At 37.4% G+C, this 1,153,433-nt stretch overlaps 3 protein-coding genes, 4 long non-coding RNA genes, 1 other non-coding gene and 1 pseudogene across 19 annotated transcripts in view; 4 read left to right on the top strand and 5 right to left on the bottom strand.

Moving 5' to 3' along the window:
* The window catches only part of LOC144330841 (uncharacterized), a 264,236-nt gene extending 76,406 nt beyond the window's left edge, over positions 1-187,830 (bottom strand). The window contains exons 1-2 of the long non-coding RNA XR_013397404.1: positions 187,706-187,830; positions 64,769-64,835 (exon numbers count right to left, since the gene is read on the bottom strand). This is a non-coding gene — a long non-coding RNA (uncharacterized LOC144330841). The remainder of the gene's footprint in view (positions 1-64,768; positions 64,836-187,705) is intronic.
* Positions 187,831-204,936: 17,106 nt separating this feature from the next.
* On the top strand, positions 204,937-329,671 carry LOC100424885 (monocarboxylate transporter 14-like; annotated as a pseudogene).
* Positions 329,672-381,144: 51,473 nt separating this feature from the next.
* On the top strand, positions 381,145-850,505 carry OXR1 (oxidation resistance 1). 12 transcript variants are annotated; one of them, XM_015145857.3, is made up of 17 exons: positions 381,145-381,294; positions 467,791-467,947; positions 616,430-616,626; positions 775,117-775,199; positions 778,816-778,923; positions 779,910-780,023; positions 790,326-790,475; positions 799,065-799,249; positions 802,562-803,325; positions 806,761-806,929; positions 809,943-810,105; positions 835,009-835,089; positions 836,939-837,064; positions 837,819-837,971; positions 839,700-839,795; positions 843,576-843,649; positions 848,619-850,505. In XM_015145857.3, the coding sequence occupies exons 2-17, from the start codon at positions 467,925-467,927 to the stop codon at positions 848,752-848,754; spliced, it is 2,622 nt and encodes an 873-aa protein (XP_015001343.2). In that variant the 5' UTR covers positions 381,145-381,294; positions 467,791-467,924; the 3' UTR covers positions 848,755-850,505. The 12 variants fall into 12 exon arrangements, with proteins under 12 accessions (XP_015001343.2, XP_015001346.2, XP_015001348.2 ...); XM_015145860.3 differs by lacking the exon at positions 835,009-835,089; XM_015145862.3 differs by lacking the exons at positions 381,145-381,294; positions 467,791-467,947; positions 616,430-616,626 and adding an exon at positions 676,812-677,103.
* On the bottom strand, positions 752,485-756,118 carry LOC106999899 (uncharacterized). Its single transcript, XR_013397403.1, has 2 exons — positions 755,953-756,118; positions 752,485-755,863 (listed from the first exon to the last, which is right to left on the bottom strand). It is a non-coding gene; the product is annotated as an uncharacterized LOC106999899 (long non-coding RNA).
* Positions 827,076-827,137, bottom strand: LOC114680477 (U7 small nuclear RNA). Its single transcript, XR_003732698.1, has one exon. It is a non-coding gene; the product is annotated as a U7 small nuclear RNA (small nuclear RNA).
* Positions 850,506-856,273: 5,768 nt separating the features above from the next.
* Positions 856,274-867,356, bottom strand: ABRA (actin binding Rho activating protein). The gene is made up of 2 exons (XM_001088098.5): positions 866,606-867,356; positions 856,274-858,297 (listed from the first exon to the last, which is right to left on the bottom strand). The coding sequence occupies exons 1-2, from the start codon at positions 867,271-867,273 to the stop codon at positions 857,820-857,822; spliced, it is 1,146 nt and encodes a 381-aa protein (XP_001088098.2). The 5' UTR covers positions 867,274-867,356; the 3' UTR covers positions 856,274-857,819.
* A 68,959-nt stretch (positions 867,357-936,315) lies between these two features.
* On the top strand, positions 936,316-939,307 carry LOC144330623 (uncharacterized). The gene is made up of 2 exons (XM_077942855.1): positions 936,316-937,171; positions 937,776-939,307. The coding sequence occupies exons 1-2, from the start codon at positions 936,316-936,318 to the stop codon at positions 938,822-938,824; spliced, it is 1,905 nt and encodes a 634-aa protein (XP_077798981.1). The 3' UTR covers positions 938,825-939,307.
* A 97,439-nt stretch (positions 939,308-1,036,746) lies between these two features.
* On the bottom strand, positions 1,036,747-1,040,987 carry LOC144330546 (uncharacterized). The gene is made up of 3 exons (XR_013396844.1): positions 1,040,882-1,040,987; positions 1,039,247-1,039,363; positions 1,036,747-1,037,774 (listed from the first exon to the last, which is right to left on the bottom strand). It is a non-coding gene; the product is annotated as an uncharacterized LOC144330546 (long non-coding RNA).
* A 3,672-nt stretch (positions 1,040,988-1,044,659) lies between these two features.
* LOC144330547 (uncharacterized) lies at positions 1,044,660-1,048,367 on the top strand. The gene is made up of 3 exons (XR_013396845.1): positions 1,044,660-1,044,827; positions 1,046,389-1,046,456; positions 1,047,834-1,048,367. It is a non-coding gene; the product is annotated as an uncharacterized LOC144330547 (long non-coding RNA).
* The last annotated feature ends 105,066 nt before the right edge of the window (positions 1,048,368-1,153,433 follow it).

Here is a 1,153,433-nt window from a genome sequence, read left to right on the forward strand (position 1 = left end):
TAAAAAGCAATCCTTAACTCATAGGCCATACAACAATATGTGGCAGGCTACATTTGGCCACAAAGTTTGACAAACTCTGTCCTAGATAGCGAGTGTGAAGAATGATGGCATGGAAGAGAAATCTCAGGGGCTCATGAACATGTGGCATGAGCAATAAGTAAGGCTTGCTTGTGATTGGCCACTGAGATTTCAACATCATTTGTTACTATAGTATAACCTAACCTATACCAACTGATACCAAATCCTGAAAAACTCAACCTGAAGAAATTCAAAGATTTTTATAAAATGTGACATGTTAGCTAAATCTTGAAAGATGTGCAACATTTTGCCAAGGTAAGAAAAGGAGATAGGCATTTAAAGAGAGAATACAGGTTGGAAAAATATCTGAATACCCCATGTGTGTGTGCGTGTGTGTGTGTGTGTGTGTGTGTGTGTGTGTGTGTGTGTGTGTGTGTTTGGCAGAAAAAGCCAGGTGGGAATGCTGCCTGAGGGGGCAGCGTAACTGTATTATTGTTTGAGGATGGAAGTGTGCTTTATAAAAGCTTACCACTCTCATGTGTTTGTAGAAGTTGTATCCATTCATTGAAAAAAGTCATAACAGAGAATAAGCAATGCTGCAATCTAAAGGGAAAAAAAGTTATCTAAGTCAATTTTATAGACGCTAAGTAACTAAGGAAATACCTGCATCAAAACAAGTAGGGAAAGCTAAGACACACTTGCACCACAAAACCCACCCCAGGCACAGTATCTTACATTTCGGAGGGAACCCCTACTCCCTGCTTTTCACTGAGGAGTGCAGGGTTTGTATCAGACATATAGCGCCCCAACTTTTCCAGCTCTTAAGAAACTGGCTCATAAATCATCTATCTCTGAGAGAGGATAGTGCTCAGCATTCCAGGGTCCCTCAGGACCAAAGAGAGCAAAGAGGTGGTTTTAAATGGCTATGGGAGCGCTCCTTGCTGCAATGCCTCGAGGCTCAGAGCAGAATGAACAAAGAACCTCCTAGTTTCTCCCTGAAATAGGGTTGACTGCACACCTTCCTAGCTGCTGTCTGAGAGTCGGGCCTGTAACTAGCTTGCGTCTGGCAGCCACAAGGGCAAAGAATTATGGAGCCCTCCAGGAGCCTGAATGAAGGACTATACAGGCACTTCTTATGTCCCACCCCCAGCTGGATTCAGCAATAAAACAAAGTGTCTAGCCTCTCCCTGGAAGAGCTGGTCCACACACTGAGTGTCCCAACTTTTACAGCTTCCACTTGAGGGGCTGTCTCCTAAACCACCTAGTTCTCGGTCCAGAGAGACTTCAGCATTTGCAAGACCTCATGATCGCGGAGATTAGAGAGGCATTTATTAATGGGCATAGGAACACTACCAGCAGCTATTTTCGCTAGCTCAGGACAGAGCAAGCAGGCAAAAATACCCAGTTCACAGTTGCTCACAGGAAGGGAGTTGACCACACACATAATGTCTCAACTTTCCCACCTGCTGCCCATGGGTCAGACTTTTAATCAGGCTGCATCCAGGTGTTAATAGAGCAGGCCCTTAGTAGTCCTTTAGGAGCCCAAATGGTCAGGTGTGTACTTTCTGCAGCTCCTCCCCCTGGCTCACCCCAGATATAGAATCTAGCCTTTAGCTAATCTGCTTGTCTCTAAGAGCTGCTGGGACTCAGCCTTCACTAGATCCCTTGGGATAACAAAGAGCAAAGCAATGGGTTCAGGGAACATTAGCCATAGATTATTTGTCCAGCTTAGTGCAGACTAAGTGGTAGATAAACTCCAGCTCCCAGCTTATTCCCAAAGAGAGAAGGAACTGGACCACACACCTAACACCTCAACTTCTATAGCTTCTTGTGGTACTGGCTTCTATCTTACTTGCCTTAGGGCACTGATGGGACTTGGCACAGCCTACTCTCCTGGGGAGCTACCAAAAACAAAGCCAGTGGTTTGGACAAGCACAAAGGCTTAAGCAGCACTCAGGGTGCATGGCTGGGCTTGATTGTGATGTTCAGCTCTCACATAGGGCCATTCTGACAAGGCTGAAAAAGGTGGCTGTTTTCTCTATTGCACAGAGAATCAAGAAAAATAAAGAAACAGAGAAATTTGCTCCAAACAAAAGAACCAGATAAACCTTTAATAACTGACCCTAATGAAATGTAAGTAAGTAATTTAGCCCATAGAAAGTTCAAATTATCAGTCATAAACATATTCACTGACTTCAGGAAAGCTATGCATGGACAAAGATAATTTTAACAAAACGATAGAAAATATTTAAAAGTACCAAACAGAAATTATTAAGCTAAATAATATAATAATTGAACTAGAAAATTCAACAATAAATAAAGAGGAAGAAGGGACCAGAAAATTCAAAGAAAGGACATTGGAAATCATCCAGTAAGACAAGCAAAAAGAAAAAGAAATTTAAAAAATGAGGATAGTAGTCTTGATTTAGATCATCATGGTGGACAGGAGGCAAGACTAGATTGCAGCTCTGGACAGAGCAGCATGCGGAGGTTTGCACTGTGAATTTTAGCTCCAGATCAACTACAAGAACAAACCAGCAATCCTGAGAGGACCCACCTACCCTTTGAAGCAAACAGACTGCTCCTCCAGAACCCAGGAGACACCCCAAATACTGTGAGTGCCCCAACTATGGAAGTGAGAAAAGGGACCCTCCTCTCCCAAACACACACCCCCACTGGAGAAGCTTAAGTTCTGTTTGCAGGAGAAGTTTCTGACTTTACGTGGAGCTGAGTCATTTTGAAGAGGCCAGCGACATACAGAGGTAGAGAAAGCAGCAGAAAGGCCCTGAGAGCTCACTGGGTCCCCTAGCAGGCCATTCCTGCCTGGCAGCAACCACAGGGATCCATTGGGAGCACCAGAGGAGCAGAGGGTAAAACTCCACAGGGAGAAGGAAATCTTTAGCTGAACTGTGTAACAATTTGAATGGGCAAGAAGACTTCCTGGTTACAACTTGGGGGAAGGTGCAAATCTGGTGCACAGACTCCACTGACAAGGGAAGAACCAAGTCCTTTTCTTTCACAGGTGGGAGGTGGGTAGCCTGGGGCAAGTTTTCAAACCTCTATCACCCTATGCCTAGAAACAGACTTGGGGCTGTTTGGGGAAGCACAGTGGGAGTGAGATCAACCCTTTGGTTGTGTGGGAACTGGGTGAGGTCTGTGACTACTGGCTTTCCCCACTTCCCTGACAACCTACATGACTCAGCAGAGGCAGCCATAAGCCTCCTAGGTACACAACTCCAGTGACCTGGGAATCTCACCCCCATCCCCCATAGCAGCAGCAGCAAGACATGACGAAAGACAGTCTGAGCTCAGACACACCTAGCCCCTGCCCCACACCTGATGGTCCTTCCCTACCCACACTGGTAGTGGAAGACAAAGGGCATATAATCTTGGGAGTTCTAGGGCCCCACCCACCACCAGTCCCCCTCCATACTACTACTACAGCTGATGCTTTCTGGAAAGCACCACCTCCTGGCAGGAGGCCAACTGGCACAAAAATAGAGCATTAAACCACCAAAGCTAAGAAGCTTCAGGGAGTCCATTGCATCCTCCACCACCTTCACTGGAACAGGCACTGGTGTCCATGGCTGAGAGACCCAAAGATGGTTCGCATCACAGGACTGTGGAGACAACCCCCAGTACCAACCTGGAGCCAGGTAGACTTGCTGTGTGGCTAGACCCAGAGGAGAGACAACAATCACTGTAGTTCAGCTCATAGGAAGCCATATCCATAAGAAAAGGGGGAGAGTACTGTATCAAGGGAACACGCTGTGGGACAAAATAATCTGAACAATACCCTTGAGCCCTAGACCTTCCCTCTGACAGAGCCTACTAAAATGAAAAAGAACCAGAAAACCAACCCTGGTAATATGACAAAACAATGCTCTTCAACATCCCTCAAAATCATACTAGTTCACCAGCAATTGAGAAGATCCAAATTGAGAAGAAATCCCTGATTTACCTGAAAATGAATTCAGGAGATTAGTTACTAATTAGGGAGTGACCAGAGAAAGGCAAAGCCCAATGCAAGGAAATAAAAAAAACAAAACAAAACAAAACAAAACAAAACAAAAAAGCAATCATACAAGAAACAAAGGGAGAAATATTCAGGGAAATAGATAGCTTAAAGAAAAAACAATTAAAAATTCAAGAAACTTTGGACACACTTTTAGAAATGCTCAATGCTCTGGAAAGTCTCAGCAATAGAATTGAACAGGTAGAAGAAAGAAATTCAGAGCTCAAAGACAAAGTTTTTGAATTAACCCAATCCAACAAAGACAAAGAAAAAAGAATAAGAAAATATGAACAAAGCTTCCAAGAGTTCTGGGTTTATGTTAAATGACCAAACCTAAGAATAATCAGTGTTCCTGAGGAAGAAGAGAATTCTAAAAGCTTGAAAAACACATATGGGGGAAGAATTGAGGAAAACTTTTCCAGCCTTGCTAGAGACTTAGACATCCAAATACAGGAAGCACAAACAACGTCTGGGAAATTTATCATAAAAAGATCTTCACCTAGGCACGTTGCCATCAGGCTACTCAAAGTTAAGATGAAGGAAAGAATCTTAAACGCTGTGAGACAGATGCACCAGGTAACCTATAAAGGAAAACCTATCAGATTAACAGCAGATTTCTCAGCAGAAACCCTACAAGCTAGAAGGGATTGGGGCCCTATCTTCAGTTTCCTCAAACAAAACAATTATCAGCCAAGAATTTTGTACGCAGTGAAATCAAGCATCATATATGAAGGAAAGATACAGTCATTTTCAGACAAACAAATACTGAGAGAATTCACCATTACCAAGCCACCACTACAAAAGCTGCTAAAAGGAGCTCTAAATCTTGGAACAAATCCTGGAAACACATCAAAACAGAACTTTGAAGCACAAATCACACAGGACCCATAAAACAAAAATATGAGTTAAAAAGCAAAAACAAAAAACAAACAAAAAAACAGTACACAGGCAACAAAGAGCACAATGAATGTGAAAGTACCTCACAATTCAATACTAGCATTCAATGTAAATGGCCTAAATGCTCCACTTAGAAGATAAAGTACTGCAGAATGGATAAAAACTCACCAACCAACCACCTGCTGCCTTCAGGAGACTCACCTAACACATAAGAACTCACATAAACTCAAAGTAAAGGGCTGGAAAAAAGCATTTTATGGAAATGAACACTAAAAGTGGGCAGGGGTATATATTCTTATATCAGACATAACAAACTTTAAAGCAACAGCAGTTAAAAGAGATGAAGAGGGACATTATATAATGGTAAAAGGCTTTGTCCAACAGGAAAATAACATAATTCTAAACATATATGCACCTAACACTGGAGTTGCCAAATTTATAAAACAATTACTAATAGACCTAAGAAGTGAGATAGACAGTAACACCATAATAGTTGGGGACTTCAATACTCCAATGACAGCACTAGACAGGTCATCAAGACAGAAAGTCAGCAAAGAAACAATGGATTTAAACTATACTTTGAAACAAATGGACTTAACAGATATATACAGAATATTTCATCCAACAACCACAGAATACACGTTCTACTCAACAGCACATGGAACTGCCTCCAAGATAGACCATATGATAGGCCATAAAACAAGCCTCAACAAATTTAAGAAAATTGAAATTATATCAAGCACTCCCTCAGACCACAGCTGTATAAAACTGGAAATCAACTCCAAAAGGAACCTTCAAAACCATGCAAATACGTGGAAATTAAATAACCTGCTCCTGAATGAGCATGGGTCAAAAGCAAAATCAAGATGGAAATTAAAAAATTATTTGAACTGAATGACAACAATGACACAACCTATCAAAACCTCCTTAATAAATAATACATAAAAGGTGATGCTAAAAGGAAAGCTCATAGCCCTAAACGCCTACATCAAAAAGACTGAAAAAGCAAAAAATGACTTTCCAAGGTCATACCGCAAGGAACTGGAGAAACAAGAGTGAACCAAACTCAAACCCAACAGAAGAAAGGAAATAACCAAGATTAGAGCAGAACTACATGAAATTAAAACAAAAAAAATTAACAATACAAAATATAAATGAAACAAAATGTTGGTTCTTTGAAAAGATAAATAAAATTGATAGACCATTAGCAAGAAAAGAAGAGAGAAAATCCAAAGAACCTCACTAAGAAATGAAACAGCAGATATTACAACTGACACTACTGAAATACAAAAGATTATTCAAGTCTACTATGAACACCTTTACACACCTAAACTAGAAAACCTAGAAGAGATAGATAAATTCCTCTTTTAGATAAATGCAACCTTCTTAGCTTAAATCAGGAAGCATTAGATACCCTGAACAGGCCAATAGCAAGCAGCGAGATTGAAATGGTAATTTAAAAATCACCAACAAAAATTCCAAGACAAGACAGATTAACAGCAGAATTCTACCAGACATTCAAAGAAGAATTGGTATCAATCCTTTTGACACTGTTCCACAAGATAGGCAAAGAAGGAACCCTCCCTAATTCATTCTATGAAGCCAGCATCACCCTAAAACCAAAATCAGGAAAGGACATAACCAAAAAAGAAAACTACAGACCAATTTTCTTGATAAACATAGATGCTAAAATCCTTAACACAATACTAGCTAACCGAATCTAAGAACGTATCACAAAGATAATCCACCATGATCAACTGGGTTTCATATCAGGGATGCAGGGATGGTTTAACATACAAAAGTCAATAAATGTGATACACCACATAAACAGAATTAAAAACAAAAATCACATGACCATCTCAATAGATGCAGAACAAGCATCTGACCACATGCAGCATCCCTTTATGATTAAAACTCTCAGCAAAATCGGCATACGAGGGACATACCTTAGTGTAATAAAAGCCATCTATGACTAACCCACAGCCAACATAATATTGAATGCGGAAAAGTTGAAAGCATTCCCTCTGAGAATGGGAACAAGACAAGGATGCCCACTCTCACCACTCCTATTCAACATAGTACTGGAAGTCCTAGTCAGAGCAATCAGGCAAGAGAAAGAAATAAAGAGCATCCAAATCAGTAAAGAGGAAGTCAAATTGTCACTGTTTGCTCACAGTGATTGTTTACCTTGAAAACCCTACGAAATCCTCTAGAAAGCTCCTAGAACTGATAAAAAGAATTCAGAAAAGTTTCCAGATACAAGATTAATGTACACAGGGCCAAGCGTGGTGGCTCATGCCTGGAACCCCAGCACTTTGGGAGGCCAAGGAGGGTGGATCACCTGAGGTCAGGAATTCAAGGCCAGCCTGGCCAACATGGCAAAACCCTGTCTCTACAAAATAATACAAAAATTAGCTGGGCATAGTGGCAGGCACCTGTAATACCAGCTATTCGGGAGGCTGAGGCAGGGAGAATTCCTTGAATCTGGGAGGCGGAGGTTGCAGTGAGCTGAGATCATACCATTACACTCCAGCCTGGGTGACAGAGTGAGATACTGTCTCAAAAAAAAAAAAAAGTTCACAAGTCAGTAGCTCTTCTACACACCAATAGCTACCAAGCAAAGAATCAAATCAAGAACTCAACCCGTTTTACAATAGCTGCAAAAAAACAAAAACAAAAAAACAAACAAAGCAAAACTTAGGAATATACCTAACCAAGTAGTCGAAAGACCTCTACAAGGAAAACTGCAAAACACTACTGAAACAAATCATAGATGACACAAACAAATGAAATCACATCCCATGCTCATGGATGGATAGAATTAATATTGTGAAAATCACCATACTGCCAAAAGCAACCTACAAATTAACACAGTCGCCATCAAAATACCACCATTATTCTTCACATAATTAGAAAAAACAATTACAAAATTCATATGGAACCAAAAAAGAGCCCACATAGCCAAAGAAAAACTAAACAAAAAGAACAAATCTGGAGGCATCACACCAACTGATTTCAAATTATAAGGCCATAGTCACCAAAACAGCATGGCTGTGGTATAGAAATAAGTACATAGACCAATGAAACAGAATAGAGAAGTCAGAAATAAAGCCAAATACTTACAGCTAACTGATCTACAACAAAACAAACAAAAACCTAAAGTAGGGAAACGACACCCTCTTCAACAAATGGTTTTGGGATAATTGGCTAGCCAGGTGTAGGAGAATGAAACTGGATTCTCATCTCTCACTTTATACAAAAATGAGCTCATGATGGATTAAGGACTAAAATCCTGAGACCTGAAACTATAAAAATTATAGAAGATAACACTGGAAAAACCCTTCTAGACATTGGCTTAGGTAAGGATTTCATGACCAAGAACCCAAGAGCAAATGTAATAAAAACAAAGATAAATAGCTGGGACCTAATTAAACTAAAGAGTTTTTGTTGTTGTTGTTGTTGTTGTTGTTGTTTTTTTGAGATGGAGTCTTGCTCTGTTGCCCAGGCTGGTTTGGGGGTTTGCAATTACGTAATCTTGGTTCACTGCAACCTCATCTCCCAGGTTCAAGCGATTCTCCTGCCTCAGCCTCCCTAGTAGCTGGGATTACAAGCATACACCACCATGCCTGGCTAATTTTTATTTTTAGTAGAGACAGGGTTTCACAATGTTGGCCAGGCTGGTCTCAAATTCCTGACCTCAAGTGATCCACCTGCCTTGGCCTCCCAAAGTGCTAGAATTACAGGCGTGAGCCACCATACCAGGCCAAACTAAAGAGATTTTGCACAGCGAAAGGAACAGTCAGCAGAGTAAACAGACAACACACAGAGTAAGAGAAAATCTTCACAATGTATACTTCTGACAAAGGACTAATATCCAGAATCTACATCGAACTCAAATCAAGAAAAAAAAAAATCCCCATCAAAATGTGGGCTAAAGACATGAAAAGACAATTCTCAAAAGAAGATATACAAAAGGCCAACACACATATGAATAAATGATCAACATCACTAATAATCAAGGAAATACAAATCAAAACCACCATGCAATACCAACTCACTCCTACAAGAATGGTCATAATAAAAAAATTAAAAAACAGTAGATAGCATGGATGCAGTGAACAGGGAACACTTCTACACTGCTGGTAGGAATGTAAACAAGTACAATCACTATGGAAAACAGTGTGGAGATTCCTTAAAGAATTAAAAGTACAGCTACCATTTGATCCAGCCATCCCACTACTGGGTATCTACCCAGAGGAAAAGAAGTCGTTGTTTGAAAAAGATGCTTGCACACATGTGTTTATAGCAGCACAATTCACAATTGCAAAATCGTGGAACCAACCCAAATGCCAATCAATCAATAAGTGAATAAAGAAACTGTGGTACATATACACGATGTAATACTATGCAGCCATAAAAAGGAATAAATTAACAGTATTTGCAGTGACCTGGATGAGATTGGAGAAGGTTATTCTAAGTGAAGTAACTCAGGAATGAAAAATCCAACATCGTATATTCTCACTGATATATGGGAGCTAAGCTGCAAGGATGCAAAAGCATAAGAATGATGCAATGGACTCTGGGGACTTGGGGAGAAGAGTGGGAGGGGGGTAAGAGATGAAAGACTACAAATATGGTGTAGTGTATACTGCTTGGGTGACGAGTGCATCAATATCTCACAGATCACCACTAAAGAACTTACTCCTGTAACCAAATACCACCTGTACCCCAATAACTCATGGAAAAAAATTAAATTAATAGATTAAAAAATTAAAAGTGAAGGTAGATTAAAGGATTTATGAAACACCAGCAAAAGGGCAAATTATAGATTATGGGACTCTCAGAAAGAGAAGATGGAGAGAAAGAAATGGAAATTTCATTCATAAAAATAATGGCTGAAAGCTTCTCAAACCTGTGGAAGGGGATAAACTTCCAAATTCAGTAAGCCCAAAGGACAAAATAAGATAAATTCACAACGATTAACACCAAGACAAATTATAATCAAATAGTTAGAAGTTAAAGACAAAAAGATAATTTTGAAAGTAGCAAGAGACAAGTGACTTATTAAATGAAAGAGAACCTCCTAAAGATTATTACTGGATTTTTCAGCAGAAACCCAACAGGCCAGAAGGAAGTGGAATGATATATTTAAAGTGCTGAAAGAAAAAAAAAAATCAAGAATACTACACTCAGCAAAATTTGTCCTTCAAAAACGAAGGGGAGATAAAATCTTTCTCAGATAAACAAAAGCTGAGGGAACTTATCATCACTAGAAATAACACCACTATGCCTAACAAGAAATGCTAACAGGAGTGCTTCAAGATGAAAGAAAGCTAAACAACAAAAGGGAGAGCATAACAGCCAACAGACACATGAAAAAATGTTCATCATCACTCGCCATCAGAGAAATGCAAATCAAAACCACAATGAGATACCATCTCATGCCAGTTAGAATGGCGATCATTAAAAAGTCAGGAAACAACTGGTGCTGGAGAGGATGTGGAGAAATAGGAACACTTTTACACTGTTGGTGGGACAGTAAACTAGTTCAACCATTGTTGAAGACAGTGTGGTGATTCCTCAAGGATCTAGAACTAGAAATATCATTTGACCCAGCCATCCCATTACTGGGTATATACCCAAAGGACTATAAATCATGCTGCTATAAAGGCACAAGCACATGTATGTTTATTGCGGCACTATTCACAATAACAAAGACTTTGAACCAACCCAAATGTCTATCAGTGTCAGACTGGATTAAGAAAATGTGGCACATATAAATACTCTCACTCATAGGTGGGAATTGAACAATGAGAACACTTGGACACAGGAAGGGGAACATCACACACTGGGGCCTGTCGTGGGGTGGGGGTAGGGAGAGGGATAGCATTAGGAGATATACTTAATGTAAATGACGAGTTAATGGGTGCAGCACACCAACATGGCACATGTATACATATGTAACAAACCTACACGTTATGCATATGTACCCTAGAACTATTTTATTTTATAATAAAATAAAAATAAAAAGAGAGAGCATAAAAGTAGGAAACTCTTTGGTAAAGGTAAATATAAAGACGAAAACAATACAGTATTACTATAAAAGTGATGGGTAATTGCTTTTTATTCTACTATAAGAGTTAAAAGACAAAAGTGTTGAAACAGCTATAATTGAATTCTGTTAATGGATACCTAGTATAAATAGATGTAAATTGGGACATCGGTAGCATATGATATGAGGAGAATAAAGGTAAAACCTGAGAGTTTTTTTTATTACAAATGAAGTTGCTATCAGCTTAAAATAAAATGTTATAACTATAAGATACTTTCTGTAAGCCTGTGGGTAACCACACACAAAAAATACCTATAGAAGTTACATAACAGAAAAGAAAAGAATCAAAGCATATCAGTAGAGAAACAGTTGGGCGTGGTGGCTGACACCTCTAATCCCAGCACTTTGAGAGGTCAAGGCAGGAAAATGGCGTGGGCTCAGGAGTTTGAGACCACCTTGGGCAATATAGTGAGACCTCATCTGTACTTAAAAACAAAACAAACAAATAAACAAAAACCCAAACCTTAGCCAGGTATGGTGCCTGTAGTCCTAGCTTCTTGGTACTTGGAGGCTGAGGTGGCAAGACTGCTTGAGCCTGGGGAGGTCAAGGCTGCAGTCCACTGTTGATTGTCCCACTGCACTCCAGCCTAGCCAACAGAATAAAACAGGTAGGGAAAAAAAGAGGGACAAAAGAACTATAAGACAAACAGAAAACAGTTAACAAAATGGCCATAGTAAATCCTTCCCTATCAAAAATTACTTTAAATGTAAACGGACTAAACTCCCCAATATAAAGATACAGAATAGATGAGCAAATTTTAGAAAAACAGGATGCAACTGTATACCATCTATAAGAAACTCACTTTTTAGCCAAGGATACACATAGGCGGAAAGTGAAGGGATGAAAAAAGATATTTCATGCAAATGACAACTAAAAGGAAGCCAGAGTGGCTGTACTTACATCAGTCACGGTAAAATTTAAGTCAAAAATTGTCTCTAGAGACAAAATATGTTATTACATAGTGATGAAAGGCTCATTTCAGCAGGAAGATATAACAACAATAAACATATATGCACCCAATGTCCAAGCACCTAAGAATATTATTTTAAATTGAGAAAATTGAATGGGGAAATTGACAGAAATACAATAATAGTAGGAGGCTTCAATAGTTAACCTTCACTAATGGATAGAATATCTAGACAGAAAATTAATAAAGAAAATGGAGACTTGCACAAAACTATAGTGCAAATGGCCCTAATAGACATATACAGAACTTTCTACCCTACAGCAGGAGAGTATACATTCTTCTCTAGTGCACATGGGACATTCTTGGGAATAGATGACAGGTTGGGTAATGAAACAAATCTTAACAATTTATTTTGTTACCCCATCTGAGATTAATATCTTTAAATAAGAAAAGAAGCATTGGTCCTCCTCGTGTATGAGTTCTGCTATTGCTATTAATTTTAAAAAAATAAGCCCTACCTGTTCAATTATCAGAATCATAAAGACATGCTATCCTTAGAGATTTTCTTGTTTCATGTGTGTGCTTTCTCTTCCTATTATGTGCCCTGGAAGACTGAGAATTGCTTTTCAGTAGGTATAGCCTAAGTGGCATTTGTACAATAATATGGATTTACAGTTGTAACTTTTTACTCTAGTTTCCTGGTTTTGGCCTATATTTCTGTAACTTAGTTTTTCACTAACCAGGAGGTATCTGAATTAGTTTGTTCTCATGCTGCTATAAAGAACTGCCTGAGACTGGGTAATTTGTAAAGGAAAGAGGTTTAATTGACTCACACCTCTGCATGGCTTGGGAGGCCTCAGCAAACTGAAAATCATGGCAGAAGGGGTCGCAAACATGTTCTTCTTCACATGGCAGCAGGAGAGAGAAGTGTCAGCAGGGGAAATGCCAGACACTTATAAAGCCATCAAGACAGCTCACTCACTATTATGAGAACAGCATCGGGGAAACCACCCTCATGATCCAATCACTTCCCACTGGGTCCCTCCCATGACGCATGGGGATTTTGGGAACTGTAATTCAAGATGAGATTTGGGTGGGGATACAGCCAAACCATATCAGTATCTTTACCTCAAACTCCCTGCTTTTTCTCATCTGATGGAATCCATTATAATTATAATTATAATCCTAGAATGTATTTCTTCCAAAGTTCTTTCTGTTTCAGATCCTGGCTATAACAGTACTAAAAATGAGGATCCTAGGGTACCACTGTTATTTTCTGGTTTTGTTCCCCTTAATCTATCTTCATTTGCCTTGAGTTTCTCTTCCAGATATGTGATATGAGCTATCTAGAAGATTTAATTTTCAGTTGTGATTTTCAGTCTTTTTTTTTTTTCTGTATTGCCAAAAGTGCTTTTGTTTACAAGTAGGAAATGGCTTTATCTGGCTGTTAGGCCAAAAGCTAGTTTAAGCCCAAAGTCATATTCAGCTATTTTGTCTGGCAATAATTTGAGAGTAATAGCAATAACATAATTTTAAAAACTCCATTTTTTAAAGAATCTCAGAAAAATCAAAGAGGTTATCACCCCTCAGAAGCATTCTGATGTTAGCAAACTTCAGAATAAAAATCTCCTTCTTTATAATCTAATATTTTCAGGCTATTTGAAACCCAGTTCTTGCTTTGTCTCTAATGTTTCTGAGTATTTTTTTGAGACAGTATCAAAGAGGAGTATACCATTTTAGTCATCTACATTAGGAGGCTTGCCTTGAGCTTTCTTTTTTTTTTTTTTAATTTATTTATTATTATTATACTTTAAGTTGTAGGGTACATGTGCATAACGTGCAGGTTTGTTACATATGTATACTTGTGCCATGTTGGTGTGCTGCAACCTTGAGCTTTCTATGCAATAACAAAAATGATTTAAATTGATGAGAAATGACCTCCAAAATGGTAAGGGCTGAATGTGCAAATACATCATTGAGTAAGCATGAGAAATTTAACTGGGTTTCAAAGAACTATAGCAGGACAGCTTCTCAGGATGCATGGGCAAGACATGTGTCTTGTATGTTCATCCCACTGAAAATCACATGCGAAGCCTAAAAAAGAATTCACTCACAGAGAACTTACCTACTTCCATTCAATGCCCCAACTCCTCCAGATCTTACTGAGAAATAGTTACATGTTAGAAGTTCGTGGTAGGGATACTTAACCACAAATTGAGAAGGTGGGCGGAGCCATTTTGGGGCTACCCACAGAATCTCTTTCCACACTTGCTCAAGGTTGCTGAGGTCATAAAATAATGTAAGTTACACAACTTCTTTTAATATATACATGTGAGTATCTGAGCAGAGAATGTCACATTTCCTTTAAACCAGTGAAAAATGTCCACTGGAAAAGTACCTCTGAAACAATGACATTGGGTTATGGCTCCATAACTAAGAATTCAACCGGATATTTAAAAATTATGTTTCCATGTTGTGGGGATCTAAGAATGTGAAAGAGAAAAGGATTCCATCAAGCTTAAAAATCTTTAGAATTAGATGGTAAGGCATTTCCATATACTAAAAAACAGAGAAATGCACAATCCAACAGAGTGATATGGGGATAAAGAAATGTATGGGTCCCGTTAGAACACTTCCATCTTGACGTTATGTCATCCATGACATAGTGTTCAATGAATCCCCCAGGACCCTATCAGCCTTTTGAAAACAAAATGTTTAATCCTTAAAATGATTGATTTAAACATTATAATAAAATAACCTCGAAATTGCACAGAACAATATCCTCCTAACTGTATGAAATTATATAATAGTTTCCTGGTGGGTGAGCATCTTTTAAATCTGGGAATATTTAGGATTAAATGTGTAAGTGTTTAAGATAATAAAATTCTTAATATTTACATAGGTTGGTTAAGCAGTCTGTATATATTTGTGATCTTATATGCCAGTAATATTGTAGTAGTTTTGGCATATTAGAATAATAGATTAGCTATATGTTTCATATTGAATTACACTTGTGATTTACATGGAGTTTTGAAGTGCTTAAGAGAACTCAAGTTTCACCATATATGTGCAAACTATCAGATATATATAAGCTATTTAAGTGCTTGGAAATAGTTTGTTTATTAATTCAGACAACCCAAGTACTTGGAAAGAAAGTATAAATTTAATGAAATTGTAAATGAAATCAAATATTTTCCAAAGGCAATTAGGTGGTTGGTAAAATTTGCTAGAATTTTAAATGGAATTATATGAAATGTAACTCAAACAAAACCTTCTTGAAAGAGAAGACAAGTTCTTTCTTATATTTGTAACTATAATGGAATAAGAATTTTAAAACAAAGTAAAACCATGAATTGACTTTTCTGCATACAAAAAACATCTTAGGAGTCACCTCAAAACTCTGATTTAATGTGTAAGTAGCAAATGTAACCCAGTTTTAGGAAAAGTTTTCTATTTTACTTAGTACAATGTCTATTTAAGCCTTAAAGCATGTGTTCAATCTTTCTAATTCCCTGTGCATGGACACTGTTTAGTCTTAAAAGATTTGGAGTGTTGATGATAAGTTTTGATAAGTCTCATGTGCAAAAATCAGAGAAGAGAATACCAGCTGATTGGCATAACCAATTGTAGAATCCCTTCAGTTACTCACAATGCTTAATACTGTTTCAGCATATAGTCTACTGTACATTTTTCCCCTAAAACAGATACATATTTAGCTTCAAATTTAGATTATAGAATGTGGTTCTGAAGTGCTGCCAAACTGTGGGATCCCATGCAAGAAAACTCAACAGAGTTCTCAATTACTATTCCAAGAGATTCTTCCCAAACAGCTCCTCCTAAAAAAACCAAAGCTATACTAATAAACATGATGCAGGCTTCATTGACAGTCATGCAAAGGACGTTTGTTGGGTGCCCAATATGTGCCAGGCTCTAAAAGTGCTTGAGGATGAGGATGACATAAATGCACCCCTGCCCTCTGCCACCAACCTCTTAGTCCAGGTAGTAAATAAACACTTAGAGAAACACTTTATATTATACAGTGATAGGAGCATACCTAGGCCTGAAGGAACACATTGTAGGGATCCCTACTTTAGTCTGGAAGGATGGAGGAAAAAAAATCTGAAACTTGAAGAATGAGAGGAGTTGTGTATGTTTACTTTATTTTATAAAAAAATATTAAATATGACTTTTCAATGAATTCCAAGGTTGCTTTGGATACTGAAGAGCAGAAGAAAAACAAGCCAGAAATAAAATCCTCCTTTGGTGTTATGGTAAAAATAAAATTAAGTTTATTTGCATCACTGGACTGTCAAAGTTCAAATTTTAAATTTCAAGGGGATGTTAAATTAGCTGTAACTTTCCATTCATTATAACTGAGTAGGATAAACTTTGCTGGGGAGAGGAGGTGGCGGGACTGGGCAGAGATGTAGAGAACCTGAGTATAACAACCAGTGTCCCAGTTTTTCAGAAACTTGGAAGCCCATTGTTAGGTGATGATCCAAACTGGACAAGTAGTACACTGTGAAACTGCTCCCTGACCGTGCAGTATGCTCTGGTAAAAATGCTACAGAGCAACACAGCCATGTCAGAGCCTGGCAAAACTGATCAGGTTTTTGGACACAAAACTATGACGTATCAAAGCTTAGCAGTTAAAGGACTAACTTTAACATCTTCTATCCTCACTAGATTCAAAACATAAAGAGCAAATAAATAATCAACATCCCAAAGATCAACTAATGATTGAACCACATATGTCTGGAACTTTGCACTTGGACCACAATTTTTTTAACTTTGATTTTTTAAATTCATTTACAAATTTTTAATTCTGAAAAAAATCAAACTTTTTTGTATATGTAGAAAAATTAATATATAATTTAAGGCATTTTTATTTTTAATATGGGATTTCTATGTCAATAATAACAGCACTTTTTTCCTAATCACCAAAATGTGAGATGACTTTTAAGATTCTTGTTTTAAGAATCTTGTTTAAGATTCTTTTAAGATTGTTTCACTAAAGATGCATACTTTCCATGTGGTTTTATTAAAATCTTGAGAGACATTGCATGTTTCCTCTCTTAGGCCAGTCTTTGATATATATGACATGCTCAATTAAAGTCTGTCTAATTGAATATAATTGTATGTACTGAATTGAATTGCATTATTTTGCACTTAATTGGTTTGGACTAAGTTGAGTTGAATTGGGAATTAGTTGAGTTGACTTGGGTTGCAGTGAATGAGTTGAACTGAGTTGCGTTGCATTGAAATGAATTGAATGAAATTGGCTAGACTAAAAAAGATATGCCCTGGTTCATATGATGAGGGACCTTGCATCTTTGGTTCATTCTTTTATTCCAAGGATCTAGCACATTTTTAGTACACTACACACACTCAATGCATTCTTGAAGAATAAACAAAAAGTAAAGTTATTAGCAGTAGCACTTGTACATTCAACAATATTTTTGGTTACATATATGCAGGTATGCCTTTTTGCTAGGAATACAGTGATGGATAAGAAAGATCCTGTCCTCAATAAGAGTATAGCTTATTGATGAGCATCAAACAAGTAAATAGGCAATTAAACTATAGTATAAAATATTACCAGTTTTGCAACAACTGGAGAACCATTTATTGTGTACTATGAGATTAGTACCTCCTAAAACTGTGCATTGCAGTGGGCTTAGCAAGTGATAGGAATAAATACCAAGTCCTACGCCAGGACAACCACATATGGTTGTATCCTGTAAAAAGGTCACTGATCTGCAATGGAGTAAATAGTAATTCTCTTTGTGTTCTTCTAACCAAGCTGTCTGCCTTCTGTGATATGTCTGCTGAAATTCCCAGAAAAGATTTTCCAACTCAATTATATCATTACGTAGCTCAAGGAGTCAAATTATGAAGGGTGTTGACTGTAATATTATTTTATGCAAAGGCATGACCAAATCACATTATATTTTTAAAATATCTTTCTAATTACAATGTGAGGAATAGTTTGGAGGCTTTGAGACCATCTGAGAGGAGGATATACAATAATCTTTTCCAAAGGAATGACAGTAGATGTCTATATTAGGGCATTTTTCCCTCCCATTTCTCTGGTTGCTAATTTCTGTTTCTATTTGCCTAGTCTTCTTCTCACAGCCAATCCCACTTGTTTTAAATGTAATTTAAATATTTTTTTCAGAGATGTAATCCCTCTATGATGTCCAGGCCAAACTCAAACTCCTGGGGCTAAATGATCCTCCCACCTCAACCTCCTGAGTAACTGGACTACAGATGCACACTACTGCAGCTGGCTTACACATCCCACCTTCTAAAGTCTGGGATTCCTGAAGAAGCCATAGGAGATAACCTTATATTCTTTCTCTACACTTACTCCCAGATAGTCTCTTTCATTCTCCTAATTTAAATATCATCTAGTGGTATTTATGTCACTGACTCTAACGTCCTCCCTATGCTCCAATCTCATTTATCCAATTACCAATTCATCTTCAATTAAATGTGTTTCAAGAAGCTCAATGTGTCCCAAATTGAAGTCTTCATTTATTTTCTCTTTCAATCTCTTTCTTCCTGTGTCTTCCCTGTTGCATGAAATGGCATTACCATGTGTCTAATACCTCAAGGTTGCTCCTGACCCTACTCTTCTCTCCAACTCTTGCTCCCCACTTCCAACCCCCATCTAGACAACTGGTTTTCAAAGCGGAGTCTGAGAATTCCTGTGCTGGGCAGCTCTTTAAAAATGAAGATGTTGGCTGGGCGCACTGGCTCTTGTTTGTAATCCCAGACCTTTGGGAGGCCGAGTGGGTGAATCACCTGAGGTCAGGATTTCGAGACTAGCCTGGCCAACATGGCAAAACCTGTCTCTACAAAAAAATACAGAAAATTAGCCGGGCGTGGTGGCAGGAGGCTGAGGCAGGAGAATCGCTTGAACTCTGGAGGCGGAGGTTGCAGTGAGCCAAGATGGCGCCACTGAACTCCAGTCTGGGTGACAGAAAGAGAATCCGTCTCAAAAAAAGAAAAAAAAAAAAAAAGCCAAGGTCTTCCCTCTTCCTCTCCAACCTACCTCCCTTTAAACTACTTAATAAAATCTCTATTTGTAGTGGTCAAGCATCTCCTTTTGTAGCACATTCCCTGTTGACTCACACCAAGTTTAAGAACCACTGATGACAATCATAGCTTAAAAACATCTTGGCTGGGCGTGGTGGCTCATGCCTGTAATCTCAACACTTCGGGAGGCTGAGGTGGGCAGATCAGGAGTTCGAGACCAGCCTGGCCAATATGGTGAAACCCCATCTCTACTAAAAATACAAAAATTAGCCGGGCCTGGTGGTGGGCGCCTGTAATCCCAGCTACTCAGGAGGCTGAGGCAAGACAATCGCTTGAATCTGGGAGGCTGGATTTGCAGTGTGCTGAGATCGTTGCCATTGCACTCCAGCCTTGGTGACAAGAGCAAGACTCCATCTCAAAAAAAAAAAAAAAAAAAAAAGAAAAAGAAAAAAACATATCTTAAATATGTCCTCTCTTCACATCCGCAGCCATCCCCCTATTATCTCTTCACTGTGTGCATTAAATAGCTTCTTAAATGGTCTCTCTCAACTTTATCCTCTACCCTCTGGGGTCCAGAAATTTTTCTCCAAAGGGCCAGATAACCAATAGTTTAGGCTTTCTGGGTCATCCTGTCTCTGTTTCTACTACTCACCTCTGCCATGATAGCATGAAAGCAGTCATGGACAATATGTAAACAAACAGATGTGCCTGTGTTTCTATAAAACCTATTTACAAAAAGAAGAGGACAGCCCATTTTCCACATAACTGCATGAATGATCTTTTAAAATTGAGAAATATTTTTCTGAGAGCAACATCTAAACTCCTTACCATAATCTTTAAAAATCCAGACTTATTTGATCCCAGTTTCTGTTCCAATTTGATCGGCATATGCACTTTCCCCTTGTTCTAGGAATTACGTGGAGACCAACGTGTCTTGCACTCTAGACACATTTTTCTCTATGTAGGTTCTAGAACTCACCAATTTTTCCCCAGATTGGGTTTTTGTTTTTTTTTTGTTTTTTTTTTTTACCTGCTATTCCATTTCTGAAATACCATTCTCCTTCTTTTTGCATGTAGTTTAGGATTCTAATTAGCCTGGATTCTAATAGTAGATCTACCATTTATTTGCCTTTTAATGTCACTGTTTCTTCATCTTAAAAATGAGAATAACAGATCCTATCTTAACAGATTGTTAGGGGGATTGCACGTAAAACTCTTACAACTTAGTAGAGATTTGGTAATATTAGATATTACTATGAGCACAATGGCAGGTATACGTGCACAAAGAAGGTATTTGAAAAGTGGGTAGTTATTGCAAAATCAAAAGTTCTCTCGTAGTCTATGCAGAAATCTTTGTTATCCTTCTATAGCCTAAGAAGATACTGAGTTTCTCAAGAAGAATATGAGCATCTGCCAATTTTAGAAAAATAACTAGGTCAGCACAGTTACTACACAAAGTACACAAAGCCTCCCTTCCCACTGCAGAAAACGTTGACATATGCATTTTCCATCATTTGATCCAAAGACGATAGTGGCAAATATCTGGCAGAGTTTTCAGTTAGAGCAGAATAACTACCATGAAGAGGCCATGGTTAATTGCCCAGTTCTCAAGCTCTATCAGGCTGCTGTTGTGTTTTTATGATGCTTCCTGCGCATTGCTACTAAGAAAAAAGAAAGCTGCTTTAGTACAACCATCCCCAGAGAGCAGATTCTCATTCCTCTAACACAGCAGGTGGTCAATAGAAAGTAAATGTTAAATTCTCTGGCTAACAATTCAATTAACTAGTGAGGCCTGAAATGCTGTAATTAACATTTCACATAAAAGTACTGGAGACTATTTACTGAGATCTGAACTGTCAGCCCTGTTAATTATTCAAAGACTAGTTTACAGTGACTTTGGTCTCCCTGCCCTTTGAGACACAACATATTCTAGGTCAGAAAATGGGTCACAGAGTGTGGTTTAGGAACAATGAGAGGCATTACATTTCTCTGTGGACTGCTCTTATGTCATATTACTGTTTATACATTGGTGGTGTCTCCACGTGTCATGTAACAATCATCAGCTGGGCAGAAAAACACTATCATTCTGGGTAAGATCTGTTCTGTTCACTGATCAATATATCTATTCTTAGTTCAACATGACACTGTTTTCATTCTTACAGCTCTAGGACGTATCATAGCATTAAGACTTATTACGTCTTAATATCTGGTAGGATAGTTCTCTTTTCTTTATCCTGTTCTCTTCTTCCACATTTTATTAAGAAATAGGTCAAATTTTCTTATTTCTTTTAATGCCCCATAATTTTGGATTGACTACTAGGCACTGTGTGTAAAAGAAGTGTAGAGAGTGAAGTAAATCAAATTTATATGCAAAAAAAAAGAAATGCTCCTTCTGTTAGGCTACTAGTATGGGGTCTGAGTCCACATAGACTGTAGTTAACTAGCAAGATCTCTCATGCTTGTGCCTGCAGGAGGCCTGAGGTCTCTCTCTCAACTCACCTGCCCCCCAACACCTCAATCTTTCTCCTGAGATTCCACAAAGGCCTGTGAAAACAGAGAGGTGCAGTCAGCCTCTCCATGTCTGAGGATCCTCGAGATACTAAATCATCATACAATACCAGCTCATACTTGGGCTTTAAAATCTGTTAACATTTCAACAGATTTCTTTTTCCCTGTGTCTCAGGCAGATTCTTCCTCCTCTTGCTACATGCCAAGAAAGAGAGCAGTTGTGGATCTCTTCTTTCCTACGAAGGGCTCATCACTTTCTGGATTTCTGTTCATTAGTTTTTGTTTGTTTGTTTGTTGTTTTTTCTTCTTCAGCTATCAGTTGGGTTTAAAAACAACATGATTTCTCAGATTGTTCTTATTATTAGGATGAGAGTGGCATATTCTTGCAATTTTCTCAATTTTAAGTTGAAGTAGAAGTCCTTTACTTGGGATTCACAATTAATATGGGTCCATAGGCTCCTTTTCCTATCTGGTTTTGGAATCATAATCATACTAGGCTCATTTTACATTTTCTGCAACAACACAGAAAGCAATAGAAACTCGTTGTTCCTTGAAAGTTTGTTAGAACTCATCCTTAAAACTATCAAGACACTGATATTCAAGGGACAAAATAGCAGACTACCATTCCAATTTCTTTAATGCTTATTGACATTTTTAAACTTCTTGGGGGTGTGTCAATCTGGTTTTTGTTTGTTTGTTTGTTTTACATATTTGTCCATTTCGCCTAATGTTTTAACTTATTGGTGTGCTTTTCTTAAGCCTTTGTTTTGAAATATTGGAAAACACAGATAGATAAAACCCAGTTCCTGACCTCAAAGAGCTAATCATTGAGAGGCAGACATATTACTACACAAAAGTTACATATAACTACAAAGAAAGGTGATTAGTTGGCTTCCCAGAGGTAGCACAAAAATTTGATGGTAGCACATTTGTATTTGATGAATTTACTCAAATCTAGGGTCTGTTTTGTACATAAGAAATATAATCTTAATTGAACTCAGAGAGGTTGACTGTCCAGTTAGCAAAGTTGTAAGACACTAATCTGTGAGCATGCATAACAATTTCCTAGACTGAAGGATCTCCTTTTCAGTGACCTTTTCAGTCTGCTCTCTGCTATCCAGGTTGCATGCTTTCCTAGTGCTGAAGCAAAACAGAAAGATAAATTAGCAACTGGCTTGTTGGGACAATGTGGTAAAACAAAATAAAACAAAAACACAAAATATATGTTTAAAAATATTCATTTCATCTATAGTTATTTCTCCTTTTTAATGTTTTATATTGTTTCATTGCATTTTCTCTTTGTTTTTTCTTAGTCCTTCCAGAAGCCTATCTTGCTAATCCAAAGCACCAGTTAATTTTCTCTATTAATTTTTAGTTATTTGTTTCTTTGATATCTGCACTTACTAATTATTTCCTTTTCTTGTTTCTTTAGGTTTGTTTTGTGACTATTTTCCACCCTCTTGTGTTGAATACTTAGCACGTATTAAATTTAATTTATGAAAAAATTAAACACATTTAAATTTAAAACACATTGAAATTATGAAAATATTTAAACACATTTAAATGTAAAACACATTGTATTAGGGTTCCCTAGAGGGACAGAACTAATAGGATAGATAAATATATCTATATCTGTTTATATCTCTCTATATCTATATATAGAGATCTTGTGATTGTGTAAGTCAATACTTATTGAACTCCCCTATATATATGATATCGTTATCTATAGCTATCTGTATATATATATATAGGGGAGTTCAATAAGTATTAACTTACATGTTCACAAGATCCCACAATAGGCAGTCTGCAAGCTTGAGGAGCAAGGAGAGCCAGTCCAAGTCTCAAAACTGAAGAACTTGGAGTCCGATGTTCGAGGGCAGGAATCATCCAGCATGGGAGAAAGATGTAGGTATAGGCTGGGAGGGTGGGTCAGTCTCCCTCCTTTTCATGTTTTTCTGCCTGCTTTATATTCACTGGCAGCTGATTAGATCGTGTCCACCAGATTAAGGGTGGATCTGCCTTCCCAGTCCACTGACTCAAATGTTAATCTTTTTTGGCAACGCTCTCAGAGACACACCCAGGATCAACACTTTGTATAATTCAATCCAATCAAGTTGACACTCAGTATAAACCATCACACATATAAATGGAGAGAATAGTACAATGTGCCTTTATGTGCTCATCAACCAAGTTCAACTATGCTCAAGTCATGGCCTATCTTATTTCTTCTATATCTCCATATATCTTCCCTTTACTGTATGGAGGGAAATCCTAGACAGTATATCATTCATAAATATTTTAGTGTCAGATGTGAAAGATTTTAAACACTTAATCAAAATACCATTATTATATCTTTTAAAATAAAAAAGTAACACCTTAATATTATTAGTCAGTCCATATTCAAATTTCAATGATTATCTCCCATTAGTCTGAATCCATACACTGTACTTGGCTAATATGTCTTTTAAATCTCCTTCAATCTATAAATTCTTCCCTTTCTTATTTTTTGTTTCTTGTAATTTATTTGTTGAGGAAATCAGTTTATTTGTCCTGTAGCATGTCCCACAGCCTAGAATTTGCCATCTGTATTCCTGTGCTGTCAGCTAACATGTTCTTTCATCACCTGTGCTTCTTGCTTTTTGTAGTTGGTCTAAAGTCAAATCAGACTTTGAGTTCTTTTTCTGGTAAGATTATTTCATAGGTAACACTGCATGTTTCCATTGAGAGGCTCATAATGTCTAGCTGTCTTTGTTTTTTGTGATACTGGCAAGCCACCAATCATCACTGCCTAGATTCACTAATGCTTTGGAGTTTTTAAAGGGATGAGATTCTAACTTCTTAATTTTTTCTTCTTTTGGTAGCTCGAATGCTTTTACAAAAAGAAACTTCCACTACTAGCTGTTTGGTTAGCTTGAACATAATTCAGTTTGGAAAGAGAGGATGGGTGCTTGGTTTTGTTTTTTCTTTTTATTTACATTATAGCTTTCAAAATAATAAGTTGATTCCCCCACTGCTCCTCAAAGATGAGTAATCAAGATTTTGTGTCCTTATGAACTCATGGATTTAAACATATGATGCATTTAAACTTATATTTTTATTATTATTCTTATTGATGCTCAAATTATCCCATCTATGGCCAGTGGGAGCCTTTCAAGTTAGTTTTTGAGTTTTTTCTATATGATCTTACTAGTCTCTGATAGCATTTTTGTTCATTTTTTAATTTATTTCTGTTTTCTGCAAAGAAGCTATCAAGACAATTATGTCATGAGAAAATATCCTAGATTTACCTTGTATATATCATCCCCATACCTGGAATCAGGCATTTCCTCCAGGAACTGTGTTCCCATTTAAAGGAAAATGGCATTTGGAAACCTTCAAGCTGAACACTACAGAATTGGTCATTGTCTCTAGACGTTGTTAATGGACAGTTTAAAAAATCATTTTTATAACCTGATAAATTTATTTAAACTACACATTTACTTCTAAGTTCTGTTTTAGCTACATACTACACATTTTGACTACCATTTTTATTATAATTCCGTTGTAAATATTTCCTAATTTTCCTCACAATTTCCTTTTAATTTAAGTGTTATTTGGTAATGTGTTATTTAATTTCTATATATACGGGGTTTTTTTAAGCTTTGTTTTTTTATATTTTTGTTGCCTATGATCACAGAACACAGTGTGATATTGATCCTTTGTAACACACAGAGGTTTCTGTTATGGCCTAATAATAACCCACATTTGTAAAAGTTCTCTATTTTATATATAAAAATGTAGAATCCTTTAGTCCTAAGAATTTGGCGAAGTCTAGTGTGAATTCCCAAGAATTTCTTCTCAGGCTTCATCTGTTTTTGTTATTTTTCAGCCCAGTAGGGCTTTTGTGCTGCTCAGATGTTACCAGCGGATGCAGGCTTCAGTGACCAAGACCATCAAGGCTACTGATATTATCAGTAAAAGGGCAGGCAACTGTTCTCCCAATGCAAGGCCAGAAGAAAGCATTCTTTCAATCAAACCTCTCCCTGCTGTCTCCAGCTCCCATCTGTCCTGGGATCCAGCTGCTCACATATGCAAACACCACACACACACACACACACACACACAAGTTCAACATAGGTTTCAATCAGGCCTGAAATTTTTCATGGTTTATTGATTCTGACTTCTGTAGATCCTCCAGATTTGATTTCGATACAGCAGCTTATGCTAGTTCACTCTCATAGTAGGAACCAGAAGCTTCCTCATGTCTATTTTTAGGTTAAGTTATTGGATGAACAGCATTCAAAAATTAATTCACAGACAGCATCTAAGACATCACCTCCAAACTTGAATGTGATGTGAAATGGTCTTTAAAGCACACCAGTCTCAGATCTCCTAGTTTTGGGGAGTCAGGGTACCCAGACTTATGTAAAGTCATCAAGATCCCCAAGTAATAATATTTCCAGAAGATTTTAAGTAGAAGAGGAAGATTGGAAAATTGAGATAAATGTGCGTGCTCAAGGCAAGACGTTTTATTTAATGGGGGAAAAGATGAAGACAGGGAGAAACAAGTCTGAAACATGCACTAACATAATGTTAAAGCAAGCAAGGGTGATTTTCCCCCAAGGCAGCTAATTATATTGTAGTAAGCATTCCCATGAAATAATGGATAATTTTCATCTGATCTTTGAGGACCTCTGATATCAGGAAAACACAGAGCTATATGTATACAGAAGTGAATATTTTTAAATCCCCCTTTAAAAAGGAGCATTTTCATTTTTATGGGTGTTTATTTTTCTGTTTGTGAAAGTATCAAATGTCCTTTATAGAAAATGCAGAAAATTATTTTAAAGTGTAAATATAATTTCAAGCACCATAGAAAAAATTATTGTTATTCATTACCATAGCATTTTGCTATAGCAGTGTCCAACCTTTAAAAATATGTATGTGAATAACTATGAATTGTATATATGTACACACCTTTATGTAATGTACATAATGTATGTATATTTAATAACCTTTATATAATTGATAACATTCTTTCTTACAGTTTTATGTTATATAGTATAGTGGTTAGAATATATAAATTTAATATCCAGCTATACTAGTCATTAACTGTGGGATCTTGGGCAAGCTACTGAGCCTCTCCAATATTTTATCATTGATGCATATTTTCAGCCTGGAATTTAAAGATCTAGCTGTGTTTTTATTAATATATAGCTATATTTCTTATAATCATTTATTAAACAATGTATTCCTTTCTAATTAGACTATAGTCCTTCCTTTACCATAGACTAAGTTCTTATGTCTATACTAAAGTTTGTTTTAGACTAGTCTATTTAGCTGATATATATATATATCTGTGTGTATATATATATATATATAAAATCATTAGTGAATACTCCTGTTTAGATCAGCTATAAAATATATTTTATTTTATTTTATTTTTATTTATTTATTTTTTTGAGACGGAGTCTCGCTCTCTCCCCCAGGCTGGAGTGCAGTGGCCGGACCTCAGCTCACTGCAAGCTCCGCCTCCCAGGTTTACACCATTCTCCTGCCTCAGCCTCCCGAGTGGCTGGGACTACAGGCGCCTGCCACCTCGCCCGGCTAGTTTTTTGTATTTTTTTTAGTAGAGACGGGTTTTCACCGTGTTAGCCAGAATGGTCTCGATCTCCTGACCTCGTGATCCCCCCGTCTCGGCCTCCCAAAGTGCTGGGATTACAGGCTTGAGCCACCACGCCCGGCCCTATAAAATATATTTTAATATCTAGTATGGCAATCTCCCCCACTGTATTATTTTCAATATAACATTAGCTTTTTTCTCATCCATTTATTATTACAGAAGAAGAGCATTAGGAATATTTTGTCTTAAAAACTCTCACTTAAAATAATTTATATCCTTATAGTATTCATAGTACTTTCAGTAACTGTTCACATTGTGCCTACCAGTTTTAGGCTAGAAGATGTTGCAGGTGTTTCCTGTGAATTATGTTTCATCCCTTCAAAAACCAGTTCAGATAGATAAAATTATAGCCATTTTTAAGTGAAGAAACTAAAGTTTAGGCAAATAAGTAACATGGTCAAGGTCACAAAACTAGGAAGTAGCAGAAATAAAATTTGAATCCAGACATATGTATTTTTTATTTCAAAGATGTTACAGTCTTCTTTGCATAGTGTCACACTGTTCTTTTCAACTGGGAAAGTGAATTGCTTTACTTATATATTTGGTAAGGCACATTTGGAAAAAAGGAAGAACATTCTACCTAGAAGAAAAGAAAAAGAAAGACAGTTGAAGGAAGCACTGACTGGAGAGGAAGTGTCTGGGAATGGGGTCTGAGTTCAATGCCACGAACAAGCAAATGCTAGGCATGTGGAGAACAAGAAGCTTGCATATTAGGTCATCCAGCTGTCACCATACTTTATTTCCTGATCAGAGTTCAATGGCCCTTGTTTTTTGCTCTGAAATTCTATTTAAGTATGCTGGATTTTATGTGAAAATGCCATGATACATAAACATAAGAATAAAAATAGTAAGAGGTATCATTTTGTCAGTCACATCCTGTACTAACTCTTCATCTGATTACTTAATCTAATTCTTATTTTTCTCAATTTATGCATGAGGAAACTGAGCCAGAGAGGTTATATAATTTGGCAAAACACACACACACACACACACACACACACACACACAAAACAAAATAAAAAAATATAAACCTTCAAAACTTATAGCTATTGTAGAGATGGAATCCAAACCAACATCTGAGTGTGTCACTGACTGACCACAATAAAGTTGGGGTAAGATTGTGAGGTTATCAACTGCAAGTAAGTCTATAAAGACATGCCTAACCTGTCAACTGATTTTACAACCTCCAGCCACAAGTAGTGACAAAGCCAGTCTAGATGCTGAGTTTTCTTTTATTGTTTCCCGTCAAACACAGAGGCCAAATCCACAACTGTCCCTGATTAATAAATGAGAAGCAAAGAGAGAAATCTGGTACCAGCATGAGAAACTAGCTTATGACTCATTTATCTGGAGGAAGGACAAGATGTTTCCTTATGCTCTCAGGAGGACCTTACCTTTATTTGCCTTACAGCATTTTCCCCTTTGTTTCATTTAAACTCTAGAAATGCTGGATATGGTCAACATGAGTTGTATTTGTAATTTCTTAAAGAAGTATAAAAGTTAGTTACCAGGGTGGTAGGAAGATGTCACTCCAGCTGGTTACAAGTATACATATCTTCCATAGATCCAGAAATAATTGCTCAACACCCCTTCTTCATTAGACTGCAAGGTCCTTAAGAGCAGCAGTAATAATAATTAACAGTTGTTCATGCAGTGTTTTCTCAAGATAAGCTATCATATTTGAGTCCTCACAACAGCTGTAGAGGTAGAATGTATTATCATAGACTTCTGAAGCTGTTCCAAATGCAAAACAGGGAATTCAAAGCAAACTGTCTGTAGTAACACTGGTAGTGGATGATGGGTTGAGTTGGAATGTAGCAAATGAGCTGTGCGACATGCTAGGGTCTCAGTGACACAGACTAGTAATAAACAGAGGAAGCACTAACTGAAAAGTCATCAACACAGCTACTACTTGTGAGAAGATTGGCTCATGGCAAGGTATGAAAATCACCGTGGGGGGAGGAGGTTATTAACATGATTAACATGGATATAGTTTGGGTCATCTTTTGTGCAATAAAATATTTATTAAACATTTTAAATCATGCTGTGTAGTGATTAGCATAGTATCTGGAACATGGTAGGGACAAAATAAATGTTTAATGAGTAAATCAACTCGGATGTTTCCAGTGACACAGTTACCTCCTGGTGGAGCCTATGTTGCTGAAACTGGTCTTCATGAGAACGATGTCTGTCTTTGGCCTTGTTGAGCCAATAGTAGCATAGAGTTTTGCTTTTAGGAAGACACATGAGGAGACTTCAAAAAGTTCATGGAAATGGAAATAAAAGATAAAAATAAAAATATAAACTTTATTTCCCAGCCTAAGTTTCACCAAGGTCAGAACACCTTGGAAGCAATGATAACAGCTATTTAGTGTATCTCTAAGGAACTGAGGGTTCTAGGAATTTAATCATGCCAATTCAGCCTTTTGTACATTATTAACTGAAGAAAAATGATGTCTTTTAAATAATTTTTTAAGACTAAGAAACAAAAAAAGTAGGAGCCAAATCAGGACTGTGAGGTGGATGCCTAATGATTTCCCATTGAAACTCTCATAAAATTGCCCTCGTTTGATAAGAGGAATGAGCAGGAGTACTGTCATGGTGGAGAAGGACTCTGGTGAGGTGTTCCAGGCATGTTCCTGCTCAAATTTTGGCTAACTTTCTCAAAACACTCTCATAGTAGTAGATGTTATCATTCTTTGGCCCTCCAGAAAGTCAACAAACAAAATGCCTTGAGCATCCCCAAAAACCGTTGCCATGACCTTTGCCCTTGACTAGTTGGTTTTTGCTTTTTGATTGGACCCCTTCCACCTCTTATTAGCCATTACTTTGATAGTGTTTTGTCTTCAGGATCATATTAGTAAAGCCATTTTTCATTTCCTTCTACAATTCCTTGAAGAAATGCTTCAGGATCTTGATCCCACTTGTTTAAAATTTCCATTGAAAGTTCTGCTCTTGTCTGCAGCTGACTTGGCTGCAATGGTTTTGGCACCCATTGAATAGAAAGTTTGCTCACCTTTAAATTTTTCAGTCAGAATTGTGTAAGCTGAGCCAACTGAGATGTCTGTAGTGTTGGCTATTGTTTGTGCTGTTAATCGTTCATCCTCTTCAATTAGGTCACAGACAAGATGAATTTTTTCCTTGAAAATTGATATGGATGATCAGTGGCTGTAGGTTTCATTTCAACATTGTCTTGTTCCTTCTTAAAATGAGTTATCTATTTACAAACTGGTGACATTTGTTACCATAGACTCCTTGTAAAGCATCAATGATTTCACTATTTTTCCACACAAGCTTCATCATAAAAATTTGATGTTTGCTCAACAGAATCCATGTTGCTATGATAGGGGCTCTTTTCAAACTGATGTCTTATTCTTCTTAGTATCTCAAAGTAGATACTGTTCACACTTATTATACCTAGTTAATATGAGCTTATCTTGGTGCAAAACACTTCTGAGATTCATTCATAGTTTTGTTTGTTTGTTTGTTTTGAGATGGAGTCAAACTCTGTCACCCAGGCTGGAGTGCAATGGCAGGAACTCGGCTGACTGGAACCTCCACCTCCTGGGTTCAAGCAATTTTCCTGCCTCAGCCTCCCAAGTAGTTGGGATTACAAGTGCACACCACCACACCCAGCTAATTTTTGTATTTCAGTAGAGACGGGGTTTCACCATGTTGGCTAGGCTGATCTTGAACTCCTGACCTCAGGTGATCTGCCCGCCTCCCAAAGGGCTGGGATTACAGGTGTGAGCCACTGCACCTGGCCAGTGTGTGTATATATTATTATTATTATATATTATGTTTATATGTTATATTATATATATTTTCTATACAAACATATATATATTATATATAAAAACATATATAAATTATATATAAATATATAAATATATAAATATATAATATATAAAAATATACATTTATTATATATTATATAATATATATTTATATAATAATATTTTTATATATTTTATATATATAATATATACTTTCCATGACCTTTTGGAAGTCACCCTGTAGTTTGCATACCAGTGGAATTAGGAAAAGAGTTGGTGCAAATGCCAAGCTGGTAATACATTACTATACACTATCAATTAGCAAATGGAAAAAGAAAGAGCAGAAAATATCATCATCAATTTTATGCTTTTCCTAAGGTTCAAGAGAAGAAAAGACGAGTAGCTGAAAAACAGGATATTTTGAATATAGAAGAGAATAAAAGAAAAAAAGCAAGATTTAACAGTGTCTCTGTTTCCTATGGCAGTTGTAACAAAGTACCAAAGTGGTGCTTTAATGTTAGACATTTATTCTCTCATAGTTTTGGGGGCCAGAAGTATAAAATCAAGGTGTCATCAGGGTCATACTGCCTCCAAAGGGCTTATGGAAGAATCTTTCCTCACTTTTAGCTTCTGATTGTTGCTGGCAATTCCTAATGCTCCTTGTCTTGTAGATGCATCTCTCCAATCTCTGCCTCCATTGTTTCCTAGTTTTCAGTACTTTGTTATGGTAGCTCTAAGACAGTAATCCAGGCTTTGTGCAGAAAAGTGAGATGTTGCTCTTAAAAATACTTTAAAATGTGGAAGGATAATGGGTAGAGTCTAGAAGAATTTTGAGACACTTAATAGAAAAAGGTTAGATTATCTGGAAGAGGCATCTAACGTACTGTATAATGGAATAAAAATGTCTATCATGGCCAAGTGTGGTGGCTTATGCCTGTAATCCCAGCACTTTGGGAGGCCGAGTCCGGTGGATCACAAGGTCAGGAGACTTAGATCATCCTGGCTAACACGGTGAAACCTTGTCTCTACTAAAAATATAAAAAATTAGCCAGGCATGGTGGCTGGCACCTGTAGTCCCAGCTACTCGGGAGGCTGAGGCAGGAGAATGGCATGAACCTGGGAGGCGGAGCTTGCAGTGAGCCGAGATCGCGCCACTGAACTCCAGCCTGGGTGACAGAGCGAGACTACTTCTTGAAAAAAAAAAAAAGTTTGTCCTGTCCTATCCTATCCTATCCTATCCTATCCTATCCTGTCCTGTCCTGTCCTGTCCTGTCCTGTCCTGTCCTGTCCTGTCCTATCCTGTTCCACTATTGTATTTTGGAAGCAGATAACTTCTAGTTTTACAGGTCTATGGATAGAGAAGTTCTGTCCAGATTGCAGCATCAACTCTTGCCTTCTGATCTGTCCTACAGATTTCAGATGTGCTGCCTCACAATCACACAAGCTATTTAAAACCTAAAATATCTTTATAGATATACATTCATAACATCTCATTTTGGTTTTGTTCTGTGGAGAACATTGACTAATGTAAACGGCAATAAAAAATCTCTCAATATGCTGCATACATAAATTAGCTTTATACTGAAGTTAGATCATTGAGTAATGCTAGAATTGATCATTTAGCTGGCTTGATTTCTTCGAAGCTTCAAGATATGCAGGAACCCATGTCAATTGATAGCACAAAATGTTTTTGTAAGAATCATGGAAAACAAAGATTAATTACATTTTATCAAATCTTAACAGTATATGCTATTATGTTTCCTTGATCTGATAAGAAGGCAGCTGGTTGGAGATATATATATGGTTTGCCTTATATATGCACAGGTGATATCTGGAGATATACACATATATATACACATACACATTATATGTATATAAAGAAGTTAGGATATGAGAGTCTAGGTCAGAGCTTTAATATAATATTTAAATATATTTAAATATAAATAAATTTAAATATAATATTTAAATATAAATAATATTTAAATATAAACATGAAACAATGAGGTTGATGACGATATGATGATCAGCTGGCTACACACAATATAGTGAGTATTTCCTCTCTTCCCTTTGACTATGTCAGCTCTCTCCTTGCAAGACTTTTACATTATTTTTAAGTTTCTAGTAAAGGAAGATCCAGTTACATCATATGATTGGAGACTCCATGTGATGCTAAGAAACTTATATTCATAAACATAAATATATTAAGCTCCTAATATTATACACAGCGAACACCTATTATACTGATACATTGTTCTCTTGAAGCCAAATTCAGGAACCCATTGAAAAGTTTAAAAAGTTTAAAGTTCAATTAAACATTGACAAAACACCGAAGGAAAAAAATTGGTATTTGAAACTACAGACAATATATGAGATTCATTAAAAAGGTCTCCCCTGAAATATATATAGCTCTTTGTGATAGTTTTACGAGGGTATCTTCATATGTTCTATTTACCTGCATTCTTTTGTTCTTAAGCTTATGTTTGACAATGGCAATGGGATTTGGCGCATCAAAAGTGAATGCGGAAGACATTAACAGCTGCTATTGGCTCTTGAGTCACAAAAGGTTTTTTTTTTTTTTTTTTTTTTTTTTTTTTTTTGAGACGGAGTCTTGCTCTGTCACCCAGGCTGGAGTGCAGTGGCGCGATCTCGGCTCACTGCAAGCTCCACCTCCCGGTTTTACACCATTCTCCTGCCTCAGCCTCCCGAGTAGCTGGGACTACAGGTGGCCGCTACCAGGCCCGGCTACCACCACGCCCGGCTAATTTTTTGTATGTTTAGTAGAGACAGGGTTTCACCATGTTAGCCAGGATGGGCTCGATCTCCTGACCTCGTGATCCTCCCACCTCGGCCTCCCAAAGTGCTGGGATTACAGGCGTGAGCCACCGCGCCCGGCTGCGAAAGGTTTATGTCCTAAATGTTCCCCTTACTTGAAGTTGTATGAAAAACCTAGTACTCTCATGCCCAGCGGTCATAGCTTACTTTGTATCATCAGAAAATCCAATGAGAATGTTACTAAAAGGAAGAACTTCTACCAATATTCTTGGTTGTCAGACTGCTGAAAACAATTATGACTAAATATATGTGACCTGGAAAGACTGGTCATAAATGCATAAAATCCCGTTTATGGCATCTATTTTGAGAAAGCAAACTAGATCCACACTTGGGTATCTTCTCTTGTTCTCATTTAAATTCTGTGCTTGAAGAGTACTGTGGATTCAGTGGGAATTACTCTGCTCTGCTAAGTCCCTTGTGGGTTCACTGAGGTTTCTCCGTATTGTCTGATACCTTGAAGGTCTCCAGCCCTGTGTAGTCTCCAACAGCTGTTTAGCTCGAAACTATAGATAGATATTCATTGACTGGCTTCATGGAGGAGGTTTGCCTTATGCATGCACAGCTGATATTTCAGAACAAAACTCAAGGGGACACTTAAGTTTTGGCAGCTGTTTTTCTGCAAGCTCCACTCTCCACTCTCCGTGATCCTCTTTCACAAATCCTAGCTACCCCAGTAGTGTCTCACTTCATCTCTACTTTCTGACCTCAGCAAAACCACAGTGCTGTGTTTGTGATCCCCAACCTGTGCAGCCACTGACAGGGATCCCAGAGAGAAGAATCACATCATCTGGGGCTCACCTCACTTGAACTTATTCTCTCAGAAATCACAGACCTGCACTGCCAGTTTCCCAACATCTGAAAAGTTATTTTGTATATTTTGTTCGGTTTTACAGTTGTTTTGGTGAAAGGTTGGTCCATTACAAGCGACTTCATCATGGCCAGAAGCAGAAGTCTCTAGGAACACGTGTTTCATGTGTTTTTCCCCCCTCCTTGGGAGTAACTGGACCATCCAGATAGTATAAACACAAATCTCGACCTGGAAATCATTGAAATTACCTTCTACTCTCTAGACTAAAAGAGGATACTACCTTGTCCTCTCCCTGTATTAACTGGCAAATTCTTTCTAGATCACCAGCCTTTCACTGAATATATAAACGCTTCATTAAGAGGGGTCTTTTTCTTAATTATTTCATGAGAGTCAAAATTTAAATTCCTAGATTAGTGAGTTTGAATTGCCCTTCCATGATAGTCACAATTTCATTACATAGTTCTTGCTCTGATTTTCTTTCCTTCTCATTTCTGGCTCCTGGTTATTTCCCTTATTGGCCTTTGAGCTGAACTATATATTTAAAACAGTATTTATTACCTTGGGTTGGTCAGGGTGTGGTGAAAGAGGGACTCTCATGAATTGCTTATGGAAGTGTCAATTTCATAACTCCATGGAAGAAATTTGCAGATTCTATTACTCTTCCAAAGGCACATGCCTTATGACCCCAAAATTCCTCATAGAGGAATTTAGTTTACAATTATATTCATACATATTTAAAGTAACAAATGCACAAAGAATATTAATTGCAGCATAATTTATAATGGCAAACTTTTGAAACAAAAGCCATCATTAGGGCTAAAATATAACCTATTTTATAGTCAAACAACATAGTTTAGAGAAAAAAATGAAACTCTCAAGTTTAGAAGTAAAACTATCTCTAAAATATATTAAATTGCAAAATAAATTATAACATATATTAGTTTTTATATAAGCATACATATTTCCCTTATATATGATAATATAAAATGGTATATATAATCATAAATATATGATTATCATATATGTGATATATAATCATATATAAATATATGATTATATGTGATATATAATCATAAAAATATATATCTAATATATAAATATATGTGATATAAGATATATATCATATATGATATATCATATACAAATATGTGATATATGATATATATCATATACAAATATATATGAAATATATATTTCTTTTATATATTATATATAAAATACTTAAACATCATAATTTATATATATCATATATATGATATATATATCTCATAGCTTCAGAAACATACATGAGCTGGCGATTTTTATGATTTCTCTGTAAGAAAGCAGAGCAACTGCACACTGAGATTGGGAGAAGAGTTTATCATAAATACTTTTTTGCATCTTATGGTTATACCATGCAAATATATTATCTCTTGAAAAATAAAATACTAAAAAGCAAAACAATTTTTGTTTGCTGCATTTTATCTAGCAAATCTATGTGTTGTGGAAGAGTTTTTGACTTATTAAGTCAACAATATGTTCAGAACTGGAAGTCTATGACCTATGTAATTGCATATTTCCATATTAGCAAACTCAATCATTGTTAGAAGTTATGAAAGCAAAAACAAAATATAAGTACTGTAAGTACTGTATTCTTTATAATTTCAGACCTATTGAAGGGGTTCTACTTTTTTAATAGCCCATGCAGTAAAACCTGTTAGGGGTTTGATTGGCAGTGATAGCAATCCATGGTATGGTATGGTTGACTAAAAGTAGAATTCGAACATAGGCTATGCCAGTAGGAATACAGTGCCTGGAATAAACTAGAAGTTATTTCTGTGTTACTGTATACTGATAACACCATTCATGAAATAATGTTTGCTTTGACTGCAAATCACTAAGAGGAAGATACATTGTCTTAAGTCAAGTACCAAGAAACAGACTCAGAAATGAGGACTTATATAAAAGTGGTTTTTAAAGGAAGTACTCTGAGAAAGAGTGCCCTGAAGCAGGGCAGGGGAGGAGAAAAAGCCAAGCAGGGCATAATTTAAGTTGTATGTCAACCTAATTCTACAGGAAACCTCTCAAATGGAAGATACACCTCAAAGTTGTCCAGAACAGAGGCAAGGGAATCAGGTTTTCAAACTTCCCCATTGGTACTCTTGGCTCAAAGGTCCTGGCCTTGGGGAGTAAATTTCCAAGCATGCTGGCTGTCTACTTGCCTGCTAAAGAGTCTCCATGAGCCCAATGACAATCCTAAAAGAAACAGACCAGGCAAAGCACACCTAAAAAAGAAATATGCAAGCTATGGCATAAGACTCATTGAGCTGTACGATATTTATCTAAGATGCCACAATATTCTCAGGAAGGAATGATCATAGACTTTAAGTAATCTCTTGTGGAAAAGGGGTTAAATGTGTTCTGTATATCCTCCAGAAATTAACTAAAACTTCTGGATAGAAGGAACATCTGGAAAGATGGCATTTCCCTGAACATTTTAACAGAGTTCCTTATAAATGTGATAGCCTGTGTCAGGATGCGGGAGTCAGTAATTCTTAGGTGTTTGGGATTATCCAGCCAAAAAGTAGAGAATTAAGATATGGTTCCCATAGCTCCTAATTTAACTCCTAATTTGTCATCAAACTAGACAATTAGTTGTCATATTTGATTCTCTGAATATATTTTAAGAAGATGGTAATATCCTACTAATTACAATATTTTGTGATCAAACTAGACAATCAGTTGTCATATTTGATTCTCTGAATATATTTTAAGAAGATGGTAATATCCTACTAATCACAAAATTTTAAACTTCTTTCCAAAAAATTGCACTTGTATGAAAATAAGTTTTTTAATTAATTTTTTATTTTCCCTGCAACTCCTCACATTACATGACCAATCTTCTAGAAAAGTTTATGTCCAAAATAATTTGGAGCTAAAAGAATGAAAATAAAATAAAACAAAACAAAACAAAAAGCACTTCCATATATTCCTGCTTTCTTGTTTTCAGGGCTATGAAATAAGAAAATAAAATGTAATTAAATCCCAGAAGGAGATCATGACCTAATGTGGAGACCTTCTGAGAAAAAACTTTCATTCTTTAACTGCTCTTTCCTCTGTTTTTTGGTTTTTTATTTTTAAATAGCTTTGTATACTTAGAATCCTATAAGCATAAACATTCAGGTGTGGAGAATGGGCCTCTCAAGAAGAACTTGAAGGAGTATCGTAAAATGTAGGTAAAGTTAAATTCCCTGACTGTGATCAAAGACACAGAGCACCATGTCTCTTAGGAGATTTTTAGTTTAAGAATTATGCAAATAGGAGTCAGAAATTGAGAGAGATGGGACAAGTATTTTCTGTTTCTAATGGTCCATGTCCAATCCTTCAAACTGAGGCTTTATCAACTTGTTTTTTTTTTTTTGTTTTGTTTTTTGTTTTTTGTTTTTTTTTTTCTAGAGAGCAGAAAATCCTCACTAGCAGGAGCTATTTAAAGTCTCTGGCCTTGCACTGAAAGTGCAGATTTGGCAGTAGCAGGTTTCAGCTGGATTTTCTGGGCAGTAAGTAAGGCAGCAGCAAATTTACTCTTTTTAATATAATGGCAACAGTCCTTGGAAGGAATGGGAATGACTTCAGGCAGTGCCAAATTTTAAATGAAAAATCTAACTATAGCTGTTCTTTAGCTCTCTGGGAACGCTGTGAGTGATTGTGTGGGGAACCAAGGTTAAGGGTGACCTCAGCGGACCGCTTTGGTGAATCGCTCAAGGTATAGCTTAGGTCAGCTCACCCACACCTGGCCCCTGCGGAGGATTTGCAGTTCTGTGACAATGTGAGAAATACGAAATTTAAAAGCAACTTAGCTAGGTTGAACCAGTGTAGAGCTGGTATCAACTGAAGGAAGTTTACTCTGATCTCTGAGCCCTTGAGCTACTGCAGGAGAAATAATCAGAGTTACAAAGTATGTACCTAACTTACAGTGTAAGCCAGGCAGCCAGCTCTTGTGGGCCTTTCTGAATCCCATACCAGGCAAGGGTGAGTCACTGAAGAAGCAAAGGAGACATCATGATACACATTCATCATTGTGTGGGTGTCAGAGGAAACAGCTGCTTATTTCCGATATCTTTTCTCACTCTGCAACCTTCTATCCCTTCACCTTCCCATCTCCACTACAACTTAAGAATGAATCTTTTTTATAAAAGCAGACCATATGTATATAATAAAGCCTATCTCAGGTAATCACTACCAATTTAAAAGCATATTTTTGGAGCAGATGGCATAATCCGGAGCTAAACTATTCTTAAGACATGGCAGAGGATGTATGAAAATTCATGGGATAGGGTAGCGAAAGCTCTCTTTGTAAAGCGGATGGAGCTCTATGTGAACAGGAAGCAAGAACAGAATCAAAATGCTAGTAAACTTGAAGCCATTGTACAACACATGCACACACAACTCCGCCTTGGGACCCCCATCAAAAAGTGTAAGAAAAAGGGGGAAAGTGGCTTTACCTCCCTTGCTTTCAGGCGGTCTTTCAGTTTTGCACCTCGAGTGCTCAGTGCATCAGTGATGTGCCCAATGGGAGATTTCAGTAATTGTCATTAGTAGGTGACAGAGGGGGCGGTCCGTCTGGTGAAACAGTATCCGGAAAAAGGGTGTGTGCTTCCAGGAAGATGCAGCAATACCCAACCGGAACAAGAGCAGAGCTCAAGACGCATGGCAACGCACAGAGGCAACAATGTCCGCTGGAAGCTGCAGCAGTGATACCGTCTCGGCAAGGGAGCTGATCTAAAGAGATGCAGACAATTCCCTAATGGATATGCATGCTAATACTTGGGCAAAAGGAACTTTTCAGGGGTTTGAAGAACGGCATAAATGATGGCAGCTGCAGCCCGTCTGGAGCAGCTGCTGCCATGATGTTGGCTGCAATGGGAGGTGCGGACAGGGCTGCGTGCTCCATGGAGTGGCAGCCATGGAAGCTGCTTGCGGTCCACGTGGTCCAGCTGCAGCTTCGCAGGGAGCCAGCGCCCATATCAGTGGCTGGAGCTGCCCATCCTGCCACAGCTGGCGTGCCTGGCTGTGCACAGTGGCCAGATCCCACATTCGTTTGCTCACACACCCCTCGCTGTTCCGTGCCTTGACAGGCGTGAGATTCGGGCTGGTACCACGAGCGGAACACAGCCTGCCAGGCTGAGTGGGCAGAACGAGCCTGGCGGGCCCAAGTAAAAACTCAGGCAAAGGCGTCACTGGCCACAGAGGTTTCTAGCCGGTGAAGCGACACCCCCAAAGATCCTGTGACATAAACAAATAGACGAAAGAGTCAAAAAATAATATGTTGTTCTTCTTATTAACATGAATTCATGGATATGCACTGGTTGATTAGGACTATGAAAACAAAACGATGTTCCCTAGTCACCAGGTAAACACAAATTAAAGCCACCATAAGATAGCACTACTCATTTGCAAAAACTGGGAAAACTGAACACCAAAACAGAGTGTCCCTTGCTTTACTTCGCACAGTTTGACCAGGTGACTTGGGATTCCTTTCTTTCACACAGGCTTCCATGAACAATGGGAAATGGTACAGAATCTAATCACAGAAAAAGAGCCATGGGAGGAATCCAAGCGCACAGACCTCGCAGCAATTCCCTTTAACAGGCTACTGGAGCATAATAGCAGAGAGGATCACTAGCATACCATGCCAAGGTGCAAGTCCCTCTAGTTCCAAACTCTACAAGAAATAAAATGATTGGAATGGTTACTAACCTGGTCAATATCAACACAAACAAACAGAACAGAGCCAGCAGTCAACACCAACACAGTGTCTGTACTCTGTGTGTGTCAGTGCAGCTTATTACAGGCAAACCTTGTAGATACCCCAGGTTTTACTACCCCAATGCTTTATTCCTAAAGATTGTTTCCTCAAGAAAAAGAAGAAATAAAATATCTTTGGAAGCAGAAAATAAAATATGTAAGCATTTGGCCTACATTTTTTAAGTTCTTTCCACAAATAATACATTTATCAGTAAAATAAAATATGTCAAATATTGTTTCATCGTTCTAGGTAGACTATAATAAAAATGCTCTCATCTTACTTCTCCTGTCAGAAATAAAATGTCACTTCTATGTCAAAGTATGCACATAGTAGACTCAGTAGATATGCGACGGGAAATGGCACTGTTGCCCTTTTCTGAGCACTCTTGAAGTACTTTTTGTTGATCTTAAAGTGACCTTATTTTCCTCATTTTATAGATATTATAGATGAAAATATTATAGATGAAGCTTAGAAGGGTTAATATTCCAATAGACAATTTAATAATTAATAGGGAAAAGGGAAACCATGAAAAATAAATTTCAAAATACTGAAATAAAACAATGGATCAGCCTCCAAATAGCTTTTACGGAATTTTTTTTTTCCCATGATAAAGATACATTTACTTTCTTTTCTGATTGTTAATGTGTGCCCATTGTTACATTTTCCAATAATCCATAAAATTATCCTAAAAGGGTTTCATACAGAATTCCCAAAGTGATAACAATCCTGAAAAACTTTGTGGATTTACTTAGGGGAGGGTAAGTGATTGCATAGACTGGAAGCACCAGCCACCCTCTTCCCAGACACAGCCCCACTGCTGGACTTTGGGACTTTATGTTGACACAACTCCCAACTATAGTTTTTTGAGATCTTTTGAGTTTTGCCAAATCTTTGTTCCTCCCTTGGAAGAGCTGGCTTCTTTTTATCAAAAGCATAAAATAGTTCCTTTAGGGGAGGCAACCACAATGGGGAGCACCATGAGGAATGTGCCTGATTCCGTGCTTAACTTCTCTAGGGTAGGTTGACATTTGTCTATCACTCAGGCCAAGGTGGAAGAGCATTAATGGATGCCGGACAACTGATCCCACTAGTGATTCCTGCAAAACTCCAGGGACACAGCATATTTTTGTTTAACAGTTTGAAAAGTAAAAGGATTTTACGAAATGAATTCAGCTCACCTATGAAATTCCTTTTTGTGGTGAACATTGTCCCAGGTGAATTTATTAAACAAAAATTACCTCAAAGAGTATAAATTGATTACATTATTTTACATTGCAGAATTAGCTTTCTAAAAATGAGATTACCATCTAAGCAAACCTTCAAGCAACAAACAACCTTAAAAGCCTTCTATAAGATTAATATCATATGAATCAACCATGTATATTGATACCAAACAAATTTACTGTGCTCTAGGCAGTGTACTCAGCACTCCGCATGGTTATTCATTGAATCTGCACGTGCAACTCTATTGGGCAGGTAGGACTAACTCCACTTTAGACATGGAAAGCTGAGGCTTGAAGAAGTGAAAAACAATGTGTCTGAAATCACAAAACCAGTAGGTGGGAAGACTAGAATTCAAATCCAATATGACTCTGCAGCTCATATACTTGATCACTGGGCCATTCAGTGCAATATTAGACAAAGATCATCAGTACTTTTTAATTTTGCCTTTTTAAATTTTTTGTATTTTTAACAAATTAACATGACTTACACATTTCTAAATCAAATTTTAATTACATATCTACTTTAATTAGATATTTAATGTATGTATATATATAGTTTTAAAAAATGAAATATTAGAGTTAATTCTCCCATTTGAATATGTATTGAGAAACCTCAAGTTGTGTTCAGTTTGGGCTTACTGTGGGAAAAAGTGGCAATAAACAGTCTTTTGCAAGATTTTTGTGGATGTATATTTTCATTTCCATACACTAAATACCTAGAACTGGAATTACTGGGATAGGAAAGGTATGTGATTAGTTTGAGAAGAAACTGCCAGATTATCTTCCAAAGTGACAGCATTTTATGAAACCAACAATAATGTGTGAGAGTTCTGGTTGTTCTACACACTTGCTTGCATGTGACATTCAGTTTTTTCCATCTTAGCCATTATGGTGAATGAATGGTACCTCATTATGGTCTTTATTTGCATTTCCCTGGTGATAGATAACTTTGAGCATTACTATAAAGCTACTGTAATCAAGACAGCTTGGCATTGGCGAAAATACAGACACATCGATCAATGAAACAGAATAGGCCTAGAAATATACCCCCATAAGTACCATAAATATATTCAGCTGATTTTTTTTAACAGTGCATGGGTAATCAATAGAGAAAGTGTAGTCTTTTCAATAAATAGTACTGAACAATTGGACATCCGTATGCACAAAAACAAAAAACAGAAAACTTGGATCCATACCTTGCACGATATTAATATATAAAAATATACTCAAAATGAATTAAAGATCTAAATATAAAACCTAACACCAGAAACCTTCTGTTAAAAATTAGAGGATAAAATATTTAAGACTTTGACTAGGCAAGGAGTCTTAAATATGACACCCAAAGCATGATGTATGAGAGAAAAAAAAGATAAATTGGACTTCAGTAAAAGTTAAAATATTTATTATACAAGAGACCCTTTTAAGAGAATGGAAAGACAAGTTATATATTGGAAGAAAGTATTTGCAAATCACATTTTTGTGGAGAACTTTTAATCAGAAAACATATCAAGAATTCTTAGGCCAGCATGATGGCTCACACCTGTAATCTCAGCACTTTTGGGAGGCCCAGGCAGGATGATTGTTTGAGCCCAAGAGTTTGAGAGTAGCCAGCACAACATAGCAAAACCCGGCCTCTACAAAAAATACACACAAAAAATAGCTGGGTGTGGTGGCACATGTCTGTTGTCCCAGGCACTCAGGAGGCTGAGGCTGAAGGGTTGCTGGAGCCCAGGAAGTCAAAGCTGCAGCAAGCCATAATCACACCATGGCACTCCAGTGTAGGTGACAGAGGGAGACCCTGTCCCCGCCTCCAAAAAAAAGTATTGAAATGTAGCAATAAGTAAACAAGTAATATATTAATGACACACTTCACTAAAAAACAAACAAACAAACAAAAAAACCTAAAATATGTAAAATGGAGACACAAAATACCCTTAATAGCCAAAATGATCCTGAAGGAAAAGAAAAAATGTGGGAGTATCATACTACCTCACTTCAAAATACACTACAAAGCTATAGCAAGTAAAAAAGCACAATACTGGCATAAAAATAAACACATAAAGAACTTAGAAATAAACCCTCATACTTATAGCCAACTGATTTTTAGCAAAAAGATGAAGAATGCACATTGGGGAAAAGACAGTCCTTTCAACCAAAGGTGTTGGGAAAACTGGATATCCACGTATAGAAGAATGAGACTACACCGCTATTTCTCACCATATACAAAAATCTAGTCAAAATAGATTAAAGACTTAAATGTAAAACCAGAAACTATAAAACTGCTAGATGAAAGTATAGGGAAAATGCTCCACGATATTGTCTGGACAAGAGTTTTTAGACAATAACTCAAAAGCAAAAAAAAAAAAAGAAAGATAGATGGGATTTCATTAAACAAAAAAGCTTCTGTATAGTAAGAAAACAATCAATAAAGATAAAAACCTACAGAATGGAAGAAAATATTTGCAAACTACACATCTGATAAAGGATTAATATCCAGAATATGTAAGGAACTTGAATAACTCAATGAAAAGGCAAAATCTGATTTTTTAAATGAGCAAAAGATCTAAATAGACATCTCTCAAAATAAGCCATACAAACAGCTGATAGATACATAAAAAGATGGTTAACATTGGGAGGCCAAAGTGGGTGGATCTCTGGAGCCCAGGAGTTCAACACTCGTCTGGGCAACATGGCAAAACCCTGTCTCTTCAAAAAATACAAAAAGTAGCCAGGTGTGGTGGCATCCACCTTTAGCCCCAGCTACTTGGAGGCTAAAGTGGGATGATGGCTTGAGCCTGGGAAGTCGAGGATACAGTGAGCCATGATCACACCACTGCACTCCAGCCTGGGCTACAGAGTGAGACTCTGTCTCAAAATAAATGAATAAATAAATAAAAAGAGACAATTAACATCATTTATCATTATAAAGATGTAAATCAAAACCATAATTATATATTACCTCAGCCCATATAGAATGGTGATTATCAAAACAACAAAAGATAAATACTGGTGAAGATGTGAAGAAAGGGGGAGGGAAACTCATGCGCTGTTGGTGGGAATGAAAATGAGTACAGCCACTATGAAAAACAGTATGGAGGTTCCTCAAAACATTACAAATAGAATTACCATGTGATCCAGTAATGCCACTACTGGGTATATATCCAATCCAAAAGAAATAAAATTGGATTGTTGAAGACATATCTGCACCCTCATGTTTACTGCAGCACTGTTCACAATAGCCAAGCTATGGAATCAAACCAAAAGAACATCAACAAATAAGTGGATAAAGAAAAGTTGGTATCTATACACACTGGAACACTATTCAACCATAAAAAGAATGAAATTTTGGCATTTGTGGCAACATGACTGAACCTGAAGAACATTATGCTACCTGAAGTGAGCCAGGCACACAAAGACAAATACCACATGATATCACTCATGTGCTGAATCTAAAAAAGGGTGATCTCATAGAAATAGAGTAGGATAGTGGTTGCCAGAGGCTGGGGAAGAGAGGAAGAAGGGGTTGAGAAAAGATTGGTTAATGGGTACAAGGTCCCAGTTTGATATGAGGAAACAGTTCTGGTGTGCTATTATGCAAAAGACTGATTATAGTTAAAGATGTTGTATGGTATATTTAAAAATATCAAGAATAGAGAATTTTGAATGTTCTCACATTCAAAATGATGAATGTTTAAGATGAGGGAAATGCTAAGTACCCTGATTTGATTGTTATACCATATATTCAAACATTTAATGCTCCTGCATATGTGTAATTATTATATATTCATTAAAATATGATTGTACAAACATATCAATTATTATGTGTTATTGGCAATTGAGATTTTTGCCATTAAATGTCATGGCAAAATATGCAATTACTTTTGCACCAACCTAATAGTTAAGAATAATACAAAAATTTTAAAAAGGAGAAAACCCAACTAAAAAGATATAAGATGAGAACAGATACATCATCAAAGAGGCTATACAAATCCAAAAAGGTATGTGAAAAGATACTTAACATCACTGGGGAAATAGTCATTATTATGGAAAAATAATTTAAAACCACAATGAGATACCCTTTGCACATCTTTTATAATGGCTTAAAAATTAAATTTTAAGTGCTGGTGAGGATGCAGAGCAACTGGAACTTGCCTACATTGGTCAGAGTGCAAAAATGGTACAATAGTGTAGAATACAATATGGCAGGTTTTTTTTCTATGAAGTTACAAATACACTTACCATATCAACAATTCCCCTTGTAGGTATTTAAGCAAGTGAAATAAAACCTTATACAAAAGTCCACATGCAAATGATTATAGCAGATTTATTCATATTTGCCAAAATTCTGAAAGAACTTGAATATTATTCAGTTGGTTAATACATAAACAAACTGTGTCACATCCACATAATGAAATGCAAAATACTATTTGGCAGTAAAAAATTGGATAAAATAATAAAATGCATTTTGCAAAATTTAAGAAGTTATACTCAAAAGGCTGCATATTGTACGGCATTGCTTGTATGCCATTCTAGAGAAGGCAAAGCTATTGGGAAGAAAAATAGATCAATGGTTGACAGGAGTTTGGTGTGAAAAGGTTTGTTAACTACATGACTTCTGTGATAAATATACAACTCACTGCATATATCAAATCCCATAAAACTGTCCACCACAAAAAGTAAACTTTACTATGTGCAAATTTTTACAAAATCAACAGCGTGTGTGGGAAACCACAATGAATACGACTTGTAATAACTGAACCTAATGTATTACAAAATGAATAACAACCATGCCAAATGGAATAGGGAGAAAGTAATTAGCTTATATTATTTTGGGAAAGAGTATTATGACTGGATACCATAAGGCTAAAGACAGAAAACAACATACTTAAATATAAAGACATATCTTGTTAGGATACTTGTATCTCACAGGGATATGATGTACTAATTTTGAAGCTACTTTATTTTTATACTAGATCTCATAAATAAGTAAATTGTGTATAACAAGAGCCAGGTTTTTCAACTTTAGGATTTACAAATAAGACCCAGGAAAGAGTAGGTTAGAATGAGTCAACAGATATTTGATTGTAATCACAAGTATCAATATGAACTTACAATCATCATATATCCATTTGTATATGCATGAGTGTGTAGTGTTTGTGTCTGTGTGTGTATGTATGTACAGATAAGAAAATAGGTGTTCATATGTGTGTATGAATGGGTTGCTATTTACACATATATCACATGTATTTCCAAGCTCTGTCACTGAGAGTGCCTAGAGTTGCCATTCACCCCAGTAGCAATAAATACATCTAGCACCCAGATTTGGGTTATTATATATCATTCTAGAAAAATAAGGGAACCAAACTAGTTTTAGACATGAAGATTCAACGAAATGTCGGATCCTGGATTGGATTCTGAACAGTAATTAATAGCCTATCAACCAAAAACTGCCCAGGACAAGATGGATTCACAGCCAAATTCTATCAGAGATACAAAGAAGAGCTGGTACTATTCCTTCTGAAACTATTCCAAGCAATAGTAAAAGAGAGACTCCTCCCTATTTATTTTATGAGCCCAGCATCATCCTGATACCAAAACCTGTCAGAGATACAACTAAAAAAAGAGAATTTCAGGCCAATATACCTAATGAACATCAATGCAAAAATCCTCAATAAAACACTGGCAAACCGAATCCAGCAACACATCAAAAAGGTTATCCACCATGATCAAGTTGGCTTCATCCCTGGGATGCAAGGTTGGTTCAACATATGCAAATCAATAAACGTAATCCATCACATAAACATAACCAATGACAAAAAGCACATGACTATGTCAATAGATGCAAAAAAGGCCTTCAATAAAATTCAGCACCCCCTCATGATAAAAACTCTCAATAAACTAGGTATTGATGGAATGTATCTCAAAATAACAAGAGCTATTTATGACAAACCCACAGCCAATATCATACTGAATGGGCAAAAGCTGGAAGCATTCCCTCTGAAAATCAGCACAAGACAAGGATGCCCTCTCTCACCACTCCTATTCAACATAGTGTTGGAAGTTCTGGCTGAGACAATGGGGTTTTCTAAACTCTCATGGGCAAAGAATATGAACAGACACTTCTCAAAATAAGGCATTTATGTGGCCAACAAGCATGAAAAGAAGCTCTTCATCAGTAGTCATTAGAAAAATGCAAATCAAAACCACAATGAGATACCATCTCACACCAGTTAAAATGGCAATCATTAAAAAGTCAGGAAACAACAGGTGCTGGAGAGGATGTGGAGAAATAGGAACCCTTTTACACTGTTGGGAGTGCAAATTAGTTCAACCATTGTGGAAGACAGTGTGTCGATTCCTCAAGTATCTAGAGCCAGAAATACCATTTGATCCAGCAATTCCATTACTAGGTATATACCCAAAGGATTATAAATCATTCTACTATAAAGACACATGTACACGTATATTTATTTCAGCACTGTTCACAATAGAAAAGAGTCGGAACCAACCCAAATGCCCATCAATAATAGACTGCATAAAGAAAATGTGGCACATACACACCATGGACTACCATGCAGTCATAAAAAAAGATGAGTTCATGTCCTTTGCAGGGACATGGATGAAGCTGGAAACCATCATCCTCAGCAAACTAACATAGGAACAGAAAACCAGACACCGCATGTTCTCATTCATAAGAGGGAGTCGAGCAATGAGAACACATGGACACAGGGAGGGGAACATCACACACTGGGGCCTGTCAGGGGGTCGGGGACTCGGGGAGGGATAGCATTAGGAGAAATACCTAATGTAGATGACAGGTTGATGGGTACAGCAAACCACCACAGCACATGTATACCTATGTAACAAACCTGCACGTTCTGCACATGTATCCCAGAACTTAAGGTATAATTTTAAAAAGTAAAAGTAACATAATAGCAATACTAAGACAGATTATTTTTTAGAACAAGAAAGCACACATATGTTCAAATTCCAATATAAAACTGGTTATATTTATATGTTCTGTAACAGTCTGTGTCCAGAAAAAATCATATGATTATATGGTTATAATCATTGGTGTAGAAGGAATTTTATAGTCGTATTTAAATTTAGCAAATCATAAACATTTCCTATATACTGCCTAGTTTTCATAATTATATTTTAATAGTTGCATAATATTTCATCTGGTGAATATTACATAATGTATTAAACCATATTCTCAGTGTTGGTCATTTAGCTTGCTTTTATTATTTTATATTATGAATGATACTGCAATAAAATTCACCATTCATGCACCACTTTCATCCTTTTGGGTGATTTTCTCAAGACATATTTCCTTTTTCTCACAAATTTCTGAGTTATGGATGTAGAGACTGTTGCTTCCTTTATAAGTGATTGATTGATTGATTCATTCATTCATGAAACACTTACAAAGTACATCCTATTTGGCTGGATTTTTAGAAATAGAAAACTGTATAAGACCTGAAAGGAACTTATTACACAGCGGGAAAGACAGACTCATTGACAAGGTCATAGAAACAAAGAAACTTGTCATCCTATACAGCTGCACTGTCTGATGCAGTACCTCTAGTGCACATGGTTAATTAAATTTAAGTTTTGATTAAAAATAAAATTTTAATATCAGTTTTTTATCCACACTAGCCAAATTTCAAAAGCCCCTTAACCACATTGGCTAGTGGCTACAGGATAGAACATTTCCTTCATTGCAGAAAGTTCTGTTGGACAGCACTGCTATCAACAATGGAAGTTTTATTTAAAAGTTCAGTTTTTACTTTCTTACCTAGGGAGATGTAGAAAAAAAACAGGTATAAAAAATGCAAATATTTCTTTGTAGTGCCTCTATCACTAACAACAACAACAGAAAATGCAACATCGTAGTCTTGCTAAACTAGCCTGGCTTTCTGAAGAAAAATGATACCCTGAATCAATGAAAGATAAAGCCTTGTCTCACTAGGAGAAAACATGGTGCTGTCAGCGCTGGAATAAGTGAGACCTGATCAAGTGACAGCAGTGAGAAGCAAAGGTCTTATGAGACTGAGGCGTGGTCAAAGGAGGGTGGACATCTGTGTACATTGCTGATAAAAAGATGCTGTGAGTCTTGACTCGTCTCCTCTCCGTCTCTCAATATGTACCTCAGGCACAGACCTGGAAGCAGCCAAAGGACCCCACCCATCACGCTGACTGCAGTGAGAAGTCCTGGGCTCTGAGGGGCTCCAATTTTGAAAAATGGGTCAAAAATGAGGGGAGATGTGAGATAAAGACCACTACTTCTGTATCTGGTCACTGCACTTGTGTTAAACAAACTTCTTCATTCAATGTGAATGGGATAATTTTTAAAAAGGCAAGGGCTGGGTGTGGTGGCCCATGCCTGTGACCCCAACACTTTGGGAAGCTAATGTGGGAAGAACCCTTGAATCCAGGAATTCAAGACAAGCCAGGGAAACCACATAGTGAGACCCTTTCTCTACAAAAATCAAAAAATTAGCTGGGCATGGGGGGCACACCTGTAGTCCCAGCTACTATGGAGGCTGAGATGGGAGGATCATTTGAGCCTAGGAGTTCGAGGTTGCAGTAAGCTATGATCATGCCACTGCACTCCAGCCTGGATAACAGAGAAAGATCCTGTCTCAAAAAAAATGAGATTAAAAAATGATAAAAGAAAAAAAAAAGGTAAGTTGCTCCCACTTTAGGAGCAATTTATCCTTTCCTTGGGCTTGGAAACAAGTTTTGGAACTTAAAGTGTAATATGTCCCAGGGAAGCCATGACCACAGATTCTTGAGCCTGATGTAAGCAAGTAACCCTTGAGACAACGGCAGAGGCATCTCCCCTGAAAACTGGGCCTGGAGTTAGAAACAAGTAGAAAATTAGGTGAAATTTTTGCATGATTTTTAAGGTCTTTATTTTTCTCTCTCCTTTAAAAAAAAATAATGAGTAGAAATATATTAAACCAAAATTTTAAAGTAAAAATTTATATTGAAATATAACAGATATACCAAAGACAACTGGATGAATTGACATAAAGTGAGTATATCCATTTCGTCTGCATCCAGATCAAGGAACAGAATATTACCAGCATCCCAAACCCTGCCATGCATTTCCTCTCAGTTACTATCACCTCAGGTATAACCATCACCCTAACTTCTCACAGTATAGATTAGTTTTGCCTGTTTTTAAATTTTGTATAAAGAGTGAAGCATGAACACTTTCACATTTGGTTTCTTTCACTCAGTATCATGTTAATTAATGATTTTATTATATGGCTTTAAAAATTTTCAGATATGTCATGTGCATACAGGAAAGTATGTAAATTGCATCTGTAAGTTTATTTATTCATTTATTTTTAAAGACAGGGTCTCACTCTGTCACCCAGGCTGGAGTGCAGCGGCACATTCACAGCTCACTGCAGCTTCAACCTCCTGGCCTCAAGCAATACTCTCATCTCAGCCTCCCTAGTGGCAGGGACTACAGATGTGTGCCCTCACACCTGGCTAATTTGTGTAGTTTTGGTAGAGATGCGTTTTTACCATGTTGCCCAGACTGCTATGGAACTCCTGGGTTAAAGGGATCCACTTGCCTTGGCCTCCCAAGGTAGGTGTTGGGATTATAGACATGGCCAGCATGCCCGGCCTCATATGTAAGTTTAAAGTGAAATTATAGACAGGCATGGTGGTTCACACCTGTATTCCCAGCACTCTGGGAAGCCGACGCTAGAGGATCACTTGAGACTGAGAGAGAGTTCCAGACCAACCTGGGCAATGTGGCAAGACCTTGTCTCTATAAAAATCTTTTTTAAAAATTAGCAGGGTGTGGTGGTGTGTGCTTGTAATCTTTATTAGTCCATTCTCATACTGCCATAAAGAATTACTTGAGACTGGGTAATTCATAAAAGAAAGAGACTTGATTAACTCACAGTTCCGCAGGCTGTACAGGAAGCATGGCTGAGAGGCCTTAGGAAACTTACAATAATGGTGGAAGGCAAAGGGGAAGCAAGCACCTATTACCACAGTAAAGCAGGACAGAGAGAGAGAGAGAGAAAGGGGAGTTTCCGCATACTTTTAAATGATCAGGTCTCCTCAGAATTCACTCTCTATCACTAGAACAGCAAGAATGAAATCTGCTCCCATGATCCAACACCTCTCACCAGGCCTCCCCTCAGACATGTGGTGATTACAACTTGAGATGAGATTTAGGTGGGGACACAGAACCAAACCACATCATTCTGCCCCAGCCCCTCCCAAATCTCATGTCCTTCTCACATTTCAAAGCTAATCATGCCTTCCAAACAGATCCAAAAGTCTTAACTCATGCCAGTATTAACTCAAAAGTTCAAGTCCAAAGTCCCATCTGAGACAAGGCAAGACCTTTCCACCTATAAGCCTGTAAAATCAAAAACAATTTAGTTACTTCCAAGGTACAATGGGGGTACAGGCATTGGGTAAATGCTCCTATTCCAAAAGGGAGAAATTGGCCAAAACAAAGGGTCTACAGGCCCCACGCAAGTCCAAAACCCAGCAAGGCAGTCATTAAATGTTAAAGCTCCAAAATAACCTCTTTTGCCTCTATGTCTTATATTCAGGGCATGCTGATGCAAGGGGTGGGCTCCCAAGGATTTGGGCACCTTTGCTCCTGTGGCTGTACAGGATACTGCCACCATGGCTGTTTTCATAGGCTGGCACTGAGTGTCTGCAGCCTTTCCAGCACATAGTGCCCCAGTGGGGATGCTGTGTGGGGGCTCTAACCCCACATATCCCCTCCACACTGCCCTATTGGAGGTTCTCCATGAGGGCTCCACCCCTGCAGCAGACTTTTGTATAGATATCCAGGCCTTTCCATATATCCTCTGATATCTAGGCAGAGGCTTCCAAGCCTCAACTCTTACTTTCTGCACATCTGCAGGCCAAATACCATGTGGAAGCCACCAAGGCTTGGTACTTGCACCCTCTGAAGCAATGGCCCAATTTATATCTTGGCCCCTTTTAGCCAAGGCTGAAGCTGGAGTGGCTGGGAATGTCTCGAGGCTGCACAGAATGGCACAGTCCTGGGCTTGGCCCATGAAATCATTTGTTTCTCCTAGGCCTCCAGGTCTGTGATGGGACAATCTGCTGTGAAGATCTCTGATATGCCCTGGAGACATTTCCCCCATTTCTCAGCTATTAACATTTGGCTCCTTATCACTGATGCAAATTTCTGCAGCCAACTTTAATTTCTCCCCCAGAAAATGGGTTTTCCTTTTCTAAATATAAGTTCCAATTTCAGACCATCTCTTTCTTCATGCCTATTACTGTACACTTTAGAAACAACCAGGTCAGTTTTTGAATGCTTTGCTGCTTAGAAACCTCTTCTACCAGATACCCAAAATCATCTCTCTCAATTTCAAAGTTCCACTGATCTCTTGGTCAGGGGCACAATTCTGCCAGTCTGTTTGCTAAAGCATAGCAAGAGTGACATTTACTCCAGCTCCCGATAAGTTCCTCATCTCCATCTGAGACCTCCTCAGGCTGGACTTCACTGTTTGTATCACTATCAGGATTTTGATCAAAACCATTCAACAAGTTGCTAAGAAGTTCCAAACTTTCCCACATCTTCCTATTTTCTTCTGAGCCCTCTACTGTTCCAAACTCCACCTGTTACCCAGTTCCATACCTGCTTCCACATTTTCAGGTGTCTTTATGGTGATGCCTCGCTCTCCCAGTACCAATTTCCTATATAAGTTCATTCTCACACTGCTATAAAGTAGGTAATTTATCAATGAATGAGGTTTAATTGACTCACAGTTCTATAGGTTGTACAGGAAGCATGGCTGAGAGGCCTTAGGAAACATAGAATCATGGCAGAAGGTGAGGAGGAAACAAGCATACCTTACCATGGCAAAGAAGGACAGACAGGAGAGGAGGAAGAGGCGCCACACACATTTAAATGATCAGATTTTGTGAGAAATCACTCACTATCATGATAACAGCAAGGAGGAAATTTCCCCCCATAATCCAGTCATATCTCATCAGGCCTCTTCTTCAACATATGACAATTACAATTTGAGATGAGATTTTGAGGGGGACATAGAGCCAAACCATATCATAGTCCTAGGTACTTGGGAGGCTGAGGAAGGAGGAGCCTAGCTACTCAGGTGGCTGAAGAAGGAGGATCGCTTGAGCCCAGGAGTTCAAGGTTGCAGTGAGCCCTGATTGCACCACAGTACTCCAGCCTGGGTGACAGGGCAAGACACTGTCTTAAAGACAAAAAGAAAAACAAAAAGTAATTATAAAGTAAAACTCTGTGTTCCCCCACAGAAGTCACAACACAGATTTTTAGAAATACCCTGTGAGCCCCTTCACTGAAATCGTGTCTCTCCCTACTTAGGTAACTCCTGCTACCCTATGCACCGACTATTTCTTATCCCTAAACAATGTATTATTGACTTTGAAAAACAGTAGCAACAACAACCTAGTTGTGTAAGGAAAGAGCAGTCTTGGCACTGTAAATGAAGACTCCCAGGGGAAGATAGGCAGAAAAGTACCTGGGCTTGCTTCGTCTCACCCGGGGTCTGTAAGAGCCCCTTCTGAGAAGGGACCTGAGTGAATTCTGGGAAGTTTGGGACTCACTAGAGCTCAGGCACATGGCAGAATTACATACAGGTCAGGAAGTAGCTGTGCAACCGGAATGTATTCCTGGTGTGAGCTGCTCAGTTTTTGCTGCTACTTGTTTACCATGTTGTATCACCCATTGTCAAGAGGAGGACAGAAGACAACTGTGGAGCAAAATGAGTGTCTTCAGGTAGCAAGGTATAGAGGACCAAGAACCGTTTCTTCAACGGATGGCCAAGACATGCCAAGTACGGATAAGACTCTGAGCCAGCTAACTTGAGCCCTTCTCTCTCCTCCTGCAGATACTGCTTTCAAGTTAAACCTAAAGGAATTGGCACGGAGATCTTTGAAAAACAGCCTTGGACATGTTGAGTCACATGACCCCTTAGTCCCTTGCTGTCTTTTCTTGCTTATTCCTGAAGACAAGATGGTTAACGGCATGCTAGATAAATCCTAGACATTTTTTCCAGGAAAGAATAAAAAATAAAGAAAGGAAATGCCACCTCATTAAAGAAAACGACTTGGGGGAAGCCCTATGTTAAAAGGCCCTGGTGGGGACAGCAGCATATCAAGGTCATGGGAGGCATAGGAATGCCAGTCCAGGTGCCAGAGTGCTCCAACCACCCACTTTTGCTGTTGACTCTGCTTGTTTTCTCTGTAGCTAAATAAATGAAAGCAGAATATAAGTGATTGCTTTAGTTTTTCCCTCTTCTCAACAATAACAAAATCCTATTTTCTAAATGGAAGTGCATCATAAGCTTTCACAGAGAAGGGGGTAGCCAAAGGAAATTTCAGACAGTTGGAAAATAAACTCTTGCCCTACAGTGTCTGGAATTTTAGGCAAAGGCAGAATCATCCCTCTTTGTTTCCTCCTTGTTGTCCTTTAATCCACGATAACACTCCCAATCCAAGGTGAGAGATGTAAACACGCTCTTGGAGAATTAGTTCTGTTCGTATGGAGAAATCTGAAAGGCACCATTCTTTTCTAGCAACAGAGCCAGCATGACAAGGAAAAGCTTGGCTCCTGCATTTGGAATGTGTGCCTAAAGCTTGTTTTCCATTCAGTGCCACAATTGCAAGGGCCAAAAAGTGTTTCAGCAAGGTAAATGCATGTTCTGGACCTTGGGAAAGGCTCCTGAACTCATCCCAGGTGAAAACAGAAGCAACATGAGGAAGGATTTTTTTTTTTAAGTAGTTTGAAGCCGTTTATTCTTCACCTAACGTTAGGAAAGTAAATTAATTATACCAGTATTAATTGGAGGGTGTTAGTTTCCTATAGCATTTGCAAAATCTATATTATGGAACTGGTGAAAGATGCTAAAAGTTAGGTGAGAGGGATTTTTGTGGTTAATTGCACTCACCAAAAGAGGGTAAAATAAGTTAATCACTAACTATCAATCATGATACTAAAATTCCTAGACATTCTAATCTTCATCTGTGGTAGTTAATGGATTATTTACTGTATTTCTGTGGACATATGTGAAAGTAGTTCACACTCCGTTTTCTCATTAAATATCAAAATTATTATTTATTTGGATACTGTATTTTTATTTCTAGAAGGAAATATGCATTTTAAACCACAAGAGGGCAGCAACATTACATTTCGAATTAAATGCCTCTTTTGAAGCTCAATATGGGTCTAAAACTATAATTACAGTGTAACAATTACATGTATTTTTCTAAATAGCTCTTATTAATTTTGTTGGTGTTTTATGAGTAAAGTTGTTTAATAGTAAGTGCCTGTGACCGTGGTTTGTTACAAATGAGAGTACTTTCAAAGAAAAGTGCAAAAAGATAATTTTAGCGAGTGGATTAAAGTGCCTCAAGAGGATGATTTTCTCAAAAGTTGTTTAAACTTTATTTTAAATGTCACATTATTAAAATTATACAACCGATTTTTTTTTCAATAATACGGCTAGTATAGAAAATGAGTATAATTAGCAATGTATAAAACTTTTCATGGTTTAGATGTATGCATTTTAAAAACTAGACATCATTTAAATAAGAAACTTATGATGAATAACCCCAATTTAATGTAAAAAATAATTAAATATTTTTCCGCTCTTGAATCTACAGTTTTCCATATTCAGGATGTAAAAGATTTCAGTTGTTTTATTTAGCCACCAGGTGGTGCTGCCTATTTAAACAATGAAGTAGAGAAAAATGAAGCTCTAAGAAGAACACATGTTCAAAGCATATTTATATACTCACCAGATTTTTTGAAAGTATAAATTGAGTTTAATTTCTGTGAGGCAGGCCTGTAAGAAAATACAGTAGGAAGTCCAGGGGAGGAAAATGCACAGTCTGGAGCAGACACTTCACAGAACTATATGAAATTCATGAAATTTATCTAACGGTGAAATTTAAACATAGGTAGTAACCTTTTCACAAAAGAATAAAATGGCCTAGTCTAATAAAAATCTCAGTGCATGAGAGCTACTTATTTTTAACCATGACATTGTTTCTTTTGTTTTGCAGGCAATGAAGAACAATTGCATTTCATTACTTTTCACATTGATAAAAGGTAAAAGAAAACTGTTCCCTATTCAACGAAACGTGGAGAAATCAAATAAATTGCATTTAATCTGTGTTATCTATAGATGCTGAAGTAGTTATATGTGTAGAAAAGTCAAACGTCATCATCCATTCACCAAAAATACTTTCATATACATTTAGGTGGGGATAAATAACATGACTATAGATTTTCCACTATAGCATGAATGCATTTGGAATGTGTTTGCCATTTCCTAAAGAACTCTGTTTCACAGTGATTAACTTTTATATAATTGATCAAATCATGACAACATTATGAAATATGACAAAGATAAACACAATTATAGGCTTATACACTGTAGTGAAACTAATTTACAGGAAAGGGAACAACTAACATTTATTGGCTTCCGCAGAGATGGGAAGAATGTTTCATTTCTTTAATTTAATCCTCACAATAACCATATGAGGTATTATTACTTCCAATCTCAGCTTTGTATAGAAACCAGACACTTAACTCAGTTTTGACCCTGGAAAACCGTACTCTTCCTTCTAATGTTGATAAACTCAAGGGGAAGACAGGAGTGCCACAAATACGCTCTCCCATGCCTGATGCTGAGATTGCTAAATGATCCTCAACTTTTTTGCTTCTGAACCCACAGGGAGCCTCAGACTCCTCAACTCAGCTTTCCAGGCAGCCACTACCAATCAGTAGTAGACAGTCATGCAGAAATTTGCCATCCTGGCTTTTGCGGTCATGTTGCTTAAGCAGAAGCTCTCTTTTCTGAAAGTTTTTAGGAAGTTCTAGAAATAATAATCAGCTATAGAATGTTAAGTGTTAATAGGAGGTTGAGATACTTGATTTTAGTTAATGAAGACATAGAATAATTCATTTTTATTTGTAGGTGCTATATTGGCACTGAGCGAACACCTGAATTTTTCCTAAGTTTCATTAATTCCCTACATAAGAATAGATAGGCCCTGAAACATGTTGTTAATTCTTGAACTTTTAATTATCCAATTAAACAAAATAGTAATAAAATAATAGCTAATATAACTAACAACTTAGTCCATGTGACCTACTGTTCTAAGTAATTTTCATGTGTCCTCACAACAACTCTATGAGGTATTTATTATTAGCATACCCATTTTATAGATAAAGAATAAAGGCAATAATTTACACATCAGTAACTCCACAAATCTAGGAATTGTGTGACGCCTATTGGGTCAAAAAATGTGTGTTAGTAGCTGAGAAAGAATAAATTAGTAATTGGCACACTTTTTACTCTAATTTGAATGAGTCAAGATCAGCAAATGACCCAGAGAAAAACAGAGAAAGCTGTCCAAGGCTGTGGTCCTCCCAACACCTTTTTCTACTTTATTTTGTGATGCTAGCTAGGGCTGGCACTGCAGAAACCAAGTTTTGCTTTGTCAGCTGCTTCTACAAGGCTCTACCAATAGGGGGCGCTAGAGGCTGAAGGCGGCAGAAGGACTTGCAGATTCTGTCGGCTTGTAGCTCCCATGATAATGACTCCTATGAGATGTCACTCTAGCAGGGGCAGTTGCTTCTTGTAGCAGCACCTGGACACCGTTTGTAGTTTGCTCAATGTTTGCAGTTTTTTGAACGCTTGCAGAAGAAGCCTCATCGAGCCCTCCATCAGAGACACCAGGACCACCTGAGCATAAATGCCCCTGCCCCAGGTGTCTGGGTTTCAGCTCCTTGAAGCCGGTTTTCCAAGTTTCTATGATTTGATCATTTTAGCCACATCCCTTTGCTCCTGCAGCGCTGGAGGTGGTAGCTCTTTCTTCAGTTACTACCTTTGTGAAAACATTTTGCTTTTTAGGTTACCTAAAATTATGGGTTGAATTGTGGACACCTGTATTAGTCTGCTTTCACACTGCTGTAGAGAAATACCTGAGGCTGGGTAATTTATAAAGGAAAGAGGTTTCGTTGACTCACAGTTCTACATGACTAAAGAGGCCTCAGGAAACTTACAATCATGGCGGAAGACAAAAGAGAAGCAAATATCTTCTTCACAAGGCAGCAAGAAAAAGAGAGCAAGCAGGGGAAACCTCCACTTATAAAACCATCAGATCTCATGGGAACTCACTCACTATCATGAGAACAGCATGGGGAAAACTGCGCCCATGATCTAATCCCCTCCCACTAGGTCACTCCTTTGACATGTGGGGATTACAGTTCGAAATGAGATTTGGGAGGGGACACAGAGCCCAAACCATATTACCCCCGCAAAATCTCTATGTTCGAACTCCTCAGTACCTGTAAATGACCTGATTTGGAACAGGGTCTTTGCAGATGAGATATTTAGGGTGGACTCTAATCCAATAAGATTGCATCCTTATAAAAAGAAGAAACTGGGACAGACATGCACACAGGGTGAATGCCATGTGAAGAATGAAGGCAGAGATCAGGGTGACACACTACAAGCCAAGGAGTGCCGAAGATTGCATCAAACCACCAAAAGCTAGGAAAGAGGCATGAAGCAGATTCTCCCTCCCAGGCCTCAGAAGGAAGAAATACTGCTGATACCTTGATCTCAAACTTCTAGCTTCCAGAACTATTATTGATTTATTGTGAATAGATTTTGCCTTATGTTTGTAACAAATATTTTTTTAAAAGGAATTTATTAATAACCAATTGATTTCTGTTGTTTGAGGCACCTAGTTTATCAAACTATGTTATGCCAGCCCCAGAAAACAAATATACCTAGTTAACGATTTTTAAAATTAAATTATCTGTTTAAATAAATGGTGTGATTTCTTTCTCCTGACTGGATACAGAGAATCATGGAATCTGTTTTTATTGTGGCAATCTTAATGGTCACTCTGAGCACATCACTGCCATATGATTATTTAGCTTTAGCAGGAATGTGTATAATCACAAAAAAGTTAATGCCTCCCGGAGTAGCCCCTTCCACTTTTAGTGATTCTTAGAAAGGTTGCATAGCAGCCCTTCAGATATTCCTTTTGTAGAAGATCACAAATCATCCCTTTAGTAATCTATTCCAGTATGATGCCCAAGGTCAAGTTCAACCTGACAAGTTTATGGAATTTACTTCCCGCACCCCTGAGAAATTAAAGCTCTCTTTTCCAAACATTTGGTATCTCTTCTGGTCTTTAGCAGTGCTCAGAGTTCACCGAGAAGGGATTAGCAGGCTGATCACAGGCTCTCTGAGAACCCTGGGTGGTGGTCCAATCATAAGAAGACTTTACTCACTAGAAAAGCAAAGTGTCCTCTTAGGAAATGCCTCATTCTTGTAGACACACAGAGTTGTCCCATGTGATTTTTGTCATTCCTTATCAAGACTCTATGTACTCCATACTATTTTAGTGCTTTTGTTTGCAATGTACCTTAGCAATCCTCTTAATTGGCTTTAATATTTATCTCACATTGAGTTCTAGAATTAGTAACAAAATTCCATCAAATCTGAGCCACTTTCCTTAATTTATTGTTGGTAACCTATTTTTACCTCTATGATAATATTATCTTCTAAACCCTGAGATTTTCGGAAAGCACTGTGTAGGGGTTTCATTTATGACACATCCCTATCCCTTCTCACTTTCTTCCTCAAATAAAGTATTACTAATCAAGATCTGGTTTTAAGATTAGACATGTCTTTTCAACAATTTTATGCAGTGTAGGGTGCATTTCTAGCCTTCATTTCCACAGCTATTGTAGAATCCCAAGATGATAATTCCAGTACTGAAAGGCCACTTGGACAACAGCATTACCAGGCATAATTCATGTAAATCCTCATTATTAGCCAATTTGAATAGATCTAAAAATAGTGTGAGTTGATTGGGAACACTGGAAAGGATGACTGTAGGTAAGTAATGTTCATCTCACTAGGAAGGAATTTTAAACGTTTTCCAGGTGGCACAACTTTTCCTTATCCTCCACTAATTGCAACTTCAAAATTTTCAAGGCCAGAAAGGTAATTTTTCCTGCCAGAACTCTTCCCATATTGGTAAGTTAGAAATAGTGATAATAACTAATGAAATATGAAAATCTTTACTTAAAACAGAACCTCGACTTGGAAAACCAGAGGATGAACATAATGCACCACTGTGAAAATCATTGTTCTTATATCCAGAAATACTTCCTCTGATGGAAAATAACCATGATGTGTGTTTCCCTTATTGAAAGTGACTTCCATATAAAAGTGAATACATTTGCTTCTATATAAAAGGGACTACATGAAGGTTTTGAGCCTTCACTCTGAAGTAAAGTGTATCTGTGATCTGACAAGTGAGCAAGCTTTAGTTTTAAGAAAGTTACAAATCAAAGCTAAAATGAAGAAAAATTACACTTAGGGGTTTCAGTGTCTATACTTAGATAATCATGTTAAACAATTAAATGTTCTAAAATATACTGTTTCCTCCACTTTCTGCCTTACCATAATTCTCTGCAATACAGAGAATGTTCTACTTGATGAATAAAACTCACAGACATGCAAGCTTTAAATTATAAGCCCATCTTGGTCATGACTTATATGCTCCCAAATTTTAGACTGTAATAAGGATAATTCAAAGAGCAAAACAGACAATTCTTAAAGTGCAGTTTTACATACAGGTGGTGAGGACGCATGCCTCCACAGAAAGAGTTTTGTTTAAAAGAACCAAAAGTAGTGGTCAATATAGATGAATAGTACAGAAATCTATAAATGCCCACTTACTAGTTCATTCTCACACTGCTATGAAGAAATACCCAAGATTGGGTAATTTATAAATGAAAGTGGTTTAATTGACTCACAGTTCTGCATTGCTGGGGAGGCCTCCAGAAACTTACAATCATGATGGAAGGCAAAGAAGAAATAGGCACCTCTTCACAGGGTGGCAGGATGGAGTGAGTGCAAGCAAGAGAAATTCCAGATGCTTTCAAAACCATCAGATCCCAGGAGACTCACTCACTATCATGAGAAGAGCATGGGGGAAACCGCCCCCATGATCTGATTACTTCCACCTCATCCTGCCCTTGACATGTGGGGATTATGGGAATTAAAATTCAAGATGAGATTTTGGGTGGAGACACAGCAAAACTATACCAGCTCAAGTTTTTAAAAAAGGTATTTATGTCCATTGACTAAATTGTCTGCAGAGAATACAGGAACACGACCACTCCTCTGGCTTCTTTAGATGCCTGAATATCTGCTCAACCACCCACTGGTTTAGAAGGTAAAAGTCAAAATGTGTTTCTAGAATTTGTCCAAGTCAATTTTTTCTTTCACTGCTTTTCCCTATTTCATCGGTTTTCTTCCTCTTCTTTTTGCCTTTTTTGTTTCAGGTATATCTACCACTGAGTAAAAGATACTTCACACCTGAATCTCAGGCCAATCCCCACCAAAAAAGAGAAATGGATTATACATAGTGAAAAAAATAAGAAATTTAGAGGTTATATATGTGAGACAGCAGGTTACTGACTATGCCACTTGTTCTTATATCTACTGTCATACTATTTAGATCGTATAAATATACAAAAGATAATGAAACACCTTTCTAAAAAAATTGACCATTCTTAAAAATGTATAAGCAAGGCAATTTAAAAGAGACTGCAAATAATCCCAAAAGATACATATCTTCCCCAATAATCAGAATCATCTCATGGGATATTAGCAACAGAATATAATTTCCTCACTCCTGGTTTCCATGAAGAGGCACATTCTCACATTCCTTGCACCTCTCTGTTATTTTCCTTTCCCCAGGGGAGTGGAAGTGAGTTACTTGCACAGCAAACTCGTGAAGGGTTACCTCCTTTGCTTAGCTGAGCTCCAACCTCCTTCGTCACCATTTCCATCTTCTCCCTGCTCTGCCCACGGGGAGGGAGGTAAAGGTTGGTAGAAGACCAGTGCTGCTGTGACTGGTGAGTCAATCTTCTTATTCTGGGGATTGCATAACATAAAAGTAGTGCATTTGGATCCCACGTTAATCCATCACCTTCTAAACTGGCCTATATCAATTGTATAGATGTTAGTTTTGACTTGTCTTTATATTTACCTATTTGTTTATTAGAAAAGATGGACGCAGTTTATTGTCTTGTAGATCCTAACATATTAGTCATAATTTACATGCATGCTCCATTAACAATCAATACATAGACAGTTAAATATAATTATCACTGAGAGCTTGGATTTACAAAATTGAGCTTACTCAATCAGGATCTTAAAAACAGTTAAATAGAAATAAAAATCTCTTTAAATTGAAATATGGGTGTTGATCACCCTTTAAGACTTTAATACTTCATGTTCCCTTATATTTCCTCATCGGAGGGTTCCCAGAGCACTTAAGTTTGAATTAAATATTTTCTTTCCCAGTTCCTCTATTACATATTATACCGCTAGTGTAGTGCTTGCCAAAATCCACTTTGTCATACAAGCATTTGTGTATTGTTTTCACTGGAAACCAGGGGCCATGGGTTATTGTAATTATATGCTTCCAGTTTCCAGATACATACCCTGCATACAGTTGTACCCAATAAACATTGATAGAAATCAATTAAATCACAGTTTCCTTGGAAGCTAAGAAAGAACAAACAGCTGGATAATAAAATCACATTTATTCCACTTTATGAAATCGTTTTAGTTAGATTAGATGACTTTGCATTTTTTTTAACTCTGTGATGACTTATATCTCTATGACGTTTTATGGAAATTTAATTTCTAGAAATTAAAATTCACCTGATGAATATTATTTAATGGAGCCAGCAGTGAATCATATCTTCTATAGCTCAATAATAAAGACAACTCAATTTTTGAAAAAAAGAAAGGACTTGAACCAATGCCTCAGAAAAAATATATGCAATTACAAAAAAAAAAAAAACATGAAAAATTGTTTGGCATTATTGGTCATCAGGGGAATTAAAATAATATCATTACTTTAATTTTCATACTATCCGATATGATTTGACTGTGTCCCCATCCAAATCTCAGTTTGAGTTGTAGCTCCCAGAATTCCCACATGTTGTGGGAGGGACCCAGAGGGAAGTAATTCAATCATGGGGGCCGACATTTCCCATGCTATTCTTGTGATAGTGAATAAATCTTATGAGATCTGGCGGGTTTATCATGGGTTTCCGCTTTTGCTTCTCACTCATGGTGGGTTTATCATGGGTTTCTGCTTTTGCCTCTCACTCATTTTTTCTCTTGCTGTTGTCATGTAAGAAGTGCCTTTCACCTCCCACCATGATTATGAGGTCTCCCCAGCCATGTGGAACTATAAGTCCAATTAAACCTCTTTTTCTTCCCAGTCTCAGATATATCTTTATAAGCAGTGTGAAAACGAATTAATACACTATCTATAGCATGAGATAACTATTTCATGACCACAAGAATGGGTAAAGTAAAACATTTGTAATATCAAATGTTGGTGAGAACATGGAATAATCATTACTTTTATTCGTTTTTGGTGGGACCATAAAATGGTGTAATTACTTTGGAGAATAGTTGTACAGATGCCTTACTGATAGAAATACATCTACTGCATGATCCAAACATGGATGGTTTGCCTGACAGCACCCCCAGAGGACTCAGACAACAGTCAGTAACAACTACTGCACAAGTGAATAAGTACCCCATCCAGAGGATTCCAGTACTCACTCATTAAAAGCCACCAATTTTTGAGTCTTCCCAGAAGAGACCCTAGACATCATTGAGCAAGAGAAAGTCATTTCTGTATCCTTATTGTGCTTTGTTTGAATCTCTGTTCCACAAATTTGTGAAAATCATAAAGCAGTTGGTTTAAGCCAGTACAACAACTAGACCAGTAAACTTGGGGTCATTGTTATGTAGTAATCATAAGTGGAACAGAAATTTGGGAGCTGGAAGTAGGAAGCTAACATGACAAAAGCATGGCATTGGCTTTGAGACTGGGTTAGATGAGAGCCAGAAGAGCCTTGGGAAGACTGTCAGTGAAGGCCGGATGATATCAAGGGAGACAATTATGCAAGCTGGAAGGATAGGGAGATAAGTGTTATTGGAAGATGGGGTAAAGAAGATTTTTTTTTGTAAAGTGTTGCAAAGTTTAGCAAAATTGTTCCATGTGACAACATAAAAATAGAAAATATATACCCGAGAAACCTGATGATCTAGACAAGGAGATCTCCAATAAAAGTGTTAAAGGTGCCTCCTGACCTCTTTGAGCCACCTGTAATACAATGAGAGAGGAAAGAGTTTTTGAGTAAAATTTGGGGGAATAGTGTACGGGATAGTTTCAGCAGCAAACTATTCTCAAAGAAAGAGCCTTAACCCAAAAATCTTATCCAAGGTGGATAGCCTATACTTGCAGATGATTCCAGTTTCTTAGTCTTTCCTTCTGAGGCCTCAGACATATTGGAACAGAAAACGAAAAACAAAACACAAAACAAAACAAAACAAAAAACCTATCCCTGTTGCACCCTGTCTAGAGTCCTGACCCAGAGAATTGGTGAACATGATAAAATGATTGCTTGATACCCCTGAGTTTTGGAGTGATTTATTATGCAGCAATGGTAGCAAGAACAATAAGAAAAACAAAAATGGCCCCTTTTATCTAAGTTGTCAAATTTTCTGGAATCTGAAAGGAATATAGCAGAAGTGAAGCTGAGTGACTTTGAGTTTACTTCAGAAAGTGATACAGCTTCTTTCTTGTGGGTAGATCGGTTATCTTTGGAGGCCAGAGCTTCCATGTATGAAATGCAATTACTCTGAAGCTGCCATGCTGTGAGGAAGCCCAGGGCACATGGAGATGTCACATGTGGGTTCCCAGTTCTCAGGGGCCAGCGAGCAGCCAGGCTCACCTTCCAAACACATGAGTGACAATACTTGCAGAAGATTCCCAGCTCCAGCTTTAAATTTGCCCTCAGGTTTTTAGTCTTTCCTGCTGAGGCCCCAGGCATCTTGGGACAGAAAAAAACTATCACTGTTGTGCCCTTTCTGGAGTCCTGACCCAGAGAACTGTTGAACGTGATAAAATACGGGTGTTTTGAGGTGGTTTGTTATGCAGCAATGGTAGCAAGAACAGTATGGAAGACAAAAAATGGTCCCTTTTATCTAAGTTGTCAAATGTGCTGACCTAAATTTGCTCACAGTCTTTACTTATTATCCTTTTAATATCTGTAGGATCTGTGGTACAGATCCTATTATATTATGTTACAGGAAAGCTTTTTCTTTCCTGATATTGGCGATTTTTGTTTCCTCTCTTTTTTACTTAAGTCTACCTAGAAGCTTGTGAATTTTGCTTATCTTTTCAAGGAGTCAGCTTTCAGCTTTTTAATTTTTTTCCATTGTCTGTATGTTCTCTACTGTCTTGATTTCTGCCCATTATTATTTCCTCCTACCTACTTACTTTATTTTTGCTTTTTTTTTTCTAGCTTTGTGAAGTGGAACCTTAAGTCATTGAATTTAGATCTGTCTTCTTTTCCAATATAAGTATGTAAAATTCTGTTTCCATCCCAGAACTGCTTTGTGTGTATCCCACAAATTTTGACATAGATTTGAATTATCTATTTGTAGTCAATTTCTGCTTCAATGTGTTTATTTTAAGACTAGCTGAGTGCAGTAGTGAGAAGCAGGGAAAAAGTAGAACAAGGAGTTTAATATATAACTGACTATGAACAATCAATTGAGATAACTCACTATCTTTGAGCCTAACTGCAATGCATTTTTATTTTTACTTTATCAGACACTATATTTCAGAGAAGAGGAGAGCCATGTTAGCAAAACATGGTCTTTTCAGACAATATTGCCTAAAAATCTTGCTGTATAATTTTCACTTAAATGAATGGTCACTTCACCTCCATGTTAAATAAAGTGGGGAAATTTAAAAATTTCAGATTTTAGTAAAAGTCATTGAAAATAATGATGAAAGCATTAGGATATTTTATCTAATTACATCATCATGTCTATATTTAAAAGCAAATAAAAAACAGACATACAAGCATTAGTGAAGACAAATGACAGGAAAGAACAGCTGGTGCTACAGTGCACTTATAACATACGGCACGTAATTCTCTTATGAATTTTTCACTGATGCTTGTTGATATTTTGAGAATATTTTTTAAAATAAAAGATGTTTGAGAAAATTTGTAAATCAAGAGAAACAAATTGATTTATTAGGATAGGATTTTGTGGATTAAGTGGACTATGAGGTTTTACAGCCTTCAAGGAGTTTAATACACATTTTACAGGGCTAAGACCCTACAATAGAGAGGAAACTGTCAGTGTTGCATGTGTAATTCTGAAGGAACAACATTAAGGATTTTTAACTTTTTCCTAAGGATAATTGGAAGCCAATAAGGATTTTAGGCAGAGTGGAGACATCATAATATATTGGGTAGAGAACGACATAGAAGAGGTGTGGACGGAGTGAACAAAACAGAAATCAAACATAGATCAATTATAATGGTCCACGTGAGCAATAACGTTGGCTTGGACACATATGGTAAAAAGGGGTCTGGGTCAAAGTAGATAAAAATAATTTGATAAACAATAGCATTTGGTGATTGATTAGGGGTATATTGTATTAGAGAGGGAAGTGTAAAGGAAAGTGTAGAGAAAAATTTTCAGACACATGAAATTGGATAAGAGGTGGTGCCATTTACCAAAATAAGAGATCACAACAAAAACAAGAAGTTTGAATGCTAGGAGTGAAGATCATGAACTCATCTTTGGGGAAATGAAGTATAAGAGGCCTGTGAGGCATGCAGATGCAGGGATGCAATAGAAAAGTCTGGTATAATCTGAACTATCATCTTTTATTTCTTCTTGATCTTTAATCTTCTACTCATCACGCTAGTTTATATCCCACATTGGTTCATGTTTGCATTGTTCTTTGCTTTAATATATCAAAAGCCTGAATATATTCAGTGTATATTTTAATGAAAAGCAAAATAGTCAGCCAGGTAATAGTGACATAGTAACTATATGCCAGAATTCTGAGTCAGCAATGATCCCATTAACTTTATTAGTATCTGTAGATGAACTATAACAGAACAGCTGAAAAATTATGCCCATTAGTCTTTTAGCCAAGCCTAACAAGGGGAAGAATATTCAGGAAAAAAGGCTGGGATGGGATACTGGCTTCAGGATTATGACAGCTTGAGGGTGGCAGATTGAGATGTTCCTCTCCTTACCAAGGATAACACCTGAATATATTCCCTTGTGTCAAACATTTCTATTCATTGTAACCAACAGCTTCTCTTCTCCTCCCTGTGTTCCTTCTTTGTCCCAAATCCTCCTGATGACTTATTTTCTCCTGCAGAGGAAAGGCCAATTTCTTACTCTGACGTGAGGACCCCAGAGTCTATCCCTTTACTGCCAGTCCACTGTCATGTTCCACCGCTTCTACTTTAATTCAGTTCCATAGTCTTCCTCGACGGTCCTCAAATCAGTCCAAACCTTGATGGTACTCAAATTTTGCCTGTTTCAGGGCTTTGCACTTGCTATTTCGTCTGCCCAGAACACTCATCCCCTACTGCATGGCTCAGTTGTACCCCTACATGTGCTTCACATGTCCACTCAAATATCTCTTATAAGGGAGGATTTCCCTGATTACCTATATGAATGAGTGCCTCTCCTCATGACTCTGTCCTCTGTCTGCTTATTTATCCCTACCATCACTTAGTGCCAGATCATGTAAATTTACTCATTTATTTTCCCCTATCCCAGTCCACCCCAATCTAGAAAGTAACCTCCATTAAGGAAAGGACTTACTTTGTTCATTATTGTATTTTCAGCACCCATAAAATTATATAACACATAGTAGGTGCTCGATATATATTTGTTGAATGAGTGAGTGGATGAGTGGGTTACTGGAAACTGCAGGGCACAGGCGGCAGGTAACCTGCGGACCACTGCCTGCTCATTCTGATTATTAGAATGTTCTGTGTGTATTTGTTTTAATCACTGTCATATAGAAGCCTAATCTTTCAATCATTCATTTTTTAATTTAGCTTTAGGTTTTTGGGTCCTGATCTTCATTGATCTTTTATTTATGTTAGTGTAAATAAAGTGTGTCTCTGTTCTGAAACAACACCTTTTATTCCTCCAATAGCCCACTGATTCTCCCTATTTGTACCCGCAAAATACTCATGTTCCATTACTGTGTGTACTGTAGCCCATAAATCAAAGTCCAGCAATTCATTTAAAGAAAACTGTCAAAAAATCTTTCAGTCGGTTTGTGTAATTTTACTAAAATACCAGCAGATGTTGCTATTGCAACATCTTGATTCTTAGTCTTTACCTGCCCTGAGAGGCACAATAACACTGTTACAGAGAGATACCAAGATTTTCTAGAAATGATCCTGCTTTCTGGGTTTTAGCTACTTCAGTGCTAAAGAAAGGGACCATCCTTAGTTCTGTTTCTTGTTCACAGTGACAATTGTTTAAGGTGTAGGTCTAGCAAAATATATATGCCCCAGGTCAAATATCTCATTTTCTCAGATACTGTGGAATTGACTACTCAAGGCCCATCATTCTTGAGCTTAAGGAAATACCAATTCAGCTTTGGACTAATTCACTAGGTAGGGTCATCACCTTTAAATTATTTCTGCTTATGTGGCCACTAGGGCTGCTTCTACTTTAAAAACTATTTTCCTCTGTTGAAACTTTTCTGGGCAAAACTATACAATAATAATAACTAAAAGTAGTACAGCGTTTTATACTGTGCACAATTTCTTCAAGCATATTTTTTCATACACATCTTCATAACAACCCTGAGGGTTAATAACTATAAATAACTTCAAAATAGAAAATCCATAAATTAGTCAGAAAGTTCTGTCACTGTAGGCAACAACATATAGAATTACACATAAAGATACTTGTAAATTTTGAAATCAAACGTAGAGATCATGTGGAGCCCAGGAAAATGCACGGTCTCTGAAAACAGACAAACTGAAATTTTTATCCTGACTTCATGGCTTTGTAACTCTTTGACTTTTGGCAATATACTTTGGCTTCTCTGACTCTCAACTTCCTTAGTTTTAAAATGTCAAGGAAATCCACTTTTCAGAGTTGTTGCAAATGTTAATAACTCAAGGAGCTGTTACTATAGTAGTTTGTGTCTTTCTTCACATATGTATGTCATACAGGGTACTGTGTATTAACCCAAGAGCCCCAAACTCGTATTTCAACAACCTGTTTGAGAAGTCAGTGTGCTTGAAACTTTTTGCTTGGGATCAGATAGGTCTAATTTGGATAGGCTTAGAAGAGAGGACTTACTGTGAATTAATTTAATTTAATTTAATTTAATTTTTAAAGACAGAGTCTTACTATGTTGCCAAGGCTGGAGTGCAGTGCGACCAAGGCTGGTGCGACCTTGACTCACCGTAGCCTCCGCCTCTCAGGTTCAAACAATTCTCATGTGCCAGCCTCCCGAGTAGCTGGGATTACAGGCGTGTACCTCTATACCTGGCTAATTTTTGTATTTTTAGTAGAGATGGAGTTTTGCCATGTTGGCCAGGCTGGTCTCAAATTCCTGACCTCAAGTGATCCACCTGCCTTGGCCTCCCTAAGTGTTAGGATTACAGGTGTGAGCCACCATGCCCAGCCGAATTATGGTTAATTTATACAGAAGGATCTTGCCTAGAGAAAAAGAGAGATGTCGATGATTAAGAATGGCTTGCTAGTTAGCAGCAGCTGTACAATGTGACAATGGCAATACTTAAATTATTCTGGCCAGTCTGGCAAACTCAGTGGCTTAGATTGGCCAAGTACTCAAACAACGAGCAAAATAATTCAGGCATCACAAAAAGATATCATAAAATTCATACACTTCATTCACAGGAATGCCCATGGCATTTTACATGTGATCAAGTGTTGAGTGATGTAGTTTAGAAACTCAAAAAACATGAAAGGCCATCAATAATGAGAGGACAAATGAAAGCTTCTAAAGACAGATACCTTTTTGCAACAAATAGTAAGTGCTTTCAGCCTAAGTGTGATGGGGAAGACAAATAAAATCTAAAAACTGGTGGTAAGAAATCTTAGACTGGACAACATAGCAAGACCCAGCCTCTACAAAAAATTTAAAACCTTAGCTGGGCATGGTGGTGTATGCCTGTGGTCCCTGCTACTTGGGATGCTGAGATGGAAGGATCTCTTGAGCCCAGGAGGTCTAGGATGTTGTTAGCCATGATTGTGTCATTGCACTTTAGCCTGGGCAAAAGAGCAAGACCTTGTCTCCAAAAAGCAAAATAACAAAAAAGGAAACCTCAATATCCAATATTCCATGACTAAGTCCTACCTGTTGGATTAGCCCTGGGAGCCTCAGTGTATAAAATTACAATACAATCATCTATGTTCAGAATGGTGACCCCTCAGCTTGAATGGTGTATAATCAATTTTGGAAATATTACCATTTTTAAAATGCTTAGGGTTGTAAGTGGTCAGCTTCATTTTTTTGATGATTCAGCTTAGTGAAATACTTCATTTTTCTCATGATACTGAATTTTTAATGTTTTCTGAACTATAGAAATAATACTTTTAGGAAAAGACCATAGATTCTTAAATAACATATTTAAACATTCTGATTCATTCATCCATTCATTTTTATATTAACCAACTGCTTATTGAGTTTATTCCATGTGGGACACTGTTCAGAATGCATTGAAGAGTCTGATCTTTCTCTGTTTTTAATAACCTTCCTCCTTGTGAGAAAAGAAAGCAAGCATATCAGTGCAGTTACAATTTATGCAAGATTCTGCAGCATTTTTTAATGCTTTGGGACAACTACTCAGAGAAAGCTGAAAGAGCACAAATTATCAAACAAATCCTATTATTCTTTTCCTCCTCCTTTATAACTGATGCAACAAATGAGAAAATGTAAATGTAGCACATTGCAAATCAGTGGCTTATAAGAAATACACAAGTAAATGAGATACTCAATGAACAAAAATGTAAATATGTTTTTTTCCAAGAGGATGCGATCAAAGGTAGATGATAAATCACTTCTTAATAAAAGTGTATAAGAAGTTAATTCTTTTTACTTGATCCAAATGTACCATTTCAAATATTTGTAATGCTGCTCTGGAAATGCATCCTTACAATATCTAAGTCTAAGTTTATTCAATTGAAACCAAGAGCAGGTCTATTGATATGATATGCTTTGGCTGTGTCACCACTCAAATCTCATCTTGAATTGTAATCCCCATAATCTCCACACGTCTAGGGAAAGACCTGGTGGGAGGTGATTGGATCATGGGAGCAGTTTCCCCCATGCTGTTCTCATGATAGTGAGTGAATTCTCACAAGATCTGATGGTTTTATAAGGGGATCTTCCCCTTCGCTACTCACTCTTCTCTCTCCTGCCGCCATGTGAAAAAGTGCTCGCTTGCCTTTCATCTTCTGCCATGATTGTAAGTTTCCTGAGGCCTCCTCTAGCCATGTGGAAGAGGTCAATTAACCTCTTTCCTTTATAAATTACCCATTCTTGGGTATTTCTTTATAGCAGTGTGAAAATAGACTAATACATGAGATAACATATGAAAATATAAATCCAAACCCCGCTTGGCAGTTTCTTTTCTATACTTAATGAGGACTCCAAAATTTACAGAAAGTTCTTAAACAGAGTCAAATATGCTGGCTTGTCAATACCTAGAAATACATTCTACAGTGCAGGTCCTGCTCCTTTGTTGATTTTCACTTTCCTCAAAATGCTTTTGTAGTTGGAGTTGTGTTCTCTTGAAATATATTTTTTAATGGTAAACAACTAAAGAGGGAATTGTATCATTGAGTCAGTGAGCATTTTATGAACATAGAATCTACATCACCAGGAGACAATCAGATGTGTTAAAAGAAAAAAAAAACCTATGGAAATGTTAAAACACTCAGTCAGTGCTTTCATCAGAAAAGTTCTGAATCCAAAAATTGGCCACACTCTATGAGTACTTGTACATAATTCAAATAACAATGATTTTGTCTTGAGATGTGTGTGAGATGCTGATAGCAATTACATTCAGACTCCAATTTAATACTATGCAGGCAATTTATTGATTACATGTCAGATCCTCAGTTGTTTTGCATATAATTTCCATTAATGGCCTCAATGATCTTCTGAGGTATTACAGTCATCTTTTTATAAATGATCAAACTATCATTCAAATGATTTTGAATGACTTTTCCAAAGCCACCCAGTGGGTAAATGACAAAAGTAGGATTTAAACTCTTTTGTATGGTTTCCTTTATTCTTTTCTTTCCTTTATAGATAGGGTCTTTCTCTGTTGCCCAAGCTGGAGTGCAGTGGCACAATCTAGCTCACTGCATCCTCAAACTCCTAGATTCAAACTATTTCCCCTAACTCAGCCTCCCAAGTAGCTGGGACCACAGGTGTGAGACACCTGGCCCAGCTAGTTTTATTTTATTATTTTTTGTAGTGATGGGGTTTTGCCACTTGCCCAGGCTAGTTTCGAACTCCTGGGTTCAAGCAATTTGCCCACTGTGACCACCCAAAGTGCTGGGATTATAGGTGTGAGCCATCAGTTCTGGCCTCTTTGGTATGATCCACAACTACTATCTAATTTTTTTTTTTTTTTTTTAGACGAACTCTTGCTCTTGTCACCCAGGCTAGAGTGCAATGGCACAATCTTGGCTCACTACCACCTCTGCCTCCCCAGTTCAAGTAATTCTTTTGCCTCAGCCTCCTGAATAGCTGGGATTACAGGTGCCTACCACGATGCCTGGCTAATTTTTGTATTTTTAGTAGAAATGGGGTTTCACCATGTTGGCCAGGCTGGTCTCGAACTCCTGACCTCAGGCAATCTGGCCACCTCAGCCTCCCAAAGTGTTGGGATTAGAGACATGAGTCACCATGCCAACCCTATGTAAATTTTTATAATATTGAATTGCTTCCAAGTTGAACGTGAATATGACAAAGCTCCACTATCTTTAAGTATGCCCTCCTGTGCCCAGCATCAGCTCTAGGAAAAAACTAGTTAGATTAGCTTACCATTCGACATTTCTTCCTAACGTACCTTCCTTCCATCCTGCTGCCTACCGCCGTGTCCACACAACTGAGGTTCCCATCTAGTTGCCCACCAGCTTATCACTACTCCCTTCTTCTTTTCATCCATTGTATATTTCACTTAATGCAAGCCTCCTCTCCACATCCAAATTTGGGGTACTGTGCCATTTCAGACAGGGAGAAATGTTTGCACCAAAGGGCTGTTTCCCTGTGAGGCAGGTAAACCTGTTGAGCATTATACCTATCATTTCATATGTATTTAAACATTAAAATTAATCATCTGTGAGTAATTCAGATTCCTTTTAATAAGGAAATAAAATTTCTGGTAATTAGTTGCCCCAGCTGTGAAAAACACATCACAATATTTGTTTTAAACTTTCTTGTGTCATCATTTCAGAATTCTATCATTTGGTTTAAATTGTGTTTTGAGCCCATGTGCAATATATTGATATTGCCTAAATTTTTATTATTATCTACACTTTAAAAATGGCCCCCAAAACTTGCAAACTTTTCTTATGAGAGTCATACTGAGAGGAAAAGACTCAACATTTTATGCCTATCTTATATCCTAGATATATAAATCATATCTGTTTTCCCTTGTAAAATATATACTCCATGAGGACAGAAATGCTTATGTTTCATCCATGGCAATAAAGTCCAATCCTAAAACAATGCCTGATACCCAAGTTTTCAACAAATATTTGTGAATAAATGAATGTCCCTTGCATCATTTGGCTGTTTCCTAATAAAGCATGGTTTGTTAGTATCTTGCCGTAATGGCTTTCATCCTGTGGTAGTACATGAACTTGTCAATCATCTTTTTAAAATGTGGTTACCTTGGTAAAAATGCTAAAGTACACAGAACTGGTTCAAACTTGATGTTAGTTTACCCACGACATCTCTACACTAAGAGTTTGTGTTCTGTTTTCATTTAAAATTCTTTTCAACTATTGGCTGGAATTTGGCCACAAGATGGAGTGGGAGCACAAAACAGATAGAGTTATTTAAATAGATTTGGCCATCATTGTTGCAATGAAGTGGCCTGCATGATTATTTTAGCCTTAAAAGCTTGGGGGCATTTTAACTATTTATATTAGTTATCTACTTTAATTTGGTGATCTTTATTTGGTGATCTTCATCCACTGAGAGAAAGAGATGACAATCAAAACTACAAATCCTCTGACCCCAAGAAAAAAACACTTTATATTTACCTTTTGACTTTCTTTACTTACGCCTTCATTTTAAAGGATATCTTTTATAGTTTATCACTTATCATTTTGGTCATGTGTTTAATAACTGGTTAAGACTCTTAGGGACACTTGAATCATGAGTCTGGAGATATCAGTAGGGTATATGATCATTTATGTGAAAATCCTACTCCATTTCATCTTATCTCTAATCCCCAATGCTATAGAGCCATCAACTGTCCGTCTCAAAGTCCCAATAGAACATAAATTGTTCCTGTGGTAATTAAATGAGGACAAAACTCAATATAATGAACACCCATGCAAAAGATAAAATTTACAATTTGGACAGGCCTAAAAGAGCCTCCAACTCTTCAACACGCTCAACAGAAATTACTCTGATGTCTTTACTACACTTCAATCAAACCATCGATGGATTTTGTTTACGTCTGTGGTGTTTTCATTTTGGCACCTAAACTGTTTGTATCTAATAAAATGAATATAGTCTACAATTCAGATAAACTTAGCCATCTTCAATTACTAGTTATTTGCTGAAAGTGTGTAAATCCATATTTTTAGGCCAACTCTTTTTATTTTAAAAGTCTTTATTTTGTCCAGGCATGGTGGCTCATGCCTGTAATCCCAGCACTTTAGGAGGCTGAGGCAGGCGGATCATTTGAGGTCGGAAGTTTGAGACCAGTCTGGCCAACATGGTGAAACCCCATCTCTACTAAAACACAAAAATTAGCTAGGCATGGTGGCACATGCCTGTAATCCCAGCTACTCAGGAGGCTGAGGCAGGAGAATCACTTGAACCTGGGAGGTGGAGGTTGCAGTGAGCCGAGATCGCACCAATGCACTCCAGTCTGGCTGACACAGCCAGACTCCATCTCAAAAAAAAAAAAAAAAAAAAATTCTGTATTTTAAAATGAGGAAAATTTCTTAGGTGTAAACAGATTACCACAATTTTTGATTTGCCCAATAAAATAAATAATTAATATTCATTGTTATATAAACACTGTCACTATAACTTAGCTTCAGCAAAAAATAATGTGTGATCTTAAAAATAAAAAAGAATTATTTCACCGTGCTGTTCTAATCTTCACTCTAAAATAAGCTTATAAAATAAGCGAAATAAAAAGACTTAAATGTGGTTTAAATTTTTGGAAAAGTCCTACATTTGGATTTGTTAAAAAATTTACCTTTTTATGCAGTCTTATACCTCCAAATGCTAACTTTTTCTTTGAGACATATGAAAATTCAAAGCTCAAATAAAATGAAGTAAAAATGAAATAGCTTTTCTTCAATATGAAAAAGAGTAGTTGTAGTTCTCTAAAGTCTATTTTCAAATAAGTAATAAGGTTATGAAATTTGAGCTAGTACAATTATGTTCAATTATGCTTTCTTTCTTTCCTTCCAAACTTCAGTTACATTTTAAACAAATTTGTTTCTTTTTTAATGTTCTAAAATTTTGTACATATTTTTACAATCATTGCTAACTTATCCCTCCAGAAGGCAGTATGATCATGTCAGTGGACATGAACAAAGCAGGACTTTCCAGAAAATAGAACAGATAAAATCAAATGCTATTAAACAACAACAAAGTAATGGCTGAACCTATTTCTAATTTTCTTTCCTTTCCTTTCACTCTCAAAGGAAAAACCACAACATAAGATCTCAAAAGGGGAGCACAGAGAAGTGAAAACAGGCATTTTGTTAGGATAGTATGGAAAGGAAGCTAAAAGATGGGAGAAAAAGCTTTAAAGGGAATGAATTTTCTCCAAAAAATGTTAGATGTCATTTTCTTCTGGAAGCCTTTCCTAACTAATCCTCAAGCTCTGAGGCAATGTTCTTCTTAGGCACTACTGGAACCTCCTGTAATTCTTATGCTATACTATTTCTCACACCGAGTTGTTATTATTGTTTACTTATCTATATCACACACTACACAGTAAGATCCACGAGAGCCTCTATCAGCTTTATATGTCCCAGGCCCGTTAAAGTATTTGTCACATAGTGGCTTCTCAATAAATATTTTATGAAAGGAGGAAAGATTTTACTAGTACATAGATTTATTTACACACACACACACACACACACACATTATTGGGCAATTATAATATAAGGTGTCTGGACAGCATTTCTGGTATCAACAGCTAAAATTTCTGGATAAAAAAACTTTAAAAATGTTTTCAACTGCATGACTGAGTTGGCATAAAAGTAAGAATAATTCCAGAAGTTCAGATAGAATGAGGGCACCCAAATCCAGAGAGAAAAGGATTGACTGGAACTGCTATTCTCCTCCTAGCACCTGCTGATACCTGGCAGTGCACAGACTGGACTCAAACACACTTTGCCCAAGAAGGAGAAAAGACAAAATCTTGTAGTAACTTGAGAGTTCAGATCAGAGACTCTTGTATAAAGTCAATATACCTCCAATGGAAACCACACAACATAAAACACAAAAACGGGAAAATACAAAAGAATACAGTGAATTGACTTATTTGTTATATATTAAGTATCTGTGGAGGAGAAATAGAAAATACATGTCTCTATGGTGAAAGTCATTATGGGTCATTAGTTTAATGTTGATCCTAGATGACTTGCAAAAACCAATGCAAATCTTTTCTGGGAGAGGGCATCTTAAACCCAAGTATATAAAAAAATGAAATAAGGCTGGGTGCGGTGGGCATAGGCCTGTAGTCCTAGTTATTTGGGAGGCTGAGGTGGGAACATCACTTGAGTCTAGGAGTTCAAGGCTGCAATGACCTATGATTGCACCACTGCACTCCACTCTGGGCAAGAAAATGGGACCTTGCCTCTAAAATGAATAATTAATTAATGAAATGAAAGAATCATGTTCCAAAGAACCCGATCTAATAATTTTTAATAATGAATTTCACTTAAACTGCAGTTATTTAAATTTAGATCCAAATCACCAAGTATGGAACATAAAAGTAGTAATTTTTTAATCTTTAAAGAAATCAAAGCAGATACTAAAATTATAATACATAAATAAAAGACTTTTAAAAATAACTAGGAAGGTTTAACAATAAAGTAATCTGAAAGGGAAAAATTAATGATTGCTACTAGAGACTCAATGGTTGTGTCGCCTAGCTGATTAATCTGAGACGAAGAAAGAATTTCTCAACTAGTGATAACTCTCAGGCAAACTGCTTAGAATGCAGACAATGAGATGTACTGATAGGAAATATAAAAAGGTAAAATTAGAAGCAAAAACATTGAATATACATTTAATTAACATTTCAGGAGGAAAAAAGAAATTGTGTTGAAGCAGCAATATTTGAAGAGTTAGTGGCTCAGAACTTTCCAGAATCAATGAAAAATCTCATTCTTCATATTTAACAGAACCTAACAAACACTAAACATAATAATAAAAAGAAATCCATGTCGCACATATTGTATTTCAACTGTAGAATGTTAAAGATAAAGAAAATATTTTTTAAATTTTAAATTTAAATTTTATTTTATTTTAAGGTTATTTCTGTACAACAAACCCAGCTGGAGTTGAAGGGACAGAGGGAGGTGGTAAGAGGACATTTTACCTACAAAAGAATAATAATTTCCATAGGGTTAATTTCTCAATAGCAATAAAAGTCATAAGATGATGTATTAATATCTTCAAAATACTGACAAAAAATAACTCTCAACCTAGATGTTTATAAACAGTGTAACTACTGTTTAAGAAAAAGAATGAAATGAAGATATTTTCAAGCCAAGATGAAGAGTATAAAGTTGTGAGAGAGGCTAAAATGGTGAACGAATTATTCTGCCTTATCAATTCTAAAAGAACTAGGGAGGAAAAATGAAGAAAACCAGAAGAAACCCCTGTAGTGACAGCTGGGGACAGGAAGCTATTTTTAACTAGTGTGTATGGAGGGGCGTGAATTTGGCTTAGGATAGGAGATATAGACTGTCAAGATTATAAACGTATATAAAGATTTAAAGAAAATAAAATAGAGAGGGGAGCTGTTTGGAAAGCTGCTTTTGCTTCTTCCAGCTATTGCCTTGGGGAATAATGCCTGACCCACACCCACCTGTTTCCTGGTCCCCTCAAGGATAAAATCAGACAAGCTCAGAAGTTGTTTGCCTGTGAGATGCTGAGAAAAACGGGTGGAGAAGAGTGGATGCAGTTTCATGGTTCACCAAGCTCTTCATCTATATTAGTTTTATCTTGCTGTCTAACAATATTACCATTAAGACAACATACATTTCTTACTACAGGAGTCTGGGCATGATTTAGCTGGGTTCTCTGAAAAGCCATAATCAAAGTGTTGGTTGGTGCTGTGGTCTCATCTGAGGCTTAACTAAGCAAGGCTCCACTTCTAAGTTCACTCTAGTTCTTCACAGAATTGAGTTCCTAATGTTTGTAGGACTGAGGGCTTCAGTGCTTGGCAGCTTGTGGGCTGTGGGCCTCCCCAGCCACTAGAGATCACCTACTTGGCCATGTGCAGTTTACCAACATGACTCTTGGCTTCCTTAGAGATAACAGCGGAGGAAGAGACTCCAGGAAGATGGTTACTGCAAATGTATGCATGTAGTCACACACATGTAATCACACACATCCTGTCATCCTTCCTGTATTCTATTGGTTAGGAGCAAGTCACATGTCATGTCTGCACCCAACAGGAAGGTACAATGCAATGGGAGAAAAATTGAAAGGCAGGAATCATGGGCGAGGGCACCCTCGCATATGTGCAGACTGTCTTAAGGATCCTTAAAGCCTCCTCTCTTTCCATTCCACCTCTGAGCTCTTTGGGATTGACAGGAATGGGTGTTGGACTTTCCTCTATATATTCCCTGACGGAGTAGCTGATAACTCTAAAGAAAATGAGCCCAGATGCCAGAATTACTAGGCAGCTGGGGAACCTAACCATTTCAAAAGAAAGTATGTTCATAAGAACAAGAAATGAAAAAGTTGACTACCAACAGACCCTCTCTAAGCATATGTCTCAAGAATGTACTCCAGAAGAAGGAAAATAATCCCAGAAGGAAGGTGTGTGAGAATACACTGATGTAGTCCATACAGGCTCGCCTTGTGAGGCAGTAAGCTAGTTGGATAAGTATGAAGAAAAGACATAAAAGTTATCTTGCAAAACCCAAATTTTAGTCTTTTGGTGCTTTTATGCAGTACTCTTAAAACAAAACAATACAGAATGTTTGAAAGGAAATGTATTGCATAACATACCAGAAAAATGTTAATTCATCAAAACAAATAGACTTCCAGGCCAAATAAACAACATGCTAAAGAAAATCACTGACTCTTAGTAAAAGGCTTACATAATTCTAAACTAATATAAAATTTTAAAAATGGTTTCAAAATATATAAGCAAAAATGCATATAAGTACATGAAGAAATTGACAATGATTCATTACCATGAGCTATCTCTGAGCAATTGATAAATCAAGCAGAAAAAGAAATCAGAAAGGATGCTGCAGATTTGGAGCACACAAGTATCTTTATCTAATGGATATAGGAAAAATATTGCATTCAACATCTGAAAAATACATATTGTCTTCAAGCACATGTAATGTATATAAAAACTGTCAGTGTATTAAGTAAACAAGCAATTTTCAACACTTAAAAAAATCAGTATCTTTCAAACCACATTCTCTGACTACATTACAATTAAGTTTGAAATTAAGCAGAAAAACATAATAGAAAACTCGATACATCTAAAATGTTTAAAAACTTGACTCTAATTAATTACTTCAATTACTTAATTTATTGACCTCATAGGTCAAAATTAAAATTGAATTGAATCATAATTAAAATGATACATGTTGAAACGTGACTTTTTTGAAAAATCATTACAAGAAAGATACTTATAAAATGCACATTTTAAAAAATGAAGAAAAACTGAATAGTTGTACATTAACCGTCAAACTTGAAAGATCAGAAAAGGAACAACAGAAAAACCTCCTAAAAAGTTGAAAGAAAGGAATAATAATACTAGCACTAGAAATTAATGAAATAGAAAAGAATCAAAAAGAAAGAGAGGAATACAAATACTAAAGTTCTTTGGCAAGACTAATAAAATTGAAAAACTAGAACTATTGCTAAAAGAAAAAGAGAGGGACCAAATAAATAATATAAGGAAGCAAAAAGGACATACAAATAGGTATAGCTGAGATTAAAAAGAGAATGAAACTATTAAAATAAGTTAATACTAGTAAATTGAAACTATTAGGAGAATGAAAGTCTTAAAAATCTCATAGGAAGAAAATAGAAAATCTAAATGATTTTTTAATGTTACAAAATGGAACTATAGAAATTGATGCAATCGAATATTTTTATATCCCCCTTCCAGACACACACAAAGACAAAGCCCAAATGTTCACAGGCAGTTCTATTCAAGTTCAAAGAACAGAAATAGTCTTATCGTTTTATTTCAAAGAAATATATAAGAAAAAATTCCATTTCACTTGTCTAGTATTACCTTAATATCAAAAATCCATTAAGAATAATAAGTAAATGAGAAGCTGTAAGTGTACATAGCACATGAATCTGGAACAAAATTTTAGCTAACAAAATCTGTAATCAAACTCAAAAATGTATTTAAAATAACACACTAAGATCAAATATGATTTATTCTATAAATGCAAGTTTACATCTAAAAACTATTAATATTATTCATATATTTAAAAAATTGTCACATAAATATTAAATCATCCCAGATTTAAAGAATTAACTTTGATAATATCTAAAGTCAATTCATTATGTAAACTCTTAGTATTCTGGGAACAGAAGGAATATCGTCATGGAATGAAGACCAGATATTCTACACAGTAGAGAAACCTTAAAAGCTTTCCACTCAAAATCAGGAGCAAGAAAAAAAAAAATGCATATTTACATTCCTTATTTTCAACTAGCACCATATGCCGAGAAAAAGAAATAAAAGGTAAAATACTGGAAAAGGAAAAAATTAAATTCTTATTCTCAAATGATGATACTCTATCTGGAAGACACAGAACTTAAAGACAAATGGTTAAAATAAATTAGTTTAGTTGCTGGCTGAATATAAACTTAATTTCAACTTCAGTTGAATTTCCACAAAACAGCAACAGCTCAAATATTTGATTTAAGGCAGATATTATTTAAAATAGCAACAAAAATATGAAACTCAAGAATAAATTATAAAAGATGGGTCAAATGTTATGGGATAAATTATAAAACTTCATTGTGTGATATTAAGATAAACTAATGAATGAAAAAATTTACTGTAACCAAGTTAAGGAGGACTCAGTATTGAAAAGACATCAATTATCCCCAAGTTAATAAAAATAATTTATATAGAATTTGACAAAATTATTCTAAGTTCATATGTAAAGGCAAAATGGCCAAAGTCAACCAAGATGAACAGGAATGAGAATGCAATATGTAGAGAAGACTGATCATGAAGTAGTATAGATCCCAGAAACATACATGAAAACTTAGTGCATATACAGGTTATATTGCATATTAGTGAGGAATTGAATTTTTTTTTTTTTTTTTTTTTTTTTTTTTCCTGAGACAGAGTCTCACGCTGTCGCCCAGGCTGGAGTGCAGTGGGTGGATCTCAGCTCACTGCAAGCGCCGCCTCCCGGGTTTACACCATTCTCCTGCCTCAGCCTCCCGAGTAGCTGGGATTACAGGCACCCACCACCTCGCCTGGCTAGTTTTTTGTATTTTTTTTAGTAGAGACGGGGTTTCACCGTGTTAGCCAGGATGGTCTCGATCTCCTGACCTCGTGATCCACCCGTCTCCGCCTCCCAAAGTGCTGGGATTACAGGCTTGAGCCACCGCGCCCGGCCTCAATACATGATTTTTAAACATATAGGGAAAAGTAAAAAGGATACGTACCCCACCATATCTGCAGTTACCCCAGATGGATTCAAGACTAAATGTTAACATTTCGATAAGAAATTTCCTAGAGAATATACTCATAATTTTTGCAAGAGCTTTTAAAAACAAGCTCCAATCTTAAATAAAAGATTAGTAAATTAAATTATATTGAAATTAAGAAATTCTGTTCATCACAAGATACCACAAGGACACGAAAATGATAAGCAGAAACTTTGAGACAATACTGGCAACACACAAAACTAAAAAGAATTAGTATTGAGAATACACTGTATATAAAGAACTCCTAAGTAAGAGTGAGAAGAAAAAACAATAACAAACAATAGGCAATGGGTCTAAATGTATAAATAGGTTTTTCAAAGGACAGAAAATACAAACCGACAGTAAGTACAGTATATGAAAAGATGCTTAACCTCAGTAACATCTAGAAAAATACAAATTAAGGTCAAATGGGTTATAGTTTTACACCCATCAGTTTGGCAAACATTTTTTAAAAGTCTCAAAATTCTAATTGTTATTGAGAAAGTAGATCAATGAGAACTCATCCAATATGTATGGAAATATAGTTTAATACAACCTCTTTCAAAACTAATTTGACATTATCTAGTAAGGTTATAAATGTATATATCATACAGCAGAGTAATTCCATTCCTACAAATATTGTGAGGAAAAAAATGTCAGGCAATAGTAAAATGGATAAAGCAGTGTGGTGTATTCATAGAATGAAACATTATATAGCAATGATAACGAAAAGTATAGCCACAAGAATAACATTCATTCATTCACCAATAAATATTTTTTGCACATCTACTATGTGCCTGACATTATTTAGGTACTGGGGAACAGCATTAACAAAATAGACAGAATGTCTTCCTAATAAGGGGTGACAACATACAAAATAAATTGTGCGTGTGTGTGTGTTTCTGCTCTATGGAGGAAAATACAGAATGGAAAATATGAAATGGTGGGGCCAGGAGTGGATTGCAATTTCCAGTTTTAAATATTTAAATCCCACGGTAGGAAAAAGTCTTTGCTGAGAAGGTGATACTTAAACAAAAACCTGAAGGAGGTGAGAGCTGAGCATGGGAATCCCGGGTGGATTAGCAGTCCTGGCAGCAAGAGTAATATTGAGCCTCTGCAATGCAGGTCTCCCCTACCTGTCATAGTTCAGGCAACCCGGAGATGGCAGTAGCCAGGCAAAATCCCTTGAAGGTTTCTTCCTAGATCCCCAAATGTACCTCCTAGGTAAAAGAGGCTGAAAGGATTAGCCATCTTATTTGGCTTTATAAAGAGTAGCAAATACAAATCTCCCATTGTTTGTTGAAAGTGAAAGAGGCCCAGAATGTAGACTTCTTTCTGTCTACAAGAAGAAGACAGGGCCATGGAGTTTCAGTGACTCAAAGTAACCATTTGCAGTAGGTTCTTGACATGATACTGGGTGTACCTGAACAAGGCTTACAAAGCAGAATGATTTAGAGCCAAATTTCAGGAGTCAGAAAATCTCAGTTGAATACCAGCGCTGTTGCTTATTATCTGTGTAACCCTAAATATCTGTACTTGATCTTTTGGATCCTCAATCTTCTCACTGAAAATGAAGATAATCAGTGCTAACTTCATAGGATTGTTATGAGGAGTAAATGAGAATATATGTAAAACAAAAGTACAGCATCTAACACACAAAAAAACCACTCAAATATTAGATTTTATTATTTTAATCTGCACAAAGTTCCAGAGTTTACAAAAACATTTATTTTTTTATTATTTTATCATTCAAAAATATGAGAGGGCATTATTCTTTTTCATTTTATTTACTTATTTATTTCTGAATAGGCGATATGAAACTGCCGTAACATTGTGTAACATGAAGACTCCTTTTATATTCTTCCATATTTTTCTTAATATTTAAATAAATGCAAACATAGATTGTTATTCCCCCTTTTTTGTACAAATGATTGCATCTTATATCACTGTCTAAACTTAACCTTTTCACATAATTTATCTTGCAAATATTTTCATAAATGTACATAAAACTGAAAATAGTAACTAGTATTAATTATGTGCAGGATTTCTATTCTAACTGCTTTATGTATTTTAACAGCCTTAATCTTTTCTGTCAAACCTTCTGAGATAGTACTCTTGTTAACCTCATTTTAAAGGTGAGTACACTAAGGCTCAGAGACTACACAAGCTGCCCAGGGTTGTACAGATATTCAAATGACAGAACCAATTTTTGATCTCATGTAGTCAATATTTGTATCTTCCTCTTCTTTAACAAATTGTATAGTTTTCCATTTTATACTTTCACCATGATCTGTTCAGCCAGTTTCATACTTATAGATATTTAGGGTTTTTTCTCTTTTGCTATTACTAACAACATGGGAATGGATACCATTTTATGTCAGTCATTTTAAACAGATGTGAGTTTATTTTTGTAGAATAAATTTCTACAAATGAAACTATCAGATCAAAGAGAAGGTACATTTGTAATTTTGATAGATCTTACTAAATATTCTTTCATATAATATATTTTTATATTCCACCAGTATTAAAGCATCTATACGCCACAATTTTTTCACAGAAGTGGGTCAGCAAACTTTTAAGTTTTTGCCTATTTAGGAGGTAAAAATGGTATCATTATGTAATTTTTAAGCATTTCTTGTTTAATAAATGAGTTTGAGCACTTTAAAAAATTGTATAAGTTTTTGTGCTTTCTTTTCCTTGAACCCTCTGTTGATATTCCTAGTCTATTTTTTTGTTGATATGTTAGTCTTCTATGAAGTAATTTGAGTTCTTTTTATATTAGAAAAATTATTTACTATCTGGATATGAAGTACAAAAGTTTTTTAACCTCTTTTTTATTTATGTTTTGACTTTACTTTCATGTTTCGCCATGTAGAAATGTTTTACTCTTGTGTAGAAAATGTATTAATTTTCTCTTTCATGGCATCTGGATTTCAAACCATATTTTGAAAACTACCCCAAGCATATAAACTAATTAATTCACATTACATATATTGTTCATGTTTTATATTTAAAATTTTAATTTATTTGGAATTTTGCTGATGTGTACTGTGAAGTATGGGTTCAAGTGTGCTTTTTAGAAAGCTGTCCAACTGTGCCAACAATATTTACTGGGTAAAGCACCAACTATTTTTAGTGATTTTTAGATGTCATTTTCATATGCTAAACTCGAGTATATTTTTATGTTTTCTGATGTTTTTGCTCTTTCTGTGTAACATTGTGTTAACTATGGAATGTATATGATGTTTTAATAGGCAACATGACTCGTTTTTCTCGTTGCCCTTCTTTTTTTCAGTTTTTTATCTATTTGTGTTCACTTATTTTCCAATAAAAATTTAGAATTAGCTCTTCTAGTTAAAAAAAACTTACTGGTGAATTTTTTGAGATCACATTATATTTTTACTAGGATCTCATTTTATTATATTGTATGTATTCATCCAAATTTTCCTTTGTATAATTCAGAAGTAATTTAAAGTTTTTCATATGTCTTTAATATTTCTGAGCTTTATTTCTAGCTATTTGATCTTTTCTTTTGATATTGCAAATTATTTTTTCAACTGTGTTTTCTAACAGTTTATGCTAATGATTTTTGTCATGAAAATTATACTAATTATGTATCAAGTTCATACTATTTTGTTTATTCTATATATTACCACCCTACTCAAATACCATATTGCATGTACCAGTTTTAAACTAGATTTTTGGTGTGTTGTGGCTCACACCTTGTAATCCCAGCACTTAAGGAAGCTGAAGTGGGAGGATACCTTGAGGCCAGGAATTGGACACCAGCCTGGTTAACTTAGTAAGACCTCATCTCTACAAAAAATTAAGGAATTAGCTGGACCTTGTGGCACATTCCTGTAGTTCTAACTAGTTGGGAGGCTGAGGCAGGAGGATCACTTGAGCCCAGGAGTTTGAGGCTGCAACGAGCTGTGATAGTGCCACTGCAGTCCAGCCTGAGCAAGAGCAAAACCCAATCTAAAAAAAAAAAAAACCAAAAAACCCAGATTTCTGTGGTTTATTAAATGATACAATCTGCATATACTGATAGCCCAATTTTATTATTTCTGATTTTCATACTTATAATGTATTTTTGTCTAATTATATTATCCAGTAATTCTTGAACAATGTTCAATAATCATCTGGATAGAGGATAATCTTGTTTGTTTTTGACGTTAGTGGAGAACTATCTGGTATGTGCCATTAAGAATGTGGGTCTTTGGATTGAGATAGTTACCATGTTAAGGGAAGGTCTGCATTTTAAAATTTATTAACTGTTTTTGCCAAGAATTTTTATTGAATGTTGTCAAATGACTTTACAACCTCTATTGACATGATCAAAGAATTGTTTTTCATTTGTGATATAACTAATATATTACTTAATATTTGACTGTTTCTGCACTATTAGAATAAATAAATCTTGCCTTTTCAAGATGTATTATTTTTTAGTATGCTGCTAGATTCTGCTTCCTCATATTAGAATTTTTTTCATTGATAGGCATAGGTATTGGTCTGTAGTCTCCTTTTGAAGACTAACATCATCACAAATTGATATATTCATTTTGTAAAATTATTTCAGTATTTTTCCTTCTCTTACTAGTCTGTGAAGCAATCTAAGTAACATTTCAATTTTGGCTCATGGAAGGCTTGGTAAAATTTCTCTGTGAAGCCACCTGATCTTGTAATTTGGTGGAGCACTGTGACAAATTGATCTCCTCTGGGAATTCATCTGTTAAAATGTTTTAATTCTTTAAGAGTCTCTTTTTGTAAATTCAAAATTTGCCAAAAAGTTATATGTGTTTATCCTTGTTTTCAAATTTACTTTGCATAGAATTATGTAAAGTTTCTTGTGGTTCATTAAAATTTGAAATATCATTATTAACACCATATCTGAGGCCAGAAAACTGAATCTGATACAACATTGAGGTCCAATTTACACAATTAGGAGATAGATCCCATCTTCAAAACCAGGCCTTTTGACTCATTTTTGCTCCATTCCCCTGAACCTCATTGCATGTCCTCCCCAGCCACCCTCCCAGCCCCACCTACCGTTTCCCAGCAGTCTGACTTGGCAGGGCACTGAAATGTAAAGTTGTTGTCAGGAGCTGATAAAGAGTCACCTTAAAATAATGCTACTTTTGCTAATACAGCATTACATGTCCTGTCAAATTTCCTCACTGAAGATAAATTCTGGCCACCCTTTCCCAAAATTAAGCAGTCTCAATGTAGCTAAGGGGACACTGATCAAAATGACATCCTGTCATATATCAAACTAAAGGAATTGATTTCTTCTTTAAAATTAAAAAAACATCAAATTAGACTCTATTACTTTGTTGCAACCTTTGCAATAGAGCAACTGGAGGGCGAGAGTACAACTCACTACAACTAGCTAAAAATGTACTTTAAAAAAAGCATCTCACAGAAACATTTGCTAGCTCGTGTTATTCTTCACCCAGAGTGGAAGGGTGCATTGCAATCAAATTCTGATTAAAAATAATAAATATAACCAATGTATAATTTAGAGGAGACATTCTTGGAAACAAGAATGTTTATGGCATGGATTTTGACACATCAATTTATTTTAGTTTTTAGGCTGACATAAAAAATTGACTCCAGGGAGAAAAGCGTAACTGAGTATCTTTTGTAAGTATAATAAAATAACCAATTCTGCTCCACTATTAATGCCAGGCAATTTCTAATCTGGCAACCAAGGACATCAAGCTCAGGACACAGTATATTCTCTTATGAACTTGAACTTGCCATCATTCATCATGGGCTTAATTTATGAAGCTAAATAGAATGACACCATAGGGAGTCTACATTATCCGTCCCTTGTTTACCTCTTCAACTCCACTGTAGACTGCTCCTGATTGCTTACTAAGTTTCAGCCACTCTGGCTGGCTTTTCGGTTCCTTGAACATATTCAATTTTACCTGCCGCAGGATCTCTGTCTTTGCTGTATTTTCCTCACTGGGGCAAGCTTTTTAAAGATCTCCGTATGGTTGGCTCTTTGTCATAATTCAGATCTCAGCTAAAATGCAACCTTCTCAGAGATGTATTCCCCAACTACACTCAGTATTGTCCTGAATAAAAGCTAAGTGACAATAATTTACAGTGGGCATTGGACTTCTAAAGAGTATTTCAGATCAAGGTAAAGGAAGTTTTAAATACAGAGTAGAGGATCTGAAAGTCCCTGGTTTTGTAATGTGTTTGAAATGAGAGAGATTGATAATTGAGAAGAGTCTATTTCAAATGGTCTTAACAAAAGTGCTAGGTTTTTTCATAAAATTAATCTTATAAAAACTTAGTATTTTAAAGCATCAATTTAAAAGGCTTTTTTTGTATTCATATTAAAATAATAATATGTTGGCTTTTCCCATTTTAACCAAAACCTTTAAGATTTTTTTATTATTATACTTTAAGTTCTGGGATACATGTGCAGAATGTGCAGGTTTGTTACATAGGTATACACATGCCATGGTGGTTTGGTGCATCCATCAACCCGTCATCTACATTAGGTAGTTCTCCTAATGCTATCTCTCCCCTAGTCCCCCATCACCCAACAGGCCCTGGTGTGTGATGTTCCCCTCCCTGTGTCCAAGTGTTCTCATTGTTCAACTCCCACTTATGAGTGAGAACATGCAGTATTTGATTTTCTGTTTCTGTGTTAGTTTGAAGAGAATGATGGTTTCCAGCTTTATCTATGTCCCTGCAAAGAACATGAACTCATTCTTTTTTATGGCTGCATACTAAGAACAATTATTCCTTTAATTTTAAAAACTTTAATATTTTATCATTGTTACAAATGTTTCTACATTCATACTGCATACATTTTTCATGGATTTTACAGTCTTGCATTGGAAATGCACTTCACTCATCTGCAGAGATTTTGATGAGGACTTCAAAAGGCATCTTATTCATCTAAATATGATCCAATCAGGCAAAAGATTATATCATATCTGTATGTAGTATTAACTTTTCTAATAGAATATAAACTACATTATAAAGATCATGCTTTTTCTTTTGTCAATTAATAATTCTAGTGCCACAAAAATTATTATGATGTGCCACAGAAGTATGATAGGATTATCATCCATAATATTATTGTTGTTTTATAATAGAAATAAGAAATACATACATGAAAGAATTAATGACTTAGCCTCACGTTCAGAGATAAATGCTAAAGACATTAGAGAAGATGTCATAAGAAAATATTTTAATTGTGTAAAGGACAAAATCCTGTACTAAGGAGGAAGCAACATGGGTTAAACTTATCAGAGAAAATTTCAGAGGATTGTTGGGACATTACTAGAGATACTGAATGAGGAAGAGACATGGATAAGATGAAAAAAGAAATTTGCTTCCTAGATTTTTAGAGTTTGTGTCTACTCATAAAGTTACATATTAATATATTCTAACTATAGATTTAAATGTTGATGATGTGTACACAAATACACAAGAACTCACCTATCTGGTTGGCTTTGTTTCTATTAGAAGCAATAAATCACTAAATTTGGAAGCGGCACAAAATTCAACTCAAACAAACTATCAGCTACTCTCTTATAAAAGTCAATGGGTTCTGGTCTGAGTTATGCTTTCCTCTGGTGCCAAGTGCTTAAAGCAGTTAATTTCCTGTTAACCAGAGGTTATTATTTTAATGTCTGTATGTGGAACTATGCTCATATCTTTGTGCTTGGCAGAAGTCTACCAGCTGGACAAGTGGGACTTTATAACAAAAGTAAAGTGTTAATTAGTCTTAGAAATAAGATACATGGATATTATCATCTTATAAATATTCATCTTTAATAGCATAATTCAAGGATTGCAGTTTATGAGTACCTTCATAAGATCAAGGTTAAAGAGATAGCTAAAACACCAATACAAAAGAGAAATGTACTTGAAGGGTCTTCTGAGTAAATCTTTATAAATGGTTAATATTTTAATTCTGATATTTTGGTATCTTTTGTTATTCATAATTCAATCAGAAAATATATGTACCTTTTAATTCTATAATTTGTACTTTAAATTGATTGCCTGCATGTAAGTGGATTTTTTTTTGGTCTAGTAGTCCATAAAATAGAGATCATATTCCCCTTATCTCACTTCTCTAAGAGTATGTTAATGTACACTATAATTTTTAGACAAAGCTAAACTGCTTAGACTGAAAATAAGTATATTTAAAAACTTAATCGTATTTTAAATAAACTTCAGTTATAGATATAAAGCTTTTTCTTAACTGTGTGAAAATGAGATTCAGATCTAAACTTGTATTAATAGGAACAGTCCTTTATTATTATAATATGTAATTAACGATTTATTTAACCTCATAAATGAAATTCCCAAATAAACAGATACTTACGAAAAACTTTTCTCTGAAAATGAATATATTTTTATCTTTGATAATTTGCAAATATAACAAAATCCTTATTTGATCACGTAAGAATGTTTTTTTTTTTTTGCTGTCCTTGTTCATAACTACAATATAACAGTTTATACACATGAGATAGTGAATTAATATGCAGTATTGGATGTAATATATTAATTATTTTCACTCTTATATATCTAATTTAGCAGCTAAATTTGATTAAGTTTAACCTTAAAGCTCCTCTTGCCAAAACCTAACATACAGTGTTATGGCTATTATTCATGTTGTTTGAATAAATGTGTTATCTTGGTATGTATTTATTTTATTGTTTAAATTAATATCTTAAATGCAAAGTATAATGCAAAGAAACCCAACTAATTGAATGATTTAATTAGTTTAATTCAAGTCATATTTTTGAGCATATGTCATGTAGCCCATACTGGGCTAATGTAAGAGATACATACATATGTTTTTATTACCCTCAGGTTGTTCACGGTCTAGGGAAGGAGAATGAAACATCAGATATAACTGCAATTCCCCCACAGTAAGTGTCATGATAGATGTGTGCCCACGGCTGCACATAAGGGTCCCATTTTGTCAAGACTGAGTGAGGGTTGCAGGGAGTGGAGATGCTCTCAAGTCAGTGTGAAAGGGTGGCAAAGATTGGGACAATTCATTCTGGTTTGTGTGGTGTGGGGAAAGGAAGGGAACCAATAAACAAGAATGAGTGAGAAACTTGGAAAAAAGGCTGGAGGTAAGCAACAACTTGAGGTGTGCTGAGAATTGTAGGAGTTCCATGTTGCTAGAGGATCACTTCCATGGCTCTTGAATTTTTATTTCCAAGTCTGGAAGGCTATATAGCAATTAAGCTTTGGAATCAGACAAACCTGTGATCAAATCATACTAGTTGTCTGACATATTCATGATCTGACTTAGGGCAAGTTATATATTTTTGCTAAGCCTCACTTGCCTCATCCATAAATAGGGATAAGAATTCCTGATTCCCAAGGTGATTGTGTGGATTAAAAGAGACAATGTGATGTTTATGATGTGTTAAGGCAGTGTCTAAAACACAATGGGTTTTCAAATAATAGTATCCTTGACCTTATTCATGTTAGTATTCTATATGGTTGATGCCTAAGTAGGGTATTTTAGGGGTTCCTTAGAGGATCTTGATAGCAAGAATCAAAATCATGATACTTGTACCATGTAAACCAGGATTTTTCCTCTCTTTCGTGATTATGGCAGATATCCCTAAGCCTACTAGGTAAACGTGATTTTTAACTTGAAAAAACTACAAGTCTATTATTCTTGCTAGAAAACAACAGTAATGTTATCTACCTTTGTATTTTACTGTTTTAAAGCACTTTCACATAAAACCTCTGAAAAACGTGATAAAGTATCACTGAAATTAGTCCCATTTGGTAGGTAGTAAACTAATCAAGTAAGATCAGTAAATTACTCGAAACCTACATATTTTGGCTCACTCTGAAGTCTCACTGTATGTACATCAATCATATCACCTTAGTACATGAGAAACTTAATATTATGTGGATTTATGATTCTTGTTTGGCACTATGATGCTGCCAACATAAGGTAATATACATTATGGAAATTCATCCCATTATGTGTAACAGATCACTGGTTTGTGGTGACTAAATTATATTAAAGGGGTATCATGTGCAGATATACACACCAATGCTAACAGACAAACACAAGCAACAGCAGCTAAAAGATTAGAAAGCAAGCAAGTTTCATGTGTATCTGCTTTAAAGTAGCAGCCTATCTCTAATTTCCACTACAACAAATATTTATGGAGCTTCTGTTTTGTTTAAGACACTATACTAAGCAGCAATATGATTGTCAGTCTTAAGCAACAGAGAGATATTGGGGGAACCCACCCCTGATGGTTAACGTGGGTTCTTTTCTATTTCCTATGCGTCTCGGCTGGTTTGAGAAATAAAGGGAAAGAGCACAAGAGGGAGAAATTTAAAGCTGGGATCTGGGGGAGACATCACATGTCGGCAGGTTCCGTGATGTTCCCTGAGCAGTAAAACCAACAAGTTTTTATTAGTGATTTTCAAAAGGGGAGGGAGTGCACAAATAGGGTGTGGGTCACAGAGATCACATGCTTCTCAGGGTAATAAAATATCACAAAGCAAATGGAGCCAGGGCAAGATCACAGGACCACGGGATGGGGTGAAATTAAAATTGCTAATGAAGTTTTGGGCACGCATTGTCATTTATAACAACTTATCAGGAAACAGGGTTTGAGAGCAGACAACCTGTCTGACCAAAATTTATTAGGCAGGAATTTCCTCGTCCTAATAAGCCTCGGAGCACTACAGGAGACCTCGACTTTGACCGTAAAAGGTGGCCACCCCACGGGGGCCGTTCATAGGCCTACCCTCAGGGGCGCATTCTCTTTCTCAGGGATGTTCCTTGCTGAGAAAAAGAATTCAGCAATATTTCTCCTATTTGCATTTAAAAGAAGAGAAATATGGCTCTGTTCCGTCCGGCTCACCGGCAGTCAGTTTAAGGTTACCTCCCTTGTTCCCTGAACATCGCTGTTATCTTGTTCTTTTATCAAGGTGCCCAGATTTCATATTGTTCAAACACGCATGCTCTACAAACAATTTGTGCAGTTAACACAATCATCACAGGGTCCTGAGGCGACACACATCCTCCTCAGCTTACGAAGATGATATGATTAAGAGATTAAAGACAGGCATAGGAAATCACAAGAGTATTGATTGGGGAAGTGATAAGTGTCCATGAGATCTTCACAATTTATGTTCAGAGACTGCAGTAAAGATAGGCATAAGAAATTACAAAAGTATTAATTTGGGGAACTAATAAATGTCCATGAACTCTTCACGATTTATGTTCTTCTGCCATGGCTTCAGCCGGTCCCTCCGTTTGGGGTCCCTGACTTCCCACAACAGAGAGATGTTACGGATTTAGACAGGAAAACAAATAACTATGCAGGCTATATACAATTTATATAGCTTTATAGCTGTATATAAATGCTGTAAAGCTAATGCCATAACATGGAAAAAACAGAAAACTAGGAAAAGTAGAGTTGTTTTTGAAGAAGAGAGAACAGACATACATGAAACCTACCCACAAACAAGCAGAAAACAGTATTTGCATTATTGAAGATATATCCACTCATATGCATCAGTTGACACAAATACAATGCTGAGACAATTTCCCTGGGACAATAGTAATTATTTTTAAAATGCACCACATTTTACACTCCATTACCAGTCTTACTGAACCTTAATTTGGCAGTCTAGTGTTAACTCAGCAAGCTACTTAGAGGCTGAGATTGTTCCAAGGTTAAAGAGTCAGAATCTCCAGGTGCCAAGGTTGTCTCAGGAAATAATTCTAGATCCAATTAACTTCAGGATGTAAGGCACTCATGTGTATTTGTTCTAAATTTGTAAGTAAAATTGTTTATAATGTTTGACCTTTTTCCATCAGGTAAAGTGGCTCCAACGAGACCAGGAGATTATGATATAATCACCACTTGGGCTATTTAATGTCACAAAGTATCAAAGAAGGAAGAAATTCCAAACCCTGGCTAGCCCTTGTGGTTAATATAGTTTGAGTTCTTATCCGGCCCCACTGCCCAAACAATATGTTCCCCTGTGTTTGAGTAAGTGCACCTAAAACAATGCCCTGGGATCATCAGCAAGACAATTAGCAACAGTTTGTGCTTTTCATGTCCTGCAGAAAATGTCAGGGAAGATGTGAAGGTGTGGGTTCTTTAAATTCAGTGCCTTTCCTAGACTTTGGATCCATGAAGTTGGAAGTATTTTATTCTTCCAATTTTTCTGCAGATACCTGTTGAATTAGACAGCACATACATACATATACAAGTCCCAAGGGCAGATGTTGACTCAAAAACAGTAATTTCTAAACACGATTTAATACCATAAAGAGGCAAAGAAACACTTTCCTAGCTATCTCTTAATTTGCAGAGTGGTATTTTTCATTGTGACAATTCTGCTTGAGAATATGAAGGAACACTGTGTTTAGTTTAGTCTTCTTCTCCAATTCTTTCCAACTTTCCCATGTAAAGCCTGCGAGGCATAAGAAGCATCTTCATTGTGCTAAGCTACATACTTGATGATGCTTGCTTTCCTCACTCCACAGAGACCCAGTTGAAATGTTGAGTTTTAGGCTTTGGAGCAGCTAATCAAATTCATAAACAGAACCACCTTCCTCCCTGTCTCTGCCTTAGAGTTATAGAATGGTGTTATTCGTTTGGTTACTCCTTCATTAGTTGGCTTTCCTTCTATTACTGCCCGTCCAATTTTTTTTCTAACCTATGACATTGTGATATATTTCCTAATGCACTTAGAGTCAGTCTACTCTGTTTTGTCATGTAACTCTCCACTTATCTGCACTGCAGGCCTATTGCTTTGTGTATGTTAGTCTTGTTCTCTTAACTGAACAAAGCAATATTTCAAGACAGGAACTGAAATTAATACTTTTAGCATTCCCCAGAGCATCTAGGAGCATCAGCACCTAGTGCTGCCTGATAAAGCTTTCTCTGATGATGGAAATGTCCTCTATCCCCATGGTCCAATACTACAGCCTCTAGTCATATATGACTATTGAGCACTTGAAATGGGGCTAGGTCAACTGAGGAATTTTAGTTTGATTCCATTTAAGTAACTCCACATAATTAGTAGCTAAAATAGTGCCCAGTTCAAATTGAATACATAGTAAGTGCTCCCTGAACATTGGCTAATGAACATATAGACTTTTAGACTACTTCCATTTTTATGCACAGAATGTTGATTCCCATTTGGAATTTTAGTGGAAATGAGGGGGTAATACTTTATCAAGAAAAGGAAGGAAGGGAGGGAGTGAGGGAGAGAAGGAGGGAGGGAGGGAATTAGGAAGGAAGGAAGGAAGGAAGGAAGGAAGGAAGGAAGGAAGGAAGGAAGGAAGGAAGGAAATTGGAATGAGATGTTTTAGAGAAAGCACCTTAACAGATGCTCTTGAAAATCAATTCAAATTGGTAGTTACTCTCCACTTAGAGCTTGACTTAGCTGTATTATAATCATGTTTCAAAGACTTCTTAGTGGAGCTCAAAATTTTAAGTGTATCTCACACTGATCATGGTGAAGCTAAGTTATCAGCCATTTGAGGATAAATAATTTCATTCCAGAATGCCCAATCAAATTTAATCAACTGGAATCAAAAAGCATTCATGAACATTTTCACCAAATGTGTACCTGAATTGACTCAGAATTTTATCGTGTTCCTTTGAAACTTATTCGTTAGCATTTTTTTACCAGAATTTTAGTGTATCAACTCATTAATTTTCTTCATAAAATATTGATGGGATTTTAAATACATTGAGGTTTTTTGGGAAATATTATCATACCCCTTGAGACGCATGTAATGTTGTAAAAAGTACATGAGCGAGCTAGAGGGAGATATTTGTTCTAATTCTGTACCTGTGATGCAGCTCTCAATAGAGGAGGATGAACATGATCTATAATTTTCAAATTATGTTCTTAAGAATGTGTAAGAATATTTAATTTAATTTTCATAAATACAAAGGCTGACAAGCTTATCATGTTATCAAATGTGTCTTCACTCAAACAGGCTCATTATTCTTATTATCTATCTTCACAAAAAGGAAATATTAATAATTTGAACTCACAAATGAATGAATATTAAAGAAATATCATCTGTAACTATTTTAGATAAAGGCTATTATTATATTTCATTTGGACACTTGTTCCACTACTAAAAAATCTTCGACAACCATTGACCTGTAAGATACCTTGAGTTGATCATTCTTTATAACATGGTTCCTTCCTCTGAGCTGGTGCCCTGTTCCATCCTGTGCACCTTAGGAACTTCAGGCCTGAATTTATGATTTCTGAAAGCACTTTTTGGCCACAGAAATTGTTTGACTATCTCTCATCCTCTTCATCTCTCCTCTGCATTTTTAAGGTGTCTTTGGTTATAAGTGATAAAAACCTGTCAAATTAAGCAAGAAAAAATGGAAATTTTCGAAATGATGCTACAGTATGTAATGAAATGATCACATTTCAGGAAGGCCAATAATGCAGATAGACTTAGGGACAACTGGATCCAGGTACTGAATGCCACTAGGGAGTCCCTGGAAATTATACCCACTCAGTATATATTTATCACATGACTGAATGAGCCCTTCATCTCTCCCTTTGCTCAGTAGCTTAATTTGCCTCTTTCCCTATTGTGCAGCTTCCTGGATACTGAAAATGCTATTACTGAGGTCTGCTGGATTCTATCCACTACCATAACTGATCCTTCTTACACATCTACAGAAAGAAGATATGACCAATGAGATTGCCCTATTTTATACATTGACACACTGATTGCATAACTGATTATAAACTGGAACACTGGTTGCATAACCACCATGTTAAATGGTATATCTAAAATTAGATCCTGGGTCTTCTGACTCCTATTCAAGTTTCCGTTCCACAGAATGTCTCTATATTGCAGTAACTTAGATTGAAGATTTTCCTCTCCACATTGTCCATCCTCTAATACTACAGGGAGCTGTGGTCTATTTAGGAGATACAGAGTACTCTAGTATAAGGCAGGGGTTTTTTTCCTACTCTCAGGTCTTTAATAGTGCTACTGAAATAGCACTATTAGTTATTGGGGATTGGAGCGAGAATCATAACATGAGAGAAGGAGAGTTAACATAGGTGATGTAGGTTTCTGTTTCCAGACTCCCACAACTTCCCACTCAAAATTATGATGCACTCAGCCTGGCAAATCCTACAGATAGTCTGTCTGATATATGAGCTCGATTGCATTCCTCCAGGTGTACATTTTGTCACCTAATTTGATTTGCACAAAGAAGCTTCCCTTACGCTTTGTTCCTGCAAGTTCAGAGGAGATAATTTTTGACTATGGACCAGGACAAGTACAGGTTCAGGTAATACACACCAAAAAAAATTGCATCCTTTAGATGTCATGTCTGGAGGTGAGATTATGGAGTCAATCATATCTGAGTGAGATGAGGAACTTAAGAGCAAAAGAGTGGTACAAAAAGATCTCAGACTTCAAGTACACCTAGAAAACCATGATCTCTGAATCCTTATCATGTATAGAGAACAGAATACCCTAGAAAGCATGTTTCCGACCATCAGGCCAGGTTTACATCTTAAGAAGGTGAATGTCTTCTCTCAACCCAACTCTTGTTTGCTCTCAAGTTTTGGAATTTCATATATCATATATTTAGCCTCCTTGGAGGTATTAGCTTGACTATCTTTGGACATACAATGCTAACTTCTGCAGAAGGACTCTAGAGGTCCAGCTTGGGTCAGGAACTTAAACTAGTCATCTATGTCAAAAGACTACATAATGTATTTGGCTTAATTTGGATAAGATGCTAATATTTTGTCCAACCAGTTGAGGCAAGGGGAACAAGGTTAAATAACAATATGCTGAATATATGCCTCTTTCCTCAAGCTTGAGCCCTTTCAGGGTAAAGACTATATTCTATTCCCTGTACACAGTAGGTGTCAAATGAAATATTATGACTTGATTGTTAAGTTGTACATTTTGCATTTTGGTTAGTATTTTAACAAATGTAAGAGTTTATTATTCAGTTTCACATTTATTTCAGACAGCAGACCTCATAATAATTTCTGTTTGTATCCAAGTTAAGACTGACCCCCATCACACTCTCCAAGGAATATATACCATGCCTTACTTGTGTAGTTATGCTCCCTGATCCTGTAATTTTAATTGCATCTACCCAGGAGCCCAGCTTGACATTCAATTTGATGTGTGCATAGAAGCTTCCCTAAGGGAAGCAACTTTAATGAATTTTAAAATCTATCTTACTGGTCCAGTCGATGGAACAATTTTTTCTTCTAACAAGGAGAACTCTTTAATTTTTTTTAGAAAATGCCTTACTCTGCTTATATTTTCTTTACTAATTCATATATGTTATACATTAATTCTGAGAAAGATCTGTTGATTATTTTCAATATTTGTTTATGAATGTGTGATTTGTCATATTAATACTTTTATATTTGTTGTTGTTTATTCCATGTGCCCTTACCCTTATCTTTAAAAACCAAGATGTTTATAGGTAAGGGAGTAGTCACTATGTGAGAAGGCAATTCAGTGAAAATCACAATTGCCAGATGAAATCCAGTTCTTCTTAAAAGCTTGGAAACTTATTAAGGTCAAGTGTTAAGGAAAGTCAAAAGAGGTACATTTTAAGGATTATATCCTTCATTTCCTATTTAGAATGATTCAAGAAACAGTTTTTTGTTGTTGTTGTTTTTCCCCAGCCAATCTACATGTCATTTTGAACTAAAATCCTACCCTTCCTGTTTGGTGTTATTTGGCACGGTTGCAGATGAAAATCAAGCATTCTGTTAATTTATATAATTCACCAGGGTTTACTCTTGTGAGTGAATAGGGACCTGTAAACTCTAAACAAGAAATTGTCCATGGATTTAAAACTACACTTATGAGTGAGGTTTTAAAAAAAGGTTACCTTTCAAGATGAAATTAACACTGGGCCAATGTAAAATGATGAGATTATTTCTCTGCAATCATAGTTAACTTTATGCTAAGCACTGTTGCAAGCACTTTACCTGTGTTATAATTTATGTACTTTTCCACTTGCTCTTATTACAAACATAGAGCAACTAATCTTTTTGTGCTTCAATTTCCTCATCTTTAAAGTAATAGTAGTAACCGCTTCATAGGATTGCCCTGAAGATTAAATTAATTATACAATATGAAGTTCTTAGATTAACCCCTAGCAAGTGCTCAGAAGTATTTGCCATTCTTACTGGACTTTAGGGAACAAATGTTATTAGATTTCCACCACTGTCCAGAATAGGAACAATAAGTCTAATGATTGCTACTGACCATATAAAAATTTGTATAGAGTGATGACAAGCAATTAAAATCCTGTAACTTGATAATAATTTTTCTTAAGTACATTAGCCTTTAATTCTATGCCCACCACGCAATGTTTGAGAGTTGCTACATTTTGGGAAATTCACAAATACTCATATGTGGAAATAAAACTGCATACTTATGAACAACCAATTAGTCAAAGAAGAAATTAAAAGGTAAAAGAAAAATATGTTGAGACAATACCTAGTTTGTTGAGAGTTTTTAACATGAAGAGATGTTGAATTTTATCAAAAGACTTTTCTGCATCTATTGAGATAATCATATCATTTTTGTCTTTAGTTCTGTATACATCATGAATCAAATTTATTGATTTGCTTGTGTTAAATCAACCTTGCATGTTAGAGATAAAGCCTACTTGATCGTGATGAATTAACTTTTTGATGTGCTGCTGGATTCGGTCTGCAAGTATTTTGTTGAGGATTTTTGCATCATTTCATCAAGGATGTTGGCCTGAAGTTTTCTTTTTTTGTTGTGTCTCTTCCAAGTTTTGGTATCAGAATGATGCTTGCCTCATAGACTGAGTTAGGGAGGAGTCACTCCTCCTCAATTGTTTGGAACAGTTTCAGTAGGAATGGTACCAGCTCTTCTTTGTATATCTGATAGAATTCAGCTGTGAATCCTTCTGGTCCTGGGCTTTTCTGGTTGGTAGGCTATTTATTACTGATTCCATTTCAGAGCTTGTTATTGGTCTGTTCAGGGAATCAATTTCTTCCTGGTTCAGTCTTGGGAGGTTTTATGTATTCAGAAATGTATTCCTTTCTTCTAGGTTTTCTAGTTTGTGTGCATAGAGGTTTTTGTAGTAGTCTCTGACTAGAATTTGAAGAAACATACCTAAAAATGATAAAAGCTACCCATCACAAACCCACAGTTAACATTATACTGAATGGGCAAAAGCTGGAAGCATTCCCTTTGAAAACCAGCACAAGACAAGTATGCCCTCTCTCACCACTCCTATTCAAAACAGTATTGGAAGTCCTGGCCAGAGCAAACAGGCAAGAGAAAGAAATAAAGGGCATACAAATAGAGGAAGTCAAACTATCCCTGTTTGCAGATGACATGATTCTACATCTTGAAAACCCCACCATCTCTGCTCAAAAACACCTTCAGCTGATAAGCAACTTCAGAAAAGTCTCAGAATACAAAATCAATGTAAGAAAAATCACTAGCATTGCTATACATCAACAACAACCAAGCTGAGAGCCAATCAGGAATGCAATCCCATTCACAATTGCCACAAAAAGAAGTACCTGGAAATACAGCTAACCAGGGAGGTAAAATATCTCTACAATAAGAATTAGAAAACACTGCTCAAAGAAATCAGAGATGATACAAACAAATGGAAAAACATTACATGCTCATGCAGAGAAAGAATTAGTATTGTTAAAATGGCCATACTGCCCAAAGCAATTTACAGATTCAACACTATTCCTATCAAACTACCAATGACATTCTTCACATAATTATTTTAAAATTCATATGGAACCAAAATGAGCCTGAATAGCCAAGGCAATCCTAAGCAAAATGAACAAAGCTGGAGGCATTACATTACCAAACTTCAAACTATACTACGGAGCTACAGTAACCAAAACAGCATGGTACTGGTACAAAAAACAGCCACATAGACCAACAGAACAGGATACAGAGCCCAGAAGTAGACCCCCACACCTACAACCATCTGATCTTCAACAAAGCTGACAAAAACAATGTGGAAAGAGCTCCCTTTTAAATAAATGGTGCTGAGTAAAGTGACTAGCCATACACAGAAGACTGAAACTGGACCCATTCCTTACATCATATACAAAAATCAACTCAAGATGGATTAAAGACTTAAATGTAAAACCCAAAGCTATAAAATCCCTGGAAGACAACTTAGCCAATACCATTCTATACATTGGAACTGTCAGAGATTTCATAACAAAGATGGTGAAAGCAATTGCAACAAAAGCAAAACTTGACAAATGGGATCTAATTAAATTTCAAGAGCTTCTGCACAGCAAAAGAAACTATCAACAGAGTAAATAGACAATCCACAGAATGGGAGAAAATTTTTGCACATTATGCATCTGACAAAGATCAAATATCCAGCAACTTTAAGGAACTTAAACGAACTTACAAGAAAGAACAACTCCATTAAAAAGTGGGCAAAGGACATGATCAGATACTTTGCAAAAAACACTCACATGTGGCCAAGAAGTATATGCAAAATAGCTCAATATCAATGATTATTAGATAAATGCAAATTAAAACCCAAAGAAATATCATCTCATGCCAGTCAGAATGGCTATTACTAAAAAGTCAAAAAATAACAGATGCTGGAGAGGTTGTGGAGAAAAGGGAATGTTTATACACTGTTGGTGGGAGTGTAAATTAGTTCAACCATTGTGGAAAAGCAGTGTGGCAATTTCTCAAAGAGCTAAAAACAGAACTACCATTTGACCCAGCAATACCATTACTGGGTATATACCAACAGGAATATAAATCATTCTATTATAAAGACATATGCATGTTTGTGTTCATCGCAGCACTATTCACAATAGCAAAGACATGGAATCAACCTAAATGCCCATCAATGATAGACTGGATAAAGAAAATGTGGTACATATATACCATGCAATACTGTACACCCATAATAAAGAATGAGATCATGTCCTTTGCAGGATCATGGATGGGGCTGGAGTCCATTATCCTTAGCAAATTAACCCAAGAACAGAAAACCAAATACTGAATTTTCTCACTTATAAGTGGAAGCTAAATGACGAGAAAACATGGACAGAAAGAGGGGAATAACAGACACTGGAGCCTATCAGAGGGTGGAGGTTGGGATGAACAGAAAAAAATAACTATTTAGTACTAGGCTTAGCACCTGGGTGATGAAATAATCTGTACAACAAACCCCTGTGACATGAGTTTACCAATATAACAAACCTGCACATGTATCCCTGAACTGATAATAAAAGTTTTAAATAATAACAATAACAAATACATTTTATAAACAGTATATTGCTATTTTAGAATTTAAAACATCTCGAGAAAAATGAAAATAGACAACATATCAAAGCTTGTAGGCAGCGCAACTCTAAAGACATCATTTACATCACAGTCTACGTGAATAAAGTCTGTGTGAATTGTGCAATGAACAACCTGCACGCCGGTACATGGCAGCCCTGAGTCTTATGCACTCATTTGGAACTCACCCAAAGGTAGAATAACTACTGGTACTTTCTGGTTAATGAGTTTGATTAATGTGATTCAGTCCTCCAAACTCTTACCATTTCTAAATGAGCCGATGAGATAAAATTACTAAATTTTAAAATGTGAGCAAAGAATTTTTGTTTCTTAGTGATCCCACTTATGAATAATAATACTCTGAGGCCCAGCGTGAACATTAAGCCTGGTTCTCACTCTTCATCATTAAAAATGATTTTATTATTATTTTCACAAAGTTATTAGCAAACTTTTACTGAACCCCACCTATGTACATGCACTGGCTTAGGCCAGGTCTTGGGTTGATGGGTGTAGAAAACAAATGTGGAACTTACTGTCTTAAGTGTCATCATCCTTGGTGAAACACATATAACAGAGACTGTGTCTAAGTGGGGCAGGTAACTGCTACCCCTCCAATGTCTCTTAATGGGGACTCTATGGAATCTGCGGTGAGATGATTATTCACCATATAAGAATGTCCCCCATACATGGATAGGATCCCTAGCCTTCTGACTGTAAGTTCAAGTAGCAAGCCTAGTAATGGAGACAATCAAAGTGCCCCTTATGATTTTCCAAACATTCCAGTTGGGAGGGGAATGGTACCGTTTTCCCTTAGCCCTCATCTTCTACCCACTGAGAAACTTATGGGCTAGAAATTCATTCATAGTCTTCAATAACTTAATTCTCAAATGCACAGAGAAAAGGAGAAAACCACATTTCTTTTTCAGTATCTTCCCCTTGGGTGATTTGATAATATGGCTGGATCATAATGTACTTTTTTTGTTTCTCCCATTAAGTAAAGTGTTTTACCACAGTTTTGAACTTCTATGGTTAAAGTAATGTTAAGACTTTCTTTTCTGCATTCAAAATCTTCCATCTGTACTTCTTTAATTTTTATGTAAAATCATTAAATTTAATGTCAAATATGATGTGATAGAAAATATAAGTAATGGTGTTGATTGGTATTTAAGGTTATTTCATTCTATGACAAACAATTCTTCTTGGGGGCATACTATCATTTATTGATCATTCATCTGTTTTCCAAGTAAAGATTACATTTTATTTTATTAACATATGGGTTTATACCAATGTTATTCATGACTTTCTACCTTTTCATTTTCTCTCCCTATTTTTTCATTATATTTTCTTTTTGCTTTTTTGATTATTTTTTCATTAAACTTTTTTAAAAGTTTGAGCCAAATGTATAGATAAAATTGAGCAAAGAGAAATAATTATGTGAAATATTAAATATTTGGGTCCTTTTTCACTTATTCAGAATACCAGGTTGGTAACCCCGAGATAAAGCACTTAATCTTATTTTGTTTCCATCAATAAACAAATATCTTAATTTGTATCTGCCAAATGGGGATATTAATACCCATACCAAGATTTGTTCCTTGGGATAAGGAACTTAATCCCAATATTGTGCTTTGACCATTGAATAGACAAATTCTGTATGTAGTAAACTCACATTTATAAAAATGAGTTAAACATAATTGTATTTATCCTTGCACCATAGATTGTTTGCATAAATTGTTTGAATCAGATGCACGGTTGTTCTGTCAGCCACAATTTAATGTACAAACTGAAAAGATAAAGTTGAAAAGATACACATATATAAACTACCACTGCTTCATGCTTTGCTTTGTCAGCTTTCTAATTACTTGGCTATTGCTGAATGAGCAAATGCTTAAAGACCATTAATTTTCTTCTGCTATTACTTCTTTACATTTCAGTAAAGCTTATAATTTTCTTGTCTAAATGTTTCAAGTATTAGGAACGGTTGCTGAAATTGGAATGATAACATAAATAGCTGGGAAAATTATCGCAGTAACCGGAGCTCATTTGTACTTACTAGCGTTCATCACAAGCAATTTTGTTCTAACCGCTAACAAATGTCAGTGACCAAAAACTAAAGCATATTATGTTCCTTTAATTCTTTGCTTTCAATTCCTGGTATGCCAAGGATATCGCACTAGTTTCAATTTTAGCTTTTCATTGGCTTTATGAGATATCTTAAATTTGGAGCTAATTACAGGTATTTTTAAACAACGCATGTAAACTATTCAAATTATAGTTAATATATGCATTATCACATTTTATGAGATAACACTTTGTTATTCTGATATTTTCCAGCTTGAGATGGGCTGTAGCAATTTTCAAAGTACCTTCTTCCTTCCTGAAGGATGTTGCTACATAAATCTCTGTCTAATTTGTCACCATGCATCTAAACTTTATCCTCAGATTGGTTTCGGTTCTTTTGTAATCTGTCTTGTGGTTTAGAATTAAGTAAAATGTCTTTCATTGAGTACAGGGTAAGGGTGTTTTAAAGAAAATTTACCTTTTTGATTTCTAGATTTCAGACAAATCACAGGGAAATCAAATATTTGGATGAATAAAACTGGTACATTTTTCTGAAATACCTACATGATAACTTCTTAGAAATGACTGGCTTGGATAAAAACTTCAGGGATTCTAAAAGCATTTTCAAGCATATATGTGTGCATGTTTTTACTCTCTTAAATCATCTGCCACTTAGCAGTCATCTAATTCATATTTGCAGAGGGAGAAGATATAATTGAATAAGTAAAATATAGGCTTCGGATTTGTTCAGTATTTCTATCATTTACTAGCTGTAGAATATGTGACCATTTATTTAACCTCGCTAAACAGGTTTCCTTTTATATATAATAGACAGAAGGTGTGCACCTACCTCATTGGGTTGTTGAAAGAAGTAAATGACCCAATGCTCAGTCATGACTTAGCCCAGCTCCTAGCACAATAGTGCTAAAAAATATTAGAACATAGATAATGATAATCATAATGCTCATAACAGAATACTCAAAGGGTAGAGAGAGGGTGGAAGTTTTTTCTTTCTCTATCAGCCTGTGACGTTGCCATGATTCAGCTCTAAATGATCCTAGTGTATGAGTCTCTTCACCCTAAGCTTCTAGGTTTTCAGAAAGGGAATATTATCAGCCCAGTAAAGGTCAGGGATGTACCCCAGTCAATCAGCTATGACCAAAGGACAGAGTCATGGATTATTTTCCTCACTGCTGCAGTTCTGCTCCCATGTTTCAAGACTATTTCCATAAAAAGCAGGAAGGATTGAGAACTCAGTTGCCACCCCTAGAGAACTATCTAGTTCTTTTTGTTGTGGTGTTAATTTCAGGTAGCATCCTATATTTCATTTGGTTTTGGACTAATTCTTGTTTAATTTTTTAAATTAATAACCTAAAAGAAGTCGCATATTAGCTTTTGCACTTGGTGACAGGTTATGGACTAGTATAAAGGAGGGTTGCAGAATGACAGAACTGAAAAATAAGGTTAAAACACATTTTATATTACTGAGTTAAAGCATTGGGACAAACCAACCTATTATAAAACACATGTTGTCATAGTAACATCATTAAGAAAAAAATAGGGTGGATTAGGATCTATTATAAATGTGGCCAAAAAGTTTTATGTTCACGTCTGTTTCAGATATAATATTTAATGCTTATATTAAATATAGTTGTTTACAGTATTCTAGGAAATTATTTTAAGTAAAATAATGAATTTAAGTTAGGAAAACAACTCAGTAAGGGCTGAGAAGCAGCCCATTGATCCAATCTATCTCCTTGATTAATATTAAAACAAATCACCTCTGTCTCAAAGTTTTGTAAGGTCTCCATCTTTCAAACATTCCATAGATAGACATGGCAATATATTTGAATTTGAAAATGCTCTTGCGAGCAAAATAAATAAAAAGAGTTACAACATGAACCAAAAACTATGATTTTATTCTATCAATGTAGAATTACTTTTATGTCAACCAAGAAATTCTTAAAAGTAATAAAAGTTTCAATAAAGATTGAAATTATATTTATCAGGATTAAATCTGAATTCAGATAACTAACATCAAAATGGTGTATCTCTATAGCTATACCCAGCTATTGCTAAGCAATTGGCCATGATGGTTATTAACAATGATAAATATCATTAAAATGGCTAATTTTACAGACATATAAACATATTAAATAAGTCTAAAACATTTTTTTCTGATTTGCAAGAAGTAAAGTCAAATAACATTGAAAAATGAGGTCAAATATTTTTGGTAGTGGATTTGTTGAGTTTTTATTACTACAGACTATAAATAATAACAAACACTTACTTAGCACTTGATCTCTGCTTAGCACTGTGCAGGTCTTAATGCTCTTACACAATTGTATATTACCATTTTACATGAGAGGAATATGAGGCACAGAAAGGCTAAATAGCTTGCCTTTGACCACATTACAAGAGAAGAAGGTGCTATTTGAGTCCAGGACATCTTTCTCCATAGCCTATTAACTTTACTTCATATTATAAGATTATTCAGAATACACTCAACCAAATTAAAATAACGCACATCCAGCAAATGTCAGCAAGATGGTAGAATAGGCTTTCCAACACTTGACTCCATAACAAACATCAATTTGAATAACTATCCATGTTTGAAATAGCTTTATAAGAGTTAAGGAAACCAGATGAGAAACTACAAGCACATGAGTGCAACAACAAAATCAGAAAAGATTCATTGAAGAGGGTAGACAGAAGTTTTACCTAATCCATATCACCTGTCACCCAACCACAGACAGTACAGGGTGGAGAGAAAAACCCCTCATTTGTGGGTAGGAGAGGGATGTAAGCAATGGATTTTGCCTCAGACCCTACTAACAAGCTCATCCCAGTAAAACCCAGTACCAAGAATCCCCATGGCCCCAAACATCAGGCTGGTACCCATGGACGGAGCCTCCAGGCCTGCTGCAGCACTAGACCAGACCATGCAGCTCCAGACCCCAGGCCCATCTGACAGACTCAGGCTCCTAGCCTCCCACCGCCAAGCCAATGCCAGCCAATGCCAGCCATCAGACCAGCCCCAGTGCAAAGCCTGCACCAGACCTTCCCAACCCCCACATATTCAGGCTCTAGGCCTGCCCTAGTTTCCAGAGCCAGGTCATTCCACATAGTTCTAGTACCAGGTTAGCACCCCATACCCTCAGGCATCAGACTAGCATCCATGGACATAGGCTCCAGGCCTGCCTAGTGTCAGGCCAGTCCCTGTAGAGCTATTCTTTAGGCCAGCCCCTGAGACACCACCATCCATCAGACCCAGAGTCAATGTCCTTCCCAGGAGGGTCCAGAACTGAACAAGCTCCCATTAACCCAGGACCCTGGGTCTGTTCCTATAGACCCAGGACCCAAACCAGCACTCACAAACCTAGCCTCCAGGCCAGCATGTGCACTCAGCCTCCAGGCTGGCCCCTGCTGACCCAGGACAGTTCCCACAACCCCAGTCCCCAGTCTCCAGGAAAGGTTTCCTAGCTCCAGACACCAGGTCATCACTCATGAACAGGGTCAAGAGCATTCTGCATGGACCCAGGCTCCACACCAGCCCCAGTGCACCATGCCAGCCCAGGATACAGGTCAGTCTCAATAACCCAATAATTCAGTGACCCCCAAGGAGAATGCCTGCTTCAGGACAGCCGGGCACTGGTTCACCCCAGCAGACATTGGTGCCAGGGTAGGCTTCACAGACTGTTGCTTCAGGACTACCCCTGAGACTGAGCCTCCAGGTCAGCCCCCATGAACCCAGAACCCAGTGGACTCGGGTTCTAAGTCTCTCCCACTGACCTCTGGTGCAAGGGACATTGCAGCACATGGTTGGCCACTACAGACTCAGGCTCAAAGCACACCCAGTGCCAGATTAGCCCCTGGAGAACTAGGCTTCCAGCCAGCTTCCACTGATACCGCCTCAATACTACTGCTATGGACCAATTCACAAGTCCACCCTAGGGCAGCTGAACTCTAGGGCAAACCCAGGTAACAGGCCTACTCACCTGCTGAATGCATCACCAGGCCAACCTGCTCAAGTACTCCAGAAGCAAGCTTTCCCATAGATCATGTTAGACAGCCTACCCAGAAGGTCTGGATGGGTAAATGGTGAAGCGTTTTCCCACAGAAAGACAGCATTCAAAGACTGAAATAAATACCTGATATTTCAAATGCACAGACATCAATACAAAGTCACAAGGATCAAGAGCAATCAGAAAAATATGAGACCACTAAAGTGATTTCACACAAAATAAAGTACCTAACTGATCCTAAAGAAATGGTGAAATATGAAGTGCTCGACAAAAGTTATTAAAAACAATTACTTTAAAGAAGCATAGTGAACTTCGGCCAGGCGCAGTGGCTCAAGCCTGTAATCCCAGCACTTTGGGAGGCCGAGATGGGCGGATCACGAGGTCAGAAGATTGAGACCATCTGGCTAACACAATGAAACACCATCTCTACTAAAAAATACAAAAAACTAGCCGGGTGAGGTGGCGGGCGCCTGTAGTCCCAGCTTCGCAGGAGGCTGAGGTAGGAGAATGATGTAAACCCGGGAGGCGGAGCTTGCAGTGAGCTGAGATCTGGCCACTGCACTCCAGCCTGGGTGACAGAGCGAGGCTGCGTCTCAAAAAAAAAAAAAAAAAGAAGAAGAAGAATAGTGAACTTCAATAAAATACAAAGGAAAGATTAAACAAAATCAGTAACACAATAAATGACCAAAACTAGAAATTTAACAGAGAAATTAAAATTACACACACACGCACACACAAACACACACACCAACACCCCAGATAATCTGGAGCTAAAACATACAATTAACAAAATGGAAAGTGTAATAGAGAGCATCAACAGCAGAATAAATAAAGCAGAAGAACAAAGCTGAGAACTATTTGAAAATATACTATCAGAGGAGAAAAATAAAAAAGAGTGAAGAAAACTTAATAAGAATTATAGGATATAATCAAAAGAGCAAATATTTGAATTATAGGAGCTCAAAAAGGAAAAAGAGAAAAACAAAGCTTTTTTAAAGAAATAATTTTCTACAGAAAACATTCTAAATCTGGGCAAATTTACAAATTCCAGGTGTAGGAAGGTCAAAGGTCTCCAATCCAATTCAATCCAAATAAGATGACATCAACATAGTTGATAATCAGACTGACAAATATCAACAACAGAGACAATATCCTGAAAGTAGCAAGAGAAAAAAATACATATGAGGGAGTTCAATAAACGTAGCAGCATATATCTTATAAGTGATATTATAGGCCAGGAGACAGTAGCATTATAATGTGAAGTACTAAAAGAAAAATATACCAACCAATTCTGTATCTAGCAAATATATTCTTTAGAAATGAAAGCAATATAAAGACTTTCCTAAACAGACAACAGCATAGAGGATGTCACCACTAGACCTGCCATACAATAAATGCTAAAAGAGATTTTTCAAGCTGAAAGAAAAGGATGCTAATTAGTAACAAGAAAACATGTAAAAGTGTAAGACTAGTAAAAGTAAATACACAGTCAAATTTGGAAGACTCTAGTCCTGTACTGATGGTGTGTAAATCACTTATGTTTTTAGTATGAAGGTTAAAAGACAAAACTATTAAAAGTAATGACAGTTGTAATAATTTGTTCAGGGATTCCCAGTATAAAACAATGTAAATTGTGACATCAAAAACATAAAATGTGGAATAAAGTTGGGCAAAAATACCGAGTTTTAAAAATGCAACTGAAGTTAAGTTACGAGCTTAAAATACCCTATTATAACTATAAGATGTTTCATGCAAGCTTCACCTTAATCACACATAAAAACCTATAATACATACACAAAGAAAAAGGTAAAGAATCAAAGCATACCACTAGAGAAAATCACCTAAACATAAAGAAAGACTGCAAGTGAGGAAAAAGGGAAGACATGATTTACAAAATAACCAGAGAACAATTAACAAAATGGCAAGTCTTTACCTATGAATAACTACCTTGAATGTAAATGAACTAAACTGTCTACTCAAAAGACATAGAGTGGCTGAATGGATAAAGACAGAAAAGACTCAACTCTGTGAAGTTTACAACAGACTTATTTCATGTTTAAGCGCACAGACTGAAAGTGAAGGGATAGAATAATATATTCCAGGTAAATGAAAACCAAAAGAGAGTAAGGAGAGCTATACTTATGTCGAATAAAATACTTTTTAAATAAAAAACTGTAAAGAAAGACAAAGAAGGCCATTATATAATGATAAAAGGATTAATTCATAAAGAAGATATAACAACTATAAATATTTATACATCCAATACCAGGAACTTAGATATATAAATCAAATATTCATAGATTTGTATGCAGAGATCAACGACGATACAATAACAATAGAGGGCTTCAATATCCCACCTTCAGCAATGGACAGATGATCCAGACAGAAAATCATTAAGAAAACACAAGACTTGGCTGGTTGTGGTGGCTCATGCCTGTAATCCCAGCATTTGGGAGGCTGAGGCAGGCGGATCACCTGAGGGGAGTTCAAGACCAGCCTGGCCAACATGGTGAAATCCCGTCTCTACTAAAAATACAAAAATTAGCCAGGCATGGTGGCACATGCCTGTAATCCTAGCTACTCGGGAGGCTGATGCAGGAGAATCGCTTGAACCCGGGAGGCGGAGGTTGCAGCGAGCTGAGATTGCGCCACTGCACTCCAGCCTGGGCAACAAAGCAAGACTCCACCTCAAACAAACAAACAAAAAACAACAACAACAAAAAACAAAACATAAGACTTAAACTATTCTTTAAACCAGATGAATCTAACAGACATATATAGATTATTTCATCCAACAGCAGCAGATATGCACTCTCCTTAACAGTCCCAGAACTTTTCGGAGGACAGGTCATATGCTAGGTCATAAAACAAGTCTGAATAAATTTAAGAAGGCTGAAATAACATTAAGTATATTTCTAATCACAGTGGTATAAAACTAGAAATCAGTGACAGGAGGAATTTCAGAAAATTTACAAGTATGTGAAAATAAAACTGCATGTTTTCGAATAACCAACGATTTAATGAAGAAATCAAAAGCAAAATTAAGAAAATATGTAGAAAAATAAAAATAGACATACAATACACCAAAACTTATGAAATGTGGCACAAAGAGTTTTAGAGGGAAGTACATACAAATAAAAACCTCTATCAAAAAAGTAGAAAGATTTCAAATAAATAACTTAACATTGTACTTGAAGGAGAGGGGAAAAAGACCCAAAGGCAATACAAGAAAGGAAATAATAAATATTAGAGCATGAATAAATAAAATAGAAAGTATAAAAACAGTATGAAGATCAATGAAACTAAAAGTTGGTTTTTTGAAAAGATAAAATTCACAAACCTTTAGCTGAGACTAAGAAAAAAAAGAGAGAATCATCAAGTAAATAAAATTAGAAAAGAAAGAGGAGACATTATAACTGATACCACATAAATACAAAATATCTTAAGAGACTATTGTGGACAATTATATGCAAACAAATTGGATAACCTAGAAGAAATGGATAAATTCCTAGATACACACAACCTATCAGAACTGTATCACTGATAAATGGAAAACCTCAAAAGATCGATAATTAATAAGGAGATTGAATCAGTAATAAAACTTCTTCCATCAAAACTTCTTCCAAAGCCCAGGACCTTAGGGCTTCACTGCTAAACATTTAAAGAAGAATTAGTACTAATTTTTCTCAAACTCTTCCAAAAATCAAAGAAGAGATAATGCTTCCAAACTCAATTGATGAATTCTGCATTACCCTGATAATAAGTCAGACAAGAACAATACAGTAATACAAATTACAGGCCAATATCCCTGATAAACATAGATGCAAAAATTCTTAACAAAATATTAGCAAATTGAATTCAACAGTACATTAAGCAAACCATTCATCATGATCAATGGGATTTAATCTAGGAATAAATACAAAGTTGTTTCAACATATGCAAATCTATAAAGGTGATATACTACATTAACAGAATGAAGAAGAAAAACAATACGATTATCTCAATAGATGCAGAAAAAGCTTTGCCAAAATTCAAAATCCTTTTATGATAAAAACTTTCACCAAATTAAGTATAGAAGTAACGTGCCTCAGCACAGTAAAGGCCATATATGGCAAACCAACAACTCACATTATACTCAATGGTGAAAAGTTGAAAATTTTTCCTCTAAGATCAGGAACAAGACAAAAGTCCCCACTGTCATAACTTTTAATCAAAATAGTACTGGAAGCCCTAGCCAGAGCAATTAGGCAAGAGGAAAAAAGAAGTCATCTCACTTGGAAAGGAAGAAGTTTAAATTGTCTCAGTTTGTAGATGACATAATTCTCTATATAGAAAACCCTAAAAACTGCCACAAAAACTGTTAGAATTAGTAAACAAATGTAATAAAATCACAGAATAGAAAATCAACATAGAAAGATTAGTAGCATTTTTATACACTGAACTTTATTTCTTAAGAAACCATTAACAGCTTCACCGGCGCCCTAGCCTCGCGCCGGCCTCCAGCTCCCGGCTCCTGGCTCCCGGGGCTGAGGTGCAGCTGGAGGACGCCGGCCGGGCTGTGGCGCAGCAGTCTCCTTCCTGCGCGCCCGCCTGAAGTAGGAGTGGGCGTTTGAGGAAGCTGGGATACAGCATTTAATGAAATATTTATGCTTAAGAAGTAAAAATGGCAGGCTTCCTAGATAATTTTCGTTGGCCAGAATGTAAGTGTATTGACTGGAGCGAGAAAAGAAATGCTGTGGCGTCTGTTGTCGCAGGTATATTGTTTTTTACAGGCTGGTGGATAATGATTGATGCAGCTGTGGCGTATTCTAAGCCAGAAGAGTTGAACCATGCCTTTCACACATGTGGTGTATTTTCCACATTGGCTTTCTTCATGATAAATGCTGTATCCAATGCTCAGGTGAGAGGTGATACCTATGAAAGCGGCTGTTTAGGAAGGACAGGTGCTCGAATTTGGCTTTTCATTGGTTTCATGTTGATGTTTGGGTCACTTATTGCTTCCATGTGGATTCATTTTGGTGCAGATGTTACCCAAACAAACACTCTGATCTGCAAATCTGGAAAACTGAAGAGCTATGGACCTGAGATCACTTCTTAAGTCACATTTTCCTTTTCTTATATTCTGTTTGTAGGTAAGTTTTTTTTTTTTTTTTTATCTCCCAGTACGCTTTGCCAAATGGAGTAGATTGTACATTAAATGTTTTGTTTCTTTTTTTAAAAAAAGAAACCATTAACAATAGCTACCAAAGAAATGCTTAGGAATACATTTCCCCTAGGTGAAAGACCTGTGTGTAGAAAGCTATAAAGTATTAATGAAAAAAAATTGAAGACATGAATAATGGAAAATATCTCATTTTCATGAACTGGAAGAATCAATATTGTTAAAATGCCCATGGTATTCAAGGAGATCTATATGTTCAATTCAATCCCTATCAAAATTCCAATGTCATTTTTCACAGAGATTTTTTTCTTTTTGAGATGGAGTCTCACTGTGTTGCCCAGGCTGAAGTATAGTGGCACAATCTCGGCTCACTGTAACCTCTGCCTCCTGGGTTCAAGCGATTCTCCTACCTCAGCCTCCTGAGTAGCGGAGACTGCAGGTAGGTGCCACCACTATTTTTTGTATTTTTAGTAGAGAGAGGGTTTCACCATGTTGGCCAGGCTGGTCTTGAACTCCTGGTCTCAAGTTATCCACCTGCCTTGGCCTCCCAAAGCGCTGGGCATGAGCCACTGTGCCCAGCCCACAGAGATTTTTTTCTTTAAAGATCAAAATTTGTATAAATCACAAAAGGCCATCTTATACTTATACTAGGCTATTTTAAGCTCATAACTTAACTTAGCCAAAGCAATCCTGAATAAGAAGAACAAAGTTGAAGGCATCACACTACCTGACTTCTTAAATATATCATGAAGCTATAATTTTAAAAAATAGCATGTTCCTAGCATAAAGGCAGATGCGTAAACCAATGGAATAGAATAGAGAACCCAGAAATAAATCCATGCATTTACAGTCAAGTGATTTTTGACAGTGGTGCCAAGAATACACTTCGGGAAATAACAGTCTTTTATATAAATGGTCTTGGGAAAACCAGATATACACATACATAAGAATATAAACACAAAATGGGTTAAAGACTTAAATATAAGACCTGAAACTGTAAGACTACTAGAAGAAAACATGGGAAAAAGCTCCATGACATTAGCCTGGGCAACGATTTTTTTGGATATGACCTCAAAAGCATAGGTAGCAAAAGCAAAAATAGACAAATGTGATTATATCCAACTAAAAAACTTTCACACACAGCAAAGGAAACAAACCCCCGAGTGAATAGATAACCTATGGAATGAAATAAAATATTCAAAAATCATACCTCTGATAAGAGGTATAAATTTATATATATATGAAACAGATAATTCAATACCCAAAACCCCAAATAATTTGATTTTAAAATAGGCACACAAAAAAACTGAACAGATATCTCTCAAAAGAAGACATACAAATGACCAACAGACATGTTAAAGAAATACTCAGCATGATTAATCATCAAAGAAATGCAAGTTCTGTGAAATGAAACAATGCTAGGATATCACCTCACACCATTAGAAAGGATATTATTAAAATAAAAAGAATGGTAAGTTTTGATGCAGATGTGAGAAAGGGGAACCCTTGCATACTGTTCGTGGGAATGTAAATTAGTACAATCATTATAGAAAACTTCATAGCAATTCCTCAAGATATTAAAAATACAAGTACCATATGATCCAGCAATCCCACTACTGGAATATATCCAAAGGAATGAAATTAGTATGTCAAAGAGATACCTGCATGGCTATATTTCTTGCAGTACTATTCGCAATGAACAAGGCATGGAGTTAACCGGAGTATCCATCAACAGATAAATGGATAAAGTAAATGTGGTACGGATGGAATACTATTCAAACTTTAGAAAGAAGGAAATCCTGTCACATGCAACAACATCAATGAACCTGGATGACATTATATTAAGTAAAATAAGCCAGGCACAGAAAGACAAATACTGTATGATCTGACTTACATGTGGGATCTAAAGTTGTTGAATTAATAGAAACGGACAGTAGAATTGTGGTTACCAGAGGATGGTAGTTGGAGGGACTGAGGAGATATTAGATGACATGAAATTTAAGCTACTTAAGAAGAGTAAGTTAAAGAGATCTACTGTATAACATGGTAACTATAGTCAATATGTTGTATTCTTGAAAAAGGAAGAGATATGTGCTATACATAAATTTAAATGAGGTAATTTTTTTTTTTTTTTTTTGAGATGGAGTCTCACTCTTTCACCCAGGCTGGAGTGCTGTGGTACACTCTTGGCTCACTGCAGCCTCTGCCTCCCAGGTTCAAGCAATTCTCCTGCCTCAGCCTCAGCTACCTCCTGTAGCTGGGACTACAGGCACACACCACCATGCCTGGCTAATTTTTTTTTGTATTTTTAGTAGAGACAGATTTTCACCGTGTTGGCCAGGATGGTCTTGATCTCCTGACCTCGTGATCTGCATGCCTCAGCCTCCCAAAGTTCAGGGATTACAGGCGTGAGCCACCATGCCTGGCCTAAATGAGGTAATTTTAAAACGCACTGGACAGCATTTTGCTTTAGTTTAGTATAATACACTTATATAATATAATGTACAATTTTTAATTGCTAAATAAAGAGGCAATAGCAATAATAAGAAGAATGAATGAACAAATTTCCAAAAAAACAAAAACAAAAGCCTTAAGATCTTGGCAAAAAAAAGTCTTTTGCTATTGGGAGATTAATGTTTATCCCGATACTATCACCCAAGGCTTCAGTTTTTCCTTTTATATCAATTTAAAGACCATTTTGAAATGTGTGTAAAGCATGCTAAATTTACACAGAATATTATTCAAGAGTCGATTGTTATTGCAACGTCTGTTTTCAGTTTTGTGTCAACCAAGGTCTTTTGCTTTAATATCACAAACCTCAAATTGATGACTCACACATCTAACATGATTTCAATTCAGTCTCACTCAGCTGCCACAGATCCTGGAAACTATGCCCAGATGCTCAGCTGTTATTCTGTTATTATTTGAATAGCCAAGTGTCTTACAAGAAAAATCAGATTAGGAAAAAAAATATTGGGAAACAAAGCATTAATTAACAATTTCAGTACACTTTCTTAACAGATGCTATCAGTTGCTGCGTATCTATGCGATTCTCAGTACTCAAAAGAGTTTGCTACATTTTTCTAATCATGATGTTGGTCAAACTATGTAATAATTTCAATCAATTTACATTCCTACAAAATCAGAAAAATCTCAAAACTTCAGTAAAATGTGGGATGTGAGCCATAAGCCATTTCTTTTAAATAATATTAAGCAGAATGAAATTCAAACCCACAATGAAAGGAGATAAATATATAGACAAATATATAGATTTAAATATATAGCTAGTATGATGTGTTTGAACTAAAAAACTTCCTAAAAGACTTTCATTATTGTTTTTAGCTGCAGTGATATAGTTTGGATTTCCCCTCCAAATCTCATGATGAGATATAATCCCCAGTATTGAAGGTGGGCCTGGTGGGAGGTGATTGGATCCCCTGTGAGGGATCCACCATAATGAGTGTGTTCTCACCAGGTCTGGTTGTGTAAAAGTAAACCTCCCCCTGCCCTATTGCTCCTGTTCTTCCATGTGAGATGCTTGCTCCTGATTCCTCTTTTGTCATGAGTAAGAGCTTCTGGAGGCCTCACCAGAGCCTGAGGAGATGCCAGCTCCACACTTGGACATGCTCCATGTCCTGCACAGCCTGCAGAAATGTGAGCCAATTAAATCTCTTTTCTTTATTAATTACCCAGCCTCAGGAATTTCTTTATAGCAATGTAAGAAAGTCCTATCACAGAAAATTAGTACTAGAGTGTTGGTGTAAAGATATCTGAAAATGTGGAAGTGATTTTGGAACTGAGTAACCCTCACAGGTTAGACGAGTTTAGAGGGCTCAGCAGACAGGATGATGAGGGAAATGTGGAACTTCTTAGAGTTTGGTTAAATGGTTGTGACTATAGTTGATTTTGGTTGGAAATGAGAAACTTATTGGGAACTGGAGCAAGGTCATCTTTGTTATGCCTTAGCAAAGAACTTGGCTGCATTGTGTTCATGTCCTAGGGATCTGTAGAAGTTTGAACTTAACAGTGATGACTTAGAGTATCTGGCAGAAGAAATTTCTAAACAGCAAAGCATTCAACATGTGGCCTGGCTGCCTCTAACAACCTATGCTCAGATGTGGGAGCAAAGAAATGACTTAAAGTAGGAATTTATATTCAAAGGGGAAGCAGTGTGTAAAAATTTGGAAAATTTGCAGGCTAACCATGTGGCAAAGAAAGTAAAAGCTTTTTAGGAAGGAGAATTGAAGCAGGGTGTGGAGCAACCAATTGCTAGAGATAGTTGCATGGCTGAAAATAAAATCGAGTGTTTGTAGCCAAGACAACAGGGAAAATGCTGTGGAGGCATTTCAGAGATCTTTGAGGCAGCCTCTCCCATCACACTCTGAGAGTCCTAGGGGTACTGAATGGATTCATGGGCCAGGACCAGAGCCTGGTGTCCTACACAGCCTCAGGACTCTACTCCTTATATTCTGGCCACTCCAGGTCCAGCCATGGCTCAAAGGGGTCCAGGTACATCTTAGGCTGCTGCTTTGGATAGTGCAAGCTGCTATAAACCTTGACACCTTTCATGTGTTGTTAAGCCTGTGGGCACACAGAGTGCAAGAGTGAAGGGAGCTTGGCTGCATTTGCCTAGATTTCAGAGGATGTATGTAAAAGCCTGCATGGCCAGGCAGAAGCCTGTCTCAGAGACAAAGCCCACACAGAGAACTTCTACTAGGACAATGCTGAGGGGAAATGTGAGGTTGGAAGCCCCATAGAGTCTCCCCACTGGGGCACTGCCTACTGGAGCTATGGGAAGGGGCCACCATCCTCTAGACCCCAGAATGGTAGATCCACTGGCAGTTTGCAACCTCAGCAGGGAGAAGCTGAAGGCACTCAACTCCAACCTACGAGAGCAACCACATGTGTTGAGCCCTGCAGAGCCACAGGAGTGAAGCTGCCCAAGGCCTTGGGAGCCCTCTCCTTGCAGCATTGTGTCCTGAATGTGGGACATGGAGTCAGAGGAGATTATTTTTAAGCATTAAGATTTAGTCACTGCCTTGCTGCATTTCAAACTTGCATGGGGGCCTGTATCCCTTTTCTTTTGGCTAACTTCTCCCTTTTGGAACAGTAATGCTAACCCAATGCCTCTACTCCATTGTATCTCGAAAGTAAATAATTTCTTTTTACTTTATAGGCTGATAGGTAGAAGGAACTAATTTCCAGATAAGACTTTGGATGTTGGACTTGGGACTTTGGAGTTAATGCTGGAATGAATTAAGACTTTCAGGGACCATTGAGAAAGGATGATTACATTTTGAAATGTGAGAAGGACATAAGACTTACGGGGCCAGGAACAGAATGATATAGTTTGGATGTCCCCTCCAAATTTCATGATGAGATGTAATCCCAAGTGTTGGTGGTGGGGCCTAACAGTAGATGTTTGGGTCATGGGGGTGGATCCCCCATGACTTGGTGCTATCATTCATTACCATAGTGAGTTAGTTCTCATGAGGTCTGGTTGCTTAAACATGCATGGCACTTTCCTGTCTCTCCATTGCTCTCACTTTGCCATGTGAGACACCTGCTCCTGCTTAACGTTCTGCCATGAGTAAAATCTTCCTGAGATCTCACCAGAGGCTGAACAGATGCTTGCACCATGCTTGCGGTACATCCTGCAGAACGATGAGCCAATTAAATATCTTTTCTTTATAAATTACTCAGCCTCAGAAATTTCTTTAGAGCAATGCAAGAATGGCTTAATACATGCAGAAATAAAATTATGTACTACATATAACAAGATCTTAAGATTCCTTTATTACTCTATATTTTCATTCCTTCCCTATCAAAGAAGAGTTATTAATGCAAGACTGGATTAATGCATATTTGCTGATAAGCAGGGTTATTAATAAAGCAGGTATGTGACTTTCTCTCACTTCCGTCTCTGCTCTAACCTATGCATCTTCTGCTAGAATAATAGATCATTCAGCCAGCTCGACAGCGTTCACTTCTCACCAGTTTCTCCTTTCCTTGCTGGGGGGTGGAAAGTCTGAGTTTAGGCTTAAGGGAAGGAGTGAAGCCTTATGCTCTAGGTTACTTTATCTGTGTTCTGCATTATGATGTAGGGGAAAATCCCAGCTAAATTAGGCTGTTTTTCTTTATTTTATGACTGCTCCTTGTGGGAGGTGGTGGGGAGAGGTTCCTCCAATTTAGGTCAGGATCCTTTATTTCCTGCAGGCCCTAGCCAACATACCATTAACCAAGAAAGAGTTCACGTTTTCTTTAGCTTGACTTCAAGTTCAGAGAGACTTTTTTTCTGACTCTAGGTCCTGACCTCCATTTTTTTAGAGCATTTACTTTAGAAAACTTTGTGATTGTAAATTCTTTCTGTCCCTTTGAGATATAAATCTCTTAAATAGCCTCGTGCCACTTTTACAACCCAGGAATGTCTTTTTGAAAGACCTGGGAACCAACTCTTTGAAATGTAAACATGAACGGACATTACACCCCTATCTCCCAAGTCTTCATGGGAGGGTGGAAGCCTAACTTCAATGAGCAGCAATTAGCAAACACAGATGGCCTAATCACAGAGAAAAACATTAGCAATTTAGGAAAACTCAATGTACTCAACACATCCCATTGAGGTTAGAAGAGGGCAATGGTTATCCCTCAGTGCTTTTCTACTAGCTCACCCTGTGCTTAAAACCCCTCTAACTTTTCTTTCAGTGGAATTGAGTTGTCCCTCTCTCCTATGGCAGTAGGCTGCATAAAGTCATCCTTGCCTGTTTAACTTTGTCCACTGCAATTTCTGCTTGGACACCCTCTAACAACATTCTAAATCTTACATTTCCTTATGCTGCTTTGGCTGTGAGGATAGGGTGGTCTAGTTCACTTTCCAAATTGTCCCTTAAGCAAACTCAAGAAAATTTTCTGAACCTTAGGACTACAAATAACATAATTTGAAAACCATCAAATTCTACCTCCCTCAAATGGAAAAGGAGAGATTCATCAGCGTCCTCTTAATGCCACTCCTGCCCCCTACCTCCAGTCTAACACTGGTTTTACTGTATAAGCTATCATTCCCAACACATCTTCCAAATCTTTGGATCTGGGGCCATTTCTTGTAGGTATTACATTCCTCTAGCCGCTTCCTTAGTTGGTATCCATTGTGGCTTAATAAGAAGTCTCCAAGTCTCCATAGAAGAGATATTCTCATTTGAAACGTCAAAGTCGTCAAAGGTGGTGAAGAACGTAGTGTGGATATTAGCTGAGCCTAAGTCATTCTTAAACTCTCTGGGTGATCTGTTGAGAAGATTGAGCCAGAGTCCTATATGTGTCTATCAACATGAACTGATTTGCTGGGAAGGAAGAACAAGGATTAGTGATTCTAGAAAAACAGAGAACAGCATGGCATCTATTCCCCAGACTGGTCCAGGGTATCTGCCTGAGCTCCAGAGGAAACCCGTGGTAAGAATTTCAAGAAAAAATCAGGCTTCTTAGAATACAAACCTTACCAATTTATAATAAAACAGTGTTTATGAAAAAGTATGACAGAAGTAAGAGATGCCCATAAAACTGAAGTTCTTATTCTTAATGTAATAACATTAAAAAATTTGGAATAAACTCAATTATAGTGGTAAGAAGGAATGATTCCACTGAGCAGCTGGAAAAACAAATTTTTTATAATGATATTTGACTTAGTATGATTTGACCTTTAATAAAGTCACCTTAATAAGATTTTTGTGTGTATAGAGGAATAGCATAGCAGGAGGGAAGGAGAGGCAAATGAAAATGGACAGAAATTCAAATGTATTTATTGTACATGTGGCTTACTTCCTCCTGGGTTAGCATTTCTCAGAATGTGTTTTTTGGAACACCAGTATTTTCAGTCATGGTGAGACATAATACATGCTGTATACATTTTTCTTATGGCTATGTACAATGGCATCTAAAGGAACTTGGGTGGACAGACTCAAAGGTGCCCCCCATGAGCTCTGTCTCCTGGTGTTCATGGCCTTGTGTCTCTTCCTGCTGAGTGGGACCTGTGACTTGCTTCTAATCAATAAAATATGACAAAAAGTGATAGCATGTCACTTCCATGGTTCTATAACATTGTATAAGATTCCACTTTACTAGCCACTCTCTAAAGATTCTCACTCTTGTCTTGACAAATTAAGCAGACATACTTGAAAAGCCAAATGGCAAGGAACTGCAGCCAGCACCTAGGAACTGCAGGTAGTCTCTAGGAACTGCAGCCAGCCCTTAGAAACTGCAGGCAGTTTTTAGGAATTGCGGGCAGCTTCTGAAGTTGAAGGCACCCTCCATCTGAGAGCCAGTAAATAGCCAACTCCTTGGTCCTACAACTGCAGGGAAGAAAAAGCTGGCAACAACCTGAGTTAGCTTGGAAGTTGATTCCTCCCCATCTCACCCTCGAGATAAGAATGCAGCCTAGCTAATAACTTGGTTGTAGCCTTGTGAGATCCTGACCAGAGGGCCCAGCTATGATGTGTCCATATTCCTGACCCACAGAAATTGTAACATAATAAAAGTGTAGCATTCTTTTAAGCCACTAAGTATGTATTAACTTTTTTATGTTGCAAACATAAATAAATATTGGAACAGAACAATTCTGATTGTAGAAATCTGTTAACTCAACACTCCCTAAACTTACTTGGGAGGTGTGAAGTACATTAGACTAAGAGTTGACAGTTGTATATTTAGCGCCCAATACAGTGCTTAGATTACAAGGAGTACACGTACTTGAGTGAATGGATGACTAGCTACCTGAATGAACATAGTTACAATGCTTTAGATACTCAATAAGGATGCTTACTAATATATGGCTCTCTCCCTGAGAAATTTTTATGTTTTCCCATATTTTCAATGATACCTTATACTTAGTGGCTCCCAAATCCATACCTCTGGTGATCTTTCTCGTGAAATGCCAGTATTAGAAATCAAGTTTCACTTGACTATCTCGCAGGCATCTCAAAGCTAACACTTCCCCAAAGGAAATTGTTGTCATCTCCACACTACTGTCCATACAAAGCAAATCCTAGGAATTATCTTAGACTGTCTTCTGCCTTGCATCTCTTGTACTCGTTTACCAAGTCATATTGGCTGTAATCTCTTGCAGCCTGATTATCTGCCTATTCTATTTCTGAGCCTAAACAACTTAATGGAGAAAATGCACAGTTTTACCATCTGGCCTCATTTTAAATTCATCCTCTGCCTCATGTGTATCAGGCTCATCCTAAGACAAGGACAATGTCCACACACTGAGTTAGCAGAGCTAACTCCTGCTTCCTCCTGCTTTCTCCTCTCCAAGACTCCTCCAGCTGGTCTGGAGGTTCTCCATGTCTGCCCAGCCTCCCTTCCCTCATGCCTCTGGCAAAGAGATTCTATCAGAGTTATAGCCTCCTGAGCTGTGGTCTGCTTTCAAGGTAAAGTTGCAAATAATCGAGAAAATTACTTCTGCGTCTGCCTCTTCTCCAAGTTTAGACTCTTCCTCCCATCACCTGCTTTTTTACTCTTCAGGAATATTAGATGGTGTTTCATTGTTGTTGTTGTTCTAGTCTTTTGTGCAGGATTGGTATTTGTTATCAGTGGTAGGGTTTGTGTGTGAGAGCTTACATCACTATTCTAGAAGTTGAACTCTGAGAGATTTTTAATATATGAATTATGTTTGGGACTTTTTTTACTTCGTTATTTACTTCTAGTTACATAGCATTGTATTTAAATTGTGTGGTTTACATAATTTCAGGAATCTAGTCAGATAGACATATGCTTATATGGCATCAATTTATAAAATGATGATTAAAAGTTATATATTACATAGAATATACTAGAATATATAGAATACACTAGAATGATATGTAATATACTATATTAGAGTACACTAGAATAATATATATTATATAACATATGTAAAGAAATATTCTCACTATCCTTACTTACATTTTGTCTACTTGGTCTGTCAAAGATGGAAAAAATAAAATACAAGTATTGCAACGTTACTCTATTTTGTGTTTTTCTATGTATAACTGAAGATTTTTGCTTTGCATATTTTACATTTTTAGAAACATAAGGCTACATGACACCTGTAAGTCCATTGTGAATTAAACCATCATCAATATAAAGTTATCATATATAACTTTCTTTGATATTGACATTGTAAGCCTTTACTTTTTGTTCACATTTACTTAGTGTATGTGTGTGTGTGTGTGTATGTATGCTGTATATCAAAAAGTATCTAACATAAGTCTTAATCCATTTAGAAGTTTATTTTGCCAAGCTTAAGAACAGGCTCATAACAGCCTCAGAAGGCCCTAGAACATGTACCCAAAGTGATTGGGTTACAGCCTGGTTTTATATGTTTTAGAAAGATATATGACATCAGTCAGTACATGTGAGGTATACACATTGGTTTTCTCTGGAAAAGGCAGGGCAACTTGAAGCAGGGACTTATATGTCATAGGTGGATACAAAGATTTTCTGATCGGCAATTGGTTGAAAGAGTTCTATGATCTAAAAGCCTAGAATTGATTGAAAGGGTGTTAGGGTTAGGATAAGGAGCTGTAGAGACTGGAGTTCTTATTATGTAGATGAAGCCTCATTGGTGGCTGCCTCCAGAGGCAATAGATAGCAAATGTTTCCTATTCAGAACCATAAAAGGTGCTAGACTCTCAGCTAATGTCTTCAGTATCAGAAAAAGACCTGGAACAGGAAGGGGGTTCTCAATAGAATGTAAATTTCTCCCACAAGAGACACCTTTTCAGGACCATTTCAAAATATGTCAAATATATTTTGGGGTAAAATACTTCGATTTCCTTGAGGGCTTGCTATCTGTCATGTGATACTATAGTATTGGAATTTAGTAACTCTTTGCTATAGAGTGTTTTGTCAGTCTTAAGATCTCTATTTTAATGTGAATGCTAGTCAAATGTGTCTAAACCCCAAAATGGAGAAGGTATAATGAGGCACGTCTAACCCTGTCTCCCCTACTGTGGCCTGAACTAGTTTCTCAGTTTTCTTTGGAATCTGTTGGCTGAGAAGAGTGTCCATTCATTTGGTTGGGAGACTTAGAATTTTATTTTGGTTTACAATGCCTAGAACTTAACTTCCTTTTGTGGATTCATTTTATTTTTATTTATTTTTAAAACAGACCACAAGTCAGGTACATATAGGTAGGTTACTCCTCCCTAGACAAATAAGTTTGGTCAGGGTTTTTTTTTTTGTTTTTTTCTTTTGACTCATGTTGACAAAAAGAGTCAAACTCTATAAAATATTTGAAGAGATTCATTCTAAGCCAAATATGAGTGACTGTGACCCATGACACAGCCCTCAGGGGGTCTTAAGAACATGTGCCCAAGTGACTGGGGTCCAGCTTCATTTTATACATTTTAGGGAGGCACGAGACATCAATCAAATACATTTAAGAAATACATTGGTTTGGTCCAGAAAGGTGGGACAACTCAAAGCAGGTGTAGGGGGTTGGGATAACTTCCAGGCTATAGGTAAATTTAAACATTTTTCTCATTGACAGTTGATTGTCTAAAGACCTGGGATCTATAGAAAAGAAATGTTCAGGTTAAGATAAAAGATTGTGGATACCAAGGTTATTTTGAAGTCTTACAGTGGCTGCCCTTAGAGACAATAGATGACAAATGTTTCCTATTCAGATCTTTAAAAGGTAGACTAGACTCTTAGTTAATCTCTTCAGGATTGGGAGGGCCTGGAAGAAAAAGATCTAGCTATATTAATAGAGATTCTTTACATATGCAAATTCCCACCCTCCCACCCTCCCACAATGGATTTCCAGGGCCATTTCAAAATATAGCAAAGAAACATGATTTGGGGTAAAGTATTTTCCCCAAAGACTTTCTTCTTTGTCATGTAATAGTATGCTAGAGTCAGGTTGGAACATAAGTCACAATATATAGGATTAAATAAAACCCATCTGATAAGAATTTATGGTTTGTAGGGCATGACTCCCCAGACCTCTTACATAGGAATTTGGGCAGATAAAAAAATCAGAGCTTAGTCCTCACTAGGATAGCTATTATTAGATAATTTGTTTGATATTATGATGCAATTATATTTTATTTTCATTGCATTTCTCCAATTTTAAAAGTGAGTTTGTTTTTCTCCTTTATAAAGTATATAACTTTAAATAACATCTTTATAACCTATGATTGTCAACATATATGTTTTCCATCTTGCAACGGAAGCAGCGTGATTGGGGTAAATACCCAGGGTTCATCATCAGACACCAAGAAGATTAAAGACGTGGACACACAGGAGGAGCGGGTTTAGGAGTCGAGGTTTAATAGGCAAAAGAAAGAGAAAGGAGAATAGCTTTTTCCCTGGCAAGAGAGAGGGACTTCCAAGAGGAAAATCCGGCCTGTGGCTGACCACAGTAGATTTTCTAAGCAGGCTTGAGGAGACAGTGTCTGATTTACACAGGGCCCATAGATTGGTCTGACCAAGTGTGACATTTACATAGCACATGGGGAAGGCTGGCCACCCCACCCTAATATTATGCAAATGGGCTTTCCACTTGGCCAGCATCATCTTGTCTGCTCCTTACTGTACATGTGGCTGGCAACGAGAAGGAAACATGGAGCCACCATTTGGAACATGCCTAGTCTCAGGTAGCCTTTTCCCATTGGTACAACTGCTGGCATTCACCTGGTTCCCAGCTTGCTTGTCTATGTCTGCAGTTTGATTTTACAGGCTGCTCTTTGTTAGAAAAGAAAATGATCTGGGGGCTGCTTTTCATTAAAAGGAAAACCTTACCTAGTACTCCCATATCCTCACTATCTGCCTAAATGATTTCTTCTTAACTCCTGTATCACAATATCTAATTAATCTCCTACTTAATGAGGTACAAAAAACTTAAGATATTTAAACTTGCCAGTTTTAATCTCCTTCCTTCTGGGGGGTTTTCATACTGTACTATAGGGTTTTGGTCTCCACAGTATTGTTATCATGTATAGATTTTTCATCTTAGCAAGAAAGAATAGATAGATGACAGATAGGAATAATTATGTATATAATCTGTAGCCATAACCATTTAGGTATAAGTCTGTGTTCAAATATATACTCAGGACAACTTTCATGAAGTTTACATTTTACTTTTCATTGCACTAATTATATATTCAAGTAGATTCATCAGGAAAGATAAATGGATTCTATATTCCTAAATCTTCACATAATTGACAGTTTTTCTGTTGTCTTTGCATTGACAAGACAGTATAGACCCCTAGTGTATGCACATTCTATACAAGTTGCTCCACTTCCATCTGTCAGCTATTTGGCTGACAATTTAAAGCTAGACTAATTTTTTTCTTGTAGGTGACCCCTTCTTGTCTAGATATTTGAAGTATTATTTCCTTAGAGTTCAATAAATTCACTAGGATGTTTCTGAATGTTAGTTGTTCTTTAATACAGTTTTCTCTATATGATAAACCCTGATCTATAGTTTCAGGTCCTCATTCAATTCAGGAAGGGTTTATTCTATTTTATCTCTGAATATTTGTCTGTTGCATGTGTTCTTCTTTTCGTATTCAAGCATGACTATTATCTCAATGATGGATTTCTATTATTTTCTACAATTTTGATTATCATCTATTCAATCATATTCTTTGAATGGTATGATATTTTCAAGCCTGTTCTCTATTCATAGGCTTTTACATTTTTATGTCTCTTTCTTGTTTCCAATGCAGTTTTAAGATCATCAGTGTCATTTTCCCCCTTACTTTATTTCATGCTAACTTCCCTTTTGTTGCAGCCTGTCTTTCTCATCTTATCATCTCCCACTTCATAGAGCTAATATTTTCTTTAATTTCCTTCAAGAAGGTGAAGTCATCCAGTCTTTCTTCTGTTGTCTAGGAGAAAAATCTTCTTTGACCGTATGCTTTTTATCAAGCAAACATAGCATATCATGCTTTCCTTTATGCTCCATACTTACTGCATAGAGACCTTGTTTTTCCTTTATCCATTTTTAAATGTAACTGTTCCTTAAATCCTGAAAATTGACACAGATTAGTTGCCTTACTTTTCTGGTATACACTTGAATTCCCCAGTTAGAAGTTGGTTGGAGCCTGGATATTGGTGTTTATGTTGTTTCTGTCATTCAGATGCTATGATGAGAGGGGATTAAAAAGGGCTGTGAACAGCCACAGTCAGGATGCTTAACTCTGTGCCTCCATTGGTAATATGTTCATGAGGAGGGGTTGGGTTGACAGCTTGTTGATGGATATAGTGTCCCATTCTCCTTTCTTTGCCATATTTGGTGCTCAACTACAGCAATAATCCTCAGCTAAAACAATGGCCAGTGGCAACAGAGCAAGACACTCTCAAACAAACAAACAAACAAACAAACAAACAAAAACTAAATCAATACATAAAACAGTGGCCAGTCTGTAAGGTCCACTGCTGGGCCTTCAGGAGCAGCAACTCCAAGTAAGATGTTCTCCACTTTACCCTGGCCTGCCAATGAGCCCAACTTAGCAAGACAGTGGTATAAGTGTCCAACACCTTCAAAGCATGTGGGAGCAATATATGATGAATGCATGTCATGGATTGGTGAACTGATCAAAACAGAATGGCTCACAGATTGAATAAGGAAAAAATGCGAGAATAAACAAATGTCTTATTTCACAACAAAAACTAATGGAATTCTAAGTGTATTTTCATAAAATGAAGTTCTGCATTTTTAAAGTATTATTTAAATGTGTTAAAAATAATGAGAATATACTTTAGAATTATCTGTTGTGAAACTATTATAAAAGTGGCAACTATTTGAGCATACTTTTTAAATAAAAAGCTTGTATTGTTTAGAAAAAGGCAGCTTAGTTTTTATTTTTGTATGATGCCTCATTACAATTTTTTAAAAGTTGTCAGTATAAATTAACATATCAGAATTTCAACTGTAAAAAGATACTTTAGAAGTCTAATGCATCACTATTTTCTAGAGATGACAATTCAATTCCTTATATACTACATTCATTTAAAATTCTTAGAAAAGAAGAAAGGATATGTGGAAGATTTAAAGGTGAATAATGAAATAATTTGATGATTCTTAGAGGCAACAAGGCAAGAGTCTTTGTTTAACCTTAAAACTGTCTGCCACTCAAACTAAAAAGCATTATGAATCTACTTGGTTATCTAATACATAATTTCTCAAGATTCTCTAGTTGAAAATGCTTTTTAAGATTTTTATTGCTGCTGGAAACATTATCTCAATATTCCTCTTACTATTTTTTTATAAAGAAACTAATAACTAAAGAAAGTTTCTACCAGCTTAGTATCTTTTCTATTATCCAGCAGGAAAACAAAAACAATGCCAGATTAATCACTTTTTTTGAAGTAACTAGAGAAATTTTATATTTACAATATCATTTAGGAAAAAAAAGCAGCTGACTTCGCCAGAGAATAAAACTGATTTTTAAATTTCTATCTAAAGTTTAAGTTCCTCTTTTGTTTCTCAATATTAAATATAAAATCACACCTGTCCATTAATCATACATATGCCTCCACATCTCTAGACAATAGTGAATAATTTAAATAAAATTTGTCCAATAGGAAGGAAAACCACTTGTTAAAGGAAACAATGACTAGGTAGAGACATCATGTTTCTGAATTTCTGATTTAAACAATGTTGTCTTTGAAAACAACAGCCAACAATGATGACATCTTGGCAGAGTTTTGACATTAGAATATTCCAAACTCTCTACCATCACTACTGGAATTTAGACGACATCCCAGAAAAAAAAAAAAAATCATGATATTCAACTCACAGAACAAATTTCAAGGTCAATCTATTAAAAAATGTTATTATGCAATAAATTATGAAGCAAACTTTAGAATTGTTATTGCTTTGTTGGTTTTTTCCCTTCTCCTGCCCACTGGAGTGTCCAATCAATAATTTATTAAAATTGTTGAAGCTTCCCTCCCAGGGAGGGGACCTTTGGTATCCCTCTGGACGTCTCTGCATTTCAAAGCCTGTCTGATGTCATGTAGGCAACTAATCATCACTTTTTTTGTTGACTTAAGCCATAATTCTCAAATGACCAAATGAAACCATCTATATAAAGTCCTTAGCATCATGCCAGCAAAGAGTGAATACACCATAAATCTTAGTTGTCATTGCATATTGTTAATGTCATCATTATCATATTGTTACCTCTTACTAAACATTCTTAAATATATGAAATATTGTGAAAACTTCTCCATATTAGATTCATCAAAATTTTTTGGTTGCTCTCCATCAATATCTTTATTTACTTTGAAAAGGTTAGTTTCTCTCTTACTTGTTCTATTTTTAAAAATTTCTGCTTATCCCTGACCCTGTCTTTGTCTTCCCCTATTTTTCTCCTCTTTCACTTCCTCTGTTCCTTTCCTTTTATATTTAAATGATTGTTCTTTAAATGTATTTTAAGGTATACATTACATACAGTTTTCTTTTTTCTACACATGCTCTGAATTTTCTATTGGGAGAAGCTGGCACAGAAAGGCAAACTACAATAAGTGACTCTTCTTCTTATGAAGATCCCTTAAAATTTAGAATTTAGAATTTCCTAATTTTCTTTTTTTTTTGAGACAGAGTCTTGCTCTATCACCCAGACTGGAGTGCAGTGGCGCGATCTTGGCTCACTGCAACCTTCCTCTCCTGGGTTCAAGTGATTCTTCTGCCTCAGCCTCCCGAGTGGCTGGGATTACAGGCATGCACCACCAGACTCAGCTAAATTTTGTATTTTAGTAGAGACAAGGTTTCACCATCTGGGCCAGGCTAGTCTTGAACTCCTGTCCTCGTGATCCACCCACCTCAGCTTCCCAAAGTGCTGGGATTACAGGCATGAGCCACTGCGCCCAGCCCCTAGATTTCTTAAATCAAGTTTTTCATCTCATGATCTGCCAAGGGTCACAAATTTAGTGCCTCCAAATTCAGGAAGGCAAATTAAAGAGTGACGCTGGCAAAATGCTCCCTCTAGCAAACTGGGGAGAATGCAGGCAGCTGCAACCAATTGCAGCCCAGGGGAACTATAAACCCATTTTGTCTAAATCTTCTGATTTTTCAAGAGAAGGTAGAATTATGAAAGATTTTTGTAAAATCTACAAACTTTTAAATGTTGATCATCAATTCTTAAGTCTTTAAAACACTGTGTAAGACCCTCAAAATATGTAAAATCTGTGACACTTAGGTTTGTCCAAGATGTGGAGCTCAGCACAGAATATGCTTCCCATTCTACCGGGCACAGTTGTTGCTAGTAAGACGCTGCTCAGCAGAAAATCAATTCCCCAGTATCCTTTGCAGTTAGGTGAAGCCAAAAAATGGAGTTTTAGCCAACAGCATGTGAATGGAAGTGATGCGTCCATAGAAACTACCCATGTAAGCCTCCTCCATGTGCTCTTTCCTTTCTGGCTGGGTTGAATGGAAAGAAGCACAAAGGCATCATCATTTTGGGACCTCACATACTTGTATGAAGATGGACTACCCTAGCCCGCCAGCTCATTCACACAGGATTGTTCTGTCTGCAAGATCGTGATTAAGACACTTATGTCTGTAGACCCAATTATTGCATAGTTAGCCTCCACTAACTCAGTACATTTAGGAGATTTTAAAAGATAAGTTGATCTTCAAGCTTATTTAGAGTTTCTAATATGCAAGGAATTATTGAGCCCAGTGTAACAGATTTTTGTCCACCATTTCACTGACCAGAGGAAATTCTAAATTTTAAGAGATATTTAGAAGAAGGAGTCATTAAGTATAGTTTAACTCTCTATGCCAACTTCTCCAATACTAAATTCAGAGCTTGTGTAGGGAAAAATAATAAACATAGAATGTCCACTTTAAAATGCACTTAAAGATAAACTACACTACTGTGAAATTTTATATAACTAAATTTATATTAATTTAGTTCTTCTTATACTTTGAAAGTTTAGTTTTTATTGTAACACCTCTATGAAGTAGGTATCTTGTATCCATTTTACAGATGAGGAAACTGAGGCACAGAGAATTTAAGTGATGTGATCAAGCTCATATAACTAGTAACTGACAAAGCTAGGATATTAGAACCAGGTGATTTGGCTCCAGAGTCCATGTCCTCAGCCACTAAATTATATTACTCTCCCAGAGTTTGTTTGGTTTTTTAAAATTCCCCTCCAGGATTTCTCAAAAGTTTATTTTAGTTGGTGCTTTCACTCTACACTGCTATGGATATTCTTTGTGTCATAATAGTGGGAAGCAATGATGGACACAAAATAAACCATTATGAGAAAAATTCTCAAGCCAATTTGGGTGACTTTTCCACTGATTAGCAATTATGTCAACTCTTCAGTTTCCTCCAATTTGAATGTATTACATTTTTAAACATGAATATGCTGGTTCTCAAATTCTGCCAATAAAAAGTATAAAAGTTAGCATGCAGACAGTTTTTCATGGCAGCCTGCTTTAGGTAAAATTTATCACAAAAATGTTTAGATGTTTTTAGATAGTGATTATAATATTTTATTCATGTTACTTTGTAGTTTAAAAAGCATACACATATTCAAGGAAATGAAATCATCATCTCATAAAGAGATCTGCACCCTCATGTTCACTGAGGCATTCTTCATAGTAGCCAGCATATGGAAACAACCCAAGTGTCCATGGGTGGAATAAAAAGAATCTGTGATAGACGTACAAATACTCTCTAACTTATGAGGGTTGTACTTATGATTTTTCAAATCTATGATGGCGTGAAGGTGATATACATTCAGTATAAACCGTACTTTAAGTGCTTATACAATCATTCTGTTTTTCACTTTCAGTATTCAATGAATTACATGAGGTACTCGACACTTTGCTATAAAATAGGCTTTCTGTTAGATGATTCTGTCCAGCTAATGTAAGTGTTCTGAGAATGTTTAAGGTAGGCTACACTAAGCTGTGATGTTTGGTAGGTTGGATGTATTAAATACATTTTTCCACTTGGGATATTTTTATTTTATTATTGGTTTATTGGTCCTTAACCTGCTGTAAGTCAAGGAGCATCCGTATAGAATGGAATATTATTCATCCAAAAAAAGAATGGCATCTTGCCATTTGCCAAAACATGGATAATCCAGTTAAGTGAAATCAGTACGGCACAGAAAAACATATTGTGCAATCCCACTTACATGTCAAACACACAAAAAATTCAGATATACAGAGATAGAAAAATAGTGCTTACCAGAAATGGGGGTGGGAAGAAACGAAGAGATGTAGCTCAGAGGATACAAATGAGCAAGTTTGTGTGATGAACAAGTCTAGAGATTCTAATGTACAACATGAGAACTACAGGTAATGAAATTGTATTGGAGATTCATGCTAAATGAGTAGGTTTTAGCTGGTCTTGCCAAAAGAAAAAAAAAAAAAAAAAAAAAAAGAAAGGCTATGTTAGATGATAGATATATTCATTTGCTTCACTATGATAACCTTTTTACTGTCTATATGTAACCCATAACATCATGTTGTATATGTTAAGTGTGTATGATAAAATGTATTTTTTAAAATTCAATGAAAATAAGAAAAATAAAATATAAAAAGCATGCAAAGAGAAACCAAGCCATCTAATCATTCTGATTTTAATATAATTCAATTGTTGACCCCAGTTCTCCTGTCTTCCACTCACTCTCTTACACCCTCCAACTGTGATGGGCTAAACCTCTTATATTCCAGAGTGGGGGTGGGGACAAGCGGAAAAGAAAGGTGGAGTAGAAAGATAGCAGAAGATGAGGGGGTACAGTTGAGTCACCCATTCCCATTATTATCTGTTCCTAATATCCTCAATATGAATGGAGCAAATATCAACAACCAGGAGATTTCTGGAATCCCTACCGTACTCAGAATTTCCAAGCAGCAGTAGAACCAAGGATTGCTTCCGCTAATAGTTGAGCCAGAAAACAAAACTGCCAATAGGCGGCACTATACCACAAATAAGAAATGGACGGCTTTGGATGGAATTCCTTGGAGGCTAGCTGAGCTCACCCAGTCAGTTCACTAACCTTGAAGAAAACGCAACTCCTTATTCTATGGAATTTAATTGTGTTGTTTCCTACATATTAACTAATGGCAGGAGTGTAAAGTACTTTCTAACACATTATCTTATTTGATGTAACAACCCTAAGAAATGGGCACGGCTTACATATTATTATTGTACCTTTGGTAGAGGACATGGAGGCACAGAGATTAAATGTGATGTTGATTAATACAGAAAATAGTACTATTGATTGCTGATTTTGAAAATAAATTCAAAAAATAATTTTAAATGGAGTTTTAAAAATTATTATAAAAGCTCTGAGTATAACACTGCATCTTAACTCAGGTAAATGGTTTCCATGGCAGCCACTATAATACAGCTCACATATGTTATTCTCTTGCCATGTAACATCCAACATACAAAATGCTAAGGTCTGAGAACAGTTGCTACTTACATGCCCTTTACATTGTGTTCCTCAAATAGCAGCTGTCTTAATCAAGCTTTTGGCATCATTATAACACTATCTCATCAGCTTAGACAAGGGAGCAAGTCTTAGTGCTTTGCTATGTATAGCCAGCAGACATAGATCCAATTTAGAGGATAACTATCTCCTATTTTTAAAATAGAAATTTTAAAGAAGCAACATGCAGAAGAACTTCTTCCAGTTTTATACTAATTAGAATTAGATTTTCACTTTTTTAACCCACTTTAAAAGCATTAATAATCTGAGCAAGAAGCATTAACAATCTTGTATCCACACTATAGTTTAAAGAAGCATTAATAACATGAGATCCATACTATAATTTAAAAATTAGGATTATAACTCAAAGTTGTCAATACATACAAGGCTGTCATGCTATTAATGAGACCTACAGAAAACCTTATACTGGCTTGGACTGTTTTTTTCTCTTAAAGTCTTAATATTTAGCATTGGTTAGGAAAGGAATAATAATAGTTGTACCTAAAATATTTGTCTATATCATAGAGAGATACTAGATTGCACTGTTTAATTATGTAATAGTAAAAAAAAAAAAAGGGGCATAAGAATTTGAAAAGAATGTTCAACTAAGAGTCCCATTAATTTGAGTAAGGTAGATGCATTTGTTTTGAAAACTAACGAGTTTGTTAAAGGGTTCTATAATGGAGGAAAATTAGTCTAATAATAGAGACTTGCACTTCAAACATCAGTTTAGAAGAAACAAAAATAGACAAACACATTCTCAGTTCTGCATTATTAATTCAGATTGCTGAGCCCATAACGCTCCAGGCACTGAATAATAAAAACTCACTTGTATGAAATGTATACTTGTTCTTTTGCAGGGCAAATCTTTTGGATGGGACACTAAACACACTTTAGACTTCAGAAGTAACTCATGGAAAGAGGAAATGTTTGCAGTCTATTAGCATTCTCATTTACCATTTCAGTTACTTGGCAGTAAAACTTAACTTTAATGTTAATCAGAAATACTAATATTAAGAATGGGTAATATTAAGAATCTACTTCAAAAAGAAGATAGCCCCTCATAATAGAAGAAAAATGAAAAACATTAAGTACATTTCATTGATTTATAAAACTTTTTTTCACATGTTAATACTGCAGAAATCAAGATGCATCTTCTCATCAATAATGAGTCATAGTATAATTGGAAGCATTATTTTTTTTTTCTTTCTTGGTGGTACAAGAAAAACTGCTCATCTTAAAATGAATGTCTTTTAGATTCAATGAAATATGTTTTCTGGTTTCAGCCTCTCTGCTGAAACTGAATGAATATGTTTTCCCTACTTGTGTTGCCTTTGCCTCTTGCTTTTTAAAATGTAAAGAATCACCCGCTTTTCCCTAATATTTTCATGATGATGGTAAGTTTTCTGTATGTACATGAGTATTTTCCATATATTATGTATATATGCAATTATATAGCTAGACAAATTATGGAATATACTGAAGTTAAGGAATTTGAAGTTATTATATTGCGGGAGAAGACAATAGAGACCTCATATAAGGTTGGGGACCTCATATAAGGTTGGGAAACTCATGCAGTAGTGAGATAGTCATGTTTTAGCAATAACTTGTTGCACAATGACTTGGAGACATTTGCTTTGACATTGGCAACGACACAAACATACACGTTAAAAACATTCTAGGATATTATAATAATGCCAATTTCCCTAACTAAGCCTTTCTGCCTAAATCTTATTTTTATAATATCAAGTGATTATATACTTTTTCTGTACCATTGCAGTAAGCAATTATTTCTCTTATTTATTGTTATAACTTGGTGGCTTCATTTTTGTATGTGTGTCACTTGTATTTCAAAATTGTATTGCAAATGCTATTGGAATAGAATAAGTCATAGAGAATTATGCTGTATTTTTCTCTTGTAATTTCTCACTTTTCCTGATACAGTTCAAATAATGTTATTTAAAGGACTGATTAACTGGGAGGATTCATCTCCTCAGCCTGCTTGTAAATAATATAAAAATACATAATCAACTTTTTTTTAGGTAATGAAAATAGATATACAATATTTTTAGGTGTTACTTTCATAATCACATTCTAACTATTATTGCATGCTTTGAGGTTCAACACAGAATCATCAGCTACTTTCTTATAGAAGAAATAAATCAATAAGTAACATTATGAAGTTGAACAAATGTGAATAAAGCAGCATTGGTGCATATAACTTACACTTTATTATTTCGACTAAATTAGGTGAAGTCAATAAAATTTACATTTCTTATTGTTGTAATAGTTTGCAGTTATTCCTTTCTTGGTGCTTCTGATAGTTTATGTTGTGGAACAAACATAAATCTGTTGAATATTGTAACAGATGTTCCATATACTTCTTCAAAATGGTCTTCTACTGTCTTTATTGACACTAAAATTACAGTATAGAATTTTTAAATGTGAATATAAATAATTACCCAGTAATTATCACATGTGTGTATATATATATATAAAACACATGTATATATGTATCTGTATACACAAACACACACACAAACCATTCACATTTCATCTTGTTCTCACCAAAATGGACAAAGCAGCAATTCACCTGTGTTGAAATCTTAGCAATGGGAATGTTGTTATTTAAAATTTCAAATCTTCAAGCCTTGTCTTCCCCATTTGACAGTGGTAAGCATAGAGTGTACGGAACTCTATGGACAAGTACAAATCTTCTGAGGCTTTGGGGACTCTCTCTGGCCAGAAATAAAAATGTTTTAGACACAAATGATTCAGCCAGGAATAAACCTTTGCTCCTGAACTTCAATATCTCATTAATTCTTGAACTTTTCAAGGTTTTCAACATCTAAACTCAATTAAAAAGCTGTTATTTTATCTTATTTTCGGATCAAGACATAAATGATAATACTAGTTCCAAAGAGCTTTCCAATTTGAAACTATTTCTAGTTCAAATTTTTATTTTCATAAGAAATTCTGAATTTAAAATTGCATGATAAATTCACAGGTAATATCTGCTTCTCAGAAAAGTCATAATACGAGAGGGTTCAGCTTAATGGATGTTATCTTAGCAACTCAGACTGCCTAACACTAAAGCAAACAAAATATGGTTGCAAAATATGATCCAAAATAAGACGCTTATACAGTTCAAGACATAGTATTCAATGTCAGAGCAAGCTCAGCTCTGGTCTAGCAATTATCAATTTTTGAAATGCATGAGGACAGATGAGGTTACTCCAGTGCTGTATGTAACAGTCAGCAAGAAGTACAGGTCTAGGCGACTAGGGGTACTTAGAGCTAGATAAGTTAATGACCGCATTATAAAGTGTGACAATCTGTTCATTCACGACACAACTCCAGTCATTGGCTGTAAAGTGTCCTCATCCTTCATAACTTCATTGGCTGAAATGATCCATTCCTCCAGGAGAACACTGACAAGAATTAGGCCATATCAGTCCTAATATCAGGTTCTTATTCAAATAGGCTAATACTTAAGCAATCCTCTAGTCCTGGAGGAGACTACAATGTTAGGGAAAGAAAATGAGTTCTCAAGATGAAGTAGGTATTTCAGGGTACCAAAATGCTCAGGTGTTAAGCCCTAATCTCTTGGGAGCCAGAGTTACTGCGAGGCCTTGGAACAAAAGCACAGAGTAGCTTAACCAAATGTGGCTTAGATTTCATGCTTCATATGAAGTTAGGAAATACATAGTCCAGGCGTGGTGCATCTGCTCACATATGCCCTCAAAAATTCAATTGCCTTCCATCTTTCTAATCTGCTGTTCCTAAAGTGGATCTTTTCTCCTCATGGTCACAAAATGCCTGCCTATTATATCCATATTCCTGGCAGGATGACTGGCTTTTTTATTCATGAACAAAAAGCCATCTCCAATATTTTATTATCTGTAAATGTAACACATGACCGTCCTTGACTGCAGCCAAGATTGAGAGATTAAATTATTTTCTTTAGGTACATTAGTGGCCTGAACATAATCAGAGTTACATTAGTAAGAAAGAGAAGTTAAATGGATATTGGGTAGACACCTTCAGTGTGTGCTATGAATATCTCATATATATGTTACCATGCATTTTGATATTTGGATCCCAAGAAATTTGTGAAGAAATGTAGGAAGAAATTATTGCAGATATCTTACCTTGAGAACATTAGGTAAAAATGGGACACTAAATCTGAGAATTACTTGTCTCCTTCTTAAGGGAATACAATAAGAAATAAATAGTCTTGGCTTCTTTAGGTATTATCCTATTTTCCTTAACAAAATGTAGTCTAATTATAGATATTATTTTACATTTTTCAAAACATAGCCTAATTATATTCTTTATTTTCTATATTAGAAAACATAAAATTTTTAATTTTTTTTTTTTTTTTTAGAGACAGAGTCTTGCTCTGCCACCCAGGCTTGAGTGCAGTGGTGCGATCTGGGCTCACTGCAAGCCCCGCCTCCCGGATTCACGCCATTCTCCTGCCTCAGCCTTCCGAATAGCTGGGACTACATTTAGCACTTTTTTTTAAAAGGTTGACTTCAGATGTTTTTGTTTTACTGATCACAACCATTTCTAACACACTTTTCATTATAAAGCCACATAGATATGAATTACATCAATACAGTAAATGGTGGGGGGCTGAGAACTTAAGATTTTATCAGTGTGCTGAAAGGCAGGTTTTTGTTTTATTTGTTTATTTTATTTTTTATTTGCCAAGTTACTGCTTCATTGCTCATAGAAATTTGATGGCTCTAATTTTATTATGTGATTAATAACTTACGAAGAAAAGAAAAACAAATACTACCATTTTGTTTGGGATGTTCATGATGAAAAGTCACCTTCAAATATGGCATTCAAGGAAAGTGATAGTAGCATGTGGTAATTCTTCTAGGCTACTTTGTGATTTAAAATTCAGTGTTTAAAGAGGACAAAGAGAATCCTTTTGGAAGATTGCAACACTGGAAGGACAATGTAACTCCTCTCTGCTTCCAGAAGAGTGGATTACAGAATGGAAACAGAGGAAGCTAAATGATTCAACACTATCCTTAGCCACTTTGCCATAAACTATAGGAGAAGACAAAACAAAACATTCAGTCTTGTATTCATAGCTGTTTCCCTCACAGGTGGTATCCTTTGATTTAGCTTTATTGACAGAAGAGATGTTGGCTGCACAGTCAAGCAGCAGTGCTGATCCAGTCAGCTCTGGAGGCCAAGGTCATATGATAGCCAACAAAATGGAAAATAAGGTAAGAGTGTTTCTGCTGAAAGCAACCAATCTAGTGAAATAAATATTTCAAGACATAAACTAGTTAACATGAGAATTACATAGCAGCAAATGTGAAGGACATATTCCATGAGGCAAACATAAAACACTATTAGCTAAATGGTAGAAGAATATTTTATGGCTAAAAATTTTATACATATCTTACATTTTTCATTGGACTAAAAAATGTTGCATCCAGATAGTTCAAGTTAACGCAAACTTATAGTTTTATTGTGATGTTTTGAATGAAATAGTATGTATAAGATGATTATGTACAGTCTTTGACTATTAGTGAATATACAACAAATGGCAGTTATAATTAGTATTTTATAGAGTTGAAATTATAAGCATCTTTATAAAGTTTTTCACATCCATTCTGATTACTTAAACTGGTCCTTTTCTCTTGTTTATTTTAAATCAGCTTTATTGAATGTACCTTATGTATGATACGATGTACATATTTTAAGTGAGTGAACAGTCCAATGAGCTTTGACAAATGTATATAACATATAACTCCCACCTGAATCAAGATACAAAATATTTTCACCACCAGTTCTTTTTCATTCAATTCCCCACCCTCAAAACCACTAATTTTGGCTGGGCACGATGGCTTACACCTGTAATCCCAGCACTTTGGGAGGCCGAGGCAGGCAGATGGAGACCATCCTGGCCAACATGGTGAAACCCCATCTCTACTAAAAACACAAAAATTAGCTGGGTGTGGTGCCGGCTATCTGTAATCCCAGCTACTAGGGAGGCTGAGGCAGGAGGATCACTTGAACCTGGGAGGTGGAGATTGCAATGAGCCGAGATCGCACCACTGCACTCCAGTCTGGCAACAGAGCAAGATTCCATGAAAAACAAACAAGCAAGCAAACAAAAAACCCCACTAATTTTATTTTTACCACCATTTTGAAGTGGTAGAATTTCAAATAATTGGAATAGGATTATACAATCCTATTTGTGTCTGACTTATTCCCCCAGTATTTTCAGATTCATTCCTGTTGCGTGTATCAGTTGTCTGTTCATTTTTATTGCAGGGGAGCATTCCATTGTATGATTATTTCACAATTTCACTCACATGAGCATTGGGGTCATTTCCTGTTTGGAAAGTGAATAAAACTGAAATGCACATTGATAAATCTTTTTGTGGGCCCATATATTTACTTCTCTTGAGTAAATACCTACGAATGGAAGTGCTGAGTCATAGGGTAGATACATGTTGAACTTTATGACAAAATGTGGTTTCCCACAGAGGCTAGCCTTTTTAACTCCCATCAGCAAAGTATGAAAGTTTAATTTGCTCTATGTATTTTTCAGTACTTGGTACTGCCATTTTTCTTTTTTTTCTTTTTTTTAATTTACTTATGATTGGCTTACTGGCCATTCACATATCTACTTTTTTGTGGAGTTTCTTCTCGAATGTTTTGTCCATTTTTGTTGGATTGCTTTTCTCATATAATTGTTATGTATATTTGGATATGAATCAGTTGTCAGATAAATGTTTTGCAAATATTTTCTTTCATTTTGTGGCTTAACTTCTCATTGTCTTAACAGTGTAGTTTGAGAACACTTTTTCATTTTGATGAGGTCTAACCTATTTTTCTATTTTTTCTTGTATGATTGCTGCTTTCTGTGTCCCATTTAAGAAACATTTGCCTGTCCTAATTTCATTACTTTTCCTTTTTTTTCTTTCTATACTACAGTTTTGACTTCTATTAACCTGTATTTAAGTTTCCTGATTTTCCTGCTATTCTGTCAAATATGTTTGGTAGTAGCTGTCTAAGCCATTGTATTTGTCAGCCCAGTCCCCATTTTCTATGCTGCCAAGGGGCTGATGGTTTTGACTATATCATAAGTTGGATTGTATCAGGATTTGGTCACAATAGCTTCCAAAGCATTGTGATAGTGAATTTAGGCTCTTCCTTCCGGAGGACCCTAGAACCAAACACTGTGATATTGCTAGATCTCAAAACTGCATGACCTTGAGCCTGTTAGACCTTGAACTTGTGAGATCCTGAGATTCTGAGACCATGATTTAACAGGCTGAGATTTCCATATTACAATGTGCGGGATTTCAAGACCGGAAGGCTGTGAGACTGTGAGGTCTTGTTACTGTAAGACTGCAAGACAACAGCCTATGTAATTAAGGAGCCAAGGACTGAGAGACTTAGCGACAGCGAGAAGATCAAACAAGAGACTTTGACATCTCCAGATATCAAAATTGTGATACTGCTAAGACAGAAAGCTCTTTCTGCTTTCCAACCTTGTCCCTAGCCTCTGATCATTCAGCAAAATTTTAAAAACTAATTATTTTGCAGAGAGCATTATCTTTGAGCTTCAGCTTCCTCCAGATTAAAACTTGACACATTAACCCATAGGTTTGTCACAAGTTTGACTGTTTCCTCTGAAGTAAAACCAATATTTTGTTCTCCGGAAGCCTAGTTCACTGCTTGCCCCCAGCTGCTCCCAGATCCCCAACTTCACCAGTGGATCTTCAGTGTGAAAATTTCCTCTGTCTTTTCCATCATCTTGCCAAAGAGCTCATCCTCTGAGTACAATGCCTTTAGGTTTTAGGCATCTTTATGCCCAGATCGCTTTAAAGAAAATATGTATATGAATATCTACATGTACATCTATATCTATTTATCAATCTGTCTTTCTGCATATACAGATATTTAAGCAATAATTTCTTGTTGTTTCAATGGGAGTAAAGGTATTTCATATCATCTACATCCTAACTAGATGTGTAAATGTAGAAGTTATTAGATTAGAACTACTGACCTGTTTGGAAAATGTGTCTGTTCCAGGCTTTCAGAGGGAGACCCATTATATTAGTAGTTGAGACAGATTTCATCAGAGAAAATGACAGATACTTTCCGGTTATTTAAGTTGGGCTTCCCTTGTCTATGTGGTGAATGATGACTGATCAGTAAGCCCGCTCTGCACTTCAAGTGTAAGAATTTTAGCATTGTAGTTCTGTCAATGGAATTGATCTTTAATTTAAAACCCAGGCTAGTATATTTCCTACTTCATTTCTTCTGTCATTTCAACTGATCATTGGAAAAAAGAAAAACTCAAAACATATGCTCAGAATAAAGGAAATGAGCACTGCATTGCTGAGAAAAGAGAGAAATTTAATTACTGTATCTGGACAGAGCTATTAGTGTAATTACCGACATGGAAAGACTTTAGAAAAGTAATAGGAGAAAAGAGAAATTCATTCCTGAGATTTCTTAGAAATCATTTTTCAATTCACAGCATAAAATATTGTATTATGTATCTTCTGGACGTGACAAAATATCAGTCAGATGTCCCCAAGAGGCCATGCTAAAAAATTTAATTCTCACTCTCCTCTGCTCATCATTTTCAATGTCCGTAATAGTGATATCCAAGAAGAAAAATTACAGGTTTATGTTGAGTATCCCCTAAATATTAGTTACAGAAGCAATGTGGCATATCCAATGCCCTAGACTTTATTTTAGGGTGTCAATTTATGTATAGTCTTTTCTGTTTCTAATTTACTAAAATTTCTGAAAAAAAATCCAATTTTAAGATTGCTAGCTGGGCACGGTGGCTCACACCTGTAATCCCAGCACTTTGGGAGGCTGAGGCGGGCAGATCACCGTGAGGTCAGGAGTTCAAGACCAGCCTGGCCAATATGGTGAAACACGTCTCTACTAAAAATACAAAAATTAGCTGAGAGTGGTGGCATGCGCCTGTAATCCCAGCTTCATAGAAGGCTGAGGCAGGAGAATCCCTTGAATCCAGGAGGCAGAGATTGCAGTGAGCTGAGATCGTGCCACTGCACTACTGCCTGGGCAACAGAACAAGACTCCATCTCAAAAAAAAAAAAAAAAAAAAAAAGATTGTCAACAAGGGCTGATTTTTAATATACAGAAGCTGTCAACAAAGTCTAACATATTCATTAAATGTTGTAACATTTGAGACTTATATTCCTAAAATTAAAACATATGATAGATATTTTGAATTTTAAATTGGCTGTAGAGTAGGCTAATGCACATGAAACCTTCCCCACCCCCAACCCTTTCAGGTTTAAGGAAAGATACAAACATGCACAAGTAAATCAGTCTTCAGGGGATAAATTCAGATTTTGTAATGAATCTGGGATTTTCAACCTTCTACAGTTTGACTTTTTGACAAATACTAGGCATACTTTTTTTTTTCCTAAGTAAAACTATTTGATTTCTGAATTTTCATAGTTGTAGAATATCATTACAAATGAAATACATACAAAAAAGAAAATATTCTTTTATAATTATATCTTATCCTTGAAGGATAAACGTAATGACAAAAATATCTCTTAAGTTCTCAGAAAAGGTAAGTGAATTTGAGAAAAATGGAAAACATAGGTGATAGAATTTCACTGACAAATATTTGGTGAGTCAGGTTTTATTCTGAAATAATTTGACATAGTGTCTGACAACTGAGCTGAATGATGTTTCAGTTGTATGTAATGTAATCTAGAGGCATAACTGTTTATTTTTTTTATTTTTTTTGAGACGGAGTCTCGCTCTGTCGCCCAGGCTGGAGTGCAGTGGCCGGATCTCAGCTCACTGCAAGCTCCGCCTCCCGGGTTCACGCCATTCTCCGGCCTCAGCCTCCCGCGTAGCTGGGACTACAGGCGCCCGCCACCTCGCCCGGCTAATTTTTTGTATTTTTTAGTAGAGACGGGGTTTCACTGGGTTAGCCAGGATGGTCTCGATCTCCTGACCTCATGATCCGCCCGTCTCGGCCTCCCAAAGTGCTGGGATTACAGGCTTGAGCCACCGCGCCCGGCATAACTGTTTAATTTAAGGTGAATGAACAAGGAAAAAATATCCAAAACCGAAAGTCTTGGGTCTGGGCAAGATGGAATTACAAAGGCTGGATATAGTATCCCACTGTATCAACCAAAAGAAGAAAAACAATAGCTAAAATATAAGAAGTAATGTTTTCTAAGACACTGAGCATTACACAATGGAGGACAGTGATGTTGAAAAATGGGAAACGAATGAGTCAAGCGCTACTATTGGCCAACTCATTGCCATGAGTTTCCAGTCAATGGCACAGAAGCAGAAACCTGTTGGGAGTCGGACAGACTTTCTTAGCTGAGTAGATGGAATCAGGATTCCAGGAGACCAAGTTCTTAGACTTCCTAAAACAAAGTAACAGGAGAGAGTTGCACACAGATAGAACTCTGAAGATCTACAGAAGCTTCCTCTTTAGTATTCAGTAGAGGGCTGACTTGGCTCATGAATGAAATGAAACCACCTAAGATTGGGAAAAAAGCCATGTACATAGATAAGAAATAATCTATTAATATCTTTGTGGGCATGGAGCTTACAAAGGCCAGGAATACATGTCTGTTCCTATCAGCCAAAAAGGAAAAAAATCGGCCGGCGCGGTGGCTCAAGCCTGTAATCCCAGCACTTTGGGAGGCCGAGGCGGGTGGATCACGAGGTCAGGAGATCGAGACTATCCTGGCTAACATGGTGAAACCCCGTCTCTACTAAAAAAAAAATACAAAAAACTAGCCGGGCGTGGTGGCGGGCGCCTGTAGTCTCAGCTACTTGGGAGGCTGAGGCGGGAGAATGGCGTGAACCCGGGAGGCGGAGCTTGCAGTGAGCCGAGATCACGCCACTGCACTCCAGCCTGGGAGACACAGCGAGACTCCGTCTCAAAAAAAAAAAAAAAAAAAAAAAAGGAAAAAAATCAAACTGTTTTCAAGAAGTTAACTGCATCCCTAAACAAAGTTCAACAATATTAATTAGAATACAAACATACCAAGCACCTAACAAGGTAAAGTTCATAATGCCTGGTGTCCAACAAAAGATTACTGGCCACGCAAAGAAGCATGAAAACATGATCCATGATGAGGAAAAATAATAAATCAAAAATGATCCTGATCTGACACAGATGTTAGAATTAGCAGACAAGGAATTTAAAATAGTCACAAAACTGTTTCATAGGTTACAAAAGTTAGGTAAAGACATGGAAAATATTAAAAGGCTGAAATAGAACCTCTGCAAATGAAAATTACTATCTCAGAGACAGAAATGAACACATTGGTTAGTATTAATGGCAAATTAGACATTATAGAAGAAAAGAGTAATGATCTTGAACACAAGACAATAGAAATTATCAAAACCAATAAGGAAAAAATAACATTAAAAATTAAAAGAGCATCAGTAAGTTGAGGCCTAATATATGCATAATTGGAAGACTAATATATGCATAATTGGAATCCAGAAAGGAGAGGAAAGTGGGGAAATAATGTTAATTGAATACTTATACAAAATTCTCAAAACTCTAAATTTGGTAAAAATTATAAACCAGAGATCCATAAATCTTAATGAATCTCAAGCACAATAAATACGAGGAAACTACGTTATGGCACTTTATAATCAAGTTGCACAAAAAAACACTAAAAATAAGACAATCTTAAAAAAATTTTTAAAAATTATATATATGAAGGAACCAAGATAAGTATGGCAGGCTTTTCATCCTAAGCAATGCAAATACAAAGAGAGTGGAACAACTTATTTAAAGTATGAAAAGGATTATCAATCTAGAATTATATGCCCAATGAACTTATCCTTCAAAAACAAAAGTGATACTGTTGCATCACAAGGTCCAAAAAAAAAGGAAGTGGAATAAGAACTTAGCAGACATGCAACAGCTCAAAGAATTAATCACCAGCATACCCACATTATAAGAAACTTTAAAGTAAAAAAATATATAACCTCAAGGAAAAATAAATCTAAACTAGAGCTGGATATTTCAATAACCCTCCCTAAAAAATTGATAGCACAAGTAGACATGTAGTATACATGTGAATAACACTATCAACGGGCTAGATCTAATTGATATTCATAGAACATTTTACCAAACAAGAAAGTATATATTATCTCTAGCACACATGGAATGTTTCCCAAGATAAACTATATGCTAGGCCAAAAAATAAGCATAAAAATGTAAAAGGATTCAATTCACATAAAGTACATTTTCTGATTACAATAAAATTATAAATAAATAACAGAAAGATCACTAGAAAATCCCTAAATATGTGAACTAAATAACATATTGCTGACAAAACACAATAGCTCAAAGAAGAAATCAAAAGGAAAATAGAAGGTATTTTGAACTGAAGAAAGATACAGCATATTAAAAGTATGAGTTACTGCTAATACAGTACTTAAAAGGGACATGTTATCACTAAATCCCACATTAAAAACGAAGAAAGATCTTAAATCAATATGAGCTTCCACTCTAAGAAACCAATGAAGGAAGAGCAACAGAAGTCCAAAGTAAGCAGACAAAAGGAAATAATAGAAATTACAGTGGAAATTAATGAAATAGAAACAGAAAATCAGTAGGGAAAAATAAATAAACCTTAATGCTGGTTTTTTGAGAATATCAATGAAACTGATGCACCTTGAAGTGGAATGAGAGAGAGAGAGGGAGGGAGGGAGAGAGGGAGGGAGGGAGGGAGAGAGGGAGGGAGGGAGAGAGAGAGAGGGAGAGAGAGAGAATGAGTGCAAATTAGCAATATCAAGAATAGCAGTAATCACTACAGATTCTAAAGATTTGAAGATCATTAACAACTTTATACCTATAAATTTGACAACTCAGATGCAATGGATAAAATATGTGATAGACACAAGTTATAAAGCTAACTCAAAAAATTTAGGTAACTTGATAACCCTGTATCTATATCTATTTTAAAAACTGAGTTGGTAGTTAAAGCTTCCCTTAAAGAAAATGCAATGCCCACATTCATATATTGGTAAATTCTACCAGACATTTAAAGAATAAATAACAAATCCTACACATCCTCTGTATTAGTCTGTTTTCACGCTACTGATAAAGACATACCCAAATAAGAGATTGTGCCATATTTATAAAGAAAAAGAGGTTTAATGGACTCACAGCTCCACATGGATGGGAGGCCTCACAATCATGGCAGAAGGTGAAAAGCACATCTGTCTTACAAAGCGGCAGGCAAGAGACAATGAGAGCCAAGCCAAATGGGAAACTCCTTATAAAACCATCAGATCTCATGAGACTTATTCACTACCATGAGAACAGTATGGGGGAAACTGCCCTCATGATTCAATGATCTCCCACTGTGTCCCTCCCACAACACATGGGAATTATGGGAGCTACAATTCAAGATGAAATTTGGGTGGGGACACAGTCAAACCATAGCACACTCCTTGAAAAAAGTAAAGGGAATATTCCCAACCCATTTCATGAGGCCAGTACTACTACTCTGATACCAAAACTAGGCTATATTGCAAGGGGGAAAAACAATAATAGATTAATAACCCTCATGAACATTAATATAAACACAAAATTTTAGCAGATTGAAATCAAAGACATACTAAAAGTATAATACATCATGTCTAAGAGGGATTTATCACAAGAATGCATGGTTAGTTTATCATCAAAAAGCAAGCAATGTAATGAACTACATTAACCATCAAAGAAAGAAAAACATATGATTATCTCAAGACGAAAAAAAAGATCATTTCACAAACCCAAAATTCATTTCTTAGAAAACAACCCTTAGCAAACTATGAATATAAAAACAATTCCTCAGCTTTACAAAGGACATAAATGAAATGCCTATAGCCAACATCATATTTAATTATGAAAGGCTGAATAGAGTCAGGCCAGGTGGCTCATGCCTGTAATCCCAGTACTTTGGGAGGCTGAGGCAGGTGGATCACAAGGTTAGGAGATCAAGACCATCCTGGCTAACACGGTGAAACTTGTCTCTAGTAAAAATACAGAAAATTAGCCAGATATGGTGGCATACATCCATAGTCCCAGCTACTCAGAAGCTGAGGCAGGGGAATTGCTTGAACCCAGGAGACAGAGGTTGCAGTGAGCCGAGATCGCGCCACCGCACTCCAGCCTGGGCAACAAAGCAAGACTCTGTCTCAAAAACAAACAAACAAAAACTAAATAGTTTTCCCCTAAAATGAGAAATGAGCTAATGATTTCCACTCTCAACATCTCTATTAAAATTTTTTTTGAGATTCTAGCAAGTACAGTAAGTAAAGATGAAGAAATGAAACGCATATTGTTAAAAAAGGCAGAAGTGGCCAGGTGTAGTTGCTCACACCTGTAATCCCAGCACTATGGGAGGCCAAGGTGGGCAGATCCCTTGATCTCAGGAGTTCGAGACCAGCCTGGGCAACATGGTAAAACCTCTTTTCTACAAAAAATACAAAAATTTAGCCGGCTATGGTGGTGCATGCCTATGATTCAGCTACTCAGGAGATTAAGGTGGGAGGATCACCTGTGCCCTGGAGGTCAAGGCTGCAGTCAGCCATGATTGTGCTATCACACTCCAGCCCAGGCAACAGAGCAAGATCCTGACTCAAAAGAAAAAAAAAAAAAAAAAAAAAAAAGGAAGAAATAAAACTAAATAGAAAATCCAGTGGAATCTACCAAAACCTACTACAACCGATAGGTATTTTAGCAGATTGCAGGATATAAAATCAGTATATAAAATAATTACATTTTTATATACTAGCAATGAACAATCAGGAATTAAATTAAATAGACAATACTAATTTAAATAGCATCAAAAATGAAATGCCTGAGGATAAAATCTGACAAAGTTGTGCTACACCTGTATGCTGAAAACAAGAAAACATTATTGAGAGTAATTAAAGAAAACCTACCTAAATGATTCAAAAAAATATATAGTATTTGTGAGTCAAAAGATGCAACATTATTAAAATGTTATTATTTCCAACTTGACCTATAAACCAAATTTAATCCCAATAAAAGTCCCAGAAGTTCTTTTCGTAGCAACTTAGTAAGCTGATTCTAAAATGTTTATGGAAGTGCAAAGAATATACAAAAAGTAAAACAACTCTGAGAAAGAAAAACAAAGTTGGAGAACTAAGACTACCTGATTTAAGTTTTAGTATAAAGTTACAGTAATTAAAGTAATATTAGTATAAATATAAACAAATTGATAAATGGGATACAATCAAGAGTCTAGAAAATAGAGCCACAAATATATGGACAAATGATTTCAACAAATGTAACAAAGACCATATATGCAGACAGGATTGTTTTTTCTATAAATGTTGCTAAAATAATTGGATATTCACATAAAAAATGAATTTTTCATATGTCATAAGATATGCAAAAAAACCCCAAATTTATTGTGAACCTAAAGGAAAAGCGGAACACATTGAAGCATTTAGAAAAAGGTATAAAATAAAATGTGACTTTGGGTTAGTCAAAGATTTCTTAGATATGCCATTGAAAGCAAAATTTATAAAATAAAAAATTGATAAATTAGAATGAATCAAATTTTCTGACTTCTTTTCTTTGAAAGATGCTATTAGGACAATGAAAGGAAAACCAGACTGAAAAAATTTGCAAAGTTTGTATCTGATAAAAGTGTAATGTTATACACTGATTTGTGTTCTCCCCAAAATTTCATATGTTGAAGTCCTCATCCCAATATGGCTGTATTTGGAGATACAACCTTTAAAACGGTAACTGGCTTTGCAGTGAGCCGAGACCGTGCCACTGCACTCCAGTCTGTGCGACAGAGCAAGACTCCATCTCAAAAATAAAAATTAAAAAAAGGTAATTGGCTGGGCACAGTAGCTCACTCCTGTAATCCCAGCACTTTGGGAGGCTGAGTGGGAAGGATCATTTGAGCTCAAGAGTTTGAGACCAGCCTGGACAACAAAGTGAGACTTCATCTCTACTAAAAAAAAATTAAAAAAAGATATATATATGTATACATATATATATTTTATAAAAAATATAAATATATATATATATACATATATATATATATTTGCATGGTGGCACATGCCTGTAGTTCCAGCTACTTAGGAGGCTGTGGTGGGTGGATCACTTTAGCCCCAGAGACGGAGGCTGCAGTGAGCTGTGTTGGTGCACTCCAGTCTTGGCAACAGAGAGATACCCTGTCTCAAAATTAATTAATTAGAGAGGTAAAGTTAAATGAGGTCTTAATGGGGAAAGCTCATTCAGTAGGACTGCTGTCCTTATAAGAGGAGGAAGAAACACCAAGAGAAAAAGCCATATCAGGACATCATAAGAAGGCACTTTCTGCAAAATGGGGAGAGAGGCTTAACCAGAAGCCAATCCTGAGGACACTTTGACCTTGGAGTTCTAGCCTCCAGAACAGTGAGAAAATAAATTTCTATTGACTCTCATTCCATTGCTAGGTGCCTGCCTGGGAACTTCAAATCCCTTAAAGACCATGAGAATGGGAGGGAGCAGGGTGGAGAGTAGGAGCTGTGAGAATGCTCTCTCAGGTCTTTCTATCTGGTACATTCCTCAGTCATTTCTATTCCAACATCTGGGAACCATGTTGACCTTGTTGCTGTGTAGACTCAGGTCATCTCTAAAAGGCATGAGTGCTGAGAGGCAAATAATAAAAATCCTGCTTTGTAATACCCTGACATTCTAAGGAGAAGCACCTCCCTTGTGATTCCCTTCTCCCTAAACAAAGAGGAGGAGACACCAGAGATGCACGTGGCCAGAGGAAAAGCGATGTGAAGACACAGTGAGAAGGTTGCTATCTGCACACCAAGGAGAGAGGCCTCAGCAGAGACCAGCATGCCCAATACCTTGATCATTGACTTCCCTCTCCACAACGATGAGAAAATGAATTCCTGTTTTTTAGGCTACCCAGTCTGTTATGGTAGCATCCAGAATATGTAAAGAACTCTCCAAAGTCAATAATAAAAAAGAAACAACCCATTTTTAAATGGGCCAAAGATTTGAATAATTTGCCAAAGAAGATATAGGATAGAAAATAAGCATGTTTTTAAAAACCTTCAATATCATTAGTTATAAGAGAAATGCAAATTAGAACCATAGTGAAATACTACTGCAAATCCATTAGAATGGCTAAACAGTAAAAATACTCACCATACCAAATTTTGATGAGGATGTAGACAAAAATGGAACTTGCATACACTGCTGATGGGTATATAAAATGTTACAATCACTTTGGAAAACAGCTTGGCAATCTCTTGAAAAATTAAACACCTAACATATGATCCTGGCATTTCACTTCTATGTATTTACTCAGAAGAATTAACAGCCTATGTTCATACAAACACCTGATGTAATTTTTTTAAAATATCAGCTTTATTTGTAATGGTCCTTTGATGGACTAAATGTTTGTGTCCCCTAAAATTCATATGCTGAAGCTCTAATCCCAATGTGATGGTACATGGAGGTAGGACTTTTGGAAGGTAATTAGGCCATGAGAGTGGAGTCTAGATTAATGGGATTAGTGACCTTAGAAGAGGGCAGAGAGCTAGATAACTCTCCTCTAATTGAGTATATGACAAGAAGTCAGCGATCTGTAGCCAAGAAGAGGTCTGGTCAGAACTCCATCATGCTGACACTCTGATTTTGAACTTTTGGCCTCCAGAATATGAGAAATAAAGTCCTGCTTTATTTATACTTATATTCAGACTTTGTTATAGCAGCCTGAACTAAGACAAGCCCTAAACTGGAAGCAACACTAATGTTCATCAACAGGTGAATGAATAAACAGTTTACGGTATACTTATACAATAAAATACAATTCTAGACATAAAAAGAATGAACCTTTAATCAGTACAAAATGGACAATGTCAAAAATTGTTCTAAGTGATAGAAGCCAGCCCAAAACAAAAGAGTACATGTTACACAATTCTATTTGTATAAAACTCTAGGAAATGCAAGTTAGTTTGTAGTGACAGAAAGCAAATAAATGGTCACCTGGGAGTGAGGGGGGAGGGCATGCAGGGACCAGCATTTGGGAAGGATGACAAGGGGCATAAGGAAAATTAAGAATGATAGATATGTTCCTGAGTATGGTGATGGTTTCAGGGGTATATGAACATGTCGAAGCCTATCAAATTTTGTATTTAATGTGCAGTTTATTGTGTATAGATGATGCCTCAATAAAGCAGCTAAAATTAAGTTAAAAATGCATTGTTGCTCATTTGGAATGGAGATTATCTTCAGTTATTTAAATTTAGCAAAAAAAAAAATCTGGTGGCTTTCTGGCAAGCAGGAGATGTTTAAGAGCATCCTTGCTATATTAATTAGGCTGGTGTTTCAGATCAATTATCCCTATTTTATGAAAATGCAATTTTTGTTTTGTGACATCAATAGTGATATTTTATAATCTTCATTGGTGACTCAACATAACCATTGTTTCTTTCCACATAGTTCTATCAGGCAATTTTACCTTTAGTTCCTAAATAAGTTAGTACTTTCACAGAAATTTTCTGTCCATGCCTACCTCACTCAAATTTTTAAAAGTCATCCATTTTAATGGTTATATCACTGTATGGGAATGTGTCAGCCCAGAATCTGAATACCTTTGACTAATTCTGTCAATCTCATATGACTTTGACTATTTGTATATACTTCTTGAATTTGCTTTCATGCCTTCCATTATATTTTCAACCTGTTCCAGGCTTTCTGACTCATTCCCCAACTGAAATGACTTTATCAGGGTTACTGCTGAGTTGCATATTGACAATACTAATGGTACATTATCTGTCTTCATTTTAGTAGACCTCTTAGCTTCTTTTTCCATGGTTTACCACTTTCCCTTCTTTGAAATATTTTTTCCCTAGATGACATCATATTATTCTGGGTTTTCTTCCTCTTCCCCTTAGGAAAAAAATTCTGTCTTCTCTCCTGATTTCTCTTCTCCATGTGACATAGAGATATTGAAGTATATCATGACCAAGTACTTTCTTTTCCCTATCTCTTCTCTTGGACAAGTTAATCTTCTTTCATCCTATTGCTTCCCTGTGCTGATGACTCTCAAATGTTTACCTTCTTATTGAGTCCAGTGTTTTCTTCCTTTTATAGGGAACTCTGCATGGTAGGACTCCAGCTGGGTTCAGACACTCCCAAAGTCTATATGAAGAGGTTTAGCAAGTAAGAGAAGTGATGCAATATATTATTTATATGCTGAACAACCATTCACATTGATTACCTTTTCAGACCTCACTTTGAAAAATCTGATATGTAGGCATTAAAGCCATTATCCTCATTTTGCAGATTAAGGAACTAAGGACCAAAGATTAAGACTCACGGAAAGTCATCATCAACAGACTAGATTTAAAGAAAAGCCTATTTTTATACTGCTAGAGTGAAAGCAGTATGAGAACAGAGGATCTATCCAACTCTTCATCTTTATCCTTACAGGAAACAGAAGTACTTAATCACTGCTTGAATAATTGGATCTATTTATTTTAAATGTTGTTATTGGGATTATTTCTAAATTATAGGATCAATGCATTTTGCTGATTTCAAAATGATTTCCAATTATCAAGGATCTTAGAATGTATTACAATCAGCATTCAGATCATTCATTTTATTGTATTTAAAAAGTATGAGCCTGGAATTAATGAGAACTAAATGTAGAACAATTTCCCAAAGGAATTTAAACCCAGAACATTTCCCAACAGAAATTAAAACTAAATTAAATTACAACATTTACTAATTTGCTTGTCATTTGTTGTATTTTCTCTCTCTCTCTCCTAGAATACATATATTCTAGAGCAGACATGTCAAACCCTTTGAATATGAGGACATTTTTGCTTCTCTGTGGTGGCGGATATCACAAAAATTATACAAAAACGTTTGTTTTTTTGGTAGCTGTGATGGTTAATGCTGAATGTCAACTTGATTGGATTGAGGGTGTTGTGAGAGGAGATTAACATCTGAGTCAGTGGGCTGGGAAAGGCAGACCCACCCTTGATCTGGTAGGCACAATCTAATCAGCTGCCAGCATGGCTAGAGTATAAGGAGGCAGAAAAATTTGAACAAGACAGACTGGCCTAGCCTCCCAGCCTACATCTGTCTCCTGTGCTGGATGCTTCCTGCCCTCGAACATCAGACTCCAAGTTTTTCAGTTTTGGAACTTGGACTAGCTACCCTTGCTCCTCAGCCTGATGACCCATTGTGGGAACTTTTGATCATGTGACTTAATACTTAACACACACACACACACACACACACACACACACACATATATATAAATAAATTCCATTAAACTCATATAAATATATTTATATATATATTATTTATAATGGAATATATATGTGTGTGTGTGTATATATATATTCCATTAATTCTGTCCCTCTAGAGAACCCTGACTAATACGGTAACTCATTAGCTACTGTTAGTGTATTTTATGTGTGGCCCAAGACAATTATTGTTCTTCCAGTGTAGCTCAGGGAAGCCAACAGGTTGGACACCTCTGTTAGAGGAATTAAAATAAAGAATACATGAACCGGAACTTATATTTAGAACCAGAGCATACATATACATACACATGCACCTGTGGAAAAAGTCTCATATCTATATGAGCTCTGGTTCATGCATCATTCATTTTCATTGCAACGAAGCACCTTGTGACATTAGCACTTACCAGTTTCACATATCATAACATATAGGGGGATTAGCAGACTGTAAAAAGAAGTGACAAGTTGCTGGTCAAACCTGGAGAGGATATGAGACATTATAATGATAACTTCTCATTCAACGGTATTTCAAAACAATTATTTTAAAATTAATTTTAAATCTTTGGTACTATAAATGAGAATAGCAACAAAAATATATATCAGTGGGGTTAATGGTAAAAGTATTTTTTTAAACTCTATATAAGAATAAAGGGCTAGAGTTCTTCCACTTTCAAGAATGAGTTACATAAAGCAGTATTGGAGAAAATGTGTATTATTATTTGAACAAAGGTGTTCTTGCAAAGGAGGATTGTAGGGAGGTGGCAGTGGTAATGGTAGCATAGCTTTCAGATTTTCACAAATTCAAAATCAAAACACACAGCAAAACTGGTGAGTAAAACTAAAACATCCGAACAGCATGAATAACAAAACAAAGTGACAAGGTATCTTAGAAACTCCAAAATACAAGGAGGTGGGGTAGAAAATGTCAGCAGTCAGAAGACCGTATTTTCAACAGGAGGCAGAACAAAGGGAAGCAACGGAGCACCTAATGGATCAGAGAACAGGAGAATCCCCAAGGCACACACTTCAAGGAGGGCCAACTTGAGCACAGTGACTAATTTGTAGACTTTTGCCCACTCTAGTGGGAGATGATTGCGAGAGGTCTGTGGTAGACAGTATCAGGGACCAGAGCCTTAAAACAAATAGAATAATAAATAGAAGGTTTTAAAAATCAAAGGAAATGGAGAAAAGCATGATAACTATTCAAGATAAAGTAACAAATGCTGAAAGCAAAGAGAATTATCACAAGAATATTAGGATTTCCTGAAAAAGTAAAACAAGGAAACTGAGAAATGTGACCAACTGAGTGGCCAACTAACTCAGTGGCAATGACCTTCCTTAATGCCTAATCCAGATGATCCTGAAAAGCCACTTCCATTAACAGGGCTTTGGCTAATTCCATGTCTGGGGCAGAAAATATACAAGATGAGTTTTTAACTTCTTGATATATCATTAGTAAGAAAGCTATAAAGACTCCTGCCAGGCCTATGTCCAAAAGAATTAGGAGCCAATTTGAAGAGGCTCAACTGATTAAGACAATTTGAACTTTATTACAGGTAAGAACTACACGGAATGGAAACTCATCCAATATTTTTAAATCCTTGATTTGTAATGGCATTTTTTAAATTAAAAAAGAAACCTAATTGGTCACATTTTGAGGATAAAATAAACCCATTCATTAGATTAAAACCTGGAGCGTTACAAAGAAAGAATCAACATTTCTCTTGATTTTTAATATAAACTATACCACTGAGTAAAAAAATAGTAAATGAGGGGAAGCCATCAATTCTCTATTAAATTATTCTAGGTAATAAGTGAAACAAGATAATAGAATTAGAATCTCACCATTTTTAAACTCTTAATGATTTAATGGACATGGGCACTGAGCATCCAAAGATATCTGCACTCCCATGTTCATTGCAGCATTATTCACAAGAGCCAGGATAAGAAAACAATCTAAGTGTTCGCCAATGGATAAACGGTTAAGGAAAATGTGGTATATATACACAATGAAATATTTCTCAGCCCTAAAATAAATCTGCTAATTGCCACAGTAATGGATGAACCTAGAGGACATTATGCTAAGTGAAATAAGCCAGGCACAGAAAGAAAAGTACTGCATAATCTCACTTATACATGGAACCTGAAAAAGGCAAATTCAGAGAAACAGAGAGTAGAAGGGTGATTACTGGGAGGGGTGGAAATGGGGAGATGTGGGTCAAAGGGTACAAACTTGCGATTAGTAGATGAATATGTTCTGGAGACCTATGTACAACATGGTGACCATAATTAATAATGTGTTGCATACTTGAAACTTGCTAAAAGAGCATTCTCAACTGACACACACATAAACACACCAGGTAAATATGTGAAGTGATAAACTATGTTAGTTAGCTTGATTTTGGCAATTACCCATACTTTGAATCAACAATCCCATCTGGTGAGAGTTCTCCCAATTTAAACCATGGGCTCTGTCCTGATGTGCCATCCATGAGTTACAGAATTGTTCATAAAAAAGACTCATACCTAAGGAGAAGTAAAATGCATTTAAAATGGGAGACAGAGTGTCTTCCTCTGCAATTAAAACCAGATTATGAGCACACATAATTCATTCTCTTAACTAAAGTATGAGACAGCATGAAATAATTTTATTCATTCTGTCCTCTATCCATTTACTAAACAAAACCAATTGAACCAACAGTAGCTGATTAACCAACTAATTACACACACACACAGTCACACAGACACACACACACACACAAATTGTATTTTACTGTGGTATCACAGTGATTGTAAAGATGCAGAGATAAATGGAAATTATTTTGGTTTTAAAATTAATGTAATCTATTGGGTGTTTTCAGACAATTATCTCATATACATAATTCAAAAAGCCTTCCAAGAGAGGACCAGAGCTACATGGAATTTTGAAAAAATCCATTTGAACAACACAAACAAGCAAACAAAGATTTTCACTGGATTTATTGACTCTTTTAAAGGTTAGCCTAAAGTCCTATTGTTTAAATTTTTTTACATGTTCTTCTTATACTCTGTTAAAGAAATGTTAATTCCTAATTTTCTCTTAGAGGATGAATGTATAGAATATTTTTTCAATGTAAGTTTTAGAATTCAGTGTGATTTAATCCTGTTCTTTATTATAATTCACAAATGAAAGTAAAAATTCAACATACATTAAGATTAGGCCACATTCAAGTTATTAACGTTATTAAGCAAGCAGGGTACTACCACACTCATTAATTGGTCCCTTCTTATTGATATCAATCAGTTCAATCTGGGAAGTGTATTCCAGGAAGGACTGCTGTCTTTTTCACACTTGATTGTATGAAACAGTTTATGTGAGCTAGGACATTTTGTAAAGAGTCCATGAAAATTGTATTATTTAAAAATCCCAACAAAAGTTTAAAGAAAAATTAAAAGCTGACTTAAATATCACCATCCCAAAGTAACTATTTTAAATATTTCATGAACACCATTTATACTTTTTCATATATGAATATATATATTCTTACATATGTGCATATATTTTTTCTATATCTGTTATCTGTAGATGAATATATATATTTGATATTTATTCATATACACATATAGATTAAAAGGTAAAGTAAAACTACTTTTTAAAAATGGAATCAACTTGAAATGGAATGTTAAAATACATGTTTTAAAAGTAACTTTTAATGACTTTAATAGAAAAAAAAAAACCTAAAACTGAAGGACCTTCTTAACTTCCAGTATACATTCCTTTACCATAAAAGAATAAGTTTTTAGAGATAATTCTAAAGTTGAGAATAAAAAGGATTTCAAAAATTAAAATCTTAGAGTTGTTAAAATTATATTTCAAATTTAGATAGTATCTAATTACTACTTAAAGGATGAGAAAATTGACACATTTCATTTCCTTTTATCTAAGCTATTATATATTCTATAATATCAGAATTTATAAGATTTATATTTTTTAAATTATAAAGCCCACACTATTAGTTCTATATTTGATTGGATTCAATTTTCATCAACTATATTTTGTATTATATTGAAGTGGCATTTTTGTCTGGGGTATATACCTGGGGTAGTCTCACACCAAGAAGATTGAGGACATAGACACACAGGAGGAGTGAGTTTGGGAGCAGAGGTTTAATAGGCAAAAGAAAGAAGAGCAGCTCTCTCTTTCGAGGGCCGGGGGTTGGGGGAGGCATCTGAAAGAGAAAATCTGGCCTGCAGCAGACTGCAGCAGATTTTATAGGCAGGATTGAGGAGGTGGTGTCTTATGTAGGGCCCACAGATTGGTTCAACCAGGTGTGACGTTTACATAAAGCCTGAGGAAGGCTGGTTGTCCCATCCTAATCTTATTATGCAAACTGGCTTTCCACTTGGCCAGTGCCATCTTGTCTGCTCCTTACTGTACATGTGGCTGGCAAAGAGAAGGGATGATGGATTCACCATTTTGATCATGCCTAGTCCCAGGTAGCCTTTTCCTATTGGCAAAACTGCCAGCATTTAACTGTGCAAGCTTCCAGCTTGCTTGTCTATTACTGCAGCTAACTTTTACAGGCTGCTTTTTGTTAGGAAAAAAAAAAAATGATCTGCAGGCTGCTTTTCATTAAAAGGAAAACTTTACTGAGGACTTCCTTACCCTCACTATCTGCCTAAATAATTTCTTTTTAACTCCTATATGGATATTTGACATGTCAAAAGAGCTTTGAAGTATCTTTTTTAGTTCACAGGTAGGAATAGACATTCATGCATATGTATACTTATTAATTTATTTATTCAAACATGTGTTGAGTGTCTGCCATATACCAAGCATCATACACTGAGGTTCCAATGCTAAGTGAAACCAGAAAGCACCCCTCCTCGCATGAGGCTACATTATAGTCTGGAAGCAGATGTAATGTTAGATGACAGATCAAAACACAAGCATGTATACTCGGCCCTCAAGACATGTCAATTTCCTACCTATCTTGATCGTTTTCCACCCCTACTTCATTGTGAAAATTCCATTGCTGACCTCCCTTACTCCAATCTCTTAGGTTCTCCTCTTAGCATCCATCAATAGCCTGGTCCTCATTTATGACCCTTTATCCTGCACTGAAGTCTTTATAACTATCTCTGATACAGGGACCTAGTCTTATCAATCTACTTTTCTCTACCATTTCTTACAGCCTGCCCTGTAATACATATTTTTGAACATGTCAGCAAATGTGGTGAAGGAATCTTTCACTGACTCACTAATTAGATAGCTTTGGGAAAGTAATAATTTATTAAATGGCAAAGGGATTTTCTAGGCACTAAGTTAGCAAAAGAAGATCTACATAGGTTAATATGGCTTTATCTGGGAATAAAAATAGTAACAGTCTCTTAACATTTACTGCATTCACTATTTGCTAGGCACTATCCCAAGTATGCAAATGATCTCATTTAAATCTTATAACAATCCTTTGAGGCAGGTGTCTATTTTACTAATGGGAAAACTGGGACATAGTTCCTTGCCCAAGGTAACAAAGCTAATGGTGAAGTTTTCACTCCAACTATGATATCAGAAGGACTTATTGAACTTGTAAGTATGACATGAAACTTAGTATGGCCAACAACAAAAGAAACCCAATTTTAAAAGCTTTAAAGCAGGTTCTAGGAAGACAATATGTTAGCATAGAATTGTAGACTACAGGGGCTTGAAGTGACTTTTAAAAAATGTAATCCAACTCCTGCATCTTGTAGATTCAAAAACCACTTCAGATTCTGATAGGTCCTTTGACTTGCCTACATATTATAACTAATATGTATAAAACTTGAGCCTCCTCCCACCAAAAGCTAATGCTTACACTGTGTTCTGAATTTCATTTCTTCTTGACTCCTCAAAAACTTTGTTTCATTTCTCTTTGCATCATCCATCTATCCTTCTGTTTCAGTTACTTTTCAACAGAAGAAATATACTCAAATAGTTCTCATCCTTAAAAGTCCCTCTAGCTATGGCTTCACATATATATGAAGTATATATAATTGCAACATGCTACACCAAGAATTCCAAGCCCAGTGCCTTAGTATTTATAGTTAAACTGAAAACTGAAGAGTATACTCTCTCACTGCAAAACTGTCCCTAGTTCCTGCTAAACTCAAACCCACAATATGTACTTTTGTTGGCTTGCATCTCCTTGGGCCATCTATTTCTGAAAAATTAAAACAGAACATTTGCAGGAGGCTACACATAAAATTTTTCTCTTTGTTGCTCCATTTTGATGGTCTTTATTTCAAGACCCTATACCTTCACAGTCATGCTTCTTGAAATGCACTAGAGATTGCTGCCTTCTCAACTCTCAGTTCTTCCACAACTCATTCCATCCAGTTTCCAACCCCATCAATCCTCCAAAACTGCTCTCATTATCATTTTAAATCCTTCCATGTTATCAATTCCAATAGGTCCTTCTTGTCCTTACCTTATCCAACATCTCAATGGCTTTTAGATCTATAGATCACTCTGTTCAAAACACTGTCTTCTCTTGGTGTTCCTTAAACAGGGAGTTTTGAATCCCAGCTCTGCTACTTTCTAGCTGGGTTATTTGGAGCAAACTATTTAATCTCTCTGAGACTTGATTTCCTAATTCATATAAGAGATCTAAAAATACCCCTATTTCACTCAATTTCTCTAGGAACACAGAGTATAATTTTTGGAATTTTTTTCTCCATTTATGAATTAAATTCAGCAGGCGTTATAGTTCTGCATTAACTGTATGCATCTGCAAGAAGATCCAAAAGCTATACTATAATATAAATGTAAGATTATTGCATATAATATGACTATTAGTTTCTTTATATTCAACAGACTCAGGTTCTGATGAGTTCACATTTGTTCACAGTACAGAAAACAGCAGTGTTTATATGAGAAAGGCAGGACTCCCCACAAAAATTTTGATAAAGGATACTTAGCAAAGAATGAAATTGTCGTAAGTACTATAAGCTACTAAATACTTAGTCAAAACTTACTTAGCATTATGGCCAAACTTTCGAAGCTGTGGGAAGCTCCTATAACATTAAATAGTACAAAGCTTACTTCTTCCACTTTCAAGAGAAAAGCAATTATAATTTGTAAATGGCCAATTCAGTTGGTTTTGAAAAGTCACTTTGTAATTACATTCAGCACGAGGTTAATTGGAGGACTGTTTCCCTGAGTCGACTTAAATGTTCATGTAATTAGCTAATTGTTATATGTGTAATCAATATTGAGAAAGCCATTTGTTTGAATATAATTCCGTTTTTATGACTGAACAACACTCTACTGAAAACAAATCTATGTAAACAATGTTATTTGGGAAGAAAAAAAACCAGATTTTGAATTAACTCATGAAATATGTGCTTTATCCAAGGCTAACGGTGTCTCTCTGGACTTTCCTGATGTATAAGCGTGTTTTTCAACCGAAGCATTACCAGGTTGATAGCCCAAACATGTGTCTATTGGAAACACAGATGCTTTAAGCATTCTCGTATGCATGTGGTTAAGAGACTTCTACACATGGAAAGCACAGTCTTAATTAGTTACCTCTCAAACAGAGGCACATTGCCCTCCTATAGTACCAGCTGAGCACACAGACCAGCTTTCAGTTATTTTCCATTGTCCTGGCATTCTGAGACCATTTTAGATGAAACCATGAGGGTTACCACTAGAGACCAGCACAAGCAGTCAGAGAATTTCATCACATTCCTATGAGTATTTATTTGGTTTGGTCTCTCCTGTACTGTTCTGTTGCATTTTCATAATGTTTTTCCAAAGCTGAAAGTGCCTCACAAAAGCCTGTAATTGTGGTACTATGAAAATAATTTAGGTTTCACTATTCACATAAAACTTCAGCTAAATTGTCCACTCAATAATTTGTATGCAAATGAAAAGGTTAATCAGCAATTATTTGCAATGCACTTACCACCTGTAATGTACTAGGCCCGTTGTTATAACAAATAGATGGATATTACTGTGAATGAAACTTACATCTAATTTAACTATCATATTCATGTGCTGCAGAATCACTTAAACTATATATTCAGAAGCCATTATCCTTATAATTTCAGGGCATCATTTACAATCCAGATGGCAAGAAAAAGTAGAGACACTTTATTACCTTCAAAACTTTGCTGGGTTTTTAAAATGGCTTCTTCTATCATAGCACAGTATTAGCATTGCGTTTCAAAGGCTTATAAATGCAAAGAAAATACATTTAAAAATGGGAAAGATTCAAAATTATTGCTGCTTTTAAAATATGCCAGCACTTACGGAAATGAGCGTTACATCATAAAGTAACTTGGATGAAATAATTTTATTAGAAATATTACTTCTAAAAGACATCACAAAATGTTTTACAGAGCTGATCATTGGTGTAGAGGGAAAATGAAAAGGTTTATCAGAGACCTATTTCGAATAAAAAAAATGTTACACAAGACAAGGATCTAGAACTAGATGTACCATATGACCCAGCCATCCCATTACTGGGTATATACCCAAAGGATTATAAATCATGCTGCTATAAAGACACATGCACACGTATGTTTATTGCAGCACTATTCACAATAGCAAAGACTTGGAATCAACCCAAATGTCCATCAGTGACAGACTGGATTAAGAAAATGTGGCACATATACACCATGGAATACTATGCAGCCATAAAAAAGGATGAGTTTGTGTCCTTTGTAGGGACATGGATGCAGCTGGAAACCATCATTCTTAGCAAACTATCACAAGAACAGAAAACCAAACACCGCATGTTCTCACTCATAGGTGGGAACTGAACAATGAGATCACTTGGACTCGGGAAGGGGAACATCACACACCGGGGCCTATTATGGGGAGGGGGGGGAGGGGGGAGGGATTGCATTGGGAGTTATACCTGATGTAAATGACAAGTTGATGGGTGCTGACGAGTTGATGGGTGCAGCACAGCAACATGGCACAAGTATACATATGTAACAAACCTGCACGTTATGCACATGTACCCTAGAACTTAAAGTGTAATAATAATAATAATAAAAATAAATATATTAAGAAATTTAAAAAAGTTAAAAAAAAATTTATAAAGTGAGAAAATGGCAATGCAAGGTGAAAATAATAGCAGTAAACTTATGGAGAAGAATTTATGAAATACTGCATGCTTTGAAATGATTCATGAGTACATATTTTCTGTGAAACATCAATTTGGATTTTTAAAAAAATTTAAAAATGAATCTGAAGAGACATGATAAAAAAAAAAATGTTACACAACTTTGATGGCAAGCCAATTCAACCAAGCACAGAAGAACCCAGTGCTAGAAAAGAGTAAGTAAAATGTTAGAATTAAAGAGCTCAAGAGTCATCATCACTTGAGTTCTTTTATAAGCCAGACACTATTTCAGTCCGCAGAACAAACCTGCAAGATAGGCATCGTTTCTCTATTTTATAGGTAAGACAATGGTGATCTATTTGATCTGCAGATCGAGATCACAGAAGAGAAAATAGTAGGGCTTGGACCCAAGCAGTGTTTTATATCTGACCACACACATTGCTAAAAGGTTAAATTGCTGTCTTTAAGGGTTCCTGAAGCAAAGCTCAATGTGTAGGAAGATTGGGTATCCCCCAGGGTCACATTCTGTGCCTTTATGAGAGGATGTGAGCTCTAAAGTAGAAACACATAATAGTTTCTCACTCTTGTGCATGAGTCAAAACCACACTTGATCAAAGTAGGCCCTGATAAGTTTATTTTAGATATAGTCTAAATGTTAGATATATTTGTACCATCACTGTGAGGTCTGACATGAAATTCAGATATAATATGTCTTGAGAAGAATGAAAATTATTTGTGGCAATGAAGAATAATTCTTGCTATTGAAATTCTGAGAACTGAAAACAATTACTGAAGAGTAAGTTAGAAACTATCATATTAACAAAGTTAATTTTAATAGCTAGTTTCATAATTACTAGGATGTTTCATATATCACAGTAGTGTGTCTTAGCTCCACCAGTAAAATTTCACACAGTAGCTAGAACTAAATGGTAATTTGTCTGAAGATATCCTAATATGTGATGAGTAACAGCAGTAATGAGAGTTGGAGAGAAAAATTAATCTAAATAAAATAATCTTATGGTAAACTACCTTACTAGATAAAATATGGTGAACATTTGAGACTTCCTATAATGGTGACCTAGAAATTTGCATATTGGGACAATCTAATAAGGGGAGCTTCAATAATTAAACTTCTTGCATAAGCTAAACAAACTTGATTTATGTGATTTAAGGACAGAACAGTCCTGACTTTGATACCAACAGAAAATGAGAACAATGAAGAGATTTAAAATGATGATACCCAAAGCAAGTTGTAATCAAATACAGCTCAGGGCAATTAAAGAGATGACCACCAAATAGGATATAGTCATTAGCAATAATATATATTCTAGTCTAAAAACAGATGAAGGCTCTGAGAGACATTGAATCCATTCCTTCAAAGGAGTGTAACAGTATAACAACAAAAAAAATCTATAACTGTATATGTGACTTTTACCATCCTGTTTAGTCTCTTCTTCCCTTCTTGCCCCAGTACACGTAGAACCTGACCTAGTTCTTAAGAAAACGTCCCCTGTAATTCCACCAGCGCACATGAAGACACCCTCAGGGAAATACACATGATTAGCTAGATTGACATCAGTGCATAAAGATGTGTTGCTTGCACAGGAACTAGGGGCAAGGAAAAAGAGAAGAACAAAGAAAACATCTGTATTAGAACCCTGATTTTCCATTGCTCACCTTTTCAAATGTGCTAACCCTTGAAATATTTGTACACATCTCTGGTGGATTATCTCAGCAAAGATGGGAATTAGTCGTTAAGAATGTGGAGGCTGCAATTCAAGAACATTATCTGCATCTTCCCACTGTTAGAATTACTTATAATGAGGTAGAAATAGAAAAAATATCAGCATGTTTTCAGGTCCATATTGTCTTTGATATATTTCACGAAGCTGAAATTAATCCATCAAAATAGGCCCCAAATTTGCCAAAGCATAAATTTTGCATGCGTATACAAACATTTACACACATATACACAATGTTTACTTGCTTCAAGTAGGCTGCATACAGAGTTATTACATATGTATTCTTTTCCAAGAACAGCACAGTAAGGCAGATTTTGTGACATTGTCCTTATTAACAAGCCTAAAATGAAACCTTCACCTTTTTGTTTCTTTGCATTTACAACTCATTCAAACATAGAAAATGTCCACTTGAGGGCAAGATATAGAATGATGGCAGTTGCAGCAATGGCAGATTCTTCTTTACACATCTTTTAAATGTCTTCATCCCTACATATACCCAGGGTATAATGTCCACATTTCTCAAACATGGCAATACATTAGAGTCATGTGCAGAGATTTTTGAAAGTAGTGATATGCTGGTCTCACCATGAACTCTTGGAATTAGAATGTCTGAGTTGCAGCCTGAGGTAGGAAACCACCATGCTATGTGATTCAGCAGTCAAGTTTAAATCACACTTATAGAACCTTGTTGTTACTTAACATTGGCTGGTATTGTCATGGACTTGGTGTCTTTGTAATAGTTGCTGCAGCTCATGCCATCCTTTATTTCCTTCTTTCCCAGACATCTCCTATAGCCATTTGTTTGCCCTTTGAGATATTTAAAATAGTATCTTCTGATCTACTGACCCCAGACTCCTATTGTTTCTTCATTGATGATCACCTTGCCTCCCAGTGGGACATTATTCAAGCTTCAAATCATTTCTACAGAAAAAGGAACAATCGTCCCCCGAGGCTGTGGACTCATTATGGTAAATCCAGAGAATAATTCTAGCTTTTTCTTATAAATAAAATTTTATATATACTTTGCAATCACCAAAGCCTAAAATGAACATCTAAGGCTTCAGTCTTCTTAGACAGAAATTGATTAGTCCTAATTTTGGGTTCTATCTCTTCATCCGGCTGTCATATTTATTGACATAAAATCCTAGTATTAGGACATAAATCAAGCCAGGACTAAAATAGAAGTTTGGTACATCATAGTCTGCTGCAGGTCTTAATCAACTCTCACTCTTCCTCCCCCTCTTCCTCCTGCCCCCCACCATTTAAATTAAATGAAATTGCTAGTGTTTTTCCTCTGTCCGTCTTTCAGCTTCACCTCCAAATATCCTTACAGCACTTTATAAAGATATTATTTGCTTAAATTTGGTGGCCTCTCTATGGGTTATATACCAGGTGATCCAAGGCCACTCTAATTTTTCCTTTTTATTTATTTATTTGAGACAGAGTCTCACTCTGTCACCCAGGCTGTAGTGCAGTGGCATGATCTCGGCCCACTGCAACCTCCACCTCCCAGGTTCAAGCAATTCTCCTGCCTCAGCCTCCCGAGTAGCTGGACCTATGGACTCATGCCACCAAGCCCGGCTAATTTTTTGTGTTTTTTAGTAGAGATGGGGTATCACCATGTCAGCCAGGCTGGTCTCAAACTCCTGACCTTGTGATCTGCCCACCTCAGCCTCCCAAAGTGCTGGGATTACAAGCGTGAGCCACCACGCCCAGCCAATTTTTCCTTTTCTTAAAAAAATGTAACTTATTTTAGAAGACTTACTTTCTGCAAGGCATTCTACTTTTCTAAAACTAAACTTTTCTAAAATGACTCCATTCACTAATCTCAGGTAGACATTGAAGATGAGTTTGAAAATATCTTCAAGGGGAAGACAGGGATTGGCAGTTAAAGGATTCTTACACACACATGCTGGGAACTTCAGCGCACTGGGTCCCATGGTTGTGTGCTAGAGGTCCCTGCTGAGTACACACAATGCCTTGCTTCCTTCCTGCACATGTGCCTTTCTGGTGGTTTGAGTTCAGATAATGTGTGTAGGACTCCGGTTAAGTAAAAATTAAGAGAGAATCCGACACAAATTATTGCAAAAATTGCATTTTTTTTACTGTAAAAGTTGGCATTGTAGAGACAGAGGGAATAAAGCAAACACCCATAATTTTATATACAGCAATAACATCTGTATAGTCATAATTGAAGTGTACTTTAGGAAAGCAGTATAGGAATCATTATATACATCTATTAAAAGTCACATAATAAAATGGAAGATCCTTGAAGGCAAAGGCAACCAACATATTGTTTATCATTGTATTTTATGCTAGGTATCCCATGATGATTTTGAAATATGTTGTTCATTACTGATAGAAATAAATTAGCTTGAATTTGTTCTTATGAATAAATTAGGATCTAACCTCAAAGATAAAAATATCTGATAAAGTAGAACTGACATCCAAATTATTACCCAAACATGTAATCTACCATAGCAGTGGTTTTCAAACTATAGTTTGCGCATTAATGATCTGAAGTGCTTGTTAAAATACAAATGGTGGCCCCATTTCGAGTGTCTGATTCACTATTGTGGGAAATACTGAAATGCCGTCCCAAAATTGCATTTCCAGGTGATGTGGCTTGTCCTAGGGACCACATTGAGAATCACTGTGCCATAGCAACAGCAATTTTATTAAAAAGTCAGAAGATCATATTAATCTCATTGATTCTAGGAATACTATTACATAAACTTCACTAATCTGGTATTAAGATGAGACAGGGAAGAGAAGGAGAACAATCTCTTAATATCCAAATAGAAAAAAAAAAATCAGTGAAGGTTTTTAGGGATACTTGTGTTTTTATTGTCATTGTTGTAATGTAATTGACATATACTAAACTGTACATTTGAAGATACAATTTGCTAAGTTTTGACCTGTGAAATCATCCCCATTATCAAGATAATGAACATGGCCAGCACCCCTAAAAGTTTCCTCATGCTTCTTTGTGATACCTATGATATGGTTTGGCTGTGTCGCCACCAAAATCTCATCTTGAATTGTAGCTCCCATAATTCCTATGTGTCACGGGAAGTTCCCAGTGGGAGGTAAGTGAATGATGGAGGTCGATCTTTCCCATGCTGTTCTCATAATAGTGAATAAGTCTCACGAGATTGATGGTTTTACAAAGAGGAGTTCCCCTGTACCCACACTCTTGTCTGCCACCATGTAAGACATGCCTTTGCTTCTCCTTTGTCTTCTGCCTTGATTGTGAGGCCTCCCCAGACATGTGGAACTATGAGTCCATTAAACCTATTTCCTTTATAAATTACCCAGTCTTGGTAATGTCTTTATTAGCAGCATGAGAACAGACTAATAAAACCTCTTTCTCACCCATCCCCTGGCAGCCATTCATCCACAATTCTGTCACTATAAATGGATTTAATTTTATAGAATTTTGTATAAATTGAATCACATGTTATGCACCCTTTTTCAATCTGGCTTCTTTCACTCAGTGTAATTATTTTGAGAGTCATTAATATTTTTGCCTATATCAACAGCTCATTCATTTTCATTGCTGTGTAGTGTTCCATTGTATAGATATATACCATTATTTTTTATCCATTCACTGCTTGATGACCTTTGAGTTGTTTCCAGTTTGGGCTACTACAAATCAAACTGCTATAAATATTCAAGTACATATTCAAGTACAATGACATATGCTTTTATTTCTCTTGGGTAAATGCCTAGGAGTGGAATTGCTGGACCATATAGTGGATGTACCTTTCAACTTTCAAGAAACTGCTACATTGTTTTCCAAAGAGATTGTAGCAGTTTTACATTCCCAGCAGCAATGGATGATAGTTTCAGTTTTTTCACAGACTCTCCAAAACTTGGTACATCCAGTCTTTCAAACTTTTAACCATTTTACTAAGTATGAAGTGGTATCTCATTGTGGATTTAATTTTAATTATGAAGTACAGTCTTTTACATACAGTTATCTTTGTTGAAAAGATTATCATTCGCCACTGAATTACCTTTCCATCTTTGAAGAAACTCAGTTGCCCATATATGTATAAGTCTACTTCCACAATTGCTGTTCTGTTCCCTCGCTCTATTTGTCCATGTTTATGCCCATAGTACACTATCTTGATTACTGTAGCTTTACACTAACTCTTGAAATCAGATAATGGCATTTCTCCAACTTTACCTTTCTTTTATAAACTGGTTTTGATTATTCTGCTTCTTTTGCATTTCCACAAGAATTTAAGGGTCACTTTGTCAGTTTCTACAGATAAATTGGAATTTTGATTGGGATTGAATTTAATCTACAAACCAATTTGGAAAGAATATAATTCTATCTAATTATATCTAAGTAACTTAGATCCCACAGTATTTTAAAGTTTAAACGATGTTGATCAATATAATATTTTCCTTAGAAAGGTAAAATAGCCTAAACCAGGGGCGAGCGATCTTTTTCTCTAAACATTCAGATAGTAATTCTTTTGGGACTTGAGGGCATATGGTCTCTGTCACTGCTCAGCTCTGCCATTGTAATAGAAAGGTAGCCATGGAGAATATGTAAATGAATGGCTTTGGCTATAGTCCAATAAAACTTTATTTACCAAAAGAAGCGGCAAGTCAGATTTGGTCACTGTTCTGAACCATTGTTTACTGGCATTTTTTTTTTTTTTTTTTTTTACCATGATCCACAGTAAGAAATGTATTTAATATTATAACACAGTATACAACCACATACATATAATTGAAGCTGTCCTTTCATGAAAAAAAAATTACCTTGTGTAATGCAATCTGCAGCTTTCTATTCTAGTCTATATGATTTTAAAAAAGAAAAATGGCCCTAGTTAAGTAATTAAATTGATTTCACACTCAACCGATGGGTTTTGATCTGCAATTTGAAAAACACGTTGAAACTCTCGTCAGCTTTATGTTAATCTTCATACATAATTAAAACATTTTGCATATTTTTGCCATACTGCCTTCAAGTCTTCTTTTTCTTTATTCCACCCTCAGAAAGTTGTTAGTTTCCTGAAGTCATAAATTCAGAACCTGTCTTAATAGCTAGCGTAGGTAGATGCTCAACGCATACTTGTATGCTGAATTAATGAAATTGTGAAACAGTTTAAATCTTTCCACAATAGAGAAAAAAATGAACAGTGTTGCTATGAAAACTCCTTTAAAAAGATAGTCCAGAGCAAATGGCAGAAGAGTTCCTTCATCCTTCACCAATTCACATTTCTGACCCTGCTCACTCTTCCTGCCTTCTAATCTCAGGGAAAGTTAAGTCCTTCCCTGAGGCTAAGCCAGTTTCACTGATGCCTTCATTTCATACCAGCTAAACTTAGAGATCCTGAGACTATCTTTTCCTTTTCCTGGGTAACCAAGTAATGGCCCTACACCCTCCATTCATTGGCAGCCATCCACTCTGTCTCAAACATATGGGTCTTGCTGCTGCTCATATTAGTAACATTACTGCTATGTTTTGAGCACTAAGTTTTTTTGTTTTTTGTTTTTCTGTTTTGTTTTGTTAATGAGTGTTTCACTCCAATTGATGCTTTCATTTTCTTTTATTTTTTCCCTTTATTAAATATTACAATGCTAACTTCAAATTATGCTTGTGTTTTTCAGAGGCCCTCAGCCATGACTCCATCTTTAATAAATTTCTATAACTCTTTTATTCTATATCTTTTTATCTTGGAATGTTATCATATGTCTTCTGATGCTGATAAAATCCCTTTGGGGCACACACTGTGTTGTGTTATTTATTGTACTCCTTGTACCTAGCTCAATACCTGACACATGGTCTATATATTACAAATACAACTCTTAAAAGCACATCAACTCATAAGCAGAATGCATTAGGTTTTCTGTTTCTTTGCTGCACCCTCAATGATTAGCATAAGGACAAGTTTCATTGATTTAATGCAGCAGACTCTGTGATGCCCTGTCATATCTCCATGGTCTACTTCTCTTGCAGATGGTCCCCTTACAGGCCAAAGGCTTCCTGTGTCTTTCTGCCTAAGAGTATTTTCTGGCATCAGGTATGTTTAGCACTTTTGCTGGGCAGGCTGGATCTCTGAAGAGTTACTGCCCTTACTGCCCCAGCAGAAAGCCTTAACCAATGAAGGACAGGAACTGGCAGATGAATACCCCAGCTTCCTTACTCTCAGTGGAAAAACTCTAAGGCATGTTTTATACAGTCTCTAAGAGGTTTGCAATGGAGATTTTCCCTATGCTGCACACAGAGCTATCCTGCTTAATAAAGCACGTGTTATGACCTGTCCACCCTTCCTTCTCCCACTTCCATACTCTTTCAGAATGCTTCATGGCTTTATTTCCAAATAAATTACTTGCACTGAGATCTTTGCATCAAAATCTGCTTTGTGAGACCCCCTAATGACAAAAAATGTGCGTATTCTTACTCTTTATTATTAACTCAGTAAAGTATCTTCATAAAGTTTAATCCAGCTGTGTTTGACAAATAGTAGAAATTAAAGGCTGTTTGACAAATAGTAGATATTTAATAAAATGTTAATTGCATTCTTTCACTTTTTGGAAACAATGTATTTACTGAGATTAAGCTATATTTGAAGATGAGACAGTGCCTTTTGCAGAGTCATTTGTTATTTGTTTGAAACTAGTGCACATTTGTATTTCTAAATTAGAAGCTAAATTAATATATTTTTAAAATTTTCCTTTTTTATATTACATATGTCTCTTTCAACTACTTCCAAGTTTTCTCTTTTGGAATTTTCTTGTGAATGAAACTCAAATATGCAAAATCTAGCATAACTTTCAGTAGAATTATGAGCAAAAAACTGAGATAATATTTACAGCAAACTTTATAACTACTGGTGTATGCTATGCTTGCAAACCATAGACTTCCACTGACGTACTTTTTATTCTTGGAAAAATAAAAATAACTCTATATTTGTCCCTGGAAGTAAAAGAGTATAGGGACCTTTACCCCAAAACATGGCTCCCCGGTATAATGAGTATTTTGATTTAAAGGCCCTTAGAGATAGACGCTGTAAGAAACATTTCCCGTATCTACATAAAGAGCAGACCAGACATGCCAAGAAGGACAATTCACCCTGCCTCCACCTCTCAGCTACGGTCTCTCAATCCTCTCCCTTTCCCAAACCAAGGGCTGAAGTTCCCTTAGCTGCCTAATATCTGGACCTACCAAAAAAGAAAACAATTAACCTCTGGTTCCCTTCCCTGAGATTAATTGATACCATATCACAGGAAAGAAGACTGAAGTCTGAGCAAACCCAGACAGACTTTTGTCACAAATCATCAGCTACTCTATGGGCCCAGCTGACTTTGCCCCAGACCATTGTGTGTTCTTCAAGCTCCTTCAATTCCCGTAAAATCATTTCCTATCCCCCTAAAATTATCTACATTTCCCCATCTCCCTTATCCCTAAGAATTATGGTGCATAAGCCTCTGTATCGCATTAGGATATTGCACAATCACACTGATTCTGCCCATGTGCACAGTATTAATAAAATTTTAAAGCTTTTCTCAATCGGCCTCTTTGTGAGTTGATTTTTCAACAGAACTTCTGAGGGCAAAGGGAAAGCTTTCCCTTTGTCCCTACAAAAGAAAATGGCGAAAAAGCCTTCAACCTAGATAGTGCACTTTCTAGCTACTTTTATCAGGTTTTATTATAGGTAATTATACAATTTGTATAGGGAAGAATATGCAGAAGAGATATAGAAACGACAGCACTAATTCATTTATTACTAGTAGTATTTGAACAAGATTTTATCAATTAGTAATTATTTTAAGGTACACAACCTCAACTAATTCTTACAACTACCCTGTAAGGTGGATAGGGTTGTTGTCACTTGCATCCCCATTTTAGAAAAAAGAAAACCATCTCAGAGTGGATAAGCAATTTGACCAGAGTCACACAACTAATAAGTAATGCCACTAAGGTCTTGAGTCACTCTGAAGCGGTGACATACTGTCACAATTAAGACAAAGAACTTTGGCATGTCAGTGAACTCAGAATTTTTTTTCTAAGTCACTCTTATTCCTTAAAAAGGAAAGAATGAAAATCTAGTAGCCTCTAAAGCATGTTTGGAAAAGAATTCCTGTCTTACAAACCTGCTGACCTATCTACTTTTTACTTACCATAAATCAGGTTTGATTGCTCTCTTTGTTTAGTTATCCACCAGCTTGCTAAAAAAGGGATTTAAGGTGACTCATCCATCTTATATTTGTTTTCCAATACCCAATTCCAATTGCCCTTGAACATGAAGCTAAAAGGTCTTGGAAACAGTAAAGGATTTTGGATAGGCTAGTTACAAGAAAAAGGTGCTGCTAATATAGCAGTCCTGTAAACTTGAGAGGGAAAAGAGGTTCATGGAAGAGAGATCCATTTGTGTCCTAACCCAGATGTTCTGTTATTTACTGCCTAAAGACTTGGACTGAGGTGCTAGCAGTAGAAATAAAAAATAATGACCAGCTGTAAGATAACTTACAAAGGAAGAGTCAACAGGAATAGTTCTTGATGCCCAAATGTGTGAGATAATAAAAAGTAAATGAGAAGTAGACTTCTGCTTCAATGAGATTTACACGCACATATTTACAAATATTTCTGGCTAACTTTGGGTATATCTGCTGTGTGCACAACATAGAATAAGCTGAAATGTATATGATCTGAATAAACATTTACACAATATTTTGCTTAGTGGTTTTGTTTAATTGAAATCTTCATTTAGTCTTGGTTTGTCAGGAAAAAAAGAAGAATACCTGTCTTCAGGAATATAAAGAACTATGTAGCTCATCTTTCCAGATATATCTGAATCTAGAGTGGTCTATTTCATTGTTCTTTGAGTTATTTTACAACCCTGTAAGTGGTAGAAAACTGATATTAAGGTAAATTAGTCTTGTCCATAGACATGCAAATGAATTTTTCCAGTGACAGTACATTGATTTCCTCAACCCTTATGAAAAGAGCCAGTTTGGCATCTGTTAACAAATTATTTCAGCATTGCTTTATTCCCTAGATATGTCTTTCTTTGACTTCTCCTTTGAATCGGTTTCTTAACACTTTCATTGAATTCCTCATTAATTAGTGATATATTTGACATGTGTTTATTTTCTATTTGTATGAGACTCATGATTTTACTGTCATTTAAAAATTTATCTTGTAACATATCTTTATAATATTCAATGAATTATTGCCTCTTTAGAGCATCTAAGTTGAGTACAATGGTAATGGGGGTCAGTATATGTTGCACAGCGACTTAGTATCAACTTTCTATGGACAAAGAGGGTAAGTCTTACTATCAAAAGGGTGAAAAAACTGAATGGCTTCCACAAAGAAACAGCATAATTGGTTCCTACGCTACATGAGCAATTAGTTCAGGTAAAAAGAGTTCAGTTGTTTTGCCCTTTGTTTGATTTTAAACCTAAAACTGTATCGTGATGAGTGTATGTATTGTACATGTAATGGAGTTGCTGCATGATGCAGAACAAAATCAACGAGAAAAAATGCAATTAAGTGGTTGATTGGCTCTTGGTAAAGTCTGTGCAATTTTCGATTAGATTTCAGTTACATTCATAAAGCTAAACCTCTTTAAAATGCTGCTTTTATCATAGAACATTGGGTGCTTCACTTTCAATTGTATTTCAAGTGGAAGCTTGTTCCATGATTTTTTTTTTTTTTTTAAATAAAGAAGGACAAGGGGCCAAGATGACTCATTTTACTTTTTACCTCATGTGAGTTATGCTGCAATAGTGATGCGTAAGCCTTCTTCACCAGATGACACAGTCTCAGCTGCTGGCCCCTGGGGTCCAAACCTAATTACTATCTGTTGATACACTGTTGAAGAGGATAGTTTAAAAGTTCTGTATATATATAACTTTAGCCTGCCAATTGCTAGTTCTAAAGTTAATGAGCTTCTTAGATTCATAGCATTAATATATGTAGATTGGTGATCAGTTTATAACTGGTTTAACCTTCTCAGCTATTTATTTACTTATAATCCTCCAGTTTCCTTTCCTTTGTAAAATCTTCCAGGTTTTAAGGTAAAAATTAAACAGATTTTGACTTGATCATATCTATATTATAGATTAAGTAACACATTTAATAGAATGTTAGTTGCATTGATATAATAGGATAATCTTAATTACTCTCATGCCTTTTTTTGAGGGGTAGCAGGGCACTTTGCTTCTTAGCCCCACTGCTTTTTACATAAACAAAGAAGTCTCCACTTCTCTCCACCATACAGGGAACATCTAGAAGAATCTTTGTTTTTCTTTCCATAGATTATTTACCCCAGGTTGAAAAAAGTGAATCGAATTGGTGACTACTTAATATCTCTTAGGTACTTTTAACAGTAGGTAGCCTTACTGTGTCTCTAAAGTGAGATCTGTTCCACTCTGTCTTGCACAATCTGTCTCATGCATTGTTATGCCATTTCTCCTTCTATATGTTAAATGGACCTTTTGGAAGCCAGGCTAGGCACCCAATATACTATCTTGTATACTTGATTGTGATGGTGACTAGGTTTCTAAGGAAAACCATAGCTCTCCATGCATCTGACCAAATGAATATATTTGAGGTCCACTTTTAAAACTCACTCATTCACATAGATGATATCAAAGAGTAGATGTATAGTAAATAGTAGCAGTTTCACTCCTTGGTCTCAGATCCTAAGTATGTTCTCCAATTTGGGTTTTTCAGAAAGCCCCATACTTTAGAACCACTACTTAAAAAATGTATACATTGGTCTCCATTTGGCATCTTGCATGTGTATCTTCATAAAAGAACTTAGAGAAGGGGAGGGGTGCTAATTGGGAGTCAATCAGAAATATTTAGCTTTCAATTTTTTCTATGTCTATAACAAACTAGTTAATCAGAAATAGAATTCCTTTGCAGGGTATCATCTCACTTTAACATTTACTAGTATTGATTAAATATGTATTGTTACCCATTAATGTTATGGTTTGACTATTTATTCTATTAATCTGTCTGCAGTTTGCTTTTAGCTTTTTGTGTGTGATGCTCTTTCAGATGGGAAACTCTGCCTGCTTTATTAAATATTGCAGCAATATACTAATTTTGAACCCCAAAAAATGCTGATAGATAACAAAATTGTCATTCTAGGCATAACCTAATGGGTAATGCAAGTACTTCATCTTGAGTCACTTTTATTAACATGTTTTTATATTGTCTCCATTTCAAGATGAAAAAGTGAGCATAATAATTTGCCTCCCATCCCTCAAAAGACTCCACTAAATAGATAAAGGAAATTAAAAAGGTCTAATGGGTGAAATAAAAAAGGGCCATTAGTAAATGATATATATCGACATACTTTTGGAAAATCAAATCAAATGGTAGTGTTGAAGGATGAATTAGTAAAGGAAGTTACAGCTTAAAAGGAGCTAGTCACCTGGATCTAAACCCAGAGAGACTCTAGATCAGTGTGGGCAAACTACAGCCCACCGCCCAAATCTACTCACTTTCTGTTTTTATAAACAAAGTTTTATTAGAACACAGCTACACACATTTATTTATGTATATTCTTTGGTTGTTTTCATGTTAGAATGGCATAGATAAGTAGTGCATATGTCAAAACCTAACATGTTTACTACCCTGGCCCTTTACAAAAAAGTTTTGCTGACCTCTGCTCTAGATTCAGAAATAGAATGTTGAGTAAATGACCAAGGAGAGAAATGGGGTTTATTTATTTATTTAGAGACAGAGTCTCGCTCTGTCGCCCAGTCTGGAGTGTAGTGGCGCGATCTCATCTCACTGCAACCTCCACCTCCTGGGGTTCAAGCATTTCTCTTGCCTCAGCCTCCCGAGTAGCTTCAATTACAGGCATGCGCCACCATGTCCAGCTAATTTTTTGTATTTTTAGTAGAGATGGGGTTTCGCCATGTTGGCCTGGCTGGTCTCAAACTCCTGACCTCAGGTGATCCACCTGCCTTGACCTCCCAAAGTGCTGGGATTGCAGACGTGAGCCACCATGCCCGGCCAGAAATAGGATTTAAAAGAGAAATTAAGTAAAGACACATACGCTGTTCAACAGCCAGCTCATCTTCCATCTTATACCTTTTTAGGCTGTGAAAGATAAAAATCCTGACAATGCTAAAATAATTAAAATTAGCTTGAACCGAAGAAGAAAAGATCACCTGGCCATTTTTCAGGCTGTGAAGACAACACACAGACAAAGCCAACTGCAAAATTAACAGAAAACAGTGATCCTTTTAAGATCATACAGGGGTTGTAAAATGTTATAATGGCTACTTTTTGACTGACTACTGCTTTCTTCACAATGATGCCCTGGACCTGTTTTGCAGTTTTCCTTTATTTGGGGGGGATACTGAATTACTACCTTCCTCACTTTCAAAGGCACCCAGTTCCTAGTTAATTTCACTTCTTCCAATCTTGCTTCAGAAGGAACAACCAATCTAGGACTGATTACTACTTCCCTTAATTCTGCCTCAGAATCCTTCAGTGAAAATCCGACCTTACAAATCCAACCCTCCCTGGGTCCCAGCAGAACTCCTTGGAGTGTACTCTCTTGCTGTAAATCAATACATCTTATTTTATCAGACTGTAGACTCCTCCCAGATGGTTTGGGGCTGATTAGGACTTAGCAACAGGTGAAGTATAACGTTCAAAAAGGTAAGTGCATGACTCTCATATAAATATAAAATGAACACATGTCAAAGACATTAACTCAATAAATGAAGAAACCAGTGAAGTTACAGAAAGGCAATTTAACAAAAACTATCATAGGATAAGAGTGCTAGGTTCGATACAGAGCTGGTTAATGTTTGTACTGGACAGAAACCACAATCTTTAGGGTTATCTGTTCTACTGGACAGAAATTATTTACATCTTTACTAAACAAAAATCTAAAAATTAACCAATACCCCCATAGAGTTATAAATTAGCACAGACAATAAAGCATAAATCCCAGAAGTACACTAAAAGAATATTTAATAATGTCTTTTGCTTTTTTAAGGTTTCAAATAATTTCTCTTATAATGCAGATCACAGTGAGCATAGATTATCTCCATCTCCTGGGGCAAAACATTGTTGTTGCTGTTTTAATAAACTAGAAAAACTGTCCTGGGAGGATGAGGAAAGCTATTTTGTTATTAACATTCAGAGTCAGGGCCACTTGCTTGTTAGTATTTGTAAGGCCTGCGACAAAATGGCTGGATCTTGTCTGCTAACTCTAAAGCAAAACTGACTGGAAATAAACTGCCCATGAACGCAGAGACCTCATCAGCATCCTCATGCTCTTTCTGAAAGATAAGTAAATGGCCAGCCCCCGCCAGATATTTCAAGAAAGTCTTGAGAAGAAAAGATAAAGGTAGGTAAAATAAACAGAATAAATTTATTTTTTTCTTAATCAAGGGAAAATGTCAAATACCTAATAAGAAACAAAATTGTATCCTCATAGAGATTTAAAATGTAAAATTTTTGCATCATAAGGTGAGAACAGGACACTAAGAAAAAAAGGGAATGAAATAAGAAAGAGATCTTGTACATTTGAAATAAATTGCCAAAACAAGATTCCAAAGAAAATTTGAAGAAAAAGATAAGGAATATCCAAGAATGTAGAGGAAATCTTCAAGGAGACATAATGTATTAGAAAAATAATTATAGAGTTCAACTGTTATCTAAGAGAATTGCTGGAATAATGGAAAAGGAAAAGAGGGAAAAATTATGAAGCAACAATAAACAAAATTTTCCAGAGCTGAAGAGAAATACTCATCTTCAAGTCAGCTAAATCAATATTACAGGAACCAAGCTTATGCTTCTTCTTAGGTTGTAGAAAGCAGGACAAAGCACCATTTCCTCCCTAAAAACAGGAAAAAGCTGAAGAATCTACAAACGTAAGTTTTCTTGAAACCATTAGTAATCTGAGTGTGCAGAACAACCAAGTAGCCTGCAATCTAAGGAAAGAGAGACGTCTCCAAAAAGAGATGAATTGAACACTGTTGTCTGTTGCAGAGCGCGCGCGCGCGCACACACACACACACACACACACACAAAAGCTAAGAACCAGCAAGTGGATAAGAAGAGTTTGGCTAGTTTTCAAAAATTGCTAAAAGTCAAATTGCTAAAACTGCTAAACTGTGAGAGTATAGATCCTCTGGGGGTCTCAGATACTAGGAGAGTTCACGCTTGCTCCATGAACCTCAATAGATGCCCATAAAAAAAAAAAATTTGAACAGGAGATCCAAGAAAATCTCTCTCAGTAGGACAGACCTGAGGGATTAAAAAGAAAAATAATCCTGTGGTACTAGGATAAGGGAAACAATTACCCTAGGCTCAGATCATTAGAAGTCTTTTGCTATTTGGGGAAGTATAAGATCACTGAGAAAGCCTCACCCCAAGAGTCAGTGACATGGGGTTTGCCTAGGATGAGGGCAGGAACAGGAAAAAAGAAAACTTTCCAAGTTTTGTAACATGCAAGCAAGCTCCAAGTAACAAACTCGAATGATCAACTACTACTGGAGAAGAAAGAGGCTGAACAAATAATCCTGCCATCATGCAGGCGCAGAAGGCCAAAAGATAAGACTGAAGCAGGCACGCTGAGAAAAAGACTCCGCTACTTCCACCCCACCCTAATTATAAGATACAGATGCTTCTCAACTTATGATGGGGTTATGCCTCCATGAACTCATTGTAAATTGAAAATACCTTAAGTCAAAAATGTATTTCATATACCTAACCTACTGAAGATGATAGCTTAGCCTAGGCTAGGCTCAGAACATTTACAGTGGCAGACAGCTGGGTAAAAGCATCTCACACAACAATTACTTTATAATAAAGTGCTGCATATGTCATGTAATTTATTGAATACTGTACTGAAAGTGAAACACAGAAGGGTTGTATGGATACTTGAAGTAGTTTTTACTGAATGTGGATCACTTTCACAACACTGTAAAGTCAAAAATTCCAAGTTGAACCATCCTGATTCAGAGATCATCTGTAATTTCAGAGAAATTTGAAGCCGGTGGTACACTAAAGGAGGCATAGCGGCAACAAAACCCAAACCCAGTTCAAGTTATGAATAGATGGACTCAATCTCCCCACACTAATAGTCTGGCAGAAAACGGGTATGTAGGCATTTACCCTATAAATAATGCCCAAAGTTTAAATTTCAAAATTATGAGATATACAAAAAGCAAGAGGAAAAATGTCTATTAAAAAGCAAAGCAAAAATAAAAATAACAGAGCCAGACCCAGGTTTTAGAACTGTAAGAGAGGGCATCTAAAATAATTCTGATTATTATGCAAAAGGCTTTAACGGAATAGGTAGATAACATGCATAAACAAATGAAAATGTTAGTAGAGAAATGGAAAATATATGAAAAAGTCTAATGGAGATTCCAGAAATGAAAATCATAAAAATAGAGGAAGAATGTATTTGACAGAACCAAAAGGTGAAAAAGTAAAAAGCAGAAAAGAAAAAAAGGGGCATCCAAGAACTATGAGAAAATATCAAAGTCTAATATATAGATAATGGAATTCTACAGTAGAAGAGAGAGAGATTTGGGTAGAAGAAATACCTGCAGAGAGAGGTCAGAGAATTTTCCAGAACTTCAAATCACAAATCCAAGAAGCTCATAGAACCCCAGATATGATAAATACAACACACAACACTTATACATATCAAATTTTAAACTGACAGAAATGAAAATAGAATAAATCTTCAAGTCAGCCAGAGGGGAAATAAAAGATATATTACATAAAGAAGGATAAAGGTAACAAATACAGTACACATCTTGTCATGAATTATGTGACCCAGAAGATAACATCTTCAAAGTTCCTAATTAAAACCAAAACAGAAACAAAAGCTTATAAATCCAGAATTCAATAACAGTGAAAAGAAATACTTTTCAGACAAACAAAACTAAGAAAATTTATTAGCAGCAGACCTGCACCACAAAAAATTATTGAAGGAATTTTTCAGGTGAAAATCTCTCTAGAATATGATGCCAGACAGAAACTCAGGTCTATTCACGTATATACAAAAGTGAAGATCTTTAGGAATGGTTAAAATAAAGATAAATGCAAAAGACTTTTTTCTCACTTTAAATTACTCAGAAATTTATGAAATATGATTAGCACACTTTTTTTCTAAAGAGACAGATAGTAAATATTTTAGGCTTTTCAGGTCCCTGTTGCAACTAGTCAAGAGTAGCCATGGACAACATGTCAACAAATGGATGTTCTGTGTTCCCATAAAACGTTATTCAGAGAAATAAATTGCAACCTGCTATTGGCCCATAGGCTTTAGTTTGCCAACCTCTGTTCTAAAGGAAAAAACAGCAATACATTGCATATATATATATCATATGTAAAATAAAATATACGATAACAGTAGAAAAAGCAGAAGAGAGAAACTGAGACTATTCTCATGTAGTATTCTCACATGAGATAGTGTAAATCTATATATACTACATGCTATAATAATATAGAGTATATATAATAATAATATAGGGTTTATATATGGTAAGTATAGAATATTATCTGAAGTTAGGCTGGATGAATTGAAGATGTTTACTGTAAACTCGAATGCTTATTCTTTGTCGAGTATCTCTTAGACATGAAATTTGTGATGCTGGCTAGTCAGAGTTGGAGATGTGATGGTGGAGAGGGAAACTTAACAGATGAGCAACTTAACAGCTTTTAGTGCATAGTCAACAAAAATATATATCACATAATTTATGTAAGTGTATATTTTATATAAATTCAAGTATTTGACTAATGACTTTGAAGAGGTGACTCACTGCTCTTTATTGTTAGCTTTTTCTCAGTGGATTTTTTCCCAAAGGTTAAAAATCTCTGGGAAATGAACTAGATTTTCCAAGTACAAAGAAAAGCAGATGTTGTTTTATGAAAAATCCACTGTAAATAATTCAGTATCAATTGCTGATTTGTGGATCATCTCCTTGAAGTGTTTGTAAATGGACATACATCTTGTTGATTTAAATTTGTAGTGTCAACAAGAAATGTTGATGAAATGTTACTTATTCCCTGTATAAGATCTGTGTATATCTGGTGGGAGGTGAAATATAAAACAAAATGAATAAAAACTATAAAACATCAGAAACCACTAAACATAGGCATAAAGTATGATCTACATAGTTCAGTGGTCTACAGTAATCTTTTTTAAAAAAAAAAAAAACAAAGAAATCCATTTTGGGAAAATTAAAGCAAACAAAATATTTCCTACTCTTGCATTAAGTCACAGTGGGATTTAGTCTTCTTCTGAACACTTGGAGGAACTCACAATGCACATAAGACAGTGACAGTAATGCCCACAGGAACTCTGACAATGATGAATGGTAAATCTTTAAATAAATGAGCCTTGGCATGTATGTTGCAGACAGTGTTGTTTGTCATGCACACAGCCTCTTGTTCCTCCAAAAGAACAACAAGGCAATGCATTAAGATATATTTTCTCCAGCTCAGTCTATGTTTCTGAAAAGCCTTAACAGGGACAGGAACATGATGTAAAACTGGTACTAGAAGATAAAGCACAATGTAATGTCATGATTGCTAGATGAGGCCAAGGGCATACAAAACATGGCCATCTGACAGACATCGAAGGAAGGCTTTTCTCCACTCTTAGAACTCACACAAAGGGTGCTTTAATTAGCATGCCTGGGTTATAGATCTTCTAATCACCATGATTCACAGGTTAAATTAAAATTAACACCACACAATTGCTCATCTATTGAGAGAACACAGCTGTCTCCAACGAAAAGGAATAAAAACAGCAAGTCAAAATATGGAAGTAGATGGTTCGAGGATGTTTCTGGTTTTTCATCTTCCAGTCTCCAGCAGCCTTCCTTTTGCTTTTCTTTAGTGGGCTTGTGGATATTTTTCTCCCTTTTGTTATTATGCAGCATCTGCAGCTGCATCTTCCTTTTGCAAAAGGCCACAAAAGGAGATTCTGGTAGCACAGTGCTATCAGAGTGAATATTGACTGGTCCTCAGCATTTCTCTACCAAAATTAAGTCAAAGAAATGACTAAAGTCCCGGGAGTGGTTGCTCACACCTATAATCCCAACATCTTGGGAGGCCGAGGCGGGTGGATCACTTGAGGTCAGGAGTTCAAGACCAGCCTGGCCAACATGGTGAAACCCTGTCTCTACTGAAAATACAAAAATCAGCCAGGTGTGGTGGCAGGCACCTGTAATCCCAGCTACCTGGGAGGCTGAGGCAGGAGAATCCCAGGAGACGGAGGTTGCAGTGAGCCAAGATTGTGCCACTGCACTCCAGCCTGGCAACAAAGTGAGACTCAGTCTCAAAAAAAAAAAAAAAAAAAAGTACTAAAGCAACTCTTATTATTTTTTGTTTCCTAATATGTATAATATACTCATTATATCAATTTAAAATATTACTAAATATGGGAATGAGATAAAAGGCAAATGCAAACAAATTCAGCCCTTGGGGACTTAAATTTAAGTAGTAATCTGGAGTCTAGTAAGTCAGTATGATATATTTTGGATCAAGTAAACAGTGATGTCTAATCCCATTAGGTCAGACAGTTTTGTGAGAACCTAATGAAAAACAATGAACTCTTTCCCCAAACAAATTCACTAAAGATGTTAACACAAAATTTTATTGCATAAATTCAGAAAGTTTGAACCCACTGAAGTTGATTTGTCAAACAATTAAAAATACTTGGTCAAAACAAATCATCTTCCTTTAATGACTGAAATAATCATCACAGATTCTTCAGTGTGATTATATTCCTAAGCGATATACACTATTAGAGAAAATCATTAAATACCGTAGCAAAACAGTTTATACTAAAGAATTGCTAGAGTTTCAGGCGTCTGTTCTCTAAATTTGTTCCCCATGGTTCAGTCTTCCCAGAGAATTACTTAGTTTTTTATTTAGTTATTTTTTACCATGTATCCTGTTCAGATGTTCACAGCCTAAGAACAAAATTATCCATCCTTTTAATCAAATCTTTACCCAGGTTCCTTGCCGTGCGTATAGCTCTCCCAAAGCAAGGCATAAAAGCACCCACAGTGCAAGCTCATGTGATTCCCTTTACTCAAACCAGTGCTTTCTTTTTTCTTCCTGATTAACAGCACAAGAAATAAGTAATACAGTAAAACCATTTTACATTTTGTTCAGTTGTCACATAACAAAAACAAAAGTAAACAAACTAAAGTGACTACATAAGGCTTTTTGTATCTACCACTCTGGTTGACGGGATATTACTTTGGTATATTAAATCAACAATTCTCGCTCCTGTTTTGTGACTCCTTTATGTGAAAAAGTATTAAGCTATAACAATTGAATTGTCCACATTTAATACATTGATTTACTATAAAAGGATAGTTGAAATCAAGACTGTTTCAGAGAACTCTGTATTTGTCCCCTACTACTAAGAAGCATAATAGAAACTACAAATCACTACTTCACCAGATAGATCCCACCCTCAGAAATTAAGATGCAGTTTCTTTGGGTTACAGCCTGAGCATCAAGAGTTTTAAATGCTTGGCCGAGTGTGGTGGAAGCACTTTGGGATTATGAGGTCAGAAGTTCAAGAAGAGTTTGGCCAACATGGTGAAACCCCCATCTCTACTAAAAATACAAAAATTATTATTTTTTATTAACAGGGGCACGGTGGTGTGCCCCTGTAGTCCCAGCTACTTGGGAGGCTGAGGTAGGAGAATCACTTGAACCTGGGAGGCGGAGGTTGCAGTGAGCCGAGATTGTGCCACTGCACTCCAGCCTGGGCAACAGAGCAAGATTCCATCTCAAAACAAAAAGAATTTTAAATGCTCCCCAGTTGAACTTAATATGCAACACAGTTTAAGAACCACAGATATAAGTAAGTATTTTAAATAAGAATATAATAGGCTTGTCTTATAGCAGGTCTACCTGTAGATGGCATTTCTCATCATTATCACATAGTTTAAACCAGTGCTTCCCATCCTTTTAAAATCATGGTGTACACAGAAAACTGTGATAGATTGTATAGCTCACTGAGGGTAAATAGAGCAGGCTATATGGAGCAGAAGTAACCAGTCTGGAAACCTCAGCTGCTCCAGCTGGAGCCAAGCTTCCCAGGGCAAAAGGTCAGCATCAAGGCCCACCGGTAACCCATTACTTCCTGCTCAAAGATGGAGGCATTATGCCTGACATCACACTAAAATGTAGAATCAACAAACAACATAAGGAAGACATAAGTATACATGAAAACTAATTGCACTGATTTTTCTCCCCTTTTTTATTAGGCTCCTGGGTTTCAGGCTGGTTTAAAAAAGGATTTTCACAGACTGGAATGAGCCTGTGAGTACATAGGCAATCTCAGAGGACTTCAGGAGGCACACTTGACACAGACTCATCCTTCATTCTGAATTAATGGCCAAAGAAACACAAATTTTGCTTAAATCTAGAGTCATTCCACCTCAAGTTCTACCAGTATTATTCTGACTCTCTTCCTCAAGTCTAGGCAAGGTTAGGAATTGTCATTTCCTTTATCTTACCTTAAGCTCCGCTATGAGAGAAGTGTGAAGAACTTAATAATCACCAGCACCAGAACCTAATAAGAATGGATTTGGAAGCTATAAAATCATAGCAATATAAGAAAGGAAGAAAAATCCATTTTTATTAAAAGTACATCTTTTTAATAGAAATAAAGAACATATAGCATATGGAATGAGAATACAAAATAAGACAGAAAAAGCTGATTTTAATTGTGCTTAATTAAGAACTGTACATGTGGGATTATGAAAAAGAAAAGAATAATTGGCTTCAATTACTTTTTGCCAAAAAACAGATAGGATGAAATGTTGCTTTTAGAGTATAAAATTAAATCATTCAAGAGGGGTTGTAGTGAGGTAAATTTCACATTTTAAACTTTTGCAGCTGGTAAGTAACAATGTTCAAAGGTTTTACTTAAGTGATTTCAAAATAAAATTTCAGAGATCAGGAGGAGTAATTTGTAAGAACTTTTTCCTCAAAAAATATGTATGAAGCATCAACTATGAGCAGTGCACATTTCCTGTCTATACTGACAGTCTAATTCAAGACCAAGATATAGTTACCAGGAGTGAAACTGCTCCTATAAACTTTATCAATTCAATCAGGGAAGAAGGGATGGGGAGAAATGAAAATAAAGCAAGCTTGCAGCACACCCAGCATTAATCATTACATTAGATTCTCTGTGATCCATTCCTCATAGCTGTTTGCCTATTGCCTCCAAATCACGTAGACCCTGTTACAAGATTACAGTTCCCCTTCACTGCTCTACAGATAAAAACTTAAAATACCTCAAAGGGAAAACATAAGTTCTATGCTTTCAAGTCCTGCAAACCCCGCAAAACAGTGAAACTACTGACATCAGCTGGTCTGAAGGACCCCACAAGAAGCTGACTCACCAAAGAATGCAGTTTCTACATCCTCATGATGTTATCCCGCTTACCCCAATCAGTCAACAATCTCAACCTCTCAACCTCCATGTTCCAACCTCTCACCCTCCATGATCCCATTAAAAACCCCAGCCAAATGCTCCTTGGGGAGATGAACTGGAGGGTCTCCTCCCATCTCCTCACTTGGTATCCTGTGAGCATTAAACTGTTTCTCTGCTGCAGACTCTGTTGTCTCAGTGTAACTGGTCTGTTACTGTACAGTGGTCATGTGAACTTGCTAGTCCTATAACAGGAAGAGGAGGAAAAAAGAAGGAAAAAAGTAGGAGACAGAGGAGCAGGAAAAGAAAACATGTTCAGAGGTATTTACTTGCCTCACTTCAAAGAATGTCACAGACATTAACAATCTTACACTCTGGAGAAAGTACTTACTCGTTGAAGCTCAAATTCTTTGTTCATAAGATGTGTACAGGAATTTCTGCGTAGAGGATTCATTGTAGAAAAAGGTATAAAACGTACTACATGCTGTAAAGGAAAATGGATGTGCTGTAGTCAAGAATAGGCCGAAACAGACATCGGTCCAGCATAACTCAGTGAGTTTGGAGCTCACTCACACAACTCCACTCATTATATAACGTCGCCACCTGAGGCGCATTAGTAACCACTCACGTGAGCTCTTGTTTGATTCAGAGCCACTGTTGTCTGTAAAAGGTATAACTGCCCTGCTGATGCTGTACATACGGCTCACGCCCAGAGGGAGAGTAAAGCCATGTCAAAACTGTCTACGATTCCCCCAGTGTTTTTCCGGCTACCCACCACTTACCCACTGACTCCCATCGGACCTCAGTTAGAACCTGACACATACCTTGAATAATCCTGGGCACATAGAGTGCAGGTTTGTGGTTGAGTACCCTCACCACCTCCATCTTAGTATATTTAAGGTTAAATTCACAGCTTTTCTCCTTACATTAAAGCATCCTCTTTTGAATTGTTGCATTTGATTTTATCTGCCCAATATTTCTTAGAGACGATGTTTTCACTTCTTACCATCACCTCATGAGTTTAAATTTTGATACTTAACTCTTTAGTTATTGCAGTATCTACCTAAATGATGTTTTCCCTTTCTATCTTTGCAAATTGCCCATTCCAAATATGAGTAGAAACAAGGAACAAAGAACGCTGAAGGATAATTCACCTCAGCTGGAACCCATGGCCTCATAGGGGCCCACTTACAATCAACTAACTGAAGGGGAAAAGCCTGAGCTTGGTCCACGAGATCAGTTGGCTGATAGGTTAGTACAAGTACAAACTGTTATGCATCACTCCAGCCCCACCCAGGGCCTGCCTGAAGACTGGGAGTAAAGGAACATCTTCTCAATGAGCAGAAATGCAAGCAAACCTGGTTATTCATCTTGGCTGCAAAGAAGAGTAATCTGAGGTAAAGGTATCTGGAACTGCTGGGCTTGTCTTCATGGGCAGAAGCCTGGTAGTGGCAAGACTAGAAGAGATTAAAAATGAAATTTGTGTTGGGGCAAGTTTATGAACCTATTGGAGTAGTACAAAGGGTTTGGAGGATTGCTGGCACATAAATGCCTATAGGAGAACATCTGCTGCATAAGAAGCACTCAACATCTAGGGAGGAAGGATGACTTATTCTGTGGATATCAGCCAACCTCCTCAACCACCTAGCTTATGCACAGTGGATATATGAGCACAAAGTCAGGAATAGAGTCTATGCACAGACCCAAAGCATGGACCTCCTAAGGTTGATCTAGCCACTGCTTCTACTGATTACTCTATAAAGAAAATTGCATGTATCCCAGATGTAGAGTTGCATGCCTGCCCCCTGCCAGGGCGAAGACTTACAGAGCTTCTGCTCTGTCCAATGGAATCCTACATAAGATCACCTCAGGTCAAATTCTTCTTGATGGTGAAGGAGGCGGGGCAATGTGTTACATGACCAAAGTCTTCACTAGTCCTGTCATACGCCATAGGACCTAGAAGCAGTCAGACTGACAGAAGATTCAGATGCCCTATCGAAGAGTACAGTGCCAGCTGAAGATTAACACCTTTAGAAGTTGGGCTTTGTTTTCTAGGGTGGGACACACACATTGACTCCATGGTCAATAGAAAGTGCTGTATTCCCAATAGCTAAAATTCACTGTCCTGGCCACTAAGGAGTAAAAGTAGAATTGGACCTTTCACCATAATTCCCAGTGAAACAAATGCAGAATTTAGAATTTTTGCAACTCCAGATTCTGCTTCGTTAGTGATCTTGAGAGGAAGGAAAGGCAAAGGTGGAAGGTGGGGGATGAGGAATGCTTCCACCAGGGCACATGGTAAAGGTTCCCCTAAACTTACAGCTATGACCACTAGGTGATCGCTTTGTGTTTCTTCCATCAGCAAACCGGTAGGTAAAACAGCAAGTTACTATACTGGTGGATGTAATTGATTACAGAGTTGCCCAGGCTGGAACACAGTGGTCACAGTGTTCACACAGCCATGTTGTTTACAGTATACCTGGAAGTACAAGGGAGTCAATACACCCTTGGGCAATATTTGATCAATAGAAGATGGAAGCCAGTGGCTAAAATTCCCCACTCCCATGCCTAGGATAAACCATTTGGAGAAGCTTTTTACTCTGTTCCTCAGAGAGGCCACATGGTAACCAGCTCAATAATGCATCCTTGAATTGCATTTATTTCCTTCCCTGTTTCTGTCTTCTTCATCATTTCATTTTAGTTTCCTGGAATCTCTTTCCAAAGAGAACTATCAATAAGCAAGCAGCCTTTACCATCAGAAAGAACCCAAGGTGAATTAGCAATGGAGTTCTGCCAGATATTTGTGACTGATTTTTTATCACTCTAAGACAAGCCCTAGAATAGTACCTTGCACTTAGTAGGACTCAGTAAGTATATATTTGTTGAATGAATGAATGCACGATAACATGATCCTTTAGTAATTGTACATTATATACATTGTGGTTAACGGTATATTCTACTAAGATAATACCTTTGTAGGAATCCAGAGTTTGTATTTCTTTTCCTTGCCTACACGGATATTGTGTGTTGTTAAAAAATCAAGGTAAGCTGTGTATGTGGAAAGTTAAATAATTTTAACCCTAATAACATTATTAAAAATAAAATCAGATTAGTACTGTTTATTTGTTTTCATGGAAGCAGGCATATTCCAGGTACTCGAGTCTAAAAATGACTCCTTATATAAAGGCATGTGTCTTTCTTCACATTCTGCTTCTTAAATATATTATTTATGATTTTGCAGAGGTTACTAGGAATGATTCTATGAAACAACTCTATCTGTAAGGCTCTTTCAGAATCTGGGGATTAATTCTCTGACCCTGCATACTTGAATTCAGAGAAAAGTAGAATTTCATGAGTACAAATTCTAACTTAAATGCCAGTTTCTATAGGACACCATGTAAAGAAGCTCATGCTTTAGTGTCTGAGATGTTTGGCTAACTCTCTACTTTCTAAACAAATGGAATATCTGAGAAACTGCATCAACTCCAGTCTGCAGCTCCCAGCAAGAACGATACAGAAAGCGGGTGATTTCTGCATTTTCAACTGAGGTACCCATTTCATCTCACTAGGACTGGTTGGACAGTGGGTACAGCCCACAGAGGGTGAGCCAAAGCAGGGTTGGGTGTCATCTCACCTGGGAACCACAGGGGGTCAGGGGATTTCTCATTCCTAGCCAAGGGAAGCCATGAGAGACTGTATCGGGAGGAACAGTGCACTCTGGCCCAGATACTACACTTTTCCCATGGTCTTCACAATGGGAAGACCAGATTACCTCTGGTGCATGGCTCGGTAGGTCCCACCCCCATGGAGGCCAGCAAGCTAAGATCCACTGGCTTGAAATTCTTGCTGCTAGCACAGCAGTCTGAGGTTGACACGGGATGCTCGAGCTTGTGGGGTGGTAGTGGTGGGAGGGGCATTCATCATTGCTGAGGCTTAAATAGGGGATTTTACCCTCACAATATAAACAAAGCCACCAGGAACTTGGAACTTGGCAGAGCCCACTGCAGCTCAGCAAGGCCCCCGCAGGCAGACTGCCTCTCTAGGCAGGGCATCATTGAAAAAAAAGGCAGCAGCCCCAGTCAGGGACTTATAGATAAAAACCCCCATCTCCCTGGGCAGAGCACCTGGGGGAAGGGGCAGCTGTGGGCACAGCTTCAGCAGACTTAAATATCCCTGCCTGACAGCTCTTAAGATAACAGCAGATTTCCCAGCACAGCATTCGAGCTCTGATAAGGGACAGGCTGCCTCTTCAAGTGGGTCCCTGACCCCCATGTATCCTGACTAGGAGACACTTCCCAGTAGGGGCCGACAGACACCTCATACAGGAGAGCTCTTGCTGGTATTCGGTGGCTGCTCCTCTGGGATGAAGCTTCCAGGGGAAGGAACAGGCAGAAATCTTTGCTGTTCTGCAGCCTCTGCTGGTGATACCCAGGCAAACAGAGTCTGGAGTGGACTTCCAGCAAACTCCAGCAGACCTGCAAAAGATGGGCCTGACTGTTAGAAGGAAAACTAACAAACAGAAAGGAATAGTAGCAACAGCAACAAAAAGGACATCCACTCAAAGACTCCGTTTGAAGGTCACCAATGTCAAAGACCAAAGGTAGATAAATCCACGAAGATGGGAGAAACCAGAGCAAAAGACTGAAAACTCCAAAAACTAGAATGCCTCTCCTCCTCCAGAAGATCACAACTCCTCACCAGCAAGGGAACAAAACTGGACAGAGAACGAGTTTGACACATTGACAGAAGTAGGCTTCAGGAGGTGGGTAATAACAAACTCCTCTGAGCTAAAGGAGTATGTTCTAACCCAATGCAAGGAAGCTAAGAACCTTGAAAAAAGGTTAAATGAATTGCTAACTGGAATAACCAGTGTAGAGAAGAACATAAATGACCTGATGGAGCTGAAAAACACAGCACGAGACCTCTGTGAAGCATACATAAGTGTCAATACCTGAATTGATCAAGCAGAGGAAAGGATATCAGAGATTGAAGATCAACTTAATGAAATAAAGTGAGAAGACAAGATTAGAGAAAAAAGAATGAAAAAAATGAACAAAGCCTCCAAGGAATTTGGGACTGTGTGTAAAGACCAATCTATGTTTGATTGGTGTACCTGAAAGTGACAGGGAGAATGGAACCAAGTTGGAAAACACTCTTCAGGATATTATCCAGGAGAACTTCCCCAATCTAACAAGGTAAGCCAACATTCAAATTCAGGAAATACAGAGAACACCACAAAGAGATTGCTTGAGAAGAGCAATCCCAAGATACATAATCATCAGATTCACCAAGGTTGAAATGAAGGAAAAAATGTTAAGGGCAGCCAGAGAGAAAGATTGGGTCACCCACAAAGGGAAGCCCATCAGACTAACAGTGGATCTCTCAGCAAAAACCCTACAAAACAGAAGAGAGTGGGGAGCAATATTCAACATTCTTAAAGAAAAGAATTTTCAACCCAGAATTTCATATCTAACCAAAATTAGCTTCACAAGTGATGGAGAAGTAAAATCCTTTACCTACAAGCAAACACTGAGAGATTTTGTCACCACCAGGCCTGCCTTATAAGAGCTCCTGAAGAAAGCACTAAACATGGAAAGGAACAACCGGTACCAGCCACTGCAAAAACATACCAAATTATAAAAACCGTCAATGCTATGAAGAAACTGTATCAACTAACAGGCAAAATAACCAGCTAGCATCATAATGAGAGGATCAAATTCATGCATAACAACATTAACCTTAAATGTAAATGGACTAAATGCCCCAATTAAAAGACACAGACTGGCAAATTGGATAGAGTCAAGACCGATCAGTGTGCTGTATTCAGGAGACCCATCTCATGTGCAAAGACAAACAGACTCAAAATAAAGGGATGGAGGAATATTAAGCAAATGGAAAGCAAAAAGACAGGGATTGCAGTCCTAGTATGTGATAAAACAGGCATTAAAACAACAAAGATCAAGAGACAAAGAAGAGCATTACACAATATTTAGGAGATCAATGCAACGAGAAGAGTTAACTATCCTAAATATATATGCACCCAATACAGGAGCATCCAGATTCATAAAGCAAGCTCTTAGAGACCTATGAAGAGACTTAGACTACCACACAATAATAGCAGGAGACTTTAACACCCCACTGTCAACACTAAACAGATCAACAAGACAGAAAATTAACAAGGATATCCAGGACTTGAACTCAGCTCTGAACCAAGCAGACCTAATAGACATCTATGGAACTCTCCACCCCAAATCAAAAGAATATACATTCTTCTTAGCACCACATCACACTTTTTCTAAAACTGAGCACATAATTGGAAGTAAAACAGTCCTCAGCAAGTGCAAAAGAACAGAAATCGTAAACAGTTTCTCAGACCACAGTGCAACCAATTTAGAACTCAGGATTAGGAAACTCACTCAAAACTGCACAAGTACATTGAAACTGAACAACCTGCTCCTAAATGCCTACTGGGTAAATAATGAAATGAAGGCAGAAATAAAGATGTTTTTTGAAACCAATGAGAACAAAGACACATACCAGAATCTCTGGGACACATTTAAAGCAGTATGTACAAGGAAATTTATAGCACTAAATACCCACAAAAGAAAGCTGGAAAGTTCTAAAATCGACACCCTAACATCACAATTAAAGAACTAGAGAAGCAAGAGCAAACAAATTAAAAGCTAGCAGAAGACAAGAAATAACTAAGATCAGAGCATAACTAAAGGAGACAGAGACACTAAAAACTCTTCAAAAAATCAATAAATCCAGGAGATTTGTTGAAAAGATCAACAAAGTAGATAGACCACTAGCCAGACTAATAAAGAAGAAATAAGAGAAGAATCAAATAGATGCAATAAAAAATGATAAAGGGGATATCACCACCGATCCCAGAGAAATACAAACTACCATCAGAGAATATGCTAAACAACTCTAAGCAAATAAACTAGACCATCTGGAAGAAATGGATAAATTCCTGGACACATACACCCTCCCAAGACTAAACCAGGAAGATGTCAAATTCTTGAATAGACCAATAACAAATTCTGAAATTGAGGCAGTGATTAATAGGCTACCAACCCAAAAAAGTCCAAGACCACATGGATTCACAGCCGAATTCTACCAGAGGTAAAAAGAGGAGCTGGTACCATTCCTTCTGAAACTATTCCAAACAATAGAAAAAAAGGGAATCCTTGCTAACTCATTTTCTGAGGCCAGCATCATCCTGATACCAAAACCTGGTGGAGATACAACAAAAAAAAGAGAATTTTAGGCCAATATCCCTGATGAACATTGATGCAAAAATCCTCAATAAAATACTGGCAAACCAAATCCAGCAGCATATCAAAAAGCTTATCCACCACGATCAAGTCGGCTTCATCCCTGGGATGCAAGGCTGGTTCAACATACACAAAGCAGCAAACATAATCCATCACATAAACAGAACCAATGACCAAAAACACATGATTATCTCAATAGATGCAGAAAAGGCCTTTGACAAAAATCAACAGCCCTTCATGCCAAAAACACTCAATAAACTAGGTATTTTTTTTTTTTTTTTTTGAGACGGAGTCTGGCTCTGTCACCCGGGCTGGAGTGCAGTGGCCGGATCTCAGCTCACTGCAAGCTCCGCCTCCCGGGTTCACGCCATTCTCCTGCCTCAGCCTCCCGAGTAGCTGGGACCACAGGCGCCCGCCACCTCGCCCGGCTAGTTTTTTGTATTTTTAGTAGAGACGGGGTTTCACCGTATTAGCCAGGATGGTCTCGATCTCCTGACCTCGTGATCCGCCCGTCTCAGCCTCCCAAAGTGCTGGGATTACAGGCTTGAGCCACCGCGCCCGGCCTAATAAACTAGGTATTGATGCAGCATATCTCAAAATAATAAGAGCTATTTATGACAAACCCACAGCCAATATCATACTGAATGGGCAAAAGCTGGAAGCATTCCCTTTGAAAACTGGCACAAGACAAGGATGCCCTCTCTCACCACTCCTATTCAACATAGTGTTGGAAGTTCTGGCCAAGGCAATCAGGCAAGAGAAAGAAATAAGCGTATTCCATTAGGAAAAGAGGAAGTCAAATTGTCCCTGTTTGCAGATGACATGATTGTATATTTAGAAAACCCCATCGTCTCAGCCCAAAATCTCCTTAAGCTCATAAGCAACTTCAGCAAAGTCTCAGGATACAAAATCAATGTGCAAAAATCACAAGCATTCCTAAAATCACAAGCATTCCTATACACCAATAGAAGACAAACAGAGAGCCAAATCGTGAGTGAAATCTCATTCACTATTGCTACCAAGAGGCTAAAATACCTAGGAATCCAACTTACAAGGGATGTGAAGGACCTCTCCAAGGAGAACTGCAAACCACTGCTCAAGGAAATAAGAACGGACACAAACAAATGGAAAAACATTTTATGCTCATGGATAGGAAGAATCAATATCATGAAATGGCCATACTGCCCAAAGTAATTTATAGATTCAATGCTCTCCCTCAAGCTACCATTGGCTTTCTTCACAGAATTGGAAAAACCTACTTTAAATTTCATACGGAACCAAAAAAGTGCCCACATAGCCAAGACAATCATAAGCAAAAAGAACAAAGCTGGAGGCATCATGCTACCTGAGTTCAAACTATACTACAAGGCTACAGTAATGAAAATAGCATGGTACTGGTAACAAAACTGATATATAGACCAATGGAACAGAACAGAGGCCTCGGAAATAACAACCACACATCTACAACCATCTGATCTTTGACAAACCTGACAAAAACAAGCAATGGGGAAAGGATTCCCTATTTAATAAATGGTGTTGGGAAAACTGGCTAGCGACATGCAGAAAGCTGAAACTGGATCCTTTCCTTACACCTCATACAAAAATTAATTCAAGATGGATTAAAGACTTAAACATAAGACCCAAAACTATAAAAATCCTAGAAGTAAACCTAGCAATACCATGGAGGACATAGGCATGGGCAAAGACTTCATGACTAAAACAGCAAAAGCAAGGGCAACACAAGCCAAAATTGACAAATGGGATCTAATTAAACTAAAGAACTTCGGCACATCAAAAGAAACTATCATCAGAGTGAACAGGCAACCTACAGAATGGGAGAAAAGTTTTGCAATCTATCCACCTGACAAAGGACTACTATCCAGAATCTACAAAGAATTTAAACAAATCCACAAGGAAAAAGCAACCCCATCAAAAACGGGTAAAGGATATGAACAGACACTTCTCAAAAGAAGACATATATGTGGCCAAAAAACATATGAAAAAAATGCTCATCATCACTGGTCATTAGAGAAATGCAAATCAAAACCACAATGAGATGCCATCTCACACCAGTTAGAATGGCGATCATTAAAATGTCAGAAAACAACAGATGCTGGAGAGGATGTGGAGAAATAGGAACGCCTTTACACTGTTGGTGGGAGTGTAAATTAGTTTGACCATTGTGGAAGACATGTGGCAATTCCTCAAGGATCTAGAACCAGAAATACCATTTGACCCAGCAATCCCATTACTGGATATACATGCTCATGGATAGGAATTATAAAGGATTATAAAGCATTTATAATGGATTATAAAGCATTCTACTATAAAGACACATCCACATGTATGTTTATTGCGGCACGGTTCACAGTAGCAAAGACATGGAACCAACCCAAATACCCATTACTGATAGACCAGATAAAGAAAATGTGGAACATATACATCTTGGAATACTGTGCAGCCATAAAAAAGGATGAGTTCATGTCCTTTGCAGGGACATGGATGAAGTTGGAAACCATCATTCTCAGGACACTAACACAAGAACAGAAAACCAAACACTGAATGTTCTCACTCATAAGTGGGAGTTGAACAATGAGAACATATGGACCCAGGGAGAGGAACATCACACACCAGGACCTGTCAGTAGGTCGGGGTGGGGCGGGTAGGGGAGGGATAGCATTAGAAGAAATACCTAATGTAGATGACGGGTTGATAGGTGCAACAAACCACCATGGCACATGTATACCTATGTAACAAACCTCCACATTCTGCACATGCACCCCAGAACTTAATGCATAATTAAAAAAGGGAAATAAACACATTTTTAAACAATGATGTTCATTGTAATATTATTTATAATAAAATGTCACAAACCTTCTACCTATTTAACAATAAGTGATTAGTAAAGTATGATTCAATTATATATGATGCAGTAGGCAGCCATTAAAAATGTATGAGAAGCATAAAAACATGGGAAATATTTATTTCATAATATCAAATGGAAAATTCAAGTTACAGAGTACAATATGCAATGAGAATAGTTTATATATAGACCCAGATATAGAGCCAAATGAAGTGGCTAAGTTAGGTGACGGGATTACAAGTAATTGTCTTCTGTTTGTTGTTTTTCTGTATTTTCCAGATGTTCTTCAAAGGAATGGTATTGCCTTTATAATAAGAGGAATATCCAATGCACTTTGTAAAAATGATAGTAGTATATTACTTTTGAAAGGAATGAACCAAAATGCTGTTTAATGATGTTGTAATCTTTGGTAGAAAGCAGACCTCTATATGTCTATAATGAATGGATAACAAAACATATTTTGTGAACAGAGCCAATACCACCTTCTGGGCTACTGTTGTTTTCTGTGACTTTTGATCATAATTTCAGATGATGTAGTGGACATTTGTTGTAAGCCCCAAGAATATTTTTTCCTGAAGATTTTCTGCAAATAACTTTTACACACTGAAAGACTGAAATAGAATCAAAACTTATAAAATCAGGCAAGACAGGGGAAAAAAAGATTCAAAGTGTCCTACCATAATTTTTCAAAAGAACATATTGTTCCCTCATTGCTTTTTCTCCATTAAAATGACCTATGTGCTTTGCTTTAATTTATACCCAAGACATTTGGAATTTGGTATAAATTAAAGTATAAGATGACGTTCAAGAATAATGTCAGGATAAGAAAGCTTCTATTATACACCAGCTAAATATTTTTAAGTCCATTTTGTCAGAGAAAGCTTAACGTGTTCTGGGTCAAGAGAATTTTAATCTAAACTCCTTGCTCATTTCTTTTATTTTCAGTGTCAACTGACTACATGTTCATTGCAGCTGATAAAATCCTCAGTAGCAAATGCCTGAGGAATGCCTGTCAGAAGTCATCAGTGTGCCACTGATTGCTCAAATTGAATCAACTTTCTTTTAAAATTATTTTTTAGCACTTGTTTGTTTTCATGGTTAAGAAAAATTACAACTTCAATTTGTAAATCTCTTAAAATTTCTAGGTCATTTATTCCAACATGATAAAACCTTTTCTTCAAGTGAAAGTAATTATCAAGAATCTTCAGTGCATTTTTAGTTCCTTTGTCTTTATCTTCATTGCCATTCTTTATGCATGGCTTCATTTACCTCCTCATTTGTCTTGTTAGAGTTAACATTTTTGTCTTCAGATTGTCCTGCTAGATGTCTCCTGGAACTCCAGTTTGTTTATATCTTCTCTATTTCCTGCATCTGCAATGACAACTTGTTGACCATGAACTCATATCGACACAACTCAGTTTTGCGTTAGTGTCCCTCCATGGGGCTACGCTATCTACTCAATCCCACCTAAACTACCTCTGAACAGATATTCTCTGCTCTGGAATGATTGTGCTTCTTTTTGCTACATAGTACGTTACTCTTTTCTTTTTTGTCATTTCTCATGTTTTGTCTCCATCTAAAATGTCTTTCTGATCAGGCACAGTGGTTCACACCAGCACTTAGGCTGAACCAGGAGGATTGCTTGAACCCAGAAATTTGAGAACAGCCTAGACAACATGGCAAGACCCTGTTTCTACAAAAATTTTAAAAATTAGCCAAGCATGGTGGTGCACATCTGTGATCCCAGCTACTCAGGAAGCTGAGGAAGGAGGATTGCTTGAGCCCAGAGGTTGAGGCTGCAGTTAGCCATGTTTGTACCACTGCACTCCAGTCTGGGCAACAGAACAAGACTCTGTTTCAAAATAATAAATAAAAAAATAAATAATCTTTCCGGATCTCTACCTCTCTGCTCACATCCTGAACGACATTAATGTCCTATCTCTGTTCTCTGAAAATCCTTTGACCATCACTTTTACTTTCCTCAACATTTTACCACCTGATTTAATTGTCTTGAATAGGTATCTGATTATCTAATTAGTACATATATAGGTGCTCCTTCTACAAAATTATAAGCTTTTTGTTATTAGAGACTGTATTTTAAATTGTGTGTGACTCAACTATCAGAATAAAATGGTCCACCAATGAATTGGGGTTAATAAACTTTGGAGAAATTACTTAATTATATTGTCTTTCATTGTATAATCCAGAATATGATTACTAGTTTTAAAACTATTTTCTAAAGACATGAAATTTGGTCAATTACTCATAAATGTGTGTAAAGGAATGCCATGGAGATAGAAAGAGAACCCTGAGCTTATTTATTTCCTAAATCTTGGTTGCACCTCCTCTTTATCGGCACTGAGTAGACATTGATAAATAAAAATGTAATGCCAAAAAGTTTATGCAAACTAAAATCTAATTGAGATAAAAGATACTACACAAGTTATCAAATATGTGCACAAGAAATATATAAATGATTATAGGTGCTATGACAGACAAGATCAGCAATGGAGAAAATTAGAGGGAGGGAGGGAAAAGTACAACGTAGACAAGCTGTCTGGAGTGACCTGGAGGAAAGGCATCAGCTACATGAAGAGGAAGTGAGGGGATTTTGCAGGTTCTGGGAACAGTATATGAAAAAGCTTACAGATGGGAACAAAATAAAATCATGGTAGCTTTGAAGCAGTAAAGAAAGGCCAGTAAGGTGAGGAGAGAGTAACATGAGACGAGGACGGGAAATTGTCAGGACCACAGACCACAGATGGCATCATGGGCCATGCAAAAAGAATTGTGGATCTGATTTAAACTGAAATGTAAATTGATTTGTTCTTTAAACTCAGCTTTACTGCAATGTAGGGAATGGATTAGAGAATATCCAACAGTAGAAAGTGTTTATGTTTTTTATTTGCCAAATCTATGTTATTCATGGAGCCATATCACCTAAGATAATGAAATATCATATCTTCTAAAGGTAGATTGTTTACAACTTTTACAGTTGATCATTAGACAATAGTCAGTTTTTTAAATAGCAGTTGTAGAACCTAGAGAAACCTGTTGTTTTATTTATATTTCAGTGGCAATATAAAATGCCTCTAGTTCAGCTTCACTAAGCTCCCTTTCCATTAATACAAGGTGGAATGGTTTTCTGTCTGGTCATCCATTTCCAGGCAGGGCATTATGAGACATGTATATAGGATGCTTCATCCCATAACTGATTATATTCAAACCCAAGACTGGAATTTTCTGATAAAAAGCATTTCTCAGTAATCTTTGATAATTGTCAGATTCAAAAGCATCTTTTTGCCTCTGTTTAACTAAGATTAAAATGAATGTTAATTGCTTCATCCTTACATTTAAGAAAAACAGTTAATGTATTTCCCCACCTAATACCTTAGACTTAATTTGTCAGCTAATATTTTTCTAAGCTTCTCAAGGGATGGCTCAAAGTAAGTTAATTATGTTTCCGTGGAGTTGAACCTTTGGGAGGAAAGAAAAAGCTTGTATCTGTATACCCTAATCTGCAATATCCTTTCCAGTTCATGACACGAAATGACCTAAATCAACCAAATTAGCAGAAAACATTTAGGAGTTTAGCTTACGTGGCCCTCATGCAATTGCTGTGGTGAAATCACAGAATGCATCCAATTTTAAACTGATCTTGATGTGAGATGAGTAGATGTTAAATAATCCTCTATTTCTTCTCAACGTGTTTCAATAACAAATTCCATTTTCAACAGTTACATGATTACAAGCTCTGAAATTAAATTTCATGATGAATAATTAAGCACCACTCTTCAGAGTCCCTGGGAGAAATCACATTCGCTGCAGCACAAACACTTGGAATAATCGATTGGGAGTCAATTGGCAAGCACTTCAGTTTTAATTTGCAGTTGGGAAGGATCCTCCTTCTCTTCAGCCATTATGGAGTGTGTGGCTTCCCCTCCTTGTCCCATTTGGGGGTGGGGGCAGGGAAATAGGACTTTGTCTTGCTCCGGTATTGTTTCACACTGTAATATGTGAGTACTGAGCTTTAAAAGATATCCATACAAGAGAGTTCCACAGTGACTGTAAAATCATAACTGTCATCAAAGTCCTGACAAGTTAACCTTTCTTTTAGAGTCACAGGTGAAAACAATGAAAAATGTAAATTTAACATTTTTGTTCACTTATTTTTATTCTGGAGTTCAGGGGATAGCCAATGCAGGAGTACTACATAGAATAAGGACCGTGACTTTTTTTTTTAGGAAAAACTATATTCCAACCACTTGATTGGGATTCAGAGCAAATAGATTAAATTCTCCATGTCTCAGTTGCTTTATCTATAAAATGGGTGTGACGGTTAATTTGTCAAGTTGACAGGGACACAGGGTGGCCAGATACTTGGTCAAACATTCTGCTGGGTGTTTCTGTGAGAGTATGTCTGAATGGGATTCACATTTAACTCAGTAGACTGTGTAAAGCAGAATGCCCTTTCTAAGGTGGCCATCCATCGAAGGCCTGAATAGAACAAAAGACTAAGAGAGAATTCTCCGGCCTGAAGGCCTTTGAACTGAAACATTAGCTCTTCCTGGTTCTACTGCAGCTTCTGGCCCTCACACTCAAGCTAGGATGTGGCTCTGCAGATTTTGCACCTGGCAGTCTCCATAATCATGTGAGCTAATTCCTTACAACAAATCTCTTTTATTAAAAGAAATAAGGTAATATTTTATTATAAGATAACAAACCATCTTTTTGTTATAAGGGATTAAAGAGATAAAATCTCTTTTATGATCATTTTTAGTATAAAATAATCTCTTTTATTATAAGAAATTAGCTCATGATACACACACATATACACACACATATATATACATATCTCATATATACACATCGTATATATATACATCCTATTGGTTCTGTTTCTCTTAAGAACTCTAATACAATGGCTATAATAACATTTCTCAAAATTGTTGTGAAGAGTAAATGAGATTATAAATAAAAGATCTCTCACACAGTATTTGGCCAAAGTAGACAGTTCTCCCTAAGGATAAAGTCTGGATGATTCCTTATTCACAAACCAGAAGGTTACAGAAATGATATTCAGTTTATTTCCGTTTTCAAAAAATTTAACCTGCCTTCAGTACACATAGGACCGTGTATACGAGTGAAATATTCATCTCTCCCACAATGCTGCTTCCTGAGCCCACTGTGGCCTGGCTGGGCTATGACATAGTGGGAGGGTAGATACTGGCAGTCTGGTATAAAGCAAATTTTCTGTAAAGGGCCAGATTATGGGTATCACAGTTTCTGTTGCAACTACTTACCACTGTTCTTATGGTAAGAAGACAACATGCAAACAAATGAGTACACTATTTTCTGATAAAACTTATTTACCGACACTATCTAATTTTCACTTTTCACAAAACATTATACTTCAATTGTCTTCAACCATTTAAAAATGGAAAAACAATTTCTAATTCACAACTGGTACAAAACTAAGTGGAGGCCTGTATTTGTCCAGTGGGTGTGGATGAAAGAGGCTAAGCTGAGACTCCCACACCTGGGCTCCAGATCATCACTATCAGTCACTCTGTGCCACTGGGACCAGTGACGTGTTCCCTCCGGCCCTCAGTTTTATCGTTCGTAAAATAGAAGGATGAACTTGATCATGTTTAAGTTTTCCTCCTACTCTAAATTATCTGTCTCCAATTCTTAGTGTACTTATTGTTCCCAAGAAAGCAAAGGCAGAGCCATCCAGCCTTCTCTAACCCTGTTCATGCGCCTTTTTAGAGCCCTGGAGTCCCAAAGTTTCCAAACAGACCTGTGCTCTACTCTAAGGAGTAACATTGGCCTGTCCTTTAACTACACCCTGAGGCTTTCTGGGGGAACTTCTGCTTCGATTACTTACTATCAGGGGAATAGAATCCTCTTTCTTTGTGACTGGGGGGAAACGTAAGAGGATATACTGAGAAATCCACAGACTATGTAAATGGATGAGGCTCTGTATCCCTAGAACACTTTATTTCTAGACATTGAAATTTGAAATTCATATAATTTTCCCTTTTCACACAATATTGTCCTTCTTTTGATTTCATTTCAATCATTTAAAAATGTAAATATTTTTATTTATTTTTACTGAGATGGAGTCTTGCTCTGTCACCCAGGAGGGAGTGCAGTGGCGCGATCTCGGCTCACTGCAACCCCTGCCTCTCAGGATCAAGCAAATCTCCTGCCTCAGCCTCCTGAGTAGCTGGGATTACAGGCACATACCACCATGCCCAGCTAATTTTTGTATTTTTAGTAGAGACGGAATTTTACCATATTGGCCAGGCTGGTCTCAAACTCCTGACTCAAGTGATCTGCTCGCCTCGCCTCTAAAAGTGCTGAGATCACAGGCATGAGCCACCATGCCTGGCCTAAAAGTGTAAACATATTTTAAAAGGAGAGAGTAATGTAGCCTCACTCTTGTCAAAAAGGCAAGAGGCAAGGACGTCTGTAAAAGATAAGGAGTGAAAGATCTGATGGGGAAGACGTAGAAGTTTGGGGCAAAGCAGAACCAGATTTGAATCCTACTTTTTCCCTTTGTGGGTACTATGACTTTAAACACAAAGTTGTCAAACATCTCTTTCACAATTTTCTCATTTATAAATACTGATTAAACATGCTGCTATAAAGACACATGCACACATATGTTTATTGCAGCACTATTCACAATAGCAAAGTCTTGGAATCAACCCAAATGTCCATCAGTGACAGACTGGATTAAGAAAATGTGGCACATATACACCATGGAATACTATGCAGCCATAAAAAAGGATGAGTTCGTGTCCTTTGTAGGGACATGAATGCAGCTGGAAACCATCATTCTCAGGAAACTATCGCAAGAACAGAAAACCAAACATCGCATGTTCTCACTCATAGGTGGGAATTGAACAATGAGATCACTTGGACACAGGAAGGGGAACATCACACACTGGGGCCTATTGTGGGGAGGGGGGAGGAGGGAGGGAGGAGGGATAGCATTAGCAGATATACCTAATATAAATGATGAGTTAATGGGAGCAGCACACCAACATGGCACATGTATACATATGTAACAAACCTGCACGTTGTGCACATGTACCCTAGAACTTAAAGTATAATAATAATAATAAAAAATAAAAAAATAAATACTGATTAAAATACTTTATTGAGGTATTGTAAAGATAAATGAGTTATTCTAATAATGGTTCCTGTACACAGAAGATACTCGATGTCATTGTAAAACTATGCTATTTGTTACTATGGCATTTACAGAACAAGAGCAGCCCAGAATGTCCATGTCTTGATCACTGGAACCTGTGAGTATGCCAGGTTATAAGGCAAAGGGAAGGGAATGTTGCAGATGGAATTAAGGTTGCTAAGGAGCTGATTTCAGATGGGGGGATTATCTTGGATTATCCAGGTAGTTCTGATATCATCACAAGTGATAAAGTAGGTGGGATACAGACAACCAAAGAGATGGCGGAGAAGGACTCGGCCTGCGATAAACCAAAGAAGGTCAGCAGCTTCTATATTATGGAAAAGGTGAGAAAACGGCTGCTCCCCTGGAGCCACCAGGAAGGAACATAGTGACATCCATTTCATCCATCTGTCTTCCAGAGCTGTAAGACGAGAAATTTCTGTTGTTTTAAGCCACTAAGTTTGTGGTGACTTATTAGAGCCGCAATTGGAAACTAATCCGTACTATTATTATTATTGTTGTGATTATTGTTACTATCCATGCAGAAAAACCCAGCTATCCACCAAAATATGTGCTTCCCCTGTCTGCAGTGTAGAGATTTTGCTCTAGGCAGCTGCCTGGCCAGGAGCTCTATTTTCCAACTCCTTGCATCTTGTGAAATCAGGCAACCAAAATTGGATTGCTTCTGGACCAAAGCATTTAAATAGGTGTCCCTTCCCTTTCTAGGGCTAGATGCAAAGAATCCCAAGTTACAACACGGAAAATGCCTTGCCCCCTGAATCACTATCTGGGTAAAAGTTACCTGCTTACTAGGAATACCTGCATTGGACCATCACATGAACAAGAACAAAAATTAGATGTGAACCACTGATGTTTTAGGATTTATGTGTGAAAGCTAGCATTGTTACAGCTGAGGTATTATCTGCCACTAAATTCTCATTCATTTTATTTCACTGGAAAAGCGGCCAGAAAACATCCTTTCCTTTTGCAGTCCTTTTATCTCTTCAGGAAATTACAAGTGTTTCCTTAGATCTATTTGTGAGAGTAACCCAGGTAGTTACCCTTTTAATATCCTTTAATCTTTCTACTGATGTAATCTCCCAATACCCCAATGCCTCAAGGAAGTCCATTACCAAATTCTGAGACTACTATTTTCAGATCCTTGTCTTGAGACATTGAGAAATACAGTATTATAGACTTGTTTATTTGAGGAGAAAGAAGCATTGTTCTCACCTCGTCCATGTTCTTATGCAGAGAGCTTTCCTACATCAGGCCCTTCTCTACTCCTGGCACCCAGAGCCAGGCCCCCTGTTCCTGCTACCACTCTTAGTCATTCTGGATGTTTTAGAAAGTTTGTAAATGTAAGCACTCATCGAGGGGCTAAATTGCAGTTGAGAGAAAACCGGCAGGGCATAGTAATTATAAACATTTATTTCAAAACAAAATGATATGTTCTCAAAGCAAACAGAGTCACCCCACAAGGTGTCACAGCTGGAGTGGTGTGTAAGGGTGCAGAATGCACTCTCAGCTTGCTCTCCTTTGGGGCCGAAGTGTGTTGTACAGGACATCCATGGGCATTAAAGGAAGAAAGACGAGTTCTGGGCTCAAATAAGTTTGGGATACCCTGAATTGAATAAGATAAATATATTTGTTTTCTTTGACATTATTGGTGCTCTTGTTCTATATTTTAAAATGTAAACTATAGTATGCAAGTTTTCTAGTTATATTTGATCATGGACTTACATACACATATATGGAATATATGTATACAAGTAAATACACATGTACAAGAAATCAGCATTTTAAAAAAATTTTTCATAAATTACCTTGCTAGCAATGCAGATTTAGGGGCTAAATTTCTAGTTTGTATATTATTCAACTTACTTTCATTTCCTCCTTTAACTGAATGGTTTTGACCTAACTGTGTGCTTATTTTCCAGCTATTGTCAGTGAACGGGAAGGTAGAAATCTCAGACAATTTCCTGGTTTACTGTTTCATTTTGTCCAAGGTTACAAAGAGTGTTTTGAATTCAAAGACGATCATGCTCATGTTTTCTTAAGTCTGGTGTCTCTGTGGAAAATCCAGGGATAATGTTAAATGACCTGCCTAGAACCTCCTTCTTTCCCCAGCGTATGAGTACAAGTTTTCAAGGACAAAACTTTATCCTGCACAAATTAAAAAAGGATTGAAGCAGCCTGGGACCCCTAGTGGAGAAGCAGTGTAGTATGTGGCTCAAATCTCTGGCTGAGAAATCTGGCAGGCCTGATGCCAGTCTCGCAGCAGTGAGATCTTGGGAAAGTACTTATGATCTTGGGAAAGTCCTTGTGTCTCAGTTCCTCTTCTGTGAAGTAGGGGCAACAATACCTACTTTGCAGGCATGTTATAAAATTAAATGAGATAATGTATATCAATCATGAAGCCTCTTGATAAACAGTATTATTTATGGCCTCAATTTCACTTGTATCTATTGCCAACTAGGTCAGTTCTGGTAAAGGATCAATAAAATATGCTGTACCACAGTATCTGATGATGCAACTGCAACAAATTGACACAATGTCCTCTAAGCAAAATGACCCTGTTAACACCTTCTTCTCCAAATATTTCCTATCAAGCTCTTCAGTATTACAAGATCAGGATCCAGAACCAGCGATTCCTGAGTCTCCACTAAAAAGGTCTGTTCTCATTCACACTGCCTCTTGCCCATACCATTTGGACTTTAAAATATCCTCTGCTATGAGATTAAACAAATTAACTGCTCAAAGGACCTCACCAATCTAGATTACCATCATCCTTTTAAGCAAGAAGGGGAAGACCCCAAGTCCAATGCAGAAGAGTCATTTCAGTGTTTTATTCTCTTGTCTTGGGCTGTAAGATCAGTAATCCTACTGAAATGAGAAGTGAAAATAGTGAATTTCCAGACTCAGGCCCTCCTCTATGGGTTTCAGACACCAATCAGTATTGCTATCAAAACACTCTTACAAACCTGTCCCCTGGGAAGTTTTCCCCAACTAAAATTACCCTTAGGCTTTCTCTCTTCTCTTAACCAATTCTACCAAATATACTCATAAGAGAAAGTTTTATGCATACCTTGAAATTAGGCCTAATTCATAACTATGGTAGAATCCTAGTTCCTTTGAAGCAAATACAGTTTTATTGACTTTAGAATAGCAGAACTAAGGCAATAAAATGGCATTTCGTGTTCAGATTGGTGGGATTGTAAGAGCATTAGACCTCTAGATGATATAAAAGTGATATAAAGTCAAACCTCTGCTTCAAATAGGCATGCTGAGTTACCTGGAAAATACCATGAGCCTCAGTGCCTTCATCTATATGTAGAAATTCCCTTGCTATATCTTTTTGTCAGTCACATAGGACTACAGTGGGTGTATAAGGATAAAAGAGACTATCGAGGAGCATGCTTGAATGAGGCAGATTGCTGAATACTGATCCAAGGCTGGCATTTCAGCAAACTTTCCCCTGAGATGCAGATGCAAGCTGTGAGACAGAGCTGAATTGCCAAGAACAAAGAGGAAGTTTTGAGGAATCGTGTGGAGCAGAAAAGGAAAAAACAATGTGAAGGGTGACACTAGAGAGGGTCCTTTAGAGATAAAAAAGAAAGATATCTAATGGGGAATTAAATTATGTTTCTGTGAGTGTGGTTTTAAAGAGAATTTTCTCCTTACTACATCTTAAACAAAACAATCTATTGCTGTGGGTGGGTTGTGAATGTTCATTTATTTTGTCTTTGTGATAGTGAGATAATTGGTGACTCAACGTAAACAGACCAGCCAAAAAGACCTACACATGTGCACACCACAGTACAGATGGAAAGTGCATTAAAGTGGGTGGGAGGCAGGAACTGAGAGTCCTAGTTCACATTTTAACAACTGGGCATAGTCAATGACTCTAGGTCATGGTTTTCATTTCCATATCATGGGATCTGCTTCTGTAATATGCAGGCATCTTCTGATCCAATGTAAATGTTTTGGAAAAAGCCTTGAGAAGGAAATAGTAATATTAGCATAAGAATTAGACCCAGAACATATGATAGCACTCAGTTTACTGGAAATCACAGCCTCGTCCCAAAGATGGCCTGTTCTAATGAAAATCTGAAAATTCTCTGAGTCATGCAGGTTGTATAGTTGCCAAAACAACTCTTCAGAAAGAGTAGCCATGGAAACAGCACACCAGATTGTCTCAAGGGGTGTATAAAAACATCTGAAAACTGACTTGGAGCACTTGGCAGACACTGAGAGAGGTAAGAGGCTCTGTTTGTGGGGAAAACAAAGGCCTTTTAACTGTTATTGCTGCTCTGAAAGGTGTAAACATAACGGTCTAAAGGCAAGAATCCTGAGCCCAGAGCAGGCTCTGTGGTGACTAACTTCCCAGCTGACATCTGCTAAGTAAGGATCTGATGGCAGAGAATCTTTAGCCTGAGTTTATCAACAGTAACATCTCGGATAGCCTCGATATGTAGTGCTCTGCTGCCATTAAATCTGTGACTTGATGGTTAATCTCTTCATCCATTAAGCCCCCAGGAAAGTATACCTCTGCATAGTATAAAGGAAACTGTTCCTAGAACTCTCATTGACATAAGTGACACTACACTGTTCTCCTTATTACACAGTTACTGAAATCGAAACAAGTTTATGCATATGTTTATTAGCTTTAATTACGTAGGTAACACATGGATTAATTCTTGTGAAAACATTTAAACTATACAGAGTGCAGGGCAAATGTTTCCCTTCTCACTTCATAATCCCATTGCCCTATAAGAGGCAAACTTGGTTACCAGTTTTGTGCACAATCTTTTAGTCCTTTCTCTACATGTTTCTACAGTTGGTGTTTGGTTTGAGTCTTATTATTTAATACATGGGTATGTTTTCACCTCCAATATACTTTTTCTCCCACTTAAGTATATGTTTTAAATATCTTTCCACTTGTGTCCATCTACCTTCAGATATATTGTTCTAAAATTTGCATCAAAACATGTAACATTTTCCTGAGAAAAAGTGCTTTTCTTTCCTAAGCACAGATCCAGAAATAGGCAGGAATAGGAGAGAGAAGAGACTTTAACATAAAAACAATTCACATTCCATCTCTGCTAGTTAATATTTAGTTGAATTTGGGCAAATTACGTACACTTTATGGACCTTAATTTCTGTTTAAGAAGAGGGACAGATAATACATTTACAATGAATAAGAATAACATAGAACCTCATCCGCCATATTATCTGGCACAAAATAAGTTCAAAGTATACATTAGTTGCCTTTGCTTTGTAAACAATTCTATAAAGGAATAATATTCTAAAATAGGTAAAGAGTTGGTGATAGTTGGCACATAGCTGGAGTTCAACACATTTTGTTATGTGATAAATGAATGAAGGTGTAGCTCCTGTGTAGCAGATACATGGATCTTCAGAATTGTATCAATTCTGATTCTATTGTAATTGTCTTACATCCATTGGATGGGAGTTCTTTGAGAAAAGGACACAGATTAGACTCAACCTTGTAACCTAGATTATGGAAAACCTTGGCCACAGTTTCATATGATCAACACACAAAATACTTTTCAAACAAATAAATGATATATTGTCCCCCAGCTGAAGCACTTATTTGACCACAACAAAGAGGTTTACACTTTTCCCCATCCTCCATTTGCCATTTTTGTTGTTGTCTTATCAATCTGATTAAATTATATCTCACTAAATGGAAGAATTCCAGGCACATATCAGAAGGGCAATAAAAATTTGTTGAACAAATTGTAGCCCTACTGGAAACCCAGGTTTTCAGCCTTTGGGAAAGATAGTATTAAAATTAAAAATATATTCAACATTGAAAGCCATGTGTCTCATCTTTTCTCAAAATCTCATACTCACAGCACATGCTATTTCTCTATTCCATTCTAGGTAGTTCTTTACCACCACTCTGCTTCTGCTCTTTCCCTTCTTCTATACATACGTTGCCTCCTGAATTGCTCCATGACTTAAGAAGAACAATATCTACTATCTAGAAGATATAAAACAATGTATAATTTGTATATTAATGGCACAATCAGTTCCTTCTAGAAATTAAGGGTTCCCACAGCATACTGGTTAACCTATCACTGTCCTACTATTTCATGCTTATAACCTGACTCCTGTCTATCTGTCCAAAGTCATTTCAGTCCATCTTTTCTTTCATGCACTAACCTTGCTCCAATCTGACCTTCTTGCTGTTTCTCAAACTCTTGTATACTTTGAGGCCTTTGTATGTATAATTTCCTCTGCTGGAATGCCCCTCTTTCTCCTTAATATAGGCTCCTGGGTATCATTCAGGTCTCAGCATAAATGTCATGTCCTTTGAAAATATTACCACCCTAGCAAAGTTCCACACTCTAATTATCTCGAATCCTACTTTCTTTGTTGTCTTTTTTTTTTTAACTACAGATGACAGTTTAAATTTTTGTGTTTATTCATTTATTTTTTGCCTCCTTCATTAATGTTTCAGCTTCCCAAAAGCATTTCCTATGTCTGTTTCCTTTAACATTTGGATATATAGCAATTAGTCTGAGTTTTGGCATATAGTTGGTTCTCATATTGTTGAATGAATAAGTCAGTAAAGAAAGATGGAATGTTCTATTAACTTTTCGGGATTTAAATTTACAATTTCTGGGATACAACATTTACTAGAGATTTTAGTTTCTAGTGATCATAACTGAGATTTGGCCACTTTGAATCCCTGTATATTATATTTTACAATAGCAAAACATTCATTTATTTCCCATTTTTTTCAAGTAAACAAAGTGTCACTGTATATTGATAAGGGAAGGTATTTACATTTAAGCAAAGGTGTTAACAGCATGTAGTCAGTTACCAGAAGCCTACTAAATAAAACTAATGTGTAAGAAACGCTAAATAATGTTTCCAAGCCAACAATTTCATTATTAGGCACACTATCTTTCCATGCTAAATATGTAGCAATTCCAGTATTTGGTATCATTTTAAAGAGATAGCTGATATTTTATTTCTGTTGCATTAAAGCAGAACCTTGCGAAATAAGGAACTGACACAATCAATATTTTAAATGCATGCACTCAGAATAACAAGGCCTCATTTATATTCATTTCTCCAAAATTTGGGTAAAGCAGAAAATAATAAGTATTAATGAGAGCTTATTAAAGTTACAACATTAAATTATCATGGGTAAAGAATTAGATTCTGTTTCTTCAAAGTTTCTTCCTTCTTGCCAAGAGCTCCTAATTACTTTGAGCTCAAAAACCATTCCATCTGCATCAACGTTTCCCTGATGGTATTGCTATTTTGAACATACAATTTGAAATTACTTATTAAGAAGTTGTTTAGAGAAGTAAAATGCAATCTCTATCACAGTATAAGTAAACATCTCTTAAGAATTTTTAGTCACTGAAGATTTTTTTAAAACCAGAGGTTTGTAAGAATGCAATATGATTATTATACATCAGCATAAGAATGTATTCCACAATCAAAAAGAGGAGTGTTCTTGATTAGGAGAAAACTTTACTGATATACCCAACCTTCTGCTCATTATTCCAGAACTTGGAACTGGAATGTCACTGGATCTATTTGGGAAAGTATTTTACTGAGGAAAGGGAAACAGGATGCCACCAAACTGCTGGAGAGAACAATTGTTAGGATAATAATAATAATAATACTTCTCAGTGCATGCAATGTGCTAACTAATTTACATGCTTTGTTTAACTTAATCCTCACCACAGTAGGAACAATTATTATGCCAATCTATGACCGAGACAACGAAGGCCATGTGTGGCCAATACGTGCCTCTCAAGGTTTGCCAGTCTAGTCAGTAGTTTGCTGTATCCGCCTGTAGCCTTGCTTGGCAGATACTGAGAGGCAAGCATTAGCCATGCATGGAAGTGGGATGGGGGAACTGTCTGGGCGGCAGAGAAGCTGTGTGAAATCTTCCTTAATCAGCTGAGGAAGACAGGACTCATGAGGTCATGCCACAGGAAGGAGGGAGCAGTTCCAAAGACATGTGGTCTTTTAGATGAGAAGACAAATGAAAGTATTTGAGGAATGATAAGAGAAAGATGGTGGACCCTTTGATACTGAGAAAGGTATCCCACATGAATGTTTAGTATGTGGAAATAGAAGGGACAGGAAAAAAAAAAAACAAAAACAAAAACAAAAAGGGAAGGGCTATTTATACCTTCATTTTGCAATATTGGAAATCAACAGAAATCATCTGTCTTAGTTTCGTAGGGCTGCCATAACAGAGGACCACAAGCAAGGTGGCTTAAACAGCTGGAATATATTGTTTCACAGTTCTGGACACTAGAAGTCTGAAATCGATGTGCCGGCAGGGTTGGTTTCTTTGGAGGGCTATGAGAAAATGATCTGTTCTGGGCTTCTCTCCATGGCTTGTAGATGGACACCTTCTCCCTGTGTCTTCACATCATCTTCCCTCTGTACAAGACTGTACAAGACAAATGTCCCCTTCTTATAAGGATAGAGATATTTTGGATCAGGGTCCACCCTAAAAATCTGACTTTACACTTGATTACCTGTGTAAAGACCTCAAATACAGTCACATTCTGAGGTTCTAGGGATTAGGAGGACTTCAACATATAAATTTGGGGGGGATACAATTCAACCCATAACATTATTTGTAATTGAAGGAACAAAAAATAAAGGTGATAAGTATATATTTTTGTAATTGCAAAAGCAACTAAAAACAGTCATGTAAGTGTACTCGGAAAATGTCTGGGGAGCATGTAAGTGAGTCTTCTGTGATAGAGTAGGATCTAACATAGCAGACAGTCAAGAGACAACACCTGAAATTGACATATTCAAAAAAGTTTATTATTTAGAGATAAGTGGCATCCTCCAGAAAAAAAAAAAAAAAAAAAAAAAAAAAAAAAAAAAAAGCTTCTTTAAAATTAAAAGCAGTTTTTGTAGACTTCTTATACCTTAGGGAAGGTATAAATGGGTAGGAGATCCAGAGGCTTTTAGTTTTAGCTATAAACACTGCTGAACTATTTAACTTGAAAATTTTAGGTAATAACTTAAAATAGCCAGATACGGTAATGGATTGAACATAAACTTAGTTGATGACCTGCCCTGGCCCAGAACTGAGAATTAAGAATGAATGCAAATATTGGATAATCCTTTACAGAAAAGACATTTTGACAAATGGTTTCCATTCAGGGAATATGGTAATAGAAAAAGAGGAGGGCTGGGGAGAAAAAAATCCCAGGGCTGCATTCGTACATTGCAAACATAGCACTGAAGAGAAAAATGTAAGAATTTTTTTTTTAAGTTTACATAAAGCATTGAAAATTGCATAGCAAAGACATTAAATCAACCTAGGTGCCTATCAAGGTGGATTGGATAAAGAAAGTGTGGAACTTTTACACCATGGAATACTACACAAGTACAAAAAAGGAGGAAATCATGCCCTTCAGCAACATGGATGCAGCTGGAGGCATTATCCTAAGTGGATTAACAAAGGAACAGAAAACCAAATACCATGTTCTCACTTATAGGTGGGAGTTAAACATTGGGCATGTATGGACATAAAGACGGAAACAATTAATCACTGGGGACTATGGAACAGGGAAAGAAGGAAGAAAGGGTTGAAAAACTACCTTTTGGGTACTATGCTCACTACCTGGGTGATGATATCAATTGTACCCCAAACCTCAGTGCCACACAATATACCCATTTAATAAACCTGCACATTTTATTTTTCAAAATAAAAATTGGAAAAAAAAAGGAAAAGAGAAAGTTATGGATGTAAATTGTTATGGGCTGTACTCATATCCACTGTGTCCTTTCCTCTCATCCAAACAGCTCAGTCAAGCCTTTCCAGATTATTCAGATGTCTAGGGTTCCTTGGGTCTGACAAAGGTAATTTTATTTGTGTCTTTACTTACAGAGTAGAGAGATCTTGAGAATGGCCAGCAGCCTCTTGCAGGTCTTTGCAACCTTTTCACTTTGAAGTATATTTGTAAAAGTCTGATTTTGCTGCTACAAATCTGGGAGACGTGGAGAAAGGGAGCGGTAAAGCTCTTCCTTTCCTGCTGAGAAAGAGTCTATAGGAAAGGGATTGGGGACAGACTATACTGGCATGTCCATGTCTCTGCCCAAGCTCTTTCCTTGTCTCGGATGCTCTTTGATTGCTGAAGGAACCTCCTTTAGACTGAGCTCACATAATGAGGTTTCGTTGTGTAATAAAGAGCAGAAGTTTTATCAGTTTGCCAGTTATCTGCAACCTATGTTCATTGTAGCACTATTCACACTAACCAAGGTATGAAATCAGCCTAAGCATTCAGCAACAGATGAATGGATAAAGAATGGCATATATACACAATGGAATACTATTCAGCCATAAAAAGAATGAACTCCCGTCACTTGTGGCAAAATGGGTGAGCCTGCAGCACATTACGTTAAGTGAAATAAGCCAGATACAGAAAAATAAATACAGCATGTTCTCATTCATATGTGGGAAATAAAAAAGTTGATCTGATGGAAGTAGAAAGTAGAATAGTGGTTACCAGAGAAGAGTCAGAAGGCATATAAAGAGATTGGTTAATAAGTAGAAAATTATAGTTGTATAGAAGGAATAATTCTAGTATTCAATAGCACAGTAGGGACTATAGTTAAAATAATGTATTCTCTATTTCAAAATAGCTAGAAGAAAGGATTTTGATGTTCCCAACACAAAGAAATGATAAATGTTTGAGGTAATGGGTATGCACTGATTTGATCATTATACATTGTATACCTGCATCAAAAGAACACATATACCCCATAAATATGCATAATTATGTATCAGATAAACATTTAAAAATTAAAAATAGAAAAGGGCAGAGATTTCAGCTCATGAGAACAAGTTTAAGTCTTAGCTCTATCAATGTACTAGTCTGAATCCATTTCTTACCTTCGTATCTCAGCTACGGTCATGTGAGAATGGAAATTCTGATATCTACTGTAGAAGAGAATTTCTAGAAGAGTAGGTGAGAGTACAGTTTAAGCCTGAGGGTTTCTCACTTGCATAGGCCCCTGCAAAGCTCTATACCTAATTTTCTATTCATAATTTTATCATTTTTCCCCAGAAGGTCCCAGAGATGTATAAGCTTCACAGAAAGACCAGGTGTGCCTTGGATCTATTTCACTTTAGTATTTACAATGGCTTTGTTTATAAACCTGGGGTTAAAATCAAGGTTTCCTGACATCCAAGCCGGAGTTCTCTCCCCTTAACAGCAACGAATGCTTTTTCCCTTCCATTTCCAAATTCCTGGAACTTTGCTCATTATCTCTTCCTTCTCATCCCTGTCTATCACTGATGTCCAGACACCCTCAATACACTCATTGGTAGTGCTGTAAGACTTTAAAATGTATCCTCTCATCCTACTCACCTCTGAAAATACCTACAGGTAGAATCAAAATACCATTCTCTTGGTTACATTTTCTTAATTTTAAAGGTTTTTATAAACAAACAAGTAAAGGACAAGTAAATGCTGCAAAGTTGTAACTTTCATTTTTTCAGAGGGCATTTGCATTCTAAGAGAGGTTATTTATTAAGGCAAAGGAAAGAATGAACAAGGTTGAATTTGCTCCTGTTGGGCTGGCTCCTGCCTTCTTAGAAAAGTGGGTTCCACTATGATCCTATTTGGAATCCTGAGGGTGGTAGTCCAGTCCCCTGAAGGTTGGTGGAAAGAACTTGAGGAAGCGAGATTGTGGTACCTAAAACTGATTTTCTCCAAAAATCTCAATCTTGAAAAAATGTTTAACCAAGATTGTTAAAATGAAAAATGAAATTACAGACTGTGGTGGTTAATATTGGGCGTCAACTTGATTGGATTGAAGGATGCAAAGTATTGTTCCTGGGTGTGTCCATGAGGGTATTGCCAAAGGAGATTAACATTTGAGTTGGTTGAATGGGAAAGGCAGACCCACCCATAATCTGGGTGGGCACAATCTAATCAGCTGCCAGTGAGGTCAGAATAACAGCAGGCTGAACATGAAAAGACTAGACTGGCTTAGCCTCCCAGCCTGCATCTTTCTCCCATGCTGGATGCTTCCTGCCCTTGAACATCAGACTCCAAGTTCTTCAGCTTTGGGACTCTTGGACCTTCGACCACAGACTGAATCCTGCACTGTCAGCTCCCCTACTTTTGAGGTTTTGGGACTCAGACTGGCTTTCTTGTTCCTCAATTTGCACACAGCCTATTGTGGGACTTCACCTTTTGATTGTATGTGTCAGTACTCCTTAATAAACTCCCCTTTACATATATGTATTAGCTCATTTTCATGCTGCTGATAAAGACATACCCAAAACCGGGAACAAAAAGAGGTTAAATTGGACTTACAGTTCCACATGGCTGGGAGGCCTCAGAATAATGGCAGGAGGTGAAAGACACTTCTTATATGGCTGCGGCAATTGAAAAATGAGAAAAAAGCAAAAGTGGAAACCCCTGATAAGCCCATCAGATCTCGTGAGACGTATTCACTATCATGAGAATAGCACGAGGAGACCAGCCTCCATGATTCAATTAACTCCCCCTGGGTCCCTCCCATGACACGTGGGAATTGTGGGAGCACAATTCAAGTTTATATTTGGGTGGGGACACAGTCAAACCATATCAATATACATCTATCCTATAAGTTCTGTCTCTTTAGAGAACCCTGACTAATACATGGGCTATGTTAGTTTTGTTTTTCCTGGTGCCTCAGTTGACTTCAACTGGAGTTGAAAGTTTACACCTTGAAAATATTTGCATATTTCACAAGTATAAATTCAACTCTGGATGCCATGAAGTAGACTTTTTTGTTCATGAAACATTTCAAATGCACGTATCTCTCTTTTTTTTTTTTTTTGAGACGGAGTCTCGCCCTGTCTACCAGGCTGGAGTGCAGTGGCTGCAATCTCGGCTCACTGTGAACTTCACCTCCCGGGTTCACGCCATTCTCCTGCCTCAGCCTCCTGAGTAGCTGGGACTACAGGCGCCTGCCACCACACCTGGCTAATTTTTTGTATTTTTAGTAGAGACAGGGTTTCACCGTGTTAGCCAGGATGGTCTCGATCTCCTGACCTCGTGGTCCACCCGCCTCAGCCTCCCAAAGTGCTGGGATTTCAGGCGTGAGCCACCGTGCCTGGTCTCCTTATTGTTTAAAATTCATTTTTAATTAATTATTTTTTTTAAATTCGACTTTAAGTTCTGGGATACATGTGCTGAACGTGCAGGTTTGTTACATAGGTATACATGTGCCATGGTGGTTTGCTGCACCCATGAACTTGTCATCTAGGTTTTAAGTTCCACATCATTTGGTATTTGTCCTAATGCTCTCCCTCCCCTTTCCCCTCACCCCTCAACAGGCCCCGGTGTGTGGTGTTCCCTCCCTGTGTCCATGTGTTCTTATTATTTAGCTCCCACTTATGAGTGAGAACATGCAGTGTTTGGTTTTCTGTTCCTGTGTTAGTTATAATTTTTTTTTTTTTTTGAGATGGAGTTTTGCTCTGTTGCCCAGGTTGGAGTGCAGTTGAATGATCTTGGCTTACTGCAATCCCTGCCTCCTGGGTTCAAGTGATACTCCTACCTCAGCCTCTCAAGTAGCTGGGATTACAGGCACATGCCACCATGTCTGGGTAATTTTGATATTTTTAGTAGAGACAGGGTTTTGACATGTTGGCCAGGCCAGTCTTGAACTCCTGGCCTCAAGTGATCCACCCAACTTGCCCTCCCAAAATGCTGAGGTTACAGGTGTGAGCCACCATGCCTGGACTATCTTCTTATTACTAAAAAAGAAAATAAGGTCAGGCACAGTTGTTCACACCTGTAATCCCAGCATTTTGGGAGGCCGAGGTGGGTAGATGGCTGGAGCTCAGGAGTTCATGACCAGCCTGGGCAACATGGCAAAACCCCATCTCTACAAAAAATACAAAAATTAGCTCAGCATAGTGGCACAAGTCTGTAGTCCCAGATACCTGGGAGACTGTGGTGGGAAGATGGTTTGAGCCCGGGAGGCAGATGTTGCAGTGATCCAAGATCATGCCACGGCACTTCAGCCTCGGTTACAGAGTGAGACCTTGTCAAAAAGAAGAAGAAGAAGAAGGAGAAGGAGAAGGAGAAGAAGAAGAAAGGAAGAGTGAGAAGAAAGAAAGAAAGAAAGAAAGAAAGAAAGAAAGAAAGAAAGAAAGAAAGAAAGAAAGAAAGGAAGGAAGGAAGGAAGGAAGGAAGGAAGGAAGGAAGGAAGGAAGGAAGGAAGGAAGGAAGGAAGGAAAGAAGGAAGGAAGGAAGGAGGAAGGAAGGAAAGAAGGAAGGAAGGAAGGAGGAAGGAAGGAAGGAAGGAAGGAGGAAGGAAGGAAGGAAGGAAGGAAGGAAGGAAGGAAGGAAGGAAGGAAGGAAGGTTCCTTTTGAGTTTTAATCATCATCAAGGATGCTTTCTTTGAATATAAATTTTTCACAGATAGTTAAAATCTCTTTTCCCATAATGCCAACACAGCACAAATAGTCTCAAAGTATCTTAATTATTTATATTAATTATTCAAATGTGTTTAGCTCCCAAGGAATAATTTACCAACTATTAGAACAGTTACTTTGGATTTTCTGCTTCATGTAAATTAGTTATGAATGACTTAATTCCAATTCATTTAACCTCAAGGTGATACTCATAAGTGAGTGTTGAGAAGTTTTAAGAAGAACAAAATTTAAGAAACATTCTTGCTGCAGAGAAGATGTGTGCCTAACTAAGAATAGCACCATGCAGACTTAAAGTGCAATGCTAATGGGAACCTGTGCTAGGTGCTTGCTGGCTGTTTGATGCTCCAGAGAAAAAAACATGTTATCATCAGAGATTCATCTTTGCTCTCACACCTTGGAGTACAAATACCAAAATGGCCCTGAGGCCCTTGCCTCTCATCTGTGACAACTTCAGGCCCTACTAACAATTGGGGAGGCAGAAAATTCTTGTGTATAGCTCAGTAGATTTTTTTGTTTCAGTTTCAGCCGCAAGCCATCTGGCTGGGAGTCTGACCAGAATACAAAGAGAACCCTTTTTTGACCAATCAAACTGCAACATGCAAATGAACTCTGGCATTCAGAGATTTCACCTCAAGTCCTCAAATGGGGAAGTCATTACTCTTCTGAATACCCACCCCTATCCCCAGAGGCATATGACCTCAATCATAAAAGGTAAGACAGTCTCTCTCCTGTAATCCAGACACTACCAACAACCAGACCAATATTTTTTTTAAATGTAAATCTTAATTTATTACTGCTCTCCTTAAAAATCTACTTTGTGCTTAGAAAAAACTTAAACTCCTTCACTCTGTCATAAATCCCTTCCTTAATCAGGCATCTCCAATTCCCACCTCTTCTCATCCCACTCACTTCCTTACTTATCATGTTCCAGCTTCATTAGCGTCCTTCTCTACTGTAGAATCAAGCTCTTTCCTTCTCAAGGGTCTTTGTATGGCCACGTTCCTTGATCTGGCATCTAATTTCCCCAGCTTTCCACAGTGGGGCCTGCTCTATCCAGCTTACCCGATCTACTCTCTGTATACCATCTCACCATGGCACTTTCTTTCCTGGCATCCACCTCCTGTTCCTCACAAACTAAAATTATTTTGTTTATTTGATTTGTTCATTTTTATTGTCCAATCCCCTTTAGGGTTCTCATTAGCACAATGGAAGTGTCCAAAAGTTTTTGTTGAGTCAATTCAATGAATTAGTTAGTAAACAAAAGAATAATTGCAAATGGAGAGAAAGGAAAGTAGAACTTCAATGAGGGACATGGGGAAAGTTAGCATTATCCCAAGAAAACTGTAATATTGGGAAAGTTAGCATTATCCCAAGAAAACGGTAACATGGGGAAAGTTAGCGTTATCCCAAGAAAACTGTAATATGGGGAAAGTTAACATTATCCCAAGAAAACCGTAACATGGGGAAAGTTAGCATTATCCCAAGAAAACTGTAATATGGGGAAAGTTAGCATTATCTCAAGAAAACTGTAATATTGACATGATGACATTATGAAATTAGAAAATAAATATACAGGGCGAGAGAGGAAGCAGACCAAGATGGCCAAATAGAAGCTCCAGTGATCATCCCCCTGACCCCACTGCAGGAACAACAAACTGAACAACTATCCACAAAGACAGCACCTTCATAAAACCAAAATCAGGTAAGCAATCACAGTAGCTGGCTTTAACAATGTATCAGAGAAAGAGTCACTGAAGGAGGTTAAAAATTCCTGACGCCAACCCCTACTGCATCCCTGGCAGCAGCCATGTGTTACAGAGAGAGAATGTGTGCTGGGAGAGAGAGCACACAGTGATTGTGAGACTTTGCATTGGAACTTAGTGCTGCCCTGTCACAGGAGAAAACAATATAGGGCAGAATTCATCCTGTACCCAAAGAGGGAGCATTTAGACCAGCCATAGCCAGAGGGAAATCAACTACCCCAGTGACTGGAACTTGAATTCTGGCTAGCCCCACCACTACTGGCTAAAGCACTCTGGGGTCCTAAATAAACTTGAAAGGCAGCCTAGACCATAAGGACTGCAATTCCTGCGCAAGTCCTGGTGCTGTGCTGGGCTAGAGTCAGTGCACCCGGGTTGCATGCAACCTAGTGAGACATCAGCCAGAGCAGCTAAGGGAGTGCTTGCGCCACCCCAACCTCAGACAGAATAGGTTTGCAGCTCCAGGGGGAGATTCCTCCCTTCTGTCTAAGGAGATGAGAAGGAAGAATAAAGAGTACTTTGTCTTGCAACTTGGACACCAGCTCAGCCACAGTAGAACAGAGGACCAAGCAGAGTCCTAAAGATCCCATTTCAGGCCCTAGCTTCTGAACATTTCTAGACACATTCTGGGTCAGAAGGGGACATAAATCAAAAGTACAATAAGATATCATCTCACCCTAGTAAAAATGGCTTTTATCTATAAGGCAGGCGATAATGAATGCCAGCTAGGATGTGGAGTAAAGAGAACCCTTATACACTGTTGCTGGGAATGTAAATTAGTACAGCCACTATGGAGAACAGTATGGAGGTTCCTGAAAAAAAATTAAAGATAGAACTACCATGTGATCCAGAATTCCACTACTGGATATTTTTCCAAAGGAAACAAAATATGTCAAGGAGATTTCTGTACTCCCATGTTTATTGAAGCACATTCACAATAGCCAAGATTCAGCAGCAACCTAAGTGTCCATCAACAGACGATAGATAAAATGCAGTACAGATACACAATGGAGTACCATTCAGCCATTGAAAAAGAATGAGATTCTGTCATTTGCAAGAACATGGATAGAACTGGAGGACATTGCGTTAAATGAAATAAGCCAGGCACAGAAAGACACACTTGGCATGTTCTGATTCATTTGTGGGATCTAAAAATTAAAACAACCGAGCTCTTGAAGATAGAGGTTAGAACAATGTTTACCAGAGGCTTGGCAGGGTAGTGGGAGGTGGAGGGAGTATAGATGGTTAATGGGTACAAAAATATAGTTAGCTAGAATGAATAAGATGTAGTATTTGATAGCACAACAGGGTGACTACAGTCAACAATAGCTCATTGTACATTTAAAAATAAAAAACAGTATAACTGGAATGTTTATAACACAAGTAAATGATAAATACTTGAGGTAATGAATACATCATTTACCCTGATGTGATTATTATGCATTGTATGCCAGTATCAGAATATCTCATGTACCCCAAAAATATATATAGCTACTATGTATCCAGTAAAATTAAAAATAAAAGAGAATATTGAGAAATATATATATATATATAGGTCCATAACAACACAGAGAAATATTTCTTTTTACACGTATCAAGTCTTTATATTCACTTCTTCTGAGTATTTGTTAAATATTTACTGAGTAAATAAAAATGGACTTTAGGGTAGGTTCTCAGCAATATTTTTGTAATAAATAAATCATTGTATAATTGGGCTGACCTGAGCCTTAAGATATACACTTATTCATTCTTTGTTTTCCTGTTTCTTAAAAATGTGATTTTAGTTTAAGACTAAATTTATTTATTTATTGAAATTACTGTGTGATGAAATACTGCATGTACTTCCGTGTTTTACTTAGTTTTGACTTTCAACAAAGTGTAATGTGATAATTTATGCTTACAGGAGGAAAACAAAGTTAAATTTTACATTTTTAAAAAACTTCATTTTGTTCTTCTTCTTAAAGTAGTTTGGCCAAATGACCCTTGTATTACTTACAACAGTCAAAACCACTCCAACCAAGAGACATACAATTCAGCTGCTAAAATAAAGTGAATGTTTATTCTTCTCTCATGTCATGGTCAAGAAGTAGGTGGTACGGCACTGGAAGGGGAAGGGAAGCTCTGCAATCTCCAAAACATCCTAAGCAGCTGCCCCAGTTCTCCTCATTATGAAAACTGTGTCAAAGAAAGATTGCACTGGACAGAGTTAAACAAGCAAGGAAGACCTTATTCAGAAAAACTGGACTCAGTGTTATTAAAATGAAAGGAAAGAAAGTATTGAAGAATTAGGGTGAGCTGGTGGAAAAGTAATGGAGGATATTAGGGGGCAGATTGATCCATTTGATTAGGCCGTTTGTGTTTTCTAATTGGCACTTACGGAAGTTAGTCACCTACCCTCCCAAACAGACTGAGACATAGAGTCGATATCTTCCTTGAAGATGAAATTTCTAAAGGATGTGTCCCAGGTCCTTGAGAAAGACATCCTTGAGTTGCAAATCTGACAAGAAGCTGGGAAACAATTTACATTTTAAAGGGGCAGGAAAATGATTCACAATTGCAAGTTTTCTAAAGCAAATGCCCTAAGAAAAGTCAAGAACCTATAATCAAGAAAAAACCTGTCTGAAATAGTCAGTCTTAGGGGAATGCTAAGCCTATCTTGGTCACTTCTAAGAAGGAACAATGGAATTAAGAGTGTAGCAGGACGAGCGGCAGACAAAACTCCTCAGACACGGAGTTAAAGAAGGAAGGGGTTTATTCAGCCAGAGGCATCCGCAGGACTCCTGTCTCAAGAGCCAAGCTCCACGAGTGAGCAATTCCTGTCCCTTTTAAGGGCTCACAACTCTAAGGGGGTGCGTGAGAGGGTCGTGATTGAGCAAGCAGGGAGTATGTGACTGGGGACTGCATGCACCAGTAATTAGATTGGAACAAAACAAGATAGGGATTTTCACAGTGCATTTCTATACAGTGTCTGTAGTCTATGGATAACAGGGCTGATTAGGTCAGGGGTCGATCTTTAATCACCAGGCCCAGGGAGTGGCGCCGGGCTGCCTGCCTGTGGATTTCATTTCTGCCTTTTAGTTTTTACTTCTCTCTTTGGAGGCAGAAATTGGGCATAATATTATATGAGGGGTGGTCTCATCTCTTAAGAGAACACATATTTCTTCACATATTTCTTCTTAAGGACACAAACAGAAGAAGCACACATTATTCTCTTCATATCCCATTGGCCAGAACATAGTCACATATTTACACAAACTTTCATAGGAGGCTGGGAAAAGTCTTAGGTCAGTCATGTGCCCATCTAAAACTGGCCTGAATTGGGATTCTTTCACAGGAACTTGCGAAAAACTCCACCCTGCACTTTTTTCCACCACTGAATCATCCAACACCATAGAGTCTGCCCAGGTGGTATGGCTTATGAGGCAGGGTTGTTTGCACACTGCTGCCTTGACCTGCCTCAGAGCCCTTTCTTGCTCCTGACTCCATTCAAAGTCAGCAGCCTTCTCTAGGTCAGAACAATATTCTTGGACATGGAATGTGTGGCCTCGAAACCCAATGTATTCTTGCTTTATCATAGGAAATGCAAGAAGTATCCATTTGTCTTTAATTTTGGAGGAAATATCCTAGCATACCCCTAATCTCTGGACCCCTAATCATTTTACTGAAATTGCAGGTCCCTGAATCTTCATGGAGTTTTATCTTCTACTACCAGGAGCACATATGTCTTATAAGACTTTCAGCATGCTAGTCACTTCTTGTTCCTCATGTGCAATCAGCATGATGTCATTGACATAATGGATTGATGTAATGTTCCAAGGGACTCTGACAGGCCTAATCTCCTAAGACTTACAGCACTGAGGGAAGGAGAGTTAGCACAGCTCTGAAGTGGAAATCATAAGTGAATATGTTTTGGCCAGTCTCATGAATGCAAACTGTTTCTGATCCTGTTATCTGACTAGAATACGAAAGAATGCATTCACTAAATCAATGGCCATAGGAAAGTGATGCTTTATAAATCTGCTGTAGCAACGACACTACATCCAGCACAGTAGCTGTGCTGGCTACTACTTGTTTGAGCTCATAGTGGTCTATACTACAGTCATTCTCTAGAATCCATCCATTTCTGCAGGAGGCAGCCTGGCAAATTTAACAGAGATGAGATAGGGACCACCACTCCTACATCCTTTAGATCTTTAATTATGGCATAAATTTGAGTAAACATCATGAGGAAGAAAATGATGTATAGTAATTATAAGAAAAAAAACCAATAAATTGCTGATTCATTCATCAGGGAGACAGAATAATCTAGGGAAAAAGATAAAGGACAGAGAGTATAAGGTTTGAATGTTTTAGTCACATAGCCTGATTACTCTCTGCATGACTCGCTGTACATATTTAACTCTCTAAGTCCAAATTCCTCTACCTGTAAATAAGGTTGCTAATATTTGCCTTCAATCTGTCTTATATGGAAGGCTATTAAGTAAACAGATGAATATAGAATGTTTCCTTAATAATGGTAGATATTCGGTGCTGTAAAAGCACATTTAACAGGCTACCGAACACTTTGAAAGGAAATATAAGCAATTCAGTAAAAGGGAAGTGTTGCTATAATAAAGATTTGCCATGCTGGATATTGCCAAAGGATGAAACACCATCTGGAACTGTGTGGTCAGTCCAACCACTGAGAAATGTAAGGGGCAACATAAAACTTTCTCTCTGCCCGCTGAAGCTTCACTGAAAAATCAACTGACAGAAGGCAGATTAATAGGAAAAATTGCATACAAATTTATTGACATGAACAGCAGAGAAGCACAGAGTGATTACCCCAAGCCCCTGATAGGGTTCAGAAGTTTATGTACCATCTTGAGTTTACAGAAAAAATAAGGGCTCGGCCAGGTGCGGTAATCCCAGCACTTTGGGAGGCCAAGGCGGGTGGATCACCTGAGGTCAGGGGTTTGATACCAGCCTGGCCAACATGGTGAAAGCCTGTCTCTACTAATAAAACAAAAAATTAGCCTAGCTAATGGTGGCAGATGCCTGTAATCCCAGCTACTTGGTAGGCTGATGCAGGAGAATTGCTTGAACCCAGGAGGTGGAGGTTGCAGTGAGCCGAGGTTGTGCCACTGCACTCCAACATGGGCAACAAGAGTGAAACTCCCTCTCAAAAATTAAATAAATAAATAAAATAAAAACAAAAATAAGGGCTCAGCGCATGGTCAAAACAGGTTATGGTGGTAAGATAGGCTATGTCAGTGAGAGAAGAGGAGGTCTGGCTAGAAAAGGTGGTCTTGTAATGCAGATGAAACCACACACGTAGAGGTCCTCAGAGAGAATAGATGGCAAAGTTTTCTTTCAGACCTTTAAAGATGTCGTACTCTGTGTTAATCTTTCTTAGACAGAACAAGCAAAGGACCACAGAGAAAACCTGGCTACCTCAATGAAGATTTTTCTCTACACATACAAATCCCCCCCCCCAATAAAAGACAGCTTTTCAGCTATTCTTGTATTTGTGTTTCCAGGCCTTCCTTATAGCCACCTTGATCTGTGTCAAGGAAACATATTTTGGGGTGAATATTTTGATTTCCTTCAGTTCCCTCCTTTGAAACTTTACTTTTAGGAAGTTTCACATATTAAAAGTCAACTTGATGGCTTTGTAGAGATTTAGATTAGAGGTTGTTAGGTAAGAGATAGGCAAAGGAAGAGAAAAACAAAATGGGATAAATAGAAAATGACAAATTTAAATATATTGCCCCATATCTTCTTGAATCAGTCTTAGTCCTAAGAATAGATCAGTCAAGTTTAACAGCTGTTTCCCATTCTAGGAGGTGACATTGCAGATAGACTAGGATCCATCTACATAGAATGTACGTAAACAGATCTTTAATCAGAGGCATTTCTATGGAAACAGAAGAAAAACAAAAGTTAATGTCTGGAGTAGTCTGTACATTGCTTTTTCTCAGAGTCTTTGAAGCATTTTCTGATTCTATGGGCAATATGGCAGATTTTTCTGGATTGTGGTTTCAATCAGGTGTTTCAATGAACCTTCTGAGTAGTCCATATGTCAACAGGCATATCTAAGTTGCCATAATAATTTCTTCCAAAGTTAATAGCAAGTTTTCAGGGCTTCAAGAAAAGTACAGTTTTAATTTTTGGTAATTTCAAGTTAGATAAATGGGAGACACATATGTAAATGTTAGTTTGGAGACTTGTAGCCAGGAAAGAATTCAGAATTCGGTCGAATCTGTAGGCAAATAGTGAGAATTCAAAAGCAATGGTCAGGGCTAGGATCCAATAATAGGTGTGCTGTAGCTTTCTTCTGAAACATACTTTTTTTTCTATCTAGTCCCTCATTTTCACCAAATATAAATCATAGTAGGACCAATTTATTTTCAAACTAAGTTTTACTCTTATTATACTTGGCCTGAATATTCATATAAAGTACAGAAAGAAGAGTGACTGGCCACATAGGACCTTTTTAACTTAACTTTGCTGGAATTTTTTCGTAAGAAATTTTTCATTAGACTTTTAAAAGCTTTTGAGTCTAAGAAGCCAAACCAAGGATTTGACATCAGACTGTGCCTGTAATACCTGTACAAATTGGGTGAATTCCTCTCTTCTTGAGATCCCCAAAATACCCTGAAGTTCCTAGGTCTGTGACATTCGTTACTTACTGCAAGGTCAGGAACCTTGTAAGGAAACAGTATAGATGAAGTACTAGGCAAGTCTTTTTTCCCAAGTCTATTGGCTTGAAAGTAAATCTCCATTCTTCAAAGCAGTTTGAAAATACGAATTTGAAAATATGACATTCCAGTAAAAGCTTTGGTAATAACCAATGTCTCCAATTATGTGTTGTTACAAAAGAAAACAGATTCTTATTGAACTTATGCAAATTACTATATTGCCATAAAATAAGAATACTCATGAATAGTTTCTGAATTCTGGAGAAGTTAGATAAAGAGGAAGGTAAATGTTTCAATTTTGCTTGCAAAAGTACTTTACTCAATTGCTATAAGCTATAAATAGTTTAAGAAAAAGGTTTTCTTGACTCTGGAAAACAAAGCATAAAAAGAATAAGCAGTGTTTCAAACAAAAAGTCAAAAGATTATTTCAGTCCTTCATTAGTTCAGCCCCACATAATTAACCCTTTTTCTTCTTGTGTTAGGTTAGCAATTTTCATGAACCCATCAATTTTTAAATTAGAGTTCTGCAAGTTTTTACCTAGTCTAATGGTATGATATCAAAAATTATCAGGAACCTGAATTTAAAAGTACTTGTCCCTGAAGAAGAAGCAGATTTTGGATTCTAGCTGATTATAAGCTGCTATTTCAGATGAATAAAAATAATAATTGTGGATGACAAAAGACAGAATAGCCATGGCTAAAGATGTAATTGAGAAGAAAATTTGTCTATTTCTGTGGCATAAAATAATTTAACATAATAATTATGACTATTAACATATACCAAACATATCAGAATTTTAGGAAGCTCATACGATTTTGGAACACATATTAATGACACATTTGTACAAATATAACTCAAAGAAAGTTAAACATCATTTATTTGACAGTGCTTCCCAGATGATGTTTTATAAGCCAAATAAGCCTAATATGGCTCTCTTGGATTTCCAGGGTTTCTTTTTGGAATGTCCAAAAATTAGTTCAAAGTCAAAAAGACTTAATTTAGAATTTGAAATTTAATTTTGGGAAGTTTATCAAATATCAAATGTTTAAAATGCTTTATCAAAATAAGGTCACACAGGTCACTGTAAAATAATAACTATTCATTTAGCAAAGTGATAATTAAAAGATTTCAAAAAGCAAAAACCTTTACTCTTTAATTGAAAAGAACTGGGTTTGCCAAATAATCAAAAGTCTTACTAAAGCTAGCATGAGACAGACTCTCCCTCCTTTTGGCAATTTACTCAAAAAACAAATGAAATATTTTACTGTCTCTTAATACTACATAAAAATTTTGTTCAAATGAGAAAACAGAATTCTACCTTTCTATCAGTGTATTATTAATATTAAGCCCAAGTTTAATAAAGCCTTATACACATACTGATCCAATCTCAATCAACTTGACTACATGTGATAAGATTTTCAAAAGCCTATAATCTCTTAGAATTTTTTCCATTATCTTTCCCCAACTTTCTATACCCATTTAGTTTTTATCTGTCATTTTCATTTCTTTCTTCAATTAAAACAACCTCTAAGAACCTCTAAGCCAGAAAAAATTATTTTTCTTTAACAAAAAGCACATTCTCATGCCTTCTTTATAAAATTTGTTACCAAAAACATATCTTAATTTTCTTATACTCTCTGATATCGAATTTTTTTATGTCGTGGTTTTAATTATATGTATCAAGTGCAATGCTAACTCTTAGTTACCCTAATTTTCAGTGAAAATTACTTAGGAAATAAGCAATTTTAATTATTATATATCAGGTGCAGAGGCTAGAAAAAGGACAGAGGTGTGAAGACAATACCGGTGGATCTAACTAGCATCGCCAGAAGGCACAGCTGGGTTTGGGAGGACATACTGACTTTAGTTCTGCCCCACAGTTAGTGACCCAGGCACTTTGGACACACATATGTCCCCAGGTCTCAACACCGCCACTTGTCTAGACCCCAGAATCTATAAAAGCTCAAAACCAAAGACAAAGGGTCACAGAAGAATTAAGCAAGTATCAAAATATCAGAAGAAACAGTTCTATGGACTTAAACATCTATCAGAGACAGTATAATCCTGTCTGACCAATAGATCTAGGCAAAAATATCTAAATTAAATTCAGAAGATATTTCTATTTCACCTTACCAACCATTTTAAGAACTGGCTTTATTTACCAAGTGTTACTGAAGTCATATAAACTTGAAAAGAATTTGAACTTATTTACTTAATTTATGAGTGTTCATTTATATATAAGTGAATTTGGTCATTTTGGTCCCATGTGGACAATATACAAACAGACATGTATACTCATATACACATAAAAATACAAACAGACACAAATAAGCCTTTAGAGTTTTGATTAGAAAATTTTGACCGTGAGACAGGTACAAATAACTAGTTCTAAAGGACCGTTGGATTAAATTACGCCTCTGTAAATGGAACAAGTTAAGTTTGTCTGTCTCACATATCTGAAACATTTACTCAATTTTGGAGAAAACAGGGCAGCAAATTTATATTTCAAAGCACGGAGAGAAAATTTCAACTTTTTCAAGAAGGAATGTGGTTGTGTTAGAGGAAGATTGAAAATGGATGTCGGGGTTACAACATTATAGCCATAGCAGGATTTTATTAGAAGTCTAATTTGATTTAGATAGGAAGCTTCTAATTTTGTCTCTGCTTTTTAATGGGATCACTGAAATCAGAGCAGATTCCACCAATGAATAGAGCCAATACAGCATTTGTAGTTTGCAGAGCCTAATACTTACATATGTGAAAAGCAGGTGCAGCTGGAAGGCAGAACACCTAGGTGTCCCCAAATCAAATAATTCCATTTTTTTTACACTGAAACTTGGGTCCCCCCATAGAGGGAAAGTCCATGGGACAGAGCCATGCAACATTTCCATAGTGCATCTCCCTACAAATACATTGTCCCAAGGCCAGTAGGTTACCCAGTGCCACTCCACCCACTCTGTGATCAGCCCATTCCCATGAGAGTCTTTTCCCTTTGTGGTGAGTGTTTCCACATCCTCCAAGTGTTCAAACCATGCATTTTATATCTAAACACTCAAAGAAATGAGTAGCCTTCTGCACTAATAATCTTTCTTTACAATTGCATGCAGCCACATCCCAAACTGCTGCTACCACTAGTGACTTGCTAGCCATTGCGCACACAAAGGTCGAGTTTTCTCTCATAGTGTAAAGTAATCCTGGCACCCCTCAAAAACAAAGAGATCAGGTAACTCAATGCAAAAAGAGAGCAGAGCTAAAGACCAGAGAGGAACCTGCCCATGACTCCTGGGACTCCACAAGAAAGGCAGAAGACCCCCAAAATAGGGTGTGTGGCATCTTTTTCTGTGTTTCTTAAGGGGTCTCAGAGTCATTAGACATTGACTGTAGGTACATTCGTGTGGTACTGAACATGGTAAAGAGGATAAAATCTGAGGGAATGGTAAAAATAAATGGGCAAATAATTCTTAAAGAAGCCAATTTGGGGAGATGTTAAGCTTTTTAAAAGACCAATACGATGTTACATTTTTCTTTCTTTCTTCTTCTTTTTTTTTTTTTTTGAGATGGAGTCTGACTTTGTTGCCCAGGCTGGAGTGCAATGGCACGATTTGGGCTCACCGCAACCTCTGTCTCCCATGTTCAAGCGATTCTCTTGCTTCAGCTTCCCGAGTAGCTAGGATTACAGACACCCGCCACCACGCCCAGTTAATTTTTGCATTTTTAGTAGAGACAGGGTTTCACCACGCTGCCCAGGCTGATCTCAAACTCCTGACCTCAGGAGATTCGCCCACCTCGGCCTCCCAAAGTGCTGGGATTACAGGTGTTAGCCACTGTGCCTGGCCAATTTTACATTTCTCTCAGCAAAATTATACCAACAAGAAAGGAGGCAAACAAAAGGACCAAAATTAAGCTTTCTGAGTGTAGAGATATCTTACAAATTTTTCAGATCTCTTATTATTTTATTTTAGTCAGGACAAACAGTTGATATTTCTGGTTTTCGAACTTACCATCCCAAGTGACTCACCAAAACCAATCAGACTTAACTAAGGTTACGATTTTCTCAAGGATGCATGCGGTATCCGCAAAGAAACACAAACTAGTCCTCACAAGATCCAGAACCACCCCAACGACAGCTCAAAGAAAGAACAGTTTTGCTAGCTGCAAATAGGGTACAACCTACATCTGTCCATTCATATTTTCTAGAGTCTCATTTTCTCAGTGGAACATCGGCACACAAAGGCCCGAAAGCCCTGTGTGCCCCCTAGGTCCTTGGTTCCCTTGACTGTGGTTTCCAGAAAAACAGAGTGGCTTAGGTATCCTGCTTATGCGACAAAACCTGTATAATGGTAGATACTTGGTGTTGTAAAAGCTGATTAGGCAGGCTATCAAACACTACGAAAAAGAAATGTAAGCAATTCAGTAGAAGGCGAGTATTGCTGTAATAAAGTTTTGCACTGCTGGATATTAGCAAAGGATGAAACAGCATCTGTAACTGTGCAGTCAGTCTAACTACTGAGAAACAACTGCTGAGAATGCATAAATTCTGCCAATGTGTATCCCTCAGAAACAAAGCTACCCAGAACCTCAAACACTGGTCAACCCTGAATGACAAATGTACATTCATCCATATTTCAAAGGTGTTGCAAGTGCCAACTCCTAGATTCCTGTTCATCCCTTCTCTTGTAACTTAACTAGCCATCGGTAGTGGTGAAAATCAATTCAGAAATTCATTTATTGCTTTTCAACTCCCTTTCCAAATGTTCAATTTTTAAATGGAAATTTGGTTCATTCTGGGTATTTTCATATGAAAATAGGGATTGAGCTCTGCTTACTAGGAGGAAATGCAGAACTGTGGAAGTCTAAAATAGTTGTGAATTGGAAAACATTTTGTGATGTTTATATTCACTTAAGTTCTTTTTTTGAGAACAAAACAATAAGCACTATAAGTAAATGACATTTGTTTTGAATTCATACAGGATATGGTTTTGAACTTGAATTTATTGCTCACTATGTTTATTCTAAAAATTGACCAGTGTTCTTGATAACCACACAAGAGTTTAAAGCATTTTTTTCCAAGGGAAGGAGGTCCACTAAAGACGACATATTAACTTAAAATAATGCTTTAGGCTGGGTATGGTGGCTCACGCCTGAAATCCTAGCAATTGGGGAGGTTGAGGCAGGAAGATCACCTGAGTCCAGGAGTTCAAGACCAGCCTGGGAAACATGGCGAAAGTCCGTTTCTACAAAATACAAAAATTAGCCCACATTGTGGCACCTGCCTGTAGTCCCAGCAACTCGGGAGGCTGAGGTGAGAGGATCCCATGAGTCCAGGGAGGTGGAGGCTGCAGTGAACCATGATCACATCATGGCACTTCAGCCCATGTGACACAGTGAGACACTGTCTCAAACATAAAGAAAAAAAGGAAAAGAATGCTTTAAATGCTACATGCCTGTTATTATGAAGCCTCTTTAAAATTCAGCAGCAGTGAATTATGGAGATTGTATATTTCTGGTTTATTTACTAAGTTTTCTAGCAAATGAAACTGAAGTTTCAGATATACTCATTTCACTGTGATTAAGTAATCAATGAAATACAAAACATTCCTTATTAAAATAGCTTTTAATTTATTTGAGAAAAAAACAAACATTACCATCTTAAGGTTTAATTTGTCAACTATTCCTTTTTAAATTCCACAAAGCAAATGTTTAAATAATAAATAAATCTAACATTCACCTTATAAAAGAATGATAATGATTGATTATAACTACAGAATAATCACTTCACCAAAACCAAGAGTTCTTTGATGATATTCAGAAAATGATGTTGCCAGATAAAACAACCCTAACATAATTTAAGTTCGGGGAATTGATGGCAAACACATTTATTTAAAACCTCTGAGTCAGCTCTTGTAAATATCGGAAATCAGAATGTATGCTCATTGTCATAGCCTTTCTGTGCTGCTGTAACAAAATAACACAGATTAGGTAATTTATAAAAAATAGAAGTTTATTTCTCACAGTTCGGGAGGCCAAGATGCCCAAGATCAAGGCAATGGCACCTGGTGTCTGGTAAGAACCTTCTTACTGCATCCTTGCATGGCAGAAGGTGGAATGGCAGCGGGAAAACCTCTCTTATAAAGGCCTTAATCCCATTTATGAGGAAGAAGCCCTCATTGCCAATGCACTTCTTAAAGGTCCCACCTCTTTATACTATCCATTGGCAACACCTGAATTTTGGAGGGGGCACATTCATACCAGAGCACCACTGTTACTGATTTAATCCCTACCCTTCACAATATACTCTGATATTATTTCACATTCTTTTTTAAAAATTCTATTTTTTTTAGATAGAAATATGTTGAAAAATACCCGAAACATAAATGAACAATTTAATTAAAATTATAAGCAAGCATTCATGGAATTACCACCAAGCTCAAGAAATAAAAATGTACATTGAAACTTGTAATTTCAATTAACACTCTTTACCTAATATATAAGATACTGTAATCAACAATGGAAAAATACACATTCTTTTTAAGTATATATGAAGCATTTATGTTTAGCCATAAAGCAAGTCTCAACAAATTTCAAAGACTTAAAATCCTACAGAACATATTATCCAATCACTATAATCAAGCTAGAAATGAGTAGAATGGTAACTAAAATATATTTCTAAAATTGGATGTTAAACAATGTAGTCCTAAATTATCCATGGTTCAATGAAGGAACCACATGAAAATTAGAAAATAATTTAAAGTGCATGTTAATGAAAATATAGCATCTTAAAACTGTGCTTGGAGAAAATTTAATAGTTTTAAGTATCTCTGTTAGAAGAGAAAAAAGTCTAAAAACCAACAATGTAAACATCACTTTCAAGAAAATCAAAAAAGACAGCAAGTAAACCTAATTAGAAGAAAATAATAAAGATAAAATTAGAAATCAGTGCCATAGTTAACAAATGTATCTAAACATTTGGCATCGTATAAGTCTAATAAAATTGATAAATGCATGGAAACACTAATCAAGAAGAAAGGTTCAATACAAGGACTTAAAGGGGAAACGGAAACATCACAGCAGATACTACAGACATTAAATACAATAACCATGTGCTATATAAACCATGTTATGATAATAAGTTTTAAAAGTATAAAATAGACACATTTCCTGAAAAATCAACTTAGCAGAACAGATGCAAGAAGAAATTGAGTATCTTAATACTACTATAGGTATTAAACAAATTGAATCTATCATTAAAAAGTAAACCCATCCACAAGAAAATGCTAGCTCAGATTACTTCACTGAAACGTCTTCCAACATTTAAGGAAGAAATACTTCCAACATTAAGGAAGAAACACTGCTAAAGAAAAGCTCATTCCCAATTCATTTTATGAGGTCAACATAATCTTAATACCAACATCTAACAAAGGTACTACAAGAAAAGAATACTATAAATCAAAATCTTTCATTAACCTAGATAAGAAATTCCAAACAAATTATTTCACAAATCAAAATCAGCAGTTTTAAAACAGTAATATGCCATTAACAGGGTTTACTACTGATATTTTATCTTCTTGTTCTATGAGTTCTTGAAATTAGTGTTAAAATCTCTAGTCAGATGATTGTGAACATTTCTTTTTCTCTTTATACTCTGCCAGTCTTTGCTTTATATATTTTGAGGTTATGTTTTCAGGTACATACAAATTTAAAATTGCTTTTATCTTCTTACTGAATTGACCTTTTATCATTATGCAATACCTCTTTAAGTTTCTTTATGGTTCTTGCTGTGAAGCGTTCTTTGTCTGGTATGTATATCGCCACAAAAATCTGTCCTCTCTATACATAGACAATAAATGTTCTGTCTATCTAGTAATACATCTTGCCTCAAAGTCTACTTTGAGAGTAGAATAGCTATACCAGCTGTCCTTTGGTTAGTGTCTATATGGTTTATATTTTTCCATCTTTTTTATTTCTTTTATGTAAGTACTGATAGGTCATGATTTCAATGTACCATATACAAATATTCTATCCATTACCCTTTCCCATATTTCTTGATTTATTTTAAATTATTGTTGTATATTTTTATTATGTTCTTTTAGTATATTAATCTACACTCTTTTATGATTCTTTAACAATCTATGATTCAACTAACAATTGCAACATGTGCCCGTTCCTTATTAGCATTTCTCTACTACCTTTATCATTTCTTTGACAATATGAGACATTTAGTCATTTTGGTCCTATTTCCTGGAAGACATAGTAATTTTAAATTACATTCCAGACATTTTAGCAGAAAACATTTTAAGGCACTAGATATATTTATCTTCCTCACAATGTGATAAACTTTCTTTGCCAGGAAAATAGAGTACAAACAATCAATCTCTGATCAAATCAGGGTTTGAGATGTTCTGATTCTGTGGGATCTCAAGGCAACTCCTCATTAGTAGGACCTGAAATCTCTAGCACCATGAGACTACCTAAGCTGCTGTTTACTTGGTTTCTAGGCTCCTGCTCCATGCACAAATAGCTTAGGAATCAGGAAATACCCTAAGGAGAAGTTTTGTGCAGTGCTGGGCTCATTGCTTAGTGATTCACTTTTCTCTGACACCTTTGCTACTCAAATCCTGCCTGCCTTGGTTGCACTGAACTCCAGTTGTGTTGTTGCTGCTGCTATTTTGTTTTGTTTAGGTTGGTTTTTTTTCTTCTTTGCCCAGTACAGTGATACTGCAACAGGCTCTAAACAATATTTTTTTGGTGCAAGACATCACATAGTAATTGAACTGGGTGGAAGGGTTGAGATGGAATACAGCCAAATATAAGCCTTTCCTAATCGGATTTTTCTGTTTTCTTGGAACTTGTGGACTCAGTCTCTAAAGTCCTAGTTGCCTTGTTTGATCGTCGATAACTTGAGTAGGTACACTAACACAATAAGCAAACATGTTAAAAATAATATGCTTTAACCAATCATGTAACCATTGAAAAAATATTTTGAGGGTACCCTAACATTATAATTTTGATTTTAAATGTTACTAAATAATATAATGTAATAGTACTAAATAACTCTCTCCTAGGCCTAGAACAATGTTTACCTAAAAGTTACACAGTTTGAATGTTAGAAGTTTTGGCCTTCCTAATGCATCATATTCAGGTGTAACTTGAGTGGAAAAATTGATAATGGTAGTGATGCAGGAATTTTCTCAGCCCCTTCGCTGGACTCACAGCAGAGGCACCCCCTCTACTTGGCCTGAGCTCAACCCCTTGTGGGAGGGAGCACATGAGCCAATAAGTACGAATCTGGCCAACACAGGAGCAAGTTCTGTGGGGTCCTGCAGCCAGACCAGGTACTAGCGAGCAAGTGCAGGACCCGGCTGGTGGCTCTGGGTGCCCACACAGGAGCAAGCTCCGTTTGGGGCCCATGGCCAAACCGGGCATGTTGCCTCAAGGAGAATGAAGCAGTACCCATGTGTGGGTGCCTGTGACCCTGAAGCCCCAGATGAGGTGTCACAGTGCTCCTTTAGCTCTGCTGTCCATGAATGGTGGTGTGTTAGCAACTCAGTTGGCCCCTTACCTCATTGCATGGGGCAGCTGTCCTCCACTGGTGAGGGCAAAGGGCCAGTGTGACAATTCTTGCATGGCATCCAAGAAGAATGAGGTCATACAGATGGCTGAAGGATGGTGAAGGTGGAGAATTTCACTGAGTGATGAAAATAGCTCTCAGCAGAGAGGGGAGCTGGAGAGGGGACAGGAAGGGCAGGTCGTCTTCCTGGAAGTCAGGTTATCTCTTCCCTGAAGTCAGTCCATCTCTTCAGAAGGGGATAAGTTAGACCATTTCCCCATCTAACAACTGAGGTGGGGTCTTTATAGGCACAGGATGGAGAGTGTATGCTGATTGGTTTGTGAGCATGCAAAAAAAGGTTAAAGTGAAGGCATCACTCAAAGGTGGGCACGACAGTGTAGAAAACCAATTAGGAAAGGGTACATGTATGTAAAATAAGTGAAGGATGGGGTCAATCAGAGGAAAGCATGCCAAAGAGGAAAACAAGTTCTTAATCTGGTCCAAGGGTTTAACTTGTAGCTTGGCTTTCAGGCTTTAAACTGTCTTCAGCTTGGAGGTGGGGTTTCACTGGGCACCCACCCTATCTGCCTAGGTATTTGGCTGCTTCCTGTCACTATCAGTAGGAATATCTGCGAAGTATTACTTCATTGCTAGTATTTATTTCTCATTTGCAAACCACATAGTGGATAAATTTCCTTAGTACCTACATTGTATAGGATGCTATATTAGGTGCTTATTATATGAACTTATATAATATATATATTTATAATATGAACTTATATTTACAAGTTCATTTAATTTTTACAATGAACTTTCAGTGTAGATGATATTATACTCAGTTACAAATAAGGAAACTGAGATTCAAAGATGTTTAGATACATCAGAGGTAAGATAACCCACTAAAATGTAAATTCCATATGTATCAGGTTTAACAATATATTCTTAGCATTTAAATCAGAGCTTCATACAACAGGGGTTTAATATGTGTTTGCTAAAGGAAGGGATTCCTTACACTATTGATGCACAACTCTAAGAATACTATTTACAGAAATCCTTAAGGAACCTCCCTGATGATAACTCATCCTAAGGAAAAGGGGCTTAATGGGACAACCCTAGCACAAGGACAAAACTTTAATCACAGGATGAAAGTCAACTCTGAACTTGTTGCAGCATGTGTTTCTCATTTGAACTTATCCCCTATTCCAGACAAGGCTGATAACTAACTTTTGTTGAGGTTAGAGGCTATGGATAGAAAATGAAAAATGTGTTTTTTGAAAAACGCTATAAAACACAGTGGCATTAATAACACTGCTTCAAGACCTAGGTGGAAAATTATAATAATAAAATGAGGAGCATGACAGTCTCCTTAATTTTACTTGGAATAGCATAGTTTCTACTACCCAGAGGAGTCGAGAGGACAAAATGCTCTTTTGGTGTCCAGAGAACTGCAAGCAATCTTCAGTAGGAGCCGGAATGTTAGCTGCAGGCGCTCATAAGTGTGCCTGGTAGGAAATTTTATGGTAGAGACCCATCTGGGAAAACAAAGACAATGGTCACATTCATTCATTTATAAATATTTACTGAGCACATATAATGCATAAGCCTGTGTGAGTTGCTGGGGTAGAGCAATGAATAAGGAAGGAAACATTGCTGTTTCATGGAGCTTATAGAGGGAAAGAAAGATAAAAGGTTATCAAAAACTTAAAGATATTTGCTGACTGTGATAAATGCTGTGTAGGAAATTTTAAAGAGTGCAATGACACAGAAAGGAATTAGGGGCAACATTAGATTAAATGTCAAGGAATACCTCTCTCCAAGGAGATGAAAGCTAGATCATGAGAACGTAGCAGCCAATCAAAGATCCAGAAAGAGAGCATTTCCTGTAAAGGGAAGACCAAATGCAAAGAAATTCTTTATGGCAGTAAATTAGGCCTGGTACTGTAATGGGAATAAGACCTTTGTAGGAAAAGATGTCAATGCGCTAAGGGCAGAATGGCTAGACACGAGTTCAGAGCTAGATAGGAATTAGAAGGTAGAGAACTGTATAAACAAGGGATCAGCAGATATTTTCCATAAAGGCTCAGATAGTAAATATTATAGGTTTTGCAGCCCAGACAGTCCCTGTTGCGATGACTCAATCTGTCATTGTAGTACAGAAGCATCCATACATAATACATAAATGAATGAGCATGGCTGTGTCTAAAAAAGTTATTTACAAAAGCAGTGAAACCAACGCAACCTACAGGGTATCATTTGCCAACCCCTGGTAAGAACCATGGTAAGGACTGGACGATTCCAAAAACACTGGGAAGTCTTTGAAGAGGTATTTTTGTTGCTGTTATTTTTGGTTTGCTTGCTTGCTTGTTTAGCACGAGAGTGTGATATATATTTCCAAGTGATCACTCTGGTTGCTATGTGGAGATTGGATAGCAGAGGGGGTGTGAATGGAGCAGAAAAAACAGAGTTATTACAGTGTTTAGTCAAGACATAGGTCACTTGGACTACAGCAGCTTAGAGTAGACCTAGAAACCCAACATATAAATTTGTAAAAGAAGAAAAAGGACTAGGTGATTGATTGCATTTTGGAGATAAGGAAAATACATAAATCAAGGATGGCTCTTAGATGGTGGCATTGAATAACATAGAGAAAACTTGAACTTGAGCAGATGAATCGGTACATAAATTATGTTTTGAAAGTTTTGTGTTTCAAATGTCTATGAGACATCCAATAAAGATGTTGGATAAACAGTTAGATACGTAGTGCAGAGGAGAGCTCTAGGTTGGAAATATTAGGTTGAATCAATAAATTGTTGTTATTCACCTGATTTTTACTAACAAAGACATCAGTTTCATGTGGTTCTACTGAACATAAGCTTGATAATCAGGCAAGGTGAAAGTTTAAGTGAGAGAAAATAAGTACGAAAAGTACAGAATTTGACCAGAAGTACACTAATCTTTAAAGGTCAAAAGTTCTGGTGTTCTACAGCATTATGGAATAACTATAATTAACAACTATTTATTGTGTATTTTCAGATAGCTAAAAGAGTAGATTTTGAATGTTTCAAACATAAAGAAAGGACAGATGTTTAAGGTGATGGATGTGCTAATTACCCTGATTTGATCATTACACATTGTATACATGTGTCAAAATATCACACTGTACTCCAAAAATATGTACAATTATTATGTGTCAATTAAAAATAATAGTAAAGCAAAAAAATAAGATAAATTACACCAAATCTCAAAAACTTAGAAGAAAAGAAAATTATGAAATAGTTTATTAATTATTATTGTGTATTGATTATGTTGAAATGATAATACTTTTGTATATTGAGTTAAATAAAATATATTCTAATATTTTATTGGAGAAAGAGGAAAAGCCACCAAACCAAAGGCTTAGAAAACATGGCCAGTAAGTAGAAACAAAATTTGGAGGGTGTCATGTCACTTAAATACAAAAGAGAGTCTTCGAAAGAAACTACTTTGGATGTTGCTGAAAGGTTGGGTAAAAGATGAGAGAGGAATGCCCATTGAATTAGGGAACATTGAGGTCATTGACAAATGAATTGAAGGTAACAGAAACCAGATTCAAATGAGTTAAAGCATGAACAGGAGGTGAGGAAGTGAACACAATGAGTGACACGACAATTCTTTTGAGATGTTTTACTGTGACATTCAGAAGCTGGAAGATGATGGGGCTTCATGTTTGATTATTTGTTTTAAGATCGGAGATATAAAAACATAGCTTAATACCACTAGAAATGATCTATTAAAGAGAGCAATGTGGATGATGCACCAGCTGCCAGATAGATGTCTCAAGGCGGGAAGTAGTTAAGGAGGTGAAAGTGCAGGGGACCTGGAGCACACACTAAACAAAGCTGGGACCAGCACACCTGAATTAGGCATTCTCTAAAATCTGGATTTCAGTTCTTAATCTTCCAGCCCTGACAGATGACATTAGATATGTCATAAACAGAAAGGTAAAGCAGCATATTTTTAAGACAGAAAGTAAAAGAATATTATAATTCTGAAAGAGGTTAAAATAAGACCAGGGAACACAGAGTGTGAAATGTTTTGTGAACTTCACACCTATACATATTGGCTCCAAGATTAAATAATCAGAGTTCAATTTATTCTCCTCTGTAGGGCTAGACAGGGAAGAATTCCAGGTTCCCCCACTTCTTTGAGACAATAATATGAATGGATTATTACTAAACAAAAGCATATTTCATTTGTGATGAAAGAGAAGGAGAGAAATAAGGAGAGAATTTGGGAGTTTTAGAATTCCATTCAGATCACTAACATGAGATGCTACCAACTGAGAATCCTTAGCCGGGATACACTGATAAAGACCTACTGGTTACTTAAATCATTAAATAATGTCATATCTATTGATAACAGACTCGGCCCCAAATTCCTCAACAGCTCCCTTCTTTACTCTGGCCCCTCCAATTGAATTCTGAACCTCCTATTATCAAGCAACTAAGGGGTTAATGCTTAGCACAGTAGGGGACATCTGATCCTACCTATCTGATATGGTTTGGATGTGTATCTCCTCCAAATCTCAAGTTGAAATGCGATTGAGGTGGGGAGGATCCCCGATGAATGGCTTAGTGCCATCTCCCTGATGAAGAGTGAGTTCTCACTCTATCAGTTCATGGGCAAGCTGGTTGTTTAAAGGAGCCTGGCATCTCTCTTGCTTCCACTCTCACCCTGTGACACGCCTGCTTCCCTTTTGCCTTCTGCTGTGAATGGAAGCTTCTGAGGCCCTCAACAGGAGCAGATGTCAGCACCATGCTTCTTCTACAGCCTGCAGAACCATCAGCCAAGATAAGCCCCTTTTCTTTACAAATTACTCAGCCTCAGGTATTCCTTTACAGCAATGCAAATGGCCTAACACACTATCTTTACTGTAATTTTCTCTCTAGTATCCTTCCTCTTAACCATCTGTGCAAATTGAGCAGGCTGATACAAAGGTAAAAAAAAAAGTAGCTCTCCCTTTTGAATGACCTCCAAAATGCTTTCCTAGCTACAGAATTTCTCCACAGATCCCATCAATGCCTTAGTTTGAAGGCAGGTAGGCATACATTCCTCACAGAGAGATCAGACAGAGGTACTGCAAGCACAGGAAGCAATGGCAGTGCATAGGAAGGGAATCTAACTTCGAACTGAAAAAATGGGAATGTGTTTGCAGAACTGCAAAGTAGTCCAGTTTGGCTAGAGCACAGATAATACATGAAGCACCAGGAGGTGATGGCTGGGGTACGAGAGGGCAAATAGGAGTCAAAGCTATTATGTGGGAAATCTGGCACCAGATTACCTGATTTAGAACCCCAGTTTCTCTCCGTGAGCTTGAGCAAATTATTCAACCTCTGTGTCTCTGTTTACTCATAAGAAAAATGGGAGTAACAGTAATGTCTACTTCTGTCCAGGTGCAGTGGCTCACACCTATAATCCCAGCACTTTGGGAGACTGAGGCAGGTGCATTGCTTGAGCTCAGGATTATGAGACCAGCCTGGGCAACATGGAGAAACCCCATCTCTACAGCCGCTACAAAAAAAAATACAAAAATTAGCCAGCATGGTGGCATGTGCCTATGGTCCCAGCTACTAGGGAGGCTGAGGTGGGAGGATCGCTTGAGCCTCAGTGGGCAGCAGGTGATGAAAGTTGTAGTGAGTTTTGATCATGCCACTGCACTCTAGCATGGGTGACAAAGAAAGACCTTGTCCCAAAATAATCATCATCATCATCATCATTATCATCATCACCATCATCTACTTCCTAAAGTTACGAAGGATTAAATGAATAGGGTTAATAAGTAGTCAGAAAAGTTAATAGAGTTAATAAGTACTCAGAAAAGTGCCTGACCACAGTGAATGTTCAGTAAAAGCTGCTTGATGGAAAGTGGTGTCTTACTTTGTTAAAAGGGGGTGGTGTGGCTGTTTCCACGCACAAATGTTTGCATTTTAGTCACTAAATATAACTATCTTTGATGTCATCAAAGCATGAAGGGTGCATACTGCAAGCGATTCCAAAATGGTCCATGACTCTTTTCAACAGAGAGTGGGAGGATTGGCTGAGTCACAGGAAATGCAACAGATTAAGGCCTTAGAAAAGAAGTTCATTAGCATCAAGCTGGCCCAGCATCAGGAAAGGACAGATTATTTATGCCTTATGACTGTAGTTTGCCAGTGTTTGCAAAGCTCAACAGTAGGATTTCTTCATTTCCTGTTACCTATCCCCTAGAAGAACTTTTATTTTGGATACAATCCAACCAATACTTAAAATTTGCTACGTAGAAGATAAATTTTAAAAATTTAGATAATATGAGTGGTTTAACAGAAATGAAATTTGGCCAACTGGTATAGGTTAATAAATATTAGTCTAGAAGTCAGGGTCATGGGGCACTTTTTCAATTTCACTTGAATCTTTTAACCCCCAAGATGATCCAATGACATTTGAGTGCAGATTTTATACTAAAACTGGTTCAATGTAAGAATTTGAATCTATAAATTGTGGCCAATTTTTAAAAAATGTACATACTGTACAGTTATATAGGACTAAAATTAATTCCATAGAAAAATCCAAAAGTCAGAAACCACACAGTCATTAGTTTGCTTTTTGACACTAAGTGAAACAAAACAGAAATCAATATAATATTTTCTCACTTTATCCTATATCTTATTTTTAAATTTATGATTGGAATAAGAAATGAGCATACATTAAAATTCTTCTAAGTTAACTTGTAACAGTAAATGACTCATCAAGTTTGTATAATTAAAATGTTAAACAAGCATACCTAAACACTTATTTTCAGGTAACTCCTTCAAAATTTTTTAGAAAAGAAGAAAGGAAAGGAGAGAGAGAAGGTGATGAAGAAAGGAAGAGAAGGAAGAAGGTAAGGAAGACTGGAAGGGAGGAAAGAGAAAAAATAAACAAATATATTTACACAAAATTTTCTATATCAACTGATTTTCATTATTGTTGGGTGGAAAGGCCAGCTATCATTTGCCACTAGAGTCACATCAGCCTGGCCTGATGTCACATGATTTCTCTGCCGTTGCAATCCCCTACACAGAATGTCAGAGGTTAATGACTAGTCCCATGATGTACAAGAAAGAGGAAAATTATTAACTGCCTGTCAATATTTGTTAACTTTGAAACACATGGCTTTTTTACATTTTAATGAAGGATCATGCATGTGACCTCTATTTTGGAACGAACTTGTCAACATTGCTCTAAGAAGGAGATCAATATACTGTATTACCATAAACCTTTGCAAAAAATGCACTGAGACAGACTGCATCATAGCCAGCACTGAGGAACATCTGCTGTAAATAAATACATTCAGTGATGGAGCCATAGCAGTGTGCCCATGTGTGAGAGAACAGTGAAAGAGAAGAGAAAGTAGATGCTTGTCTAAATCATCCAATTACAAGAACCTAAGCAGATAACTAGGGGGCACAGCTAAAAGTCTTGCTAAAGAGCAGCCTCCATAAATTACCAGATTTTTAAAAAATTTAAAAGAAATATTATGACACTAAAATATGTAAAATAAAAGTATCTGTAAATTTATCACCCTTTTAATTGAATACATTACTTTTCATATTTTACTTAATTGTTGTCAAGCCCTGAGCAGGCCTAGCATCATCCCAGCTATCTGATGCTCGTGACTCATGTCTTCCATTGGCCCTCTCCTGAATCCAGTTGAAACAAAGTCTGGAAAGCTAGCAGGAGCTTCTAAGGCTCTGGTCAGTAGGGTTTAGAGCAGCTTCTACTTCTCCATACTCAAGGATTCTATAGCTCTTAGTGTTCTATGATTTTAATTGCTCAAAATTTTTGGAAATTACTCCAATCAAAAGGAGGCCTAACTTCCTATTTGGTCTGATTTCCACTCCCATCAACAACTGCCCACCTCGGCTGGAATCTCTTGAATATTTAGAGTTTCAAAGTGTTTCCTAGTCTTTGACACCAAAAAGAGCCCTGCTCAGCTTTTGAGCCATCAGGCTAGAACTTGCTCTCCAACCTCTATCCACGTAGGGGTAAGCCTCCAATTTCAATATCCTGGGACTTTTCTTTCATTGATATTTCAGGAAAATTATTCCTCTGTCTCTGACTCGCCCTCCATCTGCATTTCACACTTCCGAAGCCAGGTGTTCTCCATCATTCAGTTCAAATGCCCTTTGAGTGGGAAGCCTGTGCAGCATCAGATGGGACTGACTATGTAGATTGCTGTCTTCTTGACCATAGGATTTAGTAGGTGTCTAGATCTTCTTATTTCCTGTTTTTCTTCCTTCAATTATCTCTCAATATTCATGTGGAAGTGGCTGGCCTTGCACATTAGTATATATTAAGCCTTCATGAGAGCCATCTTTTACAGTTGCAACCATAATGAGTTGACTATACTATATTATTTTGTAGTTTAGTAGAATTTTTCAAAAGGTCAAATTGCTTTATATTCTCCATAATAGTTCATTTGAATCATTATGCAATATTCTGTTCAGTTAAAATCATCATTTACATATATTTTTCTATTGCTAAGTTGTAAATTGTTCCCTCTACTGGTAAGGCAAAGTAGTGTATTGATATAGAGTACAAAATCCACAGTCTGATACTGTTGTTCAGTGGCAAGTTATTTAAACAATTTGCACCTCATTTTCCTTATCAATAAGATGAGAAAAGGACATTTGTGAGGATTAAATGAGTATGGAAAGCACCTAAAATGCAAACATCCCCGGTGCAAGGCAAGTATTATATAAGTGTTGGCTGTTAGGGCTATTATTTCACTTTCACTGCATAGAAAAAGTTCAATGAATATTCTCTCCATGTATATCTTGATTTAGAATAGATTATTTTCTCAAGAATATATTCCACATATTGCATTTGCTCAGTCAAGAGAAGACAAATTTTGTAACTTTTGGCCTATAGCCAAATTGCTTTCCAAAAAGATTATGCTAATTTGTAATATATATTAAAACACTAGTTTTGAAATGTGTCAAAATTGTTAACCATTTTTATTGTGTTGTTGATTAATATTAAATAAAATATTTTATTTTCATTTCTCTGATTATTCACAAGTATGAGAGTTTTTTACAGTATGTTTGCTAAATAATTCATTATGTTTTTTTCTGAGCAAAATGTGCTGTTTATTTAATCTTGTGTGAAGTCTTTCATAATATTCTGAACAACTGTAAAATCAATGCATCCCACTTTTGATAATACAGAAGTAAATCTACAATTCAAGAAATGTAAGATTGGAAGATTCATTAAAAACTATATTTTTCTTGGTATCTAAAAGAGAATTACAGGATATACAAATTGCCAACGTGCCCAGTGAGAATAAGCACTTATATAACTATGTGTGTCTCCCTCTGTGTCCATTAAGCTTAAGCTACTGATTGACAGCCTATACTAATCAAGAGCAAGAAGACATGGGAAGGCCATGGTATTTTCGTTTACTCTTATCAATATGAATTACTTATTGCATTTTGTGAGTTTAAATCTGCTTCAAATTTTAAGTAAATTTTTGTAATAAAGACTCACGATATTGATGATGATGATAATGATGATGAAATACCTATTAGTTATCAAGCACCAAATATGTACCAGAGATTGCACTAAATATTTGACATCGATAACCTCTAATCCTCATAAACTCCTCACAAACTGTTTGCAGATGAAGCAACTGAGAATCTGAGACTATAAGTCACTTGCCCAAGAATGAATGAATAGTACATGTGTATGGAATAACTAGCTATTCAGTAGGAGTAGGAGCTGTCATTTTACGGTAACCCAGTGCTAGGGATTGAGTTTGTCTCCATCAACACTCATGTCGAAATTTGATCACTAATGTGGCAGTTTTGGGGAGATGGAGCCTAGTGGGAGGTGTTTGGATAATGAGGGTGGATCCTTCATGAATAGATTGGTACTCTTCTCCCAGTAATGAGTTCTTGCTCTGGCAAGAATGAATAAGTTCTCATGGGAATGAATTAATCCTGTGAGAGTGGGCTGTTATAAAGCCAGGGTGTCCCTGTGAGTTTTGCATCTTTGCATGGGCCTGCTTTTCCTTTGACCTTTTCCACCATGTTGTGATACAGCACGAAAAGCCTTCACCAGAAGCCGAGCAGAAGGAGACACCATGCTTCCTGTACTTCGCAGCCTGCAGAACCATGAACTAAATAAACAAATTTTCTTTATAAATTATCCGACCTCCAGTATTCTGTTATAGCAATTCTAAATGAACTAAAATACCTACAAATATTCATTAATATAAAATAAAAAATGGTATGAAATGCCGTCTTGCTGCTGAGGAAGACTGTAGTTCATCTTCTGTCTCTCTAAATACTTAAGGATATTTACACAAGATGCAATAGAGACAAAGCTATTTTTCATCATATGAAACAAAATTATCCTTCTTCTTTGGAATTTTGTTTTTTGCTTATATTAGATGAGAGAACTAAAACTAAATTTCCATTACTACCTCATATTCTGTGTACCTTCAAAACTGTGTCAACTTACTTTCACGCTTTGGAATTTATTTTCTTTCATAATTTTACCTTGGACTTGGTGCATGGGACAACCAAAAGTGTAGTGTCCATCACTATTTGCTCTGGACAAATTGGTCTCCAGGAATTACTGGCTAGTTTTCCTAGATAAACATGAAGATTCTGAAAATAAATACATATTGTCTGTAAAGACACCTAACATGAGATGGGTGCTGATGAGTTGGTGGGTGCAGCACACCAACATGGCACAAGTATACATATGTAACAAACCTGCACGTTATGCACATGTACCCTAGAACTTAAAGTATAATAAAAATAAATAAATAAAATAAAATAAAATGTAAAAAAAAAAAAAAGAACCTCACAGGACCTTAGAGTTGGCCAAAAATCATATACATTCATTCATTCACAAACGTGTTTTAACTATTTTTAAGCATTGTGATGAATTTTAAAGGGCAACAAAGATAAACAAGAAATAGTTCCAGATCCCTAAGATCTCCCTTTCTATTGAATGAGACAGATACTAGATTAAGTAATTATAATAATGTGTTGTTATGAGAGCAGTGAGGAAGAAAACCAAATCCAGCCTTTGTTACAACCATGACCCTCTTCCATAGCTTAAGGCCAAATCACACACAGATTTATTTATTTATTTATTCCCCAAAGACTTATTGAATAGTGTATTATAAAATGGCAAAAAAAAGCTAAACAAGGCATAGACACCAACTCCCTAGCAACACATGTTCTTGTGGGGAATACAAATATGTATGCAAAAGACTGATGTACAATGTAAAAAATGTAATGATTAAGGCACATGCCATTCTTCAATGTTTGATAACTCACTTGGAAGAAATTCCTCTATTGCCAAACATGAATTCTTCAAAAAGGGCACACCTTTATTTCTTCTTCTGTTATCCAAACTAAAGACACAGAAAAGTTCGTTACCATCCCTCACTAACTTGACCACAATTCTATGGCTGTAACTAAGGAAACAAATACACTTAGAATTTAAGATTCTAAGGATGGAAACTAACTTGTAGGTACTTTGTCTCTAACAGGAATTCTTATTTCATCTTAATACAAACAACGAACACGTATACTAAGAATAATTTTGCATATTTCTTTTTTTTTTTCTTTGAGACAGTCTCACTCTGTCACCCAGGGTGGAATGCAGTGGCACTATCATAGCTCATTGCAGCCTCAAACACCTGGTCTCAAGTGATCCTCCTGCCTCAGCTTCCCAAGTAGTTAGGACCACAGGAGCATACCTCCATGCTCAGCTAATTTCTTTTTATTTTTGCTTTTTGTAGAGATGGGGTCTCACTATGTTGCCCAAGCTGGTCTCTAACTCCTGGCCTCAAGGGATCTTCCAGCCCTGGCCTCACAAAGCAGTGGGATTACAGGTGTGAGCCACTATGTCTAGCCTAATTTTGCATATTTCTATATCTGCTTTTACTCTACAGCATCAATGTCTCATATATCACTTGACATTTAATAGGTACTTATTCAATATTTTGGAAAGGATCAATGAATATTTTCTGACCAAATATCGGCTGGCAGTGACAGCAATAAACCAAACCACATACTCAGTTTTTATTACTGAAAGCTGAGAACTTTTAAGAGAAAATATGGATGAAAGCTTTTGTAGACTCCTAATATGAAATCTTTGAAACCAAGCATAAATGTGACATCATAGAGTTGATAAGCATTTGATTAACAAAGGAAATGTTAAGCTTGTTTACAATGGAGATATGAAGATTTCATTGCTTTACAAATGGAGAAAAATTTACAAAACCGAAAGATAATTGTTTATGCCACTGAGAAAAAACAAAATAGAATCTCTCCTAATTGACTAATCTTTTCTACTTTTCTGGAGACTATCCAAGGAGGTTAATCTCCCATTCCTATAACTGGTAGCATTTTTAAAATTTGCCCTTGAAATATTAAGAGATTTAAAACTCCAGCCAGGAGAAACGTTTTTCTCAGCAGTACTTTAGTAGTTTATTCCTTATTAAATACAGAAACAACAACAGAAACAAATAACAATAACAAACAAGAAACTCCATTGGAATTCATAGTATCTTTAACTTCAAGTAGACTGAAACATTTTTTAACAGCAGCATCCTAACCTATCCTGAAATATACTTTGACCTAATAAGGGTACTGGTCTGTTATTTAAGTTCCCCTGTTTGTTTTGTTGTTTTCAGAGATTAGAGGAGAAAATCAACCTCTGATGATTTAGCATGTTTTCACAGGTGACTGCTATGCTCCCCTGCACGTCACCTCTAAGCAGATCATACTTAATCTCTGGGCAGAGAACGAATGTCTCATGCTGTTGAGCAGCAACCTGTAAATCTGATTAAGGAACAGCCCTGACAGCTCCCGTTGAGATTTCTATCCAATTGCCTTCAGTTCCATGTTGATGGATTTATGTGAAAGAGCCTGATGGTATAGAAGAAACCTGTTTGGGGGACCATGGATAAACATTGCAACATAAGCAGAGGTTTAAGAGAACTATCACAAGGCATTCTTTTCCTGGCATAGAAGACGAAAGTAAACCTTGAAGCACTATAGCAGGCAATAGGAGTTTTCCAAGTAGAGGCTGTATTTACCAAAAGGGTACCTCAACCTTCTTGATGATTATGAGTACTGGGAATTGAAATGAACTTTGTAACTATTGCTAGTTTCATGAGAGAAGGATGTCCCTGGTGGAGCACAGATGGCATGTTTGAATGAGAAGCTGATTATGCCAAGAGGTTAGTATGCCTGAGAGCTTTGCTTATTGGTCTGTAGGACCATGAGAGAACCAGCTATGAATATTGATCTGTGGGTAGGATGCAGAATAGCTAGCTACGAAGAGAAATTTATAACTCTCTGTAAAGCACCTGTGAGAATCAAAGCAACTTGAAATGCATATCCAATATAAGAATTATTTTAATTCCCCTAGTCGCTTCTATTCTCTCTAAAAATAACTAGAAGAAATTCCATCTGTTTAAAATGCAGTACACAAAACTAAAAACATGGAACATTCAGAACCATGTTTAGTTAAGAAATATTTGCATGCAGATTTAAGAAATAATATACAGGAAACACGGGAATAGTAAAGAATAGAAATCCAAAAAGGTTATGGCCAGATCTGCTTCAGGAGCAAAACTAAACTCTGATACTCAACCTATGGTCTTCGACAAGACTCAGCTCCCTTAAATCGTAGCTTCTATTTTGAGAAATATTGGACCAGTTTGGGCCCTATTTTCTTCAGTACTTAATGAAGACTCCAGATGCAAAAGTGAAAAAAGAAAGAATCTTTGCTGTAATTCTATCATTTATACCTGAATCTCTGATGTTCTCCAAGAAGCAATATTAGGCTCTGTTTCTGCCAACAAAGCTTACTCTGAGGGCATAAACTTTAATGATGTGAAATGGTTGTACTTCTTGAAACTGAGCTTCCCTAAAGGCCATAAGTGTTTTTGGGTTTCTCATCATTAGTAATTAACATTTATTTAACAATTCTGGGTATATTAAGTTATAGAAAATAAATTTAAAGTGTAAGTTCATGATCACACATATAGTGAAATCTAAGAAAAGAAAGCAACTCTGACCTAGAAAAAATTAATCTGAGAAATCTTATTCAAATACACCTACAAGAGAAATTTTGCTTACATTATTTTAAAATATAAGAGCTGTGAGAGAAAGTTTTGTTCCAGGCCTCTTTTCTTGGCTTATAGATGGCCATCTTCATGTTCACAGGGTTTTCTTCTTGTATATTAGAGTCTGTCTGCAAGTTTTTCCTGTATGTAAGGAACCAGTCACATTGGCTTACAGCCAGTCCTAATGACCTCATTTTAATTTGGTAAAGAACTTGTATTAGTCTGTTCTCATGCTGCTATAAGGACATACCTGAGACTGGGTAATTTATAAAGGAAAGAGGTTTAATTGACTCACAGTTAAGCATGGCTGGGGAGGCCTCAGGAAACTTACAATCATGGTGGAAGGGGAAGCAAACAAGTCCTTTTTCACAGGATGGCAGGAAGGAGAAGAATGAGAGCTGAACGAATGGGGAAACCCCTTATAAAATCATCAGATCTCGTGAAAACTTACTATCACGAGAATAGCATAGGAGAAACTGCTCCCATGATTCAATTACCTCCCACCAGGTCCCTCCCACAACACATAGGAATTATAGGAACTGCAAGTCAAGATGAGATTTGGGTGGGGGACACAGTCAAATGATATCAGAACCCAACTCCAAATAAGGTCACATTCTGAGGTCCTAGGGGTTAGAAATTCAACATATGAATTTTTGAGAGATTCAAAATTCAACTCAAAGCAGCACATAATGAATATTCAATTACCACAGGTGGAATAATTGGTTTTGGTAATTAAGAATGTATATCACCTAGCTAGAAATAGAGTAGGGGTTATGGTTGATTAATTTGCTGTATTTGTACCAAAGGGACCCATCTTTCCATCTATGCATAAAAGTTTTAGGCAATATGTGAACTCACAAAAAGAACAGAAAAATGATATAATTACTTATACCCCTATAATTATTAAAATGATTTTCTGATTTTACATATATAAAAAGTTAGAAAGGCATTATATATAATATGATATATATAATATACATCTCACAAAGCTTTATTATTTGTAATACTTTAAATGTATTTAGCTGGAAATATTTAAAAAGAATTTGTAATCTCTGAAGTATTTATTTTTTACTAAATATATTCCTCTAAACATTAGAAAGAAGTGATTTTAGAAATATGAAAGTTTTAATTTAGTCACCAGAGGGAGCTATATGTCACCATACATAACTTGAAGATACCAATGTTGTAGAAATTAAAAACATCAATATAAATGAAATTTATAAAATTGAGAAAACCAGAAATAGTGTGGTATTAAGAATAATCCAGATTTGAATGACACTTATGGAACGTTCTACCCAAAACAGTAGAAGCAGAATGAATATTCCTTTTTTTTTTTTTTTTTTTTGAGACAGAGCCCTGCTCTGTTGCCCAGGCTGGAGTGCGTTGGCCCTATCTCAGCTCACTGCAACCTCTGCCTCCCAGGTTCAAGCGATTCTTCTGCCTCAGTCTCCCGAGTAGTTGGGATTACAGGGGTGTGCCACCATGCCTGGCTAATTTTTCCAAATAAAAACATTGACTAAAAAGTAGAAAATTGGTCGGGCACAGTGGCTCACGCCTGTAATCCCAGCACTCTGAGAGGCCAAGGCGGGCGGATCACAAGGTCAGGAGATGGAGACCATCCCTGCTAACATGGTGAAACCCCATCTCTACTAAAAAAAATACAAATAATTAGCCGGGCGTGGTGGCAGGCGCCTTTAATCCCAGCTACTCGGGAGGCTGAGGCAGAAGAATGGCGTGAACCTGGGAGGCAGAGCTTACAGTGAGACGAGACCACGCCACTGCACTCTAGCCTGGGCTGCAGAGTGAGACTCCGTCTCAAAATAAATAAATAAATAAATAAAAGTAGAATATTATCCATGATTAAATTCGGTTGGTTAGTATAGTTACATTAGTTATCTTTTCCTCAATATGTTATCTTGAATTTAAAAAATATTTAAATTATAAAAAAACAAATAGGCAAATATTGAAATACAATAAAGACTATTTGTCAAAAGTAAGAGCAAATATTATAACCAATACTAACCAATAAAGCAATTTCCATTAAAATCAGGAATAAGAAAGGAATACCCAAATTTATGTTTTAATATTGAAGGTGATTCTTTCAAGTGCAGTGATAAAATAAGAAAAAGGTTTCGAATAGAAAAAGAGAGAAAAAAATGGGCATTTGCAGATGATATAATTCTACAGTCAGGAAATCTAAAATTACAAATAAAATTAACTAAAAAACTAGTGGCAATTCATTAATTTCACTATAAACTTAACAATGCAGCATCAGTGCTAGAAAGAAACAAAAATGTTGAGGGGAAAATAAAGAATGTTAATATATATTTTCAAATGTATGTGAAAACTCAATATATAGTAATGTTAGCATTTTAATTCTGCAGGAAATATGATGGTTTTATTTAACAAAGGTGCTGGTAAAACTGGCATTTAATTTGGAAGAAAATAAAGGTAGACTCTATCTCATATGATATGAAAAATAAATTCCAGATGGATTAAGAGTTTAGACCTGTAGAATGAAATAAAATCTTAGAGAAAATTAGCAGATTTAATTAATCACATTTTGTATAGCTTTTTCATTGTGAAGTGGGAAACTCAGATGCTATAAAGAAAATAAAATGAAACATACAGCACTTAACTACCTAAAACATAAATAAAAATACATAACAGTAAAAGACACTATAAGCAACAGCAAAAGATAAATGTTAGCTTGAGAAAAATATTTGCTATCTACCCATAACACTCAGAGGATTAAAATCCCAATTATATAATGCACTTTTATGAATTTTTGAAGCAAAAATAATTAAAAATTGGTAAAAAACATAGAAATGCAATTCTTTAAAGAGGAAAGAGAGGTGGCCAACATGTATTAAAAGATATTCAATCTTAACAACAGTCAGTAAAAAGCAAATGAGAACTAATAGGCAAGGGAGAGATTTAGCCTCTCCCTTCTGTTATATCTAATGGGTCTTTTCTTCCAGAGAGGCTACCAGGCTGTTCTCCTGAGAACACACTCAGAGTAGATTTGCTGACTCTCCTAATGTTCATTCTTATTCTGTCTGTGTTATACTTCTTACAACCTAGAATATTTTATGCTTTTATATTTTCAAGTATTTTTTCAGCACCTGTCTGCATACGCTCTTTGTCGAGGGTAGGAGTAAGATATTGTCTTAGTACATTTTATGTTGCTATAACAAAATACCAGAGACTGGGCAATTCATAATAAACAAAATTTGTTTGGATCATGATTCTGGAGGCTGGCAAGTGCAAGTGCATGACACCAGCATCTAGTGAGGTCTTCGTGCTTCATCATCCCAGACCAAAAGGAAGAAGAGCAAGAATAAACAAGAGCAAGAAGGCAAGTGTGCAAGAGGACACCAAATCTGCTTTTATAACAAGCTGATTCTCTTCATAACTAACCCAATTCCATGATAAGGACATTAATCTTTTCATGAAGGCACAGCCCTCATGATCTAATCACTTCTTATTAGGTCTCACCTCCCAACATTGTTGTATTGAGGATTAAGTTTCCTACATGTGAACTTTGAAGGACACATTCAAACTGTAGCAAATACATATGGAGAGAATTAGAATACAATGTGGTCAGTAGAAAAATGCAATAGAGGCCCCAAGAGAGAGCCTCAAACTTTTCCTATAAAGGCCAGGATGGGGAAGACCAGTTACCACACAAAGGTATTATTTTTTTCATTCACAGATTAGAAAACTCAGTCTCCCAACTAGTTTAACAACAGCTCTGTAGACTCTAGAGTGATATTTTCACTCTCACGCTTGTCTTGATTATTTGTGTCTCCCTCTTTTCTGATCATCTGATCCGTCTAGTTAGAGGTTTATCAATTTTACTGAAAGCCAACATCAGATTTCATTTATTTTTTTCTACTGCTCTTCTGTTTTCTGTTTTCTAGATTTTGGTCTGAAATTTATACTTTAGCTTTTTCTGCTTATTTTGAGTTTAATTTGCTCTTCTTTAATCTCATTTCTTAAGGTGAAAGCTGAAGTCATTGATTTGAGATGTTACTCTTTTTTATAAAGATAATTATTCCATAAATTTCTCCCTATTTCCTGCTTTATCAGCATCACACTTTTTTTTTTTTTTTAACTTTTACTTTAAGTTCGGGACACATATGCAGGCTTGTTATATAGGTAATCTCAGGTCACAGGGGTTTGTTGAATAAATTATTTCATCACCCAGGTATTAAGACTAGTACCCAATAATTATTTTTATTTTCCTTTTCCTCCTCTCACCCTCTGCACGGGGACACAGAGAGGGAAACAACGAACATTGACATGTGGCATTCTCATTTTCATTCAGCTCAAACTACCTTGTAATTTTCCTTTTGATTTCTTCCTTAACACATGAGTTATTCTGAAGAGTGTTATTTAGTTTCCAAATATTTTGGAACTTTTTTTCAGGAATCTTTCTGTTATGAATTTAATTTCAGTGTGGTCAGTGAATAAACTTTGCATGTCTTGAATTCTTGAGAATTTTTTTGAGAGTTGTGTAATGGGCCAGAATGTGGTCTATCTTGATAAATGTTTTTATGTGCACTTGTAAAGAATATTCATTCTGGGCCGGGTACAGTGGGTCACACCTGGAGTCCCAGCACTTTGGGAGGCCAAGGTGGTCGGATCGCTTGAGGTCAGGAGTTAGAGACCAGCCTGGCTAACATGGTGAAACCCCATCTCTACTAATAATACAAAAATTAGCCAGGTCAGGTGGTACATGCATGCAATCCTACCTACTTGAGAGGCTGAGGCAAAGGAATCTCTTGAACCTGGGAAATGGAGGGTGCAGTGAGCTCAGATTGCGCCACTGCACTCCAGCCTGGATGACAGAGCGAGACGACTCCCTCTCAAAAAAAAAAAAAAAGTTCGGTCAAGTCTAATCACAAAACCAGGCCTTAAAATGGAGACTTTTCAATGATTTTACAAAATCTTTAACCGTGATTATCTATTTAGATGTTCTGCCTCTCCTTGGGTCAACCTTTTGTAGTATTTATTTTAGTAAAAAGAAAATATTTTCTCTAGACCCTCGCATTTTTTGCCATATATTCTTTTAAAGTTATACAAAGTTGCATAAGATAATATCTCATAATTCTAAAATTACTTCTATATCTGTGATTATGTTTCCTTCAGTCTTAATATAGACTATTTTTCTTTTTTTCTTTTTTTGAGATGGAGTCTTGCTCTGTTGTCCAGGCTGGAGTGCAGTGGTGTGATCTCGGCTCACTGCATCCTCTACCTCCTGGGTTCAAGCCATTCTCTGGTCTTGGCCTCCTGAGTAGCTGGGATTACAGGTGCCCGCCACCATGCCATGCAAATTTTTGTATTTTTAGCAGAGAGGGGGTATCATCATGTTGGCCAAGCTGGTCTCGAACTCCGACCTCAAGTGATCCGCCTGCCTCGGCCTTCCACAGTGCTGGGATTACAGGCGTGAACCACTGCGCCCAGCCTGCTTTCTTTCTTTATTTCCTTAATCTGGGTTGCCATAGCTTGTCTATTTGATTACACCTTTTAAAGTATTGGCATTTGGCTTTATTTTTTCTACTACTTTTCACTTGTTTTTGAATTTTTTTTTTAACCTGGGCTTTAAAATAAAGTAAACTTTTTATTTCTGGGTTGATAACAAGGTTCTTAATCAAAAACTAGTTTTCAGACTTAAAATATTGATGTTTCACTATGAAAGGAAAGGCCAAAGCCTCAAGGAGGAATCAGTTTTTTATTGAATATCTTCCATGTACATGATACCCAGTGGCACCAATCATTTCCAGCTTCCCTAGCAAAGCTGAAATATCTCAATGAGAAAGGTGATAAAGGAAAGGCACGTGTAGGCCTTCTTAAATAACATATTAATTAATTAATTTAACTAGACATGTTTCAGCTCTGCACTGCAGGCCAGCCGTGTGAACTCCCAATACCTTTTTCGTAGTTTCTCGTGGTGTGGCTAGATTCTTTTATCCAACTAAATTTGAAATTGTGGGACACAGACAAAAGCAATCCCTAGTTATTAATGGCATAACAAATCCACAAAAATGCATGGAGACTTAAAGCAGGACCAAAGTAAAGTAGGCACCTCTTGTCTCTCAGATAGTCTTATCTCTTGTTTCTGTCTCTTTTCAAATAATTTATGTTGTACTCCCAGCAATTTTAAAAAATAATTTATTTTAGGAAATACTTCTGTTTAAACTCATGGCAACCACTGTGGTAGTCTGAAAAAAATAGGCTCCCAAATATAGTCACCTTCTAATCCCTGAAACCCCTGAATATAATCTTATGTGTCAAAATAGTAGTGTTATCTTATATGGAAAAAGGGTCATTGCAAATATGATTAAGAATCTTGAGATGAAGATAATATTTTGGATCATTCTAGACCCTAAAAGCCATAGTAGTATCCTTAGGAGAGAGAGGCAAAGGGTAACACACACACACACACACACACACACACACACACACACACACAGAAGTGAAGTGAAGACAGAGGTAGAGACTGAAGTAATGTGGCCGCAAGCCAAGGAACACCAAGAAATACTTGCAGTGACCAGAAGCTGTAAGGCAAGGTACAGATTATTCTTTAGAGTATAGACGCCTTGATGTCAGATTCTGGTCTCTGTAACTGTGGGACAATACATTTCTGTTGTTTTAAACCAAGTTTGAGGTAATTTGGTACGGCAGCCCTAGAAAACTACTTGAACCACTTTATGTCTTAAATTCAAACTCTTTTATATGTCTAGGAGAAAGCCATGAGGTCTATTATAGTTATTTTTTTTTATTCAGGATAAGAAATAGAATGCTTCTTCAATTGACAAAGATTTATTTTAAACAGTCATGTTTTAGTAACATAAAAGAAGGGCAAAGGCAAATCATAAAAATGATATTACTCAAATCCTAAACCCTAGGGTACTGCCCTCTCAACTCCATATTGATTATCAACCAATAAAGTCAGTTTTCATTTAAGTCAATTAGTGGATGAGCAGACAGGAGTTCCACTGATTTTTTTTCTTTTTTTTTTTTTTTTATATATCCACAAGTTAAAGTGATACTGGATTGGAGAGAAATCATGAAATAACAAAAGCCTACTGAAGTCAAATTTTATTTACCTATGTCTTCTAATTTTTTATGCATGCTAAAAGTTAAAGACTGTGTGTGTGTGTGTGTGTGAGAGAGAGAGAGAGAGAGAGAGAGAGAGAGAGACAGATCATGTGAATCAGGTTCCGTTATAATAAATACAAAGGAATTACCTTGTTTTGATTACAAGAACCTGTTTAAACAATTATCACCAGATTCTTTATAGACCTTATCTTCAATATTTACAATAGTTTTGAAAAGTAAATTTTACTTGTTTCATTTTGGAAATGAGGAAAATGAGAATTAGAGAGGTTAAATTACTTCCTGAAGGTCATAAAGCAAGTAAGATATAAATTAAACTTTGCTTCTTAGCCTGTATTCTTTCCATTATATGGCACTTCCTCCTAACTCTGAGACCTGCTGTCACATATTGCTTTGAAAACAAAACAAAACAAACTTAGGATAGGGCTTGAGTCTCTGTCTTTTTCTTCCTCTTCCCTATCCTTTTATTTTCCTTATTCTCTTTCTCCTTCTACTTCTTCCTCATTGAAAGAGTCTTTGAGATGGCCTGGAGATATAATAAAAATCATGTTTTCATAACAAAATATATACTGAGATCCCATATGTGGGTTCAACATAGTAATAAAATTCATGTTAGCATCAATTTTCTTGTGTTTTACCTATTGTGCTCTGCTGTATCTTGTTACTTTGTTCTAAAACCCTTATAAGTATGACATTTACTTAGTAAGATATTGAATCCTCTGATTTTGCCTCTATTTTTCATTCCCTGTCTCAGAAGATGGTATACAATCTTTCCAATTTCTCAAGTTACAAATCTCCGAATCATCAGCAACTGTACTCTCTCATGTTACCCAGTCTCCTTTTGCACCATATACAGCTGCTTAACAAATTCTGTGTATTCTACCTGAATATCACAATTCTTAAATTTTAAGAGTGAAGGTAATAGATCTATTGAAAGTCTAATACAAACTTATTCCCAAAAAAGTACACACAAAAAAAGTATATTCAGTTTCAGGGAGCTCACAGACACCCCAGAACTCATCTTTAGGCCCTGACTTGAAAACCCTGCCCTGCTAAGTATTTTCTCCTTCTCCATCTCAGTTTTCCATCCCCACTCCAAGCTTTAGTTTTCTTCAACTTGCACCTGAGTTATAGTTTAGTCTCCCAACCGATTCTCCAACTCCTGTATCCAATCTATTCATTAACCAGGTGCCAAGATAAACATTCTAAAATAGATATTTGAGCATACCAAGTCTTGTCAATGTGCCCCTTCAGCTAGCTCAGGCTGGTTGGCAAGAGTTGCATATCTTCCCAGCTCACAGTTCATTGATGTCCAGTTGGCAGCGTGAAGTCAGTCACAGTGGGAGTATTTACAGTATAAAAGTTGTCAAATGTGACAAATCAAGTTTTTAGGCAAGAGGTTAACCAGCACACCACTGCCTGTATTTTCAAAGGTTAGTGTTGTTCACTACCTAAAGTCCAAACTCTTTAGCACATTAGACCTCTATCATCTGGGTTTCAGCTTGCTTTCTAGCTCCATATCTCACTATTCTCTGTGGCCTAGAAAACATAATCTCCAACAACACCAAGCTACTCATAGTCGCTGAATACACAAAATGGGTTTCCACAGTGTGCCAGTCCCAATGCAAAGAAACTCTCATCAACAGCTGAATCTACTTTGTTTAAAGTCAATCTTAAATGTTGCCCTTTTTGTCAAGTCTTCTCTAAGACTCACATTCAAAATCAATCCCTAGTCTGTGCTCCGATCCCAATCCTTTACTACTCTCATGACATTTAACAATTGTTTAATAAATATTTAATGAGTGCCCTCTAGGCACTGGCAATATATTTCTGCTTGTTATAAATTCATTGCAAATTCCTTTGGAGCAAAGATTGCATTTTTTTTTTTTATTCTCCAGATTGACCCTTCATACTAAGTATAGAACTTTTCCATTGTATATGTGATGTGCAATAAATGTTTGTCGAATTTAATCAAAATCCTCTATTGTTACAGTGCAATTTAATACCTCTTTTGACTTTTAACAGAGTCCTAGGTAGTGAGGCTAGAATGAATGCCATATATGAGTAACATCTAACATTCAGCAAACTTGAAAATGGATATGAACTATTAACAAAGCAGAAGACAATATCTATACTGGACACTTTCATCTTTAATGCACCCAAAGAAGTACCTCTGGGTAATTAATTTCTTGTTCTGAAGGTTAATTTGCAACCTGCATTCATAATGTTATTTGACTGTATGCTGTGAACCCCTGTGGAGAACAGTTACTGGTAAAACGAACTTTTTAAAGCAGGCTTGAGGACCTATGATTTTTGCCTAGCTTTGGTGGGTATTAGCTGAGCTAGATGTCACATCTTTCCTATGACTCATTCCTCACAGCAGTCAGGAAGAATGAATATTTCTATTCCTAAATTCCCAAAGAGGAAAGTAAGGCAAAAGAAGACTGTGTGGTTTGTTCACATTTAGCATGAAATGTGAATAGCATATGCGCTGACACAAAGCAACCAGACAGCATTTTAATTGCTCATCTAACCTCCAGAAAGAGTCACCATCTGTTGAAATTCTGAAGATTAAAACATATAAAACCTGACAGAAAACTGAAAGTACATAATAAACCACACGGCCTGGTCACAAATCTTGGAAAACATCCACAGTAAAATGTAATTTACCTACAAATAAGAAAAGTATAACACCACCAGTTAAAAGACTGCCGAGAGGCATTTATATAGGGATAGAACATGAACTGAAAGAGCGTTTTAACCTTTGAATGATAATGCACAATGAAAGCCTTCTTATCCGTGGCTGAGGCAATGGTCCTCCCACCTCCTAACCCCAAAATCCAACCTCGTTCCTGCAAAACCTCTATTTTTATTACTGAGATTAAAGCAAATTATCAAAGGCTAGATGACATTGGACCATTTTCATAAAGCCTAGCTTGCCGCAAATCAGTCGTTACTTTTTTTTTTTTTTTTTTGAGATGGAGTTTTGCTCTTGTTACCTGGGCTGGAGTGCAATGGTGTGATCTTGGCTCACTGCAACCTCTGTTGTTGGTTCAGGCGATTCTCCTGCCTCAGCCTCTTGAGTAGCTGGGATTACAGGCGCTCCTCACCACACCCAGCTAATTTTTGTATTTTTAGTAGAGACGGGGGTTTCACCATGTTGGCCAGGCTGGTCTCGAACTCCTGACCTCAGGTGATCCACCTGCCTGGCCTCCCAAAGTGCTGGGATTACAGGTGTGAGCCACTGCACCTGATCCAGTTGTTACTTTAAGTTATATATTTAAAATATCATTTTGCAAGTAAAAAGTGTCAATACTAAAGCTGAACTCCATCCCCATGTACTTTCAGTTGCATGACATAGTTCTCAAAGTGTTTAAAGTCTACTAATGAAATATACATGAATGTATCAGTGATTCCTCAAATATTTTTTCTGCTCCATGAAATCATGATTGATTAGGCAGTAATTAGATATAGTTGAAATTTCAGCTGAACCCTGCCTCAACTATAATCATCACTCAATAAATATTTGTTAATAATAATAATAGCAGCTCGCACTCCTCGCAGCAGTCTAAGAGTTTTACATCATTAATCCTTTTAATCTTCAGCACATTCCTTTGAGGTCAGTGCCATCATCAGTCCCACTTTACATTTGAGGAAACTAGGCATCAAAAGTTGTTTTGTTTATTTTTGTGTTTGTGTTTTAGATGTGTTCCATATCACAGCCAGTGAGTATTAAAGCTGGGATTCCAACCTATGTGGCCTGGAGCCGGGTGTCCACATACTTAACTACTATTTTAAACCTAAGGAAAAAAAGTTCTGATGAATTTTTAATAATAGAGGAGGTATGAGGATAGAGAAGCAGAGGTCAGAGGGATGTGACTGCTGGCTTTGAAAATCAAAGACAGCCACAGGCCAAGAAATAGGGACAGTCTCTGGAAGCTTGAAAAAAAAAAAAGGAATAGATTCTTCCCTAGGTTATGCAGAAGGAATGCAGCCCTGCCACAGCTTGATTCTAGACTCATAAGACCCATGACAAGGACTTCTGACCTCCAGAACTGTAACATAATAAATTTGTGTTGTATGACGCCATTACGTTTGTGGTCATTTGTTACAGCAGTAACAGGAAACTGAAAGAGACAGTCTTTTGGCTTCAGGTCTCATTTTATTTTTTATTTTACTTATTTATTTATTGAGACAGGGTATTGCTCTGTTACCCAGGCTGGAGTGCAGTGACGTGATCTCGGTTCACTGTGGCCTCAATCTCGCAGATTTGGGCTTAAGTGATCCTCCCACCTCAGCCTCCTGAGTAGCTGGGACTACAGGCATACACCACTGCACTTGGATAATTTTTCAATTTTTTGTAGAGATGGGGTTTTGTCATGTTGCCCAGGCTGGTCTCCTGCTCTCATGTTAAGTATCAACTCTGCAGGTCTTCCCTGGTCCCTTGTATAAAAGTTTCTCCTCTTACTCTCTTTTTTTTTTTTGGAAACGGAGTCTCGCTCTGCCGCCCAGGCTGCAGTGCAGTGGCCGGATCTCAGCTCACTGCAAGCTCCGCCTCCCGGGTTTACGCCATTCTCCTGCCTCAGCCTCCCAAGTAGCTCTCTTACTCTCTTATATCACCAGAGGTTTGTTGTTTTTTTTCTCTTCAAAAACCACAGTGCCATTTTTAACTATATAGATTACCCTAATGTTTCTCTTGCATTGAACTGCAAACTTTATTAAGGAAACATGTCTGTTTGCACTTTGCCTAGCACAATAAATGATATAAGAAGCACTCAATAAACATTCATTAAATGAGGGAAAGATTATATGAATGAGTTGAGTCTTGAAATACGTCAACCTTTAGATGAAGGTCTAGAACAGAACCGCACCAGGAAACAGAAGGTTGTCCAATGGGGAGAGAGATGAAAAAGGAATGGAAAGACAAAGGCTGAAACTGTTGGAGAGGAGTCCCACTAAATATTCCTGACTTTGTTCTGCAAGCAAAATGATGCCATTCCAAGATGTTCTTTTAAGTGGGAGATTAAAGTTACTAGATTTGTTTTATTTAAAAAAAATCTTTCTCTCAATATCATGTAGTATAGTTGGAAGGGAGTAAGACTAGAGGCATAAAAATCATTCTAAGATTTTTATATTAGTCCAGCTTGGAAATTCCGAGAGAATAAACCAAAGGTGATGAAAAGAAGGCAATTAATTTACACAAGAGAAAAAGAGTAACTTTTTTTTTTCTTTTAAAGGGCATGCTGTTGGCAAAAATAAAAAACACATGTTAATTTAATTAAATAATTGTATTAGTCTTTCAATTATATTTTTGGCTCAATAATTTGGATTTTCAGAGAACTTATGGTCATCAGAGTTCTAATGTTATTTTTTCATGTTTATTTGGCTCAATAATTTAGATTTCTAGGGAACTTATGGTCATCACAGTTCTAAGGGTATTTTTAACATAAAACAACATTTCACAAACTTTAATAACTCAAAAACCAAGATTATAAATTTTGTTCCTCCAATGGAAATTTTGTTCCATTACCAGCAAAAATGAGAAAACCCAGAAATTATATATATATATATATGTGTGTGTGTATGTGTGTGTGTGTGTGTGTGTGTATATATATATATATATATGTGTCGTTAGACTGCTGGCCATTGATGTATCATCTGTACTACTGCATATATAATATTTTTGTTATATTGTTTAAATTTTTTATGGTTCATTTTATTTAAAGCAAAGTTAAAGCAGACATCCCAGGCAACACCAATGAAAACATAAGTGTGGTTGTATTTGCACATATCAAAATATATATTTAACTATTAAAATAGATGGTATTTATTTTCCATCTAAAATCATTTCACCATGACCCCACTAGTGGTAAGTGACATGATGAACAGCTAATCTGTATGAATATGCCTCTCTTAAAATGGAACAAATTGGTTTTACAAAAGAAGGTAAACAAGACAAAAACTATGAAAACTTTAGTTTCAATCCTACCCCACTAATGACTGCTGTGCAAACAGAAGTGAGTCACCTCTAAGTCTAACACGTTCATGTGAGAAATGACAGCAGTAGTCAGTGAATGTAACAGGTTGCTTTTATAACCTCTAATATTCTAGGATTATGCCAGCTTCCAACTCTGCTTTATATTCCTCTAATGGAAATTGTTTTCCATTACCAGCAAAAATGAGAAAAAGCAGAAATTTCAGAAAATTTTTAGTTATTAAACTGCTAGCTGATCCTAAAGAGAATGATTTCTCTAGATAAAATCTAAGTCTTCTACTATTTTCTGTGTAAGTTCCAGTTTCCAAACAAATTTTCAGGGTTTTTACTGCTGCTGTTTTGTTTTGTTTTGTTTTACTGTGATTTGTGGTCCTAGATGTATGGCTACAACAGAAGAAGCTACAACATATACAATTCACTACGGTATTTTAGGTTGTAAAGGATAGGATATGATATTGCAAAATGAATGAGAATCCTCTTAAATCTGATTAAACTAAAATTTAGAAATCATATTTTTCAACATATCCTATCAAGTTAATACAATGTAAATATAATTTCAAATATTTTAATCACTAGTTTGAGATGTGAAATTGCAAATTTTATGTAAAACAAGTGGAAAGTTTGCTTTCATAATTCCTCCCTTCAGTCTAATTTTATCCCACTGGCATTTACTGAATATTCACACAATGAATTAACCGAATCAAGTATTCCTTTATCAAACCATTATATTATAATCAACTGATACATAATTCAGCAAAATCTCATTTTCTGATTCTATTATGTTGGGATATGTAGTAGTTCAAGCAGGTTCAGCTTCAATCTACCTTCCTAGATAATATCTTTTAGGTTGCAAAGTTTCAGTAGTGTAAACAAGGGAACTATTTAACCTGCTTGAAAGTTAAATTCTGCCAACTACTTAAAGAATTTTATGAAAGAAAAATACTGCTTTAATTGCAGTATTTGCATGTGAGAAAAGGATTAGCTATTTAAAATATATTTCAGCATCTATGCCCAGCTAATACCTTATGATTTAGTTCTATGCATAGATGTTTAAATGTATAAGAATTACAAATACCTATAATTTAGAATATTTATGTAACATAAATATACTTGGAAATATTTGTACTTATGCATATATGTATGTAAGTGTGTGTGGGGGCATGCATGTACACAGTCAGCCCTTTGTATCACAGGTTCTGTATTCACAGCTTCAACCAATCACAGTAAAAAATATTTGATATAAAAATGGATGGTTGCATCTGTGCAAAACATGTAAAAATTTTCTTTGTTATTATTCCCTAAACCGTACAGTAAAACAACTACTTAATTGTATTAGGTATTGTAAGTACTCTAGAGATGATTGAAACTATGCAAGAGGATGTTCATAGGTTGTATGCAAATACCACACCACTTGATATAAGGGACTTGAGCATCTGTGGAGTTGGGTGTCTGCCCAGTGGAGAGGGGCATTAGGGTGGGTAGGCTTGAAACCAATCCCTCATGGATATGGAAGGATGACTGTGTATGTACATGTATAACTTATACAGTACTCTCCCAGGTACTCTACTTAATACTTTTTTTTTGTTTCTTACAGCTTAGATATTCACTATGAGAATTAACTCCAAAGGCAAGTAAAATATATACAAATATGTGAATATTATTTTACTGTATTATATCACAAGTACATAGTTTTAAACTAGAAAGAGATATCCACAGGAATTTAATTCTAAATGAAATACAAGAAAACCACAATATGAAATACTTATGAGATCAAAATGAAAGTAAAATGCTGATTCATACTTTCATATATACATATATTTTAATAGCTTTATAAGTAAAACGAAAATCTCATTAACTTTAATGAATTTATTTTTATATATCTCAGAAACATGTTAAAAATTTGAAAAGTAAAGGGTTGGGAAATTAAAAAATATGTATAATACTTTGATATGTATTATTATGTGTGTGTTATATAGTATTATAAACATATATCACAAATGTAAAGTTGCTCTTATTTCACATATGAGAATACACATTTCTCAGTTTATCATCCCTGTGGTCAAAACCCAGTCATGTCTAAACTATGAAAATCCAAATAGAACTGACTTTTCTTGCTAATTGAGACAGAATATTCTATCTAATCAACACAGACCAGTTTAATATTTCCACATATATGTTAAGAATAAAAGTTTGTTCTTCACATAGGCAGATTTCAGAATTATGATTTAATTAACTTTTACCATTGTTGTTTCTCTCACTGCTTTTGAACTTTTTACAACTGAAATTTTTTATGACACTCTAAATATAGGCATTTATAGTATGTTGGATTCAGTAACGTGGGGTTCCAGAATTTCAGCCAAGTAAACTAGAAATAAGAAATGGCTTTTGAATTCTGAAGTTAATTAAAATCTGCCTATGTTTTTAGTACGTTAACTTATTCTACATATTAAAAGACTTAAAGAAAATAATGATGAAAATAACTTGAAATCTGAGTGCAGATGAAGAATTTTTTTAAATAAACAAGATAAAAACAAAGTTGACTAATTCAGCCATCTGAATAAACATCTGAAAGATCCATGATTAAGCAGCTTTTAATCCTCCTATTATTTAAAAATCTGGTTAATAGAGTAATTTGTAGTCACTGGAGAAACTTTGGAAACCACAAAAAATTATAATGGGGGAAATCATGATCACTTTCTGAATTGATGTATACATACATACACACAAATACCTTTTTTTTACATAGCTAGGATCACAATATACACTGTACAAACATCGCCTTAAACATTTTATCACTATTATTTTTCTTGCCATTATATTTTCTTTGCTGACATAATTTTAATCTTTGTAGAATACAAATAGTATATCAAAAGGGTATTCTAAAATTTGTTTTTATCATTTTCTAAAGCTAGATTGTTTCCAATTTTACTAAGTTTATTAACACTGTTGCCTAACGTACTTGTAAAATGCTTTCACTGAAACATGGATTATATTTGAAATCTTTTTTTCTTTTGGAAGGCCAAGGTGAGAGGATTGCTTGAGGCCAGGAGAGACCAGCCTGGGCAGCATAATAAGACCCTGTCTCTACAAAAAATAAAAATAAACGTAGCCAAGTGCAGTGGTGCATACCTGTAGTTCCAGATACTTGGGAGGCTGAGGTGGGAGGATCATTTGAGCCCAGGAGATCAAGGCTGCAGTGAGCTATGATTGCACCACTGCATTCTAGCCTGGACAACAGAGAGACTCTGTCTAACATGAAATGAAATAAAATAGTTTTAAAACTAATAAAAATAAAATAAAATTCTTTTTCTTCTTTCCAACATCACTACCTCTATCCTTATCCAATTTACCTTTGAGTGGCCAAGACTTTCAGGTCTGTAAACCAAACAATCCACATTCACTGTTGCCCACTACAATACAAATGCCACCTAACCACATAGCCAGTGTCACCTTCTTAAAACACAGATGATATGGTGTTTCCTGCTTTAATTAAGCCCTTTACAGACTGCTCATCACTCTTGGGATAAAACCAAGCTTTATTACATGTCAAAAACATACTCATTTGCCCACTCCTCCTATCTCCTCTGAAGCTAGGCTGCTCTTCCTTTACGAAGTCCCTATCGTTCTAGATTTCTCATAATTCCTCCTTGGCGCCAATATGAATTCTCTCCCAACATGCAAACTGCTCATGTGCCATTCTATCTAGAACAATATTTTCCTCCCTCTTTACCTAGCCAATAGTTATATATTCTTTGTGTCTTATTTTACATGTCACTTCCTCAGGAAAAGCACATTTTATATGCCATTCTAGCTCCCTGAAGTTCTTCATAACACTTATCACAATATGTGAAATTATTTTTCTTTTATAATATATTATTTTTTCAATTTTATTTTTATGAAAACATTATAGTTTTACATATTTATGTACATATGATATTTTGATACATGCATAGAGTGCATAATCATCAAATCAAGATAATTCGGTATCGATCACTTCAAATATTTATCTTTTCTTTGTGTTGGGAACAGTTCAAATCTTGTCTTCTAGCTATTTTGAAATATACAATAAATTAGTTAACTATTGTCACCCTACTGTGCTATTAAACACTAGAATTTAGTCCTTCTAACTGTATTTTCATACCCTTTAACCAACCTTTCTTCAACTCTAACCACCCTCTCCTTTCCCTGCTTTTGGTAATCACCGTTCCATTCACTACCTTCCTGAAATCAATTGTTTCAGCTCCCATGTATGAGTGAGAACAGGCAACATTTGTCTTTCTGTCTGGCTTATTTCACTTAACCTCCTTCAGGTTTGTACATATTGCTGCAAATGACAAGATTTTATTATTTTTTATGACTGAATAATATTCCATTATTTATCCTTTTTCTACACACCTTCTTGTATTTTGCTGTTGTCATTCAATAATACCACAGGATAGTCTCTAAGACAAGTATTCATTTTTTTATGGCCACATGATATTCCATGGTACAGATGAATGCTAATTTATTCAATCATTTCTCCTGTAATCCCAGCACTCTGGGAGGCCAAGGTGGGTGGATCACATGAGGCCAGGAGTTCAAGACCAGCCTGGTCCAGGTAGTGAAATCCCATCTCTACTAAAAATACAAAAATTAGCCAGGCATGGTGGTGTGTGCCTGTAATCCCAGTTGATCAGGAAACTAAGGTGGGGAAATTGTTTGAACCTAGGAAACAAGAGGTTGCAGTGAGCCGTGATTGCACCACTGCACTGCAGCCTGGGCAACAGAATGAATCCATCCCAAAAATATTTTCAATTATTTATCTATTGTTGAATACTAACTTTGCTCCCAGTTTTTATCTACTCTGCACAATGATGAAATAAAAATCCTTAAAGATATACTTTATGTCCTGATGCTTTATCTCTAGTAGCTAGTATCCAAGGATTTATATACTACTTTTAAGAATACATGTATTTTATATTGTTATAGATGTGGTCAGATCAAGTTGTTTTATAAAGCTGTAAAATCTTATATTTCTACAAGCGATATATAACATTCTATTTTTTTTATGTACTGGCCAGAAATTATAAATATATTTACAGCCTAATGAGCGTGAAACTATATATCATGGTTATTTAAATTCGCATTCCCCTTACTGTTAATGAAGTTGGAAATCTTCCTCTGAATTTCTTGCCTATTTGGATTTATCCTTTCCTGTGTATTGCCTATCCACTAGATTACCTATTTATTTTCCTTTGCCTTGTTTTTCTTTGTCACTTTATAAAATATTTTTGGTATATTATAGATATTAACTCTGTGTGCTATACATATTACATTGTCTTTTATTCCAGATCAAACATTTATGTTTCAACATTGTAATATTTTGCATAAAAATTTCACATTTTAAATAGTCAAAGATGTTTATTTCCTTTTATATGTCTCTGCTTCTTCTGTGTTGGTTAAGAAAGCATCTTTTTGGTTTCACATGCATTTTTAATGTTTTTCACAAGATGTTTAATGTGTTTATATTTTTCTCTTGAATTTAATGTTAATCTACCTGTACTTTGTATGTGGCCTAAAATTTGTGTTCCCTATTACTTACTTCAAAATGAATAGCCAGTTGGCCCAGCATTGCTTAATGAATAATTCATCTTTTTCCCAGTAAATCAAAGTATTACTTTTGGCATGTGATAAATTCATGTACATAATTATATGGTCTATTTCTGTATTTTCTATTTTCTTCCATAACTTGTTTAGTCCTGTGTCAATATTAGGTTGATATGGTTATAAAGGCTTTGTGTTTTAGTATTACGATATCTGATTTTAAAAAGAGTCATACCATAATTTATATATTTGGCCATATTTTAATGTTTAATACTATTTATATTTAAGGCTATTTAATCCAATTTTCTCTACTTACAAATAAAGTTGTTGGCACTCTCCCAAGTTTTAAATGTATGACATTTACAAATTCATTTCTCAAATCTTAAATTTTATGATACTGAGTCTCATCATTCAAGAACATTGCAGGTCCCCCAAATCTTCTGCCCTGATGTATAAATGATAGATAGTTGGGTTTGGATTTTCGGGTGGTAGTTCTTTTCTCCTAGTAATCTATAGCTGCTATTTCACTGGCTTTCATTTCAGTTGCAAATGGGATGTCCAACATGAATCTGATTTTCTGTGCCTCTGTAAACTACTTGTTTCTCTGAATGGATGCTTGCAAACTTGGGAATTTTGCCAGAATTTGCCTAGGTGAATGCATTTTCCCATCCATCCTGTCTGGAATTTATTAAGCCTTTTCAATTGGTAACTTGGACTTTCTTCAGCTCAGAAAAAAAAAAAAATCAAAACTTTAAAGTAGTTATTTCCTTTCTTGTATCTGTTTCATTCTCCTCCTGCAATCTCCATTTTTCACTTTTTAATTCTCTCATATCTATCCACTAAGTCTCTTATGGTTTCCATTTTATGTCTTTAATCTGTACTTGCCTCTGTGCTTTGGAATATTTTTTAAACTTGATGTTCAGGCTAATAATTCAGATTTTAGCAGAAATCCTTCCATCCTTCATTTATATAGAGTTGAGAAAATAATGCTTAGATCCAAAAAGTGTCCTTATTTTTCTCTTCAGTTTTTGTCCCTTCTAGCTGCTCTCATTTCACTAGGGATGGGTTCTATTTGCTCTAATTGATCTCCCTTTTCCTGGCTTTTGTCCCTATAGATGGGTGGCTGTTTCTCTGTATCTGCTCATTAGGGCTCTGCCAATATTAAAGCTCCCTAAGTGGCAGCATTCTCATAAGTAGTGGGAGGAAATGTGTCCTATCCCCATGTGCTAATGGCACACAAGCCAGTTCACTGCTAACTTCCGGGGAGACTCCTTGTTCTTGGGTGTTCCTGTCCTCTCCAAACTTGAGGGTACTCAGTCGTCTATTCAACTACTAGTTGCCTCATGCATTCAAGGAGACTTGGCAAGTTATTCTGCAGCTAATGAGAACCTTCTGCATGAGTGGTTACACATCTCTGAAGACCAAGCTCTTACAGGATGACCGCTCTCTGATCTTACACTGAGGCTCTCATGGTTATCTCCAGCTGCTTTCCAGGCCTTAGGGAAAACATCCCAATACCAGTTTTCTCCACTAGGATGCCGACAACACCCACAGCATCATCTTTACACATCTACTTACAGGGCCCTGGAGCCATTTGTATCAGTAGAGACAAGTAACTTGGATTTAGGTTATAGAAATAGGGGGATGGGAAGAAAGTTGTGTTTGGGTAACCATATTCCCAGACTACCTCACCCAAATATTTTTCAAAGTCTGTCTTTTTCTCTAGGTGTTCTATGGTCCAAGCAGCCATGGACCCTCTCCGTTTTACTCAGCACTGTATATCCAGGCTCTCACACAAGACCTGAAACAAAGCCCTCATTAAATGTGCATACAATGAATGAATGTTTGTGATATTAATCTCCAAAGAATATGTTTCAATTAGGTAGTCAGAGCTATATCCATTTTCCTTCATTATTCTTTACACTGCATTTATGCTTAGAAAAATGTTTCCAAACCAGACACTTGCTGAACGTTTACACATAGATTCATCGGAACTTTCCCTTGTTTCTCTTCAGATCAGTCTAGAGCTTTGCTCATCTTAATGACTCATTGACTTCCCCTGGGCCCAGCAAAGATGAGCTAGAGCTTCCTTGTTCAGCCAGCATATTTTCCCCTTAGAAAAGGACATGGCTGCATTTATCTCAGGAGCAATACAAATTCAGCCTCCCCGTAAAACTAAACAGCCCTCAGGAAGCCATATAGTTAGAGCCAGATGAGCATCGTATGACCATGATTAGCTTATTTGTTTCATTGGTTGGGTTTTTTATTTTTATGTTTTTGCAAAATAATGAAAAGGCACACTAGAGAATGTTTTTATGTTGTTTTCACTTAGGGAACTTGAGACTATTAACTGCCTTGCCTGTGAAGAACAGGTGCAGATCCAGTGATCAGGTGACACAGTTGCCTTGGCAGAGGATAACTATTCTTGCCCATAGCAGATAGACCCAGAGGTAAAAATCACAATATGTTCTGGATTATTTTTACCAGTAACTTTCCACATATGTTAAAGAAAAAATCTTATACAAGAGGGTAACTATAGCTAATAACAATGTACTGTATATTTCAAGATAGCTAAAAGAGAGGATTTTGAATGTTATCGCCAAAAAGAAATAATAAATGCTTAAATTTAAACTATCTTTAATATTTTGAGTGGCAAAGGTAGAGTTGGCTAGGAAAGCAGCAGTCCCCACATGAAAACTGAGGTGTTCAGAGATATTTTTGCACATAATCTGGAAGTTTGATATCATGTCTGGTATGTTGGCCTTCTGGCTGATTTTTGTAGCCAGCATTATATTGGCTCATTTTTTCGCATTTTTATCAATTAATTTTTAATTAATTTACTTGTTTTAGAAGTGAGTATCTCTGTCTACCTTGCACAACCTCATTATCTCTTTTATTTATAAATTATCTACTACAGAAGCCAATCAACCATACCATCTAGCTAAATACACCGAACATAGATCTCCCTCAATCTTCAGAAGCTCCCATACTACATCTAACCCTCTTCTTGGCACTAGAAATTATTAGGGGGTACCATCATGGCTGGGACTTCATCCCAGCAGGGCAAAGAGAAAAGCACGACTATCATGCACCTGACAGTCAGTAAATTATTTCTTTGTTGGAAATAATTCTAGAGTAGTCATGTGAGAATATAAATTATTACTAATGCTTTCTTCTTCAGTTAATAAGCAGGTGTTTCAAATAATGACTAATTATAATGTTTTGAGAGGATAGAACAACATAGGAGAATTGGCCCCTGACATCAAATAACTTACAGTCTTGATGAGGAGATTCAGAAACTATAAAGTGTCTACATTTTACATCAATTTATAATTATTGTACACTCGGTGTATATACTGAATAATACTGTGTCTACTTGATGTATATACATATATAGTATATATTGTATTTAAATAATATCCGTGTTATCAAGCATTTATAGCACCCAGCACATACCTGAATCTATGCTCTCCAGTCCATTGCAATAACATAGATTCCTAAATCCCATTATGCAGAAGAAAAAGTTTCTACATTTGATAAGGGGAAAATTTCAGTTTGAAAAATAAGAAATAAAAATCTTCTTGGATCTTTCCATGAATATTTACTGAATGTTTACAATGTACAAAGCTCTATCCTAGTGCTAGGATGCAGAATAACAAATAACAAAATAGACAAGGTCCTTGCCATTGTGAATATTATATTCTACTTTAAGGAGGTCAGATGGATAGAAAGATGACAGATAGATAGATAGATAGATAGATAGATAGATAGATAGATATCAACAATAGACTTTAAAGGTAAATTTTTTAAAGGCAGCAAGAAAGATGGGAACTGGGTACAAGAAGAAACTCATTTTAGAAAAGAGTTCTAAGCTTAGATCTGAATAAAGTGAATGGACTCAGCCATGAAAGAAGAATGAGAGAGAGGACTCTGAAATAAGCATGGGCTTATCATATCTCAAAAGCAGATAGAGGGTCAATATGATGAGGGAAGAATGAACCAGTAAAGTGATGATAGAGGAGAGACAAATGAGAAGTGAGTATAGATAGAAGCCTGGACTGCTTCACGTAGGGTCCCGAAAGCCCTGATTAGGAGTTGTAATTTTATTCCAAGCACACTCAAAAGCCATTAGAAGGTTTTATCAAGGAAGTTTTATCTCTACAAAAAAAGAAACTCTTCTGAATTTTACTGTCCCCTAAGCAGTGGTGCAGGGATCCAGGCTCCTTCTATTTTATGCTTTGCTATGTTAAACTAGTGGATTCCTAGCTTACTTTAGAAGGAAAAAGAACCCGGAAGACCACTCATGGAAAGTTTTGTATGAGCCAGGCCTGTGAAAGTTATGATCTTTCTACTCATATTTCATCAGCTAGCGTTTCGTGCCGTAACTGCAAGGGAAACTGAAAAATATTGTCTAACTCTGAGTTCAGTAAACAGAGGAAACAGGCTTAGTAATTAGTTAGGTGTCTCTAACTCTAAAATTCAAATTTCAATTCCTGACTTCTACTAATCAAGTCCTACGTATAAACCTGACTTGCTTCAGGACTGGCTATTCAAAACTCCGATTTCCTCCAGAGTTTTCAATTAATTCATCTAATTCCCACAATTGGAGTGTCCTACTACTCCCATATTAAGTACTATAACTACTAAAGTACTTCTTCTGGTGGTATCATTACAAATTGTGCCAGAGACTCTACTTCTCTCTATTCTATTCTCTCTATCCCTTCTCTCCTTCTTTTACAGTAATGTAACACCCAAAATTCAACCTTGGGCATGGTTACATGGACTAAAGACATTTCCCAGATTCACATGTGACTAATTTATCTATATGACTAGGTTTTGGCAAATAAAATGTGAAAAAGGGTGTATTTTCCACTTCCAGGAGGTGCCTTTAGCCTCCTTGCTGCTGGCTGGAATGCAGAGATGATGGCTGGAGCTGGAGTAAACGTCTTGACCACATGTGGAATACATGCTACACATGGCAGAACAAGAAGTAATGAAGGAGCTTGAGACTTTGATGATTTTCGAGCTGCCACACCAATCCTGAGCTTGCCTGCATTCTTGTGAGAGAAAATCTAATTTCTGTCCTATTAAGCCATTGTTATCTTGAGGTTTCTGTTACTTGCTGCCAATACACTAAGTTTGTACCACATTCCATACTAGGTGCTTTATATACATCATGTAATAATTTGATGAATACAACAACTCGAAATATATCATTTTACCCACTTCACAGGTAACAAAACTGAGGCTCAGAGAAGTCAAATAATAGCTTACATTGAGTAAGTGGTGTAAATGGCATTACAAAATAGGCATGTACATCTTGAAGCAAGTGTTCTCAAACCACATGCCATATCATCACTCACAGAATGTAATCTACTCCAGGCTTTAGGCTCAATCTAACCCAAAGTCAGAGATCCGCTACTTGGAGGCATTATAACAACCTCTTCTACCACAATTTGCCTTTAGCACTTCTCTAATTTTGTATCCTCTTCCAGCACTTGGGTTCACGCCTTGTTCCTAATAGTTAACTCTTGCACTGAACTCCAGTTTCAGTAGGTGCACTTCTGGTTCTTTTTACAAAGCCTATATATCCCTACCTTGTAATCTTATCCACTTCTCCAGCTTCCCTCAGTTCTTAATTGGTGGATCTAATATGTTGCTCCTCAATCTTAGTTTTATGGTTGAATCTCTAATAACTGCAAAAATCTCTGACATGGATCATTTATCTATCATGCTATCTTCTTGCTTTCATCAAGTCAAGCCCTGACTGCTTTCCATAATCATAGCTATGGAGAACAATGAAGTAGGTCACAGAGTGTAATGATTAATATCTCAGAATCTATCATTGGCTTGTTTGCACTTAAACATCAACTTTAGCACTAACTACCTTGTTACCTGGGAGCATTGCCTAACCTGTCCAAGCTTTAGTTTCTTCTTCCACAACATGGGGAAAGGAGGAAGAAGAAGATGAAGAAGAGGATGCAGAAGAAACTCCTATACTTTCCATGTTAGTTATATGAGGTAATCTGAGTAATGCAGGTAAAGCTGGTACATATAATTATGAAGAAATATCAGTTGTTGTAATCATGATAACCATTATCAGTGTTTCCTTATGGACTTCCTAGGCTATCAGATTTTTCACAAGAACAGCCTTAAGTCTAGTCATTTGTCTGCTTGTCTTTTTCCTCTAAAAGACTGAAAGCTCCCTAAGGGAAAGTACTGTCTTATTCATTGTTATTTCCCCTAAAATGCAATGGGTGCAAAAATAAATGTGTTGACTTGTTGAAGACCATAAAGTCGAAAGGTCTAATTTTAAAGATAAAAAGTTGAAGTTTCAACAAGTAAATATTCTGACCAAGTCAACAGAGCTAATTAATGATGAAATAAGAACCAAAACTTCGTCATAGCCTATCTCTTTGCCTCATCACATTTATTTTTATTACCTGAATTTTTTAAAACCAAGATCGAATCTCCCTTTCCTTAAATGCCTCTTTCTGGAGTTAATCATTTATCACCTGCTTCTTCTGAACCTGATTCACAATTATATCATATTCTCTTAGATTGTTTTTTTAATTTTCAATATTGAGTCTCTCTGTTACTTGTGAAGTCATGGATGTTCCAGTGACTTACTCAACTGTTTATTACTTCTATAACATCTGATGCAGTTCCTAAAGCAGGAAAGGTGAGAAGTAATGTGTGTTGAATTTAATTAGACAGAGTAAGACCCATCAACACTTTTCTAAATACTGTGTATACTGACTAGTCCCATTTTATGAAATACACACATATTGTAGTAAAATTTCACTTGGGTGCTTCTCATAACCCACAAAAGTTCAACTCTTCCAGCTTTAAGGAGTCTTAACCCACCATCCTCTATCCCAGGATATAAGACACCACTACCACCCTTCCTATTGCTTTGTAATAATCTAGGAACTACATTCCAGTTAGACACCACTATCCTAAGTTTCTCAGTTGAGCTCTTGGAATCTATGAGCAAATTATTGGGCACTCGTAGTTATATATTCCCAGGGGGTTCAAAACTCCAATCAGTCAGCTGACTGTCTGAGAATCATTGCTTAAGGGTTGGCATTTGGAAAGTTCAACATTTTTCAGAACTTGTGTTCACACAAAATACATACATATTAAAGGTGTCTAAGGTAGAGTGGGCAAAAAGAGAGAGCAGTCTATAGAACAATGGCAAGATGATAGAGAAAGAAACATTCATATGTATTTTACAGCTAATCCTTTTAGTTATCTAATGTTTAATATTTTAATGCCAGAATATATTATTGAAAAGCTTATAAAGATGCATATATTGAAGATGAGAGATCAAAATTGTTTACTGATAAAATATACTTTCAAATTTGTAAACTACCTGCCCTATCATTGTATAGAGCTGACTTTCTCTTTGAAGTAAAAGAAGCTATTTCCACCTTCTTCTTTATATGTGTCAGTGTATCTCTTTTCTTTTCATTTATTTTTTAATGTATGATTCTGTTCTCATTCATTGTCTAAGCAATCTAATCTCGGATCCAGAACTTGAAGGCTTAGATCTAGAATTTGCTTCAGACGTATTATCTTTATGCTGCAAAGTCTGATTCACCATTTGGATGTGTTTTCTTTCTTTAAACAGGGAAATAAAGAAAAGTTAAAGAAAGCTCAGGAAAGGGAGGAAAAGAAGGGTAGGGAATGGGAAAAGAAGGAAAAAGAGAGAGGAAGGAAGCAAGGAAGGAAAGAGAAAGATTTATGGAGAGACTGAGAAGAGAAAAGGAAACAGGAGTGGAGGGGAGGAGGGAAAAGAAGAGGAAGAAATAAAAAAGAAGAGATGCTATATGTTATGCTACCAGTCATCTTCCTATTGCTCTTCAGCATTAGAGAAGATGAGGAGTCTGGTTATCGTGGTGAAACAAGCTTCCAAGCAGGATTAGAAAAGTAATCAATGGCAAGACAAGTACTATTGATTGCCACTACTCCTGCCCGCCCTCTTGCAAATAGATGAAACCCGGCAACTCAGTTATCAATGGCAAAGCCACTTATAGCACTGAGAACTACACTGATGAAAGAAAACCATGCTAAATGATAGGATTAAAGGCTTCTTATGTCTTTTTAAAGTGTAATGTATTTTATAAAAATAGATGAATATTGACTGACTCATTACCTTTAGTATGGTAGAGAACTAATTACTAATGGGTGCTTAAATGTCACATTAATGACATAAAGTAAATACCATAACTTCTTTTCCTACCAAGAGTTTTTCCATGTGTCATAGATACTATCTAGTTTTTAAATATTGGTTTACTTCTTCTTTAACTCTGAGTCAAAATTTAAAAACAGATTTTTAAGGATAGAAAATACTAGAACACTAAAAAATATTAATCTCTGGGATGCAATATTTTTTTGTTTCTAATCCCAAGTTAGCTGCTAAGTTAACTATTAAGTAAATGGTTTTGGCTTTCCAGGCTGTTAGGCTAAATGAGTATATGTAGAACATATGTTTTCAACTTAACAATTACACATACAAAGCTGTCACTCCATAGCTAGTATTCAGCTTCCCTCTGCAGCTGACCTTCAAGGCATTGATGATCTCAGGTAGGATGCTGAGACCACACAGGCAAGAGTAAAAGTGAAGATAGAGGGTGTTAACAAATTTGTATTTAGAGAGGGATGATGAAGAATGCTTAGCTCTTTTTGGGGGCCTAGAGCTAGTTTCTATTTGTTTCCTGGTCAAATAAACTTCCTCACATTTTTCTGTAATCTACTAGGTTACCTTCTTGCTAATTATGCCTATGAATATTCCCTTTCAGGGCATTTGCAGAGGAGGAGACGCCTATGTGGCCAACTCCTAGTTAGGATCCGTGATGTAACCTCTACATTTTAGGTTACTTCCTGAGCATTTAGAAAAATATATATATTTCTCACCCTTTTTTACAGCCAAGTATGGCCATGTGACTAAATGCTGGCAGCATGACTAAATTTTGGCAAAAAATTCGTGTGGTAAATTTTGGTGGTTCTCGCCAGTGTGTCTCTTTCCCACGGTCTCCTTTACCTCTTCTTCCATGATACTGTTTGGAATGTGAACTCTGTCATATTGGATTATGAGCATAAGGCCCCATTGAGCTGGACAGAGCCTGGAATCCCTAAGGACTTCACAGAGCAGAGCTGCCATAACAACCACAATTTACGTACCTGTAGACTCTTAAATGAGAGAGTCATAGACTTCCATCCTCTTTAAACGACTGCTTTGGTTGTTTGTTTAATCTCTCACACCTAAAGCAAAACCTTTCTAGTCTAACAACACAAGATACAACACATATATTAGACCAGAACTTATATACATTTCAACTGATGGTGCTCACAGATGTAATCCAAATGGCAAGACCACCCTGGAATCTGTTTTCCTACGTGAAATGAAAGTATGGACATTTTTTAAGGGTGATGGCACAGTCTTACTTTAAAAGCTTTCCTTCAAGACTAGTCTGACCAACATGGAGAAACCCCATCTCTACTAAAAATACAAAAATGAGCTAGGCATGATGGCACATGCCTGTAATCCCAGCTACTCAGGAGGCTGAGGCAGGAGAATTGTTTGAACCCAGGAGGCAAAGGTTGCAGTGAGCGAGATCACGCTATTGCACTCCAGCCTGGGCAACAGAAGGGAAACTCCGTCTCAAAAAAAAAAAAAAACGAAACAAAACAAAACAACAACAACAAAAGAAAACACCACAACCTTCCTTAACTTTCCTTAGCTGGAGTTATTAATCATAAATAAATAAGTAAGGTTCATTTCGATACACACCACTCCTAAGGGTATAATGGCAATTTTAATCTTGGCTGTTTGTCTGGAATAATGTTATCTGACTTTGATATGATCCAAAGAGAATTGTCCTTTTAAAGTGATGTATGATGAGCCTTGATAACCAGACGCATTGACATTTGGGGAGGAAACGGTTTGCTGGCAGCCTGGCCTGGAGTTGCTTGGGCTCCTGGCTTTATACTCACTCACCCAGGGCTGCCACAGAAAACTCACGGCAAAATGTCATAGGCAGAAAACACTCTGATGGAGAGCTAATTACCACTTGGAGAGATTAATTTGATTGCAATGGCTGTTTCATAATATACAGATTCAAAATGAGCATCTTCCAAGTTTCTAAGATGAGCAAAGGGCTATAAATCCGTTTGGGGGGTGGGTAAAATAAGGTGGACTATTTTGTCTTTATAAAATATATACTCTGAAAACAGCTTTGAAGGATTTCAAAGATAAATCAGCAGCCTCTAAACTGTTCTAGAAACATACAAAAGGAGATAATCTGAATTTGTTTCTATTCACTACAAAACTCTAAATGTACCACCAGAATCCTCCTGGCAGGTTGTCAGGGTACCTACAGTCCAGGATTAACAGGGACCCTCTGATATGAGTTCCCTTACCTCTCCTCCCTCTCTCCTCCAAATGTTATTCTTGAGAAGGACTCATGCTCTGAAGCAGCCCTGTTTCTTGGAAGCTTTCAGTCCTCCCTGGGGTCTCCAGGACCCCGCTGCATCAGCCTGTTCCATTTCCTTCATATAGTCAAACTCTTCCTTTCACTTCCTCCCCTCTGCCAAACTTCAAATAAATTCAAACTACCTCTTCAACTCCTCTCCCGACCTAAGCTAACTACTTTCTTCCTTTGACTGCAAAACTTCTCAAAAGAGCATCACTCTTTGTTGCCTCTCCTTTCTCTCCCATTCTCTATAGTGCCTCCTGTAATCTGGGCAGTGTCCCCACACCTAATGAAACCGCTCTACCAAAGTTCACCAAGACTGTGCTAAATTAAAAAATACTTTCTTAAGCCTCATTCTCCTTGACTACTAGTGTCTCTAACCACCATTGATTCTTGGCCTTTTCTCAAGCCAAGCTCCTCTCCAGCTTGCATCGACCTCTGCAGGGTCCCTCATTACTGGCCATGCCTTCCTGAAAACTCTTTCCTCCTTTGGCATCTTTACAAGATACCGTGACCTGTTTCTCCTCCTCCTCCTCTGAATTCTGATGCTGCTTTTCTAGCATGTTTCCATTTGTACAACATTTAAATATAAGTCTTCCCTAAAGTTTACATTTCAGAACATCATGTTTCTTACTATGGTGTATGTGCTATTGCATCAGAAATACTATTTCTATAGTCATAACAAGCTCCATGCAATTCATTCTCAAATAAAATGTCTCAAGTCCTGAAATCTCTTTCAAGCCCCAAGTAAGATAACCTTTGTACATTTTATATGATTGTGTTAAAGCATAAAAATCAGGGTGTTTCAAACAGAACACATCATCTTACACCTTAATTCTATCTCTTGTCCTTTTTCTACATGTCTCGTTCAATAACCACTTCATCATTTTTATTTCTAAGCTTCACAATACAAGTGTTATCGTCTATCCCTCTAACTCATGATCCATTCCTGGCCCTTGTGACCATTGACTTAACTCTAAATAAGTACAAGGGATTATGTCAGGTGCTGGGCAGATGCAAGGATCAAGTAAAAGCTTCCCGAGGATGCCTGCGAGTTGATGGCAGCCCTAACAACAATGCCCACACAATGCTTCTTACATTTATCCACTTGTTTTCATTCTGATAGACTCTAATTTGAGCCCTCCTAAGCTCTCCCACTGTCCATTGTTACAGCCTCACAAGACATTTCACTCTCTCCATTCTCTTCTCATATCCAAGTGATACTCCAGGTTGTTTCCATAGTTACCAATTCTAAAAGAAATTTAATCCAGTTATTTGTCTAGTTAAAAAGCAAAAAAGCCTGCTGTACCTCTCCACTGCACTCAGAACAGAATTCATACTCCTGCCTAGAACGTATATCTCAGTACAATGTATTTGTATAGTCAACAAAAACCATTGAGCATGCTGGTGCCTAGACACAATACAGCTGCTTGGGGCACAGAATTTCTGCCCTTATGAGGTTCAAGTTGAGAAGCTAAGAATCACAGGCCCAAAAATAATTTTTAATAAAAATACCCCAACAATAGAGAGCTAGAACTGTTAATGTAGTAATAATTTTTTTAAGTCGGTTGACAATAATTCAAAAGTAATTCCAGTCTTTCTATGTTCTTCTTGTAAAACATTATCAGAAATTCAATTTATGTTCTACAGCAATATCCCACACAAAAAACATGTTTTCCTCTCTTGTCCATTAAAATTCTCTCTTTCCCTGCAAATGCTTTAGAGACTGTTCTTAAAAATTCCTCCTCAGTTTACCCAAGTAACTTTTCAGTTTTTCTTTCTGGCTTCAGATTTAGATGTTATTTTTTAATCAATTGCATGGATTCTTTATCACAAAAGCAAACCTAGGAGCAAACCCTTTTCTGCAGCGCCTCTAGTCCTGTTTGTCTCTGCCTTTTGTCACAATTATCCCCAGAAAAAGCCCAGGAAAAGGAGCTGGCAAAGAAATAACACTACTTGAGTTAAAAAAAAAACAAAAAAACAAAAACAAAAAACACTAGAAAGGCAACTTGGGAATGCTGACATAGTAAAATTATCATGTCCTCAAATAAAAAATTACAAAGGAATTTTCTTGCTGGAGTTATCAGTGCTGAGAGGGGGAGGAAGTGGGGCACACTAGGCAGAGATGGTTCCTCAGAGGAGGAGATGCCTAGTTGAACATGAACACATGAGTTAACCCATGGAGAGCAAACTCAGAAAAGCCTCACATTTCAGGCAGGTAACAGGATAAACCTGGAAGTCAAACAATGTCAGGAGCTGAGCCGCCAGGCTGGGAATATGGAACATAGTTGCAGGTCTGGAGCCACAGAGTGACCTAAAAAAGAAAAAGCAGCAGAACTGCTGGCCTGCACATGGATTCAGTATTGAAAGAGAATTGAACAATTCAGGATCAGGCACAGAAAGAATTCAGTAATAAAGACCAAGGAAGTAGCCCAGCGCTATCAACTGCTGCCACAGTGTGTGTGCGGTGTGTGTGTGTGTTTTCAGGCAGCAGGAGTGATACAGGAAGTGGTGATAGCTGGTAGCAGAGAAAACCAAAATGGAGATAAGTGGAGGCTACATAAGGCAAATGTGCAGAGTCACCCCACAAAGCTGAAGATTTCAGATGTGTCAGTTAACTTGAAAGGCCTGTGATTCTGACTAATCCTCTGGATCCCAGATGCATTATTAGCTCGTAAGTGGAACCCCTTTTAAATGAGGGTTGGGGATGCCAACTTCATTGGAGTACTTCCTACTTTAGAAAGGATGGGCCCAGAAATTCAAATGAAGTTTAAATATTTGCTTACTGCTTGTAAATGAAGCAAGCTGTGAGTTTCAGGGACATGATGGGGCAGAGAAAATATTGGGTCACTATCTCCCACCTTTCCTGCATTATACCCCACTGCCAGTTTCTTAATTCGCTTTTAAATTCTTGGCATGTTATCCAGGGGCTCAGAATTGCCCAATACATAATCGTAATCCTTTTTCACAATACTGTGTTCTCATTGGTATGGTCAACCTCATTTATCTTACTTTATTTGGTTAGTATTTTGTGCATTTAAGTTTTTTTATGTTATAATATATCAATATCCATAAAACCACTAGCCAAATCAATAATGCCTATCAATTTGGGTAGAAGGGAAAGGAACTTCTAAGGATTTAGCAAATAATAAGCTCCAAAGCACTTGCAGAAAAAGGGGGAATTTTAGTGAACAAGAGAGGAAAAATTTTTTGTGGAGCATTGCTGTAGGATATAAATTGAATTTCTGATAATTTTTCCAAGAACATGTAAAATTAACATCTCCCTATTTTTCCCTCCCTCAATGCCCCCAACTATCCTGTTCAGAATAGGATACATACCATCCAGAATGTTTCTTGTTACATTGTTTTTATTGCATGTTGGTATGTTTAAACCATATTGTTTGATGTTGCCTGTTTTTCAATTCTAAACAATGGGTATGCTGGGGCTGGTGGCTCGCCGTGTAATACCAACACTTTGGGAGGCTGAGATGGGTGAATCACCTGAGGTCAGGAGTTTGAGATCAGTCTGGCCAACATGGCAAAACCCCGTCTCTACTAAAAATACAAAAATTAGCCAGGCACGGCGGTGCATGCCTGTAATCCCAGCTACTCACAAGGCTGAGGCAAGAGAATCGCTTGAGCCAGGGAAGGTGGAGGTTGCAGTGAGCCAAGATCGCGCAACTGCACTCAAGCCTGGGCGAAAGAGTGAGACTCCATCTCAAAAATAAATAAATAAATGAATAATAAAATTAAAATTAAAAGAGGGTACATTATTGTGAAAAGTCCTCAGTGACTTGCTTTTTCATTCAATATTATGCTACTGAAATTCAATTATGTTGATATGTTTAGCCATAGGTCATTTAATTTCATGGCTCTATACAAGCCCATTGTGTAAATGGATTATTCAGCTCTCCAGTCAGACCACTCCCTGAACACACAGACACCAGCTTCTTTGCTTTTCTTTTCTGTTTTAATTTTGGGGGCTACATGCAGGTGTATATATTTATGGAGTACATTAATTTGATATAGGCATTTAATACACAATAATCACATGATGTAAAATGGGTTATTCATCCCCTCAAACATTTATCCTTTGTGTTACAGACCATCCAACTATAATGTTTCAGTTATTTTTAAATGTCCAATTAAATTATTATTGACTGTAGTTACCCTGTTGTGCTATCAAATACTAGTAGGCCTTATTCATTCTTTCTAATTTTCTATATATTTTTTGAACCCATTAATCATCCCCAGCTTCCCCCCAGCCCTATACAACACTTCCCAGCCTCTGGTAACCATCCCTCTACTCTCTATGTCCATGACTTAAGTTGTTTTGATTTTTAAGTCCCACAGATAAGCGAGAATATGGGAAGTTTGTCTTTCTGTGTCTGACTTATTTCACATAACATAATGACCTCCAGTTCCATCCATGTTGTTGCAAACAACAGGATCTCATTTTTTATGGCTAAGTCCTACTCCATTTTGTATATTTACTACATTTTCTTTATCCAATTATTTGTTGAAGAACATTTAGATTGCTTCCAATCTTGGCTACTGTGAACGGTGTGCTACAACAAACATGGGAGTGCAGATACCTCTTCGATATACTGATTTCCTTTCTGTTGGGTATATACGCAGCGGTGGGAATGCTGGATCTTATGGCAGCTCTATTTTCAGTTTTTTGAGCACTCCAACTGTGCTCCATAGTGGTCACACTAGTTTACATTCCCACCAATGGTGTACCAGGGTTTCCTTTTCTCTACATCCTCACCAGCATTTGTTACTGCTTGTCTTTTGGATAGAAGCAGTTTTAACTGGGGTAAGATGATATGTCATTGTAGTTTTGATTTGTATTTCTCTGATGATCAGTGATGTTGAGCACCTTTTCATATGCACGTTTGCCATTTGTATGTCTTTTGAGAAATGCCTATTTAAATCTTTTGCCCATTTTTAATCAGATTATTAGACTTTTGTCTGTAGAGTTGTTTGAGCTCCTTATATATTCTGGTTATTAATCTCTTGTCAGATGGGTAGTTTGCACACATTTTCTCCCATTCTGTGGGTTGTCTCTTCACTTCGTTGATTGTTTCCTTTGCTGTGCAGAAGCTTTGTAAATTAATATGATCCTGTTTGTCTATTTTTGCTTTGGTTGCTTGTGCTTGTCGTTTACTAAGGAAATTTTTGCCTACACCAATGTCCTGCAGGGTTTCCCCAATGTTTCTTGTAGTAGTTTCATGGCTTGAGGTCTTAGATGTAAGCCTTTAATTCATTTTGATTTTCATTTTTGTGTATAGCAAGAGATAGGGGTCAGTTTTCATTGTTTTGCATATGCATATCCAGTTTCCCCAGCACCATTTATAGAAAAGAGTGTTATTTCTCCAATATATGTTCCTGGCACCTTTATCAAAAATGAGTTCACTGTAGGTGTGTGGACTTGTTCCTGGATTTTCTGTTCTGTTCCATTGGTCTATGTGACTGTTTTTATGTCTGTACCATGCTATTTTGGTTACTATAGCTCTTTAGTATAATTTGAAGTCCCAACTTCTTTGCTTTGACTGAAGCTATTATTTCTGCATTTTCTCCCAGACATGAGATGAAAAAGTTTTGGAGTTAGCCAAAAAAAAAAAAAAAAAAAAAAAAAAAAAATTAACAAGTATTCTAAATATTTTTTAAAATGTAAAGTAAAATATAGATCTAGTGAATAAACATATGAGGAATGAGAACAGATAAATGAAACTATAAAAAACAGGTAGAAATTTTAGAACTATGAAATATAGTATCTGTGATGAAAAATTTACTAAATGGACTTAAAAGAAAATTAGACCCTGGAGCAAATTAGACACTGGAGAAGAATGGATCAGTGAACTTGAAGAGAGGTAAATAAAAACAATTCAAACTGAAGTACGAAGAGGAAAGAAGACTGGAAAAAGATGGAATCAAGTGAGCCTTAGTGACCTATGAAACAATAATAAGCTCTGTATTATATGTATAATTGGAAGCCCACATGAAAAGGAGAAAGGTAAAAATAAGTGGCAGAAAAAAATGGTCCCCAGTCTCCCAAATTTGACAATATAAACCCACATATTCAAGAGTTTACCAAACCCCAAACAGGGCAAACCCAAGACAGGAGAGGTAAATGGCGAGTATCTTTAACCTTTTCCTTAAATGAGTGTCATAAGGCAATGGCTCAGAATGTGTTTTCAAAGATACATTTATTGGGTTTAAATATGAGCTATTTAATTTACTAGTTGTGTCAATGTGAGCAAGTTACCTAACTCCCCTGTACCTCAGTTTACTCAAATGTAAGAACATATGTGAGAGCATTCGTAGTAACTATTTTACAGATCGTTGTGAAGGTTACATGAGTCAATACATGAAAAGCATTTAGAGCATAGCCTTGCACATAGTAAGTACTCAATAATCTAATTTTAAATAAAAGTAGAAACTTTGATTAAGAGAAAAGAGAACAGGTACAGAGAGAAACAGGGCGTTATGAAGATGATATGCAAGAATTTTGAATTTCATGTATATGAATCTAAGTTGCCAGTTTCTGTGTTTATTAACTGTCTATACATATGGTTCCAAATCCTAAAACTCAACAAATCTAAATGAGTAGTTGTTTTATTCAAACATAATGACAATTCCAATTTTTCAGAATGCCAATGTTATTGATATTAAATACGCTAGTCGTAACAATACTTTTTTTGGCATAGCATATTGCTCCCAAACGTGCAGAGCATCTATGACATGAAAATTGAATCTTAATGCTATGGTTATTCTGCTTCAATTTCAAATGCCCTTGTAATTTTTAGAGGAAGTTTTTTGTAATCTACAGTAATAGATGATCTATAGGTTAACAGGCACAAAATAGATCAGGTTATATATTTACAGTGTCTTTAAAACAATATGTAGTATTGTTTAATAGTGAATTATTTTCTCATATTAAGGACCTATTATGTGTGTGGGACACATAAGTGCACAAAACAAAATCATTATCTCTTCCTAAAACTTATATTCTGAATGTTCTCAACTGAGAGGTCACTAATACTTCCTAGACAACTCAACAACAACAACAAAATAGCTGCTGAAAAGGATTTTGAAGCATTTCATGATTGATTTCTAAGAAAACAATTTTGCTGCTTTCCTTCTAGCTTCCTAATCACCCATCTACCTTATGTGCTCTTCATCCTTCTGCATACATAATGTAATTATAAATATCATCACCAAACCCTGGGATTCACATTCTTTTCCATTCATTTTTCTTTCTTAAAAAATATTTTCATTTCCCTTTTATTCACTTCTTTCATATCTTTAGTAATCATCTCTATCCTGATAGTAGCTCGATGGCATGTTAAGAACATTGGATGAGTTGATGGCCAAAAAATCTGGGAGGTAGTTCTAACTCTGACACTAAATTGCTTTGTGACTTTGCGCATATTATTTAAGCACTTGAGGCTCAATTTCATCATCTTTAAGTTGAGAAGATTGTACCAGATGTCATCTAAAGTTCCTTCAAGCAATAAAATACTGTGATTCTCTGAATCTCAAATAGAAATCTTCATTACTGTGTATCATTCACAATCTATTCCTACAATCCCAGCTGTCTTTAGGGTATTTTCATTTGGATGTCTCATAGCCTAAAATTTATTATGTAAAAAATTGAGGAAGCCTAAAATAATTTGTTGCTGACCAAACTTCCTCTTCATCGTCATTATCCAGTTCTAACTCATTCACTGAGTTCTTTTACACCCATGAGAAATTACCTTCCCCCTTGCCACTCCAAACCCAGCTAATCTTTTTATTTTTAGTTTTTTGGACTGCTCGTTCATCTCCAGATCAAACCTTTGGTAACATTTATAAGAGTTTCCAAAAAATTTTTTCAATCAGTGCCAGACTTAAGAGAGAAATAGTGCCATAAGGTCTATCCTAGAACTGAAATATTGATACAGTTTCTGAATTTGCGTTAGGATTGGTAAATAGTTAACTCCATTTCTGGAAAGTCTATTCCCTTTCTCCACCTTACTTCTTTCTCTTTGTCATTCTTGATACCATTGAAATGGGCAGGAATAAAATACAAGTGAATGTAAGTCATGTTTATCACCAAAAGCTTTTCCCCTGAGTCCCAAGTATAAGAAGCAGAGGTGGAAACTGCAGGTGGGAGTTGGAGGAGGGGATGGAAAACAAAGCAAGGGAGAGGAGGATGCTTCCCAGGACTCACCCTCTTCTTAGTTTTGTGTACTTATTTCTGAAGAAAACTGAACTTAGCAGAGCTCTTATTAGAAAATGTGAGGGCATTCAGTGGGTAAGAATGTAAATTAGCACATCCATTAAGGAAAGCAGTTTGAGGGTTCCTCAAAAACTGAAAAATAAAACTACTGTATTATCCATCAATCATTTGGAACATTTTTAATGAAACAAAAGAGAAACCCAGGTTTGCAACCAAATGCCAACTAGCACTTAATCTATTTAAATATGGTTCCCCAAATCCTGGTTTCCAATTTAAGCTAGAAGAAAAATAAAACGTTTCTGAAGGTTCCTAGAAATAAAACGTTCCCCAGGGTAAGAATACATTTACTAAGCCACTCTAATATCAGAAATATATTTTTTTTGTTATCTGGGATGTGAGGAGAAGAATGAAGAAGAGGGGCCAAATACATTGCTATCACTATGTATTTCATAAAATAATTTTCATTCGGAAATATTCTTTGACTGCTCACAGGTGCCCCTCCATATACTTACAAAAAAAAAAACTGTTTAAAAATTCTGATATTTTTATAACTCCAATCCTAGACCTGGTAAATACAGGATGCCCCCAAACAACTAAGCAGTTGGATCTAACATCAGTCTCATCTTCTTTTAACATGTGGCACCCCCTCGCTATTGTCTTGTGAAATAATATCACTTCCAAAGTAGGAATGCAGACAGGCATTGCCTTACAACTGTCAGCTTACACCAGACTTGATGTGGGCAGGTAAATAAATACAGTTTTGCTGGAAGATACCATAACAGTGTTATACCTCTTGTACCTGGAAAGTTGTAACACTTTTCTTCTTGTCTGAAATAAACACTTTTACACAGCCCAGTAACAGTGTAAGCAAAATTAATGAAATACTTCACACTCGCCCCTTTATAAATGAAAACGATCACATTTACCACTCGTAACTTACATGCAATTGCTTTACCTGTAGCAGTGATGAGTTTCCATGAGAGTCTAAGCATATATTTTTCCCTACATTTTCATCTATTAAGATGGTTGTTGGCTAGGATCGAGAGATATATTCTCTGTAGCACAGTTCCTCTTTTCTGAAGATCTCGTTAAATCAAGCAGACATGACCAATAAAATAAGTGAAATGATGCCCTTCCACAAATGCACACAGCAAGATCCAAGTGTAATACACAAAGAATAAGGATAGCTGACATGCACTGTGTGCTTACTGTATGGCCAGCACTGTACATAAAATAATCACTTATTCAACAACAGTCGATCTTTGAATAGAAGATTAGAGTAAGCATCCTAGCTTTGTTCCAAGTATTAGAGAGAAAGAGTTGCATACTTCACTATTAAATATTATGTTCATTGCAAGTTTTTAAATAAATGTTCTTTGTCAGATTGAAAAAGTTCCTCTTTATTCTTAGTTTCTGAGAGTATTTATCATGAGTGGAGGTTGAATTTTTTCAAACACTTTTTGCATATATTGAGATAATCTTATAGATTTTTTCTTTATTCAGTTAAGGTAAATTAAATTGATGAATTTTCTAATATTAAACCAAGTTTATATTCCTCTGTTCATTCATTTATTCTTGATCAGCCTAGCTAAGGATTGATCAATTTCGTTAATGTTTTCAAAATCCATTGTTGGCTTCCTATGTCACTAATTATTTGTTCTTATCTTTATTATTTCCTGGTAGTTCCTTGCATTTATTCTGTTCTTCTTTTCTAGCCTCCTAGTGTAGAACCTTATGCCATTAATTTTATTCATTTCATTTTATTTTTATTATTGTTTTTAGAATTTTTGTGGCTACATAGTAGGTGTATATATTTATGTAGGACATGAGGTGCTTTAATATAGTCATGCAATGTGAAATAAGCACATCAAGGAGAATGGGGTATCCATCCCCTCAAGTATACACCAGACTTGATGTGGGCAGATAGATAAATACAGTTTTGCTGGAGGATGCCGTAACAGTGTAAAAACATTATACCTCTTATACCTGGAGAGTTGTAACATTTTTCTTCTTGTCTGAAATAAACACTTTTACACAGCCCAACAAAGGTGTAAGCAAAATTAACCAAATACTTCACAAATACTCTCTTTTGAGTTACAAACAATCCAATTACATTCTTTAAGTTATTAAAAAATATACAATTAAGTTATTACTGACTATAGTCACCCTATTGTGCTATCAAATAGTAGGTCTTATTCATTCTTTTTATTTTGTTTGTGCTCATTAACCATCCCTACCTCCCCTCCAGCCCCCAACTACACTTCCCAGCCTCTGGTAACCATTCTTCTAGTCTCTATCTCCATTAGTTCAATTGTTTCGATTTTTAGATCCCACACATAAGTGAGAACATGTGATGTTTGTCTTTCTGGGCCTGGCTTATTTGACTTAATATAATGATCTCCAGTTCCATCCGTGTTGTTGCAAATGACTGGATCTTATTCTTTTTCATGGCTGAATAGTACTCCATTGTGTATATGTACCACATTTTCTTTATCCATTCGTCTGTTGTGCTGCAACAAACACAGGAATGCACATATCTCTGCAATATAGTGAATTCCTTTCTTTTGGGTATATACCCAAAAGTGGGATTGCTGGATCACATGGTAGCTCAATTTTTAGTTTTTTGAGGAACATCCAAACAATTCTCCATGATAGTTGTACTAATTTATATTCCCACCAACAGTGTACAAGGGTTCCCTTTTCTCCACATCCTTGCCTGCATTTGTTATTGCCTGTCTTTTGCATATAAACCATTTTAACTGGGATAAGATGACACCTCATTGTAGTTTTTATTTACATTTATCTGATAATCAATGATGTTGAGTAACTTTTAATATGCCTGTTTGCCATTTGTATGTCTTCTGTGAGAAATAGTTATTGATTTCAGACCTTTCTTTTACACTGATGTAAGCATTTAAATCCATAAATTTCCCTCTTTGCAGTGCTTTGGCTGCATCCCACAAATGTTGACATGATGCATTTTTATTGTCATTCAGCTCAAAGTATATTCTTGTTACTCTTCTGATTTTCTCTTTCACAATGAATTATGTAGAGATATGTGATTTAATTTCCATATATGTTGTGATTTCCTGATTACCTTATTGCTACTGATATATTTTCCCCTTGGAAAAAAATATACAATCTCTCCAGCGATTTGTTTTATGGGCTACCATATATAGCTTGGTAAATGTACCATTTGCACTTTTTAAAATGTGTATTTTGGACTTGTTGGGTTTGGTGTTGTATAAACATATGTTAGGTGAAGATAGTTGATAGGTTTGTTTGGATCAACATTGTCATAACTGATTTTCTCTCTAGTTCTTCTATCAGTTGCTGAGTGTGGCTTTAAAATCTCCAAATCTGATTATGGAATTGTTATTTTCTCTTTTTCATTATATCATGTATTTTAAAGAAGCTTAAAACCTTTAAATATCACTTACCCTGCTGTCTTCCATCGTTTCATATGTGTTTTTGCTCTACACATGTGTTTCTGCTGTTTTACTTTTTACAATTATTTTTTACAGTTAATATGAATTTATAACAACATACAAAAGTACCCTCTTTCTCAATTTCAACTTTTCTATCTGAGATTATATTCCTTCTAATTGGAAATTTTCTTTAGGGTATTTGCTTTTTTAATTATTATTTTAAAATTGTGCTTTGTTTCAAGTGAGAGTCTTCTTGTGACAAATTACATTCAGTTTGTTTGAAACATACTTATTTCCCTTTCATTTTTGAGAATTATTTTCAATGGATATAGAATACTAGGTTGGAAGCTACTTTTATTCAGTTCTTTATGCCTTTTTAATGTTTTCTGGCTTTCCACTGTTTTCTTTATTTATATTGAAAAGACAACTATCAGCCTTACTGTTGTTCCTTTTAAATCACTATGCACTTTTTTCTCACTACTTTTTGCGTTTTGTTCTTTTCTTTGGTTTTAGCGCTTTGAATTTCAGGTCTTCTTTGGGTCTCTTAATCCTGGTTCACCAGGATTTTGAGTTTCCAGGTTGATGCTTTCATCAGATTTTGAAAATTTTTCAACCATTATCTCTTCGAATATTGCTTCTGCAAGATCTCCTCTGTTTCCAGTTGTTCTTATGTTAGGTATTTCATGTGGATCCCACATATCTCTTATACACTATTCTTTTAGTTTTCTTATTATATTTTTTCTCTGTGCTTCAGTTTAAGTGATTTCTATTGATCTGAAATATCTAAGCCAGTCCCGCTTTCTTTAGAAGAAAACCTAAAATAGCTTTTTAACTTATTATATCTCAATAAACGACCACCTGTTCTCTCAGTTAAGTAGCCTTCTACAGATTGTTCCAAACATAGATAGCAACTTAGAAGTACTGAATTCTTTTACAAATGTTTTCAGGATATAGCTTTTCAAACTTCCTATTCCCTTTATTTAGCTATTAAATTTGAAGGAAAATACAGATAAAATTCTGTAATTGTTTCATCCAGCACTAAAATTATATTAACATTCCACTTACCAATAATAAGGCCCAAGTAAACAAAAGAAATGGGAAATACTATCACATCTACAATTTCTAAGTCAGGTTCCCTGGTTCATCTGGTTGATGAACATTAGCCAGTATTGACCATGATAACAACTGATATACTGACTCAGAAAAAAAGAGAAAAAATTACTATCCACTTCCACCTCCTACTCCATTCCTAAGTGAGAAGAAGTTCTCCTTCATTGACTCCAGAATTTCTGCTTTAATGATTCCAGGGACAAAGGATTAGAGCTGAAATATGTGTATCTTACACAATAATATTTTAATTTGGAAAGAGAAAAAATAAGAATTAGTAACAACCCAGATAAAAATGTCTCTCTCTTCTTAGATATACAGAATAAGATAATATATATGCAAAGGTTAAAATGCAAAAATAAAAACAGAAAGGGAAAAGAAAAGTATTTCTATTCCCTTGTCTAATCCCATCCTGAGAATTCATTTTTGTAACTTATCACTTTAGAGACCCCACAACATATCCAGCCCATTTAAATTTATCCATCCACTCCCCAATAAACAAATCTAATTACTTGTAACTTATATCTATTAGAAGAAAGTAGGTAGCTTTCTAAGAACGCTTCTGTTTATTCTCTTTATCTGAGAAAATAGTGTACATTGAAACTATAATGTCTTAATAGGAATGATAGAAGGCATAAAAGTAGACACAGTGTACAAGCATTAGTTGCCCAAGAAGAAAATTAACCTCCAATCTGACATATTTGAAGTGTCCTAGAGAATGGAAGCAAGACTTCCATTTAGCAATTAATTTGAACCAATTTGTAGACATGTAAACCAGTGTTAGAAAATGCACTGTGGAAGGAATTGCTGGAGCAGAGGGCGTAATGGCCTCTGCTTTAGATTTCATATAGCTAGAAGCCACAGGGAAAGAGCTTTTGACTTCTTAGAAAAATCTTTCATATGGTGAAAAAACCACTGGAAGATGGAACAAGCTGTCTCAGATGATCATGAGTTCTCCATCACTGGAAGTATTCAAGCATAAGCTGACCACTTGGTATGAACCAAGCACCAAATGAGTAGAAGGAATACATTTCTACCAAGTCCCCTTCCCATCCTAAATTTCCGTGATTCCATAATAATGTATCGAGTAGGACTACAAGGAGGATTAAAAACATATGGGTATAAAAAAATTCTATCTAGAGAATTGACCAAGGGAAAGGAAAGTGACTAAAACAAGGAGAATAACACTGTTGTTTTCATTTGTGGAAATTAAAAACAGTAATTGTAAATTATTTATTACCCCTTACATTATCACTGATTTTAAACAATAGCATTATCCAGGGTAGGAAAACATGTGAGGAAACAGACATTCTCACACACAGGGACAGAAATGCAAATCAACACAACCTTTTAGGAAGCCATTATCAAATAGAAAATACTCAAATTTGTATCTGATAACTTCACATTTAGGAAGTTATCTCATAGAAATATTTAAGTATTATTTGTATATATAATATGTTTATTTCAGACAAAGAGTAGAAAATCAAAAATTAGCATTAGTATAAATGCTCATTCAGAGAGGAAGGATTAGATTAATTATAGTATATTTATGTTACAGAATATTTTAAAGTTACTAAAAAAGAATGAGGTAGCTATTTCTGTTCTAACAAAGAACAATTTCACAGCTTATATTGTTTGAGGAAGAAATGTATAAAATATATACATAGTATGATTCTCTCTTATTTTTTGAAACAACAACAACATCAAGACTACTGTATAGGATTGGATTAACACTGGGAAAGTATCCTTAAGAATGCACACCACACCGTTAACAGGAAATAGGAGATGAGATTAAGGACAAAATTTTCACTTCTTAATGTGGATATTTCAGAATTTTACAAAATATTTTTGAAAACACGTTTACAACTTTCGTAACTTTTTTGGGATCCATCACAATTTTAAAACTTCATCTCCTTTGTAGCCACAGCTCCCTGACTAACAATCCCCAAGGATCCTGCAAATTATCAGATTAAGAAACTTTATGCATTCCTGAAAATGCTAACATTCCCTTGAGCCAAAAAACATTAATGTGGAGACAAAAACAAAAACAAAAACCTTATTATACCTTAAATAGGTTGATTCATTGCCTTCTATTTCTTTGTTTATACATTCATCATATCATTGCTTTATACTCTTAATCACTGAACTCCCAAAAGTCGAAATGAAGAAAACAGAAAAATGGGATTCAAGCTTAATCTTAATTAATAGTAATTTAAGTGATCAACATGGTGTCCAGTGAGTCTTGCAAAGGAGACCTGAGAAAGAATCCTCTCAAAGTAGTAAACATTAACATGGGGTTCCAGATGCATTTCCATTGCATGCCTGGTCTCCTTTGTTGCACGTCAAAAGCATTTAGGTCAACTATGCCAGCTTCCCTTGGTGACTCACAGAGATTACATAAATTGTTAATCATGCCGTAAAACTGTGGAAATGCTTGCTTAAAATAAAACTTATTTCAAGGAGTAGAGATTTTGTTGTTGTTTTTCCAACTTCTGCACAATTTGAGCTTGGCTTTAAAATGTACCATAAAAAAATGAAGCCTTAACATAATTTTATTAAATATTTATTTTTATTTCTTTATTTTTCAGAGAAAGGGTCTTGCTCTGTTACCCTGGCCAGAGCGCAGTGGTACAATCCTAGCTCACTTCAGCTTCTAGCTCCTGGGCTCAAGTACTCTTCCTATCTCAACTTCCTGAGTATCTGGAACTATAGGTGCACACCACCATGCCCAGCAATTTTTTTTTTTTTTTTTGTAAGACAAAGTCTTTCTATGTGGCCCAGGCTGGTCTCGAACTCCTGAGCTCAAGTGATCCTCCAGCCTCAGTCTCCCAAAAAGCTATGATTACAGGTGTGAGCCACCACTGCACCCAACCAATTAAATATTTAATTTGAGATCAGACTTCTCTAATGATCTGTAGCTACATGTTAAAATACTTGTGCCACATAGTACAAATGAGCATTTATTCTCTTCAATAGTGAAATGGCATGTTGCAATTATGTCAGTCCCTCATTGTTTTCTATTCTATCTGAAGAAAGACTCTTTCATAATTGACATTCCCCTGCTAACCACTTACATGGCCTAGTAGAGCCATGGTACTTTCATATTATAAATGTCAACAGTTACAAACTGATTTGAATACTTTAAGTTCAATCATATAAATAAAATTAGGTGCTTTGCACTACTAAATCTCAAAAAACAAAGTTTTGCCAAATGATTAGTTGAATTATCAGACTTGATTATTTCTGATTATTCTCTGCTCCAGCTTTGGAATTCCACCCAGTTTTCTTCAGCCTCTTTACACTTTCTTACCACCATACAATCAGTGAAACTGCCACATAGAAAACCTGACTCAAGGCTTTCTCCTGTAATGAGGATTCTACAACATGGGCCTGCAGCTCACCATGGATCTCCAGCACCGACAGTGGAGTGCTTCAGGGTCTGTTCTGTTCTGTTACTATGGCCTAAGGACTTTTCCTTTGGAATGCCCTCTTTTGGGAGTACTCTGCCCTATTCTCAAATTCATTTCCATGGTTTTATTGATTTCCCTTATACAAAAAGTACCCCATCTCGTAGAGTCTTTGTAAATATTTCTAATTTATATTTTCCCTCTTTCTTATTTGAGGATATGATTAAATTGCTCAGCCCATTACTCTCATTTTTCTAGGATGCGCTGCCCAGATAATTTGCTCCGTGTTAAGACAGGTTCTCAGTGCATATATTGTCCCCATGTTCATACTGTGGGACCCTGGCCTGGGGTACTAATTTGGATACATGTGTCAGTCTTGAGTTAAAGTTGAAAGAGCTCTCTCTATCAATACCACTTATCCCAATGCCAGATATATAAATGAGGCAGACTGTGTCATTTTTGCTCAGTGAAACTTATTGGGAAACTACAGATACCATTTAATAGTTAGTGGGCTTCTACCAACGCCACATAGGCTGACATATGCTTTCTCTCTTAATCTCCTACCACCTCTCTAAATTAGATATGTTATCTCCAGCAAACAGGTAAGAAAACTGAAGTCCCACAAGGTTATATACCTTGCCAAGTTCACACAGCTAGTAACTAACAGAAATAGGATTCAGGACCAAGGTTCCTAAATCTAAATCTAATATTCAGTTTTCTTACCATTTCCCAAATTCTGTCAAATGTCAAAAACGGTAAGTACCTACGGAAGTTCAGTTCCTTCCTGTCTCTGTTCAACTCTGTGGCTTTATGCTGACCTTCCCTCCTCCATGGCCTAGCTTTTTCCCATCAATAAATTGTTTGCCATTATTTGATGGAGATATTTTTAAAAGTCATGAAACTATGCATAGAAGTAACCACAAAAATAAGCTGTAATGCATGTGCCTTTGTCCTAAAGAGGTAGTATAAATCTAATGAGAATTAACCAATACATTTGGAAAAATCGAATGTGTGTCATTTTTCCTTCGGAGGCTGTGTTGGATACTGGGAATGCATCTACAGTAGGCAGAACATTATAGATAGCCTCAAAAAGGAGGTAGTGGGATTAGTAGATGCAGGTGGATCTGGTCCATTTGAAATATTTCAAAACAAATTGTATATTTAAGTTCAAATGACTACCATAGAGTACTTTGTCATGGACAGAAAAAAAGAGCTTTTTTAAGGAAGAAGAGTGTTTTCTCATTTATTCTGTCTTGATGAGAAAAGGAGGATGAGAAATCTTTGGTCAAAATGGAAAGAAATAATACCACTATCTGCCTTACTCCTCACATGGGGATCACTGTCAAACTTTGAAAAGGAATGTGTGGTAAAGAAGGAAAATCAAACAGTAATAATTGGCTTGGAAATCTACCAAATACATCCTCGATATTTAGTCATTCAACACAGGTCAACTGTAGTAATCTCAATATGCTTGCATAAGCATATCAGTTCTTTCTCTTTCTCTCTCATCTTAATATAATGAGAATGGGAATATGAAAATGAAGATCCTGTCGGCGGGGGGCAGTGGCGCATGCTTGTAATCCTAGCACTTTGGGAGGCCCAGAGGGGTGGATCGTTTGAGTTTAGGAGTTCAAGACAAGCCTGAGCAACCTGGTGAAATCCTGTCTCCACGAAGAATACAAAAATTATCCGGGAATAGTGGAGTGTGCCTGTCGTCCAAGCTACCCAGAAAGCTGAAGTGGAAGGATTGCTTGAGCCCAAGGAGGCTGATGCTCCAGTGAAGCTGAGATAGCGCCACTGCTCTCCAGCCTGGGCAACAGAGGGAGACCCTGTTTCAAAAAAGAGAAAAAAAACATTCTGTCAAAGAGGAATGCCAGGCTGACTCAAGAGTATCATGTCTTAATGGGCCATCAAGCCAGGGCTGCAACCAGGGCTAAGCAGAAGTCAAAAAAAAAAAAAAAAAAAGGAAAACCAAAACAAGGAGTTGTTCATCAGAACAGGGGAAATTGGGGAGGGGTCTAAATGGTCACCATAGGGTTTTTCGGTGTGCTAACATGAATTGGCAGGATTTTATAGGTGTAATCCTTTTAAGTGAGGATAGAAACAACTAGAAACCAGATAGACAACAAAATTGTTTACTTATCTAGGTGAATGGGTCACTTTCATGTACCTGGACATTTTCTGGTATTTGTTCTAGAGGTATATGGCAGGTTATCCTGGAGTTTTCTGGAATGTTGGATAACCCAGTGTATAATATTCATATGTTACAAAATTATTCAGCAGATTGCATGAACTGCTTAGATGAACAGCTTCTCTATCATCTCATATTCCTTTCCTCTATTGCAGTGAAATGGAAAAAAAAATTAGGCAAAGAAGGAGGAAAACATTTAGAAGAATCATACTCTAAAAAGATTTACTATTGAATTAATTGAAATGTGACAGCCAATGATGTAATTGAATGCATTGCTAGGTGTTTTTTAGATGAAGACTCAAAGTACTAAGTAGATAATCATTATATACATCAAATGGCCAGGCTATTTACATGTCACAAGGACTTTTGAATTTGGCACTGTAAGAAGTGAATCTACATCTTGGCTCTAAGACATTAATAGTCATTTACAACTGAGTGATTTACCTATCCTTTTCATCTCTGTAAGGAGATTAATGATTATGCAGAACTCACAGAGTTTTGGAAGTAAATGAGATGAGTACATCTGGTAATATGTAAAGCCCTATTAAATCTTACTATTGTTATGGACAAAAAATAAAATGAAGGCATTTTCAAAACCACCAAATATAAGAATACAAAGTAGTAAAATAGTATTTAACATAAAAGTTTCATTGTGAATTCATATGTGAATTCCTCATAAATTTTACTCATTTCAGCATTATACTAGTTTATAAACAGGTATTCCTTTCTTTATCATGGAGATTGGTTAACATTAATTTATAGCTCACATAATTCTTTAACCTTCTTGCTATTATTTAATGTATATATCACATAATGTACTTTTACTACCTAAAATAAACATCTCTAACATTCCAGTAATATTACCTTGCCTGGAGATATTTTTCATAAAAATATCCCCAGTAGGTTTTAGCATGTAGCTGTCATGTCTATGATACAAATAGTATCTAAAAACGAGCCTTTCAGAACCATGATTGTGCTTCACTGATTACAGCAACCTTTTCTATTTTTGGCAAAGGAAACTCATGCCTCAAAGCAGAGGAATCAGGGCCAGATTGAGGAACAGGGAATGTGAAGTTAACACTCTAAAGAAGGTCTGCTTTTTTATCATCCCATAAAATTTGTTTTATAAGAAATATATTCTCCTGATTTAGAGTGACAAAGGAGGAATAAATGTAAAAGGATAGAAAAGTTCTATTTAAGCCTTTTCCCTTGGGCTCCAGAGCAGCTTTTCCCAAAATGTGCTCCAACAAAAAATAGTTCCAAGAGCTCCTCATGGGTGATCAGAACAGTGGAGGGTTCTGTTTTCAAAGAGCCAGCACTCTAATTATTCTCAGGGATTTATAACAAGCATGAGCATTTTTAGTTGTTGCAAAATCCTCCTATAAAGAAAAGTGTTCACCTTTATTTGCACAGCATTTCCTGAAGGCATTTGACCACATCATGTTTTTATTGCTCAACATTGACTATGAATGTTTTGAGAGAGCTCTACGTTACTAAAAAAATCATACATGGAATATAAAAAAGAAAAAGAATGACCTCCAAAGTCAGCAAGCAAGAAACGTAGCATGCAGAATTTGATAGGCAGAGCTGCAGGGATCTAGGACTAAAAAGACTCAGATTTCAGAAGATGTTCCAGTTTTCTGGGGTTTTCTAAACAAAATCTCACTCCTCGGATATAAAACATTCTACCAGGGAGGAATACACACACTCACGCAGGCATGCTCATAAACAATCTAGACTAGAAATCCTAATCAAAGTGATTGCTAATAACTGTACCCTGGTCACTAGCAGAGAAGGCTACGACAATTATGTAAACAAACTTTCAAAAAGATGACACGTTGGAAGCACTTCATGTTCCATCATTTACTGATGCTTCATTGATTTATGTAGCCTAAGTGCAAAATAACAATTTTTTTTTTTTCCACTTTTCAGCTCAACAAGGGATTGAAAATCCTCATTGCATTAAGTGTACCAGTCCATGTTTGGCTACCTACCAGCTGCTTTCCTCTCCTCACTACTAAGACAGCTTAATCCTCTCTTCTAGCCCAATTCTATATTCCTCACACAGAAGAGATTAAAGAAGATACTTGTCAATACTCAGGGTACTTAGCAGCAAATGAAATATGCTGGCAATTGTGCTCGGACAGACCTTATGCCTGGCTCTACCAATTGGATTACCATCGTATTCCTTAGAACCTTCAAACAAATTCCCACCTTAGACCACAGTTCTTGTTATTAGATCTGTACTCTGTCCCTTGAGCTGAAATCTTTTTCCTGCAGACAGATATATGCCAGTATCTCTAGAACTGTAGTTCGAGTTGAAGCTTATTCACGAGGGCAGTGAAAGCTTAGCTTAGGTTTTAGAATGGGAACAATGTCAGAGCAGGCCCAGCTACAAGCTGATGTGGTTCTTATCCACTGAAACACTGAACAAGGGAACCTTAAGTCACAACACATAAATAGCCTCAGAATCATATTCGGGGCTAACTCCACAGGTGGGGAAAAGTGGGGTCTCTGTGAAGGTAGATGGTTCAAGAAGAAAAGGCAGGCAGATCTTTGCCTTTCTACTTCTGTTTTTGTTGCTAACCTGAAACTTTTGCCCCTGACTACAACTGGTCTTATGGCAGCAATGAGGAGTGGAAAAATAAGGAGATAAATAAGAATATTGAAGTCACTTAAACTACCAGGTAATAATAGTCAGATAATCTTGGAAAAAGACTGTTGATATTTGGTCCTAAATTATCTTGGATTTCTGTTACAGTTTTTGCCTGTTTCCTGGGCATTATATTAGCTCAGTAATCCCACTCTACTGCTGCCATCTGCTTCATCTATAATTAGCAGTTATTAGTAGCTTGTTGTGTTACCTCTAGAGAATCCATCTTAAAGACATCCCTGTTCAAAAGATTTACTGTAAGACCCCATATTTCCAACAAAATAAAATGGAAACGCTATTGGGCTATGTGGCTTTCTGCTCTTCAGTTGAGGTCTTGGTTTATGTGCCTGAGCTTATTTTCATGTCAGGATTAGTAAGACTCTACAATCCAATTTCTATTACTCTCTATATTGCACAATAATGGTTTTAAATTAATTCATCATCTCATCATTATTAAATTTTATATGTCTATAAAACTTCCTTTGGGACATGCTAATTTTGTCTTTCAAAACATTTTTGTGGCAACATTTTGTCTTCAAAATTTATGTTTAACAGAAATAAGACATTTTTTAATTTTTAAAGTCTCCAAGTAAGAACCTTGACTATAAATTAGAGGAATAAAACAAAACTGGAAACAGCACTGCTGGTCATCAATCTGCCACATTTTCTATTTGCTCCTACTTACTGAGTATTATATTACACTAAGGGTGACACCTCAGCTTCTTCCTGTGAACATGTTCTGTTGAAAGTGCTACCGAAAAAGGATACTGTTCTAAAGGAGCCCAAAGTCTACATGAAAACTTTAACCTATTTATAATTCTAGTTGTTCACATTCAGTTTGCTCAAGAACAATAATTTCATTATTTTTTCAGTAGTTTGACTCTTGTTTAAATCTTACAGTACTGGTTTGGTAAACTAAAATTTCAATTTCCTTTCCTCTTTGACAGTCACACAGACTTCCCTGGTTCTTTAGAGAGAAGGATCTTGACCCCAAGCCCCAAGCCAATAGTCCAGGAGCTGAATAAACAACTGATGTCTGTGTTTATGGCCTTTATCCTGCTGTTTCCAAATATCCTCAGTATCATTTTCTACACACTGTCCAGCAAAATGCCTTCAAACTCACTTTCTGTAGGACTCCTTTCCTACCTGTGACCCATGCTCTGCATGCTGCTGGGTTCTCAGACGTAGACAGAATAGTTTCTTTCTTCTCCTGTAGATAGGGATTATTTATCATTAGATTTGAGTCTTAGGGTCTGAATAGAATTTGTTCTGGCCATGCTTCGTGTAGCCCACAGTTAAGCAAAAATAAAATAAAATAAAACCAACAACCTTAGGTATAGTAAGAAATAAGTAGCAAAAACTTAGACTTGACCACATATTTAACCATATACTTGAGGTTAAGGAGGCTTCATGGACTTAATAACATTGGAAAAGTAGAAAGAAGAATGAAATAATTTATTCTTTATTATTTCATTTGCCCAACATATATGTATTAAACACTCACCCTGTGTCAGTGAAAATGGCAGGCACTAAAGCTATAATGGTGAATTAAACAGACATACTCTCTGACTTCATGTTTCCAGCCTAGTTTAAATATACCATGTGCCTCTTCTATAAGCTGGGTCAACTTGAACAACTCACCTAATTGATTAAGCCCTCGTTTCCTTTTTTTCTTAATCTAATAATTAAACTTGATGATACTAAAGTTGTTTGTTTGTTTGGAAATGGGGTCTCACTATGTTGCCCAGGTTGGTTGCTAACTCCTGGGCTCAAGCAATCCTCCTGCCTCTGCCTCCTGAGTAGCTAGGATTACAGATACACACCATCACACCCAGCTGTGATTTTTTAAAGCATAATGTTCTAAGAAAATTAACACTGTCACAAGCAGAGTGAATGATCTAAACAGTAGATTTTTCCACATATATCTTGCTAATTAGCCAAAAGTAGTTTTAGTTCTCATTAAACAATCAGAACTTCCCCAAACATGAACGTAAAAGTTTCTTCATGGCTCACACCTGTAATCCCAGCACTTTGGGAGGATGAGGCAGGCATATTTGGGAGGATGAGGTCAAGAGATTGAGACCATCCTGGCCAACATGGTGAAATCCCGTCTCTACTAAAAATATAAAAAGTAGCTGGGTGTGGTGGCACATGCCTGTAATCCCAGCTACCCGGGAGGCCGAGGCAGGAGAATCTCTTGAACCCAGGAGGCGGAGGTGGCAGTGAGCCAAGATCGTGCCATTGCACTCCAGCCTGGTGACACAACAAGACTCCATTTCCTCCAACCCTGCCCCCACAAAAAAAGAAAAGTTTCTTCAATCATAATAGGTAACTCATGGAACTGGCAAAAAAAAAAAAAAAAAAAAAAAAGTTTTTAATTTCACTTACAAATGTATCTGAATGTTTTATTTCTCCTTAAATAAAAATGTTCACATATTACTTTTATTTTAAACCATGAAGTTGGAAGCCAAATAGTGATTGACTCCAACTTCATGGGATTTTTCTATATTTTACCAGCTGAGAATCACATTCTTAAAGCCCATCAATTCTTCCAGTGACTACATTTTCATCTATTTGGGTAGAACTGTGCACCACTGGATCCTTCAAAGATGCTTGTCTTAAAAGCTATTCTCACAGAGCCATTTTTGTGAATGTCTGACAGAGACATAGGCCCCACTTCCTACATACTAGCTAAACATTTTTTCCATGCTCTGGCCTACAAGGAGTTACTGCTAAATACCCACAAAGTGTTAGAAATAGAAAAACCTTGACAATCAGGATAATTACTAATCTAATAGAAATAGATAATCTAAGGAAGGTCTCTGGATGCTGAAAAGATAATTGAGGATAACTACAAAATGGCAAAGCTTAGAGAAGGTGAAGGGGAAAATTAAAAAGACGACAAATATCGGGAGCCTTGACAGGAATAGTTCTCTGAGAAAACCATTCTTGTTCTCTTCCAAAAAAGACAAATATTAGCGCTCCTCTAATCTGCACCAAAACCTGGCAAATCCGTGAGGTTTACATTAGAGGGCAGATGAGAGGGTTTGACAAGTAGAGAGTCTGTTATAATGTGATCTGATCAGAACCTCCCACACCCCACAGACCTCATATTCAATGAATAGCTGTTGAGTGGTCACAAGAAGCTGAGCAGGAGCTACAAGCATGGTAGAGAAGGTGCTTAGCTTTTAGGTCAGGCACGGTGGCTCTCACCTATAATCCCAGAACTTTGGGAGGCCGAGGCGGGCGGATCACCTGAGGTCAGGAGTTCCAGACCAGCCTGGCCAACATGGCGAAACCCTGTCTCTACTAAAAATACAAAAAATTAGCCGGGCATGGTGCCAAGCGCCTGTTATTCCAGCTACTAGGGGGCCTGAGGCAGGAGGATCTCAAGGCATACGTTGCATTGAGCCGAGATCGCACCATTGCACCCCAGCCTGGGTGACACAGCAAGACTGAGAAAAAAAAAAAAAAAAAAAAAACTTGCTTAGCCTTTAAAATGGTGGATTTGAAGTACTCAAATGGGCATATGAAATAGCCAGTTGGATTTACAGTACAGAACAGGGAGGTCTGAGCCAGAGATATACATCCCAGAATTGTCTACTCAGAGCAATTGAAGATACGCCCAACATCTATCTCTTATTAACTGCACCGAAAGACTAGGGGTCTGATCATAAGATACGTGGATGATTAAAAAGAAACAGAAACATCTCTGTAGGTCTGAGAGGGACTCAGTGGGGTCATTATGTCAGAGAGCCACACAGAAGCACTCGGACAACTGGATGTAGGTGTTAAGCACTCTGGATACTGCAGAGGATAAGCGGGAGAGGTGATGGAATTCCGAAGGCAACCGAGACAAACTTTTTAAAATTTTGCCTAGGCATCATATAGAAAACATGTCTCCACAAACATAATGTTCCAAGTCCCTCAAAATATGAGATTGAATTAAAAAGGAAGCAGAAGCATAAATTAATTTTAAGAGTTCTTTAATTTCTTCTAAAATTAGGATTGACCCATTTAATTAAATAATTAATTATAATTGTTAGTTTTGTTATCCATGTAATGGCCTGAATACCAGAGTCTGTAGCTCCCTGGAGCCAGGAAACATGTCTCTATTACCCATCCACCATGTTACGCCTAGAGCTGGTCCAGCACATGGTGTAGAGAAGATGCACATAAAGACTTGTTTCAATGAATGAATGAGTGGCTTAGTTTCTTATCCAGTTTGGAGATACATTTTTAGTAATTTGCTGAATTGATGCACTACATGAGCTCATACCAAGCCTGGGTATTTGAAAGCCTCAGGATTTTCTTATTCTAAGTTTGAATTCAGATCTATCCTTCTGAAGATATTTTCAATGATTAAAGACATTAATGAGTCAGTATTTTAGAGCTTTCCACCTTTAAAAAAAAAAAAAAAAACTCATGTACTATCTGACTTCTGATCTTAGAAGTGTTTTTAATGATGAAACACAAAAGGTAAAAAATGACATAATTAATGATTCATTATTACCACTCCTACGTGGAACATTCTATTCATTCATGGTTTGAGTTCATTTGAACAGAGTTCATCATTGCTCTTGCCATAGCAATGCCTTGCTTTCATGCAGAAAATATTAACCCACACTTAGAAATGAAATACGTACATAAGAATCACATCAAATGTGCTTTTTCACTTCTCAATGAAAGTCACTTTGGCAACAAATTTTGAAATAGTTTCAAGCTCCAGCCTACGGGGGCAAACTATTATGCCGTCTCTTCTGAGAATCTTTGTTTTGGGGATTTCCTCCCTCTAGTGGTGGGGAAAAACTAATTTTTAAAAATTTATTAATTATTTTCTGCTGAATGTTTTGCTTTTCATACAATGGTCCTTTTTGGTAAAGACTTCCTTTGCTTTTCTGACCATTTGGTTTAGGTTTACAATATGACACTTACCTAAGATAGTTTTTAAAATGTATTTTTGGCTATTTCAGGACATTCCTAATGCTCAGTATATATAAACAGTTTTAAAACTTTAGCAAAATAGCTTTCTGCCTTGGCTTTCTTTAACTAATTGATTCACTTGCCATTGCTATATTTCTTGATTACTTCTGCTGCTATCTATGGTGGATTAAAGTTGGCTGCAAAATTTTTCTCTTTCTCCCCATTGAGAGGTGAACTTTTATTTCCTCTATGACTCTGGCTGGCCCTGGAAGTGCCTAACAATAGATTGTGGTGTACATGAAAATGACACTGTGCTAGTTCTAAGCTTATTCTTTAAGAGGATGGAAGAGTCTGCTTCTTCTTCCTTGGAATGCTTGCTCCTGGAACATTCCATCTCAGTGTTCAGTGACCACACTATGTAAGTATTCCAGATTCCAGAGCCCACGTAAGCATGCATCTAAGCAGCATTAACTTTCAGCTAGATGAATAAGAAATATTGGTCATTGCATTCCAATTGATTCCTCAGATGATGGCATTCCCAGCCAATCTTATGTGGAGCAAAAGAACCACTTAGATGAGCCTAGGCAACCCACAAAAAGTGAAAAATAATAAAATGGTGATGTTTTTGTGTTCTTTGTTTGCTTGTTTGTTTTTTGTTTTGTTTTGTTTTGTTTTTGAGAAAAAGTCACACTCTGTTACCGAGGGTGGAGTGCAGTGGTACCGTGTCGGCTCACTGCAACCTCTGTCTCCTGCTTTCAAGCAATTCTCCTGCCTCAGCCTCCCAAGTAACTGGGATTACGGGCGCCCACCACCACGCCCGGCTAATTTTTATATTTTTAGTAGAGGTGGGGTTTCACCATGTTGTCCAGGCTGGTCTCAAATTCCTGAAGTCAGATGATCTACCCACCTCAGCCTCCCAAAGTGCTGGGATTACAGGCATGAGCCACCGTGCCTGGCCTAAAATGGTTATGTTTTAAGTAATTAAGTTTTGAGGCTATTTTTATGCAGCAGTAGATAGTTAAGATACTATCTCCAGTAAAAGCCTGGATCTTATGTTGTTTATGCTTCTAGTTCCAGCATTGCTAATTTCCCCTCCATGGTTCCTCTAGCTTCATATCTTGGTTCTGATAACTCCAACCAATCTGAGAGCTCCAAGAAAAAGCATATCTGTAATTTTTGACATTTTTGTTCAAGATCCCAGATTTCTAAGTAAACATTTTCAAATCAAATAAATGTAATAAACAGCAAAAACTATTCTTTCTGTATTTTGAAGACACCAAGAATAAAATAATAGTTAATAACTTAAGGACTCCAGTTGTAATTGTCAGAGTTACATTATTAATTACCATGCTAATGTGCATCCCCAACTATAAGGATCCCACTTGGAAATTTAGCTTTATCCACTATTGAATTTTTTTTTTAATGATTATTTTCCTGATTGGCATATCGTTGGTCCTCGCGCAACATTTAACCACTGCTTGCTTCTTTTCTGGCTCTTCTTTCTCCTCCTAATCATTCCCTGAAGGTCCTCTCTAAATCACATCAGCATTACTTGATTTCATTCCCACAATTTCAGTGATCCTTTTTGCATGTATCTAGCAAATGGGCTCAATAATAGCTGTTGAATAACTAATACTGCCTGCTCAGCTCCTCTTCAAGACCCAGCTCAAGTGGTCCCTTTTGTATGAATACTGCCTTATTCCTGCTATTAAATCTGACCTCCCTTCATTTGAACTCACATAGCTCTGTGTTTGTATTTTCCAGAAATTATCAAAATTTGCCTTGTATAGGAAGAGCTTGTGAATACGACACCTTTCCCTACAAATTTCTAATCTTAAAGACAGGTTCTGTGTCCTTGGGAACTTCATCATGAACACTCACTTCTTAGTCTTATTATTTAGTCATATTCATTTTATTTTTATTTACATTATGATTTCCACTAACCCCTGGTTAGAAGAATGTTTCACAGAAATCATAATTCAGGCATTTTCTGCAAGTCATCTTTATTAAGAAACTAGAGAATAAGAACTTCTTCTACTCAGAAGTAACAGAATGCTGACCTTTACAGCATGTCATCCTGAAAGATTTTATCAGTTGAGAAAGTAGACTGAGTCCCTGAAAGTTAATTATGTGATTCAAGTCTTCTTTCTGAATTCATTTTTTGTCCACTTGAATTCTTATGTTAAGACATTTTTTAACTTAATACAGATGAGCCATTGCTTTCTCTATCTAGTGTCCCTAATTTAACATTGTGTCACTTTAAAACCTTCATGAAAGCTTTCAAGTTCACCATCAATCAGGCTTATCATCTTGACAAAAAAAAAAAAATTCTTAATTGTGCCATTTTGTCTTTATTTATTTGGCATGGATCCCAATTCCTTACTAAAGTTATCTCTGGGAGTAGAATGATGGAGGCTAAATGCTGAGAAGGGTAGCAGGGAAGGGGGGATGAAGGGGTGATGGTTAAAGGGTACAAAAATACAAAATACAACTTGATAACATGAGTTAGATCTAGTATTTTGTAGCACAAAAGGTTACCATAGTTCCAGAGTTAACAGTAATTTAACATACATTTTTTAAAATAATTGAAAGAGTGGAATTGGAATGTTTCTAACAAAAGAAATAAAAAATACTTGAGGTAATATATACTGCAATTATCCTGATTTGATCATGACAAATTGTATAATTGCATCAAAACATCACAGGAACCCCACAGATATATACAACTATTATGTATCCATAATAATTAAAAATAACAAATTTTCAAAATTAAAAAAAGTTACCTCTGGGAAAGTAAAAAGCTAAGTGTTTTCTTAAATTTACACTAATTAGAATGAATACCCTTTCAAATATTAACATATAGCCAACAATGTAGGATTTTAGAAAACAAAGACAATTATCACTGATTTCCCCCTCTCTCTTTTTCATAAGAAAGTAAAATCATGGAGTAAGATAATAAGAAAGGGAACTATGGCATGCATCATTTGGTTACTCAAAGTACCAAACACCAAGCTTGGTAGAATAAACAAGTCAATAAATGTGTTACACTGTATGTGAGAAGAGATGGATAGAGGGCAAAGATGAGAACGTCCATTTTGGAGATGGAGAATGTGAGAACTGCGAGATATTTAGGTAGACATATTCACTTAGCATGGTAGGCCCAACTGGTAGTGACCTTGGAAACTTTCATGAAGGGCTTAAAATGCTGTAAATTAGCGACACAAGATAGAGAAAACAAAGGCTTCTCTGTATTGAATAGAAAAAATGTCTTAATACCATGAGAGTTCCAGTGGACAAAAAAATGAATTTAGAACTAAGACTTGAATCCCATATTAATAATTAGCTTTCAGGATTTTAAGGCTTGATGATAAGAAGCTCAGGCTATATGTGCTAATACAAAAGTCATCAATGTAAAAATTATATTTTAAGGACTCAGAATGGGTAAATATATCCAGGGAAAACCTATAGCAGAAGAAAAGAAATGTTGGAGGAATTATTTTATTTGATACATGCCTGAATGCTTTAGTAGGGATGGAAAATAGAACTCTGTCTCAATACAGAATATGATTCACTCAAGACCAAAGAAATGATGAATGCTATACATGTAGAATAATTAGATGCATGCAAATATTTTCCCAGCTTAGAGCAGAAATAGTCCATAGTTTATCTATGCAAACAAAACTAAGCATAGCTAGAGGGGAAGTAGTAAGGCAGTATGTTTGTGATATTTGTGAAGGAATGAATGGGAGAATGTTAAATTTTGTGCCTGGAATCCAGAGGCCTACACAATCAAGTCTGTTTGTCAAAGCTTTCTTCTTTTTTTTCTCCCCTTGCCCACTCTCCTTAAAAGGTCTCTCAACAACTGAATTGTAAGAGTTGGTCCCTCCTCTTCTGTACCAGTTTTCTACCCTATCCAGCTGCTAACCATTATGTCAAGCTTCTAAGAAATACAACAAAATTAATATTCCATCCAAACACACTTGCTCCATTTCTTATCACACTGTCTACCCTCAAACCCTGCTGGGGTAAGCATGGCTTGTAATGAGAAGGACCTTTTTACCCATCCTCACTTTGCTATTATGGCAAAGCCAGATTTCTCTTAGGGTCCAGGACCACAAGACTGTGAACACTCACATCTTACACATTACTATTTTTAGTTCTCCAATATTAACAACTCCAGACTGCGGGAGACATTTATAAGACAAATGACCTGGTTTCTTCCACAAACAAGTTTCAAGGAGGGAGAGAAGAAGGACAGAGATAAAGGAAGAACTTACCAATGGAGAAAGATTAAAGAAACAGCAACCACTCATGATGCACAGATCTTGTCTGAATTTCGATTCTACTTTTTGAGAAAAAAAATACTCATATTTATAAGATATATGAGATCATTGGAAATTAGAATTCTGACTGGATAATTGATGATACTAAAAAATGTGAATTCTATTTGCGATGATGGTATTGTGGTTGTTTTTAAAAACATTAACTTTTAGAGATATTGAATAAAATATTTTCAGATCCAATTATATTGCCAGGCATTTGCTTCAAAATAGCATGGGATTGGTGGAAGTGACCACAAATTGATTGTTATTGAAGTTGGAAAATGTTACCTAAAAGTTTCTTATATTCCTCTGTCTTTTTGGGTTTTGTTCTCATTTCTCTTCAATAAAAGATAGATCTGTTAGATAGATAGATAGATGGATAGCTAACTAGATTAGATAGATAGATAGATAGATAGATAGATAGATAGATAGATAGATAGATAGATAGATAGATAAGAGGCAGAATCTCAGAATAGAAAATACATAAACCTAAAAACATACAATTGGGAGATGGCTTAGTAAGGGCTGCGTGAGTAGGCCTTGGGAAAACAATCATAGAAACTCTATGATTTCTGAAAGTCTAAATAGTGTCATGCACATCAATGATCCACTTGCATAATTTCTGCATTTCAGACCTATTACACAATTCTTACAAAGATTCTGAAGTGCACTATGACCTTTTCAGATTTGGCTGACACCCCGCTGCACACTTTTTATATCCACTCAAGAAAATTTCCTGATTACAGCCTCTGTTGACCCAGCAGCTTAAGGTAGAATGGAAAGGTAAAGAAGGTTTTTTTAGATACATCTGTGGCACCTTTCTGTTAGCCACCCATGCCATCAGCCACATGTAAAATGACCTGCCTTTCCTGTCTTTCATGAAGTATATATTTGAGTTTTCGCCTCTTCTCCATATTTAGTAAGTTCTGTGCATGAAAAGGAGGCCATAGGCTAAATTACATTTAACCATCTCAATTGAAGTTGTCTCACAAAAAGTAAAAATGTTTTATTCATTATGACTGACTCTTTTATGAAAAACCTTAAGTTCAGATTCTAATATCTTAAAAATATCCCCACAGTTTTATTAATCTAATTTGTTGACTTCATTTCTAATGGCTCTAACACAAGTCTTCTTCATAACTCATTTTCAGTGCCAATTTCCAACTCTGTAGAACTGACTGTGGACTTTAGTTACTGACCTCACATAACTCTCATACTCAAAGCAAATGTATTTAACTTGGAGTTCCGAACCTTGTACAAACATCTTCACCTGAACACAAATGTAATTTCTTATTTATTCAGCTTTATTATTCTTCAGAACATGTTAGAAGTTCAGGTTAGAGGCTAACATGTTTAAGTTTAGGAAGTGGATTATTTCAAATCTTACAAAACAAATGGATTCTTGAAGAAGATGAATGTATAATACAATACAGTAGGGAAACTAGGCCAGGGATAGAAAGATCAGAGGGATCTTATGTAGAGGACATCTGCCTTTTTTTCTTCCTTGTCGAACATCTTAACCTCTTTTCTATGTTTGGGAAATTTTCTGAACCTGAGTTTTGGTAGGAATCAGAGCAATCTTTCACTAAAAAAGCCCACAAAGGCCAGTTCATTGTTTTCCAAGCCCCTGAGACAGCTACTGTGCAGATGTGGATCTAGGTTCAGTTAACCAAATGCACCTGCCATGGATCTGGAGTCTGGAGCTAATAATGTAAAAAAGCAGTGACTCCAGGGAATTTTCTGTTGCAAAAGCAGCAGCAGCAACATCAAGTGTCCAGAGGCAGGATTGGCAGTGTTGCCATGGTGACAGGCTGAGCCCATGATAGCGTGGGTGCAAGCTGCAGCATTCTTGTCTGGTGGTGGCATTACTAGTCATCTCACTGGACTGCTTCTCAGAACTAATTTTGTTTATTTGTTTTGCTTTACTATTTTTGGTTGTGCAGTTACCTTTTAAACTTGCCCATTCTCCAGGTGCTTCCTTATCTTTGCCAAAATTCTTCAAGTTACCCAATATTTGTTCAATATATCATTTTTCAGCTTAATTCAGCCAAAGTCAGCTTCAGTTGCTGGTAGGGAAAAACTCTGACTTTATAGAAAATGGTACCAGGAGTGGCTGTAGCACAGAACCTTCAGGAAATCTGAGGGATAGGGAGTAGCTAAAGAATAGGAAATTGGTAGCCCATGGCCTACCATGACAAAACAGCTAATGAAATTACCATCCAAGTTCCCTTGGAATGAATGAACTACACACCAAAGGCAATATTTTGGGGGTTCATGTCAGCAAGGCCAAATGAGGTATTCAATGGCTTCAGGACAAGATAAGGTGAGGGCTTTTAATAGCACTTGTCAGCTGAAAGGGCAGATGAGACACTCAAACCTCAAATCCTTGTCTCAAGGCATGGACCCATGTCCATAGTCCTGGCACATCATCTCCTCCTCCACCCATAGCTATGTGGTTCATGAATGACTCTGCTCAGCGTGCTACTGTCAGTTGGAAGTGGACTGCTCCTGAGTTACATCCTCTGACTTAAAAAGCAGTGGATAAAGAAAGTCTAATCAGTAGACAAAACCTTGGACAGTAGATGTCACTGTCCTCTTTGCCTCTAAAGAGGTAGCCTAAAATCAAGATCTATACCAATCTGTGAAGATCTAATGGTTTGACTTGATGGTCAGGAATTTGGGGGATGGGAGTAGGGAAAGAGAGAGGATTTCTGACAAACAAAGTTTGGGAAAAAGTTATGAGTACATCCAGCCTATGAAGATGGGTATGTATCACATGAATTCTCACCAAAAGCCTCCACTCTGGAAAAGGTGTTTCACAATTAGGAGAAAGTTGAATCACTCTGGATCCTTCCCCAGTTGCCCCAGTGTTTGCTTGGTGGGCTCAGGCACAAAATGATCAGAGTAGCTGTATCTGATAACAATTGCAGTATAACCATCCATTCCAAAACTTGGTGGTTTAAAGCTATGGACAAGGGAAAACCTGAGGGATCACAACACGTGCACTTGCTGTGGTGTTTCAGGGTCCTTCCTCCTGGGGTCAGACCTTTCATTCAGTCAGTAGATCCCAGGTCTAACACTACCTCAGATCTATGTATGAGACTGTAACTTTTGTGGAGGGCAACTGCCCTCAACTGCCCAATCATTCATTCGTGATTTCTTTAAATTACACGGTTTTAGTAGTACTTTTACTAGTTACCAGGTGACTAAGGAAACCAAGTCCTGTCAACTATTTTCATAACTCTCTGAGAGTCAGGCCACACCTTGTCCCCTTTCCAAATTTGCCATTCATTGAAATGTGTCTACCTGACTTTGCATTAAGTGCTGCCAACGGACTCTGTTGTCTCAGGGGTCTTTGCATCCCCACTGCACTAGTGAGCCAGTTTTGTACTGGCAAGTCTCACCATTAGCCCTAGCCTACTGAGGATGGCCATCTTGAATGCTGTACTGATGTTGATACCTCTTGCCCAGTACATTCTCCATCACTTTGGTGAGTGACGTATCCTCTGGGCTTTTCTATGGCACATAGTCACCTAATGGAACTTCTAGCCTTGCATAATATATTCATAGGGCATTCATCCTACCATGTTCACATCTCTGAGCATTTTAATCTCTTCTTACACTATATGTCAAGGAAATTCTGGCATTTCTTCCCTATGTGTCATCTATCACTTTCTGCTTATCCTCACCATCTCCCCAAGTCTTTCTCAGGGTGTTAAGTCACACATCCTAAGTGAGATTTAAATACATTCTCCTCTATCCAACCATCATGTCATGCCCAACCTGATCAAGCACCTGCCAGATCCAAGACTATATGAACCTCCCAACTCCTCCAGGCACGCAATAGCAGGATCTTTCCTTACTTGTCAAGCCCAGCATATTACTAGATGAGGTTATAACTCAGTCCTAGTTGTTGTGCTGGTGGAGAGAAGGGAGTTGAGGGTAGATCCTAGGGAAATGAGTGAACATATATTGTCTTGGGAGGGGGAGGCCTCCACATCATTCTCAAATCGAGGGAGGTACCTACATAGGAAAAGTTAGGAAAGTTAGGAAAAGTAAGCCTTTTTGAAAGTTCAGAGGACTCAAGAGGATCTAGGGAATCGAGATTTTTAGGGTCAAGTTCCCAGTTTATTTCAATCAGAGCCCTCATCTTGGCATAGCAGACCTGCCATGTTAGGATTTAGACATTTTGTGGGGTTCAACTATTCTTTGATCCTGGGCCTGGCCCTCAGTTTCTCTCCCCTCCTGCTGCAGGAGATTAGTCTCTTTTATGCTACAAAGGAGGCCCTCTGGCTTTCAAGCTTAGCTTTTGAACGAAGGCTATAATTCATCTTTTTGTGGTATTTTTCCAGAGCATCAATCAAGCTTAACAAGAGCCTCCCAACTCTATCCTCCTTACAGTTACTGTTTTTCCCATATTGCTCAAACTCTGGAAACATCATACCATCCAGTACATTTCCTTCTATCTGTCATCCTTGTTCTCTGCAGTTTATACTGTTTGTTATCTTGTGCTGGGGCTCTCTGTGCCGTACCTGCTACCAGTGATGGGGTCCTTACTGCCTGCCAGGCAGCTGTGTGATCTGGCTCCAAATGCTATCCGTGCGTGTGCTCTCTTGGTCCACTACTGCCACCACCTCTCATGAATTGGACTCCCTGAGAAGCAGATTGTCAGACAGAAATTTGCCTTCAGGAGGTTTAGGGAGTGCTGTTGGAGTCAGTACCTGCAGAAAGAAAGCAGATTGGGCGGAGGAAAAAGTGAAGCAACAATGAAGCCTCAGCTAAAGCCTCAGCCAACTCCAAGGGAGGTCCCAAAGAAATAATAACCCTTCACAGCAGCCTCAGATGGGTAGAAAAACTATCTCCCCACCAAATTTACTAAGGGTGCTCTCTTCAGCTGAGGCCACCTCCAAATGGGGTTGACAGCTGATGCTGCCTGCCACTACTCTAAAAATCTAGGTGAGTAAGTTCTTCATGTCATGTTCTGTACAGCACCCCAAAGCATCCACCAGAAGGTATATGCCTCATACGGGAACGGGGAGAGTAAAATAGAGCCAAGGAACCTCTTGGCACCTCCAGTACTGTCATGAATACTAGGAAAAAAATAATGAAAGACTAGAGAAACCACATATTGACTAGACTATATCAAAACAATTTTAGCTAGTTATATGTGAGTTTCCAGATGATGTCATTTCCTCAGGCTACTGACAAAATCTACTGTGCAAAGGTATTTTCACAAAAATACATAGAAGGAGCAATTATGCTGGTCTTAGTGTAGCCACGGAAGACTTCTCATTCAGGATTTAGATAGACAAAGAGAAGAGGAGAGCATTTTAGGCAGCGATACAGCAGCCCAACACAAAGAAATATGTCATATTCCATGCACTGTAAAGCTTTCGATATTGAGGTTTTCTTTGCATCAGAAATAAAGGTTTGGAAGGTTAAAAGTATAAATGTATTTCCTTTGCACCATGACAAATCAGTCAGGAAGTATGAAGTAGCTACATCGCTTGAGTTGCTGCATATCTTTTGAATAATGACTGCAGTAAATATAAATCAATGTGATCTCAGTGAAGCAATTCCCATTAGACCTTGGATTTATTTGCTGGTATGTTTTCAACCATGACTTTAAATCCATCATAACTACCTTTTCTTGTTTGTCCATTCCTTTAACATGTTCAACATCTAACTCCAAAAGATCTCAGTTAAGAGGAAAAAAATGCTACATCATTTCTTGTGTGCTTGACCCTGATCATGGTTCAACTTAAGATATGTCTCTCATTGACCTATGCTGGTGTTCTCAGGCCATTATTTCTCTCAGTTCTGTATATTGTCTTTTCTCAACAGGGAGTCTGATATAGAATTCTCCCTTATTAATCATTCTATTGCTAGCTAATGTGTCTGCTCAGATTCACAGGAGTGCTCAAGCTGGTCACAGTGGTGACGCAATGGCTTTTGGTGAATAATTTCAGGCTCCCTGGGAGGGCACTGCATGACCTCACATGCCATCTGCCGAGCCATCTGTGTCTTACTCTGGATCCTAAATAAAACCAAGAGTTCCTGCTGACTTATTATATGTGCCATTCTTTCAGCAAGCATTTATTGAGTGCTTACTGTGTGAAAGGCAATCTACAAGGTGATGTGGGTTTAAAAGTTACACAGAGAAGAGCAATAGGAAAGCAACTAACTATGAAACAATTTCATTAGTGATACAGAGATGTATGTGCAAATTCTAAGGGAAGAATTTACACATTGGCAAGAATGTGCATAAGGATTTTCTTCATGTTAAAATGTGTACAAACAAATAAACATTTCATTCAGCTTTTCAAAAATCAAGAAAAGGCATATATATATATATATAATGGTAGTGCTATGTGTTTTAAATTGCATTTAGTCAGGTAATTGGTGATAAAATGAATGAAGGTGGCACTGCTTTCAGCTAGTGAAGCATTACCTATTACTCATCCTTGAATGAGCAGACACCCAGGGAGAAAAAGATAGATGGACTTGGTAGGGGAGAGTGAGAATCTTAAGAGAAGCAATGCTTCTTCTTACACTCACAGCCATTAATATTACTGTATGTTCTCTCTACTCCTACGCGTTAGGCTATATTTATATTTAAATAGTTTCTGCCAGTATGTACAAATGGCAAGAATGCTCTTGACGTACTCTTTACTGTGCTGATTAATATTTATATAGTCCTATATTTATGCAACACTTACTATGTGCCAGACATTGTGCAGTATTTCAGAGCTAATCTCATTTAATGTTTCACAGGATCTCTTTGATGTGGCTATTAGTAGCCTCATGTACATGAGTAAACTGAGGCACAGAGACTTAATAATGCAGCAACTGGGGACCCAACAAGAAACAGATGATATATTCAAAAGGAGCAATATTTAAGGATAGAAATTAGGAAAAAGGAAACTTATTGGGGGCAGTGCAACATGAAAAGAAAATATAATAATGTCAACCACAATGTGCAACCACAGGGAGCCACTACCACATCTAGGCCCAAAGGAGAAAGGGGAGAGATGTATGTTACTATAGCCACAGGAAAGTTTGAGAGAAGAAACGACATCTTAAAGAAGGCTACAAAATTAGCCAGGCATGGTGGCACATGCCTGTAATCCTAGCTACTCGGGAGGCTGAGGCAGGAGAATCACTTGAACCTGGGAGGTGGATGTTGCAGTGAGCCAAGATCGCACCATTGCACTCCATCCTGGGCAACAAGAGCAAAACTCCATCTCATAAAAAAAAAAAAATATATATATATATATATATACACACACACATATATTTATATGGTATTGAGATCCTTTAGTGAAGGCATTCAATCTAGTAGCCACTCATCCAATATTTTGTACATTACTGTATGAATAAATAAATGACTATTTGCTATAGTCTGAAAGTTTGTGTGCCCCCAAAATTCACAGGTTGAAATTCTAAGCCTCAAGGTGCTGGTGTTAGGAGATGAGGCTTTAGAGGGGATTAGGTCATGAAGGCAGGGGCCTCATGAGTGTGGTTAGTGCCCTTACAAAAGGAGCCTAGGAGAGCTCCCTTTCTTCTTACACCATGTAAGGACAGAGTCTATGTCTATAAACCAAAAATTGGTCCTTTATAAACACTGAATTTTCTGTTGTCTTGATCATCATGGACTTCCCAGCCTCCAGAAGGGTGAGAAATAAGTTTCTGTAGTTTATAAGCTACCCAGATTGTGGTTTTCTGCCATAATAGCCCAAATGGACTAAGACAACATTTATTTGGGTTCTTAATAGAAGACAATTACTATACTTCCGAGATTTTTTTTAAAAATTGATGAACTCTGAAGATTCTTTCCGACCACTAAGATTCCATGATTCCCATAAACATTCAGTATGTTCCCCAGACCTCTCAGTTACAAATGAGGATGACTTTAAGGAACTAGTTGTACAGGATGCTTAAGCAGTCATATGACTAGAAATATTACATTCCCAAGGGGGAAAATCATGAAGGATCACTCTCTGTCACAAAAGTTTTCAGCTGCTGGCAACAGAAATGTCTGAGCAGAGATGATTAAACAAACGGGCGCTGAGTGTTTGCAAGGCAGTTGTTGTCAGTGCCGATGTCTTTGCAGTTCCCCAGGGGCTTTTGCTCATGCCTGGCTGTACATTAGCTGCTGCAGCTCCATCATCAGCTTTCATGACTAAGTCCTTTAGAAGGAGGAAGTGGCAATGCCTGCATCAGGAAAGCAAAGGCTTTCCCCGGAACCTGAGCGCAGGACTCTGCTTCTATTTCATGACAACCCAGAGGGCAGTAGGGGAGCAGAGTGTTGAAATAGAGATGGGTCAGCAAACCAGAAGTGTCTGCCTCAGCTTCCCTAGAAATATCAGTTGTAAAACATGGCCCTCCAGCAGTAGATGTTTGCATCTGCTGATTAAGAAAGAAGGCAACCAGCAGCCTTCTCACAGGTTCAGGTTCAGGTCCTTGCAGATGTGCTATGTTCATTAACATTTCCTCTAAAGACAAGAGTCCAGGGAGTATTAGCTCCCAGCCACCTCTGTGATTGGTATTGCTGTGTCAGGTAAGTGTGGGGAGTTTCTGTGAATGAATTTTGAAAGTGAGTGCAGTACTTCACATCAGCCTTATCTCCTTAGTAGTGGAAAATGGAATAAATCAAAAAGGAAGCATCAAAATCATGCTATCTTTAATTTGGAGGGGAAAATTATGAATTTATTTTAACTTCCAACTGGATGGAATTTCTGACAAGCTTTATTCAGTGTCTGCTTTAATAGCAGGGAGCTTACTATCTCACAAAGCTAAATCACTATTTTGTTGGAATACTCTTTAAAACACTTTTTATATGGAACTGAACCTGGCAGCCTCTTAAATTCTCATTATTGACCCTAGGTATTTTTTTCCAGAGTTAAGTTAGATAAATCCCTATGTCATGTAATATCACACAAATATTTGAAGTTATTGTCCATGTTCCCATTTTGGCCACTTCATCTTGTTTTCAAAGTAGTTGTCATTTAGTAATGTGTACCGTAACATACTATGCTTTGACAGTGTCCTTCTTAAATTAGAAAAAATATGTACTGGCATCCAGAAGGAAGGGTACTCCACAGATATGATAAGAACATGGTCTGATTCTTTTTATTTTTATGTTACCATTTGTGAGACCCAAGATTACATTAGTTACCCAAACTCTTGTTTGATTAGTACAATGTCAGTTGCAGAGCCCTGTGTCCTGACTCCAGATGCCTTCCTTAAAGATGACTCAATCCTTCAATTATTTCATGTGTGCTATGTTCAAAGCACTTAGGGATTTTTTTTTCCAACTCCTCAAACTTATCCGCTTATATAATCACCTATCCCAATGCTGCTGTATTTGAGTGTATTTATACCATCAAACATCTTGTCACAAGTCTTGCTGAAATCCATTATACTATATTAGTATATTTTTCTATAAGTAGGCATTTTTTAATGAATGAGGAAATAAAGTTTGGATATTTTTATGGAAACTATATAAAATCCATTAATCTACACAGATTCTAGAAAGTTCCTCAAGATAGCTGATTAAAACTTTGAGATTAAATATACTATCAAGATTATTAGATACTTAAACAAGAAAAACCTGGTATCCTTAGCTGGAAAATTAAAAGGAACTATCCTGAATATATTCCCTTTTATTTTTTCAAGAAGTATCAATATAGGCAAAGTAAAAAGAATTTTAGCACATTAGAATGTAGCAGGTAGCCTGGGCACAGTGGCTCATGCCTATAATCCCAGAACTTTAGGAGGCTGAGGCAGGTGGATCGCTTGAGCCTAGAAGTTCAAGACCAGCCTAGGCCACATGGCAAAACCCTATCTCTGCAAAAATACAAAATTTACCAGGTATAGTGGCACTCCTCTGGAGTCCCAGGTACTTGGGAGGCTAAGGTGGGAGGATTGCTTGAGCCTAGGAGGGGGAGGTTACAGTGAGTCAGATTATGCCACTGCACTCCAGCCTGGGCAACACAGCAAGACTCTGTCTCCAAAAAAAAAAAAAAAAAAAGAAAGAAAGAAAAAGAAAATAGCAGGCATGGCATATAAAGATGAAGATTACAAGGCCTTTGTTCCTAATGTGAAAAGTATTTCTTTAAATACAGAGAGCAATCACTTTGATGATCATGATACACAGGGCATATTAAAGAAAAAGAACAGATAGCAGAGAGAACAAATAAATTATCTGTCAACATTTTTAAAGAGAAACTTATTGAAAGTTTTCACACTCCCAAATTGGCTTTCAAAGTGTACAGGTTGAATGTACTTGAGCAAACACTGGCAAATGTTCAGGCATTCTGAAAAGTATAAGCTAACTAAATGTATTAGATCTGTGAGACCAGGTGGTAGTTACTGAAATTTTTAAATTAACCCAAGGATGAAATTGTTGAACTGTTAGTCCAAATGGAAAAGCCTTTTTTTATGAGTACAAGGATGATGGAGGATGAGAGTTTCCCAATGAGACCTTGAACATGAGAAGAGTCCCACAGGAAACTATGGAAATTACAGCCAATGAGTCATTTCAGAGGCTGGGCCACTGTACACATTACACTTTCTAACCTAAGACAACCTGATTTCTGAAGAGAAATCATGCTGGCCTAACAAGTACATGAATAGAAAGAACAAAGGAAACAAATTCATTCCTCTGTAAACATTTACAAAGTCCCTGCTATGTGTCAAGTACTGGGCTAGATGCTAGGGATAAAGATATATTTCAAAATATTCCCAAACTCAGGGACCTCAATCTCATATTTGGGGAAAGAAAGAAACTGTACATGATTGGCTGGGTACAGTGGCTCATGCCTGTAATCCCAGCACATTGGGAGGCCAAGCCAGGAGGATCACTTGAGCCCAGGAGTTTGAGACCAGCTTAGGCAAAATAGTAAGACCCCTGTCTCAACGACAGCAACAAAATTAGCAGGACATGATGGCATGCACCTGTGATCTCAGCTACTCACTACTCAGGAGGCTGAGGGGGGAGGATCACTTGAGTCTGGGAGGTTAAGGCTGCAGTGAGCCATGACCATTCCACAGCATTCCAGCCTGTGACAAAGAGAAAAAGAAAAAGAGAATTGACATGATTCTACTGAAAACTTTATGGATTTTCAGAATTTTCCTACCACAGCTTATGCCTCAGAGACTGGTGGGATCAGGACATATCCTTCTGTGTACTTGTCTTTCATTTAATTATGGCCAAGGTCAAACTTGCTGAAACTGAACAGGAAGGCAAGCCATAGTCAAGGACAAAGAGTATAAACACTAAGGTGTAAGCAGAAAACTTAGTGAGAAAAAAGACTCATGGACAGTGAAGGAATATGACTAAATGGCAGCAGTTACCTTAAAGGAGTGCTGTGATAGGCCAAGGGAATGCATGGGCAGCTAAGCAGATCTCCTCTAGGTTCCTCTCCTCCCTCTGTCCACATAGGCGAAAGATATTTTTGAGGCTGCAGGATTATTAACTTCAATAATAGGGCCAACAACAAGATAATAGGGAAGGTTTCTAAAGAGTACTCTGATATAAGTAAAACAACTCAAGTAGACGGGAAATTGTAACTCTAGTAGCTGAGTTTAATAAGGAAAAATAAAAAACCAATGGAAACTTGAAAATGCATTTGTCTCTGAGAACAAGGGGCCAACTGCATGCATTAAGAACAGCAATATCCGATGAAGCTGGAAACCATCATTCTCAGCAAACTAACACGGAAACAGAAAACCAAACACTGCCTGCTCTCACTCATAAGTGGGAGTTGAACAATGAGAACACATGGACAGAGGAAGGGGAACATCACATACTAGGGCTTGTCTGGGGGTGGGGGGCAAGGGGAGGGAGAGCAGTAGGACAAAAACCTAATGCATGTGGGGCTTAAAACCTAGATGACAGGTTGATAGGTATAGCAAACCACCATGACACATGTATACCTATGTAACAAACTTGCACATTCTGCACATGTATCCCAGAACTTAAAGTTAAAAAAGAAAAAAAAAAGAACAGCAATATCCAAGCTGGCCTGCCCCACCCACCCACTGAGCAGCCGACACACAGGCACAGCTCAGACGTGGAGTAGCAGTGCGTGAAACAAATGCACTGTGCTTTTGTGAACTAGCTCTTGTCAGAGATTTACAAATAATGTTGGCTAAAGGAATCAGTCAGGCAAGAATAGGATACTTCCTTCTCGTTCCATTGGAATAAGTCTATGGAAGGTTTTAAGTGGGCAGAATTTGAAAGTATCGTATCTATATTAAAATAAAGGGAAAATCCACAGAATTCTTGTGTACCTGGTATGGGTTAAAAATGTGCTTCATGAGCCTGAATTAAAGCTTCACATTATGTATTCTTCTATACCACATGTATGTATAACTAGCAAAGAGAAAAATGGTTTAATAATTGACGTATTAGTACTCCTTTACAACTTTAAGGGGTAATGCTAAGGAAAACTAATTTCAATTTATCCTCTCTGGACTCATTGGTCTAAGGGGAAGGATAAATAGCCCAGTCTAAGAAGAAGAATAAATATGTATATTCTCTCCATATACAATATCAGGTCTTTCCAGAAAGATGGTCCTATGCCTGAGCCCAGGTATTTTGGGGAAAATACATAAATATAATCATCTTAGGGGCTTTCAGATGTAGGTTCAGAGGAAGCACTAATTCCGTGGTCATAAGGAGGGCTTCTTGGACCAACAACAGAGTTGGACAAGCAAGGATCCAGTTTATGAATTGTGATATATTTTTTGTTGTTAGAGGACTAAAGATAGCCCCTGGGGTAAATTTACCTCCACTGTAGTGTGTATTTAGAGTAACATGGCAGAAAGGAGGAGCTGTGGCTTGAATTTGAAATGCAGATACCAAGCAGGGTTGATAATAGGACATGAAACAGAAACTTCTGGAATTATCCCCACCTCACCACAATTATAAATAGGAAACTGTACCATGACTGAGAAGAAGGGACTGAAATCACAGATGGGGGTTGAGAGTGAGAGGAACTGGGTAATCCATCCAACTTACTAGCTCTTAAATCACCAGCTAGTTGAATATGAAGACAGTTCCTGCATATTCACTGTGGACGGTTGGAAGTTAATTGAGTTTGTGCCAACTGCAATTGTTCCGGATCTGAAATAGTGTCTAATATGAGGATGATATTTTAAATATTAACAGAAGGAGATCACTGATCAGGAAAATAAATTCTTGTCTTTATTTTCCTGTGTTTAATTTTTGAGTAGGTAATTTATTCATACATTTTAAAATTCAAAACAAATAAAAGAACAGATAATGAAAATGCATCCTTCTATCCCTGTTTGTTCCCCAGTCACTCATTTACTCTTCTTCAGGGACACCACCCTTATCAGTTTCTCACGTATTCCACCAGAGATTTGTTATGCTTAACACTATACTTGTGTTATACAAGCAAACACTCATTATTCTTACCTTTTTTGCATAAATAGTAGTATATTACAGACACTGTTCAGCACCTTGCTTTGACAACATATGTATCTGAAAAAACATTCCAATTCAATACATAAAAAGTGTCTCTATTATTTTTAAATGACTGCTCATGGTGCTACTGTATGAATGTACTTTTCTATATTTAATTTCTTTCATATTGATTGATATTTAAGTTGCTTTTGTTTTCTTTTTGTTTGTTTGTTTGTTTTAAAACGAAGTCTCGCTCTTGTCCCCCAGGTAGGAGTGCGATGGTGCAATCTCGGCTGACTGCAATCTCCGCCTCCTGGGTTCAAGTGATTCTCCTGCCTCAGCCCCCCAAGGAGCTGGGATTACAGGCGCCTGCCACCACGCTTGGCTAGTTTTGGTATTTTCAGTAGAGACAAGGTTTCACCATGTCAGCCAAGCTAGTCTCAAACTCTTGACCTCAGGTGATCCACTGGCCTCGGCCTCCCAAAATGTTGGGATTACAGGCATGAGCCACTGCACCTGGCCTGGTCTTTTGTTATTACAGTTATAATGCTTCAATGAATATTCTTCTATATACATCATTTTACATAGTGCAAGTATATCTGTAAAATAAATTCCTAGAAAGGGAAATGTGGGCCATAGTACAAATGCACTGTCATTTTGATAACCATTGCCAAATTACATTCCATAGAAGTTGTAAGATTTGTATTCCCTCCATCTTTAATGTAATGTTATTAAAAGTTTTGATATCACTAGTCTTATATATTAAAAAATAGGATCTCAGATTGGCTGTAATGCATTTCTCTCATTATGAGTGAGATTATCTTTTCATACATATAACAATACTTGTATGTCCATTGCTGGGACATATTAGGCCTTCCACATAAAAACAAATGTGTACATATATATTATTCTCATTCAGGTTATAGGAACACTTTTCTAGTTAAGGCAGCAAGGCAGTATCAACAGTGTGTAGTCTTGTGCAGAATGTTGTTCAAATACACAGAATCTCTGATCCCAATATATGTGCTTAAGAAATAAACTTCACAACTACTATTGTCTATGAATGGGTTCATAATATGAATATATATAAAATGAAACTTCTATTTGTTCTCACCTTCAAGCAATGGATGTAATGGTACTATGGAATGGATTAAAATTCTCCCCACTCTAAAATGTTAGCAGGTTTGAGTCTATTAATAGAACTTTTCTTTGGTGGCCTGTCTTATAGATCCTTCCTATGTGATGCTATCTCTGTCACTTGCCTCCTACCAGATACGACCAAGGAATATAAAAAAATTAAGTGAAGGAAATAAATTTGATCTATAATCCCCTCTCCCCCAACTCCAGGTATATTTTGTCATAACCATGGAGGTACTATTCTATAAGACTCAAACATTTCTTTGTTGAAGCCCAAGAGGAGAAAGTAAAAGTGAAGCTTACTTATTTAGTACATTTATACAAAAAAAAAAAAAACTCATAGAAATTGAAACAAAACTTTCATTAAAAACAATAATCAAACACATAAAATGTCTTATTGATTAAACTAAATCAAGGACTCATGACTTTCGATTCATCAAAAATATTAAGTAAAAATGAAAATTTCCTTTCACCATACAGAAGACATGTAATGGCTTAATTATACAAAAAGAAGTAATGCTTTAGAGCCCAAGAAAAATATAATTTTATGCCTCCAAATTACTGGATATTAAGAAATTTTACTTGACAAAAAGTTAACTTTTCTAATATGGATCCCCAATCCTGTTCCTTATAGTGATAAGCTACTATGATCATGGCTGTCATTATGACTTAATTGACCCAAATCTCCCTGGCTACAAATAATTATAGGACGTGGAAAGAAAACCCATTCCTCTTTAAAGCATATCTGGAAACTACTAATGAGGATTTCTGGAGAAATGAAGAAAACTCAGCACCCATGCCAGAAACCAACTATGGGTTTTAATGTGAATTACGTCTAATCACATACCTGCACAGCATATATAGGTGGAAACTGAGCTTTATAGAAGTGCTATAGTTACTGGGTAAGTGAATCTATGAGGAAAAACAAATGTTAATGTTAATTGGTGTGTATGGCACCTAAGTCAACCTCAAGGTGCCTAATATGAGGAGAGAATTATAAAGCATACTAGATCTCGTCCAACTGTGCCTAACTATAAATTAAATGTTTCTATTAACAGACATAAGATTTAGTAAGAATTTGCTAGTACCCTGAGTGATAGTGAATTCAAAATGAATTCCACTTTAAAATAATCTCAAGTCAGGTAAATAATCAGTCTAATATAATTGAAATCACAAATGGGGCCAGACGCAGTGGCTCATGCCTGTAATCCCAGCACTTTGGGAGGCCGAGGCAGGCAAATCATTCAAGGTCAGGAATTCAAGACCAGCCTGACCAATATGGTGAACCCTCTCTCTACCAAAAATACAAAAATTAGCCAGGTGTGTTAGTGTACACTTGTGGTCCCAGCTACTTGGGAGTCTGAGGTAGAAGGATCCCTTGAACCCAGGAGGCAGGAGTTGCAGTGAGCTGTGATCATACTACTGCACTCCAGCCTGGGCAACAGAGTAAGAAAATGCCTCAAAAATAAGTAAATAAATAATAAGTGGGAAGTACCTAGATGTTTTAAGAATAATAGTCTGGGAGAGGAGACACGGCAATGTGAGTATGGAAAGAAGACAGAATGACACAGCAGTGCTGGCTTTGAAGATGGAGTAAGAGCCACCAGCCAAGGAATGTGCGTGGACTGCAGAAACTGGTGGCTCTCTCCTAGAGCCACAAGAAGGAACACAGCCTTGAAGGTGCCAACACCACGATCTTAGCCCAGTATGACCCATTTCAAACTTCCAACCTCCAGCACTGTAAAATAGTGAATTTGTGTGGTTTTCCTCTGCTATTACTGTGGTGATTTATTACAACAGCAGTAGAGAACCACTACAAAACCTTCAGGAGGGGTAAAACAGCACAGGCTTCATCAACTCGTGCATTCACGTCAATAATACAGAAAATTGTTCAAGGTAAAGCATTGTGTTGTGTTCCCTGCTGGGAATGAGGTAGGGAGGCATTGAGATGAAAGTTGTGCCTGGTGCCCATGAAGGTAGGTAATGAACATGCAGAAAGAGCAGGGAGAGGTGGAACCCAGAGTGGGACCAAGAATGAGGGACTGGCCAGGCACAGTGGCTCAGCTTGTGATCCCAGCACTTTGGAAGGCCAAGGCCAGAGGATCACTTGACCCCAAGTGTTCAAGACCAGCCTGGCAACACAGTGAAACCCTTGTCTCTAAAAGAGAGAGAGAAAAAAAATAAGGGACACTGAGTTACATTGAGTCCTCTTTGGCCAAAAATATTGCAGTGAGGGTCTGTTTCATCCCTTCTCTTCCATCTCAGAGAAATGGAGGCTACTGCTAGTCTCACCTGCATTCTGGATTTAGTTTCAGGACCTTTCCTCCAGTGATAAATATGCAGTGCCTTAGGGGAACCTCAGCCAAATCAATAAACTTCAACTGGCAACAAGAGTGTGCATGTGAGGTGACTGCACTTTTTTTTCCTCCTGCCAAACCAGAATTAGCCGGTATAGGAATGAACGAGCAGGAAGATTGGAAATTGCTCCGATTGGAAGGAAGCCCAGGTTAGGTTTGGGCGCCTCCAAACGCTCCCTTTTTAAAACCACCTGGAGTGAGGCGTCCAACTTTCAGCTCCACCAAACTCTCACCTGGCCTGGCAGCCAGCGGCAGAAGAGCACAGGAGCCCCTCACCCAGCGCACCGAGCCCGCTGGAGAGCTGAGCCGCAGGCACCCGCATCTCCAGGATGATAGGCGACATTGCAACAAATCTCTACACCTAGCAGCTCAGGGGGCTCCAAGCAGAAAAGCAAGTTTGAGGATCTGGGCGTGGAGCCGAGTGAGTCCGCAGCCCAGCGAGCCTCGGGCAGCCCTTTCATCAGCTTGTTCATTAACACCTGTGGGTGCCTCCGGACTGCAATCATTGGAGGGCTCGTCAACTCCCTGGGCTGGGTGTTGAGTGCCTACGCTGCAAATGTGCATTATCTCTTCATTACTTTTGGCGCGGCAGCTGGCCTGGGCAGCGGGATGGCCTGTCAGCGGTGGTCATTGTGGGCAGGTATTTCCAGAAGAGACGCGCCCTGGTCCAGGGCCTCAGCACTAAGGGGACCAGATTCGGTATGTTCCTAATGACTGTGCTACTGAAGTACTTGTGCGCAGAGTACGGCTGGAGGAATGCCATGTTGATCCAAGGCACGGTTTCCTTAAACCTGTGTTTGTGGGACCCTCATGAGGCCCCTTCCTTCTGGGAAAAACCCAAACGATCCAGGAGAGAAAGATCTGCGCATCCTGCCTGCGCACTCCACGGAATATGTGATGTCAAATGGACAGCAGGGAAGAACAGGAGAGAAGGACGGTGGGTCTGGGAACGAGGAGACCTTCTGTGACCTGCAAGCCCAGGAGTGCCCCATCAGGCCGGATCATGGGCTCTCTCCGGTTCTGAAGAATGTCAGCTGGCTTACCATGAGAGTCAAGAAGGACTCTGAGGATTGGTACTCAGGCTATTTTGGGACAGCCTCTCTGTTTACAAATCGAATGTTTGTAGCCTTTATTTTCTGGGCTTCATTTGCATACAGCAGCTTTGTCATCTCCTTTATTCATCTCCCAGAAATCGTCAGTTTGTGTAACTTATTGGAGCAAGCGACGTTTTCCCTCTGACTTCAATTATAGCAGTAGTTCACATTTTTGGAAAAGTGATCCTGGGCGTCATAGCTGACTTACCTTGCATCAGTGTTTGGAATGTCTTCCTGTTGGCCAACTTCAGTCTTGTCCTCAGTATTTTTGTTTTGTTTGGTTGTTTTTGATTTTTTTTTTTTTTTTGGGGGGGGACGAAGTCTCGTGCTGTCGCCCAGGCTGCCATGCAGTGGCACGATCTCAGCTCACTGTAAGCTCTGACTCTGTGTTCACGCCATTCTCCCACCTCAGCCTCCTGAGTAGCTGGGACTACAGGCGCCCGCCACCTCATCCAGCTAATTTTGTTTTTGTATGTTTAGTAGAGACGCGGTTTCACCATGTTAGCCAGGATGGTCTTGATCTGATCTTGTGATCCGCCCGCCTCGTCTTCCCAAAGTGCTGGAATTACAGGTGTGAGCCACCGCAGCCGGCCTCCTCAGCATTTTTAATTCTGCTATTGGTGCACACTTATGCTGGCCTGGTGGTCATCTGCACACTGATAGGGTTTTCCAGCAGTAATTTCTCTCTAATGCCCATAGTGGCTGAAGACTTGGTTGGCATTGAACATTTAGCAAATTCCTACGGCATCATCATCTGTGCTAATGGCATCTCTGCGTTGTTGGGACCACCTTTTGCAGGTAAAGTTCCAGAGGTTTTAAGAGCTCAGAGTGCATATAGATACGGTGTGTTATGTTAAAAATCCAAGATAAAGAAGCAGGTTTCAAAAACAAAAACAAAAACAAAAAGATCCTGAAGTGTATCCAGCAGATAACTGAACTGTGTTAAGAAATCTACATGGGACCAGGCGCTGTGACTCACGCCTGTAATCCCAACACTTTGGGAGGCCAAGGCAGGTGAATCACAAGGTCAGGAGAACAAGACCATTCTGGCTAACACGGTGAAACCCTTTCTCTACTAAAAATACAAAAAATTAGCTGGGTGTGGTGGCACGCACCTGTAGTCCCAGCTACTTGGGAGGCTGAGGCAGAAGAATTGTTTGAACCCTGGAGGCAGAGGTTGCAGTGAGCCCAGATGATGCCATTGTACTCCAGTCTTGTCTGGGCAACAGAGCAAGACTCCGTTTCAAAAAATAATAATAAATAAGAAGAAGAAGAAGAAAAGAAATCTACATGGAGCTAAATCATCTCGGGATATGAAATTTACCTGGTTTTCACTGGAGCTATCTAATCTTTAAAAATTCCATGAAATAAAGAACTAGGTCAAATTGACGTAAATGTTCTCTATGACTGGAACACATAAGAACGAGTAGGCTTAGCTTCAGGGGCAATGAGATTATGGAAATCAATGAGCATTGCCTTAATGTGTTTTGAAACGTGTGAGTCAGTCCACATTTAATTGTAGGTCAGACTTTGCCCATGTTCAAGAGACAGAGGTTGTTAATTGCTTAGAAAGAGCTAGCAAAAGAATAAAATATGGTTTAATGGACTTACAGAAGTACAATGCAGTGTTTCAAAATAAATCATGACATGTAGTTCACAAGTTCATATATAAAGAAGAACCGATAATAGCTACATAGCTAATAATACATTGCCACCCAAGATTGTGCCTTTAGTTACGGAGTATGATTTTTCCCCTTTTTTATTAAAGTGTAACATGTCTGTAGAAAAGTGCAAAAATTTTAAGTATACACTTTGAGGAAGCATCATGGATGGAACACATCTGTGTAACTACCACTTGGGTCAAGAAATAAAATATGACTACTAACCCTGAAGGCTTCCTCATGTTCATCCCAATTTCCAGCATCTCCTTTCTCTGCAAAGACAATCAGACTTCTACAGATTACTTTTATGTGGTTTTGAACTTCACAAATGCTGTTATACACCCGGTATTCTTTTGTATCTGGTCTCCTTTGTTCAATATTAATTTTGTGGGTTTCTTCCATGTTGTATCATGTTTTTGTAGTTTGTTTATATCATTTTAATTTTTTTAAATTTATTAAAACAGAGATGGGATCTCAATATGTTGCCCAGACTAGTCTCGGACTCCTCGACTCAAGCAATCCTCGGTTTCCCAGAGTGCTGGGATTACAGGCATAAGCCATTGTATTCAGCCTGTTTATTTAATTTTAAGGTATAATTTTATCAACAGCATTTCAAATATGTATAAAGAAGTGAAGTCTGCTGAGAATGGTATAATAGCCACTTGTGAGTTTCAGGAGTTCTAGTTCATTTTTGTTCTTCCCATAACCTGTCCCATTTACCAGCACTATGCTTATATATACACTAGTTCTCAGTTGTTTTACTTCTCTGGCTGGGAGTCTCAAATCATGGTCAATGCAGCATAGACAGAGAAATATGGCCTTGTTCTAAGAGACTAATATTGTATATTCAACTACTCCTCTGTCTGTAGAAAAACACAGCAATTCTAGCAATTGCTCAATAATAAATGGCAACTCAATTAATGCATCTAATGTTAATATCAGTAACACTCAGAGGACCACACCTTTAAGGTTATAGTGTAACTTTTGTAGCTAGAGGAAAAGGTTGCTTTTCAGAATGAAATATTAATAGTAGCATTTGGCAGAAACTTCTGAAAGCTAAGAGTATAACACTTAGTCTCAACAGGTTGAGAAAAACCAGACTGGCTTCAGTTTGTAAGTTATCTTAAATTGTATCTCAAATTAATATAAAATGAAGAGGCCATAGAGGTGGATGTTAATCAAACACAGCAATGAAATGAATATCTTAGACAGATTTATAGCCAATGGAAAACTTGTGAATGGAGGACCCTAGACTGCTGTGGAAAAAGCATTCTTGCCTAGCAACTCACAGCCTGGCTGGCTTTGGGCTGGGTGCCTATTTTTAGTTGTCTTCTGTTACTGAGCCAGATGAATACTGCCCCCTCTTTCAGTTTGCTTTGGATAATGGCCAAATGCCAAAATCTACTTTTCCTTAAATAGCATAGCTCCCGTCTGTTCACAATCAACAAGAAGAAATTGAGATGTGAAATATGCTATGGTCTCTTGGTCATTCCTGCCTAATCAGACTCAGAGAGATTTGAACTATGTCACATGACTTTGTCTTATTTTTTTGAACATATGGAATTCGTAAGCTGTCATTAAGAGGGTATGATACAGCAAGGCTTAATCCATGTTTTCCCCAGGAAAGAATTTATATAACTTATAACAAGGAAATGAGACAAAAGCACAGGATGCTCTGTAGTCTTTCTATCTTGCATGGTATCTTGAGAATTTTCACATGTAGCTATTTTGTCTTCTCTCTACCAAAGAATAGAAGGTCCTGTATCACTGCATCAAGTAAGAAGGGAAAAAGAGCCATTGGCTGTTGTAGGGTCAATTTTCTCTAGGTTATGCTAGAGTAACAAACAGCCCCAAAATATCAGTAACTTACCGTAACGAGGTTTATTTCTTGTTCATATTAAATGTTGCCTGAAGGTCCACTGTCTCTGCTCTCTGTGTCTTCTCTGTCGTAAGTTCCAGGCTAAAGGAGAAGCCCATAGTGGGAGTACGCCATTCTCATAGCAGAGAGAAGGGAACAATGACTGAATCTCACAATTGTTTATAACATTTCTGTTCAGACATGGCATACATCACATATGCTCACATTCCATTGACTAAAGCAAGTGATGACAAGTTTGACAGCCAAGGAGCAGAAGGAATAGTGCTCTTATATGGAGGACTAACAAGAAGAAGCCTAGTGGACAAGGGCCTCGTGGAGTCACCAGTGAAGACATGGATGGAGATGGAGGCCATTATACTTTGCAAACTAATGCAGGAACAGAAAACCAGATACTGCATGTTCTCCCTTATAAATGGAAGCTAAATGATGAGAACACATGGGGGACAAACATACACTGGGGCCTATCAGAGGGAGGAGGGTGGGAGGAGGGAGAGGATCAGGAAAAATAACCACTGGGTACTAGGCTTAATACATGGGTGATGAAATAATCTGTATAACAAACCCCCATGACACAAGTTTACCCATATAACAAACCTGCATTTGTACCCCTGGACTTACTGTAAGGTAAACAAAATAACACACACACAAAAATTAATTAAATGGTTAAACAGTTAAAAAAAATAACACAATTCACCAGAGCTAACATCTCTGTTAATCACCTTGAGTATGAAAGAAAGAGATAGTTGATGAAGAGGACGCTGTGTTGGGAACATATCCATAAAATTGAATGGTAAGAGATCTTTTTTTGCCTACCCCTCACCTTCTGAAACAGGGGTTGATGTAAAGGCATTTTAATTGAATTCTGATTAAATCTCTAAAACAGTTTAAGGAGAATAAGCTCACTAAGCAGAATCCCAAGAAACCTGTGAAGGAAGACTCAAATTATTACATACTTTTAGTTGAGAAGAACATAAAGGGATGGTGTTAGAAAATACTTCTGATTGACATATTTTAGTATACTGAAACTTTTACATCCTTCCCTAAATAAATAACTTGGGAATTAATTTGGACCTTTACAAGAAGCAAACATTACACACACTTTTTTTAAAAAATCCCCTTATATAATATTACCCTTGGCAGAATATTTGCACATCCTCAGGCTCTAGGCCTTACTCTTAAAACTACAAATTCCAACAAAGAAATGTATCTCACATTCTATTTTGTCCCAATTCCCTTGAAAAGGATTCACTTGTTTCTTGACTCATGTGTCCACCATAAACAAATCAACTATGCCTTGGTATTGGGGTGAGGTCAGAGTCATTGAAATACATACCAGCTTCCATGGAACCATGTAAATAGCAAGAGGCAGTACCCCTAAATAGCGCCAAGAGGCCAATCCCACAGGTGACCAAGGCAACCCACCTTTGAACTTGATGCTTGTTGCTGGCCTTCCAGCTTGACTCTTGGTTCTTTTTAAAGGAGTTTTCTCAGAGGCCCTTTTGTGTTTCTTCCTGTGCTGGGTTGCCTCAAGTGAAATAAATAGCCTCAGAAGTGATTCCTGGATATTCAGCCCCGTGGGCTTGGCCAGGGTCCTCATATGATGACTCACCTATTCCTTGTGATGAACAATTTAAAAAATACTCCAGACCACTTAATGTATTGAGATATCAAAACTAGGACATATAGTCCAATATATTCATTAATGCATTAATGCATGCATTCATTCAGCAAGTGTTTCTTGAGCACTTTAATACTGCAGACACTTAGCTAGATGAATTATGATTCCTGTGAATATACAGAAGATGTGACCTCATTCTCATGGTCATTACCACAAGATCAATGTATCTTACTCATTTGGAAATGCCAAGTCCTAATGTTGGAGAAGTGACTGTGAACCTGGCCTAACAACTTACTTATTCTTGCGTAGTCATTTGAAACAACTTTTAAAATAAATTAACTTGGAAAACTTATATCAAGTCATAAAAATGTTTGCAAAATGGATCTAGTGATTTGTATTTAAGATTTATTAAGGAAAACACATAGAAGGTATTTATTATGCCCCTATTTTTATTTTGTAAAAAAAAGAAAAACTAGAACACCCAACTGTATACAAATGAGAGAATGTTAAGAAATTTGTAGTGTATCAACCAAATATTATACACATTTTAAAATGGTATGTATGAATATGAGAAATTTTTATGTCAAGTGGTAAAACAAAAATACAACTAATCAAATCACTGTGATAGATATTATTTAAAATTTGATATAAGACCCAAACAGAAAGACAAACAAAAATATAGTCGTGTTTACCATTGTCATGTTCAATCATAATATGCGTAATCATATTGTACCCTTAAGTGACATTTTGGAAAGCATCAAGTCAAATAATATGTAGTTTTCAAGTATATTGATTTATTTTGACTTTTTACCTTTTTACAACATCTCAACACATTTTTGGTGGTGGTGATAATGTAATTAACTACTATATAAGGTAGAGCAATATAAGCTGCTATAATAAATTTTCATAAAAGTGTATATTAGCTCAAATACTGTAGAAGTTTATTTGTTGCTCATATAATGGCCCAACTCAAGTGCTCTGGTTGGTGGGATGATCTCTGCACACAGTTGTCTCAGGGTCAGGCTGCTGACCACTCTGCTATCTTCAGGAGCAAGATTGTGTTAGTGGCTGCCTTCTCAGTTAGCCATAAAAAGGAAAGACCATGGTGGAACATGTGGTTGAGTATTTTAAGTGGCAAAGCTCACTCATCAATTTTGCTCACATTCTACCTGGCTAACTTTCAGGTATTTGACCATATACAATTGCAAAGAGGCCAGGAAATATAGATTCACTATTTGCCCAGGAAGAAGAGAAAACTAATTTTATTAAAGATCTAGCAATCTCTGCCCAAACTCAAAGTTCTTTCAGTTCCAGATAGTGGTTCCTTTATGCAGCTTCTTGATAACTGGGTGTGAAACAACAATTGTGAGCTGAATTGTGATGAGAGGTGACACTTACAGAGAACTCACTATGTTCCAGGCACTGTTTTAAAAATATATATAAATATCCAATTCTCACAGCTTTATGAGGTAATACTATTTTATTTTATTATTTTCTTTTATTTTATTGAGACAGTCTCCCTCTGCCACACAGGCTGGAGTGTAATGACATGATCTCAGCCCGCTGCAGCCTCCACCTCTCAGATTCAAGTGATTCCCCTGCCTCAGCCTCCCTAGTAGCTGGGATTACAGGTGTGCACCACCATGCCAGGCTAATTTTTATATTTTTAGTAGAAATGGAGTTTTACTATATTGGCCAGGCTGGACTAGTAATCCTGGCCTCAAGTGATCCACCCTCTTTGGCTTCCCAAAGTGCTGGGATTACAGGCGTGAACCACCTGCCCAGCTTTATTCTTTTTATAGAGACAGAAATTCCATGTCAGAGACCCAACAGGAAACACCCAAAAGAGGCAACTTAAGAAGTTTAATAAAGAAACTGCTTATTAAAACATAAGAAAGGTTAAAGTTGACACTAAATAGATGGTAAAGCACCCAAGGACTATTGACACTGGGAGTCTTTACAGCTCTGGGTCTGAAGAGACAAGGGACAGGTGCGGGAACTTTGGGAACCACAGGTCAAGGAGAAGGCTGCCTGGTGAGACAGCCTTTGGCTGAGGAATTCGGGTATAGGATGGTGAGAAGAAATCAAAGGGATAAAAGCCTATGTCTCCCTCTCCTTCCATCCTCTAATTTCATCCTGGTATCTTAGCCACAAGCTGGAGGACAAACGAGCCCATTGATATAAGTCATCAGGTCAGTCTCAGAAGCACAGAGCATTGTGAAGAACTGCGGCAAGAGGATCTGGAGCAACAACCATAATCTATCCAACATACTGGTGTTCAGTAACTTACCTGTTATCATCCAGATTATGTAGAGAAACTGGGATTCAAATATGGGCAGTCTGCCTCCAGGGACCTTGAATTTCATCATTATGCTACACTGCCCTTAGTAATGTGACTTTAATAATAGACTTTTCAAATTTATAAAGGATTTACCTTTTTTTTTTTTTCTTTTTTTAGGATGGAGTCTCGCTCTTACATCCAGACTGGAGTACAGTGGCGCAATTCTCGGCTCACTGCAACCCTTACCTCTCGGGTTCAAGTGATTCTGATTGACCTTTTTATCTTTAAATTGGGGCAGGTCCAAGATACTCGGATAATAACAGCTCCCTGACTTACTGTGAACCTATATGCTTTCTTAAGTGAAAGAGAAATGGAGTCTGGCTAAAACTGGAAGTACTGTATGATTTCAACTGTAAGGCATTCTGCAAAAGGCAAAGCCATGGAGACAGTAAAAAGATCAGTGGTTGCTAGGGGCTTGAAGAAAAGGAAGAAATGATGAATAAGTGGTGCACAGAGAATGTTTAGGGCAGTGAAACTATTCTATGTGATACTGTAATGGTGGATACATGTTATTATAGAATGATCTCTAAACTGCTATACCCTTTAGCTGATGATAATGTAAAAATATTGGCTCATCAGTTGTAACAAATGTGCCAAACTAATGCAAAGTGTTAATAACAGGTGAAACTAGGTGGGTGGTGACAGGCTGCATGGAAACACTACTTTTTGTTCAATTTTTCTGTAAACCTAAAACAGCTCTAAAAACATAAAGTGTATTGATCTTAAAAATGGATACAATTGTGATCATTACGTTAAGTGAAAAAAAAGCACAGAAAGACAAACATCAGATTTCCTCACTTATCTATGGGATCTAAATATCAAAACAATTGAACTCATGGAAATACAGAACAGAAGGATGGTTACCAGAGGCTGAGAAGGGTGCAGGGGAATTGAGGGGGAGGTAGGGATGGTTAATGGGTACAAAAAATAGTTAGAAACAATGAACGAGACCTGGTATTTGAAAGCACAACAGGGTGACTATAGTCAGTAATAATTTAATTGTACATTAAAAAATAACTAAAATAATATAATTAGGCCGGGCGCGGTAGCTCACGCCTGTAATCCCAGCACTTTGGGAGGCCGAGGAGGGTGGATCACGATGTCAGGAGATCGAGACCACCCTGGCGAACATGGTGAAACCCCGTCTCTACTAAAAATACAAAAAAATTAGCCGGGCATGGTGGCGGGTGCCTGTAGTCCCAGCTACTCAGGAGGCTGAGGCAGGAGAATGGCGCGAACCCGGGAGGCAGAGCTTGCAGTGAGCCGAGATCGCGCCACTGCACTCCAACCTGGGCGACAGAGCCGGACCCCGTCTCAAACAAAAACAAAAACAAAAACAAAAACAAAGATAATTAGATTGTAACAGAAAGAATAAATGCTTGAGAGGATGGATACCCCATTTTTCCATGATGTGATTAAAAACTATGTACTCACAATAATTTTTGTAATTATAAATAAATAAAAGAAAATAGGTTGGCTCTTGTACACTCTATTTCTTATAGCTAATCAAATATTCCACATAATTCATCTTCTACTTTCTTCATTAGACAATACTTTCTCCCTAAATTTGTCTGAGAAAATCCTATATAGAATTAATAAAAGGAATGTCACTTTGGTCACCAGATCCTAGATAAGGAGGCTTCCTTTGAAACTTAAGTCATCTTGAAAAAATGAAAGTAAAGTTGTACTTCTTTATATGGCAGAAACCGAAAATGTAAGTTAAAATTAAAATTAAAATTTTGGGGTAACATAAATGTATTAGTTTACTAGATAGGAGATTAACAGAAAACCTCTATTGAATTTAACAATCATTGTATAGAACTGACACTAAATTAAAGCTACTGACTGATTCTGCAGCTATAACAGAACACCAAGATTTGGTGAGGTATTGTCATCAATGTTCCCTTTATTAACAAAGTCATATTTTGGAAGATTTACCTTTATTAGTGATAACATTACATCCAAAATAGACCTTCTTATAATTGCCCCTTCTAATTAAAGTGTGGAATTTCTTTTCAGTTAATTAACCAGCTCTGGGTGAATTTCCCCAATTGTGGATTTTCTCACTGATGAGAAGTATGGGAATGATACTCTTTTTCTCCAAATATGCGTTTGGCAACAACATTTTAATATCGTATGGTGAAATAACATTGTGTACATTTACAAACATTCAGAGTGTGTTATTTCAAGGGGCCACTCGCTTTTCAATTCTAAGTTCAAGCTTAACTGTCCCTAGAAGAGAATTTCAGACTACTTCTATTCTCGTTGGTAACTCCCTGTCTGAATTTCCACAATGTGTGAATCTGCCCTGCTCTTTGTGTGTGCAATTTTAATTAGAATCTTTAGATTCTAAACTCCTCTGGGGCTCTTTCTTATGTCCATTTGTAGCTCAGGTACTGATCACAGTGTGTGTTTAATGAATACACTTTGTTGATAATGACAGTGTTCAAGTTTTTGAATTCTAAGAAATTATCTCCAAAGTATTGTAAGTGGTATTACTATTTAAAGAAATCAGTCTCCTGATTCACTGAATAAACCCGGCATCGTTATTGCATTGAGGTTTCAGGATATCAGAATCTCTAAAAGCTAATATTTTAAGTAAAATTTTAAGTAGGTCATAATTTGTCATATTAGTGTATAGAACTGGAGACTCAAGAATAGCAATTATCTTAGGGTTGAAATTTCATATTTAATTCATTTTCATGTTGCCAATGATATCAAAATGAGTCACCACTTATTAGTACTTGCTAAGAACTAATGTACTGTTATATTTATTATGTAAATATGCTATTACATAACAACCACTCTATAAAGGCAACTTCTAACTTTCAATGGCTCCCTCTTTTACTTAGAACAAAATCCAAGCCTTTTGTCCTCTCCTCCTAAACCCTCCTCACTCTCATTTTATGCCTCTCCCCACTTGCTCTTTCTTTTTAGTCATATGGCCTTTTTAACTGCCTTCAACCATTGTACTGAGTTCTACCTAACCTCAGAGTCTTGGCACATGCTAATCCCAGTGCTTGGAATTCTTTCTCCTTACTTTTCACCAGCTAACTCCTGCTCATTCCTTAAGCTCAGGTTTATCAGAGACCTCTCCTGAGAGTCTTTTCCTAACTCCCTCCAAAATCTAAATGTGGTCCCCCTTTTTTGTGACTCCTGCGACCCCTCTCCCCTGACAATACCCATTTTTGTCCTTCATTATCTGTCATTAAAATAGGTAATTACTTATTTAATATATATTTGTATTAAAATGTCCGCCTCCTTCATTAACCATAGTTCCAGGAGGACAGGAGTCATCTCTAATATGAAAGTCACTTAGTAGTATTTATTGAGTGGATGGATTAATACATCAAAAAGGAATTTTAATTATAGCATCAAAACATGATACTTTTTTCTTTTTTTTATTATACTTTATGTTCCAGGGTACATGTGTACAACGTGCAGGTCTGTTACATATGTATACATGTGCCATGTTGGTGTGCTGCACCCATTAACTCGTCATTCACAATAGGTATATCTCCTAGTGCTATCCCTCCCCACTCCCCCCACCCCACAACAGGCCCTGGTGTGTGATGTTCCCCTTCCTGTGTCCAAGTGTTCTCATTGTTCGATTCCCACCTATGAGTGAGAACATGCGGTATTTGGCAAAACATGATACTTTCTAAATCATTATTGATTGTAAATGACTTATTTCAAAATAGTTATTCTGAAAAATGTCAGAAAAATGTTATGTGTCTACTTAAAATAGGTTCTTGTCTTTTTTATAACTTAAATAATATTTAAATATGTTTCTTTTATTAATAAGTGGCAACCATTTTTCTCATAGAATTTCAAGCTATCTTACTTCTAAGAAGCAAGCCTTTGATTTTGTTAAAAGAGACATTGAAGACAATATTTAGACTATCAAACATGAAATACTTCAAAACATCAAGCTTGAAACAGGAAAGGCGGATGGATAGTCTTTTGGAACCATTTACCACGAGTATCTTTTGTAGGTTATTAACTAATTCCAAAAGGCCTTCTCCAAACATTCCTATGCCAAGATATGCAGTATAAAAACAAATCCCACAGGACTCATTATAGCACTCATTTTTATAATTAATGATATATAACTATGAATTGACACTTTGCCATTTCATTTCTGATCTTCCCAAATAGATTTAATGTTTCTTCTAGAGTAGACACTGCCTCTTAAATTTCTTTACAATATCCTTAGTGCAGTAAAATGCACATAGATTGCACAACAATCAGTTGCTAAGTAAATTAATTCCTCATTATTTTATTGCACTGAAGGGTAAATATGCAATAACCAGCAGATAGTTTTGCCCCTGTTGCTTTTACTGGGATTAGGAAATGATTCCAGAAAGGGACATGGAGTTTGTACAATGGCTCAGGAAGATAGAGAATTTCCCAAGGAACCTTGCTATTTATTGAATGCCAGTTATATGCCAGAGTTTTCACAGACATTTATCTCATTTGATATTCCCAACAATTTTATTAGATTGGTATTCTTTTTATTTTTCTTCAGTTAAATAAATTGAATCTAAGTTAATTTTTTAAAAGAGACTTTATTTTTAGAGCAGTTTTAGATTCACAGCAAAATTGAGTGGGAGGTATGGAGATTTCCCATATACTGCCTCTTCATCCTTCCTTCCCTACTAACTCCTGGTAACTACTGGTCCTTTTACTGTTTCCATACTTTCGCCTTTTTCAGGTGTCATATAGTTGAAATTATGCGGTATGTAGCCTTTTCCGATTGTCTTCTTTCACTTCACAATATCCATTTGAGTTTCCTCCATGCCTTTTCATGACTTGATAGTTCATATCTTTTTTATCACTGAATAGTATTCCATTGTATAGATAATGCCACAGTTTGTCCATTCACCTACTGAAGGACATCTTGATTGCTTCCAAGTTTCAGCAATTATGAATAAAGCTGCTATAAACATTCATATGCATGTTTTTGAGTGGACATATGTTTTTAACAAATTCAGGTAAATACAAAGGAGAACAATCACTAAATGGTGTGGTAAGAGTATGTTTAGTTTTGTGAGAAACTGCCAAATTGTCTTCCAAAGTACCTGTACCATTTTACATTTCCATCTGAAATTAACAATAGTTCCTGTTGCTTCACATCCTCACCAACGTTTGATATTGTCAGTGTTTTCAACTTTAGTCATTTGAATAGTTGTGAATTAGTATCTCATTGTTGTTTTGGTTTCCAAATAAACAATAACATATGATGTGGATTATCTTTTCAAGTGCTTGTTTTCCATTTGCATATCTTCTTTGGTTAGGTGTCTGTTCAGTTCTTTTTTTTCACTTGTTAATTAAGTTATTCATTTTACTATTGTTGAGTTTTATGAATTTTTAAATATATTTTGGATAACAGTCTGTTATTAGATTACTTTTGGAAAATGTGTTTCTCAGAACAGATGTTTTAAGTTTTAACGAAGTTCAGCTTATCAATTATTTCTTTCATGTATGGGTACCTTTGGAGTTGTATCTAAAATATCATCCTCAAGGTCACCTAGATTTTTGCCCATGTTATCTTCCAGTAATTATATAATTTTGCATTTTAAATATAGACCTATGATCCATTATAATCTAATTTTTGTGAAGGATATAAGATCTGGTTCAAATTAAATCTGAATCTATATCTAGATTCATTATTTTTGCCTATGGATGCCCAGTTGTTTTATCACCATTTATTTAAAAGACTATCTTTGCCATTGTATTGTCTTTACGGCTTTGGCAAAGATCAGTTGACTATATTTATGCGGGCCTGTCTCTTAACTTTCTGTTCAGTTCCATCGATCTATTTTTTATTTTTCCACCAATACCACACTGTCGTGATTATGTAGATTAACAGTAAGTCTTGAAGTCAGGCAGTAGCAGTGTTCTAAATTTGTTCTTCTCCTTCAATATTGAGTTGGCTAGTTTGGGTCCTATGTCCCTCCATATAAGTTTGAGAATCAGTTTGTTGGTATATACAAAATGATTTGCTGAGATTTTGATTGGGACTGTATTGACTCTATAGATCAAATTGGGAAGAACTGACATCTTCACAATATTGAGTTTTCCTGTCTACAAACATGGAATGTCTCTCTATTTATTTACTTCTATGATTTTGTTCATCAGAGTTTTGTAGTTTTCCTCATATAGATATAGTACCTCTTATTAGATTTATGCATAAGTATTTCGTTGATTTCTGTCTTAATTTTTATTATTCTTTTCTTCAACTTACTTTGGATTTAATTTGCTCTTATTTTTCTAGTTTTCTAAGGTAGAAACTTACTGATTTTAGATCTTTCTTTTTTCTAATAAAGTAGATTTCTAATAAAATATATGTATTCAATGCTATAAATTTTCTTTTACTTTCACTGCATCCCACAAATTTTGATGTTATATTTTCATTTAGTTCAAAATATTTTGAAATTTTTCTTGAGATTTCTTCTTTGACCCATATATTATTTAGAATTGCATTGCTTAATCTCCATGCATTTGGGGATTTTCCAGCTTCCTTTCTGTTACTGATTTTTATTTTAATTCCATTATTTTCTGTGAACAGATATTGAAAGATTTCTAATGTTTTAAATTTGTTAAGACGCATTTTATAGCTCAGAATGTGGTCTTTCTCGGTGAGTGTTCCATGTGAGCTTGAGAATAAGTTAATCATTAAGACCAAATAGCTAGTAAGAGTTGTAACCCAGATTCAAACTGAGATTTACTTGGTCCCAAGACTACTCTTTCCAGTATCCCATGATACCTTTGAAGAACCACAGAACAGAAACAGCTATGCAATGGTGGTTATGAATGGTAGGAAAGGAAAGAAATACAAAGAGAAGGAAATAAGGCCTGAATCTAGAAGTTGAAATGGTCATCTCGAGGAAGAGATTCTGTGGCTTTTCCTTTCACTCCTGCTAAAATTATGATTATGTGAACAGTAGACATTACAGTAATCCCAGAAACTAAACAATGGTTGATACTGAATTCCAACTGATAAAGTTGTCTGTGGTCAGGAAGAGATGTTAACAGTGAAATCCCAGGAAAGGCAGGCAGAAAAGAGTGACATATCAGAGGCACACAATGTAGCTGGTTGGTGGACTGGACAGGTAAGCTGTTGTGAATTCTGGGAAGGACTCACCAAAACTGGGATGTTGAGGATAAGAGCAAGGGTTTTTGTTTTGTTTTGTTTTGTTTTGTCTTTCATATGCCATCAATGGAAAAATGGACTTGAGCATTTAAAAACTATAATATATACTTATTTAAAAATTTCAGAGAGTAGGGAGCAAGATGACAGAATCCCCAACTTACCTTCCCTCCACCACAAGCAACAATCTAAACGTCATCAAATGACAAAAATTCCTTTGTGGGAGCTTTAGGATCCATTTAGGAGGTTGTAAAACCCTGATGAAACCCAAGACTGAGCAAAGATGTATGAGAAGGCAGGCTCGTGACCCAGTGGTAGTTTCACTAAATGTGGCCCCAGCTACAGACCAAGGGCAGCCCCAGCTCCCTGTGGACTCAGCTCCAACACCATTTTGCTGCATTTCTGCAGCCATCCCATCTGCACACAGATCTAGGAAGAACTATGCTCTCTGTTCCCGTGGTAACAAGCCCACTCACTATGGACCCTACTGTAGATTCTGAAGTAGCTCTGCAACCAAGCTCCAACCCCACTCTAACAAAGTCCTTAAGGCAGTCCATTGTACCCAGGGACTTACGCAAGGATCTGCTCAGGGATCCAGTAAGAGCCTATTGAGGGTCTCTATGGAGCCACATGCATCCACACTCTTGGTATCCTGCTATCTGTAGACTCAATTACAGACCCAGAAGAGTACCACAACCTGGCTCCAGTCCTGCTCAGCTGTGGTCCCAGAGGCAGTCCTGTACACCTGGGATTTGGCAGGATCCACATCTGCTCACACCCTCTGTAATATGCCTGCCAACTGTGTATTCAACTGCGGAACTGGTAACAGCCACGTGGCCCAGTTCCAGCCCCACTTAACTGTAATATTGGACATAGTCCCATCAGTCTGGGGACCCAGCAGGAGAAGGTATGTACCTGCTGAAAACAATCTGTAAAGACAGAAGACGTTTGCTTCTTCAAACGCATAGACATCAATGCCAGGCTACACAGATCATGAAGAATCAGGCAAACATGACAACGAAATTAATAAACCTTCAATAACTGAGCCCCAAGAATTAGAGATCTATGAATTTCCTGACAAATATTTTAAAATAATTATTTTAAGGAAACTCAGCAAGCTGCAAGAGAATAAAGACAAACTCAACTAAATCAGGAAAACAAAATGAGAAGTTCAACAAAGAGATAGAAATACAAAAGAACAAATAAAAAATTCTTGACTTGGAGAATACAATGAATGAAATGAAAATTGCAATAAAGAGAATCAACGGCAGACTTGATCAAGCAGAAGAAAAGACCTGTGAACTCAAAGACAGCTCATTTAAAATTATCTAGTCACAGGAGAAAAAAGCAAGCCTTGGACTAAGAGTCACACCATCAGCTTTCCTGGTTCTCAATGTAAAAACATCAAAACTTCCTTATAAGTGAAGAGATGTCCTTTTTGTCCATCTGCATTTGTGAAAAATAAAATTTCTTGAGAGCTTTGCCCTTTGGGTAACTACATATGTAGTGGTGACCCACTGTGGTTTCTAATGAATCTTGTCAAAGACTTAAGTGGTCCATCACGGTATTTCAGGTGACCAATTATAATGCTGGGTGCACACAATTACCAACCATAGTGATATATGTTTATATACATCAGTTGTTGACCTTTTAACTTGTGAATATAGTTCATCTTCTCATAGCTGTTATACCTGTGTGACTGTCATTAGTATACTTAAGTGTTTCTGCTTGCAAAAATATGTATGTTGTTGCCTATTTTATTGTATAAATTGTCCTAAGAAGGGTTCTATCATGTTTTTATATGTTTCTCAATCCCCTTTTAAAAATATAAACAAATAAGTCTTTAAAAATGTTAATTTATGTTTTCCAGATTATGTTTTTGGGATTTTGATCTTTTAGGATTTCGACATTCAGGATTAATATGTTAGGGATTTTGTCTTTCAGGATTAGGATCGGCTTCCAAAATGGATACATCCCTAGACACGTTGAACATACAAAGGCTGTGTCATGAAGAAATGGAAAAATCTTGAATGGACCAATGACAAGTAAGGAGATTGAATTAGTAATTAAAAATCTCCCAGCAAAGAAAAGCCTAGGACCAGATGGCTTTACTGGTAAATTTTCCCAAACATTTAAAGAAGAACTAATAATTATCCTCTCCAACTGATACAAAAAAAAAATTGAAGAAGAAAGAATGCTTCCAAACTAATTTTATGAGGCCGACAATATCTTGATACTAAAGACTGAGAAGAACACTACCAGAAAAGAAAATTACAGGTCAATATCCCTGATTAAAATTTCAACAAAATGCTAGCAAACTGAATTTAACAGAGCATTAAAAATATTGCATACTATGGCTAGGCACAGTGGCTCATGCCTGTAATCCCAGCACTTTGGGAGGCCGAGGGGGGTGGATCACCTGAGCCTGGGAGTTCAAGTCCAGCCTGGTCAACAGGGTGAAACCTCATCTCTACTAAAAATACGAAAATTAGCTGAGTGTGGTGGTGGGTGCCTGTAATTCCAGCTACTAGGGAGGATGAGGAGGAGAATCTCTTGAACCCAGGAGGCAGAGGTTACAGTGAGCCAAGATCATGCCACTGTACTCCAGCCTAGGTGACAGAGTGAGATTCCATCTCAAAAAAGAAAGAAAAAAAGTATTGTAACTGACCAAGTGGGATTTACCCCTGGGATGCAAAGAATTTCAATATATGTAAGTCAAACAACAATACACCACATTAACAGAATGAATTGTTTAAATGATCTTCTTAGTAGATGCAGAAAATCATTCTACTCAGCAAAGTAAACAATCAACAAAATGGAAAAGCAATCTATGGAATAGGAGAAAACATTTGCAAACTACATATATGATAAAGGGATTTACTTTAATATCTGAGACAGATAAGGAACTCTCATAAATCTATAGCAAATAAGCCAATAACTCAATTTAAACATGGGTAAAGAACATAAATAGACAATTTTTTGTCAAAGAAGAGAAATAACCAACAGGTAAATGAAAAGGTTCTCACTATCACTAACTCAAGGAAATGCAAATCAAAGCCACATTGGGTTATCACCTCACACCTGTTAGGATGGCTATTATCAAAGAGTCAAAAGACAGCAAATGGTAGCAAAGATACGGAGAAAAGGGAACCCTTGTGCACTATTTCTGGGAATGTAAATTAGTACAGTCATTATGGATAACAGTATGGAGGTTCCTCGAAAAGTTAAAAATAGAACAACCATATGATCCAAAAATCCCACTTCTGAGTATATAGCCAAAGGAAGGCAAATTGGTATGTTGAAGAGATATCTACACTCCCACATTCCTTGCAGCATGATTCACAACAGCCAAGATATAGAAACAACCTTACTGCCCACCAGCTGATGAATGGATAAAGAAAATGTGTTGTGTATACATACAACGGAATATTTTGCAGTCTGAAAGAACTAGGAATACCTGCCACCTGTGATGACATGGATGAACCTGGAGCACATTATACTAAGTGAAATTAGCCAGGTACACAAAGACAAATATTGCATGATTTCACTTATATGTACAATTTTAAAAACTCAAACTCATAGAAAACAGTAGAATGATAGTTGCCAGGGGCTGGGGGTGGGGGAAATGGGATGATATTGGTCAAATGGTATAAGCTTTCAGTTTTAAGATGAATATTTTCTGGAGACCTAATATAGAGCATGGTGATTATACCTAATAATAATGTATTTTATACTTGAAATTTGCTAACAAAATAAAGCTTAAGTGTTCTCATCACAGTTTAAAAAAAAAACAACGCTGTGACTCTGTGAGGTAATGAATTTGTTAATTAGCTTAATTGTAGTAATCATTTATCAATGCATATGTATATCAAAACATTACATTGTATGTGTTAAATGTACAGACTTTTAATTTGTCAACCATACCTCAATAAAGCTAAAAGGAAGGGGAAGAGTAGAGTAGGGTAAAAAGTAGGCATTGCTTTATTAAGACAGTACTTTAAAAACCCACTGGAAGAGGGATACTTAATTTATTCCCCTGTAAACACCATTTATTACATCAATTGCTTTTTAATCTTAGGTGTCTTAAGTGGAAATTAAAACACTGCCCAACACCTTCAAAAAAATTTTTTTCCAACATAGTGGTAAAGTCACAAGAAGATTGGAACAACCTGTTCTGCAGTTCAGATATTTTCAGATAACAAGAGGAAGAAATTATGGTAAATGAATTGAACAAAATGACTATATATGAAATCATAAAAAGTCACACTAATACGTTTTTATTCATATACACATGTGCGTACACATGAATATATGAATAAATGAAATGTACAGTAAAATTCCCAGAAAGTACAACTATCTGGTAGCAATGTCTATATTTGCAAAGATATTAGAATTATTCATGGGGAAATTCTCTTTAATTAAAATATCTAGCTCTAAAAATTATTTGGTAAATATTCATTCTGAGTTTCAGGGTGAAGATGCAGAATCTTTTTCTGACTTATTTCAAAAATTATTAGAGGTTTTAAAACGTCACTTCACTGTCTCTATACACGTTGTTATTGAAAAATAGAAATTTAAGTGTTATCACTTCTGCTCTTTGCATAATTCATTATAAAATTCTTACAAACACATTTTAGAGACCATGATATTATGACAGGTATCACCTTCAAGATTTAAAATACATTGCAAACAATTAAAGTATGTTGCTACTAACATATGTAGGTGTTTTTTAAAAGATCACATCTTTCTCTTTAAAAGATTTTTGGTTACTTTGAACTTTTAAAAATGAGTAGGGTTTTACAAGAGTTTTTCTAAATTGCCTAAGCTATTAGAATGTGACATTTCGATAATGAATTTTTTTAGATGGAACTTTGAGCTGGCAGTAAACAAGAAAATGGAATAGATAAATGGAACCACAGAATTTATCAATTTACCATGGACTCCAAATGTCTCAACCAGAAGGAAACAAGTCATCCATAATTCCTGCTCTCCCTACTTCCGAAAGGACTTATAATGGGCTTTTCTCACAATGTGCTCTAAGGAACAATGTTCCATAGATGATCATTACCAAAAGATTTGGTGGTCAGGACAATTAGGAAAATGCTGCATGTTAGATCCACCCTCTCAGATTCCTCATGCACATTAGCTTAGTAGAGTCTCCGAAAAGTGCTGAAGTTAGGCAGATCTGTTTTGCCATGCTTAATTTTTCCTATATTTATTGGATAATAGAAACCTTTTTTCCCCTGGAGAGAATCTAATGGTTTCCTTCAGGCCTCTGAATCCAGGTAACAAAAAACTTTTGTAGACAGTTCTTATATAGAACTTTCTATATAAATTTTGTACATATAAAGGGCTTTCTATATAAGCTTTTTCAGGGCTTTAACCTGAGAACTACAACATGAACAACAAAATAAACAAACAACAAAAAACCTAACAAGGTTAAAAAAAAAAGGTTATAACATTAAAACATATTTTATTTAAAACCTATTTATGGTTCCAATATTTGAATGACTTCATGTACAAAGATGGTTTATGTTTTGGGAAAGAAAGCAAGCCCCAAATATGAAGGAATACAACAATTAGTCTAATTGGTCTTATTTTGACTCATTATTAAAAACTACACTCTCCGTGGTAAGCATCCAATGAGTTTAATGAGTGCCCCATGTATGTTTTGACATAGACATAAATGGTTTTCATACTATGCTATTTCATGAATGCAAAGAATGATCCATAGTATAGTGGAGAATTTTCTTTCCAAGTGTCAATGTTGCTAGATCCTATTTATTCTCATCAAGTTTTTGACAAATTTTTAACTAGTGTGAAAACACATATCACAGCCAGTGTCATCAGAGTAGAATGAGCAAACAAGCATTCCAAGATGTCCTGGCCCTTCATCATTATAAAGCAAGATCAATTTTGACCTGACCTTTCACATTCTGTTCCACTCTGCTTTCTGTGACATCACTCAAGCTCTGAACATGCAAACAGATGCAGAAATGACATTTTGCTGCCAACAATGACTTTAACAAAAGAAAAGCCAAGAGCAGTAAGATAAATATTCTACCTTTAAAGCTATAGCTCTAAAGAATGCCTGTGTATAAAGTATTATAAAAAGGTCAACAATTGTTTTTACTTAAGCTTGTATAATTGAGCAATTAATCTAATTGAAGGGACAAAAACATGCAGAAGTCAATGTGTCCCTAATAAATGTTTTAACCAGTGGTATTTGAAGATCTCTGTGAACGAATGGCCCACATCTAATTGGTCATAAAACAATCAGATCAGATCACATTAACTGAGGTCTGGATATGAACCAAGTAACCTGATAATGTAGGAAATAAGCACAGTCGATGAGTTTCTTTGTAGTGGTACACATTGACATTGCTACTTTTTGAGATAGCACTAAAGTTAGACAATCCTATCTCTTTGCTCCAAAAGCTAGTATTTTTTTAGAAATCCCTTTCCCATTGGTTAGTTGTTGTTTTTGTTGCTCAGTAAAGAGAAAAAGAAAGAGAAAGAGAAGAAAAAGGAGTAGAGGAGGAGGAGAAGGAGGAGGTTTTCTTTCTGGTAGCTAAGTAACAGTAACAAATTGAATGGAACCATGCAACCTAAACAGAAACAGTATTTCTTCAAAAGGTTCATGCTAAAGAGGGGAGAAATCTTCTCTCCATAAAACCTCAGGAAACCTTTTCCTCACATCTTATTTTTCTGAATGAGGTCTTGTGCCCTGTGGTGAGGACATTTATATCAGTTCTCTTGGAGCTGAGGAAGCATTCAGTTTCCTTTGAAGTACATGGGCACTATTGGAGAGCTGAAGGAATTGGAATAAAAATATAGGCATTATCTAGAAAGGAGGAAGCAGGAAATGATGCTGGCAAATAATATTTCCCCCTAAACTATATTTTTTAAAATAAATATTTATTTTGCAATACCAATACTTACACTCCTTTGCATTTATTTCCTTTTGTTTCTCAAAGATCCCATCTACCTCATTTGGACTAAAAAGACCCAGCCAAGGTTTGTTTGCTTTTTGGAAAAGATACTTGAACCACAGTGTTAGAAAAAGAACAGGGCAGTGCCAGCAAGATGATGGCAGCAATCAGGGAGATGGTCAGGGCTGCTTGATCAGCCAATCTTTCCTCATGACTTGGTGCTTCCTCTTGGTAATAGAGTATTTGGTGTACTTGCTTCCTCAGCATACAGTCATTCTTCTGATAGTGACATCACCCTTGGTTTTCATGGTTAGCCTCCTCTCTCCATTCTCAGTCTACCTGGTTACCTAAGGGCTAACGCCACTCTCAGGCACCTCTCTCCATTCTCAGTCTACCTGGTTTAAAGAACCATGTTTCTTTGACCAGAGTAATTGGCTTAGGGACAAGTAAAAATCCAAGCTTTACCAAACAGACCCAAGAAGTCAGCTCCATGACCTGTTTTCACTGTAGTCAATTCCTTGGCTCTGTGTGGCTTAGGACAACCAACAGCCACTGTGCAAGGAACTTCTCTGAATATAAAGCTATATGGAAGAAAGCACAGCCATCAAGCTAAGACAGAGAGTGCCCATCGACATCGTTTGAGCACCTGAATCTAGTTATGCTTGAAATTAGCATCCTTCTGGACTTTTCGGTTATATGGCCTAATGCATTGCCTTTGTTAGTCTAGACTTCAGATTCTGACTCTTGCCATAGATTAACTGACCTAACACTGTGAAACTTTGGAAGTAAAAGTTTTATTTTTTACTCCTGTAATCCCAGCACTTTGGGAGGTTGAGGCAGGAAGATCACCTGAGGTCAAGAGTTTGAGACCAGCCTGGCCAACATGGTGAAACCCTGTCTATACTAAAAATACAAAAATTAGCCAGGCGTGGTGGTGCATGCCTGTAATCCCAGCTACTCAGGAGGCTGAGGCAGGAGAACTGCTTGAACCCAAGAGGCCGAGGCTGCAGTGAGCCGAGATCATGCTACTGCACTCCAGCCTGGGTAACAGAGCCAGAGTCTGTTTCAAAAAAAAAAAAAAAATAGTAGAAGCCTATAGTTAGCAATGCTATATTATACACTTAAAAACTGGTTAAGAGGATAGATTTCATGTCAGATGTTCTTAACACAATAAAATAAAATTTTTAAAAAAATAACTGTTAGAAGCAAATCATATGCCTGGCAGAGAACACTCCATAGAACTATGCTATTTTTAAAAGGCTCTCCCCATAGCCTCAGATACAGAACTGATATATATATATACATATACATATATCTCCAGAGAGAGGCAAAATCTACAGACAAATTCAAAACTTCTAAATATAACCTATAAACTTTTTTTTACTTTATATTCAAGAAAGTATTTAAAAATTGCAAATATATACTTTCTACATTTACAGGCTTTGAGATTTAGAGTACCTCTGTATCCCTCACCATTCTAGGAACTAGATTTCATTATTTTCCTTATTTTACCAATGAGGAAAACTAAAACACAGAATAGTTGTTCCTTCTACAACATTACTTGTTCAAGAAAGAAATGAGAATTATAAATAAAACTGAAATCTTTTGTCATTAAAACTGTGTTGTCCAAGACAATAGCTTCTATTGTCTAAATTTCATCTCAGAAGAATAATGCATAATACAATATCCATGCTGTAAATGCTATTCATGTGTTTCTTGACACTTCAAACATAGGAAATGTTAAGAATCAATGCTTCAAACTGATCACAAAGAGGCATAAGAAAGGTGAGTGTGAGGAAGTGCTGGCTGGAACAGTAAGGGTTAAGAGGCTTTCTCTGTGTTTCATTCCAGTCTTTCAATGCTAGAGCATTGCAAATAGTTACCTATTCCTTCACTTTTTCTCTATACTTTTTCTTACTGATTACTTGAATAAACTGGCACTAATTAAGAAAGCTAGACAAGATTATACTCTTTTGGACAAACTAGCTCATGTAGGAAAAGCTTAAGTTTCTTTCATTAAAGCAGGCATATTTAAAGAAGAAAGAAATGCTTATTAATTGAAAACTTAAATGATGGAATTAGAGAACCAGTAAGTTGTGTTGTGACAGCAATTTGCTTCTTTGAAAAAAACAAGGTAGTTCCAGCTAATGGGAGGCTAACGTAGGAAGATTGAGGCCAGGAATTTGAGACTGTAGTGCACTACGATCACACTTGTGAATAGCCACTATACTCCAGCCTGGGCAAAATAGTGAGACCCTGTCTCTAAAATAATAACAGTAAATAATAATTTAAGGGGTGCTTTTTGAGAAATCTTCTGAAAAGACCAAGATTTTGTTGAAGTAATTCAGAACTCCAATTTATGAGATGTATACTCTCCAAAACTCAATAGAACTGAATTTTGTTGTGCTTCCTGTATATATACATGTTGCCTCATCTCTCTTCCACTACCTGACAAGAATTTTAACACATCTGTCTACCTGACATTTCAAATTCCTAATTTGCTTTGTGAGAAAAACAAAAACTCTTCTTTCATACTGACTGAGTAAACTGTGTAGGAAGGAAGACATCTGTCAACTTCCATTTGGGGGAAAAGGACTGAAGATAACCTATTAAGGACTTGTAAGAGAAAAAAAAGAAGTAAAAAGATGTAGAAAACATTTAAAGACTTTGGGAAGAGATGACAATAAAACCGGCACCACGAATTTATACTTAACATTTACACATTGGCTCTGTCTGGCTGATTATCCATATGAGTAGCCTGTCTCCCCAGCTGGGCTGGGACTTTCTTTTGACTTCAGCACCTAGCTAAAAAGCCTTTATCGGCATTGACTGTCAACAATCTTTGATTGTGTACACATCATTAAAAACAAAATGGGTACTTGTGAAGAAGAAGAAGAAGAAGGAGGAGGAGGAGGAGGAGGGGGAGGAGGTGGAGGAGGAGGAGGAGGAGGAGGAAGAGGAATAAGAAGCCCAAAGACAAGCGCTCTTCCTGTCTTAACTAAAAAGGGAATCATCTCACAAGAACACAAAAAGAGAGAAGAAAAGTCATTGCTTTGGGGGAGGTGAGGAAAGTAGTACAGAGATGATAACTGATTCTACATTAGGAAGTAGAGAAGATCCATAAATTCTGTGAATAGCAGGACCTCAGACAAAATGGAAAAGTGTTCTACATGCTAGGGGGCAAGATAGTGGGATCTCTTGGCCTTCAAGGTTAAAGGTCTTTCTGGACACCAGTCAGTTGAGGAGTAACCATTGTCTATCAATGAAAGATGGGGCTTCATGTGCTATGTTGCTTATACAACAATCGAGAGCTTTGCAGGACTTTATCATAAGAGACAGTTACAGGGTTTTCTAAGAGTCCATTTTTCCCATCAACCTGGATGGGAGGGGGCTTTGCTTGAATTAAATTGACTCAAGGGAAACATCTCTTGCACAGAAATATTGTGAAGTAAAAAGTATAGCTGCTTTATACTTCAAGTGTCTGGGGCCATTTATGACATCAATGGGAAATATATTTTTATAATAAAGTTTACCTTTGTTATTGTTGGGAAAAGTTAAAAAAGTATACAATGAATATGACATATTGTCACCATTCAAAAATCACCACTTTTGGCATTCTGGTTTATTATTTTTTTCACTGCTCCATCATTTATCTGAAAGATCTAAAAATGTTGAACAAATTGGATATAGAAGAAATGTAGCTCAAAACAATAAAGGTCATATATGACAAACCTACAGCTAACATCATACTGAATGGGGAAAAGCTGGGAGCCTTTCCTCTAAAATCTGCAACAACACAAGGCTGCTCACTTCAGCCACTTTTATTCAACATATTTCTAGAAGTCCTGGCCAGAGCCATCAGAGAAGAGAAGGAAATAAAGGGTATCCAAATTAGAAAGCAATAAGTCAGATTACCCTTGTTCACAGAAAATTCGATTTTATTCTTAAAAAACCCCAGAGACTCTGCCATAAAAGATTAGAATGAAAACTGATAAACAAATTCAGGGAAGATGCAGGATACAAAATAAACATATAAAAATCAGTAACATTTGGATACACTAATAGCACATGCTCTGAAAAAGAAATTAAGAAAGCAACCCCATTTACATTAACTACAAAAAATATAAAATATTTATGAATAAATTTAACCAAAGAAGTTAAAGATCTCAACAAGGAAAACTAAAAAAGTCTGATAAAAGAAACAGAAGAGGGCAGAAAAAATAAAAAGGTATTCTGTATTCATGGATTGGGAGAATTGATATTGTTAAAACATCAATACTACCCAAAGTGTTCTACAGATTCAATGTAATCTCTATCAAAATATCATGACATTCTTCACAGAAATAGAAAAAAAAAAATCCTAAAATTTATATGGAACCACAGAAGACCCAGAAGAGCCAAAGCAATCCTGAGCAAAAAGAACAAAGCTGGAGTTGTAGTGCTAACTTGACTTTAAAATATATACAGAGCTATAGAAACCCAAACAGCATAGTACCAGCATGGAAACAGACACACAGGTCAACAGAACAAAACAGACAACCCAGAAGTAAATCTATGCATTTACGGCCAACTAATTTATGACAAAGGTGCCAAGAACAAGCATTGGGGAAAAAATGAGTCTCTTCAATAAATGGTGCTGGGAAAACTAGATAACTATGAGCAGAAGAACTGAACCATATCCCTATCTCTTGCCATATACAATTTTTGCACGCCATATACAAAAAGCAAATCAAAATGGATTAAAGGCTTTAAGACCTAAGATATAAACTACTGGAAGAAAACAGTGCAGAAATATTCTAGGACGTGAGTCTGGGCAAAGAGTCTTTGTGTAATACCTGAAAAGCAGAGGCAACAAGAGCAAAAATAGAGAAATGGGATTATATCAAGCTAAACAGCTTATGCACAGCAAACGAAACAACTGAGAAAGTGGAGACATCACCCACAGAATCGGAGGAAATATTTTCACCCTATCCATCTGATATAGGATTAGGAGCCAGAATATACGAGAAACTCAACTCAATATCAAAAAATCCCTAATCTGATTAAAAAATGGGTAAAAGATCTGAGAAGACATTTCTGAAAAGAAAACATACAAATGGCCAACAGGTATATAAAAATGCTCAACACCACTAATTATCAGAGAAATGCAAATCAAAATCACAGTAAGATATCATCTCACCCCAGTAAAAATGGATTTTACCAAAAGGACGGGCAATAAAGAATGCCAGTGAAGCTATGAAGCAAGGGGAATTCCTGTACACTATTGGTGGGGATGTAAATTAATGCAGTCATTTAGGAAAACAGTATGGAGGTTTCTTAATGAATCATATGTTCCAGCAATCTCATTATTGAGTATCTATCCAAAAGAAAGGAAATCAATATATCAAAGAGATATCTGCACTCCTATGTTTATTGAAACTTTCACAATAGCCAAAATATGGAATCCACCTAAGTGCCCATCAATGATTGAATGGATAAAGAAAACGTAGTAGATAAATATACACCAGGGGTCCCCAACCTCCGGTACTGGTCTGTGGCATGTTAAGAACCGGGCCGCACAGCAGGAGGTGAGTGGCAAGCAAGTGAGCAAAGCTTCATCTGTGTTTACAGCCACTCCCTATCCTCCCATTACCTCCTGAGTTTTGTCTCCTGTCAGATCAACCAGGGCATTAGATTCTCATAGGAGCACGAACCCCATTGTGGACTGTGCATGTGAGGCATCTAGGTTGCATGCTCCTTATGAGACTCTAATGCCTGATGATCTAAGGTGGAGCTGAAGTGGGGATGCTAGCCCTGGGGAGTGGCTGCAAATACAGATTAACATTAGCAGAGAGGTTTGACTGCACAGAGACCTTAATAAATCAGTTGCTTGATTTATTTTCAGTGTGTGGCAAGTGACAATTAAGCTGCATCTGGTGGCAGGCTTTAAGATAGAATCTGACACTTATTTTAGTCCATGCATGATCTGCCCATTATTTTATTTACCACTTCCATCTGTGCCTCTTTCCCACACTGCACACTTGTCTCAGTCAAAGTTCTGGTAAGCCCACAAGTTAACCCTGGCCAAAAGTAGTAAAAAAAAAAAAAAATGTCACTAGAGAGCTTCTTTGAAAAGAAGGAAAGACCCAATGATGAGGCTGCAGAAGACTCTAAGACTGCCAACAAAAAGAAAACTGCATTTAAAAGAAAATTCCAAGAGTCGTACTTAAATTATGGGTTCATTGAAACAAGTGCTCCACATTCTCCAAGCCCACTTTGTATAATATGTGGTGATAGGCTATCCAATGAAGCCATGAAACCTCCAAAACTGCTTTGCCACATGGAGACCAAGCACTCTGCGTTAGAAAGTAAGCCTTTGGAGTTTTTTAAAAGAAAAAAAAAGTGAACACGAAGAACAGAAGCAGTTATTGAAGGCTACCACTTCATCAAATGTGTCTGCACTAACAGCATCATTCTTAACTAGAAGTCCTTTCCAATTGGTGAAGAGTTGATCTTGCCTGCTACTAAAGGCATTTGTCATGAACTTTTAGGAGAGGCCAAAGTTCAAAAGGTGACATGTGTTCCTGTTTCAGCTACTACCATCACTAGATGAATTGAAGAGATAGCAGAGAATATTGAGGCACAATTGTTAGAGAGGATTAATGAGTCACTGTGGTATGCAATCCTGGTTGACAAGTCTACTAATGTTGACAACAGAACAACAATGCTTGTTTTTGTGTAATACATTTTTCAGGAGGATGTACAGCATGAGGATATGTTCTGTGCACCTTTATTGCCAACCAACACCACAACTACAGAACTATTCAGGTCTTTGAATGATTACATATCAGGAAAACTGAATTGGTGATTTTGTGTTGGTATATGCATGGACATAGTGGCTGCCACGACTGGACAAATTTCTGGTTTCCCTACTTGGGTTAAAGAGGTTGCTTCTGAATGTGAGTCTACACACTATATCATCCATAGAGAAACGCTGGCTAGCGGAAAAATGTCCACCTGAACTTAACAAATGTTTTACATGATGTGATTAAAAGTATCAACTGTGTTAAAGTACACACCCTTAACTCATGTCTGCTCGCACAGCTCTGCAAGGAGATGGATGCAGAGCACACACGTCTTCTCTTATACACAGAAGTGAAATGGCTTTCTAAAGTTAGATCACTGGCCAGACTTTTTGAGTCATGAGAGCTGTTCCATAGATTTCCTTTAGAAAAACAATCACCACTGGTAGTACACTTCAGTGACACAGAATGAGTCGCAAAACTTGCTTATTTATGTGGCATATTCAACCTGCTCAATGAACTCAATCTGTCACTTCAGGGGAGAAGGACAACTGTGTTCAAGTCAGCAGATAAAGTGGCTACATTCAAAACCAAACTGGAATTAAGGGGGTGACAAGTCAACACTGGGATTTCTGACATGTTTCAAGCATTAGAAGAAATTTTGAAAAAAACTGAGCCAGAAACTTCTTTCTCCCAGCTGATGCATGTTCACCTATCTCAACTTTCAAAAGAATTTGAGAATTACTTCCCAACCATGAAAGACCTCTGAACTTTGGAGGAATGGATCGGTGACCCATGTGTGAATAAGCCAGGTGAATCGACTTTATCCATGTTAGAAAATGATTAACTGCTTGAAATGGCAAATAATGGTGGTCTTAAAAGTGTGTTTGAGACAACTTCAAATCTCCATACGTTCTGGATTAAAGTTTATCCTGAGATTGCCCCAAAAGCACTGAAAGGGCTGTTTCTATTTCCAGTATCCTATCTTTATGTAGAAGGGTTTTCTGTAGTGACAGCAACCAAAATGAGATTAAGAAGTAGACTGGACTGGCCAGGCATGGTGCCTCACACCTGTAATCCCAGCACTTTGGGAGGTCGAGGTGGGCAGATCACGAGGTCAAAAGATAGACACCATCTTGGCCAACATGGTGAAACCCTGTCTCTACTAAAAATACAGAATTTAGCTGGGTGTGGTGGCGCATGCCTATAGTCCCAGCTACTCAGGAGGCTGAGGCAGGAGAATCACTTGAACCCGGGAGGCAGAGGTTGCAGTGAGCTGAGATCATGCCACTGCCCTCCAGCCTGGGCAACAGAGCAAGACTCTGTCTCAAATAAATGAATAATAAAAAAAATAGACTGGACATAAGCAACACACTTTGGGTGTCACTCTCTCCCATCACCCTTAGATGGGACCATTTATTAATAGTTGCAAGAAAACAAGCTCAGGGCTCCCAATGCTTCTGCATTATGTTGAGTTATATAATTATTTCATTATATATTACAATATAATAATAGAAATAAAGTGCACAATCAGTGTAATGCGCTTGAATCATTCCGAAGCCATTCCCAGCAGTCCGTGAAAATATTGTTTTCCATGAAACCCGTACCTAGTGCCAAAAAAGTTGAGGATTACTGAAATACACAATGGAATATTGTTGAGCCATAAAAAGAATAAAATCCCATGATTTGCAGAAACATGGATGGAGCTCTAGGCCATTATGTTAACTAGAGGTCTATGTTAATTAGAGATCATCATGTTAAGTGAAATAAGCCAGGCACACAAAGATGAATATCTCATGTTCTTACTCATATGTGCAAACTAAGAAAGAAATGGGTTTACAGAAGATAGAAAGTGGACTGGTGGTTACCAGAGACCTAGAAGAATGGGAGAAAGAGAGGAAGAATGAGTGGTTGATTAATAGATATAAAAATAAAGTTAGATATAAGAAATGACTTAGTGTTTCATAAATCAGTAGAATGACTACAGTAAACAATAATCTATTGTATATTTCAAAATAGCTATTAGAGAATAATTCAAATATACCCAGCATAAAGAAGAGATAAATGTTTAGGGTGGTGGATAATCTAATTATCCTGTGTTGATCGTTATATATTACATAAATGTATCAGAATATCACAATGTATCCTGAAAGTATGTAAATCCGTTCTATATCAATAAAAAACACAAAATAAAAAAGAAATATAGCTAAGAAACCAATAGAGAAAGAAAATGTAATATTTAAAATTTGACTAACTGAAAAAAATCACAAATGGAAAATAAATAGCAAGATAGTCGGCTTAAAACATATTATACCAATAATTACATGTAACATAAATGAAATTAACCCTCAAATTAAAATAATAAAGAAGCAAGGTCCAACTATAAGTTGTCTAAAAAAGATGCATATTAAATACAAACACACAATTACAGTGAAAGCAAAAGAATGAAAAAAGCTATATTGTATAAACAGTAAAGAGAAGAAAGCTGTGTTACTATATTAATACTTACACTAATAACAATGTTAATATGAGATAGAGACGTAAAGATGAACATTATATAATTATGAAAGGGGCAATTCTTGAGTAAGACATATACTTTATAATCTTCACAATGAATGGAACTAAAACTAACACAACTAAAGAAAGATATTCACAGTGTAGTAGGAAAATTTAACGCTCCATTCTTAATAATTAACAGAAGAAGTAGACGAAAAAATTGTAAGAAAATACCACATTTCATCAATGCTATTAACTAACTAGATATTATTGTTGTTAACACTACACCAAGCAACTGTGTAATACACATACTTTTCAGGCACACACAGAACATTCCCCAACATAGAAAATACACTAGAATATGTAATAAGTCTCAAAATTATAAAATGAATTAAATTAAAAATCAATAACAAGAAGATATCTAGAAAAAGGTGCAAATATTTGGAAAACAGCCAATGGTTCAAAGAAAAGGAAGTTTAAAAATATTTTGAATTGAATGATAATAACATAACATGAAAATACGTGGGATACCGCTGAAGTAGTGCTTAAAGGTAAACATAGATCTTTAAATGTGTGTATAAAAAAGAAAAAAGGTTCAATCAGTTGTCTAAATGACTACCTTAAGCTAAGAAGGTAATTAAACTCAAAGTCATTAGAAAGAAAGAAATAAAAAAGAGAATAACAGAAATCAATATAATAGAAAACAACAGGAAAAAAAAGACTAAGGTTTTTTTTTTAAAGATCGATAAAATTGGTTTAAAAATCCATTAGTGAACTTATGAACACAAAGAAGGAAGCAACAGACACTGGGGTCTACTTGACGGGAGAGGGTGGGAGGAGGGAGAGGAGCAGAAAAGGTAATTATTGGGTACTGGGCTTAATACCTGGGTGATGAAATAATACGTACAACAACCCCCTGTGACACGCATTCATCTGTGTAACAAACCTTCACATGTACCCCCAAACCTAAAATAAAAGTTTAAAAAAAAAACCTTAGTAATGTTAATCAGGTAAAAGAAGACACAAAGCATTAATATTTGGAACAAAGGAGGGTATATCACTACAGGTCTTACAGGCATTTAAGTTATAACAGGGAATTATTAACATATTTAGGATAATACACTTAATATAGAGAAGTAGAAAAATTCTTTGAAAAATATATCAAAACAAGAAGAAATAGAATATGTGAATAGCTTTACGTGTAGTCATTAAATTCAATTAATAATCAAAAAGCTTTCCACAAAGAAAACTCTAGACTTTGATGGTTTCAGAGGGTGAATTCTATGAAGCACTTAAGAAGGAAATAATGCCGAACTTCCACAAAACATTCCAGAAAATACAGAAGGTGTATTCCAGAGAAATAGAATCAATAGAATAGATAGATAAATAGCTACATAGAGTCATGTGTCACTTAGTGATAGGAATATGTTCTGAGAAATGTGTCATTAGGTGATTCTGTCATTGTGTGAACATCACAGAGTTTACTTACACTAACCTAGCTGGTATAGCCTACTACACACCTAGGCTAGATGGTATGGCCTATTGCTCTCAGGCTACGAACCTGTACAGCAAGTTACTGTACTGAATACTGTAGGTAATTGTAATACAATGGTAAGTGTGTATCTAAACATGGAAAAGATTCAGTAAAAATGTGGTCTAAAAGATTTTAAAAATGGTACACCTGTGTAGGGCATTTACCATGAATGAAGCTTGCAGTGATGGAAGTTGCTTTGGTTGAGTCATACAGGGAGTGGTGAATGAATGTGAAGGCCTAGGACATTACTGTCCACTACTGTAGACTTTATAAACATGGTACATGGAGCTAAATTGATTTAAAATTCTTTTCTTCGTAATAAATTAACCTTAACTTATTGTAAGTTAACTTACAATAACTCCAATGTCTATGGGCAGGAGAAGATGGCTGTCTCTGCTTTGACGGACAGAGAATTCACTCTTCCTCCACTTTTTGTTCTATTCAGGCCCTCGGTGGATTAGATGATACACACCCACTTTGGGAAGGGCTATCTGCTTTACTCAGTCCACCAATTTAAATGCTAGTCTCTTCCAGAAACACTCCGATATTGTTTCTAGGTGTGTCTACACCTAGAATAATGTCTACCAGCCATCTGGGCATTCCTTAGTTCAGTCAAGCTGACGCATAATATTAACCATCCCAGAAGGTGGGAATAATTTCCAACTTATTTATCTTAATCCTGACACCCTGAAAAAGACATTGCAATATAGTTAAATTACAGAAAAATATTCCTCATGAGAATCAACAAAATATTAGCAAACTGAATGTAGTAACATAAATAATGAATAATACATTATTATCAAATGAAGTTTATCCCAGGAATGCAACTTGAGTAAACTTTCAAAAAATTTATGTATTTCAATGTGATTCAAAATAAAATGAAACAAACTGACAAAAAAATCAGCACCATTTATCACAAAATCTATTAATAAATCGGGAAGAGAAGGCATTCCCTTAATGTGGTAAAGGACAGCATGAAGCAACTACAGTTCATATCATACTTAATGACATGCTTAGTGATATACCTAAAGATACACTTTATCTAAGCTCAGGAAAAAGCAAGGATGTCTGCTTTGTCTCATCTTCTCATTACTATAGTGCAATTTCTGGCTACTGTAATAAGGAAAGAAAAGAAATAAAAGACCTAAACATTGGAAAGAAGTAAAACTGTCTCTATTTGCAGATGATATGATACTCTAGATAGAAAATCCAAAGTATAAAAAAGTATAAGAACTAACAAATTAATTTCCAAACACAAAGTCAATATACAAGAGAAATTGCATTTCCATGTATAAGCAGCAAACCATCAAAAATGAAATTAGGCTGCAAGTGGTGGCTTGGTGTGGTGGCTCACACACATAATCCCAGCACTTTGGGAGGCAAAGGAGGACGGGTCACTTGAGGTCAGGAGCTTGAGACCAGCCTGGTCAACATGGTGAAACCCCATCTCTACCCCAAAATACACAAATTAGCTGGGCGTGGTGGTGCATGTCTATAGTCCCAGCTACTCAAGAGGCTGAGGTGGGAGAACTACTTGAACCTGGGAGGTGGGGGTTGCAGTAAGCCAAGATCACACCACTGTACTCCAGCCTGGGTGACAGAGTGAGACCCTGTCTCAAAACAGAAAAGAAAATGAAATTAAAAAAAAAAAATACTATTCACAATAGTATTAAAAAATAGGGTCTTATGGCCTTGAGGTAGATAGGACATAAGTATAAACCACAAAAGAAAAAAAAAAATTATCACAGCCTTAAGGCAGCAGGGAAATAACTTGATCTCTATGGCTCAGCAGAGAATCCTTAAAAAAATCTTCTTACCTCACTGCACTGGCTTCTTTGTTGTATAAGAGTTTGCACTATGGGCAAAACACAGAGCTTTCTCCTAATTCTGAATGGATCAAAGTGCTGCTATTCCTCAAAAAAGAGTGCTGCTATTCCTCAAAAAGAAGTGCAAGTCGTCTGTGGCCCTTTTAGCCCCTTAGTCAATCCTCACCTCTGCCCTTGCTTCTCTGAATTAAAGAGTGTCATCAGGAATAATCAAGCCCTTCTCCCTAAAATCCAGGAAGAGAGGGAGTCAAATGTCATCTTTTGAATTCTTGTCCTTTGAATCCGTGTTTTTTGGAGGCTACTCTGTGCTTAAGCACTATGCTAGTGCTGGAAATATCATCTGAAACAAGATGTAGCCCCTTACTTACATTTGGGTGGCAGAAAAGAACACAGGTAAACACAACCATTAAGTATTATGGAGGCATGAGCAGAACATGATAATATGAGAGTACTTAGAAAAAGTGGGGTGTCAGGGATTAAGTTGTAAGCTCAATCTAGACAGATGATGGTGGGTAGATGAAGCACATTTATCTGCCCTGCACTGGTAAATGTGGCATCCAGATGACCCATTCTGGTTTTCTCTGGAGATTTGTATGTGTTGGTAGAATATATTTGTTATTTAAGAAACAGTCTCTATTCATTCTTGTATCTTTTCCTAAAGATATTTAAAAATGCAATTTAAATTTTAGTACAAAAAAGTCTTTACCAGCTGTTATTTAGATAGGCAAAAAAATGTATTTCTTCTTATTAATGTCTTCTGTTAAAAAATATGATATGAAATAGTCTTAGTGATGCTTCACTTTTGTTTAGTCCTTTCTTTTGTTGCTTTGACCTCCTGTCTTAATAAATATGCAATATTTTGGTGTTTCAAGATTCATTGCTCAATAATAAATGTTAAAAGAAAACAATAAATACGTAATAGAATATTATGATTGCCCTATGTGACCAATATCTTCCTAGCATCTCTCAAAGTAAGTAATTTTTCTGTCCTTTCTTATAAATGGGAGTTCTTTCAAGCCCAAGTTACTGAGAATTGAGAAAATTTCTGTTTATTATCTATTCCAAACCATGCTTCTTCCTCCAAATGACTCCACATCAAATCTTGTTTCAGCAGAATTCAAAATCTTTCTGAATTATAATGCCTAGTAGTATAAAACTTCATCTCTACCTTGGGGATTTAGCTGTTATAAAATCTTCACCATTCTTTAGAAGAGAGTGTACAGTAAAGAACACAGCTGTCCATTGAACACTTGTTTATTGTAGGTGCCAGTACCATGCTGAAAATATAGTGGTGAATGAGGCCAACACAATCCTTGCTCTCATGGAACATACGGTCCAGTTGACAGAGTCAATATTAAAAAAAAATTGGAAATCAAATAAATAGGTAAATAGATTTTTATCTGAATCTATCTTCTGGGCACACATTTGTCTTATTAAGGGACCTAACGTACATACTATGTTCCAATAATCAGATCCCACTAGCATGATGTCATCAGTGTAGTTGTCCAGAATAAAACCTGCGGATGGTGACACAATCAAGGAGCCTCTGGATTACATATTATGGAACAGAACCAAAGAGTTGATCTTTCCCTTAGACAAGACAGTGAATTATATACTGCTCTGCTTCTATGTCAAGTGAAGGTGAAAGCAAATACCTTCTAGTGTTCTGCATTTATGGATACAATGAAAAACACACCTGGAAAATAAATAGCTGCATATTGGATGCCAGAGGCTGTCTTGAGTTGTTCCAGTAATGAGGTCACCTTTAAAAATCAACTGCAATTGGAATAATCACTTAATTAGGCTTTTGAGAACCCTCTTTTTCCCAGGGTACATGTAGCTTGTGCATAAATTAACAGATGAGTTAAATGGGATATGTGATTGCAGTCACTATTCTTGTATCTTTCATGTATTTGGTGGTGAAACTTTTCTCCAAGGTTGTGATATTATTAGGGAGGTTGAAGTCTAGAGGGTTTTTCTTTTTTTCTCCCTTGACACAGCATTCATGGACAATGTCAGGGAGCTAATACCAGTTGCTAACTATATCTATTCCAACTCCTCACTCAGGGAGTGGGAAATTAGCATAGGATGAGTTTGCAGAACCACTGGGCCCAGTATAACACTGACTCAGCACAGATTTTCTATTTATGACCTTCCAATAGATCACAGTGGCAATCTGGGTCAAAATCAGAATAAAATAACCCTCAGAAACGTCTGGGTACTTTGCTTTTTCTGAGATATAGTTATCCTGGTCAATAACCACAAGTCCTTTGCGGTAAGATCAGGAGAAGAAATCAAATATTTACTTGTAATGCAAGACATCTCTATGAATGTATCCATACCCCAGGGACATATCTTAGGTCTGGAATTTATTTTTTTTAATTTTAATTTCAATAAAAGCTATTGAAATTAAACAGGTGGTGTTTTGTTACATGAAAAAGTTATTTAGGGTGATTTCTGAGATTTTGGTGCACCCATCACCCAAGCAGTGTTGTATTAGTCCATTTGCATGCTGCTTTCCAATTATACCCGATAATTGGAAGAAAAATAGTTTTAACTGACTCACAATTCCACATGGCTAAGGAGGCCTCACAATCATGGAAGAAGGCAAAAAGTACTTCTTACAGGGTGGCAGCAAGAGAGAATGAGAAAGAAGTGAAAGCAGAAACCCCTTATAAAACCATCAACTCTAGTGAGGTGTATTCACTACCATAAGAATAGTATGGGGAAAATTGCCCCCATGATTCAATCATCTCCCACCAGGCCCCTTCCACAACACATGAGAATCATGGGAGCTATAATAAAAGGTGAGATTTTGGTGGGGACACAGAGCCAAACCATGTCAAGTGTACACTGTACCCAATGTGTAGTCTTTTAGCCCTCACTACTCTTCCCCCTTTCCCCGAGTCTCTAAAGTCCAATGTATCATTCTATGCCTTTGTGTCCTCATAGTTTAGCTCCCACATGTGAATGAGAATATACAATGTTTGGTTTTCCATTCCTGAGTTACTTCACTTAGAATACTAGTCTCCCATTCCATCCAGGTTGCTACTAATGCCATTATTTCATTCCGTTTTATGGTCAACTAGTATCACATGATGTATGTGTGTATATATATACACATAACATTTTCTTTATCCACTCATTGGTTGATGAGCATTTGGGCTGGTTCCATATTTTTGCAATTGCAAATTGTGATACTATAAACATGCTTGTGTGAGTATCTTTTTTGTATAATGACTTCTTTTCCTCTGGGTAGATACCTAGTAGTGGGATTGCTGGATCAAGCAGTAGATCTACTTTTAGTTCTTTAGAGAATCTCCACACTGTTTTTCATAGTGGTTGTACTAGTTTACATTCCCACCAACAGTATAAAAGTGTTCCCCTTTCATGACATCCACACCAATATCTATTTTTTTTTTTTACTTTTGATTATGGCCATTTTTGCTGGAGTGAGGTGTTATGGCATTGTGGTTTTGATTTGCAGTTCCCTGATAATTAGCGATGTTGAGCATTTTTCCATGTGCTTGTTGGACATTTGTGCATCTTCTTTTGAGAACTGTCTATTCACATCCTTAGCCCACTTTGTAATGGGATTGTTTGTTTTATTCTCGTTGATTTGTTTGAGTTCTTTGTAGATTCTGTTTATTAGTCCTTTGTGGGATGTATAGACCCACTCTGTGGGTTGTCCGTTAACTCTGTTGATCATTGCTTTTGCTGTGCAGAAGCTTTTCAGTTTAATTAAGTCTCATCTATTTATCTTTGTTTTTGTTGCATTTGCTCTTGGGGTTTTGGTCATGAAATCTTTGCCTAAGCCAATGTCTTCAGGGATTTTTTCATGTTATCTTCTAGAATCTTTAAGGTTTCAGGTCTTAGATTTAAGTCTTTGATCCATCTTGAGTTGACTTTTGCATAATGTGAGAGATGAGGATCCAGTTTAATTATCCTACATGTAACTAGCCAATTATCCCAAGATCATTTGTTGAATAGAGTGTCCTTCTCCCACTTTATGTTTTTGTTTGTTTTGTAAAGATCAATTGACTTGACGCATTTGGCTTTATTTCTGGGTTCTCTATTCTCTTCCAATGGTCTATGTACCTATTTTTATACCAGTACAATGGTGTTTTGGTGACTATGGCCTTACAGTATACAGTTTGAAGTTGGGTAATGTGAATTGTTCTTTTTGTTTAGTCTTGCTTTGGCTATGCAGACTCTTTTTTGGTTCCATATGAATTTTAGGATTGTTTTTTCTAGTTTTGTGAAGAATTATGTTGGTATTTTGATGAGAATTGCATTCAATTTGTGGATTGCTTTTGGCTGTATGGTCATTTTGACAATATTGATTCTTCCCATCCATGTGCATGAAACGTGTTTCCATTTGTTTGTGTCATCTATGATTTCTCTCAGCAGTATTTTGTAGTTTTCCTTTTAGAGGTCTTTCACCTACTTGGTAAGGTATATTCCTAAGTATTGTATTTTTTGTAATGATTGAAAAAGTAGTTGATTTCTTGATTTGATTCTCAGCATGGTCGTTGTTGGTGTATAGCAGTGCTACTTATTTGCGTTTCGTATCATGAAACTTTGCTGAATTCATGTACCAGTTCTAGGAGCTTTTTGGATGATTCTTTCTTGGTATTCTTGGTATACAATCATCATCAGCAAACAGTGACATTCTGACTTTCTCTTTAATGATTTGGATACCCTTTATTTCTTTCTTTTCTGATTGCTCTTGCTAGGACTTCCAGTACAATGTTGAATAGAAGTATTAAAAGTGTTCATACTTATCTTATTTCAGTTCTCAGAGGAAATGCCTTCAACTTTTCCCCTTCAGTATAATGTCGACTGTGGGTTTGTTGTAGATGGCTTTTATTACCTTAAGGTACATCCCTTCTATGTCAATTTTGCTGAGGGTTGTAACCATAAAGGAATGCTGGATTTTTGCAAATACTTTTTCTGCATCTATTGACATAAGTACATCATTTTTGTTTTTTAATTCTGTTTATGTGGTGTATCACATTTATTGAATTAGGTATGTTAAACCATCCCTACATCCCTGATATGAAACCCACTTGATCATGGTGGATTATCTTTTTGATATGCTGTTGGATTTCGATCACTAGTATTTTTTTGAGGATTTTAGTATCTGTGTTCATCAGGGTTATTGGTCTGTAGTTTTCTTTTTCTGTTATTTCCTTCCCTGGTTTTGGTATTAGGGTGATACTGGCTTCATACAATGATTTAGGGAAGACTCCTTCTTTCTCTATTTTTTAGAGTACTGTCAATGGGATTGGCACCAATTCTTCTTTGAATGTCTGATAGAATTTAGCTGTGAATCTGTCTGGTTCTGGATTTTATTTTTTGTTGGCATTTTTTTTTTTATTACCATTTCAATTTCTCTACTGCTATTGGCCTATTCAGAGATTCTATATCTTCCTGGTTTAATGAAGGAGGGTTGTTTATTTCTAGGAATGTATCCATCTCCTCTAGGTTTTCTAGTTTATGTGCATAAAGGTGTTCATAGTTGTTGCTGGAAGTTAGGGACCCCAAATGGAGGGACCGGCTGAAGCTATGGCAGAAGGACATAAATTGTGAAGATTTAATGGACATTTATTAGTTCCTCAAATTAATACTTTTATAATTTCTCACGTCTGTCTTTACTGCAATCTCTGAACATAAATTGTGCAGATTTCATGGACATTTATCACTTCCCCAATCAATACTCTTATAATTTTCTATGCCTGTCTTTACTTTAATCTCTTAATCCCCATCATCTTCATAAGCTGAGGATTTATGTCACCTCAGGACCCTGCGATTATTGCATTATCTGTACAAATTTTTTGTAAAACGTGTGTTTGAACAATATCAAATCTGGGCATCTTGAAAGAACAGGATAACAGCGATGTTCAGGGAACAAGGGAGATAACCATAAGGTCTGACTGCCTGCAGGGTTGGGCAGAACAGAGTCATATTTCTCTTCTTGCAAAAGCAAACAGGAGAAATATTGCTGAATTCTTTTTCTCAGCAAGGAATAGCCCTGGGAAAAGGATGCATTCCCAGGGGGAGGTCTCTAAAATGGCTGCTCTGGGAGTGTCTGTCTTATGCAGCTGATGATAAGGGATGAAATAGGCCCTGGTCTCCTGCAGCACCCTCAGGCTTGCTGGGATTAGGAAATTCCAGCCTGGTAAAATTCTAGTCAGACTGGTTGTCTGCTCTTGAACCCTGTTTCCTGTTAAGATGTTTATCAATGATAATGCATGCACAGTGGGACATGAAACCTCATTAGTAATTCTAATTTCCCCCTGGCCTTGTGACCTTGCTCTGCCCTTCTGCCCTTGTGATCTTTTATTGCCATTTGAAGCATGTGATCTCTGTGACCCACTCCCTATTCGTACACCCCTCCCCTTTTGAAATTCCTAATAAAAACTTGCTGGTTTTGCCACTCAGGTAGGCATCATCACAGAACCTGCCAATAGGTGATGTCACCTCCAGAGAGCCAGCTGTAAAATTTCTCTCTTTTGTACTCTTTCTCTTTATGTCTAAGGCCAGCTGACAGTTAGGAAAAATAGAAAACAACCTATGTTGAAATACTGGGGGCTGGTTCCCCCAATACATAGTAGCCTTGAATAATCTTTTATATTTCTGTGGTATCAGTTGTAATATCTCCCATTTCATTTCTAATTGAGCTTATTTGGATACTTTTCTTGGTTAATCTAACTAATTCTCTATCAATTTTATTTATCTGTTCAAAGAACTAGCTTTTCATTCCATTTATCTTCTATATTTTTTGCTTGTTTGTTTGAATTTCATTTAGTTCTGCTCTGATATTCATTATTTATTTTCTTCTACTGGGTTTAGGTTTGAATTGTTCTTGTTTCTCCAGTTCCATGAGGTGTGACCTTAGATTTTCTATTTGTGCTCTTTCAGACTTTTTTGATGTAAGCATTTAATGCTATGAACTTTCCTCTTAGCACTGTTTTTGCTGTATCCTAGAGGTTTTGATAGGTTGTGTCACTATTATTGTTCAGTTCAAAGAACTTCTTAATTTTTATCTTGATTTCATTGTTGACCCAGTGATCATTAAGGAGCAGGTTATTTAATTTCTATGTATTTGCATGATTTTTAGGGTTCCTTTTGGAGTTGATTTCCAATTTTATTCCACTGTCATCTGAGAGAGTCTTTCATATAATTTTAATTTTCTTAAATTTACTGAGACTTGTTTTGGCATATCATGTGGCCTGTCTTGGCGAATGTTTTATATGCTAATGAACCTAATGTATATTCTGCAGTTGTTGGGTAGAATGTTTGGTAAATATCTGTTAAGTCCATTTGTTGTAGGGTATAGTTTAAGTCCATTATTTCTTTGTTGACTTTCTGTCTTGATGACCCATCTAGTGCTGTCAGTGGAGTATTAAAGTCCCTCACTATTATTGTGTTGCCACCTATTTCATGTCTGAGAGCTAAAACAATTAGTAACTGCTTTATAAATTCGGTATCTCTAGTGTTACGTGCATCTATATTTAGGATTTTGATATTTTCCTGCTGGACTAGTCCTTTTATTATTATATAACGTCCTTCTTTGTCTTTTTTAACTGCTGTTCCTTTAAAGTTTGCTTTGTCTGACATAAGAATAGCTAATCCTGCTCACTCTTGGTGTCCATTTGCATGGAATATCTTTTTCCACCCCTTTACCTTAAGTTTTTGTGAGTCCTTATGTGTTAGATGAGTCTCCTGAAGACAGCAGAAACTTGGCTGGTGAATTCTGCCTTCCATATCTTTTAAGTGGAGCATTTAGACCATTTACATTAAATGTTAGTATTGAGATATGAGGTACTATTCTAGTCACTGTGCTATTTGTTGCCTGAATAACTTGTTTTTTTTCTTTTCATTGTGTTATTGTTATATAGGTTCTATGAGAGTTGCGCTTTAAGGAGGTTCTATTTTGGTGTATTTGAAGATTTATTTCAAGATTTAGAGGCCTTTTAGCAGTTTTTGTAGTGCTGGCTTGGTAGTGGCAAAATCTCTCAGCATTTGTTTGTCTAGCAAGGACTGTATCTTTCCTCCATTAATGAAGCTTAGTTTTGCTGCATACAAAATTCTTGGCTGAAAATTGTTTAGAGAGGCTAAAAATAGGACCCCAATCCCTTTTAGCTTGTAAGGTTTCACTGAGAAATCTGCTGTTAATCTGATAGGTTTTCCTTTATAATTTACCTGATGCTTCTGCTCACAACTCATAAGACTCTTTCTTTCATCTTGACTTTGGGTAGCCTGATGACTATGTGCCTAGGCAATGACCTTTTTGCAATGATTTTCTCAGGTGTTCTTTGTGCTTCTTGTATTTGCATGTCTAGATCTGTAGCCAGCTCAGGTAGGTTTTCCTCGATTATTCCCTCAAATATGTTTTCCAAACTTTAGATTTCTCTTCTTCCCAAGGAACACCAATAATTCTTAGGTTTGGATGTTTAACATAGTCCCATACTTCTTGGAGGCTTTGTCCATTAAAAAAAAATTTCTTTTCTTGTCTTTAATGGATTAGGTTAATTTGAAAGCCTTGTCTTCAAGCTCTGAAGTTCTTTCTTCTGCTTGTTTGAGTCTATTCCTGAGACTTTCCAGTGTATTTTGCATTTCTACAAGTGTGTTTGTCCTCAACTTCCAGAAGTTGTGATTGTTTTTTATTTATACTATCTATTTCACTGAGGAGTTTTCCTCTCATATCTTGTATCATGTTTTTAATTTATTTAAGTTGGACTTCACCTTCTCTTGTGCCTACTTGATTAGCTTATTAGTTGACCTTGAATTTTTTATCTGGCAATTCAGATTTCATCTTGGTTTAGATCCATTGTTGGAGAGCTGGTATGGCCTTTGAGGGGTGTTAAAGAACCTTGTTTTCTCGTATCACCAGAATTGCTTTTCTGGTTTCTTCTCATTTGGGTAGACTACGATGGGGGGAGATCTGGGATTCAATGGCTGCTGTTCACATTCTTTTGTCCCATGGAGTGCTCCCTTGCTGTGGTTTATAATTGGGTTGGGTTTGTTTTTTAATTGGCTTCCTGGGAGCCAAATTATAGTGTTTGGTTTTGCTCTTCTGGGTCTAGCCACCCAGTGGAGCTGCCAGGCTCCAGGCTGGTACTGGGGAGTGTCTGCAAAGAGTTCTGTGATGTGATCTATCTTCCAGTCTTGCAGCTGTGGATACCAGCATGTGCTCTGGTGGAGGTAGCAGAGGAGAGCAGTGGACTCTGCGAAGGTCCTTTTTTGTTTTTGTTTGGAGCACTGGTTTTATGTTGGTTGGCTTCCAGTCAGGAGGTGGCACTTTCCAGACACCATCAACTGCAGTCCTATAGGAAGGATGCAAACTTGCCCTAGGAAAACCTGGTTAAGTATTCAGGTTTCTCAGGTTGTAGGCAGGGCCATAGAGCTCCCAAAGGATTATAACTTTTGTCTTTGGCTACCAGGGTGAGTAGAGAAATACCACCAGGTGGGGACGGGGATAAGCATGTCTGAGCTCAGCTTTTCCTTGGGCGGGGCTTGTTGCAGCTGCTGTGGGGGATGGTGGTATGGTTCCCAGCCCAATGGAGTTATATTCCTGGCGGGATTATGGCTGCCTCTGTTGAGTCATAAAAGTCACCAGGGAAGTGTGGGAAAGTTGGCAGTCATAGGCCTCACCCCACTCCCACGGAGCTGGTAGTCCTAAAGGCCAGTCTCACTCCCACCGTACCCCCTGCGGCAACAGCACCAAGTGTATTTCCAGGCAGCCAGGACCAGGGCTTAGAACTTGCCCCAGACCATGAGCCTCCCCATCGATAATGCAAGCAGAGTCATAGTTTTTCAGCATCTCGGGGAGCCTGCAGCAGTGATCCAGTTCCTTCAAAGTGCCTGTGGATTCTCTCAGCTTCCCTGGTATGTTCCTGGGGTAGTACTTGGAGCAAAAGTTCACAATGTGAGAATCCACATGCTGCCCTGTGCACTCGAGAGGGAGCTGCAAGCGAGTCCTGCCTCCTCTTCACCATTTTAATCCAGGTCTGGAATCTAGATGAAGAGTCATGATTCTCTGTTTTGATGGTTTAAGTCAGGTGTATATTCACTAAAACTAAAGCTATCTCAGTTATATAGATTAAGCAGGACCTGAGAGTAACACTCAGATTTTTCCAACCTAAGGACCTAAGGACCCTATGGTATTTTATAGGTGAGTCACACCTTTCTGATTAGAGCCTTATCAAATAAATAAAATAAATAGATTGATAATGATATAATGATAATCTATAATGATATCATGGTAATCACATCCACCTTGATTCTGGTGAGTAAACTGCTCCCTGGCCTCTTCCACCCTAGTAGTCTTTCATTTACATCAAATCCTAGAAACCACTTTAATATCAGTATCTCCCACCTTTATTCTTGGCAAAAGAGGGAAGTCAATGCAGCACTTGGTGTTTTGGTGAAAGCAAGGTCTTCTGGGCCTTCCCAGAGACCAACAGGGAGTTGTCGAGCCAATCATCCTGGATAATGTCACTCCAACATCCCCATCTCCATACCTTCTTAGATCCCTGTTATATCACGGCTAGGAATTTTTAACATCTTCATTTATCACAGTTCACTGTGTATTTTACATTTACATTAAGACCAGGATTAAGTTAACCAAGTGGACAAATTGTTAGAACCTTTTCCAACTGCTAGCACATTAAAGACAGACTCTCTGATGAGTGACCCCACATTAATAAATTATGTTCCTCTTTCTTCCTTGGTTTAGCAAACTCGAATCCATTCACAAACACATAATCTCCTGCTTCATGCAAATATAATTTAAAAACAGATAAATATTGCTATTCTGTAAGCACGCAGAATTTCCTTTGGGTTGACTTTGTAACTTCCCCCTGCTCCCCAACCTCCTTGGGCTGCTGAAATTTTACTCATGCTATAGGCTTAGAGGCCAAGAAAATTGGTAGAAGTGAATGAATGGAAAATACACACAATCTTTCAAGGCAACTACCTCAGATGAGGTAGCTATAGGTAAAGCAATCAGACAAAAGTGTTTCTGCAGACATGTAAATGTCAGCAGAGTTTTGAGATAGTATGCTAGCCAAAAACTTCAAACTGGTAGAATCTACTAAATTATACCTGGGGCTCCAGCTACAAGGATGTTTGAGAAAGGTGGACTTTTAGCCATTCAACTTATGCCTACAATAAAACCTCTAGAAAGAGGTCTGAATATATGATGAGCTAGCCATCTGGACTGTATCTGTCACGTTGGGTAAAGCACTGAAGTTAGTGCCTGGCACAAAGCAAGTGCTCAATAAATGTCCGTACTTATTTTATTAAAAGTATCAGCTTAAGTATCACTTCCTTAGGCCATTTCCGTCCTTCTGGACTACATTAAATTCCCTGGCTATATGCTCCCAAAACTTCTACAGTTTTAAAATTCTTACCTCACTTGTAATTATACTCTGAAACCTCTTTCTTTTATGCTGAAACCCATGTTTCATGAAAGCAGGAACCAAGTTTATCTACCTTTTTAAAAATACATATCACTAGGGTATATGGCTAATAACAGGTGTACAATAAATGATAATGAATTAAAAAGTGGAATTGGTAGAGGTTCTGCCTCATTGTCTTCAGTTGTTTTCTTAATAGTACGTTATTATGTACTAAAGGAATGTAACACAAATGCCACGTTACCTGGTTTCATAAGTATCTTATTAAACTAATGAGGTATAGGGCTAAGAAAAGTTATTTTAAAAATATATCTAGCTTCTTTCTAGCTACTTGAACTGAAATGTCAACTTAAAATTTCTAAAATGGAGTGTTATAACTTATCTTATATATTACATGTCAAATAACCTACATCTTGGTCCTCAAGTATCCTAATTTCACAGAGTTCTATCTAATTTGGTGTCTCTAGATATGTATAGTGTCTTGATAACTTTATCAGATTAATAAATTCTTAGATCAAATTTGTCATGGTTTCAACTCTACTTTTGTTCTTGCAGTTTTGTCTACATAATCAACATTTGTTTTCTATGACAGTGTGGTCAATATCGAGGAAAACTTGAAAAGAATGACAGTTAAACTAAGAACCTGTGTTGGAATCCTGGGTCTTATACTTTACTGTGTTTAAGAAAATTACCCATATTTTGTTAAATCTACAACATTGTTGAAAAATCACCAAAAAAGAAAAGATACATCCCAATTTTATGAAGGTTAACGTGGATTATTTTATCTTAGATTGATGAAATACAGTACTTAGTTCTTTGACCTTCAGCTTTTTCATCTACATTACTCACCAGCTGCAATCCTGCCTGCTTCATAACTATATTTTTCCATCCCTCTTGCCCACTCTCCTTCCCTGGGAATGGCTGGAATACCATGTCCGGACCCCAGGGGACATTTTTCTGCTGGATGCACTTGCCTGCTATTCAGTAAATCTGTCCTAGATGGGCACCTAACCCAAGCTTCTTGGATCATGTTTTTCCAGGGATTTCTTTTCCTCTGTATTTTTAAAATGTACATTTTTAAATTTTAGAATAATTTTATGTTTTTAGAAAAGTTGTAGTAATAATACACAGAGTTCCTGTAATCCTTCACCCAATTTGCCCTATGGTTAACATCTTAGATTTGTCAAAACATTAACATTGGTTAATTACTATTAACATTAACATTGTTACATTACTATTAATTGAACTCCATATTTCACCGATTATTTTCATTAATGCCCTCTTTCTGTTCCAGGATACAACTCAAGATACCACAGTGGATTTAGCTGTTGTGTCTTTTTGGTCTCTTTTGGTATACAATAGTTTCTTCATTTTTGTTTTTTATGACTTTGCCAGTTTTAAGGAGTACTGGTCAGGCATTTTGTAGATTGTCTTTCGATTTGGGTTTGTCTGATATTTTCTCATGATTCAACTGGAGTTGCAGGTTTTTGGAAAGAAATCCACAGACATGAGGAGCCTTTGTCATTACATCATATTAGACAGTAAATGATAGTCACATGACATCACTGGTTAAGAAAGTTTCAGCCAGCATTCTCCACTCTAAAGTTGCTATTCTTCCTTTTCTATATTCTTTGGAAGAAAGCCACTGAGTTCTTTGGAAACTTCTAAACCAAAGCAAAATGAATAGATTCTGTCCTTATTTAATGAAGGGATCCAAGGACTATACAGGCTGTGAAAAAAAGCCTGTCTGCAAGGTGGAAAAATAAACCAGTTAATGAGATACGGACAGAATTGTGATGGCATTTCCACCTCCTGAGGCTCAGAGAAGCTCCCCGTCTTCTGGAGATTATATTCCACACTACTATTGTGCCAGAAAATTTCCCTTTTCGCCTACGCCAGTTTAGATTGAATTTCTATATGTCCAACCAAAAATAGGCTACAATACTGTATACCTCATTGGATTGCTATGAGAATTAAATAAGTAGTATGCGAAGGGAGTGCCTACCACAGAAAGAGACACATAGCAGTACCAATAGATGTTGAATATTATTATTAATATTAATTGATGCAGAGTAGTATTTTGAATTCATTACATTATAAACATTGTGGAAATAAACTAATGGTCACAGATTTCTTAGTTATATTTGAGAATTTGAGATCGCACCTTAAACATACCTGCTATTGTAGCATTGGATTCAAAGAGAAGTGAAACGAGTTGTAGCTTTATCAGGATCTTGCTGCTTCTGCAAGAACTAAGCCATGTTTGCGTTAAATTCAGAGGCAAGAAAAAAGCGGTCTGGTATTTGAAGTACATAATTATCCACATTCTTCTTTCCTGAGGAAAGGGCCATCAGAGCTAAGTCTTTTAGTCAAGAAGCATCTTTGATTCACAAATACTATGTGATCCTTAACGTCCCATGACTATTACCTAGAATTGTTTTAGCCTTAAAGTGCAGAGAGAGGGGAGAAGTGTGCATTTATATCTTTAGTACATATCATTAATGTATCTGTTGTGACATTTATCTACAGTCATGAAATGAAAAAATAATTTGGGCATAAGTGACTTTGAACTACTCCTATTTAGTTCTCCAAATTTAATTTTTTTAATAATGGGAATATAGCTATCAAGAAGACAAACTTTTAATAGCTCTTTAATGAAGCTGTCCTGATATTTCCTTTTCTCTTAAAAAACTCATTTATAGATTGTTTCACATTTCTACCTTGGTTCTGATTTTCTAAAAGCAATTTTGGTATGAAAGAGGTACAATAGAAAGACAGGCTAGTGTCCAAGTCTCTAAAATGGTTTGTCTCTGTGCAATGCAAGGAGAATATGCTCAGTGGGCAGTGCCAATACCTGGAAGTATACCAGATGCTTGGCAGTGTAGCATAGATCTTAGTGAAGGAATTCAAAGTAAGAGAAAGTAAAGGAAAAAAGAAGGGACTATACAGAAGTATCCCTACACAAAATGGTGAAAGAAGTAGTGTATATTGCATGTCAGCCTACTTCCAGCATCAGCCCTCTCCATCTTTCCTTGACTCCCTAAAAGCAGATGACTTAGTGCCCAACTCATGCATCCCCCTGTTTCAGACTTAAGTATTCACCTCCTGTTCCTATAATCCCTCAATGCATCAGCAAGCACCTATTTGAGCATCCATGAAGATAAAATACACACAAATATAAATTTGCCATTGTCCCAGTCCTCCAGAAACTTGCTGTTTAGTGGGGGAGGAGAAGCATGTATGTAGATAACTAAAACAAAAAGGCAGAGTGGTGTAGAGAGGGACAAAGAGCTACAAGAGAACTAGGAGAAGAGGAATAATCTGAGGTGTAGGTTAAGATGTGGTCTGTGGGAGGCTGAGACAGGAGAATCACTGGAATCCTGGAGGCGGAGGTTGCAATGAGCCGAGATAGTGCCACTGCACTTCAGCCTGGGCAACAGAGTGAGAGTCCGTTTCAGAGACAGAAAAAACAAAAAGATGTGTGCTGTGGTGTGACAGAGCTAAGGGAGGAGTTCCTAGAAGACAATGTACAAAGTCATGAGAAGAAGGTCAAGGAAAAGATCCTGGATTTGATAAGTTTAACATAACTATAGAATGCAGTTTAAATTAGGTGACTCATGGATTACATTGATTTATTCCCAGAATAACAAATATTAAAGGAGGTAACAAACAAATTACATAAGATAAGTAGAGAGAAAAGAAAAGACAGCCAATTATTTAAATAATTCTAGCATAAGAAATAATACAAAACTATAAGGACAGCAGCGTTTCCCCCTATCTGTTCATGTTTTGAGGCATAATGGAAAAACCCCACTTTTTATTATCAAATGGTTTACATAATGATCAAGTACATTAAATCAAAACAGAAAAAAAAGGGCTTTAATAATATGGAAAATATCCTTTTCCTGCAGAGACAGATTGGGGACTGAAAGCGTCAGTTGGCTGGGTAGCTCATTAGCCGTCTTTCATGAGTGGCACCACCTTGGAAATAACCAGAGCCCTGAAATAAAGATGAAAAGGCAACAAAGAGGGGACTCTCTGTTACCCTTAGGCAGGCAAATCAAAGCAACTGAGGCTAAAAAGAGATGGGAAAAGTTCACTTCAAAGCATTACTATTATCTTGCTCATTTCTGAATAACTGAAACCAACAGACCTCCCAACACACTTGCTGCCCTTTTTTGTCCATGGGGAAACAGGCTAGTCTACGAGTTTACTGGATATCCATTATTTCTATCTTGCAAACATCCCCTATTCCTTCTTTTGCTAACCAAATACATTTTTTCCCTTTTGAGAATCTTTCATCCCCAAGAGGATGCAGGTGTTTGATTGTGTGAGCCAGGACAGCCAATAAGAGTATACCTTCAAAGACTGATCTGCTCAGCAGAAAAAGAGACTCGATTTCTTTGTAAGGTTACAAAATTCGTCAACTGTGTAGGGCTGGCACTATGGACATAATGTGAGGGGAATTAAACCAGCACAGGAAGCAATGCTGAAAGCAAGTTAGAGAAAGAGAAAATCATATTCTTCCTGATGTTGTTAAGCCCAGGACAAGCCCTGCTATTTCTTGACTTCTGAGTTACATGGGCTGATGCATTTTCTCTGCCCAAGTTAGAATTGCGTTCCTGTCACTTGTTACTGAGAGCACTGAATGCAGTACGTTTTTGAGCTACACTTTTCCATAGGACACTAAAGAGACTTTGAAATCAAGATCTTCCCTGTTGCATGAGTATGGGTAGTGTGCATGCTGTAGCATGAAGATGCTCAGAGCGTCATATCACCTTAAGAATAATTACTGAAGGAGGAAGAATGAAAGCAACCAGGATGAAAATAAAGTTTATTTTTCACCTTCTTTCACCACTGATAGAAATGAATGAGTTGTGTTGATACTCTAAGGAAATTCACATTTTGATCTCCCAATGAATCACCTATGGAAAATTAGAAACGTGATGTTGTCACTATAAAGTGGCCCTGGTCCTGCGGATGACATTTGCAGCTTCAGTAAAAAAGTAAAAGATCAAACCTTAATTGATTACTTATTTTGGGGTGCACATGGCACTAAATTGCAAGTGGGGATGTAAGGGCGCAGATATCTTAGGAGAGAGGACATTTTGACTCAAATAGACAAATTCCACTACAGTTCTATGAAAAAACACATGTACATTGTTTAGTAGGGTTAGCAAAGTCTGACTAATTTATAATACTGCCAAAACAAAGTAGCTTTATCACAGAGTCTGAACTAAATTTAAAATACATACCTAGTCTGTACATTGTTTGTCGAAGATTCTCAGTAAATTCTTTCTGATTGAATAAAAATGAAACGTTATCACTTTCAACATAACAGAAAATTTAAGCTGCGAATGCTCGTAAAGAAATTAGGGGAAAATAATGGGGAACAAAACCCGCAATCGGCTTATCAATCGGCTTATTGTTGACACGCCACGCCACTGAGAACTAGTATCTAATTTTCTTGAGCCCTTATCTCAGGTAAAGCTATTGATTCAGGGAAATAGGTTATGCGGAAACCATGAAAGTTTCTAGTCTGGCCGACCCTAGGTTCACGACTCTTTACTCCAGGCAAGAGATAAGCACCTGTCGTTAAATTTCAACATCCCTGTCTGTCAAATGGGAATAATAATGATTCTCTCATTTGGTGGCTGTGAGAGGTGAGTGAAACGAGACTGAAATTTGACCCAGGAAATATTTGTACCTCTCACTTTAAAGGACAGAATTTTAAAAAATAATAAATGATCAGAAATTAAGGTAGAATATAGTGAACACTAATAGCGGGAAATAGCTAATCTGCAGGTGAGGTGGCTGAAAGGCTCCTACGCTGAAAGTGTTTGCTGGATGCACAGGAGATCTGGGATACATTCCGAACTCGGCAACAGGACCAACTCTTTTCCTCAAGGTTACAGACCAGCCAGGTTCCAGTTCAGGTCTGGGAATCTACCCACCCAGAGTTTGCGCCCTTTTCGTTTTGCAATTTAAAACCGGGTTGTAGGGGGAAGGAGTGAAGGCAGCATGTAGAGAAAGTAAATTACAGTTCAGGTAACAGGAACAAGAAAATCTCCAAGGTCAGGGTTGGGTGTCAACGAATTATGCAAAATACGACGGAATGAGAAGTCACAAACGCCTTGCAAAGAATTCTGAATTTTAGAAGCTCTTTGCAGAGCCCCCTTCAGCCCGCTCCAAGCGGCCTTGGGTCCCTCTCTAGGCTGTCGGACTTCGCCTTCCTTTTCTCCTTGTTTTTCCCAGCAACCAAAGCATCTGAAAAACATTTTTTTCCTCCATAAATCTGAACAAATTTCCTTGTAACGCAGAAGCTTTTTTTATCGCTTTAACAAAACTTTCCTCTGCTTCTCTAGGGAGAACCTAGTATTAGAGCTGCCCGATAGGCGGGACCCCGAAATCGGGGCAGCTCTGGCTTAGTCCAGGCTATTCTAGTGGGCGCCAGCACCAGAGGCGCCTCTCCACCCGGGCGGGGATCCGAGCTCCGGTCCCCGCCGCGGTAGCGAGTGCAAAAGCCCCAACCGGAGTCAGAGGAGCCGCGCTCGCGGAGGGGTGCGCGCTAAGTCCTCGCGGCTTCCGCAGGAGCTATTTTTAGCGGTGCGTGGCTCCCCCCGCCCCCGGCGTGGTAGCCTCCGGCTCGCGGCTCCCCGCGGCTCCTCTCGGTCTCCCCCGCCGCTGCCGGCTCTTGGTAGCTTCCACGCGGGCAGGTCCGGAAACTGAGCATGTCTGCAAGCGCTCGACGGCGCCGGCGGCAGCGGGGGCAGAGCTGGGCTGCGTCAGGCTGAGCCCATTCACCTCGCGGCCGCAGGAGCGCAGCGCCGGCGCCGCGCCGCCCAGCCCCGCCGAGAGGGGCGCACTCGCCGCCGCTGGGCCCGCCGCCGCTCACCGCAGCCCCCTCCTGGCGACCCGCAAGTAAGTTTGTGAGGCTGCTGGGCGGTGGGGCGAGGTCTTGGAGCCCGGGGGAGTCCAGGAGGGATAGCGGGAGGCGCGGCTGGCGCCCGGGAGAGCCGGCTGGCCTCTGTCCCCTGTGTCTGGTGCCTGTCCGAGCCACTTTGAAACCTGGTGGCCATTGGGATGCTCGAGCGGGGACGACGGGCAGAGCAGGAGGGCAGAACTAGCTCCAGCGGGGGCCCAGAGGGCAGACTTGGGAAGAAGGAAAGACCGTGCGGCGAGGGAGGGAACCGGGCGGGGAGGCTGGACTTGGGGCGCGGGAGCCCGGCCAGGGGACAGCCGCAGAAGGAAAGTGGGGGTGTCACCGGGGGATAGGGTGGGAGCAGCGTGAGAGTACACTGTTGGGGGCGCAGAGTGGAGGGCAAACGTGTCTTGACCAGAGCGGCAGGAGGATGCGTGTAAAGTGGGGCGCGTGGAAAGCGGATTTGAACGAGAGCAAAGGACGCCGGTGAAAGGGACAGTGGGCTCCGGAGGACTCGGATAATTTGGGCAGTCAGTACAAGGTTAGGGGGCACATTATGATGGAGTCAGCCTGGACTCTGTCTCCGGCTAGAGTACTCGAGGCCACATGTTGGGAACTGGCTGGGGAGAGGATGGATGTAGAAAGTGGCCTGGAAGGGCCGGCTGGAAAATCGCTGAGGGATTCGGGTGAAGAGGAAGGGAGCTGTGCAGGATCGGGCGTTGGAACTGGGCTGCTGGTAGGGCCTGAAAGGTTCGGGAGAGGGTTGGAGGCTTCCCCGTGCCGCCCCTTGAATAGTGATTTAGTACTGTTCTCTGAGGTTCACTTTCACCCCGGGCTCCTCCTCCGTCTACTACCTGGCTTCGATGCACCTCGGCTCGCTGTAGGCGAGCTTGTAGGAGATTTAAATAGACATCAGGCAGTGGGGAAGGTAGTCGTTTACAGCGGGGAGCTGCTCAGGCTTCCCTTAAGTGGTTCCTGGCACGCTCAGGGTGCAGTGTAGGGTCTGAATGTGTGTGTTGCAGGAGTAGGGTGGGGTAGGGGGAGTGGTGTCAGTTCTAGGCCACAGGAATTCATGGTCTGGCCCCAAAGGTGCGGTGTTTTTGGCCAGGAAGTCAGGCAGAAGTCTGCAGCGTGCAACTCGCGGCGGGGCGTGTGTGTGCGTGTGTGCGCGTGTGTGCGCGCGCGTGTGCATGTTTCCGGCCCGGGGTCGCGTGTGTGGCTGCAGCCTGTCTCCATGATAAGAAGATCCAGGGATCCACGGGCGGCACGGGGAAGGGATTAAGGGGAACATGCTTCCCTACGTCTTTTCTGCCTCCTTTTCCCAGAGTAGCATTCTTTGCTTATCCAATGATGCTTCTCTCTAACCTCTCCCTCTCCCCTTACATCCCAAACCTGATGCGAGTCTTCTCTGATTCGGCACTCTAAGGAGGACTCAGCCGCCGGCTGCGACCACCGTGGACTCCCTCTATGGAAGGGAATCCTGGGAGTCCCGGCCGTCAGAGGGGTTCCCAAATCCAAAGGGTTCATCTCCAAGGCGTCACTCCGGGGGTCCGCGGTTCACTCTGCTGCCCCTTGCAGGTGATGCTGTGATTGTTGCCCGCGGACAGGGAAGCACGATGCCTCCAAAAGGCCAGCGGGGCGGAGAAGCAGGAACAGAGACCAGCATTTAAGGGAATCTCTGGCGGGGGCCTCCCTGGAGTTCCCGACATGTAAATATAGTGAAAAAAGAAAACACTAGGTTACTAGAATAAACACGTCCTAAAATCGCTATGCAAAAACGCCTTTTTGAACAGCAAAGATTTCACCCACCAAAACAGGGAAGCAAGAAGCTTCCACAGTGTGCAGGATCCGAAACAGGACCTGCCCGGCCAGGCCCGGCGTTGGGGGGTGAGAGTGGGGGAGGGGTTGTCGGCTTCTCCATCCAGCTTGCCATGTTCTGCCATCGGTTTCGCATTTTCAGAGAGACTTTACCAGATGCAGGAAATGAAGATGAAGGCAACTCTGGAAGGATGAAAAGAAGGGAGAGCAAGCACTGTACCTACTCTCTGCTATCTAAGAGGGCTGGTCTCATAACTAAAATATCCAGTCCCTGAGATCTTGTGTGCAACCATCAGAAATAGTTCAGGACACCAAATTGCACAGAGAAGATTCAGATGAGGAGAAACAAGAACTCTGTGGAAAACTGTTGGAGACAGTGGCACGGTTGTCTTAAAAGGTGATGTCTGTCCCATGGAGGGACACAAGAGCGAGGACAGCACGGTTCTAATGGCCAGGGCGTGTCCTCTTATTCCATGTGACAGTGGCTAGCTGAGTTGCTAGGGTATGTTTTTGAAATATACCCTTTGAAATATGTTGATTATTCTGGACATCTGTAAGGTGGGAAATTTGAATAAAAAGACTTCTGTCATTATTGGCTTTTATGGCTATGATTTTTTTCAGTTATTTGTATAAATCATGTGAAGGTAAAATAAATGATCATTTCAGCCATTAATTCTGTTCTGCACAGATTGCTGTTCAAATAAAACATCGTCTGATATGTCTGCCTGTATTGTTTTGTTTGGGGGTCACTGAAGAGGGAAAATCGGCCAAATTGATTAGGGTGTCATATAAAAGCAGAGAGTAGGTCCGGGTAGATCTTATGAGTGTGTGCAGGAAAAGGCTTCATTATAGAATGCTAAATTTAATGTGAGATGAGAGAATCTTTTACTCCCCACCTCCTGCATTTGAAACACAAAGGATTGTACCCTTGGGCTGGTTCCTAGTCCTTAAGTGGAAGCCTAACTGGGCACTTTTTTTCTGGAGGATTGTTCCCTAAATCCTGGTAAGCTTTAGAAAATAGGCAATGGAATCTTTGTTGCACTAAGGTAAAGTCATTACAAAGAAAAAAAAAAGAAGAGGAAGAAGAAGAAAGTAAAGGTGGTGAAATGGCTTGAGGAGGCAAAATGAGAAACAGAGATGTCAGTCAAAGTGGAAAAAGAGAAATAACTTTCTCTCACTTTAGGGATAGGTCTTATTGATAGGCTTAGAGCAGTGATTCTCCACTGGGGGCAGTTTTGCCCCCTAGGGGATACTGGCAATATCTGGAGACATTTTTGGTTGTCACAACTTTGGGGGAGAGGTACCGCTGGTGTCTTGTGGGCCAGGCCGGGGATGCTGCGAACATTCTACAATAAACTGGACAGCCTCCTGCAGTTATCCAGCCCAAATGTCAGTAATGCTTAATTTGAGAAACCTGATTTTCAACAAGATGTGCTTAACATTAAAAGCAACCCCTTTTAGGATACTTTCAAATATTCCTATTGGAAGTCCATCTCGAAAATCAAGAGTAGTTTATAAGAGACTTTCTTTGCAAAATGGTCCCACGTTCAAAAACACTTGTTTTAAGGAAATTAAAGAGGCTTCCTTTTGGCAGAACTGTTTTTCAGCCTTTAAAAAACAAAAAACAAAAAACCCTAAGACATATTGAGAATGTCTAAAAGGTGAATTATATGCATGTGTGCATAAGAACTAAGTAAACATTGTTTGATAAAACCAAATCAAAAATATTCTGCTGTACTAATTTCACTGAACTTGTTTGGTAATTGCTTTTTAAAAGAGAGAATCTTATTTTTTAATTAAAATGAATTTAGTTAAAATTATAACTTGTAAGTTCTTTATCAAGTGAGGGATTAAACAATCAGAGAAAAATGTTAGGCAAATATTAATTTGAAGCCCCCAACAAATTCCAAAAGGAAACCTTAGTGTTTATAGGTATCTGCATAGAAAGGTAAGAATGTCGTATAATTTTCTCATACTGTATTTAATTTCCATTTGAAATCGACAGCATGGAGTGTATTGAGAAGCATCAAGCCTTTTGATTCTGGAGCACAATGCATTGACTAGAAAGGAGGAACAATACCTTACACTCATAAATGTAATAAGATACTGTTCTAATATCCCCTGCATGCAGGAACTCAGAGCACTTATTAGGTAAAAGCCTTGTCATTAGCACAATGAGGCCTAGTGAAACTAAAATTTGGTCATTGTTTCTACCTCCTCTTCCGTCCCACCATTCCACCCATTTTCGTTATTGGTTTGTTTCAGAATTCATTCTGAAGGTATCATCATTTGGGTTGCTTACTTCCTTTCTTGTTCTAATAACCATTCCATTCACCCTTACCTATTACTGTCCCTCAGGGGTCTGTGTTGCAGCAGACTTGATACTCCTGCTAAGACTCTGGGGAACCCAGCAACCCCCCACCCCGCTCCGCCCTTTCTCCTGTGTGTACAAACACAAACAGCTCTTTTCTGCTTCTAGGTGGAATGAGGATTTGTGCCTGTCTTGGAAAAAGGCAGTGGGGATAGCCTTTGTTTTTCACAAAGGCAACCTCAGTTTCTCTGCTTGTATATTTACTGAATTGGTTTGTTCAATTGCATATTCTTGCTATTAGAGAGACTTCATCTTTCCCAAGGGAATAGTGAAAGAACTGGGGAAAACATGACTTCAGTGTAAGCAATGCTGGTATTGATAGAATGCAGCTGTCATTTTACTATGTGAAAACCCAATAAATGTGATTTGAACCAATGATAATCAGATCTGTAAATTCCATAAGCATTTGTAAACTCAACAGTAGCAGGTTCTGTTTTAGACACTGGGACTCTTACACTTGCAATACCCAGATATATCTCTCAAAGTGTATCTGTACAAAGAAACATAAGATAGGTATTCATTTTCATTGAATTTGGAGCAATTATAGAGATATTTTCTGATTCTTGAAAAGATTTCAGAACACAATTGGTGAGATGCAGAAGGCAGAAGAAATCATTAAGGGGAAAACAGTTCCATGGATTTCTGTACAGCCTAGACAAGGAGGGAATGAGAAATTTGAGGTGAAAGGGATCAATTCTTGTCTCTCTTTTCCTTTCCTTAGCAAATGGTTATTGATTTTGACATCTGAGCAAGGAGAGGTGGTTTCCTTCCCTGCAGATACTTGTTGAATGGATGTGTGCCCTTTTGCACTTCTGATAGCCACAGTGGTAGAAGACAATGGGCTGGCTGGCACTGGTAGTTAGAGGAAGCAGAATTTCAAATCAGTTCTGTTTTAATGGTGTTTTCAGCAAAGGTTCTAACCACACACTTTCAAAGACCGAGCATTCTATGTCACTATTTTGAGGAGATTAATAGAAAGACTACAGACCTGAGCATTTTTGTTATTTTGGGTACTAGGCAATACCTGTGCTATTTGGAGAAACCATATTTATTTGGGGGACAAGGAAATATTGATAAGACGGCAGCTCCTTTTACCTAAAAACAAACTTTCTGCTTACTCTGGCATGTCAATTATTGTCCCAGCTGGAAGGAGGGTCATGTGAGAATTTTATCAAACACCCTATGTTGCTCTTGCTGAATTCAGGAGCAACCACACACATACAGAGCAAGATTTTGAAATTTATGCTGTAGCCACGGCAAAGAGAATATCTTTTTTGCAATTTCATTTTATCTTATAATTGTTGAAGATAAGTAATAGCAATGCAGGAAAAAGGCAACCTTGTTTGTGGAAGGTTTTACTTTTGTTTACAAATGCTTATTCATCTTAAGAAACAAATAGCCTGGAACATTTTCCCAGGCTTTCAGCCTTCTTTATAAATAGTGTGTCTCTTCTGTCTCTGGAATATTCATTATGTGATGTCGTTTGGAATCTGAATCCTGGGCTCAGATGGCTGATACGGTTCCTTCTAATTTTGTGATTTAGAATTGTCTATCCTCCTAAAGAAGGTAAAAGAGACAAGCTGTTTGTCATTGGGGGCACAGTAAAAGGTGCAGGCTGTAGTCTGTTTTACAGAATTACATGCATGTTGCTTGACCTTGGCCTGGGACCCCACTGACCAAAACACTGAACTCAGCCTTCTGGATTATGAAGCCTGATTTTCACAATTTGGATTTGAGCAACAGTGTTTTGACCAGGTTTGACAATCAACTGATGTGTTTGGAAAAGACTGACTGATGAGCCAGAATACTAACCACCCATTTACAAGGAAAGAGGCACAGACATTTAGGGAGGATCAAGAGCTTTGCAGTCAAACCTGGCACTCCTGCTTAGTAGCTTGTGACTTTAGATGAGCTTAACTTTATGGAACTTTATTTCCTCATCTTTAAAATGAAGATAATTATGAAGTGATTTGCGCGAGGTCAGTAGTCACTCTGCATCATTTCAGCTTAGTTTACAGTTTTCAAAATCTCCATCCAAACCTTCTGCTTCTTATGAGCATGCTTATTTTCTTGGTTAAATTCATGTTTCTTTTATTTATTTAAAAATTCTCAAGAACCTATATTTAGCTCAAGAAATTCTCCTTTCGGTTGTTAGATTCTGGGTCTTCTAGAGCCAAAAAAAGGGTAACTGATGGGTCTCAATTATGTTCAATTCACGTATTGACCTAAATTGTCAAAAAGATTAAGCGCCTTTTTATTTTTTCCTAATTGGGATGAACATAAATAGAGCTTTAGGTAAAGATGTCTAAAACCAAACAATACCATATGCATAATGTCTTTCAACTAGGATGTATTTTTTGATGATCAGACAATTGAAGATTGGCCCTTGTTGATAAGTCTGTTCTTAAGTTAATAGATGTTTTTATACCAGTTCAGTGGTGTTGCTAATATGGTTTATTGAAGCATTTCAGATTCAATAAAAATCTGAAAACCTGCTGTGTGTTGTCCATTGTAAAATAAATAATGTATGTATTCTTATTTGTAATTTATGGTGACTGATCTGCATATGATCAATTGGAATAATGAAAGACTTAAAGTTGGAAACCAGAACAGATGGGAACTTTGAAAGAACATTCCCTTTAGCACCACACAAGTTTCTATTCAAATCTCTATTCCTCAGTTACTAACTACAAAAATACTGGGCAGATTACTTTCTACCTTACTACTTTTTGAGAATCATATCAATTCCCGTGATGATTCGGTGAGATAAGCAAGGAAAGATGCTAGCATGATGTCTGGCACCCTCTTTGTCCTTGTACTCTGCTAATTCCACCACACTTCAGCTGTGCCCTTGCAAGTGATCATTTATGCTTGAATTAGTTCCAACTGTTTTACTCTCAGGAATCAAAAAGCCTGATCTCAAGTTTCTTGAGGGAAAAAAAGAGAGACATGATTAATGACTGTGTGAGTGAGTGGAGTCGGGGGCTCTGTGTGACTCTAGGCGGGACCTGATTCAGGGCTCACACCATGTGACTAGTTGCACTGCAGTTTCCCTTGCAATTTGGTAGCTCCTCTTCCAAAGTCTTGGGTATGTCCTTGAGAGGCTTACTCTTCAGGGTTCTAAGATGGCTGCCAGAAGCTTTCAGAGCTTCTTGTTCCCAGGTTCAAACCTAGTGAAGAGGACAGTCTCTTCCCATGCTTTTTACAGAGGAAAGAAGAAGCTGCTCTTCCTAGAAATTCTAGCAAATATCCCTGGTCAGGTCAAGAGCCCTCCACCAGTCATAGTGGCCAGAAAGGTGGAATATATTGGTTGAGGAAGTATGTTTTCCCATAGAAAATTGAGGGATTGCTGTTTGTATGCTGATTGTATGCTAGCACAATAAGAAGCCACCACAGCATTTTTGTTACTTTTTGGCCCCAAAGAAAAATGTCAGAGTCATGATTTTATTTCATCTGGGTCATAGTTAAAGTCTAGAGGATTCTTTCTGTACCATTACTGAATATGTGTTTCTAGTGATTGATCTGAATTTTCAAGATTAATGACACCAGTGCACATTAGCTCTCTTCCTTCAACCTACATCATTAGACTGGCTGGGTACACACTAGAATTTATGTTTTGCTACAAACAACTGTTTGTTCAAGGAACAAATTAATGTTTTTCTTACATTAGATACTAGGTAGTAGAATCACTGTTTTCTGATAAAAGTCAGGAGAAGCTGTCATCATATAAATTGTTAATCTAACATCCAGTGATGTATTCCTTTGTTCCTGGGTTGCCTTACTAGCCTCTGATCCTTCATCTACATACCAAATTACACTTTACAGGAAGGCTACTAAGATTTATGCAGCAAACAAGTCTTAGTCTTTACAAACATGGGCAACTAAAAAAAATTCCAGAAAGGTTAACTTGTTAAATGTTTGTATATTAAAAAAAAAAAAAAAGATTCTACATCATCCAATAGGGCTGTTGAATACAGTCTCTTAAATGCACTCATTTTCTAAGATAAAATGTGATCTTACTTTCTGAATTAATATATTCACACACTAAGGATGTTCTCTCTCATTTATTTTTCACCCTTTGCATAGATCACAGTCACTGGATGTCATACATCACTTATTAAGCAGAAGAATATTAACAGCCATGATAAATGGCTTTGAGTGAAAAATATTTTCTTCTGTTTTCATTCATCCAAATGTTTTAGTCACATAAATAAATGTAAGTGCCTTATTTTAAAATGTCTTAAAATGGGAAAATAAAATCACATATCTGCATTTTTAAAGTTAGTAGCTTTCAGGCTACTATAAAATGTAGTCTACTTGTGGTAAGTATGTCAGTGTAGCAATTGGTTTTTCCATATGTAGTTTCCAACATGGGAGGTGGGGGAGATACTCTAGCACAATGCAGTTAAAAACTTAAAAACCACAGAAATGAACTAAACTTTCCTTATCTGTTACATCTATTTAGGTTCTTAAGTTCTTAAGAAAACCAAAGAAGTGGAAAGGTGTTCTTTCACATGACTAAAGTATCATTGAAGTGAGATTTTTACCTCTTTGCCGGCATGTTTTTAAATTTCAAATCAGCAGTCACATTGGTGGGTGTATAACAGAGAAAGCATAAAGTCATGTGAATGTTTCAGATACAGTTTTTAATTATCTGAAATATGAAATGAACAACTAAGAAGAAAAAATTACCATTCTGGCATGATAAAAATATTCTGTAATTTTAAGAAATACGTAGAGATCATTTTAACATAGCTTTTAAGGCACAGATGTTGATTATATAATATATTAAGAGTTTTGTGTTTGAGTATCATGCACACATTATGTTTGTCCCTACACATTATAGGTAAAGTTTTCTTTGGTATTGCAGTTCTTAAATTTTTTTTGCTGTCTAATGGGACTGAAAATAAAAGGTTGTTAGTAGCTTAGTTAGGAACTATGCACTTTTTAAAAGTGTTCCATCAACTGCCTCTTCTGACTGAAGCACAGAGATTTGCAAAAACAGTAATAGATACATTATAGATAACTATACATAGAAAAGCTCTGAGCTAATCATTTAGATTATTTTGTGGAAGAGAATGGAGTAAGGCTGAAATTTCACTGGAACCTACTAATAGTGGTAAGTCCAAATGAGGTAAATCTTAAAACAAAACAGAACAAAACTAAAAGTTACAATGTTGTAACTTACCGGAGTTCCTTCACTGACTTAAATAGAAGTGTATTATATTCAGATTAAGCAGAAAGGAATCCATTGGATGATTATGGAGGAGTTCATGGAATTGAAGGAAATTCTGAAGAGCAAGACCTTGGACAGGATAATATCCCAGTGCTGGAATGGATCAGCTCTAGCTGTTTTCCATCATTGTGTCACTGTCCTCAAGACTCCTCATTTAGAAAGGACAGAGAGAGAGAGAGAGAGAGAGAGAGAGAGAGACAGAGTTTGGGGGAAGAATAGGCTATTTTGAACCAATAGTCCTAAAGCATAATCTATAATCTGTTAAACTACTGGAAGAGGGGAATAAATGATAATGTCCCTGCAGGCACATTAGACTGATGTCCATTCAGGATGCAGAAACTTGCTTTAGTGATCATGAATTACTGGAAAGAGAGAAGGAAAACCAAAACCCTTGAGTGTATTATCTCAACAATGTCTATATGGTAAACAAATACTGTTTTCATTTCCTAAAGCTTCATAAACTACCACAAACTGGGTAGCTTAAAACAACAGAAATGTATTCTCTCACAGTTCTAGATGCTAGAAGTCTAAAGTTAAGGTGTTGGTATGGCCATTCAGGCTTTGGAGGCTGAATGGGGAGAATCTGCTTCTTGCCTTTCCCTTAGCTTCTAGCTTTGCTGACAGTCCCCAGCATTTGTTGGTTTATAGACTCATCATGCCACCAGTCTCCATCTCCATCATCTCATGACCTTCTCCCCTGTGTCTCTGACTCAGATTCATAGAGACAAAAAGTAAAATGGTTGTTGCAAGAGGGTGGGGGATGGGGGCGTAGGGAGTCATTGTTTAATGGGTACAGAGTTTCAGCTTTGAAAGGTGACAAGACTACTGGATGGTGGTGATAGTTGCACAACGGTGTGAATTACTGGATGCCACTGAAATGTACACTTAAAAATGGTTCACATGGTGTATGTAATGTCATGTGTATTTTACCACAATTAAAAAAAATAAACATGTAAAAAGTGAAGAAGAAGACATTAGTGACAATTTTCAATTCTTAAAAATCAAATGAGGGCCAGTAGGATAGTTGAGAGTAACTGGGAGTCTCAGACACAAGGGAAATCTGTGCTTATCCATGAGTTCTTTCCCAGGGACCTTTACTTAGTACTTATCAGAAACTTTGGGGACAGAGAAGTTGACCAGAGAAAGCCCCGTTTGGTTCCACAGGTGTGCAGGTACTGAGACTCTGCCCTTAGGAACAGGCACAAAATCCCATGTACCACCCCAGATATTTCTCTCATGTGAAAAGCCTTACACAACTAGGGGAAAGGCAGAAACTATAGAGCCCGGGGTTCTGCGCTTATCCAAAACAGAGGTCTGCAAGACATACAGAGCATATTTTGGTGCCACATGAAGAGGGAGGGGCAGAAAAGTTGAGGAAAAGCCAGCCCAAGGCCCAGGTCCATAGGGCCTAAGACTAAGGTTGGACCCAGAGAACTCAAAAGTTTACAGCAGTTGCGTTCATAATTGCCCCAAATTGGAAATAACCCAGATGTCTATCAGTTGAGGAATGGATAAACAAATTATAGTCATGGATTCCACAGAATAGAATTTTACTTGGCAATAGAAAGGAACAGAGGGAATTTTACAGACCGTACCACTGTATCAGTGATCACTGAGGATAATCATTGGGGCAGGAGCCATGAAAATTTCATGAAAACGTTCGGAAAATGTAAATGTTTGGAAGTAGATTAAGACAGTTATATGCCGGGCATAGTGGCTCACGCCTGTAATCCCAGCACTTTGGGAGGCCAAAGTGGGTGGAACAGGAGTCAGGAGTTCAAGACCAGCCTGGCCAAGATGGTGAAACCCCGTCTTTACTAAAAATACAAAAATTAGCCAGGTGCAGTGGCGCACGCCTGTTGTCCCAGCTACACAGGAGGCTGAGGCAGGAGAATCGCTTGAACCTGGGAGGTGGAGGTTGCAGTGAGCAGACATCGCACCACTATACTCTAGCCTGGGTGACAGAGCAAGACTCCATCTCAAAAAAAAAAAAAAGATAGTTATATAGAAAGCAGGAGTACTTAGAAGGACTGATTATAAGGGGAGAATATAAGGCCGGGAATGAGCGACCATAATTTTTCAGTAAGGAAAATATCCTATATACTATCTGAATTTTTTTCATTATAATACATAAAATACTACTGATTTATATGCTATATTCTATTTTTAAAACTCAAACCCATTTATCAATATATATGCAACTTTCCCCCACCCCAGACTTATGTCAAGTTAATCATGGAGTCTCCAAGTTTAAATGATTTTAAAAGTTAATCTAAAAATCTTTCTAAAATAGGCGTTTTTAACCTGTAGCTCACTGACATGGATAGAATTCAATTAATTCACAAACCTGGACAGAGAAAATGACATCTTTATTGTTACTGATCTCGAATTGAAATTTGGCATTTTCATTAATTATGGGTGTGCGTCACAAAGCACATTAAGAAATTAGCAGTACCTGTCACTTTGTCACCAGCGGAAGTCACAGAGAATATATCACATTACAATTGTTTGCAGATATTTTGAAAAATCATTTATGCTCATCACAACTTTGAAAATATGATTATTAGACCTACTGTTAGAACTTTTTATTTCAAGTATAGTTGACTCGAACAATAGGAGAGTTAGTGGTGCTGACCTGCCACACAGTTGAAAATCCACATATAACATTTGACCCCTCAAAAACTTAACTACTAATAGCCTACTGTTGACCAGAAGTCTTACCAATAACATAATTGATTGTGTGTGTTATACATATTATATACTGTATTCTTATAATAAACTAGAGAAAAGAAAATGCTATTAAGAAAATCATAAGGAAGAGAACATATGTTTATACATTAAGTGGAAGTGAATAATCATAAAGGTCTTTATCCTTATCCTCTTCACATTGAATAGGCTGAGAAGGAGGAGAAAGAAGAAGGACTTATCTTGCTTTCTTGGGGTGGCAGAGATGGAAGAAAATTCACTTATACATGGGCCCATACAGTTCAAACCTGTGTTGTTCAAGGGTCAACTGTATTAATAAAGAAACACATAGACTGTGTCAGAATTTCAGTCTTTTAAAATTTGATAACTTTTTCATTGCATTTAGTTTCATTTGAAATCCTATGTATCTCACTTTTAGAATGTATTATAGGTTTTACAGACTACCAGAGGGATTCATAGAACCAAAAAAGATAAAGAACCAAAATCTTTCTTTGACTCCTCCCAGTAGTAAGTTCTATTCATTGTGAACACTGGCTTGGTCCAGAAAGCCAGAACTATTGAAGGTGTTCTGATCACACTTGTGCTTGATCTGCCAGATGTCAGCTATGCAATTCCATAGGAAACACTGGTTCTAGCAGGTTTCACGCCATTTGCTGAGTGGGCACGTTTCTGAGCATCTGTAGATTCTCTGTGGGCTTTCTAAAGGGCTTTTCCTATGTGGAGCCAACGCAGTCTTAGAATTCTAAGTGCTGTGTACAACCCATTGTAACATTTCCTATCAGGAGGCCTAGGTTTTAGACCATCCCATATGCATGACTCTGGATCCCTGGAACCCCAGATGGGGGGAGGCCACTCTGAGTCTATTGGATTCAATCTTATGTGTTTGTGAATTCCAGAGGACCGATGTCAAACTTCCAGGCCCATAGATCAACGATATTTTTGTAAGTTTTAATGTAGTTCCCTGGTAGGCTGGGTATGACTTAAATGAACATATCACCCTTGACAAGATCTATACTCTTACCTTTTAAACTTTATTTATTCTAAGGGCTGTTATGCCAAAGCATATCATTTGAGTGACTTAAATATCAGTGGAGGTAGTAGTCAAAGGGCATCCCCCTGAGGAGTAGGAGAATCGCTTCCCCATGAGTCATATTTACAATTAGATACATACCCATTTTACAGCTAAACTTTCTATTTTAATAAAGCTCATTTCATTTTCGACTCCCTGACAGGAAGTTTTGCCTCTTTTAGAGTAAAATCTGCTTTAGTTTCACTTGTGTCATTGACCTAACTGAGGTCAGTGAAACCTCACAGTTATTTAGGAATTTCCTGAAGTTACTAAAATGCTCTTACTGTGGCCTTCCTGATGTATTCAAGGAATGCTAATCATAGTGACATCTGCCAAATCAAAATATATTTACTGGGAAACAGCAGTTTTAGGTTGCAGGGAACTTTTTTCTTTTTTAACTCTTTGAACAGCGTCTTCCCAAATGCACAGAACATTTTTCTAACAAATGCTGGGGATCCAAGTATGTGCCAGGCACTCAGCTGAACACAGGATACGATAAGGGGTAAAGCGAACATGGCCCATGCTTTCATGGAGCTCATAGAATAAGGTGTGTGCTGGGGAGAGGATGTCAATTAGACTACCTGGGAGGTGCTCTGAAGGCCAAGCAGAGGGAGCCAGGAGGTTACGCTGCACGGGAATGGAGGGGCTGCCTAGGTTGAAGGCCAATTGGAGCTGGGGGCAGGAGTAGAGAGGTGTTCCAGGCAGAGGAAATAGGTTGGCACATAGGAGAACACAAAAGATGGTCACAGTGTCTGGGGCAAGGTGAGTGTGGGACCAGATGGAGGTGGAGAGGTAAGCCAGTGCCAGATAATCCAGAGTCCTCTTGGTGAGGCTAAGGATTTTGGTCTTTGAAGCAGGGGGTGACATGATCCACCATCCTTTATTGGAACAGACATAATGATATCTATTTTCCAAGAGAACAGATAGTATTTGGCAAAATCAGCATGCCTAGCAACTTAAAATAAAAGCCTTCTATTTAAACATAATGGACATGATCCATATACCGTAATACATATACAACATTACAAATGTGCCTTCACCTCTGGACCGCAAGCTTTCAGTTTCAGTGCTAGCATTAAATTACTTAGGTTCTCTGGGGTTCTGAGGGGAGGGAATTCTAAACCACTTGCCTTTGTCATTTGCCTTTGAAGAATTGTTTGTAAAGTTTCCATTATAAAAAGCTATTAACATTAACTTCAATCTTTTTTTTTTTAAAGGCTGTTAAAATTATTCAGCTGTTTGCTTGCTATTGCCATAGCTTACTTGTTTATTTGAACTTTATTATAAAGGGCTGGAGGTATTGTTACTGTAATTGAATTGAATTGACTAGCAAAACAGTCCCTTATAGGGATGGTAATCTCTAGTACATTTAAAGTTTTATATAGATATGTATTTTTGTTTTTTAAATTATACTTTAAGTTCTAGGGTACATGTGCACAACGTGCAGGTTTGTTACATATGTATACATGTGCCATGTTGGTGTGCTGCACCCATTAACTCATCATTTACATTAGGTATTTCTCCTAATGCTATCCCTCGTGCCTCCCCCCACCCCACTACAGGCCCGGTGTGTGATGTTCTAGAAAATTTTGAGTCTCCCATTTGATTAGCAAACATGAGCCAAAGTCATACTAAACAATCATGTACATGCCCCTGTCAGCTACTCCTCTGAATTAAAAGTCCTTGCAATCTTTAGATCATTTGAGTAAGAATATAAAATGCAGTTTTCATTTCATGTGTATATTTTTTTAAATGGGAAAATTTTGTCTGCAGACTAATTGGGCACCATTAACTACCAGTGGGAGTTAATTACTTGCCAGCTCATTATATTATTCTCATGGAAACTCAGAGTTTGTTTGTGGATATTTTGGAGCATTGGACAGTAACAAGTGTCCTTCCGTTTAATGCTGCCACCCTGGGTCTGTGTGTCTGCATATGTACAATTTCTGAAACGTTTCACGTGAAGCAAAGACAGCTTGTGCTGAAACAGCTGGCCTCCACCTGCACTTGGGAGGCTCATTATTAGTCCCCAGGTACTTATTATCTTGTAAGCAGAAGACGTAAGAAGTTGCATATTGATTCTGCATCGTGAGGCACTTTCAAAGGCCCCTTAGACAAGGATATTCAGAGATGACTAGAGCAGTTGCAGAGAATTATTTTTCCGTGTGTGTGACATCTTTATACATGATGTCAACAAGAGCCTTAGAGTCTGACTACTATCAGAGGACCTTGTTCTCCAGCAGGTTCTGTTTTTGAGACTGTACTTCTGTGAACGTGCATCTTTATGCAGCTTTCCTTTGTGGACTAACCCTCCTTCTGGGAATGTGTGTCTTTAATCTATGCAACATTCCTTTGTGGACTGCCCTCACCCGGTAACCGACTTTTTCAGTCCTGTGGTAGATGTGGGGCTAATCTGACACTTTTGCTCCTGTTCCCCTAGGGGCAAGCATGTGAACTATCCAGCCAAATAACTTTCACTTCTAGTCACAGTGAGTTGCTCAAGGATGGATTCATGATCTAAGCTGGTAAAATGATGACCATATTCCCTAGGATTTTGACAGAACGCTAAAAACATGCTGTTTTTCTTATGGAGGTAGTTACAATGCTCTTAGGATTCTTGCCTAGTGCAGCTGATGCCCATCTTTGTTATCCAGTGGAGGAAGCCTGCCTGAAAGTGAAATTAGTCAAAACAAAACAAAAAGTGAAAAACTACATCTAGCCCATTAATCCCACTACACCTGCAGCCAATATGATTCCTGAATATTTCAGCTGCATTAACCCATTTTTCACTTCTATTTAAGCTAATTTAAGTTAGGTTTTTTTAAATGAAAAGAATTAAAACATAAATGCTGCCTAAACTGTCCCTACGCTGACTGAGGTGGAAGCAAGAAGGGAGAGTCTGAAGATATCATCTGGTATAGATGTAAAAATTTCTGTTGCCCTGAGACAAAAAGAGTTTGTAAGAGAGACCAAAGAAGGTGGTAACTTTTCTGTCCTGTTTCCATTTTCTTTAAGTAGCACTGGATGTTTTAACAAAAGCTTTTTACATTCCGAGGTTATAGAATCCCAGTTTTTCTCATATACAGAAATAAGAGACTTTGTGTTGCTATGTATTACAGAAACAAACATAAATGAGCTGGATGAATCCTAGTTACAGCTTTGCCATTTGAAATCCATGGATACATTTATTTCTCATGCATTTCCTTTTAGCATGAGGTATTCTAAGGTCTATTGTTCAATGAATAAGGTATTACAACTCCAGTAATGGTCTGTAACATGAATAACAAGATTAGAGGGAACAAGCAGTAAAAATAATAAAAGACAAATTATCTTGTCGATTCTCTATTTCTAGTAACTCAGCAATAAAAGCCATTTATGTTCTCATTTGGACGTTAAATAGCTAGAAAATATGAGTCAGTCATTTTGGATGCAAAATTCTGCCGCAGCTTCATTCCATTTGGTATCGTAGGTATCAGTTTCTTACAGACATTTCCTTCTAACAACAGGAAAGAAAAGATACCCAATACAGTAATAAAAATGAGTATTTCAAAAGTCCTGTAGACTTAAAGTGGAAAGCAGAAAAACAGAGGAACTAAAATGACATTTCTGGTATAAGTTTATGCTAGAGGCTTATTTTTCCTGATTTCTTTATGAAAAGACATGTGAAACATGTATAAATTAGGATTGTTCATGGCTAAAAGGAGGTCAGGGGTATTGGAGGTATTATTAAGATTCACTTTATCTTACATTGCTACTTGTCCTGTGGATAATAATTTCTGCTAAGAAGGGTTATAAGATAAGCTTTTTAACTAAAAATAGAACATGGTTACTAAGCTATAAGAAGAGATAATCTGCGTATTTTTTCAGTGACCAGAAAACATTTTCTTCCAAGGTGCAGTCTGACTGGCCTCCAAGTATGTTATGAAATACCTTGGTTGGCTTACTTCTAATTAGAGGGAAAAGTGCAATAAACACCAATTTCCCACATGGCATCATAGAATGTACGAAGTAAGGTGTTCATTATCCCTTATGATACTGCAATAGGAAAAATAGGTTTCTCCTTCCCAGGTAATTTAATGGGAATAACATCCCATTTCAAAAAAAAAATTCTGTACAAAAGAAAGTAGCATGAGCATAATGAAACTCTGCTGTATTTAGTGAACCAGTGGCTTAATAAACTATTGCCTTGGTGACAAAAAAAAGTTCTGACATTTGTATCTATAAGAAATTTTTCTGGTAAGCAAAATTAGCATTCACATTTAAATTTGGTGTTTGCTTCCAATACTTGATTTGTTATTAGTTCCTGTTTCTACAAACCTATATAGCTAACAGAGCAGAGCTCCTCTGAGCTGTTCCAGCCAGATGGAACATTTCATAGTCTCACATGGGAAGTGGCTGGAATCCAAACTTCTGTGCAGTGGAGTTTCCTGTGCATTTGGATCTGTCTGTAAGTTCTTCTACCAAAAGGAGTGAGGTGTGAAGCATATCCTCTTGCCATGGCCACACTCATGCAGAATGCAGAGGCTGCTGGATGGGACCTACAGCTGCAGCCTGAAGACAGCTGGCCATGAAAACAGATGGGGTCCCTGGGCTATGAGAATTTAGTACTGGCAGGTGAAGTGTATTGGAAAATGTGGGAGCCTCCTTAAATTCTGTGAAATTAAGAAAAGAGAGAGCTGGGCTTGCAGAAGTCCAAGTGTTAACTCTGAATTCATGAGCACTGCACTTGGAACATTGCTGACAGCCTGAGCATTCTGTTATTTACAGTACAGACTCTGATGCAAGGAAGGGACTGTTCCAATGCAGAATAGCATGGACCACAGAGGAGCAACATCTGGGCAACAAAAGTAGAAGGAATGTCCAAATAATTTCTATAGCCTGTCTTGAATGTGGTTCTGACCAGAATTGATCAGAGTTGATTTAAGAACACCTCCCTTGACAACCTAAAAGCATATATATATATATATAGAGAGAGAGAGAGAATGTATGTGTGTATATATGTCTATATAAATATGTATATGTGTACATATATATAGTATATTCTTAAAATACTTGCATAATAAACTGTAAGTCATTTTCATTCTGAATTTCAGGGATTCACAGTTCGTTCATTCATTCATTCTTTCATTCAGCAAGTTTATTGATTGTGCACTCTTTGCTAAACATTGGGGAAAAAGTGGTGAATAACACCAGAGAAATCCTTCCTTTCACAGACTTTGCTTTCCAGTTTATAGTGACAATCATCCAAGAGACATACCTCAAAATAATAGGAGCCATCTATGACAAACTCACAGCCAGCATCATACTGAATGGGCAAAAGCTGGAAGAATTCCCCTCAAGAACTGAAATAAGACAAGGATGCCCACTCTGACCACTCCTATTCAACCTAGTACTGGAAGTCAACCAGACCAATCAGGCAAGAGGAAGAAATACAAAGCACCCAAATAGGAAAGTAAGTTATCAAGCCATCTCTCTTTGCTTCTATACCTAGAAAACTCCAAAGACTCTTCCAAAAGACTGCTCGAACTGATAAGCTATTTTAATAAGTTTTTGGCATACAAAATCAATGTACAAAAATCGGTAGCATTTGTATACACTAATAATGTCCAGGCTAAGAGTCAAAAAAAGATCACAATCCCATTTACAATAGCCACAAAGAAAGGAAATACTTAGGAATACAGCTAAACAAGGAGGTGGAAGACTTCTACAAGGAGAACTATAAAACACTGCTGGAAGAAATCAGAGATGATACAAATAAATAGAAAAATATTCAATGCTCATGGATTGGAAGAATCAATATTGTTAAAATGGCCATACAGTCTAAAGCAATTTATAGATTCAATGCTATTCCTATCAAAGCATCAATGTCATTCTTCCCAGAATTAGATCACACTACCCAATTTCAAACTATCCTACAAAGCTATAGTAACCAAAACAACATGGTTACTGGTACAAAGACAGACATATTTATATGGTTTGGCTATGTCCCCCCCATAAATCTCATCTTGATTGTAGTTCTCATAATCCCCATGTGTCATGGGAGTGACCCAGTGGGAAGTAATTGAATCATGGGGGCTGTTACCCCCATGCTGTTCTCATGATAGTGAGTGAGTTAGTTCCACCAGATCTGATGGTTTTATAAGGGACTTTCCCCTTTGCTTGGCACTTCTCCTTGCTACAGCCATGTGAAGAAGGACATGTTTACTTCCCCTTCCACCATGATTGTAAGTTTTCTGAGGCCTCCCCAGCCCTGCAGAACTGTGAGTCAATTAAACCTCTTTCCTTTTTAAATTACCCAGTCTCAGGTATTTTTTCATAGCAATGTGAGAATGGAGTAATACACACATAGACGAATGGAACAGAGTAAAAATCTCAGAAATAAAGCCACACAATCTGATTTTCAACAAGGTTGGTAAAAACAAGCAATAGGGAAGGGACTCCCTATTCAATAAATGGTGCAGACATAACTGGCTAGCCATATGCAGAATAATGAAACTGGACCCTTATTTTCACCAAATACAATAATTAACTCAAGATGGATTAAAAATTTAAATGTAAGATCTCAAACTACAAAAATCCTAGAAGAAAACCTAGGAGATGCCCTTCTTGGCATTAGCTTTGGCAAAAAATGTTTGGCTAAGTCCCAAAAAGCAATTGCAACAAAACCAAAAATTGACAAGTAGGACCATTTTAAAGAGCTTTCTGCATAGCAAAATAAACTGTCAATAAAGTAAACAGGCAACCTATAGAGTGGGAGAAAATATTCACAAACTAAGCATCCAACAAAGGTCTAATGTCCAAAGTCTATAAGGAACTTAAATCAATAGCCAAAAAACAAATAAATAAACCCATTAAAAAATGGGCAAGGGACATTCACAGACACTTCTCAAAGGAAGACATACAAATGGCCAACACACATATGAAAAAATACTCATCATCACTAATCAGCATAGAAATAAATAATCAAAACCACAATAAGATACCACCTCCCCACCAGTCAGAATGGCTGTTATTAAAGTCAAAAAACAGACGACGCTGGTGAGGCTGCAGTGAAAAGGGAACGCTTATACATTGTTGGTGGGAATGTAAATTAGTTCAGTCATAGTGGGAAGCAGTTTGGAGATTTCTGAAATAACTTAAAACAGAGGTACCATTTGACTCACTAATACCATTGCTTGGTATATGTCCAAAGGAAAATAGGTCATTCTACCAAAAAGACACATGCACTCGTATGTTCATTGCTGGGCTATTCACAGTAGCAAAGACATGGAATCAACTTAGGTACCCATTAATGGTGGATTGTATATAGAAATTATGGTATATATACATCAAGGAATACTATGCAGCCATAAGAAAATAATGGAATCATGTAGTTTACAGTAACATGGATGGAGATGGAAGCCATAATCCTAAGTGAATAAATGCAGAAGACCAAATACTGCATGTTTTCACTTATAAATTGGAGCTAAACATTGAGAATACATGACCCTAAACCTGGGAACAGGAGACACTGTAGACTACTGGCGGGGGAAGGAGAAAGGAAGATGTGACTCAAAAAACTACCTATTGGGTATTGTGCTCACTACATGGGTGCAACACACCCATGTAGTAAACTTGCATTTATACTCCAGTATCTAAAATAAAAGTAGAACAAAAAGTCTCAGTGGAAACCATTATAAATGCAAGATTTGTATTAGCATTAAATTGCATCATTCTTGGAAGTAAATATAAACAAACAGAACAAAAAAACAAGCACACACAGCAGTCTCCCACTTAACTGTAGTTTTCCTTTTCAAGGTTTCTGTTACCAGTGGTCAATCACAGTCTGAAAAATGGAAAATTCTAGAAATAAATTTCATAAGTTTTAAATTGCTTGTCATTCTGAGTAGCATACATGTATTAGTCCATTTTCACACTGCTGTGAAGAAATACCAGAGACTGGGTAATTTATAAAGAAAAGGAGGTTTAATAGACACAGTTTCACATGACTGGGGAGGCCTCACAATCATGGCAGAAGGCAAAAGGAGGAGCAAAAGCACGTTTTATGTGGTGGCAGGCAAGAGAGCATGTGCAGGGGACCTGCCCTTTATAAAACCATCAGATCTTGTGAGACTTATTCACTACCATGAGAACAGCAAGGGAAAAACCCGCCTCCATGATTCATTTACTGCCCCCAATGGGTCTCTCCCACAACACATGGGTATTATGGGAGCTACAATTCATGATGAGATTTGGATGGGGACGCAGCCAAACCATATCAACACATGATGAAATCTGCCATCTTGCTGTGGCCCAACTGGGATGTGAATCATCCTTTTGTTCAGTGTATCCATGCTATAGATCCTGCCCACCCATAGCCTCAGTTATCATAGCTATTGTTGCAGTACTGTAGTGCTTGTATTCAAGTCATCCTTATTTTACTATTCATAATGGCCCCAAAGCACAAGAGTAGTGATGCTGGAATTTGGATATGCCAAAGAGAAACTGGAAAGTGCTTCCTTTAAGTGAAAAGGTGAAAGTTCTCAACTTAATGAGGAAAGGGAAACTAATCACATGCTGAGGTTGCAAAAATCTACAGTAAGACTAGATCTAGCCAAGAAATTGTGGAGAAGGAAAACAAAATTTATGTTAGTTTTGCAGTTGCACCTCAGACTGCAAAAGTGACAGCCAGAGTGCGTGATGAGTGACTAGTTAAGATGGAAAAATCATTAAATTTGTGGGTGGAAACCATGAACAGAAACATGTTCTGATTGATGGCAATTGGGTTTGGTAATATCCTGGGTTTCAGGTATCTACTGGCAGGTCTTGGAATGTATTCCTCTGCAGATAAAGAGGGACTACATAAATAACATAAATAAGAGCTCTGAAGAAAACATTCTGACAATGTGATAAAGCATGACAAGCATGAGGGTTGGTAAGCGGTAACAGAAAAGAGAAGGAACATGAGGATTGACCTGAGAGTTGACCAATATTTAGAGGATAAGAAGACAGGGGGGCACCAGGCAAGGGAACTGAGAAGGAGCAGCCTGTGAGGTAGCGAGAATCAAGGAAGTAGTCCTAAGCAAATGTTTATGTCACTGAAGAATGTTAAGCCCAGGAGTGACCTGATCAAATGGATGCTTTCAGGAAGCTTCGACCTGGTTGCCAATGGGGCAGGACTAGAGCAGGGTAAGAGCAGAGGCAGAGAAACCATTTAATGGGCTGTTGCTGTGACGTGAGAAATAAGGACTGCCTGGACTATGATTGTAGCAGTAGATGTGGTAAAGGTAGCTGGATCTGGGATATATTTCGAAGGTAATGTGCAAAAAATGGTAGTACACAGAAGATTTACTGATGGATTCAATATTGGATGTGAGGGAAAGAGAACTGGGCGATCTACTTTTAGATCAATTCTACAGAAAATACTCATCTGAAATTTTGCTATCTGGTCTGTAACAACATGAGAAGCTTGGGCCAAAATGTAAATCACTTTTTTTTTCCATTGCAAGATTCTTTCAAGGAAGGAAGTACATTGATTTACATTCTAGCACAGTCCCTTATCATGTCATAGACTGGAAGGCACTTCCAGACAGCCTCATACGCAGATCTTACATTGCAACATTGAATTAGATGAAGTCATCAGTGAAAGCCATTATTACCAAGTGGTTTATCCAGTCACATTCTTGAAAAATTGCTGATTTTTTCATTGTACGGGGTGTTGTGGTTGCCAACGTTACTTGGAACTACACACAGATAAGTTATAACATACTTTGTGGAGCAATGCCTTCTTAAACTTATGTGTCTTGGGTTATTTTGTGCTGCTATAACAGAATATCTGAGACTGGATAATTTATGAAGAACAGAAATTTATTCTCTCTCATGGTTCTTGGAGGCTGAAAAGTCCAAGATCAAGGCTTCAGCATCTGGTGAGGGCCTTTTTACTGTGTCCTCACATGGCAGAAGACAGAAGGACAAGAGAGGGACAAACTCTATGTCCTTACATGGCAAAAGGGCAAAAGACAGAACCCATTCCTCCAAGCCCTTTCATAGAGGCACTTATCCATTCGTGAGGGTGGAGCTTTCATGACCTAAACACTTCCCCAAACACCCTGCCTCCCAACACTTTTGTATTGAGGATGAAGTGAAGCTTCCAACAAATGAATTTTGGGGGACACATTCAGACCATAGCATTATGATTTCTAGATTTTCATATGGTCAGTTTGATTTTTTTTTTTTTTTTTTTGGTAAGTAGGCACATAGAATAAGCTGAGGAAAACATTTTTTTAAAAAAGTGAATTACTTTGTGTTTACGAAGTAGGGTCACAGGGTGTATTAGGCCATTCTTGCATTGCTATAAAGAGAGGCCAGGCACGATGGCTCACGCCTGTAGTCCCGGCACTTTGGGAGGCCGAGGTGGGCAGATCACAAGGTCAGGAGTTCGAAACCAGCTTGGCTAACATGGTGAAACCCCGTCTCTATTAAAGATATAAAAAATTAGCCGGGCTTGGTGGCATGTGCCTATAAATCCCAGCTACTTGGGAGGCTGAGGCAGGAGAATTGCTTGAACTTGGGAGGCAGATGTTGTGGTGAGCCAAGATGCACCATTGCACTCCAACTTGGGTGACAGGGCAAGACTCTGTCTCAAAAAAAAAAAAAAAAAAAAAAAAAAAAGAAATACTTGAGACTGGGTAATTTATAACGGAAGAAGGTTAGCTGTCTCAGGGTTCTGCAGGCTTTACAGGAAGCATGGTGCTGGCCTCTTCTCAGCTTCTGGGGAGGACTCAGGAAGCTTACAATCATGGCAGAAGATGAAGGGGGAGTAAGCACATCACGTGGCAGATGCAGGAGAGAGAGAGAGAATGAGAGAGAGAGAAAGGTGCCACACACTTTTAGATAACCAAATGTCATCAGAACTCACTATCACAAAGACAGCACCAAGCCATGAAGGATGTACCTCCATGATCACCTCCCACCAGGCCCCACCTCCAGCATTGGGTATTACAATTCAACATGAGATTTGGGCAGGGACAAATAGCCAAACCATATTACAGGGCAACTCAAGCAAACCCTTACTTGTTCTTGAAAACTTAACTCATGGGCCACTTTTATGAGGCCTTTTATATCTTTTAACCATTCTACATGTTTTTCCTTTGTGTTTTCACAACACACTGTGTATTTTACCATTATCATAGCATTATTATAAATCAAGAGTAGTTGAATTACCTTTACCTGCCTCCCCCTAAACTGGAGTAGAAGGAAGACTGTGTCTTATAACTTCAGTACCCAGTAGGATGTATAGAATATTGTAGATATTTAATTAAATCCTTATAAACCAAGTGGTGTGATCTTAATTTCAAGGAACAAAAGGATAATTGTGTACACTGGTGGGCATAATGGTTAGCACTTAGCTTTGAGGTAACTACCAAGGCAAAGCCTTCATTAGGTTAATGACAATCCAAGGTAAATGATATCAGTTGCAACCTCAAATATAAGGATAAGAGGTTTTAGGATTTAAATGAGGATCACACATTGGACTTAACCATCTCTATTAAAAGAGAGCAACTGGCATGAGTGATAGTGCTTCAAAAATAAAGGACATTACTGTATATATTGTGTCTATATATACACATACATATACACTGTATATATGTCTATTGTTTATATGTGATGTATACATATTATAATGTGTACATATAATAACCTCATTGCCACTTGTTATACAACATGTTATGCATGACTCATTATATGCATAATTCATTATATAATGTTACCATAAGATTTGAGATGCTGGGATCTAGTAATTTTTTTTTTTCTTATTTGCTTCTTTAGTATCAGCTGGAGTTCAGAAGTGGTATTTGGCAAAACCTCTGAGAATCTAGAGTTGATTATAGTTTACAAGCTGACCAGTTAGCTTGTAACTGGTGCATCTAGGTTTCTTAACAAATCACAGTTTGTGAAGCTAAGGTGTTTTACATTCAAAAGATTTTTTGAGCATCTACCATGTGAAAAAGTACCAGGTGCCATTAAAGTGCTAGGCACTGTAGGGGAATCGAAAGATGAATTAGACATGCATCTTGTCCTTAGGGAAGAGTGAGATGAAATAACTGCCATTTCTTTGTTGCACATACCTCCACATACTCAAGGATAATGCAAACTGAACCTCTGTCCTGAAGAGTGAGTCACGCTTCCTTGGTGGAGATCTCAGAGCCTGGAAGTCTTCTAGCCTGACAGCGTCATGTCTGTTCTTCTCACTGATTGTTCCCAGAAGTGACTGCTTTCTTCAATTCTTGGAATAGTTCCTGTAGGTGTACCACTCATTAGGAAAGATCCCAACTGTGACAGCACTTTTCAAAGCCAGTGTTGTTTGAAGTCTCCTGCTGGTTGTCCCAGCCTGCAGTTCTTCGAGAGTCTCATGGGCTTATAATCAACTTGCATTGTACTCCAATCCCTTCTCATTTCCTTGTTTTGCCCTGAAGCAATCAATGTTTCTATCAACTTTCACTTAGCTACAGGTGAGTTCTCCAAAGATCTCTTTCTTACCCTGTTCCTAAAAGCAGGAGTAAAAAGAATTAGTGATCGCCCCAAGCTCTTTTAGGTAGTGATAATAATGATGATAATACTAATAATGATATCAGTAATATTTATTGAGGGCTAAAAATAGCTGAGTTCCCGTTCTAAGTGATTGGCAGATGTTTTCTCATTTGTTCCTTATAACTGTGGAAGGAAGATAGCATTATTATTACATTTTAAGATGAGTAACCTAGTTAAAGAGAAGTTAAGTTCTTGCCTATCACTTTCCTCATTTCTTAGCACCAACTATAAAACCAGCGCCATATTGAGTTCTGGTTTTCCCATAAGCTTCCTATGATTGACTGAACTCTAGTGATCACCTGTTTGTGTTGATGAATAGCAGTAAGGCCAGTGTACATATTAGGGACTAAATATCATCTCTGTCTGTCATGCTGTCCTTGGACAAACAGGGAATGTTTGTATGGTTCTTGAGCTTGGATCGAAGGCTGATGCAGGTTTAAGAGAGGAAAGATAACACTGGGACAAGAGTAGTCTCAGGCTATGACACCTAAGTCTTTGCCCATGCTCATATGAGTGTTTCTTATTTGTGGCTTATCATTTTCATGTATTTGTTTTGACCTGAATTGGTAACAGAGGCTGTGTGAACATTGGTTTTCCTTGAAAAAGTTACTCTTCACCTCTAGGAGGAGTCCAAGCACACCCTAGAGCTGTGATGGTGACGCTACTCAACATTATCACTGCCATTTAGAAGCACTTAGGCCTGAAACTGCATGTGTTTCATGTGCATTATTTTACTTAATCCTCATAAAAACCTCATGAGGTTGATTCCACTGTATTATGAACACAGTAATCTGCATATAGCAATCCATGTGGCTGATTACTCATTCCTTTATAAAATGACCTGAACCTCATGATTGGGAAGACATTAGATGAGTGGACTCAGATTTTATTTTATTTTATTTTACTTTGTCTCTGATTATATAATTTTATTTTGTCTTATATCAGATATATTATTTTTTCTTGGATTAGATAATTTTCCTGAGGAGGAGGATCCTACCACTTATTAAATACAATATTGTGTCCCTTAATAATACGGAAGCATTCTGAGAAATGCATCTTTAGGTGACTTCATTGTTATGTGAACATCATAGAGTGTGCTTATGCAAACCTAGATAGTATAGCCCATAATACATCTTGGCTCTATGGTATAGACTATTGTTCCTAGACTACAAATCTGTACAGTACATTACTGTACTGAATACTGTAGGCAGTTGTAACACGATGGTATTTGTGTATCTAAATATTGTTAAACATAGAAAAGGTACGGTAAAAACACAGTATTATAATCTTATGGGACCACTGTCCTATATGCCATACATAGTTGACTAAAATGTCATCATGCCAGGTTTGACTGTGCCTGCTATTTGGGGAGCACTATCCTAGCTGTTTCCAAATACGTTCTTATTTCTACTAATCTTATTTAGTGTAAATACGGATTTAGAATGTATTTTCAAACATGCACAACTCTTTGCCTAAGAACACCTTGGGAAAGGAGTAGGGAGAAATCTATAAGATAAAGGAAATAAACAGAAAGTGGTGAGGGGACTTAATGAATATGGAGCAGATGTTTAACATGGAGAAGAGATCTTTGCCAGCAAGCTATTGCCCTGGCAGATACATAAAGGTTATCACTGTGGGAGGCAATGATCTGGCAACACACCAAATGTAAACCTTGCAAAGGAATATTGCAATAAAATTTGGTTGGTGGTCAACAACAATTTTTCTTATAATAAGTATGATATGTTTGCCTTCTCTATCAGATATGCTTCTGCTTATTTATGCATAACAAGTAGGGATGGGGGAAAAATACATCCTTACAATAGGAATCTGTATTAGTCTGTTCTTATGCTGCTAACAAAGACATACCCAAGACTGGGTAATTTATAAAGAAAAAGAGGTTTAATGGACTCACAGATCCACATTGCTAGAGAGGCCTCACAATCATGGCAGAAGGCAAAGGACGAGAAAAGGCATATCTTACGTGGAGGCAGGCAAGACAGTGTGTGCTGGGGAGCTGCCCTTTATAAAACCATCAGATCTTCTGAGACTTATTCACCTAATCTATCAAGGTAACAGCACAGGAAACACCCGCCCCCATGATTCAGTTACCTCCCACGACATGTGGGGATTATGGGAGATACAACTCAAGATGAGATTTGGTTGGGGACCCAGCCAGATCCTATCAGAATCAATCATGATAATAAAGTCTCTGTCTCTATAATGCCAGTGTTTTCTGCAGTATTTTATGAAAGTGAGTGGAATGGAATAGAATGCAACAGAATAGAAAATATGCAAAGGTGGATACCCAGAGCCATCAATATTGACAGATGGAAGATGCACATAGCTGATTTGAGCTATAGTATCAAATAATACTTTTTTATTGTTAGAAAAACTTTCTGGAGGAAGAAACAAAACAAACAAACAAAAAACAAACAAAAACACCCCAGAACAAAAGCAATTGTGTTTAATGGCAGAAGGGTAAAACCTTTACTGATCTGTCCAGATTGAAACACTTTCTTTTCTTTCCACTCCAGTGACCCTGAAAAACAAAACATGAAAAAGACGCATTTATAAATATATATGTGTCTGTGCATATTTTATATGTATGTATGTGTGTGTGTTATATGTAATAACATTGTTTATTTAATCTCACATATATACAGATATACAATGAGTTGGGATAAGCTAGACAATATTGTATGTTAGCAATCAAACCCCAAATCTCAGTGGTTTAGACCACAAAAGTTTATTGCTCACTCATGTGAACTTACTTTATCACTTTGTGTTCATCGCAGATTAACTGCACCTCTCCTTTACCTCATTTCATTCTAGACTGAGGCTGACAGTGTAGCCTATACCTGTAATATCACCTATCTTTTAACAGAGAGAAAGATAAGAACATGGCAGACCTCATACTAGATTTAAGAGCTTCTGTTCACACGAATCAATTCTTTCCACATGTCATTTTGTCAAAGCAATTTAATGTCAGCATGGGACAAGTATATATAATCCTCTTGTAGAAAATATTTTTGAATAATAATACAAGCTACTACAGTACAGTAGCACATTAGAGTGATACACAAAACTAATACTGTATCTGTAGGAGAAAGTATTGGTGGGTGTTGAATGCTGTGTAATTTTCAGAATGTAATTGTACCCAGGGCAACTGTTCCATCTGATTCTAGGTGTGCACTTTTTTTTCCAGGTGGTTGGGGTGATGGCCATAGTAACATAATCTTGCTTTGTGGCATTAGCCTCATTTATTCTCATATACTCTTTCTCTTTATTCTTCATATTAATGTCATTGAGACACTTTCTATATTAAAAAGTTTACTCCCAATATTTTTAAATCAACAGATAATTATTGAGAACTGACTTTGTGTCAGTCACCTTGCTGCATGCTTGACTATACCTTGATCTCATTCAGAAACACTGTTTCTTAGTGATTTAAGGCCTGTAGGAAACAGTTAATTTCAGATTAAAAAAAAAAAAAAAACACTTTGTGCATGAATGAAACCACATCACAGTTTTGTGGGAAGAGACGGACACGTTGTAGAAAAGTTACAGAGTGCTTGGGACCATAGTTACAGAGAAGGATTGATGGGATTTTGTCAGAAGTCAAGGAAGAAGTGGGGTGAAAGCCTTCTAGGCAAAGAAATCAGTATAAAGAAGAACATATAGGCCGGGCGCGGTGGCTCAAGCCTGTAATTCCAGCACTTTGGGAGGCCGAAACGGGCGGATCACGAGGTCAGGAGATCGAGACTATCCTGGCTAACCCGGTGAAACCCCGTCTCTACTAAAAAAAAATACAAAAAACTAGCCGGGCGAGATGGTGGGCGCCTGTAGTCCCAGCTACTCGGGAGGCTGAGGCAGGAGAATGGTGTAAACCCGGAAGGCGGAGCTTGCAGTGAGCTGAGATCCGGCCACGGCACTCCAGCCCGGGCGACAGAGCGAGACTCCGTCTCAAAAAAAAAAAAAAAAAAAAAAAAAAAAAAGAACATATAAATGTAAAGCATGTCTGAGAAATAAAACTAGTTCTTTATAGTTAGGGTATAGAATTTGGGGAAAGCATAAAGATACATCTGGATATATGCAATAAGAGAAATTGGAGATATTTGAAACAATTCATCATCTCTATCTAGAAAGGTCAACCTTCCTGAACTTCTGAGTATTCTCACTGGCACCCTGACTGAGTATTCTCACTGGCACCCTCACTGTGCAGTCTGACCTCTTTGTTTTTACTCACCCCCTTTTTTTTTTTTTTTGAGACGGAGTCTCGCTCTGTCGCCCAGGCTGGAGTGCAGTGACGCGATCTCGGCTCACTGCAACCTCCGCCTCCCGGGTTCACGCCATTCTCCTGCCTCAGCCTCCGGAGTAGCTGGGACTACAGGTGCCCGCCACCAAACCTGGCTAATTTTTTTGCATTTTTAGTAGAGACGGGGTTTCATTGTGTTAGCCTGGATGGTCTCGATCTCCTGACCTTGTGATCTGCCCACCTTGGCCTCCCAAAGTGCTGTGATTACAGGCCTGAGCCACCGTGCCCGGCCATTACTCAGCCTTTTCAATTGAGCACCAGGGTGAATCCCATGGTTGCTTTGTATGTATTAACTTTGGTTAATTTGAGTCCTGCATTTCCCATTTTCTATGACTATCTAAGATTTATACTTCAGCATCTTTATTATGGCATATTCCATTTGGATAGAGTGACGTAGCTCCAATGAATGACCTAAAAGATGACCCTCCTCTAACTTACTTTCTCATGTTGATTTATATATTTCTGTCCAACATATACAATGTCCCCTGTTATACTAGATCCTACAGTTAATGTGTTTAGAAAAAGGAATTAATTCAACAAAATGAGTCATTTGCAACATGAAATGCACCGTGAATCATTGTTTTTCTGATGTTCTACAAATATTCGACCCAAGGCATTCAGTGACTCATGTGTGGCATAAGAACTGTGCTGTACAGACATTTCAGAAGCAGATCGAAAGGTAACCTGCTAGGAAAACCCATCATTGCTTTAGTTACTTTTTCATAAAAGTTAGTGGTACAGATATTGCACAAGAAGCTCTTGTGCATTATCTTTTTGAAGAGATTCAATTGAATTGAGGTTGGGAACACTATGTATCAATGCTTTACTTTCCACTAGGGAGGACCAATCTCTTCATACACTGCCTTCCAGGGTATATTTCTGCAGAAATTAGTTGGACAATGTTCTTCTTTTTCCCAACTCTTTTTCATTTTTATGTCTGGATTAGACGATGGATAGTCTGGGTTTAGAACTGGAATATTTCAGAGTGACTCAAACCCATATGTTTTAAAATGTGACAATTTTAGGTACAAAAATGTAAGTGATAAAACCAACGTCATATAAAAGATGCGACTATAAACCAGCATTTTTGACTTTCAATATAGTGTTTTGGGGGGGCATAACTGTAAAATTGCCCCAGAATAAGAACAGTGAACACATTACCCGGAGCCAAAGATTTGAAGAAGCAATGCTTGTCACTGATGAGGTGGTGTTTATAAATTTTGCAGTCACTTTATATTTCAGCTATACTTATGTACTGATTTCACTACTTAGAAAATTGAGTCATTTATTTGAGAGTTGAGGAGGCTTCCATGTTATATATGTAGAATACAACAAATATTTAAAATTTATTATAATAATTTGTTTTTTCAATTTGATTGATTTCAGTACTCAGTCAATAAGAAAATAAAAAAGATGTATTCAGGCTTTGAAATTTACAGGGACTGGGAGCTCAGTCAGGTTTTGAACTTCAGGTTTAGGCCCATCTAACTTTTGTAATGCAGTTGTGTAGAAGAGCAAGGTTTGTATTGAACAATACCTGCCTCTGAATCCCTGCTGTGATGCCCTTGTTAGCAAATTTTATCCAATCAAGACACCATTGATTGTAAATAGTACCCTGACTTTAGGGAGGCAAAGAATCTGAGAAATATATAGTACCTCTCTGATTTTGGTAAGTTAAGTAATAACCTCCTTTTTTTTTTTTTTTTTCTTTTTGAAACGGAGTCTCGCTCTGTCACCCAGGTTGGAGTGCAGTGGCGCAATCTCCACTCACTGCAAGCTCCGCCCCCCGGGTTCACGCCATTCTCCTGCCTCAGCCTCCCGAGTAGCTGGGACTACAGGCGCCCGCCACCTCGCCCGGCTAGTTTTTTGTATTTTTTAGTAGAGACGGGGTTTCACTGTGTTAGCCAGGATGGTCTCTATCTCCTGACCTCGTGATCCGCCCGTCTCGGCCTGCCAAAGTGCTGGGATTACAGGCGTGAGCCACCGCGCCCGGCCAGAACTTGGCAATTTGTATACCTTACTTCGTTCAATCATTCAAGGAAACCTACTAAATAGGTTAAAAACCAGGATTCAAGGTCACTGTTGGCGTAGGGTTTATGGTACACATGCTCAAAACACAAAAACCTATATAATGAAATATTTTATATATTGGAATAAAATGTATAACACATAAACTTGTTTTAACTAAAATTTAACTAAATATTTTAAAATTGGTGTGGCTTCCCTTCCAATACCCTTCAGGTGAGTATATTTGTGTATGTGTTTCCCCTTCCAAAATTGTGATATCTACTAGTGATTTAATAAGTATCATATATATTTCAGTAATTTTTGCTTGACAAAAGTAAGATATCATTATTCACTTCTCTTTTTTTGACTATGCAAATTATTAACAAATTAATCTGTAAATAGTAAAAATCATTAAAATGCCTTATGTATTTCACTAGATAACATTGCCTTAGTTTTAATTATTTTCACAGGAAAATTGATTCAATCAAGTCTTTTCTGACTAGTGATTGTAATCCTGACTAGTGATTGTTATCCTGACTAAATGTGTGTTTTATATCAAATCCTCTTCAATTTAGTTTGTTACTGTACGACGATTTAATCTGTCTCTCATCTCTAAATGGTAACTGGACTCTATGCTAAACCAAAATCTTGACTTATCACCTCAAATTCCTAAATATTTATATTTTATTCTTTTTTAAAAGGCAAACTGGATTCTATGTCTTTTGCTTGAAGACACATTTTCTTGGAAAAGTGTTTTGAATTTAATCATTTCTTCTGTCTAAAGTCTAAGCTTACAATTATATCTAATAAGTAAACTGTCAGACTAGCCAGCTATTCTCAAAAAACGTTGGACATAATCATTGTGCGTTTTAATTTGAAGTCAAATGAATCCACTGCTTTAAAAATCTATGAGAACTACAAGTTCATTTTGTTTTAAAGGCTCTAAGCCAGAGCTGTCTACTAGAAATATAATGTGAGCCACATATGTAATTTTAAATTTTCTAGTAGCAACATTAAAAAAGTAAAAAGTAGGTGAAATTATTTGTAACAATACATTTTATCTAGCTCAATGTGTCAAAAATATTTTCATTTCAATTTGTAAGCAATACAAAAAAGTATTACTGCAATTTGATTGAACATTTCTTAGATTAAGTCTTCAAAATTTCATATGTATTTTAAATTTACAGCATATCTCAAATCAGCCTCTTTGTAAGGGCTCAGTAGCCACATATGGCTAGTGATACCCTCTTGGAGAGCTCAGATCTATTTAACGGAACATATATTGGCAGGTTCTACCTTTTACTGAAGGGAATTTTAGTTTCATGGTTAATTGGGGTTAATTATCAGTAATAATCATAATGTAACTCGCTGTAGTTATTACGTTAGCTAATATATGGGCAGAAGTCCACCTGCCTAGTTTAAATATATTCCTTATGTTTGGTTGAGAGAAAGTATAAATATTTATATCAAAATTACCTTTCTTTTTGCTACATGACACTTAAAGTAGTATAATATTTTATAAAGAAAAGAATAAAAACTGGGTTCAGAGATTTTGTGATTTTGCTTTCCAAATTAGAATAAATTAGGTCTAGGAAAAATATTATGTAGAGAAGAGTCATATTCACTGAAATTGAAGGTGTTACACTACTTTCTTTGCCCATGCACTCCATCAATTAATTGTATTTTAATCATTTGACTTTTATGTTTCACTCTTTTTTTTGGTAGCCAAATTTGTGTTAACAAGTTTTCTTAATTTCCAAAATATATTTTATAAAGAGGTAATAAAAAAGTTGATGTATATTTACAGCCTAAGTTCCATCATGAGTGAAAGTATATGTTTTCAAACTTTACTTTGGAGAGTCAAATTTAGGTGATAACTACTTTTAAGGGTTAACAGCTCTAGGTAAGGCAAACACTCAAATTAAATTTAGTTTAGGAGACAGATTTAAATAATTCTTTTCATGACTTTGCTAGTAATTATTTCACTACAATAAAAATGTTCTTTGATCTATTTGTATTGGGAAACATTTGATTAAAATACTATTTAATGATTTATTTGGCTGTGTGGGTGGATGATAATTTTCTACATTCATTTTTAATTCCATCTATCCCCAAAATACACACCCATTATTCTCCGCAGTGGCTGCTTCTCCTGTTTTTTTTTTTTTTTTTTTTTTTTTTTTTTTTATCTGCCACTGTTCCCTTTCATTTCTCCAGGCCCAATATCTCTTCCTAGCAGTGTTCTGTATCTAAGATTCAATTTCTGGGCCGGGCGCGGTGGCTCACGCCTGTAATCCCAGCACTCTGGGAGGCCGAGACGGGCGGATCACGAGATCAGATCGAGACCATCCTGGCTAACACTGTGAAACCCCGTCTCTACTAAAAATACAAAAAATTAGCCGGACGCGATGGCAGGCGCCTGTGGTCCCAGCTACTCAGGAGGCTGAGGCGGGAGAATGGCGTGAACCCGGGAGGCGGAGCTTGCAGTGAGCCGAGATGGCGCCACTGCACTCCAGTCAGGGGGACAGAGCAAGACTCCGTCTCAAAAAAAAAAAAAAAAAAAAAAAAATTCAATTTCTGTTTTATGTATTTGCTTCATTACCATTATGTAACTATATTCCTTGGTACTTCCTTCTGTTTTGTAACATCTAACAAGGATAGAGAACATTTTATTTGCTATTTCTAACTCAAAGCCACAGTTGTATACTAGAGAAAAAACTGAGGATTCTTTGTTCTTCTTAAATACCTAGGAGAGGATATAAGAGACTACCTAATCGACTTAGATTTTCAGAAAGCAACATGTTTGAGTTATTTCTTATTTTTAGGTGACCCTTCTTGTGAATTTCCCCCCATTCCTTCAGAGCTCTTTTTTTCCCCCCATTAAAATGCAGTCTAGATTTTGAAGAGCCAGGGATGCTATTATACACATTAGTTTAAAAAGTTTCCTTGCGCTGAGATGTTCTTTGGGGACATCAAAGGAATAATTTTCCTGATGGCTTGGGCAATATTAGACATAAGTGTTCAGTTTTAATCTGCATGTAAGATTCAACAATTTTGGATTCACAAAGCACTGATGTACAAATCCTTAAAGTTAATACTTTTGTTTCATTCCTATATCATAATACATTGGGGTTTAAAGCTACAGGAATCCATTATATCTTGATCTCATTAAACATACACTTAACCTATGACAAGAAAGCAGGTAATAGGGAGGAGCCAGCTCCCTATTAAAATAGTTCAAGATGTTTACCAAAAGCAAATGGAAAGCTTTGTTTACAAAAATAGCTGTACATGATGTTCACAGCAATTTTAATTGTAATAGCTGAAAACAAAAAAAATTCCAAACAAGTTTTACAAATTGTAGTATATTCATAAAATGGAATACTGCTTAGCAATACAGAGAAAATGGTGTACTGTTATACACAGAAACATGTATGTCTCCATGACTTTACTTTGAGTGAAAAACTAGTACGTTTTGTATGATCCAATTTTTTGAATTTCTAGAACAGACAAAACTAATGCGGGTGATAGAAATCAGAAGAGGAGTTGCTTATGGTCTAAAAGGGGAAGCAAGATAATTTTCTGGAGTAATGGAGATGTTCTATTTCTTGATTGGGATGTTGGTTACATGGTTGTGTACAACTGGTAACCCTTACCCAACTCTACACTCGGTAATTGTGCATTTTGCTCTGTGTAGATTTTACGTAGATTTTCAAAATAGATTGTAGATGTTAACAAGCTTGTGATAATAAAGGAAAATATTAGTCAGCCAAAGGGAGAGAAATAAAAAGGATTGCCAAGATGAGTACTAGAAGCTCTTGTAGCTTCACCTTACCTAGCAGGAGAAGGGGATACTGACGATACTTAAATTTCTAAAAATAATAACGGGATTATCAACAATTGGGAAAAGGAGGAAGGTATAGCATGAATCATCAAGAAACATCATTTTATTCAGAGTTGGTAGCCAACAAGTGACCTAAAATAAGAAAACGTTAGAGGAGGTTGCTTCCTGGGAATGGTACTGTGGAGGGAGGCGTGGGCATGCTAGAGCACTGCTTTTCAGCATAAGTTTGTCCATGGATCAAGTATGTTACTGTGTATACACAGTGCTTTGATGAAAATAACATTTTAAAGATGTTTTCATGTCCCCATTGTCCCCAGGATAACATTCAAAAGCTTCAATCCTTCATGGTCTGGCGTCCCCATACCCTTCTAGCCTTATCTTTTGCTAGTCCTTTTTCCTCCTCACACTCCTCACCCATCCATTGTCTTCTGGCTTCCAGAACGTGTCTTACTCTGTTTCATCCTGGGCTTTTTCCCATAATGTTTCCTCAGGTTCAAACACTTAGCTCTTCAGTTCCCATACTCACTGGCCTAAGGGTTTTCTTTCTCTTTTTTTTTTTGTTTTTGTGTGTGTTTTTTTGTTTGTTGTTGTTCTCTGTTTTAATCTGTATGTAGCTCCAGAATGAAAGCGTCCTGAGGATGGGAACTCTATGTGGATCTTTTGGAAGGCTGCATCCTCACCAGCTATAGCAGGTGCTTAGGGCTGTAGTTGATTCCCAGTCATATATTTAAAATGAGTACATAGTTTGACATTTTAAAATAGTAGCATGACTTTAAGAAGCAATGTAAGTGTTGGATTCTAAATCTCTCCCTGTTTGTAGACAGCTCTCAAGATATTAAGCCAATGGCTACAAAATCTTGGGGTGATATTTCTGAGGATAGAGTAAAAGTGGTGATTGTCATATGTCCATTTTCTGAAAATAAGTGAGGACCACTTGTATTAATCAATGATTTCCAGAGAGATGGAACCAAAAGGACACACATGCACAAACACACACACGCATACACACACAGAAATTTATTAGGAGAGATTGGCTCAGATGATTCTGGAGATTGAGAAGTTTCACAATCTGCTGTCTGCAAGCTGGGGGCCCAGAAAAGCCAGTGGTATAGTTTCAATCGAGGACAGAAGGCCTGAGGATCCCGGGGCTGGTGGTGTAAGTCCTGGTCTGAGTTTAAAGGCCTGAGAACTAAAGGCACTGATGTCCCAGGTTGTCAGAAGTTCCATCTCAAGAAGACAGCATATTTGCCCTTCCTCCACCTTTTTGCTTATGTAGGCCCTCAGTGATTGGAGGTTCCCTGTGCACATTGGTAAAGTGGTGAAGTGATGTTCTTTACTCAATCTGCCGATTCAAATGTTAATCTTTTCCAGAAACACTCACACAGACACATCTAGAAATAATGTTTTGCCAGCTATCTGGGCATTCTTTAGCCTGGTCAAATTGACACATAAAATTAAACATCACACCTCTTTAGGTTAATAACCCAATATTCACCTGTTCAGACCTAGGAAAAGGGCCCAAGAATTCCTTGCTTTCCCTGTGTATTAGCTGGTTCCTCCCTATTAACTGCTTTCTAGTTAGATCAAAATCCAAAGAAAGAAACTGCAGGTGAATATCTAAACATCAGGAAGCTTTTACATGATCGCCTATTGATTAATGCTTAAATGCTACTTCTTTAAAAATGATAGAATACATTAGAACATTCTCTCGGCAAAACTACTGTGTAGTACTAGAGAGCTACACAAAATGAAATTTAAAATCAGCTAAATGTGTACATTTCAATATTTACTTGCTTTTTACCTTTATATTTTATAAATTGTTGGCAAAGCAGACATGAATAGTTCTCAGTTTAATACAATATGTGACTTAGATTGTAGTACTTAATGAAAAGCTCTGGTACTACTTGAGGATTTATAAGTTAAATTTAATTTTTGTTTTGTTTTTGAGACAGGGTCTTGCTCTGTCATACATACTGGTCTGCAGTGGCACAATCATGGCTCACTGTAGCCTGGCTTTCCTGGGCTCACTGCTCTCCTGGGCTCAAGAGATCCTCCTGCCTCAGTAGTCAGAAATAGAGAGTAGTGTCAGAAGAGTGTCCTCAGGATATGGTGGCTGACTTCCCCCAGAGTGAGCAAGACAGGAAAATGAGGCAGAAGCCACAGTGTCATCTGTGACCTGGCCTCAGATGTCACATTTCTTCATTAATTCAGCATCCTATTAATTACAGAGATAGGCTAGTCTATTCACTGTGGAAGAGGCAGCACAGGGATATGAATACTCAGAGGCAAAAATCACCGAGGGTCATACTGGAAGTTGGCTGCCACACTGGATGTTTACTCAGGCTCCCTCACTGATTAAGTTACTCTCAGATCCAAGCTTGAATGACTCAGGTTGTTGCACCTATATGAATTAAATCTTATGGTGGTACTTGTGAAGAATCAAAATTTAAAAATGTCAGTTTTTTGGAAGCCATTTATAAAGCTTAAATTAAAACCCCAACCTGTGTAATTTGTTATATATTATGAATTCAGTCATCAGCTAACTAGGACCCTATAAATGGGCCCAACATAAAATTTTCCTTCAAGATGTTAATAAAGGTTACCCACATTGCGTATGTGTCCAGTGTTTCACTGGGGTAGGCCAGGAATCAGATGATACCCAAACAGGGATTTCTATTTGGAAGGGCTAATGTTTTGAACCACATAGGATGTATTTTGGAAGGACTTTCTTATTTAGAAAAGTGATTATTAGAAATATGTGATTATAAGGAGTATCAGACATCACTTACCAATGTGAAATTTTGGGAGGATAGAGAGGATCTTTATTTTTTTCTCCAGTACTAATTTCTTATTTTTTTTTTATCCTAATACTCTAAGTAGTCACAGTGATATGTGAATCATTGCATGATGAGACAATACTGGCTTTTTTTAAGAAATAATTTCTATTGTCATGTCTGCTTTTGAGGTTGGTGAAGATTTACTATTGCCTTACATCATGCCGTTGAAACTACACATTCAATTTTGGGATTTAAAAAATTCTGTAAATGTGGACTTTTTGGGGGTAAGGGAGTGAGAGAGTTGAATTTCCATTTTAAATCCACTAGAAACCAATATAATTAGGGTACAGAATATTCTGTCCTATAATAGATTTTAGAAACATGCAAATGAAGCACACTATTTTCCATGGTTGTTTGATTTTCATTTGGGTGTTTTGAATTTAATGAGATTTTCCTGATGTAGTGACCAGTAAGCTGAACCATGTTTTACTGTGGAAGGACATTTTTTCCTTTTAATAAGCACAGCAATTCATTGCATGATACACCATTGCTGTTTTGTGATGAGGAAGAACCTACCAATCCAATGTAGGTTTATTCTCCCTTTTGCTAGGACAAAATGAATTCTTCCAGCCATATCATAGCCTAGAGATATATTATTTCTGTGGCAGGAATCCATTGCCAAAAATAAAAAAAAGTTGTTTATGGAACTAAAACCGTTCAGGTAGGTAGGAAGTGTAAGACTCACTGCCATATGCTGTTCTCATCCTATTACCCTCAACATTGAATTAGTTGAAATTTTAACATGTACCTTCATTTCTCTGTAGCAGAAACTTTCTGAAACTGAAGAGGAGCTCGGTCATACCATTATTGTTACTGGAAATTAAAGAAGAATGTTTTTCTCATCTTTTTAATTGGAGATTCAAAAGAAGTCTGTTGACTCCTGGACTACGTTTCCACGGAACTAGTTTTAATAGGCGTCATGTAAGAAAAACAATTCTGTCATCATACAAGTTCGGAGAATTGTGAATCTGTAAACAAAGATAAACAGACTTCCTTACTGCAGGTCACCAGAGAGCACATACGCAGCATGCAGCACCAAAAGGGAGCTTTTATATGAATCCAAAATTGCAGGGACCCTTTTTTCCTCTAGGAGTATGTTATGAAGTCAATGTCTATGGAATAAAATCTGGGAAACACCTTTGTAGGTGATTTTCACTCATTGCAAACCGAAGTTCACTTTGGTTCTTGATATTCTTGATCAAGAAGTGATCTCTAACAGGTGCTGATGATGGGCCACCATGCCGTTTTCACCAGTACTTCTCTAATTCTATGGAGAAGGCAGTATTTGATATGTTAATTAGTGATGAAGCTGAATATAATATGCTTGAGTCTAAAATTAGGCTTAATTACTTCTATATATATGTGTGTATGTGTGTGTGTGTGTGTGTGTGTGTGTGTCTATATATATATATATATATAAAAGACAGCACAGTTTGCCTAAGCTGAAGTTAAATGTGTTGAGAATTTGAATTCCCTTTTATAGGCTATTTACCTCAGTAACATTTAAAATATTTATGGAATGAATCATCTGGGTTTACTCTATGCTAGGCAGAACTTTAGGAACATGAACTCGTAAATGATGATGAGATTGTGACTTAAACAGGCTCAGTAAACTAGTCCAGGGTCCCATGGCTGGCAACATAGTGAAGCAGGGACTCAAACCCAATTCATTCTGACTTCATACAGCTCCTAACTACCTCCGGCATATATGGGCAAAGATAGAATGAGATTAATAATAATTGTTCAGCCTTATCAGAGAAAGAGTATCCTAATTTACATAAAAATAATGGATTTTATCTGCATTTTTAAAATGATGATGTATATTACAACATAACAGTATAGACACTCAGAATTTTATCTCTGGGGTGACATTGGCTTTAACAGTAGTGCTCAGTGAGTAAGTATCCCTGAATAATTAGATCAAGATAATATAAAAGGTGTATTTCTAAGCAAACTGTTTTAAGCATGTGGAAGTATATTTTATCAGAGGTTTTGTTTGTTTTTTTGTAAACTTGTCGACTTGGCATTTATTTGAGAGGCATTGTAGTGGAAAGGGTCCTAGGCTTTTTAAATTTCTATTTCTCCACTTGCTAGACATCCTATTATTATTATATTTTGGTCAAGTTTTTTGTTTGTTTGTTTGTTTTTGTTTTACCTCTTTGGAGCCTGAATTTCCTTCAATTTAAAATGGGTAAAGTAGTATGTATTTCATAGGACTGTTGTAAATATTAAATGAAATAACATATAAAACACATAGCACAAGGCAAATAGCTGATATCACATTTTTCTTCCCCTTTTCTCTATTTTAGTAGTATTTTAAATTTTTATTTGTCATTGAAATTAACTAATTTATGTTAAACCCTAAGATATAATATCCTAGACCTTCTACAACCAGATGTTATCCTCCTAACAAACTAATTTGTAGTTGAACATCTGTGTAAAGCCTGGCTAAAAATTGCCTTAAAAATCCTTCTTTTCTGATGCTAAGACCAATGTTTTTACTCATTTAATATTTCAGAAATGTTCAGAAAAGCTGTTATTCATTCACTAGTGAGACTTGCAATCAGTGGCACCTTGGAATGGAAGAAATATAGTAGAAACATATTGGGTAATGCAGCAAAGAAGTGTGTTGAAATCTGTTACATATGAATTGTTGTTGTCTCCATTTCATTGAAAGGAAACTGAACTTCCAAACACCTGTGTAGCAGTGGGTAGAGAAAAGACTCGGATTCCACTTTTCAGAGAAGATCATCTCTGCTTATACTTAACACAAGTCCTTAATTCCACAAAGAGTAAATCCAGATGAGCCAAATTGGAAACAAGAGGCATGTGGAGTAGATCAGAAAACACTTTTTTCGTGTGTGTGTATTATTTTTAAACTTCGACACGAACTGAAGAGTAATCATGAAATGCATTTCTTCAAAAGCCCTTCAAAACAGATAATCTGTAGGTTAGACCATTTAGATAGGTAATTGGTCTGGGATAATTTGTGTAACTTTATGACAGTTTTTGTCAAATCAAAAACTGTAGTAAGTCGACAGTGCATTCACGATGTGCATTCACTGATGTGGCTCAACACTAGTAACAGAGTATACAGAGAAGAATCTGACAATTTCGGAAATATAGGCACACGTATCAGATGATTATATCAGTGCAAACCTGTTGCTTTGGTTATGTGAGGGTACACTTCAAAAATACACAATTCAAAACTTTTTTCTTTTTCTCTGTCAATATAGACAAATCTAGGTTAATAAAAGTAGTCAGGGAGTTCAGTCTCCCAGGAAGAGCGGTCTGAAGAATGATGACATACATTGTGCCTTGAAGGCTACAATCAATCTTTATTGAAAAGAATCTACACTGAAGACAGGCAGGGCTTTTTGGACAGTCCTACCTCATTACATTTTGCATTTATCTGCCATCTTCTTACCGCTGTTGGTCATTGAGGATTATAACCATTTACTTACAGTGATTTTTTTCTTTTTACAAATGAAGATAAATGAGCCTGCAATATTAAATCACATCCTTGTTTCCTCATTTTATTTGGGTCCCTGTAAATATTCAATGTTGAACTTTTTTCTTTAAAACTTAAGTAAAACATTGGGCTATGGAAGGTTAGTGGCTTAATGTATTTGTTTTTCTCTATCTATCTATCTATCTATCTATCTATCTATCTATCTATCTATCTATCGCACAAAAGAGAGAGGGAGCGAGAGATGTAATTTTTTGTGCAAGTAGAAATTCTAAGTTTAAGGTCTCATTTTATTTATTTATTTATTTATTTAGAGACAGAGTTTTGCTCTTGTTGCCCTGGCTGGAGGGCAATGGCATGATCTTGGCTCACTGAAACCTCCACCTCCCGGATTCAAGTGATTCTCCTGCCTCAGCCTCCCGAATAGCTGGGATTACAGGTGTGCATCACCACGCCTGGCTAATTTTGAATTTTAAGAGCAATAGTTTGCAAACTGGGAGCCTCAAAACTGAAAAATGGCACCAAGTCTCAATTCTACAGCAGTTACAGCACAGTTGACAAGGCATAAAAGAGGAAGTGCGTTCACCTTTGTCATGATTGGCCGTCATGTGTTCTTTTTTAAGACAAATAGAGCTACTTAAGCTGATTTGTCTATAGCTGATTGATTTAATTTCACTGAACCATGCTGTGAGGGGCAAAAACATAACGCTTGCATTTTTATGTTTAGGGTTAGGATTTCCAGGAAATCAGGACAACCTAAATTTTGCTTAAGTGTCTATGGGTGGTTGACCATGAGGTATCTAAACAGTAGTCCCTATATTTATTTATTTATTTTCAGCAATAGGAATACAGGAAACTATACCAAATTTAGGCAGTTATTTACTAAAGGGAAACCAAAAAAGGATATGAACCCATTACTTCATTCAGTAAGTTCTGGTTTTAAATATCGATCTTATTAATGCTTTTGGCATAAAGTGTAACCTTAATGTGTATTTTTCTTTGCTTCATCTCCGAGGTGACTTTCCAGTTAGGACACCATTGGAGATAGGTGGTCAAAAACAGGGGCGCCCCTCTCCCTTTACACAGCACACTGCTTCTGGATATGTCCTATTTCTGGCAGCTTGAGGATCTGACTGACACAGCAGCATGCTTCAGAATATCTCTTGGTAGGAAAACTCTCTCTCATTCTCTCTGTACTTCATCTTTTCTAACTAAATTCCAAAAAAAAAAAAAAAAAAGAGTGGGAGAATTTGTACTGTTCTTCTGAAAATAAAAACTTAGAAAATACCTTTTTTTTGTATTCAGCCACAATAATATATTCCTAATGACCATGACAGGAAAAAATGATAACGTTAAACTTTAGTGTCTTTTCCATAAGTTTTAGTTTTACTGGGCATATGTGATACTTATTATACACGGAGGCATCTCAAGCACAATTTAACCTTGAGAATGATCGTTAACAAAATTGATAATTTAAAAAAATCAGCGGGTTTGTTTTTTGAGTGTAATCACACACACAAAAATGAACAGCCAAAAGTGAATGGTTACGATTTCTGTCTTGTTCCCTGCCCTGGAACTGAATTGTTAAAATCCAAAACAATATGCTTTTTAAAAGTTATGTTGTGTAGTATTTATTGCAGCTATCATTTGCTTCAACTTTAACCAAAAGGCAAAGTCATGGTAATCTCTCTGGCCAGTAGTTTGTTTGAAGGTTCTTCCTTGCTCAGAAATCTTTGGCAGCTCCTCAGAGCCTCAAGGAAAACAAATTTTTTGTATGGTATTCAAGGCTTCACAAAGGTCTCCCTTGCTAGCCTCTTCCCCCCTCCTTCCACCCTGCTTCCTATGTTCACAAAGTTCTCTGCCTTGCCTCAAATGTTACAGATTTCAGTCTTCTTTGAAATACCCTCTTAACACTTCTCTGCTTAGCAAATTCCTATTATTCTTGAGGGTCAGCTCAAATTTACCCTCTAGTGAGGAGGGCATCTTGCATTCTTCTTTCTTCTGACTTCTGGCCAAATTACTTTCTTCCTCCCTTGCATTCCCTGATTCCTTTGTTCATATCACAAGTTTGGCTTAGATTACACCATTATTATAAGATACTTGCTTTTCTGCTAGTTTCTTCATCTTTTGGAGAGCAGGTACAATATGTTATTTATCTTTTAATCATTAGAGCCCGGTATGGTAAAGGAGAGAAATAAATGAATTGAATCATAGGTCTATCTCCAGATGTTAGAAGTCATTGTAATAAATGAGGGAGAAAATATCCAAAATGTTTTTCTTCTCTTTTATCTGAGTCTATCAATCTTATTGCTTAACTGGATGGACTATTTGAATAGTTGATATTTCTAATTAGCTTGTGTATTCCAAAGGTAATTTACATTGCTCCTATGTTTTACCATTAATCCCAAACTGTGGGCATCATAAAGATGCCTCAAAAATTAATTTAATAACTAGCTAAAGTATATCATACCATTTTCTTCAAGCTGATTGCTTCATGGGTTCTTATTTCCATAAGATCTTCTAGCAGAAGTAATTTCAGGTTGGTGTCCATCTGAAAGCCTTCTGTCTGGCAGATAGCATTGAAGTGGAACTCTGCTTAAAGAGGACAGAGAAGCAGGCTGTCTGCCTCTTTGCCGCAGAGCCAGAAGGACAGGCTGAAAAATGTCTTTCCTTTGACTAAAGATAATCACATTCCACTAAAGGCAGCCCATTTCAGACTGATTATTGGCCAACTTTATATCCAGAAGGAAAGCAATTTAACAGAAAAGGAGTAGCCTTTCAGAGAATTAAACTTTTTGTGTAGATTTGGACTGAAGAAACAAGCCGTATTGAGGGAGAGCAATTAAAGCTCTTTTGGTCTAGAAGAGAAAATCAAGCTCTAAGGGAATTTTAAAAGGCCTTTTTCTTATGAAATATGACAGTTTGCAGAAGCCTGTTCTTCTTGCATTTACCCTTTCAATGAAGAAACTTATCTTCCTGACAAAAATTGCATGAAGAAGCAGCTGCAGCCGTTTTCCCTTAGGCAGCATCCTGAGGGAATATTTGAGAGAATAACTCCCTGAAGATAAATGGGTTCCTCAGGAGCCTTGGGCAGGAGGAATAAAGGCGATTCTTTATTTTTCAAATGGTGAGCACTTCTGTGAATTTGCTGGTTAGCCCAAGCTAAAAATCAACACAACTTTTTGATTAGGAATAGTTGCAGGTCAGCAGTATTTTTTGTTTTGAAGTTTCGCAGCACAGTCCTGTGGATGGTTATGGTTCTTTTCTCTGTTTCCAAGTTTACGGAAGTTTGAGAGGTGACCTTTTGTGGACTGGACAAGGCCAAGAAACTGAGTGAAGTGCACACTCTGTACCCCTTTGCCAGGAAATTGTCTCTCAGGCTGCAGGCCTTGAAGCAGTAGTAACTATGATCGACATGTAATGATGCAGTCAAAGCACACATCACATAGCAAGACCAAATCTTCATTCTGAAGTCGTACCTAAGTGCTAAATCCTCATTCTGAAGTTCTGAATGAAGTTTAGTCCCTCATTCTGAAGTGCCAATATCCATCTTTACAATGTTCTGTGACTCTCCTCACCTTCTGTCACTTTCTTCCCTCATTGTCCCTACAGATGTTTCCTTCTCTGGGTTACATCCACTCCTGCTTCAGGATCTCCTTGTCATAGACTTAGGTTTCTCCAAGTATTTGTCCCATTTACCTCTGGTTAGCCCACAATGACAAGGCAGCAAAACTCATTTTTATACGGGGTGGAGGGAGAATCGTTGTGATAACTTACCCTTTAACATTTGAACCTGTCTCATAGGCTCATAATTCCATTACTTTGCCAATAATAGTGGTAATTAAATATGCCCTTCTGTTTAGGATTTAGGGCAAAGTAGTATTTTAACAGTTAAGAATTTACTGAGCATATTTCTCTTCACAAATAATTTATTGGTGATTAAGTATGAAATTACCCTGTGTTTTTAATTCTTATTTTCTCTCATCTCTTTTTCTCTTCTCTCTCTTTTTTTTGGGGGGGGGGGGGACAGAGTCTCACTCTGTTGCCCAGGCTGGAGTGCAGTGACAAAATCTTGGCTCACTGCAATCTCTGCCTCCTGGGTTCAAGAGATTCTTGTGCCTCAGCCTCCCGAGTAGCTGGGATTACAGGCGTGTACCACCACGTCTGGCTAATTTTTGTATTTTTTGTTGAGATGCGGTTTTTGGCCAGACTGGTCTCAAACTTCTGGCCTTAAGTGATCCACCTGCCTTGGCCTCCCAAAGTGCTGGGATTACCAGCATGAACCACCATGCCTAGCCTCTTTCTTTCTCATTCTTGGTAGCATTTATTACTTATACCTTTTTGATTGCTGGGAGTATTGATTAATGCCCATAAGACTTAGTAGCACAAATCTGTAGTACTTCATGTAACAAGAGCAAATGTTTTTCAAATATATTATGGGAACTATTTTATCTCTACAAATGAGTTGAAAAAAATACTTTTTAGGTAATATAACAAGTAATTTGAAATCACAACTTAACAAAACAGAGCAAATATTTTTCACAAATTTTATTTGTTGATAGGACGACTGATGTTAAATAAATTTTTCCATATTAAATGTTTTGAGTTGACTATGTTTCAAAGAGAAAATATAATGGATTTAATAGTATATTGTATATAGTATAGATTTTATACTGCAACTAATGAAATGGAACCTTTATGGTGAGGAGGGACCCTGGACAGTGGACCTGTGACTGGTAATAACATGTGGTCCAAGGTGCAGCAGGGACACATAGGAGACAGAAGTCGGAGGTTGATGTTGAGGTTGGGGTGGTGGTGGTAGTGGTACTGGTGGAGGAGGACACAGATGGGCCAAGCAGCCCTGCATGTGACACCAGTTTCTAAATGGTGTTAAGACTATTTAGTAAAGATATTGAGTGAACAGTGAGAAGTAAGAGTGAGGAGCAAGAAGAAAGTTAGAGTGTAGCCCCTCCTTCACATTCAGGCTTCCCATCAACTAAAGGCACAGTCTCCAGATTCTACCCCAGCATGCATTCTGACTGATGTTAGAAATTGCGTTTGCTTCCCTTCATAAGGTGGTTTTTTCTAGAATGATAATTAACGATAGAGTTGTAAAACAATCTTAAACAATTAATTGGGAACTACCAAATAAATATCTGTGATGTTTGATGTTGGAAAAGCATGATATGAACCATTTGCTGAGGAGGCCCTAGTTTATTAGTTGAAAGACAAATTTGTCATGACATCTCTTTATACAACTTTATATATCTTCATTGCTCATTAAGTCAAAACTCAGCAATAACAAAACTTTATTACATGAGAAAATAGTATATGATGCAGAGGAAAAAACTAAAGGCTGATAACCAATAGCCTGAACTTTAGCTCTGCCATCTCCATCCCCAACAAGAGGAGCATTGTTTTGTTTTGCATATTGAGTTTCAATATAATACTTTAGTTGAAAAAAAGGTTCTTCAACAAAATACTTGCAAACAGAATCCAGCAGCACATCAAAAAGCTAATCCACTCTGATCAAGTTGGCTTCATCCCTGGGATGCAAAGTTGGTTCAACATACGCAAATTATAAATGTGATTCATCACATAAATAGAACTAAAGACAAAAACCACATGGTTATCTCAATAGATGCAAACAGGCTTTCGATAAAATTCAACACCCCTTCATGTTAAATACTCCCAGTATACTGGATATTGAGGGAACATACTTCAAAACAATAAGAGCCATCTATATCAAGCCCACAGCCAACATTATACTGAATAGGAAAAAGCTGGTAGCATTTTCCTTGAAAACCAGCACAAGACAACTGCCACTTCTATCCAACACAATATTGGAAGTCCTAACCAAAGCAATCAGGCAAGAGAAATAAATAAAGGGCATCCAAATAGGAAGAGAGGAAGTGAAACTATCTCTGTTTGCAGACGACATGATTCTATATGTAGAAAACCCTATCATCTCAGCCTAAAAGCTCTTCCAGCTGATAAACAACTTCAGCAAAGTTGCAGAGTACGAAATCAATGTAAAAAAATTTCTAACATTCCTATACACCAGCAACAGCCAAACTGGGAGCCAAATTAGAAAGGCAATCCCATTCACAATTGCCACAAAAAGAATAAAATACCTAGGAATACAGCTAACCAGAGAGGTGAAAGATCTCTACAAGGAGAATTACAAAACACTCCTCAAAGAAATCAGAGAAGACACACACAAACAAATGGAAAAACACTCTATACACATGGATAGAAAGAGTCAGTATCATTAAAATGGCTATACTGCCCAAAGCAATTTACAGATTCAGTGCTATTCCTATCAACCTACCAATGACATTCCTCATAGAACTAGAAAAAAATTTTTTTCAAATTTATATGGAACCAAAAAAGAGCCTGAATAGCCAAGGCACTCCAAAGCAAAAGAACAAAGCTGGAGGCGTCACGTTACCAGACTTCAAACCATGCTACAAGACTACAGTAATGAAAACAGCCTGGTACTGGTACAAAAATGGGCACATACCAGTGGAACTGAGTAGAGAGCCCAGAAAGAAATCTGCACATCTATGACCACTTGATCTTTAACAAAACTGATGAAAACAAGCAATGGCAAAAAGGCTTCCTATTCAATAAATGGTCTGGGATAACTGGCTAGCCATATGCAGAAGATTCTTTACACCATATACAAAAGTCAACTGAAGTTGGATTAAAAACTTAAATGTAAAACCCAAAACCCTGGAAGACAACCTAGGCAATACCTCGTGGACATAGAAACAGGTAAAGATTTCTTGACAAAGACACCAAAAGCAATTGCAACAAAAGCGAAAATTGACAAGCAGGATTTAATTAAACTTAAGAGGTTCTGCGCAGCAAAAGAAACGATCAACAGAGTAAACGACAACCTGCAGAATGCGAGAGAATATCTGCAAACTATGCATCTGACAAAGTTCTAATATCCCAGCATCTATAAGGAAACTACATAAATTTACAAGGTAAAAAACAAAAACCCCATTAAAAAGTGGGCAAAGGACATGAACAGACATTTCTCCAAAGAAGACATACATGTGGCCAACAAGCATATGAATAAAAGCTCAATATCACTGACCATTAGAGAAATGCAAATCAAAACCACAATGAGATACCATCTCACACTAGTCAGAATGGCTATTATTAAAAAGTAAAAAAATAATAGTTGCTGGTGAGGTTGTGGAGAAAAGGGAACACTTACACACTGTTGGTGGGAGTGTAACTTAGTTCAACCATTGTGGAAAGCAGTATGGTGATTTCTCAAGGACCTAAAAGCAGAACTGCCATTCAACCCAGCAATCCCATTACTGGGTGTATACCCAGAGGAATATAAATCATTCTGCCATAAAGATGCATGCACGTAAATGTTCATTGCTGCAGCGTTCACAATGGCAAAGACATGGAATCAACCTAAATGTCCATCAATGACAGATTGGGTAAAGAAAATGTGTTACATACACACCATGGAATACTATGCAGTCATAAAAAAAGAATGAGATCATGTTTTCTGTGGCTACATGGATGGAGATGGAGGCTGCTATCCTTACCAAATTAATACAGGAACAGAAAACCAAATACTGCATGTTCTCACTTAAAAGTGGGAGCTAAATGATAAAACTCATGAACACAAAGAAGGAAACAACAGACACTGGGGTCTACTTGAGGGAGCAGGTTGGAAAGAGGAGGAAGAGCAGAAAAGATAACTATTGAGTATTGGGCTTAATACCTGGGTGATGAAATAGTCTGTACAATAACCCCCCGACACGTGTTGATCTATGTAACAAACCTTCACGTGTACCCTCAAACCTAAAATAAATTTTTTTTTTAAAAAAAGGAAAGAAGGTTCTATACAAAAAAAAGGAAAAAAAAAAAAAACTTTAGAACTCTCTGGCAATCCATGTACTGCATCCTGTGTTAGTCCTTGGGTACCATGAAATTTCCTTCTTTATTTTAGAGCACCCAGTGCCCTCCATCGTCATCAACCACCCACTGCCACGGATGCTGAGCCCCCATCTGTTGAGTGCTCACCCTGTGCCAGAAACACTGTATTACCTGTGCATTTTCTCATTGATTACTTAGACCAGGCTTGGGCAAACGTTTTTTCTACAAAGGGTCAGATAATAAATATTTTAGGCTTTTGGAAACATTAGGTCTCTGACACAATTACTCATCTCTGCTGATGAGAGGAAAATGATTCCAAAAGACAATATGTATTGTGTTGAAATAAAATTCACACACAACAAGGTAAAGGAATTAGAACTAGAATCCTGGTCGTTCAACTCGAAATTTTATAATCTTCTCATAATTCCTCCTTATAGCGTGACCTCCTAAACTATAAAGGAAATTTTGTAGGTTAAAAAAAAAGATGCATTTATCTTCTGTAAGTGGATAGCAGACCCTTTAGGAAAAGAATAAAAGTAATAGAAGACAAAAGAGGAAGAAACTCTTAGGAAGAATTTTTTATTTCACAGAAATGTTTCTCCCCTAATAGAACAATGAATTGCTTGTCCTAATATTGTTTCCTTAACTCTTAATATATTGCCATATAGCATATTCTACTAACAATATAAAGACTTGACTGTCTTTACTTTGCTATCATTCTTTCTGAATCTACAAAAGTTCTTTTAAAAATAATCTGCATGTGTTCTCCTTCATTTATTTGCACATTTTTCCTTCGGAGGACCTGGTACTCATTGGAGAAAATATGGCGTAATGGTTAAGGGCCCAAGAGCTGAAATAAGATTTCCTAGTTTTTCACCCCCAACTCTGCTATTTATCTTTATCAAATAACTTCCCTGTGCCTAGATTTCTCAACTGTAGAGTGGGTGTAATAATAGCATCTATGACCTAGGGTTGCTGTGAAGGTTATGATTACTGCATGAGAACACTCATTGTGTGCATGCTGGTTACTCTCCAGCTTGCTCAGCACATGTGATTCCTTACCACTCTTGTTTTCAGTGCAAGTCAATCCTTGAGTCACCCTGAAATTTGCCAGTCATATTTATTTTACTTGATTTATATTTTTCACTCAGATCTGAAGGCATTAGGAATATACCCACAAAGAGAAAAGCTTAAAATATATTTTACATTTACATTTGTATGCAAATATGCATAGATTATTTTGATTTTAATTGCTCTTTATTAAAAGAAGAGTACCTTTTAAAAATTAAGTTTACTATAAGGTAAAATTCTCATTCAAGGTGAAAGTATTTGTATTTGAGGATCTGAAGAAGAATACATTTAGGTGATGTTATCTAAGTGCCATTTATTTTTGTTGCTTATAAAATAACAGGAAAGAAAAGGCATATGTTTGGTCATTAGTTATCATCATTGTGATTGATCTTTTACCCTTGATACCAAGTATGTAAAGTCAGTTGATTTGCTGTCTTTGGAATTATAATAGGTTTGGGTGAATGTTCTGTGATTGCTGATAATGGCAGTATCGGTGGGAATGTACCATCTTTGACCACATCTTCTGTCAAAATTTCAGTATGTTTACCTGTCTCCCTTCACCTCTCACTTTTCCAAGAATCATTCCCAAGGTAAAACAGTCTGATTAAAACAGAATGATGTCCCTAGTGTGTTGACGTAGAAAACAACAACCATGATGAGTGCAGGGATACTCTGGTTAGGTAAATTTTCTTGTGTTTACATGGATCTTAAATGTTAACCTTGCCTGCAGCATAATTCCAATAAGACAAGAAAAAGGTAAGGAAATTATATTGAAAAAAGTGATTCTTGTTTTCCAACATAAATTCTGCCTCTGGCACGACAAGTCAATTATTTTTCTAGTCAATGAAGATAGAAAAAGAATAAAGTTACCAGTTGATTTTTGCTTCTGATTAGAAAATTTTGTTTTAATCTCAGCCAGAGGTCTTTCAGCTTTGCCACAGGGCACTTTTAAATCGAGTTGTCAAGGGAGGCCTTCTTGAGAAAATGACACTAGAACAAAATCTTGAAGGGAGAGAGCCACCTGAATATAGGGCAAAGAGCATTCCAGGCAGAGGGACCAGCCAGTGCAAGGACCATGAGGTGGGAACATGCCTGGAACATTTGAGGAACACAAAGGAGGCCAGTTTGGTGCACAGTGAGCAGAGGAAAGCAATAGGGAATGGAGTCAGAGAGGTAGTAGGGAAGGGTAGAGGGACATCATGAGAGCTTTCTAGGACTTTGTAGAAGATGGCATCTTTTCATTAATTTCTCTGTTTAGAACTCTGTATTTAGAAAATAGTGCATTTTTATAAAGGAAATTAGTTTTATAATTAATACTTCCTTTATGAGAGAAATCATTGAATTATTTTAATTTTTAGGAAAATTCACAAATACATATGTAATCAGTTTAATTTCCCATCTCTGATGAAAATTTTTGCCTATAATTTCAGTAATAAAGTATCCTTTATAAAAGTTGTTTTCTATATTTGACCATCATATCATTTTTAATATGTTATATTCAGTTTGAATGCTGAACCTGCATTGGTTAGCTCATTGTTCTCTATATTTTATTTGACAGAAAGTAGTTCAAAAGCAAATGAACTACTTTGTGGAGATTAAAAATATAGTGAGCAATTTTATGTCCTTTCAAAAACTATAGTTTGAACCAAGAAAAGGTTACTTTTTGTTCCTGCTCTTTGATTTCATTTTAATTTTAAAACTAATTTCATGCTTTTAAATGTTAAATTACTATAAGGGTTTTCAACTTTATAATTTCCTTAATTCTAGCATTATCTATTATCTACCATGCTAATTTCCTTTCTGATTAATTGGGAGTACAACAGATACCAGCACAAAAATAGCAGAGGTCAAAATACTTAACAAATGAGATTCTGATACAATGCATAATTCATGAAATATATTCACTCCTGTTTTCGATCGTCCTCAATTGTAATGCATCTTGCTAAATGCAGCTCACCACATTGTTTTAAATGTTGCTGAAATCTTCAGATTCCTAATATTTTTATACTTGTGGAAAAAATCTCTTTTGGTCTGCTTTGTCATCATTGGCTTTCTTTATAAAAGTTTCTTCCTTTTTTTTTTTTTTTTTTTTTTTTTTGAGACGGAGTCTTGCTCTGTCCCCCAGGCTGGAGTGCAGTGGCGCAATCTCGGCTCACTGCAAGCTCCGCCTCCTGGGTTTACGCCATTCTCCTGCCTCAGCCTCCAGAGTAGCTGGGACTACAGGTGCCCGCCACCACGCCCGGCTAATTTTTTGTATTTTTAGTAGAGACGGGGTTTCACCGTGTTAGCCAGGATGGTCTCGATCTCCTGACCTTGTGATCCGCCCGCCTCGGCCTCCCAAAGTGCTGGGATTACAGGCTTGAGCCACCGCGCCCGGCTAAAAGTTTCTTCTTAAAGGAATACTCATTTGGCTTTGTACTTCAAAGTTCTCTAATATTTGGTTATTCATGCCAGAGGAACTGTGAGTACCAGCTCATAATTCAAGTTAATCTATCGATAAGCAAAGTATAAATTTACTTCACCATATAATGTAGCAGCATTCCGTTGTTTTGTGATTTCAAAGAAAAGAAAATAATTTATTATTGTCCTTGCATTAGTCATCAGGACTATTTCAGCTGCAAGTAGCAGAAATCCAATTCAAATTATTGTATTTTAAAAAGGATAAGGGGAGACTAAAGGATGTGGGGTTGATTCCAACCCAGTGGATTTAGGTGTTCAGATGATATCACTAGGATTCTGACTGTCCATGCATCTCTCTCACTTCACTAACTCCTGAGTTTAGCATCATTTTCAGACAACATATGGCAGCAGATTGGCCCCTGTCAGTCTCAGGCTTATGCGGCTCCTAGCTAACAATCCAGTGTTTATTATTTGGCCACAAGGGCTATATTTAGCCATTCTTAGCCATGAGAACACCCCTGGTTAAGTCTTTGTCCAGAGGAATGAGAAACTGATATGGGCTGAGTACTTTACTGAGATAGGAAAGGTGAAATGGCAGGAACAGAGAATGGGAGACTTTAAAACCAGAGATGCAAGATGAACAGCAGCAATACCAAATTCCAATGTGGGTTAGTTTCATGTGTTTCACAATAAAGGGAAAGATGATGATGACATGTTTATCCTTTGTTTTTATCCCTGTCCAGTAAAATCCTCTTTCAGATTTTTAAATATCCTACATTAAAAGTTAAAAATAAATGCAATAAGCAAAGGCAGTCCTGCTGTACTCTGGGAGGTGTCTGTAAAACTACTGTGAAACACAGCACAACTGTGCTGGAAGCTGGTTGTTTGGGGTATGTGAAACTTCAGTGTCAGTCTGCCTGCTTTCTGAGATTCAGATATTGAGATGGTGACAATTTTGTTTCAGAGCAAAGAATAAAGATTAAAAGACAAGAAAGTAATAAGACAAAAGAAGACCCTTGAGCAGGAATAGTATCATAACAAGATCATCACCATCCTTTCAGACCAACACATTTAATTGAGTCTCAGAGATACATCAAGAGCATATTTCTAACTCCAGAGTCAATAGCTAGCAATTGAAATACCCTAGTGGAGTTAATGTTCCTGTAGGCCATTTCCCTTTTTCATTTCTGCTGTCAGAATTTTTGACCTCATCATCCCTAGCCTGGATTACCACTTTGGCTCTTTGCTTATCACACCTGCTTTGAGGGGGTCAGGAGCTTAACCTGGGGTCAGGCTCACCACTTTTTTTTTTTTTTTTCTGAGTTGAAGTCTCTCTTGCCCAGGCTGGAGTGCAGTGGTGCGATCTGCTCACCGCATCCTCTGCCTCCCGGGTTCCAGCGATTGTTCTGCCTCAGCCTCCTGCGTAGCTGGAATTATAGGTGTGCACCACCACACCTGGCTAAGTTTTGTATTTTCAGTGAAGACGGGATTTCACCAGGTTAACTAGGCTGATCCCAAACTCCTGACCCCAGGTGATTCGCCCACCTCGCCCTCCCAAAGTGCTGGGATTACAGTCGTGAACCACCACGCCTGGCCACACCATTCTGAAATACAAAGTTAATCATGCTGCTTATCTGTGTAATACCCACTCATCTGTGACACTTTCTTAACTACAGATTCACGTTTTGGAGCACAGGACCTGTTATGATATATGCCTGGGCTCTGGCGAGTGGGAGCAGCTGTCACGTGGCAGTCTCCCATCCCTCTACCTATGAGCAGGTTGCACAGGTGTCAGTGAGCGGGTTGCATGGGTGTCAGTGTGCATCCACACCAGTGTACTTTTCTGGGTCTTAGTTTCATCACCTATAATGGGGGATCAAAATAGTATCTGCCTTGTAGACTTGTGTTGTGAGAACTTAATGCAAAAAGAAAAAAATGTATGTGATGTATTCACCACAGCATTTGGCAAATACTAAACTTTAAATGAATGTTGGCTATTCTCTGACCTCTCTCCCTCTGTAGCTCCATCCATGGACACTCTCCCAAATTTGCCCTATGATTTAGCCACAGCAACCTTCTGAGTTCCTCATTTGCCACTCTGTTTCACACTTCTTAGCCTTCATTCATACTGCCTCTTCTATTTCTTCCACTAGACTGAACAGCTTAAAGTTAGAAATTCTATCTTTTGTGCTTTTACAATACTTAACACAATGCCAGGCACTTTGCTGAAGACTGTAACAAATACTGCTGGATGAGGACAACTATTCATTTCTCAAAATTGAATTGACTTCTTTGTGTACTTGCCTTAGTTCAGCTTCATAGTGGGGTAGTGCAGACGCCTCACTGAAAAAAAACTGTTTTACCCTAGTGTCAGGGGTATTCTGCAAGTGTTGCAGAATGGGTTTTTTTTTTTTTTTTTTTTTTTGCTAAGTGTAGTGATTTTACTGACAGCCTTTTAAGATGTTCTATGTTGTCCCAGAGACTTCATGAAAAAAAAAAAATGTATGGTCAACCTGTTTCAACTAAAGCTAACATTAGGTCATTTAAACAAAGAAAACATGTCTATTTACAGGGTTATAAGAGAAAATACAAAAATTGTCTCAGGTAGAAGTTTCTCTGGGGCTGTTTTGGGGGTTTTGGATGGGGTTTATGTCTGCTGGATGTTAAGAACTTCTTCTAGATTATGACTTGTCTTCTTAAGATTCCACCTTTCCTGTGCTGGAGAGAACCAACATGACCCCCTATAAGTGCAGGTCACTCAAATTGAGGGTATTGGGTTGTGCTATCCAAGTATGAAGAACTGCTGGCACTTTCATTTTCATCAGCATTTAACCATTCAACCAGGGTGATCTGTCCACAGTAAAATACATTAGAAGCATTCCTCCTACTCAAATATGTAGTTAATTGGCAACTTCTTCTGAGATTCTTTCCTGATTTCCACCGCCAGTCTTGATAAAAGTGACCCCCAAAAATGGTAGTTAAAAGGAGAAGAATATGAAGTGCTGAGATAAATGAAGGTTTATTATAAATATCTTTCAGATTAGAGTTACTTTATTTGCAGTTGCAGTGATTTATTGTTGGTGAGCTGCCCAGAATTGCTTCAATACGGTAAATGACTGTCTTGTTCAAGACATGCTTGTTACTTATTTGTGTATAGCACCACACTATTTGCCCTACTTTGTAAATATTTAGGTTCATTTTATCGTCAGTCCCCAAGTAAACAAACATCTCATCCAGTAACAAAAAAGCAATGTATTCTAATTGTCCAATATCAACAAAACATTTTTAAATTAACTTTATGCAAATTTGATTGGATATTTTTCATTAGTTGATTAAAGTGAACTATTAGAAAAGTTGCTTCAAATATTTTTCACAATTAAAATTATTGCTGCCATAGATTAATTTGTCATTGAAACACTTATACAAATACAAGTTAATTTCTTTGCAAACTCATTGCAATTGCATTCTTACAGATGTCTTAGAAATAAATTATAAAAATTTTTAAAGATTTATATTAACTTTATAATAAAATATAATAAACGATGGCTTTGAAATTATTTGTGTTGAACTACAAAAGGAAATGTCGTAAATCTCATTCTGACAAACTTTTTATTCTTTGTAATGGTAAAGGGAAGCATTACATAGAATATTTTTAAGATAATTCTTTTGAGGCCAGGTGCGGTGGCTCACACCTGCAATCCCAGCTGTTTGGGAGGCCAAGGTGGGCGGATCATATGAGGCCAGGAATTCTATACCAGCCTGGCCAACATGATGAAACCCCATCTCTACTAAAAATACAAAAAGTTACATGGGCATGGTGGCATGCACCTGTAATCCCAGTACTCAGGATTACAGGTGCATGAGAATAAAGAACCCAGGAGGCAGAGGTAGCAGTGAGACAAGATCGCACCACTGCACTCCAGCCTAAGTGACAGTGAGACTCTGTCTCAAGAAAAAAAAAAAAAAAGATAATTCTTTTGGTATTCTTTGTTATATTTATTTCTTAGAAAGAACATATTGTTTGTGTGTGTGTGTGTGTGTGTGTGTGTGTGTATACCCTTCTTCCTCCCCATCCCCAGCATACTAGTTTCTTAATTTTCATAAAATAAGTGATAAATTTTTTTGGATTTGAGAATTTATGAAATCACGTCATGTGTTAAGGAATTGGGAAGCAAATATGAGAGAGGGTCAACGAAAAATTTAGGATGCTCACATGGTAAATCGTGAGCTTTAAAATTAGAGCTGTGCATAGGAAGCTGTGTTTTAATAATCTGCCTTTGCCATATTTCTTCTTCCAGTTGAATCTTCCAGTTGGATATCCACTATCTTAAATGTTATGGACACTTAGGATCTTGTGGTGTATATTTAAGAAACTTAAAATGCTTATTACAAATTATTAATGCTTAGGAATTTGATTTTTGCTCATGCCCAAGTAACTTATTGGTAGGAAACTGCATACATTTGTTAGAAAAAACAAGGGCTGATTATAGGAGAAACTAAGAAAGATAAAGCTAGGTTTTGGAGAGTTGCACCTTATATCAGAGACCCAGTCCTACCATTCCTTTGGTGATACATTAATTGTTTTTAAAATAATTGAAATATAGTACACATACCATAAAATTCACCCTTATAAAGCATACAACTTAATGATTTCTAGTGTATTCAAAAAGCTCTGTAACCATCACCGCTATCAAATTCTAGAATATTTCCATCACCTTAAAAAGAAACTGTACCCATTTGTAGTCATTTCTTCCTTCCTTCTTCTATAGCGCCTGGACACCATATTCTACTTTCTGTCTCTATAGATTTGCTTATCCTATCTCTATGGATTTGTCCTATAATGGACATTTCATATAAGTGAAATCATACAATCTGTGCCCTTTTTTGTCTGACTTCTTTTGCTTTACATAATGCTCTCAAGGTTCATTCATGTTGTAACATGTATCATTTCTTCATTCTGTTTTATGATTGAATAATATTCCATTGTGTGCATATACTATATTTTGTTTATCAATTTATCAGTTGATAAACTGGAATGCTTCCACTTTTAGGCTATTGCGAATAACACTTCTATCAACATTCACGTATAGGTTTTTGTGTGAACATTAATACTCTTGTATGGATACCTAGGAGTGGGATTACTGGAAAATATGATAACTCTATGTTTGAGTTTTTGAGGAACTGCCAAATTTTTCACAGCAACTATGAACCATTTTACATTCTCAGCAATACATGGGGGTTCAAGTTTCTTGACCTTCTAGTCAACATTTTAATTTGCAGTTCCCTAATTTTGAGTTATTTATCTCTTTATTGCTGAGTTGTAATAATTTTTCATATATCGTAGATATTAGATTCTTAAAAGAGAGATACTTTGGAAATATTTTCTTCTATTATGTGGGTTGCATTTTTACTTTCTTTATAGTATCCTTTAACATGTACAAGTTTTTAGTTTTGAACTCCAGCTTACTTTTTCTGGTTTTAGTTGGCTGTGCTTTAGTTGTCTTATCAAAAAATATTTTTCTAATTCAATGTCATGGAAAATTATACCTATGCTTTCTTCTAAGGTTGTCATAGTTTTAGTTCTTACACTTATATTTGTGATCTATTATTAAATTAATATTTGTGTATGGTGAAGTAGAGGTCCAATCCGCTTCTTTTTGCATGTAGATAATGATTGTTTCAGCCTTCGTTGAAATGACTGTTCTTTTTGGCACTCTTGTTGAAATTCAATTGACCATGGATATATGTGCTTGTTTCTGGACTCTCAATTATAGTTTATTGACCTTTATGCTTATGCTATGCCAATACCACACTGTTTTTATTATTGTAACTTTGTAGTAAATTTTGAAATCAGTAAGATTAAGTCCTTCCAACTTTGTTCTTTTTCAAGATTGTTTTGACTTTGCTGGGTCCCTTGGATTTTCATGTGATCTTATAGATAAACTTGTCTATTTCTGTAAAAAAGATAAAAGGCAGTTGAAATTTGTGGAGGAATTGTATTGAACCTGTAGATTAATTTGAGGGGATACCATCTTCACAACATTAATTCTTCTAGACCATGAACATAAACATTGTCTCTACTTGCTTAGGTCTTCTTTAATTTCTTGCAACAATGTTTTATAGTTTTCAGTGTACAAATCTTGCTTTTTTTGTTCAATGTGTTCCTAAGTACTTTTTTATCCTTGATCACTATTTTAAATGAAATTGGTTTTTTTAGAATTTAATTTACAGTTTGTTCATTGGTAGTGTATAGAAATACAACTGAACTTTGTAAATTGATCTTGTGTCCTGCAACTTTGCTGAACTCATTATTAACTCTAATAGTTATTTCTTTGTTTGTGGAATCCTTAGGATATCTGCAAGTATTTTTACTTTTTCCTTTGTAATCTTGATGGCGTTTATTTCATTTTTGCTTACTTCCTCTGACTACAGCCTCCAGAATAGAAGTGGTGAAAATGGCCATACTTTCTCATTCCTGAACTTAGGGGAAAGCTTTTAGTCTTTTACCATTAAGTATGACGTTAGCTGTGAAATTTGGATACTATTTAAATTAAGTTCATTTAACTTGAATTAGATCGTTATAAAGTTAGATATTGATTGTAGTCCCTGGGGCAACCGCTAACAAAATAACTCATCATCTCTTATCTAAACTGCACTCCAAAACCTAGGGAATTTATTGCATGCTTCCCCTTCTTCTGCCATTCTTGATTTCAGCTATTTTCATTTTTGATGGGCCTACTGCAGAAACTGTAAAACTATTTCCTGATATTCCACTCTTTCTGTTCTCCAGCTTTTCCTCCATACTGAAGTCAGAAAAATGCATATTTGATCATATCATCTCACACCATCCTACTATTGCTAATAAATCCTTCAGTGGTTCTGCATTGACTTTGATAACAGATGCAAACTCCTTGGCTGCCATCTCAGCACCTTTCTTGAAACATCCTGTTAACTTCCCTGCTTCTTCTGGTGCTCTGCTCTTCACATACGACACACACATTGACACACACACACACACAGAAATGCACGCACACACATCCTTACTCCTTTAACCATCCTGTTCCTAATCACTTGACAAACTATGCCATTCTCTCTCTCTCTCTCTCTGTCTCTGTCCTTTCCATATGTTGTTGTTTCGTCTGCTGAAACACTCTTATTTTCTCCCTCATCTATGGTGCCTCAAATTTTCAAACTCTCGCGTAATTACCTTCTTTAGGAAGCTTGCCTAGCTTCCCTTTTTCTGTTTGATGGCTTTCTATCCACCACTTTCCTCTTCTAACCCCCAAGTATACAATTACACTTTATTTTAATTATTGATTTACAGGTCCACCACTCACCTTGCCCCTTGAGTTTCTTGAAATCAAATTCTATTTTTGGTTTCTGGATATCTCGAGCTGAACAGTGATATGGAGTAAATGCTCAAAAATATTTGAGTGAATGCTTACAATTAATAGTGTACTCACACTGACTTTCTGGCTATCCAGAATTAAATACTGAGTTTTATTCAGATGTTTCTCCATGGAAGGACATGACATCCTGAATCTTTCCTTCTTTTATCCCTCTTTCAGCCCATTCTGTCTGCTTGGTTATAATCACTACAGTACACTGTTCACTGAAGAAAAATCAGAAAAAATTTGATTTGAATTATTTCCAGATTATTTTATTCCTAATCTAAGTTTTATAATTCTCTGGGTCAACAGTTAAAACTATGTTCAGGGTTTTGTTTTAATTTTTTTCTTATAAAAGAGTGGTGATTTTTTAATTCAGATAACATAGACACATGAGTATAAATACAAAGGCTGATTTTAAGGCCGGGCACGGTGGCTCATGCCTGTAATACCAGCACTTTGGGAGGCCAAGGTGGGCAGATCACCTGAGATCAGGAGTTTGAAGCCAACCTGGCCAACATGGCAAAACCCTGTCTCTATCACACACACACACACACACACACACACACAAAATTAGCTGGGCGTCATGGTGGGTGCCCATAATCCCAGCTACTTGGGAGGCTGAGGCAGGAGAATCGCCTGAACCCAGGAGGCGGAGGTTGCAGTGAGCTAAGATTGTGCCACTGCATTCCAACCTGGGTGACAGAGTGAGACTCTGTTTCATCATCATCATAATAATAATAGAAATAAAAAGGCTAATTTTAATGTTAATCTCATTTTCCTGAGGCCCACTGGGAAGAATGCAGTGGTTGCGGGGCTAGCCAAAATGAGATAAAAGGATCACAGTCTTTCCAGGTAAGGCAAAGTATACATTGTCAGTGCAGAACAGGTGTAGCCATTGTCTGGCACCCCAGTGGATCCCTAAGGACACAAACTGTTATTGTGTGGTATAGGGAAGGGCAGAAATTTTATTGTAGAGATTCAGCAATTCCAATGACAGATTCAGAGACTGAGTGTGTTCCATCAGGGTGCCCTGGATGATGGTCTTATGAATCACTCCCGATTGAAGCAGTAGATCTCACTCTAGTCATTAAGGGATTCGTTTGCCTTCGCATAACTAACCCACCAATCCCTTTGTAACATATTGCTACCTCACTTTCAAATGTCAAATGTAGACTTGTGCCTAAATTCAAACTGATGAATTGGAATCAAATTATGTTACCCATCTTTAACTAACATCAGGTGGAGTGTCTTGCCCCCTCTACCCACCAAATCTTTCATTACTTTGGGGAAGGGGCACTGGCAAGCCCCAGATATTGACTTCAGCTTTCTTTTCTGAAGGTATTTTATTTTTGGTGAACTCTTAAAGCCATCCTTAGATGAATACCAAATAGGAGAATTTTGGGCCCTGTGGCAGATTGACAAAACTTCCTGGTACTTCATGTCATAAACACTGGATCATAATGGCTGTTTAATAACCTGAAAATGTTGACGTAAACCCATGGCTTATGGCATTACCTAGAGTCATTTAGATACTGAGCTAATTCAAAATTTGTTAGGCAAATGTGTATACCATTATGATAGGATATTATAAGCCCTTAGTAAAAAAACTGTAGTTATATTTTGCAAATATAAATGTAACATCAAGCAGCTATGCTTAGTCAGTTTTCTAATTGGGAAATATCCATGAATTACAAAGCATGACTTAAAATATTTAATTCGTGATTAGCATAGAAATACAAAGATAATTCATAAATATCTCATTGTTTACAGATGAGATTTTAATTGTGCTTTTTAAGGCTTAAATATCTCCATCATATGGCATATTTAATGTGTCAGAACAATTTGGAAGTAATTATTATTATGAAAAATTAATTCTGTGGCCTAGATAGGTACTGCAGATGGTATGGGCTTATTGACTAAAATTAAAAATTGGAAGTAAGAGCTTATAGAAAATGTGACACTAGCATAAACTAAGAAATATAGAGAGAAGGAAGGAAAGCCTGTAAATGCTTGACATTTTATGAGATATTTCATTTACTGTGTCACATTAGACTGATGATCTAATTCAACTTCCTTGTTTCACAAATAGAGAATAAACTTGAGATTCTTCAAATGGCCAATCAAGGATCACACAACTTACTGACACGGTCCTGGGGTAGAACCCAAGTTTCTAAGCCATCAATTTTATGTTGTCCCCATAGGAAACTCTCATTATGAAACAACTTCTCAGATGCCTATTGATCTGGGTTTAAAAAATACTTAAACACTGTCAGAATGTGTTATATGTAGTCTTAAGTATCTCAGAGTTTCAAACATAAATGTTCTTCAGGTCATGTCTTTTCCTTCATGATATGAAGAAAAAAATAAAATATTCTTCTTAACAAAGAAAGTGGAAGTATAAAGTCTCTATTGGAAATCACCTTTCTCTTATGGTGATGTATAAACAGAACTCCATATCTTGTCTGGTTATAAGCACTATCAGGATAATTTTTATTTTAATAGTTAAAATTGTACATAATAAAGAATTATAATAGCTATTTAAAACACTAAAAGTTAATGTGGCTTTTTATAGGTTTAGGAGAATAAATACTGAACTCTTTTGTGGGAAAACTCAGAGCATTCACTGTTCTGGTTATATCTGAAGTTATTTACAAGTATAATTCATGAACTTCTATTTTATCTGTTAAACACAATTATAGGAGGCCATTGTTTTGGACTGAGCTCCTGTTCCGGGCCCCAACAAACCAGACCAAACCAAAATGGAGTCACTCATGCTAAATGCCAAATAATCAAACTGAAACTTTAAAGGAGCATATGGAGTCCCAAGCAGACCAGTTTTTCCTCAAAATAGGAGATTCTATTCTACCTGAATCAGCTCCATAAGGAAGTCCAGTCTGATTTAGCCCTTACCAAAAAAAAAAACGTAATCTAGGGCCAGGCGTGGTGGTTTATACCTGTAATCCCAGCACTTTGGGAGGCCGGGGTCAGGGGATCACCTGAGGTCAGAGGTTTGAGACCAGCCTATTCAACATGGTGAAACCTAGTCTCTACTAAAAATATAAAAATTAGCTGGGCGTGGTGGCCCACACCTGTAATCCCAGCTACTTGGGAAGCTGAGGCAAGGGAATCACTTCAACCTGGGAGATGGAGGTTGCAGTGAGCCAAGATCATACCACTGCACTCTACCCTGGGTGACAGAGTGAGACTCCATCTCAAAAAAAAAAAAAAAAAAAAAAAAAAAAAGGTAACCCAGTGTTAACCAATCAATTTTTTCCCATTGTTCTGTTTCCTTGTTCCCACTTTTTAAAAAAACCACTGTTCTGCTATAGCCCAGTGGGAGTTCTCATTCTTTTTTATAAAATGGAGGCTATTGATTAATGAGTCTCAAATAAAAGCCAATTATATCTATCACTAAATTTGCTGTAATTTTATCATTTGACATATCCTAAACCCTCCGTGCCTTATAACTTGTAATTCTCTAAAACATATTTTGTGATTCTTGGTATTTATACCAAGAATTTCTCTCTCTCTGTAACTCTCTCACTCACTCACTCTCTCGCTCTTTAATTTAGTCTCTGGTCCCTATCTGATTATTTCACAAATAGGACTGCGAATACCGTCTGTCTCTTCAAGCTCCTCTCATCAAAAAAAGGAATTTACACATATTACATATATGAACAGAAATGTGTTCTCCCCAGTTTTCTCTTAGTTTAATGCTGCTTCTTTTCTTAAAGGAAAATTTGCATTTTGCATTTCATGTTTCCCTTTAAGAACATACTTACATACTTTTATGTCCACATTGGGAAATTTATTTGAAATACGGCTCTTTGGGGATCATTCCCTAATTGCATCTATTCAGCCATAAATATTGATAAATATAACAAAATCACAGATAAAATAGATAATCAATAATCATTATAGAGACTAGCATGTGCTGCTGTTGAGATACACATATTTAATAAGTCATACTGGCCCTTTAGCTGTACCTAAAACATGACAAATCCATTTTGTGTCGGAGCCTTTATTCATTATTCTTTCTTCCTTTGATTAAAAAAACACTTCTTTCTATGGTAAATGGGATATTTTGTAGATCATAAATTCGTTAGTAAAACTCTGAAGAAGGTACTATTGCTTTCTCCATTTTACAGATAATAAAACTACAGCAGAGAGCTTAGCTTTTGAAGGATTAAATGAGATAAAGTACTTAGAACAAAGTCTAAAATGTAGTAAGCACTATACATATTATCGTATGTAAATGTGAATCAATAAATATTAGCTTTTATGATCTGATATGTAAACGTTTTTTGCATTTTTGTAATTCTTTTCCCAAAGTCACTTTACAGAACACAATTTTCTTAGCTGATGAAAGAATTGTTATAAGCTTCCAGCCTAAAGCTCTTCTGTAGGCAAGCTGTAAAACCATCATTCAGAAGTTTTAACTGTTTACCCTGAATCCTTATAACCATAGCTCTGGTTTTCGTACTACAGTGATTAGCAACAGTCAACTGATAGGATGTCATTGGAGCAGTTATGAGGGAAAAGAAAGAAAAAAAAACCTTCTGACTTGAATGGATCATAATAATGACCTGCCACCCTAAGTCACCAGGAAGCACTTAAATTATCTTTACTTTAGTCCATTAGAAAGCAAAGGTATGTGTAATTATATGCTTTAGAAGTTCTACCTGAGCTGCTGAATACCGTATCTTATTTTCTTTTCTTTTTTTTTTTTTTTTTTTTTTTGAGACGGAGTCTCGCTCTGTCGCCCAGGCTGGAGTGCAGTGGCCGGATCTCAGCTCACTGCAAGCTCCGCCTCCCGGGTTCATGCCATTCTCCTGCCTCAGCCTCCCGAGTAGCTGGGACTACAGGCACCCGCCACCTCGCCCGGCTAGTGTTTTGTATTTTTTAGTAGAGACGGGGTTTCACCGTGTTAGCCAGGATGGTCTCGATCTCCCGACCTCGTGATCCGCCCGTCTCGGCCTCCCAAAGTGCTGGGATTACAGGCTTGAGCCACCGCGCCCGGCCCGTATCTTATTTTCAATGCAACTTTTAAGAATCTTCAAAATCCATAAGTACTTCAGAAGAAAGTTTAAATTGTCCCCTTTCATATTTTCTGCCTGAGTATAATTTTCCTAGATAGGCCTTTCCTGATCACCACATCTAAAATAGTAGCCCCTATAATCCACTAGCCCCTTACATACTTGCTCTGTTTTTCTTCATAGCATTATGATTTCTTGATATTATATATCCCTGTCATTTAGTTATTATTGTCTTTTGCCTCCCCTAGGATATAAATCACAACAGCTTTTTGTGACAATTGTGGTGAAACAGCTTTTTCCTGGTTTTGTGCTATATTCATGGCACTTAGAACAGTTCCTCTCATATATAGACATTCAAATATGTGTTGAATGAATGAATGAATAAGGAATATAAACCACCAAGGAACACAGCAGGAAACAATGATTTACATTTATACTATCGACTATAATTTTAGGAATCTCAAACAATTTTTTCTTAAAGCCTCTGTATTATTCAACATTTACTGATATTTGCGAAAAGTTTATAGCAAATCTTAGTATAATCTCAAAGATACATTGGGTAAACTTGCATTATTCATAATGTAGACTAGGCAAATATAAACACAGTACATGAAGATACTAAGTGATAAGCCCAAGCTTGAACATCTTGTCTGCCTTAAAAGCAGTCAACATATTTCAACTGCTGCTACTAAAAGTTTCATTTTACTTATTATGTAAAAATGTGAAGACATTCCAATATTTTTTCTCTGTCATCTCTGTATTTACAGCCTTCACCTTACTTAATTTTATATCTTGGGAATAAGGCTACTATTTTCCAAATAAATGTGCTCATATATCTAAAACAACAGTAAATGCTATATATAAATATGATATACAAATTCAGGTTAATGAGACTTGAATAAGATTAAGACAAAAAGGAAAATATTTAAAATAGTACATCTTTTTAAAAATACTTACATATTGATATCCTCATTTATTCAATTAGCCACTCTACCTACATATATATATATACCCACACCCGCACCCACATATACTTTCTAACAAACAGTATTATTAAAAGACAACTAAATGTGATAGAATATATGTTAATGAAGCAAAGATAAATAATATAGTCTCACATTTCTCGAGGGACTTCAGTTGGGGAATACAGGAATATCAAATATCTGAATGTGTCTGCACACACACATACACCATATATATATTTAGTGTTCTGTCCTGTTCACCATCTGCTACTGCTTCCCACACAAGTTCTTCTATCCTCTGAAAGCTCTATTCTTCTATCCTCCTGACTGCCAACCAAATGATCTCTCCTCTAAAGGAATTAGAGGCCATACATTTGCTTAGTCATAAGTACCACCGTTTCCCATTTTCCCATTTCTGTATTTAAAAAGTGTTTCTCTATCTGCATCCAAGATCACCTCCTTTTGTCAAGCCTCAGAGGAGGTTTTCTCCTCTTTTTCTGGACTAGGACCATCCTTCCATCTGTATCCCCCACCTCTTTTTTTTTTTTTTTTTTTTTTTTTTTTTTTTTTTTTTAGATACAGAGTCTTGCCCTGTTACCAGGCTGGAATTTAGTGGCTCCATTATAGCTCATTGCATCCTTGAACTCCTGGGCTCAAGTAATCCTCCTGCCTCAGCCTCCAGAGTAGCTAGGATTACAGATACATACCACCATGCCCAGCTGATTTAAATTTTTTTTTTTTTTGTAGAGATGATGTCTCACTATATTGCTCATCCTGGTCTCAAACTCCTAGCTTCGTGAGATCCTCCTGCTTTGGCCTCCCACAGTGCTGGGATTATAGGTGTGAGCCACTGAACCTGACCCTGTCTATATCCTTGATCTGATCTCTTCTCTCCAGGAATTTTCTTGCTTCTCTTTTCTTTTCTTTCTTTCTTTTTTTTTCCCTCAAGACAGAGTCTTGCTCTGTTGCCCAGGCTGGAGTGCAATGGTGCTATCTCGGCTCACTGCAACCTCGGCCTCCCGGGTTCAAGCAATTCTCCTGCCTCAGCCTCCTGAGTAGCTGGGATTATAGGTGCCCACCACTATGCCTGGCTAATTTTTTTTTTTTTTTTGTAGTTTTAGTAGAGACGGGATTTCACCATGTTGGCCAGGCTGGTTTTGAACTCCTGAACTCAAGTGATCCACCTGCCTCGACCTCTGAAAGTGCTAGGATTATAGGCATGAGCCACCACAACTGGCCTCTCTTTTCATTTTTTATATATTTTGTTAGCTTTTCCCTCTCTACTGGCTCTTTCCCATACCCTGTATCTCGCCTCTGGGTTGTTTTTCACAGTTCATCTGTGTGCAGCCCATACCAGTTTGAATCTGAGAGTCCATTGTGAGCATCTCTTCCCAACATTGCTTTCAGTGTCACACTGGTAGATTGAAATTGTCCTCACTATTGTGGGGTTTTTTATATGAGGGAATTCAGTGAATCAAATTCCCCTCTACTTTCCAGCACTGGTTAAACATTTACAGGCAAACTGCTGCTGTAGTCCCTCACCTTCCCTTAAAACCATGTTCTTGAAAAGAGTCTGCTCTAAATCTACCAGCTTCCTCACTTCACATCAAATCTCTGAAACTAGACAGCTGCCCTTGCCTCTACTGGAAGTCGTACACCCTGGGAGTCGTCTTAGACTCCTTGCTTTTCTTCACTCTGCAAATCCAGTCAGTCCCTGACTATCTTTCTGTCCCTCCTCCATCACTCCATTCTCACCCCCAGCTACCTTCTTTCAGGTCTTTACCATTTCTTACATGGATTTTTATAATCTTCTCCCAGTTTGTCCTCCTGCTTCCTGTCAGACTCAGCCAGTTCTTCCCAATGCCACTGGAATGGTGTGTTTTAAAAATCTAAACCTGATCAAGTTTCTTCCCTACTCAAAATCCTTCCATGGCTCTTCACAGCCTCTGGGATAATGTCTTTATTATATAATACTTCATCATTTACAAATAACAGAGGACCATGCCCAGATTGCTTAAGCAAAATGGAACTAATGGCAACTGAATATTCCAGAGAATGGATCTGGGTTGAATGATGTCAACGGGAATTTGTTTCTCTTCGTATTTCAGTTCTGCTTTCTATTGTGTTGGTTTCAGTCTCAGGTCCAGTGTGATAGCAAGGCGGTGGCTGCCACTGCAACTGCATAACCTCTCAACTTTAACATATAGCAAGAAAGAAACAGGAAACTCCAACCTTCCCATGAAGAGATTCATAATTATCTCATTGCAACTGGGCCATGTACCTACCCCAAAGGAATTGCCATTGCTAGTAAATTGTAATATATTGCTTGGCCTGTATCCAAGCCACATGAAAGTTAAGAGGGTATATCCTCAAATGGAAATTCAAACTCTTGCTGGAAGAATGGACACTAGGAAAACTACTACTTATAATGAAAGCATCTGATACGTATTTAGCGCTTTGTATATCTCAGGTAGTGCTTCAGTGTTTTGCATGTGTTTAGTTAATTTTTAAAACAACATCATGAGGAAGGGAGGGAACTGATATACAGAAGGCTTAGGTAGTTTAGGTAAGTTAGACACAGCAAATTACTGGTGTTTATTGCAAAATACAAATTTCTGAGAATGGGCCTTCCTTTACTTTCTTACCTAATAAATTCCTGAGAATATTTGGAAGCCAGATAACTGGTAGTTCAGTAACTAACTTAAATAATATAAAGTGAATGTGTTCCATTTTTAAAGAGCTAAAAACTACTGGAGATTTCTCACATTTCCTATGTTCCACAGCACCAGATGACTTTTAGAGTGCATAGAAATGTCAAAATGGCTGGGGTTCCCTGGTTTTAGGAGGTTAATAGCTCAGGATTGGGTTGGGGTGGAGATGTTAAGTCCTCAGCTGCTTGTAGCAGATATCTGCTTTCCATGAACTATAGTTTCTCTCCTAATCACTGCACAGGGATCAGGGTACAAAGATAGCTAGCCACCGTTTTTTTTTTTTTTTTTTTTTTTGAGACGGAGTCTCGCTCTGTCACTCAAGCTGGAGTGCAGTGGCGCAATCTCAGCTCACTGCAACCTCCGCCTCCCAGGTTCAAGCGATTCTTCTGCCTCAGCCTCCTGAGTAGCTGAGACTACAGGCGCCCGCCACCACGCCCAGCTAATTTTTTGTATTTTTAGCAGAGACGGGGTTTCACCGTGTTAGCCAGGATGGTCTCGATCTCCTGACCTCGTGATCCGCCCTCCTCAGCCTCCCAAAGTGCTGGGATTACAGGCATGAGCCACTGCGCCTGGCCAATTTTTTTAAACTTCTGCTTGAGTGAAGAGGGAATTATGTAGGATTCTGGCCTTTCTCCCAGTAGAAACAGTGGACAGGAAGAATTTCGCCAGCTGATGCATGAAAAGTCAAATTTTCTATATGATATGTAACGCCCTTGTATTCCTTTCCAGTCTTACATCTTACCACATACCCCTCACATTCATCCTTTATTCTAAAATCCAGTATGCTTTCTCTTACATGCCTTTCACAATTCTTTTGTGTCTTGACAAATGCTACACCATCTGCACCTGACAGATCATCTCTCAAAGATTGTGTCAAGTATCATCTTCTCAGTGAACACCTTGCTGGGATCACCCTCCTTGTGAGGAAACAGCTGCGCTTCCTTTTGTCTGATTGTACTTAAAAGAACATTTGCCATAGTTTCTATAACTAGTTACTGTGTTTTTGTATTTATGTTTGTCTACTTTTCTTATGCTGCAAGACCCTTGAGAGCAGGGAGCCTATTTTATTATTTCTTATATCCTTAGAAAAGTGCCTGACACATAGGAGGTGCCCAATAAATGTTAGATAAGTGAATGAATAACATAAGAAATATGCAGAAACTCTAACAGGGACTCCTAATTGACAAGAATTAACACTGGCTAGAGCTAGGAGGGATGCGTTGGACAAAGCTTCTCTCTCTAAGATTCTAGATTTGAGACAATTAAACACATATATTCCTGCAATAAAGATAGCCTTTGCTATCCAAATATTTACTGTCACATTTTGTTAGAATTTTCACAAAAATTTTAGTATCCAAATAGAAAATTCTACCACAACATTTTTATAAGTGCAAGAATGGAAATGTTTAAGTCGTAGGTGAGTCCATGTAGGAGGATATAGAGTACCTCCATATAGAATCATGCCAATGTCTTCTAAGGAAGTAGAAATGCCTGTGAAGAAAGTTGGTGAGTACAAGAGGTCTAGAAAATCCCATGTATTAAAAGAAACATTGGTGCATAATATATACAGAGAAAGATTAACACATAAAACATACGTTTGATCATGCACATGGCTCTCTCCATAATGCTTGTATTTTCCACATGTAAGACAATTTTAAAATATATTATGATTATTGGCTTTTTGAAAGCTTCCCTGTGTCACTCAAGCATAACATGGTATGTTTGAGAAGCTAGAGACCTATCTCATGTGGTGGGTAGACAATCAGAAAAATCGAAACCATGGATTACCTGCTGATGGCACTATAATTCTTTGAAGATCTGAAGGAGATGAAAGAATTTGATCACTCGGTAAAAAGTTGGCTTTCAGCTGAAATTCTGGACTAGTAGAAAAGATCAGAAAACTATGTAAGGTAGATAGAATCATTGGAATGGAGATCATAGAGGAGGCAACTTCTTGGTAATGGGGTTGCAGCAGTTTGTTTGTTTGTTTGTTTGTTTGTTTTTTTCCCAGTTAATTGCAGAAAACTATTGATAAAGGTAGCAAACAAATTTTCAGTAATATCAATTCTCTTGATATAATTTGGCTTTTTATAAATAAGTGTTATCAGAAGATAATAAAAAAGAGCTAGGGTATTACGCATCCAAAGATAGGCTCGTGTAACTTTTAAGTGAAAGTTGTAGAGGCGATAGTAAACTAAAACCTCTCCACTTGTATAAGTCTGAACACCCAGGACTATTAAGGAAATGTGGAAGGGTAAATTGTCTATTATGTGGTTCTTAAATCTAAAACTCGGTTGAAAAAGGAGGCATTCAGTCATTTTTCAAGGAGTCGTAGTTTCCAGTGGTCCATTTTTTAGGGGTGTAGAATCTTAGAACATAAAGAATTGTGACTGAGGTTTGGGTAAATTTCATTTAATAAAACAAATGGTTAACAAAGTTGCTGTGAAGAAACCTAGTTTGGATGGCAAGCTAAGAAAATTTCTTTTATTTTTTTTTCACATCAGCATGAATATCTGAATTATTTTTCCATCCCTAATTCATTTTGCCAGTGGCAACATCATCCCTCCAAGGATGCTGTGGATTCACTGAATCTTCAGTGGTACTCTCTGAGGTTTAGAGGCCCTTTCTGCTGAGTTCCAAAAAATGGAAGCTCTGGCTGGGCGCGGTGGCTCATGCCTGTAATCCCAGCACTTTGGGAGGCCGAGGTGGGCCGATCACGAGGTCAGGAGATGGAGACCATCCTGGCGAACACGGTGAAACCCCGTCTCTACTAAAAATACAAAAACAAAATTAGCCGGGCGTGGTGGCGGGCGCCTGTATTCCCAACTACTGGGGAGGCTGAGGCAGGAGAACGGCGTGAACCCCGGAGGCAGAGCTTGCAGTGAATGGAGATCGCGCCACTGTGCGACAGAGCGAGACTCCGTCTAAAAAAAAAAAAAAAAAAAAAGGAAGCTCTTTGGTGTTCGGTTTTAATTAAGCATGCCCGTGCCTGTAGAGTGAAAGCCAAAAGCTTTTAGAGAATAGTCAATTCTTCTCCAGGCTCAATGAAAGGACTTAAGAGAAGCAAATTGATTTTGATCATGTTGTGCATTTTCCAATAATTCCCTAAAGAGGAAAACATTTTCCTAAGCAAAGAGTGACGTGCGGATTTCTTTTGTGATCCGTATTTGTGAAAAATGCCTCACTTCAGGATTGCAATATGCCCTAACAAATAAATACTGCCTGTGCCTGGGGGCTGAGTAGTGTTTATCACCAGAGAAGCTCTTACCCTCTTAGAAGTAGGCATTAGTTTTCTACTGTCTGTTGTTTGAGTATGAGTCAAACAGTAGATGCAGATGCCTTCACTGTCAAACAGAGGAAATATCAGTAACTTATATGACCTTTATAACATAGCCATTCAACTAAAATTGACTTAACAGATATTTATCGTTTGTTGATTGTAGGCAATAAACGATACTGCGTTGTACAGGGACAAGGAAAAAAATTAAGGTATAATTATTGTTCTTGAGGAAATAGTAGAACCCAGATCAAATAAGAAAATAAATAGTTATTGGGTTTATTTTGTTTTTGCACTTTTTCTAAAATATCTATAAATTATGAATTATATTTTATGTGACTATTACCATATCTGCTCTTTCATTGACTGTCATTTGTTATGACAAAAGGGTGCTCTCTGATCCCCATGGCTAGAAACTTCAAATTCAGTGTTTCTTAAGTAATAAATATTTTTTAAGTAGGTAAATAATATCATATTATTAACATTTAGTGTTCACCTGTCACAGATAGGTAAACAATAACATGAGTTTTCTGATAAACCTTGCTGTATCAACATGTACAAAATGTATAAAATGTGAAGAGTACATATATGAAGGGAATTGAATTTTTCCAAGTTTTGAGTTAAAGTGGGTATTGATTTTTGAGCTAGATTTTGCAAGACTAATATTTCTGTTCAAGAAGGGAAAGGACATTCCTCGAAATGGGAACATAATAATCAGTTTGTTCATTGTAAAACATAAGGTCATGGATGCATTTAGTTGATTTGGAGAGAAACCAGGTACAAGTTGCCAGGTTTAGGGGACAGGATGGGTGGGATAGTTTAGGATGAGTATCAACAAGGTGACTTGGGCTGTGCTATGAAGGACATTGAAGCAATGTCTGAAAAGTCTTCAGAACACACACACAAACACACACGCACACACCCCTACCTATTTATTTATTACATTCCTAAGTGCATTGTGTTCAAAAACTGGTTTTCTTTGATTTCTCCCATGTTAATTCAGAAAATTAACATGCTTATGCTCTGAGAATACAGAAAGATTCATTAAATGTGCCTAAGACATTTTCTCATTTGAAACATTTATTTTAAAAAATTTAATCTGCTGCTTTCTTTTTAAATTAAACTGTTTTTTGGCAATCTTTTTTATTGGGCAATCCACATGGGATTGAATCTTTAATGACTCATCAAAATCTATTGTAGATTCTAAAAACATTACAGAAACATCGATAAATATGTAAAAACAGCTGGTTTTGAGATATTCTACTTTTAAAAAATGTTAGTGCTACCCTTGAGTACAATAAAGTACACCTGAAAAACATGAGTTTCAAACTGATAATTCTGTTTAATTTTTGGCTAGTTCCAAGTGAAGAACGCTGTGCTAGGCCTTCACCAGAGAGTGGAAACAAACATACTGAGCAGTAGTAATCGGAGGGAAGACGAGCCAGAAGATATAGCATAGGCCACACTGAAGAGGATCCCAAGTGTAATAGTTAGGTTGTAGGAATAGTCATCAGAGGTTTTCTAAATAAGACATTTGTAAGTGCTTTCCCTTAATAAAATTACATTGCAATATGGATTGGAGGGTTAGAGGCCAATGCAATAATTTCCAGCCAGTGATGTGCAAACTGTGTACCAGGAACACCAGTGATCAGTGGAGAGGATTCAAGTATTTGCCAATGATATGTTCCCCATCAAACACTGAAGATTTTTTAATTTCAAGAATTTAACTTTTTAAAAAATTAGGAGGATTTTTTGATCGTTAGGTTTTTTGGATGATCAAAAAATCATAGTATTATATGTTCCCCATTAAACACTGAAGACTCTAAACTGCCCAAAGAATTTAACTTTTTAAAAAAATTAGGATGTTTGTCCATTCTTAAGATTTTAAAATATTATTCAGATGCTTTTAAAAATCTGAAAAAAATAAACCAGTCAAGACAAAAGATAATAAGGCTTGAACTTGGGGGATGGCAATCAGAATAAAGAGGAGAAAGTGACTTCAAGATATGCAATTGAGCGGTAAACAAACCAAAACAGAAACGAAAACAACCTCGGGCAAACATTTAATAAAAAATTAGGGAAAATTATTCTGGAAATCAAAGAAAAATATCAACTCCATAGATTAAAAATTTGAAAAAATATCTCCTGAGAAAATCACATTAGATAGAACTTTGAACAATATTACCATATGGAAAAATGATGATAGATCAATGAAGAACAGTGAAAGTTAGGAGACTTGGATGTTTCAGCACCCTGGAAGTCAAGGGTCACAAGTTACCCAGAGAGAGAGGGAAAGGAAAGGGATGGGGGTAGCAGGCAAAGGGAATAACACATCAACATCCTATGAGCTAAAGAGGTGCAGGTACACTCAGGAAAATGCAAAGGAGAACTCAGGAACAAGTGGACGGAGTGGAATCTGACAGAAGCCTATTGGAATCAGTAGTTAAGTCAATACACAAGTTGACTGGTGATGAGAATTTTAGGGTGAAGCTCAGAAGACAAGAGTGGATGTAAAAAGGGGAAGGCTGTGGGTATAGGGTAATATTTGGTGGCATTCGTGAATGCAGGGAAGAAGTGAGACAAAGGAATAGTTTGAAGTCACAGCTGAGGCAAGGAAATATTGTATAGAATCAGAAACAGAGGAGAAAGAACCAGGAAGAGGCAGACACGAAAGACAGAGGCATCAAAGAAGCTTACAATCACATTAAAGTTCAAGAGAAAATGAGATGAACGCATAGGGACAAAAGTTGTCTTTACAGTTCATGTATGAATGAAATGATTTTTTTCTCAGAAAATTATAGCAATATCTGATATAGTTAATTATTCTGGAGAAAATATCTCAAACTGTTTTAGGGTGATCTTTGTTTGAAGTAATAATTTGTTTAAAAGTTGCTCTAAGGTTCATAACTGTTTAGTTCTCTGGCTATGGTAAATACTTCCTGTAATTTGAACATGAGGATATTTCTGAAGCGGGTGCTTAGGCTAATCACAAATATAGCCACATTGCTGTCATAAATGCTTTAGACTAATTACTGACATGCTCAATTGAATACTAATACCTCCCATGAAATGACTTTAATACAAGTAAAATGACAGCTGCACTGCAATGAGAGGACACATAAAGCTTTGCATCAGTTTGTCTCCTAGGTTACCATCTGTGCTGATCTGAAGTTTCAATGTGTGGGATATCTCAACCTGTGCAAAGACTGTATTTTCAGGATAGGTATCAATAGGATATAAAAGCCGCTTGGAAACTACTTGAGCATTTCTTTGGGATACAGCCATGCTGACCTTAATCATTCAGTTGTTCTAGAGAGACACATATCTGTGTTCTGTTAGAAGTATTGTGCAACGATTGTGGAAATAGAATGTCAGGATTATTTGGCTCCGCTTTGCATATACAAACAAAAAGATGTGAATTTACATGTTGTACAACTGAACTACATTCTGGATAAAACTGAGGGGCAAAACAGATTTGAAAAATTGGATGTCTTCTACTCTAGAGTTTTCATAGTTATTATTTCATAATTAATATTCATTTCAAGCAAATATTTAAAAAGCTGTAAAAGTATAGACATTTTAGGAGTCTAGAACCTATAAATATGGCCCCAAATGAAAGAAATGGTGTTTTGATATTCTAAAAGGAAAAGAGAGACTGCTCTTAGTTCAAAATTGTATAGAATTTAACATTTCTTAATCTAAAACGTTTATCATTTTTTTCAACAAATGTTGATTGAATACCTTCCCTGTCCTAGGCACTGTGCTAGGCCATAGGTTTGCAAAGTCATTAAAGCTTGCTCTCTGTCCTCAAGAAATTTACAACGTCGATGGAAAACAGATCAGCCCAAGGAATTAAATCACCCTTTCTGAAGGTTGTCATGGAATAAGAACAGGATGTTGTGAAACAACACAGGGGTTGCACATAATGAGGATTAGGAAAGTTTGGAAGAAATGATGTCCATGTTGAGATATGATGAGTTAGAAGTTAGCTGAGCAGAGGGGAAAGGAAAGGGATGAGTGTAGCAGACAAAGAGAAAATAGCACATCAAAGTCCTGTAAGCTGTGGAGACACAGATGCATTCGGGAAAATGCGAATCAGCTTAGCTGAAATATAGTGTGCTTTGGGGAGCAGGGGAAAAGGAGGTAAGGGTCTCAGTGAGAGAAGGTGGAAAGGAAAGCAGGTGTCAGATCACCTTGAGTCTTGTGAACCATCTCAGGGAACTGATACTTTACTGTGAGAGCAAAATAGAGCAATTAAAGAGTGTTGGGGAAGACATCTATTACCACCAGCGTCTCCTTGTTCTTCCTCATCATTGTCATCATCATCATCGTCATTATCGTTGTATGAACTCACTCTGTGGCAGGCAATATCAAGTTAGTTCATACATTTTTAAATAAAATTTTTATTATGATCTTATTATTACATCTAATATTCCTATTTTACAGATGAAGAAATAAGCAAGGAATGCACTTAGTTTCCCCGAGTTCATAGTTACCAATAAGCACAGTTGGTAATCGCACCCAGGAGTTTCTGATACCATAGTAGTCCCTGCCTCTCTACTCTGCAGTTCTTAGTAGAAAATGACCGTGTTCCACCAAGAGCACTCAGTTTGCAGTGTATTGCAGATGATGTATTAGATGACAGCTAAACTGGAAAGAGGGGCTAGTTATGATGTCATTGTTATTAATCAGGCATCAGAAGACAGTGGATAGAGGTAGTAAGAATGGAGAAAAGTGGATGTATTCCAAAGATATCTCAGAGGTAGAGTCAACCAGGCTTAGTGATTAACTGGATGGGTGGAACAATATACTTCTGACTTGGATGATGAGTATATTTCAGGAAGTGTATTTGTAAAATCCACTGGATATGTTGGTTCTCCAAGAAGCAGTAATGTCAGAAAGATTACATTTATACATTTCTGGTAGGAATGTAAATTAGTACAACTTCTACGAAAGGGAGCTTACCAGTGTGTTTTAGAATTTAAAATGTGCATAGGATTGACTCAGAAATTTTATGTGTAGGTATTTATCCACAAATATAAACCGATTTTATATCATGTGTATAAGGATATACACTGCAGCATCTTATGTAATTGCAAAATATTGCATACAAACTTAATCTCCCTCAGTATAGGACTGGCTGATGATTTTGGGTAAATCCATTCAATGGAATGCTCTAAAATCCTGAATGGGAAGGAGGCATCTCTGTATGTGTATTGATAGGGAAATGTTGTATATGTACATGATTTTATGACTATGTATATAGAAAATAAAGGTGTAGGTAAACCTGTATATATTAGGCTACCATTTTATCAAAGCCAAGTAAATAGAGAGATATCGAACTAGATATAGATATAAATCTGATAGCAGGGTACAGAGGACAGAAAAGGGAGAGATGTTTATTCTTTAGCGTATATCCTTTTGATTTTACTCTATAAGCATAGATTTCTTATTTTAAGAATTAATAACAAGATAGCACAAATTATAAAAATGCAAGGCAGAACCCCCTCTTTTAAAATCTTGTCTCTAGAGAAAGTTTATCTTAAGGGAAAAGTAAAACTGTTAGTTTGGTTTCCTTGTTTATGTTGTGCCTCATTAAGAGTTTAACTATGGGCCAAGGCGTGGTGGCTCACGCCTGTAATCCCAGCACTGTGGGAGGCCAAGGAGGGCAGATCACCTGAGGTCAGGAATTTGAGAGAACAGCCTGGCCAACATGTCAAAACCCCATCTCTACAAAAAATACAAACATCAGCCGGGCGTGGTGGCGCATGCCTGTAATCCCAGCTACTGGGGAGGTTGAGGCAGGTGAATTGCTTGAACCCAGGAGGAAGAGGTTGCAGTGAGTTGAGATCACCCCACTGTACTCCAGCCTGGGCGACGCCAGCCTGGGTGACAGAGTAAGACTCCGTCTCAAAAATAATAATAATAATAATAGTAATAATTTAACTATGTAGACAATCAGTTTTCACAGGAAAAATAATATCTTTCCTCAATGATTGACTTATATGCTTCCAAAGTCCTGGAGTTCCAAAAATTCATAATTCAAGTGTAAGAATATAATAATGTCACTATTTAAATTATTATTTTTGAGTCATTCAAGTCATTGTTGCTAACATTGTATTTAGTTAATTTTTTACATTAAAATTTTTTTCTTATTTTTTAATTGGCAAATATAATTGTATATATTTATGATATACAACATGATGTTTTGATATATGTATACACTGTGCAATGGCTAAATCAAGCTAATGAACATGTCCATTATGTCACTAATGTATCGTATTTTTATGGTGAGAACATTAAAAAAAATCTGCTCTCTCAGCAATTTTCAAGAATGCAATACGTCGTTATTAACTATAGTCACCGTGTTTGTTGTACAATAGATCTCCTGAACTTATTCCTCCAGTCTAACTGAAATTTTGTGGCACTCAACATCTTCCCAATCTCCCCCACTGCCTCCAGCCTGCTGCCCCTAGGAACCACCATTTTACTTTCTGCTTCTATGAGTTCTGCTTTTGTAGATCTCACATACGACTGAGAGCATACAATATTTTTCTTTCTGTTCCTGGCTATTTTAGTGTACTATCTTTCAGGTTATCCAAATTGTTACAAATGACAGAATTTCTTTCTTTTGAGAAATGTCCATTCAGGTCCTTTGCCCTTTTTTTTTTTTTTTTTTTTAAATGGAGTCATTTGTCTTTTGCTATTGAGTTTGTTTGAGTTCCTTATATGGTTTTGATATTAACCCCTTTTCAGTTATCTTGTTGGAAAATGTTTTCTTCCATTCTCCCTTCTCTTGTTAAGTTCCCTGGCTGATGGGATTACTCCAGGATCATTATGGAATGGGGTTGGATCTGGGTCATGTTACTGCTTCTGGGTATGCAGCAGGGTCCAAGGTTGACAGGCCTGGTACAAGGGTTCTAGTGGGCAAGGATCCCCCCTGGTCCCTTGGTGGACTGGGATGTCTCCAGGACCTTGGTCCACAGAGCTGGTTCTGGGATAAGGACCTGCTTCAGGGTCCACAGATGGTGGACTGTTACTACATGTGTGAATGAGAGTGGCTAGGTCGCTAGGTCACTAGGAAGGCTACAGCTACACTGCTGCTACATGGCTCACAGGTCCCTGGGAAGAAGTGTGGCATCCTCTATGTCCCTGGGAAGGCTCCATCTGGGTCACTGTGTGGGCCCCTAGACAGCCCCTACTGCCCTGGTCTGTGGCTGAGGGGGATTGGAACCAAGTCATGGGGCTGCTTCAGGATCTCCAGCTGAGACTAAGTCTTCAAGTCTGTCTCTGGAGTCATGGACAGGTGTGTCTCCCAGCAGGTGCCTGAGCAGAGAAGCCTGCTCTCAGATTGCAGTTGAGAGGGGCTGGAGCCTAATGCAGTGCTATTTTAAGACCCACAGGGGGCCAAGGTCAGAGTCAGCCTGCAGGAGCACTGACCAGCTTGTCTCCCTCCAGGTGCCTCTGTGGGCAAGACTTGTCTCAAGCTGCAGGTGAGATGGGCTGGAACCACTTCTCAGGGTTGTTTCGGGATCTGCTGTGGGACCTAGGTCAGCTGGCCTTCCTACAAGGCAGGACGTGAGTCTCTTTGAGTCCCTGGGCAGGCAGAACTACTTTCTGGCTGCCCTTAGTGTATTAACACCTGGAGAGTTCTTGGTACTTAGCTAGACGCTCTGGAGTTTGAATATAAAAGACACAATTACTGACCTTTGAAAAAACAAAAGTCATATGAAAAACGCAGCACACATTTTAATGTGAAATGTATTGTAGTTGTAGATTGCTTCAGAAGAGGGGAGATCAGAGAAGCATGAAACTATCTGGCAAGAATTCACAGGATCCATGGACCTTGTATTGATTCTGGAAGAATTTGGATAAGTGAGATTAGAGGGGAAAGAAAACTTCAGTACAGAGAAGAATCAGAAATGTACAGTATATTCAGAGCTCAGGTATAAGCATTATAAGTAAGCAAACTCAAGCAGAGTAGAGAGCCTCGGCTGGGAAGTATCAATAAGGTAAGTTTATGGGGAAACCGGAAAACAAGAAAGAGGCTTTAGATTTGATGTGAAAATCAAAAGGAGTCCACCTTGTAAAACTCAAAAGAGTCTAATATTTCTTTGATAATTTGTTCTGCTAACATTTGTTTGAATCTCCAGCATAAAAGTCTTCTCTTCATACCACTTGCATTTTATTCTTCATTTCATGCCCATTATCTCTTGTAGTGCCCTGAGTGCAGTTCAAATATATATGTACCTCATTACATGCACAGTACATCTCTTAAAACAAAATCCAATGGACCCTTGGATATCCCAGTTTGAAATTGTCTATAATGTTTAATAACCCCTTTGGAATTGAAGCCTAACTTTCTGCAGGCAAAGCGATGTAATTCACTGTGTACACTTAATGCTTATGGTGCTTATGATCAAAACCTTGAACCATTTTGGTTCTTCTTCCAAGAACCGTTTTTATAGATTTATTGTTTTAAATATGAAATATAGAAAACCTGTATTTATTATGTGGTAGATTACTTAAACTGATATTCATAGAATTTTAAGGTCTTAATGATATTAGAAGCATCTAGGTATGCATAGGAGTAGGTTAGAAAAATGTGTCTTTTCCTTAAATAAAATCAGAGAAGATTTGTGAAATGGCAAAGTAATTACAACTAAATGAATTTATTAGAATATAGTATTTTTTTTCAGATGGATTTGAATCCTAAAATCTCATTCATGAATAAAATGATTAAAATAATTATTTTGGTAAAGTATCATCCCAGTAATCCATTGTTGTATTCAAGGACTCTTCACATTTTAATAAATAGGTTAAAAGAGAGAGGGTTTATTAAATTCACATGCTATATTCCTTAATAGTGCACTAAAAGAATGACCTAAAGAGAAGAATTGTGTCTATGCTTATAGCTTATATCATAGCTGGGCATTCAGGGGAAGTCAAATCACTCCATATATTTTTAAAATCTTCCTCTAATATGAAGATAGAGTCTTTCTCTTGTGAAAAAGGGGCAGATCTCATTCTTAGCAATGTTAGAATTTTGGCTGAAAGCTATGAATTCATACGTAAGTGTGGAGAATGATGTTGGAGATTTGTGTTAAGATTATGAATCACCAAAATGAACACAAAATTTAAACTTGTGTGAAGATTTTAAAGATGTTTTCTCTGGAAAGATTACATTGATAAGCAATCAATCATTTAAAAGTAATTAAAAAAATAACAAGCCCAATACAGGGTTTTTTTAAAAAATCACATCATAAACATGTAAATATAACAGGCTTTTGAATTGTTTTCAACTCAGTAAGCTTTGAGTGCCTGGTAGGCACATTGTGCCTGTCCTTGACAAAATAAATCAGATAGTTATAAGTTGTAAAAGAAAAGGAAAGATGACATAACACCAAAATGACTGTTAGAGTGATTAGTATAATTGCTATGAATGGTCACTATAAATTTTTTGTGTGTGTTTGAATATTTACTTCTTGTAAACTTGTAAGATTTCTTTTCTTTTTAATTTTTTTTTTATTTTGGTGTCATCAGAAAAAATGCAATTCTTTAATATTTATTTCATTTCAGAAATATACCTATAAGCTTATCAAATTCCAAGTTGGTAGTTATTGTAGGTAAAGGACATTGAGCAAAGATTGCACTTTTAAACATTATGGCTAGAATCTTAGGAAATTATCCTGAACTTTAAAGACTCAAAACAATAACCTGTCAAAGAAAAAATGCAGCAGACAGAGCTAAGCAGCTGCGAGGAAAACTGGATTCCACATTATTGCAATAGAGGAGAGAGAATGAACACAACTCCACTAAAACAAAAGGCAGAAGTGTTTTTAAGTGCTGGATTGAGCTAGCAGAAAAGTTCTAGAGGACATTGCGGGAGGGCATGGTTGGTCAATTTGATTATGCCATCTTTGTTTACTAATTGGCACTTATTTAAATTAGACTTCTACCCTCCCACAGGGAGAGGCAGCTAGCAAAGCTGTCTTTTTCAATGGCTACATTTTAAAGGGATGGCTCCCAGGTCCTTGAGAAATACGTTATTGGATTATGAAACTGACAGGTGGTTGACACAAGATTTACATCTCAAAGGGGCAGAGAATGGATTTACAATTGCAAGTTTCCTGAAGTAAATATCCTAAGGAAAAGGAAGTTAGGAGGCCATAGACAGGAAGAAAGCCACCTAAAGTTTTGTCAAACTGAGGGAAACATTAAGGCTATCTTGGTCAACTCTTCAGTTATATTAAGTTGTACCATATACATTGACAATACTTGACCATCTTTGACCTACAAAAGCAATAGGTTCATATGGCTCTATCTAAGATCCTAAGATCCAGTTTGTTTTTGTATTATTTTTACATTCTGCAGAAGCAAACAATTCTTGACTTCTGGTTTTTAGTTTTACACTTTCTTATTTCAAAAAGAACTTGGGGGGATTTTATGTGTATTTACGTTAAATAATATATATATATGTATGCATATGTTTGTATATATCTGTGTGTTTATTTTAAAAAGGTTAAAATTGAAGTTGGCAAAAAAAAAAAGGTTAGCAGAAGTCTTTAATAGTTCTTAAAGAAATGTCACAGGTTTGTTTCAGAGCTTCCCATAAATTAATGCAAGGAAAGAAGTGTAGTAAGTTGCAGTAATGACCCTAGGAGAAAAGCAACCTAGAAATTTAGAATAATAGTTTTACAGGTGTTGAGACCTAACACGATTTTTTCCTTTAAGTGCTCATAAAGGCAACATTTGTGTGTTGGCAACTTGTCCACTAAGCCTAATAGTTGACTTCATAGTCTGGGTTTTTGCTTGTTGGTTATTTTTTTAAAATGATGTCTCTTGATGCAAACTTGGCAAAACTCCAAAATGTAATTTAGTAAAAGCATTTCAATTAGGTATGAAAATAACAACATCCAGATACACAGTTACCTAAAGATGGAATTAAATATATCTAGAAGAATGAATTGCATTAGACAATATTCCATATATGTGTGTGTATATATATGTGTGTGTGTGTGTATATATATATTTGTGTGTGTATATATATGTGTGGGTATATGTGTATATACATATATTTTTGGGTAACTGAACCCTTGAAAAAAATCGGGCAATACACCTTGGAAACTTTTTAAGTTAACTGTTGTGGTGTCAGAATTTGGAGTTCCTTTGTCTTTACAGATGTAAGTTTATATGCTGTAACAATTTTACCAAGGACAGGATAGATAGCCCCTTTTGGAATGTAAACAGACCAGTTAGGATGTGGATGAAACTTCATAGCTGCTTACTTCACCAGCAGGCCAATATTATTATTCCAGCAGTCAGGGTCTGGGTAAAATTAGACTTAATTAAAATCATGGTTCTTGCTTTATTCCTTGATAGCCACTCATATGTGCTTGTATGCACACAACAATTTTCAGAGTGTGTTTTATTTTTGTCCTTTTTTAAAAATTTGATGGCCTCTATGTTAAATGGTGGGTTCTTTATTTGTAAATACTATATTTTATTAATCTTTGTATCATTAATACTTAGAGTAATAGGGCACGAGAAATATTTTGTTTGCTTATGAATGACTTAAGGAAGCTGAAGTTTGATATTTAAAATTATAAATATAAAATGTAAAATTATCAGTAAACAACGGACTGTTTCCATCTCTCCTTTGTCTCATGTTTTCCACTTTGCACTCAGTAAAAGCCACACAACTTTGAGGGTCCATGTCACCGAGTGTCAAACGTGGTGCCGACGCTGTTACTTTTCTGCCGGTATCCACTTTCCCACCTTCCTTACCGATAAGCACTTTGGTTGACAGGACACTAGATGCCCCAAATAATGGCTGCATTTTCCAATCGTCCTTAGAGTAAGAGTGGCCAAGTGACTAAACTGTGGCCAATAAAATGTAGGCAGAAATGTCATGTGTAAATGTTAGGAAGCATCCTTCTTTCCTTCCTCCTCCTTTCTGCTAGCAGGAATGCAGACATGTTCGCTGGAGCTCAGCAACCTCTTGGACCATGAAGGGAACCACATGATTGAGAAGGGTGGAACTACAAGAAGGAAGACACCTCCTTCCCTGGTGTCCATGGAGTTGCCATATATGCCTTGGCCTTCTTAGGTCGAGATTTATTTGTATGAGAGAAAAATAAACTCTTTTCTCAGCCATTTTATTTAGGGTTGCATTTTCTTAAACTTGTAGCCAAGCCTAATGGTAGTCATTTGGAACACATCTTTGGAAATCCTTTCCAATTCCCTAAGACTGGGCTGGAAGCCCCCTCTTCTGTGCCCCCACATGCCCTGGATGTACCTTTAGTAGAACACTTTCCCTATTTTATTGAAATCATCTTATTTTACATAAAACATTATTTGAGGACAAGAACAATGTCTTATTCATTCATCCCTGAGCTATAGCTAGGATAGTGTATGTTCACATAGAATATGCTCAATAGGGATTTGTTTAATTGAAAAACAGTGGATTAATGACCTGACTGAATAAAGTGCTAACAGTACTATGGAATTAATTTGATTGATTTTGATTCGAAATCATAGGACACTATAGTAGGTGTCAAAATATATATGTGGAGATGTTTGTCATATTTGTTACATAAATAACACCCTGGCTTATCTCCCCCATGTTAATCAATATAAATCATTTTTCCTATTATTTAGTGACTACTTTAACTCACTAAATTATTTAGTGAATAATTTTTTGTTAAAGCCTTGGGTGTGATGGTAATTCGTGTCATGGAATTCTTTCCTTTCTTTCTTTCCTTTCTTTCTTTCCTTCCCTTCCTTCTTCTCCTTCCTTTCCTTCCCTTCCTTCCTTTCCTTCCTTTCCTTCCCTTCCTTCCCTTCCTTCCCTTCCTTCCTTTCCTTCCTTTCCTTCCCTTCCTTCCCTTTTTTCTCTTCCCTCCCTTCCTTCCTTCCCTCCTTCCTTCCTTCCTTCCCTTCCCTTCCTTCCCTTTTTTCTCTTCCCTCCCTCCCTCCCTCCCTCCCTCCCTCCCTCCCTCCCTCCCTTCCTCCCTTCCTCCCTTCCTCCCTTCCTCCCTTCCTCCCTTCCTCCCTTCCTTCCTCCCTCCCTCCCTCCCTCCCTCCCTTCCTTCCTCCCTTCTTTCCTTCTTTCTTTTTTATCTGCTGTGGGCTAATCAGGATCTTTGTTCTAATCTTTTTATCTCAGGTATGTAAAACTGATTTGGAGAGTATAACCTTATGAAAAAATATTTGGTTCCTCCATATCACATTCTCTTGTTTCCCTGAATTCTCTACTTCGGGGATTGAACGTTTTATTAACCTTTCAGATGGTTTTAAAAGTAAAGCATTCTGCTCATCATATGGTTGGTTTAATTTTATCTTTGGTTTATTAAATGTCTTACATTTTAAGAAAAAAATAATATTTTTTGTGTATATCTTATACCATGACAAAACCATTGATTTGGATGAAATAAATCTGTGAGAAACCATATAGACCAGGTACTAGAGATATTCATTTATTTCTTTTCTTTATAGGTCCTCTCAAACTGTGAGTAACTGAGTGGTTTGTGCATCATTCCAGAAGCAAAGCTAAAATTTTTAGCGGTGTGACTTGACCTGCTAATTCCCTGTTCTGGAATCAAGAGAAGACTCCTCGACAAGTTGCTGCAATGTCTGTATCTAATCTGTCATGGTGAGTGAATGGTTTTCTTGCCTAAAATGTAAATGAATATGTATCGTGAGCAATATTTTATGAGAGAGTTGTACTGGCAGAACTTGGGCAGAGAGAAAACTTAAAAATCTGGTTTCCAAAGAGTATTGCCCCATGTTAGGGTAAGGAAAGCAATCTAGGATTAGAAGTCTGACACTTTCAGTGCTATGATATCTGGGGGCTCTGGAAAGGATTGAAGCCTCACGCTGAATCCCAGTGACGTCCAATACCTTTCTTCCCAGCACACCCTAGGAGAGGGAGAAGTAATGTAATATCCTTTCAGTATTCCTTGCTATTGCTATATTCCCAGATACAGGACTAATAAGCTATATGGGTGACTGTCAGTGTGGGGCAGATATTTGCTCATCAGTACTTCTTTACTTTAGGTTTTACATTTCAACAAATCTACCCAGATTAAACTGAACAGAACTGAAATATGGAAGAGAAAAATTTGTTACAGATGCGTATCTCTAAATAGCTGGCATTCTAAATAATCTTTGACTTTCAATGCATGTTTAAAAGCTGTTTGGGATTTAAAAAAAGAAGTGTAAAAATATTTTTCTGATGAATAATGAGCTTTTTCTATAGCAATGAAGAGCAATACTAGTAGGGATAAATTTGAAGGTATTTATTGAACTTTGACTTTTTTATATAAAGAGGTGAATAAGTGACATTTATATAAATTCATAGTATTTAATACATGAATGTAAGGAAAATCTGGTAATTTTTTCATTTCTTTAAGAATTCATTTTATCCTTGCTCTTCAATTTGTGCTGGAAATGTAGGTAGCATCAGATTAAACAGTTGTTACCGGCTCAACTTAGCTCCATAAATTTATTTTTAGTGAAGTAAGCAACTTTTTTTAGGCAAGGATATAATTATTTGTTTAGATTCAGAGTCATGTTTCTGAAGAACCTGCTTTTTAAGGACTCCCTAGAAGAGATCCTTGGATCTTTTGGCCTAGTGCTAAGAATCTCAGTTTGAAAAAAAAAAGAATTGAAGAAACTAAAGTATAATCAAACAGAAATTTTATTTAAATTGTTAATTATTACTGCACAGTATGTTTTCTTATTATATTATTGTTAAAATTAAGTTCTCATTAAAAGTTTTTAAAAATATAATTTTTGTAGAACCTGTGAATCATTTCAAACTCCTGGGAGACCTTGACACATTTCCTTAAAGGAATTATACTCCTGGCAAATTGTGTGTAGGAGATGAGTTCTCAAAAAGCAGGCAGCATGTCAAAGAACGGAGAGGGGTGGGGTGGGGAAAGGAAACGGAAAGTGGGAGGAGGAGATTGAAACAGGTATGACTGTTGCATTTCAAGAGAGCGTGCAGTTTAGCCTGGTTCACAGGGTCAGGGCAGGACTAAAATTGAGGCCTGGCCTCGGTGCATACTTCTATTAACTGTTTTGATGTGATGTGAGGATATGATTGTTGCTCCAAAACACAGTGAACTCCACAAAGAGAGAGATTGCATGCCATGGTTCCAGCCCGATTATCCAGAACAGCACCTAGAATTTAGTAGATATTCTGTAAGTGCATGCTGTGGAAATGAGTGAAAAAAATGCAAAGCAGGTAACTCAATGGTAAATAAATGTTAGCCTTCTAAAAGAAAGCTTTAAATTGTGAGGCTATCTTATGTAATTCATCTATCTGGAATTTATAAGAATTCTTTCCATGTTATAGGTTCAGATTTTATAGAAATGGTTCTTGGATATTTTTATCAGCACTGTCCTGGATTCTAGCTGTGTTCTGCATTAGATTTCCATGCAGGGAGCTATTAATTTGTTTTACCAGTTTCACCCCCACCATGCAGCTGTGGGGTGTTTGGCATCCCTGTTCTCCCAGTTAGCATTTGGGGTGCCCAAGTGCTGGCAGCAAAGGAGACCAGAAACTAAATCTAAACCATGTAAAACATGTTTATGACATGATACATGTCACTGATACCTAGTTTAGACATTGTTAACATTCTTCTTCTTTTTTTTTTTTTACAATAAACTTTGTAATTCTTCTATATTCCTAACATCTTCTAATTTATATTTTGGGGATTATTGTTTTATAAATATTTAATAGGAATGCATAATAACTCATCATTACATTAATTTAGTTAAGCCATTATAGTCCCTCATCGGGCTGTCTGTTTTGAAATCCAGAAACAAACACATGGAAATATTGACTGATATGGGAAAACTAACTGGGTTGAAAGATTATTAATTTCAAATAAGACATGTAACAGTTAAGTGTATGCCATGCTTGATTTAGCCTGACTAGTGCATTCTCTAACTGTTGTGGAAAACTACACGGGAATCTACATCAGAAGTTTGACTGATAACCACATAATCATAACGAGGAGAGCTACGTGCTTCCAGTGTTCAAAGGAATCAGGATAGGGTACACTTGGCAGAATATACCTGTCAATAAACGATCCATCTGCTAAACACAGAGGTCAGCCTTGCAGGGCGGTTACACGTGTCTAGGAGTTGAGTAACACTGTCAATGTTTGCCCTGATGATTCTGAGTTCCACTTCTGCCAGACTCCCTCTGCTTGGCTTTCTTGTCAATGTTACCACTGAGCTTCTAGTCAAAACTTCCTGCAATCTGTGAACAGTGTAGTCTTCCTACCATGACATCGTATTACTTGACCATATCCATGTGTTGATTTTAAAATGTCACTCTGAGGTTAATGTGGGAAGTGCAGGATGCCTATTGGGACTCTCATAGAAAACCTAGAGATTTTAAAAGTATAGGTTAGTATAGTTACAGGCATATTTACAACTACCTAAGCAATTCTCCCAGCTTTTAAATACCCTGTATAAGAAAGTTATCTTTTTTATACATTAAAAAAGCTTTCTTGCTCTAATAGTTATGTGTATGATGCTTGAAAAAAATATGTAAAGTAATTTAGCCATTTCATGTAAAATCTAAGAAATACATTTAATCTAGGAAACTTTCAAGTTTCCAAGAAACTATAGTCTCAGTTGGAAAAAAGGAATAGTGGAACTTGATTGTTTCATGAATCTTCCTATTCAGTAAATAATGATCCGAGAGAGACAATGAGTAAGTTGATGCTGGTTGAAACAGAAACAAAGGGATATGCAGAATCTGCTGCAGAAAACTACGAACAGGGGACAGGTTCCAGGATAATCTGAGGGAAAGAATTGTTTCTGGTAGCATGGATAAGTAACTGGAGACAAAATACTGGTCAACATATGTACAGTAACACTAAAAGAGTGGGAACTCAGGGTGTAGTAGGGCCTGGAGAGTAGTAAGGAATTGGTTTAGTAGTGGAGTGTCTCAGTATGTTGATAGAGATCCTAGTAAAGTTTCAACTGATTTTGCAAGATGACATCTTTTTGACCCAAATTATTTTTTCACCATGATACCTGCACACACTTTAATTTTGGTCCCAAAATCTATTAAAGACTGGACAGCATCTTGTGGAGGTGATAGTAATTCCACTAGAGCCATGTATGGGAGAAAGAAGTCACTGGATGAAAGGCAGAATCCAAGGAGCCATTCAAAACCCAGTGAGCATCTGTAATGTGCCATGTCCTGTGCTAAGCACAGGGAAACATTATTGGTTAAAAGTAATGACTGCTACTCTTTCTGGAGCTCATTTATAAGCCAGAAGACTGATAAGTGATCAAATAGCTCTGATTTAATGTGATAAGTGCTTTAAAAGATAAAAGGTATGTGCAGAATGTGTTTGAAAACAAAAGGAATATTTGTTTTTCCTGCTTGGGATGAAATGACTTTTTTTTCAGAAATACAAATACAACTCCTGCATTTATTCCTAAATATAAAGAAATAAACTAACTGCAAAGGGTCAAACGCTACCGAAAATCATAAAGCAGAAACTAAAAATAACCTAAATCCTATCATTCACAGAAAACCATTGTTTCAAACGTTTATGTATATTATTTTCTGCATATATTCAGTTTTTTTAGAGGAGTTTGATTTCCTGTGCAGTTAATGAGTCTGAGGTTGAAGGTTCAAACCACACAAAGATTAATGAGCTCTGTTCTCTTTCTTGGACAATGCCTACTAGACCTGTAACCTTGACCAGCCCTCCTTCCCAAACTTGCCATTGGTCATAAGTCATTAGAAATACTTGGTTGATCATCACCAGCTTACAACCAGTATTGGGGAAAAATATAAGCATGAAATCAAGAGTTCTTTAGGGGTTGATGATGAGTCACATATATCATCTTCCTTTTGAATATCATCCAGGTGAAATAATTTAAATATATGCTTTGAAGTAAGACTTTTCATCAATCTCAAATAAATTATAATTTACTGTCTTGTGGAAGATCTACAGTGAATTATCACACCAATATTTCCTTAGACTATAGAAGCTTTAACATAATACTGGGCAATGTGTTCCAAACCTTAAGGCTAGAGTTTCTAAACACCACCCATTTGTGGACTTGAACAATTAGTCTATGAGACATTTTAGTTATCAAAATAGATATGTAGGCTAAGAGATGTTATTTTCAGCATGATCAAGTAAAATTGATTGTCAAATCTTACTATTTTCCATAAGTGTATAAAATTATCAACATTGTGTTATCCTAGTATACATGCTCCATCTTCTTTTATGTATTGCATTTTCTTTTTTATTTGTTTTTAAAATTGTGAAAAGATTTCAGCTTGATTATAAAACCATTCCAGTTTAAACAACCACTTTTCAATACCATTATATGGTCAATAAAAGAATTCAGTGCATTCATTTACGCTTAGTTTTATATTTCGCTTTTTTTTTTTTTTTTAAATTTTGAGACAGAGTATCGCTCCATCACCCAGGCTGGGGTGCAGTGGTACGATCTCGGCTCACTGCAACCTCTGCCTCCTGGGTTCAAGGGATTCTCTTGCCTCAGCCTTCCGGATAGCTGGGACTAGAGGCATGTGCCACCATGCCCAGCTAATTTTTTGTATTTTTAGTAGAGACGGAGTTTCCCCATGTTAGCCAGGATGGTGTCCATCTCCTGACCTCGTGATTTGCCTGCCTCAGCCTCCCAAAGTGCTGGGAGTACAGGCGTGAGCCACCATGCCTGACCTATGTTCCACTTTTAAGAGTAGGTTCATTGATATAAGCTTTGAGAATAATTTAAAATTAGTTTATGAATGAATGATAATTTTAAAATAATTCTTGCACAATTAGAGATACATTAGTATAATTTATTTCTAAACTGGCAGTATAGTATTTTTATTAAATTAGAATTTAAACATATTTGTATTCATTCATTTATTTATTCAACAAATTTTTGAGCATTGTACAATTTACTATTTTCAATGTTGTGGAGAGAATGATGAATGACAGAAATTTCTGCTCTCACGAAGCTTAGATTAATTTTTATCTATATCTGTGCTGAAGACAGATATAGATAAAAAATATGTCAGCATGACAGATAGTGATATGAACTTCAAAGAATAAGCAGCTCATAAAGATAGAGTATGATGGTAGAGGATTGGGGAGTTGGTATGAAGAGGCTCCTCAGAGGTGACATTTAAGCAGAAATGAACTACACAAGTCTTAGAGGAAAACCATTTCAGGCAGAGAAACAGAAGGACAAAGAACCTGAGACTGAAAAGTGTTTGGTATGCTTGGGGAACCATCTAGGAAGCCAGGTAGGTGGAAAACAGCCAATAAAGGGGAGAGTCCCAGGAACTGAGCTTAGAGAGGTAGCAGGGAGGCATGTAGGCCAAGAGAAAGACTGGAGTGTGTTCTAAACGTGATGGGAAATTTTGCCCTTCCTTACTAGGTTACAGGTGAGAGTCCATATGAAATGTAAATTTAGAGAAATTCAGTGATAGGAATAATTGAGTGTTGAAAGCAGAGTCTTGACACAATCTGATTTCTAAATTCAAAAGGATTTCTCTGTGTTCTTCAAAGTTTAGAAAAATAATTCCTATTGTATTCTTACTATAAACATATGGCAGAAAAATAATATATAATAAAAAAATACAAGATACCAAGGTAATGGAAAAGAATTTTCATGAATATAACCAGTTTCTCTTTTTTTTTTTTTCCTTTTTTTTTTGAGATGGAGTCTCGCTCTGTTGCCCAGGCTGGAGTGCAGTGGTACCACCTCCGCTCACTGCAAGCTCTGCCTCCCGGGTTCATGCCATTCTTCTGCCTCAGCCTCCCGAGTAGCTGGGACTACAGGCGCCTGCCACCTTGCCTGGCTAATTTTTTGTATTTTTAGTAGAGACAGGGTTTCGCTGTGTTAGCCAGGATGGTCTCCATCTCCTGACCTCGTGATCCCCCCACCTCGCCCTCCCAAAGTGCTGGGATTACAGGAGTGAGCCACTGTGCCTAGCCACCAGTTTCTCAGCATTATACATTTTAAAAGATTCAACAAATCTGACACATTGAATAATTAAGGACACGATATATGTTTTGTTTTGTTTTACTGCATTTTATTTTTTATTTTTATTTTTTGTTTCTTTTTTAAAAAATGGGATACATGTGCAGAATGTTCAGGTCTGTTACATAGGTATGCGTGTGCCATGGTGGTTTGCTGCACCTATTGACCCATCCTCTAAGACCCCTCCCCTCAACCCCTACCCCCAACAGGTCCTGGTGTGTGTTGTTTCCCTCTCTGTGTCCATGTGTTCTCAATGTTCAACTCCCACTTATGAGTGAGAATATGCGGTGTTTGGTTTTCTGTTCCTGTGTTAGTTTACTGAGGATGATGGCTTCCAGCTTCATCCATGTCCCTGCAGAAACATGATCTCATTCCTTTTTACAGCTGCATAGTATTCCATGGTGTATATGTACCATGATTTCTTTATCCAGTCTACAGTTGATGGGCATTTGGGTTGGTTCCATGTCTTTGCTACCGTAAATAGTGCTGCAATAAACATACTTGTGCATGTGTCCTTCGAGTATAATGCTTTATATTCCTGTGGGTATACCGAGTAATGGAATTGCTGGGTCAAATGGTATTTCTGGTTCTAGATCCTTGAAGAATCACCACACTGTCTTCCACAATGGTTGAACTAATTTACATTCCCACCAACAGTGTAAAAGCGTTCCCATTTCTCTACAGCCTTGCCAGCATCTATTGTTTCCTGACTTTTTAAATAATCACCATTCTGACAGGCATGAGATGGTATCTCATTGTAGTTTAGATTTGTGTTTCTCTGATGATCAGTGATGTTGAGCTGTATTTCATATGTTTGTTTGCTGCATAAATGTCTTCTTTTGAGAAGTATCTGTTCATATTCTTTGCCCACTTTTTGATAGGGTTGTTTGTTTTTTCTTGTAAATATGTTTAAGTTCCTTGTAAATTCTGGATATTAGACCTTTGTCAGATGGGTAGATCGCAAAAATTTTCTCCCATACTGTAGGTGCAAAATTTTCTCCCATACTGTAGGTTTCCTGTTCACTTTGATGATAGTTTCTTTTGCTGTGTAGAAGCTCATTATTTTAATGAGATCCCGTTTGTCAATTTTGGCTTTTGTTGCAATTGCTTTTGGCGTTTTAGTCATAAATTCTTTGCCTGTGCCTATGTCCCAAATGGTATTGCCTAGGTTTTCTTCTAGGGCTTTTATGGTTGGGGGTTTTACATTTAAGCCTTTAATCCATCTCGAGTTAATTTTTTTTATAAGGTGAAGGAAGGGGTACAGTTTCAGTTTTCTGCATACGGCTAGTCAGTTTTCCTAGCGCAATTTACTGAATAGGAGATCCTTTCCCCATTGCTTGTTTTTGTCAGGTTTGTCGAAGATCAGATGGTTGTAGATGTGTTGTATTATTTCTGAGGTCTCTGTTCTGCTCCGTTGGTCTATATGTCTGTTTAGGTACAAGTAGCATGCTGTATTGTTTACTGCAGCCTTGTAGTATAGTTTGAAGTCAGGTAGTGTGATGCCTGCAGCTTTGTCTTTTTTGCTTAGGATTGTCTTGGGTATACGAGGTCTTATTTGATTGCATATGAAATTTAAAATAGTTTTTTTCTAATTCTCTGAAGAATGTCAATGGTAGTTTGATGGGAATAGTATTGAATCTCTAAATTACTTTGGGCAATATGGCCATTTTCACGACATTGATTCTTCCCATCCATGAGGATGGGATGTTTTTCCATTTGTTTGTGTTCTCTGTTATTTCCTTGAGGAGTAGTTTCTAGTTCTCCTTAAAGAGGTCCTTCACATCCCTTCTTAGCTGTATTCCTAGGTATTTTATTCTCTTTGTAGGGATTGTGAATGGGAGTTCATTCATGATTTGGTTCTCTGCTTGCTTATTGTTGGTGTAAAGGAATGCTTTTGATTTTTGCAGATTGGTTTTGTATCCTGAGACTGTGCTGAAGTTGCTTGTCAGTTCAAGAAGTTTTAGAGCTGACACGATGGGGTTTTCTAAATATAAAATGCTGTCTTCAAACAGAGGCAACTTGACTTCCTTTCTTGCTAGTTGAATAGCCTTTATTTCTTTCTCTTGCGTGATTGCCCTGGCCAAAACTTCCACTATTATGTTGCAGGTGTGTTGGGCTGTGGGGACAAGTCTTGGGACAAAGCCTCCCTGGCTCCAGCAGGGGAAAAGCACAGCCTGGAGCTATAGAAATGGGTGCTGCCCTTCCCCTGCCCAGGGAGCTTAGCTGGTTAGGCAGTTTCAAGTCCCAGTGCTGACTGCTGCCTCTCCCCCAAGGAGCTCAAAGGACTTAGACAGCAGGCAGCCACAACTGTGCTGTTTGCCCCTCCCCCCAGGAGTTCAGCAGGCTTAAGCAGATTCCAGCTGAGAGGCTGTAAGAATCTGCCCGTTCCAGGCTTGAGACAGTAGGCCTGGTGTCATGGGTTCGCAAGTGGTATCTTCCAATCCATGGGTTGCACAGTTTCATGGAAAAAGCAGTTTCCTCAGCTGGGTAGGGTGCTCACTCAGCACCTCCCTTGGTTGGGGGCAGGGAGTTCCCCATCTCCCTGTGACTCTCAGGTGGGCCGCCGCACCACACTGTTTTTCCTTCTCTCTGTGAGTCACACCAGCCTTATAATCAATTTTGATGAGAGGCCCTGGATACCTTGGTTGCTGCTAAATAATTCACATGCTTATTATGTTTTTTTTTTTTCTAGTCAGCCATCTTGGCCTCTCCCCTATGATATGTTAAGCATCCCTAATTTGAAAACCCAACATTTGAAATGCTCCAAAGTCTCAAACTTTTTGAGTACCAATGTGATGCCGCAAATGAAAATTTTTACACCTGACCTTATGTGATGGGTCACAGTCAAAACAGAGTCAAAACCATTTCATGCAAAAAATTATTGAAAACATTATATAAAATTACCTCCAGGCCATGTGTATAAGGTGTATATGAAACATAAATGAATTTTGTGTTTGGACTTGGGTCCCACCCCTGAGTTATCTCATCATATATATACAAATATGCCAAAATCCGAAAGTATCTAAGATCCAAAACATTACTGGTCCCAAGCATTTCAAGTAAGGGATACTCAATCTGTATAAAAGAGATGTTGTCTATAGAAACATTTTACCTTGGCTTTTGTGAGTAGATGGACTATGTTTTTATAAATTGTGGAAATTGAGAATATACAAGTCACCCTTGATATCCATGAGTTCCATATTCATAGATTCGGCCAACCTCAGATTGAAAATATTCAGGGAAAAAAATTCACAAAGTTCTTAAAAATTTGAATTTGGCCCACACCAAGTACTTTGTTGAATCCACATGAATGAAGTAATGTGTAGGCATTGTATTAGGTATTATAAGTATCTAGGGATGATTTAAAGTCTGTGGGAGGATGTATATAGTTATATGTAAGTTCTATACCATTTTATACCTGGAACTTGAGTATCCTTGGATTTAGGTATCCTTGATAGGACCTGGAACCAATCCTTCATAGATACTAAGTAATAGCTGTATTACGGTTGCCCAACTTGTGTTTTATGCTTATTTTTAAATCCCCTCCCTCTCCCATAAACTTTAAGGCTAATTTCAATATGTAAACACAAAAGTGCATTAAACAATAAATTTTCTTTACTGGCTGTTAAATGTGTGTGTGGTTTTAGTGAGGAACCAGGTGTAACACAGTACCCATCCGGGTGCTAACATGTTGTGGAGAGAATGTTGGTATAAAATTAGTAGGTGTCCTTCTTGGATAAAATTCACTTTATTCTAAGATTATGACCTTTCTATACTTTTCATGGTAAAATATGGTTTCTTCTATGGTACTGGTTATAGATGGAATACTAGGGTATTCTTTAATATCTTTTTAGACAGAGTCTCGCTCTATCACCCAGGTTGGAGTGCAATGGCGTGATCTCAACTCACTGCAACCTTGACCACCCAGGTTCAAGTGATTCTCCTGTCTCAGCCTCCTGAGCAGTTGGGACTACAAGCATGTGCCATCACACCTGGCTAATTTCTGTATTTTTAGTAGAGACAGGGTTTCACCCTGTTGGCCAGGCCAGTCTTGAACTTCTGACCTCAAGTGATCTGCCTGCCTTGGCCTCCCAAAGTGTTGGGATTACAGGCGTGAGCCACTGCACCCAGCCCTAATGTGTTTTTTAAAAAGTCAGAATGTAAAATCAAAAAGTTTGGAATTACTGATGTACTGGGAATTACTTAAAATCGGCTCCTAGCCAAAGTAGTGTCAATGGTATATGATCCGTATTACAGAAGTCACTCATGTGTATCTCGCACCTTCATTTGGCACTGTGGGTTGGTAGATTCAGTGTATTGAGACAGCTTAAACATTACATAATTGCCTAGAAAGGGGTAAAAATGCTCTTATAAGCATACAAATATTATAGCCTACTGGAGTCTTCTTTTACTAGACACACATAAATCACTGCCTGTACAAAGAGCATGGCTAATCATCTTCTTTCCTGGATATTCATGTCTGGGAAGTACACCATAGTGTTTTAATTACTTTTTTCCTATTACTGCTTTACAGTCGTATTTAACATTTATGCATTTTCCTTCTCTTTTAGTGATTACATTTTCTTTATTGGATAACATTAAAGTTTTCCTACTGATGGGTCAGACAAACTCATTTTTATTATGGTCAAAATCAGTTAATTGTTCAATACTATCTAACTTGCTAATGCTATTTCCAAGTATTAAGAAATATCTATTTTTCATAATAACTAGGTTTGAGCCTTTGCATGTGTTTTAATTTATCAGAATTTGGAAAGTTAAATGTTCTCATATTTATACTTACAGAGGTCACATAAATGATATTTAGTGAGTTGAAACTATTAATTATAGATACAAGGTTGAACTCAAGTGAACATTTTCCTTTGATCTAGGTCTGTTTAGATAAAATGGTGCATGATTTTAGCAACTTCAGGGCTAAGTAATCAGAGCAGCCCCGCAGCAGCGACAGAGACAGAATAATCTCCACTGACAGACGACTTTATAAAGAGCCAGATTCACCAGGGCCTCCCCAGTTCAGCTCTGAGCTCATTGAAGAAGGCTGGGGTTCTAAGTTGTCCACTGTCTTTCCTCACTGATAAATTTCATGTAGGAGGAATATTATTGTTCCAGATGGTTTTTCGGCTTTGTGCACACTAGCTTTGTAGACTCCCGCTGTAATTGAAAATTGGTTTTGCTCCAACAATTGACAAAAAAATTAGATTAGGTTTACTACTTTTTGGTTTTAGATTACTGATACAAAGTGCTTTCATGACTATGACAAAAGAAATTGAAATGCAGACTAAGTGATGTCCCTGTGTGCATTTTCACTTAGACATTTTTCCCTGGGGTTTTTATAGTATCATTAAATTACATTCAGATACAGAATTTGCATAGAATCGGGCTCATTGAAATTTTGATGATCTTTTTCAATCTGTAATATTGCTAGTAGTGTTTTTATGGAAAACTAGCTAGATAGTTTAAGTCACTGTAAAGATGATGATGAAAAAAGTTTTAAAAGCCATCTATTATTAGGTTGGTGCAAAAGTAATTGTGGTTTTTATCATTACTTTTAATGACAAATAGTTTGCTTGCATTGTGAAAGCATTCATTGTTTTACTTCTAGGTTCTCATGAAATTAGTGTGAGAAAGTAATTTTCTTGAAGGCTTGCTTGATAGTCCTCCATGGTTTTTTTTTCAGTTCAGATTTTAAGCATTTGGAGAATAAAACAGACATATATTTAGCAGGTTATAAATGAAATCAGTTGAAGTCAAACATTGAGCTATAGTTATCATCAGAACATATATGGGGAGACACATGAAACCTCAGCTTCCCAGTTGAAATATCCACGAGACATCTGACTACTAGGAAAGGGATGGGGTCATGTTACGTGATTCTGGCCCTAGATGCTCAACAGGTGCTTTGTAATCACAAATGGTTGGACATTCATTAGTGCCTTCAGTCTGACTCTCAGCTAGGCCTTGGAACAGAGAGTGTGTATACAATATTGGTTGAAGAGTTTGGTTAAAAAGAAAAACAAAGCCCAACGTTGGAAAAAGAGGTGACATAATTTGGTTTCCATAAGGCTATTCTGTGCCTACCATATGCAGACACTTTTTTAAAGACGTGGAGTGCCTTAGTTCTGCTGCCCAGGCCAGGATACAATGGCATGATCATAGCTCACTGCAACCTCAAACTCGTGGGCTCAAGCCATCCTCACACCTCAGCCTCCTGAGTAGCTGGGACTACAGGCACATGCCACCAACCCATCTAATTTTAAAAATGTTTTTAGAGACGGGGTCTCACTGTGTTACTCAGGCTGGTCTCAAACTCCTGGGCTCAAGTGCCCTTCTCACCTCAGTCTCTGCATACAGACAGACTTTTTTTTACTGGTCACTGAGGAGTTTTGAGGATATATTTCCAGCTGTGAATTAGTGCTGTGGCTCATTTGAGCTAAGGTGGAAACATTCCTCATATTCAAGAAAATAAAACAACCTTGTTCCCATTCTATCCTCTTGATTTTTAACATCTACCCTTTGGAGAAATATCCTCAGATTCATGTTCCATCATCTTTTGCCCTTTCTAACTGTCCTTTAGCCTTTTCTCATCATCATAATTATTACCTGACATTAATGGGGAATTTCCCTAAAATCGTAGAACATTTTGTAGAACGAAGCTGTGAAGTCATAAAAGACAGTGGTTGCAAAGCCTGAGTTCGTGATCAGGGACCAGTGAAAGACAAAGAATCTTGTTACAAAATGAGAAAAATAAAAATAATATTGGCTTAAGACTTCAAAATGAGAAAAATAAAGATAGTTATTGGCCTAACATTACTAATTTTCTTCCTTTAGTCTGAAAATGATGTCCTTCCTGACTTTTTGTTATTAAAATGGACATTCTTTTATGAAATGGAGGTGATAATAAATGATCATTGTTGTCACTAATTGATAAAATCAGAAGTGCTTAGCCCTAAAGTGGGGTTCCACCTCTAATTTCCAAATGTATGCTTTCATAGATCTAAGAATGTGGGAACTACTGATCTAATTCAGCTAATTACTCAAACCGTGTATCCCGTCAACAGAAATCCTAACAAGTGGTAATCCAGCCTTTCCCGAAAACCCTTCCTGTGGGTTCTCAGCCAGATGGGCTACCCATTATGCTTTTGGGCTCTTCTAATTAATACAAGTATCCCCTACATTGGATCTAAGTCTTCTAAACTAATTGCTACTTTTTTTATTTTACCCAGCACTGTATATGCTATGTCTTAGGTAACATTTTCCTAATTGTGTCCCACAGAACATTAATTCTATGGAATTCTATGGAATAATTAATATCTATTAATAGATACTACCACAAAAAGGGGGGAGAACTACAGTCAAATTATTTTGGAAAACAATAGTTCAAACTATAGGCTATTTCAATACTTCAAAAATGCATTTTTGGGATAATACACACACTTTTTTTTTTTTTTTTTTTTGAGACAGAGTCTTCCCCTATTGCTCAGGCTAGAGTGCAATGGCATGATCGTAGCTCACTGTAACCCGAATTCCTGAACCCAAGCAATCTTTCCATCTCAGTCTCCCCAGCAGATGGGACTGCAGGCATACACCACCACACTTGCCAAATTAAAAAAAAAATGTATAGAGATGAGGTCTCACTTTGTTGCCCAGGCTGATCCCAAACTCCTGGCTTCAAGCAATCCTCCCACTTTGGCCTGCTAAGTTGCTGGGATTACAGGTGTGAGCTATGGCGACTGACCTAACAAATATTTTTGAGTATAATTATATTTGACCCAATCAGGATAAGATAGCTGTAAGTATGACCACAAGACAACTAAGTTGATTAGTATAGCATAAGGAGTTCATGGGCAGCAGTGTTCTATTTGTTAATCTATGCTGGATGTATTTAAGAGGGATATACAGTCATCTGAGTTTCTGAAATTTCGACTATGGAATTATTTTTCTGTCAAGCAGTGAATGCTATTTGGGGCAGCAGTAAATCATTAAGCAAACATTATATTCATTTGCTGTTCTTCTTTTCTTTAACTTTTCTTAATCTAAACATGTCAGTTGCTTTAACCCTTACTCAGTTACATGATTGCTATACCCTTTAACTTTACCTAGGCATGACCTAGTTTTGTCTTTGCTTTTGTTGAAAATATGGTGATAAAACACAAAACCAGAACACAAAAACCAGATTCGTTTTGACCTAGTGTAGCATAGGTGCTATCTTATTTTTCTGTTTGTATATTTCTATCAGCATTAACGGAAGTTAATTTTTATTTTATTGCATTCTTTTTGTCTGGTACTTCATGTGGTTATCAAATACCTAACTAGAAATCTATAATAAGCACATATCTATATTAAGAATCAACTTGTTAGAACTGGTCCATCAACCTGTCACATTAAGATCTTTTTGGAATTTGTTAATTAGCTTTCAAAGAAAGATACCTACTCAAATATCTCAAGTAAAGACAGGTTACTGTAGGGATTAACACTGGAAATCACAAGGACAAATATCTTAGTGACACAGTGAAACTCGCAGCATTGCAGAAATAGCAGCACATCCAAGTGTCAGGGGTTGTGCTGGGACAGCCTCTTACTGCTGCACCACTGGGCCACATGGGAATGAGAATGTGGTTTAGGAACTGGAAGCCCATTACAGTGCAGTGATGCCCTAGTGACTGTCATCTCATTGCTTCCCCCCTACTCTCTTCAAGGAGCAGGACTCTATTAATCTCTCTTCTAGTTTTCTGGCATTAATCTCTTTCACTGATGTCTTACTTTTTTTTTTTTTTTTTTTTTTTTTGAGACAGAGTTTTGCTCTTGTTGCCCAGGCTGGAAGGTAATGGCACGATCTTGGCTCACCACAACCTCTGCCATCCAGGTTCAAGTGATTTTCCTGCCTCGGCCTCCCGAGTAGCTGAGATTACAGCCATGTGCCACCATGCCTGGCTAATTTTGTATTTTTAGTAGAGATGAGGTTTCTGCATGTTGGTCAGGCTGGTCTCGAACTCCTGACCTCAGGTGATCCATCCACCTCGACCTCCCAAAGTGTTGGGATTACAGGCGTGAGTCACCGTTCCCAGCCTGATGCCTGACTTTATTTGAGACTTCCAATTCTGCTCCTGCTACCACTGCCTAAGTCTTACTGTGTATTTCAAACTCAAGAGTTGGCCCATTCATTTCACTACTGAGTCTTATCCAATATCCTTTTTCAATCAAGCAATCCTTCTACTATAGCAACTTTAATCTGCCATATGTCTTATGTAACAGGTTTGATTTTGAGTTTAATTGTATTTGACCCAATCAGGATAAGTTAGCCATAAGTATGACCACAAGAGAACTAAGTTGAATTAGTGTAGCATAAGGAGCTCTTAAAATGTGGTCCCTAGGCTTTGCAGAATCAGCATTACCTGGAAACCTGTTAAAGGCATCATCTCAACCCTATTGCATCAGACATTCTGGTATGGCATTCAGCAATCTGTATTCTGTCAAGCCCTCCAGGTAGTTCTGATGCATGTTCAAGTTTAAGAGCAGATGGTATAAAATTATCACTCTAGAGTCTAGATTTATGGTGTGAGTGCCAAAAATAACGACTTTAGGCATAATTGATATGTAGAAGATCTTTCTGATCATATTAACTAACAGTTTCAGCTGCTTTTTAAAGTTGTTTTTTTGACAAGAGAAGAACATTACACTCATGTAAGATCATGCTTTTTTTTTTTTTTCCCCCCTGTTTGTTGTGGCATTTAATTGGTATAAACACTGGACCAATTTTTGGTATACAAGTTTATTATAATAAGCCTGTATTCTTTTTTGTTTCTCCCTTTTTTTTTTTTTTTTTTTGAGACAGAGTCTCTCTGTCACCCAGACTGGAGTACAGTAGTGCTATCTCAGACACTGCAACCTCCGCCTCCCAGGTTCAAGCAATTCTTGTGCCTCAGCCTCCTGAGTAGCTGGAATTACAGATGCACATCATCACACCTGGCTAAGTTTTGTATTTTTATTATGGTAGAGACAGAGTTTTGCCAAGTGGGTCAGGTGGTCTTGAACTCCTGGACTCATGTGATCCACCTGCCTTGCCCTCTAAAGTGCTAGGGTTATAGGCATGAGCTACCAAATCCGGCCCCAAACCTGGATTCTTCATGTTTAAAGTACTTGAAAGGGAATGTGTTTCCCTGCCTATTTTGGTTCTCATATATATTTTTTAATATAACAGCTTTATTGAGATAGAATTTACACATCATACAATTTTCCCATTTAAGCTATGCAAGTTAATATCTTTTGGTATATTCTGGCTCTGGCAGCTGGGTAATCACAACATTATATATGGGAAAACTGAGGCTAATGCAGGTGAAATAACTTACCCAAGTCAGTGGAGGGAAATGGTCTGAACCTCTGACAGCTAACATCCAAAGTGTTGGCCCTTAGCTACTCTGATTTTGTGCATCTATAGTAATTTTGAGAGGAGAGTACTTTTTTTTTTTTTTTCTGTAACCCTGGGTGCCTGGAAAGGTAGGAAGGAAGTGGAGAGACTTGAAGAATATGAGAAAGGAAAGATTGGTAACCATATCTTTGGAGAGCACATTCATTTCATTTCAGGGTATCTATTCTAATGGAAATCATGTTTTCCCTTTGTTAATAATAAATGATCATGAAGGCAGTTGTTATTCTTTGAGTTGCTTGTATAGAGATGCAAGAACACTGTTAATCAGTATTTTAATTAGGTTATAGCATGAAAGGTATTTTTATATTTCTCTATGTAAAGTTTCCATGAGTTTTACATAGTTAACATCATTGCTTTCTGGATATCTAAATTTATTTTCAGCACTGATAATAGACCATGTTGTATTAGTTTGGAAATGTATTATCTGTGATATGTGTTATATCCTCTTGGCAGCTACACTATTGTGTTAAAATGAAGCATCGCCTGTAAGCCAGATGTGTGCACTTCTCATTGCCTCATTTGAAATACTGCATTGTGAAGAAATTGATGCAATGCTCACAAATCTATAAAGATTATTTTGCATGTGTTTCATTAAAATGTAGGGAGCAAACCATTACTTCACAATATAGAGGTCAGAAGTTCAGCACGTAGTGAGTGTACACTTTTGGCCAAAAGATGAAAAAATGATCAAGACTGAAACTCCAGCTTCACATAGCTCACAGTCTGGTGAAAGAGATAGATGTAAGACTGGGCTTTCAAAACCATACCATAGGAAGTAACTTCAATGAGTTTATTCTATTTACCTACAGGTTCTGAAGCCATACATCATAGGCCAAGTCAGTGCAGCCTTTAGTCAAAATCACACTTAGGACTTAGGATTAAAAAAAAAAATCACCATAAAACTATAGAATGAGAAAAACTTGGCATAATAGTAGTTCTTCAGGAAAGCACCTAGGGATTTTATTTGTTCATAAAGTCAATATACACCTAAAGTCTGGTGAGCCTCTATACCTATTACAACAGGTAGAATGAATAGAAGTCTACGGCAAGAACAACTGGGCAAAGGGGAAGCCTTCGTCTGTGTGCTGTAGTAGTTAGACCACGTGTAGAGTAGGGGGCTCATTTCTAACCATTACTTTATGGAAAAGACTGACAAAATGATGCTTGTCTATCAAAAGTAAATAAAAATAGAACTGCATCTCATAAGGATGTTTGAATTTAAAAATGTTAATTAACTTTAAGACCAATTGGAGTCTGTGATGATGATGATATCATTAAGGACAATGTTGATTTCATTATCTCATTTAATGTTCTGACAATCCAGTGAAATAGGCATGCTTATGATCACTCATTTCCCAGATAATGACATGCACACAGGGAAGTCACTGCACTTCCTGAGATCACATGACGAGGAAGGAGAGCTCAAGCCCATGTTCTTAATGACAGTGCTGTGTTACATCAAACATAAGCAGTTGCCAGTCTTTGACAGTGTTGTCGTAGGCCTTCAGCACTGTGTAAGGAGAGAAAGCGACTTCATAGCTTCATAGAGTATAAGGATACAGAACTAGCCATTGGGCTAAATTTGGCAGATACGGAAAAAATGGCAGGAGGAGCTGTCTTTGGTATATTTTGAAATCAGGGGAAGCTCTTATCTTTGGTCTACTCTCTTTTTTTTTTTTTTTCTATATAGATGGAAATTTCCAGTTATCTAGGTACTAAGGATTGTCAAAAGCTTTCGTTGTTGTCTTATTGTCTTAAAATTCTTTTTTTCTTTTCTTTTCTCTCTTTTTTTGTAAGATGGAATCTCACTTACTCCGTTGCCCAGGCTGGAGTGCTCACTGTAATCTCTGCTTCCAAGGTTCAAGCTATTCTCCTGCCTCAGCCTCCTGAATAGCTGGGATTACAGGCATGTGCCACCAAGTCCAGCTGATTTTCATATTGTTAGTAGAGATGGGTTTCACCAGGTTGGCCAGGCTATTCTTGAACTCCTGGACTCAAGTGATTAGCCCACCTCAGCCTCCCAAAGTGCTGGGATTACAGGCATGAGCCACTGTGCCTGGCCTGTCTTAAAATTCTTAACTTGAAATAATATTAAAGAGCATTTTGTTATTTCTCATACTAGTTCCAGTCTAGACTCTTGTTTTTTTTTCTTCTTATTAAGAGACAGAAATAGAGGGTTTCATTCAGAACTCAAAGTGAACATCCTAGGGAAGGACTATGCAACTCCTTCAAAGAAGAATGATGCCTGAAAGCTTTTATTACTTTCCCTGGAACAGAAGTTGTCTGTCACAATTACCTAATTTGAGGCAGATGAATGACAATTCCTTTCCATTCTTCAAAAGCAACCTTGCAAACGAAAGCTGGAGAGGAGTCTAGAGAGAAAATTCTTATTGATATTTTACAAATATAATATGTTTCATTTGTTACAATTCATATAAACTGCCTTCTTGAAAAGATGCACCCAGATCTTAGTTGAGCTTACATAAGTTTTTTAAAAGTCACCATTTCCTATAATATAACTTATATAATGCTATATTATGTAATTGTAACTAACATGTGTTGAACACTTAGTATGTGACAGGCAGTGTTCCAAGTACTTTACACCACACCAAACTGGGGAGTTAACAATGACAAATATTCTCTCTTTATAGACATAATAAATGCACAGAATGAGTAACCATCCAAGGTCACACAGGTAGTGTCTAAACTGTGACTTGAAACTGAACATTCTTGTTCCAGGTTCCAGGTTATGTGTACACATATAATCAGGTTTCTAGCTGGCCTTTTGTTGTCCAATTTGTTATGCATGAAAGAAGCAAAATTGTTCATTATGTGGGGAGTCCGTGGGGCAGTCACTGCACATTGGCTCACTTGACACCCAACCTGCTCCCATTCTAAAATGTCTTCCTGCACTCTCAAGGCTGGAAACTCAAAAACCACGTTTTCAAGAGTCCCATACCACTAGACTTCTACCTGTGCTCTAGGCTCTGCCAAGCAGATTCAGACATCTAAGCCTTGGAATGTGTGAAAATGAGGTACAGGCACGGCAGCAAAGACAGGTGACGGGTGCTTTTGTGTGCGCTGGTCTGGTCTTTGGCATTACAGCTGTTGAGCAGTGGGCAGCAGTAGCAAGATTTCCTCTAGAACACTCTTAGGGTATGGCTGGAAGCTTCTGTAACTGTTTACTATCCTGTAATAAAGTCCTTGCTACTTAAGCTGGCTAGATTACATTCTCTGCAGACAAGATCCATAGTGGATGCAGAGGACTCAAGCCTATAAAGGGATATTGGTTCAGGAGGTTGTCTGACTTTTGGGGTCCCTCCAGTGCTGGAAAATTGAACTAGAAGGCTCATTTTAGTTTAAAATTTTTCTGATTTTTAAGACAGAAGACTCTGAATAGGGTAGAGGGGAGATTCTTCATACATTTGCTTAAGCAAATTTTTCTATGGAAATTATCTCCTCCCTCCCGAGTTAGCCATATGACAAAAAGCATTGCATTTCTGGGAGAAAATGTGCCTCTTGTACTGTCTTGAAGAATAACTAAACCTAAATAATTAAGGAGAGCCCAAATGAACATTGCCTGTTATGTGAATCCACCCTGTTATGTGAATCCAATCAATTCTGGAAAAGCAATAATGGAATGGGGAGTTCTCTGATCACTCTTGTCTTTGTTTTTCTTCTCCTGCCCTCCTCCAACCCCCAAGTCAAGGGGAAAATGGGAATGGCACTGGACCTTGAAGGTGGATATGGTGGTGTGGGGAGCCTCCCTGGAAGGGAACAGTTATTGAGAAGGGCAGGACGTTTTTGAAACAGGGAGTCTGCAGGTTTCTCTGGCGTAAAGGGAAATGCGGAGAAACAGGGGAAAATAAGCTTGGGGACAGGAGCTAAGAAAGAGCTAAGGAGATAGTCTTCCATCATGTGGATAGGCTGATGATTTTTTAGCAGACTTTTAAAAAAGGCTTTTTAAAGAAGATTAATATGAAACCGGTAAGTTAGATGATTGGAGGTGGTAACGAAACAAAAGGAGAAATAGTGATGAAGCTGCTTCAGTAAGCCAGCAATGGGAAATAAACACCTGAAATAAAAAACCGGAAACAGAAAGGACAAGAGTTAGTAAAGATATACTGGCCTAACTTAAGAAATTGTTATGGAAGCTGAGTACACAAAAAGAGCTTTAAGAAGATGAGAGTGAGCATTAGTGCCTTGCCTCATACATATAAATAAGAATACAGACATATTAAACTATAAAATTTGAAGATTAATTATCCTTGAAGTATAATTCCAAATACAATGTTAGAAAAAGATTGTAAATATCAGGGAATGCAGGTTTGCACAGACCATTCTTTTTAGTTGTTTGTTAGTGGAAAAATTATTTATTTCACAATTGAAATCACTAGCATCAAATATCCAAAAGCTGCTGGGTCTACTGTAGAAACTCTCTCTCCATCTAGACACAATTATGTTTTCCAAGCTGTACTAGGAGAAGCCTCATGCTACGTTCTCATGGGTCTGAAAAAAGGAGGTCATTCTTTTGAGATTTTTTGGGTGTTTCTCTGAGGGTCTTTATCCAGTTGTTGCTTCTGTTTTTATTTTGCTTATAAATCTTTATAAAAGTGACATTGGAATGCTTACCTTTTAATGGAAAACTGCAAGGGTGACAGCAGAGCTCAAGATTACTTTTTCTTTTCCCACATGGAAAATTTTAAAAATACAAAAAGTATTTTAAGTCTAGGGTTGCATCTCTCATAGTATTTAATTTCAAGTAGATCATTGGAGGACACATGCTATAGACCAGGCATACAATTGCATTCAATTCTCCAAGTAATAAGAGTGCCCAGAAGGTGTTCATTATGCTCCAACTCTTAAGTAGTATGCATCAGATCAGTACAAAGCTGGTGACTTAAGGGGCTCTAAATCTGTTTACAGTAACTACTTATTTTTCTCAGGGTAATTTATTTTGCACTTTTAGCCATCCTAGGACACATTAAGGACCAGGAACCAAGTTTAAAATTCTCTTATAGCCTAAAATAGATATAGCAATGTCTACTGCATAAAGCCCATATGCTTTCCATGGGTAAATCCCTTGGGGAAATATTACTTTTATTGTAGACCCAATATTAGAAAGATTGTGGCTTTCCAGGCCGTAACAAATTAGAAGCAAGAAATTGCAAGGGGAAGGAAAAGGTGATAGTGACAAATACAGTGAGTGCATCAAGTAGTAAAAGCTAGGCGTTTCACTTTAAGAGGATGAAGGGAAATAGAATCCTTATTTCCCCAGTCTTGGAAAAATTATCTGAAGGCCCAGTTGTAAATAAAATTCGTGGCTAACCCTATGGCAAGTGCTAGAACAGTGATGTCCCCATCCGATACCTGTGCATTTGGGTCCAGCATTCAAAGACCTGCAGCCCTTGCCTTTGGCCTAATACTGCTCTTATGCTATTTGTTGACCCCGAGGTCTCACAGGACTTTCAGTTTTTGTTTTTTAGTTTTTTAGTTTTTTTTGTTTTTGTTTTTTTGATAGTGTCTGGCACTGTCACCTGGACTGGAGTGCAATGGCGAGATCTCTGCTCACTGCAACCTCTGCCTCCCTGGTTCAAGAAATTCTCCTGCCTCAGCCTCCTGAGTAGCTGAGATTACAGGTGCCTACCACCACACCTGGCTAATTTTTTGTATTTTTAGTAGAGACGGGGTTTCATTATGTTGGCCAGGCTGTTCTCAAACTCCTGACCTCGTGATCCTCCTACCTCGGTCTCCCAAAGTGCTGGGATTACAGGCATGAGCCACTGTGCCCAGCCTTTCAGTTCTTTAAGTTGAGCTTCAATAGCACAGGACCTAAGAAATTCTACCATTTTACTGTCTTGCACCTTGAAGCTCATATGTTCCCGCTTTGATGGCTTAGGTCAGTAAGCTAGGCTGGAAAGCTGATAGTATAAAATTATTTGGGCTTCGGTAGATGTCCTCTGTACTCAATGAGATCCTTCTGTTCTCTCCCACTTTGTAGTTTCTTCCAGGGACAGCCTCAAAACTCAGGTGTCTAAGAATTACATAATGACCTCTAAAATCAGAGCCATGGGAACTAAGTATTCAGTTTAGACCCCTTCTTTACCCTCATCCTTCTAATAAGAAGAATCATAGCACTCCAGAGACTTTAGTAAGATAAATATGTTTCTAAACCTCAAAAACTCCTGAGAACATTACTGTATTATAACACATAGTAATAATTAATTTTTGTAATGATGACCCTGAATCATTATGAAAAGGTTAAGTTATCCAACATAAAGTTTAATCAAGCAATGCCTGCTACATGCAAAAAGGCAAGGAAGAATTGAATACATTTTGAAAAACTGCCCATGAAAATGTTTTAACACTATAAGGAAAGATAACTTTAGGCTCTTTGGTAAGTTAAATTCTGTGAAACACCTATGTACTGTCAGTGCTGGCTAAATGAAGCATGTCTGTATTTGACTGTATTTTCTCATAAGACAATAAGTTATTAATTAATAAACAAGAATACTATATCCCTACCATGCCTATGATGCCTGTCTCTATAGAGCCTAAATTAGTTTATAATTAACACTTTAAAATCCTTTTTCAGTAATTCATGGAATAATCCATATGCTTGGAAGACTTGTGAGAACTTGATCATACCCAATTTCCCAGTTATTTCTTAAAATACAGATCTGACCTAAAGAATTGAGTTCACCTCCTAAAGAGAAGTATAAATTCAACCTCAGTAAAACTGATATTTCATATTTGATGATATATACCTTCAGATATTAACTGGAAAGACAAATCTTTGGGGATATATATAGATTAGTTTCATTTGCTCTTGAATTTTAAATTTATACATCATAGGCTGAGTGTGGTGGCTCATGCATGTAATTCCTGCACTTTGGGAGGCTGAGGTGGATGGATCACTTGAAGTCAGGAGTTCAAGACCAACCTGGCCCACGTGTTGAAACCCTGTCCCTACTAAATTAACAAAAATTAGCTGGGCGTGGTGGCAGGTGCCTGTAGTCCCAGCTATTCGGGAGGGTGAGGCAGGAGAATTGCTTGAACCTGGGAGGTGGAGGTTGCAGTGAGTTGAGATCATGCCACTGCACTCCAGCCTGGGTGACAGGGGAGGCCTCTGTCTCAAAAAAAATTATCCATTGTGGATAAAAGTAGCTATTTCATGATTTTTACTTAATTATAATTTTTACTTCAGTAGGATTATTTAATATTTTTATTTTTTAATGTTATAATAAGTAATACACATTCATGTTTTAAAATCTATAATAAGATAACTGAGATTTTATAGATTTATTTATTCCACAAATATTATTTGAATGCCTGCTTTGTGCCAGTACTAGGGACACTACTGCGGACACCTTAATGAAAAAAAACACCAGCCTTTCTAGAGTTTGTCTCCTGGAGAGGGGGAGAAAGGGAGTGTATGGAATAATAGCTTACACTTATATAATGCTTTTTGTGTGCCAAGCACTGTTCTAAACACTTTCCGTATATTAATTCAGTTAGTTCCTCATAACACCTTTAAGAGATGCAAACTGTTATTATCTCCTATTTTATACACAAGGAAACTGAGATACAGAGATGTTGAGCAATTTTTCCAGTGTCACACAGATAGTATCAGAACAACACTTCAAATTCAGGCAACCTGGCTTTAGTTGCAGGTGTTCATAAGTATTGCACATACAGTATCATTACGTTACTATTCTGCAGAATTTTAAAAATCATAAGAGTATGAGCAGAATAAACAATTCAGTAGAAAATTTTAATTACTGAAAAACAAATGTTAATTTGGTAATGGTAATAATAGTAAAATAATTTATAATTTCTATTCCAGAAAACCTAAATTCTTCTATAAGTCAATATGTGTAGATTACCCAAGTATACTCACACATAAGACTCTCCAATATAGTTTGGTCTTAAGTGAATGATTCACTAGAAATTGTAATTTGCTCTTCGGAAGCCCCCCCACCAAATACTCTCATTAGTAAACTACCTACCAACCCTGTGCCTGTAGGACTCTAGTTTTTGCACAAGAAGAGAAATTCAATGTTAGTAAATTAAAGGCAACATTTGCTTACATTTGTCATTTATCTCTTGTGGGGTTTGCCTTTAAAAAACATAGAAACTTAAATGATATGAAGTCTTCAAAATAATTGAAATTGGAGAAAGTGAATGGAAGTATAGATAAAACAAGATTGGCCGTGAGTTGATAATTATTAAACGTGTGATGAGTTGATAATTATTGAATCATAGGATTCATTAGGTTATCTTTCTATGCTTGTATTTGTCATTTTTTCACAATTAAAAGTTTTAGAAAGATACATAAATTATATTTACAAAAAATACTTTAACATTTTGTTCTAGATCTAATTGAGCCAGGGTATTATAATATCCAATGTGAAATTTGGGGCATGAGTTGCTAAGAATTTACGTAGATGGTATTATGCATGTGGTAGTACAAAAATAATAAATCATCTTTATTGTGTTCCATGATCACGACATACACTCCTTGACTTTAGACATGAGGGAAAAATGTGTTCTTTCTTTAAAATATTTTTTAGTAATGAATGCTAAAATGTAACAAATAAAGACACATGCTCCATTTAAAATGAGATTTCAAGTCTGTGTCCCTTTAGATTTTTTATATACCAACAAATTTTTTTAACCCATAGTTTGATGTCCTATTTAGGATAAATTTATTTGTACATTCTTTTGAGCTCTGCAAACTCAGACTTTTTTTTAGTCTTAGCATACAGATTTAAAATCTCTTTTTTTTGTTGTTGTTAGTGCTTTTCCATACACTATTTATTTATTTCTGATGACTAAAGCCATTCTTTACAGAAGAGAAACATCTAAAATATGGAAAATTTTAAAGAAAAAGAGACATCTGCAGATCTGTAATCCAGAAGTACCAATCAAAGCACTGAGGGCAGTGGCGCCTTCACACCATACCTTGACACTGCCCCAGAAAGTTAGGGAGACACCAGCTGGGATTGTTATGTTCTGTCCTAAAGGCCTCTCATCCTCAGCAAATAATTCCTTGCTCAAAGCATGACACAAAAGCAACATCAGAGCTGCAGGACATTTGAAAGTACCAGGTGATGAGCACTAACCTAGGTGCATCTGTGGTCAATGGCAGTTGGCTCTTGGTACCCTCTGCTGGCAAGTGAGACCTTAGGACTTACAAATAACCCAATGGATGTTCAACCCTGGTGGTGACTGACTGATTTTTCCCATTGCACAGAAAGTTTCTGGTACATATGTGTTTGCTTTGTGTGAAGGACCAAAGGATGGTCCTATTTACTCTAATGGAGGACAATGGAAGAAGACTGGGTTTGAGAGGGAAGGATTCATGAGCTCAGTTTAGGAAATGTTGGATTTGAGTTGCCTTTAACACATCTAAGTAAAGATGTCAAGTAGGCAGTTGGAGAAGATAAAATTAGTTAGGTTAGGTTGGTGAAGAGACAAGAGACTTTCTTTCCTGGTGAGTTAGAGCATACGCAAGGTCACAGAGGTAGAGACATGAGGGAGTGTTATACTGACAACAAAATATAGTAAGGTAGTACCAAATACGGAAAACCTGTTGCTTATGATATGCAGTGGTGATATTATTGATTTAGCAGCATGAAAAATTGGTAATGGGTGGGAATTTCATATTCTTTATCCAAGAAACTTCAGAATGAGATTTTCTATAATTTTCCTGTAACCTAGTTTTCACCCTAAACGAGCTAGGTATATCATAGATGATAATATCTAAAAGACAGGGGGCAAATAGGAAAGTAATTTCCTAGGAAGGGTAAATATAGCTATGATATTTCTTCACAGGATAGGGGTTATCACCCAATAGATGTGCCAACTCAATGACATTGAATCTAAATAAAAACAGCTTGCTGGCTCTTTTTTTTGTTGTTTTTTAGATTTTCTTGCCATACACAGCTTCAAAACAATTTCCCCAGCTCCTTTAGAATCACATTGCTCCCCAAACAGGGGATCTGGAGAACCTGTGACTGTTTCCATCCTTCTCCCACTTCTCCACTTAACTTGAGATTGTTTTCCTTTCTGAGTCACAGCTCCATATGGTTTCTGTTTCCCTCCTCTTACATAGCAAGCTGATTACCTGTAATCTTTTCATTGCTACAGTCTGTACCTTTAACTCTAATTAATCTCACAAATGCATGACAAAGAGAAATTAGTAGAAACAGTATGGGCGAATATTAGCTTATCCTTATTACTAGAGAAGTAAGTCAACACGAATTTCCTAATGGTAAATTTATAACACTATCTTTGCATGTCATAAACCACACGCGAGCTAGTTATTCATTAGTTTACTACAGTGTGCCTGGGCTCAGATAATCCCAAAACACAGTTACGAATCATAATCGAGCCACCAATTTATATCAGTGCTTTGAATTTTTTATTCAAACTGCTAATTTACATAATGAATAAAAGTAGAAATCACGTGTAATCTATTTTTAACAGTCTATGTAAAAGTCTTTCCATTGCTATAAGAAACAGTCGATAGAAAAAAACATTTTATGTCTAAAACGTTAAAAATCTCCAACCACTTAAATGCTATCAAAATAATCAGATGAATTCTTCTTTATTTCCCCTTCCTTCTTCTTGATAGTGTTTGTGAGTAATGAAATATATAACATAGGGTGGATTGAAAGGTTGCTATATTTTAGATATGTAAGGAGTGTTTTATAGTTAAGAGTGTAGGAATTTTGAAAATGTAACTTTTCTAGTAAATTTTATGTTCATACTATAAATAATTCTATAATGATCTTCATATATATGACTTTGGTATCCAATTTTACTAAGTACTTGATATAACTTGCATAATACATACTTACCATTAGGATTTGATATTCCTATATATTTATACTATCAGAAACACAATTAAAACAGTTAGCCAAGGAAAAGGTGATAATCCTACATGTTAAAGATAATGTTAGCTATTTCTGTTTAAGATACATTTTAAAATAATAATGGGACATCAAGTTTAGGGAAATAGTAGAAAGTTATTTTTAAAATGGAATCTCTACCTGAAAAGGCAGACAGTAACTGTTGTACAGATGTACTATCCACTTAGTGATTAAATAATCGATGACAGGGCATTTTGAGCTGCAGCATTTTATTCTAAGAGTTGGGGGCAGGAAACATATTTTCAGCTATTGACACACAGCCACCCAAAAATCATGACAACATGTTGCCCTTTTTGAAAGATGAAATCTGTAGTATTAGAGGACTTTTTTAAAGGGTATATTTAATAGATATGCTACACATCTGTTAGAATGGTAAAAAAAAAAAAAACAATTTCTTACAAAATTAACCACATGCTTGCCATATAACCCAGCAACCTCACTCTTAGATAATTACCTAAGAAAACTTAAAACCAATATCCACACCAACACCTGGGCTATGATGTTGATAATCATTATCATTAAAAACTATAAATATCATTATGAATCCTGAATATCATTTGTATTCATACTCATTAAAAACTGGAAACCACCTGAATGTCCTCCAGCTGGTAAGTGGATAAATGGATATGATACAGCCAAATAATGGGATACTACTCAGCAATAAAGAGTGGGACCTACTGATTGTAACAATATCAGGGATGACTCTTAAATATATTTTGTCAACTGAAAGAAGCTAGACCCAGGAAGCTACATTTTGACTTCACTTATTTGACATTTTGGAAAAGGTATGGGGATGGAGCACAGTTTGGTGGTTGCCAGGCTTTGTGGGACAGGACAATAGTTGACCAAAAGAGGCTGCACAAATGAACTCTAGGTGTAATGGAACTGTTTCACATGCTACTTGGGTGGCAGAAATATGACTCGATGCATTTCTCGAAGTCCACAGAACTGTGCATCATGAGTGTGAACTTTAGATATGCAAATAAATTTTCAAAAGGATCAACCTAAGGATCTCAGAATGGAATGCAGACTGAGAAAGAAATCTGATGTTTTACAAGTGTATGTTATAACCTCCCTAAAAGTAGTGGGGGGAAAAGTAATTGACCTGAATAACTTTAGAAAACATTGTTTTCCCTGGAAACTGAAAAGCTAAAACCAAAAGGAACTGTGCATAGGGATACCCTTTGGCAATTCTGAAACCATGTTATATGTATTAATATATATGTATGTTTTAGATCATGGGAGCCAGATTTATCACTATCAGATAAAAGCTAAAATAATCCAAGGGGGCAGTCTAGAATGAATCCTGTGGTGTTGAATTGGAGTTGGAGCCATCAATACGCACGAGATAAAGATATTGTATTAGTCCGTTTTCATGCTGCTGATAAAGACATACCCAAGACTGGAAGAAAAAGAGGTTTAATTGGACTTACAGTTCCACATGGCTGGGGAGTCCTTAGAATCACGATGGGAGGTGAAAGGCACTTCTTACGTGACGGCAGCAAGAGAAAATGAGAAAGTAGCAAAAGCAGAAACCCCTGATAAACCCATTAGATCTCATGAGACTTATTCACTATCACGAGACTAGCATGGGAAAGACTGGTCCCCATAATTCAATCACCTCCCTCTGGGTCCCTCCCACAACATGTGAGAATTCTGGGAGCTACAATTCAAGTTGAGATTTGGTGGGGACACAGCCAAACCATATCAGCTATGGATACATAAAAGTATAGATATGTGTGTATACATCGGTTAGTATAGATCCATCTATTTCCCAGGTCTGTCTACCAAGAGGGCCAAGAAGCAATGATACACTTGTGGTAAAGAGCAGACCCAATGCCCAGATTGTACTTTCTAAATACCACTCTCCGATGAAAGGACTCAGCATTCTTTGGGAAAATAGCTGATTCTAGGGCTGGGCAGGGAAGATACAAGACAGACCTGGAGTGTCTTCTAGTGTCAAAAAATGAGGAAGTGCTCAAAAAAAGAAAAGAATGGGGCATGTCACAGGGGCCCAGGAGCCAACCTAACTGAGTTCCCAATGGCCAAGACTGGAACAATTTGAGCAACAAAATAAATAGAATAATACTAGTTTACAACCCAAAGCGTAAAACGAATGTCCATGAGTTCCTACTTATATAAATAAATACATACACATGTAAATAAATAGAGGGAGAACAGACAAATCTTCCACTTTGAACAATTCCAAATACTATATGTAGACATAACTCCCTCCAGGAGGGGCAGCTTAATTCCACTGTGCTGGAGAGTGGGTGGTATTTGGTGTCTCACTTCCAAAGGGTAGTGTTTGGAAAGGGAGAAAGAGTAACTGTACAGTAGAGAAACCTGACACATACCGCCTGAGCCAAGTGATCAAAGGTAACATTGCTGGTGATACAGGACATTCATCTCATGTACTCCCGATAGGATGTGGGGAGGAGGGTGTCTCATGTCTGTGATAGTGTTCCCCAAACACACAGTCCTAGTCTAATTATGAGAAAAAACACTATGAAACAGAGACTGAGGGACATTCTACAAAATACTTGACAAATGTTCTTAAAACTGTCAAGGTGTTAAAAAAATAAAGAAAGATTGAGAAACTGTCACAGACCAGAGGAGACTAAGGGGACATGACGACTAAATGCAGTACGGTTCCCTGGACTGGACCCTCAGACAGTAAGGAGACAGTGGAAAAACTGGTGAATAATGTCTGTAGTTTTTATTAGGTTGGTGCAAAGTAATTGTGCTTTTTGCCATTACTTTTAATGGTAAAAACCGCTATTACTTTTGCACCAATAATAGTAATATGCCAAGATTAACGTCTTAGTTTTGACAAATATACCATGGTTATGTAAAGTGTTAACGTTAGGAGAAACTAGACGAAGGGTACACAGAAACTCTCTATACTGTCTTTGAAGCTGTTCTTTAAATCCAAAATTATTTAAAAATAAAATTTTATTTAAAAACAAATGAATGCTCTGTATGTATAATGACTTGGAACAATTCCAAGATATATTATTAAGTGCAAAGAAACCCCCCCCAGCAATTTGCAGATCAATATGTATAATATGCTACTATTTATATTAAAATATGTATGTATAAATTATTCATTTTGCACTGAGTATCCTGGAAAGTTTGTCCAAAAACTTGGTGATACTGATTGCCTTGAGGCTTTCTGGGAAGAAGAGTGGCAAGGAGATTTACTTGGATATCTTGCACTTTGTTGCACCATTTAAATTTTGGTACTTGTGCATGTATTTCTTATTGAAAAAATAAACTAATGATGTGTACATAAATTTTAAAACCTAGCTAATCTCTTAGGGCTTAAGGGTAGTAAGTAAACCCTAGGAAGGTGGGATAAGGATGAGGAGAGGAAGGTCACACCTTTGAATCTTAAATAACAACTATAGGGTACATGGGTAGGAAGGAGCCTTACTTTTCTACTGAATAAACTTTTGTATCTACTGATTTAAAAATTACAATTAACTTTTTAAAAAGTTCAGTTAGTGGTGGCATTCTAGTCATACTTCTCTGAAGAGATTTTTTCCTAAATCTTTATTACTTATAGTCTCCATGGCATTTTTTAAGAGTTCAGCATAAGATGATTATACTCGGGAATTTTGACGAAATAAATAAAGTATTTATTAGTTTCTGTTTGGGGATTTAAATCTACAGATTTCTTTTTTCTGCCCTTTAAAAAAAAAAAAAAAGCTAGCTAATAAGGTTTTACCTCAACTTTTTTTTTTCCCATAAATCAACAGTTACTTTTAAAAGTCAACATGACCCAAGTAGGAGAATGTTTTAATATGTTAAACTTGGCCTTATAAGTTAGGTATCAAGTTGTGCCTTGCATTAGTTTTTTAGAGCTGCCACAGCAAAGTACAACAGAGTGGCTTAAACAACAAAAATGTATTGTCTCACAGTTCTGGAGACCAGAAGCCAAAATCAGGATGTCAGTAAGGTTGGATCCTTCTGAAGGCTGAGGGAGAATCTCTTTTAAGCTTCTTTTCCTAGCTTCCAGCGGTTTGCTGGCAATCTCTGGCATTCTGTGTCTTGTAGATTAATCACCCGGATCTCTGCCTTCACCTTCACATGACCTTCTCTCTGTGTGTGTCTGTGTCCAAATTCTGCTTTCATAAGGACACCAGTCATATTTGATTAGGGCTCACCTAATGAACTCATTTTAACTTGGTTCCCTCTGTAAAGAAAGATCCCATTTCCAAATAAAGTTCATATCACCAATTCTCTTCACTGGCTGAGCTGTGGTCTAGACTGTCAATAATTGCATTTCCGTGGTCTTCCTTTATTCTTAAACTTAGCTGTATATCAGAGTCACCTGGGGATCTTTGAAAAACACTGATGCAGTAGTCCTACTCTTTAGAGATTTAGATTTAGTTGGTACAGAGTGCAGCCTGGGCATCAGAGTGTTTAAAAGCATTTTTTTCCAGATGATTCCCACTTGCAGCAGGATTAAGAGCTGCTGCTGCAAGCCCCGTGCACTCGAGGAGAAAGAATGAGTCAGTCGCCACAGGAGCATATTCTGCCTTGGGCAAGGAATGGGAAATGAGTGGGTCAGTAATCACAACCCTTTCTATTTTTGAATACTGAATAGGTATAAAACTAATTAGCCTCTTTTCCTTCTGGGGTGTGTAAGGTTCAAACACACAGGAATATTCAGGGAAATTAAATGGCTCTTTGCAGATTTAGTTGGTCCAGATGCCTTCTTTAACTCTACTGTCTTTAAGTTTTCCTCTTCCCTTCTTGGGAATGTGTTCAGTGGGGTTTGAGCAGCAGCAAATGCTCAGGTGCCACCCACCCCACCTCTGGTGAATCACTTAGTTTTCATTCATCAGGGCCTACGCTTGAAATAATACAGACATCTGAGAGTGTAAACATAGCTATTTGCTATTCTTCTTTCTGCTGATAAATCACTGCTTCACTCACTGAGTCTTATTGTTCTCTAAAAATAATCCTTTTACATGCACATCTGGGGACTTTCTTCTCATTTTCCGTAAAATTTCTGTTTAATCCCACTCCCCAACAAAGTCATCTTAACCAAATTGGAATACTAAATCTTTTACTTTTTCACTACTGTCTTTATTTATTTGTACTTTCCATAATGATTTTGGTGCCCAAAAGGCCACTTGAAAATACTGAAATGTTGTGAAGTTTAAGTGAAAGTAACTACCACTTAGACACTAAGCCTACTAAATGATCTGAGTTACATTTCCCCATCTGTGACACAGATACATTAATTCCATAATTGTCCCAGTGCACTTCATTGTGTTCTTGTCAAGATTAGAAAAACAAAGATAGTAAAAAGGACTTGGGAAATGTAAAATCGTCTATTTTCTCAGTTTTATTGTATTCAGTGATACAGCTGTGACAACAGCAATCCTAGCATTTCATCATCATTATTTCATTGAGCTCCCAGCTGTTTACCTGGCCAGGAGCAATCAAAATAGAAATTAGTTCTTATAGCTTGTTTTGGGTTTTATAGTCTGATGCTAGCTACCTCATCCAACATATCGTATTTTAAAGCTTATTACAAAAAAAAAAAAGGGTGCTACAGTGATGGATGTGAATGGTTAAGAAATATCATTTGGAATAGAATTTCACTATCCCCAAAGAACCCTTTATGAAGTATTATACGTGGCATTCAGACTGTGATTAGAAACCCTCTTTTGACCAGGATAACCCAGAGTCATACAGAGATGGGATTCTGAGAAATATAATTCCCATTTTAACCAAACAGACGTAACACAATCTAGCATAGGCAGGTGCTACTATCATCTGTGTTTTACAAATGAGAGACAGCGCACAAATAAGTCAAATAAGTTACTTAAGGTCACACAGCTAATTAGTGGCAAAGTCGGGTTTGAACTCCAGATTGCAAGCTTCTAACCCCTGAGTTTTGCTGTCTCTGTGATAAATAAAGGGTGCTGTAGAAAATCTCAGTGCATTTTTGCTTGCATCAAGAGTCCTTGTTTCTGGTTCATTAAAGAAAACTTATCATCAGGCTGTTACATAAAGCAATTATATGTTTTGTGTCCATTCTCTTCTACTTTTTGTTAATAACCCTCACTTATTTTCATGTTTTCACAGAAATGATCTGTGTTTTGCCCTTTCAAAATTCACTTTTTTTCCAAATCATTTCTTGATTATAAGCCTTCCAACTATTTTGATTGTTGTTTCACTATGTGACTCTTAGCAGTTGCACATGTTGCACTAGTTTAATGATCGTTCAGGTTTATGTTATTTGTATATATTCTGACATCATTAAAATGTTCATGCTCCATTTTCTCAAGCATGTTGCAACATCCTTAAGTCAGGAAGATTCTTTATATCACCGCCAAACAGTGCATAGTAGATGCTCAAAAGTATTTTTTTGTTAGATGACAAATCTTCCTGCAGTAAATCAACTCCACTGGGTTTTATTATTCTGCTTTAATGTCTACCCTCCTAAAAATACTCCCAAAAGAGGATGAAACACAATGAATATTTTTAGACTGGCAGATTCCCAGGATTTTCTAACACTAGCAAAATCATTCCTTCCAATCAGTTTCCTCTTTTTTCAAAGGTATTAAAATGCTGATAATATTTTTAAACCTTTATTTTTTAATTAACATAAATTGGTCTTATATTATGATTGTATAGCCAGAGTTGGCAGATTACTTGTGACTGAAATACTGAGTTATAACATCCAATTTAGACTGGGAAAATAAATAAGACTTAAATTTGTTGTGTTATAAAATGAAATGTCTGTATTAAATATCTCCATAATGAGGTTTCATTCTGAATCACACTTAGACAGAGTATCTAATTGCAATTTGTAAATAAAACATGCTCCAAAATATCACAATTCTGCTGGGTGGATTACGACAGATCGATACAAGTAGGTATGTGGTTTGGAGGAGTAAATGATTATTTTTACTTTTTAATTTAATCAACATGGTTTAGTAGCTGCTATTCAAAAAATTTCAGTTTGTTAGTATGTATTATGATGAAGTGTAAGTTAAAGAAAATGGAGCATTAAAGACAAATGAAAAGTAAAATATTTCTAAAGAGAGTTTTATTTGAAACTATTGAGCAAATTTTTTTTCACATTTCTTTATCACCAGTTTTCCAATCATGTCCCTTTCAAATTCTAGACCATCCAGCTATATCACTGGCCACAGTCCTTGAATGTCATCACGTATCTGGCCATTTCTTCTTCTAAGCAAAGTGAACAGCCAGGTGCACTGCTCAAAGTTCTGCCCAGGAGGAAGATTTCCCTTACCACTGTACTTCAGGGATGTCCCAGAAAAAAGGCTATAGTGGTGCAGCTGTCTGTACCCTTTCAGGTGGTACCGGCATATTAGGTAGAACCATTTGCAGACCACGCCTGTGGTCTTATCTTCCCCTGGTTAACCGTTGGGTATCTACTAAGGCCTGGTAACTGTTTCTCAAAAGCAGGGTAGTTATCTATGGGTGATGGCAGGGCCTTGCTCTGAAATTTTAAGGGCCTGCACTGTGATTCACCTGTAGAGGTCTGACAAAGGCCTGGCAGCTTTTTTGGTCACTCAGTAAATTAGTTGGAGTAACACACACAAATGAGGAATATGTTACCTTGAAAAGCCAAGGAGACCTATTTTTTGGTTGTAGGAGGGCCAGATGCAACAACTTATCCTTCATCTCAGAAGAGATATCACAGCATGCCCCCACACCACTGGACCCCTAGAAATTTCACCTAAGTAGAAAGCCTCTGAATTTTTATCAGTTTACTAGCTAATGCCACAGGTCTACAAGACTCAGAGTATTCTGATTGCTGCTTTGACATGTCTGTCCATCAGGGAAACCCTGCCCACCTTGCCTGTGACAGTTGAGTGCTGCCACTTGGCCTCTGCCACGCTGCAGTTCAGTTATTCCCACTGCATTAAGTTTTCTCAAATCAATGAGTGTAGTTTCCACTTGTAAGGTCTAACCTACAGAGAAGAGCAATTGTGGAGCTCTTCAAGAATGCTGGGGCCTCCCACACAAATTTATTTCTCATACATATGATAAAAGGCATATCTCCTGGATTCTACCAGTTTAGATAGGTAGATCACAAACAACGAGCCTACCCTAACATTCCAATCTCCTTGAGCCTTTGAATTTTTTCCTCTATAATAAACCTAGCCAGGTTTGGCATTTCCAACTTGTTCATTGTTGACCACCTTTTGGTTCATGTTTCAGCCATCCAAATGAACTGCTGGGGTCCAGATCAATACAGCTGGCCTTTTCCAATTTTCTGTTCCTTCCACCATTATCCCACACCCTTAGTATCCATCCCTACACATGTTCCCTGGAGTTTTGTCTGTGTACATTAGAAAACTCAGATCTTTCTTGTGGAATGTAGCACTGCTCTTCGTGGGTCACACTGTGAACCTCACCTTTAGGGGCCTGTGGGGTCTTCAGTCTTGTTATAGATCTGCAAACAAAGAGATGTGAGAGGGGGAGGTTCTGAGGAGATCTAGCATTGTCTTGCATGTGAGGCCTCAGGGGATACCATTTCAGTTTCTTCAGGCAATGCAGGGTTAATCCCCTCAGACAAAGTGGTATAGGGCTTTCAGATGGGGGTGAAAGCCCTATACCACTTGGGGTTGTGGGGGGACAAATCAATTCACTTGGGGATAGGGATGCTGCTACCGCTGAGTGTGGAGATGCTGAGAATGAGGAAGCCACTTCTGCTGCAGGGAGAAGCTTCTTCTGCTGAACGTGGGGAGACTTCTTCCACTGGTAAAGACGACTTGTCAGAATTTAGGGCCTCAATGTCCGCAACTTCATCTGGGTTTTCCCACATATCTCCATCCCAACTTACAGGATCCCATTGTTTTTTCAACTAATACCCTCATTTGAACAGTAGAGAACCTGTGAGACTGGGAGTTCAACTTGTGTTATAATTCAGCCAGCTGCAAGATGAGATTCTGCGTTTGATTTTTGTCAATCTCAGCCCTATGGCTACAGGAGTTACAGATTTCCTTCAGGACACAGATGGAAGACTTTAGGTCATTTCTACCACGTAAAAACTGGGAATTGGAACCTCTTAGCTCATTCTTTTTTTTCACCACTTTGACCAGAAACATTGGGAGTGAACAGCCAAACTTACTATGTTTGTTACTTTTCCAAAAGTGTCAGAAGGTATTATATCCAGTAACTCAAGCTACTTACTTCTTTGTTTTTTCTTTTTTCTTTTTTTTTTGAGATGGAGTCTCACTCTGTTGCCCAGGCTGGAGTGCAGTGGCACAATCTTGGCTTACTGCAAGCTCCGCCTTCCAGGTTCACACCATTCTCCTGCCTCAGCCTCCCGAGTAGCTGGGACTATAGGTGCCGGCCATCACGCCTGGCTAATTTTTTATATTTTTAGTAGAGATGGGGTTTCACTGTGTTAACCAGGATGGTCTCGATCGCTTGACCTTGTGATCCACCCGCCTCAGCCTCCCAAAGTATTGCTCCTTGCTTCTTATAAGTGATTGATTGAGTTTTTAATGCAAATATTTGTATATTTCTGTTGCCAGATCAAACATGTACTATCAGTGCTCTCTTTACTGATAGAGAAGAGGAAGTCATTAAAATATTTAAATCAAATCAGATTAGAGAGCCAATTCAGAAACCATATATATGTGTATGTAAATTCAGAAACCATATACATATATATGTGTGTGTGTGTATATATATATGCTCATGTGATTATGGAGTCTGGAAAGTCTCATAATCTGCCATCCACAAGGTGCAAATCCAGCAAGCTGGTGGCATAGTTCTAAAGTCTTAAGAACCAGAAAGCTGATGGTATAGATTCCAGTTCAAGTCTGAAGACCTGATAACTGGGAGTATAATCCTTCACTCCTTTCTTTATCTCTTCCCTGTGAAAGGTGACTTTGAAACTTGTCCCATCAAGAAATGAAGTCTGTTTCCCCTTCCCTTGAATAGGGGCAGACTTTGTGATTTGCTTCAGCCCACAAAATCCAGCAGAAATAACTTTGTGCAAGTTCAGAACCTAGCCCACAAGAGCGGTTACATGCTTCTACTCTTTTGGAACCCTATCCAGCCACTATGTGAACAATCACAGGTTAGCTTGCTGGAGGATGAAAGAATATATGGGCCAGAATTGAGTCAACCCAGCTGTCCCAGCCATGATGATGTAAGAGGGTATAGCAAAGATCAATAAAAGCAACTTGCAACTGACTGATGAGGGAGGACAATTTAGACAAACAAACAAACAAAAACCCCAAACCGCCAAGATACGTTCAGCCTAAATTGTTTATCCACAGAATAATAAGCTAAATAAGTGGTTATCGCTTTAAACCACTAAGTTTTAGGTTGGTTTGTTATGCAGCAATAGATAACTGATACACCAAAGGGGTTCTTTAACAGAACAAAAGACTAATCAACATTATATTAAATAACTCTATGTTATATACTTGCATATAATTAACTCTAAAAAGCACGAATAGCCTGAAATCATTCTGTTATTCCTCCAGAGAAACTAGTAAGCATCTACAGGCTGTGTGGCTAAAACATACTTGGGATCCTCCTGTGTATATCTTACCCCAACCTGATCTTGTCATAGGGTGGCTTGACTTACTGTTCACTTTTGTATTTGTATGAGTATCTGGAGTACAGTCTGTACTCATTAATCCCCAAAATGGCTGTTACTTCTGGCCCTCTAACATAACTGCTGAGTTGATTCAGAAACATGTCAATTAAAAGTTGACTTAATAGAAGTTCGCTTATTTTTGAATAAAAAAATTAAGATGTAATACCCATTCCCTGTTTTACTTATTCATATATAAAAAACTATGTTTTGAAAAGTGCCTGTCTCCCTGCAAAAACCTGCACAATGACACTCATAACAGCCTTCTTCATAGTTGCCAAAACTATGTCCTTTCAGTAGATGAAGCAATGAAAAACTGTGGTATATTCAGACAGTGGAATATTACTTGGTGCTGAAAAGAAATGAGCTATCCAGCCAGGAAAAGTTATTAAGACATCTTAAATGCTTATTACTAAATGAAAGAAGCTAATCCAAAAAAGCTACATACTGTATGATTTCAACTGCATGACACTCTGGAGAAGGCAAAGTTAGGGAGACAATAAAAAGATCAGCAGTTGCCAGGGATGACTCAGGAGAGAGAGATGAATAGGTAGCACACAGAGGATTTTTAGAGCAGTAAAACTACTCTGAATGATACTATAATGGTGGATACATGTCATTATACGTGTGTCAAACTCTAGAATGTATATCAAGAGTAAATCCTCAGGGAAACTGTGAGCTTTGGGTGATAATAGCACGTCCGTGTTAACTTATCACTTGTAACAAATGTACTATTAGTTTGCTGCAAAAGTAATTGTGGTTCTTGCTGTTAAAAGTAAGAGCAAAACTGCAATTACTACTGCACTAGCTAAATACTCTGGCTGTGCGAGAGTGGGAGCAGGGGGTATATGAAAACTCTGTAGTTTCTACTCAGATTTGCTGTTACCCTAAAAATTCTCTAAAATATAAAGACTATTATTAAAAGTATCTGGACTATAGATTATGTATTAAACTAAATGTTTCCCTCTTTTTGTGGAAACATTTCAGAATTTTTGAAGTATGTTAATATGTATGTGTATCTGTGACAGGCTAACACATGACAAGATTTAAATCTTTGAAACTGATACTATCTTGAGCTACTTAATTCACCATCAGTGTAATAATGCTGGGATTTGTTTGAAGGGTGAGTGAGTTCTCCTTTGAATCTGATTAATTTTCCCCAGAGGGGCATGAGAATTGAGAATGCATTTCTAATCAGTTTGCTGTACCTAACTAACTAGAATTGCTGTTTGATTAGTACCCACTGCAAATCAATATAACATAAAGGGTATCCATTTTAATGAGCAGAAAGACTACTCTAAGAAACAGAAAGATTTATCAAATAATTTCTTAATCTGAAGGGCCAGTTGAGGTCATCTACTAATTGAACACCTTCACTTTATAGACACAGGCACTGAAATTCTCAAGAGTTACACAGCTTCCCTAAGATCACATAGCTGGGTAACAATTGGGCCAGTACTGTTATTTATTACTTGATACCATCTTTTAGCAGTACAAACTATCTGAAACATGTTATGGTGGAAGGAGAGCATGCCACAGCAACTGTAGCTGTACAATTTGGATAATTCATTGGCCCAGGAATTGCCAGTACTAACCCTGAATGTGCTCAATTTTGAGTTCATCAACTACATTTCCTCATTGGGGAAAGGGTTTATTTTGGCCTTCTGTACAATTCTTGCTCACCTTGAAAACTCAGTTCAAGCATCATATTGTTTGGGAAGCCTTCGCTAGTGTACTCAGGCACTATTGACCAGATCCCCACTACACTTTGTGCTACCCATCATTTGCAGCCACAGTTTTCAACCAAGGGGTGGTTTTGCTCTCTAGGAGACATAGAGGAATGTCTGGACATATTTCTAATTGTCATGGCTTGAGGTAATATCTAGTGGGTGCAGGCCAGTGATGCTGCTGAACATCCTGCAATGCACAGGATGGCCCATGCTCATCAAAGAATCATTGATCCCCAAATAGCATTGCTCTTAAGAACTCCTGAATTATACTATTGTTTCAGATGCTTGCCAAAGCCAAGAATGGTTCTTCTCTCTGGAATAGTTACTTTTAGTTCTTTTAAACTAAACAATGAGATGAACATTTTAGGACATCAGGAGATACACATTAATTCAAAAGAGTGTTTTTTTCCACTGCTCTTGAAATTTTTAAAACCTAAAACTGTATTCAACAGTATTCAGATATGACTTACATTGGCATCAGTTCTTTGATGGTGAGACTTCTCTTTCTTCTCCTCCTCCTGCTTAAGGTCCCTGACTTTGTAAGGATTTAGATGCACAATATTTCACTTACATTTTCAAGGGGAGGGAATAAGGGATGGCTTTATTACTTTATCTTCCCTCTTCCAAAATAGAATTATTGGCTTCCAATAAGAGCAAACTAATATCTCACTGGTGGCAAATTCAGCAGGCAGGTCCATTTTTCTCTACTAATGTCAACTTTATACATACCAACAAGTTTGTTGTATATATTCTTTCAATTGTTGCTGCTTTTTGGGCAAGACGCACATGGGTGTAATCATGGCTACTGGGTCTGTCCCGCAGACCCTGGCCGAAGGATGAAATGAGTACTCAGACACAGGTATGCAGTATAAGAGCAGCTAGGTGACCACCTGACTCTAGTGGCCAGGGAGCAGAGCAAGAAGCTGGAGCTGCTTGCTTTTATTCAGTGCAGGCACAATGCCAAAAACCTGGAGCCAACACTACCTGTAGGTAATGAACATTTATTGTTCCCCTTTCAGGGAACTTCACGCATGTGGATGATCAAAGGTGAGTTCCTGGTCAACATAAGTAAACGAATCTGTTTAAGATAAATTCCCCTATACTCCCTTGTACCTACTCCTTGCCCTCTGCCTCAGGGTTATAGAATAGCTGCCCTGAGCTATTTTCCCCCAGGGCTCTGCAGAAGCTTCTGACCTTTCAGAAGGTTTGTGTCCTTTCCCTATAGTTTTTCCCACCACTCTGACTGATTCCCCACACGTGACTTCGCTGAGGAACATAGCAGTCACAATAGGATAACCCCATTAGCTTCTCAGAAGAAAAGACCCACCATATATTCTGGGTGTGGTGTTTGTGGGGTGAAAGGGAGGATGGAGAGGAGGGGAACTTGGCCTGTCAAGAGGGATTTAGCTGGTCATCATGGCTGGTGCCCATAATCTCAGTGACTCTGGAGGCTGAGACAGGAGGATCGCCTGAGGGCAGGAGTTTGAGACCAACCTGGGAAACAGCAAAACTCTGTCCAAACAAAAAAAAACAGAAAGGGGGGATGGATTTAACAAAAGGGATTTAACAATTATCATACACAAGAAATACCAGACATTTTAAATGTATTAAACACATAAAACCAATGAAATTGTAAAAATAATGAACAAAAACCTTAAAACATTTAGTGTAACTTTAAAACTCAAAGGAATGACATCCATGGAAATTAATTCACAACGCCTAGAGAATGTTTAAGAATATTTGTGATTTACTCACTAGCTTTATTTTAGTGGGATGATATAGTTGCACTGCATGAAAGGCTTAGTTACAGTTGGGCTTAATGACAGAAAATGAATTAGTTTGACTTTCTTTTCTGGAGTGCATAAAATAAGTACATATGGCCTTTAAAATGAGTTTTGTGAATTAAATGATTTATTTTTATACTTGATTTTTCTCCTTAGAGAGTCATTTTGCAAATGTTTTACCTTGGAGAGTATATGACAAGGCCTAATGCCACTAAATATCAAAATGAAGATTTTTTTTATTTATTGGGATTCATTTTTGAAAATGCTTATGGGAATTCACACACACACACACACACACACACACACACACACACACACACGTATGAACTTTTAAAAAAACTACCAGCAAAATCTCAACCTGAAAACTGACAATGGATAGATAATTTTCTATTATTTCAATAACAATCTAAGGTTAGAAGGCCAAAACAAATTTGAGTTTGCATTTGCACTTGGTCTCATCCATTTCTAGGAGGAAAAGGATGTATATACACCAAATTTTCTATAGATTAAATTATAGTTTTAATATCTCTTTAAGCATATTTTTGGTTTTGATATTTCATTTGCCAGTAAAGAGATTCTTTTGTTGTCAAACAAAAGAATTAAATGAATTTCTTTTAGCTTGGAAGCTAACACTCCTGTAACTTACTTGCTTTACTAATCAAATCCAGTGATTATTAAGTATCCTTTATATGTGAAGTAGTGTTAGATGTTGGCTATTAGTAGCTCTTCCTTAGAAGAAATATGTAATTCCTTCTATATTCAGTAAACCAATTCATTAGTGCAAACTCAACTAGAACCTTCTTTCAAAAGTAGGCCTGAGCCTTTAGAAGGCAGTGGCCTTTTAGAACACTGAAAGACTTTCAAGGTAATCCTTGAAAATGGATGCCGAGCCAAGTGAGGATCCAAGTGCTTATAAACATAGCAAAGAGATAGTCGAAAGTCTCTGATTTGAAAACCTAAGATGTAGCTAAGCCAATATAAGATATGGCCCACAAAGCAGAAAAATCATTATATGGTTGACTTACTGGTATAAGAAAAAGAGGAGTAATGGAATGTGTATAACAAGCAACTTTAAAATTAATATCCCAAAGAAGACAACAATAATTTCTAATGACTCAATTTTGTATTAAACTCAAAGCTTCTGAGGTTTCATCTGTTTCTGTGGCATCTGTGGTTTTATATGTGTCCCCCAGAAATGACTCATTTGTTCAGAAATGTTTATATTCATCCAATTATTCACCTTTTTATTGATTTAATACACCATTATTGAGTTTCTGCTAGGTACCTGGTACTATGCTAAGTGCTGAGATTATAAAAGCAAATAAACACTGCAGTGTTTTTGCCCTGATATAATTAATTACATAAACAAGTGTCTAATTATATTTGAGATGAATGTAATAAAGAAAAAGCATTTTATGAGATGAGATTTATTTATAGAGAATTTCACCTAGTGTACAGGAAAGAGACAACTGCCCTCTGAAGGTGACTCTTAAGCTGAGACTTGCATGTGGACAAGCTCTCTAGTTTGGGAAAGTCCTGGTATCTTCAAGGAATTAAGAGACCAAGGAGAAGGCTGGATGATAAGGAGTGGGAAGAGAGTGGCATGACAAATCATGCACAGCATTTCAGGCCAAGTTAAATATGTTGGCCTTTACCCAACAGATACCCATTTTGTACTGTACAGTGTACAATTGGCACATAATATGCACATGATGACATATAATTGGCACCATGAAGGATACAGAAGTGAGGAAGACATGGTTGGTTCATTCATGCAGCCTCTGGTATCATAGAGGAGACAAATAAAAGATGCCTTTTCTCCCATGTGATGCTTCTCGAAGGGAGGGTCCCTAAGGCTTCATTTGATTCCCTGTTCTTCACACAACAGATGACACCTACTTTCTGCTCGGTAGTAAATAATATATATTGATTGCATGATTTTTAATAAAAACCCATAATGTGATGATAAGGCCTTGCCTATCCGGGTCCCTGATTTCTGTGCAACATTTTGACTCTTGGAACTTTGTTCTTTTAGAATCTAGGGAGCTTGGGGCTCAGGCTACTGCCTCTGAACCTTTGTGATTAAACGATACCACCTTAGACATGGTGGGGGCCCCATCCATTTAGGATTGAGTAAGTGCTTGGCCACTAAAAGTAAGATACTGTATATAATACAGTATCTTACTAGCAGTGTGGGAATTGAACACTTTGGAGCCAAAGTGCTCAGGATCCAGTCATGACTCTGTTTCTCATAAGCACTGTGATATTTTAATTTTCTTATCCTTAATTTTCTTCTCAGCAATCAAGTGCAGAGAAAAGCAGAACTTACTTCACAGGATTATTGTGAAGATTAAATGTGAAAGTTCTTAGTACATTCCTAATGCATGTTAATATTAAATACAAAATGTTAAAATAACAAAATCTTAAAATAACAAAAATGTTACCTGCATTTAAATTATTGTTTTATTAGGTAATTCTCACAATTCCTGTGACATACTCGTGTTTCTGACATTTGACCCTCAATTTTTTTTTCTGATCACTTTCACTCTTGACTATATCTGGCTGCCCCAGGCTTTTTGTACCAATAGGAAGTTTACTCGGTTGTATTCGGTAGCACAAAAGTCAATTCCCCTAATCCCAATAGGCATCCTGTGCTTCAAATGGTAGGATGGGGAAATTGTGTCTCTGGGCCTGAAAGCCCATCTCTCAAACTGGGCTGTAAATATAAAAGCTATTTAAAGCCCAATCTTGGAAACAATTTCTGGACTTCTTTAAAATTGTCAATAACGGTGTGCCAGCTTATGGCATTAGAACCAAACAAACCTTTGGGCTGTAAACAATTCCTACGTAAATATTCTTACCCATTTTCAGAACCAAATTTATGTTGGCACAGAAAGTTCCTGAACAGCCATTATCATTTTTCAAGGTGAAGTACGCAAGGGAGCCAGGATTTTAGATCCAAAACTTTATTCTCAAATAAAATTATGTTTATGATCAAGTCGGTGATATGCACCTCAATTTTTATTGGCTGAGAGCAGACTGCATTTCATTTCTTACGTGTATTTGGGATAACTTTTCTCTTCTGGTAGTTTTCTGTATTTTCCAAAGGTTTTATAATAACTTTGTTATTATTTATATAATCAGAAAAATTATTTTTCCTTAAAAAATATGTATATATCATCACAGGGTAATGACATGTACATTTGTCTCTTCTATAATCCTATTTATTTTTGTGTGTTGTGTCCTATGCTCAATGTGTTATAGAAATTTACTGATACATAATAGCTTGCATTGTTCTGAAAGCTGTTCTTGATGAATACCATATGAATTTTAATTTCTGCCAGTGAATTCATTTGGTTGTGTATGACTGACTTAGAACATTTTTTGGCAAATAACCAAGGAAAATTTGTTTTATACAAGGCTCAGCATTGCCCTCGTTTAATTTTTTAAATATATGCTCTACTTTTATAGAAATTTTATATATATATATAGCGTTCATCATATAGGAATCCTGTTTTTAGTAAGCTCTTCTATGATATTTTTTGGCTTTGCCCTCAAGTTTGGCCTAGCATTGCTTTTGAACATAGTCATTTGCTGTAAGGCCAAAATGTATATTCAAGCCCATACAGGTAGGTGACCCTGAGAATTCTATTGTACTCTCCATGTACTCTCAGAATTAATGATCCCTTGCAATACTCTTGTGATTTGTTAACGTGTGTGCTAGTATTTTTGGAAAGACATCAATATCGTTTGAGTCTTCTTAAGACTGTAAAATCTTTGAAAATTTAAGGTATCCTAGACAGAGGTAGTGATTGTTAAACATTTGTTAAGATGAGTAGGAGCTAAGTAAGATACATTTTCAGTAACACTGAAAACACTTTTATTAGGTTAAGGGTCAATAATTCGATTTTTGTTTTAGCCCCCATACTATCTAGAAAACATTCTTAATTGCATGCTTTCTAGTCTTCAAAGTAGATCCAGTTCTCAGTGCTTACAGTAGTTATCCTATTGTAAGTAACAAAATAGGATTAACATATAGCTAATGCTGTATCTACTTTTCTTTTCTTTTTTTTTTTTGAGACAAAATCTCAATCTGTCACCCAGTCTGGAGTGCAGTGGTGCAATCTCAGCCCACTACAAACTCCACCTCCTGGGTTGGAGCAATTCTTCTGCCTCAGCCTCCAGAGTAGTTGGGATTACAGGCATCTGCCACCACACCCAGCTAACTTTTTAAAAAATATTTTCGGTGGAGACAGGGTTTCACCATGTTGACCACGCTAGTCTCGAACTCCAGAACTCAAGGGATCCACCCATCTCAGCCTCCCAAAGTGCTGGGATTACAAACGTGAGCCACTGCACACAGGCTGCTGTATCTACTTTAAATTTAATGTTTTATAATTTTGTTGCTAGTACTGTGCAGTGCTTTTTTTTCTTAACCAATAATTTTTTTTAGTATAAATAAGGATCTAAGGAGCTATGTTGAATTTCTGAACTTGAACTGATTTGTGATATTTGGGACTTTGTTTCATGGTATTAATGGTTTCTTGGTGTTGGTTTGTAAATGTACTGTCAATGATTTATCAGTGATGGCAGATATTTCCAGCATGACCAGTGCTAAGAAACCGTGATCAGCTCCTAGTTGTCACAGTTAGAGTGGTGTCTATCCTATGTAATTCAGAGAGGGAAGGGACCATGTCAAATTGGAGAGATTGGGGAAAGGGCAGCTAGTGTATATTGATTTTCTACCTTGTCTCAGGCATTGTGACAGGATTGTTATATGTGGGATCTCATTTAACATGTTCAAGGTCATCTAGCAAGTATGAGAAAGAGTTAGAATTCAAAATCAAATCTATGTCTCCAGAAGCAGATAGTCTTCTCATCTACACCACTTAAATTATTTATTAAACAATATATTTTTAGATCTGGAAAGCTTGGTAAAGCATTGGTCAGGTAGAGGGATGGGTAGGAATGGGATGCTAACAAGGGGAAGCAGTAAAAAACATTCTGATCAGAGTGACATGGTGAAGGATAGAGATTAGAATGTATGTTTGAGAAACAGGAAGTAGTTTGGTGTGGCCAGAACAATCTTTGGAGGATTGGTGAGAATACAGACTGGAAAGGAAGGTTAGCAACATATTGTAAAGGACTTTTCAAATGCCAAGATAAGGAGTATGGACTTAATTAGGAAGGCACCAGGGAGCTACTGAAGGTTTTGTGTGGAGGAGCAATATGATTATAACTGACAGCAGTCTTAATAAGGCTTAATAAATAGTACAGTTTATAACCTTAGGCCAACTGCTGAACAGAAGCCAAACGCTGTACTGCAGAATTAGCAAACCAATTACTGTGAGGGGTGATGGCCTGAATTTAATCTGAGTCATCCTTCACAATGGAGTAGAAACTCCTGGCAATGTAAACAAGTATCTGAAGTGACAGGTGACGTGTCTTTTCGGAGCCGACTTCACTTATTTGACTCCACAGTGGCACGCTGTTAAAATGCCTTAACAGTGCCATAATTTACTTTTCACCATTTAACAAATCTCTCATCCTTGTAAATATTCAGTGTGTTTTTATGGCTTTTCTGCAGACCTAAAATCTATTGCCATCTGTCTTATTAGTTGTAATAATGTTTTGCCATTTTTTATTGGTATTAGTAGGCTTTGCCAAAAGGGAAGACATCATTATGTTATCTGCCATTTAATTTAACAGCTGATGTTGACTACAAGACAACATTCAAATTTAGTTCTAGCAACCAAGATAATTTTTTAAAATTTAGAGAGTAAGCTACATAAAAAAAATGTATTGATTTCCTTTACCATTTGGTAATTTTAAGACTGTGTGTGTATGTGTGTGTGTGTGTACTCACCTACATGCATGCAAGGGCAGGAGAGTGAGAGTGAGACTGAGAGAGAGAGAGAGACAGAGAGAGAATTATTTCCTTCTGGGGAACAGCTCCTGGCAAAACAAAAAGTTATGTAATTAAGTTACTTAAAAGACACACTCTTTTTAATACATTTGGATGGTTAGTTCTACTCATACTTATTGCTTACATAGTCATAAATTTTTGCTTCTTTGTCTGAAATCCTATATTATTTTGAACTTATATAATTTATTTGTTATATTATAGTAAGCCTTCTTCCTTTTTCCTTTTAACTAGTACTGTGTTTCTCCGAAAGACATGTTTATGCATTTGTGGCCTCGCATGGCATCTTAGCTCAGGGTATATTTTCAAATAGTTATTCCATGGAGTTTAAGTGTTGCTTTCTTTAGAACTATCATGCTTGGGCTTTTGCTCATTCCACAAGTCTTGAGAATATCCTAAATATTTTGCCAGGTAAACAGAACAGAGCTCCTCTCTTAGAAAGCTTACAGCCAAAGGATCAGAAAATGACAATGTAGTCTATAACTGTGATTCGTGCAGGTAACCTTGAGGTTAGAGAATGGCTAATTAGAGGAGGTGACCTTTTATCTGAGTTGTAATGCAATTAAAAAGGAAAAGTGTAAAGATGAGAAAGCAGGAGCTGTAGTTATAACAGTTATAATAGTCATGAGTGTAAGAGAGAATGATGGGATCAGATCACGGCTAATTGTGTGACTGAGGGGAGTGGTGAATAATAAATCTGATTTCACACACAAAAAGTCAGGTATAAACAGATTTCTTTCTTTCTTTCTATATTGTAATTTTAAAGCTACAATTTAAAATTAATTGGTTGCTAAATTCTTGACGAAGGGGCCAATTGCTGTGGCTATCCATTGGTATTTCTTTGAAAAAATAAGTCGGCCGGGCGCGGTGGCTCAAGCCTGTAATCCCAGCACTTTGGGAGGCCGAGACGGGCGGATCACAAGGTCAGGAGATCGAGACCATCCTGGCTAACATGGTGAAACCCCGTCTCTACTAAAAATACAAAAAACTAGCCGGGCGAGGTGGCGGGCGCCTGTAGTCCCAGCTACTCCGGAGGCTGAGACAGGAGAATGGCGTGAACCCGGGAGGCGGAGCTTGCAGTGAGCTGAGACCCGGCCACTGCACTCCAGCCTGGGCGACAGAGCGAGACTCCGTCTCAAAAAAAAAAAAAAAAAAAGGTTGTCTGGTTTAAAAATATTATCATTTTATTTCATTATTTTAGACCTTATAGGCGCATTTAGAATCTATATGGAATTAGAGTTCTAATATACATGTGTACATATACATATATATAATAATAGTACTTTCTTTTAAAATTTGAATTTTCAATGAGATAATGCAAACAAAGTGAATACCATAGTGCATAGCAAATATAAGAATTCAATTTGTATTATTGGTATGTATTGTGCAGTGTTCTGTCTGTATTCATGGGAAAGATCCAGTGAGGTATGAAGTATATTTGGCCTGGTGAGAATGCATAAATCTGGCCAATGCTCCCTTGAAAGCTCATCCTTCTGGTCTAATATTTTTAAAATAATATTTGCCACCTGGTTCAAGGCCCTTCTTATTTCACCATTGCTTATCTCTAGATTGAAACCCAAAGTAGCAGCTTTTGAAGATTTTATTTCAAAATAGCTTTTTTGCAGCTTCATCTTTTGTGGTTGGTGAGATGGATGGTGCCTTGACTCAGGAATTATCAGGTTTTCTCTTAACTTAGAATGTTAATTAATGTGGCAAAGAAACAAGGTTGATGCATAAGAAGGAATAATGAGTACTATAAGGAGACTTTAGGAATATTACACATCAAATATATTTCTGTGTGATGAATGAATTTTTTAATGCATTATGTTTAACACACGTATATTGAATTATCAGGTTCACTTCTGCCTTATATCAACTGTGTGATCTCATCTGAAAAATCACTATAATAGTACGTATTGTCATAAGATCACTGGAGAATTATACAATAATTTATATACACATTTAACATGACAGCTGGCAGAAATTAAATATTCTATTGGCGTTAGCTATTGGAACTCCACTATTATACAAATGTGACATGATTATGAAGATAAATTGTGCAAATAACAGAGAATGTACACTTCTTAAAACTAGATTTATCACTCAGATCTGAATAACATTTACTATAGTGTGTTATGTATAGTCCTTATTTGCCAGAACTAATTATTTGTCACTTCAGACTGTGAGTTTGAGGAGATTCATTCATTTCAAGTGTGATTAGAAAATGCCTGATAGTCTAAATTTCAAAACATGTCCTTGAGGCTAATAAGATCATTTATTAAAATTTCTGTTGCTATAATAACATAATGTATACACTGTCTACAAAAACTCTTACTTTTCACAGAAAAATGTCTTAAGTTTCCCAACCAGCCAAATTTTGTGATGTAAACGAGACCCACTAGGAGGTCCAACTTTTGCCACATTCATACAGTGGTTTTACTGTAGTGATTTGCTACCCATGAAGTGTGAAGTATTGGTTCAGTCAGGGTCCAACTGGAAACAGATGGCACTCTCAAAACGGGTAATTTGAAGAGAGTTTAATAAAGGGATTATTTACAGAGGTTTGGACCAGAGTATAGGTGACCACAAGGAAAGTGCAGTATCCTCAGGGGACTAGGAGCAGCAGTGGTGGTGGGGTGGGCTTTACCACTTCTAGGCCTGAGTGGCCAAGGACAGTGAGAGACTGAGGGCTTTGTGGAGAGGGCTTGAAGTCTCAGCATTCTCTCAGGGACGCAGTAGCCTTGTCAGTATCAAGTGGCCAGAGATAGTAAAGGGACTCATCTTAAATTTCAACTTTTGACAAAAGTGACAGATACTCAAAAATGTATAGAATTTAATTAAAAGGAAGTAGAAAAAAGACATTAAATCACGGAGGAGGAAGTTCATTTGAAGCTGTGTTATTGTCAAAGAATGAAGACTGCAAATCTGGAATTTTGTAATCTTCAGTTTTTTATTTTATTTTGTAAATGGACTACTTAATATATATATATAATATGTGTCTAAAGATAAGCTGTAAAAGATTCATTTGCAAGTATACTAATATGTTTGTCTCCTCTCACCTCCTTTCTGTATATTTCATGGCATTCCTCTGTTCATTGCTGAGCACAAATTCAAATGTTACAACAATATAAAGTGACCCTGAATCCCGTCACTCAGAGATAACCACTGTCAACCTTTTAGTGACTTTTCTTCTAACAAAATGTCTGATCTTTTGAATGATGCTAAAGCTTCTTCCTGTTGTTTGTTGGTCATTTGTTTGTTTGTTTGTTTTTTAGAATGTTTTAAAATAGATCTCAGTAATGGATTCAGTAAAATAGTATATATCCTTGCTATGGAACATAATGCAGCAGCCATTAAAAATCGTGCTGTTAGTTTATTTATTTACTGAAGAGGAATTGATGTTCCCAACAACCGAAACAACAACAACAACAAAAATAACAGGCTGCAAAATAGCAGCTACTTAAGTGGGTTAATAGATAGGTCAGCACCACTTTGAACCTACCTCCAGACCTCCAGATATGTATGCATGTGTGTATGTATTGTGTTCGTGTATCCACAAAGATGTCTACAAGTCACCAAAATGTTGACAGTGGTTATCTCTGAGTGATGGGATTCAGAGTCATTTTACATTTTTGTATCATTCAAATTCTTTTTAGCAATGAGCATATATTCGTTTTCAGAAAAAAAGTTATTTTTAATTTTATAAAAATGCTCATAACCAATGCTCATAACCATTAAACATATAGGACTATTATCAGAAAAATATAATAAGCAAAATATTCCACTCCTACGTTTTTCATCGGGGGCATCACTGACTCCATTGAAATGTCAAATTTTCTATTTATACACATTTGCATGTCATGTTCTGGGCGATAGAAGCACAGGAGAACTGTGAGCAATTGAGAGCGGTGACTGCTGTGCGTGCTGTGGGTGAGAACATGCATCTTACCCTGACGAAGCATCTTCCTTCCTCAGAACTCATGGTGAGTTAAAGGGATGTGCTCTTTCTGCCTCCTAACACTGGTGAGGCAGGCACATTGCAGGCTATTTCTTTTCCTCTATTTACAAACAGAGAATTTTGAAGCACTGGGTGGTGTATTGGTTTGTTCAAGGTCACATGATGAGTCTGTCAGCAGATCTGCAAAGACCATCCCAGTCCCTGGAGTCTGGATCTAGTCTATAGCCTGTTGTTGGCTCAAAAGCTAAACAGATGATAGATGAGCTCATTAGATAGCTAGAGGCATGAGGAGTGGAAATGCCAAAGAGCCTGTGAGACTTGTTATCCTGCATCATGTTCCATTCCTTTTGCTGGGCTGCGGAGGGTCTCCCAATAGGGCAGTTAGAGCCTACCAAAGTCCCCAGCTCTGTGTTCCTCTGGATTGCTGGACTGTTGGGAGACAGCCTTTTCATTTCTCTCTGCCTCTTTGTTTCTTATTTGGGCAGTAACTAATTGGATTTTCTTAGTCACTTGGAAGTTTTTCTTTGCCAGTCCCACTGCAGTAGTATTAGCTGACAGGTTTATTTTATTTTACGGAATTAGGTATCACTCATAACTCCAAACACTATGGAAACCAACGTGTGAATTGGACTCTGCATTCAGACTTTTTTCAGAAAAGGAAACAATTCATCCTGGATAAATGCATACACGTTATTTTAACCCTCTTTTAAAGGGTTGAAACTGAGCTTTTAGAAAATCAGTAGCCCAGAATATTTAACTTCTTAGGGCAGAATGGAAGGAAAGCATTTTTATGTGACGAGGAGGAAAATAACTTGTGCTCAAAAATACCTTTAAGTATGAACATGTATGAATTTTGCAGAATAATCTAAGGGGAAAAGAAAAATATTTGTTATAGGATTATGAGAGAAATTTAATATATAAGAAACTGACACTGAAGCAAAGCTGACGGTTTTAAATTACTTTTCTTTGAAAGTTATAGCACATTGTAAAACGGTTATGAATTGGAGGTCATATATCTTTATTTCTTAGTTTATAGAATTCATGTTCTAACATTTATTTTTAGTTTGAAGTACTGAAGAATATATTTTTCTTATAAATTTCTTTTGTATAAATTTCCTTATGTATGAGAAATAAATATATTATTCTTTACTAATATATTTACTTTACTAGTAGTTTTATTTTTTAGTTCCAATTTTACAGTTATTTTAGGGTTTATTTGATTAAGTAAATAAGTGATGTTTTAAAATCACTTTTTAAAACATTGCTGTATGCAATCTCTTATAAAATCACAAACTCCCAAATCTGTATATTCATTAAGATAATTTTTTCTACTGGAAGTTATTGATAAAATATTTAGTATTAAAGTATTTTATATCTAAAATAGCTTAAAGCATTAAGAAGATATCACATCATAATTAGTATGGCCAGTTAAGATATTAGTATTTTAGGAACGTTCTCAAGTCAAAGAGACCATGCTCTGACAATGCATTAAAATATTATATGTATGTGTGTGTGTGTGTGTGTGTGTGTGTGTATAGTCACTTGCCTTTTTTTCAGTTTACCTTAATTTAATGCTAATAATTATTAAAGATATTTAAAGTCTCAGACAATTCAGAAATGTAAAATCTGGCTGGTCTTTATTTAATTTCTGGGTAGATGACCTGTGATGAAGACCCACACTATAAGGGAAACTGCTACTAGAGAAGAAAATTAATTAATGTAAGCCGAGTCAAGACCAGCTGTCTCTGAATGTTTTTGAGGTTGTACCCCATCAATAAAACCTGTCCTTCCAATATGTATGCGTGTATTTATTAATGAATTATATATGAACTACTATAAAAACATGCTATGTACATAGTAAAACATAGTTCCAAAACAGAATTATTAACATAAACAGAAGTTTTAACATATGTAATACCACTGCCAAATAGATGATTTCTTAGAATACTTGGGTTTGTGTCCCCCGGCCCCTACAACCCACACACAGTCTATAGAACACTAATAAAAAATGCTGCTCTTCTCTAGACCTCTTGACATAATTCTGAGCTGTATAACTGGAAGTTAAAATTGGAAGATAAAAAATGCTTTGCTAATTGACAAGTGTATTAGTTAACTTATTGACAAAATAGTAGGGTGCATCAAACTGCCCTAGAAGTTAACAGTTGAGAAAAATAAGCATTTATAATTCTTCACATGTCTATAGGTTGGCTGCTGGTTTTCTGGGTCCACCGTAAGCCTGTGGTTAGCTGCAGGGTGGAGAGGCAGTTTTTCCTGGTCTCGGCTGGGTTCTCTCACATGGCTAACTGTGGACTGGTCTCATGGTTCTCTCACATGCCTAAGTCAGGATTGTTTCAGTTGAGATTTTTTTCTGGTCTCCCTTCCATATGCTTCTCACATACTTGTCTATCACATTCCTTTAGAAGTATAGGCTGGTTATGTTCTCATGGTGATCTCAAAGAGGCAAGACTGGACACATGAAGAAACAATGTTTCTTCAAGCCTCTATTTATATCAATTTTGCTTCTATCCCATTGGCCAAAGCAAGTTATGTGATAGAGTTCAGTGTTAGACTGAGAGGGGATACAAAATTAAAGGACAAAAGGCATGAATATGAGAGGCCGTGAATTGTAGTCATTAATGCAATCAATCTACAGTATTAAGTCTCTTTTCCTTAAATATATGCAAATTGATAATTTCTATATAGCTATAAGAGTGGCTAGTGCTAATTTTACCCTACTGTTCTGATTATTTGACTGTTTGGGGTAATTCTCTAGCCATAGAGGCTACAGAAGTTGCATCTTTGTAATTCAGTTCATTGGAAGTTTAAGTTAAAAATTAAAATTGAATTTTTAAAGGGGTTCATTATCACTGGCTTGGGTAGTCTGGGCTCTAAGGAAGAAGAAGGGAAGAATTGTGACTATCATAATTATGCATGCATTTGTTCCACATGTGGATAGAGCTTACTAGTTCTACATAGGACATTGCAGTGGAGAAAGGAAGTCTCCTTTCATGGAGCACTGGTTGAAAATTAAGGAGGAAATGTGCTAAAATTCTGTAAGTCAGTTAAAGAATTGATAACCTCCACTACAAAGATACAAAGTCTGTGTGCTGTAGTATATATTACACACGTTTATTATTTAAAAGACACATAATCCCAATGGGAAATAAGAGTACCTCTCTTCAAAAATGAAAAAAAGTTAATTCTGAATGATAACTTTGTATCTATTTTTGAGATAATATAAATGTCCTAGATTCCATGCTTTGTCTTAGAAAAAGACAATCAATATTTGCTTACTATTCATTATATTAAATAATATTTGCTTACTAAAGCACTATAAAATAGTAAAAAAAATAGTAATAGTATCTTCATTTTAATCACATTTAATAATTTTCCATTTGTTTTTCACATGTATCATTTCACATAAAGAGCCTTATGACTTCTCAGAGTTCATATGTACCCTTATAGCAATAACTACCATTTTTAGAACACTCATTTTATGCTCACCACTCTGTAAGGTAGGTATTTTGATTACCCCATATTTGCAGATTCAAAAAAGAAGGGCTTAAAAGGTAGCCTGCCTAAGGTCACAGTCAGTTGAAGAGTCAGAACTTGAAATCTTTTCTCTTTGACATGAAAGCCAATGCTCTTCACCATTACATTTCACTGCACTTAATGGATATTAATATTATAGAGAAATTTTAAGAGGTACATGGTCTGAATGGTGCCTACAAAAGAGATGGTCAAAATAGTCTTTGGGATTGGCCAGGAGAGACAATTCCCTGGCTGACCAGCATAAATATCCAGCATTTCTCAGACATTCTAGAGACCTCTGACTGCCATAGCTCAATAACATTAGTTCTCAAGCTGACCCAGCTCACTGGACCACAGCCTTGGCTCTGACTGTGTTTTCAACTAAGTCACCTTCTTGTTGTAATTTGCTCCCATAATGAATACATAGACTGGCCTCATGGGAGTTTTATTACTTATCATAATTGATTAAATTAGCATCTAGTTAAGTAAATATTAACAGAGAAAAACATTTCAAGAAAGACTACAGCTCTTATCACTGTAAGCTCAGTCTTTCAAAACCATATAGATTATTCCCAAAGTGCACACGATGGATACCCTCAGATGAAAGATTTGTTCGAAAACGCAGTCATCAACTATCCTTTTGACCATCCTACTTTATCAGTGCAGCAGTCCCAGGTGTTCACTCTTGGAACTGTCATTCAAAGTAAATGGGGTTCACTTAAGGAGCGATTTCTGTATTTCTGGAATTATAGCTAGGTTATACTCTAGAAGCGATTTGAAAAAAATAAATTGGCCGAATTCTGGCAGGTAAATTAGCTAATCCAAAGACGGTTCTAAACAGAGTTTATTCTCTCAGCCTCTGTTCTGCTAATTAGTGTGCCAGACAGTTGTTTATTCAGTGGATTAGTGCCAGTATTTAAACTTTTGATAAGGTAAAACTAGATCTTAAAAGTAGAGGAAAAATTGGCTTGGTGTTGATTTGTGCATGTGGGCAGTATTTAAACCACTGGAGATGAAGAGAAAATGAAAAATCATACATCTTGTAAGAGTTAGCTCTCCTTTTTCTGAGTAATGAATCTTGTCCTCTCTCAGGAACCTCTGTTGAGAGAAATATAATCCCATCATATCACTTTAGCTAAAATATAGGGAAAATGTGAACTCTCAACCTTCTTCCAAGCAGTCTTTTAAAATAGAATAATCATTTCTTTCCTAAACTAGTCTTGATTTTTAGTTTGTTTGTTTTTGGTTTTTTTTTTTTTTTTTTTTTTTTTTTGAGATAGAGTCTCGCTCTGTGGCCTGGGCTAGAGTGCAGTGGCATGATCTCAGCTGACTGCAACCTCTGCCTCCCGAGTTCAAGTGATTCTTCTGCCTCAGCCTCCCGAGTAGCTGGGACTACAGGTGTTTGCCACCACGCTCAGCTAACTTTTGTATTTTTAGTAGAAACTGGGTTTCACCATTTTGGCCAGGCTGGTCTCAAACTCCTGGCCTCAAGTGATCCACCCTCCTCAGCCTCCCAAACTGCCAAGATTACAAGCATGAGCCACCCCACCTGGCCTTGATTCTTTATAGAAAAACTTAGAAAATACATGTAAATAAAAGGGAAAATATCAGAATTATCTGTAACTTAGTAATCCAAGTAAACTTTTAACATTTTATGTGTATTTTCTTAAGATTTTTCTGTATATTTAAATGGATTCAGATTATCATCTACTTTTTCCTACTAAAAGATATAGTATGATAATTTCCCATGTCATGAAATATTCTTCGATAGTATTATTTTTAATGGCTGCCTAGTAAGTGGGAGTAAACCTTCCATTATAGAGTCTATTATGTACTTAACCAGTCATTTTGGTCATACTTAGATTGTTTCTAATTTTTTACTTTTAGAAGAGCACTACAGTGACCATCCATCTGACAAAATCTTCCAACATCTAAAATTATTTCCTCAGTGTGAATTCATAATAAATAGAAATTATGGACCAGTATGTAAAATTAGAAATCTCCAGTGAATTTTGTCAACTTGTCATATTGCAAGGTCTTATCTCCACTAGCAATTTTATGAGGTTCTACTTTCATTGAACTCTATTTTTGATTACTATAATTTAATTTTTTAATTTGAAGAGTTAAAAATGGTGTTATTTTTATTTCTATTTATTTTCTTATTAGTGAGGATGTTTTTCTTATGCATTTTTGCATAAGAAAAATTTGATTTTGATTTGACATGTTTTTTAAAACTCTCCTCAAGATTTAGTTATTTAGCCTATTTCGAGGTATTGCTTTCATCATTGATCAAAAAAATAAATTGAAGACAAATTTGGGATTAACCTATGAAAGCTGAATACTGAATTTCAGTCTAATTTGTAGATATTTAACAGGGTTTTTTTGTTTTGCTTTGTTTGTTTTTTTTTTTTGTTTTGTTTTGTTTTGTTTTTTGAGACAGGATCTCACTCCCATTGCCCAGGTAGGAAGGTAAGAGTGCAGTGGCATGGTGATCATGGCTTATTGCAGCCTAGACCTCCTGGACCCAAGTGATCCTCCTGCCTCTTTTTTTTTTTTTTAATAGAGATGAGGTCTCACTATGTTGCCCAGGCTGGTCTGGAACTTCTGGGCTCAAGCTGTTCTCCCTCCTTCGCCTCCCAGTGTGCTGGGATTACAGGCATGAGCCAATGCACCCAGTGGTAAAACTAAAAACTAAACAGATGATTTAGTTTTTAATACTACCTTTTATTTCATACAGTCTTATAAAGAATATAATTTATCTCTCAGAATGCATTTTGTGAAAGTGCAAGATTTACCAATAAGTGAAGATGATACAGATAATCAGCAAAGAAAAGAAGCAGGGATCAGTAAGTCTGCATGGTTATTGGTCTTGTTTCTTGCAACGTCTGGGATGGTAAAAGGACACACCATTTGCAGTACCATGGTTATGTGGACTGTTTCTGTCTCTGAACTGTTTTGTTTTCCAGAGTGAGTTTTTTTATTATCTTGGAATTCTTAGCTTCCACTCTTTAAAAACTGTGCCAAAGACTGGGAAGGAAAGGAAAGCGGATAGAGACACCTCTGCAGAAGTGAGTTCTTGGTATCATCACTGCACCTAATGCAGGATGATAATGGAGTTGACACAGGTCTGTTTATTCATTCATTCAATAAACATGGGGTAGGTTATTGGATTGGGGATGTGGATTGTTACTTTAGGAGGCTAGGGAAGGTTCTCTCCGATGAGGGAGGAAAGAGGAAGAGCAAACTTCTCGCAGAGGAGGTATGTAAGAAACAGCAAGGGAGCTGCAACAGAGTGAATGGAGGGGAGAGCCGTAGGAGCTGAAATTAGAGACAAAGTCAAGGGCTGGACCACAAAAGGCCTGAGAGACAGACAGTTTTCCCTGACTTACAGTGGAGGGGCTGTGGGACCAGATGCCTGGGACCGCTGCTGACTGTCTGTGTGACCGTCTCTGTACCTCAACTGCTCCCTTATATGGGAGAATAATATCTCCCCCTCTGACCTATTATGAGAATAAAATGTGTTGATCTGAGGTACTTAGAACAGGACCTGGCACTGTAAGACTCAAGTAGTTTTTTTTATTGTTATTGTAAAAATTGATACCTGCCTCTAAAAGCCTCTAATTTCTGGCATATCCACTCTACTTTGCCTCTTTGGGATGCCTTGTTACGTTTGTTTTTTTTTTTTTTTTTTTTTTTAAAACACTTGATTGAAAGATCATGCCTGAATCTACAGTACTTACGTCTTGAAAAATATTTGTATTTATAATTGCTGTTTTCTGTTCTTCAGGAAGTAGAGTTATAAGTGATGGAGAAAAGGTTCAGTGTGGTCTTAGATTTCTTCTGGAATGAAACTGATATTTTTCCATTGTGTCATTTAGTAATTTCTGACTTCTTTCTGTAGGAATATGATCAATTTAAAAGCATATAGTGATTAAGAGTGAAGACCCTAGATACAGATTGTGTGGGTTTGAATTTGAGCTTTGCTACTTAGTTCTGTGACCTAGGGCAAGTTTTTAAAACTCTTTGTGCCTCAGTCTCTTCATAAAATTAATATGATGATAGTACCTATCTCACAGTACATTTTTTAGGATTAAATGAAAGTGTATGGTGTATGAACGTTACTTGCAAGGCTGCCTGGCTAGTAGTAAACATTCAATAAATATTGGATACTATTATTACAATCAGCGGTTTGTGACTTAGAAGTATATAAGTGAACTAAAATTAGAATCACTGCATCAGGAAATTCGTTAGAAATATTTTTGAAATTATCATTTCCTTCTCTTCTGCTGTTACTAAGTTAAAAATGGTAAGAAATGGACTCATCAGATATTTCCTCCCATTGATTTTAATTCTGCTTTATGGTTGCACGTTTTGTAGACTGATTCGTGACTGTATTCACTGAAGGCCAATCAAAGACTGCAGGGCAAAGTTTCTTAGGCTTGCAGCTGTGAATGATATGGGTCTCAGACTCATCTCCCTCATGAACTGATTTTTTTTTTTTTTAAGATGGCGTCTTGCTCTGTCGCCCAGGCTGGAGTGCAGCGGCCAGATCTCGGCTCACTGCCAGTCTCCCAGGTTCACGCCATTCTCCTGCCTCAGCCTCCTGAGTAGCTGGGACTACAGGTGCCCGCCACCACGCCCGGCTAATTTTTTTGTGTTTTTAGTAGAGACAGTGTTTCACCATGTTAGCCAGGATGGTCTCGATCTCCTGACCTCGTGATGCGCCCACCTCAGTCTCCCAAAGTGCTGGGATTACAGGCATGAATTGATTTTTAAGAGAATTTAAAAGAGACTGGTAGATTCTCAAAGGGCTAAGAACCACCACTAGGGGCGTCACTGTACATTGTCATCACTATAGGTTGTCAGTTGCTTTAACTTGGCAGCTGCTATTATTGTGACATGATTGTGGCTGTTTTCCCTCTCTTCCTGAAATATTAGCATAGGAATATTAATTTTCTTAAGTCTTCCATTATCTCTATGAAAAATGCTTGATTACTTGGGGCTATGTGAAGACTATGTTCTGACAGGCTAATCTAATCTTCTAAGAAAGTGTGAGAAATGTCTTAGATGAAAGGCTGGTGATAAATCAATATGTGATATCTCAATATAGAGTAAACAGTCAGATCCCTGGGGGCACGTGGTCTTAGTTGGGGGACAGAGGCTGAAATGTTTCTGCCTTTAGCTTAGTGATGAAAATATTAGCATCTGTAGCATTCATAATTATGGATGCAAATTAACAAAATTTCTTCAGTGCTATTTAAACATAAATTTCTATGATAATGCAAATATTCTATACTTGTGCTGCCTAATACTGAGGAACAAATTATTTTATTTTATTTTAATTAATTTAAAATTTAGTTGCTGTGGGTGGCTGGTGGCTACCCTATTGGAAGCATAGTTATAAGCAATGGCTTACAGTGAGTACTAGGTTTATTTTCCTCACCTAAGAAGAAATGTAGAACTGGGAAGCACAGGGATACCATGGGTGCCTAAGGATGTTGTAAGGAAATGGGCTCCTTCAGTGTTCTTCCTCAGCATCCCTGCTTAACATTTGACTTTCATCCTCATGGTCACAAGATGGCTGTGCCCTGGTGCATCTCATCTGTATTTTCTACAGGAAGAAGGGGATTGGGTGAAAGGTAGACATTTTTAGAAGGCTCTTCTGTGTTTTTTCCAAAAAGACTGTTACCAACCTCTCATTGACCTGGACTTGTTACATGGCCATCCCTGCCTGCAATAGAGGCTGGGAGTTTAAGTATTTCCCTCAGCAACTTCTGTTGTAGATAAAGCAAAAGGAGGAAGAGGTTGGAATGGATATGGAGGCCACTGGTCTACAGTGTTTACCATAGCAGACGTTTGACTCTTTATCCTGTAGAATTCCATAATCATGCCACAGTCATGGGCCTGGAGTTGTCAATGTCTTTTTTAAAAAACAAAACAAAACAAAAAACATCTAGGTGACAAACTGTAAATGACACTAGACTTGGGCTTGAAGACTGTTTAGCACATAGAATATAGGATTAGAACTTTGAGATATTGGAGTGATGATGAGTATTGCATTTAAGGAAAACTGTCTAATGAATGGATAGTGTAAGTGGATTTTGAAGTATTAAAAACAGCATAGCACATACTGAGGAAGTAAAGGTATAAGAGTTAGAAATTGAAAACCAAAATCTCAACATTAGTAAGCATCTCATTGTTATAGGATATATAAGACTCATGGCCTGATGCAACACCAGCCCATGGGTCGCCCTGGGAACCCCCACACGAATGCTTATCCTCTCAACCATGAACACAGATTTAAAATTTCACTTTACAGCATAGGAAACTGAAGCTTGGAGCTGTTAATGCTACTTGTCTGAAACCTCAACTGCTATGTGACAGTCAGGATTCAGATCCGAAGTTGGCGGAGGCAGGGAAGCCACGGCTTTATCGTCCTGGGCTCGCGTTCTGCCTCTTCCCTTCTCTATGTGATCTTTCTATGACCATATCTGCTCACACTTGTTCCCCAGCTTGAAATTTGTTAACAGTGGCTGCTCTAAGTTGGCCCCCCAACCTCACTCTTTGCCCTCTAGCCTGCAATGAGGGAGTGGAGAATGCCTGCCCGAGACTGTCATATGTTCCTCCAGAGTTAACAGTTTCTTCTAATTGTCTTTAGATCCCAGAAGAGCATCTGACACACTTAAGAAATGCTTACTTTAGGCTGGGGCGGTGGCTCATGTCTGTAATCCCAGCACTTTGGGAGGCTGAGGTGGTTGGATCACCTGAGGTCAGGAGTTCGAGACCAGCCTGGCTGACATAGCGAAACCCTGTCTCTACTAAAAATACAAAAGTTAGTCAGGCGTGGTGGCGTGTGCCTGTAATCCCAGCTACTTGGGGAGGCTGAGGCAGGAGAATCGCTTGAATCTGGAGGTGGAGTTTGCAGTGAGCTGAGATCTCGCTGCTGCACTCCAGCCTGGGTGACGGAGCAAGACTCCGTCTCAAAAAAACAAAAAAAGAAATGCTTACTTTATCAGATAATCTTTGATATAAATATAAAAATTCTCCCAGTTTTGGAGGGGTATTAGAAAAATATATAAATGTTATTTTTTTTCTTCTTCCACCAGGGATGGTTGGTTTTTTTCCAGACTGATTTTGAGTTTCTCAGTTTTTCTAAGAAAATATGATTGTAAAATTTATGAATATCTTCCAATATTTTATTCAGTATATTTAAAACTTATACATCTTCAGTGTAAATATTTTCCAGTAATCTCTGTAATAATTTCTCTTTGAATTGACAATTATACAGGCTGATGTTCCCTTAACATGGAAACTAAGAATAGAAGGATTTCTGTAGCACGCGTGTGTGTGTGTGTGTGTGTGTGTGTGTGTGTGTAGAACTGTAGTGCTTTCATTTATATAACAGATTGGTATCTTTATTTCTCTTTAAGTATTTTTTCTAAAGTCATAATCCCTTGCAAAATGAATGTATTTTTTAATCATCCAAAGGCCCATTACAAAAAATTGAAAGGAACTTTATGTGTTATATAAACCAATGGGCCAACTTTTAGATAGTCTTAAAAGGGAAATGATGGAATGGAAGTAACTAGCATTTAGAAACTACAATTGTATACAGCACAGATGGAATGAATGTTATGTTTATCCCGTGCTTTCTTCAAATGTAGATTATACTCTTACCTATCTGATTTCATTTCAGAGCTAAGAAACGGAATATTTATTAATATGTTCAAAATGAGTTGGTTTTAACAGCTGCCTTAGGAAGAAAAGTTCATTGATTTTATAATCCTAAGAATAAAGACTTCCCTTACCTGACACTCTCCTAAACACCTGCTGGGTGTAAAATGATACCCTACCTCTACTGAAATGAAGCTGCTGCTTATTTTGTAGAAGGTATAAAACTTTGAAAACTAAGACAGATCCATAGAGTTTGGGATATTTTAGAACCATTACTTCAGTTTACCTTCCTGTCATGGTCTTCCAGTTGCTGGGGAAAATAATAGAGCCTTCTTATGAATACTAAACTCTCTAGTACTAGTGGATTTCAAGCGTTTCCTGGCCCTTCGTCATCTCAGGGGAAAATAATTTTGCAGTCTCCTTGCTAGTTCCTGGTAAGACTGATGGGACAAACCGATTTTAGTCTATCTTATGGACTAGAGTAATGCAACTCTGAATAGTTAAGTGATTTGCTGTAGTAAAGTAAATTATTTGCTACTCCTCTCATTGAGATGTAAGGTCTAACTCTTCTTCCCTTCCCTTGAATTTGGGCTGGCTTAGTGATTTGTTTGACTAAAAGTATTTGGGAGAATTGATGCTCTAAGACTTTTGAGGCTAGGTCATAAGAAGCCTTTCAGTTTCTACACACAACCCAGGGGACACTTGCTGTTGAAGCCTTGAGCTGACATAGAAGTCCAACTACTCTGAGGCCACTGTCCTATAAGATGTGCTCAAGATATGCTAAGCCAGTATATAGGTGTTGTAGCCCATAGACTTCTGAACCATCCCAGCTGATAACATGCAACAGAGATGAATTGTCCCCACTCATGTGAGTCTAAATTCCTGACCTGAAAGTTCATGAGATTTAATGATGATAATGATGATGGTGGTGATGATGGTGAAGATAATAATAATGATAAACTGTTGTTTTAAACTGGTGTGGATAACTGGAACACCTGCCAAACTCTGACTCAGGGCTTTTGACTCCAGTGCCTGTGCTCAATTTCCTCCCTGCAAATGTCAGCTGCCCATGTACCTGTGATATTGTATTAAACTTATGATTTATAGGAATTACAGGAATAAAACGGAATGAGTTATATTTCTCTCATAAGAAAACAAAGCTAGAACCAATTTAAAATAACTCTACCATCATGCTTCATTTTTCTTCATATCTCTTAATCCAAAATGGCATTGTTATATATCTATTCATTCAGCTGTCTTCTTTCTCTCCCAGGATATAGACTTCATGAGGACTTTATTTTGCTATTTGTAGCTTCAACAGCACCTATACTAGCATCCGGCATGTTGAGGCACTCACAGTGTATTTGTTGAATAAATGAATGAATTAATGAAAAAATGATTCTCAGAGAATATAAAGCATAAATATCACTCTATCTGTTTAGAGTATTATTCTTCTGGGAAAATATGAAAACCAGAATATTACAAAGGTAATAAAGCAAACATTTGATAACCTAAAACTCCAGCGTAACAAATGTTAAGATGATACATGTTCACATCATAGCTTTTGTCTTAAATAAATAAAATATTAGAGTTGGAGGTTGAATTTGTGTATATTTTTCATTTCCCTCTTCCTTGTCGTAAAGTCAACACTGTTATATATTTGACTTATATATTATTATGCTTTTACCACATAAAATTTTATCTACAAATAATATGTCTACTTGGTTCTGCCTTCAAAATATATTTCCAGTCCCTTTTCACCTGCCCTCGCTACTTCTCTCGTGCATCCCCTATCTTTTCTCAGAATTACTACAACATCTTCCTAGCCATTCTCTGCTTACTCTCTCACAGCATCAGTGCAACACTACTCCATCTCTTCTCCACCCCGCAGCCAGATTGATCCTTCAAAAACAAACATTGGATCACATATCCTCCCCTCTCCTCACCCTTCCATGGTCTCCATCGTACCTGAAATATAACACCAATCCTTGTCATGTTCAAGGCCCTGTTTCCTCTAGTGCTCCAGTGCCAGCCCTCCTGTTCCTGCCATGCTCCAGGCACTCCTGGTGCACTGGCCTCTTTGCTGTTTAGGGAGCACACCAAGCACATTGCCAAACACATTTCCACCTCTGGGCCTTTGCATCTGCTCGTTCTTTCCCTTGGCTTATCCTCCCACCGTCTTGTCTCACATGAGTTGCTGACTCCTGCATTTGTTTTTTGTTCAGAAGTCACCTCCCAATGGGGATGGGCAGTACCAACTGATTAATAGTTGAACTACCTTCATGAACCCATACCAAGGTTTATTTTTTTCTGTAAAACTTACTGCTACCTGATAGAGTTTGCTTACGTTTGTATGTATGCATGCATGTAGGATGCATTTGTCTGTTTGCTGTCTATTCCCTCATTAGATTATAAACTTCGTCAGGTCAGGGACCTTCTATTATCTATTCTTTTGGGGCCTAGAACAATGACTGACATAAAGTAGGTGCCCCCAAAATATGTGTTGAATGAAGAAATATAGGAATCTAGTGTTTTGCTTTTAAAACTGTACATAAAGTTTATCATACTGGATGCATCTTGTGGCAATTTGCTTTTCTCATGTCAAAGTATGTTCATATTGAGATTGATTTATAACAGCCCAATGGGTTTACCTTGCCTGCTGCCTAGACAGAACCGATTTATGAAGACAGGGGAATTGCAATGAAGTAAGAGTAATTCACTCAGAGCTGGCTGTGTGCGAGACGGGAGTTTTATTACTGCTCAAATCAGTTTCCCCGTTTGGGGATCAGAGTTTTTAAAGATAATTTGGTGGGTAGGGGCTCGGATCAGAGTTTTTAAAGATAATTTGGTGGGTGGGGGCTTGGGAAGTGAAGAATGCTGATGGGTCAGGTTGGAGATAGAATCACAGGGGGCCAAAGTTACGTTTTCATAATGTCTTCTGTTCCTGGGTGTGATGGCAGAACTGGTTGGGTCTGAGTGGTGTCAGCTGATTCATCCAGTGCAGGGTCAGCAAAACATCTCAAGCAAAAAATCTTAGGTTTTACATTAGTGATGTTACTCCCAGGAGCAATTTGGGAAGGTTCAGACTCTTGGAGCCAGAGGCTGCATGACTCCTAAATTGTGATTTCTAATCTTGTAGCTAATTTGTTAGTCCTGCAAAGGCAGACTGGACCCCAGGCAAGAAGTGGGTCTTTTTGGGAAAGGGCTGTTACCAATTTTGTTTCAGAGTCAAACCATGAACCGAATTCCTTCCCAAACTTAGTTCCGCCTATGCCCAGGGATGAATAAGTCCAGTTTAAGGGTTAGAAGCAAGATGGAGTCAAATTAGGTCTGATTTCTTTCACTGTTATAATGTTCTCTGTTATAATTTTGCAAAGGCGGTTTCAGATTGAGCTCTTTTTCTATATATCTAATCTATCTAGTCCAGTTATTTTAACTGTGGTTCACTATCCCACACAGTTTATTGATCCAGTTCACTATTGCTAGATTGTAGTTACTTATAGTTTTTCACTTTTCTAAGCAATGCTGAAAGGAACATTCTTCTAAAGATAGTTACCTTCTTTGTTTTTTCCTTGTAGATGTATAACAGAATAAGCATTTGGTTTCTTTCACTTAACAGTTAAGTTCATGATAATCGTGATTGCATTTAAATTATTTTTTGCTTTGATGATTGGTCTACCAGCAAATGTTCCCATACAAATCTAAAAGTCATTTTAGGAGGGAAAACATAATATCACATTTTTTTAAAAAGAACAAGTTTGATATTATGTTTATCCTTTAAATCTCACACTTTTCTGATAAAATACCCTAATATTGAATATTTTCTCCTAAATAAACTAGAAAGTAATGTTACCCATGATTAAATTATTTTGTTTTGGAGTTATATGCATGCATGTTTGCGTGAGCATGTGTAGCAGTAAGATCATTTGAATTACTGTGTCCCCGGTGGTAATAAGCAACACTGCTCTTCCACTAAATCATAGAGAAACCTTTCAGAGAGTTTTGCATTTTGTTTGTCAAAGTTTAAGAAAAAGCTAATTTTGTGGCAGAATTGTAAACTTTGTTAAACTGAACAGATGAGGAGAAAGAAATGAAACCACTGAAAAACTCAGTAAAGGTTGTAATTCTATAGTACGGACAATTTCCAGAAGAATAGGAGCTTTTATGTGCTCTGAAGCAGCATACTTTATGGGTGATGTCATGTGTTTTGACTCTGAAGCTATGAATGTCACTAAAACAGATAAGAAAAAAAATTGCTTTTCCGGGGTGATAATTTTTCCTTGCTCATTGTCAAATTATTCTGAGACACAAAAAAGCTGAGTTCACTTTACTAATTTGTAATTTGTAACAGTTTAGACAGAGGTTAATCTAAACTTTACTTCTACATTTATCAGTGCTAAGAAAAATTAAAAATTAGCTAATGTTACAATTGAATGGATTCAGAAAATACAATCCATTAATTCAGCAATTCTGTAATGAGTGCCTACTAGGAATCAGATGCTGTTCTTGATGCTGGGCATACAATTATGAATACAATCGTTGAGGTCTCTACTTCCTTTGAGCTTACTGTTAGTGGAGGAGAGAGATAATAATAAACACGTTTCAACGAGACAGCATTCCATGGCGAGGGGACCGTTGCTATGAAGCATGTAACACAGGGCGGCATGACTGAAGGTGACTGGGTAGGGGTGGGGAGGAGCTGCCTTAGCTGTGGCCAGGTGTCACCTCTAAGGAGCTAACAGTTGAGATAAGAGCTAAATGAGGGATCACTGTGCAGACATCTGGTGACAGACTCTGCAGTCCAAGGAACAGCAAGTGGACAGTGCTGAGTGTGGGAGCATGTTTGCTGTGTTTAGGAAGACAAAGGTCAGTGTGGCTGAGGAAGTGAGGGAGGGAATGGTCATGAGGTTGGTGTGACAGGAAGCGGGCCGTGGAGGCTTGATAAGGAGTTTCCTAAAGCCGATCCCGAAGAGCTCTCCTTGGCAGCAACACCTTACTTGCCGACCTTATTGCTCTTGACAGAGTCTCTACTTGAACATAGAAAACGACAAAATTGCCTTTGAATCTGTGCTTGTCATTCATTCAGTCAGGTCTTCTCCCTAATCATCCTCAATTGTGAGGATCTGTGATGCTATGAAAGGCAAGTGCCTGTTCCAGTAGTTATCAGTACATCTGTTTAATCACTTAAACACTCAAAGCCCGAATTATTCATATGTTCATGTGACTTTATAAGCACACTGGGGACTTGTGAATATGACTTTATGTCCCATGTAAAGAATCAGTACACTTTCTCTACATGATAGGACAGGGGTGACCATCAAACTGTGGAAAGTGGGTACATTTTGACGTGAGATAAGAGTGATACTATCTCACCATAGTTTTCCTTTACTGTCTGGTGTTCCGGAACGTTCCTTCTTCACCACCATAGCATGCGGCCCTATCAAAGCTCCTCTGTCTTCTCAAGGCTCAGTCTCAGGTATAGTAACCATTCTTTGTGTGATATATTTCCTCACCTTCAGTGCTCTGATCACTCACTACTTTATTGGATGTGGTTGGTCATACAAATATGAACAAAAGTGATCTAACCAATCAAAAGTGGGTCAGATGGATGAAGAGTAAAGTAGAGCTTTACATTCTGGATGCTACATCCATTTTCACTATTTAAGGTCACCCTAGGTTTTTTGAAATCCACTTCACTTTTTTTTTTCCTCTCCAAGGAGAAATTGAAAATAATCATGTATTTTAGCCTAAAAACTAAAACAGATACTATTTATAGGCCTTTCTCCATAAAAAAATTAGAGTTAGTACTTATTGAAATTGATAATAGCATAAGCCATAGCTACCATTTCATGACTCCCGTTTATGTGCCATACAGTCAGCTAGACCCTTGCATATGTCATTTCTGGTCGGCATGAGGCTTCTATCAAGTATTTATTATTATTCTCAGTCTACAGATTTGGAACAGGAATTGAGAAGTTATGTAATCTCATTCCAGTTTTCACTACTGGTAATTAGCATATCCAGGTTTCAAACAAGATCTATTTGGCTCAACAGCCCAAAGTCATAATCACCTCACTCTCCAGCCCCATTTAAAATCAAAATAGCCACCACTGTACTGTGTCCTAAGAGCTTTATGAATACGAGCTCAATTAGTCCGCACCACAGCCTAATAAAAATGAGTGTTTTGTGCCTATCTAAAAAAAAAGCAAACATGAAGATGAGAAGTTTTCATCAGGACCTTACAATTTCAAGTGACAGAAAACCTAAGTTGTAGTGGTTTAATGGTTCATATAAAGTCTAGGGGTGTGGCTGGCTTCAGTCATGCCTAAGCCTAAAGGAGATAATCTCCCTCTCTTCGTCTCTTTACTATACGTTTCTCTCTGTCAGCTACTTTCACACATAGCCTTCCCTGCAGAAGTGGCAGAATATCTTCCAGCAGCTACAGGCTCACATCCTCTCTGGTCACCTTAGAAGACCAGCCATGCCTCTCTCCCTGTAGTTCCTACAGTTCCTGGAATTGAGTGTCATTTTCCTTGGGTTCGGCTTGACCTGAATCATAGGCTTCCCCTGGGGCAGGAAGGTCAGCTCAATGCAATTCAAACCCCATAAGAAGAGAAGTGGTACATTGTACCTTCCCCAAAAAGAAACGGGGGTGACTACTGGCTGAGCAAAAAAAAAAAAAAAAAAAAAAAAAAAATCTCTCCATTCTATGTGCCTGCAGTGCAATAGCAGTAAGTGGCATAATCAGGATTCAGATCCAGAATTATAAGGCTCCAAAATACTTTATTTTATCCTTTATGCTGTGTTTTATCTCCATATAATTGTCTTTTAAAATTCATTGTGAGATTATTTGTCAAGCTCTTGTACTTCTGTTAAAAAAAAAAAAACCAACAATTTGTTAAGCAAGTGATGTTCACAAGCATCAGCATATTTGTGGTTAATCTCTTTAAAATTAGCAAGTCTATCAATATACAGGTGAATACTATTTCTAGAAGCTAGAAACTCTGAACTTTTGGTAAGAAAGTGTAATGATTTAGTGTCTAATTTCATAGATATCTTTGTATTAAGTAAAATGTCCCTCTTCATATCTCCAAAATAAAGGATATTTAGCATAGAATGGAATTTTTCTTATCTTACATGTTAAGACTGCACTCTTTTCTGCCTTTTACACCAATGCAACTGGTCTTTATCAACAATTCACAATCTTTATTTCATTATCTTTGACCTCTGATTTAGAGGACGGTACTCTCACCTTGGGAGAAATTAGGAAGCATATAAGCAGAAAGAAATCATATAAACAATGGAAAGAATACACTATTAGGAACCAAGAAACCAGGATCATGATCCCAATTTGACATTGGCTCCCTGTGAATAAGGGATGGCAAATGGGTTCTAAATTTCTGAGATCATCTCCAACAACCCTCTTATATATTCTCTTTAATAGCTGTTTTCATGCTGAGTGCAATAGAGTTTTTCATATTAGCCAATAAAGCAAAACTCATTCACTCAGACAAAATGAATTGAGAATCTTTGGCAAGGTGCTGTGGTAGATACAGTGAAGCTGCAAGATGCCTCCTACTGGGAATTTGTTGTGATCCCCTAAAATGCATTATCTAATATGTGCATGACACTGTGCCAGAAGCTGGGACTGTAGAGATGTAAAGAAAACTATTTGGGGGCTTATACTCTAGCTGGAGTGATATAAGCAAAAAAAAAGATAAATAAACACCCAAGCAGCATATATGATGTGTGATGTGCCATGTAAATAGGACAAACAACCACTTTACATGTTAGGTTTCTAATGACCAGTGCAGACCTTTAGGGACTGTTCATACATACCTTGTAATACGTGTGGATCTCATTGCGTCCATGGGTATCCGCATAGAGTTAAATGTAGGAGATCAAGGTAGGGACACAATGACTAGATTGTCAAACAATTATATTCAAATCCAGAGTCATCTAAATAAAGAAAGAAGGAGATTGGGAAACCCACCACAAACCAGAGAAATGGTTTTATCTTCCTATGTTATAATGTCCGAAACAGGAGTCACTAGTTTGTATTGACATATGCTGTAAATGAAAAACACACCCTGAATTTCCCAGATTTAATATGAAAAAATTGCAAAATATCTCAAATCATTTCTGTACTGACTACATGTTGAAATGGTAATATTTTGGATATACTGGACTAAATAAAACATAATTAAAGTTACTTATTTTTTAATGTGGCTTCCAGAACATTTAAAATTCCATATATGGCTTATATGGTATGGCTGTTGAATGGCACTGGGTTTTGTGCTTTGGAACTGTGCAAATCATTTAACTGCTGGGAGATTCACTTTTATCATCTGTAAAATGGGGATGAAAGCAGTGCTGTTCTCATAGATTTGTTCTTCGTGTTAAATCAAACGATACTTATTAAGTACTTACCAGTGCCCAGCTTACAGTTAGGATTCAATAAATGAGAGCAGTATGTTTACGATACAGACATAACATGTTGGTGCAGGACCATATAGCTTGTCCAGTAAGTGTGGAATTACATCAGCACTACTCTGGTTCCCATAATTTACTAGCCTTATGACCTTGGGCCAGTTACTTAACCTCTCAGTACCTCAGGCCCCACCTGCATATGAATTGAGTTTATCAAGAGAGACATCCCCGTTGCTGTTCTTGGGATAATTAAATGAGATAATCCATGAAAGGTGCTTAGAACCTGCCAGGAGCAAAATAATGGAAAATTATAGCTGTATGGTTGTTCCTGCAATTGTTCATATTCAGAAGATATTTGCTTTTTTAAAAATTGTATTTCTAGTTGTGTGTGTTACTGCTATGGACTGATTCTGTGTCCCTTTAAAATTCATATGTTGAAACCTTAATCCCAAATAAGATGACGTTTGGAGTTGGGGGCCTTTGGGAGGCAATAAGGATTAGATTAGATCAAGAAAGTAAAGCCTCACTGATGGGATTAGTGCCCTTAAAAGGAGTTGAAGAGTCCAGAGCTTTCTCGCTACCATGTGAGGACATAGCAGCAAGTATCTCTCTGGAAACCAGGAAGAGAGCCCTCGCCAAAAACCTGACCACACGGTCCCACTCTGGTCTCAGATTTCTAGCCTCCAGAACTGTGGGGAAAAAAAGTTTGCTTTTTAACCCACCCAGTCTATCATAGTTTGTTAGAGCAGCCCAAAATAAAAGTTATTGTAGTTTAGAACATTTTTTAAATTTAGTTCAATTTGTGTTTTTCCTGATATTTGCTTTCCCTTTTTTCTGATATTTTGTTTTAAATTCAGAGATTCTAAACCACTATGTGTTGTGAATTCCCATGTAGCTAAAGGCATGTGCTGGCTTTTAATAGTCACTGCCCACCACCTCAATCACCTTCTTATTTGACATACAGACATTGTGGGTTTTATCTTGCCCAGCTACCTGCTAGGAGATGGAGCAGATCATTTTTTTCTTACTATTGAATCCTTAGTACTTAGCAACATGCCACCAAGTATTCACCAAAGGATTCAGTAAATGTGTTGAATGAATGAGAAACCAGAGATAAATACTTACTTGAAGAAGAATAATGCAATCAAGTTTTAGATATAGTTCTAATTAGGTTCTGCACTTAAATTGACTAGATTCTGGATAGCTGAAGTGCTGGATAAGTGAGGTTTTACTGTGGCTGATATTTGGAGGCATGAAGAAAATTTTACTTAATTGACCTTTTATTTCATCTTCAACTAAATGAAAAAAGTCTGCTCCATATTATAGAGAGGACTGAGAGTGGTGCTCCTCGGCAGCAGGACTGCATTGGTAATTTTCAAGCAGTTTTAGAAATTCTAGGATGTTATCTAGATAATTACAGTCTTGTAATTTATTGGTTTATTCACACACCTACACCCTACCCCAAAAAGCTATGGTCTAATAGGCTCTGCTTTGAAGAAAATAGTGCAATATTTTCTGGACAGTTGTGCTCAGCACTGCCATATGGATGACTGCACAATTTGTCCTCAATCCTAATGTCACAGGACAATCGGCTCAATCTCTAATGAAAATGTGATGTTTTTTCTATATATACTGAAAAGTACTGCTGATTTCAGTAGTAAAGAAAATATATTGTATATTATTACATGGTAAACTATTTGGTATGTAGTTAAAGAATAAAAAGATACTTCCATTCCTTTCTAGTTCTGGGTGATAGAATAATTTCCAGTTCATCAAAATTTGATTGTTAAAGATGCATGCCTACAGCCCTAGGCATGCATCTAAAACATATCAAGCCACTGTTGAATAGATTACTAGCCACAGTTTTCACTCTCATTTTTTCTTTTCAGGAAGGCGTAGGATTTGGTTTGTAATTATTATCTCCTTAGATACAGAAAATTGAAAAATAATATTGAAGAGATTATTCATCAGTTGGGATTTTTAAGTAATAATTTATCTTTAGTCTTTGAAAACATACTAAAATATAAAACATCACCAAATTGAAATTAAAATATCAGCATAGCATGTTAACCTAGATGATAGGAGTGTTTTATCACCAATTTGTATTCCCAGGTTAAATGTATAAAAATAATTGGTACTTCCCCAGTCTTACCATATTTCCAGTATTAGTATTAGCCATTGCTTAATTTTTAATAGCTGAGCTTGAATTTATAAACTTTTGTTTAAATTTTTCATTGTTTTCTAAAAAGATAGTATCATCTGCTAGGATTTTTATGGTTTTGCGTTTTACATTTAAGTCTTTAATCCATCTTGGGTTAATTTTTTTTATAAGGTGAAGGAAGGGATCCAGTTTCAGTTTTCTGCATATGGCTAGCCAGTTTTCCCAGCACTGTTCACTGAATAGATCCTTTCCCCATTGCTTGTTTTTGGCAGGTTTGTCGAAGATCAGATGGTTGTAGATGCATGGTGTTATTTCTGTGGGCTCTGTTCAGCTCCATTGGTCTATATGTATATTATGGTACCAGTACCATGCTATTTTGGTTACTGTAGCCTTGTAGTATAATTTGATTTCAGGTGGCATGATGCCTCCAGCTTTGCTCTTTTTGCTTAGGATTTTCTTGGCTATATGGTGTTCTTTGATTCCATATGAAATTCAAAATCGTTTTTTCTAATTCTGTGAAGAATGTCAGTGGTAATTTGATGGGAATAGTATTGAATCTCTAAATTACTTTGGGCAGTATGGCCATTTTTATGACATTGATTCTTCCTATCCATGAGGATGGAATGCTTTTCCATTTGTTTGTGTCCTCTCTTACTTCCTTGAGCACTGGTTTGTAGTTCTTCTTGAAGAGGTCCTTCACATCCCTTGCTAGCTGTATTCCTAGGTACTTTATTCTCTTTGCAGCAATTGTGAATGGGAATTCATTCATGATTTGGCTCCCTGACTGCCAATTGTTGGTGTAAAGGAATGCTTGTGATTTTTGCACATTGATTTTGTATCCTGAGACTTTGCTGAAATTGCTTATCAGTTCAAGAAGTTTTTGGGCTAAGACGATGGGGTTTTCAAAATATAAAGTCATGTAATCTGCAAACTGGAACAACTTGACTTCCTCTCTTCCTATTTGAATAGCCTTTATTTCTTTCTCTTGCCTGATTGCCCTGGCCAAAACTTCTAATACCATGTTGAATAGGAGTGGTGAGAGAGGGCATCCTTGTGTACTGGTTTTCAAAGGGAATGCTTCCAGCTGTTGCCCATTCAATATGATATTGGCTGTGAGTTTGTCATAAATAGCTGTTATTATTTTGAGATATGTTCCATCAATACCTAGTTTCTTGAGAGTTTTTACCATGAAGTGGTGTTGAATTTTTATCAAAGCCCTTTTCTGCATCTATTGAGATAATCATGTGATTTTGTCTTTGGTTCTGTTTATGGGATGGATTACGTTTATTGATTTGCGTATGTTGAACCAGCCTTGCATCCCAGGGATGAAGCCAAGACTTAATCGTGGTGGATAAGTTTTTTACGTGCTGCTGGATTCAGTTTGCCAGTATTTTATTGAGGACTTTTGCATCGATATTCATCTGGGATATTGGCCTGAAGTTTTCTTTTTTTCTTGTGTCTCTTCCTGGTTTTGGTGTCAGGAGGGTACTGGCTTCATAAAATGAATTAGGGAGGAGTCCCTCCTTTTCAATTGTTTGGAATAGTTTCAGAAGAAATGATACCAGCTCCTCTTTGTACCTCTGGTAGAATTCAGCTGTGAATCCGTCTGGTCCTAGACTTTTTTTCGTTGGTAGGCTATTAATTACTACCTCAATTTCAGAGCTTGTTCCTGATCTATTGAGGGATTCGACTTCTTCCTGGTTTAGTCTTGGGAGGGTGTATGCATCCAGGAATTTATCCATTTCTTCTAGATTTTCTAGTTTATTTGCATAGAAGCGTTTATAGTATTTGCTGATGTTAATTTGTATTTCTGCGGGGTCAGTGGTATATCCCCTTTATCATTTTTTATTGTGTCTATTTGATTATTCTCCTCTTCTTTATTGGTCTATCGGTCTATCTATTTTGTTAACTTTTTTCAAAAAACACCTCCTGCATTCATTGATTTTTTGGAGGGTTCTTCATGTCTCTATCTTCTTCAGTTCTTTTCTGATCTTAGGTATTTCTTGTCTTCTGCTAGCTTTTGGATTAGTTTGCTTTTGCGTCTCTAGCTCTTTTATTTGTGACTTTAGGGTGTTGATTTGAGATCATTCTAGCTTTCTGATGTGGGCATTTGCTGCTATAAATTTCCCTCTAAACACTGCTTTAGCTGTGTCCCAAAGATTCTGGTACATTGTATTTTTGTTCTTATTGGTTTCAAAGAACTTCATTTCTTCCTTAATTTCATTATTTACTTAGAAGTCATTCAGGAGCAGTTTGTTCAATTTCCATGAAATTTTGTGGTTTTTGAGTGAGTTTCTTAATCCTGAGTTCTAATTTGATGGCACTGTTGTATTGAGAGACTGTTTATTATAATTTCTTTTTGCGTTTTGCTAAGGAGCATTTTACTTCCAACTATGAGGTGGATTTTAGAATAAGTGCCATGTGGTGCTAAGAACAATGCATATTCTGTTGATTTTGGGTAGAGCGTTCTGTAGACATCTACTGAATCCACTTCATCCAGAGCTGAGTTCAAGATTTGAATATCTTTGTTAATTTTCTGTCTCGTTGATCTGACTAATACTGACAGTGGGGTGTTAAAGACTCCCACTATTATTGTGTGGGAGTCTAAGTCTCTTTGTAGGTCTCTAAGGACTTGTTTTATGAATCTGGGTGTTCCTGTATTGGGTGCATATATATTTAGAATAATTAGCTTTTCTTGTTGAATTGTTCCCTTTACCATTATATAATGCCCTTCTTTGTCTTTTTTGATCTTTATTGGTTTAAACTCTGTTTTATAAAAGACTAGAATTGCCACTCCTGCTTTTCTCTTTGCTTTCTAAGGCAATTCCATTCAGGACATGGGCAAAGAATTCATGACAAAAATGCCAAAAGCAATTGCAACAAAAGCCAAAATTCACAAATGGGGTCTCATTAAACTAAAGAGCTTCTGCACAGCAAAAGAAACTATCATCAGAGTTCACAGGCAACCTACAGAATGGAAGAGAATTTTTGAAATCTAGCCATCTGACAAAGGTCTGATATCCAAAATTTACAAGGAACTTCAACATATTTACAAGAAAAAAACAAGCAACCCCATCAAAACTGGGCAAAGAATAGGAACTGACACTTCTCAAAAGAAGACATTTACGTGGCCAGCAAACATATGAAAAAAAGCTCCACATGACTAATCATCAGAGAAATGCAAATCAAAACCACAATGAGATATCATCTCACACCAGTCAGAATGGATTATTAAAAATTCCAGAAACAATAGATTCTGATGAGGCTGTGGAGAAATAGGAGTGCTTTTACACTGTTGGTGGGAATGTAAATTAGTTCAACCATTGTGGAAGACAGTATGGCAATTCCTCAAGAATCTAGAACCAGAAATAACATTTGTTCCAGCAATCCCATTACTGGGTATACACCCAAAGGAATAGAAATCATTCTACTATAAAGATTCATGCACATGTATATTTATTGCAGCACTATTTACAATAGCAAAGACATGGAACCAACCCAAATGCCCATCAATGATAGACTGGATAAAGAAAATGTGGGACATATACACCATGGAATACTATGCAGCCACAAAAAGGAATGAGATCATGTCCTTTGTAGGGACATAGATGAAGCTGGAAGCCATCATCCTCAGCAAACTAACACAGGAACAGCAAACCAAACACCGCATGTTCTCATTCATAAGTGGGAGTTAAACAATGAGAACACATGGACACAGGGAGAGGAACAACACACACCGGGGCTTGTTGGGAGTGGGGGTTGAGGGGCGGGAACTTAGAGGACAGATCAATAGGTTCAGCAAACCACCATGGCACACGTATACCTATGTAACAAACCTGCATGTTCTGCACATGTATCCCATTTTTTTTAAAGAAGATCTATTAAAAAAGATAGTATCATCTGAAAAATTTAGTTACAAAATTCTTGTAGGAAATTTATATGTACACACACACACACCCATATATATACACCACACAGATATTAGCATTATTATAATTTAATATAAATCACAGTATTTAAGAACAGATATGGATAGTTTAGATATGACCTTGGGCAACAGGCATTAGGAATTCAAGGAGAGTTCTTCTTCTGGTGTTTCTGAATCCTTTGTCTAATAAGTCTACCAACAGAGCCATTTATTTACAGGGAATTAAATGGAAACTGCTAAAGCACTCCTGATAATCTCCACCTGCTGTCCTATTATTAAAGAGTCTTGCAGTACAGTGAAGTAGACAAACACACTCATCTTACCTATTTTATTTCTAGTATAACCTCGTGGACTAGTGATAGGTTTGCAGTCATTTAAGAGGCTTTATGTAGCATGAAATACCAAAGAAGGGTGAAATCTGAATCATTATAAACCAAACCACAATATAGAGGTGAAAAGTACCATGAGTCTTAACAGCTTTAGTGTAAGAGCCCATTCAAACATTAGCATTTTCACAGTGCCAGGTGAATCCATCGGCAGGATCCTGAAGCATGCTGTCTGGTGCCTGCAGTTTGAGAACTGCTCATTATTAACTGGGTCATGATTCAGGACAGCACCCCAGATGCACCACTTCCAGCTTGTGCTAAATGAAGACTAGCCTCATTACCATGCCTGTCTCCTATGCACCCTCTCACTTACTTACCAAAGCATCATTTTGACCCTCATTTCCATCCATGTCCCTCATCCGATGACTATTTTAGACCTTATTTACTTTTGAAGTATACTCTAGATGTCCACTTAATCAGATTCTACCTGAATAGAAATGTTAGGGGCAGAAATGAAAGGACATTCATACTAATTAATTCACAGCTTAGCACTATTCGTACTGCAAGGCTTTAGAAAGGGTTTCCAGACATGGCAAATCATATCTTCCTACTCCTCTTAAAGTGAAGAAAAATGCAGCTCCTCCTGGAGAACAGTGGCAGAAATGAAATGCTTGTGGAGCCAGGCTATGTCCTTTCTTAAAAACAAGCTGACTTTAATTTCACCTGGGTTGGACATGCTGATTAACAGAAGCAGTAACAAGACCAGGGCCTTACAATGTTTTTCAGACCCTACTATCTGCAGAGGGAATCAAGAATAGCCCTTTCTTACTAGGCTGTCAAATAGAGATTGACTTTGTGAAAGTTTTCTTTTCCAGTCCAGGCAGATGAATGAGAGTGAAAAATATGAGGGTGATGAGAAGTGGTTTGTCTCCCCATCCCTGATACCCTCTAGAAATCTGCAAGGTGGACCCTTGTGTTCAAATGTGGTTCATTAACAAATAAACTTGTATTCTAAGAACATGGGTCTAACTCATTTCTACTTTGCTTTACAAGTTAAGACTTCTCTGAATACACAGGGACTTCTCCACTTAGAAATCAAATTTTTGAGGCCAGGTGCGGTGGCTCGTGCCTGTAATCCCAGCACTTTGGAAGGCTGGGGCAAGTGGTATCACAAGGTCAGGAGTTCGAGACCAGCCTGACCAACATGGTGAAACCCTGTCTCTTCTAAAAATGCAAAAATTAGCCAGGCGTGGTGGCGTGTGCCTGTAATCCCAACTACTCAGGAGGCTGAGGCAAGAGAATTGCTTGAACCTGGGAGGTGGAGCTTGCAGCAAGCTGAGACAGCACCACTGCACTCCAGGCTGGGCAACAGAGCAAGACTCCATCTGAAAAAAATAAATAAAAAATCAAATTTTTGGCCAGCCACAGTGGCCCATGCCTGCTATTACAGCTCTTTGGAAGGTTGAGGTGGGAGGATTGCTTGAGGCCAGGAGTTCAAGACCAGCCTGGGCAACATAGCAGGACCTCATGTCTATTGAAAAATACAAAAAGTAGCCAGGCATGGTAATATGTGTCTGTACTCTGAGCTACTCTAGAGGCTGAAGCAGGAAGATCACTTGAGAGGTTGAGGCTTCAGTGAGCCAAGATGGTGCCACTGAACTCCAATCTTGGCAACAGAGCAAGGCCTTGTCTCAAAAACCAAACCAAAACAAAACAAACAAAAAAAAAAAACAAAGAAAGGAAACCAAATGTTTGTGATGATCTCTGGTGGAAGAAAACTTAATAAGCTTTTATCCCACCCTCAACATATTCCTTAAAAGACACGAAGTTTATTCTTTCTGGTAGTTCAATTTGTTATAATGCTGCGTAATTTATAGCTGAAGACCACGTTTACAAATTTTGTGTATCATCATACACATCTCTTATTTCTAAAATAAATTAAAAGTCAAACGTTACTTTGAGGACATCTTAAATTTTTGAGGGTATTAATTTGACTTTTGGTAACTGAGGCTTATCGCTAGTAGAATGCTTCACAAGAAATCATTAATTTACCTTATCTGATTTTTCTTTTAATATAAAGGGAAAATGGTCTGGTGATATAAAGGGATCTCCTGAAAGCAATGTATGAAGGGGAGGGACGTAGGGTAAAGTGCTCAATAAGTCAGTGTCTGGGTTCTTACAGGACAAAATTCAAATCTCATCTCTGCCACTTACTAACTACCTAACCTTGGGCAAGTTCCTAAACCTTGGTAATTTTCTATTGTTTATTCTGTTCGATGGAAATACGAATAGCACCTCCCTTAGAGTCCACTGTGAGGTTAACGAAGTCATGCATGTAAATCACTTACCATAATGCCTAGCACATTGTAAGAACACAGTGAATTACAGTGATAGCAGTGTCAATATCAATATTCTTGTGTTCCTTGGTTGAAAGTCTGATATGGGTACTATCTCTAAATCGCTTCTGTGTTTTCCTTGTAGCACCCAAAGAAAAATACACTTCCAGATCTTTCTCACATACATGTCTGAAGAGTCATCGCAATTAGTAACCCCCTTCGTTGTACACACCAAACGGCATATTCTTTGGGTGATAACAGCTTGCTATGTGGGATTTGGGTCTCTTTTTGCCTTAGATGTTGGTCTGATACTAGCACCACCCCCCAACAGCCGGGCTCCTGGCGGAGGCAGTGGGTGGAGCTAGCGAGACATCTAGTACGGGGCTCACAGGTAACAGAACTCCGATCAGATCCGCCCCAGCTCCCACACAGATATAAGGTTGCATCCCTGCCTGCACAGAAATGACGAAGGACAAAAACAGCCCAGGGTAGGTGGGATCTATCAGCCTGCATCTGTTGTTACTTCCTGTGTTATGAAGAAAACGTTTCCTAGTTCCATTATAAAATAGCTCTCTGATTTCTGTGCAAGTGAGAAATCAAATCTTTGTGTTTATGGGACCAAACAGATGGATTTCTGTTGCCATTTGGTTCCTGGCGAAGTGGGTCCGTGAACAAGGCAGACTGCCAAAGACATAGGTACTAAAGAAAGGGAAAACCCTTCTGATATGTTTGCTGTGCGGTATTCATTGCATACGATCCATTTCAAAGTCATAGTTACTCGTATTTTCAAATGCTGTTTTTACTGATTTCAACTCGGCACCACCTATCATTTATGAACAGTTTTATGGTTTGGTTTAAGCGGTTTTAAATGGCATAGGGAGACAATCACAATTTGTATTCTCAATTAAAATATGTTAAGCACTTATATATTTCAGTATGTTGTATTCAGCTTAAATATATTATTTAAAATAATCTAAAATTACTTGAAAAAAACAGAATCATGAAAAATGTTGTCTATATTATTCTGTGAATAATAGTTTCAACCACTTAATATTTTAAATTAATAATACCATAGGTCTAGCAACAAAAAATAATTATTGGAAATTCTTGCTTTTCAGTTGTTACCGGCATAGACTTCATTACAGGGATAGGCCTCGGCCTTGGTGGATGACCAGGTGCTCCTTTTAGAACATCAGTTAAAACAAAAGTGCAGAAATCTCCCGCCCCCAGAAGCAAACTACCTTTACGCCTTAATTCTCATTATTCCTGACTGTAAGAATGCATTTTCTTTTTCATTATTTCTGTCAGATACAGATAACATCATTGATGTTGTTAACATCATTTAAATTTCAAGATTATGTTATGCTCTTATATAATTAAAGCTATTTTGTTCTCTGGTATGAAGTTTATAGGTGGGCAGGTGAGAAAAACACAATGTTTGAAAGTTGAGTACTTAACCAGATTACTTAATTAGCACCCTCTTCTGCCTGGCTTGACATTTATAGTTGATCATGAATTTGCATCTTGGAAGCCAGAAAACAACAATTATCTGGAAACTTAATTTAACAAATATAAATTTTGCCTGACATATTTTAGGGGTTGAAATTGCCTTGTTAAGAATGAATCTGCCTCAGCTGATGTTACCCTTCTGCTCACTTTTGACTCTTCGTTTAATTTTAAGAAAAAATCTTGCAGTTCTTCTCGCCTCTCTTCCATCAATATTTAAACAAGGAAGGCCATCCGTAGCTCTGAGCCAGATGCAGCTAGCTACATAGAATATGGTTTAGTCACAAAACCAATAGAGTTACCAGAAACCTTAGCAAGTTATTCCTTGAGAAGTAGTCCCAGATACAACACCACTTCTACTCAAAGCCAAAGCTATTGTTGAATGTAAGCTACATCCTGTTCTGTATGCTTTGCCTGTATTAATGGCGTCATCACAACCATTCCTGCAAAGTTTGTATTGTTATAATTCCCATCATAACTGGTGGCATCCTGAGGTAAGAAAAGAGAAAGCAAATTATCCAGCTCCACACAGCTAGCAAATGATGATGGTAGAGTCCACAGAAGCTTGGTAATAGATTTCTTAAAAGTTAAATCGAATCCCAAATTACTTATTTAAAATTCCTTTTACATTTCCTTCATTAGATATTCAAATTACAAAATATGTGCATATTGACACAAATAAAAGAAAAATCTTAATGATGCCACATTAAGAGGATTTCTTTTACTTTTTTTTCTTTTAATTTTTTTTTGCTGTCCCTTGGAGTCAGTAGGGTCACATCCCCTTTCTAATCCTACTCTCTGGGCATGGAGAGCACGTTCACATTTTTCTTCATGCTTATCACATGTATGCTCTCTCACAGGCATGCACACTTTTAAACAAAAATAAAAATATAAACATTTCTCTGAAACTTGATATTTCATCAAGTCGTATATCATAGTGCTTACTCCAGGCCAATAGAGTTGAAGCTGAGCTTTGCATTGGTACATAATTTTCATGTGATGAATGAACCATAATTTATTCATGCAATGATGGATGTTCAGATAAGAAAGTGATCGATTCCCTGAGTGTTTTAAATAGACACCTGACAGAAGCAGTGAAATGAGCCAGGTGCTTTTACCAAAGCTAAGGTCTGATTATGAAGACGTTCCTCATAACACTGCAATTGCTTAGTGATTAAAAGATCAAAATTATGCCTGGCTGCCTCCCAAGTACTCATTTCTTAAATCACTCCGTATCCCCTGAAAGAATGTGGTGAATCTTTTCATGTTTGTCGGTGTGGTATTTTCAGTTTAGATACTTTGTAGCAAAGCGGAAGGAATTGGGTACATTTAATATTAAATTTTTGTTGTTGGAAGGGGAAAAAACACTAAATTATTGCAGTTCTAAATTATGGTTTGAAAAGGAAAAGCGAAAGCAATCAAAAGAAGAAGCAGGAAAAGAGAGGCAGCTCTGACATCAGCACATTGCCTAGGACGTTCTCCCTCAGAGTCTGCTCTTCTTGGCTGATGCAGGAGCAGTGCACCACACAACAAACTGCCAGTCCCAAACTTCTTGTAGTGCCAACTAGCATTCCAAGTAAAACAGAGCAGACCTTTTCAAGCCGCCTAAGTATCTCTTAAGCATAGGAATATGATTCCTTAAATGGTCTTATATTTTCATTTTATAGAGCTCTGAAACAGAGTGTTTTGTTTGTTTGTTTGTTTTGTTTGTTTGTTTCTTTAGTTTTAGTTTTAAGGCAAAGCAAAATTTTGACACCGATTGATAACTTGCCTGTGCACCTCAGAAAAGTAATTCCTCATTTTCTTATTTCTTAAGAACAAACAGCTTACCTACTCATTTCCCTAACTTTTCTTGCATCTAGAACTGAAGCAGATTTGCTAATCTGGTAGTATTCTGTAAAGCTGCAAACTGTGATATTCAGTGAAATTCTCACTGCAAATTGGGAACCGAGAAAGGATATAACACATTCTTTGCACTCCTGTAGAACCCTTCAAGGCTAGAGATGTTGAGCCTGACTCTCTTCACAGCTCCAGTGTCTGAAACAAATATTCTAATGTCTAAATGAAATTGTGCTCATTCCCTCAGGGTTTAGTGTAAAACAATATGCTCTTGAGGTGAGGACAAGAAGGCAATCACCTGAGCACGGGAGTTTTCATGTTGACACTCTGAACGTTCCTTTCTAGACTACCTGGAATCAAGTGACACATCTGAGTGTGTGATATTTGCAAACAGTTTGGCTTATTATCATTGCAATTAGAAATCTTACAAGCATATATACTGGCTCTAATATATGTTTTATTTATACAGATGAATTCTGCCCATTTAGAAACAAAAAAGTTATCTGTAGAATACATTATAGTTTTCATTCTTATACATGGATCAGAATAGAGTTAAGGATGGGTTCTTTTAGCTTTGCCATTTTAAGCAATTTTGTATGCACATAATCATACACTTGAAAGTCAGTTCAGTTTCAATTTATGTAATGATTGTTTTTAATTCAGCATAACAGGAAATCTTTTTTTCTTTCAAATATTAGTTTTGATGATGTTGAAGTATGCTGGTTGAAAACGTTATGATTTTAAAATAGCACAGAACGTCACTTGATATAATATAAAATTTCGATTGTTTTCTAGAAACACTTGTCTCTGTTGAGATTAGCAATAGAAGTTTTAAGTATTGTGCATATATTTCCAATTTGGTTCAACACACATTTCTTTAGCTTTTATTTTTTGCATGTCCCTTGGCTTTTTAAAAAGAAGAATGTTCAAAAGTGATTTAAACATGATTCCGGCTCTCCAGAATTTTACAGGTTAGTGGTGAGACTGAGAGGTACATGCTGAAAAACAAATATGATGTAACAGCAGGAAGGCTGCTACTGCTCAAACAGCAAGAAGTTAAAAACATGAGAACGTGAGCTGATTTGGGGAATGGGAGCATATTTGACTGAATATCCACTGTGTGCTAAGTTTGGGGTTCCAGAGGCTAGCCGACATAATTGTATGCGGGACACATAGACCATAGTCTAGCTCCTAACTCCATCTGCATTTGGTTTCTATCTGTAAGCTCATGTGTAATTACAGACTCAGAACAAAGAAGTGGTTAATTCTTCAGTGGTAAATTAAATATGATACAAGATGGATACTGAACTCCACAAATATCCAAAAGAGAAGCATGATATTAGCTGAATTTTTTATTCTATTGCATTTTCTTAAATCTGTGAAATCCATGTAAGTCTGAACTTAAAGACAGCACTATCTTTTAATTTAACCTGTAACAATTTCAGCAAACCAAAATGTTTGTTAAAATAACCATTAACCGCATATATATCCAAATATTCATTATACATATAAAATTTCTTTAAAATATCATGCTCAGAAATAGAGTAAGTTTTAATTAACAGGAAAATTGTTTCATATCTTGTTATCTTTACCAAAAAGTAAAAATCACCGCTAACAACACTGTATCTATGGATACCTTTTCTTTCTGTTACATCAAAGTGCATCATAGAATAATTCTGAAAATAGGGCCACCCACTCTACTTGATATTGGACTTTTAAAGAAACAAAAGTTTAACTTGGTCACCAATTTACTGCTCCTGGAATTGTACTTTATGAGAACATTTCAAATTAATTGCATCCTTAAACTAGGGTCACATTTGAAATCTCATCCTTTGCTTTTTGTTGTTTATTTTGAAACTTGTTGAAAATTCTTTCCAGGATTGTTTCTATGTGGCATCCAATTTAGAGTACATTTTAAGGGCCTTTTTAAGTAACATGAAATGAAACGTAGGCAATCCTTTAGTGGGTCTGTCGTGTATTAGGACTAAATTGAAACATTTTAAAAGATGTAAGGCCTTTTGGATTATCTGCCCCAAACCTCTCCCGCTATTGATAGGCATCTTGTACTAAGCCATAGCCATCTATTGAAAATTGCCCCAAATGTGCTCTGCTCTTTCTCACCTCCTTGTTTCTGCACAAGCTTACCTCTGCCCAGAATGCCCTTTCTTGCATTGTACAAGAATGTCCAATGACTTCTTTGTACTGCTTCCTCAAGTGCCTGGTCAGATGTGACTGCCCCTTGGAGATCTTTTCCATCTCCAGTGGTGCTGTGCACTTTGAGCTCACCCCGTTAGTTTTACTGCACATAAGCACACTGGTGTCATCACATCACCCATGGATCTCTTTCTCTCCCTCACCTGGGAAGACTCTTTTCTTTGTATTCCCTGAGCTTAGCATGGTGCCTTGCCCTAAGTGTTGGGCTAACCAAAGGTAAAGTATATGGACCACTTTGAAAATGAAAAATATGTTTGATGATAGAATAGCTCTCAAATGCTTTAGTATATTTCCATCAATATGAAGGCAGTTGAAATTGTCTGCTGGATTTCTTTGATCATGAACTATGAGCAGTAGGAATCATGCTGATTAAATTCTCTTTTTTCTTTCTCTGCCTGTGACCATGCCTTAATTCAGGCCCTCATTATATCTCACACAAACTATTTCAAGACTTTTCTAACTATTCCTCCTACCACCAGTTCCTTGTCCTGCCTTCTCTCCTATATGCCACTGCTAGAGCTAACTTCCCTCAAAATGTGTCTGATCACATCACTCCTGGTCTTAAACTCTCACGGTGGTATCCAATTATAATACATAGTCCAGGCTTTTCAGCCATAATTCAGGACCTGAGCCTGTAAGCACTGTAAGATCTGAGACATTGTCATGTTTTGCCCACCATTACCCCCCAGCATCTAGCATAGTACTTGGCATAGCCTAGGTGCACAATGCACATGGGCGAGTAGCCCATTTCGTCAAATCTAAGACGGTGGTGATCAGAAAACACATCATTGTTTTATGTACTGCAAGAAAAAAAAATCTGCCAATTAAACTAAGGCACAATACATTCTTATTCTTTGAATTTTTATTTTATTCTTATTGAAAAACCATTTTTATATTTCAGGAAAAAAGATTTTATTATATGTCACTCTAATGCATAAATAAAAGGGAAACATAAGAAAAAATACATTGGTTAAGGTAATTATTCCAACTTTATGTTTTAAGTTTGACCTTTATGAATCTCTTTCTACCTGAGAATCATTGATATTTGTGTTTCTCAACACAGCATTCTCCATTTCATCAGGAGTATTAGAGTTGAAGCATTTCTTAAAAGAGTCATTTTAGGTGAGTGGGTTGCCTGAGCTCAGGAGTTCGAGACCAGCCTGGGCAACATGGTGAAACCCATCTCTACTAAAATACAAAAAATTAGCCGGGCGTGGTGGCATTCACCTGTAGTCTCAGCTACTCAGGAGGCCGAGGCAGGAGAATCGCTTGAAGTTGGCAAGGGGAAGTTGCAGTGAACCAAGATGATGCCACTGCACTCCAGCCTAGGAGACAGAGTGAGACTCTGTCTCAAAAAAAAAAAAAAAAAAAAAAAAAATTATGTGTGTGTATATGTGTGTGTGTGCGTGTGTGTGTGTGTGTGTGTATATATATAAATATAAAAAATAAAAAAGAGTCATTTTATTTCAAGTTGCTGACACCTACTTTGCAAGTTTTGATGTCCACGTACAGGTAGTGACAACATCAAAACTGCTGCCCACCCAACGGCATCTTCATTTCGGAGGTGTTAAAATGTTAAAAAATAATAATAACTAAAGTTCATCTCAGAATTGATGAAATTAATTATCTTATTCATGGAATGAATGTATGCTATTTTTAGCCTGCCCCCAACATACTCTTCCAGTTTCCTCTTTCCACTACTCAATCCTTCACACTTTTACTCCAAACTATGAGATTTTGTGAACTGGGGCAGACACTTTTTTGACTCTGTGTTGTTGCATTCATTCCCATGTAATTGCCATCTTCAAGCCTTTCTTACTTCCCCAGATGAATGGGGTCTCGTCTGCCTTGCCACCCTCTGAGCATTTTGTGTATACTTATTTGAATATTTCTCACATTTTTTAGTAATTGCATGTTGAAAGATAAGAACTAACACTATAGTACTTTTGTCCATACCATTGCTGCTTGCACACAGCTATTATTTGATAAAACTTGATTTAATATAGTTTGATGTATTTCCTTCCTTTTATTTGCTTATGGAGTGATTTAGAGTTCCAGAGTTGTCCAGGGAGAACTTCTGATACTATTGCTTTTGTATGACTTGGTGCCCTTGGTCAAGCATCATTTAACAAAGGATTTGTTGTTTTGAGTTAGTCAGAGTATTTAAGTTTTGTGTTGGCCAAGGCCCATGTTTTACAAAACAAACAAATATAAAACTCAACCCAATATTTTTGTGCATTTCGTCAGGATTGAACAGTCTATTTGATAAACGATAATTTACATCTTCATATTTTTTACACTAAAATCAACCCAGAGACCAGAACCTAAATAAGAAAACTAAAAGCAATTATAGAACTTTCAGGAGCAAGTGTAAAGTCTCAGTTGAAATACTGTCTATTGATAAAAACATTAGCCAAGGGCAAATGCATGTCCTTTAAAACTGTCTTCTCATTTCATTACTGAGTGTTAAAATTAAGAGTCTGTGTCTGAATTCCTAATGTTAGTCATGAGTCATTCTATTTATAGATGTTGATGTAATTCTCAAAGAGATGCCAACCAAGGAACAGGTGATGACCCTCTAGAGCAGTGTTGCTGAAAATATTGTCTGGTCTGATCAGTCACCTGGGATACTGGACAGAAATGCAGCTTCCTGGGGTCAGACTCATACCTTTGGACTCTTTTGACTCCCAGGATTCTGAGCAATTCTTAAAGAAAAGGAAGTTTGAAAGTTTGTATTTTTAGATTATGATCCATTGAATCCAGTACTATGAAAGATATATTTAGTGTTTTCCCAATAGACCTAGATTAATACCCAAATTCCAATAGAGCTCTTGCTTCTTGGCTGTACTATTCAATGCTGTTTAGTCATGTAATTCAAAAACTAAAAAATATTTTCTATAACATTTTTATGACTAGTTTTTCACCATTAATTGTTATAAACTTAATGACATTTCACTTCAATCTATACAGGAAGTTAATAACTTTTCCTATGAATAGATAGAAGAAAGAAATAAAAAGAGATCATTTTGTATTGTATGCTTTCCAGCGGAAATGATCTATGATATAGAATTAAATAAAGAACTTCTTAAAACAATTCTGAGTCACTGCAAGCGCTCAGAGAGATGTGAGTCATCATAGGTCACCCAGAGGATGAAGATGTAGCTAGGAATAGAACGAAGATACTGTCTTTCTGTCCCATACCCACTTGCCTGCTTCCTCCGACAATTCAAATTCATTCATCGAGTCATATGACTGTATAGTAGTGTTGTTGTTTCCTGAATAGCTTTTTATTAAGGATTTTCTGGGCTTCTAGCATATTCAACAGAAGCAGAATTAACATTATTTATCTTAAAAAATCATTGGATTATTTATGAAATAAAAACAAAACTTGTAAAAATGATCAAATAATGGAATTTGATTCATCTGGCACCACTGTCTTATTTTTATTGATAAAATAAATATGTTGGAAATTATTTAATGCCATCAATGTAATTTGAGGAAGAAATAAATGGAATCTATCTTGATGAGCAGCTATTGTGGGTTTCTTTTCTCCACATCATGATTTCACCTACATGTTTTCTTTGCAGCTTGCATAGCCTATAGAATATCCATCCATGATAACATAACCATACATTGGCAGCTATTTGATTACCTTTTGAGCCTTGTTAATTCCTCTGCTCAGCTGTTCTTTGAACTGGTCATGAAATTAAGCATTAAGTCCCATGTCAACCAAAGGAACGATAGATGAATGGAGACTCACGAATCCAGAAGACCAAATAATGTGTGTGCATGTGTTTGTGTGTGTGGTATGTGTGTGTGTTCTTCCTGTAAATTCCAGTTGCATTTATTATATGCATTGTACATAAAAACACATCATCAAATTGACCTTTAATTAAGTGGCTAAGACATCTGAGTGGCATTATTTTTAGACAGTATTTTTTAGTAGTTCTCCACTTCTTAAGCTAGAATTTATTAATTGAATGCCTACTTATCTGTTAAAGACATTTGATAAATACCTCCAATGTGCCAGTCAGTGTGCCAATCACTGTGCCAGGCACTGGGATTCACTGTTGTGCAAAATAATTACTTTGGATTAGGTCACCTTTTATTAAAAGATTAGTGCTGTTGTCCCAGAAGTGGGTTAGTTAGTTGTCTTGGGATAAGTTTCTGATAAAAGGATGAATTTTGTCCCTTTCCCTGCCCTCTCCAGTGTTTTCTTTACCTTCTACCTTCTGCCATGGGATGATGCAGCAGGAAGGCCCTCACAAGATGCTGGCACCTTGATGTTGGACTTTCTAGTCTCCAGAACTTTGAGAAATAAATATTTCCTCTTTAAATTACCCAGGCTGTGTTATTCTGTTATAGCAACAAAAGCCAGACTAAGACAGAAAATTGGTACCAAGAGGTGGGACTGTGCAATAATAACTACCTGAAAATGTTTAGACAGCTTTAGAACTGTGTAACCAATAGAGGCTGGAAGAATTCAGAGGAGCAGGCTAGAAAAGGCTAGATTACTGTAAATGGAGCATTAAGGACAATTCTGATGAAGGCACAGAAGACAAGAGCTGTAGGGAAAGCCAAAATCTTCTTAGGGATTATTTAAGTGGTTGGTATGAGAATGTTGCTAGAAATATAGACAGTAAATGCCGTTTGGATGAGCTCTCAATTAGAAATGTAGAACAAGGTATTGGGAACTGAAGGAAAGGCCATCATTCTACAAAATGGCAAAGAAGTTGGCTGAATTGTGTCCATGCCTGAGGACTTTATGGAAGACAGAATTGAAGAGCAATAAACTAGAATATCTGGTGGAAGAAAATTTTTAAGTAGAGTGTTGACAGAGCTGTGTAGCTGCTTGTAACTAGTTATAGTAAAATGCAAGTGGAGAGAAATGATTTAAAGACTGAGTTTATAGCTAAAAATAAGAAGAACAGAAAGATTTGGAAAACTCTCAGCCTGGCCACATGAAGAATAAAAAAGCACGTTCGGGAGAGAATTCTAAGGGTCTGACCAAGCAACTGTTTACTAAAGAGATTAATGTGGATAGAAGGAAGCCAAATTCTATTTATCAAGATAATGGGTGAATGACCCCAAAGGCATTTCAAAGATTTTCCTCAAGCTAGGAACTTGAGGGCCAGATTTCCAGAGAGCTTCCCTTAAAAGCTCAGCATTTGCTGCCCAGGTCTGCCGTGGGACTCTGTTCCCTGCATTTTGATGCAGTGCTCTTTGGTTGCCCCAACTGTGGCTCAGTTGGGCCCAGGTGTGGCTCAACCTGCTGCTCTGGAAGGTAGAAGCTGTAAACCATGGTGGGTGTCCACATGGTGCTAATTCTACAGACATGCAGAATACAAGAGCTGTGGAAGTATGGCTTCCTCCACCAAGATTTCAAGGACTGTTATGGATAGCCTGGGGGCCCAGGAAGAGATTTCTCACAGGCATAGAATTATTGCCGGAGCCCTCACTAAAGCAATACCTAGTGAAGCCGTGAGAGTGGGGCTACTTCCAGGATCTCAGAACTGTAGAGCTACTAGCTTGCAGCATCAGCCTGGGAGAACTGGAGGCATGAGACTCTAACCCAGGAGAGCTGCTGGGTGGACTGAGCCCAGCAATCCCACAGGGCGGGACTGCCTGAGGCCTTGGGAGCCCGATGCCTGCCTCAGTATGCTCAGGTCAATTCTGGAACTGTCAGGCAATGTTGTTTTCCCTGTTAGGTTTTAGACTTACTTGGGACCAGTTAGCCCTTTCTTCTTGCCTATTCCTCTTTTTTAAAATGAGAATGTATACCCTATACCTGTCCTACCATTGTTTTTAGGAAGCATGTAATTTGCTGACTTCACAGGCTCATTGCTAGAGAGAAATTTGTCTCAGGATGAATTATGCCTTGAGTCTCAGCCATATCTGATATAGATGAGACTCTGGACTTTGGACTTTGGAGTTGATGCTGGAATGCATTAAGACTTTTGGGACTGTTGGGATGGAATGAATATATCTTGCATTGTTAGAAGGACATCAGTTTGGGGGCCTGGGGTAGAATTCTGTGATTTGAACATACCCTCAAAGTTCGTGTGTTGGAAACTTAATCCCCAAGGCAACAGTGTTGGAAGATAGGGCCTGGTAAGAGGTGGTTGCATCACCTCTTATTAAAGAATTAATGCTCTTATTGGGGAGTGGGCTAGTTATTGCGGTATTGGGTGCCTGATGAAAGGGTGAATTTAGCCCCCTTCCCTGCCCTGTCTTATGTTCTCTTCCCCTTCTGCCATGGCCATGCTATGACACAGTAAGAAGGCCCTCATACAATGCTGGCACTGTGATACTGGACTTCCCAGCCTACAGAACTGTGAGGAATAAACTAATTTTCTGTATTAAATATCCACTCTGTATTGTTCCATTATAGCAATACAAAGCAGACTAAGACAAGCACATTACCTATAAATAAGGCTAGCATACTCTTATCTGAAAAAAAAAATAATTACTTCCTTCTAACTATCTAGCTTCTGGCACAGGTTAGGAATAATCTTCTCTCTTCCTGTCCCCATCTACAATAAGCTAACCATTATCTGTTCTACACAGGAGCTCTTCATTAGAAGGAAGGCAGTCCCAAATCTTGAAAAGCCCAGGACATAGTATGTCTGTTGTTCATTTTGCTTAATGTGTCTGTCATGATACAGCCTCATTTATAAATTTCTGGTGTTTCCTATTGCATCAACTGCCGCACTGTGCTGCTTCACTAATTTCGTAAAAGACATTTCTTGTACTAAAGGCTGTCAGAAAGATAATACATGGTTAACCCTCATTTTTCATCAGGTGCCACAAGCCAGCATATGCTACAATCAAGGGGAGATGGAGCATCCATACATTTCTCTTCCTCTGGCTATAGAGTTGGCTGTTGACTGTCCACTCCTCACAGTCGCTTATTCATTAATTCATTTACTTGTTTTAAAATAAAATCTTTATTGAGTGCCTGCTTTGTGGAAGCACTGTGCTAGGTACAAGAGATGCAATAGTTGACCAGGCAGAGATGGTCCTAGCCTTAGGAATTTCAGTTTATCACTTGCAACTCACCTTAAATTTACTTTTAACATCATTGCTCTCAGTCACTGACTTCTAAGTTGACAGTTACCCAAAGAATAGATTACCGAGAATCTCTTTAAACCTAGAAATATCTGTAAAGACTTTCATTACACCATCGGAGTCTGCCCTGTCCTTTAAAAGCTGCCATTGTCAGTTTCCACGCACAGGATTAAGTGCCTTCATCTTTTTATGTATGAGAAACATGACTCGCAGTACCTTATATTCTGCTTCCAATTATCTGAGGACTGCACAGAAGACAATGAGGTGGATTCTAATGAGACATAAAGACCTGTGTTCTGTTTCCTACTATGCCATTGCTTGGTACTTTGAAAGTATTTGTACCAAGTAAAATGAGAGGGTCACCTACAGCCTTGGTTTCAGAAGCAGCTCTAATGGTGGCTAGGGGCTTAAAAGTCTCTAAAAGTGACTGTGCCTCATGCCTGGGAAAAACCAGGTTCACTGCTGGTGAAACAATTTGTAGAATATTGTCATTTTATAGAAGTAAGTTAATAAGCATCCATCTGATGGTATGTTTCAAAAGTTCTGGGCATGTTCTCCTTAACATGTCTCATTAAGGAAAAGACTTTCTGTAAGGCAAAACCTTTCCCTGTACTGAGAATGTACTAGCCATGTACACTGGTCTAAGACAGATGACTGATGGATAAGCCAAAATCACAGACTAATATGAAGAGGATGTTTTACAGGTATTTTTATATATATGTAATTACATATAATTGGATGATATATTTCCATATTATATATTAGTTATATATAAAGTGCAAGTAAGTTAATGACACGTGTATATTAAATTAAAATCTATATTAGTTATATATTTTATATTTATATATATTTAAGACATGAAGAGCTGAACAAGCAGATGTTTAGCCTGAAGGAGAGAACACTAGGGGGACATAATAGCAAAGCACGTATATTTGTGAATCTGTTTATCCAAGAGCAGTTACATTTGTCCTGTATGGCCTCAAAAGCAAATTAGAACTAATGGTTTAAGATTATGGGAATGGATTTGAGCTCACTATAAGGAAAATTTTTCTCAAATTCAGATCTGGCTAGAGTAAGAATAGTCTCCCCTGAGAGATGGTGAGTTCTCTTTCCTTAGATGTACTTAAACATAAAAGAAGAATTCTAGAGGGGATTTGGCCAGGCTCAGTGGCTCATGCCTATAATCCCAGCACTTTAGGAGGCTGGGGCAGGTGGATCACTTGAGATCAGGGGTTCGATACCAGCCTGGCCAACATAGTGAAGCCTCGTCTCTACAGAAATAAAAAAATTAGCTGGGCATGGCAGTGTGCGCCTGTAATCCCAGCTATTCAGGAGGCTGAGGCAGGAGAATCACTTGAACCCAGGAGGTGAAGGTTGCAGTGAGCAGAGATCATGCCACTGCACTCCAGCCTGGGCAATAGAGCAAGACTTTGTCTCCAAAATAAAAATAAATAAATAAAATAATTTTGGAGAGGAATCGAGCTTTGGGTATGTAGTTTAAATACATGGCCTTTAAAACTATTTTAAGCCTGGAAATACAGGATTCCTGTTGATTCTCAGTTTCTTTATTTGTAAATTGACAATAATGTTACCTGTCTTGTCACCTGCAGATTATTGCGCAGATGGGGACAGATAATATGTGCAGTGTCACAAAAATATCAGGAATGAGTATTTCTATTGCAGCAAAGGAAATTACTCATTAATGAGTGTGAATCAGATGTGACTAATACCACAGGTTATTCATTATCATCTATAAGAAACATTCAAATTAAAACACCTAAAGATATTACATGTACTTGTGTTTTTGAAACTATGTTTAGAGAAAAGGACACTGACTCACTTTAAAAGGATTTGGATTACTAACGGATTTATTTATATTTTGTATTTAATTTTAGTCAGTTGTATTAATGTCTTCTTTTTCTAATATGTTTAAGATGATGGGGGACCTTGCAGACTGGTTTTTGTTTGTTTGTTTGCCTGTTGATCTGTTTCGTATGTCTTACATTAAAGCAATTACGGAAAAGGATAATAATCTGTCCCGGGAAATCCTACCTCTGCAAATAATTTAGTAGAATTAAAACCATTTAGAGAAATTAAGTTAGATTTCCCAGATTTATGTATTCACATTCCTACAATAGTTTTTATTAGCCTTTAAAAGTTACAAGGTTTACCTGATTGTTATGCTTTAGGCAGCACACAGATGTATAAATGAGATATCATGTTGTTCCTCTTAATTGCTCTGTCTGCATGAATGTGTAAGTTTGTTTTTTCACCTCTGTGTAAATCATTACCCATTCATATACTCTTCAATTCCTGAGTGAACTTTCGGAAAACACTTTGCTTCTCTGAATGAATAGCAAATGCAACACAAGACCTTGGATAAGCTATTTAAAAGTCAAATAAGAGCCGCTGAAGAATGACTCAGTCAGCAGAAACATTATCATGGTGAAAACATTTCCTACTCTTCTCAGCATCGTCATTTATTTTGTTTTCCTAAAATTAATTAATATATTCAAAAGTCAACAAAATTCCCCCTATTGATAACGTGCAAGAAACAGAAACATTTGCCAGAAGGCACTGCATCAGGAGTTAGAAGACCTGGTTCTGATAGTTGCTAATTTTGTGACTGTGGGAGATGCATTCACTTATCTGAACCACATTTTTTCTCATGTGCTCGAGAGAACAAATAATGATCAACCCACCATGTCTTGAGGAAGGATCAGTGGGGACAATATATATAAGTACACTTAAATTATTTCTGTATTTCAGTAGTAGTAAGTGAAACCACCTACATTCTTTCCAATAACAATACCTAACATTTTTACAATTCTTTTACAATCTATTATTTTTACAATCTATTATTCCTCATTGTTTATTATTTTCATTTTATAGGTGAGAGATCTGAGGTTCAGAGGGTTTAAAATGATCTATTGATACCAGTAATTGGTTTACCCATAAGTTACCTCCACTCTTTTGAATGAATACCTATTTCCCTAAGCCCGTATTTTATATACTTTGGAGAAACAGAATAGCGAGTCAAGGAGAACACAGAAAAAATTGTGGGGAGAGAGGCTGGTTGTCAGCCTTAATAAAGTTTGATGCTCTTCTTACTTAAATGACTCTTTCATGTGACCTTCAACTATAATAGTATTCTAAGTGGAGTTAGGAAGAGATTTAATGGGAGGGGGGTTTATTGAATCCATTTTCAATGTAATGCATAAACGTTTAGTTTTTCTCAGTTAAGCCAGGTATCAGTTGAAGGCAGTATTTCTCAACATGTTAATAATTGTTCCTGCCTCTCAAATAAGAAGAGTTCTTAGGCATGTTTTTCATAATCTCCCCGTAATAAAATGTTGACACAAATATACTGCATGTCTGTTTATGTTCTTTGGTCCTTTGGAGCTCCTGAATCATAGTGCTAAGATTTTTTTCACCCCAAGACCTAATTTGGTATGATGAGAATACATGATGGAAGGCTGAGCAATGTATCTCTGCTTAGAGAAGTGGCATAGATGTTGGGAGCACAGCAAGGCTGTATCAGTCTGTCTTGATTCAAATCCTAGTTTAGCCACTTACCTGCTGTGTAACCTTGCTAAATTACATAACTGATCTTTGTCTAAACAAGCCTATCTGTGAAGTAGGGATTGTAAAACAGCAGCATCATATTGTTACTCATTAAAGTGCTTAGGACAACACTGGCATTTTGGAGCTCAATAAATGCTTTTTTGCTGTATTATAGAATCCTGAATTAGAAATAGGAAAACCTGAGCTCTAAGCCTGACTTATCTGTGTAGCACAGACTCAATTATTGCTCAGAGCCTCAGTTTCTTCATAGACATACAGTTGATTTCACTCAAAACTACAGATCCTTCCAATTGCAGAATGTAGTTATACAGCTTCATCTGTTTATCTCTATAGTTAAGTGAACTTACCTATTTTTTTCTGTTACTTATTTACTAATTTTATTTTAGCCTACGAATTTCTAAAAATCTCTGATTATATTCTCATAGTTTTGTCTTATTGTAGCCTACTGACTTGAACCCAGAATCGTCATATAAAGGTACTGTATTCCACAAATATTTCCTTTGGAATAATAATAGCAGTTATGCTTTAAAAACATTTTCATGGCCAATATTGCACTAATTCTCAAAACATCTTGTGATGAAGATATTTTTATTCTTATTTCGTGATGAGAAAACTGATACCATAGTTAATGGAGTGAAGTCAAGCTATGAGGACGAAAACCTAAGTTGTCTATTCCTAGACCGAAAATATTAATTAATTAGATATGTACATCTGTGAGAAGAGGCTTATTGCCTCCATGACAATTTTTTGGCATTAAAAAATGCAAAAATTGAAAAAAGACATAAAGAAGAAACTATTCACTTCCTGACTTCTATTATGGTATTTTTTTTTCTCTTCCTCCTTGAGTGCAGGAGCTTTCGACATGACAAATGCCAGCCTATCACAGCTATCCTTAGGAGATATCCCCAGGTTGCTTGGCACTAGTGTAGTAGCAGTGAGAGAAACCCTTGGCAGTCAATCCATCTGCCTTTTCTGTTGTTGACTTCATAACTGTTGAGTGGCAGGTCTTACTTATCCTGTAGCTGGAAGAAATTTTTTTTAAAAATGTTCATTTATTTGATGAGTATTTATTGAGCACAAAGCATATCTCAGGCTTCATTACACAATAACCATGGATTGTCATCTCTTATCTGTTCGTTGTTCTGTATCACTGAGGATGGGCCTCTTCTTTGCTGTCACTACATCTATACTCATTCATTCATTCAATGAGCGTTTATTGAGTAGTTACTATACGCTAGGTACTAGAGATAAAGTAGAAAGGAAAACAGTTTGATTAAAGTTCCTGCCCTCATTCCAGGAGGAAAGGGGAGATAAGCAAGACACTTTAATATATACAGTATGTTAAATAATTTTCAGTATTAAGGAGAAAAATTAAAAAGGGAAGGGGGATATAAAATGTTGGGTGGGGTGACATTTTAAATGATTGGCCCTGGAAAGCCTCAATTGAAGGTGATTTGGGGTCAATACTGGAAGGAAGTGAGGGAGTTAGCTGTGGATGTCTGGGAGATGAGCATTCCCAATGGAAGGAAAGTAAGTACAAAGGCCTGAAGTGGAGGCATGCCTGATGTGCTTGAAGAACAATGAAGAGGACAATGTGATTGAAGTGGTGTTACCAAGGTGGCAGGAGGGGTGCAGGAGTAATAGGAGTTGAGGTCAGAGAGGCAATAAGAGGTCAAACCGTGTACAGCCTTGTAGTTCATTGCAGAGACTTTTGCTTTAACACTGATTGAGACGGGAAGCCACTAGAGGTACTGAACAGAAAAGTGATGTGATCAGATTTACGTGTTAACAGGATCATTTTAGATGCTATTTTAAGAGTAGACTAAGGCAAAGCAGAGAGACAAGGTTTAGATGCTGTTGAGATGCTGTTGACTTGGTAAGAGATGCTGTTGGCTTGGGCTAGAATAGTGGTAATGGGAGGATGAGAAGTGGTCAAATTATTGATAAATTTTGAAAGTATACCCTGCAAGATTTGATGAGGGACCAGTTGTGGAGTGTAATAAAAAGAGAAAGAACAGGAATGATACCAGGGTTTTTGTTTTGAGTAGCTATAAGACTAGAGCTGTCATTAGTAATATGAGAAACATCATGACCTGTCAACATCCTTTCTGTTATATCACTAGATTAAGAGTGGATGACTTCACCAACTTGAACATAATGGCAGGATACTGTTATAGTACTTTATCCAAGAGAGAATTTTGAGATTGGTTTCCACTCTAGAGTATTCCATGAATTAGCCATGTGATGTATGATTCAACCACTTACTGTAACTCTCAAATTTATTTATTTGCAAATGAGACTGACTCAGACATTATCTTCTCTAAGAAGCCTTCTCTAATATCATTGTCCAAAGAGTATTCATCAGTGTCTCTACTGACCTACTTCTATACCTTGTATAAACTTCTAATAGTCCACATATTTTGTACTTGATATATCTATTTTCCTTACTATACCATCTGGTCCTCAATTGAGTCATAAATTTTTGCCTCCTGTGTACACCACACATGTTAGACACTTAAAATCTTACTTTACATGATTTCTGAATTTAATAAAAAGATGAACATTTGTCATTGTTTCATGAAATTCAGTGTTCATAGTATAATCTTAGAAAATATTATAGGAGTAGGAAGGAAATATTAGTATCATTGTTTTGAAATATGGATTATGCCACCCAGAGTCACTTTTTTTGTGGAGAGAGTGTGGCAGACGAGGGGGACTTCTTTTTCAATACCAATTCTTTTATCCCTAATAGTTTACATTAAACTAGTGTAGTTTGATCATGCTCTTGATTATTCTTCAGAAGTTAAACATTTAAATTACATGATTATCTTTTGATTTTTTGCTCTCAATTCAAGAATTTACGTTCTTATAAACTTAATTTATAAGAATGTAATGTATTTCCAATTCACTTTACATTTATTGATGCCCCCCTAGAGGAAATACATTTTTATGATAAGTATAAATGTAGAAATAGAATAATGATGAAAGGCTCAAGGTCTGCCACTAAGGAAATCTAGTTTGCATCATATAATTTAGTTATACTGGAAAACACATACCACAGTGTTGCATCATGGAAGAACCTCAATAGATGTCATTTTTCTGTATATAGATGATATCCTCATAGTGGATATTGAATACATGTAAATATATGCAAAATACAACCCTGATTAGGTATATTAAAATATAACTTATGCTATTGATGGCTAATAGATATTTTTATTTGATATTGTACAGCTGATAAATGATGATACTTATTGATTACTTACAACATACCTGATATAGTACTTGGTATTTCATATTTGCATCTTTATTCCACAACATTGTAAACTAAGGAATATCCTCTCCAATTTTTAGTTAAAGAAAGTTGCTGCTGGTGATAATTTCAAGTTTTGAGCCCAAGTCTGTTCCCAAAGCCTGACATTTTTTTTCACTTCCAAACTACCTTCCAGAGCATTTCATCCACTGTTGAGAGATGAGATGACCAGGACTCCTCAAGGTCAGGTCAACACCAGCTGAAATCCACTTTTCACTTGCTTCCTTCATTCTGTCTAGTTTAGCAAACAACAAACAATTATCACATTCATGAAGAGTGGGCTTGTTTGTACTAATATTTTCAGGGCTAGTCTTTGATGTAAGCTGTATTCTGTGACTATATTGACTGAACTTGAATACTTTCTAACAAATATAGTAGTGGGATTCATCGCGTTTCTTTTACCCTATTTGTAAGTTAGCCTGTCACTGCTTATTACTGGTGGCTTGATAGGCAGCATGACCCTCAGCCTAAGTCCTTGCTTCTGGCCTCTATATCCCACAGGGATGATACTGATGGAAGCTATACTTACAAAAGTATATTGAGCTTTGGGAATCCACTCATTTTATAGTAAGCAGTAAGCAAACCTGCTCTTTGTCTTGAAGGGTGACATTATCTCATTAATAAAGATTGCTCATGGCAAATACACTCTGAGAAGTGGCCAGGGAAAGAAAAGCCAAGGCCTTACTTACATGCTTTGTACTCCCAATCAGATGTGTAGGAGCACAAGACATCCATGGAGGATATCTCTCCCAACTGGATTCTTGTATTTCTGAACTTCAAGATCTAATCTTTCTTAGAGACAATGTTGACAGGTTAGTAAAACCATAATTTCAAGCATCCAAATAGTACAACTACCAATGGAAAATAGTAACATTTTGCTAATTATTTCTTTGTGTTTAGATATTAGTCCCAAATGGCCTGAGTGATTAAAATTTAGATTAGGTTAAAGTATGAGGGAAAAGTGTGTTTAGAGCTAGAAAGAGAGTGACAGAGATGGAGATGGATGGATAAATGTTTGATCCATTAGTCTGTGGTGGTAATGATTATGGGAATGAGACAGGAATATAAGTAGCAATGTGTATTTATTCATTCTTTATCTGTTTAATGACAATGTTTGTCTAATACTAGCCCCCATTCTAGGTCTTGGAGAGAACAGCCATGGACAAGACCAACAAGGTCTTCACCCTCAAGGAGCTTACATTTTAATGAGTATAGTAAGGAAACAAACATGCAAACAGTAAATAAGATCAGAAAGTGACAAATGCTATGAAGAAAACTAAACAATTTTTGAGTTGACTTTAGTTATCATGTTCCCAGAAGCCTTCGCTGAGGCACTCACATTTGAGTGAATATGTGATTATTAGAAGATAACTATACATATACTACACCCCCTCCACACACACAAAACAGCAACACTTCAGGGTGAGTAAGTTTTCTAGGCAAAAGGAATACGTAGTCAAAGACCATAAAGCAGAAGTAAGCTGGGTTTGTTTGAAGGAGAACAAGTGGTGGAGAGAGGGTGAACACAGGTAAGATTAAGAGGCCATGGAGACAAACTGGTAGTCAAGGGGATGGTCAGGTAGTATCTTTGGGGAAGTCATGGCAAGGAATTTTGTTTGTCACTGAAAGTTTTAAATTATGGTGTGATATATTTGGATTTATGGTTAATATGGGCTACACTGGCTCCTTATGGCTTGGATTGTGGAACAGATTGTAGTTGGACAAGAGAGAACACAGAGAGTCTAATAATGTTTGCAGAACTTGAGCTGAGAGAGAGTACATTTTTAGGGATCATTTCATCATGAGAGACACAAATACATTGAAGTTAGTTGAAACAACAATGAATTTATAGGTCATGAAAATGAAGGGCAGAAAGGTAGTCAGTTGCCATAAGAAACTGACTGCATATTCCTTTTGCCTAGAATACTTACTCATCCTGAAGTGCTGTTGTGGTCGTTATTTGTTTGTTTGTTGTTGTTGTTTGTGTGTGTGTGTTTGGTATATGTATAGCTATCTTCTAATAATTACATATTCACTCAAATGTTAACACTTCAGAGAAGTCGTCTGTGAACATGATAACCAAAGTCAACAGAAACTATCAGGAACCAAGGGATTCATTCTTTCTCTTCCTCCTTCCCTCCCTCCCTTCTTGCCTACAGACTTTCTCTGCTTTGGTAATCTATGACCAACCAGAAGTTCTTCAGCTCCACTTTACATCATTTCCCAGTTTGAATGCATGAGAATGGTTATATATCTTCTCTGAATCTATGTTCAAATTTCACTGACGAAACTTCACTTGATTTGTCTTGGGCCATATGTCCACTTCTGATCCAATTGGCCAGAAATGAGCTGAGCTAGAGTACTTAAATTGGGATGGCAGGAGCTATGAGAGCACAGTTATACATGCAAGAGCATGTACAGTATTGGCTTATAGCTTAATTAATTTCTGCTGCAGCTGTAGAAATATAAAGGAACAAATGTGTTGGCTGTTCGTAGTCTTGAATGTTTGGCTAGGGTAAACAGAAAATAACAGGTTTTGAGTAAGCAGTACAATTTAGTCAAGTAAATGGGCAGCTTGTGATTAACAGTGTCAGTATCGTGAGTTGTATAAATTAGGGATCCTCAAGGCCTCCTTTGGTGTTCCCACATGTAGAAAGGTTAAAACAAAAGTGATATTCAAAAACAGGCAACAGATATATCTTACAGTATGTTGGTAAAACATGAAATAGGCATCTGGAGCGACAAGGGTAAAATCAGGTTGCAGTAATGAAGAAGTTGGTCAGACAGGTCTGTAGAACTCTTTGAAGAAGGTGAGTTTAAGCAATGGTGCAAATGAAGTGAAACAAAGGCACGAATAGAAGACACAAATGAATTTGCCAAACAGGTATCTGTGGGGGAAGCATTTTAGGCAGGGCAAGTAGGTAGAACAAAACGCCTTAGGTAGGAATATACTTGATCAGTTTGAGGAGCAGCAAAGAAGCCACAGTGGCTACAGTGGAATGAATTAGTGAAAGATAGTAAGAAAGAAAGTCAGTGAGGTAATGGAGTTGGAGGAAGTATCTCGTGATTGGCCTGTAGGCTCCCTGGACTTTGGTTATTTTTCAGAGCAAAGCATAGCCATTGCAGGACTTTGAGCAGAAGACATACCACATTTAGTAGTAAGTACTAAATTTTCTCATATAAAAGTACATACATTTCTCATATAAAAGTACATCTATTAAAAGTACATACATCCTATGAAGTTTGTATATTAAGAATCAGAAGATGCACTACCAGAAAAATGTAACGGAAACCATTCTTCCAGTTATTTCTGTATTTTGAATATAGACCTAAGTTTTGGTGGCAGATTGGAGGTGGGTGTGAATAAAAGAAGGAAATCAAGAATAAGTCCAAGTATTTTGGCCCGAGCAACTGAAAAAATGGACTTCCCATCAACCAAGATGGGAAAGACAGTGGGGTGGAACAGTTGGAGGGAAATAAAAGTTTAGTTTGGACATGTGAACTTTGTGATGTCTGTTAGGTGTCCAAATGGAGATGCCAATAGGTTTTTGAGACTTTTGGAGAGATCTGGTCTGGAGATAGAAGTTTGGAAATTGTTTGCATATAAATGGTATTTAAAGCCATGGCTTCACTGAGGCCATAAGTGTAAATAGAAAAGAGAAGGCCAAAGTTTGCCCTGGAGCATCCAACATTAATAGGTCAGGGAGAAGAGGTGGATCTAGCAAAAGAGACTGAGAGGAAGTGATCAGTGAGGTATGTGAAAAGACATATGAGTGTGACATCTTAGATATTAAGTGAAAGAAGAGGGACTGATAAACTGTGCCATCTGCCAAGGTAAGGACTGATAACTGACCATCAGATTTAGCAATGGTCATTGCTGACCATTGGAAGTCATTGATGACCTTGATGCGAGCAGTTTTGGTGGTATGGTAAAGTGAAAATTTGACCAGGGTGGATTTAAAAGAGAATGAAAGAGAATTAGAGACAATAAATATGAGTCCATGCTTTTAAGGTGTTTTTTGGTAAAGGAGGCCCAGAAATGGGACTGTAGCTGGCTGGGGAAGTGGGATCAAAAGAAAGTATTTATGAGAGTAAAAACAGCATGTTATATGCTGATAGTAACAGTTTAGTAGAAAGGGAAGGGTGGATTACAGAAGAGAGAGGGGAAATTATTAGAGCAATTGGCTTGAATAGATGATAGGAAATATCTAGTACATAAGTAGGTGATTAATAATTTTAATGTTAATAATTAGCAATAATTTATTTGAAAAAGTGTTTCTCTATTAATTGCTTAGAGAGTTTTTCATCACTCTGCTCAAAAACCTTTTGTAGCAGCCCATTGCCTACTCAATCCAGCCTAGGAACCTCAGCCCAGCAGGCAAGATGATTGTACTCTGACCTCAGTGTACCTTACTGGCTTCATTTCCTTCAGTTTTCCCACTTGTGCCTAAGTTAAAGAACTTTCACATTAATCTTTGTTTCTTTGTGTATTGCATGCAATAGACTAGGTTATTCACTAACCATAGACCTGGTGCTGAAGCTATAATACAGCTAGATTCCATTCTAGATTGTTCCCAGTGTCGTTCCCATGTTGAAGGGTCTCATGTATATAAGGCAGCACACCAGACTAGTGCTTCTGATTTTAAAGTAATAAGAGATTTTTAAAATTTGCTCAGAAGGCAATTCTGAAAGATAAATTCCAAAAATATTTCAAACAACAACGGAATCATTGGGATATATTCAAGCTACATACTTTTTTTTTTTTTTTTTTTGGTCTTTACCATTTTATTTTGAAATAATTTTAGACTTAGAGGAAAGTTACAAAAGTAATCACAGCATTGACACATGTCCTTTACCCTATTTCACCTAGTGTTAATATCTTACATTACCATAGTTCAATTATTGAAACCTGGAAATTGGCATCGATGAAAAACTGTTCATTAATTTACAGACCCTAAGGAATTCCATTAGTTTTTCCACTACTATCTTTTGTGTAGATTAGGATCTGATTCATGATCCCACATTGCAGTTTGTTGTTATGTCTCCTTAGTATCCCCCATCTGTGTTAGTCTTTCCTTATCATCCATGACCTTGCCATTTTCGAAGAGTAAGGGTCAGTTATTTTAAAGAATGAATGATGTTTCCACATGATGGGATTCAGGATATGTAGGAGAATACTCTCTGGAATATATAAGCCAGGATGCAATTGTGCAAAAAGTAGTAATATGTTATAGACAAGCAATATAATCCTAAAGATGACATCTTAACAGTTTTGGGCTGGTTTTTTTCCCCAATTTAAATCTACTGAGGATTTCCTGTTCACATATAAAAAGGTGACTCGGTAAATCAAGCAAAAAATGCTTGAGAGTATACAGTAAAAACATACTGTTAGGTGCTTCAGGAAATACAAGGGAATATATGACATAATCCTTTACTTCAAATAATGTACGCTCAGTCTAAGGTGACAAGACATAAAGAATATGTTCATTGTTAATGAATGTCTTCACTATTTAAAATGTATATGCACAAAAGTCTAAATGAAAAGCATTTTAGGCCGGGCGCGGTGGCTCAAGCCTGTAATCCCAGCACTTTGGGAGGCCGAGACGGGCGGATCACGAGGTCAGCAGATCGAGACCATCCTGGCTAACACGGTGAAACCTCGTCTCTACTAAAAAAAAATACAAAAAACTAGCCGGGTGAGGTGGCGGGCGTCTGTAGTCCCAGCTACTCCGGAGGCTGAGGCAGGAGAATGGCGTAAACCCGGGAGGCGGAGCTTGCAGTGAGCTGAGATGCAGCCATTGCACTCCAGACTGGGCGACAGAGCGAGACTCCGTCTCAAAAAAAAAAAAAAAAGAAAAAAAAGAAAAGCATTTTAAAAGAGAAGAAATCACTATTACAGTAAAAGGTATGTCTACATGCAGACAACTTGCTAGCCCATGCTTAGGTCAAGGAAGAGACTTATACAATTAAATTACATTATTCTGTCATTCCTGTCACTCCAATCTTTTTCTTTCTAATGTTAATATCCACATTTGCCCTCCATGTAAATATCAGTGTCCAGTTGTTCTATTTCTCGGGAATTTCTCTTTGTTAAGCCAGAGTAATCAGTAGTCTCGCTCCATATGGTCTTCTAGTCTGGACTACAGGTGGCTGAATTTTTACAGCTGTTCTTCTTAACCTTATGCTCTGAGTTTTTTGTTTTGTTGGTTGTTTTTCCCTAACAGTAAGCCATGTTGCAGACTTCCTAACCAGTTTCTCCATCATTTTTCCCCCAGCATTACCCAAATTATACATTACTTGTATGTAGTATCAAATCTGCCTTTTACTGCCTTTCAGATGAGTTTACCATAAAATGATTGACAAGGAAGGATATAAAAATTTGTTTACAGTATTCGGAAAAGGAGAGAAAACTCTCTGAATGGGGTAAGTGGATTCTTGGTTGGAAGCTCGTGTTGGATAAAATGACCACTCAAGTGTTTTTCTCAGCTCTAAGTCAGGATGGAACTTAATGCCACAGCACAAATCAGCTGTTGCCACAACTGGGCACCTGGAAAATGCCTTTTGATGATGGTGATTAAATAAAGGTCAAAGAATATCACTGCATCCTAATGGTAGTCTTCACACAACATCAGCCTTTCTCCTGGTGCCTTTGAAAATGCCACTTGAAAAGTCTAAAAAAATCTATGTGTTTTGTTTAGGCAGAAAATGCTCTCATTAAGTATCTCACAGTTTCTTAGAAAAAAGAAATGTTAGGGTTCTGAGTACTAGATTGTAGGTTTAAAAGAAAACTAAATGTAACCTTTTGTTATGTGAAATAATAAACACCTAAGATAACCGTAAAGGCTTTATTTTGACACAAAGTGTATGTCTATTTGCTAAAAGGTTCTAAAAAGAGATATAATCTCAAATCTATAGGATGAAAAAACCCACATTACTAAAGTAGGAATTAACTGTGAATAATTTCTGGTGGAAAGTGAAGATTTCTTAAGAGAGTTTTTTTCATTTATTAAGATATAAACTTGAGCATTTGGGGTCTTGTCAGGGAGAGTAGTTTTAGTTTTGCCTACTCAATACTCTTAAGAAAAATCGGATAAGGAGCCTCATTTTCTTTCATATTCTGTCTATTCCTCTTTTTTTTTTTTTTTTTTGCCACCATTGTAAGTACTACAGCCCTTATGAATGGAACACAGAAAGGCTGTCCAATTTAAAAGCAAAAGTTTAATTACTTAGTTGTACTATGCTGTTATGAATCTAGTGAGAAATATATACATACATAAATATATGTAGTATTTCATGTGAATTTCATGCTAATGTTCCCTTAGGACTGACAGTATGTGGACTAAGTAATCTAAAGGGTTTTTTTTTTTTTTTAATTTACCAGGTAAATTGACATCCCCATGTATTGTTTATTGAGAAATAAAACTTATTTCTCAAAGTATGCTTGGAAGTCATGAGCTTTTGAACATCTGATCATGAACAGCAGCATACTACTGGATGTGTAGCTTCCAGTATCTAGGAAGGTTTATGGTAATCTAAAGAAGCGCATTTTAAGGAGATGCCTATGTACCTTCAAGTATGAGGAATACTTCTTTAGATTACAGTGTTTTGAGATACAAACACTGGAGGTGAATTACCTGAGATTAATATATAAACTTCAATAATTGCAAGGTATGTCAAGGGTAGACAAATGATAGCTGCAATTCTAAATCTGGCCTATTGACTATTTTTGTATGGCCTTCAACCTTAGAATGGTTTGTACTTTGTAAAAAGTTGAAAAAAAAAAAAAGAATATTTTGTGACACATATTACATAAAATTTAAATTTCTGTGTTCATAAATGAAGTTTTATTAGAACACAGCCACACTCATTTGCGTATTATCAATGGCTGCTTTTGTGCTACATCAGCAGAGGTGAGTACATGACAGAGACCCCATGGTCTGCAAAGCTGAAAATATTTACTGTCTATCCCTTTTCAGAAAAGCTGTGCCAACACTTGAACAAGGTGATTTTATTCAATTACTTAAATTCTCTGTACCTCAGTTTCTTCTTCTGCAAAATGGAGATAATAAACTGTACCTATTTCATAGACTTTTTATAAGAGAATGAAGAGGCGGTATAGTGTAATGATCACAGACATAGATTCTGGAACCCAAACTGTCTGAGTTTAAATCTTGGTCCTCTGTTTAGTAGCTTTTGACCTAGACAAGTTACATAATATTTCTGTGCCTCAGTTTCCTGATTTATAAAATGAGGAAAATATAGTACTAGTGCCTACCTCATAGGATTTCTGTAAAATCAAATGAGTTAACATAGGTGACTCTTGTACAGTTTACCCTCAAACAGCGTGGGAGTTAGGGGTGCCAATGTCCCACACAGTCAAAAATCCACGTATCACTTTTGACTCCCCTTAAAACTTAACTAATAGCCTACTGTTGGCCGGCAGTCTTACCTATAACATAAACAGCCCATTACCACCTACATTATCACATATTTTGTATGTTATATGTTTTATAGACTGTATTCTTACAACAAAGTAAGCCAGTTGAAGGAAAAATGTTTAAGAAAATCTAAAAAAGAGAAAACATATTTAGTATTTATTAAGTGGAAGTGGATCAACCTAAAGGTCTTCACCCTTGTCTTCACATTGAGTAGGCTGAGGAGGAGGAGGAAGCGGTGGGGTTGGTTTCACTGTTTCATGCATGGCAGAGGCAGAAGAGGTGGAGGAGGTGGAAGGGGAGGCAGAAGAGGTGGAGGAGGTGGAAGGGGAGGCAGAAGAGGTGGAGGAGGTGGAAGGGGAGGCAGGAGAGGTGGAGGAGGTGGAAGGGGAGGCAGAAGAGGTGGAGGAGGTGGAAGGGGAGGCAGAAGAGGTGGAGGAGGTGGAAGGGGAGGCAGGAGGCAGGCATTCTTGGTATAACTTTATGGAATTATATCATAATTTCTGTCTGACGTTTTTGCTTTTTCAGTCGCTAAAAATGTTTCTGTACCGTACCAATCCTTCTTCCACTGTTTGCTTCAGTTTCAATGCCCGTATCTTATGGGTCCATTTTGAAAATGAATCAAAGAAGTCTTGAATAATTGGAACCCTTCTGCCAGATTTTCTAATGTCAGTTTGTTTTCTGGCATTGCTTCTTCTCTGCCTGCTTCCTCATTGTCTGGCACTGGTTCGAAAGCACTCATCTCCATCAAGTCATCTTCTGTTAATTCCTGTCTTGTGGTGTTGATTAGCTCTTACATTTCTTCAAGATTCGTATCATGAAACCTTTTATTTCTCACCTATTTTTTTTTTTTGCCATATCCACGATCTCTTTCATGATTTCTTTGATTGGCTCTGTCATAAATCCTTTAAAGTTGTGCACACCATCTGAACACAGTTTAATCCAGGAGGAATTTCTTGCTTTGGGCTCTATGGCTTTCACAACTTTTTCTGTAACAACGATGGTAGCTTCAATGGTGCAGTCCTTCCAGATTTCCATGACATTGACTTTATCAGGGTTCTCACTGACAGCTCTTTCTGTAGAGTACTGTGTGAAATAAAATTTAAAGGTCCTTATGACCCCCTGATCTAGAGGCTGAATTAGAGATGTGTCTGGGAGCAAGTAGAGCACCTTCATTGAACTCATAGAGGTCTGCGTGGCCAGGGGCATTGTCTGATATCAAAAGAACTTTTAAAAAGCAGTCCCTTCCTGGCAAGATACTTCTTGATTCCTCAATTCAAAGCATTGATGAACCCAATCAAGATAAAGGGTTATCATTGTCCAGACCTTCTTGTTGTACATCCAAAAGATTGGTAGCTGATGTCTATCTTTTCCCTTCAAGGCTCAGAGGTTAGCAGCTTTATAGATAAAGGCAATCCTGATTATAAACCTGACTGCATTGCCACAAAACAGTAGAGTTAGCCTAACCCTTCCTGCCTTTAATCCTGGTGTTCACTTCTCTTTCTTACTAATAAATGTCCTTTGTGGCATTTTTCCCCCCAGAATCGGGCACTTTTATCTGCACTAAAAAACTTTGCAGGCAGATATCCTTTCTCCCTAGTGATTTTCTTAATGGTGTCTGAGAACTTGTCTGCTCCCTCTTGGTCAGCAGAAGCTGTTTCTCCTGTTATCCTGATATTTTAAAGCCAAACCACTTGCTAAAATTATCAAACTGTCCTTTCCCGGCACCTTAGTTCTCCAACTTTAGATTCTTCACCCTCCTTTTCCTTTAATTTGTCATGTAATGGCTTTTCTTTTTCTGGAATCCTATTTGAATCTGTAGCTATGCATTTCTTATAGCAATACTGTGCCCACATAAAAGCTTCATTTTCAATGGAGATAAAAAGGCATTTTGCAAAAAGTGCAATGTTTCTGTGTTTGTCGGCATAGCTGCAGCCATGACTACACAAATTTTCTTTTCTCTTTTCACAATGGTCCCTATGCTGGATTCATTTATCCTGAAATGGTGGGCAACCCAGCTGCAGACCTCAATCTACAGTACATATCAAGCAATTAAACTTTTCCTTCTAATGTCATGACTTTTCTCTGCTTCTTGGGAGCACTTCAGCATCACTAGTTACACTTTATATGGGTCCTGTGGTGTTATTCACAGTTTATGTATTGCACCAAACACGATGAAAAGTGCACTAGAACCATGAGAAATCACTTTTTACCTGTGATATGTAATTTGCTGGAAAGACAGACTGCTGACACAGAGAAGAGTAGCATCACATGGTGTTTTAAGGCAATACTCAATACTTGCAACACTTGAGCTCACCACAATAAGAACACGAGGTGGGTGCAAAATTATAATCGTACAGTACATACTGTTTATTACTGTTAATTTTATGCAGTTATGATTGAATACTGCATCCCTATGTTTGTTTACTTTTTTCTAGACTTTGAATGGCTCTTTGTAGGGTCTTCAAGTGTGTACGTTTTGATAAATTTTAACTTTTCATAATAGATGGTGTATATTTTATGGCAGTAAATGATAAAATAGACTAGTATCTAAACATATTTCGGTGGCTCACACATGTAATCCCAGCACTTTGGGAGGCCGAGGCAGGCGGATTACGAGGTCAGGAGATCGAGACCACTGTGGCGAACATGACGTAACCCTGTCTCTACTAAAAGACATACAAAAAAATTAGCCTGGCGTGGTGGCAGGCGCCTGTAGTCCCAGCTACTTGGGAGGCTGAGGCAGGAGAATGGCGTGAACCCAGGAGGCGGAGCTTGCAGTGAGCCGAGATGGCGCCACTGCACTCCAGCCTGGGTGACAGAGCAAGACTCCGGCTCAAAAATAAGTAAATAAATAAATAAATAAACATATTTTATACATTTGTGACAAACCTTTTTATTTTTTTCAATATTTCTAGGTTACAAAGTTCACCTGCAAGTTTTTTAAAATTATCACAGATCTCAAAAATATTTTAAGATACATTTATTTTTTTAAATTCACGTGTAATTGGATTCTCACAGTTCAAATCCATGTTGTTCGAAGGTCAACTGTAGTGCCTGGCTTTAATACTATAATTTCATTATTATTGGTGATAGTATTGTGATTGTTTTCATCTACCTAATAGGATCATTATAAGAATTAAATGTGATAATTCATGTGAAACTTAGGGCTCGATAAATGTTAGCTGTTACTGTTTGTCATTTCCAGCTGAACGTGCAGGTGTATCTGTGATTCTCATGTTGCCTGGGGACTGGATGGCTGTCAGAATAAAAGGGAGTAAATGGGAAGTAAATTTAAAGGCCTTCCATATGATTGATACAGTATTTATCCCTACATTTAAAATCATTGGTGACACCGACCTTAACTTGACAATAATTATTAACTAGTGCTAATGTCCTTAAGTGACCTTGTTAAATAAATAGTTGAGAATAGTTTATTATCAGTGTGTGAATTTTATGTAACTGGTCATTCTACAAAGATTGAGTGTGACTGAAGGAGTCGTTAACTTTTTGTGTTTATATCATTATTTCAAAAGCGCACTATCCTTAATATATTGAAAAAAATAAACCAGTAAACATTCTAGCCAAATTGCCATGAATTCAAAATTACAGGAGTCAATGTAGATTACTTTTTATTGTATTATATATTTTAGGCCATCTCAAATCACCAGAAGTTGACAGAGATTGCATTTTAATTCACACTTGCAGAGCAGAATAGAAGGACAATTAAAAAAAAAATCTCATGGTTGAATTCTTTTGTGTCAGAATAGTAGGTAAGGAAGTTCTTGGCAAAGAGAATACCTATATAAAAAAGGATGAAGTGAAGTGCTTGTCTGGTAGACGATTTTTTGTTTAGAGATAAACACTGAACTTAGTTAAATCCAGAAAAACAGAATATTTTAGAATGACAGTTGGGTAAGTTAGAGTGAGATGTCAGTGGCTTTTAGGTAATCATTAAATTTATCACAATAAATATGGTTAATTCTAAAAAATAATTTGTACTATTACTTAATTTTTCCTACTGCTTGTTTTTCATTATAAACCCATTATGAACTTTAGCAGTAAGAGAAGGTTTTCCTGCAAGCAAGATCTAAAAATTAGAATAGGTTTCTAAGAAAAATTGGACAATGTGTATATATGTATATGTGATTGTATGTGTATACTTTGTTCTAAAGTAGGAAATTAAATTTAACTACATTTAAATAATCTATGATAGTTTGTTTCTCATCCAATTCTCTTCCAGTCCTATACTTTTGATAATTTATAGATATCCTCTATTGAATACTGTAGCAATTCAATACCCAGAGGAGAAACAGTGTGACTTCCTCAGAGGAGAAAAAGTGTGACTTTTCAATAGGCTGTATCACTTTTACAATTCCATCCTAACTAAATATTACATTAACATAAAAACTATAACAGCAATAATTTGCTTTTTGGATCTAAATATTGGCCTAAATATTTAGAATAATATAGTGTTAGTATCTGTCTTATATTGTCTGTTTCTCTAGGATGGTGCCTGTTTAAACTACTTTTGGAAATTAGTACCAACCTAATGCATGCCATCATTTTATGATACCTAATGGAATCATAAGTAAAACTCTTTCATTCAGTTCCCATTAACATGTCTATGCACTGTCTCATCTACCTAATGAGTCTTTATTGCCTTCTGTAGTATAACTTCAGATTTTCTCTACTGCTAATAGGAAATAATTACTTCCACTAAATTCACTTACACTGTTGCATTGTATAATTCCAGAGAGCACTATTGCATCATTGCTCCCCACCCCAATCCCCCTGGTATTGTGCAGTACACAGCCTGCCTGACCATCCACAGCAGCCATGGCATTACCTTCTTTGCACAAGCACAGAGGAATACAATTTGAGGTTTTTATTTTTACTATTTAGAGGCAGACAATTAATTGACATAGGATTTACATAAACTAGCATTTTCATAAAGATCTAGAATTTGATAACATGGCTTAGTTGCTATAAATGTAATCAATATTCACGTCTGTTTTTTTGTTTGGCAGTTCATAGTTATTCGTAAATTGGAAGCAACACTTGGGAATATAAAGATTTGGACTTTTTAATTTACTCACCAAAAGATAATAGAGTTTTTACTTTGATTTAAAGAGCAAACATAAGAGACTTTACTGGAATGTAAATAGTTTTGGCATATTTACAGTGCAATGTTTTCAGTTGTGAAGTTGGTTAGTTATGTAGGCAGGAACTGTAGGAGTTGTGATAGTCAGTATATTACAAGCATTTTGCAACTCCCTGATTTCTCTATGTTTTCAACAACTATGGTAGCAATGCCTCAAATTTCTGGGATCCTCCCCACAGTGGTTCCAAAATAACTGATTATTTTTTCATTAATCCTCAAGCTGTATGTGATAATTGGGAAGATGGAAAGATGATGGAAAAGAGGAAAAACCTTGAAAGATCAACTGACTTTGTTAATGCCACACACCAATATGCAGACCCAGCTCTGATCTCTTGTTTTTCTGCGTTGTGATATTTGTCCAATTATCTTGCTTCTAAAATTCAAACCTATTACAGCCATTTCATTCTCTGCATTTTTTTCTCATTTCAATGTAAAGGCCTTGTGTGAGAAGGTTTTACTTTAGTCTTTAACTTGGCTTATGGAAAAATATTAACTGCTATGTGTATAATAATTCTCCTTTTTTTCCTTAAAATGCTATTTCCTTTGTACTACTAATATACTTCGATTGGCTGACTGGATACTGAGTGTTAAACTATAAAAGTATTTCAGACCACTTGAGTGATAACTTTGCTTCATTCTTTCATGTGTTTCTATGTGATTTTATGAACTAGATAATGCTACATGATAAGGGTTTACTGTGAGCCCTCAGTAAAGGATTTGCTGTGAGCCCTCAGTAAACCCTTATTTTGTAGCATAGCAAAATGTGCTCCAGCACTGGGGGAGGTATCTGGCTTTATGCATCCCCCCTCCACCAGTCACCAGCCATGTAAACTTACACAGTCACGTAAGATTTCCGAGCCTTAAATTCCTCATAGAAATAAAAAATACCTGCCTTGCCTATCTCACAAAAGGTTGTGTGGATCAAATTATTTAATGTGCATGAAAAACTCTTTAGACCAATAAAATGCCATATGAATCCAAGGAAGAGAATGATTGAATACTTCTCAAATGAATTAAGGTGACAGTTATCGTATAAAAGCTTCTTTGCTTCAGGTCACTGAGTCAAAATAAATTGGTAACTCTGACTCCTATATAACTATCCCCAGCACGGTTAGGACAGCATATGGTTTACTGAGTAAAGAAAGAAAACCAGACCATAGCTAGAACGAAGCAAGAATGATGAGGTGAATAATAGTAGCCTCTCATTTCTTTGAAAAATTTATGTTGTGCTGATCATAAGACAGGCAGGTGCTTTAGTAAAACATACTCAGATCTTAGAATCTTGGATAGTTGGGCCTTTGTGACACATAAGACCCTTAATATTACAGACTGGATATTGAATGGGAAGGCCTTACCATGAAGCTATATAACATGGTTTTCTGCTACCTACTTAATTCTGCATGTTAAATTTGAACAAATAAGCTTTTAGAAAATCATATTAAAGAGTTTCAACAATAAGGAGAGGCTGAATATCAGAAATATAGCACAACCAGATACAGAAGGCTTTTGCATATTGATTTTTTCAACATAAACAAAACTTTCTAAGGCCATATTGAATGGTCCTCCAATAAAGTGTTTTAATAGCCCCAGTAAGAACATCTGACTGACTGCTTTCTATGTGAGCAGGACTTGATTGAAATTGAGGAAAAGATGAGGCATCTTTAGGCTAGAGAGCCAGGAGAGTAAATTATTAAAATCAGCTATGGGGAATCGGGGAGAGCATGCACTCAAATTTAGTTTTTGAGAAGGAAAAGTATAAATCATTCTATACATGGACCAACTCAATTTTGCCACCTGTTACTTTAAAATTTTAACCTGTTTTATTTTGAAAAAAATGCTGAAATATAACTTAATGGACTCATAGTTTGATTCCTATTAGGTCAATATTTGTGTCTCAGAATTAAGTTAAGTCCATTAATTTTTGTTGTATTCTGTAGCATCTTCCTCCTAATAGTGATGCAAATGAATTATGGGTAGATGAAGTAATTCTAATTTTCTATGTGCTTATAATTCTCTTGGGCTTCCATGAGCAGACTGTGTAAGAAAATACATTTGAGATACTGTGGTCAGAAAATTGGGGATAGGAGAGTACACATGAAAAAATGGCATGTACATAGTATTCAAGGAAGCCTTTATTCACTCATTAAGCAGACATTTATTGGGTGCCACATCTGAGACAGACCCCATGCTGGGTTTATATTTAAATATATCGTGGGTATTTATTGAGGAAAAAGGTATGAAATTGCCAAAACAACTTAGAGTAAGTAAAATCAGGCTGCCCTCATGGCCTCTCTATACTTCTGCATCTTGGTGGAGGAAGTATTAGTGATAGGGGCTCTGAAGGGCTGTGGTATGGGCATGCCTGCTTCAAGCCCCCAGATTATCTGGCAGAAAAGAATGAAGAGCAAGAATTAAAACCCCTCCCCAAGGGATCCAGTCAAGTAAATACTTTAGCAATGAGTGAGTGGGATGATGAGGCAGTGTGGGATGTTGGGAAGAACAAGAGTTAGGAATTAGAAAAAAATAAAATAAAATAAAAAAACAAGGCTCAAATCCCATCTGTAGCCCCTGCAAGCTCTGTGATGTTGAGAGTTACATCGATATTCTGAAGCACTATTTCTTCGTTATGAAATGGATATTAAAAAATACCTACTTCTCAAGCTTGCACACAGTGTCCTGCATAGTTTTTGGCCCATGGTAAGTAATTAATAAATATTATGTAATTAATAAATATGACTTTCCTTATTCCTGTATTGACACAACAATATCAGTAGTATAGTTTGATGGGCATCGGACATCCATAGACTTAAATAATAGACAAAATACTGACATCTCCTTCATCTATCTTATTAACTGTGAAATTTCTTTTCACTCATTTTGATTCCAATTAACTATGGACCTTCTGTTCCAGGCTTCAAAAACTCTTTCAAATGAGCAGTGGTTTTACACATGTCATGATGTGAGGCATTTAGATCATTTTTTTTAGTAATGAGTACAGTGTGTCTCACCAGATATCATTTCCTAAACACTTAGTTGTATGAGCCTTAAGTTACTATGAAGATAAAATAATCTTCACAGTGAATGACACCGAACATGTGAAAGTGCTTTGAAAACTGTCAAGCAATATACTAGGTCATTTGGTCATCTGACTCCAATAGGAAAACATGGCAGCAACAGCTAGCTGTAACCACTAGGGGAAAAGAAATAAGGTTGCTTGCCAATAGGCATATTGTAAAGTAAATACTGTGCATCACAGTAGTCAGCTGAGAATGATTCACGGGGCAAGCTTTGACTTGAGGTTGTGGGCATTTCCTTTTTTTTTTTTTTTTTTTTTTTTTTTTTGAGACGGAGTCGCCCAGGCTGGGGTGCAGTGGCCGGATCTCAGCTCACTGCAAGCTCCGCCTCCCGGGTTTACGCCATTCTCCTGCCTCAGCCTCCCGAGTAGCTGGGACTACAGGGGCCCGCCACCTCGCCCGGCTAGTTTTTTGTATTTTTTTAGTAGAGACGAGGTTTCACCGTGTTAACCAGGATGGTCTCGATCTGCTGACCTCGTGATCCGCCCGTCTCGGCCTCCCAAAGTGCTGGGATTACAGGCTTGAGCCACCGCGCCCGGCCGGTTGTGGGCATTTCTATACAAAAGAAAGTGTCAGTCAGTAGAGAGTTAATACCAATGGAAAGACAAAATGGCAACTTTGTGAGGGACACTTGACTTCCAGTGCCATCTGGAGTGGGGGACAGGGTGGATATGACCATTTAAACTTGATTGAATTTAGAAAGTATTTCCTAATAATGCCATGAGAGTAGCCATTAAAACCATCCACTTAACTGGGCTTGGTGGCATGTACCTGTAATCCCAGCTATTTGGGAAGCTGAGGCAGGAGGATTGCTTGAGCCTAGGAGTTTGAGGCAAGCCTGAGTGAGACCTTGTCTCAGAACAAACAAAAAATCCACTTAACCCCATCTGCATCAAGAAGTTTCCTATTATAATATAGTTATGAATTATGCTTCAATTTAGTTTACATATAGTCCAATGAAGTATCTGGTCCACTTGAAAAAATTTCTAATTATAAATTATTAACTTGGCATTGTGATCTTAATGTATTAGTCTTATAGAAATTTGGTTATATGCAGATTTTCTCCCATGGATGAAAAACCAAATTTCCAAGCCCACAGAGTTGAGGAATCTGAGAAATAATGATGTCATTATAAGCTAAGGGAGACTATCTGGGGAACCAGTCTCCCCCAGATAACCTTGCTGAAAACCTTCTCATTCAAAATGAAGCTATTATTTCCTAGACTCAAATAAAATGATTGAATGTACATTTGATTTTGAAGAACTCAGCCCAAGGGAATTTGATTCACTTGTTAGTCTCTCATTCTGTTTGTAAAATCTATGACTAGGAAATCTAGATTCCCTTGGGTATAGTGATGATTTCTGAGATACAACACTAACAGCATGATCCAAGGAAGAAAAAAAATGATAGGCTGCACTTTATTAAAATGAAAAAACGTCTGCTCTGTGAAAGACATTGTCAAGAGAATCAAAAGATGAGCCAAAGACTGGGAGAAAATATTTGCAAAAGACATACCTGGTAGAGGACATTTATCCAAGATACGCAAAATGTTCTTAAAACTAAAGTATAAGGAAACAGTAGGACAACTATAGTTAACAATTATTGTTTATTTCAAAATAACAAAAAGAGTGGATGTTTCTACCATAAAGAAATGATAAATGCTTGAGGTGATGGATAGCCCAATTGCCCTGATGTGATCATTACACATTGTATACTTGTACCAAAATATCACATGCACTCCATAAACATGTATTAATATAACTGTTATGTATCCATAATAATTAAATTCTTTTAAGAAAGCAAACAAAAGAAATAAACCAATTAAAAATGGGTCAAATATCTTAACACCACACTAAAGAAAAATAGACGGATGGCAAATAAGCATATGAAAAAATGCTTCACATCATATGTCATCAAGGAAATGCAAATTAAAATAATACTGAGATACCACTACACACCTATTAGAATGGCCAAAGTCCAGAACACTGACACTACCAAATGCTGGCAAGGTTGTGTAACAACAGGAACTCTCATTCACTGCTAATGGAAACGCAAAATGGTACAGCCACTTTGGAGGACTGTTTGGTGTATTTTTTTTTTTTTTTAAACTAAACATGTACTTACAATATGACCCAGCAATCACACTCCTTGGTATTTATCCAAATGAGTTCTCACAGAAACCTACATGCTGATATTTATAGCAGGTATATTTATAATTATCAAAATTTCAAAGCAACCAAGATATCCTTCAGTAGATAAATGGATGAATAAACTGTGATACACCCAAACAATGGAATATTACTCAGCACTAATAAAAGAGCTCTCAAGCCATGAAAAGATAGGGAGGAAACTTAAATTCATATTGCTAAATTAAAGAAGCCAATCTGAAAAGGCTACCTACCGTATGATTGAAACTATATGACATTTGAAAAAGGTAAAACTACGGATATAACAAAAAGATCCATTGTTACCAGGGGTTCAAAGAAGAGGGAGATGAACAGGTAGAGCATGGATAATTTTTAGGGCAGTGGAAGTACTCTGTATGATACTACAATGTTGGATACACATCGCTATGCATTCTTCCAAACCCATAGATGTTCAAGAGCAAGAATGAATCCTAATGTAAACTATAGACTTTGCATTATTATGATGTGTTAGTATAAGTTTATCGAGTGTAACAAATGTAACGTTCTTATCTCCCCCTAAATGTTCAGCTTCTTTAGCAGAAGAGCCATGCCTCTCTTACAGTTTTTGTTTTGTAGGACCTAGAACAGAGCACTCAATAAATGTTTTTTTAGTTCATTTATCAAATAGTTATTGCATGGATTAATCAAGCAAAAGAAAACTATTCACCTATTTCAGAGTGTTAGTCTCTGCTTTTTGTTTTGTGCTTTTCAAAGAAATGTTACTTACCATATGGTCCAGCAGTCTCATTACTAGGTATATATGCAAAGGATGCGAAATCAGTATGTCAAAGAGATAATCTGCACTTACATATTTAATACAGCACTATTTACAATAACTAAGATATGATCTATCAACAGATGAATGGATAGAGAAAATGAGGTATATATACATGATGGAATACTATTCAACCTTTAAAAGGAAGGAAATCCTGCTATTTGGGATAACATGGATGAACCTGGGGGACATTATGTTAAGTGAAATAAGCCAGGCACAAAAAGACAAATACACATAGTCTCACTGATATGTGGAATCTGAAAAATAGAAGTCTTTTATAGAAGTCTTTTCATAGAAGTCTTCTTCTAGCAAATTGTGCATGTGTGTATTTTCTCAGATATGACCTTCCAGGTTTTAGAGTCCACTGTGTCAGGAAGTAAGACATATTAAGGAACCTGATCTTGGTAAAAATTTCCAAAGCCTACCTACCTGTCTTTTCTAAATTTGTTTAATCAGATGGAATAAATTAGTTTTATGAAAAATACTTGCATCTTGTTGGCTTGAGTTTTATGGGCTTTATTATACAAGGGGTTCTTAGTCCTTTCATGTGCTGTGATTTTGGGAAAATAATTTAACCTTTTCTACTAAATATATTTCTCACCTATCACATAACCTTTTTCCTATAAGTAAGGTGATCATATAATTTTTGTCCAGATTGAAATAGCTGAGAGAGAATAAAGTATTATTAAAAACTATACCAGGACAACTGGCTTAAATTAAATTGTCTCAGGCAAATTGGGATGTGGGATCACCCAACCATAGCCCCATTTTCATTAAATACCACAAATACTTATTGAGTACTGTTTTATCCAAGACATTATGTTTCAGACCACAAATTTTTAAAAAGGAATACCTTTCCCCTTCACCAGCCTTCTTCACCACCAGCCAGCAGTGTTCTGTTTTGGTGTAGTACTTTATTTATTTTCCTTTAAACAATCCGTTACCTGCTTAAAGTATTGGAAAGCCACTGAAGGATTAGAGTGCAGGAATGTGGTCAGTGTCATGAGAGAGATTTAAAATGCTATGATAAACAGAAGTAAAGGAAAGCATGTCTTGTGGAAGGTGGGAGGATGCAGTCTTTTATTTATTTATTTATTTATTTTTGAGATGGAGTCTTACTCTGCTGCCTAGGCTGGAGTGCAGCAGCGTGATCTTGGCTCACTGCATCCTCCGTCTCCCAGGTTCAAGCTATTCTCCTGCCTCAACCTCCCTAGTAGCTGGGACTACAGACCTGTGCCACCACACCCAGCTAATTTTGTGTGTGCATATTTTTAGGGGAGATGGGGTTTCACCACATTGGTCAGGCTGATCTCAAACCCCTGACCTCAAATGATCTGCCTGCCTCAGTCTCCCAATGTGCTAGGATTACAAGCCTGAGCCACTGAACCCAGCCGGATGCACTGCTTTAAAAGAGCACTTTTTAGGATGATCCTTGAGGGATGGTGAGAAGGACTCAAGCTGGAAATGTACGTGGGCAAGCACCCCGGGGAAATAGCCCTGGCCAAGAGTAAGCCTTCTATTCTGTCACCTCGGCTTGGAAGGCACAAGAGAAGGATAAGATGGATTTGGCGTGTTTAGCGTGCGTGGAGGGGTGAACTGTAGGAGATCATGCCCTATAGCATTATGAGGGTTGGTGTGCCAATGTGAGGGATATATATATTTATATGATTTATTTATTATTAAATAAATGATAGTGCTCAGCCCCTTTGCTCGTCCTGGGTGTCCTATCTGCCTTTGTCTAGTGTAATCTCAATCTGGGGTTATCATTCATTTCTCTCTGCTCTTTTCAGATCTGCTTCCTCGATGCTCTGCTCAATATGCAGGCGTCCTAATTTCTACTGACTTGCAATGCGATAGCCACAGACTTTCCCTTGTCTGCCTCCTCTCTGGGAGGAGTTATCTCTGCCGATCTTGCTTAGATACTGGCCTTGCTTTCCTTTCTTTTTCATTTTCTTCTCACTTGTAATTTTTCTTTGCTCTTCCATGAATATTCCTCTCAACAGTTTTCAGTTGACATTTTATTTCATTTAACACACCTGTAATTAATATGTATGTGCAGACAAACATATTCATTTGCCTACAAACAAACACATACATATACCCACACACCAGTGTGAGCATATTGTTTTTAAATAACCTTTATTTTCACATTTTAACTAATCTGAAGTAGAACTCTTTTAACCAATACATACCATTAATGTGGTGATACATCTCATCTTCCTAATCCCCATAAAAAGTTCCTATATGATCTGTGGCATTTTAGAAGTGTGCAAATATTGGTAGTGTGAAATTTCTAGTTTTCAAGCCTGTGAGAGCAAGCGGTGACTAGTTGAATTACATGTCACATACTTTGATATGCTTCTGCCAGGTAAGGACCAGCAATATGGTGGTTAGAAGAACCACCTCCAGGGGCACATGGTCTGCTCCTAATGTGTGGGTCTCTGGCAAGTGTGTCAACCTCATGTGCTTCATTTCTTTCTTGTAAAATGAAGCTAGGAATGAGAAATTCGCAGGTATCAATTGAGGTGGTTTACATGAGTGTTTAGATCAGTGCTTAACACATGCTAAGTTATTTTTAAGTTGTCACCTTTAGTATGTTACCTCTCAATTTAACAATGAAAAACAAATGAAAAAAAGAAAAGTGATATAAAATGCTCTCTGGCTATATTTTACGGGACACACTAGAGGTTCTCAAACTTTCTGGGTTTATCCTTATCTCAGAATTTTGTATGGGGCCTCCAGACTGAAATAAATACCTAACATTTTGTATATGAAATAATTAGGTCCAGACAACTGAAAGTTAGCTTTTGCCTGGTGTCCATCTGATATCAATGTGTTTTCTTTGAAAATTTAAAATTCCCCTGATACGCTGAGGTGCCTGGGACACCGTTTGGGAATGATGGAGGAACTTGTTTGTTCAACTCTTACCTTCTTACTGCTATTTAACTCATCCAGCTTTTAGCAAGTGCTATGAGCTGCTAATTCATGATTTCCCTGTCTCCAAAACATTTTGATCTCTTTAGATAGTTAGCTCAGGAAGCCCTCAGAGGAAACCTTTATAAAGAAAGCTAAGACTTCGGGTAAAGTGTTGTTTTGTGTCCAACGGCCTCAGAATCTAAAGCAAAATGGGAGGAAAATAAGAGACTACATTCTTCAGTGTGTTCACTGTATCAATTACAGTTGCCCTTAAAACCTGGGAATGCCTGCTTTTATGGTTCTCTGAGGTTCTTCGCAGGCGTACCAAGCAGGAGCTACCTGAAGGTCACCTGCATAATGATGTGTGTAAAAGGAATGTCTTATGTTTACCATGCCTCCCTCCAGGCTCTGGAAACAGGCAGCAATATAACATTGTCTGCTTACTGTCTTTCAGATCTTTTACAAGCTTTTAAGTTACTGCCTACAGGTATTTGGGGCATAAGAAGCTGATTAAGTCTTCGGGATAAGAAGCTATGCCTCATACACCTTAAACTCTCAGGCCAGTTAACCTCTCAAATAGTATATGTTCCATATTAATGCTTACCAAATTGTGTTAAGACCTTAACAAACTTTCACCAGTCCAGAATCCTAAAAAGGAGGGTCTACGGTTATGAAGATCTGGGGGATAGACAGGGAAAGAAGCCTTTATATATGAACTGATGTTAAAAAATATTTTTTTTCTAAAATGCATAGTGAATTTTTCCACATTCTAGAAAGCTGTAGTTACATGTACAGAAGTACCTGGAGTAGACCTTCAGGCTAGGAGACTTTTTTTTAAATTGAACTAGTATTCATAGTAAATTTTTCTAAAATGCATTATAAATTGTTATACATTCTTAAATGTTGTAGCTACAGCTATATGGGTAGCTAACTGGTGGAGACCTTTTGGGTTAAGCAACGTTGCAACTAAGTTACAATTTAGAGAAAAGCTATTCTAGCCTGCAGAACCATATTGCTTGACATGCAGAAGATAGCATGCTGCCTCTGTCGGGTTCCAATGTGCATTTGTCACATACCTGTATTCCCTGCAGATGTGTTCTCATTCCTCCTCATTTTCCTTTGAGTGTCTTCCTTTTATCTCTTACCTTTTCCCTTCTCACCTCATTTTACACACTTTGTTAGCACCGTACCCAAGACCATGGTCTGTGGACCATCTGAACCAGATGGCCCTGGGGGCCTATTTAAAATGCACTCCCATCAAATCAGAACCTCTGAGGGTGGGCTCCAGGAATGAGCAGTGTTAATTAACTTCCTGTTTGAGTCTTTCATGCTTATATTAACTAAAAATGTCAGGCCACACTGAATTTCTTCATTTAAAAAATATATATTTTTTGCTCTTTTGGAACTCCCTACACATGAATGTGTTTCTCTCCCTTCCTGAGATTTCAGTATCTTCCCAAGCCATGCTTATGTCTTCTGGGGACTCAGGGTTGGCTAATTGAATATCAAGGTCATAATTTTTACATTCTACATTTATATTTATGGTTATTATGGGAGAGGAGATTGAAAGAAAAATGGAGCTGGGAGTGAAGGCTAATTTAGTATTACATTACCAAGATAGCTCTATGAAGCAGTGTAAGCTAAAGATAAGGACACACTCTTAGAAGGGTGCTTTCTGAACTGGTTATCAAACTCTAGCTCTGCAAGTTTACATGGTCTTGACTAATATATTCAACCACTCTAAACCTCAGTTATTTCTCTCTGAAAAGGAGATGATTATATCTACCATACATAGTCATTACGAGATTTATATCAGAAACTGTTTGAAAGAGTTTAAATCTCTGAAAATCATAAACATGATTATTATTATTATCCCCATTTTAGAGATGAGTTAACCGAGGACAGAGGAAGTAAGAGAACATGCTGCAGTTCATAGCTCATAAACCACAGTACCAGAAGGCACCTTTCACCCCTCCCTGCCCCGTTCTACAGGCTTTTTCCTGCCAGATAATTGATTGCCCTCTAGGAGCTGAGGATTCTGAAGCATCAAGTTTTTGCAGTATTAAGATTTTAGCTCTTTTTGTTTCAGTTTTTGTAGCACTTGATGAAAACTTAAAGCTGTTTATATTGTGTGTGGTCTCACTAAAAACAATGGCTTTTCCCTATTTTTTTAAAGAAAAAAATATATTTGATAACTTTTCACCACACACAGTAGGTGTGCACTGTAAGGAATGAAATGAGCCCTGAAAATGATCTCAGTTCCCTTAAAGCCTGAAGACAGGTGTCTATGAGTCCTAACCCTCCCCAACTTCCATCAGTATCTTGACTTATCCACCTACATCTACAGTATGTAAATGGCTTATGAATATTGACTGGGACTAAATGAATAAATATTGAATACCTACTATGTGGGACTATATAGTCACTTATAACAGTGCTTCTCATTTATATATAAACAAATCTTGTGGGAAGCGATCAAAATGTAAATTCCAGTTCAGCAGGTCTAGAATGGGACCTGAGCATTTCTAACAAGCTGTTAGATGCCGGCAGAGCTGCTGGTCTGTGGACGAAGTGATTCTTATGCACATATAAGTTTGAGACACGCTGTGGTGTCCCGTTCTGCCTTTTAAATCTCTGTGTAATAGTTTTTAGCCTTTCTTTGTTGTTCATTTGTTATTTATTACTTACATCCCCCAGTAGAATTTAAGTTATATGAGAGCACAGACCTTTCTACCTTGACCATCACTGTGTTCTCAGCACCTGGAATAGTGCCAGACACATGGAGGTACTCACAGTAGGGTAGTGGAGCTGATAGCCGATTTACCCCTGCACACCACTGCTCAGTAATATTTGTGATTCAATTCATGAGTAAATGAATATAGGTATTGGTAATATACATAGGTATATAATAGTTATCTATTGTTTAACGTACATAGATACATAATATTTATATATTGTTTACAAAATCCTCATAACATTTTGAGGAATCTATAATCAACCGCAGGTTGTAAATATGCAATAATATGTGTCTATTTAGTATTATGGGCCAATACAATAAAACTTATTGAAATCAGGTAACTATTGAAAGTGTTAGGAATGAGGCCGGGCGCGGTGGCTCAAGCCTGTAATCCCAGCACTTTGGGAGGCCGAGACGGGCGGATCACGAGGTCAGGAGATCGAGACCATCCTGCCTAACACGGTGAAACTCCGTCTCTACTAAAAAATACAAAAAACTAGCCGGGCGAAGTGGCAGGCGCCTGTGGTCCCAGCTACTCGGGAGGCTGAGGCAGGAGAATGGCGTGAACCCGGGAGGCGGAGCTTGCAGTGAGCTGAGATCCGGCCACCGCACTCCAGCCTGGGCGACAGAGCCAGACTCAGTCTCAAAAAAAAAAAAAAAAAAAGTGTTAGGAATGAAGATCTCGAACTTGCACTCATCCTGGAAGAAGACAGACAATTCTATAAATAGAGAGAGAGAAGGAGAAGAGGGTATTCCATGTAGATGGAATGTAGTGGATAATTTTTTGAGGTTTTATTCTTAAGCTTTATTCCTCTTGACATCTCCATATTTCTGATCAATTATCCAGTTCCCTAGTTTTCCTTTTGTAGGGAATTTTGAGTGCAAAAAGCAGAAGTTACTGGAAGTTTGTTCTTTCTACGTTTTGTAAATTCCAAAATTTGCTAAAATTATGCTGTGTGTCCTGGGGTAGGATAGAAGAGAGATGGGTTCTTTTGCAGACAGCTAGTGGAAAGAGAATTTTCCCAAGACAGCGGAGAATTCAGTCTGAGCGAGAGGATTATACTTCAAGTAAATTAATCTTTTCTATACCACGATCCCCTTCAACAGTTTGATGAGGATGTCAAAGGAAGCATTATATTAAAAATTGTTTTTAAAATACTTTAAATATTGGAATAAGTAACTTATGTGTTTGTTTATTAATTCATAAAATTTTAAGATCTAGCAGCAGATCAAGTAATTAACCTTCATATAGTGATGAGCACAGATTTTAAGTATAAAATTATATAAAAATATGCTTTTTATTTACTACAGGTTTATAGTTACTACTACTAATGAGGTTCATTATCTGCATTTATAATAAAAAAATGTTAAATTTTCAGTTAGAGGTTAATTAAAAAACAGACGTTATTGTTTTCCTACTCAATGGTCCATGGTCTATGTTTCCATGGACCCCTGAGGATGGACCCCAGGTTTGGAAGAAGGGCTTGTACATCACTTTAAGGCAGTGCATATCAGTCAGGATAGTCTAGGTCAGTGGTTCTCAAAGTCTAATCCCTGGACCAATAATATCAGTATCATCTGGGACCTTATCAGGAATATAAATTCTCAGTTCCAATCCTAGTGTTACTGAACCAGAAACTCTGGGAGCAGGACCAAGCAATGTATGTGTTCATAAGCCCTCCAGGTGATTCCGATACATGCTCAAGTTTTAGAAGCACTAAGCTAAATTATACTTTTGTGAACAAACAAACAATAAAAAAAAGCCTCAAATATCAGTAGTGTAAAAAACATGGTTTATTTTCCGTTTGATCTTCATTTTCATCACATATAGTATGGACTTATTCTGCTCCATGTCTCTTCAATCCAGGAAGCTGGTTGACAGAACAGCCATCATCTCCAACATCACTAGTACCATACCAGGAGAGAAAGAGAGCTGGAGAGTCTCACATTGGTGATTCTTGGGGCAGAAGTGACACATATCACTTCTGCTAACATCTAATTGGCCAGAGCTAGTTCCGTGGCTCCAGCCAGTAACCACAAGGAGAGGAAGGGCCTGGAAGCCAGGGAGCTAATGATGACTAACACACTATCAAGATACAGCAAGATCTCAAGAGGATGGTCTGCTGATATCCCTAGGGAGACTATTGCAGTCGTGCTTACGATTCCCTTGCTTGCAGCAGGCACACAAATAGCAGAATCACAGCCATGAAGGATCAGCTGAGACAGTGGGTGGACTAGTGTGGACCAATGTGTTCCATGCAATCTGTGACAGAGGTAGACCAATGTAAACCAAAGACTGGCAGGGTCAAGGAAGGGGGCACTTCCTTTTGCTTTAGAGATGCTTAAGAATCCTGGGATTTTTGCACCATTCTGGGCAAGGGAGGAAAGCACAAAAGTGATTAAGATTGAATTTCCTGCCACAGGATGCTCAGTGTTAGATTTAAGTTGATTCAGAGAAATGTGATATTTCTGACACACTTCAACACAGGGAGTAAAGTTCATGTCCGCTAGAGCTGTTATCTGTGTAAACTGTACTAGTTCAGCATTTAACACAGGGCAGTTTAGAGGAAGATTTCATAAATGCTTGGAAGATGATAAAATAAACTCTTCATATACTTTAACACTAAATTGACATATTGACTTAGAAACGCCTGAGACCTATAATTTTTCTAAATTCATATTGGGGATTCAATTAATGGAGAAATATGAGTCATTGGTACTTAGTCACTTTTTGTGATTGTGACAGGTAATTCATTTTTATCTAGTAGAAAATTTTATACACATTCAGCTGGTATTTTTCTATTGTATAATTTTCTCTGCCTGCCTTGCTTTCATCTCAAAATAAAGAGAAGGTATTAGCGACATAGTTATGAGAAAGCAGTCATAGTAAAAGTTGAAATAATACAGTCTGGGGAAAAAGTCTGGCTCGTGTGGTGAAGGTTTTATTATTTCACACTTTTGGAAATATCTACTGGAGTCTTAGCCACTATACCACCATAAATGTGTATTTGATGAAGATCAAAATCTACCTCTGAAATGCACATTTGTATTGAATGACTTTGATGTTTGTTTCAGTTGCAGTAGAATGTGCATTAGGTGATTAAACCCCTCTTCCTTGGGGGAAAGGTTTATGGTAGAAAAATTTATGTGGTCACCGTGTGTGTGTGTGTGTGTGTGTGTGTGTGTGTCTTCATTGCATGTCAGAGAGTGAAGCCAAACATATGTTTCACCTTCTCACTATGAAATATGGACATTTTAATTTTTGCCCACTTATGGCCCTCTTTCCCCGTTCTTACTATGTATGTGTATTGTTCAGGAAAACTGATTTATAGGATTAATTAATGTACTTTTAACTGTGTTCCAATGTACTGTCTCATCTCTGACTTTTGTATGTTTGACATTTGCCTTCTCATTATAATTCCATGCTAGAAATTTGCTTATGGTCGTCCTTAAGCAGTAGCCACCAAAAGTTCTTATGGAGACTCCTGGAAATATGCATAAGTTGTTTGCTATAAATTCCATTTTGCAATATTGTAGTAAAATATAATTTAAGGAAAGTGGTACAATTGCATGAACATCAAGTATCTACACTTATTAACACCAAACATTTTTCTCAAATGTATTTTTGAGGTTTACTGCCTAGATAATAAATCTATACATGGTGTACTCCTTTAAACATAAATCCCAACACCATTCTGTCTTGCAAATAGATCAACCAAGCATGTGACTAGATAAAATAAAAATATATGGAGGGAAATATTATATGTGATAAACAGTAAAAATTTTGCTTACTTATGAAGAAATTTTCATGAGACAATTTGCAGCCCGCATATTGTAGTTTTGTAGTTTTGATCAAAAAACTTTATACAAACCCTAAAATCCTTTAAATCACAGCATGGACCATAGAAATGTGGTTTATTTAAGAGACTTTAATTCAAGACTATTGTTTTAAATCATGATTGCATCTTTATTTTTCATTCAACTCACATGTTAAGCTTTGTGTGTGAGTGTATGTGAGTGTGGGCATGTGTGTGTGTGCACATGCATGTGTGTGTGTCAATTACATGATGCATCTGGGCACTCATTGCAGTATATCACTTTAAAAAGTTTTAAAAAATGTTTGGAGTTAATTTTTTGCCAAGATAATTTTATGTGCTGTTAGTTCACCTCATCATCTTATATAACGAGGAACCAACTGATGCAGGTTTTACCTTTTTAGCTAGAGAATTATGAGATGTTTAAATGTTACATCCTGTTTTCTTTGACAAGTATGATTTTGCTTGGGAGATGATTACCAGAATGACTGCTAAATTGCTATTTTTGTTTTGGTCTAATATTTTATTCTTATGAAAAATGTTATTTCTAGTGGTCTTTATGGAAGACCAGTTGATGAGGGTCCTGCTAAGTCAGGGGAAAGAGCATATATATTTCATGTAAAATATACCTCCTCTTTGTAACCCAAACCTTTGTATATCTCGGTTTCTCTTTCTTAGTCTATGTTGACAGCAGTACAAATAGCATAATAGATTCTTCTCTATATATTTAGAGGGTTTTTTCCATAAACTCTTGTGATACTTTGCTTTTACTGTGTAGGAATGATGAAAACACACAACAGACCCACCACCACCTCCAAAACTGCGACTGCCATTAATCAACAGAAATTATGAACAAGTTTCACAGTTTTCTTTTTTCTTCTTTGACTTTTGAATAACTGGTAGAGTCTTATTCTATGTTTCATGTCACGGGAGAAAGGAACCACAAAAATATAACTAATATGAGATAAAGCATTATCTGGGTTCTGACTCCAGCAATACCCTTGAAGTCAAATGGGAGCATGTGTGGTAGAAAAAAGACGTGTTCAGCCGGGCGCGGTGGCTCACGCCTGTAATCCCAGCACTTTGGGAGGCCGAGGCGGGCAGATCACAAGGTCAGGAGATCGAGACCACGGTGGAACCCCGTCTCTACTAAAAATACAAAAAATTAGCCGGGCGCGGTTGTGGGCGCCTGTAGTCCCAGCTACTCGGGAGGCTGAGGCAGGAGAATGGCGTGAACCCGGGAGGCGGAGCTTGCAGTGAGCCGAGATCGCGCCACTGCACTCCAGCCTGGGCGACAGAGCGAGACTCTGTCTCAAAAAAAAAAAAAAAAAAAAAAAGAAAAGAAAAAAAGACGTGTTCTTCCCCTAAAGCTCTGACTTGCTTGTCACTGTCTCAGCAGTGACTTGCAATTGCAAATCATTGCCTGAATAATTAAACAGCATTTTTGTGGCCTGCGATACTGAGAAGTGAATGCTAAATATGTACTCACTGAGCATTCATTTGCTTACTGTGCCGAAAGCTAGTGACCCAGGAATCACAAGTGACTACTGTCTAGCTGCTGTATGGATTTTTGTGCTACAAATCGTCATCAAATGTAGACTACTTAAAGGAGCTCCTGTGAAATTACCAAAGAGATAAAATAAGTATAGTCATCAAGGAGGAATATAGCATATATTATACATTGAAGTGTTATATTCAAGATGTCATTCCTTTCCCTGCATATTTAAAATCTCTGCAGGGAAACTGTCATTTTTTAAATTATAGCAAGTGTATAATGTTTCCCTTTTAGTTAATGCAGAGTGAAATATGTGAATGTGCAACAAAATTGTTATTTCATCTAAATCTCTGTTCTAAGCACTGGGGATAAATCAGTGAACAACGCAGGCAAACTTTCAACTCTTACATCATTAGTAAAAAGGGTTAAGGTCACAGATAATTCACAAGCAAATATATCATTGATAAATCATCTGAAGAAAACACAAATAAAATTGGGTGATGGAGAGAGTTGACAAATTGAAGTTGGGTGATCAAGGAAGGTCTTTCTGAAGTTGAGACCAGCATGACAAAAAGCCAAATGTGAAATTTTAAGGAAGATGCGTTTCAAGCAGAAAAATCTTCTAGTACAAACTCGTACAACTGCTTCTTCTTTGTTGTTTTTTTAGAGAAAGTCTCCCTCTGTTGCTCAGGCTGGAGTGCAGTGACACAATCAAGGTTCACTGCAGCCTCAAACTCCTGGACTCAAGGGATCCTCCTGTCTCAGCTTGCCGAGTAGCCAGGACTACAGACATGCACCACCACGCCTGGCTTGAAGCTAGTGCAATTTCTCAGAACAGAAAGGAAAGTGTGAACAGAACAGAGAGAGGGAGGAGGAGTATAGAGATGAAGCCTGTGAAGTACGCAGGGACCAGGTCATATAGGATCTTGCAGAGTATGGGTGAATGGTTTGGAATCTCCTCTCAATGGGATGAGAAGCCACTGGAGTGATGGACATGATCTGAATTATGTTTTTTAAAAGCACTTTGCTCTTCATGTGCAGAATGGAATGAGTGAGAGGAAAGAGTGGAAGCAGGAGAAGGAAGCCACAATGGTATCCAAAAGAGGAAAAGTGGGTTAGCCTAGGGTGATAGCCAGAGCACTCTTCTTAGGACTGTCCCAATGATCCTTGTTCTGAAACGCCTCCTGCCTCTGCAGAACAAAATCCTTTCCATGTAAATACTTCCTGTTTTAATGCAAATGGAAAGGATGGTATACTTCCTCCACAGCTGTTTCCTGTTGCAGGGCTTGAGACTGTCCGTTTTTTTTTTCTCCACATAGAGATTATTTTGAAACATCCAGGTGGTTTTGATCAAATCATATATTCTTAGAATATTATTCTTAAGCTCCAATAATAACCCTACAGATACAAAGATTAACATAAACTGACTAAAGAAATGTTAACTGCCAGGAGATTAAGGCAATATTTTAAATTCATAATCTATAGTACTTTGGGGTTAAGCTGTGACTTGCAGGATATGATTTACTGACCAGTAGCAAAGATTCCACCTAGCTGGAACCTCATTCCAGAAATGTTTCTTTTCATAAGATACTTAGATACTGAAACATCATTTTTTAAAAGCTGTGCTTTGGTAAATCAGCTTGGGGGATTGTGTCAGGAATTACAGGCAGCAATAGCTTCATAAATGTGCAACCCATGCAGTCTCCCAGGGCCTGTGCTTAGCAAGGCTTCACACTGTCTTGAATTCCTAATAATTTTTTAACAAGGGGCCTCACAGTTTCATTTTGTACCAGGCACCACGAATTATGTAGCCAGTCCAGAATTCAGGGCTCAAAACACTCTGTGAAAATCTGTTCATCTGCTATAAGATATAGAAAGATAGAGACAGGAAAGGGAGCAGACTTGAATAAAGAAATTCTCAGAAAAGCAAATTCATCAGTTATGGAATTTGAGACTTTCTAGTCTAGTGGTTCTCAGGTGCCTGTGTACAGTTCGTGCCCACCTGGTTTTTACCTCTCCACAGCAGAATCACAAGAATGAGGATGCCATTGGGTTCTTACTTTTTAGCTAAATTTATTCAGCTCAAATATCTGCTCTTTATTCTGAGGTTAGACTCACTGGTAATTTTTGCTCTACAAATATTTTTGTTTCGTATAATAACATGTTGGCAATAGGTAGAAGCTTTTTCTTTGTGTTTAAAGTACCTTCTGTAAAAGAAAACTTGACCACCTCATTTCAGCTCAGTGCTTCTTGGCAGAAAAGAAGAAGCCCTTTTTCCCACTCCTGTACCTTTACCTCTTTTTTCTAATCCCAGCCTCACTTTTCTCTTATTGTAATGATTCTCAATACCAATGGCCCACCATTCACAAATACCTAAACTCAGTTTTGTACAACTGAGTAAAAGGTAATCAGAAACAAATCCACATGAATATTAGAACTGGCAAGGCAAAATTAAAATTAGGGAAAGATTACCCTCTTGCAACCAAACTACTTATCTTTTTTATAGTTTTATTTTATAAATCCATCCTTTTTTATGTCCCAAAGGATAGCAACATTTTTCTTTTCATCTCTGTGTTTCTAGCATTTAGCACAGGACATTGTATTCAATAACCCTTCAATGAATGTATAGAAACTAAATAAATAGAAATAAATAAAAATTTTAAACTAGAAATGGAAGGATGTCTCCCTTCCATTTACACCTTCTTTGGCAGTTTCAACCCTTCCTTAGCCAGAGAACAATAATGACCGTAAGAAATGTTAATAAAGATACATTACATCTATAACAGGAAGTTAAAATTAGACAGTTCTCTCTGTTTCAACTGTAACTGAGAAGGTACCTATTACTCCCTCATTTCAAAGTAAGGCATGAGCCCACCAAACAAAGCCTTGAAAAGCTGGTAGTCAGGGACTGATTTCATGACCACCCAATACAACAGTGTGGAGCCAATACAACAGTGTGGAGATTAGAGCAAGATTTTCAGAGAGGGCTATTGTTGATGTTCTGGGAGTCCTGTCTTATCCCAACCCTTAAGGGGAAGGGGTGAGGAATGCTTTCACCTTATCCCAAACAGGTAAGAGTCTTCATTGAAACATATCAAAGAGCTTTGGGGAAGCAATGGTTTAGAATTTGACTGAAATCTGAGAAATGAAAAGGGGGAGAGACTACAGCTGCTTGGAGATCTGACAAGGGGATGTAAAGAGCTGCCATCCAGTGAGTATGCTGAAACCTGCAGGGCAAAGAATGTTTCCTGTTGGCAAGATGTGGCCATGCAAGAGAGAACTGGCCTGAAAGAGTCTTGGATCTTGTCCAGAACTGTCTTGCAAGAATCTTAAATCTCTTCTACCTGGGGGAGGGAGGTAATACCAGCAGAAAGAACATGGGGGTGTACTGTCAGAGCCCTGGGAATGAGCTATGAGTGACCAGTGGGAAAAGCTGCTTTCAGTCACAAAGAGCAAACTGCAGATAAGATCTCTCTCCAGTGAGAAGACAAAGAACTCCTAAAATATCTCACCCAACAAGAGAGAGTCAGCTTTAAACACCTAACAAAATGCAGAGAGCTGATGCCAGCAAGTAAGATCCCTGGAATCTAGTACAGTGCTTTGAACATAGAAGGGACTCAACAGATGTTGGTGAACACAAAGACCTGAAATCTTGTTAGGCTAATATTGCAGGAATGATTCTCAGCTTTGTACACATGAAGGAATTATGAGGTTCAGTTTAGATGCCTCACTTCAAAATTGAATTTTTAGTCCAGACCACTGTTGTTTTAATTTTACTACACTCACAGTGAAGAGAAGTCCAGAGGAGCACCCTTGAAACTGTAGTGCTAATATCAAGTTTGTGATGTAGAGCAACTAAGTGTTTCTGAGAGGGTTTCAAGGTAATCTTTCCTGTGCTGTTTGTACATTCCAGGTTATTAAGTTTATCTTAGGTGAAGTCAAGCTTTAAGTGGTAGTTACTATGTACCAGAATACAGGGCACTGGAGGTTCAGATAGGAATAAGACAATCCCTGACTTCAAGTGGCTTATAGTGAATGGATTAAAGACAATTATTTATCATTTACTTAATGTATAGCATGAGCTCAAGAAATCTTACAGTACTGTCACTATAATATTAATAGTTGAACCACGCTGCCTGATGGATGTAAAAGCCCTCTAATCTAGAGATAAATAAAGATTATACTTTTTCTTATCATCCGATTTTATTATTCTTTGATGATGATTGACTAAATATACTAATGAGGATTGAAAAATATACTGCTTTAAGTAGTTATGTCATAATTTCTGTCAGTCATGCAATTAGAAATACATATATGGAGACATACTTTTCTATTGCCCCTTTTTTCCTGGCTTTGTTAATGTATAATATATTGCTTTTCTACATTCACTCTCCATTTGATTTTTCTCCTAATGTAATTTACCACCTGCAGAAGTATGAGGCCTGGAAAATGCAGGTGCAAAATGCTCATTAGCACAATACCAATAAATCAACACATGTTTAAAAGAATCTTCTACCCAACCCTATTCCTTAAACGTGTATTCAATCATAATTTTTGAATTTCAAAATTGGTCCAGGTCATAGATCAGGAGACAGCCTATTTTTACATAACTATGAGGTACGCTGTGGTTTTCTAACCAGAGAGATGTGACAGTAATTTCTTGCGAAATATTTGGAACATTGTGACTGAGCCAAACTAAGAATGAAAGAACATGGAGAAAATACACATAACCACATGTCTTATAAGTCTTCCGTATGAAGACAGGTGTGAAGCCTATGAGGAGGGCATCATTTATTCATGAATTGATTGATTCATGCACTTATTAATTCTTGTAGTATATGTTTTTGTATGCATATAATTGCAAAGCACTATATTAGATGCATAAAAGAAATGTACTTCCTTTTAGAAGTGTCTTCCAAAAGACACTCCCCATCAGAGTGTCTAATGAAATGAGAGAGACAGAACAAAGTGGACATGAACAAATCTATTGTTAGACTTTATAATAAACACCATGAGAAGCAAATGAGCAGAATGCAGTGCTAAAGAGTAACCTGGAGTGAAGTAGGGGGTAGGGAAGGAGGATGAGAGACAACCTACTTAAAATTGTAGGGATGGTCTTTCAGAGGAGACTTAAAAAATAAGAAGTAATCAGCAATTCAAAGAGTATTCCAGCAGAGGAAAGAGCATATGTGAAGGCCCTCTGGACAGAAAGAGATTCATATGTTTGGGAATCTTGAAGGATATCAAGGCAACTAGGACATGGGCAAGAAAAATGGTCCAAGACAGAGATATCAGGGCCCTACAGACCATTGAAAGATGCTTAGAAATTCATCCAACCACAGGGGGAAGCCATTCAGTTCTTTAAAGTGGGAGAACAACCCATTTGCTTGAGGTTTAAAAATGCTTGCTCTGGCTGCTATAGCAGAGTAGGTAGTAGGGGACCAAGGTCTAACCAGAGGGAACAACATGGAGGCTTTGGCAACAGTCCAGAGGAGTGATGACTAGGAAATGAAGAAACTTAAGATATAATTTGGAGATATACTAGAGGGAGTTTATTGATGAATCAGACTTGGAAAGTGTTACAAAGGAAAGGACCAAGTATACTTCAAGGTTTCTGTCGTGCGTGACTGTGTGAGTGCGTGCTGGTGCCATTTACAGAGATTGGGAAGACAAGGAGGAAAGTTAGGGTCAAGTTTAGAAAGCAAGAATTTGTTTTGGACGTGTTAAGTATAAAATGTGTTGCATGTAATGGATAATGCCAAGTAGCTAGTTGAATATTTAAGTTCAGAGTTTTGAGGAAAACTTTGGAGGTAAAAAAAAAAGAGAGTTTGCAGGATATAGATATTTAATCCCAAAGGAATAAACTACAATATCTAGGGAAAGAGTGAAAATAGAGCAGAGGGAGGCCCAACTGGACCAAGTGGATTAGGCCCCTGGATATTCCAAAATACTTAGGGATTGAATCAAAATTGCAAAATATTTAGAGGTTGAATAGAATAAGAGGACTTGGGTCAGGTGTGGTGGCTTATGCCTGTAATCCCAACACTTTAGGAGGCTGATATGGAAAGATTGCTTGAGCTCAGGAATTCAAGACCAAGCTGGGCAACATAGTGAGACCCTGTGTCTTCCAAAAAAAAAAGTTGGGTACAGTGGTGTGTGCCTGTAGTCCCAGGTCCTTGGGAGGCTGAGGTGGGAGGATCCCTTGAGCCTAGGGGTTCAGAGGCTGCAATGAGCTATGATAACAGCTGCCCTCCAGTCTAGGAGACACAGTGAGAGCCTGTCTCTTAAAAAAAGAAAAGAAAAGAGAGTCATTCAAGGAACAGTGAAAAAGGGAATAAAGAATTATGTCAGGGAATCTATGAAAGTAGAATGTTCCAAGATAGAAGGAGTGGTTAAAAAAAGTTGAGTATTTATATGTGCCAGTGTGTATCATGCTGAATACTTTATCTGCATGGTGTTATATTATTCGTTCAATAGACTATTGAGTTGAGTACTGTTATTAGATCCATTTTACAAATGAGGAAACTATAGAGAGACTAAGTAATTTGCCCAAGATCCCATCATAAAGAGGCAAGTGTTGAATGCCAGGCATTCTAACTTCAGAGTCCCTCGTCTTAACCCTTGTGCCATTCTCTTCTACAAATATGCCCAGCAAGTAAAAGACTGAGAAAAATAAAAGCTGAAAAGTACCCTCTGAAATTGACTACATGAAGTTAGGGAAACCTGAGTTGTTTTGTGAAAGCAGTGAGTACAAAGCAGTATTTTGAAGAGGGTTGTGCAGGGAATGGGAGATGAAGCTGTGTGCTGGGAAGGAGAGAAGAATTTAGAGGAAGGGAAGGGTGGCCTTACAGAGAAACAGACTTGAAGTGATGTGAAGTGTTTGCACTGGGTGAATGCTGGTAGGAATATGTGAGCAGGGAGGGAGTGAATGGGATAAGAGAGATCACCTCGGAATAAAGCCTTGAAAAGAGAGTGTAGAGGAAGTTTTTATCCCTTCCCTGCATCCCTTCCTTTGTGCATAAAATAGGAATATTCTTCTTTTCTGAAGGATTTCAAAGAGAATGTTGGCTTTTCTTTCATTCTCTCCAACTCATGCCTCCCCAAAGTAAGAAGAGTGACTTCTGAGGCTGTGAAAAGGAAGGACTCTGGCTGCATGACCCAGCCTCCTCTGGCTTCTCCCTTTGGGACCTGATGACCCTCGGCATGTCCATCTTAACTCCTGCTGCCCCTGGGGCAATCTCACCGGGACACTGCTTCTCCAAGTGCCAGCTTGGGGTGGGGTCCTTGCCCCTTGTGTCTATTTCTCAGTTAGTTCAGGACTTATAGAGGGAAGAGAGTGGTTAGAACATTAAAACCCCTAGTGTAAAGAGAGGATGCAATTAGGTTTAGAGAACATGTGGGGAGATTGGCTTCGGCAAGAAGAGAATCATGTCCTCTTCTGTAATAGAAAGAAAAGTTTTAAAGTAATGGGGAAAGATAATGTTTATAGAGTTGCTGCTGAGAAGAAGAAAAGTGATTTCTGTAATGTAATTTTTAAGATTTTATGATTTTTTTTTCTGAATAAAGTCTGAAATCCAACTTGGTTGTATTGGGAGCACTACATAGCTTTCATGTGTGAAGCCACTATCATCTAAGCAGAAGAAAACTAGAACAGATATACCCAGTGATTCTCAAACTGAGGAAGAGGACATGGCATGCCCTATCTAGGGTAGCTAATCCGAATTTAGATAGGGCAGTTTTCAAAAGAAATCATTTCAATCAACAATGTAATCAGTAATGCAATTGTACATTTTTAAAAAACCACAAAATGTCATTTTTATTTCAAACATTTATAATGACTTAAGAATGTTTTATATTCATCAATAGGATGATTTAGTTTGAAGAAGTCAAGAAACAATGGGTTACCTAGAGTGTTTTCCATCCAATTCCTGAATTAAAATGTAGCTAAGAAACATATTTTCTATACCTTCTTTTCCTGTCTTTTGTGTCTTCTTTTTGGGAAATTTAAGATGGTAGATTGTTGGACTACATTGTCATTTTAACTATAAACCACTGGGCTTTGGCCCAGATTATTATTACCTGCAGAAGCTATCTTGATTAAGTTTGGAGTTGCCTTATGTTGTGCATAAGCAAAACTACATTTTAATCAGCTTGTCCATATGCTTTATAGAGATAGTTTGTAATAGGCCTTGTTAAAAATAGGTTTCTTTAATCAGCAATGTTGGATAAAAGCCTGAAGTCTTAAAATAGTCTTACTTATTCTGATTCCTTCTTCCTAAAATGAATAAACAGAATGAAATCGATGTGGCAATAGTGTGTTACAAATCACTCTATCAAAGGTAATGAAATTAAATTTCATCTCTGCAAGTTACTGCAAAAGACTGTTTAACATTTACAAGAATTTGACTTCCAAATCCTTCAAGCCCTAATCTTTGGATTTACATAATATGTTCCTACTTTCAGCCTTTTCCAGTTGAACGACTTTGAAGTTCCACGGCAAAAACTGAAATTGGAAATTTGTGTAATTTCAAAGTGAACGCTTGTGATATAGTGAAATAATCAGAAAGTACATAGGGTAAAACCCATACACATTTTGCTGCTGTTAACTCAGTATTTGAAACTTTATAGTAGAAAGGTGATATGCAGAATTCTTAAAGATTGCTCCAAGAACACATGCTACATATTTCTAATCAATAAAATTAAAATATCTTATTACTAGGTTGTTGAAAGCACTGGATCCTGGACTTAAATCTAGATCTTTGATTTCAGAGCCCTTGCCCCGTTTTGTCCACCAGGGCACTATGGAAAATTTTTGCATAATGATATCGATTTATCAAAACTGTGGAGTGTTTATTTAGAAATTATAAAATGACTTAGTGAATAAAAAATTGAGGTATTATTTGGATTTATCATACTATTAATGGTGGAGAAGAAACTCCTTCTTTTATCTAAGCTCCAACAAATATTCTTTTTTTTTTTTTTCTTTAGTCAGTATCTTGCTCTGTTGCCCAGGTTGGAGTGCAGTGGCGAGATCTCGGCTCACTGCAGCCTCCGCCTCGTGGATTCAAGCAATTCTCCTTCCTGAGTAGCTGGGACAGGTGCACACCACCACGCCCAGCTAATGTTTATATTTTTAGTAGAGACGGGATTTCACCATGTTGGCCATGCTGGTCGTGAACTCCTGACCTCAAGTGATCTGCCCTGCTCAGCCTCTCAAAGTGCTGGAATTACAGGTGTAAGCCACTGCACCCAGCCCCAACACATATTCTTATAATGGGATAGGAAGGAGGCTATGTTATGTGGATGCATTAATTTAATCATTATATCTGCTATCACATATCACAAGTCTTTTTTTAGTTTATTTTCATAGGTTTTTAAATGTAGACTTGCTTGCTTTCTTGTGGTTTTTTCCCCCATAATGAAACCATTGATTCATTCAACAATTTATTTCCTAAGTGCCTACTCTATGACTAGCTCTATGCTAAATGCTAGGAATGAAATGATGAACAGACTAGAATTTCCATGAATGTAATAATTAAGTTGATCTGGTGGTGTTCACTTCTAATAGAAAATGCTTCTCTCATATTACTTCTTTCTCTTGAGCTGATGCAAGAATTGAAATATAAATAAACCAGCTGGCAAACTTAGAGGATTTAGATGTCCTTTTCATTAAAGGTCAGTAAGAAATGCTAACGTTTTATGTTAGGGTTTATTAAACTCTGAAGAGGCAGAATTAGTTTGGGGTTTAATTTCTAGTATTCATAGCATAAAATTAGGTATAATAGCAGTGAATCTATGTATGCTTCTATATAATTATTATTATTTATACTGACCTAGCCCTCCACAGAGTTAATTTCAACTGCATTTAATGAGAGAATTTCTTGTTTTTGCTAGAATTTCTAGCAAACCATTTCTGCATGTCTTTGCACTCGCGGCTTAATTCTCAAATTTTCTGTTCTATGAATTTCCAAGATAGGAAACCTTAAATTTCTTAGAATGAATACAGGGTTAGAAATACATCTCGTTATAACAAACTATCTAGTTTCAGCATCCCATTAACTGTTCCAACACCAATTTGAATTCCCAAAGGATACTTCTGTTGAAGTATTTTTGCTTTGGTTTGCAATTGTAAAAGTAAATTGTGTAATTCCCGATTCCGCAGTAATGAGACTTTCTGTCTTAATCTTCCTCTTTAAGGGCACAAAGAATAGTATGGCCACTGCAATTACTGAGTGGGCTAGAATTGGAATATTCTATACCCCCAAGGAATTGTTTTCTTCTTTTGAAGCATAAGTCTCCAATCTGTCATTTCTTCTGTGGTTGAGTTTCTGAATATGCTTGGGTTTTGCTGATTTTATGATTTGTTTTTAGCTGCTGATTTTTAGTCAGACTCTATAGGAGGGGTAACAAAAAGCCTTAATTTTGCAATGTGAAAATTCTTTATGCATTTGCTCCCCAAAGCTTATTTTTGAGTAACTTGAGACTTTTGCAGCAGCCACAGTATCCAACTTGGAAAACCTGCATTCTCAGCAGCTTTCCTACTTTAAATAATATTCTTACATTAGCTCTTTTAGGAAGCAAAGAGACAGCTTCCCTAACAGTAACAAGATGTGCAAACCACAGATGGTCTTCTTGCTGGAAATTACTGGAAAGGACTACAAGTGTTGGGCCTTTGGGGCACAGTCATTTGCATACCTTCATACACCCCACACACACACTCTCTCTCTCTCACACACACACACACACACTTGTGTGAACATACAACAAATGAATAGGGCAAAGTGATAATGTGTATAGCTACTACTAGCATATAGATTTCTGTGGAATTTTATACACGCCTGTAATAGAAATGAACATGTTTTATGTTTACAATAGCTTTCTTAGGTAGAGCAGGCAGATATGGCATGAATACCACTGTTAAAGATAAAAGACTTAGATAGTCCAGGTCCTTGCCCAAGTGTAAGAGCTGAAGTTTATCTCTGCCTCCTAATTCCAGAGTGTAGCCTTTGGTTCAAAATGCCCTGGTTGTATTTCAGCTTTTCTAATTTCTGTTCCATTACTTTCTTTAAGCCTCGGTTGTTACCTCTACCAATAGGACATATGCTACCTACCTCATAAGCTTGTTGTGACCAATGAATGAAATATTGCATGTATAACATGTGGCCTCGTACCTGATACATTATAAATGCTCAATGAATGTTCATGTTTGTTTTTTTAAAGCAAACATTTATATAATACTTATGCCAAATCTAAGTACTTTTTCAAATATTAGTCTAATCTTCATGTCAATTTTATGACAGATATTGTTAATATTCCCATTTTACAGATGAGAAAATGGAGGCAAGGAAATGTTAAGAAAATTGCCCAGTTGCCCAAGGTCACACAGTTAGTAAATGCCACATTATGGAATCAGTTCCAGATAACCCAGTCCCCATGTCCATAGTCTTAAATGCCATTCTGTTATTCTCAAGGTACACAGTGGAATATATGGAAATGTGACTTTTATATGCTAATTTTATACTGCTTTAAATTCCTAAGGCCTAGGGAATATTCCCATATGCTATAGTGGGTTTTCTCAACTGTTGCTACTATTACCACCAATATCTTAGGACTATAGTAAATGGATTGTAGAAGATCTGTTTTTTTTTTTTTTTTCCAGACAACTACAGAACTCAGGAACATATCCAACTAGTTATAATCCAGGCACAATTTGAATTCCACTTGATGGGAGAGGTGATTCCAGTGAAGAACTCAATTAAATAAAAATATATTTTTCTTATGCATTTCAGTCATATCATGATGTCGTTTAGGCTCAAGATAGAGTTGTATCATGCAGTATTTAGACAAGATTACAAAACTATTAAGAGACGCAGAGCATGATAGACGTAGAAAGATGAAAAGCATTCCTTGGTTATGACGTGAGGGGATGATGATAGAAGGGTGGAGATAGTAGGAAAGTGAAAACCCCACAGATGTGAGAGGAAAAGGGAAGATAAGACAAAAACAGTATGACAAGTGATAAATAATGGTTTATAAGGGTTAAAAGTGAAGAAGCTTGAAGAAAGATTCTCCACAACGAAAGCTATTGAAATAGAGAATTGACCCAGATATTGAGAGAAACCCTCCATAGTGAGCAGTGTAAAGCCACATTCAGTCACTGTTGCCCTAAGCCTTGGGCTTTGGGATGTATGTTCATTCATTTAAGCCAAAAAGTGCATTTATCCTGCTCAAAAAGTGATTTTTTGAGTGTTAGATTTCCTATGCTTCTAGTAAAATAGAAATAAATTATGCAAGAGTAAAATACAGCTAATTACTATAAGAATCATTCCATTAAAATTGATGAGTTTTGGATATTTTCTGCCAGTTCTTTTTTTCACTAGTTTGTGTGACTTCGGATTTCATTATCAACCTACCAGGCCTTTCCTGCTCCTTGGAGAACTGGTTGAAATGGTATTGAACCCTATTTTTATAGAGTAGGAAAGTCAAGAGCCCTCCTCAAATTGCATTGCCACTTCTTGTCCTTATTTCTTCATGATTCTCTGGTCTCCATCTATGCTCCTGAGTTTGCTGTCTTAGGTCAAATATGCGAGGAGTATGTATATACACACACACACACACACATACATGTATATATACACACGTATATACACACACGTATATATATAACACACACACACACACTCAGGTGATTTATCCGATGGGTTTAGTTATTTTCTGAAAGATCTGGGGACTGTCACGAAAGAAATATCACATTGCATACCACATAAGGGACTCGTATTCAGTTAGTTCTCTTGTTATCCTTTACTCTTCCCTCAAAACCCACACTCCAGAATGAGTCAAGCCTCCTTCAAAATGTAGTGCAGTCCCTGCAGGCTCAGTGTTTATCGAAAGTGGTACAGGAGGAAAGGAGCCTGAGAAGTGGATATAATTTCCTCAGCATCCCTAGAAATTGTGCAGAACACAGTTATAGCATCTTACATACTCTTACAAAATGATTGGAACTTGCATTTATAGAGAGCTTCCTGTGTAGATGCTATGCTAGGCACTTTCACATATGGTGTTTATTGATTCTTAGAACCTTTCAGGTATATTTTATACCCATTTTATAGATGAGGAGAGTGAGTCTCAGAAAAGCACCCAACATTGTTACTATGCTGAAGGAAGGCATTGGAATACATGTGCGGAGGAATAGGATAGTTCTTTTCCTCTCAAAAGCAGAGGGACAAGAAAAAGCAAAAGCTAAGACAAACCAGACTGTCTGCTTATAGGGGCCATGCCAAGAAAGATGGCTTCTTTTCCTTATTTCCTAGTCTTTGTCTAAGGCGTCAGCACCCATTTTCCTTGGGAATACAAAGCACATTCAACAAAGAACCTCTCAGTACCTATTAAGAGCTTATTTTTGTCTTCATTTTAATGTTTCATTTATTATCAAATAGGGTACTTTATCTCATGCAGCACACCTACATATTCCATTATGCCATATTTACATTTGTTTAATGCATTTAATTAAGAACCTTGTTAAAAATTTAACAAGACTTCCCCTTTCATGAAATTTGGAAATTGAAGGTAGCATTTAACAGGTTTCCTTGTCAACCACAATACTCATTTTTAGAATTGTTAGCCAGCAATTCAGTTACCCACACAGTTCTGCTTTCTAAGAATGTGAAAATGGAAGTCTCATCTTATGCAAGCCAGAAAACCTACTAGCAGTGTTCTAAACTTAGAACAAAAACGTGATGCCCTTCAAATCTTGGTTAGGAAGAGTGTTTGGTGAGGAGGGGGAGAAAGAAGGGGAATAACAGTGTCATTTTCTGTTTGTCTCTGGCCGTCTGGAGTTCAGTGCCATGTCCTTTGCTCATTCTAAGGAGAATATAAAAAGGCCAATGAGATGCTTTCATATTTTGTAGTGTTGGTAGAACATCATCAATTATAGTATCTATCCCTTTATCAAATATAAGCCATCCTATAAGCCAATATGAGACTTTAGATCAATTCTAAAATGGGCCAATGTAAAATATAAACAGTTTCTGGTGATAATCTGCTATGTGAATTGAAAGTAAACCATATTTATAAAATGTAAATAATTGTTAATAATGATAATAATTATTGCTCAGAACTAAAGAGCAGCTGGCTTTTTGTATAATTTAACACCTTTCCTCTAAATCTCTACTCCTCTGAAACTGCCTTCCCCCAAAATAACTTGCTTTATACCGAAACTCAAATTTAATTTTAAAATAAAATTTATAGGATCAACTATAGAATATTGACATTTTGTATGTCAGAAATGGTTGAATATTAGTGATTTCATAGGGTTCAACATAATACTGTGAGTGCGGTCTAAGTCGTGGTGTGTATAAGTGTGCTCTCCTGAAAAGCCATGCTAGTCCAAATAAACTTTGTTGCCTTGGTGATCTATGGCTTATTTATCTTCTTTGTTATGAATTGAAAAATAAAAATTATATACATTTATAGCGTGCAAAATGATGTTTTGAAATATGTATATGCTGTGCAATGGCTTAATCTAATTAACATATGCATCACCTCACATATTTATTTTTTGTTGTGACAATGCTTAAAACCTACTCTCAGAAATTTTCAAAATACAATACATGGGTATTTACTATGGTCACCCATGTTGTATAGTAGATCTCTTGAACTTATTTCTCCTGATAAAATTTTATATCTTTTGATCAACATTGTACTCATCTAAACTCCTTATACCCTTCTACTCTGCTTCTGAGTTGAACTATTTTAGATTCCATATAAGTCTCATCGTGTGGTATTTGTCTTTCTGTGCCTGGCTTATTTCATTTAACGTGTTCCAGGTTCATTCATGTTGCAAATGACAGGATTTTTTTTCAAGTTCAGTAGTATTCCATTGTGTATACATGCAACTTATTTCTTAAACTGTTTTTTTTTTTAATTAATCCTAATGCCTTCTTAGGTACATATAGTACTTCTGTAGCTTTTAACTCTAGTCTACAAACACCTAAGATAAGAATGGTGTTATTGGGAAGAACAAGGCATTAGGAAAAAGTAGATAAATCTATACAGTGTAAATCCATGTTTCCTCAAGTATATAATGCCACAGGTGATTTTTGGTTACTACTCCTTGAAGGATTCCATTCAGCTTGCTTAACTGTGAGATACAGCTTTCACCCTAATTTCCACAAAGCAGCTCAGAGCGATTCTTTTACCATGTGATGACTCCTTTGCTCAAATCCTCTCGTGGCCTCATTTAACAATCTTGAAGCTCTATATGATCTGGCTTCACTCACCTGCCCCCAGCACCATCTTGTTTGACTTCATCTCCAGCTTCTCACCCCCTCTTTTTCTCTGTTCCAGCCATTGTGGCCTCCCTGCTCCACTAACATAACATACAAGTCTATTTCCTGAACTGCTGCTCCCTCATAACTGCTCCCTCAGTTATGATCATGGCTCCTTCCTTCAATCTCTTCTCAAAAGTCCAATGGTCCATGAGCCCTACTTGGCTCTCCCATACATAGCAGTACAAATGCATACCTTCATTCCCTATGTCTTTTACTGTGCTTGATTTTAATCCACTGCATTTTTTTGCCACCTAATTTGTTATATATTGGCTTGTTTACTTATCACCTGTCTCCCTCCATAAGAATAAGGGCTCCAGGATGGCAATTGTTTTGCCTGTGTTGTTCACTGTGTATCCCTGGTGCCCAGAACAGTATGGGATGATGAGTAGCCATTCCAGGAATGAATGAACTGTTCATTTCAGCTCATGAGAAGTAGGGTGCTGGATAGGGAGTACAGTCATTCCCAGTGGAAAAAAAAGGGTTATTCATTAAATGTCACTCTACTCTGTCAGTTTTTAGGAGGCTGGAATGAAAAGTGCTTCAGTCTATTTTTATTGTCACCTTTTTGAGGCAAGTAGCCATTGGCACCATATATAATCTTCATTGTAAATGAATACAGTAGTACCCCCTTATCCACAGTTTTGTTTTCTGCAGTTTCAGTTACCTGCAATACAGTACAATATGATAGTTTAAGAGAGAGAAAGAGAGAGACCTCATTCATGTAACTTTTATTACAGTATATTGTTATAGTTGTTCTGTTATTGTTAATCTCTTACTGTGCCTAATTTATAAATTAAACTTTATCATAGTTATGCATGTATTGAAAAAAACATGGTATGTACTGTATAGGGCTTGTTACTATATGTGGTTTCAAGCATCTACTGGAAGTTTTGAAATATATTCCCTGCAGTTAAGAAGCGATTACCACAAGGTAAAAGTCAATTTCTCATGAAAATGTTTTATTGAAGTATAACATATACCCAGAAAAATCCAAAAATCATAGATGGTTAAATGTTCGCAAAGTAAATACATCCTGGTACCCAATGCCCAGATCAGGAAACAAAACATTACCAGAATCTCATAAACCCCTTCATGTTGTCATCAATGTAATAACTCCCCAGTGTTTAGCCTACCATTTTAATATCATAGATAGTACTGCTTGTGTTTGGACTTAATACACATAGAGTCATAGGGCATGTACTCTTTTATGTCTGGATTCTTTGCTCAAAACTATCTTTATGAAAATCATTCATGTTGCTGCTAATAGTCATAGTTCATGCATTTCCATTGCTGTATAAAATTCTATGCTACTGTTGATAGACATTTGAGATTTTTTTCAATTTTTGTGTATTACAAATCACGCTGAGATGAACATCCTTGAATGTATCTTTTGGTTAACACATAAAAATGCATGCCTTGAACTTCATTAGGTATTGCCAGACATTTTTCCAAAGTGGCCTTACCAATGTGCACCATCACCAGCAGGGCAGCAGAATTCCAATCACTTCTCATCACTGCACTTTGTATCGTGTCTTTTACATTTTAGCCACTGTGGTGGGTGTGCAATGAGTGCAATGTAGTTATAATTTGTATTCCTCAGGACTAGTGCTGTGGAACACTTTAAAATATATTTCTTGCCAATTTGAGTTACGTGAATCTATTTTCATGGATATTAAGATAATATAGGTCATATATGGATAAGGTAGAAATCATATAGGTCATAATTTAATGACTAAAATTTAGTAAACATTGCTTTCATTAATGACTCTTTTACTAATTGATAGATTGTATTCCCTTTACAAAGCTTTTGCTGTGGAAAATTCAGTTCAATAGACGCTAATTGTGGGTTAAGTATGAGTAACCCTCCATGCTGAATGGTGTGAGGCTACCAAGGTCCACGTCATGGGAAGCTTCTCAGATGTTATGTTGAAGCTATGTCTAACAAGCATGAACAGGGTCTGCAAGTAAGGCAGAAAAGGGAAGCCAGTGTACTAGAAAAACCTAAATAAAATTTGAAGGTGCGAAGAAGTATGAAACTTTTAGGAAATTGCAAGGGTTCAGGTGTGGTTATCAGAAATAATAAAGAAAATTGCCACCATCTTGTTTAGAGGGAATTAAGACTTGAAGAATGACACTTAACATTAGCCTCCAGAAGTACCAAGGGCCAATAGTAAATTGGACTTAGGGTTTAATTCCATTAGTTGTGTAGCTTGAAATGTTTGAAGTTAACTCAGCATCATTTACAATGATTTTTATGCCAAATGAAATATGCATGAGCAGGGAAATATTTCCTGGATAGCTTTTTGCTTTCTGTGTTAGGCCTTATGTCAGCTGTCTAAAATGTAGAAGTGAGCAACACATTTATTGTTATTGAGAATGCATAGTAAAATAACATGAATTCTATCATTTTTACAGCTGAGATGCTGTTATAGATTAAGCAGAAAAACCCTGGCAGCCTCTGGTTAAAAAGTAATGATTTTATTATTCTTTTTGGAGTTAACATTTATTTTTAACTAATGTTTCACTGTAGTATTAAAAAATTCCTTTCAGAACTAAATACTATAGTCAAATCCATTATTTTTGACACTGTATTTTAATTGGTTATTAGAAAAATTAACAGTTCTTTATCACATTATATTTTAATGAAATCTTTCAAAATGATTAGGCAGAAGATATTTTTCCTTCTAGTTTCAAAAATATTTGTAGAATTTTTCTTAAAATACTGTAGGGAATGTCTGTCATTTCTGAATAGATGTGGTTCTATCTCAAGGCTAAATATAACTCAATTGTTGAAAAAAATGTGATACACATGGAACATATGTGTATATAGAATCGGGATTCACAGCATGTGGTCTTCTTTACTCGTAGGCTGAAGAAAAAGTCCCAGTCAGTGGATATTAATGCTCCGGGGTTCAACCCTTTGGCTGCTGCAGGAAAGCAAACACCACAAGCCAGTAAGCCACCTGCACCCAAGACCCCCATCATTGAAGAAGAACAGAACAATGCAGCAAATACTCAGAAACATCCTTCCAGAAGGAGCGAACTGAAGAGGTTCTACACAATTGGTGAGCACCAGATGTTTTACACAAGTGAATAGATGAAATCTACCTAAATGGCATTGAGAATTTCTGGGTCTGTTTAGTTCAATGGCTCCTTGTTATAAAACATGTAAATCTTTCTGATGGTGTATTTGGACATTTTCTTATGTGGTCTGAACATAAAGATGGAAAACTACTGAAAAACTTTCAGCAAAGTTAAATAAAACAGGCTTCAGGACCTTCTATATCCTAACCTAAGGGAAGTAAATATACATATACATACATATACATACACACGTACTACATATGTGTAGAAAAACCTTCTTAGGTTTTTCAGTTTTTAACTTTGTGTGCTACTATTTTCATTTCAGTCATTGTTCAGCCAGTGCCTTTCTTGTTTTTTGGTTTTTGTTTTATTTCATTTTCCCTTCAGGCTCCCAGGTCTCTGAACCTGTTCTGTCGGGTTGTTGAGACTGTGGTTGATGTCAGCCTGTAACTAACAAAGCCAGTAAGAAAGTAAAGTTATTACATTCTGAGAGAGGACAGATTACACTGTGGGTCTATTTTGACCTTTCACCTTGCTTTACTTTGGAAAAATTGAATGGCATCCAGGCCCTTCATAGGGAAGAGTAATAGGATATGGCTTGGGTTTTGCAGGCATTACATTATTTCCCCCCAGATATAATAATATCCTGTAATTTTGTACTTTAACATTTAATCAGAGAGTTGTAGGCAATCAGTCCAAACAAATCAAATTACCAACTTTTGTGTACCATATTAGCCCAGCATGTCTTTGGCCTTGCTTTGTAATGAACAATAGCAGCTTTTAGTGTCTTAAATCTATCTGAGACAAAAGTTACTAAACATCTAATACATGGCAAAGAATGATGAGTAGGGGAGACAAATCCACCCAAAAAGAGAATGGCTGCTTTGGCCTTGCTTATTACTTCAATTTGGAGAGATTCGGTCACATCCAAAAGCGGTAATAGTAGAGACTGTGGCTTAATGGGTTAACCAGTGTTACATCAAAGAGGGCCTGTTTTCTTCAAAATTAACCATCCTCACCACCCCAATATGAGAATGTTTATTTTAAGATTATTTAAATCTTTTTCTTTGATATTTTAGTAGCCATTCCTAGAAATGATTATCAGGAGACCAGATTTCTAGTTCTAATTCCTATACCAATTTCCTGTGTGACTTTGTCAAGTCATTTTCCAATGTCTTTGGGTTAAATTCCTTCCTTCAAGCTGAAGAAATGCTTCCATGTAGGGCTAGCCTTATTTCAGAATTTGGCTGCTAAAACCATGCTTTCTCTTCCCACCATTTTATGTCCTCTTCTTATATATTCATTCTCAGGCTTCCTTTTTCCAGACGGTCAAGTCTCATTTTCTGAAAGGCAGCAAGCATGGTGTCAGTGAGATTGTCCATAGTCAGGTAATGAGAATTAATAAAAGTATAGACAAGCACATATTTCTATTTTTAAAACTTATGCTAGCACAGTTCTTCAAATCAATTGACTAGAAAAGCTCACAAAGTCTATATAACCCTGTCCAATTACCAATATCCTCTTCTCCTCTGCAACATGTCTGTCGCCTTCTATTGCTTTTCTAATTGGCTAAAAAGACATGGTTAGTATTTTTTCCCTCAGCAAATAAAGCTTATCCTACAAACTCAATGGTCCTTAAAAATTAGAAAAAAAAAAAAGGAGAGATACTAACCAACTTTGCCACCATGAATAATGGGCTAAGTCTAGAAAATAGAAGTCTCAAAAGGGGTGGATTGCAGAAAGATGAACAATGAGTTATTTTAAATAATACCACCACTTGTGAATTCTTCTCTATTGAATTGGTAACAGTTTGCTTCATAATCAATGTGAGTGGCATGTCTATTGTGTTAAAAGAGACCTCTGAACTGTTAAATATACTCTATATAACCCTTTTAGTAATTTGGACCTGGAAACATTACCTTCAAGGCTGACATATTAGCAACCATGTAATCACCTGTATTGAAAGTTCCCTTTACAAAACAAATGTACTTCAATGTCTCTTAGTAAAAGTATTAGTAATAAACAATAAAAATTTTCACTTTTTGATAATTTCATATGCCAGGGGAAATTTAAGCTCCTGGGTTCTATCCTCAATTCACCCTCACAACAGCTCAGACGGGTAGGTGTTACACCCTATTTTTATAGATGAGGATACAGCCATAGATCATTTAAAGATGGGGTCATGAGCTGTAGATAGCAGGCTCTGCAAATTAAATCTACCTTCTCTTGTGGCCTGTCAGAATCAGGCTTTCTCTGACTCTCAAAGTTGCCATCCCCTCTGTGCAACAATAAGCTGTAGTGCTGTTATTGTTGTTGTTGTTCTTCTTGTTGTTGTTGTTGTTGTCGTCGTTGTTGTTTGAGACGGAGTCTCCCTCAGTCGCCCAGGCTGGAGTTCAGTGGCGCGATCTCGGCTTACTGCAACCTCCCCCTTCCCGGTTTCAAGCGATTCTCCTTCCTCAGCCTCACGAGTAGCTGGGACTACAGGCGCCCGCCATCACGCCCTGCTATTTTTTTTGTATTTTTAGTAGAAACAGGGTTTCACTGCGTTAGCCAAGATGGTCTTGATCTCCTGACCTCTTGATCTGCCCGCCTCGGCCTCCCAAAGTGCTGGGATTACAGGCGTGAGCCACCACGCCCGGCCAGCTGGAGGAGATTTTATGGATAATATAGTGGAGTGATATTTTTACCACAAGTCCCAGAGAATCTCACTGAAGGAAGCCTTGCCAACGAACCCGTCTACAAACCGATATGCTCATTCATTGAAAGATACCTTTCAATATCTGTTTCGAGTTTACACTCCTGGAAAACTCTAGGAGCCCTCTTGTGGCCAAGTAAAGTACATTTAAATTTAGCAATGAAGTTTTATACTATAGTTACTACAGCCATACAAGCAATAATTTTAGGGCTTAAAGGATTTTCAAATAAAAAATAATAACTAGAAACATGTTGCAGCCATTGAAGTGTCTTTTAGTGGCTGCAGTGGCTTTTCTAGAATTATTTTCTTAGAAGTACAGTTACTCTTTAGTATTCAGGGAGTAGAGGGGATTGGTTCCAGAACCCTCACAGATACCAGAAATCTGCAATGCCCAAGTTCCTGATATAAAATAGCATAGTATATGCATATAACCTATGCACATCCATCTGTATACGGGAAATCATCTCTAGGTTACTTATAATATCTAATACAATGTAAAAGTTATATAAATAGTTGTTATACTGTATTTGTAGTCAGTATTGTTTTATATTGTGTTGTTACTGTTCATTGTTTTTGCTCTGGAATAGTTTGAATCAGTGGTTAGTTGAGTCCATAGATACAGAGCCTACAGATATGGAGGGATGGCTGTATAATAAAATTCCATTGATTTAGGATAAGTAGGGGAAAGCTAGTCACTATTGATGTGAAATAAATGAATCTTCAGATAAAAGGAAAGTAATCACCATGTCAGACTGTGGTTCAGGAAAGAGTATCTTCTGCCCTGCTTCCATCACTAACTGTGTAATCTGGCACAAGTTATTTACCATCATTTGACCTTAATTTTTACGTGTGTACAATGAAAGAGATAAACCAAATCATGTCTTTCAGAGTTGTTTTTCATCTTACTCTCTTTTTATTATCACAGCTGACCATAGAAAGTACTGTACAAGTGTTCTATTGCCATGAAACAAACTACCACAACGTTAGCAGTTTAAAATAACACCAATTTATGAACTCCCTGTTCTCTAGGTCAGTCCACACGGTATGACTGGGTTCTCTGCTCAGGCTGTCTCAAGGATAAAGTCAAGGTACTAGCTGGGCTGTGTTTTCATCTGGAGTTTCAACCAGGGGAAAAAATTGCTTCTAAGCTCATTCTTATTGTTGGCAGAATTCAGTCCCTTGCAGTTGTAGGGCTGAGCTACCCGTTTCCTTGCTGGCTGTTTACCAGGGACCACTCTCAGCTCCTAGGGGCTGCTTGCTTTTCTTGTCGTGTGGCCCCCTCCACCTTCGAGCAAAGAACTTCACATCAAGTCTCTTTCATTCGGATTCTCTGTCTCAACCAACAAAGAATATTCTCTGCTCTTAAAGAATTCATGTTATTGAGTCAGGATCACCCAGATTTTCTGTCTTAAGGTCCACACAACCTAATTGCGGGAATAAAGTCCGTCATAAATTCTAGACCCCGGAGTTATGCAGACGTGTACACCAGAGGGGTGGGAGATCTTGGTGATCATTTTAGAATTCTGCCTACCACATTTTACAGCACCGCCTGATATACACACATGCAAATACCAATATATCGCAGATGAAATTGCTTAAAAGCATTTCTATTACTATCTATTTTGATTACTTATAGAACAGAATATTCTATAGAATATGAAATAGAATGGAACATTCTATTTCATTTTTTAAATACAGTCTCAACTCACTAAATTTATTTCATAGTCCATTAATGGGCTATGACCTGAAGTTTGAAAAATCACTGGACTTGATATTTGAAATCCTTCAGATACTTAAACTTCTATTATTCTTTTAAAAATAGAATTGTTAATTAGAGCTAGAATAAAAAACATTAACTTAGTGGAGTAGCACTAATAGGTAAATAGAAGAAAATGGAGTGGAATTTTTTACTACTCCAATTATTGTTTGTGTTAGATAAAACCATTTGAGTTTGACAGGGTGCATAAGAATCATATCCTTCAAAACCACAGCCCCTACTTAAAGATAGATAATGAAGCCAAATAGTAGACTCAGATATTTGTGATAATCATTTTATTTCACTACCCTTAATTCAAAGAACTACATATAAGGACTTCTGAAAAATATTGTAAATTAAGCATGGAGGTAGTAAAGAAAACTGTGCACACAGGAGCCAAGCATGTACCATTGCTCCCTAAGGCATACGGTTCTATGTGATATTGATTCCTCACTTCAGGGAACTGGAGCTGGAATTCATATATCTCGGTCCAGCTTCTGCGACTATTAGTAAAAGCTCCTGATGTCTTTCTATACGGAGGATTTTCGCTGGACAGTTAGGAAATAGGACCACTCTTGAATGAATATCCCCACAACGGGAATCATTCAGTGAAACACCGAACACTGATTAGTCCCTGATCAATCCCTGCTGTGTGAAGGCCTCATGGAAGATGCTGCTCAAAATAGAAAGAAAAATGAAACAGAGAGCCCTGCTTTCAAGGCAGCCATCCTATGTGTTGGAGAAGAGTGTGCCTGGTTGAAATGAGCACACTGGTAAGCAAAATAGACAACACGGAATGCCCTAAATGCCATGGACGTGGGGGAGAGGGTGGTGTGTAAGGAATGAGGGAGGGGGCAGCAGGAGCCAAGGGAGAGTCAGAGTGCCCTGGAATCCACAAAAGGAGAAATCTCCTCAGATTGTGTAGATGCTGGGAGGCCCTTTATGGGCTCCATAGAGCAAGACACCCTCAGCACTCTCCTCTGTTTTTGCGTATGAGCTCCCCCGGCATCTGCACTTCCCTGTGCCTCCTGTTTTCTTGTGTTGGCATGTCTGTCTCCATACTGCTTTTCAGTTCTTAGGAGGAGGGAATGGTGCCTGCAATCTCATTAATCCCAGCATTTAGTGCAGTGTGAGGCACACAGTTAAGTGCCAAATAACTGTGGAGGGCAGAGAGGATAGTTAGAAAGGGTTATGAATCTTGTCCTTTGAAGTGGAGGAGGAGAGGATGGAATCTACTCAGAATTCAGTTGGAGGACGAATTTAACATTTACTGTGTGCCAGGATCTTTAAGCAATTTTTACACATTATCTCACTATACAAAGCTCAGTGACACAGGGTTATGACCTCACTTTCATGAAAATCAGAAGTCCAGAGAGGTTAGGAGATTTGTCTAAGGTCACAGCTTCCCCAAATAGCCTAGATAGGATCCAGACCCAGTTTAATGTAATTGCAGAGCAAAGGCTCTTAAACACCACAACATGCTATCTGTTTATCCTCCACCGTAAGTATACAGCTAAAAGATTCTTCTATCTATAGGCCATTAGAGAAGGATTGGAATATCTGGTGTAGAAAACAATGAGTAAGATAATTACAACCTTTATGTTTATTTTTTTAAAGTCCTCTTTTATGACTTATGCCACGTAAATGCTCTCTGCAACTTAGTAGAGAAGCCAGAAAAGCTTTCAGTTTAGCCTTTCCTCAGCAGGGCTCCTGAATAGGGGGTCCCACAGGGGGGCTCCTTGGCTAACAGGTGTTTGAATAATACCTCTGGAACTTTCCTTCAGTTGAAATCTCTCCCTCTCAGGTTCTCACCTTGTCATGGGAATTGACAGTCTATTTGTCCCTTTTAATCTTGTTTGTCTTCATGGATCAACCTCTCCCTTTTATCCTATCTAAACTAATCTCACTGTAACACCTTCTTGTAAGACACAGTCTGTGATTAATCATCCAATGTTCTTTACCCAGCCATTTATAGTCATTTAGATTCAGATAAATGAATTAAATAAATATGTATTGAATGCCTACTATGTTCCAGGCTACGTTCAAAGTCCTGTGAATAAACGATTAAACTAAACTAAGGCCAACCCTCAGGTGCTTATATTCTAGTGGGGAAGGCAGGCAATAAATATACAATCAGGTATTTAACACACTGTCAAGTAATGATACGTTTTTAAAGAAGAATAAAATAGATTGAGAGAGGTAATATGTTATGCGTGTAAAATATGTTTAAATCTTATACAATTTTTATGAACATTCTAGATGATGAATTGTCTCAGCACTAACTGGGAAATCAATTGGCTGGATTCGATTACAGGACATTAGATACATAAATAATAGATTTTTCAGAGTTGTTTTCTACCTTCCTTGGAATCAGATTAGCTTATGAAAAGACTAATGGAATTGATATTTGCAGCATGAAGGAGAAAATGATTAAGGGGAAATTTATTGACCCTCATGCTTCCCCACATTGTTTTCAAGAGGAGGTATCCAGATGTTCATTTCTACCAATAATAAACAAGGAATGTGGATTAAGCTATAATTTAGCATGTTGAAATTAAGTATCAGGGAAAATGTAACAAGTTTTAGTATATACAGAGAAGCTGGGTTGTTTTGTTTTGTTTTGTTTTGTTTTGTTTTGTTTTTGAGACGGAGTCTCGCTCTGTCACCCAGGCTGGAGTGCAGTGGAGCGATCTCAGCTCACTGCAACCTCCACCTCCCGGGTTCACACCATTCTTCTGCCTCAGCCTCCCAAGTAGTTGGGACTACAGGTGCCCGCCACCATGCCTGGCTAATGTTTTTGTATTTTTAGTACAGACGGAGTTTCACTGTGTTAGCCAGGATGGTCTCAATCTCCTGACTTCTTGATCTGCCTGCCTCAGCCTCCCAAAGTGCTGGGATTATAGGCGTGAGCCACTGCGCCCAGCCTGGTTTTTAAAAATGTATAGCTATTGTCTCTTCAGAGTGGTTTAGGATTCAACTTGCCAGAGGGAAAGAGAAAATTAGCACTCAAAGATCCTAAATTATTTTGATCAAGGCCATGAAAGCTGTGTAGTCATTCAGTGGGTGTTTATTGAGCTCCTTCTTTTGCTCAGGAAGGCAGGTGAATCAATGATGAGGAACTTGGCCTTGAGAATCTAAAGTCTAAGTTGGACCTTTATATTCCTCCTGCTAGTTATGAGACCATAAACAAAGTAATTAGAATCTCAAATCTTAGTATCCCTCCTTATAAAAGGAAATAAAACTGTTCCTTACTGAAAGTGCTGTGGTGAGGTATAAGTGAGGTAATGTATTTAAAGTACTTACATTAGTGCCTAGAACTTGCAAGTTCTCAGTAAATATTAGTGAGCTTGTTGTGGTTGTGAATTAAGGATAGAGTATGAATGAAGCACCATGGTACCTGCTCTAATGGAACTTATATGAATCAAGCCTCTTGTCTTGACCTTTGTGGATCTGATCAAATCATCCCCTGTTTAAAACCCGGCAGTGGTTTCCCACTCTCCACAAAATAAGGTTGTTACTCTAGACCTTTCAAACTGCGCTTACCTTTCATCAGCTTTATTGCAGACCTCAGCCCTACACTCCAGCCAAGCTAAAAACTGTGTGTGGTTTCCCAAAGTTGTAATTCTGTGTGCTGTATCATGGCTTTTCCTTCTGCCTAGAATAGTGATACCTCCACCTCTTTTAGCCTTCTGATTAACTACCCATTTGCCAGGATTCAATCCAAACATCCTTTACACCTGGCCACAACTTCTCTAAATCTGATTAATATGAATACATCTCAAGCATTTTAATATTACAGATTGTCCGTCTTTTAGGTGACTAACATATTGGATTTAATAAATTTAATAAATGCTTATAACGTTTCTATAGAGTGAGTGGATTTAAGTCTCTGAAAGTTGAATGACTTATTCATGGTCATACTGTAAATAGTGTCAAAGCCAAGGGAAGAATCTAAGTAAACTGGCCAGTAGTAAAGAGCCCATCCTTTACATTTATTTTCAGGTCAAATTGTCTTTTCAAAAACAAAAATGAAATTAGACGGTTGATGGAGATCTCACTGAGTGGTTCCCCAAGTGCTAGTCTATACCATTGATGGTATAGATCCAATAGAAAAAGATAGAAAAAGATCCAATAATAAAATAACAGTAGTTTTTCATAAGACTATACTTAGTTAAAGTGACTGTCTTTTCCCTTTTCTCTTTCTTTCGTTCTTCCTCCTTTGTCCCCTCCCTCTTTCTTTCTCCCTTCTGCTCTTTCTTCCACCCTCTTTCTTCCCTTTTTCCTTCTTTCCTTCTCTCCTTGTGTTAAAATGAATGGTCTTTTGTGAAATGACTGCTTAGTATATGGTATCAGTTTGGGGTTTTTGTTTAAGTCTGTTCTTTTAAAATTCTTTTACTTGTCAAAATATTAAGTTGGGAAATAGTCCCTAAAATATTCTCTTGAAATTGTGATGGTCTGTAAAATTGCAAATTCTAAAATCCAATGCAATGATCTTGTCTTTTGCCCTGCTTGCAGGATAGAATACCTTCAACATTCCAAGCTTAATGATGCACAGTTAAATACAAATTTGTATCTTACTAACCCCAGGCTGCTTACATATTGAAAAGAGAGCCTATAGAACTAGGGGTTCCCTGGGAATTCTTCTCAGTAGTAGGCAAAATTAAAACAGTAATAACTAGTTTAGAAGCTCTAAAGAGAAAAGCAAGACACATATTTAACTGCTTTTTAATTGCAGCACAGCAGACACTTTAAAATATCATCACATAACTTGTACGCCTCTCATTTAATAAAAAAGATAACTCTAAAGTAAAAATACTGTAACAGGAGGTTAAAAAATAAAAGGAAAAAACCAATCTTGCTAGAGGTGGCACACTCTGCAGTGTGAAACTAGGTCACCATTGACCTGGAACCTTCTCTCCAAGCTGGAAGGTTCTTCATGGAGAAGCCGGAGTCTCTGCGATTTGATCAACAAAACTATCTTGGCATGCAGGTCACTGTCTATAAGCACAGAAACTAAAACAGATAGCTGCTCTGAGGGTTCTAATTAAATTAAATTCTTGAGAACTACGACTTTGTTTTGAATTGAAATTTGTTTTGACAGTTTGATGACTTTTTACATTTTCTGGGTCACAAAAATGTTTAGGGAAAATTATTTCATTGCTGAGGTTTCTTGTTACACATGGAAGCCAAAAGTCCCTAAATGGACCTGGGCATTTCACAGATTTTGAAGAGTGGTTCAAAGTTTGTATAAGTACCCAATATGTAGTTTTTTATTAAGATAGTGGAATTTGAGGACATCAAGATTTCAAGTTTAATTTTTTGGTTCATTTGTGTATTAATCAGACCGTGGGATTCAATACATGTTTATGACAGTCTACATCTCCATGTGCATATTTGTTGGAGGGATATTTGATTGGGATTTTATTTTACAACATTTTTCATTTATTTCATTTAATATCTACTTTAAAACATAAGATTAAGGAAATCCCACAGGCTTAAACTACTTTCAACTCTAAAATTAATATGAAAGCTTTATTTCTTTCAAGAGAAATTAGATTTTTTTTAACCAATCATTTATGTAACTTTAAACTTTACCAAGCAACTGGAGGTATACTCAGAACGAGAAAAAATGTGTTTGCTTGATATCCCTATAGATTTGTAGTGTCTATAATTTGTTAAATAAACTTACCAATTCTAGTTTTATAGCATTAGCACCTTATTTTATAGACTTGCCTTATTCTTTTTTTGCCCTGCTTGTGTGATTGTTCTCTGTCAGAAGGAATCAACCCAGAATCAAGAAATACAGCTTCATCATGGCCATGATAAATGGATTAAGAAATGTCAGTAACATCGAGGTTTCCTTGAGCAAATGGTTTCGGTATTACATTTGAGCTGCAGCATAATAGTCTTTTTTTTTTTTTTTTTATACTTTGAGTTCTAGGGTACATGTGCATAATGTGCAGGTTTGTTACATATGTATACTTGTGCCATGTTGGTGTGCTGCAGCCATCAACTCGTCAGCACCCATCAACTCATCATTTACATCAGGTATAACTCCCAATGCAATCCCTCCCCCCTCCCCCCTCCCCATGATAGGCCCCGGTGTGTGATGTTCCCCTTCCCGAGTCCAAGTGATCTCATTGTTCAGTTCCCACCCATGAGTGAGAACATGCGGTGTTTGGTTTTCTGTTCTTGTGATAGTTTGCTAAGAATGATGGTTTCCAGCTGCATCCATGTCCCTACAAAGGACACAAACTCATCCTTTTTTATGGCTGCATAGTATTCCATGGTGTATATGTGCCACATTTTCTTAATGCAGTCTGTCACTGATGGACATTTGGGTTGATTCCAAGTCTTTGCTATTGTGAATAGTGCCGCAATAAACATACGTGTGCATGTGTCTTTATAGCAGCATGATTTATAATCCTTTGGGTATATACCTTAAACAACGTATTAAAAAACAAATTATATCTGTCAATTTATTTAATGATTTCTAAACTGCCCAATTAAACCTATACTGGTTTAATTCATGGAATAATTAAAATGGACATTGTTCATGGTTGAGAAATAAGCATGATCCTGTTTGAAATTTCCTAAATCCCTATTAAAATTAGTCTTTCACTGCTTTTAGCAAATAAAACTTGCCCTTTTAACCTGCTAACACCACCATGAACTTCCCATTTCACTGAATAATGATGAGGGGAATAAAATGAGAAATTATTAAGCAAGATCTACTCTATTTTAAATATTTATAGATCGAATTAATGGTGATTTGAATAGTGAAGTAATATGTCTACTTTTCCCAATGTTTTCATTTTTTTAAGAGTAGGAATTTAAAGAACTTCTAGGAACTTGCTCACGTTCAGAAATGAAACTATTGGTATCTCTTGATTTTTTAAAATTTGCTTTTCTTCCCACTTTGTACCTAAGGATATATGTTTTCTTAGTTTTTTTTTTTTTTTCTTCTTTTATGAGATGGAGTCTCAGTGTCATCCAAGTTGGAGAGCAGTGGTACAATCATAGCTCACTACAGCCTTGAATTCCTGGGCGCAAGTGAGCCTTCTGCCTCCGGAGTAGCTGGGATTACAGGTGTGCATAACCATACCGAGTCCGGATATTTCTTTACATGTAAAAATACTACAGGATTTATGCTTGTCAATGAAATTTTGAGCATGTTCACAGTTATGACTGAAAGAATATTACTTATGAGAATGGAAAAACAGGTAAAAACCAGACACAATTGGGGGGAAAAGCTTCTATTGCTGTTTCTACCAAAGATTTGAAACTACTTTTACTATAGTTAAAAGCTGTGAATCCAACTGAAGATTATAAATGTTACACTGACCATTCATGATACATTCCCTATGTATTATGTGTACGTCTACATACAAGCAAGTTATTAGTAAACAGCTTTAAAATTCACTAACTCAAATTTTGTGATCATCTGAACCAACTGAGATAAAAAGTCTTTGTATTAGTACAATATGAAAAAAATATATTATATGTGGGTTTATAACTGAAACATGATTTCAGGACACAGAAGATATTAGGTTCAGCAATTTAGCTTAGATAACTGCTTTTTGGTAGGGAAAAATATGTACTAAGAGAAATTAATATGCTGGTTTTAAAGTAAGGTTATCTATTCATTAGTTTATTTTATGTTACCTCATATATGTTTGAAAATAATAAAGTGAAATTCCTCCAAAATATTACATGAACAAGTTTAGTTAATTTAGATTGGTATCTTTTGAGGAAGAAAACCCATGTGTCCTTAATCATGACCAACAAATCTTAGCATTCTGTTTCCTCCATTCTGTTTGATCATTAATTTGGTAAGTCTCTTTCATAAATTTGAATCTTCTGTCTTATAGAAAAAGACTAATATGCTTTATAGAAAAAAAACTAATATGCATTGGATTTAAATGAACTCTGTTAACTAATGCAATATAAACTCTCTTAATGAATGAATTATTATATCTATAAACCCTCTTCATATGGAAAACACTATGCATTATGCATATAGAGGCAGTCCAACCCAGTATACAAATCAGTAAGACTTTTAACAGTGTTTGCCTCCCTGCTGCATTTCAGTGTTTTCTGTTTGCTAGGATTTGTACTCAAAGATCCTTGGAGGTTATTGTGTTGCTTAAATTTTCATACATGTTGATAGAAAGGGCATCTATATCCTCTCATAGTTCTCTGAGCTAGAGGAGGCAAAAATTATCTTTGATAACACATTGTAGATAAAATATCATAGGTGCCCGCAGAGAGTCAAACCTTGTGAATCTGATTTATTGAGTGTCTTATAGGCCAATTCAATAGAATTTCTTTTCCAGTTAGATAGATTCCGTTTTGAAGTCTTTTTCAAGTACTATTTCAAGTGAGGCAGGATGTGGCAAAATCAGCACAATAATATTTACTCTAAGTAAAGGAAAACAGGTATGTGGTTTGCTGTTTGGGGTACAGAGCTTTTACTTCCTGCTTTAAGTAATTCTCTCAAGTTACAGATCTTTTTGTGATATGAAAAACACTCTTGTAAATAAATGTATAGTGAGTGGGATGGAATGGGGATAGCTGAAAAGATAAGGAAAAGGGGAATATAAATAACAAACGGGGAATATAAATAATAATTCTCTCTCTCCATGCTGTCATCTTTCTTTTTCACCTCCACCCCTATATAAGCCTACGTAAACCTCAATTCAGTGGACAATTTTAAGAATGCTTACTCATTCATTTAAAAACATGATTGAATGCCTACATTATCAACTACCAATAGTTGGGAACAAGGCTTGAGAGAGAGGAGAGGGAGTCTTGTGTGCTACACCATGGAATTTGGGCTTATTCTTGGCATCTTGGGAACTTGTGAAGGGCTTTGCCTAAGGCAGTGTCTTGATGAGATTGCTTTATAGAGAGATATTTCTAGCATCACATGGAGAATGGTTGGGAACTTATGTGCCTACAAAGAGAAGAATCTTTTAGCCATATAGTGTAGGGGCTAAAAAGATAGCATGTTGTGTTATTTAAGAGCCCTTGGCTCTGGAATTACATACAACTGGATTTGGATCTTACCTCTGCTATTCTGGGCAGCTCCGTGACCTTGGACAAGTCACTTAATCTCTCTGGACTTCCGATTTTCATGAAATTAAGGATATTACCTGGTATTACTCAGATTTGTAATATGAGACAATGTATATAAATTGCTTAAATGATCCTGTCACACAGTAAGCACACAATAAATGTTAGTTAAAAAGCAAATTATCACAATAAAAATAAGGAGGAGTAACAAGAACCAAAACTAAGAGGCAACAGGACCAGCAAAAGATTCCAGACAGATGAAGTATATAAATCTAGACGAATTCATGACCAGCTAGAAATAAGTAAGAGGAAGATTTTCTAGTCAATGCTATGATTTCAGGCTTTAAATATTTGAAGCCATAGAAGCTAACCTTTTCAATTAAAAAGCTATATCCTCTTTCATGAACAAAATAAGTATCTCTCTGGGCCAGAAAAAGGATAAAATGCATAACAATAAATGAGTGTTGAAGCCATAGGCCTTTTGCATTAATATACATTGAATTTAAAAGAACCTTATTATAAATATCAGAAACATCATGCATTGAGCATATGGAGGACAGCCTGTCAGGCACAGTGTTGATACATTGCTGTTAATTAAATCCATTCTTCATTCATATTTCCTTACTTTTTACCTGACATCTAGGATCCTATCCAGGGCACTACATTATATTTAGTTGTCACATCTTGGGTTTTTCTCAGCTGTGACAGTTTATGGTGTCCTTTTCCTTGTTACGATGCTAGAGTTGAGCTCTTGGCTGCCCCTGACTATTTCTGGACCAGAGCCCTAAAGGGATAGGAAGAGCCTAATAGGAAAGGAAGTTGAGAACCAATGATCAGAGACATAGAAGGCAATGTTTGTTGTTTCCTCCAGCTCTATAATCCAATACATTTGTTAATTCTTAGCCTCTGCTAGTAATTAGGAAAACAAATGAAACTATGTCATTCATGTGATGAAAAGTACAAAAGAAGAAGATTAGGATGGGACCTTGACATCCTGGAATTAGAGAATAAAGGTGTTTACGAAAGCTATGTTGAGAGTGGTAGCGGGAGACTCTTTATTCAAGGAGAGAGAGGGAGCAGCACATAGCTTTGGCATTTATTAGTTTTTGCACTTAGTGTAAATCATACTTAGGATTCATTCTGTGTAAACACCTATGTATCGCAGAGTCATACCACATCACACGGCCTGAGACCTTTCTCCTATATTATTTTGGGACTTGTAGAAGACTTGAAGGCAAGGCAGCAGAGAGTGAATGACTCAGGACTTGAAGGCAGTTTTATGACATGCTACCTGAACAGGGCAGCGGTTTGAGTTTACCTTTTTTTTTTTTTTTTTTCTGAGATGGAGTTTCTGTCTCCTTGCCCAGGCTGGAGTGCAATGGCGCATCTTGGCTCGCCACAAACCTCTGCCCCCTGGGTTCAAGCAAATCTCCTGCCTCTGCCTCCCAAGTAGCTGGAATTACAAGCATATGCCACCACGATTGACTAATTTTGAATTTTTTTTAGTACAGGCAGGGTTTTTCCATGTTGGTCAGTCTGGTCTTGCACTCCTAACGTCAGGTGATCTGCCTGCCTCAGCCTCCCAAAGTGTTGGGATCACAGGTGTGAGCCACCGCACCCAGCCGGGTTTACCTTTTATCAGCGGGACTCAGAGGGGAAAGCTCTAAAGTCTGAAATATATTCCAAAGAATTGCATTCCAAATTTTAATGTGCATTGGGGATCTCACAAAAATACAGATGCTGACTCAGTAGATCTGGGGTGGGGCCTACAATTTTTTCTGCATTTGTAACGAGATTCTAGATGATACTGATGCTGATGCTGCCAATCCTGGGTAGCAAGACTAATTTAAAGAGCCTGAAGGCTTTCATCATCGAACAACACATATAAATCCTTTTCACTGTTTGATCCCAAGTTATCATCCTGAATCAAGAATTTATTTATCTTAACATGTGTGTTCCTTTCCCAGAACAAACTACCCAGTTCCCAGCCCTTAACACCTATAAGAAACCTTTAGAATAAGAAAAAGAATATGGATATTATTACAGAGACATCTCCGTAGCTTTTATACTATAAAAGACACAAATGGCCATAGAGTAGTAATAGATAAATTTGTTTTACTAAAATTAGAGCATTTGAGACATGTTAGCAGTTGGCTGTGACAGTTTAGTGTAGTGCAGAGCAGTGAAAATAACACAGGTTCAGATGTACACACACAAAAACATTAGAATTATCAATTCACTGGCTATTTTAGCTCTATCAGGCATTGGCTGTGTTGGTCAAGTTTGCTGGTCAGTTTTTCAACCGTTAAATGGTAATAAAAGCACTTTCTTCATAGGATTTTTGTGATTATTAAATAAGATAATGCATGTAAATCTCTTCGTACTTAATCTGACTAGTAAGTACTTAACAAATACTTGCAATTTCATTAAAGAAGCAGAAAGAAAATGAAAAAGGGTTAATAGGGGAAAGTAATCGCTAATCAATAGTAAGTGGTTTTAGCTTGGGAAAATACATTATTGATAAGTTTTTAATACCTCTGTTCATTTTTTTATGCTGAAAACAAGCATGAAGTTTTTAGATCAGAATTACAATCTGCAGCAGTAACAGCAGGCTGGGCCCCCCTCCCCAGTCCCTCAAGGCCATGCAATGAACGTCGATGTCAGCTGTACCTACAGGGGTTTGTACTGCCAAACCCCTGAAATTATGACTCTGGACATCTATATAGGAGCTGGACAGCTGCCATACTCCCCCTCTGGAAAAAAGGAGAGAAACTGTTGTCCCTAATGTAAAAGAATCTTCTCTGGGAAAGATCCCTAAGTGTTTACAGTCCTTTGGAATATAAGAAAAATAGCTCAGGGATTTAGCCTCCTTTGAAATGTAAACGCAAAGCCCCAAGGAGATAAATCTCTGTATCTCTCCTGAGCTATCTATTCTATCACCATTTCACCCAGTTGCCAATTTTCTTTGCTTAGAAAGCCTGACCCTGTAGCAGCCGGGCGCAGTGGCTCACGCCTGTAATCCCAGCACTTTGGGAGGCCGAGACGGGCGGATCACGAGGTCAGGAGATCGAGACCATCCTGGCTAACACGGTGGAACCCCGTCTCTACTAAAAAATACAAAAAACTAGCCGGGCGAGGTGGCGGGCGCCTGTAGTCGCAGCTACTCGGGAGGCTGAGGCAGGAGAATGACGTAAACCCGGGAGGCGGAGCTTGCAGTGAGCCGAGATCCGGCCACTGCACTCCAGCCTGGGCGACGGAGCAAGACTCCGTCTCAAAAAAAAAAAAAAAAAAAAAAAAAAAAGAAAGCCTGACCCTGTAGCAATATGAAATTTACATCATTTCCTGACAGTTATAAAACTATTATAAAGTTACATTAATGGAGAAAAAAATTATTAACTACCTCATATAATAGAAAAAAAGTAAAACCGTCCCTAGCAAATCCTCCCCTACTCAATATTCATTTCTGATAATAATAATGAGAAAAACCCAGGCTTGCTATAACTTTCCTTCAAAGTTTTCATTATTAGTGTGTGTCATTCATTCCATATCTCCTAAATAATTCCTAGTGTGTGAACTATTTTCCTTGTCATTGCGTTAGTAATTATAAATATAGAAAACACATTTTCAAAAATTTAGGAAGCAGTTCTCCAGTTTGACCACAAGGCAGATAACACCTGACCAAATGATGTGGCTGTGCTCTGTATGGCTCCCATCAATGTACAAACCACATCGGCTTTAAGTAGCAAGGCTGTGAATTTGCACTCTCCCTAACATCAGCATCACTGAGAACACATGGTCATTGCCAAGCACAGAAATGACTGAAGAATAAAATAATACCCAAGCAATTGCTAAAGGAAAGTTGCTAAAGGGCTGTTGCTAAAGGACATGTGTCTACATGAACATAGTCAGATGTAGCTTGACTCAGCTAAGGGCTACCAGGAAATAGCATTTACAGAGCAATCTCACCAACCATTTTATTTTTTAAAATGTTTTTTAAAATTTTTGTTGGTACATTGTAGGTGTATATATTTATTGGGTTAGCCAGCCATTTTTAAACAGGTGGTACTGGGTCACTCAAAGCAAATAATCTGCAAACATGAAAGGGAAAGAAGCAGAGACAAAAGCCTAACAAATGCTTTCAGGTTCTGAGACTGTCTCTGTTCCTCAGATTTGTGGGCCATTTGTTTTTTGATTGTATTTTTTCCAGCCAAGCTCACAAAGGACCCTGACACCAGTGGAAACATTCAATCCTCATGAGAATTCAAATCCACAACATATCTGTTATCTGAAAAGCAGTTATCTTGGCCAGTTTGAGTTGTTACGACAAATTACCCTAGAATGGGTGGTTTAAACAATGAATATTGATTTTTTCAGTTCTGGAGGCTGGAAAGTCCAAGAATAGATGCTGGCAGACCCAGTGTGTGCTGAGAGCCCACATTGCTGGTTTGCAGATGGCCATATTCTCCTTGTATCCTCATGTCTTTATAAGGGCATTAATTCCACTTTCACCCTCATCATATAACTACCTCCCAAAGGCCTCATTTCTTAATATCATCACATTGGGGATTCAGCTTCAACATACAAATTTTGAGGGGACACAAATATTCAGTCCATAGCAGCAATGCATCGGGTGATGCAAAAGCTAGTAAGACAAGGCCCCTTTCTTTAGGAACCTGAATGCTGGTACAGTGGAGCAAAGACAGTGAGGGTGCAGTGATTCTAATAACACACAGGATGTCAATGTCCCAAGGCAAGTGCAAAATGCCATGAGAGTTTAAAAATTGAGGCGCTCACATGTAATTTAGGAAGACTAAAGCATGGCTCCAGAACAAAGGAAAATTTGAGGTGGGCCTTCAACTATGGAAAGGATTTCAGTAATAGTTAAGAATCCTAGGTGGGGGGCTGGGGAAGGGATAGCATTAGGAGAAATACCTAATGTAAATGATGAGTTGATGGGTGCAGCAAACCAACATGGCACATGTATACCTATGTAACAAACCTGCATGTTGTGCACATGTACCCTAGAACTTAACGTATATAAAAAAATAAAATCCTGATGGCCACTATTGACAGCCAGGCACAGATTTCCACAGTGAAGATAATGAAGGAGTTCCAAATGGAGACTTGATGTAGAGAGATAGGTTCAGGCTTCAGAGAGGGGGGCAATATACTCTCCATCCCAAAAAAGAAGAGTGGATCTTGGAGTAGAACCCTGAACGAAGAGAAGAAGGAGAGAGGAAAAAGAGGGGAGGGCAAAATTAGCAGAATGCTGGACCTTATCCCACCTTCCCACCTCCTCTATCTGTGACTCCTGAATTTTTAGCGAAGTTTGTACAAGTCATAAAATTCTGGCTGTGATTGGATTTTCTGTGGTAACTGATGACAGGATTAAGTTATTTGTCCTGGCTGAATTGGGCATAAATAGTGAGAAATAGTTACTGCCAGCCAAATATGTGGTCCTGGACATAAATATTCAGTCTATAGCAGCCATGTAGTTATTATCCTGGGATTCTAAATCTCACATCTGGTAAATTATGTGATTTAATATCCTGTGATCCCGAAGACCCCTTTAGGCCTCAAATTCTTGAATTTTAATATTTTTAACTGAGGTTCATTTTATTAGTGCTGTATTAAAATGAAATTATTACTTTTTAATTTTAATTTTTGGATACAAGTAAAAATGAAATTATCTTCAGCATTGATTTGATTTTTCAGCACAACACCTCTCTAAATAAAGCTAAAAATAACATTTGTTTATAAAAAACATGTTCAGTTTCTCTTATCATCTCTTTTCTGCTATTTTTGCTCTCGCCCATTAAGTTTTGTTGTTCTAAATCTAGGTTTAACTCTTTTTCCAAAATGTACAAATTTAAGGTTGAACTTGTTTATTGCTCATTCATCATTCTAACCATTCATCACATATTGTTGTTTTGCAGTTTCATAAACTTCTTTATTGAGCACAACTCTATTGCTGGATTAAAATGAGCAACCTTCATGATAATTAAATATCTGTATAGAAAGGGATCTTTTCTCAGCATATATGCTCTTTGTTTTGGTTTCATGCCTCCAGATAGTTCTGACAAGCTCAACAATTATGAATGCATAAAAACAGGCTTTTTGCATGCAGTAAACCAAAGTTAAAGTTTGCTAAAAAATGCATGCAGAATGAAGTTCTTCAACGTGGGGAAGAGAAAAAAGGAAGGAACTGCATATGCTGAATGCTGTGCATTATCATCTCATTTAATCATCTTAAAAACCTTGTGCCGTAGGTGTTTTACATCTTCATTTTACACATAAATTTCAATGATATTCTATGGCTTGCCCAAGGTTGCCGACCTGTAAAAGGGTAGAGTAAGGCTTTAAATCTGCATTTGACTTCAAAGCCTGTCTTCCTTACATTAAATTTTCTCTGGGTACATGTCATACTATCTTGTGGCCACTTATTTATCAGATAAGATAATGACTATATCAACTGTGTACAAACCGTAAAGTGCTACATAACTAACACTTACATTGCTATAGTTGATAAAAGTGGATAAGCCATTTAAACTTCCTAAGTAACAAAAATCAGTAATTGAGAAGCCCAATTATGCACTTAGTCTTACTGCAGTAAATTTACTTCTCATGTGTATATTTAGAACGGTAAATACGGTATTTTGTAATCAATATATTACTCCCACTGAAGCATTGAACATGCCCTTTCCATATTGTCACAGTTTAAAAACTCATTTTATGATTTAGTTATGTAGGGAATTTTGTGTGTGTGTGTGTGTGTGTGTGTGTGTGTGTGTTCTTTAGTACAAGCTAAATAAGACTTCTATAACTTTTGCATATTTTAACTCTTTAGTAAATTATGAACTGATAAAATTACAGTGATTTTTTGATGAAAATCAAAATTAAGCTCAGTAAACATATTGCTAAGGAAATGGTAAATTAGAAAAAGAAAAAGATTAGGATCTACAGTGGGATATAGTATGAATTCTTTGAGTGAATCATGTCAAACAACGTTTCTTAGGATTAGGAAAATATCATAGAGAAGTATGTTGATTTTAGCAGAACCCCTTTACAAACATATGATTGTCATTTAGAAAGAAAGAGAAATGCACATGAGATAATACTCCTAGTTTTGAAGACTAATAATGAGGGGTCAGATGGGAGAGTGGTCCCTAGTGTTGAGCCAAAGGGCCTGAGTTTCGGGCTGTGTCTCATCCAGATTTCATTCATATCTTTGACTCATACAGAAAAGAATGAACACGATAAGTGAGATCAACATATGACAGGATAAGTTCACTTTGAATGATAGCTGTAAATAGAAAAAATAATATTTATATAGTTGATTCAAACTTTATACAATTGACTCAAATGGAAAAGTTAACATGTAAGAAATTTAAATGTTTTTTTTTTTCTGTCTTTGAAAAAGCCAAGTATACATATACAGATTTCAGAACACTTGGTCTAGCAGAAATTTGGGTAAAAAAGATCCAATGAGTTCATTTGGAAGTTTGTTCTTTGGGAGTGAATTCTCAATAAAGTGACATAGCATAAAGTGACATGGCAAGCCAAAAAAGGAAAATAAACTTAAAGAATCAGGAGCAGAGAGATACGTGTTAACCGTGGAACACCCAAGAAGCAAAGATCAACCATTGTTTGCATAGGTCCCATAGGTAAATCTAAAACCCATGGGTAAAAGTTCCAGAAAGATCACTATTTAGCTTAATGTAAAAAAAGACTATATAAAATAATAAATATATATAAGGGATTCTAGACAACTCTGTCCTAGAGTGAATCTAATTTATTCTTTTAAAATAACATTTTGCATTTTTACACAAAATCATACTAATATCTGCACCATTCCAGTTTTTAGAATACACAACATTACAATCAACTTGTTTGCATTTTGATACACTTCTATTTTCTTTTCGCTCTAGTACTTCTGCATTTCTGCCCTCAATTAGGCAGTATAAAAGAGTCTAAAAACCATGGCTATTGCATTAGTCTGTTTTCATGTTGCTGATAAAGACATACCAGAGACTGGGCAATTTACAAAGGAGAGAGGTTTAATGGAGAACTCAGAGTTCCACATGGCTAGGGAAGCCTCACAGTCATGGTGGAAGGCAAGGAGGAGCAAGTCACAGCTTACATGGATGGTGGCAGGCAAAACGAGAGAGCTTGTGCAGGCAAACTCCTGTTTTGTTAAAACTATCACATCTCATGAGACTCATTCACTATCATAAGAACAGTGCAGGAAAAACCAGCCCCCATAATTCAATCACCTCCCACAAGGTTCCTTCCATGACACAGTGGGAATTGTGGGAGTTACAATTCAAGATGAGATTTGGGTGGGGACACAGAGCCAAACCATATCAGGTGTACAGCTAGATATATCCTGATTTAAATCCAGGCTTACCACATACTATGTGATGTTGGAAAGGTTGCTTAATTTCTCTGACCCTCAGTTTCTACATCAGTAAAAAGATATTCTCTATATCACTATGTTGTTTCAGGACAATGGACAATGGACAATGTGCTTTATAAATTAGGATATCCTTTAAAATATGTTAAATACTTAACAAATAATACCCGCAAGTAACAGTTTACAAAAGTATGATAATTCATGTTTTAAAACATTTAATAGTGTGTCAGACACATAGTAAGACACATAGTAAGTAAATAAATAAAAGTGAATAACTATTATGTTAATGTAAAACAAATTCATGTAATTCTACTCCTTAAACAGTGTTTCAAATGTGTGAGGACCTGACACAAATCATTTATTTTCACTTCGTGTGCCTCTACCAACAAGCATAAACTCATGTTATATGTTCTTCTTAGAAGCACTGTATTGTTTACAGTAACCTCTGCCAAGAGAAATACAATGGTGAAGAAATGAAGGAACGATTCATTGAAAACATTGGTGCTAGCATGTACTGCATGTTTCAAGTAGTATCATAAAACCACATATACCCTGCAAATATTTCCTCTTTTAGTTTGATCCCAAACCAAACTTTTTATTCTTGCTTACCAGTACCTCGCCAAAACTGAGTTTAGTAAACTGGTGGCTGATACCTGAGAAGCAAGGAAGCAGTTCCCCAGGGTGTGATTAGCTGTGGAAACAGTTGATTTCAGTGAGGGTTGGAGAAGCAGGGAGAAGATTTAACACTGAGTGGTTAAAAATAGTTCCCTAGGGGAACCTAGGGAGGAAGCAGAGATCTTCAAAAGTGCTAGAGAAGAAACACATAAAATGAAGTAGGGATAAGATACTAACATTTTACCCAGGCCCAGTGTTTATTGCGTGTATTTGATCCTGGCTACCTGTATCATTTTGTTTAATCTCAAATATCTGACTTACGTGTTTTTTACCTTCATTTAGCAAATGGACAAAATTAAGGCTCAGACATGTTAAGTAGCTTGCCTTGAGAGCCCAGTTAGTAACGTAGAGAGTACGGACTTGAGTCTAGCTTCTGTACAAAAGCTGTACTCCATGTCACTGCCTTCATGGATAAAGTGACCCTTTCTTTTACAAAGAGGGCACAATTATTTCACAGTTTTAATAGATAGGCGGATTATTTTCCCAAGACCTAGAGACCTTTTTAGATGTAGGCAAACTGTTCAGCAGCTAAGGTTATACTTGGAGATTACTATGAATATCAAAATCCTAAAATGAATCAAGTTTATAAGAAAGCAAAACAAAACAGCAAGTAGCCTAAAACTAGTGTTTATTACACTGGTGGTGCACTTCACTGGGGAAACACTCCCTACTATATCTAGATGGATTTCTGTTCGTCTTCAAAGGGCAACTCTAGGAAAATTTGGAGGCAGAGCTTCCTAAAAATGAAATTCTTATTAAGAACTTAAAAAGTTCTTAAGAAAAGACTTGTTTTACTTCCCAATCTACATTTCTGCCAATGTTTGTTAAGAAAATGATATGTACGCATATATTCACATATATGCAATCATAAAATTATTTCATCTTAGTAAATTTCCAGTGTGGGTTACGCACCTATTTTTTTTTCTTTTTAAATTTCCATTCCCTTCAGTAAAACTGGTAGCATTATTGCATAAAAATAGATTCGGTTTAAATGTTTCAAATATATCATGCTGTTAGCAATAACCATGAAGTAGTATTGCTGCAAGAAACTAAATTTCTCATTATTTAGCTTGAGGCCTAGGGTCATGAGAAGAAAAAAAATTTATAAATTATGTGTCAGTTCTGGCATCTCAGAAGAGTCTTACTTTAATATTTTTAGCAAACCATCACCATTCTCTGGTTTGTTCTGTTTTTCTTGAATAGGTGGTTTGTGTCAATGATTGCCCCCAAAGAGTTGAGGGTATGCTATATTATTTTTTGCCCATAACTGATTTCAAATTTAGGTGGTAAGTCCATTAGCTTTTGACTTAAGACACAAGTCTCAGCTCCTATTTTTATGAGTTTTCTGTGATAAAGGGGGCTGCACCTACTGTAGCTTGTTCCAAATTTGTATATTGGAGGATTCTAGAGAGCAGAATTGAGGAAAGAGAGACTTTCTAATGAGCACCGCACTTGTCATTCATAGAATTCCATGAATGTTTCATTGATTAAGTACCATGCTTTGAATTAATTTAACTAGTTTAATTTATGTGTGTTCATATCATTGTTTTTTCATCTTTTTTTTAATTGCCCACCTGAAATGCAGTCTATTCATCTTTTTCTTTCATGTTTATTTCATTTTTGTGGGAGTTAGAGGTTAATCATTCTGAACATTACATTCACATCAAACAAAAGATAAAACCAACAAAAAAAATCCTATAGAAATTGTGTCATTCTTAACCACAAATGGTATCTTCAAAATTTTATGAAAAGCTACTGCCTTCCTTAGAGAGGAGAGTTGATTTCTTCAGATACAAGTAAGGTGAATTTCCCCAGATGAATATTCATTGATAAGCTGATACTGTGTATCAGCTAAGGTGTACTTAGGAAAACTGAAACTGTTCTAGATATTAGAGCAAGAAAGAACTTCTTAGTACAGGGAATTATATGCCTACAAAGCTATGGAAAGGGCTGAGGGTCAAGTTCAGAGAGAATTACTGCTGATTTTAGACAAACCCAGGAGTGTCAATATGGCAGGAAGCTGGAGCCAGACTTTCAGCTGTCTGCAGTGCTAAAGTGAATAATTTGTTGAGACCTAACCAAGAAGCCTTTGAAAACTTCCCATTGCCATCCAGCCCTAAGTCTACCGTGTCACAAATGGAGGAAAGGAATGACTTCTCCATATCATCTCCTTTCCAAATCTTGTATGAATACCTCTCCTTGATGGAATGTAAATGGAACCCTTACTATTAGGAGAATTTGAAAAATGTTTTCAAGCTTCTAACTCTTTGGGTCATTGTGCATAAAAGGTCAGAGATGACACTGCATTGACATACATACAATAAAGAGCACACTGGTCAGCTCCTGTAAGTCTTATGCAGAATTTTGTTTTTTTCCCCAAAGCACTGGCCTGAGTAATGTTGAATAAATTAACATTCTGAATGTTTTTGTACCCACTCTGATCCTGTCTCTTAATTGTAGAAAGGATAAGCTTTTTCTTCTTCTTTTTTCAATTCATTTATAACATGGTGTTCTTGTCAAGGCATAAATCCAAAGGTAGGCAGATGTGCGACACACAGGTAATGAGGGAGTTACTTAGCAATCAACGAGATTTGAAACATCCAGCTTTTCTTTGCCTGTATGAGCATTTTTGTTAGAAAATCTGATCACATTAAAAGGTGAAGCATGCAGAAACCTATTTCAGTGTTTTCACTTTATCTTGCTTTGGAAGCTAAAAGGTTGCACCACATTATGGAAATGTTCTTTGCGGTATATCTGATTTGTTGTCTATTGGAAAGCAATTAAGTCTATAACATCAGTGAAAAGAGCTGTGGGTAAAAGAGCAATGTTCTTCTTGTAGTGTTTAATTCTTTTTGACTGACATAGAACTACGAAAAAATACTCTGTTTTCCCCTGCAAATAAAAATAATGGAAAAATATATAATGCTGAATCTCATCATCACAAGAGATGGATTTTCCCTGAAAGTTTGTATTAAAGATTATATGGTTGTGTTGGAACACTTTGTAAAGTTTGGAACAAGACAATATTCTCAATTAGCTCCAAAGTATCTCCTATTATTTAATTAAATTTTTTGTGACTATCCTATTATAAGAACCTTCACAATGGCCAGCACACTGACATAGATTGGAATTTCACCATCCAAATTTGGATTAGCTTATTAGAGTTTATTACTGCAAAAGTGATTATCCAGAAACAATATTGCCCATCTTTTACCACTGTTATTTAACACCTTCTAGAAGTTTGACATTAGACTTTTTTAGCCTTGGCACTAACGTCATTTTGGGCCATAGAATTCTTTGCTGTGAAAGCTGTCCCGTGCACTGCAGGCTGTTTAACAGCATCCCTGGCCTATGCCCACTAGGTGCCAACAGCACTACTCCCAGTTGTGGTGACCAAAAATGTCCCCAGGAATTGCCACATGTACCCTGGGAGCAAAGTCATCCCTGGTTGAAAGCTACTCTTCTAGACATTGCAGTATGATACAAAACAGGAGTTCAAAACAAAGGTACTGAAAGGGAGATAAAATGATTATTTTAGATAATGCGATCGATTTTCTGAAAACAAGACATTCAGTTGGAAAGTTATTTGATCTAAAGACTTAAATAAAGTAGCCAAAACAACATAAATGTACAAAAATCAATAACTATCAATAACAAGTTAGAAAAGGTAATTTAGAAGTCCGTTTTATACTGGGTAGCAAAAACAAAAGAAAAAAACTATAAAGAACACGAGCAAAGTGTGTGTGGACATTATAAAGAAGAAAGGAATGAAAATCATTTCAGTCTTCCAGACACTCAAGCATACCGTAAACCTATAAGAATTAAAACGGTGGTACACAGATGAAGTAACTAACCATTAGACCTTCATGAAATGTTCTTTAAAGTATATCTGATTAGACAAGTAGAACAGAATTGCCTCAAAACTGACTGTAATTTACATAACAAAGTTAGTTTTGAAAGGTAGCCCCACAGATCAAAAGGTAAAGGAAGGAAAATAGGCTTACACCTGTAATCTCAGCACTTTGGGAGACTGAGGTGAGTGGATCACTTAAGCCCAAGAGTTTGAGACTAGCCTGGTGAGCATGGCAAAACCTGTCTACTAAATATACAAAAATTAGCCGGGTGTGGTGATGCGTGCCTGTAGTCCCAGCTACTCCGGAGGCTGAGGCAGGAAAATTGCTTGAACCTGGGAGGCAGAGGTTGCAGTGAGCTGAGATCGTACCACTGTACTCCAGCCTGGGTGACAGAGTGAGATTCTGTCAAAAATAAAAAAATAAAAATAAAAAAAATTGAATGATGCTAATATAATTGGTTAATCATTTGGAATAAAAATGTTAAACACTTCACACATTACATTTCAACAAAATAAATGTTGACTGTCACATGCCGTTGTGTAGGGTCTCATTCTACAAAAGCCTGTCTTGTCTTTTTCACCAGGCTACAGGACACTCACTCCAGGACGCAGCTGAGTCATTTCTGACTCAGTTTCTGTTAGATACCTCTGGCATGTAATCCCACATGGAGATATGCTTAGCTTTCATCATGAATGTCCCTTAGCTGTTGTCTCTGCTAAACTGTGCTCACTTTGGAGAGACTTCTGTCATTGCATTCCCAGGATCTAACATAGTGGACTTGTTATTTGTTAAGTACACTTATAAAAGGGATCATTCATTTTTAAAATTGTGGTAAACATACATGTAAACCGACATGTATCTGAGACAGGTCTCAATCAATTTTGTTAGTATAATATCTTCAAGGTTCATCCATGTTGTACAATGTGTTAGAATTTCATTTCTTTCTTTCTTTCTTTTTTTTTTTTTTTGAGACAGAGTTTTACTCTGTTGCCCAGGCTAGAATGCAATGGTGCAATCTCAGCTGACTGCAACCTCTGCCTCCTGAGTTCGAGTGATTCTCCTGCCCAGCCTCCCAAGCAGCTGGGATAACAGGTGCACATGACCACGCCCAGTTAATTTTTGTATATTTAGTAGAGACAAGGTTTCACCATGTTGGCCAGGCTGGTCTTGAACTCCTGACCTCTAGTGATCTGCCTGCCTCAGCCTCCCAAAGTGCTGGGATTGCAGGTATGAGCCACTGCACCTGGCCAGGTTTCCTTTCTTTTTAGGAATGAATATTATTCCATTCTGTGTCACATTTTGCTTACTCCATTCATTCGTCAATGTATACACGGGTTACTTTCATCTTTTGGCTATTGTGACTAATACTACTATAAACATAGACGTACGACTACCTGTTTGTGTCCCTGCTTTCCGTTCATTTGGGTGTATACCCAGAAGCGGCTTTGCTGGATCCTAGGAAATTCTATTTTTAATTTTTTGAGGAGCCAACATATTGTTTTTCATGGTGGGAATTTTAATTCCCACCACCAATGCACAACAGTCCAGTTTTTCATATCTTTGCCAATATTTCTTATTTTCTGTTTGTTGTATTTGTTTTTAATAATAGTCATCCTAATGAGTGGGAAATGCTATGAATCTTTCATTTTTATACCTAGAATGGATCTCAGCAGTTGTCTCATTTGACTTACTCATTACACCTTAAGCAAACCTAGACTCAGATTCATGGGATTTACTCTAGGTTAAATGACCGCTTAATATCTTTCCTGACCCCTGGTCCAGTGCTCCTTCCAACAAGCCAAAATATCCCTGTGGTCATACAAGCAGACACAAAGAGGAACAGGCCAGAAACTTTCTATTTTAACTTTATCTTTGCCTCCCTCTTGCTTTATAGCTAAACATTTTCTAATAGCTCACTATAAAAAAGAGAAGAAAATTAAAAGGCTACAGAAGAAACAACTATAAAAATGTTATAATATATAAAAAGCTCAATAAGAAACATGAGCAAATATTATTTCCTCCACAAACTAATAAGTAAGGGTGAATTAAAGAGTAGTTTACACTCTTGCTCAACAATAAATTATAAGCAGCCAAGTCGTTTTAATTTATTAGTATGCTGTATGTTTAGGAACTCGATGAAGTAGTTTGCAGGAAATGGCTACATACAAAGGAGTGCTCAATGTATTAGTGGGATGTGTATTGGCTATTGCTTTGTCATTTTCTATTAATATGAAGAGATTTGGATTTGATTTTTAGAGTTCTCAAAATATTTGGGAATTCAGAGGTAATGTAGTCTGTGAATATTATAAAGTGTGCCATTTCTGGCAGCCTAAAACCAGCTGTAGAAAAAGAATTGCTTGTCTAAACATCCAATCACAGAATCCTTCCCTTTCACTGAAATTGATCACAATACAAAAATAACTTCTGCACATCCATGAATATATTAAAGTAGCATAAAGAAGAAATTCTGTTGCCTGCAAAGATTACACCTGCCTCAAAGTCATGATCACTGGAAAAAAAAAAAAACAACAGTGAAATAAATCTAAGCTGTGGCTATTTCCTCCAGAGAATTGAAACAGCCTAAATAGAAGCAATGCTCCTTGAAGCAAAGGGAATTCTTGTGTCACAAATCCTACTGCAAAAGCTCCTTGTATTTTCCCATCACAAACATCAAACTTTTTTTTTTTTTTTTTGTGGTTACCTGCATCCTTATCTAGACCGTAAGCTCCAGGAAGGCAGGAGTTATGGCTACTTGTTTTATTACTATCTCCCCAGCACTTTACTTGAGACTAGACATATAGGAAATAGTCAGTAAACACTTCTTGAATTTGTGAATAATATTGAATATTAGCAAATATGTGTGAACACAATTTGGAAACTTCTAACTTTTAAAGGCTTTGAAGTTTTATTTCTGCACAGGACACAAAGGGTTTTTCTTACTAATTTCCTCATATCTGTATTTAAAATGATCACTATCTTAGTCCATTCAGACTGCTATAACAGAATACTATAGACTGGATGGCTTATTAACAACAGAAATGTATTTTTGACAGTTCTAGAGGCTGGAGAGTTCAAGATCAATGCACCTGCAGATTTGATGTCTGGTGAGGGCTGCTTCCTGATTAATAGATGACTGTCTTTTCATAATGTCTTCACATATGCAAGGGATGAGGAAGCTCTCCGGGGTTCCTTTATAAGGGTGATAATTCCATTCATGATGGCTCTGCTCTGAGGACCTAATCACTTCTCAGTGGTGTTACCTTCATATACCATCACTTCGTGGGTTAAGTATCAACACACAATTTTTGAACAACACAAACAATCCTATTTTATCTCTTGCTTTGGAGAAGAGCATTGTTTAGCAGAGGTCATCTTGAATAAAAATAACTGATACTTCTCAACTCTCAGTGTCTGCCTGACATTGTGCTAATAAACATTTCCTGGATGTCTAATTTAATCCTTAAGCAATCCTGTGAGGCAGCTGCTATTATAATTCCTATGCTACATCTGAGAAAACCGTGGCTTAAAGAGCTTAAATATCTACCCAAAGTCATAATGCCACTAAGAAGTGGAATTCCGTCACCTATGGTGTTAATTTTGGTTCCTACTGGTAATAGATTCATCAGATGTTCACCAGCAGATAGTCCCAGAGTGCTCTCTCTGAGGATTCCAATGGAGAAAAATGTTATAGCCACTACTCTCAAAACACAGAGTGTACACTAGACAAAGAAGAGCAAGGGCAGAAATCACAGTGTGTTCACACAACAGCATTCCATCCAATAGACTCATAGTTTTGCATGGTAGGGGAGGCCTCATGAAACTTACAATCATGGTGGAAGGGGACAAGACCTCTAGAAGCCTTACTCATTTGGATTTCACCTATGGTAGAAACAAATCCCCTGTGATATGGTTTTGCTCTGTGTCCCCACCCGAATCTCATCTTGAATTGTAATTGCCATAATCCACACATGTTGATGGGGGGACGAGGTGGGAGGTGGTTGTCTCATGAGGGCTTTTTCTCCCATGCTGTTCTCATGATAGTGGGTGAGTTCTCATGAGATCTGACGGTTTTATAAAGTAGTTTTCCCTGCTCTTGATCATTCTGTCTCACCTGTTGCCATGTAAGATGTGCCTCTTCCCCTTCCACCATGATTCCATGATTGTAAGCTTCATTAGGCCTCCCCTGCCATGTGGAACTGTGAGTCAATTAAACTTCTTTTCTTTGTAAATTACCCAGTCTTGGGTATGTCTTTATAGCAGTGTGAAAATGGACTTATACACCCTGTCTAGAACAATTAACAGTCCAAACTAAGTGATAACCAAGCAATACAGAAAAGAACCGTTAAAATGTTTAAGTACTCAATTGTTTATTCTAGAATGGCCCTTTCGTTTATCCTTCAGCTACCTAGACCTGAGAGCGTATTAATGTTCTAAAACTTAATTTAAATGCTACCTGTCCTCTGAAACCTACTCCCTATCCCAAATAAATCTTTCCTTCCTCAGTGCTTCCGTTCTGTTATACGTTTGTTTATTTAGGCATTTAATTTGAGTAATATAATTAAAAGAGTTTAACATCAAGAGCAGTTACATTGTAAAATAAGTACGTAAATTATCTGGAAAATTAACTCATTCCAGAACACTATATCTATTTTAGGAAATAGTCGATTAGACACCGTATTCAACCAACAACCAGCCATATAGGGTTCAATAATTGCTGTGATTAGGGAATATTTCTTGTTGAAATGAGGAAAATTTGGTTGAAACATAATGATTAAGAAACTAAATGAACCACAGAAAATCCACTTTAAAGTTCTATTCACTTAGGGTATAAATACAAAAATATATAAACTTTTAATTAGGTATTTGCTTTAGTATATGGTTCACTTTTTTCTTATATTGGCTAAAATAAAGTAGCCTATTAGCTAGTTGAATACTGGCTTTTGGTTGTGATAACAATTCAGTTTCAAATGCTGAAGCCAAGTCTTAGTTTAATATCTTAGAGAAAGAGGAGAGAGAGTGAGAGGGACTTCCTGGGGGTGTTTCTTTGTTTTTCTGCTAGCTAAATTTTTAAGGAGATTTGACTTAAAAGGAGTGGGTATGGCTGGGCACAGTGGCTCCCACCTGTAATCCCAGCACTTTGGGAGGCTGAGGCAGGAGGATCACTTGAGCCCATGAGTTTGAGGCCAGCCTAGGCAACAAAGTGAGACCCTGTCTCTACAAAATATATATATATATTAGGCGGCCATGGTGGTGCGCACTGTGGTCCCAGCTACATGGGAGGCTGAGGCAGGAGGATTGCCTGAGCCCAGGAGGTCCTGGCTGCAGTAAGCTATGTTTGCACCACTGCATTCCAACCTGGGTGACAGTGCGAGACCTGTTCTCAAAAAATAAAAGTAAAAATAAAAGGAGGGCAGGGTTCAGTAAATAATCATTTGTACCAAAGCAACTAGGGTAATCATTCATACTAGGGGAATACTTGTATAAAGAGAACAGGGAGGTTTTATTCATAGTTTGAGATACTGAAATTTTACCTCTGGTGAAAGCTTCCATCACCCTTTGTGCTTGCCTGTAGATCAAGTACATGGCAGAAATCCATGTTGTTGGAAGACTTGCAGCTGAGATGAGAAACCGGATGATGCTTTCTATTATGAGTCTATTCTAAGTAGTCCCATTTCTATGTATCAAATGAATAAATTTTGTTCTTGTCCCCCACCTCTATATGAATATTCTGTGTGGGCAGCTAGCTATGCTTTCTATTCTTAGGCAGAAATATGTGGCTCTCGGGCCTAAACTATTACAACATTTAAAAACCAAATTTGAATTCAGTACATTCAAGCTTCTTAGATCCATAGAAACTTTAGAGACATTAAACATTAAGGCCTCCTGATAGAGCTTATTTTGTAAATTTAGCTCTTAATTGGCCACATATATTGATGGAAAGCCACAAAGCAAAAGTGCATGATGATTTCATTTATTCTCTGTGTCTTCCTGAGAGAAAATTCAGTAACTCTTACGTTTGCAAAAGATAAAATAGATAGCTTTTCTGATGGACGGAGGTGGCTGAAGACTATATTTATACTTAGATTTTCAGATATGAAATTCATTTGAAATGCAGTTAAGTTCATTCGTATGAATATTTCATTTCTCTTAACAATAGTGACATTGGTGGGTTCTCAGTTTACTTAAATCCACATTTTCTGTCAGGCCAAGTGTGGTCACAGTGGTCAATGATTTCAACTTGTCTCTCCAAATAAATAATATCATCCTGGATAACAAAGACTGTTTTATTCTCCTTCTCTTTTATTCCCCTCAACACTGATCAGAGTGCTGGGTGTGCGGTAGGATTTTATAAATATTTGCCAGCATCTTAGGAAAGAAAATTTTTCTAAACTAAAGAGAGAAAAAAAATTGTAGGCATAATTAGAAATATATTCATACTGTGGGAAAAAAAAAAAGCCTAACATCTTGTACTTTAAAAATCAAAACTCAAAGTAAACTTTTCATGTAATTTTCTTCTTTTTTCTTTTTCTTTTTCTTTTCTTTTTTTTTTTTTTTTCCAGACAGGGTTTTGTTCTATCGTCCAGGCTGGAATGCAGTGGTGCAATCTCAGCTTACTGCAGCCTCAACTTCCCTGGCTCAAGAGATCCTCCTACCTCAGCCTCCCCCATAGCTGGGACTACAGGTGTGTGCCACCACACCTGGCTAATTTTTTATATGATTTGTAGAGACCAGGTTTTGCCATGTTGCCCAGGTTGGTCTTGAGCTCCTGAGCTGAAGCCATCCACCTGCCTTGGTCTCCCAAAGTGCTGAGATTACGGGGGTGAGCCACCACGTCCAGCTGCAATTTTATTCTTATATAATTTATATTCCAGTATTAGATTTTAAAAATCACCAAAACATTATATAATACTAAGAGCAAAATGTATATAATCTATACCTCCACCTCCACCACTCCTACCATAAACTTCACTTCTTGCCTCCAGTTTTCTATCCACACAGTTCCTCTTTAAGATTTGGCTCAAGTAGCATCGCTTCCAGGAAGCCTTCATAGTGCCTCTGCATTGGCACTCGATATTTTATGCTAAAAATACTTTCTTACCAATTACCTTAAGCTCCCTGATGGCCAAGGGAATATCCCATTTATCATTGTTTCCAAAACCCTAGCAAAATGCCTAGCATGTGGTAAATATCCAATTTAAAATTGTAAACCTAAATGCCAGTCATTTATATTTATATCATTAGTTTTCATTATCCTGGAATGTTTTTTCTCTTATTATCCTCTCTGTAACATCCAAATCCCAGAATTTAAGTTACCATGGGTTGCTGGAGACCCTCACCATAACGTCCTCTATGCCTATGGTTCTTAACATTAGAGTCACCTGGAGAATTTGAAAATAGATGGATGCTTGTAATAAGACATATCAACATCATGTGCCCCAGATGTGATGTACAGAGGGGGGCCACAACGTGACCTCTGCAGGATCCTTCTCAAAAGTACATAATCCAGTTTAATCCTGAGAAAACATCAGACAGATGTAATTCAAGGACATTTACAAAATAGCCAGCACTCCTCAAAATGTTTTTTTGTTTTTGTTTTTGTTTGTTTGTTTGTTTGTTTGTTTTCTGCGAGGGATTTTTCAAGGGTAAAATGATTCATTTTATGTTATATGAATTTCACCTCCATTTTCAGGATCTAATGCAGGATCCTGGATTGGACCCTGAACTAGAAAATGGACATTACTAGGAAAACTGGTAATATTCAAATAAGACCTGTAGGTTAGTTAAAATTATTCTGTTACATGTCCTAATTTTGATAATTTCACTATGGTTAGCTAAGACAATTTTAGAGGAATCTGGGTGAAGTGTATATGGTGACTCTTAATGCCATTATTTCAACTTACTGTAATCTACAATTATTTTTAAATGGAAACTTAAGCATTTTTACAAAGTGACTTATGTCACCCCTAGATGTTATTTTAACTCCTCTAAGTTGAAACCTGGGCATTGAGACTTTAAAAAATCCCCACAAATTATATGAGAACCAGTGCTCTAAGCCAGTGTTAGTTGACCTTGGTTGTCCATTAGAATCAGCAGGGAAGATTTTTTAAAATCTTAATGCTCATTCTTAACCCCCAGATTAAAGCAGAATGTCCAAGAGTATGACCAAGGAATTGATATTTTTATTTTTTTAAACTTTGTAAAAAATGTTATTGTATATATTTAAAGTATAAAACAGGATAAGATATCTATATAGTAAAATGGTTATTATTATAAAACAGATTAATGTATTAATCATCTCACAGTTACCAGTTTTAGTGCCTGTGGCATTAGCAGTTATAATGTACTCATTTAGCAAAAATCCTGAATACAATACACTAACTATAGTCCTCATGTTGTACGTTAGATCCTTAGATGTCTTCATTCTACATATGCTATTTTGTGTTATTTGATCTACGTCTCCCCATTTCTTCCTCTACCCTTACCCTTGGAAACCACTGTTTTATATTTTGTAAAAGCTCTTCAGGTAATTCCATGCAAGTCATGGTTGAGAACTGCTGCTCCAAGTTAAGGTTCCCAAATGTGCATGATAATAAGTATACTGTGGAATAGTCCATGAACATGAGCATTTTAATATAGAGGCTCCCACTAAAAACCTACTGAATCAATATTCAGGGAAGATAGTATTTTAACATTCATTCAAGATGAATTTTATTATCAGAAAATTTGGGAAGTATTATAAACTGTCTAGAAATTCTAGGTGTGGTCCAGCTTGTGACAGTGAAGTTTAAGGTCCTACTAAGAGACCTTTCATGGAGCTGGTAGTAGCAGGAAAATGAAGATTCTATAGATGAGAAATCCCCAATTCCAATGGAATGTAAGTAATTGTGGCCATTATTTATTCACTAATGATTTACTAAGCACTTTCTGTGCTCATTACTAAAGACAGAGTAGTAGACAATTAAGTCCCTGACCTAAAGAACTTGAATTCCAATGGTAGAGAGATATAATGATAAATAAGTATAAATGAATATGATAAATAATTTATAAATGAATACGATAGTTTCGGATAAATTACTATTAAAAATAATTTTAAAAGAGCCCAAATATCCATAAACAGGTGAACAGATAAATTATAGTGTGTGTGTATGTGTATATATATGTGTGTGTGTCTGTATATATGTGTGTAGGTATACATATATATATACACAATGGAATATTATTAAAGTATAAAAAGAAATGAAGTACTGATAGATCCTATGATGTAAATAAAATATGAAAAAACTTAGGTTAAATGAAGTAAGACAGACACAGGTCACATATTGTATGAATCCATTTATATGAAATATTCAGAAAAGATCAATCCGTGGAGACAGAATGCATATTGATGGTTGCCAGGGCCTGGGGAAGGCAAAATGCGGAGCAACTGCTTTATGGATATGACATTTCCTTTTTGGTGATGAAAATATTTTGGAACTAGATAGAGGTGGTGGCTGCACCATGTTACAAATGCACTAAATACCACTAAACTGTCCACTTTATAATAATTTTATGTTATGCATATTTTGCCTTACTAATAATAATTTTTAAAAGTTCCTTATGATGTCATCAGAGAGAGATATGGGACAGTAGGTGGGTACTTAAGATTGGGCCATCAGGGAAAGCGTCTCCAAGGAAATTGCTTTTAATTTAAGACCTAAATGATAAGAAGATAGTCATGTAAACATCAAGAAGTAGAGAATCCCAAATGAATCCTGCCTCTGCCTTTATTGTATGTGTGAGCTGGGTGGAATACTTAATATCTCTCAGCCTCATTTGCTTCATCTGGGAAACAGGATTATAAAAAGATCTAATTCGCAAATTGTTCTAATTAAATGAGATCATGCACAGAAAACTGAGCTTAGTAGGAAGTCATATGTCCTTAAGAATCAAAAGGCAAAAAAGCAATTGAAAACTCACTCCAGCAAAAGCTGATCAGAAGCCCCTTGTTATGCAAGATGACCAGCTAATGCCAAGTCTGTTTTACATAATCTTTCCTCACTGATTATGTAATGATTCTGCTGGTGTTGCTTCACAGTCACTTTTCTGTGTATATGCTTCATCACTAAGTGTTCTTTCTAACTCACTGTGTTTCCTAACAGCTCGTCTGAGCTTTCCTCCCATAGCTTTGGGCCATGGCTTCTTGCTCTCATTATCCGAGACTGAGCAATTCCCTTCCCTCATTAATTTTGTAACCCTGAAGATATTTAAGCAGTTGAACAAGTACTCACCTGGAGTTTTTTTTTTTTTTTCCCAAACTGTTATATGAATCTAATTCTTTTTCTTCTCATACATAATATACAAACTCAAATTCCTTTCTCCTTCCGTGTTTGCTCTAATTGTGGTTAATAAAACATTTCCTACATTGAGCCCTTCCAATTAATTAAGATTATTTTCCTGTTCTAATTGAAGAAATATATGTGAAAAGCTGATCAATAGGATTTAAAGAAATCTTTCCACTTTATTGGTACTTAAAACCATTTTCATTTCTTGCTGTTCTTTAAAAGGTAAGCTGGAGCATAGGAAATAATTCCCTATGTAGCTCTAAGGTAATGTTCAGGTTAAAATGAAATTTTAATTATGTAAATCATGTAGTTTGGAGTTATGTTATTCTTAGAGTTCTAGACTAAGGTTTTTTTTGTTTTGTTTTGTTTTTTTAAATAATGATGGTGATTGACAGCCAAAGCAGGTAAGTAGCATTTCCTAAGCTTGTATATCTGAGCCACAAAATTCTATACCCATAAATTAGAGAAAGCATGATAAAACTACTGTTTTTTAGAATTCTACTTTTTTAAAAATAAATTTGGAATAACCTTACTGCAAGGCAACTCAATTTTTTTCCTAGATTCCACTTGTTAAATTCATCACATAGGATACTTTGGCAACAAAAAGGAATATTGGGACTTAGCATTTATTCTCTCTCTGCAGGCATCTAATGATGAATTTAGCTGAAATGCCACAAGAACAAGCCCTTACAGTCATACATAAAATCTGCTGTCCTATGCGGCGTTAAACGCCACACATGTTGGTAACAGAATTTTTCTCTCTGAAGTGGGTTCTTTGTTGAGACTTGCCTTGTTTCTCTTGTTTTTATTTTTAAGAAGAGACTTCCATCTCAATAAAGAAGGAAAAATCAGTAAGTAATAATTTAAACATAACTCAGAAACTGAATTGAAAATTGAAGACATATGAGCAAACCAAAGTATATTACATTTTACTGTGATTGTTAATCTGTATGATTTGAAGTCAGACTGGCTTTGAACTTCCGCTTTACCACTGATTAGATTTTTTTAATTTGGAAGGAGTCGTTTTATCTCTCTAAACTTCCGTTTCACCATGTACAGAGTGGGCATAATAATCATGGCTTCATAGAGTTACTGTCAGAATCACACGAGTAATGAACTCCTAATTCTAGGACATATGCGTAGGAAAAGCTTCCCTCTTGAAGAGGCTGCTCTGGAGAGTAAAAGTGCATAACCCTTTGGCGTTGCTATGTACCAAAGCAGCCCAAAAGCCAGCAGCTTAAAACAACAACCGTTTATCAAAATCAGAATTCTACGAGCTGGCAATTCCAAAGCCACTGCCCTGGTACAGAATCACCACCCTGGATTCCCCCTGCCAGGTGATTGACAGTCCTTTAGTTCCTAGATCATCAGGTGGCCTCCCAGGCCAAATGGAGGGTCCAGGACAGCAAGGGAGAGGGTCATTGGAAGGCTAAGGCAGCAGCTATATATTAGCCAGTACAAAGTATTCTGATACACAATGGTTAAATGTTGGCCATGTTAGCCCTGTCCCATTCATATGACAATCCTTTTCCTGTCAAGTATCTTGGTATCCCATCATTAATAGTCCCACAAATTAGCAGAAAGCACAGTAAAACTACTGTTTTGTGGAATTCTACTTTTTTATTAAGAGCAACCTTATTGCAAGACAACCCAAAATCTTTTCCAAAATCATAGGATGATGAATTCAACAAGTGAGATGTGAAGGCCCAATTAGCATTGGTATTCCCTATATCTTCACAACAAGTATACTGCTTATATCCATGTGTCTGTCCATCCCTCCTATCCCAAACTCCAATAAACCCACATCAAGAACAAGCACACATTATATACATACTCCTTAGAAATAGGGCAACAATTCTTAGGAGAAAAGGTGGTAGTGATGGTGTCTTTTGCTGAGAATTTTCCAAATCTTTAAGTGGGCTTCCCTCTTGATTATAAATTTCACCTTTAATTCATTTTAATTTTCTTGCATTTTTCTATAATCAATGAGGAGAAACTATGCCACACCCTCAACACTTTACTTAGATATTTGTTCTCTGAAATACCCCATTTAATCACTCAGAAGTTCTATCCCCCACAAAACACTAGGACACGAACACAATTCAGCCAAGTTCTTTGTCACTTTATAGCAAGGATAGACTTTCCTCCAGCTTCCAATAATGTGTTCCTCATTTCCATCTGAGATTTCATCAGAAAGGCGTGTACTGTCCATATTTCTAACAACATTCTGATCACAGTCACACAGGTAATCACTAAAAAGATTGAGGCTTTCTCTGCAGCTCTCCTCTTCTTCTAAGCCCTCAACAAAATCATCCTTACAACTATTTTCCTGGTAAAGTACATAAAAATCTCTCCTAGCCTTTATCCATTATTCAGTTCCAGAGCTGGTTCCATATTTTTAGGTATTTGTTACAGTATCTCCCACTTCTTGGTACTAATTTCTGTCTTAGTCCTCTTGGACTGCTACAACATAATATCATAGACTATAAAAAACAAACTATAAGACATAGGCTATGGTTTTACATAAACTGTAAAACCATAGACTCTAAGACAAAGTTATTTCTTACAGTACTAGAGGCTGAGAAGTCCAAGATCATAGCACCAGCAGACTTGATATCTGGTGAGGGTTTTGACCCATAGACGGTGTGGGTCCTTTTTGCTGTATCCTCACATGGCAAAAAGGCTAGCTAGCTCCCTAACCTCTTTTGTGAGGGTCTTGATCCCATTTATGGAGCAGAACCTCATGACCTAGTCAACTCCCAAAGGTTCTACCTCTTAGCACCAACACACTAGGTATTCTATTTCAACCTATGAGTTTTGATGGGGCACAGACAGATGGGTAGCTTGATAAAACATATTCAGCATTTCAATAATATAGCAATTATATTTGTCAAGTTGGACAAAAAAGCCCCATTTTTTCAGATAAAAGAAAATAAGCTAGTGGAGATTTGCACAGACATGCAGTTCTTGAAGTAGCAAAAGAGATACACCCCATTTCAAAAGACATCATGGGTTAAAACATCGAGAAACATGAAACTAGAAATAATATGGAGAAAGCTAGAGGAAATACGGTAATATGGAGAAATCTCTGTGGTAGAGCCCAGGAGCCTATATTTTAAACAAATGATTCTTACTGGTACTAAAGTTGGAAAACCATTGGCTACAAACTATTCACTGTACTGAGGAAATGCAATAGTAAAAGGGCACTAACCTGGATAATAAAGAGAGGGACTGCAGCTTGCTAAGGCAAGTTCAAGATATCCATTGGTTACAGATTTCTGCCCCACAAGCTGGGTAGGGTTTTTCTTCTGTGCTTTTTTTTTGCATAAATCCACCCTTAAGTCCATCTTGATAACACTAACACTCCCTGCTTACTCATTTTACTTCTATGGGAGTTGTGTAAAGCTGGCTAAGATTGCTCGAAGCAGACATCCAGATGTAGTTCCCATCCTGAACCTTGACAGATAACCAGTAGACATTCTTCTGAAGCATCTGTAAGACCTAGAAGTCCCATCTGCTGAGCAGGAGTGTTGACCTGAATGACTTTGGCTCCAGATAGCACTGAAGTCACAGAACACTCTCTAGGGGACATGACAAGTAGATCCCACTCGCTGATGAGACCACTCTACTTCAGCCATCTCATTTTTACACAATATGGTACAAAAAGCTTGACTTAAGAACGTGTTGAGTAGGAACAGCTCCGGTCTGCAGCTCCCAGCAAGACCAATGCAAAAGACGGGTGATTTCTGCATTTCCAATGGAGGTACCCAGTTCATCTCATTAGGACTGGTTAGACAATGAGTGCAGCCCACGGAGGGCGAGCAAGAGCAGGGCGGGGCATCTCCTCACCCAGGAAGCTCAAGTGGTCGGGAAACTCCCTCCCCTAGCCAAGGGAAGCCATGAGGGACTGTGCCATGAGGAATGGTGCATTCCAGCCCAGATACTATGCTTTTCCTACGGTCTTTGCAACCCACAGACCAGGAGATTACCTCGGGTGCATACACCACAAGGGCCCTGGGTTTCAAGCACAAAACTTGTTAGCCGTTTGGGCCAACACCAAGCTAGCTGCAGGAGGTTTTTTTCATACCCCAGTAGCACCTAGAATGCCTGAAGCGAGGCAGCCAAGTGGTCTTGCTCAGCAGATCCTACCCCCACGGAGTCCAGAAAGCTAAGATTCACTGGCTTAAAATTCTCACTGCCAGCACTGCAGTCTGAAGTTGACCTAGGATGCTGGAGCATGGTGTGGGGAGGGGCATCCGCCATTACTGAAGCTTGAGTAGGCGATTTTCCCCTCACAGTATAAACAGAGCTGCCAGGAAGTTCATACTGGGTGGAGCCCACCACAGTGCCACAAAGCTACTGTAGCCAGACTGCCTCTCTAGATTATTTCTCTTTGGGCAGGGCATCTCTGAAAAAGGCAGCAGCACAGTCAGGGGCTTATAGGTAAAACTCCCATCTCCCTGGGACAGAGCACTTCGGGGAAGGGGCGGCTGTGGGCACAGCTTCAGCAGACTTAAACGTTCCTGCCTGCTGGCTCTGAAGAGAGCAGTGGATCTCCCAGCACAGCACACACTCCCAAACTGTGCTAAGGGACAGACTACCTACTCAAGTGGGTCCCTGACCCCCATGCCTCCTGACTGGGAGACACCTCCCAGCAGGGGTCAACAGACATCTCATACAGGAGAGCTCTGGCTGGCATCTGGTGGATTCCCATCTGGGACGGAGCTTCCAGAGGAAGCAACAGGCAGCAATCTTTGCTGTTCTGCAGCCTCTGCTGGTGATACCCAGGCAAACAGGGTTTGGAGTGGACCTCCAGCAAACTCCAGTGGACCTGCAGCAGAGGGGCCTGACTGTTAGAAGGAAAACTAACAAACAGAAAGGAATAGCATCAACATCAACAAAAAGAACGTCCACACAAAAACCCCATCCGAAGTTTACCAACATCAAAGAACAAAGGCAGATAAACCCATGAAGATGAGCAAAAACCAGCACAAAAAGACTGAAAATTCTGAAAACCAGAATGCCTCTTATCCTCCAAAGGATCACAACTCCTCATCAGCAAGGGAACAAAACTGGACAAGAATGGGTTTGATGAATTGACAGAAGTAGGCTTCAGAAGATGGGTAATAACAAAATCCTCCAAGCTAAAGGAGCACATTCTAACCCATTTCAAGGAAGCTAAGAACCTTGAAAAAAGGTGAGAGTAATTGCTAACTAGAATACCAGTTTAGAGGAGAACATAAATGACCTGATAGAGCTGAAAAACACGGCATAAGAACTTCATGAAGCATACACAAGTACCAATAGCTGAATTGATCAAGCAGAAGAAAGGATATCAGAGATTGAAGATCAACTTAATAAAATAAAGTTTGAAGACAAGATTAGAGAAAAAAAAAGAATGAAAATGAATGAACAAAGCCTCTAGAAATATGGGGCTATGTGAAAAGACCAAACCTATGTTAGATCGGTGTACCTGAAAGTGACAGGGAGAATGGAGCCAAGCTGGAAAATACACTTCAGGATATTATCCAGAACTTCCCCAACCTAGCAAGACAGGCCAACATTCAAATTCAGGAAATAAAGAGAACTCCACAAAGACACTTCTTGAGAAGAGCAACACCAAGACACATAATCATCAGATTCACCAAGGTTGAAATGAAGGAAAAAATGTTAAGGGCAGCCAGAGATAAAGGTCAGGTTACTCACAAAGGGAACCCTATCAGACTAACAGCAGAACTCTTTGCAGAAACCCTACAAGTCAGAAGACAGTGGGGGCCAATATTCAACATTCTTAAAGAAAAGAATTTTCAACCCAGAATTTCATATCCAGCCAAACTAAGCTTCACACATGAAGGAGAAATAAAATCCTTTACAGACAAGCAAATGCTGAGAGATTTTGTTACCACTAGGCCTGCCTTACAAGAGCTCCTGAAGGAAGCACTAAATATGGAAAGAAAAAACCGTTACCAGCCACTGCAAAAGCAAACCAAAATGTAAAGACCATTGACATTATGAAGAAACTGCAGCAACTAATGGGCAAAATAACCAGCTAGCAACATAATGACAGGATCAAATTCACACATGAAGATATTAACCTTAAATGTTAACGAGCTGAATGCCTCAATTAAAAGGCACAGACTGGCAAATTGGATAAAGTGTCAAGATCCATCTCACATGCAAAGACACACATATACTCAAAATAAAGGGATGGAGGAAGATTTACCAATCAAATGGAAAGCAAAAAAAATAAAAAAATAAAAATAAAAAGCAAGGGTTGCAATCCTAGTCTCTGGTAAAACATTGTTGAAACCAACAAAGATCCAAAAAGACAAAGAAGGACATTATATAATGATAAAGGTATCAATGCAACAAGAAGTGCTAACTATCTTAAATATATATGCACCCAATACAAGAGCACCCAGATTCATAAAGCAAGTCCTTAGAGACCTACAAAGAGACTAAGACTCCAACACAATAATAGTGGGAGACTTTTAACACTCCACTGTCAATATTAGACAGGATGAGACAGAAAATTAACAAGGATATTCAGGACTTCAACTCAGCTCTAGACCAAGCAGACCTAATAAACATCTATAGAGCTCTCCACTTCAAATCAACAGAATATGCATTCTTCTCAGTACCACATAGCACTTATTCTAAAACTGACCACATAATTGGAAGTGAAACACTTCTCAGCAAATGCAAAAGAATGGAAATCATAACAAACAGTCTCTCAGACCACAGTGCAATCAAATTAGAACTCAGAATTAGTAAACTCACTCAAAACTGCACAACTACATGGAAACTGAACAACCTGCTCCTGAATGAATACTGAGTAAATAACAAAATTAAGGAAGAAATAAATAAGTTATATGAAACCAATGAGAACAAAGACAGAATGTACCAGAATCTATGGGACACAGCTAAAGCAGTGTTTAGAGGGAAATTTATAGTACTACCTGCCCACAGGAGAAAGCAGGAAAGACATTGAATTGACACCCTAAGATCACAATTTAAAAACTAGAGAAGCAAGAGCAAATAATTTCAAAAGTTAGCAGAAGGTAAGAAATAACTAAGAGCAGAGCAGAACTGAAGGAGATAAAGACACGAAAAGCCCTTCAAAAAATCAATGAATCCATGAGCTGATTTTTTGAAAAGATTAACAAAATAGGTAGACCACTAGCCATACTAACAAAGAAGAAAAGAGAGAATAATCAAATAGACACAATAAAAAAAGTGATAAAGGGAAGATCACCACTGATCCCACAGAAATACAAACTACCATCAGAGAATTCTATAAACACCTCTACGAAAATAAACTAGAAAATCTAGAAGAAACTGATAAATTCCTGGACACATACAGCCCCCCAAGGCTAAACCAGAAAGAAGTCGAATCCCTGAATAGACCAATAACAAGTTCTGAAATTGAGGCAGTAATTAATAGCCTACCAACCAAAAAAAGCCTGGGACCAGACAGATTCACAACTGAATTCTACCAGAGGTACAAAGAGGAACTGATACCATTCCTTCTGAAGCTATTCCAAACAATAGAAAAAGAGGGACTCCTCCCTAACTCATTTTATGAGGCCAGCATCATTCTGATACCAAAACCTGGCAGAGACAAAAGAAAATTTCAGGCCAGTATCCCTGATGAACATCGACGTGAAAATCCTCAATAAAGTCCTGGCAAACCGAATCCAGCAGCACCTCAAAAACTTTATCCACCATGATCAAGTCGGCTTCATCCCTAGGATGCAAGGCTGGTTCAACATACGCAAATCAATAAAAATGATTCATCACATAAACAGAACCAATGACAAAACCACATGATTTTCTTAATAGGTCTTTGATAAAATTCAACACACCTTCATGCTAAAAACACTCACTAAACTAGGTATTGATGGAACATATCTCAAAATAATAAGAGCTATTTATGACAAACCCACAGCCAATATCATACTGAATGGCCAAAAGCTAGAAGCATTCCCTTTGAAAACTAGCACAAGACAAGGATGCCCTGTCTCACTACTCCTGTACAACATAGTATTGGAAATTCTGGCCAGGGCAATCAGGCAAGAGAAAGAAATAAAGGGTATTCAGATAGGAAGAGAGGAAGTCAGATTACCTCTGTTTGCAGATGATGTGATTGTATATTTAGAAAACCCAAACTCCTTAAGCTGATAAGCAACTTCAGTGAAGTCTCAGGATATAAAATCAATGTGCAAAAATCACAAGCATTTCTATACACCAATAATAGATAAACAGCGAGCTAAATCATGAGCAAACTCACATTCACAATTGCTACAAAGAGAATAAAATACCTAGGAATATAACTTAAAAGGAATGTGAAGAATCTCTTCAAGGAGAACTACAAACCACTTCTCAAGGAAATAAGAGAGGACACAAACAAATGGAAAAATATTCCATGCTCATGGGTAGGAAGAATCAATATCATGAAAATGGCCATACTCTCCAAAGTAATTTATAGATTCAATGCTATTCCCATCAAGCTACCATTGACTTTCTTCACAGAATTAGAAAAAAACTACTTTAAATTCCATATGGAACCAAAAAAGAACCCATATACCCAAGACGATCCTAAGCAGAAAGAACAAAGCTGGAGGCATCATGCTACCTGACTTCAAACTATACTACAAGGTTACAGTAACCTAAACAGCATGGTACTGCTACCAAAACAGGTACATAGACAAATGGAACAGAACAGAGGCCTCACAAATAATATGACACAACTTCAACCATCTGATCTTTGAAACACCTGACAAAAACAAGCAATAGGTAAAGGATTCCCTATTTAATAAATGATGTTGGGAAAACTGACTAGCCTTATGCGGAAAATTGAAACTGGACCCCTTCCTTACACCTTATACAAAAATTAACTCAAGATTGACTAAAGATTTAAATGTAAGACTCCAAACCATAAAAACCCTAGAAGAAAACCTAGGCAATATCATTCAGGACATAGGCATGGGCAGAGACTTCATGACTAAAACACCAAAAACAATGGCAACAAAAGCCACAATTGACAAAGGGGATCTAATTAAACTAAAGAGCTTCTGCTCAGCAAAAGAAACTATCATCAGAGTGAACAAGCAGCCTACAGAATGGGAGAAAAGTTTTGCAATCTATCCATCTGACAAAGGACTAAGATCCAGATTCTACAAGGAACTTAAACAAATTTACAAGAAAAAAACAACCCCATCAAAAAGTGGGCAAAGGATATGAAGACACTTCTCAAAAGAAAACATTTATGTGGTTAACTAACATATGAGAAAAAGCTCATCATCACCGGTCATTAGAGAAATGCAAATCAAAACCGCAATGAGATACCATCTCATGCCTGTTAGAATGGTGATCATTAAGAAGTCAGGAAACGACAGATGCTGGAGAGGATGTGGAGAAATAGCAATGCTTTTACACTGTTGGTGGGAGTGTAAATTAGTTCGACCATTGTGGAAGACAGTGTGGTGATTCCTCAAGGATCTAGAACTAGAAATACCATTTGACCCAGCAATCCCATTACTGGGTATATACCCAAAGGATTATAAATCATTCTAATATAAAGACACATGCACATGTATGTTTATTATAGCACTATTCACAATAGCAAAGACTTGGAACCAACCCAAATGCCCATCAGTGTTAGACTGGATAAAGCAAATGTGGCACATATATACCATGGAATACTATACAGCCATAAAAAACAATGAGTTCATGTCCTTTGCAGGGACATATATGAAGTTGGAAACCATCGTTCTCAGCAAGCTAACACAGGAACAGAAAACCAAACACTGCATATTCTCACTCATAAGTGGGAGTTGAACAATGAAAATATATGGGCACAGGGAGAGGAATATTACACATTGGGGCCTGTTGGGGGATGGGGGGCAAAGAGAGGGATAGCATTAGGAGAAATACCTAATGTAGATGGTGGGTTGATAGGTGCAGCAAACGACCATGCCGCATGTATACCTATGAAACAAACCTACACATTCTGCACATGTATCCGAGAATTTAAAGTATAATTAAAAATAATAATAAAAGAATGTGTTTATGTTACCTCTCATGGAATTATTTTGTTTTCAAACTTTTGTTCCATTCGGTGCAGCGAGGAGAGAGAAGAGAAGAACTTTGCCTTTTATACATGCTTGCTGTGTGCATAGAGATTTCTGAGATATTGAATCTATTTAGATTCAAGACAGGTGGACCAAACACTTCAGGTAAATTCCTCAGGTTTTAAAATGTTTACTCATCGCTTCACCAGATGCATTGAAATTTTATCAGCACTGTATGCTTTATACAAATGCTTCCTGAAAAGGGAGAGATGCCTAGTTTAATGCCATGGCTTTTGTTTTGTGCTTACTTCAATGAGGAATGAGTTCAAATTCATTTTTTAGCCTCATCTGTTTACATTTTTTTCTATGAGCAGATGGCCAGATAATTACCTAAATAAGGAGTTACTTTTCTGGAGTTGGCCTGCCAAGATTCATTGTGATAGCAAATACAAATGCTATTAAAATTAGGAACATTTGGAAGCTTACATTGGTGTGTCAAAATAGTAAATAATTTGAAGGCTGTATCTTTTAGGCATCCTTTTAGGACATGAAGTTTTCAGGAAGAGTTGATAAGGGTAACGCAAACCAAATAAAGGTAATGAAAACTAAATAATTTTTAAATAATTTTCTACAGCTCTCCATTCCAGTTTGTTAATAAATACAGAATATCTTCCATTAAAATGTAAACGGGATTCATTGTATGAAGCAATCTCTCTGGATGATATGTCATCATTGAATAATTTACTAACAGCCATTGAACAATGTCCAAAATACAGTAGAATCATTGCTTCGTGATTCAAATTATGACATGTTATAATCATTCCTCTTTAGTACTAGAGGAATGTGAGCCTGGAAAAGCTTCTTAGCCTTCCAGAGTCTCTGTGTTCCCATCTACAAAATGAAGAAATGGAAACACATTTCCTCAGGAATACAAGATTCTTTCCTGATCTAAAATTCTATGACTTTTTAGGTCATTGACTTTGTTATATCTTGTGTTCTTCTGCATTAACAATCAAGTAATGAAAGGAAGACTGATTACGGACTCAGATATGAATTTAAATCTTGCTTCCTGACTTCCTAGCTGCATGAACGTGAACAAGACACCTTTTCCTGAGCTACTTCATGTGGAAAAAATGGAGATCACCTACCTCATGGGATTATGATAAATAAACAAGGAAGTATTTAAAGTTCCAATACTGATTCTTCACTTATCAAGTCCTCAATAAGCTGTATTTCTTTTCTTATATTCCATCATTTTAGAATTCTCAAATCTACCTTTTCTATGAAACCTTCCATCCTCTGGTACCAACAGAAAAGATTACAATTCTGGAGAATGTACTAGACGGATGATAAAATATAGACGAGAATTATAGCAGATAAAACCTAAAAGAATTTTTTTCCCTCCTCAGTCGTCTTAATAAAAAGAATGATGGCAGCTCTTGAAGAGAGTTGACCCTCCTGATGTTCCCTTTTCTTTTTGTCACTGAAGTCTCACATTGGGTTTGCTTTTGTAAATGAAATACATCCGAATCATGAGAAAGTGGCATGCTTCCTGTATGATAGAATACCTTTCCTCATTGCTCCTTTCCAACAATTTTTAAATTATTTTCGCTATTCTATATCCCAGTTTTTAAAATTAATACCATCATGATTATGTGTTCATTATACAAAATACTAGAAAATAAATAAATGCAAGACATTAAGCATAAACACACCCTCCAAGGAGAGCTACTTTATATAACTTCCTGTATTTTCTAATTACATGTAAACATTATGTAAAACATGTACAAAACAAGTTAATACTATATATTTCTAATGTAAGCATCAGAATAAGTGTTCTATAAAAGCTGAGGTGTGCTTTGCTTTGATATCTGTTTTTCAGTAACGTGCTGGACACAGGGTACATACTGGATACCCTTTTAAACTTAATATATTCCATATATCTTTTTGTGTCAATAAATATAATTCTGCAGCATCACTTTTAATGATCACATAGTATTCTACAATATAGATAAAATCAAAACTTAATTTATTTCCTACTTTGACTTGTCAGGCTTTCTGTGTTTTTTCCCCCCATAACAGTGTTTTAATCAACACCCATGCAAACAAACCTATGCCCCTCTTCTTCTTTCTTCTCAATGATTTCATTTGGATAAATTCTTAAAAGTAGAGTTGCCAAGTTCAAGTAATCTACTCACAATTTAGGGAATCATTACATATTGCCAATTGTTCTCTAAAAGATTATGTCAATTTACAAATCCAGTCAACTGAGATTGACCATTTTTCTGCAATTGCAGGTATAGGTATTATGTTGAAAAATAAAAATAAAAAACACATTTAAAAAGCAAGTCATCGCATCCTAAGTGTTGAATGGCAAGAATATCCATTCTTCATGGTATGTAACCAGCCCACGACACCTTTCCAAACCCTTTCCCAAATATACAAGATCCTATAACCCAGCAAAGATGCAGTCTCACTAAAATAGTATAAAGAGAGTTCTGTCTTGTCTTACTAATTTGATTAATTTAGGAGAAATAACAGGAAAATTCCTATAAATTGTCCATTGACATTCACATGAATTCTCTTCCTTTGACATTTTACCATTCTACATCAATATCACTTTCAGCAAATAATGTTTTACATGCAGATAGTTTTACAATGCCCACTTAAATTAATTCTAAACTGTTATGAAATCCATAAAAAACCCTTGTGGAACATTTGTAGCTTGTATAGTAGTCTCCCATTATGGAATCAAATGTGAAATGTCTGTGTGGGAGCTGTTTTCCTAAGGTAAATAGATTATTATTTATATCTCTAGGTGCAAATGCTTTTAAATAACCAGAACATACAGCATCTGAATGTGCCCTTACATAATTTTCACAGCTGCTGCATTCTTGTCAGTGCACTGTCATGGTGCGGCTTTGATGCTTTGATCTGAGTTTGACCCCTAGCCATGATTCTTGCTGGTGTTTTTATCATCCACTCTTAATGTGAACAATAAATCTGATAATATCCAGTAGTGCTTCCTTATGTTCTCTGACTTTGACATTCAGAAAAATCATTAATGCTGCTTCCACTGTGTCTACATCTCCATACTTGAGATTTTTTTCCCCTTTGAAGATATTTTAGAATACATAGTCCTGGAAGTCCAGAACCAATGACTTTGTACTTGCTGTATTGCATAGTGTTCTGCCTTGTACTTGCCATATTGCATAGAGCTCAATTTGATATGATCAAATGATGATTACCAAGAGCTTTAGATATGATTTCGCTCTGTGAAGTAACCAACATGAACGATTAGGAAGGAGGCTGAGTGATAGAGTGAAGATTGGAGGGGAAAAAATTGAGAATTTAGAAAGATAAGTAATGGAAACTCTATCTCAAATTGATTTAAATAATAGGAGAAGTTCACAGGCACATGTGCCTGAAGTACAGAGGTCAGCTGACTTGAGATTGTTCTCTCTTCTGAAATGGTGCAAGAAGAACCCTTTTCCATCCTGTGAGAAGGACCCTTTTTCATGCTGTCTTCATTTCGTGACTCTGCTTCCTTCGTGCTGACTCCATTTTGTGCAGGCTTCCTACCTCATTGTCCCCAAATGCCTGTCTTGTTGATACTCAGGTTTCTTCTTGATTAAGCTGTCCAATCTAAATAGCCAGCATTCTACTGTGAACAGTTGGGAACTTAAATCTCACACATGCTATCTTATTCACATTCAGCAAACAAGAGCACAGGTTTTTCATTCTCAAACAAAATTACTGAGTTTTGACCTAAACAAATCACCCTAGAGCACTTGCCCATTCTATACCGGTAATGCAGCTGGGTATGGGGTCATGCCAATTAGCTTAGACTTGAGTCAAAGATTCTAATTCAGAGGTCAAGCCAGCTACCCTTGAAGCACAAGGGACACATTGTTCCAAAGGGTTGGAACCAGTAAACAAATGGAAGTGCTACCACCAAGAGCAAGAGGAATATATGCTAGGTGGCCAAAAAGGCAGATATCCACCAGGGTAGCTACAACTAAATGAAACATTGGGTTTTACATTAGTTAGTTCAGGCTGCTATAACAAAATTATTGTAGACTGGTGGTTTAAACCAGAGAAATACATTTTCTCACAATCTGAAGTCTGGAAATCAGAGATCAGGGTGCCAGTATGGTTGGGTTCTTGTGAAGGCTCTCTTCCTTGCTTGTAGACAGCTGCTTTTTCACTGTGTCTTACATGATAGAGACAGACAGAGAGAGAGAGAGAGAGAGAGAGAGAGCTCTGTGGTACCTCTCTGGTGCCCATCATGAAGGCCTGACCCTCATGACTTCAACTAAACCTAATTATATTTCAAAGGTTCCTTCCTTAAATACCATTGCCCTGGGAGCTAGGGCTTCAACATATGAACTGGGTGGGGGCCAGGGGTGTGGCATAATTCAGTCCACAGCATTCCTCCCCTGACCTTCCAAAATTCATGTCCTTCTTGCATGCTAAATATATTTATTCCATCCCAACAACCCCCAAAGTATGAACTCATTCCAAGATCAACTCTAATGTCCAAAGTCTCATCTAAATCATAGGGATGAGATGCGGGTGAGACTTGAATATGAATTCATCCTGAAGCAAAATTACTTTCCAACTATAAACATGTGACACCAGACAAATTATACACTTCTAAAATACAAGAGCGGGCAGGCATAGAATAGACATTCCCATTCCAAAAGGGAAAAAACATAGGAACGAAGGAAGGTATGATGGGTCCCAAGCAAGTCCAAAACGTAGCAAGGCAAATATCATCAGTTCTTAAGGCTCAAAAATAATCCTCTTTGGTTTGATGCCCTGCCCTCCAGGCAGAGATGGCAATGTCACTCCCATGACTTGATGGGGTAGCCCCGCCCATTTGGCCTGGGATTGCTGCCCCTGTGGCTCTCTGAAAGTACTCACTCTTTGAAATGGAGTAAGAAACAACTCTTCCCCCTCTGCCTATGATGGGAGTGGCAGCCCTGGTGATCTCTAAATCACCTTCAATATTATCCTTCTTTTTTCTTGAAGAATAGTGCATTTTCACAACCAAATAACTCAATGGTTCCATCCTATAGATTCCAAAAAGTCTGACAGCCTTCCTTCATTTTACCTAGCCTTCATCCCTTCAGTTCAAACTGGTAATGACCCCTATGGTATAATCCGATCTTTATTCTGGCTTCCGCTGGGATGGCTGATTAAATCCATTGTTTTCTCCATCTCTTTATCAAGTTATTATTAGGCCACATCTTTAGTGTTCTCTTCAGAAAAAGCTTTCTCATTTTTTCACAATATAGGTAGCCTGAAAATGTTCCAAATATCTAAGCTCTTGCATCTATGCTTAACAATTGCTTCTACAATTTATTTCTCTCTTCTTGCATTTTACTATTAGCAGTAAGGAGGACCCAAGCCATACCTTTGATATTTTGCTTGGAAATCATGTCTGCTGTATACTCAATTTCACCACATGCAAGTTCTAACTTTCACAAAACCCTAGAACAAAATTCAGCCAAATTTTTTTCCTTCTACATGACAAAAACTGCTCTTTGTCTAGTCTCCAGTAACGTTTTCTTCATGTCTGTCTAAGATATCACTAGAATCACCCTTTACATCTACATTTCTGCTATGCATCTCAAAATTCTTCCAGTGTCTAACCATTGCTCAGTTCCAAAACCACTTCCAAATATTTAAGTATTTGTTACAGGAGCCCCTTCTTCTTAGTACAGAATCTATTATAAGGAATTGGCTAATGGAATTATGGAGGCTGAGAACTCCCAAGATCTGTAGTCAAGCAAGCTGATGGAGACCCAGGAGAGCTGATGTGTAGTTCCAGTCTGAGACCAAAGGCATGGGAACCAGGAGAGATGATGATGTAAGTTCTAGTCCACCATTACTACATTGGAGATTTAAGAAAAGTGGGTGTTTCAGAGTCTGAAAGCCAGTAAAGATTATTGTCCCAGCTCAAGCAGTCAGTCAGGAGGGGTTCCCTTTTACTAAATCTTTTTGTTGTATTCAAGTCCTCAAATGATGGGATGAGGTCCATCCATGTTAGCAAGGGCAATATGGTTTACTCAGCCTATCAATTTAAATGTGAAATTCATCAAGAACCACCCCACCCCTGCCCCACCACAGACATACACAGAATAATGTTTGGCCAAATGTCTGGGCACCCCATGGCTCAGTCAAGTTGACACCTACAATTAACCATCACACACACACACACGCACACACACACACACACACACGGGAAGCTTGAAGTGTATCTTATACTTTCAGAAAATAAATTCAAGGAAGAGTTTATGGAGTGAAATGCCAAAAGCAGAGATGCCATATTCAGTAATGATTCTGCTAAAAAAAGCTCAGAAACACTGGTCAAATACTGACTTTTTGTATATATATTTGTTTTAATTTAATGAAGGACATGATTTGAAGAATCTAGACTAGATTGCTAATATATCCATTACTTCTTCAAATAAAGCCATTGTAAATGCTTGAGCAGTATTCTATTGCTGTGACTTGATGTTTAAGTTCTCTAAGAAGGGACTGTAGTGTAGCATTTTAAGATAAGTAAAGCAAGATTTCTTTATGCTTAAGATGCCTGATCTGAAGTACCCAGCTTTCTGTTGTGAAGACTTGAGAACCTATTTTTTATTTGGACACTAGAATGGGAAACTATGTAACCTAAAAGTATTCACAACATTTTCGCAAAAGTAAATTCTTTGAATGTTCTCCATCAGTTGATTCTGGGTCATGTGGCATTTAATAGGTAATTTTTAATTTGAAAAAAGAAAGAAAGCATTCATTCTTAGAAGAAATTTAGATGGCTTCTGGGACATCTGGTTTCAAGTAGCATGTCACTCTGTACTCTCAAATTGCTATATTAATTGGCCTACAGAATGGGCTATTTAAGATTAGCTATTTAAATGTTGGGAAATGGCTACTAAATATAGTGATTTTAATTTGGGGGTAATTAATGGTGACTTAATCTTCTAAGAATAATCAACAAAATCCAGCTACTTCTGCCAGATAGAAGCAGTAACAGTTAGGATACTAATTTTGCTCCTATAATAAAGCCCCAAACTGTTTATTTTTGTCTCACACAACACTCTGAAGATAAGTAACCTCCTGGGCAGATTTTTTGGTATCAAGGGTAGATTCTCCTAATTCCTCTGGCTACCTTAATATTCAACTCCCATCTCTAGGTCTAAAAACGCTCTCCTTTTTAGTACTAAACATGTACTCTTTACTTCTGATTTTTTTGAATGCCCATTTTTTAAAAGTTTGGGAAATACTAAAAATAAATAAAGAAGATGACAGTCAACTACAATTCTGTTAGCCAGAGATAACCATTACGTTATCTTTAGTTGCTTCTTCTATGGCTTTTCTCCATGTGACTTTTCATTTACATAATGGACTCAGTTTTGCATTATTTAACCTGATATTAATAATATACATTTTTCTCACACCATTAAAATGTGATTCTCAATATAATTTTACATTTGCATTAATTTAACCTGTAGAAGTTCCAGAATTTTTTCAACATATTGCTGATGTTAGACTGTTAGAGTTTCCAGTCTCTATTAGTATTAATGATGCTACTATCAACATCTTTATGCACACATTTTGTCTGATTTTGTATTTATTAATAAAGAATCTTAAAGGTGAAATGGACTCAAATGGTAGGGAAATTTTGAAGGCTCTTAATCTATATTGCTAAATCACTTTCCAAAAAGTGTTGTGAAAATTTCTTTTTAAACTAGTTCTACTAGTTTTTTTCATATCACCCTCACTAGCATTTACAATTAAATAAATTTGACTCAGTTGATTAAATGAAAATGGACATTCACAGCCCCTTGATGACTGATGAGACCTACTGTGGTTTCACATGTACCAGCAATGTTATCATGATTAAATTCTCATACTTTGATCATGTATTCATTTCTTGTTTTAATGCAAATATGAACAATCCTGCCTGACTGTGTTAAGCATGATAGCAGGTACAGAGTAAATGAAGATATCTCATTTAATGACCCCTACATTTAATGATATACAATTAATTTAATGACAGCAGTCAACTTGATCCATCCAAGAATCTTGAAGAATATTTTTTTTTTAAAAAAAAGAGAAAGGACATTGAATTACTGATTACTGAAATAAATGGTACCTCACTTATGTGCCAAAGCTCATGCAGTTTTCTCAGAGGAAAGACTGTAAATTCTTATTTCAAAGCACATTAATTCTGAACCTAGATAAAATCCTAACACATTTGATGATATGATTTTCAAATACACAGCAGATTAAAAACAGCAAAGTAGAAGCAGCAGCAGACACATTAACAACAAATAATGGTCGATGAGAAAATGACAAAGAGAAGAGATAGAAATGTTTATAACACACACACACAAAACCCTGAAATTATGTTTTTTAAAATGGTGATGTTTTTAATAATAACAGTGTTTAAGTAAATTATAGCTCATCTATTCAAAGATTATTAAGAAGTCCTTATATTATTTTTACAAGAACTTTTAATGTCACAGAAAAAAATCGCTTTTCTACTAAGGGGGAAAGCTGGATATAACTTTGCAGATAGAATTTAATTACAAATATGGTTTTAAAAGTTGAAGAGATATCCTGGAAGTACTGTTCTTAGGAACAGTAAGATTATTTTCTTCTTCTTTTTCTGTATCTTGTAAATTTTCTAAAATGTATATGATGTATTACTTTAATAAAGAAAATTTTTATGTTACTTTTAGAATAATCTGGAAATTTTAGGAGTAGAAATTATTCTTTCGTATGTTACTGACAAATAGAATTATACAAGTATTTGTGCTTATAATGGTAGCACAGTTATTTTTAAAAAATCAAATAGAGCCACGGGCTGTATTGCAGAAGACCTGGGAAAGTTATCTGTTGCTGAAGATTTTTATCTAAAGTAAAAATAAATATACAGTCTATGTAACCACATTAAAGTAAACAACAGAGATTCAAAACTCATAGTTAGGGGTGATTTTAAAAATCGTTATTTAGGTATTAGTCTATTGAGGATGTCTCTTGAGTAATATTTAAATTATGTTTTATAAAATAATAATCATAGTGACTATGATGGCATTAGAAAGAAAATTCTTAAATTCAGTAAGTCAAACATCATCATATATTTAGAAAGAGTGCTCATGCTATATAAATATTGAAAACACTCTAGAAACCAAAATTACATTTCAAGTTGGTAGAACCCCAACAATTTTAATAGAAATATTTTTAAATTTTATATACACTCATCTTGCATATGACAGTGGCATGTTTATGTAAATTGTTTTTGTAGCATCTCTCAATTCGAAGTTTTTTGTTTGTATTTGGTAGGAGTAACTTTCAACTACCTTTACTTAGAAGAATTTATAGTATTTTCCAGAAAATTATTAAATGTATGAGTTTTAATAATAGTCATTGGCAGACTTTCTAAACTAATAACATGAACAGTTAAACTACATTTCCTTCATGAAATTATAAATTACAATGGATATATATGTCAGTTTTTACATTATTGTCTCACAGACCCAAAGCTATCCTTTTTTTTTTTTTTTTTTTTTTTTTTTTTTTTTTGAGATGGAGTCTCTGTGTCGCCCAGGCTGGAATGCAGTGGCGTAATCTCGGCTCACTGCAACCTCCACCTCCCGGGTTCAAGTGATTCTCCTGCCTCAGCCTCCCGAGTAGCTGGGATTACAGGCGCCGTCGCCAACACGCCCAGCTAATTTTTGTATTTTTTTGTTTGTTTTTTGAGACGGAGTCTCGCTCTGTCGCCCAGGCTGGAGTGCAGTGGCGCGATCTCGGCTCACAGAAAGCTCCGCCTCCCGGGTTCACGCCATTCTCCTGCCTCAGCCTCCGGAGTAGCTGGGACTACAAGCGCCCGCCACCTCGCCCTGCTAAATTTTTGTATTTTTAGTAGAGACGGGGTTTCACCAGGTCAGCCAGGTCTCGAACTCCTGACCTGAGGTGATCCACCCGCCTCGGCCTCCCAAAGTGCTGGGATTTCAGGCGTAGCTACTGCGCTTGGACAAAGCTACCCTTTTCTGTTCAGCCTCGCGATGCTGGGGCTGAGTTCCTGCAACCCAAGTTTCTGCTTTGCCAGCAGCCACCTGCTAGGCTCTGCCTGTAGGGGCCTCCAGAAGGAAGCTGCAAGGCCGGAACTGGGAGGAGAAACTCACTTCAGGTACGCTTGTAGTTCCTGTATCTCCTCTCCAGCTACCCTTCCTTGCTGTGGCAACAAGGATTCATTCCAGTAGCAACTACTGAATTCAGTTTGCAGTTTTTCTAACGTTTGCAGAACCAGCTCCATTGTACCCTCCTCTTCAGAGACGGCAGCATTAGCTGGCCGGTGCCCCTTTGTAGAAATCTGGGTTATGGCTTCACAGGACTAGGGGTGTCACATTTAACATAAAATTATAGGAAACCCAATTTGAATCTCAGAAAAACAACCAATAAACATTTAGTAGAAGTGTGTTCCTGATATTGCATATTTAACTGTGTTTACTGTATTTTATCAGCAGCCGTGTGCAGGGTCCCTTCTCTAAGCTTCTGTATTTTAATAATTCCAACCATTTCCCTTTACTCCCTAGCCCCTGAGTAGCTGTTTTCTGCTATTGCTATCTTTGTAATAACTTAGTGTCATCAACTTGATACCCACATTATTCTTTATATTCTGTCCTGTCTCCTGACAATGTTGATTGATACAGTAGAGTTTTTTAAAGCAGATACTGGGATTGACAAGGTAATTTTCCTACCAGTTAATATTCCTATGTATAAGTTAATGGGGATACTTATATGGTAACTGTGATAGAAAGTATCCAAACTTTGTTTACCCTGGGGCTAAATGAGTTCATATATATAATATTTGTAGTTCTATGTGGTTCAGAGACATAAGTCATAGTAAATTCTTGTGCATAGCCTATCTCCTTTATCAACATTTCAAGGAATTCAGGACTTACTATGTATACTGTGTGTGTGACTGTAAAATTGTGACAGGAGGACAAGAAGAAAAACAACTTACAGATTTAATGTGGTTGTAAAATACAACAATTGTTAATTTGTAAAATAGATTAATTTCTAGTCCACTTGCACCTGAGTTCTAGACTCTGGACACTAATTTCATTAGTTAGCAAAATACTCAGCACACCCGGTTGTATATTCATCATCTCAGTGGCATTTACATGGTGTTTGCATTGCTCTTATCAAGTTTATCCAGGCTTCCTATTTACTCTTTACCCTGTTCCCACACTGTTCCAACCACTGCTATAGTGGCATCTTTGACTTTAGTGACCACCTAGGTAACCTCACTTTTTCTTTTTCTTGCCTAGTATGAAAATATACCCAATACCATCTTCTTTATTGCTGACTGGGAATGTCCTCTCAAAGCTCCTAAAATTCTTGACGCTCTCCCTTTTTTTGCTTTTCTCTAGCTGGACTATTTTGATTATACCTTTCTGAACTGACTCTGGGTTTCTGGCTTGCCTCAGGCCACATTTCTGGCTTACAGTTTGACTTTCATTGTAATTCCCTATTTATGGCTGTAGTTGGTTGTACAGTGATCACTTCAAACCCATCGCTTCCTGCCTGAAATCCTGTAATTGCTAGTGTTTGACATTCGAAACTCCTTATCCCTGATTTGCCTCAAACTTCTGGTTCTCCTGTGTGTCCTTTCATCTTACCTGGGGACCTGGATTAGCTCTGGCCTTGCTGCTTTCGAGGCCTGCTTAAATAAATGAGCAAGCTATTTCTAGCTAAATAAAATGAGCTGGAAAGAATAGGCAGAACTGGGAGAATTAGGTGACTATTTCTCCATGTCTGATTATCTGCGAGAGTGCAGGGAAGGATGTTGCAAAGCCTTGGGACTAAGCTTGCTGGCACTGGAGCATTTTCTTGACTCATCTCATGCGCTGCTCATGAGAACCCCACAGGGTAGGCATCACCCTTTCACCATCCAGACATAAGAAAGAAGGATTAAAGCTTAGAAAGGTTAAGTAACTTGCTCAAAGGCACACAGTAGCTAAGGAGGGGAGCCAGGAATTAAATTCAGGCTGTTTCGGGTCCCATTTTTTTTTTAATCACTATGCTATATGTGCTTGATTTCATATAATTGAGCCCTCACAATCTGTCTAGTTCTGCAATTCAGTGAGGTTTGGGGTAGTAATGATTGGTTGCAAGTCCAAAAAGTTTCACTGGTCTCATGGCAGCAGAGCAAATGCTGTTATCTTCCTAGGCTCACAGCAGAAGCATGTGCGTTCTGATTGACCACACACTTCCCGCCAGCTGCATAAAATCACTATTCATGATTTAGATTGGAAAGCATACTGATGGCCAGCATTTTCTTCCTGTGTGTGATTGACTGGCAGCTGTGACTCTAAATGCGCAGAACTATAGGCATGAGAATAATTTCAACAAGTATCCTTTAAAGCATTATATCTTTTTAAAACCATCTTAGCCATCTTTAAGTGTATGGTTCAGTAGTGTGAAGAATATTCACATCATAGTAAAACCCATCTCCAGAACTGTTTTGACTTTGTGAATCTGAAACTCTATACCCATTAAATCACAACTCTCCTTTTCCCCTCCCTACAACTCTTTTGTTTCTATGAATTTGACCACTTTATATACCTAAGAAAAATGGAATCTTACAGTAGTTATCTTCTTGTGACTGGCTTATTTCACTTTACATAATATCCTCAAGGTTCATCCATGCTGTAGCACATGACAGGGTTTTCTTTCTATAACTGAATAATATTTAATTGTACATATATACCACATTTGTATATCTATTCATTAATTGGTGGACAAGTAGTTTGATGCCACTTCTTGGCAATAGTGAATAGCACTGCTGTGAACATGGATATGCAGATATCTCATAGAAACCTTGCTTTCAATTCTTTGGAATTCATATCAAGAACTGAGATTATTGGATCCTATGGTATATATTTTTTTAATTTTTTGAGGAAACTGCATACTGTTTCCTATTGTGGTAGCATTATTTTACATCCCACCAATAGTACACGGCAGTTCCAATTTCTCCACATTCTCACCAACACTTGCTATTATCTGTGAAACACTGTATCTTTTTCTTTTCTTTAATGATGCACTATAATTTTTGTTTCAAAAAATATATGACTTAAGCTAATATTTTGTGAGCAAAAATGCAGGGCCAACATATTTAAATATTATCCAGGCTTCTAAGTGTGTTCACTTTCAGAAGCTAAATATTTTCCTGAACATTCCTTAAGTAAATGAATAACTTGCTCTTTTGAACTTAAAACACATACTTGTTTCTTCATTCCTGTGACTACCACTGTCTTACCCAGCATTGAAAGCTTCTTAAAATTAGTCAGAGGAAGACAAGTGGGAAGGTGTAGACTTCTCACTTCAATAGTCTGCTAAAGATGGAGAAAAAATATGGTGCTATTCAAAGACAGTCTATACTTAAAGATTTAGAGTTTTGGATGGAAATAACCCGGTGAAATAGCAAGAATGTTTGAAAGAGAACTTGACAAACCACTGCTGCAGAAAGCTGAATTCCAAGGAAGTGCGCCCAATATCCATGAAGCTGAGAAGTAAGTTTCTGAAATCATGCCTTTCTATTTTTTTTTTTTTAATTTCTCATTTGCCTAAAAAATGTCAACCACTTGTTGAGGCAAGCAGAGTTTTGCTACTGGAACATATAAATTAACCAAATAAGAGTATTATGTAAATAACAGTACATTTGTATATTTGTTTAGTGGCCCTTTTATGGAGTATTAGAAATCACCAACTTTTGACTTTAAGAAAAGAATATTAATATGTGTGTTGTCAGTAATATTTTGATTCTGTGATTTTTTTTTTTAAAAAAAAAACCTTTAAAACATTTGTCTTATTTCTATTAATGTCACTTGATTTTTCTGGTTTCCAATTCCTGCTTCATTCATAGAAGCTTCTAGAAGTAAATGTCTTTTTTCATTTTAAACACGAAAGCAGATGAATAAAATGAACTTCTAATACATTTAATGTCACACTTACTGTGAGACAACCATATTGAGATTCTCAAAAAATTGCTTGTATGGAGAAAAGAAGATTATCATTTTTAGGGCCAGGCATGATGGCTCACACCTACAATCCCAGCACTTTGGAAGGCCAACGCAGGCAGATCACCTGAGGTCACAAGTTCAAGACCAGCCTGGCCAACATGGAGAAACCCTGCCTCTATTAAAAATACAAATATTAGCTAAGTGGGGTGGCGGGTGCTTGTAATCCCAGCTACTAGGGACACTGAGGCAGGAGAATCGCTTGAACCTGGGAGGTGGAGGTTGCAGTGAGCCGAGATCATGCCACTGCACCACAGCCTGGCAACAAAGCGAGACTCTGTCTTGGAAAAAAACTAAAAAAACAAAAACAAAAAGAAAATTATCATTTTCTAGCCAGTGACTAGTAAATTTTCTAAAGCTATCAGATAATTTATAACAATAATGGATTTAAAAAACCAACAAGACAGATTTTTTCTATTGACATATATATGACATATATATTCATATATGTATTCATATATATGTCTCATATATATATGTGATGGTAAATAATCAAAATCCAGAGCAGCTCACTTGGAGAGAAAAATTACAAAGACCTATTAGGTAAAACAAGATTATTTGGAATTATAGGAGTAAGAGTTAAGAATAAACTAAAAACAAAGCACTTGTTCTTTCTGGCAGCTGAAAATAGCAAACCTGGGGACAACAAAGTTTTTCTTCCCATATTCCTTATGCTGGTTAGCTAGCATGATGACTAAAACAGAAATGTGCCTGCCATTGTAGAGCTTCCAATTATTTCTTTTTGGTAGTAGTATTCCACAATGGAGAGCATTAGATAAAAATAGGCAGTCTTTTACAACATTTTAATTTAGTCTTTGTTAATGTTAAAGAGACAAATTCCTTATTGAATTTCTGAGCAAAGCTTAATAATAATGAAGTTAGAGGAAAAACACCCACCACATTTTATAAAGTAGTGAAAAAATCTTATTAAGCAACAGAAGTGTTGTTTTTCCTGTTTTTAGAAAATAACCACTGAAGCTTATCACTTGAAAAGCAGACTTATTTTGCAAAGAACTTACTAATTTATAAAATAATGAGACTTTGGAGAAGCATCTTCCTTATCAATTGTCTTATACATTTCAGGGACGTGATAGAACAAACCAGTGTCACAGTCTCTTGGCACCACTTTTAGGATATGAATACATTTGGCACCCTCCCCACGGTGTTCAGCCTTGGGGTTCTCACCCAAAACTGAAACAAAGTTCTATTTCCATAGCTTCTCCACTTCTATGACATAATGTAGTTATGCTATCTTAAACTTATTCCTATTAAGTTTGTAGTTGTTAGGAGGGATTTTTTTTAAGACTAAAGTTATTTGTATCTAAATATATAACTTTCATAAACAGAGTATTAATTAGAAAGTATAGTTTTTCCTTAAGCTTTAAGGACAATTCATAAGTCTAAGTATTTTTATATAAAATATAGTCACTTGATTCCACTGACTCGTGACTTTAATGGATTAAGTTCCCCCAAAATTTACTCTCATTTACAAGCCTATTAAACTTCTTTAAATACTTCAAACTAGGTTTCAAATTTATATGACTTTTAACAAACACTTTAAATGCCTGATGGGGCAAACTTAAAATGTAATAAGCCAGTGCTTGCTAAACACTTAACCTCTGAAAAACTAATAAATCAAACCTATAAATGTAGTAAATTAGAGTCTTCTAAGCATTTCAAACATCTTAAAATCAGGACTGGAAGCAAGAGTTCCAGTAAAAGATGGTGGATTAAATGCAACCATTAAGGTCTGTTCCATTTTCATCCTCAACTAAAATGACAGTAAAGGGCTTTTCTAAGGAGACAGATGCCAAAAGGACCAAACCAGAAGAGGAGATAACAGCAATAAAATTTCGTAGGTTGAAGGCAGATAATTTAGCAGACCCAAGAAAGCTAACGCTAACAGTGGGAATAACTGAGAAGCACCCAATTTACAGTGTGGAACTCCTGAAAGTAGTTGATGATGTTGAGTATTTTAAAAAGTAGGAATAAACATAAAACTAAAGTATCTTTTCAAAAAGCAGATTGACCTAGGAGAGAAGATTTAATGTTACTGACATTAAGAATTCTCTTAGGAACAGCTCAATCAGAGCATGCTACAGTCAAGACTGCAGACACTTCCTCACTTCCAATCTGCTTTTTTAGTGTCTCATTCTTAAATGGGAAATGTATTGAGGTTCAACTCCTAATATGAGAACACTGACAAAACCAAGGACACAGAAAAGAAAAATTGGAAGGAACAGAAAATATTTGGGAAGAAAGAAAACCGTCTAAAGAGATTCTTAGCATTCTCAAAAGAATAAAATATATTGTATCCAGAAAACCAAAATAGCGTGATACAAAAAGGGATATTCAGGAAACAAAAATCTCTAGGAGGTTAAAAGTATAATTGCATAAATGAAAAACCCAGTAAAAGCTTTGAAAGAAATCTTCCTGAAAGTAGAAAAGGGATGAAAATAACAGAAAAAGTAGAGAAACCTGAGGGCCAGTCATGGAACTCCATCATCCAAACAGGATCTCCAGAAACAGATACCAGACTTAAAAAAAGAGAGGGGGGTTGGGAGGAGGGGGGTGAAAAGTCAAAGAAATAATGTGAGAAAATTTCCCAGAACTGCAGGACACGAGTTTCCAAATTGAAAGAGCCCAGTAGCAAGAACAATGAAAAAAAGTCTCCCACTTAGGCATATTATCATGAAATTTCAGAAAACTTGTTTCAAAGAAAAGATTCTTAAATCATCAGGGAGACATATTCATTCAATGGATCAAGAATCAGAATGACATGGGACTTCTGTAAAGCAATACTAGAAGCTGCAAAGTAATAGAGTATGCCTTTAAAATTTGAATGGTAAATTATTTCCTCTCAATAGTTTTACTATCATTATAAATCAACTATGAGTAGAATAAAGCCATTTTCATATAGGCACATTTTAAAAATTTCCCTCCCATTACAGTTTCTCAAGTGCTGCAGCAATATGAGAAAGAAAAAAAATGGAATCCAATAAATAGGAGATATCCGTAAGGAAGAAGTGAAGGGAATCCCACACAGGGTAATTCTAAGACAGCTATGCCACATGAAAACAGTCTAGGCTGATGGAGGTCAGAGAAAAGAATTCAGAGTGGTTGGCTCTGGGGAGTAGGAAAAAGGATGGGATTGGGGGGGATTGCTTTGTTTTACAAGTCAAGTAGAACTAGCTATTTGCTTCTTTAGTTTATGTGGAACTTTGATAAAAATTAAAACTAAACTTATAAAGAGACAAAACATAATTTAAATATCATGTCAATTAGAAAACCCACTGTTCCTCTATAAACCCAACTTGAATAATGGTTATGTCTTCATCATCTCTGCACTCTTATGGTATACTTTCCTGGGGTGAAAAGTTGCTTATTTGACTAAGGAGACTTTTATCATCATCTCCAGTCTACAACAGCAACTATGACCATAGGTTTGTGTTGTGGATGGCAATTCTAGAATAGGGCTTCTCAGAGATATATCTAGGAAAATTCTATCTAAACACAAGATAGCAATCCAAGTCCATTCTTTTAGTGGGACTTCTAAAGCCCACTCCTTTTCTTACACCCTGCTGCATCCCATGTTATTTTATTCACTATTTTCCTGTTATCTCAGGCAACTTTAGTCTAAACTGACTTGCTAGGTTGTATATCCATTACCCAGATTGGATTTTATCTTTTCTACTTGATTGAATTCAGTACTCTTTTAAAATTTTACATTATTTCATTATCCACCATTCTACATGCTATAGTAATTTAATTCAGTTCCTCGTGGAGCTTATGTTACATATCAGCAGAAGGTAAAAACTATATAAATAAACATGAATGTAGGGAATGAGTAAATTGTGGAGTAAATTAGGTAATAGGTGCTATAAAGAAAATGCCAAGCCAGGTAAAGGAAGTCAGAAGTGCCAAAGAGGGGATGTGTCACAATCTTTAATGGTGGTAAGAGTAAGCCTCACTGAGAAGATGACAAAGATAAGTAAAAAAATGAAGGAGGTAAGGGAGTTAGTAATGCAGATACATGGAGAAATAGCATTCCAAGAAGCAGGAAAGTAAGGCCTTGAGACGGGAACTTGTTTTGAATATTTCAGAAATATCCAGGTACACAACAGGATAGAATGAACAACAGAAGAATATATGGGAGATGCCTTTGGAGAGATAATGGGGGCCAAATCATATGACATCTTAGAAACTTTGACTCAGAATTAGAGTTTTTACTTTAATTCTGGGCTAGAGTTTTTACTCCCAGTGAAATGAGAAGTGATCAGTGATTTTGAGCAATGGTTTGACAAATCTGACTTACATTTTGAGAGACCTGTTCCAGCTAGAACGTGGAGAACAAACTGTTGGAATATCAAGATTGGAAGCAGACCAGTTAGGAAGTTATAGCCATGATTCAGGTGAGAAATAGGGTAGTTGAGACCAAGATAGTAGTGATAGAGGTCGTGAGAAGTGGTCACATTCTGTATATACTTTAAAGGTAGAGCTGACAGATTTTCCTAATGAATACGATGGGGTGGGTGTTAAGGAGTAGAAAGAAAGAAAAAAAAAAAAAGAGAAGAAAAACAAAGCAGTCACGTATTCCTCCCCCAAGTTTTGACCTGAGAAAATGATGGATTTGACCTCACATACAGTGGGAACAGTGAAGGTGGCACAGGTTTGCAGAGAATTCAGGAGTTTACTTCTGAATATAGTTAAGTTTCAGGTGTTAGCTAGGTCTCCAAATTGAGAGAGAGAATAAACTAGCTGGCTATTTGAATGTGGAGTTTGGGGGAAAATCTGTATTAGAAATATTGATTTAGGAGTCTTCAACACATGGGTGATAGCAAAAACCATGGATGAACTCAGCAAAGGAGAAAGCATAGATAGATGATCTGTGCTAAGGCCTAGGATTTCCAGTGCTGGGGAGGAAGAAGTAGACCTGGAAAAAAGACTGAGAAGGAGCAGCAGTGGGGGAGGAAAATCAGGAGATTGTGATGTCCTGGGAGCCAGTGAGGAAAGCATGTGGAGAAGAAGATAGAGATAAATGTGTTGAATGAGAACTGAGATGACTGTTTGTCAAGGAGGAGGTCATTGGTGACCAGCAAGAGCAGTTCAGTGCAGTGGTGGGTCTCCATGCCCACTTAGAGTGGATTTTTAAAAGAGCATGGAAAGAGAGGATTTAGAAGTGGTAACTATGGAAAATTTCTAGGATTTTTGCTGTAAAGGGAAGCAGTAGAAAGGAGTGTTCATCCATGGTGTAAATTGGGTCAGGAGAGGGTTTTACTAAGATGAGAAAGTAACAGAGTATTTTTATGTGGATTAATCCAGTAGAGGTGGAAAATTTGACGATACAGAAGAGAGTAAAGAGTTTCAAGATTGTCTCTGAATAGGTGAGAGAGGATGGGGACACATTAGCTTAAAGCAGAAGCATCTGAGAAGGTTGAGTCAGTGGGCACAGATACAGGCAGGTGGGTTGATGTGGTATTGAGTCTGTGGAGGTTCTCTAATTTTTTTTCAGTAAAGTAGGGACCAAGATTATCAGTGGAGAATAAGGATGTTGGAAGAGTTTCTTGGATTTGAGGGGAAAAAACAAATGGCGTGAAATTATCCTCTGGGAGAGTAGGAGAGTGAATAAACTATAAAAATATACTACAAAGACCAGGCAGCACTAAAGGGTCACTTGAAGCTCACACTCGTAAATATCTCAGCAAAGCTTGCTAATCATGATGACAGAGTTATATTTGAAAATACAAAGACACCTTAGTTATGGTTGTTATTTGAAGATGGACTTTAAATAAAGAATGTTTTCAAATGATAGGCTGCAGCACTTCTCTGAGAAGTCCCACTAGATAGATTTGTAATCATCATCGGGGTTCTGGTTGAGGTGTGTGCACACCTGTGGCTGTTGCTGGGCCTGGATAAACTACGTAGCGTGGTTTTTCCTTCCCTCCTCTTCATGAAACTCTCTCTCTTCTTGCATGTTTTCTTTTCCTTATGGGTATAGACTGGAACGTTAATATTTGAATTGCTGAGTATAACCATTATTTTGAGCTGGGGAAGAGGAAAAGAAAATGGTACTAGGATGCCTAGTACAGAGAAGGAAAGGATAGATATTTAAAGAATTATTTAGAATAATAGATCCGTGAAGATAAGACCAGTGGAACCATCTTCTAAATATAAACAATTTTTTTTTTTTTTGAGACGGAGTCTCGCTCTGTCACCCAGGCTGGAGTGCAGTGGCATAATCTCAGCTCACTGCAAGCTCCACCTCTGGGGTTCACGCCATTCTCCTGCCTCAGCCTCCCAAGTAACTGGGACTACAGGTGCCCGCCACGCCCGGCTAATATATATATATATTTTTTTGTATTTTTAATAGAGACAGGGTTTCACCATTTTAGCCAGGATGGTCTCAATCTCCTGACCTCGTGATCCACCCACCTTGGCCTCCCAAAGTGCTGGAATTATAGGCGTGAGCCACCGCGCCCGGCCAACAAATTTTTTTTTTTTTTTCAAAGGAGAAGAAACTGCAATGATGGTGTGGAAATGCAATATATCTCAAAGGAGTCCCAACCTATTCTGAGTTATCTTTGATAGGACTGCCAGATATTGGGTTAACTGAGCACTGAAGCTTTTCTTTAATGATCTAATGTGTCAAGCAAGGAGGAAAATGTTCCTTGGTTCTTGGTCTTCATTTGTGTGAAAGAAATTCATATAATTTCTCATTTACTTTTCTTTTTGAGACAGAGTCTTGCTCTGTCACCCAGGCTAGAGTGCAGTGGCGCGATCTCGGCTCACTGCAACATCCGCCTCCCAGGTTCAAGCAGTTCTCCTGCCTCAGCCTCCCGAGTAGCTGGGAACAGGCGTCCACAGTGCCTGGCTAATTTTTATATTTTTAGTAGAGTTGAGGTTTCACCATCTTGGCCAGGCCGGTCTCAAACTCCTAACGTGATCCACCCTCTTCAGCCTCCCAGAGTGCTGGGATTACAGGTATGAGCCACCGCGCCCGGCCTCTCATTTAATTTTAAACCAACCAATTTCTTTTAAAATGGTATAATAGTTAAACACTTTCTATCAGGGCTTGTATATTTCAGCTGCACAATACTAGGCAGATTACTTAATCTTTCACTGTTTGGTGTTTTAATATCTAACTCATAACTTTGTAACCGAAATGCAGATTCCATCGCACACTGCTTGCAAAGTCCAACTAACGAGAGTGATGTCTGGTATAAAGAAAGTGGCTTTATTCCAAAGCTTATCTTAGGGAAAGAGGTATAGGCTCCTGCCTTTGGTGGACTGCTTCACTTTTGGGGCAGAAAGCAGAAGCTTTAAAGGGGGACTTGATGTGAACAGCATGCAGGGGAAAGAGCGAGCAGGTGCTGATCATTTTGGTACTGTATCTACTGGGTGGTGAGCTGGCACCATCACAGGCAGAGATGGGTTGTAAAATGGCCATTGTCTCCAGACACCCTCCAGGTGGGAGAGAGTTCCATCACAGGGCACACTTTAGGTTGTAAGTTAGCTGTTGTCTCTAGGCAGTTTGGAGAGAGAGAGTTCTGGCCCTGGAGCTTTTGAGGTAAATGCATAGTTAGATAAGCCTGCTGTGTGGGGAGCATCTGGTGAAGGGAAGGTAAAGGGTATCATTGCATTTCTTTTCTTTTCTTTTTTTTTTTCAGGCTTAATTCACTTTGTTTTTCTTGTATAAAAACCCTATGTTGTAGCCACAGCTGGAGCCTGGGTCCGCTGCACGGAGACTCTGGTGTGGGTCTTGACAAGGTGGTCAGTGAATTCCTGATAGGGAGACTTGGTAAATACAGTCTCCTTCTGGAGGTCAGGGGTCAGGTAACTGTAGGTCTTAGAGATGGCATCAACCTTGGCGAAGTTGCCCAGGGTGGCAGTGCAGCCCCGGGCTGAGGTGTAGCAGTCATCGATATTCCAGCCATCACGAGCAGCTTCTTGGGCATTTCTAAAGAACTAAGTAGGACGTAGGGAAAAACGGAAAAGGAGGAAAGAAAAAATTATTAAAACATAACTCTTACTCTTAGAAAAATGGGAGTACACAGCTGGGAATGATAAATATTGCTACCACCACCACTATCCAATTATTGGGGGAGGGGGAGGGTCCCATGACTATTTCCAATTTGGATGAAATAAGAAACCAAAAATGAGTTTTTCTTGATCCTTGAATTGAAAACTCCATTTTTACAGAAAGAAAAGATATTTTCCAATCCATTTCTCTGAAAACATCAGTTCTTTATCTCACAGGACGTAATAACTTGATGGGAAATGTAAACACAAGGTTATTCATAAAGTGGGAAATGAGGGGACACCTGGCGTGAGAGCGGCAGAGGCATTTCCGACACACTGCTGCCCCCTGCTGCCTGATACATCGTTTTCCTTCTTCACATGTGCTCAAAATTAACACACTCTGTCACCTATATAACATCATACTGAGGAGAAAACTGAGGCCCTGAAAGTGATCTGGATGACATGGATGGTAGAAGATTTAGATTAGATTATGGAAAACACACTTCTTCCTGCTTTACCCTATTGCCTTTTCCCTATTAAATTAAAAGTCAACATAGTATTGTGTGCCTATGTAGAAGGACTCAAGATGGAGAAGTGAAAATCAAGATCTCTGCACTTACATAACTCATATTCTTGTGTGAGTAAACAGCCAATAAATAAGAAAAATATCAATAAATAATTTAAGAGGATGATAGATGTATTAAATATTAATGATGATAAAGATTTCTGGAGTACTAGGAAAACATGAAATTCAAGACACTGTTCCCAGTGCTTTCCATGATTTCTTTCATTTGAGCCTCACTGCAACCCACAAGTAGCTACTTCACTTTACAGATGAAGATATTGAGGCAGGGCTAGAATGATCCTAAGTGATGGAACCAAGATTAGAAACCAAGCCACTTCTGACTCCAGAAGTGTCTACGGCAGTCTGCTCTGAGAAGGCAACAGTGGAATGAAGAGAAGAAGCCAAGCTTTTGAAGATCTAAGGGAAGAGCAAGCGCAAAGGCCTGGAAGTGGAAGTGAGTTTGGTATGGCAAGGTATAGGGAAAAACAAACCAACAAACAAAAACCATCCCATATGATTGTACTAAAGGAGGATGCAGGAAGACTAGCAGAGGCCGGGTCACGGTAGGGAGCTTGGATTTTATCCTAAATTGCAAGAGGAAGCCATTGAAGGATTTCAGTCAGAGCAGCAACCTGATTTATGATATAGGGAGCTCGCTCTGGATGTTGAAAGGAAAACAGATGGTAGGGTAAGAGTTTCCTGTTTCTACCATTTATATAAACATTGCGTAAACGCTAGCAATACTGAGCCCCATGTTTTCTAAATGTGACCCCTACAGTCCCCTCTTCTTTTTCTGGTGTTTTCCTCTGTTTAGAATCCCTTCCTTGAGTCTGCCTTTTAAGATTGCAGCCTGCCTTTTAAGATTTCTTTTGTGAAGCTTTCCTGGATTCTTCAATTATATAACTTCCATCCTTTGAACTCAAGTATATATTTCAAGTATAGCTTTTCTGTGTTAACCTCTGTCCTAGGATATCTGTTATTTGACTGCCTGCCTCACGGACTGTTAGATCCCAATCTTGAGATCAAGGGCTAGGACTTGCAGGCCATCCTATATGAGTATGCACGTTGATTCCTTCACAAGGGCACCCGACCTGCCAGAACTCTGCTCACCAAACTGAGCTCCCTGACACAGGCTGCACCAGTGAAGGGGAGAGTCCTTTTTTGTCTAATTTGTATAGAGATGTCATGTAAAATAGTGGATCCAGAATTGATTTCTTTCATCTTTGCATCTGAAACAGCACATCACATCTAGCAATAGAAGTATATACATAGTGGATATTTTATCAAACCTTTTTATTAATAATTGATTCTGATTTAACTAAGTCCAGTTGTAAGTAAGTAAGATGAAAAACTCAAGGTTTATGGTGTGCTTTACTCATTTACCAAGGCTATATGCAGAAAGGAATGGGATTGATCATCCTACCAAGCCCCCCTGCTCAGCCAGCATATCTCAATTGCTTGATAGGCTGTGGTTTGTGTAAAAAGAGGGAAACAAAACATAGATGACGGATTTAAGGTACATCAAGCTGGAACAAGACGTTATGTTGAAGTGTTAGGACATTGCAGTGCACTGTAGTCTATGATACCACAGGTTGGAAACCTTGAGGACTTTTGTTAAGATTGCTGATGACATATTTTCAGCAAAGATGACAATATCCAGGGGAAGTAAAATATAAAGGGTGTATGAGATTGCTGAGGCTTTAATTTTTTTTTTCTCTAGCTAGCAGTGTAAAGGACATATGGTTCTATTTTGAGAGCTGATTTCCTCTTTGTCCCGAATAAAGTGAAACTCTAATAAGGGTATGTCAGCTAATAAGGGTATGTCAGCTAATAAGGGTATGTCAGCACCAATGTTTCTGTGTAAGAGGACCTCCTTGTCATCTTTGAAATTAATTTGAAATTAAATTATTAATTCATCATTTGTTTCCACTGGAAGCTTATATAAATGGTCCTAAAACCAGCAAAGCTGGGGATAGTCCCCTTTGTTACATGCAAGACTGGAAGAATCATGTCAGACCCCATGGAAGCCTTGGGAACCCACCCCTAACTGCTGCTTAGTTCTCTGCTATTTTCAGAACTTTATTACTTAGTTAAGAGTTGTACCTCCTGTTTTCAGACCTCCTCGTGTTCTCATCTGCCTTTCTGCCTTCAGTGTGAATGAGTACATAATCTCTTCTCAGAGCAAGTTTAGTTGAAAATAAAGTCTTAGCACCTAAAAAAATAAGAGGAGGCGACCAGCAAGACTATGAGGCATGGAATCCGGAGCCCAAGGATACTGATAAGAATGAACTGATTCATATTGCTGCTAAGACACAGAACTGACCTATGAAACACAGCAGAGTGGGCACAAATGAACCAGAGCCAGGCTCTCCTCCATTAGAAGGTGCTCAGTGTTTACACAATGCCCCTTGTCTGTAGGGGCCAAGTACTACATGGGAGGGGAAGTGGCAGGGGAGTTGCTGGAACTGGAAAGTATCAGACTGATGAAAGAGGCAGCTCTTGTTTAGCTCTGTCAAGCTGTTGCTCTGCAGATGCCTGCCCATTGCTGTTAGATTTTTCAGTGGAAGTTGATGTTCTGCATTTTTATGAAATACTTTCTATTCTTTAAATATTGTCAATCAATTCAAAAAACTTTGGAAACATATAGGCAAAACCACAATCTTCTTTGTGTGGACTGCCAGTTTGCAACTCTTGCCTTAAAATTATAACCAACTTCTGTTCTCTGGACTCTGAGAAAGAAGCATGCACAGAACTATCGTTTTGGTTTGTTAACAAACAGTCTCATCATTACCTTCTCTGTTTAAAAAAGTATCATTTCTGCTTAAGAGTGCTAGAACTGGCCGGGTGCGGTGGCTCACGCCTGTAATCCCGGCACTTTGGGAGGCCGAGGCGGGCAGATCACGAGGTCAGGAATTCAAGACAAGCCTGGCCAACATGGCAAAACCCCGTCTCTACTAAAAACACAAAAAATAGCCGGGTGTGGTAGTGGGCGCTTGTAATCCCAGCTGTTCAGGAGGCTGAGGCAGGAGAATCGCTCGAACCTGGGAGGCGGAAGTTGCAATGAGCTGAGAGTGCACCACTGCACTCTAGCCTGGACGACAAGAGTGAAATTCCATCTTAAAAAAAAAAAAAAAAAAAAAAAAAAAAAAAGAGTGCTAGAACTATACCTAATGGGGAAAAATAGTAAGAAGAGCAGCATTTATCTTGTTTTCTGGTCACTTTTACCAGCATGCAATAATGCTGGAAATAGCCTTTCTTTCTTCCTTATAAATAATCCCATGTGCCTCATAGAGATGCAGCATATCCCATAAACATTTGTGCCAAGTAAAACTCCTAGAGCAGTATTCAAATTCTCAAAACCTGCTGAAATTAGAATCAGTACACATTTGAGTATTTTTGGAAATGGAATCTGTAGCATATCTAGCTACAGGTGTTTCTGACCCAGGTCGGGGGAGACCCTTGAAAAAGAAAGTGTTGAATAAGGCTTTAGATTTTTGAAAAACGAATTCTAAATGTTTCTTCCTTCTCCTCATTTTGTAATTTCAAGTTATCATTTATTTTTTAAATATAATTTTTAGCAAAACTTTCTACTGACCCTTCCTTTCTTCTATTCATTCAGTTTGTTCAATAAATATTTATTGAGCACCTACTAATACCAAAGATCAGTCTAGGCACACAAGATCAATTAGTTATCAAAACAGATGAAAGGGCTGGGTGCAGTGGCTCACACCTACAATCACCGCACTTTGGGAGGCCAAGGTGGGCAGATCACTTGAGATCAGGAGTTTGAGACTGACCAGCCTGGCCAACATGGGGAAACTCCATCTCTACTAAAAATATAAAATTAACTGGGCATGGTGGTGTGTGTCTGTAATCCCTGCTACTCCGGAGGCTGAGGCAGGAGCATCACTTGAACGCAGGAGGCATAGTTTGCAGTGAGTCAAGATCACGCCACTGCACTCCAGCCTGGGGAGACACAGTCTCACTGTGTCTCAAAAAAACAAAGAGATGAAGAGCCCTGCCGTTAAGGAGCTTACATTCCAGAATTAATAAATAATAAATTTATCAGCAAATTAGAAGGAAATTAGTGCAATGAAGAAGTAAAATTGTAGCAGGTTAACAGGGGTCAAAAATAGAGGGTGTGCACATTGGTTTTTTTTTTTTTTTTTTTTTTTTTTGAGACTGAGTCTTGCTTTGTCGCCCAGGCTGCGGTGCAGTGGTGCAATGTTGGCTCACTACAAGCTCTGCCGCCCGGGTTCACGCCATTCTCCTGCCTCAGCCTCCCGAGTAACTGGGACTACAGGCGCCCGCCACCACACCCGGCTAATTATTATTATTTTTTTTTTGTATTTTTGGAAGAGACGGGGTTTCACTGTGTTAGACCTGCCTCGGCCTCCCAAAGTGCTGGGATTACAGGCATGAGCCACCGCTCCCAGCCACATGTTGTATTTTTAAATAGAGAGGTCAGAGCGGGCCTTGGTGACTTTTCAGCATTGACTTATAGAGGGGAGGTTGGTGTTTTTTTAATTGGCTTTCCTACTCCATAGAATCAATGGTTCTTTCCATTTATCCAAGTAGTATATGTTGAATAGTAAAGAACTAGTATGTGAATGGGGCTGGGCGCAGTGGCTCACGCCTGTAATCCCAGCACGTTGGGAGGCCGAGATGGGAGGATCATGAGGTCAGGAGATCAAGACCATTGTGGACAACATGGTGAAACCCTGTCTCTACTAACAATACCAAAATTAGCTGGGCACCTGTAGTCCCAGCTACTCAGGAGACTGAGGCAGGAGTATGGCTTGAACCCGGAAGGCGGAGGCTGCAGTGAGCCAAGATCTCGCCACTGCACTCCAGCCTGGGGACAGAGCGAGACTCCGCCAAAAAAAAAGAAAGAACTAGTACGTGGCATGTACACCTCATAGAACACATATTTAAAACAAAGAGCAAAAGTGCTATGGTCGGAATGTTTGTGTCTCCCCAAAATTCATATGCTGAAACCCTAAACCCCAAGACGATGGTGTTCAAAGGTGAGCCTTTGTGGGGGTGATTAGGTCATGGGGGAAGAGGCCTCATAAATGGAATTAGTGTCTTTATAAAAGAGGCTCAGGGGAGACCCCGTCACTCCTGGGAAGTTAGAGTGAGATGATGGCTGCCTGTGAGAAAGCAGGCTCCTTCCAGAACCTGCAGTCACCTTGGTCTTGGAATTCTCAGCCTCCAGAATCATGAGAAACACATTTCTGTTCTTTGTAAGCTACTCCCAGTTTATGGTATTTTTGTTATAGCAGCCTGAATGGACTAAGAAAGGAAGACAAATTTAACACAAACAGTTCTACAAAATAAACTGCTTAAAGAATATCTGTTTTGGGTATTTGATATTTGTACAATAAGGGAAAAGACTATTACAAAATATTTTTCTCTCTGGCTTTTAGCTTGCAAAGTTCTTCTCACACATTTTTATTTGATGTTCATTATAACTCATTGAGACAGGTGGAATTATTTCCATATTATAGGTGAAAAGATGAAGCTTACAGTTTTGCTTAAGCTACTCCCCCTTAAGTGATCCCGCATTGCCCCCTCGGATTCCCCTTTTCCCAGATCTCTGATCACTATTCACAAGGCCCTTCACGATCTGGCTTCTGCTTCATTTCCATAGCATCTCTTGCTAATTTCCTGTTTACTGCCCATACTCCCACGATATCTAGCTACTTCCTTTTACTATTTACTAAGCTCTCCCTTTCTTGCCTTTGGACTTTCGCACATAGTATTTCTTGTCACCTCCTCTGGCCACCCTCTAAAGACTATCCCAGTCTCCTCTTTGGCATTATTTATTTTCCAGTGCTAGAACCTCTCATACAAAATCGTCTGAGTCCAGGGCCTTCCCCCTGTTCCATAGGCACCTCCTGGTCATTATAGTTTCTCTCAACACTTCTCCTTTAGAGTTCTACATGATGGTCCCCACCCCTCATCCAAACCTTTTAAACTTCTGGAGGAGCTTGAAGCTTAGATAGGGTGAAATCCATAATCTAACTCAGCCTTTTCTCCCCTTTTTGAATTTTTTCTTGACCTTTCAAGATGAGAGATTAGTGGCTTAACACATGGCTTCTCTGCAAGTTTAATGCCTTATAAGGTAGCTCCTTCAGGCTCACTTCTGCTAACTTCAGTTTTTCCTGCCAGGTGCTTCCTGTCCTTATCACAGCTCTGTCACTACAGGAGGAAAGGGAACTACCGCCTCTGTTTCTGTGGGCCTCTCCAAAACTCCTCCAGTTTTGATAATAACTTGCCAATCAATGTCTGGCAGTTTCACAGTTCTGCTGCGATCGTCCTCCCTGCTTCACTCCGTGGAAGCAAGCCCAGTATGCTCACGGGGATTTGATTCCTGCTTTCAGGAACCAAAATGTCCAAAGTTCAAAAGACAACTGTTTTGAAGCTACATATTATATAAGCTGTATAGTAATTCTAACTAGTGCCTTTTAATATTTTCGGAAAGTATACAAATATCCATAGAAAACAGAAGTCGTGAGCAGAACAATTGCTAATTTTGAAGTGATTAATATACATATTTACATAATCCAGATGGAATACATTCAGGATGAAATTTTAGTATAAACTTCACCATTGAACAAAGTCTTCAAAAACTTAATCTCACAAGTGAGGGATATTTTGCCTCAGAAAAAAATAAAATAAAATAACAGGAGGCCCCTGATATTTTAAGCAAATATAATTGCCTGAAATAGAGGCTGCCTTTGTAAAGAATTATTTCTTGTGTCCTTAACTTTAAAAAGTATTACCTTCAGGTTTCATGTGATAAAACTTGGGAAATTACTTTAAAAATTAGCTTTCATTTTGGAGAAAATTATAAACACATGAGAAAGAGGGGACATTGTAGACAAGTTCAATGGCTTCACTTAGTAGGCCTCATTTCCTTTAACGAGGCCAGCTGAAAGGCAAATATGAGGATAACATTGCCTCCTTCTCATGCACAATGAGTAGTTTTCTTTCTCCCCAGTTGCTATTTATTACTGAAAGAGGAAAATGTCAGCATCTCTTTTAACAGAAGCTAATGCAGCACCTCAAATGGTGAAAACTGGTGGCAGGACACAAAGTGACTCAACCAGAGTGGTTTAAAAGTGTGCACTTTTAAAACCAAGCGTAATTGTAACTCAGTGGTCCTAAATGAAAAAGGATGCTGAGCCTGAATTCAATATTTCGTGATTAGAGAGACTTCTTACTATATATATTTTTTCCTTCTAATGTCTGAACTGGGTCATATTTATTCTTCAACCATGAACAAAAGGAGATTCTTTAATTTTCTTCTGATCCACGTGTGTATTGGATTGTTGTCAAGTTTCTTACTGGAAAAGGTTAGGTTAATATTTTGATAACAGATAAAATCTTCAAAGTAAGCCAGAAGCTTAAGTAACGCAAGTTAGACTTCATGGGCTAGAATGTCAACGATAAAGGGTAGAGGAAGGATTTGCAAGTCATACATAAAGTGATTTACACCCTTAGTGTAAAGTTTATATTCCTCCACGCCAACAACTCTTTTAACATATTACCTTGTCCTTTATATTCAGATGTCGGAAGAGACCTTAGGGCAGCAGTCCCCAACCTTTTTGGTATCAGGGACCAGAGAGACAATTTTTCCAGGGACCTGGAGTGGGGGTTTTGGGGGTGGGGGAGATGGTTTCTGGATGAAACTGTTCCACCACAGATGATCAGGCATTAGATTCTTATGAGGAGTGTGCAACCTGGATCCCTCACATGCGCAGTTTATATAAGGCTGGTGCTTCTATGAGGATCTAATGCTGCTGCTGATCTGACAGGAGGCAGAGATCAGGCAGTAATGCTCACTTGCCCACTGCTCACCTCCTGCTGTGCAGGCCGGTTCCTAAGAGGCCAAGGACCAGTACCAATCTGTGGCCCCGGGGTTGAGGACCCCTGCCTTACAGAGTCCAAGAGTAGCAAATCCATATGCTGATTTGGGGCCAAGCAGTTACAAGAATGAGCATATCTGTCACTTGTAAGTAATAGCAGTGATGGAAACCATGGGAATTTGAGAACATATGCCATATTTAAAGATATTCAAATCAACTTAAAAATAAATGTTGTGCCTTCCATACAAAGTCCATCCACAAACCCAGTGTGGCCTGCGGCTCTCCAGTTTTCTCCCCTTACAGTTTAGACCAGCCTAGACTACAGTTTCTTCCAACCTCTCATCCAAGGCCTAGGTTCTTTCTTGAGCATTCCCACCAGTAGCCATTCAACTTGTGTTTGAGCAATTCCAGTTGTAAGAATTTTGGGGAACTGTCAAGTCCTTTGCCAGTCATATTAGTGGTGGTAGTGATGGTAGTGTCTTTTGTGCTTTGGGATAAAATCAGAACAGATTAGTGAACTTTAACAATAGATTTCTTTGGCCAACAAGGATCCGATGGACCTCTTGTTGTTTTGTGATTGTTTCTTGAGACTCTGTCCCTGTCGAGGATTATAACTCTTTGTTTCATGGAGGATATAGTCAGTTTCAGGACTGCACAACGTTTACTTTTTCTTGTATTATTCCAAGTTTACTTCTATGGCTCATGTCATATAGGCTGATCTCAGAAGGGCCTGTTGGCCATTAGCATTGATTCACCCCATCACATATTTACTGAGTGATTTCTTCATGCTAGGACCTGTCTAGTTACTGGGATACAGGACAGAAAAGGACATAAAGGGCTCTCCTTTCCTGGGACTTACATTTTAGTCAGGGAAATAAATACAATCAAGAAAACAAAAACATGATAATTGAAAGTTCTAATGAATTATCTGCAGGAAATAGAGGCTGGAGGAGGGAGGCAGGAGGTAGCCAGATCATGCAGCCTAGTAGACTTCCAGGCTACTAGGAGTTTGGAGTATTGTAAGAAAATAGTGAGAAGCCACTGAAGGATTTTAAGCAGAATGACATGATCTTAGAGCACTGTTTGCAAAGGGAGAACACTCATATATGTTCAGTGTAGAAATATATATTAGTGTAAAAATGTTGAAAAGAAGATCCGTTATGCAAGAGCCCGTTACCCAGAGACAAGTATGGTATAGGATGGGAGGTATGGCAGCCAGAATTCTAAAATGGCTCCTGTCTTTATCTGTTCCAGCTACTAAAACAGAATACCACAGACTGAGTGGCTTGAACAACAAACATTTATTTCTCACAGTTTGGAAGCTGGGAAGCCCAAGACTGAGGTGCAAGCAGATCTGGGTCTGGTGAAGCACTCCAGCTGGCTTGTAGAAGCCATCTTTTCCTTGTATCCTCACATGGAGAGAGCCCAGGCCCTTCCATCTCATGTAATATAAGGACACTAATTCCATCATGGGTTCCACCCCCATTTCCTAATATAACCCTGATTTTACCTTCTAAGACTCCGTCTCCTAAAATTATCCCATTGGATTTGGGTTTGGGTTTCCATATATGAATTCCGGGGAGTCACAGACAGGCAGTTCATCACAGTTCCCAAGATTCCTATCCTCTGGTGTGCGTTCCCTGCGTGCTCTTTTCCTTCTGCGTGTGGGGGGAATGTGAACATGAATAAGAAGATGTATCATTCTTTTGATTAGGTTACATTATGTAGCAGAGGTGAAAGGATTTTTTAGAAATGTAATTAAGGCATTTGATCAGTTATATTAAGTTATTAAAGAAGATTATCCTGTGTGGGCCTGACCTAGTCAAGGGAGCCCTTTAAAAGAGGCTCTAGAGGTCAGAGACAAAAGTCAGAGAGATTCAGAGCAGTAGATGTGCTTTCCTGTTGGTTTGAAGAAAATTGCCATGTAGAGAAACCCAAGTGGCAAGAAGTGATGGGTGGCTCTTCGTTGCTGAGGGCCTCACTCCTACAACTGAAAGGAAAGGTGTTATGATGCCCAGTGATCTTGAAGAGGCTTAGATCTGAGATTGCAGCCCAAGCCAACACCTGGGTTTCAGCCTAGTGAGAACTCGAATAGAGAACCCAGCAAAGCCATGCCCGGACTCCTAGCCCACAAAACTGTGGGTAGTAAATTGTGAGAGAATAAATAATTGTTTTTTCTAAGCCACTAGATTTATAGTAATTATTGCACAGCAATAGCAAACTCATACAAAGGGAGTGACATGATTTTCTCTGTAACCAAACTGACTGGAGAGGGACAAGAGTAGAGGCCATTGAGAAAGTCACCATCATGGTCTAGGCAGAACGTAAGCATGGCTTGGAGTGGCTTGGAAAGTAGACAGACTTTGAATTATGTTTTGGAAGTGAATCAGGGCTAAAGTGAAATAGGGCTAGCTAGCTGATAAAAACAGTTTGGAGGGTGAAATAAATGAAATCATCAGGAATGATTCTTACAACTTTGGCATAAGCAAATGAGTGGATGGTGGTGCTGTTTAGTAAATATTGAAAGACTAGAGGAGGAATATTTTGTTCTGTGGAGTTAAGAAGAGTGGCAGAAGATGGTTTTCAATTTTAGAAATATTCTATTTAACCAAATTAGAAGTTAGGTGAACTTCATTTACATATGTATGTATATCTATACGTGTATATATGTATGCATGTTGTATTACATATAATATGATTATACGTTTTATAAAAATTATGATAGTACATTTCTTCATTTTACTCTTTCTCCCCTTAACAGTAAAAACATAAATATTAATAATTATAAAATATTCTACCCTGTACAGTCCCTGATTCCCCTATTGTTTGTTTTTTGTTTTGTTTTGTTTTGCTTTTTGCTTTTATTTTGTCCTAGTGAATATTCTTATCCTTTCGGGTTTATTCAAATGTATTAGATTACCCTTCAGAAACATGATTTATATTTACATTCCTCATAATGATATATAAGAAAGCTAGCTGACCCCATTTTCGCTACTGGGTATTATTATTTTAAAAGCATCTTTGCCATTTTAAAGGTGAAAAAAAAACTCACTTCTCTATTAATGTTTCATAGCTTGTATCTCTTGAAGATATGCTTCAGTGTTTTGTATTATTTCTTCTTGCCTGGCCTAAGGTCTGTCACTGTATTTGACGTGCATATAGCTAGAGTCAGGTCCTGTTGTTAGTAAGAATGATGCCATCAAGCCCCACATCCTCTGTGATAACATGGGTATTGCCTCTGACATTTCTTGAGATTGTATCTAGAATCAGAAAGCCTTGATGCTGTCCTCATGTACAAGCCAGCTTTTCTCTAAAAACATAGAGTGTGTAATTATTTTTATACCTTGCCTATATAAAAGAAAAAGCAAAAAAAAAAAAGTCAGTAACATTTTTCATCCGGCTTTTCTGTATGTTTTAAATGGTATATGGTAGATAATACTATCATCTTTTTCAGCTAAATTATCAAGTAAAGCCTCCACAACATATTTCAAGGATCAGTTATGAGAGATGTATTAAGCGAATGAGAGTGTGTATTATTTAATAATAGTTCCCTTTAGGTGATGGGGTTTTGATAGGTGATTGTTATTTTGTTTTTGTTACTTTTCTATATTGCCAAAACTTAATATGGAATGCATAATTATCTCTTAAAAAGAAAAGTTTGAATAGAGCTTTAAATTTTAATAAAGAGCACTTTAAGATGTCTTAGAAAGTAAGTCTGTAAAATTGCTTTAATGATCAAGAACAGGGCCGGGCGCAGTGGCTCACGCCTATAATCCCAGCACTTTGGAAGGCCGAGGTGGGTGGATCACTTGAGGTCGGGAGTTCAAGACCAGCCTAGCCAACATGGTGAAACCTCCTCTCTACTAAAAATAAAAAAATTAGCTGGGCATGGTGGTGCATGCCTGTAGTCCCAGCTACTCGGGAGGCTGAGGCAGGAGAATCGCTTAAACCCAGGAGGCGGCAGTTGCAGTGAAGCGAGATAGTGCCACTGTACTCCAGCCTAGGCAACAGAGTGAGACTCCATCTCAAAAAACAAATAAACAAACAAACAAAAACAGAAGTAACCTGAACACTTGCATTGATTAAATGGGAAAACTTTTTAAAAAGCAGGTGCATACCGTCTATTAACTGTATGCCATGGCACTTGGCCTCAAACCAAGTATATTTTTGAAACACCAAACTAACCTTTAAATATATTTTCAAACACCTTTTTAAAAATGTGTCAGGGGCAAAAATGTCAAAAGCATTATGACTCCTGTGGGTGAAGGGACAAGCTATGATGCTTGAAGTCAGAGGTCTTGGCTTTCACAGGGAAAGACATGCTTTCTTGTTCGCTTGTCGAAGTTCAGCATTAAGCGCTTATCCCAGTTATTAAATGGCATTTGCAGACCACATTGAAAGGCTTCTCTTCATAATAACAATATATATTATTTGAGGTTTTTCTCTGTGCTGGACAGTCTGCTGCATGCTTACATGCACTCTTTTTATTTATTTATTTTTTAATTAATTAATTTATTTTTGAGATGGAGTTTCACTCTTGTTGCCCAGGCTGGAGTGCAATGGTGTGATCTCGGCTCACTGCAACCTCTGCCTCCCAGGTTCAAGCAATTCTCCTGCCTCAGCCTCTCGAGTAGCTGGGATTACAGGCATGCACCACCACACCCAGCTATTTTTTTTCTATTGTAGTAGAAATGGGGGTTTCACCATGTTAGCCAGGCTGGTCTCGAACTCCTGACCTCAGGTGATCTGCCTGCCTTGGCTTCCCAAAGTGCTGGAATTACAGGCGTGAGGCACCACGCCCAGCCATGCACTCTTTTTAAAGTTTTAAATAATTTTTTAAAGTTCCCCAATTTTACAAATGGAGTACTCAGAGAGGTAGCTTGCCCAAGATCACCCCTTGGTAAACACTGAAGGTTCTCATAATCCTTAATCTGCTATCTTTCTAAACTGTTTTTCCCCCAGTAGAGACAAATTTGAACTTAATCAGTTTTAAGAACAACTGTCATTCAGTCAAACTATGCTACAAATTGCTTCTCTGCCATTATAATATCTAATCATTTATCTTGGCTAAAGTGCCCGATGGGTGCAGAACCTCACTCACTGACCAACTTGGCTTGAAGCTAGAAGCCCCACTTTCTTCCTTTTGACCCCTCAAAGCACAGCTAAAACAATAGTATAGGTGTGACACATCTAATTGGGGGCTGGAGGCTAGGTAGTAGCAGTGGAGGTGATTACTACAAAGAGCACGAAGCAATTCAAGATCAGTATCGGATACCACTGTTCTTAGGAATTTATTGAGAATCCCCCACCACAAACTTAGACTTCTTGACATGTTGCTGCACCTTCTGCATTTCTTGTGCGAACTATTTTTATAAGCCCCATCCAGCTTCTGACTTTCCAAAAGTGGGGAGTTTATGTACCAGTAGCTCCCCATCTCCCACCTCAGTCTAGGCTCTGTTACATTTATATTTCAATAACTCATTAAGATATTCTACTAAGTAAAGCACAATCCATTCATGATCCCTGCCTTCACTTTTACAAAGGGCTGACTAGAGATTTGAAATCACCATGGTTCCCCCCCCCGCCCCACAATTCCTAAGTTAAATTATCCTACCTCCAACCACCTCAACAAACCCTACATGTTAGGGTTCTCCAGAGAAATAGAACCAACAGGATGCATAGATATAGGGATAGACTATAGAGATGCCCACATGAGATACTCACACACTTAATCTATTTCTACCTGTCCATCTATCTATCATAGACCCCTAGATATTTGAGTGGATTTTGGATGGATGGATGGATGGATGGATGGATGGATGGATGGATGGATAGATAGATAGATAGATAGATAGATAGATAGATAGATAGACAGACAGATAGATAGATAGGTAGGTAGGTAGATAGATACATTTATTTTAAGGAATTGGCTTATACAATTATGGGAACTGGCAAGTCCGAAATCCTTAGAGAAAGCTACTGAAAATTCAGGTAAGAGTTAATTTTAAGTCCAAATCCCACAGGGCATGCAAAACAGGCTGGAAACTCAGGCGGGGTTTCTATGTGGCAGTCCTGAGGCCAAATTTCTTCTTCTTTGAGAAACCTCAGTCTTTTCTTTTAAGGCCTTTGACTGATAGGATAAGGTCTAGCCATATTATGGAAAATAATCAACTCTACTCATGGTCCACTGACTTAAACTTTAATCACATCTAAAAAATGCCTTCACAATGTCTGGACTGGTATTTGACCAAACACCTGGGCGTCACAGTACAGCCAAGCTGAGGCCAGGTACTATGAGCGCTCACCTGATTTTTGGTTCTCAGTGAAGGTGCTGTTTTCGTGTAGATAGTTGTTAAATTGGTGTCCCTGTAGGGAGAACAATCCGTGAAGCCTTCTATTCCGCCATCTTGCTCTGCCTGCAATCAGCCTAGTCAAGTTGACATGTAAAATTAACTGTTACACCCTAAATATTTGAGTTCTCATTATGGGCTAGGCACAGCCATGGTCCTGCCTTCAGTGTGCTTAGAGATTAGTTGAAAAGCCTATGTTTCTTTAAAATAGTCCATATCCTCAGAAGAATTCACTTACTGTATCCCTCAACACTTGTATGCATTGCTATCAGATTTACAGATCTGTTGTGAGAGATGAGCCTCTAATGGGAGCTTTGGCATCATTGTGTTAGAGATAAGAAAGCTCCATCATCCTAGATAGATTTTGCACATGGTGCCAGTTATTAGGAAAAGAAGAAATGTTTTTGTTTGTGGAGGAAGCTTGTTAGCAACTGAGAAGAAACTGTCTTTGGACATAATGGTGGTAGTTGCGTAGTATAATAGAGATGGACATTCCTGGGTTGAAATTCCAGTTCTACCAGCTTTGGACAAAACTATACAGCACTGGACAAAACCTTCCTGTGTCCTGTTCCTTTCCTCATTTATAAAATATGAATAATATTATTTCAAAGCTTTAATGAGAGTCAAATGAAAAAAATACATAAATTTTCCAACACAGTATTTGGCACTATTTAAATGGTAGTGTTCTTTCCAGTCAAGGCTCTCTCTAAGTCACACAAAATTAAAATGGATCCAAGCAAACTCAAAAAAGATAGCAATAGTAATGATTGGGCAAGCAACTGAATTGACATCCACAGGCCAGGCTCCATGGGTACAGGACTTGGTCCTAGAAAGTCAGGGGCCAAGGTTGGCTCTCTCACCCTCTTCCTCCAAAGCCTTTGACTTCCACTTGGAAATCAGTCTTTTCCATTCTCCTGCCTGTAGCCTAGTTTCTCTCCTATTAGCTTTCACATGACTTTTGTTGTTCTGACTTCAACTGGGCCCCAGTTCTACATGTCTAGGAATGTTACCCAAGCTTGCATAGCTCCCTTGTTGAAGAGGGGAGTCCATGTTGGCTCTCCATGACCTGTTCCTCAAAGCTGCTGACTACATGATGAGGTCGCACCTGGCACTAAGAGGTGGATTCTGGAGCTCAAAGTGTCAGGTGAGTAATATTCCTAGACATATCTACTCTCTGTAGCTGCAGTGGAATCACATCACATTGAATTTATCCAGGGACTTTAGAACCTAACCCCTTAGAAAGTATAGAATGTGCTTTTAATATTATCATCTAAGCCTCACTATAAGTAAATCTACTAAAATTTTACAGCTTTATATGAAACACAGAACTAAAAAGCAGAGTATAACTGCAAACAAACAGAAACACTTTCAAATCCTTATTCACACCTCATTTACCACCAGGGTTTCAGATTATTTTAAAGGCAATAAGTGGACATATTAAGTGTCCAAACATCTGCATATAGACTTTCCTTTAAATCTTCCTTAAAAGAAACTTTAACACACTTAAGAATTTCTCTACAGGTGGTATATATACAAAACCATGCATATGGTATGAATAGATGATTTGAGTACTTTTAAAATCATAAATTTGATAATATAGGTTTTTCAGCTCTTCCATGTTGACTCTAGAAATTACTCCCACATAAGTTGGCAGTCCATGTGATAGGATTATCATGGTTCATTCAGTGGAATATGGCTATTCTGAGTTTTTATTACTGGTGATATTTATTAATTACTGTTGATCTCATTCGTTGGGTTAATTATATTAGTTTGCTAAAATATATGTTAGAGCTGGAGGAAGTGATCTTACTAAGGTTAATTTAAAAGTCTTAGCTAAAGTTTATGCAACTAATTAGTTTTATAGCCAGTATATTTGGACTCTTACTCTGTGTGCTTTCCCTCATCAGTCCAGCATCTGCCTGTAAGGTTTGCTGTGTTTCGTAGTCATGGACTGCTGAGTTACTTGAAAAATATAAGCTGTTAAGAGCTTAGAGCTGCAAAACGAGAAAATATAGCTGTGCCAGGACAAGGCCACTGCTATTAATGGAAAGACAGTGTACAACTTGTTGCCTATGTTTGTGACTTAGGGCTAGCGTTTTTACTGGATGAATCTCTAATTTATGTGAATTTTTGATGGAACGCTTAGATACCACCATCTTTTCTCTTTCTGTCATATACAGTATTATTATTATTATCATTATTTTGAGATGGGGTATTGCTCTTGTTGCCCAGGCTGGAGTACAATGGTGCAACCTCAGCTCACTGCAACCTCTGCCTCCCAGGTTCAAGCGATTCTTCTGCCTCAGCCTCCCTAGTAGCTGGGGTTACAAGTGCATGTCACCACACCCAGCTAATTTTTGTATTTTTAGTAGAGACGGGGTTTCACCACATTGTCCAGGCTGGTCTCGAACTCCTGACTTCAGGTAATCCACCCACCTGGGCCTCCCAAAGTACTGGGATGACAGGTGTGAGCCACCCATATACAGTATTATTGATATCCTCCAAACCAGATAGGATATTTAGCTTTTTGTAAAATTCTATAGGTATTAAAGCTTGCAGCACTAAAAAGCACTGCTTTTGAACTCTGACAGATGCAGACAATTTGTCCAGTAACCAAACTGAGTTTCTTTACTAATATATTTCGATAGCATGACCCTAAACTTGGGACAAAAAGGAGAGAGGAAGAGTTTTATTGAATAAATGTTCCTAGGAAACAGCTGCTTAACAAATGGTTGTACAGCTGTTTGCAATAACATGGAAGAAGCCTATCTTTCGATAATTATGACATAAGTTTTTCTTGTTTGTTCTCCTAGAGTTGTCTGCAAAACGTTTATGTAATATGCCTGAAGGTTATACTAAGAAGGAAGCATTTCAGAAATGATTGAAGCTGGTTATCTGTGTGCAAAAGCCTGTGAGTGTGTTTGTGTGGGCCTGGTCACATGTATATGCCTGTGATTCACACATCTCTTTTCACAAAGGATTTGAGGTCCCTCAGGATGTCATTCATCCTGGGTAAAAGCCACCTCAGATTACAAACAGTTAATAGGTTAGATGCTACATAATGCTCGCTTCAACTTAGATTTTTTTAAATCTTACAAGTTGAAGGAGGTGAGAACCTGGAACTCTTAATTTGCACTGGGGCAAAATTGTTCCTTTGTGCTGAAAACATGCGGCTGACAAGATGCCGCTGGGAAAGCCAAGGTTTTTTAGAAGAGTTTGCTGTATAATTCATAAAGATAAAATCTGTAGTATTTTGTACTTGAAAACTAAAATATTTTAAAAAGACATTATCCAAATTGAAACTCTAGCAGTTAAAACACACAGATAGGGTATGGTTGGCTTTCTGCAGTGCTGATCTGGTTTCTGTCTTAGGTCTATTTGTACAGGACAGATATTCTACTTTCTTCTCCAACAAGACTCAGCCTGGACTTGCCTGGTGACCTGCTTTAATTGAGCCAGCCACATTCTGTAGGGGAAGAGCCAGGCCAGAAATAGCCAGGATTTAATGGTGAGAACAACGGCATTCCTAAAATCCTCAAATCTAAGCTGAGCATGGTGGCTCACGCCTGTAATTCCAGCACTTTCGGAGGCTGAGGCAGGTAGATCACCTGAGGTTGGGAGTTCCAGACCAGCCTGACCAATATGGTGAAACCCTGTTTCTACTAAAAAAAAATACAAAAAAAAAAAAATTAGGCAGGTGTGGTGGCGTGCGCCTGTAATCCCAGCTACTCAGGAGGCTGAGGCAGGAGAATTGCATGTACCTGGGAGGTGGAGGTTGCAGTGAGCCAAGATGGTGCCTCTGCACTTCAGCCTGGGTGGCAGAGGGAGACCCTGTCTCCAAAAAAAAAAAAAAAAGAAAAAGAAAGGAAAAAAAAGAAATACGAAAAACACCTCAAATCTGATATCTCCCACTTCCTACTTAGGTTGAAACAACATAAACACTAAATTTCAAGGAATGGCAATTAGTTATGTGTACAAGAGCCTCTTTGCATCCCTGGTTGTGAGCATCTAATATGAAGTAACTAGTCATCCCAACAAGAAGACAGTCTGTTTTTATTAGACGTGGTTATAATTAATTCTTGTCCCATTTATACCGTGACATCAGTACCTCTAGATGATAACAATGCTGAGGAACTTTCTAAGAAAGATGATGTCTTGAGGCTTCTCACTAGATATTTTGGAAGAATTTGGAGGGAACAAAATAGTGGTTACTATTTGGTATCAGACCAGGGTATGACTTCTCTAAGTCTCTATTTTTATTTTCAATAAAATGTGGATGATAATCCAGTCTCACTATGGGATGCAAAGTGTTTACCAGATGTATTATGTTTCCTATTGCAGTTCTAAAAAGTCATGCAAAACTTAGTGATTTAAAACACAAATTTATTATCTTAAGTCCCGACATTATGAAGTCCAAAATGCATCTCACTGGGGCTAAAGTCGAGGTGTCAGTAGGTCTGTGCGCCTTTCTAGAGGCCCCAGGGGAGAATCCATTTTCCTGCCTTTTCTAGCTTCTAGAGGCCTCCTACTTTCCCTGGCTCTAGGCCACCTACCATGGTCAAAGCCAGCAATGTCCCAGCAAGTCTTTCTTACAGCATGTCACTATGATACTCTTTATTTATTTATTGAGACAGAGTCCCACTCTGTTGCCCAGGCTGGAGTGCAGTGGTGTAATCTCAGCTCACTGCAACCACCACCTCCCAGGTCCAAGTGATTTTCCTGCCTCAGCCTCCCTAGTAGCTGAGATTAGAGGCATGTGCCATCATGCCTGGCTAATTTTTTTGTATTTTTACTAGAAACAGAGTTTCACCATTTTGGTCAGGCTGGTACCAAACTCCTGATCTCAAATGATCTGCTTGCTTCAGCCTCTCAAAGCGCTAGGATTATAGGCATGAGCCACTGCACCTGGCCACTATGATACTCTTGATATCATATGATAGCTCTTGCTTCCCTCTTCTACTTGGACCCTTTTGATTACAATGGGCCCACCTAGATAATCCAGTATAATTTCCCATCTCACAGTCAGCTGCAACCTTAATTCCATCTGCGTCCTTAATTTCTTTTTGCCAAGTAAGGTAACATTCACAGATTCCAGGGATCAATACAAGGATATTTTTTAGGGGTCATCATTCTGCCTACCATGTTGGAGTACCTGCTACTAAATAAAAACACCAGGAATGGTAGTTTTTGCTGTTCTTAACCCAAAGGAAGAAAGATCCCTTCTCTGAATGGGTTTTGTTGTTTAGGTAAGAAAATGCCAACTGACCAATGTCCCAGAAACCAAATGGGCGTAGAGCCCCAGCATGCTTCATTTCAACACCTTTCACAAACAGTAGTTTTGGCATTTTGCCTACCAAGCTGAAAAACAAAGAGCGGGGTTGTTACGTCTGACCTAAATACACATGGTCTGTAACTTTCCATACCTCTTCCCTTCTTGAAGATATTTTACTGCTAGGGTATCAACTTATTTACATGTAGCTGACTCCTCAAAAGTGGAACTTGAATGCCAGCCATTCTGTCGAGCTTGAAGCGCCACAATCCAGCTGTGAGCTAGGCAGCTTTCCCCTTATATTCTGTGTGCCTCTGAAAACATCTCCAGAATTCAAATGACCATTTTGACGTAAGTTATCCCTTCCTCCCTGCTGGTTGCAAGGGCAGCACCACTCTTTCTGCCATGCGTAAGTCAACATTTGGAGTCACTCGCCCTCTTGTACTAACACTTTCACAGTTCTCTCAACTAGCCTTCCTCACTGTGCTATCCAAGTTCAAGGATTGCTTACCCTTATCTGGACCACAGGCAAAGCCTCTGAACCATCTCCTGCCTTCCTTCCTTCACTGATTTCTGTCATCACTCCCTGGAGGTCTCAAATCCCTCCTTCTCATCTCTTCTTCCTTAAATCAATCCTTCTGCCTTAAATCAGCCCTTCTGCTTAGCATTAAATAAGTCTTTGTCAGCATGCCGAAGGGTGCAGGGAACTATTTTTAAGCAGCTAGCATATGCCAGACATTGTGCTTAGACATTTTGCATACATTATCTCATTTAATCCCAACTTAATGCCCTGGCAGGTAGATGTTATTTCCTCTTTTATTCCTCTTCTTCTTTTTTTTTTTTTTTTTTTTTTTTTTTTTTTTTTTTTTTTAACTAGTGAGGTAACTGGGACATACAGAACTTTATGTAATTCAGCCAAAGCTACATCGTATGTAGCAAAGAGAGAATTCAGACTCGGCTGTGTCTTACTTCAAGTCTCTAGTTTTACCACTACATTAGACCCTTGTCATTTGACCTTGTTTGAAAGTATCCATTTTATTAGGCTGGGCACTGGGCACTGTGGCTTATTTCTGTAATCCCAGCGCTTTGGGAGGCCAAAGCAGGATTATAGCTTGAGGCTGGAAATTTGAGGCCAACCTGACCAATGCGGTGAGACCCCCATCTCTTTAAAAAAAAAAAATGATTTTTTTAAAACTGGTCAGGCATAGTGGTATGTGCCTGTAATCCCAGCTATTCAGAAGGCTGACGCAGAAGGATCACTTGAGCCCAGGAGGTCAAGGCTGCAGTGAGCTGTGATTGCATCACTACACTCCAGCCTGGGTGACAGAGCGAGACCCTGTCCTCTGTCTCTAAAAAAGCAACAAACAAACAAAAATGATGAAAAAAATATTCATTTTATCAAGGCCTACCTATGCTCATGTACTTTAGGGGCAAATCTTTCGGTGGCCTAATGACAAGCATATTATGGTTGGGTCATCTTGGTGGTGGTTTCTGTGGGCAGCTAAAGACTGCTATGTGTACTATTTTTTATCAGAGATCTAGTACTGTCAGACATCTCCCTTTGAAGTGGCTTGTAGATTAATCCAGGTACATTTCTCATATTTTTTGAAAAGGATGGGTTCTGAGGGAAGGAAGTAATTTTTCTATATATGAGTGACTTTGAGCCACAGTAAGTTAGAGTTCTTGTGGAGGTAAATAATCTTGATAAATCTGTTCTTTTGTCATTAGAGATCAACTCTCAGTACCCAGTGACAGGCCCAAACATGCTTTTATTCTTTGACCAAAACACCCACAAAGGAAACAGAAACCAGTTGAGCAACTTTGCAAGTGGGTGCAGAAGTATTCCTATAAATAAAGCTTCTCATTGTGCTTCTCTGGTCATGTTAGGTTTGGAATGCTGATGGGTTTATATCGTCCTACTCTGAACTCTTAGTGACAACATTGCGAATTTAGTTCTAGCTGATGCCTGCTGCATTGCATTTTTTAATATTTGAATTATGCTACTCCTTAAAGGTGACTGAAATCATAAAGCCCACTTTATAGAATGAACTTTGTTCGCCACTTACCACTCCACCATATGCTTTCCTGATTGCTTTCTCTTTTTACTTTCTTGAAGAGAGAAAAACATAACATAACTCAAAATCTTAGCTGATCTTAGTAAAAGGAAGACTGTGTGGGCAGTGGGGCGTGGTGGGTCATGCCTGTAATCCCAGCACTTTGAGAAGCTGATGGGGGAGGATCACTTGAGCCCAGGAGTTTAGGACCAGCTTGGACAACAAAGAGCCCATCTCAAAAAAGTAATAATAATAATAACAATAATAATAATAATAAAAGGAAGAGCACTTTCTGGGCCTTGAGAAGTTTTCTTGCTCATAAAGAAGCATCAAAGCAAATGCTATATACACAGGAGGTCAGTTTGGGCAACTCTTTTTATATTCACATAGTAGGCTTTGATTCTAAGTAGATAATAGAAAAGTTGTAAGAAATGGTCTTCAGTAATATAAGGAAATACTCTTTCAAACCTGTTACTTTTTTATCGGAAGGAAAATGTAAACAGGATCAACTATTCTACATAGGTCTTAGGTTTTTGTGTAATTGTGAAAACAACATAGCAGAGGAATTAAGACTTTAACCTGAAAATTAAAAGTGCTCTCTGGAGTCATTATTGGGTTAATTGTCAAAATTAGAATGCAGATGATAGATTATAGAAAAGTATTCTATTAATGTGAAATTTTCCAAAGTTGAAAGCTCCACTGTGATTATGTAAAAGACTACCCATATTTATAGGACATATACATTTCCTATTTAGAGGTAAAGGTCTATGATGCATGTAATTTACACTTAAACGGTTCAACAAATGTATGTGTATGTGATATGTAAATATAATACACACACACACACACATTTATGAGAGAAAGAGAGAGAACACAAATGTAAAGCAAATGGGATAAAGTATTAACAATAGTCAAATATAGGTAAAGAGTATATGTTTTTCCTAAACAATATCCATTCACATCTGTGGGAAGATGATGCTCAAATTTAAATTTCCAGCCCCGAAGATTATCATAAACTCTAGACACATAAATCCAATTGTTCGCTAATAATATATGGTAAAATATTTCACAGGTATTTTAAAATCAACCTTTTGAATTTTTGTTTTTTATAATTTACCCCTTTAAGCCAGTTGCCTTCAGTGTTCTCTGGCACCAAATTAGATTCTTTCCTCTCCCTCCCAAGCCCCCACCAACACTGCTACAATCCAAAAATTCTGTCTATTCAACCCTGCAGATTCTCTTCAGTTGATCCACTTCTGTCAATCACTGCTGCTGCCATTATTCAGCTTCATATATCACACAGTTTATAATCATCACCTTCTAAGTAGTCCCCTACATTCAGGATGTGCCTCCTCCAATCCATCTTCTTATTTGCAGCTAATTTCTGCTGTTCAAATCTGATCTTGTTCATGCTCTGCTTAAAAGCTGAAGTATCTCTCTGTTACCCTCAGATCAAAATCCAAATATGCAATATCGTTACAGTGCATGTGAAGGCACTGGTTCTTGCTTAATTTTCTAACCTCATCTCTCTCCTCTCACCCTACCATCGTTTATCTTATCCTCTCTCATACCAAGCCCCAATCTCACTCAACTCCTTTCAGTGGAAGTTCCTCTGGCTGCCAGGCCTCTGCCCGTGCTAGTCTCTCTGACTTGAGCACTTTCCTTTTCCTGTGCTTCCAACTACCTTTTCAATACATAATCCTACTTGCCTGATTTACTCCTTCCTCCTTTAAATCCCAACTTAGATGATATTATTCTAAGAAACAATCATGACATCCCAAGTCTGATCCAACCAATAATTAGATGCAAATTTAAAATAAAGTAATAAGATTCTGCCTTTTTTTTTAACTAGCATAAAGCATGTACACAGTCCTTCAGTCAATAAGGTTTTCCTTAAATATTTATTGAATATCTATTCTATGCCCAGCAACTTCTGATTGGGTCATTGAACAGATATTTATTGATTGATCTCCTACAGTGTTCCAGACACTATTTTGGAAGCAGTGAACATTCTTAGAACTTAGATTCTAGTAGAGGTGACTAATCACAGACAATTAGATGGGTAATATCAGTTAGTGATAAGTGGTATGAAGAAGAAACACACACAGGGTGTTGACTTAGATACAGTAGTCAGAGAACACCTCTCCAAAGAGGAGGTATGTAAGCCGGGACCTAAATAGAATGGCAGAGCAAGGGCTGCCCAATGTCTGGGGAAGAGCATTCTAAGAAAAGAGAAACTGCAAGTGCAAAGGCTTTAAGACAGCAGCATGCTTGGTGCATTCAAGGACCAGAAAAGAGGCCTGTCTGTGTTCAATTTAGTGAGCAAGATATGTTGGTGGAAAGGAGTCCTGAGGGCCAGTACCTGGAGTGTTGAGCAGTGAATCTGCTTTGTCAGGTTCAGTTTACTCTGTATGGATTTCAGTTGTCCTAATAACTTTGTGAGTGAATGCAGAACACAAACTGGGCTGCATTTTTTATGGGGGTCAAGGATGATCAAAGGAGAGCATCTCTAGTAAAAAGTTATTTCCCTAAGGGTTAAAGACTGAGAATTAGATAGACCCTGGAGAACCAGAAGGGTGATGTCAGAAAGGTAGAAGTAAGTAGATCAAAGTGCTTGTCCCACGCAAACTGGCAGTGCCAGTCAGAGCGTCTTGGCATCTAATCTCTCCCCTCTGCCCTTTCCCACCCGCATTCATTCCCAACTGCTCCAAAATTAACTTAGAACATCTTCATTCTTTGCCAGCATTAAGTGGGGATGGAGAGTCCTGTTGCCTGTAAACAGCAGTGACTTTTGTAAGGAAGTATAACACATTGTTTAAACAAATAAAATAATGAATTCAGTTTTTACATCAGCTTTCAGCACAGTGGCCATTTAAATAGACCAAATGTAGTGTAATTTTAATTTCCATATCTTTGTATGGTAAAAACATGTAAAAACAAAAATAATAGGTCGTTCTGTTTTGCACGAGAACTGCCTTATTTCTAGGATTAATCTGTATGACTGAGAGAGTTTGAATTATTTTCCAAAAGGATAGCTTTGCATTTTCTTTTCTTGTTAATCAGTCTCTACTCATTTCATAATTTCCTCCTTCAGTTTTTTTTTTTTTTGGATTTGATCTTTGCTTTTTCCCTTTTCTCATGTTCATACCTTTAAGATTGTCTACCTTTTGTAGAAAAAAAACATTATTCTGATAGGAATACTCTTTCAAATTTGTGTGAAAGAAATGTAAATACATACATAAGATAAAAGGAAAACTGGAGAAGAAAATAATATGGAAATGAAATAGTATATATAAGGCATGTAGGTTAAGTCCAGTGAAACTCTGTAAGGTGAACATATACACTATGAAGCAGTCTCCAAAGCATGATTGATGTAAGTACTTAAACAATAACTTTATATAATTTTGGGGGTATAATAACCTTCATATATAACTTGTTACATATGTAACTATCATTCATTTTCTTCAGATGACTTTTTATAGAAGCTTGAAATCAAGCTCAAGACTCATTTCTCATTATGATCTGAGAATTTTTTCTTTAATTCATTTCCTTTCTGCATCTCTTATGACAATTTTGTATTTTCTAAGTCAGATAGTTAAGAAACTCTTTGTTTTCAGAAGTTCATCATAATGCTTTTCTATGTGTTTAGGACTGTATTAACATTGTTTATTTTGACAGAGCAGGCAAAATGTGAAATATCTACATACACTTTTATGGCTCTCACTTCTTGAAAATTTTAAAGCTAGCATTCACTGAGTATTTATTACATTCCAAGTACTATTCTAAGTATCTTACATATATTAAATACTTTAATTCTCACACAGCCCTATGAATACTAAGATTCTAGTTTTCCAGGTGATAAAACTGAGAGGCAGATGGGTTAAGTAATTGGCCCTACACCTCAAGGCTAGAAAGTGAAGGAACTGAGATTTGAACCCCGGTCAACTATCTTCAGAATCGTAACTGCTCATCCCTCTGCAACATGTGCTTTCAGACAAGCATTAGCCAGTGCAGCTCAGGGAAAACAGGAGGCAAGCTGACTACTTATGCAGGTTGCTGAGAAATATAACAGGATGGAAGAACAGAATGGAAAACATGCTTCTTACCTAATATGAGACATTTTTCCCTAGCGAAAACAGAACTTTGGCTATTTTCCTTCAGGCAGAAGAAAATATGTTCACACAGAGGGAAAGAGGAGGAAATGGAAAGGGCTGTTTGGATCAGATGACTGAATCACCAGTAACCCGAGTGCCAAGTGTAGGCTGGCCTCAAACATATAGTTGCTCAATAAACTTCATTTTCATTGCATGCTGTCTGACCTGGTTTAGTGAAGGCTCTTTAATGGAATCTAAACTTATAGGAATTTTGTGATGTATTTAATTTCCACAAAACCTAACATACTTGATATGTCCTTTTTTTTTTTTTTTAGTTTTTGAGTTGGAGTTTCACTCTTGTTGCCCAGGCTGGAGTGCAATGGCACCATCTTGGCTCACTGGAACCTCTGCTTCCCAGGCTCAAGCAAGTCTCCTACCTCAGCCTCCCAAGTAGCTGGAATTACAGGCATGTGCCACAACACCCGGCTAATTTTTGTATTTTCAGTAGAGACAGGGTTTCGCCATGTTGGCCAGGCTGGTCTCCAACTCCTGACCTCAGGTGATCTGCCCACATCGGCCTCCCAAAGTGCTGGGATTACAGGCGTGAGCCATTGCACCTGGCCTGTTATGTCCTGTCCGTATCAGCCAACCATAGTTGTTAGTAAAAGTAGTTCAAAATTTCTCCTAAGAATTGCTCTTAAATACCTACTCTCTTCCCTTGAAAATGAGTTAACTACTTAGTAAGTAACCTTTCTCACAGAAAAACTAGATGTTTTCTCTGGACTTCTTTCCCTTGCAGCCATCCCCTGGAGAGCCTTGTTTTAGAACTGACACCATTTATATGGCTTGGCATCTTGACCGCATTTGTTTCCCCATCTGGCATTTCTTGGGGGAAAGTGTTCATTTTGGTGTTCTGTGGAGTGCATTTTGAGAAACGTGTACACACTACAAGTGAAATTCACATCTCAGGCTAAGACTATACCCTCAGCATTGCAATGTGATATTAGCAAAAGTGCTTTTATTATCCTACCTGCCAGCAATTCACATCTATAATTAGGAAAACTGCATGATTTCAAAATTACCCAAGTCTTGGAAAGACTTGTTTTTACCATATGTGTTTCTGTTGTAAAAGGTCTATTATTTTCACCCTCTTAAAAAAGGTTCAGTTTGATCAAGTTCTAATTATATTCTCAAGCACATTTTTCCATCCCATAAAAATAAATCCATAAACCTAGACATTTAAGTCACATTATCAATATACATGGTCAATCTACATGGTATGACAACAGATATAAGGAAAATAGATAATTCAACTAGGATATAAAGAACCAACTTAGAGTAAAATACATAACTAAACTAGAAAAAGAATCTACAATAAAAACTAGAGATGTAGAAGCAAGAGCATTTTTGACTGCCGTAAATCAGAGCTTCTTAGCAACCCACATCCCAAAAATGGTAGATAGCCAATATTTGTCAGAAATGATGTTGATTGTATACCTAGTGGACAGCTCTAAGCACAACTATAAGATTGATTTGGTTTTACAAAACTTTGAAAGAAGTAAAGTTAACTGACCAGTGACTCGAGTCTAGCTCCTATCAGATTCCTAATGAGAGCAAAGAATAAAGAACAAATGACCAAATATTGGGAAATATGTATCTTATAGATACGGCATGTAGATAAATAGATATATTTACTTTTATACATACCGTCATATGACCAATTCATAGGCGTGTTTGATATGGCGGTGTGTATGTGTATGGTTGTATAACTCTCTTATCCATATTCAGACACAATGTAAATGTAGATAGTATTACTATACCATCTATGTGAGATGTAAATATTGTAAAAGCCTTCCTTTGCATATTCTGCAGATGCTAAAAACCACCTGTATTTATGTTTTGTTTGGGTGCTGCTTCTGTGTGTATGAGTTTTATTGTTACATGAAGTCGTGCTTTAAAAAAGAGCCAATTTGACTGAGCCCTGTCATCCTAGCACTTTGGGAGGCCAAGGCTGGTGGATCACTTGAGCTCAAGAGATCAAGACTAGCCTGGGCAACATGGGGAAAAATAGGCCAGGTGTGTTGGCTCATGCCTGTAATCCCAACACTGGGAGGCTGAGGCAGGTGTATCACTTGAGGTCAGGACTTTGAAAACAGCCTGACCAACATGGTGAAACCCTGTCTCTACTAAAAATACAAAAAATTAGCCAGGCATGGTGGCACATGCCTGTAGTCCCAGCTACTCTGGAGGCTGAGGCAGGAGAATCACGTGAACTCAGGAGGTAGAGGTTGCAGTGAGCCAAGATTGCGCCACTGCACTCCAGCCTGGGCAACTGAGTGAGACTCTGTCTCAAAAAGAAAGAAAAAAAAAAAAGCTGGGATGGTGGCAAGCACTTATAGCCCCATAGCCCCAGCAACTCAGGAGGCTGAGGTGGGAGGATGGCTTGAGTCCAGGAGGCAGAAGTTGCAGTAAGCCGAGATCACGCTGCTACTCTCCACCCTTGGCAACAGAGCCAGAACCTGTCTCAAAAAAAAAAGAAAAAAAAAAGCCAATTCATTCTTGCTTTCTGCCTGCTGCTATTGTTTCCCAGAAGTCTGCAGCTATGCTGAATGATTTGAACATGAACATCAAGGCATCTTCAAAACATTTCTGCTCTCTCCTTATGCTCACCATATAAAGCTGCAAGGAAACATTGTGTCATTAATTTTCTATACATAGCCTGCTTGGCAAATCTTGGAGAATAAGCAGCATCTCCCAGGGTGGTTGTGTGCATAACATGAGAATATTCGTTGAAGCACTTTGTAAACATAAAACATTACACATAGTAAGTCATTGTTATCATTGGCATTACTTTAATGTAGTAGAATGGAATCCAGGACTGGAATCAGCCAGTCATGTCACTAAGGAAGAGAATGGAAATTAATATCCAATTAAACACCTTCTTTTTTTTTTTTTTTTTTTTTTTTGAGATGGAGTCTTGCTCTGTTGCCCAGGCTGGAGTGCAGTGGCGTGATCTTGGCTCACTGCAAGCTCCGCCTCCTGGGTTCACGCCATTCTCCAGCCTCAGCCTCCCGAGTAGCTGGGACTACAGGCGCCCGCCACCATGCCCGGTTAATTTTTTGTATTTTTCTTTTTTTTAGTAGAGACAGGGGTTTCACCATGTTGGCCAGGCTGGTCTCCAACTCCTGACCTCAGGGGATCTGCCCACATCAGCCTCCCAAAGTGCTGGGATTACAGGTGTGAGCCACTGTACCAGGTCAACCACCTTCTTATAGCAGAGTACCAGAAGCTTAACTAGAAGTTTTACATAAGCTATCTCATGTATTGAATAGTATTCATAGGGAATACTGGGACTCTTAAAGGAACCAAATAGAGTTTGTAGTTAATACAGATGTAGCGCCATAGAGAAGATTAGACATCATGAATTTTCATTTGAGAATGAATCAGCTTGCCAATTTATATCATTTTCCTGTAAAAGCTTATTGGCTTGGTCATGTACTTTACTAGTCAATGGCTACTTATTATGGAGCTGTCAGAACTTGGCCAAGACCATAAGCTCTATATTGCATGCAAAATCTTAGTATTATTACTATTTATACAACTTCAGCGTTGTGAACTGGTGGCAACATGAACTCCATTTTCTTCATGATCATTGTCATTTCATCACCTTGTACTAACTGTGCACGTGGTTTTTGACAATTTGTTTATCTTTTAAACTTACCCCTGAAGCCCACCTGTTTGGGCATCCATTAGTTCTTAGACTCACAAAGATCTTTACCCACTGAGTTGATATTGTCTGTTCTCAATGGTTGTGATCTCTGCCCTCAAATAAAATATGATGTTACAGCATGTGTATATCTCATTGAGTTGCTGCTGAAGGGTTTCATAAAATGTGATGACAGGAAAGAAGGAAAGGCAGACTTCCACCACAATCTTTTCCAGGATTCTAAAGTTTAAGGACATGAACACTAAGTCAGAAGCAGCCAGGCTATAGGTGCTGCCCTTTGCTTCTACCGGGATAACAGGGAATGTGGATTAAAAGGGGACTAAGGGCTCATGCCTGTAATCCCAGTGCTTTGGGAGGCCAAGGTGAGTGAATCACCTGAGGTCGGGAGTTCAAGACCAGCATTAGCAACATAAGGAAACCCCACCTCTACTAAAAATACAAAAATTAGCCGGGCATGATGGTGTGTGCCTGTAGACCCAGCTACTTGGGAGGCTGAGGCAGGAGAATGGCTTGAATCCAGGAGGCAGAGGTTGCAGTGAGCCGAGATGAAGATGGCAGCACTGTACTCCAGCCTGGGTGACAGAGCAAGACTCCCTCTCAAAAAAAAGGGGGGGGGTGGGTGCTAAGTACAAAGAAGGAAGTTATTACTACTTTTATCCATTCATTTAATTACTAAGCAGTGAGCGCTGTTGTGTGGACTTTCCTCTTGCCCTCCTAAGGAAGAAAGACAAAAAAACTATAATGCAAAGCAGTGTGAACTATATCCATTATGATGCAACTGGAAGTTCTGGGTGCAAAAAGTCGAAATTATGTTCTGACAATGGCTAGCAGTATTTACGTATCGATAAAGGTACAAAACACCAGCCTGGTTCATACTCAGCTTATCAAATCTACTACCTGTTGTTGCTATTAGGACTATGAAATAGAGATTTGTTAAAGGTGCCCATGCCATTTATTTACTTTATGATAAGAAATTGTGCAGAGGCTAGATATTGAGTCTTATGATCTCACTCCATGATAGACTTTACAGGGCCAACTTAGTAATGTATCATACAGAGCATGTCGTCGTCACCATTTCTAAAATGTTCAGTGAGCCAAGAGCAAGTCCACAGTCACAGGGCAGGTACAGTGAGTTTCCTGTGTGCAGAAACAGAAACTTCTGAATCTTGCACACTGCCACCAGGGGTCAGGGACCGGGCTGGAAGAGAAGGCACTCTGGCAGAAAGGAAGTGTTATATTACCCTGAGAAGCACAGGAACCAAAATTCCCGTCTCCTCTTCTTGAAAGCAGCTCACTGCTAGCTGAGCAAGGTTCGAAGGAAGGACCTTAGAAATGTTCTGCCAGCGCAAAGGTATGTGTAAGTGCTCTTTTAGTGGCTTTAAATAAGTTATTTTGGAAAGTCAGATACAGCGGACATTAAAGGGCACACTTTGTGTTGCATTTTCAAATTCCAGATGAGCTGTATGGATCTATGACGATGCAGTTGGAGGTTCTATAGCTACTGCCTCCAAAATGCGAATGTTTGGTTGGGGAGGTTAGGAGGGATTAAACTCTGTCAGAACACTTAAATCTAAATAGAATATCTTTTTTAAAAGATTTTACATATGTGTAAATTATTTCTCTATGATTTGCTGTAGGTACTGCTGCTAATTATGATTCCATAAGTACTCCCAGAAATAGATTCAGACAAAATAATTTTGAGTCTCTTCATGTCCAGTGATTTATTTTTTATTCATTCATAGGACATTTTTCGGTAAGATTTCCATGTTGCCTTACCTTATTCTTCACTCAAAAATTGTCCCTAACTCGGGTAATGGCAGTGATCAAGTCACATGCTCTCACTTTTGTCACCACTGTATTCTGGGTTTCAAAGACTTGTAATTCATTTCATTAAGACTCTCCACACGATCCTTGTAAACATTTGCTTAAATGTCTTTGTTCTTCATTAGTGTTTTATTACGTTACATTCTCTAGGCTCCACAAAAATGAGGCGAGAAATAGGAGGAATTTTTTTTTCCCTTTTTTCTTTTTTTTGGTTGAAGTTTTGGTCAAACAAGCCAAAATAACATTATCTTTAATGGATCGACCTGTACTTTTAAATGGAAGGAATAAAGATATAAAAAGAACTGAGGCGTGTAAGTAACCTCTTTGATTTTTAATGGCATGCAGCAGATGGAATTCATTATTGACTTTTAAAAATGAAATTGCTCTGCATTATTATTTATTTATAGTTTTCCTTTCAAAAGAAGTAATTACCATTACTAGGTTAGTTTTTCCTCAATCACAAGCAACTGTGTGACAGTATCAGAATGTATAATATACTTTACCACTTATTTAGTCATGAGGCTAAATGATGTTGCAGGATATTATCCCTTTTTAAATTAGTAATAAATGTATGGGTATAATGCACAACTAAGAGGTTGAGTATCTTTTCTTTTTATTTGGGTAATTTCAAAAGCAATTATTTCACATCATAAGGTAATTTATTTATGAAATTCTCATTGCTGAAACAAAAGTGTTTTTAATTAGAAATAATCTAATTTCATTTTTCCAGTTCGGCACCCAGATACTGTGATGATAGTCAAAATTTATGCAAATTACCAAGTGAAATGTTTAGGTGATTGGTTTTGAGCCCAAACAATTTTTTAAATTTTAATCACAAATTCTAAAACTTTTCAGTCATTGGGGAGGTTGATAACCAGTCATAACAAAATTTAATTTTTAAGCAATGCCAAATATTTAATCAATTACATCTAGTTCAAATTTGAGAGGTATTAAAATTGCCTTTGTAATAAAAAAATACACAAGAAAGGAGAAAATTTTCTGGTGTTAAATACGGAGCTGTCGTTATAAAAATGTATGAACCCCTTTTCAAAGCTGATGTTTTAAGGTATCATTTCATATACAGGACAGCATTTATATTTAATAAGATCAGGAGATTTGGCATGAGCAGGATTCAGACCACTTTTGAATTTCAATGAAACTCCTGGTTCAATTAGATCCCTCTTCCCATCCTTCTTACCTCTTCCCAGCCTATCCTCCTTTCCCCTAGCTGCTTCCGCCTCTGTACTCTTCTCTCTCCTCCTCCCTCCTATGCCTTATATCCTCTTGGCACTTTTACACTGAGACATCATTTTCTACAAGTGGATCTGCTGTCTTCAACAGTGGTCATTGTTGTGAGACTGAAGGATAGCAATGAATATTTCATATATAGCACTTAAACCTCTTCATCTAGATTATGCATTTTGCTTCATTGTACCCATCCATAGGCACTTAATAAGTGCTTATTGATTGCCTAGTGAGATTGTATTATAACTGATTTTGAGAATTTTCATACCCTCTGCAGTTACTAGTGCTATATTTCTTTGATTCTAAGATGTACATTTTTTTCACATTTTACCTTTTTAAAATCTAAAATCACCTTGTGATAAAGGTATATTGTGATTTAATTGACAGATTTTTTTTTTAATCTTTCTTTCTTGGTCGTGCATCTCACAATCAGTGGTATCTTAGATTGATGAAATGCAGCAGTGAAAATATATACCTAAGTCTGTGACTTGTATAATATGTTAAAGGCCATATATTTGGAACTTCATAAAGTCTTCTTTTTTTCTTATGTGGTTTATCTGGGGCCAATTTTGGTCTCTCCTCACTACATTCTTCCACTCTGGCTTCCTGGCACTGTGGTTCTAACTGTTCTTAGGCCACTGTCTTGGCTGAACTCCCTGGAAAATACTCAGAGAATTTTATTAGTAATTACCAACATTCAACCGTAATGCAATGGACAGGGAACAAGTTTTTAAAACTGAAGACCCATGTTCAAGTTATGTTTCTGCTCATTAAAAGCTATTTGTATTTAGCAATCTGATAATTATTCCCAGAGCTTCAAATTACACATCTAAAGAAGGAAATAATACAAATAATTTCTTCATCTATGAATTAAGACAATTAGTAAAAAAATTGTACCAGTAAAACTATTGAAAATGAAATGTGTATGACAGTATTTTTAAGCCATGAGGTACTGTTAAATTATAAATCATAAGGATCAACATTAAATGAAACATTATTAGAAATGTGTGAGTAGACAGGGAAAGAAGGAAAAATTATATAATTCATTCCAAATTAGAGAGTTTTAAATTATCATTGGAAATGATGATATGACCCATTAACTAGCTTTCTGAATTTAGAGAACCGTGAAATCTATCTTCAGATTATTTCTTGCATATCAGAGTCTGGTCTGTTCTGAATTCCAGTGCTGAATGCATGCCAGTCTCTGAGAGCTTTTATCCTTTACTGAATTAGCAAGCCACAACCCACAGTATCTCTGTGGTATTACAAATAAAAGAGATTACTTAGATTCCCCAATTCCTTTCCTGCCTTGATTCTTTCCATTTAAAAGTGAGACCCCTGTCTCTACAAAAAATTAAAAACTAACTGGGCATGGTGGTGCATGCCTGTAGTCCTAGCTACTTAGAAGACTGAGTGAGAGGATTGCTTGAGTCCAGGAGTTCCAGGCTGCAGTGAGCTGTGACGGCACCACTGCACTCCAGCCTGGGCAACAGAGTGAGACTCGGTCTCTAAAAAAAAAAAAAAAAAAAAAAAATGAATTTTATTGTTTTTCACAGTTTCAAAAACATACCGGGCGCGGTGGCTCAAGCCTGTAATCCCAGCACTTTGGGAGGCCGAGACGGGCGGATCACAAGGTCAGGAGATCGAGACCATCCTGGCTAACACGGTGGAACCCCGTCTCTACTAAAAATACAAAAAACTAGCCGGGCGAGGTGGCGGGCGCCTGTAGTCCCAGCTACTCCGGAGGCTGAGGCAGGAGAATGGCGTGAACCCGGGAGGCGGAGCTTGCAGTGAGCTGAGACCCGGCCACTGCACTCCAGCCTGGGCGACAGAGCGAGACTCCGTCTCAAAAAAAAAAAAAAAAAAAAGAGTAAAAAAAAGACTTGTTATTATTGCATCTTTAAAAGACAGGATACTTCAATGGCACTTGAAAGAGTACTGTTGAATAGAATTCAATTGCTATAGTAACTATAAAACACAAGATTATCCATTAAAAGTTAATATATTTAGTGTATGTATTACTTTTGAGCATAGGGATACTTTGAAGAGGCAAGAATAAATAAAAGAAGAAAATGCTGTATTAAAGGTATGTGCAGGTTAAAAGGGGAATTGAAGCAGAGGGAATTCTTAGTCATTACTTGAAAATTCTGGTTTTCTCCTATACTGTATGTGTCAGTGGAAAGTCTTTTAATATCTCATTTAAGTCACTTTATTTCCAAAGACCACAAGTTATGACTCTGACATGAACATTTAATCGTATGCTGGGGTTTAAAAAATGTTTCCATTTCAATATATTATTAATAAAGACAAACACATCAGGCCCACTTGATGTTAACTGCTATACTTGGTGCTTTTCATTCACCAATTCATTAACATGTTGACACATTTTAGCATAATAATATATTATTCATACATTAAACTATATTCTTATTTCCATTAATGGAATTATCATTTCTCTAGCTATTCAGGCCAGAAACATTGGTGTAATTCTAGGCCTTCTCTTTCTTACTGACCCTGCATCCAGTCAGCCTAGAGATCCTGTTGGCTCTCTTCTCAGAATAAATCCAAAATCTGTCCAGCCCTTACCACTTGCACCGCTTCCACCTCGGTCCAAATACCATCATCTTTTGACTGCACTGTGGCAAGAGGCTCCTGACCGGTGTCCCTGCCTCTGCTCTTGCTCCCCAATCCCCACCCCAGTCACTTTTCAGTGAGGCAACTGGGAGGAATGTGGTTCAAACATGAATCTCATTGCATCGCTCCTTTGTCCAAACCCAAAGTCCTAATCATGGCCCACAGGGCCCTAACTGATCACCCCCAACAACCACACACACACACACACACACACACACACACACACACACACCCCTACCTTACTTCATATAATTCCCCCGCCATTACTCCACTCCGACTTCAGTGGTTTCTTTGCTATTCCTTGAACACACCACACGTGCTTCTTTCTCAAGGCCTTTGCAATTTTTGTGCCCTCTACCTTGAAGGCGCTCCCCCTAGAGATCCATGTGGCCAACTTCCTCACTTTCTTTGGGTTCTTATAAAATTGTTTTTCAGTGAGACCTTCCCTGACCACCGTACCTAAAATTTCAAATTCCCTGCCCATCAACAGTTCACATGCACTCTTCTCTGCTTTTCTTTTTTCCTCCTTAGACTAACACATATAGGTGTGTGTATATTTATCTACCTTACTGGAACACAAACATTATAAAAAATAAATGTTTTGTCTTTTTTCCTCCATATTCTATCCCTTGTACCAAGAGCAGGGCCTAATACGTAGAATGTCTTCAAACATTATTTGTTGAATATATCCTCAGTTAACCCTGTACCCTCAGTAGGTACAATTATTACCCCCATTTTACAGATGAGGAAGTTAAGGACAGAAAAATTAAGAAACTTATTCAAAGTCAAACAAGCTAAGCAAGCGTCAGAACTAAGATTCAAACCCAAAATCCTGGCTCCAGAATATATGCTCAGATCACTGACTGAGTAGATTAATCAGAAGAGAGCTACCTATAGATTCCTCTGTTCCCTGAGATTTTCTTCAATATTGGTTTCATCCAGTTAAATGGAAAAATTGAATGTCATCTGCTACTGACAACATAGTCAGATACAGTAAAGCTCCTTTTTCCCATTCCTCTTTAATGTCTTTTTGTAAAAAAAAATATGAGATCTTTCAAAAATAGAAAATATATATTTTTTAAAAAACAGCCCTAATCCCACCCATGTGGACATTAAAATAGTAATGATAAAGTTAACATATACAGAATAGTAAAAAAAAAAAAAAAAAAAAAAAAAAAAAAAAAAGCACTAAGGAAAATTATAAAATGAAAACATGCATTGAATGCCTATTATATTCTGTAATAAGTCGGCCCTCTGAGGACATATTTGGTATTATACATGGAGTCTAATGAGAGAGACAGACACATACTCAGTCAGACAAACTCTAAATTGGAATTTAGAAGAAGAAACGTCAAACAGAGATCTTCTGACAGCTGAAAGTGGAGCTTGGTAGAGTAAGTTGTGGGGCAGGTGAATAACAGTGGTGGAAAGGGATTAAAGAACTAGAGACTGAAGAAACGGTTTCTGAAAGAGGAGGTGGGAGAGTACCAAAGAGAAATGTGACTTACCTCACTATTTTGCTATAGATGAGGAGACTTAGTATGGGAGAAGGTTTTTAAATAACATTTTATATGCTGTAGACTAGAAATTACAGGAAAATCAGTTATTGAAAGGATGTGTTGAATTTAACTTGTAAAAGGGTATCATTACTTATCCAAATGCGTCATGTGAGAAAATTGTCAAGTTCATTTCCCCAGACTACCTCAATCTATTCCTTCTGACAAACCAGAACAAGAAATTCTGTTTTCCAAATTGTTATTTTTGCCAACACATTAAGCCAGCTTCAGCTTGCTACAGTGCGCACACACATACACACACACACACACACACACATACACAATTATCCTGTGTTACCCTGTGTCTGTTTAGTGTTTTCATTCACACATGTGTTTTCTTACCTCCCCACCCTCGTTCCTCTGGAAAGTCAGGTTGTCAACCGATTATTTCCCTGATTTGAGAAGGTCACTGGGAACTTGCTTTCATTCAAACCATTGGCAGTATGGTCTAGCTTAGTGACAGACTGCTGGGTCACTCAGGTCCTTCGATAAGAGGGCATAGTGTCCTTGTATGGTAGCCATTCCAAATAAGGAAGTAAAGAAGGAGTAAGATATTTAGATAACAAATGTTAAGGAGAAAAGGATAGAGTAATGAGACTGGAGTAGGGTAGGGCAGTGGTGCAATTAGCCTGGATAACAATGGGGGCATCTCTGAGAAGGTATCATTAGAATTGAAACCCAAATTGTGGGAAGAAAGCAGAAAAACAAGGATCAGGAAGAATAGCTAACCAGGTAGAGAGAAAAGCCTGGTGGTGGAAATTAATTTGTTTTGTTCAAGGAACAGAACAAATACCAGTAAGATTGGACAGAGTGGTAGGGGTACATAAATGAGGTCTCAGAGATAGCTGAGGGCTGGGTATCCACTCAAAACTGACCTTCATTTATGTCTACAAGCACTGGAATTGCTGTTTTTTGGATGTGTCCCAGTTGTAAATCTACCATTATTTATTGTAGAAAATAACTTGACATTGCTCAGCACTGTAAGAAACCTTTGATATACATTCTCATTTTCTTTAACATTTCATAACATCACTTTGAAGTTTGCAGACCTGATGTTTGTTTTTGGTTTTGTTTTTGAGACAGGATCTCACTCTGTTGCCGGGCTGGAGTGCAGTGACGCAATCATGGTTCATTGCGGCCTTGACCTCCCTGAGCTCAAGTGATCCTCCCACCTCAACACCCTAAGGAGCTGGGACTTCAAGCATATGCTACTATGCCCGGCTAATTTTTCTATTTTTTGTAGAGATGGCATTTCATCATGTTGCCCAAGATGGTCTCGAATTCTTGGGCTCAAGCAATCCTCCCAACTTGGCCTCCCAAAGTGCTAGAATTACAGGCATGAGCCACTGCACCTGGCCAAGCCTAATGTTATTTCTGTTTTATTGATAAGGAAATTATGATACGAAAAGTTACATGAATTACATAAAAAGGTCAACTCCCCTTCCCTCCCCATACCCCACATGTTTTGACATGCTATGCTTAACACACATATTGACTTGCTAGGCTAAATCAAAATTTTCAAGCTGGGAGCAGTTGTGTGCACCTGTAATCCCGGCTTGCTGAGGCAAGAGAATTACTTGAGCCCAGGCAAGAGAATTACTTGAGACCAGCCTGGACAACGAAGTGAGACCACCCTCTCTATAAAAATAAATAAATAGAAATTTTCAGAAAGTCAAAACTGCCTTTTAGCTTGGATAGAAAATGGATTTGTGACTTGGGTATAACTGAGGCTCATCATTGCTCAAAATACGAAAACAAAAAGAATTGCTGCAATGAATTAAAAACAGGCAACCTTGGTTTGTTCTAATAGCACATGTGTGTAGAGCAAGAATCTACATTCTCTGTTCAACCACATCGTTGATCCTGCTGGGTGGCTAGTTTATAATTCATGTGATGGTCACTGTCAGATTTAAGTTTTAAGTAATTCTCTCTGGAACATGTATTTGAGGAGGGCAGGACAGCTTAGGCTTGGTGAGATATGTTGACAATCCGAACTAGGGTAATAATAGTTTAGGTCTCCTCACTTAGCCATCTTAGTCACTAAGGTTTGTCTGCATTGTATAATCAATAATGTTTCCCAATCTTGTTGAAATGACCTCACGTGTGATAACACTTAAAAATTCAAAGAAGTGAGCTATAGTTACTTTTCTTCTATTTTGTATATGTTTACTTTATTGTAAATGTATACTAGATTATTTATGTCTTTATAGGAATTTTCGTTATATTTAATACATACTTTTTTCTCCTCTCTATGGTTAAAATTGGTTTTAATTTTATATCTTTTCAAACAGTAATGTAAAATTTTCAGAAGTTAAAAAATTATTTTCTATCAAGAAGTACTATGGTGCTCTGTTCTGGGGTGTGTGCGTGTGTGTGTGTGTGTGTGTGTGTGTGTGTGTGTGTGTGTTTCTTATAGCATAAGTTCTTACAAGAAGAAAGAAAAGTTTCTTAAGTTGAAAAAACAATGTAGATACATTAAAAATATTCCAGTGTTGAAGCTATCAAGCCCACTCTTTGAAAGCAAAAGATAGCTAATCATGTTTTTCCTTTTGAAAAAAAATTTTTTAAAAGATATTATATAGAAATATATTATTTACTGACTCAACTATTAACTAAAAAGCCTTTCCACTCTATGCAGATGATAAGATGAAGGTATCTTTAAAATTCATTTTCTAAAAAATCCCAGTCTTTCTTGTTTCTTGCTTATTGTTTTTATGATTTTAGTTGTATTTCTGCACCTGTCATTCTCTGTATGACATGGCCTTGATTGAAGTTTGGTGTCTTTTCACTTTTCATTCAGTGTTTTTCATACTTTTACATTAATTTACTTATTTTTGCTTTGGTTTTCTGGTTTATTAACACCTTCTCTGTCTGGATTATTAAATCCATGTTGTAAATTTTTTTTACCTTAAAAGTAGCTCATTTTCTTAGTTTTTTTTTTAACACTTACACATTTATTAAGCTTGAGGTATGTGTTTAAGAATATCTTTAAAAAAATTATTTCACTTTTCTTCCAAGTGTCAAAGCTGCTTTCCTGGTTTAACATTGTAGATCCCTGCAATAATTTTTTACAAGTCACTATTACCAGATCTTAAACTTGAGGAAAAATTTTTGTGGTTATGATTCACTAGTGTTGTGATAAATATTTCAAATTAATTTTTAAATATACATGATAATTTATCATATTTTAAATGCATCATGATTTTAATGTGCTTAATAACTTTTGTAAAGCACTCGGATATATTTTTCTTATATTATTTAAAATATTCGAGTCCTGAAAAATATGAAATGCTTGGATACATTTCCTCTATTACGTTTCGATGCTTTTCTCCAAAGTTAACCTTTCGTGTCTGCAACATCCTGTATCTCAAAGTACATGCACATGTTATGTAAACAACTAAAATCAAGGCCAAAAAAAGTACATGCTATTAAGCAAAATTGGATCAGAGGCACATCCGTAAAGGAAAGAATTCAGGATAGAATAGTGATATTTCAAAAGAAAACTTGGTTTCTCACAGATTCCTCATGGTATATATTCAGATGTTGTTACATAAGAGAACATTCCTTCCAAATTATTTAGTTTCTGGTGTTTTGAGACAAGAGTAGCCTTCAACATGTCTTAAACTTGCCTTGCATTCATTGCTTTTTAAATGTATGCATTTTAATATGGAGAATCTCCTGCAAAAATAATGGAAAGGGATTAGTGTTTTACAGTGGAAATGCTAAATGCTGTTGAGATAAGGAAAATCAACTTTTTGAAAGAAAAAAGATGAAATAATAGCTATCTGATGGTTAAAAAGTGGTAAAGTGAGATATTCTATATTTGTGTTTTACATCAACTCCACTATTTTGTCTGATTTACTCTTGAATCAATGTAGTAGCTTAATGATGATGACATCATCAACATATGAAGATGACAAAAACAATTAAGCTACCAAACTACCCAAATGTTTTTAGGGAATCTTTCTATTTCTTCCCTGCAGCCAAGAAGCAATTATACTGACATTTAGTTCTTTCACTTCCAGCAGGAAACTTACTTACTCTTTTTTCAGAGATGATTGAAACCTCATGCCACTTAGCAATAAAGAGACCACCATTACTGGTGGGATTCATAGTGGAAAGCATTAAGCATTTTGGAAGTGAGTCCTAAAGCCTTTACCATGACAGGATTGATATAGCAATAGGTGGAGATTGAGGACACAGGGATCCACCAGCTATTCGTTCTGCAGGTCTGTATGATTGCACTTAGGAGATTCCCCATGCTTACTATTACACAGAGAGATTTACTACGTAGGATTCCTAACTGGAGTCCTACCTTTCAGGTTTCTCCCTGCCTTTCCAATCCATTATCCTCACTGCCATCTTAACAGTATTTCTAAAACATAAAACTCATTGGTTTTCTCTTTTAAAAATCTTTGAAGATTTCCTATTGCCTTTTCCATGTGGTCCAAACTCCTTATTATGGCACATATGGGTCTTTCAGGGTTTGTAACCTATATTCCTAGAACTTCCTGTTTTCTATGTCCTCTTCCCAAAGAGTTGACATTAGGAATGCTTGTCCATTGGATTGTTGCAAGGGTTCAATGATAAAATATATAGAAATATTTCATAATAGCTAGCATTTATTGGCCCTTTATCATCGTACCAGGTGCCAAGGACTGGGCAGAGAATTTATACATATTCTCTCATTTAATCTTCGTACAACCCCAAGAGATGTAAATGCTTTTATAAACTCCATTCTATAAATGAAGAAACAGATTTTGAGAGGTCAGGCAACTTTCCCAAGGTCACACCTATAGATAGAAATGGAGTTGAATTTTATCTCTCCAACTCCAAAATTGATGCTTTTATAAATTTTACTGTTACTTGGCACATTGCCTGGTGTATAATTCCATTTGATTAAATATTCATTTTTTTAAAACCATTACTATAAAACTTACAGTATCTAAAAAATATTTTGTTTTGCTTTCCTTGCCCTCCAAGGTTAGCTGATACCTCACTTCTTGGACTCTTTCTAGATGCCCCATCCCCTCTCTGCTATCCTCTTCCATCTTCACACGCATCATACTCAGAGTGTAATGGTTGACCTGTATATCTGATGCCTCTGATCTGTTGGCGCTTCACGTATGCAGCACTGTGTTTCCATTGTCTTTGTACCCTCAGGGATTAGCATCTTGTTCAGCATTCAATATTTGTTGAAAAATTGAAGGAATAAAACAGACTCCAAGGATAATTTTAAAGTATGTGGGCTCTGTCCTTTCTCGCAAATGCTGCATTTCTGCTTCCATTTAATGTTTAACTGCACTAACACTTCAACTAACACTCAGCTAGATTATGAAAGAGCAAAGACAGACTTAAGAGGGTAACAGAGTAAGAGAGAATGAAGAAAAGACAAAATCACCCTCTTTTTCTTCGTTCCTCTCCGCACCCCCAAACTTGAGAGATTGTCTTGCCAGATGAGAAAGAGACAAAGTTGAAGGAGAGAAAAGATGTGCTTAGATAGTAAAATAACATTTAAATTTTTTTTAAAAGACTAGTTATACCTTGTGTTAAGTCTGCTATTCAAGTTTTTTTTTCCCCTCATGATCCTTTTTAACAATATTTTGCAAACACAGGCAAACCTACATTCATGGCATTTCTGAGAGGTTGGCAAATGAAACACTCCCATATTCTAACATCTGAGAACTTACGGGAGATCAACTGATGAGCACATGGTCACCAAGTGAGTCAGTGTAAATTCTATGAATAGAGCTTGGATCTTCTGACTATTCGTCCGGGGTCCTAGTCATGCAGCTACTGCCATGTTCCCTGAAGAATTTGGTAAAAATAGCAGATGGCATAACTGACAAAGTAAATCATTGTCATTGCCACTGTCCATGTTCAGTAGCATAATTTAAAAACTCATTAATGCATATATGCTATTGGTTATTATGTAATAATATGTAAAAAACACCAGTACAGAAATACTCCTATGATTTACATTATACCCTTAAATACAGAGAATCCACATAATATCACCACAAAGGCATTTCATAAATTATAGACTAAAGCACATAAATATTCATTCTGCATTATTATTCTGCTAAGGAAGAGAGCAAACATTATTTTTAACAAACTGCTCTTTAAAAAACTTGTGTGGTAGGATTCTCCATCTGTGAGTGAGATTCAACAACTATAAGGTCCAAAGCAGATTTGGTACTCTGGGAGAAAATAGTAATAATGTAAAACAAAATAATAGTCAATATGATCTAAATACAGTATATCTATAAAGTACAATCTCTTTCTTAAGAGAGAGAAACCCCTGCCTCTGCCTTTACATTTATTAGACAAACATTAAAATCTCACCAATTGACCCCCTTTGTCTCTTCTTTATATAGGGAGATTGTGGCTTAGCTTTCTCTGGGAAATTGTGGCTTTGCTTACTCCATAGATATAAAAGGCAAATAAAGCCTGGGTTTGGTTCCTAGCGCTGCTACCAGACAAATGTGCAACAGTAGAAAAGTCCTACAATCTCCTTTAGCTTCCGTTTCTTTATCTGCAATGTGGGGGTAATGTTACTTTCTGTCCTTCCCCTCAAGGTTGTTGCAGAGATGAATGACATAGGTGTAAATAGGGCTTAACTCATTCAATCTCCGAATGGAGAAAGACTCTAACAATATGGACTCTAACTTCACCATTTTTCAACTAAGAAAACTGGGGCACAGGAATGGTAAAGGTCGTGCGTCCGTAAGACACTTGGCCAGTGAGTTATACATCTATTATAAGTCTAGAAACTAAGTCTTTTCATTCTGTGCTATGTTGTTGTGTTTTATTGTTGTGTTTTATTGTTATGTTGCTGTAAGGTTTATTTGTCTTTTCACTTAATAGGCACAACAGAACTCATATGCACATGCAAGAAGTAAAAACTATGATAAAATGATCTGTAAGGGGAAGTGGGTTATTTACACAAAATAACATGATAGCAGATGAGCAAAGAGGAAGTTGCAAGGAATAATATTTACTACAGAGTTTACAGCATGCCAAACATAGAGTAAAAACTGAAAACCTTTTAATTAGCCAGATTTATATGCATGATTAAAATATCTAGTAAGGGCATTATTTTTAATGTATAGAATTATCAAAAACACATTCCTTGTTTTCTCTGTTTCTAACACTTCTAGTTCTAGGGCTCAGTGGCTCTTAACAATGAGCACCAAAACCCTGCTTCATGCTGTGTTGCTGCCTGTGCCGGCTGAGGGCAGAAGGTGCAGTGAGAAAGTGTAAGGGACTTTTGGGAGTTGGTTGGAAAGAGATGGGGATTAGTAACTGGGCATGAAGATAATTAGAAAGAAAGAAAAGAAAATATTGACTAAACATGTCAAATACTCGTTCAATAGTGAAAGGTAAGAAATACCAACATGTGAGTGGTTGAGAGACGAAAGGCAGAAAGGGGAACTGAGAGAGTGGAAGTGCTTGAAGCTTTTTAGATCAGAGTAAGAGCTGACTTAACCCTGTGTATGTTTGATCATTACTATTCCTCTTTATACCTAGTTCCTTCCTTTATTTTCTCAATTTCCACATCTATATAAATATAATATAAATACAAACATGTAAATATATATTATCTATAAATAGAGATAAATGTAAATAACACGTTATCACCTGTGGTTTTCTCAAAGCTCACAACTATTCTATGGGAGTTCTCGATGGCATTAGGTGAGGATGTGAACCTGTTGTTTTACTTGCATATGGAAACACGAAATTAAGGTGGCAATGTAAAGCCTTTAGAAATATTCACCCTTGAACTGTTTAGGCACCCCACTTTGCATTTATCTATTAGTCTTTTCTTTAGCTGCCATAAAATCCCTATCAAAATGTTTTTGTGGTCTTAATTTTTAAGTTGTTATAAATTGAATTGTTAAAGATAGAATATTTTATGGTGTAAGCCTATAGTGAGATATAAGTGAACATGTAATATGTTTTAACTACATTATTTACTTCACAGATACTTATTAAATGGTTACTATATGCCAGTAATGAGGTAGATCATGTTGTAAAGGATCATAATCAGCCTACTAAGAAAGATTTGATTCTAATTAGGTCATACAGATGTTCAGTGAATTTACTTGGAGAACATATTGCTGAGATAGGGATGTAATTGCAAACTGAAAAAATCCCTTCAGTAAAGTTCTGAGAAAATTGCTGTGTCTGCTATTTATTACAGCACCTTATATGCTACTATATCCCTCATCAAGATACAGTACAAAAAATATACTAAATACTTAGCTTGAAAACTGAAATAAAATCAGAGGCCCTGGGAATATTTTAGTTCTTATCCTAGACAAGGAAACCAAAAAGTGTATACTCATTGAGAAAATGTTAATATGCTTGCTAAACCTAAATATAGATTAGGAAGACAGAAGGTTTTCTAGATATAAAATGAAGAAAGATACAACATGATCCAAATAGAGCTACCCTTCAGATTTTAATAAAAGGCTTAGAGAGAAAAAAATAGTATTCTTCAAGCTTAATGTGAAAACAAATATTACCTTCCAGTGGTATCTTACAAACACATATCTAGTTTTGCAGTAGCATCCATTATTCAAGTGATTACATAAAACATGTTCTGTGTCTTTTATCTTTATATGGAGAATTTTTGGAAGACTGTTATGGCCTAAAATCTGAACATGTTTTTAAAATGTTATTATGTTTGTTTCTGGATAATCTTATTTCATCTAATTCATTTTCATGTTCAGCTTTTAATCAATAATTTCAGGCTAAATGCAATTAAATGTCTGAAAATCAAACAAGTTGTCAAATTAAATGCTCTACTATCTAATAATTGATGGGTTTTTCTTGTTGGCTAATGCTTCTTCTGTATTGATCTTAATTTTGGTCCAGGCACTCAAAAGAGGGGAACAGTTTATATACCTCTTTTTTTTTTCATTTCATTTTTTTCTGCCTTTTGTCAAGTTAGACATAATTTTGTAGCCTCTCATACAATTTCTAATTATGCTTTACTTGCATCACAATGTATAGTATGATTCAAAATATTGCATATTGCAGCATGGGCAACTGGCAAAACCCTGTCTCTACCAAAAATACAACAAAAAAATTAGCTGGGCATAGTGGTGTATGGCTGTGGTCCCAGTTACTCAGGAGGCTGAGGTGGGAGGCTCACTTCAGTCCAGGAGGCAGAGGTTGCAGTGAACCAAGAGCACACCACTGCACCCCAGCCTGGGTGACAGAGTGAGATCCTGTTTCGAAAAACAGCCAACCGGCTGGGCACGGTGGCTCACACCTGTAATCCCAGCACTGCGGGAGGCTGAGGCAGGTGTATCACGAGGTCAGGAGTTCAAGACAAGCCTGGCCAAGGTGGTGAAACCCCAAATCTACTAAAAATACAAAAATTGCCAGGCATGGTGGCGGGCACCTGTAATCCCAGCTACTCGGGAGGTTGAGGCAGAGAATTGCTTGAACCCGGGAGGCAGAGGTTGCAGTGAGCTGAGATTGTGCCACTGCACTCCAGCCTGGGTGACAAAGTGAGACTCCAGCAAATAAATAAATAAATAAATAAACACAGCCAACCAAGCAAAATATTGCATAATAATAAACACTACAAAAGTATGGTAATAGCACTACCCTACTCTGCTGTTATTATATGGCTGTCTTACAAATAATTCTTCAAAAATTGTTGAGTTTCAAAATATTCCCTTCAATTATTTTTCTTTGGTCCTAGTACTCTTTGTCAATTCTACCATCTTATCTTACTCTTTGTATCATTAAACTAAGATAATACATCTCTGAAAGCCATAGTCTTCTAGGAAAGGCACCTGAAAAAAATCAAGCCCGAAAGGAAAAAGAAAAGACCAAAGTGTAGAACAATGTTGGGCTTATTGCCTAATTTATTTTTGGCCCTGATCATCTGGGCCAGCCGTTTCTTCTTTTGAAAAGTGGCTCAAAGTTACTCTCTGCTGATATAATTTATTACAAAGAAAGGAATAATTTCCTAGTCATGGTGTCAACTTATAATTGCAGGCTTCAGGTTCATATAAATCATCTGCTATGTTCCTAAAGTCATAAGACAATTCAGAATGTACATTGCTATTTTGGATCATCCTAGGCTTCCTTCTGTAGCTTCTTAGATTTCCCAAAGTGGCAAGTTTAATTTAAGGATTCGCTCCAAACTGCAGGAGCTTATTAAAGATAAGGAAATATCAGCGGTCCCATATGCTTAACTTCAGCAATTTCCTTATTAATACGGACATACAAAAAGGCTATATAATTCATATTGGACTTGCCTGAATCGACAGTAATCTCTCTGAGTTTTCTAACATCCACCTTAGGATTATTTTGAACCATTTCACATAGTACCATTTTGTTACAAAATTTCTATGATAAACTACTAAGAACTACTACTCTTTGAAAGACTTACTTGGATGCATTAACATAAGATTTTTGAAAGTCTTATTTGTAGGCTTTACGAGCCATTATAACATGAAAGATAAGTTAAAACATGAAAAGGAAATCCTCCAAAAACGAACAATATGCCCCTCTGAGGGTCCTGCCTAGTTCTGTGGTTTGCAAAGCTATGGCTGATTAATAGGAGAGCCTCAAATGAACAAAGGGCTGAGAAGTTAGTTTTAGAAGAAAGGTCCCAGCAACTAAAATATTTTAGCTCAGAGTGAAAAGGTTACAAAATCAAGTTATAATAGCGTATATTTATTGATCACTTGCCATGTACCCTATAATGTAGGTACCATTATTATACCAGTTTTACAGATGAGAAAACTTGAGGTTTAGGGAAATTAAGTAACTTGCTAAGGTCATACAAGTAGTAAGTGATGGAGGTGGAAGTGGACTAACAGAAATATGACTGTAGACTCTTATGACTCTTTTTATATGATTCTTTTTAACACTATTACAAAGTATAAAGATGATATTCATACAGAACAAATAGTTAACTCAATCACATATCTCCTTAATAAATTATTCCCAAAAACGATGAGCTTGAATCCATTCAAGTTTTTTAGCCTTAACATCATTTATTTAATTAGAAATTAAGGGTAATAAAGGAGGAATAAGTTAAATAATACCACATGGAAGTAAACATGCAAATCTAGACCAGGATAACTGACCTATTCCTGTAACAAGCTCTTGGCATGCAAACAAAACAACAACAACAACAGCAACAAAAAATGGGCCTTTGCAAGGATCTTTGCTAGGATCTTGCTAGTGTGGTCCACTTTGAGTCCAGCAACATTGACACTACCTGGGAGATGTTAAAATGCAATAGCTCTGGCCCTGCCCAGACCCTACCGAATCTTAAGATCCCTAAGTGATTCATTTGCATATTAAAGTTTGAGAGGCACTGGTCTTAATGACTAAATACTTAATCAGTTATAATATGTAGACCTTGTTTGAATGATTTAATGAAACAGCTGCAAAAATATATTTTTGCCAAGAGAGGAGATTTGGTCATTGACTTGTTCATGGATTCTACCAAAGAATACTGTTAATTTCACTATGTGTGATAATGGTGCCTACTGGATGTGAATGAATGTCCAAATCTTTTAAAATTTAAGCATGCGTAGTAAAGTGTATACGTCTAGAATTTTCTTTAAAGTGTTTTATCAAAGAAAATAGCAATAAGTGATGCAAATATGAGAAAATCTTGAAAATTGTTGCATATATGTGATTGGCCATTCTACTCCTCTAGTTTTGAGTATATTATAGAGCTTTTCACAAATTTTTTTTTATTTTAAAGTTTAAAAGAAATGGGTTTATGCCTCAGGAGAGGTGTTTTTGTTTTGTTTCGTTTTGTTTTTTTGACAGAGTCTTGTTCTGTGGCCCAGGCTGGAGGGCAGTGGCAAAATCTCAGCTCACTGCAACCTCTGCCTCCTGGGTTCAAACGATTCTTCTGCCTCCGCCTCCTAAGTAGCTGGGATTACAGGCATGCACCACCACACCCAGCTAATTTTTATATTTGTAGTAGAGACAGGGTTTTGCCATGTTCCCAAGGCTGGTCTCGAACTCCTGAGCTCAAGCAATCTGCTGCCCGCCTCAGCCTCCAAAAGTGTTGGGATTACAGGTGTGAGCCACTGCACCTGGCCCCGAGTTTTAGAAATAACTATAAGAAAGAAGTTTCTTATAGTAAGAGTGATTAATCACTTAAAGGGATGCCAGAAAATCTTTTTCCAAAGGATTTTTTACAATAAGACAAATTCACTGGTCTGGGGCAGTTTTAGATATAGTCTTGGTAAAAGCCAGAAGACAAAAAAACTTTCAAGTTCTCTTTCACAAAAATGATTCTATGGTAGATGCTGTACTTGTGAATACTTTGGGCCATTTGTGTCAGATTTAATGCCTTAGTTATGATTTTCTTAAAAAGCAGTTGACGATGGCTCTGCTCTAGCCCTGTACTTACTCTCATGGCACTCCTCACTGGCAGTTCACTTTAATGGTTGACCAGTGGAATGTTGAGCTACCTACTTGTCCACATCAAGCATTTAATAGAGTCCTGTACTGATCTCATTCTTATAAGTGCAAACTAAGGCCTTTTGATGTTATGTGATCAATAGGAAACACTTTAAGCTGGTATGTGTTTGTCATGTAGAAAGGCATTCCTTTTAACATCATGTAAACCTTTTAATGTACTTATTCACTGTAAAGCACATCATTTTTTTTTATTTCTGGAAACGGAGAGAAAACAGGAATTTCACAAGCTATTACCAGCCAAACCCTTTTGCAATTTACTAAGTGGCAGTATTTGTGCTGGTATATCTTATATTTTGTGGCTCCTTCCTATAGAAACACAAGAATAGTTTTCAAAGACTAAAAATAAACTCAGTCAACATACCCAAAGGTAGACACTATCCTGTTTGCAGATGAACCACTGATGCCTGACTAGTTTAGTAGATGTCATGTATTTATAGAGCGAGTCAGTGGGACAGCAAAAATTTGCTTCCAGAAACCTTCCTATTTCAAATACAAGTAGTTTCTCCTATATGGCATTATGTTTTGGTATATTTGTTTGGGCATCATGGGATACTCCAAAGGATCTAAGTTTTTCTTTAAATGAATACCTATTAGGAGGAATAAATGAGTAGAATAACAGAAGGGAATTTTGGTTTCAACTGTGAAGCAGAGTCACTGACACTCAGACACTGCCCCTTACATTCCTGTCATTTAGGTATGCCCATGGTGACAGGCTCCCTATTTCTAGGAAGCCACATTCTTAGATGTGTATGATTTTCAGTTTCATAGATATTTGTCTGCTTTTCTTCTTCTTTATTCTGCTAGTCACCTAGTCTCTCTCTGTTCCCTCCACAAGAGTAGCTCCTGCATAAAATTCTCTCCATTGCTCATTAGCCCTCAGTGAGTACAAACAAAACCCGGTAGTGAAATCGTAATCATTTCTTTGGCATACCGCAAACATGCCCCACACACCGCTCTACTCCTCAGCTTGTTTGTTCTGCTGCACAACAATGTTATTATCCTTGGCTAGATAATTGTAATTAAAATCATTGGTTGTTTTGCCTAACCTTGTTGCTACTGTTAAAGATTGTTCGTGATTATAAAATATAATAACATTTCAAGATACCTAAAATTCTTCTACTGCTACTGTAGGAGCATGATGCTATTTTAAAATTATATTATGTCAGAAGAAAGAACTCTAATGTGTGTGTGTATATATATCCAAAATGGATTCTACAGTGAAATAAAACAATGAGTACCATTTAAGGATCATTTTCCCCAAAAAACATAAGATTAAGACATAAAGATGAACATGTGTTAAATATTTTATTTAATTCCTCAATGAAGGAACCAGTAAGATGTTACAGACAGTTCAAAGGAGAACTCAAAAACCAGATATATTTATAGATCAAGATGACTGAAAGGAAAGTACAGACGGAGGTACATTCTTCCAGTGTTGGGGAGGAAAGTCAATTCAAAGTCTATTGGATTGAATTTGTATAGACAAGAATGTCTTTGTTTATAGACAAAACCTGTTTTGCCTTGCTATCAGCTTTTACAATTTATAGAGTTGTAAATTAGCTCCTATCAAATCAGAATCAGATAGCCCTAAGAGTATACTCTAGATGCTACATAGTTTCGATTCTTTTCTTAAACAATCAGTATTGTATTCCTAAGGGCAGGATACCCATAGTTAGTCCCTCCTGCCAAGAAAAAGAAGTCCAGCCTCCTTAGGCTGACGTTCACAATTTAGTTTCAACTTCTTTCTAACATTTTCTTTTGTCAATCCCCTATATCCTATTTTATTCAGTCAAAATTAACTACATATTCCCAAATTCTAATTAATCTTTCAAGTCACTGATAAATTGTCACCTCCACCAAGAAGCCATGTCATATTTTATCTATTCCAACTGGGAATTACTACCCTCTTTTTGATACTTATCACATTTTTTAGTACTTTTCTTCTGTATTGACTCTCTGCTGTGATCAGGTTTGAGAACAACAGTTCTCAAACTTGAAGGCATCAGAATCACCTAGAGTGCTTGTTAAAACACAGATTGCTGAGCCTCATCCATCCTCTGTATCACTGGATTTGAGGTGGAGCCTGTGAATTTGCATTTCTTACAAGTTTTCAGATAACATTGATGCTGCTTCTCTGAAGACAACACTTTAGGAACCACCCACCCAGAGATGTCAAAAAACAAATACCCAGCTGGGCAGGATGGCTCACACCTGTAATTCCAGCACTTTGATAGGCCAAGGCGGGCAGATCACCTGAGGTCAGGACCAGACTGGTCAACATGGTGAAATCCCATCTTTACTAAAACTATAAAAATTAGCCGGGTGTGGTGGCGCGTGCCTGTAGTCCCAGCTACTCAGGAGGCTGGGGCAGGAGAATTGCTTGAACCTGGGAGGTGGAGGTTGCAAGTGAACAGATATTGCGCCACTGCACTCCAACCTGGGTGCAAGAGCGAGACTCCATCTCAAAAAAAAAAAAAACCTATAAAACAACACACACACACACACAAATCAAAAATCAAATACTCAAAAAATTCAGTTTAAAAATCTAATTGGCTTTTTTTCTTTTTTTTTTTTTTTAGCAGCTCATGAATGGGACAGCATTTCATCTATGAAACAGAAAAGTGCTTGAATGAGTGGGCTTTCTAGGAAGAAAAGGGCTAAAGAAGTGGAAACAGAAAGTGGATTGGTCATTTTGAAGTTACTTTCCTTATAGAGTTAAACCAGAGGGGACTTTCCTATCATGCCACTTGAGGTTGACTGGACCCCTTCTGACTGGTTGCTATGAATCTTCCCCTTTCTTTTTGTTTTGTTTTTAAACTGGTTCATTTTAAATTTCAGTTTGATTATGTGGCACCTAGCACATGTCACTCTATTCTAATTTGTTCTGGTCTTGTGGGGCCTACTGCAGGCGCTTCCATAAATGGCCTTAAACAATTGCCATTAAACAATGGCCAACCTTCCATAAACCAATGGCCTTCATAAATTTTGTTTTATACAGAGAAACCATGTATAAAACTGCAGATGAGAAGATGAATGAGACATACACCCAGTTCTTCATGAGTTTACAATCTAACGGGAGTGTTGAAAGCTGGCTCCCCAAAACATCACTGATATTACTCTTTTGGTAAGACAAAACAAGTTTATTGAGGTATGGAGAGTACCACTTCAACAGAGCCTTTGTAGTGCCTAAAAAGAAGGAAAAGGTTGGGACATAGTTGGAATATTTGAGATTTTCAAGTCGAATTTAAGGCAGATCTCTCAATAGGGCAACTTGGCTAAGATTGGGTAAAGATCATGATATGATAGTTTAGGACTGATAAAATAAGATGTGGCAAGGGATTCAAAGGGTTCTAGTGTATAAACTATTGATTAATTCTTTCTATTGAAGAATTGATATATCATTCCAGATGCTCCTAGAATAAACTAGGAGACAGTAGAGTGAGTGTAAGGTCATGTTAATGTAGACAACTCTATTAATGGTTTCCATTATTGAGACAGACACATAGACAAAAAATTAGTATGGTAAGGTAAGTATAATCAAGGTAGTCACAGTGCCCTTTGTGAGCAAGTATATAAAATCTCATATCCTCCCTGCCATCTGCCACTGCCAGGAATTCCAAGATGGTGAATGTCTTACTTTGGTTTATCTCTGGTATATAAAGGAAAGGGCATTGATGTTTAGCAAGGCAACATTTCTCGTTGTTTCTTTCTCTCTGTTTATACTATTAATACCCTCAGAACTGACATATATACTTTCACATATTTTATCTTACAAACAATCAGTATCAAATTTGTGGGGAATGAAAATAGTTCATATTAAAGACCTACTATATCATACAACCAATTCAAATATATATACGTTTGCATATATACAAATATATACATTTGAATATATGTATTTGTGTATACATATTTGTATATAGATGTATGTATACACAAATACATGCATATGTATATATACATATATATTTAATGAACTATGTTTTATATTTTCATAATTATGATTTTCCCCTTACTAATGCAGATAATCTTCATTGAGACCTTAAGGATAAGCAGACCTCTTTATAGCATTCTTTTTATTTTATCTAAAACATATGGTCTCTTCTTTTGAGGAGAAAGTAGTGAGAATGGCAGAGGAATCCTCTATTTAATAATAATAGAAGTAAGTACATATATATTTAAAGTGTGAATAACATGTAATCTTTGGGAAGTAACTTTGATAGCATAAAAATAACATTTATTTCTTTGCAAATCAATTTTTAGAAACACCCTAAACTGATTACATTTAAATTACATCTGAGAAAGACAAATTAAAATTTTTGAAATTCAAATTTTGCCAGTGATTCATTGTTCAAATTCTTGCAAAAATAGTTACAACTTTGTTTTTAACAAATACACCCTATGTTTGATCACAATACTTGAAAGAATACACAGCATGCTTGTTACTAGTTCCAAAATCAAACTAGAAAATGTGTATACTATAAAGTAAATTTACTTCATTTATTTATGGCAAGCTAATATGCATGTTGTAGAAATTCACTGAGGTAAAACTCACTTCCATATTTTTTAATTAAAATTTTAAGAAAGCATCTACATAGATGGTACAGGTTATCAAATACATCCAATCATGCTGATGACATTTACAACATACAAATTTGCTAGCTAAAGAAACATCATTCTGTTAGCCAAAAACTTTTTTGCGCAGAGCTGTCTTCTTCTTTTTGCCGCATAAGCTTACAATCACATCTTTCCGTCCCAGATTTTTCTGTGCCAATTGAAGCTAAGTCAAACTGGTATAAAGAGGGCTTTAGAGAGTAGGATGTCTTGAATGGGACCTCATAGCTTTTGAAGCTAGTAAGTGAAAATGTGGGGCTGAAAGAGCAAGCCCAGAAAGATATGTCAGGAAGTGGCAACAGCCTGCCCTGCATCTTCTCTGTAAATGAGATGGAGAAGCATCAGGATCAATAGAAGCATGTTATCTCCATGTGCAGCACACTAAAGTACAAGTGTTAAAGAATATTGAATACTGTATCTAGATACAGGATGAAATAAGGCTTTTTACAAACAGACTATAAAAGTTGCCAGAGGCATGAGGTGGTTGTGGGAGTGCTGAATCTTTCTCAACATCTAGTAGAACAGGTTTCTTAATTGAGTGTTGGTAGCATACCCAAAAAATCAAACTCTGGCAAAAAAAGTCATGAGTAATCTTAATAAGAAAGGAAAAATGGGGAGATACCAGTGTGATTTGGCAAGCTGTCTTCTGAGCTTAGTTCTTAGAAGAAACAAAAGAGGAACATATTACCAGGGACAAAAAACAAACAAACAAAAAAATACTGGCATAAAACTGTGAAAGAGTATCAGGCCAACACATAGAGTGAGACTATACAAACACTAAAAAAACTAACTAGTGAAAAGGAAAGTCCTACAATAAAGGAGAACAAGATGGATGGGTGAGGCTCGTGTTGTTTAACAGTTATTAAAAGATAGAGTAAGTTTAATGCCTATTTAGCTTTTTATTTTTTAAGAGATGGGGTCTTGCCATATTGCCCTGGCTAGGCTTGAACTCCTTGGCTCAAGAGATCCTCCCAGCTCAGTGTCCCAAGTAGCTGTGACGACAGGTGTGCACAACTACACTCAGCCACAGTTTTGCTTTATTTTTCTCAATGAAAAAGAATGAGCTACAAGAAAGTACAAAACAAATACTGTACAATATAAATTTATAGGCTAAGGCATACAGGGATACAGTGAAAGACCACCCACATCTACTTCACATGAATTGAAACCTCTTGATCCAGAAAACCAGAATATTTTCCTATGTGGTCACAAATACTTTGGTAGTAACCCGGGACTCATAGTGTATTTTTTACAATTATACTTCCTCCTGTAACAAACTTCAAAATATATAAAATGACTTAAATACAAGAGAAGTTTATTCTTGTTTGAGTCTACATTTAGAGTTCTTGGGGGGTGGTGGCGGCTCTCCCGGGTTCAAGGACCCAGGTACCTTCTCTCTAAAGGCTCTGTCATATTTAATAAATGGCTTCTCAAGTCACCATGTTCATCCGCTACAAGTGTGTGAAAAGAAAAGAGCATGGAGATCACCAGTGGGGACTCTCTTTGGCCAGGCCTGGAAGTAGCACACATCATTTTTGCAGTCCTTCCATTGGCTAAAAAATGAGCACTGCTGCCTTGAGCACTGCTGCCCAAAAAGGAATCTGGGAAATATAGGGTCACTATGTGCCCAGAAAAAAGAAGAATCAGGTTTGGTGACAGCTAGCCATTCTGTAGCTGGATAATGAGAGATCTGCCAGAAAACTGTAGTTAGGTTAATAGCCCGAGTTTTTGAAATGGATCTGTTGAAATGGAGTTGAAGGATATAGAAACATCATAGACTTGGAACCATTTCAGAGGGGAAAGCAGTGATCACTGGAGTCTGTACCTCATCTTCTGCGTATTAGAAAGATGTTTAACTAGTATGTGGCATTGTTGATAAATGAGTTCTGGGTCATGGTAGCATTGAATGGATTCATACTTCTTTAGATTAATGTGCTCCATGAGTGGTAGTCATTGTCATCCTTGAAGGTGTCAGTTGAACTGTGTCTTGTGACTTTCCTTTCTTATGTCTCATTACATATTTTTATGATCAACCTTAACAGAGGCAAATTTGTGGTTGACTCAGTAATTAGGGATACCGAATGACACGGTGGGTGAAAGAATCAAAATGATCTCACCAGTTTAGAATATAGTCCAACAGCATTTTTCTGAAAAGGGCCAGGAAGCAAATATTTTAGGCTTTTTGGACCATAAAGTATCTGTCACACTAGTCAGCTCTACTGGTATAGTCCCAAAGCAGCCGCAGACAATACATAAATGAATGGGCATGGCTGTGTTCAAATAAAACCAAATTTATAAAAACAGGTGGCAGGTCAGATTTGGTTCATGGGTCATAGTTTGCAGTTCCCTGGTCTAGAATAGGCTGAAATTCTGAAGGGTATCAATATAATTTTTTTTTTAATACAGCCAAAGAACAATTGGCCTAACACTGTACATACATCATGTCCTTTCTAATCATAGAAGAGCTCCAGGTTAGGTACTATTTGCTCTTATTTTACAGATGAGAAAGCTACATCTCAATAAATAAATAAGTCAATAGTTTGACCTAGCTTTCACAGCCGGAAACCCTTTGTGGGACATCATGCTACTTTAACCCAATGTTTGGGTGAATTGAGAGAGTAACAGTTAATTGCTTGAGTAAAAGATGGAGGGAAACGTCATGTGGCAGCATTTCCCATGGGCAAACCCTGCGTTCTGGCTCTGTTCTTTTCCCAGTGTGTGACCTTGAGAGATACACTTGACCTCTCTAGGCTTTGGTGACCCAATCTATAACAATGAAAGGCCTGACTAGATAAACACCAAGGCCTGCTCATGTCTTACGGTTAAGGTTGCTATTAGTATGTTAAGGTCATTGTGTGAAAGACAATTGGGATGTATTCTTTCTAGCTCTCAAAGTAATTCTTTTCAACCATTTTCTAGTGTACTTTTATGGGAGAACAATATGTAAAACATAAAAATGGCATTTTATGAGCCTACATGTGTTTTACAAGTTCAAATTTACATTTTCTGATTACAAAGATATTTATTGAGAGGATAAGGCTAATAGGAAACCAATTTTTTAAACCGGGAGTATAAATGATCGACAGATTCTGTGTAGCTTTAGCAACTCCACATTCTCCCCATTTTGCTTTCGTTGTTTGTTGGTTTTCCTCTGGTTGTATTAAGAAAACACTTGTTCACATACACAAAAGGTAAATGAATAGTTTTGCAATCTCAGAATACTTTTCAGAATATAGACATTGCAAAAGACACTTGAAAAGCAAAATCATTAACAAATCAGGTGGTCTTTAGCATATTAATATATCATTAAAAATGTAACTTAATCATTTGCAAAACCTCCTATCAGTCAAAATAAGCTAAGCTCATGCTGTGATGCCAAATGAACCCCTAAACCTAAGGGACTTGCTGAAATAAGTGTATATTTCTTGATGCATTTCATGTTCATCTTACGTATCCAATTTTGGGTGGTTTTGGAAGCAGGGCTTCTGATCCATATGGTTACTTAGGGATCCAGACTGATAGAGGCTTCACCATCTTGTAGCTGTACCATCCCGTGCACGTCATATCCTTAGCTGCTGAGGCAGAGGCCGAGGCACCTGGAGCGTAAAACACTGGCAGTTTTAAACAGCGCCTGTTCTTTGCACACATGTGTGAAACACATACATCACTGCTCGGTGGTTGCCAGATCTAGTCTCATGGACCTTTTTCAGAAGTCAGTGTGTGACTCACATGAACTAAATATGCAAAAAGCATTTGGAAGAACTATAAAGTAGCAGGTCACAAACATGGCTCATAATTTAAAAATTTAGGTTCCTGAGTTTCCCATCCTACAGCCATGGAACCAGAATCTCTGCATATAGTTGGAGAATTTTGATTTTTGAAAAAGTTCCACAGCTGATTCTCATTATCAACAGGCAGCTGCTGCTGTGAACAAGGAGGGCTTTTTAAAGCGGAGAAAAAGCAATACTTAGATTGGTGGATGTAAGACTACCCTGGCTGTAGTGTTGGAGATCGATTAAAGAGGGGGTAAAGTAGAAGCTGGGAGATTTCATTTGACTACATAATGTATAGGCTCTAATGAGGAAATATAAGTGCATGTGCTTACATATCATGCAGTGTGTTAGCAGAACCAGCTCAATCTGAGGGCCTAACAATGTTGTTGATGTCTCTGTATATTTTAAGAATCTTATCCCCACCCCTTCCTTCCTGACTCCTAGAAAACCAGTAGGGTAGGTACAAAGTGGCTGCCAACCAGTCCTTGTTCAATGCATTTGATAAATTCTACTGGTGGTGGTGGCTGTATAGCCAGCTTGGGACCCATATGAGTCTCTGGATAGTAGGTGGGGCTGAAGTGCCTGGGCATGCCCTGCTTCTCTCTTGAGAGGCAGCTAGAAATGATCCAACTTTCCTTCAAGCCTGTTAGGGCAGCACGGATTTGCATTTTGAATCTGGTTATATTGCTGTGTCTGCTGCTCTCTAGGAAGACTTGAGAATTTAGAGTAGATCTGCAACAGGAGAAAATGACTGGTGCATGATTCTGTTTGAAAATTAAACCTGTCTAGTCAGTGCTGGATCATTTAAAGATTGACCATCCAGGTTTGAGTTTCTCTTCCTATATGCTGACTGCCTTTGGGCTGATTTACGTGGGGTTATTAGCATCTTTCCCAAATTGTGTTTGGTATGGGGAAGTGGGGAGTTAGGGAACTCCCATCTACTTTGAGAAGAGGAATAAGTTCTACTCCTTTCAAACATTAGGTACAGCACTCAGGAGTTTGTTGTTCATGCATCATGGCTGAAACAATTGAACACTTGATAGAAATTTGTCATTGCTGCCCAGCACTTTCCCTGAGATGGATGAACTTGTAGGTAGGCTCTCTTTTCATTGTCTTGTATTGACACAGCCCCAGGTTCAGACTTTCCCCTAACAGAAGGGAAGGAAAATAAATAAATATAAAAATAAATAAACTACCTAGCTACTGGTTACAGGTTAAAGCTGGAAACTGGCTAGCAACAGATTTAAATTATTTTGCCTGTTCATCTTCTTTTTTCTCTATTATTATTATTATTATTATTTTTTTTTTTTTTTTTTTTTTTTGAGACAGTCTCACACTGCCTCCCAGGCTAGAGTGCAGTGGTGTGATCTCGGCTCACTGCAACCTCCGCCTCCTGAGTTCAAACGATTCTCCTGCCTCAGCCTCCCGAGTAGCTGGGATTACAGGTGCACACCACCGAGCCTGACTAATTTTTGTAATTTTTAGTAGAGATGGGTTTTCGCCATGTTGGCCAAGCTGGTCTCAAACTCCTGATCTCAGGGTGATCTGCTCACCTCGGACTCCCAAAGTGCTGGGATTACAAGCATGAGCCACCGTGCTTGGCCCTATTATGTTTAATAAAAGCAAAGATAGGGAAATTATCCAAAAATTTAGCTAAAAGCTATATAACTTTAAAATATGTGAAATTAATAATTTGAATAAAGTACTTAATATACCACAAAACAAATGTTTTCACTTATCAGCTTTTCAGATTAAGAATAAGTATCAAAATTCTATTGAAGTAACATGAGAAGGTACAACAACATGTGAAGACCCATCATAGAATTAAGAGAGGACAAGAGGAAGAACAAGGGTAGAGAAGAAGGGCCCAGAAACATAAAAAGACAGAGAGTAAGACCTCCTCATAGCTATGCATACAGTACCTTCTGTAGACACACACTCTACTGTAACCTCAAAGAAAGTGCAGGCAGAAAAAGAAATCTGCAGAAGAAAGAAAATGAGAATGTTTGTCTTCATGATGTAAAATTACTCTTTGGAGATCCTGATGAGCTCTTGTTCCTCAAGGTTTTTAAAGCTTTATTCAGTTTTCAGAACTTTAGGCACCACTGGTAATACCAATTGGCGCTTGTCCAATGAGCTGGGTGAAATTGATCCAAAAGCTCCAGAAGCTGCCACATTCCAGGTATGGAATATTTGGGGGCTGTAATTATATCATTATAATTACAGTCTTCAATAGGATTAAAAATAGAACGGGAATAATTCTATGGTAAATTGATGTGAGTTATTGTGACCTAAGTTTCAATTATAATTGTTAACAATGATATTGCTGAGTCCTTGTTTGGCTTGACTGCCATGCAGTGTTTTTCTGACGAGTGAGGGAGTTAACACCTTTTGGACAATTTTCAGAATTGAGAAAAAATTACTCGGTTTTTAGTAGGGTTTGTAATTATTATATGTCCAAGGTTGGTATCTCCTAGAGGGGGACTTTTTAGAAAATTAATATTAGACTGTCCCCACTCTATTGAAAGGCCATATTAAATCTCTATCGTATACTCTTCAATGCTGTGATCATGGTTATATTCAAACAATAACCCACATTCTTCCTCTTTGTGGTCATTTGGGACACAGGTGGAAGTCTCATATATGATAAGGAATTTGAATGCTAGCATAAACCATTTTAGTGGCGAAAAACACACAAGTGCTTTAAATAAAAAAAGAGTCAATTTTAAGGCTAGCAAATTTGTCTATGAAGTTAAGCTTTAGGTTTACTGGCAGATGCAGATGTAGTGATTGTATAACAGATTCACGCCTTATTTTCTAAACTTACAAAATCTCTTTGCTTAGTTTAGTGTCAGAGTGTCAGTCTGCTTTATTGATTCCATCAGTGGTTTTGCTTATCATATCAGAAATTTGAGTGCTGACTTCTGGCCTCAAGCGATCCTCTGGCCTCGGCCTCTCAACGTGCTTAGATTATGGGTGTGAGCTACCATGCCCAACCCTAACATTTCTATCTTACGAAATAGCTGACAGGTAGATATAACTTGTTACTGGAGAAAATAATTTTTTCATTTTGTTCTTTTAAGACCAGTTGTTATTTTCTGAGTTTATTAATATAGCTAGCCTTATAATGAGAACACAGGTCTCACTTTTACCATTTTGCTTAAAGATTTGCAGATGCATCATGCTCATATACTTCAATGTCTCTGTGTTTTCTCAGGATGTTACAGTTCTGCTTCTTTTATTTCCTAAAGTTCAATAATTTTATCTGTGTTAAAAAGTATTTTCAAAGAGTAACGAACACAATGTTGTGGCTACTCATAATAGTTGTAGTGAGCCAGGAAGTATGCCAGGGAATGGTTGTTAGTAGAAAAACCATTTGATGTCATCTTCAGAAAAAGATAAAGAAGTGAGATTGAATTCAGAGAGTTTGGTATATAGGATGACTGACAGAGATGGGAGCTGGGGCAGGAACAAAAAGATTGAGAAGATTGAACATTAAACAAAACTTCAGTCATTAGCCAATGTAAACAAGCAATCAAAGAATAGTCCCCTTAAAATAGGAATCATTTAATTCATCTAACAATTAAGAAAATATAAACATTACAAACAAATGTTCTTGTTAATCTGTTTCTAATTATTTTTAGGTTACTGATGATATTCTTTTAGTATAAAAATATAAAATCAGAGCCATTTTCCTAGTTTTCATGTCATTTTTCTTCATATTTTTAGAAATCATTGTCTTACTTGAAATTTTTCTATTTAAGATTCCACAATTAAAAGAACAATGTTTCCTTTAAGGAATAGTGCCCGGGAGGGCAGAATTTCTTAAAGCATTTTGGGGAGTGGTTTAAATAATCTACATACAGTAGTGCACAAGTTTCCAACTTATTAACAGTGTGCTTTCCAGTGAGTTTTTAGCTCTTACATGTTTTTTGGAAGTAAATGTGATGTAATTAAATTAAATATTCTAGCAACTAACAACAAAAGGCTTTTTCAACAGATAATAATAAATTGAACTCGGAAACTGTAAAAAGAATGAAGGAGAACTAATAGAAATTGATATGGAAAGGTGTCTAAGACACAGGGAAGTGAAAATATTTGTATAAAACTATGAACATGGGCCAGGCGCCTTGGCTCACGCCTGTAATCACAGCATTTTGGGAAGTAGAGGCATGCAGATCGTTTGAGCCCAGGAGTTCAAGACCAGGCTGGCAACACCGCAAAACCCTGTCTCTACAAAAACTACAATAATTAGCTGGGTGTGGTAGCATGCGCCTATAGTCCCAGGTACTTAGGAGCCTGAGGCAGGAGGATGGATTGATCCCAGGAGGTCGAGGATGCAATAAGCCCTGATCGCACCACTGCATGCCAGCCTGGACAATAGAATAAGACCCTATTTCAAACAAGATAACAACAACAACAAAATTGTGGACACAATATGTTCCCATTTGTGTGGGTTTTTTTTTTTTTAAAGAAACACACATGCATATATACACATAGTAACCCTATATAAATATATGCATACAAAATTTCCAGAAGGATATACACAAACCTGTAGAGGTTGATTCGGGAAGGACATAAGAAATTTACTATTATATAGCCTTCTATACTATAGTTTTGTTTTCCCATATGCATGTATCCAGTTATATATTGTCCTTTTAATTTAAACATTTGGTAAAAAATAATAATTTCAATGATACCAGAAATTACTAAGCAAAGGAAATGGCAAGGTAGTTCTACTTTTTTGGAAAAAAAAAATAGATGGTCATTGTATTTGAAACTTAAGACAAGATGATAATATGTATTATCTGGTTAATGAATGCCTGTACTGTCTTCACAAGGATTTTTCCTGACATAAAATTCTAAGTATCTGTCAAAAATATTGTTAATTATATACACTAAATAACAACATAATGAATAATGTCTTCAATGTCAGTTCCTCACACAATTGTTTCTTACATTGAACTTCAGTAAAATTCAGAATATAACACTAATGGTATAACTTGATAAGGTATTTTATAGGAAGTATTATAGCTCACATTTACCAGGGCTTAATGTTTTACAGGCACTCTTGTAGGCATATTGCTTGCACTGTGTTATTAAATCTTCCCGACATCTCTATATTATCTCTATTTTACAGGTAAGGAACCTGAGGGAGAGAGAGGCTAAATCAGTTACTTTCCCATTACGCTGCTAATAAGTGGCAAAGCCAGCATCTGACGTTAGACTCAGGACCCATGTTCTTAATGATGAGACATGCCTTAGGTATACTGACTGCAGATGACCTAACTTGATACGCCTATAACTTTTAGACGACTTAAGAAAGATCACATTTTTCTTACTGATGATTGAGAAATGCAGTCTATCTCAAATGCCTTTCATAGGAGCTGAATGACAGTTAAATTGACAGTGGACAGTCTAGCAAGCTCCTAGAAGATAGAATGGGCTTATGGAAAACAGGTCATTTTTAACTTAAATAATCATTTTTGAATAGGTGATACATGCATATTATACACACAGTGAAAATTAAGGTTCTCTCTCATCACGCCCTAAGCCACTCACTTCTTTTCTCAGAAGGCAACCACCATTACTAGGTTCTTATATATACTAACAGAAATGTTTTATTTGTATGTGGATAACTACATATACTTTACATTGTTTTCAAAAATTGAAGCATACCACATGTGGTGTTCTGTATCTTGCTTTCCCCCTTAAAAATACTTTTTTCAAGATTCTTTCATAATCAGTTATACCAGGAACTGTGTAATTATTTTTAATGGCTGAATAATATTCCATTATATGGACATGTCATATTTTATTTAATCATTTCTTTATTAGTAACCACTTAGGTTATTTTCAACATTTTGCTATTACAAATAGAAAATTGCATCATTTCATACATCAATAGGATAAATATCAAGAAGTGAGGATACTGAATCAAAAGGAGTGTGCTTTAAAAATGTTGATAGATCCTGCAAAATGACCCTCTCTTTGATGATCCTGCAAAATGGTAGTACCATTCTTTGCTGTCCTACTAGTAATATATGAAAGTGGTAGTTTCCACCTGCTGTTACCAAAATGGTTTTAAACTTTTTGATCTTCACCATCCTGATAGAAGAAAATGGTATTTATTGGCAGGTATTTGCATTCCTCATATTAGTAATGAGGCAAATTAGTTTTGTTGTTTATGCCTTTGATGTAATCTCTGAGTCCACTGCCAATTTCAAGATCACAAAGATTTACCCTATGTTTTCTTCTAGGAATTTAATAGTTTTAAATCATACACTTATGTCTTTAATCCATTCTGAGTTCATTTCTATCTACGGTGTGAGGTAAGGGTCTAATCTCATTCTTTTGTATGTGAGTATGGAGTTGTTACTGCACCATTTGTTGAAGCCAATATTTTTCCCCATTAAATGCCTTGGCATCATTTTTGAAAATCGGTTTGTTTTCCCTAAATGTATGTGTTTACTTATGAACCCTAAATTCTATTTTATTGATGTGTACATGTATTCTTACACCTGTACTATGGTTTTTGATTACTGTAGCTTTGAAGAAAGTTTTGAAATTGGGAAGTATGAGTCCCCCAACTCTGTTTTTCTTTTTAAATTGTTTTGGCTCTTTGGGGCTCCTTGCAGTTCTATATGAATTTGAAGATGAGATTTTCCATATCTGTAAATAAAGCAGGGGAATTTTGATAGGGAATGTATTACATCTGTATATTGATTTCTGAATTGCCATTTTAACAATATTAAGTTTTCTAGTTCATGTATATGGGATCTCTTTCCATTTATTTAGATTTTCTTTAACTTCTTTCAATTATGTTTTGTATTTTTCAGTATATGTCTTGCTCCTCCTTGGAGAGATTTATTTCTAAGTATTTTTGTCTTTTTGATGCTACTATAAATGGAATTATTTTTCTTAATTTCATTTTTGGATTAGAGATGCCTTTTTGTAACGTGTCTATTTGCAGGGGTATCTCTTTCTAATCACACAAAAACATCTTGTGCTGGCACTGGTGATCTTTGGGAGTGTACCATCAGCTTGAAAGTGCCATAGAAATAGGGACTTTCTATCTTAGTGCTGAGTAGGCATTTACTAAAGCTGAATGAATGGATGAGAATTTGCTGAGAGTGAGCTTGGGTAGGAGCTTAAGAGAGGCAGCAAATATGGATTTTCAAGAAATTCAGTGATGAATGGAAGGCTTAAAAATGAGGGAAAATGGAATATTATCCAGGATAGACTATAAACTAGGCCATAAAAAAGACTCAATGATTTTGAAAGGATGGGGGAATCATACCAAGTATGTTCTCTAACTACAGTAAAATTAAGTTAGAAGTCAGAAAAACACAAGAAATTTGGGAAATTCACAAATATGTGGAAATTAAACAACATACTCCTAAATAGCCAATGAGTCAAATGATAATTCATAAAGAAAATTACTCTGAGATAAATAAACACTAAAGTACAATATAACAAAATTTGTGGGACAGAACTAATGAGGCATGTAGCTGTAAAAACCTATATTATAAAAAAAGAAGATTTCAAATCAATAGCCTGACCTTCTGCCTTATGAAACTAGGGAGGTTGGAGGTGGGAATAGAAGATACTAAACACAAAACAAATAGAAAGAAGGAAATTATAAAGATTAGCATGGGTATTAATGGAATAGTAAATAGAAAAACATTAGAGAAACCTCATTAATGAAACCTCAAGTTGGCTCTTTGCAAGGAACAACAAAATTGACAAAGATTTAGAATGAGCAAGAAAAAAACAGAGATGACTCAAATTACTAAAATTAGGAGTAAAAGAGCTGATATTAATATAAATCAGAGAAATGAACAGGATTAAAAGGAATACTATGAACAACAAATTAGATGACTTACATTAAATGGACAAATTCCTAGAAAGACAAAGCTACCAAAACTGACTGACACAAGAAGAAATAGAAAATCTAATATATATATATATATATGTGTGTGTGTGTGTGTGTGTGTGTGTGTGTGTGTATGAGGTAAACGATTATAGTAATTTAAAATATTACCAGAAAGAAAAGCCTAGGACCAGATGGCTTCAATCGGGAATTCTATTAAACACTTAAAGAATGATTAGTAACAATCCTTCAGAAACTCTTCCAAAAAATTAGAAAAGGATGGCCAGTATTACCCAAATACCAAAGCAAGACAAGGATATCACAAGGGAAGAAAAGTATAAACCAATATAATATCTATTATGAATATAGACAAAAAATCATCAACAGAATACCAACAAACCAAATCAAGCATCATATTATACATTCTGAAGGTTATCTAAGGAAGGCAAGGTTCATTTAATATACAAATATTAATTAATGTAAACACTATATTAACAGGATAAAGAACAAAAAGCACAATATTATATCAACAGAAGCAGAAAAAGCATTTGACAAAATCTAACGTCCATTTATGACAAAAATAAAATAAATTAGGAATTGAATGGTCCTTCCTAAGCTAGAGTAAGGGCATCTACAAAAAACCAACATATAATATCATACTTAATTGTGAAAGACTCAGTGTGTTTTCTCCAAATTCAGGAATAAAATGATATCTGCTCTCACAACTTCTATTTAATATTGTACTGTGAAAGTTCTAACCAGGGCAATTGGGCAAGAAAAAAAAGGCATCTGAATTGGAAGGGAAAAAACAAAACCATCTTTATTTACAGAAAACATGTACTTATATAGAGAAAATGTTAAGAAATCCATTTAACAATGAGTAGAATTTATTAGTGAGTCCAGCAAGGTTGTAAGATACAAGAACAGTGTTCAAAAATCGATTTTATTTCTGTATACTAGCAATGGCAATCTAAAAAAAAATCTATTCACAATACCAACAAAAAATAAAACACGTATTAATGTATGTCACAAAAAAGTACAAGATTTATACAATGAAAAGCACAAAACACTGCTGAAAGCAATTGAAGATCTACCTAAATGGAAAGACATCCTTTTGTTTATGGACGATATAGCAATACTTCCCATACTGATCTACCGATTTAATGCTATTCCTATCAAAATTACAACTGACTTTTTTCTTTGAAGAAATTGACAAAGTAATCCTAAAATTCATATGGAATGAAAAGGATGCAAAATAGCCAAAACAATCTTCAAAATGAAGAACAAAACGGGAAGACTCACACTTCCCAATTCCAAAACTTACTAGAAAGCTAAGTAATCAAGATAGCATGGTATTGGCATGGGTTTAGGAATAGTAGAATTGAGAGTCCAGAAATAAAACCTTATATTTAAGGTCAATTAAGTTTTGAAAAAGATGCAAAGACAATGGGGGAAAAAATCATCTTTTCAATACATGGTGCTGGAACAACTGGATAGCCACACATAAAAAAATGAATTTGGACCACTTCCTCACACGAAACCTGAACCCAAATAGATCAAAGACCTATATTAGACCTATATTAGATCAATGAGCTAAATAAAATAAAACTCATAGAAAAAACATAATAGTTAATCTTCATACTTTGGATTAGTCAAAAGATTTCTTAGATACAATGAAAAGCACAGACCTGATAAAAATATTGATAAATTGGACTTCATCAAAATTAAACCTTTTTGCCCACTGAAAGCCACCATTTTGACCCAGCAGTTTCACTCATATGTATATATGTGAAATGAAAATAGGTCAACAAAAAAACTTAATTACATAGATGTTCCTAACAACATTATTCATAATAGCCTCAAGGTATGAACAATCCAAATATCCATCAATGGATGAATGGATCGATAAAATGTGGTATATCTTATACAATGTAATGTTATTTGGCAGTAAAAAGGAATGAAGTACTAATACATGTTACAACACGAAGAAGCCTCAAAACAAGTGAAAGAAACCAGACCCCAAAGACCAAGTATTATATGAAATGTCTATAAAAGGCAAATCCACTGAGACAGAAATAGACTAGTGGTTGCCTAGGGCTGCAAGTGTGACTGGGGAGTGACTACAGATTGGTAAAAAGTTTTTGTGGTGATGGAAATGTTCAGGTTCAAAGATTACATTTTGATGATAGCTTTATAACCCTGAATTGTTATCAGGTGAACTGTATAATTTTAACAGTTGAATTTTACAGTACTTAAATTACATATCAATAAAGGTTTGGTTTTTTTTTAATGAGGCAAAAGGTAGCTTGAAAAAGCGGGCATGGTATATAAGCAAGCTTTTTTTAAGGCTGAGAGTGATTTATGTGGCTGATGGAAGGATAAGAGGAAAGGACATATAGTGAAAAGGAACAGAGAAGAATAATAAAGCTGGCAAGCCACAGACAACATAATTAGACTTTCGGAAGAAAGGCATGGACAGGAATAAAGACCTCCTTCTAAGACAAGGTAGAGAGAGCAACTTGATGTAGATTGAAGAGAAAAAGGAAAGAAAAATGAATGTTCATATTTCATGGCCTATGATTTTCTGGGTCATGTAGAAGGCAAAGTAACATGTTCAAGTGACGAGTTTGGTAACTTCAGGAGAATGATGACAGTTCAGACAACAAATATAGAGAATGAAAGAGAACACTGACTATATAAACAAAAGGATTTTAGAGACATTACGACCAGCCGAGTTTAAATCAAAGATTGTAAGGCATTCAGTCACCAAGGTTACACATTTTTCTCCAGCAGCTCTAGCCTTCTATAAAATAGAAGCAGAAAAAAAAAAAAACAAAAACAAAAACAAAAAACCAGATGGGTTAACTACCTGTAAATCTGGATTTGAACTGGTAGAATGAAGGTTCCTGCAAATGTTGGACGTAAAAGTGCAGATCTAATCAGGTAAAATCTCAAGCATTAATTGGATATGCTTATAACAAACCGGTAAATTTTTAGAAGATGTAAAACATATCTTAGAAAAATAATTTAAATTGTTAATGAGAATTACACTAATTCATTGAAATTTGATTTTTAAAACTTACCGAGCCTCTCTTTCATTGAACTCAGAAGTAGTGTGCATGGTAAGGCTTCCTTGTCAAATGGAATGCTACTTAGTAGCTGTCTTAGCTCGTTCTGGATGCTATAATAAAGCACCACAGACTCACTGACTGGTTTATAAACACACATTTATTTCTCACAGTTCTGGAGGCTAGAGGTCCAAGATTAGGGTGCCAGCATGGTTAGTTTCTGGTGAGGACCTTCTTCTGGTTTGCAAACTGCTGTGTTTTTGTATCCTCATGTGGCAGAAAGATGGTGACAGCTCTCTGGGTCCCTTTTTTATAAGGGCACTTAATCGCATTCATGAGGCCTCTATGCTCATGAATTACCTCCCAAAGGCCCCACCTCCTAATACCATCACACTGGGGTTAGGATTTTAACAAATGAATTTGAGGGAAAGCACAAACATTCCATCCATTGCAACATCTACAAAATAGGTCCTTAGGTAGAGCAGAAGTCTGTAACAGTTCTTTCCCAAGCCACAACCCTGAAAACATGGATTGCTGGATATGCTGATTCTCCTGGGCCCCTTTCCCATAAACACCGAATTAGACACTGTGAGGGTGCAGCCCAGACATGCGGTATTTTTCACCAAGTATAATGATGATGGCTGATATTAGAATGGTGACATTTATCCAACCTAGTAAGAATTTAAACTGAAAATGGTGATGATGCAAAAAAGATCTGTCAACTGGTTAAAACAACAACAACAACAACAAAAAGAGGGTGTGTGTGTGTCAGGAGGCATAATCTTCAGTAGTTTGGCCAAAAGCTTAAGACTGATTTTCAGGACTCTATTGTTGGAGTGGGTAGTTCATCAGCTTCCTAAGTAATTCAAATCTTTTTTTTTCCCCCAGTATAGTAATATATTGGTGATTCCAAGAAAGAGGGTTTACTTATTTAATGCCTGGGAAAACTACAAGAGCTACGAACAGATGTGAAAGGAAGAGAATAACCAGATCTCACAGGAAGCAAAATGGGGTATTAAATTTCTGTCAAAAGGTACCGCTCTTTCCCTGTCTAGGTTCTTGGTCCCTGAAAGGTAGATCTGCAAACTAAAGTCTTCAATTACATTGCTTAAACAGGACTGGGATCATAGAATGTCGAACACTAACATGAGTTCATACTGGTACAACGAACTTAAAATGTTACTATTCATGTTGTAATTATGACTGCAATCTTAACGTTGAAAGTATCTCCGCCGTCCTAAAAAAAAAAAAGAAAAAAGTAAATACAAGCTGCAAGTTTTATGTGATACACTCCACCCTCTTTTTTCCCCAAGCCAACATACACACCCTTCAAAGTTTTTGACTGTTATTTGCAGACCCTTCCTAAGCTCCCGAACTCCGTGCAACTCCAGCAATGTCTCCCCTGGGCCATTTTTATCCCCTCCTCTGACCTGGCGGGAGGCTGGCTGTCCACCCCCTTTCCCTTGCAGTCCTGAAAGTCCGGTCGGAGCCCGGACGGGGCGGGGAGGGGCAGGGCGGGGCAGGCCAGCTCCATTGGCGCCAGGCCGGTGGGGGGATGCCCGGAGAGGACCCGTCCAGCTTGCTTAAAAGCCACCAGTTTTCCGACCCCGCCTCGGTTCCAGGAAGAATATACCTATGTGACAAGCTAAGTTCTGCCTCATTTGGCATTTGGAAGCCACAAGAAAAACTTTTCAAAAACTTTTGTCCGTCTTTTGCTCCCCCGACGCGTGGTTTCCTGATGGTCTGTCCCCGGGCCGGGAGAGGGACGCCCCCTCCCCCTCTCCACCTCCTGTGAGGCGCGCGGAGCCACCTCCCCTGGATCAGGTCTGATGGGGCGGCGGGCGCGCTAGTGGTGGCCGCCACCGCCGAAACCGTCGACCTCCTGGGCCCCAGTTCCGCGTCCGGCCCCGCGGCAGCATGGACTACCTGACAACGTTCACCGAGAAGAGCGGACGCCTTCTGCGGGGCACTGCCAACCGCCTGTGGGGGTTCGGGGGCGGCGGCGAAGCCCGGCAGGTGCGCTTCGAGGATTACCTGAGGGAGCCCGCCCAGGGGGACCTCGGGTGCGGGTCCCCGCCCCACCGGCCCCCGGCGCCGTCCAGCCCGGAGGGACCTGGTGAGCCCACCCTTCTTTCGCCTTCCGCGCGGACGACCTAGGCTGAGGGCTGGGGGGAGGCGGTGGTCGTGGCGCCGGGCGGGGGTCGCGGCCCGGCCCCGGCAGGTGTGCCTGGGACGGGCGGGCGACGTGGCTGGGGTGGCGGCCGCAGGGGGCGAGGAAGGAAGGACTCCTTCGGCTCTGGGGAGGGAAGACTTTGAGCTGCGTGCCAGCTCTTCCTGCTCTGCTCTTCCTGCTTTCCCCACCTAGACTTGATTTTCTTTCCCCGCCAAGCATTTCAAGGGTACGATCCATTCTCTCTTTCCCTCCCACTGGGAGGTGAAGACTGAACCAGTTATGACGTCGGTGTTTTCAGTCTTGGATTCTTGAAGAGCGTTGTGCCTGTTTTCGTTTTGGTTTGGGTCAATCTTTCTTTGATATTTGTCAGCTATTAGGATTCACTTCCTAAACGAAACATAAAAAGCCACATACTTCTTTGTAAAATGAAACACTTCATTAACATGGGAAGCTAGTTGACTTTTTGCGTCGTGTACTTTTTGAACGGCTGCACGTTGTCTTGTGATGGCAGAACCTAGAAACTTTCTCAGTTCCTGTTTATTTTGTGTTGTGTTGGTTGATTTTTTTCACCACAGTGTCTTTGTGCCATTCTTTAAAACAGTCATTTGTAGCGACATGATATTGATAACTTACAGAATTTTTGAAAGTGCTGCTGAACAGTTTCAGCATAAGGCACAGGGTAATTTCCAGTGTCCTTGGCTTCCTTTAACAGGTAGCAGACATGCTAGCCATGTCTTATTTTATTTTATTTTTGTTAATTGCTTTAATATTTGAAGGTTATGAAAAATTAGCATTAGAGAGTTTAGAAAATAAAGATAGGCACAAAGTGTAAAATCTGTTTATAACTCCACATCCTACCAGTCATTTTATTTTATTTTAAATTTTATCTTTATTTTTGTAGAGATGGTGTCTCGCTGTGTTGCCCAGGCTGGTCTTAACTCCTGGCCTCAAGTGATCCTCCTGCCTGGGCCTTCCCAAGTGCTGGGAATACAGGCCTGAGCCACCATGCTGAGCCCTATAGATTGTTTTAAAGCAGTAAAACAGTGAGGACATCTATTGATCTATGTGATCACACATAATTTGATCTATGTGTGTAATAATCTATCTTGTTTAATATTTAATTTGTAGATCTTAAGATCTACAAATTAATCTAAATATTAAGACGTTTTGAAGAAATCTTAAGCTTTGAAGAAATATTAAAATCTCATTTTAGCATAGCCCTTTTAAATAAATTTTCCTTACTTTACGTAAAATATTTTTTATCTGTAGAATTGCTGTTTATGGAATTAAGAAATGAAAAGGGGAGGGGAATACTTTTTGTTTCTGCTCTGAAGAATGTTAACCAAAGGCAGAATCCTCTTAAAAATGGGACCAGGCATAGGAAAGGGACTTTAAAGTGTTCGAATCAAGGATTTTTTTTTTTTTTTTTTTTGAGACGAAGTCTCGCTCTGCCGCCCAGGCTGGAGTGCAGTGGCCGGATCTCAGCTCACTGCAAGCTCCGCCTCCCGGGTTCACGCCATTCTCCTGCCTCAGCCTCCCGAGTAGTTGGGACTACAGGCGCCCGCCACCGCGCCCGGCTAGTTTTTTGTATTTTTTTAGTAGAGACGGGGTTTCACCGTGTTAGCCAGGATGGTCTCGATCTGCTGACCTTGTGATCCGCCCGTCTCGGCCTCCCAAAGTGCTGGGATTACAGGCTTGAGCCACCGCGCCCGGCCTCAAGGATTTTTTTAAATGAGTTTTCAGTAGCCTGAAATTGAAAACAGTTGATATGTGACCAGCCTTGAGATGGCTGGAGAATTCAGAAATATGTGGGGTAACTTAACTAAAAAGGAATATGGTTAGTGTTTTAATAAATATGCCCAAACACGTGTATCTTGGTGGCCCTTGTCTGTAGTTCCAGCTACTCTGCTCAGGAGGCTGGGGCGGGAAGATCTTTTGAGCCCAGGAGGAGAATCCAGACTGGGCAGCAGGTACTTTGTGTTTATATATATGGAGCACACAGCTATATCTGACACCCTCCTTCAAAGTGGCACTTCAGAAGTGATACATATTCCGCTTCTGTAGAAGCTGCCTTATGAATTCATTACATATTCTTTAATATTCACGGTGCCCCCAAATCTCTGACACATTAGAGAGGCCTTGTGAGGTCAAAGTATGACCACAGTCATGTGGGCAGGTGCATCCTACCATTAACTTCCTGCAAGAATTTGGAAAAGTTACTTAGTGTCTTTGGGCCTATATTTTCTCCTTTGTAAATGAGGTTGGATTTGGTGATTTCAAAATCCTCTGTTCTAGAGCACTTTCATTTGGAGTAGAATTAGTAAAAACTAGCCGACTTTTGGGAGGCAACGTGTATATACACAAGTAAAAATAAGTGAGTCTTCATGTGTTTCCAGCTAGCCTTTGTTTAAAATGAGAATTCTGTGCTTTGCAGCTGCTTATCAGGAGGATTTTGGCTCTAGGGTTGTTCTTTGTGTTGGTGTCCTTCAGAATGAGTGTCTGTCAGTCTGTTTGAAGGATTTCTTCTGCTCTTTCTGCTTGAGATTATTCTTATTTCAGTTTCTTAATAGCTGCTTAAGTTTCCTGCTATCATTCTTTCTTCAGTTCATTAAAAAGTCCTGTGTATTATAGGAGTATTTCTTGTTACAGATACTTTCACACATGTAAATTGATTGCATTCCAGGAAACCCTTTGTTGTTAGTGATCTTACTCCTCCTTTCATCCACTAAGATGAAAAAGTGGAACCTTGTTTCTGTTCCTTCTCACAACCCAACATCAGAGGAGTTACGCATCAAGAAGGGGTAGAGGGAGTCATGTTCAGTAATGATGTTGATAAGATAGTTTTACCATTAACAGATTAAGGATAGACCAGATAAAATTTTGGTCAAATGTCAGCCAGTTGTGGTGGCTCACGCTGGTAATCCCAGCACTTTGGCAAGCCCTGACGGGTGGATCACCTGAGGTCAGGACTTCGAGACCAGCCTGACCACGTGGTGAAACCCTGTCTTTGCTAATACAAAAATTAGCTAGGCGTGGTGAAGCGTGCCTGTAGTCCCAGCTACCAGGGAAGCTGAGGTGGGAGAATTGCTTGAACCCAGGAGGCAAGGTTACAGTGAGATGGCCCCACTGTACTCCAGCCTGGGCCACAGAACGAGACTCCATCTCAAAAATAAAACAAGAACAAAAATTAGCTGGGCATAGTGGCACACTCCTGGAATCCCAGCTACTCAGGAGGCTGAGGCAGGAGAATCGCTTGAACCCGGGGAGGTGGAAGTTGCCATGAGCCAAGATCACACCACTGCACTCCAGCCTGAGTAACAGAGTAAGATTCCATCTCAAACAAACAAACAAACAACAAAAAAAGCTTTAGTCAATGTTTCTGAGTTTACGCTTTCTATAAACAAACCACTTACTGAACTGTTGGTGTCTCTCCTTCCTTTACTCCTCTCCAAGGTGGCTGCTTTTGCTCCTACCAGCTTTTAGTGCTTGCTGGCTCCGCCATTATAGCCCTCTCAGGAAAACCATAATTGAGACTTAGACATATTAAGGACATTATCACACCATTGATCTAGTTAATAACGATTACAAAGGAAACATCTTAAAATACAATGCTTGTTCCTGATTAAAGGGTACATTATGCTTTGATTTTAAAAAATTGTTTGAACTTTAAATATAGCTCTTGTTTAGGGGCATGACAATAACTCATAATGTATAATCTTTAAAAGTACTCACTTCACTAGATTGTAATAAATATAGATAAATTTTTAGTAGTGTAGACTCTCAACTTACTGTAATATAAACATGAAATAGTTTTTTATCATAAGCTGTCCTGTTATATCAACCTCATTTTCCCACTTGGTGACAGGATTCTTTGAGCATAACTCAGCCCTTTTACATTTTCTTTTCATTTATTTTTAGCAATTAAAACAGTATCTTTCAGTTACTTAAGACTTGGTCCATTTATTTAAAAATTTCAGTCTCATATTCAATTTATACCTCCATTTATCTTTCTACCTCAGTTCCCATTCCAGGTTAGGTTTGCAGTGAAGAAGAGGTGTGGTCTAGCTCTCACAAACTCCCCTCCACCCCTTCTTGATGCGTAACTCCTCTGATGTTAGGATGTGAGAAGGAATAGAAGCAGGGGTTCACTTTTTCATCTTAGTCCTTCTTGGCCCCTTAGTGGGAGGATGACAATGCTGGATAGCAGTAGTAGAAGCAGTGATGGAACAGTTCTACTAAAATGGCTACTCCTATGCAGAAGTGCTGACTTCAGTAGCCAACAGTTCTTTCAACTTTGAATATGGGACATTAACATCTTGTAATACCAACCATAGACCTTAGTTGCAAATTGTTGAACTGGGCACCTAAAACTGCTCTGCCTCATAGCATATATATTACTGGTATGTGTGTGTATATCAATAGAGTTGATGAAAAATGAGGTTAAGTGGGAACATACTACATTTTTATGACTTGAATTATTTGACATGTCAAGGAAACACTATTTAATAATAATATTTCTTAAATGATTATCCCTGATGCTGAAATTTCATTTTAGGTTTACATTAAGAAAATCCTATATACTGAATATATGTAACTGAAGGAGAAGAGTTTAGAAGCCTGAAATTGATATTCTTGTTACTGGTTCACTTTTGATAATCATGGAAAATGTAAACCAAGACATGGAATAGTAATTATAATAGGCAACACATATAGTGCTTGCTGTGTCTTATGCACAAGTTAACCCTCAGCAACAACCCTATGAGGTAGTCAATAGTAGCAGTTTCGTTTTGCTGATGAGGGTACTGGGGTTCATTAATGATCCTATTTAGGAAAAAAATAGACATTGGACAAGGAATTTATAACAGTGTTGGGTATTGGGCATGGAAAGTAAAATATATTATGAGAGTATATAACAAGGGTTTCTAACCTAATATTAGGGGGCCTAAAAAATCATGTCTTGCTTGGATTAGGGGTAATGGCTATTTCAATAACTGGGATGATGATGATGCTGATGATGATACTTTTAGTAATAACAGAAGTAATAATGATGATGACGATGATGATACTTTTACTAATAACAGGTTGAGCATCCCAAATCAGAAAGTCCAAAATCTGAAACTTTTTGAAGGCCTACATGATGCTCAAAGGAAATGCTCTTTGGAGCATTTTGGATTTTTGGATTTGGGATGCTCCATCAGTAATGCACATATTCCAAATCCATTCTATCCTTTAGGAAGATTCAAAAAAATCCAAAACACTTCTGTTCCCCAGCACTTCAGATAAGTGATACTCAACCTATAGCAAGAATAATAGCTGTAATGGGGCAGGCTCTGAACAAATGTTTTTTGTTTAATCCTAATAAAAACCTGATGAAATAGTACTATTATTATCCTATTTTCCTTTTGAAAAATCTGAGCCAAAGAAAGAAATGAGAGATTCAGAATTTATTTGGGTGTTTTCTTAGTATTTGCAAGAATTATAGTCCTTGAGATAGGGAAAAAAAAATGTGAGAATTGAAATTCTTTCATGTAAAGTGTTAAAGTTAAATTAATTTAGATTGTAAAGGATAGGATGGATTGTCATCGAAGGTTCTTTAGAATTAGAAAGTTAGTAAAATGACAGAGCTGGAAATGCGAAATCCAATGAGGGTGTGAGAAAAATTAGAAATATATTAGGTTGGAAATTGCCAACTCAGATGATGTGCTAAGAGTTAGATGATGGTTGGGCGGGCACAGTGGCTCACGCCTGTAATCCCAGCATTTTCAGAGGCCGAGGCAGGTGGATCATTGAGGTCAGGAGTTTGAGACCACTCTGGCCAACGTGGCGAAACCCTGTCTCTACCAAGAATACAAAAATTAGTCAGGCATGGTGGCTCATGCCTGTAATCCCAGCTACTTGGGAGGCTGAAGCAGGAGAGTCACTTGAACCCAGTGGGATGGAGGTTGCAGTGAACTGAGATCATGCCACTTCACTCCAACCTGGACAAAAGAGTGAAACTCTGTCTCAAAAAAAGAAAAAAGAAAAAAAAGAGTTAGATGATGGCTTATCTTGAACCCAGGAAGAACAAGTGCCTCTAAGACAGGGGTCCCCAGCTCTGGTCCATGGCCTGTTAGGAACCAGGCTGCACAGCGGGAGGTGAGCAGCAGGCGAGCCAGCATTACTGCCTGAGATCTGCCTCCTGGTAGATCAGTGGGGACATTAGATTCTCATAAGAGTGTGAACTTTGTTGTGAACTGCACATGCAAGGTCTGATCCCTGATGATCTGAGGTGGAACAGTTTAATCGAGAAACCATCTCTCTCCCCATCCCTCAGCCCTTGCCCACGTGTCCATATTCCATAGTCTTCCATGAAACCGATCTCTGGTGCCATAAAGGTTGGGGACCACTGCTCTAAGGGACCTGGAATATACCAGTTGTTACAGTAACTATGTAACCACCACCACCACAAAACAAAAAACTCACAGTGTTGGTAAAGATAACCCTAGCTGGCTCCAGTTTTAGTCTCTTTTCCTAAATCTAGGTTGGGAGGAAGAGAATACTCTCTACTTGATCAGCAACCTCAGTGGACTTTAATGGTGACTCCCAGCTAGTTAGCCTTCCTTAATAGTGTTTCATTTAGTTCAGTGGTTCTCAGGCATGAAGTTGATTTGCCTGTTTTAGAATTGCTGCTCATCTCACAGGATAGCTGATAGGAAGTTCTGTATTATCTGTGTTCTAGAGCAAAACTGCCTCTAAAATAAGCTGATGATTCTCAAACTTTAGCATGCAACAGAATCATCTCCTGAAGGGCTTGTTAGAAAAACATTGTTGGATACCTCTGCTAGAATTTGTGATTCTGTATGGCTGAGAATTTGCATTTCTAACAAGTTCTCAAGTAATGCTGATGCTGCTGGTCTGGGAAACACGCTTTTCTTAGTGGGTAAGTCTTTTATCCATGAGAAAGTTAGAAGTAAATATAGAAACGATGAAATTTATTAAATGCTTATATTAATAGTTTTGTTTTAAGTCTAGGAATAATCAGTGTACTTGGTCTTTAAGGTATTTGTTGTGTTTCAGAGAATTAGGCCTATAAAAGTGCCCAACAAATTAGTCTTAAGAGTATAATTTAAAATGCATACTTGCGTATTTGTTTTTTGACTTGGGATTTTAAGTTGAAAGGTGCAACAATTTGGCTAAACTTAGAAACCACTGGAATGTTTAAGAACTTAACATTTATTATATTTAAAACTTAGTATAAGGTATTTTTTAATATTTAAGTTCTCAGGAGGTTTACTTGTTAGAAGCAATGTGTTTAAAATAGAATATAGTAAATTTATAACTGCAGTTTAGTATAGTAAGTCCACCTTTGACACCATCCATAGGTTTGTGGAAACTGCAACTTTTAAGCAAAATGATGTATAAAGAAACCAATTTTACCATATGCTAATTGATGTAAACAAGAGTTAGGTTCCTACTATATATTTCTGGTCACAAAAACATTGGCAAACTTGTAAGTAAAGACCTAAAACACTTCCAGTATTAAACATTGAAATAAATGTGAACTATACAAACATTAAAGAAAGGTTAATAACAACAAGATAATTATTTACTCAATTATTCCAGTTCAGAGTCACTGTTGGCTGGATCCTGTCCTGCTCGTGGCATAAAGTGGGAACCAGCCCTAGACAGGACACCATTCCACCTCAGGGCACAGTCATACACAAACATGTACACACACAAACACACACACTCATTCATACTAGGACAGCTTAAACACACTAATTAAGCTAATGTGCACATCTTTAGATGTGGGAGGGAACTGGAGTACTCGGAGAAGACCTATACAGATGTGGGTAGAATGTGTAAACTCCACACAGACAGTGGCCTTGGCTAGGAATTGATTTTTTTTTTCTCATCAAAGTTATAAAAAAAAAATGATAACCAAACGATGTTATTCAAGGACCTGCAATATATGTAAGAGAACTTAGTTACCCATGTTTATAACAGGATTATTTAGGGATGTTTAGTTTTCCAGTTTGAGTTGGTCAGCTATTTAAAGCACCTTAGAAAGTGTTAAAATTTGCTAGATTATAAATAGAATGCACTTTTTATGGTAGAAGACTTAAGGGAAAGTAGGTTTTTATATTTTTAACTTCAAGAAATCTAACATTGAAAGTAAAGAGACTGCAGATAGTGTTTTTCAGTGTATAAAGGCTTATTTCATGGCCACTAGGAAACTTACATTAAGAGACTCTTAATAAATTTTGTTCAAAAGGTGATACTAGTACAAAAAAGGAACATGTTTTAAGGTCAAATGCATACATTAGAGGAAGGACAAAAATTGGCTTTTATTTTCTAGCAGTAAATGGAAAGAGGGAAATGTAATCAGACATAAATCACAGTGTCCCTAGGATAAAGGTAAACCTGTTGCTTAGGCAGCCGGGAGAAACACAGTTATTCCTTATAGTGAGAATATAACAAAAAAAAACTCATGGAACTCTGTAATAAAGCAAAACAAACTAAAAAGCTTATTTTTATAGTAAGTACAGACTTCAGTTTCAAAAATCTATTTTTAATTTTTTTAAACCCATTAAATCTTTAATGTAGTTCAATGGAGTAGCTCTAAACTGCAAATTAGTAAAAGCACTTCTGTACAGGGGGAAAGCAATTAATCTAAACATGCAGTTATCTAACAGTCCATCTTAACTGAGAAGTGGGTTTTAAATGTAAAATCATAGATTTTGGATAGTTACGATTCTCTATTTTGGATTTTTTGAGAGTACTGCTCGATAGAATTTTTTGAGGTGATGAAAATGGTCTGTATCTGTGATGTCCAGTTTGGTAGCCACTAGGCAAATATGGCTGTTGAGTATCTGAATTGCAGTTAATACAAATGAGGAACTGGATTGAGAAATTTGGATTCAGGATTCTGTATTTGCTCTAATATGGTAGCAACTAGTGTTAAAGGAAAAATTATTTGATAATACTTCCTAAAGCACGGTAAGACAGAATTTATTCAGAACTATAGCAATAGGTATAGGGACTGTGGCAATGAGATTTTGTAGTTGAGGAGAGAGATTGGGCTCAACTCCAAATACAAAATGGGCAAGTGGGAATTTATAGCCAAGGAGTAGAGTAAGGATAGATGGATGGACAATTGCTAAGAGGTAACATCAGGAATAAGGGGTATTACGGTGAAACCGACCTGCCAGGATTCTTGCTGAAGACAGGCCAGGGTGATGAGAGTTCACCTGGACAGTGGAGGATGAGAAAACTGATCAGATACGGAAGGTAATCAGATATCCAGAATCGGGGGAGGGTCCTGCTAAACTGACCTTAACGTGATTCTTGCTGAAACTGGATTTTATAAGGAAGTGAACAGATAGGCATAGGAGAAGGTTCAGCAGCCTGACTAAAATTTGGCTAAGCAAAGAATCTTTGTGACTAGGCACATGTAGCTATTTTAATGTAAATTAGTTTAATTAAGTAAAACTTAAAATTCAGCTTTCAGTCTCACTAGACACATTTCAAGTACTCAAAAGACAGATGGCTAGTGGCTACCATATTACACAAGGCAGATATAAAACATTTTTACCATTGCAGGAAGTTTTATTGGGCAGCATTGATAGCAATGAGTCGCAATGTGGGGTACACATTAGAATTCCCTGGGTAGCCATTAAAAAATTTTGATGCCAAGATCTGATTATAATCAAAGATTTGATCTTGAAATCTCTGTTTAAGATCTCCACTCATAGTTTCTTACAGAATTCTAATATGTAACTAGGGTTAAAAAGTACTGACTTAGGATGTGAAGGACTCTACATCATTCTGTTTTCCTTAATGCTATTTCTCTCAATCAAACTCTTGATGAATTTAGCAGATTTTATTTATTTTATTTTATTTTTATTTTTTCTTTACAAGTACTTGGGGCATGCACCTATTTTATGATGCAAGTTAATGAAAGAAATGCATGTTTAAGTTTTCTGCCAACCTCTGGATAGGATTGAAACGTTAGAAAAGTTGAGGTAACTTATAATGAAAAGTTCCTAAAAGGAAGGCATGTTTATATGCTTAGAGAAAGATGCTGAAGATGAAATGACTGTGTAGCAAGGTTCTTGTGGAATAAATAAACCATTGGAATTATAATCATTCTTTTTTCACATACCACAGTTAAGAACCATTAATATTGTAGAATATTTGCTTCCAGTCTTTCATAAGAAAAAAATAATTTTTAAAATAAACCTGATACATACTATATATAAATAAGTCACATGTTGCAAATACTGAACTTTAAAATAATCACCTCTAATCCAGTCACCCAGAGATACTGTTAATATTTGGGTAGGCATTACTGCCAAGATCTCTTCTATGTGTATATACATGTAGAAGAATGGATGGATGGTTAGAAGGAGGGAGTGACAGAATGAAAGATAGTACTTCTTCACCATAAGAGATTAATTCCTAAGGAGTGTGTCTAAATTTAAGCAAATTCTAAAAAAAAAAAAAAAAAAAAAAAAAAGTTATAGATTGATATTGTTATTACAATCTTGTTTCAGTTTTAGGTGGGATATGTCTAACCATGCTTTGATAAGACAGTAGCAGTTTCATTTCTCATTTTTCTCCTTCTCACATCCTAATATTTATTCATTTTACTATTTTTACATTGTCCATGTTTGTAACATTCACACTTAGTTTTTCAACCACTTTTTTATAACTTATTATTGTTCTATATTCTCTAGTAATGCTTTTAGAATGTCCTCCTTGATTCTGGAGTTTTTGATACAGTGGCATAATTTCAGTCTTATAGCATTGAATAATGTTTCAGTAGAGAAGTCTTATGCAAGCCAGCCAGACTCTTTTCCATTTCCCCAGTAGATGATTTGCTTTTTATGCCTGAATCGTTGAATAATTTTTTTAAGCTCCCAAGCATAATAATTTAACCAAGAGTAGAAATGGGAATAGCCTGACTCATGTGCCCACATGTGTTTATGTGGAATAATCTTTTAGGAATTACGTCTTTCTTCTGGAATACATGTTGATGGAGCACCCACTATATGGAAGATCTCTGGTTTTGAGATAGAAAAGAGCTAAGGAGTATAATGTTGGCTCTAAGCACTTCCACCTGGAAGACACATATGGTTCATTGGGCAAAGCAAGTTGGCCATGTCTGACATCAATAGGATGGTGAAGTATATTTTATATTCCTCAACGGGAAGGAATACAGGCTTAGTAACAATAATATAATCTATCACAGTGACTAATTTAGAAACCGTTGTATTAGTTTGACAGAGATTTGAAAACTGCTGTTTTCAAATCTGATGTTAACTGTGATGTTAACTGTCACAAATAGGAAGTTATGTAGGGAAGCCCATTTCTTCTGTCACTTACGCAGTCTGCAGGTCTTTGATCTCTTCAGAAGCTCTATTTCTATGTCTCTCAAATGTGTTGTGCATGCAAATCAATAGTAAATCTGTAGGTCTGGACTGAGCCTCAGATCTTACATTCACAATAAGCTTCTAGGTGATGTCAATGCAGCTGGACCCTGGAACACACTTTAAATAGCAAGGCTCTATAGCTCTTTAATATCATGTACGCTAGAATTTAAGTATAATAATAATAATAAAAAAAAAACTAAAAAAAATCATGGATCTTTTCACTTAGAAGAGAGCCAACTTTAAGATCTAGATGGAGGAAAAGAGGCATTAAAAAGGAACATCAATGGGTATGAGACCAAGAGGAGTGTGAAATATTTTCAAATAAAGGGAAAGAGGAACATGCAGAAGAAGTCTCTTGGATGTTTCACAGAGATCAGATAAAATGAAAGTGGAAAAGCCTATCAAATTTGCCACTTAATTTATTCATTTTAGGGTGGGGATTGTGAACTGGGGAAGAAAAGATATTACAACACATTGTGGATTCTGTAGGAGATAATGACAGTAAAAGTGGGTTTCTACTTTCAAAAATTCAACTGAAAAGAAGCAGAAAGATGGAGTAGTATCTAGAAAAAGATACTAGATTTGAGGGAAAATTGAGGGGTTTTGTTTTGTTTTGATCATAAGATAAGGAGTCAATAATGAAATGTCAGAAATACAAGTTTTTTTCCTAGTATCTCATTATTGATAGAATAATTAGAAAAGCTACAATCAGCAATCTGTTTTTTTTTTCTTAGTTTAGAAGATACTTTCAAAGTGTTTGAAGTTTTAGTATCTATATTACTATTTTTGAAAATACTGACTTGCAGCTCAGTGTTTTAAATAATCAAACTTTTTATACATAGCTGTTATCAATATTGTAATATTCAGTTATAATAGGAGTCTTATTACATTAAAACTGATCTCATAATAGTTTCACTGATTATTTACAGACTTGCTACAGTATGCCTTTCCATTTTTTACCAAAATTATTTTTTTAAAGGTTTTATACTGCTCTGCTAATTCTCTGCTTGAAAGCCCTTCAGGACTTCTAAGTCTAGTAATAGCAAGCTAGGTAATTCAGACTATCCTGCTGAGAACAATTTAAAAAGCTGGACACAAAGCAAACAAATTTTATTAAGAGTATCAGAAAGCTAAGTGGTGTGGGTAGGATAGGATCTGAATGACGACAAAGGTCTAAGGAGGGAGAACTCCAATTTGATTGCTTTTTACCCCAGGGGAAGTGTTGATTCCTGAAACAGGAACTGAGTGACCAAAAGGGGCATTTGACAGGCTGTGGGTGTAATGGAACCGGGCCAGAGTGCAAGGCCTATCACAGGGGATGGGTGGCCCTAGTGATCTCTTCTCACTGTGGACCCCAAAATGTTGTACATAAGGGAGAAAGATAAATCGAAGTAGGTAGGCCTTCCTAGGAAGATATTTCAGCTTTAAATTATTAAAATTTCTATAACTTAATTAATAAGATCTGGTATTACTAGTGTCCTCAGGCACTTGACAGAAGGAAAGATTAATTCTCTCTGGAGAGTCACCAGTTTCTACATGTCAAAATGTTTCTTCAGACAATTTTGCAAATTTTATGTTCAGCACACAAAATATAATTAGGCACATGACAAGATATGTGACACAATAGAGAATAGAAACAGACCCACAGTAACTCTAGATATTGTAGTTATCAAATTTAAAATAGCTATGTGTTGACCTAATTAAAAATTTTGTAGAAAGATACAAACTATGCGAAAGAAAAATGGATATTCTAGAAGTGAAAAATACAACCCCTCAAATTAGAACCTTTGTGGATGGATTTAGCAGCAAATTAGACACCACAGAGGAAAGAATTCCCTAACTGAAAGGTAAGTCAGAAGGGAACGTCCAGAGTGCATGCCTGTAGTCCCAGCTATTTGGCAGGCTGAGGCACAAGAATTGCTTGAACCCGGGAGGTGGAGATTACAGTGAGCCAAAATTGTGCCACTGCACTCCAGCCTGGGCAATATAGTGAGACTCTGTCTCAAAAAAAAGAATTACCCTGTCTTGGGCAATTCTTTATAGCAGTGTGAGAACAGACTAATACAGTAAATTGGAACTACAAACTGGGGTAATGCTATAAAGATACCTAAAAATGTGGAAGCAACTTTGGAACTGGGTAACAGGCAGAGGTTGGAACAGTTTGGAGGGCTCAGAAGAAGACAGGAAGATGTGGGAAGATTTGGAACTTCCTAGAGACTTGTTGAATGGCTTTGACCAAAATGCTGATAGTGATAATGGACAATGAAGTCCAGGCTGAGGTGGTCTCAGATGGAGATGAGGAATTTGTTGGGAACTGGAATAAAGGTGGCTCTTGCTATGCTTTTCAGAGAGACTGGTAGCATTTTGCCCCTGCCCTAGAGATATGTAGAACATGAGAGAGATGATTTAGGATATCCAGCAGAAGAAATTTCTAAGCAGCAAAGTGTTCAAGAGGTGACCTGGGTGATCTGAAAATCATTCATTTTTATGGGTTCACAAAGAGATGGTTTGGAATTGAAACTTATGTTTAAAAGGGAACCAGAGCTGAAAAGTTTGGAAAATTTGCAGCCTGACAATGCAATAGAAAAGAAAAACCCGTTTCTGAGGAGAAATTCAAGCCAGCTGCAGATACTTAAGTAACGAGGAGGCAAATGTTAATCACCAAGACAATGGGTAAAATGTTTCAAGGACATGTCAGAGACCTTTGTGGTTCCCCTTCCCATCACAGGCCTGGAGGCTTAGGAAGAAAAAATGGTTTCATGGGCCAGATCCAGGGCCTTGCTGTTTTGTGCAGTCTCAGGACTCAGTGCCCTGCATCCCAGCTGTGGCTAAAAAGGACCAACATACAGCCCAGGCCATTTATTTAGAGGATGCAAGTCCTAAGCCTTGGCAGCTTACATGTGGTGGTGGGCCTGTGGGTGCCAGAAGTCAAGAATTGAGGTTTGGGAATCTTATGTCTGAATTTCGGAGGATGTATGGAAATGCCTGGATGTCCAGGCAGAATTTTGCTGTAGGGGTGGAGCCCTCTTGGAGAACCTCTGCTAGGGCAGTGCAGAAGGAAAATGTGGGGTCAGAGCCCCCACAAAGAGTCTCCCAGTGGAGCTGTGAGAAGAGGCATGCCTTCCTCCAGACCTCAGAATGGTAAATCCACTGACAGCTTGCACTGTGCACCTGGAAAAGTTGTAGACACTCAGTGCTAGCCAGTGAAAGCAGCTGGAAGCAGGGCTGTACCCTACCAAGCCACAGGGGTGGAACCACTCAAGGCCATGCGAGCTCACCTCTTGCATCAGTGTGACCTGGATGTGAGACATGGAATCAAAGGAGATTATTTTGAAACTTTAAGATTTAATGACTTCCCTGCCGGATTTTGGACTTGCATGGGACCTGTAGTCCTTTTGGTTTGGCTAATTTCTACCATTTGGAACAGAGACATTTACCCAATGTCTGTACCCACATTGTGTCTTGGAAGTAACTAAGTTGCTTTTGATTTTACAGGCTTTATAGGCAGAAGGAACTTGCCTTGTCTCAGATAAGACTTTGGACTTGGACTTTAGGGTTAATGCTGGAATGAATTAAGACTATGGGAGACTGTTGGGAAGGCATGATTGGTTTTGAAGTGTGAAAGGGACATGAGCTTTGGGAGGGGCCAGGGTCAGAATGATATGGTTTGGCTTTGTGTCCCCACCCAAATCTCATCTTGAAATATTATCCTGATACTCTCCATGTGTTAAGGGAGAAACCAGGTGGAGATAATTGGATCATGAGGGTGGTTTCCCTAGTTCTGTTCTTGTGATAGTGAGTTCTCCTGAGATCTGATGGTTTTATAAGTGTTTGATAGTTCCTCCTGAATTCATTCTTCCTCATGCTGCCTTCTGAAGAAGGTGCCTGGTTCCCCTTTGCCTTCTGCTATGACAGTTAAGCTGAGACCTCCCTAACCATGTGGAACTGTCAGTCAATTAAAGCTCTTCCCTTTCTAGATTATCCAGTCTTGAGCAGTTCTTTATAACAGTTTGAGAATGGACTAATACATAAGGATACAGAAATGTTGAGAGTAGAAGGAAAAAGCAGACACTAATGAAAAGTGGTACATTAATATTAGACAAAGAATATGGAAACAATATTCTGAGAAAAAGTTTAATGATCTTTCCTTTCCATATTTTAGGGTTCTTTTAAGGCAGTTCTGGTGGTAACCAATACTCTCAGTATTTGCTCTTATGGGAAGGATCTTACTTCTCCTTCCCTTATATAGCTTAGTTTGGCCAGATGTGAAGTTCTGGGTTGGAATTTTTTTTCTTTAAGAGTGATGAATATTGGCCCCCAATCTCTTCTGGCTTGTAGGGTTTCAGCTGAGAGGTCTGCTGTTAGTCTGATGGACTTGCCTTTGTAGGTGACCTGGCCTTTTTCTCTAGCTACTCTGAAATGTTGTGATTATTTGATTGTATTTTCATATTGATGGAAGAAAAAAGTTTATGTACTTTGGTATTTATATCTGTGAATAAACACTTTAATATTAATTATTAAAATTTAGAACTGTTTTTATAATATATAATTATTGCATAATATTTTATAATTTTTAATTAGTAAAGAGAATATTTTCCATTTGTTTTTCAAACTTTAAACTGTAGAAAGTTGGTACTTTAGTTTTCTTGCCCTGAACTGCATTCTGTGGTGAGCTCTTGAAAATTATAGATCTGTTGCAAACTTGCAAACATGTTTAATGAATTCTTGGGATATTATGAAACACAGATCGAGAAACTATTAGGCAAAGTAAATACAAACTAAGGGTTACTCCTAAAATCAATTAAGGAAGGGTATGTTATTAGTTAAAAGTAATCTGTGATTGTATATTGCATTGCTTGAGAAATTTAAATTGCAAAATGAGGAGTGCTTTTCGTTGTTTGCTGTTTAAAGAAATTATTTAAAAAATTATTTAATACTTGTAAATATTTAAAAATAGATTAAATTTTATTTTAATACATTTTAAATTATTTAAAATACAAATAAATTATTTAAAACTTATTTTATCTTAAAATAATTTTAATGCTTTTATTTTCTCATTAGAGAAGCAAACTTAAATGTAAACTATTCAGTGTAGAAGAATTAGAATATTTTGATAAGCAAAAATAATATTCTTCTTTATAAAAATTCTACCATATTGCATTGCCACCAGGAATGTAGAATATCTCATTTCCTACTGTCAAACAGTATGTGACCAAACTTCTTTTGAATTTTTACCAACCTGATAGGTGTGAAATGATATTTCAGTTTAGTTTAAATTTTCATTTATTTAATTATGAGTGAGATTGAACAACATTATTACATGTTTAGGGACATTTTTACATCATCTTGTGCATTGTCTGTGATTATATCTTTTGTGCATATTTTCACCTGCATTATTTTTTCCCTAGTTTTTAAGAGTTATTTAAATATTTAGGATACAAAAGGGGTGTGTGTGTGTGTGTGTGTGTATCTCTGCATACTTTTTTTCCTAGAGTTGTAATGGATGAACCATAATTCTTTCTCTACTTTTCTTTATGGAAAATTAATGGCAGTTTATAATAATTTTGGTAGTTCAAGGTATAGTTCAAGTTGTTGCTTCAGAACATTACTTCATTAGATGCTTGCCATGTGTCAGGCCCCTAGTTGGGCACTGAGGAGGCTTTGTGGAAGAAAGGCAGTGTTTTGGAGGTTACAGTTTAGCGGAAGAGATTTAAAACACAAATATTAACACTCTGCCAGATGCTGTGAAGGAGACATAAAGATGCTATGTGACTAATAACAGGGACTTGGGTTAGCTGGGTGGTCAGGAAGGTATTAGGATAGTTTTTAAAGCATTGCAGAGGTAACTGTCCTTTTTGGGGATTTTGATTTTATTATTATTTTTTTTTAGTACTTGTTTAAAACCATTCACCCAACAACTGAGATAATTAGGTCAACATAAACTCTTGTGTGATCAAAATGCCATGTAAGTTTAGATAGAGGGAGAAAAATGAAATAGATATTTTCTAGATTATATGGTCTTAGGTTGAACTAAAGTTTCTTTGAAGACTATAGTTTTTAATTTTGGTAAATTTTGAGGGTAAAGTAAATATAGCATTTTGCCATGTTTACTGTCTTCTTTAATTTTGTGATTTATTTAGTTTTTTAGAGATTTTCATTTTAGTAATTTTTATGTTTAGGTAGGAGTGGTGTTTTATCAATTCAGTGTTGTTATTACATGAAGTATAGATGAGAAGGTTAACACTTACACAAAATTTAAAGGGAAACAGTTTCCCTAATCTTGATAATAAGGAAACATTCAAGGAAGTCTTGATAAGCAAATGAAAAATATTAATAATTGGCATTCAATCTGAAATTAAATGTTCAAATGTATGTTTATGTATAAAAGCACACCTTGATTTAACTTCATGGCATGTTAATTTGAAAGTTTATAATTTAATTCCATAGAGAAGACTATTTTTCATTATGACTTGTAGAAAAATTTTTTCCTGTGATAACTAATGTTACAGTTTCTTATTTGGATAATAATAATATGTATCTTGAAAGATGTATTTTTAAAATATATAATATATCTTGAAATGTGGTATTATAATCAGGTTAAATATGTTGAAATAAATGGTCTGTAATTTAATTTTTAATGACTTCCTTTCTGTTGACAATTACGTTTTGTGTTGACTTGCAATTATTCTAGTGGTTCATACTGGTCAGGTTCCTACAGCAAGCAAGTAGGAAGTTCAGTTCCTTTTTTTTTTGACAGTTGCTTGTTTACAGCAGAGAATCCCAGGGAGTAAGCTGTATTACTAGTAAATTAGACATCTGCCCAAAGAGCTCTATTTGGTAGTCCTTGACGTTACTCTGAAAGAAAGATGAATTTAATAAGAATTTTACCTTTTTTTTTTCCAGACACTGGCCAAAAGAAGACCCTAGACAAGAAAGATGGGAGACGAATGTCTTTTCAGAAACCTAAAGGGACTATTGAGTATACTGTAAGTTATTTGCTTTCAAAAAAGCTATTTTTCTTTGTAAAAGTCTTCTTTAAGACATTCTCTGTTTATGCTATAAATAAGAAAAGCATTGTTAATTGCCTTATTTTTAAAAATCTGTATTTCACTTTGGATAATTGTTTTATTAATAGTAATACTTAAGTTTTTAGTTTTTTTTTTCTTTAAAGATAAATTTTACTGAGACACAAAGGTAGTTATCCTAGAAAATTTAATTTAATATAGATGATAATTTACTGAGAGAGTTCCCATGGGCCAATAATTTTTATTAGGTTAGGCTTTTAGGAAAATATTTATCTTTTCAGAAATGTGATCTTCATTATATTCCCAGCAGTGCTAGTGATAATTATAATGGCAGATGGGATACATAAAAGACAAGTTGATGTTAATCTTCCAGTGTAACCTTCCACATTAAATCATTTGTATTTATTTATAGCTAACTGCCTTTAGCTCTAAAAATTGAGCTTTTTTTTTTTTTTTTTTTTTCTGTATTCTTGAAATGAACTTCAAATCTCCCTGCAGTCACCTGGCTTTTCACATTTCTGATTACTCTGGGAAACTGGAGTGAGAAATCAGCTTTGGTGTATGGTATGCTGCTTATTTGATTGAATGTAAAGATTGTTTATTTAGATAATGTTAACGTGTTGTAAAGCACTTTTAACTGAGCTTGATTTTGTTACCTTGTGTTTTTCTAACATAACTGTATTAAGGAGAACAGCAATTTTAAACATTAATTTAGCATTTGTGTCATTATGAAACCGTCCAGTCTTGGTTTGAATCTTATTTTCTATACATCTTTAAAATTGAACAAATTATTAAAATTCTAAGTTATACTCTATTTTAATATACTATTAGTATATAGCGGACAGTTTGAGATTTTAAATAGTTTTAAAAGGTTAGGAATCAGATAATTTAGGATGAAGTAAAATTTACTAATACCAAGATAATCTCATAGCATATTTTAAACTCAAATTGCATGTGTTTGTACCTTCTCTGCATAATTAAGAAAATAAGTTCAAATAAGTTTTTTATAGGTAACCTTTAAAATTTCTTCTTTGTCTTTACAATTCTGCAGTGCCAATATGAAAAATTTAGATTTAAACATGTTTTTACCATGTTTATTGTGTTTCTTCAGTCTAAGAAATCATGTCACTCATAAATTCTAGAAAAATTCTTGGTAATTATCTTTGATTGCATTTTCTCCTCCTTTCTCTATTTTCTTTCTCCAGAACTCTAATTTATTATTGAAACTAATTGTACCACATTTTGCTATCATTATGCTTCACTGACTTTGCTATTATTTTGATTGTTTGTCTACTGTCTACTTTGCTGGGTGTTTGCCTCCTCTTAATTCCCAATGTGAGTGGTCCCTTGTTTCTTTTTGCTTTTCTATTGACATTCTATTACTTGGAGTGCTTAAAAACTTTAAAATCTATGTGGGGTGAGACCCAAACTTTTTTTCTATGCCTACCTTTCTAGTTGCTTGCATTTCCTACTATCACTTCATCTAAGCAAAATATGACAAACCTCTTACCAGTTCTTCTTCCCCCATCCACAATTCCTGATTTTCTCATTTCCATTCCCTTTCAGTTTGTTATTTATTCAGGTTGCAGTCTTTAGAGTCAGCATCAGTTTGCTCACTCACATTTGCTTCCCTGACCTACTACTGCTGCTGTCACCACAACTCCATTCAATCTATGAATGTCTTCTTGAGTCTTAGTTGAAATTTTGTACCTTAATTTCTTTCTTTACATTTTTATTACTTTAAACCTTGTCTTTGTTTTTCTGCATCCATTCTCTTTCTTGTTCCATTAATTCTAGCTCTGATGCCAGTAATATAAGATGCCACTTGGGCTGTTTTGTTACCTTCATTGTCTCATTTAATAGAATCACGGTGAGAATAAAATGTGTGATTATTAATATGAAAGTACTTGGTAAACTTACAGATGTTACTGTAAAATATCATTTGTTTACAGAGACCTTTTATATATATTATCATATTATTTCAGTAACATAGGTTTTATATCAGTACATTGTGTAGATGGGGAAGTTTGCATAGAAGGATATAGGCAGAACTAGATTATTATTATATTAACCCAAATATTTGGCATAAATTTGGTTTTATAAAACCGTTAAGGAAAATATGTATATTATTATTTTACATACACAAACAAATGCACACACACCTGCTTTTCCTGACTTTTGAAGTCTTCTATAACCTAATTCTAAATGCCTTTTTTTTTTTTTTTTTGGAGACAGGGTCTTGCTTTGTCACCCAGGCTGGAGTGCAGTGGTGCTATCACAACTCACTGCAGCCTCCACTTTCCAGGCTTAAGTGATCCTCCCACCTCAGCTTCCTGAGTAGCTGGGACTACAGGCATGCACCACCACGCCCAACTAATTTTTGTATTTTTTGTCAAGATGGGATTTTGCCATGTTGTCCAAGCTGGTCTTGGACTCCTGGGCTTAAGCAATCCACCCACCTCGGCCTCCCAAAATGCTGGAATTACAGGCATGGTCCACCATGTCTGACCTCTAAATGCCTCTTTATCCTTTTTAGAAACTTAACTCCATGTAATCACCTTCCTAAAACTTTGTGCTTCATGAATCTACTCTGGATAGTTTAGGAGGAAGAGGATAGTATCCCACAAATATATTATACTTTTCTGTCTCTTAACTATGTCAGGTCTGTTATCTTCACTTTGAAAGTTCGTTCCTTTCTCTCTGCTTTTCAAATTCCCAACCCTTCTTCAAGATCCAGCTTTAAATCATTTATCTTCTGTAGTCTTTTCTGGAAAATTTGGATTACATGATGCTTTTATTCATACTCAAAACTTCTATTGCATTCATTATTCCATTTTAAATTGTTCATCTTTTGCATAACCTTTTATTTCTCAGTTTCCAACTAGATTGTAAATTCCTTGTGCACTAAAACTACTTTTAGTTGCATTTAGTTGTGTTTTCTTCAGAGCTCTCTTAATGCCTTGTGTAATGGGGACTCTAAGTGGTTATATTATATTGACCAAATGACATTTTCTTTTAGGGTAATTGATAAAGTCTCATTATTTACAATTTCTATACATAGGACTATGGAAACATACGAATGATTCAGAACTAAATTGCTCAACTTTAGTTCAAATATTCTTCTAATTTATATGTGCAATAACAATATATGCATAAAGAGCATTAGAAGTAGCATTTTCAGTTTAATACAGGTGTACTTTGCTAAAATGAAATTAGTATATTACTAGAAGTTATAAATATTTTAGAAACTATTCAAAGGAATAGTATATTATTTTAAAATGTTTGTAAAATGAAAATAATTTGTTTTTGTTTTTTAAATTATGTTTTGTATTTTGAAATTACTTGAAGTAGAGACCTACATGTAAATGTATTGTGATGAAGCCTGTACTCTGTATTGTAATAGATTGAGAGCATTTGCTAACAAAACACAGTGTTTCTTGACAGTTATTTTCAAAGATGACAATATCGTTGTTAATCAAATGTAAGCTGGTCCCTAGATATATTAATGCTCATTAAATATTATAGTTTAGTTTTTCTGTTTTAAACATTGAAATAATTTATTTTCTCTTATAAACAGGTTGAATCAAGGGATTCTTTGAATAGCATAGCCCTGAAATTTGATACAACACCTAATGAACTTGTTCAATTAAATAAGTTATTCTCCCGAGCAGTTGTTACTGGACAGGTAGTATCTTTTTTTTTAATGTGCTGATGTTTAGAAACATTAAACAGAAAGGCAGAAAGTATACTTTGTACTATAGTTAATAATATAGAAGATTTGAGAATAATTTTATATGTGCTTTTAACAAATCATATTGGCGATATAAGAGAAAACTAACTGTTTTATGTCTGTATGAGTTTCTTTTTTAATACATATTGAAAATAATTGTAAATTTTTCTTTTTAAATATAAAGAGCTTTTAAAAATATTCAGAGCAATATATGCATATGATCAAAAATTACTTTATCAAAGTAAGGCATCCCTCCATCTCAAATTTGCAATTTCTTTTCCAAAAGCAATGAGTTGCCAGTTTGCATTTCTTTCAGGAACGGTCTAGCCTGCTTTTATTGTTGTTGTTGTGTTTTAATTTAACTTTGATTCTTGGAAAGTGTTCTGTTTAATCATAGTTCTAGTTCAGACTTTTTCACACGTGCATAGTATTGCATTGTATTGATATATCATACTTGTTTAGTTAGTCACAATAAGCATTACACTATTTCTAATTTCTACTCTTTTGCTAAGGTCAATACCGCTGTAGTAAACATGCGTATACATATCTGTTTTTCTTTATGTGCAGGTATTTCTGTAGGGTGAATTTTTAGAAGTAAAGTTACTATATCAGAGGATATGTGCACTTTAAATTTTGCTCACTATTGCCAAATTGTCCTTTAGGATTAATACCTCTATAGTATATTAAAATTAATGTTTCCCCACCCTGTTACCGCCATACATATTATCAAATGTGTCTAAATTGATTTTAAATGTTCTTTTTTAAAAAATGTTTTTATATTTTTATAATTTGAAAATTTTTATGTTTTTCTATTTAATTGGTAATTGTTAGTAGTGCTTGCTTATAGAACAAGGTCATTGTTAATAGTGCTTGCTTATAGAACACCATCTATTATTAACACTTCAGTTTAACTAAATCTTTGTGTGAATGTTTTCTTACAGGTTCTATATGTTCCTGATCCTGAATATGTCTCCAGTGTTGAGAGCTCTCCATCTCTAAGCCCCATAAGTCCTCTGTCACCAACATCATCTGAGGCTGAATTTGATAAGACCACTGTAAGTATCTCTGATTTGCAAAGATGGCTATGAAGAAATCTCACCATGTCTACACTGACTGTCTTGTTTTTTTCTTTCCACTTTGACTATGGTTAGAATGAAATATTTACTTTTTATTTTCTTGCCTAAGTTTGTAAATTCCAGCTTTAAAAAATGACATTCTTACGAAACCATATAGCTTAAATTGGCTTACCTTTGTAAGTGGTGGTGGTGGGCCAAAAATATTCATCAACTCTTATTTTTTAAAGAACATATATAATTTAACTTACAAAGGAATCTTACCCAACAAACATGACATTATCACAGTAGAGGAAGTTCATGTTCAATTTGATGTTTATTTCATTTATAAATAAATGAGTATATAGTACTTAGAACTCTTAAGTGAGTTTAATTTTGACACAACTGCCTTTTAAAAAATAATTTATCATCTTAGTCATCCAAGATTTAACATAGTAGATTAATTTATCTAGCATTTCTAAAGAATGAGTGTTCTAATAACTTAAATTTTACAAATGAATTTCAGGGAACTAAACCTCATTTAATAATTTTGATTAAAATCTTCTGAAAGGAATTATATATTTATTTGCCTTTCTGCATAAATTAACTGTTAATGTTAATCATAATTTTCTGTTTTCATAACAGCTATTGTTTACATGTAAAAGGCTATTTCTTCATTAAATGGCCAGATTGCTGTGAGAGATTCTTCTGTGTTGTTCTCTTGACTTTAGGAGATAGCCTTTTCTTTGTCTCAATTTGCACTCAAAGCTTAAGATACCAGATGGCAAGCAAACTAGTAACAAAACAAATTATTAATGTTAATTTGCCTATAATTGTTTATTTCTAAGCTCTAGTATACCACTTTTTTCATGGAATAAATTGCATGGTATTATTAGTAACTATTTTTATCCTTGCCCAGGAACTTTTTTCTGCCTCTGTATGTGTGCGTGTGTGTGTGTGTGTGTGTGTGTGTGTGTGTGTGTGAGAGAGAGAGAGAAAGAGAGAGAGAGAAATGAGGTATTTTTCATTTATTTGTTGGATATCTTACTTATATAATTATGGCAATACTATGCTTTAGAATGCAGTCACATGAAAGGAATATATTACATTTGTTGTCATCATTGATAAGAATAGAAGTCAGGTTTTAATGGTAGGTATTACTTACCAAATGACACAGTACCTTTTTGAACATAGCCATGCCATTTTCCCATGGGACTTACAAAGAGATGTCCTCATAAGGGGCAGTGGCAAAGTAACTATGTAGCCTTAGGTTGATTTAGCCTGTGTTTCAAACCCTAAAGCAGAATTATGAAAATCTAAGCTGTAGCATCATGCCTGACTAGAAACCTGTGGGGTCTCTTCCAGTTCCTCAGCTTTAACCTAAATCTGCCTGTCTAGTGGCTTTCTTGGAAAGTATAAGATCAAAGAAAACAAAATGTTAAAAGTTAAGGGAGCAACAAGGCCAGGCGTCAACCTGTGTGAAAATGTGCCCCTTCTTTTTTTTTTTTTTTTTTTTTTTTTTTTTGAGACGGAGTCTCACGCTGTTGCCCAGGCTGGAGTGCAGTGGCGCGATCTCGGCTCACTGCAAGCTCCGCCTCCCGGGTTCCCGCCATTCTCCTGCCTCAGCCTCCTGAGTAGCTGGGACTACAGGCGCCCGCCACCGCGCCCGGCTAATTTTTTGTATTTTTAGTAGAGACGGGGTTTCACTGTGGTCTCGATCTCCTGACCTTGTGATCCGCCCGCCTCGGCCTCCCAAAGTGCTGGGATTACAGGCTTGAGCCACTGCGCCCGGCCAAATGTGCCCCTTCTTACTTTTGCCATTTGACTGAAAGAGATAGAGAGGATAAAGTTATGTGAATGATCTTTTAATCCTCAGTGACTTAGCTACTGTCAAAGATGGACCAAAAAACTTCCTCTAATGTGGCCAGTGATATGAGTACATTCTTTGTCCCTGGGATAGATTAAAAAAAAGAGGTAAGAGATTCCTTAAAGAACTAAAAGTACATCTACCATTTGATCCAGCAATCTCACTACTAGGTGTCTACCCCGAGGGTAAGAAGTCATTATATGAAAAAGATATTTGCACATGCATATACAGCAGCATAATTTGCAATTGCAAAAATATGGAACCACCCCAAATGCGCATCAATCAACAAGTAGATAAAGAAAATGTGGTGTTTATATACCGTGGAATACTACTCAGTCATAAAAAGGAATGAAAGAATGGCATTTGTAGCAAGCTAGATGGAATTGGAGACTATTATTCTAAGTGAAGTAACTCAGGAATGGAAAACTGAACGTTGTATGTTCTCACTCATAAGTGGGAGCTAAGCTGTGAGGATACAAAGGCATAAGAATGATACAGTGACTTTGGGGACTCAAGGAAAAGGGTGGGAGCAGGGTGAGAAATAAAGGATTACACATTGGGTACAGTGTACACTGCTTAGGTGATGGGTGCACCAAAATCTCAGAAATCACCACTAAAGAACTTATTCTTGTAACCAAACACCACCTGCTCCCTGAAAACATATTGAAATAGAAAATAATTTTTTTTAAAAAAAGAGGTAAGAGAAGAGTGTGCGAACTTCCCTTTACACGGAATGATACTCTTTACCTGCCATCAAAGAGATTATGGGCAATAGTTAGAAATAATTCTTACAACAGTGATTGTGTAAATTTTAGTTGTATTTTTTTTTTAACCTAGAATTATATTCGTTACCAGACTCCAAGATAATATTTCTATGATTTTCTGCTTATCTCAAGTGCCTACATTTCTATATTCTAATTATTGGGTTTTATGTCTCCCATGCTGTATAAATCCATTAGAAGTAAGGATATTATGTTTTATTAGATATAGTTTATATTTTCATTACATTAATTAAAATAATGTCTATTAGTATTGTTATTATTTGTTTTTCCCAGAGATTGTCAGTTTATATTTCCAACAACTACTGATAAATTTTTTGAATGTCCAGCTTAGTAGTGGTTTACTATGAGGCTAAAAATATGTTCCTGGCTTTGTCAGCTTAAAGACTTTCATTGGTTTTTGAATAACTCACTTTCACTTAAAAAATTGCATTTTGAGAATTTTCATGGTAAAACAAATTTTTTTTGTTTATTTTTCACTTTTTTGGTTCACATATGGAGGAAGAAACAAGGAGATAGAACCAAAATAATGGTAAAAATCATAAAAATAGCTAAAATTTAGTATTGCAACAGGTATAATTCTAAACACTTTAAAAGTATTATCATTTATTCCTTACCTCAGATTTATGAGGTAGGCACTTGGCCTGGGTTTCTGTGTTTGTCCCTCCAGACTTACTCTGTATTCTCTAGTGTCCTTTGGGCAGTAGACTGCATCAATGGACTCTGTTGCCTTTTTGCTTCTGTTGGTGTTGGTCTTTCTGGAGCAGTTGCAGAAGATAAGAGGGAAGGAAAGAGAGAATAAGATGGGGACATATTTATTCTCCTAGCTCCTGCCCTATAAGGTTATTCCAGAGTGACCACATTCTTCAGCATCTCATCTTATCTTTTGTCATCCCTTTCCACAGAGCCATCTCTAAATTTAGGCATCTGTTTCTCCCCCTTGCCTCTTTAGGGATAGAGGAGTCTTCTGTTATTATTCACCCTGGGTTTTTGTACACTATATGCACCTTTGTAAATAGTTCCATAATTAAATCCTCTTAAAATTACTCAGTTTCTACCAGGCATGGTGGCTTACTCCAGTAATCCCAGCATTTCAGGAGGCTGAGGCAGGCAGATCACTTGAGGTCAGGAGTTCAAGATTAGCCCGGCCACATGGTGAAACCCCATCTTTACTAAAATTACATAAATTAGCCGGGCCTGGTGGCAGGCACTTGTAATTCCAGCTACTCAGGAGGCTGAGGTGGGAGAATCACATGAACCCAGGAGTCAGGGATTGCAGTGAGCTGCGCCACTGCCTTTCAGGCTGGGCTACAGAGTGAAGACTCTGTCTCAAAAAAAAAAAAAAAAAAAAAAGCTCAGTTTGATGTGCCATCTGTTTTTTTCTAGTACCTGACCAATAAGTATTGTATCCATTTTATAGAGGAGGAAACAGAGGAAGAGAAGTTAACTATTTTGCGTTTAAGGTCACTCAGCTAGTAGCTAAGCTAGGATTCTAACCCAGACAGACTTGGTTCGGAGCCCATATTTTTTTATTACTACTTTATAGCTGGAAAATGATAACTCGGAAACACTACTCTTGCCCAATAAATAACTGGACCCAAAGAGTTAAGTAACATTTAATCATTATAAAAGTCGGTATAGTAATAGCTACCACTTTGCGCTATCATCTTCCTAAGATTCTTTAAATCTCTCATTTTTTGAATAAATATAGAAACCTGCTTTTGTTTTGTACGCCTTTGTTTTTTCTCTTTTGTACCTTAAGTTCACCCATTATGATAATGCCATTTTAGGCTAAAACTGTTAATGTGTTATATTCAGGATGAAGTTCAGCAGAAGAATGTTTTAAGTAATACAGAAAATTGAAATAATTTTAAAGTACTTATGTTTATATTAATATACTCTATTGAAGGATGGGATATTGCAGGTAGTCATATTCTCTTTAAGATAAAGCACTTCACGTAGAATACTCCAATCAATCTAAAATATAAAAATAGAATATCAATAACAATTGAATTGGATACACATGGTGTATAAGACAATATAATTTTGAAAAAAAATACTATTAAGAGATTCTGGGGAAGGCCTAGGAAGTCCTAAAGGAGGAAAGAGGAAAAAGTATAAAATAGCAATAGAATGTAGGCATATTAAATCTTCCTTTTTAAGGATAGGCTGTGATTATACTGCTACAGTGGCTATTTTTTTTTTACTTAAAGAGTGCTTACTATGTATTTACTCTGTTCATTTCAGAATTTTAATTAATCTTTAACACTTTAATAACATTTTAATTACTTTATACCTTTAATTAATCTTTGACCCCATGAGGTAGGTACAATATTCATGATCTGTATTTTAAAAAATGAGGAAAGTAAGGCATAGAGAGAAGAATGATGGTTAATAAGTGGTAGAACTAAGATTGAAAACCTGGCAGTCGAGGTCTAGATTCTGTGTTGTGTTCTTAACTACTTTTTATACTGCCTAAGTAATAAAATGATGACTACTAGCAAGTGCAGGTACTCTATAACTGAGACATATGATCTAAAATTACATATATGTGTCACAATTTGTAGGAACTAGGAAGTTGGTAGTAAAGAACTGTGTGGAAGTAATGAATGAAATTTTTGCTTGGCCAAAGCAAAAATAAAAATGTAGAAGATGTAGAAATGTTTAATTACCTATATTAGTTTCCTAGTATTATCATAACAAAGGGTGACAAACTAGGTGGGTTACAACCAAAGAAATTTATTACCATACAGTTCTGGAGGCTGGAAGTCTGAATTCAGACTATTGGTACGACCATGCTCCGTTTGAAACTTGTAGAGGAGAATCATTTCTTGCTTCTTCTAGCTGGTGTTTGCCAAGTGTCATTGACATTCCTTATCTTGTAAATATGTCACCACTTTCTGCCTTGCTTATGACAAGTGGCCATCTACTTCCTGTGGGTATGTCTTCACATGGTGGTCTCCTCTTTATAGAAAGAAAGCAGTCAGATTAAGGGCCCACCCTACTCATGTATGACCTTAGCTTAAATTAATAATTACATCTGAAAAATCCTATTTCCAAATAAGGTCACATTCTGAGATATTGGAGGTTAGGGCTTTAGCATTATCATTTTGGGGGAGACAGTCAACCCATAACATTGCCTCATAAGATTATAATTATGTAGAATTTATATTATGGAGTTTTATATATATTATAGAATTTTATATTTTTGTCTTTGAAGAAAAGGAAATTCAGAAGACTTTCTAATTCTAGTCAAGTAAGATTTTTTTAGAGATGTTTAGTTAATTTTCTTCACTTAAGATATGTCGAAGAGTGAAGTTAATTTCTCATAGGGCTTTGGGAAGCTTGTAAATATTTGTAAAATATTGTGAAAACTTTTTTAAAAAACTTCTCTTTTTTAATCATGATAGTCACATAATTAATTGGCATCTTGAACTGGTATGCCTGTATACTTGAAAATAGACATTAATTACAAGTAATAGACATGCAAGAAATTAAAATAATTTTAGGAATATCAAAGTAGTTTGAAAAGGTTGAATATTGCCTGTGCTTCAGGAATTGCTCTCACATATGACATCCTTTAACAATTCACAAACATAACCTCTCTTTTCTGTCTCTCTGTGCATATATAGAATATATATATATTTTTTTAACTTAAAGGCACTAATATCTATCACATACAGTATATGTTATATATAAAACAGGTTTTAAATCTTTTATAGAATATATAAATTGTAATTTTTTCCTAAATTGTGATTTTAACTTTAATGCTTTTAGACTTAAATTTTAATATAAATATATCCAACTTATGTGATATATAGCTTATATTAAAGGTAAGCTTATATATTATAAAACTATAAATATAAATACCACACAAATGTGTAAATAACACATAAATCATACATACTATGTTCATATTATTACATATAATTTAGCTTTGATGCTTTTAAACCTATTTTAAATAACAATTTAGTAAGGAATTGTTTTTTAAAATGTACTTTTTAATAGATTATGCTGTAATTGTACCTCAGTCTTATATTCTTAGAACAAAATTTTATGGTTAGTATCTCAAAAATTAAACTTTATAACAGGACTTAGTGTTCGCGAAGGTTTTAGGAAACAAATATTTTATATAGAAGAAATTCCTATATTTTTAACATCACAAGAAATGGGTAAATTACTGGATGAGAGTTTTGGTTTTTTTTCCTAGATTCCAGATGTGGGAGCATTATTTCCATAATTAGAATTAAAAATTGATCCTGATATTTTAATTTTGTTTTTTTATTCTGTGTTTGATTTTAAACATTCTTAAGTCCTTGGTCCCAGGAAGTAGAGATGATTAAACATAATTTATAGACACTAAATGGCAATCATCATATATATCGAATTGAAAGAAAAATACAGTATATACTGGTTTAAAAATAAATGTTTTCTTTAAAGGATATATCGTAGATATGTTGCGTGAAGTAAATACAAGTGCTGGTATTTCTGTGCCTGTATGGTTTTTCCTCCTCAATCTTTCTGTGCCCTACCTATGTGTTACTAGAGAACATTTCTACAAATTTTCAATCACAAAAAAACAAAAATACAATAAAGCCAAGACAGGAAGGGAAGAGGACAGTTTGGAGTTGCTAATTCATTTATGGTGATGGTTTATAATGACATACAAATCATATTGTATAATATATTATACCAAAAAAGATGACTCTAGGTGATGATTAAGCTTTTTATAAATCATTAGCCCTAACAATCCTTTGCTTTTTTACATTTGAATATTTGGGGCAGTAATGAGGCTAGATATAGATGTTTACATTTCTGTATTTTTAAGGACCTTCTCTGGTGGCTAAAACAAAATTATACAGAGAAGCATCAGCAAGCCCTCAAATGAGCTACAAAACCAATACAGTAATCACAGTTTAAAAATAGCAGTCAAAACCATCTACATAGGGATGCTAGTACTTTGAATAGTGTCCATTTATGTAAGTTACAGCAAGGTCTGGTAATTCCTCTGAACAACTTTGATCTTTTTTTAAAGTAATCTCCTTTTTTGTGCTTTGCTTTAAGCATTTGCTAATCTCATATTCTTTTTAAAAGGATTACATTGACAAATTGGTATTGCTATAGATACTGAGTTCAGACTTTGATGTAACCTCAGAGATCATATATTGTTCAAAAAGGCCCATCTTCATTTAAGGAAAGCATTTGACAATGTTCATATATAGAGAGTGTATATATATGAATATATGTATGAATATATGTAGGTATGTATATATATGTATGTGTATATGTATACATATACATATTTATATCTGTGTGTGACTAATGTAGTTACATTCTATATAATAATATTATTAACTCAATTTTGGGGGAATTGAGGAATCAAAGTTTGTTGATAGCTTTTTGTCAATTTGCAGGGGACACTCTTATAGCTCTGCATCAGCTGTTTTTTTCTTAGCACATTTTTGAATTGTTTAGTAGAAGATTTGAAAAGGAAGCAATATAGTATTGCAGTTAAGCTCCCTGGTTTTTGTTGATAACATAGTTTTGCATCTTAGCTCCTTACTCATTTGGCAAGTTATCAAACTTGGCAAAACTTAAGTTTCCTTAAAAATTAAGGTCATAGTATACTTCATATGAGTGATTGAAATATTAAATGAAATAGTCCATATAACACTTAGAAATAACAAGTATTCATAAATATCATTGAGATTATTATTAATATCACTTATTTATCTGTGTTAACTGAATTTATATATGGTATAAAACTTAGATATAATAACTGCCAAAAACAACAAGAAGAATACAAAGTTATTAATTTGTATTTTAAAATGAAAAGATTGAGGAAATTTTTGTTAATAGATATTAATGATTGAACAGTGTCATGAAAGTTAAAATCTTATTCCATTTCAGGTTTTTAAAACAGTGGAATTGTAGTATATCAAATATAGTTGTTTTGCAGTATTTTGCACTTGTCTGTCCTTTCGTGAACAAACACTTGTTGAATATCTCCCCCAGTGCTTGGGGTTTAGCCCTGCATTTTAGGTGGGATATATGAAAGGAGGTGTAAAAATTCTGTCCTCATATGGATTGAAGGAATTCAATCCATGTATTAGGGGAGAAAAAGTTATGTTCAGGTTTGATAGCTCCTTTCAGATATCTCAGTTTATGATATTGAAGAGAAGGCAGTATTGTTTATTATTTCTAAATGCCAAATCAGAGCTATTAGGTAGAAGTTACAAAGTGACAGATTTTAACTCAAAGCTCAGAAGAACCTTGCTTCTATGAAAACTTCTATAAGGCAGTGTGGATTTATTCATAAGGTATGAAAGCCTTTGGAAGTATTTAAAACACATCTGTCTAGCTTTCCTACAGTGTACAGAATATTAAACTTTGGGGGGAATTGTGGGGAGTAGTATTTAAAGGACCTGTGAACTTGGATGTAAAAAATTTTAAGTGAACTCTAACATTTTAAAAAATTAGAGAATATAATATAAGCAGCACACCTGTGACTTTGTCCTCAGTAGAACTTACAGATATTTTCAGATCACCTTAGAATTGTTACAGAGAACACAAAATGTTGCTCATGGCCATTATATCACAATTTGCATTCAAACTTGTAATTATCAGAGTCCAGAGTCACCACTAAATCTTATGTTATTTAATATATTAATAAAGAAATATATATATATCGCCGGGCACGGTGACTCGTGCCTGTAATCCCAGCACTTTGGGAGGCCAAGGTGGGCCGATCATGAGGTCAGAAGATTGAGACCATCCTAGCTAACACGGTGAAACCCCGTCTCTACTAAAAATACAAAAAATTAGCTGGGCGTGGTGGCGGGTGCCTGTAGTCCCAGCTCCTTGGGAGGCTGAGGCAGGAGAATGGCGTGAACCCGGGAGATGGAGCTTGCAGTGAGCCGAGATCGTGCCGCTGCACTCCAGCCTGGGTGACTATACTCTAGTTTGTTTTTTAAAAATGTTTTGATACTGTGTTGTTTCAGTTTAATTGTTCTTCCTTATAATTCTATATTTTATTTTGACCATTCCAAAACATTCTGAGAAGCTGGTTCATAGGCTTCACTGTAAGTATGGTCAGTAGTACCAAAAAAGTTAAGAAACTTGTGATCTAGTGGAATGGGATTTATCAACTGTAGCTTGAGATTTGAAAGGCTATTCCAGTGAATGGGTTCTGCTGTATACTTAGGTACTAAGGCAAGCTTTCCACCTTTTTCCTGCTCCCAGCACCTGATGGATATTACATTACATGGTCTTACCAGAGTCAGTGGTTTAATTCAGAAGCATCTGAGTGTGTGTGCACATGTGTGTATGTGTTGGGTGTTGGTACAAGAGATGTAGTGTTCAGTGTTCTTCAGATGATTTTATTTTTTAAATGTATAGATAGATATGTGTATCTCCCTATTAAAAATCACTTCAAATGTAAGTTTAACCTGTGTTTGTGATCTTTGTTGAATATGAAAACAGTGCCACTTTTTTCCTATAATTTGTATGTGAGAATATTTCGGGCTGACTTCCAGAATGTGATGAAATGAAACAGCACTTATTGGGGAAAGCTATTCATTTGACTTTTTAATAGTGTGCTCATTTTTATTTTGTTTTCTGCTTTTTTTTCTTTTCTTTTCTTTTTTTTTTTTTTAAAAGAATCCTGATGTCCATCCAAAAGAAACAACTCCCTCATCTACTTTCACTGGTATTCGACCTGCACGAGTTGTGTCTTCAACTTCTGAGGAGGAGGAAGCATTTACTGAGAAATTTCTTAAAATTAATTGCAAATATATTACCAGTGGCAAGGTAAAGAATGACACTTTAGAGAAGACCTTTAATCATGCTTTCGTTATTACTAACATATAATAGTTTGGCATTTACGTTTTAAGTCATCAGTGTCAGCAAATGCTTGAATATTGTAAAAAGGTGCTGGTGATACTATTATTTTGGGTTAGTATGGATGTTGCTTGTAACTTAGAGTCTGATGATCTGTAGTAATTGTTAAAGGTAATGGGATATAAATAAATTCACTAAGGCACAGCTAAGTTGCTGTTGGTAGGATATTTCAGAAGTGTGAATAAAAAAGACTGCTGCCGGGTACTGTGTGGAGTGTGAACTTCTGCATCACTAGTATAGCACACAAATAGAAAGATATCTAGTATTTATTAAGTACCTTGCCAGAAACTATTTGAGGAGTCTTAATTATTTTATCAATTCAAAACAGTCCTGTGAAATAGACAGTCATATTTCTTTTCTACAGGAAAAAACAAAACAGGAAAGGTTAATAGGTCCAAGATCTCTCTGTAATGGCCAGAATTCAAACCTAGTCATAATCTTTTTTTTTTTTCTTTTTTTTTTTTTTTTCTTTTTTTGAGACGAAGTTTCGCTCTTATTGCCCAGGCTGGAGCGCAGTGGCGTGATCTCGGCTCACTGCCACCTCCGCCTCCTGGGTTCAAGCAATTCTCCTGCCTCAGCCTCCTGAGTAGCTGAGATTATAAGCACCCACCACCACATCCAGCTAATTTTTTATGTTTTTAGTAGAGACAGGGTTTCACCATGTTGGCCAAGCTGGTCTCAAACTCCTAACCTCAGATGATCCACTCGTTTTCAGCCTCCCAAAGTGCTGGGATTACAGGTGTGAGCCATCGCGCCCAGCCCAGAATCTATTTTATCTACTTCACTTTGTTGCTTTTCTAAACAAAAACTTCTAATCTGAAAAGAGAATATAGTAAAGTAATAGAGTTGGAAAATAAACTCCAGGTTTTGCTCAAAAAATGTCTATTACATGATAGTATCTTTAGAAGTCACACATGAGAACTGTGTCTTTATAGTCATAATTCATAAATTTATGAGTATTTGAAACACATAATGAGCATTTAGTGGTATGCATTTCGCCCTAAATATTGTTTTAAATGTTGTGTTTTCATTTTCTTTAAAGTATTTTCTCTTGATTTCTTCTTTGACCCATTTGAGAGTGTTTTATTTTTCTAGATAACTTTCTTTTACTAATTTCTAATTTGATTCTGTGTGATCAGAGAATATACTACTATTTGAAGGCTTAAATTATTAAGACCTGTTTTATGGTCTAGAATATCATATATTTTAATAAATGTAATGTGTGCACTTTAAAAGAATGTGTTGTTGTTGGATGGAATATTCCACAAATGTCAATCAAATAAAATTGAGTGATAGTGTCCTGTATTTCTGGATTTTCTGTATATCAGTTATTGATAGAAGAATTTTGAACTATCTCACTGTTATTGTGGATTTATCTGTTTTTGCCTTTCAGTTCTATCAGTTTTTTTTTTTTTAATGTATTTTGAAACTGTTACTAGGCTTAAAAATGTTTAGGATTCTTGTGTTGTCTTGATTAATTGACTTGATTGTCATTATGAAAGACATTCTTTATTCTTGGTAATACTCTTTGCAATGAAATCTACTTTGATGTTTACTAATATAGTCACTTTAGCTTCCTTTTGATAAGTGTTAACATGGTTTATCTTTTTCCATTCTTTTATTCATAGCCTATGACTTTAGAAAGTGAGTTTCCTGTAGTTAGCATGTAGTTAGATCTCACTTCTTTAGATAATCTTTCCCTTTTCATTTAGCGTGATTATTTATATGGTTAGGTTTAACTCTACCATCTTGCTATTAGTTTTTTGTTTGTTCTGTCTTTCTGCTTTCTGTCACATTGAGTTTTTAAAAATAGTTTTATGTTATCTCCTTTGTTGACTTATTAGCTGTAACACTGTCCTATTAGTGGCTGTTTAGAGTTTATAATATATATCTTTAATATGTTACTTTCTCACTTTAAGTAGCATTATAGCATATATGCCACTTTTCATATAGTACACACACCTTATAACAGTATACTTTTATTTCCCCCTTCAAGCCTCTGTGTTCTTATTGTAACCCCTCTTATTTCTACATGTTATAAACACCACAATACATTGTTATTATTTTTGCTTTAAAAGTTAATTTAAAATAATTTTTAAAATAAGGGTAAAGTCTATTATATTTATCCACTTATTCCTTACGCTTGTCAGTCCTTTTTGTAGATGCAGATTTCCATTTGTATCATTTTTCCTTTTATTTAAGGACTTCTAAATTTCTTATGGTGTAGGTCACCTAGTGATAAATTCTTTCAGTGTTTATTTGCCTTGAGAAAGTCTATATTTTTCCATCTTTTATTAAATGTTACTATCATGTTTATGTATATTTTCTTTTCTTTCTTTCTTTTTTTTTTTTTTTTTCCCGAGACAGAGTCTCACTCTGTTGCCCAGGCTGGAGTGCAGTGGCCCGATCTCAGCTCACTGCAACATCCACCTCCCGGGTTCAAGCAGTTCTCCTGCCTCAGCCTCCTAAGTAGCTAGGACTACAGGTGCGCACCACCACGTCTGGCTAATTTTTGTATTTTTTTAGTAGAGAGGGGGTTTCACCATGTTGGCCAGGCTGGTCTCGAACTCCTGACCTCATGATCCACCTACCTCAGCCTCCCAAAGTGCTAGGATTACAAGCGTGAGCCACCGCGCGTAGCATGTTTATGTGTATTTTCAAAATTATATGTGTGTTTATAAAAAAGGACCCCTAACTTCTAAATTTTATGCCATTTTATCTTTTTTTGGTCCATTGAATTTTTTTAAATTAATATACTTTCATTTTTAGAGCAATTTTGAGTGGACGGAAGAATTGAGCAGAAGCTAGAATTTGTATTTACACTCTCCGCCTTTCCCCAGTTTCCCTTATTAACATCTTGCTCTTGTGTGCTATATGTGTTTCAATCAATGAACCAATATTCAGGCACCAAGGAAAGCCCATAAGATTCTCTCATGTTGTATATTCTATGGGCTATAACAAATGTATAATGACATTTATCTATCATTACGGTATTACCAGATTAGTTTCATTGGGCTAAAAATCCTCTATGTACCACTTATTCATCCCTCTTTCCCTGTCTTTCCCTGAACTCCTGGTAATTAATGATCTTCTTACTGTCTCTATAGTTTTGCCTTTTTTTAGAGTGTCATATAGTTGGAATCATAGAGTATGACTGAATGAATTCATCTTGGCTTCTTTCACTTAGCAGTGTGTGTTTGAGGTTCTTCCATGTCTTTTGCAGCTTGACAGCTTAATTCTTTTTGCTATTACTACTGAATATTCCACTGAGTGGATGTACTGTAGTTTCTCCATTCCCCTATTAAAGGACATCTTGATTACTCTTAAGTTTTGGCACATGTAAATAAAACTACTCTGAACATTCATGTGCAGGTTTTGTGTGGTAAGTTTTCATCTCAGGTAAAATATCAAGGATCATGATTGCTAGATGGTATGGTAAGACCATTGTTAGCTTAGTAAGAAACTGATGAACTCTCCTCCAAAGGACCTGTGCTATTTTGTATCCAGTAAGCAATGGGAATCCCTGTTCCACAGCCTCACCAACATTTGATGTTTTCAGTGTTTTAGACTTCAGCCATTCTATTAGATCTGTAGTAGTAGTATCTCACTGTGTTAATTATAAATTCTCTAATGGCATATAATAGAGCATCTTCTTATATGCTTATTTTCTACCCAGATATCTTCTTCATTTTCGAAAGATATTTTCACTAGACAGAATTTTCAGTTGATGAGGTTTTATTTCTTTTCAGAACTTTAAAAATTTACTCCACTGTTTTCTGGCTCGCGTTTTTCTAAAGTGAAGTCTTGCATTATTTTTATGTTTGGTGTTCTGTTAAAAAATGTGTCTATCTTTGGTTGCACTTAAAATGTTCTATTTGTCACTGATTTTGAGCAATTTTATTAGGATGTGCCTTGGTATATTTTTTGTATTTGTTTTGCTGAGGATTCCTTTAGCTTTGTTCTGTAGGTTTATAGTTCATGCCAAATTTGGAAAATGGCCAGATTTCTTCAAATATTTTTTGTCTCCCATCCTCTCTTTCCTCTTCTTTGTGAACTCCAATTCTGCATATTTTAGGCTGCTTGACATTGGGTCTCACAGCTCCCTCATACTCCATTCATTTTTTTCCTCTGTTTTCATTTTGGATAATTTTAATTGCTTATTTTTAAATTCACCAGTATTTTTTCTGCCATGGCTAATCTACTCTTAATCCTATCCAGCATATTTCATCTCACACATTGTAGTTTTTCTCCCTGTAAGTTCATACTGGGTCTCTTGTATTTTCCATATCCATACTGTGTATAATCTTCTATATTGTTGAATATGGTTATAATAATTGTTTTAATGTCTTTTTTTGTACCAGTTCTTCCATCTCTGTTACTTCTGTATCTGTTTGCTTTTATTGATTTTTCTCTTTAATGTGGTTCATTTTTTTCTGTTTATTTACATGCCTGGTAATTTTTGATTGGCTACCAGACATCATGAATTTTATGTAATTGGATACTGAATATTTTTGTATTCCTATATATATTTTGTACTTTTTATCTGTGGCACCGTTATTTCTTGATCCTATTGTGGCTTTTTTTTCTTTGATGATCACTTGGTAATGGCTTGTTCATAAGTTTTGTTAAGACGATAACAGCCTTTAGTCTGTAGCTAATTTTTCTCCTTACTAAGACAATACACTTGTAAGTGTTCTGAGGCTTTGTAAATACAAGATTTTTTTGCTTTAATGTTTAGTGAGAACACGAACTATTCTTACTGTGGGGACACTGAGTATCGTTTCTTCTGCTCTTTTTAAGTACTCTCCTCTTATCCTTGGATAGCTGCTATACATGTAGGTGGTAATCAGTACTCAGTTCAAAGCTGGAAGGGAACCCTTTGTAGACCTCTAAAGCTTTCTCACTGGACAGTGCTCATTTCTGGGTTGGTTTGTTGTTTTGCTTGTTTTTTCTCTGCCTGTGGACTGGAAACTTTCTCCACTCAGTATGCTTGGGTAATCAAAGAGCTGATCTTACATGTTTCTCCTTATTCAGGTATCGTTGCCTAGCATTCCAGTGTCTGAAAACAATTATGTCACGTATTTTGTGTAAGTGGTGTGTGTGTGTGTGTGTGTGTGTGTGTGTGTGTGTGTGTGTGTGTTGTAGTTTTAGGCAGCATTAGTTCTTGGCTAGAAGCAGAAGTTCATTTGATATCTGAACAAAAATTTTATTTAAGGATCAAAGCAAAGATGAGGTCATTGGCAGGATTCGGAGTGATCTGCAGCCTGGTGTCTTCGGGATGTAATCCCTTGTAGGCTGGCTCTGTGTATTCTGCTGTACAGTAGGAGAGAAGCAGAAACTGGTGCTTTCTCATGGAAGTTTTTTTTTCTTTTTCATCTTCCTACAAGTTGATTATAGTAAAGGTTATTTATGTAAAATTATGGAAACTTATTGTGGATGTAAGACTGAAAAAATATCAGTATAAGCTTTTCTCTTTGCTAGGATGGATTCTCAATTATAATGATTGTATCTCTTAGTATTTGCAGAAATATTGTAATGTAAGTGGTAATTTTTCTTTTGCAGATAGACTTTTTTTTTTTTTTTTACTTAATTTTCTAATAGAAATAATTTCTCCTTAGAAGATTAGTCAGGTAGTTGCACATAAGGAAATGGAAGTTGTTAATACAAAAGAATAATCTGTGCTTAAAGTTTCTGAAGGTCACGTGGATTAAGTAGATACTTTAATTGAAAATGTCTTGCTCATAATAGTGTTAATATAATGCGGATAATATGTAGGAGTTATGAAATATTTTAAAAGTAATGAGATGGGAGTGCTTTAGTATGAGTTTATGATTTTCAACTTGATCAAATGAATTTGAGAATCTACTTTTTCAAGACATTTTCATGAATTTTATGTTGAAGAAATGCTTCTCTTGGCCAACTCTTGATTTATGGAGAATGACATCTGACAGATTACCGCAGAAAGCCCCAGCTGTATGGGAACTTTGAATGTGTAGCAGAGGGAAGGAAACTTAAAGAATATATCAGTGTGTCTTTTTAGTAATAGCACATAAGGGAGATTCCTGGAAAGTAACATTAGCAGATTGATCTGTCTAGTGGGTAGGACTTCAAACCCTTTCTAATCCAAAAAGTAGAAGCATGGTTTTGAGATGCTTTTCAAATGACTTGTGTAGTTACAGTACTAGGATTGTAGTATTAAGATATATAGAGAATTAAAAGCATCATCAGTATACTGGGCCTTTTCTGTCATACCTAGCTGGTTATCACTGACTTTGTGAAAATCTTCCTAAAAGACAAGACAAAATGTAGTGTTATGCTAGTGAACCAAATAATCGGTTAAAACTAATGCAAAGGTGAAATTTATGAAATGAAGAGTAACCTGAAGTCTTTCAGAGGATTTAGAGCTTGATTTTTTTTATTTCTAGCTGACTGCTTGGTTTCCTTTCTCAAATAAGTTTACAGAAGATGGGAGAGAGGAAGTTATGAAAGATCAGAAACCTTTAAAGTTGTTGTTTTTTTTTTTAACATCAAATATACTGTATCCTTGATTATCTACATCTTGGATTATCCCTGACAATGTAAATGTTCTCTACAATGTACTTTACCATCTCTCATTGACTTGAGTTGGTACGTGACCCAGGAATACAAACTGATGTGTATGGATCTCATTAAAATATTAATTGAAAGAGAAATAGGCTGTAGTTTATATAAAGTTACTTCTTATTTAGGTGGTCCATGTCTTCAACTAAATGAGGTGCTATTCAGAGTTTCATATTGATTCCTTCTCCCTCACCAAACTGCACACACACACGTATACTCTTCTTTCCAATATTGTATGCATTAACTGTATATGATCTTGAACATCTGCGGTAGCTTTTTTTCACTTGTGATTGGATGACCATTTTCTGTAGATTTACTTTTTATTTGATCATTTTTAAAAGCAATATCTGCCATAACTTAATTTTTGTATTCTTAAAGTTAAACCAGGTAAATTCACAGAACTGAATATGGACTTGGGAGGAGGGTGTGATGCCAAATCAATCAGGATTTGAATTTTTCTTTTTACTTGGATAAGAAGCTATTTAGTTTATTTTTAAAATTATTTCTGGCTCTTCATTTTTACAGTTGCAGGATATATAGTGGACTGAAAATTTGAAAATGAAATTAAGGAACGTTGTGCCTTTGGAGTGATTATAGTTTGTGACTTGGATACAGAGGAATTATATGTAGCATAAAACATGAACTACCTGGACTTCAAATCCTAGCTGTTTAGGACTAGTTTCTGGGTGTTTCTCAGCATTAGTTTCTCCATCAGTAAAATGGAAATGGTTTTCCCAATCTCAGAGCTATGATTGTGAAGATCAGATAAGTAATATGCATATATACATGCATGATACATATGAAGTATTCAGTAAATATTCATGTTAATGTGATCAGCTGCCTGTGGACCCTAGTTTGCTCATTTATAAAATAAGAAGGTTGAACTTTTAAGATTTGTATCACTATTTTATTTATTTATTTTATTTTACTTTTTTTGAGATGGAGTCTCACTCTGTTGCCCAGGCTGGAGTGCCATGGTGTGATTTCAGCTGACTACAACCTCTGCCTCACGGGTTCAAGCGATTTGCATGCCTAAGCCTCCCAAGTAGCTGGGATTACAGGCACATACCACCAGGCCCAGCTAGTTTGTGGTTTTTAATAGAGACGAGGTTTCGCCATGTTGGCCAGGCTGGTCTGGAAGTCCTGGCCTCAAGTGATCCACCCACCTCAGCCTCCCAGAGTGCTGGGATTACAGGCGTAAGCCACCGTGCCTGCCCTGTATCACAATTTTATAAATATATTTAAAAGTTTATAGCTTTTCATGGTGAGTTTAAAGTATATGTACACTATATACTTTAGATGTCATATAATCTACGTAATTTTACAGATGAAGAAATAAGCCCAGAGACTCCTTGCCCAAGGTCACAAATCTAGGTAGTAGCAGAGTCAAGTGGAAACACATTTTTTAAAGATATGTTTTAAAGATATTACACTCTTTTCCTTTTATAATATAATGCATTGGATTATCAACATTATTTATTGAGTCTGCACTGTATACATGGCACTGTATTTGATACTTGTAGTGAGGGAATAACACAGGAAGCAGTATGCAGATTAACATAAAAGGTGGCACATGCCTTGCATGACTTTATAGTCCCTTCTTACCTTACTGAGGTTACCTTTCTGTTATGAGGTAACTCAGTATTTTACTCAGTTTGCAAATTTTATTTCCTTACTTGATTGTCTTTGGGGGAATATGATATTCTACCTCTCCTAAAGAGGAGAATTTACTGGGAAAACTTGGGTTTTAATAAAAATGCTTTCATGAGAATGCCACAGTTCCTGAGTGTACTATTTTTATATATGGCCTAACATCAGAAGAAAATTAGTAAAAATAGCTAGATAATTTTTGAAATACCAACCTTGAGGATTAAATGTTACTTTCTTTTTTCACCTTAGGGCACAGTCAGTGGTGTGCTGCTAGTTACACCAAATAATATAATGTTTGATCCACATAAAACTGACCCTTTGGTTCAAGAGAATGGCTGTGAGGAATATGGCATCATGTGTCCAATGGAAGAGGTGATGTCAGCTGCAATGTACAAAGAAATTTTGGATAGCAAAATAAAGGAATCCTTACCCATGTAAGAGTGACATTTATATTCCTTTGCAACTTTATTGTATCTAGATAGTTGATCCTTGTCTAATACCTTAACTATTTTTAATAGTTTTCTTATAGCTGCCTTTTATTTTGTCAATAATGAAACAAAAATATATGCATTATTGAGAAGATTATTCTTAATTTGCACCTGGGATAGTTAGGAATTATCTTAGGTTTGTATTTGTGTATGTGGTCAGAGAACCAGATATTTGAAAAGCAACCTATAGTGCCCATTTAATTCAGTGTTTACCAGCCCTTTTTATTCAGACACAGCTTTCAGTATTCTAAATTACCCCTGTGAATAATCACTGTCGGGGTAGTTTTCAAATTTCCCTTGGAAGTGACTGAAGAGGTGTGATTTGGGAGAGGCCACATGAGCAAAGACCTGACATTGCTGTGGGCAAGACAGCTTTTTTTTTTTTAATTGATTTATATGTTTGCAATCTTCTCTCCCAGTGTAAAATATAGTGTAAAGTACAGGGAAGAAAACCCACAACTTGCTCAAATATAAAGAGTTAACTTTGGAATATACTGGTCAGAGGATTTGTGTGATATGTTAAGGTAGCTGTGAGACTACAGTGTGGACACAGCTTTTGAAAGTAATATGCTTGTCCAAAGTAATGGGCAGAAAGAAAAGTAGGAATGGGAAATAAAAGGAGAAAAAGATAAAAGGTATACAAAGAAAGGAAGGAGAAGTAGCAAGGAAGAAAATTGATATGTACTAGGAAATAACCTCCTCATTCCTTCATACATGACTACCAACATTTTAAAATTGTCTTCACTTTAACTGATACTGATATTTATATACCTGTGTTAACCCGCAGGAATGATAGCTGTTTTAAAATTAACCCTTGTGGGGCAGAGCAACTTACAAAGGAAAAAAGGAACAAATTATTTTTGTTTCTGAGGAAGACTAAATGAATTGGTAGAATATCTGTGACAGAATAAAATCATTTGCTCAAAAAGTCTCCACTTTACCTCCCACCCAACAGATACTATTTTGACATGGTAGACTAATATTTAGAGTTGCAGATAATTCCTAGAAGGTGTTAGTATCCTCTGTATTAGTTATATTTGTAGATCATCATCGAAGGCCAGTTTCAGCAAATAAGGATTATTGTGGGAGTGGATAATGGGATGAGACAAAGGTAAAAGAGTGAAGGATTAGATTCAGAGAAGAGGAAGGAGATACATATATAGATATACATATATGTGTGTATATATAGAGAGAGAGAGAAAGAGAGAGAGAGACAGTCATTGGTGAGATTATTTTTCTGTTGACCTCGTTTTCTTTCTTTTTCTTTTTCTTTCTTTTTTTTTTTTTTTGAGATGGAGTCTCGCTGTATCACCCAGTCTGGAATGCAGTAGCACCATCTGCAACATCCTCCTCCTGGGTTCAAGCAGTTCTCCTGCCTTAGTCTTCCGAGTAGCTGAGAATATAGACACCTGCCACCACATCTGGCTAATTTTTGTATTTTTAGTAGAGACAGGGTTTCATCATGTTGGCCAGGTTGGTCTCGAACTCCTGACCTCAAGTGATACGCTGGCCTAGGCCTGCCAAAGTGCTGGGATTATAGGTGTGAGCCACAGTGCCTGGCTTTGTCCTTTTCCATTTGCAGTATGGTACTTTGGGGTTCTCTTATTCCGAACAATCTATCACTATTCTACAAGGATGCTGTATAGCTCTTCCCTTTCAAATCACTGTTTTATCATTCATCGTCACCTGGAAAGTGTCACCTGGATTTAAATGTTTAAAGATATTTCTTCAAAAAGAAATATCTTTAAATTCTGCCTTATGGATTGATTAAAAACAATATTTGGCACAAAATTAGATAAATAAAACAAATGTATGGCAAAAATGAGGTATAAGATTTGATTGCTTTTCTTCTGTCTTATACTCCTTGGGAGGTTGATTTCAAAGGTATTATGGTATTACATTCAACAGTAGCAACATCATTGGCATAAATGTTTATAGCCTTTCAGCATATTAAATCTGAAGAGTATAGCACTTTTCTAAATATATATCCTGTCATGTTTGTTATACTTATCTCTTACATAAGGGTCTTCTAATTTTTTTAATGTGCAGATAAAATTTCTCAAAACTTTAGCCCGTTCCAACACCCTATAGGTGCAGTTTGAATGCATCACCAGTAGATGACACTATTGTATATTTAATAACAAACTAGATTCTTGTGTTTTTTAAAATGAATCAGATACAAAGGCAGCAGAGATATTGACTTCAACTAATTAATACTTAAAAAATGTATCCATCCTAGTTGTAGAAGTTATGCATACTTGTTACAGAAAAATTGGAAAATACCAAAAAACGGAACAAGAGAAAAAGAGTTACCCAGCTTCACCATTCAGAGGTAGCCAATTATTTTTGTGTTGACTTACTTTCCAATCTTATCTATTCAGCATATTTTACATGGTTCTCAAACGATATATATATATAAAAATGTTAATACTTTTTTCGTTAAGAACGCATATAATTTTCATTTATCACAAACTTCTTGTAACCATCATTTTAAATTACCAACTTACGTTGCATGGTATAGAGGTTTACACTCCCTCTTTCCAGAACTTAACTTTTGAACATTAGTGTTTACACATACAAATGACATTAAATCTGAAAGTTTAGACCCAGTTATGAACCATTCATTTTTCTAATATATAAACTTTTTACCTGAACAAGTTCTCTTAGAGGTGTTAAAGAGTATACTTGTTAGTGTGAAGATTTTCTCTAAATACTTTTGTTTGAGTTCTATTCAGATTGGTTTTAAGCCTTACATTTGAGCCATATATTTTAGTTTAAGCTCCATTTGAATGTAAATAAGCACTCTGTCTGTGTGTGTGTGTGTGTGTGTGTGTAAATCAGTTTTTTTTACTTTATTGGGAGATTTAAAATTTTAATTAAACATTTCTCTATGTTTATTTTCCATATTCCATCAGTGAATAAATTTTAGTTTAGAATTATAGCTTTACCCAGGAATTATGTCATCAAATTCCCTTCAAGTAGATTACTTGCAAGGAAATCTTACTTTGATATTTCCCAAATATTAAGCAATTGATGTAAAAGTTTGGCTTGATTACTTGATTTATAGAATTACTTGGTCTTTAAACTTAATTATTTGGTCATATTGAATAAATCAGATTTTTTATATTCTCTGGAGATACGTGCTACATCCCTTTGTTAAAAAGCCTTTTTAGTGATATTAATTCAGTGTTCAGTGTGTGGAAAATAAAATACCACAATTTTAAAAGTCTAATTATTTTTAATTTTGTTTAATGACAGAGAAATAGATCAGCTATCAGGAAGGGACTTCTGCCATTCAAAGAAAATGACAGGAAGTAACACTGAGGAAATAGACTCAAGAATCCGAGATGCAGGTAATGATAGTGCCAGCACTGCTCCTAGGAGCACTGAGGAGTCTCTTTCTGAAGATGTGTTCACAGAATCAGAACTTTCCCCTATACGAGAGGAGCTTGTATCTTCAGATGAACTGCAACAAGATAAATCTTCTGGTGCGTCATCAGAATCTGTGCAAACTGTCAATCAGACTGAAGTAGAAAGTCTGACAGTCAAATCAGAATCTACTGGTACTCCTGGTCACTCAAGATCTGATACTGAACATTCTACAAATGAAGTTGGGACTTTATGTCATAAAACTGATTTAAATAATCTTGAAATGGCCATTAAGGAAGGAGATCAGATTGCAGATAACTTTCAAGGAATATCAGGCCCTAAAGAAGACAGTACAAATATAAAAGGTAATTCAGACCAGGATTTTTTTCTTCGTGAGAATTCTCTACACCAAGAAGAGAGTAAAAAAGAAAATATGCCTTGTGGGGAAACAGCAGAATTTAAACAAAAGCAAACTGTTAAAGGGAAACAAGGAAAGGAGCAAAATCGGGACTCAGAGACAGAGGTAGAAGAGCTACGCAAACTTTGGAAAACCCATACTATGCAACAAACTAAACAGCAAAGGGAAAATATTCAACAAGTGTCACAAAAAGAAGCTAAGCATAAAATTACATCTGCTGATGGACACATAGAAAGTAAGTGTTATAGAGTAAATAAAGTTAGTTCATCCGATTCTGTGGTATCTCCGTCTTTCCTCACTGACTCAAAAGCCACTGTACCTTAGGCCAACCTGAAGAATAAGCGAGTGACCCTTGACTGATAATTCTCTGGGGACAAGTATATAGAGTCTCCAGTGTCTGCTGTCTTTTCTTATCCCACAGGTGGATCGTACACATAATGAGCATCATTGCTACCCACGATGTTTAAACATTCTTGGCTCACTATATCCTGTCGTTAAATAATTTATTTCTTGAGAAAGTGCACAAAAGCTGTATAATACCTTTGATCACTCCATTTTCTTTTAAAAAGTTTTGGTATGTTACCATTAAAAATGTCTTTTTTCATATATAACATTTTAATTGCCAAAGTTGTAATCCCATCTTTATAAAAGTACAGTTAAACATAAAAATGTATTTATAGAATTCTTTCACATATCGAGAAGTTTCATCATCATTATCTAATTACTTTCTTTTAAAAACCTGCACTCAGGACAAATAAAAACACTATTTTATCTTTCAGTTTGCTGGTACTGTTTACTTCTGACAATTATACTATTTTCAGTCTTGTATTTCTAATATACTGTGCTTCTGTTAATACATTATGGGTTAAATGGGGTATAACAACTAACTTAGCTAACATTTCTGATATTAATTCTATTAGAATGTTTATCCCAGATTAATCCAATTTACATGTGAACTTTCATTTTTTAAATTCAAAGATTTTTGTTTTGCTGTAATACATAAAATAAAATTTATGACTTTTTAAAATTGTGGTAAAATGTAACATAAATACATTATCTGAAGCATTTTTATATCTACAGTGCAGTGGTATTAGAACATTCACATTGTTATGCAGATCATCACTACTGTCCATTTCCAGAGCTTTTTTCATCTTCTGAACTTGAAACTCTGTACCCATTAAACAATAAGTTGTCCAGGCATGGTGGCTTATGCCTGTAATCCTATCACTTTGGGAGGCTGAGGCAGGCAGGTTGCTTGAACCTAAGAGTTGGAGAACAGCTTGGGCACCATGGTAAAACCCTGTTTCTAGAAAAAAAAATTACAAAAATTAGTCAGACATGCTGGTGCACACCTGTAGGCCCAATACTCGGGAGACGGAGATGGGAGAATTGATTGAACCTAGGAGGTCGAGGCTGCTGTGAGCCATGGTCATGCCACTGCACTCCAGCCTGAGCAACAGAGCAAGATCCTTTCTCAAACAAAAAAATAAAATACAAAAACGAATAACTTGCTTTTCTCCCTTGCTCATAGCTTTTAGCAACCAACATTCTTCGTTTCTGAATTTAACTACTCTAGATACTTCATGTGAGTGGAGTCATACAATATTTATCCATTGATGTTTGGCTTATTTCACTTGGCATAATGCCTTCAAAGATCATTTATTCTGTAGCATGTGTTAGAATTTCCTATCTTTTTAAGGCTGAATAATATTCCATTGTAAGTGTATACATTTTGTCTATTCCTTTGTTGCTGGACATTTTGGTTGTTTTGACCTTTTGGCTATTGTGAATAATGCTGCTTTGAACATTAGTGTACAAATATCTGTTTGAATCCCTCCTTTGAATTTTTTTTGGGTATATACCCAGAGTGGAGTTCTGGATCATATGGTAAATCTATGTTTAATTTCTTGAGGAACCACTGTACTGTTTTCCATAGTGGCCGCACCATTTTACCTTCCCCGCAGCAGTACACAAGATTTGGCTCAGTTTTTAAAATACCGAATTTTCTGTTCATCATCCAGTTGAGATACCCTGAAGATCTAAGGGCTGTGTTCAGTAGATATTAAAAGAATTCATGTATTAATACTTGAACCAAGTTCTATAAAAGATCAAATATTTTTCTTCTGTAATCCTTTTTTTAATTCAAAACTAATGCATGTTCAGTAAAGAACATTTGGCAAACATAGGAAGATTCTAGAAAGTTTATAAAAATCACCTGGAATTTGTCACCCAGGAACGATCATTGTTAACATTCAATATATTTGTCTTTCTTATAGAATAAAATCATACATATTAATTTGTTATTTACATCAAATCAGGATTATACTATACTATTGTATCCTACTTTTTTATGTCATGAACCTTTTCCCATGTCATTACAGTTGTTTGAAAACATGGCTTTAATGGCCCTAAAATTTATTTAACTATTTGCTTATTAAGACATCCAGTTGTTATTAACAATCTGTATTGTTAAGAGATTTTAAAGAATGCTGCCCAGCATTCTTCAAAACATCAAAGACAGAAAATGCATCTGATAGTTACCTTATATTTTGAAGATCTTTGACTACATCTGATAGTTATATTATAAAACCTTTGAAAACGATAAAATAATCCATTTAACCTGATAATGTGGTGGACTAATTTTGTTGTGGGGGTTTGGGGTTTAATGGGGTTAGGGGAGGTTATTATAACCAAATATTAAAAGGAGAAAAATTGATAGATATTTTTAAACAGACATCTCTAAACTGTTACCATTTGTTTTCTTATTTTTTTGGAATAATTAGTTTTAAGTAATTTTAAGTTATTTCATATTCTGTAATAGAGAAATATTCAAACTTTCTGATCTTTATGACTTTATAATAAAATTATGTAATAAATATAAAACTCTCTAGTACAATTATGAGAAGAATGGTGAAAGTTCATCGTTTTGACCACATGAAAATAGCGGGGTTCCCATAGATTATCTACCTTGTATAATACTGCACAGAAAAAGCCATGACGAGTACCCAGATCTCCTGACTATAAGTGCTATTTCCTCCAGTGTGCTGCCTTGGTAAGCTAATAAATGTCTGGGTTCCTAAATTCACCTATATATTCAGACCCTCAGTATACTCTATCAGCACCTCTGGTTGAAAGAGTTAGAACTAATTCATTCTTAATTAGCTGTCCAAACAGTGGCAGAATAACATATTGTTGACTGTTTTATTACAATTTTGTATACATGTAAAAGCATTAGAAACTTCATTAAATTTTTGTCTGGAACAACCATGTTAAGTATGCCTTTAAAACTTCTACAGTTATTTAGATGTCATTCAAAAAGACTGATAGAGAATATGTAGAAAATTATTTATATAATATGTGTGTGTATATAAAATTAGTATGGGTGTTGAAAAAGTAATAATGTTTCTGAAACTTTTACATTTTTTTCTTAATGTCCTCAGACATAATTTTTGTTCATTAACTTGGCTCTTTTGTTAGTTTAGTCATGTTGTATTTGTGACTTTACCTTTGAAGGAAAAAAATATAAATTACTTAAGAAAATTTACTTTAGTGCCGGTAAAGTGAGGTTTTATTCTGTAATTATTTGTCAGAATTTTGAAGGTAAAATTAACTAAACTACTTAAACTTGGTGTATGAGAATTGAATAAACACTGTTTCATCTCAATTCTAGGTTCTGCACTTTTAAAAGAAAAGAGAAGGCATCGATTACATAAGTTCTTGTGTCTCAGAGTCGGAAAACCAATGAGGAAAACATTTGTATCTCAAGCAAGTGCTACAATGCAACAGTATGCACAGAGAGATAAGAAGCATGAATATTGGTTTGCTGTGCCACAAGAAAGGTAAAAAACCCATATGAGGACTTGAAAACATTACTGAGATTCTTTGAACTAAAATTATTTTGTGTATCAAAATACCAATGATAAACTATTGAAACATAGTTTATGATTAAAAGCAGACAATAAGTCTATTTGAAACCATTTTGCCCCTACTTTATAATTTGCCCCATTTTTAATTGCATTCTCTTTTGTAGTTTATTATTTTAAAATGTGAACAAATATCCCATTTGGGGAGTAAAGAAATGTAAGATATACCTTGGAGCAAGAAGAGTCATTAAAATATTATTTAATGAAGCTGCTTCCTGAAGGCAGCTAATGGTATATCATTGTTTATACTAAAAATTCCTCAAATATTCATTAAATACCTTCTGTATACATGACACCAAATTAACTACTAAAAGGATGTAGTGGTCTTCACAATATTTATGTGTACCCTTTGCACAATTAAATTTTTCATAAGTTTTAAGCAGTTGTAAACGATGTCTATTGTACTATCTTGTGAATTTTTACATTGTAAGTAAATACTGTTACTTATATGCAGTAGAATTGAAACGTTATAACAACTTTCCCTCTCTCCCTATTATTCACTTAAAATTACTTTAACAGTTAGACATTGCATCATTACTTTTTCTCTTTAAACTTGTATTTCCATAATACCACCTCACACAATCTCATAAGGTGCTATATTTTTATCCCCTATTATAGTTCTTTGCAACAAACTACATATACTTAACACATTCACATATCTGTATGTGTGTATACTGAAATTGCATTTATTTTAACATTTTCTGTGACTTGTAAAAATAGTAAAGGGTTAAGGTTTTAGGCTACCTGCAAGCCAACAACTTAGTCTGCCTCCATTTGGTGCATGCTGGGAGAAAGCACAAACATCTGTACAATAGCAGTAATCAGAGCATCAGCAATTGTGAGATTTCTCTGTACCTCCTTTCCCACAAAGAATGTGAAGAAGGCCAAATGACAGCTGCACGTACCTGAGGTTATTTTACAGAAGAGGAACCATAAGTTTAGGGAACCTGAATTTTTATAATGGACAGTAAACATGATTACCCTTTGCTACACAGTAAGATACTATCTCTACTTTCTAAGATAATGCTATGCTAACATACTTGAAAAGATACTGCTAAACAAAAGTATTACACATAAAAAGTAAAATATCATAGGAAATGCCTGTCTTAAGGAGATAGATGGACCTTTTCTGTATCCATTGATAGATTACTATGTTTCATTGAAAGGATGAGATAGGACTCAGCATCAATTCTGCCTCTCCCTTTTATTTTTCTTTATAAGTACTGAGAAGCTTTGTTCATAGAAAAGTCAGTGAGACTGAAGAGAATTTCATTTTTTTGATAATGTCTTTCAATTATTTAAACTTGTTTCTATGTAATTCCAAAAATTAATCATTTTTGTCACAGTGTTTTTAGTGATCATCAGTGAACAACTCCATTGAAAACTCCTTCAGTTTTGTGGAAATCAATTAATGAGAAACCACCTGACATACAGAAGGACTTATTACCCAGTCTTTATAATCGTTTCGTGTCTCAACACCAATCTTGGACAGCATCGAAGTTTTTATACTGTCGGGCATGTCCCATTGTAAATTCTGAATAGGCGAAGATATGCCCTTCCTTTATAAATTAGAAAAAGTGCTTTAATGAAAGTAGATAACAGGAAATTGATAAAATATCTTGACCATACTGTTTTTAGGCAGATTATTATAAGCAAAGAGTAACATATGGAAATTGGGGATATGCAAATTGATTCCCTTAGCACCATCTCACGTGTTTGTGTACCTCTTGGAAAATCTTTATATGTTGCTTTGGAAGACTACAGCTTTTAGTCATAAAATGATAATGCTCTTTTCCCTCTTCCCACTCCACCATATATAGAGTAAGTACAATGTGTGTCTTCCACAACATTGGCTTAATCTTAAAATATGATTTGCATTATGCAAATGATGAATACCTGAAAGGGTCAGAGCCAGATATTCAGACGTGCCAGTGATGTTGAAATCACTCCAATGAGAAATGTAAAAACTAATTTTTTCTCGTTATTCTTGGTTTTATTTTAATGTTTGCATGGAATTTCCTATTTTAATATTCATTCTTGTATCTTGGTTAATATTCATTACAAATTAGTATTATTAGGATTCTGCTCTTTATTGTAGACATAAAACTTAGGAAAACTGCTGCATAGTGAGAAATTAATAAAAAGATAAGATATTACATTGAAAGATAAAATGTAGCACCTTTTAAATATGTTAGCTGCCACATAAAGAATGGCAATTTTAAAAATTATTATATTGAAAATATAATTTCTAGAACCATGGTTATTAACTGATATATGTTAGCTGAAAGTTATATAATCAGTTTTCAAAAACATGTTAATTAAAACCAATAAAACAGATATTTGAAATGTGTGTGTGACTCTCAAATATGTTTGTCAGGCAATGTAACAACTGGCTTTACTCTAGTAAACAAAACATTGAAAAGGGAAACCTGAGATTTCTAAGATTAGATCATCTGTCTCTCAACACTGTGTGTTCCTCGTATCATTTAAAATTTAAAGAAATTGCATTTCTATTAACTTGGAAAATTCTATATAATGTCTCAAAATAGGCCATTAATAAATTGTTTACTTGTATTTTAGATCATTAGATTATTGTAGGAATGAGGTCAAAGTTGTGTATCTAATTTCCTTTTCCATCACTAGTGTCTTTAAAGAAGAAAAGTATTATTATATACAGCATCTGACCTAGTCAAAAACATGCCAAGGAAAATCTTAATATAGTTTTCTAAAGAACAACCTGACAGAATATAGCCAAATAAAATTTTTGAGTTAATGCCTTCCTGATGGTAGACCTTTTATATTAATATAAAACAATATATTTTGTGTATATTTTAAGTCTTCAAGATTTATCAAGATATTTTACAAATATAATTTTGTAATTCTGGCCACACAGAATACTAGGTATATTAATAGTCACTTCTCCTAACAGGACAGATCATTTGTATGCCTTCTTCATTCAGTGGAGTCCAGAAATATATGCAGAAGATACTGGCGAATATGCCAGAGAACCCGGATTTATAGTAGTAAAAAAGATTGAGGAGTCTGAAACAATTGAGGATTCTAGTAATCAAGCAGCAGCCAGAGAATGGGAGGTAAGGAGAAAAATATGAATATTTTAGTCATCTTTTTAGTTTGTGTGAATTTATAGCTTTACGGTAGTACAAAGTATAAGTGATGTTTGCACAAAAGAGGAATATTTTTTTAAAGGTCAGGTTCGCTATCCGTGTTGGTATGTGGTTATTGAATGAATCTGAATAGTGACTTTAATACTATATTTGTCATTCTGCTTTTGCTTTAAAATACTAGAAAACTCACCATCAATAAAATGACTTTTATTGAGTGTGTTATAGAATATTTAGGAAAGATTAACATTATGACAAAAAGGAAATAATTTTAATTTTGCTGTTATATTAATGTTCATAAAACATCGATTTCACATCTGATTTAATTTCATCTCCTTCATGGAGGAGGTACAGCAGTCATTTAACACGTCTGTGCGTAGTATTTTCATAGCATCTATGCAAATTACTACTTCTTTCTAGGTTTCAGACCTACGCATTATCTTGACTTAAATTTTTCAATAATAATTTTAAGGAAATAAGTGGGTGCTAATTTTACAAAGTAGTAGAAATTTTATGTGCTCACATTTCCTGAACTTGTTTAAATGGTCAAAGTAATACTAACAAACTTTTTGTAACTCCTCTTACATATATCTTAAGATTACATATTACATTTTACATGCTTTATCTTATAAGGTTGGTAGGGTGGCAATATCTACATCTGTTGGTGTTGCCCAAATTTGTCTCTTCTTGATGCATTAGAAAACATAGAGCAGATGCTAAAATGTGATAATAAATGTAATCAAAATTTTGTTAATCATTTGGTGTTAATGTTTGTGGCTGTTAATGTGATATGAATATATCTTGCATGCACTTAACATGTATAGTAATTGAACGTATACATGGCTTGTCTTTTGTTTAAAATGCAAACTGATTTGGAATGTGTCTGATTCCATTCTGTGTAGTATATACAGCATCAGTTTATACTGTGACTCCAATATAAGGAAGAGAAAGAAGAATATATTGACTATGTATTTTGGGTATTTTAATACTTAAACCAACATTATCAATCTTCATACCAGCTTTATTCATAATGGCCCCAAATTGGAAAGTCCCATTAGCAGGAGAATGGATGAATACATTTTTGAATACTTACAGAATTCCAGATAACAATAAAAAAGATCTACTGGTACAGGCAACGACATTGATGAATCTCACAAATAATATGTTGAGTAAAAGAAGCCTGACACAAACGAGCATATACTATGTAATTTCATTTACACAAAGTTCAAAAGGACAAACTGTCAGAAATCCACCCCATGACAGGCCCCGGTGTGTGATATACCCCTCTGCACATGTACCCTAGAACTTAAAGTATAATAAAAAATAAAAAATTTTTAAAAAAAAGAAATGCATCATACTACTGGATAACTGGGCTGTGACAGGGTGGCTCAGGGACAGGAGGGAACTTTTTTGAGTTCTGGGGATGTTCTATATGTTACTCTCGGTGGTGGTTACTTAGGTGATTACATATGTAAAAAATATATATATATATATGTCCCTGAGCTGTGTTTTTAAGATTAGCTTTAGGAGGTACTTAAAATATCCCAGGTGATCAAAGATATGTACCTAACTAAGGCAGCAACAGTTGAAGGTGGAGTGGAGGGTGATGAAATAAAGTTAGAAAAGGTATTAGCTAGCTAATTCACAGGACTTAGTGACAACTTGGTAACCATAAAGTTATCTCTAGCTTGGGTGGCAAGATGGATGGCAGAATTGTCAGTCATGAACAGGAATTGAGAGCTTTCTCTCCATGAGGTTGGAGTACTTAACTTTGGAAATAAGAGACTATTGACTATTTTGATTCAAAGGAACTGTCTCAGTTTCTGTGCAAGACTCTGCAGGTTATAGTTTCTACAGGAAAAATAAATGTCTCCTCAGCAGTCCTTTGACCAGAATTGGTGCAATTCAAAAGAAAATGGAACAGAAAAAAAATAATTTTGGAAACTCCTTGCTACATTGTCTGAAAATATTACTGCAGTATCCAGTATGGTAGCCACTAGCCGTATGTGGCTATTAAGTACTTGAAATGCAGCTAATGCCACTAAGGGACTGCATTGTCAGTTTTAATTATTAATTTAAAAACTGATACTTGGTTCCATTATTGGACAATTTTTAAATATATTAGGAATAACTTAGATATATGATCTACTTTTTCAACTGTAAATTTCATGAACTCTAAATATGATCTAAATCAGTCAATCTAATTAAGGTCAAGTATTTCCTATGAAAATTTAGTGTCTGAATTGAGGTGTGCTGTAGTGTAAAATACTCTACTTCCTATAGCCAATAGCCACATGTAACCATTGAGCATTTAAAATGTGGCCAGTCTCAATTGAAATGAGCTATAGTATAAAATACACACTAGATTGTAATGACTTAGAATGGAAAGAAAAAAGAATGTAAACATCTTGTTTGTTTATACTGATTAATATTAAAGTGATAATATTTTGAATATATTAGCTTAAATGTATTAATAAACTAATTTCACTTTTTTAATGTGGCATCTAGAAAATTTACAATTGTAACGTATCTTACATTATATTGCTCTTGTTATGCCTCGTGGATCCTAAATGCCTAAAAAATGTTTGTTAAACTAGGGAGGCCGAGGTGGGTGAATCATGAGGTCAGGAGTTTGAGACCAGCCTGGCCGATAGGGTGAAACCATCTCTACTAAAAATACAAAAATTAGCTGGGCATGGTAGCATGCACCTATAGTCCCAGTTGCTCAGGAGGCTGAGGCAGGAGAATCACTTGAACCTGGGAGGCAGAGGTTGCAGTGAGCCAAGATCACGCCACTATACTCCAGCCTGTGCAACAGAGTGAGACTCCGTCTCAAAAAAATAAATAAATAAAATAAAAATGTTTGTTAAACTAATGAGTACTTGTTTAAGGGAAAGAGTAATTTTAAATGTTAGCATGATTTATTTTAACACAGGAAGAATTTAGCTAAAACCCTTATATAAAACAGTAGTACTTCAGAATGTGCTGTGATGTTTTTTATTTTTGTGTTCTACATAGGAATGGAGAATAGGTGCCCTAGAATTTAGGATGAACTCGTTATGGCTACCAACTTGGGCATCAGTTAGATTTAAACTAACAGCTCTACTCACAGTTATTCTGCTTTAGTGATACTTAAAGAGATCTTTGTTACCCCTGACTGTTATTCAAGCAGAAATATATTGCTAGCCAGAAGTGTATACATTGACTGGGGAAGTTTGTATATGATAAATTTGGTAAACTTATTGTTTATGTTTTTTTCCCTTTCCCTATGTAAGGGTCATAAGGCAGGGATTTGTCAATTTCTTACACTATTATATCTTCAGAACTAAGAATTGTATAGGCGTATAGTTCATTCTCAATATTTATTAATGGATAAACTTAGGCATAGATTAAAATTAAGGTATAAAGCTTCTCATCTTTCAAGATTGCTCTATTTCCTAAAATAAGTTCTTTCATCTGTTGTAGTAAATATTTTTTCATAAAGCCATAGATTCTGGACATTTTAACTGATAGTCCACAGTCTGTCATTTACATTTTGTTGTTATTGTTGTTCTGTTTAAACATATTCAGTGAAAGAGAATTTATTACCTCAAAGGACAATACTTTACATTTTAGGACAGCTCTCTTAGAAAGTTATTTGTTACAATAAGCTTAAGGAAACATATCTTTGTAAATTTGATTCACTTATCTTTATTCTGTCTTCCAATGCAAGTCAATAACAACAAGAAACATTTTCTATATACTGCGATAGTGTGAAAATATTTGTTGTTTTCCCTTTTAATCTTGTTTCAGAATTATTTTCCCCAGTACTTCAACTGTTTAACTTAATGAACTCTGTTCAGATCTTATATTGTTCATATCAGTACCCTAAAATATGTTAAAAGAATTCATAAACTATGGCACCCCAGATTACTAAATAATCTTGGGATGGCAGGATTAATTCCTGCTAATTACTTGGGATAGCAGGAAAAATTCCATAATATTTTAAAAAATTTTAATTTCCAAATATGAACATTGAAGGTCAGTCCTATTGAAGATAGACAGAAACATATATTTACTAAGAAAAAGAAAATTTAGCCAAATTTTAAGGTGGTCAGTAGTAATAAATCAGTTCCTAAGTATTTGGATAGAGGATCTGAGAAATACTATTCTTATCACTCACTATGTGTAAAGGACTGAATTTCCTCTTTTTGTCACTTTGTATGCTACATGATAAAGAGTATTTTGGTGTGGGCCGGGCGTGGTGGGTGACGCCTGTAATCCCAGCATTTTGGGAGGCCAAAGCAGGTGGATCACGAGGTCAGGAGATCAAGACCATCCTGGCTAATGCGGTGAAACCCCGTCTCTACTAAAAATGCAAAAAATTAGCTGGGCGTGGTGGTGGGCACCTCTAGTCCCAGCTACTCTGGCGGCTGAGGCAAGAGAATGGCGTGAACCCAGAAGTCAGAGCATGCAGTGAGCCAAGATTGTGCCACTGCACTGCAGCCTGGGCGACAGAGCGAGACTCTGCCTGAATTAATTGCATCAACATGGCTGCTATTGATGAGAAAGCATGTTTTTAAACAATCAAGGCACAAAATGATTAAAGAAACCTTTCTTCATAGTGAACCAAACTTACATTTTTGGTGTGGTACCCAAATAAAAGAAATATGCATTATGAGTTTTGCTTTTGGGGGTCTGATAACCTTACTTTATAACCAAGAAGGAACTACTTATCATAGTCTTTCCCCTGATTTCTGCCAGTATTCAACACAGGAAGTCAGTAAGTATATCCAGTGTTGTAAAGATACTGTTTGATGCGGGGCTTTGCAGTTCTATGAAAAATATTACTTTTTTTTTGATACAGATTGTTTTTATGCCTTTTCACTAAAAAGGGAAGTGCTCTAATGGCATTTTAACAAATTGTCAGGCAAGTCCTGAGGTGAAGATGAGGCAGAATGCCTATTGACATCTGCTATTTCCTGATGATCGCACTTTTGTTCAATAAATATACAAAAATAAAAGATTAATAGTAAAACAAATTCACATGTACCAGTCATTCAGTTTTATCAGCTTATTTCTTCTGTGTCCCTCCTTTTCTCCAATTGTTCATAGTTATTCAAGTGTCATAAAAATATTTAGAATACATGTAATATGTACAGTATGCATTTTTACAATTTGTTTTTTGAGTCATGATCCAACTAAGCTCTCAAATGTTGCAGTTAATTAAAATATCTCTTAAGTCTCTCTAAATGTAGGTTCCTCCACCATTGCTTTGCTTTGCTTTTTATTTCAGTTTTTAAGAAATCAGATTTTTTTCTGTAGAATGTCACACAGTCTGGAATTTGCTGTTTGCATCCCCATGGTGTCTATTAACATGTAATTCTACCACGTGAATGATTGATAGTTAGAGCTAGAGCAATACATTTAAGTATAGATTATCATCTTTATTTTACAGATATTTCTTTTTTCTTTTTTCTTTCTTTCTTTTATTTTTTTGAGACGGAGTCTGGCTGTGTCGCCCAGGGTGGAGTGCAGTGGCACGATCTCTGCTCACTGCAAACTCTGCCTCCTGGATTCATGCCATTCTCCTGCCTCAGCCTCCCGAGCAGCTGGGACTACAGGTGCCCGCCACCATGCCCGGCTAATTTTTTTTTTATTTTTAGTAGAGACAGAGTTTCACCGTGTTATCCAGGATGGTCTCGATCTCCTGACCTTGTGAACCGCCTGCCTCGGCCTCCCAAAGTGCTGGGATTACAGGCGTGAGCCACCATGCCTGGCCCAGATAATTTATTTAAGCTTATTTTTTATTTGGCTAAAATTCTCATAGTGGTTAATCTCTTAATTCAGAGCCTATACTTTTTCCACCATACCAAGTGCTCAACTTTGGCAGAACCTTTGCATCATGATGGGGAGCTTTCAAAGATATCATTGCCAAGGTCACAAATCAGACCAATTAAATCAGAATAATTGGAGCTAGGACCTAGTTATCAGTGTTGTTTAAAGCTACCTAGGTAATTGCATTGTGCAGTCAAGGTGGGAAAACTAGTGTACTATGCCATGCCACAACTTGGTGTTGTGTTAAACATGTACAATATTAAGACTGTGGAAGAATCTTTAGACTATATTGATAATAACATAGATCAACTTTTCAGTTCCTGTCATGCAAATTATATGAAATATTTTTCATATTCCTTTCATCTGGGGTGCTGCATCAAAAACATAAATTTGGTTCACTATGGAGAAAGATTTCTTTAATCATTTTGTGCCTTGATTTTTAAGAAAATATATTTTCTCCTCAGTAGCAGCCATGCAGATACAATTAATGTTGGCGTAGCTCCCTTACATACCACAGGACTTCCATCATGTTGTGTACTCAGAGATACTGCAAGGAGAGGGAGATCAAAAAACATACCAGGCTGTAAGTCAATGATCTCTGAACTTTGTCTTCTTCAACTTTGTCTATCAAATACCCTTTAAAATTTAATATATTTGACAAGTGCCCGAGGATCCAGTAGTATAGCTTAAAGGAGTGACTACCACAATAAGCTCAGATTCATGTAAAACTTTTCATTCACTTTCATAATTTATTTGTTGTAATATAAATTTGAAATTTCTTATCATGAAGTCAAGATGGTAATACTGTAAGTTGAATCACTTTCATCCTGCAATCATTTATAATGAGACATTACATACCCCGGACAATATCAGCATCCACCCCAAGTACCAACTTTAAGAGGCTGTATGCTAGAATTTCCTGAAAGTCAAGGATTCATTGTGTCACATGTCCAGCATGCCAGTCTTGCTGCTTGACCACACAGGCCTCAAAGGTGGAGCTTTTTATGCTAACATTGCTTTTTGATTGCTTTCCTTTGGATTGACTTTTCCACTCCTTTTGGGATAAGAGCTGGCAGAGAAAGCTTTCCAAAATTTTTCATCTCTAATTTTATACCACATGTACTTCAGTATGTTTCATGCTCCAAACCTAATTAAAGCATCCAGTTCTCCTAGGATGATAAATAAAAACAACCAAGAAGCTGGTTTAATTAAATCAGCTTTACTTGGTTTATTTGGTCTCCCACACATTTACTTGATTAAATTTTGAGAATGAATTTACTAAGATTATGTGTTGATAGGGTGTATAACAGTATTTTTCATTCTTAAAATGATTCGTTTTTGAATAAAATCGCTCTGGCTTCCCTCTTCTCACGATTGCCAAAATATTGATAAAAAGACATGCTGTACAATTTTGGGGTTTTGAAACAACTTGTATCTTTTTAGGTATGTGACATTAGTCACATTTTCTCAATAATTGAAGTTTAGGTTATTTAAGCATAAATGTAAATACGTTAACTACTTACTATATAAACCTCTAGACCATTATTCAAAATATGTTAGAATCTGCCTTTCAGCTTAGTTTTTAAAATAATTTATAGTCTTTCCATTTTGACTTTAGTATTTAGTGCTGTCCATTTTAGTTAAATGAGTATAAAATATGTAACCTGTTCTTAGCATTGTAGGCCATAACATTTATCACATTATGTCATTGTTGGATTTGGTTTTTCACTACTATGTGGCAACTGCCTTGTGGAGCCAGTTCTGTTTTCACAGCTGTCATTAAGTAGAGTTATGGTCAAGATCATTCATTAGGTTTCCCCGAAAACTTCTACAACCGTGGTTATTGCTGCAGCTTTTAAGAAACACCTTATCAGGAGACTTCCCTTGTTTGGTTAATACCTTATTTCCTAAGCTGACAGGCAGTGAGTAGTCTAGTGTTCATTTTATTAAACATATGTTTTTTATTATTATTAAGGTACAGGTAACACCAAAATTAAAACTGAACTAATATATTAAACGCACAAAACCCTCACGATCTCTTCTCAGTCTAGCCAGCAAAATCCACATAGAATTAATTTTGTCCAAAAGTGAAGGAATTCTCTGTGTCTAAAGTCACTACATTGAGAAATCACATTTCTCAGATAAAGGGAATTTTTTTAAGTATTTTTTTTTTAATACTGATCGAATAATCAAATAATATTACAAATTATAACTCCAGAAGACATTTAATAAATCTAAAAAAGAAATCAGAAGGATTAAATACTTAATTGGAATTTGTAAGTTGATAGGTACTGACTTTCATAATATGGTCATGCACCACATAATGACATTTTGTTGGTCCCCTGAGATTGTAATGGAGCTCTCTCTTAGCGATGTCATAACATCATAGTACAATGCATTACCCTCTCTATGTTTAGATATATTTTGATACACAAATCCTTATCACTGTGTTACAGTCACATATAGTATTCAGTACAGTAACGTGCTATATGGTATGGCCTAGAAGCAATAGGCCATACCGTGTAACCTAGTTATATGGTAGGCTATTCCATTTAGGTTTATGTAAGTACATGCTGTGATGTTCACACAACGAAATTGCTTAAAGATGAAGATGCATTTCTCAGAACATATCCCTGTCATTATGTGATATGTGACTATATTTCTATGTTGAGAACCTGTATAGTTACAAATGAAAGTTTTAGACTATTCATATGTTTTCTTTTATTAGCATTTGACACCCAGGTTTTATGCCTAATATCGTCTGTTTTGACTACTGATTATGTTATCTTAAAGATATTAACGACCTCAGGAGAGTTTTGAACTAGTGTTTTGCTTTCCCTGTTAAAAATATTCTTCGATTGCTAGCCCAAAGTTATGAGCTATAGTATTTCCATTAAAAATCTTTATCTAGGCCAGGCGTGGTGGCTCACACCTGTAATCCCAGCATTTTGGGAGGTCAAGGCATGCAGATCATCTGAGGTCAGGAGTTCGAGACCAGCCTAGCCAATGCAGTGAAACCCCGTCTCTACTAAAAATACAAAAATTAGGCCAGGTGCCGTGGCTCACACCTGTAATCCCAGCACTTTGGGAGGCCGAGGCAGGCGGATCATGAGGTCAGGAAATCGAGACCATTCTGGCTAACACGGTGAAACCCCATCTCTACTAAAAGTATAAAAAATAATAGCCAGGCGTGGTGGCGGGCGCCTGTAATCCCAGCTACTCAGGAGGCTGAGGCAGGAGAATGGCGTGAACTCAGGAGGCGGAGCTTGCAGTGAGCCGAGGTCGTGCCTCTGCACTCCAGCCTGGGCAACAGAGAGAGACTCCGTCTCAAAAAAAAAAAAAGAAAATACAAAAATTAGCCGGGCGTGGTGGCACACACCTGTAATCCCAGCTACTCAGAACTCTGAGGCAGGAGAATCCCTTGAACCCAGGAGGCGGAGGTTACAGTGAGAGGAGATTATGTCGTTGCACTCCAGCCTGGGCAACAGAGCAATACACCGTCTCAAAAAAAATATAAAATAAAAAGCCTCTAATATAGACTGTGAGAAGAGGCAGGATGTATGGGTGACAGACTAGTTTATGATTTTAAATATTAAAATTCTAAAATATTACTTTATTTTTAAATTTATTATTTTTTGAGAAAGGGTCTTGCTGTGTTGTCCAGGCTGGAATGCAGTGGCACACTCACAACTTACTGCATCCTCGAACTCCTGGGTTCAAGAGGTCCTCCTGCCTCATCCTCCTCAGTAGATGGGACTACAGGCATGTGCCACCTCATCCAGCTAATTTTTTTTTTTTTTTGTAGAGAGAGAGTCTTGCTGTGTTGCCCAGGCTGGTCTCAATATTCTGGGCTCAAGTAGTTCTCCTGCCTCACCCTCCCAAAGCACTGGGATTACAACCACCTCACCTGGCATAAAATAATAAATAGTGAGTAGGGTAAATTATATATTATAGCTTCTATCATACCATTCCCAAATCAAACAGGAAGAGATATAAGGTAATATAATAACTTCAATTCGAATAAAGTAAAGGAAAAGGATTATTAAATTGAATATCTGAATTATGAGAACAGATTATGTTCAACTGTTAAACTGGTAGTGTTTTCAAAAGTGCTTTATTTTATTTCCCATCATGTTATTATAATAATAATTGACATCTCCTTCAAACTCTTGGATATCTAGGCAAATTTAAATGACTTAGCAATATGTGTGTAAATACTACAGAAACAGAAAGGGCAAGAAGGAGACTTATTGAGCTCATTTTATGTTTGCCTGACACTGTATTTATAAATTTGGATGACTTCGAGAAACCGAAAACTGCACTCAGAATAGCTTAAACCTGTTGTTTCTTGAAGTGTGGTTCCCAGACTATCAGCAGCAGCAGCACCTGGGAATTTGTTAGAAATGCAAATTCTCAGACCCCATTTGAGTCTCATTAATTAGAAACAGTTTTTGGAGCCCGGAATTCTGGTATAACAAATACTCCAGGTGATTTTGATGCCGGCTAAAACTTGAGAGCCACTGATTTAGGTCTCTAATGACTAGTTCTGTCCAGAGATGAACTAGTCAGAAACCTCCTCAGAAACATGGCTGGAAGGATACTTGAGCAAACTCAAGGCCACTTTAGGAAAGAGTGTGAGGGTGGATATTGAATAGGCAACCAACAGAATAGACTACGCCATGCTTGGTGGTTTTTGGTTTTGTTTTTAATATATCATTTAAACCTCATTTTGGAACACACATCATATTTGTTATTTTAGAAAATGTAGCTGGAAGTTATGACAAGCTTTCAAAATGCTGCTTCCACCACCACCACCACCAAATTGTATAATATTGCTGATGAGTTGTTAGCAGAGTCTGTAATGGAGGGGTGGAGTGTGACCACAATGCACTGTATGTAGAAGAGAACTTTAAGCCTGGTGTGAAGATAATGATGCTGTGCCTATGAGGAACTGTGGGAGAGATTTTAGGCTAAGTGTAGTGGGGCTGAATGAGAGGAATAGGGGAAATGTCTGGTATGTGGAGGAGGTAGGGTGTTCACTGTGGGGTGTGCTGTGCCCTGTGTGAGCGCATGCTGGAATGTGGAGGAAGGAGATGGGGGCGGGGGTTTGGTTGGGATGCAGTATTATGTGTTAGAAAGGTGGTGTGTGTGTGAAAAGGTGGCATCATATACATACAACAAAGTGAAGTGGAAGGAGCAGCTGTACCTTAAAATGAAAGAAATTTTCAAATGTATCATCATGACATTGATACTCTAATTAAAGCTGAATTCTAGTTTTAGTTTATATATTTTTATAGTTTATATTTAATCTTTGAAAAATTCACTTCTTTGGTTATATTCAAAATATCACTGGTTAGTGAAGTATATGTAGGCATAGTGAATATAACTACCTTTTCAAGAAATTAGATGTTAGAGAATGCAGTATAAAAGCAGACTGTGTAACACACAAAGGAATTTTCAGGTCACTTTGAATATTTGTGTAGGATTTATTTGTAGCACATTGGCTTGGTTTTTACATAGTCATTCTGTAAAATTTTAGGGTGGAAGAGTCCACAAAGGACATCTTATTGCTTAAAAAATGTTCATGTAAAAGATGCAATGTTGTTTTACTGTTAGCTGTAAGGAACATAATTTTATGACTATATGAACAAACAACAAAATGTTTATTAAAATCATTCATGTGCCTTGAGAGACTCTGGAAATTATATTTACTCCTTTTTTGTTACTGGGTTACTTTTAGTTTATTTCTTCGTGTACTGATGTTTGGAAATATAGGCTCTGTATCTTTAAAGTTTTGAGCCCTTTCTTTGCACATTTGGGTACAGTGCAGCCAAACTTAAGCATGGGAAATTCTCTCTTCCCTCCCCAGCTTTACAGCCTCCACTCAGGACTATCATTGCTATGGATACTCCTTAGTGATTAGCCCTCTCTCTTGTCAATCAAATCTTTGTCTCTAGCAAACTGTTTTGTCACTGTAGTAAGGCTCTGGTGCTGGAAATTTATCTTTGACAGAGGAAGAATGCTTTTGAAAACAGTTCTTACGTGATTTTATGTAACTTAATTTACCCTGGAAAGGAAATGTCTCGTCTCTGGTATGGGAAAAAAGGGAGAAGACATCAACCAATTAATCATAAATACACTCTGGTAAATCTTAGTTATTTTAATTTGTATATATGCTAGTCTTTTCATGGTAACATTATGAAAAATTATACAATTTCTGAAAGTTTAAGCATAGAGGATATTTATAGAATACAAAATTTTATGATTGTACAACGTACCTTGAAGTTGTTTCTGTTAATTCTGAGTATCTTCAAAAAGGGAAATTAATAAGGGGCTGTAATTTTGTTTCATATTGTTTTGTATGTTCTACACCAGCAGGAAGATACCAAATCTTAATTCCTGCCTTAATGTTTTTTATTTTAGCTTAACTTTGTAGAAAAATATTCAGGATTTTCTCTTGCTTGAAAATAAATTGAATAGAACAGAGTAAATTAATTATTATTGACTGGATCTCAAACCAGATTCTTTTATAATATTGTTTATTTAAGGGTATAATTTTAAGAATCTGACTAAAAGGTTTTTAAGCTATTTAAAAAGTTTTCAGGCAGTGCTACCTAATACAAATCTTTAAACGATATCCTAGTAAGGAAATTCAGTCAACCATACTATTGTAAGGAGTTTAGTTACTTTTCTGTATGTGTATATTGTTATAAAATGTCCATTGCACTTTCTATGGTAATTTGGGATTGTATTTTGCCTTATGTTTATTTTATTTTTACTGTAATTGTAGATGATTTAAAATCCAATAAGGACTTTGGGAGATGCCCCCAAAGCAGCTTGCCTCCCTTAAATGTTAAGTGTGTCAAAATATTAAAATTTTAATAGGTGTTATTTTTAATTGTAATTTCAAAATTCATTTATATGTTACATCAGCACAGAGGGGTTTAGGCACCTGAAATGATTGAATTTTTAAAATTTGTGGTTAGATTTACTAGATAAATCAGTTAACACCGTCTTTTTTTTTAAACCAAGAACAATGAAGCTATTCATACTTTTTTTGAAGTTTGAATAATCATTTATTCTTAAGTTTGCAAAGACTTCAATACAGTTTATTACAAATACAAGCAAAATAAATTGTGGGTATTCTGAAATTTATAGATCAATCTAATTAATGTGCATCAAACACTTAATGCTGATTACAGTTACCACGTCCAAGTCCTGTTCATTCGTTATTTTTATTTTTATTTTTGACACAGAGTCTCACTTTGTCACTCAGGTTGGAATTCAGTGGCGGGATTTTGGCTCATTTCAACCTCCACTTCCTGGGCTTAAGTGATCTTCCTGCCTCAGCCCCCCAAGTCGCTGGGACTACAGACATGCACCACCACAGCCCGCTAATTTTTTTGTCTTTTTTATAGAGACTAGATTTCGCCTTGTTGCCCAGGCTGGACTTTTTAATCTCCTGAGCTGAGCTCAGGAGATCTACCCAGCTCTGCCTCCCATAGTGTTAGGATTACAGGCCACCGCGCCCAGCAAGTTCTGTTCGCTCTTATGGGAGGCTATATAATTTTGTCAGATACTTTATTTCATGCCTGAGCAAGAATGCTTCCTACTCATTGGTCCTTAGCTCTGCCCATACATATATATTAATTGAACCCTCACAGTAATTCTGAAAGTTTGGTAGAATTATTTCCCATTTTGAATGACTAGTTGAAGCATGGAGTGGTCACTGAACTGAATTTTCGTGTAGTACAGAGACAGCTTGACCCTAGTGTGTCCAGAATTGGTGGGTTCTTGGTCTCGCTGACTTCAAGAATGAAGCCGCGGACCCTCGCAGTGAGTGTTACATTTCTTAAAGATGGTGTGTCCGCAGTTTCTTCCTTCTGGTGGGTTGGTCTCGCTGACTTCAGGAGTGAAGCTGCAGGCCTTCACGGTGAGTGTTACAGCACTTAAAGGCAGCACATCTGGAATTGTTCATTCTTTCCAGTGGGTTCGTGCTCTCCCCGGCTTCAGGAGTGAAGCTACAGACCTTCACAGTGTTATAGCTCATGAAGGCAGCATGGACCCAAAGAGTGAGCAGCAGTAAGATTTATCTTAAAGAGTGAAAGAACAAAGCTTCCACGGTCTGCAAGGGGACTGGAGTGGGCTGCAGCTGACTGGCTTCAGCAGCCTGCTTTTATTCCCTTATCTGACCCCACCCACATCCTGCTGAATGGTCCATTTTACAGAGAGCGGATTGGTCCATTTTACAGAGACCTGATTGGACCGTTTTGACAGGGTGCTGATTGGTGCATTTACAATCCCTGAGCTAGACACAGAGTGCTGATTGGTACATTTACAATCCTCTAGCTAAACATAAAAGTTCTCCAAGTCCCCACAAGACTCAGGAGCCCAGCTGACTTCACCTAGTGAATCCTGCATGAGGGCTGCAGGCGGAGCTGGCCGCCAGTCCTGAGCCGCACCACCACTCCTCAGCCCTTGGGCAGTGGATGGGACACGTTGGGGAGGCTCAGGCCTTGCGGGAGCCCACTCAGGAGCGGGGGCTGGGACATGGCAGGCTGCAGGTCCTGAGCCCTGCCCCATGGGGAGACAGCTGAGGCCCCGCAAGATTTCGAGCACAGCACCAGCAGGCCGGTACTGCAGGGGGACCGTCGCATCCTCCGCGGCTGCTGGCCTGAGTGCTAAGACCCTCACTGCCCGGGACCAGCAGTGCTGGCTGGCCACTCCAAGTGCGGGGCACTGAGCCTGCGCCTGCCACACAGACTTGTGAGCTCCACCCGTGCCCCGGTTCCCACCCATGCCTCTCCCTCCACACCTCCGGTTCCCACCCGTGCCTCTCCCTCCACACCTCCGCACAAGTAGAGGGAGCCAGCTCCAGCCATGGCCAGCCCAGAGAGGGGCTCCCACAGTGCAGTGGCAGGCTGAAGGGCTCCTCAAGTGCCACCAGAGTGGACACCAAGGCAGAGGAGGCACCAAGAGTGAGGGCTGCTAGCATGTTGTCACTTCTCGCTAGCACATATTGTAGTTCACCAGGATGACTTTGAAGTTTTTCTGAAATAGTACAGTGTGATGTGTTTTGATGTGTAGACAAGCTGAAGTCCCAGTTTTCTAGTTTTCTTTGCTTTAAAGCAGATAGGCTAGGAGCTGTAAGGCAGGCAGTTCTTAAGAAAATTGGGATGAAAAGGATTAGCAGTTCATTCACCTGTTTTGTAGATTGAGATCCCTGTAAGAGCCGGGCGCGGTGGCTCAAGCCTGTAATCCCAGCACTTTGGGAGGCCGAGGCGGGCGGATCACAAGGTCAGGAGATCGAGACCACAGTGAAACCCCGTCTCTACTAAAAATACAAAAAATTAGCCGGGCGCGGTGGCGGGCGCCTGTAGTCCCAGCTACTCAGGAGGCTGAGGCAGGAGAATGGCGGGAACCCGGGAGGCGGAGCTTGCAGTGAGCCGAGATCGCGCCACTGCACTCCAGCCTGGGCAACAGTGTGAGACTCCGTCTCAAAAAAAAAAAAAAAAAAAAAAAAAAAAAAAGAGATCCCTGTAAGATTTTGCCTGACAAGGGGCTCTTATGCTTTTAAACTGGAAAAAAAAAAAAAATTCTAAGAAAATAACCAGTATTTCAGAGCAAATGAAATTTGACATTTTGGAGTTTGTAATGTGTAGCTTTTTAGAATTATTTGTCTTTACCCAACAAATATGGCCATATTATTACTACCTCTGTAAGAGAGATTATCACTGAGGTATCTGTAGATACATTGACAGTTTTCCAAATGCCTATGTATATAGTATCACGTGACTTTACAGTAACCCTGTGTGTTAACCAGATTTTTTTGTTTTATAAGTGAGTTAATTTATGTCTCAAATACATTAATAATAAGAAGCATACACTCCTAACAAAATTCATGGCATGAAATTAACCTTTTGCCAGTTAGCTTCGATGAGAACCATATTGATCAAGCATGCTTAAGTTTTGTTACCTTTTATTTTTTTAAGGCCGTTTTATAGTTTATTCTGAAAACTTAAACTTTAATCATTCATTTATATGAGGCTGTTCATGTATTTGATATATTCATGTGCCATACTTTACCTTGTTAGTGTCTGTCAATAAATCGTAATTTACTTGAAATTATAAGCCCATTTTATAATAAGGATTTAGTCTTAATCAAAGTCACAAATCATTAAATAACATCATTGTTTTATTACCTTTATCAATAGTCACTAATTTCATCACCATTTTCTTAGTTTAGGCCGTCATATACGAAAGAACAGACTTTTTTTAAATTTAGGCTTTCATATATGAAAACACAGGAGAAAAGTTTGTATGTCAAATTATTTACATCTGTTCAAGAATTAGCTGACAGGTGGATTTTTAGGAAGAGCTAATTGAAATGTAAAAATCTTTCCAGTGACTTCAGCATGAGATAATAATTATAATGATGAAAATAATTACTTGTACTGACAGTGTATACCAAATATTGTTCTAAACACTTAGTATGAGTTTCCTTATTTAATCCTCACAACCCTGTGGAATATTACTGTATCTTCTCCATTTTACAAGTGAAAAAACAGAGGGACATAGCAATCACACTACAACTAGTGCACGTCAGAGCTGATGTTTTAATCTAGGCATTCTGGCTCTATCCAGTGCCCTTAAGCTCTTTGCCATACTTGCCCTCAAAAATCTTCAGAATATAACAAGAGGAAGAGAATTATTTATTTCATCATATGTTTAATGTATCAGAACCTATTTTATATATACTTTATACATATTATTTATTTCTCATAAAATGTACGAGTATTTCCATTTGAAGAATCAGAAATGGAGAAACTAAATGAGGCTCCCTAAGTTCACAATACTAATAAAAATCAGAATCAGAATTAAGGTAGCAGTCTAAAACCAAAGCCAGTATTCTTCAATATTACTCTGCATATCTATAGTAGATAGTCATAGTACATTTATTAACCAGTATTTATGTATCTCTTATGGTAAGTGAAACATCTTCTGCTCTCCAGTCACAACCTAGTTGAAAAAAGTATACACATATATTCAATGTAAAATATTTTTTCTTAATTTATTTGACTCAGTTGTTTTTTATTTTTCATTTAAGTAAATTTAATAGCATGGGAGGCTTTCCAGCGAAGACCAGAAAACCTGCTAGATATATTCTAAGAGAGCTGTAACACTGACTCAATAGTTGAAAAGGATATCTTATGTATACTAGTTATGAGGCATAATAGTAAAATGAACATCTGTGATGTACCACTACGCAGTATTAGAACTAGAACATCACTGATGTAGCTGCATCTGTCTGTGTGTTTTTTTCTCATCTCATCTTATGTCACCTTCATATTGGTAACTACCTCTCTGGATTTTTTTTGTTTTATTATCCCCCTAACTTTTTTTAATTAATAGATTTCATTTTTTAGATCAGTATTAGGTTTACAGAAAAATTGAATGGAAGGTATAGAGAGTTTCCATATACTGTCTTTTCCCCAAAACACAGTTTTCCCTGTTACTCACGTATGACATTAGTGTGATATATGTTACAGTCTATGAACGAATACTGATACATTGTCATGCAGAGTCCATAGTTTACTTTAGGGTTCATTCTTTGAGTTGTATATTCTGTGGGTTTTGACAAGTGTGTAATGACATGTATCTAGTTGTAGAATCACACAGTATAATTTTACTACCCTAAGAATTCCCTGTGCCACAGCTATTTATCACTCATTCCCTTATAGTGAACACCTGGCACCCACCAGTCTTTCCACTGTTTTGCATTTTGCAGAGTGTCATATAGTTGGAATCATACAGTACTATGTAGCCTTTTTAGATTGGCTTCTTTCACTTAGGAATTTTTATTTAAGATCCCTTCATGTCTTTTTGGCTTGACAGCTCATTTCTTTTTATTGCTGAATAATATTCTATTTTATGGTTTTATCCACTTCTTTATCCATTCACCTGATAAAGAACATTTTGCTTCTTTCCACCTTTTGGAACTTATGAAAAAAAAAAACTGTTACAAACTTTTGGATGTAGATTTTGTGTTGACATAAGTTTTCAACTCGTTTAGGTAAATACCAGGTAACATGATTGCTCTATCCTATGTTAAGGGTGTGTTTGGTAGGCCACTGTGGTGACTCACACCTGTAATATCAACACTTTAGGAGGCTGAAGTGGGAGGAGTTTGAGACTAGCCAGGGCAACATAGTGAGACCTTGTCTCTGAAAAAAAAAAAGAAAGAAAGAAAAGAAAGAAAGAAAAGAAAGGAAGGGAAAGGAAAGGAAAGGGGAAAGGAAAGGAAAGGAAAAAGGAAAGGAAAAAGGAAAGGAAAGGAAAGGAAATAGGAAAGGAAAGGAAAGGAACCGCCAAACTGTTTTTCATCTGGCTATACCCATTTTGCATGGCATCCACAACAAATGAGAATTCCTGTTCTCCACATCCCTGCTGACATTTGCTGTTGTCAGTGCTTTGGATTTTGTATTTTATTTAAATAGGTGTGTAGTGATATATCAATCTTATTTTACTTTGCATTTCCCTGGTGACATATCATGGTGAGCGTCCTTTCATAGTCTTAATTTCCATTCGTATATCTTCTTTAATGAGATGTGTATTCATGTCTTTTGTCCATGTTTTAATCAGTTTGTTTGATATCTTATTGTTACGTTTTACGTAAACATAGAGATAGAACAGACAATTTTGTCTCTTTCCTTCCTTTCTGTATTCCTTCATATATTTTGGATAACAGTCCTTTATCATTTATATATGTTGCAGAGATTTTTTCCCAGTCTGTAGCTTGTCTTTTTCATTCTCTTGGCAGTGTCTTTCACACAGTAGAAATTTTTAATTTTAGTGAAATTCAACTTAATACTTTTCTTTTTCATGGATTGTACTTGTGGTATTTTATCTAAAAATGCACCTTCAGACTTAAGGTCACAAAGATTTTTTTCCTATGTTATTTTCTAGGAGATTCATAGTTTTGTGTTTTTCTCTGTAGTCCATTTAGTGTAAAGAACTTTGTCTCAATTGACTGTTCTGCAGGAGGATATCCAGTTGTTCCAATACTGTTTGGGGTAAAGACCATTATTTCTCCTCTGAATTGTCTTTACTCCTTTGTTAAAAGTCAGTTGACCATATTTATGTGGGATATTTCTGAGTATTTTATTGTGTATCATTGATCTGTCAGTTCTTTTGCCAAAACCATGATGTAGTGATTACTGTAGTTTTATAGTATAATAAGTCTTAAAGTTGAGTAGCGTCAATCTTCCAACTTTGTTCTTTTTCTTCATTGCTTTCTTGGCTATTCTATGTCTTTGCATATAAACTTTTTCTATAAATTTTAGAATCAATTTGCCTGTATCTATAAAATAGCCTGGTAGAATTTTGATTGAAATTGTATTGGATCTATATATCAAGTTGGGAAGAACTGACAGCTTGACAATATTGTGTCTTCCTATCTATGAACGTGGAATATGTATTTAAATCTTTTCTTCATCACAGTTTTCTACTTTTTTTTCCACTCAGATCTCTATGTATTTTGTTAGCATTATATGTATTTCATTTACATTATGCTAATATAAATGGTATTCTTTTTAACTTTCAAATTCCAAGTTTTCATTGCTGATACATAGGAAGATTGTTGACTTTTGCATATTAATTGTGCACTCTGAAAGCCTGCCATGATCACTTACTAATTCCAGTAGTGTCTTGGTTGATTCGTTGGGATTTTTTTATACCAACAATCATGTCATCTGCTAACAAAAACAGTTTTACCTCTTTCTTCCCTATTTATATAACTTCAATTTTCTTCCTTTGTCGTATCGTGTTAGCTAGGACTTCCTGCATAATGTCAGGTAAGAGTACTGACAAGGGATATCCTTTCCTTGTTCCCAGTCTTAGTGTGAAAGTGTCTTGTTTCTCACTATTATGTGTGATGTTAACTGAATTTTTTAATACATGTTCTTTATCCAGTTGAGGGAGTTCTCCTTTATTTCTAACTTCCTAAACCTTTTTTATTAGTGTTGGATTTTGACTAGTGCTTTTTTTTGTATCTGTTGGTAAGATCACATGATTTTTCTTCTTCACCATGTTGATGTAATAGATTACATCAATTGATTGTCAAGGTTGTACCAGTCTTGCATAGGTGGGATAAGTTCTACTTGGTCATTTTATATAATTCTGTACATTTGTACATTGCTTAATTCAATTTGCTAGTGTTTTGTTGAGAATTTTTGCATGTATGTTAATGAGAGATAATTGCCTGTAGTTTTCTTTCTTGTAATGTTTTTATTTCTGTTAGAGTAATGCTGTCCTCACAGAATTAGTTAAGAAATATTCCCTCTGCTTCTGTTTTCTGGAAGAGATTGTGGAGAGTTTGTATAATTTCTTCATAAATGTTTGGTAGTATTAATCAGTGAGTCTGTCTGGGCCTTGTGCTTTCTGTTTTAGGAGGTTATTAATTATTGATTAATTATTTGAATACATATCTGTCTTTTGGCCTGTTTTAGGAGGTTATTAATTATTGATTAATTATTTGAATACATATCTCTCTTTCTTTTTTTGAGTTGGGGTTTTGCTATGTTGCCTGGGCTGGTCTTGAACTCATAGGCTCAAGTGATCCTGCCACCTCAGCCTCCTGAGTAGCTGAGATAATAGGCATGCATTACCTGTTTCTTCTTGTGTGACTTTTGGTGGTTTCTGTCTTTCAAGGAATTGGTTTGTTTTATCTAGATTATCAAATTAATGAGTGTACAGTTTTATAGTATTTCTTTATTATTCTTTTAATATCCATGGGATCAGTAATGATGGCCCCTCTTTGTTTCTGATATTTATTCTCTCACCCTCTCTCATCTATCCTGGCTAGAGGTAGAGGTTTATCAATTTTATTGACCTTTTCAAAGATTAAAGAACTGGCTTCTGGTTCCATTGCTGTGTTTCTATTGATTTTGTTTTTAATCTATTGATTTCTGCTCTAATTTTATTTTCCTGTACTTCAGATTTAATTTGATTACATATTCATTCTTTCATCTCTTAGCATCTTAGTTATACTTTTTAAAAAAAAAACTTTTAAAAATGATTCCTCTAGAATTTGTAATATACATTTTTTTAGTATAGTTTATATGGTGAAACCCTGTCTCTACTAAAAATACAAAATTAGCCAGGCGTGGTGGCACACGCCTGTAGTCCCAGCGTAGTCCCAGCTACTCAGGAGGCTGAGGCAGAAGAATCACTTGAACCCAAAAGGCAGAGGGTCTGAGGCAGAAGAATCACTTGAACCCAGGAGGCAGAGGTTGCAGTGAGCCGAGATCATGCCACTGCACTCCAGCCTGAATGACAGAGGGAGACTCCGTCTCAAAAAAAAAAAAAAAGGATATGGGGATATGGCTCCCCTCTTCCTTCCCCTTTTTTCCTGTTCCCAGTATTGATGAAAGACAGGAAGTGATTTTAATTGGAGATTTTTTCAAATCAAACTTCACTAATGGAATTCATTCTGGATTTTTTTTTTTAAGACAGGGTTTTGCTCTCTTGCCCAGGATGGAGTGCAGTGGCTTGATCTTGGCTCACTGCAGCCTCAACCTCCTGGGCTCTGGTGATCCTTCCACCCTGCGTCACCAAGCCCAGCTAATTTTTTGTATTTTTTGTAGAGATGAGGTTTCTCCATGTTTCCCAGGCTGGTCTCAAAATGGAATGTTATTTTGAAAGCAGTAGTTTTAATTTAGGCAAAATGGGGCAAAGTTTAACATAATTCTGGTCTTATTTTGTAATAAAGACTGTTAATATATGATGAGATGTAGTAGAACAACAGCTTATGTGACTTCAAGGATGCTGTAGTATGTTCTTTTTGTTTGACACAGAAGCTCAGAATTATATTTTCTTCTTTAACATATTTTTGGGACCAAAGTAAGTATAAGTGACATTGATTAGATAGTATTTCTTTTTCTCTTGCATTTCCCTTTACTGAGAAAGTAGTAAAAATGGCACTTGACATATAACTAGCAGATTTTTGTTAGTGTGCAAGACAGTTGAAGGAAGGGAGATTTGGGGTTTGTTTTGGAGTAATCTTGGGGAAATACTGGAACATCCGCAAGGTATTGTTCTTTATATCTAAGAGATGAACATGTTCATATTCATGAGATTGGCAGCAACTGAATTTTCTCTAGTCTGTTTTTCTTAGTCCATTTGTAATAGTGATGGGTGGATTTACCCCTGCCTTTCCATTGGTAATTCTATAGAAATAAAGACTTAGGAAAATACTTTCTCTGTGTGAGGATCCTTTGTCAAAGACTGAAAAGACTAGAGGGTGGCATTTAATTCTGCAGAATATAGGTCATGGTACTTAGTTCCTACAGATAGGACTTAGCAGTATATCCAAATACTTTATTCCTTAAGAAACAATTTTTTAGCCAGTGAATGCACTTTTAATTGGAAGATCTTGGTTTTCTCAACTGTTTACCCCTAATAATTCAGAGCATGATATGGGATATTTTGGAGAAATGTATTCATATTTTAGTTAGGTTTAATCTTGTGGGTAAAGTAATAAATTATATACATGGAGCATGATTTACCAGGGGTATAAAAATTAATGTAAGACTAATTCCAGTTTCCTCATATGTACTGGGAATATATAGCTCTTTTATCTATTTATTTTGAGAGAAGGAAGTATATTTCTGTACTCAAATTCAAATCCCTTTTTTCTATTAACTCACAGACCTTTTTTTTTTTTTTTTTTTTTTACAGTTTTCTTTATCTTCATGCATCAGGGCAGTCAGGGCATGAGTAAATGTTTAAGGTTAAGGAAGCAGAAAGTTTTTTTAAGTTCTAGAAAAAATTAAAATTGAAAAAAATAAATTTGAAAAAGTAGATTTGTGACATGAAAGAAACTATGACTTTATCAAGTGTTATTAAGATAAGCTTAGCCTTATCATGGCAGTTTATTGTTCTCTTATTAGTAACTCCTACTCTCAGCAGTGCTGATACAATTAGGTTATGACTGATCTCTTTTGTGAGCATAATTTAATTTCACTTCCCCCCAGAAAGTGTGTTTCCTCTAGTAAATGAAGGAGTTTTAGAATATAGGTATAAGATCGTTGGTAACTGGAGGGATAGAAGGAAAGCAGAGGATAGATAAGTTGTAGAAGGAAAGCAGAGGAGTAGATAAGTTATATGATTTGAGAATCCTTGTCTAGGAGACTGTTGGATTGAAGTCCATGAAAAAAGAAAGAAAAATATAATTGGCCATTAAATATTTCTAGAGACCTGTTTTGCTGGGCATAGAAAAGTAAGCCCATGATGTTTTTTATTTTTAGTACCTAATTTTTCTTTAATCTTTATTGAAATCCTATTGTTCTTAATTGAAAGTCCTTCATTATTTTTATCTAATACTGAAATATAAAAATCAAATTCAGAATAATCAAAATGTTAAAAATAGTTGAGATGTCAAACTTGAAATATTCTCATTCAAAAATAAAAGCCAAAAATAAATAAGTAGGCTCTTCAGCCATTATCATTTAGTCCTCAGGGTAATTGGTGAAAAGTAATCAAGTAAAAGTCGTGTTAATAATAGTAGCTCTCATTAATATGTCCTGGGCACTATACTCAGTCCTTAATATGCATTTCCTCAGTAATTCACGTAAACCCAGATTTGACATGCACTTTTATTATTTTCATTGTTTCATAACAAAATTGATAGACAGTGAGGAACCCAGGTTTATCTGACCCCCCCAGAGCTAGAGAGGATAACAGCTTCTGGTTTCTGAGTACAGAGTCAGCTAACATATTGTATGCTTTGTTGCTTTGCAAAATTCAATATAATAATAATGGCCAGAATGGAAATCTATCCAGCCTCTTTTCCTTTTTTGTATTCTCATGTCTTTCAGAACTTTCAACAAGTTTATATAGCTTTTCATGCTTACCTTGATGTTTAGTGGTAGCTAGTTCCTTTTAGTTGGCTAAATAAAAAGCCCTTAAAATCTAGGTCCGAAATCTAAACTCTTTATGAGCCAGTTGGTTTAACTCATTTTGTGGTCAGAGCCTCTGTGCATGTTTGATTGATTACAAGTGAAACTAGTCATAGCTCAAGAGAATCGTCACATATTTATGACACCACTAGTGTTCACTGTAGTATGGTAACTGTTTTTAGAATTATGTCATGATCTGAAAAGACTGTAATTGTTGTGTCAACCTGAGGAAACTTATCTGTTTTTGTGGGCTTTCTGTAATAGTGTTTATCTGTCATTTATGGCTTGGAAATTTAATACTGTGCGAGAGCCTGGTCTAGGCAATTATAGAAGATAGAAAGTTTTCCTTTGAAAGTTAAAATGTAGGAAAGTTGTTAAATGTTAGTCAAGAATAAGTAATACAGTAAAAACCATAAAGAAATAAAACAGAAGAGAGGCAAAAACTAGAAAAAAAAAGTCATTTAAAGGGCTAAAGCAGACATGCTTAGAAGGTACTTTTGATTAGACATACTTTTGAAAATCTAATTTTCTACTTTGTAGAGCTTGTTTTTCTAATTGCCTTAGGTTTTAAGATGTACATGTATATTGTTTTCTTGCTCTTCTCCCCTCTTTTGTTTCTGTTATAGATGGGTATGTTTGTCACCTGTGCCTAGAAGAAATTCTTCTAGCTTGGCCATTAGGATATAATGTTTGAGCTCACCTGATTTGGAGGGGGTAGTTGAAACTACCACTTCCTTTGTAACTGCAAGACCGTTTAGTTTTCAGATGTTATCTTTAATGTTAGCAAAGTATGTGTTTTATATAGTGTTTTCTGTATAAAAAACTATAATTTCTGTTCACTAAGTTGAATCTACATGGAATAGTCTATGAAATAAACCTTACATCATTACCAACTAGTTCGATGTAGTAGTGAAAATCATTCATGGGTATTTCACTCTAGTTTGATATATAAATCTCTTGGATTTGCAGCATGGAGTGGGGAAGAAATCCTAATTATAGTTCTCTTTTCCCAGTTTAATTTCTCCTCTTTTTTTTTTTTTTTTTGGCTGTTTTTTCTCAACTGTCAGTGGAATTATTGTCTCCCTGTCTCCATATTTAGGTAGTGTCAGTGGCTGAGTATCACCGCAGGATCGATGCTCTAAATACTGAAGAACTGCGCACACTCTGCAGACGCCTCCAGGTGCCCCCTTCAGTAGTTTCAACCCCTCCAGAGACTGAATACTCCCTGTTTTTAGTGTTCTTTGTCATGGCAAATCTCATTTGAAGAATTTGCTTTGACTGCAGCACTAAAATTAAGTTCCTTTTTGTATTAAAGGTTATAGTATTGCCTTGAAGAGCTATGGATTATCTTTTCTGTCATCTTTTCATTTGAAAAATATTCTGAAGAATGTTCTGTCACTTTAGAATTATTCTCAGTATTGTGTGTTTCTTTCAGCGATGAGGAGTTTTCATTCATTTAACATTGGAAGAATGGTGTTGGTTTCGAGATTGAATCTTTTCTAAACAAAACCTGAAAGATATGGTACTATAGGAAAACTAAAAAAAAAAATTAATAGCAAGGCTTAAATATTTTCTTTAAGGCTATTTCATTTGTATCAACGTCACATCAAATATCTCAATATGATAAACTGTTCTTGAGGCATTCTTGGTTGGTATTAGGAGTACATTGGAATAGTACAGTTTAGATACAGAACTGGATAAATTACTTAAAATTCTGTGAAATAATCTTTGTGATTTTTTTAGATACAAGAAAGCAATGCAATTGAAAACTTATTTTTCAGTTTTGTCTATTATACTGTGTTTCTTCTTAATAAGATATGCTTTCATGGCTTTGCTAGACCTACTGAATTTTTTTCTTTTAATGCTTCTAATGCTGCCTTGGGTTTCTTTTTCTTTTTCTTTTTACCTTTCACATCATCAAAATAAAGGTGAAACACGATGATATGAAAGAATGAGTATTTAACTTCTTGTCAAAAAACAATACAGTTATAAAACATGTATTGGTTGCAAATATATGCTGCTCAGGTTTATTAAGAAACCTGTTAAAGGAACAAAATAATTTAGCAAAATTTTCATTCCCGTGTAGAATCACAGTTGCCAAGCATTGCTGCATTTTAGTTATCTGCTCCAATAGAATTCTGCATATTTTCCAATTTAAAAGTTTCATAAATAATAGTTACGTTTCATTTCTTTTATTTTCTAATGTTATGTTTTATATATTAAAATAAAATTAATATTAAAAAGTAAGCACCAATAGAATATATCGTGTGGTAGTAAGCTTTATTTTTAGTTAGTTAACATTTTTTTCATTTTAAGAATACCAGTGAAATCATTTCCACCAATCAAAAGCATATATTCTTTGTAATGCAACGCAATAATCTAATTTTAAAAATAAATTTATTAACAAATTAACAGTAAAATTTATTGTTTGGTCCAACTAGATGAAAAAAATTAAATGTTTAGAAAGTTAAAAAAATGAAAGCATTTAAAAAAAAGTGGTAACATTTTTCAGTGAAACAAATAAATACATGCACACCTCACAGAAAATAAAGTTATATTTTTTATTCTACTATTCTTTACATTAAAATTTTGGCATCCAGGAAGTTTTGTTAATTATTTTTGACAAATTTTGTGTTTAGCATGAAAAAATTCTATTTTAAATAGCACACATACACACACACACACAGACACAAAGCAAGCCAACTGGCTGACTTTTGCCCTTCAAGGGCTTAATTAAAGATGAATGCAACTATCTTCTTTACACAGAAATACGGGGATTTATCATTCCTACCAGTCCTTCCTCATGTACTGGATGAGAAAACGTCTGTTTATATTGTTATAAAATCTTTTTCTAAATTGGCTACATCATAGATATTAGATATGGGGCATCTTTTGCCCTATAAAATCTTAAGATTAAAGATTTAGACACATTTTCTACAATATAAAGCTTTATTTATCTGAAAAGTCTGATAATTTTGAAAGCATGTCACAAGTTTACATTAATACACTATCTCTATTTACTTTTTTAGATTACTACAAGGGAAGACATAAATTCAAAGCAGGTTGCTCCAGTGAAAGCAGACCTGGAGTCTGAATCTTTTCGACCAAACCTAAGTGATCCCAGTGAACTTTTACTGCCAGATCAAATTGAAAAGGTATGACATGCTCACATAGGTGCATTTCTGAGTGTGAGTGTGTACCCATGAGAGTAAAACAGCCTCTTTTTAGTTGTTTCTGAAGCAACAGCATTAATGCTATTACTATCCCACTCCAATGAAAAGAAAGAGTAAGCAAAACATGGCAGCTAGTGTTAATTAAGGTGTTAGGAGATTTAGGTAAGCAGACACTAATAGCCAATATTTGTTTTATTGTTGTGTGCTTGTTACTTGCTTTATGTGAATTATTTCATGTAGTTGTTACAACAGTTGTAGAAATTAGATGCTCTTATTATGCACATTTTTTATTAAGTTAAAAAATCGGGAGCATAGAGCGATTAACTTGTTCAAGGTCACACAGGGAGAAGTATTAAAGCTTGATTCCTAACTTGGATAGTCTGTCTCCCTAGCCCATTATTTGAGAGATATTTTAATAATCAAGCTAATAGTCTATCAAGTATTTTTGTTAATTCAATATGGAAGGCAAAAGCAGTAAGTAATCTATGTTTCTTATCTCTGTTCTAATCTGTGTCTGGTTCAGGATGATTCTCTATTTTCCTAATTGACAATTAATATGCTGAGAAATGTGTAATACTTTTCAATCATCTTAGTATCTTTGAGAATAATAATTTCTACTGTTAATTTATTTTTATAGCCTACATTATATAAGCACCATTAAATTCCAGCTGGCAATAGTATTCTATATAATGAACAACAAGCTATCAAGTAAATACTAACACTTTGTTTTTTAAAGCTTACCAAGCATCTTCCACCAAGAACAATTGGCTATCCATGGACTCTTGTTTATGGTACTGGAAAACATGGCACAAGCTTGAAAACTCTTTATCGAACAATGACAGGTTTAGACACCCCAGTGCTGATGGTGATTAAAGACAGTGATGGACAGGTATGAAACACTAACTGCATAAATCGCTTATCCTTTAAGAGCAGTAACAGTAACTTTTAGCATATTTCTTTGATAAACATTACTTTATTAGTACATTTTATTATTTAACTGATAATTACTGGGTTCTTTAAATATGCAAGGCAATGTTGAGTGTTACAGAGGATAGATATGAGCATGATAATTAAGAATTACTGCCTTCAAAGGGATTATAGAGTGGTAGAAAAGAACGTTTGCACATACCAATATCTCTAATGCTGGGAAAACTGGTAGGTTTGTTAGAACCTAGAAAAAGTGAGGAAATAAGAATGAGGTTCATGGGAAAGGTAGAAATTGGCAGAATCTTGAATAATGGGTAAAGTTTTGATTAAAAATAATTGTTTGAAGGTGATAGCCAGAACAAAAGCACAAATAAGAGTAATACTGGTTTGTTCCTCAAACAGCAAGTTCAAGTCAGTTGTAATTGGAAACTAATGAGAAGGTAAAATAGCAATATTAAAACAAAACTCTAGTATTACTAACACCTTTAGTGTTTTATGTGTCAGGAACTTGACTAATCACTTATGCATTATGTTATTTAATCATGAAAGCCCTATAAGATTGATACGGTTATCATCTTTATATTAAAGAATGAGTCAACTGTGACATAAGCTCATCAACTTGTCCAAGGTTACATACCCAAGAAAAAGTATTTGCACCAATGAAAATGAATGAACTGCTGCTACATGCCATGGCGTAGATGAATGTCACAAACATAATATTGAATTAGAAATCAAATACCAAAGAGTAACTTTCTTATGATTTCATTTATAGAAAGTTTTATTAGGGGGCCAAATGAATCTATAGTGGTGTTAGGCTAGTAACTCCTTCAGGTAGGTGAGCCTATTGATGAGAAGAAGCACAAAGAGAGCTTCTAGAACTCGTGGTGTTCTGTTTCTTGGTCTGAATGAACGTTGCATGGGACTTTGCTTTGTGATAATTCTAAACTGAGCTATGCATTTATGTTTTGTGTACTTTTCTATAATATATATATAAAATAACCTTTCAATAAGGAAATATTTTCAAATTTAAGACTATAAAGATAGAATGTCAGGATAGACAGTGACTGTACGGATTATCTGTCAGATTGTCTGCGCTCCCATTTCTGATGTAGAAACTTCAACTCATAACACTGAAATTACTTGGTCAATCTCTTATTCATCAATTTTTTCACTAGGGTACTGTGTGTCTTGTATAAGATCATGCACAGGGTTAAAGGACAAAATAATTCACACATAACACATGCCCTCGTGGAATTTACTGTATAATGATAGAGAAAAAAATAGCATATTTTAAAAGTGATAGAATGTTTCCCTATAGTGAAGGACTTATTTTATTAAGCACCACAATCCCATAGCATCATGTTATCCATTTCATACATATGTTGTACATATAAGTCCTCCTGAAATGTGTTAACTACTTTAAGATTGTCTATTTAATTACTTTAAATAAAATCCCAAAATTTAAAAACTAGGAAAAAATCTGTTTTTCCGCTGAAAAACCAATATGCTTTATATTTGACAATAATGTAAATTATATAACAGCTAGCCATTTTTACCTTTTTAAGTATGGTTAGATGAAACTATACCAGATTTATCTTTTTTGCATTTTATTTAAACGTATATGATGAAATAATGCTCACTGAAATAAATTTGTTAGTCATGTCATTGAACATGCCTTTTTTATCCTTAGGTTTTTGGTGCATTAGCATCTGAGCCATTTAAAGTGAGTGATGGCTTTTATGGTACTGGAGAGACCTTTGTTTTTACGTTCTGTCCAGAGTTTGAGGTAAGGACCCCTATTTCAATATTTTGTTTATAAAGAAATGGCATAACATACTGCTCAAAGCAATTTATAGATTCAGTGCTATTCCCATTAAACTACCATTGATATTCTTCACAGAATTAGGAAAAACTATTTTAAAGTTCATATGGAACCCAAAAACAGCCCAAATAGCCAAGAAAATGCTAAGCATAAATAACAAAGCTGGAGGCATCACGTTACCCGACTTCAAAGTGTGCTACAAGGCTACAGTGACCAAAAGAGCATGGTACTGGTATAAGAACAGACACATAGACCGATAGAACAGAATAGAGAACTCAGAAATAAGACCACACACTTGTAACCATCTGATCTTCGACAAACCTGACAAAAATAAGCAATGGGGAAAGGATTCCCTATTTAATAAATGGTGCTAGGAGAACTGGCTAGCTATGTGCAGAAAGTTGAAACTGGACCCCTTCCTTAAACCATATACAAACATTAACTCAAGATGGGCTAAAGACTTAAATGGTAAAACCCAAAATTATAAAAACCCTAGAAGAAAATCTAGGCAATACCATTCAGGACATAGATACGGGCAAAGATTTCATGACAACAATGCCAAAAGCAGTTGCAACACAAGCAAAAATTGACAAATGGTATCTAATTAAAGAGCTTCTGCACAGCAAAAGAAACTATCCTTAGAGTGAACAGACAGCTACAGAATGGGAGAAAATGTTTGCAGTCTATCGTGTGACAAAGGTCTAATATCCAGAATCTACAAGGAACTTAAGTGAATTTGCAAGAAAAAAACACCACTGAAAAGTGGGCGAAGACACTTTTCCAAAGAAGACATACATGCGGCCAACAAACCTATGAAATAAAGCTCAACATCACTGATCATTAGAGAAATGCACATCAAAACCACAATGAGGTACCATCTCACACCAGTCAGAATGGCTATTATTAAAAAGTCAAATAACAACAGATGCTGGCAAGGTTGCAGAGAAAAAGGGAATGTTTTGTTTTGTTGTTGTTGTTGAGATAGAGAGTCTTGCTGTTTCGCCCAGGCTGGAGTGCAATGGCATGATCTCAGCTCACTGCAACCTTTGTCTTCCAGGTTCAAGCAATTCTCCTGCCTCAGCCTCCCAAGTAGCTGGGATTACAGGTGTACACCACCATGCCCAGCTAATTTTTGTATTTTTCGTAGAGACAGGGTTTTGCCATATTGGCCAGGCTGGTCTCAAACTCCTGACCTCAGGTGATCCACATGCCTCGGCCTCCCAGAGTAGTGGGATTACGGGTGTGAGCCACCATGCCCAACCGGAAGAGGAATGTTTTTACACTGTTGGTGGGAGTGTAAATTAGTTCAACTATTGTGGAAGATAGTGTGGCAATTCCTCAAAGACCTAGAGGCAGAAATATCACTTGACCCAGCAATCCCATTACTGGGTATATACCCAAAGGAATATAAGTACTCCTAATATAAAAATACATGCACACAAATGTTCATTGTAGCACTATTCACAATAGCAAAGACATGGAATCAACCTAAATGCCCATCAATGATAGACTAGATAAAGAAAATGTGGTACATATACACCATGGAATACACCATATACACCATGCAAATTAATGCAGGAACAGAAAACCAAACACCACATGTTCTCACTTACAGGAAAGAGCTGAATGATGAGAACACATGGACACATTTCAGGGGAACAACACAGACTTTGTGTCTATTGCAGGGTGAGGGTGCGGGGAGGGAGAGAAGAGCATCAGGAATAATAGTTAGTGGATGCTGGGCTTAATACCTAGTTGATGGGATGATCTGTGCAGCAAACCACTATGGCACACATTTACCTATGTAACAAAGCTGCGCATCCTACACGTGTACTCCTGAACTTAAGTTGAAGGAAAAAAAAAGAAAGATGGCATAAATGAAAAAAACATGCACTTTCGAGTCATGCACAGTTGCATTTGACCCCTATCTTTGCCTTTTACTCCCTGGTAGCTTAACTTTTCTTTGACCATTTTGAACTTCAACTTTCCTGTAGATAGAATGAGGAATCATAAAATATGACATGGTCATTTAATAATTAAATGAGGATCATTTATATATAATACTTGGGATGGCACCAGACACAAATTATGGACTTAGTAAAGAATATACATTATCATTACTATTCTGTTTATAAATTGTCATTGTGAAATTTCCAGAAACATTTAATGACTAAGCTTAATGATGTAAGTCATGAAAGTATAAAAAATAAATTATTTGGATTTAAATAAAAAGTTATTAACTGGTTTCTTTTTCTTTACCTGTGTGGCTTTACTGTGCCTTGACTAACATAGATGGAATACATTCTTATGCTAATAAAATCTAAAATGTAAAGATATAAATGAATTTTAGTGAATGTGTGACTATTCTTAAAACGTTGAGTGCAATATTAGTATCTCGGGCACATTGGAGTGTGGCACGTAAAACCTTCATTTTAATCTCAAGAAAAGGAATCAACACCATTGGTTATAAAAATAAATGAACAAAATAGGAACGATTTGGTTACACAATAAAAAGTCTTTTAGCAAATTTGTACTTAACTAGGTCACCAGAATAACCAATGCTTTTGATTCCTTCCATAAAATATATCAACTGATAGCAACAACTAATTGAAAGCTTGTAGTTATTACAGATTTTCTAAGCATCAGTAGTGCCTATTCTCACACTTTTTATGTTACTGCTACCTGATAAGTGTAATAATGTAGTCAATTAAATGTTACATAACTATGAAAAACAAGTGTTAAAGTTTTATTGAAAACTGTAATGAACACATTTGAAAAACTTGATAAAGGTAAGTTGCTAGAAATTGCTACTATGATAGGTTTAGGTAAAACACCCATAAACTGTTAGAAAAAGATATTTAAGAGTATTAATGTCTAGTTTGCTTTTGGATTTCTCAAATGATTTTAAGTTCTCACTGTTTAAAGAAATTGAAACTGGAAATCACAAATACCCATTATGGGCGTGGTTTATTTAAGAACTATGATCATTAAATATATATCCAAAGTAAAGGCCTTGGCCCTATGTTAAAATATTATCAAATTAACATACATTTATGTTTAATGGTAAAAGTTAATGCATTTGTGTCTGATTTTTTTTCAACTCATTTACTTCTTTCTTCAGTTTTTTCTTTTTTTTTTTTTTTTTTTTTTTGAGACAGAGTCTCACTCTGTGGCCCAGGCTGGAGTGCAGTGGCTGGATCTCAGCTCACTGCAAGCTCCGCCTCCTGGGTTTACGCCATTCTCCTGCCTCAGCCTCCCGAGTAGCTGGGACTACAGGCGCCCGCCACCACGCCCAGCTAGTTTTTTGTTTTTTTAGTAGAGACGGGGTTTCACCATGTTAGCCAGCATGGTCTTGATCTCCTGACCTCGTGATCCGCCCGTCTCGGCCTCCCAAAGTGCTGGGATTACAGGCTTGAGCCACCGCGCCCGGCCCTTTCTTCAGTTTTTTCTATTTACCATCCAACTCTTGGTGTCTGTAAGTCAGGAGAAAGAAGTGTGTGTGAAAAGTTAACAAAATTTGAGAAATTGGAATTGAAAGTTAAGTGATAGAATGTGTGCTTTCAAATTTAGTCATATAAACACTGAAACCCAAACCACCAGAGCCTTCTGTGCCAAGCTTTTTGTGGTGTTCTTATTCCTATACTGTCAATCTTGGCTTTGTTAACTCTTTTGAGTTTTGGAGAACTAACTCTGTATAATAACTATTTCATCTATATATTTAAAGCTTTTTTTAAATTTATATAGGTCTTTAAGTGGACAGGAGATAATATGTTTTTTATCAAAGGAGACATGGATTCACTAGCTTTCGGTGGTGGAGGGTAAGTCTCTTGGACATTTCATTATGAGATTTTTGAAGAATTTTAAAATGCATTTGGATTAGTTATAAATTCAGTCATCTTTAGAAAGTTTTGACATTAGAATTCAAATTTATATATTATGAAAATGAAAGTATATTTGCAAGAAGGTGCTCAAGTGTAGTTATTGAAACTATTGGTAGAGTATTTGTTTCTTCGTTTTAAAATACTGTTCAGTTTATTCACTGTTTATTAAGACCCATCTTTTTCTTTAGAGCATAGTGGCTCTTTGATAATTTAAAGGGAAATATCTCAGTACCTTTGAACTTCTCTAATTTTTAAATAACTGTGATGGAATATTACTGTATTTCTCCCAATGCATAGAAGAAGTCCAATTGTTTTCATGTTATTCTACTCTGGAGACCATTTGGAATGATATTTTAGGCAATAATAGAAATGGATATTTCTGTAGAAAATTGTAGGGACCCCTCAAGTTTTCAGGGGTTTTTTGCTTGCTTGTTTTTAACAATTATGAATCAGACAATAATATGATTTTTTTGGCATTGCAAGTGCTGTGAGGAACTTTGTTTTTCATTTGGTATCCCAGCCTCCTTTAATCTTGACAGTGTTGGGAGGTAGGCTGCTCTGGTCCCACCTAGCCTGGGCTTAGCAAGCATCAACTCCTTCCTTTGGTATTTCTGTCTTTCATTATTAGACATGGGTATGCTAAATAATTTTCAGACTTGTAAAAGTGTTACAATATTTGTATCCCACAGTTGAGGATACATAATGATAATTTATTCAGACCACCAAAGAATATTCATCATCCCGGGTTATTCTATTATTAACAAATTTTCTTACAACTTCTCTATAAGTAGGTGTGGGGGATATAATTAGGGCGATTAAAAAGTGATCATGGTTATTGTAGACTTCTCTGTTAGTTTTAGCTGTTGAACTCAGCATATATTTACATGGTCCAATTATACTTTTTGAGGGGGTATCATTCAGCCCTCCCCAAAACAGTAGTCTTACATGTGATTCTGTTAGCTCTCCAAGAGGTCCACTCAAGCTAGTGGCTTATAATTTCAAGATTTTATGGGTGCTTTAAGTCTTCAAAAATGACATACACAATGCCATTAGATGTCTGCTGGAACTAGATTTTATTGTACAACATGATTTCACCAAGCTAAAGTAATCATTGGGTTATTTGATAATAAATTAATATAAGTTTTCAGTGTTGGAAAGAGAGTACAGCTTCAGAAAGCAGAAACTACAGGGAGTTAATATTCCCGAATTCCAAAGGAAAGGCACCCCAAAAGAAAAATAATGATGAAGTGGACTTAATGTAGGCTTAGGAGTCCAATAGACCTGATTCAGATTCTCACTTCAACTTATGCTATATGTGGTATCTTGAGCAAACTCCCTAACAAATCTAAACTTTCCTTAGCTATAAATTGGAGATTAAATCAGTTTTACAGGGAGATTATAAGGAATTCACAAGGATATGATTTTTGTGCAAATCCTAGTATAGTATCTAGCATATAGTAAGTACTCAATAACTGATAACCACCTAAACTGATAGCCACCTTTACTTACTTTCTTTCATCCAACATGATCTGTTCCCTTCTGATACCAGGAAGAATTCTGCCTGCAGTATCTTTGGCTGCATGAGCTGTAAGACATTAATTAAAGATTTAGAACACCGCTTTTATTCCTTCTACTTCCTTAGCCATTCTCTTTTCAGAAAGTCATATGAATCATCTTTGAAAGCATTGCTCATATAAAAATACACTTTCTGGCTTTCCAGGTGTTTCACCTGGGACAGATCTGTCTTAAATACATTTACTTAAATATTTGGATATCACATACCCTTCTGAAATGCTGATGAAATGCAGAGACATCCATTGTCCTAAAATGAATATACAAATTAAATTTTATATGTGATATTAAGAAATTGACAAAAATATTGAAAGCTTCTACTCAGGGCTTCAGAAAGTTCAGGTTACCTTGGAAAAAACTATTCATACTTGGTAATAAAACTTATTGCAGCATCAGTGACATTCATGAATCTTGAAGGTCAATTTTGAGGTACTTCTTAGATGTCATCTGAGATTACAACTAAATGTCTAATCTTTTATTAACCCTTTCATATTTAGCAAAATAAGGTTTTTGTGAGGAAGTCTGACCCTTTCATATTCTCCTTTCTAATAGGTTGGCTGTGATAGTCTATTCGCACTTTAAAAGGCTCATGGATTCAGATATCTCTTTAAAAAGCATGTTGTTGCCAGTAGTGTTAGAGCCTCTAGAAGTCTATTGTCATAAGACCATAAACTTTTTAATTCAAATGCAGTTTCTAATTTATCTTTGTGTTTTCCAGTACCAATGTCTGAAACATGATAAATGTGTATTTAAAGTTAAACAAATTAGTCAAATATGAATTTCAATTTGAACCTTAACAAGTGATGGCTTCCTCATGGGGCAGGGGGCATTTTCAGGACCATCTAGTTTTTGCAGTGCTTCCGTATCACTAACTCTGGATTGTTATGATTTTCAAGGTGATCTTGCATCTTAGCAAAGTCCCATTTTTATTTACAGAAGAGGTTCATAAGAACCACATCACTGGTTATCCCATTACAGTTTTTTGTACTGTCAACTCTCTTCTTGAATGACACAGGATGATCTCTTCACCTGGTTGTTGTGAATTACTATACTGATCCGTCTTTTCTGTTTTGTTGTGAAGTACCAACTCTTTTTTTTTTTTTTTTTTTTTTTTTTTTTTTGAGAGAGAGAGTTTCATTCTTGTCGCCCAGGCTGAAGTGCAATGGCACAATCTTGGCTCACTGCAACCTCTGCCTCTCAAGTTCAAGTGATTCTCCTGCCTCAGCCTCCCAAGCAGCTGGAATTACAGGCACTCACCACCATGCCCAGCTAATTTTTGTATTTTTGGTAGAGACAGGGTTTTGCCACATTGGCCAGGCTGGTCGCAAACTACTGACCTCAGGTGATCCCCCTGCCTCAGCCTCCCAAAATGCTGGGAATACAGGCATGAGGCATTGCACTTGGCCCCAACTCTTAAAGGAACCATTCTACGTGGTCACTGTAGCCACCCTTCTCTACTTAGAAACATATCTCTGTACTTAAAATTTATATATGTAATTAATATACATTATATATTTGATGCTGTTTTTTATTACAGAGTATAAATAAATAGTTCCTTTCTTTCATTCTAAGATAGTGTTAAAAATAGGTCAGTTCCAGGCCAGGCACAGTGGCTCATGCCTGTAATCCCAGCGCTTTGGGAGGCTAAGGCAGGCGCATCACAAGGTCAGGAGATCGAGACCATCCTGGCTAACACAGTGAAACCCTGTCTCTTCTAAAAAATAGAAAAAATTAGCCAAGGGTGGTGGTGGGCGCCTGTAGTCCCAGCTACTCAGGAGGCTGAGGCAGGAAAATGGCGTGAACCCAGAAGGCGGAGCTTGCAGTGAGCAGAGATCGCGCCACTGCACTCTAGCCTGGGCAACAGAGCGAGACTCTGTCTCGGAAAAAAAAAAAAAAAATAGGTGAGTTCCTCTCCCACATAAGTCAGTTAACTCTGTGATGCCATGTGACTCCTGATGGCAAGCCTGAAGGTCAGAAGGTATTATAGCCATCCAAATTATAGAGTTGTGTAAGTCTTTACAGATTACCTAATATGCTTTTCTTTTTTTGTGTTTTTATGTAATTGACAAACTCTACCCCAGAGAGGTTAAGTGACTTAACTAAGTTTGACATAAGTTGTGGCCACTGAGTTGACAGACAAGTCTTAATCCCAGACCAGTTTTTTTTCTTTCACTGAAATATAACCGCACATATTTTTTTAAAAACCCTCTTCCTCCTAAACTCTGGCTCCAGTCTGCTGACTTGATATCCTAGTTTAGATTTAGAGAATCCCAAGGGAAAACTCTCTGGCTATTATGTTAATTATTAGTCTTTGCTCCCTCTCCTCTTCTATTAGGTGGGGAAACATTTTCTAGAGAGTAGAAAAAAGTCCTCTCATAACCTGGTTTTTTCCCCTCCAGGTTATGTATTAGATAATTAGATAAATTGGACCTTATAATCTATCTGTTAAGTTCCTATTATACGTAGATTATATCTTGGTTCTTCTGCTTGAATCTCAGCATCACATATTTGTCCATTTAAAGTCCTTTCAAACTGAGCTCTTTTGCAAACAGCTTCCTGTGCAGGAAACCAGAGTTAATTACTAGGTCCTTAAAATGAATCCCCAAATTTTATTTTAGATGATACTGAGTTTTTGTGCCTTTGAGAAAGTCGTGTTAAATATGTTAAAACCATACAAAAAAGATAAACACACACATACACACACACAAAAAAAAACATACTAAAAAAAATGCCCAGAGAAAAACTCGTAATACCAGGCAAAAAATCACAGAGTAGTACCTGTCTCAAAAGCTAATCCTTCATGAAGTTGATGTTAGAGGACACTGTTCCTTGGTCTGTATCATAAATATTTTTTTTTTCTTTTTTTTTTTTTTGGATGGAGTTTTACTCTTGTCGCCCAGGCTGGAGTGCAATGGTGCAATCTCGGCTCACCGCAACCTCTGCCTCCTGGGTTCAAGTGCTTCTCCTGCCTCAGCCTCCTGAGTAGCTGGGATTATAGGCATGTGCCAGTGCAGCTGGCTAATTTTTTTGTAATTTTTAGTAGAGACGGGGTTTCTCCATGTTGGTCAGGCTGGTCTTGAACTCCCGACCTCAGGTGATCCATTGGACTTGGCCTCCCAAAGTGCTGGGATTACAGGCGTGAGCCACCGCTCCAGGCCCATAAATAATTTTTTAATGGAATGGGAGTAAAACAAAATTGTGTCAGTGTTGAAAGGATTTGGGAAGCATTTGAGAAAATTAGTAATTTTAGGGTTGTTAGGTATTCAAAGTCTCATTTAAATTGTTTTACAACTTAGGGCATAAATATTAACAGATTATTATTTATGTATTGCAGAGGAGAATTTGCTCTTTGGCTTGATGGAGATCTCTACCATGGAAGAAGCCATTCTTGTAAAACGTTTGGGAATCGTACACTTTCTAAGAAGGAAGATTTCTTTATCCAAGATATTGAAATCTGGGCTTTTGAATAAATACAATGCTCTCTGTCTTAGCAGGAGAATGGCCCAAACCTGACATGGACAAGCATTGTTTGGAAAGTTCAAGAAGCAATACAGTGTAACATGTCACTTGTGCTTTAAAATTAGTCTGTATCACCATTTATTACAAGTATAATTTTGGAGTTTATTTTTCAAATCATGTTCTTGTCCCAGAGTTCTTTAGGTTAACACTATGGACTGCGTCCATGTACTAGTATAACAGCTTGGGTTTGTTAGAATTTGGGCAACATTTTGATTATAATGACAACTTCATTTTCACATGTTATCTCAGTTCCCTAATAGGATGGTGCTCTTTTGTTGAACCTGTATTGATTTATTTATTTTTTAACTATATTGATTCTTTTACTAGAACAGTCTAATTGGGGCATTGAGGAAGTGAAGACTAGATACTTCTGTATCTGTGAAGTTGCCACAGGTAACATTTGGACATGTTCATCTTATTCTTATGAAGGAAAAATCACATGCCAAAATAGTACATACTTCATAGACCACTGAGTTCTAGTTTTTATTCACACTACAACATTCTCTGTAACAATGTTGCAGGTAGTTTCAATTTCCTTTTAAGAAAAATGAAATTTGAGGAGAATTTTGATTGTAATAGATGACAATACACATGATCTGCAGGTTTGGGCGTATGCTTTCATCATTAAATTATCTTATAAAGTTACAAATCACAAAGGAGAATGAGAACTTAATGATTCTATTGGATTTAATATATTAAGCAAGAAAACATACTATTTACATATGTGTAGCTTAGTAAGGCATTATCATAAGTACAAAAACTATGAAACAGATGCATTTTTCCTCAACATACTGTGTCAGGTATATACTGTTTTATAATTTGGTTGTTTTAGCCTTGTTGCACACCAACTCCCAAAATATAGGTTACTCTTGTTCAAAAGGAAAAAAAAAAGTGTGATTTTCTTTGAGTGGTATATGTTATTAATTACCATTAGCATTTGCTCTTATAAAGGGCAATGATTATAGTAGACAATATTGTAACTCAGTAGACTTGTTGAATATGCAAACTTACTGTCAAGTGACCTCAAAAAAAATGAAAAGATAGAATACACTAGTAGTTCTTATCCTCTTTTGTAGTAAACCAATAATAACCATTGTGGCAATAATTCATCAGTTAATTTTAAAGCTTCATGTTATGCAAAAAAGAATCCTGCTGTTATACATGTGACAGTGACTTTGTGCTGAAATTTCAGCTATTCCAGATAAACATTGTATATCTTGTAAATTAATGTTTAAAGGTAGTTTTGTTCTTATAGAAAGTGTTGATTGCCGGGTTGCTTATAGCACTTTAAGTTATTCTAAAAATGAAATTATAAGCCAAATATTGGCTTAAGTAGATTTAGTTGTATAGCACTTAGATATTTAGTTCTTTTGAAAGTTTAGATAATTATTTAAAGAAAGCATAATGCTAATGGAAAAGAAAATCTGATGTTCTATTATAATATGCTATTGCTGAATATGAATAGAAATACAGGGCATCATTTCCTCGTCTCATTATAAGTTAGTAACAATATATAGATTAAATGTTTACAATATAGGGAATTGTAAATAAATATATCAGTTTTTTTCCCTTTGGTCTTCCACAGCAGTATTATTGTCTTTGTGGAGTTGACTAATCATAATAAAAACATCCTGTAATGGATTTCAACTAAAATAAGGTCATAGTGGCATATACCAAATAAAATCAAATACAGAAATACAAATGAGTTTGGATTTATTGAATACTCATTTTCTTAGCAAGTCTTTGTTTGATTAAGCCTACTACTATCCCTTTTTTTTTTTTTTTTTTTTTTTTAATGCTTCTAATAGCTTACATTGTGGTGGTGGTCATGGTGTTAGGAGTAATAGTGATGGGAGGATGCATTCAATTAGAGGGAGCATTACATTTTTTAAAATGGAGATGGGAGAAGGCACTTGACACATGGGAAAGTGCAAGTTATTTGATATTTTTAAAGTACATTGTTTTCATTTTGAGTGGAGAATGCGTAACAAGCTAAGCCTCTTGTCATAAACAGTTTTGTGTGTGCAGTGCCAAGAAATTTTGATATTTTGTATCCCATAGGTTCAGTTAACATTTGAGAGGAGGAGTGACATGATCAGGTGTATACTTTAGGAAAATATCTGTGAAAAGTAGATGAGTAGAGGGAAAAACTAGAGACAAAGGGAAAGCGAGCCTTTTATAAAGTCCAGAAAAAAATGATTAGGCCCGAATAAGAATAGTGGTAATGGGAGTAAGGAAGCATAGATTTGGAAAGGATTTATCAGTTAGGATGAACAGGAGTTGATTATTGATTGGATGTCAGAAAAAAGGATAGCTCTCAGGATTTTGGTTTAGGAGTTTAGATGTATTATTTATCAAGATGGGCAAGGTACATAGAAGAAAAACATACAGCAGGTAGCAAAATGAAGTTAGTCATGGACTTTATTAGAGTATGATGTGAGATACAGGAGGATAAACTTTTTGGGGGTAGGACATTTTATATATCCTGAAAGGTGAACTTTAAAAGTCAACAAAAAACAAACTCTTTCACTTTTTATATGCAAACAAATATGAAATTTATGTATTACCATTTGTAATACCATTGAAAATACCAGCTATATAACAAAGTGAAGACCCAAATAGGAAGGATATACCATTTTCATTATTGGCAGACAATATTGATTAAAAGATAGCAGTTCTCTTAAATTATATTGACAGTGAAAATCTCACCCAGGCTTATTTTTTTTGGAAATTAAACTGATTGTACAGTTGATATGGAAATGTAAAATCAAAAAATAGCTAAGGCATCATGGAGGAATTGAGTATCTGGTCTTCAGTACCAGATAATCATGATTTATTAGAAAGCTGAGTAAGAAAGACAATGTATTGGTCAAAAGTTAGAAAGACACTGATTTCTAAAAAAGGTGATACTACTGACTGCTCAGTAGAGAAGACAGTCTATTCAATAAAAGATGGTGGATTAATTGCATATCTGTATGGAACAAAAAGTCTTGACTCATCTCACACCACAAACAATTACAGATTGAAAAATAATTGTGAAAAGTAAAACAATAAAGATATTAAATTATATAGGATAATATTTTCATGACATTAGGGTAAGCATATATTTCTTTAATGAGACACAAAAAGCACTAAATATAAAGGAAAAAAAATAAAGTATGCTACATTAAAACTTTAAGCACTTCATCAAAAGACATTAAAAGTAAGAAGGTGCCCAGTAAGAGTGAAAGCTGTTGTTTTCTCCAACTTTTATTTTTGGTTTGGGGGTACATGTGAAGGTTTGTTACATAGGTAGACATGTGTCACAGGGGTTTGTTATACATACTATTTCATCACCCAGGTATTAAGCTTAGTACCCAACAGTTATCTTTTCTGTTACTCGCCATCCTCCCACACCCCTACTCCAGCAGACCCTTGTGTCTGTTGTTTCCTTCCATGTGTTCATAAGTCCTCATCACTTGACTACACTTATAAGTGAGAACATGTAGTATTTGGTTTTCTGTTCCTGCATTAGTATGCTAAGGGTAATAGCCTCCAGCTTCATCCATGTTCCTGCAAAAGAGATGATCTCTTTCTTCTTTATGGCTTCATAGTATTCCTTGGTATGTATGTACCACATCTTCTTTTTCCAGTCTGTCATTTATGAACATTTAGGTTGATTCCATGTATTCACTATTGTGGATAGTGCTGCAGTGAACATTCATATGCATGTGTCCTTATGGTAGAAAGATCTATATTTCTCTGGGTATATGCCCAGTAATGGCAGTGCTAGGTTGAATAGTAGTTCTGCTTTTAGGTCTTTGAAGAATCACCCCAGCTTCTTTACACCATACACGAAGAGCAGCTCAAGATGGATTAAAGACTTAAACGTAAAACCCGAAACTGTGAAAGCTGTTTTAAAAGGGAATGCGGAGTGGAGCAACTTTGGAAAATATTTCTGGCAGTATCCACTAAAGCTAAGTATACACATGACTTTGACCAGAAAATTTAATTCCTTGATATGTACTGAACAGTAATATGTATGTGTTTACCAGGAGATGTGCTGGAATGTGTACAGAACTATTTGCTTGCTCTCATCACTTCCCATCCTCTCTCCTCCTATACCCATACCCATACACCCTACATATTAATTTACTGCATCTCATTGTTACACTTTACCTATAAAGTTGTGTATGCATTTCCTAAGAATAGGGATATCCTCCTAAATAGCCAAAGTACAATGATCAGATTCAGGAAATTTAACATTAATACAATAATATGGTCTAATATGCAATTCTTTTCAAATTTCTCCAATGACCCTAATATCCTTTCAAGCATTATTTTTCCTGGTTCATGATCCAGTCGAAGATCCTGCATTGCATTCAATTGTTCTGCCTTTTTTTTTTAAATCTCCTTAAACCTGGAAAGAGTTCATTATTCATTGTTTCATGACAGTTGTATGTTTGAAAAATTTCAGGATTGTAGAATGTGCTTTAATGTAGATTTGTCTGAATTTTTCCTTATGCTTAAATTTTGGTTATGCATTTTTTATAGGAAAACCACAGAAGTGTTTTGTCCTCTGCATCAAATCAGGGTGCACATAATGTACGTTTATCCCTTTATTGGTGATATTAGCTTTGATTATTTGATTAGATAGTGTCTACCATGTTTCTCCCCTACTATCAGTTTTCCTTGTGTAATAAGTAATATGTAGAGGGATGCGTATTTTTAAACTTTTTCATTCCCAACACATTAGTTGCCATTGCCATTTACTACAGGGAAGAGCTTTCCTTTTTCCATCATTTATGAATATGTAGTATCAGTATGAACTAATGAATTCTCCTTTTTCTAATTCAAAAGGTTATGTAACCAATTTCTATCCTAGACTTAACCAGTTGGAACCCCATCAGTCTTACTTCTATGAGTTTTTCAATTTTCTTGAGCATTTGCTTACTCCTCATGTAACAAAAATGTTTTAGATTGATCTGTACTTTCTGTAACCCAGTCCTAGAATCAGCCATTTCTGAAAGGAACCGTATTTCCCTTGCAGGAGAATCTTATTTAGAAATCAGGGGCACTTGTTGCTACTAGGGTGGTATCACTTTACGGCCTTTCAGGAGACAACTTATAGCATGAATTCACACCGATACCACTCCTTGCAATCTCACGCCACAGAGTTCTTGCTTGTCTTCTCTCATTCCATGTTTGTGTCTTCCCCCACAGTAAGGACATCAGTATATTTACTTGTTTGCTTAATTTTATGATACAGACCTTAGAACTTCAGAATTGCCAAACCCACGCCCTCACACCAAAATTCAGTAGAATTTGATATTTCTTAGTTCTTTTATGTCTTTAGACTGAAAGTATTAAATCAAAAAGTATTGTAATCAAAAGTTGGGTATATTTTTTCTTCCTGTGTGGTTATTTTAATAAGATAAAATAGAATTCAATTTATTTGCTTTGTTTGTGTCCAATATTAGTTTTTCTCCTGCTCTTATTTAATTTTACTTTATTGCATGTATAATATTTAAGTTCCCAAAAGTCAAAACCCTATAAAGAGGTATACTCTTAGTCTGGCTCTGTCGCCCAGGCTGGAGTGCAGTGGTGCTGTCTTGGCTCACTGCAAGCTCCGCCTCCCGGGTTCACGCCATTCTCCCGCTGGGACTACAGACGCCCACCACCACACCCGGATAATTTTGTTTTTGTATTTTTAGTAGAGATTTGGTTTCACTGTGTTAGCCAGGATGGTCTTGATCTCTTGACCTCGTGATCCACCCGCCTCGGCCTCCCAAAGTGCTAGGATTAGAGGCGTGAGTCACCGCACCTGGCCATCTATTTCACTTCTTAAAAGATATTCCCTTTGTTTTATAGCTGCATCTATTGTATGCATATGCCATTCTTGATTTGACCATTTCCTATATGTTTTAGGTTGTTTACAGTATTTTAGGTTAGAAACAAGGCACAACATATTATGCATATGTATTTTCATATTGTTTGAGTTGTATATTCCATGGAAATTTTAGGAGTGGGATTTATTAGTCAAAAAGTAAATGCCATGTAATTTTGTTAGATACTGCCTGCCCCACAAATCTGGGCACACAGTATTATTAGATAATCCTTATGGGAATGATAGCTGGTGGATGGATCGCAGTACTCTCAAAACCTCTAGGCTAAGAGGTTGGGTCATAGAGCACATTTTTAAATTAAGTAACAAAAACTGGCTGCGTACTTCTTATACTAAAAGTATATCATAGGTACTGGGAATGAAATTAGAATATTCTAGGAATCCTGTGGGGCATCTACATTAAGGGCCACTTCAGTATGGACTCCATGGTCTCCTGCTCCTCTTATATGCCCTGAACAGTGATGTAATAGAGAAGTTCCCATTGACATAAAATTCTAGTTTACACAGAATTGTTTCTATATCATGTGAGAAACAGCACAGGATTTTCTCTACTTTTTATCAGTTAGTAGCGAACAGAAAAAGAAGGAAGTAGAGCTTGGGAAGGGAAAGGAAAAAGCAGAAGGCAAACCAAGAATAGATGCAGCCTCATCTTGCAATACTGTGGGAAGCAAAAAGCCCACGCTCCGAACTTCCCTCCTTGTAGTGTAAGTGGGCAGAGTGATGAGGTGAACTTACACAACTTTAAGTTACGAGATAGAAGGGGTAATAAAGTACAGCACAGAAACCCTCCAAATACCTGATTGAAAGTTTGGAAAAGGAAAATCCTGAAGAGTGGGAAATATATAGTTATATATTGCCTGTTATTGGGAATTTAGAATTATCAATGATAAAATATAGGATTTCATATATTATTTGGTGACTATAAAAATATGAGGACTTTCATTACCTTGTTTTTGCCACCTGAGTTCTTTTATTTTTTGTTTTAATTTTTTTTGTCAAAATATCCTAAGTTTTTCAACTATGGATATTCCTATCATGGAGTTTTTAGGATAATAATATTTTGGTTTAGGAGATATTTTTGGATCCCAATTCACGAAACATTAAGATGACAGATGGCCTTAAAAATAAATAAAATATTTATCAGAAGAATAATACACAATGAAGAAAAAAGGCTACAAACCACAAGCTAGTATCACTAGACACCTCTTACATTGATGTCTGTCTCACAAGGTGCTTGTGAAGATATGCCTATCACACAGCAGGCCTTTTTATCTAAGGAAAGTAGCTTTCTGATTTTACAGCCAGGCCTTATTCAGAAGAGTGTTAGTTAACATCTTAGAAGCTGTCTGAGAAGAGGCCTTTTACTTTATCCTTACACTCAAATTGAACTTTGAATAATCTATGTCAGTGCCTGCATAAATTGTTATTATTCAGAATTGAATATGAGGAGACTCTTGAAACCTTCATCTATTAACAAATATTCTACTGATACTATAAGTTGCACTCTATAATTTTATTGTATTTCAAACAGAAGAAAGTGTATGTGGAATATAACCTGTAAGTACTATAAAAACAAGAACAGAAAATACAAGAAAACATCTTTTATTCTTGAGCTATTTGTCTTTAACATTTGGCATAGGTTTCACTTGTAATAGAAGTGTGCATCTTATATGAAATCCTACTTAGAAATATTGGTCATTAATTGGTAGCTCTATAAATACAGTATGGAAACAAAATATACATACTTTCTTAAAGAAGATACTGGAACCTTCAGTTTGAAAGAGACTCATACATGAAAACAAATATAATTCTTATAGCAATCTAATACCTATTATTTTGAGGTATCATATTTTGACATTAATTTTTACGTTTAACACCAAAGTGCTATACTGTCTATCAATGCATTTTAGTAACTTTCATTGAATCCAGTAAGAAGTGCAATCTCACATTCCATTCCATTTGTTTTTAAGATCACATACGCACATTAATGTCAAATGATTTTCTCCTTGCCATCATAATAACTGTATATTTTTTACTTTTGCAGAACTGATATTGCAGTTTTATGACTTTTAAACATTTCGTAAAGTTTTCTTTGTTACAGTATGAGGAAAATTAAACTGTCTCAAATCTGTTTTTAATTCACCAATGATTCTATGGGATTCTTCTAATACTGAACATTCCACTTCATAGATTTTCTGTATTTCTCCATTGTTGGAGAAATATATATCATTGTATTGATATAAATGCAAGCAGCTTGACTCATTATATGCTGACATGTAATGAAACAATAAACTTCTCCAAGAAGTCCTACAAAGGCAAGTAAATCTGAATCTCTCACCTCTGCCCTACTTTTAGTGAGGGTGTGCCTTCCTTTGTTGGTGCTAAGACAGGAAGTGTCTGTTTTTATGTGATTTGATCAAATCAAACAAGGAAGTGAACTCTTACTGGAAACCTGTTAGAATCCAAACCCATAGAGGAACTTCACAATTTCAGCAACATCTTGACAACTTTTTATATATGTGTTTGTTTTGTGAGTGATGCTATGATATAAACAATACAAAGTCAAGCTTCTGAAAAAATTTTAAATTTAATTTTACCAAACTTAATGGTATTTTCTTTTTTCCAAATAAAGACACATTATTATATGTTCTGCTGATATTTAACTCAGCATTCTTCTTAGATGTAATGTTTAATTAAAAATCTGTAGTAGTTTCTACAATGAATAGCTAAATATTTTGCCTAAAACATACAAGTGGCTGCGTGCTGTGGCTCATGCCTATAATCCCGGCTACTTGGGAGGCTAAGGTGAGAGGATCACTTGAGTAGGTAAAAGACCAGCTTTGGTGACATGAAGAGAACCCGTCTCAAAGACAAAAACACTCTGTGGAATTTCAACTCTTCGTCCTATTTCTATATATTTACATTCTATATGCTTTCTGAAATGCTTTGTGCTTTCTCAAAATCTCCAAGCTTCCTCATTCTAAGTAGAAATAGAATGCCAGAAAGTCATTTATGTAAAAATTGTTTAATATTTACTAAGTTATTACAGAGAGTTTGCATTTTCATTTTACCTACATGAGCATTTAGCATTAAGACAATAGTGGGCCAAATTTGGCTTTTGTCTTTGAAGGTTCATTTGAGTAGCGTAATCACAACATGGTCATCTCGGCCTTGCCATAGCATCTCTCCTTCAAAGTCTACCAGTCCATGTTTCCTGGCACGCATGAGAATACCCACTACTTTATCTGAAATACGAACGTATCTGTCAAAGAGATCTCCAAAGGTAACCTGGATCTTGCCGTCTCGTCTGTGGCGAGCCATTGTGCGGATAATGAAGCACATGTCCATAATTTCCCTGTAAATGTGCTCCTCGGCACGCTTGGCCCTTTCAGCGGTTTTGGTTCCTTCCTTGGGGCGGCCGTAGCCCTCATCTCCTTTGTGTAGGCGGGTGGACATGGCCAGCTCGTAATCAAACTCTTCACTGAAAGGATTGAGCTTCTGGGATTGTATGTGTTCATCAGCCCACTGCTGCCATCTCCCTTTCAAATTGCCCACTTGGCTGTATTTCTGTTGGGCTTTGCAGTTGAGTTTCTCTGTAAATCTGTTTACCCTAAAGTAGAGAGAGGGTGAACAATCAAGATTCAGATATGTTAACACCAAGTGTTGTTTTCCCTTTGTACTTCCCATGCATATGCATCTTTAATGTAAGTATAATTTTTTCACTACAAAAATAAACACAATATAAAAAATTAGAAATGAAAGAAGAAAAGTCATACATAGTCCCACCATTGTTCTTAGTTTGGTGCATATCCTTCTAGATTGTTTTCTCTATGAATATTTTAAGCATTATAATGATACTAAAATCTATTTTAAGAAAAAAGCTTCCCCACACAAAGTTAATGCAAATGTGTATATCTTAAAGTTGAGTATTAGTAACACTTTAGAACTGGAATCATGTAGGTGTTTTCAGGAATCTAGTTCTTAGAGGACCTCTGAAACCAATTTTTTCCCAAAGGTAAGGACTATACCACTACACATGCATTTTAATATTTTCTCATATATAGATTTTCATATGTGTATTTTTCAGTGAGAGCATATATAGACTAGTATCAATGATGCCACAAACTTTGAAATATTAAGTTGTACATATAGAAAACACTAGCTAGCAACAGTAACATTTACTGAACACTATGTACTGGCATTCTATATGCTTTTTATTAATATTCCCCGCAACCATTTCCTGAGATAGGTACTACTATTCCTAGTTCACAAGTGAGGAAACTGAGGCCAGAGAGATGAAGTAACTTCTTAAAGTCACAAAACTGTTAAGTGAACCAAAGATAAGACTTTGAAACAAAGATAAGTTGGCTCCAGAGCCTGTCTATAACTATGAAATACTGCCCTAAATAGGTGACGGGGTAGGATTCAAACGCAAGACTGCCTAACACCAAGGTCAATGCTCTTTCTACTATGCAGTGATGCCACTCAGCAGGCCCATACAGTGTCTAATAAAGGAATAAGTTGTGTTTTAAATGTGTGTATCTTTGGAATTCAGAATGCATTTTCTATTAAAAAGCCAGCTCTGGAAAGTGTAGACTAGTAGTATCAGGATGCCAGCCTAATATTAGTATGGGGCAGCAAACTAATGCAGGAACAAAAAACCAAACACCACATGTTCTCATTGTAAGTGGGAACTGATCAATGGGAACACATGGACACAGGGAGGGGAACAACACACACCGGGGCCTGTTGGGGAGGGAGAGCATCAGGATAAATAGCTAATGAATGTGGAGCTTAATACCTAGGTGACAGGTTGATAGGTGCAGCAAGCCACTATGGCACACATTTTTCTATGCAACAAACCTGCACATCCTAGCCTGCACATGTATCCCAGAACTCAAAAAGACGTCCCTGCCATTTGTCCAATTACCTAGACTTTTTCCCTAGGTCTCTAACTTCACAGGTAAAACACGAACTCGAACTATCTGAGAGTTGTACTCCTAACCCTCACAAGCGTCCCACCTTCCCTTTTTCTCCCCAGTAACAAGTGGCCTCATGCCTGGAAGCATTGGGATTGGTGGTGCTGAAAGTACTTGTGTGAACGGCATGCCTGAGCTATCCCAGCTCTCGCAATTTACTATTAAAAACCCAGCAACCAGTCAGATTTGGGTATCCCTCACCATCCAGACTCACTTCCTGAAATCTGGTTACCCAAACGCTGGAACCAAACACGTGGACCTGGAGGAATATATACTGACATTAACATTGTTTTCAAAAAAGAAATGACATCCACTAGATGGCGAACTTTCATCAGTTCTTATGCTGGATGTTTCCCAAAGTCCTACGCTTGCTACATTGTTTCATAGCACAATAGAATTGGAATTGGAAATACTCCTACATATAACACTACTATCCTTTATACAAACATGGATGAAAGTATATGACACAGTGAATTAGTAAAAACAAAAAAAGCACACAAAAACTGTATACACGATTATTACACCTTTGTAAAATATATGTATGAAGAAGTGCTAGGAGCTCACCGGGCTGAAGTGTAATGGATTTCCCTCAGCCCTCCTTGTCAGTTGATCCCCTGCCTCGCCATTGACTTTTCTTGTTTAGCTGCCCTCAGTGTGGGCTGCTCGATCTCATTATCAAAAGAAAGCAAATACCTTGTCCCTTTGGAGCCATGCTGATCAATGACTGATCACCATGCTGATCAAAGGCATATTCTTCAGTATCAAGCCCAAGGTCATCTTGGCAGAGCGTGAATTTCATACCAGACTTAACAGCTGAGGTGTCCTGCCAGAGTAGAGGCTCGAAGTATCTCAAATGAAAGTGAATAGTGTGATTTATTAACTCATACTTTGTCTCCTGAGCACCAACTGTGGTGCTGCCCTATTGTGTAAATCCTAATGCATCCTGCCTTTAAACAGTTTTTGAGCACTTTTACATCCCTCCCATGCTTTGAAGTATTTATTTACGATACTGTGTGCCAGGCACTTTTTAAGGTACTTAGTGGATATTTTATAATGAAAGTAATACAAATTTGGGTTTATGATACAATCACAACTCTGTAAAATGTATAAGCACTAGGCTAAAGAATTTAATCACATTTGCATAATTAAAAATGATTATGTCAGTATCCAGATAACAGTTGGTTCTTTTCACTTTTCAAAATTCTCTTTTATGTTGGTATTATACTGATTTGGTAATAAAGAAAGCAAAAAATAGGTAAATACTCAAATTTGCATCCAGAGGTAATTTGTTTAAACCACATTACATGGGTCTCTGATTCTTTGATGTAGGCTTTTTCTTCTAATTTTTAATTAGGAACTTAGATTCCCTAAATGTTGCAACTTAGTGTCATTTGGGATAACAGCTGGGGTTGGTGTGTGCTAATAAATCTGTGAAGAGCTTCTAGGCCAGGCACAGTGGCTCACGCCTGTAATTCCAGCACTTGGGGAGGGTGAAGTGGGCAGATCACTTGAGGCCAGGAGTTTGAGATCAGTCTGGCTATCAAGCTGGCTATCATGGTGAAGCCCCATCTCTACTGAAAAAATACAAAATTAGCCGGCGTAGTGGTGCACGCCTATGGTCCCAGCTACTCTGGAGACTGAGGCAGGAGAATCTCTTAAACCTGTTAGGCAGAGGTTGCAGTGAGCTGAGATAGTACAACTACACTGCACTCCAGGCTGGGTGACAGAGATTCTATTGGAAAAAAAAAAAAAAAACCTGTAAAGAGCTCCTAAAGGAAGCACCATTTAAATATTAATGTCTATTTGTTATATTGTCAAATTGTAGTGCCCTCTAATTAGAGGGAAGAACACCAAAGAAAGTTGGTCCCATAAGAAAGAATTAGAAAATAGGGCTAGGAAAAAAAAGAAGGAAATTCATCTTAATGAGCATCTAATTTTCTCTATTTTATAAACATTCTGTATTATTTTTATATCTCCAGTTTTTAAAAGGTCAAAGTATATTGGGTTTGGGTTTAAGTCAGGGTTAGAAAGTCTTATATACTGAATTTTTTTTGGTCAATAAATATCAGAAATATAAGAATCGATACCAGATTATGCTGTTTTTAAAAATTTTAGGGAAAAATGTGAATGAAACTCTAGATTTAACTTTAGAAAGATAACCTATCATAAATTGAAAGAAAGCAAAGCAATATTTGAAGGCTAACATCTCACTCATATTTTGGAACAGCAATACTAAATCCAGACCCACCTTCTCAGTTTCTTCATTATTAGTAAACAAACTTTCTTATAGTCAATGAAAAGTATAAATTAGCCGGGCGTGGTGGCAAGCACCTATAGTCCCAGCTACTCGGGAGGCTGAAGTAGGAGAATGGTGTGAACCTGGGAGGCGGAGCTTGCAGTGAGCCTAGATTGCACCACTGCACTCCAGCCTGGGCAACAGAGTGAGACTCCATCTCAAAAAAAAAAAAAGATATATATATGTATCTTCCCTGTCCTGCTATGTTCAAGGTAACTAATTCTACTAGACATCACAAGCAATCTGTCTAGGAAAGTCTAGTTTCATTTACTAAAATATATTCTGAAATTTGTTTCTTATCTAAATGGGCCTCTTCAGCAGCGTGAGGAGAAGATGGGAAACAATTTTATCTATAATTCTGTCACTTCAGAGTAATGATTATATGGGTAAATTATTATATATGTAATCAAACCCCCAGGAAATAAGAGTTCTAAAAGATATATTTCAAATCCAGCAAGTTCACTGCCACTGAAAACATTTTCTGATGGTTGCCCTTCTCCTGAATCACCAGCTTCAAAATGCCTGGGGCGCCTAGAGGCATGATTTTCTCTTCTGTCTGCCATCTGTATGGAGAACGTGAAGATGGGCTCTCATTGCCAGCTCCACAGATCTTCCTGTAGAGGGAGCATTTCTCCTCCTCATGCAGGCACCCTCCTCTGTCAGCGAAGCAAAGAATCTCTGCCACCGTTTCCAACTTCTAGGAGAAATGCTGCGTTGATTTGCTTGTCCTTCCCTACAGACAGTTTAGCCCCTTTGATTACTGAGAGCATGACATCAAGAAGGGCACATTTATCAGAAGCAGGGTGACAGCATTCAAAAGGCAATATGACATTTCCGCTCAGCAGTTTTGCTGTCTGTCATTTTCAGCTTCATTTGAGAGCCAGGCCTGTGATTCTCCTTCAGATTGAACTGTCTTCAGAGTCTGTGGAAGGGGTTCGCGGCCCTAGAATTGGGCATAGGCAGAAGGACAGCATAATTTTGCCTTTGTTTCTTGTGAGGTCCTTCAATACAGTTGCACCAAAACCCTGAACTTTGGGAGTCGTTAGGATTTTACTAATTAAGCCCACATTTTGATCTCCACTTTGTTCCTTGAGTCTGTTCTCTACTGAGAGGGACAGTGTAGCATAGTGGTTGAGAACACAAGTGCCTTCCCAACTTCATCCCTTCCTTGTTCTGTGACTTGGATTATATGTTTCTTAATGTCTCTTTGTGCCAGTTCCCCTGTTTGTAAAATGGCAGCCTCCTGCTCAACTGCTATTATTTTCACTGAATTAAACATGGAGGACAGGATGATAAGTGATTGGTACTTTCATCTTGCACCTTTATGGGAGAGAGATCTAATTTCTTTTGTCTAAAGGAACTGGATTGAACAAGTCACAATCAAAAGACTAAATATGTTTAAAGTAAGACAAAATATAAACAATTTTCATAGTAAAACTCCAGTTAGAAAAACCACTGTTGGTAAAGAATTTATCTACTTTTTTCACAGTTGATCTCTTTGTTTCTATTATCCATGGAACATCTTAACCACCACGAAACTTTCTTTCCACCTAAACGTCTATGATACATAATTTTCTCCTTATTGGCAGATACAGGGAGAGAAGGGTGCCTATAATTAAAACTAAGTGGACAAAAAGACTTTTCAAATTGGCTTAGTAATGCTGCTTTCATTTCTCAAGCAATATTTGAGAGTATCATTGGCCAAAAATTCCTATGAGGTGTCTGCTGAAGTTTCCTGAGCACAGCTAGGATTACCAATGGAATTAAGAGCTGCTGTTGCTGCATACACCATTCTGGTACCCTATGTACTCTAAGACTGAGGGAAAGGAATCAAAAAAGGAAAGAAGAGATTTAACTACCACTACCACTCTGAACCTACAGAGCCAAGCTCCTAGCATCTTGAAGGGCTGGGATCACCAAGCCTGGCTCCCTGTATTATAACGAGTACAATTTACTAATGAGCTCCCCTGAGTCTATCACTTTACATAGCTAATATAAAAATAACCCCATGAGATATGAGCTATCACATCTATTTTTTAGATGAGGATAGAGAGACTCAGGATTACCAAAGTAACCACGATTCAAATCTAATTGTCTCTTATTCCAAGTGTAGGCATTTCAACACATTAAGAAGGTGCTCATGTACTAGCCTGATTTGGGAAACCCCAAGACAGGTCCTGTATCCCACTCCCCACTTTTAGGTGAGACAGTTTACTCAGAGCCAGAATGACTGAGTTCAAATCTCATGGGCTGTAAAATCTCATACAAATTCCCTCATATTTCTTCATCTCCTGTCTCCATCTATCAAAGAGGGATGATGATTATATCCTATCATATGAGCATACTGTGAGGTTAAATAAATATATGAGAAGTGCTTAGACAAGTGCCAAAGAATGTCTAGCTCTACTATGCATTCAAGATTGGTCCCAGCTGTCACCTCCCTACCGCTAGTTAATTTAAAATGTGCCAAGAGAAAGATCTTGTCATTGTGCCCCCTCAGTCTTTATTCTTTTGGACCCCATTATTCCATTTCTAGCACACATGTCCCAAGATCCAAAAGGCCAGAATTTGGAATATGGTTCCTCATGTTCAGATAGCATAGTTACTTCTGATCATGAATTTCTATATTAAGCACAAATCCAGACCTCTGAATGCATCCTCAAGACAGTGCCCAAAGGTTAGAACCATGTCTGGTTTCAAAACATTGCATTTGGGCAAGTCTTAGCTTTGTCACTAACTTGCTGGGCAAACTTACCCTCTGAGCTTTGGTGTTCTTATCCCTGCAATTGTGAATAGCTACCTCAGAGGGTCATGAGAAGTGAAGCGACAAAGCATTTAAACACCTATAGCATACACTAAACACGTGACAGATTATTGCAATTACCCGTTTGCCATTTTATTTTTCTTGAAAGCTAGTAGTGTAGTAGTTCTAATTCTTTCAAAACACCTTTATAGTCTCAAACTATAAGACAGCTGTTTAAGCCCGGTTCAGTGACTCATGCATCCCAGGACCTTGGGAGGCTGAGGTGGGCGGATCACCTGAGGTCAGGAGTTCGAGACCAGCCTGGCCAACATGGTGAAACCCCATCTCTACAAAAATACAAAAATTAGCTGGGCATGGTGGTGTGCACCTGTAATCCCAGCTACTCAGGAGGCTCAGGCAGGAGAATCACTTGAACTCAGGAGACGGAGGTTGCAGTGAGCCAAGATCGTGCCACTGTACTCCAGAATAGGCAACAGAGTGAGACTTCATCTCAAAAAAAAAGAACAGCTTTTTGTCAAAATAGGTAACCTTTTTTTTTCTTCTTCTTATTGTTTCATGAGACTTGAAAAACACACTGTCCCCAAAGGGAGTCAGTCTATAAATGTAATGACATCGGACACTTTTCTTATATTTTGATACCCTGGCATCGTGGAACAAGAAATCCTGACTTCCTACTATGTGGAGTTACTGTCTTGAAATAAAGCACGTGTCTCGTCTATACAAATGTTTCGGATTGAGTGTGTGTGAGTGTGTGTGTGTATTTAGCATCTAGACATTTTAATTATTGCTGTCTTTGTTTACAAATAGGACAAACTGTTTTTGAAAATTTGAAAAGTTGCAAAGTAACCAAATCTATGTGAGTAATAACAGTTTTCATGGATTAAGCATATGTGACAAGCTCTGTATTTGATAACCCTAATCTCATTTACATTTCCCAATACAATAGAACTTCTCCCAAAAGCTTACAGTTGCTGTCATTTTACAAATGAGGAAATCCGCTTTTTTGTTATTTTTTATTTTTTATTTTTATGTGAAACAGAGTCTTGCTCTGTTGCCCAGGCTGGAGTGCAGTTGCATGATCTTGGCTCACTCCAACATCAGCCTCCTGATTAAAGCCATTCTCATGTCTCAGCCTCCTGGGTAGCTGGGAGTGTTACAGAGGTGCAACACCGTGCCCAGCTATTTTTTTGTATTTTTTGGTAGATATGGGGTTTCACCAATGTTGGTCAGGCTGGTCTCCAACTCCTGGCCTCAAGTGATCTGCCCTCCTCGGCCTCCCAAAGTGCTGGGATTACAGGCATGAGCCACTGTGCCCAGCTGAGAAAATCAGCTTTAAAAAGGACTAGTTAGGGGCCTAACTAGGATTTGGGATTGGGTCTGACTTCATTCAGAGCCTGCTCTCAAATTAGACAGCAGCCTCAGAGATTTGTGTTCCATGGGTGTTATTGAAGCAGACGTATCTCCTGATAATAGCATAGACATTTGGGACAAGGTAAGTTTCCCCAGTGAGTCTACCGGAAACCACTCTTATCTCTAAAGAAATAAGCCAATTTTTTACTCATTATAGAACTGACTTAAAGAATTCACACAAAACAGGCATCCTTCTCTGATGGCTTAATCTTTGTTGAGGCTAAGACTTGGATGTTCAGTTCAAAACAAAAAGGAGAAACAAAATAGCACAGGCCCTGACCAAAAGGTCCATGTCTAAGGTTGGCACCGACCTTCAGCCCAGGGTCATCCCTCCTCTACAGTACTCACTGCCTTTGAGTCTTTGAGATTCTCGCTCTAACCCTGGCAGGACTTCATCTGCTGCATCCCAGAGTTGGTTGGGACTCAGTAGTGATCCTGATACAAGGAGTGGGAGGATGCATTCACTTACTGAGAGGGCAAGGGGCGCTTGATCCTGGCCACAGCCACCTGCACTCCATCCTGCTCGGGCCTCTCCTCGGCCTCTCCTCCGTAGCCACTGTCCTCTGTGTCTACGCTGTCACTCCTCCAGGTGGGCTCCTCCTGCTCCATCACTCTCCAGCCCTTGGTGAGCTCAGATACCAGGTTGGCACATTTTCTCCTCCGTGTTGGGGAGCCGTGGCTGTGGAGGATTCTGTCAATGTCATTCTCTGGCTGCCCAGGTTCAGGCACACCAACATCCCTCTCATACCTGTGGCTGAGGTGGCTCACGTCCCCTCCTCTCTCATAAGCTTTGCTGACCACCGTTTTGGTCACCTCTTTCTTTTTGATGTGAGAAACCTCAGGGGCTTTCTCTGAGCTTTGTCCATCTCCATGTCCTTCTGGCGTTCGGTGTGGCGACTTTGGGGCACTCTGAGCTTTCTGGTGTGAAGTAGGGGGTGTGATTGGTTTAGGAGCTTGGGGTGAGTCCTGGGTCCCTCCCGGCAGCCAGCCTGTAGGCTCCTGGGCCTGCCTGATGCTGTTCTCATTCGCCCACTGCTGCCAACCTCGGGCCAAGTTGATGACCAGAGTGGCTGTGCGTATCTTCCGGAGGGCGCTCTTGGCTGGGCCCTCCTCCCTTTCCTTTTCGCCCGGAGCCATGCTGCCCACCTGTCTTTTTTCTGCTGATAGCCTGGGCAGTGGCTAAAATGAGTATGGTCCAGTGGAGTGCCTGGGATTTAAATAGAAGCAGGGTGCGGGGTGGGAAGGAGAGCTTAGTGACGATGGAAACTATGTGAAGCATTTCTTGCCAAGATATGGCGCCTTTGCCCTGATGGTGTTCTTTTTATAAATCATGACAGCTCGAGTTTCATCATGGCAGAGGGACATCTCTGCTGGTAAGGGACAGTGATATGCTCACTCTCTTTCTTCTCCAAGTGCCAGAGTGGAAATTACTAGATCAAGTCATGTGCTCAGCCTTATGTTTTTCTGACCTTAATATGGTCCTGCCATTTATAGGTGCATACAATATGCGTACATATTACCCTGGGAACATTATAGGATTGTTCCCATTTAAACCCCAGCAGTCCTCAGTACAGCTCCTAATTAGTTCCACTTTATAACTAAGTAAACTAAAATCTAACTTCCTGCAGCTAATAAAATCTGAGATTCAAATCCGTATCCGTGTAATTCAAAGCTTGTGCCTCCTTTTATGCCAGTTATCAAAGATCCTAAGTTGCCTTTTTCTTTTTCATTCAACTCCATTAGAAATAGACCTTAGAAAATCAACTCACCCAACCTTCATTTTCCAGATGAGAAAATTGAAGCCCAGATAAGAGAAAGACCAAAGTCCAGACAGTCAAAGACTAATTACTTTCCAGTCCCATCTTTGAAGTATTGTATAGATAACTCATATTAAAATACAAAAAGGCAGTCAAAATTTTGGTCCAATCATTAAAAAATGTTTTTAAAACCTGCATACACATTGAATTTTAGAAATTATTATTGGAATACATCTTTTCAAATACTTTGTTTGAAAAGATCATCTAAGGACAGAATTCTAAGGACAGAATAAATGAATGCTATTGGTAGCTCACTTCTTATCCCCATCCCTGCCTACTCTTACCCTTTGGTTTTTGGTTTTTGTTTTGTTTTTTTTTTTGAGATGAGGTCTTCCTGTGTCCCCAGACTGGAGTGCAATGGTGTGATGATGACTTACTGCAACCTTGACCTCTTGTGCTCAAGCAATCCTCTTGCCTCAGCCTCCCAAGCAGCTGGGACTACAGGCATGAGCCAACATGCCTGGCTAATTTTTTTTTTTTTTTTAATAGACAGTGTCTCACTGTGTTGTCCAGGTTGGTCTCAAACTCCTGAGCTTGTGCAGTCCTCCCACCTTGGCCTCCCAAAGTGCTGGGATGACAGATGTCAGCCCCCACATCTAGCCCCCTTTGTTTTTAATAACACAATCTTCCTTAGCAGGACTTTAAGTTCATGTAGGCAAAGATAGTTTTTCAACTCTCACAAGAGAGACTGAAATATAATATTTTTTGAAAGGACTGGAAAGACAAGCATGGGGACAGAAAGAGAAACATCTATGCAGTGTATTAAACCAGATAAAAATGTCCAAGGCTCAGCAATGAATAATTTCTTAAAGTAAGCAGAATTTTTTTTCATTCAACAGTTCTGTTGGCTTTAAAACTATATCCTTTCCTTCAGTCTTGCATGCACCATACTGATTGAAAACTGCTGTTTAAGAGCACAAAAAGGTATAAAAATTAATTATTTCAGGTAGTGAGACATTTATTTTGGAAAAAAAGTTGATATTTTTCATCATGTGGGTTATTTACCTCCTAGGATAAAAAAAAATTGGGAAGTGATTTAATACTTGATCTACAAATCTGTCAGAGGTGTTTCCAGAGTTCAACAGCATCTGATAGCTTTAACTAAGGGCCATAAATGTGGAGAAAAAGAAAATCCCTCTTGATTAATTAAGAGGAAGTTGGATCACAAGGAAAGAAAGCTATTACAAACAAAGATTTCAATCTGAGCCTGAAATTTCTGGCATTCCTCCCAGCAATGCAGATTCACTGCAACCTGTTTGGTTCTTATCAGAATCTCTTCATCCCACTTGGAAGGCCTTAGGTAAAAATAGAGTTCCTCTAAGACACCCATACGCTTAGCCCAGAATCAGGATAATTTATAGCTTTCAACGAGATTTTCCTGCTGCCTGTCCACACCTGCCCCAGATCCAGTCCTGATAGAGGGAGAAGAAATGGAAACAGCAAATGCTAACAGTCTTTCACATATTAACTGGCATTGCAGTCAGCTACTGGGGTTTGGGGATGTCAGCAGAAGGTCTTGGCTAAAAAAACAGGAGCAGATTCTAAAAGAGCCTGGTCATTCCTTCTGAGATTTAGCCTCCATGGCAACTGCAGTCCTTCGTTCACAACTCTACAGAAGAGAGTATAAAATCGTTCTCCTCCTCACGTGTGCTTTGGGACTTTCTTCCCGAAAGCAAGGTCTGTATGCCACCTCCCATACATCTTTGATTACTAGAGAAATGTTATGTTCATTGTCTCAATCGAAATTCAAATTCTTGGGAGTTCCAGATTTTCCTGTTTCATTTATGTTAGAAATGAAAATAAAATCTCAAAGACAAAAATAAAATGAAATAAGTGTTTTACATTGGGAGCTTCCTAGGAAACCTTGAGATTTGAAATTGTTTGTGAGGATGATTAATGAAATAATTATCACCTAAGAAGTCTCTTATAAGTGAGAAAGTATCTTCAAAATAATATTTGTTATTTTTTGATCATATGAATAATAGTAGGAAGAGGAAGGAGAGGCATTTATATATTTTTCTGCATGATACACTTAGAAGTTAGGTAAAGCCAACTCTCATAACCAGTTGTATAATCTTATTAAAGAGACTTTAGGAAACTACATTTGCTCAAAGCTGTATGAAACAATAGCTTTTTGGGGGGGCTTTTTTTTTTTTTTTTTTGAGATGGAGTTTTACTCTTTGCCCAGGCTGAAGTGAAGTGGCATGATCTTGGCTCACTGCAACCTCTGCCCCCTGGGTTCAAGCGATTCTCCTGCCTCAGCCTCCTGAGTAGCTGGGATTACAGGCATACGCCACCACACCTGGCAAATTTTGTATTTTTAGTCAAAATGGGGTTTTGCCATATAGGTCAGACTGGTCTCAAACTCCTGACCTCAGGTGATCCAGCTGCCTGGGCCTCCCAAAGTGCTGGGATTACAGGCGTGAGCCACCGCACCAGGCCACAATAGCTGCTTTTTAAAGTTTTATTATGTATATTTGAAGTTTACAACATGATTTTATGGAATACATATATAATAAATAGCAAAATAATTACTATAAGAAAGCAAAGTAACATTTATCATCTCACATAGTTGCTTTTTTGATAAGAGCAGCTAAAATCTACTTTAAAATCTCTAACGCACTTTTATTAACTATAGTGCTCTATTGTACATCAAATCTCTAGATTTGTTAATCCTACATATCTGCTACATTGTATCCCTTGACCATGTGTTTCCCCATTTCATCCCCCAACCTGACTCCTGTAACCACTGTTTTATACTCTATATATTTATCCTTTTTAAAAAAAATCATGCAATATTTTTCTTTCTGTGTCTGGCTTATTTTGCTTAACAAAATGTCCTTCTGGTCCATACATGTTATGCCAAATAGCAGGATGTCATTCTTTTTCCGGGCTGAATAATTTTCCATTCCTTCTTTATATATAGACACACACACATATATACACACATACGTGTATATAATATATATATTATATATGTTATATATATGCATACACACATATATACATATCCCACATTTTCTTTATCCATTTGTCCACCTACAGACATGTAGGTTGTATCCATATTTTGGGTATTGTGAAAAATACCACTATAAATATGGGAGTGCAGATATCTTTATGAGGTAGTGATTTCATTCCCTTTGGGTATATGCTCAAAAGAGGGATTGTGGGATCATATATAGTTCTATTTTTGATTTCTTTAGGAACCTCCATACTGTTTTCCATAATGACTACAACATCCTACATTTTCACCAACAGTGTACTTTTCTCCACATCATTGCCAACATTTATCTCTTGACTTTTTGATAATAGTCATCCTAATGGATATGAAGTGATATCTCATTGTGGTTTTGGCTTGCATTTCCTGGATGATTATTGATGTTGAGCACATTTTCATATACCTACTGGCCATTTTTATGTTTTCTTTGGATAAATGTCTGTTTAAGTCCTTTGTCTATTTTTTAATGAGGTTATTTGTCTTTCTGCTAATAATTTGTGTTTTATTTATACTTTTAAAATACTTAACTCTTTATCAGATATGTAATTTACAGATATTTTTCCCAATCCATAGGTTGCCCTTTCATTTTGTTGTTTGTTTCCTTTGCTGTGCAGCTTTTTAGTTTGATATAGTTCCATTCATTTATTTTTGATTTTGTAGCCTGAGTTTTTAGTATAATATATTTTAAAAATCATTGCCAAGGCCAGTCAATGTCCAGGTGCTTTATTCCTATGTTCACTTCTAGGAATTTCATGCTTTTAGATCTTACATTTAGGTCTTTCATTGACTTTCGGTTTTTGTGTATGGAATAAGATAAGGGTCCAATTTTATTCTTTTGCATGTGGAAATCCAACTTTCCCAACACCATTTATTAAAGAGACTACCCTTTCCCCATTGTGTCTTCTTGGTGCCCTTGTCAATACTGTGTTGGCAGTATATATTTATACTTATGAGCTCTCTATTCTGGTTTTTTTTTTTTTTTTTGGTCTGTGTTTCTGTTTTATGCCAATACCATACTATTTTGATTACTACAGCTTTGTGGCATAATTTTAATTCAGGAACTGTGATGCCTCCAACTTTGTTTTTCTTTCTCAGTATAGCTTTGGCTGTTTGGGTTTTTTTATGGTTCCTTAAAAATATTAGGATTGTTTTGTCCACTTCTGTGAATAATGTCATTGGAATTTTAAAAGTGATTGCATTGAATCTGTATATTCTTGGGATAGTATGGACATTTTAACAATCCTAGTTCTTCTCATCTATGAACATGGGATATCTTTACACTTATCTGTGTATTCTTCAATTTCTTTTAGCAATGTTTTATAGTTTTCATTGTAAAAATCTTACACCTGTTTTGTTTAAATTTATTTCACATATTTTTTATGCTATAATAAGTCGGATTGTTTTCTTGATTTCCTTTTCAGCTAGGTTATTTGTGTATAGATATCAAAAATTTTTGTATGCTGATTTTGTATTCTGCAACTACTGAATTCATTTATTAGTTCTAACAGTTTTTTTATATGAAACTTTGAGGATTTTCTACCTATAGGATAATATCATCTGCAAACAAAGATAATTTTATTTCTTCTTTTTAAATTTGAGTGCCTTTTCCTCTTTTTTTTTTTCTTATCTGATTGTTCTTGCTAGTACTTTCATTACAATGTTGAATAAAAGTGGTGATATTTGGCATCCATGCCTTGTACTGGATCTTAGTGGAAAAGCTTTCAGTTGTTCCTTGTTAATTACGATGTTAGCTGTGGATTTTTCTTAAATGGCCTTTATTATGTTGAGTAATAATAAAACTATTATTAACAGTTATATATTAACAGTTAATATATAACTTAAACTGTTAAGAATTTTTATCCAGAAAAGATAATGAGCTTTGTCAAATGCTTTTTCTGCATCAATTGAGACAATAATGTGGTATCTTTCATTCTGTTAATGTGATGTATCTTTGATTTGCGTATGTTTAACCAGCCTTGGATGTCAGAGATTAATCCCGCTTGATCATGATGTGTAATCTTTTGGATGTGTTATTGAATTCTCTTTGCTAATATTTTTTGAGAAAGAATAATTTTATTAATCCTTTTTATGTGAGTTCCTTAAACAAATAAGTCCCTTAGTTGTTTGGACTTATTTGTTTGGTAAACAAGTAACTTGCTTAGTTTCACACAGTTGGTCATGAAAATACTTTAATAGAGTAAAAAAGAACTTCTTATTGCAATATAATTTACCATGCTCAATGTTCGTGGAATGTATACAAGGGGTGAAGACTGATAGTAAACAATGTGGGATAGGGTATAAAGATGAACAAAACAGAATCTACTTTCATGATCTTTTCCCAATCTAGCCAGGAGAAAACATGCATACAACTACCTTTAATAGTTAGGAGAGAGCTACATTAGTAATACCACAAAAAATGTTACAAAGGCATGAAGATATCTGGTATACTTAGAGACTTTCTAATGGTCCACAGTAGGGATCACAAACTCAAATGTCAGGCAGGTCACTTAAAGATGTGAAGTGAGTTGGGTTGGAGCCACAATAGGGTGTGGTGAGAATTGTGGACAACTTATAAAATAATGTTTCAAGGAAGTAAGAGATCTGTATTTTTGCTTGAGTGCTCATGTTCCTTAAATGATAAGACTTGTGTGCACACACACACACACTGGTATTGGGTGAACCAACACAATGTAGCATGTCTTTGGGTTGGATCCTGCTTGTGTGCTCCCAGTTTATGACCTTTGGAGAACATAGTGTTTTGGAGGTAAGGACAAGGAGCCAGAGAGTGGTAAGAGATACCTCTGAGAAGGTAAGTTGGAGCTATTTTGTGAGGATCTTGCTAAGAAATCAGTGCTTTATCAAGTAGGGCTCATTGAATCACTGAAGGATCTTAAGTCTGGATGCGGTATCAAATTTGTGTTATCAAATGATCAATCTAGAACCAGCAAAGAAAAGTTTGGATTTGAGAAAGGCAAGACTAGGATAGGAAGACTACTTATAGGGAGTAGTAAAATAATCTTGGAAAGAAACAAATGAAGGTCTGAAAGAAGTGATCTGAGAGCCATTGAGAATAACACCAAAATGACATAGAAACTGACAAGTCGCCATGAGTGAGGGCAGTGATGAGTGATCCAGAAGCTTCTAAATTAAGTGACAGCAGGGAGAGGGCAGTGGAAGAGCAGGATTTGTGGCAAGAGGGAAAAGTTTTCATGTTGAGTTGGGGAATCTCTGGGACTTGTGTGTGGAGGTGTTAAGTAGCAAGATTAATCAGGAACCTGGACCACGTGGTCAGGCAGAACCAGGTGAAAATCCAGGCTCTGCTGGTTAGCACAGTGACCCAGAGTGTATTATCTAACTTCTCTAAGGTTCTGTTTCTTCCTCTGTAAAATGAGTATTAGCAAAGCACCTAGCCCAAAGGGCCTGTGTGCGGATTAAATGAGTTAACACGTGTAAAGCCCTTAGCTCCATGCCTGGCAGATATCAATTCTTGATATGTGGTTACTATTAATATTTTCATGTTGAGTCATGGGAGTTAGCAAACTAAGACTCCTTAAATTCTCTTTGACCAAGGACAAGGTTGATACCAGAACCAGGGCAGGGGTGAGTCTTCAGGTAGGAAGGTCATGTAGGGTCACCTGTAGGGACTGGAGGCTGCAAGGGAAAACTTATTTATAGTGTTTTATTTTAAGGTAATTTATGGTGTGGCTTTTAAGGTTATGTCTAAAGGTTTCTCTCCGCCTGGTGGATGAGGTCAGATGAGGTCTCAATTACTTGGGAGTGTTGCACACAGACTCTCTCCTGGAACCTCCTGGAATATAGAGCTCAGCGGTTTCCAATCACTGGGGATCACTGAGAATTTGAGGTCTTAAATCACATTAGAATCACTTGTGGCACTTTCAAAACTACAGATGGTAAAATGCTGTCTCTGGAGACAAGTTCTGCATGAGATCCTGGCACCAGCTTGCTCTAAGCATAGCATCAGGGTTGAGAACCATGGTTCCAGCTGCTAGAGTGCTGTGGGTCTAGCAGACACTTGATTTGCAGGTTTCAAGAGTGTAACATGATGTGGGTTCAGGAAGATTCATTTTGCATTCTGGATATTCTTCTAGAAGGTGTCTACCCTTGGAGGAGTTATTTAACTTCTCTGATGGTTGATTGACTTGTCTGAAAACAGTAGTAATATTAACCTCCTCCTCACAACATGTTGCTGTCAGGTTTATATGAGACCATGTCTGTGATGACATTAGCCCGGTGCTTAATACACTGTACAGGAGCATCACGTGGGAGCTATTAATATTTTTATTTATGCTATTATTGAGGGTAATGATGCCACTTTGTAAATAAATGACCTGGATTCATAGACAACATACTAAACTTCAGTATGAATAATGCATTATAAACTTTTATATTATAAATAATAGCAATTTACATACATTGTCAGAGCCTAAAGAAAATTTCAGGGAACAAATGCCACAAGATCCCATGGTCTATTAAACGATACTCACATTAACTTACTTCAGGAAATGAACACATAGTCGCTTGTCATACCTAATTTAATCTGAAAAAAAATGGTGTCTCAGAAACTCGTCTTGCAATTATGATTCAAACTCACTTCTCTTTGAGTAGCAGTTGCTTAGCCTTCGGTATGTTAGTAACGCTAAGTTGGTTCAATTAATGCCCAATTAACTCCACACTGCACTAACTTAAACATGTATCTCATCATCCTGAGGAATACCTTAAACCTAAGCTACCCTGACTTCTGACTTCTTTTCTCACTGAGTTGCCCAGCACAACACACCCATTGTGGTACCACATCCTTCATGCCCACACTCACACAGTTGAATGTGACTAGAGAAACACATGGAAATTTGCTGTCTCACTTTACAAGTTTTGACCTCCAACCTCAGATGCTGCTCAGCTCTCTACTGTACTTCCCTTGTCCATTCATTCTTCCAGTGTCCTGGGTGACTAATGTTTTCCCTTCTCTCAATGTTCAGTGCTTCTTCCACCATCATCACTCCAGCTAGTGAGTTTGCTGTCCATTTCACATAGAACCAAGAGCACCTTTGAACTCCCACTCTGAAGTCTACCTGTCCTCCTGCATGTGTCCATGCCCGCCGCCTTATGGATGAGTGGTTAGATCTCTGATGAAGGCCATCATCTCCATTGGCACATCTGCTACCCCCATCATGATATTGCTGTAATAGATCTTTTTTGCTCTCTTTCATCACAATTTCAACCCCTCTGTATCTTTCCCGTCAGACAAAAATACTGCAATTTCTTCTATCTTAAAAAATACACTCCCTTGACCCCATGGTCCATCCCATTCTCGCCACCCCACAGCAGCAAACTCCTAGGAAGAATTGTGTGTACTGCCCACTTCAATTTTTTTCTCCCATTTTCTCTTGAACCCAATCCAAACACGTTTTACCTTCATGATTCACTAAAACTCCTTTTGTTCTATCAGCAATAACTTCCACATTTCTAAATCTAATGATCAATTATTGGTCCTAAATTTACTTGTCCTATCAGCAGTATTGGACACATTAGAACACTCACCTTTTCTTATTATATTTTAAGTTCTGGGGTACATGTGCAGAGCATGCAGTTTTGTTACATGGGTATACCTGTGCCATAGTGGTTTGCTGCACCCCTCAACCCGTCACCTACATTGGGTATTTCTCCTAATGGTATCCATCCCCTAGCCCCCCACCCCCTGACAGGCCCCAGTTTGTGATGTTCCCCTCGCTATGTCCATGTGTTCTCATTGTTCAGCTCCCACTTATGAGTGAGAACATGTGGGAACACTCACCTTTTCTATAAATGCTTTCTTCACTTGACTTCTGGGTCAAAACTCTCTCTGACTTTCTTCCCACGTCACTGGATGCTCCTTCTCAGCCTCCTTTGTCATTACTTGCTCTCTTCAACTTCTTAACATTGGAGAGTGCAGGGCTTAGCCTGAGTTTTCTTCATTGCTCAATCTATACCCCCTTCCTTGGTGGGGTCAGGCTTTAAATACCATCTAGTGATGACAATTCCCACACATGTATCCCCAGTCTGACCTGTCCCTTATACTTCAGGCTTATAACTAAACAACTTGCTAGGTATCTCTGTAGGATATCTGTCTAATGTCTAGCTCAACCCTAATGTGCAAAAAAGTGAACTTTCAATCTTCTTTCCAGCTTGAGCTTTTCATAGCCTTCTCCTTTTCAGCCTAGAGTCAACTTTGTTCTGCCCATTGCTCAGGCCAAAAATCTTGAAAAAATATGACACCCTTCTTCTAATATATCTCACATACAGTCCACTATATCCTGGATCTACCTTGAAATGCATCCAGAATTCAACTACTTCTCACCATCTTTACCACCATTAACCATCTTCCACCCCACCCACCCTGGCCGTCCATAGCTCAAGCCACATCAAGCCTTGTATGGATTACTGCACAGTCTACTTAACTGGTCTCCCTGCTTCCACTCTTATCCACACAGGGTGCCTTCAACATTAGCCAGATCATGTAAAACATTGTCAGATCAGATTACTTTGTTCAAAACCTTTCTATGGCTCTCATTTCGAATAAAGACCAAAACCTCATAATGGCCTGTAAAATCCTACAACTCCCTCCCCTTGTCAGCTTCCTGACTACCTCTGCTGTCACCTCCTCCACCCCATTATTTGTCCTGCCCCAGTCATACTGATCTCCAAGTTGGCATCTGCTTCGGGACTTCTACACTAGCCCCTTAACCTCCTTATTCCCCACCAGACTTGGTGCCCTTGCCCCTGCATATTCAAAAGACTTGTTAAAATCTTTTTCTAAACAAGGGAAGTTCTCCTCTTAGGAGGAATGCTTCCTTTTCTGTAGAATAGGGGGTTAGTGGTGGAATTCTGCCTTATTTTATTTTGTCTGTCTGCAATGGAGACTGAGGAAGGACATACCGTGTGGTTTGAGGCTGGAGAGTCACACAGCTAGGATTGGATTGTTGAGAAATGTGAATACCCTGAGAAGAAATGTAGGTTTTCATCTGCAGAATGGCAGGATGAGCACAGAATTTTAATAAACTCACTTTGTTGATGGTGTGGAGGATGATTCAGGAATGGTGTGCGGGCTAGAATAGAAGCTAAGCTAAGCTAAGAATTAGGAAGTGATAGCAACAACCTGGGTAGGAGATAATTAGAACCTGCTCTAAAATGGTAGCAATAAGTTGGAAAGGAGGACATAAGTCCTAAGTCCTACAGGTGAAACTAAGAGAGGATTGATATGAACTAGTCACATTTAGATGTCAGATATGAAAGAAATGAAGGCATTTGGGATGAATATGTGCATCCTGGCCTGGGTTTCTAGGCAAATGGTGGTTTTATTCATAAAGAATAAAAATACAAAGGGTAGGGGCAAGCTTGGGGATTGGACAACATATTAGATCATATTTTGGACATATTGACTTGGAGGTACCTGTAGGACATCCACGGGAAATTATCCAGTAGACAGAGATTAAAGCTCACGAAAAAGATGTGAGCTATTACATAGATTAGGGCATCATTTAGGATCAGAATGACTAAGTCATGCCAAGTCATATGCCAATAAGAGTTATGAAGGGTCCGGGAGCAGTGACTCATGCCTGTAATCCCAGCACTTTGGGAGGCTGAGGCAGGTGGATCACCTGAGATCAGAAGTTCAAGACCAGCATGGCCAACCAACATGGCAAAACCCCGTCTCTAATAAAAATACAAAAATTAGCCAGGCGTAGTGGTGGGCGCCTGTAATGCCAGCTACTTGGGAGGCTGAGATAGGAGAATCGCTTGAACCCAGGAGGTGGAGGTTGCGATAAGCAGGAGATTGTGCCACTACACTCTAGCCTGGGTGACAGAGAAAGACTCTGTCTAAAAAATAAAAATAAAAATAAATACACACACACACACAGAGAGAGAGAGAAGAGTTTCAGAGGGATCAAACCCAGGCACTCTGGCTCCAGGGTCAGGGCTGTTGTCAACTGTGCTGGAACACAAATTCCTTCCTTCCTCCTTGCTCCCCACCCCCACTTTGAAGGGCAGGACTTTACAAGCTTGTGACATCACTCCCTAAACAAGCTTCTTACAGGGATCTAAATATAGAGTTTCTCAGCAGTGACTTTCTATTTGATTCCGTAAAATTTTCCTTTCCTTAATAGCCAAGAGTCTTGCAAAAGTTGTCTATACTCCTTAACTTATCACCTCCTGCTCACTCTTCAACTCACTCCATTAAAAACTCTGGTTTCTGCCTATAAACTCAATTTAGTCAAAGTCATACAGATAGCTTTCTCATTGCCAAATCCAAGAAAGATTCTTAGTTCTCACTTATTTTAACTGTTTATAGTACAGCATTGGATATATTTGTACACATCCTTTTCTACACAAACACACACACACTCGTGTGTGTGATTATGTGTGTGTTTTCAGGGAGAAGGAGTCATGATAGAAATAGAAAGTTTAGAAAACCAGAGGGAAATGGCCAACCATAATTATGCCACACTCACGCAGCTTGTGCATAAGCATGTATATTTCCTATCTGGTTACAGTCTACTCCCAATCCTGAAACTGATTGTGCTAGGAGTATTCCTTTCAGCTCAGGGATGTCATTTTGAGAAGTAGCTGAGATAACCCATTAAACATGGGTTTGTTTACCAGATTTTTCTCCTCTTCTGGAAACCATCCAAAGATAGTAAGTAGAATCTTAAAAAAAACTCTCAAATTCCAATTTTAGCAAAATAGGACACAGATACTCTGCGGACTCTAACAATGACCACTAAAACTAACTGAGATTGGTTAGATGTCATCTAGAAGGAAGTCAAAAGGAATCCTTAGAAGTCCTGGAAGTGGTGGATTTTGGTGGATTTTGCAAAAACACATTTTCTAAAAGGAAGAGGTCCCCCATCTAGTGAAAAAGCTACATGGCTTGTTTGCTACAGTGAGTGAAGACATCTGGTGGCAAGACTTGAATAAAAATTCTCCTGGACCTCCACTTTGAAAAGCAGCGGATTTGAAGATGCAGAGGCAGTAAAATCACACAATGCATGACATAGATGTGCCATCTTTGCAGATAAGCTGTCTGTGTGGTTGCATTGGAAGGTTATTTAGAGTTTGACACCTGGAGGCTACTCTGGTCCTTCTTCCTTCCCCATAGGAACTTATTTAAATGGCTAGTCTGGAAAAATTTAACTCATTCAATGATGAATATTTTTCTTCAGAGTATAATATCAACCCAAGACACTCTAAGAAAACCAAAGCCAAAAGAATAAACCAAAAAATTAAAATCAAAAAGAGAATTTAGCTGAATAGTAGGGTAGAAAAGGAGAGTGAAGAAAATATCATTCATATATTTGACAAAATCATTTAGAAGATATGATGAAAGAAATGAACCATTTACAATATCAGCAATAAAAATAAAATACCGATGAACGGACTCACTAGTAAATATTCAAAAACTATGTGAAGAATACTTGAAGCACTTTTGAAAGACACTAAATACAATCAAAGAAAAGATAAAGCCATAATCTTGGATAGGAGAATTCTATATAGTTGAAACACCATTTCTCTCTGTGATAAGTTTAACTTTATTCCAATGAAAAGTATCAATTTTTTCTTTCCTTAGAAAGAGACAAACTGATACTAAACGTTGTATAAAAAAAATGAAACAACCAAAAATAGTGAAGAAAACATTGAAAAGAGAACTAAATTATTAAATAGTATTGTATTCACATATGAACAGACAAACAGAACACAGAAAAAGATAGGAAATAAATAAACCCAATGACATATTAATAACATAATGTGTTATAGGGGTGTCATCAGAAATCAGTAGGGAAAATAAACCATTCAAAAAATGGTCACAGACAAAAGCTAGAGAGCCACCTAGGGGAATAGGTGGATTCATCTTTCACATCATATACCAGAATACATTCTAAATAGATCAAAGACTTAAGTGTAAAATCTGATATCATAGGCCTACTAGAAGAAAATGATAAAATTGCTCTTCAAATTGGGATGTGTATAATCTTTTAAAATATGGCTAAAAATCCAGAAGCCATTAAAAAATGGGAAATGTTACAATGTCTTAAAAATCTGTAAGGTAAAAAAAAAAATTATTTAAAAAAGTCAAAAGACAACACACAGGAAAAAAAATTTGTAATTCATGGAACAGAATAATCTCCATCGTATATAAAAAGCACATAGATATTGATGAGAAAAAGACCAACTTCCCAATTGCTTGCCCAGTTATATTGGGAAGAATATAATAAAAGTTTATTGGAAAAGAAATAAAAATGGCTTTTAAATACATGAAAACTGTTGACTGTTACTCAAAATAAGACAAATGAAAATTTAAAATTACATGGGGTTTTTTTCTAATCATAATGGCTAGAAACCTCACAAAGTTTTGTTTGACATCATAGTGTATCGGCAACCTGTGAGGAAACAGGAACTCTCCATTGTTTTGGGGAGGCAGACATTAGTAAAACCCCATAGAAGGCAATTTGGAAATATTTGTCAAAATGATTTATTCATATGTCTTTGACCAAGAAATTCCTCTTCTGGGAAATTATCCAAGGGATTCAAATGATATTTGTACACAGTTAGGCATTACAACATTTCTCGAAATAATGAAAACAACCTAAATTCTATCATACCGAAAAGGTGAAATGAATTACTACATAGCTACCCAAATAGGTTATGCAGGAATACAAAAATAAATAAATACATACATAAACTTTCTGATAAAATTATTGGATAAAAAACTCTAAGATACATTAAATGAGAAAAGCAAGATGTATATGACATACAGTCTTTTGAATTGAAAATAAGGGAAAATAAGAATATATGTTTGAATTTGTGGACAAGTCCATAAAGAAACCCTGGGAGGACTCATAAACATCTAAATATAGAGCTTGTTGGGAAAGATACTTCCTTGGCTAATTTCTTTCACTTCTTTTAGCCTTTGGAAAAATCTTCTCTTCTGAAATAAGATTACCTTTACTAGCTGCCCAGTTGGATGTGAAGGCCATGAGGACTATTGCTTTTGTCTGTTTTATTCCCTGGTATGTGCCAAGCACCAAGAATAGTACACACAGTAGACACTCAAATATGTGTTCAATGAATGAATAGGTAAGGGGGCGAGAGACTTCACTGCATACTTTTGTATATTTTAATAATAATTTTTTTTGAAAAGTAAATTAAAAGCAAAACCAAAAAGTGAACAGTAGATGTATTCCCACTTTTTTCCCATTTCAGTATCTGTTGAAATCAGTCTCCATTTCGATGTTTATGTTTTGATTAGACAAGGGCCGAAAATGTTTGGTGGCTCTGACCTTCCCGGGGGCAGCTTCACAAGCCCCTAAAGGACGGAGGGCCTCCTGGCCTTCTTCTCAGTTCTGCAGAAGAGCCACATGGATGTTTGTCACCTGATCTGGCCCCTTTACAAAAATTTGACTTGCTTCATTCTCCTCTGTGTGTTCTTAGATGATTGCAGGCCTGCGGTCTCCACAGTCTTCACTCACCAGTGTTCCTGCTGTTTCAAGTCGACAAACATTCATTGAGCTCCATGTCAGTGTCATGAATGTTAGAGGCACAAAGGTGAATGTTATGTCATCTGTGCTCTCTCAGGGCTTGCAATTCAGGAGGACAGGCACAAATAATAATTACAGGGGACTGTTGGAGTTCACCTAAAGATTTTTTTTCCTCAAATCTTTGTACAGTCATGTGTTGCTTAATGACAGGAATATATTTTATGAAATACATCGGTAGTTGATTTTGTCATTGTCCAAACATCATAGACTATGCTTACATAGACCTAGCTGCTATAGCCTACTACACGTCCAGGCTAGACAGTATAGTCTATTGCTCCTAGGCTACAAACCTGTACAGCATGTTACTGCACTGAATACTGTGGCAATTATAACAGAAGGGTAAGTATTTGTGCATCCAAACATATCTAAACATAGAAAAGGTACAGTAAAAATACAGAATAAAAGATTAAAAATGGGTACACTAGAGAAACCACTTACAGTGAATGGAGCTTGCAGGACTATACGTTGCTCTGGGTGAGTTGGTGAGTGAGGGTGAGTGAATGTGAAGGCCTAGGACATTACTGTCCACTCCTGTAGACTTTCTAAAACCTGGACACTTAGGCTACACTAAATGGATTAAATGATAGTTTTCTTCAATAATAAATTAACCTTAGATTACTGTAACTGTTTTACCTCATAAGCCTTTTATATATACATTTTTTTGAGATGGAGTCTCGCTCTGTCGCCCAGGCTGGAGTGCAGTGGCATGATCTCAGCTCACTGCAAGCTCCACCTCCCAGGTTCATGCCTGCCTCAGCCTCCTGAGTAGCTGGGACTACAGGCGCCCACCACCACGCCTGGCTAATTTCTTTTTGTATTTTCAGTAGAGACAGGGTTTCATCGTGTTAGCCAGGATGGTCTCGATCTCCTGACCTCGTTATCCGCCTGCCTTGGCCTCCCAAAGTGCTGGGATTACAGGCATGAGCCACTGCGCCCCGGCTAAACCTTTTATTTTTTTAACCCTTTGGATTGTTTTGTAATAATGCTTAGTTTAAATCACAAGCATATTGTACAGCTGTACAAAAATACTTTTTCTTTATGTTCTTATTCTATAGGCTTTTCTGTTTTGAATTTTTTTAAATTTTTTGAACTTTTTTGCTAAAATGAGGACACAGACATCCACATTAGCCTAGGCCTACACAGGGTCAATATCATCAATATCACTGCCTTTCACCTCTGCATCTTGTCCTGTTGCAAGGTCTTCAGGGTGAATAACACACACGGAGCTGTCATCTCCTATAATAATGCCTTCTTTTGGAATACCTTCTGAAGACCTGCCTAAGTCTGTTTTACAGTTAACTGTTTAAAAAATAAGTAGAAGGAGCACATTCTAGAATATTATGTTGATGTGAAAGTAATTGCTGTTTTTACCCTTAGTGGCAAAAAATGCAATTACTTTTGCACCAATCTAATAGCAATAAAAAGTATATTACAGTAAATACTTAAACAAGTAACATAGTCGTTTATTATCATTATCAAGTATTATTTACCCTAGAGAATTGTGTGTGCTAGACTTTTATAGGGCTGGCAGCTCAGTAGGTTTCTTCACACCAGCACCATCTCAAACACATGAGTACCATGTTGTCCTGTGATGTTGCTGACAGGTGAAGCCAACTGGACTTCCTGGGTCAAGTGGGGACTTGGAGAACTTTTCTGTCTAGCTAGAGGATTGTAAACATATCAATCAGCACTCTGTAAAAACACACCAATCAGCACTCTGTGTCTAGCTGAAGGATTGTAAATGCACTAATCAGCACTCTATAAAAACGCACCAATCAGTGCTCTGTGTCTAGCTAAAGGACTGTAAATGCACCAGTCAGCACTCTGTAAAATGGACCAATCAGCACTCTGTAAAATGGACCAATCAGCAGGACGTGGGTGGGGATAAATAAGGGACTGAAAGCTGGCCACCCCAGCCAGCAGCCGCAACCCGCTCGTGTCCCCTTCCATGCTGTGGAAGCTTTGTTCTTTCGCTCTTCACAATAAATCTTGCTGTTACTCACTCTTTGGGTCCATGCCACCTTTAAGAGCTGTAACACTCACCATGAAGGTCCGCGGCTTCATTCTTGAAGTCAGTGAGACCAAGAACCCACTGGACGGAACCAACTCCAGACATATCTTGGTGACCCAAATGGGACTATCGCCAAGCAGTGAGTACCATCGGACCCCTTTCACTTGATATTCTGTTCTATTTTTCCTTAGAATTCAGGGGCTAAATACTGGGCACCTGTTGGCCAGTTAAAAGTGACCAGTGTGGCTGCCGGACTAAAGACATGGGTGTCAGGCTTTTTGGGAAAGGACTCTCTAATAACCTCTGACTCTTCGGAGTTGGGAGCGTTGGTTTGCCTGGAATCAGCTTCCACTTTTCCTGTACTTCTGGGCTGAGCTGAGGGTCGACAGAGAGGAATGCCATTCAGCTCTAGGGTCCCCACAAAAAGTTGGTTGACCTGTAGCCATGGGTGGAACTCTCAAAGTCTTGTCACCCAAGTGAGACTCTTCCATCTATCCTATCTATCCTGACCCTTGCCTCCTAGGTCCTAACACCTGTCAGACAACTTCCTCCTGCCTCTCTTCTCTGAGGCTAGTTCCACTTCTAAAAACCACACCCTGTCTATGGTGTTCTCTAGTTTATCCTATAAGAATGATTTCTAGTATAAACTTCAGGACTGTGTTTCCTTCTTTAGGCACCCAGGCTCACCAGCCAGAAAGACATAATTTTTGCCCAAAGCCCTGGTGGCCGGAGTGGGGGGTGGGGTGGGCGGGGACTATCTGGAATTTTAGGATCCCTCGTCAGACTAACAGGCCTAACAAAAGCTATTCCTGAAGCTAAGATATGGGGAGCCTCAGAAATGATATCCTTCCTATTCATGTGATAAGAAGTGAGGACAAAAGGCACCACTCTTCCAACCCTGGAGATCCCTTTGCTCCCTCAGGGTATGGCCCTCCACTTCATTTTTGGGAAATAACATCTTTATAGGATAGGGGTAAGGTCCCAATACTAACAGGACTCTGGCAGGTTTTTGAGAATGTGTCAGTAAAGGCCAATAAATCCGACCTTCCTCCATCCTCTTTGTGGTCTAAGAGGAAAATTATGGTTTCTGCTGCTGCATCAGTGAACACAACTATTCTAATCAGCAGGGTCCAGGGACCATTGCAGGTTCTTGGACAAAAGGGGTTTCTGCTGCTGCATCAGTGAGCACAACTATTCTGATCAACAGGGTCAAGGGACCATTGTGGGTTCCCTTGAAATGCATCCTAAGCCATTGGGACCAATTTGACCCACAAACCCTGAAAAAGAAGTGGCTCATTTTTTTTTCCACACTATGGCCTGGCCCCAATATTCTCTCTATGATGGGGAAAAATGGCCACCTGAGGAAAGTATAAATTACAATGCTATCCTGCAGCTTGACCTTTTATGTAAGAAGGAAGGCAAATGCAATGAAATACCTTATGTCCAAGCTTTCTTTTCATTGAAAGAGAATCCACAACTATGCAAAGCTTGCAATTTACATTCCACAGGAGGACCACTCAGCTTACCCCCATATCCTAGCATACTCCCATATCCTAGCCTACCCCCATATCCTAGCATCCTAGCAAGGGGAGATATACCTCCCCTTTTTATTAATGATAAGCCTCGTCTAATCTCCCCTGCCCAGAAGGAAACATGCAAAGAAATCTCCAAGGGACTACAAAAACCCCTGGGCTATCAGTTATGTCTCCTTCAAGCTGTAGGGGAAGGGAAATTTGGCCCAACCTGGGTATATGTCCCCTTCTCCCTCTCTGATTTAAAGCAGATCAAGGCAGACCTGGGGAAGTTTTCAGATGATACTGATAGGTATATAGATGTCCTACAGGGTCTAGGGCAAACCTTTGACCTCACTTGGAGAGATGTCATGCTATTGTTAGATCAAACCCTGGCTTTTAATGAAAAGAATGCAGCTTTAGCTGCAGCCCAAGAGTTTGGAGATACCTGGTATCTTAGCCAAGTGAGCGGCTACAGGAGGCCTTAAGATAATACACTCCCCTGTCACCTGACTCACTTGAGGGTCAATTGATCCTAAAAGATGAGTTTATTACCCAATCAGCTGCAGATATCAGGAGAAAGCTCCAAAAGCAAGCCCTGGGCCCTGAACAGAATCTGGAGGCATTATTAAACCTGGCAACCTCGGTGTCCTATAATAGGGACCAAGAGGAACAGGCCAAAAAGGAAAAGTGAGATCAGAGAAAGACTGCAGCCTTAGTCATGGCCCTCAGACAAACAAACCTTGGTGGTTCAGAGAGGACAGAAAATGGAGCAGGCCAATCACCCAGTAGGGCTTGTTACCAATGTGGTTTGCAAGGACACCTTAAAAAAGATTGACCAGGCCAGGCTCGGTGGCTCACGCCTGTAATCCCAGCACTTTGGGAGGCCAAGGCGGGCGGATCATGAGGTCAGGAGATCGAGACCATCCTGGCTAACATGGTGAAACCCCGTCTCTACTAAAAATACAAAAAATTAGCCAGGTATGGTGGCGGGTGCCTGTAGTCCCAGCTACTCTGGAGGCTGAGGCAGGAGAATGGCATGAACCCAGGAGGCAGAGCTTGTAGTGAGTCGAGATCGCACCACTGTACTTCAGCCTGGGCGACAGAGTGAAACTCTGTCTCAAAAAAAAAAAAAAAAAAAAGATTGACCAACAAAAAACAAGCTGCCCCCTTGCCCATGTCCACTATGCTGAGGCAATCACTGGAGGGCACACTGCCCCAGAGGACAAAGGTTCTCTGGGCCAGGAGCCCCCAACCAGATGATCCAACAACAGGACTGAGGGTGCCCAGAGCAAGTGTCAGCTCATGTCATCACCCTCATTGATTCTTGGGGACGTTTAACCATTGAGGGTCAGGAAGTTGATTTCCTCCTGGACACTGTTGCAAGTTTCTCAGTGTTAATCTCTTGTCCTGGACAGCTGTCTTCAAGGTCCGTTACCATCTGAGGAATCGTGGGACAATCTGTAACCAGGTATTTCTCCCGCCTCCTCCATTGTAATTGGGAGACTTTGCTTTTTTCACATGCCTTTCTTGTTATGCCTTAAAGTCCCATACCTTTATATTAGGGAGGGACATATTAGCTAAAGCTGGAGCCATTATCTACATGAATATGGGGAACAAGTTACCCATTTGTAGTCCCCTGCTTGAGGAGGGAATCAACCCTGAAGTCTTGGCTTTGGAAGGACAATTCAGAAGTGCAAAAAATGCCCATCCGGTCCAAATCAGGCTAAAACACCCCACCACTTTTCCTTATCAAAGGCAATATTCCTTAAGGCCTGAAGTTCATAAAGGATTACAGGATATTGTTAGATATTTAAAAGCTCAAGGCTTAGTAAGAAAATGCAGCAGTCCCTGCAACACCCCAATTCAAGGAGTACAAAAACCGAATGGTCAGTGGAGATTACTGTAAGATCTTAGACTCATCACCTCCTCCCTGCTTAACAAACAGTCCAGGTTTGTAATGGCAAACATACTCCCTGCATGACCATTCACCCCTGCACCCCCTGCAACAGCACCCCCACCACTAGTGAATTCCTTCTCATCCCCTCTTCCAATCACTCTCTTGAATGGTTCCTACTAGATACAAAATGGTTTTTACTCCAGTGGGAAAATAAAACACAGGGAGCCACTCAGTTTGCTCCCAACACCTCTTTCCAGCTGCTCACCAGAGCTACCTTGGCAAGTACTCTAGGAGTATGGGAAAATTAAAACAACAAACTCACATACCTTTTTAACATACACAACCAGTTCTGTCTACCCAGCCAAGGCATATTTTTCTTATGTGGAACGTCATCCTATATCTGCCTCTCCACTAACTGGACAGGCACCTGCACCTTAGTCTTCCTAAGTCCCAACATTAACGTTGCCCCAGGAAATCAAACCCTATCAGTCCCCCTCAAAGCTCAAGTCCGTCAGCACAGAGCCATACAACTAATACCCTTATTTACAGGGTTAGGAATGGCTACTGCTACAGGAACAGGAATAGCCAGTTTATCTACTTCATTATCCTACTACCACACACCCTCAAAGGATTTCTCAGACAGTTTACAGGAAATAATGAAATCTATCCTTACTCTACAATCCCAAACAGACTCTTTGGCAGCAGTGACTCTCCAAAACCACTGAGGCCTAGACCTCCTCACTGCTGAGAAAGGCAAACTCTGTACCTTCTTAGGGGGAGAGTGTTGTTTTTACACCAACCAGTCAGGGATAGTATGAGATGCCACCTGGCATTTACAGGAAAAGGCTTCAGAAATCAGACAATGCCTTTCAAACTCTTATACCAACCTCTGGAGTTGGGTGACATGGCTTCTCCCCTTTCTAGATCCTGTGACAGCCATCTTGCTATTACTTGCCTTTAGGCCCTGTATTCAGGCCCTCCTTGTCAAATTTGTTTCCTCTAGGATTGAGGCCATCAAGCTACAGATGGTCTTACAAATGGAACCCCAAATGAGCACAACTAACAACTTCTACCAAGGACCCCTGGATCAACCCACTGGTCCTTTGGCCTAAAGAGTTCCCCTCTGGAGGACACTACAACTGCAGGGCCCCTTCTTCGCTCCCATCCAGCAGAAAGTAGCTAAAGTGGTCATCGCCCAATTCCCAACAGCAGTTGGGGTGTCCTGTTTAAAGGGGGGATTGAGAGGTGAAGCCAACTGGACTTCCTGGGTCGAGTGGGGACTTGGAGAACTTTTCTTTTTAGTGCTCTGTGTCTAGCTAAAGGATTGTAAATGTACCAATCAGCACTCTGTAAAAATGCACCAATCAGTGCTCTGTGTCTAGCTAAAGGATTGTAAATGCACCAATCAGAACTCTGTAAAATGGACCAATCAGCACTCTGTAAAATGGATCAATTAGCAGGACGTGGGCAGGAACAAATAAGGGACTAAAAGCTGGCCACTCCAGCCAGCAGTGGCAACCCACTTGTGTCCCCTTCCATGCTGTGGAAGCTTTGTTCTTTCGCTCTTCACAATAAATCTTGCTGTTGCTCACTCTTTGGTTCTGTCCCACCTTTAAGAGCTGTAACACTTACCATGAAGGTCCGTGGTTTCATTCTTGAAGTCAGTGAGACTGAGAACCCACTGGAAGGAACCAACTCCAGACACATTGCAATGGTTAGAATACCACTAGGTGACAGGAAATGTTCAGATGTGTTCTAATCTCATGGGACCATGGTCTTATATGTGGTTAGTCAGTGATGGAAACAAGAGGTACATGAGTATATTAGTTTGCTAAGGCTGCATATAACAAATTACCAAATATTTAGTGGCTGAAAATAGAAATTTATTGTTGTATAGTTCTGGAAACCAGAAGCTCAAGGTATCAGCCCAGCCATGCTCCCTCTGATGGCTCTAGGGGAGAAGGCTTTCTGGTTCCTTTCCACCTCCTGGTGGCTCCAGGCCTGTTTGGCTTGTATCAGCATCACTCCAATCCCTGCCTCTGTCTTTACATGGTCATCTCCTCTGTGTCTGTGTCTTCTTTTCTGTCAAAGTCAGATCTTTTTCTGCCTTTATCTTACAGACACACGTGTCATCGAATTTAGGGCCAAGCCAGATAGTCCAGGATATTCTCATCCTGAGATTCTTCAATTAATTATATCCAAAATGACCCTTTTTCTGAATGAAGTCACATTCATTGAATCCAGGAGTTAGAACATGGACATGTCTTTTAGGGGAACACCATTCAGCCACTTCAGAAGAAAGCAAGTGTCCTCTTTCTTTTAGCATCTTATTGTGTGTTTAGTCTTCTTTAAAAGCACTATAGGTTGACTTTGGATCGAATTCTGCCTAGCTGCTAGCTGTGTGACCTTGGGCATGTTACTTAACTTCTCTCTGCTTGAGTTGTCCATCAAAATGGGAGCTGTAAATAAACATTTGACAGGATTGTTGTAAAGATTAAATGAGGCATGGAACGTAAAGTTCCTAGGGCAGCTCAATAAATATGTGATATTATTTCATTGTGGTTAGCAATCTCTAACAGTAGAGACCAGGAGGACTCCAGCTTTTCAATGTGTAGTTATACAAGTTATACAAGGAGGCATTTATCTTGGTTCCTCTGCCTTCAAGTTCCCAATGCTCAGGTTAGTGTTGGGGGTTTACTGCAATCTGGGAATGCTGCTTTGCTTTGAAAGCCTTGCAGCTTGCTAGCAGACAATTGGAAATTCACTATTTTAGGATTTAGGACACTGGCAGGAGGTCTGAATTATGTTTTTTTTTTTTTTTTTTTTTTTTTGAGACGGAGTCTCGCTTTGTCGCCCAGGCTGGAGTGCAGTGGCTGGATCTCAGCTCACTGCAAGCTCCGCCTCCCGGGTTTACGCCATTCTCCTGCCTCAGCCTCCCGAGTAGCTGGGACTACAGGCGCCCACCACCTCGCCTGGCTAGTTTTTTGTATTTTAGTAGAGACGGGGTTTCACCGTGTTAGCCAGGATGGTCTCGATATCCTGACCTCGTGATCCGCCCGTCTCGGCCTCCCAAAGTGCTGGGATTACAGGCTTGAGCCACCGCGCCCGGCCTGAATTATGTTAATTTCAGAGGCCTCTGACAGGCTTATCTTGTAATTTTCTTAAAAAATAGAGATTGGAGTTTCCTTAAAGAGTCAAAGGAAGCTGTGTGGGAAGTTATCTTTGTTAACATCTGTCTGCCACTTAGCACCACTTGTACCCCACAAGGAGAAAGGAGAGGCTGCCTCAGAGCTCAATTTAAGTTGCAAGGGTATAAGCAGCACTGTTAAAAGAAGACAGATAATAGCTTCCTAACTGGGAAAGATTACTGAAAGGGAAACTTTGATTCAACCTTTCCTTACTCTTTTGGTGAGAATGACTTCTAACCCCTACGTAAAGTCCAGGGAGGAGCTATTTGTAGCTAGTTAATGAAGATGTTTTAAGTCCTCATGAGTCTTTTCTTCAAAGTAAATACTTATTCTCTTCAAAAGCCAACTAGTGTTTAAAATCTTCGCTTCTTTTATTTTCTAAAAAAAAAAAAAAAAAAAAAAGGAAATATTTCTCTGGTAAAAACACTTAGGTCGAATGAAAAGTCCCTAGGAGACCCAATTTATAAAACAAGAAGAAACTTCTTTTGATGAATATGTAAATTTGTTTGACTGTAGTAATCATTTTTCTATTTATATGTATGTCAAAACATCATGTTGTACATACATCTCAAATATATACAATGAAAAATAAATTTGAAAAGAAGAAGAAACTTCTTCCATCTAGCGAAAGGAGATGACAGCCTAGACACTTGTCCAATACTCCTCAGCAGGTAAAACGTGGGGCCTCTAGAACAGGCAAATCTTCCCCCTAGGGAGTGTTACCTAGCCCAGGGCAGATGGTCACTTGCCTGAGGAAAGAGCTAGAGGATATCTGGTCCAGCTGGAGAATGCCTGAGCTTTGATTCAAAGGCCAAATTGCCTGTGGCAAAGCTTGTTCTGTAAAACCCCATAGGCTGGGTGTGGTGGCTCACACCTGTAATCCCAGCACTTTGGGAGGGGGAGGCAGGTGGATCACAAGGTCGGGAGATCAAGACCACCCTGGCTAACACAATGAAACCCCGTCTCTACTAAAAATACAAAAACTTAGCTGGGCATGGTGGTGGGCGCCTGTACTCCCAGCTACTTGGGAGGCTGAGGCAGGAGAATGATGTGAAACCGGGAGGCGGAGCTTGCAGTGAGCTGAGATGGCGCCACTGCACTCCAGCCTGGGTGACAGAGCTAGACTCTATCTCAAACAAAACAAAACAAAACAACACAAAAAAAACACCCCATAAATGTGAAAAGAAACAATCAATCAGTTGTTGACTACATTAACTACCTTAGGATAAATGCAGAACAAAAAAAGACTATATCCCTTACTGATAAAAACCTTAGATAAAGTCCAGGGAGATTTGACAAGTATAGGGGAAGTGGTTAAGAGTATCTGGCCTGGAGCCGAAACTACTGGTTCCAGTCCCAACTTTATGGAGTTTTGGTGGTTCCCAGACGAGCCAGTAGCATTAGCATCATGTAGGAGCTTATTGGAAACGTAGATTCTCGGACCACATCCCTGACCTACTGTATCAGAATCTGCATTTAACACAATCTTTGGATAATTTGTAGGTACATTAAAGTTTGAGGAGCACTAACCTAGTATCACAGAAACACCCTGGGTGACCTCCAGTAATTCCCACCTCATATTGTTCATGCCTCTGTGTACCCTATCCCCTTGGGTATGGATGGGGCTTGTGACTTGCTTCTACCCAATGGAAGAGGGCAAAGGGGAAAAGGTTTTGCAGATATAATTAACCTCCAAAATTAATTGGTTATGAGTTAAAGGGAGAGTGCTCTGTGCAGGCCTGACTTTATCAGGTTAACAGCCTTTAAAAGAGGGAGTGGACCTTCCTTGAGGTGAGACACTCTCCTTTCAGGCTTGATGAAATAAATGAAATAAATGGCTTTGTGTTGGAGAAGCCCACATGGAACTGCTGGCAGCCTATAGGACCCTAGGGTGACCTCCAGCCAATAGCCAGCAAAAAGCAGGGTCCTTCACCATATAACTGCAAAGATACGATTTCTGCCAGCAACCTAAAGGAGCATAGAAACAGATTCTTCCCCAGTTGAGCCTACAGATGAGAATGCAGCTCAACTAACAACTTGATTACAGTCTTGTAAGACACCGAGCAAAGGGCCGGTTGAGATATGCCTGGACTTCTGACCCACAGAAACTATAAGTTAATAAATAAATACCATGTTATGCTGTTAAACTTATGCTAATTTGTTCCATGGCAATAGAAAACGAATACTTCTAGGGCAATTTGTTTATCTGCTTTTGACAAGTTTGTCTAAATATAAAAAGGGGATAAAATTAGCATTAACCAGAGGGTTATTTTGTAGATTAATAAGTAACAGGTGTAAAATGCCTAAAACTGTGCTTAGCACGTGATAAGTACTCAGTAAATTGTATTATTATAGCATTTATCTGATACAAACACTTACATGATGTAATTATTTTGAAAACTGCTTTTTTTTTGAGACGGAGTCTCTCTCTGTTGCCAGGCTACAGTGCAGTGGCACGATCTCAGCTCTCTGCAACCTCCACCTCCTGAGTTTAAGCAATTCTCTTGCCTCAGCCTCCCAAGTAGCTGAGACTACAGGCACACACCACCACACCCAGCTAATCTTTGTATTTTCAGTAGAGACCAGGTTTTACCACATTGACCAGAATGGTCTCAATCTCTTGACCTTGTGATCCGCCTGCCTCAGCCTCCCAAAGTGCTGGGGTTACAGGCATGAGCCACTGCACCTGGCCAAAAACTGCTTTTTAAGGGAGCTGAAGCAGTGTGGGAAAAATGAATGGAGGTCAAAAAATTATGTTGCATTTTATGCATATGAGCTTCTAGGATATAAACGCAAATGTGTCTATTGAATTAGCTTCACTAAAATTATAGTTAAACACTGCTAAAGTCTATGTCACTGTTTGTATCAGGCTTGTTCACCTAAAAGAATCTGTTAAGCATCTGTTGGCTACAATCCAAAGTGTGAAAATATGCACCATTATCTTCATTTTATAGACAGTTAGGTGGAGCTGCAGAGGAAATGATTTGTGCATGTCATGGAGGAAATTGACTGCATAAATGGAATTGGAATTGAAGTCCTGCATCTCTCTCTCTTTTTTTTTTTTCCTTGAGACACAGTCTCGCTCTGTTGCCCAGGCTTGAGTGCAGTGGCGCGATCTCAGCAAACTTCAAGCTCTGCCTCCCAGGTTCATGCCATTCTCCTGCCTCAGCCTCCCGAGTAGCTGGGACTACAGGCGTCCACCATCACGCCTGGCTAATTTTTTCTATTTTTAGTAGAGACGGGGTTTCACTGTGTTAGCCAGGATGGTCTCGATCTCCTGACCTTGTGATCTGCCTACCTTGGCCTCCCAAAGTGTTGGGATTACAGGCATGAGCCACTGTGCCCAGCTGAAGTCCTGCATCTTGATTCATGCCTGGATTCTCACAACATCATGAGCTATTTGCTATGTGGCAAGGGACAAACTAAGGCGGAGGATAGACATTTCTCAGGGCATATTTCAGCTCTTGTGTCTTTTTTCTGTGTCTACCCCTCCTAACCTGCCAATCAATAAACCATCCATTGTTTCTCTTTGACAGAAACTTTGGAGACTTGTAAAATGTTAGTTCTGATTATACACCATTGCTTGCAGGTATCAACAATGCAGAAGCGAGGGCAGATCTCTGAGCCTTTGAGTGGCAGCACAACTGCTGTCGTGACAATAAAATTAGAATGGGAGATGAATTCCATCTTTTCTTCTGACACTTACTTTTTTAGCCTTTACATAAACCTTCATATGCAATGCAATTCCAGACACCTACATTCTTAGTATCTTTGTCATTCTTTGTGAATGCCTGGGTTACCTTCTCATTAGAATGACCTTGTATGTTGTATTTAGAATTCTGTTTAGATATATTTAATTATAATGCCCTTTCAGGACACTTGTATTTGGCAGCCTCTTGTGATATTGCTCTTTGTTTTGAAGCTCAATGTTCATTTAGAAATGCTTTTTGTTCTACTCTACCAAAGACACTCACATTTGGTTCTTGGCAGACACCACAGATGGGGTCACTCTGTAATCGAACTTTCATAAATCATCCTTTGCAATGTGCAACCAAATTCCCACAACCTTTTCTTCCCACAGAAACCTTTCCTAAGCCACTAAAGGATATGATAGAGAAGCAGGTTTATCTCTCTCACTACATGTTTTACTTTTCATTCTTTTATCAACTAAAGCTTTAAGTTTTGTTGCTAATGCAAATGTGTTTTTCTTACATTTCCCTGCTAAAGAAGTGGCTGAATTGTGAAATTATATGTTGTCCTCAGATGTGCATGATAATAGAATGTATTCATATGTACATATGTACATTTTATATTCACTAATTAATTTAATGTACAGTGTTGATGATTACAAGTTATGTCTCAATTAATATACAGGTTACAGGTGTCTGCATATACGTAGTATTTATTCATTAGGTTGTTGCAAAAGGAATTGTGGTTTATGCCATTAAAAGTAATGGCAAAAAACACAATTATTTTTGCAACAACCTAACACATCCTTGTATTATAAGTTCCTGGATTCCAAACATATTTTAACCCTAAGAGGCCAACATCAGTAACTGTGGGTTTTGTAGTTGTTTTAGTGACAAAAGCCACAGTAGAGTATGTTTTTAACCTACTTAAAAATACTTAATTTGGCCAGGCATGGTGGCTCACGTCAGTAATCCCAGCACTTTGGGAGGCTGAGGTGGGCAGGTCACGAGGTCAAGAGATCGAGACCATCCTGGCCAATGTGGTAAAACCCCGTCTCTACTAAAAAATACAAAAATTAGGCCGGGCGCGGTGGCTCAAGCCTGTAATCCCAGCACTTTGGGAGGCCGAGGCGGGTGGATCACGAGGTCAGGAGATCGAGACTATCCTGGCTAACATGGTGAGACCCCGTCTCTACTAAAAATACAAAAAACTAGCCGGGCGTGGTGGCGGGCGCCTGTAGTCTCAGCTACTTGGGAGGCTGAGACGGGAGAATGGCGTGAACCCGGGAGGCGGAGCTTGCAGTGAGCCGAGATCACGCCACTGCACTTCAGCCTGGGAGACACAGCGAGACTCCGTCTCAAAAAAAAAAATAAAAAAAAAAAAATACAAAAATTAGCTGGGCATGGTGGTGTGCGCCTGTAGTCCCAGCTACTCGGGAGGCTGAGGCAGGAGAATGGCTTGAACCCAGGAGGTGGAGGTTGCAGTGAGCCAAGATCACGCCACTGCACTCCAGCCTGGTGACAGAGTGAGACTCTGTCTCAAAAAGCAAAACAAACAAAACAAAACAAACAAACAAAAACAAAACTTGATTTGGTGATAGTGATAAAAGTGAGCATAAACTTTTCTTTATAATATTATTAGAAACTGAAGATATCTAAATATACACAGAATATAATAATGATATTGATGATAACAAGTAGACCTTTTTAAAAAATCTAAATCCAGCTAAATTTGTATGTAGGCATTTTTAATGGACTATGTTAGGAAAGTTACGTGACAAAAATTCCTAAATAACTTTTTAATGACAAACAATTCTAGAGAGTTACAAAAATAATTTTAGATGACAGATTTTCCTTCGGAAAACTTTCACTATCATTGTATTTTCACAATACCTTGACTTAGGGTGGGAAAATATTATCTTATACAAAGGGAACTAAGACACGAAGAGATTAAGTAAATTGTACAATCACATAAGAAAATCACAACAAAGGTACAGAATCTAGATTATACACTCATATTTGTTTCCTGTTGTGTCTGGTAATAAACAATTTGGGGGGCAGCATGGGATAAACAGGAATAATATGAATATGGACTAATATGATTCAGGTAAACACAGTTACAGCCATCAGAGTTGCTTAAATTGTTAAAATATGTACCCAAGTTCAACACCCCACCTGGACACCCTAGATCCAGCATTCAAAGGTCAACACCCAGTGCATAGTGGCACCTTGAAGAGTCAGCTTCAACTCAGTGCTCAGGCCGTCTCAGTGGTTCAGTATTTTGAGTGTCACCCATGGACAATGTTGTTTATAACTAGTTGTGATGCTGGTGAAGTTTCAGTGATTCACCTTTTTAAGACCTAGAGCAGTATTAAAAAGGATTGTGATGTATTTTCTCTTCTTTCTGTTGTAGCGTGCTTCCTTAATTTTTCATCTCAAACTCTAAAAATGTCAGCTAATCTGCCTCTGCTCTGTGAAGTTCCAACCTAGAAAACTTCTTCATGGGGCCTGATGTTTGGAAAAATGAATACCTTAATGAAGCTGCTAAAAAACTCTTGCTGAGACAGGAAAGGGAGATAGAAAAGAAATGGAATCCCTCTGAATGCTTTAAAACAGTAATCTGATGAGAGCAAAAATATTATCAGAACGACTTCTTGGAGAACGCCAGGATTTGGCTGCATAGAAACAAACCTTGCTGGTTATGATAAGCTGGCCTCAAACTCACAGGAATAAAGAAGAGTTTGATCTTCTCTGGGAGATAAACAAAGACAGTCTATGAATTGAGTCAGATAAAGCTCATGAGTTATTTTTCTTTAAGTGAGGGAAGACTGGTAACTGAAGTTTCAAATATCTATCAATGAATCACTCCTCTTTCTGCTGCAATAATGTGACAAGGTTAAAGCAACATTTCCTGTAGTAAAGATTGACTTTAGTTTTCCAGCATATCTGAATGGCTCCAGTATCAAGACTAGTTCACAGGGAAAGAGACTGAAGATTAAATATTTAGGCCTTAGTATCCACCTCAATGGTTGTTCAGAAATGCCATCTTAGGACAGATTTATTTTGAACTGTATTCTCTATGGCATCAAACTGATTCTTTGCTCATTATGAGAGTAATTCTTTTGCATCCCTAATTCCCATTTTCCAAGTAAAACTTTCTTTTAGTTGGTAATGGCCAGCCCACATTCACAGATGTATACATTGTTCACTGATGACCAGTTTTAGTTTACTATTTTCCAGGGCCACCTGTACTCTGCTTTAGTGAAATACACACTCTTATTACCTTTCTCTCCCTTGCAAGTGACTTTCCAGGCCCCAATACTGAATGCTATTGGTAAAACTGTCAATTCTGATACAGTGGCAGACCCTAAGAGTACCGCCTGACTTTTCAGTCAGTAGATGGACAATACAATCTCATTTTTCCTTCTTATTACATTTCCCCACTAGACTAAGCTTTGAGAAACAACTCAGTTTCATTTTAACCTAAAAATAAAGTTGAGCTACTTGACCTTTCTATTCTTCAAAGTCTCTTAGAGCAAATTGCTATCAGCTACCTCCTTTCACATTTCATAGCAACAGGCACAATATGTTCTTATTCATTGCTTTTCTAGCTACCAACTGCTTTGCTCAGCAGGCAGCTATGTTGTGGTTGGAAAAGGTGCCCTTCTAACAGATCTAATACTTATTTAACTAAAAGTAACCTCTGTGGCTAACCTATAATCATAGTGAGCTTCAATCAAACATTTTCTGTACATACAGTGTGTCTTAAGCATGTCAAGAACTTGTGATTTGAAACCTCAGTAGTGTGGGATTTATACTCACTCAGGCTCCCAAGTGCCTTTGGGACTCTCAGATTACATGTGGGACATCCATGAAATATGGAAAGGAAATAGCAGTGCACCAAATGTTACAATACAATTCAAGATATAAGCCAAGATCTGTGTAAGAGGCAAGCTCCTTTGGTTAATTGCCATTTTTGAATGCATTTAAGTAAAAGTAGCCTTTTTTTTTTTTTTTTAAAGCAAACAGGCATAGACTTAAATGAAAAAAAGTATAAATAAAAGCAAATGAGAATTTGTAAAAGGATAAACCATGAACCTCTAATGTTTCAGACCCAATGTTTGGGCAGACTGAGATTTTAAAAAAAATATATGCTAGGTTCTTAGTTTTTATTCCCCAGAGGTCAACTTATTTCTTAAACCTGTTCTCTTTATTCTCAGAATTATCCTAGAAAATGCAGGTATCAATCCAATGTAATCCATAACTCTCCCACTTTACCTAATACCCTGATCCAGCAGAGGTGGCTATTTCTCAAACACTACATATCTGCTTTATGAACTTGCTGTCTTATCTGTTCAGGCTGCTAGTAAAAGAATACCATAAACTAGTAACTTATGAACGACATACATTTAATTTCTTACAGTTATGGAGGCTGGGAAGCCCAGGTTCAGGACACCTGCAGATACTGTGTCTGGTGAGGACCTGCTTTATCTTCTCTCCATAACCTCACATGGTAGAAGGGGCAAGGGCATCTCTGGACTCTTTTAGAAGAGCACCAATCCCATTCATGAGGGCTCCACCTTCGTGACCTGATTACCTCCTCAAATCCCCACCTCCTAGTATCATCACCATGGGGGTTAGGATTTCAACATATGAATTTTAGGGGGACACCTGCTTCCTCAGTCCCTCTGCTACTCCTTGTTCAATCCTCACTTCACATCTTCGGCTTTGATCTCTCCTCTGTGTCTTTCTATTCCTAGTCATTGAAATAAATATTCTCCTAGAGACTAGAAGTTGTTTAACAAGCCACATAACAATATCAATCATCTATAAGAAGCAGGTGCTGGTGGTATCACCAACTCCAGTGAGTTTTTTAGTATGAAGGCAAAAGAAAAGGATTCAGCTCCTGGAACATTCATTCTTAGGATGCTTCCTCTAGGAACACAGCTATTGTGCTGGGAGAAGCCCAAGCTATGGGGATTGGCTATATGCAGGCACTTTGAGTCCATAGCTGCCAGCTGAGGTCCTGGTCACCACCCAGCCCAACAGTCAGCCCTATGAGTGAGCTCTCTTGGATGTCATCCTTAGATGAGCAATCAGAAATTCCCAGCCCCAGTAGTCATGTCATTGCACCACTTGAGAGAGCCCAAAGATAACTTTCCAGATGACCCTAGTCAAAGAACAGACCCCTCTATCCAGTTGGCAAATTTACCCTACATTTTAACAAGGTGAAGATCATCTGAAGGGTGCAGATTTGTTAAGGCTCCTGAAAGACTGAAGGTCATAACTCATAAACCCTTTCAACTAGACAAGAAGCATTCTAAGAATCTTAAAATCACTGTCTCACCTAGTGTTGACACATAAAATACAGCATGCAATATTCAGCAGTATTAACCCTAAAAATGTATTCATTGATTTTTCTGAAATTCAAATTTAACTGCTTTCTGTTTTTATTTGCTTAATTTCGCCACCTAGCAGAGTATCCTGAATCTCTACCCAAGAAAGAATGGGGCTGGTCTCAAAGAAACTACTTATCATCCCCTCCATACTTTATTCCTTGGCTTTTTGTTAATTCAGTACAGAAAGTAGATTCCCTAGATCAATCAAATCTACTTATTAAAATGCTGCAAACCTTTCCCCAAGATCCTCTAAACAAATATTCATTCTTAACATTTCCAAAACTTTCATAAAGTATTTAGCTGAATCTCATAGAACAAATTGAAAGGCAAACTAGAACTTAGACTTTGGGAAAATCAGATCAAATGCAAATAAAGACAAACTTTCAATAAAAGAAAATATTACTGATTTTGATTTTTCTCAGAAGAATACAGTGAAGGGGGGAAACTCATGGATTTAGATGATTTTCAGCAGCAAAAAATACATTAGAGTTCATGGAAAAATAATACCAATAATATTTAATTTTGGAATATTGATTCATAGTTTACATATAATAGATTATTTAATTTGAATTTCACAAGAACCCATGTGAAGTAGAAAAGCATAGATCATTTTTTAATTCTGTACATCTCAACACTGACTAGAGTTCAATACATGTTGTTAGGTTGAATCATTACTTCTGTTTTACACATGAAGAACCTGAGGTTCAAAGAAGTAATGTTGCTTTGGGAGGCTGAGGTGGGTGGATCCCAAGGTCAGGAGATCGAGACCATCCTGGCTAACACAGTGAAATCCTGTCTCTACTAAAAATACAAAAAAATAAATAAATAAAAATTAGCCGGGCGTGCTGGCAGGCACCTGTAGTCCCAGCTACTCAGGAGGCTGAGACAGGAGAACGGCATAAACCCAGGAGGCAGAGCTTGCAGTGAGCTGAGATTGCACCACTACTCTCCAGCCTGGGCGACAGAGTGAGACTCCGTCTCAGAAAAAAAAAAAAACAAAAAAAAAAAGCAAAAAAACAGAAATTATGTTAATAGCCAGATAAACAATATGTGAAAGGGAGGACTTGAACTTGGGATTCTGACACCTGATTAACTGGTTTTCCTGATATATCATGCAAACTCTAAAAATTCTGTAAGCAATGAAGGTCAATTTTAAAAACAAACTAAAGTGTACCCTGGGTGAGGAAGATGCTGATTCAACTATTATTGAGCACCCATTATATTACATGTCCGTCACTAAGCTAGGTGATTTTTATACACATTTTCTCACCTCATATGAACTGTCAGTAATAGTTCCCGCAGAATGCACCTATCTAAATCTTCACTATCTGGAACAAAGCCAAGAATATGCAAGTACATTTATAAGTTTCAGACAGAATAAATGCCAAACTAAAAATTCAGTCATTCCACACATATTTATTGAGTGCTGATTATATATCAGCCACTCTATCAGGCTCTAAGAATGTAGAGTTGGCCTCTGCTCTCTTAGATTTTAGAGTGCGGGGGTTGACGTAACCGCAACCAATGCACTAAAACTGTTATACCTTATTCATTACAGAGCCCATTACATGATCACATGAAATCTAGGTACTCTTATTTTAGAGAAAAGTCTAACAAACTCAATTGTATATTATCCCTTCTCCAACAAATTGGAAACCTCAAAAAAGAAGATATAACACTAAGAAGCCTCAGCTGACCATCTGGCAATGACAGAGGCCACAGCAGATACAATTCTAGTAACATGTGAGTTTGAAGTCATCTAATCTGTTGGCTAACAATCCTTGCAAACTTGGGTAAGACATAAGCCCTGAGGCTGCCACTGGTTTTGGTCATAGTAATTTAATTCTTTTTTGTCTATGATCCAGATGTGTATGTTGGCCCAGCTACTAAAGAAAATAATGCACTTTAGAAAAATATGTCAAAGAAACACATAATTAAAATAATCAACTGGAAAATTTTCTGATGTTGAATATCTATCTCATTTTATGACAATGTTAAACCATATAGTATTGTATTAGGACCGTGAAAAGGCAACTACATGTACTACATGTATAAAGCAATGAAATAATTATTTATTTCTACCCTCATTTTAATGCATGAATCTTTTTTGGGGGGGGGTTTGAAGTCTTATTCTGTCACTCAGGCTGGAGTGTAGTGGCACGATATTGGCTCACTGCAAACTCCACCTCCTGGCGTCAAGCAATTCTCCTGCCTCAGCCTCCCGAGTAGCTGGGATTACAGGTCCCTGCCACCATGCCCAGCTAATTCTTGTATTTTTAGTAGAGATGGGATTTCACCATGTTGTCCAGGCTGGTCTCGAACTCCTGACCTCAGGTGATCCACCCACTTCGGCCTCCCAAAGTGCTGGGATTAGAGGCATGACCCTCTGTGCCCAGCCAATGCATGAATCTTTATGCAAATTATAATCAGTTGATATCCATCACATCTATGGCAATTTCTACATAATGTGCTAGTGTATGTTGAAAATCTAAGAAAAAAATACAGGATACTCCAAAACACCATAAACTAAGAGTCCAGAAAAATCTTTAGTAGGCTGGAGGCTTACCTTATGGCAGAGTAAGGGTACCCTAAGGTTTATTTTCCAGAGGTTTCAAAGCAGCTCTCAAACTTTTATCTGCTTTCACACACATGATAGAGGGCACTTTAAAAAATGTGGATGTAAGTTTAAGCAAAGTTTGCATAAGCGCATCAGAGTCAATGTAGATGCGGGTATAGTACTTACTCTTTCTGCATTTTCCCTTCCTTTCTTCCTCGTTCAAAGCTTATCTATTAATAAAATGAGAAAACAAGTTCAAAGGGATTATGAAATTATAACCCACAAATACCACTATAACTTATAAAGCTGCTGCTATCATGAAAGTCAGGGAAAGAAAAAAAAAAGATAAGCTTGGTTTGTACATGCATTTCACAAATGCTTTTGCTAAAACACCCTACTGTATGGAGTTAACTATTGTTGGTTTTATCTGTTTGTCTCTTATTTTTCTTTTATTCTGGAAATAGAATCTCAATTTTTCTTTGGGAAATCATCTTACTCCTTACTTATGTAGTTGAATGGGACTGAAAACCCACCACCTACCCAGTTCTTCCCCTCCCGCTGGATTAGGAAATTAGCATCTCTTATCCCCCTTGGAGGCAGGAATGAACATATGACTGTATCGATACATTGAGACTCAATCCCTGAGTTTTGCTGGAATTACTGGGAAGGAGAGATTTTCTTTCTGTGGGTGTTGCTAAATAATGGGTACTCTGTTTTGCCAGTTCACGGAGAAAGTCTACATACAAATCAAATCAACATAAAGGAAAGCAAAGCCAAAAGATGGAGTCAGATTCCCCATCACATTGGTTTAGCACCTTGACCAAACTGTATCTGATGGGGGTAGTCTCCTGAGACTCTTCAGTTTGTTAGTCAATAAATTCCCTTTTTTGTTTAAGCCATCTTGCAAAAAATTTTGTCATTTAAAATCAAGTAAAATCTGGAATTTAATAAAATACAAGCCAGTGAGAGTGACATTCTAGGAATAACCATGATTCTGCTTTAAGAAAAAAATCATGTAAATGTTTGTTTTCTTAAATGCAATTAGATATTATTTTGTGCCGTTTATCTAATTACTATGGGAGAGCATGAGTCTGGGCAACATTTTAATTAAATAAGGAATTTACCACACCTAAGAATGTCTTACGGTCAAGCATCATAAAAAAAAATTGGTCAATATCATTCACGAAAAATCTCAACACAAAGTACAACAGAATACTAAACCTAATAGGTCTTCCTGAAACACATAATATAATGCCCCCTCCACCCCTAAAAATAGAGTTTATGAATTGAGTATAGTCAACCCAAATGAGTGTCAAAAAAAAAAAAAAAGAAACTGGAAATAAGATGGAAATAAGATGCCTTATTTATTTTCAAATGCTTCTGGTCTGGTGGCATAAATATTATGTCATGGAGAAGCTGTCATTTAATTAACTATACTGTGCTGCTGGGTACTACGGTAAATCTTTGCATAGAGGATATTGCCTGCCACAAGATTGCTGTTCAGGTGGTATTCGGGAGGTAAACATTTACATCACTCAAAAGTGAGGATTGTGTTCAGCCTTTCTGCCAAGTAGCTTGTCCTTTAGGGTTAACAAGGACCTTGTAACTAGATCCACTTAAAATCTACTTGCAGAGAAAAGGTCAGCCTTTCTTCTTAGTCCTGAGAAAGACTCTATTTGAATGAATCACTCCTTTCCTAGTTTCTTCTCAAGTCATGTGTAGCCTTCTTGCCCACATACTTGCAGGCCTAGATTTATTTTCTCCCAGGGTAGGAAATAAACTCTCTGGCAAGTTAAGAAGTCAACTCCGCCTTAGATTGGGCTCTCTTCTGAATTCTAATCAGAAGCTATTTTTGACTCAGCAATCATTTTCAGGGATTCTTTGGTCTTCGTCTCTTTCAAATCAGTGTGGGGTGTGTGTGTGTGTGTGTGTGTTTGTGTGTGTAAAATCAGTGGCTACTTTTGGATGTATGAGTGGTTCTTTCCCATACCCCAGGTTGGAGCTCCGTGAGCTTCTACATGAAAAGGAATTTCACAGCACTAGAGGTTAATTGCAGCAAGGGAGAAAGGACACAGCCCATGACTTGCCTGATGAATCAACAAAAAGATATGTATTAATATTTACTCTGTCAAAGCCAGAGAGAACGTGGTCTTTCATATATTTCGTATATCTCTGTTGTATTTAATCAAATAGGCTTGCGTGCTGGTGAAGAATATATATTCTATAGTTATTCATATCTTTTAAATCCAGGATTCTCCATGATCTCAATTGACCCCATGATTTCAGTTGTATGATCTCAGGTGACTTTCTGAATCTCTCTGTGCCTTAGTTTCCTTATTTGTAAATTGGGAAGACGGTAATAAGGGTGTTGAAAGGTTTTCATGTGATAATGCGGGTGAAGTGCTTAGCACCCAGCAAGTACTCAATATTTCATTGTTAAACTCTGTTCCTACCTGAAAGTGGCCAGGCACTGTTCCAAGTGGTCAATGTCTATCTGTCCCCAGTACAGTTCCTCAGTGACAGTTGAAGTGTGACATGAAAACTTTGCCAGAATTTTTATGAACAGAGCTCTAAGAACTTGGATTGTGACACACACCTAAATTCTAAGTTAGAATGAAATGATCAGCTCACTGGAGTAGTCACTTATCTCTCACAATTGACAGCAAGCCCAATCTATAGGGTTAGGAGTCACTTGAATTTTGCCACATCTCTCTACACCATTGTTTTAAAACTGAGCATCTCCAGTCCCTTGGGCTTCTATAATGAAACTTCTGTCTGCTTCTTTTTTGGATGAAACGGGCCCTCAATAGAACAGAAAGAATGTCTCTGAGAGAGTTCATATTATGTCTCATTTACACAGAAACTCAGTTGAGAGATCCAAGATGACTTGGAACTATATCTCTGTACTCAGGCAGAACTAGACTCAAAACTTTTCAGGACATATGTAAATTTTGTTGTTGTTGTTCAATACTGATCATCTACAAGTAAACCCAATAGTATTGTTGCCGAGAAAGAATACATAATATTAAAAATCTCTCTACTAATTTTAGCTTCTTTGTATGTGATCTAATTTTAATTTTCTGAGCCTAAATTTTCACTTACCTATGATCCACAGTAGCAGGTTTTCCAAAATCAATCTTTGATTTGTTGAATACAACATGTACTATCAAGGCTTTGTTCTTCTTTTATTCATGAGGTATTTATCAAAGTGTTTTAAAAGACTTCAGATATTTTAAAGCTTTTGAAGAGTGTATGTATTTACTAATTATATCCTTTAAAACTCCATATTGGGCAAAGTTACAAATGTAACAAAAGTAAAGGGTACAGCATACTACATTCTATTCACCCCAAGCCCCCATCACCCAGACTCATAAGCTAATGGCCAAACTTATCTACATACATACCTATCCTCTCTCTATTGTCAGATTCTGTTGAAATAAACCCTAGAGAGCATATCATTCTTTTGATAAATATTTCAGCCCATCTTTCTAAAACATAAATCTCTTATTTAAAAAAATATATCTATAATACCATGATCACATCTAAAATATAATCTTTTTCTTTCTTTCACCTCCCAGAGGTGAGAGGTTGCTAAGGCCCTCTGTTGCCCTTCTGATGCCTCACTGATGCTGCTGCCTCCTTGTTTGCATTATTCTCTGTTGACTGTTAACACCTTGAAGGGCAGGGGTCACCCTGTATTGCTTACCATTTTAATTCCAGTGCCTGCTGCAGTATCCAACATAAGTAGATTCTTAATGAATATTTATTGAAAGAGTGGTTTCAGTTTATAATATACAAAGGGGACAAGTGAGAGCTGAAATTTTGAGCCAACTTAAAAACATCAATAAGGGAACTAAATTATTAGGAATTGAACCTTAACTGAATTTACCCCCCACCCCCCAAAAAAATATTGTCGAGAACAGCAAGAGGTAGAGAAGAGAGAGGATGATGGGCCCTTCCTCATCCCCTGCTAACCTGTGCAAACTGACAGAGTGCTAATACAGTGGCTCCATCATAGAAGCAAGGACAAGCCCCCTGTCACCGATTCTCCTGGGGGCAGTAGCAGGTTCCTCTGGGACTTGAGGGCAGGGAAAGGTCATCTGGTACATTAGAACCCAGGAACTGGAAGCCCTCAATGGCAGTCACTTCTTGGATGCTGTTATCTTAGTGTAGACCTCCCCAAAACCCATGAAGAGGCCTCGTTAAGGGCTGCTAGTCTAACCTCTCATTTAAATCAGGGCTCCCATATGCACCTGTTTTTTTTTTTTTTTGAGATGGATTCTTGCTCCATCACCCAGGCTGGAGTGCAATGGCATGATCTCGGCTCACTGCAACCTCTGCCTCCCGGGTTCAAGCGATTCTTCTGCCCTAGCCTCCCAAGTAGCTGGGACTACAGGTGCCCACCACCATGCCCAGCTAATTTTTGTATTTTTAGTAGAGACCGGGTTTTGCCATGTTGGCCAGGCTGGTCTCGAACTCCAGACCTCAGGTGATCCACCCGCCTTGGCCTCCCAAAGTGCTGGGATTACAGGCATGAGCCACCACGCCCGGCCACCATTTTTAATAAATGATGATGCAACCCCTTCTGGAAAACTGGTTCATAGAAGAGCTCAGTCCATTGTGAAGCAATTTTTAGTCAACAAGGACAAAAATGTTTTTTGGTATTCTGTTCTGAAACCTGATTTTCTAAAACTTCCATTTATGGGCCCTAGTTCTGGAAAAATACATAAGGACTTATTCCTCCTTTAATGTAATAGACCTTGAAATGTACTTTACAGAAAATTCCAATTTTGAAAAGTCTCAATCCCACAAAAGAGATCCAGATAAATTTATTATTGTTCTGAAAAAAATGTCACCCACATCTTTAGCTGTTTTGCTATAGACCCAAACCTTGGATCATTTGCTCCATTAATGTATTAGTTTTGTTAATATGATTGTGATGATAGATTACATTTTGTTCTAGGTTGAATTCTTCCTTTTCAAATTGCTGTCAGTTGAATTCATGTACTGACTTATTTACAGGTTACAAACAAGTAACTCAGTTGCTTTGTTTAGTTCCTAAATCACTTCCCTATTTTTAGATCATTACCATGTTTGAGAAGAATAGAGAACCTTTGATTTCCTAGGCATGTGGCTGCTTGAGGTGCCAGCATTGAGGGCTCTTGTAGCTAAATCTCATTCATAGAATGAAAGTATGCGGCTGGTTGTGGTTGTGACATTGAATTCAATTGTTTTTGTTTTTTTTCTAGGAAGAGATTCCACCTCATAGTTTTAGTCTAAGTTAATTTAGCTATGTTGGAGGCCTCCACGCCTCTGAGTAGGTTGCTCTATGATGACACCCCCCACTGTCTACTGGCCTCTGCTGTGTAACTTGAAGCCACCTGCAGTTGGTTGTGTTGGTGTGTAATATCCTAAGAAGTCATGCCATGTCCTTACAAGTGAAACCACAGTGCCTAGCTTCATTTAATGCCATTCCAAGTCACTTTGCCAGGAAAAATGATTGACTCATGGAAAGAAAGCTTGTATTAAAAGTGGAGGAAAGCACAGATAATTTATTCAAGAAGGTCTTGATACCTAAATCACTTGGAAATAGATATTTATGTCCCTGATTCTGTTTGTTTCATGTTCCAGAAATGTAAAGGCCTATGGGATTCACACATATCCTCCCAGTGTTTACTTCTCAACTAAACATTTCATATCCTGAAATATCCAAGTTATTTTTATCAGACAGCTTCAATGCTTTTCTCCCAGAGATTTTTGGGATAGAACAGTGGTTCTCAACCACAGGTGATTGCCCCTCCAGGGGACATTTGGCAATATTTGGAGATATTTTTGGTTGTCACAGATGAAGGGTTGCTACTGGCCTCAAGTAGGTAGAGGTCAGGAATTCTGCTAAAAATCCTGCAATGAGCAGGACAGCATCCCCACCTCCAACAAAGAATTGTCTGGTCCAAAATGTCAATAGTGCTAAGGTTGAGAAATCCTAGGTTAGAGAATCTATTTCTAATTGGTTTAAATTTTCTCTCTACTGACTTCAACCTTATTTACTGATTTAGATGATTTTCTTGAGTCTGACAATGACTGGGATTAGGAAAGAGCTGCTGCTTATCAAAACCCACTAAACCACACCCAAGATGAACTCACATTACAAGGATATTTCTGGGTGAGACTTGCTCCTCCATGCCTTCTGCATTGTTTATGTAAAGAGACTGAAAGGGAATAAGTTTTAGTTTTCTATTGCTGCCATATCAAATTGCTACAAATTTAGGAGCTTAAAGCAACACAAATTTTTTATCTTACAGTTCTGTAGGTCATATGCCTGGTACAGATTTCACTGGGCTAAAATCACGGTGTTGGCAATGTAGAATTCATTCTGGATGCTCTGGGGGAATATTCATTTCCTTGCCCTTTTCTACTTCTCTAGGCTGCCGGCATTCCTTGGCTTGTGGCCCCTTTCTCCATGTTAAAGCCAGTAATGTGCAGCTCTCTGACCTTTCTTCTATCGTTATGTCTTCCTCACAGCCAGGAAGAGCTTTCTGCTTTTAAGGATGCTTGTGATTACATTGGGCCCACCCAGATAACCCAGGATAACTTCCCCATCTCATGGTCTCTCACTTAATCATATTTACAAAGTACCTTTTGCCATGTAAGGTAACATATATATTCATAGGTTGCAGGGACTAGGATATAGATACTTTTGGGAGCCATTATGTTGCCTATCACAAAATAAGACTAATTTTGGCACCACCTAACTTCCATTGGGCTATTGATGTCCTACGAACTGGGACAAACTAAAGAACAGAGGCTTTGGGGGATGTGCTGATATCGCATGTCATAGAATTTTCCTGGGAGTAGCTCAACTGCAGCCTTGTACATAGGAACAAGTCTGCTTCTAATGAAAGTGGATATTTCAATTGCCAATCATTTTGGAAAGAAGTCATTCCTGGGTGAGTCTTAGAAAGGGTGAGGAAAACACTTTCTTTTCTCTCCAAGGCCTGGGTCAATTTAGCCTAGATCTGGAGCGAAAGGAACCAAGAACACGTATAGATGTTAGGGGTAGGATAAACCCCTGGGCCTGAGGAAGTGGCCTGGGATAGAAGATACGATGTCAACTTACTTTGTAAGGGACCTAGAAGAGGGTGGAGACTGTGCAATATCTTGGAAAAGTCTTAGTTTTTCAAAAAGTATCTTGTCAGAAATGGAAGGAAATAGCTTCTGCTGTACTTGAAGATGGCTGCCCTGGAATGGGAAGATGCAATCTACAGAGTCCAGAACACATGGCTAGTGAAAGGGGTCTGGGGAATGCATTGATTAATTTTATATGTCAACTTGACTGGGTTAAGGGATGCCCAGATAGCTTGTAAAACATTTTTTTCTGGGTGTACCAGTGAGGCTATCTCCAGAAGAGATTGGCATTTGAATTTGTAGACTGATTAAAGAAGCTTCACTTTTGCCAATGTGCACAAGCATCATCTAATCCTTTGAGGACCCAAAATGGTAAAAAAAAAAAAAAAAAAAAAAAAAAAAAAAAAAAGGCAGAGGAAGGGCAAATTTGCTGTCTCTTCTTGATTTGGGAAATCCATCTTCTGTCCACAGACGCTAGAGCTCCTGGTTCTCAGGCCTTCAGCCTCAGACTGAATTACACCACTGGCTTTCCTGGTTCTCCAGCTTGAAGATGGCATATGGCAACATGTCCTGGTCTCCATAATTTTGTGAGCCAATTCCCCTAGTAAATCTCCCTCTTACATATCTCTATATTTCTTTCTTTCTTTTTTTTTATTTTTTTAAATATTTATTTATTTATTTATTTATTTATTTATTTATTTATTTATTTTTGAGACGGAGTCTCGCTCTGTCACCCAGGCTGGACTGCAGTGGCATGATCTCGGCTCACTGCAAGCTCCGTCTCCTGGGTTCATGCCATTCTCCTGCCTTAGCCTCCTGAGTAGCTGGGACTACAGGCACCCACCACCATGCCCGGCTAATTTTTTGTATTTTTAGTAGAGACGGAGTTTCACTGTGTTAGCCAGGATGGTCTCGATCTCCTGACCTCGTGATCTGCCCACATCGGCCTCCCAAAGTGCTGGGATTACAGGCGTGAGCCCCTGCACCTGGCCACATATCTCTATATTTCTTATTGGTTCTGTTTTTCTAGAGGACCCTGACTAATACAGGGAACACACCAGAGACTGAGATATTCAGAAACTGTTAGAAGAAAATCTGGCAAAAGACTGAACATTAGAAGGATAAAAGGTTCCAACTATTGTGATTTGTGTGTTAAAGGGAAGTGGGACCTCACAGATTATGAAGTCTGGGCTATTTATGTAATGTTCCAAGATCTGTTTAATAGCAATCAATACAATATGAGATTTCAGAGCATTTTGGTAACAAATATGACATTCCTGATTCACAGAAAACTCTCTTAAATCACAAGATTTTACAATGTGATGCTGCATGGATTGCTTTGTTTTTCTTTTGAAAGTATTGGCTGAGGTAGACCTTGTGGAAAATACCTTGGATTGCTCATGAAGAGACTGGGTTGTGAGTCCCCTGTTTCCCCTTTGTACACTGTACCTGAATGAACTCATCCACTTCTGGATTTATCCATCATCATACCTGGATGATTCTTGGTGTAATACTTCAACTTTGACCTCCCAGTTGGAAAACCATAGCCCCTGACCTCAAGGAACCCAGACTTGTTTATTTCTCCTTTGTAGCCTCAGTCTTCAGCATCGTGCCTGGAAATATCACTAAATGATTTTTTGCTAAATAGCTATATAAAGTTTATGACTCTCACTAACTGGCTGTGTAAACTTGGTGAATTCACTTTACTGAGACCCACATTCCTCATCCAAAATGAGGGGCTTAGAAATCTTCATTCTAAGGTAATTTCCGTCTCTAACATTCTATAATATTTTCAGTGTGTAAAGTGTCACTTCACCCTGTGATGGTTTTACACACTCTATTGTTTGACAAAGTAGAAAAAGCATTAATTGCCTTCCAGGAAAGTGTCAGATGTTTCACCGGACAGGTAACCAGGCTCAGGGTAGATGACTCTTTTGTGTAGATTTGGCTCCTTTTGTTTCAATCAGTTCATGCTATGTTTACAAAACATTAAGTGTAATGGAAATTAATTTCACCCTGGGTGCCTTGCCATACAGAATCAAAGGAAGCAGTTTTTGGTGCTGCGTCAGACAAGGGTTTGGGTAAAATGAGGAACAAGATGAGACACTGATCTTTTACCCTTTTGTTCTACTTGCTGTCTCCTTAGGCTTCTTGGTCAGGGACATATATCTGGTCCCAGGGAGTCCATTCCCTTCGCCTGAACTCCCTTAGCTCTGCTGAGGCTGTGTGGTGAAAGGTTTCTTAATTGCATTTTCCTCCAGGGATCAGGCAGCTGTCTTTCCTCCAAGGCACATGCAGCTTTCTTCTGAGCTTGGGCGTGTGGGTGATGACAGAAATACACTGGTTTACAAATGCCAGCATCCAAGGCCACCGAGGGGCGCAGAATTCACCTGCCAGAGTGTTGGACACTTGTGTCAGGAAAAGACAACAGCTGAAAAAAGCCCTAAGAGAAATACTTTCTCACATAGGTGGGAAAGACTGTCTAGAATTGTAAATCAATGTGAGGTCTATTTCTTCCAGTAACTTCTCCCAAGGGTGGAGAAAATGGGAAATTGCTCTAGCGTATTTGATGATTGTGTGGAAAATGATAGCCTACCAATGATGCAGCAGTAAATTTTCACCATGGGATACAAGGCTCTGGTTTCTCTACCTGAGAGGTTTGATTAAGACTGGGACACCAATTTCTTCTAAATGTAGATTCTGCGTGCAGTCATCTCTTGGTATATAATATTAAAGATCACAAGCTTTGAGCATGACCAAAGAGACCAACTCTTTTATTTAGACCAACCATAGCAATAGTATTCAAATGTCTTTCCTTCAGCTCTGCCTCCTTGAAGGTCTTAGAGAACATTTCCTTTTATTCATGATGGTATCCAGCTTCCTTTGGATACTAACAGGAAGTAGGTTATACATGTTGCTGATAAACAGAAAGCCTTCTGGTTTTAAACTTAGTGACGAATTAAAGCAAGGTAGGTGGACACAGCCCTTTGTCCAGGATTTAGTCACTCAGAGGTGGCAGGCCCAGCATCTACAGTGATACAAAGAGAATGTGTGTATCAATGTATCATTGGCAAGGAAGTCTTCTACCCAGGAAGTCAGGCTTGTTAAACCTGGAGATCTGCCAGAGTGACCCCAATGAACCTGAAATTCTAGGTGTAACGTGTTTGAACTCAGAGACTCACGTAGGCCCATTTAAGTCGTAGTTTTACATTCAAAAAATACAATCCAGATACTCAAAAGGAATCTAGAAAAAAATTCAAGTATTTGGGCTACTTTGAGAATGTTAATAGGGAGTGCTGGGAAGGGAAGAGCATGGTCCTTTTAAATGATACGGAATTGGGGAAGGGAAGTGCTGGGTAGAGGAGGGCATGGTCCCTGGCTAGGGCTCTACCCCTACGAACCTAGGTGAGGACAGGCACTTCTGCCTTCGTATCCAAAGGTTGCATTTTCCAAGACAACCCTGGCCTGCCACGCCCCCATCCTGGGCCTATAAAAACCCAAGACCCTAGCAGAGCAGAGACAGAAGAAGCTGCTGGACAGTCAGAGGAACACATTGGCAGCAGAAGAACAGAAGCAGCTGGACGTCGTGAGGGCACGAAGAGGAACACGCAGCAGAAGAGTGCACTGACAGCCACCAGCAGGCCAGCAGGCCACTGACTGGTGCAACAACGTGGAGTTTGGCTGGGGCGGTCGGAGAAGAGCCTGGGCTGCTCAGCAGCCTTACTCCTGGGGAAACCATCTCCCTTCTGGCGCCCCCATCTGCTGAGAGCTACTTCTACTCAATGAAACCTTCCTCTGATTCTCCGAGTCCAGTATGATCCAATTCTTCTGGTACATCAAGGCAGGAAACCACGGGATACAGAAAGCCCTCTGTCCTTGCGACAGGTAGAGGGTCTAATTGAGCTGGTTAATACAAGCTTCCTATAGATGGCAAAATAAAAGAAAAACTAAAAGAAGACCCTGTAATGCATGCCCACTGGGGCTTCAGGAGCTGTAAACGTTCACCCCTAGATACTGGGGTGGGGTCAGAACCCCACCGCCTGCCCATCTGTGTGCTCCCCTAGAGGTTTAAGCAGCAGGGCACTGAAGAAGGGAGCCACACCCCCATTGCACGCCCTGCGAGGGGGACAAGGGAACTTTTCCCATTTCAATAGTATACAGTAATACTTATTAAAATATTGATTCTTTTCAATTATCTAGCTTTTCCAATCTCTCCCAATAGTCTCACTTCCCAGTCTAGAAGATTCCACGTTCTTGGCAATAATCATCTTCCTGTAGGCCCAAAGATGAAAGCTGCTTCTCACCAGAGTGTGCATTCCACACTGAATTCACTATGAGGCTTCTGTCAAGAAATATACATGGGGAAAAGTAAAATTGACCTGGGCTGTGCCATCATTTCTTCAGTTTCAGTACACTGGTGCACCATCATTTCTCTGATTGCTATCATAGAAATCTAGGTAAATGATTTTAGAAGTTTGTTTGCTTACTTTATGCCAATTAATGTGTTAGGCCAATGGTTCTTAAATTGTTTTAGGAGATAACAGTGCTCAAATTTTATGGTACTTTTCAGATCACCATGAAAAAAAAAGCACTAGTTAATTCTATCACATGTATTAAGAGCATACTTTAAGTTTGTAGTATAAAATCACAATCTTGAGCATATGTGTCCATGAAATAAAGTCACCAAACCAACATGGTTAACTTCTTCCTAGGTTTCCCTCTTTAATATTGATTGCTATTTAGTCCCTTATTTTTCATCCTTTATCACTTGAGAGCAGAAGTATGGAGCGGATGCCAAAAATGTAATACAAATATATGAGACAAATGGAATTAACAACATATCACCCTTTATTTTTCTTGCAAATTGGGGAAAACTACCAGTATTTTATTTTAAGGTGATACAATACCTTTTGTTCAACTTGAAATATTGAAATATATCTGATCCTTTCTTCCCTCCCTTCCTTCCTTCCTTCCTTCCTTCCTTCCTTCCTTCCTTCCTTCCTTCCTTTTTCTTTCTTTCTTTCCTATCTCTCTCTTTCTTCCTTTCCCTTCCCTTCCTTTCCCTTTCCTTCCCTTCCTTTCCCTTCCCTCCCCTCCCCTCCCCTCCCCTTCCCTTCCCTTTCCTTTTTTCCCTTCCCTCCCTCCCCCCTCCCTCCCTCCCCCCCTCCCCCCTCCCTCCCTCCCCCCCTCCCCCCTCCCTCCCCCCTCCCTCCCCCCCTCCCCCCCTCCCCCCTCCCTCCCCCCTCCCTCCCTCCCTCCCTCCCTCCCTTCCTTCCTTCCTTCCTTCCTTCCTTCCTTCCTTCCTTCCTTCCTTCCTTCCTCTCTCTCTCTTTCTTTCTCTTTCTTTCTCTTTCCTCACTCTATCACACAGGCTGAGGTGTAGTGATGTGATCTCGGCTCACTGCAACCTCCGCCTTGGCTCACTGCAACCTCTTCCTCCTGGGTTCAAGCGATTCTTCTGCCTCATGCCCCTGAGGAGCTGGAATTACAGACATGCACCACCATGCCCAGCTTTTTTTTTTTTTTTTTTTGAGACAGACTATCCCTCTGTCACCCACTGCACTGTGGCGTGCAGTGGCGTGATCTCGGCTCACTGCAACTTCTGCCTCATGGGTTCAAGCCATTCTCCTGCCTCAGCCTCCCAAGTAGCTGGAATTACAAGAATGCACCACCACACCTAGCTAATTTTTGTATTTTTAACAGAGATGGGGTTTCACCATGTTGGCCAGGCTAGTCTCAAACTCCTGACCTTAAGTGATCTGCCCACCTTGGCCTCCCAAAGTGCTGTGATTACAGGTGTGAGCCACTGAGCCTGGCCTTGAAATATATCTGAATTTCATAGGAGACTGCTTTAATAATCTTTGTGTTGGGTTCTGTGGAGTGGTGCAAAAGAAGCTTTTATTTATAAGGATGGGCATAGGGACCCCCTATTCCTCTAAGCTTATGTTTTGCTTTCTCTCATCTACTTCTTATTTACAGTTTTGGCCCGGTTTTCACTTTTTTATGTTTTTTCAATCCCTGTTATTAAACATACACTTTTAGTTTGCATTTTACATATGTACTATGTAACTTTTCTACGTATGTAACTCTGTAACAAATACCCTCTTGGATATTCCTCTCTCTTCCTTGCCTTCTGTGGCATTAGATTTTACAGATTCTTATCCTATATCTCTATGTGTCCTGATAACTCCTTGTTCTTGTTCTGTCTCATAGGGGTCATCAGCTGCTCCAAAGCTGGCCAGGCTTCATATGATCAATCCTATTCATTTTGACATTTTCTCTATAACCTCTATGGTGATGCTTTGTAATTCTCCATCTAAGTTTGAAGCATTCTTTTAACTCTCAGACCTTGTCTCTAATATCTCTAGTTGACCTTTTCCCACACATTGCAATTATTTTATTAATAAGAATAATAAGTAATTATTGAGTACTGACAACATGACAGTAATGGCATAGGTTCCCCACCCTCAAGTTGTTATGATTTCATGTTGGAGACAATTTTTTTGACTGTCCTTCCTAGAATGTAAAATCTTTGGATATAGAAATTGTCTTTGTTTTGTTATGTGTCCTGATTCTACCAGTAACTGGCAAGTTAAGATGTTCAAAAAATGTTCACAAAATTAGCCAATGAATCATAGACAAATTGAGGGCAAGAGGAGTCTTACTGTGTCTGGAGTTGGTTCCTTCAGGTGGGTTCTTGGTCTTGCTGACTTCAAGAATGAAGCCATGGACCTTCATGGTGAGTGTTACAGCTCTTAAAGGTGGCACAGAACCAAAGAGTGAGCAGCAGCAAGATTTATTGTGAAGAGCAAAAGAACAAAGCTTCCACAGTGTGGAAGGGGACCCAAGTGGGTTGCCACTGCTGGCTGGGGTGGCCAGCTTTTATCCCCTTATTTGTCCCTGCCCACATCCTGCTGATTGGTCCATTTTACAGGGTGCTGATTGATCCAGTTTACAGAGTGCTGATTGGTCCGTTTTACAGAGTGCTGATTGGTGCATTTACAATCCTTTAGGTAGACACAGAGCACTGATTGGTGTGTTTTTGCAGAGTGCTGATTGGTGCATTTACAATAGACACAGAGCGCTGATTGGTGGGTTTCCAATCCTCTAGCTAGACAGAAAATCCTCTAGCTAGACAGGACTTCTCCAAGTCCCCACTCGACCCAGGAAATCCAGCTGGCTTCCCCTCTCATTACCTTTAATTCATTGCTCCAATTAGATATTTAATTCTCCTCTAAAATGTCTCAACAATTGGTCACCCAGCTTCTGTTGGCACTAGAGGGTTATCGTTTGTCATTGGTGTTCATAGACTTGATCCAAAATGGCTTTCCTAGGTTTCTTCTTTCATAACGAAAAAGAAAGAAGTGAATACTGACCCAAGAAAAGCCTAGAGAAAATCCCAGGATATGTGAATAGAGGTAGAAAGAGATGACCATTATGCAATGAGGAATTCATATAAACAGGTTAGAAGAAGGAACTGAACTATTCACCCCATTCAAAACAGAGGGTCAATAGCTACAACTGTTTCAGTTTTGCCAATTTTGCCCTCCAAATTAGACACGTGCCTTCCATTGACTTTAATAGGAGCCATGTGTGTGCAGTTGATGGCGGTACTTATCACTAAGGAAGCAAAGTGCTGAGTTCCTGCCACCCACCCACATCTGTGGCTTTAATAACCCACAAGCAAATGAAAAACAAACATACTGCTGGCATATTAGGAAACCATGGGACTTTAACAAAACCAACTAGAAAAAAAAAAAAAAAGACTCCGGTGTGAGACTGTGCTGGTGGGCTCCACAAAAAGCCAGGACCTCAACTCACTGTCCGTGGGGCGCTTTGCTCTTCCATCAATGGGGTATTTGGTTGGAGTATTATGGAGGATATTTATAAGACTCTCAGATGAGGGAATAAAGTATGACACTCATGGTAATAATGATAGCCATCAATTTGTTTATTGAACAAATGCTTTTTTGAGCTTAAAGAAGTTGTCAGCTAGGATATGTTAACCCTTCCAAGAGTACCAGGTTTGAGACTTAAGTAAAAAACTATTTCCATAAATACAGTAAAATATATCTGTTGGATCATTCTTTATGATATACCTAAATTGGATAGCAGTCATGGTTAGCAATAGTGGACTTGAAAATAAAGATAAATAGTGAATTTGACAAATAAATTATACAATGAAATACCATTTGCAGAAATTAATGTGAGAGAGTTAAGACAGTAAAGACTAGTATAGACCTTTCCACAAGATAAAACCTACTACTAACTGAAAGAAGGAAAGCTTCAGAACGATACATGTATTGACCTTTGTTTAACAGACTGAGAATTCGCTGAAAACACATCTCTTAAAAGTTTGGTAGGTGTGTCCATTTTAGTCCTGATAAGGTTAATTATCTTGTCAAGTCAGTGTCTCAGAATTTAGATTCGGGACAACGGGGCCTAAGGAGAGCTCTGCACATTAGACCAGTGATTAGCTTCATATTTTCCAGTTCCACCTTTGTCTCAAGATAGTTCAAAAATTCTATCTTATCTGTCCCTTGTTGCCAACCTGCAGACAAATGATTGGCTTTTTCCCTTGGGGTTATCTCCTATGTAGACAGGGAGCTCACAGGTCAGAGTGCTTAAAAGAAGCCCAAGGGAGGAAGGTGTTGACTCTTCCTCCTGGGTGTCTATCTTATCTCTGGTTCCACTTTTAGCCTCAATTCTAACTTCAGTCTGGGACAAAGAATTTAGTATCTCTAGCCCTGCTATAAAAAGACAAACAGGTTCTAAAACATCTTCGATTACTTGTGCACAGGAAAAGTCTTCCTTAGCAAAGTGTTACTGTTTTCCTTCTCTGTCTCCAGATAGGCTAGCATGCATTTAAGTTCTTCATAAACAAAGTGTCTCTGTTGCTGGACTTCAGTGAAGGCTGCAAGCAGTAACCAATGTATTCCTACATTCTAGAGTTTTTCTGCAAAGTTTTCTAACATTCTAGCCTTGTTAGGCACATTATCTGCATCCGGAGGTACAATAAGTGACAGGTCAAGCACCTTGTAGCAAACATTTCCAAATCCTTAGTAAGGATATGGGTATTTTTACTGCCATCTACCATATCACAGCTCGGCCAATTCCACATTTTATGGATTTATTTATAACACCTTATTTCCAAGTACTGGTTTCTGTATTAGATGTAACTCTTTCAGTGTCAAGTAATAGAAACCAAACTCAGTCTACTTTAAAATAGTTCATTGTTTTCTATATGTGTAACACAGGATAGTTTTTCTGGAAGCACAGCTGGATTCCATCAAAAGCTAAGCAGGTTTGGGATTAACCTACTAGAGTTATGTCATATCCAGGTGTACTTTCTTTCTACCCATAAATTCTATTTCCTTGTCATTGGCTTCATTCTTAGAATTCTCATAGTCACTTGCAGCAGTTATCAACTATCTATTCCTAAGACTAGTATCCTCAGAAGAAAGCAAGCTTCCTGTCTAACAATGTAAACAATCTTGGAATTGTTCCATTGCCCTTAATTCGCCTTGCTGGGACATTTGTTCTTAAACAGATCGCTGTGGGGTGCAGATGACTGACCAGATCTCATGATTGGCCCTCTGACGGTTGGCCCTTGAGGCAGGCTTGGTCAGCTCCACTGGAAACACTTTTAAGAGAGGCAAGGTTGATTAAGAAAAATGCTTGTATCATTAACAGAATAAGACATGGAAGATGTTGGCCAAAGGGTACAAAGTTTCAGTTAGGATGAATAAGTTCTGGAGACCTACTGTGCAGCATGGTGATTACAGTTAATAATATTGCACACTTGAAAATTGCTGAGAGTAAATTTTAAACATTCTCACGACAAAAGGATAAGCATGAGGGGCAATAGATATGTTAATTAGCTTGATTTATTTCATGATGTATATAGATATCAAAATGTCACATTGCGTACCATAAATGTACACAATTTTATTTATCAATTATACCGAAATTCAGCTGGGGGAAAAAGAAATTATGGATACTGGGCATAAAGCAGAAAAGATATTGATGACTGGTGAAATATTCAAGAGACAGAAAGCTATTTATAGGAGAAAGGAATGGATTTGAAAAGGAAGAGAGAGAGAAACAAAAACCCTGAGTACGCTGAGCTTTTGAAAGACAGGGTACTGGCCGGGTGCGGTGGCTCATGCCTGTAATCCCAGCACTTTGGGAGGCCAAGGTAGGCGGATCACGAGGTCGGGAGGTCAAGACCATCCTGGCTAACACAGTGAAACCCCATCTTTACTAAAAATACAAAAAAAATTAGCCGGGTGTAGTGGCGGGCGCCTGTAGTCCCAGCTACTTGGGAGGCTGAGGCACGAGAATGGTGTGAACCCAGGAGGTAGAGCTTGCAGTCAGCTGAGATCACGCCACTGCACTCCAGCTTGGGCAATAGCGAGACTCTGTCTCAAAGAAGAAAAAAAAAAGAAAGAAAGACAGGGTATTTAGAAAGAGCAGGGAATCAATATTAGAGGCATTTGCTATACTGTAATGTAGGATTTTGAGGTGACAGTATTTTAAAGCATATGTGGCTACATAGTTTCATCTCTCAATTTTCAAGAAATGTAAGTAAAGACTTATACCATCTATTAAGGCTTTTTGGAAGTATCTTTGAGCTGTCTTGTGGATACAATATTATGCTGGTTCTGGTCTAGAGGGTACCCAGTTTAACTTGGGTTACATAAGATTCTTTGAAGCCATTGTCAAGTCTTTAAGGAAAATGACTAGACTCAGGATCATGTTGAGTACAGATCTACACTTTCAAGCATCAGCTTCTTCTCAGAGTTCTGTCTTTCCTAATCCTCTTCAATGTTTCTTTTCAATAAGGATTTAGGGCCATTTTTAGTACCAACTGTAGCAATACTTAAAGATGAATGATCGGGGTGAACAGCCCTATGGTACCAGAAGGCATTGAAAACATTTATTTACTCTGAAAACCAGAAGAATTTATTGTAGATAAAAATGATATAAAGCAGAAATTCACCTAACTGCACATTAGAATCACGAGAGAGATTTAAAAAACACCGATGCCTGGGTCTTAACCCTAGTGATTTGAATATAATTGGTCTGGGAGGGTTTGGCAGGACTATTTTTTATAAACTCTCCCAGTGATTCTAAGGTGCTGCCAGACTTGAGGACAACCATTGTAGAGATTATCACCACCAAGCATGCCAATGAAGGCCACAGGCACATGAACCACATGTGTGGAGAACTCACATTTTCTCCAACACTCTTCTGTTACTCAGTTTTAACATATCATGAGAAATCCCATCTCTAGTGCTCCTTTAGGAAGTAAAGATACTGTCAAATCAAGGAACCTTTCTAGGTTGATATGAGCATCTAGGAGTTAACATGCAGAATAACTGTGATCCCAGAAAGGAACTTCATGGCCACATTTAAATGTTGCATTTGTAATAAATGGTAGAATTGGCCCAAGGTTCAAGGCCAGTATGCAAATGTCAAAAATCTGCCACAAAGGCCATTGAGTCCTACAGAGCAAATCAGACATTCGGGCAAAGCTTACTTTGATGTTCTGCATCTGTAGAAAGGAGGGCCTGGGGCCACTTAGTTCATATTTGTCCTATGTGACAATACTAATTTCATGTAGGAGAGGCGTCACAGGTGTAGGAGACACAGTTGATGTTACTTTGAGTAAGAAGCTCCGGTATTCCACTTCATCCCCCCTATCTATCCCCCCAGTCCCTCTTATTTTGCACACTGGCTGCCCCCAACCCTGGCTTTCCTTCTCTCCTGGCGCTCCTGGAGTGTCTCTCATTGGCAGCTGCTGCACTGGCCATTCCTGAGACTGCTTTGTTGTCTGCACTTCTAGCATCCTCTAAATTAGATCTGGGAAGCAAATGCATCCTGTCCATCTCCCGCATTCGAAGTCTTTCAATCCACACAACACTTCCTGCTGCAGTGATTAAAAGGAGCCACCCGTGAATGTATGAATGCTTTATATGTCGCTTAAAAACAACAACAGGCCAGGCGCAGCGGCTCACACCTGTAATCCCAGCACTTTGGGAGGGTGAGGTGGGCAGATTGCTTGAGGCCAGGGGTTCGAGACTAGCCTAGCCAACATGGCAAAACCCTGTCTCTACTGAAAATACAAAAATTAGCCAGGCGTGGTGGCACACACACATGTAGTCCCGCTACCTGGGAGGCTGAGGCAGGAGAATCGCTTGAACCTGGGAGGTGGAGGTTACAGTGAGCCGAGATTGTGCCACTGCACTCCAGCCCGGGCAACAAAGTGAGACTGTCTCAAAAAACAAACAAAAAATTAAAAAAATAAAAAAAAAAACCCAACAACGAAAGAGACTAATGCAATTTATATTAATGTTGTATTGAAAATTACCCTTTGGATATTGTCATCTTCCAGTAAAATATCACTTTTTCACAGTTATTTGGTTGTTTTCTCCCTTAAAACAGCCATTTCTGAGGGTAATGGCCACTAGAATTTCTAAACAGAAGGAAAAGAAAGTGACTTGTTTTGTACTGGGAAAGTTTGACAGCTGAGATCTGCAGGAGAGAAAGCGCTGCAAGAGGCCTGCGCTTACGAGGAAGAGAGGAAGCGGGAAGAAGGAAATCGGTGGCTCTCAGGGTCACAAAACCTGACCAAAACATATCAAATGAAGTCCTTTTCCATACAAATAAACAATCCCTCTCAGTCCCCTTTTCTCATTAGTTGTGGTTGAAGGACTTTTTACTTTTAATGAAGTCTGTCTCAGGTTATCTATGACTGTTTAACAAAACTCCCTCAGATAACAGCTTAAAGCAAGAAGGATCACTGACGATGATTATCTCTGAAAGTGCTGAGGTTTGGCTGAGTACAGGTAGGCGGCTCTCGCTCAGGTTCTCTTGTGGGACTGCAGTCCCATAATGGCTGAGGCTGGGTCTTCTCGAAGGCCTCCGAACTCAAAGTTCTGCTGTGGGCTGGGGTTGCCACACTGTGTCTCTCCTGGGGCATCTTTCTCTGGGTCTCTGTGGCCTCTCCCAGGGCTCTCTGTTCAGCGTGGTGGCTTCAGCGGCCAGACTTCTCACATGGTGACTCGGGGCTCCAAACACATGTGTCTCAAGAGCCAGCCAAGCGGCAGCCATATTGCTTTGTATGACCTGGCCCTGGAAGTCATTTCCTCCACATTCTGTTTGTTAGGAAGAAGTTAGTAAGCCTGGCCCATGCTTAAGGAAAGAAGGATTAAGATCTGCCTCTGCTGGGAGACATGCCAAACGATCGGCGGCATGTTTTACAACCACCGCAGGGTCAAACTCATTTCATTGGTAAAGGCCTTGCTCTTAGGATGAAAAAAACTCAAATCCTTGGTCATAGTAAAGCCTGTAATTTAGATCTGCGGCCAAAAGAAACAAATTTGCCTTTGGTACCGTGTCAGGCATGTGGTATTGTTTGAATGTCTGGAGCCTAACATTCCCCATAGTGACATTTTATGCATCACCGTTCTATACATGGTTGGTGCTCTGGAGGCTTTTGGTAATGATCTTAAGAGATACAATTGCATTCTGTCTGCTCAGAACCATTGACCCGTCTGAATCTCACGGATGTTCCTCCTTTTCATCTCTGTGTGCCCAAGGATTACCTGTGGGGCTTCCTTAGCTGGGAGCCAGAGTTGGCCATGTTGCAATGCATGACAAATGAAGGCTTATACTAAAGAAAAACAAAAACCAGAAAATCCCAGGACATCTTTTCTACTCTAAGTAGGATCGGATATAAAATTTCCAAAGCGAGAACCACAATTTTGCTTAGAAAATGCCTGCTTTCTGCACTAGCAGTTCACAATAGACCTGACTGCTTTCCCAACCGGTTCCTCCTTCAGCTTCTCTGTGTTGTCTTATCGGTTTGCAATAGTCTACCTTTTCCAATTTTTCAGGCTTTTTCTGACAATCTTTTTGCTCTTGCATCAAGACCTCATCCTTCAGAAAGGTTTCACTGAGGTTATCATCTCTTTGGCTGTGATGGAAAGGCTCCAAGGCCTGTATGTACTTATTTTCTTCCAGTTTCCCAGATAGCCCCCAGTGATCCTGCCTGCTAATGTGGGCACTGGTATTTATACATGTTCCCTCCCACATTGTTGCAGGGTTGGTCTATGTGATCAATAGAATGTGGCAGAAGTGCGGGTGTGTCACTTCTACGATGGTAAACAACACTGTGGCTTCCTTCTTGGTTGCTCTCTCTCTTAGATCACCTGCTTCTATGGAGGCTGGCTTCCATGCAGTGCTAGGGAGAGGCCCGTGCAGTGAGTAACTGAGTATTATGGCCGAAAGTCCCAGGAGTGGGACTTCAGAAGTGAATCCTCCAGCCCAGTCTTCAGGTGACTGCAACCTCATGAGAGTCCTTAGTCAGACCCAACTAAGTCACTCTCAGATTCCTGACCTTTATAAATTCTGTAAGATGATCAACTGTTTTTGTTCCAAGCTGCTACATTGTAGATGAACTCATTACACAGCAATAGATAACTAATATGATCTCTTTCTGTCCTTTCCCCAGTCTCCCTTGGTCAATGCTGAATAAGTTGTCTTTGGCCCTCAAAGGTGGTCCATTGTCTCTCATAGCACATACTTGCTTTTCTTATGGGAATTTTATACGTCTCTTTTGATTGTCTCCTCAACTTTCTATGGAATTGAAAATTGCCAAAGGCTATTATTTAAATCTACACTCAAATCTATTATTCAAACCTATACTCAATAAGTCAGTGGTATACACACATAAATACATTCACACACACATTATATATGTGCATGTATCTATATATAGATATATATACTGCCAAATATATATCAGAAAGGCTTCCCTTTCCACATGTTATGTAAATGGTCCTAGGAAAAGTATGCTATAATCCTATAAAAACTTTAAAAAAATTCTGACAAGTTATAAATAAGACTATTTGCTGTTCATAGCATTTATTTGTTTTTGCTTATTCTCTTCTCACCTTTTTAAGTCAATTTACTTGATATCTGGGAGTTATAAAAATATTTTAAGATAGCCTGATTTACTACCCAATAGCTGGATTATAGTTTTGAATTCTCCCGTAGAGGAAAAATGTTAATGTCTGAAAGTAATGTTTATGCCAGTTGACTCTCTATTAAACGTATGTATTTTGGATCTCTACTGCCTAAAATATACCTTCTGCTATTTCTGTTGAGATGTGCTAATACCTCAGTGAAACCTAAGTTACACCAGAAAAAGCGGTTTTCTCAGGATTTCTCTATAGTCAGTAACAAGAGGTTAAAAGGTGAGTGAAAACATTCTGGGTGATTTTTCAAGATAGTCCTCACCTGCTGTAATTCTTAGCCAGAACTACCCTTGTTGAGAAGTCCGTTTTCTCCAGCTCTATCAGAGCATGCCCCTGGCCCCTTTCATCTCCCCATTCATTCCCCCCAGCAGAGGTGTTATTTAAGCAATGAATTTGGGTGAAGACCTGAGTATACATGGCTCGGCTGCTGCTTCTTTGCTCAGGAACACCTAACGTCTGTTCTCTCCGCTCTTGGCCATGTGGTAAGCTTAGAGTGAAGTGCCTGCCTTATGTGTTTATGTGTGTGTGTGTGTGTGTGTGTTCGGGTGGTGGGTGGATCCTGAGTTTGGCCAGTTCTGTCTGTGACTTTTTTTTTTTTTTTTGAGACAGAGTCAGAGTCTCACTCTGACTGTTGCCCAGGCTGGAGTGCAGTGGCGTGATCTTAGCTCACTGCAACTTCCGCCTCCCACGTTCAAGGGATTCTCGTGCCTCAGTCTCCTGAGTAGCTGGGATTACAGGCATGAACCACCACGCCTGGCTAATTTTTGTATTTTTAGTAGAGACAGGGTTTCCCCATGTTGCCCAGGTTGGTCTCAAACTCCTGCCCTCAAGTGATTCTCCCCCCTCTGCCTTCCACACTGCTGGGATCACAGGTGGGAGCCGCCACGCCAGGCCCTCTGCCTGTGATTTGAAGGATACAACAAATGCTGCCGGATCCCCATCCTTCTCCTCCCAGTGTTCACCTCTACACACAGAAGAGTGTTTATCACAAACACCTGCCCTTTGTTTTGGAATGTGTGTTTTGTTGTTTGTTTTTTTCTGGCCACAGGAATATTCTTGGCCCATGCATAAGACAAGCTGTAAGTACTTAAGAGTTCACGTCCCTAGAAGTAGCCCTCAAACAATGACAGCCCAGGAGTCAATGAATAAATATGCCAGCTTCCCGGAGCCTAGGCTGAGATAACTCTGAGAGCTGTGTTCTGTGCTTTCTCCCAGCCTTACCCAGATGGAGTGAGCTCAGGCTGCCTGCAGCAATATCGGGCTTTAGAACATTCTCTTTGTTGGCTTTCTTCTCTTCCCTGTCTCACTCCCTCACTCCCCTTCTTGGATTAATTCCCAGATGAACCACTTCTAGTCCAATCCTTGGCTTGGGTTCTGCTTCAGGTGAATCTGTTTAGAGACCATCATTTAGGCAGCGCTGCCTCCCACCTATGCCGCCTTCTCCCACAGCTCGCAGTGATAAAGCACATGTTTCCAGCCCCATCTGCTGACCTCTCTGTTTAGCTCAGTTGAGTATCCAGGTGGGTAAATTATTTATATTATTGGCATTCCTTCTCAAGTCTTCATAATTTTTACTTTTCTGCTTCTTGCAGTTTCCTGGTAATACAATTGAAAAATATAAAATTTAGCCTTTTAAATAAACACAGAGTTTGCCTCACAACCCACCCTATTTCTGCCAAAGACATGAAAAAATACGTAGCCATTTTCTATTTTGTTTATAGTGCTATAGGCTCATGACAAATTTAGTCTCCTTGCTAAAATTTGACTAATATTGCTTTTGTTGTCAGTATTGAATTTTTTTTTTTTTCTGTCAGATAACCAGATTCACATTTGTCTCTATTCTACCTTTGTGTAGCAGTTTTCTCTGGAAACGGAAAATATTTTTTATAACATTGCTCTGTATTTATATTTGCTCTTGGAGCTGAGTCAGAAAAATTTGCAGATTGGAAATTGAGGCTAAGAAGTTAGTGTGCAAACTTGGATGAATTATTTAGTTTCAGTCTCATTTATAAAACAGGGATGTATTATTTTAGCTACAAAATAGAATGGCTGCTAATGTCAAATAATATGAGTGAATGTATTGTCCTGTAAGTATAAGGTGAGAGTTAAAAAAGGCTGGTTTTTATTTACTCAGGAATAATTTTGGTTTTGAGGCAAAGAGAGGCAGTTAAGTCTTAAGAACAGGGCTAACTTTAAAGCACAGGTGAGGCCCCTCAGGGACCTATTGGCTTCTAAAGTAGAAAGATAGAAAATTGCTTTCTAGGAGGCTCTAATGTATTCCAAGCATGGTACATTTAAGATCCATTGGGGGGAAGGGAGTTGATTGTTTTCACTAGATTGTTTCTGGCACAACAATTTGTGAAATGGTACTTTCTCTAAATTGTCATTAACAATCTGAAGCAAGGTCATGAGCTTGGGGGAGGGCAGTGTGGTATGGAAAAGCCAGCTAAAATGTCTTGGAGTTAATCAATAGTTGGGATCCTCAAACGACTGCCTCTTTCACGTGATGCTTGCACTGATCCTGGGTGGGGATGCATCTGACAATCGAATTGATTAAAATAATTTACTATCTCCTGTGCCTCTAACCAATTGAAAACTTTGTTTCTTCACCTCAAATGTGGCATTGGTTAACTAAAATAGACATTCTCTGATATGTAAAAAATTGGGAGTACATCATGATGTTTATTAACAAACTTTTTTTTTGACATTTGTGAATTTCTGTATTTGAGATTTCCTATATTTGAGATACATCATTTTTTAAAATCTCAAACATATCCAGAATGTTACCACCTCATGTAAATTTAGGCAAGCTCTTTTCAAACAAAACAACCAAAATGCCCAAAGTCTTGTTTTTATTTTCTAGCTTTCACTGACACCTGGTGGCCTCTCTTGTTATGTGAGGAAAGAGAGTTATTCTAGGTTGTGCTATGGGCTGGACGGCAGCTTGTTGTCTTCTGACTGTGTCGTGTATTTGGATCTCAGAGAATCTTTAATTTCTCCTTCAAATTGTACATCTCATCTAGAGCCCTTTGACATGACCACCTAGCTTGAGCATTGTATTTCTAGCGATAAGTTTCATTTCTTTGCTAAGGGTTCTCAATATAAGAATTTTTGTTTTTGCTAAGATTGAATTTTCTAGTTTCTGTGGCTATTTACCTATTTTTTCCTCCCATATTTCTTATCATTTTCCCTTTAATAGATTCTCACTCCTTCTCTTTGGAAGTAAGTTAGAGACACACAGATTTGTCTGGTATTCTAAACTCTGATCTGCCTTCTGAACTATAGATTTTGCGTATATTTAGGGAAAGGAAGAGTTAGAGCTAAGGGATTCAAGTGTTCACTCTAATTCTATGTTCTTTTGCCCGCAAAGTTATAAAAACATGTCCTGAAAAGTAAAATTGAGCCAATGTAGAAATGGCCTTCTAAACCTGTTGGCATCCTGGGGTACCAAGGAATCACCTCTCTTCTGCCCTGGGTAATAACAAGCACAAAACAGATTCAGATAAATCAAATAAAATATAATTGTTAGTTTTATTACCCCAAAAGCCCATGGCTCCCTGATTGGCAATGAATGCAATATTAGAGGCTTCCTACTACCTCCATCCAAATGGCCTTGAACTGGCCTTGGAGAAGGTTGGGTCTGCAAAACATACAGTGACCTGATTCTACTAACTACTTGGAGGATCTTGGGCTGCCTTACTGCCAGGTAGCAGTGCAGGGAGAAGAGAAATATTCCCATATGAGTTTACTCTAGTCTCAAGATGATAGTAGTCTTAGAATAATAATCCTATAACATATGCAGGCCAAAATGAAAACTCATTCATGGTGAATATATATCCCACAATACTTTTTGTCTTAATCCAAAGACTGCATATGAAGTTCACAGTTGTTCCCTTGTGTGTGATTCCATTCCATTGGTATGGAATATTTGACACATAGGGTGGAAATATCAGACAGAAAGCTATCTGCCTTAATGACTTTAGGTGGAAAATGTAAGATTGACTTTAGTTTGCAAAGTGAGGGGCAAGTGATAAAATTTATTAATGATTATGTAGAATTCCTACATGCAAATAGGATAGAACTAATAGGCATTGAAAAAAGTTCTATATTTAGAAATTTAATTAGAATCTGTATAAACTGGGAGAAAAGTACCAGTTTTCCATGGAAGCCCACATTTAGGACTAAAATTACTGTCTTTCTATAGTAAGATGAAATGTAATTTACTGAGTGCCTACCATATACTAGAAATTAGAACTTATATTACTAAGATTTAATGGAGCTCATTATATTCTGGTGGTCAGACTAAAAAGACTGGGCATCTTAGAGGAAAGGCTGAGGATGGGGTGGGAGATTTGGCTTAAGAATACAAAATGATACATTTTTTAGAGTTAGAAAGAAGTTTGGAAATTAAGCTCGGTTTCTAATGTTCAGATGAGGAAACCAAAACCACAAAAAGTGATGGGATTTTTCTCACAGTCATTTGAGGTCATTAATAGCAAAGGAGGACCAAAACCAGGCCTGACTATTTCCAGACAGTGTGCTTCTCATGTTTCCACATGACCTTTGTCATTTATTGTTTGCGTCCAAGGCCACAATGAATACATATATAAACTATGCACCCAGCACCATGCTTGATGTTTGCTATGTGAGGTCCTCAGTCAAAATCCCTGATACTTGGCACGTAATTGTTATTATCTTTTCATGGGAAACAGGATTAAGTGTTTCCATAGTTTAGTGTTTTTAAATAAGTCACTGTAAGATAAATTCTGCATATTGCACAGGGGAATGAACATATTGATCTTATAAAATGTCTGAGAGAAAACTATTTGTCCAGAGTTTGCCTGCTCTTTAATGTTTCTAGAACATGTTAGAGACTTGCCCCTTTACGACTCAAAAATAAGTGAAAGTTGTGATTAGATAGCACAGTTTGAGGCTCAGGAGGTAATAAAAGAGAATATAGCACTTCCTCAGCTTTTGATGCCATCGACTTGGTCAAGGTCATGAGGTCTGGCTGTGGAATGTGTGCCTGGTCTAGGAGGTCTGAATTGCACAGGTGGGGATGACACCCTCATGCTCAGAGCAGGAGCAAAGCTAGTATTATCGAAGTACTGCTTGGCGCAGCATTGTCAGCCATAAAGAGACAGTAAAGCCCATTTGGCTAGTCTCTTTAATTTTCCTATATTTCTATCTCATTGTGCTTAAATAATGCAAAGTAAGGTCCTGCCTAGAATGGAGAGGTGACTAATTTTGTAAAGCTTTTGCATAGAATTTTGGCAGACACTAAAACAGCACTGGGGAGATACATTTGAAAGATACATTGTTCCTGCGATAGCCCAGTTCTGTTTTTCTGTTGGATTACGATAGTACCTTGAAAGCAGAAGCCATATCTTATTTATCTTCATATTCCAGCACCCAGCACATCAGTAGGTACACAAGGAGATAAACGAGTGAAAGTCGGAGCTCTCTGGGGGAGCAGCGGGAGATGAGTCTAGAAGCATAGAATGACTCTAAGCAGCTCAAGGAGAGTCTTGAATACACATTGACTAACGTGGCTGATTTTTAAAACAAAAGAAGTATTATTTTGTTGGATATTTGAATCTGAAACTATAACATTACTTAAAGTCTGCTAAAGGCCTGCAAATGGGGAGCAATGGTAATGAGGCCTCCGTATGATATTTACGAATTCATCTCACTTAAACAGAGTAGCGCTTAGACTATTGACAGCGGTAGAGACTTACCAATGATCTTACCAAAGTCTGTCAGCATCAGGTGCTCATGTGCGCTTATGGCCAGGGTTGGATCATGGAGAATTCCTGCCTGCATTCTCAGGGTGCCCAAAGTACCAGCTGCTTGTGGTTTTCATTAAAGATACATCTATATGCCTTACATGCCAGACTTGCAGGCGGCAGAGTTGACTTTCTGCCCTGTAATGTTAACAGCCCTGGCTTTTGTGCTTATGTACAGAGGATCATCCCACAGCTGGGAGGAGGTTTCAGGGCTGCCTGGGAGCAGAGGAAACTTTTTTGCAAATTTTTTTTTTTCCTTTTAACATGGCCTAGGCCTAGGCCTTTAATCCACTAATTGTTTATGGTGGCATTAGTCTTCATACTTTTTTACAAAAAGTATTCTTTGAGAGGTATTAAAACTTTGTTAGAGATGGTCACCAGTCTGGCTACTTCTTTTGGCTTACAGTTGAAGAAAGATTTAGCAAAAATTATACACTAGGAGAGGACATTTTAGCCCTGGCTTCCTGGAAAAGGGCGGGGGATAATTTAATTATGCTTACTAATGAAACTCTCAGTAAAAGAGTGTTTGATAGCTGCTTAGATACCCTACCAGGACTCCATTCAAAAAAGTATTACAGAAACTTTAGAACTGCCAGATCCATTTACCCTGCAGCTTAAAATTCTTTAATGGTTCTTTATAGTCTTTAGGGTAATACACAAGCTCATATGACGTTCAGGCCTCTTCCAATTTGGTCCCAAATTTCCTTTCTGGTGTCTTTATGCAACTCCTCCTCCTATCAGCTTGCTCCCCATCCCTCCAACAGCTGATACAACTTCACACCTCTCTAGGGCCCTCCACCATGTTCCCAGAAGGAACTCCAGATTTAAAAAATTGTGGTAAAACATACTCAACATAAAATACACTATTTTAACCATTTAAAGTGTAAAATACAGTGCATTAAATATATTCATAATGTGATGCAGCCATCACCACTATCCAGTTCCAGAACTTTTTCACCACTGCTAATGGAAGCCCATAACCAGTAAGTATCCCCCCCCCCCCATTTTCTCCTCCACACACCAGCCCTTTCTGTCTCTATGAATTTGCCTACTATGGATTTTTCATATAAATGGAGTAATACAAGATAGGGCCTTATGCGGTGGCTTCTTTTACTTAGCATAATGTTTTCAACATTCATCCATGTTGCAGCATGTATCAGCATGTTGCAGCATGAATCAGATATTCCTTTTATATCACTGAAGACTATTCCATTGTATGTATATACCACCTTTTGTTTACCCATTATGGACACTTTGGATGTTTCCACCTTTTGACTATAGTGAATAGCTGCTATGAACATCTGTATACAAGTTTCTGAACATCTGTTTTCAATTCATATATATGTGAATTTAAATATGCATTTAGAATACATATAGAAGTCTCAACAAGATAACATTCAATTTATATGAACATACCGTATATATAATTATATATATGAATTTATGGAATCCTTGGATAATTTATATGTATACTTGTATATAAATCCATATATATATACACACACATGCAATTGGTTTTTTTTTTGTATTTTTGTTGTTAAATTGTAAAAGTTCAGTGTGTGTTCTTGATACTAGACCCTCAACTGATGTATGATTTGCTGATATTTTCTCCCAGTCTGTGGGATGATTTTTCACTCTCTTGATAGTGTCCTTTGATAAACAAAAGTTTCAAATTGTGCTGAAGTACAGTTTGTCTTTTGAAGTAGCAGTTAAAGTCCAATTTTTCTTTTGTTGCTTTTTGGTGTCATATTTAAGAAATCATTACTGAATTCTGTGTCAGGAAGATTTTACTCCGTTTACTTCTAAGAGTTGTATAGTTTTAGTTCTTGTATTTAGGCCTTTAATTCATTTTCAGTTTATCATATATATGGCGTAAGGTAAAGGACCAATTTCATTCTTGTGGATATTCCATTTACTGAGCAGCATTTGTTGAAGAGACAACCTGATATGGTTTGGCTCTGTGTTCCTACCTAACTCTCGTCCTGATTGTAATAATCCCCACACATCAAGGGCAGGACCAGGTGTAGATAATTGAATCAAGGGTGGGGCATGCTGTTCCCATGATAGTGAGTTCTTACAAGATCTGATGGTTTTCTAAGGGGCTTCCCCTTTGCTGGACACTGCTCTCTCCTGCCACCGTGTGAAAAGTATTACGGGGTGGGTCTTTGTTCTTAAAGCTCCCAAGATGGTGGTGGGCTGCTCACAAGATGGCAGCAAGTCTTTTGTTCTCTGACCTGGGGCTCTTGGCCTCACAGATTCCAAGGAATGGAACCTTGGGCCATGTTGTGAGTGTTATAGCTCTATTAGAAGCTGTGGGTCATGGAAGAGAACCGTGGAACCCAGTGACTAGTGTTCAGCTCAATTAGGACAAACCCAGGCACTTAGCTATGCAGGAAAGGTGGCAAGCCTCTAGCTCGATTGGGAGCAGCAGTGGGAGCCTCGCTGCATCAGAAACGCAGTGGACATCCTGCCAGATCTGGAGGAGTGGAAGTTAATGGCAGGTCTGTGATGACGGTGAACAGCACTGGTGGACGGTGAGTGAAAGCTCAGCTCGAGCTGGAACAAACATGGACCGAATGCAAGATTTGATAGAGTGAAAACAGAGCTCCCATACAATGGGAGGGGACCCAAAGGGGGTTGCCTACTCCTGGCTCGAATGCCTGGGGTTTATATCCCAGTCATTGTCCCTCCCACTGTGCTCTCAGATGATAGATGATTTGACTATTTCTTTACCTCCTGCTTTTAGCCCAGTTGGTATATTAGTGAGCCCTCTTTACTACCTGATTGGTCAGGTGTGAGCTTGAAACTAGGCCTCATAAAACTTAGAAACTAGGCCTCACATAGAAAAAATTAACACCAGGTGGCTCTGGATAGGGTCCCACCCTGCCTCGATAGGGTCCCACCCTGATAGGGTCCCACCCTGCCAATTCCGGGAAACAACCCCATGGGGTCCCACCCTGCCAATTCCGGGGGTCCCACCCTGCCTCGAAGTTCCCGGAATCAGCAACTCCAAGAAAAAAACCTCATAAGGTCCTGCTCTAACCAATTAGAACAAAACACCTTGCTCAGGCCATAGCTAGACCCAATTACCACGCGCCTAAAGCTTTGTTTGAATTTCGCGCCTTAAGCTGTGTTTGAACTTGTGTTTGCCTATATAAACAACCTGAAACAAGCACTCGGGGTCCCAGGGCCAACTTAGAGCTTGGGACCCTAGCGCGCTAGTAATAAATAACTCTGCTGTGAATCTTGTGTCGGTGGTCCTTCGCGGCGACCCCTGCCCAGGAGGGAATCGACAGTTCGGTTCCAACATTTGGTGCGTTGGCCGGGAAGTGGGGTCGTCCGAGGACCCCCGACCCATCCGGCGGAGACCCATCTGGCCCGGGCCACGGACTGCTGACTGAACGGACCTACCAGGTACTTTCGTTTTGTTCTGTCTGTCTTGCCGGCTAACTCTGAACTCTGGGGAGTACTCCTTCTGAATTAAGTGGGGAAGGGGGACAGACGTGTCCCGCACCTTCCCACTTGCACCCTGGGGGACGCCCTGGCGGTAGTCTGGGAGAAGGCTAACGACTCAGTTAGCCTCTTCAAATCTGTAGGCAGGCCGCCCCTGCCATCTGAATATTTTGTGATCTTGTGGCGCCACTCTCTGGCCGCGCGGCTTCTCCTTACTTGTCTGGTCTTTGTTTTTGTTTCTTTTGTTTTGTCCTTGTTATACGTGGACGAAATGGGACAGACGTTGACGACTCCTTTGTCTCTAACCCTGACTCACTTCCCTGACGTCCGGGCTCGAGCCCACCACCTCTCTGTAGAAGTCCGAAAGGGACGATGGAAAACATTCTGCTCGTCCGAATGGCCAACCCTCCATGGGGAATGGCCCCGGGACGGAACATTTAACCTCTCAATTATCTTGTAGGTTAAAGCAAAAGTGATGGATCCTGGGCCACTCGGACACCCGGACCAGGTGGCCTACATAATTATTTGGGAGGATCTGGTCCGAAATCCTCCCTCTTGGGTGAAACCCTTCCTCCATCCCCCTTCCCCCTCCCAATCTACCCTCCTTGCCTTAGAAGCCCCAAAGAATCGGAATCCAGACCCGCCTAAGCCAGTCCTCCCAGATGAACCCCAGAGGGATCTCCTCCTTCTTGACCCCCTGCCTCCTCCACCTCAGAACCCCCTTCTGGGACCTCCACCTTACGCTTCACCCTTGCCCCCTGTCTTGTCCCCAGCTCTTTCCTCTACCACCTCGGCCCCTACCCTTTCTCCAACTTCTCCCTCGGCCCCTCCCTCCACCCCGTCTCCTTCTCCAGCCCCGCCCAAACTCACCCCTCGGACGCCGCCGCCGACACCTCCTCGTCTCCGCTTGCGGCGGACTGAGGACCCAGAGGGCCCTTCTACTTGGCAATCCTCCCTTTTTCCCCTCCGTACTGTCAATCGCACGGTCCAGTACTGGCCCTTCTCTGCCTCTGACCTCTACAACTGGAAAACCCATAACCCTTCCTTTTCCCAAGACCCCCAGGCCCTAACCTCGTTAATAGAATCCATTCTCCTCACTCACCAGCCCACTTGGGATGATTGCCAGCAACTTTTGCAGGTCCTCCTAACCACTGAAGAAAGGCAGCGAGTCCTCCTGGAGGCCCGGAAAAATGTGCCAGGACCAGGAGGCCTCCCAACCCAACTTCCCAATGAAATAGACGAGGGATTTCCCCTCACCCGCCCAGACTGGGACTATGAAACGGCACCAGGTAGGGAGAGTCTCCGAATCTATCGCCAGGCTCTGTTGGCGGGTCTCAAAGGGGCAGGAAAGCGCCCCACAAATTTGGCCAAGGTAAGGACCATAACTCAGGAAAGGGATGAAAGCCCGGCAGCCTTCATGGAAAGGCTTCTGGAAGGATTCCGAATGTATACCCCATTCGATCCAGAGGCCCTAGAACATAAGGCTACCGTAGCTATGGCATTCATAGACCAAGCTGCATTAGATATAAAAGGAAAACTCCAAAGGCTAGATGGAATCCAAACCTATGGATTACAGGAATTGGTTAGGGAGGCAGAAAAAGTATATAATAAGAGAGAAACCCCTGAGGAAAGGGAAGCCAGGTTAGCAAAGGAACAGATGGAGCGAGAGGATCGTAGGGACCGAGTGAGAAATAAGCATTTAACAAAAATCCTGGCGGCAGTTGTAAAAGAGAAAGGACCAGGGAGAGAGGGAGAAAAGCAAAGGCGGCCAAAAGTGGAAAAAGACCAGTGTGCCTACTGCAAAGAACGGGGACATTGGATTAAAGATTGCCCCAAGCGTCCTAAAGACCAAAAGAAACCTGCCGCTGTCCTCACCCTAGGTGAAGATAGCGAATAGGGGTGTCAAGGCTCTGGAGCCCCCCCCGAGCCCCGGCTAACTCTCTCTGTAGGGGGGCAACCCACCACCTTCTTGGTGGACACAGGCGCCCAACATTCAGTTCTGACAAAGGCAGACGGGCCCCTGTCTTCCCGCACATCCTGGGTCCAAGGGGCAACAGGGGGAAAATTGCACAAGTGGACTAACCACCGGACAGTTAATCTTGGACAAGGAATGGTGACACATTCCTTCTTGGTGGTACCTGAATGCCCCTACCCCCTCCTAGGGCGAGATCTTCTGACCAAGCTCGGAGCCCAAATCCATTTCTCCGAGACAGGGGCCCAGGTATTAAATCGGGACGGTCAGCCCATCCAAATCTTAACTGTGTCTCTGCAAGATGAGCATCGGCTTTTCGACGCTCCGGTTAACACTAGCCTCCCTGATATTTGGTTGCAAGATTTTCCCCAAGCTTGGGCGGAAACGGGAGGACTCGGGCTAGCTAAGTATCAAGCCCCAATCATAATTGATCTAAAGCCCACGGCGGTGCCCGTGTCTATCAAGCAATATCCCATGAGCCGAGAGGGTCATATAGGAATTCGGCAGCACATTAACAAATTTCTAGAACTCGGAGTGTTGCGACCTTGTCGCTCGCCCTGGAACACTCCTCTTCTGCCAGTAAAAAAGCCTGGTACTCAGGATTACAGGCCTGTCCAAGACTTGAGAGAAATCAACAAAAGAACAATGGACATCCATCCCACGGTCCCCAATCCTTACAACTTACTCAGCACCTTAAAACCAGGCTATGACTGGTATACAGTATTAGATTTAAAAGATGCTTTCTTCTGTTTACCTCTGGCCCCTCAAAGCCAAGAACTCTTTGCCTTTGAGTGGAAGGATCCTGAGAAAGGAATTTCGGGCCAATTGACCTGGACCCGGCTTCCCCAAGGTTTCAAGAACTCTCCCACTCTCTTCGATGAGGCTCTTCATCGAGACCTGACCGACTTCCGGACCCAAAATCCAGACGTGACTCTACTCCAGTATGTGGATGACCTCCTCTTGGCTGCTCCTACAAAGGAAATCTGTATACAAGGTACCAGGCATCTACTCCAGGCACTGGGTGAAAAAGGATACCGGGCATCCGCCAAGAAGGCACAGCTCTGTCAAACCAAGGTAACATATCTGGGGTATATCCTGAGTGAAGGGAAAAGGTGGCTCACCCCTGGGCGCATAGAGACAGTGGCTCGCCTTCCACCACCACGAAATCCCAGGGAGGTACGTGAATTCTTGGGAACTGCTGGGTTCTGTCGCTTGTGGATACCCGGTTTTGCTGAACTGGCCGCCCCCCTTTATGCACTCACCAAGGAGAGCACCCCTTTCACCTGGCAGACAGCATCAATTGGCTTTTGAGGCACTAAAACAAGCACTCTTGTCTGCCCCGGCCCTTGGGTTACCGGACACCTCAAAGCCCTTTACCCTCTTCCTAGACGAAAGGCAAGGAATTGCCAAAGGGGTCTTGACCCAAAAATTAGGGCCTTGGAAAAGACCGGTAGCATACCTGTCTAAGAAGCTAGACCCTGTGGCGGCCGGCTGGCCCCCGTGTCTCCGTATCATGGCAGCCACCGCTGTGCTGGTCAAGGACTCTGCTAAGTTAACCCTTGGGCAGCGACTGACTATTATTACCCCACATGCTCTAGAGGCCATAGTGCGGCAGCCCCCGGACCGGTGGATAACCAACGCACGCCTAACCCACTACCAGGCCCTCCTACTGGACACGGACCGCGTCCAGTTTGGCCCTCCAGTCACCCTAAACCCTGCTACGCTGCTGCCGGTACCGGAAGACCAACCAAGCCCACACGATTGTCGGCAAGTACTGGCTGAGACCCATGGAACACGGGAAGACCTTAAAGACCAAGAACTCCCAGACGCGGATCACACCTGGTACACAGACGGCAGCAGTTACCTTGACTCAGGTACCCGGAGGGCGGGAGCGGCGGTAGTAGATGGCCACAACACCATTTGGGCACAATCACTACCTCCTGGCACGTCTGCACAGAAGGCTGAGTTAATAGCACTAACCAAGGCCCTAGAGCTGTCCAAGGGAAAGAAAGCTAACATTTATACTGATAGTCGGTATGCCTTTGCAACAGCTCATACTCATGGAAGTATCTATGAAAGAAGAGGTCTCCTAACCTCAGAAGGAAAGGAAATCAAGAACAAAGCTGAAATAATTGCCTTATTGAAAGCCCTTTTTCTTCCTCAAGAAGTGGCTATAATTCACTGCCCCGGGCATCAGAAAGGACAGGATCCAGTCGCAGTAGGAAACAGACAGGCTGACCAAGTAGCCAGGCAAGCCGCCATGGCGGAAGTACTGACCCTAGCCACAGAACCTGACGAAACCAGCCACATAACTATTGAACATACTTATACCCCAGAAGACCAGGAAGAAGCAAAGGCCATAGGGGCTATAGAAAACAAAGACACTAAAAACTGGGAAAAAGGAGGGAAAATAGTCCTTCCCCAAAAGGAGGCCCTGGCAATGATCCAGCAGATGCATGCCTGGACACACTTGAGTAATCGAAAGCTAAGATTACTGATTGAAAAAACTGACTTTCTAATCCCAAAGGCAAGTACCCTCGTAGAACAAGTGACATCTGCCTGTAAGGTCTGTCAGCAGGTAAACGCTGGGGCTACCCGAGTGCCAGAAGGAAAACGAACTCGTGGTAACCGCCCAGGAGTCTATTAGGAAATAGACTTCACTGAAGTAAAACCTCACTATGCTGGATATAAGTACTTACTAGTGTTTGTAGATACCTTTTCAGGATGGGTAGAAGCCTACCCCACCCGGCAAGAAACGGCACACATAGTAGCTAAGAAAATTTTGGAAGAAATCTTTCCTAGATTCGGACTTCCCAAGGTAATTGGGTCAGATAACGGGCCGGCCTTCATTTCTCAGGTAAGTCAGGGGCTCGCCAGGATATTGGGGATTAATTGGAAATTACATTGTGCCTATAGACCCCAGAGCTCAGGACAGGTAGAAAGAATGAATAGAACAATAAAAGAGACCCTTACTAAATTGACCTTAGAGACTGGTTTAAAAGATTGGAGACGCCTCCTATCCTTAGCTCTGTTAAGGGCCCGGAATACACCTAACCGTTTTGGGCTCACTCCATATGAAATCCTCTACGGAGGACCTCCCCCTTTGTCAACCTTGCTTAATTCCTTCTCCCCCTCCTATCCTAAGACTGACCTACAGGCCCGGCTAAAAGGACTCCAAGCAGTACAGGCCCAAATCTGGGCCCCCTTGGCAGAACTGTACCAACCAGGACATCCACAGACTGGTCACCCCTTCCAGGTGGGAGACTCTGTCTACGTTAGACGGCATCGCACTCAAGGACTAGAGCCTCAGTGGAAAGGACCCTACATTGTTCTCCTGACCACACCCACAGCCATAAAGGTGGACGGAATCTCCACTTGGATCCACGCATCCCACGCCAAGGCTGCTCCAGGGACGCCCAGACCAACACCACCTGAGACATGGAAACTCCGACGCTCCGAAGACCCGCTCAAGATAAGACTCTCTCGTATCTAGCCCCTTGCTTGTTACTAGCCCTCCTTCCCTGCGTCGCTGGCAGTAATAACCCCCACCGGCCATATAACCTGACCTGGCAGGTGATTGATTTTAGTACTCATGAAGTCTTAGATAAAACCTCAAAAATTGCTCCTATGGGGACTTGGTTCCCTGACCTCTATTTCAACCTAGACAAAATAGCAAAAATAGATGACATGGAAGGGGGAGAATGGAGAAAACAGGCTAGAAGGGTGTCCGTAAGCCGGAACGGGTTCTATGCCTGTCCCGGATTCAGGACAGGAGAAATGAAAAAAACTTGTGGAGAAATAGATGCCCTGTTTTGCGCTAGTTGGTCCTGTATAACTACTAATGATGGAGAATGGAAATGGGCCACGAAACCCTGGTACATAACCATGTCCTTTGTCCAGCGCTGCACCAGAACCCGATATTCAAAAACTTGCAATCTGGTTCGCATCAAGTTTGAAGATGCAGCAAAATCTGATAACCGTTGGATATCCGGGTTAATATGGGGCCTATATTTATACCAAAAGCCACTGTACGGAATCCCTATCCAAATCAAATTAATAGTCAACCCTATCACAGCCCCTGTCGCAGTAGGACCAAACCAAGTTTTATCAGAAACAAGGAAGCCCCTGGTTCCTGCACCAAGAGAGCCCCAACCAAGAGCTCCTAAAAGCACTTCCCCGCCTCTAATCTCCACCTCCTCTAAATACACACCTTCAGCCCAAACCGTCACCCGCGGGCCCCTTGACCTGGGAATAGGTGACAGGCTCCTAAATCTCATAAAGGGCTCCTACTTCGCTTTAAACCAGACAAAGCCAGAATTTACATCCTCTTGCTGGCTATGTCTGGCAACAGGCCCCCCTTACTATGAAGGCATTGCCTCCACTAATAATTTCACTAACTCCGCCAATCCTACTGGATGCGCATGGGAACAACAAAGAAAACTAACCCTGGCTGAAGTTTCTGGGTCAGGAACCTGCATAGGCCAGGTGCCCCCTAGTCATCAGCATCTTTGTAATGTAACCTTGACAGTACCCAGCTCCAATCACTATCTGGTCCCCTCCGAGACGGACTGGTGGGCTTGCAACACTGGGCTCACCCCCTGTATATCCACAGCCGTTTTTAGCAGTGGCACCCACTATTGCGTGTTGGTACAAGTTGTTCCCCGAGTATACTATCACTCTGGAGACTCCTTTGATCTCCGGTATGAGCAAAAAACTCATACTAGACCAAAGAGAGAACCTATCTCCCTCACCCTCGCCGTAATGTTAGGAATTGGGGTAGCGGCTGGAGTTGGGACCGGGACAGCAGCCCTAGTGCATGGTAACCATCATCTGCAACAACTTAGAGTAGCCATAGATGAAGACCTTAGAGCCATAGAACAATCCATCACAAAACTTGAAGAGTCCTTGACTTCTCTGTCTGAAGTTGTATTACAAAACCGACGAGGACTAGAAATTGTCTTTCTGAAAGAGGGTGGGCTCTGTGCAGCCCTGAAAGAGCAATGCTGTTTTTATGCAGATCATTCAGGAGTAGTTAAAGATTCTATGGCAAAACTAAGAGAAAGATTAGACAAGAGAAAAAAAGAGAGAGAATCTCAGCAAAATTGGTTTGAAAATTGGTACAACCAATCCCCTTGGCTTAGCACCCTAATCTCCACCATCTTAGGACCCCTCATCCTGCTTATGCTCATCCTGACTTTCGGGCCATGCATACTCAACCGCTTACTCACCCTTATTAAAAATAGATTAAACATAGTACATGCTATGGTTCTGACCCAACAATACCAGACCCTCAGGACTGAAGAAGAGGCTCAAGATTGAGCCTCTGACACAAAAAGAGGAGGGAATGAAACTAGGCCTCATAAAACTTAGAAACTAGGCCTCACATAGAAAAAATTAACACCAGGTGGCTCTGGATAGGGTCCCACCCTGCCTCGATAGGGTCCCACCCTGATAGGGTCCCACCCTGCCAATTCCGGGAAACAACCCCATGGGGTCCCACCCTGCCAATTCCGGGGGTCCCACCCTGCCTCGAAGTTCCCGGAATCAGCAACTCCAAGAAAAAAACCTCATAAGGTCCTGCTCTAACCAATTAGAACAAAACACCTTGCTCAGGCCATAGCTAGACCCAATTACCACGCGCCTAAAGCTTTGTTTGAATTTCGCGCCTTAAGCTGTGTTTGAACTTGTGTTTGCCTATATAAACAACCTGAAACAAGCACTCGGGGTCCCAGGGCCAACTTAGAGCTTGGGACCCTAGCGCGCTAGTAATAAATAACTCTGCTGTGAATCTTGTGTCGGTGGTCCTTCGCGGCGACCCCTGCCCAGGAGGGAATCGACAGTTCGGTTCCAACAAGCTGAGTTACAAGCCCTGTGTTTAAAGGTAGTTGTGTTCACCTTCCCCAGCTAGGCTTAGGACTTCTTAGTCGGCCTAGGAAATTCAGCTAGTCCTGTCTCTCAGTACCCCTCTCAACAGGAAAACCTAGTGCTATTGGGGAAGTTGGCCAACAACTGCTCTGCTTCCTGCTGAATTGTGGCGTAGTAGGGGTCAGGCAGTTGAGCTTTCCTTGGGAGGGGTGCCTTCAATGTCATGAACATCAGACCGTGGCCTAGCAGGCTGGTCCAGGGGTCCACGGTAGATCTTAGTCATGGACTGCATCTGGGGCTCCATTTGAAGAGCCATTGGTAGTTTTACAGCTTCGATTCTGGAATAGACAAACTTAACAAGGAGGTTAAAGATACAGGGATTGAAATGTACGGCCTGAAGTGATTATTTCTTTGGCACACTTCACAGGCCCTGACTATCTGCTTGATAGTTTTGAAAAAGTCTGGTCCAGTAAATAAAGATTTGGCCATCTGATGGGTGCTATGAATGCCTAAGTGAAAGGTCTGGTGAAGAGTTTTAAGTAATTTCCATTGGTTAACTGCAGGCAAAAGTATTTTTCCTTCTTCTGTGGCTAGCCATCCTGAGGGGAGGAAACTATGTCCTCATGAGGTTCTACATTCTATTTCTTCTGCTGAGTACCGGGGCTTGGTTTCCCCGGAGGTGATTACCCCATACTAGGGGTCCTTCTATAAGCATTTCTAATGGAGAGTCCTGCCTTGCGGTTCTTTAGGCTCCAATATCCGCTTGGAGGTTCCCTTCTATTTTCCTTTCCTTTTTGACGACCCCAGAAGTGTAAGACTGCCCTCTCTTTAGGCTTCTGTCCAGCCAATAATAATCTCATAATGGCTTCCTGATGTTTAATAGGTGTTCCCTCAGAAGTTAGGAATTCCCTTTCTCTCCATATTGCTGCATGGGCATGGAGGACTAGGTAAGCATACTTAGAGATTATATATATATTTACCCTTTTTCTTTCTCCTAATTCTAGTGTATAATGGCCCCTGCTTTTGCTAGGATCTCTCCCTAAGAAAGGAGTAGGGTCTTCAGGCATAATTAGAAAGGCATAAGAAAAGAGTAAAGTTCTCCAGTCACAACTTAGTGGCTGGGAGAAGTATCTAGTGACTGTCTGTCTTAGGATATCTCTCAGATAGTGACAGATCTGGAGGACAGTTGTCCAGGACAGGAGAGTAAGACTGAGAAGCCTGCACCAGTGTCCAGGAGACAGTTAACCCCTGGCCCTCAATGGTCAAGCATAACCAGGACTCTGTGAGGGGGATGGCATGGGCTGGCACTTGCCCCAGACACCCTCAGTCCTGCTGCTGGATCATCTGGTTAGTGGCTTCTGACTCAGAGGACCTTCATCTCCTGGGGCAGTGGGCCTTCCAGTGATTGCCTTGACATAAGGGGCATGGACAAGGGGTGGCTTATGTTTATTCAGACAATCTTTTTTAAGGTGTCCTTGTAGACCGTACTGGAAGCAAGTCCTATTAGGCATTTGATTTGCCCACTTTCCCTTTTCCAGAGCCTCCAAAGTCCGCTTGCCTGAGGGCTATGATTAAAGCAGTGGCCTCTTTTTTTTTTTTTTTTTTTTTTTTTTTTTTTTTTTTTAAATCCTGTTTGTCCTGTTCCACCTGCTCCTCTTGATCTCTATTATAAAAAACCGAGGTTGCCAAGTTCAAAAGGGCTTCTAAGTTTTGCTCCGGGCCTAAGGTAGACTTCTGAAGTTTCTTCTAATGTCTGCAACTGAATGAGAGATAAACTTATCCTTTAAGATTAGTTGGCCTTCACTAGAGTCAGGTGACAGGGAGGTATGCTTCCTCAGTGCCTCCCTTAGTCTCTCCAGAAAGGCAGTAGGATTTTCTCCCTTTCCCTCTGTTAGAGTGGACAACTTAGAGGCTGTTTCCTAGTCTTCCTTAGTCCTTTTAGCACGCAAGTTAGCAAATGTCTGCAGCATCAATCTCCATGTTCTGATTCTGCATCACAGTGAGGGTCTACACTGGGAACTGCTGGGGAATTGTTCTCTTTCCTCTGTTGTCATCCTATCATTGACCTGACTGAGATAACAGAGATTGCCAAACTCTCAGGCTGCAGGTATGGCAGCACTTCTCTCATTTGGGGTTAGTGTCTGATCTAGCAGTAACATTATATTTCTTCATGTCAGATCAAAGGATTGTCCTAACCCTTATAAAACATCAATATAGCCATCAAGGTTATCTGATAATTTACCTAGGTCTATTCTAATTTGCTTCAAGTCTGAGAGAGGAAAAGGTCCATACACTCTGACTGGGCTGAACTCTCCAGAATATATCTTAGGGGTGTTTTTGCCTTGGGGGGAATGCTTCCCATCTGAAAAAAGAACATAGGGATGCCAGCACCTCTAGTCATTTGCCGATGAGCATTAGTCCTAGAGCGTCCTCTATGGTCCTAGTGCTTATTCCTTTCCAGGGTGCGTAACCACCCATGGACCTCTGCTTATCAGGTTTGTGACGCTCACTGATGTAGCAGTCTTGCACCTGTTTTCCTGCCTTTCTTGACTACAAAGAAAGGGGTCCAGGCTGCTGGATTCTAGTGGTCCTTTACCAGCATGTCCAACATTGGCTTTGCGCTCAGAGGTGAGTTCTAGAGCTGGGCTGGGTTCCTGAGTATTTCATAACAACCCAGCTGCCCCATCAAGATGCATTCCCGTAAACAACAGTTCTTATGCAAATTCATTTCAGAGAGGGTGTAGGTAACCTTTTGAGTCAGGATTGAGATAGTTCTGTTTTGAAGATGGTAAGCATTTTTTCCAAAGCGAACTTCGTTTATGTCTGTGGACTAGACTGTCTAAGGCCACAAGATTAGAAGTTAGGATAATACAGGTTACACTGTTAACTTTTAGCAAATTTTACTTTTGTTGAAAACCTTGTAAGTTTGGGATTTCAATTATCCTTTGCTATTAATAAGACCTTGTTTAGTCCAAATTAACTTAGAATTGGTGTAGATGGTTTTTTTGATTCTGCAAGTACTTTAATGCTTGGCTGAGTGCAAACAGCTCCCACGTTTGAGCAGACCAATTATTAGGCAATTTTCTGAACTCTGCTTCTACAACAGTTTCCCTATCAATTACTGAATACCCATTGTGTGTGTTTTTTTTCCTCAGTCACCCAGGAGGAACCATCTATCCTCCTGTCCTGAAGGGAGTTTCTCCTAGGTCTGGTCGGACCTTTGTATGGTAATTAAGGTTTAATCCCTCATTAGGAAACCTGCTTGGTTAAGGGAATTTTCAGTGGTTAATGTTAAATCACCTTTTTCCAATAGAATAGCCCCATACGTTATGAATTTTGAGTTAGTAAGCTACCTTTTTGCTTTTTGACTTAGGATAATTCTGAACTGGTGAGGTGTGCTCACAATGAAGTTTCCTCTAAAAGTTATTTTTCTACTTTCTTCTGCTAGCAAAGCAGTTGCTGGTACAGATTAAATGCTTTGGGCCATTCATGGGTTACTGGGTTAAGGATTTTTGATAGGAAGGCTACAGGTTGTCAGTGGTCTCAGTGCTTTCAGGCTACGCCCTTGTTTACACTGCCAACAAGTTGGTATGGAAGTGTTATAGGGTCCTGGAGAAGATCTTCAATGATGAATTATGGGTTGTAAATTTATCCTGGCTTTTTTTTTTTTTTTTTTGAGATGGAATCTCGCTCTGTCGCCAGGCTGGAGTGCAGTGGCGTGATCTCGGCTCACTGCAAGCTCCGCCTCCTGGGTTCTAGCAATTCTCCTGCCTCAGCCTCCGGAGTAGCTGGGACTACAAGCTCCCACCACCACGCCTGGCTAATTTTTTTGTATTTTTAGTAGAGACGGGGTTTCACTGTGTTAGCCAGGATGGTCTTGATCTCCTGACCTCGTGATCCACTCGTCTCGGCCTCCCAAAGTGCTGGGATTACAGGCGTGAGCCACCGTGCCCGGCCTATTCTGGCTTTTAAAGGAATAGGGTACACTGTTTTTTTTTTTTTTTCTTTACTACTTCTATTTCTCTCTTTCTACTCTCTGTCTTCTCTCTCTCTCTCTCTTTTCCTTCTCTCTTTCCCTTCTCTCTTTTCCCTTTTTCCCCTCTTTTCTCTATCTCTTTCCTCTCTTTTTGTAGATGGATTTTGGGAATATAGCCGAAGGACGTTCTCTCATTGCCCCCATTTGCCAGTATAGGAATATGTGCCTCCCTTTAATTTACTCAATTCACTTTCATCCTTATCTACTATGTTGTCGTAGACCTAGTTCCAGTTCTTAAAGTACTGGGTTATCAGTTCTAATGCCCTGGCCAAAGAGCCAAGGCTTGGAGATTGTATTGCAGAGGGATAAGCTGGGTAGAAATTGGGCGAGGAGAGCATCTTACACAATGGGAGAACAATCCTCCTAGCCATTTACAAACTTGGGGCCCTAACAAAGGTGGTGGGGAACAGGTCCCACATAACTGCCCATGTCGACAGCTGTATACCTAAATTGGGAGGGGCATCAGGGACAAGACTCGCTGGGTTCATAGCCTAGATGCCTAAGGATGCAGTGTAGAGCTTCCCAAGATCCCTTTGGAGATACAACTTGCTCTAACACTTGGGAGAAGTGAAAGTCTGAAGCATTAGTATCTAGGAGGTGGGGATAGGAGGAAGTAGATTCAGAGGTAAGGAGAATTTTGGGCCTACACTTTCAAGAAGGTCGTGTTTGGGACCCAGGAGGTATGGGTCAGAAGGAGAGGTAGGTGCGCACGCATAGGTGACTGTTGAGTAGAGACTTCTAACTGTGCCATGATCTTGACTGGCCAATGCCGGGAGTTCTGAATGACAGCTTTCTGCCTGTAGTCAGCCCGCAGCTTCCCTCAGGAAATTGTGAAAGTGGGAGCTGGTTCTGAAACTAGGCCTCATATAGAAAAAAAATTAACACCAGGTGGCTCTGGATAGGGTCCCACCCTGCCTCGATAAGGACCCACCCTGATAGGGTCCCACCCTGCCAATTCCGGGAAACAACCTCATGGGGTCCCACCCTGCCAATTCCTGGGGTCCCACCCTGCCTCGAAGTTCCCGGAATCAAAAACTCCAGGAAAAAAACCTCATAAGGTCCTGCTCTAACCAATTAGCATAAGACACCTTGCTCAGGCCATAGCTAGACCCAATCATTTTGCGCCTTAAGCTTTGTTTGAATTTCGCGCCATAAGCTGTGTTTGAACTTGTGTTTGCCTATATAAACAGCCTGTAACAAGCAGTCGGGGGCCCAGGGCCAACTTAGAGCTTGGGACCCTAGCGCGCTAGTAATAAATAACTCTCTGCTGTGAATCTCGTGTCGGTGATCCTTCGCGGCGACCCCTGCCCAGGAGGGAATCGACAGTTCGGTTCCAACAGTTCCAGGCAGACCAACCCTCCCAACCCACAAGGGTTGGGGGTTGTTAGAAAACCTTTTCCAGGAAGCCTCACACCTGAGTCTTAAGTCCAGTGGCCATGCTAATCGTTTTTAACCAGCTGACAGGTGCCCGGTATTTGCTCTGATTATCAGGAAGGAACAGGACAGAATAGCAAACGAAAGTTGTTCGATATTACCACTTTGAAGAATCCCCGTAGGGGCCACCAAATGTTACGTGGTGGGTCTTTTATCTTAGCGCTCCCAAGATGGTGGCGGGCTGCTGGCAAGATGGGGCGGACTGCTCCCAAGATGGTGGCAAGCCTTTTGTTCTCTGACCTGGGGTTCTTGGCCTCACGGATTCCAAGGACTGGAACCTTGGGCCACACGGTGAGTGTTATAGCTCTATTAGAAGCCGTGGGTCATGGAAGAGAACCATGGAACCCAGTGACTAGTGTTCAGTTCAATTAGGACAAACCCGGGCACTTAGCCATGCAGGGATAATGGCGAGCCTCTAGCCCAATTGCGAATGGCAGTGGATGCCTCACCAGATCAGAAATGCAGTGGACACCCTGCTGGATCCCAAGGGGTGGAAGTCAATGGCAGGTCCGTGATGGTGGCGAACAGCAGTGGTGGACAGTGAGTGAAAGCTCAGCTCGAGCCAAAACAAACATTGACCAGAAGAGTATGCAGTTGCAAGACTTAACAGAGTGAAATCAGAGTTCCCATACAATGGGAGGGGACCCAAAGAGGGTTGCCCACTCCTGGCTCAAATGCCTGGGGTTTATGTCCCAATCATTGTCCCTCCCCTGTGCTCTCAGATGATAGATGATTTGACTATTTCTTTACCTCCTGCTTTTAGCCTAATTGGTATATTAGTGAGCCCTCTTTACTACCTGATTGGTCAGGTGTGAGCTGAGTTACAAGCCCTGTGTTTAAAGGTAGTTGTGTTCACCTTCCTCAGCTAGGCTTAGGACTTCTTAGTCAGCCTGGGAAATTCAGCTAGTCCTGTCTCTCAGAATGATGTATTTGCTTCCCCTTCCTCCATGATTGTAAATTTCCTGAGGCCTCTCCAGCCCTGTGGAACTGAGTCAGTTAAACCTCTTTCTTTTTAAATTACTGAGTCTCAGGTATTTCTTCAGAGCAGCATGAGAACAAATTAATACACAACCCCACAGTTTCAATATTTCTCTGGAACACTTTGTACTCCTTTTTGTTTGAAGAACTTTAGTTCTCCCCAATAATATATCACTTCCTGGCTGCCCTACTAAATAGAGGATTTATTTCTAACTTCTCATGGATCCTGGAAAGATCATACATGTTAGGGTCCTATTTTCTGTTCCTCCCTCACTGTACCCTAGCTCATTCTTGTTTTAGTGCCTTTCTCTGGATGCCCAATATTTTCCACTTGGATCAGTTTCTCTCCATCCTCATTGCTATGATTGACTAATTCCATCTTAAAGATTTCAACAACTTAAAAAGAGTCTTTCTCTACAGCTGAATCACTGTTATCATATTTGTAGAATTCAAGCTCTCTGTTGATGACTGGCCTCTCTTCCTTGACTTTCACAATGCCAACACCTTGGGCTTCCTTTTTTAAAACTATCAGTATATTAGGGTTCTCCAGAGAAACAAAACCAGTAGGAAGTAGGACACACATTCACTCGTCCCTCGGTATCTCAGAGGGATTGGTTCCAGGACCCCTGTGGATACCCAAATCTGTGGATGCCCAAGTGCCTTACATAAAATGGTATACAACTTACATACATCCTTCCATATACTTTAAATCATTTCTAGTATACTTGTAATACCTAACACAATATAAATGCTATTTAAATAGTTGATATACTATATTATTTTTAATGCAATATGTCAACTATTTTTGGTTGATATTAAAATATTTTTAATACATTTTTTTTTTTTTTTTGAGACAGAGTCTCGCTTTATTGCCCAGGCTGGAGTGCAATGGCGTGATGTCAGCTCATTGCAAGCTCTGCCTCCTGGGTTCATGCCATTCTCCTGCCTCAGCCTCCCGAGTAGCTGGGACTACAGGCGTCCACCACCACGCCCGGCTAATTTTTTGTGTTTTTAGTAGGGATGGGGTTTCACCATGTTAGCCAGGATAGTCTCCATCTCCTAACCTCGTGATCCGCCCGTCTCGGCCTCCCAAAGTGCTGGGATTACAGGCTTGAGCCACCGCGCCCAGCCAATACTGTTTTTTAATTTGTGTTTTTATTTTTATAGTGTTATTTTTTAAAGTCTAAATATTTTTGATCCATGGTGGGTTGAATCTACTAATACCAAACCCACGGATACTGTGAACCAACTCTACATAGAAAGAGATTTATTATGAGGAGATGACTCATCATTATGGAGGCTAAGAAGTCTCATGATCAGCCGTCTTGCAGCTACACCCAGGAAAGCTGATGGTGTAGTTCCTGTTGAAGTCCGAAGGCCTCAAAACCAGAGGAGCCAATGACATCAGTCCCCATCTGAGTCTGAAGGCCCAAGAACCAGAAGTGTCAATGTCTGAGGGCAGGAGAAGATGGATGTCCCAGCTCAAGCAGAGGGAACAAATTTGTCCCACATCTTGTTCTACTCGGGCCCTCAGTGAATTGGATCATGCCCACTCACATTGGTGAGAACAATTTTCTTTACTTAGTCTACTCCCAAATGCTAATCCCTTCCAGAAACACCCTCACAGACACACCCACAAATACTGTTTTACCAGCTATCTGGGCATCCCTTAGGCCTACCAAGTTGACATATAAAATCAACCATTACCATAATTTAGACTGTATCTTCTTCTGAATAGCTTCCTTTATGAGGTAAAACTCTAAAGTTCCTTCTTAGTACACACTTGAATTCTCTTATTCTTGCTTAACTTGATATTAGCTGCTGGCATTATTTATGATATCTTTGCTGCTCCCAATTCTTCTAAAAACAATTGGCTTTTAATTTTAATACAATTTCAATGTCATAAGAAATTTGCAAAAATAGTACAACTTCCTTCTCCATATTCACATTCAGCACTTATTAACACTCTGCCCTCTTGCTTTCTCCTTCTTTTTTTTCTGATTTATTTAAAATTAAGTTGCAAAGCACCCCTTAACTCCTTAAACATTTCTGGGTGCAGTTCCTAAGAATAAGGACTTACATAACTACAGCAAAATGATCCAAATCAGGATACTAAATATTAAGTATCTCTTATCTAACTCATATACTCAAATTTCTAGTTGTCCCAATAATGTGTTTTTCTTCCTAGCCTAGTATTCCACTGTGATGATTTGTTTTTAGTTTTCCCATATCTTTAGTCTCCTTTAATCTAGGACATTTCATTTCCTCAGTCTTTTTTGTCTTTCTTGAGCTTTAAATATTTTAAGAGGACAGGCAATTTCTAGAATGTCCTTCAATTTGGGTTTATCTGTGGCTTTCTCATGCTTAGATTCACTTATGTATTTTCAGCAGGGAAATTAGAGTAATAATGTTAAGTGTTTCTCAGTATATCATATCAGAAAGCATGTGATAAAGTGCTGCCCACTATTGGTGATACTAACTTTGATTTCTACGTTAAGCTGTCTACCAGCTGGCTCCACTGTAAAGTGACTATATTTCCCTTTGTCGGATACTCAGAGGTTATGTAAATACCCTGTTCCTCATCAAACATGCCACTGGTGATTTTGACCTAAATCAGTTCTTATAGGGTAGTTGCAAAATGATAATTTTCCCCTAACTCTGTCATTGCTTTTATATGGATTGGCATTCAACTCTAAGATAAAGCTATACTTTCTCCTGCATATACTACTTATTCATTTATGTATTTATATTAGTGTTGGTTTATGGATTTTTGCTTTATTCAATGGATTATTATCTATTCTCATTAATTATTTTTGCTGCTCCAATTTCTCAAGAAGTATAGCCATTGAGAACATCTTCATGCTAATTCTTGCAGCCTTTTTGTATGCTCCCATTTTTCTTTGAGCAATTGCTTACTTTCTGGAACAAGATATTCCAGGTTTATGATGTACTTTTGGTGCTTCATGATTTCCAAGATTCCTTGGTTCCTTATTGTGAGGAATGGTATTTTGAAATCAAAATGTATATGCTAGGCAAGGTCATTGCTCCTGGGGTGTCAATGCTACTGTCTTTTCAGCAGAAAGAGGTGTGTGTGTGTGTGTGTGTGTGTGTGTGTGTGTGTTTGTGGTGTGTAACTATATTTATTTACATTCTATCTATTGTCTATGTCAAACATCATAGTTCATGCTAATGCTTTCCATTCCAGTCTATACTTTCTCATTCCCATATTTGTAGTTTCTTCTGTAACAGAGATATCTAGTTCCCATGATTATCAATATATCAACCATTTGCTCAGTCCTGAAATGTATGCAAAATAGTTTCAGAATTGCTAATTCATATCACCATGAAAAACAATCTATTAAATAGAGTTCAATATTTGTTTGCATTTGTTTTCATCTTTAGACTGAGGGAGGATTTTGAGTTCTATTTGGGGCAACTGAATTTGAGGTGTCTATTGCATATTAGAGACACAGAGCAGTCTTTCTGGATCTCAGAGTAGGTGTCAAGAACAGAGCTAAAGATTTGAAAATCTTCAGCTTATAAATGGTATTTAAAGCACTTAAAGCAAGAACATTGAGAGGGCTCATTAGGGACAGTGAGGATAGACAAGAGTTGGCTGAGGAAGTCCAGGCCCAGTGGCTCACGCCTGTAATCCCAGCACTTTGGGAGGCCGAGGCGGGTTGATCACGAGGTCAGGAGATTGAGACCATCCTGGCTAACACGGTGAAACCCCGTCTCTATGAAAAATATAAAAAATTAGCCAGGCGTGGTGGCAGGCGCCTGTAGTCCCAGCTACTCGGGAGGCTGAGGCAGGAGAATGGCATGAACCCCCAGAAGGCAGAGCTTGCAGTGAACTGAGATCGCACCACTGCACTCCAGCCCGGGCCACAGAGACTCTGTCTCAAAAAAAAAAAAAAAAATAAAAATAAATAAAAAAGAGTTGGCTGAGGAAGAGGAGCCAGCAAAGCCAGCAAAAGAGATTGAGAAAGATGGATCCATGAATAGGAGCCATATTCCCAGACTGTAATATCCTGGAGAACAACTGCAGACAATGTTTCAAGGGGAAAATAGTCAGCTGTGCCAAATGCTGCCGAGTGGTTTTTGTAGATGAGCTGGGAGAATTGACCTTCAGATTGTCCATTGGTGGTCTCAAGTGAGGTTTCCATGGGGTTATTAGGATAACTTGTTTAGAATAAGTTAAAGCATAGCCAGTGGCTTTCTAAGAATGGGAAGTGATGAAATGGAGACTGTGAGTACAGACCAAATCTTGAGAAATTTTGCTATAAATAGGAAAAGAGAAAAAGGTTGGTGGATGATATGGTTTGGCTGTGTCCCCACCCAAATCTCACCTTGAATTGTAATAATCCGCACATGTCAAGGGTGGGGCCAGGTGGAGATAACTGAGTCGTGGGGGTGGGTTCCTTCATACTGTTCTTGTAATCATGAATAAGTCTCACGAGAGCTGATGGTTTTATAAATGACAGTTCCCCCACACAAGCTCTCTTGCCTGCTGCCATATAAGACTGCGCCTTTGCTTCTCCTTTACCTTCTGCCATGATTGTGAGGCCTCCCCAACCACGTGGAACTGTGAGTCCATTAAACCTCTTTCCTTTATAAATTACCTAGTCTTGGGTAAATCTTGTAAATCTTTATTAGCAGCATGAGAACAGATTAATATAGCAGATGCGGGGTCTTTTGAAAGATGGCAGATATTGGGGCCGGGCACTGTGGCTCATGCCTGTAATCCCAGCACTTCGGGAGGCCAAGGCGGGCGGATCACCTGAGGTCGGGAGTTCGAGACCAGCCTGACCAACATGGAGAAACCCTGTCTGTATTTAAAAAAAAATGCAAAATTAGCCGGGCTTGATGGTACATGCCTGTAATACCAGCTACTCGGGGGACCGAGGCAGGAGAATCGCTTGAACCCGGGAGGCGGAGGTTGTGGTGAGTCAAGATTGTGCCATTTGCACCCTAGGCTGGGCAACAAGAACGAAACTCCATCTCAAAAAAAAAAAAAAAAAAAAAAAAAAGAAACAAAGATGGCAGATATTATAGCACCTAAGTATGTTGTTAGAAATGACCCCATCAATACAGTAAAAGGATGACATGGGAGAGAAATGGGGTCTATTCAGAAGCAAAATCTTTGAAGGGTAGCTAATGTAAGGATCCATTGTACAGTGGAGTGGTTGGCCTTGGATAGGAGCTGGAAATTCATCTGTGACAAGTAAAGGGAACTAAGCATTCTGAAGTGGGTGTTTCTGCTGCAGAGTCACCATACAATGACATATTAAATTTATCATTCTATACTCCTGTAAGTTACCATTCAGTATGAATTTCCTGTTATGCCTATCTCTCCTGAAATACCTTATCCTCAATTTACTAGTTCATGGCTTTATATCATATTCCTGCCTCCTTCTGAAAATGTGTTAAAAAGTTAGAATCATAGGAATATATTTTCATTGTTTTTAAATTTTATTTTTATTTTTTATTTATGCCTCCAGTGGGAATATATTTTGTTAATCTCCTACTTCCTTTTTCCAGCCAAGAGTTTTGTTCCCAGCTGTTCTCACCCATGAGTTTCTGAGCTGTTGACAACTAGAGATGGCAATCTCCTTAGAATAAAGGCTCAGAGAATCTTGGGCTCCATTCCTGAGGTCTGGTTTTTGTTCAAAGAAAGAGTTGACAAAGACAGACCAATTTAAAATAAAGGACCTCAAAATCTTAACTTCATGTGTAAAACTAAGGGTACATTCTACCAGATGTAAGAGCTATCTGTGGAAATAAAATGAGTTAGATAATAGTTAGTGGGGATGTGGTGCCCTGACTCACCAGCCTCAACACCTCCACTACCCTCCACTGCCATAGGATTTGAGGTCTGGGGAGAGAATGAACTTGCCTACTACCTGTTTGAGAGCTTGAATAGTAGCGGCCATAGATTTTCTCCCCATACCACTGAGCTCAGTATGGGGGGAGAGAGCTAAAAATGCAAATGTAATGTATTTGAGCATCAGAAGGTCAGGGACTGCCCTGTCCTCATCTCCCATCTGACTTTCTCACTGCTCTAGAGAACTGGATGAGTTTCACAGAATATGCAAGAGGAAGTGTTCCTAGGCCTGCCACCAGGTGGCCATGAATAGAAGTAGGAGAGAGTGTGATACATAGTTTATCTCAGGTATCATCAGAAAACTTGGTTAGAATTCCAGTAGATCCCAAAACCCAGGGAAAAGGGAGGAACTGGAGTCAGTTACACTAAGGTTACTATTCGGGAGAAACATGCCTCATTTGTGTCCCGGGAAGAAGTGGGACAAAAATTAAGCAGCTGATACTGGTACCTCCCTGGTACTGGACTACAGAGTCAGTCCAGGAACTGGATAAAGGAGAAATCCCAAAAATTTGGCAGAGAATTTTGAGCTTGGGCCTGAACTGAGTATTTGAGCTGAACTGAGAACTGATCAAGAATTGGCTAATTTTCCAACATCAGCTGAAAAGAGGGCTATGAAGTTGGTCAACTTCCAGTATAGAGAAGAAGGCTACATTTTTGCACAGCCAAGCATGCACTTAAAATGCATGCAGATTCCAACAGATTTAGAATAATTTCAACCTTTATTAAATTAAAAATTCTAAGTAAGTTTGTAAAAATGAGACCCGATCTTCATTTCTATATTGTTGGATTTTGTAAAATATAAAAACTTTCTAGAAAATCACTAAATCTATATAAATGATTTACTTTACATGAAATCTAGTAGAATATTTAATTTTTAAATGATCAAATATCCTGTTCATTTAGTTATTTTTTTAGTAAATTTCTGAATGTGGATAAATTTGTGTTTTGGTAAAGTTTATGTTATATTGTCTAAGTTAGGGGCTGGAAAATCTTGGTTTGTGGGCAAAATTGGTTCTGGTATCTGATTTTGCAAATAAAGTTTTGCAAATAAACTTTTATAGGAACACAGCCACTCCCATTTGTTTTACATTGTCTGTGGCTCCTGTTGCAACAGAGGCCATGTGGCTCACAAATCCTAAAATAATTATCTGACCCTTTACAAAAAGCTTGCCAACCCGTAGACTAAGGCTTAGTCAAAGCGAAATATATGTGTGGTCTTATCTTTTGAAATACTAAGTAGAGCCTACATTATTTCTCTTAGAGCAATATAAGGTCTTCACTAGGGCATGGTGTTTTCCAAACATAATTCTTGAAACATTGCAAAAAAAAAAAAAAAAAAAAAAAGAATCTTTAAAGATCCTTTCCCCACAAAATGGAGGGGATATTCAAGTAGAATATTAATCCTAGGACTCCAGATGACATTTATAGGTGTATAAATGCCATGTTCTTAAGCTTGTCATAAAGATTTAAGTACTTGCAAGAGGAGCCGGGATAGAATATGACATTTTGTGAGAAAAGGGTTCCTTGAAGAACCCTCCTGCGTCACTTTTACTTTTTATTCCGTACTCTGTCACTCTCAGTTTGCAGCATGACTCTCACACTGACCTTCAGAACTAGTTTTCACAGAGAGTATTAAAGTTAAATGAAGTGAAATTATGGTGTACTGTTTGGTAAAACGTCATCAATGGCTTCTTCTTAAATGGTTTCACATTACTTTATGAAGATCAAGTCCATATTGCAAATCCTAAACCTTTAGACCTGATATCATATTGATTTCCTTTTATTATCTAATCTTATAATGTAATTATGAAAAACATCTCCTAGTTGGATCAATTTCTTCTTGTCTCCTTTATACACAATTCTGATTTCCCTTTTCAAACTTTAGGGTATAACATACATAAGTCAAAATACTCTTTTAAGAAATTGTTTGGGCTGAGCGTCAGAGGTTGGTCTCCAGGCATAAGGTCTGAAAGTCATCGTATCTCGGATTGAACAAGATTGGAATAATTATCAATGTTTCTAAAATATAAATCCATATTCATTTTAGACAAAAGCATGTTTGAAATAATCAAAATGGGGAAAAATAGAACTTATCCGTAATGCCTCCCTACCTCCCACAGAGTTACTGATTTTTACAGTTTTTGCATATAGATCCTTTCAGAAATGTCTCTGTGGACACAAATTTAGAAAACCACAAAACTTGGATGATGCCATTTGTGTTATGTAATCTTATAATAAATATCTTTCCATATTGGTAAATAACAACTAGCATCTTTGGTTGTATGTTGTATACCTGCCACAACCTTTGTTTAGAGTATTACTTCATTTGACCTTTAGTTGTTTCCAGGTTTTCATTATTATTCATGTTGCTGTGAAAAAACGTTTGTGCCTAAGTACTTGATCAAATACTTCTTTAGGCTAAATTTTGAGTGGCAGAATTACAAGATCAAAAGTTCTGAACAACGTTGAGACTTTCAGTACACCTATTGCCAATTGCCCTCTACAATGTTTGTACTGTTTGATGTTCTCTCTTGAAGCTTATGAGAATGCCTTTCCCCACCCACACTATCATCATTACCAGAAGTTTGTCTAATCCAACGGCTTTCCAAATTCTCTTGAACATAACCCAACAGGAAGAAAAGACAAGTTTTATATTGTAATTTAGAACACACACACATTGTTATACACATAATAAATGTATGCATATATATTTAATACAAAGATCTCACAAAACAATACTAACTCTTACTCTGTGAAATACATTTAATATTTTATCCCATTTTATTAAAAATGCTGGTTGAGACCTAAGTTGATTTCATGAATTTAAGATGGAAAAAAATGGTAAAATTTTGGAGTAACAGACATATAATCAAAAAAGCATCTCAGCCAGAGCAAAAGTCTGTAATATGATGAAATTTAACACAGATATCATAAGGCTTCCCAGTTGGGATGAAGACCTCCACCATCACTTGTGATTGTGCTTTCCATCTGTATGATGCTTGGCCCACACTTGCTTACTAAGAACCTTTTGAACTTTCTGATATATTGCTCAATGCTTGTAGCAGTTGATTCTCCATCAAATGTGCTTTATTCTCTTCAGTATATTTCCTGGCTTTTTCTTCTTTCCATCTATATTGATGATGATCCTGGCAGCAATCTAGCGTCATTCCTCAATTTTCTCACTTTTAAGCAGTCATCTTCAAATTTACTTCAGTGACTCTTCTTTGTACTTATCACTATCAGGAAGCATTTTTGTCACTAATATCAGACTGACATTCTGCCTCTGACCATAGTCATTTATTCCTTCACCTTCCCTCTGCTCTATGTGTACTAATAACCTTCATAAAATCTTCTCAGCTTGACTCCCTCTCTCCTTAGAATGACTTGAAGACTCTTCTCAAATCCTAAATCAAATGGACTTGTGTCTAGTCTATCATATGTGCTTGGGTATTTCAGAATTACCACGTTATCCCTTCCCCACCACTATCATTTTCATGGAGACCTTCTGGGAAATTGAGTACACTAACTTCCTTTGCCAGAGTCACCAAAACATGATCTTTCTGGTCCTCAGACAGCAGTATACATCACCTCCAGAATTCAGGAAGGCTTCCCATTTGTTTCCCATTCAGTTAAGCCAGTGCTTTTCGAACTGTGATCTGGAGGCCTATGAGTTGAATAGAGACATTTATGGATTCTCTGAGGGGAAGGAGAGAGAAAAAAAGATTGAGGGTGTGCGTGTGGTGGTGGAGGTGATGGTGGGAGTCCAGAACTCTGCAGCCCCTTCAATGAAGCCACCATACTTTTATTTTTTTTTATACACTATGCTTCCACATAAAGTCATCTTTTTAACCCTTTATAAGTAACTTTCATAGAATTTCCAATTCTAAAAGGCAATGTGAAAATATATTACCAAAAATTATTAAATACTTTAAAAAATCCAGCAAGCAGTATATAAAATACAACAGGTCCCATTGGGACATTTATATTGCTCTATTAGCTCTCAAATGTGTGAGTAAGTGAGTGAGTGGAACAATCTCTGAATGATCCAAGGGGGTGTATGCTGGTGGTCTTGATCACATCATAATAGTTTTCAATTTTATATGAGTAAAGTAGGGAGCAATCCAGATGTTTCCTTTTGTGGTTTCTGTCATTTCCTATGGCATAAAGTGAATAGAGTGGAATTGGCTTTTAATTTGTATTTGCTCCTTTATTACATGTGATTTGTCTGCAGAGTAGATACATATCCACTGCACCCTTTCCAAACAGTCCATTCCAATTTTGTATCAGCTCCTCCCACCTGAATTGTAGCATCAAGCTATGACAGCCCTACAGAGCCCACACCAAGCCCCTATGTGTACAATTCTATCCCTAATGGCTTCTCAGAGGCTGGGTTATTTGGGGGTTATGACTGCAGGTCTGAACATAGGATGCCTGGGTTCAAATTGCAACACTGCAAGTTCCTAGATGTGGGTCATGGGACAAAATGGAAAATTTCTCCGTACTTTGGTTTATTCATCTATAAAAGGGTGTGCTGATAATCATAGTTCTTGACACATAGATGTACAATGAGGATTATGTATACATAAAGCACATATAAAAGTGCCTGGTACACAATAACTTCTCAATAAAAGTTAATTTTATTATTCCTAAATAACTTTAATTCCAATCTAATATTGAGATTTTCCTATAAGAGAAGGCTGCCAACCTGTATTGCCGTGTCAAAGTAGAAAAAGTGTGAAAAAATACATATATGGTCAGTACACACACAGTACACACACACACATTCATATACCTGGATATTACATGGAAATACACATTTTTGATTCATTTCTTAATGCATGTGAATCTATGATGAGAATAAAATGAGTCATTTTGGTGTGCTGTCTAGCTTTATACATCATCATATCCATTCCACAGAGATATTTTGAGTTTGACATATTCTAAGTACTTCAAACATTTTAACAAGAAAAATCCTCTTTTGATTAAATAAATGGCTTTTTATACACACTGATTTCCTGTCTTGTCACCACTTTCCCAGGTCCTCCACTGTCATTGCAAATAGTTTTTTTAACAGTGTCTACCAAAAAGTGCTTTCCATTTAGAAATATAAAAAGTACAGCAACATGTTGAGCTGGAAGGAAAAATTGAGATCGTCTAGTCCAAGTAGCCCCATGTGCTGGAACTTTTACTTCCTCCTAGAAATGAGAGATGTCAGTGCGAGGTATAACCCAGGGAACTGGCGAAATCCTTGCGATAGAAATGTAAATAAAATGTTGGTTCTGATTCTTGCTTGGCAGGTGCTCAGTGATGTCTGTTGAGTAGATTGGGTACCAATAAGACCACTTCCACATCATCAGTGATCCATGGACTGGGGCGTGCCTTCCGTGATTACACTACTCTGTCTTTTCTGGAGCCAGAGGTGATATACTAACTGCCATAATCGTTTAGGGTTTTCAACAACCTCATTTCTATGAATGGATATTTCTGTTCCCATTTATTTATGATAAATGCTAAATGTTATAAATAAGATTTATCTTGTTTTTTTTTTTTTTTTTTTTTTTTTTTGAGACGGAGTCTTCTCGCTCTGTTGCCCAGGCTGGAGTGCAGTGGCGCAATCTCGGCTCACTGCAAGCTCCGCCTCCCAGGTTCATGCCATTCTCTTGCCTCAGCCTCCCGAGTAGCTGAGACTACAGGCGCCCGCCACCATGCCCAGCTAATTTTTGTATCTTTAGTAGAGACGGGGTTTCACCATGTTGGCCAGGATGGTCTCAATTTCTTGACCTCGTGATCTGCCTATCCCAGCCGCCCAAAGTGTTGGGATTACAGGCGTGAGCCACCGCGCCCGGCTGGTAATTTTTTTAATGCAACCTCTGCATGATGCTATCTCTGGATAGTGTGGTGCCAGTGGAAGAAGTTTTAAAGACCCCTGTTGTATTCAGCAAGATAAGAAAACCTTCTAGACTGAGTACTACTTCAGGCTCAGACTCGTCACTAACAGTAATTGTTCTATTTTGTTTGCTTGCATTATCAGGAGACGCTATCCCACTGCACCCACCTGAAACCCAAGTAGCTGTGGCTGTGGTTAACATTCTCTACTTACTAGCAGGGATGTAATTGCTTTTGATAGTTTTCTCTCTGTTATATATACTGGTTAGATACAGAGGAACTGAAGATATGAGAGAGGACATGTAGTAGTTTGTTCAGACCTCTATAACCAAGTACCATGAACTGACTGGCTTATAAATGGAAATGTATTGCTCATGGTTCTGGAGGTTGGAAAGTCCTAAGATCAAAGTGTCAGCAGATTAGTATTTGGTGAGAACCCACTCCCTGGTTTATAGATAGCCATCCTGTCACTGTGTCCTCACATGGCAGAAGTGGGGAGTCTCTGGAGTCTCTTTTATAAAGGCACTAATGCCAGTTATAAGGGCCCAACCTCCTAGGATCATCAAATTGAATGTTAAGCTTCAACATGTAAATTTTATGTATACATAAACAGTCTACAGCAGCGGACCAAAATATTGGAGAGAGATGGAGAAAGGAAGAGACAGTGATATTCAGCTTTTGTTTTAGTTAGGATTATTTTGGTTAAAAGGATCTGAAACCAATTTAAATTTCACTATAAGATTATTGGTATATCATGGAATCAAAGAACAGGAATGCCCTGGGCCTCTGGAAATTCCTTTTAGGGATTCGGGGGACCTGAACCCCTATCAAGGCTCTTTCTGGCTTTTCTTTCTACTCCTTACTGTGTTTGGGGTTACATTTTCCTCTTACTATACACCAGCATTTCTTGATCCTCTGTCTACATGGCGGAACACAGCCACAACCCCCAGGGTTTGTGTATGACAACATGGGCTTAGACTATCTCGGTTCTCTTGACTTAGGTTCAGATTTTCAAAAGGAAGGAAACTCATCGACTGGTGGACAGGTCACATTGTAACCCGACTGTTCTTATAACAATCACACACATTGTGGAGGGACATTGGGCAAACCATCACAAAATGATCTCTTAGCATATTGTAGTCAAAATTCTTTTCTTCAAACCAGTTTTGATTTAATCTCTACACATTTCTGATTTTTATCACCCCTTCAGTCCCAAAATTTAACCAGTTGAAAGAACAAATATTTAAATATATTCTAGCTCTACTTCATTCAGTTTTCAAACAGTATTTTCACTTTACAGAATTTGATGAGTGACTCTGTTTATCCATGCTATTGTTTTATTCATTTTCCTGTTCCCTTTCCAGGCTTGCCTTTATAAATCTACACATTCCAAACTGTCAGCACCCTTTCTCCTCTGATCTTTTTGGTTGCCTTTCTCTGGGCATTTTCCACTTTATGAACTTTGAGTTTTTGACATGAGAAATAATTTCTCATAAAATATTTGTGTTATTATAAAATTCAAGGTGGCCAGTCAGCTCAATTTTTAAATATATATATTTTACCTGTATCATATCCCAAGCTCCCTGGTACTGAAGTATACTTTGTTACAGACTGTGATGTGTTCAAGAAAATTGTATGGTTCAATTTTTGAAAAGAGACAAGAGGAGGCTATATTATTCTTGATTTGTAAAGGAGGATGAAAATGTGACTTTCTCAGACTTTGCTAGCCTCCCTTCTGAGAGTTCCTGCATCCTTTCAGCATAGAGTTCATTATCTGTGCCATCTGCTGGTAATTAATGGTGATAACTGGATCCTGAGTAGGGTTGGCTCAGCATATACCAGACTTGTTTATTTCAATATTTCAAGACTGAATTTTTGGACGAGGCAGGATGCCTTTCCTTTTTTATTTTCTTATTGAAAGAGCAAATTTTATTTTAGTGAGATGACTTTTCAAAGTGTAAAGAAAATACTATATCAAAATTGATACAGATAATTCTAAATCAGAATCTCCATCTATATACAATGAAACCAATGAAGAGACAGGCAAGCTAAAAATACTCTCTTTAAACAAGAACATGTTTCTCTCAGTATAAAGATTTCAATTGGTCAGGCACTGTGGCTCATGCCTGTAATCCCAGCACTTTTGGAGGCTGAAGCTGGTGGATCACCTGAGGTCAGCAGTTCGAGACCAGCCTGACCAATATGATGAAACCCCCCCCGCCTTTCTACTAAAAAAAAAAAAAAAAAAAGCCAGGCTTGGTGGCGTGTGCCTGTAGTCCCAGCTACTTGGGAGGCTGAGACAGGAAAATTGCTTGAACCTAGGAGGCAGAGGTTGCAGTGAGCCAAGATCTTGCCATTGCACTCCAGCCTGGGTGACAGAGTGAGGCTCCGTCTCTAAATGAATGAATGAATGAATGTATTTCAGTCTCTGAACTTACCCCCCAAATAAAAGTCTTCAAGGGGATCTTTTTAAATTTTTAATATAAGAGATGGATTATTTGAATATTAAAGAACTAGAGAAAAATGTTTGGATTGAGGATGCCTTTTCATTTTTCCATTTCCCTCCCTGATATTTCTCCTCTTCTTCTCATTTTCCACAAGATGTTTTATTCGTGTGCTTTTTTCTTTCTCTAACCTCTCTTCCCGCACGATCTACAAAGCATATTATTAGAATGGGGTACACATGTCCCATTCATGCAAGCCAAATGATAGGATGTAAAACAAGGTATCCATGAAATTACCCACGTGAATGGTGTCATATTAGTCATATTTGTTTTGCAGCTATTTAATAATTGCATATTTTAAATAAAAAAGTTTACAGATTAAGCATTGTGGAGAGGGTTTCTACCACCATACCAGATTGTGTACTTCATCAATACAACTTTTCTTTGTTTCTGCCATTATTCCTTTTGTTTCTCCACTTGACCTCTCCCTTCTTTGCTTTTTATACCATATCTCTCTCATTCACATTAATAGATTTGATATATTTTTATTTCTTCCAAAGAAAATTGGCCAGTTGTGCTCATAATCTCAGCACTTTGAGGGCTTGAGGCAGGAGGATTGCTTGAGACCAACCTGAGCAACACAGTGAGACCCATTTCTAAAAGAAATTAAAATTTAAGAAGAAAACAAGTGTGGTAAATTTTCAAAATGTTTAGAAAAGACATATTTTGTAATATAACAATATAAATTTTCTACTAGGTTGTCAGCAACTTTGGTAGGGTGTGTGTCTTCAGTATCCAGATCATTATCTGATATATGGGAGGTGCTCAACAATGTTGAATAGATTGGGTACTAATATTGTTTTAACTTTTTATTTTGAGATAATATTAGATTTATAGAAAAGCTACAAATATAAGAAGTGTCTATATAATCTTCACTCACATACCATAGTTCCTCATAACTAAGAAATTAACATTGATCCCACACTATTAACTGCAGACTTCATTCAGATTTCATCTATTTTCCACTAAATATCCTTTTTTCTCTTCCCAGATAGATTTAATCCATAAAACCACTTTGCATTTGATCATGTTATTTTAGCCTTCCCTAATCTTGGATACTAATCTTAAAATTTATCTTTTATAATTTTAATTTAATTATATTAAACAGCTAATGGAATGCTAAGAAAATGAACAGAAATGTGAAAAAATAAGCTGTATTATATGTAATTTTTCAGTTACTTCAGTTTTGCTTAAATCTAGGTTGCCTCGTATCAGTATGGTAGAAAGAAAAATTATCTCGTTTAAATTTTAAGATTCTGGAAAGAACGTTTTTCCTGGTATCTCTTGACCTTTCAAATTTCCCTTATTTTAAAATATAACTCTTTTTATTGACTTTTGTAACACAGTGAAGATTTATTTCTTAGTATTGATCATTCAAACTGTAATCAATAAGCAAGATTAACATTGGTGTCTGAAAAAATATTTTATAGTTTTATTATTGTAAGCAAATTCCAAAGGAAATATTTTTGGGAACAAAAGAAGGCTGGAATTTTGAAGTCAATCTCCAGATTTTTGTGGTAATCCTGGTAGGTTTTAAAAAATGTTCCAGGTATTCTCATTCTCATATGCTGACTATTGTCTTGTGTGTTTGCTACTTTACCTCCATGCTTTTTAGTTGCAGCATCCTGCGCACAGTATAATTACATTATACAAAAGTCCTTGCCTTTTCTTCCACAAACCAAAAACACCCAGTGCTGTTTTTCTTTTCTTTTTTTTTAACCATATGGTGCATTAATAAGGCACTTTGAAAGACTGAATAGTATTGCCCAACAAAATCTCGCATAATCTTTGAAACATAATATGCATATTCCAAAAATATTTGTTGATAGATTCAGTAACAGGAGACCAAACTCCGAGAAAAAAAGCTGTAAAAAGGCTTTGCTAGAACCCTGAAGCTCAGTCTAAATCCCCGCCTGCCATCTTGAGGACATAATGAGAATTGCATCAGACTCTATCTAAACTGTGACTGCTCAAGGTAATGGCAAAGCTGAATCAAGGAGGAAACATGGTGGTTTTAAAAATGGACGTGAATTGTTTAGATGCTTAAGATCAAAGTGAGTTTTTACCTGAATATGTAAATTATTGAAGCAATTTCAAACAAAATTACCAGAAAACTACTCGATCTGGTTAGAGTGGAGGAACATACAGAATCTATGATATTTTCTTAACTTCTTTAGTATTTATGGGTCAAAATCTATTTTATTTAGGTAGTTTGTAGAGTTTTCAAAAAATATATAAATCATGAAAATCTATAATGGTTAGGTTTGAAACAAAAAAAGACTGTTGATAACAAACAGTGAGAGAAGATCAGGTAGAGAAACACACACATATATATAAAGTACATAAATGCTTCACCTTTGGCATTTTTACTTGGTGTAAACATCACAGGAGCAGAAGGGGGTGGGCTGGGTTTGTGGCCAAATTAATCTGAGCATAACCATTTCCTCCCTCTTCCTTGTCCTTCTGTATCAACACAAACCTGCACCACTCTTAATTTTATTCCCTTCCAGAATCTTTTTTATATGTACAGGGGCAGAGAATCCCTTTCTCTACATTCACTATTGATTTTTTTTTATTTGAATTTAATAAAAACTTTTTGCTGTGTTGCTCAGGCTGGACTTGAACTCCTGGACTCGAGATCCTCCTGCCTCAGCCTACCAAATAGCTGGGATTACAGGTGCGCCCCACGATGCAAGCGATCGATTATATCTGGTGATGCTTTGGGCCTCTGTGGTGTTCCGCACACAGTAGATGCTGTCTGCGTGAATGTGGAGTGAGGCAGCACCTCCGCCCTGTCCCGTAATGTCCTTCATTGGACGGTTGACTCCTTAGCATTTTTATTCTTTTGCAACCTGTGTTCTCTTTACTGAATCCTTTGAAACATCATAGGTCTGTTTCTCTGGAACAGTCAGTTCACTTCAAGTCTGTTCTCTTGCTCGGCCTGCAGCCCTGCATCTCTCCATCTTCTATCTCATTTGCCTTTTCAGTGCATTTCTCTATCCTTCCAGAGGTCTCAAATTCCAAAAACACAGCTGTCTTTTCATTTCTTTGTTGCTCACTGCCAACCAGATAGTAAGGATACTTACATCATTATGGACCCAGTTTCCATGGGAGGATTTTAATGGGTGTGAATATACACCCTGGGATATACGGAATTGTTAGAACATGACGTCACGGGTAGCACACAGCCAAAGAGGGAACAGCTCTGTGGAGGCAGTTTCCTCAGTGTGGAGTGAATCATCTGCGCACCAGGTGATATTTATTGCTCTAGTTGTTTCAGTTCCTATTTGACAGGGCATAGATCTGTACAAATGCTAAGGCTGCCAATCTCACAATCCCTTTCAAAGCTAAAGTTTCCTAAAAACAATCACCGTGCTGTATAACATAACTACGTGCCAGGCATTCTTGCAAGTGCTTTACACAGATAAATTTATTTTATGCTCACAGCCCTACAAGGAAAAAAAAAACTATCATTATCCCTGTTGTAGAGATGAGATCATTAAAGCTTATGAAATACTTCTTTCACCACAGCCCCAGAGGGCCTTCTCTGAGGCAGGCATCTAGGTAACAATACTCCTAAGGGGTGGGGCCAGGATTTGAGCCTGGGCAGTTGGGCCCCAGAATCTGTGGGCAGAACCATTATCCTCTGGTGTATCAAGATGCCTTCTGCTGGTGAAGTCCTCTTGGGGTTGGGGTGAGAGGAACATTTTATAGGCTTCATTGGCTTTGGAATGCTTCTAACATGCTCCAGTTACCACAGCTAACATTAACACTGAAAGAGTATTAGACATCAAGAATTTCTTTAGAGGCTGTGGACATCGACTTGAATGCCAAGTTCAGAATCTCAAGGAGAATGTTCTCATGCTGTTGTTTTTGTTTTTTAAAACAGTTGAACTGAATAGAGTGTTCTTCATTTAAAGATAAGAAATCAGATAAAATAAATATTGGACTTAAGACAGATTGTACAGTCTAAAGAATGAGAACTTTTTTTTTCAAACTGTAGAGGAAAATTCTAAAAAATACTAAAGCAAAGTTTATAAGCCGTTTTAGATTTTCAGTAAAACACAAAAAATTCTATAAGAAGATGGCTAGCATATACATATAAGACAAGAAAATACAAAAAGGAGTGGCTTTTGTGGAGGTAAAAATAATAAAAATCATATACAAAACTGTAAATGATGTAGCGTGACTTATAGTTTCAATAGAAGCAATGAAGGACATAATAAATATTAAAAATAACCTCAGAATCAAATCACTTGAACCTGGAAGGCAGAGGTTGCAGTAAGCTTTTAAGCTGAGATTGTGCCACTGCATTCCGGCCTGGGAGACAGACTGAGACTCCTTCTCAAAAATAAAATAAAATAAAATAAAATAAAATAAAGTAAAGTAAAGTAAACTAAAGTAAAGTAAAATAAAATAAAATAAAATAAAATGTGAGAACATAAAGCTTTACTGACCTAAGAAACGCCAGTTATAGGTAAAATAGGCTCATCAAATAACAAGTGAAATTGATTAAAACAACCCCCAGTCATACCCTGATGAATTGCTAAATTTCAGAGAGAGCACTCTCTTTAAATACCCAGGCAGAAAAAAACAACACAGAAGCAAACCAGAGTAGTTACAAATGAATGAAAATGAAACTGGTCTCACACTTTTATTTATTTATTTTTTTTGAGACGGAGTTTCGCTCCTGTTGCCCAGGCTGGAGTGCAATGGCATAACCTCAGCTCATTGCAACCTCTGCCTCCCAGGTTCAAGCGATTCACCTGCCTCAGCCTCCCAAGTAGCTGGGATTACAGGCATTCGCCACCACACCCTGCTATTTTTTTGTATTTTTAGTAGAGATGGGGTTTCTCCGTGTTGACCAGGCTGGTCTCAAACTCCTGACATCAAGTGATCCACCCACCTCGGCCTCCCAAAGTGCTGGGATTACAGACGTGAGCCACCGTGCCCGACCCATAGTTCTTTACATTAGTGTTAGGCCAGGTGTGGTGGCTCATGCCTGTAATCCCAACACTTTTGGAGGCTGAAGTGGGAAGACTGCTCGAGGCCAGGAGTTCAGGAACAGCCTAGCCTACATAGTGAGATTGTCTCTATGAAAAAAAAAAAATAAATAAAAAGAAAACATTAGCATTAGACTCTAAAGCCACAACCCATTATCCACTCTTGGGAAAAATCTGTGACCCAGTTTTTCACTCTTTATCCAAGGTATATGTGAAATCTGCAAATGTAAATATATGAAATTTAAAATATTTAAAAAAGAAAGTCTCATAAAATAAAAAATTCAAATATACCACCCATCTACTTAAAGAATTATTTTAAATATACTTTGGAATAAGACATAATACACTAAGAAAGGACAAATAAGATCATAAAAAGATGGATATTAAATACTGAAAATAGTAACACATAGATACAAACAAGCCTAAGTTCTTGCTATAAACAAATACAAAAGTAGTTCAAACATAAAAACATGTCTGAAGAAAATATATAAAATATATGACTAAAAAAGCCGGATTTTATAAATAAAAGACATGTTATATAAATGTTTGTTTATAAAAATTCCAAGTAGGTAGAAGAGAATTAAGTGAAACAAAAACATGCTAATTTCTTCTTTATGTAGGAGAGATGTTACATTCTTGATATTGATGATTGAAGAAGATGATTTCAAACACATTTGGAGGACATTTTAGGTAACTTTTAATACAAGCAGAGAAAATATAGCAGATACACAAAGAAAAAGAAACAAGGTGATAGAAAAGTATAAACAAGAGCTGTATTAAAAGATGACATACACATAAATAGCAACAAACTTGTCTGTAACTTAAATATAAACAGGTTCTATTTTTATATAAAAAAGAGAAGGAGGCTGGGCATGGTGGCTCATGCCTGTAATCCCAGATAATCAGGAGTCTGAGGCAGGATCATTTTGAGGTTGGGCAGATCATTTGAGGTCAGAAGTTCGAGACCAGCCTTGCCAACATGGTGAAACCCTGTCTCTACTAAAAATACAAAAATTAGCTGAGGGTGGTGGCACATGCCTGTAATCCCAGCTACTTGGGAGGCTGAGGCAGGAGAATTGCTTGAACCCAGAAGGTGGAGGTTGCAGTGAGTAGAGATCATCATGCCACCGCACTCCTGCTTGAGGGACAGAGCAAGACTCTGTCAAAAAACAAAAAACAAACAAAAAACACAAAAGTCAAATATATACTGTTTCCAAGGGACACAGCTAAAGTGAAATAACAAAAAATATTGAGAATAAAAGAAATGGCAAGGAATTGTCAGGCACAAAGAAATTCAAAAGGATAATGGTTACTTAACATGTCCTGAATGGTATTGCCTAGGTTGTCTTCTAGGTTTTTTATAGATTTGGGTTTACATTTAAGTCTTTAATCCATCTTGATTTATTTTTTGTATATGGTGTAAGGAAGGGATCCAGTTTCAATCTCATGCATATGGCTACAGTCAGTTATCTCAGCAACAATTATTGAATAGCGAATCCTTTCCCCATTGCTTGTTGTTGTCAGGTTTGTCAAAGATCAGATAATTGTAGGTGTGTGGTCTTGTTTCTGGGTTCACTATTCTGTTCCATTGGTCAATGCGTCTGTTTTTGTACCAGTGCCATGCTGTTTTGGTTACTGTAACACTGTAGTATAGTTTGAAGTTTGTTCGCATGATGCCTCCAGCTTTGTTCTTTTTGCTTAGGGTTGTCTTAGTTATTCAGGCTCTTTTTTGATTGCATATCAATTTTAAAATAGTTTCCTCTAGTTCTGTGAAGAATGTCAATGGTAGTTTAATAGGAATAACATTGAATCTATAAATTGCTTGAGTACTATGGCCACTTTAACAATACTGATTCTTCCTATCTATGAGGATGGAATGTTTTTCCATTTGTTTGTGTCCTCTCTGATTTCTTTCAGTAGTGTTTTGCCATTCTTGTAGAGATCTTTCACCTCCATAGTTAGCTGTATTCCTAGGTATTTTATTCTTGTTGTTTCTGATTATGCTTATTTGAAACTTCTCTTCTTTATTAGTCTAGCTAGTGGTCTATTTTATTAATTTTTTCCAAAAAAACAGCTCCCAGATTCACTGATATTTTGAATGTTTCTTTGTATATCAGTCTCCTTCAGTTCTGCTCTGATTTTGGTTATTTCTTGTCTTCTGGTGGCTTTGGGATTTGTTTGCTTTTGATTCTGTAGTTCTTTTTAGTTGTGATGTTAGGTTGTTAACTTGAGACCTTGCTAACTTTTTGATGTGGTCATTTAGTGCTATAAATTTCTCTCTTAACACTACCTTAGCTGTGTCTCAGAGATTCTGGTATGTACAACAACTTTTCCAAAGCAAAAATGGTGCAGACAATGTCCTTTGACTACAAGACAAGAACCACCTCCGCCAATCAAAAACAAACAAACAAAAAAAACCCCACAATTAAACCCAATAAGAAAATCATGCACACCCCTGGAAATTAATATTTGAAGTACAGCACATGTTTACTGACTCTTTTCTTTTGAGACAGAGTCTTGCTCTGTCGCCCAAGCTGAAGTACAGTGTTGCAATCTTGGCTCACTGCAATCTCTGCCTCCCAAGTTCAAGCGATTCCTGTGCCTCAGCCTCTCGAGTAGCTGGGACTACAGGCGCACACGACCATGCCTGGCTAATTTTTTGTATTTTAGTAGAGACGGGGTTTCACTATGTTGGCCAGAATGGTCTCGATCTCCTGACCTTGTGATCTGCCCGCCTTAGCCTCCCAAAGGACTTATTTCTTTACTTTGTACCATTTCAATTGTAGTGTCAACTGAAACTGCTCTTTTAAAGTTCCTATCCTTCACAACTGGTTTCCATATTTTGTAGTTTTTTCTTAACACCACACCTCTTACTATCTACTTCTGTGCCTCTTTTTCTACTTGCTTAATCTGTATTCCCTCTCTACACTGTTATGCTATATCTTTGGTTCTATTTTCTTTGTTTGACTAACCCTTGTTTCTCTCCCTCATCTCTAAATATAGGTTCTCCTTAAGACTTAACAGATTTCTCCCTTTTTCACACCACTGCACTTCAGCCTGGGTCACAGAGCAAGACTTCATCTCAAAAAAAAAAAAAAAAAAAAAAAAAAAAAAAAAAAATTCAGTAGATACATACTGTACTTCAAATATTAATTTCCAGGGGTGTGCATGATTTTCATTTTGAGTTTTTAAATTGTGGGGTTTTTTTTGGTGTTGGGGGGGCTACTTGTCTTCCCAATCTCTCTGTTCCCAATCTCAATCTTCTATCTACTGTCACTATTTAGAGTACCCAACCTCTCATCCTGATCTCTTAACAGCTGGATTGAAATTTCTACCATCTCTGCCTCCTTGGAAGGATTTCTGGAGCATCTACTATGTGACAGATGATATTTTAGATATTTTCATGTATGTGTTATTTCATGTAATCTTTGGGAAAACCTGCAAGGTAGATGTCTTCATATTTACAGATAAGGACATCTAGATTAAGATGTTTAAGTAGCTTATCTAGTAAATGGATATCAGAAACGGTATTTAAATCATATCGTGCCTAATTTCAATGCTAAAGTAGAGGACTGATGAAAAATAAATTTTAGGAATATTGTACTTTTGCCCTTTTACTTAGAGAAGACTTCATTTAATAATCAAGTTCACTGAAATGAGACACAAGGAAAATAATTTTGAGTACTTGCCCTGTGCCAAGCACTGTGCTACATTTTGCATCTGGGATTTATCTGGGATTTAATTTGATTCTTAACACTAAGCAGGGGTAGACAGGGAAGGAAACTTGGAAAGATCACATAGCTCACAAGTAGCAGGTCAGGGATTTGATTCTGTGTCTTCTTCTCATCTGTATTAATTAATTAGCTGTACTTTTGGGATTAAGTTGCTTTCTCTCCTAGTCTGTACCCAGTTTATTTTTAAAGCAAGATTAGATTGCTTATATCCAAAGCCTCCTTTGGTTCTATTATTATAAAGATCAATAGCCCTAAATAGAGAAGCTGGTTTCTGAGCTGCCAATTAGATGCATTAGTAACAGAGCTATTAGTAACAGGATGTTGTGCCTTAAACTCCACCCTTAGCATTCTCGTTATTCCCAACCTGCTGCTTCTGTGGTCTCCACCTCAGTTAATGGCACCATCCTCCACTGAGGTGATGGGACCAGAGACCTTCATGTGACCCATCCTCACCCCTCCAATTCAGACAATTGCTTAGTCCTATCAACTCCATTGTCCATCATAACTTTCAAAAGTGGCCACTGCTGGTCTCAAACACCTGACCTCATGATCTGCCCACCTCTGCCTCCCAAAGTGCTGGGATTACAGGTTTGAGCCACCACACCTGGCCTATGATAGTCTCTAGAAATTACCTGTTTATTATTTCCCTTCCCACTAGGTTGTAATTTCCTTTTAGAGGGAGAGTATGTACCAAACCCAGTGTTTAGCATAGCAAAGGTGCCTAGTAATATTTGTTGAATGAATGAATAAAATACTTTCTAGAAGAGTCATAGTCCCCTTTTATATCAACTAATCTCTTTATCACAAAAATGTTCTTGGAGTTCATTTCTGTTCCTCTCTGTTTCTTGGGAGCATCTGCTAGGAATAACGGAATAATGAGGAAAGAGAGGTCAGAGATGAGAAGGTGATGATGTTTGACTGAAAGAGAATAAAGAGCAAATACATTTCAGAGTAGAGTGGGGCCCATTCCAAGATAATCTTTTGGAAGAGGACCAAACCCAGAGGCATGCACTCAGTTGTGCCAGGTGGGATGCCTTTTGCTGGGGAGGTGGGAGGAAAATGTCAAAACCAAATGCGACCCTGGAATACCTGTTTTCAGGATCCATTTAAAATTCAAGTTCAGTTTTTCTTACATTGTAGATTCTAAAGAGAACTTTTCCATCTTTATTTGTTCTTGTGCTTTACTTTCTTCTTATGGAGGTGGCGCCTTCTCTGCTCTAAGGGAATCATCTGTTTTCTCATGTATAGCAATGGTGCTTATTAGGGCCGGTCCCCCTGCTAAGCAGTGTTTTTAGAAATGTATGCGGGTATTTTGTTTTTGTCCCAATGCTTAAAATGCCCTACTGCCATTTAGAGAGTAGGAAACTCAGGAAGCTAGATGTTGAACGATGTTCGGGAGAGTCCTACATAATAGATAATCATCCTGGCCGGGCCCGGTGGCTCACACCTGTAATCCCAGCACTTTGGGAGGCCGAGGCGGGTGGATCACAAGGTCAGGAGATCGAGACCATCCTGGCCAACCGGGTGAAACTCCATCTCTACTAAAAATACAAAAACTTAGCCAGGCGTGGTGGCAGGTGCCCGTAGTCCCAGCTACTTGGGAGGCTGAGGCAGGAGAATGTTGTGAACCCGGGAGGCGGAGCTTGCAGTGAGCCGAGATCGCGTCACTGCACTCCAGCCCGGGTGGCAGAGCGAGACTCCGTCTCAAAAAAATAATAAATAAATAATCATCCTGTGTACTGCTGCCTTTTTTTTGAGACAGTCTCGCTCTGTCGCCCAGACTGGAGTGCAGTGGCGACATCTCGGCTTGCTACAACCTCTGCCTCGCGAGTTCCAGTCATTCTCCTGCCTCAGACTCCCAAATAGCTGGGATTATAGGCGCCTGCTTCCACACCCGGCTGATTTTTGTATTTTTAGTAGAGACTCACCATGTTGCTCAAGCTGGTCTCAAACTCCTGACCTCAAGTGATCTGCCCTCCTTGGCCTCCCAAAGTGCTGGCAGTACGGGCGTGAGCCACTGCACCCAGCCTGTACTGCTGACTTTTGAAGTCCCTTCAGACGTTTATATATGCAAATAATTTATTTATAATTATATGAAGGAATAACCAAATTTTCTTTTCACATATAAACACATATTTTTTAAAATGCAGTTTATTATCTCAATTTGCTGTTCCTGCTAGAATGCAATTATTGTGACACAGAGAAACATTTTGCTTTGTTTGATTTGAAACTCTACCAAGAATTGTCTGTTATTATGGTAAATCTCATCACTGATGACAATGCTGCTTGTGATATTTGAGTTAAAAATGCAATGCACTTGTATAATCTTGCAGTTTTGGCTGTTTAGATCATTATTGCTTCTAGTGTATTTAGATATTATTTATTATTTTACTGCAGATTCCTTTATTTCTTTTATATGATAACTAGGGTGTTCTATGTTTTCTAAAAGTTATACTTGTAGGCAGATTATATTTTTTATAAATTAAATTTTAGAATAGTGAAAAAGGAGTTACACCATATTTATTTTTAAGTGGGTACTTGATATGACAGGGTTGACAATCATTGATCTATGTAGAGGGGCGCGATGATTTCAAGAGCAAGGACTATGAACTTGACCCTGGGGTGAAATCCCATCTCCGCCACTTGCTGGGAGAACCTTGGGAATTCATTCCTATTCTGTTTGATTTAATTTTCTCATCAGTGAAATGATTAATTCATAGTATTGCCATGGTGATTATATAAGTTTATACAACAGAAAGTGCTTAAATCGGCCTGGTGTGGTGGCTCACCCCTGTCATCCCAGCACTTTGAGAGGCCAAGGCAGGTGGATCACTTGAGGCCAGGAGCTCAAGACCAGCCTGGCCAACCTGGCAAAACTTTGTCTCTACTAAAAATACAAAAATTAGCCGGGCATAATGGTGGGAGCCTGTAATCTCAGCTACTCGGGAGGCTGAGGCAGGAGAATCGCTTGAACCTGGGAGGCGGAGGTTGTAGTGAGCCGACATCATGCCATTCATTGCATTGCAGCCTGGGCGACAACAGCAAGACTCCATCTCAAAGCTTAAATCTGGGACTGGTACATAAAATGTTTTTGGTAAACATTATATACAACTAAACTCTCATTTCTTATCTATTTTTTAAATCCTATCTGAATGCATGTGTCATTTTCTGGTTGACTTTCCAAAGTATTTTAATCTTTATGAACTATAACTTGTCAAACTATTAATATTCTACAGTTTGAAGTATAAAATCAGTCACTTAAATATTTTTGGAACACATATGAGGGGAGAGTTTACCATCTTTCCAGGAAGTTATTGTCAAAGTAATGAATAAGTACAGATTATTTATGTGGATGATAAATAAATTTAAGATTTGTGTCTGAGTCTTCTTTTGGAATGGTGACAAATGTGCAGATTAATTGCTGGAGGAAAGATGAGAGTGTCAGGTATGAAAGTGAAGTGACCTTAATTAATCCAAGAATTCATCTGAGTTCCCTGTGAAGATAGCCTGTAGATGTCCCCAAACACATGTTGTGTTAACGTTTAAAACTCAGCTTTGCTGAAAGCAGCCATCACATTTATAAATTTCCAGCAGCTCCAGCCACAGGGTGCAGGGACAGATGAAGGCAATAAGAGGAGACCCAGACAGAGGGAGGAGGAGAGTCCCAGAAACAATCATGGCTGCCAAAGAAAAGGAGAAGGAAGAGAAGGGAGTCAGGGTTTCCAAGGAAGAGCATCAAGTGTGGATAAGAGGGCCAAGAAACAGATTTGTTTGGTTTAGGCTATGCTAAGATAAAGTATATTTTAACTAATTGGCAACTTTGAGGTTTAGATTTAAAAAAAAAATATCGAGACAAATCGTTTTTTTGAGATGGAGTCTCGCTCTGTCTCCCAGGCTGGAGCGCAGTGGCGCGATCTCGGCTCACTGCAAACTCTGCCTCCCGGGTTCACGCCATTCTCCTACCTCAGCCTGTTGAGTAGCTGGGACTACATGCACACGCCACCGTGCCTGGCTAATTTTCTGTATTTTTTGTAGAGACGGGGTTTCACCGTGTTGGCCAGGATGGTCTTCATCTCCTGACCTCGTGATCCGCCCGCCTTGGCCTCCCAAAGTGCTGGGGTTACAGGCGTGAGCCACCGTGCCGGGCCAGAAAATTTTAGTTACAGAATTTGTTGGCGTATTAAAACATGTAACGAATCATGAGAGTCCTTAATTTGGGAAAGAAGATGTTAAGATTATTTAAATATATTTATGGGCAAAGTAGTGTTTGAGCTTGACTTACCCTTTAAAAACCATTCACAAAATGTGGCATTGTGTATATATATTTTCAATGACTTTTAGCATCTAAAAATCCTGAACTTTGTAGAGTGTATTAACCAGTTGTAAATAGGAAGCACTGCACAGCCTAAGAAACGGTAATTTCATCATTATAATGTATTAATCCATGAAAGGCTACTGCCGCATTTTACTGACGAAGTGAATAGCTAGCATTTGTTTACCTCTTTGAGAAGTTCAAGAGAATTCAGTTTTTCAGAATTTGATCCTACAAGAGAGTGATAATTTTGAACTTTCAGCAAGACTCCAGCTGAAAGGAGCTAGAGCTTTTGCAGCCACAGGACCTAAGCAGAAGGAACAGTTACTCTAAGTTGCTTCACGAGACAGCTGAAATATGTGCCTGCTATTATATTCATGGTGACAGCATTGCTGTATATAAATGCTCCAGATGTAGCAGAATAAAGGAGTAGAAGAAATAAAACAATTTTAGAGCTCAAAAAGTCAACTGAAGTTAATAGGGCAGGCTATATCATTTCAAACCAGAACATGTCTGAGAGTGAGAGGAGGTGCTGTAATAGCCCTAGGACAACAGGTGTAGGCTGGACTGTTCTGGGATGTGTGGTCATTTACCAAGAGGTCAACTGTCAACCTTGTCATACTACAGGTTAGGGAAAGAAGCCACAGTTCCATACTGTAACTCAGTGAAGTCACACATTCCCCCAGGGACCAAGTTAGGAGAAAAGTCATCTCTTGATAAAGTTGTGTGTGTGTCTGTTTCTCCTATACACTTACCTTCCTTTCCAACTACTCTTTTATGTGTTTCTATACTCACCTGGCAAGAGAGGCTAGATAGGAAACTTTGCAAATCATAATGGGGGAACTATGAGAACAAAGGTGAATTCTTACCCTTCAGCTTGTTTTTGGAAGTTGATCTTTTCTTGCCCTTCTCCCTGCACACACGTGGAAGGAATAGGAATAGAATGAAAGGAAGGACCTCAGGCATACATTAGTTAGTGAACTGCTCATTAGCCAAACCTCACTGTTTCAAGGACTGTGGTTACTTCATCTGCTTTAGTGTTATTGCTCTCTGAAGCCTTATTTCAGAATATGAGTTGAGTTCCCTTTTAGGTTCTTTTCTGCTCTTTCTTTCCTCATGTTAGCAACCTGGTGAATTTGCATAGATGTTGATGTAGTCTTTTTCCATGTCTTTTGTATTTATCCTCATGTCTTATAGAACTATTTAAGCACAAATGTCCAGATGCTGCTTAATCCTTTCCCTCTTTCTTTGTACCTGTTCTACCATATGAACTCTGGAACAGATCATATCTACAGGGAGATCTGCAAACATGCATTATCTGCATTTAATACCTCTAGTACTCACAGTGCTGAAGTTTAGGAGTTCCTGAGGGGACCATTAGTGGACCAAGCCCAGCCTGAGAGCTGGATGTTGGGGTGCCTTGTGAACCACCAAGCACCATGAGCTCTGGTTCCATATGTTAGGAATCATATTAAAACATTAGCTCATATTAAAACATTAGGTTCTTTTTAAGCCCTTCAGACTGTAGGCATGACTGTGGGTGTTATTGGACCATGTGCCAGGACATCTGTAGTTTCCAGCAGATGATAAAACATGTAACAAACATTTGATTTTACTTTTCCACACTTCATGAAAAACAAAAAGATCTGAACTTACTAGGGCTTGTGTTTTTTAAATAAAATTGGTTTATGAAAATGAACTTTACAAAAATTCCTCTGTTTATGATTATTTTGTAAATTTAAAATAAAAAATCATGTTATTTTAAATTTGCGACCTCAAAAAATGGGTTTTATCCAAAAATGACACCTGCACACACGGGACTGAAAGATGAGGTTGTAGGAACTTGCATTCATTGAACTTTAGCCACATGCCAAGCGTGGTATTATGTGACTTACAGGCCTTAAAACATTAATCCTTATAGCAACATAGTAAAATACATATTATTATGACATAGTCTGGATGAGGAAGCTGAGACTCACAAAGTTCGAGTTTATTATCCAAGACCACACAGCTAGTAGATGGTAGAACCTGGGGTTATTTTGGGTTCTATCCAAACCAAAACACATGCCATGTTCCCTTACCTAAGTGGCAGGCAAAGGTGATGTAGTTCAAGCAACGTCAAACATCTTAAGCAGAGATTCATATCAGCAATAGACTGGACATTCCCTGTAATATCAAAAACTAGCTAGTTTTTACAGAGGTATTCAGGGGAATCAAAACCATTATTAAAAAGCAACCACTGATCTATTGTCCCCTGGCCACACAGACAGTCACAGGGAGAAACAGTCTGATCATTTCACAGCCATCCGAGACCTCTCCGTATGTGGCTTTCTGTTTGGAGATCAGACTTGAAACTGCTGTTTTCTCTGTCAATGGTATCTTAATATATTTGGCAAATCTCTTCCAATTAGCCATACTGGGCTCTCCTTGGTCCTATTTCAGCAGTTCAGGTGTTTGGTGCAGAGTTCATATTAAAAATCAATTGTCCCAAATTTCGCTTGCAGATTTGGTGACTGTGTATATCTTTATCCATATATCATAGCAATAGAAAAATATACACATAGACTGGAGCTTTATTTTAACAGATCATTTTTAAAAACTCTTGTCCCTGTGGTTTTCCCACTGAAGAAGAATGGTTTGGATACCTGGTATTTAACATACAATCTACATAGTAATTGGTCTTCCTCTGTGGTAGAGGTTGCTACTGCTTACTTATTCCTCCTTTTCTTCCCTGGACCTGCAGGAGATCTCATTTTCCTGCCCATGCAGCGGTGTGAGGCCAGTGAGCGGTTCCGGCCAATGAAATGAGAGCAGAAGGGAAGTACATATGTTCCCTGCTTGCATGTCACTTGCCCTGATGTCCTGTTCCCCTCAGGATAATTACCAGACTCTGATTATGGTTTAAATGTTTGCTCACTGTCTGCCTCTACCCCTTCAGCCCTCCTCTCATTATTTCCTGCCTTGCTTTTTGTCTCAGCCATCCTGAGCCTTCCTGAAAGCATTAGCTCTTTCTCCTCACTGATCTTCACTCAAGTGGTAGTAACTTCCTCCAGAGAGTCCACTCTGACTTGGAAAGAATGGTTTAGTTGTCCTTTCTATGTACTTCAACAGTGCTCTACATTTTCCTAATGATCACACTTATCACATTTTATTGACATTTCCCGCTTTCTTCTCTATGTTCCCCTTCTGGGTTATATATGCTCCTTGAGGGTAGGGACTGATGTGTCTTCATTGATTTGTTTATTTATTTCCAACCCTTAGTATTAACCTTCCTTCTAAAAAAGTTCCTCCTATTTTTACTGATAATCCCTCATTTCCTCCTTGGTTTAGAAAAACATTACAGAGCACCTTTGAGTCCTCTTTTTTGTTCTCCCTCCATATCTCATCCATCAGCAAGTCTTGATGGTTGTATCTGCCAAATTGTGCATCCATGCACTTCGCTCCTTTTTCACTGCTACCCTCCAAGTCCAGTTTCTTTTTTAAATTAGGAGAATACCATTCAAACTGGACTCCCCACTATTTCTCTGAGGGCTGGCCACTGCCTACTCCTCTGACCTCATCTCACGTATGGGCAACACTTCTAGTATGATCTAGAGGTTTGTGTGTGTCTAATATGCTACATGCACATCCCTGTGTGATACTGCAGACTGTTTGGGGGCAGGAAGAAAAGGCAAATGCAGTGATATGCCATCTTTACTACCTGCTTGCTTGCTTGCTTTTGCCATATCAGTACACTGCTGGTTGTAATTAGTTTTGCAGCTGTAGATCTTTGTCAGCTAAAGAGAGGTAGACTAAATTACTACATACTGGCTTGTGAATTAGGGGTGTCGTTGTAACCAGAAAACACTCCTGTTCTCCTGGGGTGGAAACTTGCTCGTTGTGCAGAAAGCTGGTGGGGAAGTAAGTGTACAGAGACAACTTACTGAAATTGAAGCTCTTTATTGATCATCTTTCAGTAATATAGGTGGCACAAAAGAACAGCCCGCTTTAAAGGCTAGTAATAACTGTAATTAGGATGGGACTCTTAAAATTGTATCAAATATCTGGGTAAAAATGTGAGAAAGGATTGAAAATTGGTACATATTGGGTTTTTTTAAAACCATGAAACAGGTCAAATTAGGATAGAGAGTCTTTATAAAGTTATTTTAGTAGCGAATACCCTGAAATAAATGCTTAAAATAGAGATAAGACCTAAATGCTCAAAATAGAGATAGAACAAGAGAAGGTAATAAAAATAGTAAGTTGGCAGAACTCAGGAAAGAAATAGGAGAAACAAATAAAAGCTTATCACAAATTAAAAACATAAAAGAATTGACAAAAAGAAAACTGAAAATTGGATACTGCTAAAAATGAAATTGGAAATATGAAAGACATCTGAAGGAATTGAACAAAGTGAATAAAAGGAACATAGAGAAACAAACAAAGGAAATAGGGAGAATGTGCTAGAAAGGCAAGGGAGATACTACACACACATTATCGATATCGTTAACAGAAGGGAAAAATGGAACAAAAAAGATTAAAATAGAGATGAGACTACAGTTTCTGGCAGCATTGTAGATTAGATACTCTGAATATTTCTTCCACTTACAACCATGGAAAATTCCACGTAAAATATAATAAAAAATCTTTAGGATGTATCACTGAGCTGACAAATCCACAAAGGCTATAAGCAAAGTGAAAGCAGGAATACGGGGAGGTGAGGAAGTGCCCTGAGGATATCTGTTCTACCGTGAGTGACTCTGAGCTTCAGGTTGTTTTATTTGTTATTATTTTATTTTGACATAGTTTGAAACTAAAGAAAAGATGTAAAAATATCACAAAGAATCCCTAAATATCCTTTTCCCAGAGATTCCATTTAAATTTGGCTAAGCATCCCAACAATGTTTTTTAGTTTGTTTGTTTGTTTTTGTTAAATAGGAAAGGATCCATCCTGTATTAGGCCTTATACTAGTTGTTTCTCTCTCTCTTTCAATCTGTAACAACACCTCAGTCCTTAACTTTCTTGACATTAATAGCTTTGCAGATTCTAGGCTAGTCATTTTGTGGAATGTTTCTCAATTTGAGCTACTCTTGTATTGCCTTATCTGTCTCAGGTTATGTAGTTTTAAAACATTTGTTTTTAGCTTTATTTTTTCTCTGATTATGAAGGTAATACATGCTTTTACAGCCAGGTTATGTTTTTTCATCTGAATATCATTGAATCCCATTGGGTAGTGCATGTCTATTTGTCCCATTATTGGTTGAGTTATAGATAATCACTTTAAAAAGGTGATGCTTGCCAGGTTTTTCCATTGTAGAGTTATTCCCAAACACCCCTCCCTTTTTAATAATAATTTTGTGGTAAGATAGTTAAAGACTATGAAAAATCCTGTTTCTTAAATAACTCTCATCAACTAATTTTAGCATCAATTAATGTTTCTTGCTTGAATTAACAACCACTAGTATGGTTATCAAATAGTGATTTTTAAAAATAATACTATCATTTTTTTCAACATTTGTTTGTTGGTATCTATTAAGTGAGAAGCTTCTTTTCTCTATACTTATTAATTTATATTTGTATGGGCTTCTGAGCTCCTATTTTATTGGGTGGAATATGATGCATTAATACCACTATTTGTTTTGATGCTTTTATTTTCCCTGATGTAGCCAATGGGAATTCCTTCAGGTTGCCTTTTGAGTTCTTTGGCCATGTCCCAATTATTTGTATATGTCTTTACTATCTTGCCCTTCCTGTGTATAAGCCCTCAATTAACCTATTATTCCAAGGACCCTTAGTTCCATTTAGTGGAGAAAGGTATTCAGAAAGCATATCTGGGTAGGAGCTCTGCATGGTGCTACTGGGGTGTAATTTCTCCCATGCTCTCACTGGATAGATTAGGAAATACCTGCATGTATATATGGTATACACACACATATTCACAAAACATACATTTATTCCTTTACCTAGATATTTGCTAAAAGCCATGAGTTCATATTGATATTTCCAATTCTAGTCCAACAACAAAAGATTTATTCTAGCTTTCCCCTTTTTATAGTTGCTCCCCTAGTCTAATAAGAAAATTGGTTCCCATTGGCTCAGTCTCCCTGTGTGTGGCCAATGTTCTCAGTCTGTTGGCAGCTAATCCACCCCACCCACTTAGGAGTCTGCCTCTCTAGGACACCACCAAGTTCAGGACTTTTGAATGGCTTTTTGATGAAGGAAATAAGTCAATATATTTTTAAAATTAAAAAGAAGAAGGAAAGGGGAAGAGAATTGAATCCCAATTTCCAAAGTTCCTTAGGTCTTGATGTACAGGGATAAAGTCTAGGACCTTCTCAAAGTGAATAATCTAATAGCAGTATGTGAGAGGCTAAATCCTAATAATTTTCCAAAATTCTGGAAGAATATCAATCCTTTGACTAAAGAAATGCAAGAATAAAATACAAAATTAAGCAGAATAAACAAAGGGAAATTATAATTTAGATGAGTCAGAGTGAACTGTAGAATACCAAAGGCAAAAATAAGATATTAATGGTGAAAGCTACTGAAGCTGGAATGTCAAAGACCCACACTTTTAATGTAATGGAGGATGAGTAATGATCCTGCCACACAGAGGAGGGGCATAACACTGACATAGATTGGGAGAAGAAAATATCTCCCCTGATTATTTGTACCACAACTTAATCCTCATGCAGATTTACTGCCTGGATTCATGTGATCTGTTTGTTCCAAAAATATGTCAAGCATAATCACTTCGAATCCTGTGAGAAATTTGTAAGCATATTATTGAATATTTTTGAATACATAAAGAGATTGAAAAAGAGAGAAAAAAGGAATAGTGAGAAGGTAATTATCTAAAATATATTTAATTAGAAGTCTAAAAGAAATCAGACTGAGGAAGGAGCAATAATTGAGAGGGTAAATACTAAGAATTTTCTAGAATTTTAGAAATATACCAATCCTTGGAAGAAATACAAGAATAAAACACAATTTTCAGCAGGATAAATAAAAAGAAACCCTAATTTAGATGACTCAGAGTGGACTGTAGAATGCTAAAGGCAAAAACAAGGTGTTAAAGCAAACACGGAAAAAAATGATTAACACAAAGATGTGACAATTTGATCGATGATTGAATTCTTAAAAGCCCTAGCCAAAGATAAGTAAATGTTTTCAAAATGCTGAAGAAAATAACTGTCAGCCTAAAATTGTGCATCTGGTGAAAATATCATTTAAGAGCACTGGTAAAATAAATAGCAAAGATTTGGAACCAACCCAAATGTCCATCAATGATAGACTGGATTAATAAAATGTGGCACATATACACCATGGAATACTATGCAGCCATAAAAAAGGATGAGTTCATGTCCTTTGCAGGGACATGGATGATGCTGGAAACCATCATTCTAAACAAACTATCACAAGGACAGAAAACCAAACACCGTATGTTCTCACTCATAAGTGGGAGTTGAACAATGAGAACACATAGACACAGGGCGAGGAACATCACACAGGGTGGGTTGGGGGATGGGAGGCTGGGGGAGGGATAGTATTAGGAGAAATACCAAATGAAAATGATGAGTTGATGGGTGCAGCAACCCAGCATGGCACATATATACCTATGTAACAAACCTGCATGTTGTGCACATGTACCCTAGAACTGAAAGTATAATAATAATGAAAAAAACTTCAAAAGAGTATTGATAAAATAAAGACACTTCCAGAGAATAATAACTGAGAGCATTCATTGCCAATAAATCCACACTAGAGTATATTCAACAGAATATACTCAAAGCAGAAGAAAACTTATAGGTAAGCTCTAAGAGGTGAGAATTGGTAAATCAGTTATAAGTAATTGTGTGATACAGGTCTAAACGTTTGTTGTGAAAAAAATGAGTATGAAGTTTTCTGGATCACATAGACATGTAGAAAATGTAGAACTCAGAGTTAAAAGAAAAGAATAGTGAGATATAGCTGAATATGTATCATTCAATCTGGACGGGTGGAATGAATATAACAAGATAGAACTAAGAAGCTGTAAAACAATAGCATAAGAGTTAGTAGGGGCTATCAGAATTAAAGTGTTCTAAGACCCTTATATGGCTTTGGAGGAGAGTAAGGTTCTTTATTAACATGACTCTTGGTCTAGATTGAATTATGCATGAAATAATTAAAAGAATTAGCACTAAAAGAATTAGCCTAATTCACAAGCTAATAGAGGGGATAGATTCAGAATAAGAAAACAAGATATCCCTATGAAAAGAAGGCAAGCTATGAGGGGGAAAAAAAAGAAGAAAAATTGAGACAATGAGAAAGTGCAAATAGGGCAGAAAAAAGTCAAAACTTAAAGCAACCAAAATAAAGATAAATATATCCCCAAGTTAAAATACAATAATTGTATGCATACAATTTAAAATTCAATTTTGTGATATTTATAGGGGATTTGGTTAAATAAAATAACAGTAAAATTTTGAAAGAAAAAGAAATGGAAAAATATGATTGTATTTTAACCAAAAGAAAGTGAATGAAGCTGAATTAATAGGCAAAACGGACCATAAGGTTAAAATAATTTTAAAGGCAATTTTTTAAAAAGGTAAGATTACTTTATTATTTCACAGAGTTACACCATAATGAAAAAAATCATTGATTTACTTGGAAGAAAGAATAATTCTAAACTGAAATTAACTACAGTACAAAGAGAAATGGAAAAGTCTGTCATCAAAAGGCAGACTGTATCATATAAGTTCCTAGTAAAAGAAGAATAAAAAACCAAAATCAGTTAAGTACATGGTAGATTTTGAACAGTAATTAAGAAACTAGATTGAATGACAAAACAAAACATTGCATTGAGCAGTTGAAGAATATACTTAATATCAACCTGTGAGCAAAATATTTAAATGCTACCTCATAAGATATTACCATTAGTTACTTGTGAGAAAGGGTTAAAATTGAAAAATTTTTAGAGATCTAAATAAAACACTCTAGACAAATCTTATTCTTCAGTCTTTATGTTTTTCTAGTTTGTTCTTAAACTTCCAATCTTTATAGACATTGAAATTATCTTTATTTGAAGGGAAAACCTGCTGAGAATGAGTTTCTGTTTTCCTCATTCTGTGCATAATTGTATTTCCATTTTTCATGGACTGGTCAAATAGAGGAAAGTTTGCCTGCAAGCAAAGCAGATTGAAAAATTCCCATCCAGATGTATCATCAGACAGGCATTAACAAGAGCTTATCATTTTGTCTGGGGCAGACAAAATGTTTACAGAAAAAGTATTTCTTGAGAATGTTCACATGGACATTTAGTCTTCAATGATATGCTAAATTACTACATTAACAAAAATTTCTTTTTTTCTTGTCATGCCCACTTTTTGTTAGGGCTTGTGAGAATGGTCATATGACCATTCCATATAGATATTTTAACACAAAATAGTAACTTGTTTATCCTTTGACACAAGTTGCATTTGTATATGGTTCGAGACAGAGAGAGGTTCTTAGAGAAACGATGGATGGTCACATAATAATGTAATGTAGTGTATTTCATCTTTTATATAAATTATAAACATAAACAGCTTCCGTCAGATCCAGGCAACTTCTGTTCTACTCTCAAAAGATATTTTACCTACCAAAATATAGCTTAGCCACTGCAGTTCACTGCTGGGAAACATGGTTCCTGTGAAAAGAAAGAAATGAGATGTAGTTAAGGGTTAAAAATTGTAACTTCTTTTTTTCTATAAAACTTCATGATCCCCTATCTGTTGTTTTTCTGAACAAGTTCCTGTCTTTTAAAATTGATATAATTCAGCCCCATTTCCTGGTCTTATTCTCCAGTTAACCTTAGAAATGATTTCTGGATCTTGTGTGTTTGTCCGGAATATAAGGGACAGGTGTCTTTTCAGGCAACTGAATGTAAAACAGTTGAACATAAGCTGCCCTCTCCACTGAGATGTCAAGATCACATGGGCAGGAGCCTCAAAGCTGGCTCAGAACTGGAATTCCAATGATTGACTATCCGGTCAACTAAATTCCCACTATTAAGTTGCAAGGTTGTAGCACACATTTGCAGATAACTCAATGTTTCATAGATGCTCGCTGCTTCAGAAAAATCTGTGTGACTGGAAAGTTCTATGTACATGTATTTTGTTTTTGTGTTTGAAACTGTATCAGAGGATTTGATGTTAAAAGCATCCCCAAATGGCTTCTTTAGTAATGTGAAAATTGATCATACAAATTGAATCATTTTTGTCATATCCATCTAAAACGGAGTCCAGAGGCCAGCGGGGCAAAGCACTCAGGGCATATAACATTGCTCCAAGAATGTAATTCTTTGTAAGCCTGGCTGCTGAAACTGCCTGTTGTAACCTGAAACCAGTTTTATCTAGTAGCTACTGAAACAAGAGTTTTACCCTTTGCCATCAGTTGGAGCTTGTTAGCTTCCTAAAACTTTACTGGTGACAATGAACTTTCTTGCAAAACAATATGTAACATTTCTCCTTTTTATAGGACCTCCAACCTTCTCTTTGTTCTTTGGACATACCAAAGACCACCTGGACTGTGTGTATGCCTCACATTGCAATTCTTGCTTCCCATATAAAATGCTTTAAATTTAGAGATTTGAGATACTATATTTGACTTCAAAAGTAGATGGTGTACAGAGGTCAGTTTCTAAAACTACATGTGCTTACATGCCATCTGAAGGATCTCATTAAATATGAATTTTGATTCAGGGTGTTCTGATGAGGCCAGAGTTTCTGCATTTTTAACAATACTCCACATGATCCTGTTTGTCCTAGGACCACATTTTGAGTAGCAAGGGCACAGAGTTTTGCATGTTGACATGGAATCCTCCAATAGCTACATGGAATAGATATGAACCCCCTTTACAGATGAGGAAATAGAGGCTAGGTGAATTTAGCACATACTGTCATGTAGCCTTATGTCCTTTGAGTCAGCACTTTTCAACTATGCCTCAACTACATTCCTCTTGTAATTTCCTTCTTTATCTCTTGAATTACTATTTTTATATATTTGGTTTTCATGTGTAGCAACTGCTGGGCTTTCCTTAGGAATGTTCAGTCTTCTACATTCTTTTTAAATGGTGATATTTAAGTAATGTGTTAGCACTAAGTTTTGAAAATCTTATGGGCTTGTTATTTGTCCAGTTGTAGAGATACGAAAACCCCACTATATTCGGTAGAGCTGATCGCAATGCAGCTTCATGTTGACAGACCTGCAGAACACAGTATGTTCTACCAACATGATGCCAGAAAGTTCATCTATTGATAGGATCTCCTACTATGGGGAAGTTCGTGATCGCTCATTCATTTTGTAGAAAAAAAAATTCTACCAGAAGTTTTTAACCTGTGTTGCCAGTTAGAAATACATGTGAACTTTTAAAAACTGCGATGGCTGGGTGCTACTCCCAAAGTCTGACCAATGGTTCTGGGGTTGGGCTTGGCGTTATATGGCTTAAAAGTCTACACAGTAATTATTATATGAAATAGGGGCTGAGAAATATTGCTTTAAAAGTACTGATACGTAACCACCTACCTACCTGCCCCAAACAATTAAATCATAATTTCTGAGTGTGATCCAAATACAAGTATTAAAAAAAAAAACTCTTATGTGATTTTAATGTGTAGCATGTGTGAAAAACATTCCCAAATAATTTTTCCAGTGAATTCATTATATTTGAGGCTGATAACTTATGTTAGTATTATGGTGACAAAAGGAAGCTATGTTCTTTCTCCTAAGAAGATTAATGGTAATTATCAGAAAAAGATAGGGGTTTGGCTTTGGTTAAAATATGACAGGACAACTGAAGCAACAGAGAAGAGCATTTGGAAGATTAGATCAGTTCATGCATATTTTAAATCTGGTTTCTAAACAAGAATTTGGCAATTATTTGTCAAATGAATGTCAGATAATTCCATCTGTAATACTTGTAAGGCATTTTTGTGTTGTGGATCTTTACCATTAGAATTAATAAAATATGAATAATTCTAGGATGGTAATTTAAATAAATTTGGAGATCTTATTGATTAGGTAAATTCACTCTGTTAAAAGTATCTTCAACATATTTCCCTGTGTTGATTTTTTTATGTGAATAAGATTGTACTGCTTTGTCACGTGAGGTATTTTAACCTCATAGATCTTAGTTTTTTATCAGTTTCAATGCCACGTCCTTTAATATAAAAACAATTATAACAAATTCATGATGTATTATTCCTGGGTAAGATATATTACGACTAAAATTCGTTGCTCAAACTTATCAAGGTTGTGTTACAGAAAAACTAGGTGGTTATACTCAACAGTGCAATAAAGTATTTTCAACTTTCCATATCAAAAGGATCTTCAGATTTAGAGGCCTGCCTGCCACTTCCATCAGAGAGGTATCAGGCTTTAAGTTTCTCTCTTCACAATTTATTTAGAGAAAAGCACAGTACCTGCCTAAGTGAAGGCAAAATAAAAATATGGGGGGTGTTTTCAGGCAGTCAGTGGCTTAGCTTATAAGTATTTCAATCATTATTTTTCATGACCTGAAATCTAACAGCAGGTGTATTTTAATGCTGCATACTATCATGATGGTTAGTTGGTGATTATTGAAAAGCAGGCAATAACGTTTTCTGTTTCATTCAATCTGTCGCCCTTCACCAAAACCCCTTATTAGGGAGAGGTCTTAATTTTTGTTTATTTTCAAATAATTGAAGCAAGGAGGAGGAAAGGAATTCTTCCAAGTAATTTTGTATTATTATTATTATTGTGATTTTTGCTTAAATGTAGATCTCACAATGATATTGCCTTATCACCAATGGGTTCTGACAAAAAAGATCAAAGAATTAATAAGAAAATATGCTGGGCCTTTGTTATGGACCATGAGATGCTAACGTCCCTGAGAGATTTGTGCCATTCTAACAGATGTTTTTCCTCAATTCTTGCCAACTTCTCCTACTTCCTCTTACTCTGTGATGAAAACATACTGAATTTCTTTCAGTTCTTGCAGTGAGATTATATCCTTTTTGACCTCTGAACTTTTGCACACATTGCTCCCTTTGCCCAGACCAGGAATTCTTGAGCTGTTTGTTCTCAGGATTCCTTTACACTAGTAAAGATTATTGAGAACTCCAGAAAGCCTTTGTTGACATAGGCTATCAGTCTACCACATTGGAAATTAAATATCTGAAACTTTAATAATTTCTGATATAACAACATGAACCTATTATGTTATTACAAATAACATTTTTATGAAGAGTAAACTATATATTTCAAAATAAAACAATTCAGAAGGGTACCATTGTTTTGTGTCTTTTCAAATTTCTTCAATGTCTGTGTTAATAGAAGATACATGAATTGTTCCTTCTGCTTCTGCAGTCTTTTGTAATATATTGTTTTGGTGGAAGGACCTATGTAAAACAATATGTAGTTGGAAAAGGAAGATGCATTTTAGTAGCCTTTTCAGATCATTATGAATGTTGTTCTTTGCTTTTTACCAAAATTCAACAAGGAATTTCTTAAAACTCAGTTGTGCTGTGGTTTAAGACCACTTCATATTCACATCTAGCCACAGAAAAATGCAAGATCATTGCCCAAACCACAGAAATAACCTAACATCCTGTTTATTGGCTACTGTGAGCAGAAACTGCTTCTTCGCCAATTATAGCTTTAGCCTCCCTTCATTCTTCCCACCTTCTAGATAAAACTTAAGATAAACAGAAATTTATGCTGACAGTGAGATCACTTGGACACAGGGTAGGGAATATCACACACCGGGGCCTGTCGTGGGGAGGGGGAAGTGGGGAGGGATAGCATTAGGAGATATACCTAATGTAAATGACGAGTTAATGGGTGCAGCACACCAACATGGTACATGTATACATATGTAACAAACCTGCACGTTGTGCACATGTACCCTAGAACTTTAAATATAATAATAATTAGGAAAGAAATTTACGCTGATTTCCTGGAGAAAATAAAGCAAGCCTTCCTTCCACGGACCTCCCCCCCGATCACCTAACACAAGCCAAAACCCTGTTTTGAATATTTTCTAAACCTCTCTCGCTGAGATGCCCAATGGTTCTTCATAGTGTGTGCGCTCTCTTATGCAACATTAGTCAATCATGCCAACTTTTTTTGACCACGGGTACATCTGTGGTGATCTTGGGCTGGAGGGAACCAATAATAGTTTTTGATGGCCTTCTGTAGGTGGGTATTTGTAGGGTATATTTTGGCAGGTATATAAAAACTTATTTACCCATTTCCAAGAGATTGTTACAAGATCAAACAACAATAGACTGCTTTCAGAATTGGCATTATTCTGACAACATAACTAGCTTCAGTCCTTTTGTCTGTTTTTTTTTTTTTTTTTTTTTTTGACGGAGGCTCGCTCTGTCACCCAGGCTGGAGTGCAGTAGTGTGATCTAGGCTCACTGCAAGCTCTGCCTCCTGGGTTCATGCCATTCTCCTGCCTCAGCCTCCTAAGTAGCTGGGACTACAGGTGCCCACCACCACACCCGGCTAATTTTTTTGTATTTTTAGTAGCAACACGGTTTCACCGTTTTAGCCAAGATGGTCTCTATCTCCTAATCTGGTAATCCGCCCACATCGGCCTCCCAAAGTGCTGGGATTAGAGGCGTGAGCCACCGCACTCGGCCTGGTCTTTTTTTAGAATACTCTGATACCAAGTAATCCTAAAAATGTTGTTGAATTATAATATTTGCATTGGGGCTTGGTTAATCTTGCAATTGTCAAATGTTATTTTGCGTTTTTAAATGCTTAGGATAATTTGATATATCTGATAATTTTATGTATTTTAGTAAATGGAGTCCTTTATATATATAAAGATTATGTACATAAAGATCTTGTATTAAAACTTTCCATTGACATAAATGTAAAGATGGGCGTTACCAGAAAAGTTTTCTGAAGTCAGACTGCCTGGGTTCAAATCTCAGCTCTACTGCTTATTAATTGTGTGATCAGATACACTTATTTATGCTTTCTGTGTCTCTGTAGAATAGGGTGGATAATAACAGTATCAATCTCATAAGGATTTAAAGAGTTAGTATTTGTGTTCATTTTGAATAGTATCCAGGACAATATGTATGTGTATTAAGTAAAAAAATAATTTCTTAAGAACAGAACTAGGACTCTGAATATCTTCTTAAACCTTAGCTTAACTGCATTGGCTTAATTAAAGAAAATGCAAGTATAAACTGATGAAACTTTGTTTACAATTCTTTAAAGTTGTTTTGTCTGATTGTCACAATAAAACAGTGATGTGATTGGTAGAAAGATACATCTACAATTAAGCATTATAAAGGATTTTATAAATGACAAATAAGGAAAATTAAAGTTACAATTACATAAAGTAAGAGACAATAACAGGTTTTCTCAGAGAGTCATAAAAACATGGCATATTTAATGCATGGGAAGATCTGAATCTTTGCATTGTAATTAGCTAAGTCTTCTATATTAATAATATTCTGTACTGTACCTGGATCAATATTGGAGGACATAGAAAAGTAATGTGATTTACAATTGAAATTTTGTTATAATGTAAATGTACTAGTTTTTCATTAGCATAATTTTAACAATTACAACAAACACTTAGAAATGCAGTAAAAATGACAGGAACCCACAGAAATTACCTCACATGAACTTTTGTGGTAAAGCCTATACATACAGCTGTGTGAGTGGATTGTCGCTCTTTTGTAACATTTTATGAAAATTTGAAAGAAGTAACTGACACACTTCAGCATACTGACATTTCCTATCAGCAACCTGTAAGTCCAGTTTAGTCATTTGATCTGGGCCTCACAATACAACAGATGGCAGCTTAATCAAACATTTTTTTTTTCTATTTAAACTAGCAAGAAATGAAATTTTCTCAATTAATGCAAGAAAACCTTAATGTTTCTCATTTAAACTTCATTTAGTTATTTTCACATTTTAGCATTTGTTGTATGTGATACCCCACTTCACCAAGGACCAATTTCTTTATCAGTCAGGATTCTCAGTGACAAATGATAGAGGATGACTCTGGTCAACACACTTTTAAAAGGGGGTGAGGTTATTGGAGAAATCTGTGGTAATTCACAGAATCAAAAGAAGAATGGGACAATTTAGCTTTGGGGAAGTGGAGAATTAGCTGGAATTTGTGAATTTTCTCTCTAGTGATCCGATATGTTGATGACTTGGCTCCAAAAATGTTTCATTAATTACCTAAGCCCAGCTCTACTTGCCAAAAACACCCTTTAGATTTCTCAGAAGCTTCTTCAAAACTCAGTGATTCTACCTAGTCTGAAAACCCTATTCATTTTACAGTTGAGAAAACTGATCCAGAGAGGTTAAATAACTTGATTAAAGTAAATATAATAAACCTTTCACACAGGTAAATAAACCTGCTTGAATGGTTCTATCAGTAAATTAACTTTGAAAGCATTCCTAAGAGTAAATGTGATTAAAGTGACATTTTAATAGGGTATGTGTCAGCTTCTTTGTTGTGTCATAGACTGTGGCACCATGGTCTGTACATCCTTTAAAAAATACTTTTCTCAGCCTTTCTCCTGTTTAATACCAAGATTATGTGTCAATTGTTACTTAGAGTCAACCAGTAACACTGCAAATATATTTGAGAAAGACTGTTTAGATACAACAACATAAAAATGGGATTACCCAAAGGTATCCCAATACATTTCATCTAGTGGCTTGCTAGAACTGGATTGCTCTGAAAAAATTTGCCCTTTGGAACTTCATTCATTTATCCAGTACAGATTTATTGCACGTGTGCTGTGTGTAAGGTACACAGCTATTGGGGTTGCATTAGTGAACAAAACATAAAAATTAATATAAGATATTTGCAGCTTTATGGAAATTTTAGTTTGAGAAAGCAGAACATAAATGACAAATATACAATCTAGGTGAACTATGTATATATTAGCTGACACTAAGCACCATAGGGAATAGAGTAGAAGAAAGGCTAGGAATTGGAAAGCCTGGTTGAAATTTTAAATAGAGTGGTAGGGGAAGTCCTCACTGAGAAGATGACATTTGAACAAAGACTGAAAAGGAGGTAAGCAACTTTTTCATATGAATATCTAGAACATCAGACTTGACTTTGGGTTTTCTTTGGATTTTTAAAATCAATTTTATTGAGGGATAATTTACATACAGTAAAATGCACCCATGGTAACTGTAGAGGTTGATGATTTTTGACAAATATATATTCCATGTTACTGCCACCACCAACAAAATATAAAACATTTTCAACACCTCCAAAGCTTTCTTTATGCCCTATCCTAATCAGTCCCTATGCTTTACCACTAGCCTCAGGTATTTATTGATTTGCTTTCTATACCAATACTTTGATTTATCTTTTTAGAATTTTAGAAAAATAAAATTATATGTATCTCTTTGCATCTGTCTTCTTTTGCTTAGCATACTTTTTAGTTAATCTTTTTGTTGTGTATCTCAGCAATTCACTGCTTTTCATTGCTGTGTAATTTGCCATTGCATGAAAAGATCTAGTTTGTATTTCCATTCATTTGTTAATAGACATTCGGTTTGTTTCCGGTTTTCTGGTTTTTCACTATTACATACAAAGCTGCTATAAACATTTAAGAGAAGATTTTCTATAGACATGTATTTTTATTTCTCTTGTAGATCTTTGGGAAGAGATGTATTTTTAGATCATACATAAATTTACTTTCCACTTTATAAGAAACTGTCGAACCACTTCCAAAGTGTTGGCACCATTTTATACTTCCATGATCAGGGTATATGAGTGTTCCAATAGCTCCGTGTCTTGCTAACATTAGGCAATGTCAAATTTTAAAATTTTAGTTATTCTAGTAGGTTTGTAGTGGTATCTCATTGTGGTTTTAATTTGTATTTTCTTTATTTTTTTTATATATATATACACACACCATATATCTAGGCTATACATATAGGGTGTATATATATAGTCTCTGTTGTGTGTGTGTATATATATATTTATATAGCCTCTCTATATAGGTTATTGTTTCCTAGTCTGCAACTTGATGTGTAATATAATGATATAATGTAGATGACTGAGGTTTCCAAATTTAAGGAAGACATGAAATAATTTAGATAAAGCAGGAAATGCTAAATGCAGATGTGAAAGAACTGAATTTTGTGTCAATAATTTTGGTTAACCCAGGGCTATTTCTGACATTAAAGTAACTCTTTTCTTCACCATCTAGCGCTTGTTTATATTTTTTTCATGGAAATTTTGCTTGGCTTTTCATGTATAGAAGTTTTCTTATCTACATAATAAGTATCTCTTTCCCTAGCCTAGATATGTTGTATTTTCTTCACTAGACTGTGTTTATTGTGTTTTTCTTCAGTGTTGCCCAGAGCAGCTCTGATTCACTAGATATTTAAAAATATATTTGTTCATTAACTGAACTTGAATTCCAAAGTCTAGTTTTGAAACTCTTTGGTGGTTTGGTAATTATTTTAGTGGTTTTCCTCATGTGTATTAGTCACGGTTCTCCAGAGAAACAGAAAAGGATATATTTATTTATAAGGAATTGGCTCATATGATTATGGAGGAGTATAAACCGCAAGATCTGCATTCAGCATTGTAGAGACCCAAGAGAGCTGATGATGTAGTTTCAGTTTGAGTTCGAAAGCCTGAGAATCAAGAGAGCCAGTGGTGTAAATTCTAGTCCAAAACCCAGTTTGGTTCGGGACCCTAGAAAAGCTTATGTTTCATTTTGAGTCCAAAGGCAAAAAAAGACTGATGTTTTAGCTCAAAGGCAGTCAGGCAGGAGGAATTTCCTCTTACTCATGGGGGAGCTAGCCTATTTGTTCTATTTAGGCCTTCAACTGATTAGATAAGGGCCACCGACTTCAGGGAGAACAAGCTGCTGTATTCAGTCTACCAGTTCAAATGTCAATCTCATCCAAAAATACCATCACAGACACACCCAGAATAATGTTTGACCAACTATCTGAGCACCTGAGACCCACTAAGTTGACAGATAAATTTAATTATCATATTGTGTAGAAGGGGAACTAACTACAATAAAAAATCCTTCTAAATTTAGGTCAGTGCATGACTGACCCAAGTAGGTAACTTTCAATTAATGAGGAGACATATAATCATGTAAACATATAACATTTGTTACCTACTTATATACAGTTTTGATCACTAGATACTTGATATGAATGAGTACTCATTTGTATTATAAACAGGTTTTCACTGGTGCTGTTACTACTATTTAATGAAGGGTGTTTTAGAAGTATATTATTTACTATGCTTTCTAGATAGCTTAAAATATTCAGATGCCAGTTAATAAGCACCTGAAAGTGGCAGAAGGTATATTCCTCATGCAGTCACTGGATTCCTAGCATTCCCTAAGTTTTACGGGGCTTAAAACAGGTATTTAGAGAAAGCAGAAAGTCATGTATTTCCAGTTTCCATGAGGTACCATGCTGAGGTCCAAAACCTAATTCTCACTGGTATGCTGAGGACTAAACACCTTATTCTCAGCCACGAAAACTCTAGTTGGGAATTTATAAAAAGTATGTCTCTTTCTTGTACAACTAGGGACTTGGCATGAACCTGAGGTTGTTTCAGAAGCACTTCTTGCTTTGGCTTTCCAGGGATTCAACATGATGGTCTGGGGTCAGTGCTATGGGATGCCTATGTAAGACATCTCTGTCTAAACTCGCTACCCTTGCCAGAGACACTGGCCCTTGTTAACAGAATGGGAAGCAGCATTGCCTAATGGGATGGAAGCACATGGAAGTTTCAAAAGCTAGTAACTTTGTAGGTGGCATTTGTAAACAACCTTGCCTCCACTGTTGTGGATAGAATAGTATGCCCTTTTGGAATAGCTTCAGATTGCCAAACAAGGAACAGTTGGGTATAAATGAAGACTAACCGGCCAGGATATGGTTTCATCCTACAAGCATTCCAGTTCCTTGGCACTGGCTTCAATGCTGTGGGAGGAGTCCACTTGGTCCATCACGTCACAGCTTTCTTTTAACTTGACAGCATCTTTATTGTACCAGGCAGATAAAACCCAAAAGGGATTCATTTGGATTTAGCCTTTGAGATGGGAACTGGGTTAAATTGTGTTCCCAGCTCATGTTCTACATATCACATTCTTGAGCCAAATAAAAACACCCATCCCCTCAAGGTTGACATACACTGGGTTTTGCTTCACTTGGCGAGACTGGATTTTTGAACAAGGAGCATGTCCCTAGGTGCCAGTTACGGTTGAATTTTTATTTCAGGCTGTAGGGGAAATCTCAGCAGCATGAGAACATTTGGCGAGACCATCAGGATTTATATCAGAATATAGGTCCTATTTGATGTTTTTGTAAGATGGATACTTTTTCTTAGGATTTTTCCTTGGAGATAATATGGTTGAATGATTTTCTTCCTTTAATAAAATACTTTCAACCAGACAATTTTTATTCCTTAAGCCAGGTGGATTCCAGTAATATTTATCTAGCCCTCAATGGTATCAGTTGTTCACATTAATTCAATTTACTTAGAGCTCTGGCAATTTTCTAAAAGAAAGGAATCTTTTTCTGGGGAGATTTTCATATGATAATCTTTCTGCTTAGCATATAGTGTGTGTGTGTGTGTGTATATGTATAATATATAATATATATTTTATATATATAGGATTATATATATATATAATCCTAAATTTAGATATACCATTTCATATCCTCATTTCTTTCTTATTCATATTTATTTATTATATATATAAATTGTCTTTGTGGACAAATAGATCAGAAATTTGGGATTGTCTGTTTTTTTTTTGAAGAATTGGGCATTACTGAAAGTTCCACATCACTAATGTATGATTTAATTCATTTTTGTGGCCCCATTTAATATATAAAACAATGCTGTGTTCAGTTTTCATTTGATTATAATTATAACATTTTGATCATCATGAAAGCACTCTTAATGCTGCCATTCTAATGTTCATATATTACTGCTGCCATTCTAATGTTCATATATTACTGTATCACAGATAGGCATAGAAAATATAGTATACACTTTTCCACTTAAAGTGTGTATTTAGAACTGACTACTGGTGGTACTACAGGCATTTTTCACAGTATGTTTTCTTTCTGGGAATTACAAAGTTAGTTTTGGGAGCTGGACAAGTTACTAAGAATTCTGAGAATCTGGATTCTAAAAGTAGTTGTATCAGTTCAGAGGTCAGGTGATTTGGCCAGTGAAAGGGCAAGGCTGGGACAAGTGATCATTAGTCATGCTGTCAGAGAACCATTTCTTTCTCCTGCAATAGGCAGCATGGAGAACAGTTTCTTTTCATCCACCTAGTCCCATTCCATCTTCTTAGTGAACATCTGCTGTAGGGACCTGCAGTTTCTGTTTGTGGCAAGGACTCTGAATATTGGTAAGACTGGTTGCTACTCGTCTCTCTCGACTGCTGGAAAGAATGGCTATGTTTGTTTAAAAGTGACTTCAGTGTCTTGATTTCTAAGAGATGAAGTTTCCTTCTCAAAAGCCTATCTTCAACTATTGCATTTATGGTAATCATAAAATTGTATTACAGTTTTTGGCAATCATAAAATTTACCATTCAAAGTGGAATACTTTTTTTTTTTTTTTTTTTTTTTTTTTTTTTTTTTTTTTTTGAGACAGAGTCTCGCTCTGTCGCCCAGGCTGGAGTGCAGTGGTGCGATCTCGGCTCACTGCAAGCTCCGCCTCCCGGGTTCACGCCATTCTCCTGCCTCAGCCTCCCGAGTAGCTGGGACTACAGGCGCCCACAACCGCGCCCGGCTAATTTTTTGTATTTTTAGTAGAGACGGGGTTTCACCGTGGAAACTTTTGAGAGTGAAAAGGGTGCTATTAATAATGGCACTGGGAGATAGGTATAAAGTATAATTGTCCTAGGCAAATGAGAATGAAAGTTCATCCTAGTCATAATAGTGTGGAAATCGTTTCATTCAGAGTGTCTCTAGTGAGACTGATGGACAAGGGAAGGGATGTGCGATGTCATAAGGTAAACCAGGCAATGGATCAATGCCATGCATGTACAAGGATATTAGAAATCATAGGCTGCCAGGACCAACACAAGAGGGAAGAACTGGATCATTGTTATGGATCACCGATATAAGCTTGGTTTAAGTATGCCAGAATCTGTTCAGTTTTGTAATTGACGTATCTACTGTCTTCAGCTGAAGTACTTGTGGGCACGTTCTGGGGATGGGAGTCACCTGACAGCTGTCAGTTGCCAGTACTACTCTCAGCAGCTGGGGGAATTGTGTGTTTCTTTCATATATGGGGATCTGGGTGGTCACCACAGCATCCACTAGAATATTCGTTCTCAACCTTTATGCATTTTAGAATATCCTGAGGAGCTCTGCACACTTCCAAAGCCTAGCCTGCACTCCAGACCAATTCAATCATGATTTCTGGGAGTGGGGCCCAGAGGTCAGTGTTTTTTAAAATCCTCCAAATGATTCCAATGAGCAGCCAGAGCTAAGTTTGAGAAATACCACATTTTATCATCCTTGTCCACTTATCCAGGTATTTTTTTTTTTTATTATACTTTAAGTTCTGGGATACATGTGCAGAACGTGCAGGTTTGTTACATAGGTATACATGTGCCATGGTGGTTTGCTGCACCTATCAACCGGTCATCTACATTAGGTATTTCTCCTAATGCTCTCCCTCCTCCTGCCCCCCACTCCCAACAGGCCCCAGTGTGTGATGTTCCCCTCCCTGTGCCCATATGTTCTCATTGTTCAACTCCCACTTGTGAGTGAGAACATGCGGTGTTTGGTTTTCTGTTCCTGTGTTAGTTTGCTGAGAAGGATGGTTTCCACCTTCATCTATGTCCCTGTAAAGAACTTATCCAGGTATTTTAAAATGTTTTAGAGCAAGTTTTTATACTTTTCTCCATGAAGCTCTTTCTTAAATTCATTTGTATCTACTGTGTTTTTTTGTTATTTAAATTGATGTTTTAAAATTTTATTTTATTGCTTGCTAGTGTATAGAAATGAGACTTAAAACTACCTTATGTCCATCAATCTCGATGAATTCTCTTAGTTCTCACAAATTACCCATCTTCACTTTTGAGGTATCTGTGTGTGGGAATAATAATTGCTTAGTTTCTTCCTTTTCAATCTTTATTCCTTCAAACATTAATTATTCCATGTTGCTGTATGGCTTGAACCTTCAGGTCTATGTGGGTTAAAAGTGATAATTTCAGATATTATCCATTCCTGAATTTAAAGGGGATGCTTTTAATGATTCACCATCTAGTGTGATAATTATTGTAGGTTTTATGTAGATCCTTTTTACCTGAAAGCATAAAAGGATCTATATAAAACTTACAATAAATATCACACTAGATGGTGATTTTACTGAAATTCTAATCTCTTACTGACTTTTATAAAAGTTTTGTCATTAATCGGTATAGAATTTTTCTGAATGCTTGCCTTGCTTCTGTGATTATCTGAATGTTCTTTACTCTGTTAACATGGTGAATAATATTTTCTATTGTAAAATTTATCTTGTAATCATAAAATAAATCTAAAATGTATTACTCATTTTTTTCAATTCTGTTAATAAGGAGTTTAGTCTAAAGTTTCCTTTTTAAACTCTAATATTTATATTAAGATGATACTATCCTCAAAAAAAGTTATAGCATGTTTCTTCTTTTCCTCCTTTTTCTGGAAGCATTTGTGAAGTTTGTAACAATTTTTCTTTATTATTTAGTATAATTTATCTGTAATGTAGTTTGAAATGCTTTGGATGACCTGGGTAGATTTTCAACCGCTAATATTTCTTTAATGGTGTACTAGGGTTCTCATGAAGGACAGAACTAATAGGATACATATAATATATAAAATTTATATTATTATATAATATATAATATATGTAATACATAATATGCAAATAAATCATGATATAATTATACTATTAATATTAATGTAATATATAATATATGTAATATATATTATATATTACCTATTATACATATATAATAGATATAATATATATTACATATACACATATATATTATATATTACATATAATACATATTATATATATCATATAATATATTATATATAGGAGTTTGTTAAATATTAACTCACACAATCACAAGGTCCCATAATAGGTGGTCTGCAAGCTTGAGGAGCAAGGAGAACCAGTCCAAGTATCAAAACTGAAGAACTTGGAGTCCAATGTTTGAAGCCAGGAAGCATCCAGCACAGGAGAAAGATGTAGACTGGGAGGCTAGACCTGTCTCTCCTCTTCATGTTTTTCTGCCTGCTTTATATTTGCTGGCAGGTGATTAGATGGTGCCCACCCGATTATGGGTGGATCTGCTTTCCCCACTCCACCAACTCAAGTGTTAATCTCCATTGGCAACACCATCACAGACACACCCAGGATCAATATTGCATTCTTCCGTCCAATTCAGTTGACAGTCAGTACTAACCATCACAAATGGTTTATAGACTTCTATGTTTTCTGTTTCTTTTTGAGGGACTTATACTAAACATATATTTGCAGGAAATTGTTTTATTTAGTTTACTGATCATGTTGACACAATATTCATATATTGTCACTTTTCGGATTGTAAAGATATTTTCTGGGGAAATATATAAATTGGTCTCTTCCCATTTGTTAAGAACTATAGGTATGTTTATATTCAAATACTTGACCCAGAGAAAACATTTGGATTTCACTAGTGTGCTTCTATAAACAAACCAAAAGTGACTCTAATGACAGACACAGACATAGTTTGGGAGAGACATGCTTTAAACTCAAGGTCTGTTAGAGGCCATCTATTCTATTTATGAATAAAACGGCTTTGCTTTCATGTACTACCTAGGTTTGTTGTTGTTAAAAGTCAATTAAACATCGAAAAGCATTTGCAAAATAAGTTTAAAGTGTATAGCCAAGCAATAAACTGGCTAGTTTTGTCCTTTCACTTATTGAATGGTATTTATTAAACACATGGTATGTGCCAGGCATGATATTAGTCATACCACATTACCAAGCACTGCTATTCTCCTGCCTAGGATGCATGATGCCCTTGTAAATTTGAGGTGTGCTATTTCTAGAAATCCTAAGGAAAACAGAGGAGAGCTAAGATCAGCAGTAGGATGAAAACACTGTGTCAAACAGTTGATAGAAACTAAAACATTGGACTTCCTCTCTGCCTCTCTTCAACCTAAGTCTTTGTGACAGGAGTATATTTAGGTATGTTTCTCTCCTAGTGCTATTGTTTATGTCAGATTGATGTCACCCAGTGAGGGGGATCATTTGTTTCATACCATTTAAATTGCTGGTGGAATCTGAGTAGCATATGTATTTATTTAACTGTGTTATTTTATTTAATCACTGTCATTTCTAATAGATTCTGAGAGAGATTTGGTTACACACTTTGTCCACTCACATATGGCAAAACATTTTTTTTTTTTTTGAGAATTGATAGTCTACAATAATATTGCCAAAATATAAGTCAATAGCCAGTTAGATGGGAACCATTATACAATTCTCAATTTTAACCTGTTGTAAGTTGCTTTTCTAGTGGGACAATGTTTTGTATACTTATTGTCCTTTGCTGAAATATAGATACTAATCTTTCATTCTCTATTATCAACCTTAAATAGCATTGTCTAAACATGCTCTGAAGGCAGTTGCTATTTCAGTGCCCATTTAAATTTGCCTTTAATACTCTGTTTATCAGATTTCCAAAGAGGACTTCAGGCATATTAAAATTGAGGAGCTTTCAATCTAATGTGTCTCCCAATACAACTGAGTAATCTCAAATGCTTTCATCAGTAAGGAGATAATCTCATCAGTGATTTATTTGCATGTAGGTGCTTTTGAAGTTGTTAAAAATCTCCAAGGGAGTTTATTCACAAAGAGTGACTCTCACAAATACTTGTTGAGTGCCCACTACATGTTATACAATATTCCAGCTGCCAAAAATGCAGCACTGAAATAGGTAGTTGTTGCCGTTTAGACTTACATTATATCGGTGGACTTTATCAGGCAATTTCCCTGCAGAGGAATAAGAGTTACAGTAGATCAAATACAGGTGCTCGGAGAGCACGAGGAGGTGCACAGAACCCAGAGCTGGTAATTAAGGGAAGACTTATTGAAATTATCTCTCTGCTGAGATTCAAGTAACAACACTTTGCTAGGTAAATAGCTGTCAAGGTTGTAGTTTGGGGGTTGGGAGTACCAACAGCAGGAAAAGCAAGCAAACAACAAACATATGGAATGAACTGGGGTTATATGGAGAAGGGCAGGCTTAAAGAAGTCAATATTCATTAGCTGAATTGAGTGTATACTGGATGACTGGAAGCAGTTTTAGGGCATGGATCTTTCCCTCTATGTTTTGGGTCATTTCCTTCATATATACTGTAATACATTGGATGCATGCGTAGAATTTCAATCCCATCACACTTCCCACTTAGGATCAAATATTAAATGAATAAAAATGGCAAAAGGAGATATTTGGAAGATAGTAATGGTTATTAGTGTCTTATCTAGTGAAAAGGTTACCAAATTTAGTATAAGAAAACCTCCTTTTAGACTCTCTTGGCTCCAAGTTACAGAAACTATATGAACTGGCCTCATTTAAAATGGAATTTTTTAGTACAAGGATACTGGTGTACCACATGGAACCCAAAAACAGGAATGTGATGAGCCTGCATCTCATGAAAAAGTGGAACAGAGACTCTCTTGCTGTCTTACATCTTTACTTCAGTTTGCGTATTTACTTTATTCTTTTCTCTTGCTCAGATTCATCTTTCACATTCTACAGAAGTCACAGAAGCCAACGCACAGTTCCCAAGTTAAACATATTAAACCCCTGTCATCAGACGGAACTTTCAAAAAATCTTGAGATGTGACCCATTGGCTTAGATTAAGTCAGATGTCTACCCTTGGACCAATCAATTGTGGTCTCTGTGAATGTAGGCTACTATTATGGCCCTATTTGAGTTTTCTTCCCACTCATGAGCCAATCAACTCTAGACAGAAAAGGGAATGATCTGAGGCTTGGAAGTTCTCACAGGAACTGTATAAATGAAGCAGAGGACAGGACATGTTTTAGGACAAAGAAAAATGCTATGTAACCAAAATACATCTACTACAATAACAGTGATTATTAAAAAGTCACTTAATTTCTCTAAGCCTCAATGTTCTCTTCTCTAAAAGTGTATGAATTGGCTATTGCTATTTATATGGATCAAATAAGATACTTTAAAAGTGTTTTAAATGACAAACTTCTATACAATTATAAAAGGTTGCTCTGATTATTACACTGGTGTCTAGATTCTAGTGGTTTCTAGATTCTATCTCTGCAGAGCTTTCATTTGTAAAATGGGAATGATTTTCTCTACTTTTTATGGTTCTGGACTAATTAAAGAGAAATATCTACCATTTATTTATTGATGGTTTAAAATATATTATGGTAGGAGCTTTGCACATATTTCCTTTTTTAATTTTCACCACAGTCCTATAAACTGGATAGTCTTACCAAGCATACTGTAATGTAAACAGGTTAAGATGAGTAAGTTTCTAACAAGAATTAGTGTCAGAGAGAGGATTTAAATCAGGTCTGAGTGATTCGCAAGGTAAGGTGGGGATTTTAAAGGGCCATACAATAACACTCTTATGTGTTATAATTTCATCGTTCATTTTTATAGTTATAAGTGGTTTATTTCTGAGCTAGTTTCCTTAAAAATTTTAATATTTTGCCATTACATTTTTATCTAATGCTCTGTGATGATATTAAAAACCCTATCTTTTATGAAGATATAATGACACCATACTGTGGATTTGCCAAGTGATGCTCTACTACTTGTCAGGAGGAATTTAAATTTAAATTCTGAATAAGAAGCTTGCTATTTGTAGACAACTGCAAGAAGAAAGGGATAAATAATCACAACTTGTTGAGAAACAGTATGTCAGCATCCAGGGAGGTTTCTGGAAGAATTATTATTATTATTATTATTATTATTTTTTTTTTTTTTTTTTTTTTGAGACGGAGTCTCGCTCTGCCGCCCAGGCTGGAGTGCAGTGGCCGGATCTCAGCTCACTGCAAGCTCCGCCTCCCAGGTTCACGCCATTCTCCTGCCTCAGCCTCCCCAGTAGCTGGGACTACAGGCGCCCGCCACCTCGCCCGGCTAGTTTTTTGTATTTTTTTTAGTAGAGACGGGGTTTCACCGTGTCAGCCAGGATGGTCTCGATCTCCTGACCTCGTGATCCGCCCGTCTCGGCCTCCCAAAGTGCTGGGATTACAGGCTTGAGCCACCGCGCCCGGCCGGAAGAATTATTAACAGGAGGTTATCATCTTCGGTCTTAACAGTGGAAAGTACAATTAATGAGTAGTTGTTAGAATTTCTGGATTCTGATCCACCTGAACAGAATACACATTTTCTTTTGTAATTTATATTAGGAATAAGATATCTGGCCCATCTGAGGATGTATAATTAGTTTGGTGGAATTGTGTTCTAATCAGAAATATTAGAGTATTCTCAGGAGGCTGAGGCAGGAGAATGGCGTGAACCCGGGAGGCGGAGCTTGCAGTGAGCCGAGATCGCGCCATTGCACTCCAGCCTGGGCGACTAAGCGAGACTCTGTCTCAAAAAAAAAAAAAAAAAAAAAAAAAAGAAATATTAGAGTATTCTGACCATATTTGTAAGAAAAAGAGTCTCAATTGCATAGCAAATACCTAAAAAGAAAATAGTCTTCTACTTTTATGTTCTTAATTTAATGACATGTTAGAGACTCCAGATTCCATTTAAAGAGATGAGTGGGCTAGCTTTTGTGATATTTCTCATTACTGAGATATCACATAACCCTTTCAGGTGTTTCTGAAAACACACAAGACAGAATCCTCTCTTTATGAAGTAATATGTGGAAGTCCTCTTCATTGTATCAATGCCATTACTGTTTACCTCTTGACTTCTAGAAAGTTTCTATGCAATGCCTTTCTTTTTTGGCTTCACTTTAGGTCTCTCTTCCATTAATCTTGCACATATACTTAATGATTCTCTTTCAAAGAGTGTTTCCTTTAAGGATTAAGCTCCTTTGGGAATTAATCCAAACTTGTACGTTTACACAGAAGTCTAAGAATCATGAATTTATGTATCTGGGCCAACAACTCCATCCACAACGCATTATCTCATCATTTACTCAGAGAGTATTCAGATTTCTTTGGACCTGGCTCTGTGAAAGTGAGCTATCCTTCTTATGTATCCAAAAAGTCTCAGGTGTATTATAGCTTTGCTATTTGAAAATAATATCAAAGATGGCATCTTGCGATGTTCAAAGACAATGTTATATTATTTGTTTTTCAGATGATAGGACTAAAGTTTTGAAGGATGAAATGGCTTGCTATGGAATACAATGTCATGTGGCAGATTGGGAAGGAACACTCAGAGCTTCTGGCTCCTAGTCCAGAGTAATTTTTGTGCTCTCTTTACATGTCGCCTTCAACTGCATTGTATCATTTGGTTCTTAAAATAATATGGCATTCAGGCAGAAACAGATTTGTTCATCCACTAGTTTATAGATAAGAATATTGAGCCTTAGAGGGTTTGGTTTTTTTTTTTTTTTTTTCAGAGTCTCTTTCTGCTGCCCAGGCTGGAGTGCAGTGGTGCAATCTCAGCTCACTGAAAGCTCCGCCTCCTGGGTTCACACCATTCTCTTGCCTCAGCTTCCTGAGTAGCTGGGACTACAGGCGCCCACCACCACACTGGCTAATTTTTTGTATTTTTAGTAGTGACGGGATTTCACCATGTTAGCCAGGATGGTCTCAATCTCCTGACCTCGTGATCCACCCTCCTTGGCCTCCCAAAGTGTTGGGATTACAGGCACGAGCCACCGCGCCCGGTCAAGGGGATTTTGTCCAAGGCTATGTGATGAGAAATGTTTTGCCCCCAAGTTTAAGGTATTTCTATTACAATTTGCTGGCTTTCCAACTTAAAAAATTTCTCTATGGCCCATTAATAAATTCTACAATCTCTTTTTAGTTTAAATTCCCTTCATGTTTTTCTTGATTTCTTATATTTGCAATATTTTAAAATACATGTTTTATTGAATTAATAAAGCAATACTTTCCATAGTGGTCCTTCCTGAACTCTCCAGTGAACCTGGCCTGCTGCTTTTGAAGTACTAAGAACTGCAGCAAACAGCCTTTTTGTTGGAAATCTACATGAGTTCTGTTGCTAATAAAATGAACATTTCCTTTTTAATTTGAATTTGAATTGGGGATACACGTGCAGGTTTGTTACAAGGGTACATTGCATGATGCTGAAGTTTGAACTTTTTAGATCCCATCACCCAGATAGTCAGCATAGTACCTAATAGGAAGTTTTTCAGCCCTTGCCCACCTTTAGGGTCTCTACTATCTATTGTTCCCTTCTATATGTTTGTGTGTACTCAGGTTTATCTCTTACTTATAAGTGACATAATAAGTGATAATTGATTTTCTGTTCCTGCATTAATTTGCTTAGGATAATGGCCTCCAACTGCATCCATGTTGCCACAAAGGACATGATTTCATTATTTTTTATGACTGTGTAGTGTTCCATGGTATATATGTACCACATTTTCTTTATCTAGTCCACTGTTGATGGGCACCTAGTTTGATTCCATTTCTTGGTTATTGTGAATAGTGCTACAATAAACATATGCATGCGTGTGTGTGCGTGTGTGTGTGTGTGTATGTGTGTTTTTGGTAGAATGATTTATTTTCCTTTGGGTATATGCCCACTAATGGAATTGCTGGGTACAATGGAAGGTTTTGACTTTTTAATAATGTTCATTTTGACTGGTGTGAGATGGTATCTCGTTGTAGTTTTGATTTGCATTTCTCTGATGGATAGTGATATTGAACCTATTTTTCATATGTTTGTGAGCCTTTTTATGTCTTTTGAGAAGTATCTGTTCATGTACTTGGTCCACTTTTTAATGGGTTTATTTATTTTTTCTTGTTTATTTAAGTTCCTGGTAGATTCTGGATATTAGTTCTTTGTTGGATGCATAGTTTGTGAATATTTTCTCCTATCCTTTAGGCTATTTACTCTGTTGGTAGTTTCCTTTGCTGTGCAGCAGCTCTTTAGTTTAATTAGGTCCCAATTGTTAATTTTTATTTTCTTTGAAATTGCTTTTGAGGACTTAGTCATACATTCTTTACCTAGGCCAATGTCTAGAAGGGTATCTCCTAGGTTTTATTCTAGGATTTTTATGGTTTAAGGTCTTACATTTAAGTCTTTAATCCACCTTGAGTCATTTTGTATATGGTGATAGGTAGGGGTCCAGTTTCCTTCTTCTACAAACAGCCAGTTTTCACAGCACCATTTATTGAATAGAAAGTCTCTTCCTAATTGCTTATTTTTATTGAGTTTGTTGAAGATCAGTTGCTTGTAGGTATGTGGCTTTACTCCTGTGTTCTCTATTCTATTTCATTGGTCTATGTCTATTTTTGTACCAGTACCATGCTGTTTTGGTCACTACAGCCTTGTAGTATAGTTTGACATCGGGTACTATGATGCCTCTAGCTTTATTCTTTTTGCATAGAATTACTTTGGCTATTTGGGCTCTTTTTTGGTTCCACATTAATTTTAGAATAGTTTTTTTTCTGTGAAAAATGACAGCGATTTGATACAAATAGCATTGAATCTGCAGATTGTTTTGGGCAATATGGACAATTTGGTCAATGTTGATTCTTTCAATTCATAAGTATGAAGTGTTTTTCTATTTGTGTCATCTATGATTTCTTTCAGCAGTGTTTTTTAGTTCTCCTTGTAGAGATCTCCTACCACCCTGGTTAGATGTATTTTATTTTTTTATGTATGGCTATTGTAAAAATTGTGTTCTTGATTTGGCTCCCAGCTTGAAAATCACTGTTACATAGAAATGTTACTAGCTTTTGTATGTTGATTTTCTATTCTAAAGCTTTACTGAAGTTATTTATCAGATCCAGGGGCTTTTTGGTGGAGTCTTTAGAGTTTTCTAGATATAGAGTGATACTGTAAGCAGAGAGAGATAATTTGACCTGCTCTTCTCCTGCTTGGATGCCTTTTATTTCTTTCTCTTACCTGATTGCTCTGGGTAGGGCTTCCAGTACTATGTTGAATAGGAGTGGTGGAGTGGTCAGCATACACATCTATGAAAGCTAACATTTCTTAAATGATGTACATGAGACAACTTTATAAGATGTGGAAATTATTTTCATCTAAGCCAAAACAAAAAGTTTTTGTAATTTTTTTTCCTTGAAAAATAATTGATGTTAATTTAAGAAAATCATTTTCTGCATCTTTTCAAAATGTTTGTTATTTTGCTAATGTACATTAGGAAGCAGTTCAATAATTATTACTATGGGTATATTTCAATTTTCCCAAGAATAAATTTAAAGATAATTGATAATAGTACAGTATTTTGTCCCTAATATTTCTCCTAAAAGTTGTAGACTTTGAGCAAATCACATCTCTGTTCACTAAGGTTCTACATTCATTCTCTATTGCTGCCCTTATTAATTACAACAAACTTAGTGGTTTAAACAACACACATGTATTATTTTATATCTCTATAGGAAGTAAATTGGACCCGATATGGTTTGACTCTATGTCCCCAACCAAAATCTCATCTCGAATTGTAATAATCCCCACATGCCAAGGGCAGGACCAGGTGGAGACAACTGAATCATTGAGGAGGTTCCCACATCCTAGTCTCAAGATAGTAAGTTCTCATGAGATCTGATGGTTTTATTAAGGGGCTTCCCCCTTTTTTTGGCTCTCATTCTGTCTCCTGCCACCATGTGAAGAAGTACATGTTTGCTTCCCATTCCACCATGATTGTGAGCTTCCTGAGGTCTCCCCAGCTATGTGAAACTGTGAGTCAATTAAACCTCTTTTCTTTATAAATTACCCAGCCTTGGGTATGTCTGTATTAGCAGCGTGAGAACCAACTAATACAAATTCATTTCCTTGAAGTTATTGGACTGAGGTAACTTTCTTTGCTGGCTCTCAGCTGGTGGTCATTTTCAGCTTCTAGAGGTGGCCTGTATTTCTTAGCTTGTGTCTTCAAATCCAACAGTGCAGGTTGTCATCCTTCTCCTGCCTTCTGTCTCCTGCTTTTTTATGTGTCATCACATCTCTCTGACCACTACTGGGAGAGGTTTTCTATGTTTAAGAGCTGATGTGATTAGATTAGGCCTATTATGATAATCCAGCATAACCTCCCCATCTCAAAATTCATAACCTCGATTACATTTGCAGAGCCTCTTTCGCCACAAAAAGTAACATTCACATATTCTGGGAATTAGGATATAAACATTTTGGGGTCCATTAGTCCACCATAGGCCCTTTGTAAGATTCTGTGACTCTTCAAGTTTGTATCTGCAGAATAACTCCTTTTGATTTCAGAGAAATAAGAAATATTGGGAATATTGTGGCTTCTGTGATGAAAAGTCTTTTAATTTAATTACATTTTTAAAAACTTTATGGAAAAATGAATTCTGCCTCAATTTATGCTAAGTATACAAAACACAAGGTTGATTTTTTGTTAATTCAGTCAGTTACTCAGTGCAGTGAAAACAATTATACTCTTGGTTGTTTAGCGTCAAAGTGACCGAAGGTCTATTTTCAAGGCATGAAGCAATGCCATGCAAACATAGTGTTGAGGCAAAAATAAATAAATAAATAAATTCCAGATTGCCCCCCTTCTTCCTTCTTCTTTTCATCCTAAGGAAGAAAGGATGGTATTACGGGATAAAATGATGGGATTTCAAATAAGATACAGATTATTTAATTTGGGTATGTTTTGAAGTCTTATGTAAGGAACGAATTGCTCTTAAAATAGGAAGGAAACTTTCTTTCTGGTAACTCATAAGAAAGGTAAGCTGTTGCAGAGGAATGAGAGCAATGGTACTGTAATTATTTCTCCACTCAGGACCCTCACATTCTTTTTGTTTATTTACGCAATAATATTCATTCTGAGTTCATCATTGAAACAGGAATTGTAACAATGCCAGTCATTCTACCTATAGAGAACTCCAGGTTGTCTTTCGCCACTCTCTCAGAGGTAAACATTACACTGAATTTTATGTTTATCTTTTCTTTAACAAAAAAATATTTATAGGCAGTGCATGGTGGCTAACACCTGTAATCTCAGCATTTTGGGAGGCTGAAGCGGGCGGATCACGTGAGCTCAGGAGTTCAAGACCAGACTGGACAACATGGTGAAAACCTGTCTTTACCAAAAATACAAAAAATTAGCTGAGCATGGTTGCAAGTGCCTGTGGTCCCAGCTACTCAGGAGGCTGAGGTGGGAGAATCACTTGAGCCCAGGAGATGGAGGTTGTAGTGAGCCGAGATTGCACCACTGACTCCAGCCTGGGTGACAGAGTGAGACTCTGCCTCAAAAAAAAAAAAAAAAAGTTTCTCACATATGTGTACAATTAAATGATTTATTATTTTACTTGTTTTTGTACATTATAAAAAGTTTATCATCTGTTTCCATTTTTAACTTTATTTTCCACTCAATACTTTTACTAAAATTTAGTGTTTGTCTTGCAGATATGGTTCATTCATTTCACTGATATATATTGTATATAATTCTGTTAATACTCTTATCCATTCTTTTAATAATGGCCATTTAGATTCTTTCCAATTGATTGCTATTTAAAAATGCCACATGAGGACAGAGCTGTAGAAGACAGGAAAAGAAGAACAGCTACTAAGAGGCGGCAAAGAAGGCAGCAGAATTTTGGGAAGATCCTAGGGCTGAGGAGACAATCTCCCCACATGATAGGGTTTTGGTAATCATCTGGACTCTTAGAGTTTATAGACCACTCTAGTAGTGAGGAAGATCAGAAGTAGACCAAGATTTATTTAATACGAAGCCTCGTTGCTGATTGGACTGAGGTGATTATCATTTAATCTTGCCGTTTGCCAGAAAATAGAGCAAAACATTTGTGAAAGAAGTTAGCATCATCCAGTGATTCTGTAAGTGTTCATATATAATGTCCCATTATTTGATAATAATAGGCATGCCAAAAATGTCATAAAAAGCAGAAGATAGAAATAACTTCAAATATAACACAGATATTAGAGTTATCAGATACAGCTTTTAAAATGGTGATTAATATGTTTCACAAAATAGATGATAAAATGGATACTTTCCTTGAGAGAAACAAAACTGATTTTAAAACTGTAAATTCTACCACTTGGGAGGCTGAGGTGGGAGGATCGCTTGAGCCCAAGAATAGAAGGTTACAGTGAGCTGTGATTGCATCACTGCACTCCAGCCTGGGCAAGAGAGCAAGACCCTGCCTCTAAAGAATTTTTTTTAATATAAATTCTAGAACTGAAAAATTCAATAATTGAAATTAATTAATCAACAGATGCATTTATTAGCCAGTTGGACAAACACAAGATAGGATTAGTGAACCGGAATATAGGCCCACAGAAAATATGCAGACTAAAGCATGGGCCATTAATTGCCAGGCATTTTCAACTTGTCTTACATGGTACCTGAGAAATAACCCTGAGGCAAAGACCAGAATGGTGAGTGCCAGGGTTGTAGATTGGGCTCCAAGTCTGCTAAATGACTTTTCCATTTAGCAGTATGGAATTTTATACTTTATACTTTATACCATGTATGTCTAATTTTAAAAAGCAAAATACAACTTTTTTCCTGACCTATTTTTATTGTCAACACTTTTGATATCAAATTTTGGGGGATTTTCCCCATACCAATGTATTTTCCAACTCTGTGGACACCAACTTTGTGTCCTATGATTGAATTCAATTCTGACACTAACTGTCTCATGTTAGCACTGAGTCCACAGGTTAAAGGCCTCAGTCCCACCAGGCTTTGCCTACTTCAGATGGCAAATGCCAGTCCCAGGTTGCCATCTTTGCTTCTGACCAACCAGTTATAAATTGGAGTTTTCTATGGCCCCCTTCTCAAGTTCCATAATTTACTAGCATGGCTTATAGAACTCAGGAAAGCACTTTACTATTACTTGTTTATTATAAAGGATGTCATACAGGATACCAATGAATAGCCAGATTCAAAGATACATAGAGTCAGGTATGGACGAGGTGTGTGCAACTTCTGTGCCCTCTGAGTGTGCCCAGAACCTCAATGTGTTCATTAACCTGGAAGCTCTCTGAACCCCATTGTTTAGGGAGGTTTTGTTACATAGGCATGATTAATTAAATCATTGCCCTTTGGTGATTAACTCAATCTGTGGCCCCACTCCCTTCCCTGCAGGCCAGGAGCTGAAAGCTCTAATACTTCAATCATGTCTTAGTCTTCCTTTGGCCTAGCTCCCATCCCAAAGCTAACTAGGGATCCTCAGCCACCAGTCATCTAATTAGCATACAAGAGACACTCATTTCTTCCTGCAGATTCCATGTGTTTTAGGAGCTGTGTGCCGGGGACTGGAAACAAAGACCAAATAATTTTTAAAAATATAATACATTACATTTCCTTTCAATTTGATGTTGTCCTTTAATTTATGATTCTAGTACATTTGTATTTATTGTGATTATTTGTATATTTGGAGCTATTTCTACCATTTAAAACTTCTGTTTTCTCCTCTTCCCTTTTCTGTGATGGAGTTTTCATTTGTTTTTATCCTCCTTTTCTCACGTCTTACTTGTTTAGAATTTATACATGTGACTTCTATTCTTTAGTCCTTAGCTTTATAATTGTATTGTATACATTTAATCCAATAGAGTCTTAAAGCTAAACACTATCTTGATCCCTCTCCTATATGATAAATGTACATTAAAACATTTTAGGTTTTATCTTTCCTTCCCTACCAATGTAGTGGCAAGTATCTTGGATGGGATCTTGTGGTGATTAAACCCTGTCAGTTTTTATCTGAAAATATTTTTATTTTGTCCTTATTCTGCTGCAATAATTAATACAAGTTGACAGTTATTTTATCTCATCACTTGGAAGTTCTTATTCCATAATCTTTAGGCTGTAATTTTAGTTAAGAATTCTGCTGGCTGGGCTCACACCTGTATACCAGAATTTTGGGAGGCTGAGGCAGGCGGACCACTTGAGGTTAGGAGTTTGAGACCAGCCTGTCTCACATAGCAAGACCCCATCTCTACTAAAAATACAGAATTAGCCAGGTGTGGTGGCATATGCCTGTAGTCCCTGCTACTTGGGAGGCTGAGGCAAGAGGATCGCTTTAACCCAGGAGGTTGTAGTGAGCCAAGATCATGCCACTGCACTCCAGCCTGGGCAACAGGGTGAGACTCCATCTAAATTAAAACAAACAAAAATAATTCTGCTGTCATTCTAATTGTTCTTCTTTTAAAAATATGAGCTGTGCTTTTTCTCTAGTTGCTTTTATGAACAAGAGTTCTTCGGAAAGGATTTTGGAGGAAAGAGGCTTTATTCCAGTGAACAGTTTGCAAACTGGAGAAACACAGCAGTGTAAGACAAAGATACATTCCAAAAACAAAGAAAGGGCTTGAGTTTTATAGCAAACGTCCCTGTCTAGGTTCTCAACCAGGTTCACTTATGCAAAAGAAGAATTGAACTTTGCTTAGTTATGATTGGTCAATACAGCTGAGACCTAATTGGTTGATGTAGCTCAGCCTAGACTAGGACAAATGAGCTCTGATTGGTTGGTTTCCAACCCTCAAACCAGAAATCTGTCAGATGCTTCTTTGAAATGCCCGGTGTAGGAGGATTTCTGGCGGTGGTTTATCTTGACACTAACAACAGTAATTGGTCTGCCTTGATTCTAGAAAGGGAGGTCCTGTGATAATTTTTACAACATCTTTCTCACAGCCATGGCCACCTGTTTTAACTTTGAGCACCTCAGCCACCGGGGGAATGTATTTTGTCTGTAAGTAGGGGCTTACTTTAACCTGATTAAGATTTTTTTTTTGTAATTTTGTTATGATCTGTCAATTATGGATGTATTTTTATTTATCCTGGATCTGCGGTTTCTTATTTTGCATCTCTACTGGGAATTTTACAGCTATTATATGCCTTTCTTTTGTTCTCTTCATTTTCTTTCTTTTTATATATTTTTTTGGATCTTCAACAAAATCCAAAGCCTTCTCATTCTGTCCTCTATATCCTCTGTATCTTTTATTTTATTTATCTTCTTGAGACAGAGTCTTGCTCTGTCGCCCAGGCTGGAGTGCAGTGGTGCGATCTCGGCTCGTAGCAACCTCTGCCTCCTGGCTCTAGTGATTCTCGTGCCTCAGCCTCCCAAGTAACTGGGATTACAGGCATGCACCACCACGCCCTGCTAATTTTTGTATTTTTAGTAGAGACAGGGTTTCACCACTTTGGCTAGGTTGGTCTGAATCTCCTGACGTCAAGTGATCTGCCCGCCTAGGCCTCCCAAAGTGCTAGGATTATATAATCTGTTATTCTTTTTGTTTTTGGAGATGGGAGTCTCACTGTGTCGCCCAGGCTGGAGTGCAGTGGCATGATCTCGGCTTCACTGCCAGCTCTGCCTCCTGGGTTCACATCATTCTCCTGCCTCGGCCTCTCGAGTAGCTGGGACCACAGGCGCCCGCCACCACGCCTGGCTAATTTTTTTTTTTTTTTTTTTTGTATTTTTAGTAGAGATGGGGTTTCACTGTGTTAGCCAGGATGGTCTCCGTTTCCTGACCTCGTGATCCGCCCGCCTTGGCCTCCCAAAGTGCTGGGATTACAGACATATAATCTATTATTCTTTTAAAAAAATACTGCTATTTACCTAATATACTTATTGGACTTTATTCAGCCTTTAATTTCAACAATTATTGTGTTTTATTTCTGTAATTACAATCTTTTCAGCTCAATGTGCTTATTTCTCATGTTTTCTACTCTATGCTTCTCTTTGTAGCTTCACTTTTACAAATTTCATGCATAGCTATTTTCTATTATGTCAGTTTCAAGGTCTGAAATTCCTTCACTTTAAATATTTGTTTTTTTGTCTGACGATTCTCACACATAGCAGCTTGATTTTCTGTGTATTTGAGAATCCTTGTTTGAAAGGTCATGCTTGCTTTTAATCTGTAGGAGACTTAGCCTACTTGGGGAAAGTGTCCTTCAAGGAGGGCTTGCTTCTGCCTCTGCCGGTGGGTGATTTATCCCAGACACTTCAGTTGCTAATCTTTCAGTTAGGGCTCAGGAGAGGGCTCTGAGACTTCAGTTTCCCTCCTGGTGCTATCTCTACAACATTGTTTCCTGGGAGCACCGCTTTCTTGGGGCATCTGTTGATTTAGTCCAGCGCACTGTCCCTCTGGCTGCCCACTGCTCTGACTCACTGCTGCTTTAGCTCAGACTCCCCTTCTCTGTGGGCTGGGTCCAGGACGTTTTCCCTGAAGCCTTCAGGGTTTCCTGCTTTGTATCCAGTCTGACCCAGACTCCTTCCCCTTGGAAGTCCTGGAATGAGCAATTCTTTGTTGGCTGGTCTGCTTTCTTTTTGGTGGTGGTGGCGGTGACTCCAGGAAATGTTTCCTACCTTTTGTGACACCAGTGGTTGTCTCCAAGGATGTGCAGTATTTTTTTCTGGTTGTCAATAAAATGATTGCTCATACCTTTTAAATACTAGTGACCCTGGAAGTAAAAACAAGGTAATGGCGTCTTGGCACTGGGATATACAAGTGGCATTCCCAGAAGGTAGCTATGTTTGTATACAGGAAGTAAAAGAACTATATTTAAGGTGTTACATTTTGAGAGGCAAATGTTGGCATTAGTATCTTTCTTGTATTTGTGACCATCTAACAAGAAGCAGCAGCCAGACATTTGTCAACATTGGAAAGGTAATGAGTACTGTTTCATGTACTGTACTGGTTCATGACTGTAATACCAGCACTTTGAGAGACTGAGTTGGGAGGATCCCTTAAGCCCAGGAGTTTCAGACCAGCCTGGGCTACATAAGGAGATCTCATCTCTATTAAAAAAATAAATAAATAATTAGTGGGGCATGGTGGTGTGCACCTGTAGTCCCATCTACCAGGGAGGCTGAGGCAGGAGGATCCCTTGAGCCCAGGAGTTCAAGGCTGCAGTGAGCTATGATCACGCCACCACATTCCAGCTTAGGTGACAGAGCTAGACCCTGTCTCTTAAAAAAAAAAAAAAAGTCAAATTTGTGTGTTTGCTTTATGGAAAGAAAGAAAAGATAATTCCCATGCTGTTGAGAATATTCTAAATATTAAAGTATTAATTAGCTTTAAATATGAACTATTTTCCCTTCCTACTAGAAAGCATAAAAACTGGCCAGGCGTGGTGGCTCATGCCTGTAATCCTAGCACTTTGGGAGGCTGAGATTGGCGGATCACTTGAGGTCAGGAGTTCGAGAGCAGTCTGGCCAATGTGGTGAAACCCCGTCTCTACTAAAAATACGAAAATTAGCCAGGCATGGTGGTGCGTGCCTGTAGTCCCAGCTACTCTGGAAGCTGAGGTGGGAGAATTGCTTCAACCTGGGAGGTGGAGGTTACAGTGAGCTGAGATTACGCCATTGCACTCCAGCCTGGGTGACAGAGCGAGACTCTGTCTCAAAAAACAAAACAAAACAAAACACTGGGTAGTATATGAATGATATAAATGATAATCTATATATATTGAGATGTACAATTTTAGAGGACTTGATGTTACATTTTCCAACATATGTAGATCATGTGTGAAAGTCTTCTGAGAATTATAGAATTTTATAATTCAAAATGATCATCTTCATTTAGCCCCTGCAAGAAACTAAATTAAATGTGGGAAAATGTCTTGTTTAAATATGAAGAACTTATAAGTCACACAGCCAATTCAGAACAAGTTTTTTATTTCCAGACTCGTACTCTTTTTTATTGTAACCTGCCGCCCACAGGGATGGGTGAAGAGGACCTTTAGGACAAGCTAAATGGAAGAGCATAAGTCTTTCTTTTTTTTTTTTCTTTTAATCTAAAACTGCAGTGGGCTTCATTAAGGCCTCTAACAAGAAGTATTAATTAGTGAAGCAACATTAGCAACAACAAATCTTTCTTAAATTATCACTGGTCGAAATGTCATGATGTCTGTTGATTAAAACAGTATGCGCAAAAAAGGAAAACTTATAGCTTCATTTCTTCCTAATGAAGTAGAGATTGGAATTCATCTAAAAATATGTTTAATTTTTCATGGTCCCCGTTTCCATCATATGCTATTGAATAGTTGAAGAAAAAATATAGGGAATTAGATTTTTGTCAGGAACAATAATTGTAACAGGCACTTTATAGTACTCACATTGTGCTCAGCAGCACTCTAAGTGATTTATGAATTAAATCCATGTAATCCCTATAGCAAGTCCAGGAGGTGCAATTATAATTTCTATTTTAAGGAAGAAGAAACAGAAGTAAGAGATCGATCTACTTGCTCAGGGTCAAACAAACAATTAAAATATGAACAGTATGTCCCAATATTAGTTTCCAAAATGAAGTGTTTTACAAATCCTTATATATTTAGAAATGAATGGCAGAGCCGAAATGACTTTACAAACCTAATGAAGACTGCTTTTTTTTTTTTTTGTCCTATCAGTGCGTTACATGGCTTCTGAAACCATTTTTCTCATTTTAAATCTGAAATCTCAAAGAGCTACTCAAGGCAATTCATTATTTTGCTGATTTTTTTTTTTCCTTTTTCTAGACTGTACTCGTTAATACTCTTCAATGAGGACCAGTTTTACTACAACCATCACTGACGTACATATTAGGTTGGTGCAAAAGTAATCACGGTTTTTTGCCATCAAGGAAATGACAAGAACTGCAATTACTTTTGCACCAGCCTAAGAGAAAGATAAGCAAAGTCAAAGAGAAGTGCCAATGGTAATATCGTTGTGAAATCTCTATATTAATTCAAGTGGGGTGTTTCCCTAAGGAGTTATACTCTTACTTAGGAACAGAGTATCCTGTGCTAGTTTCACCTGATTGTCACCTTAAGTGAAGTCACAAATGAGTGACGGCAGTTATAAAATGAAGACTGGTTTCAGAAAATCTAAAAAAACTAAGCAATTGTATATGACAATAGAAAATGATGTTGATGGCAAGAAATGTAGAGATTGTTGGACTGAATAAAAATATGATCTTGCTTATTCAAAGCTCTTTAGGAGATAAATCAGAATGTTTTTCTAACACGTAGGCCTGAATAAACTGTAGTACACAGACCACAGTGCATCTTCAACAGTAACCCATGCTTCAATCTTAATTTTTGTATTTAGTTCAGAAATGCCACTTGGAATGTTGTACATAAAGAATCTGACATTGTGTAAATGGCTGCATAAGCTTAATGTAAAGGAAAATCATGGAAGAATTTATCAGCTTGGACTGAATATTTCCTCAAGTCCTAAAATGAACTGCAACTCCAATAGAATGCAGAGTGAAAAATTTCCTGTATTTTTGCTATTGGGTTTGTAGGGCTATTGATGAACACATTGCTGTTGCGTTTGTAGGGATATTGATAAAGACATTGCTAAGGATTATATGTCACATTTTCTCTTTTATGTTGACCCACAGAAGAAATGTCTGACCTACTTCCATGACATGAAAAGTTATGCTGCTTTTGAATGATTCCTTTTAAAATTCTTTGGACATTATATGTCTGATAAGCAATTTTGTTTCTCTTTTTGCTTTGGACACTAGGAATCTCAAAGCTGGATTTGAAAAGCATTTTAGTAACCATGTAATATCCCGTGGAATTCAATTTTGTGTACTAAATTTATCTAATTGGGTAGCCTTTATTCTCCTTTGTACTCGTTCTTGGATTTGTTTTTGAGCCTGTTGTGTTATCTATATTTCTGTAAGAAACTTCAAATCGTTTTGAAAGCGTGTACGGTATAATTGCCTGAACAAATGTTTTACTTTTCCTTATCAAAATTTATAAGTGCAATAAACAGTGACAAGGAATGATCAACTATGCCAAAATGACAGATAAAAAAATCACCTACCATTATTTTCTGAATATGGACTCCAAAGTATGAAGAGCAGAAATGAAAAAATCTTAGTGTTGTTATTCCAGTAATGCAAAGGGAGAAAAAAACCGATAAACAATTCAAATGTTGAACAGATGCTATTATGCATGTGTTCTTAGAAGGAATTAGGTCATCAGAGTCAGAATTAAAAACTTTTAAATGGTTATATATATAGGAAAAACTTTGACAGGTACCTTTGAGATGTATGAACTTTGTAATCTACCTTGCTTAATGTAAACCCTACATTAAATCACCCTACTTGTTTTTGCATGTTAGCCAATGAGAATATTTAAGGAATCAAATTAAATTTGTTATACATTCACTTTCGCTAATTCAATGGTCAGATTTTTCGAACCAAATCACAATAGCATAAATAATGGTGGTAGAATTTTGATTAGAGGCCAGGCAGTTTGCTTATACCATTCTTTTAAGATCTGTCCTATACTGTTTGTATTTATTGGGGTGTAGGAAGTTAATATGTCATAACAAATGACCCCCAAACTTACAGGCTTTAAACCATAAAAGCTTATTTCTCATTTACATCTATATGTTCACCGTGGGCTGGTTGAGGCTTTGCCATCTGTTGCCTTCATAACTGGATCCGGGCTGATGGAGATTCTGTCAGGGATATTGCAAGGCTCATAACGGAGGGGAAATGGAATCATGACGACTCGTGCTGAATTGTAAACTTCTGCCGAGAAGGGACATATCACTTTTTGTTCACATTTCATTGTCCAAAGCAAGTCACATGGCGAAACCTCTTAGCAGCAGAAGGGGGATGTATAATCCTCCCACTGAGGAACAGTGAATATTTTGAATAAATAATATAATATATCACACTGCTGCAAGCAAAAGTTCTTGCCTCTTGGGTTTTTGGTTTTGCCTGATTGGGCCTGGCACAATGTTTAATACCTAGACTGTTTGAGTCTCTAGCATATACAATTACAGATTGTTTAGTCTCGACTCTGATACAAATAGATGATATTTCTCTCCCCCTGTATCTTCTAGGATGCCTATTTTTTGAGAGGATAAAATTAGAAATAAAAATCTCTCAGGGTAGCCTGTTTTTTGTACTCTTTTCTAAATAATAAATATGTCTATTATCATTTATAAAGACATATATGTGCATATATACACGCACATATATACACAAAAAAAGTATATATACACATATATGTGTGTGTGTATATATATACACACATACATATATTAGGTTGGTGCAAAAGTAATTGTCATTTTTGCCATTGAAAGTAATGGCAAAACCCACAATTACTTTTGCACCAACCTAACATGCATGTGTGTGTGTGTGTATGTGTGTATGTACGTACATGTATATATACATATATGACCTTGGAAGAGATCTGAGGTATGGTAGAGGTTTACTTCTTAGAATTGTTTTGAGGATTAAATGAGATGATTTGCAAGCAGTCTTTAGCAATATGTCTGGCACATGGTAAGTGCTCAATAAACATTATCTTATTAGTATTATTTCAAGCATAATATATTTTGATATCTTTAGAGCTCAACTGATACTTGAACAGTCATGTAAAGAAATAATTTACTTTAAAAAAACACTTGAAAAACTATCCTATTAGATGAAATTATTTTTTATTATAACAATGCACATAGACACACATACAAACATATACACAACTGGAAAGGATATATGTGAGAGACATATGTATTTAGTCATAAAAAGAGCAAAATAAATGTGCCAAATCATTTGAAGACCCTTTGCAATAAATCTGCACCCGCTAATCCACCATTATCTTCCAAAATTTCATGGTTACTTTGTTGGCGTACATAGACAAATGTTTCCACTCCTTCAATAGGACACTAATTCTAACTCGGGCCTCCCATTAACTGCAAAACATCTCATGCAACATTATTCTGCAGGTTTAGCTGACTTTATTGCTTAACATCAAGAAATTCACTTAAATGTTAATAGTTTGAAATGGAATTGAACTCTCTTGAACTGAATTTTTTATTAAAGCACACATGGTTTTCAAATTGAAGGAACAAAATATTCCATAAAATATGTTTTAAATTTAATGAACTCAAGACTGTTAGCAATCATTTGAATCACAATGAAATCAACATGTGTGGCAAAGATTTGTCTACTCTGGTAACCAGCAATGCATTTGTGCACCAATTTTTACTTTCCATTTTATAGAACTATAACAAAAGAGAACTTCAGCTCAGTTCTTGAAATCATGGACAAAACTTTGCAGAAAAAGAAATGAGTCATATCATTCAATACCATATGTACAGTTGAGTTGACTTTTATCCAAAGTCATTATATATTTCTTTGCCTTCTCCTCTAAAGAAATATTTTCCTTATGGTAGAAATCCAATTATTTTTTCCCTTGTAACTGAAATTTTCTGTTTTCACGAGGCCAAAGCAGAGTAAATAAGATAGAAATGGAGAGGGCTGAGCAAGAAATATTTGGAGAACAGAATTATATGGGAGCTCCCTCCTTGTATGTAGGGGGCACAGGTATGAATGCATGTGCTAGAATAGGTTTTCCTCACTAAAACAAGTCTTATCACAGAATCACTATGTGAATTAATGTTCTGGAAAATGAAATAATTCCTTCCCACTGATTTATAACTATAGAGATATTTTTTTCTGATCAACCTTTAACATTGTGACCACATTTTCCAACTTTGAAATTATCAATCTTGAATGTGTCCATAAGAATTGGGAAGTACAGTATAGAACCTTGAGATCAATCAGTGCTTTTGTAAAATGAAATATACTAATTTAATGGTAGTAATAACTCTCAGTTGCTCTGTTTTATAAGTTGATCTTTTAATGTTTTGTCATATGCTATTTTTCTTGGAAGTGAATGTATAATGAAAACACCATTTGTAATATGAATGATTACCCTATAATTTATCTCCTTTGGAGGTGTAGACCAATTGCAAGTTAAATATCAGGAAATGCAGGATGGATGAACACTTCTCTGGGACTGGGAATCAGCTGAGTCTAAGGAATTTTGCCAGAATAGTATGGCTCATAATGTTGGTGGGACACATGGCTCCATAAAAGTCCCACCCATCTTGTGTAAGGGAGGACTTTCACCTTTTCATGCCCTGGTTCCCATGGCGACTGGTATATTGTTGGTTTTTGGCATAATAGTGGCACTGCAGCATATCATGTTAAATAACAGCTAGGGACTCAGCTGCAAATGCTTTTGCTTCCTGATTTATGGGAGATAGCATGATTGAGAAAAAAGAATTTGTAAGTAGCAATTAGAGGAGCAGAGGTAAAGAAGTGCACTGAGATATATATTTTTTTTCCAGTGAAATGCAGTTAATGGAGCATGTCAATGAAAAGGATTTTCCATTTTCAGGCTAGCTAGTATGTCCCCTGTTTAATCAAATAAGACTGAAGTGTGCCTTTTACTTTCTATACAGTCTGACAAAGGTAATTTAGAATGGAGCTTTTCGATGTGTGTAGGCTGCTGCTGCCAGGATTTATGTCTTCATGAACGAAATACAATTGCAGATGCCTTCTCAAGCTGATTGATAGGCAATAAAAAAGTGAAACAAGAGCTCAATCTCCAAGAAACAAGAAAAAGTTGTGTTTGTTAAATGGGGCAGAGAGATATCTGCTATCCTCTTGTGATTTTTGTGTCTATTTTAGTGCCTATGTAGATTTGTGCTATGGCACATGAAACCAGGTATATATTACCAATGTAACATGCTTCATTTGAACGGCAACATTTTCAGTGAACTGCATATCCCATAGTGCTTAGAGCCAATCTAAAATTTCTGACTGATTAGAATTGTCTGCATTTGTAAATTACTGAGGCTAGACCTGGAAAGAAAATGAATTTGGCTCTTCTGGGGCCCCTGGTACACATTGTGCTTAATAGAAGAATTTTGATTCAGATCCTTGTTTGATGCTGAAATTATTCTCTTTTCTCCCTATATAAAATCTGTCTCCTGAAAATTGAAGGCAAATTCTACAAGTGGCACAATATAGATCATTGTTTATTATGCAACACATTCCTTCTTCCCTCCCTTTTTCCATTCTTAAAAGTATTTTTTGCATCTTTGCTTATCTTTACTTACCCTGCAAGGATATTGCTTGCTGCTGTGAAGATAGACAAAACTGAATAATTTTGATGCAACGCATCTGGACAATAGTAGATAATGTTTATTACAGAGGATTAGGTCTGTATAAGATATCTGGAAAGATAGAGTCAGTAACTCTGTTAGGATTGAGGATGAGTCAAGGAAGACTTTACCTAAGAGCACAAGTAGAAAGAAAATTTCAGGCATGGAGAATAGACAGTGACTCAAAGACATGAAAGAGTAAGGTATTTCCAGCTGATTAACTCTTGTCAAGACTCCAAGGAAGGCTGAATAACGAAGGGTAATGACATCAACCTTCCCATACTGCTAAGCTGGTTAACCATGTTGCCTTGATATTGTGAAAATTGATGGTTCCTTAGGACAAAACATATAGTCGGGAGCAAAGGCTCAACCTTAAATGTACTCTTGATGAAAGTCTCAGGTGCTGGAATGACTGTAACATGAGGATAGACAAGATGCACATTGAGAAAGAAGTTTCAAATACTTGGTGCAGAGAATAAGAAGCTCCCCAGTTTTGGAGAAAGGATTACCAACAGAAAGGATGATCATTAGTAAAAGGTTATTCTTAGGCTTCTCTCTTGGATTACTGATGATGTTGATGCAGGTATAGAACAAGTTAAGTCCTAAGTACTGATGAGCCAAGATAATTGTCTTATAATTAGAAATATGTATTTCATTCTAGGGCAGAAACTGAAATTGCAGATACAGATTTGAGAATGTCCATCATAGAGCTGGTAGTGAAAGCCATGGAGTAGTGGATGAGAATACCCAAAACTGCTGTACATGGAACTCTAGAAAGCCACAACGTTTACTTCGTGGTCAAGAAGGAAACTGAGAGAGAGAGGGTAATAATGATTGGCCTTTGTCCATGGTCAGCTGAGCAATAATTTCCCCCTTTCCCGTTCCTAACTGTGCCCAGGTTTTTGTCTGGGTGTCCATATATCTTCCCGTTATGTTGCCGAGATTCCGTAGGAATCTGTCTCAAACTTAGATCTAGGGATGAGCCATGGTTTATATAGCCATTCAGACTAACCTTATACCACTGCCATAATGATTAATTCAAATAACCCAAGCCTAAGTAATATGGCATTTTTGGGATGGGCAAAAGATCTAATTGAATTTAATTGGACATGATGGGAAATTTGCTGGATGGAGGTTTCTGGGGAAAAATATCTTCTGAAAGACAATCTGTTCATTCTAAAAGGTGTGACATGTTAATGTGAAACTTGGAACTGTTACAGTATAGGATAAAACTGACACCAGAGATGCAGATAGAAGGAAAGAAACCAGGTCCTTGGACAAGCTGCCTAATCCAATCAGCTCTGACCTCTGCCTTGTCTGGAAATTTCATTCACATTGACTTATATGTTGTTATTATTTAGAACAATTTTATTCAAGTTTTTCTTTGTTTGAAATGGAAAGCATCCTGATAGGTACAAATGAACAACATGAAGAATGTAGTTAATAATATTGTATTGCATATTGAAAATTTGCTGTGACAGTAAATTTTAGGTGCTCTTACCACACACACACACCCCCCCAAAGTGACGATGGAAATTTATGCTGCGTATGTATATAAAACACCATGCTGTATACCTTAAATACATACAATTAAAAAGGGACATGTTGAAAGAAGACATTAAGAAAAGTGTTAAATGCCACTGAAACCTTAGGCATGAGTTTGGTAATTGCAGTTCATTCTCTATCTTTGCTAGATTAGCCCTGTTTGGGGAGAGGGATGGAAGCAGATTTCAGTAGATAGAAGAGTGAATGGCGGATAATAAAATGAAGACAGCAAATTTCATAAGGGCAAGCATTTTTGTCTTTCTAAAATGTATGACCGAATCCCCAGCCCCTGTAAGAGTACATGAGAAACAGTATGCACTTACCATGAACTGGACAGTGGATGAATGTGCAGACATCAGACATTAGTTGCACATTTCTCATTTAAGAAGTGTCAGAAGAAGAGAACAGAAAGAGTGTGGCAACATGCTGAAAGAATAGGATAAGTAAAAAATAATTTAAAATTTAAAAAAATTTTAGTTTGGGATAGTCCTTACTATGTCATTAGAAGAAATTCAGGAAAATGTAAAAGATAATAGAAAAAGTTAAGAAATGTGAAGAATAGGCTGATAAAATTTTTGAGAAGGTAAAAGATGCAAAGAGAAAATCTGGCAAGTTTCCAAAGAGGCAAAACAAAAAATAATAATAACGTACTTACAATGGAAGAAAAATGGGATTTGAATTCTGGAAGCAAAGAGATGGTGGACTAACTGGCTGTAGACCAGTAGGAAGAAAGGGCTATAAGCTGGGAATGTGGATATAATTCATCTGCTAAAGGAAAAGAAAGGTATGCATGATTTGTGAGAATTCAGAAAATATGTCATGTATATACCCCAAATGGGAAAGATAAAAAAAAAATAAATCTTTCATCAGAAGGAAACTCCAGCCTGGGAGTGGTGGCACATGCCTGTGGTCCCAGTTACTTGGGAGGCTGAGGTGGGAGGATCACGTGGGCCTGGGAAGTTCGGGATGCAGTGAGCCTTGACTGTGCTGTACAATGCAGCCTGGGTAACAGAGGAATACCTTGTCTCAAAAAAAAAAAAAAAAATAAGAAACTTCCACATAGGTGACTATAAATCGAAAAAAGAATAGCAAGCAAGCAATAAACTTTAAAATGTATAAAATGTACCTAAAATATATAACCAAGGGGATACAAAATATTTATAAATATTAAATATTATATTTATAAATTATATGTATTTATAAATTATATACATTATAATATAATTAATTATAATATAATATATAATATATATATTATTATTTATATATTATATATTTATAAATATTAAATATTAAAATAGTAGTGATAAGAAGGAATGCATGTTTTAAGTGCTAAATACAAATTGTTGAAGCAGAAGGGACATGCAGAAAGGAAAAACTGCAGTTACTGAATGTTCACCAAAACTTAGGATGGAGGCGCATTCTACAGAGTTCATCACTAAGAGAGAGAACAGAGAAAGAACAGTCTCTCAGAGGCTTTTTTCTTACCTAGGAAGAAAAAAACACCACCACCACCACCACCACCATCATCATCCTCATCATCATCATCATCCTCATCATCATCATCATCATGGGGAATTAACACATCTCAGTCAGGAAAACAGTTGTTATTTTGGTTTCATATAAAAAGAGATAAATGAGATGTAAGAAGTTGGAAAAGAGAAAGTAAATACTCATAGAATGGAAAACTACAGAATTTCATATTAAGTCCAAGGAAAAGAAGGAATAAATAGCAAAATCAAAAGCAAGCAAAAAAAATAGTGTAAGCAATATTAAAGAAGCAACAACAAAGTAAAACAGTACTAAACAGTAGGATGTAAGGAATAAAACAAAGTAAATAAAAGTTATGTTAAACGTGACTTGGCCAAATTCTCTTATTGAAAAATTGAAACTGAGAGACTTAAAAAAAAAAACCCAGATATAGTCAGTAATGAAACACTGAAAGTTATGAAGAAAGTTTAAAAAGAGAAGCCAGACAAAGGCGAACAAAGAGACAGAATGGCAATATTATTAGGTGGGGTAGAATTTAAGATTAAATGCATCAAATATGTATATGTGACCAAAGAATTAGTTAGATCTGTCAACTCTCTTGAGAAAAAAGAGATTTCTATGTGCAAAATGATAGATGTAGAGAAAATAATATGAAAATAATTTTTGTAAAACAATTTTCCTTCCCTAGGTATATGTAAATGTGCATGTGTATATGTAATTCTATGAGCAAAAGGAAAACAGACTGGTGTTTAGTATTGGCTACCTAGAAGGGACTGGAGCAGCTTGTACAGGATCAGGTGCAGGTGAGGCTGGAGGAAGAAAAATGAAGTTTCAGGCTGACTTTGGGCAAATGCATTGGTAACCTCCCCCCCATCAGCTTCTTCCTAAATACTTAGGATACAGGCCCTGGATTCAGGAGACATTGGAGAATGACATCAAAGCTCGGGGCAAGTCTCGTAGAAAAGGTTCTAGAACTGACCCACAGCTGCCTGCTTAGCTACACTACTTAGTAGAATAAATTCTTTTTTATTTTGTTGCATATAAGTATACAAAGCAAATAGCATTAAAAAAATTAAAGTGTAAAAACAGATGCTTGATTCCAATAACAGCTGGTTGGGTTGTCTCGAGGCCTAGAAAATTTTCAAAATGTCCTGGATGAATATATATTAAGGAGTGTTATTAAGTTAATTTTCCAGAGTCCTAGTATCATAGGGCTAATGTAAGACCCAAGGGTCAAGTGCAGAGAGAACAGCAGTACACACTGAACACTTGGGATCTTTGCTTCTTCCCTTCACTGACATTTCCTACCTGCAGATAAGTTTTGAACAGATATACATACAGATTTTCCTGTTGTTTCCCCAGCCCCAGGTAATTGCTTTGAATATTCTGCAAAGGTCTGGAGTCATTTTTATTTGGGTGATTTTAAGTTAGAAACAATATAGTGTATAAAATCTTGGTAATGTAGAATTTTCTCTATTTCAAGGTCCAGTAATTATGACCACGACTTACATAATTATCGGAGGACAAACTCTCTAATCAGGATATAAGATTCTCTGGTATGAAAAAGCAAATTAACTTTGTGATATATTTAGATCAATTTAGAGGTGAGATGGATATTTTTTTCTTTCTACAGCTAGAGAAGTTAGCCAGCCAGAAAACCCCCTGCTTAAAAGAGAATTCACAAGAAGGATGAGTTCATTTACAGAGGGATGGATTGATTATAAGAGTGATGCTGGTGAGCACACTTATAAATTACGTGTGTAACTTTAACTTCTGAAAACAAACATTTTTTATTTACATGGTTGAGAGTGGCTTTCTATAACAAATGTTTCATAAGGTTTGTGGTTATTAAAAACTTTATGGTTAAAAGTTACATTCCTTTGTGATTAAACCAAAAGGTTAGTTAAGCAGTTGAATATGAAGGCGAGGAGCTTTGATCATGCTCATAAGAAACAGAGCATGTAGATTTCAACTTATTTGAGACAATAGATCCTTATGGCTAACCTCTGTATCACAGGCCACATTGCTCTCTGTCATCCTTTAGGCTCTACCAGGAGAAGCAGTGGCAGGGTATTGAAGATTGGAGGTGAGTGTTTATCCCCCCAGCTTCCTCGCTGACCTACTGCCATAGGTTGACTGCTTTTTGTTTCTGGAAGTCACGGACTTCCGTCCTGCAACCTCTTTACAGACAACTCTCTTTGGATCCCAGTAACCTCCCCTTTCCTGTGCACCTTTTGGCTTGTGAGTGGTAATGGCTCCGCTATACCTTCGGCTACTGCACTCTGCTCTAGGCTGTACATAGCAACTCATTATTGAGCTCTCATCAATGCCTAGTTTGTGCCTAATGGTTACTGTTAGGCCCCTGACTGATGCCATGTGCTGTAATCTTCTAGATGTTATTCACAAGTGCAATTTTAACACAGGACTTTTTAACTTATGTTAACAAGATAGTTCTCAAAACAATTCTCATCAAATACAATTGTACCTTACATTTTCACAATCCAGGCCAACCAAAGAATTGAAGTTTACTCGTCCTGATTTCCAGAGTTATAGCTTGCTTTATTCATGGATAATCAGAGGCCATCTAATTATGATGTGGACTCTATAACCTACAGTGTGTTATTACTTTGAACATTCTCAGGTTTACTACTTTATCTCTCTAGACTGTGGAATTAACATGTTGACATTTTCTGGCAATTATATATGTTTAACAGAATCTTGGGCAGTTCTAAGTGACAATGATTTGTTACTTTGTCCTTGTTTGTGAGCCTGTCAGTCTCAGTGGAGCTTCTTGGAGTGCATAAGAGAATGCATGTGTATCTGTTGGAACCGAACTGTCGATTCCCTCCTGGGCAGGGGTTGCCGCGAAGGATCACCGACACGAGATTCACAGCAGAGAGTTATTTATTACTAGCGCGCTAGGGTCCCAAGCTCTAAGTTGGCCCTGGGACCCCGACTGCTTGTTACAGGCTGTTTATATAGGCAAACACAAGTTCAAACACAGCTTATGGCGCGAAATTCAAACAAAGCTTAAGGCGCAAAATGATTGGGTCTAGCTATGGCCTGAGCAAGGTGTCTTATGCTAATTGGTTAGAGCAGGACCTTATGAGGTTTTTTTTTCCTGGAGTTGTTGATTCCGGGAACTTCGAGGCAGGGTGGGACCCCCGGAATTGGCAGGGTGGGACCCCATGAGGTTGTTTCCCGGAATTGGCAGGGTGGGACCCTATCAGGGTGGGTCCTTATCGAGGCAGGGTGGGACCCTATCCAGAGCCACCTGGTGTTAATTTTTTCTATATGAGGCCTAGTTTCTAAGTTTTATGAGGCCTAGTTTCATATCCACTCTAAAGGGAAGACATATCCATGTCTGTGTGTTGTGGGTGGTGATGGAGAGTGACTCTGTTCATCCATTTATTTATTCAATTAAGAATTGTGAACATATGGAGGCTTGCATCTATAGATAGTGAACTAGAGATTTTTTCTAGCTCCAGACCCTTCAATGTAGCTGATGATAGCAATGTGTTTCTCAAACTGAGAAAATCCTGAAGAGCTTGATGGACGATAACCAGCCACTAATGGGTGAGTTACCTGACAACCCAACAGGCAAATAGATGAAGAATTTTTGCAAATCTTAACCTGAAACATTAGTTTGGGTATAGGAAAAACTCCTGCCAGTAAATACAACACACAGACTGAACTGTGATTGGGATGTGACTGCTTCTTGACATGATGGAAGCTTTTGGATGTGATTTTTGACCACCTAATTAGTGGTGCATGGTTCATTGCTGGCATCTTCTTCCAGAGGCCTTGCTCAGAGATGGGAGAAGGAAGGAAGGAATTGGAAGTTGTATTAGTCTGTTCTCACACTACTATAAAGAACTAGCTGAGACTGGATAATTTACAAAGAAAGGAGGTTTAATTGACTCACAATTCCACAGGCTGTACAGAAAGCATGCTTCGGAGGCCTCAGGAAACTTACAATCATGGCAGAAGGGCGAAGGGAAAGCAAGCACCTTCTTCACTTGGCGGAGCAGGAGAGAGAACCACGGAGAAAAACCAGATCTCATGAGAACTCACTATCATGAGAAACAGCAAGGGGGAAATCCACCCTCATAATCCATCTCCCAGCAGGTTTCTCCCTCAACATTGGGAATTACATTTTGGCATGAGATTTGGGTGGAGACAGAGCCAAACCATATTAGAAGTGTCCCAGCCAGAGGCCAACTTCTGTTTAGAGGCATTCTTTGAGTATAATGGTGTCATAAACAGGAGAAATTTGGAGCCCCAAGACAATTTTCCCCCAGATAAAAAAAGAAATGAGGGGTACTTTAGAAGACAGTGTGGCAGTTTCTTAACATAATCTTACCATAGAATCCAGCAATAACACTTCTTGGTACTTATAAGTTAAAACTCATGTCCACCCAAAACCCTCACATGGATGTTTATAGTAGTTTTATTCATAATTGCCAAAATTTGGAAGCAACCAAAATGTTCTTCAGTAAGTGAATAATAAATGTGGGACATCTAGTAATGGAATATTACTCAGCACTAAAAAGAAATAAACTATCAGGTCATGAAAAGAAATAGAAGAACATTAAAAGCATGTTACTTGACATCTCACTTCAGGAGAAGTCAATCTGCAAAACTACATACTGTATAACTCCAACTACAAGATGTTCTGGAAAAGGCAAAGCCCTAGAGACATGAAAACAATCAGTGGTTGGCAGGGGTTAGTGAGGATGAATAGGGAGATTTCTTTGTAGGGGATATTTAGGGCAGTGAAAGTATTCTCATACTACATTGGGGAGTACATGTCATTATACAGTTGTCTAAACATATAGAATGTATAAGATCGAGAGTGAAACCTAATGTTAATGATAGACTTTGGATATAATGACATCAATGTAGGTTCACTGACCGTAACAAATGTACTACTCTGGTGGAGATGTTGATAGTGAGGAATACTGTGTGTGTGTGGGAGGGCAGGGGGCAGGTAAGGACAGGGGTATATGGGGACTCTATACTTTGTGCTCAGTTTTCCTGTGAACCTAAACTTTTCTTAAAAAGAAACCCAGATTTAAACATGAATTGAGTAGGCAAGGCAGTGTGTCTTTAGGAGTCTGTGGTCACACATAAAGCATGTTCAAACAGCCTCTGTCTAAGCCCTGTGAACCTTCCACACTGTGTATCACACTAATACAGCAGGTGTCAGACCGTAAAAGAGGGGAGAGGTCATTTAGTAGTCATGGGACATACTCCTGTCTCCAACTTACTCTCCTGAAGCATTCTATGCCCATGAGAATCTAAGCTTACTAATGGTGGGAAGTTTAATAAACACTCTCAAGCTATTAAATGGTTTCTCTATGATTTCTAAAAACTGTGCCTAAATAACTGCTTGACACACTTTGGGATGTTCTATTTCTAGAGACAAAGGATCCATCATGAATTGGGTCTTTCAGAGAGAAAGAGAATAAGAGAATTTGTATTCACACCAAAAACCAGATGAAATATTTTGTGCTCTGACTGTACATTTTTGGAATGCTGGGACTTTGGGGCAATATTTTCTGAAGCCCTTAATCTTTTAGTAGCTGCCAATTGGCCAAGAAAGAAAACAGCAGGAGGGCACATTTCTGTATATTACTATTCATAACAGTTTTGGATATTTTCCCCAGAGCAGTTGATGCTCCTTTGACAGACAGTAAATAATTAATCATCATCTCATCCTTGCAGAACAAAATGACAGTTTTTATCGATTTCACAGATGGGGGAAATGTGATCACTAACAGAGAGGAGACAGGCTTAGGACATGGAACTGGGAGAAGCCCCAGCGGCTTTGTTTCATGGTCAAGTTGAACAGATTAGACTACTGGATGCTCACAGTGCTGCTGGCTGCTGCTTCCAAGACAGATTGATATGTTTGTCTTGACATCTCACTTCAGGAGTGGATGGATACACAGGGCAGGATAAATTTGGGACAAAAGTGTTCTAACATTGCTTATGCTCTACATTCATTCGTCTCTTCGGGCAATTCAGCACATGTGTTTATCCCATTAATGGCTGGAGAAAAAGTCCAGATTACCTTCCAATTTACATGATGCATATTAGTGGGTTGGAGCAGTAATGGTGATGAATTTTTCTCTGCTTAGGTTGTGCATGTATTTAGGGCCCTTGAAATCTGAGAGTAGCCACACTATAAGTAGCTGAGCCTCTTTCTCTAGTGCCTGCTCAGATAGAATTTGTTTTTCATCTAAACAAACTAATAAACAATCTATTCCATGCTGGAGAATTCTGAAGATGATGATTATGGCAAATTCTACTTCCAATTTTAGCTCTTTGTGGTGCATTGCCTTGATTTTATGGATTTAAATTTGCTTTAGGTTAAAAAATACCTTTATAATACACACACACACACACACACACACACACACGCTCATATGCATACACAGTAACACAATGTCAGCAAACCTAGCTAGTTTGAGCTTCAGAACATTTTGTTCTAGTGTTTTATGTGGCTGCTATAAGAATGTTATAGGAAATATGGGGAAATGTCAGCATCCTATTGGGAAAGCAGCACTGGACTAATTTTTCATGTTGAGTCTATTTCTCTACTGCAAGCTGACATGGAGAAAGAATTGAATAGGTTCGTGATCTAATACTCTTTGTCTACTGTCTTGGTTATGTTTAGGCCAAGTACTTTTGGAGAAATGGCTGAGCTGAGCCTTCTGCTGAATTGTTTTGATTCTAAGGTCCCAAAGATGTTTTTTTTGCCCCATAGAATCTCACTCTGTCACCCAAGCTGAAGTGCAATGGTGCAATCTCGACTCACTGCAACCTCTGCCTCCGGGGTTCAAGTGTTTCTCCTGCCTCAGCCTCCAAAGTAGCTGAGACTACAGGTTCATGCCACCACGCCTGGCTAATTTTTGTATTTTTAGTACAGATGGGGTTTCTCCACATTGGCCAGGCTGACCTCGAACTTTTGACTGTAGCAGGAAGTCAGGGACCCCAAACCGAGGGACCTGCTGAAGCCATGACAGAAGAATATAAATTGTGATGATTTCATGGACGTTTGTTAGTTCTACAAATTAATGCTTTTATAATTTCTTACGCCTGTCTTTACTGCAATCTCTGAACATAAATTGTGAAGATTTCATGGACATTTATCACTTCCCCAATCAATGCTCATAATTTCCTATGCCTGTCTTTAATCTCTTAATCCTGTCATCTACATAAGATGAAGATGTATGTCGCCTCAGGACCCAGTGATGATTGCGTTAACTGCACAAATTGTTCATAAAGCATGTGTGTTTGAACAATATGAAATCTGGGCACCTTAAGAACAGGATCACAGCAATTTTCAGGGAACAAGGGAGACAACCTTAAAGTCTGGCTGCCTGTAGGCCGGGCAGGACAGAGCCATATATCTCTTATTACCGAAAACGGGTAAGATAAATATCGCTGAATTCTTTCCCCAGTAAGGTGTATTAATAATTAACAGCCCCGGGAAAAGAATGCATTCCTGGGGGCCCCTAAAATGGCCACTTTAGGGGTGTCTGCCTTATGCAATTGCAGAGAAGGGAGGAAACACACTGTGGTCTCCTGCAGTGCCCCCAGGCTTGCTAGGATTAGGAAATTCCAGCCTGGCGAATTCTAGTCACACCGGTTCTCTGCTCTTGAACCCTATTAAGATGTTTATCAATGACAATGCGTGCACAGTGGGACATGGAAGTTCATTAGTGATTCTTGTTTCTCCCTGACCTTGTGACCTTGCCCTGCCCATTTGTCTTGTGATATTTCGTTGCCCTTGAAGCATGTGATGTCTGTGACCCACACCCTATTCCTACACTCCCTCCCCTTTGAAAATCACTAATAAAAACTTGCTGGTTTTATGATTCAGGGGGCAGCACAGAACCTGCTGACATGTGATGTCTGCCCCACACACCCAGCTTTAAAATTTCTCTCTTTTGTACTCTTTCCCTTTATTTCTCAGACCGGCTGACACTTAGTGAAATAGAAAAGAACCTACATTGATTATTGGGGGCTGGTTCCCCTGACACTTGACCTCGAGTGATCCGCCTACCTCAGTCTCACAAAGTGCTGGGATTATAGGCATGAGCCAGTGCACCTGGCCAGATCCCAAAGATTAAATTGTGTAAATGGCAACAGCAGCCAAGAGCCAGAAACACTGAAAAGTAGTGTAGAGTAGGAATTGAAAATGGCTTTGTATTTTGGAGTTTCATTTTTAGAATCTCAGCTTTGACCTTGGGTTGTTGCACAATTTTGGGCAAGCTTTAATTTTTTCCATGAACATTTAGGATCGTTTCTGCCCTATAATGAATATTCAATCTGTAGTGCAATGATATTGACGATTTTGTATGGGCAACAGACTGACTTTCTTTTTAAATCAGAACCTGGCAATCATTTCCTGCCTCCTTGACAGAGTTACAGATTCTGAATATCTGAGATTAGGGCCAAGGTGTCTGCGTTTTAGAAAGTTCCATAGATGGTTGTGTAAGGAGTGGATAGAAAATTATCTTTCTGTTGTTGGGAGATTCTCTGACCTCACTCAGCTTGGTCTCTGAACATCTATCTCAGATAACATTAGGACTTACTCTATGTAGCTAAACTCCTAGTCCTGACTCAGCACTTACATGTTACTATACAATCCCTGCCTCACTGCCACAACCATTTCTCTGACCTGCTTCAGAACACTACACTTCAGGGAATAGAGAGAGCGCTGCTAGTAAGATAGTATTCAGAATGACATGCTAGTTAGACTGAGGCAGGACAGATCTTCTGTGTAGATATTTAGCTGATGAGGTGTTAAACTTGGAGTGGTAGAATCATATAATGCATGATGAATCTTGTATAAGCAAAGTTGAAAAACAAACTGTTCTGATTCATCTGTACTTGTTGCTGAAATAATTTTACCTTAACTCCTTATTTTTCTGTGTGCGTTAGGTCTGCAAGAGGGTACTGAACTAAAATCCTCAGATTGGAATTTGCTGTGCTAACTATATGCATTGTTTGGAGAACAGTGAACATTCAAAATTGTATTCACCTGTGGGCAGTCCCGGTTCATAGAGGTGGCAGGATGGAGATTGAGCACAGGTGAGTAGAGCATGGTCATTCATGGACTTTCCAAGTATAGTAGGGCTAAACCCTTACAGCCAGGGAACACTGGGAGAGAGTGAAGACAATCTCAGAGACTTGGTACCATGGTCAAGGAATTACACTCCTGGGAGAGATTTCTAGAAGTGGAACATGGAATCAGAAGTACAATGATGTGACTCTGGGTAAATTTCTATGATGTAGTCGCAGGAGGACAGGCAAAAGTGCCCTATAATTAAATGAATGGGCATCAAAAAGTAATGAACAGGTTGAAAATCAGAAGAAAGCCTGGCAATGTCACTTTTTCTTTGGAAAAAAATTGTTCTTTGTTATTTTAAGTTCCAGGATACATGGGTAGAATGTGCAGGTTTGTTACGTAGGTACACATGTGCCACGGTGGTTTGCTGCACCTATCAACCCGTCATCTAGGTTTTAAGCCCCAGATGCATTAGGTATTTGTTCTAATGCTCTCCCTCCCCTTGTCTGCAACCCCACAACAGGACCTGGTGTGTGATGTTCCCCTCCCTGTGTCCATGTATTCTCCTTGTTCAATTTCCACTTATGAATGAGAACATGGCGTGTTTGGTTTTCTGTTTGTGTGTTAGTTTGCTGAGAATAATGGGATGCCACTTTTTCATGTTGGGGATAACCTAATGCTACAATCCCTTCAAGATAGGGCTTAAGTACTTCCTGTTTCAAGGAATTGTCAGTCAAGGAGATTAGTAGATATAATTGTGGGGAATCTTGGAAAAAACAGAGCCCAAAGCAAAAAGGAGAGAGCTCTCACCACCAGAGCATTTCCATCTTTGAATTTTTCTAAATGCAATTTGGAAAGTATCATCACAGGGGAGGACCAACATCAGCTAGCATTTATTGATTACTTACTCTGTGCCAGGAGTTAGCCTAAATATTTTACATGTGCCATCTCTTTATTCTTTCCAGCAGCTGTATTGGTAGATTTCTTTTATCTCTCTTGGGCCAGTCAGGAGACGACGTTTCAGAGAAGTTATTGTGTCTAGGTGACAGAGGTGTAAGTAGAGGCAATAGAATTCAGACCCAGATGTGTTAACTATTCTTTATCTCCTGATTTTAGGTATTATTTATCAATCTGTGCTAAATCACAATAGTCCTTCCTGAAGTAATTTTCTAAATTTCTTTCCATTGTACTGTCAGCCTATCTAGAAGGAAAATGAAGAAATATAATACACTATATATCTCTATCTCACTATTATCTATCTTGCTATCTTCCTTTGCCACTCTCTCTCTAATTTATGTCTATATAGTGTTAAAACAGCATCAGTTATTAACTTATATAAATACTAGGTTTATATTAAATTACTTAAATCCTATTCTGTCTTAAACATTTAGTAAGATATTCTCCTTGGACTCAAGAAATGTATGGTCCAGTTGGAACAATAAGACAAATGCCAAAATAACATACTGAAGGCCACAGCTATCACATGCTATACAGTCAGGCAAAAAACTAAGGTCTAAAAGTAGGGACGACCTCTTTGATATTGAGAATAATATTATAGGCAAGGGAGCAGTTCAGCTAGTTCATAGTATTTTGTTAAAAATCAGCTGATTTGACTGGGCACGGTGGCTCATGCCTGTAATCCCAGCACTTTGGGAGGCCAAGGTGGGTGGATCACAAGGTCAAGAGTTCGAGACCAGCCTGGCCAATATGATGAAACCCTGTCTCTACTAAAAATACAAAAATTAGCCAGGCATGATGGTGGGTGCCTGTAGTCCCCGCTACTCAGGAGGCTGGGGCAGGACAATTGCTTTAACCCAAGAAGTGGAGGTTGGAGTGAGCTGAGATCATGCCATTGTATTCCAGCTTGGGTGACAGAGCGAGACTCTGTCTCAAAAAAAAAAAAAAAAAAAAAATCAGCTGATCCAAGTTTGAAACTTTATGTCTATACCAGGGTTGTCTAGCTCAACACGAGACACAGTAAGAATCAATAAAAGATTTTTATTAAAAGGATAAACCAATGAGGGATGTCTATTGACCATTTAGTGCATTTACTTTTTCCAACAGATTTATGGCTGCATACAAGTCATTCTCTTTGTGTAACTGTTATGTATTATTTTTAAAATAGACATTTAACCAAATATTTTAATCTAATCATCTTCTAATATGTTTGGTTACTGTAAGCGACTCTCAAAATAAAATTGGAACTTGAAAAAGCAACACACTTTGACCTGGAAAAGCCACTCAAGATGTTTTGAATTAGACTCATTTAATTGCATATATCTGTATTTTTCCACAAGTGCAAGCTTGCAAAGTCTTGTAGTCCATTTGTTCTTATCCTGCTGAAAGAATCAAAATCTTAAAAAAAAACTTATCTGTAGGAAACTAATTTGTGATTCTCTACTAATTTACAAATAGCTTAAATCTTCAAGTCTTTCTCTCTCAAGGTAGTCACAATGGTTATTGCTCTATAGGCAAGTACCCTAAAACTTAGCAGCTTAAAAACAATAAACATTTATGATCTCACCATTTCTGTGAGTTAGGAATTTGAGAGCAGTTTAGCTAGGAAGTTGTAGCTCAGTGCCTCTCATGACGTTGCGGTCAAGATGTTGGTCAGGGCTGCAGTTACCAGAAAGTCATCTGGGGCTAGGAGATTTACTTCAGAGTCATTCATGTAGCTGTCAATAGGAAGCCTCTGTTTGTCACTGGTTGTTGGTTGTAAACCTCAGTTCCTTGTCATGTGAACTCCATAGGGCAGCTGACATCATGCTAACTGGCTACTGCTTCTAAAGCAAGTGAGAGAGAACTAGTAAATGCCTCCCTTTTTGTGACCTAATCTCTGAAATACTTTTACCATCAGTTTAACTTTATTCTACTCATTAGAAGTGAATCCATGAGTCCAGCCTCTGTCCAAGGAGAGGAGAATCAAAGGAGGGAAGAATTAGCTACCATACTTGCATATTTATATTTGTCTTTATATATTGTTTCTTCACTTTAGAATGTGAGGAAAAAAATTCCTTTAGAAAGAATTATGCATGTGTGTGTGTATATATAATGTGTATATGTATATATGTTACATATATACATATATACGTATATATGTGTGTATATACATACATACGTATATATGTGTGTATATACATATATGTGTATATGTGTGTGTGTGTGTGTGTATATATAAATGAATTAGCATTAATGGCATTGAATTATTTTGAAAGGTATTTTCAGAAGCAGACCTATGTGAAACTGATTGTGCTATTAACCATATGAATGTTTCTACTGCTTAATTAGGAATGGCTTTGTTTCATCTGAACAACTAACGTGTTTTTACATTTGGGCCCTGTGAATCTATGATGTGTTCAGGTTTCCTTCTCATGCTTCCTGTAAGAAGATTTAAAGTCAATTATTTTCTCTAAACTTTAGCAAAATTAAAAACTTTTTATATATATTCTGGGAGCTAATCCCTCTTACTGACCTCCTCTTACTTATCTTCTTATCATGATTTGCCCTTACTCCAATCTTTCTTTTCAAAGGTAAATTTATACCACTACTTAGCATATCATTCTGAAATGTTCTCTTGTCCTTTGGGGAACAAGACAGGTTATCAATAAACAATTGTATGAGGACTTGACCAACCTAAAATAATAGCTGTCATTGTATTGAGTGCGTATTCACTCATTTTGCACACTCATCATGAGTGCTTGTCACCTATTTTATGGAAATTATGTAATATTCACAAAGATCCTTTGATGTAGGAAACATTATCTCCATTTACAGATGACGTGGCCAGGTTAAAAACTAGTAATGGGCAGGAACAAGCCTCAAACCCACATCTCTCTGACTCTAAAGCCTTCTCACAACTGAGAGCTTATGTAACTGGATGACTTAAATGCACTTCCCCTCAGTCTCAGACCCCTTCCCAATGCAGCTGTCTTGACAGTCACTGGTGATCAACCCTACCTAACTGGGAGAAGATGTTAAATTCCATCTCTGGGTCCCTAGCTTGAACTAAAACGGTTTTGTTTTTGTGGTATGAGGAGGTTACTTTCACAACTATTTTCTGTTGTATGTATCCCTTCCCCACCCCTCCCAAAGAAACGAAATAAAAATTGGCTTGGCACAGTGGTGCATGTCTGTACTCCCAACAATTTGGGAGGCCAAGTCACCTGAGGTCAGAAGTGTGAGACCAGCCTGGCCAACATGGTGAAACCCTGTCTCTACTAAAAATACAAAAGTTAGTGGGCATGATGGCACGTACCTGTAATCCCAGCTACTTGAGAGGCTGAGGCACGAGAATTGCTTGAACACAGGAGGCGGAGGTTGAGCTAGGATCGTGCCCCTGCATTTCAGCCTGCATGACAGAGCAAGATTCCATCTCAAAAAAAAAAAAAAAAAAAATAGCATTGGCAGAATGTGGACTAAAATTTATATTTTAAGAAGCAGTACACAGCTTTGTGAACTTAGGATACTTGGACAAGTATCTTTGAGAGCTCAGTTTGGTTCTATAAAACTTTCCTTCACATTTATGAGTCTGGACTTTGGGACTGAGATATGAGTATTTCACTTGATATTCAGTCCTCCTGCCAAAGTGAAACTAGGGCCCTTTTCCTGTTTTTAAATAAAATTTGTACAAATCACTGAGCCATGCAAAATTTCTACCTGCATTAATAAACTGATGACCTAAAATCAGAGAGAAGGGAGGGGTGGTGTACACTTTATTTGATCTGTTGGCTGGCTGATGAAGGCAGACAATTTTATGAGATTCAGATTCACATTTTGCTTTGAATCTACTTTTTTTTTTTTTTAAGTCCACAGAATGTTTTTCACCCTCGAATTTTCCACATACGTAGCTTTGGGAGTTGTCTTTTCAATCCATTCTACGATAGGTCAACAGAGATGGAAGTCTTTGATAGACACAGGCTTTCTAAGCTGTACGTAGTCTGTAATATTTATCTGTTGACATAGTCCAGGGAGAACTCTATTTAGAATCAAGACATGATTATTTGATTGTGGCTCTTACTTCATTTGCTTCATGTAGATAGTATTTTACTTTAGATCCAGGAATATAAGTGCAGATTTGAAGCTAGTATACAAGTTGGTTATATTTGTATAGCAAATCCTATCTCCTTTTTTTTGACATCTGTAGGGATTGAATACTTTTAGAAGTTATATATTGCAGAATGCTAAGGAGTAGTTTAGAATTGAACAGAATGGTAGAAAATGAGTCTTGGGAAATAAAGTAATATAGTTAAAATAATTTATCCAAAGTAAAGCAATTGTTATATGCTCAATCTTCAAAATTATAAAAGAAATTGTCTTCTTAGAAAAGGGTTAGAAAACTTCAAAGAATTTTTGGTGTAGATTTAGGAAAGGCATTTGTGGGAATGTTGGTTTCTCTACATCTTTTCTGGCCCCAATCCTTTGTTTAAATTTATAGTTTCTAAAGTACTTTGTTTTGAGGTAAAAACAAAATTTTGTCTGATATAGCCAAATAATTGAAGCACAATTGGATTCTGCAGTTAAATAATTCAATTACTTTCCTTAAATTCTCTTATCACCTAAACTAACACTGGAAAACAAAACAAAAATATCCTCTAACTATGTATTGTGGATGGTACAGAGTTCCTGGGATATAGCAAATATACAGTGTCAAATATTTTAGGAAATTCTTCAATTCATTAACTTAACAGTAATTTACTGACTACCTGCTGTACACCAGGCAGTGTTCTAGGTACTGGAGATTCAGCAGGGAAAAAAAAAAAAAAGAAACATGGACAAAAATACTTCTGTTCTCTTGGAGCTTATACTCTGTTTTAGTCTGTTCTCACACTGCTAATAAAGATATACCCGAGAATGGATAATTTTTAAAGAAAAAGAGCTTTAATGGACTCACAGTTCCATGTGTCTGGGCAGGCCTCACAATCAGGATGGAAGGCAAAGGAGGAGCAAAAGCTCATCTTACATGGCAGCAGGCAAGAGAGAGACTATGTGCAGGGGAATGCCTCATTATAAAACCATTAGATCATGTGATAGTTATTCATGATCATGAGAACAGCATGGGAAAAACCTCCACCATGATTCATTCACCTCCTACCTGGTTCCTTCCATGACATGTGGGGATTATGGGAGCTACAATTCAAGATGAGATTTGGGTGGGGACACAACCAAACCATAGCATATTCTAATTACGGAGGAAGACAATATATGCTATAAAACACATAGCTTGTTAGTGGTAATCACTAAAGAGAACAAGAAGAAAGCATTGGAGGAAGACAGTTTAGAGCCTATGGCCAGAGAAGGCTTTGTTGAGAAGGCAGCATTTGAGGAGAGATGCTGGGAGGGAAGGAGTACTATGTTGACAGTACCTCTGCATTGCAGTTTCTGTACCTTTCTGTCCTTGGCTTCCAGTGAAATGGAAGGCAAGGAGGCCAGCATGGCTGGAGTAGAGCAAGGGAGAGGAAGATCAAGATGAGTTAGAGAGTAACAGTTGGAGACAGGAGGTAGATACTGTAGAACTTTGCAAGTCAAGTAGCAAGGACTTTGGCTGTTTGTCTAACTCAGGGCTTCCCAATTGGAACACTATTGACATATTATTACAGGGTTGTCCTGGGGATTGCATGAGGTTTTGTAGCATCTCTAGCCTCTATGCATTAGATTACAGTAGCACTTCCCCAGTGTGAAAATTATAAAATGTCTCTAGACATTGCTGAATATACCCTGGGAGACAAAACCACTCACAGTTGGGAACCACTGCTCAAAGTGATACCAGAGGCCACTGAAAGGTTTTGAAGGGAAGGGTGCAGATCTGATTTAAAATTTAATAGGATCACTCTGGCTGCTATTTTGAGTATAAATTGGAGAGAGAAAGAGAAATCATACAATATTTCTATAATTCAATGGATCCTGATTTTTAAAAACTGGATATTGTCAATGAGAATTTTTTTGCATATTTAAGGATCTCTTCTCCTTGTATGATATCTCATTTGCTCAATAGTTAAAGGAAATTTGGAGCAATCACAGTAAATCCAAATATACCATCTCTCCTCCTCCTACAAATTAGAAACGTAAAATTTTCTTTACTCATTATAAAAAAGAAATCTCTCGGTAGGTTACCAAGGTATCAGTAAATTACACTAGAAGACTTTGGATTTAATATAAAAACTTTAAAACCTTTCTATTGCAAAAATCCATAGATATAGTTAAATAAGACAGTTGACAAACATTATTTTGTATATATTTGTAACACAGAATATTTTTTGTATTTTTCTATTTTGTGTGTTTTGTGTTTATATTTTGTATATACAATTTTTATATATTTGTATGTGTGTAAGTATATACAAGGGAATAATATCAACATATACATTTCCATCAACATATAAATTTCCTCAGAGTTAAAAAGGAAAAGCTTCAATATGAAGAAAGGACAAATTATATAAATAGAAAGTACATGAAATAAAAAATATAGATAAATGGTACAGGAAATAATTCGGAAAACATGTTTAACACCACTAAGAATCAAATAAATTTAAGTTAAACAATAAGATACACGTTTCATCTATGAGACTGGCAAGGATAAAGCGCATCTTATTTGATATTTACAAGAAACATACTCAGTTTACATTGCTAGGTAAAGAGCAAACTTTTAAAAATTATAAGCCATGAGTATTTTACTTCTAGGAATTTTTCCTGTGGAAATAATTAGACAAGTGCCCAAAGTTACAGGATTATGTTTTGTGTTTGCCACTGGAGAGTGGGATCAACCCCTCACCCAAAATAGTTTTGAATGTGCAGACTGATAAAGCCACACACACACCAAGATGGTATGGAAAGGTTTTTAATTCACATAACAGGACTTTCTGGGAGAGCATGGCAGAAATCCAAGCCAATCTGCAAAGGCTTGAGTGAAGCGAGAGGTGAGAGGTGATGGTTTTGATTGTGGTTAGGGATTGGAGTTGGGGTGAGTGTTCTTGTGCAGGGCCAGCCACTTGTGTGGTTTGAATTTCCTGCTGGCACCAAAAGATTTTCTTATGGGCCTGCCCAGATGTGGGGCAAAAGGGGCAAGAGGAGGAGTGGGCCTTAAAACTGTCAGTGAACAAACACCAAAACTGGACTCAGACTCTTTATTACAATTCATTCCTGATACCTGATCAATGATGGAAATGTGCCACGTGCCATTTAATAAAATTTGAATTTAAGTAGGCTATCCTGGCATCCTGTGAGGCCTGCACCCTGAGCCTGGTAAGGAATGTAAAAGTTCCATTAAAGGTTTTGGTGAAGGACTCAGTATTTTGAGAAATAAAATGAATGCCTCGGTCACCATCAAAAATATCTAGAACTGAAGGGTATAAGGAGTGTCTTAGTGAGGCCTCGTATCGTGCATCAGGGCACAGAGAGACAGGTGTGACTTTGGTGTGTATTTTAGGTATCTGTGGGACAAAGAATTCCCAGAGTTCTTTCTAATGGGGTAACCTCAGAGAAGGAACTGTTGCTGTTAGCATTAATTGGATCAGTTAGCCAGACCATTGTCAATAGCCCAAGAGTCTGTAACAATGTGCAGAAAGAGTTTCTTATTGTCCAAGTCGTCTTCTAGTGCTAAGGCGATTACCTGAAGTTTGGTCAGTTGTTGTAACCCTTAGATCTTGTCTTTGATCAGGGATATCCCATTTGGGGGATAGACAGTAAAAGCTCTCCAGGGAGCTTCAACACATGTGATATCTGTAAAGTATATTAACACCCTTTCTGATCACCCAATGGACTCCTGTGGGCTTCCTAAGTGGTCATTGGGTCCGAAGAGGGATGACCTTCCTCTGGTGTCATTGTGCATGACAAGGGAATGAGGACAGGGGAAGCTTCTTCCTCTCATAGGTGGAATATGCCTATGAGGGTTCAGGTTTGGGTCTATCTGGAAGCACAACTTCCATTTTAATTAGGAGGTCATTGACCATGCCAAGGCTTCAGGGTTCTGTCCCTACAACCCGAGACATAACAATCAGCTGAGTTTGGAGAGTCATAGGCTCAGGGCTTGTGGAAGCCTTCATCTCCGGAAGGGTCTTGTATGAGGCCAGAAATTGCTGCTCTACTGGAATGTGGCATTGGGTTGAGAAGGGCAGTTTCTTGCATCAGAAGCATATGGGTAACTATGGCCATTGTGGATGGTCCAGTGGCTCCAGGAGGCCCGACAGGAAGTTGCCAAAGCCTCTACAGGAAGGGGTCTCTGGCAACACTAATGGGAGTTCCTATTGCATAGCAATCTGGATGGGTTCTAGAGACTACTGCCCCTACCTGCCCCCTCTTTTTTTTGTAGAGGTCCCAATTCAAAATAGGGCAATTTGTCAGTGATGACATGAATGACCCAACTTTAATTTACTGATGATGCTGGGAATGAGACATGACTCAACCTGAGACATATAATAGGTCCTGGCCAAGACATACAACCCAGAATCACTATAAAGCGGGCCTCAATTTCATACTCCTGTCCCTAAATGCTAATTATTGAAACATATGACTTAGGTAGGTTAAGTCTGTAACAGATGCTCAGAGTAGGACTCTATAAGTGGATCAGAACATGGGAATGCTCAAAATACAAGCTTGACAGCAGACAGCCACATAGCTCAAAGCTCGCGTGAGTCAGCAGACAACAGGTCAAAGGGCATGTTTGTAACAACAGATGATCCAGTTGGCAAGCCAAAGGCAAAAGAAGAAAGACCCAGGAAGTAGGAGTCATCACCTGAAACTTCCTGGTTGTAGCGCCAATTGTACTGTGGTTCCCGGTGGATGGTGGGATTAACCCTTCTCTCAGAATTGGTTCAGATGCTGAGACTGATGATGCCACACATGCGGTAATGGGATAGGAAAAGTTTTTAATACTCAAGCAATAGGATCATTTAAAATGGTTTGCAAAACAGAAGGAAAAATTGGCTTTGATTTTTATTGCAGGTGGAGATTGGAGCTTGGGTGAGGGTTCCTGCAGGATTTGTGCGGCTTGAAGTTCTTCTCTGTGCCAGGAGTAGCAGCGCCAGGCTTCCTTATAGGCTTGACCAGATGTGGGGCAACTGGGGGAAAATAAGGGATGGGATTTGAAAGGGGTCAGTGGTATAGTATCAGAAAGGAAGTCAGATTTTTTATTATAGTATATTCATCATAATTCTACTTATACTGACAAAGAATTAGAACCAACCTAAATATCCAAGGAGAGGATGCGGTCAATAATTTTGTAGTTCCATGCAATGAAATATTGTGAGACTGGAAATACTGATAAGTGAGGAAATTAAGTTATGTAAAGTAGGTGCAATATGACTTCATTTTTGTGAATATGCACATATATATCTAAACACACATACGTACACATAAACGCACATAAAATTAGAAGCAAATATGCAAAAATGTTAATGATTACTTCTGGTAGGATTATAATGCATTTAATTCTTATTTTGTTTATTTGCATTTTCCTTTAACATATATTTGATTTGATTTTTTTTTAAAAAACAAGACTTTTTGTTGAAAGTCAGTTTGTTTTTGAAACTTTTGGTTTTAGGCCATTTCTAGCAATGGGGCCACACATAGCGTGTAGGTGAGAGGTAGAGGCTTTGCTACATGTGGCTTTGGTCCTTCTGCTGTGTCTTTTATCATTTTGCCTGGTCTAGTTTAAAGATGATCCAGATGGCCAAAATTCTATGCTGAGTAAATAGCTTTGCTGCACGGTCTGTTTAACTCTGATTTACCATGGTTCAGAACATCTTGAATTACTTTTGTATTTATTTTGTAATTTTATAAGCCTTCAAATTTCAGAGGTAGAAAGATAAAATTATTCAGAGTTACCATGGCAAATTACTTTCCCCTCCACTTTTTCAGTGCCTTGCCTAGAAAATGATAAGGTCTTTATAATAAAATTTTTGAATTCTGACAACTGAATAGGGCGAGAATTTGGCCCATCATAAAGATTTCTTCATTACTAAAGCAAATTGTGTTTAGAGGACACAAACACTTCATAGCGTGAATGAAGGACAATAAGTGAGGCAATTAAAAACGAATTTGCATGTTTGAAAACAGCATTTCTTTCTCTTGAAAATGAAATGACATTGTTTAAAAAAAGCCACTAGGCATTTATGATATGTTTTTTACAGTTTTAATATAATTTTTAAAATTATAGTCACTAAGAAAACTATTCATTTAAAAGTTGATTAGGAAGCAATCTAAAATTCTGAAGTCTATTATGTGACATTTACTTTCATTATCAGAATATTACTTACAGATATAACAAATAATGTCCAGTGTATAATGCCATAGAACTTTCTTTCTTTTTTCTTTTTTCTTTTTTTTTCCAATATGGAGTCTTGCTCTGTCTCCCAGGCTAGAGTGCAGTGGTGTGATCTTGGCTCACTGCAACCTCCACCTCCCTAGGTTCAAGCGATTCTCCTACCTCAGCCTCCTGAGAAGCTGGGATTACAGGTGCCCGCCACCACACCCAGGTAATTTTTGTATTTTTAGTAGAGACAGGGTTTCACCATGTTGTCCAGGCTGGTCTCAAACTCATGATCTCAGGTGATCCATCCGCCTCGGCCTCCCAAAGTGCTGGGATTACAGGCATGAGCCACGATGCCCACCCGCCATAGAACTTTCTGAAGATGAAAAAAACTTTTTGGCAATAAGTGCATTTATTTCATTCTAGTTATTTTAAAATTGATAATTTTGGTAATGTATAGTTTCCGTTTAAGCATACTAAGACATGTATCAGAAAACTTATTTTCTCCTTGCCAAATATAAAGAATGTATAGAATATGGTTTCCAGTGAAGTTAGTGACATAAGACTAAAAAAGAAAAAACATTCCTTACTTCTCTATGACGATCCACACAGAATAAGAATTTTACCCATATTGTTCATCCATTCCTTGCTTTCTAAAATTACTCTAACAACTCTTTTTGAGAATTCATTATGTGCCAGACTTAAGTTAGGGGTCAAGATCTCTTCCTTTATGGAATTTGTACCTGTCTTTGTAATTTCAGCCTTATTGCAACTTTTCCAAAGAAGGATTTGTAGTTGACTGACTGAGCAAGGTCTATTTTCAACTCCATTTTCTCAGCATCCTTCCTAGCTAAGGTGTGGGCACATTGGCCTCAGACTTTGAATGGGAAGAGAGTGTCCTGATGAAGCAGGGACCGTAGAAAAACAAAATAAAACTGCTGGTAACTGATGGAAGCAGTGGGGATTGAAAGAGACATCCATTTTCCAGAGGTGGCCATGGTATCTGAGAGGCAAGCTGAGGCATCTGCCAGGTGGAGTTCCTTAGCCTAAGCCTGGTTCTCTGGTCTTCCCTGCAATCCTGTCAGCCACTCAGTATCTTTTAAATCAAGTCTTTTTTTTCCTAACAGAAACCATAGTCAGCATCTGCTGCTTGCATCTAAGAACCTAAGTCATTTAATACTATTAATCTGATTTCATCAAGGAGGAAATACAATCAGAGTTTAATGAAGACCTATTTGTCTACAAAGTCCATGCTCTTTCTAATATGTTGTGCTGCAGAGATGTGGCTTCTTTTCCAAGCAAAGCTGCCTCTAGGTCCTATTTTATAAGAAAATCACTCTTGGCTCATTAAAACCTGTACACCCTTCTGCAGCAGCCCCTCTAACGAGAGCGGGGACAGGCTTTCTCATTCTAACTCAATTCAGGGGTGTCTGTGATGCTGAAACCATCTTCATTTCATTCAACTTAGAAAAAGAGTGCTAAAAATAAAGCTTAGCATTGTAGAAGTGGCTCATTGACTTACTGTGTATATTTGTTTTCAGGTCATTGTTTTGTCATCAAGTATAAAATAACTTTTGTTTTTTTTTTTTTTTTTTTGAGACAGAGTGTCACTCTGTCGCCCAGGCTGGAGTGCAGTGGCTCGATCCTGGCACACTGAAACCTCCGCCTCCTGAATTCAAGGGATTCTCCTGCCTCAGCCTCTCAAGTAGCTGGAATTCCAAGTGTGCGCCACCATGCCCAGCTAATTTTGTGTATTTAGTAGACATGGGGTTTCACCATGTTAGCGAGGCTGATCTCAAACTCCTGACCTCTGGTGATCTGCCTGCCTTGGCCTCTCAAAGGGCTGTGGTTACAGTGGTGAGCCATCACGCCCCGTCAAAATAACAGTTTAAAGTAAAACCTGGTCATCTTCTGTTAGCGATGGCAGGGCTGTGTGAGGTGTTACAGAGCTGGAACTGGGGCCCTGGTCACAATGTTTTATTCCACTTGCTCCTGCCATTATGTGTAATGTACTCTCAAGATTTATGTTTGTTTTGAAGTTAATTAGTCTGATGTAAACCTTATGTGCTTCTGATTAGTTTCACACTAGCTAACTCTAATATGCATGCATGATCTGGGACAACATAGGTTGGGGGTGGGGGAGGGCCAGTGGCTCCCAGGAGGCAGTGGGTGGGAGGTCTTCCTCCTAAGAGGATACTTCATCCTCTTCGTTTTCCATTTTATTCTAACAAAACCTGTGCACATTTTACACTGTCTTGGTGAAAAAAAAAAAGTTCACAGCTCACACTGTGTTTTCATGACTCATGTTTCATGTTTGGACTCGTTTTCTGACAGTTTCTTTTTGAAAACAACAGCAACAACAACAAAACCCAAAAAACTTCTCTGGGTGTATTTTGTGAAATTTTGATGGTAGTCGTAAGTCTCGTTTTTGTGTACCAGAGCCCTTCATGAGGAAATACTTGCTTTTTCAGACTGTCTTACCTTTTCTCCTTCCCCAGTTGATGACGTAGTCTTAGGGCAGTTTGCCATGTGTCAGAGGCTGGCGGAGGGGGTGTTAGGAGGAAGGGCTTCAGATCTGCAGGAGAGTCCCAGAGTTGTTTTCTGGCTCCCTGTTGGACTCTGCAGCCTGGTGACTCTTGTTCATGAGGTCACTGCTGGCCCTGCCTGCTGAAACCTGTGGCTGGAGAGCATATTAAAAGCTCACTTGTACAAAAGTATTTGTAAGGAGACTAGGATCAGCTGCTTCTCCTCTCCTCTTCCTGCCCAAACCTTTTCTGCCATACTTTCCCTCATCTTCCTCTTCCAGTCCTGCTTCTCAGACAGAACCAGTTAAGGCCCATCCTCCCTCCACATGGCACCTAAGAACTGTGGATACTTTCTGCATAGTGTGCAGACTGCTGGCGGAAGTTCTAGAAAGATAAACTCACACCTGACTTCTCATTCACGGCACCATGTCCATGTGTTTACTGTGTGGTGACCACTCCATGCAAAACTTCCCACAGGACAAAATAGGAAACTGGCAAAAAACCCTCCCACTTTCAGCTTCTCTTCAACCTTCTAATATGCTTCCTACCCCAACTTAAGATTTTGGCTTAAAGAGGAGGTCTTGACCACTCCCCACTAATCTTTTCTTCCCACAATCTTCTGGGGTTGGAAGAAATTTCTATGACAACATCTGTCCTGCCTTGACTTTCTCTGGATCATAATAGCTGTCAAGTTGAAACAAAAGAAACTGGCTCATTTTAAGAGAAGTTTAAAAAATTTTATGTCCTCTTAGTATGTTTGTGTATGTGCCTGTGTATGCATGTGTTTAGTTCTATTGAAATTGGATAGGTTTATATTTGTTGCACCTTGTAGTTGTAAGTTAATGTGTAGCTTTCCTTTTGGAAAGTATGCACAGTGTATTAGTCTGTTTTCACCCTGCTGACAAAGACATACCCAAGGCTGGGCAATTTACAAAAGAAAGAGGTTTAATGGACTTACAATTCCACATGGCTGGGGAGGCCACACAATCATGGTGGAAGGCAAGGATGAGCAAGTCACATCTTACCTGGATGGCGGCAGGCAAAGACAGCTTGTGCAGGGGAACCCCCCTTTATATAATCATCAGATCTCATGAGACTTATTCACTATCATGAGAACAAGGGCAGGGAAAGATCTGCCCCCCTGATTCAATTACCTCCCACTGGGTCCCTCCTACAATACATGGGAATTCAAGATGGGATTTGGGTGGGGACACAGCCAAACCATATCACATAGATAAATACTTTAAATAATTGTTTTTTAAAGGAGATAGGTGTTCATAAGGAAAGCCATCACCTGTTTCTCCTTTCTCTATCCCATCCTATTCCCCAGAAGAAACCATTTTTCCCTTTTTATACAAATTCTCTTTACATTTTCCTGCTAATTGTCTCTGTATGACTAAATGATACAGCACCCTTGTGAGTAGGGAAACTATCAGCCTGCAGGGATCTTCTCCCCTCACCTGGAGGTGAATTCAGAGGGGGGTTCAGTGCTTAGGAGGTGGGACAACAGCTACATTGGGTGCATTATCTCTGTGCAGACTTAGAAGCATCCATTCCTCATTGAGAGCTCATTACATACTAAATGTATGGATAAGATCAAATCTACAGCATTTAAATTAAGCATGCCCAATTATTTACAGATGTCTTAAAATGTGAAAACCACAACATTTATAATGAAGATTACCTATATGTAGTAGGTATGTGTAACTGGTGCACTGAATGTATGACTCATAAGATGGATAAGAGCTCTGTCTCCCGAAGTCCCTTTCAACTTCATTCAGTGGAGGAGGACTTTCCTCAACTCCTTGATAGAATTACTGAAATAATAGACTGTCCCAGAGTCAATTTATGTCACAAAATACAGTCATAATTCAAGAGTTAGGAGCATCTAGTCCAAGCTGTTAGTGAACACTTCTGTCTTTATTGAAAGATATGACCTCTCACCTTCTCCCAGCTAAGGTCTGGGGTGTACTGACTACCTGCACCCTTTCTTATTCTATCCCCTAGTGGATGTTCTATACCCCTCCAGGGGTGAGGCTTAGGGAGAGAAGAGAGGTCAGAATGCATACAAGTGTTTCTGGGCTGAATGGCTTTATTCTCTCTGGGCTTGGCATGGTTTATGCCCACTCTCTCTCTTGTGGTGTCTTCCCTAGGCTCTTTTGAAAATCTCAAATAAGGGACCTCTCACTTGGCTGTTCCTTGACCCAGGAAATTGTCCATTCTAAATAGTCATTTGAACTTCCTTCTGTGGCCTTCAGGAACTCATGTTCATCTGTAGTCTCTTGCTGAAAGATCTCTTTGACCTTTCTAGAACACCAGAGGTGACCCCTCACTAGCTCTTTCTCACTCATGGCACATGGGAAACGCACATTCTTTGCTTCAACAAACTCTGGGGATGTCCCCAATCCCAGTGACAAGACAACTGTCCTGGCTCTGCAACCAAAAGCACTAAGTCACCTGGGCTTACACCTTCTAGTTTTTGCTCTGCGTAAAATAGTGTCTAGCCCTCTGCCCCATATTCTGCTGTCTTTTATCTCTGTCAGCACCCTAATTCACTAAGCCCTAAGCTTCAAGGGCTTCAGACTAAGCTCTCCATGGAGTCTTATTGGAATCCCTTTTTGCCAGCTTGTGAGGTATTCCCTTTGAAGGAGTAGGTCTTCGCCTTCTGGGGCATGCTCTGAAAGTCCTCTTCACAGAAGTATCTCTTTAAAATCATATTCTCTTTCCACTTTGACCTCTTTTATATCCTCCTTCTGCCCACGATATCCAAAGGATCTTGGACTAAGTTTTGACGATTATTTTTAAGTGTTGCATTTCCATTTGACATTTTACCTTTGTAAATTTCTATTTTTTTACCTTTGTGACTTATTCAAATATTTACTTTTCAAAATTTTAAAAGTGACATACAAAATTATATGTATGTGTGTACAACAAAATTGAAATATAACACCTTGTTACATACTTTGCTATCCAGGTCACCAATCCTTTCTTACATAGTAAGTTGGCTATAGTTCATTAGCTTGCAGTTTTTAGATACAAGTCTTAATCCATCCTTTCTCCTTTTGTATTCTTTATTTTCTGCAATATTTAAGACTTTTTGCATTCTGATTAAAAGAAACCACCTGAAGTTGGCATATGCAACTGTTCATGAATGAGAACTTGCATAGAATTGAAAGGCAGGAATGCAGCTTGTCCTTAGAATGGATTTGAGCCATGAACTAGGAGGTGAGTAGGAAGCCTAGGGAGAATATTCTCTCTCAAATTCATACATACACATACATACACACCCACCCTCCTTTCTCCTCCTCCCTGCAGGGCTGAAGTCTTCTTTCTTGACAGGCTAGTTTTCTTTGTTATCAATACTGGTGGTAAGAAGGAAATGATCACTGATGGCATTCAGGTTCATATATTACAATGTGCACTGCAAAGCCAGACTTTTCTTATTTCTAGGAAATGGATCCTGACTGGCCCATATCTGATCAGGTGTTTGTTTCTTGCTGTAATAAACAGGAGTGGCAGTAAAATGTTACAACCACAGTTGCCTTTGGGAACCCAACACAGTAGATGGGGGATAGTAAACAACACATGGCACTGAAATGTCTCCTATAATGCCTACGCTGATTTTTCTTGTTGAATTGGCTGCCATCTAAGTGTCACTGTAGTTATTAGATACCTTCTTAGTATTCATTTGTATTGCTGTTGTAACAAATTACCACCCAGTTGGTGGCTTAGATCAACACAAATTTATTACCTTACAGTTTTGTAGATCAGAATTCTGAAATGAGGCTCACTGGGCTAAAATGAAGGTATCACATGGCTGCATTCCTTTGGGAGGCTCTGAGGAAGAATCTGTTTCTTTGCCATTTCCAACTTCTAGAGGCTGCCTGTATTTCTTAGTTCATGGCTCCTTTGCATCTTCAAAGCCAGAAATAGCTGGAAAAGTCCTTCTCAGGCTGTATTACTTGGACAGTCACTGTCTTACCTCTCTCTCTTATAAGGAATCCCATGATTACACTGGGCTTACCTGCATCACACAGGATGATCTGCCAGTCTCAAGAACCTTAATCACATTTGAAAAGTGCCTTTAGCCATGCAATGTAACAGATTCGCAGGTTCAGGAAACTAGGATGTAGACATCCGTGGGGAGGGAGCATTATTCTACCTACCACAGCTTTCATTTGTCTACTTTTTTGACCTGACTTCTATTTCTATGTTGTATTTTACCCCATGTTTTAACGTTTCTTCTTTTTCCTTCCTCTTTTCGTGGCTACTTACCTTTAGCTGGTCTCCTGCAGCTAAAGACAGACAGAAATGACATTCTAGTGCTTTATTTAGTCTACTCTGCCCCCTCACTTTATTGAGGCTACAGGAGTTTACTAAATATGTATTAGATTGACTCAAGGGAAAGATTACACAGCCAACAGATCTTGAGAACATATAATCTTGCAAGTTGCCAAAGGAGCAGATAACCTAATCAGTCATGAGTAAGAGAAAGATAAGCTAATCAGGTACAAGGAGGAAAAGAAAAAGCCAGTGTCAGCAGAAATTCTTAATTGCCAAAAGAAGATGACATTGAATGCATGGTGGTAATGCAAAGTGGTAAATGAAAAATGAAACTCCAAAGTGATGTGTTTTTTTCCCAAAGCTACTAAGGATCTTTTGCAAAGGATCTAGGAAGAGTATCATTAATTTTAGCTATGAATAAAATCAGAAAGGTAAAATAATAAAGTATATTTATATGTTAATTAAAATAATGGCTATCATTTATTGGTAACTTAGTATGTGACAGGCATTGTGTTAAGTGCCTTATGTACATAATAATGAAAATACTCCTGACAGTTGAGGTACTATCATTTTCAGTTTATGACTGGGAGGCTAAGGACTAGTTAGATCATGTGAGTTGCACAAGGTCATACAACCTACTGATCTTGCCTCTGCAACCCACTTGTTGTATGACTTTGTGCAACTTACATAGAGAAGCCTTTCAATTTTACTCTATAGCTTCCCTATTATATACTTCAATATCATGTACCCCCTCTTTATTCTCCCTACAACCGTCAGATGAAGGCATCAAACCATGGAGAGGTTGAGAGACTTTCCCAAGGCCACCCATATTTTGGCAGAACTAGAATGTAGAGGCTAGGTCCTCTGATTCCAATCCACAGATGATGGGTCTTAGGCAGACATGAGAGAAGGGAAAATAAAGGAAGAATGAAGAGGTTAAAAAGGAAATGAAGTAGGAAAGTGAGACAAAGCTGAGAGGAGGCACAAAAGGAACTAAAAGTTGAATAAAACTTTACAGAGATATTCATGGTATATAGTGGAACATGCTGCTGTGTTTTCTCGCTACCTACCTAGAGTACCTGCATTATATTCAAGTGACCAAATTATCCCTGAACTATAAGTTATTAACATCTACTTTACTGTTTATAGAGGCAGTTGCTGGTCCCAAGGGCCTACCAGCTTAGATAAACATGTAGCACATCTCTCTCTCAGTTCATTAAATCAAGGATACAGAAAGTATATACTTGTGATTGGAGGATCTCTTAGAAGTCTGCCTAAGTCACATCCCCTGGCATGCATGCCTGGGAAGATCTTTGAGTACTGTGGATATGATAGAATAGAAAAACCATGATTAAGTTATGCTACATGGAACCATTGAATTTAAGAAAGGGAGTTATCCAGGTAGACCTCATCTAATCACATGAGCCTTTTAGAGCTGTTGCTGGGGATCAGAGATAGGAAGTCATAGATTTGAGACACAGGAAGATGGCTTGAAGTTAGCAGAAGCCAAGTGGCAAGGAACTTGAGTATTCTTGAACTGAGAGAGGCCCCGAATGAAGGTCAGCAAGGAAAAAGGGACCTCGATTCTACAACCATAAGGAACGAAATTCTTCCAACAATAAGCATAAATTTAGAAGTGGATTTTTTTCCTGTAGCCTTCAGACAAAACCTTTGCGTGTGTGATGCTTTGATTTCAGGCCTGTGATACCCTAAGCAGAAAACCGAGGCATGCCATGCTAGACTTACAACCTGTGAAACTATAGCTTAATAAGTGGATCTTGTTTTAAGTCATTAAATTTGTGGTTGTTACACAGCAGAAGAAAACGAACCCACTGGTTTTATTTTTATTTATGCTAAGTTGGTTTTTAATTCAACTCCCATCCCACATGGTGGCAAAAACTAAGTTCAGTTTTTCTACTCTTCCAGTGTTGTTTCTGGGTTACAATCTGTATAAATCTCCCCATGGACATTGAAGGAGGCTGGACTACGTTTCTCTCTATTTGAGATGGCATCTGTCAAGTCACCTTTTTCATTTTTTTTTCAAGATGGAGTCTTGTACTGTTGCCCAGGCTGGAGTGCAGTGGTGCAGTCTCAGCTCACTGCAACCCCCTGGGTTCAAGCAATTCTCCTGTCTCAGCTTCCTGAGTAGCTGGGACTACAGGTTCATGCCACGACGCCCAGCTACTTTTTGTATTTTTAGTAGAGACGGGGTTTCACCATATTGATCAGGCTGGTCTTGAACTCCTGATCTCAGGTGATCCACTCGCCTTGGCGTCACAAAGTGTTGGGATTATAGATGTGAGCCACTACACCTGGCCGAGTCATCTTTTTCTATAGATTGGTCCAGGATAGTCCACATATATCATAAGGAAGGTATCTCTTGCTTCTAACAAGTCTTCTTCAGACTTTGTGTTTACTTAGCTACCTTACTGTTCCATTTAAGCTTACCAGTCACCTTTGCTCCTGGACCTCACCAGGGCTGTGGAATACTCTGCCTGAGACCTTCCCTGGCTAACCATGCAAAGTAGTTTTTATCTTTTCTAGGGTTGTTAAGCAAGGGATAGGAAAAATACCAGAAAAGACACAATCTGGCATAATCTCTAAATGCCATACTATCAAAATATACATCACCTCCCAGAATTTTGGCATCCCATATAAGAGACATAATGGGGCTAGACATAACCCAGTCAAGTGAATGACAGACAAGGACCAAGAAACCTGGCACCCACCCCCACATGCCCTACCATGGGCTACAGATTTTGGAGTGAATCTTTCCAGCTCCAGAAAGCAAGTAGTAGCATGTGGTGGTTACAAGGCAAATGATCCTTTCTTTCTCACCTTGTGTTAGAGCTACGGAGAAGCTCCTTTAAATAGCCTCTCAGATTCATGCCAGGCAATAGCTCAGGGTGCAAACAAGTCACAATACTAGCAACTAATATGTCTTCTGATATGAAAGCTATGTTTCCAGAGTCACTGGGGCCAGCATGTGGACTCAAGAGAGACAGAAATATGTCCATTGGATGCCTTGTGGCTCAGTAAGGCACCGTGCCAGACCTCTCGTATGTAACTCCCCTCTCCATGCCATTGGTATGAGAAAACAGGAAACTTCGGATGCCACCAAGACCAGATTGTTCAGATGATCCTGCTCTGTCCCTTCCAAGCTCCCCCATGTAAGTGGGAGGAGGCAAGGATATATGTCTGTTTCCTGGAGGAAACCCACTAAATTTCTAGTTATGGCTGACCAAGTGTGCCTCACCTTGGGATGTCAAACCACATCTTTCCTGCTACCCATGAAGGTATACATTTCTGTGAGCCTGCACATAGGTTGTAATATCTTCCCTTTCTACTTGCACTTCCAGTGGCACCTAATGAAGGACAAGCCCCACTAGTCCTGATGGTACAACCTTTACAAAGTGTCCAAGGTGTTATATTACCCCCAAATGGGAGAAATATCTCCCTTTGGACATGATGGAGGATGACTTGGCTGTGTTGGGATGCAGCCCTGGAGTAGCAAATCTGCCCTGAGGGGGAAACACCAATACAGCATGATGAAGCCCCACCTGGTTGCTTGACCTTAATATACCTGGAATAGGTGTCTAAATGTGGATGGGATGATTCTTCTAGGCTGGTAGATGACTTGCATCAAGAAGTTAATGGAGACAAAGGATCCTCAAAAAGAGTCCATTTTTTGTATCAAAACAGTAAGAAATAAAGATGAGTTAGTCACACCAAAAAATGTGACTAATGCTCCTATGCGAAGAGATGGACACAGAGGAAATGATGGCTTCTCAAACTTGTAGATGCAAGGTAGCTTGTTCATATATGGAGACCCAAAGGAAGCTAAAGAAAGTACAAGGAACAGACTAATAGGATATAATGAAGAAGACTAATCTGTGAGCTAGAGCAATTTGTTTGTAGAAGGGGAGCCTTTGGAAGATTGAGACAAAGGGAGATCCCTTTAAAGACTAGAATTGTTTGTTCTCATCCTTGATGTTAGCCATGCATGACCCTCAAATCCCTGAATCTTTGAAAGTACATCCAAGAGATAAGCTGAAGACTTTGTCAAACCAATCTCATTTACATTGGTGGTACTGAAGTGGAGCACATGGAGGAAACTCTTGCTGCTTTCAGCACCATATTGTAAAATTGATCCTGGTGTCTGAGTGGGAGCCCTTTCACATGAAAACACTGGTGTTGAGGTCTTGTCCTTGTATCTCCCAGGGAGAATCACCGTAAGTGTTGAACTCTTGAAATTCCTGCTTTTACTAGATTAAAAACCCCAGGTAACTTTTACCCATGTGTCAGAGAAGCTACAAAATAAATATTCTTTTTTTATTCTTGATTTGAGATTAGTGTTTGGCATTGCTCATAAGCCCAGATCATAATTACTTGATATTTTTTCACCTTTTGAATGGAAAATGATAGCCGTTCCTTTGTCAGACTGCATAATTGGCAAAGGGAATTTATACTGTAGAAGACCCTCAGTAGGGCCCGATGTGTTGATGTTGAATGCACCAGTAGGAGCTTCCTATGATACCAAGACCTGCTATGGTCATTCAAAGTGAGTATTTGCAGATATACATAACCTGACTCTTGGTTGGCTGGTGTCTTTGGTGATAAAAGTGTTGGCATCTATTTACCTCTTTTCAGGTCTAGTGGAGAGAGATTTTCCTCATTAAAGGAAAATTTGACTCTTCAATTTCACATTCCTATTTGATAATAAGTACTTTCTGAGTCGAAGTCTCATAAGTTAGAACAAAACTGAGGATGCTGTATTGTGAAATAAAAATGGTACATCCAGTCAAGGAATAAGACCGTTCCTCCCAGACTCAGTTAATTCCATCTGTCCTCTCAGACTCAGTTAATGCCACCTTTTCTCCCAGACTCAGTTAATTCCAGCTGTAATAGCTGACCATCTACTAGAAAGAAAAATATCTACATTAGCTGTTTTTCCTAAAGTTCTAGCTCAAAAAGAGTTTTGTCTTTAAGACTTGACAAGTAAAACTGGTTCCCTGATGAAGTGGTCACAGTCAATGACCGGCAGCTATCAAGCATAATTGGAAATTCTGGTAGCTCCCAGTATTGCCTGCCCTTTCTCAGTGGGCTGAAATCTAAGGTGTGTTCTAATGAGCTATTGCTAATGACCTCATTTGCATGGTCAAACAGGAGATCAGTTAAGACCAGATTATTGAGGGTATACTCATAAGGCGTATCTTCTATGGAAAAAAAACTGGTATTAACTGGACGTTGGTTGAAGGCAATTAAATGGACATGAATCTGAATGTTCTTTACTATTGGCGCCTAATAGTCAAGCTGACTGCAAGGGTACTTCTAACCTCATCTTTGCTTTAAGGCTACTTTCTTCTGCTTCTGAAGTCATGCTTTGCAGTGAAATGCTTATTCCTGAATTCCTGTAGAGCTCATTGCTCCAGAAAAAGAACAAAGTGTCTGGCTCATCCCCAAGCATGAAGAAAGAACTTTGATTTGTTGGGTGCATACATTATGACCCCAGGAAGGGTGGAGAGTTATAGAACTGTTGTATTTTTTAGGTTTTATTTTTTTTCTTTTGCAGTTTGTATATGGGTAGGTAAGTCCCCAAATTTTTCTTAGAACTATCCCGGCTAAGAGTGAAAACTTGTCAGAAAAGTTGAAAACAATATTGTACATCCCCTTGATGGGAAAACCTAAATTAAATAAGCTACTATAACTAAGAAGAGCCTGTGTATCTTCCAGATATTCTCTCTCATAAGCTAGCAATAGGATTCCTCTAAAGGCCGCTCATATGAGCCATTAAGAGGTAATTGGTATGAGTATTAGAGAATAGAATGTTTCTCTTGCCAGCAAGACTAGATAGGATGGCAATTTCAGCTACTGTCCAGGCTTGGAAGTGCCTGCTCTTATTCCCTGACCTCTCCCCACTCCTGGTGCCTACTCCAGGGTGGAGAAAAGCTGTGGCCAAGCCTGGGTGCTGTTGCAACCTGGCCAAGTATGTGTGTGCTTGGAGTGGTGCTGACATGCCAGTCCCCTATTGCCTTGGTCTCCTCTGGACTTTGGGTGCCAACGAGCATAGGAAGGAGGCCAAGGAGGGGCTGAGGGCAGCCTGGTGCAGGTGCTCCTCAGAATGAATAGCTTGGGTGCCATGGATGGCATATTGATGGCGGCAGGAGGCAGGCAGGCTTCTGGGTGGAAAGGAATGGGTCTCCAGTGAAGCCTCACCTTCAAGCCAAGGACAGCCTGAAGCCTGCGGGCTGAACTGCCAGTTCCAGGTGGAGTCTGCGGCCCAGAGTGAGAACTTATGTTGCTTTTTCCAGGCCCACCCATGGCCGCCCATAGACCAATAGACATGTACTTCTTCCCTTCTGAGCCTATAGAAACTCTGGACTCAGTCAGACTTAGACAGATATCAGGACTACCAGCTGCTGGAAGAGGCTATCCACTTTGGCTGTCCTTGACTTGTCTGGATGACCTGCCTGTGGAAAGGAGCTACCCACTGCAGGTCTCTTCTCCACTGACAGCTGGACGTTCACTGGGATGACCTGCCTACAGAAAGGAGCTACCCAATTTGGGTCTCCTAGGAGCTGTTCTGTCACTCAGTGAAGCTCTTCTCTGCCTTGCTCACCTCCCAGTTGTCTGTGTACCTCATTCTTCCTGGACGTGGAACAAGAACTCAGGACCTTCTGAATGGCAGGACTCAAAGAGTTGTAACAAACCAGGCTGAAACATGCCCTGTCCCCCACTTGCCACATTGTGGGTGAAGAGAGAAGAGCTACAGCTGGTAGTGCAAGCTGAGCACAGCCTGCTGGGCCAAGTGGGAGGAATGAACCCAGAGGACATGCGTTATACTCAAGCAGAAGGCGCCACTGGCTGCAGAGGTTTCTGGCTGGCAAAGTGACACCCCAAGGATCCCATGACAGCATGTGAGATATGCCTGAAATCTACTTCCTAGATAGACACACCTCCTTTCTTCATCTTCAGCTTTTTGCTCAACCATCATCTTATCAGTGAGGCCTACCCTAACCACCCTACTTAAAGTTACAGCATTTGTTTGCTCCTTGGTAGGCTCTTTCTCCCTTCTCTATTTTTTACCAATGTATTTAGCTTCTTGTAAAATACTATTAAAGATATTTATTATTTGGTTTCATCCCCTTTACATAAAATGTAATTTTTCTGTGAAGGCAGACATTTGCATGTGTTTGGTTCATTCTTATCACTGTGGAAAGTACTTGAATTTAGTATATTTTGAATGGAATTTGTTGAATAAAGGATCAGATAAAGATTCGTAGAACAAATAATGTGTACCTCTATCTTAACTGATGTCCTAAACAAATATTTTCTATGTAGACTTCTCTAAAATTTGAGAGTTGCAATTTAGAACCAAATTTAATCAAGTATTTGCCTATTTATTTTTTTAGCCATAATACCTTACATTTTTAAATGAAATAGAGGATATCTCAAGGGGGTATGGAAGATTTTACTGTTCTTGCCATATTTTTTAATGTATAATTTTTCAAGAAGGGCATGCATATTCATCTTGTGATGAGAAAAAAAATTCACAAATGTGTTTTAGTGACTCTTTTTAATGTTTGGAATTGTGAATATCTGGACTAAGGATCAACACTGAATGCTCCTAACAAATGGGGTATAGAGTGTTACTAATTCAGGGTCATCCAGCATCTCAATATTTGTCATCTTTTTATGTTTCTTTGCTATGTATTTATGAAGGCTGAAAAGTGAAATTGCTAGATTCAGAATGCATCTTCGCCCCAGGAAAATTCTGTATATATTCTAAAAGATTATTATAAGCGAAAGTAAGCTAGCTGGAATGAAAAGGAAATAGTACATTTCAATTTTTATTCCTTTTTTTCTTTAGCACTTTTGTTGTTTTTTTTTTTTCTAAGTTGATTTCTGGCATGCATTTATTTTATTTTTATCTGTGCTTAATAGTACTAAGGACATGGCTTAAGTTTTATTCTGACTTTTATCACTTTCTTATACTTTTCATTTTACTAAAGAAAGAATGTTTAAGATAACAGAATTTATATGAAGCCCCTTTAGAAGGCATACTAAGGGAATTTATAAAAAATTGTCTTGGCACTTCTATGATGAAGATGTGGAACAAATAGTTGATTTGTTTTTGTTAATACATTTGAGTTAAACATCTCATATGTTCAAGTTGAAATCTTGATTCACCATGTGGTATATTTTAGCTCTTTCTCAAATATTCTCTATGAGCCACATCTTATTGAAGTATCTAGGGGAATTTGCAGAATGTGGCAATTTTGGCACAGATTCTTCATATTTAAATAGATGCAGAAGAGAAAAGAGACTGGGTTTCTCAGTTGTTAGGTGAATATGTATAAGTCCGACTGCAGTATTTCAGATCTTGAGGAATGTTCGGTTGGATCTATGGCTTTTGTATTGGGAACATAGAGTGTTGAAGAACTCTGGCTCTGTAGTTATAACAGCTTGAATTAAAATAGTCAATCATAATTTCATATCAGAATATCTTGGGCTTAATGTCTGAGTTCCAGTTTTCTCATATGTAAAATGGGTGCCATTTTACACATATAGCTACCTCTTTGTCTATAAATGATATCTTATTTTCCCCAAACCATATAAATTAGATGCTAATGGTGACTTTATGCTAATGATCAGAGAGGTTTAGTGATCCACGACCTCAAAATTAGTAAGTGGCAGAGTCTGGTTAAGGCTGACACAGCCTCCAGTACTGCTGCTGTTCCCATTATGCCCGCAAGAATTGGTTGGACCTGTGGCATCCCTGAGAAACAGAAACAGACAATGAAAATAAGAGGGAGGAAGAGAAGTGTTAGGTCATGGCCTAAGGATACTTTATTGACTTGAGTAAAAATGAAGTGAACCCTAATCATGAAAAATATTTTTAACGGGAAAGTAGAGCCATATCACTTATCCAAATTCAACTACAGCACTCCACATAAATAATAGATATATACCTTTAAAAATCTATTAAATAAGGACCTTCTATATTAGCTACTGTATCTTTCCTTGGTGCTCACCCCCCCCCCAAAAAAAAGCAGAAACAAAATAGCAGTTTTATTCCATATCAGGAGAGTGTACAAAAACACAATGTACTTTATGGGTGGTTTGGGGGCTTATTGAAGGTAATTAGGACAATATGAATTTTTTTCATGTACTTCATTTTGGAACATAACTCCTGTTAGAGATTTCACTGTGATGCTAATGTGAACTGTTTTCTATGGGTGAGATTAATTTTTGCATAATTGGTTACTATTCACGGATTTGTGCCAACATCTCTACATTCTGCAAACAGCTTTAGTACTAAGCTGGATGCATTTTATGGCTATATGTAAGTCCCTTATTTTCTGGTTTGCTTATACTTACGTAGTTTGCCCTTTATTCATATAGTTCTACTCATTTTCACATAGAAACATTGTTATAAATGGTTCCCTTCCCAGGAAAGCCATCCCCAAACCCTAGAAACTACAGTATATCTGAAATACACCCTTTATAACAAAAACAACTCCACAATACCAATTTAAAAGTGATCTGGCCTGGCTGACTCATAAAGCCGAACACTTACCCATGGAAATGCTTTGAAAGCCATGGAAGAAATGTGCCATCAAAATGTAAATATGTTTTCACTTAAAAAGAAAAAAAAATTCTCTGTGGAAACTGGTTTACGTAGGATTTGGAGTTAACATTCCAGTTTTTCAACTGATTGAAACCATTGGCTATTTTATTTACTGATGTTCTTTGGACTTAGTACCATCTGCTGTTCATTGTTAGGACGTGCAAAATTCCTGGGATTGTATATCCTCCAGCAGATTTCTTTATGTTCCTTTTTTTGTTTTTTGGTAGACTGTTGGTTCAACTTTTCTTGGTAGCTCCAGTATTCTTTTTTGCTAAAATCTGTGTTTTGGTGTAGTTCTTCCCTGACCTGAACTACAAATTCCTAATTTCCAAAAGAAATGACAAAGCCTACGTAAGTTCTTACAGCTTATTCTGACCTTGTTACCTGCACTAACTTTTTTGCTTTTGATGACTAGATTTTTTTTCCTCCTCCCATTTTCATTTGTTCCTCAAACTAAAATCACTTAACTTACATTGTTACCACATATTGTTTATCAGTACTTCACCCACTAGTCCATGAAATAAAGGTCCCCCTGGTCTGTTGCTTACTATAGAAGTTGAATTGTGCCTCCCACTCCCCACAAAAAAAGTATGTTGGAGTCTTAACTGCCAATATCTCAGCGTGTGACCTTATTTGGAAACAATCTTATAGAGGTAATCAAGTTAAAATGAGATTATTAGGGTGGGCCCTCATCCAATATGACTGGTGTCCTTATATAAAGAGGAAATTTGGAAAAAAAGACACATAGGGAAAACACCATGCGAATATTGAACATATTGGAATATGCTGCCACAAACCAAGCTCTGCCACAACTACCTAGCTAGGAGAGAGATTTGGAGATTCTTCCGCAGTGCCTCTGGAGGAAGCATGTCCCTGACCATCCCTTAATCTTGGAATTCTAGCTTCCAGAACTGTGAGACTATTAGTTTCTATTGTTGAAGTCAGTTTCTGGTGTTTTGTAACTGTAGTCCTGGCAGATGAACATACCTCCTCATCTTTTCACTCATTTCATCTCTCGATATCCCCATCTGTGTTCCCAAACCTTCCCAATTTGCCTTTTTTCATTGCTATTTCTTTATAATGGACTGCCCTGTTATTACATCCATATATTCAAAATTTACCTTTGTTAGGGTCCTGTTGCTCAAATACTGGATTGTTTATGAACATTTTAGAAACAAACTTCTCGTAAAAAGTAGGGGTATCTCCTCCATGAGCTACCTTTTTGAGAGCCTCAGTTCAACCCCGAAAAGCCAGAAGTTTTTCTTCATCAGTGTCAGAGCCTGTGTATTCTGCTGTGTATATTTATTAAATGAGTCATTGGAAGAAGATGTGAGAGATTCACAGGGAAATTGACATAATTTGGTGTAGTCTCTGGGTCGGGGGTAGGAAGTCCACATTTATGAAAAGGTGCATGGTGGGTGGAAAATTATCCATTATCTAACCCACATTTAGTTTCTGGGCATTCCCTCAGAGGTCTTAGACACATTTTTTCTTTATTCCATTTATCCTGGCTCAGCACAGATAGAAAAACCTTCCTCTATCATGTAAAACTGTTCTCCTATATTTTATTCTGACTTACTCTTTTTAATATTTAGCATTTAATATGAAATTTATTTGGGGGTACAGTGTGACCTAACTGATTTTCTACAAGTCAATTTTTTTCAACTCCCTTGAAATAACTCATTTATTCTTCATTGTACAATGATTATCACATATTAAAACTTCATATACTCTGATTTTTGAGTTTAAGTTTACATTATTTAATTACTATAACTCCAGAATAAATTTGAATACCTTGTAGGATGCATCCCTTTTTAATTAGCTTTCTTTTTTTTTTTTTTTTTTTTTGGTAAAACACTTATCTAGATGTTTTAAATTCAAATGTATCAAGAAATATCTAAATATATTCTTTGTTATCTTTGGGTTTAACTAAAATTTTATTCTAGTAAAATGTATATCTTTACAATATTTGGCACTGTCATTAATATAAATTTTTATTCTTTAGAGAAACTAGTTTTATGAATATAGCATATCTTTGAGGTCATTTATATTTATCTTATACTTTTGTTATTTTCATTAAATTATGAGAATGGTTATTCATTTGGGAATATTTCATTTTTATTTGGATTTTTTAACTGAAGTGAATTTTTAATGCTAGTAAGCTTTTAGTCAATTTTCTTGAGCTTTATCAGTAAAAAATTGTTTAAATCAGAAAATAATTATTTTTATTGTATTTTCCATGTTGTTACATCTATGTTTTCTAATTTCTTATTGAAATTGGCCAGAATGTTTAGGAAAACAAATAATGATGGTCAGAATAGGCATCCTTACTGATTCCCTTTTGAAACAAAAATTTCTCTTAACTGTTGAATTACGCAAGATAAAAATCAGTTGTCTTTTCAGTATCACATGAGATGATTATCCATTTAAAGCATTTTTCCAGGCTGACAGTTATTTGTATACTTCTCTTTGTCTATGGGCATTTCAGAATATGTTTAGAGATTTTTCTCTAAAAATTATAAGTGCAATTTTTATTGGATTCAATTGAGTTTATAGATTAAATTGGGGAGAACTTATGTCTTTATAATGTTAAGTGGACTCATCCACAGAATATTTCTCCATTTATCCAGATAAATATATTGATTCTATCTCTGGTAATCTTGTGAAACTGTCCTACTACTTCTTAATGTTTGCTAATGTAGTTGTTTTTCTCTAGGTTGATGGTGTAAGCAAGATTTAAAAATCTTCCTTTATAAGGTTTACATCATCATCATCATTATCATTATTTATCATAGTGGGCAGGAGCTCTGGTACTATGTTAAATAACATTGGTGGTGGTGGATATTCTTAATGGAAAAGTTATTCCACTTTATGTATATAATTAAACATAGTTGTATTTTTGGTTTTCTTTCTTTTTGTGTGTGAATGTGAAATTTAATAAGTTAAAGAAGTTTCTCTCAATTTCTACTTGATCAGTTTTTCTTTGTTTAGTTAAAAATTATTTTATTTTACTTTTTTGTAAAGACAGCCTGAACTCCTGGCCTCAAGTGATCCTTCCACGCCAGCCTCCCAAAGTGCTGGGATTACAAGCATGAGCCAGTGCACCCAGCCAGTTTTTCCATATAAATGAACCTGGATTTTTTTCAATTTTTTTTCCCTCCATTGAAGCAATCACATTACTTTTCCTTGCTTCATGTGGGCTAATACATTGATCATCTTTTAATGAAATATAATTCACGTACCTAAAATTCTCTCCTTTTAAAGGGTATAATTAACTGGTTTTTGGAATAGTCACAAATCTGTGACACTATCACCTCTAATTTTGTTCCAAAATATTTTAATCACCCCCAAAGGAAACCCTCTACCCATTAGTCAGTTATTCCTCCTTGTTCCTTCTGATCAGTCCCTGGCAACCACCAAGCTGCTTTCTGTCTCTGTGGATTTGCCTATTCTGGGAATTTATATAAATGGAATCGGACAACATATGGCCTTTCATGTCTGGCTTAACTTAGCATAAAGTCTTCAAGGTTCATCTGTGATGTAGCATGTATCAGCATTCCAATCCTTTATGTAGCTGAATAATGATGAAGATTTGAGTTGTTTCTACTCTTTGACTATTATAAATAATGCCACTATGAGCATTTGGATACAAGTTTTTGCATGTATATGTGCTTTCTTCTAGGTATATACCTAAGAGCAGAATTGCAGAGTCGTAAAGTAACTCTTGAAGTTTTTAACAAATTGCCAAATTTTTTGAAAGCAGCTGCACCTTTTTCATTCACATTAGAACCTTCTACATTTTGCCAAAACCTATTTTTAATAGCCATCCTAGTAGGTGAAAAGTGGTATTTCACTGTGATTTTAAATTTTATTTCACTAATGACTAATATTGTTGAGAACTTTTTCAGCTTTTTCCTTCCCATTTGAAGAAATGTCTAATTTGTTGGCCCATGTTTTAATTTGGTTATTTGTCTTTTTATTGTTGACTTGTAAGAGTTCTTGATAATCTCGATGCCTTTTATATTGTCTTCCTGCCTAATTGCTCTGGCTGCAGCCTCTGGTACAAAGTTGAATAGACATCATGAGAGCAAATGTCTATTTCTTGCTCCTAGTCTCAGGAGAAAAGTTCTCAGTTGTTCACCATTAAGTATAATGTTAGCTGTGAGGTTTTCATAGATGTCCTGGTTAAAGTTCCCTTCTATTCCTAGTTTGTTGACAGTAAAGAATGCTGGATTTGTCTTTTTTCCTACTAATATGGTATATTATGTGGTTAGATTTTCACACGTTGAACCAAACTTACATTCCTAGAATAAATCCCACTTGGCCATGGTGTATAGTACATTTTATATGTTGTTGGACTTGGTTTGCTAGTAATTGTTGAAGATTTTTAGGTTTCTATTCATAAAGGATATTAATCTGTATAGTTTTCTTATCCATCTGTTTTGGGATCAGAATAATAATGACCTCGTAACATGAGTTGGAAAGTAATCCTTTGGCTTTTAGCTTTTGGAAGAGTTTGAGATGGGTTTGTGTTAACTCTTTTTAAGTCATCTGAACGTTTCTCTTGAGGGTAGTTCCAAGGGTTTCTTAGAGAGTCTCCATTTGGCTCTAGCTCCCTGATGTAGGCAGCGCCTCCTTGGCTGGCTGCTTGTTGCTTGCTCCCTCCACACCAGCTTCTGCTGCCTTTAGTGGTAAATCTCCATTTCTTTCCACTAATAACTTTGCTATTTGAGCTCCAGAGCACTGGCATCGAACTCACCAATGGTTTCTTAAAGCTCCTTATAAGTTATAAGGTGAGCATCTCTTTCTTTCCTCTGTGTGGGAGGGGAAAAATGCTACAATACTCTAGAAAGTTTTGCCATGGAAGTGTTCTCTTCTCACCTCTTTTAAATTTTACATATTTGTCCTTGATGTGGTGATTGGGCTGTCATCAGTTATTTACCAATTGCTTCGATGATATTTAGAAAATGGTATTAGAAGTTGAGAAAATGATAGTTTTTTGTGTCATTAAAATGTAGAAAGGCTTACTACACATCTGTAATACTTAACACGTTATAGAATTGGAAGAGCATTAGACAAATAGACAAAGAGAATGGAATACAGAGCCCAGAAACCTGATCCCACATATATGGGAACATAGATTATGACACATGTGGAAATAAAAATTAACGAAAAAAGAGCTGATAATTATATATGGTCCTTGGACGATTGATTATCCAAATAGATAGATAAAGCAATAAATTAAATTCCTATCTCATTCCCCATACAGAATCCAAGTCTAGGTAGATTAAACAACAGATTTTGAAAACTTTAAATTTTTACAAGAATTTGTAGAAGATATTTAAGGCCACAGGGCAGAAAATAACTTTAATCATGATACTAAGTGTCCGTTACATAAAGAAACATGAAATAATTTTTAAAATTATATATGTAAAAGAAAATAGGAAAATATTAAATTTTCGTATTTAATATGAACATTAGTGAAATGGTAAATTAGTGAAAAAGTAAATACAAATTTAAAAGGTAGTTCTCTGAAGAAGAAACCCAACTAGTATATGAACTCACTATTTTTACTTCAAGGAAATTAAAATTAAAAGATCCTGCTTGATATCCCTCAGATTAGCAAACATTTGAAAGGTCAGGCAATATCAAATATATTGGCTTTCTAGGATCTCTGTAACAAAGTACCACAAACTGGGTGGTTTGAACAATAGAAAATTACTGTTTTATAGTTCTGGAACCTAGAAATCTGAGATCAAGGTTTCAGCAGGACTGGTTGTTGATGAGGGCTGTGAGGGAACATTCTGTCTCTTGCCTCTCTCCTTGCCTCTGGCAGGTTGCTGGCAGTTTCTGGGGTTTCTGGGGTTTTGCTGCATCACTTTGATCTCCGCCTGCATCCTCACATGGTGTTCTCCCTTTGTGCATGTCTGTGTCCAATTCTCCCTTTTTATTATATAAGGACACTGGTCATATTGGATTAGGGGCTCACCCTGTCTAATATACTGCCCTCTCAATTTCAACTTCCTTTTATTTCATTTCCAAATAAGGTCACATTCTGAGTGATGAGGGGTTAGGACTTCAACATATAAATTTTGGAAGAGGATACAGTTCAACTCATAATACCATGTATTGCTTAGGGTGTAGAGTGATGCAAACTCTCATACATTATTGATGAGAACCTAAATTACTACCATTGCTTTGAAAAGCAATTTGACAATACCTATTCAAAGTGATGATACATGATTATAACTCAGAAACTTTACTTCTAGATGTCTGTTCTAGAGCCATTGTTACACAAAGATGTGGTGTGTGTAAGAATGTTCACTCCATTGTTTGAAATAGAGAAAATAGGAAAGTAGATAAATGGACAAGTGAAAAGAAAGAACTGTGGCTCATGTTTCAACAAGGATAAGTGTTAAAAATGAAAATTGAGTAAACTTTTTAAAAGTTACAGAATGATTCATAACTATGATAACACATATTTAAAGTTTTTATACTATTTTCAGTTTATGCTATCTGCTTATATAGGCTTAGACACATAAATCTTGTATGAGAAGAACAGATAGCTCCTTTAAGATGTGGTTTTACTGGGGAGAGAGGGAAGGACAGGAGATTTCAGAGTCATCAATGGGACTGGAACTGTAGTTTAACATTTAGTTTTCTAAAAAAGAAACATTAAAGAAAATATGGTGTAATGATAATATTTATTAAATCTGGTTTGGGCACATGAATTTTCATTATATCAGTCTCTCTAATTTTCCATATGTTTGGAATATTTTATAGGCAAAATATTGTTAAAAATCTCAGCAGGGTAGAACAATGTGCTGACAATAACAAGTTAAAATTTAAGAGGGAGGGAGTTTAAAAAAAATCCTAATTTTGAATCAAATAGAAACTCCACCAGTTGGATGCATACACAGTAGGGGGCATGTGGGTTAAAAGAAGAATTTGTTTAACTATCTAGATTTGATTTGACTACAATTTCATGTGTCAACACTACTGAGGCCTGCCAACAAATTTAATTTGTTTTAAAGTTGAACAGTATCTGTGAAGTGTCTAAAATAGAAAAATGATAGTACTACTCAACTCTGTAGCAATCAGAACTTATGTTGCTCAATTTTATAGAAACTGGAAGCTGTTTAGAGGACAATGGCCAGAATGATGAGAAGAATTCAGAGTAGTGTCATGTGTAGCAGTAGGGAATGCTTGCCTTAGAGAAGACAAGGTTCACAGAAGACGTGGGAACCATCATTACTTATTGCTGTCCTGTATGAGTAAAACTGGGCCTGTTTGCTGTGACCTGAAGGGTAGAACAAGAGCCAAGGGATGAAAATTGCAAATACTTGCGAACGTTGTGTTTTACGTCAACATAAAGAATAACTTTCCAATAGGACTGGGTTAATACCACGTGGTTTTCCTCAGAAAGCAGTGTATTCCTCACCACTGGAGGAAAAACAAAAACCTAAGCAAAAACCTTGACTATTAGCCATTATTATGTAGACTAGGACAGTGATTCCAGAGTTTGGGGTTTCATGGATCAGCAAAACTCCAAATGAATGCAGTTGACCCTCGAACTTCATGGGTTTTTTGCATCCCAATGGGGATTTTTTATATTCCAGTGCAAATCAGAAATACAGGATTAGTACATTACACAACCCTTATATACCAAGGGCTGATATTTCATATCCACAGGTTCTGTAGGGACTTGACTACATATGGATTGGGGGGACACATAAGGGTCCTGGAACCAATCCCCTGTGTACACTGGGTGACATCTCTAATTAAAGAATAGAGTTTCCAACTGACTATTTTGCAATGAAGGTTGTCACAATAATAATAAAAAAGACAATTCCTATTTCCACTGTCATTTAATAAGTAACATTTTAACATTAAAATAATGAAGCATATCATCCTAGAATTTTTTTTTTTTTTTTTTGCCTCAAGAAAAAGTTGGCCACTTTGGACTGATATTTTTTAAAGCATATATCTAAATCTTTTCAGATAAGGACAATTTTTTTTAACATTTTATGTTTTGTTATGTGGTACATAATTGTATTCTCAAATATATTTGGGAATCCATGCGTAGAATAATATAATGTGAAATAGAATCCAACAGTCTAAGCTATTATTATTTTAGACAGGGTCTCACTCTGTTGCCCAGGCTGGAGTGCAGTGGTGCAATCATGGCCACTGCAGCCTCGATCTCCCAGATTCAGGTGATTCTCTCATTTTAGCCTCCCAAGTGGCTGGGACTCACTACCACACCTGGCTAATTTTTCTGCATTTTTTTGCTCACCATCACACCTGGCTAATTTTTGCTCACCACCACACCTGGCTAATTTTTCTGTATTTTTTTGCAGAGATGGGGTTTCTCCACGTTGCCCAGGCTGGTCTCAAACTCCTGGCTCAGGAGCTCCACTGGCCTTGGCCTCCCAAAGTGCTGGGATTACAGGTACGAGCCACTGTGCCCCGGCTAAGCTTTTCTTGAAGTTTATTTTTGTTTAGAGTCAGTTAAACATACTATTTGACCTAGGGGTGGAAGCACATTCTGTCTTTTTGCTTAATTTAGAATATTCTAGGTGGGCTGATAAAAGCCAAAAAACAGCAGCTATTGAATAATATAGCTCTAGCCTCCCTTCTTTGCCTTTCTTTTTAGGCCACAGCAGGACAGGATCTGACAGCCAGAAACTTTAGAAGAGAGCGGTTGTGCATGCTAAGGGCTTCAAATATTTACTTACAAGGAAGACCTCTCAGCTCTGAAACAGGAAAAGAAATTGCACAAATTGCATACACAACAGGAGGAATGTGGCTCTAAATAGCTGCTTATCATGCAGGCCTCCTAGGTCAGAAATCAATCCATTCAGGGGACCATCCTTTCTCACAGATTGGCTGATCCAGGGATATTGTTTTAGAACAGCATTTCTCAGCCTTTACTCTTATATTTTGGGCCAGAATTCTTTCTTGTGAGGGGCTGTCCCATGTGTTATACGATGTTTTGAGAATTCCTGGCTTCTATTTATTAGATGCCACTAGTACCTCCTTCCAATCCTATTGTGTCCCTGGAAAGTTTGGACATGCCAAATTGTTTCTGGGCAAAATTGCTCCCAGTTAAGAGCCACTTGTTTGGAAGAGCTTTAGTCTTGTCCCAACCTGGAGATGTTAGGATCAATCTACTTGAAGTACATGGAAGTATAAAATCATCTTTAAGCACAGATGAAGATCAGGAAGGGGATAAGGATGGATAGTTTTACAGGTTCTCTCCTGTTTAGTCAGAGATTTTTCTTCTTTTGAACATGAATAAAAATAACTGGGAACAAGTTTCAGATGTGCCTGAGTATAAGGAAACTGGTGAACCTTTAAATACCTTAGCTGCCTTCTTTGCATTAATCAGTTTTGATGAAGGTTATGGCTCTTTTATCTTGCTGTTTCTTCTTCAAAAACTACCTCGAGCTATTTGGAAAATATTTTTAAAGTTTTGTCATCTGTCCATTACATTTCCATCATCCACCAAAAACCATCAAAAAAGTTAACTTTGTTCTTTGGGGGAAATCCTTACTTATGTAGGCACCTTTCTCTCAAATATGGACATATGCCTTCCCTTATTTTAGGTTTGGCTGTCTGCCTGGATAGAAAGTAGGAACCGATTTGTATTTTCAATTGAGAAAAGGATTTGTGACCCTTTTGTTTTCCAATAGTGTTTGACAAAAATCTGCAGCTACACACTACCCAGATGTAAAGAGCCTCTTGTTCATCCTAAGAAAGAAATTATAGTTTGACTAGAGGGACTAGAATTGTGTTTGCAAGATACCACTGGGACTAGTAAAAACAGCGAAAGGGTTCAAGTATTAATCAATTAAATGGATATTTTCAAGAGTTTGCTTAATTATGCAGAGTAACACAATACAGAACACAGGTGAGAGAAAAGCATAGTTTGCATGAAGATTCTTATTACTTGGTGCTAGAATAAGTAAATCATACAAATATTGTGCAGGCTAAAATCCATCTCAGTTACTTGATAGAGCTATGTGGGCTGAATCTTATGCTTTTCAGATTTTTGACCCTTGCTTGTGCTCAGAATCCCATTTATTCGAATAAGATTAAGAAATTCAAGGCTCCCATAATAGAATTGGAGTGTTCATTGATCTTCTATGGAAAAATAGCTAAAAGAGGATAGAGCTAGTAGCCTAGTAGTTCTAGGTTCTCCCAATCCCATGGGTTGGAAATCATTAACTGCTTAGAAAAGTGGTATAATGGGCCCATCAATGATAGACTGGATAAAGAAAATGTGGCACATATACACTATGGAATACTATGCAGCCATAAAAAGGAATGAGATCACGTCCTTTGCAGGGACATGGATGAAGCTGGAAGCCATCATCCTCAGCAAACTAACAGGAACAGAAAATCAAACACCACATGTTCTCACTCATAAGTGGGAGTTGAACAATGAGAACACATGGATCCAGGGAGGGGAACAACACACACCAGTGCCTGTCGGGGGTAGGGAGCCAGGGGACGGAGCTTAGAAGATGGGTCAATAGGTGCAGCAAATCACCATGCCACACATATACCTATGTAACCTGCCTGTTCTGCATATGTATCACGGAACTTAAAGTAATTTTTTTTTAAGTGGTATAATGGGATAGAGTCAGAGTGGTACTTTTTTTTTTTTTTTTTTTTTTTTTTTTTTTTTTGCTTAGGTGTTATGCTTTGTTTGTGAGTGAGGCAAGTCTTATGTTGTAGATATTGCCACACGCACACAAACAACTCCAAAACCCTGTTGGGGCCAAAGCCCTTGGCTTCCTAGAGGTCTGCTTAAAAATCCCTGACATTAGGCAGGTTGATTAATAGGAGAAAATACATATAAATTTATTTAATGTGTATACAGGGGAGCCTTCAGAATGAAGACACAACCCCGCAACATGGTTCAGAAGCCTATATATTATCCTGGCAAAATAGGATATGGGAAGAGGGAGAAAAGGAATTCTGCTGGCAATTCTAGGGAGAATGAATGGATCTGGGAGGAGATTGTAAATAATTTTCTTTGACAATGAAAGGGTCTATTCAGGTGTGGTCTTACATTCTTGGTCTTACAGAGAAGGGAGGAAAAAGCAGTTGTTCCCTTTGGTGGATCTGGACTTCAGGCAGATAAAAGAACGTCAACTTCTTTGGCAAATACATTGAGGGATGGGGAAAGTCAGAGACCAAAGGCTGCTTCTTTGGTTCAGCATGTCAGTTGGCCATATTTTGGGGTATAAATCTGAGCTTCAACAATACAAATAAGCAAACAATTAAAAACTGACCTCTGATATTTAAAGTTTCTTCTGTGGTCTGATTGCCTAGTTCATTTCTGGGAAGTACCCTTTCAAGAAAACCTATGTTACCAATGAACTTTGGATTGACAGAGTTCTATTATGTTCTCCTAACCACTTTTCCTAGGAAATTAAATGATTATAATTTCATCTCTTTTTTTTTCTTTTCCATCAATAACTATCTGAATACATATTCAAGTCTATTTTTGTTGCTTTGCTCAGAATTATGGAAAATTTCTCAAATATTACTTGTGAAAAAGGTCCTTGACTTAAATTTTAATTTTTCTTCTCCATCCTATTTCTTTGCAGATGCTGAGAATTTAATGATCATTGCCTCTATGCTGCTTTTATACTCAAATTTGTTTCAGTTAACTGCCCTTCTCCAATAATTTACCACTGGTTTCCCGCAGGCCCTTTGTGTGACACATAACCTGCTTCTTGCTAAATGTGAGAGCTTTTATTGCATTTCTATAAATATACCCAAATTTCATTTTCATAGTAATGATATTTTCAGATTATCACTGTATTTTTTTCTTAGGTTATTTGCACATGACGATATAAACGTTTTCTGCTTTCAAATTGGCCATGTGCCTCTCTGGAGCAAATGTTCCTTGAGGATAGACAGTTATTGATAAACCCACATAGCATCACTTACAGTAACCCTAGAACAGATTGAGTATCTAGGAGCTCAGCGAGAGCAGACAGAAAGTGAGATAGGAGCAGGGAGAACTATAATCCTGATGCCTGCAAAAGTAATTTGGGAGGAAGTGAATTCTTCTCTTTCTGGTAACACTGGGGAAGAATAAGGCAGTGATAGTGTAAATAGGAAACACACAACTAAAGCAGTCACTGGATAAAGAAAATGTGGTACATATACACCATGGAATACTATGCAGCCATAAAAAGGAATGAGATCATGTCCTTTGCAGGGACATGGATGAAGCTGGAAGGCATCATCCTCAGCAAACTAACACAGGAACAGAAAATCAAACACCACATGTTCTCATAAGTGGGAGTTGAAAATGAGAACACATGGACACAGGGAGGGGAACAACACACACCAGATAGTGTAAATAGGAAAAACACACAACTAAAGCATCTGATGAAGTTATAACAAAGACTTTTCTACAGACAGAACTCCTTGTACACTGTACCATCCTCACACCATAATTTGATTGTCAGAAGAGCAGATTGTCAGTTCTTATACAAGCGACTTGATAGTATTTTATGTTCATATTAGTTTGATGCATAATGTCCTTAGCTATGTTTCATATAGTCCCAGGATATATATTCTGAATACATAGTCAAGTCTCATTGTGACGCTTTGCTCACAGTTGCAGGAAATTTCCCCAATATTGTGCAAAATGACATGCCTTCCATCGAAATTTATGTAAGAAGGTACTGACATACATCTCACACCAAGTACTGCTGCTCTTTCATGGTTAGTCCTTTACAGGCTCCTGTAGAACCTCTTCTACATACACTTGTGTAGTGACTGTAGATGGTGTCTGTTTTGTTCACCACTGTGTCTCCAGTGTTCTGAATGGTGCTTAATACATAGTAGACTTAAAATAAATACTGTTGAAGGAAACTGATATTCAGAGGTCTTAAGTGTCTGGTTGATAAGTATATAGCTCAAGCTAGTAAGCTTCAAAACAAAAATTCCAGTCCAGATCTATATGGTTCCAAATTCATTCTTCTATTATGTTTACCCTTCTATAATATCATTTATTGAATGAATCTTTTTTTGCTATTTTTAGCAAAACAATTTATGAAGTGTATGAAACAATACACAAAAGCTCTGATTAAGCATTATTATGTAATATCCAATACATATACATAATGTATGAGACTTTAGAAAGCATAATATCAACACTGGTGAACCCACTGTTGAGGCTAAAAACTGGAACATTATCAACATCATTGAGTTACGTGCATATTCTTCCAAAATTCCATTCCTTTACCACCTTTCCAGAAGTAACTGATGTATTTATTACTCTTTCTTTCTACAATAAATTTGCCAAATACATAGCAATCCCTACATAAAGGCAGTTTCTAAAACAAATAACAGTTCAAAATTGATAACATGTAATGATTATGTATATAGATAGTATATATTATGTCATTTCATGTATTATGCAATTTTCTTCAACTGACTTTCACTCAACATTGTTTATCTATTATGTTGCTAGTAGCTATAATGTATTCATTTTCACAATTCTATAGTATGACTATGCTACAATCAATTTGTTTTTTCTGTAAATTGATTTTTGTTACCTGATTTTTTTCTATTATTGACAACAGCTATTGTTGACAATTATAAAATTCTGGTACATATCTTTTAGGTCTCACATGCAAATTTCTCTAGGTTTTGTTTCTAGGAGTAACATTGCTGTGTTATAGATAAGTTAGTGTTTAGATGTATGAGTGTTTTTCAAATAAGATGTTTCCAATTATGCTTAAATTATAGCAGAGCTGTATATATTTTTTATCAATTTACTTCTTACCAACAATAGATATTATCTCAATTTATTATGATCCTACTTTGTACTTCTTTGATTACTGAAGAGGCTGGATCATTTGTACTTTCTCTGATCTGAAGTGCCGGTTTGGCCATTTACTAGTTTTTTGAGGGGAGAGAGGAAGTTGTCATTTTATTCTCAATGCGGAGGAGTTCGTTACACTTAATGAATACTAATTATTTGTTGACTCTAAAAGTTACAACTAGTTTGTAACTTTATATTATGGTGTCTTTAGATAAACAAAAGTTCTTCCTATTAATGTAGGTGAGCTTAGCATTGTTTAAAAATTTATAGTTAATATTTTCTCTATTCTGAGTTCACAAAGATTATCTTCTATATTTTTCTTTCAAAGTTTTAAAATTTTCCCTTTTGCATTAAATTTTTGATCTACCTGGAATTGATGCCTATATATAATATAGTTTATTATATAAACAAATAATACTTGTATTTATTTTTTATTATTATTAGCTTAGTTCCTTTCTCCAGTGATCATATCATCTTTGCCATATATAAGGCTCTGTTATGTATACATCTGTTTCTGGGTTCTCTATTTTTTTTAGGAATTCTGTCCTAGTGTCCAATGATCTTTCCTTATTAATTGACACAACTTTATAATAAACTTGGTATCTGGTAGCGCAATTTTGCTTTCCTATCCTTCTTCAATACTTTACCCATTGAGCCTTTGCCTTTTCAAATAAATTTTAGAATTAGCTTGTCAAGTTTCTCAAAAACCTTGTTAGATTGGAAAAAAAATTAAATCTGTAGTTTAATTTGAGGAGAAATTTCAGGAGACATTTTTTTGTTTGTTTGTTTTTATTTTTTTGAGACGGAGTCTCGCTCTGTCGCCCAGGCTGGAGTGCAGTGGCCGGATCTCAGCTCACTGCAAGCTCCGCCTCCCGGGTTCACGCCATTCTCCTGCCTCAGCCTCCCAAGTAGCTGGGACTACAGGCGCCCGCCACCTCGCCCGGCTAGTTTTTTGTACTTTTTAGTAGAGACGGGGTTTCACCGTATTAACCAGGATGATCTCGATCTCCTGACCTCGTGATCCGCCCGTCTCGGCCTCCCAAAGTGCTGGGATTACAGGCTTGAGCCACCGCGCCCGGCCCAGGAGACATTTTTATTATATTGTTTATGATATTGGAAACAAATTAAATCTGTAGTTCAATTTAAGGTGACATTTTTATGGTATTGAGTTATCCCATCCCATGAACATGGCATATTTCCCTTTCATATTTATGTCTTTTAAAAATAGCTTTCAAAAATTTTTAAGTCTTTCTTCTTTAGTTTCTTACGTATCCTCTTAAAAAACATTGGCTGGGCGTGGTGGCTCACACCTGTAATCCTAGCACTTTGAGAGGCCGAGGTGGGCGGATCATGAGGTCAGGAGATCGAGACCATCCTGGCTAATACGGTGAAACCCTGTCTCTACTAAAAATACAAAAAATTAGCTGGGCGCAGTAGCAGACGCCTGTAGTCCTAGCTATTCAGGAGGCTGAGGCAGGAGAATGGTGTGAACCCAGGAGGCGGAGTTTACAGTGAGCAAAGATTGTGCCACTGCACTCCAGCCTGGGCCACAGAGCGAGACTCTATCTCAAAAAAAAAAAAAAAAATCTATTCATTGTACTTATATTCTTTGTAATAACAAAAATATGTAATTCTAAAGTGTTTTCTAGTTGTAGTATATTAACACAATAAAATTTGCATATTGTTATAGTCAGACAACTTGCTAAATACTCATTAATTCTTGCATTTTGTTAGTAGATGGGGTTCTTATGTAGGTAATCAAATCACCTTTTAATAGTGACAGTCTGGTTTCTTTCCATATTTATTGTATTTTCTTCTCTTTCAAACTAGATAGGATCTTCAGCATAATGTTGAATAGAGGTAGTGATTTGGGGTATCTATCTTTTTCTTTTTCATGGTACTAAATTGAATGCCCGCATTACATCATTAATATTTGCTACGTCATTAATATTTGCTATGGGTTATTTTTCTCATTGTAAATGCTTCTTAGCAGATAAGGAAAACTGTCTTCTATTCCTGTTTTACTAAGTATTTAGTTTAGTTTTGTTGGAAAAGTGTTGGATTATAGAAAATTTTTTTTTCTGCATCTATTGAGATGATTATATTTTTTCTCATTTAACCTGGAAATATAGTGGTTTACACTTATAAAATTTTAATGTTAAGCCACCTTCGATTACTGGAGTAAACAACCTCTTCATGATATATTCTCTTTTTTAACACTTGACTACATTTGGATACCTAGTAATTTCTTACCTTTTAAAAAGTAAGCTGACAAAATTTTATACATTTCTCATGTACATGATGGCTTCAAAATTTACACATTATGGAATAGCAAAATTGAGCTAATTTACAAATACATTACCTCACATACTTATTTTTCATGGTGAGAACACTTAAAACTTATTCTCTTAGCAATTTTCAAGATTATAATACATTGTTATTAATTATAGTCACCATATGATACAATAGATCTCTGGACATTAGTCATCCATGCTGATATTTTGTATTTTGATCAATATTTTCCCAATCTCTTTCCCATCCCCAGTCTCTGCTAACTACCATTCTATACTCTATTTCTATGAGTTCAACATTTTTAGAGTCCACAAATAAGTGAGATCATGGGGGTATTTGTCTGTCTGTGCCTGGCTTATTTCACTGAACGTAATGTCCTCCAGGTTCATCCATTTTGTCAAAAATGGTAGGATTTTGTCTTTAAGGCTGAATATCCCATTGTATATTCCATTGTGTATATAAACCACATTTTCTTTATTCACTCATCCACTGAAAGATACTGAGGTCGATTCCATATCCTGGCTATTGCAAATTATGCTACAATAAACATGGTGGTGTGCATATCTCTGACAAAGATTTTATTTTTGGATATACATACCCAGTAGTGGGGTGGCTGCTGAATTACTAATATTTTCTCATACATGTGAATGCGATTGGTCTCTACTTTTACTAGATTTTCATGATTTTTATATTCGAGGTAAAACTAGACTCAAAAAATGGTTAAGAAAGTATTTTTTTTCCCTAATTTCTGATGAATTTTGTAAATCATTGAAACATGTGGCAGACTGTGCTTTCTGAAAATGGCCACAGCAATTTTTCAGTCCCACAACTTCTACCAGAACCTTTCTATTCTTTTTAGGAGGTGAGGTCTATTTTCCTTTCCCTTAAAACGTGGTGGAACTTTGTGACTGAGTCAACAAGCAGAGCGAGGCAGACGTGTTGTGTCCTGACTTCTAAGGCTAAGTGATGAAACGTCAAGCGTCATGCCCTAGGGATGATCTTGGGATGCTCACCTTGGGAACAAAGCCACCATGTTGAGAAGTCCAAGTCATATGGGGTGGTCGCATATGTAGGTGTTCTGGCTGACAGACCCCATCAAGGTCTCAGACAGTTGCCTGCACCAACCCCAGATGTGTGAATGATTGAACTTTGATTGGATTTCAGCCTCCAGCCTTTGAGCTGCTCCAGGTGATGTGAGTGGAACAGAGAGGAATGAGCTCCATTGAGCTCTGCTCACACTAAAGGACCACCATCAACATAAATGTTAATTCAGTACTAAAGGACCACGATCAACATAAATGTTAATTCGGTAAGTTTTGGAGTGGTTTGCTACTCAGCACTAGATAGCATATAGTTTGGCAAATTTTATTTGTAAATATTTGGGTTTTAGTCACATTTATTTGGTTACATTGCTATCAAAACTTTTCCATATTGTCCCAGTTTTCAAATTTGTGTTATAAAATTGTTCATAGTATTACATAGTTAATTAAACCCCTTATGTTTAACCAAAAAACAAACTATTAAAATCTTGACAGATATTTTTACTCATCACTAGCAATTTCAGTCTATTTACATTTTATTGTGTGCAAATATATTTGAAACTGTTTTCACCACCTTCCTTGGTGTTTTCTATTTGTTTCACTTTCATTTATTTTTTTTTTCTACGTTGGGTTTATTTTTTCCTTATTTGATTTTTCCACACCTTACTACTCTATTTTTATTCCTTAATGATTATTATAAACATTTTACCAGGCATAATTGGTGATTTAAAAGTCTTAAAGAGAGCCAGTATCTTAACTATTCTAAAGAACACAGAGACCCTAGAACCATCTACCTCTGACTAATACGTTCCAAATTACAAGTATATATTTGGTGCAGCATTGTATAATATAACCTCTTGTGATAATAGAAGTGTTCTATATCTGTTTTATCCAAAACAGTAGCCTCTATTAGTGTATGTCTATTGATCACAAGAAATGTGGCCAGTGTGACTCAGGAAATAAATTTTTTAACTTCATTGTATTTAAATTTAAATGGCAGCTTGTGGCTAGTAGATTCTGTATTGAACAGGGTCAGCGTCGTATTTTTGTTGTCTTTATGAACTCAGAATTTAGTCATTTTATTATGTATTTTATATTACTTCTTTTTAGATTAATTTACATATTTAACAATTTCTTGGATCAACATTTCTTCTTGCATTTTAGAACTTGTTACAATCTTTCCTTCTTTAAAGATATCTTTTAGAAGGTATGTTAGTAAAGATTTGCTAGTGGTAAACTCGGGTTTTAATTTTGGACATGTGTTTGACAATGTCCTTGAAAAATAACTTTTATAGCAACACAATTCTAGGTTGATAGTTATTTCTCTCAGTCTTTTGAATATATTACTCTATGAACTCTGGTTTCCATTGAAGCTATTGAAAAATCTGCTGTTAGACGAAATCATCCTCTTTTTAGGCACTCCGGTTTCTTCTCTGGCTCTCTTTCAGATACGTTATCTTTGGTGCTCTGAAATTTTACTATGTTTTGTGGATTTTTTTGCTTGGTCTGCTTGGTATATATTGTGCATTTTGTATTGTAGATGTGTGCCTATCCAAAAACTCAGGGAATTCTCAGCTTACGTCTCCGTCTTCCCAATATTGCCTCTTTTCCATTCTCTATTATTTTTTAGAGTACAATTACATGTATGTTTGACCTTCTCATTTTTATTCTGTCTTCAGTAGCTCTTTTTATATTTTCATGTCCTTGTCTCTCAGTGCTGCAAGTTCTACAGCTCTTACTTCTAGTTCATTGTCTCTTCATCTCTTATATGTTATTTAATACACCACTGAGCTTTTAATTTCAATAAATCTATTTTTTTCTAAAATTTCTACTTCATCTTTCTATAATCAGTTTGCTTGGTTATTTTCAATACTTTCTTGTTCCTCGCTTTTATTATTTTAAAAATTTCCTAGATGTTTTATAATTTGATCATTTTCTATTTACTATCAGCTAATTCCAATGTCTCCAATATTTGGTAGTTTTTTGTGTGGTTTCAGCTGATTCCCACTCATGGTGGCCTATTTTATTTATGGTTGGGCAAATTAAAATTTTTGAGCTTATTTATTTGTTTTTATTATTATACTTTAAGTTCTAGGGTACATGTGCATAACGTGCAGGTTTGTTACATATGTATACTTGTGCCATGTTGCTGTGCTGCACCCATCAACTCGTCAGTACCCATCAACTCGTCATTTACATCAGGTATAACTCCCAATGCAATCCCTCCCCCCTCCCCCCTCCCCATGATAGGCCCCGGTGTGTGATGTCCCCCTTCCTGAGTCCAAGTGATCTCATTGTTCAGTTCCCACCTATGAGTGAGAACATGCGGTGTTTGGTTTTCTGTTCTTGTGATAGTTTGCTAAGAATGATGGTTTCCAGCTGCATCCATGTCCCTACAAAGGACACAAACTCATCCTTTTTTATGGCTGCATAGTATTCCATGGTGTATATGTGCCACATTTTCTTAATGCAGTCTGTCACTGATGGACATTTGGGTTGATTCCAAGTCTTTGCTATTGTGACTAGTGCCGCAATAAACATACGTGTGCATGTGTCTTTATAGCAGCATGATTTATAATCCTTTGGCTTATTTTAACTACACATAATCTTTGAGAATTCAGAAGGCCGAATGTGTAGAATAGCTTTCTGCCACATAAGATGTACATTTACTTTTACTGGAGCCAAAGGAACACGGATCTACAGTCACTTTAACTTCTGTGGAGGATCCTACCTTCATACTAGGCATCCTGACCTTGAAGAATGGCTGAGGCACCTCCTGAGCCAGGGACTGTTCTTAGAATCAGGGAAACTTGGCTTTTGTGTTTGCTTACTGGCATAATTCAGGGTATAGCTCCCTGTTTCTTTTCTTCTTTCTCCACTTTCTCCTTCCAATATCTTTTCTTTGTCTTCATCTTTGGTGATTTCTACAGGTTTTTGTTGTTGTCGTTGTTGTTTTTTTTTTTGTTTGTTTGTTTTTGTTTTTTTTGTTTTTTTTACCCCAACACTGCTTTAAAAAATAAGTTTGTTGTAGTTATGCAGGATCAAATTGCATTGCCATCCATGGGCCATTAGGAACATGTATCTCATAATCCTACTAACAGCAGAAGTCAGCCCATTATTATTACTGACTGCACACTGGCTTCTTCTAGAGCCCTGCAGCATCTCTGGATTGGTGTAAGGTGTTTATTATGGAGTTTCCAGCACTGGAATTAGATTGATTCACTTTATTTTCCTTGCCTGCCAGATTTGTTCAGGTTTCATGAAAATCCAATTATGTTGTCAGATAATTAAACTAATTATTTTAATAAAATATGCACAAAAATATTAAATTATGTGAAAAGTAGATATAGGTTTTACATTTATAGTCTTCCTTGAGAAAATGTTTTACAGCATACTTGTATATATATTTTTTTCTTTTCCAAATTCATATTATCTAAGATTACAGGGAAAGGAAATGTGGAAAAAAATACTGAATTTGGGATCAGAAAAACTAGTCTGTAATCTCAGCTTAGACATTAAGCATATGATTTTCAACAATGTAATTAACTCCAATGAGCCTGTGTTTTCTCATCTGTATAATGGGATAATTTCGATTTTGTACAGTCATTATGAGATTTAAATCAATTAAACAATATCGTGCATGTGGAATTACCCATCATGGTGTCCAGCACATAGTAGATACTTGCACAGGATTAATTTTTCTTTCCTTCTCATGACATCTATGAGTTTATGTGACTAGATGTCACATACATTTCTGAAAATATATCTTGAATTTTTTATTGATCTTTATTTACTTCTAGGATAACCTATCAGCTTTACCTCTGTACTAAGAGTTAATTTTTAAAAATAAGACAGAGTGTCACTCCTACCTATACAAATTAAGCCACCTTCAAGATATGGAAAGTTAGATCTGATTGTAGTTAAAAATGTGAACAATGCTTGTGTAACTTTAGTCAACATCTGGAACTGATCTAGAAAACTTTGATTAACAGAACCAGCCTGATGAATCCCAGATGTTTTAGGAAGGCTGCATTTCCTAGGCTCACTGGATCATGAAAGTGAATACATTCAAGGAAGGGAAACATTTAAAAGAAGTAGGTGTCAAAATGGCTGAGGGGATATTTGGATATTGGTTCACTTGTGGGGGAGAGGAAGTCTCCTTAAATGAATATCTCCTTTTAGGTTTTATCTATGTTAAGACAAAAATCTGATTTTTGATTTCCTCAATAATATATCTTGAAACTTCACTTACATTTATAGTTGCAACATAGATTTTTGAACATCTACTATATGCAAGTTCGTGCAGTTAGACAAATAATAGTCCCTGCCTTTGATGATTCAGTTTAGCAAGGGAGATCGTCATGTGAACAATAACTGCAATCAATTATAACTGCTGGAATGAAAGGCTGAGTACAGAAAGTATCAGGTCTTCCAATGAAGATGGGAAGGTTCCATGGAGTAGGAGACACAGGGCTCAAGATCTCTATCTGTACTTCTACAAGTGGCATTCAGCTGTGCTCGTATAATACAACTTCCATAGTATGGTAAGTTCCATAGATCACTGGACAATTTGTCATGCCACGAAACTATATTTAGAACAGCAATTTCTGAAATGAAAAACTAAAGTATTTTGACAATCCAGTGTCACAATGGTAAAATCTTGTTTAGTAATCTTATGGCCTTTCCATCCTTTGGTAAAGCTCCTAGAAAAGCAATAAATATTTTAGTATTTCCCACAAATTGTGCTCTCCACTAAAGGAATGCATTCACCTTTTGCAACCTTTTTCTCACTCTCATGAATGCCTGATGCTGTGGACAGGAAAAAAATCAGAAATGTTCTGAGTTCAAAATTACTTTAGAAGTCTGGGAGAAAACACATACCTTTTTTGTTTTGTGTTTGTTTGTGTTTATGTTTTGTGACATACTTTAGCTCTCGTAAAATCTGCTCCATGTTTTTCCCCAAGGAAATCTACTCTGAGTGAAAAGAAAACCTATACCCTAAGGAGAGGAGCCCAATGCCCTATTGACAGAAATTTTGAAAAGAATTAAATTTATTATTAATAGCATGTTTTCAGAGGTAGAAGAAAGTATACAATAGTAACTGGATAACAGAATATGTAAGGTTAATTCTTACACAAATGGTTTTCAGTGAAAACTAAAGGGCCATCAGGCTCAAATGTGCTTAACTCCTTTCTTTATCCAGCCATAAGTGGCAATTTTTCCCTTTCGTTTTCAACAAAGGAGGTTCACTGCCTCCTTCTCTTTCATCCAGAGCTAAACTGCCCCTAAACTCCTATCAATCCTTTACCTGAGATAACAGATATGCTTGTTCCCATGTTCAGAGATTCTTCAACCAGCAGATAAGGACAGTCTCAGACAATTTCCTGAGATTCCAGCCCTTCTTATCGAATCAATTCCTACTTGTTTTTCAAAATTTGGGGTTTAGATATTTCCTCTGAAAGAACTCCCCAGTCCTTCTAGGCTCGTTAAGATCCACATGCTACCTACAGCCATATGATTCTGTCACATGGCCCTCATCACGCCTGTAATTACATGTGTAGGTAAGTTCAAACTTTCCCTCTGAAGATCTGAGATTGCAGTTTGTTGAAATAAACTGGCAATAGACAGATTCACAGGAGAAAAGCCATCACAAATTTATTTGATCATAGTTTTACATGACATGGGAGGCGTCAAACTGAAGACCCCAAAGACCCAGGGTGAACTATCCATTTTTATGCTTAGGTAGATGAAACATGACCAGCCATGTAGAAATATGATTAAACAAAAAGGATGTGATCTAATAGTAATAGACTGAGGGGCGGGAAACCCAGCAAGCCCTGCTTGTTTGGATTCTTCTCTGTGCAGCATTCCTTCTGAGCATGGGGCAGTGCCCTCTTTGGAATGGAGGGTCTTACGACCTGCAGTGAAACAAGGGAGGCCAGAGAATTTCTTTATGGCTAATTCTCACACAGAAAGGTAGGGGAAAGTTGGAGTCATATTTTTTAGGTTTTATGGCTGGCTTTGGGGAAAAGGGGTTCTGGTTTTTATGGCTCACCATGGGGAAGAGGAATTATAGTTTCTATGGCTAGCCTCTGTGGAGAATGCGGGGTGAGAGACAGGAGGGCAAAGATAGAAACTTTGCTTTTGAGGCCGCCGCTTTGGGGGATCATTTTCTGAGCCTCAATACATGCTCAGTGTCCATCTTTCTCACATGATTGTAAGTTCCAGGACAGCCAAACATTTTGTGTCTGTATTCACCACCGTATTTCCAGATCATTGTGTTTTCTCACTAGATACTTGAAAAGAATACAAATATTCTTAATAGTGTACCAGTTTAACCCCTCATCATGTCTTGCTGGATCAGTCTAAAAGGTATTTCTTTAAAGCCCTCAGCCTACTATTCTGTATCTGGGGTGATGTTCCCATAAATGATTATTTCCTGACTTTCAGGTTTCAGCTGAAACCTTCTCTCTTCATGGAGATCGTGTGTCATTTATCTATGTGGGGGAATTTCCAGTTAGTTTACCTTATTTGTTTTTTTCATAGTGCTCATCAAGATTTATATTTATATATTAAATTTTTCTTTACTTATTCAGTGGCTATGCTGAGCGAAGGACTGTGTCAATAGGGCCTAGTAAGGAAGATGCTCTGTTTTTTTTTTTTGTTTGTTTGTTTGTTTTTTTTCTGTTTTCCCCAAATAAATAGAAGTTGCATGTGTAAATGTTTAGTGAATGCCTAGGCTCATGGGCTGTGGTTTTGCATCTTGATTATTCTAGTATCAAGAATGGTTCTTTACACATATTAGGAGCTCAAATTTTTATTAAATGAAGGAATGCAAAAATAATGTCTTAGAGTTATCTAAACCATAGGACTTTTGCAATATCTTATCATATAAAACTTGCCATTTATACTTATTAGCAACAAATCCAAATGAGATGAATTGCACATCTAAGAAAAGAAAACACCAATTACCAAAATGTATCTATATAACTTTTATTCAGGAAGCATTAACACGTGGTGTGCAAGGTGCTACTGAACCTCTGTAAGAGATCATCTACTAAAGTGGTTTTATTATTGTAACTGTGGTGAGTCTTAATATTCAGGAGTGTTACTATGAATATAGGACAAGATGATTGACATTCCTCTCCTCGTCTATTAAGAGTAGCAGCAAATCCAAAATCATCTTTTTTCCAGAGTTCCCCTAGGGCTAAATACTCAGAGCCAGATTCCCAGTGCTGCCCTTGGGGAATGGGAAGGTGCCTCAGAGAGGAAATTCTGATGTGCAGAGCCTGTGGTCCCCGGGAGTGCTAAGGCCCATCCTCTTCTGGAGCTCCAGGGCAGGGTCGTCAGGTACTCGGGAGCTTAGGGGCTGAGCTGAGTCTTTTGCTGAGGACACTATCACGTGCTTGGGGGTGATGCCTCTTTAAAGTGGTTCTGTCACTTCCCTGGCTACAGGACAGTATCAGAGTGTGCGTCAAGATTGAGATGCACATCTATTCTTCCAACTCCCAGGCTCAGAACCAACAGTCCCAGTCCTGGGGCTGCTCTGATTTTAAACTAAAAAATAGAAAAGGCTTAGTTCTGCTTTTTTCTTTCCCCCCGACCTCCCCAAGGAGAGTGGGGTCACCCAGTCAATACCAATCTCTGTTAAGTAAAATGATTTTTTAGTGATTCCAAGCACTTTTCTCTCTGGAAAATATGAGTGATGAGTTGGTGTTTCTGGAGTGCAGGATTCCCACCCCAGTCACTCACCCAGCCTCTCCAAAGAAGGTAGGACTCATTTTTTCCTTATTCTTTTACCCTTTTGAAATCTTTCTCCCCTCTCGGTCTCAGCAAGAACGATACTTTTAAAGTTTAATATGTGTCAGGATGATCCACATATAGTAATATGAGGCAAGATGAGATGTTTGCAGATACAATAGTCTCCCCTTTATCTGTGGTTTCAGTTACCCATGGTCAACTGTGATCAGAAAATATAAAATGGGGAGCTCCAGAAATAATTCATGAGTTTTAAATTGCACATCGTTCTGAGTACCCTGAAGAAATCTCGTGCTGTCCTGCTTTGTCCCACTCAAGACATGAGTTGTCTCTTTCTCCAGCGCATCCACACTGTAGATGTGACCTGCCCATTGGTCATCAACATCACTGAGGCTCAGTGATCCAGGATCATCTGAAGCAGATGATGTCCTTCTGATATAGTATCAGAACTTCAATAGCAACCTAATGCTATGGCACAAAGCCTACAGCATTCACTTCCCCTCAGCTTATCACGTAGGCATTTTATTATCTCACATCCTCACAGGAAGGGTGAGTACAGTATGGTAAGATATTCTGAAAGTGTGACCACATTCATGTAACTTTTATTACAGTATATTGTTGTAATTATTCTATTTTATTATTGTTATACTCTCTTTGGGTTTGAGATAGGATCTTGCTCTGTTGCCCAGGCTGGAGTGCAGTGGTGCAATCACAATTCTAATCACCTCTTTGGGTTACTCATTGCTGGGTGCTCCCCTGTGTACTTGTGTGATACAAATATTAATGAACTTTTTTTTTCCCTCTTTTTTCTCTTATTAATCTGTCTTTGCCCAGTTCAATTTATAGTCCTCTAAGCTGGAGAACCCAAAATGAGTAGAGGCAGATATTTTTTTTCCTTTCCTATACTGCCATAAAATTAGTAGGAATAGAATAATAACACTTGGCATGAGTTCACAGGTGGGAGATATCATATTTGCTTGTGGGAACCGGAAAAGTTGTGGAGAAATTGGCTTTGGAACTCCACTCAGAGATCAGAACAGGGCTTGACCATGTGGAAATATGGCAGAGAGTGGAAAGAAAGCATGGGGCATGATTGTGGGGAAAGAAATGGAAAGTTAATGCTAGAACCAGTTCATAGATATCTTTGACTAGCCAACTAAGGAGACTTGGCTTTAGTTAGGAAAAATAATTTTAGGCAGAACTTTGGTATGTATGTAGAAATGATGGGTTGAGGAGCATAGTTGGAAACTTAAAATATTCCAGGAGGAAAGTTAATGAAGCAGTGGGAAAGGAGAGGAAAAAGATGGACTGGGGTGAAGGAGTCACAGCAATGGACGTAAGGAGGGCAGAGTCAAAGCAGCAGGTGGTTCCTCATGGAAAGATCAGCTGGGGGCACAGTGGACTCACCCCAGGGGATGAGGTTCCTGTTCTGTCCCAGGGAACAACTGTTTAACATCTCCTGAAAAGTTCCTGAATTTTCAGAGTCAGAGTATAATTTACTCAGAGCTTTCCTTCTGCCAGGTGCAATGTCTTTTGCCCAACAAAGAATTTCCTCTGATGCATTTATCCTTATGAATTATGTTTGTCCATTTACATAATTTGGAAAATAATCACTCTTGACATGAAGCTGGTGTTAAGAGACTTTAAGTAGTTTTCATATACTTGTTTTCATTTTATCCTAAGCAAAGCACACCATGAGGAAGGCTTTGGTGCTCTTTTATAGGTGAGAGGCAGTGTACATTGTGTAGCTGTCATCAATATTATTGGTTAAACTAAAAAGTAATAACAAGAAGCCACCTGTGAGTAGCTGCAGCAAACTCATGAATGTGGATCCCCATGGGTACACATGGGCAGCTGTAGTTTTAAGGAACGTGAGGCAAGAACCAAAAATATGTTGTTTCACAGCCCAGGTTCTGTGGGCAGACTAGAAATAAACTCCATTGCAACCAGTTAACAGCAGCATAACCTTGGGCAAGTTACTTAGCTTTTCTGAGCTTTAGTTTCCTCATTTACATAATGGGGTTACATGACATCATCATTCGATGAAAAAAAAATACTAGTGTCAGCAACAGCTCACACACTGCATTTCTGATTTGGTAAGTGCCAGACATTCACTAAGAGTTTTACATGCAATATCTCTCAGTTAACCCTTGATATGTTGCCTCTAGAGGGGCTCCAAGTTACCCCGAGTTACAGGTGGCAGTATTTGCGTGGGTCTGAAGCAACTTCAGTCCTTGCTTCCTCAGAAGAAAGACTATGAGGAGCATAAAGCTGACAGAGACTGAGGCAAGTTTCAGAGCAGGAGTGGAAGTTTATTTAAAAAGGTTTTAGAGGCAGGGCGTGGTCACCCACCCCTGTAACCCCAGCACTTTGGGAGGCCGAGGCTGACGAATCACGAGGTCAGGAGATCAAGATCATCCTGGCTAACACGGTGAAACCCCATCTCTACTTAAAACAACAAAAAAAGCCGGGCATGGTGGCGGGCACCTGTAGTCCCAGCTACTCGGGAGGCTGAGGCAGGAGAATGGCGTGAACCCCGGAGGCGGAGCTTGCAGTGAGCTGAGATTGCGCCACTGCACCCCAGCCTGGGCGACAGAGCGAGACTTCGTCTCAAGAAAAAAAAAAAAAAAAGGCTTTAGAACAGGAAAGAAAGGAAGGTGCACTTGGAAGAGACCCAGGCAGGCATGTGAAGGTTAAAGAGAATAAAAGAGGCATTTAACCTTAATCCTGGGTCTGTATAGCCTCTCCTCTTTCCCGTGATTCTTCCCTTAGGATGGACTTCCCGCACGCACAGTGCCTTCCTTATCCTTGTGAATTGAGCAGGCTTATCCTTGTGAATTGAGCAGGCACAGCGTGTTTAGGAAGTTGTATGCATGCCTATCTGAGGCTTTTTTTCCCCTTTTTCCTGAGGAATGTACCGGGAAAGTCGTATTTCACCGTTTTGTCTCCGACTGGGCATGCCCAGGAAGTTTCTTCTCCTTGGCACCTGCATTCAATCAACGCTTTAATGTTAGTAGATGTGGATCATCAGGAAATGGCCTCTCCCTGGATCCCTGGGTGGGCTGGCAAATTATCATTTTCAGAGAGGCAGTGTGATAATTGTCAAACCATCACTGCTTGGCATTCCTAATGCCGAGAGAGCCTTCTCTTGCCCGCACCATGCCTGTCTAACTACCTGTAACAAAAATAGCCCTGGAGCAGATACTCCTAGCATTTACAGTTTATAGAGAAGAAAACTGAAGGCCTTTGGAATATTAATTTGCCTAGATTACAAAGTTAGTACATGGCAAAACTGAGATTTAAATCTATGTTTTCTGATACTAGATTGAAGATTTTAACCATTATTCTATACCATCTTTGTGTATGGAAAGTACTTAACATGGTATCTGGAATTCAGTAAATACCAAATGTATTTTACTACTACTATTATTCTCAAGTCAAATTACAACTTCAGGGGCACAATAGATATATTCTGTGAACTATTTAATGTTTTGGACCTAAGGCTTCTCTCCAGTCTACACCAGTCTAAATGTAATTTAATGTTATGGACCTAAGATTTAAGTAAAAATTGATAGAGTAGAATCAGGATGAAACCAAGTTTTTGAAGTTTTAATTTTGTATTAAGATACAAAATGGATTTTAGAATGGATTAGACGGTTAAGAGAGAAAGCTGATAAGGAGACCTGAAAAGAAGGGGGAAGGGAGGGGAGGACCAGCAAAAATACATGATTGTGTTAGTATTTTTGTCACTTTTCCCCATGAATGAAGAAGTAATAGCTACCATGGAGCCTATACCACAGAGAACAATGATCTCACCATTGTCAGGATGGCCTGTAAGCCAGCCATGTAGCCTGTAGACTGACTGAGGGGATGGCATGAATTGCATGTAAAACCTACTGGCTACTAGAACCATGTGAGGCAGGCAGGACAGAATCCCTGGAGAGAGAATGGCAGACATTCTTGCTTAAAATGGCAACACGGGATGCTGGAGGATTCTTGTTAAAGGGCTATATATACCACCAGGGTCTGTGGAGTGGCTCGAGGGAAACAATGGACTGAAGCTGCCAGGCTGGAGAGAAACCTTGGCTTGTGAAAGGGAGAAGGCTATCGCTTCCACCAGAGGCAAGTGCAAATCCTTGGCTCGAAGTTCTCCTGAGTGCTTGAACTTGATGTTAATCAGCACAGGGTACTCGATGGGGGTAGCACCATGAGTGGAGGAGATTTTACAGCACCTTCCTCTTGCCTCAAAGGGATTGCTAATCTGAAGAAGTGCCAGTGACCAGGTACTTAATGCCATCGAGGTTCAGTATCTGTGCCTTATTCTCTAATTCCTACTCTGTTCAAATATCTGCATGGAACCACATCCTAAATTAAGCCAGACCTCCAGGTTGTATCTGTTTTACCTGTATCACTTGCTGATCTCTCCTGAAGTATCCAGAGCACTTGGCTTTCCCAGGAAACATCATACTTCTGGGTCATGCTCAAGACAGTGGTACTTTTCAGACCTATCTCTGCCTGACCAAAGTAAACTTTCTTAAAGAAAAATAGCACCAGACCACATTGAACTTCATTGAATATGACCGGTCATTCTAAAAAGTATAGTTAAATCCATATTTAAAGAGTTAATAATAGTGATATGTGTATACTATGCAATTTGGACATGGTTTTTTAAATGGGATTTAATTTAACTAGAAGAATATAGATCTGTCTGTATACAAACAAATTTGATTTGCATGGTAAAACAAGTGCCATGTTTGGTTCCATTGAACTATGCAATAGTTTGATTTTACTGAATGAACAAGTCATTTTTGTGCTGTGTTGGCTGTAGAAATTGTTTCATGTAGGCTGTGGACACAGTGTACATTAAGCCACGTTGGTCCAAATAAGCAAAGAATGTGGTTGCTAGACTCATGGAGTTCACATTATTTTGTGTTTTAGTCAATATTGTCCATATTTAGAATGTTTAAAAGTGCAGACCCCTTCACTGTAAAGCCCTTTCATATGCTGAATTTCAATGAAAAAAAAAAAAAAGCAAGTGGTTTTTAATGATCCAGACGGGCAATCTAACAGTTAACACTTTACAAGGTAAGGATATCGTACAACTTTGTGCCTCTTCTTCCACTTTCTTTCAATGCTACTTTCAAATACTCAATTTGTGCTGTAGAAAATACTGCAAATTTTTAGCGAGTTTTGAGTGAAAACAGAGTTACAATAGAAACCATTATGCATGCCTCTGCTGCTGAGAGCAGACCTCATGTTTTTGTAGTCACCCAGGGTTAATGCAGCAGGAGAGCCCTATCCTGGATTCTTTGTGTTTCCAGACTACTTTATTTCCTTTCTTCTCACCATCAGAGAATGTTTCCTTTTTCCCTGTCTCAGAGCCCATGAGACTCTGTGAGTCCTTCTGGCTCTATTTCTTGCTATTTATCTTACTACTTTTTCTGTTTTAATTCTCATAGTTTCTTCTTTCTGCTTCTGTATAAACAAGGCTGGATTTTCTGTTAAAAGCTGAGAGAAGGATAGTTAGTTATTTCTGAACACCTGTTATATGCCCAGCAGTATAGAGCTTTGCATACTTTATTTCTAATAAAATATGCACATGGTATTAAATCCACATTTAAAGTTGCAGAAACCGAAGCACAGAGATTAAGCAAAATGCCTAAGATCATGCTGCCAGTATGTAACAAAGCTCATGGAAGACATCAGGACTGTTGCCTACCCAAAGTCTTTACCCTTCTTTACTATGCTATGGTCTGTATACCGGGTCTAGCTTAGGGTGGGTCACCTTCCCAGGCCTGGGACACTCATCTTCCAGTGACAACCATGGAACTTTTACCACAGGCTGCATTTCTTTGATTTTGCTACCTTTTCTTTTGCCAGCCTGTCTGGGAACTAGAGCTGTAACTGCGAACCTACTAGACTTAACACTCTTGTCTGACTTCAAAGACTCTGCTTTTTGCACCCAGCTATACTTCCTATCAGCATGATCAATAGTTATTACCTGCCCCTGCCCACCAAAGGCTACAACAAAGTGCTTCAGTGGCTTAATTTCCTGGAAATTATTTACCTTAAATATACCTCAGCTGCTCTTTTCTAAGCTATTCTTCCACAGGCAGTATCAGTAAGAATACCGTTGCAAGAAACAAAAATTCTGCTATTTGAAAGACAATAGGATTCAAAACAAGAGAAGGTTCTAGGCAGGTCCTACAGGAATGACCTTCACTCAGAACAATACTGAGGAACTGAGGAGTCAGCAGAGTGGCTCCCTCCACCACAGTAAAGGATAGGAATCACAAGGCTACAACAGTGGACTCTGCAACTGCTGCTGGGCATCCCTGTGGCAGTGATTGGGCACTGGAGCACCACTTCAGAAAGACCCAATGTCTCTGGCTGTCCACAGAAGACAGCTATGAAGTAGATCATTGCCCTCCAACCCAATTCTGTTTTCTGCATCTTGCATGAGTGGATCTCATGAGTAGAACCTGCTTGGCATCTAGGATCCTAGCTGCGAGGGAGTTTGAAATATAATTTTTTAGTTTTTCAGTACTTGTGACTCAAAAACATACTTTAGAAAGTAGAGGAAACAGAAGACTGGTAAGCCAATTCTTATTTACCAGAGGGGTATTCGGTAAACACATTAGATGTGTTTTGTATTTAAATGAGGAGAATTTTAGGTAAATAGTTATAATAATGTGAATAAGACAACACTAAAATATATCAACTGGATAATTGGTGTTTTATCCTACTGGATGGGTGTTAATATTTGTGTTTTTTGTTATAGTATTTGACAAAGTTTTCTTAAATTCATAAATGATCTCTTAAGTGGAGGGAATTTGTCTTAATTACCTTGACTCCATGTAGAGTGACTCAAAGTGTAGAAATTAAGGTCTACCATCCTTATAGTACAGAGAAACTGAAAAGAATGGAAGGATATCTTGTTGAAAACTGCTAGACTTGTGTTGTATCTCAGATTAAACCAAGAAACCATCAGTAGTTCAGGGAATATAAAAGTAACTCAAAGCAAGCTAATCAAGTATATAGAAGAGAAATTAATATTGGAAATACCAAGTAACAACAACAAAAGGCCGAGGTTATGTAAAAGTGAAAAACTTTTCTAGAGATTTCAGAAATGGTAACATTAATGACCTAATTAAAATTGACAACATGAAAACTAACATGTAAAGTTGTAAAGGTCTTTAAGCCCGAAGCTAAGTGCTCCTTAATCAATTTCTGCCAGAAACAAGTTATTGGAATAACAGGACATATACCTCATGAGGGAGATTTTTTTCTTGGGATTATTTTTAACTGGACTCTAAACTAGCCATCTCAAACAGTTTTGTTAAAAAAATTATAAAGCAGAGTGCAGGAGACAAAACATTAATCTTTGAAGAAGTAGTTAGCTTTTGAGAACTGAAGTCTAAATATACCAACTTTTGTTGTCTGTATAAGGTGAAATTCTATTTTGGTTCCTTTTTCTTGTCTGTTTATCAAGGAAGAAAGTTTCCTTCCTAAGGCTAACTCTTCTGATCAATTTTTTAAAAGCACTTTAACAATGTTTTAAATGTCTTTTTAAATATAAATGATTTAATTTTATTTCCCACAAGCCTATTTCATTAAATTTGAGTACTAGAAATTTGATTTTAAAAAATACATGATGTATATAAATACAAATTCTAAACTTGTTGCAGTTCATTTCATTTACCATCACAAACTCATGAAATTGTTTCAATAGATGAATTATGCAATTATATGTCCCCCTTTGAATGATACTATGTCTGAAGTCAAAACAATCTGAATTCTAGACATTTAAAAATAAATGCAAAGTTATTACTATCAAAGGTAACTGGCAGAATTGCTTATTTCCAATAGAGTTACAAGAGAAGCCTGGTTTACGTAACGTGATTCTTAGGTTATGTTTCCTAGAAGCAGAGCCTGAGACAAGGATTTAGATGCAGATTTATTGAGGGGAGTGTTCTTCAGGAAAAAAAAAATCTGTAAAAGAGGAAGTGAAGCAGGAGAGGGAAGGTGAATTAGAGGGGAAAGGGCAATGCCCTGTGGGTTGAGGCAGCTCCCATCAGCTGAGGACAGTTCCTGGAGGAGGGAGGGAATCGTAGTCATAGGAACTGAGAAGGGGTGCGCTGCCTCACAATGCGGACAGGGGTTATAGATTACATGCTATTGCAAGAGACAAAAAAGACCTCCAATTGGCATAGTAGACAACAACCATGATAGTTGCTTCCTTCTGGCCCAGTCTAACATGAACTAAATTGTCAGCAATGACTACAGAGTGGGTAGGTCTGGATGTTTATTTCGCTACTATGGGATTATCAAAACCATATATGGCTTGAGGACCAGGGCAGGCCTCAAACAAAGATCAGTCAGTACATATGTTGAGCAAACAGTTATGATAAGACCAGGTTTCAGAGATGAGCTGGGACAATCAGGTTTCTTAATTTGGATATTTGAAGTAGGCTATATAGAAAGCAGAGGCTGAGAAGCTGTGATGATCTAATGTATAGGCTGGACTTTTGAGGGAGGCAGATACTATGAGTTAGCAGCAACCTTGAGGTGGAAAGATGGCAAGCAGACAGCACAGAGCAAAGAGACAATTGCTGGAGAAATGGAGAATGGGAGACAAAGCAGAAACCTGAAGGGGAGTTGAATTACATTAGTAGAACACTGGACTAAAGAACTACAAAGTCCTGATTGTGAAATACTTTTGTTTTTTCAAGTAGGAGGGAAGATGTCAAAGAGCATGCTCAAGAAATGCTAGACTGGATTGATGTGTGATTGCTCTCTGGGGAGGGCAAATACTGTTATTTGCATGACGTAGTTTTGTCAATCATTAAAATCCATCTGGTATGCCTTAAAGTAGAATCCTTTTGTGTTGATGAGAACCAGGGAATCCTGGAGGCCAGGATGCTTCTTCCAAAAGAAGAATGGTAAAGAAGGGAACTTTGAAAAAGACAGATGCAAAAGCAGAATTTTCAACTTATTTGTAGAGTGTGTGATATAAACCTATTTAAATAGTGATTTTACTTTTTTATTTGCAGATGTGTAATTTGACCACAGGGCTGAGGGAACAGTTGACATTTAGATTACATAATATTGTTTGGTAAATGCCCTGAGAGAGGTATAGAGGTGTGCAAAGAATTCCAAGTGAAATCACAGGAAAGGTGCTTGGCAATCTAATTTCTACAAGAGCAGAAACCAGAGAGAGACTCACAGGATGGCCAGGGATTGGTCTGGTGAAGAGGAGAGCTCGGGTCATTGACTGGGACAATAGTGAAAAATGTTGGACTTGATTCTGTTGAGGGTCTTGCTAGCTTTCAGTCCATGACTTTTTATAGTGTTCTTCTTGAATGTAAGATCGTAGGAATATTAATCTCCTTTAGCAGGGGGAGAGAGAATCTTTCCTGCTCTGGCTCAAGGTGTGTGAGGAGAGTCATTTCTACTAGGCTATAGTGTTTCTAAACCAGTGGGTAGGGAGGGCGAGAACCCAGTTATCACAACCCATCCTCTGTCATTTGTGAGAATATTCTGTAAGTGCTATTAAACATAAAAGTTTTTAAGTCAAGAGGAGTGGTAAGCTCTCTAGAAATTGTTATATCTTCATTAGCATTTAAATGATCAAATATTTGACCCAAGAAGCATCGTGTGTACATGCATGTGTACAAGTGTTTATGTATGTGTGAAAACATATCCATAAACCCATTTTTTTATGAGGTCAAGAGAATCTTAGACATACTTGATTGTTTTTGCATTTGCTGTTTGCATTTAAGCTTCGATCAACTGATTTCTTGAAATGGCATTAAAAGAGGTTTCAAGGTAATGAAGACTAGAAAACATATCATAAAATGAAATAATAAAAACAACAACAAAGATGGGCTGGGTAGATTGAGAACAATCTCATAGCATGAAGAGCCCTCATTGTATTTGGTGGTGGTATTTTTTTATGAGCATCTAATTCTATAATTAGAGAACATTTAATATAAATTCAGCGGAAACATCTTAGTCATCAGTGATTACCTAGCTATGAAATTCTTGGATTCCTCTTGAAAGCACTGTGTAAGTCTACTACAGATATTTCTTCCATCCTAGATTCTGAAGAATATCTAGGAGATAATTTCACAGTTTCTGGTGCTAACAGTGCTAATCACAGATACTTTGAGAATTTAAATTTAAGTGGAAATTTTCCTCTGTTCCCACTGACTGTTGTCAAAAATGAAATACAACCACTACAAGAAAAAGTATTAATGAGATCCGTTCAAGGTCAGAACTTCAATGGAATTCTCTAAAAATCAAAACAGGGTGCCCCTAATGTGATAATATGTACTTATAAACAGAGCTTTGTGGTTTATGCCATCAACCGCTTTGCAAAATCTTGCCAATAATTTTATTGCCATAAAAATTGGAGGGTTGATAGTGGGTTACTTAAAGCTGTAATCTTAGCCTTTAGTGGATTTATTTAAATCTAATTTAAATGGAGTTCCTTAATATTTATTTTAACAAAAGTTTACTTAGAAATTTAAGATTGGAAAATAGTTTCAAATGAGTACTGCTGGAACTAAAAGTAGTTGGATATGTGGCGTTTTTCCAAGGTGGTCGGATTTCCCTCAAGGCCAATTTGTCATTGATGAAGCATCTGTCCAAAATCATTCATCTGTGTTTTGAGAACCTAGGATCAATCAAACTCTGTGTTTGGATAGTCAACTATTGTTTTCTAAGTAAAGATGGATGATGATAGGTGAATGTAATATTTTAGGTTTAACTTTAATGATGTCTATTTTTTTTTCTGGAATTAGAAAAATACCAGGGTGGTATTTTGGACTTTTGCCTTATCTCACAATTAAGTGCTTATTGGAAACTCAGAAAACAAAACACTTGAAGGGTATTTAGAAGTCATATGAATTTCTTCATTTTGGGCTAATGGCACTTTTTAATGTGATTGTTGTTTGAATATACTGGTAATGATGGAGCTGGATATTTATGAAAGTAAATACTGAAGATCAGTCTATTTTGAAACCTTTGAGGCATCAAAACCATAGTGTCATTCTACTGTTACTACATACTCTCTATCGCCTAGATCATCTTCCCCATTTGAGCCACAGACATACATGAAGAATACTGTGCTAATATACTCAAACAGAAAGTTTTAGTCTTCACCAGTAAAGGATATATAACTTTAAAATGGAATCTCTAGAAAAAGATAGGTACTATAGATTAAACTTTTTACTTATTTGTTCATTTATTTACTAAACATTAATTGAACACCTGTTCAGTTTACATTGCATTATAATTATGTGTTTAATGATATATCTCTTACCAGACTGTGAGAAACTTCTATTCCAGTGGCTGGATTAATGGCTAATATTTAGTAAACTTTGTATGCATATGTGACAAATAAATGAATATAAGAATTTGGAAACGATTCTCTAAAATAAAGGGAAGAGAGAAACTTAACATTTGTAGCAAGTAGTATATAGTTTTTGTTAGGTTATTTGTTAATTCAAGTATATTATCTTCTTTGTTTTATTCAATTATTACAGTAATCGTTTGAGGAAGTAGGAACATAATTGAACAAGTCACTAAATCCCTGATTCTAAGTCATCGGACTGGGAAGTTAGAGCTGGGAGTTGAACTTATGTCTGTATGATCCCAGGGTTTGTGTGCTCAGATTGCAACAGTAGGCTGCCACACACAAACTCTTACCACTTTACCAGGTTAAATAAGAAAGAACTTATTTGACCACTGTTTACATTAAAAATTCTAGTAAATTTCAAAATTGATACTTTTTTTTCCAGTAGCCACTATTATATATCCTTCTTAAAACTGAGATGAAAGAACAGTAAGGATCATTATTATAAAAGTTCCAATCAATTAAAAAGGATGCAAAGCATACATTGATAGTAAATATAGGAAAATAAGGAAATATTTGAAATTGGTATGCTTGGATACCTAGAAGCATCAGAACACAAAAGATTAAAATTTGGGTGAATTAATTTAAGTGGCTAGATGTATAATATGCAAAACAGCAGTATGTTATGTGGGAAGCTATTAGATTTAAGAATAGGTCTGGCATAATCTAACACTTAAAGGCCCAGTCTAAGAGTTTTTAGAAACCAGACTCTAGACTTACAAGATTGAAAGCAGAGAGGTTATTTAGGTGGGTTGTACGATTTTCCAGGATGAAGAGGACTTGGAGCAGGCTACCACCTGGGTAGAAGGAGTACATTTTGGAAATATTTTGAAGAAAGAACCAATGAGTTTCATTGATAGATTGTGGCACGGGAGAAAAAGAGGTAAGATAATGCTATAAATTTGGGCCTAACAGGATGAATAAAATTGACATTTACTGAGAAGAATATTGGGGAAAAAAAAAACATATTGAAGGTAAGGAGGATCAGAAAGTTTTGAACATGGCAAGTGTTAGGTGTTTTTTATACATCAAAGTGCAGAAGTTGAGTAGATAGTTGCATATATGAGTCTGGAGATTAGGGCTAGAGCTGCATATTTAGGAATCACCAGATCATGAAATATTTTTAAACTGAGGCCTTGATGATATCACTTCAGAATGAGCTTAGTTAGAGAAGAGCAGAGCACTGAGGGCTGAGTTATCAAGGCATTCTGACCTTCAGAAGGTGGAGCAATGAAGAGGGTCTAGCAAAGGATCTTGGGAAAAACTGGTCAGGAAGATAAAAGACTTGTACTACCTTGTGTCTCAAAAGTGAAGAGTTTTTGTAGAAGGAGTTAATATTATTAAATACTGCCAGTAGACCACATATGATGGAGACTAATGATTTGGTTTATTGCTGGGGAATCACTGATATAATTGACTGGAACAGTTTTGGTGCACTGGTGTCCATGAAAGCCTGTTTGGAATGGGCCCAAGAGAGAACAGGAGAAGGAACAGAGAAAGTAGGTATAGTAAACTCCTAATTTTGTTTTAAAGACAGTTGTTTGTAGGAGGATGCAATGTGAAGGGAAAGGCTTTATCAATATTAGTGATATTACAACATCTTGGTATACTCATGAGAATTATTCAGCAGAGAAAATATTGAAAAGTCAATATTGTAGGAGAAAGAAGATAATTTCCTGGAGTGAGGTTCTTCAGGGAACAAGCAAGTCTGGTGCTTAAGTGGAACATTTGGTCCCACAAGAAAATGTGGCTATTTTAGCTATTGTAACAGGAGAAGAACAGAGTATGTGAATTCAGGTGTAGGTGAGTTGATAGATTTGTAGGTGTGATGATGTACACATTCTCTTTTGTTTCCATTTTCTACATAAAATAAAAAGCAGAAGAGTTTATTCAGCAACGGAGATTCTATGAACTAAGTTGTGGACCCCCACCCCTACCAAAGATTTTTGTATGTTGAAATCCTAACCTCCAATGTGATAGCATTTGGAATGGGGCCTTTGGGACATAATTAAGTTTAGGGGAGGTCATGAGGCTGGGGCCTTCATGATTCGATGAAGTGCTCTTATGAGAAGAAACAGAGTGCTTGCCTTCTGTCTGCCATGTGAGGACACAGGTAGAGTGTGGCTGTCTACAAGCCAGAAAGAGGGTCCTCACCAAGGAACCACATTAGTCAGCAATTTGATCTGCAGAAATGTGAGAAAATAAATTTCTGTTGTTTAAGCAACCCAGTTTGTGATATTTTGTTGCCTAAGCAAACTAAAACAGAAGATATGTTGGAGATTTGAGGAGAAATTATGTAAAAGTAATATAGGAGAATAGTAAAGTGAATCGAGCAGGGAAATATAACAGTAAGTTTGGCAGGCAGTTCTGAGGACTTACCTAAGATTTTTATTCATAAATTTAAAGTTGGACTGTTCAGCATAGTTTCAGGTTTTATTCAGCTACTTTAGTGCACAGAGAACAGTGTTGGACAAGGAAGTTTGAGTTATTGGGATATAATATGTGTTTACGGTAAGTATGGTATATAAAGACCATGTCAATGGTGACAATATGCTAATAAACAATTATGAGTGTGAAACATGTATGACCTATTAAAACTTCTAAGAGAGGGGGTGGGTTTGTAATCTGTCAACTTGGCTAGGCTCAACAGTATTTCCCAGAATTCTCTTTCTTGTGTATTTCCAGTTAGAGTGGCCCACTAGAGAATGTTCATAGGATGTTTGGGGAATGGAAATTAAACAAAAACCATTGTGGTTCATACCCAGTGGGGCTGTTTCAGATCTTGGTTTCGACAGCAACGGATCTGCAGCTTTAATTCCTTCCCCTGGATCCTCCTCCTCTTGACAGGTATGTGTCTAGCTATGGATCCTCCTCCTCTTGACAGGTATGTGTCTAGCTATGGATCCTCCTCCTCTTGACAGGTATGTGTCTAGCTATATGACAGGTGCCAACTTTCTGTGCAGAACAATGCATCCTCAAGATTGCAGGCAGTGAGAACTGGCATGGGTTTTATTCTTTCCTCATGGGTTCCAGCTCCTTTTTGTAAGTTCTAGTTGGTCCTTGATCTCCCCTCCATTACATCCATCTTCTGTCCCCAACTTTCTGCCCTGCAGACTTCAAGATTCAGCCTCAGATGGAAGACAACAGCCTTACAAACCCTGCTGAGCCAGCTCCTATGATTGTGTAAGATCCAATCCTGGTAACATGTCCATTATTTTACATGCAATGGTTCTGCTTCTCTGATAGAATTCTTTCTGATGCCAGAGATTTGTAGCACATGTAATGTTGTAAACTGAGATGATTAACTCTTGGACAGGTGTCAATTCTCCCTGAAAGCAGTTATGAATTTAATAGTCCTGATACAAATCCAGTTGGATACTCCCAAGAACTTAAAACATCAGTAAGAATTGTTTAACAGTAAGTACACCACAGAGCACAGAAAATCTGCGCACTGAATCCCTGAGGCTACCTGGTGGGAGCATAAGGCTGGAACAAATTAATAGATGTGGCAAGGTTCTGTACCATGCTTTGAAGCATGACATAGGTAAGTTGTGTGAAAAGTCTGGAGCAAGCAAACAAACCAGAATGCAAGATGTTCATTTCAGATGGCAAGAATTAAGTAGAATAAAACCGTAGTTATAGCTAGCACATATGGTATATCTATGTGTGAGACATTCATTTTCTAAGTGCTACACACACATACTAGCTCATTTTATCATTACAATAATCCTAGGAGGTAAGTGTTATTATTGTTTTATTTTACACATTAAAAATGGAATCGGAGAGATTGAAGAATTTGCCCCAGGTCCCATCAGTAGTGGCAATAAGGTCACACTAGAGAGTAACAGAGGTTAGAACTTCTACCCTACTCTCTCCTATTTTTCTTTGTTTTGACTTCAGCTCTGCTGAAGAAATTACCCTGGTATAGGCAGGCAACAGAGCAGCTCAATACCCACAAGATGGTCTTTAGAGCAGGGGTCTCCAACCACCTGAGCTCTGCCTCCTGTCAGATCAGTGGCAGCATTAGTTTTTCATAAGAGCATGCGATGTAAGTACTAGATCCCTGCACATATGATCTAGTACTTTTGCACAATCTGTGGAAAAATTGTGTTCCACAAAACTGGTCTCCGGTGCCAAAAAGGTTGGCAGCGACCACTGCTTTAGAGGAAGGTAGTAGTAATTAATCTTGTAACTAAGTGAATGTACTTGGACCACTGAAGATGGAGAAAATCCACTCCATGAGCAGAGCTGGGAAAGACAAGTAAAAACAATTGAACCTGTCATTAATCTTATCGGTTGCTGGGCTATTGGCATAAGGCTGGCAGAATGACCCAGGGACAGGCTATTCAGTGAAACATGTTAAGGAGCAAAAACCAAAACTTGTTTAACATCCTTACCTTATGTGTGGGACATTTTAGTGCACACCAACATAAGGACACGCCTTTGGCTCATTATCATGCCAAGGTGGACGGACAGATCAGCAATCAGAATAGGGAGGGAAGGATGTCATGCTGCTCCAGGCCTGTACACAAGTGGTCTTACTGTTAAAAGACAAGGCAGCATCACTGGCCGGAACACATTGCCTCTGTGCAGTAGGGAAGTAGTTGGGCAGGGATTTAAGGGATTATCATTTTTCATAAAAGTCCTTGTAAGATTTTTAAGCCTTCAATCATCTGCATGTATGTCTCTGACGAAAGAGTATGCACTAAAAGTTAGAACAGAATCCAATTCTTTGCCTTTCAAATTAACAAAGATATTAGTGAGCCTGGGATGAAAACACTAGTAAGTGTGTGATGGAATGCGCTAGTTATTGCTGCTGGCAGTGTTTACCAGTACGACCTTTCTGGACAGCAATTTATCAGTATTTGAGTCTTAAGAAATCTGATGTCCTCTGAACAGTAATTTCACCCTGGAAAATCTGTAATAAAATAATCCCAAATCTAGAAAAGAGCTTTATACCCAAAGAAGTTCAAAGGTTCACCATTAATAATTGTGAAAAACTGGAAACAGAATATCCAATCATAAATAAATGAGCCATGGTATATCCACTCAATAAAACAGTAAATGCCACTAAAAGTATTTACAAAGATTATGCAATAACATGTCAACCACTAATGGAAGGGTAAGTGAAAAGATACGTATTATAAAGACACAAATATATATCTTTGAAGTGCACTTATTTTTTGTCAAAGGATTAGAAGACAAAGACCACAGTTGTTAGAAAAAAATAGTTGAAGGTAGCGGATAAGAAAATTGATCCAATGAGATCACTTGGACTCGGGAAGGGGAACATCACACACCGGGGCCTATCATGGGGAGGGGGGAGGGGGGAGGGATTGCATTGGGAGTTATACCTGATGTAAATGACGAGTTGATGGGTGCAGCACAGCAACATGGCACAAGTATACATATGTAACGAACCTGCACGTTATGCACATGTACCCTAGAACTTAAAGTATAATAATAATAATAAATAAAAAAATTAAAAAAAAATTAAAAAAATAAAAGAACAAAAAAGGAAAAAAAAAAAAGAAAATTGATCCTTGCTTTGTTTCTACTTGTGTGAATTTTCAAATGTCTGTTAATGTCTCAAATGAAAAAATTAAGGAAGGTATATACAATGACAATCGTGTAAATTTCATTTTCAGAAAGGGAAACAAATGAACAAACCTAAGACCCTTCAACCCAAGATAATTAAAGCCAAAGTGAAGTCCCCAAACTTCCAAAATGTAATTTAATGTTCCCCTATTGTAGCTGTTACAGGAATAGCTTTCAAAGTAAAGCCCATAATAGAACCTAAAATAAATAAATGTTCTGGATATGTAGCAGAGCTTGGTTTATTTTGAATCAGTTGGCTGAAAAACTTTGTTTTGATTAACCTGCATGGGTAGGCAGAAATTTAACCTGAATCTTTGGTTAGATTGTATCCATCTTGCTTATTCCACCGAAAAAAACTTAGTATTGGGAACGGGTGAGGGTGGGAAGTGAGGAGAAATTAGAGACAAGCGTTTTATATTAGAGACTTTTCTAGGCCATGGCTCCAATGTAGAATTATTTGTTGGCACAACTATTCCTTTGCAAAACTGTTTATGGTGCAAAAGCAATGGTGTGTGTGTGCACCTGCGCCAGGTTTCTTCAGGTTCTCTCAGGAGATGACAGCCAGGGCTTCTAATTTGTGATCCACTAACATATTTTTTAAAATTTATTCTGAAGGATTGGTTGTTATTAATGCATGACTCTTCAGAAATGTTTAAAAACCCCATAAATAGCATTTTTCGGTTGTTGTCCTAAAACTAGGCTTTTAAGGGATTATCATATATCATATATATAAACGTATGTATATATACACACACACACGCATATACACACACATATATATGTATATATACCCCCACTAAAATATTTTTCTATATATTTAAAATACATATAACAGATTATGTATTATATATATATTTTAAAAGGTTAGGAAAACAAAATAAATACTTGGATATATACATGTAAATTCCATGGACTCCCAAGATGCTATATGTAATTTTACTTTCGTAAAATTTACTTTTGCCCTTTTCCAAGTGTATAATTAGTTGTTATTTATTATAAAAGATAATATCAAAGAAAGTATGACAGGATAGTTCTGTCTATGCATTTTGGACCTTTGAAAATTTTTGAAGATAGATACATGTAATAGATCATCAGGTCATTTCATATTTGCTCTTCTTTTTCTGTATTCCCAGTGAGATAATTATATCATGGGAATTTGTACATTGTGTCTATGCTGACACTACTATTTTTACTTTCAAATTTAAGCGCTGCCTTCAGCATTGTGCAATGTTTGGCTAATATCACATTTTGGCTGTGTCAGGAGTTTCTTGGTATACATTATTGCAATAGATTTTGTTATTGGTTCCAGATACGTTTATATGTCTTTCTTGTTCTCAGTTTCTGAAGGTTAATCTGCCTTGCATTGTTCCTTTTCTTGCAGAAAGGAATCTAGGAATCCTTGAGAGTTGAATAAAACTGCCACATTTTTTTTTAAAGAGCTGAATGAAGTTTTTGGAGAAGAAACTACAAACTGACTCAAAGGGAAACCTTGCTAGGTATGAAAAGTTGCAGACAAATTTATAAGTAGTTTTATTCATAATCCCTTTCGATTTTTGCTGAGAATCACAAGTTAAAAAAAAATGTGTTCAATGGTAGGCTTTTAAGTGCATGAAAAGCATCTTGGTGTACAGACTTCTAGAGTTGAAACTGGCTTTATATTTGGCCATTAAAATAAATGTAGCATGGCAAAAGTGGCCAGTACAGTAGCTTTCATTTTGCTTTGGCTAATGATTGTGATAAATAGATGGGTTTATCTTGCAAGCTGTTCCAGCCAACCAAGTTTTCAAAAGCATTCCATTTTAATCCCTGTCTCAAGATAAGCAATGCATTAATACACGTGGAATTGGATATAATCTAAACAGTTTTATCTCTTATCACTCCTTTTAACTTTAGTTGGGGAAACCTTTCCTCTATTAGATGAAAATTTAGCAGATTCTAAATGTTTATGCTCACACTTAAGGTATGTAGTTACTGTAAGAAATAGTCTTAATGCATAATTTTTAAAAATCCAGATAAATATATTAGCACTTTAATCAAGAGTAAAAGGTTGAGTTCTATAGATGGCAGTTTGGGGGATTTTCAGAGGAGGAAGAAAAGCTTATTAGCACTCTTTTCCTGGGCCTGGATTCTCTAGCTGTAATTCTAGATTCTGCCAGGGAAGAAGGGAGAAATTTAGGTACTGTCAAAACCTGACTTCTTACCCTGCAGGTATTTGCAACTAATGCCTTTTCTTGTGAGTATTTGAAGACCTATGACCAGCCCTGTCCAGCAGCAGCTCCCACAGCACAGATAATGTCTCTCTTCCCGCCTCAGCCGTGGTACTGAGACCCTCTCCAGCTCAGGGCTGATCCAAGTCCTTTTGTGCTCCAGGCAAGCTCTCTCCCTAGTGTGCCCACATCTGGTCCATGCGAAACACAAATTCTTTTTATTTTTACCAGTGGAAATATAGTTACATCACAAACACAGGCCTCTCTTCTCTCTATTGTCCCTGCACAAGCCATTTAACTTTCTCAGTCCATGTTATTCCCCCTGCAGAGAATATCAGGCCCTCCAAGTGAAGCCCTTACTTGCATTGAGATGTGTGGGCAACGAACTCTTCTTTTTCTTGGGTAGTAAAGGTGAGGCTCAAGCCTAGCTTTTCCCATGGAAACCTTCCCCACAACATTCTGTTTCATTCTGTACACACTGTCACTTTTTAATTTATCCTTAGTCTGTCTCAGAAGCTCAAGTATGAAATCAGTTTTTACACATTTTGTTTGTGAATTCTGCATTTTGTTTGAATCTTAGCTTTGGCATCTTTGATGAAGTTCAGGATGTGGTACCCCAAAATATGGCACCTTGGCATTTTGAGTATTTTAAACTAAAGAGATTTGAGAAAACAACAAAATCAGGAAGGTCTCTTAGTCCTACCCCTTTGCCTCTTGGGACAGGTTATAAAACCTACCAGGGATTTTCTGACCTTCCCGAGGCAGACAAAACACTCATATGAGAGGTACCCTCCCTCTACCCACAGGAATGAAGCATCAACCTACAAATACAGAGTTACCAAGGAGAATCTGAGCAGGCCTTGCTAAGTTTCCCCCAGGTTATTACTATTAGATTATACTCTATCATATTGTTCCAAAACTCTCTATTCTTCATCAAACCTTCTGTAAAAAATGCTCAGGTTTAATAGTTACTTTGGGTCTTCATTTCCTTATGAAAGCTCCTGTGTCACATAAAACTTATATTAAATAAATGTGTATGTATTTTTTCTTGTTAATCTGTCTTTTGTTAGAGGGGCCTCAGGCATGAACCTAAGATGGTTAGAAGGAAAAATATTTTTCCTTTCTTTTAGCTGCCTGGGCCAAAACTTTCAGTGAATGCACTGTTACACTGATGTGAATGCCAATGACAGTCATGTTACTTTGATCTTAGACTAAGATTTCCAAATAAAATACAGGACATCCATTTAAATTTAAGATAAACAATGAACTATTTTTAATATACACATGTCCCATGCACTATTCAAAAATGCATATATTAAAAGTTATTCATGTTTATCTGAAATTCAAGTTTGTGCATTCTGTATTTTATTTGCTAAACCTGGCAACTGTATCTTAGCCAAAGCCCTGTACATGCCACTGAAAGACATTTTGATGAACATTTCATTATCTGCAGGGTTTAATGTATGTATACATATATGTCTTTCATGTCCAAAGTAGGTAACTGTTCAACAAATCTGTTTTGATGGCAAATACTACACACCAGAAGCAGCACCACGTCTATTGCCATCTTCTTGGCTAATTTGTTTTGAGGTTAGAATAAAGCCTGTTCTCCATTAGCCATTTTTAGGCTTGGTTTGGGGAGGATTCTAACATATTTTTTTACAGGAAATAAGCTGTTTGCTTTGCTATTAAACAATTCTTAATTGCTTGCATTTATGCTTTAACTCAAATACTCATGTCTTGTGAAGAGTTCAAATACATTCCAAAGTATCACATTAAGGCTATCTGATTCTACTGTTGTTAGATATTGTGCTATGGTCATACTTTTAATAATAAAGGGATTGAGCAATGAGGTTACAAAAAAATCAGAGTAGGGATGCTATTTACCAAATTAAAGTTTGTACTTAATATTTTTATTTTACATTAGGAGACTTTTTTCAGCTCAAAGTATTCTTAACATCTTGGAATTTTGTGGAAGACAGAGAGAGAGGTGCTTGAGAGGATGCCATGGAAGATGGGATCTTAGCTGCAAATTCTGAAAATTTTAGCAGAAAATAATATGGTGAAGAAAATTTTTAATGGAAATTCTTTGGTGATGCTTTAAATACACACAAATGTTTCTAGTGGATAGTTAACTTGCTGTTTTCTTTCAAAGCCTTAGAGTCTCACTGGAATGACTTTTATTTTTAAACTGAAGAGGATAGGGCCTCAATTGAGATTAGGCTATGTTTGTGGGAAAGCATAGAATGGAACGAAAAAGACCTACCTTGAAAGAAGCTGATGTGAAAAATATTGCAGGATTTCGACATTTTATGTGACTACAAATTCAACATGAGATAATGGTGTGACCACACTGGATAAAATTAATATTGGTATGACCACTTCTGTGCTCATTTTGGGGTGAAGTAGAGGATGTAAAAGTATTCACAATGTCCTTGGGAAGAAGATGTTAAATAAGTAGGAGATCATTAGTCTGAGACTATCTACATGGTTTGAGTTCCTAAGTAACAACCTGAGTTAGGAATATAACAAAGAGCCAAGTTTTGGCCAATTACATGCTGACAACTTACTGCACCGTGCCCATATAAGGTAATGTCTAACTGTAAAGAATCAGGTGATTTCTCTACTTCTGTGTCTGGTCTATAAAAGCTTGTTGCTCACTCTGCTGGGCAGAGCTCTTTGAACCTCCTCTGATCCTGAGTCCTGCCCGATTCATGAATCATTCTTTGTTCAAATAAATAATGCTAAAATTAATTTCTCTAAAGTTGCTTCTTAATAGTTTGGCATCACAAGTGAGATATGAAGGAGACTTCCAGTGACCCAGTGAAGGTTTCCACTAGACCTATCATTCTTTCACAGTAACTAGAGGTCATGGGTAAGTTTCTTCTTGGATTCAAGCTCTGCAAATTTCTGTTTTGTGTTCCGACTTTATTGGGCAATTCTTTGACCAGACTGGGTTCAGGATTGGATGACTTCCAATAAGGAAAATGGACTGGGACCACTAAGAAACCTTCAGCAAAGGAGGTTACTAGAAGACAGGGAATCACAGGGTCATTTGGATCCAAGGAATCTATAAATCCTCAATCTGGAACTCTGGCCAATTTCATGTGCAAGAACTATGGACCCAAAACATGCTTTTCCAGTGAGATGGGTGGACCTTATCAAAGATAACTTAGAATTGCAGTGGAGAAACTCCTTGCAAAAGGCAAATGGACATGTCTTTTTATAGCTGCCACAGGGACCAAGAGGACCTCCACGTATGCATTCTAAACCAGGATTCCCCAACCCCCAGGCCATGTACTGATATCAGTCTGTGGCCTGTTAGGAACTGGGTCACACAGGTCAGTGGTGGGCAAGTGAGCATTACCACCTGAGCTCCATCTCTGGTCAATGACTGTGGCATTAAATTCTCGTAGGAGTGTGAACCCTACTGTGAACTGCACGTGCGAAGGATCTAGATTGTGCACTCCTTATGAGACTAATGCCTGATGATCTGAGGTGGAACAGTTTCATCCTGAAACTATTCCCCCGCCCCGTCTGTGTAAAAATTATCTTTCATGACAGCTGTCCCTGGTGCCACAAAGTTTGGGGACCACCATTCTAAACCAAACCAAGCGGTCCCAAACTATGCCCTATGCCCTGAGATGTCTTCCTTTATTGTAAATAGCCAGGCCACTGGAAAATAAATTGTCCATGCTTACACCAGCCATCTGATAGACATTCTTCCTTTGGCCTGGACTATTTCCTCACTAGAGGAAGCTCCCAAGGGCTTGGTTCCCAGGACAATAATTAACCAATCCCTCCAAGAAAAAAAAAACAAAAAACAAGAATATTTGAAACCCCAATTGCAGAAATAAAGTTCATTTTCAGAAAAGCACTTGTAAAAATTAGTCCTCTGTTTTCTCTAATCCTGTTCTCCCCTGGGAACCTCTCTGACAAATGGTATGTTCTGCCAACATTGTCTTTCTTGTTATCATTGCCTTTGCTATGCCCCAAAACTCTTGCAAACCAAACAAAAGTTAACCCATCTCTGACAATAAGGCAAGATTAGAAGTATCCATGCTGAGTGCAGGCATAGAAAATGCTTGTCCTATTCTTTACTAGATTCAACCCTGAACTCAGTTATATAGTTAAAACATAAGCTGGGCAGGGAAACCACTGATCCAGCTGAAGTAGTCTCTAAAATTTGTCTTTCTAGCATTATAACTATTTTTAGCTTATTTTGAAACCCTTTTGCAAGACAAATTTACATCTATAAAGGAAATCTCCATCTTTCAGAGTCTTCTTCCCAGTGCAGAAAGAGAGACTAAGTCACTAGAAACTCAATGGAAAAAGCATTGTCTTAAATTTATATGACAAGTCTTAACCTTGGTTTAAAGATGCTTTTCTGGCTATCTTGTTTCTTTTTTTTTTTTCTTTTAATTTTTGTTTTGAGGTAGAGTCTCACTCTGTTGCCCAGGCCGGAGGGCAGAAGTGCAATCTCGGCTCACTGCAGCCTCTGTCTCCAAGTGATTTTCCTGCCTCATCCTTCTGAGTAGCTGGGACTACAGGCATGCACCACTATGCCCAGCTAATTTTTGTGTTTTTAGGAGAGACAGTTTCACTGTGTTGGCCAGGCTGTTCTTGAATTCCTGACCTCAAGTGATCTGCCTGCCTCAGCCTCCCAAAGTGCTGGGATTACAGGTATGAGCCACTGTGCCCAGTCCATCTTGTTCTAACTGGACCTTACCTACACTCTTGTTTCATGGTTTAGGCAAATGGCAGTATTTAAGCCTGAAGTCTAAGCTCTATGCCTTTGAGATGTAAATGTTCTACTGCCTTCTCTAGGACCTGACAGCTATCCCTTTAAAATTTAAGTTTAGGGGAGATGACTCATTAGAAGAACTAAAAGTAGATATTTAGAAATTGGACAAATACAAATGATTTTCCACAAATATTGGTAAACAGTTTTAGCTATCAGGAAATCTTGTTTGATTATCCAGAAATACAATGTGGCTTCAGATCTTATTTAATAAATTAGTGAGCTTTATATTATTGTACCAGGCACATCACTAAAATTTTAAAATAAAAGCTGTAAGATCAGTTTCTATGTGTTTATGTAATCTGTGCTGATGAAGAGTCAAACTCTGTAAAATATTTGAAGAGATTTATTCTGAGCCAAACTGAGTAGCCATGACACAGACTCTCAGGAGGTCCTGAGAACATGTGCCCAAGATGTTTGGTGTACAGCTTTGTTTTACACATTTAGAGAGTTATGAGACTTCAATCAAATTCATTTAAGATGTATACTGGTCTGGTCCAGAAAGGTGGGACAACTTGAAGCAGGGCTTTCAGGTTATTGGTAGATTTAAAATGTTCAGGTTGATAATTGGTTGAGTTTATCTAAAGACCTGGGGTCATAGAAAGGAAATTTTGGGTTGTGATAAGAGGTTGTGGAGACCAAAGTTTTGTCATGCACATAAAGCCTCCAGGTGACTGACTTCAAAGAGAATAGATTGTAAATGCTTCTTATCAGAAAATTAACAAAGGTATTCAGGACTTGAACTCAGCTCTGGATCAAGTGGACCTAATATACATCTATAAAGGCCAATGACATTATGAAGAAACTATCAACTAATGTGCAAAATAACCAGCTAGCATCACCATGACAGGATCAGAGTCACACATAACAATATTAACCTTAAATGTAAATGGGCTAAATGCCCCAAATAAAAGACACAGAGTGGCAAACTGGATAAAGAGTCAAGACTCATTGATGTGCTATGTTCAGGAGACTCATCTCATGTGTGAAGACATACATATGCTCAAAATAAAGGGATGGAGAAAAAATCATCAAGCAAGTGGAAAGCAAAAAAAAAAAAAAAAAAAAAAAAAAAGCAGAGGTTGCAATCCTAGTCTCTGATAAAACAGACTTTAAACCAACAAAGATTTAAAAAAAAAAAAAAAAAGACAAAGAAGGGCATTACATAATCATAAAGGGATCAATTCAACAAGAAGAGTTAACCTAAATATATATGCACCCAATACAGGAGGACCCAAATTCATAAAACAAGTTCTTAGAGACCTACAAAGAGACTTAAACACCCCACTGTCAATAGTAGACAAGACAAAAAACTAATAAAGATATTCAGGGCTTGAACTCAGCTCTGGACCAAGTGGACCTAATAGACATCTTTCTACAGAACTCTCCACCCCAAATCAACAGAATATACATTCTTCTCAGTGCCACATAGCACTTATTCTGACATCATCCACATAATTCGAAGTAAAACAATCCTCAGCAAATGTGAAAGAACTGAAATCATAACAGTCTCTCAGACCATAGTGCAATCAAATTAGAACTCAGGATTAAGAAACATATGCAAAATCACACAGCTACATGGAAATTGAACAACCTGCTCCTGAAAGACTCCTGGGTAAATAACGAAATTAAGGCAGAAATCACAAAGTTCTTTGAACCAATGAGAACAAAGAGACAATGTGCCAGAATCTCTGGGACACAGAGATTCTGCTACAGCAGTGTTAAGAGGGAAATTTATGCCCACTAAATGCCCACATCAGAAAGCTAGAAAGAGCTCACACTGACACCCTAATAATTAAAAGAGAGGAGCAAGAACAAATCCAAAAAAAGCAGAAGACAATAAATAAGATCAGAGCAGAACTGAAGGAGGTAGAGACAATAAATCCTTCAAAATTAAAAGAAAAAAAAATCAATGAATCCAGGGGCTGGTTTTTTTTTTTAAAAAAAAAATTAAAATAGACTGTTAGATTAATGAAGAAAAGAGGGAAGAATCAAATAGATGCAATAAAAAATGATAAAGGGGATATCACCACTGGCCCCACAGAAATATAACTACCATCATAGAATACTATAAACACCTCTACACAAATAAACTAGAAAATCTAAAAGACATAGATAAACTGTTGGACACATATACCCTTCCAAGATTAAGCCAGGAAGAAGTCAAATCCCTGAATAGACCAATAACAAGTTCTGAAAGTGAGGTAATAATGTATGCCAACTTTAAAAAGGCCAGGACCAGACCGATTCACAGCCCAATTCTATCAGAGGTACATAGAGAAGCTGGTACCATTCCTTCTGAAACTATTCCAAACAATTGAAAAGGAGGGACTCCTCTGTAACTCATTTTATGAAGCCAAAATCATCCTGATAACAAAACCTGGCAGAGACACAACAACAACAAGAAAACTTTAGGCCAATATCCCTGATGAAAATCAATGTGAAAATCCTCAACAAAATACTGGCAAACTGAATCCAGTAGCCCATCAAAAAGCTTATCCACCACGATCAAGTTGGCTTCATCCCTGGGATGCAAGGGTGGTTCAACATACACAAATCAATAAACATAATGCATTACATTAAAAAAAAGTGACAAAAACCACATGATCATCTGAATACATAGAAAAGGCTTTTGATAAAATTCAACATCCCTTCATGTTAAAAACTCTCAATACGTTAGGTTTTGATGGAACATATCTGAAAATAAGAGCTACTTAGCCAACATTATACTGAATGGGGAAAAGTTGGAAGCATTCCCTTTGAAAAGCAGCATGAGACAAGGATGCCCTCTCTCACCATTTCTATTCAACAAAACATTAGAAGTTTTGGCTGGGGCAATAAGGCAAGAGAAAAAAATAAAGGATATTCAAATGGGAAGAGAGGAAGTCAAGTTGTCTGTTTGTAAATGACAAGATTTTATATTTAGAAAACCCCATCGTCTCAGCCCCAAAACTCCTTAAGCTGATAATCAACTTCAGCAAAGTCTCAGGATACAAAATCAATATGCAAAAATCACAAGCATTCCTGTACACCAACAAGCAGAGAGCCAAATTATGAATGAACTCCCATTCACAACTGCTACAAAGAATAAAATACCTAGGAGAACAGCTAACAGGGATGTGAAGGACCTCTTCAAGGAGAGCTACAAACCACTGCTCAAGGAAATCAGGACAAATACAAATGGAAAAAATTCCATCCTCACAGATAGGAAGAATCAATATCGTGAAAATGGCCATACTGCCCAAAGTAATTTATAGATTCAATGGTATTCCCAGCAAACTACCATTGACATTCTTCACAGAATTAGAAAAAAATACTTTAAGTTTTGTATGGAACAAAAAAAGAGCCCATACAACCAGGACAATCCTAAGCAAAAATAACAAAGCTGGAACCATCCTGCTACCTGACTTCAAACTATACTAGAAGGCCACAAAAACCAAAATGGCATGGTACTGGTACCAAAAGAGACTTTAGAAATAACACACACATCTACAACCATCTGATCTTTGAGAACCTGACAAAAAACAAGCAATGGGGAAAGGATTTGCTACTTAATAAATGGTGCTGGGAAAACTGGCTAGCCATATGCAGAAAACTGAAACCGTACCCCCTCCTTACACCTTATACAAAAATTAACTCGAGATGGATTAAGACTTAAATATAAAACCCAAAACCACAAAAACCCTAGAAGAAAACCTAGGCAATACCATTCAGGACATAGGTATGGGCAAAGACTTCATGATGAAAATATCAAAAGCAATGGCAAAAAAAGCCAAAATTGACAATTGGGATCTAATTAAACTAAAGAGCTTCTGCACAGCAAAAGAAACTATCATTAAAGTGAACAGGCAACCTACAGAATGGGAGAAAATTTTTGTAATCTTCTCATCAGACAAAGGGCTAATATCCAGAATCTACAAGCAACTTACATTTACAAGAAAATAACCCCATCAAAAAGTGGGCAAAGGATATGAACAGACACTTCTCAAAAGAAGACGTTTATGTAGCCAACAAACATTAAAAAAACAGAAAAGCTCAGCATCACCGATCATTAGAGAAATACAAATCAAAACCACAATGAGACACCATCTCATACCTGTCAGAATGGCAATTATTAAGAAGTCTGGAAACAATAGATGCTGGCAAGGCTGTGTAGAAATAGGAATGCTTTTACACTGTTGGTGGAAATGTAAATTAGTTCAGTCATTCTGGAAGACAATGTGGCAATTCCTCAAGGATCTAGAACCAGAAATACCATTTCACCCAGCAATTCCATTACTGGGTATATACCCAAAGGAATAGAAATCATTCTACTATAAAGACACATGGACACATATGTTTACTGCAGCACTATTTACAATAGCAAAGACATGGAACCAACCCAAATGCCCATCAATGATTGACTGGTTAAAGAAAATGGGCACATATACACCAAGGAATACTATGCAGCCATAAAAAGGAATGAAATCATGTTCTTTGCAGAGATATGGATGAAGCTGAAAGCCATCATTTTCAGCAGACTAACACAGGAAGAGAAAACCAAACATTGCATGTTCTCACTCATAAGTGGGAGTTGGACAATGAGAACACATGGACACAGGGAGGGGAACAACACACACTGGGGCCAGTCAGCAGGTGGGAGCAAGGGGAGGGAGAGCATTAGGACAAATAGCTAATGCATGCAGGGCTTAAAACCTAGATGACAGGTTGGCAGGTGCGTCAAACCACCATGGCAAATGTATACCTATGTAACCTACACATTTTGCACTTGTATCCTGGAACTTTTTAAGTTAAAAACAAGGTATTAAGGCAACAAATAGCACAATAAATAGGAAAGTACCTCACATCTCAATACTAGCATTGAATGTAAATGGCCTAAATGCTCCAATTAAAAGATACTGAATAGGCTGGGGGTGGTGGCTCACACCTGTAATCCCAACACTTTGGGGGACCAAGGCAGGCAGATCACTTGAGGTCGGGAGTTCAAGATCAACATGATCAACATGGAGAAACCCTGTCTCTATGATAAATGCAAAGTTAGCCAGGTGTGGTGGCACATGCCTGTAATCCCAGCTACTTAGGAGGCTGAGGCAGGAGAATTGCTTGAACCTGGGAGGCAGAGACTGCAATGAGCTGAGATCACATAAAAAAAAAAAAAAAATACAGAATGGCAGAATGAATAAGAATTCACCAACCAAGTATCCGCTGTCTTCAAGAGACTCTCTTGACACATAAGCAGTCACATAAGGTAAAGGGCTGGAAACGATATTCCATGAAAATGGATACCAAATGCAAACAGAAGCAGTTATTCTTGTATCAGACAAAACAAACTTTAACAGCAGTTAAAAAGGACTAAGAAGGACTATATATGCACCTAACAATGGAGCTCCCAAATTTATAAAACAATTACTACTAGATCTAAGAAATGAGATAGATGGCAACACAATAATAGTGGGGGACTTCAATACTTCACTGACAGCACTAGACAGGTCCATCAAGATAGTCGACAAAGGAAAAATGGACTTAAACTATACCTTAGAACAAATGGACTTAACAGATATTTATAGAACATTCTAACCTACAACTGCAGAATATACATTCTTTTCATCAGCTTATGGAACATTCTCCAAGATAGACCGTATGATAGGCCACAAAAGAAGTCTTAGTAAATTTAAGAATATCAAAATTATATCAAGTACTCTCTCAGACCACAGTGGAATAAAATGGGAACTGAACTCCAAAAGGAACCTCAAAACCATGCAAATACATGGAAATTAAATAACCTGCTCCTAAATGATCATTGGGTACACAATGAAATAAAGATGGAAATTTAAAAATTCTTTGAACTGAACAATAATAGTGACACAACCTATCAAAACCATTGGGATACAGCAAAGATGGTAGTAAAAGGAATGTTCACAGCATTGAATGTCTATATCAAAAAGTCTGAAAAAGCACAAATAGACAATGTAAGGTCACATCTCAAGAAGCTAGAGAATTGAGAACAAACCAAACCCAAACCCAACAGAAACAAAGAAATAACCAAGATTAAAGAAGAACAAAATAAAATTGAAACAAAAAATACAAAAGATAAATGAAACAAGCTGGTTCCTTGAAAAGATAAATAAAATTGATAGACCATTAGCATGGTTAACCAAGAAGAGAGAAGATGCAAATAATCTGAATTAGAAATGAAATGGGAGATATTACAACCAATACCATAGAAATATAAAAGATTGTTCAAGTCTACTATGAATAGCTTTACACACATAAACTGAAAATCTAGAGGAAATGAATAAATTCCTGGAAATACACAACTCTCCTAGATTAAATCAGGAATAAATGGAAACTCTAAGCAGACCAATAACAAGCAGTGATATTTAAATGGTAATTAAAAAGTTACCAACAAAAAAAAGTCAAGGACCAGATTCACAGCTGAATTCTATCGGATATTTAAACAAGAATTGGTACCAGTCCTCTTGACACTATTTCAAAAGATAAAGAGGCAATCCTCCCTAAATCATTCTAAGAAACCAGTATCACCCTAATACCAAAACCAGGAAAGGACCTAACAAAAGAAAAAAAAAAAAGAAAACCACAGACCAGTATCCGTGATTAACATAGATGTAAAAATCCTCACTAAAATATTGGCTAACTGAATCCAAAAGCATATCAAAACAACAATCCATCTTGATCAAGTGGGTTTCATACCAGGGATGCAGGGATGGTTTAACATACAAAAGTGAATAAATGCAATACACATAAACTTCACATAAACAGAATTAAAAATCACATGATCATTTCAATAGACCCAGAAAGGCATTCGACAAATTCCAGCATCCATTTATGATTAAAACTCTCAGCAAAATTAGCATAGAAGGGACATACTTTAAGGTAATAAAAGCCATTTATGACAAACTCACAGCCAACATTATACTGAATGGGTAAAATTGAAAGCATTCACCCTGAGAAATGGAACAAGACAAGGATGCCCACTTTCACTACTTCTACTGAACATAGTACTGGAAGTCCTAGCAAGGGCAGTCAGACAAGAGAAAGAAGGGACAACCAAATTGGGAAAGAGGAAGTCAAACAGTTGCTGTTTGCTGATGACATGATGGTATATCTAGAAAACCCTAAAGACTCATCCAAAAAGATGAGTTCTTTAACTCATTTTTTGGAACCCTAGGAGTTCTAAATATTCCTATAACTGATTAACGAATTCAGCAAAGTTTCAGGATACAAAATTAATGTACATAAATCAGTAGCCTTGCTATACACCAACAGTGATCAAGCTGAGAATCAAATCAAGAACTCAACCCCCTTTACAATAGCTGCAAAAATACAATACTTAGGAACATAGTTAACCAAGGTGAAAGACCTCTACAAGGAAAAGTACAAAACACTGCTGAAAGAAATCATAGATGACACAAACAAATGAAAACACATCCTATGCTCATGGATGGGAATCAATATTGTGAAAATGACGATACTGCCAAAAACAATCTACAAATTCAATGCAATTCCCATGAAAATGCCACCAATATTCTATACAGAACTAGAAAAAACAATCCTAAATTTTATATGGAACCCCAAAAGAGGCCACATAGCCAAGCAAGACTAAGAGAAAGGAACAAGTCTGGAGGCATTACATTACCTGACTTCAAACTATAAGGCCATAGTCACCAAAACAACATGGTACTGACATAAAAACAGGCATATAGACCAAAGGAACAGAATAGAGAACCTGGAAAAATAAAGCCGAATACTTAGAGTCAACTGATCTTCTACAAGGGAAACCAAAACAAAGTGGGGAAATGACATTGGCAAGCCACAAATAGAAGAATAAAATTGGATCCTCATCTCTCACCTTATACAAAAGCTAACTCAAGATGGATCAAAGATAAGAAAAACCCTTCTAGACACTGGCTTAGGCAAAGACTTCATGACCAAGAATACAACAAAGATATATGGGACTTAATTAAATTACAGAGCATCTGCACAGCAAAAGAAATAATCAGCAGGATTAACAGACAACCTACAGAATGGGAGAAAATCTTCACAATCTATGTGTCCAACAAAGTACTAAATCCAGAATCTACAAGGAACTCAAATCATCAAGAACAAAACAAACAATCACATTAAAAAATGAGGTAAGGACATAGACAATTCTCAAAAAAATATATAAAAAATGGCCAAACATGAAAAAAATGCTCAACACAATCATCAGGGAAATGAAATTAAAACCACAGTGTGATACCAGCTTCCTCTGGCAAGAATGGCATAATCAAAAAGACAATAAATAATAGATGTTGGGTGGATGTGGTGAAAAGGGAACACTTTTATACTGCTAGTGGGAATGTAAACCTGTACAAACACTATGGAAAACAGTGTGGAGATTTCTTAAATAACTAAAAGTAGATCTACCATTTGATCTAGCAATTCCACTCCTGGGTACCTACCCAGCAGAAAAAAGTCATTACACGAAAAAGATACTTGCACTCATACATTTTTAGTGGCACAATTCACAATTGCAAAAATATGGAACCAGTCCAAACTAGTGCTCAACTAGTGGATTAAAAAATGTGAGTTTATACACACACACACACACACACACTCTCTCTCTCTCTCTCTCTCTCTCCATGGAATACTACTCAGTCACAGAAAGGAATGACATAGTGGCATTTGCAGCAATCTGGTTGGAATTGGAGACCATTATTCTAAATGAAGTAACTCAGGAATGGAAAACCAAACATCCTATGTTCTTACTCATAAGTAGGAGCTAAGCTATGAGGACTCAAAGGAATAAGAATGATATAATGGACCTTGGGGATTCAGAGGAAAGGGTGGTGGGCAGGGGAGGTGAGGGATAAAAGACTACACATTGGGTACAGTGTACATTGTTTTGGTGGTGGGTGTACCAAAATCTCAGGTATCACCACTGAAGAACTTATTCATGTAAACACTACCTGTTCCCCCAAAACCTAAATTAAAAAAATGTTAAACAAGTTGACAAAGCTAACTAAATCAACTAGATTCCCTTGGCTATTATCAATGGCCTGGATGGCAATTGGATCCACTCCTACTGTAATATTCAATTTAACGCCTAATAAAATACTTACTGGGAGACTTCTGTACCTAGTAATAGAACCTCATGTATCTCTTGTGCTTGTCATCTCTGCTATGACTAAATACTAGAAGGCTTTAATGCACTATGCCAAAATGTATTTTTACCAACTAAAAGCCGCCGCCAACTGGGAACAATCAGAACTTTCATCATCTGGTACTCAGAGACTGGGCCTTTTGGACACCAGAGAAAGACTATCCTTGAGCTCTGTTGGAAGGCCATGCCAGATTTTCACCACTGATACTGCAGCAAAACATCAGGGCCTCAAGTCTTGGGTTTGCATCTCTCAACCCAAGAGGGTACCTTCAGACTTTTGGAACTTTATAGCCATTGCAGATCTCAAGGTAAAACTGACCAGGTAGGTTTCTACTCAGAAGCAGATGACATCCAAGATGTGGAAACCTTTCCTAAAATCATGGACCAAGTATTTTCGTTTTTTTGTTTTCTTCATGAAACACTTGTCCTTTTCCCTCTTTTCCCTGTGTTTCTTTTCTGTTTATACATGGAAAAGTAATGTGATAATAAAGATTTCACAATTGATAGTGTTCATAGGGAACTTAATTGAATACTGGCTATGTTATGTCAAAACTAAATCCTACATGACCTAGATTCTCTAGTTCACCATGCAACAAATTGCATGTGATATCCCCAGTGTGACTATTTGTTCAAATTACACATGTAATTCTTTCTATAAAGTTAGGCTTCTCAATTTAGATGTTGAGATTTCTTGCTTAAATCTAACAGTAGGGAAAACCTGTAGAGAAATTTTCAGTTAAATTATGCCAGAAATTGAATAATAAAACCACAACTTATAGGAGAGATAATTTGACAGCTTGTAGGTAAATTTATAACCCTCATATCTTTGGGATATTTGTCCCCTCCAAATCTGATGTTGAAATGCAATCTCCAGTGTTGTAGGTGGGGTCTGGTAGATGGTGTTTGGGTCATGGGGGCAGATCCATCATGAATGGCTTGGTGCCCTCCCCATGGTAATGAGTGAGTTCTCACTCTGTTAGTTCATGTGAGATGTGGTGGTTTAAAAGAGCCTGGCATCTTTCTATGGCTTCCTCTCTCACCCTGTGACATGCATGCTCCCCCTTTTGCCACCTACCATAATTGGGAACTTCCTGAAGCCCTCACCAGAAGCAGATGCTGACCCCATTCTTCTTGTACAAAAAACATGAAAGTAGTTCAAAATTTATATGGTGCCTGCTATCTTTGGGATACTGTTCTGAGGGCATGTGCTCATTCATTCATTAAAAAATGTTTTTTTAAATATCAGATGCCAGACATTGTTCTAGGCCCAAGGGTTACATCAAATTCTTACCATATTTAGAATACCACTGGTATTCCACTGGTATTCTACTGGTATTCTAAATAGCTTAAATAACATTATTAAGCTAGAGAATACTACATGTTAAAGAGAAAAATAGAACCAGGAAATGGGATGGAGCATTCAAAAGGAGGATTTGCAATTTTAAATAGGGAAGGTTTGTTGAGATGATTATTTTTGAGTGAAGATGTGAAGGAGTGAGAGCGAACCATGGGACCATCTAGAGTGGAAGCATGGCATGAGTGAGAACAGCAAGTGCAAAGGTCCTGAAGCAAGATGTGTCTTTTGTCTTAGATGAACTGTTAGGATACCTGTGTGGCTGAAGAAAAGTATTACAGGGAAAATTAGTGGGAATTAAGCTCAGAGAGAGTGAGAGACCTGATTTTGTAGGCCTTCCTAGACTACTTGGTTGAGAATTTACTTTTTCCTCTGAGCAAGAATGGGCATCCATTGAAGGATTTTGGTGGAGGCATAACATGACTTGGCTTACATCATTATTTGCAGATAATTTATCATAGGAAGCAAGGGAGATAGTTAGGAGGCTGCTGTAATAATCCAGGAAAGAGATGATGGCAGTTTTTACCCAGTTGGTGGCAGTGGAGGTAGTGAGAAGTGATCAGAGCCTGCATTTATTTTGAAGGCAGAAAGAGCAGAATTTGCTGACAAGTTGGATGTGGGGTGTGAAAGAAAAAGAGGGATTAAGATGGGCCTGGATTTGGACGTGAGCAATGACAGTGAGGTGGGAAGGGTGCAGTTTCAGAGTAGAGTGGAAGAGATTATCACCAGCTTACAAGAATTATCCATTTAATCATCTTAAAACTCTTTGACATTATAATCTACATCTTGAAGATGAAACTGAGATGGAAGTTAAGAAACTGGCTAACATTCAGAAAAAGTGCCGAAGGCAATATATGAATACAGGTGCCTGTCTCAAGACTTGTCCGTGCTTGGTTTCTCATATAACATGTTACAACATGGTCTCAAATATGATTTATGATTTAACAATGGAGTAGATGACACAGACTTCAGTAACACAAACACTGAGTTGTAGACAGTCAGAAGAAACACAAGGTAACTAGAAAAAAAAAAAAGACTGAAATCCCAATTCTGAATATAGACAATGATTCCTTTCTCTTACTAGGAAGAAAACATTTTTCCTAAAGATATTGTTCTCTGGTAAGTTATTGAATTTTAAAGACCATTTTTTTTCCTAACCTGGAATTGATTCTGTCTTATTTATTTGAATTGAGTATGGAGGCACTCTTTTGCCCCATTTAAATGGTTTCAGGCCAGGTGCAGAGGTTCATACCTATAATCCTAGCACTTTAGGAGGCCAAGGCAGGAAGATTGCTTGAGCTTAGGAGTTTGAGACCAGCCTGGGCAAGATGGCAAAACCCTGTCTCTACAAAAAAAGGTCAGAAAAAAACCCCCAAATTAGCTGGGTATGGTGGCACACACCTGTAGTCACAGCTACTTGGGAGGCTGAGATGGGAGGATTGTGTGAGCTTGGGAGGTGGAGGTTGCAGTGAGCTGAGATTGGGCCACTATATTCCAGCCTGGGCAACAGAGTCAGACCCTGTTTCAAAACTAAATAAATAAATAAAAATAAATAAATAAATAAATAAATGGTTTCACTTTTGTATCATTCTGACTCCCAACCTTTCAAATAATAAAATTTAATTTTGTATTATATCCTTAGCCATCCTTCCTTTTCATAAAGATAATTTGAAAAATACAGCAAAGTATAAAAAATATAATCAGGATGGAGTGTTAATGAGATGGCAGAATAGGGCTTTCCAGCTCTAATCTCCCATAGAAGCATCAATTTTATCTATTCATGCACAAAAATACTTCATAAGAGCTAAAGAAACTAGATGAGAGATTACAGCACCTGGGCATAGCAGAAAAATAAGAAAATACGCATTTAAGAGGGCAGGAAGAACAGTTTTACATTACCTATGTCACCCCTCTCCCAACCAGTGATAGAACAGGATGGAGAGACCCTCTGCATGGGGAAGGATAGTAAAGTGAATACTGGACATTGCCTCAGATCCCAATACTGGGCCTGCTCAACTAAAAACCAGCACAGTACAGATCTTCTTGGCCACAAACTTCCGACCCTCTTTGGTGACAGGACAGATTACACAATTCCAGATTCCAGGCTTGTCTCACAAGCCAAGCCAACCCCAGTGGCTCCAGGCTCTGGACAGACTAAAATACTGAGTCAGCTCCAGGGGTCCTGAGTTTCTGGCCCAGTCCAGGACCAGGCCTACCTCAAGACCCAGGCTCCAGGCCTTTTCAGTGCCAGGCCTGCCCCTGCAGCCCCAGCATGCAAGCATACTCCAGTTTCTAAGACAGCCCAGAATTAGGTCTCCATCAATACTCCTGGCCTCAGGAATGAGGTCAGCACCTGTGGACACAGTCTCTAGGCCTTCCCAAGGCCAGGTCAGTTCCTGGAGCCCTCAGGATGAGGTCAGCATCTGTGGACATGGGCTCCAGGCCTTCCCAAGGCCAGGCCAGTTCCTGGAGCCCTAGGGAGCTCCCAAGCTGCCTGCTGCAACCCCACACTCAAGTCAACCCAGGTCTATCCCAGTAGATCCCAGCACTGGGCTAGCCCCCAATGGACCCAGGCTCTAGAACCACTGCTGTGGATCCAGGTTGCAAACTTGATCCAGTATCCAGGACAGCCTTCTTGGACCTAACCTCCAGAACAGATCCCATGTGCTTACCCTCATGGTCCCAGTCTCTACACCTGCCCTAGAACCAGGCTTGCCCCAGGCTCCAGATTATTTCCTGTGGCTCCAAACTCCAGTAGATTCGGGATCCAGGCCCACTCCAGTAGGACCTGGTGCCAGGTCAACCATCAAGAATTAAGGCTCCAGACCATCCTTGTAAATCAAGGTTCCAGGCCAGTTGCTAAGGACCCTGGGTATGTGCCTATTCTCAGGAACTCAGGATCCAGGCCTGCCCTAGCACCATGCCAGCCCTCATGAACCCAGGTTCCAGGCTTGTCCCAGTGGACCCAGGCACCAGGCCCATCCCAGGGCTTGGATGGTCTCTGCAGACTCAGTCTTAAGGCCTGCCCTAGTTCCAGGGAGTACCTGTAGACCTAGGTCTCATGCTGGCTCCATGTAAATTCAGGCTCCAGTCCCACCCTATGGGCCTGTTTATCAGCTCCAGACACAAACCCATAGATTCAGAGGCCACTAAAGTCAAATTGCTGACCCAGGCACAACTTAGGCTGCCCAAGGCCTCCAGCAGCATGTCTGCCTATGGACCACACTGGACAGCCTTTACAGAATCTCTGGGTTGGTTAACCGGTGAAGGGTTTTCCCAGAGGAAGCCAGTTTTAAAAGACTAAAATAAGTCTACTTTAAATGCATAACTACCAACACATGGCCATAACGGTCAAAAATAATCAGGAAAACATGTCACTAAAGGACTACTTTAAAGCAGCAGTAACTGACCCTAGAGAAATGGAGATATATGAATTGCTTGACAAAGAATTCAAAATAATTGTTTTTAAGGAAGCTAAGCAAACTTCAAGAAAATACAGAAAAACAATTCAACAAAAAATCAAGAGAACAATACATGACCAAAATGAGAAATTTAAGAGATTGAAGTTATATTTTTTAAAAACCCAGAAATTCTGAAGCAGAAATAGATAATGAAATGAAAAAGTACAATAGAGAGCAACCACAGCAGAGCTGATCAAACAGAATAAAGGATCTATGAACTCGAAGACAGGCTATTTAAAAATATATAGTCAGGAGAAAAACAAAAGAGTAAAAAAGAATAAACAAATCTTATGAAATTTATGGGATAACTTCAAAAAACAAATGTTCTAGTTATGGGAGCTTAAGAAAAAGTATTAGAAAGCTTATTTAAGGAAATAACAGCAGAAAATTTTCCAAATCTAAGGAAAGTAGGTACAGGAAGGTCAAAGGTCTTCGATGAGATTTAATCCAAACAAGACTACTTTAAGACATGATCAAACTGCTGAAAAGCAGCAAAACTTTAAAAAGCAGATCACATAAAAATGCGTTGCAATAACTGTCAGTGCATTTCACAAGAGAAATCTTATAGGCCAGGAGAAAATGGAATTATATTTTCAGTGTTATGAAGGAAAAAAAAAAATTGGCAACCAAAAATAGTGTACTTGGCAAAGCAGTGTGTCAGAAATTGAAAGATTAAAAGTTTCCCAAACAACAGCTGAGGAATTTTATTACCACCAGATCTGTCTTACAAGAAATGCTGAAGGGAGTTCTTCAAACTGAATTAAAAAATGCTAAATAGTAACACAAAAACATATGAAAATATAAAACTCACCGGTAAAAGAAAGTATTCAGCCAACTTCAAGATAGCCTAATACTGTAATGATTTTATGGAAAACTGTAGTGAGGGTTTAATGGTGGTGTGTAAATCACTTATATCATTTATTTCTTTAGGTTGAAGGCTTAAAGACAAAACTATTAAAAACAGCTACAATACTTTGTTAAGGGATATACAATATAAAAAGATGTAAATTGTGACAAAAATGTGGGAAGGGTGGATTAAAAGTGTGGTATTTTATGCAATCAAAGTTAAGTTGTTATCCATTTAAAATAGCATATTATAAATATCATGTTTTATGTAAGACTCATGGTAACCACCAAAAACCTAAAGAGAATATACAAAAGATTAAAGAGAATCAAAGCATACAACTGAAGAAAATCATCTAATCACAAAGGAAGTTAGCAAGAGAGGAAGAAAGGAGGAAAGAATCTACAAAACAACCAGAAAACAATTAACAAAATATCAGTAGTAAATACTTACCTGTCATAACTGCCTTGAATGTATATGGATTAAATTCTCTAATCAAAAGACATAAAGTAAATGAATGGATAAAAAACAAGATGCAAACTCATGCTGCAAACAAGAGACCTACTTCATCTATAAGGACACACATAGACTGAAACTGAAGAAAGGGACAATATTTCCTGCAAATGGAAACCAAAAGATAGCTGAAGGAGCAATGGTCATATAAGGCAGAATAGAGTTTAAGTGAGAAACTTTAAAAAAGACAAATAAGGTCAATATATAATGATAATGAGTCGATTCATCACGGGAATATTAAAATGGTAAATATATACATATCTGACATCAGAATATCAAAAATATTTAAAGCAAATATTAACAGATTTGAGGGAGGGAGAGACAGACCACAATACAAGAGTAATAGGGAATTTAATAACACGATTTTAACACTGGACAGCCCATTCAGATGGAAATCAATAAGGAAACATTGGATTTGAGCTACACTTTAGACCAAATTGGCCTAACAGATACACATAGAACATCCAACCAATAGCAACAGAATACACATTCTTTTTAGGTACACATGGAACGCACTCCAGAAAAGATCATATGATAGGCCTCAGTGTAAGTCATACCAAATTGAACAAGGAAGATTGAAATCATATCAAGTACCTTTTCTGACCACAATGGTATGACACTAGAAGTCTATAATAGGGGGGAACTTCAGAAAATTCACAAATATATGAAAATTATACATGCTCCTAAAACAACCCATGAGTCAAAGGAAAAACAGAAATTAAAAAATTTCTTCAGAGAAATGAAAATGGACATACGATACACAAAAACTAAAAGGATGCAAAGAAAGCAGCCCTAAGAGGAATGTTTAGAGCAATACGTGCCTACATTGAAAAAGAATAAATATCCCAAATAGACAGCTTAGCATTATACTTCCAGGAATTAGAAGAATAAAACAAACTGAGCTAAAGTAGTAGGGGGAAGGAAATAATAAAGATCAGAGCAGAAATAAATGAAACAGATATGAGAAAACATTAGAAAAGATGAACAAAAATAAGAACTGTTTCGAAGATAAACAAAATCAACAAACCTTACAGTAAGAAAAAAGAGGAACCAAATTTTTAAAAATCAGAAATGAGAGAGATATTACAACTGAGATATAGAAATACAAAAGATTGTAAGAGACAACTATAAACAATTACATATCAACAAATTGAATAACCTGTAAGAAATGGATAACTTTGTAGGAATATAAAACCTACATATAATACCTACTGTATTCATCCATTTTATATTGCTATAAAGGGAATACCTGATACTGAGTAATTCATAAATAAGTTTATTTTGGTTCATGGTTCTGCAGACTGCACAAGAAAACGTGGTGCCAGTATCTACTTCTGGTGAGTGTCTCAGGAAGCTTTCACTCATGGAAGAAGGAGAAGAGGGTGCAGGCATGTCACATGGTGAGAGAAGGAACTGGAGATGGAATGAAGAAATATAAAGAAGTGCTAGACTGTTTTTAACAATCAGATTTTGTGTGAACTAATAGAGGGAGAACTCTCATTACTGTGGGGAGGGCACCAAGCCATTTGTGAGGGATGCATCCCTATAACCCAGTCACCTCCCACTAGGCCCCACTTCCAACATTGGGGATCACATTTCAACATGAGACTTTTGAAAGGACAAATATCCAAACCGTATCACCTACCAAGACTGAATCATAATAGAAAATCTGAAGACACTAATAATGAGTAGGATATTGAATCTGTAATAAAAAGTCTGTTAAAGGAAAGTCCAGGACTTGATGGCTTCCATACAGATTCTATCATCTATTTTAAAAAAGAAATCCTTTGCAAATAATTCCAAAGAAATTAAACAGAGAGGATAATTCCAAACTCATTTTACAAGGTCAGCATTTCCCTGATACCAAAGCCAGACAAGCACATTACAAGAAAAGAAAATTACAGGCCACTAAATCTGATAAACATAGATGTGAAAAATCCTCAACAAGATACTAGCAAACCTATTTTAGTAGCACATTACACACTACAATCACTGCAATCAAGTGAGATTTATTTCTGGATTGCAAGGAGGGTTCAACATACGCACATCTATAAGTGATACACCACCTAAATAAAAGGAAGGCCAAAGCCATATGATCATCTCAACAGATTCAGAAAAGACATTTGATGAAATTTGACATCTTTTCATGATTAAAAACTCTCAAAGTAAGAATAGAAGGAATGTGCCTTAACCCAATAAAGGCCACATTCAATAAGCCCATAGCTAATGTCATACTCAATGGGGAAAAGTTTAACACTTTTCCTTTAAGACCCCAAAACAAGACAAGAATACCCATTACCACCATTTTAATTCAGTGTAGTACTGGAAGTCCTTGCCAAGCAATTATGAAAAAAAGACATGCAAATTAAAAAGGATAGAATTAAAATGTCTGTTTGCAGACAACATGATTCCACATACAGAAAACCCTGAAGATATCACTAAAAAACTGAAAACTAACAAATTCAGTCAAGTTCTAAGATACCATAATAAACACACAAAAATCAGCAGTGTTTTCATACACAAACTATCCCAAAAAGACATCAATAAATCAATTCCATTTATAATAACTACAAAAATAAAATACTTAGGGACAAGTTTAACCAAGGAAGTGAAAGACCAATAAATTGAGAACTATAAAACATTGATGAAATAACTTGACACTAGTAAATGGAATGATATCTCACGTTCATGGATTAGAAGAATTAATATTGCTAAAATGTCCATAACTGATCTACAGGTTAAATGAAATCCTATAAAAATTCTAATGACAATTTTCAAAGAAACCTTTAAAACAATTCTATCATTTGTATGGAACCATAAAGGACCCTGAATAGCCAAAGCAATCTTGAGCAAAAAGAACACAGCTAGAAGTATCACACTACCTCATTTCAAAATCCACTACAAAATGATAGCAATGAGAACAGCATAATATAGAGACGTAGGCAAGATGGCCCACTAGACATAGCCAGGAATACCTTATTCCACCCAGATAGAACAGAATATTGAGTAAACTGGCATCCTTGGAACAGATCGTCTGAGAGAAGGCACTGAGAGAGGTTAGAGAGATTACCTAGACAACAGGACTGAAGTGGGAGGATGCTGTAAATCATGGGGTTGCCAAGCACTGAGATGTATTCCAGGCCCTGAACAGCTTCTAAAGGAGAGGCTTTGACCTCTGTAATCTGCCAGACCTGGAGAGATAGCAGGGATGTCTATCCTGTGGGACTAGAGGGAGTCTGATCTGTGCGCCTGCTCTCTGCCGGCCCCCTATTAGAGTCCCTGGCCTGGCTATACTTGCATGCAGCGCAGCCTCAGCTACTCCTTAATTTGAAGCACTTTTGGCAGGGGCCATCCACCATAGTGCTTTTGCCAGAGGACCCCACTGCCCCACTGGAGTGATTTTGCTGACAGCCTCCCACCAGAATGGATCTGCCGGTGACCCCACTGCCACCCCACCAGAGAATGCTCACCTACAGTGCCCCCATAACCCCTGCTGGGGTGTGCTTCCTTTCCATGGAGCCCCCACTGAAGCACTGACACCCACCTGCCTCCACCTCTCCTAGAGAATACTGTTGCCGGTGGGTCTGGTAGCTCCTTGGCCCCTCCAGCCCAGCCAGGGCTCGACCTCAAGGGACAAGAGGACAAAGCCACAGACCTAGTCCCAGGTCCTAGAGCACAAAGCCCAGTAGGGCAAATCTGAACCTTGGACCTCTGAGAGCACCCAGAAATGAAGCATTCAGTATACCAACCTGCACCATGGTCAAAACTTCAAGGGCAATAAAGAGCATTTAAAAACAAAAAGCCCCATCCAAAAAGCCCCATCAGCAGCAATGTCAAAGGATAACAAAACATCAGCCCTCACAGATGAGAAACAACTAGCACAAGAATTCTGGCAGCTCTAAAAGCCAGAGTGACTTCTTACCTCCAAACGATCATACTGGCTCCCCAGCAGTGGTTCTTAACCAGATTGAAATGGTTGAAATATCAGACATAGAATTCAGCACCTGGATGGCAACAAAGCTCAGAGATACAAGGGGAAGTTGAAACCCAATCCAAGGGAAACAGTAAAACAATCCGAAGAGTTGAAAGACCACATAACCATTTTAAGAAAGAACTAAACTGGACTTTTGGAAATGAACAAATTCACTACAGGAATTTCAAAATACAGTTGGAAGCAGTAACAACAGAATAGACCAAGCTGAGGAAAGAATCTCAGAACCTGAAGGGCGCTCCTTTAAATCATCAGACAGACAGACAGACACAAATAAAGAATTTTTAAAAAAATTAACAAAACCTAAGTGAACACAGGAACAGAAAACCAAATACTGCATGTCCTTACATAAAAGCAGGAGCTGTGTATTGAATACACATGGACACAAAAATGAAATGAAAATGACAGACAGTGGGACTGCTTTAGTGGGGAGGGTGGGAGAGAGGTGGGGGTTGGAAGGCTACCTATCGGGTGTTATGCTCACTACCTTGGTGAGGGGATCATTTGCACACCAAGCTGCAGCAATACAAAACTTACCCATGTAACAAACCTGCACATGTACCTCCTGCACCTAAAATATGAGTAGAAGAAAAGCATAGTATTGACATAAAAACAGGCACATAGACCAAAGAAACAGAATAAAGAACCCAGAAATAAATACATACATTATGGTCAATTGACTTTCAATGAAAATGCCAAGAACATACAGTGGGGAAAGGGCAGGGTCTTCAATAAATGGTGCTGGGAAAACTGGATATCCACATACAAAAGAATAAAATTAGATGCATATCTTATACAATATAAAAAAATCAACTCAAAATGGATTAAAGATCTAAATGTAAGATATGAAATTGTAAAACTAGTAGAAGAAACCATAGGGGAACAACTTTGACATTTTTCTGGGCAATGATTTTTATTTTTTATTTTTATTTTTGGATGACTCCAAAATCACAGGTACTCCTGTGTTCATTGCAGCATTATTCACAATAGGCAAAATATGGAATCAACCTAAGTGTTCATCAACAGATGAATGATTTTTAAAAATGTGGTGTATATACACAATGAAATACTATTCAGCCATAAAAAAGAATGAAATCCTGTCATTATGACAACATGGGTGAACCTGGAAAACATTATGTTAAGTGAAATAAGCCAGGCACAGAAAGACAAATACCATATGATATCACTTATATATGAATCATAAAATGTTGAACTCATAAAAACAGAGTAAAATGGTGTTAACCAGAGGTTGGAGAATGGGAAGATTGGAAAGATTTTGGCCAAATATACAACATTTCAGTTAGGAGAAATAAATTCAACAGATCTGTTATCATGATGACTACAGTTTATACAGTATACTGTAGATTGGAAAATTGCTCAGATACCATATTCTAAATGTTCTTATCCTAAAATAAATAAGTATGTGATGTAATGAATGGCTTAAGCTACTTGATTTAGCCATTCTACAATGTATACATAAATTAAAAAATCATGCTGTACACCATGAATACATACAATTTTCACTTGCTAATTAAGCTATTAAAAATACTAAAAGAAGGAATATAATCAAGGTCATGCCCAGAGCTGATTTGAATAATTAAAAATTTTTTCATTGTAATACTTTTATAGATGTTATATATGGTGAACATTATTCTATACATACAGCTTTGTACTATGAATTTTCATTGACATGAGATTGTCATGTTTTCTCCATATTAAACTTTTTATAAATATATTATTATTCACATTTCTTTTAAGAATCCCCTTGTTGGACTGTCTCATAATTTTGCAATGTCTCTTTAAAAGGACTTTTGGGACATTACTAATATTTTCCAAGTACAACTGTTTGTGCTTGGAATGAAAACATATTATGGGACTGTGATGCATCAGTGTTGCTAAAACACGATTTGAAATGGTCATTGGTGAGAGACAACATGCAACTGGTACTTAATTCAGAGAAATGAATTTTTCAAGATTTCTAACTGAGAATTTGGTATCATTAATGTTCTTTTCCATGTCAATAAACTTTACCACAAACATCTCTTTTTAAAGCAGGCAAAGAAGTGGTATATCCCATGCCAATATTTCTATTTTAGTCTTCTTAGAGCTTTTACAAAAAGTTACTAAATCTAAGCCCCTCCAAATAACAATATGAGCTTCAATTCTACGTTAGTGATGTTTTTCTGCTAAGTGATGCTTATAGGTTTAATGTAATTTAGGGATTAAAAACCAAGCTATTACTACAGTCCATGATAAGCATATTGAGATATATCTATAAATTTCAGATTTGGGGGATTAAATTTACTAAATGCTCTAGTGATAGTCCTTTGTGTTTTCTTATGTATAATGAATATATTCTAATGTTGATATCTGTTTCTTCTTGAACATATTCTTAATTTGAATGAAAAGTGACTTAAATATAACTTAGTGATTAATCTATGATGATGCTATGTGCCTACCTTATTTTTACTTAGAAATAATAATTTAAATATCACCTGTTTCATGTAGTAGTCCATGCTTATATCAAATTTATATCTAAAAAATAAATTTTACCTTATTTAACCAGATTGAATAAAGAGTTAATTAGTTAATAGCAGATTCTATTTAAGAAAAAGCTCATTCTCTGTAAGTAGATGGGCAATTTAAAGGTGAAAATAAAAAATATATCTAGCATTAAGATTATACTGAAAGTTTAATCCTTCATAATTTATACATTTATATTTTGAATTATAAATGATTTGTTATAAATATCAATTCTTCTTGTATTATGGATATATTGAAGCTTACTAATAAAAACCAAGATTAGATTTGGCAGAGCTCACAGACATAATCTAATCAAAGCTTACTATCAATAAGACTAGATTCTTAAGTTCATGTAGCATAGAGCCAGAAATGAGATCCAGGTCATCTGGATTTTCTCCACCACAGCACCTCAATCACTTTCTGAATCACAGGCTTATACAGATCATCTAAGGTTAGGTTGATCAGCTTCCTGTTTGAAGATACCAGGATAAATGCTGGACTTAATGTTTTGATAGCATGATGAAACTACTGTCATATTTCCAGTTTTAAGGTATCATAATTTGTAACAGGTCAGTTTAATTACCAATTCAGTGGTTCCACAAACACCTATCACTACATCAATGTCATAATATTACTGACTTCAGAAATATGAAATGTATGTCTTAGATTTAAAGACACAGTTATGTGTATTTTCTTGCTACATGCTGCCTTTTAAACATTTGGGCTCTTTTCAGACACATTTCAAAAGGAGACCACTTACTGACTTGTTTCAATAGGCATGTTTCCCTGTGATGGAGACATTTCTGTAAATCTGTCAGTGACCCAGGGTGGTAACTGCAGTTTCATGTGGGGCCTTCTCATTCACATGCCCTTCCTAAACGAGGTCTGAACAAGGTTTTCTACTTGATACTTTATAACATCAACAAAAGAATTGTTTGAAATATAAAATCCATTCTTTAAAATACTTTATTTATAGTCAACTGAGGCCTAAATACATAATTGCTTGCAGGTTGTGTGCAGTATTTTTCTAGGCTTGGGTTATAAACCTATAGCGCAAGTGTTACTTTTTTTTTTTTTTTTTGGAGACAGTCTTGCTCTGTCGCCCAGGCTGGAGTACAGTGGTGCCATCTCGGCTCACTGCAAGCTCCACCTCCCCAGTTCACACCAGTCTTCTGCCCCAGCTTCCCGAGTAGCTGGGACTACAGGTGCCCACCACCACGCCTGGCTTTTTTTTGTGTGTGTGTATTTTTAGTAGAGACGGGGTTTCACTGTTTTAGCTAGGATGGTCTCGATCTCCTGACCTCGTGATTAGCCTCGGCCTCCCAAAGTGCTGGGATTACAGGCCTGAGCCACCGCGCCTGGCCACAAGTGTTACCTTTTAGGTCTCTTCCACCTACGGACAGCCATTGGGTTCAAACATGGAACTTACATAGAATGAAATCAGGTGAGATTTCCTAACTGCACTCCAGCAACTGCTACCCAATTATCTGAACAGGTTCTGGAGTAGAAAGCTATTTATCACCCATTTTCTTGTTCCTGGAGAAGTCCTTACCTGGGTATGTTTAGAATAATATATTTGAATCTTGGTGTATTCTAAGTCTTTATCTTAGTTCTGTTTCTGCCTCTGACTCACAACGTTTGCTTCCGTATTATGTATCTAGGGCTCATTTTTGAGAACAGAAGATGTTTTCCTGCAGTTGTTCAAATCTCAGCCTGTAAAGGAAAGATGCTTTCTGTGTGAACGTCATGGGTCCTGTCACTTGTAATTCTACTGCCACTTCTCTTTTTATCTACTATTGCTCAAATCAATGCAAAAGGGAGTTGCACAATGGACAGTTCTCTTGCACTCCTCCTTCCAGATGCTCTCAGGTAACAAGAATGACTGATTTTTTTTTTTTTTGAGATGGAGTCTTGCTTTTTCACCCAGGCTGGAGTGTAGTGGCGCGATCTTGGCTCACTGCAATCTCCACCTCCCAGGCTCAAACGATTCTCCTGCCTCAGCCTCCTCAGTAGCTGGGATTACAGGCATGTGCCACCACGCTTAGTGAATTTTGTATTTTTAGTAGAAACGAGGTTTCCGCATATTGGCCAGGCTGGTCTCAAACTCTTGACCTCAGGTGATCCACCTGCCTTGGCCTCCCAAAGTGCTGGGGTTACAGGCGTGAGCCACTGCAGCAGGCCTGAAATACTTTTTTGAATACATTTTGGGAGGAAGTATACTGTTGTTTGGACTAAGAGTTGCTGAGAGATGTCTCCTCAGGATAGAAATTCTTTTAAAATCCTATTTCCTTCATAGTTGTGACTGTCCTTCACTAAAAACCAATACAAACAAATATACACACACAAACAAAACCTATTTCCCTGGGACCCCGTATCCACGAGAGGCCATAGATTAGAGTTTTACTTTCAACAAAATATGAACTACACTGGGGTCTCAAAATTGCTCTTTGTTTAGTTTAGGCTCTTTGTAATCTGTGTAGAGAAGAGACTGGCTATAGGAACCAGTTGCATCCAAATCACGGAGATATGGAACAAGAATAGGTTATTATCGTAGTATCAGATAGTTTCATGATAGTTCTCAAACTGTGATCTTGTAAAACACTGATGTTTGAGCTGAATAAATTCCTACACATAAAACAGCAGAGCCTTTACTGGATTATAGAAAAAAAACTATAATATTTCCATTTTTAAGTTACTTCCTTTTTATTTTCTTAAAAAATTGGTATTTACTACTATTACAGAGTCAGTACTACAAATGAGAGACACACTAAATGAAGACATTACAAATGAAAGTGAAGGGAAATAAAAGGTGGGATAAAATTGATCATATGTATTTTGTTTTACTTGCAAATGATGCATCCTATGTCCATACCTACTTGTATTGGCTGTATTTCCTATAAAATAATGTAAAAATTTACTTTTAAAGAAAATAAGTATCTGAAACTGAGCTCACAAGTGCATATAACAGTTTTGTTTTTAAAATAGTTACTGTCAACAATGGGTTTGTAGTTTGAAACAGTGACTCAATGTCCATGGGAAGTTAGAAGCCAAGTATTCTTTCAACTCTATTGTCTCCAAATAGACAGTTGTTTTATTAAGTCAGGTGTAGCTCTGAAAAAAAAAGTTATACTGTCAAAACCTCAGTATATTTGGAGAAGAAAGCAGCTCCTGTTGTTTTAACCTCTAGAGATGGAGAACAGATGCTTGGTGTTAGGAGAAAGGAGGCTGGATTTAAATGATATTGGATCAAACCCAAAATTGTCAAGCCAGGTAGGATGTTTACAGAGGCCATGTCTACCCAGAGCTAGAACTTCAAAACCAAGACTTTAGGAATAAACAAAAGAATCCAATTACCAATATGTAACTTACTCAAATGTAAAAGAGTGAAAGGAGAGAGTGGGGAAGACGACAGTGTGGGAAAAGCTGTCCTCCTTTCCCGGGGATGAGTCAATGCCTGTGAGTGGAGGTGGGTGGAGTAAATTTGTTATCCTTCCTTGTTTGATCCCATGAGTGTCTTACATTGAAAGCATGTTACTGCCTAGTATATCAAGATACAAAGCACATAACTTATTCTAGTGTTACCTAAAGAAACAGCTATCCTTCAGCCTGGAGGAAAAACTGCTTGCGTCGGATTTACTGAAACAGAGAATGCCTGGATATACAACATACGTATGTATGTATACGTAGAGTACTTGTATAGCTATAAATTTGTAAAGTTTATGCTCAGATGTGATTGTTCTTGACATGGTAACCCCAAGGCCCTCACCAGTAGAGATGTTAGTCTGCGTCAAGAGCATGTCTTGGTTTATTTACTGCTTTGGATCCTTTGTCCATGTAATCCTTTTGTTCTTTACTTTCGGCTTCATTGTAAGCCTTTCAAACTGTGACATAACTTGGTTCACATCATTTTGACTTAACTATAACATGTCACAGATCAAATATCTAATTACATGCTTTTTGCTTCCTATGATCTTGCCCTGCTGGTTCCCTGTCAACACTAGTTTTTACATTACATTTCTTTGGCATCTGTACCCCTGAAATTTATAGATTTTTGCCCTGGAATTTGGCCACGGATTTTTCAACATCTGGGTTTTAATCAAGATTTTAATTTTTATTTGCTTTCCCAGTGACTTCCAACAGTAAATGTACTACTTTCTTTGGGCAGCACTTTGGAAAGGGAAACAAAGAATTATTTGTTCCTCATTGATAGAAATACTATCAATGTAAAATATGAGTAATATAGATATTTTTCCTCCTTAGAAAAGATAAATGGGCGATTGACTGTACTTTAAATATGAGTGGGGGAATCATACCTTCACAGAAAGTAGGAATCTTTCTCCGTATTCAATGCTTAGGGGTAAATTTCTCTCAGATACAGGCCATAAAGCAAGCATTGTTGAAAGAGATTTAGAGTTTTAGTAATATATCTGCTTTTAATTTTGTTATATTATCCTAGGAAAATGGTGCTACTGATTGACTGATATCCAATAAGTGAATACAAACATATATGCCCTTTAACATTTTTTTTAGTCTTTTCCAGAAAATTGCTTGCATCTTGCTGTCAAGAGTGTTCAAACCTGATCATTGCTAATACCACGTGATCAGACTTGGTAATTTGAAAACAAATTGAGAGACAACTGAAGTGTAAGTCGGTTCCATCCACGATTTTTTGGTTCTTGTCAAATGGGAGACAGTGTTGCTGAGAATATGAAAATGACCAGAGGAGTGATGTCACCAAGATGTTAGAGTAGGAGATACCAACCTTCATGTCTTGACATAACAAAAAGAGCCATTTACATATGAAAATAACCTTGGGAAAGCTCCCTGACCCATAAAAGAATCTGTAGCAACAGAGTGGAGCAAGAAAAGGAGAGTATCCACACAGAAAGGACTGCTGGTGAGATTGGCATATCTGAGACACCAGGAGATTTCTAGCAGCAAAGAAGAAAGGTGAAAGCTATCAGTGTCAGCCACACAGTGGGAACCACTGGTCTCCAGTGGCCTGCTCTCCAGAGGATACCAGCACATTTTGTCACTGAGATAACCAACAGCCATTCCTGCCAGGGAATTCCATAGAGCTCCACACTCCTTGTCCACCTATTAAGTGGTCACTCTTTTGAGCTGCTTTGGGAAAGCAGTTGCCACTTCTACCAACCCCTTGCATGCTTTGACCCCTAAGCTTCAGCAACTCCATGAGTTCTCATAGTTCAGATCCAAGTTCTGTGACTGTACTGGGCCAAACACCAACCCACATGTCAGACAACAAAGTCATTTCCATAATGAGCTAGTTCACACCACAAGCCTGGAACCAAGTACTTGCTGCACCTGCCCATGCTCAACACCAGCTCACATGCGACAGACAGCTAGATTCTGCTCCAAGCATGGAGCTTCTCCAATGCCAGTGCTCCCATTATTGGCTCCATGGCTGCTTCAAAATCATCCATACCATGCATTCTGTTACCAACATGGCAGTGGAGATAGCTGCAACTCGTGCACCAGTGTCATTAGGGTCCTGGATCTCAGAGCTATAATCCCTCCACAGGTTCCCATGTGATATGGTTTGGATTTTTTGTCCTCTCCAAATCTCTTGTTGAAATGTGACCTCCAATATTGAAGGTGAGGAGCCTAGTGGGAGGTGTTTGGGTCATAGGGGCAGATCCCTCATGAATGTCTTAGTCATGTCCTCATGGTAATAAACGATTTTTTACTGAGTTCATGTGAGATCTGATTGTTTAAAAGAGTCTAGGACTTCCTCCTCTTCTCTTGCTCCCTCTCTTGCCTTGTGACACATATATTCCATTTGCCTTCTGCCATGATTGTCAACTTCCTGAGGCCTCACCAGAAGCAGATGCTGGCACCCTGCTTCCTATATAGCCTGCAGAATAATGAGCCAAAATAATCCTCTTTTCTTTATACATTACCCAGTCTTAGGTATTCCTTTATTGCAACATGAAGAGATTAACACAGAAAATTGGTACTGAGCGTGGGGCATTGCTATAACATACCTGAAGATGTGGAGCAGCTTTGAAACTTGATAACAGGCAGACATTGGAAGAGTTGTGAGGACTCAGAAGACGACAGGAAGATGAGGGAAATTTTGGAACTTCTTAGAGACTTAAGTGACTGTGACCAAAATGCTGATGGAAATATAAACAGTGAAGGCCCAGGCTGATAAGGTCTCAGTGAAATGAGGAATTTATTGGGAATTGGAACAAAGATCACTATTGTTATGCCCTAGCAGATAATGTGGTTGCACTACCTTTATGCCCTAGGGCTGTGGAAGTTTGAATGTAACAGTGATAACTTAGGGTATCTGGCAGAATAAATTTCTAAGCAGCAAAACATTCAAGAAGTCACATGGCTGCGTCTAGTAGCCTAAGATAAGATATGGGAGCAAAGAAATGACTTAAAGTTGGAACCTGTATTTAAAAGGGAAGTACAGCATAAAATTCAGGAAATTTGCTACCTGGCCATGTGATAGGGAAGAAAAAGCATTTTCAGGACAGGAATACAAGTTGGCTGCTCAACAACCACTTGCTAGAGAGATCTGCACTACTAAAAGAGAGCCAAGTGCTAACAGTCAGGAAAATAGGGAAAAGGCCTTGAAAGCAATTCAGAAATCTTCAAGACAGCTCCTGCCTTGACAGGCCCAGAGGCCTAGGAGGACTGAATGATTTTGGGACCCAGGCTCAGGGAGTTGTTCAGTGCCACCTTGGGACACAGCTCCCCATATCACCACTACTGTAGCTCCAGCTGTGGCTCAAAGGGCATCAGGTATGGTTTGGGCTATTTTAGAGAGCACAAACCACCATAAACCTTGGTGGCATCCATGTGGTGTTAAGTCAGGATGCACACATAATTTAAGAGTGAAGGAGGCTTGACAACTTTCACTTACATTTCACAGGATATAAGGAAAATCCTGGTGCCCAGGCAGAAGCCTGCCACAGGGCAGGTCTCCTGCAGAGAGACTGCTAAGAAATGCCAAGGAGAAATGTGAGGTTGGAGTTCCCACACAGAGTCTGCACCAGAGCATTGCCTAGACAAGCTGTGGGAATGGGGGCACCACCCTCCAGACCACAGCAGCTTACAGTCTCAGCCTAGAAAAGCCACAGGGGCAGAGCTACACAAGGCCTTGGGAACCTACCCCTTGCATAAGTGTGCCCAGAATGTGGGACATGGAATCAATAATTATTTTGGAGCCTTAAGGTTTAATGTATGCCCTGCTGGTTTTTGAACTTGCATTGGGACCTGCTGCCCTTTTCTTTTGACTGATTTCTCCTTTTTGGAATAGGAATGTTCACCCAATGCCCCATTCTACCATAGTAGTCCTAGCTACTGAGGATCCCTGAAATCTTCATCAATACTGACCTTAGCTGAAAAAGCTGCAAAGACCATACCAAAGGAACTTTCACAAGTGCCCAAGCCACTGCACCTACCCCAGTAAGTGCTGTCACACAGTCCCTATAAGGGAAGGTTGTTCCATAGTGAAACTATCCTGTAAAGCCTGGAAGAAGTGACTTTTCAATAAAATGTGCAGATATCAAAGTAAGAAGACATAAAAAACCATAGGAAATGAAATATCATCAAAAGAACACAATGATCTTTCTGTAACTGAACCCAATGTAATCAATGAAATAGATACAAAAATTACCTGACAAAGAATTAAAAAATAATTAAGCAGCACAGCAAACTTCAAAAAATACAGAAAAACAATTCAATGAAATCAGAAAAGCAATAAATGAGCAAAATAATTATATGTGTATATACATATCTCTATCTCAATCTATCTATATAAAATTATATGTATCTCCACATAAAGCCAACAAATTCTGGAAGTGAAAATTACAATAAATTAAATGGAAAATGCAATAGAAAATGTCAAGAGCAGAACCAATCAAACAGAAGAAAGAATCTGTGAACTAGAAAACAGGGTATTTGTAAATATACAGAAGAAAAAACGAATAAAAAGAAATGAAGAAAACTTATGGGATTTATGGAATGGCATTAACAGAGAAAGTGTTTAAGTTACAGGAGTTAAAGAAGGAAAATAAAGCAAATGCAGGAAAAAGATTATTTAAAAAAATAATAGCAAGAAACTTTTGAACTCTAAGATAAAAATCCAGGTACAGGAAGGTCAAAGGTCTCCAATCAGAACAAGATGACTAAGATATATTACAATTAAATTTTCAAAAATCAAAGAGAGGATACCAAAAGCAGCAAGAGAAAAAGAGCAGATCACATACAAAGAAGTTCTAATAAGTGAGTAGACATATAGAATATTCCATCAACAGCAACGGAACGTGTATTCTTAAGTGCACAAAAATTCTTCTTTAGAACAGATCATATGTTAGACCATAATGATAGTGTTAACAAATTTTAAAAGATTGAAATCATATCAGGTATCTTTTCTAACCACTATCTTTTCTTGATTATATCATACTTTCCAGTCATTTTTCAATTATTTCCCCCTTCTCTTCCCCTTACTTACTCACCTTTAATCAGTAATGAACCCAAATTCAGGGTTTGGAGAATAATGGTATAGACTGAATCCAATGATTCCAAGTATACTTCACACATTCATCTCAAAAATTATAGAATGAGAAAGCAACGGGCACAAATTGAATCACACATGGCCAGTCTTCCACAATACTAGGATACAAAATTCTCTGAAGTTTCAATTTCTTTTGATTAAAGAAATATACACTAATTTTCAAAAGAGCTCTTCCTGATGCTTTAAGCCTGTGAGACTGGGGGAAGGACAGCTGTTCACTTGTGTGTCAGTTGAAAGAGTACCTAAGATATAGATGAAACACAGAGAATCCCCTTCAGAAAGATACATTCAAAACCAGTTCCAAAATATTAAACTCAGGACTGGAACATGGTAACTAGCAGTATCAGCTATAGGAAAAGAACTTGGAAGTGAGTGGGATCAAGAGTGGCAACCTCAGAGAAGCCTTACTTCTATAAGAGAATTAAAGAAACAAGGGTAGTATTCCCAGAAATGTGGTAGGTGTAAGGAAAGAAAAAAGTAAAAGGGGAAAATAAATTATCTTGTAGAAAGAAAAATGACGTCATCCTTTCCCAATTTCATACAATCACCGCCACCACCACCCCCACCATTACCATTCATTAAAGAAAGTGTACTTTTTTTTTTTGAGACAGCGTTTTGCTCTTGTTGCCCAGGCTGGAGTACAGTGGCACAATTTCAGCTCACTGCAACCTCCACCTCCTGGGTTAAAGGAATTCTCCTGCCTCAGCCTACCGAGTAGCTGGGATTACAGGCACAAGCCACCACATCCAGGTAATTTTTATATTTTTAGTAGAGATGGGGTTTCACCATGATGATCAGGCTGGTCTTGAACTGGCTAGAGCGTGTGCTTGATGAAACCACCATCAGAAAGCAATTGAAAAAATAGAAAAAATATCATGGAAATTCGTGGCAAAGAAACAGAAAAGACAAATTATAACATTTTAAGTAATAAAAATCCCCTCCTTCTCCAATAGTTATGAAGCACAAAAATAGTGTGACATATTACAAATATCATTTAGTATACTTTAAAAAGCATTTGGAGATTTAAAAAAGAAAACTAGAATCAGAAATTTAATAACAAAATAAATAGAAATGGACAAAAAAGAGAAAGTGCATCACAGCTGATCAATTTCAGGGAAAAAATAGAAGAAAACTCCAAACCACCTCAGACGTAAAGAATAAATAAGATACACAAGGGAAAAAAGATTCAAAGACAAATTTAAGTATACTGAAGAAACGTATAACATCCAAGAAAATGAGAATGAAATAAAAGAAGAAATACAAAAGAAAAGAAATGAAGGTCACAAAGTGATAAAAGTAAGTCAAACTAAGAAAGTTCAACATACACGTAATTGAGGTCCCTATGAGAGGGGGAAATGTAACAGAACTAATATTTAATGTTATAATCCAAGAAAATGTTCTAGAAGTAAGACAAATCTACAAATCAGAAGGGGTCCATTCTTTGCCTATGAAAACTACTAGATTTGAAAGACAAAAAATATCTTTAGGGCTTCCATGCAGAATGATCAAAGTATTAATTAGGTTAAGAAAATTAGGCTGGTTATCAGACTTTGAGCAACTTTTAATACAGGTACTAGTAGACCAGTAATTTTTGAGAAGCTCAAGGAAGCTATGAAGGAAGAATAAGTTTTATTCAGCCAAGCTGTACTTTAATTATTAGGACTATAGGAAAAACAGGTGTTTTTAGTATATGTGTTGCTGAGGCAAGCACAAAAAAGCAGTTTTATTTATTTATTTATTTATTATTATTATTATACTTTAAGTTCTAGGGTACATGTGCATAACGTGCAGGTTTGTTACATATGTATACTTGTGCCATGTTGGTGTGCTGCACCCATCAACTCGTCAGCACCCATCAACTCGTCATTTACATCAGGTATAACTCCCAATGCAATCCCTCCCCCCTCCCCACTCCCCATGATAGGCCCCGGTGTGTGATGTTCCCCTTCCCGAGTCCAAGTGATCTCATTGTTCAGTTCCCACCTATGAGTGAGAACATGCGGTGTTTGGTTTTTTGTTCTTGTGCATCTCACACCAGTTAGAATGGCAATCATTAAAAAGTCAGGAAACAACAGGTGCTGGAGAGGATGTGGAGAAATAGGAACACTTTTACACTGTTGGTGGGATTGTAAACTAGTTCAACCATTATGGAAAACAGTATGGCGATTCCTCAAGGATCTAGAACTAGATGTACCATATGACCCAGCCATCCCATTACTGGGTATATACCCAAAGGATTATAAATCATGCTGCTATAAAGACACATGCACACATATGTTTATTGCAGCACTATTCACAATAGCAAAGACTTGGAACTAACCCAAATGTCCATCAGTGACAGACTGGATTAAGAAAATGTGGCACATATACACCATGGAATACTATGCAGCCATAAAAATGGATGAGTTTGTGTCCTTTGTAGGGACATGGATGCAGCTGGAAAAAAGCAGTTTTAAACATGTAAGCAAGCAGGGAATATTATTCAGAAGTGTACCTCTTGAGAAAATTACTAGTTAATACATGTTATACAACTATATAACTGGGAAAAATTCAGCAAAAGGACTGATGGTGAGCAGAAAACATTTATATTATGAGCATATGATATAATTATGAAGACAAGACAAGTAGGAAGATGGCAGAAAAATATAAGCAATGTTATATGTACTTATAGAAGAGAAAGACTGCAACAAAAAAGGGAAAGGGAGAAGTGAATTGTGGCTACCACCTGTTGAATAGGCAACAGATGGGAGTCAAATATTTTTTATTTTTATTTTTTGAGATGGAGTCTCACTCTATCACCCAGGCTGGAGTGTAGTGGCATGATCTCAGTTCACTGCAACCTTGCCTCCCAGGTTCAAGCAATTCTCCTGCCTCAGCCTTCTGAGTAGCTGGTACTACAGGCATGTGCCACCACCCAGGCTTAATTTTTTTTATTTTTAGTAAAGATGGGGTTTTGTCATGTTGTCTAGACTGGTCCTGAACTCCTGACCTCAAGTGATTCACCCACCCTGGCCTCCCAAAGTGCTGGGATTACAGGTGTGAGCCACCACACCGGCCAAAAAATATTTTTAAACAACACCATGTAAAAGGGTATGCAAGAAAAGAAGGGTTAAAGATTCTACAAATACAAAGGTAAGGATTAAGATTATTAACCTTCATAAGTTCAAAACAAAAATTCTTTACAAAGTAAATACATATCCAGTAGAGAACACCATAGAAAATATAATACATACAGTAATTATATAAATTCATGGTAGAGTTAAGTTCAAACATATAGCAGAGGGGCTAGGTGCAATGGGCTAACACCTGTAATCCCAGCACTTTGGGAGGCTGAGGTAGGATGATTGCTTGAGGCCAGGAGTTCATTAGACCAGCCTGGGCAACTTGGCAAGACCCTGTCTCCACAAAAAAATAAAACTAGCTCAGCATGGTAGTGCATGTGTGTCTATAGTCCCAGCTAATCAGGAGACTGAGGCAGGAGGCTCACTAGAGCTCAGGTGTTCAATGCTTCAGTGAGCTATGATTGTGCCACTGCACTCTAGCCTGAGTAACAGAGCAAAACTGTCTTTAAAAAAAAGATGGGGATCGTATTTTGTTAATGATTTTAGCATCTATGTTCAAAGATATTGGTCTGTAGTTTTCTTTTTTGGTAGTGTCCTTTCCTGGTTTTTGTCTTAGGATGATACTGGCTTCATATAATGTATTAGAGAGGGTTCCTTCTTTATCTTGTGGAATAGTGTCAAAAGAATTGGTACCAGTTCTTCTCTGAATGTCTGGTAGAATTCTGCTGTGAATCTGACTGGTCCTAGAGATTTTTTTTATTGGCAATATTTAAATTACCATTTCAGTCTTGCTGCTTGTTATTGGTCTGCTCAGGGTGTCTAATTCTTCCTGATTCAAGCTAGGAGAGTTGTATTTTTCCAAGAATTTATCTGTCTCCTCTAGGTTGTCTAGTTTATGTGCATAAAGTCATTCATAGTAGCCTTGAATGATCTTTTGTATTTCAGTGGCATCAGTTGTAATATTTCCCATTTCTCAGTGAGGTTATTTGGATTTTCTCTCTTCTTTTCTTGGTTAATCTTGCTAGCGGTTTATCAATTTTATTTATCTTTTCAAAGACTGCTTTGTTTCATTTATCTTTTGTATTTTTTATTGTTTCAATTTCATTTAGTTCTGCTCTCATCTCAGTTATTTCTTTTCTTCTGCTGGGTTTGGGTTTGGTTTGTTCTTGTTTCTCCAGTTCCTTAAGGTGTGACCTTAGATTGTCTGTGCTCTTTCAGACTTTTTGATGTAGGTGTGTAGGGCTATGAACTTTCCTCTTAGCACCGCCTTAGCTGTATCCCAGAGGTCTGATAGGTTGTGTCATTATTGTCATTCAGTTAGAAGAATTTTTAAATTTCCATCTTGATTTTGTTTTTGACCTAATGCTCATTTAGGAGTAGGTTATTTAATTTCCATGTATTTGCATGGTTTTGAAGGTTCCTTTTAGAGTTGATTTTCAGTTTTATTACACTGTGGTCTGAAAGAGTGCTTGATATAATTTCAATTTTCTTAAATTTATTGAGGGTCATTTTATGCCCTATTATATGGTCTATCTTGGAGAAAGTTACACTAAAATCCTTAACAAAATACTAGCTAACCAAATCCAACAACATATCAAAAAGATAATCCACCATGATCAAGTGGGTTTCATACCAGGGATGCAGAGATTGTTTAAAATATGCAAGTCAATAGATGTGGTACACCACATAAACAGAATTAAAAACAAAAACCACATGATCATCTCAACAGATGCAGAAAAAAGCATTAGGCAAAATCCAGCATCCCTCTATGATTAAAACCCTCAGCAAAGTCGGTATACAAGGGACATACCTTAATGTAATAAAAGCCATCTACCACAAACCCATAGCCAACATAATACTGAATAAAAAATTAGCCGGGCTTGGTGGCGGGCGCCTTTAGTCCCAGCTACTGGGAAGGCTGAGGCAGGAGAACCCCGTGAACCTGCGAGGCGGAGCTTGCAGTGAGCCGAGATTGCACCACCGCACTCCAGCCTGGACGACAGAGTGAGATTCCGTCTCAAAAAAGAAAGAAAGAAAGAAAAGAAAGAAAAGAAAGAAAGAAAAGAAAGAAAGAAAAGAAAGAAAGAAAAGAAAGAAAGAAAGGAAAGAAAGAAAAGACAGGGAGGGGAGGGGAGGGGAGGGGAGGGGAGGGAAGGGGAGGGAAGGGAAGGGAAGGGAAGGGAAGGGAAGGGAAGGGAAGGGAAGGGGAAAGAGAATTCAGCAAAGTTTCTGGATACAAGATTAATGTACACAAATCAGCAGGGGCACGCAGGGGTGGGGATCATGGGGCGGGCTGAGGAGTGGGTGGAGAGCTTGCAGTGCCAGGGTGGGGGTACGGGAGGGATGGGAGTAGTAAGTAGCAAAGGTGTATACAGGGGGGAGGCAGGATAGAGGGCAAATGGGGAATAGTTGGGGGAGGGAGGAAGGAGGGGGAAGGGAGAGCAGAGGGGGAAGAGATAGCAGAGGGGGAAGGGAGATAACTGGAGGGAGTCAGGAGGGGAGATTGGTGGGAGCATAGTGAGCAGTGAGAGCAGGTGGGTGGCGAGAAACAGGGAGAGGGAGAGAGAGGGAGAGGGAGAGAGAAGGAGAGGGAGAGACAAGGAGAGGGAGAGACAGAAAGAAAGAACAATATATTCAATATGTTTTCCTATTAAAACAAATATAAAATTTTCAAGTAACATATACATACTTATGAGTACTTAAGTAGAAAGTAATGGAAGTTTTTTTAAAAATCAGAATTTTCAAATGTGATAGTAGTTCTGTTCAGGCAAGAATTAAGAGATAATAAACCTTTTTGGATAGTGGGTTGTCTGAGGAACAGGATATTTACATGGTCCATAATGTCTCCCCACAGTCTCTTGTAGGTGCAAGGTTTTTCCCTAAGTATGTCATTAACACATCATCTTAAGCTTAATATTAGGAGTGAGGAACTGCTGGACATCATGTACTTTTGGATATAACAATAAAAGAAGGCAGCAACATCATCTTTGTGATATTCAGGCTGGAGAGACAATCTGAATACAATCACAGGACACTATCAGACACATTCAAACTGAATATCATTTTTATAAAAATAAGTGATATATACTATGAAAATATCAGTGTCATGAAAGATAAAAGTTAAAATTTTTTTTAGATAAAAGGAGGCTTAAAGAGATAGGACAACTAAGTACAATATGTAATTTTTCACTGGAACCCATATTGAAGAGAGGAAAAAACATTACAGAAGATATTACCTTCACAAAATAGGAATATGGATTGTAGATTATTGTATCAAGAAGTCAAATGCAGTAAGAAAAAAAAAGTATCAGACTAAAAGCTCTAAACTTTCAGATTATACCTTGGGATCTGTTCATATTGTCCAGCAACCCATATTTCATAATATGAAACTTATAGAGTTTTATAATTTACAAAGTATATTTGTATATATTGTGTTATTTTAATTTTGAACCAATATTTAAAATTAAATAGGTGGGAAATCATCTCATTTTATAGTTTGGAAAACCAGGGCATAAACTGTCAAGTGTTTTCCTCAGTGACATGGTTTGGCTGTGTCCCCATCCAAATCTCATCTCAAATTGTAATCCTCACATGTAGAGGGAGGGACTTGGTAGGAGGTGATTGGATCATGGGGGGAGCAATATCATCTTTGTAATATTCAGGCTGGTTATTTTCAGTTCTATAGTTTCCCCAATGCTGCTCTCATGATTGTGCATTCTCACAAGATCTGATGGTGTAAGTGTTTGGCAGTTCCCCCATTGCTTGCTCTCTTTCCTGCTGTCTTGTGAAGGTGCCTGCTGCTTCTTCGCCTTCTGCTTATAAGTTTATTATAAGTTTATAATAAGTTTCCTGAGGCCTCCCCAGCCATGCAGAAATGTGAGTCAATTAAGCTTCTTTTCTTTATAAGTTATCCAGCCTCAGTCAGTTCTTTATACTGGTGTGAAAACAGACTAATACATTCAATAATGACTAAATTACAGGAGGAGACAGCAACGGAACCCAATTCATTCTAAGTTTACTATTTCATACTGCCCCATTAAGGACTAGTAGAGACACCTTAAAGTCTTTATGTATATGTACAAAAGAAGTAATGTGAACAAATGCAATTTAGAATGTTTTTCAGTTATTTAGGTCAAAAGCAAGAGGACTCCAATTCTGTTAGCAAACATTTATAATAATAAACCCAATTATGCAGAGTGCTTAGAATAACCTGAGAGAATACAGTCCTACTTCATGCAGATGGTAGGCCATGAGAATCCTATTCATGTCCTTCTGATATCTAAAACTGTTCTAATAATTGAAAGTATTTAGAGAGTTCAGAAATTGAAATGTAAATTAAACTAACTTACAGTATAGGTACAAGTCAGTCATCTTTATGTGATCAGCATGTTAAAAAAAAGAAAAAGCTTTTCTGACTGAATATTTTGATTGAACCAATCATCTTCATTTGGCCTTTGGGGAGGTATATTTGGAATGATGGATACTTGGACAACTCAACTGATTACACTGTTGGATAAGGGATTGTGGTTTCCTGTGGGTTTTGGAGCTTAAATAGCAATTTTTTTCTCTGACTCTTAAAACATGGACTCCTGCCTTTCTTCAATAACATTAGTATGTATTTATCTTGTGAAAGGATAATGTATCTTCCAAGCAATTTTAGACTCCTTTATTTTTAAGCATACATATTTGGGGAAAGATAATCAATTATAAGGGAAGCACATATAGCTATACAAACAGATTAATAACACTAAACCTACTTATATTACAGTTGAACTGATAAGGATTATTAATTCATAGATATCAGTTCTAAGTTGAACCTGGTATTCTGTTAAATCCAGTAAAGTGTACTGATTATAGATAACAGGTTTGGAGCCACATTTATGGATTTGAATCCTGGTTTGCATGCTTATGACTGTGCCCTGGAATAAGTTAATTACCCTCTCTGAGGTATAAAATGTTACAGATATTTTGTCATCTGTAAATTGGGGTAATAATAGGATCAATGTCACAGAGTGGATTTGAAGATTCTGTGGGTCAATATATGTGTGGAAGCTAATATATAAGACAGTGCCCAGCATATTACAAACAATGAGAAAATTGTTATCTACTTGAAAGTGTCAATGTAGAGATTCAAGATCAGTGCTGTTTATCTCATAAGTCCTCAGAGAGTGAGCTAACACTCAGAACTGGCTCAAGCATTCTGTGGCATGCACAATTCTGACAGCAAGAGCGTTCTTGTGTGTTTCTACTTAAATGTAGGAAACCTACATTAACAGGGAGTGAGAAAGGTGTTATGGGGCAGAGCTGGCTGGGAAGACGGTGCCTTCCTGTAGTCTGTTTTGCAGAACCAATTTACTCTTTCACCTGTTAGACTGTGGGACCCTTGATAAAGTGTTCCTATGTTTGGCATGTTAACAGATGCTTAATTAGGGTGAGCATATAACCCAGTTCTCCTGAGAAAGGCCTCATTGTATACCTATTGCCCCAGCACAATTAATAGCCACTTTGACTCTCTGAAGCATCTCAACTTGGATAATCAATTACACATTCTTCCTATTAACAATAGTAGCTGAAGGGACAAACTCCTCTCCCTATCTGTGTCTCAGCCTGTCTTCTACACCTAATTTATGCTTTCCCATCTTTTCTGTATTTTTCCCCCATAAATAATAAATGAAGGAGGTATTATATTCAAGCAGTAATAGGCATTGATGTATTTTTAGTTTATTTATTCTTTTTTATAGAACTGAGATAAAATAGTGGGATGTTTACCAAAATGGTATTTAATAGAAAACAGCTTTTCTTTAAATCTATTTAAACTTTATGAAAGTTAACATGGAAAGAAGTCATTTTAGAGAAGTTGTTTGAAGAGGCAGTTTTACAATGTAAATAGTGGCAATTATAAAACTGTTTATCAATATCTAGCACAAAGATAGTTTCCTTGATGGCATCTCCACATATTTGAACTATCTGTGGGCAACAATTTTGTTTAAAATGATTAATACAGTAACATTTCAAAGGATGTACAAATACCAACTTGATTCCATAATAAGTTTCTAAAATACCATTATAATAGATTTCTAAAAGAACTCGATAATTAGTTTCAAATGGAAACATCCATAATTTCATGGATTTCATGGAAGCAACTCAAGAACACTAGAAGAATTATTTTTGCTAGTATACTTGTATATTGCTACAGTCATGTGTGTTCTCTCATCCATTTTTCCAAAAACAATTTGATTTAGTTAATTCTTCAGGTATTTTCATTTACATAATTCATCACAATTGAAGTTCAACCAACCCAGGATATTTCCTTCCTTTGGTGCAATGACATACTCAGTCACTAATTACAAAGGCATTATTCAGACACATTTTATCTTGTAATTTGTGCCTGTTAACCACAGTGGAAAGAAAAATGATATCCTATTCTACTGCTTGTTTTCTCTTTAAGTATAGCAACAGAAAACAAAAACAATATTGGTGGAGATATGGCCTCTCCCTCCCACCAACTCTTTCCTTTTCCTCTAGCTCTGTACTCGATGTAGTATGTCTTTTACATTTATGTTATTTCAAGCAATAATTACATTAATTTTAGTTTGATTAAGACAACAAATATTAGTCTAAATGTGTCCCTTTACTTAGTATTTCTTTATCCTTTTCTCCTGATGGATTCAGAACACACTACCCCAATACAACACTTTGGTATACTGAATATTTTAAGTAGAAGGAAGTTGAGAAAATTGCAGAAGCAGGAAAGTCTGACCACCTTCCATCCTTCTTCCCTTAAGTGGTCCATAAAACTTAGAATTTTCTGTCCTTCCCCTGATATAGGTCTTAAGACGCTCATGTAAGTGGGACCCACCGTATAATCAGAAGAACAGAACATCCTTCTCTCTCAAGACAGAAGTTACAAGCTGAGACCAAGTCCACTGACGTAACATTGTAAGAAATTTTATGTGGCTATTCATGTAAACATCCTTGTGGGGAGTGGGTTCTGAACTTGTATATGATGTTCAAAGGAGTTCTAGACCCCAAAATGCTTGAGAACCAATAGACCACTTTATCACCAAGGTACTCTCTAATATTTTTGAAATGGGAAACAGATATCTTGATTAGTACTTCAATGGCATGATACTTTCCATGAGTTCAGCAGAAATATATCATCAAGAGGTTAAAAATGATTATTAGTGAAAAAAATCAGGGCCAATTCTTATCTGCTGGTTGAGTAAACTCACATGTTTTCACCAACTTTTTCTTCAGTTTCTTACATGAAACCACAGGTCACCTGCTCAATCAATTAGGCCTTATTCCAGGATTCTAGAAATAGTCAGACTAGGAGGTAGGTAATGAGTGAAATGATAAATTAGCCACAGGTCAGATGGACCAGATGAAATGGCATGAACAAGTGAGGAGGGTGAGGATTCTTCAGAGATCCTCCCTCAGAGAGACCCAGGAGACTGTCAGTTGTATTGGCCTGACAATGAATAACTGAATGAAAAGTACATATTTGTTCAAATGTTGTTTTTCACAGAACAAATAAAATTTATCAGTTAAGTTGATAATTTAAAAAATGGTGCAGCCACTTTGAAAAACAGTCTGGCAGTTCTGCAAAAGGTTAAACATAGAATTACTATATGATCTAGCAATTGCATTCTTAGGTATATACCCAAAGACATGAAAGTATATTCCCACGCAAAACCTTATACACAAGTGTTCATAGAGGCATTGTTCAGAGTAGTCAAAAAGTGGAAGCAACTCAAGAGTCCATCACCTGCTGAACAAAAGTTAAAATATAGTATATCTTAAATGAAATAAAACCAAATGAACTATTGGTGCATGCTACAGCATGGCTGAACCTTAAACATTGTGCTAACTGAAGGAAGCCAGGCACACAAGGCCACATGACCCCATTTACATGAAATGTCCACAGCAGGCAAATCCAGAGAGAGAGATATTAGTGGTTTCCTAAGGCTAGAGGAAGCAGGAGTTGGGAAATGAAAGTTAAATGATATGAGTTTCTTTTGAGGGTAATGAAAGTGTTCCAAAAGTGATTGTGGTGATGGTTGCACAATGGAATTACTAAAAAAAGTATTGAATTATATACTTTAAATAGGTGTATTATATATGAAAAATATCAATAAATCTGTTACAGAAAAACAATTTGGCTGAACAGAGAAATGTTTTTGTTTTGTTTTTAAATAAGAATCATTTCTTTTGCCTTCTACTTTTCTGCTACTGGTGGCTCTTCAAGGATGCCAAGATCAAGTCGTCAGATCCATTAGTTTTGAACCAGATTTATCTCATAGTAGTAGGTGGTAGGAAAAAAAGTTT

Source organism: Macaca mulatta, chromosome 8, assembly GCF_049350105.2.
Source record: "Macaca mulatta isolate MMU2019108-1 chromosome 8, T2T-MMU8v2.0, whole genome shotgun sequence".
NCBI lineage: Eukaryota > Metazoa > Chordata > Mammalia > Primates > Cercopithecidae > Macaca > Macaca mulatta.

What these genes read in the sequence shown, in the direction of transcription:
- OXR1 (XM_015145857.3), top strand. Translation starts at nt 467,925, where the DNA reads ATGTCTGTATCTAATCTGTCATG. An exon ending in GAGCAGTTGTTACTGGACAG is followed by an intron (nt 778,924 to 779,909) that starts GTAGTATCTTTT and finishes GTTTTCTTACAG; the next exon opens with GTTCTATATGTTCCTGATCC. An exon ending in TTAAAGACAGTGATGGACAG is followed by an intron (nt 837,972 to 839,699) that starts GTATGAAACACT and finishes TTTTATCCTTAG; the next exon opens with GTTTTTGGTGCATTAGCATC.
- ABRA (XM_001088098.5), bottom strand. Translation starts at nt 867,273, where the DNA reads ATGGCTCCGGGCGAAAAGGAAAGGGAGGAGGGCCCAGCCAAGAGCGCC. An exon ending in AAGCGCCCCTTGCCCTCTCA is followed by an intron (nt 858,298 to 866,605) that starts GTAAGTGAATGC and finishes TCTCTACTTTAG; the next exon opens with GGTAAACAGATTTACAGAGA.
- LOC144330623 (XM_077942855.1), top strand. Translation starts at nt 936,316, where the DNA reads ATGGTGACACATTCCTTCTTGGTGGTACCTGAATGCCCCTACCCCCTC. An exon ending in AAAGGAAATCTGTATACAAG is followed by an intron (nt 937,172 to 937,775) that starts GTACCAGGCATC and finishes CACATGCTCTAG; the next exon opens with AGGCCATAGTGCGGCAGCCC.